The sequence below is a fragment of the Prionailurus viverrinus genome, chromosome A2 (assembly GCF_022837055.1).
Source record: "Prionailurus viverrinus isolate Anna chromosome A2, UM_Priviv_1.0, whole genome shotgun sequence".
NCBI lineage: Eukaryota > Metazoa > Chordata > Mammalia > Carnivora > Felidae > Prionailurus > Prionailurus viverrinus.
This window is the reverse complement of record NC_062562.1, coordinates 107289204-108442636: the sequence shown is the minus strand read 5'-3', so window position 1 is coordinate 108442636 and position 1153433 is coordinate 107289204. Positions and strand designations below refer to the sequence as shown.

At 35.8% G+C, this 1153433-nt stretch overlaps 2 protein-coding genes, 1 long non-coding RNA gene and 1 other non-coding gene across 12 annotated transcripts; 3 read left to right on the top strand and 1 right to left on the bottom strand.

The window, feature by feature from the left end:
• The first annotated feature begins 175897 nt into the window (after window positions 1-175897).
• Window positions 175898-176050, top strand: LOC125161389 (small nucleolar RNA SNORA57). Its single transcript, XR_007150593.1, has one exon. It is a non-coding gene; the product is annotated as a small nucleolar RNA SNORA57 (small nucleolar RNA).
• A 50854-nt stretch (window positions 176051-226904) lies between these two features.
• Window positions 226905-894212, top strand: DGKB (diacylglycerol kinase beta). Of its 6 annotated transcripts, none has more exons than XM_047848699.1 (25): window positions 226905-226988; window positions 316147-316223; window positions 320054-320074; window positions 328310-328463; window positions 345135-345275; window positions 356769-356818; window positions 360151-360225; window positions 363539-363658; window positions 372460-372577; window positions 375403-375491; window positions 375575-375691; window positions 385699-385797; window positions 410983-411015; window positions 420349-420465; window positions 430312-430385; window positions 434215-434289; window positions 455389-455474; window positions 457606-457695; window positions 470632-470792; window positions 563206-563270; window positions 695031-695121; window positions 705307-705502; window positions 858183-858303; window positions 859252-859312; window positions 893618-894212. In XM_047848699.1, the coding sequence occupies exons 1-25, from the start codon at window positions 226919-226921 to the stop codon at window positions 893723-893725; spliced, it is 2409 nt and encodes an 802-aa protein (XP_047704655.1). In that variant the 5' UTR covers window positions 226905-226918; the 3' UTR covers window positions 893726-894212. The 6 variants fall into 6 exon arrangements, with proteins under 6 accessions (XP_047704655.1, XP_047704657.1, XP_047704653.1 ...); XM_047848701.1 differs by having other exon boundaries at window positions 410980-411015; XM_047848697.1 differs by lacking the exon at window positions 320054-320074.
• Window positions 894213-1029737: 135525 nt separating this feature from the next.
• LOC125160706 (uncharacterized) lies at window positions 1029738-1049483 on the bottom strand. The gene is made up of 5 exons (XR_007150345.1): window positions 1049344-1049483; window positions 1048551-1048704; window positions 1045760-1045842; window positions 1042334-1042469; window positions 1029738-1029842 (listed from the first exon to the last, which is right to left on the bottom strand). It is a non-coding gene; the product is annotated as an uncharacterized LOC125160706 (long non-coding RNA).
• Window positions 1049484-1050815: 1332 nt separating this feature from the next.
• On the top strand, window positions 1050816-1142311 carry ETV1 (ETS variant transcription factor 1). Of its 4 annotated transcripts, XM_047849919.1 has the most exons (14): window positions 1051066-1051642; window positions 1051741-1051937; window positions 1052070-1052201; window positions 1053006-1053093; window positions 1054490-1054537; window positions 1063788-1063841; window positions 1100103-1100232; window positions 1102944-1103132; window positions 1107106-1107353; window positions 1124757-1124825; window positions 1126394-1126462; window positions 1129783-1129952; window positions 1134380-1134481; window positions 1139478-1142311. In XM_047849919.1, exons 3-14 carry the CDS (start codon window positions 1052157-1052159, stop codon window positions 1139697-1139699), a joined length of 1434 nt encoding a protein of 477 aa, XP_047705875.1. In that variant the 5' UTR covers window positions 1051066-1051642; window positions 1051741-1051937; window positions 1052070-1052156; the 3' UTR covers window positions 1139700-1142311. The 4 variants fall into 4 exon arrangements, with proteins under 4 accessions (XP_047705877.1, XP_047705878.1, XP_047705875.1 ...); XM_047849921.1 differs by lacking the exons at window positions 1051066-1051642; window positions 1051741-1051937 and adding an exon at window positions 1050816-1050887; XM_047849922.1 differs by lacking the exon at window positions 1054490-1054537 and having other exon boundaries at window positions 1051065-1051642.
• Window positions 1142312-1153433: the final 11122 nt, after the last annotated feature.

Here is a 1153433-nt window from a genome sequence, read left to right as displayed (position 1 = left end):
TTGCTGATGCTAGAACTTCCAACACTATGTTAAACAATAGGGGTGACAGTGGACATCCCTGTCGTGGTCCTGATATCAGGGGGGAAAGCTCTCAGTTTTTTCCCATAGAGGATGATATTAGCTGTGGGCTTTTCATAAATGGCTTTTATGATGTTTAAGTATGTTCCTTCTATCCTGACTTTCTTGAGGGTTTTTATTTAGAAAGATGCTGAATTTTGTCAGATGCTTTTTCTGCATCGATTGACAGGATCATGTGGTTCTTATCTTTTCTTTTATTAATATGATGTATCACATTGATTGATTTGTGAATGTTTACCAGCCCTCCAGCCCAGGAATGAATCCCACTTGATCATGGTGAATAATTCTGTCTATATGCTGTTGAATTCGATTTGCTAGTATCTTATTGAGAATGTTTGCATCCATATTCATCAGGGATATGGCCTGTAGTTCTCTTTTTTTACTGGGTCTCTGTCTGGTTTAGGAATCAAGGCAATGCTGGCTTCATAGAATGAGTCTGGAAGTTTTCCTTCCCTTTCTATTTTTTGGAATAGCTTGAGAAGGATAGGTATTATCTCTGCTTTAAATGTCTGGTAGAATTCCTCTGGGAAGCCCATGTGGTCCTGGACTCTTATTTGTTGGAGATTTTTGATAACTGATTCAATTTTTTCTCTGGGTAGGAGTCTGTTCAAGTTTTCTATTTCTTCCTGTTTGAGTTTTGGAAGTGTGTGGGTATTTAGGAATTTGTCCATTTCTTCCAGGTTGTCCAGTTTGTTGGCATATAATTTTTCATTGTATTCCCTGATAATTGCTTGTATTTCTGAGGGATTGGTTGTAATAATTCCATTTTCATTCATGATTTTATCTATTTGGGTCATCTCCCTTTTTTTTTTTTTTTTTTTTGAGAAGCCTGGCTAAAGGTTTATCAACTTTGTTTATTTAAAAAAAAAAAAAAACAACTCTTGGTTTCATTGATCTGCTCTACAGTTTTTTTAGATTCTATATTGTTTATTTCTGCTCTGATCTTTATTATTTCTCTTCTTCTGCTGGGTTGGGAGGTGTCTTTGCTGTTCTGCTTCTAGTTCTTTTAGGTGTGCTGTTAGATTTTGTATTTGGGATTTTTCTTGTTTCTTGAGATAGGCCTGGATTGCAATGTATTTTCCTCTCAGGACTGCCTTCACTGCAACCCAAAGCGTTTGGAGTTGTATTTTCATTTTCATTTGTTTCCATATATTTTTTAATTTCTTCTCTAATTGCCTGGTTGACCCATTCATTCTTTAGTAGGCTGTTCTTTAACCTCCATGCTTTTGGAGGTTTTCCAGACTTTTCCTGTGGTTGATTTCAAGCTTCATAGCATTTGGTCTGAAAGTATTTATGGTATGTTCTCAATTCTTGTATACTTATGAAGGGCTGTTTTGTGACCCAGTATGTGATCTATCTTTGAGAATGTTCCATGTGCACTGAAGAAGAAAGTATATTCTGTTGCTTTGGGATGCAGAGTTCTAAATATATCTGTCAAGTCCATCTGATCCAATTTTTCATTCAAGGCCCTTGTTTCTTTATTGGTCCTGTGTCTTAGATGATCTATCCATTATTGTAAGTGGAGTATTAAAGTCCCCTGCAATTACCACATTCTTATCAATAAGGTTGTTATGTTTGTGAGTAATTGTTTTATGTATTTGGGGGCTCCCATATTCAGCACATAGACATTTATAATTGTTAGCTCTTCCTGATGGATAGACCCTGTAATTATTATATAATGCCCTTCTTCATCTCTTGTTACAGCCTTTAACTTAAAGTCTAGTTTGTCTGATATAAGTATGGCTACTCCAGCTTTCTTTTGAGTTCCAGTAGCATGATAGATAGTTCTCTGTCCCCTCACTTTCAGTCTGAAGGTGTCTTCAGGTCCAAAATGAGTCTCCTGTAGACAGCAAATAGATGGGTCTTGTTTTTTTATCCATTCTGATACCCTATGCCTTTTGGTTGGAGCATTTAGTCCATTTACATTCAGTGTTATTATAGAAAGATATGGGTTTAGAGTCATTGTGATGTCTGTAGGTTTCATGCTTGTAGCGATGTCTCTCTTCCTTTGTCTCACAGGCTACCCCTTAAGATCTCTTGTAGGGTTGGTTTAGTGGTGACAAATTCCTTCAGTTTTTGTTTGTTTGGGAAGACCTTATCTCTCCTTCTATTCTAAATGACAGACTTGCTGGATAGAGGATTCTTGGCTGCATATTTTTTCTGTTCATCATATTGAAGATTTCCTGCCATTCCTTTCTGGCCTGCCAAGTTTCAGGAGATAGATCCATCACTAGTCTTACCAGTCTCCCTTTATATGTTACAGCATGTTTATTCCTAGCTGCTTTCAGAATTTTCTCTTTATCCCTGTATTTTGCCAGTTTCACTATGATATGTCATGCAGAAGATTGATTCAAGTTATGTCTGAAGGGAGTTCTCTGTGCCTCTTGGATTTCAATGCCTTTTTCCTTCCCCAGATCAGGGAAGTTCTCAGCTATGATTTCTTCAAGTACACCTTCAGCACCTTTCTCTTTCTCTTCCTCCTCTGGAATCCCTATTATATGTATATTATTGTGTTTCATTGTATCACTTAGTTCTCTAATTCTCCCCTCATACTCCTTGATTTATCTTTTTCTCATATTCCTCTTTTTCCATAATTTTATCTTCTAGTTCAGCTGTTCTCTCCTCTGCCTCTTCAATCCGAGCTGTGGTCACCTCCATTTTATTTTGCAGCTCATATATAGCATTTTTTAGCTCCTCCTGACTGTTTCTTAGTCCCTTGATCTCTGTAGCAATAGATTCTCTGCTGTCCTCTGTACTTTTTTCGAGTCCAGCGATTAATTTTATGACTATTATTTTAAATTCATTTTCTCTTATATTACTTAAATCGTTTTGGTCAGTTCGTTAGCTGTTGCTACTTCCTGGAGTTTCTTTTGAGGAGAATTCTTCCATTTCATCATTTTTGATAGTCCCTGGAGTGGCGTGGAACTGCAGGGCTCTTCCCCTGTGCTGTCTGAAGTAACTTGTGTTGGTGGGCAGGGCTGCAGTCAGACCTCCCCACTTGCATTTGGCACTCAGATTTTTGGAGAACCAGTCTCTTCTGAGCTGGCCGGTGTTCAATAAATCTCCAATCCACCAAGATCTCCAAGTGCTTCTTGGTTTTTCTGCCAGCATTCCAGCCTGGTTCTGTAACAGTCTGGTCAGGGGTTGAATTTCCTCTGAGGAAACCCCTTTCCTTTCTCAGTCCAGATGCTTGGATCTTTCAGATTGAGCCATCTAGAGGCTGGGAAGCCCAAGATGAAGGTGCCAACCAATTTGGTTCCCTGTGAGGCTTCTCTTCTTGGCTTGCAGATAGATGGCTGCCTTCACACTACATCCTCCAGAGAATATCCTGAAAATATTCATGTCTCAGCCCCTCTTCACTAACATCCTGGTTGAAGCCACAGCTCATGAACTCAGGTTTGATTGACTCCATCACCCAAGCAGAAACCCTGTGAGTCTGTGGAGGGCTCAGCTGTGGTTAGCCACCCCTCCTTGGAGCTCTGCCGCCTGGAGGAATCTTTAATGTTGTCATTTTTTGAGACAGGGTGAGAGAAAGAGAGTGCAAGTGGGGGAGGGGCAGAGAGAGAAGGGGCAGAGGATCTGAAGCAGGCTCTCTGCTGGCAGCAGCAAGCCTGATATGGGACTCGAACTCACAAACTACAAGATCATGACCTAAGTTGAAGTCAGACGCTTAACCACCTGAGCCACCAAGGTGCCCCGAGGTCAATTTATATTCATAAAACCATTGAAGGTTTACAAACTATTTTGCTTTCCTTACAGTTCAGACTATTTCATACACATTTAAGTTTTTATATCTGGACCAAGCTTGTAGGTGCATGTACATATTTTTAAAGCACTTCTCCATATATCCCTCCCCATTTCATCAAACGAATATTAAGGTTTGAAAAACCAATAATTGTTTATAAATATTAATGGCACAATGGGAATTATATCTCATAGCTGCAGATAGACAATGATATATATGATGCAGCAATGAAAGAAAATATGAAGTCTTTTTAAAGGCTGAATTGGAAAAAGTAGGTCCTTAGAAACATTGCTAAAATTACTCAAAATTCTGATGTTGTCAACACCTCTTTCTTTTATACATAAGCCTAGCATTTTTGCCCTAAGAGAAAATATCTAAGAGCCAATGGTCTTCTGAAAGTCTATCAAATTTCATGAAAATTACTTCAATCCTCTTCATAAATACCTTGTGTGAATTTATTACCAAATAAAATAGTCTTCTTCAACAACATGGGCAACATAATTTATATTATTAGAATAATAACAATTTTAAATGGACTGGTTTTATTTTCTGAATTTTTCAAATCAACTTGCTAACCCTTTGTGTATATCTTGTACATTACAATACAGATTACTTCTTTGTAATGTTATTGTGAGGAGACACTTCTCATTTATATTTACTTTTAAAAATTGTAAACTTCCAACAACAAAGCAAAAAGGCAACCTACTAAATGGGAGAAGATATTTGCAAATGGTATATATGATAAAGTGTTAATTTCCAAAATACATAAAGAAATTATATAACTCAATACTCGAAAAATCCAATTAAAAATGGGCAGAGGACGTGAATAGCCCCCTTTTTCCCCCCAAAGAAGACCTATAGATGGCCAGTGGACACATGAAAAGATGCTCAAAAAAGTAAAGATACTCAACATCACTGATCATCAGGGAAATGCAAATCAAAACCACAACTGGATATGATCTCACACCATTCAGAATGACTAGTATCAAAAAGACAAGAAATAAATGTGGGCAAGGATATGGAAAAGAAGGAACCCTCATACACTGTTGATGGGGATGTAAGTTGGTAAAGCCAGTGTGGAAAGAAGTATGGAGATGCCTTAAAAAAAAATCAAAACAAATATCATATGATGCAATAGTTCCCGTACTGGGTATTGGCAGAGGACCTGAACAGATAGGTTTTTCCATAGACATACAGATGGCCAGTGTCTCTAATCATCAGGGGAATGCAAATAAAAGCCACAATGAGATATTACCTCACATCCATCAGAATTACTAGTATCAAATAATAAGTGTTGATGAATATGTGGAGAAAAGGGAACCTTTGAGTACTGGTGGTGAGGTCAATTGGTGCAATCACTGTGGAAAACAGTATGGAGGTTTCTCAAAATTTAAAAAACAGTTCCACTACTGGGTATTTACCCAAAGAAAATGAAAACCACCAATGCAAAAAGATGTATGCACTTCTATGTTTATTGCGGCATTATTTATAATAGCAAAGATACAGAAGCAACCCAATCTATCAGGAGATGAATGGATAAAGATGTGGTGTGTATGTGTATACACACACACACACACACACACACACACACATATACACACGATGGAATATTACTCAGCCATAAAAAAACAATGAGATCTTGCCATTTGTGACTATATAGATTGAACTAGAGGGTATTTTGGTAAGTGAAATAAGTCAGACTGATGAAGACAAATACCATATGATTGTATATGGAACTCAAGGAACAAAACAAATAGCAGCAGGGGGGAAAGAGAGGAAACCAAGAAACAGACTCAACTATAGAGAATAAACTGATGGTTACCAGAGAGGAAGTGGGGGGAATGGGTTTAATAGGCGATAAGGATTAAAGAGGGCACTTGTAATGAGTACCAGGTGTTGTATATAAATAATGAATCACAAAATTCTACACCTGAAACTAACATTACACTGTACATTAACTAACTGATATTTAAATAAAAACTTGGAAAGAAAAAAATAGTAATAATAAAAATTAAAATAAAATTGAAAAAAAAATGGTGGTTGCCAGAGGGGAGATGTATAGAAGATAGGTGAAATAGGTGAAAGAGATTAAGTAGTACAAACTTCAAGTTATAAAATAAATAAGTCACAGAGACAAAAAGCACAGCACATGGAATATAGTTAATAATATTGTAAAAGAACGTATAGTTGCTATTTTATCAAAGTAATATATACAATTAAGTGCCTTACATCTATTAGTTCATTCGCCATCTTTCATGCATCTTTTATCAGCTCTTTATTTTTTTAAAAATTTTTAATGTTTTTATTTTTGAGAGGGAGAGAGCAGGGGAGGGGCAGAGAGAGGGAGACAGAGGATCCAAGGCAGGCTCTGTGCTGATAGCAGAGAGCCTGCTTCGAGGCTTGAACTCAGGAACCATGAGATCATGAGCTGAGCTGAAGAGGGATGCTTAACTGGCTGAGCCACCCAGGCACCACTTTCATGCCTCTTTTAGATAGTTACCTCTATTATCTCTATTTTAAGAAGGAAAAAAAATTCAGACACATGGAAGTTTATTTAGTTACAGTTAGTAAATGGGTAAGTTCTGGTTATACATAGGCCTTTTAAATATAGAACCTGTGGCAGGTTCTCCTACACCAACCGCCTAAAAGCTGTGCTGGGATAAGTAACAATCTCTCTTCTTCGTCTCCGCCATCTGCTTAATGGAGCAGCAGACGTAAAGCAACAACCATGTGTGAGTACATCTCCAACCACATTGGCCAGGCTGATGTACAGATCGGCAATGCCTGCTGGGAGCTTTATTGCCTGGAAAACAACTTATGTTAACCTGAATAGGCTGATAAGCCAAACAGTGTCCTCCATCACTGCTTCTCTCAGATCAGATTTGATGGGCTCTGAATGTTGATATAACAGAATTCTAAACTAATCTGGTGCCCTATCCCCATATCCACTTCTCTCTGACCACATATGCCCCTGCCTTCTCTCCTGAGAAAGCCTACTGTGAACAGCTTTCTGTAGCAAAGATCACCAGTGAGTGCTTTGGGCCAGCCAAGTAAACGGTGAAATATGACCCTTGCCATGGTAATTACATGGCTTGCTGCCTATTGTATCATGGCAACATGGTTCCCAAATATGTCGGTGCTGCCATGGCCATCATTAAGACCAAACATACCATCCAGTTTGTAGACTGGAGCTCCAGTGGCTTCAAAGTTGGTATTAATTACCACCCTTCCTCTATGGTACCTGGTAGAGACCTGGCCAAAGTACAGTGAGATTGTGGATGCTGAACAATCACAGTCATTGCAGATGACTGGGTTCACCTGGACCACAAGTTTGACAAAATGTGTGCCTAGCATGCCTTTGTTCCCTGGTATGTGGGTGAGATCATGGAGGAAGGAAAGTTTTCTCAGACCCATGAGGGTGTAGCTGCCCTTAAGAAGGATATGAAGAGGCTAGTGTGGATTCTGTTGAAGGAGAGGATGAGGAAGAAAGAGGGGAAAACTGAAGTTAAAAATGTCACAAAGGTACTGTTTTTACCTGGAAGCTTATTCTGTTTTAAACATTGAAAAGTTGTGATCTGATTATTTAATTTGTATGTAGCAGTGTATGGTCTCATATAGAATTACTGACCTGTACTTTAAAATACAACAGTTGTTACAGACCTAAGCTGTCTCCATTTCTCTGATGGGTTTGAATAAAGTATTCTCTGTCTTGAAAGAAAGAGAGAAAGAGAGAGATGAAAGGGAGGGAGGGAAGAAAGGAAGGAAGGAAGGAAGGAAGGAGGGAAGGAAGGACGGACTTGCTTTGGTGTAATTGACCAATTCTATCTTGTTTTTAAATATCCAGTGGTTCTATAAAGCTGATGATAAAAATGCCTTTTTTTGCCATCACTAGTTACTACTTTGCTTATACCTCCATCTTCCTCTTTCTTAAAAAGAAAACTATCTCTGCATCTGTAATATAACTTATAGAGCTATTTCTGGAGATTTCACTGTTGGGCATTACTTATTGACTCCTAGAAGAGGAGGATTTCACCCATACAGTTCTTCCTCCCTTTGTGACTCCACATCTATAGCCATTCTTCTAAAATACTAATACCCAGTTTCCGGTTAACTCAAACTTCATTATTTACATTTTTATGGTTTTTCAGATATTGCTGTCAGTTGGGCCATTGTCAGAACTTTCACACTTCATTTCTGTACTAAACACACTAACACTTCATTGCTTGTATGAGTTTTTCTTTATCCTGGAGTTACCTCATTCTCTTCAATTGCTTTTTTCCCCCCTATTATTTATCAGTAACTCAAGCACCCAAATGTCCTGACAGAACTGTACAATTATTTTCGATATGAACAGATACTCCATATGCATCTATAAGTTTCATTATTTCTCCTTTGATATATCCGGCCTAGACCTCTTTGTCCCCTGCTCCCATCTGGCCCATTTATTCACAAAGCCTACTGTACATACGGCTTTGGAAAATTACCATTTTTTTCACCATCCTGGGAATTATCTTCCCCTCTCTTCTCTGTCAGATCCTCTTTATCTCATGTCTTCTCTTTTTAGTGTTTATTCTCTAATTTTGATGGAGTATATTCTCAGAGATCTCAGAAGTAAAAGATTTAAAGTCAAGCATGACTTGACTTTATACTGAATATATAGAGTGGAATTATTTTATCAGCTCTTTAGTTTCCTAAGTTGATCTTGAGGAATAAGATGAAAAATATTTTATGCATCCTTTTTTCTTCTCTGAAAGTTTCTAGGATCTGAATGTAGGTCTCAAGTGTTACTGTGATCATGTCTGGCCTGCTGTGATGGGTTTCTTCCTGTGTTATACAAAGTTATCAGTGAACCTGTGCAGTTTGGAAAACCATCTCCTTCAGTTCTGAGAAATTTTTTTCTCCCAGTATCTTTCTTTATTATCTCTTTCTGGAACTCTTAATTGCTGGCTAAAATATTTTTATTATGAAATATTTATCTTTATCAAGGGTCAGTGCACATTTTCTGCAAAGAGCCAGATATTAAATATCTTAGGGTTTGGCAGACCATAGAGTACTTGACTCTACTCTACACAACTACTCATTTCTGTTCATAAAAGTTTTCATAGATTATACCTAAATGAATGGGCGTGGTTGTGTTCCATTAAAACTTCACTTACAAAAATGATAGTGGACTCATTTGGTTAGCAGGTGGTAGTTTGCCAAACCTAATCATGATCCACATCCACTTTACTGAAATCAGTCATTAATTTTTATTGTATTCCAAATCATTGCTTTGGATTTCTACACAGAATAACTCAGATACATTATTTGCACCAACAAAAAAACCCCAAAATTTAGTTTCTCCCTTCCCATTGGTAACACAGAGTTTTTATTCATTTATTTATTTGCCAGATGTTTCAAATGACTAAATAATACTATTGGCTAAAACCTTCTGATTTTAATGTGAAAAAATCTATTACCATATTAGCTCTTAGTTTAAGGAGATTTCTTTTTCTTTTATTATTTCTAAATAACTTAATTAGGGACAGTGTGATTGAATTCCCTAATGACAATATGATTGAAATTCCCAAATGGTAATTGTGAATAGTTTTTCCAGTTGCCTGGGACATAATGTAGTGATTTTATGATAATAATTATTTAATTGACAGGCTAAATCTCGTTCTTCATGATGTTTGATTTAAGTTGCTTAGAATTTATTTATAATTTTATTTAGATTTAAGATTTATATTTATTACTATATAATCTTTTTATTTATAAACTTTGGTGTATATATATGTGTAATTTTTGAGATATATAGGTATGTGCATATAAACTTATATTATTGATACATTGAATATGTGCCCTGTGCATATGGAGCCTGTAGGAAAAAAAAAATACTAGTTCTATTCAATCTCGGTGACCAATAATGGATATTGGCTTACCAAATTACTTTTATTGTTTTGTCAGCTCTTCTCAAGAAGCATTTGAATTCAAAGTTTACAAAGAGAGTGAAATTCAGTAACACAAAAGTAGACTGAAAAAGCCATAAGTGGTTGGTATAAATAAGAGGTGCTAGATTAGGCAGCAGTCAATATCTGCCATGGATAGGTCAAGGTAAATGGGCCAGTAGTGCTGAATTTTATGCTGATTACCAGTTCTTATTCCTTTGTGAGGTTTGATTGTTCAGCTCTTTCATTTTTTTTAACTTCCTCCTATATTCATATAATAACTTTCTATTATCTGAATTAGGTTTTAGATGTCCTGGCAACTCAAATGAACTTTATTATTTTTTTAATGTTTATTTATTTTTGAGAGAGGGAGAGAGAGAGACAGGGTGTGAGCAGGGAAGGGGAAGAGAGAGAGGGAGGCACAGAATCCAGAGCAAGTTCCAGGCTCTGAGCTGTCAGCACAGAGCCTGATGCGGGGCTTGAACCCAAGAACTGTGAGATCATGACCTGAGCCGAAACCAGACGCTTAACCAACTGAGACACCCAGGCGCCCCATCAAAGGAACCTCAAAATGCATGCACAGATCAGAGGCATTTGAGTGGCTCAGTTGGTTAATTGTCTGACTTTAGCTCAGGTCATGATCTCCCGTTGAAAGATATCACACTTAAGTTACTTTATCCTAGAGCTTTATTTGGACATAAGTTTTGAATTTTTCAGCATTTTTTATAGTTTTTGGTTTATTCATATTTTCTCTTTCTTAAATCAATTTTATATTTTAAATGTTTAGAAAGATCATTAACCTATTACAATTTCAAATTCATTAGCCTGTATGTAGACATAGTATTTTGTTAAGATATTCTGAATCTCCTTTACATAATGTTGGAAATGTTCAACCATATACTCTTTTAAGTGTTTTAAGACTTGGAAATTGAGAATGACAGTGGTTTTTATTGTCTCTGATAGTTAAAATATTCAGTCACCTGGAAACATTGGAAAACTCTTTTGAAGATTACCTGCTCCGATTACCTCAAACTTGAGGGTGGTTTCTCAATTGTTTCCTTGCAGATATAAATAGCACTTTGATACAAACCCAGACAGATATTATTTAATTGGCATAAGTACAAAGGCAATTATAGCATAAATTCACCTTGAAGACTCTTAGAGAATTCTGATGTTCCTCAACAATTTAGACATGTTTGGCAAAGTGAGCTAGCAGAGCCTTAATTTTGTTTTGTTTTGTTTTGTTTTGTTTCCATGTATATTTCTGGTTCTGAATTTTCAGCACATATGGCCATAAGAATAAAGGAAACTGATTAAATAGAAACAATACGTTTCATTGCATTGTCATTCTCATACTCTTCCACATTTACAAATACATATGTAAACTACATTTTAGCATATTCCTTTTGAAAACCACTTTTGAGTATAATTAAAATTTACTTTTGCTTTATTGTATACTTGTATTAATTTCCCCTTTCTTTTCTTAAATGCTAATCAGTTGTTTGATTTAAATTGTGCGTAAGAGAAATAAGCCTCTGTAATGCTATTTCTATATTATACATAAATAATAACTGAATTTCAAAGGAGTGAAACGTTTCACGAAAAATTTTGGGACCTAGAAGATTATATGGCCTTTTTCCCCCCACGGGAGAATATTAATTATTAGATTCTCAAAGAAGAGTGACTCGTGAAAAATTTTAGAATCACTGAATAACTTTGTGAGACTTTGGTAATGTCCATATTGCTTAAATATTTCAGTTTATTTTGCTGTCTAGTCAATATTAGCTAACACTTTTGAGTAAATGGAAGTACTATTAGTAGTAATTATTGCATTATTTTTTAATTAATAGAAATGTCTCTGGCTTTCACTAGTTAGCATGATTTTATCATGATTACAAATTATATTAAGTAACATTCTTGTATTATATTTGACTAAGAGTTTTGTGTGTTTTGTAATCAGGAATGGATGGTGATTTCTATTATAAAAATTTGACAGTTCTCTAATTCATGATTTTTTTCCCTCCTTTGAACTGTGTAAAGACTGAATCATATTCATAGATTTCCCAATAAACATTCTTAAATTTCTAGGATAAAAAAATACAAAAGTCATCTTAAAGCAACCATAAAAAATGTTTTCATCAATGGTATATAGCATCAGCAAAGGATTAGTTTTTATGCCTTTTTACATCACTCATAGTATAAAACAAACCAACCACCCACTGGCCAAATTGATCAAGAGAAAACAGAAGAGGTCATAAATATTCAAAATAAGAAATATAACAAGGAGGAATAACCATTGAAACATAAGAAATTTAAAGAGACTCCTTCAGAAATGTCTATGCAAACAGACTTGAGAACCTAGATGAAATGGATAATTTCCCAGAGAAGGGCAGATTGCTGAAATTAACCCCAATAGAGTTAGACAGCTTTATCCAATTTCCTAATAAGGAAAATTATGGAGGAACCGCCCTGGAAGCACCAGTGTCATATGACATCATAGAGGAATTCTACCAAACCTTCAATAAACAAATAGTCTCATTGTTCCATAGATCATTTTAAAGCAATGAAACTGAGGGAAAACTCAAATTCCTTTAAGAAAGGAAGTGTACACCAATACCATAGGATCTTCCTTCTGTCTTCCCACAGTTTTCCGTCATTTGCCTTTGTTGCCATAAACTTGTTGATGGGGTGGCAGTGACATGTTAGTGTGGAAGATCATATATTGCTAGTTGGTAGGTTATTTTTCTCTTTTACTCAAAGTTAAAGTCTCAGCATTCTCTGTGATCACATTATAATGAGGGTGTAATTTGTGTAGAATGTAATTTTCCATTCTTACTGTATTACTTGGTGATTTATTAGTAGATAGAGGTACATTGACTAGATTTGGGCTCATTTTCATTAGGTATATCATGTTATTGTTCCATTGTTGGCATGTGTTTTTAGTCCTTATGTCTTTTTAATACACATACGTGCTTACGTATAATGAGACTTCTTTTCTCATTTACTCCTTTTCACTTTGAATGCTACTTTGCTTCATATTTATCATTCATCATCTTTATTTTTCATGATTTTCTTATATAGCTTTTTCTCTCCTTTTTTTTAGGCTTTCTAGATCAGCATACCTGTTTCATAAAGTTTGATGAGGATTAAATGATTATATCTATCTATATCTATATATCTATATCTATATCTATATCTATATCTGTAACTCACTTAAAATAGTAACTAACACAGGGGCGCCTGAGTGGCTAAGTTGCTTAAGGGTCTGCCTTTGGCTCAGGTCATGGTCCCACGGTTTGTGAGTTCCAGCCCCACATCAGCCTCTCTGCTGTGGGCGCAGACCTGCTTCAGATCCTCTGTTGCCTTCTCTCTCTGCCCCTCCCCTGCTTGTTTGTGTGTGCTCTCTCCCTCAAAAAAAAAAAAGTAATTAACACATAATAAGTACTTGATGTTATTATTTTGCTTCCAGTAAACGAAAAACTAATTAGATTTTAAAAGCCCTGTGTGAGATTTTTGAATTTTGTTATGGACATATCTGGACATATCTCATGCATGATGGGTGCCAGAACCCACTTGACTCCTGGTCTTTTAGCTGCTTGCTCTGCTACTGCTACCATGGCAACTAACTCCATGGGATCATGTCGTTCTGCCTGTCTGAGGCTGACACCGAGAGGCTTATGATTCCCCCACCACTTCCAGATAAAATACCACACTACCTGGCAAGAAATGGAATTTCCCAATGGTTGTCAAAGGACCACATAATACAAGTTGAAAGTCAAGGATAGTAGCTTCCCATGTTGTGAAATTTGACTAGCAGGAGTTGGGGACAGAAATACAAAGAAGAAAATATACCTTTTCCATGCTTCCCAATGTAATTTTCTGAAAGACAGTGTTTGCAAAGCTTGCTTAGAACTTTACAGCTTGGCTGAGCTAATGAACATGTGCCTTTATGAAACAGTGGCTCTTCGTGTAATTGTGTTATGCTTTTTGAACCTCCTTGCATCCTGTCCTAATTGTATGATTTATGTTGCATGATGAATTCCTGAAACACCCATGACTTAGTACCATAATGACATAGATGGCAGTGTAGACTCATACTTACTCATTGCATGGTCAGATTATCTCCTTCTAGAAAAGGTCATGTACTGAGGGATGTTTTTTTCCAAGTCAAATCTTTTCTCTATAACGATGGGCATGTTTTTGTTCCAGTGTGTGATAATCTGTAGACCGTGTATGATGTTTTATGTCATATCAAGGAATATCAGTGTGTGGATATCTTATGACAGAAGAAAATTCACTTGAATTCTACATTGAAGCTTTACTGCTGGCCTTAATGTATAAAGGCAAACTGCTTTTGGCCTCCTCATCATATTTCTCAAAAAAAATTTTTTTTGCCAACTCAATTTCTGTGTACTAGTTGCTGGTGACTATGCTTATATGAGTCATTCCATATCACGTATGGCATTTTCAAGTGACATTACCATTTTGATAAGATTATGGTAGATCTTCATTATCTACATGATTTATAAGGTATTAGCCACAGGCCATGTTAGTGAATGGAATGGGATGGAAGGGTAACTACCACTCTGAGTTCTTCAATCGTTAAAAAAAAAAAAAAAAAAAGTTTATTTATTTATTTTTGAGACAGAGAAGAAGAGGGCAGAGAGAAAGGGAGACCGAAAATCCCAAGCAGGCACTGTCAGCACAGAGCCAGATGTGGGGCTCCAACTCATGAAGTGTGAGATCATGACCTGAGCCAAAATCAAGAGTTGGACACTTAATCGACTGAGCCACCCAGGTGCCCTTTCTTCAGTCTTTTTATGCAGGTGCACTACTAATTGATATGTTATATATTGATATATTTTATAAGTAAAACCAAATACAGGCACATCACAACTGATTTTTACTTTAATTGTGAATGATAGTTATTTGGAAAAAAATCCTGTGACTTAAGAAGTTTGTCATATAGTTATCTCTGAAACAGTAAGAGTTATAAACAAATTGTTTTATACATTAATTTTTTGTAAGTATAATTCTTTTCAAAACATTTCATGTTTATTCTCTTGAAAGTGTTCAGAAGATAAGCTTTCATTTTTTTAAACCCTTGTCGAGTATAATATTCATCAGCAAATAAAATATTCAAGTGTCGAACTTAGTGAGTATTCACAAAATTAAATACACACAATGATGTAATTGGCACCCAGGTCAAGAGATAGAGCATTACCAGAATACCAGAAATGTCCCTTAGCTACCTCAGTACACTTAGTACTACCCCCATGAGGGTAATTGCTATCGGACTTCTAAGAGCTTAGATTAACTCTGCCTTCTTTTGTTATCAATATAAATAGAATCATACATTATGTACACTTTTATATCTGCCTTTTTTGTCTCAGATTTTACTTCTTAAACTTATCAGTCTGTTGCATATAATTGCAGATCATTTGTTCATTTTATTTAGTATCCCATTGTAAGGATACTTCATTTCAGTCTTCTAGTGATTTATAAGAGACAATGAGGAGTTGAATACATTTTCAAATATTTATTGGCTTTTTAAATAGCTGGCATCTTCTGTGAAATGTCTGTGCAAATTTTTTTGCATATTCTTCCCTTGGATTTTCTGTCTTTTATAATAATTTTATTTTGGATATCATTTCTTTCTTGGGTGTGTATACTGCCAATATTTACCCTATGGTTTGCTTTTGTCCTCTATTATTGGTGTATTTTGCCAAATATTAAGATGGTAATAAAAGTTTGATTAAGAGAGGAGCCCTAAAAATAATAATTACATGTACTCCCTCCTCCCCTATTTATTTTCTCAAAGTTTTGATTTCATTCCTTGATATGAACATATACTTCTTATCAATTAATTTTTTTAGGTTTATTTATTTACTTATTTATTTTGAGAGAGACAGAGAGAAAGAGCACGTGAGCTTGGGAGGGGTAGAGAAAGGAAGAGAGAGAGAATCCCAAGCAGCCCCCTCACTGTCAGTGCACAGCCCCACCCGGGGGCTCAAACTCACAAACTGTGAGATCATGTCCTGAGCCGAAATCAAGAATTGGATGTTTAACCAACTGAGCCACAAGGGCACCTCTTTACCAATTTCTTTTACAAAGTTTTTCCAGCACTAAGTTTCCATTATCTGAATTATCAGACCAGACTGCTATGCTCAAGGAAGACTTATTTTCTTTTTTTCCCATTAGGAAGACCATTTGAATACTAAGTACTTTTTTTACCAAATGGTTAAAAGTTCAAGTGTATCCATTTTTATTAAACTGGCATATTGTTGATATTGTAATCACTAATGATACCAACTAATTTCTAAATGTGAACACTTTTTGCATATTATTTCACATCTTAAATTTAGTCTTTCCAAGGGGTAATCAAATTATTTTAATTGTTTCTTCCCACTATTTTTAAATAGATGAGTTGTCAATTCTCTTTTTGTTGGTAAATACATATACATATGTGTGTATCATGTAATAACACATATAACATACACATAATTTAAATAGTTATTTACTGAAAGAAAAGACACATGTTTCTGGCCTGAAGAATATTTAATTTCAGGGGTGAGTTTGACAGCATTTATTACTGTGATTTGTACAAGCATGTAGGAGTAACATATAAAGGATGTTAAATTTCCTCTAAGCAAAGGCATTGATTTTAACACTCTTACTTCTATGCATACACATATAACTACGTTCCCCTTGACAAAATAAGCCAGAAAATTGTGGGAAGGGCCAACTAGAGCTATTTGTTATTAAATAGTTTAAAGCATCAACTTTTTTAAAGTAGCGTTAAGAATAACCATTATTAAACAAAATCATTTACTCATAAGTAGGAGTGAGAATAAAACAGAATAAGGGAAATAGTAATACCTGTATTATTATGATTTTGCAACCTTAAAATTCCTACAGTATTTCAAAATATCCTAAGATTTTCTGCAGATTGCTTTGAAGTAGTTCTCCTTTGACTTCTTTTTTTAATGACTAAGTGATTTAAGACTAAAAATAAGCATTTCTTTGAATTAATTTTCAGTTTCAATTCATTCCTTAGAAAACATCCTTTTCTGAGACAACATCCTTCTTTTTCTTCCTCTGTTGTTTGAATTGGAAATTTTTAATTTAAAGCCAAATGTGTTCTCTAATGCATTAGTATCATATTTTCCCCGTATGTTTTTTAATTTTCTTAGATACAGATGATAAAGTCATTAAAGAATGGAGACATACTATATTTTTTTAGTATTGTCTGACGTTCAGCTACTTCTCTAAAATAAAGTAGTCCTTTCAAATAAAACTCTTATATAGCTGGAAGTAAATGGATTGCAGAAAATATACAACTTTTTATTGTCAAATTCATTCAAGTCAAATGGCCAAATGGAGCCAACAATCATCAAGAGAAAGGATGGGAAGTGAAGGGGGCAGAATTAGCTACAACTCATTATGCAACAAAGCAATGGCAACAAATGGGAAATTCTGTTAGGGAGCTCCCTCTGGAGGTGAGTTAGGGGACTTGCTATCCCTCTTTTTACAAGAGATTGCAACTGGGCTTCCAGTCAGGTCATGGTGCTTTTGCGGGTGGGTGTTCCCTGATTTCCATGATATGGAAATGTCTGTAATAGTGTCCTGCCAAGAATAGCAAAGGTTTAAATGTCTAAATGATTATACCAATCTTGATATTTTTATACCTAAATATTTTTTGGACATTTCAATCTGGTTACAGGTGGCTTTATTCATTTGGTAAATGGAACAGCATATTTAAATTAATCTTAGTTTAATACCTTCTTTCTTGAAAGTTCCAAACAAGACTTTCTGCATCTAAAGGTGTATTTCGGAAACTGTATCCCTTTAGAGATAGACTAAGCTTCTTGGTGACACTGACATCTTTCAAATATCAGAACGTATTTATACTTCCAAAAACATCAGTGTATTACAATCTCATCATTCAACCCAGCCTACTTTTCTTTCCTAAGTCTATCCTTTGAAGATAGGATGCACAATTATTTTGTTTTTCTTCAAATTCTTAAGTGCTACATAAAGACCCCTCCATAAAACCCTGCTGGGCCCAAAACTACATTTTTTTGTAAATCTTTAAAACTTCTCTAATATTTGATACAGTTTGTGCAAACTACAAATATCAGCAAGGAAAAAAGGAATCACTGGAAAAATTATAAACTCCTCAAAAACACAAAGCAACCTGCAATACAGTGTCTTAGTCTAAAAATTGTATTCTCTTTATTTTAACTAACAAATAACTTTGTTGCCCCAGAAAATTCATATACAAAAAAGTTCTCTTCAGTCTTACACTCACATCCCCAACAGGAATGTGGCAAAGAATAAGGTTTCTTTTCCATTTAGTAAATCCATTCCCTGAAATAAAATTTTGATAAATCTGGTTTTAGCCATAGTTTTACTTTCTTTTCTGTCTCACCCAAAATAACACCAAAATAAATGGCAAAATTTCTTTCTAGGCAAATTTGGATTGATTTTATGCAACCAGGCTTCCATGGTAATATTATGGTATTTCGTAGGACAAGGGCATGTGGTCCTTTCCTTTAAGAGAATTTCAGGGTATGGGTAGGAAAAGATGGCAAGAGTGGTGCTGAGTTTCTGTTTGTAGAAGTTAGACTGCCACTATCCGACAGACCTAGTTCACATAACTTAGTAAGAGGGCATGGCCAACAGCATCAGGGAGGGTAAAAATACTTACAATTAATGCAAGAGAATAGTTGTGCCTCTGAGCACATACCTGAGATTGCTTCTGTCCGCTGTATCTTGGCTCTGTATCTTAAACTTTTCAGATATATTTTGGATGGACTTGATGCTCAATACTAAATAGCTGTGGCTGTTTTTAGATCTAAAAGAACAAAAGAAGTGAATTTCCTTGCTTTAAAATGTTACAAGTGATAATTAAAGGTACCAATCTCAAATAGCTTTGCTGTATCAGGCACAAAAATAATCTGTTTCAATTCTTTGTAACGTTTTTCTGATAACAAAGTAATATCAATGTATACTTTTAAAAAAATACAGAAATTAGAATGTCAAATTCACCTTCTCGAAAAAGTTTCTTAAATATAAAAACTTGACATATACATATATATATATGGAATCATATATATGGAATCAACATTTCAATGATTTCCTAATTCTTCAATGAAGGAACAAGTATCGGTGTTAAAGATGGTTGCCACTGCAACTAGGTGTTTTTAAGCATTTTTAAAAGCAAATGTTAGAATAAGAATTCCATTTTAGAGATAAAACTTGTTAATGTCTTATAGGACAATAGAATTGAATTGGGCTTATTTTCTCTCCTGGACAGAAGTCTACAAGTTACTATGCCACTTTATAGTTTCTTGACCTTTAGTCAAACAGCAAAAAGCAATGTCAAATAGAGGTATATTCTTCTAGAGAATTTAATAGCCCTTATCTGTGAAAACAGTGCTCCAATATCATATTGAAAGAACATCATGTACTTTTTTTGCCTCTTTTCCAGATTTTGAAATTTTTGTTAACAGTCCCCCCATTTTTATAAATAATCTCCAAAAAGCTTTCTTCATCACAGAGATTGAACACATTATGGTTGGATTGCTTGTTTGTATAGTTACAGGAAGAAGTATCGATTCATAGTCTGCACACAGTTTTGAACAACTACTGAGCATCTACCAACTAACCCTCGCTAGAAATTTTCATACAGACACTCAGTTTTGGGATTTTACAAGCTCATATTGTTTGTTCTTTTATACTCAGTCCAGGAAACCAAGGCCGAGAAATTCTCTCCTATAAATTTGGGGAATTTCTACTGTATGAGGTATGTAATAACTGTTAAGGTCTCTGGTCTGTCAGGAAGGGCCTTCCTGAATGAAGAAGCTGTAAGTGTGTAACAAGTACATGGGACAGTTTACCTGAGAAGCCTCTGTTAGCATAGGCACCATGTGGAAACTCGTTCCTTAAGAGTCCACTTGGCATACTCTGATCAAATTAATAGCATTCTCATTGCGACCCTTTAGGTATGCTCTTGGATTCACTGTTGATATCTCCAAATATATTTTAATAAGAAAACATTTTTATTTAACCTCTGCAAGTAACTATATTTTCATTAAAAGTGCAGAAACTCAGTAGAAGTATTTGTTTCTGAAGCGTGAGGGGTAAAAGAGACTAGTAAATTGACTTTTGACACAGATTAAGAGGAAGAGAATGAGTTTACTAATATACCCATCAGAAAATAGAACAATGAGATTAAATCCATAGTATTGCAAATAAATAACCACAATTAAATTTCCTCATTAGTTCTGTCCAAGGGATTAATTCTTTTACTGAGTCTTAGGTCATTTGTCGGTTTTTACATAAAACTTTCTACTTCTGGATTAAAAAACAAAAACAGGGGCACCTGGGTGGCTCAGTCAGTTAAGGACCTGACTCTTGATTTCAGTTCAGGTCATCATCTCACAGTTCATGAATTAGAGCCCCACATGGGCTCTGCACTGGCAGTGGGGAGCCTGCTTGAGATTCTCTCTTTCCCCTCTCTGCCCCTCCTCTGCTCTCTCTCTCTCTCTCAAAATAAAATAAATAAACTTTTTAAAAAATGTAAATAAATTAAAAAAGAAAGAAAATTGACAGATCACCTGATTGAGTCTCCTGGTACGATTTGGCAGCTGTCTACATGATGTCAACTATAAGCTTCAAACTCTGTAACTGCAAGTTGACTTTTTGAAGTTATCAAGAGTTATCAGTAGTTAAAAGCACCTGATATATTGCCTTCCATAAGCCTACCTTTCTTTGTTGAACACAAAAATTTATTCTATGGCCTATTAGACTTTAACAAGCATGAGAGAACAGCAAAAAACATCTGTTGATGATACTGAATGACTATGCTTAGTTTATCACAGAACCAATATCACTGTAGAGAGGAGTGAAGTTCTTTCTTGGAGTACAGTGAATAACCCGTTCCTAAGAATTTTTTTCAGTGTTGTCTCTGAGAACATACTAAGGACAGCAAGGGCATTGACAAATCTTCAGGACCTTCAAATCCATTTTGCATACCGTAGAGTCTCTGATATATTTATATCATTCACTGTCAACTTGTATAAAATTATCCTTTAGTCTGAAATCTCTTCCCATGTATCTTTTATAACAGTGTTAAGTTAGATAAGAAATCTGAAGGATGTTAAATGAATCTATTATTTTCTCATATTTCTCTTTTGATAAGGTGAAAGAACAAGAGGACTTAATGATTTCCAAAAACCCTGTGAAGAATTCTAATCTTTGAGTTTAGGTGTAAAAGCCATGCAGTTTTTTTCCCCCACTAAATTCAGAGACTGATTTAGAGGAAGGCAAAATAAAAAAAAGATTAGTGAAGATTTGTTCACTTGATTAAAACCAAATCCTGGGTTCTTAAGAAAAAGTAATCAATGTGGCAATATAATATTTTAAATAATTCAAAGAGAAGAAACTTCAGCTCCTTTAGATACAGAAATAAATATCTTTTCATTGTTTAAAACTCAACCACATGATGAAGTCAAAACAAAGCATAGAAAATACGGAGTTCCTCTGACGAAGTATGAAACCTCAGCTGTTTGAGCATACACATTGTTTTAATACCTCTTGTTAACACATGACTAAATACTTGATTATTACCCTAATGAATAACAAATTCAGTTTTCCATTAACATATGGCACTAGAAAATTCATAAGCTTATTTTAAAATATATTATTAATCAGGTCCTCAATACTAAAATAATACCAAATTTTTAACATATTTATTTTCTTCTCTTTACACGAATTATTTGCAGGTAGATCATTTCCAAGTTAAATAAAGTTAACGTCTCTCAAGTCCTCTAAAACTTGCTAAATACACTCAAGCATTTCCCTTTATGTGACTTCTGTACACTCTGAAGTGACTTGACACATTTATTTTAGGGCAAAACTACTATCTTATTTTCTCTTAAAATCAGAAGCTTAATGTACAGACTTGTTTTTGCAGGCCATTAACATTCCTACTATAAGTGCAAACACCAATATTAATTATGACTTTTTTAAAGTCATATTGATTTTGAGAGAGAGAGAGAAAGAGAGCATGAGCAAGAGAAGGGCAGAGGGAAAGAGAGAGACAGCTCTCTGCCTTTGCTGGCAGCACAGAGCCTGATATGGGGCTCCATCTCACAAACTGTGAGATCATGACCGGAGGCAAAATCAAGTCAGATGCTCAACCAAAAGAGACACTAGGCTCCCCTTAATTACAACTTTTAATCATAAAAACTCTATTGCAAGGAGAAAGCTGAGATGTAGTGATTGGCAGCTGACTGCCAATGCCAATCAGTTGACAGACCACAAAGGCTCATGAGCAAAACAGTGACCACCTACTAATACCCACATTCTTTTTATTCCTTTCTGAAGTGACTAAATAGAGATGTTGATTAATTTGATGCAAAGAATGGCCACTCTGTAACATACTAAAGTAATAAGTAAAGGAATATATATATATATGGTATATATCTATATAGATATATATATGTATTTGATATATATCTATGTATGTATATATGTATATGATATATATCTATATAGATATATACATAAATGTATATATAAATAGAAATTCATATATATGCATGTATATATACATGTATATATTAATTAAAGTTTAGTATTCACTGTTTCTCAATGTTTCACCAGGCACCTAAATATTAGTTATCAATTACTTGGTTTAATATTAGTCTGTGTCTTTAAGTTAAGCAAAGATATTGGCAGTTTTTTAAGTTCTCATGCCCAAATGTCACAGAACACTTATTAATTCTTCATTAATAATTAATACATCTAAATTCATAATATACTAGCATATTTAAGGTTTCAGAAGTTTAGTTGTTTTGTTCTTCTAGGTTCCCTAATTGTTGGATTCCCTAATATATATATAACATAAAACCTAAAACAAAAATTACATAAATCCCTGATTTATGTTACCCTTGTCAGTCTCTATAGACTAATTGAACAAAGCTTATTCAGTTGAGAGATGTTATAATTCAATGTATTGATATACTACAAAGGAAAGATTTTGAACTCACAACAGTATAGGTGTTTCCCAATCAAAACCACACAGATGCATAGACAGCTAGCAGGTTTAGCTCTGGGGCGCAGCCACAAATTTAAAATAAATACAGAAGGGGCGCCTGGGTGGCTCAGTCAGTTAAGTGACCGAGTCTTGATTTGGCTTCAGGTCATGCTCTCATGGTCCGTGAGTTCGGGCCCTGCATCTGGCTCTGTGCTGATAGTGTCGATCCTGCTTGGGATTCTCTTTCTCCCTCTCTCTCTCTGCTCCTCCCCTGCACGTCTGCGCTCTCTCTCTCTCTCTCTCTCTCTCACTCTCTCACTCAAAATCAATAAATAAACATTAAAAAATACAGAACAGCAACAAAGAAATCAGTATTGTAGATCTTAAAGCGTTGTTTTATTTTTTTTCCAGTGGGCAAGAAATGTTTTCTTCACTGAGTTAAGCTCACAAATAGAAAAGGCACACAAAATAAAGAACTAAATAGCCAGATTTTGATCATCTCTTAGCTGACAAAAAGAAATCTTCATTATCTCAATGGAGATTACCAAATGTTCAGGTCATGAAACCAGAATCCCAGTCATTACTGCCAGCCAGTCAGGAATGAGTTATTGGCCATATACAAATCAGAACCAGAACCAAACTTCATAAAAAACCTGAAACAAAACCAAAACAGAATTGAGAGAGAAATAAACTAAACTGATTACTAAATGTTTGATGAATATCAATATTCTCATTGATTTCAGAAGCAAAGTAACTCAACAATTTATCATTGACAAATATAATAAAATGGATTTTTAAAATTTGAGCAATGCAATTTATTGTTTTGAAAAATTTTAATTGAAGTATAATTAACATACAGTATTATATTAGTTTTAGGTCTACAATATAATGATTCAACACTTCTATATATTACTCAGTGCTCATCACGATCATAATCCCATTTGCATCGCAATACACCATTTATTTAAAACTGATAGACATGTTGAAGCTCACACCATCCTCATTCCAAACAATAAATGTCTTTTAATCCCCTTTATCTCACCCATTTTCCTATCCACCAGCCTCTGCTCTCTGTATTTAAGAGTGTTTTTTGTTTATCTCTGTTTTTCTTTATCTGTTTTGTTTCTTCAATTCCACATATGAATGAAATCATATGATATTTGTCTTTCTCTGTGTGACTTATTTCATGTAGTATTATACCCTCTAGATCCATCCATGTTGTTGCAAATGGCAAGACCTCATTCTTTATGTGGCTGGATAATACACACACACACACACACACACACACACACACACATGTCACATCACATCGCATCACATTTTTACCCAATCATCTAGACATGGTTGCTTCCATATCTTGGCTATTACAAATAATGCTGCAATTAACATAGGAATATATATAAATTTTCAAATTAGTGTTTCCATTTTCTTTGGGTTAATACCCAGTAGTGAAATTACTGAATCGTGTGGTAATTCTGTTTTAATTTTTGAGGAACCTCTGTATTGTTTTCCACAGTAGCTGCACAAATTTGCATTCTCACCAACAGTGCACAAGGGTTCCTTTTTTGCTATATCCTGACCAACGCTTGTTATTCCTTGTCTTATTTATTCTAGGCATTCTGACAGGAATAAGGTGATATCTCATTGTTAGGTTTGTAAAGTGATTTATTTCGGACCTAAACCAGAAAAACAAGTGCATATGAACCTGCTTCTGACTTTCAACTCCAAATTCAAGTCTTTTATCACAATAACTTTAGTTGCTTTTTTGGAACTATATTATTTATGCTGAAAATGAAACTGTTGATGTATGCCTGGACTCAGTTCTCTTCTTCACCATCACTGCCATCTTTGTTCCCAGTTGAGAAGACATTGACCTGCTTGAGGCGCTGTGTGTGGTATATACTATACAGACATATGGGAGTCCGAATTTCAGATTTGATTTTTTTCCACAATGATATTAAGAATTAGGCAAGTGTCAATATCTCTTGTCCCAAAACTCTATAAAATGAAAAATTGTTCAACTACCTGTCTGTTCAGTTCCATGCCAGCTGGATTATTCTATTCTACAAATTATTTATTACTCTACTATAAAATTGAATTTGGCAGCAAATTGATGGATCTTACTTGTCAACAGGGAGATTCTTAGTCATGGTCCATTATGGCTAACTCTTTATTCCTGCACATTTTACTATGCAGATAAATGTCTAAGGTGTACTTAATAAAATGATAAATATTCAGCTTTGATGGGAGGTTTCAAAGGGGAAAATCTTTTATAAAATCATAGCAATTAAATATGCTGGAGAATACCCTGAAATGTGTGTAGTTAGCCTAAAAGTCGTTGTTGACCTTTTGTACAAATACTATCTCCAAAACAATAAACAAGATAAATCATTTATTTGTAAACAGCTAATATGCCAAAATTACGGACTTTTATTATTTTTGTTACAAGTTTGAGATTAAAAATCCCTCAAATCTTCCAAAGTTTATATTTTTAAAGTTTTGAATTGCTTGTCTTTTGGACACGAGTATTTCTTTTCAAAAGACTCTCCTTGACATAGTGTTACATGACAAATCAAATAGAGTTAAAAAATGCTTAGAAAGGTGCAGCATTTTAAGTCTTCCAAAGCTTAGAAAAAAAAGTGTCTCTCATAAAAACATAGATGTGCATATATTAAATTTCCCCATCTGCGTTTTTTCACTAGACAGAAAAAAACCAATATGCCATAAATATATACACAAATCATATATAAATTGAGACATCATATTAACATTTTTTATCAGATTAAAAAAATCATCACTTACTGAGAAATTGTCCATATGATATATTTTTCATAGAAAATACAACATTTGGGTAAGGACCATTTGGGAAATTGAGTGTTTAGAAGAAAGCGTCATCAGCTGCATTCACAACATGTATATATTGTCAACAGGGATTAGTTTTCATTCCTGTTTGACAGCAAGTTAATTCTATGGCCTCCTCAGTGCAGAGCAGTTCCATATGAATCCAACAAGGAAATGTATAAGCTTGCATTCACAAAAGATTTAGATATTATTACAATTTATTTGCCCATATTTCTAATTTATCTCACAAAGAAACTTTCATTTTGAGTGAAGCCTGTATGTAGAACAGATTATATGCTCACTCTGTAATAATTCTTATTGTTTGAATATATATTTGTGATAGTTTGCTATGACCAGATTTTAGATACTAGAGACTGTTATCTATACTTAAGGACACAAGTTTGAAATTTGAGGACTGTTTCTAAAAATATAAAAAAGACAATATCTAAATACTTTTATAATCTTAAAGAATAAAGCAATAAGTCTTTTTAAATGTGGTTTTTAAATTTTTAAAAGAGGAAGTAAAAAGGTTCTTCTCACTACTTAACTTGTTCCTCTATAAAACGTTAGCTCCCTATGTCCTATAGTCTTGGTAACTCTGATGTCTTCAAACATTTTTGAGCTTTTTCAGCTTTGTCAATTTTTCTTGACAGGTAAATTGGCTTGACATTAGCTTTTTTCCCATAAAGGGTACATATGTCTCTTTTTTCGAACTTTAAACATAAAACACTAATTTTAAGATGACTTGAAGATTTCAAATATGTCAATAAATGTGTACAATCAAGACTTTTGTAATAATAATAGGCGAAAATGAGTAATTTATTTTAAGTAGCTCAACTGTATTTCTAATGCACATATGGGAAAAAATATTTTTGTTACTTAAAACCACACCATGTTTTTCTGCTCAAGGCATCTATGGATCATAAGTGGAATACTTCATAATGATAAAATGGAATTCATAATATTTTTGAATTAAATTTTCAAATTTTAATTTCAAAAATTAAATTTTTGAAATATTTTGAATATTTTGGATGTATATGCACATAGAAAAGTAGTCTCAAGTACATAAATAATTTTCAAATGTTGAGTCAAATTTGAATACTTGGAATAAACCCTACTTGGTAGTGATGTAGAATTAGTTTTCAACATTGTTGGATTTCATTTGCTAATGTTTTCTTGAGGATTTTTGTATCCATGTTCATGAGAGATACTGGTGTGTAGTTTTCTTTTCTTGTAATGTCTTTGCCCAGTTTGGTTATTAGGGTAATTCTCAGCTCACAGAATTAGTTAGGAAATATTCTCTCTACTTCTTTTTTTCTGGAATAGATGGAAAAGAATTAGTATAATATCTCCTTTAAAGAGTTGGTAGAATTCGCCAGTAAATCTATCTCAACATGATACTTTATATTTTGGAGAGTTATTATTGATTTAATTTTTTTAATCTATATAGGTCATGTTGAGATTATTTAGTCTCCTGTGTGAGTTTTGGTTGATTGCATCTTTCAAGAAATAGATCAATTTCCTTTAAGTTATCAAATTTGTATGTGTCTTAACTTTCTCTCTCTTTTTCTAAATTAGCCTCTCTAGTGTTTTATCAAGCATATTGATATTTTAAAAGAACTAGCTTTTGGTTTATTGATTTTCTCTATCATATTCCTATTTTCAGCTTCATTGATTTATGATCTAATTTTTACATTTCCTTTCTTCTGCTTACTTTGGATTCAGTTTGCTTTTCTTTTTCTAGTTTCCAGGGATGGAACCTTACATTATTGATTTTTTATTTTTCTTTTCTAATATAGGTAGTCAATACTATCAGTTTCCATATAGCATTGCTTTTGCTGTATGGTTCAAATTTTATAAAGTGTATTTCATTTAATTTGAAATAATTTTTAAAATACTCTTGAGAATTGTAAAGATTGGCATGCTCAAAATCCAGGAGGAGGTGATGTTTCAGTTTGAGTCCAAAGGCGAAAAAAACCTAGTATTTCGGCACAAAGATAGTCAGGCAAAGAGGAATTCCCTTTTATATGGAGGAGGATCAGACTTTTTGTTTTATTCAGGCCTTCAAACGATTGGGTGAGGCCCACCCACATTAAGGAGGAAAATCTGCTTTATTCAGTCCAACTATTTAAATATTAAACTCATCCCAAAACACCTTCACAGAAACGCTCAGAATAATGTTTGGCCAATTATCTGGCACCCCAGATAATCCCAGTTAACATCATAATGTGTAAGTTACACTTTTTGTAATCCTCCCATAGGTGTTGGATATTCTATTCTTTTTCATTTTGTTTTTCTCTTTGTATTTCACTTTTGACAGTTTCCATTGACCTATATTGAAGCCTACTGAATCTTTCCTTACATGTGTCCAGTTTACTGATGAAGCCATCAAAGGCATTCTTCATTCATTTCTGTTACAGTATTTTTGTTATCTAGCATTTGCCTTTACTTCTTTGAGTTTTCATATCTGCTTATGTTACCTATCTCTTCTTGTGCGTTGTCCATTTTTTTTCACTAGATACTTTAGCGTATTAATCAGAGCTATCTTAAATTCCTAGTCTGATAATTCCAACATCTCTGCCATAACTAAATCTGAATCTGATGCTCGTTCTATTTCTTCAGACTGTTTTCTTGCTGTTAGCATGTCTTGTAAAACTTTGGTCAAAGGCCACATGTGCTGTATCAGGTAAAAGGAACTGCAGTAGGTAGGTTGTTAGTGCGTGGCTTTATGTTTAGCAGGCTAGGGGTTAAGCTGTGTTCTCTTTGCTTTGGCTTTGGTATCAGAGGCTAAAATGTCTTTTAATATCCTTGTTCTTATCTCCCTTAATGTCTGTGGGTGTCCCTAGAGAGTCAAATAGTAATGAAACTTGTAGGGGTTTTTTGTTATGTTGCAATCCCTTGTTATTATATGGGAGCCCAGTAGATGTGATATTAAGGTGTGGGAGAGGGGCATGCATTCTATAATCCTCTGACTAGGTCTCAGTCTTTTAGTGAGACTGAGTTGGATATTTCTCTTTCTGCATGTCAAAGACGAGAGTAGACTAGGTTTGTGTATTTCCCTTCCTCAAGGTAAGTTGAGGCTTGGTAAAACCGCAGTCAGTTAGGCTTCTGTAAAGTACATCCCCTTTAGGGCAGGTTTGTTAAGGAACACAGAGAGCCCTGGGTATATTTCAAAACTTACTTTTTCAGATTTTTTCAACTTTTTTTCAGGTGTAAGCATAGACATGACAACTACCAACTCCTTACATGTCGGAATCATAGCCGGAAGTCTTTGCCCAGTTTGTAATATGATTTCTCTCTGACAGTGTGCTCAGATGATAACCTGTCACTTCATTTGCTGTGCCCGGTGCTTTAACTATCAAGCCACTTGTTATTTTGAAAACCAGTTTCATTTGTTTTTGTCTGACTTTACATGTATTATTTCCTTTACCTTGAAAACTCTATCCTCTGGTCACAGCATTAGAATTAGCTCCTACTTTTCTTTCAAAATACACTTCATTGTAATTCTCCATGGTTCTGAGCTTTTGGTGCGCCTCCACTCCTCAACTTCTGTTCGTTGTGTATTTTCCCTAGGCTCGCATTCCCTTTTCCAAAGCACTTTCACACTATGTGGCAGTTGTCTTTCCAAGTGTCCCCTTTTAACTTGCTTGTCCCTGGCCAGACTGTTGCTGTAATGCTAGTACTTGTCACATAGTTGTTTCGTCACTGATTTTAAATAACTGGGTTAATAACACATGAGACAAAAATAGACATTTTACTATTGCATTAAAAAGACAAAAAGAATAATGATAAAATTAGGGAACTTTTGAGCATCATGGTCTGTGGATACTGTTTACCAATTCCTTTATTTTTACAGTGGAGGATGGGTGATCAGGCTGTCCACAGGAATATACACATATTTCTTACAAAACACTAAGCAATTTTGATTCAAAGTCTAATCCTGCACCTTAATAGTAGTTGCAGTAGTGTCTTTGAACAAGCCATTTAACCTGCCTAAGCTTAAGCTCATCAATTAAAATACATTTAATAACTTGGTAGGATTTTTAACTTCATGGGATGACCAACTTCATAGGTCAGTCAGGCTTACAGAAGACACTCTGTAGGATGATGGTTCATGGTCTGCATTATTTTTATCATACTGTTTGTGATTTTTGAAGTCCTGGGTTGTGAAGCTAATGAAATAAAAAGAGAACTGGAAGCTCATCTGAATCCACTTTTAGTCCTGTAGGTTTGGTTTTGGCATAGTTCTCCTTGGATCCCCATAGTTTCCTATGGGTCACAGCCTGTGGACTGTTTGGTTTTCTCTGGCCGTAATCAAGTCTTTTCTTTTCCCCAGGCATATTACAAACAGTAACCCTTTCTACTTGTGCAATAGCCAGAGCAAAGTTAAAGAGTACCACTTTATAAACTCGCCTACCCTCCTCACCCCACACCCCCACTGATGTCCTTCCCTGGTAGTCAGAGATTTGTTTTGTTTTAACGGGGGAAAACTCAACAGGGTTCTAGGTGGGAAGCTGTGTCCTATAGGATGCTAGCCAGAGGCAGAGCTGCAGTGACCTCTTGAGCCACGGAGTCCCTCACCTACTAATGACCACAAAAATGTCTTTCCAGCTAATCCTGTGGCAGATGTGCAGGGCTCACATGGAGCTCTGAATTATAGACACCAGACTAAGATCTGCTTGATTTTTCCCTTGAAAATTTTGATATGTGGTATTTTGTTCATTTTTATTGTAAAAAGACAATACGCTTTAAAGGGAAAAGATCTAGCCACAAGACTTGCTGCCTAAACTGAAGAGTCATATAAGGTCAGTGTGAAGAGTGGACTCATAATAGATGCCTTTGAAGCATTCCACTTAGCCACAGCAGAGGCCAGGCTTCTTAAGTTACAAACTCTGTGTCTGGCAGCACTTGGTAAAGACACAAACAGGTCCACTCTTTCAGTGGTGAACAGGGTAGACCTTCTCAACCAAAATCAGAAGAGTGAGTCCCCTAAACTTACATCTCATGATATGATGCTGCCAGGTCTTGAAAGACAAGCATGGCCACTCAAAATCCCTGTAGTCCCAAGTGACTGAGGCCTGAAAAATGTTAATTTCAGAAGAATATAGAGCAGAGTCAGAGGCAAACAGTTCATAGGTTTGATGAAAATGTTTAGTTTCAGAAAACCTTAAGGCTGCTTGCCCAAGAAGATGCTGAAAACAAAAGAGTACAAGAGTTGTAGGAACAGGAGAAAAAAACAAAGGATAGGATATATCAACACACAAAGGAAATAGGAGGTCACTTACAGAGAACCAGTTACAATGTCTGACTGGACTCTGTGTTGAAGATGATAAACTTCCCTGTTATCTTTAGAGATGATTACACAGATAGTGAAAAGCTGGCAACACACAAAAAGGATGTCAAAATATGGAAACCAAGAGTGTCAGAGATCAATTTGAAGAAGCTCATTGATGCCGTTAACTGAAATGTTTTCTTTAAAAAAAAAACTCAAAAAAGAGAAGCAAAGAGTATTTTAAAAGTTCCCAAACAGAGCAGGCATCTTTCTATGCAGTGAGAAAACGCACAGTTTGGAAGCGAGATTCAAAAGCTTCCTCTGAATCTCCAGACTTCCTGAGCTAAAACAAGAACATGAAATGCGATTTTGCAGAAAATCATTGGGGGAGGGAATTTACTGCTTAGAAATGGAGGAGACAGTCCACAAAGTATATGAAAACATTAGCCTTGTATATCAAAACCTTTACTTCTACAGAAAGATGGCCAAAATCCTGGAGAAACATTTGGATATTCCGTTTCCTTCAACCCAAGATGAATCAATTCCTATGAGAAGTTAGCTTGAGAAAATTTGCCAGTTGTGATTGCAATCAAGAGAAAGCTTGATGATCTAAAGAAAGAACATGGTCACAACAGGCAAAAACTGGCTGAATTAGATTTTGAGTTGTAACTTTTTCCAAGTGGCCCCTTTCTGCCTCCTATTTCCAGTGTCTCAAGGCAGGGTCCTAGAGAGTCAGAGCATGCCTCTCTCATCAGATCCCCGGGGCATCCAGGGTGAGGTGGGAAGGTTTAAGGATCCTGGGTGATAGATACAAGTTTGATTGAGGTTTGCAGCAGCCAACTCCCAAATATCTACAACCTCAGCAGGATATCTGATTTGTCTTCTCTCCTTAAATTAATTCTGATGGATGCCTTTTGGCTTAACTTGTTACCCTAAGTGATGCAGTATTCACTCTTTTGTAGTTTTATATAATTGTAAACTCCAAAATATTGTTTCCAGAATATATATTGTTTTACCATAATTTTTAAGAGTATATAATTTTATTTCATTGGAGCCTTCAGAATTAGGTAATATAATTATTATATTTTAATTTATTTAATTAGTGTACTAGTACTTGAACTGTTACTGTAGTTGGACCTAACTAGTTGGACATTTGAAACGTTGAAAATCATTTCTACATGCTGTGAGGTGATGACAAATCTGTAAAAGTAATCTGATGTTTACATTAATAAATGTTGATTGGTCTTAAAACACTGTAATAGAACAAAATCAAACACAACCACATCCTCAGTTAAACTTAGTAGTATTTTTGTGTAGGCCTAATTCCATAGATTAATTTTGGGAAGTTACCATTTGGCAACCACTTGTTTCTTATTTTTTTTCTTTATAATCTTTGATATATAAATTTGTATTTTGGATATTGTATCATTTACTGTTAAAACATTTCTAAATTTTATATAGTTAGAATAAAATTTGCTTCTATGGCTTCTGGGTTTCATTTTTGACTTGGAAACAGTTTCCTGAATGTAAATTTTCTCTTCCTCTCTCTGAATTTTATGGTTACAAGATTTTTACATTAAATGTTTGAACCTGCTCTGCTTTGCATAAGGAAAGATTAGAAATTTCACATCATTTTTCCCCCAAAATATCTATGCAGTTTTCCCATAGGACTCATGAGATTATCCAGGCTTTCTAACCATTTAAAATGTCACCTTTATCAAATATCAAATTCCCATATGTCTTTTAGGTCTACTAGCACTTTTTTTTTAAATAGTGCTCATGACAAAATCAAGAGAAATAGCAACACAGAAGATGGGCAGGGCCACTAGTATTACCTGAACAACATGACTCTTGTAGGACAACCTAGTGCCATGCTTAATTCTCCCTGGGCTGGTCATCTTCTTCATTTGCACAAACTCCACAGTAAGCCATCCCTGGCCCATCTCCCCATGTCAGGGGTGCATGAAGACAAAAACATAAAGTCCTTATAGCTGCCCCAGGCTGACAGTAACAGTGAGTAGGTAGCTGCCGTGACCAGAGAGCTCCAGCCTGCTGGTTGGTAAGGAGGACTCAAGGACCAACAGGTTAAGGCACCATGTCTTCACTGCCTTTATGATGGGAACCTTACAGATGACCTGCCAAACACAGCGTGGACCTGACAGCACGTCATGCTGGGGTGCAGTCAGTGAACAACAGTTCTTGTCTCAGAGATGAGAGTGTTTTAGGGTTAGAAAAGTAGGGCAACCCTTGAGAACAAGAGGAAAGTGTACACAGGCAAAAGTGCAAACCCTCCGACAGTGTCCCTGGTGGCTTGCACTCTATCCCAGAGCAGTCAGTGAGCCAGGAGCACTTACTGAAAGCTGACCAGGGCTCCTAGGATGTGGCTGAGCCATGCTATTTATTATGCCAGTTCTTTTTGTTTGCCTCACGTCCATCCCATTGGTGAGAAAGGGGTTCTACCTCAGGGTAAGGGGGGTGGGCAAATATATACCGCCTGACTCAGGACAGTTGGGATTTACAGCAGTTTATTTGGTCACATGTACTCATAGCCTGTGGGAGAACACTGCATGCCATGTGGGACCACACAGAGTTTCCAGCTGGGGATGGAGGGAACAAGTAGGGATTAAGAGAGGGGACCTTTGTATATCAAGAAGGTAGGATGACTCCTTGTTCCGACGGATGATGTAATTGGCTCGTTTGAATGATTCCATGGCCAGAGAGGGAACTGAAACAAGCTATTCAAAGATAGGTAGGAACTGTGGCTGATACCCTATCCAAGGGACCTTCTACATGGGAACAGTTAGAAGGGAAATTGTAGTTAGACCTTTCAAAGCCCTTTTGAATTCACCACTTATCAAGGCAGCACATAATACTGGCATTTATTTTTAGACGTTACACCATGTATGTGTTCTGTTTTTGCTGAATGTATTTTGAAACTCTGTTATAAGGTATATTAGCATTTAGTTCTCTTGCCTCTTCTTAGCATGGATCCCATTATCATAATATGAGCAAATCATATATTTGATCAGGGACTTGTGTCCAGGATATATAAAAAACCCTTACAACTCAACCAGAAAGACACATAACCAAATTGAAAAAGGAACAAAGGAATTGAATAGACATTATTCCAAAAAGTGGCCAATAAACACATGAAAAGATGCTCACCACCATTACTCATTAGGGAATTGTAAATCAAAACCACAAATTCAGTATCAGTTGACACTCTAAGATGACTGTAATCAAAACGACATATAATAACAAATGTTGTGGAGGATGTTAGGAAGTTGGAAGCCTCATGCACTGTTAGTGAGGATGTAAAATGGTGCAGCTGTTTTGGAAAACATTTTGGCAGTTACTTGAAAGGTTAAGCATAGAACCATCATATGACTCCACAAGTCCACTTGTAGGTAATAAACTCAAAAGAATTTGAAACATACGTCCAAACAAAAACTTGTATGTTAATGTTAATAGCAACATTACTCATGTTAATAAAAAAATCAGAGAAAACTCAAATATCTAACAATTGATGAATGATTAAATAAAATATGATATATCCATATAATAAATATTATCTGTCAATAAAGAGAAATGACGTACTGATGCGTGCTACATTCAAGAACATTACAAACATTACACTAAACATAAGCCAGTCATGGCGCCCCTGAATGGTTCAGTTGGTTAAGTGCCTAACTCTTGATTTCAGCTCAGGTCATGATCTCACAGTTGGTGAGTTTGACCCCACGGTGGGCTCTGTGCTTACAGTGTGGAGCCTCCTTGATATTCTCCCTCTGTCTCTGTCCCTTCCCTGCTTCCACTCTGTCTCTCTCAAAATAAATAAACCTAAAACCAAAGAAGCCAGTTACAAAAGATCATATATTTTATGATTTCATTTCTATGAAAAGTCTGGAATAGGATAATCTATACAGTTGGAAAGTAGATTAGTGGTTGTTTAGGTTTGGATGGTTGAGAATAAATGGGGAATGACTGCTAATGGATATAGGGTTTCTGTTTATGGTGATAAATATGCTCTAAAATTGATTGAAGGGATGATTTTTCTGTTCTATGAATATACCAAACATGTTGAATTGCACACTTTAAATGAGTGAATTTTGGTGTGTGAGTTTTGTTTCCATAAAGCTATTTTACTATTTTTTAAAGATACAATAGAAAAAGCAGTAGACTGAAAGACTTCATTGGTGAATTCAGGAAATGATTTCTATCAAATTGACACTAGATTAAAAAAAAAAGAGGTGTTTTTCCCAACTTATTTTATGTGGCCAGCATAATATTGACACCAAAACCTAACAAAGACTTTATAAGAAAGGAAATTTGTAAGCTAATATTTCTCCTGACCATAAATGCTAAAATCCTAACAAACAAAATGACCCAGCAATATATAAAAGGCATGAGACATCAAAACCAAGTTGGATTTATTTTGAGAATAAAACCATGTGTAATAGTTGAAAATCAGTTAAAGTACCTTACATTTTAGTAGGATAAAAAGAAAATTTCATATAGTTTTGTTAATAGAACAAGAACTTGATAAAATTCAACAGTGAAACATAATTTAAAAAAATCCTCTTAACCAAGGAAAAAATAACTTAGTATGATACAGCATACCCACAAATTTCTACAACCTGTGTGTACATACTGGTGAAATTTTGAAAACTTTTCCCTCCATATCTAGAAGAGTACAAGAATGCTCTCTCTTAGGGTACCTAGTGGCTAAGTTGTTTAAGTTGACTTTTGGTTTTGGCTCAGGTCATGATCTCAGGGTCATGATCTCAGGGTCTTGAGATCAAGCCCTGAATCAGGCTCCGTACTGGGAGTGGAGCCTTCCTAAAATTCCCTCACCCTCTACCACTAACTCTCTCTCTAAAAAAAAAAAGTCACTCAACTTTCTGTACATCCTAATGTACAGATCTAGAGATCCTAATTCATTCATTAATTCCATAAAATATGTACAAATAGTAAATAAAAAGAAAGAACTCTCATAATATGTGGAAAATGTGTATATATAAAAAATTCAAAACAATCTACAGGCTATATAATTAATGTGTTAATTTGCAATTGCTAGATAAACCAATATATACATTTCCAAATAATAGCAAGTAACAGAAAACATTTTTAAATAACAATATTTAAATTAATATCAAAAATAGCGAATATTTTGGAATAAATATGAAAAATATGTATAAGAACTTTACAGTGGAAATCTACAAAATATTACAGAGATAAGTCAGAGAAAGCCTAAATAGGTGGCAGGACATATTACACTTCTGGTTAGAAAACTTTTACCAAAAAGGTGTAATTTCTCTCCTAGTTTCTCTATATATTTATCCAATCCATATCTAAATCCTGGCAGGTTATTTTTGTGGAAATTAACCAAATATTTCTAAAATGGAAATATAAAATGAGACTGTTAGGACCAAGACCAGGTGAATTTTCATTTTATAGTCTCTTCTCTTACTATGGGGTCTTTTTTCTTTATGGCAGTACCTCATTTCCAAATCCCAGTACTTTTTTTTTCTTTTTTTTCTTTTTTTTGGAGTTTCCCACATCAGAACATTTACATTTTATTTGGAGAGCCATACTCCTTTTCTGAAGCCATGGCAAACCTAGAGCCAGCAGCTCTTAGAGAAAGAAACTAAGAACTCTTGGGAGACACCTAAGTTAACCTTTCAAGCTAGTTGCTAGTTTTGAGTTTCTTAGAATTATCAGCTCCTCAATTACCTTAAGTTTCACAATTACAGTGGACCCATTTAGTTCATAGTCCATTTCATTCACTGACTCCTTAGTCTTCTTGTTTGCTAAGTGTCTGTAACCTTTTGAGGTAACTATCACAGGTGTTCTTAATTAGTACCGTGTTTATTTTTAGCATTTCAGTAGGTTTTTTTGAAAGGAGTAGAGAGAAAAACCTGAGTGTCCAATCACCCATTTTGCCATGGATGTTTCTTTACTTTGTAGGTGTTTTCCACCAGTGCTTTAACTACTATTCAAAATAATTTTAGAATAATAAGCGGGGGGGGGGAGGTCTGGGTGACTGAGTCAGTTAAGCATCTGACTCTTGGTTTCTGCTCAGGTCATGATCTCATGATTCATGAGATCAAGTCCCATGTAGGGCTCCATGCTGCCAGGTCAGAGCCTGCTTGGGATTCTTTCTCTCCCCCTCTCTCTGCCCTTCCCATGCTTGCACACACTCTCTCTCGCTTTCTCCAAATAAATAAATAAATTAATTAATTAATTAAAAAAGAATCATAAGCAAATTCATGACACTCAACTCTTGACTAAAAGTCAACGGAGGGACAAAAGAAAGAACAAAACAGCCTATGTCCTTCAAAAACCTTACTGATGATTTGTGATTGTTGAGTTTGTATAAGCGTCACATTGAATTTTTTTCATGTTTAATAGAATTAAATATCTCATACTTTTTGAAAAGATTGTATAAAAACAAGACCTTTGGTAAAAATACCTCCAATGTGTGTATCTATAGATTTAATCTCTGGACTTTATTATTAATACAGTCAAATGTAAGCGAGGCAATCCTGAACATTATGAAATGCATTTGTGAATTTTTATGAATTGGTTTATTTCTTAGCTGGTTGCAGAGCCTTCCACGAAATTGAGTGCCTAAAGGATTTTAATACCAAATCATTGGCTTTCCATTCATTTACTACTAATAGTACTCATTTCTATTTTCTTGGTTCTAAATAATCATAACCATAGCAGCATGTATTGTGTTGTTTTGACGTAAGTGGAAAATTGACATATTGTTTGCAGAAAGGGAGCATTAGACAGTTATAATAAAAATATTGTGCTGTTTTACTATAGGTTAAATGTAAACTGTTGTATGTCCTAATTCAAACACTTTTAATATTTTAATGTTCTTAGTTCCTTGTCTCAACTGTCACCACCTTAGTTCAGCTCCAGTTCTCTCCTTGCTAGATTCTTGCAAAGCTTCCCATCTCTTCCACCTGTATCCACCTTGCTCTTGTCCAGTCATTTTCCATGTAGGAGCAGAGACATTCTAATAATGTGCAAAATAAATCGTGTCATTTTCCCGCTTAAAATTCTTCAATATTTGCTCATTTCTCTTAGCAAAAAGGACAAAATTCACCAACATAAAACACAACAAGCTGCAGAATCAAATCTCTTCCAAGCTTTCCACCCTCCTTGCTCTCCCTGTTCCACTCATTGTAGTTTTCTTTTAAATTACTTCCTCATGCAGTTGAGATTCTGATGTATTCAGACTTTTTGTGTATGCTGTGACCTCTTGCTTGGAAAATACTTGGTCTTTTGTTTTATAACAAAATTCATCTCATATTTACATTTTATTCTTCTATTCATTCAAGAAATGTCTACCTACAGTGTACTGTGATAATATTGCAGATAAACTTGTGAGCAAAGTTAGACACAGTCTTTGGCCCCATGGCTATTAGAGCCCAAGTAGGAAAATAAACATGGAGCAAATACTTCCACAAATAACCTGACAAGTAAGAAAGTACTTTGAAAGAAAAGCATGTGGCAGTAGAAAAGCATATAATAAGAGTATACTAAGGAGATTTCACCCAATTATAGAGATCAGAAGGTTTTTAGGAATGATGATTAGCTGAGCTGTGAATGAGTAACAATTAACTGGGCAAAGTGGAGCAGCATAAAGGCATTAATGTGGGAGAGATCAAGCAAAAATAAAGAAGTGATTTTTACTCCCTGAGTGCTATGTACTGACCTGTGCCCTCCCAAAATGTATACAGTAAAACCTTGGTTTGTGGGCATAATTTGTTCTGGAAACTTGCTTGTAATCCAAAGCATTCGTATATCAAAGAGAATTTTAAGAACCATTGGCTCAGTTGTGATCATGTGACATTCAGCATCACATACCACACACATTGCAAGATGTCACTTGTTTATCAAGTCAAAATTTATTAGAAATGTTTGCTCGCCTTGTGAAACCCTCGCAGAAGAAGTTACTCACAATCCAAGGTATTACTGTATGTGGAAACCCTAATCCCCAGTGTGATTGTATCTGTACATGGGACTTTTAAAAGATAGCTAAACTTAAGTGAGGTCATGAGGCTCGGATAATAATCTGATAGGATTGGTGGTCGTATAAGGAGAAGAGGAAAGAAGGAAGAACATGGGCAAGAAGCTGGTTGTTTGCAAGCCAGGAAGAGAGATCTCATCAGAAATTGATTCTGCCAGCACCTTGATCTTGGGCTTCCCAGCGTCTGGGACTGTGAGAAACACATTTCTGTTGGTTAAACCACCTGGTCTGTGGTATTTTGTTGTGGCAGCCCAAACAGACTAATCAACTGATGAAAGTCCTTTGTGACACAACAGATTACATGATTGTGCCTCTGTAAACTAGTTTCACTGCAGCCTGCCCTTCTCTTGATCTCCTCCTCTATTTTTCAGCTCAGTTTTCCTTTTCGTGTTGCCTCCTTCCATGAACAATCTTCCACCTGTGGCTTGAGAAAAATGCTGTTCCGTATTTACTTTATGCAGGCTAACATCTAGAGCAGAAATTTCTTCCCCCTACACTCATTAAAATGTTCATAGGACACAGATTGGCCCTATTGGGTCACATGCCTGGGAATTACTGTGCAGTACGTTTGGGTGATGTGCTCACTCTGTTCCAGAGTTGGGGTCCATTGCCAGAAGGCATGTGGGAAAAACCATTTTGCAGAATTAGAAGCAATCACCATGACTGCCCAACACTATGTTTCCTCCACCACTTTTTAATTCTATCTTTTACTCACTTCCTTGAGGGTATTTTGCTTTGAAATGTGGCTCAATCTTATTTAAATATTTAGAAAAACTTTGCACTTTAACAAAATTCTAAGAATACACTTACAATGTGAGTAGTGTAAACATTTTAAAACTTAATTTCAAGTATGTTGCAATGAAATACCTGAAATTATATTGCATGTCAGAATTGAAAACCATTTTCTATGTGCAAGAAAAACAGGAAATCAGAAGCCAGCCATTCCAGCTTTTATAAAGCCAAACCTTTTTCTGGATTCACTAGTAAGATAAGAATTGATTGTATTACTTTTCCATTTATATTGAAAATTATAATGTCATTTATGACATATCTCAATATCTGGCAAATTCCTCCCTTGAGAAAAGAGTATATCAAAATGAAAATATCATTCTTGACAAAATCTAAAATGGATTAAAATACAAATGAAGAAAATAAACAGTTTATAGTAAACTAGATAACTTTAGACAAGTCAGAATATTAACTGTGTTATTTTAAGAGCTGCCAATCTCTGTTGCTTATAATAAATTCTAGAATCTAGAGAATGATGTTTTGCTTTATGCTTCAGGATCCCTATGAATCATTCAAGGGTACAAATAATATAAATCCATAATCCCAAATTATCTATAGCTATATGCTTGTCTAAAATTTAAATTACACATGGCAACATTTTCATTTGATGACGGTGAGTTATTAACAACACATATTTATTGAGCACTTACTCCATGCTATGCATTGTTCTGTGGCACTTAAGATATATTGGTGAATGCAGCAAAGTTGCCTTCAGTCATTGAGTTTATGTTCTATGAGATTTTAGCAACCACTTATATTCATAGTTATGTGAATAAGGAAACTGGAATGGTGTGCCCATCAGATGGGCCTCTACAGATTGTCCTTTATCTTGGAGAAATCAGCTCATTTTATAGGCTAGCCTTAACCACTCACTAAAGAAAACTGATGTTGAGTATATACCAAATAGTGCTGCGTCTATCACAGGTAGAATTCAGTTAACTTCACAGACACCAGTGTCTATAAGAAAAGCACTGATTTACTGACCTATATTAAAATCTACAAAACCAGCTATACAGGGACTAAGCTCCTGTATACATTCTTCCTCTGAGGACAAAATCCAGGAAAGCCCATCTATAATCAGAGGATTGCTTGCAGAGCATAAAATCACAACATGGGAGTTAAAAAGAGGTTTCAAATGTTTGCAATATCAAATTGAAAAAAAAATCTGTTAAGGTCAGCCTTCTATGAAGTGTCTAACTCCAAGTTTTTGTGCAAATTATTTTGCATTCTCTGGTATCACTCTAAAGTATACATACAGATAAACAAAGAGAAACGTGCTCATTTCTCCATGGCTGATTCTAAAACCAACTCTTTGATTGTCTAATGAGGTACATTATACCTCAGTCTTCCCATTGTTGTTCCCTCAGATCTATCTACGTGGGAAAAGAAATGGAAAAGGATATAGAAAATGTGCTGGTCTCTAGTTTACTCAGTTACATGATCTTCATTACTGTCTAGTCAACCTGCCTAGCAAATATAATATAGGATTTCAACCTGGGAACTCACTCTTGTTTCTCTAAATATCTAGTTCATATCCTGTAATATCTAATGGATGTTTTGGGTTTTTTTTTGATGATAAGCTCCCAATCTGTGATGCTCTGATTTCTGAGTTTACTCTCTAAAAGTGCATTTTGTGCAGTCTTAATAATAGTCCTCACTTTTTCTCCACCCACCACAAGTTTATTATTTCACAAAACACTCAACATCCCACTCACTGTCAACTCTACTTTAAAACTGTTGTTACATGTTCCCAGTACATTCCCTATAGAAGAGTTTATTATCTTCTCTACTGATATCCTCATTTGCCTTGTCCTATGGCTCTGTGAAAAGTTGGAGTCTGGTTTATACACATAACACAATAAACGATTCCCATAAAAGGCAATGACATTTGTAAAAAGGTGGTGCTTTCAGTAAACTGCAGTATTGGAAAAAGCATGTGTGATAGTGAATTATTTATGCATAATTCATATTCAACAAAATCAATGATGTATTTATCCTTAATGGATCCCTCTGAAAATGGTTTCTGATTCACAGGACAACTAAAGGTTCTTAAATTAACAGTAGGAGGTGTGTTACTCATCCTTGTGCAAAGTTTTCATAGCATGGCCTCGAAGATATGCCTGAATTGACTTGTGATTATCAGTGTGTCGTGGATTTGACCAGGACATGCTGATTTACTAGTGGAATTATTATTGCTTCTAGAATATTTATTTATTTTTTTAATTTTTTTTAATTCATTTGTACGTTCAGTTAGTTGGTTATTTAGGTACTTAGGGGAGACATAGAAATGCACCACTAATATCTCCCTTCAAGCAAGGACTCTGCCTAACTGCAAGCTGTTGTAACAGTGGAGACAACAGAGAGGTTAAGTAATAAATGGATCCTGATCAAAATTGGGCATATGATGGGTCCACTGGATCCATAAACCCAATTATTGGCCATTTCCACAACTTTGGGATATGTAATTGCCATATATGTATGTGATAGTTGGAGTAACTACCACTATAATGGGTCTTTAGGCTGTGCAATGTCATAGTAGGGAAAGGCAAGGAGAAGTCTCTGAATTACTCCTACAGCCATTATTTCTCTAAGGATAATAGCAGAGATATAAGCTATGCAGCGGTGGTAGCCTCTATCACATCCCCATTATATTAGCAAGTATGGGTCCTTTACAAATTGGGTGGATCCTGAAGTATGCATAGATGACCAAAGTTCCTCCAAGTAATAAAGTTTCATCTCTGTGCTCATGTAGTATCATTGCTAGGGGCCTCAGGTACATAGTATGTAGATTCTGATTTGGTGAATGACTTATGTCCTATCCCAATCAGGAAAGAAAATTAGTTTGTATTCACATGGAATAATCAAAGTCAGCCACTGACAAGACTGTGTTACCAGTGGTTCAGAACTCTTTAGAAAGGAAGCTTTCTTCTACTTCCATGTAAGTGACCCAGGCTAGGGACATGACAACTGAGAGTTAAAGGGGATTTAGATATGAAAGTGAAAAAAGGAGGAGACATATACCAGTTTGGGTAAAACTATTAGAGTGAGTATTTTTAGTCCACATTACCATTATTCTTTTAAGTGTCCCCACACTAAGGCGGGCACACTCAAATTCTGGAGAAGGGATCCCCAAATGTGTATGGTCAAGTGGACTTACATGGTAAAAAGAATGGATGGTGACAGATACGGAGGTGTGCTGCTTGACTGTCTTCAAGAAAGGACTCACACAGGGGCGCCTGGGTGGCGCAGTCGGTTAAGCGTCCGACTTCAGCCAGGTCACGATCTCGCGGTCTGTGAGTTCGAGCCCCGCGTCGGGCTCTGGGCTGATGGCTCAGAGCCTGGAGCCTGTTTCCGATTCTGTGTCTCCCTCTCTCTCTGCCCCTCCCCTGTTCATGCTCTGTCTCTCTCTGTCCCAAAAATAAATAAACGTTGAAAAAAAAATTTAAAAAAAAAAAAAAAAAAAAAAAAAAAGAAAGGACTCACTGGCCAACTGCAAGGACTGTAGTTAGTTGACAGCCTCAGCTGCTAACTCCTTCAGGTCAACCTTCACTTTTGTACTAAGAGCACACTCTTTCGGTGGCCCCAGTCACTGACTGAGAAGCACTGTGATGCCAAGGCCCAGTCATTTCCATACAAAGTACAACTCCTCTAACGACTAATCCTTCCTCCACCTAGGAAGAATATGTAGGTTGGAATCTGCCAATTCGGTGTTATTATCTAAGGCTTCCCCTTTCCATTCCTGTTTCTACCTATTACCTTTCATTGCTATTACTTTCCAGTTAACTGTTGCACTCCTAGCTCTGTCTTGGGATGTACTTCACAGAAGACCCAATGCAAATAATTTTTTTATAAAGTGCCCAAAATTGCTTAGAAGGAAAATGAAGATTTGGTGTTTTTCTGCATTTTAGGTTGGTTTTACAGCTGGAAGCTAAAATAAATAAATAAATAAATAAATAAATAAATAAATAAATAAATAAATAAATTTTATATATATATATATGTATTCTACTTAAACATCAAAATTAATTATACTTGGAATTTCTACTTGAGACTTTTCAAACTTTATGTACTCAGAGGAATTTCTAATTCTGGCAATGATATAGTGACTAGTGTCAGACTCACCTTTCTGCACTGAACAATTAAAAATGTATTATAGGGGCGCCTGGTTGGCTTAGTCAATTAAGCCTCTGACTTCAGTTCAGGTCATGATCTCATGGTTCGTGAATGTGAGCCCCATGTCCAGCTGTGTGCTGACAGCTCTGAGCCTGGAGCCTGCTTCAGATCCTGTGTCCCACCCTCTCTCTGCCCTTCCCTTGCTCACACTCTCTCTCTGTCTCTCTCTGTCTCTCCAAAAATAAACAAATACTAAAAAATAAATTTAAAAAAATAAAAAATATATCAACCTTAAAATTTATATAGAATATATGCAAGTGAAAAAAAAACGAACTTTTAAATATTGGACAATAGGCCAAGCTGGGATGTTTCTTACAGAGGGGAAATAAATATAATATGCTCCATAACCACCATGGTTCCTGCCTGAAGGCACTTCTGGACCATGAAACATGGAAGGTATATTGGTTTGAATAGTGTCCTCCAAAATTCATGTCATCTGGAACTTCACAATGTGACTGTGTTTGGAAATAGGTTCTTTGTAGATATAGTTGGTTAAGATGAGCCCATACTGAATAAGAATGAATATTAGATCCAATATATGCATATAGTATGATTCCATCTACATAAAATTTTGGAACTGAGAAAAGTGCAGTTGCCTTGGTATAATAGGGTTTTAGGGAGTAGGGGGAGAATGAGTAGAGATGTCTGGGAAGAGAAATGAGGATCTTTCTGGGTGATAAAATTTTTCTGTATCTTGAAAGGGGTATGGGCTAACCTAACACACTGGGTGTGTGCATTTATTAAACCTCACTTAACTCTATAATCCACTGTACTTTCCAGTGTATGTAAATTATATCTCATTTTCACAAGTTTATTTAAAAATTTATAATAGAGTTTTGCAAACAGAAAGCCTAAATACTGGAAATCAGCTTTTCAGGAAAGTGGGGGCTTGCTTAAGTTCTAAAACATCAGTACACTTGATTTTATCTAGGCAAATCTATCTCTTAACAGACGGACATCATGACTAATTTTTGTGTCAGCATGCATGCCAAAAATAAATAAATAAATAAACACAGTCAACAGGGACTATTTACAATTTCTTCATAGCTAAAGAGTTTCTTTGAAATTTGTGACATTTTTGGGGAACTTTTAAAGCCTACACACATGCAGAGTTTTTTTCATGTACAGAGTTCTTATGTACAGCCAAAGAATGGTGTTTTGAGATTTGATGATTTGTAGATACTGTTTTTTTTACAGTTACTTTTAGAGGTGTCTTTAAAACCTCTAGAATATTGGCTGGGAAAATAGTAATACATGTACAGTTTTTCCAAGAAGACATACTTTAAGAGAGAAGTTGTGGTAAAGTTATAATAACTCCAATCTCATCTTGGTAGATGATAGGTTTTACCATGCATTGAGGAGAAGGCACACACTAACTCCTTTGTTCTCTCTGACCCTTTCTCTACTCCCATCCTTCTTAAAATAGGATGAAGTTGCACTTTCTTCTACTACCTGCTTTGCTCTCTATTCCATCCAGTGACTTGTTCTTAACTTTTCAATTTTAGATGACCCTAGTGCTCTATTTCTAAAATTGCTTTCATTAACACTAGAGAGTGAGTTCTATGTCTTCAATAATAGGCTAATGTAGTTTAAAAAAGAAAAAAAACTTCTAAATTAATTTTAAATTAATCATTGATGTTTTTTAAAATTCAGTCAGAATAATTTTACTGGACGGGCACCTGGATGGCTCAGTCGGTTAAGACTCTGACTTTGGCTCAGGTCATGATCTCGTGAGTTTGAGCCCGGCATCAAGCTATGTGCTGACAGCTCGGGGCCTGGAGCCTGCTTTGGATTCTTTCTCTCTCTCTTTCTCTCTCTCTCTCTCTCTCTCTCTGCCCCTCCCCTGCTCACGCTCTGTCTCTCCCTCTCTCAAAAATAAATAAACATTAAAAATGTTTTAATAATTTAAAAAATTTAACAAAAGAATATTTTTACAGGGTTGCTAACTATAGATAGAATTGTGAATGAATTTTTCAAACCTTCTATTTTTAGACTGTTTTATAATGTACTTACATTTTTGCACTTTTTGTTGATTTTTCATAGCTTATTGAATTTTCCATAATGTGCTTTTATACAGTTTAGAATTTAATAGTTAAATTTTAAATTCAACCATACATAGAAAGAAAAAGGATCAAACAGCCTTTTAAATAGATAGAAGAAATGACAGTTTTATAATTTATTGGTTACACTGTTTTAAAGAAAGAGAAACCTCAGTGCTTTGGCTGTTACTCTCAGAAACTGATAAGCAAACTTAAGATATAGAAAACTTTGATATGCAGGTTGACAAGGGATGATATAAGGAAATTGAGAAGGTTAAAAAATTCACATTAATTTGGCCTTGATCCTTCTAAAGCAAAGTTGACATGGGAAAATGATGTCTTTTGTGTTTTCTGCATATATTTGTCTATCTATTGATTTTACCTACCAGTTCTAAACTACTCCAGTGTAATCTCATTGTATATCACCAAACTATCCTTGAATCATTGTATCAAACTCAATCTCCTTTTTAATTTTCTTTCCTTCTCTATCATTCCTAATATCCCTCTCACATTTTGTGTTTGGACCACGTATTTGACATTCTCATCTCATTTATTATGATCACTATAGATTTCCCTCTACAACTTAGTTTAGTTCCCTCAACACATGTGAGAAAATCTACAAAAATTAGCAGAAAATTACTGAAAATGTGGACATGTGAATCTTTTCTCTAAACTCTGGATATTCTATTTCTCTTTAGCATGTATTACTGAATACCACATAATAGTCCCTAAGATTTTAATTATTTTGCATTGTGCATTTTGTTTGCTATGTTTCCTTGGCCATGCCAGTCATAGGTGAAAATATTCAAGAGATAAAGTCCTTCCCTGTGATGTAGGAAATAACTTTCTAGTACTCACCACATATTTTTTATGAGGATATTATTGTGGAAGGCGTACACATATTATAACTTACGTCTCTCAATGGTACGTATATTCCAACACTATTTAGGAATGTGTAATCATTGAAATGAGAATGGATAGTAAACAGAACATTTCCAAACACACTGTGAATAATTTGTTTCAGAATTTCTTGCTGTGGGAATATGCCAAACATTAAAAAGACTTGTGATAGAAGCTAAAAACAATAGAATGCATTTTTTAAAAAACAAGATTAGAGAGACCTTCGAAAATATCTTGAAATTTCATCCCTTTTTTCTTTGTTTTCTGAGAGCTGTTTGGCAATGGGAGATTTAAGCTAGACTGCAAATGTAGACTTATCTAGTGATAAATACTGCTACGCCAGCAATCATATTAAAATATATAAATGTATCAAAGTAACATGCTGTACACCTTGAACTTACACAATGTTATATGTTACATGTATTCAATAAAATATTTTTAAACTGTTTTAATTCTGAAGCCATTTCTCATGAAAGAAATATAAAGGGAAGAATAATTACTTCCTAATGAGGATTGAAAATAAAAATGAGATATTTTGTAATTTAACAGCTAATCTTTCAAGAAATTACAATTATTCAAATACCACTTATGATTACTTTCTTACTTTAGGTGGTTAGTTATATGGCAACTTAATTTAGAAGTTAAAAAAAAAAAGACTTGAGTTTAGTTGTCCCAAAGAGAATCAATTTCCTGAGCGCACAGTTTTTAGAATTGTTTTTTTACAAGATTTTCTGTACTTTAATGCACAGAAAGAATACTGCCCAATTTAGTTATTACAGCATTATTCTGTTCTTCCAAATATGTTGGTACTAATAATAACGTTTTGAGCATGATATTTTTCTCTTTCATGTTTTTCTATTTTCTCTCACCCAGTCATCCACTTGTATTCCTAATTCCCACATTTTCTGTCTCCTCCATGTCCTTCCACCGAAGACTCTCTTCTCTTTCTTGCTTATTTATTACTATTTGTTCTGCACACACTCACAGCCTCTACTGACATTTAGACTCCCTGTTCATTTAAAAATGATCCAGGTTTTTAGATTGACAGTCATATTCTGCTGGTTAATATATTACAGTGTCTTTTTTTTTAAGGTCAAGTCTTCTATATCAGTGTAAGTTCTCCTGAAAGTTCAACACGAAATCTCAAGCACATTGAAGTTTGGATGAAGAAACAACACAACTCATGATCTTTGGTGTATAATAGCTCCACAACAGGAATACCTCCCAGGGCCAGTTGTTAACAACTGCCATCACACCACAGAGTTGGTTAATGTTAACTTCCAGTTGTAGCTGAATATCTTCAAGATGATGACTCATGTGTGCCCTCTAGCCTTTGATCCATCAATGAGAACCTCACTAGCTATCTCATGAAGAAATAGTTCTATGAATTCCTGGTCTTCTTTCTTACAGAAGCAGAGTCTAAGAATTGTATACATCATCATCTCCATGTTCATCTACTCTTTCCACCCAACAACATGTACAAAGTTGGATAGTAGAGGAATAGAGAAGGTTTATCCTCAATGCTAGCAGAAATTGAGCTACAGTTAAATTAGATATAGATTCAGTTTAGTGTCTGTTTTCCACTGGACTTAAAACTCTTCTAGGAAAGCAAACTAGTGGAGTGCTTGGGTGGCTCAGTCAGTTAAGCATCCAACTGAGGCTCAGGTCATGATCTTGCAGTTTATGTGTTCAAGCCCCACATTGGGCTCTGTGCTGAGAGCTCAGAACCTGGAGCCTGCTTTGGATTCTGTGTCTCCCTCTCTCTTTGCCCTCCCCCACTCATGTTCTGTCTGTCTCTCTCACTCTTTCTCTCTTTCACACTCAAAAATAAATGAGCATTAAAAAAAGAAAGCAAACTAGGATGTGTGATGCTTCACAATGACCATCAGAGCTCTGTGCTCATGTTACCCTTTTAAAATAATTTTTGATGTTGTTGACAAAAAAATTAACATATACACAGATGTCATTTGTACTTTGAATAAGTACAAAGATATCTTCTTTTATTTATTTATTTTTAATTTTTTAAATGTTTATTTTTGAGAGAGAGAGAGCATGCGTGCATAAGTGGGGGAGGGGCAGAGAAAGAGGGAGATGCAGAATCCAAAGCAGGCTCCAGGCTCCAGCCTTGTCAGCACAGAGCCCAACACGGGGCCTGAACCCACAAACCGCGAGATCATGACCTGAGCTGAAGTTGGACGCCTAACCAACTGAGCCACCCAGGCACCCCAAAGATATCTTCTTTTAAAAAAATAAACCCAAGTTTTGCATCTGGAGATTAGATTTTTGTTCTTATGAACACTTTCAAAGAATAATTCAAAACATATAGTTGATTTTCAAGAAATTCTTTCACTTGCATATAAGATACAATAATCAATAGATTGTTTTCCTTCAACAAAGGAAAAAGGGCATGATTTATTTATTTATTTTATTTATTTTTTTTATTAAATTTTTTTTCAACGTTTATTTATGTTTGGGACAGAGAGAGACAGAGCATGAACGGGGGAGGGGCAGAGAGAGAGGCAGACACAGAATCGGAAACAGGCTCCAGGCTCTGAGCCATCAGAAAAAGGGCATGATTTATATAAAAGATGAGAAAGAGAAGGAAAAATATATAGATGGTTTTGGTCCAAGTGATTTTTTTTTCTTTCACAGGAGCTAGCAGCCAACAAAAGAAGCCAGTCAGGGTGTTCTGCCATTGGCAGATCAGTGGGTCATCAAAGAAAACAATTTTAATTGTTTGTGGATTCTCAAGACAAACTTTGGCATACACAGCATCTAACAGGCTCTCTCTGTATACTAGCTATCAAAGTCTTTTGTTAACACTTCTTTCCTAGATCTGAATGTGCTTCTTTTATCAGAATTCCCCAAACTAGAGCTGAGCATCTGATGACATAGCTAAAATTCCTTAATGAAAAGCTATACCATGTTTATAAATAACATACCCTCTCATTTATTTATTCTTTGACTCTATTTTATAAAATAAAGATGAGCTTTCCACTTCTATCAGTTTACAGATATGGTGTCACTATGAATTCTTAGATATTTCAAACTCATGATTGCAAAACCAAGTATCTGAATGAAATCACCACCACCAATAATAATCTCCTCTCTCTGTCTTTTCCATGTACAGTCTTGTTGTTGTTATTGTTGTCTCTGAAAAGAAACTTTAGAAATGTTAAATCTTTGAGCTAATGGGCATATTCACTATACAGCAAGGAAGTCGGTGTACCTGAAGCTTATTTTAAATAGAAGAGCAGCAGACAAAACCCCTGCTTATGTAAGGTTTTTAGTTTTTAGGCCTTTTTTATTTTGTTTTTGTGGGGGTTTTTGTTTGGTTTTGCTTATGATAATGATTTTTGATTTTACTTGGGTGGATTTGATGTGGTTTACATTTTCACAGGATCCTTTTGCAGGGTATTGAGAATAGAGAGCAAAGTAGAAAGGGTGGAGTAAGTGGAATCTTGCAGTAGGATTTATAATAATCCAGGCAGGAGTTGATTATTGGATTAAGCACTGCTATAGAGGTGGTGAAAAGAGGTTAAATACTACATAAAGATCTACTGATAGACAGGATGTAGAGTATGACAGAAAGATGGAAATCAAGATGGACTACCACCTTGTTATTTTGTGTGCTTTGAAGTTTCTCCTGAGCCACCTTTAATAGGATTGTGTGTCTGAACCTGGAAATATCCTAAAGACTTAGATTGACTGCGCTCAGTCAGATTTATTTTGGCCATCTAGATGTGGGGTGAATAGTGTCCTAAAATAGTGACAGGATGCTCATTCTCACTTATGGTTAAATAAATTCAACTAAAGTAATATTTTTCTCTCATTGTTTTGGAAAAGCACAAAGTTTGATAGCACACAGTGGTAAGGGCATGGGAAAGTAGGAATTTTCGTATACACTATAAATGTGGAGAGTAATTTGGTAGGACCATGAAGGGTATGATATTGAAGTATCCATAAAAATTAGAAATTTGGGGTGCCTGGGTGGCTCAGTCGGTTAAGGTTCTGACTTCGGCTCAGGTCATGATCTCACAGTCTGTGGGTTCGCGCTCTGCATCGGGATCTGTGCTGACAGCTCAGAGCCTGGAGCCTGCTTTGGATTCTGTGTCTCCGTCTCTCTCTGACTCTCCCACCTTGTACTCTGTGTTTCTCTCTCTCTCTCTCTCTCTCAAAAGTAAATAAACATTAAAAAAAATTTTTCGTATGAAATGTATTGTCAGATTGGTTTCCATACAACACCCAGTGCTCATCCCAACAGGTGCCCTCTTCAATGCCCATCACCCACTTTCCCCTCCCTCTCACCCGCATCAACCCTCAGTTTATTCTCAGTTTTTAAGAGTCTCTTATGATTAGCCTCCTTCCCTCTCTTTAACTTTTTTTTTTCCTCTTCTGCTCCCCCATGGTCTTCTGTCAAGTTTGTCAGGATCCAGATAGAAGTGAAAACATACGGTACCTGTCTTTGTCTGTATGACTTATTTCACTTAGCATAACACTCTCCAGTTCCATCTACGTTGCTACAAAAGGCCATATTTCATTCTTTCTCATTGCTATGTAGTATTCCATTGTATATATAAACCACAACTTCTTTATCCATTCATCAGTTGGTGGACATTTAGGCTCTTTCCATAATTTGGCTATTGTTGAAAGTGCTGCTATAAATTTTGGGGTACAAGTGCCCCTATACATCAGCACTCCTGTATCTCTTGGATAAATTCCTAGCAGTGATATATCTGGGTCATAGGGTAGGTCTATTTTTAATTTTTTGAGGAACCTCCACACTGTTTTCCAGACTGGCTGCACCAATTTGCATTCCCACCCACAGTGCAAGAGGGTTCCCGTTTCTCCACATCCTCTCCAGCATCTATAGTCTTCTGATTTGTTCATTTTAGCCACTCTGACTGGCGTGAGGTGATATCTCAGTGTGTTTTTGATTTGTATTTCCCTGATGAAGAGGGACGTTGAGCATCGTTTCATTTGCCTGTTGGCCATCTAGATGTCTTCTTTAGAGAAGTTTCTATTCATATCTTCTGCCCATTTCTTCACTGGATTATTTGTTTTTCGGGTGTGTAGTTTGGTGAGTTTTTATAGATTTTGGATACTAGCCCTTTGTCCGATATGTCATTTGCAAATATCTTTTCCCATTCCATTGGTTGCCTTTTAGTTTTGTTGATTGTTTCCTTTGCAGTGCAGAAGCTTTTTATCTTCATGAGGTCCCAATAGTTCATTTTTGCTTTTAATTCCCTTGCCTTTGGGGATGTGTCAAGTAAGAAATTGCTGCAGCTGAAGTCAGAAATGTTTTTTTCCTGCTTTCTCCTCTAGGGTTTTGATGGTTTCCTGTCTCACCTTCAGGTCCTTCATCTATTTTGAGTTTATTTTTGTGAGTGGTGTAAGAAAGTGGTCTAGTTTAATTCTTCTGCATGTTGCTGTCCAGTTCTCCCACCACCATTTGTTAAAAAGACTGTCTTTTTCCCATTGGATATTTTTTCTGCTTTGTCAAAGATTAGTTGGCCATACTTTTGTGGGTCCAATTCTGGAGTCTCTTTTCTGTTCCATTGGTCTATGTGTCTGTTTTTGTGCCAATACCATGGTGTCTTGATAACAGCTTTGTAGTAGAGCCTAAAGTCTGGGATTGTGATGCCTGCTGCTTTGGCCTTCTTCATCGAAATTACTTTGCGTATTCGGGGTCTTTTATGGTTCCATACAAACTTTAGGATTGCTTGTTCTAGCTAAAAGAAGAATGCTGGTGCAATCTTGGGATTGCATTGACTGTGTAGATTGCTTTGGGTAGTATTGAGATTTTAACAATATTTATTCTTCCAATCCATGAGCACGGAATGTTTTTCCATTTCTTTGTATCTTCTTCAATTTCCTTCATAAGCTTTCTATACTTTTCAGCCTACAGATCTTTTACATCTTTGGTTAGTTTTATTCCTAGGTATTTTATGATTCTTGGTGCAATTGTGAATGGGATCAGTTTCTTTATTTGTCTTTCTGTTGCTTCATTATTAGTGTATAAGAATGCAACTGATTTCTGGACATTGATTTTGTATCCTGCAACTTTGCTGAATTCCTGTATCAGTTCTAGCAGACTTTTGGTGGAGTCTATCGGATTTTCCATGTATAATGTCATGTCATCTGCAAAAAGTGAAAGCTTGACTTCATCTTTGCCAAATTTGATGCCTTTGATTTCCTTTTGTTGTCTGATTGCTAATGCTAGAACTTCCAACACTATGTTAAACAACAGCGGTGAGAGTGGACATCCCTGTCGTGTTCCTGATCTCAGGGGGAAAGCTGTCAGTTTTTACCCATAGAGCATGATATTAGCTGTGGGATTTTCATAAATGGCTTTTATGATGTTTAAGTATGTTCCTTCTATCCTGACTTTCTCGAGGGTTTTTATTTAGAAAGGGTGCTGAATTTTGTCAGATGCTTTTTCTGCATCGATTGACAGGATCATATGGTTCTTATCTTTTCTTTTATTAGTGTGATGTATCACGTTGATTGATTTGCGAATGTTGAACCAGCCCTGCATCCCAGGAATGAATCCCACTTGATCATGGTGAATAATTATTTTTATAAGCTGTTGAATTCGATTTGCTAGTATCTTATTAAGAATTTTTGCATCCATATTCTTCAGGGATATTCCCCTGTAGTTCTCTTTTTTTGCTGGATCTCTGTCTGGTTTGGGAATCAAAGTAATGCTGGCTTCATAGAATGAGTCTGGAAGTTTTCCTTCCCTTTCTATTTTTTGGAACAGCTTGAGAAGGATAGGTATTATCTCTGCTTTAAATGTCTGGTAGAATTCCCCAGGGAAGCCATCTGGTACTGGACTTTATTTGTTGGGAGATTTTTGATAACTGATTCAATTTCTTCACTGGTTATGGGTCTGTTCAAATTTTCTATTTCTTCCTGTTTGAGTTTTGGAAGTGTGGGGGGTGCTTAGGAATTTGTCCATTTCTTCCAGGTTGTCCGGTTTTTTGGCATATAATTTTTCATTGTATTCCCTGATAATTGCTTTTATTTCTGAAGGATTGGTTGCAATGAATCCATTTTCATTCATGGTTTTATCTATTTGGGTCCTCTCCCTTTTCTTTTTGAGAAGCCTGGCTAGAGTTTTATCAACTTTGTTTATTTTTTTATAAAAAACAACTCTTGGTTTCATTGATCTGCTCTACAGTTTTTTAGATTCTATATTGTTTATTTCTGCCTGATCTTTATTATTTCTCTTCTTCTGCTGGGTTTAGGCTGTCTTTGCTGTTCTGCTTCTAGTTCCTTTAGGTGTGCTGTTAGATTTTGTATTTGGGATTTTTCTTATTTCTTGAGATAGGCCTGGACTGCAATGTATTTTCCTCTCAGGACTGCCTTCGCTGCATCCCAAAGGGTTTGGATTGTTGTATTTTCATTTTCGTTTGTTTCCATATATTTTTAAAATTCTTCTCTAATTGCCTAGTTGACCCATTCATTCTTCGGTAGGGTGTTCCTTTTCCTCCATGCTTTTGGAGGTCTTCCAGACTTTTTCCTGTGGTCGATTTCAAGTTTCATAGCATTCTGGTATGAAAGTGTGCATGGTATGATCTCAATTCTTGTATACTTATTAAGGGCTGTTTTGTGACCCACTATGTGATCTAGCTTGGAGAATGTTCCATGTGCACTCAAGAAGAAAGTATATTCTGTTGCTTTGGGATGCAGAGTTCTAAATATATCTGTCAAGTCCATCTGATCCAATGTATCATTCAGGGCCCTTGTTTCTTTATTGATCCTGTGTCTAGATGATCTATCCATTGCTATAAGTGGAGTATTAAATTCCCCTGCAATTACCACATTCCTATCAATAAGGTTGCTTATGTTTGTGATTAATGTTTTATATATTTGGGGGCTTCTGTATTTGGTGCATAGACATTTATAATTGTTAGCTCTTCCTGATGGATAACCCTGTAATTATTATATAATGCCTTTCCTCATGTCTTGTTACAGCCTTTAATTTAAAGTCTAGTTTGTCTGATATAAATATGGCTACCCCAGCTTTCTTTTGACTTCTAAAATTGTTTAAAATTAGAAATTCATATCTAGCTTTTAAACAGAAATTACACTGCTCAACATTTAGAGACAATTTTTGATGTGTTTCACAGATGTGTATTAGAATTTATTTTTTCTTAATAACAAAACACTGAAAGTGACCTAATTGACCTTTGGTCATTGGTTGAATAAATTATTTATCTAGTCTATGTATATCTGGTTAGTATACTACTGTGCAGTAACTTTTTAAAAGTATATCATTTATATTTAAGTTATATTCTTAAAAAGTGAAAGGTAGAAAAATGTTTATAATTCATTCTTTTATTATAAAAATGATTACATATATTTATCAATATATATCTATATATATATATTGATTTTAGATGCATAGAAAGTTTATTGAAGAGTATAAAAATGGCTAACAGACCCAGCCTTTGTGAGGAGAATTTCTACCTCAGGAGAGATCCTTATGTTTGACATCTTTTGCAGTGCTGGAAGTTTCTTGGTGTGCACATATTATGTATTTAATTAATTTAGCTAAAAATATAAAAGTTGACCATTTCAGAGAAGTGGTGTGATATATTATTGACCACATTAATCTATAAGTGTCCATCTGTTAAATTTTCAATTATTTTAATTCTGTTTTTTTCTGAAATATCTAGTATCTAACATATGTGGTCAAAATTACCTGAGTAATTATTTTATTAAATATCTATTTTATATTTTGTATTTTGTTCTATTTTGTATTCCCAATGAGCACTGGGTTCTTCTCACATGTTTAGTAAGGACTGGAGTATTGCAATTTCACTGACTTCCCAATTGCTAAACTTATTGTTTGCTTTCCAACTTTGCTCTGTTTGATCTTATTCAAGCATTGTGTTACATTGACTACCACCTACTGGTAGTCAAGGCATTCCTCCTTGACTTCACAATGACTGACTACACTCTCTCTTGAATTTTTTTTTCTCTCCTCTTTTTTTTTTCCCTATATTCTTTAGCTGGCAGCCTTTTACCCTGTGTGTCCTCCTTAATGATTAGTTCTCCCCAGGGTCCTGTCACTCCAAGTCAGGCAATCTTAACTTAGATTCTCAGACTTCAAAGTTCATAGAATTCAGATTGAATCTATGAACTTGGATAAGAAAGAGTTAAATTACATTTTTATTTATCTTTAGCTTAAATTTTGAATGTAAGCTGCAAACCCAAAGTATTAGCAATAGTACCTATATCTCTGTGACTAATGGAAATTGAGTATTTTATATCACATGACAGATATTACAGACACACAGCATGTCATTTATACCCACCACTAGTTTGAAATTACAGTAGCTATTAGGTTTTCCACTAGAGCTTGTTATTGATTATTGATTATTGTTGGTGAATAAGCAAATGTGTGACCATAACTCAAATATGCTTATATTTTGATAACTATTTTAATAAATGGGTCTTTTTTGTGACCCTATATATTTACTTCTGCACATTTAAATGACTTATCCAAGGGGGTCCTGGGTGGCTCAATTGATTGAGCATCTGACTTCGCATAGGTTATGATCTCATGGTCTGTGAGTTTGAGCCCTGCGTTGGGCTTTGTGCTGACAGCTCAGAGCCTGGAGCCTCCTTCAGATTCTGTTTCTCCTCTCTCTGCCCCCACCCACCCCCATGTTCTGTCTGTCTGTCTCTCTCTCAAAAATAAACAAACATTAAAAAAAATTAAATGACTTACCAAAAAATGCTTTCATAGACTTTACCAGTCTATCAAAAGGGAGAATAACACAGAAAAGTTGAAGAAAGTTGAGTCTTCCCTTGGATAACCACATCACCTCCAAGACTTCAGTAATCATCAAGATCAAATGATCCTCAAATCTATATCTTCAAGAAAGCCTTCTCTCCTAACCTAGGTCATTAAGTTAGAGTCAATTCATTCTAATGAGAATTCACTCTTCCCCTTCCCCATCTCTACCTTCATATCTGGGTACCTCTGTATCCCCTGTATTTATTCATATTGCCCACATTTATGTAGTTTCACAAGCCAAATCATATAGTCATTCTTTATTCCTCTAGCTTAAATAAAGAAAAAAAATCCATCTGCCAATTTTTGTGCCAAAAGCTATTTGGGATTTGCATCCCAATTTGATTTTCTCTTCACAGCAATCCTACACACACAAAAAAGTTACTGAGCCCTTGGTAGACTGGAAAACACTAGCATGGAGAAATTAAATATTATTAAATGATCAAATGAAAAGTCAAGTCCAGTTGTCTGATACAAAAGACCATACTCTCTATATCACATAAAGAGTCAGTAGAATCCTTTATTACTTTCCTCATCTTACTAAAAACTCAAGGAAGTGGGAGCCATGCTTCCTTCCTTCCTTCCTTCCTTCCTTCCTTCCTTCCTTCCTTCTTTCCTTCTTCAAACATTTACTGATTCCCTACCATACTTTAGAGGGTCTCAGTTCTGTATTAGGAAAAAAACATAAAGTTGAATGAGACGTGACACCTAGTCTCAGTCACCTTACAAATGATCCTTTTTTTTTTGCAATTTAAACATCTACAGGCAGAGTGACTTGCAAAAATTGGACAAAAGTTCCTTTAAGAATTGGATAGTGTAGTGACTAATAATACTAATTATTGGTAATGCCAACTGAAATTGTTAAGTACAGCTTCAAAACAGCAGTTACAGAATTTGTTCTACTATCTTGAATTTGATATCCAAGTACGTTCTTTTTTGTGAATACATTTTATTCAGTTTCCAGCACTGTCAGTGATAATAAATTTACTTACAAATGTGTAGACAACCAATGACAGACACCATATTTTGTCATCAGTGATAAAGTCCAATTTCCCACATTTTTCTCACTGTGACCGAAACAAACAAAACTACCACACATTAGTAGGTCTTGGGAATTTCTATTATAACTGTTAAATCTATATTTAAATATTTGAATAGTGTTTTGAAAATGAACTTACTATTTTATAAAAAAAACAATGGATGCTTATTATCTAAAAACATACATGAAACCCAAAAGAAAAAAAAAAGTAAAAGACTACTTACTCTCTTATATACAAGATAATATTATTAGAAATCAGATTAACCCTGGTGCCTGTGTGGCTCAGTCGGTTGAGCATCTGACTTTGGCTGAGGTCATGATCTCACGGTTCATGAGTTCGAGCCTCGCATAGGGCTCTGTGCTGACAGCTCGGAGACTGGAGCCTGCTTTGGATTCTGTGTGTCTCTCTCTCTCTCCTGTCCCCCCCACTTGTGCTCTGTCTCTCTGTCTTTCTCTCAAAAGTAAATATACATTAAAAATAAATTTTAAAAAATCAGATTAACCCCGCTCCAGGCATTACTATTGTATTTATTAATAGAGGCTATATGGATAGGTAACCAGATATGTATGAATGGAATTTTTAAATAAAAATTGGATTATACATGCCATTTTATTGCAAAGTATAATTTTAAAATATGAAATGTATTTTTCCTCTCTTGATGAAGTTTAATTTCTTATCTTTTCAGACAAAAATGGAAAACCTTGTTCTGAGCCTAAAAATGCATTTAATTTCTCAGTTGAGTTAAGAAAATCTGTCATAATTATTTGACAGTATTCAACATTGTTTATGAGCCATCCACTAACACCAATTAAAGAAGAAAACATTAGAATCGAGTTGGCCCTCAGTAATTGGGAGGAAGGAAGATTTTGTCTTTAGAAACAACCATAAGAGCTCTTCCATTTCAGTAACCACCTTCAGGCCCTTCCCAGAGTCACTTTTGCTTTGAACCTGACCTTGTTAGAGGGTCTATCTCATTCTGTCTTTTACTGTGTTTACCTTCGACAATGAGGGCATGATTATCATTCCTTGATCTCTTTTCTCTTTGTAAAGACAGATGCTACCACGTGACAAGGGTCTGTCTTCTCCCTTAACTTCCTCCTCCCTTCACAGCCATGATAATTGCCTTTTGGTTAAGATATTTATCCAGAGGCTGAAAATTCACAGGTGAAGAAATTAATGCATCTGTCTATCCATATACGTTATTTTCACAAACTGTACGTCCACCCTATACCAAAATGAGGCAGTTGTTGAACATAAGAAGTCCTATAAATTTTTAATGTGCTTTATGTGCTTTGTTTCATTGGAGTTTACTAGTCTCACAAAAATTTTCAGAAGGAGATAAAGTATATGGCTCCTTTTTAAAAGACAGATAAATGTAAAGGGTGGCAGTTTAATGATTTACCAGAAGTCATAGAATGGATTATAATATAAGTGAAACTAGGAACCAGGTATCCTGGTTTCTAAAGCAGGACTTTCTCCACTACATCAAAACATACACTTTAGTAACTACTACCAGAGAAGATGTATGTGGTGTGAAATTCATAGAAGAGTACAGGGAGAATACTGTTTGTTGCATTTTAGTATATATGAACTACTGATGCTATCACAAATTTATTTAAGCCCCAACAGATTACAGTTAATTTGATTTGGGAAAGACATTTTACTCAATTTTATTTTCATTCATTGCAGTCATTTCCTTTGACAAAGCTCATTAACTGAACTAAATATAGAAGAATAAGTTGTTCCATGTCATTTAAATCATTTGTAACGAGGTGCAAATTTTTTTCCACAGTTGATTCTTAATGGAACAAAATATTATTATGCCTGCTTAAAAAGAACTTTGAGTAGACCAATTAAGTATCTTTTTAAACGTTTTTTTAATGTTTATTTATTTTTGAGACAGAGAGGCACAGCATGTGTGGGGGAGGGACAGAGAGAGAGGGAGACAGAATCTGAAGCAGGCCCCAGGCTCTGAGCTGTCAGCACAGAGGAGCCCGATGCAGGGTTCGAACTCAGGAACCGCGAGTATATGACCTGAGTCAAACTCGGACGCTCATCCAACTGAGCCACCCAGGCACCCCAGTTTAAGGTCTTTAATTTGATTGACTACATTTTTATTTAAAGTTGCATTTTTCTTCCTGAGCTAAGACACTGATTTTGGAGACCTATAATTAAGTCAAAAGCTGAACAGTTTAAGTATCCATAACCTGGCAAATCATACATTCTTAGTCTGAACTCCCAATAATTAATGATTTGTCATTCCGGCATGTAAAAATAGGTTTAGAAATATTGTTCATGTAGGGAAATTATTTTAATGTAACTCCCATCTCCATTTCCTTGGTTATTTGCCTAGCTATTCTTATATGCGAGGACCTCTATGTCTGTGGTCTGGCTAACCCCCAAATTCCGTTAAGACCAAGTTATCATCCTCAAATGTGATGATGATTTATTTGAAAATCAGATCTATTGATTGACAGAATACATTTTCTTCTCCAGTTCTATTCATTGTGATTGCTGTGTTGAACCAATACATGAGCTAGAATAGTTCCTCATAGCTACTTAACCTTTGGTACCTCCATACCTGGTTTGAAGCAGACTGTCAGATGAAATCTAGACTTAGGTTTCATGGCTTAATAAACTCAAAGGATTATCTCTGCACCATGGTTTTGTTTCAGGTTTATAATCCTTACAAAACTATAGACTACTCACTATTGCAGCTGAGGGACGAATCACTGGGTTTTATATAATGAATCCAGAGGATTGGAATGTCAGTGTGTGGCCTTGGCAGCAACTGGTCTTTTAATAATGGGATGAAAATGCTTCAGCAGCTCTAGCCTTAAATCTTTGGGGAAGTCATTTCACTGTAGGAATCTCACCATCGGAGTTTCTGATTTCACTGATCAAGGATGGGCCTCAGGAATTGGGAAAAGTTAAATGAGCCTTAGGTGACTCTCATTTCCAGCCAAGATTAATTCCAGCCCAAACTGATAGAGTCTCAGTAATGATAGATATACATCAGCTGGGTAGGAGACAGATGCCAAGTGATGCTCTAAGCTAGGACCAACTTGCTCTCTCTTTTGACAAGACCATAGCAAAGTGCACAGAGGATAAGGTAATCATATCTGCAAATGTTAGAAAAACAATTGGTGCTAGTTCTTTGACTTAGAATTATTTCTCTTGTGTTATGTTTAATTTCCCAATATAGTATGTATTCACTCCATTTACATAACAAGGATTTGGCTTGTTTTTCTGCAGATGAGGTTGGGTTTAGTGGCCATTGGTCTCAAGCACTCTTCTATACCAAAGACAGGAATAGGAATATAAATATAATAATATATAATATAATACAATATAATATAATAATAATATATAAATACAATAATTTCTATTTTTTTCTGTCCTCATTTGTTTTAAGGATCAGACTACTACCAACTAATGTGAGCTTGGGCTATTTGGCTATAAGGAACTTAGTTTTGTTTATTTTAATTACATATATATATGTGTGTGTGCATGTAAATTTTTATATGTAATATATTTTAATAGTATATTTTAATATTTATTACAAATAATATATTAATGTGTATTTCTATTATATATTAATATATTACTAATTATATTATATATTATATATAATTGCTATAATACTAATTATATATATGTGTGTGTGTATATATATATATATATATATATATATATATATATAATGTGCATGAGAACAAAGACATGCTTTCCATGAAGTATTTTTTTAAAGCCCCTTTTCTTATATTGGAGTTCTAGAGAATGAGATCATAAATTGAGGAAACAAATGAGAAGTTTTCAGATTTAAAGAATATTAGAAACTGGAATAATGGAAAAGATACCAAAGGGAGATAGGAAAGCAGTGGGAAAGCCAAGATGTGGTAAAATATCTCAGTTCTCATTCTGGCTGTGCATGTGTGTGGGTTGGAAAGAAGGAAGGGGTGAATAAAGAAAGCTTTTCCAGAGAAGGAAAATATTTTGTTAACAAGGTAATATATTATTTTAAAGTATTGGGTGAAGTATAATAATTTTGAGGGCAGCATATGGGTTGTATTAGCCCGATTTAATACAGTGAGGTATAAAATATGTATTTTTGTTTAGTTAACCACAATGATCAAGTAACTGTAACTCATGTATCCTTAGAACAAAGCATTACACTCTTTTCAAATTGATATTATTGTTACTAATGTTAAATGTCTCCACCCTCCATCTCATTTCCCTAATTGGATGATACTTCATGCTAAAGAGAGGTCAACTTTTCTCTTAGTATTCAAAAGGTGTAATAGTTACTGCTTTCAGTCATGTAAAAATACCTTCAACAACAACTTGTGATGATTTGCAATACTGTCCCTTATTGAAATATAATTTTAGAGAATTTTGACTAGTAAGTATACAGTTTTTCTGCATGAACTAAAAAGCTTCATATATATATTATAATGTATATTATAAGTTTGTGTGTATATTTGTGCATGATTCTCTCTCAGTGCTCCCCCCACCTCTGTCTTCCCACAAGGAGTGAGAGGAATTTCACTGATGATAGATACAACCTATATTATGATAGTGCCATTACCTGGCATCTGGGTAGAATGATGTGAAACTACAGGAGAACTCTAAAGTGGTTGCTGTTATTTAGTAGTAATAGTATCGGGCACATCATAACAATAGTAAATCCCAGCAGATGCCACTGATGAATATGTATTTGAGCATCTTTGGGTGAAGGGCCCAGTGGGGGACTAGTTTTGCCCTTGCCCATGTTACATGTGAATATATACATGTTCATAAATCTATTTACTTTTATTATATCTTAGGCATCATTGGTCCTAATTAGAAACTTGACTTGGTTTAAATCATATTTGTTGTGCCACAAAATGTATTACTCCAAAGAAGAAATTGTCTTTGATTTGCCCTCTATTTATCATGGAAATAGATGCTAACTCAGGAGCTTCATGAATTAATCATATGGTTGTTCCTGAGAAATCCTTTCCCTACAATGTAAAATCAGATACTGTACCAAAGGGAAGAGTTATGATTAGCTGTTTTTCTCCTTGTGTGTACAGTTCCATAGTCTAATCAATGCTGAGAAGAGAAAATTATTTTTTTCTATTGGACAGCTGTGGATGAGCACCTGGCTTAGAATCGGAAGACCAGGTGCTATTTCTGGCGCACTATGTGGTGTCTTGGTCCCATCATTTATCTTCTTGGACTCTCTAAACGCTGATTTATAAAATGAAGGTGACAATTTGCCTCATAGAGGTATTTTAAAGGTTAAATTTTTTAAAAATCCTTTGTAATTGTAATGGACTATGCAAATAACTGCTACAGTTTTTACTACAATTTATAAAGGATGTACATGGTATAAAATATGTAGCACTTCCTATATCTTACTTTGTTTTCTTTCCAAACAACTCCATTGAATAGTGTTCATGTTATCAATGACTACAAAGCAAACCATCCCACGTGAGTAGCTGAAGTCTTTCCACACAATTTTGTGCATCAGGATTTTGAAAAGTCTGGGCTAGGAGGTGAGTCTCGGATCCACTGTGGTATCAGCTAGAACACCTAGGACCAGAGGATCCACTTCCAATATGGCTTCTTCACTCTCAGGTGTGTGCCTTGGTGCCCCTTAGCTTCTCTCTCTCTTTTCACCTTTAGGGCATATCCATGTGGCTTTGCCTCCTCACAGCCTGGTTATCTCAGAGTTGTCACTCTTCTGATATGGTGGCTGGCTTCCAAGAAAGAGGACCTATCAAGCCCAGTTAAGGGCTGTGCCCAGAAATGGCACAGCATCATCTCCACTGTATTCCACTGGTCGAAGCCATCAAAAGGACTGCATAGGTGCAAAGGGGAAGGAAACAGACTCTATCCCTTCGTAGGGTAATGGCCAGGTGAGCTGCGTTTTGAATCAGATCTGACTCATTGTCTTCTGTTTATGTTTTAAAATATGCATTTAATAAGTGAAGACAGCTTTTTACACAACACACAAATACATACTATACACACAAAACATTATATGCAAAGGCAGCTATTACCTTAACATCTAGAAATATCCATTCACTTGACATTTGCTCTTGTTTTTGTTACATTCACAACTGATAGTTGTATAATCACCCTCAGGTGTTGAAAGTATATAGAACTACAAGGTGGAATATTTATATTTTATTTTCACTAAGCTACTTTCAGTCTGAGGAATAATAGAAGTTTGATGTCAAAGGCAGGGGGTGATGAAAATATTTTAAGACATGGGTACTATGGAAGCAGCTACCTCCTCTGCATAAGACTAGTCATCTTTTTCATAAGTTTGAAAGTGTGGAAATACATTTGTGGTATATATGATATATCAATGTGGGAGATATGACCACTTTATTCCTTAGAATAACAAGTATACCACAATCCTTCATTATGTCAGGATGGAGGGGATTTTTTTTTTCTAAAACTGTCATGAGTTTTCCTATTAATGCTCACAGATGTAATAGCATGAGATCCACAATGGGTTTAGTAACCATGACAAAATCTCACTGTGGCCGTCCTTCACTATTCTTAAATAGACATTGAGGCACCATTTGCTGTGTGTGTGTGTGTGTGTGTGTGTGTGTGTATGTGTGTACTTCATCATTTTCCATCCATTATAGGGAAATTCCAGCATCAATTTTCCTTTGCTAACGATCCTTAGTTTTGCCTTCTTGATGTCCATATCTCTAGCTTTTTTTTTCATCTTCTGTTGACTCCCTTCCTGATAAGATCTGACCTTTCAGTACAATAAAATACACTTGGGGAAGACTCACATCATATGAAATTATCAGGACCTTGAGCCCTGTTATGGGGCCCCTTTTTGCTTCTCTGTTCCCATTCTCTCCTATGCTGTGAATCTGATTTATATGAAGGGGATCACAACCTCAAATACCTGTAAGTAACTCATAGTAAATTTAGATGAGTAAGATGAATAATGCAGACTAGATACAAACACAACAGGGTCTTTGAGGTTATCTTTTATTCCCTTATATCTGGTTTAGACATGAGTAAATAGAAATATTTTCGACTCTAAGAAAAAGTTTCATCAATAGCAACTGACACTCAGACTCACTCTGGAAGAGCGAGGGACAGGATGAGTAGGGAACAGTGGAGAATATGACAAATGGAAGGACAAAAGCTGTATAGAAGAGGTGCAGCCTTTACTCAGCTTCAGGTCCCTGGAGACACAAGAGAATACAGAGCTAGCATTACCATATCTCATTTTATGCAAATTCTCTTGAATTTTAAATCGTGGTGACTATTTAAAAACAAAATAAAGTTCTGTGTAAGTCAAGAAAATATTTCTGTGGGCCAGCTGTGGACCACTAGTTTATAAATCTATTCTTGGCTCTTGACTCTTTTCTTTCTTTTGGGCTCTAGATTCATACCCAGCTACTCCTATGAGATCTTTTATCAAATACCTAAATCTACATGCATTAACATATCCAAATCAGAGCTCTTACTATTTTTCCCTCAAATTTTCCTATCCTAGAAAAGCACCATCAGCTTAGTAATCTACCTTAATTATCTTATTTCTCTTCTTCCCCATAACTCAGCTTATCAACAAGTTAGGTCACTTCTGATCCCCAAAATATAGCTAGAACAACACATCTACCTCTCCCCATCTTCACTACCACTTTCTTAGTCTTTGCTCAATTTCACATTCCTGGACAACACAATAGCCTTTAGATTGGTCTCTCTGCTTCTCCTCTTCTCCCTTTTTAACCTATATTGAATCAGCACTGGAGAAATATCAAATGACAATAACAATAAAAGCATTATTCCTCCACTAGAATCTTTCAGTGACTTCCCATTGCAATTGAGGTAAAAGCCATGATCTTCTCCATGTCCTACCTCTTTATAACACCCCCACCTCATTCACTGTTCTTGGGCCATATTAGTCTTCCCGATGCCATTGAAGGGGGCAAGATCTTATCCATCTCAGGATCAGAGTGTTTGATTTGCACCTGGTGCTTTGAATAGTTGGCTTCTTCTCAATTTCGTGTCTCAGCTCAAATATCTCCACAGAGACATTTCCTGACCATCTTATCTACAGGAGTTCCTCCACTCAGTATCTCTGTATCACATCACCTACTTTATTTTCTTCATTAGTACACTGCTGTTATTTTATAGCTTTATATATTTCTTGACTAGCTATAACCTCCCCACTGGAATGTAAACTGTATGAAGGCACAGATTTCATGTGTCTTGTTTGCTTTAGTAGTCACAGTATGTAGCCTGGCATTTTCCAAATAAATATTTGAGGGAGCAAATGGTTTGAACACCTAGAGGGACACACTTGGGATGAAGACATCACCATTATGCAAAAAGCCTCAAGTTCTTAACATGTCCTGTGTTACCTGGGCCTACCTGCATTGATCACTACAGTTAGCACCAACTTGGCTAACTCTTTGTGAACCAGCCATGTAATTCCTCATTTAGTATTGTAATACCTGCCCAGAGTGATCTTTCAACTCATATTGCTTTTAGCTATCTAGCTCTTATTTTGTTTGTCCTTACATTTCAACTGAATGTTGTTTCACAGTGAAGATTCCCCTGCCTGCCTCACATCCCACCTCCTGAGACCCCCACCTCAAATATGCTTTTATGTACTTCTCGTTTGTATCCCTTATTCCAGTTGTAACCATCCCATTTTCTTATTACTTGTTTACCATCTGTAAGGACCGAGTCTGTCTCATTTACTGCAACATCAATAGCTTCGTACAAACTTCCCCGAGCAGAGTTGCTGCTAAATAAATATGCCTTGACAAACATTTGTCAATGAGCAGCAAATGAAAGTACAGAACTCACTTTTCTGCCATCTGTCTTCCCTCAGAGTACAAATTAATTAACATTAACAGAAATTAATTAACTTATCACCCTAAATTACTAATATAGGGCCTTCATTCCCTAAAAAAAAAGTCCTCCTCCATTATTTTTAGGAAATCTTGAGGGATTTTCGTGTCTGCTCAAGAACTACTGCTGTCTGTGACCAGGAAGTCTGCTGTTTTCTCTCCTCCCTCCTGACCCACAGCTCTATTAATGTTTGCCATCAAAGGAGCTGTCTGAACGTATTCTGACACTGTCCCCCAAGTTCTCAGCAAGGTAGACTTCCATTTGTTACCTTTTGGTACCACAGCTGATCTCTGCCACCCTATGTGCTACTGAGGCTCTAGAAATGTTGAGTGTTTTAAAACATTCTGTGTGGACCCACTCTGCTGAGTTACATCCAGAAAAGCGAAAAGGGCCCTCATTCTCTCTTGGATTACAACTCATAACAGTAATGACATCTTGTAGTCCAGTGCTCTTCAGATTTTTTGGAGAAGACTGTGTTCAATTACTTATTTCCTTATGCTTTTTAAAGGATAGAGGTGGCCAACTCTCTTAGGGTTCAGGCACAAATCCCAATGAAGCCCTGATTCAGTGACTGTTCCATGACTTTCTCAGAGCCACTCTATCCTTCTGATAATTGAGGCTTCTGATGTGGCGCAGACACAACTTTTCACAAGAAGAGGGTCTTCTTATATCACTCACACACGTAGATTCCTGGAGAACATGTCTCAGGCATTTTGCAGATTTGGAATACAGTGGAAGATCCTCAAAATCCGCTTCAAATTTTGTTTCAAGGAAGAAAACAAACAAACATAGAAGTCGGAATTTGGGATCTGTATTGAGGTCTAATGGAAAATGCTTTGCAATTCCAAGTGAGCAAAAATATTTTTTTCTCCCACCTGTCTAGGTTCTTGACTGAGACCTCCTTGTAATAAAAGACAGATTAACAGGAGAAAAATAAACAGAAGTGTAATAAGATGCATATCTCCTGTATACATGGGAGGTACCCAGAAAAACTGAGTAACTTCCAGAAATAGCCCAAGCTACCACCTTAACATCTCCAACTAAACACAAAGATGTTGAGGGTTGGGATCAGGAAGGAGGCCAGTTATGGGATGTTACTAGGAAAAGCACAGTAAAAAAGGTAAGGTTTTTACGCAGATTTAAGTTCAAGCCTTCACCATTGATAGGAATTTCTAGGGATTTAGGGGCACCTGGGTGGCTCAATTGGTTACGTGTCTGACTTCAGCTCAGGTCACTATCTCAAGGTTCCTGTGGTGGAGCCCCACATCCGGGCTCTCTGCTGTCAGCCTGTTTCAGATCCTCTGTCCCCATCTCTCTGCACCTCCCCGGGTTATGTGTTCTCTCTCTCTCTCAAAAATAAATCAATTAATTAAAAAAAAAAGAATTTCTAGAGACTTAGAGTCAGCCTTGTCTTCCTGGTACAGGGAGGCAGACACCCTTACAAATGGAGATTTTTTTTTTCCCTCACAAATGTAAATGTCTCTTACAAAAGGGTAGCTTCTATTCAGTTTTCAGAGGTTTTCTAATTTCTGCTCTTTCTTAAAGATAATCCTTATACTAAAGTGGCATATTTTGAAGTCACAAATTCTCCCCTTTACAATTCTAGCATGATAAACTGCTCCATATCATGATGTATTGTGACACTTTACAAAGGCAAAATAATTAATATGGTTTCAGCATCACAGAGCCTGTAAAGGGCCTAGGTTTCAGATATATTTATAGCAAATCCATCATAATATTCAGGGATCCCAGCCAAAGCCTCTTTCCTTCTCCCTTTTCCCTTACCATCACGTAAGATAGCAAGGAATGCCATATGCATATAAAAGGGGAAAATGCTGATGTGAGACTAAAGACAGGGAATGCTATGGAACCTGCTCTTCGGCAGGGAATGTTTTTTCAATGTGTAGTGACTAAACTTTTCCTTAGAAAAATTTCTCCATTCCGATAAATCTGCCATGCTTTATGACCGAAATGCAAAACAGGATGATAGACACTCAGCAGCCTAGAGACGGCCTGACCTGCCTTTTACTGCCTTCCAGGAGCCAATTTGAGCTCTGAGCAGTGAAATGTGTCAATGCTTGAGAAATACAGAAACATCAGGTGACAATTCAGAAGAGGTCTGCTGTGAACAAAATAGAAATTTTACTCTTAGAAAATTAGTAGAGACAGAAAAACCTGGGAGTGCAAAGGTTCAAAGCAAAAGGAATAAAAATAATTAAGAGAAGCAAAGATAGACTGAAGGAAGACTTGGCCAGTTCTTAGGCATGCTTGTAAAGAGAGATCAATGGGAAAGTTGAATATGACTGGGAAAAAAAAGCATTACTCTATACAACTTACTCTAGCACAAATTTCATATATATTGCATTTGAAATATTTATATTGTGTGATTTATGAATGTGTCCACATCACGACTGACACGATTGACACTATGCTTTGTATGTTTTTGTTGATTTTCACTCCATACATGAAGTGATGGAAGCTAATACTTCATGCCAATGATGAGGGGGTTGTAAGGAAGTACTATTTTACAGAAGATATTGGTGTATTTAGATGTGCTTGTTCTGATTCTTGTAATTAAATCAAACTCCCACCAGGGGGAGTAAGGGAATAAATCTCAAAGCCCTAAAGCCAGGCACCTTTCCAACTGAAGGTACACTGGATTCCACAGGGAACTGCTCAGTATTTTTTTCTTTTTTTTTTCTTGGTGAATCATTTGCAGCCTGCGTTTCACTGTGGGAAGTTTCTTTCAGATTTATTTTCTTTGGTTTTTCAGCTGCTTTTTTTAGTTGTAAATCCGTGCTGTGGTTGAGCAGTAAAGCAATATTCCAGCAAACTCCAGCAGGAAAATATTTTCTTACAGGATTTCTAAAACCTTGCATAATCAGTTACAACAGAGCCTTCCCCAGTGCCTTGCCAAAGGTAGCACTCTGGTAACTAAGCCTGGGGACTGGAAGAGGGAGTAAAATTAGATGGGTAGGGGACCTACTGCATAGAGAAGCTCTGGGAACAGCTTAATGACTCAGAATGATGAACTGGGGAAGCAGGCAGGTCAGCACAATAGATGCAATTAGCAAATGTGATTAGCATCAGCATATAAATCCCTCCCCCTTGACATTCTCTTTTGTATTGCCACGGCAACTCTGGCAGCCTCCTCCTTTCCCACCTCCTCCATTTCAGCAGCCCCAGTCTACCTCCCCTTCTCACTGACTGCCTCTGACCTTGGAGTTGATGTTAAACACAGTGCACCTGGATTAACATGTGTCTGGGGGTGGAGAAACAGAAAAAAACAAAAAAACAAAACAAAACAAAAAACCAAAAAACAGGCGGGGAGAGTGAGGACTTAGGCTTTGCAGTTGAGCTTTTTTGTTGTTGGTTCACACTCTTTTCAGGATATAGCCTGTGTCATTTGGGGAATGTTTTATTCCCGTTTGTTTTTAAAACTATGGGCATCAGCTGGCATGAAACATACCTTTCTTTTCACCTCAACATGGGAGTTTGCAAACTGAGAGATGTGCATCCAAGCACTTCACTGTGTGCTCTCAGTATACCTTTTGCACATTTAAATCTTCTATGGAGCTAGTTTGTTGTAAGATAAGCAATGTTTCAAGTTAATTTCATTGGTTGCTCCCAGCCAGAAATTGTGAAAAGCAGCATAGCAATTCAGGAAAATAAATGGGAATGACTAAGTATAATATATGTGACTATATACTAGTAACATCTGAGAAGTGATATTAAAAGAAGATGGTGGGGCACTTTAATTTTCTGATTTAAACAGTTTTGGGGCACCTGGGTGGCTCAGTCAGTTGAGCATCTGACTCTTGATTTTGGCTCAGGTCATGGTATCAGGGTCATGGGATCAAGCCCCTTGTTCCACTCCAGGCTCCATGCTAAGGGTGAAGCCTGTTTGGGATTCTCTCTCTCTCTCCCTTTGCCCCTCTCCCCCACTTGTGCACGTTCTCTCTCTCTCTCAAAAAAAAAAAAAAATTAAACAGTTTTGCTTTTTATTACCTAATTAAGCAAATATATAATAGTTTTAAAAATATGAAACTAACCCTCCATTTTTTAAGTCATTTAAAGATAAAGACATTCTGATCAGTTGGGGAAAAATAAGACATAGAATTAAATGAGGCAAATATCTCCAATAATAGCAAAACCTTTACTGGCACTCTGCATGCCAGGCATATTCTAAGCACTCATGTGATTCTCACAACAACCCTAGGATGTAAGTATTTTTATCTCATATTTTTTTCAGATGAGGGAACTGAGGAATACAGACAATTTGGCCAACTTACTTCGCACTGAAAACTACCATGCTATACTGCCTTTCATTTTCAGAATTCTCTGGCGGCACGATTTGTTTATGACAAAAGAGAGAGAGCAAAGGAAAGGTAGGCAGCTTGATAACACGAAACATATTAACCTTCATGTCAGCTTGACTTTGGTCTAGTGAAGAATCTTATAGATTTTGAAGTCAGCTAGAAATATGTGCACATTAAGACTTCACCATTTTGTATCTGGCAGGCCAGTGTCTCAGCCTCAGGATTGACAGGTAAAATCGATCTCCTGAGGGGCGCCTGGGTGGCGCAGTCGGTTAAGCGTCCGACTTCAGCCAGGTCACGATCTCGGTCCGGGAGTTCCAGCCCCGCGTCAGGCTCTGGGCTGATGGCTCAGAGCCTGGAGCCTGTTTCCGATTCTGTGTCTCCCTCTCTCTCTGCCCCTCCCCCGTTCATGCTCTGTCTCTCTCTGTCCCAAAAATAAATAAACGTTGAAAAAAAAAATTTTAAATCGATCTCCTGAAAGCAACCTCTCTTCCAACCTGCCCACTTTCCCTTAGATTGTCATCCTACCCTCTTGTGTCCCTGCTAGTCTTCCCCCCCCCCCCCCCCCCAGTTTTGGATACTCCCTTCCTTCCTGCCAGGGTAGAAAGGACTTGGTAAACTCCCTAAGATAGCAGCTTAGTCGCACAGTTCCTTTCCTTGCGGTATTGACCCTTTAAAAAAAGGACCCATGTAGAAATGAAAATGCTTTCATCAAAGACAGTTTCCTTATGAAATAGTGTGGGGATGGAATTTTTACTGCAATACACTGACTTGTACCCTGTCATTTGCATTTCCATCTAAGCCTCAAGAGTACTTTTCTCCACATAAGTCACAGATATAGCATATACAGATATATAGAAATGTGGAGAGACTTTGTAAAAATACTTTGCTTACCTGCAGTGCCTCCCCATAAATGAGCTAAGGCAATGGAGCCCTGATGTACGCCTCTCAAATTTTCATGTGGCTTTCCCTTCAAGGGCCTTTTAATCAGAAAAAATAAAAGACAACTACTCATTTAGCTTTTTGTTTTCAGTTTTATTGAACTATAATTGACATGGTAACACATGTACATTTAAGGTGTACGACGTGTCGATTTGATACACTGATAAACTATAAAATGATTACAACCATAGCATTAGATAACACCTCCATCACATCACCTAATTGCCATTTCTTTAGCATGGCGAGAACATTTAAACCGCATCTTTCCTACTTGCTTCAAAGTTCAAGTGTATAATGCAGTATTACTAACTGTAACCACTATATTGTACTCTAGATCCCCAGAACTTATTCATTTTATAACTGGAAGTTTATACTCTTTGACTAACATTGCCCCCATCCCCTCAACCCCCAGACCCTGGTAATCACTGTTTACTATTTCTGTGAGTTCAGGTTTCTTTAGCTTCTACTCATAAGTGATATCATACAGTGTTCGCCTTTTTCTGTCTGACTTATTTCACTTATCACGATTCCTTCAAGGACCAACCATGTTATCACAAATGACAGGATATCTTTCTTTCTCATAACTGCGTAATCTGCTATATCCATCCATCTGCTTTTCATTCATGTGCTGACAGACACTCAGTTTGTTTCCATGTCCTGGCTGTTGTGAATAATGCTGCCTTGAACATGGGGGTTTATATATCTCTTGAAGATCCCGTTTTTTGTTTTTTGTTTTTTGTTTTTGCTTTGTATATATACCCAGAAGTGAGATCACTGGATCACATGGTACTCCTATTTTTTTTAACTTTTTGAGGAACCTCTGTAGTGTTTTCCACAACAGGTGCCCTGATATACATTCTAACCCCAGTGCACGATGGTTCCTTTTTCCCTACATCTTCCCCAACACTTATTATTTCTAGTCTTTTTTTAAATTTTATTTATTTAAGGAATCTTTGCACCCCTCATGTGTCTCAAACTCATGACCCCAAGATTAAGAGTCACATGTTCTTCTGACTGATCCAGCCAGGAGCCCTTTATTTCTAGTCTTTTTGATGACAGTCATCCTAATAGGTGTGAGGTAATATCTCATTGTGGTTTTGATTTGCATTTTTCTGGTAACTAGTGGTGTTGAGTACCTTTTCATGTACCTATAGGCTCTTTGTATATCTTTGGGGAAAAATGCCTCTTTGGTTCTTCTGCCTAGTTTTTAATCAAATTGTGTGTTTGTGTGTCTGTGTGTGAATGTGTGTTGCTATTGAGTTCTATGACTTCTTTATATATTTTGGGTATTAACCTCTTATAAGATGCTTGATTTGTAAATATTTTCTCCCATTTCATAGGCTGCCTCTTGGCCATTTAATTTTAGATAACATCCTTGAATGCATTGTTTAAATGGTTCATCTCCCAGAAAAACCTTCTGCCCTTATTACAGACTCTGGGCTTGAGAGGTTGGCAACTATTATTTAAGACTGGACCCATACCTAGTTCATTGGCTAGAATGCTTGCTTTAAGCCCATGAGGATCTAAAACTTTCCTTGAGCTATATTCAGGCTATAACTTGTTAAACACTAGAGAAAAAAAGAAAAACAAAAAAACAACAGTGGTGCCTCTTGTTCAGAAAGTGAATTTGGTTATATGTCCCAGCTGCTCTGTTGAGGCCATACGGTTTGACAACTTCCTGAGAACAGATTTGGGGGAGTGGAAACTTTGAATTTAGAAGAAAATCTCTCTTCCAACACACACACATGCACACACACACACACACACACACACACACTTGGGTCTCTATCTCTTTGGCTTGAATGCTCAGGGAATATAAACGTTCCTAAAGGAAAGATATCTCTGCTCTGCTCTTAGGAAACATCAGCAAAATGGGAGGGGCATGGCTAGAGAACTTCTGGTCAATGAGAATGACTGTGGCTTCACCTAAAAGAAAACCCCAACTTAGCTCAAAAAATTAATGCTTTATTATTTTTCCTTTATGAGGAGACTGGAGATGAGCCACTCCCAGGGTGGGTTGAATTAGAGGATCAACAGTGTAATCAAGGATAGTCACTGTCATGGCCATCACTCCCTCCTGCCAGCCTCACAACTTTGGCTTACATACTTGGAACTTTGTCCTTTGGTGAATGCAATATTATACCATACTTCCAAGAGTAACATCTTCAAAGTACAACAACCAATGTCCCAAAGCAAGTAATGGTGTGTGGGGAAGAGCATGTAACCTCCCTGTATACCTTTTGAACCGCCCAGTAATCTTCCCAGGGGATACCTCAACCCACTTACCTCCAGCCTTCCATAGAGTTCCATGTTCTGGTTTCTGAATTTGTCACTAGCAAGAAGAATGCCAGTACCTTGATTGAAATAGATCCACCCCAGCTTAACCTGAGACAGTTGCCATCAGAGGGATTTCATTAGCAAAGAAGTAATAGAGGAATGGCAGCCAATGTATAGGCAGGAACCATTGAGCCAATTCAAGAGACAACCTAGGAAGCCAGTTGTAAATCATCTTTTTTCCTCTATCTCCTGTCTGTTAACCCTTGGCCTTGAGTGATGTCCTGAGAACCTCATTTAATTTTGTTGTGGGCTTCATAGGCAAGGTGTAGCCAACCTGAGCCAGTGTAGTAAGTGGGAGAACATCATAACCTGGAGCCAGCAATGTTTTGGCAGCCACACTAGTAAGATCCACATGAGAAAGAAGAATCTGTGATCAGGAGTTGAGACTGTGCCATACATCTGCCCTTCCCCAAGTGTATATTTTCTCCTACAGTGTTCTCCCAGGAGGATTCATTTGTTCACTCAACACATTTTAACGGAGCCTCTAGCAAGTAGTCAGTCATTTTTCTAGGTACTAAGGATACATCATTGAAAAAAACAGACAGTATTTCACATCCACAGAGCTTATATTTTAGTGGAGCTGGTGAAGAAAGAAACACTAAAGACCAAAATAAATAAGTAAATCATTTAGTACATAAAAGGTCAGAGCCCTGTGAAAAAATGAAGCAGTGAAGGAGTAGGGAGGGTCAGGAACTGCCTTCAACAGAGTAGTCAGAAGTAACCTCACTGAGGGGCACCTGGGTGGTTCAGTCGGTTAAGTGTCTGACTTCAGCTCAGGTCATGATCTCATAGCTCGTGAGTTCAAGCCCCACATCAGGTTCCGTGCTAACAGCCCAGAGTCTGGAGCCTGCCTTGGATTCTGTGTCTTCCTCTCTGCCCTCCCCTGCTCGTGTTCTCTCTCTGACTCTCTCTCTGTCTCAAAAATAAATAAAAATTAAAAAAAAAAATAAAAAAGAAGTAATCTCACTGAGAAATAACTTTTGAGAAAATACTTGAAAGAGGTCAGGTAGCCAATCATGAAAATATATTTGTGGGACAAGCTTTCCAGAGAAAAGGAACAAGTACATAGACCCTGTAGTGTGAAGAAGCTGGTATCCATGAAGGACACCAGTGAAGCCAGAGTGGGGTGATTGAGGGTAAAAGACAAAGTCAGACAGGAAGCTGAGGAATGGGAACTCAGAGGTTGTAGTCGGGATTTGGGTTTAGATTCAGAGAAAGATGAGAAATTAGCAAAAGGTTGTCCCCATAGTAGAGACCTGTATTGATGTATCTTCTTTTGGAGAATGGACATAAGGAGGTAGGGTGAGAAGTACAGAGGCCAACTAGAATCAGGCTATGACAATAAACAGATGAACAATGATCACAGTTGGGATCAAGATGGTAGAAAAGAGGGATAACAAGGATGGTTTCTGCATAGACACACACACACACACACACACACACACACACACACACACACACACACGTAGCCCCAAAAGAACTAGTTACAGGGTGAATGTGGCACTTGCAAAAAAAGAGGAGCTGACTGCAGACTATATTCTTTTATTAAAGGGTTTTTTGCTTTCTTAATCATGATTAGTCAGCACTTAGCACAATGCTACATGTAAAGTGTTAAAATGGGTTAAATATAGAGAAAAACAAATCAAAGCACACCTGGTGGAGGGTCCAAACCATCACTATGAGTAGGGAAATAAAATAACGAAAGTCACAACAACAGAGAGGAAGTAACACTCTCCAAAAACACCTCTTGAAGGGCCAGGCTCTGGACAGTGTATGACCCCTCTTTAATATAGCAGTGCTCACAGGTGTAGAGCACAAAACAAGCTTTTAAAACATATAAGAGACAGAAAACTAGCCAAAGTGATGAAACGGAAGAATTCGCCTCAAAAGAAATTCCAGGAAGAAGTGACAGATAAAGATTGATCAATACAGGTATAAGTATATAACTGAACAGGAATTTAGAGTAATAGTCATAAGATTAATCGCTGGGCTTGAAAAAAGCATAGAAAACAGAGAATCTATTGCCACAGAGATCAAGGAACTAGAAATAACAGTGATGAATTAAAAAATGCTATAAATGAGGTGCAAAATAAAATGGAGGCAGTCACAATATGGATTGAAGAGGAAGAGGGGAGAATAGGTGAATTAGAAGATAAAATTATGGAAAAAGAGGAAGCTGAGAAAAAGAGAGATGAAAAAATTCTGAATCACGAGGGGAGAGTTAGAGAACTAAATAATTCAATGAAATGGAACAATATCCATATCATAGGAGTTCCAGAAGAAAAAGAGAGAGAGAAATGAGCCAAAGGTTTACTGGAACAAATCATAGCTGAGAACTTCCCCAATCTGGGGACAGAAACAGACATTGAAATCCAAGAGGCACAGAGAACTCCCTTCAGACGTAAACTGAATTGATCTTCTGCATGACATAGCATAGTGAAACTGGCAAAATACAAGGATAAAGAGAGAATTCTGAAGCCAGCTAGAGATAAACTGGCCTTAACATACAAAGGTAGACACATTGGGGTAGTAGCAGACTTATCTAGTGAAACTTGACAGGCTAGAAAAGAATGGCAGGAAATCTTCAATATGATGAACAGGAAAAAATATGCAGCCAAGAATCCTTTATCCAGCAAGCCTGAAAATGGATTCATTGCAACCAATTCCATAATTTCTTAAGGGACATGGTTAATAGTGATTGAGTTTTCTACTACAAAATGGGATGGGGTTCCACATTCCAATCCCTGCTCTTTTGGCATCTAATTTTGTTACCTTGGGCAAGTCACATCATCTTTCTAGATCTCATTCTGTTTCATGCATAAAAGTAAAGTGGCTTTACCAAATCATCTGAGCTACATTTCAGATTCGTCATTTTGTAGTTCTTTGTGTGTGTTATCTGGTGAGGCAAACAGTTCGTTCTTCATATGTAATTGAGAATAATTATAAACATGTCACAGAGAAGATTATCAAATGACTTTCTGTCAAAATGAGCTTGAGAACTATTTTATTTCAGAAACAAAAAACAGGATTATTTTAAAACATCACTAGTCTATAAATTGTAGACATTTCTAAAGGTCTGATTATTGAGCCATAGAAATAAGATAATATCAACATTTACAAATAAGATGGTATCAATAATGTGTTTTGTAAGTTTGAATAAATTGCAATTTTTGCTTCCCCCAAGGAAAGATATATCTGTTGGTCTCTTTTGACCTAATTGTAAACCATCAAGAAGAAATGTCAGGTAAAATCAAAGGCATTAGTTTTGTTTTGCTTTTTTTTCTTTCAGTATGTCTGAGCAGGTTCCTATTTGTATCATCCATTAATTTAGTTCTATAATATTAATTAAAAAAATTTTTTTTGAAAGACTTAAATTTTCTGAACACAGAGGATGTGTTCTGTGGTCAAAGTCAGCCCTCAATAAGTTATTTTTAAGTAGTAGTTTTTTATCCTCCTACTTATAGAATCTGGTTACATACTTTCAAGAAACTATTTTTTTTTATAAATTATTGTTATAGGTGAGCTATTTAAATGCTATTCATTATTTCATCCATTCACTATACATCTAATGGGCCTACTATGTGTCAGACGCTATTTTACCTGTTGAGGACAGAACTGCAAAGTCCTCAGAGCTATAGAACTTTGCTTATGGTCTACTTCATAGTCACTTTCTACATGTCAAATGGACTAACTTAGAAGAAGCTAGGGTATAATCTTGCCTAAGGGTGTTTAGAAATGTAATTCTGGTGCACCTGGGTGGCTTAGTCATTTAAGGAACCAACCCTTGATTTTGGCTCAGGTCATGATCTCATAGTCATGAAATTGAGCCCTGCATGGAGCTCTGTCTCAAGTAGAGAGTCTGCTTGGCATTCTCTTCTCTCTCTCTCTTTCCCTCTCTGCCCTTCCTCCACTTGTTCACATGCATGCATGCTCTCCCTCTCCCTCTCTCAAAATAAATTAATGGACTTAAAAAAAGAAAGAAATGTAATTCTTAAGCAAACATTGCCTCATATGTTTAAATCTAATTATTAAGTAATATTTGTCATTTGTCATTCTTTAACTGTTAGTAGCCTTGCCTAGCACTGCTAAGTAAACTGGCATCTTTAATTTTCCATAGGCAAATGATTTTTCAGCTAGACCAATGGGCCTCATTTGTGCATTTCAATAAACAAAGCTACGGTGGTTTTGAATAAAGAAAATGGATTGGGAATCAAGGCTCCAGCTCCAGCCCTGACAAGTACTGTAGAAGCAAGCAAGTTGTGCAACTTGTCTGAGCTGAGGCCTCATATGTAAAATGGAGTCTATATCTATAAATGAGTGCCTCTTAAGGTTTTCTTGAGGCTCTAGTGAAATAGTATATTATTCTAAACTATTCTAAACTCTAAACAAGTATACTATCATGCTGAAGTCTAAAATACTATTCTTAGTTTTAAAAAACAACAATCAAATTTGTTGTTGAACTATAATATAATACATCCACATTAAAGAGAGTAAAAAGATACATAGCTTGTAATTAACTTGAAAATTTTAATCCTTACATTATTTCACTCATTAAACATATCAAGTGAGAGAATTCCTGAAAATGGATCAGTTCATTTCTGTTTTCTTCAACTTGGTACTGGCAAATCAGAATAGCACACTTGAAACAGAGTGTGACACAAAAGAAAATGTGTTTAGCTCTGTTTATCCAAAAATGAATAAGCAAGGATAATTCATTTCAAAATGAGAGTTTATTGCATCCAAAACAACACAAATGACTTATGAGCATATTTTTTTCTTATCTCTAGGATTATAACACCCTTCAGAAATTTACTAAAGGTAACAAAGGTGTTCTGCAGGTACTATCGATTAACTGATCAATGAGATAATAAATAAGGTACCCACTGATTTTTAGAATCTTAATAGAGAATGGAAAATGAACAGCACTAACCAAAAGTCTATTCCTACAGATAAGTTAAAATGGTCTTTTAACCTCCCACAATCAATTTAAAGACTCCAGTGGACAGAATATAAATAATGGCTATGCCCAATGTAGAATGAAGCATAGGTTAACTACTAAGTGCATTATCACTCATCTCAAGCAGAACAAGCCATAATTTTTAACGGAATGTTAGCCTCATATTTTACTTTCTCTCTCTCTCTGATAACATCCTATTCTAGTGGCTTGCTAAGGAAGGTGTTTTCTTTTAAAATATAGACTTTAAATATTTACAGGGAAGCATTTTATCTTTACCTATGTAGCATTCCTCTAAATGGTTAAATACTTCATGATGATATCAGAGAAAGTAATGTCTGAAAGAAGAAAAAATATATAAATATGATGGAGTACATTATTAACTAGCATTTCTTCTTATTAAAGATCCTGGTGCCTAGTTATGTGATCCACATTAGAAAATAATTCACTAAATTCCCTTGTTTGCTTGATGAAGTACATAACCTTTATGGATCTGGGAATTGCAGCAAGAAATAGACTAACATATATCGACATTTAGGTGACATTCAAAAATTGAACAGAGGAAAAACAAACACCAGATACCAATATCATAAGTGGTTGGCTTACATTATGTTATATCACCATTTAAATAAATTAATCACATAATAAGAGTCTTACATAGAAAACGAATGTATTTGGGGAAAGTTTCAGCTCATAAATTGGTATGTGATGTGTGTCTCACATAAATACCTCTAAAGCTGTTCCTTTCTTCCATACAATAGCAATTGAATATTTGATGGAAATTACTTAATAGCTGTGTTCCACTTGTCTCATGCAGCTTCCCACCAATTTTGAGTAAGGAAAAGAGTGAAATTAGAACTAAATTGTTATGCCATTAACAAAATAATAGGTAAGAACTCCCCCCAAATACAGTGAAATAATAAAGACCTGAGCAAATCTATACTGAACACATTCATTTCCACCACACAATAACCTAGGTCAATATTTCAAAAAGTAAATACAAGAGAAGAGAGGTGAAAATAATTGTTAAAATGCACCACGATTCTCTACATGCACAAAGGTGGGAGGTGATCATTTTAAGAAGGTCTTAATATTGGATTTGATAATATAGATTCATTAGAATTTCTTTCATAAACAAATCTTAAGTTAATTTACTTTGAGTATTTTCTCAAAGGTCAAATAGAAGATAATCAGATAATATGTCCTAACAGAAGTAGATAAAATTAGAAATTCACTGTAGTGGCTGCTGAGCTACACTAATCCAGGTGAGGACCAACATGCCAGTAGTTTTTCCAGTGCCTGGGAGTCTTCTCTGGCTCACAACTAAGACCCTCCCCAAGAACTGCTTTCTGCCAAAAGGAGCTATATCTCCACTGACTGGTCAAGGTGGGAGAGGGTGCAGAGGTGAATGCATTTGCCTCAGTATGGGAAATCTCTAAAAGGAGCACCAACTCCAGAGCTTCGAAGGGATCACCTAAGTCCTCTGTGTACACTCTGTTGCATTTCACCTTCTCCTTCTGCTCAGTCACACCTGCTTCCTTAACTGCCAGATGTTGTTCTGGAGAGCTCAAAATAAACCATGTTCATGCAAATGTCAGTCTTAGAGTCTGCCTCCTAGGGAATCTAACCTTGGCATTGGCCTCCTCCCTAATTAATTATATTTTGAAACTGCATACACTATAACAGGAAATTGGAAATACTCTTCATTTTATTATTACTCTACTGTCATTTTATTAAAATTCTTTGCTTATTTGTCTCAAAAATTCTTATAATGCTTTCCTTTTTTCCCTCTCCTATATTCTTCATCAAATTCTGATCACATCAAGAATATAGGACATTGACTTTTTTCTTTTCTAGATGTATGGTTTAATAAGGACAAAAATTTTGAAAGGTCATTGAATCCAGTTTTAGTTATAGTTTCAAAAGCCAATAGACTATGAACATTCTATTCAGTCCTCCAAATTAGCATTAGTCATCTCTATTTGAGACATCCCTGTCTGACAGCTCATTCAGATTTATATTCCCAGACTTGGGCTACTCTAAAAATGAAGCTTAAAAGACATAAACCAAGAGTTATATCAGGAACACTGCCAAATTTCTATTAGGTGCAATGCACATTTAAAAAAAGACACTTTAAATATACTAAAAAAAATTACCCACTATTTAATGATGCTTATTTTCTGCTATATACTACATTAGGCACTTTTCATATATCGTCCCTAAACCACACAATATATTATAAGATAGGTATTATGACTATTAACAAGGAAAAAGAAATTAGTTGACATTCATGATTTTCAGGTTCATGAAGTTCATGATTATTAAATAACTAGGTCAAAACTGCATATTTAATTAGTGGTAGTTTTGAAGCTCCTTGGTGAAAGGTAGCCAGGGACACACCTGTAATCATACAATGTCAAGCTTATTTAAGTTGGTGTAGTCAAGAAAAACACTCCCCAAGCAAGCCTTCAGAGTTTCTCAAACTGAGGAAGTTGTGACAGGATTTTATAGGGTATTGAGGCTTGTTATGAATGGTTTTAAGGTACAAAAACAGAGTATCCGTTAATATTGATAGAAGCAGAAGATATATGCTTATTGGTTATGGGCTCTCCGTAGAAATATTTTAACCAAGGAGAAATGTTTTGTGTCGTTTTCTTTGGCCCACATGTCTATCCTTGTGATTTATGAATTAATACCTTTAAGGGGGCCCATCAAGCAGTTTCTCAAAGGACTTAAACCCCATTGCCATTATCTGAACACCTCCAAGTATTTGGACCTGAGCCCATTTTACCTATTCAACCATATCATGCTACCTTTAACCAAGGCAAAAATTCTAGAACATAGATGGATTAGAATGCTATCTTTTACATTTGAAACTTCATTTACAGTAATATATGTCTGTCAGTATGATCCTCACCATCAGCTTTCTCTTTAACTGGGTAAGAATGTACATTTTTCCTCATTGTTTTTCCTTTTCAGGAATGGATATTGGCTACAGTTAGATCTGTAACCACCATTTTGAAGGAAAACTAAAAGAAGTAAGTTTGGGCATAGACAACAGAAAATGCTTTGATATTAATTTTATTTGTGTAATAGTTAAAGATGGTCCTAACATCTAGAATCTGAGTGAGCACTTAGCTCTTCCTTGAAGAGGAAAATCGAGTTGATCTGCTTTAGACCAACTGATTTTGAAGTGGGTATATACTGACAGATTTGCCCTTCTCAGTTTCACCTAGACCTTGTGAAGCAGAACATGAATGATTTTGCTTGCTCATTATAACATTACATAGTTTTGATTTACTGTGTGAGATATTCTTGTGCACAGTTCATCATTGTAGTCACTGCAGAATGATGGCAGAGGTGATATAAAGACACCCCATCCATTTTTGGAGTTGAATCTGTTGATGTGGCTTGACAAAGGAAATTTTCAAACATATAAAGTAACTGTGCTAAAGTTTCTAGATGACTTATTTAGGAGTTGTTCTGGTTACCTTATTGCTGCCTAACAAACTCCCCTAAAAGTTAGTGGCTTAAAATAACACCTACTTTAATATATCTTGTGATTTTAGGGTCATAAATTCAGGCAGTGCTCAGTTGAGCAGTCATTCTGCTCTACATGGAAATGATGAAGATCACTAGGTGGTATTCAGTTGGAGGCTAAGCTGAACTGGAAGGTTCGAGACTGCTTCACTCACATGTTTTGTGCCTTGCTGGAGGTTGCTGGAATGTTGGGCTCATCTGGGTTTCTTTTCTTTTCTTTTTTCATATTCTCTCATGGCCTTAACCTATGATCGCAACAGCAAGGTAGTTGGACTACTTAGGTGGAGGCTCAGGGCTCCCAGTGACCAAAATGGAAGCCACCCATGCTCTTAAAAGCTAAGCCCCAAACTCGAATATTTCACTGATTCCAAACCCTGTTGATGGAAGTTGTCATAGGCCAGCCAAACTAAAATGGGCCAGGAGCACCCAACTCTTGATGGGAAGAGTACCAAAGCATTTGTGGTCATTTAATTTGCTATAGGAGTGTGAGAAGTTAGGTGATGCCTCTATCCACTGCTTATAACCTGACAGGCCCTCACCCTAAACAAGCAGAATCTGCTCACCATCTTCTGAGCACATCAACCCTAAAGAAAGCAGTGATACTTAAAATGCTGTCATCACCCATCCTGATGCCCTCTCGTATTTTTTGTTAAAAAAATTTTTTTTTTACTTTATCGTGGGAAAATATATCTTGTAAACAGTTTGGAGGGCTCATACTCACGAATTCTCAAAATAACCAAGTTGAGTTATAATGTAGACTGTTGGAACTAGTAGAAATGTCTGAGATAGTGACAAACCTAAACTCTGCTTTTAATTTTTATAGATCAGGTAACCAATATATATTTTATGAAAACTGTTTGGATTTTATTTAGATAACTTATACCAACCTCAATTTTGAAAATAAATTAGATTCTTGAATAAGAATCTAAAAAAAGTAGTATTTTCCTGTTGAATATTGTTTACTTAAATGTATTTCCAAATCCAGAATCTCATTATTAACCAATGTGCACATATGAACAAAAAGGTGACTAATTTAACTGACAGGTAAATACCATATGTTCTTATTTTCAATCAACAGCTTAAGGACATCAGTTTAAATGACCAACATCTTGAAAACCATAAATTAACTGTTGTTGGTTTGTAAACATGTCACCAAGGTAAATTACCAATTATAACCTGTGTAATTGGAATTGAATTGCAGCTAGAATAAGTTGTATTTAAAGACTATAATTTCCTTTCATTTTTATAAACCTCTATTTTAATGAATTATCTATATTGATTAGATGTAAAAATGCCACAGTTTAAACTGTTCACCCTAACTAGAATTGAAACACTTTCTTATTTTCATAATTATGATAGGTCTATAAATATCTGAAATACTTTATGCTTCCTATCCTATGTATGGTAAAATTCTCTTTTGCGTACATTCTATAGATATTCAATTTTTAGAAAAAGATTTATTTTCAACAACTTTTTTCAAGTATAGAAAGTTATGTGTAAGAGGTTTTTAAAATAAGTTATGTATATAGATTATCTTCTCACATTTTATTTATGGATTTGAGTTTCTCTCAGTCATTTTCTGTCATAAATGTTGTAAAAAAAAAAAGTATAAATTTCTGATAAGTAGTCACACCAATTCACCCCTGAGTTTTACTACAGTCTTTCAGTAGATGCTATGCATCCTCAAATATTTATTCATACATCTTTTTCAGTTAGATATGAATCAACTGTATATCTACTACTGTGTCTTAAAGAAGTATATAGAATTTTAGTATTGGTATGTAATGAAATTTATGTAGCCCCTTCATTCATTGGTAACCATTAATTGAGCTCCTACTCTTGTCACTCTTCTAGGATGACAAACAAGGCCAGCCTAACCCTCGGTGTCTTGAGGTTTTCACTCTATTAGAGGAAATGGCAATATAATAGGAAATAAATAAATATAATATTAGGTAGTCATTAGTGCCATAAAAATTTAAGTCAAGTAAAAAAGGTAGGGAATAATGGGAAAAATGGGTAGGAGGACTCTTTTAGTTCATGAAATCAGCCAAATAATTTATATAGGGGTGACATTTTTTTATGGGGGTGACATTTGACAGGTGCTACATAAAGGGAGAGTGGACCATGCATGATCCTGCCTGTGCACCCCATCATTCTACCTCTTCTTCCATAACTAAATTGTTTTATGGCACTAATTAATATTACATATATAATATATATACGATATGTAATTATTATATATAAATGAATATGTTTTTTATTTTTATATATATGTAAAATTATTTTATTACCTGCTCCCTTAAGGACTTAAGGATGCCAGAGGTTAGGTCACTTTTGCTCATCATTGTATCCCTAGAGGGAATATTACAAATATATTTAGCTTTATAGTTGGGGCAGCAAAGGTCCTTCAGTGATCAGGTTTCTTAACAAAAATCATACAATCTAGTTAATAGGATGAGGAGTTAGGAAGAAGAAAATAAACATAAGTTGATGTTAATATGTGCCATGTATCATGTGTCATGATGGGTACTTTATATCTATTATCTAATTTTTTTTGTTTTTAAATTTTTTTAAATTTTCTTTTTTTAAATTTTCTTTTTTATTTTTTTTAAATTTACATCCAAATTAGTTAGCATATAGTGCAACAATGATTTCAGGAGTGGATTCCTTAGTGCCCCTTACCCATTTAGCCCATCCGCCCTCCTACAACCCCTCCAGCAACCCTCAGTTTGTTCTCCATATTTATGAGTCTCTTCAGTTTTGTCCCCCTCCCTCTTTTTATATTATTTTTGTTTCCCTTCCCTTATGTTTATCTGTTTTGCCTCTTAAGGCCCTCATATGAGTGAAGTCATAGGATTTTTGTCTTTCTCTGACTGACTAATTTCACTTAGCATAATACCCTCCAGTTCCATCCACGTAGTTGCAAATGGCAAGATTTCATTCTTTTTGATTGCCAAGTAATACTCCATCATATATATATACATATATACCACATCTTCTTTATCCATTCATCCATCAGTGGATATTTGGGCTCATTCCATACTTTGGCTATTGTTGATAGTGGTGCTATAAACACGGGGGTCCATGTATCCCTTCAAAACAGCACACTTGTATCCCTTGGATAAATGTCTAGTGGTAAAATTGCTGGGTTGTAAGGTAGTTCTATTTTTAGCTTTTTGAGGAACCTCCATACTGTTTTCCAGAGTGGCTGCACCAGCTTGCATTCTCATATCTAATTTAATTTTTAAAGCAACTGTTAATAGGCTGAATATTGCCCCCCTCAATATCCACATCCTCCTCCTCAGAACTTGTAAATGATACCTGAAAACAAAAAGAGACTTTGCAGATGTAATTTAGCCAAGGACTTTGAGATGAATTCATGTGGGCCTGTGTAGTCAAAAGGGTTCTTATAAGAGGGAAATAGGAGATCAGAGAGAAAGCAGATGTGAATTTGGAAACAAGAGTTTAAAAGTGGTGTGAGGAAGAGGCGTGAGCCAATGAATGTAGGTGGCCTCTAGAAGTTTTTTCAAAAGCAAGGAAATGGATAATCCCTGACAACCCCTAGAAGAAACCAGTCCTGTCAACATCTTGACTTTAGCGCAATACAACTGAATTGAGACTGATTTGGTCTCTAGAATTGAAGATAATACATTTGTGTTGTTTTAAGCCACCAAATTTGTGGTAAGTTGTTACAGCACCTGTAGGAAATTCATACAGCAGCTCAGCTGGGGAACTCAGGTTAGGGTTAGGTAACTTGTTCAATAGTACAATACCTCTGTATTAGGAAGTTCAGTGTGGGGCACCGGGGTGGCTCAATTAAGAGTCCAGCTTCAGCTCAGGTCATGATCTCATGGTTCAGGAGTTCAAGCCCCACATCAGGCTCTGTGCTGATGCCTGGAAGCTGATGTGTCAGAGCCTGGAGCCTGTTACGGATTCTGTGTCTCCCTCTCTCTCTGCCCATCCCCCCACTTGTGTGCGCTCTCTCTCTCTCTCTCTCTCTCTCTTAAAAAATAATCTTAAAAAAAAGAAAGTTAAATGTTCTCTCCTATATCTGCAACCAGTATTCCAAAGCTTGTAATCAAGGCAGAAATTGCTCCTGTGTTTTAAATAGAATGTCAAGTAGCTACAAGCGACTCTGTTTATAGTTCTTAATAAAATATGGTAGGGCAAGTTTTTTTGCTTTGTTCTATTTTGTGTTGTATTTATATGGTTTGGTTTTGAAGGGAAAATATTTATTCATTACAAGTTTTCACAAACTCAGCGTCAAATACAGTTCTATATCAGAAACCAACTGCCCCAGTGGTCCAGCAGCCCTTTATTAATAAGACGTCCAGTAGTGTTCTTATCCCAAATGCTGTGTTTCTCTCTCTGCCAGACAGACCTAACACTTCCTAATCCTGCAATGATTGTATAGCAGTCACAACACTTACTGTGGCACCAAACCATTGCAAAGCCTTGTGCTTTAGGCTTGGAATGACTTGAGTATTGGTGGCATAGCTGAAAATACTGTGACAATTTTTAAGGGGCAGCTTAGCTGTTGTCACAGTGAAGATGTCCCTTGTCACACAAGATGGCCCACCAGTGCTGTCAGTCTCACAGGTCTTAGGTCATAAACTCACCTGCTTCAGAATTCCATGATTTGGCTTGATGGGAGGAACAGCAGAGCTGAGCTTAGCCAGGGAGCAAGAATCTTCCTGCCCAGAGCTGACTTGTGCTCCTCCTCTGTTTGCCATGGCCTAGTTCATCCTGCCATCCAAGTTTGTCATCTGTTTGAGAGACTGGTCTCCAAGATGAAAGACCTCCCCACTGTGAGGAGTCCATCAAGCAGACTTACAGCACCCAATCCACTTACATCTAGAGGTAAGTGAGGCCATGACCATAGGCCAGGGGTTTATATTTGTTGCGCCATCCTGAAGTTGAACTCTTTGTCTAAGACGAACTAGCCTGTCCTGTGAATCTTCCTTGTTGCTGTTTTTGTTTGTTTGTTTTTGTTTGTTTTATCTGTTTTGTTTTGTTTTTTGGTGCTGAAATCCAGGGTTGGTTGTTTTAATTAAATAGAAGAAGCCGTACCACATGCTTCTTCATATTTCATTTCACACTGGTCTTTTGTAAATCATGCCCACAGCCCATTCAGCCTGGGTAAGGTGTAGAAGACTTTATGAAAATAGGGAATTCATCTGGGTTGTTGAACTGTGAGCTCAAAAAGAAAGGACTAGGACATGTGGGCTCTTTCTCTTCCAAGGCAAGATAATCTAAGAAAAGCGTGCAGAGATTGGCAGTATCTTTACAAGAAGTAGACTGCGTCTCATACCATGATTGAATGCTTATGAGCGATAGAACCTCACAGTCTCATCTTGTGGCTTCCCTTGGAGTAGAGCACAAGACAGTGCTTAAATGAGTCTCTTGCAGGATGGAGACATTTATGTACCTAAAGGCTTAAGCCTGTGTATTGCCATCAGTTTTCTGTGGGTGGGAATATGGCTAGAAAGGTCCACAACTGCAAAGAGACCTAAGGTGTTGAAGTGGCTCGTATCCCGCCATTGGATATGCAAGGATTCACGGGGCTGATAGATGCAGAATACAGTAGCCCAGCTTAAGTCTTCCTTTATGTGCCCCACAAAACAGGAAAGCCTGCCAAGAAGAGTCCCCACAGCTTAACACCCACATTACAGTACTATGCATTGTGGAGATCTTCACCAACCCACTGGAAAAATTCACTCATATGCCCTAGGAGAGTGAGTCATAGTGATTGAAAAGGAAATAGACGTGACTTAGAGTTTATGAGATTTGCATAATGCATCATCAGGGGGCAGGGAAGCTTGATCCAAAAAGAATGTTTAAGAGGAATAGCTGGTGTAAAAGAAAGGGGCTTCCAGAACATGCTTCTATTGAATTTAGTTCACTCAATACCCCAGTTACTGCACAAGTGTAGGATGGTGCTGCTAGAGCTTGGGACCAGACCTCCCCTATTGCTGTCAAGTTGTCTTCCTATGACAGTATATCAAGGTCTAATATCTATAGAAATCTAACATTACAATTTAGTCTCCAGTGTCTTGTTTGCAGTGAATATGCCTTTATGATACATTATACAGTGTACTGATGTTAGTGGTCATCTACCAGTTAGTGAATTGACAAATTCTCTACAAAATTTTCCTGCCTTAAAACATCAGATAAACTTTAGATTTCCTAGATGAGTGTTTTTCAATTTTTTCTCTTAATTTTTGGTTTGCCTAACTTGCCACACTTTGTTCTTGCTTGGAAGTTTTTTCCCTTTTTTCATGTAATAGTCAAGTGGGAGAGAGACTTGAGAAGATAATACGTTAAAAGATACACTTCCAGGAGCAAATTTAGGGTATTTTTGATAACCTAGGAACTATATTTTTGTGGTCTTTAGGGTTTATGACTTCAATTAAAGGAAAAGAGGGGAAAAATGGAGAGCATTACTTTGTCTAAATGGTTTCTTGAAAAGTTCAGTCTCTTGAATGTCAACCAATAAAGATTGTCAATTTAAATAATTAAGTCCTTTGTAGGAAATAGATGAAGAATAATAATGGGAAAGGAAAGACCTACCTTCAGTCATTAAATGGCCTAAAGACATTTAGAAGATAATTAAATAAAAGCATCTCCTGAACTCAAGACAAATTGAAACACTCAGCAAAGATGTTACACAAAATTGTCTTTGAAGTGAGAAAGCTCTCTTTGTCCTGTACCACTTGGAAATTGCTAAGAACCAGCATTTCTCAATTTTTCATTTCATACTTTAGATTTTATTTAAAAAAATAATAATCCAAGGCATTTAAGTTGAAATATGTCAGGTTTAATGCTGGATGTCTCTTTCTATTCTAATTAAATATCACACAAATATATATGTCCATCAAAAATGTTTTAAGTTTACAATAGATGTGTCTTAGAGGGCAGTAAACGTATGTTCTTTGCACTGTTACAAAATAAAGAGTTCAGTAACAGAGTCACAGAGTTTCAGATCTGGTTGAGGTCTTAGGACTCATCTAGATGACTTCCCTCATGGTTGGATTCAGTTTTCCAAGGTTTCTCATCTAATCAGGGACAGAGTTTGAATTCGTTACCATTTCTTCTGTCTCCTGTCCAGTGCACCCATCCTCTCTGAATAGCATTTGTAATTTTTTTTCTTGGTTCCAGTTAACACACACATTCATCCCCTTCCCATCCTCAGCTTCCCCACCTCCCCACCCAATGATACAAGATGGACTTTGGGACAAATTTTATTTTTATATTTCTTATGTTCAAAATCCAAAATCATGTTGTTTGTGAAGTGCCTTTCCCCCTCCATTTTTGTCTACTTGTTTTTTTCTATTTGAAGCCTTGATTCCTTAATTTTTCACGCATTTGAGCCTCTTTGAACAGAGTACTGTGGGTGGGAGTTAGGGGTCAGTTTTAGGAGAATTGGGACAATCTGTATGAAGATGACAAACCAGAAATTTAGACAGTTTGACCCATTTTCTAATCACTCAACATGCTTACAGGATTTTGTTGTATTTTATGTCAAATTATGTACTCATACCAGTATGAAAACATGATAATTCTAAACCAGTTTCCCTAATGTTTCTGCATGAGATAAAAGAGGCTACAGTGTATTAACAGTAGATTGAAAATGCAATGATGAAAAAAAAAGGCATTTGTTTCTTTCAACCAATAGTGTAAGATACTACTTCTCAAAATAGGAGAACGGTTAGAAAAGAAGATTCTGGAACCTGACTCTAGATCTCCTGAAGCGGAAACTCTGGTACTGAGGACCAGTAATGCTTAAACAGATCCCTCAAGTGTGTCTGATGCTCACTACACTTTGAAGTCTATGGGGCAATTTCCCAACCCAGAGAGATGTAGGTGTGCGCCGTTAAGAAGGGGTACCTCTGCTCCACCTCGTCATGCAGAGACCCAAACTGACTGTATCTCTTCCATTCTCAACATACCCACATGAAAAGGCTGAGTGCACAGAGCAGTATATTGCGAAGTTCCATAGGACAGTTATTTTGCTTCTTACATAATTTTTGAGGGAATTTCAGCACACTGTCATAGGCAACTGCAAGGGAGGCTGAGAAGTGTAAAATAGCTGATACATAAGTGTAATGTAGCTCATAATATTCCCAGTTACTACAAGAGAGGGGCGAAAGGGGTTTTGGTAGACATCTGACAGTCTTTGAAACAATTACATAATTATATTTGGACAAACAGGTTTACTGGTGATGTGTTTGGTCTCTCCTTTTCCTTACATTCCTATTGATTGTTGCCTTCAGTCGGACACTTTAATTCTAGCATTACACAAGAGGAGTGCATCTTGGAAGCTGAATAAGAGGGTAATTCAAGAGAGACAAAACAGTTTACAGTGTCACATGCTGCTGAGAAATCAATGAAATGAGCACTAAAAATGTCCCCTAGATTCGGCAAAGTGGAGGCCATTGATCACCTTAGGAAGGATTATTCCATAAAATAATGGTACGTAAGCTGTGTTGGCATAGAGTACATTAGTAAATGCATAGGAGGTGAGAAAATGAAGACTGCAAAATATAAATAACTATTTTAAGAAAGACTGACTATGGAGTGGTGGAGAGGTAGGGCTGTAAGTAAAGCCTGATATAGGATGGAATCCTAGGAATGATTACTTATTGGTAGAAAAGATCTAGTTGAGGAGGTATGGTTGAATACTCGGGTAAGGGGAGTTGGATAACATGCCTGAGACAGTCTAATGGGGTCCAAAAGCACAGATAGATGGGAGGAGTGACCTTTTTTTTAAAAAAAAATAATGTTAATTTATTTTTGAGAGAGAGAGACAGAGTGTGAGCTGGGGAAGGGGCAGAGAGAAGGAGACACAGAATCCGAAGCAGGCTCCAGGCTCTGAGCTGTCAGCACAGAGCTCGACGCAGGGCTCAAACTCACAAGCTGGAAGATCACGACCTGAGCCTGAGCCGAAGTCAGATGCTTAACCAACTGAGCCACCCAGGAGCCCCAGGAGGCATGACCTTTGATAGAAAAAGAAAGAAAGAAAAAAGAAATCTACTTCTAACGTTACAAAAAAAGAAGGAGATGTATAGGGAAAGGGGGGAAAATTGAGGTACTCACTGGGGAAATTGAGAGAGAAGTTTCTAAAGTAACATAGATGGATTAGTGAGCAGTATTAGAGACCTATTTGAAGTCACTTTGCACAAATGTACATAAAATCGTAATAACATGTTAATGTTACATTGATTTGCTATATAATTTGAATGCTAACCAGCCCTAAAAATTACATTAATTAGTTTCTCTGTTATTTTTTTTTCCTTTTTAAAAACTTTTAAAAACTGGCCAAGGGTAGAAAAACTATGATATTTTATTTCTGCCTAATCCTGTTTAACTAATCTGTATTGGGAATTCCCTAGTCAGTAGGTTTATTACAAATATAGCACTTTGTGAAATTCAGTAATTCTCTCAAGGCTTCACAATAAACACTTACATAAGAGGTTTTTAAAAGTTGCCATCATTTCTCTATATTTTATGGAAATTTTAGAAAATTCTGAACAGAAAGTTACCAAATGAACCAGTGCAGTGCTTCTTGCTTATAAAAAATTAATTAAGAAAACTGAGTGCCTAGTTTCACATTCATTTCCTGTGTCCAGAAAACGGGGGGGGGGGGGCATTTCTTAATCATTAAATATATTTTTACAGGAAGTCTCTAGGTGCCTGTAAGTTGAAGTGACCCGGGTGTGTATCCAATACCATGCTCTCACCCTTGTGGTCTATTTTGAGGCATCTGAGTGTACTGTGAACATTACTAAAACCTACCATGTTGCTCTGAAAAGTTAACATCCTTTATTAGGATCTTACCCTCTGCGCTATTTTGAACCACCCTAATTGCTCCAAGTACCAAACAAGGAGGGATAGCCCCTATGCTAATTATTCAAATTAGCCAATCCTCAGGGAGGCTGCAAAATCTAACTAACCCACCCTGATAGCCATAGCACCCCTACATAGCTGCCCCCTACAACTCTGGTTTGCTTTTATCTATCCCTGGGTGCTCTGGTGGGCCCCATCTGGCAGCTGTCTTTACTCAGTAGATGTAACAACAACAATAACAACAACAACAACAACAATCAGCCTTGTATCTACAGGAGTGTCAGTATCTTGTATCCTACCATTAAAAGAATTCTTCAAATCGTAAAAAACATTTGTTACTTTAGCGATAACCACTGACTTTAGTATAACTTCTTGGGAGACTGCTCTTGACTTACTAACTGGTTCCAGACCGCAGAGGAAGAGACATTTGGTGTGGAATTGAAGCTTGTGCTTTTTGTCTTGTGGCCTGCTGCTCTGTCTGCTAGTGGTTGCCAAGTCTCAGAATATTAAAAATGAGCCATGCTAATTGGCTCACCTCTGGGGGCTCACCTCTGTGGACACACCTTATACATAGAAGTGATAGGCCACGAGCTCTGCTTTCTTGGGTCTTTGTTCTAGTGTGCTTCCAGTCACCCTGTGTTTGGCAGAAGCCTATTCCAGGGGTCTGTCACTTCTTTAACATTGTTTTTTTTTCATTATTCTTTGGGGCAGAACTCTCATTTGTCTATGTGTTTGATCAACTCCTGTGCAGAAGATGTTGGTTGGCTCCCCCACAGTAGAGAAACAGCACCTGGGTCTCCCATTGCTGTTGCTTAGGTGGAAGTAACAGCTAACTGTTTTCTTTGCTGCTGCATACCTTGTTGCTGTCACCAGGGAACTTTATACTTTCTAGATGTTCAGGGGCCTCGTAGGCTGCATCCTTGGAGACCAGCCACACAATGTATAATCCAAAGGAGGCCTCTCAGGCAAGGAAACTAATATCTCATCCCAACAACCGCCTTTGGAATACCTGCCAATTACCCTATTAAGTATTACAAGAACCCTAGCCAGTATGCCTGGACCTTTGTAAGTGCCCCAACATAACATACAAAGGCACTGGTACTTCTGAGTGTTGCTTACTGCTTTGTTCCAAGGAGAGGCTGCTCTAGCTCTCAAGTGCAAACTCCACTCCTTTAGAGGTGGCCTGGGAAGGCTGGTGCAAGAGCCACCTGCCTACGAGGCAGGCCACTGGTCCCTTTTCCCTTTTCCTCATAACCACCTAGAAGTTTCACACTGTGAGTTATCACACAGAGACTGAAACTAAAATCACAACATTAGGTGGCCAGAAGCCCCCAAACAGGTAGAAAATAATGGAATACAAGGGAAAGAAATAAATGCAGATACAAGAAAAAAAATTAAAGTAAACTATATGTATGTGTAACTAAATTCCAGCAAAGGTCCAGAATTTGACCCAATTGGAAATCCAAAATTTACTGAAACAATGTTTGTAGCAACAAGATTTAAAAGATGCCGATTGCCTTTTTTGCCTCAATAACACAGTCTCTAAATTAACTTTGACAACTACTAAAATGTACCAATTGACAAAGCTTCAAGACTTAATCGTAGTGGGTCTCAAATTTCAGTTTTACCAGAAATCCCATTAAATTTAAACGTAGAACCCCCTAAAACCTTAGAAGAGTAACTAAATATAAAATAGAGGAAAAAATAGGTATTCCTCACTTGAGCTATAGCCTTGCCTAAATTTCCCATGGCCATAATATCCATTGTCCTAAAATATTCCATATTGGACATAAACACTAGGAAACCATGAGCAATTATTTGAAACTGAATAAAGTCTTTGGTACTTACAAATTGGCTTGACAAAAATGAACCCCATTGACCGCCCAGTTAAAATAGTTAAGATGGCCCAACGTAAGTAAAACAGCACCTTTAAGAAGTCACTAATTATATAAGACATAATTAATAAAGGAGTGATTATGCTCATTCCTTCTCCAGAAAAGTCAAATTTTTCCTGTTCTTAAATTTTCAAAAATTAAAGAAAGAAAAAAGAATAGTACCTCACAGTGGATTATTGCATCTTTAATGCTGTGGTTCAATCTGCTAAGGTCCCCATACCCAATATCCAATATTATTAAAATTGCTGACCTCACGCAATCACCAGCCAATAAATATTTTGATAGCAGAGATTTAGCTAATATGCTGTCTTTAGTGTCTATTTCAATAGTTTCTTAGTGGCAGTTTCCTTCACCTCTTTTTTTTTCCTTTTGGAGAGAGAGAGAGAAAGAGGGCGAAAATGAGCGAGGAGGAGAGAGAGAGAGAGAGAGAGAGAGAGAGAAGAAGGAGAAGAAGAAGAAGGAGGAGGAGGAGGAGGAGGAGGGGGAGAAGGAGAAGGAGGAGGAGGAGGAGGAGGAGGAGGAGGAGGAGGAGGAGGAGAAGGAGAAGGAGAAGGAGAAGGAGAAGGAGAAGGAGAAGGAGAAGGAGAAGGAGAAGAAGCGGGCTCACCTACAGCGGTGCTCATGTTTTTACCTGAAGCAGGGCTTGTGCTCACCGAGGAGTTTGCCTTCACCTCTATGGGAAGCAAGACATCTTTTCCAGGCCACTCTCCAGAGTAACTCAACAGCCATTGTATAAAATGTTTACAGACTATATCTTTTTTTTTTCAACGTTTATTTATTTTTGGGACAGAGAGAGACAGAGCATGAACGGGGGAGGGGCAGAGAGAGAGGGAGACACAGAATCGGAAACAGGCTCCAGGCTCTGAGCCATCAGCCCAGAGCCTGACGCGGGGCTCGAACTCACGGACCGCAAGATCGTGACCTGGCTGAAGTCGGACGCTTAACCGACTGCGCCACCCAGGCGCCCCATATATCTTAACTGCATCCACCGTTCTCCATCAGCATGAGTAGGACATTACAGTGATGATATCCTCCTCCAAGGAGTTTTATTTAACACACTTATTTTTTTTAAGATACTTTTTTAAAAAGATTTTTTCTAATTTTTAGGAAATTGCTACACCCACATGGGGCTCAAACTTACAACTCTGAGATCAAGAGTACCATGCTCCACCAACTGAGCCAACCAGGCACCTCAACACCCTCATTAAGGACATAAAAGTCCAACATGTTTTAGTTTAGTCCTTTTTTACATTCTGGAAGCAACGTATTCCTCATTTAGAGATTCTAATTAATCTTTCTGATGCTGCTACTTACAAATTAACCTACCTTAACTGGGATCCTCTCCAGCAAAAGGCTCTAAAATCTGCCCAAATTAAAATCAATAGGCCCCACAGGGGACAACTCCATAAAATGCAACTGGGTGACATATGGGGTTGAACCAGAATCGTTCACTCTGGAAGAAGCCGTTACTGCCTGCACCTGGTCACCTCAAGTGGCGACACACATGGTTGTTTTCCTGTCCCTGCATGGGGATACCCAGGCCACTGTCTCTGACGTGGTGCCCTATTTGATTATCACAGATACATTCAACTGCAAATGCCATTCACTGAGATAGGAAATAGCCCAACTCAGTCCTGTCGCAGATACCTTCACCTCCCATGCCCCACCCCCCCAGGAGGCTTTTCTCACTTGACCAGACTGCAGAGCTGAATACAAGGCCTAAAAGCTAGATATGCACCTGTGCAAGGTCATAGACAAGTTCATTTGTGACAATGAAGAGTGGCCAAGCCTTCATCAGGGACTACCATCTTTGTTGCCTCATCCTGATCTACATGGGGAAAAGGTCATTTATTTTTGTATCTAGCGGCTGTGATTAAGATTTAACACAAAATCAATTTAACACAAAGAAACATTTTGAATGCAAACATGAAAATCAGCAAAACAATATGAATGCAACTTTGAAAAGAAGGCCTTTAACAAACATCAGCAGCTGAAAATCCATCAGTGATGATAGAAAAATGAATCTGATATAATAGAATTCAAGTGAAACCATGAAAGATGTGGAAAGCACTCTGCTTCACCCAGTAGTCTAGAAGGACATGGGATGGTTCACAAGGGCTGCATGCATTAAAAGGGATGTTCCACTGTGGCAAAACATGTGAGACAAATCTACAAAAAAAGGAACCAACATGGAAGTAATGTGGAAAACATTCAAACCCAAGGATGAAGGTAAGTAACATACAGAAATTCATGCCCCAGAAAGAGAATTGTGTCAACACCCAAGAAAAGACTGCGGTAGAAGTTGTGCTTAGTCTCCAGATCCATGTTTTCTTTTTTTGTGAGGAAAAACACCTGTTTAAGTGTGAATTTGAAGGCTATTGCAAAAGATACGCAATGAAACACTGTCTCATGAGGCATGCTGTTGTGTATGATCGTGACAAGAAGAAAATGAAGATCAAAATAAGAACATTTCATGAAGAATCTAGTGAATATATCCCTTCTGAAAGAAAACACCAGCAAAGCTTATCTTAGCCTACAAAATGAAGACACTGAATGGTATTGATCTCAATAGTTGCAATACTTACTCTCAGCTAAATATTAGATCATATTGTTCAGAGAATGACAAACTGATGGAGCTCAGTTATTTTCTCTCAGAAGACCATTTCTCTTCATTGAAATCCTGATTTAGAAAAATCAAAAAATTGCTGAGTCTCTCCTTAGTGTCCCAAGACTCCTTCACTATAGAGGCTTATCAGCCTCTTCTCAGGCCTCCTTAATATCAGAACATCTATGACAGCCATAGGTTGCTATTGGGCTTTAGATGGTAGCATCTAACCTTGGCTCTGTGCTCTACACCATTAGAGCAAAAATTGCCATCCACTTACTGGCCCTTCCTAAAAATAATGTCTCTCACAGATCTCTGAACCTATGACTCTCTACACCTAGTTGCCCATTATCCCTGGGTCATAAATGCATCATCTCTCAAGCCACACCTTGATACAGAACAGAGCCAAACCTGGGCCTTATGGCACATTATACCTAGAGGAGCATGTGATCTCTCCTGTCCTCACTACCTTGTCAGATCTAGGATGCCGGATAAGATTATCGTTCTCTCAGACACCTTAACCACTTGGCATTCCCTTGGGATCAAATGAATGAATGACAGTGGGAGTTCATACACTATATGGATGGCATTGCTACTACCAAAGGGATGGAGCTCAGTTGTATGGTGTTGCTTTGTATCCCCTAACTGGTGTGTCCCTGATAAAGTACCCTTCTCAAAAGTCAGCAAATTTGCCAAAATTCAGACAGTCATCTTGCCTCTGGATATCCCGGTCAGCAAAATACCTCTACTATACATTTTTTAAAGAAATTCTTGAGTCTTTGCCTAAGAGTTTTACCCTCTGTTCAGAGTAAAGAACTCTGTGAGCCTGTAGTCTCACACATACCCAAAATATAAATCAAGGTCACATGTATTTCTACATATTCTGAAGCCAAATACCTCGTTAAAACACTTCTTATCCCCTTTGGAGTTTCAGACACTTCTCAGAAAACAGTATAGGCCTACCTCTTTTTGTTGTGCTTTGCTTTATTGCACTTTGCATATATTGCATTTATTTGTTTTTTGAAGATTCGTGGCAACCCTGTGTCAAGCAGGTCTATCAGCACTATTTTTCCAGCAGCATTTGCTTGCTTCATATCTCTGTCATGTTTTGGTAATTCTCACAATATTTCAAACTTTTGCATTATTGTTATTGTTATGGTGATCTTGATATTAGTATTGAAATTGTTTGGGGGCACCACAACCCCCCTCCCTAGGTAAGGTGGCAAATTTAGTTACCAAATGTGTGTGTTCTGAATGTTCCACTGCCTTGCCATTCCCCCATCTCTCTCCCTCTGTGGCCTCCCATTCCTTGAGACACGATATTGAAGTTAGGCCAATTAATAACCCTATAATCACGTCTCAGTGTTGAAGTGAAAGGAAGAGTCAATCGATATGGCAAACTTAATTGTTGTCTTATTTTAAGAAATTGCCACAGCCATCCAGCCTTTAGCAACCACCACCCTGATAAGTCAAAAGCCATCAATATCCAGTCAAGGCCCTCCTCCAGCACAAAGATTACAACTTGCTGAACGTTCAGATGAGATTTATTCTCTTTTAGCAATTAAGGATTTTTTAAATTGAATTCTAAATTGAATTGTAGTTAACCTACAGTTCAATATTGGTTTCAGGAGTAGAATTGAGTGATTTATAATTTACACCTCCCTCCGTAAACCCTCAGTTTGTTTTCTATCATTAAGAGTCTCTTGTGGTTTGTTTCCCTCTCTTCTGTTTCTCCCCCTTTCCCATATATTCATCTGTTTTGTTTCTTAATCTCCACATATGAGTGAAATTTATGGTATTTGTCTTTCTCTGGTTGACTTGTCTCACTTAGCATAATACATTCTAGCTCTATCCATGCTGTTGCAAATGGCAAGATTTCATTCTTTTTGATGGCTGTGTAATATCCCACTGTCTATATCCCACATCTTTTTTATCCATTCATCAGTTGGTAGACATTTGGACTCTCTCAATAGTTTGGCTATTGTTGATAATGTTGCTTTAAATATTGTGGTGCATGTACCCTTTCAAATCTGTATCTTTTTTAATACTTTGCGTAAAAATCCAATAGTATAATTGCTGGATCATAGAGTAGTTCTATTTTTAGTTTCCTGATGAACTTCCATACTGTTCTCCAGAGTGGCTGCACCACTTTGCATTCCTACCAGCAGTGCAAGAGGGTTCCCCTCTCTCCACGTCCTCGCCAACATCCGTTGTTTCTTGTGTTGTTAATTTAGCCATTCTGATTGGTGTGAGGTGATACTGCATTATGGTTTTGATTTGTATTTCTCTGACGATGAGTGATATTGAGCGTCTTTTCATGTCTGTTAGCCATCTGGATGTCTTCTTTGGAAAAATGTCTATTTATGTCTTCTGCCAATTTCTTAACTGGATTATTTGTGTTTTTTTGTTTGTTTGTTTTGAGTTTGATAAGTTCTTTATAGATTTTGAACACTAACCCTTTATCCGATATGTTGTTTGCAACTATTTTCTCCCATTCGGTAGGCTACCTTTTAGTTTTGTTGATTGTTTCCTTCCCTGCTCAGAGGTTTTTTATCTTGATGAAGTCCCAACAGTTCACGTTTCTTTTTCTCCTTGGCCTTTGGCAACATGTATCATAAGAAGTTGCTCTGGCCGAGGTCAAAGAAGTTGCTGCCTGTGTTCTCCTCTCAGCTTCTGATGGTTTCTTGTCTCACATTTAGGTCTTAAATCCGTTTTTAAATTTATTTTTGTGTATGGTGTAAGAAAGTGGTCCAGTTTCATTCTTCTGCATTTTGCTCTCTAGTTTTGCCAACACCATTTGTTGAAGACACCGTCCTTTTTCCATTGGATATTCTTTCCTGCTTTGTCAAAGATTATTTGACCATATATTTGTGGAGGCGATAAAATATTTTTTAATTAAAATATATTCAGTGTATTTACACATAATGCTATTGCGCACTTAACAGAATTTGGTAGAGTATAAACATAACTTTTATATGCACTAGGAAACCAGAAATTCATTTGACCTTGCTTTTATTGTGATACTTTATTGCTGTGGTCTAGAACCAAACTTTCAGTATCTCCAAGGTATGACTATATTGGGTGCTTAAACCCATCTAATAAAACATTTCCCCAATAGATCCCAGAGGCCTAATGGGCTCCTCAAAAAACTCTCCTTTCAGTTACACAATAAGCTATTAAATGGTGTCTGTCTTACCCCAGTCATTAGTCTGTCTCAACTCAAGGCCCTTTAGCCAATTGATACTACACACCAATTAAAACAAAAATAAAAACAAAACAAACAAAAACAAACAAAACCTTCATAAAGACCTTTCCCGTATTTAAAGGGGGAATATACCTGGCCTACATGTATATAAACACACCTTAATGGTGTCTTCTTCTATTATTTTTTATTCAGATTTTTAATTCTGCCACCATCCCATATTGCTGGAGGCCAGATCTGGGGTACATGCTCTCCTGGAACCTGTTAACCATAGGCTGTCCCATGGGCCAGGATTCTGTCCATCTGATACAGGATTTATTTGAGCCTAAATTTCTACCACTTTAAAAATCTATGTCAATATGCAGGTTATAAGGGATGTATACTTAATTCCTACAATACTTCTTATTCCCTCCAGAAAATTAAAATTACTCTTTCAGAGCCTTTCCAACAGAGAGTGCACACTAACACAAAGGAGATAGAAAACTAGACTTCATAAATAAGATAAAAATAACACTCAGAGATAATAAAATCAACACCATATCCCATAATGATAAAATAATACCTGATTGGTAATAATCGAACCAGAGGAAAATCAACATCAGACAACAAAGGTCTGTCAAGTGCAACTATACACCATTCTGTTGACTGTTGGTTTCATTGCTATCGGTCTGGAGGCTTTCATTGGTTTGCAATCCAAAGGCTCAAACCCTCCAAGTAAACCACTCTTTCACTGGCTTGTCCATCACCAGCCAAACCAAAAACTGAGTCAAAGCATCCATAGCAATTGGCTAAATTGGGGACCTGCCTACAGGAATAATGCTGGAGCTCCAAACACAGCCACAGATATTTTAATTGACAAACATGACATCCTATTAACTCCATGTGCCCAAATCTGGTCATATGATTTAAAACCTATCTGCAGTAGAATCTCCCTCATTACCCATCTAGACCAAACCTTGAACACTTGGGAGCCTTTAGATTTGACCACCCTTAGAGATTTAATTGTGCCAGTCAGTTTCTGGTATATTAGTCCAGTCATGGCCATACCCTTGATACAAGCATCATCTTTGCTAGGTGTGTACCCACAAAGCCTTGAATTAAAAGATACTTATAATTCAAGCTTTCAAGCCCAGCATTGCCTTCATTTTCAGATTTTTCAGAGACTTAGCCTTGCTATAATACCATAAATCCACAAAAACAAAGCCCCCATCAACTCAAGTGCTCATCCACTTAAAAAGGATATTCCAATACCATATCCAAACCATATTGCCCTAGCCATATGCTTGCTCTTAGAGAAGACATCACTTCACATAACTTTGCATGGGACAAAGACCTCACCATTGGAAATGACTTTGCATTCTGTGCCAGAGACAACTTCTCCCCAGACACTGAGACTACCATACCAGCAAAACCCATGGGTTGCCTCTGTTATCCCCTGAGATGATGATAAATTGAACATGGGACACTTATTACTTTTTAAATTATTATTAGAAATTATATTATGTTTCCAGAGCTTGCTGTTTGCTTTGTCCATGTTTATGTCCCTTGTGCTCTATCTATACTTTTACACCTGAGGGTAAATTTTATAGAGGTCCCTACTATCTGTGCCATTCTAAAGATTAATTCAGATTATTGATTCTCCCATTAGGTAACTGCCTCACCCTTTGATTGGACCTCCTATTCCCCTCCAGAGCCTTCTCCTACTTCCCCCCTCCCTCCAGTCTGTCGCCACAACCTCCCACTCACCACAGCCACCCCTTTATCCTAGTTACAAACAAATACTATTAACCTTTACACATACTTTACTGAACTATCAGCTTATAACCTCCAACAACAAAATTGCTGTACCTACCATCTTGACTCAAGAAATACACCAAGAGGGGCGCCTGGGTGGCGCAGTCGGTTAAGCGTCCGACTTCAGCCAGGTCACGATCTCACGGTCTGTGAGTTCGAGCCCCGCATCGGGCTCTGGGCTGATGGCTCAGAGCCTGGAGCCTGTTTCCGATTCTGTGTCTCCCTCTCTCTCTGCCCCTCCCCCGTTCATGCTCTGTCTCTCTCTGTCCCAAAAATAAATAAACGTTGAAAGAAATACACCAAGATATTATTATTATAAAAATATATAATTCATACTTTTACAAACTTTACAAATATAATTCATACTTTAACAAACTTTACATGATATTGTTAGAGACCCAAAAATTTCAGATCTAGGAAGATATATTATCTATTTTTTTAACATGATGTGACTTGTTTTTATTTGCTTTGGGGCAATTATAAGAAAACTATGTACAAGTAGCACCCCCTCATTATGCAGTTATGACAAACAACAGTGTCTCCAGATATTGGCAAAATCTCCTAGCCTGCATTTGGGAAGCCCTGGTCTATCATAATTTCTCAATTGGGATTGCAAAGGGACTGATAATGACTAAACTTAAATGATGCAATGCAAAATGTACGTTTTATTGAACAGTATAAATATGGCCATATATATGTTTCTATAGATGTAAATATAACATATAAACATGCTACTGACTGTATTCATCCAATACTGCTTTTGGTCTCCAATCCCACACTTAATAAATTTGAGATGGTATGGCATAAAGTAAATATTCAGAGCTTGAAATGTCAAGTCAGGGATTTGTGAAATTTTCTTAAATGGAAATAAAATCCTTTATTAACAATGAATCAAAATTAGCTCTATGAAAGTTATATTTGGGGAAGAAAAAATTCCCCTTCTACTTTGTAGGTTCTTTAGCTGGTCTAATAATCAAATTAACATAAAATAGGTTAGTATCAGAAAAACAAATTCTATTATGTACGTGCAGGTGCATCATAACGATAGAAGTCCCAAAGATGAGCTGAGCAATTGAGGATTATATGCCATCTTGAGCTAAAGGATGGGAAAGGGGCCTGAGGCTTCCAAGGGGAGGAGGGCAATTAGCGCACATGACAAAGCAGCAGTTTGGGGAGACTTATTCTCACCCTGTCTTAATTAATAGAGCCCTGAATAAGCACATAATTTTTAATCAACTGAAAGATAGTTCTTTCAATGCAGACAGATCATTACATTTGACCACATCTAAGTCACCATTGTTGTAGTAAAATTACAGGGTGACAAAGTAGCAATGCTACTTTTCAGAGTAACTAATGAGAATGATCACTGAAACAAATCTCTAACTGAAAAGTAATCCAGTTGTGATTTGCATAGTTTATCTTCCACAAACTGGTAGATTTTACACAAATCAGGTGAGTTCTGCTTTGCCCAGAGAGGCTTTATTTTAATTAGAATTAATTACTTTTAGATAAGGAATTTATCACTGGTCAGATTCACACCTTCATAAAAGGCATTAAAGTCTTCTCAAAATGAGGTTGCTCAATCAGTTGCAGTGTCCTGGATTGGAGGAGGGAGTAATTTTCTTCAGCATGAGATCCCATACTTATCAACATCTATGGTTCATTATGAATTATTATTTTGAAAATCCTGTAATTTTGTATGAAAAACTCAATTATTGTATCAGAGTTTGGTGTTAAAATAATATACTTATTAAAAGAAAACATTTTATTTTTTTAAATGTTTATTTATTTTTGAGAGAGAGACAAAGTGTGAGCAGGGGAGAGGCAGAGATAGAGGAAGACCCAGAATCTGAAGCAGGCTCCAGGCTCTGAGCTGTCAGCACAGAGCCCGATGTGGGGCTCCAACCCACGAACACAGATCATAAACTGAGCCAAAGTCTGATGTTTAACCAACTGAGCCACCCAGGCCCCAGGAAACATTTTACATATACAAAAAGTAACCTTTTTTTGTGTATATATTTTTCATTCTTAATGGGCTAGTGACCTAAAAATAGGGGTTCTCTGTTCATCTCTAAGATGCTCTGACAGTGTTCTCACTGCTTATTGTGAAGTCAGTCTACAAAGACATGGATGGAGAGATAATTGAACCACTAAATGTAACATCTGAAGTTTCAGTAACATCCCTTTGGCATGAAAGGTGATGCCTGAAAGTGTTTTGCCAAGACCGCGAGGGATTGAATCCAGAATTCAGGACTGTCACCCCCATATCACTCTGGGAGTCCAAAAAAAATTAAAAAGGATTTAACAAAATAATTAAACTGACCTCATGACTTGAGGAGCTTTTGTATTTGGCAAAGGCACTTGGGAGCAGAATCTTCCTTAGCAACCGGTTAATCATGATCTCTTGGCTATGTTCACCATCATCCATTCACACACTTGTGTTTTTATCTACATTTCACAGATACATATATTCTTACGTTAGTCTATATTTTTGCATGCTTTATTTATGTAAAGCTCATTTACCTGTAATATATTAAACAGTACATTTTACAGCATTTTGAAATGTAAAATGCAACAGGAATCAGCACTGATATTTTTCTCAGATAAATCGCTGCAGTGATTACCATGAAGTACATTGATGTCACTATCACTATGACAACATTATGACAAGAACTAGTCACTCTAAGCTACCTAGTAAAGGGAACTGTCATCTATATTTCTGAATAAAATATAATACATATTAGGACCTCTGCTTTCTTACATAAATTTGTACCTTAATGATTAGGGAGTGTTGAATTACAATTGGATGAAGAAACAATTCATGTTAATGTCTCTCGAAAGGTAAGATTTGAATATTTGAAGAATGTATACTTTAACTTTTCAGTCAGTTAGAAAGGAAGCAATTGTTTTATCATTATGGTATGAGCCTATTTGATGCAATAAATGACTTCTTTTTACCTGCTTTTTTATATTTTCACATTAAAAAAAACACAATACAGTGATACCAACAATATTCTAAATAGGTGAACTTTGGGATCTATTTGAAGGTTTTTACACGAAGCAATATTAGAATCTTTCAAGATACTGCATAGTTTTTAATTTTCAGCTTCTTATGAAAGAAGTGAGTCACCCTTTTGTACTGTTCCATTTTTAATTAAGCAAGGATTCAAACTCATTTCTCCTTTGTGAACTCTAAAAATCACTTGACTCTTATGTATTCTCTGTCTCCCTCCCCCTAGCCCCACCCAGGGTTGTCCTATAGAAAATAAATGAAGGCGGACTAGAACCTTAGGAAGAAAATATTAGTTGTCACAAACACCATTCATCTAGAAATGCACTGTTGCCAATATTTTTGGATCATTTATGCTCAATTTTTTACTTGTTTTAGTTTGTACAGTAGAGTGTCAGCATTCTGACATTTGCTGTTTAGAGAACTATATTACCACATGATATGACATGAAACAGTTGACAAATGGCAATTTTCCCAGTAATGTTTGCCTTTTTATTTGATCTGAGCCAAATCAGAAACTCTTTAGAAGAATTCCTTCCTTGTAAGATTTTATAGGTTTATAAAAAGAAAAAACAAAGGTATAATTTGTCTTGATTTTAAAAGCCTACTTTCCATTTGGGGCAATTAAGAAATATGTCTATATTGGACATAATATGTATATACGGGCTGTAATCTTAGCGATGGACACTGTGTTCTCTTATAACTTCTTAATTGCAAAATTCTTAATGAACATGATTGAGAGGCTACTTCATTTTTTGTAATGCATCATTTGGTGCCAGAGACACTGAAAGAAAAGCAGAAACATTCTTGGTGCAGGGTGTATTATTCCAAGTATATTATCTGATGCAAAACTCAATTATGTTTTTGGTGTTACTCAAGTACCTATTTAGAACAACTGAGGAAGACCAACAATTCTTTAAAAAATTGAAAATGGATAATATTCATTATAAGTAGCCTGAGGTTTCTCTGAGAAATGATATGATTAGCTTAATATGCAATTCGTATTTTGTTGTATCAGTCTTTGTATTAGAACTCAGTTGTACCTATTCTGATTATACTATTTTTAACTAAATGTTTCTTGTTTTTCAAATTATGCTGACTGTAGGTGTTATACACCATCTAAACTAAGAAAAAAATTTCATTTCAATAGAAGACATTTTGAATATGCCTCAATAGCATTTTTGACCAAAAAATAAACATAAATAAACGTAAATATAAAGAGAAGGAATGCAATAAAAATTTTATTGGTTATTTAGAAGCATCAAGCCGAGATGATGTCAACTTGTATTTTAATGAAAAAAAACTTTAAAATTGATTGCTTTAAGGGATTTGTTTTCATAAGGCATAATTTCCTTGCAATTTGTAGTTTCTATTTTAAAATAAGCCTTTAGCTGAGCATATTGCATATCACTTAAAAAAAATTTGCTCGACACCATCCATCTAGCCTATTTTTATCATGTAATAAGACAAGCATTAGATTTCCTGTATCTTATATAAAGTTAACCTACTTTCTACAACCCCCCCAACCACCACATGTACACAAATGTACACACATGCTTTTGTGTTTATTTTTCTCTCTATTTCAAATTATATGTTTTACCATAATATCATTTTTTACATCTCTCCTTTAATTCTTGCAGAAGTAAACAAATTTAAAATTTGGTTCCCTAAGAACAACTCTTTATTTGAAGATTTAAGCAACAGATTTTTTTAAATCTTTCAGAGAACCGGGACATCAAAATCATATTCTTACGAAAGGAGTTCAAATATTAAGAAATAGTTTAGATCTAATAGAATATTAGTCAGATGTTAAATTAATCACTTTAATGTGATGATTATTCCCTCATCTAGTGTTTTAAATTTACTCGAGTTCAGTGATGTTATAGCAAGTCGGAAATAGAAGGCAGGAAGGTAATCTTTTTTCTTCTTTTGGATTTAAAAAGAAATGTTTTAACATTTTGCTTTAAAGATAAAATGTTTTTGTTAATCTGGAAATAAATAAAAATTGCTGCTTATAAACGTAGGACAAAAAGACAGCAATATCTCTTTGTCACATGGACTCTGAGTTACTCTAGTTTGTCAGTGTAATTTCAGGAGGCAGCTTTTAGAGTGCATAAGGAATCCTGACATTTCACAAGATACTTAATCTAAAATGGAAACCCTTTTTTAGTATGCATATTAAAGTAAGAGTATATATCAAGCCTTAATTTATTTGCAGTTCACTGTAAAAATGACATTTGTGAATAGAATGGCAGGGACTCCAGCCACCGATTTCTATCATATCCAGATCCTAAGACAAAGTAGCTGTCATTATTTTACTAAAGCAATATCATCTTGATTTATCTTAAAATTACATTTAGTATTCTTTTATAAGCAAGTTTAGGCAAGGCTGTGACTTTAAAAAAAATTGAAGGCTTTCATCAATCCAGGAATTTTTACACAGACCGTATTGTATTTGATGATGTTAATGAACTTATTTTTCCTTTCTTTTTCCGGAATAAACCTAATTTGTTTCCCAAATGTTTGTTTTAAGTTTAGTTGATTCTGTGGTGCAGTTAAGATGTGGAAGATAAGCTAGATATTTTTATTCACCTACAAATCTTAACCCAAGTAATTGTTTAAAAAAGTACTATATTTAGTGTTCATAAAATATAGCTTGTGGCCAGAGTTTTTGGCCAAAAATATACCATAAACCTTTTGTTAGTATTTATGCCTAAGTGAGAAAGAAGGCAGGAAACTTTATTTTCTTCAATGTAAGTGAGGTTTTCCCCTCTCTATTATCTCAGAGTTCAGTACGCATACGAGTCCCTTGGAATATATTTATTTATGATTACATTTTCCATGAGACCAGTCATTCTCTAGCCTCTGAAATACACAGGCCTTATTTACTTATCTGTTAGGAAATATTTACTTATTCACTATCTGTCTGGAAATATTTTGAGTTGAACAGAAGCAGCAAAAGAATAGCTCCACCTGCAGATGCTATTCCACTGAGAAATTAATCCTAACAATTGAAATCATCACTGAGGGAGCCCCGGCTTATATTTCTTCTCATTGTGATACGACAGTTTACCTTATTTGACTCCTTGGGATAAGGAAAGAAAAAGACTATTTTTCATTCAGATTTCCATTTAAAACTTCACTTTAGGGGTGTCTGGGTGGCTCAATAGGTTGATTGTCCGAATCTTATTTTCAGCTCAGGTTACCCCAGGGTCATGGGATCGATCCCCATGTCAGCTTCCGTGCTGAGCATGTAGCCTGCTTAAGATTCTTTCTCTCTCTCCCTCTGCCCCCTCCCCCACTCCCACTCTCTCTATCTCTCTCTAAAATAAAAGGAATCTTTTTTTAATTTAAAACTTCACTTTAGGACTTTACACAAAAATGGTTCAGGATTCCTCTACTCCCTGTCCTGTATTCTATTTCCATCCTAGTATATATGGTTGATCTGCACTCCAGACTGAGATCCATAAATGGTCTTCACGGCAGGGGGAGTTTAGGGCTACCTTTTGGAAGATAGACTCTAGGAATACTACACAGTATGTTATCAACAAGATTTGAACCCCCGTTAAAACAAGATCAAATAAAAATATAGCCTTTTAAGGGACAATTTATAAAAAAGACAATCATGCAACTTTGGGGAATGGGCTGGAAAATTCGAGGGACAATTTTGTCTGCTTTTGTGTGTGTGTGATTGAAGATGTGTACATTTTGAGGATGATCTCTATGTATTTGCCTTTTTCTCCTCCAAATAATTCATTCATTTCCTTTTTCGCTTGTTTCAATTATTTTTTTTCTTTTATTCATTCAACTAACATTTAGTGAGCATTGTAGCATTGTGGGCCACTTTATTTTTTATTATATTTGCCAAATTTTTTTCCCATCTCCAGACTTTACCTTTTCCTATTATCCTAGTTGATTTCTTCACAACATTTGTCACTGCTTGAAACCATCTTATTTGTTTTTTGGTTTTGCTACATTGTCTGTTTCCCTCTACCAAATATAAGCTTCCTGAGAAAAATAAATTCTATGTGTTGTTCAATGCTGAATTTCTCAGATCTAGAGACTTGCCTGGCATCTAGTGTTGATGGTAAATACTAGCAATAATAATACCAACAACAACAATCAATAGGAGCTAACTTTTGCTAGAATTTTAACATGTTTGTTTAATAAATGAAAAGAATGAAAGATTGAAGTCATACCATAGGATTCCTTGAGATGAGTGAGGCCCAAATTATGTTACTGGACTTAATGTTCGATTGACCCCATAAATCTTCATTTTCAAATAACCCGGTTTCCTAAAGTCAAAGGGTATCTGCAGTCACTCATCATTATTCCTGGGGCACGTTTGTGTTGGACAGGAATTAGAATGGCATTTTGGGGGGCACCTGGGTGGCTCAGTCGGTTGGGCATCCAACTTTTAGTCAGGTCATGATCTCGCAGTCTGTGACTTCAAGCCCCATGTCAGGCTCTGCGCGGACATATCAGAGCCTGGAGCCTGCTTCAGATTCTGTCTCTGTCTGTCTCTGCCTTTCCCCCTCTCTCACTGTCTCTCTCTCTCTCTCAAAAATAAAATAAAAACATAAAAAAATTTTAGAATGGCATTTTTTGTGATATCTTAATAAAGTAATAAATGGATATTCCCTTGAGGCCTGGGCCTCTAATTATTATTCTTACATTTGCTTATGATACAAGAATCCTTAAGGAGAACTGATAGTATCACCTACATTCTACCTTTGGTTTGTCTCTGCTTCTGGCCTTGTTGCTGGTATTGTCATTTTTGTTAACTCTTTTACAAATGGTGTTAACGCTGTACAGGATAGTGAAAAGATTAGGTGAACAACAAATGATCAAATTAATTTTGACAGGTGGAAAACAAGTCAAAATAAAGAGCTAAATTTTAACAAATATTAATGGAAACTGTTGTATTTAGGTTTAAAAACTAGTTAATACGTAATAAGAAAATGCCCAGAGTAATGGTGTTAGTGTGAAAACAAAACACATCACCTTCTTCGAATGTTGGAAATGTAAAGCGAATATGGTAAGAATGTGAAATCTCATGTGCTTTGATAAACGTGTATTCTCAAATAAAGGATACCATGGTCTGCATTTTAAGATTGACTAAAAATTTGCTTCCATGTGAAGAGGGTCAAATTAATTTATTCCATGATTTTCCAGAGCAATAAGGCCTGCATCTTGCCACAGGAAGTGTTTGGGTAAAGAATGAATAACTGGGTTTCATTCAGTTGTAGAGAGAGTCCATGCATGGTTGGTACAAAGGGGTGGATGATATGTTTCTTCCAGGTCTGAGTTTTTTTTTTTTTTGGAGTAAATTATTCAAGGCCAAAAAACAAACAAACAAAAACGGAAAAGTGAAAAGAAAAAGAGGATCTTTTATTTCCAGTCATCAAATGTAGAACATACTAATTTTTTTAAAGAGCTCTCTGGAGAACCTATTATTTTAATTTCACCTGCTCTGTTGAAAAGTGCTAAAAATGGGTAATTTATTATCACAGATTTTTTTTTCACTGTAAAAACAGCAGTGCTACATTTAGCTTGATTCAATTAGCCACACACACAAACACAATAAATCAAAAATCTATCAAATAAAGTGTTCTAAAGCCTCAAGTTAAGAACTCTTTTGTAAATTGTTCATGCTCTAATTGAGAGCAAGCTTGTTATATTTAGTGTTTCTTGGCTAATATGACAGTAAAGTCAATGGAATGTTGTTTTTAATACCCTAATACTTTAGTGTTGAGTGGGGAAAAAAGAAGGGAGAAAAAAATATCAAACTTGTCAAAGACAGAAAGATATAAGGAGCAGATTGTTTTTATTATCCTTAATACTTTAGTGGGTAAAAAAAAGAGGGATAAAAAAAGATCAAACTTATTTAAGACAGAAAAATATAAGGAAGATAATGTAAATATTTATGACTTCTCTGCTACCAGAAACATTAAGCAGAAAGTGGCCAAAGGGATTTCAGTTCTGAGTTTCTCTAATATACGGAAAGTGGCTGAGTGGGCTATCACACTCTTCTCCTTGCCTTTGTCAGAAATAGGAATACTCACTGATCTCCAGAAATTATTAGAGTAGGTTATTTCTTTGGACTAAACTTCTCTCTTTCTCTTCTCTGTCTCTGCATCTCTCTATTTCTCTGTCTCTTTTTCTCATTCTCTTCCTGTTTCTTTAATACCTTTTGCTCTAATAATTTTTCTGACTAAAATTCTCCAGTAGAATTCATTAGTCTTATATACTTTACTGATTTTTAAACAAGATTGTTCACTAGCATTTTAATCAAGATTGTTCACTAGCAAGGATAATTCAAGTGTTTTAAGCCCTGCAATTACATTTATCTCCCAAATCAAGTCTGAAGTTATGCTGAAGATTTTTAAGTTTTGTTTTTAATTATGAAAGGCATTCTCCTTAAAAGAGTCAACCATGTGCCTATAAAGTTAGCAAGCATTTGTTGCTTAGAGTGTTCTGTGGATGAAATGCAGTTTGTTTACATTATGTAGGAGTTTTAAAATGCTCTTAGATTTTTCCCTGGCATATTTGGATTAATTTTGTCATCTAAAATTTTTTGTCTTTCATGTAAAAAAATCTGCAACTAACCAGATGAAGTTGAAGTCTAAAACTAAACTTAATATTAATTCAGTAGTTTAACTAAACCGTACTTTTTATATATTATATTCTAACTTTTTTTTTTTGGTAATCAAATGGAAGTATTCCCTTCTCTAATTCTCAGTTATTTGTCTTTACAACATCTCTGCACTTAAGCTGACAGAAAAATAAAATTAACAATTCATTAGACTGCGTAAGGTTAATCATGGAATGGAACCAAGGAAAATCTCCAGGTAGATCTCTCACCTGCTCAGTTCTGTTGTAATAGAAGCAGCATAAGTTCAGGCAGTCAACAGTGAGGATTGAATAGCTCCTTTCAAAAGTCTACCATTCTTGGGCCCCTTTGATGGCTCAGTCTGTTGAGCATTCACCTTTGGCTCAGGTCATGACTTCACTGGTTCTCTGCATCGGGTTCTCTGCTATTAGTGCAGAGCCTGCTTCAGATCCTCTGTCCACTCAATCTCAGGAATCGTAAGCCTCAGTCATCAATTTTGGGCATCACTGATTTGGTTCAAGAAACTGTACTCTTGCCTCTTATTTATTTAATGGCCAACTGTCAATTCCTCATCGAACTTCTTTCCACACTGTTGCCAGCAAGATCTCTTTAAAATGAAAATTTGATCCAAGTGGCTGGGTGGCTCAGTTGGTTAAGCATCCGAATTTGGCTCAGGTCATGATCTCACAGCTTGTGAATTCAAGCCCCGCATGAGGCTCTGCCCTGACAGTGTGGACCCTGCTTCAGATCCTCTGTCTCCCTCTCTCTCTGCTTCTCCCTCATTCGCGCGTGCTCTCTCTCTCTCTCTCAAAATTAACCATTTCAAAAAAAGATGTGAGGGGCGCCTGGGTGGCGCAGTCGGTTAAGCGTCCGACTTCAGCCAGGTCACGATCTTGCGGTCCGTGAGTTCGAGCCCCGCGTCGGGCTCTGGGCTGATGGCTCAGAGCTTGGAGCCTGTTTCCGATTCTGTGTCTCCCTCTCTCTCTGCCCCTCCCCCGTTCATGCTCTGTCTCTCTCTGTCCCAAAAATGAATAAACGTTGAAAAAAAAAAAATTTAAAAAAAAAAAAAAAAAAAGATGTGAAAATAAATAAATTAATTAATAAATAATAAAATAAAATAAAATAAAATAAAATAAAATAAAATAAAAGTTGATCTTCTTACCACCCCCAGCTCACGAAAATCCTGTTTAAAAATTTTGAATCATGTTAGAATAAATTCCAATATACTTTCATAATCTACAAGATCTTTCCCTTTTTGGCTTCAGCTATCCAACTCTTTGTATGTAAAAATTATCATACGCTTTACTCTATCTGGAATATTTACAATTTTTCTAAGTACCATGTTATTCTATGAATCTCTGCCTTAACACTTCATATTCTTATTCATAATTCAACTGTTAAACACATTAATTATTCCAAACATTTGTCAGGCATTACCTCCAGTGTCAAAATCTCTCTCTACCCCCGAATTTCCACCCCTTTCTGCAAAGGTCATCAATTTTTACTAATGAAAAGGTTTTTATGTAAATTTATTATGGCAAATATCATATAAATATAATAATATCATAATATTGGCATATTTAAATAAATTTACTTTTACCTCTTTTGTTTTCCTTATTGAATTATGTGCTACTACAAAGTAAGGTCTGTCCTGGATTTATCCACCTGTCACTGTTGTTGAACATAGCGCCTGCAGCATGGTAAGCCTTTATTAATATTGGGTAACATAGAATATATTTCCCACCCACTGGAAATAAAACCAAAGAATATCTCAATAAATTTTAGTTTTAGAATGGGAATATAGGACATGTTAAAAACCAGGAGCTCTAGAACAAGCCCCTTTGGCAACGAAGTTTTATTCCATCACTCCCTAGTAATTGAGTCTCAAAAGGCAGATATACCACTGCTGCTCCAATGCAAATGTGAATTCAGAAAACAGGCAAGCAGGCCAAGGGTTGCAAACATAAGAGAATGAGAGAGAGGTCCAGTGGACTATAAGTTCTTGATTCTGATTTCCCTGGGAACTGTAGTTTAATTCATGTGCCAGTATATATTCTTTATGGTCAACATCTTGCCCAGACTCATTTTATTTGTGTTCATATCACTTGCAATCAATAGAATCCTAAATAATATAATGGCTTATATATTTGCAGCCACGAGGGTTTGTATGTTTGATGAAAATAATAAAATTGAAAATTAAAAATTAAATATCACTTGAAATAATTGTAGGAACATATATTAGTCTTGATGGTACTTTCTGGTTTTGCACATATGTACACACACACACACACATACACACACACAGACATACTCACTCCTATAGCTACTTATAAAGAATTTCATAAACATTAAGGTATTCTGAGGAAGCACAGGGAGGTGTTTCATTCTATATTGAAGGAGTGAAAAATAGACAAATTCTTGATTTACCAGGATCATGATAAAAGGTTTATGTTTTTTTCATGTAAACACATACTCTCTATCCCAGAATAAACCATTATATTGCAAAACATAAAATGATAATGTGATTATGATCTTTGAAAAAGGCATTGTTCTACTTTTGTTGGCATTGTTGCTCTTGTAGTTTTTAGATAAAAGTGTGATGTCCTTTAAAATTCTGCAACCAAAACAAAAACTGTCAATGAAGATAGCTATTCTGAAATTGGAAAGTGCCTTTTTTACTTCTTAAAATTGGAAATATAGGAGAATTTAGATGTATGGATGGATGTATAGTCTATTTTCTCCAACTTAAGGGTCTGGAAGTGCCTCATAAAAATATGTGAACCATCACACACTCAGTAATTGATAAAATTGATGATCATTGAGGATTATAGGCTAGTGGCATATACTGTTCATACTGACAAATAATTTTTCATAGTTCTAGACAAATGGCTGTATAGTTGGTAAAATCATAATTAGAAAGAACCCATAAGTATATCGTCCCGCATATCGAGGCTGAGAGGATAAGAGGTTTTTTTTTTTACTTAGTGGGTAGATATGATGATAAGTAATCAGCCTGCAGTAATTTAGTGTATTATAATTTTTGTAATATATGAAATTTAGATCCTGTGAGAAGCAGATGTTGAGATTGAAGTTCAGAAGGGCTACCAAAGGTTATTGTGGAGTAAAACCTGTTTTTAAAAAAATAGAAGGGAGTGGGGTGGCAGGAAGGAAGAAACATGACTATGCAGCAAGAACTTTCAGACCATGTTTTGTGTTTGATAAAATCTACCACCCCATCAGGGAGGCTTGGGAGAATGATTGCCTGTTAGAAGAGTCCTGCATTAAGCAGAAATGGATCATTAAGTATCATAGTTTGATCAGTTATCTGCTGTGTCCAAAGAGTGACCTTGGCTCAAAAGCTGTGATGAATTAGAAAGTGCTCTGAAGAGTGTGGTTGGGAATCGGGCTGCCGCTTTGTGTCCCATGTCCATGACGGCCACATTAAGAAAGACAAAGTTAATATCATGATGAGCTCTGAGTAATAGAATTGTTGAATCACTGTATTGTATACCTGAAACTAATATAACAGTCTATGTTCATTACACTGGGATTAAAGTTGAAAAAAATACATAAAGCTAATTAAAAAGCATGCTCGTTGATCAACTGGGGTAACATAATTCATTGAGAGTTAGGACCATTGTCTAGAATTCCAAATTGTGTGTTTTTAATTTGGAAAGCTTTTGCTTACTAAAGAGTCTTGGGGTGCATGGATAACTCAGTGGTTAAGCATCCAACTTCAGCCTAGGTCGTGATCTCACAGTTAGTGAATTCAAGCCCCACACTGAGCTCTCTGCTGTCAGCACCGAGTCTGCTTAGGATCTTCTGTCCCACTCTCTCTCTGCACCTCCCCACCACTTACTCTCTCCCTCTCTCTCTCTCAAAAATGAAATAAAAACATTACAAAAATAATCTGGGGGTTACCACAAGGGAGTGCTTGAATGGAAAATGGAGAAATGGAGACATCAAGTAAATGTTCTGTTCACTAAAACTTCATAATGTAAAAAAACAAAAAAAAAAGGTAATTTGCATGAACACAGATCTCTGAAACAAAGTGAACAAGATGCCAGGCCATGTTCAAAATATGGAAAAGAATTCAGAATAGAGGGAATAGAAAAGGAGTACAATTGGACACATGTCAAAAAAGAATGGGATAAAGGAAGAACCTAGAAAAGATAATTTCCAGAGTGGAATACACATTAAAATAGGCTATATAATATTTGTTTTACTATTATTATTATTATTATTTAAAGTTTATTTATTTATTTTGAGAGAGACAGAGACAGTACAAGTGGGGAAAGAGCAGGGAAGAGGGAGAGAGAATCCCAAGCAAGTTTGGGCTGCCAGCAGGGAGTCCAATGTGGGACTCAAACCAGTAAGCTGTGAGATCATGACCTGAGCCTAAATAGAGTCTGACTCAAGCTCCGACTGGGGCACCCAGGTGCCCCCAGCTATACAATCTTTAGAGACCTCCATTCTGCATTGCTCTTAGAAAGCAGCTGTGCCTAGCCTAATTCCTGCCATACCTACCACCTCTAAGAATGAGATTGCCAGAATGTGCAAGAGAATTTGTAGGTTTTTTTTTTAATTTTTTTTCAACGTTTTTATTTATTTTTGGGACAGAGAGAGACAGAGCATGAACGGTGGAGGGGCAGAAAGAGAAGGAGACACAGAATTGGAAACAGGCTCCAGGCTCCGAGCCATCAGCCCAGAGCCTGATGCGGGGCTCGAACTCACGGACCGCGAGATCGTGACCTGGCTGAAGTCGGACGCTTAACCGACTGCGCCACCCAGGCGCCCCGAGAATTTGTAGTTTTATAAGATATAATATATCCTTAAATTGGGATGTTATGTTCTGTGGGACTTGTCCTGTGCTTTTCAGCTTGAGATCTTGGGTAATGAAAAATTTATTAGTGGCATATATTTAATTTGATTTGACAGTAAGAGAAATATTTGTTGGTATAACTTGTAAAATCTGGGAGGAGAAAATAAATGGATTCACAGTACTCAGTACACAGTTTTCACGTCAAGTTTAAATTGGATCAAAAAATTATCTGATTTGACACTGACAATGGCATCCCACTAGTCAGTAGCAAATGCAGTTTGGGGGAAAATCACCATTGTCATTGTCATTTTCATTCCTTGACTGGATTTGCTGTGACTTTATTATATAAAACGGTGTTTGGAGAATGCATTTTCTCAAATTATAATATAAAGCTTACCTTCTTTCTACTTTTGTTTACCTTTACCATAATATGTTTCTATTGATAATACTTTTAAAATATATTTTTACATAATTAAATAATTAAAATAATACAGTTTTTAAGTCAATCTTATAAAACAAAAGAAAAAAATGAAGTCCAGGGATTGCTTATAGTTTTACTATCTAAGTGTAAGTATTGCTAATATTTTTCTTTCATTTTAAAATATAAGACAAATATTCTTTTTATAATCAAGTAGTACATACAAATTTGGGTTTCTTTTTCCTTTTACTACATCATAATGTTTCAAACTGTTACATATTCTTTTTAATTTTTTTTAATGTTTATTTATTTTTGAGACACAGAGAGAGACAGAGTGTGAGCGGGGGAGGGGCAAAGAGAGAGAGAAAGACACAGAATCTGAAGAGGCTCCAGGCTCTGAGCTGTCAGCACAGAGACCGACACGGGGCTGGAAGTCACAAGCCATGAGATCATGAACTGAGCCGAAGTCAGACACTTAACCAACTGAGCCACCCAGGCGCCTCTGTTATACATTCTTTTAAGCACTATTTTGAATGGTAGCAGAATATTTCATTAAGTGAACCAAATGCACTATCACATCTCAATACTTGAATCTTACTCTTCCACAAATTGACCTTTGGAGTCTGTAAGAGTCACAGATCAAAGTTAAGAGGCTGTTCTTAATTATTGCATATTTGTAAATTAAAGATTTTTCAATGTTTCTTTCTGAGAGAGAGAGAGATAGAGTATGAGCAATGGAGGGGCAGAGAGAGAGGGAGACACAGAATGTGAAGCAGACTCCAGACTCTGAGCTGTCAGCACAGAACAGGATGCAGGACTTAAGAACTGTGAGATCATGGGGCTCCTGGGTGGCTCAGTCAATTAAGCATCCGACTTCAGCTCAGGTCATGATCTCACAGTTCATGAGTTCGAGCCCCACATCAGGCTCTGTGCTGACAGCTCAGAGCCTGGAGCCTGCTGTGGATTCTGTGTTTCCCTCTCTATCTCTGCCCCTCCCCTGCTCATGCTCTGTCTCTCTGTCTCTCTCTCAAAAAAAAAAAAAAAAAAACAAAAAAAACCAAAAAAAAAAACAAAACAAAAAACAAAACAAAAAACAAAAAACAAAAACGTGAGATCATGACCTGAACCAAATTCAGATGCTTAACTGACTGAGTCACTCAGGGGCCCATCATATATTTGTAAGTTAGAAAGTAAATTAGTCTCCAAAAAACAGGCTGAGGTAGATTTCGAAATTGTAACTCATGTCTCTAGTCACAAAAGTGACTGATGATGGAGTTTGTCTTCACTTTAAAAATATAGGAAAACAGGACTCCTTGTTGAGAGGTCATGAGGAAAATGTTATGCTTTCACTCAGGGTTAAATACAAAATCATTTTGCTTAAAGAAAGATATAGATATTTCTTAAGTATATGGTAAGTATAATAGGTAGATAGATGGATAGATAGATGGATAGATAGATAGATAGATAGATAGATAGATAGATAGATAGATTGATAGATCGACAGACACAGATATCCCTATATATACAGCTATTATTATTGCAGTGAGATAAAATATTTTGGGTAAATTGATTGAAAAAAGGAGAACTACTAGAAGAAACTACTGTGTTTTACTTTTTTGCTTTCAGTGATAAAATCTAATGTTATATGATAGAGCTTTACATTTTACCTCACAACAATGATTGTGTAGGGATTACATTCCCCTCTCCAGAACTAAATGTTTAAATTACCGAGATTTCCAGTGACCTCTTTCAGGTTGACACACTGGAGCAGTTACTTAATCAGCTAGCCTGGCAAACATGTAATTTAGTGACAAAAATGGTTACTAGGTTACAAACGAGTTATGCTGTCTTTAGTGAACTGTAGAGCTTTGAATACACAAATTAGTTTCCTCTCCTCAAATTTAAAAATATTAAAGAAACTGGATCATGATGGCAGATCAAATGAATAGAGGCATATAACTCCTCATCCATTTAAAACACCCTAAAAGTATGAAAAATATGTTTAAAATTTTGTTTACTATACTGGCAAGTGAGACAGTCATAAACTGGTTATGAAATCAGTTTGTCAAAATCAATAGCTTTCATATAAAGCAGCTATATACAGCCAGTTAGAAAATGTAACTGAAAAATATCTATAAACACCTAGAAATAAACCTATCAACAAATGCACACTCATTCTGTGAAGAAGTTTACAATATTTTAAAAGATAAAAAAGAACTGAGCAAGTGGAGACATATTCAATATTTTGAAATGTGAAGACATATTTGTAAAGTATTCAGGTTTTATCTAACCCCGCATCCTACTGACCTATAGCTCAATGCAGTCCCAAATAAAATACCAAATTAACATCAGTGATTTTTCAACCAAATGATAGAGATAAATTCCAGAAACAGTATCCAGAATGAAGCTTAGGAATTATGCCGTTACATTCTTTTTTGGCTTCTGACGTAAGAATCTAGATTATTTATTCAGATATGAACTGCAACATTTCATTATGCCTAGGCTTTCAACCAACCAAAAAGATCCTTCCCCAGAGAAGCTCCAGTGGAGGAGGGAGGGACCACAGTACAACATGTGGGCACAGCACCCAGCTGTGTGTCCACCAGGTGGCAGAAACCATCATGGAAGCTCTTCCTTGCTCTGTAGTTATCAACCTTCCTCACATCAAGAGTAGGCAGGAAAAAGTAGTGGGTTCACATTTGACCTTGACTAGTTTTTCTGTTGTTTTCTACATTTTCCAGCAGTGAAATCAAACTGGGTCTTCAGCTTCTTTCCTGCTTCTTGCAGGGAAGACCGTTTTTACTATTAGGCACGTTTTGTGTTTTTTTTCTCATTGAGAATTTGAACCCTCTTTTGTGTTCTACAAAAATTTGGAAACATGTTTATTTTTACCTGCTTTTTATTTTTTAATTTACAGATAATATTTTTTATATTGCACTTGTGTGTCAAAATAACACCTCTCGGGGTGCCTGGGTGGCTCAGTCGGTTAAGCGTCCGACTTCGGCTCAGGTCATGATCTCACAGTCTGTGAGTTCGAGCCCTGCATCGGGCTCTGTGCTGACAGCTCAGAGCCTGGAGCCTGTTTCAGATTCTGTGTCTCCCTCTCTCTCTGCCCCTCCTCTGTTCATGTTCTATCTCTCTCTGTCTCAAAAAATAAATAAACGTTAAAAAAATTCAAAATAACACCTCTCACATAAAAAATAAAAACAAAAATATGGCCAGGGATATGCATAGTACTCTTTTTTTTTTTTTTCAACGTTTATTTATTTTTGGGACAGAGAGAGACAGAGCATGAACGGGGGAGGGGCAGAGAGAGAGGGAGACACAGAATCGGAAACAGGCTCCAGGCTCTGAGCCATCAGCCCAGAGCCCGACGTGGGGCTCGAACTCAACGGACCACGAGATCGTGACCTGGCTGAAGTTGGACGCTTAACCGACTGCGCCACCCAGGCGCCCCGCATAGTACTCTTGTGAAGATATTATACAAAGAGACTGGAGTTAAAAACTTTGACATAATGAAATAAAGTTCACTTAAAAAAAAGGGGAAATGACATTTTTGGGAGATTTGGTCAAAACAGAAAAAAATCAGATGTTTTGGACTTAAAATACTTAGCAAGTTTGTAAAGCTTATATATTTTTTTCTATTTTATTCACATCTAGAAGAGGTGTGTGTGTGTGTGTGTGTGTGTGTGTGTGTGTGTGTGCGCGCGCGCGCGCATGTTTAGAGGCATTGGTGGAGAGGGGTGGTAATGTAATTAACAAGAAGGCCATTAGGTTGAGGTGGCTTTAATGCCTTGGTAGCCTACCTAAGCAAATGAAAACCTAAACCAGAGTCAGTGCAAGTGTATCTGAGAAAATTAAACGTAACAACAACCAACCACAAACAGCCAACTAGGTTTCCCCAAATAAGACAATTACTTAAGCTATAGCCAATCACATATTTCCTTGTTTTGCTTCTATACCTTCTCTGTGAAAATTTTTTTCCCTAGCTCCTATAGGCACAGCACTCCTAACCAGCTTTGGTTTGGCTCTGTGTGATTCAAATCAATGTATGCTCAAATAAACTCAAAAATTTTAATGTACCTAAATTTATCTTTTAAAAAAAAGCTATTTTATTGAGCTAGGAATTGTTTGTTTTTGTTTTTGTTTTCAAGTAAGCTTTACAGCCAACATGGGGCTTGAACTCACAACCCTGAGATCAAGAGTTCCATGCTCCACTGACTGAGCCTGCCAGGTACTTCTCAGTTGATCATTTAACGGAAGATACTTAACCATTTAGGATACCACCTAATTCAGTTTTATGTGTTCACCATCTACCATCTACTGTCTTGTCTAAAACAAAACTACCATGTCACATGTACACTTGCCTCAACTGACCACAAGACCACAAGACCTCAGCCTCATAAGACCACAAGAATCCCCTGGAAGCTTTCTTAGTTACACCACAGAGAACTTTGCAGATGGAAGGGAAACTAACGCCTATCACCACATGTATGGATGCTGACATATACAGTCATATGAGTGCCCCGGTTCACTGGATGTTGACTTAACTCTTGTGAACTGATATTGCCAAAATTGTTGGAAGACTAAAAGAACAACTTAGAATTTGTATAAGGTTTCAAACTAATGCATTTAAATTACACATGTACAATATAACATATTCTACAGTGTAGCAAGTGCTGTAGAAGTGTTTATCAAATAATTATTTACTACCCAAGATATATTTCTGATACAAATATTTTAAAGCAATATTCAGTTTTTGATTTTACAGTGCCATGGATGTGAACTAAATTTTGGGATTTTGCTGTGTTAGTATTGATTTTTATCATTCATTTCTAATTCTATAAACAAGATTACTTCATTTATTGTTCAATTATATATTTCAAACATTTCATATATATTTGGAGTAGGTGTTAAACATTTGTAATATATAGAAATAGACATGGTAATAAATTGTGACAGTCTTATGTAAAATACACACACACACACACACAATCAGATTTACAAGTATATATACGTCAGTGCTTAGTAAAAAGAGAGAGTTTCAACACCATTGCTAGGTGGATAAAAGCTAGTCTCAGAAAATACATTCATAATTCCTCACCAACTTTTAGGCACTTTTCTGTAGCGTCTTTCTCAATCTTCCTTAGTTGGAATTAACCTATTTCTTTTTTCTTATGCTCTTTTGTTCTTCAATGATCATTTTCAACATATTCAACTTTGTGTTATAGTTGGTTGTATAACAAACTGTCTCTAATACTAGACAACATTATTTTATCCCACCTCATGGTAGCACAGGAAAAAATAAATTTTTAAGTTGACCAAAGCAACATTCTGAACCTTACTGATTAGAACATTTCTAAGCTGCAGAAATGGTATAGTAAGAAAAATAAAGGAGAATCAGGAATTTTCAAATTCTGTCTGAGGATTGATTTCTAGAGGCATTGAACCAAGCTAAGAATTTTGTTTTGTTTTTGTGTCCTCTTTGTTAAAAAAAAAAACATAAAGCCAAATACTTAATAAATAGTAAAATTAGAAACAGAAAATTTCAACTATGGAACTAGAAAACTAAAAAGCTTCACAAATTCAGATTTGGGCCTTTGATAGCCTCTGAAAAAGAGCAGCATCTGATTATAGGTTTCAGTTAGAGATTTCATTTCTTTGCAAATGAATTGTGAAGCTTGTTTTAGAGCAAGGAAACCAGGAGAACAGGAAGGAAGGCTACAAGAATGTCTAACTTCATGTTAACTTTTCATTGGCCTTTTTTATACTTTTTTTTTCTTTTCATGAAATGCTTTTTTCTCCCCACCCTCCACGTTTTTTGTTTTTGTTTTTTTTTTACCTAAGAGTAATGTCATTCTTCACACACAACCTAAAATCCTTAATGCTGATATTTCATGAGTTTCTATGTGTGTTTGTTGCACATATGGATATGCTTCTCTTTTTCTTCTCTAAGACCCTATATAATTTTATGTAACTGAATTGGTTTGTGACATTATGATAATATCTCTTGTATACACACTGGTATGTTGCTAGAAGCTAAGAAGCTTAAGCTATAGCCAATCACATATTTCCTTGTTTTGCTTCTATACCTTCTCTGTGAAAATTTTTTTCTGTATTTCTGTATTACTACATTACAGCAGATTTTGAATTTTAACAAAGGCTTCCTAAAATCTTTATAAATTTTGGGGAAAATTGTATCTATTTAAATCATTGCACATAGGTATGCTGGTAATGAACTTTACTGGGTACTCTTCCTCAGTCTCCCCACAAATATACTAAGTCCTTTACTATGTAGATGTCAGAGTTACTGTGGGGGACAAAACTCATTCTGGTTTGGGGAAAATCTTGCTAAGTCAAGAACTGTGTTTGAAATTCTTTGGAAGGTGTAAAGTATCCTACACATGAATGGAAAAACAGTTATTTTAGTTAATCTCTCAATCCCTATTCAATTTTATAGTTCTGTCAAAGGAGTCATCTTTCTTAGAGTCACCTTTAAGAAACTGGGTACACGGTTCTTAGCATACTTTGCATTTTTCCCCATATTTTGATACATCTTATTATCACTTAAGTTTTGCCGAACTTAGTTTTAAATTTCTCTTAGGACGATCATTTTGTCTCCATTATAGGTGTTCTACTTCTCCAGAATACACACATCTCATACTTGCCTCCTTCAGTTTAACTTCCCATAGTTCTTTCTAAATAGTGGCCTAAAAACAAATTAGGATCTGCCCACCCTTCAGAGATTTGTTCTACTTGTATTCTTCGCAGCAACAAACACTGACATGGTGATCACCTATATATTTATGATCCTATTTATGATATATTATGTAAACTCTAAAGAGAGTAGGTAAATTTATCATCTTAGCATGGTTTCAGTCAAACATTTTGACTGGCTCTCTTTATCATTGCCCTCCTGTTCCCATTGCGCATTAAAATTTTTAAGCATTTTTTTTTTCTTTTAAAAAAAATGTTTTAGTGTTTATTTTTGGAGAATGAGAGAGAGAGAGAGAGAGAGAGAGAGAGAGAGAGATTGAGAATGGGTAAGGGGCAGGGAGGGAGACAGACACAGAATCCAAAGCAGGCTCCAGGCTCTGAGCTGCCAACACAGAACCTGATACAGGGCTAGAATTCATGGATTGGGAAACCATGACCTGAGCCAAAGTCTGGCGTTTAATGGACTGAACGACTCAGGTGCCCCTTAAGCATTTTTTTTTCTGTTCCTTCAGCCCCTGCCTTGTTTCCTCCCAGTTGTCTCTTCTCAGACAAGCAGCTGTGGGGTTTATTGAAGCTGAATATTTACATGAATATCATTAATTATTTTCCTCTAATGTCCTAAATTCTTGTGAAATGTTGTTAAGATATTTTTGGACTCAGTCACTTGGGACTGGAGAGATTTTGATGCCTCTTTGAGTGACCTTGACTATCCTTTAAGATAAGCCATCATCACTCCACGAAATGAAATTTTATGGGATTGTTTTTTCTGTTCTTGGCTGAGAAGGTCAACTCTATCCCCCAGGAAAAAGGTGAAGCCATTCACATCATTAAGTTCTGCCAAACACAGAGTTTGTGATACCAGAGGACTATCCCCCACTACAGGTGACTTCAGGGCTCCAAAGTCTTCCTTCATGAGTCTGTTCCTCTCACTAGCTTTATGATTCTCTTCCATTGAGGTAGCGGTTTTTTTGCTAGCTTATTTTCTCTCAAAGCGTGTCTTTTTACTGTACATACATCAAAGCTGTACACATACCAAAATTACCAAGGGAAACTGAAAAAGAATTGAGTCTCATATTCATAATTCAGACACCATCAGACTACCACACAACTGCCACAAGTTAGCTGGAAAGACATTTTTGTACTCATCGGCAGGCCCTCATTGGCTCCCAAGGTCACTGCAGGTCTGTCTCTGTCCAGTTGCTTATGGATTGCAGCTGCCTTCCTGCAAACTCTGTGAGTGTTCTATATCAAAACCAAACAGTGCCTGGAAACCAAGACAGATAAGCTTAGAAAGGTTAAATGGCTCATTCAAGGACATGAACTATTAAATTGCAGTTAGATTTAGAATCAAAATCATCTGTCTGTCTATAATTTTTTTTCTTTTGTAAACCATTCTATATTGCTCAATAATTTTGCCCTGCTTTTAAAATGATGTTGTTATTAAACAATGTTTAATGTGCATGTATCTGTACAATTCTCTTTTCCCATCAGTATTCCTTTTGATTCTTAATCTGATAGAAAAGTGATCATTTTTTTTTGTCATGTGTGCTGTTAACCCATTTAATTAACAAGCGCTAATGGAACTACTCCTATACAGCAAGTACTAGGGTTCCAGAGACAAGGAACTCACATTCTAGTCAAGGGGACAGACAAGCTAACACACAATTATATCTTGCTAAAAGAAGCTATACAAGCTTAGGGAGGACACCTAACCTGCAGGGCTTGGCAAGGGGATACGGCCCCAAAAGTCATTTAATATGAGGAATTATATTGCATTGGAGTTTTGAGAGCTCAGTAGGAGTTAGTTCATGATGGTGTGGCCAAAAGATGTTTTTAAGAAAAAAAACCTAACAATTCATATAAAAGCAGAGATAAATAACACTGTGGTTTTGAACACTGGATGTTTTATGGTTTAAGAATTGGGCATGACAATGGAAGTGACAGGATATCATCCAAACATTGTCAAGGGGCAGTGGTATTGGAAAAGTTGCACATTTGCCTATGAAATTGTGGATTTTCTCCTGGTTGCAGTGAGGAACCTTGAAGTGTTTCAAGAGAGGCAGTAAGATGATCAAATTTGATTCAATAAATGCGTTTAATGCAGAGAATAAGAAAGCTCCATAATGCAAGGGTGAGAGCACTGGCCTTGTCATATGGAGAAGAGATTGTGAGGGAAAAAGGCTGTGAGATTGGAAAAACAATTCAGGTAAGAAACTGCAATCATATGAATTGTACAAAACAGCCTTACATACTAATATAATACTTGGCAGAGTGGTGAGTTAGGCAAAAATCAACAGGGCATGTACAGAATTGTATTTATCTATTGAGAAGAGTAGGAGGTCAAAGATAACTTAGGTGTTTCTGACTTTAGAGACTTAGTTGATGTTCATGCCATTATGATTACGAATATGCATGTGCGTTTGGGGTGAGATGAAGCTGAAGTATTTCAAAATACAATTCCATTTCCAGAATGGACTTAGATGAATATACGAAACCATCTCTGAAGACAAAGTTTTGTTTAAAGAAAAGGGTATAGTTTAGATAATTTGTAAAAAAAAAAAAAAAAAGTGTGTAGAATGACAGCTACAAAGAGGAATTCCAGCGTTTGTGAATTTAAAAGAGAATGAGATGCTTACAAAAGAGATTAAGCTTCACTAATTTTTGACAAGAATGACTCACCCACATTTTCTCGACTTCTCTTAATCACTCTGCAACTGAAAAACATCTGGTTTCTCTCCTAAACTTTTCCACTGGACCCGCTCTCCCACATGATCTTTTGTTAAGTCAAATGTGCATTTCCAAGTCCTATTTTTATTTGACATCTCAGCAATTTTTTCAATGTTGGTCTCCTTATTTCAGAAACTTTCTTTTTTGGCTGTTCCCAACCCCACAGCCTTCTGGGAGTTCTCCCTAACTCTTTACCTACTTTAGTCTCCTTTGTTAGCCACTCTTCTACCAAGTCTCTTAATGTCTCTTCAGGCTTATTAGTAGACTGTTTTATCTCTTTATACTCTTTCCACAGCTTTTCATGGATTTGGAAAATATCTACATACCAGTGACACTCAAATATGAACTTGAACCTCAACTTCTCTTCAGAGCTCCACACCTATATAGCCAAATATTTATTTGCTATCTCCACCTTACTATCTAGTAGCCATCTATAATTTTATGATTTCATTATGCATATATCTGTATTCATTTTTCCTTTTGGTTTTATCTCATATTCTATATAAAAATAATATCCTGTTCTTCCTCCAGAATATATATCAAATATTTATGTTGCTACCATAACTATAATCAAAAAAAAAAAAAACACCACACCTATCTGGAGGATTCTAATAGCCTCCTCAAAATATTCTAACTTGTAGTATTGCTTTCCTTGCAGTTGATTCTCAATTCAGTGGCTGATCTGATTTTTTTTTCCTTTGAGTGATTTTTTAAAAATGCGTATCTGATTACATCTCTACACTGCTTTAGTCATTGATGACTGCCTTTAACCAAGGATAAAATTCAAGAGCTTCATGTCCCTTACAAGGCTCTGCATGATTTTACTGCGTATATTTTAGCCTCATTTCATTACACTCTACCTGACGTTTAATATATTTCTCCAAACTCTTTCATCCACAATGCTTCCCCATCTGAAGTGCTCCCTACCCACTACTAATAGACCGGTCTCATGGTCAGCACCATGGACATCAAATGCCAGCCTTTTAGAAATGCAGAATCTTAGCACATACTGTACAATTCACTTTGATGGAGGAGTCAGAGATGACCCCCAGGTTTCTGACTTGAGCAAGTAGAGACTACATCTTCCTTCCCCTCCACATCTACTTAAATTTGAGATCTTAAAAATAGATAAGAACTGCTGCAAAAAATCCTCCTCTGATCCTCTTAAATAGTGATTCTCCAATTGGAGAGCAACATCAAAGTCATCTGGCGAACTTAGTAAATCACAAATTGCTGGGCCCCACCACCGGAATTTCTTACTTAGTAGGACTGATGAGAAAGGGGTGAGATTCACCTGTCTAGTAAGTTCCCAGGTGATGCTAATGCTGCAGGCTTAGGCACCGCTCTTTAGGAACCATGGCTCTGCTAAGTAGTCCTCAGCCTTAGCTGCATAGTAGAATCACCTGGGGAGAGTTTTTACAATCCTGATGCTGTTCCACACCGTAAGCTAATTAAATCAAAATTTCTAGGACCTTTCTTAAGGCCCTTACATCGGTGTGGCGGGTTTAACTTCAGCCTCTTCAGTTTCTTGAAGGACCTATACTGATTCTGTTTACTGATGTCTTAAGGTAAAGCGTTTTATGTTTTATATTTTCCTTGTTTCCTTTCGCTGCTAAAATTTCAACTTCATATTTGTGTGGTTGTTTTACAATTTTCAATTTCCTTTAAATTCCATTGAATCTAGTAGTGCATTAAATTCCCTGTATGTTGTAGTTATTACAGAGGCTTAATGATTTCAGCAAGGGAAGGGAAGTCTGGAGGGTGGATCTGCCAAACCATACCATACTGCTAAGTTTGAAAGACAAATTTCAGTAGAAAGTTAAGGAGGAAAAGTTGTCAAGAATTTTCACAATAAATAAATTGAAAGTAAATTATTTTTTCGTCCATATTAGAAAAAGGGAATATTAAGACAGAAAGGGGCAGGATTAGAGTATTTGTAACCTCAATTTTGTTACTCTGATTCAGAAACTCTGATACATTCTTGTTCCTGAATCTCATATTCTAGGCCCCATGGAAATTATTTTCCTTCTTGACAACTTTCTTTTCAGTTAAGGAAAATACAATAGTCAATATATTTTACTTAAGATTTGTGAGCTACCTATTTAAAGAGTATTGGGGTGCCTGGGTGTCTCAGTGGGTTGAGCGTCTGACTTCAGCTCAGGTCATGATCTCATGGCTCGGGAGTTTGAGCCCCACGTAGGGCTCTGTGCTGACAGCTCAAAGCCTGGAACCTGTTTCCTATTCTGTGTCTCTGTATCTCTGCCCTGTTCGTACTTTATCTATCTCAAAAAATAAATAAACATTAAAAAATAATAATTAAAAAAAATAGAGTATTGCTTCAGGTGTGTTGGTTGAACAAATAACTTTATATCTTTGATTCTTTTGACCTGAGGTGTATGTGTGTGGATATTTTCTTTTTCCTTTCAATCCTCATAATATATTGCCTTTACATGGAAGCCAATAAATGGAAAAGAGTAAAATGAACATGAAAAGAAGGTGGACAAAGAAAGCAGTAGATTACTGATAAGTAGGATTACTGAGCCTATTGAAATGGAGAAAAAAATAGCAGATATTTGGACAAAAAAGATTCAAAGGAACTGAGTATATATGGCTGTGTCTAGGGTAATTCTTTACCATGTGATTTTCCCCAACTTTTCATTGAACATACATGATAAAATATATATTCTATAAATTAAGATACATACACGCATGTTTTTTAGGGTTGTTTTTACAGCTCTTCATATATAAAATAAACCTAAGAGTGTTTTTTTTTTCTTCTATGGATATTATACAGTACACACTGTTATATGATCCTATAATTACATTAATTTGATTCCATTGTGCTCAATATAACTCATTACTTTATCTTAAAAATTTCACTTAAATATATACATAATTTCTGTATATGTCCCAAAAAGTTAATGATGCAAGGATAAATCTTACTCAGTAAAAATTTACATTTGAGCAATAATTCATCCAGAAACAAGTGGAATGCCAGAAACAGAACTGAAAAGATTCATTACAGAACAGTTTTGTTTTCCATTTCTATATAAAGGCGTTTGTTTTACAAGCAAAGTAACAAATGGCTTAAAACAATCTTCTTGTTGCTAGGCTCTTAGATACCTAAACAGACCTTATACTTTTTAGGTTTAAACATAACAAACTGTAGCATTATAAAGATGCTTAGTAAAATAAGAAGGTGACTCATTACAAAAATTAGAATTTCTGTTTCCAACTAGAAGTTCTTGACATTGTGTACAACAGATACTAACTTCTTTGTTAGGTTTTCTCCCTTTTTTTCCTTAAACCTTATCTTAACAACAACCTGGCTATGTGAATTAATATTTTTTTAAATAAAACTCTGTAAAATATTTTTAAATTACAGTTTATTATTTCCTGGTTGTTATAAATAGGCTGTTTTATTTTAAAACATTTTCAGTTATTGTTATCTGATAATAAACTTTTGTGAATATACAACAAATCAAGTATAATAAAAATAGATTAAGGAACTTGGTTCAAATGTTGGCAGAATCTTGCCAAGTAGTGTGGATACAATAATAAACAGTCTTGAAAAGGGAGCTTGGAACGGGACTTTCAGAAGACTGAATGATAAGCCTTTTGATGAATTTATGGCTGTTTGATTGTAGGCAAGTCCTGTCTCCTTTTGAGACTCCTCATCTTTCCCCTTTATATAATGTCATAGACTCCTTTGGGAGAAAAACATTGAGTAACTTGAGGGCATGATGGTGTGTGTGTATATGTGTGTAGTTTTCAAGACAGGGTGTGGTTGTTGCTAATTAGCTACATCACATAAAAAAGATACAGTATTAAATACCAGCCTGTGAAATGTAGATTTACTTTTATATGCAGTATGTGTGTGTGTTGAAAGGAGAGGGAAATCAGTTTGAAGGAAAAATGATCAGTGTCTGGATGGAGAGAAATAAATTAAGAAGCCAGTGTAAAAGCAAGTGGGAGTTTGGCCTAGATAAAAGTAGTAGTTAAGGAAATGGAAGGTTCTTTGATTTTCCTCTGCAATAAGTGGTCCATTTTTTCTTTTTTCTTAAAACTATGTCAGTGTCAAACTTACATTCTCCTGGAGATGTTTAACAGATCATGAAAAACTAAAGACACAATGCTGTAGAAACTGTATGGAAGTAAACTACAAAACCAACTGGGTAACAATATGGAAAACTTAACAAGAAAATTAGTGATACTGGACAGTGTATACATTTTCAAGAAATCAAAATTAGAAGAGTAAGAATACCTATGTATTAACACTTTGTTAGTGGCATAATCTTATATTAGATGCTTAATACACCTTCATGCCGATACATTTGTTGGGAAAAAAATTAATTCTACAGTGCCACATTAATATTAATACCAAAATATTTTCTTCTTGAAATTCAAGATTTTTCTCTCAATTTTTAAAGTTTATTTATTTTTAGAGGGAGAGAGAGAGAGAGAGAGAGAGAGAGAGAGAGAGAACATGAGTGGGGAAGAGGTAGAGAGAGAGAGAGAGAGAGAGAGAGAGAGAGAGAGAGAAAGAATCCCATGCAGGCTCCACACTGTCAGCACAGAGTCCAAATGAGGCACTCAAACTCATGTACCGTAACATCATGACCTGAGCCAAAACCAAGAGTTGGATGCTTAACCAACTGAGCCACCCAGTTATGGATGTGGAAAACTGAAGGAAAAAGTTATAAATAGGTTACTGTAATTTGCTCACTTACCTGATACAGATGTATAACACATAGTATTGATAAATCATCAGAGACTATGACTTCATTAATTCTTAATAATCACCAAGGTACAGGGTACCTGGGTGGCTCAGTTGGTTAAGAGACTGACTTCAGCTCGGCTCATGATCTCATAGTTTGTGAGTTTGAGCCCAGTGATGGGCTCTGTGCTGACAGCTCAGAGCCTGGACCCTGCTTCAAATTGTGTGTCACCCTCTCTATCTGCCGCTCCCCTGCTCACCCTCTGTCTCTCTGTCTGAAAAATAAATAAACATTAAAATAATAAGAATACCAAGGCATAAGAAATAAATATTATAACTGGTAATTGGAATATTGATTTTTTTAACACTACCTTGCTTTTTCATTTTTCTTCATCTATGTCTAAAATGGCTGGATTTGTATCAATAGAATATTTGTATTGCCTGTTACTTGAATCTAGAGTAGTGGAATGTTTTCAGATTTAGTTCCTTTTAGGGTGTACATACTTCTGTTTGTGTGTGTGTGTTAGTGAGGTTATAAAGGAACAATCATTATAATTAATAATAATGGGTACATATAAAAGATCTGGTATGGTTATGCTTATTTGTAACCAGATTTGTTTTAGTTTTCTAAGTAATTGTTTAGTCGATAACATAACAAGAAGGAAAAATCTTAAGTGTGTAAATAAAAACCTTGTTGAAAATTGAACACACAAATTACCAGAAAAGAATTTGAAAGCCAGGATGCTAGCAATATTTCTAAAGTTCTTCATATGCTCTCCTTCAGTTATTACCCTCTCCAAGAATAAGCATACTCCTGACATCTAACACTGTAGATTAATTTTGCCTGTTTTTTAATTATACATAAATGAAATCATGTGATCTAGACATTATTATATCTTTTTCAGTGTTACGTTTGTGAGGATTTTCCCTGTTGTTTCATATAGTTACAGTTGACTATTTTTTGTGGCTGCATAGTATCCACTATGTGATAATACAGTTTATTTTTCCGTTTTTCTGTTCTGAACTGTTAAATTATTTCCACTTAGGTGGTATTATGTATGAGCTATTATAATCATGTGTGTACGTATATTTTAGTAAACATATATAATCCATTTCTTCCATGTGTCTACCCCAAAAATTGTTAGGTTATTACTAGGTCTTTTCCCAGATGAGAGTGACAACGTTTGGAAAAAAAATAGATGATGCTCATACTTCCTGAAGTTTATACTTCAAACTATATCTTCTGATAAAAGTTTTTGTTTTTAGAAAGAAGCAGATTTAATTTAGGTTATTCAAATCTTAGCATTATTGCCATTTTTGAATGGTAAAGTCAGTTACTGTGGGGATCTTTCCTGTGTACTTGATATTTAAAGGTATCCTATACTTCCATTTAAATGTATCCCTGAAATGGCAGTAGTGGCCTCCACATTGTCAACACTAACAAATGTATTAGATAATATGATGAAATATAATTTAAATGCTATTGAAAATGAGCTTGAATTCTTTATCAGCTCTCAGAAAAAACGTCGTTGCAATATGGTAAGCTTTAATAGCAGAATGAAGGACAGCCTTGTAGGGTGATGGGTGAATAGCCATCCACTGCTGAACAGAAAGCAGATAATACTGTGAAAGAAAATAAAGGGTCATGGGGGCCAGGAAAGAGCAAATTTGACTTAATAATGTAGTAAATGTAGTAAATCAATTAAGAAGTGATGAATCTTGAGTATTTATTATCTTTATATTTAATGTAACTTATTTAATTTCAAGTTAATTTGATTTTAATAATAGCTGTGTTTAACAACTAAATCCTAAGATTCTTGAAAATTCAACAATTGGGTCCCCTGAGTTGGTACAAACTGCCTTCAACAAATCACTGATGAACACTGAAAATACATGGAAATATATGAGTAATTTGTTTATTTATCTCAAAAGCAGGCATTACAAATCAAAGTTCTTTTCAACAAATGTTTGACCAAAAATATTTCTGTATTATCAAAATATCTATACACCCAGGATTAGGACTCAATTTCATCATCCCATAAAAATAATGTAGATAATTTCTTCTGGCTTGGGAGTTCAAGCATTCCTTGAATACAAAAAAATAGGTCTATGAAATAACCACCTAGGATGTTCATTGTTATGAATGGTAGGCTACATTTGACTTAATGTAAGTCTGATTTTGATTTTGGATTTTTCTTTATGCTGTATTTTGTATAGTGTTAGAATTCAGTAAAGAAACTAATTGGTGTACATGGACATATTTTTTCCAGTATTAAACTAGAACTATTCAACACACAAAAAAATCTGAGTAAAAAATGGGCAGAAGACCTGAATACACATTTTTCCAAACAAGACATATAAATGGTTATCAGATATATGAAAAGATGGTCAACATCACTACTCATGAGGGAAATGCAAATCAAAACCACAGTGAGATACCATCTTAAACCTGTCAGAATGGCTAATGTAAAAAACACAGGAAATAATGTTAGTGAGGATGTGAACAAAAGGGAAACCCTGTATACTGTTGGTTGGAATGTAAATTGGTAGAGCCATTATGGAAAACAGTATGGTGGTTCTTCAAAAACTTAAAAATATAATTACTATATAATCCAGTAATTCTACTACCCAGAGAAGACAAAACACTAATTCAAAAAACATGTATGCATCCCTATGTTTATTGCAGCATTGTTAACATATTGCCAAGATATGGAAGCAACCATATCTATAGTCTATATATGTCTATAGATAGTGTCTATAGATAGATGAATGGCTAAAGAAGAGGTGATGCATACATGCACGCACACACACGAAATAGAGTATTATGCAACCGTAAAATGGATGAACTCTTGGTATTTGCAACAATATGGATGAACCTAGAAGGTATTAGGCCAAGAGAAATTACTCAGACTGAGAAAGACAAATGCCATGTGATTTCACTTATATGTGAAATCTAAAGAAAAAAAATGAATAAGCAAAAACAGAATCAGACTTGTCAATACAGAAAACATATTGATGGTTGTCCAAGGGACGGTGGGTGGAGGATGGGTAAAATGGGTGAAGGGGAGTAGGAGATAGAGGCTTCCATTTATGGAATTAGTAAGTCATGAGAATAAAAGTCAAGTTACAAGTGGTATTTATACTTGTGGTGAGCATAGCATCAAATATAGACTTGTGAAATCACTGTGCTGTGCACCTGAAACTAATGCAACATTGTGTGTTAAATACACTGAAATTTAAAAAGTAAAAAAATTAAATTAAATTAAAAACAAAATAAAAACTGAGACTTCATTAACTCTAATGATATCCACAGTTTTCTTCCATTTAAGAATATCTTATCTCAATTAAAGGAATGTGATCATGGTATTTTGAAAACACTTTTCTATATTAAATATAAAAATAAAGAAAATAAAGCCAGGGCGCCTAGGTGGCTCAGTTAGGTAAGCATCCAACTCTTGATCTCGGCTCAGATCTTGATCTCACATTTGTGAGTTGAGGCTCTGTGTTGGGCTCCAGGGTGGGAATAAAAACTACCTATGAATAAATAAGCACACAAGCAAATAAATCCTACACATTTATCAGTATGCCAGCTGGTCATTCACTCAGTATTGAGTGATCAATTCCAATGGGATCCTTCAATTATTCTAGGTATGAGTGACTTCTGGTACCTGGTACCTACGTACCAGAAGCCTGGAGTTAGGCAGCTGTAGCATGGTTTCAAAGGCTCATTTCAGAACAGCACTAAATACCATGCAATTTTCCATTCTTTCTGATGGCCCAAGGATCACTTCTGCAGCAGTATATATAATGTCTTTGACCAGCCTAGAAAAGAAGTGGTTCTCAGTGCATGCCTCACTTCCTCATCTCTTTGTTTTTTGAATCAGGATAAAAGTATTCTATTCAAGTCCCAGTAGAAATTAGTCACTGGCAGAGAAGGACAGAATTACCCATTCTGGACATCGTTAATACAGGATCTGAGCTGGGGTAAAGCGCCCACCATACCTACACAAACAGCTCTGCCTAGTCTAATTTTTTTAAAAAATAAATCTGTGGTTTTCCTAATGAGGGAGTAGAGATTGAACAAAATTAATGATTGAGCAGGTTAACAATAATAACTGTTCACTTTATATTCCTCAATTTATTTGAACTGTTAAGTTTTTCACTCAATTGCAAAGGCAAATCTCTGAACTAACTTAGCATAAATGAGCACAGCTCCAAAGAAACTATTACTAATCGGATTCTAAAATTGACTTCTACTAAAGTTGAGATTGAAATAATTTGGGGCGCCTGGGTGGCGCAGTCGGTTAAGCGTCCGACTTCAGCCAGGTCACCATCTCGCGGTCCGTGAGTTCGAGCCCCGCGTCAGGCTCTGGGCTGATGGCTCAGAGCCTGGAGCCTGTTTCCGATTCTGTGTCTCCCTCTCTCTCTGCCCCTCCCCCGTTCATGCTCTGTCTCTCTCTGTCCCAAAAATAAATAAACGTTGAAAAAAAGAAATAATTTAATAAACTATGAAATTATGTCTTCTTATACCTATACTGATTCTAAGTATCCCTTTTCTTAAACTGTATCTTAACTATTTAGCATAATCTTTCAATATCTTTCCATTATACTGAAATCTGGAACCTATTGTAATTTTTAAATTTCTATGTTGTTTTTATTATAAGTGTTTAGGGATTGACACTTATTAGTCATGTACAGAGGGTTTTTCAGACTAAGTACCAAAAAAACCCCTAAGTTTGTATTTTATATTTTTCACCAGTATTTGAATCATTATTATTGTTTGAGGACCACTTTAAGAAATTTTATGTAAACAACAAATCATCTTCATGGTAGTTGTGTATATTTACAAATTAGGCATAAAAATTCTAAAGTAAACACTCTCCATGGAATTGACTTAAGTAATCCATAAATCTGGACCATAGTTAAGATTTAAGTAAATATTTTTAAAAATCTTCCATTTCTTAATTCCTCCAGCTAATTTTAAGTAGCTATATCCCATTATGATATAGTTTTACCCAAAATCACTTGCTGAATTATATTATGGGTAAGGTAGTCTTTTCCTAAAACATGCCACATACAATCTCAGACTAAGACTCTTTTTCATTATAAAGAGCACTTCTGTTTCAATAATTTATTATTTTTTGCAAGAGCTTGAAAAGATGTAATTTTTATGACAGTATTAGTTCCATTTGTAATATTTCCCACTGTCAGTGCCCTACTGAGGCTATTTGACCTTTGCTTTGAGCAAGAATAAGTAATTCATCTCATAAATTTTCATTAAAAAATATATCTTCCTCACATCTAGTATTTAAATCATGGTCCCTACCATATCAAGAAATATGATCTGTATACTTTTGAGTATTCAATAATGCATTTATATTCTCACCCATCAAAGTCTTAATTCAGGCCTATGTTACTTTAAAAAAAATCCTAAGGCATTATTAAAAATCAATTAATATCAGGCTACCAGAAAACAGAATACCTGGAATGTCATCTTACTGTCCAAAGGTAGATGCCTAAACTGAAATAGGAATTATTGATGTCCTTAGTCTTTATAGAAAAGTAACATAAGAAATGTTAGATTTTGAATAGCAATTTTGTGTGCATGGCAAAATGTATTTCCAGAAAAATGTGTCTTGTGGAAAAATATTTGTGTAGTTAAGGAAAAATACTTATGTACTTGTTTATACATTTTATTTTACAACAGATTAAAACAATATGGTGAAAAGTTTACTTCTTTTTGTTATGTGAAAAACTCCAGCCTCATTATGTGCTCACCTAATATAATCAGTCCATCTCAAATGTCTAGGGGTTTTTCTTAATTTCTTTAGATTCTATTTTATATCTTAAATACCATTTTAAGTTGCATTTAGAAGCCCCTTTAAAACCTTTTGGAGCTGGGCAGCATGTGTATATTTTTTAAGCAGTTTGAAATTTTGTGTCTTCTGTGGAGTTCAAAATAACATGCAATATTTCCATAGTTTTCTAAGTAACTCTACATATGTGTGTGGGTGCGAACATATGTGCTGTTTGAGTACTTGTGTGCTTGTATGTTCATGTTCATATACATGAAATCTGGGAAGAGAAAGGCCACAAAAACAATAGAGAAAAGGAAAGAAAAGGTCTTATGTATTGCTTAGTATGTGTCAGGTACTGTTCAAGCATTTTATATACATTATTTCATTCAGTCTTTGCAACAGTGTTAGGAAGCTGGTATTAATCAGCTTCCCATTTTACCAATGAGATGACAGATTTTTTATATATAATATAAATATAATATACATACATATAAACACACATATACAGTAATTTTCTAAAAGAAAAAGAGCAATGAACTTGGAGTTCAAAATCTACATCCATATGTACGTATGACCATGGTTATCCAGTGGCTCGAGTTGATTTGTTTATATCATGCTAGCCATGTAATGTAGCTGGATTTTTGTAAAGACAGAGATGCATTATTGTCTCCTTCTTTTCAAAGGAGTATCTTTCCATTGCAGGTCTTCCCTCCATATGAACTTATATTCAATCAAGATTTGGATATACTTAAAAAATTAAGCTATGTGGGGGTGCTTGTGTGGCTCATTCAGTTGAGGATCTGACTCTTGATTTAGGCTCAGGTCATGATCCCAGGGTCGTGGGATCAAGCCCCATATCACGCTCCTTGCTCATGCTTAAGATTCTCTCTCTTTCCATCTGCCCCTCTCCCCAACTTGTGTTCTCTCTCTCTCTCTAAGATAAAGTAAAAAAAAAATTTAAGTTAAGCTACGTTTATAAGCATGTACAGGATTTTTTATTTCTTTTTATTTAAAGTTTATTAATTTTTTAAGAGAGAGACAGTGTGAGTGGGGGAGGGGGACAGAGAGAGAATCACAAGCAGGCTCTGTGCTGCCAGCACAGAGCCCGACATGAGGCCTGAACCCATGAAACTGAGATTTCGCCTTAAGGCAAAGCCAAGAGTCGGATGCTAAACCAAATGAGCCACCCAAGTGCCCCTGGAGTTTTATTTCTATTAGTAATACATCAATATATTTTTTTTTCATTTCAGATATTTCAGTTTTATTTGGCAATGAAAAGCCTAAGAATGTTTTTAAAAACCTATCCATAGGGAATACTCTAACCATAAAATCAATTTGTGTGATTTGGCAGGACAAATCTCAAATGTGTACTTTCAATGTATGTGACATTTTTATAATTACTATTAAAAAAAGATAATGTTAGTTGAAGTTATGCGATATACTAAAGTTGTGTGAAAGGTCTGGATGGACATATTATCTGGAATAATAACAATATGAAAAATGAGGAATAATTATAAGCCTAATCCTAGAGATGTAATCAGGTTTTTGCCATGACACTCAATAGTCAAAGGAAAAAGTCAAGTAAAGCTGATTTGAGATGAAAATCAATGAATCATATCAAAAGAAGTTTTTATAACACTTAAGCAGAAAGTCTATATAAGGGGATATTTAACAGTCTCCAGGGTAAATTTACATGTAAGTGGGATTCTGTTAAATAGTCTTCTAAAACTACCTGAAATACAAAGTTGAGTGTCAGGTCATGAATTTTTGCAAACTGACACAAGAGACCCATCATTCTTGCTCGTGTTGCTCATTAATGAACATCATCCCTAATTTTAGAAAATAACTAAACCGTGTATGTTACCTTTTTTTTTTAATTGCCCTATTACCAGCCAAAGATTTCTGAGCTATCAGGAATATTGATTGTGCTAAAATTTTCTTGAAAATTCTGAGTGTGTTAGCTTTGTCACTCTTTGAGGGGTCTCTGTTCCATTACCTTTATCCAGAATTTTTTTAATGTTTGTGTATTTTGAGAGAGACAGAGCATGAGTGGGGGAGGGATAAAGAGAGAAGGAGAGAGAACCTCAAGTAGGCTCCATGTAGGCGGTGCACAGAGCCTAATGCAGGACTCAAGTTCAGAAAACTGAGAGATCAGGACCTGAGCCAAAATCAAGAGTAGGATGCTTAACCAACTGTGTGCCCCAGGTGCCCTTGCCCCTTTTTCAGAATGTGAGCATTGCATGCAGAAGAATTTGAATAAAGGAAAAAAATTCTTAATGCCAAAGTTCAAAATAAAATTTTTATTTTTGGATGGGGTCTTTTAACATTTCAAAACCCATTATATATATCTTACAAATAAGTGCAAGTAGTTTTGCTATGGAGACCAATTCCATACAACATCAAGAAAAACAAGTCTGATCTATTACTATCTCTGTCACACTTTGGAAGAATATATCTTTATTGAGCAACTATGTGGTGATTGGCACAGAATGAAATGCACAGGGTGGAAATAAAGTTAAGATCTAGTCAAGTTTTGAAGAGCAAAAAATTGGGTGGGGAATATGTACATATAAAATTAATTTAATGTGATTTAAGGTACATACACACAATGTTAGAAGGACATTTAACTGTCGTTGGAGTCTTGAAATTACCTTTTTCAAAAGAATGAGTAAAGTACATTTCTCTATATTAAATGTGTCTCTTGGGACACCTGGATGGCTCAGTCAGTTAAGCACCTGACTCTTGATATTGGCTCAAGTCATGATCTTAAAATTTTGTGAGGTCAAGCCTCCTGTCAGGCTCTGTGCTGGTAATGTGAAGCCTGCTCAGGATTCTCTTTCTCCCACTCTCTCTCTCTGACCCTCCCCGACTCACATGTACATGTGCATACACTGTCTGTCTGTCTGTCTGTCTCTCTCTCTCTCTCTCTTTCTCCCTCTCTCAAAAATAAGTAAATAACTTAAAAATTAAAAAATAAATAAATTATAAGAGACTGCCAAAAAAGTCAGATTGTCACCTCCACTACTTAATACTGTTTTAGTAAAGGTCCTTTTGTTGTGTAAGCAATTTTGTCCCGCTTACTTTAGAAGAAAAGGAGGATGAAAAGTAGAAGAAGTAAATTAGAATTGAAATCAAAGTTAGGGTACCTTGGTGGCTCAATCTTAAGAGCATCTGACTCTTGATTTCAGCACAGGTCATGATCCAGGGTTGTGGGATCGAGCCCCACATCAGGCTCTGTGTTGAGCATGGAGCCTGCTTGAAATTTTCTCTTTCTATCCCTCTGTCCTTGTGCCCTGCTTGGATGCTCTCACTCTCTCTTAAAAACAATAATTGAAGGTGAGCATTCACACATTGGAAAGAAGAAACCAAGAGCAGGGTGCTGGTGCCTCTAATTGTATCTTTGAGAAGCTTCCAGGGACTGTCTTCATCCTCTTCCTTCTTTTCATTATTCTCCTGATATAAGGGTTCCTCTTCTTTCGAGTACAATATTTCCCCTTGTGATTTTGATCCAATTTAGGCTTTTTTTTCACAAGGACTACTGCACATTGAAAGTTGTTAGGCAATTTTCTTTATTCTTGTTTGTATAGTCTCTCCCTTGCCAGAGACCTCACTGGCCTCTAACAATACTCTGAAGCTTCTCAGTTGCAGAAAAAGCAGATCTTTTTTTCAACCTTGTTATCCTCTCAGCCTCTTAATGCTTTTTATTTTAAAAATTAGTCTCTACAGACTATGTTATTTACTCTTCCTTATTTCTTATGTACACTTTGGCATCTGATCCTGAACCCTTTACAAGTTGCTTTTAAAAAGATTTTTCTTGGGGCACCTGGGTGGCTCAGTCATTTAAATGTCTGATTCTTGGTTGTGGCTCAGGTCATGATCTCTTGGTTCATGGGGTGGAGCCCCGCAATGGGCTCCATGCTGACAGTGCAGATCCTACTTGGGATTCTCTCTTTCCTTCTCTCTGTCTGCTCCCCCCCCCCCCCGCATTCTCCTAGTCAAAATAAATAAACTTTAAAAAAATACACAGATTTTTTTCTCTCCTTTTTTCAGCCACTTAGTATCTGGTTGTCTTTCTGATAGCTCCTTCTCTAACTCTTCTGTGACACATTTCTTTCATTACCCACCTCCCAAATACTTACGTTGTCTGAACCCTGTTCCTCAACCATTTCCATTTCATGCCACTGTTTAGACACTGACTACATTGATAGGTATCACTCTTACCTCTAACTATTGATTAGGTATTGTCACCTATTGTCATGCTGATGCCTCAATATGGAACTCATTTTCCAGGTCAAATCCACGAATAATACTGACACCTCAATTTCTGCTAATAATACTGTCTTTCTTGTCAACCGTGTTAAATGCCTGCAGACATTCCTCATCCTTCAAACTCATGGCTCTGAAAAATCATTCCTTTCATTCTTACAGTGAACCTTCCCTGATCATATGACCATTATTTTTTGCATAGATTAGCATTTCTCAAAATGAGTTATTTATTTATTTTTTTAATATATGAAATTTTTCATAAAATTGGTTTCCATATAACACCCAGTGCTCATCCCAAAAGATGCCCTCTTCAATGCCCATCACCTACCCTCCCCTTCCTCCCACCCCCCATCAACCCTCTGTTCTCAGTTTTCAAGAGTGTCTTATGCTTTGGCTGTCTTCCACTCTAACCTCTTTTTTTTTCCAAAATGAGTTATTGAGTCTTCCTACTGAAAGTGTGGTTGACAAACCAGCAATATAGACATCGCCAGGGAATGTTTTAGAAACGAAGATGCCTCAGATCCTACTGAATCAGAATTTACATTTTAACATGATCCTTTGTTTTGAAGTGACTTGCTTTGAGAACATGAGTTCCATGAGATTTTTTTGGAGTGGGAGAAACAGAGATAGGGACACATAGACAGAAGTGGAGAAGGAAGGAGGGAGAGAGGGTAGAAGAGTGCAAAGAGAATGTAGACATGTTTCTCCTCTTGAATTTTCACAGTGCACGTAGCCTATTTAATGCTTTATAGTGAAACAAAGAATCTTCTGCATGTAATATATATGAAAGTTCTTGTAAAGAGCATTACATATAGTACTTATTCTATACTCACTGATTTCCTCATTTTTTAAATTTTTAAATGAAATTAGTGGTGTTACTTATAGATTACTATAATCTTGTCATAATCAAAAGATTGATTTGAATGCTTTTAGTCAAAATGCATATAGTAGTTTCATTGTATTATTTTTATCTAAACTTTTTTTGGTTAGGAATTGTCTGGTGGTATGTTTTAAGAAAAATATCTTTAATAGACATTCTTATAATTGAAGTGTGTTACTGGGTCTTGGTGAGAATTTTGTATCCATTCAAAACCTATGGAGTTCATCCTGCTGTTGCCATAAGATAAATTTAACTTTGCTTCTTGATTAAAAAACAAAAACAAAAACAAAAAACAAAAACTCATTGTGACACCCCCAACCTTTCTGGCACATTTTCATAATATACACTGTCTTCCATTTGGAAATTCCCTATTTAAAAAATGGCAATTTCACAGATCTCTAAGGCTGCCAAAGCCTCTTTACATCAGGGTCTCATTTGCAGGCTCATTAAAGCCCACACAGAGACAGCTGCTGGTCATCACTGATGTGTTGGCTGATAGGCTCAGGAAAAAGCAGACACTTGAGTGGTTTTTTGCCCAATAATACTCAAATTGGCTCTAAAGCTCGTCACAGCATTAATAACCTGCTTTTAGCACTGCAAGACTCCAAATTAGGCTGTAGGTAAAATTATGACTGCAAAGAAATTCGGTTATGTGGGATCACTTTTGTTTGCCTCAGCCACTGATAAAAATCATTGAATTAAAAAAGTTGGGCAGATGTCAAGTACAGATCAATATTCCACATGGGGTTTTAAATCACATTAAAGGGATTGATTGAAGCAGGCATTCTGTCACCAAACACAAGGGATCCATTTCTTGGGGTGTGTCAGTCAATAGACCAGCCCAAGTCTTTTGTTTTGAGCAAAAAGTTTGTTTGTTTGTTTTATTACTGGCAACAGGTAAGTAGATAAAAAAAATAGTTGTCAAAGCCCTGTCTCCTTTTGGGTTTAGTGCAAGATGCTTTTATTCAGTGTGCTAGGGGGCAAAAGCAGGCAGCTTGATACACTGAGGACACACATTTTGTAACTTAGGCTCTTAGGTTAGCTGTGCAGGCCTAGCATGTAACATGCTAATACATATATAGTATGTTCAAAAAATGGCCAAAAAAAAAAAAAGAAAAAAAACACCATACTAGGAGCTTTTAAGATTATAATGAGCTAAAGGTAATTTCAGGCCACTTCAAGGAGCTTCTGTGCAAGTCCTCATCTCTAGGCCCTTAGTTCCAGACTTGTTGAACTGGTTCCCGAGGGGATCTTGTGGAACACCTGGCTGTGCATCTCCTCAGTGGGAGCTGTTGTTCTGCAAAAGAGACACTTTACTGGGGGGCCTGGGTGGCTCAGTAGGTAAACCTCTGACTCTTGGTTTTAGCTCAGGTCAAGGTTTTCTAGTTTTGTATGCACCAGTTTTGCAAGTTCCATCAATTGATGAACACTTAACATCTGGGAACTGCATATGTGAGTAAGAAATCGTTTCTACCCTGAAGGATCTGGTGAAGTGATACAGTGTTTACAACACTGTTTGGTTTTGAAAAGCTCTGGGGCACCTGGTGGGTCAGTTGACTGAACATCTGGCTCTTGATTTTGGCTCAGGTCATGATCTCACAGTTTGTGCGATTGAGCCCTGCATCTGGCTCTGTGCTGACAGTGTGGAGCCTGCTTGGGACTCTCTCTCTTCCCCCTCTCTTTCTGCCCTCTCCTGCTCATGTCCCCTCCATCTATCTGTCTGACTGTCCTCGCTCTCTCTCCCTTTCTCCCTCTCTCCCTCTCTCTCCCTCTGTCCCTCTGTCCCTCTCCCACCTCCCCCACTAAGTAAATAAATAAACTTAAAAAAAAACCAACCAGACCTATTCTTTTCCTGCTTTTGTCCCTTCCCCTTCTTCTCTTCTGTTGGTAGCTTTCAGCCTCTGATCTGAGTATTCCCTACTATATCGTAGCTCCTAATTCCTTATTTTAATTGTTTGGCTTTATTTGTTTTTCCTCTGCTAAATGAGCACTTATTTTGAAATATACCAAATTTGCATTTTTACATGATAAAATGTACTATATTAAGCATAATATATTTTGAGAGCTATAAACAGTAAAAAATTATGGTGGAATATATTTAAATAGGTTTACCCTTGATTATTGTTAAAATTAGCATTTAATGATTTTTGTTGCTTACCTCTTCCTTACTTTGGAGTCCTCAATCAGCACATTCAGAAAGCAATAGTTTGATCTCACAACAATCTCACAAAAGTTAATAAATGAAAATGAATTTTTACGTCAGTAAGATCATAGATTGATGATTTATAGCATGCCAAGCACTCCTGTACTCAGAGGAGTGACAGTCCAGCAGATTCTTGGCTAATTGCTCTATTTTACACATAGAATAATGTTTATTCCTATTATACATGCTTATTTAGAATATTGGTATACAAATAAATAAGGTTTGTCACTGAAATTTTAAAAAGTGATTTTCCTCTCCTGTAAGCATTCTATTAAAATAGTAATTTTGAAGTTAGTGATGTCAAAAGAGAAAAGTAATATTAATTATTTTTCTGTTGATCAAATGGAAGTTGAAATTATTCTTGATGTTGAAGCATGCACTAAAACCTTGTTTATCGAACACAGAACTAACAGGTTATTCAAATGCTTACTTTTGCCTGAGGACATTGTTCATCTGCGGATAGAAAACAATGAAAGGGTATTCACAAAGGTTATCATTTTTTGCTACTGAAAGTATATCCTTTTTCCACAGAGTCAAGTGGTGGATTCCAGAGTGGAATATAGTGAGATGTCGCATAGTTAGGTGGATACTCTTTCACAGTTCTTGACTTAGCTGTCATAACTGATACAGGAAAAAATAGCAAAGTAATGCCTTGTAATTTTCAAACATCAACCTAATAGAGAAACTTTTGGGTGTTGAAAACTAAGTACATTGTATCTCTTAAATATTAATCATAATTAAATCTTAGCAAAGCATAAAATAGTAAAACTAAAGAAGTTTGTGTTCTGAAAAAGCTAAACTTTTTGCCCTCCTGAAATTAAAGTTCATATATTCGTAAGGCCTTGAGTGCTTTTCTAGTTTTGTATGCATCAGTTTTGGAAATAGCATCAATTGATGAGCACTTAACATCTGGGAACTGCATGTGAGTAAGAAATCATTTCTACCCTGAAGGAACTTGTGAAATGATACAGTTTTTACAACACTATTTGGTTTTTAAAAACTCTGGGGCAATTGGTGGGTCAGTTGATGGAGCATCTGGCTCTTGATTTTGGCTCAGGCCATGATCTCGCAGTTTGTGAGATGGAGCCCTGCATCAGGCTCTGTGCTGACGGTGCGGAGCCTGCTTGGGACTCTCTCTCTCCCTCCCCCTCTCCCCCACCAAACTGTGTGCACTCTCTGTTGTCTCTCTCAAAAATAATAAACATTTAAAAAATAAAAAATAACATAAAAAGCTAGAGTATAGTCTTTGAGGGATATACAAATGTAGATGAGACCCATAAAAATATAGATGGAAAATGTACTTCATTCTTTAGACACACAAAGTTCCCATAGAGTATGTGCCGGATAGTATGTTAAGAAAAATTTAAGTCTGGGGCTAAGGAATGAATATCTTTATAAGTAAACCAGATTTAAGAGGGGAACTAAAAGATGGATAGATAGAATTTCCAGTGATGGAGAAAGAAGAGGAAATGTATTCTAGGGATACAAAATTGTTAGGATGCAATGTACAGGGTATAATGGCCAGTTCAAGTGTGTTCAGCTGATAGAGTAATCTAATAAAGAACATGTATTGATACTTTAGTAGTAGATTAATATAGAAGCAGGGTTTATCGTAAGTGGAATAAACTGTTGTGGTTATTGTCTTTCATTGCCAGGCAGCCAATTTTATAATGTGCTCTGTGATACTGGGGATGAGAGTCATTTCTATGTTTTCCTCACTGGCTGGGACGCAATGGTGTGTGACTAAAAGGTCAGAGAGGAGAAAGGACTCTGCCTCCAGCCTTCTGTCAGTCATTTCAGCATCAGCAGACAGCAGCAGCTCCAGTGCCATTTGCTTGCACTTTCCCAGGTGGCCCAACAATTAACCATAAAGTTCCCACCATACTCCAACACCTCCTCTTTCTCCCCCCCCCCCCCCAGTCCCCAGCCATGTCCCAACATGTCATCTAAAATCTGCCTTGGTAGCCAACACAGTAGCTTTGCTGAACTCCTAGTTTCTGCTGACACTTCTGACCCTATATTTCTCAAGACTTAGTGGCCATAACTGATTCTTATGGATCCCATTTTTACTTGAGCCTTTTCATATCTGAGTAACCCATCATCTTTATTAAATGATCTGTGTCTGAAATGCCAAGCTTGTTTCCATTTCTTGAATATACCTTATTTAACTGATACAGAAAACATTGAAAGATTTTGCTCAGTGTATGTGGCATAAACAGTCATGTGCTTTTAAAAAGTATAATTTTATAGTTTGCAGGATTGATAGGATGTGTGCTAACTGGAAGTTTGGCAACCATTTGGGAAGACTGTTAGTAATTCAGGTAAAGGGAAAAGAACTGTTAAGAAAAGATTGAGTGACATATTAACTATAGAATAGAAATACCAGTGGGTTGAGAACCTGAGGAAGTTAATCTAGCACATGTATATCACTATTAAAAAATATTTGGCCTTGAAAGAACACATAAATTCCATAACATCTGAAAAAATATGTGCAGTCTCTAGATTTTTTTTATTCTGACAGAGAAAATTACATACTCATTTATTTATTATTTTGAGATGCCAATGGATGAAGTAAAAATCCAAGGAAATTTTGATACAGTTAGAGTATTGCTAGGAAAACTAGGTATTGATATGGTTAACATTTTTCATGAATTTGTGAATCTTCATTTTGCTATAATTGCTACCAAATAAATTTCTACAAACTCACCCACTAGGATGGATGCAGATTTCATGAGTTCAAGGCTGTATGTTCACTTTTGAATTACCAGTGCCTGGTAAATAATAGCTGCTCACTAAATACTTATTGAAAGAATTAATCTATATTTCAGTATATCTATTTTTATTTAACTTCTATACGAAACTAATTTAAAATAGTTTTTGTTCTAAAGTTCAAAGGTCTTCTGCAAGAAAATTCCTAGCCTACTCCATTAGTTACTCTTGTTATATTATCTAGACTCTAGTACTATGAGGGATGTATTTGTAGTAACAATCTTGCCTTTTTATAAACTGGCTCAAAATTCACTGTGAATTGCCTTATAAACAAACTAGTAAACCATGTAATTTGTGTAAATTGAATCTGTACTGAGATCTTAAAATGAGGGATTTTAGAGGTTGATTTTGCAGATAAATATTTGGGAAAGAGGGAAATGAAAAATAGAAACTGCTACTTAGAATTGGTAAAAATTGTTGGAAAATTTTTCTTTTTACTTTTTTTGGTTTTGTTATCTGTGCTCTGACTTTTCTCTGTGAACACAGGATATAGCTTAGGGAGAAAATGGGGGAAATTATTATTGAAAGTGATGTTGCTTTGCTTCATAGAAAGCAGGAAGCAATATACTTTTTCCAAGTAAATATAATCCTGTAGTTACATTAACCTTTATCTTAATATTTCTTAACCATGACTTCTGTGTATAATACTGCAGAAATTATGTAGGGGTTTGCCTGGAATTTTTTTATGCCTTTAAAAATTCTTATTTACAGAAGATAGAAAACAAAACAAAAAATCTAGCATGCATCCTCCTAGATTAGTATACATATTGTTTAAATTATAAGGATAGTGTATGGTGAAACAGATGTCATACTCATCTTCAGAAAACAAGAAAAAAAAAGAATGTTTAAAAGTTTGTTTAAGGGTATCAATGAACTAAAAATAAACACTTAAGAGATTCAAACTGAGAGAAGGAAAGGACCAAATAGGTAAGCAGAACATTGACAAGAACTTTTTCTGTCTTGACCACATTTAGCAAAACAGATGAACATGATTTTCAGTTTCACAGGAATACAGAAGAGAAAAGAAAAATGCCTAGGACGGGCTCATGGTAGAAGAGACCACTCAAATGGGAGAGGACTGTCCTCCCCATCCCTGCATAAAATTGGAATCCACAAAATTTAAATCATCAACACAGTGAAGTAGAAAGGTTCACCTCCCAATGACACTAGTAACAGGGAACTCTAAGAAAAAATGCCTGTCCTGAAACTTTATGTTTGAAGTAGAGAGAAAAAAGAATCACTCCTGTGTGTTTTAATGATAAACACACTCCTTAATGAGTCTATGGCCCAAATTTTTACTGAATAGAAAGTTCAAAACCCTAAGCTCACAATTTACATTCAAATGGTCCCAGGTTGGATCTCCAATACCCTTCCAAACATATGGAAGCAAGTGCAAATATTCTATAGAGAATCACATTCAGCAAGATATCAAAGAATTCCTGTGGTAAATTTTAAGGAAAATGAGCTGATTTCTAAAACTTAAAAAAACACCAACAGAAGCAGGCATTACTAGCTAGAATCAGAAGAAATAATAGATCTCACATTCAGATGCAGAGACATTAAATACTGGCTATATCAAACATTAAATATAAAACACTTAGGATAAATATATTTAAAGTAATAAAATTAAGGATTAAAGATATGAGAATGAAGTACAAGACATGAAAAGTGACCAATCAGATGTATCAAAATGAAACAAAAACATAAAATAATGTAGAAATACAGGATTTTTTTATTCCATAAAGATAGAGTAACCTTATTCTTCTCAAATCCTCCCACTTGAAACAAAAAAAAAATGCCTGAACATAATGCAACAAAAACAACAAAAAATAGAAAGATTCTGATAGGTGGAACAAAGGTCAGACTGTTTAGGAGCCATAGGACTTGAAAAATAAAACATTTAAACATACAATTGAAAATCATTCACACTAAGAACAAGGGAAACCACAAATTGAATGAGAAAAGAAAGTCAGCAGCTGCCATCAGCAAAATAAATCATATGGTGTAGTTATCTGACCAGAATTTTAAAGCAGCCATAGTAAAAATGAAATTCACAAAGCAATTATATATCCTCTTAAAACAACTGAAAAAAATAATTCCAGCAAAGAAATAGAAATTATACAAATAATTCAATGTTAATTATAGAATTGAAAACTAAAATAAAATCACTAAAAACAGAACACAACTTGAGATGGTTTTAGTAGTAGACCAGACATGACAGCAGATAGATGCTATGAACTGAATGACAGATCAATGGGATTTACCCAGTCTGAAAAGCAGAGAACATAATTTGAATAACAAAACAACAAAATTAGCATAGCCTCAGTAATCTGTAGGCCAATAACAAAAGAGCTATGTTTTGTATTCTTTCTAGAGATGGCCACTCAAGTGTGGCCACAAAAGGAGACACAAGAGAGGCACAGGGAAACAAAGTTAATTATACTTACAGATCTTAGAGAAACAGTCACTGCATGCCCTGAGCAGTCCTTAGGGGAGTTAGCTCAACCAAACAGTTGCAAGCTGAAACAGAGGTGTAGGGTTTGTGGACAAGTGCCTTCATTGGGGATCAGGATGCAGTATACAAGCAAAAGGTGTGAGGGAAAGTCACTGATGCATTTGGATGTCACTGGGCCATAGTCAGGGGAGAGTAAGAATTTGACTCCTTGAAGCAGAGAAGAGAGAGCTGGGACTAGAAAACTATTCAAAGAAATAATGGCTGAAAACTTCCTAACTTGGTTAAATACATAAATCCTAACACTAAGGCAGGTGAATGAACTCTAAAAAGGAAAAATTCAAAGAAATCCAAATCCATACCAGGGCACATTATAATTGAACTTTTGAAAACTAAAGACAATAAAACAAAAAAACTCTCAAAAGTGTCCAGAGGAAAACAACCCATTGATTATAGAGGAACACCAATTTGAATTATGGCAGATTTCTTATGTGAAATTTATAGGGACCATAAGGAAGTGTATGATACTTTTCAAGTACTGTTACAAAAATGTAACCATAAAATGTTTATCCAGTGAAAATAAATATCATGGATGAAGGGGAAATAAACACATTCTCAGACAAAGGAAGACTAAGGAAATCTGTTGCCAGTAAACCCACACTTGAGGAAATTTCTCTTTATGGATAGAGAAGGTAAAGCACTTTAAAGGGAAAATTTCTAAACTTCAGTTGATGCAGTAAAACATAAATATGCAGTAGACTGTGCTAAGTTAAATGTGTATATTGTAATAGTTAGACCAATCACTAAGAAACATACACCAAGCAGTATATTGGGGGGGGAAAGCTAATTAAGTCAAGATGCAACCCTATCAAAAAAAAAATCAAGTCATTAACAGGAAAATAAGGAAAGAGAAAATGAGGAAACAAATTAAATACAGAAAGTTGTGATATTTAACAAATTAATACTGAAAAACATATAGTTAAAATATGCAATTAAAAGATGGAGGTTGGCAGAAAGGATTTAAAAAGGAAAAGCATAATCCTAAAATACATAGGAATAAACCTAACCAAAGAAGTGAAAGATTTATACTGTGAAAACTATGAAACACTGATGAAAGAAATTGAAGATGACACAAAAATATGGAAAAACATTCATTGCTCATGGATTGGAAGAAAAATATTGTTAAAATATCTCTATTACCCAAAGAAATCTACACATCTAATGCAATCCCTATCAAAATACCCACAGTATTCTTCACAGAGCTAGAACAATCAATCCTAAAATTTATATTGAACCACAAAAGACCCCAAATAGCCAAAGGAATTTTGAAAAAGAAAAGCAAAGCTGGAGGCATCACAATTCTGGACTTAAGATGTATTACACAGCTGTAGTAATCAAGACAGTGTTGTACTGGCACAAAACAGACACATAGATCAACGGAACAGAATAGAAAACCCAGGAATGACCCACAACTATATGGTCAATTAATCTTTGACAAAGCAGGAAAGAATATCCAATGGAAAAAGGCAGCCTCTTCAACAGATGGTGTTGGGAGAACTGGACAGCCACATGCAAAAGAATGAAACTGGACCACTTTCTTACACCATGCACAAAAATAAATTCAAAATGGATTAAAGTCCTAAAAGTGAGACAGGAAACCATCAAAATTCTAGAGGAGAAAACAGGCAGTAACTGCTTTGATATCAGTCATAACAACTTCTTACTAGATATGTCTCTTGAGGCAAGGGACACAAAAGCAAAAATAAACTATTGGGACTTCATAAAAATAAAAAGCTTCTGCACAGCGAAGAAAACAACCAACAAAACAAAAAAGCAAGCTACAGAATGGGAGAAGATATTTAATAAAGGATTAGTATCCAAAGTCTATAAAGAACTTATCAAACTCAGCACCCTAAAACACATAATCCAGTTAAACATAGGCAGAAGACATGAATAGATATTTTTCCCAAGAAGACATAAGATAGATGGTCAATATACACATAAAAAGATGCTCAACATCACTCATCATTAGGGAAACACAGATCAAAACTGCAATGAGATATCACCTCACACCAGTCAGAATGGCTAACATTAACAACACAGAAAACAACAGGTATTGGCGAAGATGTGAAGGAGGACCCCTCTTAGACTGCTGGTGGGAATAACAAGTGGTGCAACTACTCTGGAAAACAATGTGAAGGTTCCATATTTTTATTTAACAAGTTAAAAACAGAACTACTGTATGATCCAGCATTAAAATATTTACCCAAATGATAAAGAAAACACTAACTCAAAGGAATACACGCACCCAATGTGTATAGTAGCATTATCAATAGTAGCCAAGTTATGGAAAGAGCCCAAATGTCCATTGGCTGACGAATAGATAATTGATGAAGTGGAGGACCACATCATTTGCTCTGAGTGAATAGGTTGAACAAAGTGGGAGAACCATGAAGTCTGAAGTATATTTAAAAAAAAAAAGAGTAAGAATAAAACTTTTTTACACAGTGAAGGAAACCACCAACAAATAAAAAGGCAATCTACTGAATGGGACAAGATATTTGCAAATGATAGATCACCTAAGGGGTTAATATCCCAAATAAAGAATGTAACATAGCTCAATACCAAAAAAAAATCTGATTTAAACATGGGAAGAGGACCTGAATAGACATTTTCCCAAAGAAGACATACAGATAATTAACAGACACATGAAAAAATGTTCAACACCACTAACCATCAGGGAAGTGCAAATCAGAACAACAAGATAATACCTTGCACCTGTCAGAATGGCTAGAATGAAAAAGGCAAGAAATAACAAGTATTTGTGAAGCTGCAGAGAAAAAGGATTGCTTGTGCACTGTTGATGGGAATGTAAACTGGTAAAGGCACTGTGGAAAATAGTATGGAAATGTCTCAAAAACTTAAAAAAATTACTAGGGGAGCCTGGGTGGCTCAGTCGGTTGAGTGTCCAACTTCGGCTCAGGTCATGATGTTGCAGTTCATGAGTTTGAGCCCTGCGTCGGGCTCTGTGCTTACAGCTTAGAGCCTGGAGCCTGCTTCAGATTCTGTGTCTCCCTCTCTCTCTGCCCCTCCCCCACTCATGCTCTGTCTCTCTCTGTCTCAAAAATAAATAAAAACATTTAAAAAATGGCATTACTATATGATCTAGTAATTCCACTACTAGGCATCTATTTACCCAAAGAAAACAGAAATGCTAATTTGAAAAGATACATGCATCCCTATGTTTACTGCAACATTATTTACAATAGCTAGGATATGGAAGCAACCTAAGGATCCAGTGATAGATGAATGGATAAAGAAGAGGTGGTATAGATATACAATGGAATATTATGCGGCCATAAAACAGATATTACTAGCCTGCCATTTGCGACACCATGAATGGACCTAGAGGGTATTAAGCTAAGTAAATAAGACTGTGAAAGACAAATACTGTATGATTTCACTTATATGTGGAATCCAGAAAAACAAAACAAATAAATAAACAAAAAGAAGAAGAAGATCTATAAATGCAGAGAACAAACTGATGGCTGCCAGAGGCAAGGGAGTGGGGTGATTAGCAAAATGGGTGAAGGGATGTGGAGATGCAGGCTTCTAGTTATGGAATGAAGTAGTCACAGGAATAAAAGGTACAGCATATAGTCAGTGATATTGTAATAGTGTTGTGGCAGATGATAGCTATACTTGTGGTGAACATAGCATAATATATAGAGATGTTGAATCACTTGAAACTAATGCAATACTGTGTGTCAATTCTACTCATTTTTTTTTTCAAAATTAGGATAATAAACTTTGACACAATAAGTAGGGGACAGTGGCTTAAAACAATGAGAGGCAACTTGAAAGGAACAGAGAAGAATTTCTTGCACAAGGCAACATGAGAGATGGTGTATAAGTAGGAAGATGTTGTATATATGTGGGGCAATTATATGTGTGGGACATACAGCACCCTACAGAAGAAACAGAGCCTTGACTGGAATCATGATAAAGAGAATAGTGATGAAATAGACAACCTGACAGGTTTCCACTACAATATTTACTTTTGGCATTGGCGTTCACTTATCCTACTCAGTGGCAGCTAGGGTAAGAAACTGAGGAATTTTGTGGCTGAATCTACTTAACACTAAATACTTTTCATGTTAACTCCATTGAAACAATTCTGGCTTCTTAAGTAATCTTTTCAACAGCCTCCTGTTGGATCCTCCTGGTGTTTTTCTCTTTTTATTCTGATACGTTCTAATCATGACCACCAGATGAATCACCCTAACCACTCCCTCGCAAAAATTCATTCCTCTGATGTAAACTCAGAATGTTTCAACATTGCTTGATCTAGCTGCTGATGTACTTGTTGCAGACAAGTTGAACTGACTCAAGCTACTTGATGCAAGATAGTATCATTCAAAAAATGTAAAGTGGTTCCTACACTAAAATAAAAGACAAAAAGACCAAGCTTAAAAAGGTTAGGAAATAAGTCAATTTTAATATCTATATAGAAACATATGAGGGTGTTTTTCTTGGAATTTTTCAAATCCATTAGCTTCACAGAGTTTGGGAATCTCAGCTTTCTAGGGAGAAAGTCTGGTTGGCTAAACTTAGGTCCCCTTGGACTTGGGAACAAGGTGTTTTTATTTACATTGCAGCCAAACTGTATCCAAAGAAAAATCAGAATTTGTTACAAGAAGATGGGGAACTGGACACCGAGTAGGAGTAAACAGAAGCTAAACAAGTCCAAAACAATAAAAAACTCAGATGTGCTTTGAACATAGCCCAAAAATTTTAGCCTAATAGGCAAATTCTTTATTGTTTTTTTTCTGGTTTCTGTATACTCTTTTGGTGTCCTAAAATGTTTCCAACATTTTTTATAAACAAGTCAGAAAATGTGTAACAAAAAATGGTCCATTAATTTAATTAATCACTTTCCTTTTTTTTTTAATTTTTACATCTTTGGTCTCCTATCTTGGGTAAAGTGAAACATAGTGTTGCTGCAGTTTGACTTCCCTGGGTAATAGTATCCAGATGCTCTCTCTATAGCTTAAGGCTCTCATGAGAGCCTCAGGTGAACATGCACATCTTTCCCAGATGATTGAGACTTGGAAAAACCAACCTGGGTTTTGAAGGAAAACAAAGAAAAGAAAGAGGTTTGCCAACTCTTCCTGAATTTATTAATTTTATGTAGATGTGGATAATTGATCATTAAACTGGAGTGCCCATCTGCCAAGCTTCGGGCTAAGGGTTGGAGCTGTAGTGGCCAAACAAAAATTTCAGAATCCGGCCCCTCATAGAGCTTACAAGTTAGTGAGATTGACAAAATACTAAGCAAATAAACAGCAAATATATTGTACAGTTAATAATTATCCTAAACCATAGGAAAGCAAACCAAAAATACTCAACAGCAGACTATTAAGTTTACATAAGGTAAGATCAACTGTTTAGAGTATTTTCAGCATTTGGACAGATCCCTATACAAACACATTTATTGATGTTGTGATAAATTTGGCAATGTTTCTTATTCCAAATATTTTTCAAAGAACTAAAGCTACAAAGGCAAATAATATATAGTCCTTCCTTCATTGAGTTTATGGTGTAATGAGGGAGAGCCACAGAAAAACTAACCATAATAATATATCGTGTTTCACTATATATATATATATATATATATACACACACACACACACATTGTATAGTTAACATAGTTATTAAAGTGCATAAATTAATGCCTCTATTAATTATTCTTTACCTTGGCATGAAGTATATCTATTACAAACTATTAGTTGCAATAATTATGCAAATGCCAGAAATAGATTATAACCTGAAACAATGGAAGGAATCTTGAATTTGTAGTTTAATGAGGATATTAAATTGTCAAGAATTCTACCTCTGTGTGATTTAAAGTTAATATAAATTATTGACATTTCAAGTGTTAGGTACATCAGTACTGATTAAACATAGATTAAGCAATTATCTGTCCTATTGCCATAGGCATTCTAATTTCATATCTTAAATGATACTTCTCTATTGAAAGTAGAGAGGCAGTATAGCAGAGCTGTTGAGAATATGAGGTCTGAAGTTAGCTTATGAAGATCCAATGCCTTTGCTATTCATCAGAGGTTTTGGTCCTTGAATAAATTAATTAACTTCTCTGTACTTCTGTTTCTTCATCTGAAGATTGGAAGTAACAACAGTATCTGCCTCATAAGATATTGTGACAAGTAAATAAGGTATCATTGTTTAGTAGACGCTCTCAGATTAGTGGCTAACATAAAAATATTTGCTTTTCCTGAGAGTGAACATATTTTTGGTGGACAAAAAAAGGAAACATAAAGTTATTCTGAAGGTGTATGTTCTTCCAAGCTTTGGTTGTTGTATTTTTGGAATAAATCTTTCCAAGAAAAAAAAAGTATGCTACAGGCTTTAGTTTTTCTTCATTTTAAAGAATATATATTTTGTTTGCCTAAATTTTCGTGATATCACAGATTCCCCAGATTATCACAATGGGTGGCAATTTTTGCCTAACAGTTTTGACGTCAGTTCCTATTGACGTAAAAGTGCTAATGTGCCAGGGTTTCATGGAGCTATTAAACCTCAGAGTCATTTTTAGATAAATCATCCAGGGCAAATATGGTCTCTGAATTCAGGTCATGCCAACTGAGAAAAAAAGTGACTGATTTTTGAAAATATATTTAGTCATTGTCTGTTTTAATTATACAACTTATTTTTAATTTGCAAGCTGACATGTAATGAAGTCCATTTGCAAAATAAAATTTTTCATACTGTCTAAGAAAACTTAGTTTTAAACGTTGGGCTAGGTACAGTTATAACTATTTAGAAAATCTCCAATGAAAATTATTTTTCTTTCTATTTCTACAAATTATTAAAGTTCCTCTGCATAATATTCTAAGAAGACCTACAAAGATGAATCTTAATAATGTAATACATACATGATATTTGTATAGATAAGAACGATGAGGGCACCTGGGTGGCTCACTTGGTCAGACAGCTCAGGTCATGAACCCTCAGTTTGTGGGTTCAAGCCGCATGTTGGGCTCTGCGCTGACAGTGCGGAGCCTACATGGGATTCTGTCTCCTTCTCTCTCTGTGCCTCCCCAGCTTGCTCTCTGTGTCCTTCTCAAAACAATAATAATAATAAAAAAGAATCATGAGACTATGAAAATATATAAAAAGGTTTAGATAAAGGCAATATTAAGCAAAACCCATCCTCTTTCAGGAGATCTTCATTCTTAGTTCCTTGAGAATCTGACTTTGAAAATATGGTTACAATAATAAGACAAGGAATTATTCACTGTAGAGTGAATGAACTGGTTTTAATAGACATACTTGTTTGGGGACGGTACAAAGTTACATGTAGGATCACACTTTTCCTCCTTCGTACTCTTCATGCTGGACGTAGGATAATCAGTAAGAAGCCACCACACACAAAAAATATTTATGAGTTAAAATTTTAAGAAGTATTTACTGAGGCTTAGAAAAAGCTTCTCTACTTCGCAAACTCACTTTATTATTTTAATATTTATATTGATCTCTTAGCCCATATAGACGGAAAAGGTTAACTGAAGAAATGCATCGTCAGTTTTTCAAACTAACTTTAAGGACAAAAACCACACAGATTGCTGATTTCACAGCAGTGAATATAAAGATAATTAATCTTCCTATTAAATTTCCACAATTTTCTAGCACTTGCCTTTCCAATAAAATGGTTTGTTAAATCCACCCCAAACTAATCTCTGTGCATGTGCTTTTTTAACGCATAATGCAGGTAGCTATGATTCCTGTTACAAATTTTAATAAAGACTCTGTATTTCAGGGTACTTGCCATCCTAGAAGTTATACAAGTCTATGTTTCAGTTTAATAAAAATTTACTTTAATGTTAAATCACATAAGATGTACTAGAAAGCCATTCAGCAACGCCCCCCCCCCAAATAAACAAAGAAAATCCCTACCCTTCATCTTAAGGTAGTCTTGTCTAATATGTAGACAAGATGAAGCTTATATAACCAGTTAAATAGCTTAAAGCAAAAATAACTATTTGCTTGAAATTTATAATCTGCTGTTCTAAATATTTAGCTATTAAGTGAAAATTAATTCTTCTCTTTTAAAAGACATTTAAAATGATTTTTGTTACAACTCCATATCAATGCAATCGAAAATCTTTGAATGCCTTCTCTTTGTGAAAAAAAAAAGAAAGAAAGAGAAAAAGAAAACAAAATCTAAATTGACCTGTAAGTCCATTGAAGAGACAAATAAATGACCTCCAAAGTGTTAGGAAGAGTGATCGGATGTCATTCTAGGGTTAGAAGAATCTCAGAAGAAGAATTAATTAAATCTACCTATCTAGTTTCTTTGAAAAAAAATTAGAAAAGGTCACAACAGAATATATATGTTGTGTCTTAAAAAAAAACAAAAAAACATTGGTCTAAATAGTAGTGAGATCATACTATATAAATTATGGCCATTTTTAGGAATTTGTCCTGAAATTCACTATGTGGATGATCATTGCTAAGTTAATTATGCTGTAATCCACATCCAACATGGAGACAGCAAATAAATGGCTGTGCTGTATCAGAGTCTGCTAATTTCCCACATAAAACTTCAACTTCAAAACTATAATTTCTCTGTCACAGACTCTGTATTTCATGCCTTAAACCATGTTTTGCTGCATTTTCTGTAGTTCCTTAAGTAGGTATATAGCTGTGGACTTCACATGTTGTAGATTGAACAAATGTAATTCAATAATTTGTGTGATTAATCACTGTTCAGTCAGACCTCCTTACAACACAAGTTACCTTCTTTGAAGTAGAGGGAAAATACTCTGATTGTAAAAATTGTCTCTTACTGTCAGCAGTATGCTTGCTGCCCCTAAGGGAAATCATGCAGATTCTGCCATCATCATTCAGTTTAAAAAATTAAATAACTGGAAAGTCATGTACTTAAACATTAACCCCAGAAAGTATCACAATAATGAAGGGAAGACGTAATAGTCCTTTTGTATGTATGTGTGCACATGTGTGTGCATGTGTGTATGGGAGCTTTGCCAGGCAGTGGGTTGTGTATTTTACATGTGCCAAATTCTTTGATTTTCTCAACTATTCGCTGGGGTGGATGCTATTATAGACATTTTGAGATATGGACAATTGCATTGCCTTCTTTCTCTGGCATGCTTTAAGGATAAAACCAGGTTGCCAACATTTCTCCAGAGGAAGCTTATGCACATGACTGGTGCCCCAGCTTTGATGGCTGCTGCCAAACAATGGGACACCAGATTACCTGGCTCTGATAGCCAACAGGGCTTGCTTTCATGATTCCAACAGGACTATAGTAAAGAAGTAGTTACATTTTCAAAAAAATTGTATTAATTACAGCTTTATTGAGGTATACTTGACATGTAAAATGTTGAGATAATTTAAGTGTACGTTATGGTGATGGGACATTATTGTACATTGTGAAAGGATGCCCCCCTCTAGTGAATTAACACATCCATCACCCCATTTATTTATTTCTTGAAAACATTTAAGCTCCACTCTCAGCAAATTTCAATGATAGAATATAATATTACCAACTGTAGTCATCATGTTTTACATACGATCTTCAGACCTTATTCATGTTATAGCTGGAAGTTTGTACTCTTTTATTTATTTATTTATTTATTTATTTATTTATTTAAATTTTTTTTTAACATTTATTTATTTTTGAGACAGAGAGAGACAGAGCATGAACGGGGGAGGGGCAGAGAGAGAGGGAGACACAGAATCTGAAGCAGGCTCCAGGCTCTGAGCCATCAGCCCAGAGCCCGACGCGGGGCTCGAAGTCACGGATGGCGAGATCGTGACCTGGCTGAAGTCGGATGCTTAACCGACTGAGCCACCCAGGCGCCCCAAGTTTGTACTCTTTTATGAACATTTATCAACATTTATCAACATTTATCAACATTTCTCTATTTCCCCCACTTTGGCCCCTGTGATCACTTTTCTGCTCTTTTAAGGGTTTTTGTTTTTTGTTTTTTTGTGTGTTTTAGGTTTCACATATAAGTGATACTATGCAATAATTGGCTTTCTCTGGCGTGTTTCACTTAATATATGTTTATATCATATATTCTTTATCCATTCACCCATTGACAGACACTTAGATTGTTTCCCTTTCTTAGCTATTGGGAATGATGCTGCAAAGAACATGAGAACGCAGATATCTCTTCAAGATTCTTATTCCATTTCCTCTGGATGTATATGTAGAAGTGGGGCTATTGGACCATCCAGTAGTTCTATTTTTAGTTTCTTGAGGAACCGCCATACTGTTTTCTATAGTGGCTATACCAGTAGTATATAAGGGTTCTCTTTTCGCCACATCCTCACCAACATTTATCTCTTGTATTTTTGATAATAAACACACTAACAAATGAAAGGTTACACACACCTACACACGCACACACACATATATATATACTCATATATATAGTGGAATAATAGCCTTAAAAGAGAAGTAAATTCTACCATTTGCCATTTGCAACAATATGGATAAAACTGGACTACGTTATGCTAAATGAAATAAACCAGACAGAGAAAAAATACTGCATGGTTTCATTTACATGTAGAATAAAGAATTTTTGAACTTATACTAGTGGATCAGAATGGTTGTTGCCATGAGCTAGGGTGTGGGGAAATAGGAAGAGGTGGGTGAAATAATATGAACTTTGAGTTATAAGATGAATAGGGAAGATCTAGTGGTTAACATAGTGAATATACTTGATAATACCATTTTCTATCATTGAAATTTACTGAGAGAGCAGAACTTAAGTGTTCTAGCAAAAAAAAAATCAAATATGTGAAGTGATGGATATACATAAAATTAACTTTATATGGGAATCTTTGCACATAGTATATGCTCATCAAATCATCGCATTGTACATTTTGATTATATTCTATTTTTAGTTGTCAATTATACCCTAATAACACTGAAAAAAATTATCCTTATTTTATAAATGTGAAACTAAAGTCTGGAAAGAGTTTTCCCAAGATCATCACTAGCTATTGACACACCAAATCATAGCTAGCTATTGACCTTTTTGTGTGGGCCAAAGCTTGCATATCTAACCCTGCTATTCCTAGTCAGATGGTCTAGTGGAGACTGGTAAATGACCTCAGCAATAAGCCATGGTGTTTTTGTCCATCCTATAAAATGTGAGAACTGGACTACATTAGGTCTAGCATCCTATTCAAACCCAAGATTTTAAGATTTTTATTCATAATAAAATTTTTCATAAAAATTTTTTTCATAAAATTTCATATGAAAAATTTTTTTCATAATTTTTATTCATAAAAAATTTTTCTGGGCCTTTCACAATTTCTTAGCCTGCATCTACTTATTCATGGTTTGAAAGCCAGTGGAAAAGTTCCCATGTTACAATGTACTCAGTTTAAGAAGTAGCTGTGCTCTTATCATTTAAATCAAAGTTGGTGAAGATTTTAATCACATTTGATATAAATTAAGCTATTTAATTTTTCTGAAACATAACAGTTAAATAAAAAATGTTCAAATTATAAAGTAAGAATATGTTTTTTTGTGGGACCATATGTCCTTTAGAAGCAGATGCTATGAGTGATAGACTATGTTTCTCTTTCCAATGCTTTGTATGTAATAAATGTTCAATAAGTATTTGTTGAATAAAGTATCATGAGAAGGTGTTTTTAAGCCCCAGTTCACATAAAAGGCTTGATAAGTATGGATTTACATTTACTTTAAGTAATCTATGCTACATCGCTAATTAAGTCCCATCTTTCATAAATTGGTTTTAAGAATTATATTGCTAAAATTCATAAAAGGTCAGTAAAGGTTACCTTGCTACCTTGCTTATAATCCTTATTACAGGACTAAAATTTTAAGAACACATATACATAGCTGTGTAACAACTTACTTTTTTTTCTTTCTCCTCTTCCTCCTCCTCCTTCCCTTCATCTTCTTTTGCATAAGCTTGTATTTCTTATAGATTTTTTTTTCTAAGTTTTTATTTAAATTCCAGTTAGTTAACATACAATGTAATATTAGTTTCAGGTGTAGAATTTAGAGATTCAACACTTCATTGCCACACCTAATGCTCATCACAAAAAGTGCCCTCCTTAATCCCCATCACCTATTTAACCCATCTGCCCACCCACCTCTCCTTTGTTAACCATCAGTTTGTTCTCTATACTTTAGAGCCTGTTTCTTAGCTATGCTCTCTTCCCACCCCCTGCCCATGTTCATTTGTTTTGTTTCTTAAATTCCACATATGAGTGAAATCATATGGTATTTGTTTTTCTCTGACTGACTTATTTCACTTAGCATATATATATATATATATATATATATATAATGGTATTTTATATAGATAGATAGATAGATCTGGAGTACATTATTGCTAAATGAAATAAGCCAGACAGAGAAAAACAAATACTGTATAGCTTCGGTTACATGTGGAATAAAAAAAATTTGAACTTATAATGGAGAACCAGAATGGCTGTCGCCATGGACTAAGGAGTGTGTGCGTGTGGGGGTGTGTGTGCGCACGCGTATATGTGTGAACATTTGGGCTCTTTCCATAATTTGGCTATTGTTGATAATGCTGCTATAATCATCAGGGTACATGTATCCCTTTGAATTAGTAGTTGTGTATCATTTCCATAAATACCTGTAGTGCAGTTGCTGGGTGATAGGATAGTCCTATTTTTAGCTTTTTAAGGAATTTCCCTACTGTTTTCCTGAGTGGCTGCACCAGTTTGCATTCCTACTACCAGTGTAAGAGGTTTCCAGTTTGTACACATCCTTGCCAATACCTGTGTTTCCTGTGAACAACCTATTTTCTCAAACATCTAGCCAAGTACCCACTAAACTAGCTACAGATTTGGAAGTAAAAGTGGGAGAAACCATGCATTTCTTAGGGATGAATAGGTCTTGATGTTACTGGTTTGCAAAATTCTTAGGAAATGAGATTTTAGGGAATTAATGTTGATTGAATTCATATAGTAGAAAACCATTTTGGGAAAGTATTAGGGGCATTTATTATGAAGTTTTGTAAAGTATATGAGATACTTTTTAGCAGTAAAGACTGGAAGAATGTAAACATCCTTATTCCGAGTTCACCTATCTTCCCAATATCTTGCATCCATAAATTAATTTATTTATTCATTCACTCATTTGTTAGAAAACTACTTACTGTACACATAGTATATTCTAAGCACATTGCTTGATGCTAGAGGCATAGGAAGGAACCAAATAGCCACGGCTTCTGCCACTGCAAAGCTTGCCATCTTTGGGCTTTTCTACAGCAAACACATATTTAGTTTGGGAATTACAGAATCTAGTTTGGGAATGAATTTTTTTTTATTGTCTATTTATTTTTGAGAGACAGACACAGAGAGAGCTTGGGCACATGTGCACAAGTGGGGGAGGGGCAGAGAGAGAGGGAGACACAGAATTCAAAGCGGGCTCCAGGCTCTGAGCTACCAGTTCAGAGCCAGACATGGGGCTAGAACCCCTGAACCATGAAATCATGACCTGAGCCTAAGTCAGACACTCAACCAACTGAGACACCCAGGTGCACCAGGCATACATGTTTTGATAATAAAGAGGTTTAGTTGGCAATTAAGATATTATTTATTTCTATAAACCCATAAGTTGTTGGGTTTGTTGATTGATGGAAATTTATAGAACAAGTTTATTTCTCTGCCACTGTGTTTCTGAGATTCATTAATTACACAATGATTCTTATGAATTTCTAAAATCCACTGACAGATCTATGGATAAATTTGATCTTCTATATCAAATATATTTCTAAGTAGGGTGGACAACCTTTGCCTACCTCCTTACATTACATTAAATATAGGTTTGAATGTGAAGCTACTCTGGATTATTTTTTAAGTTTTTTTTAATGTTTATTTTTGAGAGAGAGAGAGAGAGAGAGAGCAGGAGAGGGGCATAGAGAGAGGGAGAAAATATGGAGTGGTATCCAGGCTCTCAGCTGTCAGCACAGAGCCCAAAGTTGTGCTTGAACCCACAAGCTGTGAGATCATGACATGAGCCAAAGTCGGGCGCTTAACCGACTGAGCCATCCAGGCGCCCCTGGATTTTTAATAATGGTGACATATAAACAGAAATTGAAGAGGCAAAATTATGTGACTATTTGACCTTAAGTTTTATTAGGATTTTAACATTTAAATAATTCTATATACTCTTTGAATTTAGTACATTGTATGACTTTTAAAACAAAATATTAATCTATGTATTTTCTATAATAATGGTCATAAGGTTGGTTTTGGTAAATTGATAATTATTGGACAATTGATAAATGCTTTGCACATGAACTGGTCTGTGTTTCGCTGAAAGCAGTGATTTTCTAATATAAACAGATCAGGAAAAGATGTATTACTTAATCCTTTTGGGTTCTTTTCCTCCTTTTGGATCTTCTGTTGTATTTCTGTTACGCTTCCTTCTTTTTGTATTAACATCCTCCAAATTAACCCTGATTACATAAGCCCTAGCAAGTGAGAAACTGTATGGCAAATACGAAAATTGCTCAGAGCAGAGCAGAAATAATTAATGGTGTGCATTACAAATAAAATTAAAAAGGAATTAAGTTTATTTTTAGCTTAGACAACTAAATGCTGAGAGTGGCTTAATACCACCACCAATTGGGGTGCCTGAGTGGCTCAATTAGTTAACTGTCCAACTCTCTTGATTTCAGCCCAGATGATGATCTCATGGTTCCTGAGATCAAGCCCTGCATAGGGCTTTGTGCTGACAGCACAGAGCCTCCTTTGGATTCTGTGTCTGTTTGTTTCTCTGTCTCCCTCTCCCCCTCCCCTACTCATTCTCTCTCTCTCTCTCTCTTTCTCAAAATAAATAAATAAATAAATAAATAAATAAATAAATAAAATACTATCAATTAAGTGGTGTGTGTGTGTGTGTGTGTGTGTGTGTGTGTGTGTGTCTGCGTCTGCGTGTGTGTCTATTTAGGAGGGGTTGTTCATTGTTACTCAGACTCTTACAGAGCAAGAACATGAAGACAAACTTGCTAGAGCAAATTAAGTTAGTTATTAAGAAGTATTCTTGTCTTTGGGGGTTTTGAGAACTTCCTTAACTTCTTAGTTCAGCTCAGCTTCACCTTACGTGAGAATAAGCTGGAGATAAATCAGGACAGAGAATGAGAAACCAGTAAGGAGGGAAGGGGGAGTCCACAGACAGCAGTCACCCATAGGTTTTCATCAGAATTTCTAGCTGACAGAAATAGTAATGCATTGAAATCACAGTGGATACTATGTACAGAAGACAGAGCCACCAAGGGATGTGTGTATATCAAGGTAGCCTGCACTTAAGGTAAACACGCTCCTTAATTGATTTTGCCCACATTTTATAAGATAGAGATGATTTGTACACAGGCTTACATTTGTATTACTCCAACACATTATTTTACACACATGACTCAAAATTATCCTTTTACCTGTGACCTGACCGATTACATACACAGTTTCCCTTCTAATATTCACCTGCTTTTCCCCTTGCCTTCCTAGTTTGTCGTCATCCATCCTCCAGTCACCTGCTCCCAGGCTGGAATGCAGAAATAGAGTGTGTAGCTGTTAGAATTGCTAGAAGTGGGTTAGCAAGTGGTTGATGAACAATGACCCATCAAGGACTGTAGTTAGCAGAAGGGTGATGGGGAGACAGGTATCAAGTTTCCTGTTGAAGGGGAAATGTATCCTGAATGGTAGTAATTGCGGTGAATCAAGCCTAATGTCTCAGCCGCAGCCACTCATACCTGCACAGTCTCCACCCTCCTCTTATAACTGGTCCAGCAGTTAAATAGCTATAAAGCACTGTCTCTTTCTGTCTCATTCTCCCTGAGCTCCAACAGCAATAGTAGCAACAGCAGCTGTGGAAGCGGCAGCTAGAGATAGGCAGGGCTGTTGCTCGCTGCCGCGCAGATTGCCTCCTCCTTACCACACACGCGCGCGCACACACACACAGACACACACGCACTGCACGGATTCCCAACATCACCGCGTCTTGATAGAAATGAAGGACTCAGAGAGATGAAACAAGAGCATGAGTCATGGACAACAGGTATTTCAAGCTCTGGCAAATCCCATTTCCCTCGCATGCCCCTTGGTATGGCTACCAAAATAACCGTTGGCGATGCCGGGCTTAACCGGGAGCCTGGAGGTGGCCGCGCATGGGAGGGGAAGCGGGAGTGCGAGGTGGGGAAGGGGGATGCCAAAGATGACTTTCAGGCTCCGGAAAGCCACATCGTTCAGCCTCCGCTGTTTGGGAGTTGCAAATTGTCAGGGACTGGTGGGCTGCAGGCCGCCTGTGTGTTGTGGACTGGGAGTCGATGTCCATCTCTCCGACACTAGTTAGAATGGGCCGCGCGTTGTGCAAGGGGGTGGAAGTGGAGGGGAGGAGAGGCTGCGAGCAGAGTTCTTGAAGCTCCACTCCTCTGGGGGAAGCCGAGCCAAGAGGCAGCCTTCTTCCCGAGCGGAGAGCGTGCGAGCTGGAAGCGATCCCGAGGGCTGGCCGGTCCAGGCGCAGGTCCTCTCCGGAAAAGCAGTTGCCCTCGCTTGGGAGATGCGCCCAGCCTTCGCCTGCATCACACTGCAGTAAGTTAAACTCGACACGGTTGGCAGTTTGAGTGGCTTCTGGGTTTGTGCTGCGGGGGGAAGGGAAGCTGAGAAGAAATGGCGAGGAAAGTTAGAAAAGCATAGCTCTGATTCTCCTTGAGATGTTAAATCCGTTGGTCTCTCCGACTCCCGTCCTAGTTACGCTATAGTTGGTGTACTTGCTCGGTTATTTGCTGAAGGCTGTGGCTTTTTGGCGAGGTATGCATAAAGCGCTCAGTCCTTTGGGATTTTAGGCAACAAAACTGGTAAATGCGTCCTACATTTCGTTACCAGCGCGTGCTCCCGAAAGTTACCAATGGATGGCAGTTTGCCTTTGCAAAAGAAAATTCGTGAAGAGGCCAACTTGCACTTACAAATGCTCAGCTAATTGCTACAAATTTATTCCAGGCTCCTTCCTAATCTGCAAAATAAAGAAGCAATCCAGCAAACAAAATGAAGGGAAGGTCTTTGATTTACTTGGTTGAGTTAAAATGTGAAGTAGGGCTCTAGATAACTGCCAGGCAACAACAGCCTAGGCGACTCTGATGATACGATAAACATGCAAATACTCTTTAGTGGATGGAAGTGCTGGATTCCCCCAGTTTCTTACTCCTGCAATCAGCACCTTCACTTGCTAAGCAGTCCCTTCCTTGTGATTTCAAAGTGGTGGTTTTTACACAGATGGCTTTATACTCAGAACCAAGCAGCATTGTGGTCCCTGGCAAAATAAAATGAAGGCGAAAAAACTTTCGCAAAAGTACTTCAACTGGTTGCTCAAATTACAGATAACAAACTCTTAAAAGGAGGTAAAAACAGGTCAGTGACACAGCCAGCCCATTGTAAAGCAAATGACCAAATAAATGTGAATTCAGGCAGAATACTAAAGGTCTTTTTTAGAGAGAAGCCAGGAATAATTAATCTGGAAATGTTGGTGTATTTCTAACCAGTCCCTCTTTTACACTCACCAGAATTTTATAATGAAGAAAAAAAGAAGAAACAACATGTTTCACAAAAAACTATTAGACTTAGTTACAGAATCACTGGAAAAAAATTATTCTATTACTATAGTTTTCTCCAACAAAGATTAATGAAAAAATAGAGGTTACCCAAAACGGAATCCAGGATTTTAAGCTGGATTGTCTCTCATGTGCTGTCATAAATTCTTTAGGATAAAGAGGTGTCAAAACTTATGAAACAACTATTGTGAAATGCAAAATAATTCTAAAAGTCTCCATCATTAGAAAGGAGAAACTAAGGATCACTCTTATCCAGTTATTTCAGTTTTTAATTGTGTTAAACTCCTCAAATCCACCTAATCTTCATTATCTTTTTAAGAAATAAAACATATCCTGAATGTAATTTGACTTACTTCACCTACTCATCCTAAGGATCTCTATATAATGTTCTTGTCATTATGAAATACCCAGTTAGTTACAGGTAACCTGTTCCAAATACACATATTTCTTGGTGCAAAACTCTACATATGACTTTGTAAATTACTGAGTAAAATATCATCCAGAGGACATATTGTGATAGTGCATGCATGAGGGTGGTTAAAAATTTTAGACAGCAACAAAAAGGAAAAGGAAGCATCTATACAAAGACTCAAAGAATATGGTTGGAGCCAGTTTGTAAGCAACTCTAGAATAGATCGTTACCTGTATCTCAAGTATTGGCTAAAGACCAGAAAAATCAGGCTGAGAGCCTGAGTGGAATCACTAGGAGTTGTAGTTGAATAGGGATTTGTGAGACTATCTTTAAAGATAGAAACGTAGGTGGGTGGAGTTGAGTTTGGGGAATACATTTGCTTCATATTTTGGTTGTCCTCATGATAAACCTCAGGTTACACCTCATGGTATGTCCGAGGTGAAGATTTTCAAAACTGTTTTTGAAATCAATTATTTTAAGGTTTAAACCATTAGTAAGTTTTGCTGGGAAAAGCGTCTGAACTAAGCATGTACCCTATGACTCATGCTTTCCTTGAACACTATTGGAAGAAGGAAGAGTTGTAGCCAGACAAGCCAAAGATAACTGCTGGTCCCCGCTAATGATGACTATGATGTTGATGTATAGGCTTGAAATGACATTAAGAATATCCTTTCCTGGATGCTTCTCCTCCTGGCTGGCCTCAGGAACAGAACTTTACTTATGCATGCATCATACTGTTGTAATATTATCTTAAGGGTAATACTTCTAGCCTAGGAGCATCTGCCTGGAGGAAGATCTAGGCAAGAATTTAAAGAAGGCTCTTCCTGTTGCTCCTTTCCCATTCATGACATTTTCTCTCTCTTTTAAAAAGCCAACACAAAAATCAGACCTCAAGTAAGAATCTTATGGCTTTGTTCACCCTTAGGTATTGATTGTGAAGTAGATTCAAGCTCTTAATAGTTCTTTCATTTATGGGATAACAGCTACATTTTCTCCCATTTATCAGAAACTTAATCTCAGAGTAAATAAGCAAATTGCCTAAAGCAGTATATTCAGTAACTGGTGGGCTAGGATTAATCACTTTGCCACTTTGTTTTATTTAAATGGTACTCTACCATATCCTAGTGGAATGGGCTTGTTGTTCTATCGTTGAAGAATGTTGAGAGTGCTTGAGAAATCATCAGGAGAGAACTCCCTCCTGTACCGATAACCAAGATTGGATCCACTCAATTTAGAATCTGAATTGACCCCAAATCCAAATTTAGCAGAATCAATGATTCCAAGTGAAGTGTCCTACTATGGTTTCATGAACCATGGGAATGAAGCTGGAAATATCTTTTCCAGGAAGGAAAATGATGGAGTTAATGTAGGAGGGAAAGAAGTTGGAAAGCCCCAAAACCAAGAGGGATAAAAGGAAACTAAGGGGAGATTGGCTTATCATGGTGGGAGACGGGTATGAGAACTTGTCCAGAGACTGTGTCCTGAGGGATGTTAAAAAACAAACTCTTTGGATGGTATGTGGGGTAGATAGATAAAGCACAGATTTAAAACAATTCTTTAAGTATTTATAAGGTCTGATTATAAAAATTAGATTAGGTTTGTCTTCACATAATGTCCTTTACACATTTTTTAAAGACTAAAAGTGATGATTCAAAGGAAAGTGGAGGAGAAAGGCCTGCTGATGACTGAAGAGGTAAAACAGTGGTGTGGAAATCTCACTGGTTTTTGCATAAGCACTTTCTGAAAATTTGCCAGGAAATGAAAGGCCATCTTTAACTGGTGAGGATAAAAAGAAAATGGTTCATTTAGGTAAAATCTGAAGTGTTAAGGAGAATAACGTGATTACTGTCGCTTGTCTTCTTAACACAGAAGACAAACACTAACAAGGAAAAAAATCAAAATGTTGTGGGCATAGTGCCAAGCAATATTTTAAGATTGGTCTTTCTCAGCATGCTAAATTTAAACAGCTGAAATTCTTTTTTAAGTATTATCTGAGTCAACAATTTGAAATGAAGGATTTGCCTTTTACCAGAGAATCTGTATTGCATTGGAAGTTTGAAACAGTGTCCTTGAGTCAGTTACTTCTAATTGGCAATTGGCCAATCACTACAGATCAAGGAGCACCAAAAATAATACCTTCAAAATGAGAGTAAAAATACATATGCTGCAAAAGGAAAGTTGATGAACTTTGATGGAGCTTTGCAAATACATTTACATTATTAGCCCTGATTCTTTGTTTTGTATCTTGTCACTTGTGACACTGCAAATCAAGGTTAGAAATAGAGTTCCTGTCAAGAGTTGATTTTTGGATGTGGTGCTTTGGCTCTTCTCCCCTTATGGTTTAAAAATAATGACAGGAACACTTACTGAGTGCTTACTACATACCATTTGCTTGTATGAACATCTTGCACATTTAATCTTGACAGTGTTACTCTTGTAGGATAATCCCATTATCGTCTGCATTCCCATTTTATAAAAGAGCACAGTGAGGCACAATAGGGTTAAGTGACTTACCCACAGTTAGAAATTAATAGTTACAGAGCTGGTGTATGAACGGAAAGTCTGGTTCTACAGCCTTTGCCTTTAACCCAAAGGCTGCAAGTCTACTCTTAACTCTTATTGGCTTTTTATAACCCTTTACAGTTCATGCTATTTGTTTACCTCTTTCATCTCTGCTTACACCTGTCTCTGTCTGTAATTTCTTTCTTGACACGCAGATCCTTCTGTCCTTATTCCATTAGTGTTTTACCTTAGGATACATCTTTAAGCTTCTGGTGTAGCATCATGACCTTTCAGGATTCTATTTGGATTCCACCACTGGCCTAACTGTCCTTTTCTGTTGTTCCACTGAAACTTGTGCTTACCTTTATTATTGGATATGCCACTGAGGGTTGAAATAATCTATTTTCTAAATTGAGGAAGGAAATTAAGCTTTATTTCTCTTTGGAACATTAGTGCTGAGTGTTATGTCTAATACAAAAGTAAAAATCAAAAACCATTGAATTCAAAGCTCTAATTCAATTCCCTGAAGGGATAGGTAGTTTCAATTCCAGTCTTTATCCCTGCAAAGTCTAGAAAATAATGTTTCAAATGCAAGTTACCACCTCTGAGCCAGATAGTATATTTTAATTAGTTGAACTCATAATTAGTATGAAATTACTCAAAAGATATTTGCCACCCTCTGTGGTATTATATATTTAGAATATAGGAGACAATATTTTGGAAGGTGACAGATGGCATATTCCAAATTGCAATATTGAAATTTATAATGATAACTAATTTCTGGTACTAATGTATCTGGGGGTGGGGGGTATTAGAATAAATGGCTCAGCAAAAATGTTTTGCCGATAGAATGAAGTTGTGAGATGGCTTTTTAAAAAAATTGTTTCTTTAACTCATTTTCTTTGAGGAAACGTCCTGAGAAGATTTTGATTTAGTCATAGCTGATAAATATTGAGTCATATCTGTGAGCAGATGTTAGAACCTTGACTACCACTAGAGAAAAATGAAAAAAAAAAAAAAAATAGTAGTGGGAAAATCAGTCCCCACTCTCCCTCCCCCAAAGAAGTATTTTCAGTTTATGGGATAAGTTGGATTTTACTTTTTAATGATTTGTAAATTTCTTTAAGTATTAAAACAACATAATGATGTGAACTGAATGGACATCGCCTAGGGCTGTCCAAATACGGCATTTTCATTAAAAATATCGTATTAGGTCAAATAATTCTATTTTACTCTCCAAACCACACAAATCAGTTGTCAAATAAGAGTTATAGCCAGAAGAAGAACAGATGTGATGAGATGTGTGGTAGGTATTTAAGATCCCTTTGGAGTTTCATAAACAAAGTTATCTCAGGATGAGATTACCTCAGTGAAATAACTAGACCTTCCTTTATATTTGTTTTTTCTTTACAGAGTCTTGACTTATATCATATTTTGATTATTCATGATGATGGAATTGTGGTTTAAGGTGTGGGGAAATCGACTCCATGTAAAATTTCTCGGTATGCAAAGATGCCCATTTGAATTTCATTATTTCCTTCTTAGGCACTGTGATACAGGGGTTAACACTTACTCTTTGCATTCAAATTGCATGGCCTCAAATCTTTACTATGTGGATGACCTTGAGCAAGTAACTTAAAATCTGGTTTAGATTTCTCTTTGTAAAATAGGGGTAATGAAAATGATATCCACTTTATTGAACTGAATTATTGAATTAATCCTGTGTGTAAGAGGCTTAGAACAGAAGGAACATAATAAGTACTCAAAAATATTAGCTATTTGTTACTTCCTATTTACTTAGGATGTTGTCTCAGGTAAAAAGTAAAGTACTAATAGCAAAGAAAATGTTCTAAATAAAATTTAAATCTAAAAACTGTTTCCAGTTTAGTTTTATATTAATATTTATGAAACTCATAAAATCTATTAAATGTTATAATGAACAGCCTCTCATTAGGGTCATCTTTACTTAGTATTTTGCCCAAAAGGTTTTTATTGAATTATAGAAAAAAAATGGCAACTGGTCACAAAGATAAATTAGATAGCACATGTAAATACTGCCAGGAGAGTGGCGGGCACACAATCAACCCTTAGAAATTTTAATTCTTAGGGTGCTTGGGTGGCTCAGTTGGTTGGGCGGCTGACTCTGGATTTTGACTCAGGTCAGGATCTCATAGTTCCTGGGTTTGAATCCCACGTTGGTCTTCATGCTGATGTTATGGAGCATGTTTGGGATTCTTTCTCTCCCCTTTCTCTACCCCTCCCTAACTCAAGTTCATATTCTCTCTTAAAATAAAGGAAGAAACTTTAAAAAATTTAAAAACGGAGAAATTGTAGTTCTTTTCCCTTTAGCTAGAACCATGATGAGAGGCCTTTCACTTTTCTTCCTCCACCATTCTTAAAAGGCAGTCACAGCTATCATCCATTTGATATGCAAACTGATGCTCTATTTTCATCCTTATCAACTATTCTATTTGTACCTATGCAGACTGGGAAAATTTCCTCTTGTGTGAGCAAATCTATTATTACATAAATGGACTCCTTTTGAATTATATGGACTGGAAAGGAGGAAGAAATAGAGGTGCTATGGAAGAGCGTTACAGGATCCTTGACCTGAAAACAGAACTTCAAACACATAAGATGAGTTTGTATTTTATTCAGCAACTTGTTTTGCTGAGACAGAGAATGTGAGGAAATGTTTTTTCCTGGGCTTTTGACCAAGGAATCCCTTCACTGGTTCCTTCATGAAAAGAAAGAAAGACTGGGGAATTCTCGCTTGCCTGCCTTTCATAACATTGTATTTTAGGGATTGTAAGTAACACACAGCTACCTCTGGGAAATTTTAAGGTTCATATAAATAAACACTGTTACTAAAACTATTACCTTAAGAAACAGAACTAACACCAGGATCCTGTGTTTTATTGTATTTCGTAATTTTTTTAAGTTTATTCTTTTATTTATTTTGAGAAAGAGAGAGAACACATGAGCAGGGGGAGGGCAGAGAATGAGGAGAGAGATAGAGAGATAGAGAGAGAGAGAGAGAGAGAGAGAGAAAGAGAGAATCCCAAGCAGGCTCTGCACAATCAGTGCAGAGCCTGACACGGGGTTTGAACAAATTGTGAGATCATGACCTGAGCTGAAATCAACAGTTGGACATTTCACCAACTGAACCACCGAGGTGCCCTTATTTTATTTCATTCTTTAGTCATTGATGGGCTACTCTGTCAAGCAATATGCCAGCCTCAGGGAAGGAAGAATAAAATAAGGGACAAGTTCCTACAGTACTGAAGGTACTACAGTGAAAGAGAAAGACACAAGCCAATATAATAAACAAGGAAGCAAATACATGATTTATTGTTGTTATTGTTTTATTAAGTGCTATGAAAGAAAGAGTTGAAATAGAGAAGAACAGAGGTCCAATTTACTGAGGAACAAACTGGTTTCAAGATTTATAAGAACCATTTCCACACATCTCCCCTCCATTATCATTTTTGTCATGATAGAACAAGTTTCTGGTGTTGACAGTGATGAGAGGAGGGTTATGCACGTGAAGTAATCCTAAAACTAAGACTGATGAACTCATGGTGAATCAGAATTTTAGAATTATTGAGCAAAACATTTTCATTCAGTCAGAAACATGACTCCCACATTGCTTTTCCCTTTACCTTTATATTACAGGATTTTTTAGCTTGTGGCAGCTTTTAAGGATTAGAAAAACGTGAGTCCTTAATGTTGCTTAGTAACTTGTATTGCCTGTCATTTTGGGCTGCACATAAACAACTTGTAACTTCCCCACACTTGTCCCAAATTACTAGAATTGAGAAAGAGCACACAAGCTGATGAGTCACTTTGCTATCCTGTTGTTCTTAATAAGAGTTCTGGTTACCAAGATGGGTGCTTTATCGTTACATAATCTTATTTGCCACCCCATATGTCAGAACTTTCTATTTGGCAAATAGAGTTTCCTTCCCTGTCACACACTGAAAACAGTATAGCATAAAAACCATTCACGGTGGGACTATTGTTGTGTTTGGGTTCCTGGTTTTCAATGTACTCTAAACTCTATCAGAAAACATACTGTGAAGGTGAAGTGGTACAGGGTTTTCACCTTCATGTGGAAATTACATTTTGGAGCCATGGATGCTTCTGTCATTTAAGTTACTTGCATAACTGCTTGCTGGTATGTTTAGTATTCAGGTAACTATATTATCTTGGTAAGAACACTTTCAAAGCAAAGCAAAAGAAAACAATGATTTCAGTGTGGCTATAATATTGCTGTTCTTTATGGTTGGACAGTGTTTTTTAATTCTTAAAATTAAATTCTTTTATAAATTCTTTTATAAAAAAGAAAACAACAAGGTTCTGTTAGATTTGGTGTATATATCAGTAGTATGGGAGTACTATACTGATCAAAATTTCTTCTCCACTATGAGCTGTCAAAGCTGTATCAAAGGAATTAGCCCCTTTGCCTTACCTTTGGGGAGAATCCTAGATAAAGAGAATGTGCATAATTTCTGTTTTTTTAACATCTGTTTTGCTGATCCTAATAAGTTAAAATCCAAATCCAAACTATGTTAAGACAAAAGCGAAAATTGTTTGGGGAGTGCTAGTATGTGTGTTAAAAGAAGAAAAGGGCAAGAAAGCTTTCCTTATCCAAACATTAAACAAAATTAAATAGTTTTCTATTTTAAGGACTTCTTATAGTTCGTCAGATGCAAGTGTGTGTAGGAATCTCTAGAAGTGGGATTTAGTACAAATTTCCCCGACTTTATTTAATCCCAGAATCCTTTCTTTTGGGAATATCTATTAATATCTCTTTGAAAACCCCAGAGAACAATTTATTGGTCTATTGGCACTCATTTGTTCATATAAAAATTTTTGAGCATCTCTCATACATCAGAGTAGAAAGTTCTGAGAAGAAATTTATGAATAGAACCTGGTCCTGTCATTAAGTGGCTCCTAATTTGGGGGTTAGAGGAAGACACATGAATATAGAAATTATAACACCATGGGTTCTGGGCAATGATAGAAGATAGATGGGTGGGAAGTACATAGTAGGCTATAGTATAGGTAGATGAGAGTATATAGTAGATGAGAGTAAGATAATAAGTAATTCATTGTAGATAACTTAGAATTTGAGTTGGATCTTGAGAAAAAGTAGGAGTTTTTTTCAAAACAAGGACAAAAAAACAAAACACAAAGTTATGTCTAGAGATCGTTATTCCTTTGCTCTGATGTGGAAACCAGTACTCTTTTCACTCATCCAAGCATAACTCCTGAGTGAATAGTGGCTACATAAATTAAGAGATACGAGCAGCAAACTGGGAAAAAAGATATATAAATTTGGTGATACAGATAGTATTTGATTCCTTTGAAGTAGATAAGAATCCCTGGGAAAAGAATGTAGAGTGATAAAAAGATAATTGTAGGTTTCTTGGTCAAGTTTTAGAGTATATTGGAATACACAGGATATACAGAGTGAAAATGAATTGTCACACAGGAGAAGACCAATAGCAGAAATCTATGGTATTCCAAAGACTAGGGGAAAATATCCTATAAGAAAGACGGAATAATTATCCCTGTAGATGTTGCTGGGAGGTTGAGATGAGGAATGAAAAATATCCATTGGATTTGAACACTGGGAGATCATCGGTGATTTTAGCTAAAGATGTGTTGCCATGGTGATTGGGGTGAAACCCAGGTGAAAATGTGTTAAAGAGTGAGTAGGAGCCCAGGAAATGGAGATGGAGTGACTCATTCAAAAAGTTTGTCTGTGAAGATTTGAAAAAAAGAACTGTTGTTGCACAATAATGGAAATTTGAAGAAGCTTTTCTAAGATAGGAGTTTTTGAGCATGTTTAAATATCTATGAAAAGTCCCAGTGATCAAAAATATAAAATTGTACTCTCCTGTTCTTGGTGGGGGTCAAGTGGGTGGTCCCCACCCCTGAAATGTATTGAGACAGAGGAAAAGGGCTCCAACCCTCTCTGTACTATGTGTTTCAGTCCACCAGTTCAAGGGCCACAACATGGGTTCCAAAAACAAATACAAAACAAAATTTAGAAAAGTAAAGCAATATTTGATGGATACCTAAAAATGTGAAATTGAATAGGTTTTAAGACATTGAGTATGAGTTGACTTTGACTAGCAGTTAACACCTTCTATAGAGAAAGAGGGAATGAGGGAGAGAAAGGAACAATCTGAATAGGTATATAGGCTTTGTAGTGTTAAATTGAGGATATTTTTGGAATTTAAACTTTCTTGCTAGAAATCTGAACAAAGTGAAGAAAGTTTGAAGTTTTTGAACAAGGTTGGAGGAGTTATTGACTGAGACATTTGTTAGGATCTGGGTGATATTGGAGGAAGGGGCATTTGAGTAGGTAGGTGGTCCTGACTTTACAATGATGGCATTTTATGTCAGTATGTGATTCTTTTCAACAGCTGGGAAGTGTGATGTTAAAAAATATAGAGCTCATCCAAGATGTATTGTTTTATTTCATTTTGTCTTTTATATTGTCATCGCCTACTCTCTCAGTATCATCCATCATCTTCTTTAGTACTTCTTCAGATTTAGAAATTTGGATCACAATTTTCCTTTTTCTTACCTCCTGTTAGCATTATGATTGATTTTTTTTTAATTTTTTAAGTTTATTTATTTATTTTGAGAGAGAGAGAGAGAGAGAGAGAGAGAGAGCAAGTGAGCACGCACCCGCTGGGGAGGGGCAGAGAGTAGAGACAGAATCCCAAGCAGGCTCTACGCCATCAACACAGAGCCTGGTGCGGGACTTGAAACCACACACTGTAAGATCATGACCCGAGCTGAGATCAACAGTTAGATGCTTAACCAACTGCACCACCCAGGCACCCTGCATTATGATTGATTAAATTATATAGGTTGACAAGTCAATTAATAGCCTGTAGAAATTTTTAACCAAATTACCTTCATTGGTATTCTGCTCCCTTCCACGTTAACCATTGGCCAGTGACTCTATTCTGAATCTTGATATTATCTGGAACTTTTCATCTTTAAAATCATCAATCACAAAGCAGTAATCTTCTTGTTCTGTCCACCTCCCACCAATCTCCAGCACCTTGACACACCTTGCTTTCTTCATGACTGTTTTCTCACTCACTTCTCCTTACCATGCAGCCAAGACCTAGTATACAACTTAAAGAATTCCTTTGCCCAAATCTTTTCTTTGTACTCTTTTCCTTCCACTTCACATCTGGCAAAATCTTTGACCTTTCTCAATTGAGCAGTTTCGCTTTGCTTTTTCACTTGGGGTATTGAATGCTATCAGAAATCACAAAACTGTGAAAACTGGTGTCATAATAAATTTGTGATCTCCCATCTCGGTCTGACCCCAGTAATACTTCTAAGTGCCCATGTTTTATTTACCTTTCCATTCTCTGCAACAGATATCTCATAAAACTCTGCCACACATGTACTTGGTAATTCCTTAAGAAAAGACTTAAATGTTATTACCTCTTCCTCTTTGTGCTGTTTACTTTTATTTTTGGTATTGATTTTTTTTTTAATTTTTTTTTCAACGTTTATTTATTTTTGGGACAGAGAGAGACAGAGCATGAACGGGGGAGGGGCAGAGAGAGAGGGAGACACAGAATCAGAAACAGGCTCCAGGCTCTGAGCCATCAGCCCAGAGCCTGACGCGGGGCTCGAACTCACGGACCGCGAGATCATGACCTGGCTGAAGTCGGATGCTTAACCGACTGCGCCACCCAGGCGCCCCTTGGTATTGATATTTAAACATTTTTAAAAATTTTAGATTTTAATTAAAAATTATCAATTTCCATAAATAAATCAACCTTCCTCCCCACTGTCTCCACCAACCCCCTGTACCCTAGCTTTTAGATAGTTTCATAATTTGTCCCCTCTTTATCCTTGCAAGAATATATATTGCCACAGTATTCTCTTCCAATCCAATGTTTCTTTGACATTAAGCTGCTTAAAATATCCTTTCTGTCAGTGCTCCTTTCCTACCTTACTTGCACTCTCATTGTGTCTCTCATTCTTTGTCTGTGATTACAACAGTAGCTGGTACAAAACAGGTACCAAAAAAACCAAAAAAACAGAAAACAAAAACAAGAGTAACACTGAATAAATAAGTGAATTTTGAAAATGCCTCCTTTTTGATTGAGGGTGATGGATTGTCTCATAAAGCATTTCCCTCAGTCAACAATGTTTTTATCTTTCAGTTTACTCTGTTAGAATGCTAAGCGACCATCTCTGTTCTCTGAAATATACTGTCCATTTTTCAGTAAAGTTTTTTTTTTTTTATTCTAATCAAGTGCTTGTCTTCTATCGCGTTTTCCCCTTGGTAAGTAGTAGTAATAAGTACATTTGCTTATTCTGGAAGTAATATTCAATCATGTTATTCTGTTTTGAGAGAATAAGATTATTCTTAATTTGACCAAATTCAGTAATTGGCACTTTATTTTACAATATTAACTGTTTACGTTAGGTTTAGGCACTTGTTTTATTTGTGACACATTTCATGAATTGATTATTAGCATTTGATTGTCAACCTGGATGAAGTGGAAGGTTCAGAGTTATTTTCAGTATCTGACAAGAATAATCACTGAGACTTTGAGGGCTTAACGGAAGTAAACAGTAGGCTAAGAGGTCACACATGTGGAAGGAATAGAAAATAATCTAGTCTACTTTCTCCACTGCTATGTAACTTTCTCAGAGTCCCATTTAAGTGATGATGTACCAATGACAACAGAAAGAAAATACTTTCCTCAGCCACATGAAATACTTACTTTAAAAAGTGTGAATAAACACAGAAGATTTTTATCATGATTTCTGAGTGTAATTCATGAGCGGGTGGTCACTTGCTCAGTTTCTTGCTTTCCCATAGCCCTCTCTTCCCTCCATTCTTTCCACAAAATCAAATATCAACTAATAAAATGAATGAAGGCATTTTTAGGAGGGAAAACATGATTTATATCAAACCTTACTCTAAAAGTGAATTTATCCACAGCAGTATGCTAGTCTACTTTACAAGTGTGTGTTTTTCACTTACGTGTAGCTCTAGAAATTATGGAATAGGTTGGCCTTGGAATAGCTTTTGGATTTCTAATACAGTGTTTCTTTTCTATATAGTTTTACTTAAGCAATATAAATAAGGTTAGCTGTGACCTAAAAAAAAAACTACTCAGTCATTTTTCTTAGAACACAGTATGGTATGTGCCCTAATTAATTTTATTTGTGGTATAGTAAAAAGTATAACTTCAGAAGGAAATGAAAACTGTGTGGAAAGAGATGACTTTGAGGCAGGGACACTCTATTAGAGCTTATGATTGGGGAAATACTGATAAGCTGATATATTGTAACACTTTATATGTTTGATTTTTCCCTCTTTTTTATTTATTCTAGACATTATAAAAGAGGTTAATATATTGGGGTATGATATTTTTTCCAGGCCAAACAGGAAAAAAATTGAAAATTTAATTGTTAATTTGCAGAAATGACTTTGATAGGTCTGATTTGAAGAAATTAAAGTCAACTTTCCCTTTGCGTTATGTTGTCCAGATTCCATTCATTCCACACTTTTTGTTTTTGTAGATTGGAGGTGGAATTTTATGTTCTTATTTCAGGACTCTTTTCTTTGTACTTCCTGCTTGAGTGTCAAGAGACTAAGTACAAAGGATTCATTGATAACCTGTGAAGACTTTTTGTTTTTGTTTGTTTTTTATGATGAGCAAAACATTGGTGGCCTTTTGCTACCCAAAGCATGCTCATTTTCTCTTAGCTAATAGAAATTTCTGTTTCTTAAACTGAGTACTGATTTGTGAAATGAGCTTCCTCTCCCATCTACTTAGGGCATGGAGATTTTCTACCCAGGGCTTGTGGTAGGCCATAGCCAAGCCAGTTGCACTGAAAGTTTTGTTGGTTTGATGAAGCACAAGAAATAGAGCACAGAAGTATGTATACATCTGTGGTGCAGCAAGGCTCTCACTGAAGGGAAGAGGACTGGCCCTTTCATTGTTGCTGTGGTCCCCCAACCAGATGGTTATAAAAGGCCAAATTCCTACATCTTGTACTGTGCTAACTGGGAGGATTCCTCCCTCTGCATGGGATTCTGGTAGTATTGAACTTTGGCTTTGCCTTTGTGTGGAATAAAACAAAGCCTCAGGGAGCATCTACTGACTTACATTCTTAATCTTGTGTTTATTCTTTGCAAGGATTCTTTGCCAGTATAATTGTGAATCAAAGCAAAAGCTGAACGTAGTTGAGTCATGGCCCTAATTCTTGCCAATTCTAGAACCTGAACCAGCTTTTTTGTTCTTACCAGCTTAGAGTCAGTGGTGATAAAAATGGTTTTACTGGACTGGCTCATAGATTCATGGCCACTTCCTGCATAGTATCAACACTTCCTGGCTTCCACAGTTGGAGGGTGTTCCTCTTTATCCGTATATTACTTGCCAAGGTGCAATCTATGTAGTCTTATCAAATGTTTTAAAAATCATTAACTTAGAAAAATTCTAACAGGCCAGTAAATATTACAGTTACCAGCTCTTACTTGTTTTTCTTCCCAATTTCAATTTCTAAATAAAAGGGCTCAAACATTACCCTCATGTAGCTGTCCTTGAAACTTAACTTCATAGCAATGTTTTGTGTTCTAAGCAATGACCTACTCTTATAACTTTCAGATATATGGCTCCTTATTCACACAGAGGTAAAAATAAAAGGTCCAGTTCTTTTAGATTTAAGGTACCCCATGGGGAAGTAGCCTCTTTAAGGGTACACAGATAGGTATTGAATACCTAGTTGATATAATGGTGCAGCAAATTTCAACATTGGCATATGGAGTGAAGGGAACTCAGATGTTAAGAAGAGTATCTACTATATCATGTTTACCCTTAGGGCGTCTGCCTCTGTGCCTCCCACTTATTCTGTAGCGAATTATACTTTGCTATCAATGTATACCTGTACTTCAATTGGCCTTTAAATTTATTAACAATTTCCTGGTTATCAAATGCATTTACTTTTTATCAGTTTTTTTTTTTGCTATCTTTAGCCTCTTTACAGAATTTGCCACCTTGGATAGCTTCACTCATTGTTGCAACTTTAGTCTTTGTCATTGGTAAGACTGCACTATTAGAATGTTACTTCTGTTTATTCAATGAGTCAAAAACTATTCAATGACTACCATTTACCAAGTACTTGGAAAACAATGCTAATAAAACACGTACATAGTTTTTGTGCCTAGTGAATTTATAGTTTAGTGAGTGATTGATAATAATTTATTATTTGATTTGTAAATATATTTTGAGTACCTACCTGATGCCAGGTTCTGTTCTAGGCATTAGAAATGCAGTGTAAAAACAGTACATGGGGAAACACGTTTTCTTGGAAGAGATAGAAAGTAACAAGTACTTAATATCATTTTATATATAAGTGCCATGATGAAAAGTAAGTCCGGGCAAGAGGAAAGGAAGTGATAGAGAGTGGGTGCTATTTTTAATAATGTACTATTTTAGGGGCACCTGGGTGGCTCAGTCAGTTAAGCATCCAACTCTTGATTTCAGTCATGATCTCAAGGTCATGAGATCAAGCCCTGCACGGGGCATTAAGTTGGAAATAGAGCCTGCTTAAGATTCTCTCTCTCTCTCTCTCTCTCTCTCTCTCTGTCTTTCTCCTTCTGCCCCACCCTAGCTCTCTCTCTCTCTCTCAAAAAAAAAATAATGTACAATTTTAGATTTATTAAATATGTTCCATTCTTCCATGGACATATTACATTTGAAATGCCTTTAAATTATCTAATAGGTGCTGTTAAATAGGCAGTTGGGTACACGAGCCTGAAATTCAAGAAGTTATTGGAGAGGCACCTGGATGGCTCAGTTTGTTGAGTGCCAGACTCTTGATTTCGGCTCAGGTCATGATCCCAGGGTTGTGGGAGCTAGCACCACCTCAGAATCTACACTGAACATTGAGCTTGCTTAATGTTCTCTGTGTGTGTGTGTGTGTGTGTGTGTGTGTGTGTGTGTGTGTGTCTCCCCCTATGCTCTTCTCCCCTGCTTGTCGGAGACAAAAATGTGAGATTTGTGCATAGATCTAGGACCAGGAGTGATCATGTAGGGAATCAGAGTAGAGAGAGAGGAATATACAATGATGAGCCTTGGAGAAAGTAAGAAGGAGCAGCAGGAGAAAGCCAGGAGAATTTCTCTGGATGCTCAATAAGTTTGCAGTAAGAAAGAGCTGTTGAAATATGTGGCTTGTTACTGAGAGGACAAGCAAGAGGACCAGGTAGGTTAGCCACAGGATTGGGAAAGTCAGTCTTTGTTTACCTTGAAAAGGGAAATTTCAGTTGAATGGTAGAGCACAAGTTAGACCAAAGCAGACTGAAGTGAAAATTGTTGGTTTGACATGGAGGGAAAACCAGTCAGATAACAATACCAATAAATTGGAAATTGCACCTGAAATGAATGGCCCAAATATAACAGTATCATTTGAGTGCATCAAGAGGGTTTGAAAGGCTTCATGAAGAAATGATTTTAAACTGAGGTCAGAAAGATGAGTTGGTATTAATTAGACAATAAGGCAAAAGTAAAAAAGCTTGTGAAAAGACTAAGACCGCAAGGTAAACTTGAAGACTGCAAGTTCATACAGGTTGGCGTGGGTATGTATGAGTTTAATGATGACATGAAACTGTTTTATCCTTTTTTCAAAAATTTTTAACTTTATTTACTTTTAAAGAGAGAGAAGGAAAGAGTTCACACACATGGCATGGGGTGTGGAGGGGCAGAGAGAGGGGGAGAGAGAAAATCCCAAGCATGCTCCATGCAGTCAGTACAGAGGCCAGTGTGGGGCTAGATCTCATGGACTGTGAGATCATGACCTCAGCCAAGATCAAGAGTCAGACACTTAACGGACTCAGCTACCCAGGTGCCCCAAGACTGTTTTATCTTTAACCCTAGAGTATTGGGCATAATGATTAGAGGGAGATGGGGATATGTGGACAACATCATCTATCATTTGATGAAGTTGCTCTACTGTACTGTGTATAGGGTATATAGGTAGGTCAGCAGGATGGAAGTTGGATAGCTCACGAACAGGCCATCTTCGTAATTAAGGTGAGTCAAAATTGTAGCTTGCATTACAGCAGTAAAGGTGTAAAAATGGAGAGAAAGAAATCTGAGTGATATTTATGAAGTGAAACTGGTAGTGCTTATAACAGTCTGGATAGGAGTATATGAGGAAATGTAGAGAAGTCAAGCATGACCCTTAAACTTCTGGCATTCACAGTAGAGAGGCAGTATCTTGGCATTAATTAGGAGAGAATTAGAGCAGAACTCCATTGGTTTGCCATTATTTTTGTGGGCCTTAATGGATTTAGGTTATGCATGTTGGATTAGAGGGACTTGTGAGCCATTCTCACCTGCCTATTAGACTTTTCTATCTATATATCCCACTGAGTTCTCAAAAATATTAAAACTGAGTCCATCTTGATCCCTTCAAAATTTCTCTTTCCCATCAACCCAGACTCAATCATCTTGTAGTGATTTTTCTTCCTAGTACCCTCTCAGTTTCCATGTCAGGAGACTCATGATCTTTCTTGACTGTTCTTTTGCGCATTTGCCCTTTTCCATTTTTACCCATACTATGCAATTTCAAACTCTTTAATTTCACTCCACTGTACTCTTAACCTGCTATGTGGTCTTTTTTTCCCCCAAATCATTCCTTGTCTGATACTTTTTTAAAAATTTTAAGTATCTATTTTCATATTTAAGATTCTGATTTTTCCCATGTCCCTACTTAAAATAATTCAGTGTCTTTCCTATTCCTTATAAATAAGCTGTAGATTGACTTTAGCTTGGAATTCAGGAAAAAAAAAAAGAAATCTGTAGATTTTTCTTACCCCGACACACTGTGGAACTCAGTAATTAGAAACTGCCTGGTTTAAATCCTGAGTTTAGTACTTACTAGTTGTGTGGTTTTGGCTGAGTTAATCACAATTTTCTATTTTTCAAGTGGGATTAAAAATAGAAACTCATTTACATGGTTGTTTTAAAGTCTAAATCCATTAAATTCTCTTAGCACAGTCCCTGGCACAAAGCTAGCACTCAATTAATGCAGTTTCTATTATTATTCTGTTAGCCTCCCACCAAGCCCCCTGTATGTATGCAGGCACATTTAACCACTTCGTGAGCATGCCTTTTATTTCTCTGATGTGCTGTTTTATACAACTTGCATTCTTCTGCCTAGAAGGCTTTCTCCTTCCTCTCTTGGCAGCCTTTCCCCACAACGCAATTTCTTCCTGTCTAAATTTGTTCATCTCTTCAAGTACCAGCCCTTTTCTATCCCCAGGAAACATTTCTGTCTTTCCCAGCTTGCCCTGTCCCTGGTTCTAGGTGCGGTTACCAAATATATATATATATATATATATATATATATTTTTTTTTTTTTTTTGTATTTTGACACCTATCTTATCAGCTCCTTGTATATAGTTAGGTATGTAGCTTTCTTACATCTTCTACAGGGTGGGCCTTGAGTATAGGGCCATTTTTAGGATGCTATTTGCCTAATGTCTATAGTTTTTGCAATATTAGTGAACAAAAGATTGCCAGTGTTGGTGGGCAGTTCCCTCCTTTGCCTGTGAATATTCTTTTGTTTTCCTTCCCATGTAGACTGATTTTGGCTCTACTCCTCATCAAGAAACATCAAGTTACCTGTCCCAGATCTTTTCCTTAAAGACAAGAGCTTTCAAGTCAGCAATCCACTAAATCCGTCAGGGCTAATGTGTTTTCAGTGCTCTCAGGAACTCTAAGTGCATTTAACCAAGCTCTTCTGGCAACATGGGCCCTGTTTTTATGTTCCAAGTCGTTAGTTTTGTTTTGTTTTGTTTTTCTCAGTTACACATAATTTGAAGGAAGCAGTTTTAGGAGAGGTAACTGAGCACCAGCTTAATAGTGTTTTACTCAGAGATCTCTAATAATGGGCTTCTTTAAAATTAAAAAAAAAGTGACATAAAAAACAATATTTAATATCTTTTCTGTTTCCTGCCTAATTGCCTCTGGTTCTGCTGGGCCATGACCTTTGGATTACAAGCTGCCATTTTTTAGGATGTTCCAAAAGCATGAATCAAGATTGATTCTTACTTTATCCATCGTTGTACTTGGTTGTAACTTACACAGCCTGAGATGAGGGTTTATTTTTCCCCTCCGAAGCTTTCAGGGATGTTTTTGTCAGGTTTTGGAAAATGTGCTCCAGAGTAATGATAAATTGAGTGCTGCCTCAGAAAGAGTCAGGCTGTCAGGGAACATATTTATCTCCTCATTTGGAAAGCAGAGCAAAATAAGTACAGACCTTTCAAAAACCTGTGTGAAAACTTGCTATGGTAAGGGAGAAGGTCAATCTGACATGGCTTTATATCCACTTTATTTATAATTTATGGGCTTTATGGACATACGGAATAACCTAAAATCCATGATCATTCAAAGATGAACAATGTTTTTCCCTACAGTAATGTACTACTGAGGAAAACTTGATAGTTAAATGGTTCTGTTTCCTTCTGGTTCAAGAAAAGATATCATGATATAAGAGAAATAAATAATTGTATTTAAGAAATACTCTCCTACATTTGCCTAAAGTACAAATCTGCCTATTTTTTGTACATAAAAAGTTATTGGAACATGGCTGAAGGAATTTATTACATGTTGCTTATGGCTGCTCTTGCACTACAACTAGAAGAGTTGTGTACTTGCAACAGACACCTTTTGGCTCACAAAGCCTAACATAGTTACTCTCTGGTTCTTTACGAGAAAAGTTTGTTGTCCTCTGGCCTAGGAAGAAATTCTGTCACAAATGGAAGTTTCTGCTCTATTTTCTATCATGACATTAACAAGAAGTTTGCTTTAGTTGTAAGAGATGACAGGATTGTAATGGGAGCATCTGTTTTTTAATTGGTGGTCTTGTTCTATGGATTTATTTGTTTGTTAGAGATAACTGGATTTAGAATAGGGCTAAAAATGAAAAGACAATAAATTAATAACTGCCTCATCCAACTAAAGCATTCAGTAGGGTCTTAATTGGATATCACAGAGTTAAGTATTGTTTGCAGAGGTACTGAGTCTATTTTTGTGAGCAAAATGTCAAGTAAACCTCTAGTTTTAGGTCCCTATTCTTATAAGAGATTTCCAGAAAGGGACTCTCCAGTTTGTTCAGCAGTATGAATAGTGACAGTAGTTAATGTAAATAATACGGCTTTGAGTGTAGACTCCTTGCAAAAACTGTGAGGATTGTCTTTATCTCTACCTACCTCTATGATTTCTACCTCTATCTGTGTGTGAATATGTATGAGTGTGTATTTTTCCATCTTAAATATTTCTCTTTTTTTAAAGTTTATTTACTTATTTTGAGAGAGAGTGAGCATGTTATGCATGAGTGGGGGAGGGGCAGAGAGAGAAGGAGAAAGAATCCCAAGCAAGCTCCATACTGTCAGTGCAGAGCCCATCATGGGGCTCGATCTCATGAACCATGAGATCATGACCTGAGCTGAAATCAAGAGTCATATGCTCAACCAGTCGAGCCACCCAGGAACTCCCATCTTAAGTATTTCTTAAAGAAATGGCAAAATCTGAATTTATTAAATTCTTTTCATGGATCTACATGTTTTGTGTTCTAGCTATGTATTTGTTTATTGATCACTAGCTCTCATTAATATTCATCCAATCAAATATTACCACTGTGCTAGGTACTAAAGGGGAGCAAAAAAGCATGTTCCCTAAGTTCATCAAGCCTTCATATTTGGTGTAGACAGACAGTTAATACAGGACAAACAAATTACATACATATTTTTATTACCTTTTTGTTTGAAAAGAAAGGCACAAATAATAAATGTATGGTTTTGTGAAATGTTCACAAACTGCACAGACCCATGTAACCAGCACAGACCAAGATGCAGGACATGCCCAGCAATCTCACTGATGTCCCTTTCTTGTCATGCCCACTCTCCAAAGAAAACCATGGCTTGACATAAAGCCCCAGAGATTCAAACCTGAGGCCTTCCTTCCTTCCTTCCTTCCTTCCTTCCTTCCTCTCTCTTTTTTCTTTCTTTGTTTCTTTAAGTTTATTTTTTGAGAAAGAGAGCAGCGTAGGGGCAGAGAGAGAGGGGAGAGAGAGAATCCCAAGCAGGCTCTAAGTTGTTAGCGCAGAGCCTGACACAGGGCTTGATCCCTTGAACTGTGAGATCATGACCTGAGCTGAGATCAAGAGTTGGAGGCTTAACTGACTGAGCCACCTGGTGCCCCCAAACCTGAGGTTTCTAAAACATTGAGTTTCTGATATTTATAAGTCAGGCAATCTGCATTTCTGTCCTCCTTTGACAAATAATTTCTGGGTATCTGAGCACTCCCTCCAGGCAGAGGCCTGCTGAAGCAGGAGCTGCTCCTGTCCCTGAGGGAGGGTGTGGCCTCCCAGGCCCACTTGGCTCACCTCATTTTGTTACTGGCCTGTCTGTTGATATGAGAGACACTTGCCTTTTTCTATCTCTTGATCCCAATTTTATGTCCGTATTTTTGGCCACTTCAAGCCTTTTGTACAACAAGATAGTATAATATTACATATAATTTTATATATAATTACTTATATATAATATATATTCCTTTTTGTTGTACTTATTTATTTATCTAACACATACAAATTTAACATGTGCCATATACAGGAGATAAAAACTGAGTTTATTACATGGGGCTGTGATTTGGATAGATGAGTAACCGAAGCTTCCCCTAACAAAGTAACAATTTAGCTAAGATGAAAAGTGAGAAGTTAGGCAAAGAGGAGAAGAGAAAACGTATCCTAGGAAGATACCTTTATACCGTTCACAGTTACACTAAGTACTTCACTCTAACAATCTTTTCAATTGTTTTTCCTCCGTAAAGCTTGTTTTTATATGCTCAAAAATGACATTTAACTTTCCCATTCTTCTTAAAACTTTAGCCATCACCTTTTATTGAATTCTCAGATGGCCATGGCCCATATTTTATATAGATACATATGACAAAAGTACAAACCTTAAAACGGGATTCGGCACTGCCTGTCAGTGAATAAAACTATCCTGCCCACCCCTCCTTCTCTCTGCTCTTATGGGAGAGGAAGATTTGGTCCTTAGGTAGAATCTAGGAACTTAGTGTATACTCTGACCATCCAGCACTCCACCCTTCTCGTGGACTAGCTTTTCTGTTACCCATTTCATTCTTCCTCTTGCATCTCATCCGTGATTCCTCTTTCTCCCTCATACTCTCAAATATACTCATATTTAGTTTCTTTTTACCTCCAAAACCTACTACTGTTGATTTTCATCACTGCATTTGAGACCACCAAGGTTTCTTGCTTAGGAAACATCTGCTAAATTTGCAAATAAACTATGGAATGAATAAGTTACGGAAATAAAAGGCACGGCATGACGAATATAGTCAATGGTATTATAATGGCATTGTATGATGACACTGGTAGCTGGACTAGTGGTGAGCACAGCATAGAATATAAAATTGTCAAATCATGATGTTCTGCACCTGAAACAAATGTAACATTTGTGTCAACTCTACTCAAATACAAAAATCGTTTTCATAAAAATACAAAATGAACACATTTCAAAGATTTTAGTCAACTCATTAATTAATGAAGGAACTATTAACATGTCAGGAATGATTCAAAAGAGAATTAGAAGATGTGATATTTATAGAGCTGATTAGTTAAAGGAATAAAGAAATGAATTTACTAAAAGATACTAAAGTGGTTGGGGCGCCTGGCTGGCTCAGTCAGTAGGACATGCGACTCTTGATCTCGGGGTCATGAGTTCAAAGCCCACATTTGGGGTAGATTTCACATTTTAAAAATTGAATAAAAAAAACTGGGGGGGGGGGCGAAGGTCCAAAGCTGCAATAAATGATAACATTTGGATTATGGTATTAAAGTCATTAACGTCATTTCTTTTCAACAACATAATATACAATTTTTTCAGAGAATGATCATTGGCATTTCACTCAGTTCTACAAGTTAACCTTTATTCTTATATAGTTGCAACATATTCAAAGTAATAGTAAGTAGGAAGTTGAACAAAGATACGTGACCCTAGATATGTGACCCCCTTAAAATATCTTTTAAATTAGAAAATCTCCAGTTAGGGTGTGTCTGATGCACAAATAGCCAGTTACTGTACTGAAATGGCACCTAGTAATTTCTCTTCCCAAATGCAGAGCCATGTTTATGACTAAATTTTTCTGCACACACTCTTAACCCTTAATATATTCTCTAGAAAACCAAGAATGTTCTTTTGCCAATTTTATTATATAAAAACTTAAAATGCGGGTGTCTGAGTGGCTCAGTCAGTTAAGCATTCAACTTGATTTCAGCTCAAGTCATGATCTTGTGGTTTGTAGGTTCGAGCCCCACATCAGGCTCTGTGCTGACAGTGCAGAGCCTGCTTGGGATTCTCCCTCCCTCTCTGCCCCTTCCTCTTTCTTTCTCTCTCTCTCAAAATAAATAAACTTAAAAAATAAAAACACCTTTATGAACTAAATATTTTAGTCACATTCAAATGTGAGCAATTTGTTGAGAGTAAAATACTTTTTATTTATATAAATTGTAAAAGATTAACTCCTCCAGGGTTCAAGTATATACAAAAAAATTATTTTAAAAAAGATTTCAGAGTCATAGAAGCAAATCATCAGGATGAGAACAATCAGTTTATAGAACCGATTCTAATGGGCAGTCCTGTGAAAAGATGCCCCATCTCAGTTGTCACGGAAATGAAGCGATGACCATTCACAGCCATATAATCCAAAGTTTGTCTATCAGATTGGTAACATTTAAAAGCATTTAATGGTATCCAGTATTGACAAGGCTGTAAAGAAATTGCTCTCTTCTAAACTATCAGCAGTTCTGTAAATGCTGTGGAATATTTTGAAAGCATTTTGCTATGACTTATTAAAATCCAAATTCCCCATCATTTTTTACCTTAAAACATCATTATTGTTTATTTATTCAATGAAGTAAAAATGCTAGAGTATAAAGATACATGGTGGCGATTATTTTTATTGCAACATTATATATATATATAATTTATTATAGCATATATATAATTAAATGTAACATATTATAGCATACAACTGGAGAAATAATAGCAAATTAACATTATTAAGGATATGATTAAGTAAATTATACTTCCTTATTGTGTAATTCTCTGGCTATCATAAAGAATGAGTTATAATTGCCTGTATGCCTATTCTATTTTAAACTCATTAAATTATAGAAGGTGTAGCATATGATCATATCTTTAAAAAATAAAAAGTAATAGCAAAGTAATATTCTCTGTATACAAAGAGGTTGTATAAGCAGAGAGAAGTTATACACAAAGCGTTACCGGTGGGTAGTATAGGTTATGGGATTGAGATGAGGCTCCTAAAGATGTTGACAATTTTGATGCTGCACCATTTTGTTAAAAAGAACATTAATTTTACTGTTATACATATAAGTACATTAGTATACCATATTATAACTGTCCATATGCTCAAAATCTCTCAAAGGGCTTATTATGGAGTTAGAATGCAATCCAAATCTCTTACCCCCATCTGTAAGTCTTTTGGGGTTTAGTTCTTACTGCTCCAACTTGAACTTGGGCAACTCTAGCACTCCTTAGCTGCATCTAGAAACAACATCCAGCTTTTAGTTTATTTTGCAAAGTTAAAATTCTTTCTTACCTTAAAGCCTCCCCACTCACCACCATATTCCCTGTCTAGAACCACCTTTCCTGTACCCTGGCTGATTCAGTTTAAATGTCATTTCTCTAAAATTGCCAATTTGTTCCTTCAATAAAATTTAGGTCCCCCAGTTAAGTAGAAACCAAGTTGATGCCTTATGACTCTCAGAGTTGCTAAATGAAGCTTTTGAGTGTGCTGTGCAAAATGAGCTAGCTAAATATTGAGTATATAAAATTTGTAAAACTAGAATTCTGTTATGAGAGAAAAAAAGGATCATGTGTTCATTTGTCATTTATTAGTTACATGAAAGCATCTGGATTATTTCACATTAAAAGAATTTCAACTTGTCACACAAATATCTTATGGGATAAGATAATTTCAACGTAAGGTTAACTTACCATGGAGAAAATTAATGCTCCTTCTTGATTTTTCTTCCTAGCTGTAGGAGCTGCCACTATGAAGGTTTTTGTTCGATAAAAGAAAAGAGTTTCACAAGTTTGTTTACTAACATACATATTTAGAATCATAGGCATATTCTTTGGACTTGATAGCCCTAGGTGATTTCAGGTAGGAAAGAAAAAAGTTTTGGCCACTTGGATTAGAACCTTCCAAAGGCATAAATATTTAGATAGACTGCAAGGAGGTTCTGACAAGATAAAGTATAAAACATCCAAATAGCTTGGAAGAAGAGTTAAGTGTTTTATATTTAGGGAGCAAACTCCCAACTGAAGCAATAAAAACAGTCTATCTCTTTCAAGTGATATATTTAAGTGCATTCCTTTACTGAATACAGAGTGGAATTTTGCCATATTAAATTGTTTCAAAATTAGACTTGCCTAGCTAACAGAAACAAATCAGGTATCTAAACAGGATATCCTTTATGCCAGGTCATGAATATTTTGAAAAGCATTAAAATACAGATCATTTTTGTTTGTCATAATTTGGGAAGAGTTACACTACCTTGAATTGTGATGTGTCTTGATACACATTACTTCTTTAACAATACAATACATCAGGAATCTGTATGATATTTTGTTCTGTCTAGAACATGAGGCCAGGAGTTTATCATTGATTCTTATCAACTAAAAGCATGGGGTTTTGAGAACTGAAATGTAACAATTTATAAAGCTGTAGCATTCATTTTGCTGGTGGCATTTAAATAGATGTTGTTGGTTTTTGATACAAAGTAGAATGGCCTGGGGCATATTTTTACAGTCCATAAACTAACACCTATGCAAGATTCATAATAAATTCAATAGGAGGAAAGCAAAGTTAGTTTGTGAGACATTTGAATAGATCACATGGTATAAATATTACATATCTATGTTTTTCAATTTTTTATATCTGATAAAAATGTAGTTTGTAGGGACTTATCACCAACTTGCAAATTAGGCAGTAAAGAGCATAGTCATATAACTACTCTAAATCTGACATTCTTTTAGAGCTTCACTGAAGGGACATTAGTGCAATTGGAAAAGACAAAGATGGAGCAAATGGTAAGAGTTTTACTGCACATTACCATTATGAATGTAGATGAAATAAGGGGTGAAAGTGTTAATTTCTGAATTATTATTGGCATGATTTTTTTTCTGGTTAGCTTGATGTATAGATTATATGTGAAAGGCTCAGACACAAGGAAATTTTGTTGACAGACTGTATTTGTATGTGTGTATATTTCACGGATAGAATATTATGTGCTTTTCCCCTTCTTACGGGGCATTCCCAAAGTCACCATAAAGTAAGACAAATGAAAAATTTATTCTTGCCCTCTGTAAAGCACAAATGTGGATTCCTTTTTGAGTACATAGTCATATAAACTAGGTACTAGAGACACAAAAAGTCATAAAATGATAATCAGTCCTCAAAGCTAGGGGTGTGATTGAATTCTCCTGTATATGATTTTCTCCAGAAACCAATCAGCATATTTTCTAATGCTTCAAGGGCCTACTGTTTGTACAACTCAGCACTATGGAGAGTTATTTATTTATTTCTTGGAAATAATTTGGAAAAAAATTTAAAATGTGAAGTTAGCTGGAGCACCTGGGTGGCTCAATGGGTCAAGCGTCAGACTTAACGCTCAGGTCAGGATCTCACAGTTCTGGAGTTCGAGGCCCTCGTGTCTCAGAGCCTGGAGTCTGCTTGGGATTTTGTGTCTCTGTATCTCTCTGCCCCTCCTCCGCTGATGCTCTGTCTCCTTGTCAAAAATAAATCAACATTAAAAAAATTATTTTAAAAAATGTGAAGTTACCTTAGTAAATAAACATTCATTAAGCATCTATCACAAACTTGGTTTTATGGGGAATACTCCAAAGCAAAACAAAAGTATATGTAAGTTATAAACTACTGTCATACGAAGCTGCACAAGTTGTGGGCAAGGGTGAGGGAAATGCAATCCCAGAGTTAGTGCCCCAAACGGATTGTTTCAAAAGAATATTTCAGTAATAATGAGACCAAAACTTTGACTGAATTTCAGCAGTAATATTGTAAAAGGTAAATTATACACGTGCAATCTCAGAGATTCCAGTGACAATGTGTGGTACATAGTTACGAAACTTCCCCTACCTTCCCAGTATTGTTACATGAGAAAAAAAGTCTTAATGAACCATGATCATATAAGCCCTTTAATTCTTGTCACATGCAAGTCTAAAAATATTAATGTCTTTGTAATTATCTTCCCAGAACTAAGCATAGTTGTAAGCACATAAGTAGCATAGGGAGATTGAAATTGTAGACATTGAGTAATTTTTTCCCCCTGAAAACAGAATTTGGTGGTTGTTAGGAATCTGAATTAAATTACTTACAGTTTATGGGGTGCATGGGTGACTCGGTTGAGTGTCCAACCTCGGCTCAGGTCATGATCTCACGGTTTTTGAGTTTGAGACCTGTTTGGCGCTTTGTGCTGACAGCTCAGAGCCTGGATCCTGCCTCAAATTCTGTGTCTCCCTTTCTCTCTTCCATTCCCCTGCTCACTCGCTCGCGTGCTCTCTCTCTCTCTCTCAAAAGTAAATATTAAAAAAATTTTAAAAAATTACATACAGTTTATAAGTAGTTTGACATATAGGTTGAGTTTTTATTTATGATGTCATCCACTAGATTACAGACATTTATACCGAATGTACTACAGCAGTGAATTTTAAAAGATGATAGATAGTAGATAGATAGATAGATAGGTAGGTAGGTAGATAAAATAGTAGCCTAGCTAGCTGAGGAGATATGCTGTGTCAGTGAATGGCAATAGAGAGAGCATCATATGGTTAGGGTCGAATATCAGTTGTGCAGGAAAAAAAAAAAAAAAAAAAAAAAAAGAACAAGCCCAGAAAGGCAGCTAAGTTATATTGAGCTGAATAAGTTGTGATTTATAATAACAACAACAATGTAGAACTGATATGATAGTGCTAATACTAAATAAACATTAAAACCTAAGAAACAAAAGAAAAACAGTTCAGGAAAGTTGGTTGAGTTCTAGCTTTGCTCTTCTTAGAATTCAAGGCAAAGATGTAGACCTGATAGTTAGGAGTCTTATTATTTACTCAAATGATGCACAATAGTGTGTTAGAAAAGATAGTTTCTTTTGCCCAATACTGGTCATTTTGAGATAAGATCATATGTGCATGTGCATACACATACAAATATACACACATACAAATCTAAGATATTTAGCATGTATGCACAGATTCATGAAAATTTCATAATGATCTTTACTGACAATTATTGAGCAGCAAGATTAAGTGGTCTTGATAGTTTCTCATAATTTATTTTTATAACTAGCTAAATAATTAGGCAAGCATAAGACATTATAACAACTTACAATTAGCAAAAACATTTTACAGAGGCGTACAAATTGGTATATTTCAGACTAAAGTGTTAAATCATCTATATGGTTTGATTTTTTTAAAAGCATGATAACTTCTAAAAAGTGAATGTTGATTGTTTTCCTAGATTTTAAGCTATAAGCAAATATGGGAAGCGGCATTTTGGTTATGAAGTAAAAGAAGTAACATTTGGCATTCATTGAGGGTGTTTGAAAGGAATAGATGGTCCTAGATGACAAATAGTTTTAGAGGAATGACATTTGTTTTTGTCTGTGGCTTGTAGTGGCTGCTTCCTTTCTCCACAAACATTTCTTTTGATAGGATGTTGGTCAACTGTTATTAAATTATATTATTCTTTGTGTTCTGTCCCTGACTTTCAAGGAAATTCATCTTAACTCCATTATATCTACTTAACTTCTTAATGATACACCAAACTCCTCTCTAGAAAATAGGTATTATTTTTTAACACAGAAGAAAATCTGTTTTTTCATTCATTAAGCTAGCAAGATGAAAAAAAAAGGTTTAGGAAGGGAAGATATTATAAAGTTCTTTTTTTCTCCTACTTACTTGCGAGAAACAACCTGAAAATTTACATATGGGGACTGTGCAATCTAAGACTTGATATTATATCTAATAATAAATCTATGTGGGGGGATTGATTTTGAATAATGCTTTGAAGCTCAGGATACAAAGGATTTTGCTGCAATTGCTGCTTTTTTCGTAACAATTTAAAAAAGCAATATTTCAGTTGACTTTAATCATTTGTATCAATACTCCTCCATTTTTGTCATGTATATGTAGTATTATATATTTTGTATTATTATTTAGTATGATATCTTAATAGCATCTTATTTACTGTGCTATAAAGTAGCATAGCATTTTTTCCTCATAATTTCATGATGAGAGTTTGTAGAAAAAATAATTGGCATTCTCATGGATTAAGTACATCTCCTATATTCATATAAATGAATAAGAGCAATATATATTTATAGTATTTACCATCATGGATTTAATTTGAAATGTGGAAAATCTGTGCTGTTTCCAGTGCTAAACTATGTCAACTAATTTGCCTCCACAAAAACTGCATTATAGTAGTTTTATTTCTACTGAAATGATCTATGAATTCAATAAATCCTGAAAAAGGAAACTGGATGAGACAACTAAAGACTCTGTGATAGATCACAGAAACTCAGGTCCTAATTTTCTGAGGTCAAACTTTGTGATTAGTTTGTGTGTGTGTGTGTGTGTGTGTGTGTGTGTGTGTGTGTGTGTATACGTTTAAGTGCTACCGCAGGATTAACTGAGTACACCTACCTGTTCATCTTTAGTTAGAAAAATTCAACCTCTGATACATTGGCTGGACTAATAGAATATTATTCAAAGAAAGAATACTGTTTCTAATAATGTTTAGAAATTGGGGTTGGTGGAGCATGTGACTTTTGATCTAGGAGTTGGGAGTTCAAGCCCAACATTTGTCCTATATTTTAGAAAACTCCAAAAAAGAAAAAAAACAGTCTCAAGAAGTTAGTCCTATTCAATCCATTAATTATGTTTAAAAATCACTACTGAATATTTTCATTTCATTCTTTAGGAATTCATTCTACTGTTTTTGTATTTTGATTAATAAAATTATTCCATATTTTTGTAATGACTTTCTATGTAATATGTTACAAATAAGTTACTGTAGAATACATAAATAGTGCCATTACTGAATTCTACAAATAAAATTTTCTTTAAAGGAAACTAATGTCTTTTTTTAAATAGAAGTATTGGTGACATACAGTATTACATTGTTTTTAGGTGTATAACAGTGATTCATCATCTCTATACATTATGCCGTTCTCACCACAGTGTACCTATCATCTCTTATAATGCCATTGACTACATTCCCTATGCTGTACCTTTTATCTCCATGACTTTCTCATTCCATAACTGGAAGGTTGTATTTTCCCGTCTCCTTCATCCATTTTGCCCATCCCCCAACTCCTTCGCCTCTGGAGACCACCATTCTGTTCCCTGTATTTATGGGTCTGATTCTGCTTTTTGTTTGTTTGTTCATTTGCTTTGTTTTCCTTTAGATGCCATATATAAGTAAAATCATATAGTATTGGTCTTTCTCTTATTTTTTTTCACTTAACACAATACCTTTTAGGTACATCTGTGTTGCTGTACATGGCAAGATTTTATTCTCTTTTATGGTTGAATAATGTCCCATTGTATATACATATACCACATCTTCTTTATCCATTCTTTTATGGATGGACATATATGTTGTTTCCATATCTTGACTATTGTAAATAATGCTGCAATAAACATAAGACTGCATATACCTTTTCAAATTAGTGTTTCCATTTTCTTTGCATGAATACCCAGTAGTGGTATAGTGGTTCACATGGTATTTCTATTTTTAATTTTTGAGGAAACTTCACACTGTTTTCCACTATAGTTGCACCAATTTACCTTTCCACCAGTAGTTCACAGTGGTCTCCTTGTCTCCCCATCCTCACCAACACTTGTCATTTCTTATCTTTTTGATTTCAGCCATTGTAACAGGTGTGAGGTGGTATCTCATTGTGGTTTTGATTTGCATTTCCCTGGTGATGAGTGAAGTTGAGCATCTTTTCATGTATCTGTTGGCCATTTATATGTCTTTTTGTTTTTTTTTTTCCTTTAATGTTTCTTTATTTTTGAGAGAGACAGACACAGAGCATGAGTGAGGGACGGGCAGTGTGAGAGGGAGACACAGAATCTGAAACAGGCTCCAGGCTATGAGCTGTCAGCACACAGCCCAATGCAGGGCTCGAACCCAGGAACCATGAGTTAATGACCTGAGCCGAAGTCAGACACTTAACTGTCTGAGCCACTCAGGCCCCCCTGTATGTCTTCATTGGAAAAACATCTATTTGGGCCCTCTGCCCATTTTTAATCAGATTATTTGAGTTTTTTGGCACTGAGTTGTTGAAGTTCTTTATTTTAGGTATTAACCCCTTACTAGATATATCATTTGCAAATATCTTCTCCCATTCCCTATTTTTGTACTAACTACGTATGGAATATTTTACATATAAGTTACTAATAGAATACATAGGTAATGTCATTACCAGATTCTACCAGTTATATTTCTTTAAAGAAACCAAATGACAAACAATTTTCATTCAGTTCAGAGACTTTCAGAAATGACTCTGTAGTTTTGGACTATAAGGGTAACTGTCTAGAAATAATGGAACTCAGAATTAGCTATAAATTGTTGTGCATTTACTTGTCACTTAAAGCCTGTGTACACACGTATATATAAAGAATATTTATTTAGTATCTAATAAACTTACTAATATTTATTTAGTATCTACCATAAATCAGGAGCTGTCCTAGGCATTTGAAGCATAACATAATATAAGACAGAAACTTTGTTGGGATCTTTCAGTAAATACTTATTCCAGAGCAGGTGATAAATAGGTTTCATTACCTATGCTAAAATTAATCAGTTGGTAGTATTTGCCTCTAGTGCTGTGTAGAGAGAAATTCTGAGACTGCCCCCGAGCTCAATAGGATGCTATTGTAATCCTTTATTTATGACTGTTTGAGTGTTGGGAGGTCTGTGCTTAGTGGTATATTATATATATCCATAGAGAGAGAGAGAGATATGTCCATATATCTGTATATACATATGTGTATATAGATATATATCCATATATCCATATATATATATATATCCATATATCCATATATATATATATCTATATACACATATGTATATATATATGGCTATATATCTATATATACATATCTCTATCTCTATCTCTATCTCTATCTCTATCTCTATCTCTATCCCTATCTCTATCTCTATCTCTATGCTGTACCTGCTATCCCTGTTCTATTTTCTTATTTAGAGTCAGCATTTCATTGGAGAAATAGATGTACTCTAAAGGTAGCATAGTTATATAATGAACAATATGGACAGATGAATATATGATAAATTCTTATATTACGGTGTTCAATCTTTCATCCTTTATAAACTCATATTTATTTTTAGATCTCATGAATCACCATTTTCCCCTTTGCTTCACAAAGAGCTTAGGGGCATTAATGTTCTTGAGACTCTCAGGTCTGTCTCAATGATAGCTTTATTTTGGGCAAAGTGCCATATTGATGACAGAAGTTGTAGCAAAAAATATTAGAGAGTGCTTACATTTCAAACTCAGAGGTTGTTTAAGATGAAAATACGAAAACTAAATGAGTAAACATTAAAATTCATTTTGACAATGATTGGTTAATGCCTGCATCGTGCCATCTATCTTTATATCTCCCCATAGGTAGCAATTAGCATAATAAATATGTTAATGTTTTTACCAATCTAAACAGTGCTGGGCACTTAGTAAAGGTACACTAAATGCCTGTTAATGATTTGATAAGTATGTGATCTGTGTGTTCCAAAAATTTTTTGTCAGCATTGTGACATATGAATGTTTTATAAGAAAGGAGAAGCCTAGTCCTTCTCAGTTAGTCCACATCCTAGGTAGTGTTAGCAAACCAAACATCTGGGCATATTAACATTACCAAAAACAGAGAACAACAAGCATATTATAAATATGTGATAGGCTGTGTGAGACTGACCTCAAAGAGGGTAGATCAGAGTAGGGTGACTCATGGTAGCTAGAGATGAATATTCTCAAGATCAGTCTTAAGTTAGTCTTTGTCAGAATTTCTATGATGAGAGAAAATGAAAAAAAGATTTTTATCAAAGACAGTAAGGGAAGTATTCTGCACAGAAGTCCAAGATATCTTCTAAAGAATTAACTCATTAATTCTCATATTTATTCATTTCATCTCACTCATTTACCCAGTGCGGAAAAAGAAGTTGCTTGTACCCCTACAATGCAGGCTAGGAAGCTCCAAGTAGGTTAATCAGGGGAGGAAAGAGAGCATTTCACTTACGGTATCTGTAGGATACCTAGATGAAGATCCCTAGTTAATAGTTGACTCTGTAGGCTTGGATGTCAGGTGAGAATAATGGGCTGAGGTAAGTTGAAGATGCATTTTCAACTGATTAACAGTGGAATGCAAAGATATGAGTGAGATCCCTCAAGGAAAGATGTGTAGGTCCAAGACTCCCAAGATACAACTTTGCACCAAGGTGTTAAAGAAAGAAAGAAAGGTTGATAAAGGAAATTAGAAAGTAGACAGGTAGAAGAACAATCAAGAGAGAGTGTAACTAACAAAGTAAAGTGTTGGATTACAAAACATTAATATCGTTTCCTAAATCATAAACTAGGTCTTCTGGTATAGCATGAACATGAGTGGGTAATCATTTGTTTGTTTATTAGTATGTCATGATCCTTTGATACTGACTAGACAGGAGTAAATTACTGTAAATGCAAAGTAGAATTAATTTAAATAAATGAATATACATTGTGTATAAGATTGTTTCAAAAGACGAATTAGGCAAAGAACAGGGAAATACCATGAGTAATAAATGCTGTGATATATTATTTATGAGCTGATTTTACATAACTCAAGGAGGAATAAACTTTCAGAAAAGCTTTTATTTAGATAAGGTAGATCATACTTGTTTTTAGAAGTTAAGTGCTTAATGTTTGAAGTGAATTAATTTACTTAAGAATGGGCGTTGGGGCGCCTGGGTGGCTCTGTCAGGTAATTGTCCTGACTTCAGTTCAGGTCATGATCTTGCAGTTCTTTGAGTTCGGCTGCGTGGGGGCTCAGTGCTGACAGCTCATAGCCTGGAGCCGGCCTCGGCTTCTGTGACTACCATACTCTCTGCCTCTCCCCCACTCTCTCTCTCTCTCTCTCTCTGTCTCTCTCTCAAAATTAATAAGCATTAATTTTTTTTGAAAAAAAATGGGAATTAGTAATAATACTGTGATACAGCATTCAGCTTAAACATTTTCCTAAAAATGGAAAGAATATTCCCACTTTAGAGGAATGTATGCTCATTTACAAAGTTGTAATAAAATGCATTACTTAAAAAAACTTTTAAACTTTAAAATGTACGGGAAAGTATGGATTCAGTTAAACCTTAAGTGTTTAATCCTGTCAAAACATGATAGAATCTCATAGTCTCCATGAGAGGCAACAATGTGAAGTAAAATATCAACAGTAAATTTTTAATCGAGTTTCATTTTCCGAGAATTTACATAGGTTGTTTTGAGCTTTTCATTACTCATTTTGATGAGGAACATGATTTTTTTTTCCTTTTTTTTTTTTTTTGTATATAATATTCGCTTTGGCAAGATGCCATTGCTCATCTCTGTGGGCTTGGTTATTTTAGTGATTGCCATCTCAACGTAGAATTTATAACCTTTAGTTATGAAGAATTCTGACAATGTTTAGCTTATAATATCTAGAGAGACTGTCCTTGGAGTTTGACATAAGTGTTCTATCTTTACCTCTAAGACAATGATGAGTTCTTTTTTGTTAGGTCTTCATGGGGTGTTTTATGTCTTCATCTTCCCCGAGAAATTTAAAATTTGCATTTCTGTAAGGAAGCAAGGAACAAGCAATTTACTAACATGGATTGAGTGTTTAAATGTACAACAGTAAATGTGCTAGATTCTTAGGCCTTTGATTTCACAAGCTAGATTCTTAGGCCCATTGAGGTAGGTACTGTTGTCTCTCATTATATTTAAGGGAGAAAATTCAGCCTTTTCCACTTCTACAGAGGGTGACTGGAAAGTAAAAAGAAAACAAAAATCAGAGAGGATGGAGGGAAGAAAAATTGTTCAACAAAGCAAAATCGTGGGGAAAGTTAAAGGAAAGTAGGTAGGAAGGCATGAGGTTTGGGAGCAGAGCCAGAGCTATTGTGGAGAGGAAGTCTCTGAAGTCAGAATCTGTATAAGAGAAGAGAGGCCACCATGTGGGGCAGCTACTGAAGGGAGCAGGTATCGAGTGGAATTTTAAGGGGAAGTTTTGCTTTGGAACATGAGTGTAATGTCTCTTTCTCCTGTATTTTACCACAAAACCTTCCATATAATCCACATTATGTTCAATGAAAGATGGAGGTTTCCACTGGGGGTTCTTGGTCTGATCAGAGCCAGGACAAGGTCCAGTTAGGTGGGGATTAGATGATGACAGCGACACACAGATACAGAGATGTTAATTTGAATTAAAAGTCAAATCCAATCTGTCTCCAAATCTCTTCTGTTACTACCTCACTTCTACAATTTGAAATCAGCTCTAAATCCAAGGGAAATACTAAATACTGCAAGAACACTGCTGTAGCTTTTATTGACACTACCTTAGGTAGTATTCCCTTTACAGTGTCTAACTAGACAGCCGATTTGATTGTTTCAGCAGATACCTGTAAGGATTAGACGTCAGTCAAGGAATCGGTGCTTGTTGTTCTTACATATATATATCCTGAGGATCTGTATTTCCTCTGCTCTGCTGGTAATATTTATAAAGGCAGTTCTCAAAGGAGAAAACAGAAATCTAAGTTAGTTTCACATTCTGTTAAGCATATAGGAGAAAGTATGATTCATTTGAGATATTTATAGGGGTTAATTACATTTGCTTTTAATAATTCATAAATATTTACAGCTTTATTATTGTTTTCCACAAATACTGTTAAACAAATGAGTTTGAAAATTTAGTGCTCCAGTTTGAGAAAACACAGTCAGTTTTTAAATTTAAAGAGTAATTTAACAAGTTCCATTTCAGTAAAAGGAAATAAAACATTTCAAGAATTTATTGTTATAAAAACATGCAAACAAACAAATGTTGGCCTTAATATATTTTATGTGCTGCATTAAGAAGTTACTTCTGGGGCACCTGGGTGGCTCAGTCGGTTAAGCCTCTGACTTCACCTCGGGTCATGATCTCACAGTCTGTGAGTTCGAGCCGCACATTGGCTCTGTGCTGACAGCTCGGAGCCTGGAGCCTGCCTCGGAATCTGTGTCTCCCTCTCTCTCTGCCCTCCCCTGTTCACGCTCTGTCTCTCTCTGTCTAAAAAATAAATAAACATTAAAAAAATAAAAATAATTTAAAAAAAGAAGTCACTTCTTGGGGCTCCTGGGTGGCTTTGTCGGTTGAACGTCCAACTCTTGAATTCACCTCAGGTTATAATCTTACGGTTTGTGGATTGAACCCTGCATCAAGCTCCCCACTCTCAGCCTGGAGACTGCATGGGATTCTCACTCCTTTCTCTCTGCCCCTCCTTCTGCTCATGTTCTCTCTTTCAAAAATGTAAGTAAATATTTAAAAAAGGAAATTAGTTCTTTAAACCCCTTGAAACACAAAATGTATGACATTTCACAAAAACAGTTTAATTAGAAATGGGTTATTTTCTGGAACACTACTTAATATATGTAGATGTATTAAGAAACAGGACTACTATCTTCAAATAATTAGATGACTTATGAAATAGTCACCAGCATCATAAAAATCTAATCCACCCAGGCTTATGCATAATAATATCTAAAAAGTGCCAGTTTCCATTGCAATGCTCCATAGGAGGGTTTCTCACCCTTGGCACTATTAATCTTTTGCGCCAGATAATTCTTTGGGGCTTGTCTTGGTCATTGCTGGATATGTAGCAGCATCCCTGACCTGTACCCATTAGATGTCAGCAGCGTCTCCCACACCCACCCCACGGTTGTGATCATCAGAACTCTGTCCCAGCATTGCCAAACGACTCCTACAGGGCATATAATAATCTCAGGTTGAGAACTGCCGCTCTATAGAAATTGTCATTTACCTCCATTTTTTGAGGCTTGATATCTAGTTGTGTTATTCATAATTAATACAACTAATTAAAACATTTTATTTATGTTTCCTTTCTAGAAGCTTTGTATAATTGTGTAGCTCAAAAAGTTAGTACTAGTACTTGATGCTCTCCATCTCTGTCAATCAAAAAGATTATTTACTACGAATGAATGAATAAAAGTTGTTTTATTTTAAGAAACTCTTCAGAAGATTTAAAATAATGAGAAGTTGAGACGTATAATTCGGCTGAAAACACACATTTTTGGAACTAAATACCATCCCTTTGGCCAACTCCGTACGGAGACTACACTTGAGAAAGTAATGAAAAGAGACAAAACTCATCCTTGAGGTTAATTAAAATCTGGGTATGTTCAGTACAGAGTTCTGCATGGTCTTTGCTGGCTGTATTTGTAGAACACCCTGCCTGTGAATGGATTTATTTTGTCAATGACTGTCAAATTCAGTGACAGCATTCTCATTTTACTTTTTAGAATGGAGTTATTACATCCAAGGAAAAGCCCAATAAATTAAAATATAACTGAAAAGTTAGGTGCCATCTGTATTCTCAAGTTTGTTGAAACTATTTCAAAACTATAAACCAGATTAGTTTTTCTTGGCTTTCTTGTATGAGCTAGTTTCTGTGTGGGAATTAAGATCTTGATAACAGAATACCAAAAGATAAATCCTGAATATTGATCCAAATAAAACATTTTTTTTTAAGAGTATTTTTCTCTAAGTCTGGACTTTTCAGTCCAGGAAGTAACCTTTCTCCATCATCACATCTCAACTCCTTCTGTCTTTATCTCTATATTTGTATTCATTTCTGTGCTTTTGCTTAAACAATTTATGTCACCAAGAAAGCCTTACTTTTCTACCCTAACTTGGGAAAATTTTTATCTTTTAATTTCACTTATTTCTGAGAGAAAGCATAAAAAATGAAAAATAAATTTAGTGATTTTTGTGACGTGTATAATACATTTAATGCAGTTGACCTGAAGTGATTAAAATATATAAAAAAACTTATAAAGGCAAATGAGGAGTAACAACTGCATTATATGTTCATTAAAAAAAAGGAGAAAAGAGGGACAAAAAGAGGACCCTTTGTAAAGAGAAGTAATAAGACCTTTTAGTCTTTTCCAACTGATTCTTACACTTTTAAAAATATAGGGGTGCCTAGGTGGCTCAGTCAGTTAAGCATCTGATTCTTGATCTTAGCTCAGGTGTTGATCTCAGGGTCTTGAGTTCAAGCCCCACATTGGGCTCTACACTGGGCATGAAACCTACTTTTAAAAAGTTAAAATTAGGGGCGCCTGGGTGGCGCAGTCGGTTGAGCGTCTGACTTCAGCCAGGTCACGATCTCGCGGTCTGTGACTTCGAGCCCCGCGTCGGGCTCTGGGCTGATGGCTTGGAGCCTGGAGCCTGTTTCCGATTCTGTGTCTCCCTCTCTCTCTGCCCCTCCCCCGTTCATGCTCTGTCTCTCTCTGTCCCAAGAATAAATAAACGTTGAAAAAAAAAATTTTTTTAAAAAAAAGTTAAAATTAAATAAAATATTGGGGCACCTGTGTGGCTCAGTTTGGCTAAGCATCTCATTCTTGGTTTCAGCTCAGGTCATGATCTTGTGTGCTATGGGATTCAGCCCTGCATTGGGCTCTGTGCTGGTGCCTGCTTGGGATTCTCTCTCTCTCTCCCTGTCTCTCTGCCCCTCCCCTACTTGTGCTCTCCCTCTCTCTCAAAAATAAATAAATACACATTAAAAATATATGTAAACATAAACTATTTAATCTGTGTAAGAGAAGTGACAGAACATCATAGTTACAATTCACTCAGAGTGGAATTTCCTCCATTGGACTTCGTGAGTTTGAATTCTGGCTCCATCGCTTGCAAACTGTGGTTCGAGGCAAATAACTTAAAACTCTGTATCTCAGTTTTCTTATTTGTAATATGCAAATAATAGTATTACCTCACTCAGAAAGTTCTTATAACCACTAAATAAATATAAAAAGTTAAAAATGTACCTAGACGATAGAGAGTACTTAGTAATTGTTAGCTATTTTCCTGTTTTTGTATTTATTAATAAAAATTTGTTTTTTCTGTTTAAACCATATCACACATTTCTGAAATATGCATTACGCTGTAAGTCAAACATGTTAACACATATCTTTATATTATAAAATCTACTTAATATACACATTTCCTTTTTGAATGTATAACTGAGCAGAAATAACTTTGTACATTTTATTAGATGCCTCAGTGTCTGAGAAATATAAAAAATACAAATAGTGGAAAACCCAATCAGTTTATACAATTCATATACTCAGTTTGCTACTCGAATTTCAGAGGTCTAAATTTATTATACACATATGCCAACTACTTGGAAATAAAATGACTTTGTGTGAAATCATCCTGAATTTGAATTATGAAGCTTACATTTCCCCTACAATGATGTCTTGTATCACTGCTATTAATCATTTTCTTGCTGGATATAGGTAAATATAGGGGTACGATGTGTCATTCACTGTTTATGAAGGAAATACATCTTAAATTCCCAGAAAAATCTATGATCTCAATATTTGGAATCATATAACCTTTAAAGATTGTCATGAAATTCATGAATTTTCTTTCCCAAGTGTGAATGCATATTCATGCAGTTTTGCATGTCATAAGAGGGTGCTGAAAGAGCTCCTGAGACTGTACATAAACAATTTAATATCCTGAGGGTGGAGGGGGGAACTCAAGGAAGGAGATTGTTTTATAAAATCCTGTAAATGTAAATCACATATAGCTGTACCAGTTAAAACTATAAAACTGATAAATAACTAACTGTGAAAGCATCTAATTAAAATTTTCTATACATTAATATTCTGTCACTGAAATATTTCTCTCTCAGAATTTACATACCATCCAGTTTTACAGTGTGGTAGGAAGAGAATGGAATATCTGTCTGTGGAAAATGACACCAAAATACCAATTTAAAATGATTTCCTTTTTCTTCCCAACTTATCTCAGTTTTTATCTGCCTTTCAGAAAATCATTTACTGAGAACCAATTTATTAGGCATTATGTACACATATAAAAGCAATAAACAGTGAGGGACAAATACAGATATATATGATTGTCATCAGATTTCAAATTTTGTCCAAGGAGCACTTTTGTTATGAGAGGCAATGAATTATCAAGAATGAATGACATTTGTCTTTTGAAAGAAAAGGCTTCTTTATAGATTTGAAATATAAAATATTTTTAAGTAAGTGCTATCTGTCATAAAATCCACAATGTTTAAAGCAACAGAAATGATAGATTATATTTTAAGTATATATTATCCTGTCCTTTTTAGTCAGAGAAGTTATTTAACAAAGGAAATGCCTGGCACATTATTGTTAAAACATAGCACTTTAGGTACAAAAATATAGAACTGCTTTTTCCATTATTTCTATAGCTAGTGAAATTGTTGCTTGTTGTCATTTTGTTTGTGACAGAGAAAATAAGTAAGTAGATATTATAAACTTATTTCTTACTTCTTGGTACAGTTTTCTGATTACATGGTTGTGTATTGAAATCACCAAAGTTTTTGGTACTAGGCCTTTGTTACGACTTTGGCTATATTGTAAGTCACATTATAATGTGGTTGGGAATCCTGGGATATAATACAACTGTCTTAAGAGGTGCATTTATTCATTCCCATTGTTTACATTTAGTCAGGAAATGAGGGGAAAGGAGAAAGGAAAATATTTATTAAACAACATGAAGATTCCATAATTAAATGTCCAAAGGAAATGTTGCATCAAGAAAATATGGCAGTACTTTTTAGTTGTTTGTTAGGAAGAGAATGTATTAGGAAATTTGTGAACTACTTCTTTTTTTTTTTTTTTTCTTTTTTTTTTTTTTTTCAGCGTTTATTTATTTTTGGGACAGAGAGAGACAGAGCATGAACGGGGGAGGGGCAGAGAGAGAGGGAGACACAGAATCGGAAACAGGCTCCAGGCTCTGAGCCATCAGCCCAGAGCCCGACGCGGGGCTCGAACTCACGGACCGCAAGATCGTGACCTGGCTGAAGTCGGACGCTTAACCGACTGCGCCACCCAGGCGCCCCGGAAATTTGTGAACTTCTAAAATAATAATGAAAACAAACCCTGAAAAAGTCTTTCCTACCAATCTTCTCTACTAGTTAACTTCTTCTCTACTCTTGCATATTTTGAAGATTCAAATAGTCCCATGTACTTCAGCTCTCTTGGCTCACCTCTGAAGTCAAGCTTTCCTGTCTCCTTTTTGGCTTATTTAAATAGTCTGTTCCTGATTCTGGAAAAAATTAATATTGAATGAAATAATGACAATATACTATATTTTCATGTATGACTGAGGAATCACAGTTCATCACCAAGAGTAATAAGGAGACTTGACTCGACTGTGTCTCCCTTAACCTTCTTCTTTCCTTGATATCCAGATCTCTTGTCCAAGTACAACCCTGTTTATGCAGACTCTAGTTTCTGTTCTTGACATCCACCCACAACCTGTACTCTCTGCCTGGATCACATCATGATTGCTGATGACAGTGTTTCTGCTGCCTGGAATGCCCTCTCCCAGTGAACATATAATTCAAAGTCTAACTTGGGTTGTACACCTCCTCTTTGTAGCTTTCCCTAATCTTCCCAGTCAGAATCATACTTGCACCTCTGTGCCTCTGAAGCACTCTGTCATTCACCAAACTGCCTCATAGAAAGATGAATGTATTTAAGTCCATCTTTTCAAACAGACTGGGAGATCGTTGAGCTCTGCAACCATGGGCTAATAATGTTTATTTTCCCCAGAAATTATGACAGTGAAATGTACTTGTCACTTGATGACAGTTGGATTTGAATATCTATACCTTATCTACCCTGGCTACTTTATCGAGTGACTCCCTGATCTGTTTTGTCTCTATCTCTTGGTCAATTACTGAGATTCCCATTCCTATCTTTTGGCTCCATGCTATTCCAGTGGTGGTTCTTTCTCTTTCACCTTACTCCTTAATCTGTTGCCATCTGACACTATTAGAACTTTATATCCCTCATGGTGCTCTGCTGCCTAACGATAATACACATCTTGCAGGCCAAGTAATTATATTTCCTCCAAAGCTGCCACCTTGCTTAAATCTTATTTGTGTATCACAGAGCAGGATTTTAATTTAATGTAGAGTTTATTGTCTTCTTTTTACATGCATCTTCCATTTCTTATATATATTCCTAAATCTATACATATTTTCTGTTTTTATTTTTCTTGGAAGAAATACATTTGTACCCTAAAATGAAGATGAGAAAAGTATAATCATGCTGATTTTTAGTGTTCTATTACTGCTGGTCATCAAAGTCCTTTTTATTGTAGTCATTTTTGAGCATAGAGATCTGCTGTGGGCAATCTGGCGATGGTAGTTAGACCCAAGAACAGAAACATACTGAAAAACTGGTTATTTCCAGTGAAACATGATCTCATTGACATGATTGAAAACAAAAGATAAACGCTAAAGCATGGCTTCTGGGTATGTTTTTAAAGTGTTTTAAGTCAATATTGGAGAACAGTTTCACTTTCATATACTCATTCATCTCCTCAGTCTTGAATAGTTGTTTGTATTATGTCGAAAATGCTGTTATAGGTGACTGAGTATGAATCTTACTAATAGTGGAGAACTAGTATCCATTGAATATTGATTCTAATAGGTCAGGTCAAGTAAAACTTTATCCACATAGGAGAAGATTGATTCACTTTGGATGTTTATATTTTCTAGACTTTCTCTTTCTTGAGATACTTAGAATTGCAGGTAGTATTTAAAAGTGTGCAATAAATTATAAAAATTAGTATATTTAAACAAGGTAAAATTTAAAATTCTGACAGCAAAGGTACCATCAATAACTGAAATATGCTTAAAGCAATAAATGTATATATGTATATATGAAATGTATAAATGTATATATGAAAAATTTCTATATATGGAAAAGAAAAAGGAAAAAAAAAAACCCAGTAGAAGCATGGGAAAAGGATATCAATGGGCAGTGCACTGAAAAAGATACCTAAATGGCCAAGGTACATGTGAAAAGGTACAGTGTCCTAAAATCTAAAATCACAAATTAAGACAAAAATAAGGTAGCATCTTATCACCATTATATTTTTTCTATACCTCCTTAAAACACAGATGTTATAGTTTTAAACAACATTTCTTTATTATATCTTATTTGCTGTAGATAAAGAATGTGGGTGTGCTGTAGCTGAATTCTCTCTCAGGGTCTCACAAAGCTGAAATCAAGATGTCTGCAGAGCTGTCTTCCTGTTTGAAGGTTTGACTAGGGAAGGATATACTTTTGAGCTCCCTCTGGTTGTTGGCAGAATTTATTTCCCTGAGGCTGTAGACTTCATGGAAGCTTGCTTCTTCATATCTGGGAAGGGGCAAGGGCAGAGTGGGAGAAGCTTTGTTGCTTCAAGTCTCTGATATCTAGACCCACTTTATCTATTTCTTTTAATGATTTATTTATTTTTGAGAGAGAGAGAGAGAGAGAAAGAGAGAGAGCAAGAGCAGGGGAGGGGCAGAGAGAGAGTGAGACATGGAATCCTAAGCAGGCTCCAGGTTCTGAGTTGTAAGCACAGAGCCCAAAGCTCGAACTCAAGGACTGGGAGACCATGACCTACACTGAAGTGGGACGCTCAACCGACTGAGCCACCCAGGTGCCCGATCTAGACCCACTTAAAAATTAATAATTCCAGTATAGTTGACATGAAGTGTTATATTAGTTTCAGGTGTACAATACAGGGATTTAACAATTCCATACATCACCCAGTGCTCATCAAGGCAAGTGCACTACGTAGTCACCTATTTCACCCATCCCCCACCCACAGACCCACTGTCAAAGGACTTGCTCATCTGACTAGATCAAGTCTACCAAGGTGATCCTCCTTTTGATTTACTTAAAGTCATCTAATTAGGAACTTTGATTATCTGCAAAATCTTTGTGCCTTTGCCATATAATGTAATCTGATCAAGGGAGTGACCATTGCCATATTCTACTATTTAAAAGCAAGTCGTGGGGCGCCTGGGTGGCTCAGTCAGTTAAGTGTCCGACTTCAGCTCAGGTCACAATCTCGCAGTCGGTGAGTTTGAGCCCCGCCTTGGGCTCTGGGCTGATAGCTCAGAGCCTGGAGCCTGCTTCAGATTCTGTGTCTCTCTCTCTCTCTCTCTGCCCCTTCCCCGTTCATGCTCTGTCTCTCTCTGTCTCAAAAATAAATAAACGTTAAAAAAATAAAAAAAATAAATAAATAAAAGCAAGTCGCAAGTCTTACCCACATTCAGGGGGAAAGGATTAACTGACAGTGTAACTCATTGGAGTTTACGTTAAGAGTGTGTCGTCCACGTTCATTTTATGGGCAAAAGCTTAAGAAACTGACTAAAATAACTACATTGTAAAGAAGAATTTGGTAGCACAGAGCTAAGCATACTCTAAATTCCAACATTCTATGTATTGTTATATACCCCACAAACATATGCAAAAATGTCAATTGCGTCATTATTTTTAATAATTAAAAATGACACACAAAACCCAAGACCCATGAATAAAAGACGAGATGAATAACTTTGATACATTCATACAATGAAAACTTCTGCTCCACAGCACTGATAATGAATAAATCAGGGCCACATATGCTAATAGGTATACATCTGGAAAAAAAATGAGTGAAAAACAGAAGTTGCAGGAAAAAAAGATGGGCAGTATGATACAAATTAGGTAACATTTCAAACCATATAAAATAGTACTATGCAGAGTTCATAATATATATTTATATGCATATGACACTTGCAATAAAATAGTAAAGGAAACAGAAACAGCACTGTTATCATCTAGACTCTAAAAGGTATGAGTGTGTATGTGTGAGTCAAAAAATATATGGTTATCAATAGGAAAAGTATCAATTGTAACTGTATACTTTTATATTTCCATTTCAATAAGAATATATCTTTTTCAAAAGATAGGTTGAGATCTCTAGATTTATTCCACTGAGGCAGTATTCAAATTTTAATCTAGGATTTTTTCAACTCTTGGAAATAAGCCTCAGGAGGGTTATAATGATGAGTTCATAAATTGAAAGCTGTTCACTTATGAGTTCTTATATAAAACGTATCTTGAGTGCTATTAGATTTTGTATTTGATGGAGGCATTATTTTTATCATTAAAATGGAGAGAAATATATGCTTCAGAGATTCAAGTGCACTACAGTTTGAGGAAAATGTTAATTACCAATACATATATTTTCTAAATTAGTATATTTGTTATTGGTTGGAGAGTCGGTGGGGTGTGAATGGAGGTCTTAGTTCTTGGATTCCTCACAAAAAAAAAAAAAAAAAAAAAAATTAAGAGAGGATCCATGCTGGAATAAAGACAGCCAGAAAGAAAGTAGCAATCACAAAGCAGTTTATTAAGGTGAAAGTACACTCTCAAGATGGGAGAATGGGCAGATTCTGGGAGGTGGACGCCATCCCGAGGGTTGTTTTGGGATTTGTTATTTCTTGTGTCTTTTTAGCCTGGGAGGAGCAGTGATGTTCAGTGGTGTGGTGTCTAATGGTGGCTGCTTCCAATCCTTTGGGGGAACCCCTCCCACAGTTTGGGACAGGGAGTTTTTGACCCTACATGTTTATACCTGGAACCATCATGGCAGCCTTTCTCAGGGGGCGGGGTTATAACCCAGTGCAAACGCATTATAATGGGTCTAGGTGTTACCCCAGGGTAGAGGTGGAAGTGGAGAGTGCCCACTCAGCACCTGTGGCTCTCAGTCTTTTAGCCCCAAGATCTTGGAAGCCATAAGGTCAGGATGTTGTGCCCCCCAGGCTTCTAATGTGTAATCTGTTTATCCCTACCCTTGCCTCCAGTTTCTGTCTCTATCATCTCCCCATCAAGGATTTGAGACTCTACCTCAGGGTATTCCCTGAGGGTATTCCTCCAGGGCTCTTTCTAGCTTCTACCTAACTTATTGACCCTTAATCCCATTACTATTACTATGAAACAATATATATATTATCTTTGCATACTGTACATTAAACTGTTTTTTTATTATTTGTGCCTTATTAGAATAAAACATGTATTTTATTTATTTTATTGTTAACATTTATTTATTTATTTATTTTGAGAGAGGGAACACCCATGAGTGGGGAAGGAAGAGAGAGACACAGAGAGATAGAGAGAGAAAGAGAGAGAGAGGGAGGGAATCCCAAGCAGGCTGACTGGGGGCTCAATCTCATGAACTGTGAGATCATGACCTGAGTCATGAGTCAGTTGCTTAACTGACTGAGCCACCCAGGTGCCCCAAGATAAAAAAAAAAAAATGTATTTCAGGGTGCCTGGTGGCTCATTCAGTTAGGCATCTGGTTCTTGGTTTCAGTTCAGATTATGATCTCATGGTTTCCTGTGTTCGAGTCCCACATCAGGCTCTTTGCTGGCCTGCTTGGGATTTTCTCTCTCTCCCTCTCTCCTTGCCCCTCCCCCACTCACACTGTTTTTGTCTCTCTTGAAAATAAACTTAAATACATTAAAAAAATTGTTTTAATGTTTATTCTTGAGAGAGACAGAGACAGAGCATGAGCAGGAGAGGGGCAGAGAGGGAGGGAAACACAAAATCTGAAGCAGGGTCCAGGGTCTGAGCTGTCAGCACAGAGCCTGATGTGGGGCTCAAACTCACTAATCGCAAGATCATGACCTGAGCTGAAGTTGGATGCTTAACCAACTAAGCTACCCAGGTACCCCTTAAGTACAGTTTTTAATTTTTTTTTTTTAGAGTACACATGAGCTGCTCTTCAAAAGAGTAGAAAGGGAGTTGTATAGTCATATCTAATCAACATCAAATACGGTATTAATATTTAGAAACAAAAACAAGGGGCGCCTGGGTGGCGCAGTCGGTTAAGCGTCCGACTTCAGCCAGGTCACGATCTCACGGTCCGTGAGTTCGAGCCCCGTGTCAGGCTCTGGGCTGGTGGCTCGGAGCCTGGAGCCTGTTTCTGATTCTGTGTCTCCCTCTCTCTCTGCCCCTCCTCCGTTCATGCTCTGTCTCTCTCTGTCCCCCAAAAAATAAATAAACGTTGAAAAAAAAAAAAATTAAAAAAAAAAAAAAAAAGAAACAAAAACAAGGACAACAAATTAAGTATGGAAAGAATCTGAGCTTTCCAAGAACATTGCGTTCAAAAAAATCTTGTGGTAAATACCTGAGACTTTACTTAAAGAGTTTAATCATTTATGACCCAAGAGGGCAAAATGCTCAATCCATCTCTGACAAAATGTGTGCATATGTGTTTTGTGTGGGTGTTCGTGTGAATGTATGCATGTGCGCTTGTGTGCGTATTTATCTGTGTTGGGTGTCAGCTATGTCTGTTGTCCATGGAAATATAGGTTTACATAATCAAACTTTCAATTCTTTATCCTTTTCCATGATGTCATAGATACTTTTTTGTAACAATTATCTCAAGATTAAAACTATACTTACATGGAAGGGATATATATCCTGTCTCTGAAAGAACCTTGAAGGAAGAATTTGTTAGTTCAAAGTATATCTCACAGGGTGATTGATTGAGGCTCTCCCTGGATTCCCAAGTGCTGCTCAATTTAGGCCATTCTAACCATGAGAGGCTGAGACGTGCTATTTCTCTGCTGATCTCCCAACAGCTGCTGTTCTTACTCATCTTTTTTGATGTAGACCTGATTTAAAATATTACAACCTCATTTCACACCTTGAATTCTTAAAAAAAAAAAAGGAATTTAATTTCAATTGCTTTTTTTTAGAAACCTACATTAAAACCTTTGTAATAATGTTTCATTTGTTAACATTTGTGTGTGTGTGTGTATGTGTGTGCGTGTGTGTGTGTGTGTCTGTGTCTGTGTTTAAGGATGTCCTGCAGGCGCTCTTGAATGCATTACACCCTATTATGCTTCTGCTCAGCAATTGTTCCAGTTGAGAATTTGATTCATTTTTTTAATTCTAATTTGGTTATAAAAAACTTTTAAATGTTGTTGATGTTTTCTATAGGTCAAGTAACAAACACACTAGACTAATTTCATTAGTCAATTTGTTCTTTTGTAGTTCTATAAATAATCTCCTGCAGGAAAAGAATAAAAGCTTAACTTGTGAAAGAAGAAATTCTTTTTTCAGTTCAATATTTTCTCAAGCAGGGAAGGGCAACATTTTATACTTCAATGCTAGCAACATTAAAAAGACATCAAATGAGAAAATTACATTGTGTTTTTCTGTGGTGTTTTTGGTGAATCATGTGTACATGGAATGTTTAAGATAGTGGATTTTTCAGAGGGAAATAAAGCCTATATGACCAAAATATGTATTTTTCTATTGCTGATATCTGTCTCTGTGTCAATAAATTGAATATAGCTCTCTGGTTTTACTGTGGATTTACTGCAAACATTACTTGTTTCTCAGAGCAGACATCAAATTTCATTTGGTAAAAAGGTCCCCAGTGTGCTGCCATAATGATTTTCCTTGGGCAGTTGTGTACTCTAACTTGAAGTTGAATAACAGCATTAGAGTTGATTATTTTCTAGAGATAAAAGGTTTGAAAGGTTCCTTACCAGCGATCATCAATTTCAAGGAAGTGCCTAAGACTGAATTTATTATTTTTTAATTAATAGAAAAAATTGTAAACACATGCATTCATAATACCGAGTCTGAATGTATCATATCAATGGCCCTTTGGCAAAGAGTTGGGGAATTATTTTAGTGAATTTCTGCTTTCTTGAGTTGGGCATGAGAAACAGTAGTGATAAACTTATAAACTTTTAATAATTAGAATTCTAGAAAACATGTTTCTTTTGAAAAAGTCCCAGGTCGAATAGATTGAAAACACTCAATGGTATTTTTCTTTAATCACTATTTCCATATTTGGGGTGGGAGGAAGGAGTTTTCTTTTATCCTTTCACATTTTCTCTTCTTTATTCGGGATTATATTTATGTTTGGAAAATCTTTGTAAAAGACACAAACAGGCCCTTTCCCCTGATAAAACAGAACAAAACAATGGCCCACAAAATGGATCTTTTCTCTTTCTGGCTTTGAGATCTTTGCCTATTCTAAAGTATTACTCTGTTAACCCCTTATTTTTCATTCCATGACTCTCATTCTCTCAACCATCCATTACTATAAAGTCCAAAGTTAGAAGGAAATTTATATTAAATATTTATACTCAACTCCCAAATACTTTATTCCTCAATTCAGAAGGAGATGGGAAATTCACAGCACTACGAGCCAGACAAGTAACGTAAGAAGGGTAAATTAAGAGTTACACAGGGGCGCCTGGGTGGCGCAGTCGGTTAAGCATCCGACTTCAGCCAGGTCACGATCTCGCGGTCCGTGGGTTCGAGCCCCGCGTCAGGCTCTGGGCTGATGGCTCGAGCCTGGAGCCTGTTTCCGATTCTGTGTCTCCCTCTCTCTCTGCCCCTCCCCCATTCATGCTCTGTCTCTCTCTGTCCCAAAAATAAATAAAAAACGTTGAAAAAAAAAAAAAAGAGTTACACACACACACAATTTATTCAGCATATAAAAATGCAATAATAACAGTAAAATAATACTTTGGTACTTTTTATTTGGGTCAAATATTGTCCTAATATTTTTATTTTTACTTTTTAATAATAAAAACACAAAATAGTGCTGTAACTCAACCATTTTATTGGGTTCTTGTATTCAGTGGGTCAGACTTTAGAATTTGCATAATGAGTTGGGTTGTCTGTTTGGCTCTATTTGGTAGCTCATCTGGGAAGACCTATAGCTTAGAGAATGGGGTTACTTGACAGCTTGGGCTGGAATCTGAAGGCATCTTCACACAGATATTTGGGGGTTTATGCTGGCTGTTGACTGACACTTAATCTGGGCTGTTGGCTGATGCACATATGCATGGTATGTCTTTGGTCTCTTCACATAGGCCAGTTTGACTTTCTTAGAATATGTTGATTAGCTTCCAAGAGCAAGTGTCCCAAGAAAGAAAGCAAGACTGAAGTGTGTGATAGTTTTATGATCTAGCCACAGAAGTCATGCTGCACAATTGCTGCTGAAATCTCTTGGTTAGAAGGTAACCACAAAGGCGCTCAAAAGTATAAGGGGAGGAAAAATAGATATCACTTGTTGACGGCGTTCAACAGGGTTCTACAATAGCATGTGGAATGAGTGATACTGTTGTGGCCATGGTTGGAAAGTAGATTCTTAGCATAGCACTTTACATTTAGTATTTCATATTGATAAAGGTTCTATCGCTGTACAGGATAGCCATTTCTACCTAACACTCCCGTCTGCATTCTAAAGGGTATTCTCCTTAAAACCATGTATAAAAAGTGTAATTTTCTTTAAAAAAATGATAATCGAACTTTGAAATCATGACCTGAAAATACAGATAATGCAGTTTGATGTATTTCCCTGTTTTGCATCACCAAAGATTTCCCTTGAATTTTTTATTTTAGATTTTTTGTGGCAGTAGAGTCCAAAGATAACATAATCATGAATCTTACATTAAGCCCCCACATAGTCTTCTCAAAGGTTTGTAGACTTCCAGTTTATTTCCCCTATATACATACTGTATGTATGTTCACATCCTATACTGTAAATATGTCTTAAATCCTTACTTGCAAAAACAAGGAAAGAATAATTTTTATTGAGAAGATTTTATTTCTTTTGTATTATGCACATGTTATTTCATTAGCTGTTAATACCTCTGGGAAGTGGGTGGTATTATCCACTTTTCATGAGAAAGGATTTGAAATTCAGATGGGTTAAGTGATTCACTTTACATAGGGAAGAAAGCTCAGAATTTCAATGAGAATACAGATCTAGTTGATTCAGAAGTGGTGGGATAAGAATATGATTAATTGTCCTTTAGATGTTTAATTGTCCTTTAGATGTAGAAGTTAATAATTTAAAACCAGGCTGTTTTAGTTCTAAATTTATGAATAGCAATGTCCCATTGGCTTTTAACTGTGTCTGCTGTTCTTACTACATGCCTTTAGTGAACTTGCTTTACAGTGTTTGTAATTTTTTTGATTAAAAAAAATTCCTAAAGATTTTATTTTTTAATTTATTTTTTAAAAGTTTATTTTTATTTTTGAGAGAAAGAGACAGAGACAGAGACAGACAGAGGGAGGGAGGGGCAGAGATTGATGGAGACACAGAATCTGAAACAAGCTCCATGCTCGTGGAACTTGTGAACCCCGAGATCAGAACCTCAGCTGAAGTCAGATGCTTAACCCATTGAGCCACCTAAGCACCCCAAGATTTTATTTTTAAGTAATCTCTATACCCAATGTAGAGCTTAGACTTAAAACCCTTACATCAATAGTGCTCTACCAACTGAGCCAGCCAGGCCTCCCACATTTGTATTTATTTATTTTTCGTATCTTCCCACCCTTATTTCTCTCTTCCCCCATCATTGCCTAAATGAACTCTCTGCTAATAACTACAATTTATATATCATCGAGAAAATAGAAGTCATCAGCCAAAAATCTTCCATTTTCTAGCCACCAAATCTACAAAACTACTTTCATCGGTTCTCATTGTTATGATTAATTTTGGCTCTCATATATTTTCTGGAACTTATCTCCTCTTGCTAACAAGGGCTTTTATAATCCTTTTTAAAGACTGAAATACCTATCACTTCTTCTGATCCTTAAACCATTCTCGCTATAAATCTTTCTCTTCAATTTTAAATTTTGTTGCAGTGATTCCTACAAACGAACAAACAAAAAAGCAAGCAAAATTCCTTGAATCCATATTCTTCTTGGATAGTTACTTCCAGCTTTCCACTCCTCACAATCATACTTCTTTGAGAGTTAATGGCTTTCACAGCTATCCCAAGCTCAGTTCTACTCTGCAACCTGTTCCAATTTGAGTTGCTCAGCCTCAGAGAAATTGTTTTGCTAAGGTCACCAGTGACCATCATGTTGCCTTTGGGTGTTTCAGTCCTCATCTTAAAAAAATTTTTTTTAATGTTTATTCATTTTTGAGAGAGAGAGAGAGCACGTGAGCGTGTGCATGGGGCGATGGGGAGGGACAGAGAGAGAGACACACACACACACACGCAGACTTCGAAACAGGCTCCAGGCTCTGAGCTGTCAGCACAGAACCCGATGCCAGGCCCGAACCCACGAACCATGAGATCATGACCTCAGCCGAAGTCAGATGCTTAATTGATTGAGCCACCCAGGTGTCCCTCCTTATCTTATTTAATTGCCCAGAAACTTATGAAAAGTGCCTTCTACTCTATCCTTGAAGGATTCTTTTCTTCCTCTTTTGTTGTCTCTCTGGCACCATATTCTATTTGGGGGGGGGGGTCTTTGTCTACATTTTAAAATAATGTTTACTTACCCATTCATTCATTCATTTATTTTTGAGAGAGCTAGTGAGCACGTGTGCACATAGAGTGAGGTGGGAGGATTAGAGAGAGAGAGAGAGAGAATCCCTAAAAGGCTCCATGCTCAGCATGGAGGCTGACATTGGGCTTGATCTCATGACCACCCTTGAGATCCTGACCTGAACTGATGTCAAAAGTTGGCCACTTAACCAACTAGCGGAGGCACCTAGGCAACCCTCTACTTCTAATCTCTAAATACAGGAACTCTTTGGAACTTTGTCCTGGGCCCTCTTTCTCACACCATATTCTTTCCTCAGATGTGCTTGATATTTCCTTATTTGCCCCTTGAGATTACCCCTTTCCCCTTTCCCCTTTCCCCCCTTCCATATTGCTCTCTGCTTCCTGAGGTTATTTCATACAGGTGGCATCAATTGTTGCCTTTGCCCTCTGACTTATGATTGGGTTTGGTCATTGTGAGGCACTAGAGGAGATGGGAGAGTTGGAAGAGTACAAGGTTAGGGATGTCATTTCCCTCCACCTCCTGCCCAGCTAAGTCCTTTGAAAATAGGTGAATCCTGCTATCCAAGAACATGGCCCCTCTCAGATGACCCTGTATATATATAGCTACTCTGAGGTTTCTTACCTACAACATCCTTGTTCCATTTAGGCTTAGGGTCAATAAGTTCCCAAGTTTTGCTAGATCAATATACTTCACCAGCCTCTATTAGCTCCCTAACCTTTGTCCATATTCACTCAAAATCCTTTTATTAAATTCCTACTTACCCATTTTAAGTGTACCATCTGTTTCCTACTAGGGATCCTGACACATGGGATCCTTCACCAGGAAACAAACACCAAAATGGAGTTAGGGATACAAAGGCTTACCAGGAAATTATTCCTGTGAAAGATAAAGGGAGGAAAAGCAGGATTGGGCAGAGACAGCCTTCAAACAATGATGCAGATTTGATACCCAAGAAAAGAAAGGAGGTGGGGGTGCTGATTTGGTTATGAATAGCTTCAGATCACAATGCAGAGCTAACAAAATCTCAGCCGGTCCAATGGGTTGTTGTGGAGCAAATACGGATCATTACAGGAGTCCTCCATTGTACAAAAACCACATGGTCCTAGTACATCCATCATCTTTAGTCTTTGACCCCTGCCTGAGAAGAGTGTGACCTTGGTTCAAAAGCTGACTGTATTCTGAAAGCAATAAGAGCTAGAGGCTGTCAGCTACTACAGTCTTGCAGCTGAATGCACGTTCTTTCTTAAAGGCAGAGCTTAGAGGCAAAGCTTTATGGCTGCTACATCAGGCAAATGTACACATGCTCGTATCTTCAACAGTATTATCTATATCAGACAACTCACAAAATATGACCTCTATTTCTTTTATTAGCCTAGGTGTATCTTACTATCTACTAGTCCTGTCAATTGAGATGTCCCTTCTCAAATTTCATACATTCCCAAACAGAATACTGATTCATCTCTTCTCATACCTGATACTCTTCCAGTAAATAGTAATTTTTTAAACTCCACCTTTCTCTATGCTTTGCTCTAGCTCAAACTCTAGGAGTCATTCTTGGTTCCCTCATCCTACACACAATATATCCCATTCATTATACAGTCCTACTTCTAAAATATATCTTGAGTTTGGCCTTTTCCTTCATCTTTACTTCCATTTCTGTAGTAGAAGCCAACACCAGCTCTATCCAGTATTGGAGCAGACCTTCCACTTCGATGCTTGTCACCTTCCCATCCACCGTTTATAATGGACTTCTTAAAATATAAGTGGATCATGTTTATCTCCTGCTCAGAATATGTCAGTGGTTTCATACTTCAGTTATGATAAGTCTTCAGTGTATCTTCTAAGAATCTACAAGATGTAGTTCTTATCTATTTCTCCAGTTACACCTGTCTTCTTTAGAGATCTGTTATTTTTTTTCTTCCCACTCTGAGGCTTCTGCTAATGTTTTTCTTCTCACCCAAGTTTTTAATTATTACTCACCTTTTATCATGCAGTATAAATAAAACATCCTCTCTGAGTTGCTCTTTGAGTCTCTTAATGAGGATACTGTGGTGCTCTCTCACAGAACTACATTGCCTTTTTTTTTCCATACAAGTTATTACAATTCAGAATGATTTATTTGTGTAGTTGGTTTGTAGTAATGTAGATCTTCCGCCAAAACAAAATCCAAGAACTCAGATACCATATATGTTTTGCTTTTAATATATCTCCAACATCTGGCATAGTGTCTATCATGTTCCTTTCATTAATAAATGAACAAGTACTTATAAATTACATGATAGCATTAATGTTCCATTTAGTTTCATCCTACTTTTCTTAAACACTTTTTTTTAAGAGGGAGAGAGAGAAAGACAGTGTGAGCAGGGGATGGGGGCAGAGAGAGAGGGGGAAAAGGGAGAGAGATAATCTCTCAACAGTGAATGTTGATCTCTCAACAGTGAGGTCATGACCTGAGTCAAAATGCAGAGTCAGATGCTTAACCAATTGAGCCACCCAGGTGCCTCATCATCTTACTTCTCTTTCATAAATTCTTCGGTTGTTATTTTGACTCTTATATTTTTGCTATGATTTCTCCATCACTTATTTAATAATTTGGGGTTTATGACCTTTCAGACCCAGTCAATATTTTCAGTCATCATAATACCTTAAATTTGTATACATGTAATTTTCACTATGCCTTAATGTGTATTAACTTTATTCAATCATGGGAGTCATGACTTGTTGACTTTGAATAATTATCAAGAAACATAGTCTGTGACTAATAAATAATGAATCCAGTCCATCAAATTCATGCATCTAGATATTGCCTATAACTTCTTCATAGGAGATTGGTTTCCTTCCCTCATTGTAGAGAATATGTGTTAGCCCAAAGTAGGCCAAAGAGCCTTCTCCAATTCCTCCAACATAATTATTTCCTGCTAATGACTAAGTAAAATGGCCCATCCATTGAGTAGATGAGAATGCCAGCATTAGACTGCTTTCCAACAGCCAGCAAAGTGGATCCTCCCTGGCTTTCATTTTCTGTACCTGAAGAAACCCCTTGCCTGGGAGCAGGAAATCTGTGAATGTACCATAGGGAATCTCAACTGAATATTGTCATTCTCTTTCTACACATTTATAAAGAGGCAGAGACTGTAAGAAAGCGTTGCCATCATGGGAATGCCTCTCCTGAGGCATGAATAGCTGTATCTCCTGGTTTAATATTACACATGCAACTTTTCTCTTTATAGAGAGCTGTGATATGTTAGTTCAACTAGTTTAAAATATTTGATTAGGAAAACTTTTCCATTTGCATCCCACCCTTATTTTTTCTTACTTTACCACATGTCACATATCATTGTGAGAGTTAGCACTACCAGGATTGTAAGAAGACAAAGGCTTTACACTAGGAGAAGGATTAAGAGGAGGTTTTATTCAAGGTGTATTAGTTTTGGAAGAAAGCAAATCCAAGAACCAAAGAGAATTTACTTGGAGTCCTTCAGGGCTGCCATTACTCTTTAACATCTTCTTAATAAAATGCAAATTGTATTAGATCAGTCCAGAGAAACTGCTCTTGATACAGAAAGTTAGGACTCTGCCATCTGGCTGGTTCAGTTGGTTAAGAGTCCAACTCTTGATTTCCTCTCGGGTCATGATCTCACCATCATGGAGTCAAAACCTGCATCAGGCTCTGTGCTGGGTATGGAGCCTGCTTCAGATTCTCTCTCTCTCTCTTTCTTTTTCTCTCTCTTCTCTCTCCCCACTCACAAGCACTCTCCCTGTCTTAAAAAAAAAAAAAAAAAGACTAGGACTTGTGTTGACAAGATCATGCTAAATTAAAGAAAGCTATGTAATTTTTTTTCTTAGATATAGAAAAATAATTTAAAGATAGTCCTGACGCTCATGTGTGTTATCATAAATATGTAAGCATTCCTTGGGAATAATGCTCATTTATATGGACTTAGTTATATTTGACAACAAAAACAATAATAAAGTACTCAAAAACTGTGTAAAATAAAATTTTTTAAAGTTCATTTATTTTATTTTTGAGAAAGAGAGTGAGAGAGAGGACACGTGTAAGCACGAGCATGGGAGGAGCAGAGAGGGAGAGACAGAATCCCAAGCAAGCTCCACACACAGTGCAGAGCAGAGCCCATTGCAGGGTTCAGTCCCACAACCATGAGATCATGACTTAAGCTGTAACCGAGAGTTAGCTGCTTAATCCACTGAGCCACCCAGTGTAAAATTTTTGTACCTCTAACTACAACTTCTTTGCTTCATGTCTCTTGAGTTGAAGGAAACGGATGGCCCCTAGTAAGAGTGAAATCTGTAGTGACTGATATTCCTAACCCCTTTATGCCCCATTTTCTCTTTCTCAACTTGAGGAGCTCTTTCTACCTCTACTACCCAGGTCTTTCTTTATGAAAAAAGCATGTAAGTGAGTTCATACCATAATTATTTACTAATCAGCTGCTACATACCAAGCATTCTTTTAAGTACTAGGAAAGTAGCAAACAGACAAAAATCACTGTCCTCGTGGGACTTAGGTCTTAAAGCACAGGAGAGAATATGGTAACATAGAATCTAATACATGTGTTGGGGAGAAAGAATGTCATTTCCCCTTCAGTATTCTAACAGACTAAGAATCAAATTGACATGAGACAGATTAAGAGGAGAAAATCAAATTTAATAGCATATGTATGGGGAACCTATACAGATACTGAAATTTCAAAGACAGGCAAAATGAGGCGTATATGTATCCTGAACTAAGGAGAAGGGGGGTAGTGCTCTGGGACGTCAGTGGAAAGGGATGTAATTCACAGGGTGATAGAATAAGCAGAAGTTTGGTAATTAGATGTTTGCCCAGCCATAAAGATGGGTCACTCTGATCAAATTTATCTCTGCTAATAACTCTTATTCTGGAAAAGAGCACACAGTGAGATTCTTCTATGTAGTTACTGGAGGGGCAAAATTGCCTTTGAGCCTATAGGATCTCTATTGCTTTCAGTCAGAATAATTTCCATTCCAAAGTGGCCCATTTTGGGGTGGCCTGCCCTTGACCCCTATACATACACCTGGATGAAAATCAAGGGAAAATGCAATAAGTATTTTTCCTTGTATTGTCCTTTTTGTGGAATCCTATGAGGGCTCAAAACCACTCATGTTGCCCCTAATTTGTAGCATGAGGAGCAAAGAATTACATAATATAAATAAATTAAACATTTGATAAGATATTATATTCAAAGCAAATAAAAGCATGATGGAGGGATGGTGTGTATGAAATATGCAATTTTAAGTTGAATGACCAGGTAACATTTTACTGTGAAGACGGGATTCATGTAGAGATGTGAAGGATATCAGTTATCCAGTCATTTTAAATTTGAGTTTTTTAATATGTAAATAATTGAGGAATTTTAATAAATTTCCCAGCAAGTAACAAGGTAGAAAGCTATAATTAATTAACCAATTCATTACTATTCTCATATATTAATTAACTTTTTATTGCTAATTTATCAGACAGGCCTCTGGAATCGCCTTAGTCTGTGACTGTCCATGAACTCAACAAACAGGCAACATTAAAGAAAGGTGGAGCTCAGGGGGCCAGTTAAGAAGCTATTGGAATAATACAGTGAGAGCAAGACACAAAATGAAGGCATTGGCATTTTTCTATAATGACATTTTCCCACAGGGATCAGGTTTCTCGTATTTTTGGATCTTCTACTGTTTATTACTGCCTTCAGAATAATTCCCCAAACTTTATTTAGCATTGAGATCCCTTCAAAAATTGGCCTCTTGCTGGTTCCAATAAAACTTTATTCACAAAAAATAGGGGGACGGCCAAATCTTTCTGCAGTTAGCTGTTTGGCTTCCTAGCCTATCTTATAGGATTCTACTATTCTTTGCACATGCCTTCCATTTTATCTCAGAAGTACAAAAAAAAAACAACAAAAAAACGAAAAAAAAACTGCTGGATTTGCAGCCAGTATGTTACCATTCCTGGTAGGAAGTTGGAGGAAGAGAAAAAAGGTTAAAAGGTAATTTGCCAGCTGTTTTTCCCAGTAGAACCTTTCTATACACCTTATCCAACTTTATTTACATCTCACTGGTCATTTAATTATGCAAATAACCTGAAGAATATAGTTTTTTAGATGGATATATTTTCATTCATTAAGATTAGAGTTCTGTTACCAAGGAAGCAAGGGAGAGGAGTAAATATTGTTTAAGTTTCTAGCAGTGTCTCTCATATTTAACCAGATTCTTATCATCCAGGGTCAGTTTCTTTGTTTGTTGAAGTCAGAGAACACTGGTTCCTCACAAAGTTATTTTGTGAAGACTGAATAATCTGACACACAAATACTGTGAGGAGAGTACCATGCATACTGTAAGCTCTCAGTAAAGCTGACACATTGTTGTAATTAACATTATTTTCATTTTTGGGGTGTATTTTGATCTTTGTTGCATTTCTAGTGCTTAGAATGCTTTCTGGCACACAGAGGGGGGGTAAATAAACTTTCTTTAAAATGAATAAATGATCTTCCATTATCATCAGTTAAGATTTGGGGGTTGTAGGCAATAGAAACTGATTGTGATCTACTTAATGCTTAATTGAAAGAATGTTACTTGCTTCTTGAAATGACAAGATATCTGGACAGTCTAGTTCAAGCACGGACATGCAGCCAATTATTGCTGTATCATTTAGGTACAACTATTTTCATCCTGTCCTTGAATAACTCCATTCAACATTTGAAGCCCCATGAGATGGTCTCATGTGCCAAATATGACTGAGTCATCTGTCTCCCTCTAGATAGGAAAGAATAGGACACCTTGTTTTATAGTCCCCAAACTGCACGTAACTGGGAGAAGAAAGAATTAAGATGAAATCAGTGAGAAGGATGAAATCACAAAGAAGACACAAATAAATGTCCATCACATGTTCCTGTTCTTTTAGTTTGCATTATTTCCACAAAGTCATGGTTGTGATTTAAGAGCATTCCCTGGCAGGAAAAAGAGAGCTAGCAATTTGGCCTTTGTTAACACATCAGTATCTTCATTATTGCCAGTTAAATAGCAAACCATCATCCCGTAAAACTGAGTGCAGGAACTCTGAACAGATGAGACAGACAAGAATCTTTTTTAAGGCAAAGATGAAAGGATGTGACAGTGAGGTCCTGGGGTTGATAGGGAAACAAACAAACAAACAACAAAAACAGATGCTAAGAGAGCTTACACACTAATGCCAAATATAGATACTATGGCCTGAGATAATGACATCTGTATAAATAAGCTTTCCAAGCATACAATTCCATAAACTTAAGTCATTGTTGCTAAATATTTCATTTTCTATAATGATCACAATGCCAGTCTGACTTTGAGCAATTGATTACTGTCTTTAATAAAAAGTTGAAACCAGATGGTTTGTCATTTTGTTTGCCTTATAGATAAGGCAGTGAATGTAGGACCATGACAACCTAGGGATTTTTTTTTAAGCATGATTCATAGTAGTTATTCTACTATCATTACACAAGTCTGTCAGACATTTGGAATTGTTTTAATTTGGTAACTTTTATTGGGTTTTACAAATTGTAAAATTAAAATATTCTGTTTATTTTATTGCTGGGAAAAATCTCTATATGACTCCCAAAATTGATTTGCCTGATTTCAAATATATGTGGTACAGTTGAGTGTCATTCCAAATCATTGTTAAAAATCTGTTATACTGGTAATTGTATGTGTAAGGTTTGATTAGCCTCCTTTAATGATTTGGGTCTGGATTTTTATATAATAATTGCTTAAATATTAAAGGATTGATAAGTTCATAAAAATGACACCCTTGTTTGCTCTTAAAATGTGGGATTTATAAACGTGAACAACAAAAAAATCTACTTTTATGAAACAGACCTCATAAAAGTTTCTTCATTTTATATTTTAATCATATTTATTCCTGTAATCTGGCATTAGGAAATATACATTAAAATGCAATTAAAGAATGCATAGACAATTACCAATTGAGTATTACACAAAATAGAATAACTTTGGAACACATTATTTAGAAATTAAAAATTCTTAACATTCTATAACTTGTCAATTTTTTCTTTGTGCTATAATGCTGATCTTTTTATTTTTATGTTTCTTTTTCTGCAGTGCTTTAATATATTATTGAAACTACAAACTCACATCCACATCGGTTTCATGTTGACAGATTGCATATTTTGAAAGCTTGAGATATTTTGTAATGAAACATGCCATGTGGAAACTCTGAAGTATAGAATTCTGCCAAACACCTGAATAAAGAATTCCTCACCTGGTATGTAAGAGACATCACTACCACCATGACCAACCAGGAGAAGTGGGCCCACCTCAGCCCCTCAGAATTTTCCCAACTTCAGAAATATGCTGAGTGTAAGTATTCCTGTTGGTAGTATGATTTTATTTGGAATTCGTGTTAAATCAGATACTAATTATTTAGAGGTTTACAGATCCTGGTTAACGTTGGGATAGATGTAGGTATGTCTTTTGTGTTTGCAAGTAGGTCCACTTGGGACTACCTTTGGGCATGAGAATAAGGAAAAGGTAAACTTAAATATCATTAAAAAAAAAAAAGAACTAGGATATTAGATGCAAAATGAAGCCTGGAAATATTCCAACTGTACCAGAAGTAAAGCAAAAGGTAAGAGTTTGGGTGAATGGAAACTGGTGATTTGGCAACTGAGTAGAAGAACAAACAGAAGTAAAGGGGAAAAAAGGAGGGCTTTGTTGTTGTTTCCTTGTTGCTTCTTCTGTTAGTGTAACATTAGTAAAAGGACTGGGAGCAGGGAGTCACAGATTCATTGTGGAGTTGGAATTAGAGGTTGTTAGAGAGAGGGTATCAGGACCTTTAGCCAACTTTTCAAGTGTGTGTGATTATACAAAAGATAGACCATGGCAATCCAATTTATAGTAGGTTATTTCTAAATATGAAGTTTCTTTTCACATAAACAGTAAGATTTAATTTATAAGCAGTTTTATTTTTACCACACATTTTCAGGACCATGTTTCATGAAATGAGTTTCAACTATAAATATGAATAGCAGCTGGGTCAAGGTATTGAAGAGAGAAAAGTAAGTAAGTAATAAATAAGAGGCACCGCAAGTTGGGAAGATGATGAGTAGAGAAAAAAAATAGCACATAGAGAGTGGAATAAGATTGGCAAGAATGGTGGGAATACTATGGTGATTGGAGGAAGAGAATGCAAAAAGCTTTAGAAAGAGAAAAACAATCACTAGACACAAGAATGGAAGAGGAAGCTGGGGCTGCTTATGCAGAGAGCAGATGTGGCATACAGGACATACAATAAGACTTGGGAGGAGAGGCAGGGAAAAGAATTACACACAGAAGGGGAATTTGAAATAATAAGAAGTAGATAGGATAAATGAATACTAATATATTTATGGGGTACATATAAGTCAGGAACATTAATAAACAGTGCATATTATCTGAAAAGGACAATTTTACAAGTTTTCTAGAGTCTTCCTCACTTGAGGACTGAAGTGTTCAGGGTGAGGTTGGGAGGATGTTGTTGGGTATTTTCAGTGAAGATGCAAAGCCATAAGAAAGCGTGCATTTTCTTAGTCAATAATAAAAATACAACAACTATCACTGGACGGGGGCAGAAATTTCTGACATCGAAGTGTTCCTGATATTCGAAAACTGTTTTGAGCAGCTGAAAGCACAGATCATCCTCTTATCCCATTAAGGACATAAAGTCTAGAATGACTGCGTTCTGCATGCTCTTTGCTGTTGTGTTATATCCGATAATTAAGTAAATAGTTCTGAGCACTTTCTTTTGTTAGAGTATTCTGCTTGGTACTGAAGGAAATACAGATATGAACAGATGTGGACCCTCCCTTCAAGGATGCTTAATGAAGGCTAGAAACTAATGGATAAATGACTCTGTATCTAGGCAGAATATTTTAAGTGCCACAAAGTTAGGGGTTCTGTAGGACATTAATATACATTTGGAGGTGGGAAAAGGGAAGTCTTCATGGAAGAAGTAGGATTTAAAATGAATCTTAAAAAAATAGGTTTAAGGTAAATGGAGAAGGAAATAATATAGATAAAAAGGAAAATTCAGCATATATTTGAGGCAGGAAGAGGAATCATATTTAGCCATACCACAAATTAAGACTGTAAGTGCTGTTAAAGATGTAAAAATGAGATGGAATTAAAATATATCATGCTAAACTTGAGTTAGACAGTGAGGAGTAAATGTAGGGTTTTAAGGGTAGAAAAACATGAAGAAAGAGTTTAATTTGGTAAAGATGAGGATGGTATATGGTATGGAAAGAGGCTAGAATCTTGCCAGTGGGCTGTTAGAATAAACTAAATAACATGGATGATGAAAGACAACCAGAGAAGCATAGATTCAGATATTGTAGCATTAAAACTAACAGAGAGTTTGAGAAATAATGAAGTTGAGAGAGAGAAAGAGAAATCCAGTTTAGTTCAAAAGATTTGAGTTGAGAGATAGGGGAATTTGATGACATAATCACCCAAGTGAAGGAAACATTGAGTTTGGTTTAGCTTATATTGAATTTACATGGATCAGTAAAATATTTTATGTTTATGAAAGTACTGGCATAAAATAGGCAAATTATTGCCATAATAGCTAAATTATCACATAGAATAACTTAATTCAGATATTAGAATTCCAACAGAATTTATTGTTAAAGTATTAAATATGTTATAAACTGTTACTTTCATTTTATTGACTAAGGAATATGGTGTAATAAAATGGTAATAAAAATTGTCATAAATGTAGAAGTTGTAACATATTGAGACAAAGATTAATGAGCATTCAATAAATTGGTAGTAAGAAGTGACACAGTGAGTATAAGAACACTTTAAAATTGATTTTATGGGGTCAAAAATTAACTGATTAACTGTAACAAATTGACTGATTAACTGAAAATTAAAAAAAAATAGTGCAAATTCCATGATCTACGCTCTTTTTTAAATAAGCAAGACAATATGACTTAATCATCCATGAAGTTTCCTGTGTAATTAGGAAGCAAAGAATAACATGATTAGAATGTATCCTTGTGTAATAAATTGCCATTGTTAAATATAGCTGGAAACAAACATTATTCTGAAGATTATAAAAGTAGTATATTTTCCATGCTATTCAGTACATGTGATCGGTTTGTCATCAGCATTTAAGGATCCGGTTTTTCTTTAAGAAATGTTTTTTAATGTTTGTTTATTTTTGAGAGAGAGAGAGACAGAGACCAATGGGGAGCAGGGTAGGGACAGAGAGACAGGGAGACACAAAATCTGAAGTAGGCTCTGGACACTGAGCTGTCAGCACAGAGCCCGACACAGGACTTGAACTTACGAGCCTTGAGATCATGACCTGAGCCAAAGTCAGACGCTAACCGACGGAGCCACCCAGGTGCCCCAAGGATCAGATTTTTCATGTTGCAGTGCAATGTGGACAAAGTGACATTCCTCCATAGTTGATTAGAAAATGGTATATTGGATTCACTTTCTTGACTTTGTTTTGTAGCTTTCAATAGGAAGCTGTTTATATGTATTAAATTAAAAAAAATGAGTTATTGATTTAAGTTTAAATTTGCAGCATGTTAAGATTATATGTGCTATTATATGTGCTATATGTGCTATCAAATGAATGTTTCATATGCTTTTGGGGATGGGGTGGGGCTGTAGACCTCTTGTCAAGATGAGAGAATTTGGTAAAACCAAATCACTCAATGAGAGGCCTAGATAGCACCATAAAGATCATTTCCTCAATTGATCTGATTTTGGGTTCCCTCCACAACTGCCACAATACACCCCATATCTTGTTCTGTTTGGGCTGCTATAGCCAAGTATCACAGAGTGGGTGACTTATAAATACTGGAAACTTAACTTCTCACAGTTCTGTATGTTGGAAGTCTAAAACCAGGGCTCCAGCATGGTCAGGTTCTGTAAGGGCTCCCTCCTGGGGTACAAACTACTACTTGTACCCTCACAGGTTGGGAAGAGTAAGGGAGGAGCAGTAAGCTTCCCAGGGACTCTTAATAAGGGCACTAATCCAACTGGGGCCACACTCTGATGACTTCAGCTAGTTCTCATTACCTACCAAAGACCTTTCCTATTGGAGAGTAGTATAGCAACCTGTGCATTTGGTGGGGACACATTTAGTCCATTACACCCGGTAACAAGAAATCTTCTCTCAACTTCAAGGTTTCTCTTGTAATTAATCGGGGACAATACAGTGATAGTGGCGCAACATTCCTAGTTAGGCTGCTAGCACACTAGACAGCTTGTATTCAAATCCTGATCCTCCATGTTTTAGATTTCCCATTTTGGGAAAATTACTCAACGTCACTGTGTCCCATTCTTTGCACCTATAAAATGCAGAAAACAATAAATATGTCAAGGGTTGTAAGGATTAAATTGAATGAATTAATAATATACATCAAATAATGATAGCAGTGCCTGGCAGGTTGTAAGTGATGTAATTTTACAATTATTATTTTAATAGGAAGGGAGTAGTGTGTTATGTTGGCTGTTTTGAATATAGATGATCAGTAGAAAAGTGCCATATTTTAGAACACAGTCAGTGTCTTTTTTTTTCCTGCTGTAAGACTAGATTCTTCCCACAAGGTGGAAACTTCTGGTGTTATTGGCAGCCTCATTTCTGTGTTGTCCCCACAAATGCTGAAGGCAGCTAACGTGAAGCCTGCTGTGGCTGCCTACAGCCTGCTGAGACCATGCTCCTGTTTAGGGTTTCAGGCTGAGTCACTCCATGGGAAACATTTCCATTGATATGTGGGAGAGGAGTATAATTTTCTTTCCCACTCTTTATATAAAGTCATCCAAACAGTTGTTACAAGACAGAGAGCTCTCACTCCTGCCGTGTAGAGAATTGAGCTTATCACATTATTAGTTTGCCAGAGCTTCCTGCTGTGGTTTCATGGCAGAGCAAAGGGTTAAGATACTCCAGATCTTTTTATGGAGGACAATATTTTCTATGTAAAAGCTACACGATATTTCCAAGTGATTCATTATCTGCCCACATATTGTCACTTAGGATTAGCTTTTTATTTGCTATATATAAAGCGTGTTATATAGCATGCAAATTATTTTTGAAAAATACTGTGTTATTATGGTGGGAACACTTCCAGATTTTCATAAATTTTATACTGTTTATAGCAGCTGGCATTGTTGAGAGTTACAAAATTATGATGAACTTGTTCTTTTCAACAAGGACCAATATGCCTAATGTTTAGACCTAATGTACAATTTCTTCCATGGAGAGAGGCAGGTGGCATGGCTTAGAGGAAGGAGCAAAGGATTTGCAGGTAGACTAATACTTGACAGTGTTGAGCCCCAGCCCCATTTTGTAGTTATTAGTGGTATGACCTTTAGAATATTACATAGACTATTTGTGCCTCAGCTTTTTCACCTGGGAGAGTAGAGTCCACCTCAAAGCATTGTTGTAGGATTTATTGAGACAGTAAGCATTATCAGAATAAATAATACATTTTGTTGTCTTATTCTACACAATGTGCAAGTGTAGAACACTTATTGTCTTATTCTACACAATGTGCAAGTGTGTTAACTCATTTAATACAATACACCTTAGAGGGAAGCAGATGATCTCTTTGAGGCAGATTACCTAGCACACAGCCATGGCATAGTAAGTGATGAAGATCAAAACAATAATAATTTATGTATATTTCTTATGAAGATCAATATGTTAATAAATGGGTTGTTAATCATGTTTCCAAAATAGGGAAAGCTGGAATCTGGGATTCAGGTCCTCATATTTCCATCAGCCACAGCCATCTCTCAAAGGTTTTCGCATACAGGACAAAACAAAGAGGCAAAGCTGCTCACTAAGGCTTTGGCCTCAATATGTCTTCCTGGTCTCTTATCATAGTCAATTGGATTGGATCATGTGTGAACCTCAGTGGAGCTCTACCTAAAGAGAGACAGATTTCAATATTCCTCCTACACTCCCTCCTCCTGTCCCTGGAACCTCCCTCACGCTTTCTTTATTAAAAAAATGGGGAGAGAAAGACAGATAAGAAGAAAATCAAGAAGCAACTGTAATAAAAATATGGCAAAGTTCTTTTCCATTTTAAGTAGCCTTACCCTCCTGAGAAACTGCACCCACTAGCATGATGATCTAATGTGTCTTTGAAATATGTTTTGTGTTTGATCCATACAAGATGGGACAAAGATAATGGAGGGAAGCTGACCTGACCTCTTCCCCTGTGGGTATTTAATTTATTGTTAAGCAAATTTAGATCACATATTAGCCCTCTTTCTAATTTGTTATGATGCATTTAGCTTTTGCTTTTGGCCTATGCCATGTGTTAGACTGGCTCTGTGTTGGGAGGCCAAACCACTTACTGATGATTACTCTTGGTAAAATACAAAAGAATGAAGGGCAAAGGGTCATTTAGCACAGTGACTGAGAGAATGCAATTTTATGTTGCCTAAAATGAGGTAGGTTCTAGTGCTGTCACAGACCCCTCTGTTTTCTCACCCATGTCCTAGGATTGCAATGATGATTCAATGTGAAAATGCACGTTAAATACACAGGACTCAATCTGTTATTGTTATGATGAGGATTATGATGGTGACGCCTGAGGTAGTTTAATACCAAAAGAGAACTTTTTTAAGTAATTTTTTTAGGCCTATTCACCTATACTACTTAAGTGAAATGTCTTGACTTTGCCCTGATACTTGATCTGAAATTGGATTCTGCAACTCTATTTTGGATAATACATGTCTCTCATTTCCGACCCTGTTTCTTCTGATTCACATTGATTAACTCAGCAGTTCCTGGCTCTGACCCAGATTTTATTTCTGGAATGTATGTTGGCTGCATAATCTCTTTTGCCTCATTTCTGTCTCTGTTTTCTATTTGTTGTACTGTTTCAGACTGAATTTCTCCTTGGGAGCTTCTCTTGGTCCATATATGTCTTTAATGTTTTGATACATGAAGCTTGCAATGATAAAAGAAAGTAATAACTATGAGTGTCTAAATTTCTATTATTTTAGTGTTGTAATGGCACATAATTTTCAGTGATTTTTTTTAGATATCTATTTTTTTCAAACTTTTCAAACTTGACAAAAAAAAACAGTTTTATTAAGACTCACAGTCAAACAACCTTTAATATTGAAGTTAGGACTTTGAAGTATTGGCCATGGTGGGCCAAATTATGTCATAAAATCTTAGTGGCTTAAAGAAATAGGCACTGGTTTCTTGCTCATATTTTATTTCCAAATCTGAGTCAGCAAATGGTTAATTTCACTTTGTCCCCAGTCAAGTCCCAGTGACTTGGAATAGTCGTCAGCTTCAGAATTTGGCAGGTGCTGTGGTAGAGACAGAGAGCTTGAGAATTGGGTGCTGGCTCTTAGAGCTTCTCCCTGGCAATGATATTCTTAGATTTGTTTTGCCTAAGCAATCCGCATGACTACATCTAATTCTAAGTGAGTAGAGAAATGCATTATTTCTGTCTGCCCAGTGTCAGGGGAGCACCAAAATATTTGGTGAAAACTACTAACTGGCTAGTACACACAAGTAAAATATAATCAACCGTTTACTTTGGAAACTTAGGCTTTATGCTTCTGTTTCTTAATGCTTTCCGCTCTCATTTCTTTGCCTATAAAATGAGGATGATTCCCCCTATCAAAAAATAACAACTGTTATTTTATCACTAATATTAATATGATAAATTTATAACAAAAGTTATCACTAAGAATCATACATATTGAATACATACTTCATCTTTAACTCTGTTATAGATTAAAAGTTGTCACTTGACAAAAGTTTCCTTTGTCGTCACCATCCCCATTATAGCAAAAGTGCTATACACACACAAAAATGTGAGTACAGACTAGAGGAACTTACTTTTGCTCAATGATCATTATTCACACAACAGTGCTTAGTACCTTTTATTCTTAGGCATTATGTTTGGCTTTGGGTAATACAGAAGTGAATATTGTGGTGCTTTCAGTCAAAGGGTTTAATCTATTCAGAGACTAATAATAAGGCAGATGATGATAAAGCAATGAAACACATTCTCTGAATGTTACATATATAAGAATTTTTTTATTGAGATATAGCTACTTATAAGATTGTGTTTTTTTTTTAATTTTTTTTTTCAACGTTTATTTATTTTTGGGACAGAGAGAGACACAGCATGAATGGGGGAGGGGCAGAGAGAGAGGGAGACACAGAATCGGAAACAGGCTCCAGGCTCCAGGCTCTGAGCCATCAGCCCAGAGCCTGACGTGGGGCTCAAACTCACGGACCGTGAGATCGTGACCTGGCTGAAGTCGGACGCTCAACCGACTGCGCCACCCAGGCGCCCCAAGATTGTGTTTTTTTAATGTATGTTTATTTTTGAAAGAGAAAGAACAGGGGAGGGGCGGAGAGAGAGGGAGACAGTGCAGGGCTTGAACTCACGAACTGTGAGATCACGACCTGAGCCAAAATCAAGAGTCTGATGCTTAACTGACTGAGACACCTGGGTGCTCCTAAGATTATTTTAATTTTAGGTGTACAGCATAAGGATTTAATATGTATTGTAAAATGATCACGATGATGAGTTTAATTAGCATCTATCACCACACACAGTTACATTTTTTTTCTTATGGTGAGAACCTTTAAGATCTAGTCTCTTGGCAACTTTCAAATACACAATACAGTTTTATTAACTATAGTCACCATCTTGCACATTATATTCCCAGGACTTATTTATCTTATAATTGGAAGTTTGTACCTTTTGACCTCCTTCAGTTATTTCACCAAACTCACATAATCACCCTCCATCTTGGGCAACCATGATTCTATTTTCATATGTTGGTAAGTTTATAGAGTTTTTTAGATTCCACATATAAGTGAAATCATACTGCATTTGTCTTCTGTGTCTGACATATTTCACTTAGCATAATACCTCCGAGTCCATGAATGTTGTCACAAATGACAGGATATCCTTTTTCATGGCTGAATACTATTCCATTATATACTTTTGGCACATTTTCTTTATCCATTAATATGTCTATGGATACTTAGGTTGTTTCCATGGCTTGACTATTATAAATAATGCTGCAACAAACATGGGGTGCAGATATCTATTTGAGTTAGGGTTTTCTTTTCCTTTGGATATATTCTCAGAAGTGGGATTGCTAGATCATATGGTAGTTCTATGTTTAATTTTTTGAGAAACTCCATGCTCTTTTTCATAGTAGTTGTACCAGTTTACATTTCCACCAACAGTGTACAAAGTTTCCATTTTTTCACATCTTTTCCAACACTTAAGTTTTGTCATTTTGATAATAGCCATTTTCATAGGTGTGAGGTAATATCTCATTCCAGTTTTGATTTGCATTTCTCTGATGATTAGTGATGTTGAACACCTTTTTATGTATGTGTTGGTACATGATCTGCAAATATGCCTCTTTCTCACATACACTGGGAATTTTAGTCTGATACCTCTCCTTTGTACTCTGGGGTTAAGTCATTAAGAATGAATTCAATTTGCTATGGACCTGTGGAACCTGCAGACATAAGTCCTACTGGCCCCCAGAGCCAGACAGTCAAGGGATGCATCCTCTAGGCAGCAGCTACAGAAGCCTGGTACCAGTTGTGTGTACAAGTTCCTTTCTAATAGATACAAACAACTTGGAGTGAGGCAGAGGGAGAGTGCTAGCTTCCCTACCTCTGGGGAGTATTGCATTTGGCCCCTTAAATGTGTGTTAAGTTAGAAGGTTGTCTCTTGGGCCACAGCTTTTCCTTTTCTTCCAGTTTTATTGAGAAATAATTGATATACATCACTGTATCAGTTAAAAGCATACAGCGTGATGGTTTGATTTACATATATTGTGAAATGATTACCATAATAGGTTTAGCTAGCATCCATCTTCTCCTACAGATAAAATGAAACAAAAGAAAGGAAAAAAGAGAAAAAATGTGCTTTTTGTGATGACAACTTTTAGGACTAACTCTTTTAACAGCATTCTTATGTATCATATAGCAGTCATCATGTTATACATTATATCCCTAGTATTTATGTATCATAAAAGGGGAAAATTGTATCTTTTGGTCACTTTTTTCCAGCTCCCCCTCCCATGATCCTTCACCTTTGCTAACTAGAAGTCTTATCTCTTTTTCTATGGTTTTTGCTTTTGTTTGTTTGTTTTAGATGCCACGTATAAATGGGATCATATGGTATTTGTCTTTATTTATTTCACTTAGCATAATGCCTTCATATTCCATCCATATTGTCCCAAATGGATTTACTCATTTTCGGTGGTCGAATAACATCACCACACACACACACACACACACACACACACAACTTATTTATCCAGTCATCCATCAGTGGACACTTAGGTTGTTTCCATGTCTTGGCTATTGTAAATAATGCTGCTGTAAACATGGGGGTGCAGATATCTTTTTGAGTTAGGGTTTTCATTTCCTTTGGTTATATTCCCAGAGGTAGAATTGCTGGATTATATGGTAGTTCTGTTTTCCATTTTATGAGGATCCTCCATATTGTTTTCCATAGTGGTGTCACCATTTTATAAACCCACCAACAGTATACAAGGTTTCCTTTTTCTTCACATCCACACCAACACTTGTTAATCCTTGCCTTTTTGATGGTGGCTGTTCTAACAGGGATGAGATGATATTTCATTGTGATTTTAATTTCCATTTTCTTAATGACTAGTGATGGTTAGCATTTTCTCATGTACTTATTGTAATTGATTTTTTTTGGAGAAATGCCAATTCATGTCCTTTACCCACTTTTAAATTGGGTTATTTGTGTTTTGGTATTGAGTTGTTCTGAGTTCCTTACATATTTTGGATATTAACACCTTCTCAGATATGTGGTTTGAAAATATTTTTCCTCATCCCATTAGTTGTTTGGTTTTTTTTTTTTCACTTTGTTGATGGTTTATTTTTCTATGCAGAGCTTGATTAGTTTGATGTAGTCCCACTTGTTTATTTTTTATTTTGTTGCTTGTGCTTTAGGACTCATATCTAAAAAATCTTGACAAGACCCATGTCAGGTAGCTTTATTTTCCTATGTTTTCTTCTAGAAGTTGCATGCCTTCAGTTCTTACATGTAAGTCCTTTTGTATTAATTTTTGTGAGTGCTGTTGATATGGGCCCAGTTTCATTTTTTTTACATGTGAATATCCAATTATCCCAGCATTATTTATTGAAAATACTGTCTTTTCTACATTGAGTGGCCTTGGCTTCTTTGTCAAATATATTAGTTAACTATATACATATATATTGGGTTTACATTTGGACTCTTGATACTGTTCCATTGGTCTGTCTGCTTTTACATCATTACCATGTTTTTTTGATAGTATAACCTGATACTATAGCTCAAAATCAGGAATTCTGATACCTCCTCTTTTGTCTCAGGTTTCTTTGGCTATTCAGAGTCTTTATGGTTCCTAATAAATTTTGGGAGTGTTTACTACTTCTATAAGAAATGTCATTGGCGTTGCATTGAATCTAATATTGCTTTTGGTATTGTTGACAGTTTAACAATAATCTTCCAATCTATAAACACCAGATACATTTATACTTATGTGTGTCTCCTTTGATCTATTTTATCAATATCTTTTAGTTTTCAAAGTAGGGATTGTTTATCTCTTTAGTTAAATTCAATCTTAAGTATTCTGTTGTTTCAATGCTATTGTAAATGGTATCAATTTCCTTATTCTTTTTTTTGAAAATTGTTTTAATGTTTATTCATTTTTGAGAGAAAGAGAGAGAGTGAACAGGGGAGGAGCAGAGAGAGAGACACACACAGAATCTGAAGCAGGCTCCAGGCTCTGAGCTGTCAGTGTGGAGCCCCACACGGAGGCTTGAACTCACAAGCCGGGAGATCATGACCTGTGCTGAAGTCAGATGCTTAACCGACTGAGCCACCCAGGGGCCCCATCAGTTTCCTTATTCTTTTTCAGAAAATTTATTGTTATTAAGCCATAGCTTTTTAGATAAGCACATCGGCTTTTCTCATGGAAAGACTGAATGCTTTAGTCTGTTGCCTCTGTGCTATACCTGGGGCTTAGCCTCAGTGAGTCCAGGTGAGTACGTTAAGAACTGTTTCTCAGTTCACTATAGCCTGTCTCCTGGACATAAGCCCTGTTGGTTTTCAAAGCTCAATGTTTTGGGATCCATTTCTCAGGTGGAGGTAGTTAGAGTTGGGGAACTAGATGTGGGATTCAACCCCTTTGCTTCTCAGGATGAAGCTAACAGTAATAAGTTTCCTTCTGATTCTGTGGCACTCTGGTGGGGGTGGAGTTTATGGTGATAGTGTGTGTCAGTTCCTTCTACCTGTTTCAATGTGGGTTTTCTCATTTGCCTGATGTGTAGAAGTCATTGAAGTTTATGGACTTCTTTCATATGGAATTGTTCTATATGTAACTGTACATTTCTTGTGTCCATGGGTGGAGGTGAAATCAGGAGCTTCTTGGCATTGCCATCTTGAATCAAAATCTATGCAAGACATTTGGAGAGCTTTTAATTCTTCACGTAGATAGGAGTTGAGGGGGGAATGGGATTTTAATTTTAATTGAAATTATTGGATAGGAATAAGAGAAGTAGGGAAACTCTAAGCAGTTATCAAAGCATGTGCTGACGCATAATATACTGTGACAAATTAGGGACAGTTGGAAGTGTGTGTCGATGTATGTACACATTTGTGTAGGAGTATGTATGATGTGTGCACATCTGCATGCATATAAGCACTGAAGATAGGCTGATCAGCAATAGCAATAAAATATGGGTACATGAATGCTATTAATAAAAGATTGTCTATCAACATATACTCATCGGGAGACATGGAAGATACTAGTAGGAGGGATATGAAATGAAAAGATCATAATTTCTGAAAGAAGTATGTGTAGAATCACTTTGATTAAGGGAGACTACAAAAAATATTTTTCTAGTTCAAGTTGTTGAATACTCAGGGTTAAATGAAGTTAAAGGTATTGTTAACAGAGAGGTAATTATTTATTAGAGAGTATCTAGAGGTAAAATAAACCAGATGTAATCACCATTAGGATATGAGGTCTAAGGAAGGAGGATGGTATACTCCAGCTTGAGTCAATGTGCTTTACTTAATCCAGGAAAGGAATACAAACAAACAAATTAATGCATTAATGACAGGTATAGAGAGAACTGATTTGATTTTGGACATAGTGAACCATAGTTTTGTATCCATGTTGTGATTGAAAATATGAAGTAGATTCTTGGGCATACAGATCTGGAGCTCCCAAGAAATAAATCAGAACTGGATTTATATATAGAATCGGTGTGCTTTTGCATTGTGGGTGGTAATCAAATCATGAGAATAGATTAGATGACCCAATGGGAGAAAATTGGACAAGAAGATGGAGATGGAATGCTAGAGATCATTGTGTTTATAAGGCATTTAAGATAAGATATCCATGAAAGCAATTGGAAAATAGTACCTAGAAATGAAGGAGGAAATAAGTGAAAGACTTATTCTACAATCTAAAGAAAAGTGTTTTTAGAAGGTGAGATGTAACTTAATAACCAAAATGTACCCAGAGTTTTCATCATTTAGTGTTGCTTGTGATTTTAATGAAAATTCTTTTTTTCTTAGAATAGTAGATGCAGTGAGATGAGTGGAAAAGAAAGGCAGAGAGAATACATACACACTACTTTTTTTTATAGTATCTTAGCCATGAAAAGAAAGAAAAATAATTATAGCTGAAATGAATACAGTAAAAAGAAGAAATTTGTTTTACATAGGAGAAAAGACAAGTTGATAGGTGCACAAAGGGCATCATATAAAAAGAATAACTTGTGGTGGAAGCTTCTTAGCCTATGGCCAAATCTTAATTTTTGTTTTGGTTTTATTCAATTTTCTCAAGTTCATTTCTGTTTATTTTTTTAACATATTAGTTTTAGCCTTTAGCAAGTTACATAATCTTTCTAAACTTTAATTTTCTCAACTGTGTAATTAAGAAAATACTAAAGCCTATCTCACAAGATCGCTGTAAGACTCAAATAAAATAATGTGTGGAAATGCTTTGTAAACTGCAAACCACCATATGTAAGTTAATTACCACTTTCATTGTAGTTACCATTGGAATGTTCTGAGTTATCTTTATACTATTTCTTTTCTTTTTATGCAAGACAGTCTCTGCTTCTCCCAAATACACATTTATAATTTCATTATTTATTGAATTTTATCAGTTGACTCTATGGGATTATGTGAAAAATACCCACCTGCTCATTGTGACTTAATTTTTCATTTTAGCCTCTTAGATCACAGTTTGTCTTCAAATCCTTCAGTCTCTTGCAAAGACTTTCCCAGGCATCTTCAGGAGCGAGGAATATTTTCTCATACCAAAAACTGTATTTTGTGGGGAGGAAAATTGCCAATATTGTGGTAGGTCTGAGAATTTACCCCACTCACAATTTAACAATTTAGCTTGCCACAGATTTATGATGCTGGAAGACACAATACTCCTGGATCATAGGAAAAGGGCATTACTAACCATGTCACAGCAAACAGCATGCACTTCCTGTTCTATGTCCACCAAGGGTTTTCACTATAAAATATCTGTGAAGTGATGGTCTGGAATCAAAGTAGTGTGTACCTCTGTTTCTAAGACCTACAGAAAACTGAAAGAAACTTTGCAAATTATCCCCCAGTAAACATAAGCTTATAATAGTCATTACCACCATAGTCTGTATTCCAGAGGTTGATAAAAACACATGTTTCCTATCAGGTTGCCTTTCAGTCCCTATGAGTCTCTTTGTCTTGGTTTCCGACTCTCTTTCTTTCCCTTCACTCTGCTTCTGGGTTTTCAGATTCATCCTATCAGAGCCCTACATTTTATTTATTTATTTATCTATTTATTTAATTAATTTTTTAATGTTTATTTATTTTTGGGAGCGGGGTGGGGGGCAGGAAGAGCGGTGACCCAGAATCTGAAGCAGGCTCCAGGCTCTGAGCTGTCAGCACAGAGACTGACATGGGGCTTGAACTCACGAAGCATGAGACCATGAGCTGAGGTGAAGTCAGATGCTTAACCATCTGAGCCACCCAGATGTCCCTAGTGCCCTAAATTTTAAAGGTCTCTCTCTCTCTCAAAAATAAATAAACATTTTAAAAACTTAAAACAAATAAATAAATAAATAAATAAATAAATAAATAAATAAATAAATAAAATGTAGGACACTGATAGGATGAATCTGAAAAATCTGAAAACCTAGAAGCAGAGTGAAGGCAAAGAAGGAAGGTTGAGAGAAATCAGAGGTTATGAAGATCCAGGAAAAAACATAGAAATAGTTAAGATGTTGGTGGACATTTTGGATGGTTTGAATGGGAACTTCCAATCTTTCACTTTTATGAGTACTCTTTTCCCCATGGTCTGAATGTAGAAAGTGACCCCGGGCTGGCTACTGTGTGGAGCCCTTGAAGTTGCCAGAAGAGAATGAGGAGGTCAGAAAAATGGTGCATATGGACCCAGCACTTGTAACCAGACTAATGTTGCAATTCCATCTCTTTTAAATATTGACCTGTTTTTTTTATCTGATACAGGATTGACGAATCGGCATCTTATTCTTTCCTTTCTAGGAAATTGTGGACAGTAATGTCCAGAGATTGACTAAATAATAATAGTGCTGCACATTCCCCCAGACTGCACTAGTAGCAATAGGTAGGGTGTCTTTTTGAGGAAAATCCCATAGCTCCCACTACTCATAAAAGTGAGGATAGGAAGTTCCTTCCAAAATGTCCACCAACATCTTAACTTTCAGTCAGATATATTTCCTTGAGTTGGTAGAGGACCCTTGTATCTTCAGGTATTTCTGATTTTTTTCCTTGTTCTCCATAACCTCTGATTTCTCTTGACCCTCCTTGATTGAGTTCATCGAAACCATAGGGATTTTTCAGACATTTTAGGAAGATTGATGGCTGGCAGAACTTGGTTACATATTTGGGCCACATATTTCTCCTATCACGTCTTTGACTGTGTACTGACCATCTTTTCCTAAGACCTCCTCTCTAGCATCTTTTGTAAAAACTTTCTAGTGCATCACAAAATTACCTATATTTTATCTTCTTTTCTCTAAGTGCTGAAGAAATTAGCATATATATCTTGATATTTCCAAACCTAATGCAGATTTACTTTCTAAACTAATAACACAGAGCTCAACAGAGGAACTGCAACTTTATCTACATTTATTCAGATTTTCCTCCATAAGCCACCTCAAAGATGACATTCTAACCTCCTTATGTTTTGCTTATATTTCAGTTTATTTTTCTGTTGTATAACTATGACTTCTTTTTTTAAAAAAAATCAATGTTTATTTATTTTTGAAATAGAGAGACAGAGCAAGAACAGGGGAGTGGGCAGAGAGAGACGGAGACACAGAATCTAAAGCAGGCTCCAGGTTCTGAACTGTCACCATAGAGCCTGACACGGGGCTCAAACTCACAAGCTGTGAGATCATGACCTGAGCTGAAGTCGTATGCCCAACTGACTGAGCCACCCAGGTGCCCCAACTATGACTTCTTCAGTGGACAGTTCAAAGTTTCTTTCTCTGGAAATCTCCTAAGTATTTTGAGATTTATTGTCTAGAGATATCTTGTGGAAGCTGTGTAACTTATCTGTTATTGTCCATACAGGGTCTCTGTGTGAATGGTTGAGATGTGAAGTAGATGTCCTTAGCTATACCGTATTCCTCATGGGTCTTTATTCTCCATAAGGATCCTAATTTTCTTTCTAAATATTGTATAATAAATAGGGAATAAGTCATTCTATCGCAGGCTCTTTTACCCAGGATTTCCTTCAGGAAATTTCTTTGAGAGATCATCTTGATAAAGATACATAATATAGCTTGGTCCTGCCTTTGGAGTAGAAACAATTTTCTCAAAACTTGTCTTTCTTCAGCATGTTTACTACAGAGTCCATGTGTCTATTGTGTCAGTGTCTCTCTTTCAAAATGATCTGTCCCTCTCTACTATCAGTTTAAAAGCTATAGTAGAAGATTCTGGAATTTGCTATGATACGCTTGTATTTAGATGTGGCCATTCCACGAGTCAAAAATCCTAGGCAGCACCTTCTCTGACTGTTCCCATGCTAATAATACTCCATAGTGTTTTAAAGGGTGTTCAAATGCAGTCTGTCTTTCACACCAGATGCAATACTATGAGTTGCTGATAAAAAACATACATAGAGTTTAAAGCAAAACATTTGTTCATTTGTTCTATGCCTTTATTTTCCTCCTGTTTCCCTTTATCTTTCTTTTTGTAGCCCTTTGTAGTGTCCTGGCCCCATCCTGCCTGAGTTCTACAAGGTCAGAGCTCATAAGACCATTATTTTGGTATCCTGTGTAGTCTAGGTCACCTGTTATTCATGGCTTCATCCCATGAGGGCAAAAGATATCTCATTGAAGAATTTGGGTCCCTTTTAGAGTGTTCAGAGTGGTGTACTTTAAGGCAAGCTAAATGTTTGCATGTTGGTATTTATTATCTCTCAGAACATATCTTGAATGGCAAATATAGTATAATATCTAACACATAAGGATCTTGTCATGAATTTATTACAGCTCACGTTTTCTAAGTATCTGTGCCTTAACTATATTGATATATTTAATAATAGCAACCCTATAATGCCAGCAATTATTATTATTGTTATTTTACAGATGAGGAAACTGAAGCCCAGACAATTTAAATTAACTTACATAAGATTATAGGGATATTAAATTATAGAGCCATAGTTCAAATCAGGTGCACTGTGTCTATAGTCTATGCATTTAATTACTGCTTTACTGACTTTTTGTTATCCCTTGGGTGATCATTAGCTTAAAAACAAAGCATAAGCCAGCAGAATTGTTTCCCAACAGTAATGAGAATAGTAAGGAGAAAATGAATAAAGGGACCAGGAAACTCCATTTTGCTACAAGTTCAAATTATTCATAAAGGATATAAATGTTTGCTATGACTCAGACAAACTATAAAGCATGATATTTCTTGGAAGCTGCTGGGCTGAAAAATTGATGATTTCTAGTATATCCTTTAAGATAGTTTTGAGATAGTTCTGATGGGCAGGCAGTTGAGAGTCACTTTGAGAGAGCAGTGAGAGACTCATGAGAAAATCACAGATTAAACGGGCAGAAGCTTTGATGAAGAGATACATTTCTTCCAGCCAGAATCCATTTCCAGGCTTTAGTAGGAAGAAGCATGATGAGGTCAGCCAAGTTGTTGGAGTAAGCATTTAAGGCTTGTCTCATTTTTACTGCAAGTTTAACACTGCTGCTCTGGGTAGGCCCTGAGCAGCGTAGGCAAAATCAAATAGGCTGCCTCAGGGCAGGCAGCAGCAGTAACAAGAAATGTTGAAGGTATGATGCAATAAGTGGGCAAAAGGAAGTGTGCACTTGGAGACTTAATGCAACTGTTAAAACTGAAATGAATTACTCAGAAAGCCCAAGATGCCTCTGATTTTATGTTTCATTTAGTTCTCTACCTCACACTATGTCCTTTGTTGATAGAACATAGAGGTAAGAGTTCAGTTATGTTTTTGTTTTCAATAGGTAAGAATTCAATTACACTTTTGTTTTGAATAGAGAGTTAATTTTAAGGAAAGGGGGAATTGCCTTGGTCATTTGTTTATATTGTGAACCTTTTAAAAAAATCTTTTTAATGTTTACTTATTTTAGAGAGAGAGCATGTGTGAGTTGGGGAGTGTCGTAAACTCTGGGTCTTAGGTTCTCTCTTGTCTAGCAAAAGAGTGGCATGCAGGATTGAAAGTGAAAGATGGCTCATGTCCAGGAAAAGGCAAGAGCCCCGAATAAGTGTCCTTGCCCCATTTTTATTAGGATCAGAAGGCTAACAAACATGGCAACGGACGTGCACAAAGAGACAATGAATCTGTGAACATTAACTTGTGGATGTGAGGAAAAGGGTTCTTGAAGATACTTATGGTTAGGGGTTTGGGTTAATACAAAACAAAATCTGCACTCCGGGCAGTCCAGAGGAAGGTTGTTTACAGCGGACATAAGGCAGCACCTCTGTTTATCTTAGCCAGCCTAGGGGATGAGACAGATAGGGAAATAACCTCAGGGTAGACAAGGCACATTTTCTTTTGTTAACCATCTCCACTCTGGGATGCTTTGCCTGCAGTGCAGTGGTCTATAGTCCAATTCACCAATTTACCAAACCTGGCCCTATTCTCCTGTGAAAGCAGCTTTCTGCTACATTACTAAATTTTTGGGCGCTTTAACCCTGAATATCTAAGCTTGTTTGTTTCATATACCTATGTATTGGGCACCTTTGCACCATTTCTGTTTCAGGTCTTTTCCTGTCTCTATTGTGGGGGCTCTGCACCCCCTCTCTATTTTGGGGTGCCTTTGCACCTCCTTCCATTTGTGGCACCTTTGTGCCTCCCTATTCTCGGGGTGCCTTTGCACCCCCCTATTCTTGGGGTGCCAATATGGTTTACCCAAACTCAGGTGTGAGTATTTTATGACTTTGTATTTCTTTATGCCTTGTCAACCCATTGGTGTAAGCCTGCGGATTCCTAAGCTTATCCCCCAGAGGGGAGTAGCAGAGAGAGGGAGACAGAGGATCCAAAGCAGACTCTGCACTGAAAACAGCACAGTGCAGGGCTTTAGTTCAGGAACCATGAGATCATGACCTGAGCTCAAGTCAGATGCTTATCTGACTGAGCCACCCAGGAGCCCTGTGAACCTTTTAAAATATATTTTGGGGGGGCACCTGGGTGGCTCAGTCAATTAAGCATCCAACTTTGTCTCAGGTCACAATCTCACAGTTTGTGGATTCAAGCCCCACATCGGGCTTTGTGCTGACAGCAAACAGCCTGGAGCCTTCTTCACATTCTGTGTCTCCCCCTTTTTCTACCCTTACCCCGCTCATGGTCTGTCTCTGTCTCTGTCTCTGTCTCTGTCTCTGTCTCCCTCTCTCTCAAAAATAAACATTAAAAAATTTAAAGTAAATGAAATACAATATGTTTTCAGAAAATCGTGGCATCTCCATTTTAGCCACTAGCCAGCTAAACAGCTTAGTCCACCTGAAATTCAATCTTGCTGCAGAGAGGAGCTCCTCAGTTCAAGCCTGTTGTGTACCACACCTTTCACAGAGTTTAGGAACACATACTGAACAAGAGTAAAAGGAATGCTCTTTAGTATCTCTGCCTACCTGGTATATAATTTTGTCTCTTATTTAGACTCAACATGCTGTTTCTGTTGGGTCATTTATTATGAGAATCGAAAAGTGTAAAATTCTATAACTTTATAATTAATAAAAATAGACTGTTAAATGATGTTTTATTTACCTTTCTAATACGATCTTTAATGACAAAGATGAGGCCAGTTTATAAAAGGGTAATTGTAAATGAAAACTCAGTATGTCTTCTAATCTCTGATGCAGCTCACCTTGGTTGTGACACAGTGAACCATATACAATCATGTACAAAAATTTCTCCAAGTTGAGGCCAATGAAGGAACTTTTGAGAATTTTAATAATTTTCAGCTATATAATATAACATAGCTTTCTGAGTTCTGAATAGTAATACAGATACTTTGCTACTAATTTCCTTCTCCAGAGTGACTAAATTTGATGCACCTCTCACTCTCTCATTCTCAATTTGTATCTTTCTTCATTCTTTTTCTCTATTTCCCTCTGTAAAACATTCTCTTTCCTTTCTTTATTATAATCCATATCCTGACTGGCATAAACAAAATACACTCTTTAACATAAAAACTGTTTATATATTGCTATTTGTTGACAGAGGGAAACAAAAACAATGAGGAAAACATTATGTATTTAAAGGAAAAGTCGATGGTGATACAGGTTGTTTTAATATAGGTTGATGAGTAAGGCCAATTAAAGAAATTAAATTTTATTTTTAGAAGCCATATGTATTCATTGAAGGTAATCTGCAAAATGTGGAGAAGCTGGAAAAAAATTAATACTCTTAGTTTCACTTGCTTCTTGTTTGTTAATCATAATTTTATTGTGTTAACAAAAATTTACCTGCGTAAATTTAAAGATCAAATTGTCTTTATTTAGCAATTCATAAATTGGGAAGTATCCCATCTAGCAAATAGAAAGGACCTCCATGGAATCTAAAAAATAAAGATTTTTATGTCAGGAAGGGGGCAGGAAATTATTAGGAAAGAATGTAATATTTCAGGTAAGTTCTCCCTCCTAAGGGAAATGGAAGGGTTTATCTGGCAGATTATCTCACTAGTGCTAATCAGGTTGACTGGTTAAAGGTTACATACCTTGGGGGTTTAAACTGCACTTAGGTTAGGTATTAAGTCTTGATTTTTCAATAAGATGTTTAGCACAAGTGACTCCATTTTGGGCCTCCTTGTCTCCTTTTAACAATTGTTTTGCTATTCAAGTGATTTTGGTGAGAGTTGTTTGTTTGAAGGGTAATTACTTTTTAAACATTGTGGATTTTTTTCTTAGTTTAAATATAATCATATGTTTACGGCAGAGATACATTTTAAAATCTGACTTTATAAAGCATAGTCAACTTTAAGTTCTCTTAGTTGAAGTTAACGAAAATATACAATCTATGTCCTTGTTTGTTTGTTGTTTTTACTTTTAATAAGATACTATAATAATCATGTTTCCCTCCCAAAGGTTAATTTTTGAGAAAGCAAAAACGTCCTATATCTAGTATACCACAGACATAAATTTCTAAAATTGAGAAAATATTTTAAATATCTGCTCACTTTAGGAATAAAAAGTAGCAATTGAAAACACAAGACATAAGAATTAATTAAAAATTATATGTTATAACTTATCTACATATTTTAATATTCTACCTGTTAATTGAGTCATTTTGTCTCTTACCTGTTTTAATTTTAGTTGGTACTTATATTCCTCAATTACAGTTTTTTGACAATTTTTTGACTTAGTTTTGTTTTAATGTTTATTCATTTAGTTTGAGAGAGAAAGAATGTGAGCAGGGGAGAGGGGCAGAGAGAGAGAGAGAGAGAGAGAGAGAGAGAATCCTAAGCAGGATCTGTACCGTCAGCACAGTGCCCTATGGTGGGGCTCAAAATCATGAACCATGACATCATGACCTAAGCTGAAATCAAGAGTCAGATGCTTAACTGTCTGAGCCACCCAGACGCCTCTACTTAGTGTCCTTCTAATGTGAAATATGAAAAAATTACATATAAATTTAATTCTTAAATTATAAAATCTATTGTTCAGAATAAAAAATATATAAACTGATTGAAATCTGTGGTGAATTCAATTGAAAATAGATGACATCATCCAACTGTGCCTAAGATACTGAGTTGAGAAATATTAATAGTTGAAGACATCCCTAATTCTTGACAAGAAAGAAAAATTTTCCCAGAAATAGATATTTATAATATGAAGTTCAAATCTTTAATATGTGGTTTTGTGCTTGTTAGAACAGTTGTGCAAGGATTGCTTTTATCTGTTATTTGGCAGGATTTTTGTTTTGTTTTGTCTTGTTTTGTTTTTTCTCATGAGCTCACTAACTTGCTTGTTCGTTGATATCAAAGACTTCTCCCATTCTGTAGTTTCTTACCTACTTTACTCTGAAGGGGAGCAGAATTTGCCACCCAAAATATGCCTCTTTGGTGTAAGAATTATCTTGAGCTAGTTATTTTTGAAAAACTGAATACACAGGAGAAATTCTAAAAACTGAGTAAAAGTTGCCCTTTTGTAAAGGACATTTCATTCATAAGAGAAATCTCCATTTGTAAGTGTGTCTCCCCCTCTATATCTGGAAGGGGAGGATGACCAAATCTCTAGAAACTCTTAACTGTGGAGAAGGCATTGAACGTAAATCTGTGTAACAACCATCCCCTTGTTTACTATGCGTTTCCTGGTAACCTCTCAACATTGGCCTCCCCCACTACATCTTTCTTTTGTCCCCAACTGGAAATGGTATGTAAGGTGGTGGCTTGGGTCATTTTGGAGAGTTAATCAGTTTTCTTGGGTGTCTCATGTATACAGGAGGTATATCCAACTTCCTTGTTTTTTCTTGTTAATGTCTCCCTTATTCCAGAACCTGGAAAGATAGAGGTAAAATTATTTTTCCTCCTTTACAACTCTTTTTATCAACCTACAAATCACCCTAGAATTGTCCATTCTATAAGAGCTTTACTAAACATCTCTACATACTGTTCCATCTATCTGCCTTGAGTTTTACCATAATTTGGAAACCTAAGGTTTTCATGGTCAGTATTCATTGTTTATTTTACCTGAACTCTCAAATTAAATCATTTGCATAACCAGTCATTTCTTCCTAAAACCCACATGTCTCTTGCTTCCAGATCTGTAATTTCCTCTTTTTTGACTACCTCTGGAGTGTCCTTCTCAATCTCCTTTGTAGATTTTTCTTCTAAACCTGACCTCTAAATGTTTGCTGCTTTCAAGATTATGTTTCCTTCTAAAACTCAACTTTCATTCTTTTGTAATGATCTGTTTGAAGGCTTTAAATACCATGTATGTGACAATGACTTCCAAATGTATATTTCTAACCCAGTTCTCTTCTGTCAACTTTAGCTCCAAATATGCAATTCTCTAGTTGACATCTTCAATTGGATTCTCATTGACATTTCACATTTGACAGATCCAAAACTGAATTCTTGATTCCCTTCTGCTCCATCCAAATAAAATCAAAATTAAAACACAACTCTATCCCTCCTTTAGATTATGCGTGTTGAATTTGTGCTATTATTATTCTATAACTTTGGAAGAAAAGTTAATACTCAAACTCGATATTCATCTTTCCCTCTCTCTCAACATATAAACTGTCAGCAAGTCAACCTCTAAGATAATTTCTCCATTTCTCTTGATTATGTTTCTTTCACTGTAAACCCAAACACCAATGTTTCTCTCCCAGATTACCATGGTACTCCTCTTCTTGGCTTTCCTGCATCCCCCCCAAATCCCTCTCCAAAATATTCTCTATGGAGAAGCCAGAGAAGTCTTTGGAAAATATAAATCCATCTATGCCATTCTCCTGCATAAAACTATGAAATGATATCCAATTGTACATTGAGTAAGATCCAGATTCCTTACTATTCAGTCTAAGACTTGTATGAGCAGACTCTCATCTGATGTACTAAACCATCTGACACCACTCTCTTTTGCCCACTATGCTCAGCCACACTGTACTGTCATATGGTCTTCTTTTTGGGGATGTACTTCCCTTTGGATTTTTTTCCAAGTGTGCTTCCTTTTTATCTTTCTGTTCTCAGTCTAAATGTCAACCACTCTATGAGGCCTCCTCTGGTCACTTGAAATTCTTCTTCCTTGATATTATCAACCCTGTTCATCTCCTGTATCACAGTTAATGTGATTTGGGTTTATTCATTTGGTGTTGTTGCTGTTGTTTAAATTTTTTAAAAACTTTTTTTTTTTTAGTTTTTAAGTAGGCTCCACAAGCAACATGGGGCTTAAACTCATTATCTACCAGCTGATAATAATTTTTTAATTATTTGTTTTTATCATTTCTAGTTTCTAAAGGTAGTTTACTTATTCACAAATATATATCCACATTGTAAACGTAGTATTTAACATGCAGTGGATACTCAATAACTATGGATCTAATAAGTCAGTGAAACTTAAAGCAAATAAGGAAAATGGCCCTAGCCTATGTATATAGAAAGTGACATGGTAAGGTTTTCAAAGGGGCTTTAATACAAAAATGAACTTTTCTGACTTCAAGATTTCACTCTTCCTACTAATGGATATGTTACTAATTTAGATATGAGTAGCTTTTTTTTTTTCTTTAATGTAATTAATTGTAGAGCAGAGACAAAGACTTTTCTGGAATCTGGTTGAACCTGTTCACAGAAAGGATAGAGAGCTCTAAGATTGTAAATACCTAAGATGTTTCTCAAAAGCCTGGTCTGAGATTGTAACTATGGATTTGGGTCAGAAAGTATTCAATGGACCCCCTGTAGTTCTCCAGGTATAGCTTGATTTAAGTACAGAGACACACTTTGCTCCAGTTTTCAAAGTTCTAGCTCTGAGAGAAATCTCTGTGATAATTTTAGGTTAACTCTGTTAGAGTTTCTTGCCATAAACCCAATAGAAAAGTATTATCATGGAAAGAACACTATATCCTCCATAACATTTCAGATATAATCCACTCACATTATTCCCTCTCCAATTATCCATCCAGTGACCAATTATAATTGCATTAAGAACATTTGCTTCTTTTTGTGCTTATCTTTGTTAAATTAAAACAGTATGGCTTTCAATAAGCTTATTTCATATAATACTTTAGTTAATTGGAAACCATAAATGATAAACACCATTTCATAATTATATGTGCAGTTAAAAATTTTTGAAATGCATTAAAATACCCAACCCAAGGAAATTTTTTCAAGTGTTATAATATCAGGCACTGCAAAACACCAGTGCCAAGGTTTTTTTTTTGCTTTTTATGATGATTTTTTTTAGTGCTTGCTTAAGTAGATTATAGAAACAGCAACTATATGTTGAAATAAAGCATGGTATAAACATTTGGAAAACAATGAAATACTACTATATGTTAATGCTATATAAAGCAAAAATTGCCTACATATTATTGTAGTAAAAGAGTAGGATTTCCTACATGATGTTTAAAAACAAGGGGGCACAGTTACATTGGATTTAGGCAATTTTTTGTTGATGCAGAATCTCTATTGTTTACATAGCAGGTCACCAAGCATTTCTTAAAGCATAGAGAATCATCAGATGATTGATGATTGATTGTAACTAGGTAATTCCTTCAATGAGTTGATATGAGGCAATGTGTGGAAAGAATGAAAACAAAGGTGACTTCTTGCTATATTCTTTCTACCTTCTCTTTTTTAAGGTAGTCTCTCTTCCCCACAAGATCCCAAACACATGGATGAGGAGAGAAGGTATTATAAAGATTGTTCTGAATATATGAACCTATACTGATCTCTAACTTTTTAGAATTTATTATATTCATTCATTATATTATTCATTTGACTCTTCATTTAGTTTTATGACTTAAATTAGTATGTTTATTTTGTGTATTTTTTTAACTCATAAAGTGTATGATATACTGGTTAGGAACATGGGTTTAGAGGGATGCCTGAGTGGCTCCATTGGTTATGCATTTGACTCTTGATTTAGACTCAGCTCATGATCTCAAGGTCATGAGATTGACCCTGAGCCCAGTGTTGGGCTCTGCACCAGACAAGGAGTTTACATAAGATTCTCTCTCTCCCTCTGCTCCTCCCCTGCTCATGCCTGTGCACTCCTTCTCTCTTGAAAGAAAGAAAGAAAGAAAGAAAGAAAGAAAGAAAGAAAGAAAGAAAAAGAAAGAGAGAGAGAGAAAGAAAGAACGAACGAACATAGGTTTAGAATTAAACTGCCTAGGTTTGAATTTGGATTCCACAAACGATGTGACTATGGGCAAGTTATTTCACCTCTGTGCAATGTAGAATCTGTAGAATATGCAGAATAATTACAGTATGTATGCTATAGGGATACAATGCTAGTAATTATGATTATTGTTGCCATTTGATTTTCCCTTTCCCCCAAAACAGGTTGGAACTACTAGGGAAGCCCTGTGCCTTTCCTTGGAAGTGTTTTCTGTGTTCTGTGCTGCAAAGCCAAACACTAAACCCAAGTTGCATTTTGGACAGCACCAGCTTTATTCAGTGGCCTGAGAATGCAGAAGCAGGAACTAAGTTCACAAATCCACTTCTCTGGGTTTTATGGGCTGGGGCAAAAATGGGAGAAATATGCATGAGTTTTTTCTGAATGAGTAGGTTTTTTCTAAGAATATGGTTGCCACCTCCTCTTTCTCCTTCCATGACTTTGGTTGGAACTGTTACAGTGTTGGCAGGTATGTCATCTGGCATCCTGATGTATTATAACCAGCCTATAATCAGATTTGGGGTTCTTCTATGGTCAAATCTGTCGCCATAGTCTAATTAGCTATGACTGGGTTTTTCCAGTCTCCTGCTGCCATCTTGGATCCAAACAGTTATGGCTAGTTCTTGTTTTGCCTGTAACTGAGAAGAATAAAAAGAGATAGGGCCATCTTCTGCTCAATGGGATGGGATGCAACCTTGGTAACATTACCTATTATTGTTATTGGTCAAGAGAACAATTGATTTATCCAAATGGTATACATCTGACTTAAAGGCAAGGCCTGTATGTCAATTTATCCCTTGGTATTATACACACTAGATTCCTTGTGTGTATTTAAAAAGTGTATTTAATAAATTGGGGAAAGTAAATTGAATATGGAAAGTGAATGAATCTGTGGCATGTGGAAATGACTAGGACATAAACTAAGGGAAACCAAGAGGAAGACAGAAGTGGACAAAGATTAGCATAAAGGAAAAAACAAGTAGCCTAAAGACTAGATGCAATAAGTTCTTTTAATGTATAATTAAATATTGGTACCTTATATTAATTCCTATTAAATAGGCATAACTGAGTTATGCCTATTTTTGTAGTAGGGACTTATGTCTGACTTTGTTTCTCTGACCTCCTTACAAATACCATCACCTCTAGTTGTTTTCTCTCTCGAATATTACCCTCCATGATACATAGATTTTGAGCATAGACTAACCCAAATACACTTTCCATAACAATTAATATGTCTTAATCATCATTCTTTCTCCTCACTAGGAAAGTAGAATTAAAAGTTGAATTTCAAATCCTGACTGGTAATATAATTTGGAGGCCATTGTATTCTTTAGTTTTTCTTTTTCTTCTCCAAAGAGCCATTGCCTCTGCTTCTGTCTCCCTTACATTACAGCTATTTTATAGTTCCTTCATGACTTCTGCTTGGAGCCTTACTCAGAAGTTTTCTGACGCTGTGGAAAGATGGTAGGAGGTAGAAGGGACAGGGATAATTGCAGTAGTCTAATGGGCTAAGTTTCTCCATGCTGCTGGGGAACATAGCAGGCCACCCTGCCTGCCTATTTATTGCTTTGCTTTTAGGTATGCAGGTTGGAATTCTCATCATAGCCTGCTGGTTCAAGATTGTAGAACCGCATGCATTAGAGGGGGCAGAGTTAAGTGTTTGAATTAATAAAGAATAGAAATTGGACCACCTCTGATTTAGCCATTTTATTTATATTTCTGGAAAACACCTTTAAAAGACTTTCAATAGTGCCATGTAGGAGGAGTGCGACAATGGCCCACTTTCCCTTGATATTTTTGAAACAAATGTTCTTAGTTGTTAAGGGCCCCCCTTCAATGAGCCTGTGGTGGTTTAAGTTTCTTAAGAATCCATGTTCTAATCTTCTGGAACATTGGTATTATCACAGTTTCCTAGCAGAAGTCACGATTTGTATACCTAAGAGAAAATCTGGAGTTTTTCCCAGTTGGTGTCTGGGTTGCTCTCTCGTATATTAGCACATAGTGCAGAAATTCAGAATTAGACTTGGCAGATATAGGAGACGCCTACTGATTTTTTGTTGTCGTTGTTACCAGAGTTGATTCTTGCTATCAGCATCATGCCATAATTTGTGTGCTTCTGGAAGCACATGTACTTTTGTATTATTATATTTCACTGGAAAATGATTAAAATAGACTTTACTTTGTAATATATTATTATTGTCAATATCTGTGGCAGGGATAAGGAAATAGACACTAAGCAGACAATTGGTTTTGACAATATAATCTAAACATTGTGTCATTTGTGCTTATTTTAGATGAAAACATGCATTTCCCTGTTAAGAAGGAGAAATGTATGTTAATTAAAATATCTAACTCTGATTCAGATTCTAAAAATGGGTAAACTACTGCAAAAGCATAGATATTAGATACCTTAAAAAAGAAAGTGTTTCTTAAGCTTTTCAAATTAAAATCCAACGTTTACTCAGTTTTTTATTACTATTTAGCCTCCCTTTGATAAGTTTCACTATAGTTATCCCTTAGAAGCTTTTATGTTTGTATTTCTATTTTTTTTTGTTTGATTTAAATTTTTTTTTAACGTTTATTTATTTTTGAAAGAGAGACATAGCATGAGCAGGAGAGGGGCAGATAGAGAGGGAGACACAGAACCCAAACCAGACTCCAGGCTCTGAGCTGTCAGCACACAGCCCGACTCTGGCTTGAACTCATGAATCAGGAGATCACGTCCTGAGCAGAAGTCGGACACTTAAGCGGCTGAGCCACCCAGGCGCCCCTTTTGTTTGATTTTTAAAGATATAATGATGTCTGACTAGATTTCATCATTTTCTTTTCAAATAAAAGCCAAATTTTGTACCTGGGCTTTTTGTAATTTAATTATTATGGTGAAACTCGACATGTGTTAGTATTATGATTGACAAATTAAAACTTGCAACATTTACCAGACTGTGAGATGCACTATTGGGGGCATATAACTTAAATTATCCCAATGGCATTTAATCATATATATGTGCATGGTAGATGGAGCCATAAAGCTGTATCATCAGAAGTGAAGGTCATGGTCCCTGTGAGATTGTAATCAAATTACCATAAATTGGAGATGAACTTCATGATATCTTAAGCCATCAGTTATTTCCTGAAAGCTCAAACTGGAACTGGGTCTGAAGTTTAGCAAGGATTTGAAGGAAAATAAAAAGACAAATATTGATGCATGTTATGTGAAAGAGCATCTTATAGACAGAAAACTGTGTCAATAGTCTTTGGGCTTTTAAGTGTTAAGTGTTCCATCAGCAGTGTAGAACATAAAAGCAAACTCCTCACCAGGAGTTCACACTTGAATAATATTGGCTTAGTATGTTGGGTACCTATAGGAAGCCATTGCTATTATCAGTGAATGTTGGTTCAGAGTTTTTTGTTTATTTTTGCTATTCCAGTAAAAGCATTTACAGAAAATGTAGGTGTTATCCTATCATAATAGTAGATACTTATCCACATATGTAATAATGTGCTGTATCCTTTGCCTGTATTACCTCATTTAGTCTTTATGCGAAATAAGTCTTTATGTGAAATAGCATTATTTAGGCAATATTTTAGAGCAATAAAATTAGGATGTAGAGTCTTGGCATAGCTCTAACATACTGTCAGTAGTGGAACCTGTGTGTGTCTGATTCCACAGTCCATGTTCTTTATTCACTTGCTGTTTTGACCACAATTCTTCCTGGTTAACGACAGCTAGAGTCTAATAAAAATGATCAATGACTATTTCAATAACTGCCAACCATCAACAGGGGTATGAGATCAGAAAAACCTGAGGCAAAATGGCAACTTATTGGAGAATGAAAAGGAACAAAAAGGTAATTTCTAATAAACATGTAGAGGGACTTTGCGGCTATTTTCTACAAGTATACAATATAGGTATCTTCTATCAGCCTACAATGTAAGCCTTTCATATTTAAAATCTACATCTTTCTCCTTCAGTTTAACCTGAGGTTGTATTTTATCCATTCCCTGGTGCCCCATGTCTGGTCCAGGGAATTGTCTTTCACAATATATTCCTAATAGCTTTCTTTCTTTTTGTGATTTTTGTAGTCTGTGATTTCATTACCTCTTGTTGTGCTGCTGTTGATAAAAGGAAATAACTAAGGGTTGAGGGGAGGAAAAGTTGAGCCTGCCTAGTGGGTAGTTCATGGGTGTGAAGTCCTCCCTTCCACAACACTAAAGCCAGGGACCAGGTCTCCAAGACACCACTCCGAGAGATCAGTATGGTTAGAGGAAGAGGACGATACCTATTTCTCTGTTAGGATCTTGGCTTAGACAATGGGCTTGGCACAGTGTCATATACCTACCTAAATAAGAGAAAAACAATCATGTGAAATAAGTGGGTGGAAAAATATGGGCAGACATCTGTTATTTTTTGTCATCACAAGGATAAGTGAGTTTCCCATGGGTTAAGTGAATTCAGTAAAACTGGCCAGGTTTGAACTCTTCCACAAGCATCATACCCTAGAGCGAGGCCTGGAAAGAGGACCTTGGAGCGAGAGGTCCACTAGCTTAGGGTCTAGAAGAGAGGATGATGAGCCACATTTCTGGTGTCAAAGGAATGTGCAGTGGAAGGCACTGAATGAAGATTTCATGCCTGCACATGAGACTGCTGGCATTGGCTGCCTGCCCCACAGTGAATAATGATAGCAGCAGTCCTAGTCAGATAGGAAGCCACGATCAAGATGGAAAGAAGGAGAGGTGCCTGGGTGGCTCAGTTGGTTAAGTGTCTGACTTCAGGTCAAGTCATGATCTCACGGTTTGTGAGTTCAAGCCCCCCTGTCGGGCTCTTTGCTGAGCCTAGAGCCTGGTTTGGATTCTGTGTCTACCTCTCTCTCTGCCCCTCCCCGCTTGCACTCTTTCTCTCTCTCTGTCTCACTCTCAAAAATAAATAAACATTAAAAAAGTTTAAAAAAAAAAGATGGAAAGAAGGAAACAACAAAGAAGCAAACAACAAAATTATCCACTTTTCTAATCTCTTAATTTTCTGCTTATAACCCTCTCTACTAATCTGTGACTCATAAGATTTCATTTGTGTAATATTTCATTTATAATAATATAGAACAGCAGCAAAATTTTTAATTACGAGAGAAAATACAGTAAATATAAAGATTAGAGAAACCATAAAATACTGTAATTGGAATGCCAGAATAAGGGAACAGAAGAAATCAATCATAAACACCAATTAATTATATATTAGAAGAGACTTTCTGAGCTGAAGAAGAATATGAGTCTGCTGACCCAAACAGTTAATTAAATAGAGCTAATTAAAAAAAAAAACAACACTTAACATATAATACTGCCGTGATATTTTAAAACTTGAACGATAAGGAAAACATTTACAAGCCCTCAAGCAGGTGATCTCTAAAGTAAGAAAATTTGGTGTCCTTTTGGAATTTACCTCTTCAGAAAATTTACTAATTTTCAGAAGAAAATGAAGTCATGTTAGTTAAATGTTGGGTGGAAAATGACTCTAAAATTCCAAATCCAACCACATTTCCATTCATAAGTAAATACAACAGAGACTAATACCTAAGCTTTTATGTCAGAAATTGTGATCTTGAAAATTAAATAGTCCTTTATTAATAAAAAGTATTTCTTGAAAAAATTCTTACCGTGGAGAGTATTTTCAGTCACAATAATGGAAATCTTGACTCAAAGTGGCTCCCCTCTCTATATGTCTATTTTTCCCATGTCACATTTTTCTCACTGCTATTCATTTATGTGATAGTTTGATGTTCCCAAGAGCAGTCCTGCTTAGGGCAAATAAGAGAAATATGCCTGTGGGTATACTAAATATAAGAGTAGTTCTTCTAGTGCAATTGAAAAAAAATTAAATGTGCATTATTTACAACTGCTCATCTATATTCCTTTTCCTTTTCTACTAAGACTTGCTAAAGGAAATAGCTGGAAATAAGGAGCACTGAATGTGTTTGAAATTCAGACAGTGAAGGTCTTTGGAATAGTTCTGGTTATTAATAAAATTATCATGTGCTTCTCACAAGTCTTTGAACACTCTAAATATGGCGTTGAAAAAGTTAGAGAACAGTCTACTTTTGCTGTGAACATCAGTGCTCAGGATTTCATGAGCTTTGTTTTCTTATTTTTAGATCATACTTGGTATATCACTGTTTATTTTTCTCCCTAGTTTGGATCTTGTTTCCTCAAAGCCGTATTTACTAGAGAGGCAGAAATTACAAGTGAATGCAAGGCGAGTTGTGGATTGGGGATAAAAAGGAACTGGAGATAGAAGTACTTACTGATGTTGCAAAATTGCTAAGGTGCAATTTCACAAGGCTAAATTTAACCTAACCGAGCACACATGGTATTTTAGTTGTTGAAATTGTATTGCTTTCAAAATGAGTTTTTAATACCAAGAATAGTTCACATGTGGGAGCCGAGAGAAGAACTAATGGAGTGAAGAGGGTTGAAAGATTGAAGCCTGGAGTATGTGACAAGATAAATTCCAACAAAAATGTCAAACTGGGATAATTTATCTGAGACCCAGGTAGCTGAAGCTTAGAATCTTCTATCGATATTTTAAGAGAAATGTTAACATTTCTCCATGTAAAATAATTTAATATTACAGAGTGATGACCTTGGAAAAATATAGTAGAATAAGAAGTAGGAAATAAGGGGTAGAAAAAAATTCAGGCTGTCAGGGCAATAAATTTCTGTTCTGCTAGAAAGGAAGACTGTAGATACTGCCAGCACAAGGAGGAAAGATTTTTATTTCATTCTAAAGTGAAAGAAAAATCTGCCGCCAATTTAATAAAAAAAAAAGTAGAAATGATAAGGGTTTCTCAAACTCAGGACACTTAATAAGAGTGAAAACCTGTGACTTGAACAGGTGTTTGTACACCACGTTCATGGCAGCATTATTCACGGGGGCCCAAAGGTGGAAGCAACCCAAGGGTCCATCAAAGGATGCAAATATAAGCTAAATGCGGTTTATACATAGGAAGAAAAAAATGAGCCTTAACAAGAATAAAGTTCTGACACCAGCTGCTACTTAGATGAACCTTGAGGAAATTATGCTAAGTGAAATAAGGCTGTCTCAAAGGTGCAAATACTGTATGATTCCACTTATATGAGGTACCTAGAGTAGTCAAGTTCATAGGAACAGAGAGTAGAATGATGGTTGCTGGGAACTGGGGGGAGAAGGGGATGGGGAGATAGTGTTTAATGGGTGCAGTGTATCAGTTAGGAAGAATGAAAACGTTTTAGAGATGGATGCTGTGGATGGTTGCACAACAGTGTGAATGTACATTTATTTAATACCACATAACTGTTCACTAAAAATGGTTAAAATGGTAATTTTATGTTCTATATATTTTATCAGACACAACAACAACAAAAAAGAGAAGGCCCTATTTTAGAAACTATGGTAACAGGAGAAAATGGTCAATTCATGGAACTCTAATTTTAGGGTATTTAAAAAAAATTTTTTTTAATGTTTATTTATTTTTGAGACTGAGAGAGACAGAACATGAATGGGGGAGGGCAGAGAGAGAGGGAGACACAGAATCGGAAGCAGGCTCCAGGCTCTGAGCCATCAGCCCAGAGCCTGACGCGGGGCTCAAACTCACAGACCGTGAGATCGTGACCTGAGCTGAAGTTGAACGCTTAACTGACTGAGCCACCCAGGCGCCCCTAATTTTAGGGTATTTTAACCAATTACATAAATACTTTAAATATGTTCCCCTCAAAATAGATATGTTTTATTCATTCTCCATTTCCACTATTATCAAGAATAAATAAAAATATTAAATTTTTGAATAATAAGAATTTTATGAGAAGTATGGATTTTGATGTAAAAGACCCAAGGTTTAAAAGTGTGTACTATTCTTTATTTTATAACTCTTGGCTATAATTCTTTATCATTAAACACTGAAAACAATTTAAATGTTACTAAAATTGCCCTTACTACTTGGTTTTGAAGCGACACAATCTTGTAGTCATAGAGATTGAGAAATCTGGCTTACTTCAACTGGTCCTTTCTAGACCTCCAGAGTTCCAACTTTTAGTTAAGCCAGTATAATCAAAGAGCATTTTAATAATCCTCAAGCTCATGGCACTTCACCTGGCACTATTTAAAGCATTTGAAACCTTAACAGTTCCAGAACTGCATTGTCTAATATGGTAGCCACTAGCCATGTGTGGCTCTTGACTGTGTGAAATGTGGCAACTCCAAATTGAGACGTGTCATAAATGTAAACTGAACTCTGCATTTCTAAGCTTTCATAAGATAAAGACATTCATTAATGTTTTGAAATGTTAAATGTTGAAGTGTTAACATTTTGGAAATATTGAATTAAATAAATTATCAAAATTAATTTGACTTTTTTCTTTTTACTTGTTAAAATGTGGCTACTACAAAATTTTAGCTGACTTTTGCAGCACACATTTGTGACTTGCATTATATTTAAATGACTGTGATTGCTGGCCTAGAAAATTATAACGGAAATACAGTTAAGACCAGCAATGAGAATACAAGTTCAGGATGATATACCTTCACTCAGAATATGGATTCATTGCCAGGAGTGACTTGAGGTTCACTCGATTACCAGAAACCAGACTACAGCACATTTATTTTGTTCTGAAACCATTGTGTTCTAATAATGGCCACACGGGTACTTCTACCATTTATCTCTGAGTCTAGCCTTTGCAGCCATATTTCCTAGTTTCAGACCAGTTTTTAAATATAAAAAAGAATTCATATTTGCAATATGGATACATTCTGTCAGGTCTCTAGGAAAGACTTAAATGTAAGACTAAAGGAAGTGGAATTCATGATCTCAAGGTGTTAATGTAGGATCTTAACAAGTTTAACAGTGATTTGCTTGTTCACCAGATTTACTGGAAAACAGGGAAATAAACACAGTCCTAGAAATTTTACATTGGAAATCCACAGAGAACATTTTGCAAGTTTTCATGTTAGCTTTCTCTCATTTTGCAAATGTGCCAGGGGATGCTGAATAAAGGATCTGTTGCTTACTTTCATACATGTGGCCTAAAGCAATAAGACTATACTTTTCTTGAGGAGAGAACTACAGTGACTACTTTTAATGTTCCTCACTCCCTACTCTTGTAATACCAAAAATGCTGCTGTATTATTGACATTAAATTATTTTTTAATGTTTATTTGTTTTTGAGGGAGAGAGAAAGAGACAGACAGAGTGTGAGCAGGGGAGGGGCAGAGAGAGAAAGGGAGACACAGAATCCCAAGCAGGCTCCAGCCTCTGAACTGCCAGCACAGAGCCTGAAGTGGGGCTGAAACCCACAAACCATGAGATCATGACCTGAGCTGAAGTAGGATGCTCAACTGACAGAGCCACCCAGGTGCCCCGGCATTAAATTATTATATAGTTTTGATTTCAGATCTGTTTTTCAGGCATATATTCAAGTTGACTTTGGAAAAAGTATTAACTTAAAAATCTAAGAACAAAAATACTTTTTCGCAAAAAGAAAAATTGCCTCGTGATGTGCATTCTTTCTTAATGAACACTCATTAGAAGATTCCAAATGTATTAGAATATTACTTTGAAAAACCCTACATTTCTTACATGGGTGGAAGGTAAAATATCACCTCCATATTCTTGGGGATAATGACACTGCCCATATAATTCACAGGGTCTTTGCTTCAGCTTCAGTTGAACTTGAAGTCTTAAATCTGATATTTCACTCACTTCTTTTGAAATGACTTTGAAAACATGGTCTCTGTTAGTATTTGACCTGGAATATTAAAAACGAAAACCACTGAACTCTAGTGGGAACTTAGTGCTTTTAGGTGAGTAGCTAATATCATTGTGAATTAAATCACAATTAAAATCATACATGTGAAAAAATATATTTAAATGCCTAATATAAAAAATTTAGCCAGAATCCTTAAATATCTAGATAGATTTTCTTAGGAGATATTCAGATTGTATCTTTGCCTCGTAAAGTAGTTTTATTACACTTTCCACAATAGTCAAAAAGAGAATGCTAGGAGAAAATTTGGCCTACATTAAAGTTATCACTTCCTCAAATTTTGTTTCTAAAGTTTTCTTTAACCTCAGTTAAAAATAAATGTGTTTATGTCTGCATAATTTGAAAACTTCAAGCAACTTCCAGTACAAGTGGGGGATGGCCATTCCCAAATGAAGAGGAACATGGAGCTGGGCCTTTGTTGTCCTCTATTTTGCCTCCTTCCCTCAGTTTCCAGTGGAGGATTTTTTTTCCTTTTTTCAGTGGAGGATTTTGAGGACTGGGCATGTTTTCCAAGTTAACCAGTGTTACACAGCTAATTAGTGATAGGTCTGGGGTAAGGACCTGGTGTACCTGTATACTAGTGTAGTTATTTCCATTGTTTCTAAGGAGCCTCTTGGCCCTTTCCAACAAAATGAAACTATGAATTACAAGCAAACATTCTACCCTCATCAGTTTTCACCTGGGTTTCTGTAACAGCCTCTGTCCATGTTTTACTTCCTTTTTGCAGTCTCTTGTGCTCCATTCATTTTTTTTCTCAGTTATCATTTTCATCAAGCCTTTACCCTGTGTAAAACTCCTTCACTTTTTGCTGATTCAAGCTCAATGTGCTTTTACTATCCTTGAAATCCTCTATAGTGCAATGTCTCTTTTGTTATATTCAATTTTATTATACTTCTTTTGGATTCTTCATAGTTTTTGTGGTTGGTGATGAATATTTAGTGGGTATTAATGGCTACTTCTTGAATAGTCCAGAATCCTTCCAATAACTACCCAACACGCTAACCAGTGTGCCCTCTTCATGTAGCTAGTAACTTATTACTTTTGTGTAGGAATCCTTTTCCTTAAGAAATCATTTTCTTCATAATACTATTTTCTTTGTAGTAAATATCAACATTTGGGGGGAGCTATTTATTGAGTAATATTCAGGAAATGATAACTGATCTATTTGTTTATATAAACATCTCTCATAGAAATCTTGTTAGTCTACAATAGAGGCTAAATAGTGATTTACAGTGCATGAGCGTAGTTTAAAAATGGAAGCTCTGAAGGGTATTCTTATGACAACTGGGGACATTTGGATATGGTTAGATACTAGATTAGGAATTGACAATTCCTTAGTAAGAGATAATCCATATTCCTAGGAGTTTCATGATGAAGAATGTATGAATAAGTGTCATGATGTCTATAGCTTATTTAAAGTGATACCAAAAAATGTATATACCCAGACATATGAACAATAAACAAATATGTCATAATATTACAACTGTTGAAATTAGTCTGAAGTCATGTTTTTCATAATGTGTTTTTTGTAATTAAAACAAAGGGACTATTACTCTAAGAAGACGCTCTAAGCAGTAATGCTCAAACTTTTCCTACCATGACATATTTGTTTGATGGTGTAATTATAGACAACAGGAGTTCTTTGAAAGAGATGGGAGAATACATGTTATGAGGTATTTCCAGGACTTTCAACTCCATCCCTCTTTATGTCATTTGTATCATTTCTGATACACATCAATAGTGATCTTATCAGTGTAATTTGATGCCATGGTTGGTAACTTTTTTTCTAATCTTATGTTACATTTCTTCATAATGATCTCTTCTGAGGCAGAGCAGAGGGAAAATAATATTTATTTTGTGCCATTTCAAGACATTTACCTCAGAATTATAGACAAAATTATCCTTCACTTATTTTAAATTAAGGGTAGCTGTAGTAATATAGCTACGAGAGCTAGTACTTACTCATTTGTGCATTCATTTTTTGTTTATTAAACATTTGAATTGGGCACTATGATAGGAAATAAATCTAAAATGATTAATGAGACATCACCATCTCTGTTCTCAAGAAACACAAATAGTGGGTAACGTAGAGGAGAGAATGGAAGGTTATAATATATGATCTGTGAGGTAAAACCTACATTCAGAGAGAAAATTAAACTCTAATTTGCTACTATGAGAGACAGAGAAAGAGAGACAGAAAAAAAATATAGACTTAACTGAAGAATTTCAGGACTGCTCTGCCTTTAGGTATAGCTTTGTTCCCCGAGGAGTTTATCACCATTTCTCAGTTCTGATTTTTCTTTCTAAGAGCTTCATTATGTTTCCTTCTTGAAGCTGGCCTACTCCAGCAGTGATGGATAAGAACCTTGCCAGTAAACAAACCTGGAAGAAAGAGCTACCATTGTTTCTAATTGTTTAGTGAAAATCCTAGAGCTGCTGATGCTAGTGGTTTCTCAGCTCACTTGCATATTGCTGCCACAATTGTCTGGGCCTAGGTTATATTGTCATTCTGATAGCCATGGAATAGGGAAGACCTTTGGTATAGCACAGTCTAAGAGTAGGAGCAAGGTGGATTTTTGAAAGAAATGGTATGTTATCAGAAAGGAGAGGGCAGGAGTATCTGGGTGGCTCAGTTGGTTAAGCATCCTACTTTAGCTTAGGTCATGATCTCGTGGTTTGTGGGTTCAAGCCTCGTGTTGGGTCTGTGCCGACAGCTCGGAGCCTGAAGCCTGCTACAGTTTCTGTGCCTCCCTCTCTCTCTGGCCCTCCCCCACTCATTCTCTGTCTGTCTGTCTCTCAAAAATAAATAAACATGGAATGAGGGAAGGAAGGAAGGGAGGGATGGAAGAAGGGAGGGAGGGAGGAAGGGAGGAAGGAGAGGGCTGCTTATGAATACTAAGGAGGCAAATGTACCAGATAGTCATTATGGGAAATAAGATGTGACAATTGCAAGTACTGTGGGAAGGCATGGTGCAGACAGCATACACTAATAATGAAGATGCCTTGTGACTTAAGATTGTGATCACAATGCCTTATTTTACAGTTTTCACTTTACAAACCATAGCAATGTAGGTGCTATTGATATGTTTTTATAAGGCATAGAACAATTATCAACTGTCCATTTGTGTTTACTCTTCCCTTTCTTCAGAGTCAGGTATTTACATGACTGGTAATGAAGGAATAGGTGCTGTGTTATGATCTTGACTACAAACACCCAGATAATTCTGAAAACTTAAATGTATGATCTGTAGCTGTAACATCAGTGCATATAGTATATTGCCAGTCAATAATTCTTTATAGGATTATTTTCCAAGTGCAAATTGGATAAATAATATTTTCTGATCTTTCTGAACTTCATAATACAGTGTTGTGCATTAAAGGTAGCTCTTCAGGGAGGCTGCAAATTAAGCTCCAGTTACAAGAAGAATGGAAGCTAAAAGCTGCTGTGCATACCTCAGGTAGGGTAGTAGGGCACACTATGTCACTTTGTCATATAACTTTGTAAAAAAAAAATAAATTTTAACTATTATTGAAGTAAAATATGAGAATCTGCTTATCTTAATATCCTAGTGTATATAAAAATGATAATGGACCTATTACATGAAAAGAAAAGACTGGAAATTTGAGTAGGCTACACTGATTTGACTTGGTTTGAAGGTATTTTCTAAAATATAATTACAAATAAAGGATTCAGTTTAACTAAAAATAAATCAATATACTTTAGATTCAAATGTTATGAGTTCTTGGGCACTGGCTGGCTCAGTTGATAGAGCATGTGACTGTTGATCTTGGGATTGTGGAGTTGAGCCCCATGTTGGATGTAGAGATTACTCAAAAATAAAATCTTAAAAAAACACCAATTTTATGAATTCTTGGTAAAATGACTTAGAGAGGAAGAGTTGTAGCCTTATAACATTGAGAATCAGAAAGAATCCTGGATCATTTCCTTAGAATTCTTATCAAGATGGAATTATAACTTCATACTCTTTTATTACAGTCACTAGTGTTGATAAATTAGTTATTTCAAAACTGAAGACCAAATCATAGTTTATATAACATAATATATAGATCCCCATGGACTAAAAACTGGAGAGAAATATAAAAAATAGCATATGTAACTGAATCTACAGGCATGCTGGACTTTACTTTTAGACTCAAACACAGGAGCTGAGATCTCACTTCCTATGTATCAAGAAGAACTAAAAGAACTCCACAAAAGGTGAGCTACCAGAAGTGTGTTCAAAGTTAGAAGCCAAGTGCTATGGTGAGTCCAACTAGTTAGTGAAAAGAAGCTTGAAAATGATGTACTTGCTGCCTTGAGCAGCATATACAGGGAAGAAGAACAAAGCAGCTGGTATCTTATAGTGATTCCACCCACTGGCTTATGACTTGTTCTGTGATATTCTCATTCCCACTCTTGGATGGTGTTTCCTAAGGCAGCAGCCCACAGTTATAGATGGGTTATTACACAATTATCAAGGAGTATCCAAATAAATGAGTCCATTGGAGTTGTGAGTGATAGCTCTATGCTAGCAATTCACCAACCTGAATCTTGTTTTTGGAAAGTGGGCTTTGGGACAGAATGGAGGTAACTATAAACTTCTTTGAAGAAATAAGAGAACCTAAAACAAGGAAGAAAATAACTTCTACTCAAAATTCACCTAAAAACTTAAAGAATGGTAACCAATAACAAGCCCAGTCAAAAGGAAAACCATCGGTAAAAATTAGCTGTAAGAGAAGAATTATAATATTTTTATAATGACTAAAAATTATCAAAGAGAGAAAGAAATAGAATTTAGAAATACACAACAGCAGCAAGACATATTAAATTAAATGAAAGTGAAACAAAAGCAGATGTACCTGAAAAGAGTTAAAGAAATCTTTGGAAAAGAGAATACAATCACTGAGAAGCTATAAACTCATGTAATGCATGTCAACATAATGCATTATTTCATGGAATAAATAACTATGATATTTTTATGGTTCAAAAGAAAGGACTAAAATTCTAGACACTAGTTACAAGGCAAGTGAAGAAGATATTCGCTTGTGACTAAAATATGCTAAGAGCAATTTTTGGAGCAATAATACAGATATTGAACCATAGACAAAAGAAAAATTATATTGATTATATTACACATATAAGAGTAATCACTTTTAAAAGTGGTATCTAGGGGCACTTAGGTGGCTCAATCAGTTAAGCATCAGACTTCAGCTCAGATCATGATCTCATGGTTAGTAAGTTTGAGCCCTGTGTCAGGCTCTGTGCTGACAGCTCAGAGCAAAAGAAATGAGCAAAGAAAAATCATGGTAGACACCACGCACATGCGCACGCACACACACACACACACACACACACACACACACACCAGGTGATAGAAATAAATTCAATTAAAAAATTGTCATAATACATTCAAACAGATGAACTCAGTCATGAAGGACAGTGCCTAACAAATGTGAAGGAATAAAAAACACTATTTGATGCTTTTAAATCAACCCAAAACATATAAATGAGAAACAGACAAGACAAAGTGAAAATAATAGAATGGCCGAAATATTTAGTTAAATTATAATCATTCTTCACACACACACACACACACACACACACACACACACACACATACACACACACACACACACAATTAGCTAGCATAGCAATATTAGATGAAAGGATTAAAAGCGAAAGCATTAATAAGGACAAAGAGAGCTCAATCCTTTTAGTGCAACATCTAAACACATGTAATAATAGATGCAGAAAATAAATCACTCTCTGTCTTCTTAAAATGTTGGCTCATGAAACTTTGTCCAAGAGGTCTACATTCATTCCTCTATTTGAATTGCAACCTACCCCCAACTCTTCCACTTCAAGCCTTCCTTATCAGCTTTATGTTTTTAGCACAATCACTTCTAAGTGTTTTCTTCATTATGTTTTCAGTTCATTTTTTATTTTATGAATGAAGATAACCTTAAGAATATGCCTGTGAGAATGAAAACTTGTACGCAAATATTAGAAAAATATTCTCTATACATTTATGGTTATATAAATGTGCAGCAAATGTGTGAAAAATCAGTATGATGAAGATCCACTTCAGTTTTCAGATTGTGGTTATTTTCAGGTAGGATTGAGAGTGAAATGTATGCAGATTTTAGTAAATCTATAACTTTTATGTTGATTTTTATAAATGAGCTAAAGAAAACTATGACATTTTAGCAGTTGTTATATCTACATGGTGGATTACACAGATGCTTATGATTTTACTCTCTAAACTTCTGTGCATATTTGCAAGATTTCTAATAGAATGATAATTTCATCCATCATAATTTGACAAAACTTCAACATTGTTTTATAAATTACTTACATTAAGAATGTTAACAAGTAAATCTTTTTTTAACAAATAAAGATTTTTTTAAAATATTCATAGAAGTTCACAGAAATTTAAAAAAATATTTTGCAAAGTCTTTAAAAATAAGCTAAGAGAAGCCAAATAATACTATTGACCTTATTAATATTTAGCTGGCTAGATTTTAATGGGTCTTCCTCCCAACATAAATGCTATAGCCCCTACATTCCTAATGATTGCAATGGACTTTTGCAGAAAAATAACTGCGTTTGTAAAATTAGTAACAAAAAGGAAAATGAGATAGGCAAAATAAATTATAGAAATGATTGCTCCTTAAAAATTAGATTGCCGTTACAGTAGTGGCAGTGACTTTGTAAATTAGAAATTAAGTCAAGTATAGAAATGATTAAAATGATCTTAATGGTCTTTACTTTGTAATAAAATAGAAAATTCTTGACTTTAAAGGACTATAAATCAGGGATGAAACCCTAGACCTTGACAGAAATTCTAACACTAGATGTCATGTAAGAATTTTTCATGAACATGGTTAATCTTCTATTTTTTTTTCATTTAAAGTCAAGTTATACATACACTCTCTATAAAAACTGAGATGTCTGTATGTTTCTCTGCTTTTGGCAAACAATATTAATCATCCTCATAAAAACTCTTAAGTACTAATTAGACATAATACTTGAGTGATACTTTATGAACACTTTAATTTTTTAAAGTTTATTTATTTATTTTGAGAGAGAGAGGTAGAGGGACAGACAGAGAGAGACAGAGAGAGACAGAACCAGAGAGGGGCAGAGAGAGAAAGAATCTCAAGCAGGCTCTGCATTATCAGCATGGTGTCCGATGCAGGGCCCAAACTCACAAACCTCAAGATCATGACCTGAACCTAAATCAAGAGTTGAACTTAACCAACTGAGCTATCCAGGTACCCCTTTGGCAATATGAACACTCTTTTCTTTTTCCTAAAAAAAGTGTAAGTTTATTATTTGAGTGATACTTTAAAAAGTATATAATCTTCTCTGATTTCTCAAAGGTGAATATCCTAGTGAGGCTCAGAAACCCAGACAGAGAAGGCAGAGCAGTGTCAATGTGTCTGGGAAGCAGGAAAGAAATACAGTATTTGAATATCACAAGTGATAGTTGTGGGAGAAGAGGCAGGGATGTTTTCTTGGGATGGTGGTGGTGGAATGCCATGTCCCAATAAGGTAAGATAAGGAGAGGAATCCCATTTTAATAATTCTGTCTTTTCTGAATGTAAGAAGTTTCAAGTAACATTTCTTGTAGAGTGAATTTCCAATACCCATTTACTAGAATGATTGCTGTTATTTTTCTTAAGATTCACCATTAATGTTCATGCAGAATCTCAATTGGTAATTTTGTCTCACATGACTTTTGTGTCTATGTGTATTTTCACGTATCTGTGTTTTCCTTGTTTCCTTAATTAGGATGTTAGTGTTTCTACCAAAAGAACATTTTTCTTCAGATTTAATTTGTATCTTCTTCATCGACAAATTCAAGAAATTTAGTTTAAAGTGGAATGAATTGGCTATAAAATTTCTTTCTATAAGAGGAGTATTATGTTTCCATGTGGGAAGTTTCTCTAGTGGATTGAATTAAAAGTATCTCAACAGAAAAAGTATGAAAGGGTTAATGATAATACTATAGATATGGTGCCTTTTTCTTAAAGCTGTTTTGCAGAAAAAAACAATGAGGTGTGACTAGATTAAACAAACAAAAGTATTCTAATATTATCCTTACAGTAACTTTCAAAGTTTGCTCAACAGGTGTTTAATTTCATGTCCCCCTTTTGACCTGAGTATGCCTGCCTATTTTTATTATGAATATGAAGATAACTCAAGCCACCATGTGCTCATTTATAGAAACATTAGGAAAGGTGGATTTTGCTCAGAGCATGAAACCCTTTCTTTAGTTCTGCCTATTATCATCATTGTATGACTACCTGATCCGAGACTTTCCTGGTCTCAGTGTCCTTCTTTGGGTGGCTTCCAAGAGGTATTGTTCACCCATTTCTTTCCTGCTTCTGTGATCAGAGTGGTAGAGTGAATGATGGAAATTCTTAATTCTCATCACATTTTTTATATCCAAATACTTTTTGTTCATTATTTTATTTAATTTTCACTATATTCTTTTGATGTCAGTACCATTATAATCGCAAATGATACAATTGAAATTCAGAAATGTTAGAAAACAAGAAAGCTAAAATTTCAACTGATAATTGTTTGACCCAGTGTCAAATCTAAGACTTTAAGCCTCCTGACCCTTTACTTGAACTGAACAATAAGTTATTGAGACCTTGCACTAGATTCCCTTTAAGATACCCTTTACCTACTACTGACCTAACTCTTCAGACTATCCAGTTTGGGTTATCATCATTTTTCTCCTTAGATTAGTTTTGAATAGTTTAATTATGTATATAGTTTGAAGGTCAAAACCATCAAAAAGGGAATAATCTAAGGAGTCTCATTTCTGTAAGAATGAGAGTCTGTTCCCACCCCCTTCATCTCTTTCCTCACCTCTGGTTCACTATTGCTATTTCTATTATTTTCTTATTTACCTTTCCATTGTCTCTTTCTGCAAAGAAAACCTAATGTATATTATTATCCTTTCACAAACAAAATTTCTCCAAGGTATATACATTCTCTTGCCTGCTGCCATTTTACTTAAACCCTGTAACGATTTTTTAGTAGTATTTAGTGAGCTTTCTCATTTTTATAAGTTTATTTATTTATTTTGATGAGAGACACCATGAATGGGGGAGGGGCAGAGAGAGAGAGAGAGAGAGAGAAAATCTTAAGCCTGTTCCACTTCCAGTGTTTTGCCAGACTCTCAGTCTCATGAACCAGCTTTCAATGTCATGCCGCCTGTCAATGTCATGAACCATGAGATCATGACCTGAGACAAAATCAAGAGTCAGACACTTAGACTGAGCCACCCGGGCATCCCTCTCATCCTTTTTTTTTTTAAGTTTATTTATTTTGAGAGAGCAAGAGGTGGGGGGTAGAGAGAGAGAAGGGGGACAGAGGATCCAAAGCAGACTCCGTGCTGATAGCAGGAAGCCCATTATGGGGCTCAAACTCACACACCATGAGATTATGACTTGAGCCGAAGTCAGATGCTTAATTGACTGAGCCACCTAGGTGCCTCCCTCTCCTTATTTCTTTATAGCTACATTGTATTCTTTATTACCTAATGAAATTTCTAACCATCCTTTGTTGACAATCCCCAAAGCTAGCTAGCAACCTAGCTAGCAGCTATACATATATTTGTTTTATTAATTGGGCAGTATCCTTCTTTCAGTACTGGTAGTTAATCAAATTCATGTCATTTATCTATAACTATAAAATAAAATCTTTTAAATAGATAACTCAAAGATATAGCAAGGGGATTAAAAGAAAATGTAGTTAATGAAAAGCTAACAAGATAACTGACACATTAAAAAATAGAGTTATATAATGATAGGTTTGGGGAAAAAATGATAGATTTGGTAGAGAAAATTGTAGCTTGGGCTTGAGGATCAAGGACACCTCAATGTGTAGTCTTCTTTGCTGCTTACTGGACCTGTTAATGTGGATAAGTTGTTTAGTGTCTCTGATCTTCATTTCCCATCTTTGTAAGATGAGGAAAATGACAGGTACCTCAGAAGACCATTATGAGAATGAATGAGGTAATTAATGTAAATCTGAAGAGCATGTGGCATATAATAACCACAGTAATTATGTTTTCTTTCTTCTTTATATTGTATTGTTCAGGTTAACATTGTAAAAATAAGAGTATTAACAAGTTTTCCAATTTCCTCCTCTAATTTTGTTAATGGATGGTTTAAGATGGAAATGTCTTTCTTGGCATATATCAATGTAGTTTTCTTTTGGACTATTATGTAGCCTCCACCCTTCTGTTGGGTCTCATTCTCTTTCTCTGCTAGGCTCCCAGTGATTTTATAAGAAGCATCTTAAGTGATCAAGGCCACCCACTGTTTTTAATCAGAGCCACAGCACTGAATGTAGCTGAAAAAGCGTTAGAAGGGTAGCTACATGACAAGGCTGAATGCTAATTGGATTTGGGGATGAGAGTGGCATGTATAACCTGCTGTACTTCTTCATTCTCATATTTGGTGGCTGTTGGAACATTTTGCTCTGGGAAGGCAAAGCAAATGATAGGTCTAAGACAAGGTACATGACTGTACAACCATCAATCAGAATTCTGTCAAGGCTTCCTGCCTGCCATTTGTAATTAAATCTATTCCTAGAACAGTAATAACAACCCCACCCATCTAGTTGGCTATTTTAAGTAATACAGTACTGAAAACTGTCAGAATATTCTTTAGACAGTTTCAACTGGCAAGATGCCCTCCAATCTGTGATTCCTCTTACTGTTCGTTTTTGATCACTTTGGAACATTTGGCAAAGGAATAGCCGATAAGAAGATGGGGATGCTCATATTTAATCTCTAATGGAAACCATCAAATGCTTTATGTGAAGCTGAAAACAACTTCTGTGAGGCTTTCAGAAAAGCAGATTAAAGGCATAACTTTAAGATGCCAAAATAGTTTTTCTCTTTATTTAAAATATATTTGTGGATATCAGCAAAACAAAGCTAAACATTCTGCCTATACTGTGTTTTCCTTGTCTCTTTTCAAGCACTGGTTTGCACTTTCTCAGGCTCCTGAGTGTTAATCTCTCACCCTTTTTCTCTCCTAACCACCCTTGTGAAGGTCATACTTCAAAACACATAGTTGCATTTTTTTCTTTATGTGTAACACGTACTCTACTTGAGGTATAAAGTTTTAAAAATCCTCTATTAGCATAGTATAGCATATTTGTATGAGGAATATAGTAAGAGATATATTGAAAACTTATAGATTAGTCAGTCCAATTGCTGCTTTACTGCCTCTTTCATACATGGCCTTGGGAAAACTCTGGTTCTCAGGAGCCTCAGTCACATTCAGTTTAACAAGGAATAGCACTGCTACATGCAAGAGTTCATATGATGATTAAACTAGATAATGTATAAAAACATTCTGCAGAGTACTTTAGACATGTAGTAATGGATTAGCTTCGATGCTTTAAAACATTTGATTTGCAGTTTCCATCATCTCAGAGAGTTCCCTCTAACGCATTTTCAGTCAGTTAACTCCTACCACACCCAACCCCTGGAAATACAGATTTAATTTTTGTCATTACAGTTTTATGTTGGCAAGAGTATCATAAAAACTGAGTCATTTAGTGTATATATATTTTTTATTTTTATGTTGTTGTGTTGTTTTGTGTTTTTCCTTTTTCTGGCTCCTTTCACTTAGCATAATGCTTTTGAATGAATCCTTAGTGCATGTATTGATAATTTGTTCTTATTACTCCTATATTTCACTGTGTCAGTGTATCAAATTATGTTTATGAATTCACCTAGTGAATTGAATGTCAGTTTTCAACAATTATGAAAGATACTGCTTAAATATTTGAGTACAACTCTTTTTATCCATAAATATTTTTCTTTTTCTTGGCAAATAATTGTATACATACAGAAGAATGTTTAAAACAACTATATCATTAATAGGGGAGGTAAATGGATGCAAAAAAGAGGTAAGTTTTCTATATTTCGCTTACTTTGAAAATGGTGAAGTGTATATTATGGTAACTTATATGTATGTAGTATAATATGTAGAACAGTCATTAAAATCTGTTAAAGAGATAAACAAAAACACTAGAATAAATGAAAATGGAATTATAAACATATTCAAGTAATCCCCAAGAAGGCAAGGAAAAGGAGAAACAAAACAGAGAGAACAAATACAAAACAAAACAGTTTGAGTCCCTAATATATGAATAACTGCACTAAATATGAATAGTCTAAGTAAGCCAGTTAAAAGATACATAGTGGCAGAGTGGATTAAAAATCATGGCTAACTCATTTCAAATATAAGGATACAGGCAGACTGGAAGTTAAAAGGAGGATAAAGAATGTAATGTGCAAATATTAATCAAAATAAAGTAGGGTGGAAAAATTAATATCATAATGTAGATTTCAGAGCAAAGAATATTTCCAGAAATAGAGACATTGTATAACAATGAGAGGGTCAATCTACTAATTAGGCAGAACAATCTTAATATATTTACACCCAACAAGAGTTTCAAAATATGTAAAACAATAGCTGAGAGAACTGAAAGTAGAAATTCCCCAATCTACAATTAGAGTTGGAGCTTCCATACTCCTTTCTCAGTAACTGATAGACCACTTAAATATTTAAACAGCAAGGATATAAAATAATTTAACAGCACTATCAACCAATACGATCTGAACATTATTTATTTAATTGTCTACACAACAACAGTAAGATACTTGTATGTTACTTTTCAGGTGCCCATAAAACATAAACCAAGATGGACAGTGTCTTGGGCCATAAATCAGACTTTAACAAATCTCAAAGAATTGAAATCAAATAGAGTGTGTTTTTTGATCACAATGGAATCAAATTAGAGATCCATAAGAGGAAACCTCAAAATACTTGGGAATTAACATACTTCTAAATAAATAATGGGTCAGAGAGGAAATATCATGGGAAATAAAATATTAGTTTGAATTTACTGAAAATGCAAATATATCAGTATTTGTGGAACACAGCTAATAAAAACCAAGAGGGAAATTGACAGCAGTAAATGCGTGTAATAGAAAAGAGGAAACATCCAAGTCAATACTCTCATCTCCTCCCCCAAAAGATTAGAAAGATATGAGCAAACTAAATCTAAAGCAAGGAGAGCACATGAAATACCAAAGATAGGTAGAAATCAACAAAATTGAAACAATAGAAACAATACATGACACAAAGAACTTGTTCTTTGAAAAGATGAATAAAATTCACAAGTCTCTGGGAAGAGTGACAAAGAAAAAAGAGAGAGGCTACAAACTGGCAGTATCAGGAATGAAATGGGATAGCACTGTAGATCCTGTACACGTCAAAGGAATAACAAGAGAATACCACAAACAACTCTATGCACAAAAGTATAATAACTTAGACCACTTCTTCAGAAAACAGAAAATGTCAAAACTGAATCAATATGAAATAGAATTGAATAGCTCTAATACTATTAAAGAAATTAAATTTATAATTGAATAGCTCGTGCAAAGAAATCTCTAGGCCCAGATGGTTTTACTGGAATGCTACCACACATTCCAAACAGGAAGAAGTAATACCTATTGTACATATTCTCTTCCAGTAAACAAATAAACAAAACAAAACAGAAAGCAACAGACTAATATCCCCCCAAAATATAAAATCCTTATGAAAATATCAGCAAATAGCATATAAAAATGGAATATGGTGCTAAGCAAAGATTTTTTTAGACTTGATACCAAAAGCACATTCATAAAAGGAAAAATAGATAAATAAGATTCTATCAAAATACTTATTCTGTGCAATAGACCCTGTTAAGAGGAGAATATAAGCTACAGATGGGGAGAAAATATTTTCAAAACACATTCACTGTATGTTAGCCAACTTGACAATAAATTATATTAAAACAAAACAAAGCAAAAAAAAAAAGCAACAACAAAGTAAAGCAACAACAACAGTGACAACAAACACCTTCAACAAAGGACTGCTATCTATATAATGAACTCTCAAAACTCAACAGTGAAGAACAAAACAAATATTCCTATTAGAACACAGGTAAAAAACGTCAATAGGCATTTCCCTGAAGAAGATATACAGATGGTAAAGAAGCACATGGAAACCTGTTAACATTATTGCTCGTTACGGAAAAGCAAATCAAAACCAAAGCAAGATAGCACTACTCACCTATTGGAATAGCTAAATTAAAAAGTAGTGACGGGGCGCCTGGTTGGCGCAGTCGGTTAAGCGTCCGACTTCAGCCGGGTCACGATCTCGCGGTCAGTGAGTTCGAGCCCCACATCAGGCTCTGGGCTGATGGCTCAGCGCCTGGAGCCTGCTTCCGATTCTGTGTCTCCCTCTCTCTCTGCCCCTCCCCCGTTCATGCTCTGTCTCTCTCTGTCCCCAAAATAAATAAACGCTGAAAAAAAAAATTAAAAAAAAAAAAAAGTAGTGACATCACCACCTGCTGGAGAGGTTGTAGAGAAAGTGTCCTTTGCTGGTGGGAATTCAAAATGGTGCAGCTATTCTAGCAGTCTGCTGGTTTCTTAATAAACTAAACATGTAACTACCATATGACACTGCAAATGTAATCCTGGGCGTTTGTCTTAGAGAAATGAAGCTATGTTCACATAAAAACCTGCATATAGGGGCGCCTGGGTGGCTCAGTCAGTTAAGTGTCCGACTTCAGCTCATGTCATGATCTCACAGTCCGTGAGTTCGAGCCTCGCATCGGGCTCTGTGCTGACGGCTCAGAGCCTGGAGCCTGCTTCAGATTCTGTGTCTCCCTCTGTCTCTGCCCCTCCCCTGCTCATGCTCTGTCTCTCTCTGTCTCAAAAATAAATAGAAACATTAAAAAAAACCTGTATATAAATCTTTATTGAAGTGTTATTTATAATAGCCAAACACTGGAAACAATCCAGTTGTCCTTCAAATCGTGGTAGCTTCATACCATAGAATAGGATTCAGCAATAAAAATAAACAAAATAACGAATCATGCAACAAGCTAGATGAATCTCCAGGAAATATTGCTGAAAAAAACAGTCGGTCCGAAAATGTTACATAGTGTGTGATTCCATGTATGCAGTATTTTTGAAATGACAAAATTATGGGAATAAAGATGAGTGCTTGTCAGGGCTAAAGAAGGAGTGGGAGCTGGAGGAAATTGGGTATGGCTATAAAAGGGCATGTGGAATCTTTGAGATGATGGAACTGTTCTGTACCTTCACTATCAATGTCACTATTCCAGTTAGATATTGTACAATATTTTTGCAAGGTATTGCCATTGAGGAAAACTGAAGAGAAGACAACATGAGATCTCTCTGTCATAGTTACTTGCATATGAATCCCATTATCATCTCAAAATTAAATATTCAATTAAAAAATTCCTCCAGTGGGAAACTGCAGCTATATTGTTGTAAAGTCAGGTCTGGAATGCTGATGGATTTTTTCTCAGTGTTCTTGCTGCACTGACATAATTTAGCAGACTGTCAATACCTGTGCCCTAGAGGAGACTCTGTGCTGCTTCACATCCTTCAGAAGCAGACGCTGTTGTATGTTATTTTATGTAAGATGTTTTTTATTTATTTTGAGAGAGAGAGAGAGGGAGAGAAATTGATGGAGTCGGGGAGGGGCGGAAGTGGTGGGGACAGAGGATTCAAAGCAGGCTGTGTGCTGACAGCAGAAAGCCCAATGTGGGGCTCAAACTCACAAACTTTGAGATCATGAGCTGATCTGAAGTCAGATGTTTAACCAACTGAGGCACCTAGGCGACCCCGTAAGTGCTTTTAAAAATAGCTTCTATTATTATTTAGGTATGGCCGTGTCAACAGATCACGGAGTGATTGCCATTGAGAAGGTACTTTGTTGTACTCACAGATCCTAAGAGAAGCGGCTCACCCTGCCATAGGGGACACAGGAGGGTCAGTCAGGAGGTAGACAAAGTAAGGAGAAAACATGGGCAAGGGCTTTTATTATGGTTTCTGTGTCAAAGAATGGGTGATGCAGGATAAGCAGGCTTAGGATTTCTTAATTTAAGTAATTTCAGCAGGCTTTGGGTCATGGAAGCTGTCTCTAGTCATTTGATACCTGGCCCTGGAGTAACTGGAACAGATAAATAGTGGCTCAGGGTGTGAGAGCCTGATGAAGTGGGTGAGTGGGGTAGAAGATGTGTATTGATAATTTGTAGATGAAAAGCATGCTCATAGGCAAGATTTTGCTATCTTAAAAATGAGCTAACCCTTGAAAGTAGCAGTCCCTTCTGCTTGAAGCAAGGCCTCAAGGTATCAAAGCATCAGAATGCAGAAAACAAAAGGCATATTAACCTATGCATGGCTTTTGATGGGATGCAGATGGCAGTGGAGAATTTCATACCGTCTGCTGCATCCTCAGACTATGTTTCTGTAGACCTGGTCCTCATGGCTTGGGTTGTTCTCAATGTTCCTGACCTTCCTCCAAGGGTAACAGACCTCTGTTTTGTATTAGGTCAGTGCTCTGGCCATGAAAGCTTTATATGTTCCTCCTAACAACAGCAGCAAGCCTTTGCCTGGGATCAGGGTACCAGAGTCTGGGTCTTTCCCAACAGTGTCCTAATAAGACTTATTACTCAGTGCAGTGATGCTAAGAGCCCAGGGCATGTTTTCATTCTTCTTCCCCAGCTGCAGTCTTAGCCATCAACTTTTGCCAGATTTATAATATTTTAAGTGTGTGGTGTGTGTGTGTGTGTGTCTGTCTGTCTGCATTTTCCTGGAAATTTTCTGACCTTTGCTTCCGATGAAGTTTATAACACAGGAGATCTCTGTACAATTGCTTAGAAATATCATGAAGGGAGAAAGAAAGAATGAAAGAAAAAAGGAAGAGAGAGACAGGGAGGGAGAGACGGAAGGAAAGGGAGGGAAGAGGGAAGGAAGGAAGGAAGGAAGGAAGGAAGGAAGGAAGGAAGGAAGAAAGAAAGAAAGAAAAAGAAAGAAAGAAAGAAAGAAAAAGAAAGAAAGAAAGAAAGAAAGAAAGAAAGAAAGAAAGAAAAAGAAAGAAAAGAAAGAAAGAAAGATTCATAAATGATTTCCTGCCAGAGTTCAAACACTGTTTTGTAAATAATTCTTTGAGCTGGTGGGATAATGAACTGTAATATGGCTTTCTTTTACCCTTAGATCTTTCAGCTGTTGCAAAAAAAGAAAAATCTTTCTTCTTTTCATATCTGAATGTTGTACTTTCCAATAATACTTGGATAAATTTGAGTAATCCTAAATTTTGGAATGTGAAATGAATGTTTAACTTAATCTACTGTTTCAGAAATAGTCTTATTCATGACTTTGGAATGTACAATATATATATGTATTTTGAGGTTATGATTCAATACTTGATTTTCTATTTCAGAATTCAGCTTGGGAGAGCAGGCTTAAGTTTCTTTGTGTCACAGTCTTCCTGTTATGTGCTTTTCCACACATGTTTTTGATGCAGGTGGCCTTCAATTTCTAGTTCAGTTCTAAGGAGACCTCTGTCCTATTTCTGATCTCCTGACAAAAAGTACAGCAGTCAATGGATTTAATATAATTTAATTGTGAATTGCAATAAGGTTTTTGCCATATATATATATGCATGTGTATATATACATGCATATATATATACATATATGTATGTATACATATGCATATATATAAATACATATGCATATATATACGTATGTATATGTATATATATGCAAAAGCTTTCAATGAACTAGATGGAAGGAGTCAATATTTAGAGTCAAAATGTTTTATTTAAAAATAAATTGAATGACAGGCAAGGTTATAAAAGGAAGAAGTGAAACCATTTATTACAGTGAGTTTGCTAGCCATTTTCTACACTTTTCTTGAGACACTGATAATAAAATACTCAAAATAATTTTCAGAAGCCACTTAGCTATTTTTAAACCTTTGAAGTGTCATATTTTTATATCATATTACTTTTTACTTTATCTGTTTTTTTCTGAGACCTTGAAAGCCATTTGATGAAATAAGTGTAAACTGCCAAGAGAAAATGGAAAATAAAGATAAAAGTCACTCATAATACTAAGCTGACTCTTTCTTGCTCTTTTTCACGGAAAGTGCACATTTAGCTTCATCGTACAGGCCATAGGGATGTAGGACATGTTAGTCTGATGCAGCCAGAACCTTAGTTTATGATGGCCATCCTCTGGTAAAAGAATGAGAGACTTTTCTTTCCTTTCTTTTAAATAACTTTTTATGTAAATTCTCCCTCTAATGTGGGATTCAAACTCATGACCGCAAGATCAATAGCTGCATACTCTACTGACTGAGACAGCCAAGCACTTCTTTTTTTAATATGTATTTTTGACAGACTTTCTTTCTCATCAATGTGGCAGACTAGCCATATTGAAAAGCCTTTCAACAGTAAATATACATTAAAATATATTGTTGTTGAGCTCACAAGAAGTATGGAAAATTCTCAAAGGGCAAAAGAGAAAAAGAAAAGCTGACACAGGAGGGCTAAAGGAAAAAAGAAGCCAGGTTGCCCTGAGGAAAAGGCTAATATCAGCAAACTAAAGCAATCTTAACTATATAAACAATTGTAAGAATTTCTTGTGATGACCAAAAAAGAAAAAAGAAAAAAAAAAGCTAAAATCTAATCAAAATAGCTTATGATTTGGGAGTTGAATATTGTTAAAATGTTCAATAGCTTTTTAATGGTTTAGATTTTACTAAAATTAATTTGAATAGTGTAACTAAAATTAATTTGAATAGTGTAACCATTCAAAGAATAGATTACAGAGTGCAACACAATGGGCTGAGAGGGTGAATCCATAAGTATTAATAATTAAAAAAAATACAATGTATCTTACTCTCATTACATTTACTTCAGAAGATTTTTTAAAACTTAAAATGAAATTAATGCAATTTACAATAAAAGGTTCATGTTGAACCAGTCATTAAAAACATTCAGTAAAACTCAATGTATATTCATGATTAAAAATTCTTTGCAAACGAGGAAAAAATGTTCAACTTGCTTAAAACTATTTAACAGGAAAGTATAATAAATACCATTTTCAATGACAAAATAGTGCAAGTATTCCCTCCAGAATTAGGAAATTGGCCGAGATATTCGTTGTCACTATTTCTGTAAACATTATAATGGAGGTTTCTATAAGTAAAATAAGAAAAGAAAAATATATATATATTAGGATTAGAATAGAAAGAACAAATGAATATTGATGGTGTAATTATCTATTTTTAACATTCATATATTGTGTGGACACATTTTGATAATTAATAGTTGAAGTAACCAGTTGCTGGTTGTAAGACCAATAAAAAAACTACTGTAACTCTAAAACTAACAACTAGAAAATGTAAAAAGAAAATAAAAAGATGTTATTCAAAATAAATCTACCAAAATGTGTACAACAACCTAATGGAGAATGTTATAAAACTTGATGAAAACTTATTAAATCTGACATAAATAAAAGAAACAATATTTTATATTCATGACATGGCAGACCCAATTTTGAAAAAAAAATGATCAATTCTCCACAAATTAAGCTTTGGGCTTAGTTAAAAAAGCATTTTCAAGTATATTGTTGGTGAGAGAGTTTAGAGAATGCTGTATCATAAAATAGGAAAAGTCTGTGATAAAACAAAAACAGAGATTAGCAAGACTTCTTCAAAATTAAAATAATGATGCCATCATTATAAAAAAAAGTTAATATTGGGATGCCTGGTGGTTTAGTAGGTTAAGCTTCCAACTCTTGATTTTGGCTAAGGTCATGATCTGGTGGTCCTAAGATCAAGACCCAATGTCAGGGCTCCAAGCTGAATGTGGAGCCTGCTTGGGATTCTCTCTCTCCCTCCCTCTCTGCCCCTCCCCTGCTTGTGCTTGCTCTCTCTCTCTCTCTCTCCCTCTCAAAATAAATAAATAAACATTAAAAAAAAAAAGTGATTCTCAGGGTGGCTGGGTGGCTCAGTGGGTTGAGTGACTGACTTCAGCTCAGGTCATGATCTCAAGGTTCGTGAGTTTGCGCCCCACTTTGGACTCTGTGCTGACAGCTTAGAGCCTTGGGCCTGCTTCTGATTCTGTGCCTCCCTCTCTCTCTGCCCTTCCCCTGCTCAGGCTCTGTTCTCTTTGTCTCAAACATAAATAAATATTTTAAAAACATTAAAAAAAAAAGGTATTCTCACTACCTCTTTCTGCCCCTCCCCTTGCTCGCACGTGCACATTTATGCTCTCTATCTCCTTCTTAAAAAAAGTCAATACAATATATATAGTTAAGGAAGACCTTAATTATCTGACTGTAAACAGTGGCTCCATTTTGTACATAGGGCAAAATAACAAAGAATTGTTAGATCTAGTATTCATTTAGTAAATATCTCAGAAAAAATAAAGAAAGGCATTTAGCTACTGTGAAAAAAATCTTTGTAAGAATATCATGCTCTAAATACTATGCAAACTACAGTATGGCATGGTTTGAACTGTGGATTGACTATAAGAAAATAGAACCTAACATTCTTTTTAAATGACACAGGATTAATCTAGCTTTCAAGCTCCATCCCTCAGGGTCCAATCACACTATTTGGTTGAGCAGTAAATTATACCATTATATGCCTAGTGTTGTAAATGTTGCTATGTAGTTTTGATATTTTAGAAATCAACAAACAGACAAAATACTGAAGTGTATTTGTTAAGTGGATTAAGATGCTAAAACAGAGAGACCAGAATTTCCAAAATTTAAAGAAGATGTTTATATCCTTCCTGCAGAAAATAGTCATCTGGGGAATGTTCCACATTTGTGGATGGCTCTATATCCCATGGTCATTTGCTTTTACTTTGCTGCCCTGCCATTTACTGCACACTTAGGCTGTGTGTAGGTTTTTATCATTTTCCAGCCAGCATAAACAAGAAAGAGAAAGCGTAAAGAAGGCATATCCCCATTTAGTGACCCAACTTAGAATTAACACAGAGTACTTCCTTACATTCCATGCCCTGTTTCTACATCTAAGCTGGCCCTCTGCCCAGCTACAACATTCACTATAGAAAAAGAGGCATCTCCATCACAGAATAAAAATGTAGAAGGCAACGTGTAGTTCAGAAAAGTTGGAAGAAAGGGTAGTGAAGTAAAGAGAGTGTAGGGCAATTTTCCCAGGCTCCATAGAGAACAGAGAACTGAAACTGAAGAATCAATAACTATAACTAGTAATATAAACAGTAAAATACTGAATGTATTTATGTGCACTTTGGTGGAAGTGCATATGCAACATACATTCTTTTATATCAGGATATCAGGTAATTAGTAAATATTATGATAATCAACAGAAATTGCTAAACAGCAGAAATGGCTAAAGTGGTCAGCTCTGGAGTTTGTGGGAGCTTTTATTTTTCATTTTATATTTTTTGGTACTCATGGAATATTGTAATTAAGTTACTTCAACCGTATTAATCATAAGTGGTGATTATGATCATGGTACTTTTATAATTAAAAATGGAATACTCTTTCCTGCTTTGTCAAAGATGAGTTGGCCATATATTTTTGGGTCCAATTCTGGGTTCTCTATTCTATTCCATCGGTCTATGTGTCTATTTTTGTGCCAATGCCATAATACCTTGATGATTACAGCTTTGTAGTAGAGGCTAAAGTCTGGAAATGTAATGCCTCCCGTTTTGGTTTTCTTCTTCAACATTACTCTGGCTATTCGGGGTCTTTTGTGGTTCCATACAAATTTTAGGATTGTTTGTTCTAGCTTTGAGAATACTGGTGCAATTTTGATTGGGATTGCACTGAATGTGTAGATTGCTTTGGGTAGTATTTACATTTTAGCAATATTTATTCTTCCAATCCATGAGCATGGAATGTGTTTTTCCATTTCTTTGTGTCTTCTTCAACTTCCTTCGTAACTTTTTTATACTTTTCAGCCTACAGATCTTTTACATTTTTGGTTAGGTACATTCCTAGGTATTTTATGATTCTTGGTGCAATTGTAAATGGGATCAGTTTCTTGATTTTTCTTTCTCCTGCTTCATTATTGGTGTATAGAAATGCATCTGATTTCTGTACATTGATTTTTTACCCTGAGACTTTGTGGAATTCATGTATCTGTTCTAGCAGCCTTTTGGTGGGGTCTTTCAGGTTTTCCATGTAGAGTATCATGCCATCTACAAAAAGTGAAAGTTTGACTTCTTTCCCCATTTTGATGCCTTTTATTTCATTTTATTGTATGATTGCTGATGTTAGCACTTCCAATGCTATGTTAAACAACAGTGGTACGAGTGGACATCTCACAAATATATGGCTAGCTAATCTTTGACAAAGCAGGAAAGAGTATCCAGTGGAAAAAGATAGACTCTTTAGCAAATGGTGTTGGGGTGAACTGGGCAGCAACATGTCGAAGAGTGAAACTAGACCACTTACTTACACCACACACAAAAATAAACTCAAAATGGATGAAAGACCTAAATGTGAGACAGGAAACCACCTGTCTCAGGAGGAGACAGGCAACGACCTCTTTGACCTCAGCCACAGCAGTTTCTTGGTCGACCCATCTCCAAAGGCAAGGGAATTAAAAGCAAAAATGAACTATTGGGACCTCATCAAGATAAAAAGCTTGTGCACTGCAAAGGAAACAGTCAGAAAAACTAACAGGCAACCAATGGAATGGGAAAAGATATTTACAAATGACATATCAGATAAAGGGTTAGTATCCAAAATCTATCAAGAACTTACCAAACTCAACAACTGAAAAACAAATAATTCAGTGAAGAAATGGGCAAAAGATATGAATCGACACTTTTCCAAAGAAGACATCCAGATGGCCAACAGACACATGAAAAGATGCTCAACGCCACTCATCATCACGGAAATACAAATCAAAACTACACTGAGATACCACCTCACATCAGTCAGAGTGGCTAAAATGAACAACTCAGGAAACTACAGATGCTGGTGAGGATGTGGAGAAACGGGAACCCTCTTGCACTATTGGTGGGAATGCAAACTGGTGCAACCACTCTGGAAAATAGTATGGAGTTTCCTCAAAAAATTAAAAATAAAACTTCCCTATGATGCAGCAATAATAGCCCTACTGGGAATTTATCCAAAGGATACAGAAATACTGATTCATAGGGGCACATGTACCCCAATGTTTATAGCAGTGCTTTCAAAAATAGGCAAATTATGGAAAGAGCCTAAATGTCCATCAACTGATGAATGGATAAAGAATATATGGTTTATATATACAATGGAATACTACTTGGCAATGACAAAGAATGAAATCATGCCATTTGCAGCAATGTAGGTGGATCTGGAAGTGATTATGCTAAGTGAAATTAGTCAGAGAAAGACAGTTATCATATGTTTTTCACTCATATGTGGAACTTGAGAAACTTAACAGAAGACCATGGGGGAAGGGGATGGGAAAAAAATAATTACAAACAGAGAGGGAGGGAGGCAAACCATAAGAGACTCTTAAATACAGAGAACAAACTGAGGGTAGACGGAGGGTGGGGGGTTGTGGGGAGAGGGGAAAATGTATGGTGGGCATTGAGGAGGGCATTTGTTGGAATGAGAACTAGGTGTTGTATGTAAGTGATGAACCACTGGAATCCACCTCCAAAACCAAGAGCACCCTGTACACACTATATGTTAGCCAATTTGACAATAAATTATATATATTTTTTAAAAAATAATAAAGGTAAGACAGGGCATCCCTGTCACTTAATTAAAGATGGCAAATCTCTTACAATTTCCCTCTGTTAATTTAAACAATTGGGATAAAAATAAGAACAAATGTATTCATTCTTTCCATTAAATAATTCATATTGTATTTAAAAGTTCCAAAAATTTAGTCATAGGTACATTTAAAATTCAGAGCTACCTATGTAAGAGCAAACGTTAAAAGTCAACTCCTTCTTCACCTCTATTTTAGCTGAAGGCAAGAAGTATAAAACCGAGGCTTTCTTAGTTGACCGAATATTTCATATTAGTAAACTTTGTATGAGACCTCAATCAACTTTTTTCTCTTTACTTTCTAAAAAAATGAAGTAAATGGAAGAATGGTTTCATTTGCAGAGGGTTATAGAGCAATTAATACTGGAAAATCAATATTTACTTTATTTTTATATGATCCTTTGAAATGAAAATGGATTAATAAGCAGCCTAGCATACTCATTTAAAAATATGTCTTAATATGATTCATGTAGCACATAAAAATGACTATTTTACGCAAAGTACTTTACATGCTAGGTGCTGTGGAAAAAAAAACTAAGAAAATAAGTCATGGTCATTAGCTTAATGGAGCTTGCAGTATGGTATACATGGTGTTTGACAACTTGAAAAGGCTTAGAAATTGCCCAATCTGTCATCTTTATTTACAGATTAAAAAAATCAGGTACAAGGAATATATTTGTTCAGCTGGTACAGGTCTCCTAACTAAATCTTGTCGCATTTTCATTTCTGAGCACGTTTCTTGTTCAGTCTCTTTATCTTGATAATATTTAAGAGCATGATGCTTATATGTGTATATATGTATATGTATATACACACATGTGTATATATATATATTTTTTTAATTAATTCGTTTATTTTTAAAAAAAATTTTTTTCAACGTTTATTTATTTTTGGGACAGAGAGAGACAGAGCATGAATGGGGGAGGGGCAGAGAGAGAAGGAGACACAGAATTGGAATCAGGCTCCAGGCTCCGAGCCATTAGCCCAGAGCCCGACGCGGGGCTCGAACTCACGGACTACGAGATCGTGACCTGGCTGAAGTCGGACGCTTAACGGACTGCGCCACCCAGGCGCCCCTAATTAGTTTATTTTTAGAGAGTGAGAGAGTGAGAGAACAAGAGCAGGGGAGGGGCAGAGAGAGAGGGAGAGAGAGAATTCCAAGCAAGCTCTGTGCTGTCACCTCAGAGCCTTATGTGGGGCTCAAACTTATGAAATGCAACATCATGACCTGACCCAAAATCAAGAGTCAGACACTCAACTGACAGAACCACCCAGGCATGCCAAGAGCCTGATGATTATTAATTACTCTATAACAATAAAGGAAAAACAGAATTCACCAATAATACCTATGTTTACTTAATTTATTCACAGCAGTATGAAATGTGAATTAATGTGGATTTTTTTACTTGAGTATATGATTATTGAGGCTAGAATACAAATATATTTGCATCATATTTTAATTATGTCCAGATTCTATACACAGCAAATACTTTCCTTATATACATTGTTATGACAAATTAAATTGGGTCAAACTTGCTGAACAGCAAATTGGCATAATGTAAAAATAGCCTTAAAACATATGAAACCTTCCATCCATCCATGCTGCCTTTAGGAATTTATCCTATGGATAGAATCAAATATGTTCCAGAGATGTAAGTATATTATATTTATTTACCTTAAATATCAATAAAAATTTAGCCATAATTTAAATAATTAAATAGACAAGTAAATAAAATTATAGTACAACTATGGAAGGACACACTATTCAACCAATACTAACAATAATATGGATGTGTGTTTATTAACATAAAAACTTAAAAATATATATATTAGAGGCACCTGGGTGGCTCAGTCAGTTGAGTGTCTGACTTCGGCTCAGGTCCTGATCTTGTGGTCTGTGAGTTCAAGCCCCATGTCAGTCTCTCTGCTGACATCTCAAAGCCTGGAGCCTGCTTCAGATTCTGTGTCTTAATCTGTCTCTGCTCCTCCCCTGCTCATGCTTTGTCTCTTTCTCTCTCTCTCTCTCTCTCTCTCTCTCTCTCTCTCTCTCAAAAATAAAGATTATAAAGTCAATAAATAAATAAATAAATAAATAAATAAATAAATATTAAATATAAGGGCAGCTTAAAAATACCATGTCCTCTCTCACCCCAGTTTTCATGATTTCTGATCCCAGTGTTCTAAATATGCATTTATATATACATATTACAGAAATTCTGGAAAGATATTACTACAGTGATAATAGTGGTCATTTTCAGGTAGAGAAATTAAAGAGAGTGATATCGTTTTATATTTGGCAACTTCTGTTTTACGGTTCTAATTTGTGGGCATTAAAAATACAGTCATCTTGTCACTTCCATCTCAGCAGCAGTGGAGCACATTCTATGCAATATGATGCCAATCTGGACAATAAGAGCCAGACAGATAAAGCAATCTGTGGTGGAAAGGAGACTTAGGAAAGGAGAGAAATTGGAGAATTCTAGCGCAAAAACAATTTTTTTTTACTCTCACAAATTTAAATAAATTTGCTGCTGGGGTGCCTGCATGGCTCAGTTGGTTAGGCATTCAACTTCAGCTCAGGTCACGATCTCACGGTTCATGGGTTTGAGCCCCACATCGGGCTCTCTGCTGACAACTCAGAGCCTGGAGCCTGCTTCGGATTCTGTGTCTTCCTCTCTCTCTACCCCTACCCCGCTCATGTGCTGTCTCTGTCTGTCTCTCAAAACTGAGTAAGTGTTAAAAATTTTTAAATAAATTTGCTGCCAATTTTACTGAGTTGTGCATCTGTCTTTAATTCGGACTTGCTTAGAAAATGTAATAGTTTGAAGAAGACCATTGCATATGACATATAGATACTTAGGTTGAAAAGAGATTTTTGATATCCAATTATGATCTGATTAGATTTAAATAACACTTGCAAAGGGCCAGTTATTTAAAAAGTCATAAAGCAGATCATCTAATTCAGAGCAACATTCAAGCAAAACCAGTATACTATAGCAAAATAGCAATAATAACACTATGCAAAAAAGAGGAAAGCTATGATTTTTGACACTTTGTGCAGCACACTACCCCTTCTTAGCTTTTCTTTAGTTTCAGACTTTCAGTGGAACAAATATGCAGTCACTCTGAATCTCTTTTATTTTGTATGTGCTTGGATGATGTGCCTTAGGCAAAGCTCTTGCTACGTATTAATTGGAATTTATTTTAATTTCTTGGAATTCTCTTTATTTAAAAAAATTTTCCCAGACCAATTTTGACTTTGGAAGGGATAATTTCTTATTTTTCTTGGGCTCTTCCTATGACAAAAATAACATCAAGATGATTTTTTCAAGGCTTGTCAATCTTTTCTGTGCAGTCATTCAGATACATTTAAAAAAAATTTAGAGTGTATTATCTAGGCTTCCCGACACCTCACCCCCGACACTTTGCACTGCATTCTACAAAAAAATTGTGAGGCAATACAGGTTCATGAAAATGTAACTTACATCAACACACTTTTATCATGATGTTGACAGGTCGCAATACAAAAGAATTCCTGACAACTGTTGGCCAGTATAATCATCTTTATTTATGGTCCATGTACACCTCCTGGTGATCTCATCTTTGGTCCACTTCAAAAGCTCTCCCATATTCCTTTCTAGGACTTTTAGTACAGTACAAGCATTTTGATTATGTGTTTCTTTGCTTCCATTATTGATTACTTCACTATTTTTTCAGAATGAACTTGAGGATATGACTCCTTATTTAGAGCAGCTGATGTTGAGGACTGTACTGTTCAGACTTATTTGGATCCTCTGATGTGCTCGGTTAAATTCCGATGCTATTTTTGGCTTTTCTCACTCTTGTCCTTTCTTCATTACCTTCTTTGTTATTCTTCAGTTACTTTCCCTGAATTCACTAACTATATACATTGTTTTTCTACTTAGAAAGTATAATGTGTGTCTCTTATAATCTGAATCTAATCTATTATTGAAAATGTGTTGACTACTGATTTTTTAATAGTAGTAGCTTCAATGCCATTATTTTTAATAGGGAAAAACGAATGCATTTGCTGCTTATGAAAACATCCAAGCAAAATTTCCCAAGTCATAATACGTATTGAAAGACTTATATAAACCTCAACAAAGATTTTGTGTAATATAAAGCACTAAAGCACCAAATTACTTAATCATTAAACAATTATTTAGCACTTTATGAGCTTTTCGGTGCATAGGTGTGAAGTATGTAATGATACTAGTATATCAAGTATTAGATACAAATAACCTTCTCTTTCTAAGTAGAAACCTGAAGAATGAATAATATATTGGAGATTCAGTGAATGAAAATAGCCTTTAACAAAATAAAAAAAAAGTTAAGAAACGGGGTAGTTTTTTTGTTTTGTTTTGTTTTGTTTTTTAAAGTTTCATTTATTGTGAGAGATAAAGAGAGAGTATGTGTGTGCACTTGAGTGGGGGCCAGAGAGAGAAGGAGAGAGAGAGAGAGAGAGAGAGAGAGAGAGAGAGAGAGAGAATGCCAAGCAGGCTCTGCACTGTTACATGGAACCCGACACAGGGCTTGATCCCATGACCCTGGGATCATGACCTGAGCTGAAATCAAGTCTGAAGAGTCGGTTGCTTAACCAACTGAACCACCCAAGTGCCCCAGGGTAGTTTCTAAAATTAAATAAACACTTGCAGACTTCCTCACTGAGGTTAATGGTGAAAAGGGAGGTGGAAGATGTAGTCAAAGCTGCTGCTGGCTGAATGGAAAAGATGAACGGGAGGTAACTGGTAAAGGGGTGAGAGAGGCAAGAATAAGTGCCTGAAGTTTGGCTGTGTCCTAGTACATGGCCATGTCCGAGTATATGGAACCAGTGGATAATTTCTCCTGTTGGTTCTTTTGACTCTAGAAACATATGGCTGTGAACTATCAACTGATGTTATAGACAACAGTAATAGGCTCTGTAGAACTCAAATTCCACATCTATTTCCATTCATTTTGCTTATGCCAGTATAACTGGTGATAAAGTGATAATATGTGATGTTCATATTCATGTCTACATCACATACACTAGCTACATGGTTTTTACATGAGTGATCTAAAGCGTGTTTGAAGATTTTCATCAACCATCAATGCTTTCTCTTCTTCCAATTCACAATGATTAAATGAACAAATCCTTTGCTGAACTATTCTTCAATGTTTTCACTGTCCAAAGTGACAAATCTGGCTTCTATGCTGGATATAAGATGTCTGTTTGGTTAGCTCTCTTCATGAAAATTTCGGAAGTTTAGTTTAAAAAAAGTATAGAACTTGGGGTGCCTGGGTGGCGCAGTCGGTTAAGCGTCGGACTTCAGCCAGGTTACTATCTCGCGGTCCGTGAGTTCGAGCCCCGCGTCAGGCTCTGGGCTGATGGCTCAGAGCCTGGAGCCTGTTTCCGATTCTGTGTCTCCCTCTCTCTCTGCCCCTCCCCCGTTCATGCTCTGTCTCTCTCTGTTCCAAAAATAAATAAAAACGTTGAAAAAAAATTAAAAAAAAAAGTATAGAACTGTGTAATTTTTTTCATATTTAATTTATTGTTAGGCATGAAATCTCTTTTGCAGCCCACTTGATCAATTTGAGTACCTTCTTGCTGTCAGGACCATTCAGGTAGGCCTTCACAAGGGCAAAGTCATCTGCATCTGCATCAGCCTCCCACTCCAGGTACTGCATCACCATAAAGTGATATGCCTTCAAGGTCACCAGTACCCTTGGCTGTACTAATATTAGTGGTATTGAGAGACAAAAAATATCACTTGTGCATTATCTCATAATCAACAACCCTAGAAGGATATCTTAGGTATAAGCAAAGAGCTGTATTTACAAAAGTTTCCTTCTCGAACTCTTCTTGGAACTTTGATGGATGGTGACAGAAAACTTTTCAACTGAGCCTTGACCAGCTTCTCATCATTTATGCCTCACACTTGGGACTTAGTACACTGTTAATTCTGAGGCCATGCTCTCCCTGGACTGCTCCCAGGCAGTGACTAAGCCCAGTGGGGGTGATAAACCCAAGTTCTAACAGCACTCTTCCAATGGGCAGTGTTTGCTCAGGAGCTCCACATTGGCCTGAGGGAGGCTTTGTCAGAGTTTCCCGGTATCTGAAGCCTTGCGACCCAATTCTCTTCCTTCTTGTGTCTTTTTCCAAGTGTTAGATCTGTTTCATTGCCTGAAAGTTCTACCTTCTCCTGCTTCCCTTTGCCCTTCACAGATGTCTGTCCAGTTTCTTGTATATACTCCTCACAGGACCTGAACTGACATACCATTTAACCAAAAATAAACTTTACAAAATTCCATTAAGATTCCTGGGTTTTTCAGAGCAATGCATCAATAAAAGTATTGGCTGAACACTGCCTTTAAAATTTCTACCTAAAACCAGTGTCTTGTGGGTGAATAGTGCCCACACCCTCCAAAAAGGTATGTCTGAGTTCTAATCCATGGAATATATGAAGGTGACCTTATTTGTGAAAAGGATCTTTGCAAAAATAGTTAAGGATCTCAGGAGGAGTTCATCCTGGATTTAGGGTGAGCTTTAAATCCACTGGCCAATATCCTTATAAAAGATGGAAGGGAAGAACACACAGAAACAGAAGAGAAGAGCATGTGATGACAGTGACAGGAATTAGTGTTATGTGTCAACAAGCCAAGGATTATCAAGGATTTACAGTAGCCTCCAGAAACTAAAGGAGAGTCATGGAAAGGATTCTTCCTTGGAGCCTCCAGATGGAACTAACCCTGTGGATACCTTGCTTTCAGACGTCTGGCCTCTAGAACTGTGAAAGAATACATTTCAGTCGTTTTAAGCCATCAGATTTGTGGTAATTTATTACAGCGGCAGTAAGAAACTAATGAGCAGTGTTAGCTTATTTTTGGAGGCTTTATGTTCTTGGTAGGTTTTTGTTCTTTTGTTTTTTGTTTTCCAACATGACTGAGAATTTACTCTGTAGGAGAAGCACATTGATCAATGGATTTCCACAATTCATTTGGAGAGAATGCTGCAGCCTCACTCATTGGAATCTTCTCATTCCTGATTGTTATACTGTGCGATGTCACATGGTCCTTAAATCCCTCAAACCATTTCCGATTTTCTTTGTAACCAAATTCCTTTACAAAATCATCACCTCTAATTGTTCCCTTCTTTTTTAGATCTTCAAAAATATTTAAGCAGCGTGGGACTAGCCTTTATGCTGATTACAGAAAAGGTGCATTAGAAATCCCTTCCCTCAGGATAGCCAACACATTTTGCTAGCATTTTAGAAGGTGGTTTTATTTGATGGCAAATTATGGCCAAATCTGTTGGAAGTTGTTATAGCAAATATTCCAATGTAAGAACGTAGATTGTGAGATACCATTTAATAAAATAACACCACCACTTAATTTCCTTCTGAACACCACCCAGTAGGGATATTTAGAAGAACTAAGTGACAATATCCATGTCATAATGTTTCATCTTTGGTCTACTCGCCACTCAATAATTTTTGAAAATATAAAGATTGATTGTCATTTTGTAGGTAAAGTTCTCCATTTAAAATTGTCAAGTTAAGCCTTAAGGGACCTTGATCAAAGTTTATCACTTTTCAAAGTAATAAGTATAAATCTTAATATATTTCTCATATATAATACTAGTAATATGATTAGAGGTTCAAATAACACTGGGGAGTTTGACATGCCAGAAAAATCTCCACCTCTCTGAACTGGAATTATTATTCCTCTCCTCCCTCTTCTGTTTATCAGGTTAGTGGGATTAGAAATTTCCAATTTCCTCATTCTGAACTTTGTACTCCAATGCTGGGTAACAATTAAAGGAAGGGGAAGTATACCTGGGAATACTAGTGGGAGAATATTTAGAAGGTGTAGATCTATTTTTCTATGGCATCTGGAGATTCTTTTTTCATTTGGATCATAGAATGTCTTGGTTGGAAGAATTCTTCAATACTGGTTTTGTTTGCTTTTCTTCTGACTTCCTCAGTGTTGGAGGGAGAAAATGGAGGTCCCTTTTATGAGAGGACTTTGATATACATCATCTAAGAGCCAAGGTCTGGAAGCAAATATTTCAACTAGTTTTAATTTCATGTAGAGCTAGAGGCTTCTTTTTCACAATAAAGCTTTCATGGCCCCTGGAGGCATGGTAGAGATGAGGAGATAAAGCCACAAGATAAATAGAACACATTTCCCTGCCTTGTGTTCTGAATTTAAGACCTGGGGACAGTGTTTTAGAGTTTTATGTTCTTTGAAATTATGTATGTAAGCAAATCCTATTCTTTGAAATATGTATGCCAGCAAAATAAATAGACTTCAGTTTTTCCACATTGCCTAATACTGTGTTGGTTGGTAAATATACACAGGGCTGAAAATTTTTATGGTCAGAAACAAATAGAAAACTTTGGTAGTTTTATGTTGTCTTAAAACAGGATGTCATTAGCAGTGCCACTAGAGAATACACAATTGTTGCCAGAATGTCTGGTTTCCCAGTTAAGTGTTTTGCAATCCACACAAAAAATAAATAAATAAACTTTCATCTTCTGAGCTAATGTGGGTTTAAAAGGTTTAAATAATGCACACATTCAAAATTGTAACTCATAGTTGCATTTCATTAAATATTTGATTGAAACACATAATGGCTAGACTTAATTCTATTGTCCATAATAAAAAATAAAATTGATAATAAGTATAATTTTAATTTAAAACATTTTGTATTATATCCTGGTTATTGGTTTAAATAGGAAATTTAAAGCATCTAGTGAAAATGCAAAAGAAAATGAAGAAAATTGAGAATAACCTGAAATTAAGGTTATGGAAGAAAAAAATCTCAAGAGCACAGTGTCAATCTGACAGGACAGATGAGAAGAACTCATGTTGGTGAATAACTGTTATGTATCAGGTACTAAGCCCATAAAAAATACGAGGAAGATATAATTACTATCCCCATTTACCGATAGCAGTAACATCATCACAAAAAGTTGGTAGGTAAGCAGCATTAATCAATATAAAATCTAGATATTTTGTTGAAAATGAGTTCATTAGTTTGGAGATTCTGCATGATACTTGTGAAGGATCTGCTTGAACAATGCTGCATGAAGTGGCATTTCTTGCTTAATACATACTTTGAATTTTTTATTTTTTAAAAAATTCTATTTTTGTGTGAGAGAGAGAGCATGAGGTGGGGGGGGAGTGGGGGAGAGAGAGAGGGAGACAGGGACTCCCAAGTAGGCTTTGCACTGTCAGCGCAGAGCCTGACACAGAGTTCTTACTCTCAAACCGTGAGATCATGACCCGAGCTGAATTCAACAATCAGACCCTTAACCAATGAGCCACCCAGGCACCACAATACATACCTTTTAAATCTTGCCTATCTTTCTGGGAAAATACAATGAGTACAATTTGTAAAGCCTCCTCCACCAAACCTAACAAATGACTCAAAATCACTTTTACAAAGAAAGAAAAAAATATTGTGAACAAATGAGCAGCCTTTAAGCCAAAGGAACTGGAAAAAAATATGTAACTTCAACCATATAAGCTATAAAGTGTGTCAAGGGGCAGAAAGCCTTCAGAATCATCTCACTGTTATTTTTCAACCTCTCCAAAATGAATTAAGTGGGTGTGTGCTGCGGACGGTTAAAGCATCATCAGACAGGAAGGGAGGAGTAGCAAGCAGTGAAGTGGGGACAGGAGACTTAGAATGTGTCTCTAGAAAAATAACCTTTTTCACCACTGATAGTGATGGCTCCAGATAGAGCTAAGGTACTCGGGCTTTCTATTTTATTCTCTGGACAAGGGGGAAGGATGGAAAGACAATTTTAACAGAACTAATTGTGTCCAAATATAATTAGGTGCATTATAGAATAGAGAGAAAAAAATGAAGGAAGTGGGGGAGGGGAGCAAGAATGACTGAGGTACTGTTACCTCTTGGGAAACATATATAGAAAGCAATGTGAATTGTAGAGTTCTCTTTTCCATATCATTTTATGGATGGTAGAGAGGAGGCAGTCATCTGAGGAGGGGGTAAAGTTCTGAAAAGCACGATGATTGCCAGAAATGTTTCTCTCTCAAATGACTGACAGAGTCACACAGTGGACTCTTCATGAATTGAAGCCGTAATCCAAAACCCATATAACCCCCCAGAAAAAGTCATTAAAACCATCCCTCTGCTTCCTTCCTCAAGTTCCTTTCCTCCCCCTCACTGCAAATCACTTTGGCGAACAAACTATAATGGTAGTTAAATTTAACTCTCCACCTACGTTATAGTTGGCTGGCCTTCAGTGTGGCCTGGCAATCATCTCCCTTGGCCATTCCCCTTTTCTGTCTCCTGGATGGCTTTTCAAGACCTCCATATTCGCCTCAAATTTCTATAACTTCCCCTCTCCTATTTTCTCAATTGATGGTCTCTCTTCCTGCTTCACTGACTATAGTTGTCACGAGAACTTTATATATGACAGCTGGACATCTCCCTGCCCCTCAGCAAATGAACCCGTATACTCTGCCTCTCCCTTGGGTGAACTGTCCATGCCCCCCTCTGTTCTAAACCAGATCACCTGCTGTGAACAAGACTGCATGCTATTTTAGCCACTTAAAAAAGTGCCCATCTAGTGGTGTTCCATTCTTTTCCTTAATTGTTAATTTTTCCCTATCCACTGGATCATTTTTATCAGAGTGCTGTTTCCTTTTCTCTTCTCTTAGGAAAGTCAGCCTGAGTCCATTTCTAGTAGTCCACCTACTGCTCAAATTGTGTGCTTCCATTGCAGCAAATCCGTTTGAATGAGCTGTCTCTATTGGCTGCTTTTGAATTCTTCCATTTTATTTTCTCTTAACTTACTCTGGTATTTTGTCCCAACTACTAAACTGAAACAGTTCTTGACAAGGACATGAATGGGTGTCTTACTAAATTTAATGATCAGTTTCTGCTCCTCATCCTACTGGACATTGTGTGACACTTTGCTTCCATGACCCATGTTTCTCCTGGTTTTCTTGCTATTTCACTAGATACTCATTCCTAGTCTCCTTGCAGATTCGTCTATTTTTCTTAACATCTGAACATCTGAGAGTTCCATGTCTTAATCCTTGGTATCTTCTCTATGTCATTCTTCCTGTGATACTCAATTCTGTGGCTTTAAATACGAATTATATACATAACACTGAAATTCAGTTCTTTAGCCTAGATCTTCTCCTGAATTCAACACCCATATATAAATGCTTTCTTTTTTTACTAAAACATTCAATTGAAATATAGTTGGCATGGAACATTAAATTAGTTTCTGTACAACATAATGATTCAACAATTATATACATGATGACATGCTCATCACAATAAGTGCACTGTAATATCATTGATTGTATTCCCTATGCCGTACTTTTATTTCCCATTATAACTGCTTTCATAATGGCCATACTTGGATGTTTGGTAGATTTTTCAATTATAAAATGCCAAAAATGAAAGTTTTTGTCTCAAACCTGCTCTTTCTCAGTATCCCCCATTCTTCTTTGTGGCAACTTCCAGTTACTCAAACATAACTTCCAGTTACTTCCAGTTACTCAAACATAAGAATTATTATGAATCTTAGAATTATTTTTGGTTTTTCAGTTTCAAAACCCACATCTTATCCATCAGTAAATCTTTGGACTCCACTTTCACAATGATCCAGGTTTCCTACTCTACTGCTAATACATTCATAAAAAGTCATCAAATCTCTGGACTCAATTAATGTAATAATTCCATAACTACTTCCCTGTTTTAACCTTTGTCTTCTAGAGTCTCTTTTCAATACAATAGCCAGAGCACTCCATTTAAAATATATTTTGAGGGGCGCCTGGGTGGCTCAGTCGATTAAGCGTCCGACTTTAGCTCAGGTCATGATTTCTCAGTCTGTGACTTCAAGCCCCACTTTGGGCCCCGTGCTGATACCTCAGAGCCTGGGGCTTGCTTCAGATTCTGTGTCTCCCTCTCTCTCTCTTTGCCCCTTCCTTGCCCACACTCTGTGTCTCTCTCTCTCTCTCTAAAAAATAAAATAAAAAAATAAAAAATAAAAATTAAGAAAATATTTTGAAATAACTAGATGCACAAGAGTTTATATTAAATATGTACAAGGAGCCCCCATGTACCAGTTAGAGATGGTTACACATTAAATAACTACAGTGTGTACAATACCATCAGAATCAGAGAATAGACTTTGTTATAATCCCCAGAGTTTATTCAGATTTCATCAGTTTTACTCGGACAGAGTATTTCTTTTATAACTTAAATCAGATTCAAAGTTTTGCCCAAATGTCATCTGTTCACAGAAGTCCACTCTTGCTATTTAAAATTGCAGACTACATCCTGAAAGTTGATAATTTTCCTTATCATTGTTGTTCTTTCCATAGCAGTTGAAATCTTCTAATATACTACATTTGCTTATATTTATTTTCTGTCTTCTTTCACTGGACTACAAACCACATGAGCCAAGAATATTTTCTGTTTTGTGCCTTGATATATTCCAAGTACTTAGAACGATGCTTGTTCTAAACTCATTACATGCCTCTCAAATATTTTCAAGAATGATTGGGCAGTCACAACTGGGCCTTTTGTTTTTTCTCTTGATCTCTATTTGTTTCTAAAGATTTGTTCACTTTCCTTAAAATACATAAATATCTATGTTGATTAATTCATTAATTACTGCTCATGTGAGTGAAATATTAACATATATTCCCAACTCCACATTCACGATGCCATGCTGAAGGCTTGAAATGGCCAAGGTGGGAGGATGTTTATAACAGGTTAATCAACAAACACATAAGTCAGCACTCTGCATCCTCTATAGTAGGTAAATATTTAACAGTACACCACTGAATCATGCTAATCAATTTAGGTCCCAATTACAATTCATTTTTTTCTTTAGGGAATCTTCATTTATTTTCAAAATAAAAAAAATTTTTAAATAACTGCAATTACTACCTGGGCATACACAAAACTCAGCCACAGAGAGAGAATACCAAAAAGCAATCAACTTTTATTTATAGTTGATAAAGTAAATTTTGATCCACAATAAATATTTTATCCTGTAAGCATAAATTAACAAGGTTCATAATCTACCTTCCTAGAAGAGAAAAAGAAATCTGAATGTTGATGCATTGCACTTTCTTTAGGCCTTTAATGTTTACTTATTTTTAGCTACGATCTTCTCTTGCACCAAAAAGAAAATACTTTCATTAAAAATATTAAATATTAAGATGTCTTTGAAGGAGTTTTAATCTTTGGGAAATTATTTCTTTTTTGATTCCTTATGTTTTATTTGTTTATTTTCTTTTTTAAAAATACCTTTATTTTATTTTTTAATTAATTTATTGTTTAATATACATCCAAGTTAGTTAGCACATAGTGCAACAATTATTTCAGGAGTAGATTCCTTAATGCCCCTTACACATTTAGCCCATCCCCCCTCCTACAACCCCTTCAGCAACCTTCCGTTTGTTCTCTATATTTAAGAGTCTCTTATGTTTTGTCCCCCACCCTGTTTTTGTATTATTTTTGCTTCTCTTCCCTTATGTTCATCTGTTTAGTATCTTAAATTCCTCATATGAGTGAAGTCATATGATATTTGTCTTTCTCTAATTTCACTTAGCATAATATTCTCTGGTTCCCTCCATGTAGTAGCAAATGGCAAGATTTCATTCTTTTTGGTTGTCAAGTGATACCCCATTGTGTGTGTGTGTGTGTATACACACACACACACACACACACACACACACACACACATATGTATATGTATATATACACCATATCTTTATCCATTCATCCTAAAATGGACGTTTGGGCTCTTTCCATACTTTGGCTATTGTCAATAGCCCTGCTATAAACATTGGGGTGCATGTACCCCTTTGAAACAGCATACCTGTATCTCTTGAATAAATACCTAGTAGTGCAATTGCTGGGTCATATGGCAGTTGTGTTTTTAATTTTTTGAGAAAACTCCATGCTGTTTTCCAGAGTGGCTGCACCAGTTTGCATTCCTGCCAGCAGTGCAAAAGAGATCCTCTTTCTCCACACCCTTGCCAACATCTCTTGTTGCCTAAGTTGTTAATGTTAGCCATTCTGACAATTGTGAGGTGGTATCTCATGGTGATTTTGATTTGTATTTCCCGGATGATGAGTGATGATGAACATTGTTTCATGTGTCTGTTAGCCATCTGGATTTCTTCTTTGGAGAAGTGTCTATTCATGTCTTTTCCCCATTTCTTCACTGGATTATTTGTTTTTTCAGTGTTGAGTTTGATAAGTTCTCTATAGCTTTTGGATACTAACCCTTTATCTGATATGTCCTTTGCAAATATATTCTCCCATTCTGTTGGTTGCCTTTTAGTTTTGCTGGTTGTTTCTTTCACTGTGCAGAAGCTTTTATTTTGATGAGGTCCCAGTAGTTCAGTTTTGCTTTTGTTTCCCTTACAGTGATGTGTCGAGTAAGAAGTTGCTGCGGCCAAGGTCAAAGAAGTTTTTGCCTGCTTTCTCCTCAAGGATTTTGACACCTTCCTGTCTTACATTTAGGTCTTTCATCCATTTTGAGTTTATTTTTGTGTATGGTGTAAGAAAGTGGTCCAGGTTCATTCTTCTGCATGTCGCTGTCCTGTCTTCCCAGCACTATTTGCTGAAGAGACTGTTTTACTCATTGGATATTTTTTCCTGCTTTGTCAAAGATTCATTGATCATATGTTTGCAGGTCTGTTTCTGGGCTCTCTATTCTGTTCCACTGATCTGAGTGTCTGTTTTTGTGCCAGTACCATACTGTCTTGATGATTACAGCTTTGTAATATGTCTTGACATCTGGGATTGTGATGCCTCCAGTTTTAGTTTTCTTTTTCAGGATTGCTTTAGGTATTCATGGTCTTTTCTGGTTCCATACAAATTTTAGGATTATTTGTTCTAGCTCTATGAAGAATGCTGGCGTTATTTTGATAGAGATTGCATTGAATATATAGATTGCTTTGGGTATTATTGACAATTTGACAATGTTTACTCTTCCAGTCCAGGAGCATGGAAACTTTTTCCAATCTTTTTCAATTTCTTTCATAAAGTTTCTATAGTTTTCAGTGTATAGATTTTCACCTCTTGGGTTATGTGTATTCCTAGGTATTTTGGGGGTTTTGGTACAATTGTAAATGGGATCGATTCCTTGATTTCACCTTCTGTTGCTTCATTATTGGTGTATAGGAATGCAACCAATTTCTGTGCATTGATTTTATATTCTGTGACTTGGCTGAATTCATGGATCAGTTCTAGCAGTTTTTTGGTAATCTTTTGGGTTTTCCATATAGAGTATCATGCCATCTGTGACAAGTGAAAGTTTGACTTCCTCCTGGTCAATTTGGATGCCTTTTACTCTAATGTGTTGTCTGATTGCTGAGGCTAAGACTTCCAATACTATGTTGAATAACAGTGGTGAGAGTGGACATCCCTGTCATGTTCCTGACCTTATGGGGAAAGTTCTTAGTTTTTTCCTATTGAGGATGATATTAGCTGTGAATCTTTCATATATGCCTTTTATGATCTTGAGTTCTGATCCTTCTATCCCTACTTTCTTGAGGGTTTTTATAAAGAAAGTGTGCCGTATTTTGTCAAATGCTTTCTCTGCATCTATTGAGAGTATCATGTGGTTCTTGTCCTTTCTTTTATTGTTGTGATGTATCACACTGATTGTTTTGCGGATATTGAACAAGATTTGCATCCTAAGTATATCCCAATTGGTCGTAGTGAATAATTCTTTTATTGTATTGTTGGATCCTGTTAGCTACATCTTGTTGAGGATTTTTACATCCACAGTCATCAGGGAAATTGGTCTGTAGTTCCTCTTTTTAGTGGGATCTTTGTCTGGTTTTGTAATCAAGGTAATAGTGGCTTCATAGAAAGAGTTTGGAAGTTTTCCTTCCATTTCTATTTTTTTGTAACAACTTCAAGAGAATAGGTGTTAACTCTTCCTTAAATGTTTGGTAGAATTCCCCTGCAAATGATCCGGCCCTGGACTCTTTTTTTTTGGGAGATTTTTTATTACTAATTTGATTTCTTTACTAGATATGGGTCTGTTCAAATTTTCTATTTCTTTATTTTTCAGTTTTTGTGGTTTATATGTTTCTAGGAATTTGTCCATTTCTTCCAGAATCCTCATTTTATTGGCGTATAATTGCTCATAATATTCTCTTATTGTTTGTATTTCTGCAGTGTTGGTTGTGCTCTCTCCTTTTTCATTCTTGATTTTATTTATTTGGGTTCTTTCCTTTTTGTTTTTGATCAAACTGGCTAGAGGTTTATCAATTTTGTTAATTCTTTCATAGAACCATCTCCTGGTTTCATTGATCTGTTCTGCTGGGTTTTGTTTGTTTATTTGTTCATTTGTTTGTTTTGTTCTTTTTCAATAGCATTGATTTCTGTTCTAATATTTATTATTTCCTGTCTTCTGCCAGTTTTGGTTTTTCTTTGCTGTTTTTTTTTTCCAGCTCTTTAGATGTAAGGTTAGGGTGTGTATTGGAGACCTTTCTTCCTTCTTTAGGAAGGCTTGGATTGCTATGTACCTCCTCTTCTGACTGCCTTTGCTGTGTCCCAGAGGTTTTGGGCTGTGGTGTTATCATTTCATTGGCTTCCATGTACTTTTTAATTTCCTCTTTATCTTCATGGGTTAGCCCAATCATTCTTTAGTAGCATATTCTGTAGTCTCCAAGTATTTGTTATCATTCCAAATTTTTTCTTGTGGTTGATTTCGGGTTTCATATCATTTGGTCTGAAAATATGCACTATATGATCATGGTCTTTTTGTACTTGTTGAGGGCTGATTTGTGTCCCAGTATGTGATCTATCCTAGAGAATGTTCCATTTTCACTCTAGATAAATGTGTATTCTGTTTCTTTAGCATGAAATGTTCTAAATATACCTATTAAGTCCATCTAGTCCAGTGTGTCATTCAAAGCCATAGTTTCCGTGTTGATTTTCTGCCCATTGCTGTAAGTGTGGTGTTGGAGTCCCCTACTATTATGGTATTATGATCAATGAGTTTCTTTATGTTGTGATTCATTGATTTATATGTTTGGATTCTCTCACGTTTGGATCATAAATGTTTACAATTGTTAGGTCTTCTTGGTGGATAGACCCCTTAATTATGATATAATGCTCTTCTTCATCTCTTGTTACAGTCTTTATTTTAAAATCTAGATTGTTTGATATAAGTATGGCTACTTCAGCTTTCTTTAGGCAACCATTAGCATGATAGATGGTTCTCCATCCCCTTATTTTCCATCTGAAGGTGACTTTAGGCTTAGAATGGGTCTCTTGTAAACAGCATATAGATGGATCTTGTTTTCTTATCTGTTCCTTTACCCTCTGTCTTTTGATTGGAGCATTTACTCCATTAACATTTAGAGTGGGTACTGAAAAATGGAATTTATTGCCATTATGTTGCCTGTAGAATTGGAGTTTCTGGTGGTGTTCTCTGGTCCTTTCTAGGCTTTGTTGCTTTGGTCTTTTTTGTTTTTTTTTTTTGTTTTTTTTTTGTTTTTTTTCTCTCCTCAGAGTGTCCCCCTTAAAATTTCTTGCAGGGCTGATTTCGTGGTCATAAACTCCTTTAATTTTTGTTTGAGGAAACTTTTTAAATCTCTCCTTCTATTTTGAATAACAGCCTTGCTGGATAAAGAATTCTTGGCTGCATATTTTTATAATCCAGCATGTTGAATATATCCTGCTACTCCTTTCTGGCCTGCCAAGTTTCTGTGGATAGGTCTGCTACGAACCTGATCTGTCTTCCCTTGTAGGTTAAGGAGTTTTTTCCCTTGCTACTTTCATGATTCTCTCTTTGCCTGAGTAGTTTGTGAATTTGACTATGATATGCCTTTTTGGTGGAAAGTTTTTGTTGAATCTAATGGGAGTTCTCTGTGCTTCCTGGATTTTGATGTCTGTCTTTTCCCAGGTTAGGAAAGTTTTCTGCTATGATTTGTTCACATAACTCTTCTACCCCTATTTCTCTCTCTTCCTCTCTGGGACTCCTATGATTCTGATGTTGTTCCTTTTTAATGAGTCGCTGAGTTCTTTAATTTTTATGTCGTGCTCTTTTGCCTTAGTCTCCCTCTTTTTTTCTGCTTCATTAATCTCCCTAAGTTTGTTTTCTGTATCGCTGATTCACTGCTCTGCCTCATCCATCCTTACCGCCGTGGCATTCATTCCAGATTGCAGCTCAGTTATAGAATTTTTTATTTCATCTTGACTAGTTTTTACTTCTTTTATCTCCACAGAAAGGGATTCTAATCTATTTTGAACCCAGCTATTATTCTTACTATCATGATTCTAAAGTTTTATTCTGACATCTTGCTTGTATCTGTGTTGAGTAAGTCCCTGGCTGTCATTTCTTCCTGTCTTTCTTTTGGGGTGAATTCATTCATTTTGTCATTTGGATGGAAGAAAAAGAATTAATGAAGTAAAAAAAAAGTTAAAATGTTAAAAACAACACAAAGAAATCAAATAAAATATGCTAGAACCTAGGTGTGTTTTGGTCTTATGGTTGATTGAATCTTGATAGATTAGGGAAAAAAGGAAAAGATAAGAAAAGGAAAAAAAGGGGGGAGGAAAACATTTGAAAGTTTGAAAAAATGAATAGAATGACATAGAATAAAATGAAATGTTGTAAAATAGAATTTTAAAAAAATTACAAAAAATTAAAACAATATAGTAGAGAAAAGTTAAAGAAAAATATTTTTAATAAAAATGGCAAATAATTTTTTCCTCTTTATTCAATAATAAGAAAAGAAAAAGAAAAAAAATGAATGAAGGGACCAGCAAACAGAATGAAATATGATTGAAATGACATCTGGTATCCCTTAGAAGTCAAACTAAGAAGCACTTTATAGTCTGTAAACTAAGCAGGTGGAGGGACTAGTTGTGTTTCTTAAGAGTGTGGTTGGCCCATTTGGGTAGGGCTTAGTGTAAGGACTCTGTTCTCCACTAGATTGTGCTGCTTAGCTTACTGGGGTGGATTGTTGTGGCACATGTAGGCATGTATATGCATGCATGGGAGGGGTGAAAATGGCATCTTTCAGCTTACCCAGTCTCTAGTATTGGAACTCCATGTCCTCCCCGACCAGGAATCAAGTCCCCCTCCTTTGTGTCTGGCTTTCATCCTCTCCCTGCTTTTACACTATTTATGAACAATGTGTCAGGCTGCCAGGCATCACCTCCATCCTGAGTTTTATCTCAGATAAGTCTGTGTTTCCCAATCCCTCATTTCTGAGGAGCTGTGGCTTTGGCCCACTCAGACCCTCTGGGGGAGAGTCTTGATGAGCAATGGCCAGGTGCCAGCCTGCCCCCAGGAGTGTTCACAAGATCATGGTGTTGCCAATTCCCAGAGACTGTGGTTGGGTGCCAGCCTGCCACAGAAAAAGTTTGTGTGATCGTGTAGAGGCAGCGTTTCAGTGATTATGGTAAATCACAACACATTTGGTACCAGGCTTCACCCTTTACATCCTTATTTCAACACCAGCAAATCTGGTTTTTCTCTGGGTCCACTGGGACATTTGCCTGTGGGGAGGCCTCACAGCCTCTCTCAAATGTCCTCCAAGCAGGGGAACTGCCACTCCTTGAGTGACCCATGGAGCCCTTGGACCTTGCTCTTTGCTTCTTGGAATTTACCTTTCCCACCAGAGCACCTCCAGGTATGGAGCTACGGACTTTCAGACTCTGCACTCCCTCTGTTTGTAGAGTCTTAATAGTATTTAAATCCTCTCCTTTCTCCTTTCTCCCTTTTTTGTTCAGACACTTGTGGCTGTTGCCACTTTTGATTTTTCTCTCCAGCTGTTTTTGAAAGGGGGGGGGTGCTTTTCCTGTATTTCTCCCCCATATCCGTCCTCTCTCCACAAGCAAAAATAGCTCCCTGCCCTCTGCAGCTTCTCTCTCCCCCAGTTCACCTCTCTGTTCTGCTTACCTGCAGAGTTCTGTGGTTCAGGTTGTGAAGATTGTTGTCTTAATCCTCAAATCCGTTTTCTAGGTGTGCAAGATGGTCTGGTATTGATCTGGCTACATTTCAGGGACAAAAAATGAAAAAAAAAATTAAAAAACTTCCGTGCTGTTCTGCCATCTTGGACTTTCCCTCTCAATTACAATTCTTAATTAAAATTATATTTTCAGTATCAATCCTTAGTTATTTTATAGAACAGTGGCTCAAATGCAAATGTATATTTTCCTTAATGAATTTTCCATGTGAGAATATCTCTATGATATGCAGATCATTTCATGGGCATTTCAGACAGTATCCAGCTGGAGGACAGATTACCAGATATGTTGTCTATCCAAGGAATCACTCTTATAAATATTTTGTCCAAGGCATTGAACAAGTGTACACCTCAAAAAGTTAAATATGAATAGATGAATAAGGGAAAAAAATAGCAAATGCAGAAAATAGTTTTAAGGATTGGTTATTTAAGAGTATTATCATCAAATAATGAATATCAAAAGGAGAAAGGGAATTTTCTCCATAGCCTCACATCAACAGTTATCTTGAAATTAAATAATTGTCTTTCCAGATAAGTAGAAATAATTATTATACTGTGTGTAATAGTTTTGTCTAAGATAGTATGACCATTATCTTTTCAAGTTACAAAGATCTCGAGAGCTTAGTAGAAATATGTAGAAAGGGAACTTGCTCTCAGAACTACTTACTAGCTTTTTTTTTTTAATTTTTTTTTTAATGTTTATTTATTTCTGAGACAGAGAGAGACAGCACATGAGTGTGGGAGGAGCAGAGAGAGAGGGAGACACAGAATCGGAAACAGGCTCCAGGCTCTGAGCCATCAGCCCAGAGCCTGACGCGGGGCTCGAACTCATGGACAGTGAGATCGTGACCTGGCTGAAGTTGGACGCCCAACCGACTGCGCCATCCAGGCGCCCCCTTACTAGCTTTTTAAAACAATTCTTCCTAATGTAGCTGTACCATCAGAGTATCTTTGGGATGTTTTTAAAACTCCAGCTATATACATTTCACTTAGCATATAAACTGCTACAGTGTGACTTACTATTTTTAACAATAGTTTCAGGTTTTTTTTTTTTTCTGTTTGTACATTTGTTATAATTCTCCCACAAGTAGATATGAACTTTAATGTTGGGGTGACTGGCTCTCCAAATATTTTATTCTATAATGTTGTAGGTGTTTATTTACTGCTGCTGACCACAACTTAAATAGGACATTTTTTTTTTATATCACCTTGGGATTTACATTAATAGCAATAGCAATTTCTGGATCTTCTCTATTTCTAAAATACTATTTTTTGCTATCGTGACCTCAGATGCAGTTAAATCAGTTTTTAAGTAAAATGCTCTAATAAGTTTTTTTCCCTAATAGAAGTCCCCTGAGCAACAGCTAGACTAAATATATACTTATTAAAGATTATATATAATCTTTACAATCAGGCTAAATATATATAAATTCAGATTGAAGGCTCTGTCAACTTCTTTGCGTCATCAGAGATTTTTTTTTCCTCCTGGAAATGCAATGTTCTCAGTGAAACAGGGACCCAGGTAGGAAGATGTAGCAGCAAAAATTTTGCTGATTAATTCTCAATTTCTTTATGCATCTCTTTAAGGATAAGAACAGTGGTTAATTCAACCTTAGCTGCATATAAAAATCATGTGAAGAGAATTTTAAAAGTTATCATGTCTAGTGGGATCCACTCTAGTGGATTCAATCATCATCACTGTGTTTTAAGCCCAGGTATCAGTATATTTTAAAAACTACCCACATGATTCTAAGATGGATCCCAGTTTGAGTATCACTGGGTTAGACACAAAGCTGTTTGGGTTATTTTATTTGAAATACTATATAGTTAAGGGAGACTTTAATTTTCACATTTAACTTTGTACTGAATAGTAATATGTTATATGTGCATTAACGCTAGCTCAGTATTTAGACTAGAAAATTTTCATTTAAACAGTTGAAGCTACAAACCTTATTTCCTACAGGATTAAAATAGCCACTGCAAAGATGATTTAGATTGAGTGCATAAAAAGATTTCTAGGCCACAGATAACCTTTTTTATAAGGGGAAAATACCACGTGGGGAAGCTTAGACTTTGAAGAAAAGTTTTGAAGCACTGAGTTGTGAAAGCCAACAGATGACTTTTCCATGGTCCCAAATTCAGATTACAGGCATTAGGAGCCTCTCTCACATTGTCAGAGCTGCATTATTCCTGGAAACCCAATGTCCTCACTGAAACAGGGGCCCATGGTGTTGTCTACTCAGGCACATAAAGGACTAGATGATTAATCTACAGTTGGTTATTTCAGAATTTGGTAGTTTTAAAAATAACAAATGTGCTTTGTAAGTTGGATAGTCTTGGTGTTAACAGTGGAATATGATAATCTTTTCATGGGAGTGAGAAGGCCTAGGACTACTGTTTGGATAGTAAAACTATTGGCCTTGACCTTTAAAGTATATTTACCTTGAAACAAACAAAAAAAGATTTTCTTAGGAGGTATAATAAGAATGTGTTCTTTGCAAAACATTTTTAGGATTTTACTTCAGTAGTTCTCTGCATTTGCTGTGACTTTCCCTTCTTAATGCACACAGGCAATTTTAATGTTTAAGAATGTCTCATAATAATTATATGAAATACATACATTATGTCAAATTTACATATGTTTTAAGGTTTTCAAAAAGAATTGTATATATATTCTAATTCCATTATCAAAGAGAAATATAATCCTAAACAAAAATAAATATGCCAGAAAACACTTTAAAAATATCCATATGACCTTTTTGGTTTGTTTTTTATATTTCATATATATATATATATATATATATATTGTATTCTTCACCTGTTAATTTAAGTTGGTAAAAAAGAAATAGAATGTTTCCATGTGCTAGAAAAATAGGTAATGAACTTCAGTGAACTAAATTAAAGAAAACCATGGACTGCCAAGTTGATGCCTTGGCTATGATGGAAACTTCTATTTTTTTGTTATGTTTTGCTTTGCTTTTACAAAATAAGGAAAACAGACTTGGGTCATATACCAAAGTTTGGATCACTACTTAAACCCCTTTGGGTTGTATGATTTTGAATAAGTAATGGTTACTTTAACCTTGATGTCTTCATGCGTTTGTGAGTCTTAAATGAAAGAATAAGATACAATGCTTAAAAAAAATATACAGCACTTTGCAATCTCTAAAACAATCTACCCATGCAAATGTTGATTAACAGTGTTAATTGTACTCAATGCATAAATCAGGTGTAGATTCTAAGAAAGTTATTATAGGGTATTCCATAGAAGGTTAGTTGCTATCTACTGTTGTTGAAGGAAGTCTTGAGAGGTTTTATGAATAAGGTGACAGGTAAACTATGGCATGCATTATGTTTGAACTTCATTTGATATTGAAGAGAATCCCAGGCAAAGAGAACATCATGAGCAAAGGAGGGGCTCTAAAATCATGGGATATCTTACAATGAATATTAACTATAATAAGGAAGGCATGAAAAATAGCTGTTGGTAGGTAGGGTATGGATCATATTGTGACATAACTATTATGCCAAAAGGAGGAGTTTGTGCTTCAATCCAAACACAACAGGAAACTGTTGAAAGTAATGATATTTTTGAAGTCATATTTATGGTGGAACAAAGGAACAGGAATTTATTGCGCACCAGACACTCTGCTACATACAGTACTACAAGGTTTGTATCATTATTCCTATTTTCCATATTAGAAAACTGAGCCACGGAGACATTAAAAATATGCCCAAGGATATTCAACCATGAATTCTGGAGCCAGGACTCAAATCTAAAACTCTCTATCTTTAAATGTTTCCATAATTCCATGAGACCTTTGTGATTAATCTGAGAAGTGTGTGTTGAGTTTTTTGGAATGAAGAGTCAAAGAGACTGTGAAATCACAAAGGAAGTTCATTCAAGATGTAGCAGACACTTAAGTAGATCATCAGTCCCCATATACATTTCCTCTGTCCTTGCATATAACCAAAGCATTTGCTGAACAAAATGATCCCTCCCCGTTTTTGGTTCAGTAGCACCTTAGTGATTCTGATGGTGGTAGAGCAAGTAATCTAAAATCCCATAGTCTTTGTTGTGGTTAGTAATATTAAATTGCTTCCTAGTAAAATGGATATGGTTTTACCAGGATATTACTTCCTGGTAAAATGGATATAGGGCAGTGAGTTGCTTCTACTGTTCTTCTCCAAGTCTCCTGCCCTATTAGCTGAGTCAAGCATCAGTGCCTCTGGAATTAGCCATGTATTTCATGTCATGACCCTCCTTTGCTTTCTAAGAGACCCTGTATTTGGTACTAAGCATCTGTCCTGATCCCTGATCCAAGGATGAAATCAGCTGTTTGAACATGGCTGCCCTACACTTCAGTTGCCAGGCTTCTTTGATGCCAGACCTTTGTTTCATTACAGATATGTATTACCTGTGAATTGATCTCCCAGTTCACAGCTGCCTGCCTGGCTGCCTGCCTACCTAGATTTCTCAGTATTGCTCAGCCCAGAATCTGTCACTGTGCTCTCTTCAATGTTTATTTATTTTTGGGACAGAGAGAGACAGAGCATGAACGGGGGAGGGGCAGAGAGAGAGGGAGACACAGAATCGGAAACAGGCTCCAGGCTCTGAGCCATCAGCCCAGAGCCCGACGCGGGGCTCGAACTCACGGACTACGAGATCGTGACCTGGCTGAAGTCGGATGCTTAACCGACTGCGCCACCCAGGCGCCCCTGTCACTGTGCTCTCTTATTTGAAGCTCCAATATTAGCTGAAATGTGATTGAGATTATGTCTTTCACTAACCATCTATTCACCCAGGCATCACTTACTTTATGTCTGTTTTATACTAGAGAGTAGGTCAGATTAAGTTATGTGTCCTTTCTCCTCTCCACCACCCCAGTGCTGTTTGAACAGACGTGATTTAGAGTTGACAGAATTAGAAAGATAGGAATGTTTATGGTGACAAGTAATAGGAGCAAATCCAGAAAAGCAGCAGAATTATAAAATAAGTAAGTGACGTTTTGCCTTTGAAGGTCGGTAGAACACAACAGCAGGATCTTTACAATCTACTGCAGTTTGGGAATCCACACAGATATGTAGACTGTTCATATAAGGCAATTCTGATTAAAGGTTAGGGGACCAAGTCAGGATATCTGGAACCCTTTGATGTTTCATACCAGAATCTTAATCTATAGAATATTGGCTGGGTAAGTCAAGGCCTCAGTGGTCAAGAGACTGGGCCCAAGAGAGGTTATTGGGACTGGAATAGAACAACAAGATAATGTTCCAGTTCCTAAACTAGATTGTGAAGTGGAGATTGGATCATGAATATACCTTAGATATCAAGATTAAAAATGAAATTTGACCATTGAAAAAGGGGTAAATGGAGTGAATGGTGATTGATCTAAATATGAATCAGTGCTTGTCAAATTGTCCCTGAGCAGGATCATCATTGAAACACAGAGATTTTGCCTCTTAATTTGTTAAATTTATTCCTAGTGGTCTCCCACTAAGAATATTCTAATATAAACTATGACCAAGAAAATCCTAAAAAATGACATGAATAATTTTAAGGACTATTGCCCTCTCTGGAGCATTCATAAATGATTACTGTGTGTGTGTGTGTGTGTGTGTGTGTGTGTGTGTGTGTGTGTGTCGGGGGGGGGGGAGGTTTACTCCTATGGAAACCTGAAATGAAAAGCCTATCTTTAGGCCATGTCTTTAACGTTCTTCGGAAAGCCTAGGTATAAGAAAGCAAATTTTCTCCTCCCCCTTTCATTTTATCATGGGGCTCAGATATGGTTAAAATAGCCAGAGTCCTTGGGATATCTTATTCCAAAATTTGTGAATCTAGAAATGTGTACGTCTATGTAGTTGTATACAGAAGTATCTGCATCCACATCTATAAATTAGAAGAAGTAAAAGTTTTCTGGTAAGTTACACTAATGCCTTATTATTGACAAAGAAGGATTTGGGACAAAAGATTCAGCTTCATGTCTCTCTTTAGTTTTTTTAAAGTTTATTCATTTATTTTGAGAGAAAGGGAGAGCGATAGAGAGACGACACTAGTGGCAGAGGAGCAGAGAGAAAGAGAGAGAAAATGAGAACCCCAAGCAGACTCTGCACTGTCAGTGGAGAAGCCAATGCTGGGCTCAGACTCATTAACTGGGAGACCATGACCTGAGCTACAATGAAAAGTCAGACAGTTAACTGACTGAGCCACCCGGGTGCCCCTCATCTCTCTCTTTAATATAGAACCTGGTCTCTAAAGTAGTTTTAAGTTTCTGCCAAGGTAAATGTCAAAGTAATTACTGTAATTTGTTTTAATTAAGAAATAGCTTTGATCAATTGAATCACAATATTTATTGCAATTCCATTACTTCATCTTTGTAATAAATTTGAGTGCTATGTAAAAATAAAATGTACATTTTCTTCCCCAGAGCAACCTACAATCTAGCAGGAAGCAAGACGTAACAAATTAACTCTGATCACAGTACAGAAAGTGGTAGCAAAATATATACTGAAAAAGAAATATATAGGAAAGTGTAACAGTCTTCAAACATGTTACACCACGCACACACACACACACATACACACACACACACACACACCAATCTCAACAGCAAAAAGATAAACAACCCAGTTAAAAAATAGTCAAAAGACTTGAATAGACATCTCTTCAAAAAAGATATACATATGGCCAATAAGCATTTGAAAAGATGTTCAGGGGCACCTGGGGGGGCTCTGTCTGTTAAGCATCTGACTTTGGCTCAGGTCACAATCTTGCAGTCTATGAGTTCGAGCCTCACATAGGGCTCTGTGCTGACAGCTCGGAGCCTGGAGCCTGCTTCAAATTCTGTGTCTTCCTCTCTCTTTGCTCCTTCCCCACTCACACTCTGTCTCTCTGTCTGTCTCTCTCAAAAATAAATAAACATTTAAAAATTTTTTTTTAAATGAAAAGATGTTGAACATCATTAGCCATTAACAAATAACTAATGAAATACAAATCAAAAGCATTTCATTCCCTTTAAGGTAGCTCTGATAATAATTAAAAAAAACTAGGGAAGTATAGCAAAGATGTAGAGAAATTAGAATTCTTATACATTATTGATAGGAATGTGAAGTAGGATAGCCCTGTGAAAATCTGTTTGTCAGTTCCACCAAATGTTCCACATGGAGTTTCCGTATGACCTAGCAGTTCTCCTCTTCAGTGTATACCCCTGAGAATTAAAATATGTATTTGCACAAAATCATGTATACTTGAATGTTTGTTCATAGTGGCATTCTTTATAATAACTGAAACATGGAAACAACTCAAATGTACATGAGATGAGGACTGGATAAACAAAATGTGGTATATCCATAAAATGGAATATTTTTTAGCTATAAAAAGGAATAAAGTACAGACACATACTGTAGCATATGTGAACCTTGAAGTAAAAGAAGCCAAACAAAGACAACAAATTATATAATTCCATTTTTATGGAATGTCCAGAATATGGAGGTTGTTTTTGGGGTGATGAAAATATTTTGGAATTATGTAGGGTGATGGTTGCACAGCAATGTGAATACATTTTAAAAACCCACTGATTTGTATAGTTTAAAATGGTCAAAATAGAATCTATGTTATGTGGAATTTTTAATAATATAAAAACAATACAGTCACACAAAAAACCTCACAGAACTTACAACATAAACAAAATTGCATACTCTAAATGAAAGTATAATTCACAAAATATAGACATGATTCACTTGATGGGGATCTAAGAATTAATTTTCTGGCAGGATGCCTCAAAAGCTCATTTGTAAATTAGTATTTTTGGAACTGGGAATTATTTTATGTTACAAACATCGCTGAATCTTGGGGAAATGAAAGGAGGATGGTATTCAAATGCTAGGACCATACCCTCTTCCCTAGTGGAAAACTAAACAGCTTCTGCTTATTTCCCACATTTCAGTTTCAGCCTTGTTTTATCACTATTAATCAAACTTGGTTGAATGTTCAGATGGCTTATCAGTATTAATGGTTAGTTTTCTCTAAGTTAAGTATATTGTAAGTCTTAGATTGCTTTATCAAAATTATATTTTGATAACTATGAGAGCATTGTATTAGTAGATTGATTGCATATATTTATATTCTACTTATTTATATTTTTCTAACATTTATTTTCTTTCATGACATTATTTCCATATTAACTCAGGATTCTTTTGTCACAATCTTAGTATGATGAACATCCTAAAAATATTTCAAAATATTTCAAAATTGAAAAAGCAATTCAAAATTATTTTGGTAACATTTTTAAAAAAATGTTTATTTATTTATTTTGAGAGAGACAGAGAGTAAGCTGGGGAGTGGAAGAGAGAGAGGGAAAGAAAGAATCCCAAGCAGACTCCACACTGTCAGTATGGAGCCCAACCCAACATGGGCTCCATCTCATAAACCTTGAGGTCATGGCCTCAGCTGAAACCAAGAGTCGGATGTTTAACTGATTGAGCCCCGCCAGGTGCACCTAAACTTTTTTTTTTAAGTTTATTTATTCTGAGAGAAAGAGAGAAAGAGAACCAGTGAGGGAGGGGCAGAGAGAGAGAGGGAGGAAGAAGATCTGAAGCAGTCTCTGTGCTGACAGAGAGCCTGATGAGGGGCTCAAACTCATGGACTGTGAGAGCATGACCTGAGCCAAAGTCGGACACTAAACCAACTGAGCCACCCAGGTGCCCCTAAACTTTTTTCGTGTGTTTTTTAAATTTGGAGCTATAAGTAGCTTTTCATTGAATGCTTCCTCAATGGGGCAGCATCCCTTCTGGCAAGTAGAGAGATACTTCCTCAACTTTGTTTCTTAATTTTTTTTCCCCTAAACTTGGTTTCTTAATTGAATTAAGCTTTAGTTTGTTCTTTGTGTATATTTAGAAAATTCCTTATAAAACCATCTGCAAAATACTACAATGTGTACCTTGCCTCTGACTGGATTCACCACTGAGGCTTGACTACACATTTCATTGTGTTTATTTGTCCAGCAGGGTTATTCTTTGCTAATGGAGTAAAATATGTAAAATGTACTGTGTTAATTATAAAGTTCAATAACAAATGCCTATGTTTACTTTTTTTTCTTTTTTAAATGTTTATTTATTTATTTTGAGAGAGAGAGACAGAGTGAGTGTGTGCACAAATGGGGGAGGGGAAGAAAGAGAGGGAGAGAGAGAATCCCAAGCAGGCCCTAAGCTCAGCACGGAACTTGATCTCATGACCTTGAGATCATAACCTGAACCAAAATGAAAAGTTGGAGGCTTAACCGACTGAGCCACTCAGGCACCCCCTATATTTTCTTTTTAAACTAAGCTTATTTCATTCATTTAGATGTTATGCTATCAAAATAAAGAGAAGAGATGCTACTTTTTTATATGTTTGCTCATTAATTTATGTAGTACATAGGTAATGGCCTTATTCTTGGGCAATACACTTGGAAAACAGTATTTCTGTCCCTTTCTTTTTTGTGTGTGATTGCTTTTTTCAACCAAATAGCCTTTCGAAAATGATAAAGAACGTTTCACATGTTCATTTTAAAACTGAATATGTGTTGGTGATTATATTTTAATGGGTCTTTGTTTCTGAACTGGGTTATTTAACCACGATAGGCATCTATAAACAATTTGTGTGTTCTCTATTTCTTTATAGATTCCACAAAGAAATTAAAGGATGTTCTTGAAGAATTCCATGGTAATGGTGTGCTTGCAAAGTATAATCCTGAAGGGGTAAAACTTCTTTTTCATTTATATCAGTTTCATATATATGATTGGAGAAGGGGTTTCTTAATGAAGAGTCCTTGGAAATATATGTACCATATACCATACCATAAATGAAATAAAATTCATAATGAAATGCTATTTTGGAAAATACGTAAAATAGTGTACTACTTTTTTCATTCAAAAAACGTTTGCTGATGAAAATAACATTTCTATATTGGGTGCTTGAAAGAGTATAGGTCATCTCTAATATGGTCTTAGGTTCTTTCCCTAGATGTTAAAGATACTGCAATTCTGAATTGGCTTGCTCAGGTAGGATCAGGTCAGGATTAGATAGAAGGGAAGACAAAGTGTGCTTGCCGCTCACTCTGTGACCTACAGGTTTTAACCCCAGATCAAAATTCGTTGGGGGCAGGAGAGTGACTCCTTTCAGAGAATGATTCCCTTGACTAAAGAAAGATCTGTAATTTTAAAAAGCCACTTTGGGTAAAAAAGAGGAATTTCTACACCCTATCTTCTTTTAACCTACTACCAGTAAGCTGACAAGTCCCTGAAATTCCTTCCTTGTAAAAACTTCATGTCCTGTCGATTGCTTTTGGACACCTTGCTTGAATGAATGTCTTTCCTTTCCTAATTACTTGTTAAATAACCTTCCTTTTAATGCTACCTGCGTGATGCTACATTTAAATGTTTGAGCACCTTTGCTGTGAGTTCTTTTGCAGTTTCTCTGAATGATAGTTGTGTTGTATGGGAGATAAAACAAATTACCCTTTGGAAAAGGCCCTTTCCCCTGGATGAATTATTTAGCCAGCTAGATAGGTTTGTTTGCTGATTTAACTGCGATTTGTTTTTTGTTATCATTGTCATTACAGTTTTGAATGTTTATAAGAGCACAGTTCCTAGTTTTCCTTCAATATTACTTTTCTTAGGGATTTATAGAATTTGCGTTTTAGTCAAAACCAAATCTACATATTCTAACCTTAATTCATATTGTTTTATAATTTCCTTTCAGTATTTCCCATAGCTTTCTTTCATGTCATATTTTCTTATTTTGTCTATATTCTGATACATTACTGTAGCTTGTAAAGGTCTTTAATCTAAGATTTGTTTTCTTTTTCAAGTAAGTTAATATTTACAGCCTACCAATGATGGGGAAAATAAGGCAGTTTAAAGCCATTCCCATTTTCCTGTCCTAGGAACAAAAGCAGATATCCAGCGTACATTTCCCTCAGATTTTATTTTCCTGGATGCTATAGTATGAGAAAGAAAATGTTGGCAGAAAAGTTTGTAGAACTGAAAATCTCAAAGACCATAAAAGCAGAGTGGGAAAGCTAAGATGACAACTGTACAGAATTGCTGTAAGGCCCAAAAGTGTCATTAATATTTACATTTCTGACCATGCTTGAAAATGTACATGTTATCTAATCTATATACATAGATAAAACTAGGTTTGTTTTTCTCCCTAAAGATAGCTGGTAGCTATAAATTAAGTTGGAATGTAATTTTGTTCGCAAAATAGCCTTTTTGCTTCAATGATTTCTTATTTAAAAGACTCTCCAGACTTAGTCTTACTATTATATTTTTCATGAGGATTATCAGTCACTGTATACTGGATTTATTGAGGTAATTACTAGATTCATTCTTAGACACCCATATGATGTCAGCCTATTCAGTAATGTAATAATTCTCCATAAATGTGCAGATCTGCTCTTGAAATGCATTATTAAAATAATGAATTGTTGAAAAACAAAAAGTTAGATCTCATTATGACCCCAAAGTAATTCTAATTTAAAAGCAAAACTACTCCTAATCTAACATTGATAGGTCTTTTCCCTTCAGGAAAAAAAAAAATAAATAAAGTTTATATGACTCTTAAACACTAGTATGTATTTTACAAAAGCCAATAGGAGGTAATTAGGAATATTTAATGTTGAAAAAGAAATCTTTAAAGCCTTGAGGTTCTCTTCAGAACATGACTTCATCCAGTTTCTGAAAGGTTACTATAACAGTATGCAGAATTCACATGGGAAGTTATCACTCTCTATTGACTGGACAGGTTAATCCTAAAGTTCTTTGCCACAGATGACTACTTAATTGATGCCCCCTTATACAAGAAAATTTAGAAAAAAATATTTCATCTACACTACTTTTAGAATAAATAATTAATCCTTTGTTTTCTAAAATGAGCATTGCTTATGTCATCCATATAAAAGATATTTGCAAAGAAACAAAGAAAGAACAGCCTAAATATCTCTTACTTGCTTCTCCTCTTTTAAAGCTGCTTATATGATGGTAGGTGCACTGTATTTCTTATCACTCTTTTAATTACTGAATTCTAAATCTTTGTATAAAGGCTTAATATAATGAATATGTGACCTGTTTAAGTGTATTTTAATGGAGAAGAAAGACTAATTGCAATATATGGATGAATCTAATGGAGAATAAATACTAACTGCAATATACAGATGAATCAATTATTTTTAATTTGTGTCTTTTAAAGATCATGTAACAATCACTCTTTGAAAAAAAATAAATAACCAAATCAAAAAAATATATTATTCTAAACAATGGCACTAAAGATTCCCTAAGAGCCAAAATTTTAAAAAGGTCTTAAGTTTCCTTAACAGATAAGATTATCAAGTTTTTAGATAAAGTCATTATAAGAAAACTAAAATTACTTTCTCAAGATTCACAAGCTAGTTTCATGATAAGAGCCGTAATTAAAACCTAATTATCTGGAATCCCAGATTAAGATTAATGCCCTTTCTTCTTCACTTTGTTGACTGGCCATAAAATGAAAAGGAAGGTTTTGGGAGATGAGAATAAGGGGAAAAGAAAGGTATGTCACGTACATTGAATGGCATTTCTTATGTAATGAGTATGGCATATTCCCATGCATGTAATTACTACTAACTCATACCTAATAAGGTAAGAGATTCTTATTAGTCTCCAACTAATCTTACATGAATGATATAATGTTAAGAGTATGATTATAGCTAGTTTTTAGTAGCCATCCAAACTCAGTGAGAAGACTCACAGTGAATATAGTCAGCATATCTCAGATATAAATGATTCATGAAAGTAACGGAATTTGATAATATGAGAGAGAACCAGTTTGGCATTGCATTTTATGTATATGTAAAATATACATAGAATATTATAGAATAAGTAATTGTGTGTGTGTGTGTGTGTGTGTGTGTGTGTGTATCTTTTTCCCTCCTGGATTTCAAATTCAATTCTATATTGTTCCACTGATGTTTAAAAACATGGGAAAAAATAAGTAGTACTATATGTATGGGAAGATATTTTTCTTTAAAGGCATTGCAATGGGCTAGTCAAACATGTTATTCCAAAAGATGGAAACATTAGAAGTGAGAAATAAGTATTCATAATCTAATATATATTTATAATGCTGTTATATTTTCATAATTTTCTCTGGAAGGTTTTAAAAATCTTATATGTGTTGTTCATTATATTTATCTCCTATCAGTTAGAACTATTTGCTTATTACACTCAAAGATTGACCTAGTAAGTGATTCTCAAATTTTAGCTTGTATCAGAATCACCTGTGGGTCTTCTTAAAACACAGGTTTCTGCCTGTTCCCCTACCCTCTCAGTTTCTGTGTTTCTGGGGTAAGGCTCAAAAATGTATATTTCTATCAGTTTCACAGTTTATGATAATGATGCTGTTTCAGGACCACATTTTGAGACCCATGGATCTAGGGTATGTTTTAAAATCAATCTGTAAAATTGACCTTTTAGCTTGTCAGCAATATGAGATAATGAGTATAAATTACCTTACATTAACACATGTATTCTTTCTTTCCTTGCATGCACAGAAACAAGACATTCTTAACCAAGTAAGACATTTTCTTTTCTATTGAAATCTGTCTTTTCTTTTTTTATTCTGATGTGACCTATGAATTTCTCATCCATATCACTGACCTGTACTTCTGTACCATTAAGATTCATATAATATGCAAGTCTATCCATAATACTTAGTAGGTTATAATTGACCGACACTTGTTCACATCAAAGTCTGAAACGGAGGAGCTAATGTCTCAATGGATTCAAAGAGGGTCTAGAGGGTGGGCTTTAGTTTTATAAGCTCTTGAATTTAATTTTCTAATTTCACCAAAACATGGATCAGACTCCAATAAAATAATTCATATAATGAAAGTCTTAATTTATTCTTTTACAATGGGAGGTTTATAATTGCACTTAAATGCAATTGATAGGGATTTCATTGTGGGGGGCATCTACAGTGCTATTAGAATCTGTGAGAAAAATATAACTGAAAAGCTGTTGATCTTTGCCTTCCTGGGAAAAAAGAGTAAACCATCTGTTGTTTCAGTCACTCTCTCCTAGCAAAGCCTATTTTGTAAAGGAAGTTTGGGGTCCATAGTTCAGCTGGGTGCCTAGAATTACAACCCATTTTGGGAATCTCTAAATGGATTTTTCTATCATACTAGGAATATATCATACCAAAATGCATGAGATATTTAAAAACATAATATTGTCTCCCTTGAACAGTAATGGGTATGTATTAGCAGCTTTTTATTCACACGTTTCCCTATGGTCTCAATGACAGAAAACACTGTGATCTCATCCCCGACATATCACAGTGCAATTGGTTACATCAGAATGATCTTGATCGACTAGATACAGGTCCTCCATATTACAGTCTCCTAGGATGAGGTAGGACTGAAATGGCAACTTATTGACTGTGATGACTTTCACCAGTCTCTTTCAGAGGATGACACTTCCCTGATATTATCCCTGACCTCTATGGAAACCTACCAACCACTACCCCACCCAAGATGGACTACATGGACTTTATGGTTTTAGGGGACAACTCTTCAGAGTAAATGGCTGCTTTTATATAGCATGCTTTAGCTATGAAAGGACATTTACTGAACACGTTGGTCAACAAACACACCTTTCTGCACAATCGGCATCCCTACCAGGGACTGTCTGAAAACTGGTGTCAAAGTTAGCCCTGCCCTTTTTAGGGTCAGTGGGATGAGTTTCTTCCTTTTCCTTGCTCAGTCTTTGTTCCACATGGAAATGTTTAGTAGGCAAGCGATTTCAGTTGCAGAATAGAAAGAATAGGTATAGCTGAGGTTAGCCAAAGGAAAAAAAACACGGCATGCATATTTATTGCTCTATATGGGCTCTTGGTGTATCAGTGCCTATGAGTGTAGGACTTTCTCTTTACATTTCCTGTTAGTAGATGATCCTTGGCTCAAGGCTGAGTTGTATTTCATAGTTCCCTAAGCTTCCCTTATCTTTGTACTTGGTACTCTGTACTGTGGATTCTACCAATATAGAAGGTTACCCTTTACATTTAGTGAGTTGCTTCATTCCTTTAATAAGAAACCTGGGAATTCATAACTTACATTTGGTAGTGCTGTTGCCTAATGTAATATTTTAAGTGTCTTTAACAAGGATATTGACACTGATAGAATTGTTAGCAATGATATAAACACCCTTTTATTGTAAGCTATAATTGTCCTTCCAGAACCGAATTCAACCTTTGCCATTAAAGAAAGCATCTGGAAAGTATAACAGAGAAAATGTGGTCTTAGGAGTTCAACTGAACTGAGTTCAAATCCCACATCTGCCACATATTAGCAGTTCTTGTACAAATGATTAGCCTTCATTTGTTCAGGTGTCGAACAAGAGGAATACTGGCCTTATTGAGTTGTTAAAAGGGTTAAATTCTAAAGTATGTATAAAATACTTAGCTCTGTGCCTGACGTGTAGGTATTCCAGTGATGTTTAAAGACAGTGGCTGTTAGTCACACTTTAGCAACCAGCATGATTTCATACAAAATTTCTAGAATATATGTGAAAAGAGAAGGTGGGAATATATGAGATACACCATCAGCCTATCCTATCACCTTTATTTTCTTAGAGCCTCACTTTTCTCAACTATAAAGTGAGAAAATATAACTCTGATGTCTTTTCCAACTCTAAATTGATTTCCTTCTACCATGAGGTACGAGTGGAGGACACAAGATGTGATTTGTTTCCCTGCCAAGCCTGGCCACCATCCAGAATGCTGTCCTGCTCCTAGAGTTATTGTGTCTGTTGTATCTGTTCTGCCTCCCACAACTGCATAAATGCCAGGGCAGTTAGCAAGGAATGGAAGGAACATGTCAACCAGTATCTCTGCTTCTCTTCCCATTTCCTGTCAACACAAAGGCAGCCATTTTCCTCTTATCATGCTACAACCAGAGAACAGTTTTGAAAATTTACCACCAAACTGAATAATAAAATGCCTTTGATAATTCTGTATTATTAACATCATATTCACTATGTATTAATTATTGTTGAAATATGTAGTGACTTCCTTTTCATGATGGGGCTTGGCTTTTACACCTTGATACTCCGAGAATTGCTCTGCCCTACAAGGGAGCCATGTAAAAGTTTGAGAAGATACTTACATAGATACTTATGAGTTTACTTAGTTACATTTTATCATAATTAAACACATACATTTGAATAGCTTCTTACAGGTTTCTCATAAATGCACTGAGGATCCAATCTCGATATTGTCAAAAAAAATAGTGTCTTGTATCTATCACTACATTTAGAATTTGTGAATAGACCATTTGCAGTACCATATCCTAAATTGAAACTTCAATGATCTGACTTTTTCAAGTGGTGAGGTGATACCTGTCAACAGTTGATGTATTTCTCCCCTAATTTTCTACAATAGACATATGAGAATGTATTTTCTACTATTCTAGTCTGCCCTCACTCCTCCTCTGCTCTCCTGCTCCTCCTCACTGGATTTTTTATAAATTCCTTTAAAACAGGAACAATTTAATACCTCAGGACATTTGCACTACCTGTTTTGCCTATCTGAGATGTTCTCTCTCCAAATATGTGCAAAGCTATCTCCCTCATCTCCTTTAAATCTTTATTCAAAGAACAGATTCTCATTTCTTCATCATAAGATTTAAAACTACATGTGCCCCTCCCAAATACATAACCATTTTCCTTCTTCATTTTCCTACAACACTTAACACTGTCAAACATTGTACATTTAACATATTTATTTCTCAATTTTCTTAAATCCTTTGTTAGAAGATTAGCCCCTAGTGGAAGGATTTTCGCATGTTGCAGTAGCATCTTCACCCAAACACCCGGGGCGGAGCCTCATATAAAGTGGGTGCACAGTGAACATTTGCTGAATATGAGAAAATCTTCATCCTGAAACCACCAGAATACATTAATGATAGAGCGATGACATTTATTTTCATTCACTTCGAATCTACTTGGATGAACACTAGTGTTATTTCTTTAGAATTAACTAGGACTTAAAAACAAAGGACCCAGATGGTCAGATATAATAATGAAAGGCATATAGAAATGTGTTTTGAATTCATGCCAACTTGGCAACAATATCTCAGCAGCTCCCTCAGTCTGAATTCTTTGCAGATTCTCTATGTTATCTCCCTAAATAGTCTGTGGCTGCTCCTTAAGAAAAAAAAATGAAAAAGCAGTTCTCAAAATTTTCAACATCGTGTGGTCTGTGTGTCTCCGAGCGTATAGCCAATTTGATTTTTGAACACTCATTCAGTTAAGTCCAACCCAACTTTTTTTTTTATTAGCGTTTCCATTGATGTGCATATAAGTGATCTCATTCTATTTTAAGGTCACAATCTTTAAAAACCAATTCTAATGCTGCTACATGACAGCAGTAGAAAATAAAATACTTAAATTTGGAAATGTTCTACTGAATCATGAAATAAGGAAAATGTATATATTGAGAACAGTATGCACTTACAGATATTTTAGACAACATAGAATTTAAAAGATATTTGGAAATCTTTTACTAACAAGAAAATAAGGAGACAAGGGTAACGAGAAAAGGCATTGCAGAATAATTAGCTCCATGAATTGGAAAACTGAAACAGCTCAATTTTGGCTTTAAAGAAGTTTGAGTTTTATAACACTGTAAATTGTATGTAATGACCGAAATGTAAGGCAGGGGAAATTTGCTTCCACCAACAGCGTAAAGAAGTTTGAAAGAGAAGTTTACATCAACAGTAAAACTTAAGTAATAAATGGGATGATGTCATCTCGTAGAAAACTTTCAAAACTGAGGAATTTATGATGATTCCAATAATAGACTTTTATTTTTTTAAAAGAAGATATTTGTTTATAAATAAATGCTCACATTTTATTTTATTTAAAATTTTTTTTAATGTTTATTTATTTCTGAGACAGAGAGAGACAGAACATGAGTGGGGGAGGGGCAGAGAGAGAGAGGGAGACACAGAATGGGAAGCAGGCTCCAGGCTCTGAGCTGTCAGCACAGAGCCCTACACGGGGCTTGAACTCATAAACCGTGAGATCATGGCCTGAGCCCAAGTTGGTCGCTCAACTGACTGAGCCATCCAGGTGCCCCTAAATGCTCACATTTTAAAAGCAGTGATTTGTCAATGTTGCCTGATTCTGAACAATTATAGCAAAAGAGCTAAAATACAGAAACTGCAGGTTTGATTCGGGAAGATGTAGTGACTTTCCTGGTTTTCTGGACTAACAAAGAGGAAGGCAAATTAAGATAATAAAAAATCCATTAAACCTCAAACCAGCACTTCCTTCTATTAGTTTATTATTTCATTTATTTTACATGCCACGTCCCCAAGAACATCTTAAGTGCTTTATGCTGATTTATTATTACATTTAGATGACAATCCTAAATGTTTGATCTTACATATATATATATCACTTTATATGAAAAAAATTAAGGTTTAGAGCTGTCAGAATAAAACCAAGCTGCTTTTTGCTTACTGAGCACAGCAGAGCTGCAGCATTTAATTTTAGAATGTTTCCTGAGGACCAAGAAAGATGTACCAAGGAAGGATGCTATTCGTTTTGATTGATTATTTTTCTGTATTTCATTATTAAATTACAGGCGCTAATTTCAAGGAGGGTCTACTTGGGTTATGTAAGGCTTTATAAAATACACCCACTTGAGATGTGGCAGATTTTTTCTTTAAACGAGCATGTAGAGGCGCATGAGTGGCTCAGTCAGTTAAGCGTCAAATGTCGGCTCAGGTCATGATCTTACAGTTTGTGGGTTCCAGCTCCGCACTGGGCTTTGTGCTGACAGCTCAGAGCCTGGACCCTGCTTCAGATTCTGTGTCTCCCTCTCTCTCTGCCCCTCCCCTACTCATGTCCTCTCTCTCTCTCTCTCTCTCAAAAATAAACATTAAAAGATAATAAAAAAATAATAATAAATAAATAATAGAGCAGATAAACTCCTTGCCCCAGAACCCTCAAATAGCAAGTAGAGATATTGGAATATGACACAAAATTATTTTATTCTGAAGTTCTTCTTTCGTTTTTCTTTGTTGGTTGTTATTGTTTTCCTCTGTTATCATGTTAAACTCTTGCCTTGCAATAGTTAGGTTTTAAAATGTATTCATGTACCAAAAGAAGATCCAGAGAATAAATGTCAATGATTTTAGTCCTTTGTTCATGTTTTGTTACTAGCTTTCTAAAACAAATATCCAAAAAGGATATTCAAATGCATACAAAAACATTTAAGGTAATGTGGTTTTGAGGCTTATTCTTCAAAGACTATTTGAAATTGCTAATAGACCAAAAATTAGGTATTATATTATTCTTATCTAGAGATGGAAAAACTGAGGCATTGAGAGATTAGTAAATCGCCCACCTTGACACAGCTAGAAAGTGTTGAATCTGAGAGCAGATCCAAAGTCTCACTTTAAAACTATGCTGTTGTCTTCTGTTACATTGGCAAATACAATGCTGACTACTTAAGGCTTAGGACACAGAAGCAAGAGTGAATATAAATAACCATGCTCCCGGCCACAGTGCCTACGAATATGTTATTTTTTTTTTTACACAAAGTTCCTATATTTTTGTAATAAAATTAACTCCTAATGTCCCATGGGGCTTCACACATTTGAGGATTGTCTGTCAATACTGCTCACTCATCCAGTTGAATGTGGATTGAATCTCTGACAATAGGCCATGCCTAAGGAACCCTGTTAGTAAGAGTAGGTGTCTCTGGTCAAGAAAACTAATTTTGATACAGTGGCCTGGCTGTTAGCCTTATCAGTGTATTTGGAAACTTTGGTTTCGTTCATGGTAGCAAACTGCTTTTTGGAAGTAACGCTACCTGAGACTATTCTTTATATTTTTATATTATTCATGGATTTTAATTACGTGGTTCACTTCCTAGTAGAATGTGTAATATTTTGTAGTGGTGGTGATCTATTAAATATAGAAGAAAATGAAGTCTCCTTTTTTTATTAAAAAAATTTATTAAATGTTTATTTTTGAGAGACAGAGAGACAGAGCATGAATGGGGGAGGGGCAGAGAGAGAGGAGGACACAGAATCCGAAGCAGGCTCCAGGCTCTGAGCTGTCATGCTCTGAGCTCATGTCAGACGCTTAACCGACTGAGCCATCCAGGTACCCCATGGAAGAAAGTGAAGTCTTTTTACTACCTCCAGTGTAAATGTCTGAAGTGCTCTTTATGAATAAGCACAGGAAGATTAAACTAACTAAAAATATCAGATTAAGGTGTATGCAGAGTTTTGCAACCATTAATAAACAACATGACATTTTTGTTTTGTTTCTATTGGCTTGAAATTATATTAGATACAGAAACATACTTAGTACATATTCTTAATTGGCACATGATCTAATCTTTAAAAATGCCCTTTCTGTAATGATATCCCTGTATGTCATATTCCATTTTAGGTTTATTCAAAATAATGTTATAATAAAATTGGTCATTCTGTACCATCTTATCCCAATATAATTACACAGAACAAATATTTTTTCTATCCAAAATAGTAGTTTAAGGAATTAATTTATTCTCATCTGCCAGAAGTTTGACCAAAATTAAGAGCATTTATCAGCCAAATTTAATTTTTGCCCTATTTTTAGTTTCATCTCAATTACATTGAACTGGATAAGAAAAAATAGTGCCCTTCAAGGGCTTCTTCTGAGGACCATTGACCTTGCACTCTCTTGATCTGGACAGATGTGGTTTAATTCCAGCTACTTCTCAGTATGTCTCTTAGTCCCTTCAAATCAACTACTGGCCTCTTCCATGTGGTCTACATTAATTTCCCAGGATATATTTGTGCCTTATTGTCCCTCCAGTCATGAGGGCATTGGCCAAACCCAATATAGTGCCATTGACTTGCCTTTGCCCTAAAGCACCTGCACTCTTGTCCTCAGTTTTCAGACAAGAGTAAGATCCTGCCTGAATCTGTCCAGTCCACTGTCCTCATCTGTGTGGAGAAAGCAAGCTATCCAGATGGCTCCTGGGAAATCCTCTCCTTAACTCAAGGATAGAAGGTGGTTCCCACCACTATTTCCCCAGGTCAACATGGAGACTGTCAACGTATCAATGGTTCTCTCCCAAGAAATAACTGTGATTTCGTTTTGTTTTGTTTTTTTATAGACCTGCAGTGAGTATAGTTGGGCAAAGTTCTTGAAATAGGTTTCTTTGAAAGTTTGCATAGGAACTTTTAGAATTTCACTTTGGAATTTCATATCACTTGATTTTTTGGTGCTAGGGTGAAATTTATAATTAACCCCTTTTTCCATTTGTCAAAAGCAAGACTCACCATTAGAGGCAGGGAAATGAGACAAGAGAAATTCCTTTATTTCACAGTATTCATGCTGTGTTCATGACTGAATTGGCCTGTTCATGTCAGTTGCCTGATTTAATCATAACAACAACTCTGTAGGATTGGGAATATTATTCCCAATTTACAGAAAAGGAAACTAAGTTTCAAAGAGGAGATTTTTTAAGTGATAAGATACTCTGGAAATAGAAATGTGTGACTGGAAAGCTTCAGCCTTTCCTGCTGGAATCCAGCTCATCCACCACAGGTAAGATATATACTTACCTAATCGCCATTGTTAGCCTAGGATGGCTGCAACTATTTCTCAAATAGTCCCCTTCCTTTGGTAGACATGGATATAAGAATGTTTGCGGTCATTTCTACTACTGTTGATTCTGAATACAGCACATAAAAAATCTTAACATTGGCTGTGTCTGAAAATATATGTTTCAATTTTTTTTTCAGACAATAGATTTTGAAGGTTTCAAGCTATTTATGAAGACATTCCTGGAAGCAGAGCTTCCTGATGATTTCACGGCACACCTTTTCATGTCATTTAGCAACAAATTTCCTCATTCTAGTCCAATGGTAAAAAGTAAGCCAGCTCTCCTTTCAGGCGGTAAGTCTAATTATTTATTTAAGTATGTATACACAGTAGAAACCTCAAAGGGAAAATCGGTATCAAGTTCTCTATAAGAGAAGAGATTATTTGCTTAGGAAATATCTTTGTTGCAAGACTTATACTGTCATACTAAGACTGTGCAAAATATTTAAAGTATCTCTGATATAATAATAGCTAAACATTAAAGAAAATATACTTTTTCATTATCCATCACTTGTCATTCACAGTCTTAGAAGTCTGTGTTTAGGTAATAATTTTAAGAGATACTTCCATCACATATGGAAAAGTGCTCCTTTAAATGACTAGATAAATATAGATCACTTTATATATGAAAATGTAGTCACAAAGCCATCATGTGTAGGAAACATAATATTTTTATCACTTGTGTAAATTTCCAATATGCTATCAAGGAAGACAGTTTTGATTTTTCTCTTGGATACTTTTTTTAAAATTTAATGTCACCATAGAGATGATTGGTTCTGTCATAATAGGTAGCTTTTCAGAGATGTCTCATGCATTAATACCTGTTGCTAATTGTGTCTAGCTCCATCCAGTCAGGAGAACAGAAGTCTCACTCTATTACTCTAGAGAGTGTAGAAGAGGTGATTGGTAAAACAGTGTTGGAAGGTTGAAAAAGCAATGAGAAATACTGAGGTTATGCAGAGGCAGAACCACAGGAAGTGTGTTGGTTGGAGTAATCAAAACTCAGAAGCTTGGAGAAAGGACGTCTTGGAACTGGGACACGAGGTTCTGCGGGGAAGGTGTTGCCTGGCAGATCTCACCCTGGGACTTCTGTGAAGGGGCTACTTCCTTCTGAGTTTTATAGCTCAGGGACTCAAGAGGCACCTGCAGCTTGGCAGTCAGACATCAGAGGAGCATCTCCGAGGTCTGTGCAGGACTGTGTAGCCAGAGCTCCCTCTGCCTTTCTCAATGTGGATAAAAGCTAGTGACTAGAGCCTCTTCTGCCCAGAACCATGTGCTGTGAGGGTGAGATACCTGAGAGTTCTAACAGGAGTGAAGGTAGATGAGCAGGAACCAGCCCCTTCTCCTTTCTTTCTTGTCATGTCTCTCTAGTGCCCCCTGTTAACTTGATAGGAATCCAGCTCACAACAGAGAAACGTAGTATACAGCTGAGTTTCTCAAACTCTTTGGTCTCAGGACACTTTCAGGACCCCAAAGAGCTTGGATGATGTCTATTGTAACCACATTAAAGATGAGACATTGTGAAAGTAACCATAATCAACCCATTACATGTTAACAAAAATAACATTTTTTTCCGAAAACTAATTTCAAAAGCAAAACAAAAAAATTGTGAGAAGAGTGGCATTGTTTTATATCGTTGCAAATCTCTTTAACCTCTGGCTTCGTATCTGCTTCTGTGTTTCTTTCGCTGTATCCTATGTTATGCAACCTCATAAAAGATCTACTGTACAGTCATGAGAAAATTATAGTGAAAAAAGCAAATGTGATATCTCACAATTATCACTGATAATCATTTGACCTTACAGATTCCCTGAAAGGGCCCAGGGATCCCAAGGGAGCCCCTGCTCTAGCGACTTCAAGCCCTTACATCACTAAGTAGAATATCAAAATGTGAGTAAAGGGATAGATGTTTAATAACCCGCACTCCAATAAAAAAAAAAAAACCTGGAACACGTAATTAAGAAATAGGTGGTTGAGCCATAACTAAGACTTAGGTAGTGTGATGAAGAGTCCATGCTCCTTCCCCTTCTGTTAATGACATAATGTCTCTTCCTCAAGTGATTATATATATGTCGGTGCAAGATTTTTTTTTCTTATTTTTTAAATTTACATCCAAGTTAGTTAGCATATAGTGCAATAATGATTTCAGGAGTAGAATCCAATGATTCATCCCCTACATAAAACACCCAGTGCTGATCTCAGCAAGTGTCCTTCTTAATGCCCCTCGCCCATTTAGCCCATGCCCCCACCCACAGCCTCTCCAGCAACCCTCAGTTTGTTCTCTGTATTTAAGAGTCTTTTATGTTTTGTCCCCCTCCCTGTTTTTATATTATTTTTGCTTCCCTTCCGTTATGTTCATCTCTTTTGTATCTTGAATTTCACATATGATTGTAGTCATATATTTGTCTTTCTTGACTAATTTCCCTTAGCATAATACACTCTAGTTCCATCCACTAAATGGAAATGGCAAGATTTCATTCTTTTTTAATTTTTTTTTAACTTTTATTTATTTTTGAGAGAGACAGAGACAGAGCACAAGCAGGGGTTGGGGGAGGGCAGAGGAAGAGACATGGAATCTGAAGGAGGCTCCAGGCTCTGAGCTATCAGCACAGAGCCCAACACGGGACTTGAACCCACAAACTGTGAGATCATGACATGAGCCAAAGTCGGTTGCTTAAGTGACTGAGCCACCGAAACTTCTCAAGATTTCATTCTTTTTGATTGCCGAGTAATATTCTGTTGTGTATATGTGTGTGTGTGTGTGTGTGTGTGTGTGTGTGTGTGTGCATGCCACATCTTCTTTACCCATTCATCAGTCAATGGACATTTGGGCTCTTTCCTTGCTTTGGCTATTGTCAATAACACTGCTGTAAACATTGGGATGCATGTGCCTCTTTGAAACCGCACACCTTTATCCCTTGGATAAACACCTAGTAGTGCAATTGCTGGGTCGTAGGGTAGTTCTATTTTGAACTTTTTGAGGAACCTCCATACTGTTTCCCAGAGTGGCTGCACCAGCTTGCATTGACACCAGCAGTGCAAAAGAGATCCTCTTTCTCTGCTTCCTCGCCAATGTCTGTTGTTGCCTGAGTTGTAAATGTTAGCCATTCTGACAGGTGTGAGGTGGTATCTCCTTGTGGTTTTGATTTGTATTTCCCTGATGATGAGTGATGTTGAGCATTTTTTCATGTGTCTGTCGGCCATCTGGATGTCTTCTTTGGAAAAGTGTCTTTTGCCCATTTCTTCACTAGATTATTTGTTTTTTGGGGTGTTGAGTTTGTTAAGTTCTTTATAGATTTGGATACTAAGTCTTTATCTGATGTGTTAGGTGTGGGCTTTTCTAAAAACAACTGTACACCTTCCATATGATATATTTTGATCCCTTCAAACTGTATACCAAAGAGTGCATTTATTATAATCTTTAATTACCCTTAAAATATTTTAGTTACTTAAATAATTCCCTTTATATCATGAATTGAAAGGACTCTCCCTGCTTGTTTTTCTCTGAGTCTTATTTTGTGTGTTCTCACAGTGTGCTATCAGAGCTTTCCAGTGTTTGGGACTGAACATTTTAAAATGGGACAGTTGCTTACTTTGATCGAGAAATTAAAACTCTGTTCTCCATTTCATGCTATAAATAGGTTGTACATACCATAGACTAAATAAAATATTGTCTTTTTAATTTCAGATGAAACAATACTGTTCTTGAGTTTTGACAAAGAAGCAAGGGGAACATTTTTCAGTCTGAGTAATTGTGTCAGACTTGGATGAAGGGGAGAGATTCTAATTAATTAGGCAGGCTTGTAACAAGTGAAAATCTCAAGCTCTCTTTTCTTCAAATAGCATGTAGTATTACACAGAAGATGCCAGATTTACAAGGAGTAGAAATCGAATCAGTTTCCAAAATGGAAAAAAAAGGGTAACAGCTTGTACTTCATTTGGGACAGCCACATAATCTGCACAGATCTACTTGAAAAGGAATTGCAAGATGGGCTGTGTAACTCTCATGTAGCAAAAAAATAAAACTGGAATTCCTTTTCAAAACTTGGTCTCCACATTTTAAAACATAAGTGCATGGTGTCCTTCATAGCCCTGTTTTTAATGCCATATTCTTTGAAACTTACCACTGACAGTGAAACATAAATGTATTTTTATTTTTAGAACCCTACTTTGCAATAATCTGTTATGTACACAAGATGTATTTGTGGCTGAAAAATCACAAATTAATATTGAATACAAGAGAGCTATAATCTGTTTTGTTTATCCCTTCTTAGAGTTCACCATATTGCATTACTACAATATCAACAGGAATATGATCACTATTCTTGACTCTGTATATAAACTAAACAACAATGGTTTCTCAATAAAAAGCAAGACTAAATTGGGAAAAATGTTAATGTTAATGAACAATATTCAAGTATCGGAGATATGGTGAATGTAAAACATTTAGTTTTTATAGAATAAAAATGTTTAAATGAGTATAAAGAGGCATAAAGGGGTGTGTGTGTGTGTGTGTGTGTGTGTGTGTGTGTAGTCATTTTTTGTTGAACTTGTAGTAGCTACTTATCCATCTGGTATTTTGTGTAGTGAATGATTTTTTTGGGGGGGAGTATATTTTGTTGCAGTATAAGTGCCTTTTGTCACCTACTTAAAATGTAAGCTGATTATTTTTCCTGTTCCCAGGTTAGACTTTTAATTTTTGAAGATATTCCTAACACTATATATTTCCATATTTCTCACTTCTTCTGCTTCACCATAAATGTCACGTCCCTAACTCCTCACCTCTTTGCTGGCCTAAGAGACTAACTTCTGATTTTACCTTCATCACTAGAGTCTATTACCTGAGCTATTCTCATTACAGGATTGTTAAGTCATGTGGAACCTTTGCTTTTTTGCAAGTGGCTCATATACCTTCCACCATGAATCGATATTATCATCTCATATTTCAGTCCATACAACTCAAACAATAAGAATAACCCAAGATAAATTTTATAAATATGCAGATTGTTGCCTACAAATTCTTACCATTCAATATTAACATGGCCTTAACACCTTTACACCTTTTTAAAAAATCTGTCTTAAAAAGTGCTCATTTTTGATGCTGTCTCCTAGCTCAATTAGGTTAAAATTTTCAGACATCCTTTAGCTTATTCATTTCTTTCTCCTCATTCTCAATAGGTGATTTTTTTCACAGTGTACAAAATAACATAAAGTACCTGAATTATTCCCCATGCAACACAGAACTGTTTCTTCAGCTCTAAGAAAATATATATTAACTATATTCAAGATGGAACTCCTCATCTGGATATCCCATAGAAATTGAACTAAATGTGTCTGAAAGTCAAATAATTGTATTCTACCCAAACCTGCTTCAATTCCTATCTCCTCTCTTGGTGAGTGGAACCCAAGTATCTATCAGTTTTCCAATCCTAAATTATTGGTCTCTTACACCCTCCACTGCTTCAGGCCTCATGTTTAATTAATCACAAAATACTCTCTGTTGCTCATGATAACTTATTCTTTTCAAACATTCTTTGTCATTTTTATCCATCATTGTTTGTGTCTTAGGCTATCCCCTGGCATGGCTCCCAGCTGGACCCTGACTTGACATCTCCACAATGTGCTCCACACAGCAGCCTGGTTATTTTACTCTTAGGTTTCCAAGTTTCAGGCCTTCATGATCACCTTGTGGAAAGTTTTTAAATTTTTGTATAGGGAGTCCTAGTCATAGTCTTCCCCTATCTTTTGAGACACCTCCCCCTCCACAAGGTCCCCTTAATGGAACTCAGGGTCTGGGCAGTGCAGTTAAGAAGACGATGAAACCTGAGTTTCCTAGTAGTAAATACAATGTCATGTAGCTTGTGGATCTGCTTATAGTCCCTGTTCTGTGTCCTGCCCAATGCACCCCCACTCCTTTTCATATCTAAATGTTCACTCTGGCTTATGTCTGCTGTGATTACTCAGAACTCTCATTTCCTGCGTAAGTCTTGCTCTGCCCTTAACTCACAGCAAAACACAACTCTTTGAAGCCTCGGCTAATGTTTCATTGTAATTGAATAGCACATGCTGTGCTCCATGCTAAGAATGCAATGATCAATAAGATGAGATACTTAGACTGTACAACTGGAAGGCAAGCCCGGCACCCTTGTAAAGTCACACCATCTTCCTCCTGTAAGATAGCTGGTGCATCCCTGCTCCTCCCCGACTTCCACCTAGGCCAACTCTGCACAGCAGCACTGGGAATTAACTATCCTCCACTAAATTACTGTTCTTATTGTATAGGATAGCACTTAGCAGTAGTCATTAGTAACTTCTGCTTTTTCTAAAAATATAGTAATTAAAAGAGAATGTAATTGATTTGTTACCTGCTTCAGACACTTATTCTGTATATTTCCATTGGTTCCACAATGTCTAAAATGTTGACTCCACAACACTATCTGTTATTAGCTATAGGTCAGTATAAGTGTTTTTTGTTGTTATTATTAGTTTTATAGGACAGAAAGAGAAGATTTTCCTAGCACCCTTTATATCAGACCATGTAGTGAGTTGGCCAGGTGTGCCATTTAATTCTTTGTCTGTTCATTTTATTACATTAATTCATGCATTCCACCATTCTTTTCTAAACCATATTATGTCCCAGGAATTCCACCAGAAAGCTGAAGATCCTTCAGACCCAAGCAGAAAAACAGACAATTAGGTAATCAAGTATATAATAAAATAAAAGTTGTCATCTATTTATCAAGATCATCTTTTTCACCATAAATTAAAATTATCTAATTTACATAGAGGTAGTGACAGGTACCAGTTGGAGAGGATGGAAGGGAGATTCAAGAAGAGAAAACATGTACTCAAATAAAAAATATTGCCTGGGCTTCCTGGGTGGCTTAGTCGTTTAAGTGTCCAACTTCAGCTCAGGTAATGATTGCATGGTTCTTAAGTTGGAGTCCCACATCATGCTCTGTGCCGACAGCTCAGAGCCTGCAGCCTGCTTCGGGGATTCTGTGTCTCCCTCTTTCTCTGCCCCTCTCCCACTCATGCTCCGTCTATCTCTCTTTCTCTCTCTCTCTCTCAAAAGTAAACCTTTAAAAAATTAAATAAAAATGCCCTGTCAAAGGATAGTGTGTGAACTATATAAGACATTCAGTATTATTCCATTCATAAATATTTATCTTAAAATTTTTCTTTTATTTAAAAAAATATTTTTATTTATTTTTGAGAGAGGGACAGAGAGACAGAGAGTAAGTGGGGGAGGAACAGAGAGAGTGGGAGACACAGAATCCAAAGCAGGCTCCAGGTTCTGAGCTCTCAGTACAGAGCATGATGCAGGGCTTGAACTCATGAACTGCGAGTTCATGACCTGAACTGAAGTTGGATGCTTAATCACCTGAGCCACCTTGGCACCCCTATTTTTAAGTTTTTAAATAAATTGTAAATACAGTATAGTCAACTTACAATACTGTAATAGTTTCAGGTGTACAATATAGTGATTCAACAGTTCCATGTATTTCTCAGTGGTCATTACCACAAGTGCCCTTCTTCATCCCCATTACCTTTTTCACCCATCCATCCATCCACCTCCTCTCTGGTAACCATCAGTTTGTTTTCTAGAGTAAAGAGTCTGTTTCCCGGTCTCTCTCTCTCTCTCTCTCTCTCTCTCTCTCTCTCTTTGCTGATTTGTTTTGTTTCTTACATTTCACATCAGTCTAAAATCATATGGTATTTGTCTTTCTCTAACTTGTTTTGCTTAGCATTATACTCTCTAGATCCATATATGTTGTTGAAATTGGCAAGATTTCATTCTTTATGACTGAGTGATATTTTATATCATTCACAAATATTTATTAATCACTTACAATGTGCCCCCCACACTATTCAAATTTCAGTGAGCAAAATGGAACTACTTCCCTTCCCCTATAGTCATTAACATTTTAATAAATAAAAAAAATATATATAGCATGTCAGAAGGTAATGTGAGGAGTTCTCTTAGCAAACATTGATTAGATAGAAAGTACAAGTTGAAACTGAGGATGACTGGAAGTCCTGAGTTTTTCATGAAAGACTAAAACTGGGATGAGGATCACAAGGAGATCATTTTTGATTGTCCCAGAGCAGATGGTAGTCATGACCTTGGAAGTATTGGGCACAGCCTGGAGGTGGGGCTGCGGAACTGGTCCTGGTAGGATCAGAGTCCTATGGCCTTAGGAGTTAGAGGTAAGTGGGCTTGATGAGTAAGAGGAAGGTAGGCTTGCTCAGTACTGAGAAATCTGGGTCTATGCCTTGAGTTGTTGGGATGGGGCAGATGAAGTGACTGGAAGAGAGTGGCTGGAGAAGAGGCCAGGGAGGGAGCCAAGGGCCCATGGAGAAATTGGAGAGTTGATATATTGTCTTAAGTCAGAAAATAATCACACTGCTGGGGGCAATTGGGTGGCTTAGTTGGTTAAGCATGTGACTTTGGCTCAAGTCATGATCTCATGGTTGTGAGTTCAAGCCCCGCATTGAGCTCTGTGCTGATAACTCAGAGCCTGGAACCTGCTTCAGATTCTGTGTCTCCGTCTCTCTCTACCCACCCCACCTCCCCACCACCTCTGCTTGCGCTCTCTCTCTCAAAAATAAAACATTAAAAATTTTCATAAAAAATAATCATACTGACAGCAGTGTGGAAGCTATCACGAAGGGACATGAGGCTAAAGGTACAAAAAAGTCAAGAAGATATTTAAGATTGAGAATAATAATAGCTACCAATGAAAGAGTTATAGTACTTTATCTTTGGCCCCTCTCTTTGCCCATCCAGTATGGCAATGGTTAATTGATGTATGCTGTTAAGCTACAATATCATTAGTGGAATGTAGTTCTTTTTATGTTTTCTGTACAACCAGAGAGTCAGACCACAGGTAAAAATTTTAGGCATAAAAGGAGAAAGAATTTATTCTTGTTCATAAGGAAGTTAATCAAATTAACAACAGAAAAATGTACAATGAAAATGAGGTACTTGAACCTTGGGGAAAATATTCTTTTGCCAAATGACCTTACTGGATGTTCTTGCCAAAAGACACACTTCATTAATTGTGCTGAGAAGGAATTATTACTCTTATCAGGACTGTCTTGAGGATATTAAAAATTTGTGTGCATGTATGTGTGTGTGTATGTGCATGTATATTTTCACTGTAGCTTCCTTTATAGGTTTTTTGTGTCTAATAAACTATTTCAGTTTCCACAATACAAAAAAGGGCAGACAGGGTCTTGTAGAGCACAAACTGAACAGAGTACAAGGCTTACATGACTATAAGATAGGGAACTTCTTGTCACATAGTAGACATTTAAGATATATTTGTGTCTTCGCTAATGTGGATATACTTACATACTTATATAGAAATGCTCTAGAAATAAAGATAAAATAATTCCTATCCATTAGCTAAGTAGCTTTTATTTACATCAACCATTACATATCTTATGCTTTTATAGTACCAAATTTCTCTTATAATTATTATTAGTGGCAGTAATCCACAAATTATTTTATTCCAATAAATATTTTATCTTGAAACCCTGAAAACTCTTAACTGAAACCACAGAAAAATCTACACTTCAAGGCACCATTTAGGATAAAATTACTGTCAGTACAGGAACAGTTCCCCTAAATCTCCCCTTTAATTACTAAATAGGTTTGAATATATTGAGTTTTATTATACAGGTTTCTTTATTCTCCTATCTGAATATTCTAAGTAAAATGTTGGTCTTCAAATTTGCCATTTTTACCATTAGATTTATTCACCAAATATAAACGGATTTTGTATTTGCACTTACATGTTAATGATTGCATATATAAATGATAATATTATCTTAAGATTGTTGCATTGCATTGTATGTTCATGAATATCATTTATAGTTTTTTTATTCAAATAAAGGCAAATAGGATATTTAGTACTTTTCAGAGTCCCAAATGAGTCATAACTTTATTTAACTTGTGATGTACTCTAAAATACCTAGGAATAGCTGTAAAAATGAGCATTGGCTTTGATCCATTAGAATGAAAACCCTATAAAAATGGGATTTTTCAAATTTTCTGTGGTCAATGCTATATCCTAGGACCTGGTTTTACGTGACTAATATGAAAGGTTCTTAATATCTATTTGGTTTATATTTATAAAGTGCATGCTAGTTGTTTACCTATTAGATAACACAGATAAACAAAAAGAAAAGATATCCAGAATCCATTTCCCTATAAGAAAATGCTGGTAAAGATTTGGTAAATATGTAAATATGCATGTTTATTTCTATACATACAAAATATGTGTATATATATATATACATACAAAATATGTGTATATATATATATACATATATATATATATATATATATATATATGAACATCTCACAATTGTATTTTATAATGAATGGCCCAAGAAATGATCTGAGTGCAAGAGTAACATTTAGAGGGGCACCTGGGTGGCGCAGTCGGTTAAGCGTCCGACTTCACCCAGGTCACCATCTCGCGGTCCGGGAGTTCAAGCCCCGTGTCAGGCTCTGGGCTGATGACTCAGAGCCTGGAGCCTGTTTCCGATTCTGTGTCTCCCTCTCTCTCTGCCCCTCCCCCGTTCATGCTCTGTCTCTCTCTGTCCCAAAAATAAATAAACGTTGAAAAAAAAATTAAAAAAAAAAAGAGTAACATTTAGAGCTCTCAGCCATGACTAGGATTTCTAATTTCATTCCAAAGGTTTATGAAATAATCAATGTACATACTCTTAAGAGTCCTGAAAACCAGACTCTTAATACAAAAGGTCATTTATTGAGAGTTAGGAGACCGATATCTCTGATTTATTTTTTCTCTCTAGCACCACAGAATTATACTTAAAGCATAAATCTCAATTCAGATTGCCTTTTGAATTGGAACCATACTACTTGCCTTTGCCTCTGTTCTCCCAAATATGAAACGGAGATAATAACGTTCATGTATCTTACTGGGTACTGTGGGACCCAAACACATAATGTATTATGTATATTATAAGTGTTCAGTGAATGCCAGCTGTTACCATTATTCATTAAATAGGTTGTTTTCCAGCATTTTAGTTTGAGACATAGGGAAAAATCAAATTCACTGTCTTTTTTTTTCTCTAAAATGTTGATCATTCTGAAAGAGTACAGTAAATTTTATGGAGTATTAATTTGGATTTCTTTTTGTTTGTTTTGATTTTTGTTTGTTTTATTAAGATATAATTCACACATATCATTGTACAAGTTTAAGGTGAACAGCATACTCGTTTGACTTACATATATTGTGAAATGATGGCAACAATAAGTTTAGGTAGCATACATCATCTTGTACAGATTCAATAAAGAACAAAGGCAAAAGCAAAAACAAAAACAATGTTCTTCTTATAATGAGAACTATTAGAATCGACTGTTAATTTTTTTCTTTATAAGGGGAACTCTTAGGGTCTACTGTCTTAACAACTAGCATATACAGTTATATCATATAATAGTGTTACTTATAGTCATCAGATATATTGCATCATTGGTACGTATTTATCTTATAACTGGAAGTTTGTACCTTTTGACCATGGTCCTGAAATTCCCCTCCTCACACCCCATCTTCATAACTTTTACTTTTTTTAATTGAAGTATAGTTGACATACAACATTACATTAGTTTCAGGTATACAGCAAAGTGATTCAACATGCTTATAGATTATGTGCTCTGTGCTCACCCACAAGTGTACTACCATCTGTCTCCATATAATGCTATTACACTATCATGGACTGTATATCCTATGTTGTACCTTTTATTCCTGTGACTTAGTGATTCTGTAACCAGAAGCCTGTATCTCTCACTCTGCCTCATTTATTTTGCTACTGTCACCCCAGCCATAATGTTGTTTATTTATGGGTCTCTTTGTGGGCTTTGTTTCTTTGTTTTTTGTTTTTCTTCTTGTTGTTGTTGTTCCAGAAGTGGAACTGGGATTTCTCTTTAATATAACAAAAATAAAAATTGTTATCGTGACTCTTTCTTTTTAATACATAGTAGTTTTATTCTCTTACTTTCAGCAGACAGTATGTCACCAGTACTGTCGAATATGGTAGCCATTAGCCCAATGTACCTATTTCATTTAAATTTAAATTAGTTAACAAGTTAATAAAATGAAAATTCAGTTCCTCAGTCATAACAGCCATATTTCATATGCATAACAGCCATGTGTGGTTAAAACTACCATATTGAACAGTACACCTACAGAATATTTCTATCATTGTAAAATATTCTCCTGTAAAGAACTGACATAGATCTTGTTTTTACTGACTTGGAAAGACCTTAATGTCAGGAATTAGATATCCTGTCTCCAGCCCTTGGCTCCCTGGATTGCTATGTGACCATCAGAGGTTTGCTTTACTCTCTGATTTTTCACCCTATTGTCTCTAAAATAAAATTGTAGTGTCAAATCAGGCCCTACCATTGTGTTTAAGTGTTGTTGGCACACAGCTAGGGATGTTATAATTACTGCTTCTTCACAGTACAGAGCAGCACAGTACGGAATAGAAGCACAAATGTGCTTCTAGAACGTTACCCCCAAAGACCTGTGCTTTGAGCCCTTCTCCTTATAATTTCTTGTTTGGGGTTTTTGCCAATGTCCAAACAGATGAAATCCAGATACTTTGCTGACCCAGTCTCTTGTCAGGGAAGATATCCCACTGCCTGTCCTCACTTGATGCATATTTTACATTCCTTATTGATTTGTAACCTAGTCTATCTCATTTTGCTGCCAGTTTGTGTAAGCATAAAAAATAAAAAATATGTGTATATATAATACTATCCTAAGACAAGCATAATTGGAAGGTTAACTCTGAAAATCATGAAATGTCTGACAATACGAAACAATTGTTCTTACTTTTTATTATCTATGCTACTAATCATGACTATTACTAAGGATAGTGGAAATATGATTATACTCTGACAATACTCTGACAATGATTATACTCTGACAAGGCTTGTGTCTAAGCCTGATAAATTTCTGAAAATTGAACTGGTATTAAAAAATAGAAAATCCAAATTGCCAGGTGGTTTTTTGCCTTGTAAGTTTAGAAATGTAATTCATGTTATTAGTTTTGAATATTCCATTTTAATAGATGAGGGGAAACACTGGATATAGTGATACCTTTTCATTGTCTGAGCTACATGTGTTTCAAAATAAAACACAATGCAGCAGAGGCAATAATTGAACATGTACCCAAAACTTATTTGCTAATAATTGAACCTTGAAACTGGAGTTAAAAGTATCTGCTAAAACAAAACTTCTTAGGTTTTTGTTGCAGGAAATGGAGTGTCTAGTTTGAAGTACAATGAAAATCATGTTCTTGAAGAATGTGATAATAGCAGGCAATACTCAACTTGACTACTGTGAACTATTTTTATAGTTAAAACTTTGAAGAATGTTTATATATTAGAAGATATATATACATACACACAGACACACACTAAAATCATCATCAAACAGAAAAATGCTCTCAAAGTACAAGATAATTTTTTCCTAATTGAACTAATACACTCTAGTTCCAGTGCGTGTTTTTTTCACTTTATTTTGTGCTTTGTTGTACAGTGCAATAGATATACATTAGTATGTGGACATAAATGGTGTGTGTGTGTGTATACACTTGCTTCAGTTTTGTGACGCAGCATTCAAAGAAGCATAACCTTTGGCACATCAGCAAACCTGTAAACTGGGTGTCAACTAATCACATTATCTTTAGAGCTAAATATTGACCACTCCAGGCAAAAGAAACACCACTGTTTTTGCTTATCTTTGTGTTCCCTTCCAATTCTAAAGAGTTTTACCAAAAATCAGGTGGATTAAAATGGCTTTCCTTAATGGAAAGTAGAATACTGAGGCTTTTCATCAGAGGCTCTTGCTGCTGAAGAGGAATGTAGGGTTCCATTTAGCATCTCCTTGAAAAGGAGTCAAGAAACAGGGCTTGCAACTTCTTGTTTGCCACTTGTGTCATTTCCTGTGTGTTCTGCATCAAGCTTAGCCAGTATTCTTGAAAGAAAAAGAAATATTTTAGAGCAATGAAGGAGTTAAGTTGTGAAAAAGACCTAAAGCCAGATTTAAGGAAGGGAAAACATATATATCAAGTATATATAAATGGTAGAGTAAGGTTGGAAAAGTCTCTATGAAGACAGATTGAGGCCCCAGGGCCTGCTTTCAGAAAATTAAATGAAAATATGAAGAAACATTTTCACCACATGAGAGAAAGTGAGCTGATCTTGGGGACGGGAGTAGGAGCAGGAACAAACATAGGACATTTTTCATCAGTTCAGCACCTCAGGATTCTGTCAAGTCCTGCTCTACCCAATTTTTTGTCATGAAGCAATTGAGAAAAAGGTCTTTAACATTTTTTTTCTGTGACTTTATCTCTCACAAAGGAACAACAATAACAAAAATCTTTGTCTGGATTTGAGGTTAAGTTGATTAGTTCTCCAATGTGATTGCTATATAAGCCCATATATTTTTAAAAAATAACCTTTAAATTCTTTTAAATATAAAACTGTGACACGAATGTAACAAAGCTTTTCGTTTACAACATGTCGTGAATAGAAAGTGAAAAATATTTATTCATTTTGTCAAATAAAAATAATCTTAGTATAATAATATGTTTTTCCAAAAAGGTGGGGATAAATGTAAATTATATGTGGATGTTTCTGTTCAATATGTACATTACTTAAAAGAAAGGCAAACAAAAAATATGTGGTTTTCACATTCTCCATATTGTTTATATTCACTATTATGAAAGCTGATAATGAAATACCAAGCACTTTAGTTTTATACAAACAAATGATCAGGAGGTGTTCTAAATCATTGAAAATGTATAATATGGTTGGCATTCTTTCAAATTAATGTCATAACATGTTCTTTTCCTTCTTTCTTGTTTTGTTATAAGTTTTTGTGTAAGAGTTAAATCAAGCTGATTAAATCATTTCAGTACCATAATGGGAAAGCAGAGAAGAGAGGATTAGCTCATCATGCAGGATGAGTTAGGTCATAGTTTATCTGACCATAATTCAAATGCTGTGCTTTCCAAGTCTGGAAGTTATGGCTATGTCAAAGGTTAGTGCCAAAATGTCTTTTATCATAAAAGACAACTGCTTATTCCTACAGTTGGCCAAGGTTTCGTTGGTTAGATAGAACCAGTAAGGTATATAGGTGTTTTAAAACTCAAGATTGTCTTCAATCTCTGCCTTTTATTTTTAAAAAATAACTATATTAGTTTGTATTAGACATACAGTGACATTTTTCTTAAGAAAAAATCAATTTATAATTATATGTCTCTTTTAATAGCTATAAACAGAAGTAGAATCAATGTGAAGCGTAGAATTGTATCTGAAATAAGACTTTGGTTAAAAGAAAATGAAGGAAAGATTTATAGCAGTGTTATTCAAAATGTGAGTTCTGACCCACTAATGGGTGGTGAATTCAATTTAGAGGGTCTTTGACAGAATTTTAAGAATGAAATAAAAGAAAAGACAATAGGTTAACATAGAAAAGAAAAATTGGGGCAATTATGGAACCTACTAGTAATGAGAAATGGGGTGGGGGGAATAAAAGGATTCTGCTGGATTAATATGTAAGTTGTTTTTCTTATTTTTTCTTACTCTTGGCCTTGAGCAAAAGTAGTCTGTAATTCATTAGTGTAGATTAAAGGGGATGGATTTTCCAGCTGCAGAACTCTAAGCTCGTAAAGTGGGAATATAGTAATCTACCTCACAGAGTTAAGGTGGGAATTAAGTGAAATCATACATGTTAAAGCCTCCGGCTTGATTCCTGCCACATGTTAGACACTCAATAAATGAATGATAGAAGTAATTTCATAATCCATTAGATTATATGCATGGCTATCTTGAGATGGCTAGAGGAGAGGCCAGGTACTCCATCAAAGTTATTCATCAAAGGAAATAGACAAGAGCAAGAGATGTGGTTAGGTTAGGTTCATAGAATTGTATTTGGATGGGATTATTCCCTCCATTCTAGTAACTCCTGGTTGACTAGGAATCTAGTACATTCAGTCCATTAACCATTTCACCCAAGCACCTCTTGTTTGCCAAATGAACCTTAAAAGACAATTGGGACTTGCCTTCAGGCCATGTCAGATACACATGATCTGGTTTCACAGGCTTCTCTGTGGAACTAACCATTTATGTAAACGAGTTTCAGTACAATTATCACCGGCCAGATAATCTACAATCATCAGCTGTTGCAAACAGACACTGAGTTCACTACCCTCGTCTTGGAATAAGCACAGTGAATGGGTTTCAGAAATAAAGTATGAACCATATTAAAACTAAAGTACAGTCATATGTTCCCACCTCTCTAATTAAATGTCTGTCATGTTTAAACAGATTTTTGTTTATGCTCCCTTTCTTACTCATGGGCAGATTTCTTGATAGGAAAAAGGATGTGTTGGAAAAAGGATGTTTTATTCACGGTGCTGGCAAATATTTGACATAAATATGAGTTTTTATGAGTGAATGAGTCCTGATTATCAACATATAAATCATATTGTGACAGACTCAAGTTTCTTCTTCAGTTTTTTGTGAAAGGCCAATTTTTTGTATCTCCTTCGCTTATTTATAGCTGTCACTTCCTAAAGCACAGAAAGATGGAAGAGGAAAGTAGTTATTCATGCATTCAAATACACCTACCAGCTTACCCTGGACAAGAGGATTTGACCCTAACACCCTCCTGTAGGCAGGCAGAGCAGTCCCCATGTCCCTGAATCCTGAAGAACTCTGCACTATTTACAACAATCATAGAAAATGTCTGACTCTGCTATCCTAGAGTTCCAGAGAATTTGGTTATTATATAACCTAAAAATATATAGCTCTTTCCTTTGTCTTTGCATTATCTATTTTCTTAGTTGTTGTTTTTCTTTGAAAGCCGTGTGGATATTTTTATGAATATAAAGACAAATATGTTTTTTCCCCAGGTTTGAGAATGAATAAAGGTGCCATCACCCCACCCCGTACTTCTCCTGCAAATTCATGTTCTCCAGAAGTAATTCATCTGAAGGACATTGTCTGTTACCTGTCTCTCCTTGAAAGAGGAAGACCCGAGGATAAACTTGAGTGTATGTGTTTCTTTATTTAGTTTACTTCTCACAATAGTGGGGAGGAGGAGGGACTAGATACTGATGAATTGAAAATCGTATTTACTATGGTTATCTAAATTTTCATTAAATGAAGTGGCCTTGGTTAAGAAATAAAAATTCTTTAAAGTGGGAATCAAAGGATATTGTGAATATATTAAGATTCTTATCAAGTTCCATTTATTACAGAGTATTTCTTTAGCATGTTGGTCTGTCAGATGACTTGTTCTTGACTGTCCCTCAGTTAGGTAACATGATGATACTGGAAAGTGTCATTTGAATTGTTTTGAAAAAACACCTTTATTTCTAGGATATGAGGAGGTCTTCCTCTTAGCACCAAGGTTCACTGGACACATACAACCTGAGCCTTTCTCTCATGGAAATCTTTCTTTAAAACTTCACCACTAACACTTTCTGTGCCAGGAATAAATGATTTCTCAGGTGCCAAACACCTGAAAGTTTCATATATAGGAGTTGACTGTGGATGTTGTAAATAAACATAGCTGTGTTTGTTTTTTTCTACAATGGAGCAGGTGTTTCAGATAGAGATTTTCTATCTAGGTGAAAAGGAGAAAATTGCTGTCTTTAATAAAGCACAGTGTGTGAGCTCTCTCTGGTGGCAAACTATACTCATTGCAATGCAAGATATATTTTTTCAAATATTTACAATAAGCCTGAACATTTAATAATCTGGTCTGTCTCCAAAGCCCCTGCTAAACATAGAGCTGGTAGTTTGTTCAATAATCCAATAACTTGATTATATTGGATAGTGTTAAAATAAATTAAAGTTCTTGCGACTGAAATGATAGTGAAGATAACAAATCCTAAATTTGATATTTTCAAGCAAATATAGACCATAGTGATGTTTCAGAATTATGATTTGAAAGCATGTTTAGTTAAATCTAATAGTAACATGTTGATAATATTTCTCTTACGAATAAAGAATTAACTATGACTAAGTCATACCTGTCTAAGTTATAAACTGTATTAGGAGTCTTTAAATACGTATTTATTATTCCTAAATGTGGAATATTTGCATTTCAAGATTTATTTGTATTCCTAAAGACATACATAAATCTTTCACATTCCAAAATAAATATTAATGTTCAGGGAATTTCTCTTGAAGTGACAGCCAAGGAGAAAGTTTGCTCAGGTGTTGTCAGGTCCGTGTTTGGGATGATTTTAAAAATATACAGGCAAATCCTTTCTTCCAGGTCTGAGACTAAATGAAGGCACCATCATTCCTCTTCAACATGCTATTTGTGTTGGAGTTTAATTGTTTTTATATCAACTGGAAGCATTTTGTTTTTAAGGTAGAATTCTTAAGAGGTGTGCTTTTAAGTTCTCACATTGAGTTTATGAATCAAACCGTCTTTGTCTACAACTGCAGTCAGAATGTTAATCCACAAGTCATTCAAAAACACTTGATGAATCAGGTCAAACCTGACCTGCCACTTACCTTTCTTCACTGTTTTCAACCTCCTTTACTCTGTTCTTTCTTCAAATTTTCCAGCTTTTTGTCAAGCATTTGTCAGATTCAGTTGCCTTTGCCTTTTTTCTTAACTGTTGCTTCAGACTCTTGTCATAGTGGGAATTTTTAGAGCCTGGCTCTATCAGTATGATTTTCATCAGTCTCTTCGAAATAGATGAATGTCGATTTACAAACATATGAAGATTCTGCCTCTGTCCCTGCTACACTCAAGTTCTCTGCTCTACTCCTCTGATTTGGAGGAACTTAACTTGATCCTTAATTATCTGGAATTTGGTTTTTGTCTGTTTTTGTTTGTTTGTTTGTTTTGCTTTGCTTTGCTTTGCTTTGTTTTGTTTTGTTTGTTTTTAATGCCAGTGCCTGGCCCTTTCCTACCTTTGTTAAGTCAGAATCCATTCCTCTTACCCACTTTCATATCAATGGACTGTACACTCTTTTCCTTCTACAATTAAACATTGACATATTCTCAATATTCATGTAGTCTTCTGGAGCTACAGGTTTGAAAAATATTTTCAGTAATACTTTAAAGAAATTTAATGGCGGTTAATTTAACATACACTTATTTCCAAAAGGGTTGTGACTTATTAAACACAATATAAACTAGAGGAAAGAAAAATAAGTTGACAATAAATAAATATGGGCAAGCACCTAATATAATTCATTTTTGCTGGTAAATGCTGAACTTGGATCTTAATTTCTAAGTAGCTAAACAGAAAGGAATACACGCACATTCACTTAGGCCAGAAGTTAAACTTTATCACACATAAGAATTACCTGTAGGACTTAGGAACATACGGCTTATTCCGAGCCCCAGATTCAGTGTAGGTGCTTCAGCAGGCTTGGTGTGCGCCCTTAGAATTTTCATGTATAACAAGGCTCCACATAGTGCTGATGTTGCTGCTTCAGGGACCACATTCTGAGGAACACTGGCTTATGCAATTCCTCTGTCCAATGAAGCATATACACACACACACTTTTTCTGAAGGAAGGACCGTTTCTCAGAACTGCTGAATGGTGACAGTATTTGGTAGGCTTCTTTCCCTGGGTTACTACATAAAATAATGACATGGTTGTAAATGTTTCTAAAAAAGATATTTTCCCCCAAAATACTGTTTTATAAATCTATCCATCACTTACTATCACCTCCCATCTTCCTACCTGTCTTTTTTTGCCAGGCATTTACACAATGTTTACAATAAAGGTAATTTTTTTCTTTGAAAGGAAATAGAAGTCCTCGAACTTTCCACTGATTATGTCATTTCTTCAAATTATTTTGCCTAGTCCAATTATGTTTTCTCACTGAGAACTTTGCTTATTCTTTTTTTTTTTTTTTTTTTTTAAATTAGCTTTTATTTATTTTTGAGACAGAGAGAGACAGAGCATGAACGGGGGAGGGTCAGAGAGAGAGGGAGACACAGAATCTGAAACAAGCTCCAGGCTCTGAGCTGTCAGCACAGAGTCCGACACGGGGCTCGAACTCACGGACCGCGAGATCACGACCTGAGCCAAAGTTGGCCGCTTAACCGACTGAGCCACCCAGGCGCCCCGAACTTTGCTTATTCTGAGGCCCAATCAAGTAGATGGCATTTATTCACCTGCTGCTGTAGAAGGTATATGTGCGTGTGCACGTGTTTTTATGTAAATGTGTTCAGGTTGTGGGGAATTCCATTTTTCTCTTTCCTTGTCGGTGCTACTTACCTGCCATCCTGCTGTGTGGAATAGGAACATTGTACCCCAGCTGTTTTGCCCTCCTCACCTTAAGTCAGCTACAATACTTGGTGGAGAGCCATTCAGTATCTCCCTCTGTTAGTTTCTTTGCCTTCCTCGAATTCTGTAATTTCAACTCCATTTTATTTCAGTCTCCCACATCTGCTGCAATACCACACGACTTGTAATTTGTAAAGACTGGTTTTATTCTAAAATTTTAAGCTCTAACATTTTACTTTGACCCCAGACTATGATCACTTAACTTCCCCCTCTCCTACTTTTAATTTAAACATAGCATAGCACAGTACTGAAAAGCCTAGACTCTTGATTTCACTAACTGAATGCGTCCTAGCTTTAACACTTATGACTGCCTGGGGGCACATTTTATGAAACAAAAACCTCTTGAGGCCTTAGTTTCTCCAACTATAAAATTGGAATCATAATAATATCTATCTCATATGTTTGCTATAAAGATTAAATTAACCAATATTTGCTCACATAAATTCCTTCATATTTATTGGTTCACATAAATGTTTGTTAAGTGCAATTTAAATAAGTATTCTTGTCTCTTAACCATTTCCCTTCCTCCTGAATTTGCCTGCTGCTTTTTTGGAAACCATCCCTCCCTAATCTATGATGCCAGTCATTCTTTGACATTTAGTTTTGGGCACCCAATTTATTTGCTTATATATGGTGATGGCAGAGATTTAGTAAAATAAAACTATAATTCTACAGATTATAACTCTACTCAAAACTTCAGCTGGCCTACAGTGCCCTCAGTGTTTCTCTCATCATCAACTTCTTCTAGTTAAGTTGATCCAGATGCTTCATTTTTCCAACACCTACGTATTTAATCATCATCTTTTGGTGCGAATTCTTATAACTTTGTTTCATCTTACGTAAAACTTATCAACCTCTAGACATGTTCTTTCTTCTTCCTCTTCTTCTTCTGAATGTGTCCCTTTGACAGTTCCCCATTAAAAATACATAAACTTAAGCCCTAAACTTAGAGCTATAAACTGATTTGACTCTACAGTTTCATCCCAACCTAGTTGGCCAGTCTTGCATTTAGCTTTGACCTACATTTACATGCACAGACAACGTCCTAGTCACATAGATCTACTTTTCAATCACCAGACAAACCCAAACTTTTTCATATTTATACCTTTGCTTATAATGTGCATTTGCTGGGAGTGCTCTTTCTCAATGTATATCAGATCCACTATAGTATACACTTGAGACCCAGCTCATGTTATGAATTCTCTGGCCAACTCCTAATTGGATTCATTTTGCTTGTACACTTATGCTGTGTAACTTCCTACCCTAGCACCTACTCTGTGTGTGTGAGTGTGTGTGTGTGTGTGTGTGTGTATTTCAAGAGACAGATGATCAATAAATGATACTTAATTGAAATTGTGTTGAAGTCAATGGGTGTTTGAGAAGAGAAAAAAACGTGAATTATTTAAGTCATGGAATGATGCTAAATTCATTTATACTGCATTTTTAAAAAAAATTTTTTTTCAACGTTTATTTATTTTTTGGGACAGAGAGAGACAGAGCATGAACGGGGGAGGGGCAGAGAGAGAGGGAGACACAGAATCGGAAACAGGCTCCAGGCTCTGAGCCATCAGCCCAGAGCCTGACACGGGGCTCGAACTCACGGACTGCAAGATCGTGACCTGGCCGAAGTCGGACGCTTAACCGACTGCGCCACCCAGGCGCCCCTATACTGCATTTTTAAGACACATTATATTTACATTAGGATTGGTATTTATAAATTTTTAATGACTTAAGGAATAATTTTTGTTAGCTTACATTTAATGAAAATGTATCACTGAAGAGAAATACAAAATACAGATACAAAATACAAAAATAACCACAAAATAGATCATTGACACACAAATGACACACATTGACACACAAATGAAGAATAACCTGTATGTTAAAGTTATTGCCATGTATAGTATTAATCTTAGAACAATTGGATTTAACACTGAAGAGACCCTAAAGATCAGTTAGTCATTCTCCCTATAGAGTCAGTGAAAAAAATTAAAGCCCAGAGAGACTGGTTGTTAATTATAGCACTGGTTTTTTTCTGGCTCTGACTAACACCCATGATTTCTGAGTGGCTGTATAAGTGCTCTTCATTTTGAAAAGCTTCCTTTCCTTGTCTTTGTTGTTTCTGTATAGGAAAAAAGGAGAAAACATTACTTCATTGCATTAGATGTCACAAACTCCAAGCAGCTATTTTTTTTCACCTCTGCCCTGAAAGCTTACTAATATATAAAAAAGTAAAAAAAAATGTGAGTTAAAAAATTCCAGCTTACATGCCCTTTATAAACATACTTTCTAATGTTTAATAACAAACTAAATATTAATATTTTGATTAGCAAAATATATTCTCCCAAGTATAATAACACCAGAGTATATTTAGTAGGATGATGAGGAGAAATAGATTAAAAACTTGCAAATCTTTTGGAAGAGAAAAAAGTGTAGATATAAAGAATGAACCTTATATTGCATAATGTGCCTTTGCCCTGATCTTTTAACCAAATTCATGTGTGGGTGCATAATTGTTTCTATATAAAGGGAAATTGCATGAGCATAAAAATAGAAAAAAAGTGGGTTAAACTAGCTTGTAACTTTGTAACAGTTACCCACATTTGGAACTTATCATGTTGACAGAGTTATTTTAATATTGAGCTTAAATTATGTTTGCACCTAAAAATCTATATCCTTATTATATTAGTTTTAAGAATATATTTTTTTCAATGATTCACTTGACCTTGGAGCCTAATTTAGTTTTAAATTCTAAGAAGAATATTAATTTTATCAGTATTATTCAATGTAGTTTTAAAAGGGAAAGATTATATAGACTTACCAAGCCAAACAATTTTTATTTTCCATAGTTTTAATAACTGCCCTTTAAAAAAAATAACTACCTTTTTAAAAAGTTTCATTAGTTTCTCTATCTCTGTACAACTGAAGAATTTTCAAATCTTCCACCACAAATTCTAGTTTAAAAATTTGCGCCCTTCATTTTTTCTTTAATCTTTTCATTCTTAGTTACTTTCTCCATTATTTTACTTGTTCTGTCTTTCTGGAACTATTATTTTTGGATATTGATACTCCAAGACAGAAATTTGAATTTGTTTTTTTTTTTCAGTATTTTCCTTTTCCAACATATTTTCTCCTATGTCTTTTTTTTTCATCTGTAATGTCTTCTACATCTGTGATAAGTGTTTTACTTTTTCTGTCATGCTTTTAACTTCACAGAGGATTCATTTTGTTCTCAGCATAATCCTTATTTGTTTCTCTTCTCGTTTTATGGATTGAAACTTTCCTCTTACAAGATTTTATTCTGTCTCCCTGCCTTGCTGTTTTTTTTTCCCCCCTCCCAATTACTTGTTTTGGAAGGACTCCTTGGTGTGGTGGGTGGGTGGGTATGTGGGTGAGGTTTAAGTGTGACTCACTGGAGATAAGGAAGGGGGCTTATACTCTTAATATTCATTGTATAGATTTTCACATAAACACCCTGATTTTGGTGTAGTGCCCCTCCCATCAACAGTCCTAAGCAGCCTGAGCTCAGCATCCTCTTGGTTTGCATGCTATAGAGCACAGTGCCCACTCTTTTCCTGGGGTAGGGAGCTGGCATATTGTTAGGTGGATGGTATGAAGCGTAGTATTTGAGGGTCTAATTTCTTTTCATGAAGATTATCACTTAATTTTCCATCTCATCACCATTTCTGTGCAAATCTTTGCTGCTTCTTCACTTATGTTTATATTCTCTGGGTTCCAAGTCACTCAACATGTGTTTTCCAGCTTCCATTTTTTTTTTTCCTCTTACATTTTCCTTGTACTTGTTGATTCATGCCAATTTCCTTTTTTCTTTTTTTAGATGCTTATTTATTTCTTTTGGTGGAGGGCGTGGGGGAGACAACGAGAGAGGGAGAAAATCTCAAGCAGGCTCTGCAATGTCAGCGCAGAGCCAGATGTGGGGCTCGATCTCAAGAACTGTGAGATCACGACCTGAGCCAAAATCAAGAGTCAGACACTTAACCACCTGAGCCACCCAGGCACCCTGATTTATGTCTATTTCATACATTACTATTACCATAGTCGCACTTCAATACACAGCCAATGTCGACAAATGTGTTTAATACTTCATATTTTGCATGACACTACTATAATTTTAAATTAGGAAAATAGACTTGTCTCTGAAAACTAAAATCCTAGAATTTCTCTCTCTTATTAGGGGGAAAGGAAGGAAGGAAAGAAGGAAGGAAGGAAGGAAGGAAGGAAGGAAGGAAGGAAGGAAGAAAGAGGCAGGGAGGAAGGAAGGAAGGAAGGAAGGGAGGAAGGAAGAAATTCTTGATTTAGACTTGGTCAGATTTAGAGTATGTTAGATTTACTGTTCAATATATGCATGCCGTTTATATGATTGCTATTCTTATTGACTAGAACTTTTATTTTTCCACCTTTTTCCTTGATGAAATAAAGAGAATTCATAAGCAACCATTACCCGCTGTCAGTGTGTTTAGAAATTATTCAAAAGATGTCAGGACTTCTACTTTAGACAATAATGAAAAAACTTTCAGACCAACATCTCTACTGGGAACACAATTTGGACATAGTATTTTTTTAATTTGTTTGAATTTGTTCGTTTAATTTTTTTGAATTCCAGAGTCTTCTTAATAGGTGTATGGTGGTCTCTGTGGCTTAAATTTTTATTTTGTTTATGATTGATGATCTTGAATACTTCATTTTGACTGACTATTCATGTATCTTCCATTTTTGAAATATCTGTTCAATATTTTTTGACTCTCTCTTATTTGGGTTGTCATTTTATTACTAAGCTATAGAGTTTGTTAATATATTTTTGAAATAAGCCCGTTATCAGACATCTGTGTTTTCAAAAGTTCTTTAATTTGTGGCTGGATTATTTTGTTCTTATTTTTCTTTTTCCTTCTTTCTTTCTTTCTTTCCCTTTCTTTCTCTTATTTATCTTTTGATGAATAGAAGTTCTAATTCTGATGAAGCTTAATTTACCTATTATTTATTTTTAACGTTTTTTTTAAATTTATTTTTGAGACAGAGAGAGACAGAGCATGAACGGGGGAGGGTCAGAGAGAGGGAGACACAGAATCTGAAACAGGCTCCAGGCTCCGAGCGGTCAGCACAGAGCCTGACGCGGGGCTCGAACTCACGACCCTGAGATCATGACCTGAGCGGAAGTCGGACACTTAACTGACTGAGCCACCCAGGCGCGACTACCTATTAAAAAAAAATAATAATTGATGGTCCATATTGGCTTACCTTAAGGTTGTAAAGATATTTTCCTGTATTTTCTTCTAGAAGCTTTATAATTTAGCTTTAGTTTTAAAATTAAAGTCACAATTTTTTTAAGTTCAATTTACACTTAAAATTTGTCTTGATCTAACCTTTATGTCTGAGTGAACTAAGTAGCAATGTTGAGTGCACAATATCACTGGGCAAGATAGAAAAACAGGTTAGTTTTTAATTAATTAAATTTAACTTTTAAAAAAATATCCTATGTTTAGGATTTTTGTAAGGTTTATTTATTTTTGAGAGAGAGAAAGAGAGAACACATAAGCGGGGGGGGGGGGGGGGGGGTGGGGGGGTGGGGAGGGATGGCAGACAGGAGGGCAGAGTATCCTAAGCATGCTCCGTGCTGACAGCATAGAGCCGATGCAGGACTGGAACCCATGAACTGTGAGGTCATGACTGCAGCCGAAGTGTGACGCTCAACCGACCAAGCCACCAAGGCACCCTAATTAATTTGATTTTTAACAAAGCTGGTTATTGTTTTTTTAATGATATTGAGGAACACAGAGAATCATTAGTAGAGGCAGAGAACCAGATCTGGAGGATACTTTTCTAGGATCAGTGGTGAACTTAAGTACAGAATTGGACTGGGGAAAAATCCCATTGCTGCCGCTCCGTGCACAGGGAGAGCACTGTTCATTGCCAACAGTCCTAACACATCCAGGACTCCGAATGCACTCTCTCTGATTACTGCTACTCCTGCCTCACATCACCAGAATGAATTTGTATAGCACATTTTTTCTTGGGTCACTAGCATCTGATCGATTAACAAGGTTTTTCTTCTGAATAGTAGAGCCGACGTCATGTGCAAAACTCTCCCTTCAGGTCGTCTGTTACTGTGTTTTGTAATGTGTGGCTTTAAGAACATAGAAAGAAGTTGCAGACGGTGCCAAAAATAAATGGCAGATACCCCCACACAGAGTCCACTTGTGTGTGTATTTTTGAGGTTATGTTTCCAACAGGGTTTACCAAGAAGTGTAGAGCTCCATATATCCGACCATGTGAAAATGGTTTCATAGTCATTTATTACAATAAGGATTACTACAATAAGATAGGATTAATAGAGTCACCAGTACCCCCCATTCTAAAATACAGTTAGGCTTGGTGCCTCTGTGGATTAAGCTATCTGACTTCCGCTCAGGTCATGATCTCATGGTTTAGGAGTTCCAGCTCTGAATCGGCTCTGTGCTGACAGTAGAGAGCCTACTTGAGTCAGTCTCTCTCTCTCCCTCTCCCTCTCCCTCTCCCTCTCCCTCTCCCTCTCCCTCTCCCTCTCCCTCTCCCTCTCCCTCTCCCTCTCCTTCTCCCTCTCCCTCTCCCTCTCTCTCTCCCTCTCTCTCTCTCTCTCTCTCTCTCTTTCTGTGTGTGTGTGTGTGTCTGTCCCGCTTTTCTAAAAAATAAACAAACTTAAATAAATAAATAAAGATAAATAAATAAATAAAGTTAGGCTTTTGTAAGTCTTTTCCTTGTTCCCTGCATTGAAACCATTCTTTGGGCGATGTGTGAATGAATTCCTGCCGCTTAACAAGTGATTTTTATTTTCTGCTTTTTTCTGGAAAATCTTAGTATCCATGTTGTGGTAGGTTTTTTTCTTTCTGAATTTTTTCATTTATTGAGTACACCAGAGAGAGTAATCATCATGGTTTGCAAATAAAGATATTTACATCATTAGCCAGCCTAACGTTATGTTCCTTAACTCAATAGGTACACACTTTCCCCTTACATTTTAACATCTTTAAAGTCTTTTCGCGTTTTACAATAAATAGTATATGATAGTTACATTGCAAGCATTTTTTCCAGTCCGTTGTATGCAGACCGGCTATACATCTTATAAATAAGTAATCATATCTTAGATTGGTGAAGTATAATGATTGTTTTTAAATACAAAAATAATAATTACAGATATATGATCAAGGCCATTGCATAATTATGCCCCCTTGTTATCAATGTCTTTATTTAATATGATAGACCTCAGACATCAAGATTCTCCCAGAAATTATGCAAACCCAACAAAAACTCTCACTTCCACTCCTCTGTTTTAACAGCTGTGTCAGTCTTCTCTGTTTATCTCAAAATGGCACCTGCAGCCTCTTCTGTGGTCTCCTGGTGGTATGTGAATTTATGAGGGAATCCTCAGCCCATTGAGACCCACTGTCCTCTGGCTTTCCTGTGCTGGCTACCACAGAGACAGCACTTCCCTTTTCCTGACTCATTAGTTCAAAGAGTGGGTACCCTATGAAACTACCTCTCAGACTGCAACAAATACACCATTATAACCGTGGTAGTAATGCATTTGTGTCTTGTTGTCCTCTGTCAGAAAAATTCCCTTGTTTTGCACTAATCCTTTCCCATACTGCTTAGGGATCAATCAAAACAAGGGCTTACATTTGTGTACTGACCGACAGCTTTGGATATGCATTTATGTGTATCACCTCACTTAACTTTCACAAGTGTGTTTTATGACAGGGTAGTTATTCTCATTTTACAGAGAAGAAAACAGGGTTTGACTATGCTCATGTACTAGAGGATCGCCCATTCCGAATTTGGGTTACACACCTCCAAATCACATCTTTCTTCTTATTCACTCTGCCCTTTAATATCTGCACTCTGAATGTCTAAACTCCTTCTTTCATTTTTGAGTTTTCATTTAATGATCTTGTAATTAAAAAAATGAGCAAAGAATAGTACCTCTTAGTGTTTCCTAGATACATAACAAAAATTGATAGACCTTGTATCTGATATTTCATATTTTTGTTAACTGATGAATTCATTTGCAACTTAGTTTGATAAATGATCCCATAGATCAATTGCTTTGAGTAGGAGAGGATTGAATATTTGCTTTCAACAGAAAATAAATTTTGAAGAATATGTCTTATCCTAACATTGATCTCACTCACCTATAATATTTTTTTCAACACCTCTTTTATTTCTAGTTATGTTTCGCCTCTATGACACAGATGGGAATGGCTTCCTGGACAGCTCGGTAATTTTTTTTCTTCAAATTTTCTGTGAAAACTTCAAAGCAGTTTGTTCTGAAAAATGCAATGAATAAATTTATAGCTATTACCACAGAAGACACACTTAATATAATTTCCATGCACTCACACAGCAGTTTTATCATCTGAATTTTTGAAAGAGAATGATCTGAAAAGGCTGTTAGGATTACAATTGTTCTATTGAATTATTTTACTAGAAAAAAGTGACTTTTATGCATGGGACGAAAAAAAAGACCCCAACCTTGTTTGAATAATACATGAGAAAGTTGAGATCATTGATCTAGAAAGAAAAAAAAATCTGAGGTTTGACACTAAGGAAATTATCGAGAATACCAGTAGAATTAAAAGAAATTATAAAGTCAATTCAATCATGTTATCATTTGCCACATTTTAAAGTCTTTTGGTCATATATATGCTGTTAAAATACATACATATATTTAAAAATTGATTTGACCAACTCTCCTTTTTAAAATGTCTCATCTAATATAAAAGCAAACTGTATTCTTTATCATTTTAGTCATAAAAAGCAATAGGAAAAAAATACAATCTCTGTATGAATTAATTGAAATGAATAATTAAATGTTTATTTTATTTGTAATATAAACAAATAAGTGTTAGTTTTCAGAGTAGTTAGATTCTTAATTTTACTGCACGAATCAGTGCCTCAATTGAAAATCCATTTCAGGTTCCATCCAATAATGCATTTACATTTCCTAATCATATATTTTTCATATTATATCATTGCCTATTCCATAAAGGAAATATAAGAATATTAATAAAATAATAAATGTCAGGTTGTGGAAATTTTGAAGTATGCAGGTACATTAAAAAACAAATGTTTTGATATTTTTAAATTGATTAAAATGAGCATTACTTCTGATAATGAGTGAGTTTCTCTCATCATCTGATATACCTCCCTCTAACAGAACAAAACAGAATTCTACAGGCAAAGCAATGAAGTTGGATACATATTTATGTAATGCTGAGTACGATAATGGCACATTAGCTTCTCCAGAGAGAGATAAAAACGTATAATTCCTAATTTAGGAAATGACCACCCATCTAAATTGATGCTGTGATTGTAGCATTTCTTATTTAAGTCCCTCCAGTTTTTCAAATGCTATCATTTTTAAGTGCCTGGTAGTGTGCAGTTTTCCATTTAGGAATATTAAGCTACACGATACATTTGCTCATTTTCTGGTGGCACTTCACAGCTAGGAGTTTAGACTTTTCTAGATATTTCCATATGCTTATTGTAGCACTTCTGACTATATTGATACAAATTATATTTCAATGCAAATTTGTTTTATTTAATGTTTCTGTTTAATTAAATTAAAAAGATGTTTCTTTACTAGACTTTTAGCCATGGTGTGGCAGCTGATTTGAAAATTAAATTAAATGCTTTTTTGGTCTCTGGCCATTTTTGTTGTTGTTGTTAACATACAGTATATTTCCAACAATATTTATAACTATACATACAATATTAAACAATGAATTGGGGATAAATAAATTTATTTATGATTCAAGTAGTCTGTTTTGTAATTAAGGGTCTGAATTTTGTTTCTATGGTTTTCTCCATACAACCTACTGCAACAGTATATTGCCTTCACTGTCAGGTTGAAATTGCACATGCTGATGTCATTTGTCTTGGAATTGTAAAGGTATAACACTTCACATAGTGGAGGCAAGGCATAGGAAAATTGATACTTTGAAAAATGACCACTGTTGTGTAATAATGCTAGTTAATATTTATTGATCCCTTGCACTATTCCAGGTGGCATAAATGTATTTCATATCATAGCATGTTTACTCTTTGCAGCAACTCTACAAACTAGGTAAGATTAGAATAGTCATTTTACTGATGAGGAAACCGAGTCTTAGGTTAGTTGACTTATCTGATGTCAATTAAACATGCCTACATAATAGTCCACTAGAAATAGTTTCTGTTCCTAAAAACATATCCAGGGACATTTAACCTTTCTAAACCACTAAGGCATATATATGTAGGCAAAGACAGAGTAACACACACACACACACACACACACACACACACACACACGCACAATTCTAGCCTATAATTCCAAGGTACACTAGTTTAAAATTTTTCTTATCTGTATTAAGTAAACACATTCATATTTGTATGTTTTTCTGGGGCAACCTGTGTTACACAAACAATATTTTCATGATTACATTTTTCTAGAGAATGGTAGGGTAGCTTCCATCAGTTTTTTATAGGGATCCATTATCTCCCAAAAGAAAACCTCTTTTACCATATTTCCTTCTTCCCTTTATGAATGTTAAGTACATATATTAGATCAGAGATTGAGATTAGTAGATTAGAGATTAGATTGAGTAGAGTTATCTTTGATTAATATGCTTTCAAACCTTATTCTTTTATACTATAAGAAGTATAAAGTTTTACATTATTATACTGTAACAACAATTTTAATTACGTCATTGACTACATTTAAAATTACTAGCATTTACAAAGCATATTTAATCTATTCTGGAGACAGGGAACAATTAAAGCATTAAATAAATAGTTATGAGCAAATGTTTTAATTCGTTTAGTCAAGTCATATGTATTAACTAGCCGTTGTTCAAAGAGTTGACACTTGAGCAGAATAATATGAAGATTCTAACTAAAATTCTATTTCCTCATAAAATAAACTTTACATATACTTAGCCTCTAAACTTTGACCCTTGAACGCACCTCTAGCAGAGCAAATTATACCACTTAATGACTAGAACAGTCAATATACATTCTCTGTGTATCAGAATAAAAATAAACTTCTCAGTTGCCCTCAAACACTTCCTTTCATCCTTCCACACCTGTTTCCAAGCCATAGGGTCAGGATGCTTGGTGACTTAAACATCACATCTTGTGAAAATATGCATGTCTCTTCTTTGATCAGATTTTCTTTCCCAAGACAGATTTTCGTCCTTAAAAAATCTTCTATTGGAAGAAAATCTTTTTTTGTGCAGTTGGTGCCCTCTCCTGGTGAAGATTTCTAGACAATGTACAAATTGAATTTGTATTCAAGTGCATCTTTTATGTATAGTTAATCAGACTGTTAAAAAGATATATTACATGTGTATATAAATTACTATATAGATATATAAATTTTATATAATAGGTATAAATTAATCATGTAACTCCTTTAGTTTTTGAGCTACATGTTAAAGAAAACAATTCTTGTAAGTAAAAGTTTGAAAAACTTACAAAGACCTTGTATTCATATCCATATTCTCTCTCTCTCTCTCTCTCTCTCTCTCTCTCTCTCTCCCCTCCCCCCCCCCCCCACTCTCTTCTCTCCAGGAACTAGAAAATATTATCAGTCAGATGATGCATGTCGCAGAGTACCTTGAATGGGATGTCACTGAACTTAATCCAGTAGGTATATGAATGGTTTAACTGTTGGCTACATTCTAAAAGACCCCTTTGTCTTTTGGGTTTTGCTTTGTTTTGTTTTGTTTGTTTGTTTGTTTTTGGAACTTGAAGATACTCCTGTCATTTGATATTTTCCTTTGATAACTCTAAGTTACTCTTTCTATTCATTGCTGAAAATGGATTCTGAACAAGAAAATGTGTATGTGCTGTTCTGGAGTTCTAAACAGTAACTTTTCCTTTTCTTCTTCATGGAAATTAATTTGAATGGTGGCCTCAAATATCTGTCAGTAAACAGGCTGCTGATGAACACTGCCAAAGTTGTGCCATGTCATAAAAAAGTCAGAAATGATGTGTGTTTTTCATGATCTCTATGATTTTCCTCGTATGGAAATAGCTAAATATTGATTCTAAAAGAAGGTGAACTCAATCAAGAAGATGATAGTTTACTGTGTATGGCATTGTATTATTACCTGTATATATGTTATTCAACACTTGCAACTCTCTGAAGTAGATACTCCTATTTTATTCATTTTACAGATGAGGAATTGAGACCTCAGAATGTTAAAGTAACTTCCCTGTAGCACTTAAGCTGGTTAAAGATAGAGCTAGAAAATTATAATCTATTGTTTAAAGAAATGGTATCTAACAATGCTTGTAAGAACATTAAAAAAAAAACCTTATTGGGGCTCCTGGATGACTCAGTTGGTTAAGCAGCCGACTTTGGCTCAGGTCACGATCTCGCGGTCCGTGAGTTCGAGCCCCGCGTCGGGCTCTGTGCTGACAGCTCAGAGCCTGGAGCCTGTTTCAGATTCTGTGTCTCCCTGTCTCTGACCCTCCCCTGTTCATGCTCTGTCTCTCCCTGTCTCAAAAATAAATAAAATGTTAAAATAATGAAAAAAAAACTTATTTTTACAGCATTATTCAAATGTATATTAAAACATACTTGATTAGAATCTGTGACTTTTGCTACAAGTAATATTTTGGGGAGAGTTGATAAGTATGTTATTGACTTTAGTTTATTCTTGAAACCAACTAAGTTGAGCAAATTATAAATGAGTTAAGCAAATAGAAATCAATTTATTTTAATGGCTTGCATTTTATATGAATTTTAAAAGCCTTATAGCGGCATGATAATGACATGATTATGTGATAGGAGAGCTGAGATAGCATTCCCTTTGCTTTGGAAACTAACACCAGTAAATTACAACAAAATTATATGCAATGTCACCTATAAAGGAGGGCACCATTCTTACTGGGATTGAGGTTTCCAAGTTTTAATTCAACTGGTTTTTCTTTTTTGAGGGATGTGGAAATAACATGCTGTGCATATGATGCATAGCAGATATCATGAACAAGGTTGCAGTTTTTATATTCAATAATAAAAGAATGGTATTTAATTCTAAGAATACTGCTTGATTCATCTTAGTACTATTTTCACTGAAATTAAGGGACTTTTAAGTTCTTTTGTCCTTTGGGGTTATGTTCATCTAAAACGGCTTTGTCCATCCTACTCACCTTAATACCTGTAAATATGGTACATCTTTCAGTCAAGTCTCTTGTCCTCACTGGAGCCATGGAAAGAAGGAAGATGTTTTCTATATTAGATTTTAAAGCTGAAGGCGGCACTACTGCTTTCTCTCCCCCAAAATATTGGCAGGCTGTACATTTGAGTAAAAGGGAGATGTGGATGATTTGAGGAAGGGAACAGTTGGTGGCTGGGCCATCTAATTATGACAGATCCCTACTAGAAAATATAAATAATAAACTGTATAGCATTATTTGTCATTTGCAGCACACACTGATAAATCTGTCACCTCATGAGTAGTATAAATAGTAGAAAGTGAAGATAAAATGACTTACCTTGTGCAGTGTGTTTGCCATCATGGGGAACGGCATGCCTCATCCTGCCTAATGATTCGGCAACTCTGCCTGTTTTAAACCAGTGTGTACATTTGTACACATTGTCAGACACCTGATAAGTTTACACATATGAATAAAAACAATTGAACATTTGAGGTTCATGGCAGTTAATGGGGAATATTGAGATGTCCTTGGAAAAGGTTTTTAAAAAATGAACCCAGGCTCTAACATTAGATGTATGAGGTACAACCACCTGAAACAATGCTCTGTGTTTTAGTTTTCTTCTTATTTATTGTTTCTACTAGTTTATCAAAGTACGTTCAAGGGGCAGGAGATTTTAACGGTATCTTCTACCTTTTTGCTAAATTCTAAATAATTTCCCCTGTTTTTCATTTGGAGAATAATAAAATGATTATTTCAGCACCATTTGTTCCAAAAAGTCTCTTGTTTCTCAATACCTACCTTTAGGTGTGTATGAAGGAAAATAACCTGATTTTCAAATACTTCATGAGGAACCACACCAATCAACTAAGTTCAGGAGTTTTTAGGCAAACAACACTGTATCAACATATCAAGTATTTCATTTATTGCATCTTTCAAATTTTTGTTCTAATGCTCTCCGTGTATCTTTTTTTTTTTTTCTGAATTGATTAAAATTTCTGTATTAGCATTTTGGTGCTATTAGATGGAAATACTTCATCTCTCCAGAAAGCAAGGGTAATATGTTTGGAACACACATATACTTTTTGCTAATGTAATATTAACAGCCCCTATGTGATACTTAGTATACATTCTGGATGCTCTTTGAAAAAGCTTACAGTATATTAACATACTTATTAAACACATTGGATTAAATACTGATATTACCACTGTAAAAGAGATAGTTGTATTACCAACAAACACTGTAGAGAACGTTTTGAGACATTCTATACAAGTCAACTTCAGAAAAGAAACCTAATCAAAAATGACTTGATGGTTTAACTTCTTGGATTTATTAAGTTCTGATAGACAATTAAAAGCAACTTCATTCCTCCACCCCTTACCACTTAGCAAAGAATTACTTCAGCTCTTTGCCATGAAGTTAATTTGTTCAGACATTTTCTGGCATATACATGAATTTTAAAAATCTAGAGAAAGCAATTAAAGACCACTTTCACCCTTAAATTAAAGATACCCTCTTGTTTTAGCTGTATCATCCACTGAGAAAGCATTAAGTTAAGCAGTTATTCGTACAAGTTGAACATCATAGGTGGTCAAGTTCCAGAAATCATAACAAAGCCACGATATCCACAGTTTTTGGATTAACATTGTACCAACTTACCTAGGTATTTATCTCTACTCTGCAATTAGTTGCTGGTCAGTTTGTTTTAGCTAATTCATTGCAATGCTTTATTCTTTCTTTTGAAATGTATTTTATTGATTCACTGCAAGCTTTCCCTCATCTCTTCTACTCCAGATCCTCCATGAAATGATGGAAGAAATAGACTATGATCATGATGGAACAGTCTCTCTGGAGGAATGGATCCAAGGAGGAATGACAACAATTCCACTTCTTGTGCTCCTGGGCTTGGAAAATGTAAGCATTTACACAAAGAGGGTGGCCTGGTGGTAAGTCAGTGGGGTGCTCCATTACACATTTTGATTATAAATTGATTTGGCCATTTTCTGTCATTAAGCATGTAGTGAGTGCCTGGACCTTTTAATAAGTATACCACAGTGCAGTGTCATAATAAGTTGTGATTAATACTTGCCACAAACACATTGATTCATTTTAGGTATTGCTTTATTATTTAATACGTAATTTCTTTTTTTCTCTATTTAAAATATGATCTAGTTTGAAAAAAAATATTGACCTTCTCATTTTATTTACTGCAAGAAACTCCCCAATATTATTACAGTCTGTGGTTCTTGTGGTGCTCCTTCTTGTTCCATAATCACCATCCCCATGAAGAAAATCTATTTTATTGATAACCAATACTTGGAGAAGCCAATTATATACTGAGGTAGTTAAGAGTATATATGAAACATAATTTTTTCTTACGTATCATCAGATCAGCCAGCTTTTCATTCTAAGCCTATCAAAAGTTTTCTTATATCATTGCTTCCAGTGGTAATTAAAAAGTGGTTTGCCAGAAAATAAATGAACCTAAGTTTAGAATGGGATATAACAGTGAGTTTGAAACTGAATCTTGCTGCTGGGTCTTGATGTCAATTTCAGTAATCAAAGCCAATGAGTCACTATTGGATTTTTGTATGTAGCATTAATGAAAAGAATTAATTCTAATGTGCATATAATAAAATGTATACTAAGATTTAGAGAACATTACTTATGGAAACCACCATAACGCATAAAATATTTAGAATTTTGAAATGCAAGAACATCACGTCCACCACTTTGCTGCTGACTCCAAAATTTCTCATACTTATTTGTTACCAGAGCTAACAACGTTGCAGATTCAAGACTATACCACAGTTACTCAAGAGACCAAAAATTTTTTAATTTTATTTTTTTTAAATTTACACCCTAATTAGTTAGCATTTAGTGCAACAATGATTTCAGGAGTAGATTCCTTAATGCCCCTTACCCATGTAGCTCATCTCCCCTCCCATATCCCCTCTAGTAACCCTCTTTTTGTTCTCCATATTTATGAGAAGAGACCAAATTTTTTAAAGCCCTCGTGAAATCTTACAGTCTGTATTTGTAAGACATATGGGAATATACACAATATGTTTGTACACTTTTACATATGGGTGTGGGAATATATATGTGGGCTTTAGGAAAGTAGCATTTCTCTCTTTTTCACCTGAATGTTCAAATTCTTTCACATTTAGGTTAAGCTTACCCCTCATGAGACCCATAGGATTTTAGATATGGTCATAGGAAGGCAAAGAAAAATTGCTAATAGATGATATACAAGGAAGTTATCCTTAAAGTAAATAATTTATTAAAATAAAGTAGATCTTATTGTTAATAGATATATATTTCTACATTTTGAAAATTAATGAGGGAGTTTTTTCTTATATCTGATGTTCTCATACAATACATAACCTGATATCTTTTGGTAAGAACCTGTTGTATATCTCTATATTTTAAATATTTGTTTAATTGTTTAATACACCTGATTAAACTATATGTAAATAAATCAGGAGAAAACAAAAAGAAAATTAACAAAAGTTAACATTTTAAGGAGTAAGGTATACTTTAAACAGAAAAAGTTGTCATATGCTAGTCAAGAAGTTCTGATAATAACATTTCCCTCAAAAAGAATTTTATATTTTTAAAGCTACAATTACATTTATTCTAAATATTTATGGAAATTTTAGTATGAGAGAATGTATGGGAATGAGTAAGTACACTATTTGGTATTTGGTATGGTGGACAGCAAAATGCAGAAATGCACACTTAGTCATCTATTTTTAAAATATTACATAAAGATTTTGAAATGATGTTCTTCTAAGGAAACAGTTGTTTAGATTTTTTATAATTATATATATATATATATTATTTATAAAGTTGTGAAAATAGCATGGGTAAATACAATCCACAAGTCCTGATAGATTTAATTCAAATTATTTTAAACAAATACAATACTTCATCGGTTTCTAAGGTAGCAGTAAATTTATTTCAACTGAATGAAAATTCTTTGTCATGAATTTGTATCAGTCTAAGCATACTTAATATACTTTATAATCATGTTCTTAAATTTATATTTTGTGTTTTTAGTAATATGAGATGTTTTTGGAGTTTAACAGGAGAAATCCATTTAGGGTTTCAAAGTAGTAACCAGACCTATGTTCCAAAATTGTGTTTCCAGTGAAAGCCACTAGATGGCATGGCTACATCGTTTAACATTTACTGATCAACTGAAATAGGAGATGGAATTTTTCCTCTATAAAGAATTCTGAGAGTAATATCCCTTTTCCTTTGCTTTTTAAAAAAAGAATAAGCCAATAATGTTTTAAATTGTCTTTTAATAAAATGTATAAGCCATGTAATTATGATCACAAAGCAGAGCATTTATTTGTTAGAAACAGCTTTTTAATTCCGAAGCATGGAAAGTGTTATACAAAGCAGGAATGACACAATGACAACTGAGTGATGAGGGCCTTTTTTTAGTAATTGAGATTTATTTCCTTTTCTGTAGGCAGTTAATGTGTTATGTTATTACCTGTAGAGAATTTGATTCATGATGCCATTTCCCCCTTCCACCCCCCAAGCCCCCCCCCCCCCTTTGCTAATCAAATTGGAAATCTAGAAGCTTTAGGTTGAATCCAGCCATTTATTGTGCAGCCAGTCTTGTTATGTTGTCCTATACATTCTTGTCTTCTGTCAATTATGAGCTCAGGGAGTAGATTCTAATTGATAGTGCTTGTTAAATACCACAGTGCATTTGAAAGTGACTGTGGTGTACTAGCCAAATTACACAGATAAGAACATTGTCCTGGGAGAGAAATCCTTACTTCTAATGCAAAGCAGAACAGTTGTGATTTCATGGTAGTTTATTTTTCTCCATCAATAGACTTTAAATATTTACTCTATTTCAAGTACTATCTGTTTTGGCAGCAAAATCACAAATGTAGTTTATCAGAACCTGATTCTATATCAAATGGTAGAGAGTAAGAGTCATTTCTTTTCTATTATAAGAAGTCCATGAGGGGCGCCTGGGTGGCTCAGTCAGTTAAGCATCTGACTTTGGCTTAGGTCATGATCTCACAGCTTTTGAGTTCGAGTCCCTCATCAGGATCTGTGCTGGCAGCTCAGAGCCTGGAGCCTGCTTCGGATTCTGTGTCTCCCTCTCTCTCTGTCCCTCCCCTGCTTGTGCTCTGTCTCTCTCTGTCTCTCAAAAATGAATAAATGTAAAAAAAAAATTAAAAATTAAAAAAAAAAGAAGGCCATGAAACTTAGCAAACCCAGTATGAAATGGTACAGTCTGTTACATCTGAAGGAAAACTGAGAGTTTGGGTGGCACTTGTGATTTTTATTATACCTGAAGCAGAGTCATTTATTTATAAGGTCTTTGTTGCAGTTGCTCATTTCCACCATATGGCTGGCACAGAAGTAATCACAGGAACTAAGTAAAGGAAAGAGCAAAGCTGTGTTCCAGGAAAACCTTATTTACAAAAACAGCTTGCTAGTCAGATTTTACCCACAGGCCATAGTTTTCTGACCCATGATTTATTCTGTCGCTTATCTGTCATATTAGAAACAGAAAGAGTATTAATTTATATTTAGTCATTTAGGAGAAAGGAATCTAATATCTTTTTATTTAGCTCAGTAAGACAACCCCAACAAGACATGTGGACTAATGAAGAGATAGTACGGTAGCAGTAAACTTCATCAAATTGATCTTTACCTTGGCTCTGTTACTAACTAACTAGGTCATTTTTGTGCCAGGCAGTCATTCTCTCTAGATACATAAAAAGAAACTAGGCAACAATATCCCTTTCCTTTTCAAATATTCTTTCAACTCAGTTATTCTTTTTTTTTTTTTTTAGATAAACAAGATAATTCATAGTGCTGCAATTCCTAAAATCTGTAATCTTGGATCATTATTAGGTTTTTCAAAGAAAATTCCTGAATTCATATTATCATAAAAACAGAAATACACATTTAAGTAGGAGCCTGGCTTAAGATAAGAATACCTTAACTTCTTAGTCTTGGATTGTAGTGCCCACATCTGGCATGTATGGCTTTTGAGTGGATATATGATTTCATTTCATTTTATGTGTTCTCAGAATCCTGGACTTTAAATACTATACATCATTTAAACTTTGCTGTTGATCAGAATGTCTTAGGACACATATTTTCAGCTGACTCAGCAAAGTAAAAGTGACCACTTGGTGTGCCTCCTGATTTCTGATGAAGTCTATTTCCTGATGAAATTTCTGAGTATAATGGAGAGCCGAAGATGATGCATTCTTAATAGACTAAGCTATATTTGGAAAACTAATGCTTCACACTCTATTTTTTAAATTTAATTTGGTTGAGCTGTTGTTCTGCTGTTTATACATTGCTCAATCTAGAAAGGAATTATGAGGCTGGATAAATGCAACATTTCTTGAGATTCCAAGTTGGGTCGTTCAAGGACGCCAGCCCGGTGCTGTGATGTGCTCTTGGATTTGCATTTGAACCCAAGAATGGCAGGTCCTGAGCCTGGCTTTTAAAAATGGGGTCTGGAGATAAGCAGTTGATTGCAACTCTACTCAGAATTTTAAACTGTCTCTCTGCATTCTCTTTGCCCAGATCTGATGTAACTCATCTTTCTGTCTTAAAGAGCATTTTCTTAAAGAGCATTTTCTTACATATTGTTGTATCTTTTTGGAGACCTTGAGCAGAAAAGGAAGGTAATTGAATGGTCATTATTATTTAATGAGTTGGAATTAATTTGCAACATTTGCTCTTAAAAGTGTCTTAAGTGAAGTCAGCTGAAACAGACAGGGATGTGGCCCGGTATGGGGATTAGGGGCATTTTGGCTATGGCATTAGTAAATTTTCTCCTTCAGGTCTTTTGAAAAAATGAGATTATTTATAGTAGCCCTAGTTCACTTGAACATGATATGTGATCTTGGATGCATTTAGGGAAAAACTAAAACTTTAGAAATCATTAGGGTCATGAAATAGCTTCCAAAAATTTCCAAGGGGCATTCTTGCCTTTGAAACCTCCTTTTGACTTCTAGGGAGTAAAAAGGGAGGAGGAACTTAGGGCTCTTTCTCTGTGTGAACTTGCCTCTGTTTCATTAAGTAGTTCTCTGTCATAATCAGTTCACAGAACTGAACCACTTCACTTATAAAATACAGTGTTTTGTAAATATCAGGAGGAAATTTCTACTAAAAGTGATGTCTGGTAATGAAAAACAGAACAGATTTTTTTATGAAACAAAGTATAGTAAACCTACAAACATCCTTCTCAAGTCTTTTGGCTAAAACATTGGGATGTTACAACTCAACCCAATGATAGTAATAATATTTGCTGTTTATATAACACCAATCTTCTGAGGAGCTAAATTGACTTCACAGGTATTGTATAATGAAACCTCACACCACAGCCTGGGAGAGGAAAGTAGGTGTTTCCATTTTATTAGAGAGGAAAATAGGAAGAGAGGTGAAATGGCTTATCCACATTTTCATAGTAGGCCAGGAATCAAGCCTTCTAGATTTTTCTCTTCATTTCTTGTTTAAAAAGATGAATTCCTTTCTATGACAATAAATATTTATTTGCAAGAGAAGTACTATTAGGGACATGCTCTACTGGCTGATAGAATATAATAAGGGACAGATTCTCCCTGTCCCCCACTAAGTTTAATAAGACAAACAAGACAAGACATGAAAATACAGAGGGCTGGAGTATAATTTGCACTGCTGAGAAATAGTTGGCTCCTGGTTTCAATTTCTTCTCTTGAAGTCACATACATATTTCATCCTTTGCATATTTTGGCAATGTATCCGGTTAAGAGCTATAAAGCTATTTAATTTGTTTTTTGGTAAAGTATTTTATGTCTGGGTAATGGATTTGTACATCAGTTACAGCCTGTAACATGGCTAAGTGTTCTGATTGACAGAACACCCACGTTCAGACTTGTTTATTTTTTGATAAGGAAAATGCCAGCTAACTTAGTCCATATGTGCTCTTCAACAAGATGAGGCTTATTCACATGTAATGGACATTCATTTAAAAATAAAATGACAAGGATTATAAGAACAGTAATACATACGAAAATTCCATATTTTTTCTTTCCTCTTTTCACTTAAGAATGTTTGTTTAACCTGATTTTATCTATATCTATGTATTATTTCTATCTACCTATCTATACCTATGTGTCTATATCTATATGTATATCTGTATCTGTATCTATATCTCTATCTGTCTCTATATCTATTAAATTAACAACCCCCTCACTTAAACTTTTCACTCAGGATGTTTTATTCTTATTTTAAGGAATAGAAATTTTAAAATACAGACAGTTTGAAAAACATAGCAATGCTAAACAAATATATAAAATGTTCCATTCATATAATAACAACACTAGAAATCTCATGACTCAAACAAATTAGAACTGGATTCAGAAAGTACTATAAACACTATTTCTTATTTTATTTTATTTATTTTGAGAGAGACAGAGAGAGCATGAGCCAGGAGGGGCAGAGAGAGAATCTCAATCTCCACTGTCAGTGCAGAGCACCACACAGGGCTTGAGCTCATGAAACCATGGGATCATGACCTGAGCCGAAATCAAGAGTTGGGCACTTAACCGACTGAGCCACTCAGGCACCACTATAAAAACTATTTCTTAAGTTGTGGAAGAAAATTAAAACACCAGTGTTTTCTGATGTCCTCTCCACAACACCCTTAGCATAACTGCTTTTGTTGAGAGCTTGTTTGTCAAAACAAACAAACAAAAAACAAAAAAACTAAACATTGTCCAGAACTGTGAAGGGCCTAAGAAGTTCCCTACTTGCACATTAGCAAGTTAGCTTGTTCAAGTTTCATGTATGCTGGCAGAGGACATGAGACACCTGGGTCAGAAACAAAGGACATTTATTTATAGCACAGCAAGAGGTAGGAGCTGCATGTTTGAGCCAGTTCTCTTGGCCTATAGTCTCACACAGGTGATGGAGCATGTCACAAGGAATCACTGTGCACAGCCTCAGAGCTTGGATCCCCTGGCTCGGGGAAACTAAATCTTTTATAATGTGCAGTAAACAAACCTGCTTAACCTTTTCTTAGAAGAGAGAGATTATTTTTATTATACTGGACAGTAAGTAAAACTGCCCTCTGCTCTGTAGGGAGATCCATCTCTATTGTCCAAGGCTACCTGTTTTTCAAATATCTTTAAAAAGATAACCTGGAAAAAATGACAGTTCTTCTGCTTACAAAATGTGCAGAAATTCAAGACACCCATGGAGAATTATCTCCCAGGAAACATTTTCATTAATGTTTCATATTATGGTGCAAATTTGACATTTCTGGTTCTAATGTAAGAGTTAGTTACTATGGATTTAATCAAGTATTTTAAATCTGATGGTTTATCTCATCACTGGAAATAAAAAAAGGTGGTCAGGAGGCATTATTATTAATATTTTAGTATAAAGAAAAATGAAACGATCTGGACATGTTTATATTGTCCCACCACTATGGAAAATGTATTCATGTCACAGCACACAGTAGGTGATCAAAAAGTTTTATTAGGTGAATGTGTTCTGTAAAATATAATAACTAGGTTAACGTGAAATATCATGTCCTATAATGGTTGCCATTGAATAAGTGATGTCTAAAATTAATCTGAGTTTGATAGAATTTGGTGAATGGTGTACACGGTCTGCAAGGACAGAAAATGATAGTAACAACAGTAATGGTATTTAATAATTTCATTTAGTATCTTGACCTTCTTGTAAGGAATTCAAGAGATTCAGGAGCATCTTAGTATTTCATTTTACTTCAGTCTGAACAATATAGATGTAATTAAATGCCTATTAGAGAAATAGCTATTATGATATTATATAGTTTTACTTAGAAGAATACATCATAATTATAATTGTTATGAAAAATGTGATTTAACTCAAACTTAAGATTATTATAGCAAATAACTATAGTGCTTGTTATAAATAAATACCATAATACAGTTTTAATATTTTAGCACCTTTCTATGAGATCAAAATCACTCATATTTTATGGAAGATGAATAAACAAGATAATAATATAATTAAGTCCGATGATAATATAATTAAGTCCTTAAAAAAGTTTATCTTTTAAATTTTGCTAGCTGTGACATACAAAAATACACTAATGTAAATTATAAGGTGTAAGTAGTCCTCAACTGAAGTCTTAAAATAACACCAATAACTTACCTTTAAGTAATTGTTCTTTCCCACCCCATTCCATCCCATTCCTCTGCCTCCTTTAAGACCCCCTATCATGAAATTTGAATATTCCTACTACTAAGCAAGGGTTAACATTCTTTCCAAGTTTGTATTTGTCAGGCTTTTCCACTCAAGAAGAGCGTTTTCTCTTTATTTATTCATTTACTTCTTTCTGGAATTGTTCTAAGGATAAAATTTTCAAAGGCGAGGCAAGCATGTCCCCTTTCTTAGGGAGTGCTCGGTTTGCCAGGTCATTATGATGGTTTGGGACATGCTGTTGAACTGTTGACATTAGACAAGAATGTGTGCGTTGCTATAGTATCCGAGATGTGTTAGCGGATCTCATTCCACTAGAGCACATGTGTTTTTCTAGACTCTTGGGCGATCTTGGAGAAAGTCAGGGATGAAATAACAGATTGTCTTCAAATGCCTCAGTCCAGCTCTGAATTTTATTGGCACTTGCATATTCCACTGTTTATTTCATTAAGTGAAATCTGTTTCTTTTGCGTCCTGCGCAGAACGTGAAGGATGACGGACAGCATGTGTGGCGACTCAAACACTTTAACAAACCTGCCTACTGCAATCTTTGCCTGAACATGCTGATTGGTGTGGGGAAGCAGGGCCTCTGCTGTTCCTGTGAGTATATTTACTTTGCCTGGACGTCATCACCTGGAGGAAAGGTTGATTTCATGGAATAGTCCTATTTGTAGATTGAGACCTAAGAAATGATTCTGACCTTTCCTGTACCTAGGATTCATGTTTCCCTGCAATATGTTCCTAGATGTTTAGGTCTCTCTGGTTTTATCTTTCTTCACTTTTGAGAAACCTTCCCCTTGGAAAAGAACAAAGGACATTTTCCAATTGAGTAGCCATTTTCTTTCCATTGTAGTTTGATTTATGTATGATTCCCATTTCTTCTGGGACTATTATGAAAATTCCCACTGGCTTCTCATATTTTTATCTTACTCATATTTGCCCTTTTTTTCCAAGTTAGCCACTTAATTCACATTGTCTTCCTATCATGAGACATTTCTTTTAGGTCTTTTAAAAACAATTAAATTAATTGATTACTAATTTGCATTCAAATTAAGGATACAAACTAATCTTAAAGCTCAGGCAAGTAATTTTTAATGCTAGCATGAGGAAAACCTTCATATATGATTAATGTATATTGGGAACCAAAGGGTTGCCACTTCATGAGTTGTGGCCATTATTTCCATTACAGTACACTTAACTTACAATTTCCGTTTTTTTTCTGTTGAGTGAGTACTGCCCATTAGAGTTTTCTGGTAGTATAGATAAGAATTTATTAACAAGTCACCTGAGTATTTTTAAATTTTTTTTTCAACGTTTATTTATTTTTGGGACAGAGAGAGACAGAGCTTGAATGGGGGAGGGGCAGAGAGAGAGGGAGACACAGAATCGGAAACAGGCTCCAGGCTCCGAGCCATCAGCCCAGAGCCTGACGCGGGGCTCAAACTCCCGGACCGCGAGATCGTGACCTGGCTGAAGTCGGACGCTTAACCGACTGCGCCACCCAGGCGCCCCCTGAGTATTTTTAAATACACAATATTTATGCCTGAGAAATGTTTACATTTTCTTTTGTCCCTGTTAAAACAGAGGAATAATGTGTCCTAATCAATCAATATGCCATTCTCTTAGTCCAACAATTTGTCCAACCATCTCCTTTTCTGCTATGTATGGAGTTACTGAAAACTGTCAAGTACTTTTTTATGTTTATTTATTTATTTTTGAGAGAGAGAGAACCAGAGAGAGAGAGCTAGCATGTGACCAGGGATGGGAGAACAGAGTGAGAGAGGGAAAGAGAGAATCCCAAGCAGGCTCCATGCTGTCAGTGCAGAGCCCAATATGGGGCTTGAACCCATTAACAGCGCGATCATGACCTGAACCAAAATCAAGAGTTGGATGCTCAACCAACTGAGCCACACAGGTATCCCAGAAACTGTCAAGTTTATTAAACACATCCCATTTTTTTGTGCATGTATATTAAATCTAATTTCTTACTTGGCTTCCATACAGCCCTGCTGGCTTCCGATACTATTTTTAGGTAGCAGCATCTTTGGTACTATATCTGAGAACTGACTTCCTCTTACGTGTCCCATTTGACATAAAAACCATGTTTTAATACCACGTTTAAGTGATATTAATACAGTTATGTGAAATTGGCTTATGTCACTTCAGAGGGCAGTTTCTAGTGGCCACATTTGAGAGGCTAGTTATGCTAGAACATACTTTATGTACAAAGGAAGTAATCTGTTTTTAAACTTTACTTTTTAAAGTTCACTTATTTGTTTTGAGAGAGAAAGAGAGCATGCGTGGTAGAGAGGAAGAGAGAGAGGAGACAGACTGAATCCCAAGTAGGCTCCACACTGTCAGTTTGGAGCCCGATACGGGGCTCTCAAACTCATGAACTGTGAGATCATGACCTGAGCCGAAGTCAAGAGCCTGCTGCTTAACTGACTGAGCCAACAAAGTGCCCCTAAACTTTGTTACTTTTAAGGAAAAGGATTTTTCATGGTAGACTCTACTGATGGGAGCATATGAAACAAAATGATAATTCATTGTGAGTGCTGTCAAAGAGAGAGTGAGAATTTTGCTCACAAATTTTAACTGAGCAGTGTGACAAATGTAATACTCAACATTGTTACCAATATGGAAAAGAAGAAAAAGTGTGATTTCGTCTTCAAAGTCACCAAAGGAAATAAAAATTGTGGATATTTTAAAACAGTTTTACTATATAAATATGTGAATTTAGTATTGTTCATTCCAATTCTACATAGTGGTTTGTTTTTGCCTTATTGAGAGGACTACACAGTAATTTTTTAGTTTTTATTCTCTATATTTATACATTTAGAGCTCTTTTAGAATAGGTTGTTCCTTTTGGACAAGCAGTGCCATGATGGCAAGTGAGGGATAAACTTATTCTGAAGGCCTGGCATGTATGATGAAATCTATTCTCTGGAAATGGACTAATCAGCCATTTAAGGTTTAGATAAATCAATAGAGAAAATAGCATAAACTCGTGGGCTTTTATTTCCATGCCCTCCAGCTGCTCTCATGCCTATACTTTGTAAAATATAGATCTCTTCCTTCTAGCAAATGACACCAAGCCATTTGGCAGTCATCAATTTGTCTTTAATATTTCTGTCATCTGGGAATTATTGTGAAAAATTTGAGTGAGGCCTGATTTAATTAAGCATTTCCTGCTATGCCATGACAGAGGAGTCTTGGTTTTTCACATGCATAATATTTCCTGTACTAATTGGCCTTTTGTATTCCATGGTAAAAACAGTCAACTTAGACTTTTTCTTGATGTAGCTGATTGGATTGATTAGGGGGCAGTGGATATAGAATGAGGTTCTGTTAATGTCGTTCTTTCCCTATACAATTGCACTCGGGACCAGCATTAACTCTGAATGTGTATACATGTTTCTTTTCAGTTTGCAAGTACACAGTGCATGAGCGTTGTGTGGCTAGAGCGCCGCCTTCTTGCATCAAGACGTATGTGAAGTCCAAGAAGAACACTGATGTAAGTGTGTAGCTGTACTTGCTCTCTTAGGGTGATGTTGAGGTATGCCTCCTCTTAATCACAATGTTCTTTTCTTATTCTAGGTCATGCACCATTACTGGGTTGAAGGTAACTGCCCAACCAAGTGTGATAAGTGCCACAAGACGGTTAAATGTTACCAGGGTCTGACAGGACTGCATTGTGTTTGGTGTCAGATCACAGTGAGTAACATTGGAAAACAAATCTCTAGCATTCACTCAAAATGACGACACTCCAAGAATTTTATCCTGGGTGATGATCCAGAATTTTAGACTAACTTAGCATAAAACCATGGAAGCTTCTTATCCCATGTGGCTCTCAAAGGGATAAGTGTCAGAGTCAGATTTGTCCTCATAGAATCCAGAATTTTAGAACTACTGACATTCTTAGAGAATTTACCATTATGTAGATTCCAGCTATGTTCCAGGGAGCTCTGGGGGTTACCAGGAAGGTAATGAAAAGCCATGGCTAGGGGTGGGCACTGTGTGTTGGGTATAGTCTGTGTAGAACTCCGCTCTCCCTCCATCCCCAGTGCTATTTTGGAAGAAATTTGTTTTACATGTTGTAAGTATATTTTAATCACAGAATCTATGGGCTTAAAAAAGGTAAAAAGATGAAAAAAACTTAATTATATAATGAAGATCCAAGACCAAGAAACATAGCAAATTGATGTTGACCACATGGCTAGGTAGACAAGCAAGTGGGTCGATATTTTAGTTCTCGATGCTTCTAAGAACTTATTTCGTGCTTCTTCACAATATGTTTTTGCCTTGTTTCTTCACTTATATCATGATTTGAGGGATACAGTTTTACATGTGGCATTTACATATAATATTTATAGGTGTAAACTCTAGTCATTATAATGATACTGAGAGTTGACAAAGAAGAGGTAAATTGTTTTTTTCTGGGAACTTTTAGGATTCTACTTGGTTTGTATAATTATGAAAACCTGGTTCAAATGAATTCTGGAATAAATGATTTTAGATGATATTGATACTATTTTTGTGCTTAATTTTTGGACATTAGTGGGGTGCCTAGGTGGCTCAGTCATTTAAGCATCCGACTCTTGATTTCTCCCAGTTCGTGAGATCAAGTCCCACACTGGGCTCTCTGCTGACAGTGAAAAGACTTCTTGGGACTCTGTCTCTCTCTCCCTGTCTTTCTGCCCCTCCCCAGCTTACACTCGTGAGTGCTCTTTCTCTCTCTCAAAATAAATAAATAAATAAACATTAAAACATGATTTCTGAGAATTAGATAGAATGCCATTTTTATGGCATAGTACAAAAATATTTATGGAATTGTTTCCCCTCCCACACATAACATTTTGACTTTGTTTTTCCAGCTAATGCACGAGTGCTCTTGTTAGAGGAGAAATTGTTCTTGCTCTTGTGCAACTAAAACAGTAGAGGGCACTGTTCCAGTTAAGTACATTTTTCTGTAGTGCCCCTGATCACCATACCCCACAAACCATTTATGATTTTTCTTAAGCACACATATGCATAACACACAGGATAATGAGAAAAACAAACTGTGACTTGCATTTCAAAAATACAATTACGTACTTTTTTAAATGAACACATTTTCTTCAATCATTTTCAGCTATTACTCAGTTAAATTACATTTACATTTGAAATTTCCTCAATTATGAAAGACAGTTTTATACTTTTGAAGTGTTTGGTTATTATAATAAAATGTGTAACAATGATTTAAATTACTCATATGGATTACCTAAACATGTTAAATCCTCAGTTTTAAGAAGACCACACTATTTCGTTTTAGAAAATTTGTGCACATTATATAATAATTTTTGTTTGCTAAGCATCTATAAAATATGCAGTTTTTGGTTCAGATCTTATAGAAGCCTGTTTTGATTATTTTTCCCTTAATAGTGTATCTTTCATTAGTTATATCTTGACTTAAACTGAATTAGGGGTGCCTGGGTGGCCTAGTCGGTTGAGCGTCCGACTTCGGCTTGGGTCATCATCTCACAGCTGGTGAGTTCGAGCCCCACGTTGGCCTCTGTGCTGACAGCTCAGAGCTTGGAGCCTGCTTTGGATTCTGTGGCTCCCTCTCTCTCTTCCCCTAACCCACTTGCATTCTGTCTCTCTCTCCAAAATAAATAAACATTAAATTTTTTTTTTAATATAGAAAAAAAAATAAAATAAACTGAATTGGGACAATATCAGAATTTATTTCTTCTTTATATTTCAAGTTATTTCCTCATTCTTCATAAATTTCAAATGTAATGTCTTAGGTTTGTTTTTCTTCTCTTTTTCAATTTATTTAAATTAATATCTTTTAAATGTGTACTCATCTTAAACATGCATTGCTAAATATAAAACATGCATTGCTAATACAAAAGCTTTTGAGCTTCCGGAATTTTCTTTATTTAGCTCATTTCTTCCTTTCATTTTTTAATCTCCATGAAGTGTCCTCTCCTTTCCATTCTATGGAAATGACTCATATCAAAGTTACCATTGGAAATAGTCTGTTATTTCTATTTCATGAATCTTGAAATTATTTTCTTGTTTTCTATCCCATTTTGTTTCCCCACCTTTCTTCCTTATGTTTTAATGTCCCTCTCATCTATGGCTCCACAAATCTGCATTGCTACCCCAACCACTTATTAGTCACACATTTACATTTGATCTGAATGTTGGCCCCAATCTTGTAAGAAATTGGGCCTTGCTTTTGTAGGAAAGAGGGTGTTCCCTCTGAAGAAACTATATACTTTTTCAAGTCTCAGGATTTCGTGTCCAAATCAATTCAGACAATAAACCCCTGACATCTTAAGTAAAGATCAGTGCATATATGAAGATTACTTTGTCACTCTGGCAGGGCACAATATAACCTATAAATGTCTTCAAACCCTTTAATTCTGGGTCACTTGGGTGTCTCAATAGGTTGAGTGTCCCACTCTTGATTTTGACTCAGGTTGTGATCCCAGGGTCATGGGATCAGACCCAGAGTTGGGCTCTGTGCTGAGCATAGAACCTGCTTGGGATTCTCTCTCTCTCTCTCTCTCTCTCTCTCTCTCTCTCTCTCTCTCTCTCTCATTTTGCCCCTCTCCCCCTGATCTCTATCTCTCTAAAATAAATAAAATGAAAAAAAATCCTTTAGTTCTACTTAAGAAATAAAGGAGCAGTGAGGGGTTAAAGGCAGAGTAAAAAAAAAAAAAAATGGCTGCCCTCTTACTAAGCTCTGCTAAGTCCTGAGGCTTCTGGAGAACCTCAGCCTTATTTTTCACACACCATGATCTCTAAAGGTCATTCGGGTATTTCGTTTATGAAACAAAATTCCACAATTTTTAAAAAAAGTTGTCATCTATCCAAAAGAATATGTAGCCCTCTCAAAAGTAAGTTCAGCCTTTTCTGCACTTTTGGATTTTTAATTATGAGCAATTTTAAGGACATATTTATTAATTTAATGATGCTGTACCTAGGTTAAACAGAACATATTTACCTCAGAATATTTATATATTTACTGCAATATATAGTTTCTTCTTGAACCATTGTATAAAGACTTTAGTATTAAATTGATTTTATACCAGTTCTTAACTGGTGCTTACCTACTACTACTCATTGCCTTTAAACAGACTGAATCTACTTTCTTATGTCTATGCTTCCCAGAAAGTTCTATTAATATAGCACATAGCTAGCAGAAGTTGTGAAAGAGATGGGCTGTGGCCTCATCAGTGCTGAGTTTTAGGGAGACTTACCTGAATGGAGTCTGTGGGAAATAGATTGCAGAGAGAAACAAAGAGCATGAAACTTCATTTCACAGGTTTCCCAAATGCCATTATTTCTTTTATGTTTACTTTTAGAAATGGGTTGAGTCTTCTAAGGCCAATCAGATAGATTCTTAACATGATCGCTGTCCAACAACTAAGATAGCAGTTGTATAATCTTGGGCTAGATATATAAGAAGTTGTGGGCAGTTTCCTAATTTGTAAAATAGAGTTAATGGATATGCACCTTATAGGATTGTTGTAAGAATTAAATGAGTAAAAAAAAAATCTCTGTAGGTGTGTTTAGGGCAAGACCTCACACATAATAAGTGCTCAGTAATTGACAATTATTAACATAATGAAATCTAGGCAAAATATCATAGGGTCACAAAATCCAACCCCTGGTTCACAGAGGGCACTCCATGATTATTACTCATGCCCTTTCTCTTTCACCTCTGGAAGGATCTAGTTGCCCAGACTAAATCAGACTAGTATCTGCATATTCTAAAATCATCCAGAACCATGTGGTCCTGAATCTCACTAAATCCTAGACTAAGCTGATTTATTTATATTCACAAAAAGCACCAATTCCAGCTCTCTCTTTTCTGTCAGCCATGGCATCATCATGCTTGCAGTCATTGGAAATAAAGTTATAAATCAGTTTCTTTTATTCTTGTCTTTCACCTTTCTCTCATATAGTCAACCTATCACTGAGCCTTGACATTTTTTCCTTAAAATATCTCTCTCGGATTTGAGTTTTTGTATCCATCATTCACAGCCCAAGTGCAAACTCTTAGCACCTCTCAACTAGATTAGAGTCAGAATCTCTTGGCTTATCTCCCTAACAGAAGGTACTTTTCCTATAATGCAGGCTGCAAACCACCTCCAGAATCATCTTCTGAAAATACTAGTTTGTTATCATATGCCACCTTCAGCACCCTATAATAGTTCTGTGATAATAAATGCAGCCCTCACTTCCTTTTACCCGACCTGGTTTTCATTTCCTCAAATATCAGCCCCAAACCCAAGCACATGACGTATATGTTATTCCTTTCTACACACAGCCCCTGCTGTAGTCGTGCATAGCTGTGGGCAGTCCCTTGGGAGGGCCATGCTTCCCCCTTACCTGTTATTTTGCTTACTCTATTCCCTTGACTGTACCCACCTTGAATTCTAATTGCCCCTCAAAAACCAAATTAAGTTCCATATATTCCTTGAAATTTCCCTTGACACTAATCATTCTCTCTCTCCTTTTTAAAAATACTTTCTATACATTGAGTCAATACCAAAATGAAAGACTAAATGCTCTCCAGTGGTTTCAGGTCTACGTACTGAAGTTGTACACACTGCCAGACTACAATGTGATTGAGCTCCTGGTCAAAAATAGACACTTCTACCTAATCACCTGAAGTACTTAACAGAGAATTGAGGTTAGAGAAGGTCCTCAATAAGTTAACCTAATCACTGATATACTCGTCTTCTTAATGTTAAATATTGAATTTTAAGTGCACATCCTAAATTCTGTTTTTTTTAGAAAGATCATCCTATAATACCTAAATCTGCATCAACTATGCAAGTAAGTTTACACAAATACTAAAGGTAAAAACTCATTTTAATACTTCCTTTTTAGTCAGCAGTTGTGGCTTCTTGAAATGATAGTTTTTGCCATATTGTAGATTGTAAACTCTTAGAAAATAGAGTTTTATCTCCTGTTGCAAACCTTACGTGAAAAAATAAAAACAGAAAACTCCTAAGTAGGAATAGTGTAAACTATCTTCTAGCATTTATGAAACTGTTTTATTACATTTTTATAATTCAATCAGTCATACTAAATATGTTCATTGATTCTCTCTTCCTTCTCTTGTTTACATTCTCTGATCCCAAGATCCCACTATTTATACGTTTTCATTTCTGTTGAGAGTTTATTTCCTTGACATTCTATTTAAAACAAGTTGTAATTTGCTCCTCATTGTAGCTAAATGTCCCTGGTCAGGTAGAGCTCCCCAGGATAGGAGGGTGATATATTTCATTTGAACTTGACTAAAGAAAGCCTATATTGTGGCTATGAATTATTTACTTTTGGTATCATGAATGCTACTACATTATTAGAATATTAGGCCACCAGCAGTAGTGTTTAAAGGTTTCCAATACCTTTCCAACAGGAATATTTATGCTTTAGGAAAAGCTTGCATTAAAGCAGCAACCTGCACTTGCAAAATGTTAGAGATAAAAGGGTGTGTAAACCAACAGTGTTTTTGTAAATCAGGTCCCTTAGTTTTGCTTTGGAAGAATGACTTACTTCTCTTCTTTTCCTCCAAATTAAAATGAAAATATATTTCCTATTTTTCCTCCTTTGACTTCTTAAATTCCAAAGCTTTCTTTTCAATAGAGTACCCCAACTCTTTTCTCAACTCTTCCCTGTAAATACACACACACACACACACACACACACACACACACACACGTGTGTACACACTCACACACACATACAAACTCTCACGTTTTCTTTTTCTTCCTAACTTGAGACAGCTTTTCCCAATAAACATAGATCTGGCTGTAAATTAGGTGCTATTGGAAATTGTCATAAACTCTAAAATTATTTCCAAATCTTTAATTCACTTCCAGGAAAAGCTGGTTCGTATTTTATGAATTTTGTAGATAAAGGTCTGATTCCCTTAACTCTAATGGGAATTTCTGTATATATAATAAAATGACCTATGCGTTACTCTTAGAAAAAATTGCAAACACAACCATAAACACACATAAAAACATTTAAAAGAAGGTAACAATTTCCTATCTCTGGGCTCTATTGGCCATTTTATTGAAGACCTGGGATTCATCAATGCTCTAGTTTATTTGTATTCTTGATGAGGATTTTTGTATTTACACTTTTGGTGATTTGGGATCTGGGTTATCTTTAAGACAATTTTCAGTCTTCAGCAACTTATTGACACTGAAAAGAACTCAGCTGTGTCTTTTACTGATATGCTTGTCTGTAAAATGTCATGGTGACAAGTTTAAGCAAATTGTTTTTGTTGCTGATTATGCTCGCTTTTTTCATTTTTAAGATTGTATTGAAAAATAACATACATGCAGGAGAGTTTAAATGTCCTAAGGGTAGAGCTCAATGAATTTTGCACAAATGAACGCTCCATGTAACAAGAATCTGATCAAGAAATAGAACATTACCAGTAACCTAAGATTTTGTGTGAAGGGAAGGAAGGAAATTTTAAATTCTTTCATATCCTATTTTCTGGACATTTACTGTTTTTTAATAGACTTTTTATTTTTAGAGTAGTTTAAGGTTCACAGCAAAAAAATGTTCACTTTTAATCTTGATAAATAGTGCTGAGAACTATGTATTATTATTATTATTATATTTGGCTTTCACATTTTATCCCTTGTCCTCAAGTGTATCTCTGAGCAATACAGTGAATAAACTAGATCTGTTGTACAAATTTGACTTACAGCTTTTAGAATGATGAGAATGATCAGCAGTTCCAACATGGTGTCCTCAGTTTTGACACTTTTGGCTTCATACAATGTCATGGTGTCTATGGCCACCCAAATATATTTAGCAGCTGTAGGATTCCAGTCTTTAAAAAAGGTGTAAGGCATCATTGCACATTATTAGTTAATATAGACTTTTGGGGTAGGAGAATTTTCTTGCACTCTGTGTCCCTGTTTCACTGACGATCATATAGTTACCAGCTTTCTCATAGTCTCTGTTATTGGCCTATGTTCCTGCAGGATTCTACCTCACAGCTGACTCGATAAACCTCAATGATATGAGCCATGTGACAGGCAAACTGAAAAAAAAAACCCTTACTAGCTTTATTTAGCACTTCTACTCTGAAATCTCCAACCCCAGATATGAAGAGTTATTCCCTGTACATACATTCTGTTGAGCTCATCACTGTGATTCTACTGGAGTCCTTAGTTCTTTCTTTTTGATGGAAAACAGGTAAGAAAGAAAGAAAGAAAGAGAGAGAGAGAGAGAGAGAGAGAGAAAGAAAGAAAGAAAGAAAGGAAGAAAGAAAGAAAGAAAAGGAAAAAGAAAGAAAAAACGTGTCGTTAAGTTTATGTTTGCCATCTCTTCTTACATCTGGTAACCCTCAAATAATTATACAGAAAGCTCACTTGTCCTTTACCAGATCAGTTGCAAATTGTTGGAAGCACATGGAATGCAGGTATGGAGGAGGCTGAGGCCTTCAGATAGCACATCTGTGGTCAGTGCTGGCAAGAGATTAGGAGTGCCCTGCCCCTCTGTCCTTCAGAGTCACGTGTGAGGCTTTACAAACTTCAGTCAAGAGTAAAAATTCAGTGCTTTCTCATTCTGTACACACAAGGATTTTTATTATAGATCTTATCTCTACAAAATAGAGGCTTCTGAGAGTCTGCATTCTCAGTTTTAAAGAGGTTGTGCAGGATCAAAACACAAGAGCTTTTTGCTGTGACACCCTACTAACACATGAGTGTTAAGACTCATCGTTTGTGTTTGGTTTGGGTTCAGTTTTCATAGTGATGGATATATTAGTTTCCTAAGACTGCCATAACAAAATGCCACAAAATGAGTAGCGTAAAACAACAGAAATGTATTCTCTCATAGAGGCTAGAAATTTGAAATCAAGATGTCAGCAGAATAATACTCCCTGTGAAGGCTGTTTGGGAGAATGCTTTCTTGCCTCTTCCTAGCTTCTGGTGATTGCCTTCCATCCTTGGTGTTCCTCGGCTTATAACTGCATCACCAAATTTCTACCTCTTTTGCCACATGGCCTCTTCCCTCCATCGCTGTCCCTCTATGTCCAGATTTTTCTCTCCTTATGAAGTCACCAGTTATTGGATTAAGGCTACTCTTACTCCATTAAACTTCATCTGACCTTGAATACATCTACAGAGATCTCTCCAAATCAGCTCACATTCACAGGTATCAAGAATTAGGACTTCAACACATCTTTTGAGGAAACCATTGTCCATTAAGTCCACATCCAAAATTCCAGGGCCATGATTTATTACAAGGAAATTGACCAAGTCCAATAATTTAATAATATATTTCACCAGTCACTAGTTCTAATTTGAAGTAACTATGCATTTTCATTTGCCAAATTAGAATACCCATTTATTTAGTTCTATTTTACATGTAGCTTGACCTTCTTTATCTTCAACATCTCTTACTTTTTGACAAAGATCCGCAATGCTTGTTAAGAAGATTAAGCCACTTTTGGGAAGGGGTTTACATGTCACTGAGAAGCAGAGCTGCTAATGATGGATGAATGTATAAAGGGTCTTTCATTTCATATAATGTGGCCTGATGTGCAGTAATTACAGTCCAAGTAGTCTTAAGTCAGGCAAGGAGGTAGTATGACAGATATTTTAGATTCAAGGGCAACAGAAATACACCTTCAGTAGATTTCTGTCACCGACTGTAAATCAATACTCTTTAGTTGTTTATGTTTGATTGCTAATTAACTGCTTACAAAGGTAAGTTTGTTTTTGAAATTAATGTAGCCATGACTTAAATGGAGTGACTTTTGGTCCCAAACTGAAAAAGTGATGCAGCTCTACTTTTATTTTGAACTAGGCATGTTGCTTTATTAACATGTATTATTGTTTAAAGTATTAATATTTTATGTTAAATTTTATATTTTAATAATTTTATATTAACTTTGTATGGTGCGGGAGAGGGAGAAATCCCTAGATGCCTTTAGCAAATTTGTATGATTCCAATGATAACTACCACCTCAATTTTAAAAATCACTATTTAATGCACTAGGTTATAACCTTAATTTAAACCTGTGACCAAGATGGATAAAAATATCAGTTTCGTTTCATACATGTTGAAAAGTAAATAACACATTATGTAATTATACGCTAACTTAATGTAGAGCAGATAGATACAATATAAAGATAAATTTTTATCATCATAATCATCTTCTTATATTTATATCCTGCTCCTACTGAGATGAATCTCTGGTTACATTTACATATTGAATTACAAAGTTAAAACTAATGATGGGATCAATTATGCCCCATACTGAGCTGTGCACTTTGGAATGACTTTGAGAAAACAGGAGGGTCAAAAAAAAAAAAAAGCATCCACAGCACACAGTGGTTTCAAGATTATGCTAACAGATAAGCAAAGGAAGGACCGTAGTAGACAACAATTTGTGTTTGTCAAAGAAATCAGGTTTTTATTGGTGTAAAGCCTAAAGTATATTTTGAATATAAATATTTCTGAGAATTAGAAAATATATAGGCTGGGTCACAGAAGTTGCTAAATGGTTTATTTAAGGTAGATGTATAAAAGCAAATGTAATATGAATCGCTTTATGGTCATCTTAATTGTTCTTGTAATTCCTTTGATGTATTGTTAGTGTATTTGCTGTATCTCAGTTGAAATACCTGCTGTACGTTTGCTCTTGTCATGCCAGAGTTGATAGTGTCCTCTTTCTGCTTTCCTAGCTGCATAATAAATGTGCTTCTCATCTCAAACCTGAATGTGACTGCGGACCTCTGAAGGACCATATTTTACCACCCACAACAATCTGTCCAGTAGTACTGGTGAGTTTTTCCTTCTCATCATCCTGCTATAACTTGGGGTCTCTATGACTGACTGGTACACTATACCACTAAATGCTTCCAGAGCTAATTTTCCATTGATCAAGGCAGAGCTCTATAGATCTAAAAGACCTCATTACTGCGGAGTAGACACCTTTGCCCACTATATTTCCTTTTCTCTTCATGGCACAATAAACGTTTTAGTAAGGTATGCTCTAACTGAAGCTGACTAAGGCTTTATCACTTAGTCATGCTGTACTTACCAGAAATTGTATAGGCAGAACACTTCTACATTTTACATGTTTTATAGATCTAGCTTCCCAGAATAATGAAGTTATTCTTATGGGCAATTTTGCTGGGGATGCATATTATATATCTGAAACGTTGAGTTCTCTTATCTAGGTCAGAGGCTACCTAGAATGAGGACACATACCCTGAAGAAAGTTATGCACTGCCATTAGGTGTATTTTATTTTTTATTAGTGAACAATAAATTTAACTATCTGCAAAATACTTAATTAAATAAATGTGCAAGTGGAAAATGTGTTAAGTGAGGTAACCCAGAAAAAAAGCAAACCTTGATGGAGAAGCAGATATTTAAAGATAATATTCATTTTACATTTCAAAATCCAAATTGTGTCTAAAGTTTAACACTTATTTTACAAAACATACTATTTTTTTGTATATAATGCAATCTGTATTTTTTAAAAACTATGGAAATTAAGTGGCTGGAACTTGAGCTTGATATAATAAAAATACAACAACTAAAAAATGTTAGACAAATACTTTTCTAAAGGTCAATCTAGAAATTAATCAAATTACTCAATTTGCACCCACTTATGATTCATTTTGTAATTATCTGTAAAATACTGGTTGTATTTTAAATGTCTTTATTTAAAAAAATTATTTAAAACTCCTAATTTTCTCAAACTACAATATAGAGCAAAAGAAAATACCTCCACCTTGCTGAGGATAGCAATAACCGATTCTCAATTTCCTTTCTTTGTGTGTGATTTATTAGACATCCTGTAGCAAATAAGATTAATTAAAAATAATGAATGCCATATAAATATACTTTACATTTTTAGATGAATTGGGGTGTCATTTTATTCTTTTAGAGTGTTATCTTAAAGAGAAAGGACTTGTAGAATTTTTACATGTTTTCATCCTTTTTAAAAAGTATAGTAATTTTACTGGTTTTGTTGCAGATCTCAGATTTTAATTCTGAGAAGAAATTCATTATGTCATCCTACCTTCTAGCTACCTATGTAAAACCCATTCAATTTATTGAAACTGTGGACTACTTCTTTGGTCCACTTATATCAGCCTCTGGTCACATAAAGTTAAGCATGAGATGTATTCTTTTTACCCTCTATCTTTTCTTTCTTTGAGAGAATCAAAGGTAAAGAACATGTGTTACACAAATATTCTTGTCTTTTAGCAATCTTACAAACCCTCTCATTATTTCGTTGTTTTTTTTTAGATACTCTTGATTCTGAAGATTTAATTTCAGTCATGAAATCTTCCTACAGTTTTAATCATCAGTTGTATCTCAACATTTACCATTTTCTCATTTCCTTGGTACTCTCTACTCTGAAATACGTGGGCACTATTGACCTCTTCATCCTTCATGAATGCCTACCTTTCACTGACTTCCATTATACCACATTCTCCTGGTCTTTCTTCTCCTGGTTTCCCTGGAGACTTCCTTTTTTATCTTTCCTGGCTTTCATAACTTCCTCCTGCTCCGTGTTGGTGCATCCCGTGCTCAACTGTCATATGTCACAGCTTTTCACTCTTAACATTCTTCCCAGTGGGATCTTGTTTATTTAGTTGACTTCATTACCATGTTAATTTATATACAGTTCATCCTCCATCCATAGGTTTGCATCTCAAATCTATGAGGCTGCAACTTGAAAGTCCCATGTTGTTTTACATGCCCAATATAGTATTATTATTTAATGTAATAATGATAATTCATATATATTGAACATATATACCATACCAGCTACTATGCTAAACAGGTTAATTCATTAATTCAATAAGTATTTATTGACTGTCTAGTTGATGCCACATAGTATTATAGGCAGGGGGGTAAAACAGTAAAAGCTAAATTAAATCTTTGCTTTTGTGAGGTTTTCATTCCAGCAGTAAACAATGAAATGAGAAAATTATTTCCTACCTGGTTGTATGTTAAATGTAAAAGACAAAACTGAAGCAGGAAAAAAGAAGAAATGTTGGTGCTGCAGTTACGAAAGGGGTGGTCAGGAAAGAGTTCAGTAAGGGGATAGTTGAATGAAGAGTTGAAGAATGTGAGGGAGTCACCCAGGTGACTAACTGGGGATGGAATTTCACAGAGGAGTCACCAAGGAAGAACGAGGAAAGGCTTAGAGGCAGGAGAAAATGGTCATACCTGAAGAGTATCAAGATTAGTGGCTGGGCCTAAGTGAGAAAGAAGAATAGTAGAGGACAAGCTCACAAGTATCACAAAAATTTTCATGTCCTGTGGGGCAATTTAGGCCATTTTAAGATCTTTAGTTTTTATTTCAAGTGAGGTTGGAAGGAATTAGAGGATTTTTGACCAGAAATATGATTTATATTTTAAAAAGAACAATCACACTGGTGAGGGGGAAGCAGTGAACGAAAACATATGTGACACTTCTCTCTTCTCAGAGAAATAGGAAGCTGGGTCGTTGCTGAGAGCAAGGAAGGTATAAACTGTATGAGAAGTTTGTGGATTGGGAAGAAGTTACACAACAGGCACCTAGAAATGTGGGAGCTTAATGGATCAAGGAAATGCCATTTGATTGGCAGGGAACAATGAGCAGCCACTTGTTAATCATCATAGATTTAGAGTAAGACCAGTAAACTTGGATGAGTATACTTCTCTGGTCACATTCAGTCATATTTCTTTAGTTTCAATCTAGCTCCAGGAGTAGAATAGGTATAACCTAGCCTTAACAAGACTGTTTTGCTAAATACGATCCAAATAGAGAGTAACCAAAGAATTGAGACTATATGCAATGGAATGCTTATAAGGATTGGTCATGGAAGTTAAGCTGGGAGGTAAGGGAAGTAAGAACATGAAGAGTGAGGCACAGTAATGGGTGTTAGGAAGAATATCTTATGGATCATAATTGAATCAAAGATTGTTGAAGTCAAGGTTACTGGTGTGAGGTTGTGGGAGCCAGTGGGGTCACAAATGGAGATTATGAAGGGGTTGTGGTTACTGGTAATGATATGTATGAGTTTGTTTAATCCTCATAATGACACTGTGAGATCAATAGTATAACTTTCTCCATTTTGTATGTGAGGAAATTGGGAAACAGAGTTTAAGTAAATTTCCTATGTCACATGGCAACGAAGTAGCAAACCAGAACTGGAACCCAAGAGTGTCACTCCAGAGCTTGTGCACTGAACTCATCATTCTTACCCCTTTTCCAAATCCCGAAATAGGCCTTCTCCTATTTATCTTATCTTGGTGACTAGAACATTCATATCCCAACTTTCCTAAGACAGAAACCTTAGAATTATCATTGCTTCATCTTGAATATCAGATTGGTCATTGGGCAGCCTATTCTAATATTCTTAATCCTTTTCCTTTTCTTCAGCCCAGCCATAACGGCCTCACATGCCACTATCACAAATTGTTCTCCAGGATTGTCCTAATGACATCCTTACTGAATTGCTTCCATTCCATACATTCTTCATTCTGCTTCCCGAATCCACTTGTGAAAATGCAGTATAATATTTTAATTCCAAACTATCTAGCATGGTGAGCAAGGCTTTAACTAGATCAACTCATTCAGCCCTTCATATGCCAATTACTCACTAGAAATCAAGGATGATTTGAACTACTGTAGTTCTCTTAAGTACACCTGCTCTTTAAAGCCTTCGAAGTTTTGTGTATCTTAATAAACCAGCCTGAATCACTTTGCTTTAAAATTTCCCCCAACTTGCTAAGTGGAAATTAAAGGTTACGTTCTTGTCATGGAATAGATCCTATTAAACCCATTAACTATCTAAATACTGATACTTTAAACAAATTAATGCAGTTGTTCTGCCCATAAAATTGCTTAATTTTTTCTGACTGATGGGCTTTGAGACTTTTCAGTTTTTAAGCTCTCATTTTATATCCCAGGTTAATTCCACACCACATCACCTGATGTAAAATTATAAACTTTTACTTAAAGAAAATCATTAGTCTTTTTTAATGTTTATTTATTTATTTTGAGAAAGAGAGCACAAGTGGTGGGGGGGAGCAGAGAGAAAGAGGGGGAGAAAGAGAGAGAACCGTAAGCAGGTTCCATGCTCAGTGTGGAGCCTGATGTGGGGCTTGATCCCACAACCACGAGATCATGACCTGAGCCAAAAATCAAGAGTTGGGTGCTTAACCAACTGAGCCACGCAGGTGCCCCCAAAATCATTAGTTTTTCAAAAATAATATAATCTTGTTTTTGTTTTTTTTTCAATAACAATTTCCTTCTTAAAAAATTATGAGACCCATTTTCTCATGCTAATGTCCTCAAAGAAGAACAGGTGAGGTTCAGAATCACTTATTGCAAAATGGCTGTGAATATCTTCTCTATCACATTCCAGGAAATATAAAATGAGGGACTTAAGATACCTATTTTTGTTGAGGTATTTTTTTTTTCCTTTTCCTTGACTGTATGGTTAGGAATTGGTTATTGAATGAGTGGTATAAACAATATGGAGCCCTAATTCCTGGTTGAAACATCTTAATAATATAAGTTCAAGGTCTATAGCAGCAGTTTTTTGATATTTTATAATGTCTTTTTAGGTTTTTTTTTATCTCTTAAAAAATCCTACACCAAATTTCTCAGCCCACTAATTACTCCTCAACACTTGTTACTAACTTTAAGTTAATGATTCAATTGATATGTGTTCACCTCTTTTGCAGATTAGCAAGGTAAGCATCTTTTTTTCACTGGTGGCACGTTTCTATTAGCATATACTACAAATGGCCTCCACACATAATTGGTCTTGATAGTGCCTATTGCCATAAAAATGGATTAAAACCAACTACTCTGAAATTAAAATTGAAATGTAACCAGTAACTCTATACATCAGATATAATCACTGTTTTCTGAGATTGAAATTGGTATCAGGCATATTTTGAAAGTATTATAAAAAACACATAGCTTAAAATTTATATAATTTCGAGATTTTGTCAAGATATTCTATGGCTGTGTTTGCATACTGATAATGCTTTCTTCTAAAAATTTTCCAGCAAAAATGATGACATTAGTGGGCCATTTATTGCCATATTGAAGAAAATTCAGAACTGTTTACAAAAGCAGATTTCTTGAAGGCCTTCCTTCATCCTACCTCCAAGTGATTCTATTCAGTGGAGATTCTTGATAAGCAACTTAATTTCCATAAAAAGCCATTAATTCTTCACAATTGATTGTTAAAATGAGTATTTCTCCTTTGAATAAAATCCTTTAAAAATTCATTCTTGATTCTTGCTATAGATTGCGCTCAGAAATTTCTGTTGTCCAACCTCATAGTGACAATGCAAAATAGAATTGTAATAATTGCATGTAGAACATGGCTTGATAAGCTTGAAATCTATCTTTTATGTTCTAAATTTAACCTCCAACCAAAGACAGACTTGGTCCATTTGTTTTAGTCCGTTACTGATTTGCTATAATTAAATGTGAACTCACCATTATGGCTTCAGCCTATATTGAAAGACATTTTAAAAATCATACAGAACTCCTTATTGTCACAAAAAAAGCTATATTTTTAGAGATGCCTTCATTACCTAACAGAAATCCTTCTCAGTTCTCTTTATCATGGTTTTCTTATCTTTTGGACACTGTGAGTCTTATTACTGTCATGATTTATTTTCTCTCCTTAGGATGCACTAGAGTTAAATGCATGGCCACATTTAACAATGATACACATTTTTATGTTACTTACTTCTATGTGCTAATCCATAACTTTATTGCTAGCTTATCAAATTATAATGGCCTCAGTTAGTACTTTTATTTTTTTAATTATTTTTGATAGTACATAAGTTTGTTAGATCACGGAAATCCATGAAATAGGCGAGTCCCTTTGATTCTTAGAGTAATTTTATAGAGTCAGCTATAAATGTTCTTAATTTTTTTTATAAAATTTATTTTAAGAGAGAGAGAGTGAGAGAGCACAAGTGGGGGAGGGGAAGAGACAGAGGGAGAGAAAAAGAATTCCAGAGAAACTCTGCACTGTCAGCGCTGAGACCAACTTGGGCTTGAACTCACAAAATCTAAGATCAGGACCTGAGCCGAAATCAAGAGTCAGATGCTTAACCGACTGAGCCACTCGGGTGCCCCGAGGGAGCTATAAATTTGACCAACTTCTCTAAAACTGTGGTATAATCCATACATTCATTCCAAGTTTTATATTATTCTTTTATGATCAGGCAAATTGGGTCTCTAGGAGTATACCTGTTTTCCTAATGATTCTTCAGTTTGAGGGAGGCTGTTATTAAATTGATTCACTCTCAACAAAAGAAGACTTAAGATGTCTCATGAGGAAATCGCATTTTAAACTTTATGTTTGAACAGTGAAATGAAGCAGATCATCATAAAAATCATTTTTATTATATTTAGCTCCATGATTAAATTTAGTTTTCTGTATGCATAAAATGATTATTATATATTATTACTTAAAAGCAAGATTTTTATTTTCTTTTTGTAAGACTTTTATTTTCTAAATAAGGGGTTGATTAGTCATTTTCTGTATCTATATATCTATATATATTCTAGTAAAGCTGATAAATTAAAATATAAGAATGATATGGGATTGATTACTTTAAACATGAGTTTATATTAGAAATAAGTATCTGCCCTTTCTATACTATTTTGACTATGTCTTTATTTTAAAATCATTACTGATAATCTATGTGCATTGTTTTCATATACAATAGCTATAGTGCTTGATTCTTTTATGTCTTATCATCCATCTTTTTCTCTCTACTTCCTTCTTTCCATTGCCTTTTTAGGTTACAGAGCTAAAAATTCAGATAAGAATATTTATCTTATTTCCTACAAATTAGACTCTACTGGTCAAGGCAGAAAAGCAGATTACATATTATGGTGTGATAAATATTGACTAATAGGGGCTCTAGAGGACAGACTCTTAATTCATCAGGAGGGTAATTCAAAGAGTAAATGAAAACTTTCTTGAAGAAATGATGCCTGAATTATGAAGAATAAGTAGGGATTTAGCTATCAAATTCAAAGTGAACTCCATCTGAGTAGTCTCAGCAACAAGAGTACAGAGTGAGCTCTTGAAGCTAAGAAATGTTTATTAAGGGTTATGTGTAAAGGTGAGACTTGGAAAGACGGACAAGACAAAGTCTGAGATAGTGAAAAGTCTGGCCTGTCTCATCAAGGAGTTGGGTTTATCTAGTATATATTGGAGACCACAAGATCAGGTTTTAGAAGGAAAATTGTGGTAGCAATGTGATCACAAATAAATATAAACTGGGAGCAGAGGAGATACAATAGAGTACGGGATTATGATATGAACAATCATAAAACACCAACAAAGTAAGAAATTGAGAGCATCAGGAGAGAAAATTTTAGCAGAAAGTGGAATTAGAGGGTTTAATTTGATTTCAGAGTGGATTAGTTCCAGAGGATGGTAAAATCCAGTTTGTAACCATGGATCTGAGAGGCTCACCTGGTGCAGAAGAGAGGTTCACTAGATATCAAGAGGTCAAGTAACTCTTGGGATAGCTTATTGTATGTTGTCCTGAAAATGTCCCAGTGTAATTAAAGGGTCTTGGTGAAATGGTCTCGCTGTATAAGAGTAATGAATATGAATGGTGGGGAGAGGTATTAGATTCCATGAGTTTCAAATGATAAGAGATAGTCTACTCTGGGTCTGAAGGAATGATGATTTGAATGGAAAACCAAGAGATTTCTATAAAAACTATACAACAAAGCACTGGTTGAGAGAATGAGCAACCTCTTTACAGAAATATAGCAGGGAAAATGGCAGTGACTTGGAAAGAAAAAAAGATAATTTGTTTATTTGAAAGGTTCAGAGAGCCCAGCAAAAAGTTTTAAAAATGAGGTGAGATATGGAAAATCAATTTAGGAGAAAGAAGGCAGAAATAAGCATGGGATAGTGATAACCAGAAAGGATAGAAACTAGAAACTTAAGTTTCTAACATGAATTTTGGATCTGTGGGCGAGTTGTTTCCTTCATAGGATTACAGAATAAGAAATGACTTGTGTCCAGAATATAAAAATAATTTATGTATATAAATAATAGGTAACAAACAATGCAATTTAAGAGGGCAAAGACCTAAATAGGCTTTGAATAAAATATATACACACAAATCACCTACAAACATATAAATATATGCATACTATCTTTACTCATTAGGAAAGCACATATTTAAATCTCAGTAGAGAATTCTACACATCCATCAGAATTATTAAGACAATTAAAAATCCTAAGCTTTGCAAAGGATAAGAAACAACTAGATTGTTCATACAATGCATATGGGAGAGTAAATTTGTTCAGCCACTTTTGGATACTGTTTGGTAATATATTCTCTGTATTTGAATCCTGGCTTTTTCACTAATTTTGTGACATGAGGCAAGTTATTAGTATTTTACACATCTGTATTCCATTTAAAAAATGGAATTAAATTAATTAATTCATGAAAATTACTTAAAAGTGTGGTCAGTATAGTTCCTTTGGTATCACATAATATTACTGTTATGAGAAGTATTGTGTTGGAATACTATGATTAAAAAGTAAATTGTAACCAAGGCGCCTGGGTGGCTCAGTCGGTTGAGCATCCAACTTCAGCTCAGGTCATGATATCACAGTTTGTGAGTTCGAGCCCCATGTCAGGCTCTGTGCTGACGGCTCAGAGCCTGGAGCCTGCTTCAGATTCTTTGTCCCCCTCTCTCTCTGCCTCTCCTCCAGTTGTGCTCTGTCTCTCAAAAATAAATAAACGTAAAAAAAATTAAGAAGTAAATTGTAACCTTTTACTATAAAAGAACTATGTATTTGTTAAATAAAATTTATAAAAGCAACTTAAAAATGAAGAGAAAATATTTAAAAATTGTAATATAAATGGAAGAGCTATTAAAAATTTCCTCTTGATCCTTAGATATATATTTTTGACATTTTTGTAACTAAACTTGGTAAATCATGTGACACTTTATTTTTTTTAAGTCTATTTATTTATTTTGACAGAGAGAAAGCACGAGCTGGGGGGAGTGTTAGAGAGAGAGGAGAGAGAAATAATCCCAAGCAGGCCCCACACCAACAGCACAGAGCCCCATGTGGGGTCCAGTCCCATGAACCGTGAGATCGTGACCTGAGCCAAAGTTGGATGGTCAACTGACAGAGCTATGTAGGCTCCCCCAGCTTTCATTTTGAACACCTTGTTTTATACTTAAACTAGTACCATTAAATGTTTATGTTTCTATATACTATGTAACATTGCTATTAACGGCTGTATAATAACTTATTAAATGAAGATACCATAATTTAGTTATAACAATGTTTATGTTTAGTATGTTTCCAATTATTTATTTTGTTTTTATATATAACACCTTAGGGAACACCTTTATGAACCATGCCTTTTCCTGGTCACTGTGTAATCAAAGTATCCTTTTCTTCTCATACTTATTATTTTGTTTCACAGGTGAATCAGATTTCACAGTTGTTTCGTTTTTTTATGTACTATAAACATGATTCTTTTTTTAAGTTTATTTATTTATTTTAAGAAAAAGAGAGATCACGGAGGAACAGAGAGAGAGGGAGAGAGATAATCCCCAGTAGGCTCCATGCTGTCAGCGGGGAGCCCAATGTGAGGCTCAGTCTCACGAACCATGGGATCATGACCTGAGCCAAAATTAAAAGTCACATGCTTAACTGACTGCCCCACCCAGGCATCCCTATAGTATAAGCATATTTCTAAATCAGGAACATAATGATTGGAATGATTTTCCTAAAACCTAAAAAACATGTTTTTTGAATAAACTATTAATTTAAACATTTAAACAGTTAATTTGAGATGATTATTTTATTTTTCAAGAACATATTATTATCAGAATGTATGGTCAAAGTAGTATTCATTGGCAAAAGGTGATATGATAAGAAATTAAGTATATGTTCAGTAGTGTGCCCCTTTTGACCATTTGTGGTCTTTTCTCCCCAGAATACTTCATACTTTTGCTATAATATCCTACATTACCTTAAATAAACTTTTAGGAATGCCAACAAAATAACCAATGAAGCCCGTTAGCTCAGAGACAGGAAAATAAAGGTATTTGGAAAATATAAATTCTAGACATGTTCTTAGACTTAATTCAGAATTTTCCAAGTACCCCTCTTCTTTGTTGTGACTAAAAACTTGGACAACGTGGTGTTTCTAAAGTACCAATCCACGTATCTCTGCATATATCATGCTTGGAGAACCATATGCCTCTGTTACCTTCGCCTCTTCCAATCTTGTTTGCTCTTCTACAATTACAAGAATTCTACTAAATTATGCATTGTAGATATGGTGATTACGTCTTGTGTAGCAGAGAGTATGTTAAATCTGTCCTTAAAGCATGTGTTTAATCAAGTGTTTACTCCTCAGCAATGTCAAAAGTTCTTTTAGAGACTGGAAGTATGGTGTGTGTGTTTTATCCTTACATTCCAACTATTAAGGGTCCTTTCCATACTGTGTCTGTCATTTAACCAGAAACAGTCAATAATGACAATTTCAGTCATAAACATTAGCCAGTTAAAAAGGGAGGGAGATTTTTGAATTCTCTGTGATTCTGAAATTTGGATTTTGAATGCTCTGTAAACTTACTTCCTTTACTAGTTGTAGAGCTCCCAGAAGTCTGGTGGGGAAGTGTGAACAGTTGGCTAGGGATGTGACTTGCTGCACTGAGCTTCAGTTTTTATTTAACATCTTTTCGGCTGCTTCTCCCTTCTTTGCATTTACCTCTTTAACCTTTAACCACACTTACTGAAGTCATCTATTTTCTTGAAATTCTTTATGCAATGTACCATGGGTTTGTGCCTGTGCAATTTTCTTTTTTGTCTAAAGAGTGGGGACAAAGCCCATTGTCAGTGCTCAATAAATGTTTCATCAATGTCATTACTTAATATTCATTTAATTAATATTCATTATAGATCAATTCATAATTGTCATCATAGTAATGATAGGTAAAAAAGAATCTAATTTTTCCATACTTTGAAAATCTAACTCAGACTCAATTTTGTGGTATTATTCATATAAGATAGCTGCTTTTTTTAATTTATTTTTAAAAATATGTAGAATTAAATTCTGAATATTCCCACATTTTTTTGCCAATGTTTTTTTGATTCAATTCCATGGAGGAAAACATTTAAGCACTAAAGATCTGAAATGTTTATAAAATATGTGTACATCCATTTGGGTTGGACATAGTCTTCATGTATTTATATTTTAAAGGGACATAATACAAGAAATGGAAAAGGACTCTGCATCACTAAGTGATGATTCCATCATCTACACTTAAGAGATGAACCATTTATCTGTTACACTGTCTTAGATTGATTTTAGTGGTTTCTGAAGAACCCATCTTTACAGTAGCTTAGGCTATATAATGTATACTATGTGTGATTAAAAGTAAGGGCTAACCTAGAAGAAAAAGTTAATTATGTCGTGGCAAATTATATTTGTTTCTACATAAATGAATATGGTAGATTCTATGTTTAGGATTATAAAAATATTATTTTTATTTTTTTTAAATAGGACTACAAATTTATTCCTACACATTTCTATATTTTATGCCTAACATGTAGCTGTACCTTGATCAAGTTATAATTTTTTAAGGAAACAAACCTGTACTCTGTTAATTTTGTCATGATTTATAGAAAAGCAAAACAAAAGACTAATATGACATAAACAGAAAGTTCAATTAATTGAAAACTGATGGAAATCTAAAGCTTGTAGCCAAAAGTGGGTATTATCTAAAGAAGGAACAAAAAAAAATACTTAAAAGGTAAAAATCTAGGTAACAGACTAACACAAAATAAAGAATATTTTGTATGTGTCTGATTCAAAAGTCAGGCTATGAGATTATGAATTAAGTTATTCTACAACGTATTACCAGTAACATTCAAAGTCAGCCTATTTAAGTATATATTAAGCAGCATTATAAAGCAATAAATTTATGCCAAAATCAAAGTAGACTTAGAAATTCATGTCGCTAATATCTTTAAAAAGTTGACAAAGGTAGTTTTCAGATTTGTCTCAGAGTTTCTTAGTAGCCTTATGAAAAAGCGGGAAATAAAGTGTTGACAATCTTCACAGCATAAAACCAAAGCATTCACTTAGCGGAAACGCTTTTTATTGTTATTGTTGTTACTGAGATCTGAGATTAATTTCTTCCATATGAAATTGTATCAGGCAGGGACTATGCCTCAACAATATTGCTGTAATCATTTAGTAGAGTTTGTTTCCTTTGGTTTTGCTTTTTTATAACAACTGTCAATGCAGAGTGATGGCTTATGGCCAAAGTGCATTTTAGTATAAAGAAGTCTACCTGTTGCAAAAATAAAATAGTAGTAATTCTGCCATAAGAAAAAAGAAACAGGCATAGTAGTTAAAAGTTAGATGGATGTCATACATGAAAATTTATTGTATTGAACGGAAGAAAATGTTAATAGCAATTGTTTTACCTGATAAAGAATACTAAAGAAAACATTTACTTTATAATATACTGATTTAAAAGGAATACCTGAAACTTTAAAAAAAGACATAGAGAAAAATAATACCTTAGCAGAAACTAAAATACATCAGTGTCTACCTAGGGAAAAATCAACATTGAGGACAACTGAATCAGTAATTTGAAGGAGAGGATTAAGACAACCCCCTTTAGTGCAAAGGAGAATGGCAACAAGGTGCTATCCCTAAACAAAAAATTAAAATATTTTCTTAAAGTCTAAATATGCTGAATAAAATCAAATTGAACTAAAAAGAACCTACATTTCTTCAAGTTCACTCATCCACTTAATGCAGTTTCCAGGTATTATTACTATTATTCATGTTTTTTCTTGGCAAAATGATTCTACAGTTTGCCTGGAAGAAGAAACATGCACAAATACGTTATAAATTCTAGGAAAGAATAGTAATAAGTTAAGACCTGTTTGAAGAGACCTTAAGAATATGCTTATTAAAGTTACAGTGATCAAAATAATGTAATACTGGTTCTAGAAGATACTTGGTAGAGAGTCTAAAACTTATTAAATGATATGTCACAGTGTAATATATGATGACACTCTCATATTAAATCTGCAGGGGGATGGCAGGGGTGCATGATGAGATGACTACATATGTATGGGACACTAAATTAATTCCACTTTATTCCTGTTCTAAAATAAATCAAACGTGGATTAACGGTTTAGTTTTTGCCTGTAAAATGCCTTTTTCCATTTTATCTTAAAACACAAAGGTGGAAGAAAATGTTGACAGACTTGACAAATCAAAAATTTTTTGAAAAATCATAAAGAAAGACCAAAACTCACAAATCAAGATAGATGTAAACATTTTAACAAAAAAAGCCTTGTTTTGTAAAATTAATACAAATACGTAAAAAAATAATTGAAACTTTTAATTCTTATAAATAACTGAGAAAAACAAATTAAAACAAAAGCCAGAGATACTCATTTTCTATCCAGTGAGACAATATTGCCATGAAGTGGGGCATAAATATACTCCCAAATATGTGAACTCTATGTTGGTATTTTTGCTTGTGCCCTCCAGAGGAAGTTTGGGGTTGGGGCAGGGCAGATATCCAGAACTAATTGCATTACAGTAGAAATAAATACTTTATATCGTTTCTGTCTGCTCACTTTTAAATTTTGAGTGCAATAAAAATCGGATCCCTTCACCACTAGACATTGAAGGATAAATTCCACCTTGCAAAGGTAACCTGTGGTTTTAATGATTCCAGATGAAGTAGTGGTGATCATAAAGTATTTATATACATGCTTTTCTCTGTTTTACTATTAAATATAACTTGTCTATTCTCAGCTTTCAACTTGAAACCTGAGTAAGAATTGAGTCATGTAAAACTTTTGGTCTGGACACCAGTTTCATGCACAGTGAAATGATTTTTGACTCAATTTTGTCTTTTTTTTATTAGCTTGCTCTATGTTTCCCCTTTTTGTAGAATAAAGATTGCTTAGTTCTTTTGAGACTGCCACACCTACTCCTTGCCTTCCCGTCTAGATGGTAAAATCTATCATTTCAAATTCTCTTACTAATACTCACAGGAGCTTTGACCAGTTTGGATTCGTTTGCCCAAGGGAACTCAAATCCTGGAGGAATACAGCTCTCCATTCCTCTTTTTTCCCAACCTGAAATATTCTTGAATTCTTCCATTTGGTTACCATTACTCCAACATCCTTGAGTCATCCAACACCTCTATCCCTCCAGTTTCTTTCATTCTAGCATTTTCTGCCTCTCTTTCTCCCCATTTTGCTCCTGTCATGGCATATGCCACAGTATGTAATAATATACTGACTCACTAATTTACAGTTGGAAAACTCAGATAAGGTGTAACCTAACATCTTATGGCAGGTAGCACTTGACAGCACGGTGATCTGAGTGGTGGAACTTCTTTGTTTCTACTTTCAGTGATATGTCTGCCTCTGAGCCCATACTAGAGGGATAGCTGTTCTTTTTGCTGTCTTCCATATTTGTTTATGGATGTGACTTTTCTCCGCTTCTTAATGTAGCTATAAATCTATGCAGCTGTGAAGATGTACTCACTGTGTCAAATTTCCCTCCTCCTCCCACCTCAACCCACATTATTCTCATTCCTGACGGTCAAATAGGTGGAAACCTGCTCTTGCTATTCATCCCAAATCCAGCGGCACACTTTTTGGTTGGATTCCCAAGGAGCAGAGAGTGAAGGGGATTTTGCTGTTTGTGATTTATAGGAGGAATGTTCCTTTTTTTTTTTAATTATTAAATGATTATTTTTCAGAGAGAGAGAGAGAGAGGAGGAGACAGAGTGTGAGTGGGGGAGGGTCAGAGAGAGAGGGAGACACACAATCTGTAGCAGGCTCCAGGCTCTGAGCTGTCAGCACACAGCCCGACGTGGGGCTCGAACTCATGAACCCTGAGATCATGACCTGAGATGAAGTCAGATGCTTAACCGACTGAGCCACCCAGGCCCCCTTCCTCCTTGAAGAAGGAATGTTTCTTTACAAAATCATCTGTAAGGAAGGAGAGGAAGGGGGCTTTGAGCAAGGAAGGAGTCATAGGGAGAGTTCAAGACTCAGCCTGAACCTTGGCATCTCTAGCATAAAATCCCACCATATGATTGTTCTTAAGATAAGGGGGTTGGCTTTTTCTAACTTGTATCAGTGTTTCATTAGCTGTGGCTTCCTGTAGGATAGAAGGTATTTGCCACCCTGGGAAGACTGCTTCTGAAGTAAAGAATAATTCTTCAGAAAATGGGACACTTGGGAATTCTCATCAGTCAACCCTCACAGCAGTTGGGGGATAGGTACTCTGGCCAGGTGACAAAGGATCTGCTTTGGGCTACCAACAACGTCTACTAGACCCCCTTTCCAAGAGTCCTCATTTTTTAATCCCCTGCTGCGTTGGCAGTATTTAAAGTGCTCTGTTATAATGTAGCACTCATCTAACACATTTCTACTAGTTTTTCTTCTACCCCTCTAACCACACTTTATCTACATTGCTAAATTCCTCATCCTCCTGTTCTTGAATATGTATGTCTCCATTTTTAACTGTACTCTCATGTCATTATGCTCTCTATAGATTATCTCATCCAGTGTCTTATGACTACAACTCCCACTTTTGAATACAGCTGTGTAAGCTTCTTCTCCCTGACCCCTCAAGATCCAAATCCTCAGCTTCAGCTTGCAAATTTCCTCTTGATGTCCCATCGAGGGCTCAGTTTCCAAACACCAGGAACTGAACTGAAAACGTCTCTTGTGGAGCTGTTGCCTCTGCTCACTGACCAGTGCTGCCAACACTTATCACTGACACGAAAAGGGTTTATCTCTTTGTCTCAAGTACCTAATTCAGTAGGCAACTAGTCAACAAATATTTGCCGAATTAATGAATAACAATCAGTTGTCTCTTTGTGTCCCCATCAGTTACTACCTCTCCTGAGTCAAGAAGAAAATATATCAGACAGTGACATACATAGCAAATGAAAAATTAAAATGAATATGTGACAGGGAGGTTTCTTTTTTAAAATCATTCAAAACACATAATAATTAAATTTTATTGTTATAAGCTAATACACTCGAGTTCAAAGTGTGTGATAATGAAGTAATCTTAGGGGCTGTCAAATAAGCATTGTGTTTAGTTTCTAGAGTGACACAGGAAGTATTTTACAGTTAGTACTAAATTTCAAAAAACCCTGTGATTGTTATGTTGTTGTAGTTATATCAGATATCCAATAGATGGTACTGTGAAATGCCTAATATTTAAAATAAAGTGGTATTGCAGGTAGAAGGCTGAGAGGGAATATTTCAGAATTCTGAGGAGAATCAAGACCTTTTTCTCTGACTGTCAAAATATATTTACAATCTGATTTTTTTAAATATAGCTTAAGCAATACAGTAGTCCATGTAAAATATCACAAATATTCATTCTTAGTATAGCTCAGAAAATGAATATTGATGTTTACTACTAAATAGAACTTTAAAATTATTCATATTCTATTAGTAGGATTTTTTATGTGGTGATTATTACTCTTAGTGTTATTCAAATCACCATGTTTTCAGCAAGAAATTATAGCAACATGTCTTTGTCACTGAAATTCAACAGGAAATTTCATGTTAAAAATAAAGCAAGCCTGTGTGAGACCATCTCCTTTCTTGTTTAGAAAGAGAGAGTTCATTATTTATTTCGTTTTGGCCTCTACCAAAGCCACTCTAATATCCGAATGGAACATTAGACCATTTTGTAAATATACATTCAGAACATTTAAAAATATATATAAGCTTATGGATTTAATTCTTTTTTTTACAAAAGCAATGATTTAAAAACTGGTTAGAGTTTGTTCCTGAAGAACATGTAAAAAGTAGCAATTTATAAATGGCCTTATTTATCTTAGTTCTCGTCAGTATTTCCATTTTAAAACGATGCTTATCTACGTGTAAGAATGAATGTGAAGGGGCGCCTGGGTGGCGCAGTCGGTTAAGCGTCCGACTTCAGCCAGGTCACGATCTCGCGGCCCGTGAGTTCGAGCCCCGCGTCAGGCTCTGGGCTGATGGCTCAGAGCCTGGAGCCTGTTTCCGATTCTGTGTCTCCCTCTCTCTCTGCCCCTCCCCCATTCATGCTCTGTCTCTCTCTGTCCCAAAAATAAATAAACGTTAAAAAAAAAAAAAAAAAAAAAAAAAAAAAAAAGAATGAATGTGAAGCATTCAATACCAGAACTAAGTGTTATGAAACCTATTACTAAAGCTAAAAATGTCTGAGGGATTATGTCATAACATAGAAAGCTTCAAAATCTCTGTGTATCTTATTTTAAATATTACAGGGAGCTTTTTAAAATTTTGCTTCTGTTGATGATACTGTTCTTGGGTATTAGTCAGTCTTCCTTTGTATTAGGGTTATTTATTTGTTAGTTTATTCAATCATCTTTTATTTCATATGACAATATGCTAGGTTCTAGCAAAACCAAGATAAATAGCTTTTAGGAAGAATGTTTTTGCATGAATCAACAGCTTCATGTGGTATAGGAAGTATATGCCCCTTGGTTTCTTTATGCATTTACTATTTTTTCCATGTTTTATATAATCGGAATATGTTATATTATGCATAACCTCTTGAAAAGAATATAGTTTTAGGTGCTTATGAATTTTCTGCTTAAAGAAAATATGCTATTGAAATACCGTGAGCTAGCTTAAGTAATTGAGGTTATTTTCTTTATTGAAAAAAAGAAAACATAGTTACTGCTTTGGTAAATCTAGGCTTTTCTGACTGTTATCTCCTAAGCCATATCAAAACAAATATGCCACATTTGTAATAGAAAAGTGTGGGATGAACAACTATTTTCCTGGATGCTTCAAGATAAAAATAATTTCTATCCACCACTATGTAATGATACACCTTTATGGATTCATCAGGGAATCAAAGGTCCTCTAGAATCCTACTCAGGTCCTTTAAGATTTTCTGTGTATTGTGTATTATGTTCTTTTCAAAAACACTACCACACACTGATTCATTTTCAGATTTCCTAGCATACTGCATGTATAGAACATTACATGGCCAAGTTCCTACTTGAGCTAAATGGGTTTAAATATGAACTGTGCATGCAGATCTCAAGTGATAGTCTCTTAATAGATGTCAGATACTCTTTATTGCTGCCCTCTTTTATTTCAGTAACATTTTAATTAATTCACACTGATTGAATAAATGTACATTGAGACTTGTTTCCTAATGAGGGCGCATTTAGAGGAAAGGTTTTGCATCATTCTGATATCCTGTGGGTAATTATATTCTAATTATATGGTCGGGGGAAAAGAGTCTATAACTCAGTACTGATATTGTTCGTTGGACCCAATTAATTACATGCACATAATGAAAGTTCATGATAAGGTTGACTGGCAGTCAATGTAAAATTTTAACTCAATTGAATCTTAGCCTAATGTGAATGCAGAATTGGACTTTAACCTGGTTAGAAAATGCTTTGGTGTGAGATCAGTGGATATTTAGAGAGGCAAAGGATAGGAACAAATTTCATTATAACTTGTTTGTTTTTAAATTTGGGTTTTTTTCCCAGATTGATGAAAAGGAAAACTTAGCAGCCTAATGCTTTAATTCTAAACATTATTATCCATATTCTTTCACTACGTAACAGTGTTTTTCTATATTTTAGAAAGCCACAGTGTTACGTTTTGAGAATGGGATCATGTTGAGAAAAAGAATAGGCATAACAGGAAGTATTTTTGATGAATTTTATTTACATAAAATTCAATAGGTATTCATCTATTGTATTAGATGTAGTTTCTTGATGATGCTTTAAAAAAAGTTTATTTTCAGAAAGAGAAAGAGAGAGAGAGAAAGAGAGAGAGAGAGAGAAAACCAGCAGAAGAGGGGCAGAGAGAGGGTACATAAGACCTCAGTGGACTCTGTGCTGAGAGCAGAGAGCCTGATGTGGGGCTCAGACTCACCAACTGCAAGATCATGACTTGAGGGGCACCTGGGTGGCTCAGTCGGTTGAGTGTCCGAATTCAGCTCACGTCATGATCTCACAGTTGGTGAGTTTGAGCCCTACATTGGGCTCTGTTGTGACAGCTCAGAGCCTGGAGCCTGCTTCAGATTCTGTGTATCCTTCTCTCTGACCCTACCCTGTTCATGCTCTGTCTCTCACTCTCTGTCAAAAATAAATAAAACTTTAAAAAAAAAATTAAAGATCATGACCTGAGCTGAATTCCTATGCTTAACCGACTGGGCCACCCAGGTGCCCCTTGAATGTACTTTTTTTAATTTAAAACTACCAACTGCATTCAAATCCCCTGTCCCAAAAATCACAAGCATAATCATGCATATGTATACATACATGTAAATAGCTATCTCTTAATTATATTTATGTAAATTAAGACTTGTCAAGAATTACTTGACACAAATAAATAATAAGGCATGTGCATTGTATTTTGAAATATATTTTGTAGATGGTTGAATCTGATGTTTAAGAATTTTTCAATACTTGAATCAAAAGCAAAAGCCACACTCTAAATATCAGCTCCCATCCCTTCTTTACTCAATTTCATTGTTTTCTTTGAATGAAAGGACATTTATTTCTGAAATGGTAGATGTAGTTATGATGCCCATGGTACATGTGAGGATTGAGGAGAATAGCAAGGAGGACCCTGTTCTTCTTTTATTTTTCTTAGCCTCTCCTGTCTCCCTCTCCTTTTTTCACTATTGCTTTCTCTTTTTGATCTCTTGTCTCCCCTTCTGCATCTTTCCTTCTTTTTCTCTACTGTAATAGCCCTAACATCGATGTTTCATTAAAAAAAATAATCTGTTGGTTCACATATAGTTGTAAGCAACAAAAATAGTTTCAGATGAAGAAAGTGTGATTAGTCCTTTTTTGCTGAGCTACAGGCAGGCAGTGGAAACTGAAGAGCGCTTCTTCAACGATGATTTTATGAGACCTGGCCAAGTTATGATAACATTACTAATGATTTCATTTCACTAGTTAATCAGGATGGCAAGACAGTAACAATAACATTGGGAAGGGTTTAGTTCTTGCTGGTTGCTTTTATATGTAGAAATCTATGTTTGAAATGATTTGGGTATCTCTATAAAGATATGTTTTTAATATTCTTATTGAAAACAGTACCTCTTAAGTTTCCAAATATCCACTGCATTAGGTGTATTTTCCCTGAAGGTTCAGGGTGTTTCCTTTCTAGACACAAACATGCACACATACTGAGGGAACCATAAAGGATGGAGCCTTCCAATTCCTTTTGTGCAGTATCTCCTGAGCAAAACTCTGCAGATATGTGTAAATGATCACATTTACAAGAGTAAGAATAGACATTTTTGTGAACAATTAAAATTATGAAACACTGAGATTATCTGTTAAACATATTTTTACCATTAAATTCATGTTGTTGCAAACTTAAAAATTTGGCTCAAACATCCCTTGGTTAGTCAAGGGATCTTGAATAAGATTGTAATAAGTATATCTTCTAAAATATTTTACTTTTGATAGTTTCATTTTAATTAGATATGTCAATGTGCTGCTGGAAAAGAAAAAAAAATAATGACCTAATTTGTCTAATGTCTAATTGACATACTTGCCATACATTGAAATAATCATTGGTTATAAAAATTATTTATAGTATACAAATTATTTCAGTCTCACTTCCTTTTTTAAAATTTGTATTGTGTTTACATGTGTGAGTATACTCACTTAGGGACCTGCAAAATCATAAAAGTTTAAACAAATTATGAATCTGGAACGTGTCAATAAAATTTAGCAAAACCAAATGTGTTTAGTTTCTATACGATACAGATTCCCTTGATACATTTTACCTTCAAGGATGATAGAACAACTTCTCTTTAAGGCTGAGACACTGTACCACTTTAGGAAGTCAGTTGTTCTTTTCCCAGACTTGCTTTTTATTCTCTCACTTCTTTTTTGATGCCAGAGATATCAACTTGCATATAAGGAAAGCAGCTATTTAAAATAGTTTTGTTTAGGGGTGCCTCAGTGACTCATTCGGTTAAGTGTCCTACTCTTGATCTCAGCTCAGGTCGTGATCTTATGGTTTGTGAGCAGAGCCTGCTTTGGATTCTCTCTCTCTCTCTCTCTCTCTCTCTCTCTCTCTCTGCTCCTCCCCCCTCAAAATAAATAAATAAACATTTTAAGAAGTACAAAAATAAAATCATTTTATTTGGCCACCTTAATTTACCACAGTACTAGAAGTTATAAGGTTAAATTAATCCATATTGATATTCAAGCCACTTCTTTCAGGCAGAACATATATATTGTGGTCTCTAAATACTTTGCAGTGTTCAGTGTTTTAAAATAATGGTATTTTCATATCACTTAAAAAATAGAGACATAGCTAAAAATAGACTTAGGAAAAAAATTCTTATTGAACTTGTGTGAAAAAAAATGGAGCCTGGGACAGAGAAGCACTATATTTGGATCTATCGTTAACTTTATTTTCTTAGGCTAATTAATTATCTAACCTTTCTGATTTCCAGTTTCTCAGTCTGAGAAGTGAAGTATCTTGGCTTACATGGAGGATTAAATGAGACAATAAACATAAAAGCGATTTTTCAAAAATTTGAACATCCCTATATAGGTAGAGCATAGAGTTCTGTTAATTTTACTTTAGTCTTGAAATAACTGATGACCCTTTTAATCTGAGTACTATGTTCTTATTATATTTTTAACTCAAACCTCCAACAATCTCTCTACCAAAGATTTTTCTTTATCCTATGACAATTTGGATTAAATTGTCAATTTAAAATGATTACATGTTAGAAACTATGAAGACAAGAGATATCTCTATACTTTAGAATAATAGAATTTTTAAAAATTCTTTGATATTACGTTGAACTTAATAAGTGCCCTGAAGACAAATGCATCTTTTAAACTAATTATCTGTACTGTGTATTCTATTTAATATTAAAATGATACTGATTAAATAAAATCAATCACATTCCTCTGTAGTCACACCTCACGTTTGATTAAATACAAATATACAGTTCCTATATTAGTTCTGATTAAAAATATATTACATTTAGAATTATACAGTCATAATAATTTTCAAAAAGCTAAAACATTTACTCTGTTAATCCTTGATATTTAGAAATCATATACAGAAGAATATAATTGAAGTAACATAATATCTGAATTTGTTCTGTAACAAGTTTCTTGTTTGTCGTTTACCTGGATACCATAGTTTTCTTATTGTAACTCAAGGGTAAACCACTGATGGGCATATTAGTTTAATATACCCTCTTTGCCTACACACCTTGATTATAAGTGAGCTTTTATATACATTGTTTCATCCCTCTTATTCTTGGAAAGAATTTTTAGTGTTGCTGTCAGATACTTGAGTGTTGCTAGAGATAATTCTCTGAACAGGTGGCTTTCTCTCTTACACATTTATGACTTTTTGACCCGCTGTGCTCTCAATTTGTTTGATCCTGTTACTTATTCTTAGTCAACTGCTTTCACATTCTCAGAGAGGTAGTGACAAACTTTCTACTATTTCCTTACTCTCTTGTCACTACTTCTCTGCCAACATCACTCACTCTCAGTAGATGACCCATAATCCCACTACCTTAAGAAGGAAGAAGCCTGTAACACGAATATCCATAAATTAACAATTCTCCACACAAGTGGTAGCAAAGTGCCAGCTAGGGGTTAATTTCATCCTACAGTGTGTTTTGGGGAAAGAATGCCTTAAAACAGGGTCCTCATAACCCAAGTTGGCATAATTTTTGCTTTTTGTGTCATCGAGCCATATGATTCAAATATATCCCCAGCCTCTATTATTATTTTTCCATTATATATGCAGAAATAGATATATTTTATTAAGTTGAATCTTTTATATATAAATTGCAGGTAGTATGACATTACATTGCTAAATATGTCAGCAGGCATCTTGTAAGATTAAGGACAATTTTTTATACAATTTCCATACTATTATCACACATAGGAATATTAATGATAATTCCATAATATTAATCACTATCCTGTCTATTCAAATGCTTAAATATATCTCAAAAATGTCTTTTATAGGTTTTTTTTGTTTTTTTTTTTTTTTTTTTTGGTGCTTGAGGTGGGGTGGACCATATCCATTTAAGATTTGTGCATCACACTTGCTGTTACTCTAAACCATTTTGACAACTTTAATCTTTTCACTTGGCTTTCCAGTGCCTTGCTCTTTACAGACGGGTAAGGTGAACAAAAACTCTTCCGAAGATAGAAGGCATCTGTGACCTATGTCCTGTAGACTGTTTCATGGGCATCCTAATTTTTGCTTGAGAGTCTCTGGGACTTTCCTTGGCCCATGGCATAGGATAGGATAAGGCACTTACTGTGGATTAGAGGGAGAGCAAACATAGACTATAATAAAGATGGAAGAATTACACTCATGTCTTAAAATGTTTATTCAGATCTAAGCTTGAACTAAGAGCTGAGAAGAAAAAAATAGGAAAGCTGACAAAAAATTGAGGTGATGTAGATTGAAATTAGCACATTTTCCCCACCCCCCATTATCTCAAGTGTTATATAGACTGATTTGGGCTCAAAAGTCAAGAATATTACTGAAGTCAGAAAGCTTTCTTTGAAAGTTCTATGAAATCTGTTTTCAGTCCATCTGAGAAATGGCAATTACTTCCATAGGGTTTTGCTGTTCATGGGATAGTTAACCTAAGTTCATCCTTTCAGACTTCATGACTTATTTTGATGAAAAATCTGCAGCTAAAACATTTTTTTACTTACATGATAAAAATATCTTCTCAATAGAGTTGTATTCCTGGACACTTCAAATTCCTCTGTGGCTTCTCTAGACCCCTTCTTTTTCTGATCCACTTTTATGTGCACTGGATCCTTCTAGTCCTCTATGCTGAGTAGCTGGGAAGTCGCTTCTGTTGCATTAACCTCATGTAGCTATTTATTCTTCTGTTTCTTGTTGCCTTCTTGGATTTACACTGCATCAGGGAGTAAACTAATGTCTATGTTCTCAGATTTTTCAGACCCATCTTGGATATCCATTTAGAGTCACTTTCACATAGCCCAGTCCTGGGAGTAAACTGGATTATACTGACCACTCCCTCCTTTTCAGAGACACACAAATGTCTAAGACCTTCTAACTTGACATCCAGTTTCATACTTAGCCCCACCACACACACCCCACCATTAGAAAACTTTATCTAGCATTATGTGTGTGATTTGTCAACAATTCTTCCAAATTTGCCCTGAGTCCCATAGGGCATAGACTTTTGGAATTGTTAACCTTTTATTCTGTTTTTTGCCAGAAACAAAGCTACTTACTGTGACTCAGAAAAGGAGGGCTGGTGAATAATTGAAGATGCACTGTCATGAAGACCAGTTTCAGTGTGTTTAACCTCATCTTTTTTTTTAAGTTACTCTCAAGTAAAATTTTTCTACCTACTTAATAATATTTTCACTTTTTACTGATGCTAATGGAATTTTTTTTCTTATTTCCAGAAAAATCCCAAAATAAAATCCACACCATAAGCTATGTCTCCATCAAAAAGATACTGAGTGTTTTTAGCAAGGAATGAGAATTGGACTGGAAAATGGAAAAGTGGGCCGGGTAAATGGGCAACTCAATGGAACTTAGAGATGAGTTCTTATTGTAAAACCTGAATGTAATATATCAGTATTATTTCAGAGAGGTATATGAAGCAGGTCAACAATATTGACCAATCTCCTTTGGGTGGATGAAGTTGCATTTTGGACAAGTACTTCACAACCCAACCCACTCTCCATTAGAGTATTCCTTATTCATTTATTTAATGGAATTAAGCAGAAAAAATATGACAAGGAAATGCATTTTATATTTATTCATTTATTTCACAGAAGAAGAGTGGTATAAGAACCTTTGTTGGCATTTGTTTTCAGTTTGACTTTTGTTTTTTTCAGCTTTAATATGAACTTCTCTTTTTCAGCAGACTCTGTCCACTTCAGGAGTTTCAGTCCCTGAGGTGCGTAAGCAAAAAAGGTTTTCACATTTGGCCATATAGGTCATTATACATCTTTTCATTGTTATAAAGAACATTTGGGGCTATCTCAGTGACCTACTAATATCAATTTGTTAGTTCATTTTGTCTCATATTCTGATATTTGGAATTGGGGATCTTTATATTTTCTTTTTTTTTTAAGTTTATTACTATTATTTTATTTACTGTGAGAGAGAGACAGAGAGCAAGTGTTGGAGAGGCAGAGAGAGAGGGAGAGACGGAATCTCAAGCAGGCTCTGCACCATCAGCACAGAGCCTGACACGGGGCTAGAACTCAAACACCACGAGATCACGACCCCAGCCAAAATCAAGAGTCAGAAGCTGACTGATCCACCCAGGTACCCCAGGGAGATTTATATTTTCATGATAGGATTGACTTGAAACTGTTTCAATCTACTTTTATGACAAACATTAGGAAAGCAAAAAGTTATATGAAACAAATTATACAGAGAAAAATAAAAGTTATTTTGCAAAGAGTTTTGACCTGTGTATAAGAATAGCATCATTCCGGGGCGCCTGGGTGGCTCAGTCGGCTGAGCGTCCGACTTCAGCTCAGGTCACGATCTCGCGGTCCGTGGGTTCGAGCCCCGCGTCAGGCTCTGGGCTGATGGCTCAGAGCCTGGAGCCTGTTTCCAATTCTGTGTCTCCCCCTCTCTCTGCCCCTCCCCCGTTCATGCTCTGTCTCTCTCTGTCTCAAAAATAAATAAAACGTTAAAAAAAAAAAAAAAAAAAAAAAAAAAAAGAATAGCATCATTCCTATTTGTCATGTTAAAATGTAAATACCTTACAGAAAACCCAAACGATGCAAAGTTCTATACCATTAAAATGTAGTTTTAAGTGATAGTAGATTGAGAAACTCTTGCTCACTTTGAAGTGCCCATCATTTTAAAAAAGAATGTATCTGCATTAATCAGTTAGCATATGACATTATCTAGGAATGTCACTGGAATAAAATATAGTTACAGAAAAAATGACTTCTATTTTGAAAATAAATATAGGTATTCCCATACCATTTATTTTCAGTGAAGTGTTAGCTTTGTCTTTGCATTAATAAAGGAAAGCCTCCACATTTTTCTGTGACCCTATTCTATTCAGTTGTTTCTATCTTTTTTTAAATGTTTATTTATTTTGAGAGAGAGGGAGGGAGGGAGGGAGGGAGGAGCAGAGAGACAGGGACACGGAGAATCCCAAACAGGCTCTGTGCTGTTAGTGCAAAGCATGACGTGGGGCTCAATCCCACAGATGGTGATGTCATGACCTGAAGTGAAGGCAAGACCCGGATGCTCAACTGACTGAGCCATGCAGGAGCCCCTCAGTTATTTTTATCTTTAAAGGATATGCTCAGATGGTATTATTTCCCCTAAATTATAATTTGAATCGGCCTCCTTAGGAAAAATATTATTTATAATATATGAATACTACATAAGGATATGAGTTTCTTTAGAGGAAAGCATAATTGTACAAAAATGTAGTAACCTCTCTTCCCTACCCACCCCCTGCAAAAAAGTTTTCCAATTAGTGTAGACTGCTTCATGAGACTTTTAAAACTTTGATTTTGTAACCAGACATATACTTTAAAAGATACTGGAAATATGTTTGAAAAAGTAATGTTTCTAATCTAAGAGAAATATTAAATTGTTTTTGTATTCTTTAAGTCAATTGATACCATTATTATCATCATGGTTATAAAATAGAAATGTTGAATTACAGACTCAAGTGACAAGCGTTCTCAGAAAGTTTATCACTTAGTTCAGTTATTTAAGTGTAAGAGAACTGATTTTGTATATTCAGGTGTTTGAGTTTATTTTTGCCCGTGAATATAGGCACTGCGTTTGAGATTTAAAATTTTCTCCTTAGACTTGATAATTTCCACAGATCTCCCATATTAAACTGTATAATCTGTATCATATAAATAGAATAAATAGACCAAACTGCACTTTTCATAATACACTTTTCTCATTTAAGAAAAACAAACAAACAATTTCTTTTTCTGTAAAGTTATTAAAAGTCTTCATACATTGCCTTTTATTTTCTGGCAACATATATTGGTTTATATTAATTTAGACTTTTCACCATTGTCTGAAATCATCATATGAGTTTTTTTCAACTATGTTGTTCCAAAAATTTGATTAAGCCCATATGTGGATGTTTACACTGGTGAGTGTGTGAACACACACACACACACACACACACACACACACACACGTATCCCTTTGTTCAACTGTCAGAAACAATTGCTTGTTAAGTAATTGTTAGGTTAAGATGTATGTGGGGGAACTTATGGAAGGATATAGACATACCTTAAACATTTAATGTGAAATATGTACATGTATATTTGTTGGCTACACTTTTGATGTAGGTTAAAGGGCTTTTCTATGAGGCTATATCTCTTGTTTGGAAATTGTATATAGGCTTTCTTACATATATCACAGTCTTATCACCCATGGTAAGTTTCAGTTATCAATTGTTGTGAAGCAAAAGTAAAGCATTCCCTATTTCATGAAAAGATATTCATTTATTTATGAAAATAATTGTCTTCAATTATTTTCAGTTTTTTAAAGTATAACAAACATTCAAGGATCTGTAAAGCAATTTGAGTGTAAAATAACTCTTAATATTTTTTAAAGTTTATTTGTTTTGAGAGATAGAGCATGAGCAGGGGAGGGGCAGAAAGAGAGAGAAAGGGACAATCCCAAGTAAGTCCCATCCTGTCAGTGCAGAGCCTGACATGGGACTCAATCTCACAACCATGAGATCATGATCTGAGCCGAAAATGAGTCACTCACTTAACTGAATGAGACACTCAGGCACCCCAGTAATTCTCAATTTTTATTAATTTTCAAAGCTTTTACAGTCATTGTGTCTTAATCCAACTGGACCACTCCTTCTACACACACACACACACACACACACACACACACACATCATGTATTATTGTGGTTCCAAAGAATGCAAGTTATTTTCACAGAAACAACAACTTATTTTACACTCAGGATTCAATGGTTTGAGTAATAATTAAATCACATGGTTATACTAATAAGATAACAAATTCTACTTGGAGCTGGTATAAACAGATTGGGGGCAGCATAGTAATCACTATGAGGAGCATTTAACTCAGCTGGTTGAAAGACATGATGGGTATGAACAAACAAGAGTGCTACCTCCTTGCTTTTAAACTTTGGCTCAACATGTCTGTGGTGACAGTTACAGAGAGAGGAAATGGAGAGTGAGTGAGGTACGTATGCACACACATACTTTTATAAAGTCACAACCATATACTGGCAAACAGCCCAAAGCAAAAGATTTTGGCATGGGCCTTCTCATTCCTAAATTTCATTGCTTCCAATCAGTATTTCTTGAACAGAAATTTTGTAAGTGGTTTGCAGCTAATATGAAATTACTCCAAGATAAAATAGGCACATTGTGTGTGATGTGTGAAAACCAGGACTTGGGGACCAAGTTGTAAATTGTACCTCCGGGTTTTGTTGGTGAGTAGCACCTCTAGGTCGTTTAAGACTAGCTTTCATTCTAATTGTTTGCCTCTCGTGTGCCCCAAAAGACCCCACCTGGATCACAGCACCACTTATCCCCAGAAATGGGGACTCAGCAGACAAAGTACTACCAAGTAAATGAGGTACTTCTTCACAACACCCATCTTGCACTCCTGCAGTGTAAGCAGCATACATACATGTGATAAGTTAAATGAGAAAATATAGCAATATACTTTTTTGTATTTTAAAAATTTTGCCGTTCGCTAAGTGCCTATTTTATGCTGGTATCTTTATCCACATTTTCTTAATTTATCATCACAAAAATCTTCTCATTTTATAGATGAACTCAGTGGTGGCTTAGAGATAGCAAATAACTTGCCCAAGTTTGCATGGCAAATAAAATACAAATCTGGGATTCGGCCTCCAAGCCCATACTTAGGACTTTTCCCAAAGTAGTTTTAGTTTTTTTAATAAGTCCTTACTTAACTAAATTAAGAAAGAAATGAAAACCTTTATAATATATCAATTATTATATCTATGTTTAAAGCTTTCTAAACTTTTTTTTTTTAATCAAGACTGCTTTGCTACTCAGCCATAATAAATTTTGCTGCAACTTCCAAGGATTCCTAGTAGATTTAGAGCTTTTGTTATTTTCCGAGTGAATTTGTTTCTCTCGGCAGGGAATGACTCCAGTTTCACAATAAGGTCACAATAATTAAAAGTGCAGTTCTGCGGCTGTCAGCCTTGCTTTCATGGAACCCATAACCCTTCTAACCACCAATGAATTTGTTGGCACGTCTGCTTCCACGAGATCTTTTATATTGGGAATATCTAAGTGTTACCTTGGGTTCAAATTCTAGAGCTCCTGGGAAATTTCTGTGGCCTAGCTCCAGTGGCAGAAAGGACTAAGTCTCCCCTAAGGCAGGTAACTGAGAAAGCAAGTTCCAGGACTAGCTAGAAGGATGCTGTTGCAACAGTGCACCAGCCCACCCTTTTGTGGCTTTGTACCAATGGAGGTACTTTGCTGCTGCCTGTTTCTCATGCTGAGATTGGACAAAAAGAAGAAAGCCCTGTGCTCGAGGTAATCATCACTTGCTGCTTGTAGTTTGTGAGTGATCGATAACAGCAGGCTCAAGTATTGTGGTAAACATCCCTTTTGTGAAAGTGGTTTTCAGCAATGCACAAATACTCTACCTCTGAGAATCAGCATGATATAAAAAAAATTTTTTTTTAAAGCACAGGTTTAAAGGGAGGTCTTTTTATTTCATTTATTTCATCTTTCTGTTTTCTGTGAATGGTCCTTTCGGCTTTTTTTGTTGGTTAATTATGGTGATTATTCTTTTGGAATTCTATTACAATGTATTCCCCAGTTATGATCTGTTGTACTACTTAGAGAGTCTGAGGATCACAAAACACTGAATTCTATATTCAAAATGTCTGCATAGCAAACACAAATGGCTGATATTTGAAAATCCTGAAATATCAATAACTATATTTTATTTTTTGTAGTCATATTTTCTATATTTTGGGGAATAGAGTAGCTCTTTTCAGGGTTTGAATAATTTCTATTGATTAAAGCAATAATTTTCCAACTCTTTTTATATCTTGGATAATTTATCTGGCAGAACAAAATTTGTCTTGATTATAATAAGGTAATTTATTTTGTTATTTAAAGCCCAAAAACTTAAAAAAAAAAAAAGCAGAAGGTGAAGTGGTGAGCACTGACCTCTATTACCAGAAATCAATATTATCCTGAATAATGATGCAAAATAAGGTTGGTGAGTTCTTCTTGAAACTTTTCAGTAACTTCAATACGGGGAGTAATTCTCTTAAATATCACAATAGAGATCTGCCATTCAGAGTTAACCCCCACAACAGGCTAATGAAATTTCTGTGGACAGCAGATCTTTCAAAGATTCAATTGCTTCCCCTTCCTGTCCCTCATATGAAATGAAAGAAGTAAAGATTTTCGTAGTGGAAATAGGAAAAAGCATCCAACTATCATTCTGTCAGCTTATGCTGCTTAACTAAAGTATAGTGGATATTTCATGGAGATTGCTCTACAATTTGGAAATAAAGATGAAACAAATGAGTACAATAAAATGATAACTCTGGGGAAAAAGTAAATGCTTATGAGTTTCTCCTGTTTACAATTTTCGGCCTTGAGTAATTCCACGCATTCTACCCACTAGACATATTTCCCTTAACCAAAGAAACCATTTGGTGTCTTTGGGGTGTGTGTATGAGTTCGTGTGTGTGTGTGTGTGTGTGTGTGTGTGTGTGTGTGTGTTTAAACAAATGTTTACTATTTTAGCATTATCTGGATTATATAATAAAATTCACATGCAGGTGGAGGTACTGACGATTTTTCTGTTGACTTGTTGTATACCTCTTTCTTATAATTTTAGATTTCAAAAATAAAATCTTAGTTGAACACTCAATGTAGGATTTACATTTTTTTTTTATATCTTACAAAGGTTACTATAAAGCATTTGTTTCATCTACTCCAGTTTACTCAGAAAGATGACTCCCTGGAGAGACCTGAAGCTACTTAATCAACTGCTTTTTGCTAGTTGGAGGGTCTTACCAGCAATGGAATTTCCCCAGCTATGTGCATGGCTAAGAATAAAATCAAGTTAATAGATAATTTGGTAGTTCTTTACAGACATACACTTACATGTATTCAATTTCCAGCATTATGTATATAAATAGTTTGGTCACAAATATCCAGTTCCAGTCTGACCAACTTAAATTTTATTTAATTCTTGTAACCTAAGAATTTTAGGAATTAAATGTAAAATAACAATTGTTGGATTGTATGTCAGAATACAAGGTATTTAAGGTATGATAAGATATTAGATATAGAAGATATTAGGTATATAAGTATCTTCTACACTATAGATTTTTATAGAGTATTTTATAGAGCGTTGTATGTTTTACATACCTATATGCAAGCATCCAGAAAGAAATTATTCCCATACCTACCTCAGTATTTTATTTTTGAACTCCTAATATAAGTTATGGATTTTCAAATGTAATCACTGAGACTTGCTTATTTAATATACTTAATGTAACTAAGTGTAATTTTTCATACATATATGCACTTGGAAATAGAACAAACACTTTGCATAATACTAATGAGCACCCTAATGAGACAGCCACACTTTCTTATTCATAATAACTTTCATTTATTGAGCACATATTCTAATATAAGCACAATGTTAGGAATTTGTGTGTTTTCTGTTAAATTTTGCACAACTCTGAGGAGTATGTATTGCTAACTCCATTTTGAATAAGAGTTAAGTGTTCCAAGGTTACATAACATTTAAGTAACAGAGATGGGATTCAACTCAGGCTTTCTGACTCCAAACCTTATCCTATAATCCACTCTGTCTATGCATTATACTCTTAACTCTCTAGGGACAAAATTGTAATTTGTAAGTTTAGAAAGAATGATCTATCTTTAAAAAAATCAATATTTTTGCCAGAAATTATGCTTATGTGAAAGTACATAGTTTTCCAAAGAATGTGAATTTCAGGAATCCTATTACACCATCCATTTTTAGCCACACAAAAAATATATTCAGTGATTTTACACCATGAAATTGCAAGGTAAATGGACTGTATTGATTAGCATCTATTTTGGTCTGAGAAATTTTCTGATCCATCTGGCCCTAATATAGTTAAAAAGAGCTTTACTTGTTAGTCCATTTAAAATATGTTCCAAAATTACAGAAATTGAAATGATGCTCTAAGAAGCAAATATAGGGACTAGAAAATATGTGTCACTCAAATATTTAAGCATTTATGGCAGACATTGCTTTTTGATCAGAACAACTTTTCACTCCAAGCCTAGACATGGCCCAAGAATCCCTCTTAATACAATACTATTAAAACATTAGAAATTGTTTGACTCTTGATTCATCTATTTCTCCATTCATTTATCCTGACTTTTGTCAGACACTGATTGAGGATCTGATCTCGAACAGTGAAGCAAACCAACCACTTTTTCTTCTGAAGTTTTGACTAAAAGTGGGGATAGACCAGCATTAAACTAATTAAACAGAACACATTTCAGGTTGTAATAAATTATATATTATATGTGTATATAATATGCATATATATGTATATAATATATATGTATAATGTGTATATATACACATATATGTATAATACATATTATATATGTGTGTATAATATGTATATATACACATATGTATAATACATATTATATATGTATGTATAATATGTATATATACACATATGTATAATATATATGTGTATAATATGTATATAATATATATGTATATAATTATATATAATATATATACTTTTATGTCCAAATATATTTTTATTTCTATAAAAGGAGGCTAAAGGGAATAGAGAAGCCAATATGACACTTGAATAGAAACATGAAATAAGTAAGGAACATGCCCAAAAGAAAGCTTTGCAGCAGAGAGAAGAATGATGGCCAAAGCTCTGAATTAAGAGCTTACTTGTGATCAAAGCATAATGAGGAGGTGGGGATAGCTGGAATGGAGTGAAATAGGACGAGTGTGGCTGTTGTACAGAGAATTGACTGTAGGGAGACAAAGATGGAAGCAGATTGATCCCTTAGTTGATGATTACAATACTCCAGGTAAAGAAGATGGCAGAGGCTTAAGATATGTAATGTTGGAAGTGGTGAGTAATCATCCAGTTTGGGATTTATTTTTAAGGAGAGTAGGCAGGAAATTCAAGAAAAAATAGTTTTGGATATTTGAGGACTAATGTGTGTTTTAGACACACATGGACAGATAGAAAGGGCATTTGTATGTAGGAAGTAAAGTTTAAGGGAGAAATCTGAACAGGAACTATAAATTTGGAAGTCTTCCTCATAAAATTGAAATTCAAAGCCTTGGGATTTAATTAAGTTGCCTAGGGAGTGAGTGTAGATAGTGAAGATGAGCCATTCAAGGAAGAGGTTAAGTGTTATGGACCCTAAACCTGGGAGGGAGAATCAAAGAAAGAGACTCTGAGGAAGCAATTAGTGAAGTAGGAACAGAGCAAAGAGTAAGAGAAAGACGTGTCCAGAAGCCCAAGTGAGGCAAGTGTTCAGGAGACAGGAAGAGATCAGTCTTCTCAAATGCTGCTAAAAAGTGGAAAAGATGAAGCTGATCAATAGGTGTGGTAATGAGAAGGTCATTGGTGATTTTAAGAAGAGCAGATTTGGTTGATTAACGGTGATAAAATTCACTGGGTTGGGTTGAAAAGAGAGTGGGGGTGGGGGTGGGATTGAAACAGGAAGCAGCCAACTCCAAGAAATGTTTCCACTATGATGAACAAAGGAATTAGCTGGGATAGAATGTGTGTTTTAACTTTAATGCCATCCTTGATATAAATAGCAGCTTAAAGGTCCGTCATGTCTTCATTTTCAGTATTGCCTGCATGTATAAGCCTTGTTTTTAGTGCTCAGTAACAAATTTCTTAAATTGTAAGTCCATATTATTTATTCCTACCATTCCTTATGAAAATAATTAGTCTTACTGGTCCTTGATAACTTCTGGTGAAGAGTCCTGATTGGGCACATAGGGGGAATACCATCTGGCTTTCTTTAAGTGATAATTAATTTCTTTAAGATAATTAAAGAAAATAATATTTCTTCTTGTGCCTGTATCATGTGGACTGTTGCAAGCAACAGATTTCTTAGTAGTCATTAAGATACTCCAAATTAGGAGCATGGGCCCAAGTCTGTAGCCAATAAAGTCTTCTTTGTGTTCCCCTTTTTATTAAAACAATATTCTTATAAAAGATTGTCTCCTTACAGGAAAGACAAGCAACAGTGAAAAAGGAAAAAGGTGGTTCCCAACAGTCAAATAAAGTGACTGACAAAAACAAAATGCAAAGAGCCAACTCTGTGACCGTGGATGGCCAAGGCCTACAGGTAGGACTTTTTTGATCAAATTTTAGTGGCTTTCATATTTGTTCCTTCTATGCTCTTACAGGCACATATGTCCAGCTGTCAACACATTTATTTAATGTGCAATTAGCTCAGCAGAGGACTTCAGAAAGATCTTTGTTAATTTATCAAGATGATGGTTTTATATTTGATTGACAGAGTGACACTCTGATTATATTAATCTCTTATGACATTATCTGCATTTGAAACTAAATGGTAAGAGATCTTTTGCAATTCCATAGATTTTGCAAATCATTACTAAATGTAATTTAGTTAGTTACTAACTGTAAATTAGTTACTAAATGTAATTACTAAATTACTAAATGTACCATTTAGTTACAGGCATACATGTTATTTATTTACAAGTTTACTTTCTCCATATATGTTTATATATTTGGAAGAATCATTTTGGTGGCAAAAAAATGTTTAGGAAAAAAATAAAATGAATTTCATGTGTGTGGATATTTTTATTGCTAAGAAATAATAACATAAAGGGTTTTTATGATTTATTCATATATTCCTTTAGTTTTAATTCAAAATTAAAACTCCATATATATTTCTAGTTTGAATAAACACAGGTAACTCAAAATCTGTTTTTAGCACCCTAGTATCTCGGACATCAGCAGTAAGATTACTTTCAACCTACATTTTTAGACATCGTAGAGATTGTGTGGATTGTATTTATTTGCCTTTATTTTTCACTCCAACCAACATGTGAAGTTGGCTAAATCTTTGTGACATTGTGCATTCATTTTTTTTGCTTTTTTACCTATAATTCTCTCTTCTAATTTTCATTTCCTTTTCTTACAACAATATGCTTCAAGTTTCATGTTCTCCAAAAAAAAATTACCAACCACTTACCAAACAAAAATATATTTTGTCACATTCTTGCCTTCAATATACAGAACTTTGTATCTTCACTTTTCATTAATTATTTTATCTATGATATTATGGATTATGTGTTTTATATTTCCCTATATTGGAAGCACAGTTCAGAGCACAGAGTAGTTGCCTAAATGCATGTTTCTTCATTATTTTGAAGATCTCATTAAAATTTAATAATAATTGCTTAAATACTGGTAACCAGATTGCTGATTTGTTTTTGATCTAATAAAACACATTGTGAACAGAAATTTTTTAAGTGTTATTAAACTCATATATAAAAAGAAGAAATTCTAAATGATGAAATTGTTACATTGGTTGGAAAGTTTAAAAATTAAAAGAGTAAAATTAAAAGAGTATTACAAGAGTACTAAAAGAGTAAATCAGGATCTACACTTTTTGGTAGTCATCTTTATATGTTTAGCAACCTCATTGAAAGACTCAAATATGAAGTCTGTCTACTTGGATAGAAAAAAAAACCTTAAGTGATCCTATTAAATTTTTGTGAAAAATATCAACATTTACAAATCTAATACACCAGCTGCAAATGTTGATTAATTACATCTTCAGTCATTCTGGGTTCCAGTGATGAAAATATCAGAATGTAGAATTAATTTAAAAATCAAGTACATTTCACACATGGCTAGATACATACTTCTCAACATGAAAGTTAAACGTGCACCATTTGTCAAACAGTATATGGTAGACACGGTGATAATATCTTACGCCGACTAAGTAACTGAATCTTCTCAATAAATATATGAGATAACTATCCTTAATTTTCTCAATAAACATATAATGCATATCATCATTATTATCATAACTTTCAAAATGAGGATACTGATGTTCAAAGGCAAAGTTATTTCCAGGGCCTCCCACTTAGTCAGTGGTAAAGCCAAAGTTTGATAAGGACAGTCTTACTCAGAGTTTATGTGTTTTACTCCTAAGATACCTGGCCTCCTTGGTTAACAAAGTTTAACAGGTATATAAATGCTAACTTCTTGACCAACTTGTTCTGACTACCTGCCTTTCTCTGTGGACATATTGCATCTCACAAAACAGATAATAACTTTTCTAAATTTTCTGTAGAGTGTGAATTTATCAGGTAAAGTTGTTAGTCAGGACAGGGTAGACACCAGCCTTATAAAACAGGAGTAAATAAATACCTTAATTATTGTCATCATAATTTTTTTGAATTTTAAATGTTGGTATATAAATCATGTGCAATAGTCTTTCACCTCAGCAGTATGGACTAAAATTAATACACATGGGTATTCACATAATTTGGGGGAAAATAGAAAAAAATGAAAGAATAAATTATTGGATAGCTAATGCAAAGTAGAAAAATAAACTTTGTTGTGAGAATCAACTTAAAAATAATAACATGGTTATTCTTTATCAGGAAAGATAAAAAGATATGCCATAAAGTTAATTTTTCTGTGAGTTTTAAAAAATGTGTATCATGAAAAAGCATTGAGTTGCAGGCCAGTTTGCACAGAAGTCCATGACAGAAGAGATCTACCCTGCTTAAAGAAGACTATTAATCATAGTTAAGCACATTCATCTTACTTCTTTCCAGCTAACCAGCATAATGATCAGGATTATTATTTCTAATTAGAGGAAGTAATAGATCATGTATAACCTTAGGATGAGTCTCATTAATTAACCCGGGTCCTAGGGGACTTCAAATTGAGGTGGTTAGGCACTCTGTCTTTGTCATCGCTCATACCATAGGTTTACACTTAATACATATGATCGAATGTAATTGAAACTACAATTTCTAATGCGCACGAGATGTAAAAATGCAGTAAGTATTCGCATGTGAACAAATAGGTGAAACAGAACCATGGTTTAAACTGTATTCAACTGAAGTTTCCTTGTCCCTAATTATTGTCTGAGAAGAATTTCCAAATTAAAGGGTCACTTGAGAACCAAAAAGTCCAGTTTGTGATACTCAACACTAGAAAGAACAGGGAACCTTTATATTTAAACATGTAAAACTGAGCCAGTGCCATGCCCTGCCACAGTGCTTCTCCCTGTCCCTACTGTCTTTCTTATTTGCAGTATCTCATTCTTTTAATTACCAAGACTGTAAGCATATATATATACATACACACACACACACACACACACACACACACACACATCCATGTGTAGTATAAATGACTTTATAGTGTGTGTATACAATTAATTTCCCGTATTTGATTGGACTGTGTGTGTGTGTGTATGTGTGTGTGTGTGCACGCGCGCCCCTTGACTACTTTAGGAACCTCAAGCCACTTGGCTCTTCCATAATTAGCTCTTCATTGTCATTTTAACTCCCTAAGTCCAGAATTATTACTCTACACTTTAAGGAATGCAACAACCTTTAAACTGAGTTCCTGTTCCCATAGTTGTAATGTGCTAGCTTATCAATAATATGGAAAAAATGGAGCTCCATATGAAGTGTCAGGACTGAGAGTTAGAATTGTCTCTAATATTAAGTAACATGGCCAGATTTGGCCTCATTAAAGTGTGATATTTGAGTAAAGACTTAGGTGAGGTCTTTAGTCTGTGGATATCCAGCGGATGGGCAGCCCTAAGGCAAGTGCATGCCTGGCAAGTTCTAGAATCAACAAGAACAACTGCCTGGTTGGAGCAGCATGAGCAACATGGAAACTGATGAAGACTACTTTAGAGAAGCAAGAGGAGCTAGACGTACAGAGCCCCCAAGGCCTGTATAAGAATTCTGACTTTCCCTCTGAGAGAGATGGAAAAATAGAACATGATCTTGACTTAACTGTTGAAAGTCTTACTCTTGTTGAGAATGTTAGGGACCAAAGAGTCTAGGTTGGAGATTTTAACTAGGTATTTAGGGTTTGTAGGATAGAGGTATGTCCAGAGTAGAGCAGGAGAGGTGAAGAGATGAATTCTCCATATATTTTGAAGACACAGGCAACAGGATATGCTGATAGATGTGTGTAGGGTTTATTACGAAGTAGAAATTAGGTACATCTTTAAGATGATTGGCCCATTCACCCGAAATGATGGAGTTGCCAGTGACTGACATGGAGAAGGGTCTGGGTCAATAGGTTTTAGACAGAAATTTCTGATACTGTTGGACATCTAAGTGGAGATGTTAAGTCGGCAGGCAAATAAGTGAATCTAGAATTCAGAGCAGAGGATAGATACACATTTGGAAGTGAAAGTCATATTGATGGTACTTAAAACCATTAATATGAAATGAGATTACCAAGAGGGAGAATAGAGAGAGAAAGGAGTCATTAAACTGGGACCCAAAACCAGTCTGAGTCAAGTCATGCCCTTTAATATTTACTATACGAAATGACCCCATTATGTGAGTAAGATTTCATGGGATTAGCTCTCTTCTCTATAGAGAAGAATCCAGTATAAACTTTCACATCCTGGAATGCCCTTTATCCAATTTATAAACATTCTTCAAGATTTCAGTTATCTTGAGCATTTCCTCCCTTTGTAAATACTGTCTTTGTTATACCATATTTCCTACTGCATTGTATCTTCAAAACTTGTCTGAAAAGCCCAGGGTTCTGTAGAGAGATGCCTCAAGCACAATGGTGGGACAATGGAAGGCTGAGGATAGGGTCAGGGTTCTTCTGAGCTTCAAACAGAGCAACTGGCTTTTCACCTGTCTTATCTATTCTTCCACTTAAGATTACTGCAAATGCTATAGAAATATTTACTTCCAAGAACAAATCAGTTTAGGCCGACAGTTTTTTTATGTATGTATATTTTGGTTTTCCCTCCCCTTCCACAAAAATTTGTTAGAAAAGGGTACAATATTTTAGGATGATAGTAAATCAGTATGTAAAATAACTTGGGGCACCTGGATGGTTCAGTCACTTAAGCATCTGACTTTGGCTCAGGTCATGATCTCCCAGTTCTTGGGTTCAAGCCCCACATCACACTCTGTGCTGACACCTCAGAGCCTGGTTCAGATTCTGTGTCTCCCTCTCTCTCTGTCCCACCCCTCACTCACTCTCTCTCTGTCAAAAATGAATAAACATTAAAAAAATTAAAGAATTAAAATAACTGAATTTTACATCTTTAAAATTTTGTATGAAATAAAAATTGAAAATTCATGACATTAAAAACTATATTAGATATAGTTCAAAGAGAATTAGTAAACTAAAGATTGATATATTAGTGCTATCTAATTCTTGGATTCCATTCAGGTTTTACCAGTTGTCCAATAATGGCTTTTATAACAAAAGCAGCTAGTACAGAATCATGTTAACTTCCCATTTTTGACAGACAGTTGTGTTATGTTCATGTTCTTGTGTAAAGGCAAATCTAAAGTAAACAAGAGTGATAAAATATCATCTTATCAACTTAGTCTCAATTGGTTCAGGAAAAAATGTTATTTGAATAGTCCTTTTAATTTTTCTGTAAATTTGGAATTATTTTAAAGTATAAAAATAAAAATATCACTTCAAAATATACAAAATTAGTGTAAGATATTTCCATAAAACTTTATTCACCAAAATCAGATGTATTGAGTTTCAGAAACAAAGAAAAACTTTGTATTCTTTTAATCTGCTTAAATTATTTTAAGTATATATGATTTACATTTCAATACAAATTAGTTCCTCTAGTCTGAATTCTGAATTTGATAAGTTAGTTCTTACCTGATATTGACCTCCCAGGAAAATAAAATGTGGAATCAAATAGATCGGATTAAGTAATTAAAATATCACATCTAGTAATACCTGTATTTTTTTCCTCGTTTCATACTCTTCAAGTTACCAAAGGATTAACTGATAATGAGTATCCCCATTCTCAATAAGGAGAATAACATAATGTAGAATAAAATAAGATACAGATTCTCTTCAAGAATTTTGATATCAAGTCTCTGTTCTTCACTTAGGGTCTAGAAATATTAACAAGTTTGATGAAGTATGAAGTTTCTATGCCTGGTTATTCAATTCTGTGCCCTTGTGGATCTTTCATACCAGTGACAATTAGGTTCTGCAGCACATAATGGAGAAAACAAAAACGAATAAAACATAACAGTGGTTTAGAGAAGTTAACCATCAATTTTTCTTTACTGTAAATAAAGTCTAGAAGGAGGATCTCCAGAAGTATGGCTAATAAGACAGTTCCACATTTTTATCAGGGCTGGTTCTATCTTTCCTGTCCTCCATCTGTGGCATCATCAAGGTCACCTCATTAGCAAAGATGGCTGCTGGTCCTTAGAATATCACATTTCATGCTGGCATCCAGAGGAAGATGACTAGAAGCTGTTACGCTTCCTTTTTAAAGAGCATATCTTGAGTTTCCACAAAACACTTCTGTATCAGTCGCCTTGGGCTGCTGTAATGATGTATCATAGATGGGTGGCTTAAATAAGAGACATTTATTTATCACAGTTCTAAAGGCTGGACAGTTCAAGATCAGGGTGACAAGTTATATTTCATTCTGAGGCTTTTCTTGGCTTATTGGTGGCTGCCATCTCCCTTTGTCCTCACGTTACCTCTTTGTGTGTGCAGAGGCAGGGGTAGATCTTCCTTTTTTAAGGGTACTAGTCCCATCATGAATCTCCCACTCTCATCTAACCTTCCTTGCATCCCAAAGGTTCTCTCTCCAAATACCACCACACTGTGGGGTAGGGCTTCAACATAAAATTGGGGGACACAATTCAATCCATAGCAACTTCCAATTATAGACGAAACATAGACACATTTTTTTCTACTTAGACTATTTATTTGCATGCTTATATGGCAAGACACCAAAAGTTACACCTTCCTAAAACTCTTCAAAAGAAATACGTATTTAAATTCTGCAAACAGCAGCAATAGTTTCCAAGGTACAGGTATGATGGGAAGGGCCAGTCTTTCAAAATTTTGCCCAGGGCTCTTTCGATAAAGATGAAGAGAAGTAGAAGTAATGACAGTGGCAGTCTTTGACAGTAAGATGCTGCTCCTTCTTCCAGGAGTATTAATGCACAAAGTAGTTGTTATTTTTAACATGTCAGACCTGAAAATGATCATGCAGGACTACAGTTTTGGTGCTTCCAAATTTAGGAATTCTATCTTTGGTCTTCTGGCCCCCAAATTTACTCTGGTGGGTTGGTATTCTTATAGTAACAAAGTGTAGCCAGATGTTAAAGCTTTTTATTTATTTATTTATTTATTTATTTATTTATTTATTTATTTATTTTTTTGTTAAAGCTTTTTGAATAGGGGCTTGAAAAACATGCTAGATTTGCTTAAAACCTTGACCTTTCCAGTGTAACACCATTAAATGATCCCTTCACACCAGTGTCTTTGTGGTGCAGGTGTTTAATCACATATTATCCCTTAAATGTAGATTGTGTTACGTCAGGAGTTTATCTAACATCAATATCAAAGAAGCTGTGTTCCAGGGCGCCTGGGTGGCTCAGTCAGTTAAGCGGCCGACTTCGGCTCAGGTCATGATCTCGAGGTCCGTGAGTTCAAGCCCCGAGTTGGGCTCTGTGCTGACGGCTCAGAGCCTGGAGCCTGTTTCAGATTCTGTGTCTCCCTCTTTCTCTGACCCTCCCCCATTCATGCTCTGTCTCTCTCTGTCTCAAAAATAAATAAATGTTAAAAAAAAAAAAGAAGCCGTGTTCCACAGTGCCAGGTAACTGATAGATATCTCAAGTTTTCAGTATTTTATTTGTATTTAATCTTATTTCATAAGCCTACTTTGTGATGCGAATATATACCAGGAAAAGACTGCTAAATGATTTTATTCTTCCTGTATTTCCATTTGGCATATTTGACTTTTGTGCTTACAGAGCATCCCCATTCTTCTAAATTTGTTCTTTATCTAAATTATCTTCTATTTTCTAATCCATTTGACCTATTTATCCATTTACCCACCTCTAAAAATAACATCTACATTTTTTTTTGTATTTTGAGATCCTATAGACTATATTCTAGTGGGATATTTATTTGATGGTAATAATGTGCCATCAGTTGTTCTATAGCTACAGTTGTTCTATAGCTTGCTACTAACCTTTATTTGATAAATGGTTATGATGCCTTTAAATATTCCATTATACATATATTTCTGAAAGGCATTCAAAAATATTTAAAAATACATTGTAAATATTTGACCCAGTGTGAATTTAACATAATCTAATCTATTTTAATAGAACTGTAAGCTGAATGTTGAGTTTGGAGAAGATCATCTTAATGAGTGTTTGGGTTCAGACTTAATGTTGTGCTTGAAAACTTTTATTTACCTTGAGATTCTCACCCTTACTTAAAAATAAGGAGTAACAATTCAAATTAGGTGCAAAAATAAAAATCCACATCTGTTACCATTACTTTTTTTGAATGTGCAAATTCAGGAGTTCTTTCTAATTCTATAATAGGATAAAAAATAAAGGAAATCAAATATAAGTCTTTAGATAAAGTTGTGTTTGTGTAGTTTCTTTATTCTAGCTTTTAAATGAGGGGCGAAGGGCACACACTGCAACCGAGGCACTGTCTATATGTTAATTGATTGAACACGTTTGCTACAGGAAAGTTACTACAAATCCACCTTATATATCTTATCTCCTACCTAAATTAGAACCAAACCAGGAACAAGGAACCCTTGTCCTCTTTACAGAGGAAAGCAAAACAGAGACAGATACAATAAATGAAAGTGACAAGTTGAGTAAGAGTAGAAGAATTAAGAATATTTTACTCAGCCTTCTGTAACTAATGTGAAGATTTTAACATTTTTCCAGTGCCTATAATCACTGGAAAAATTACAGTTCACTTAAGATTGGAGGAAAGTGTATTAGAAGAATATTTTAATTTCTGTTGTTTGAACAAAAAGGAAGAAAGGATATCATATGGTAAAATGGTTGTTTTTAAGTGTCTCATTACGTATCTTAGAATACTTTCTGAGATAGATAAAAAAAAGATAGCAATAAAGGATAACCTGAATCTACTTTCAGAAAGTAAACTGATCAAGAACTTTTCAATTTAATATCAAGAGGGCTCCAGTAGTTGCATATTTTGTTACTAAATATTTTTTGTCAAACTGTATTTAGACAGAATTTTTATAGTGGTAGATTGAATAGGAACACATGCATTTAAGAGTCTACCTATTAACATTGAAGTCAGGCAAAATGCAAGAATTCTTCCTTACCATCCTATCAAAAAACAGCTTTACCCCCTTCACACCAATAAAGTGCTATCATTTTATTTGATTTATTTCTCTTCATGGTATGTTTTACTGCTAACTACATATTTGTTTGCTTGTTGTCTATGTCTCGACTAGAATATAAGCTGCACTAGGACAGGCAATATTTTCTTGTTCAACCAAGAAATCAGTATCAGTATATAGTAGGAGCACAGTCAGTTTGAGGATTCCTGGTTAGCAAACAGACTTGATTCACTGGTCTTCTACTCCCCAGGCAGGGAAAGAAAACATTGAGGAAAAATTGTGTACAGGGGAGCAGTTAGGCTGAAGGAGACCTCAAACCATCTTACTGAGATTCTAGTTGGCAAGAGATTGGGTAGATGGATTCCACACATGCCACAAACCTCTACAGGAGGTGTCATCTATAAAGTCAGGGCTGTCTATAATTTAATCCCTTTATTTTCTTCTAATCATTTTCCTCCCACTATCTTCTGTTTCATTCTGTCTGGTTTACTCACTGTCCTGCACATTGTACCTTTTGTTTTCATCTCATGGCTATTCAATCACCATTCTTTCTTCATAGCTACCTTCCTCTCTGCCCTATACCTAGCTGGACCCTACCTGTCTCTGTGGTGTGGATATGCCTGTTTGATATAGTAAAAACATAGGGTTCAATTGAGTTGTTAAACAGATCTATCTCTCCACCCAAATTACAGAACTGAAGAGCCATATTCTTAAAATTGCTAATTGGTATTTTATGAAATAGAAATTACAAGGGTCCTTTTCATACATAATGCGAATAATTTGACCATCTATCCAAATTTCTTCTAGATTACTCCTGTTCCTGGTACTCATCCACTTCTAGTTTTTGTGAACCCCAAAAGTGGTGGGAAACAAGGAGAAAGGTATGTTCTTAAAAATCAGGTTCCTTTTCTATGTCATATGTATGTAAAAGATAAACTAGAATTGGAGTGTAAAGACACTTTATTTACTTTTATCTATTTTTAATTTTTTTAATGTTTATTCATTTTTGAGAGAGAGAAAGACAGAGTATGAGCGGGGGAAGGGCAGAGAGAGAGGGAGACACAGAATCCGAAGCATGCTCCAGGCTCTGAGCTGTCAGCAGAGAGCCTGATGCGGGGCTAGAACCCACAAACCGTGAGATCATGACTTGAGCTGAAGTCGAACGCTTAACGGACTATGCCACCAAAGTGCCCCATAGAATTACAGTGTAAAGGCATTTTAAAGCATTATTCACTATGGTCTGCGAATTTTAATGTGAAATAAATAATTCTAGAGTCAATGTGTAATATATCGATATGATCTCTCCTTATTCTTATATAGTTCAAATTAATATAATAATGGCTTTTTATAAATATTTTTATTATCAATCTTGGGTATCTGAGTTCTCTCTACCCTATCACCCCTAGCCCTTAACAAAGAGCTTTGCATACAACATGGCTCCATAAATAGTGTTGAATGAAAATTGGTTCTCTAAGTGGTCAACAAGGTGACTTCAGGTAAATCATCACTAAGTAGTGAGGAACAGAATTTATATTCAGCTTCTAGATAAATTGTATTAAAATGATTTTCTACATGTGAGTTTTTGTAGTACGTGATGCCATATATCCTTAAGGAAAACAATCTGAATTATAATCTGAATTATAATAAGGTTCATTATCAGGTGTTTCAGCATTCTGGCAGACAATGCAGAAGTTTCATTTTTGTAATACATTAACGATTAAATCATAATTATTAATAAATATCTGAAAATCCCATTGAAGAGTAAATCTTATGTCCTTATAAAAAGGCATGTCATAAACAAAAATGCAGTTGCATCTGCTGTAATTTCTAGAAGTCTTTACTTATCTCAACAAAAAAATGAGATGAAAGCATCCATGCAAACACTATGATAATAAAACAGAAATTTGCATTGTGATTCTCATGGTAAGTGGAATTGTTTTCATGGTAAATGGAATTTTATAATTTCTTTTCTTGCCATCTAACTTTCCAGCTTTATTTTAGTGAAAAGAAGAGTGCTATTCTTTTTCCAATCAACAAAATATTATTTCTGCTTAGAAAGTTTTGTTTCCTTTACCAACATGTAGTTGTATATTTTTTTTTACTCTGCTAAACATGATAGAAATTATTTTAAATTACTAGTGGCTTAATAATTAAAAATGGTTTTATTAAAGAGAACAGTTACCTCACTTTTAGAGATACAAAATCACAATTAAATAATTAACTAAAATTATTTTCTCCTTTACTACGTACAGTCTGTCAGCTTTATATATTATGGATGTTTGCAAAAAAAAAAAAAAACTCCTTATACGGAATTAGGTAAGCATTAAATTCATGTTGGAAAGTAGAGATAAATGAAGTATGAAGAGGAAGAAAAGGTATATTTTCAAAGGGAAAGCATTCCTTTCATTTTAGGAGAATATGGATCATGCATGATGACCTTAAGTGAGTATCTGACTCCCCCTTATCCCATTAAGAAAAAAACTACATAGATAGACTAAAGTGAGAAGTAAATTAAACTTAATGGCAGGAGGGATGATACTGCAATGCTCCTAACTTTTGTGAATGAAGAAGAATCATCTTTCAGAAATAATGATATTCCATTCAGGGTTTCCTTTAAAAATAATTGGTTTTTAACTTTGATATGTTAGATAACTCGCAAAAGGTTACAAAATTATATATTTACACAAAGTGTTCCATACCAGTCAACAGATGTGAAAATGTTCACATACCATTCATTCATTCATTCATTCAAACAACAAAACCTTAGTGAATCCAAACTCTACTAGGAAGTGGGGATAAAAGACCCACGATATAGCCACGCAAGGAGGCAGGCACAAACAGATAAACTGCAGTACCCCAAGATGAATGACAAACTAAAAATGTTTAAAATAAAAATGCTGTTGAAGTTCAAAGGGAGGAATAGCTATCTCTGAAGACTGAGAAGTTTCTTTGGACAGGAAGTAGCTTTTGAGTTGCTTGTGATATAGTAGATGTTTGCCAGGTGAAAAAAGAACGATTTGTGAAGGGGTGTGGTGTTTTTTAGGGAACCAGGAGATAATCACTGAGATTAAAGTTTCAGGGAAATGAGGGGAAAGGTAAGGCGTAACCTATTTTAAATATAATAAAATATTCTGTATCATAAATAACTTGACACTTGCAGAAACGTTTCATCCTGGAAACAACATGACTGTACTTAACCAGCACTATGTAAGAAGGCTGGATAAGCAAGAATTTTATAGAGCTGGTGAGTCAGCTTGCAATCCTGAGCTAAGGTAGTGACAGAGAATAACCAGGTTTGATTGACATTACTGATAGCAGGTGCCAAATTGTTCTCTCATTGGGTTCAGGTGCTGGGGAAAAAGAAGTACCAGAAGTACCAAGAATGAATCTTAAGGTCTTTCTTGAGACACTAGATCATGTAATTAATCAAGATCTAGAATGTGAGATTATTGCAGAATTGGGAGTGGAGTGATAAAACAGATATTACACAGTAAATTTGAAGAGTTTCTATCAGGAAACAGTATGAATGTGTTTATAAAATATATGGTAAAATTTTCCCATGTATGTGAAATCTGACTTTAAAAAACTAAATATATGCTTTCAATTTCAGTATTTCATTTAAGAATGCCAATATGGGATGTGTGTCTACTTAGAAATATTTGTACTGCATTTGTTTTACGATGATTGATTTCTTTTAGAAAAAAATTATTTAATATGTGCCTGTTGAGGGGCATCCAGGTGGCTCAGTAGGTTGAGCGTCCAACTTTGGCTCAGTTCATGAACTTGCAGTTTGTGAGTTTGAGCCCTGCACTGGGCTCTGTGCTGACAGCTCGAAGCCTGGAGCCTGCTTCAGATTTTGTGTCTCCCTCTCTCTCTGGTCCTCCACCACTCACCCTCTGTCTCTCAAAAATAAATAAACATTTAAAAAATAAAAAAAATGTGCTTGTTGAAACAGTTCAGCAATTGTGTGAGCTGACTGATCAAGATGATTCTTTATGTGGCATAATTAAGCAGATGAGGTCACATTCTTTGATTACATATACACATACAGCATGCCCAGTCCCATTTTATATGTGGGATAGTTTTCATATTGATTAGCTTGGCCCAATAACCTGTAAATTTCATAGGGCTCCATTAGGAGAAGGTATGTTAGTAATTCTATTCTGATATTCTTAAAAAATATATTTGAGGGGCGCCTGGGTGGCACAGTCGGTTAAGCATCCGACTTCAGCCAGGTCACGATCTCGCGGTCCATGAGTTCGAGCCCCGCGTCAGGCTCTGGGCTGATGGCTCAGAGCCTGTAGCCTGTTTCCAATTCTCTGTCTCCCTCTCTCTCTGCCCCTCCCCCGTTCATGCTCTGTCTCTCTCTGTCCCAAAAATAAATAAACGTTGAAAAAAAAAATTTAAAAAAAAAAATATATTTGAAATCTAATTAGCCAAATAATATTCAAAAGCAGGATGGAGAATATTCTAAATGTATATGCATATTTAGAATGCAAATATCATTCTTTCTATTATAAACTATATTACTTGTATATTGGCTACTAAGCCTCTTTTCAAAGAACCCTAAGTTCTTATAAAAAACTGTATGTCTAATATTATTAATGTAAAATTTTTCAAATATATTTAGTTACAACCATCTATATAACTATTTAAACATTGGGGAGTGTCACTCAATTTCTTTTTTTTCCCATATTTTCATTTTTATAGAATTTACAGAAAATTCCAGTATCTACTAAATCCTCGTCAGGTTTACAGTCTTTCTGGAAACGGACCGATGCCAGGGTAAGTCCAAGGAAAATATTGTTACCGTTAACTCGTTTAGTAGTAATTAATACATCAAGCAGCCTGATGTACCTAGAGACAGTGTTATTTGAATACACAGCCAGATTAGTATACAAAAAACAACAACAACAACAACAACAACAACAACAACAACAACAACATTGAATATCAACTCTATAACAGTAAGCAGTGCAGATGCTATTTTTCAAAATAGTCTGTTTCCAGCACATATTTTTCCCTTTTAAGTACCGTGGAGTACTGTTACTATCACCGCTAATCGCATACACTCGCTTGCTGGCTGCCTAAATATCCAGACCATCTGTCTGAAGAACTACTGCCTCTTCCTTTCCTTGTTACATAGCGAATGGAGATCTACCATAAAGAAGAAGCTAGCTCACAAAGAATAGAAATAATAACATGATTGTTTCCTTACTACTTGCAAAATCTAGTGACTATCACTCTTTTCCAAGATACTTTATTCATAGGTAAGGGATAGTAAAATACATTTATTTTTTCCAACAGAGCCATGTGCTTTTGATACACTGAAGTCACTCATCATTAATTTGGCCTAGTTTACTAGTAACTTCCACTGACCTGTTTTCTCTCCCAACATGAGAGTAAACCTTAGATCAGATGAGGTGGTAAGAGGCTTTATAACGCTTACATGAGCTTCTTTTGAAAAAAACAAGAACAACAACAATAAAAATACATCAGTGTGATTGGAATAAGTCTTCCAGGTTTTCCTCGGAAACCAGAAACCAAATATTGAAATTGGATGGTTTTAAATGCTCAGAAGAAAATGTATACCGTTGTGTCTTATGTTAAACAAAGGTAAATAATACACAGCTAATTAGCACAGGCACCCTTAATATATTCATCTCTTTCTTCCACTCCCTGCTACCTGTTGTCCAATGCCGGCTGAACAGTGATCTGTAGAACCTCCTTGCTGTCAAAGGCAGGATCATCATAACCATTTAGTTCAGAACAGTGTCTTTGTCAAGATCCAGACTCCAGGATCTAAAATATCATGATCAGATTTTTGGCTGCCTGAATCACATACAGGAAGTCCCAATCGAAAGAAAGCGAAGCAAAGTAAAGTCTTGCTATTAACAAGGAAGCTTAGTCAGGGTGGCTCTTTTTCTCGTTCTTCAATATTCTCTAAATTTTGAAGCAGTAGCTCTTATTCTGCAAGATTAAGCAGTGATGTATTCAAAAATTTAGCCATTCCAGGGCCTCTTTAGTTCTATCTAGATCAGTAAGTCCAGGATTTTCCCGTATTTCATAATTAAATACAATGCCCACTGACTGCTAATTACAAACCTCTGTGTCTTCATTGCCTCTAAAATGAGTACCTGCCTCATAGAATAATTATAAAGTGAAACTGGGATGATGCTTATGAAGCATATAAGACTAGGCTTACTACATATATCCTCAACTAATGTTATTTATTATCAGTACTATTTACAGTAATTAGTTAATAATTACATGTTTGTAGCTCCATATCAATGTACTGCAATAATAATGATTTTAGCCTTGTTTCCTCATTTCATTTTTTCCTATTCCACTTTAAACATGTACAACATGTTTCCTTTCACTCTTTCAGTTTTAGCCATCATATTATCCTGCACTCTATTTTAATATATTGAAAAAATAAAAAATAATGTATGTACTTCTGAAAATCTACACTCAATAAATATTACTTAGAAAATATGCTAAAGGCCCCACTTCAAGCACTAATACTCCTCACATATTACCACTTCAAATTGTGTGTATCCTCCCAAAACTTCTGATGGGAACATAAAACCTAATGTATATATGTGATGTATTTACATATAATATATTCATATATATAATGTATTCATACACATATATGTTGTATAGATGAATAGATTTTTTATGTAACTTGAATATAGGTCTTTTATTGCTCTGCAGCTTGCTTATTTTTTACGATGGATGTTGTTTAAGTTGAACAGATATTGATCAGTTTCATTATTTTGAAGAGATGTACAGTATTCTGTAGTTTTGTTCACTGTCCCATTATTGATAAACATTCAGATTGTCTGTGCTTTTATTACCAAATATGTTAACATTATTACCAAATATGTTTATTACCAAATATGTTAAGTTAACATTATTACCGAATATGTTAGGGTAACATTTATCAGTTTATTTATGTTTTTGAAAGCATATTCAAATATTTTCATAGAATAGGTTGATAATAGGTAGAATTGCTTTGTTGAGAATATTTTCCATTTTAATTGTGTAAAGTTCTGCCAAGGTTCTATACAAAAAGCTTGTATTGAATGATAATCCCTGAAGTAGTATATAAGGCTTATTTCCCACCATGTTCTTTAAATTGACTATCTTCAGTAATTTCTATTTTTGCCCAATGTGACAGGTGAAAATATATTTGTGTAATTTTTATTTGCATGCCTTTGATCAATTACAAAGTTGGACATGGCATTAATTAGATTGCTTTTCTATGAACAACAGAATGAAGTTACTCCTAGAATTAATTGAAAAATAAAAGAACTCTGTTTTGTTAAAGATAGGGATCAGGACAATTTGAGGGCACGGAGAAGCATGGATAAAGGACAAAGTCTGTGGGAATTATTGCTGAGAGGAATTGGTTCCAGTTGCTTTTGGAATTCTTGTATCTCTGCTCAAGATTCATATACCATGGAGAAGTATATTTATTGGTTTCTCTTGTTTCCCATGGCACAGCCTTGACTTGTTTAGGATGGGCCATCTTGACTCACAGCCCTGTCAAGGTTCTATCTAAATGGCTTATTCCCTCAAAGATACATGAGGATGCTATAACCTGAGGATGACAGGTGAATTCTCAGAGGGAATAAGCAGTAGGTGTTCAGCACAATCCAGTCATTGGGTTGTCCAATATCCCTTCTTTTGTGAACATATTTATTGAAAAACAAAATTATGCCATTCAGTATATTGCTGTTACTAAATATACAACTGAAAACACACATTCTCCTAAAATGTAGACAATGCAGAGTCTCATATGTCCCACTCTCCATCCTGGTTTGCTGGAAACATCTGTGGAGATGACTATTTTCTCCTCTCTTTCTCTACATTTGCACTTAACATACAAAAATGTAAGGGGAAAGTTAAATGTTTAATATGAATTTAATGGAATGATGCTTTTAATAATAAAAGGAATGGGACACATGTAAAGTCTCTGTCCCTGGTTTTGTAACTGGTTGAAAGTTGTAGTTGAAACTTAAAACATTTCTCCTGCCTATATGTTTTTACCCAGTGCAGTTACCTGTTTTTCCCTTAGAGTTGAGACATTGGTAGTATTGTTTCTATAGGACTGAATTAGTCTTTCATTGACCCTTACTGAAAGACATGGTGGTATATGACAGTATTTGTGTTAGCTATCAAATATTTCCAGGTTTCTTCCCAGGCATTGATTTTAGTGTACTTCCTTTTCCCTTGCTATTTAGAATGTCCATATGGGTCTCTCACAATAAACTGTGGGCAGAAAGTAGATATTCCATGCTTTCTTTTCCTTTGCCAGAGCAACCAGCAGTATTCTAGATATTGGCTCTTTTGTTAGCTTGTATCATGGAGTAAAGAGAGGGAGAAAGAAGAGAGGGAGACCCACACACATCACCTTACTCATGATCCCCATTGAATGGAGGATAAATAAGCCCCTGTAAGGTGATGTCTCTAAGATTTTGGGTTATTTGTTATTATATGTAACCTGGCCTTTCATGACAAACCAGTGATAGGGGAGAGATCTTATTAGTAGTATCTATTCCCATTGTACAGCCACAAACCTATTTCTCCTTGAGAATCAGAGTCAACTACATCAGTTGACACCATATCTTGTTTGTTTGTTTGTTTGTTTTTTGTTTTTGTTTTGTTTTGTTTTTGCTGGTTTGTCTAGTGGTGTGAAAAGCCTCAAAATGTTCAGGTGTCAATCTTAGCTTCTATCACTGAAAACTGTATTGTCTCATATGGCAGCATTCTTTGCTGAGGTGTTAAAACATCTACATGATGATAGTTCAAAACCAAGGGTATGGGAAGCAAAATTGTTAAAGTGTATGGTACGAGTCAGTGTTCTTCAGAGACAGAACCAATAGGTTATATATAGAGAGATTTATTATAAGGAATTGGCTTACCTGCCATGGGAGACTGACAAGTACAAAATCTAGAGTTGATGTTTCAGTCTGAATCTAAAGGCTGGCAAGCTGCTTTAGAACCAGGAAGAGCCAATGTCCTAGGTTGAAGGCCACCAGGCTGGTGAGTTCTCTCTTTTATTCTGCCTTTTATTCTAATTTGACCTTTACTTAATTGGATGAGGCCCACCCACCTTATGGAGGGCAATCTCCTTTACACAGTCTACAGTTTAACTATTAAGCTCATCCAAAACTCTCTCACAGAAACATCCAGAATTATGTTTGATAAACTATATGGGTACCCCATGGCCCAACCAAGTTGACCATAAAATTAACCATCACAGTGAGTCTTAAATATAATTGTAAGTTTAATCACGTAAGTTTAATCACTTAAGTTTAATCACCCTTTGGCCCCAGACCATGTTTTTTTTTGCAACATGAGTAAGCATTGTCATATAGTTTAGACCATGTGCTACATCGGTTTCTAGTACACCATTTAAGTGTCCCCACTGATTCAGTGACTGAGTCTTTAGTAGGATATTTCAGTGTTCTGTTGACCAACTGCTTCTGCCCAATAAAACACAAGATAAGGATTTCAAGTCTTAGGGGCATCAGCCTACAGTCTTTCCTCTTTCTCTGTGAAAGGAATTTTTTGAGAGGAGATAGCAGTATGTGACACACTATGGTAGTGTGTGAGGCATTCAGTAACTCAATTGCTATAACCATTGACAGAAACATAATGGGAAGGAAAAGTAAATCCAGTAAATCCAGTAAATCCAGAATAAATGTCTAGTGCAGTGAGGCAAAAGGCTGCAGTACCATTATGGAAGGAGTCAGATGAATTTAGGCTACTCCTAAGTAGTTGTTTGGGTCCATTGAAGTAAATCAACACATTGGAATTCACTCATCGGTTTCTTTGATGACAACTTAGCACTCCTGAGTCTAACTACTTCTTGTTTAAGATAAATTAATCTTGTTTATCTCTTCCATCACCTCCACTCCTACCAACATGAACATGAATCTTTTTCCGCACACTCATTGGGAATAACTAAGATTCCTTTGGGTCATTTAAAGTCTGAACTATGGGTTCATTCTGAGAAGTTCACTTATATAAGTTTTCTTGCATCACTAATTCTCCATTATTATCCTTTCCAAGTCCTTTATCATGTAAGACATCTTATCAGCAGTGCTGTTGAATTGTTGTATTTCATAAACTTTGGTCAACATTCTGTCCAGAAAAGGTAGACATCAAATTTTATTGTTTAAAATACTGCCCTCTGGTCAGCTGGCATTGTTTTCTGTTCCCAGATTATTCCCCCTTCCACAGGAGTCTACTTCATGTTACTTCTGATATATCATGGAGAGGCCCTGGCAAACCAGTTTCTTTTATCCTTAAAGAATGAGAATTAAAAAAATGCCTATGAAGGCAGGGTTGGGGGGGGTGGGGGGGTGGGGGTTGAGGCAGTGCCTGGGTGGCTGAGTTGGTTAACTGTCCAACTCTTGATCTCAGCTCATGTTTTGATCTCAGGGTTGTGAGTTCAAGCCCCATGTTGGGCTCCACACCCAGCCTGGAGCCCACTTAAACAGAATCCCTATGAGGACACAGATATGGGACACTCCTTTAGAGTGGTGCAAAGTTTAGGCAGATTCTGATTATCTGGGGGTGATATCAAGCATTTGAATCTCTTAAAATCTCCCCAGTTGATTCTTTGCAGGCAGCATGGAGAATCACTGAATAAATAGATCAGTTGCTGTATAATAGGTATTATAGTCCAGACTGATATGGTACAAATGGGGTAATTTCCCAATTGAATTATAATAGTAGTACATTCTTAGTAATAAGCCTTGTGAATTACCATGTTTGCAGGTTGTCGCATATGGATGAATCAGTAACCCATACTTATCTCTTTAGATCAAAGTTCAAGTTCAAATTTCAGAGAAAAATCGTCTCATTGGCCTGGCTTTGGTCACATGCCTATTGTTTGATTCAATACAGTTGGTTTCCTTGTTTGGTGTATCTACCAAAACCATTCCCAGCAGTATGTTTCCCCATAATCAAATAAGGCCAAAAGAACAGATGCTCCAAACAAGTTTTTTTTTTTCTTATGTATACCAAAGTGTTATATTTCTTGTGTAAAGCATATGCTCTTTTATTTGCCCATTTTCCTTTTGATTTATTTGTCTTTTTTATGTTCATTTTAAGATCTCATTGCATAAATATTAACACCATCATTTTATATGTGTTGCAGATGCTTTCTTATAGTTTGCTCTCTGTGCTTTCAATTTTTTATTTTCTTCTTTTTTTTGTCCATATAAATATTCATAATTTTATCTACTAATTCTATGCAGAACGAGGTCTCTATTTTATAAGCTTTAGAAAACTCTTTCCTCAAGTCGAGATTATGAAATGTTCCTGTATATCTTCTTTTATTACTTTTACATTTTGTTTAAGGTTCTGACCTTTAATCTTTAAAGATTGAATTTTCTCTTAGAAATGCATTGAAAGATATGGATTATATAGACATGGAGCACATTTTCTGCCTCAAAATGAAATGTAATTGTCTCAACAAAAGCTGTTCATTAGTCCAACTCTTTCACCACTGCTTTGACATAATTTCATATATGATGAAATAATATATATGTTAGAGTATTGCTGCCCTTTGCTTTGCTTTGTTGGTCTTTTGATGCTAAGGATATAACATTTTATATACTCTATCTCCCTAAATATTCTCTCAAAATTTAGTGACATTTACTCTTCCTAGTTTGTTATTGCCTCAAGTAAAAAAAAATAAAAATAAAAATAAGGGCACCTGAGTGGCTCAGTCAGTTAAGCATCTGACTTTGGCTCAGGTCATGATCTCATGGTTCAAGGGTTCAAGCCCTGTGTCGGGCTCTGTGCTGACAGCTCAAAGCCTGGAGCCTGCTTTGGATTCTGTGGCTCCCTCTCTCTCTCTGCCCCTCTTCTGCTCTCTCTCTCTCTCTCTCAAAAATAAATAAACATTTAAAAATTTTTTTTAAAAATAAAATAAAATAAAAAGGTTTGAATGAAATTGCATTGAATTTCTAGTTTCTTTTGGATCACCTTTGAGAACGCTCTGTTTCTATACCAATGCCCGCACTGTGTCCCCAGTGGCAGACCAGTACTTCTATGGAAGAACTGTTTCTCTGTTATTATCCTGGAGGCAAATGCCACTGGTAACTGCTCTTGATGGGGATGCTGAGCAGGCTATGACTGACCTGCTCACTTGTTGTAACTCCTGCCCCTCCTATTTCTAGCTGTGCTATCCCTGATCATGGCTTTGTTACCAGAGCTGCTTTTGCAGTGGTTCCCTTTCACTGTTTTATGTTGGGAACTGTTCCATTCTGTAAGGTCTCTCGACTAATGTAATGTTCCTTGTGATTTAGTCTCAACTTTGTTTTTGGTGCATTACTTTCCAACTGGTATCATAGATGTACTTAAAATAAATTTATTTTGTCTGCCACCATGAGCTTGCAGTTATTCATTCTTTTAATTCCCTTTCTTCCCCATTTTTTCCTCCTTACCACACCAGTCTGTAAAATCTTTATGTATGCATCTCTTCTCTCATCCTATCTTTATTTATTTTTTTCTTTTCTAAAACTTCGTTTATAGAGTAGAAACTTTTCTTGATGTATTGGAGCTCTGCTAATCCTTAGTGTGAGTTATTTAGTAAATATCAAACTCTTTGGACATTTCCCTTTTTATCTTAAATTGTTTTCAAGACAGAAGTGGATATTTGTTTGTTTGTTTCCATTATATCTCCTTATATAAATTCTCTCTGATTCTATTCTATTAGTGGTCTCTAAAATTAGTATCTATGTCATAAAAATGGTTTCTTCCTGATAATGCATGTTGTTATCTGATTGAATACATTATTTGCAGGTGTAAACTAGTTGGAAAAGATGAAATATACACTGTATATATTGCTTTCTGGTCAGAGAATGAGGAGGTGTTTTTTTCCTTCACAACACTGAAATGAATATGCTCATCTTGAGCTGTTACAACAACTGCATATGCTAATGTGGCCTATATAAAGTCAATATCAAGTTTTTGTGTACTTGTGACATGGGTTTTTCCTTTCTAACTCTAAAGCTTTGTGAAAGTACAAATGGTTTATTTTAGTCTCATATCATCCCTAAAATATTCTAGGAAAAAGAATCAAGTATTTATTGAAATGAAATAAAATAGAAGATAAATCTTTTAAAATCATGTAAATTATTTTCCAGATTATTAGAATAATTAGGTATAATGATTTTTTTTATGAAAGGTGCTATATATAGAAATGTTTGGCTTCACCTACCTGAACTAAATGCAAAACATATACAATATTAAAAGTAAAAGATAACAGTCTACAGATTCTCATATTCCAAGTATGCATACTTGCACAGTGAAAAATTTTAATATATTTTCCTATTACAATAAATGTGTAACGTAGGAAAGATTAACAGATTCCACGAATTGTATTTACTACTTTCATAATTTAAGATATAATTTTATATAACAAAATTTCCACCATATTTTATGTAAATAAAATCCATCTTGAATCAGAACCGATGACCTACTATATATGTCTCTTGTTATGAAATCTTGTTGTGTCAGGGAGCTAAACAAAAATCCTCAGAAGGCTGAGAAAAAGATCATAAAAATTCAATCCAACTCTACTGGAAATATCCAGAAAAATAATGTTGCTGGTTGTAAAAAATTGTTGGCAAAGTAAAAATAAAGCCCTTCTCTCACCCTTCCAGTCCTTATGATTAATCCTATTGTATGATGATTTTCTGAGCTACAACCCATCAATTAAATGTGTGAGCTTAATGTTCTTTATCACTAGAGTAAATGAGTTTGAAGTCGATTTTTTATTAAATATCTATGGGTAGTACAGGTTTTTATATTTTTTTATATTAAAAATCTATGGGTAGTAAAGGTAACAAAACAATGTGCTCCTACAATTAACAAAGTCATATAATCACCTGCCTTAAAGAAGAACTCCCCAATTTGGGGTATTACAACTTTATAGTCACTTTCCACATATATCAGCAAATGAATTATGACTTGAAAGATGTTGAAAAAACTGAACTTTTGTTATTCATCTCACAAAGAAAGCAATACTCGTTGGCTGAATAGCAGTTATACTAGAGACCCATGTCATTCTAAATTCCTTGAACACTCTAAAAAGAACAATTTCACATGAATTGGCTGTTAGAAATAACCAATTCATTTATCTATATGCCTTAACCTGTTTTTTATTTTATCCCATGAAAGAAAAGTTTCTAATAATTACCAAACTAGTTTATTTGAGTATTCACAATTTGCTAACCTGCCCAGTGTCTTTTCTGGTACAACTTTTCCCATCCTCCCCAGGCAGTTAAAGGACACATCCCTACTAATGAGTGAAAATGAGATAACTCTTAGTAGATATTTATGTCAGAATCTTTTAAGAGTGATGATCATATAGCTTAGTCCTATAATTTAATTAAAAGGAATAACAGTGGGCAGTGTAATCCATACCAAAAATAGAATAACAATGCAACAGCTAAGTAAAAAGTAAAACATAGCTCAATAATCACAACAATGATAGTGACATAAATTGAATCAGTATATATTTATTAAATGGCTAACAGATGTGAGGAACAAGTCTTAGAAGTGCCAGTCCAGTTTGAACAAAGAGATAACAGTTTCTACTCACATGGCTTTATGTTTCAGTGGAGGAAGACAAATTAAACTAACAAAATATACATTACATCAGCAGAGAAAGTAAAGAGAATATACATGGGTAGTGAGTGGTCTGTTCTTTTATATAAGCTGAGCAGGGAAGAAGTCACCGAGTATAGACATGAAGGAGATGAGGGAGCAAGCCATTTGGCTATCTCATAGAAGATCATTTAAGGTAGAGGGAGGACCAAGGAGAAGAGCATCAGGATGGGACAGTATTGACATGCTTGGGGGAGATTAGCAAGATGGCCATGGTGGCTGAACCAGAAAGGATAGAAATAGCATAGGAAAATGTTACTGAGGGGCCAAATCACATAGGGTCCTACAGTTATAGTGAGTATAATAATTAGATTTACCCAGGACTCTTCTGATCTATTCCTGGTTTTCCAGCATCCATCCCAATTTAGTATTTGCCCAGGAATTTTATATTTTTAATTTAAATATTATCATTAATCAGTAAATTATAGTAAACTCTGATGATGATGATGAGTTTGGGAGCTCTACTGTATATCCAGTCTCTGCCATGTTTTCCTCTAGTAGGGTAAAAGATACATACCTGTCCAGTGAATGGTGTTCACGCTTCAGTATGTAATCATTACGTCTGAAACATTACCAGAAAAAAAAAAACCCTCTCTTTTCCTGGTCTTTCCCACACACAAAGACAAGCAACAATTTCTTCTGAAGTACAGTATGCAGTGAGTTCAAAAATAAAATTAAATGTTCAGTAAACACCCTGTTGGCTAACTGGTCTACCAGCCCCTTATGCCTTGGCCACTGCCTCCTATCCCCTTGTGAGATGCAAAGGAGAAGAAATGTACCAATCAGCAATGTCAGTGGAAATTGGGGGAAATCATCGGTTAGATGCGTATTAAATAAATGTGAAGAAGAGAAGTTGAGCAGCCCTGCCAAGAATTTTAGTGAATAGTTTGAATACTCTTCTTCAGTATATTCTTTAACTAAATATGTAGTTTGGGGGCACCTGGGTGGCTCAGTCAGTTAAGTGTCAGACTTTGGCTGAGGTCATGATCTCCCATTTCATGGGTTCAAGCCCTGGGTCAAGCTCTGTGCTGTTAGCTCAGAGTTTGGAGTCTGCTTCAGATTCTGTGTCTCCCTCTCTCTCTGTCCCTCCCATGCTCATGCCCTGTCTCTCTGTGTCTCTCAAAAATGAATAAATGTTAAAAAAATAAACATATAGTTTATAAATATTTGTTTGTAATAGTTTTCTTATTTTGCAATAAAACTTTTAAACAAAAAGTAGCTAAAAAATCAATACAAATATTAAATGAAAAATTCAGGTCTGAGTTCCTATTTTCTCAGAAATAATTGATTATGAATACATAATTTTTATGGAATACTTACCAATATATACCATCGACAATGGGAGCTCTAGTGATATCATTGACCATATTTAAACTGTAAGCACAAATACACTGTAGAAGCATCAGTATCTGCTTCAAAATTAATAGCTAATTATATTCTCAAAACAACCATTTAAACTACAGAAAATCTCTTTGCCTATCACTCTTTGAAGCATGACTTTTCATTTAGATCAAATGATTTTTCCATATTAATGTTCATGTACAATTCCATGTTTTCTTGTGTGTGTTATAAAGGAAGTTATTAATATTTTGGCTTCATATTTTGGCAGAACTTTAAATGATTAAGCAATGCCTGTGTGAACTATTTTTCCACTTTTCCATTTCCTCTTCAGTGTAGTTAGGAGAATCTCTATGGAGACTGCTATTGTCAATAATAAACTTTAAGATGTTAAATAAAGCCCTGTTTATTTTTAAAAGTCTCCTGTCCCTTGGATATTAGGAAATAATTGTATCCAATCTCTACGGTTGCTGCTTCTTATGTAACTGGATACATCCTTCCTGGTTCATCCCTTGAAAATTATATCTTCCTAGAATTTCATATTCAGAACTCTGTTTCATGCATATAAGCTTCCTTAACTTTATAATAATAAAATAATGGTGATTTGTTGGGCATAGGTCAGGAATAGGTAGGTCAAAATACAACAAACTTATCACTTGGGCATTTTCTCCATTTGCAGATAAGGAAGCTCATGATCAGACGGTTTAAATAATTTGCTCAAGGTTTTAATCCCCCAAAAGAGAAAAATCTTTGCTGTATTCCATCACGACCCTTTTAACCTTTATTGTATGTTCCCTCTTCTTACTTTCTTGATTTTGATCATCAAAATATATTTGGATTGTTTCTGAATATTGCCTTCCATCTCAGATTTCTTTCTGCAGTCCCATATAGATTTGTACAACTTCTAGACAACATTTCCAGGTTAGTATCCTGTAGATGTTTCAAATTTTGCATATCTAGTATGAAACTATTTTTTCCCCTTTCTCAAACTTGCTCACTGACTTCTCTTCCATAATATGATGAATAGCACTGTCCCTTCTCTTCTGACAATGCATTATTTCACACTGTCCAGAATTTCTGATCTAATCACTTTCCTGGTATCCTTTATTCACCCTTCTTCTTATATATTAATCCTTCGCTCACATCCTGTTCCCAGTTCATCAGAGAATTAACTTACCTTGATATACTCCTCAATTTAATCTGCATCACCTGCTCCTAGAGAACTTTCTATTGTGACCTGAACTGTGTGTTATTTTGTCTGCTTTCTCAACTAAACCAGTCAGATACTGGAGGCAAGGACTCTATCTTGCTTTTTGGTCTCTGGAATCTAACTCAGTTCCTGGCACAGAGTTGTAGTTAATAAATGCATATTAAATAAAAGGATCAATGCAGGTGCTGTGTCATTCATAAAAGTTACTTTTCTCAGTGTATAAATATTCTATTAAACGTAACTCTCTTAGACATTTATAACTATTCTTTTGTATTTGATCCCTGTCAAAGTATTTTTTTCCTCCATAGAAGTTCAGATGTATTTCATAATTCACAATACCTTCTTACTTCACATTCTAAAATTAACTTGGTGGAATGATCTAATGCATATAAAAAACTCATTCTAATTACTACTAATAAAAGCATTAAAATGACAAAATGGATTTGAGTAGATTTGCCAAAAAGACCTAAGCAACCTAATCATTTTTGGTGTTACATTTTAGGAGTTAATTTTAGATAATGTCCTTTGGACCAGAGATGATACCTTTGTGCTTTCCAACTGGAAGTATTAGGAATGAATTCTTCCAAGTTAACTTCTTTGAACGATCAGGAAATATGTGTGATTTCTGGCTAAATTAAAACTCTTCATCATATTTTTCTCTTCATTCTTCACTTCAAAATTTTCAGTCTTTTCTACTCATGTTGTAGTCATATAATTATAATCTTAGAAGAAATATTTAAATTACATTTTCAAACATATGCATATATGTTAGTAGGCAACTGTGTGTGTGTATATATTTATGTATATATGTATTTAAACATGCACACACACACACACACACAAACACACATTAGGATTTTGAGGGATGAAGATACACGTACCTGGCCATAAGGTTCATTGCATATTTACAGTACTAAATATAGTTAGATAAATACTGAGTCAAATCACCTACCTCCCATTCTAATGCAGAAAACTCTTAACATGTAGAGATGAGAGGAAATGTCTAAAAAAAAGTCTAAAAAAAAAAGGTTGTTTTATGTTCCTCAGCTACTTGGTCCTTAAATACTAATTTATGTTTATATATATTTAAGAAATCCTAAATCAGTTGCTATTTTCTACATACCAGAATAAGTATATTTTAAAGTAAGATCTTTATAGAAGTATTTTATTATACAAATGAAATCATGAATAGTTTCAGTAAAAGGCCAAAACTATTTTAGCTAACTATTTGTTTTTATTCATTGAAAAATGATGTGAGAGAGTTTGATGTTTTTAACACACTAATTTTCCAAGAATTATGTGCGTTAGTGAAAAAGGAACCGAATGTTTGGACCACATTACAGAGCCGATTGTTTGCTGATTTATCCTCTCTAACTCATTTTATGTGAGGAAGAACATTAAGGTTATTTAATAAGATGACAGAGGTTTCCCAGGAAAAATATTCTCTCATTTTCTGTCTCTCATTATCTCTGTCATTTCTCACTGCCTTTCTCCTGTACTCTTTCTCTCCTTCTCTTGTAAAATACATATGCATAAAATATGTTTTTGATTTTTCCAGAGATAATAAAATTAATGTTTCAGTTATTGGTGGTTCATTGGGATACATGTTTTCTCCAATACTCTGGAAGTTATTTCTGGCTGTGGTGATAACAGCATTTATACTGGGTTCATCATGAGGAGTTCAAGTTACATTTTGTATGACTATCCCACTTATCTACATGAAATGCCCTCTTGCCAAAACAGTATAAATCCATCTTTCATACAGTATCCTTGAAAGACTAGCCAAATTTGTTAAAACAGGTGCATTTGCTAATTTACCTAACCTTTATATTTTCTTAGTAAAAGAGAATACATAAGATATGAGATGGGAGGACATGGTTATAAGTAGTTTTACTTTAAACTGAAATGATGGGGGAGGCATATTACAGTTGATGAGTCATCACTTTGAAGCTGACATTATCAAGATCCACAGAAAAGGACACTATATAAGAATGTATTTTGTAGACAAAATTTTTTAACGTTTATTTATTTTTGAGAGACAGAGTGAGACAGACCATGAGTAGGGGAGGGGCAGAGAGAGAAGGAGACACAGAACCCGAAGCAGGCTCCAGGATCCCAGCTGTCAGCAGAGCACAATGGGGGCTTGAACTCACAAACCGTGAGATCATGACCTGAGCAGAAGTCGGATGCTGAACCGACTGAGCCACCCAGGTGCCGTGGAATATATTTTGTGAATTGGCAATATACAGTAGAGAGGAGACTTTGGGGAACATAATTGCTTCATGCATAGGTTTTCCAATGTGACTGCGGCAGCAATAATAGTATCCAGTGATACCAAGGTATGTATAGATGCGGTCTGGGTATTAGGAAATGAAGTGGAAGCTATCAAACATTATTTTTCTAGACTAGCAATATGGTTTCAAAAACAATAGCAACATCACAATTCAGAAAATTCAACCTGGTTTTAGTGAGGCAATTGTAAAGCCATTTAATCTTATAACCATAAGAGTAATATTTAACTGTGTACCTGAAGATATGACTATGAATTGAGCTAAATAATAAGAGATAAGTATGCTTGTTTCTGGCTCAAAATGCCTAAATCAAAATGCAGACCTTTCTTAAGGCAAGCTCTTGATACTTTTTTTCTGAGCAAAGAAGAGGAAAAGGAAGAGTTGAGGACATATAACAAAGTCATTTTGTTTCTTTAATGCTAAGAAATATGAATAGTGTTTCTTTAATGCTAAGAAATATGAATAGTGTGTACTAATGAGAACTCATCCTGCATTATTATGCTGACAATATTTATGAATCTCATACTGATTTCTTGTAAATATAAAAGAATATAATTTTATAATATATGCATTGTTTAATAGCTATACACATATATTTTCCAAGATTATGAAATCCATACTATAGCTTTTCTTTTCTCTTTTTAAAAAAAGTTTTCCTTGTGTGTGTATTAAATACTATTGTCAGGTAACTATTAAAATTTCCTCAATCTTCTTTGTCAGTTTTATCCTAACACTTCTTAGCAATGGAAAGTAGACTTCTAAATCTTAGATGCAATATCTTGATTTGCTTTCAGTGATATTAAGCTTGAAGATCTCACCACCCTTTTTTACAGTGTGTGCTGTAGTGTTGGCTGTTGAGTCAATGTGGTAGGAAAGCAGCCGACACAGAGCTACTAAAGCTGTACATTAATATTAGATCTCCTTCACATGTAGCTATTGCGGCTGAATAGTAACTGTCCTAGGAGAGCACTGATGACCAACCCTGGAAACTCAGCAATTATTAATCCACTTCATAAATCACTTTAAGTTTTAATTTCAGTACATTTCCATAAACGTAACCTAAATAAATTCCGGAGCCACACATGATTACTTGATTGAGAAATATTAATATGTATTAATTCTGCAAGTGGACCTCTGAAATTGGTAGGTGAAAGTATAATACACAGTACTAAAGTTTCCACAAACACACATTTTTGCAGACACTCCTTATTCCCTCATCCTTCTTATTGTTAGGATGTCATGTGAAGTGGGATCTTCATATCTGCTGGTCTTTACAGCTTAATGAGTAAAAAGTTAGTGCCCATGCAGGGCCCTGCAGTTTGGTTCTTGCCAAGTCTCTTGGATTCATTTGTTCTCACTCAGACCTGTTTTTCTCTGCACGTTCTGGCCGTAATGCCATAAGTAGGCCTCCCTGTAGTTCACCGGCCACAGTTTCAGAATGGAGGTAGGAAAACTTCTCATTGTCCATCCAGGTTTGCTTGGTAGTAAGTTCTCCCTGTGATGATTTTACCAGAACACTGAGGGAGAGGGAGGGGTGGAAATAAAGGCATGACACTCTGACCTATAAAACATATATACTACTTTTAATGAAGGGAAAATGATTGAATCAGTAATAACCTGTGGATAGTACAATATAATTTACATATACATATTGTTTGTTTCTTAAGACAGCCCAATGAAGCAAATGTTATTAACGTCATTTTAAAGAAAGGAAACTGAGGCTCAGAATGATTAAATAATTTTCCAAGGCCACTATTCAGTGAATGAGTGAAATAAGGAATGAATGAATCTCTAGGGAAAACAGCATGGATTGAGTGGAATAAGAGGCTGAGATAGGTCAATTTTTCAATCCATTTAGCAATCTATTTACAGAGAGTAAGCTGGCTGACAGTCACATGGGGTTTATGTTTGGGGGTAGGATGCTGCTGAAGAACCAATGATGACAATTTTAAAAGAAACAAGAATGAATAACAGATGAAACATCATCATGGAGTAGAAGAACAATGGTGAGTCAAATGTATGGTTAGGCTTTCACCAGAAACAATTAGCTCTACAGTAAACTTTTCATCTGCCAGCGTATTTTGAAAAACTTTTCTACGCTTCAGTGAGTCAATGTTTGAAAATTTAGGAGATAAACAAATTAATAGGGTATATTATGGCAAAAACTGATTTAGGGAGTATTAAAAATAGAAGTTTTGTTCAATAATTATTAAAGGAATTGAAAAAATTATATAAAAAAGAAAGATAAAGACTCACCAGAAATTGGATAGTTTATATGCAAGTGCTACCTTCCAAAAATTGTACAGATGCTTCCAAAAAAATGAAAAGGAAGGCATATTCTAGAACTAATTTTATGAGTTATGAATAATTTTGACAAAAATTAGACAGAGAGGGTAGGAGGAAGAAAAATAGTAAGTCTGTTTTGATGAATATAGATTCAAAATGTCTAAGGAAAATATTAGCAAACTAAATCCAGTTCTCTACAAAATAGTAATAAACAATATCCAATTTGGGTATATAAAGTACTGTAAGGGTATTTTAATAATGCAAAAATATCTAAATGTGTATCCCTACATTACTGATTAAATGAGATCAACCATATCAATATCTCAAAAGATGCAGAAAAAATTTAAACATTTACTCATAATAAAAAACCCCTACTATAACAGGAATAGAAGGAAATTTTATGAACCTTGTAAAAGGTGTCATTCAAAAAAGAAGAAAATAAGAAAATCTGTACAAAACAATAAGAAAATCTGTACAAAAACATCATATTAAGTGGGGGAAAATACAGAAATATTCCACTTAAATTTAGGAAAAAAATGTGGGTGTTCTCTATGAATATCCCAGTTCAGCGATATTTTAGAGCTCTGGACAGCATGAAAAGAAATAACAATTAGAAAGATTGGAGATCACTAATAGTACCATTATTATCAGCATATCATACAATTATTTACATAGAAATCCAAGTGAATCTACAAAATATAGGCAATAGAAACCACACGAGTAATGTGGCTCTTTGCAAGATCAAAATATAAAAGTCAAATATATTTTCTTATACCAGCAACAAAACATCAGTAATAAACTATTTTAGTAATATTTAGTATACCAACACAAACTATAAAACAACAAAGAATAAACCTAATAACACATATGCAAGACCTGGAAGCAGAAAATTAAAAGCTTTATTGAAGGACACTAAGCAATATCTAAAATAAATCAAACATGCTGTATCATGGATGAGGAAACTTCACTACATTATACAAACGTTAATTCTCCCAAAATTGATCTATAGGCTGAATGTTACTTTGTTCAAAATCATAATTGGTTTTGTTTGTTATTTTGTGTGTGTGGAATAGGACAAGTTAACTTTAAAATGTATATAGAAAAGCAAAGAAGGGATAATAGCCTAGATTCTTTACACTCTATGAGATACAGACTTATTATAAAATTACTTAAGGAATTAAAAGAATGTGGTACTGGTTGAGGGATGGACAAATTTATGAATAAAATAAAACAGTTCAAAAAGAAATGTACTCATGTATAGAAATCTTATTTATGGTGGAGCTAGGAAGTGGAATTATTCAATAAATAAAAAGAACAAAGAAGAGAGAAAAATTGGTGCACAAGAGCCACAAGGAAAGATAGAGGGAAGGAAGGGAGAAAGAAAGAGACAAAAAGAAAGAGAGGATGGAGGGAGGGAGAAAGGGAGAGAACAGGAAGTGAATAAAGGGATCCCTACCTCGTACCACCACAAAGAATCGTCAAAAGCAAAACTGAAATTTTAAAAAATATTATATATGAATTATCTTCAGACCTCCAAGTAAGCAAACTTTTGTTACACAATATAGGCCAAAGGGCTAACCACTTATGAAAAGATTGATGAATTTGAATGCATTAAAATCTTGTGTATTAAAATACACATTAAAGTAAAAAAAAAAACAACTTATAGAAGAGAGTTGCAAAAAATAGCATTAAAATTAAGAACAATTAAAGACTTTTTTTTACAAATCAACAAGAGACAAAGGAGTAAAGAAATAAAAGTCATGAATAACCATTTCACAAAAGAGGAAATGCATGAAATTAAGAAGTGTGACATTATAAGTGTTAGAATGGGTTCAGCCAAATTTTATCTCTACTGTGAATGGATGCATGCACTGGTAAAACTTCTTTCGGAAACTAAAGTTGCATATAAGTATATCCTACTCTGAAAATAGCATCTGTCCACGAAACCTAGGAATATGTCCAGTACAGTTTTTGTAAGAACATAAATGAGCCAATCCAAATGTCCACTGACGTGGATTTCAAAAGGCACATTCACCTAAATGATATTTACCAATAGAAATTAAATAATTTCAACTATACATGGAGATAACTTCAGCTATCACATGAATGAATCTTAGTAATAATGCTACGTGGAAAAAGCAAAAAGCGAACAATATGTTGTCTATGGCATGCACATAATGACTAAGAATTCAGAATAGTGCTCACCTTTGTGTATGAGGAAGAGAGAAAGACCACAGCGGTCTATGTAAGTTATTAGGAATGTTCTTCCCTTGGGGTGGGCAATTAGTACATAGGTGCTTAAATTATGCATAATATTATGCTATACATAATATGAGCAAACAAATGGGAAATAGTCTCTAAGAAAATATTGCAACATGTCTAACATTATATCCACAATATAATACCTAAGAAAATACTTGGAAGTTTCATGTTCTAAATATTAATGCCTCTAATTATCCGATGGTGGGGTTTTAGTGAATTTTTATACATTTCTATTATATTTACACACTGTTTGTATTACTTTAACAAACTGTTTTTGTAATAATGCTAATTTGAATGAGACACAGCATTCATAATATGTAGAGTTCATAAGATAATAATAAAAGACAACTCAGTGGAAAAGATGACGAGGGTTTGAAGATGCAGTCCACAGAAGAGATCACACACGTGTAAACCTACAGAAATATGCTCAGTCCGCTAGCAAGCAGGGATATGTGATTTGACAATAATAGCATAATTCTATTTTTCACTATTACTGAAGAAATATCCTCAAGCTGTTTACCTACAGTGTTTTGAAGTTGAAGGAAATCGATATTTACATCTTTCCTAGCGGGAGCTGTTCAGAGAGTAATATGATGGTATACTGGAACATTTCTCTTCTAGAAGGTTAGCCTTCCAAAACATGCACATGTTCACATAAACGTACTTCAAATAGTATTAAGTATGATACCTATTTTTTGTATTAGTGAAACACTAGAAATAGTTTAAAAGTACATGAAGGGAAATGGTATATTTGATCATAGAGTGTATACCTTATATAATGCATTCACTTATAAATCATGATGCAACCCTATATGAGCTGACATGGCAGGATCTCTTGCACATTTTTAAATAGAAAATGGACACAAATACATTAGCAGGATGTACAGCATAATCCCATTCACGTTAAAAATATGTGACTAATAATGCTCATATGTGTACCTTCACATATGTAAATATGTAGAAAAATTTCCTGGAGGATTGAATATTATATTACTACCAGTTGGTTACCCCTGGGTAAGGGAGATAAACAGACACATTCCACATATTTCTGTCTTGTTTCAGTTATTTATTTATTTATTTTTGTTGCAAGAAAATAGGCATATACAATTGTATAACTGCCTGCGATACCTGCCTTTTTAGCTTTCCCCAAGGTGGGTTTCTTTAACAAGCAGATGCTCTTTGCATTAGCAACAGAAGCTATGGTCATGTATTGCAGCCCACCCAGCAATTCGGTTTGAGTGTTCCTAGTAGCAAATGCAGAGGGCTGTGTCAATAGCCGAGGGGAAGCCTCCTATTTGCAAATTCTAAGTCAAAGGAAACAGAACCCCAAAAGCAATGTGATCGATTTCTTCCAGTGGTGGAAAGGCTGAAAACTCTCAAAAATATATTTGCTGGCATAATAGTTATATTTATATAATGATTCAAAAGAGCATTTTTGATTAATGAAAATTATTGAATTAAATACTATAATGTTTGTCACTTTGGGTTATTTGTGAGTTGCAGATCAAATATGAGAGGATATTTTAATAAAAATTATAATGTCTTAGTTTTGTTTTTGTAAACTTAAGAGTTGATGAATCTAGAATATACAATTAAAATATGTTTAAATCGAGATGTTCTTTTATTTTAGAATTTTATTCTAGATAGTTATTGAATATTTTTCAATAAGATCATTGATGTTATCTGACAGTTTTCATAAACTAAAAATGTCTGTCATTAGACAAAATGCTAAGAATACAAAACTTTACAAGTCCTAATTTTAAAGTATCAATCATGTGCCATTACATGCTTATTTTTCAGGTTAAACTTTTTCCGTGATGTTCCTGATTTCAGAGTGTTAGCCTGTGGTGGAGATGGAACCGTGGGATGGATTTTGGACTGCATAGGTAATGAAGACACATATTTAATGCACTGGGGTGAGACTGGCAACCGAAAATTCTTTATATTTTATTTATGTTATTTAATGCATTGATATCTTTGAGTGCTACGGTGGTATAATCGGACATCTGGCATGTTGCACGTTATTTACTGGCTTAATGTATTTTCTACATTTAGAAATTTTAATTGGTAAAATAATTTGCAATTTCTATATAGAAATCCTTCTTTTTTAAATCCATTTCTCTTGGAATTTCCTAAATCCTCAGAGCTATTTTCAAATCAGGCTTTACAAATTCCATTTCTTTCTTTGCCCCGAAGAGGGAGCCAAAGAGCATCTTAGCATTTGTGATAAAATGTGTGCCAAATAGATGTACTTATTTCATTGAAGCATGGAGCCTCAGAACCTTACCCTCTGTTTACAGTCATATCACATGCATCAATCATTATTATTAACATAGCTATTTTTTATTTATCATGAACTATCTCATAGACCTTGTGCTAATATTTTTACCCCATCCATCCTCACTCACAACTTTTTGATATAGTATTGATAATCCCCTTTTATAGAGAGAGGCTTTAATATATGGAGAAGTTAAATAATTAGAACAACGTTTTTAAGAGCTGTGAATTGATAGACCTAGGATTTGAGCTCACGCCTAACCTTATTTTATATTTTTTCTCTATTTAAACTTTTAAAACATTTTTTTTTAAATAAGCAAACAAAGCAGATACATGACTGAGGATCAAAAGCAGACATGAATCACAAAAGCTTGATGGTTGAGAAAAATTATCTAGTTTTTCAGAGACAGTCAGATGTCACAATTCATTACAAGTCGGTAAAATGATCATGTACCGGCCTTTAACAGGAGATAAATGCCAAACAAATATCCATTTCTTTAGTTCTCATTTCAGCTACTACATTGAACAATTCTTTGTTAAAAACGGGCCCTTCACCAAAGGGAAATAGTTGGTTCAAAAGAAGTTTTGCTGTCTATGTAAATTGAAGCAAACTTTGATTTAGTTAATGCAGGTGAAAATATTCTATCTTTTCATACACACAAAAGTATTCAAATTAAAAGTGAATGCATGTTGTCAATACACTTTTGGTAAACATCTTATGACTTTAGTCCATTTTTTTTTTAAGAAACACTGAAAACTGTGTTCTTGGGCCTTTCAATAAAAGCTGTAAATAGTATAATGTGTATTATCTAAGGAGAAAATCAGAATTCACAAACTGCAGAAATTAGAGCTGCTTGAATAGAGCCGGAGATCTTGTAAGAATGTTAGTGAAAACAGTACGATATTGTGAGTTTGTTTTAGCCTCCCAAATCTAAGCCTCACTGACTACACTGGGGCATATCCATCCCTAAATAATCTGTTGTCTCCACACTCTTCACACAGACACATACTCACTTTGAGGGCTGAGCAGGTAGAAAAAATAAAGAAAAGTAATATATGTTTGTGAGAGTCATCAAAGGCATATGATGGTTTACACAAAACTATGTGGAATTTTGATGGCAGAGATCTTTACTGTTCTGAACCCAAAGCACTATGTTCTGTAAACCTTAATCTCAAAGAACCCTGCTGATCTCAGAATTGCCTAGTTCTTATGTTGTTTACTCTGACCCAAAGCAGCACCATGGGTAGGAACAACACAGTGAAACACTTTTAACATTTTACTAGCTTCTAGAGTTTGATTTTTTGAAACATTTTATTCCTTAAAGTGAAATATACCTAGAGTTGGTGTGCAAAAGGACTTTTTACAGAAATGCTCACCTCCACTCTGATGATAGCCCTCTAGTATATTCCTATGATGCATATACCTGAATCCTTGAGAATTTCAATGATGTTAAATCAAACCCACCATAATTTTTAACTGAGTTAAAATTTTAAAAGGCTTTATTCGGGCATAAGTCCTGAAAATTCCCACCACTTTGTAAATTATGGTATTTGTTTGTGTTTCATAAAGTGCTATAAATACACACAAATTAATCTTAATTTATAATTGTATATAGCTATAAAACAACACTTTTCCTGCTTGTAAGTACCTAGTGGGAAGCCTCATGCCAAGCTGTCTTATTTACTGTTTTTCCATCTGTGATGAAAATTTTATTTTATCTTAATTTTTCTATTCCACAGAAAAGGCTAATGTTGTCAAGCATCCTCCAGTTGCTATTCTGCCTCTTGGGACCGGCAATGACTTAGCAAGATGCCTGCGATGGGGAGGAGGTAAAACATAACACAATAATGAAAATCTTAAAAAAACAGAAATACAGTGTAGAACATCCCCCCCCCTCAAAAAAAAACACCTAAGCCCATCATTTTTTATATGTGATAACTGCCGTGTGAAGTTAGTAAATATAATTGCTATGAGAGACACAGTATCTAGTTTTGAACAATAATTTAGGGTAAGGGAACAAATAATGGACCAATCGCTAGACTGTGAGTGCTGGGCTTTAATCTGATACCAATTATAGACTTTATGGGACATGGCAAGTTTCTAAACCTGATTGGTTTGGGGTTTCTAACTTAAGAAATGAGATAAGCATGGGTTAACTTTAAAATAATGTTCAGATTTTTAATCTCTGAGTTGTGTAGCAAAATCACAAACAAAGGAAAAAAATTGAAAGGCTAATGAATGATTTGTCCAGGAATGAATACATTAAATAATACTTACTTTTTGAGACCCGCTTTATACCAGGCAGTGTGTTCTGTACTTGGGATACAGCGTTAGTAATAGAAAACAAGATCTACCTTCAAAGGGGCCTTGAATTCTAGCAGCATGTAAAGTCATATGTAAATTTTGAGACTTCCTACTAACAAGCAAACCTATAACCAACAGAACAAAAGGCCTCACGGAGGAAATGAAAAGATAACATAGGGAGAACCCTAATTGGTGGATAATGACAGCCATATAGAACTGAAGGTAGACTTTATAGGGAAGAAAGAATCTCAATTTCAGAGACCCAGAAGGAGAAAGGGACTTGATACACTCAAGGAATTCAAAGTGGAATATTGTGTATGAAATAGGATAAGGGGGGAATATTTCAAAAGGTCTTAAAATAATTTGAAGTATCATTAATAGGCTCTACTTACCTGAAGATGACAAAGAAAATAAAACCAGATTTTGCTAAAAAAGCCAGAATTTAAATCTAATTTTATCTTCTAAATTCACTTAGAAACGTTTAAAAAGTGTCTGCTAAAACAATGTGAATCAAAAAGCCCTTGCATAGCTTGTTAAAAATACGGTGGCCTGACCTCACCCCAAATATGCTGAATGGAAATCTCTGGGGGTGACCTAGGCAGATGATTTTCTTTTTAAACAAACTCCATAAGTGACTCTGATTTACAGTAAAAATTTGAGAACAATTGTTCTGTGAGTATTTGGCCTACTGGTAAACTCTAAGTCATGTGTATATTATGTATGTGTATATGTATATGTATATGTATATGTATATGTATATATCAGAATTGGAGACTAAGTTAAAAACTTGGTATATTATATATTTGTAAGTTTCATTAGGGATATAATTTAGTAAAAGGATATCATGAAACACTGAGTTAAATCTCATAGAATCTACAGACCAACAGACAGATAGAATGAACCATTACTTATAAGATGCTAGTGTTTGCCAGCACTTACACATGCATATTGATTAAAAGGAAGAGAATCACACATGTGGCTTCTTGTGTATTCTTTCAAAAAAAAATTTGATGTTTGAAAATTAATGATTTTGTTTAGATTCCAAACTTATAAATGCCTTCAATCTCAAAATCAAATAGAAGTTACATTTGGAACATTTTCTAATGATTTTCTTATGAAACAATTTTAAATATTATTATCAGTGGTCAAAGACACATGAATTGTAGATATGGAATATATGGAGTATATGTCAAAGCTCTGAAAGACTCAAACATATTTAGAGAATAATGAGGGGAAAGTATCCAGCTAGACGGTCAGGAACACCTCTCTGAGGAAGTAACATTTAAACTGGATTTAAAACATAGGGAAGGAGAATTAGCCTCCTAAACTGTAAGGGCTGAAGGAAGGCTGATGTGACTCTTGAATCAGTCGAGAGATAGTGGATAGCAATGGAGTGGGGGAGATTGGAGAGATAATCAAGAGCCAAAATAATGCTGGGGCTTGGTGGTCTTGTTAAGAATTTTATTAGATTGAATTTGAAGCACGAAGTGAAACTTGGAAAGAGTTTCAAAAGCAGCATAACACAATGACATTTATGTTTTCAAAAATAGGTTAATTGAGGGTTATAACATAAACTTAAGAAGAAATTGTGAAAATGTAGACAATCACAGTTTTCCAAATAAGAACTTGTACGATAGTTTTCATAATTAGAGAATAAAAGGACTGGGCCAGGGTGATGATAAAGCAAATGAAGATAAGTAGACGAACTGGAGTTGTGTTTTCAGGGAAGGACTGATAGAACCTGCCAGTGGAGTGGATAGGAGCTTTGTGGAAGGCAAGGTATTAAGGGAAACAGCAAGATGCCTAAGTGGAGTGATTAGGAAAATAGAGATACCATTTGGTAAAGCAACATGCTCTGAAGTGTGATTATTTCTCATCAGGTGTGTAGCTAACTTCGAGCAAGTAAGTTGCTTAACAACTGCGTACTTCCGATTCCTCATCAGATTTGAAAAAATGGTAGTGTCTGCCTTGTGGGTTCTGATACCAAGCTATCAAATTGTTTGCCTAATGTTTGTTCTGAGTACTTTAGGTAGTTGTGGTAATTATCATCATGCCTAGCATTTGGGAAAGAAAATAATTACTTGGTTAATTATTGGTTAACTTTTGGTCACTGTAATATGTTGACTTTAAACTTATTGTTTGATAAGAATATATTTGGGAAAATGTAACACTGGAAGAATGTAGGAGGTCCTAGGGCATTTGAAAATACTTAGTTTACATTCTCTTTGCAGTTTTTCTGGCAATAATTAGTCTAACAAAAATTTAACATTATGGCAGGGAAAATGTTTCGTGAGAGTGAGGGGATAAGAGAGTTTTAGACGGGGCACACACTTACAAATATATGTTACTGCTTTCCTTTATGTGACTTTCCTTTATAAAAATTTCTATGATTATTTGTTTTTAATTTAAAAAAGTTTTATTCATTTATTTTGAGAGAGAGACAGAAAGTGTGAGGGGCAGAGTGTGAAGAAGAGAGAGAATCTCAAACTGGCTCAGTGCTGTCAGCATAGAGTCTGATGCGGGGCTCGATTCCATGACCGTGGGATCATGATCTCAGCCAAAATCAAGAGTCAGACAACCAACAGCCCCCCAGTCACCCCTGTGGCTTTTCAGATACATTTGGTCATAACATTGCATCATTAAATGGAAAATAAATATTAAATATGCTTTTATTTTGTTTCTTAGCCTAGAGGGATTATACGTTTTAAATCAAAATAATGGAAGTAAAATAACATCATTCTTTTCTAGAAATAGGCTTTTACTTATATATTTAGTGATTTTGATAAGTATTTTAAAAAAAATGACCTTCTTGAGTTTTGGAATCCTGTTTATAATTACACATCATTATTTAACAAGCTTGTTCATAGATAAACAGAAACAAGTAGGGTGTAGACACTTGTTAAATTGGGGACTACAGTTTGGAATTCTTTACCTTTGAAAATTAGCTCTCAACTGCAGATGTTGTGATTCTCAAAATAGATTTACTGCCTATCTCTTTCCATTTTTATTTGGATAGAAGGTTGATTGGCATTAGACTTTTTCATGCTTATCCATAAAAACTTTGAGAAAATAACCAATGGTAAAGATTTTAAGGTGAACACTACTAGAATCTAGCTCTAATAGTTAAATTTCACTAAATCCATTTCTACTTTGTTCTCTCCTGGTCAGTTGCTCTTCCTACATTTTTCTAGCATTATATTGAACCATGCTGCTGTTAACCTGATATGTAGCTGAGGACAAACGTAATATTTTATTTAAAGCATTATTATTTATCCATGTATCTGCTGAATATATGTAATACAAAATATATTATATATTATATTATATTATATTATATTATATATTTCTATTATATATATTGTACTATACTTCCATGCTATATTGTACTATACTATATTACATTAGTATATGTAAATTGATTTACACCTGATAACCATCATATTTATTTTCAAATGAGTTGAATTTGCACAATAGGTGAACATACTTAACTTTTTTATTCACTTCAACTGTGAAAATATATAAAATTCATTTGCAGGATAATATTTATCATTTTTATAAGAAATTAAAAATTTAGGAGACATTCAACATTAAGAATGAGGGCAGAACTATTAAAATATGAAATTTATGTAAGTTTAAATATTTTTTTTTTAGTAGCAGACAAAACTTTATTAGAGTATAAGATGAGAAAGGAAGAATAGTATGAAAGATCTTTTTACAGAGAGGGGACACTCGAAAGTGACTATAGGCAAAGGGCTTTGTTTTATAAGGTTCTGATTAGCCCTCCCTCCCCTTCCCCCTTGTTCCTTCTCAGGTTCTACCTTACTAGCTGGATAACTCTAGGTGCTGGGTCCATTCCTGATTAGTTCACTTCCATTGTATGAGGGGTAGTCTAAGGCCACACCACTTCCTTGTGGGTCATAGGTTTTGTGTTCAAGTCTGTCAGGTCTTTTGTCAAATTCCTAAGGGGAACTTAAAGGGGGAGTAGGTGGTGTCTGTTGTATTCAAAAGAGAGACCTTAAGCCTGAGGGGGTTTGCTATGGTCAGACCCTCCCAGCCTTGTTACAAAATATGTGTTTTTTCCCACTCAGGGACCTCAGGTCCTAATCTTTCCCTCTGCCTACTGAATCCTATCCTTTTCCTATCATATTCCCACCCTCTGAACACATGATTCCTAACTGCTATTAGGAACTGGGACAAAGGCTGATCTTAACTGCTTCCTGCTGAGCAGGGGCAATGACAGGAGAACATTAGTCAGGGCAAGTTCAGAGGTCGATCCATGATCCGATATAGTGGGCAGGTGTTTGGAAAATCTGGACTAGCAAAATTTTCTTGGATGTCTTATTTTCTGGCATGTGCAACAGCTTCTACAAATGACATACAAAGAGAATGTTAGGCCAACAAGCATTAATATTCCAAAATGCAATGCCTCTTTTGTGTGTGTGTGTGTGTGTGTGTGTGTGTGTGTGTGTATCAGGATTTGACTATACTCCCTTTTATTTTTTTTTATTTTTTTTTCAATATATGAAATTTATTGTCAAATGGGTTTCCATACAACACCCAGTGCTCATCTCAAAAGGTGCCCTCCTCAATACCCATCACCCACCCTCTCTTCCCTCCCACCCCCCATCAACCCTCAGTTTGTTCTCAGTTTTTAACAGTCTCTTATGCTTTGGCTCTCTCCCATTCTAACCTCTTTTTTTTTTTTCCTTCCCCTCCCCCATGGGTTTCTGTTAAGTTTCTCAGGATCCACATAAGAGTGAAAACATATGGTATCTGTCTTTCTCTGTATGGCTTATTTCACTTAGCATAACACTCTCCAGTTCCATCTACGTTGCTACAAAGGGCCATATTTCCTTCTTTCTCATTGCCATGTAGTACTCCATTGTGTATATAAACCACAATTTCTTTATCCATTCATCAGTTGATGGACATTTAGGCTCTTTCCATAATTTGGCTATTGTTGAGAGTGCTGCTATAAACATTGGGGTACAAGTGCCCCTATGCATCAGTACTCCTGTATCCCTTGGATAAATTCCTAGCAGTGCTATTGCTGGGTCATAGGGTAGGTCTGTTTTTAATTTTCTGAGGAACCTCCACACTGTTTTCCAGAGCGGCTGCACCAGTTTGCATTCCCACCAACAGTGCAAAAGGGTTCCCGTTTCTCCACATCCTCTCCAGCATCTATAGTCTCCTGATTTGTTCATTTTGGCCACTCTGACTGGCGTGAGGTGATATCTGAGTGTGGTTTTGATTTATATTTCCCTGATAAGGAGCGACGTTGAGCATCTTTTCCTGTGCCTGTTGGCCATCTGGATGTCTTCTTTAGAGAAGTGTCTATTCATGTTTTCTGCCCATTTCTTCACTGGGTTATTTGTTTTTCAGGTGTGGAGTTTGGTGAGCTCTTTATAGATTTTGGATACTCGCCCTTTGTCCGATATGTCATTTGCAAATATCTTTTCCCATTCCTTTGGTTGCCTTTTAGTTTTGTTGGTTGTTTCCTTTGCTGTGCAGAAGCTTTTAATCTTCATAAGGTCCCAGTAATTCATTTTTGCTTTTAATTCTCTTGCCTTTGGGGATGTGTCGAGTAGAGATTGCTATGGCTGAGGTCAGAGAGGTCTTTTCCTGCTTTCTCCTCTAGGGTTTTGATGGTTTCCTGTCTCACATTTAGGTCCTTTATCCATTTTGAGTTTATTTTTGTGAATGGTGTGAGAAAGTGGTCTAGTTTCAACCTTCTGCATGTTGCTGTCCAGTTCTCCCAGCACCATTTGTTAAAGAGACTGTCTTTTTTCCATTGGATGTTCTTTCCTGCTTTGTCAAAGATTAGTTGGCCATACGTTTGTGGGCCTAGTTCTGGGGTTTCTATTCTATTCCATTGGTCTATGTGTCTGTTTTTGTGCCAATACCATGCTGTGTTGATGATGACAGCTTTGTAGTAGAGGCTAAAAGTCTGGGATTGTGATGCCTCCTGCTTTGGTCTTCTTCAAAATTACTTTGGCTATTCGGGGCCTTTTGTGTTTCCATATGAATTTTTGAATTGCTTGTTCTAGTTTCGAGAGAATGCTGGTGCAATTTTGATTGGGATTGCATTGAATGTGTAGATAGCTTTGGGTAGTATTGACATTTTGACAATATTTATTCTTCCAATCCATGAGCAGGGAATGTCTTTCCATTTCTTTATATCTTCTTCAATTACCTTCATAAGCTTTCTATAGTTTTCAGCATACAGATCTTTTACATCTTTGGTGAGATTTATTCCTAGGTATTTTATGCTTCTTGGCAAAATGCATGCCTCTGAAGAGGAGGCCTAACCATAGGAAGGAAAGACCCATTGTAGCCATCCAAAAAATTCCTCACATGTCTGGTCATTTTTTAAACCAATTTGACTGTAGTTTTCTTCCCTCCTCCATACTTATTTGGATCCTGTGATATCATTAGTTAGAATAATTAAGTACCTGAACTAGTTTATGGTTCTCAATCCTCAGATCTTCTTCTGGCTATCCAGTTTCCATAGGAACAACTCCATGAGGGCTATTTAAATTTACCTCAAGGAAAGATTGTTCTTTGATATCCAGATTGCTGTTAGTTTAGGCAATTGTGTATCTATCCTGGAGCTAGTAGCACTATAGTCCCTAATTTGGTCATAATATCTCTTTCTAGCAAGGGAGTGGAGCTCTCTGGCATTATCAAAAAGAATATGAAAAAATTAAGGATGCCTGGGTGGCTCAGTTAGTTGGGTGTCCAACTTCAGCTCAGGTCATGATCTCACAATTCGTGAGTTCAAGCCCTGAGCCAGGCTCTCCAGCTCAGAGCCTGGAGACCACTTCAGATTCTGTCTCCCTCTCTCTCTGCCTCTCCCCTGCTCACACACTCTCTCTCCTTCAAAATAAATAAACATTAAAAAAATAGAATATGAAAAAATCAAGTCTCCCATATGCACCCTGGTAGCTGAGAGAAAAATTTTTCAGAGATGCCTCTAATCATTATGCAGTGTTCAGATAGTTGGCCGGGAGTGGAAAGGAGGACAGAAAAGATGGTTCCAGTGTCAGGAAGGAAATCAACTGGTTTACCTTGTATATCTAGAGTTACCAGAGGCTTTAGGTTTACGATAGCTAGTTGGTTTGGGAGAGCCATTTTAAAGAGCCTTGGACTATATCACTCCCTTTCAGGGACATTGGTTATCCAAGCCCTCACAGACAGAGGTCCCTGAAGGCATTCAGACTCCCAGTGCCCCGAATGGACAAGTAAATGGCACTTGGTTCCGGACCTAGGGAAATCCAGTCTGACATAGTGTGGAAAGCCACAACCAAGGCCTCAGATTTTTTCTTAAGCCTCCTTTTCTGTTCCTTACTCTCCTCATGATCTCAGTTGTAATGTACCCATTTGACAGCTCCAGAGAACTCCTCCAGGGTCCCTTCCAGGCCAACAGCCAACTTTTTGCAGCTTTCTCCAAATATCTGGGGCTGATTGAGTGACAAATTTGTCCTTTAGGATCCTCGCAGCTTTGGGGGGTGTCAGGGAGATACCCATATATTTAACCTCAACCTTTCCAGGAAGGCCACCAGGTTTTCATCTTGTGTTTGCGTAATAGTGGCTAATTTACCATAATTTAAAGGTTTAACTTGGGACCTCATTAATTTTTCCAAAAACAAGCTTTGTTTTTTCCAAAAACAAAGGCCATCCATTCCTCAATGAGATGGTCATAGTCCCAATTAGGATCTTGGAGCAGGACTGCCTGGGTCCTTTCTGGTTCCCTATAGGACGTCTAGTCCCATGATAATTAATGAGTTGCTTTATGAGTCCCCATATCTCTCAGCTGCTGCCAGAACCCTATGTTTCTCTGTCTCATTAAGTGTCTGAATCAGCAAAAGCATTATATCTTTCCAGAATATTCTAAAAAGCCCTTATATGTCTATCTGGATCATCAGAAATTTTACCTAGATCTCCTTTTATCTGTCTTAAATCTTGTAATGAAAAAAGTACTTGTAATCTTATCACAGTGGTGCCTCCTTGTGTCCTCCCTTCCAGCACTTGAGCTTCTTGTAGGGGAAATATGCCTGTTGCATTATGGGGAGGGCCTGGATAACATGGGCAGAAGGGAGCAGAAGTGTATGTTTTTAAGTCTGAATGTACAGATCGAGGACCTGAGGAGGAAGAGGCTGAGATGGAAGACTTCCCTTTCTCCTTTTCTAGGTCTGCTTTGGGTACAGGCAAAGGTTCTTATGAACTCTTGGAAAGCTTTGCCAACAGGCCAGAATGGACCGTATACATAACTCGATTCTCTCTTAAGGCCCCCAAAACACTGAACATAGGCAACTTCTCCTCAATTCCTCCTCACATTTGTAAAACAGTCCAATTGGAGAATAGTATCATAATTGATATTTTCCTCTGGTGACCTGTTTTCCTCCTCTAATTTGTACTGGGGCCAAGACTTGGTGCAAAAGAAAATGAGTCGCTTTTCTTTCAGGGTATGTGGATCAAAATTATCCCAATTTGTGATAATGCATCCAAAAGGAGGATTGGCCTTGGTTGGGGAATTGCCAATTGCCTATAGAATTCCAATTTCTACAGGAAAAAGGAGGAATAGGCATCCCTTATCTCAATTTCCTATCTCTGGCCAGAAGAAACCTTATCTCCTAACCACTGTACTTAGCCTGGCTATGCAACTGGCAGCCAAAAGCCCTGTCAGTCTTGTGAGGTGCTGGCAGTAGTCGCTTTTACCCGCACTTGACCCTACCTCCAAGAATGACCTTGTCTTCCCGATTCCTCACACCCCTCCATTTCCCACCTGTGGGACTTTGGGGGGTATCAGTTGTGACCAAGCAAGACTTCCCTGGATGTAGAGGATGGGCTCATTTTATTTTTGGCTGTGCAGTAATTTATGTATTGATCATAATAAAAACTGTTCCTCTTTACAAATACATGTCAAAAGGCTGGTGAAAAACCTTTTTTGTAAGGATAAAATTGGCCATTGAGGGGGGCTAAAAGCATCAAAATTGAGGTCTATTCCCCTGCCTTTTCCAGCAATGCCCACATAAATACATTCCAGCCATGTGGGTATCCATTTTACAATATCGAGGTTGTTGCACATTGGCAGACACTGGGTTAAGTGTAGCAAAATGGCTCCCATGTATCTCAATAAAAACCCTCTATATATCATAGCCATCCATCCATCCCTCATATGGCACAGACCATATTCATCTGCCTTGCAGAAACACAAATGTAGAGTATTTGGAGGCCAGCAACGAGGGTATTGCCACCATTTTCCCAGCCTTTGGCTCAAAGGAGGGGGAATTTTAATCTTATGCCAGGGTACTTTTAAAATCTGTTCATTTTAATCTTAGTCTCCCTGACCACACATAAAATTCCTTTCCAAAGATTTCCCTGCACGAACCTTCTACAATTTTCCTTTGCATTCAGATTTTGTCCCAAGCCATTTCTCTTCAAACTACCAGTCTTGTTTAGGACAAAATTCCTTTTTTTTTTTTTTTTTTTTACTGTCAACAAAAATGTATTTCCTTTCCTTATAACTTAAACATCTACTTTTCTACAAACATATTTGCTTTTACTTATTCCTTGCTTCCTTATTTCCTTATTTGTACCAGTGTTAACTACATTAAGCAGAATTTTAATGGTTAGAAACCTTAGTCTCCAGTGAAAACTAAGCAGTAACCAATTGTGAATTGTTACATCAGAATTCCTTAGATAGAACACTTATGAATCAATTAAGCACAAAGCATGTTTTCCAACAGACCCAAATATCCTTAGTTTTTCTGCTATAAGTCAAAAGCATAGAGGCACCTGGGTGGCTCAGTTGATTGGATGTCTGACTTTGGCTCAGGTCAATGATCTGGCGGTTTGTGGCTTTGAGCCCCACGTCTGTACTGACAGCTCAGAGCTGGGAGCCTGCACCAGAATCTGTGTCTCCCTCTCTCTCGGATGCTCCCTGCTCATGCTCTGTCTCTCTCTCTCAAAAATAAATAAACAATAATAAAAAAAAAAAGTCAAAAGCATAAACCAATGTTTAGTTAGCAGTGCTTTAGCATTCCACCTGATTTAGAAAAGTCCTAAATGTCCAGTGAATTTAACCCAGTTTATCATCCAAGCAAAACTTCAAAGGTTCAGGTTATCAAAGACCCTGAAAGCCATCTTAACAATCACCCAAGAACATTTTGAAACAAATTGCAACAGAGATAGCATGAGCTTGTTTGACCTTTAGTAAACCTAAGTAGACAATTTTTTATATATTTAATGCTGATGACCCTAAAGATGTGCATATCTTAAAGAAACCAACAAACTTAAATTTGTTTAAATACCAAATATGTTCCATCTGTGCCTATTTAAAAGTCAATTAATTTGTTCCCCATTGTTACTTTTTCCCTGGGGCACCTGTGGGGAACTCTGAAGTGAGTGGCTCCTTGCTGCCCCTTGACCAGAGGGTGGCAGGAAGAGCCGGTGGTGCCTGAGGCCCTGAGGTTGGTATAGGAACCAGTTTCTAGGCGGCACCCAAGGTGGTGCGGAAACAGGCAGAGGGAGGGCAAGGCTGAAGGGATGAGATTTGGTAAGAAGTCCAGAGGCAGATAAAAGCCCAGAGGGCAGACAAAAAGAGGTCTCCTGGTCCTAAAACCAGTCAGCTTGACTAGATGAGCAGATGTGGATTTTTTTTTTTTTTTTTCACCAACAAGCGGAAATGGGCAGCCCATGTTGGGCCAGAGAAGATAGGGAAAGTTCCCCGAAACAGAAGGAGTTTTTGCAGCTGCTTGGGACTATTCCTTAAAGTCCCCATCGTGAGGAAGACTAACCAGAGATAGTTGGCTCTTATTATAATCTGCACATTGTGGGAGCCTGCCAAATGTCTGAGTACAATTGTATGCAAATTATTATGTATATTCAAAGTTTTTGAATTTTACTGCAAAAATATGATGTAACATCTACAAAAATAATATGTGATACTTTTAATGTTCCTATGTGTCTAATAATTGTTTGTTGTACTCTTTGCTGTATGTATTAATTAGTACATAATTATTTTACCTGTGTAAGAAAAATGTAATGGTAGGCGCCGAAATAGGCATTCCTAGTTTCTGTCTTACCTTCTAATAGTTAATTCAACAAATACACCATAATTACACTTATTTATTTTTAAAGAATGTTGGCATATTACAGTGCCTATTCTTCTTTCTTTTAATCCAATTAATTCCAATGTTATGTGTGCTAACACCTCTGATCAGGCCTCATAGCCTCAGGCAGTTACTTGTTCAATGAATACATTATTAAAATATAGACCAAAGTTGGACACAGAAAACCTATGAAAATCTTGTTTCAATTCAAAATATACTCTCAAGAATGTGTGTGTGTATGTGTGTGCAGAGTTAGAGAGGGAGATATTGTTTAACTTAATATAATATTTCTAATTCTATTATCATTAGTAGTATTATACAGTTGAGAAATTCCTATTCTTATGCCTCATATACTAAGACCTTTTATGCATTTTTCTCATTTAATTCTCACAATAAATCTAAGTTTTTACTTAGGAGGAGGACGCTATTTAGGGAGGTTAACAGCAAATATTAAATAACACAACCAGGATTAGGATGTCTGAACTATAAGGTTATATAGATACAAATACATTTAAGAGAAAATATCATAGTAAGCAATAATTGTAGTTTCACGCCATGTTGACTATCTGCAGTAGACTCATTAAAACAAGACTTGTTGAGCATCTGCTCCCGGGAAGACCTGGTAAAGGACACTTGCAGTGAGAACAATGCAAATAACTATAATGCGATGTAGTGGTTCTAAGGTGCCACTAGTTTGGAGAGCTGTGTGCTGTGGCACTGTATAGAAGCCATTTATTTTGGGAGGGTGGCTTCTGGAAAGAAGTGCTATCAAATATAAAACCTGCAAAGAGAGCAGAAGCAAGGCAACCAAAAGAAAAGGGTACTCTGGGTATATAGAATAAGGCAATATAGTGCACAAAATGAGAAAGAGAAGGACCTTCTTCTACTTAAACTGAAAGTTGTTCCATATCAGTAGAGAGCAAAGTGTGAAGATAAAGGAGGATTGTAAAGGGTCAAGTCTAAAATTGCATCCAGGATTTTTACTTCAGCAACTGGGTCAAGGCTGTTGCCTGTCTGAAAGAGAGTTAAAGCAGGCATTAATTTCATTCTGAATTCAATGATATAGTTTTGAGGGGATAAGCAGTGGAGATATTCATTTGTTCTTGGACTATACTGAGAATTGGCACCCTAGGAGAGGAATGTGAGTTGCAAATTAAAGCTAAAGGTAAAATATTTTTATGAGCTCAACGATTACAGTTAATTCTTTATCTTGTATTAGACTTTGCTTTAAAATGCATTGTTTAGCTTTAGAGTGATGTATCCACATGCACACACTCAGACACACATAAATACAGCTTTTGTTATTTGGTTATTTTTTTTTTCTCAAGATAATTTTTGTTTCATTAGGTTATGAAGGTGAGAATCTGATGAAAATCCTAAAAGACATTGAAAACAGCACAGAAATCATGTTGGACAGGTGGAAGTTTGAAGTCATACCTAATGACAAAGATGAGAAGGGAGACCCAGTGCCTTACAGTATCATCAATAATTACTTTTCCATTGGCGTGGTAAGATTTTGCGTTAAATGTTCTTTTTTACCAGTCTGGAATAATCACTGTATATAAACTCTTACACTGTGAAGATTTACTGATTATAAATAATTTATTTTATCTCTGTGTCAGCAAAACACCTCTTTTAATGGGCTATAATAAAACTTACGAATTTATTCAAAGTCAAAGAATCAGCAATAGATAAATTTTTCATGTGTTAAACAAAGGAAAGAAACTTTTTTTCCCCCAGTTGATTTGACTATTTGGGTTACTAAAATAAAGGGTAGAATGGTTTGTAAGATAGTTATGTTTTTGAATATAGACTGAAGCTCCACAGTTTAAAATGTGAAGATGATGCATCAAATTTTATCTTACTTTGAGATATGTATCAAAATATTATAACCTATTAGGTTTTTACGCTTAGGTCTGAAGTCTAAGAAAAATGCTACTATCATTCTCAAGTGGTTAAAACGTCAAAAGGCTAACTTTTTACTTAATTTCTTGAAAAATCTTAGATGGAAAGTAAAATATCATTTGACAATTAAAATAGTTATTGTAATTCTAATCCCTAAGGAATTAATATTTTTAATAGTGATTTTATACATACATATATGTACTTGGTAATTATTAATTCTTAAGATATATTATGTACATTACATTTCATTTAACATACACTGTTTAATATTAATCTCATGTCATGCTACATACTGTTTCATGTGCCTGCACACACACACACTCACACACACTCACACACACACACGCACACAAGCACCCACACACACTGCTCTCGTAGATTATAGAAGTCATTGATTGAATCTGTGAATTTAGGAAGTTAAGCTACCTGAGCAAGGTTCCTTTAGCAATATTTTTTCTGAGTGTCCATTTATTTATCTGTACTCTCATTGTTACAAATAATGTCGTCATACATTTAAAGAGCCTCAAACAATGGTACATAATGAAAGGTAAATATACAATCATTAATAATACTATTACACTATTATTATTTGCAACAAAAGTGTAATGCATTTGATCCAAAAAGTCCTACTTATATTTGATATGAAGTATGCATAATAATGTTTTTAACAGTTTTATGGGCATGTGACTTACACACAACCTAATTCACTCATTTTAAGTGAACTATGATTTTACTAAATCCATCCAGTTTTACAAGATTTTCATTACCTAAACAAGAAGCTTCATGCCCATTTGTAGTCAATTCTGGCTTCTTCACCTAACTCTAAACAACTAATTTTTCTGTATATAGATATTTCACATGAAAGAAATCGTACAATATGTAGTCCTTTGCATCTGGCTTGTTTCACTTCACATAATATCTTTGAAGTTCACCCATATGAACTGCATGAATACTGTATTCCATTTTATTGCTGAGTAGTATCCCATTGTGTGGGCATGCCACATATTGTTTAGTCATTCACCAGTTGAGAGGCATTTAGATTGTTTTGATTCTTTGGATGTTATGAATAATGCCATTCTCTTGAGTTCCTTAAGTGTATTTTTTGTTTGTTTTGGTTAATGTAGTTTTTAACTCCAGAATTTCCATTTGTTTCTCCTTTTATAATTTCTCCATTTTTAATTGGTATTTTTTATTTGAAGAGTCATTGTTGTTATGCTTTCCTTTATTCTTTAAATATAGTTTACTTTAGTTCCTTTAACATGTTTAAAATAGCTGTTGTGAAGTCATTTTCTGCTAAGTTCAACATCTGGTGCTCATCAGAGAATTTAATAACATCTTGACCACATCCAAGACTATTTTTCCCAAAACATGTGCCACATTTTGCTCTTCCTCTGCATGTCTTCTAATTTTTTGCTGGTAACTGGATATTATATACAATTTATTGTAATAAGTTTGGATTTGGATCTGCTCACAGTGGTTATAGTTGTTCCTGTGTTTGTTTAGTGACTTACCCACAATTACCATGTGGAGCATTTCTCTCCTGTGGTGTATGGTGTATGGCTGCTGATGACTCAGTTTTGTTTTGTTTTCTCTTTTTAATTCTTGTGTTTATTTTAATCCTGGCTTCCTGGAGATCACCTCTGTGTCAGCATGATTGATCAGAGTTTGTGCTCAGTAAGTTTGTGGCAATAAATCTTCACCCCTTTGCCATTGGATCTGTGTGTTCACTGGGGAACACACATACGCTTCAGGCAATTTTTAATCCTACTTCAGCTTTTAATATCTGCCATCCCTACTTCTGTCTCTTTTGCCCATGCATAAAAATTCTCACTAGTCAAGGATGTATAGTCAACTAGGGCTCTTTTCGGTCTTTCCTGAACATGTTTGCAGCCTTGCACATGCATACAGCCTTTCAGACAGCCAATCAAGGCCCATTATGGCTATCTCATTCCTCAGGTCTCCTGTTGAATTTCCTGTTAGCTGGCTCCTTAGTTGTTTGCCTTAATCAGTTTTGCAAACTCAAGCCAGCTGGGACACTGGCCTTCCTTACCCACTTGCTACTGAGATTACTCTTGTTTTAGATAACTCTCTGGGTCATAGAGTTTTTCTACCTTCCACTCCAAATCCAATCAGTTCCCCTGCCAGTAAAGTTGCTTGCTTTCATGGCTTGCTCACACTTTAGAAGTAGAACACTGATGGAGCTGGAGGATAAGGGAGTAGCCCAAAGCTGAATCATGACCAATTGCCACTGCTCTTATCTGAACTTAAGTAGTTTTTCTTGGATAAACACTTCTCAGTTTTTATATGCTTTTGGTCAGTTTCCAGTGGCCCTCAACAGCATATAATTTTTTCCCACCACAGGAGATACTTGGCAATGTTTGCACACACATTTGATTGTCATGAATGAGAGGGGATGGCTATTGGCAGTAGAGGCTAGGAATGCTGCTAAGCACTCCCAGTGCACAAAACAAGCCCCCAGACACACAAGAAAGAATTACATAGCTCAAAATGTCAGTAGTGCTGAGGTTGAGAAACCCTGGTATCAAGAAACAGACATATTAAATACAAAACTCAAGGTGTTGGGAAAGGAGAAATAACTAAAACCCAAAGAAATGAGAAAGGAAACTAATAAAAATAAGATGGGAAATATAGCAAAGATTAACAACAACAGGAAAAAAAATATATATAGAATGCTGGCACAACAAAATACTGGATAATTGAAAAGAATTAATCAGTTCTATTGCAAAATTGATTTTATAAAATTACAGTGGAGAGAATTACAAATAAACAATGTAGAATGAAAAAGACCAGGAAAACAAACAAATAAAAAAAACCCATAGACACAAAATATAATATCCCAATTGAAAATATATTAGAACTAAATATGGGAGAGTAGCAAAGTTGCCAAACTGAAAACCAACTTAAATATTCAAAGTATAAGGTGTCTGCGTGGCTTAGTCGGTTGAGCATCCAACTGTTGATTTTGGCTCAGGTCATGATCCCAGGGTTGTAGGTTGTAGGCCTGTGCCAGGCCCCCTGCTGAGTGAAGCCTGTTTAAGATATTCTCTCTCTCTCTCTCTCTCTCTCTGTCTCTCTCCCCTCTCTCTCTCTCACTGTCTCCCACTCTCTCTCTCTTTCTCTCCTCCTGCCCCTCTCCCCCACTCATGTTTGTTTTCTCTCTCTCTCTAATATATATATTCACTAATACTCCATTATATCAGTAATAATCAATGAATTTACAAAAACAGCAGTAAAAACAGAAAACATCTAATAATTAATAAAGTATATACAAGACCTATGTATAGAAAATGTTAAAACTCTCTACAAAGACATGAGGGATCAGAACAGAGACATTTCCTATTCTTAGATGAGATAGCTTAATATAATAGGCAAATTAATTTATACATTTATCTGTAACTAATGAAGATTAGCGCTGGATTTATGACAAATTCGAAAAACCTATTTTAAACTATATATCCCAAAGTAAGTCAATTTCAATACAAAGAAAAGATGGAGAACTGTTTGACCAAATTAGACATACTGCAAGTGGCCTGGAAATGATAATAGAATGGTGCTGTGAAATGAAAAGATGGATGAATCAGAGAGGTAGAGGGACATATAATGACAGTATAGACATGGCACAAAGACTCATTGGTGAAATGACAGATTGTATAGTTCAGATTGCAAATCACTTAATGTTCAAAAATTAGCTTCCTAAGGAAAGAAAATTTTGTTAGAAGTCTACCTCACATTACATAGGTAATTGCTAGATGTATTTAAGTACTAAATTTGAAATGCCAAGTTGAGGACCTAATAAAAGAATATATCAAATATATTTGTGATTTTGAAGTAGAACAGAACTAACTAAACAAAGTGGATTTTGAGTGAGGTCACTTTAGAAGGGTCTTTGTCCGTTTGACTTGGAGCCTCTTTCAGTGAGTAAAACATGGGAAGGCGGGGTAGGAAGAAAGGAGAAAATCCCTCCCTGAAATATTTGCTTCTGCCCCAGCAAGCCAAAGGCTCAACACTCAGGATCGGAATCAGAGCAGAGTTCAAGCTTTGGCTGTCCCTCAGCAAGGCCACCTTCTACTTAGCAATTTGTATTCTCCTGTCTCAGTGGATCCAAAAAACAATAAAATGAAATGAATGATCTATCTCAAGCTATTCCTGAATATATAAGAAGCAGACCAGTTGGAATATTGAAAGGATGTGGGGGGAGGATTTCAGCTTTTTCATATCACCAGCATGGGACACATGAAGATGGCATACAATTTGTACTGGAAACTATCTCTTAGAACTTTATACCTCCTAGTTACAAGGAGATCTCAAAGTTTGACTGTATTATCAGTAGAGTTTTCAGGATTTCACTTATTGCCCTTCATTGGCTGGCCATAATCGTTTTATACTTTATGTAGAACTTGCTTCAAACTTTTAGAAAAACGTGTGATGGTCAGAAATATATAAATATCATCTTCATATGCCCTGTGGAATACCCCTTGTATTAGTCAGAGTGGGTTGAGTACTGGCACAAACAACCCCAGAATAACAGTGGTCTGACAACAACTAAGAATTAGTTCTTCCCTTGGGGTGCCTGGGTGGCTCATTTGGTTAGGTGTCCAACTTTGGCTTAGGTCAGGATCTCACGGTTTGTGGGTTTGAGCCCTGCGTCAGGCTCTGTGCTGACAGCTCAGAGCCTGGAGCCTGCTTTGGATTCTGTGTCTCTCTCTCTCTGCTCCTCCCCCACTCATGCTCTGTCTCTCTCTGTCTCTCAAAGATAAATAAACATTAAAAAAAAAAAATCAGTTCCGTCACCTAGTAGACAGCATGGCTTAACATTTGGAGAGAGGTTCTAGTCCACTTGGTCACTCAGTGGCCCAGGCTCAAGAAAATAGAGGACTTTTGAAAGGAGGGCTTTTATGGGCCAGGCTTGGAAAATGTTTCACTCAAAACCACTGTCCCTATCTGAATCATTTGCTGCACCTAATTTTAAGGAAGCTGCAGAAGGAATTCTTTCTGTGCAGGAAGAAAAGGGAAATGGGTAAATAACCAGCCCATTTCTGCTAATTCCTTCTGTGTAATGCTTTTCAATTTTAGCCAGAACAACTGGAAATAATCCTGAAATCATAATTAACTCTAAAAATAGATATTCATGTACAGTGGTGGTCCTTCAATAAAAGCATAATTATATAGCACCTACTGTGTGCCAGATATTGTTTGAGGAATGGCAGTGAACAAGATAGAAGGAATCTATGTGATCACTAAGCGTACATTATAGTAAGGCGAGAGAATTGTCATGAAAAGCTGAACAATCACATTAGAGGCACAGATATAGAAATTAATGAAAAACAACTGGTATGTGTCACCTTTCACTCTTAGTTTACACTTGAAAATAACTATAGATAATCTCGATAATCGCAGGAAGAAAACTTTCCATACCATCAGATTCACATATGCCATTAATTTTGTCCTCATAGTTGATTCTTCAGCCATTTGTTTAATAAACAAAACTGAGTCCCCCTCTTTTTTGGCCAGGCCTTAGTGTTCTAGGAACAAGTTAAACAGATCAAGTCATTATTAGAGCTTAGAGTTTAATGGTAGAATCATTAAAAAACAAATCCACAAGTACACATTTTTTCGGAAATTGTTATAAATTCAATGAACGAAAACTAAAGTTATCATGAGCTAGAATAAGGAACTTTAGATCTGATGGTCAGGGAAAGCCTAGAAAAGAAGATGTATTTAAGCAAAGATCTGAGGAGTACAAAAATGAACCGGTCACTAAAGAGATGGACAGAGCAGGGCAAGCAGGTGTAACTCTATGTAAAGAAATTGAGGTAAGAAAACATTTGATGTGTTCTAGTCCATGAGCCTGGAACATAGAGAAGGTGGAGACATATGGAAAAAAAAAAAAAAAGGCTGTTGCCATGTTGCCACTTCCATATCTTGAAGAATCTTGGAAGCCAGGTGTGGTGTTTGCCTTTCAAGAGGGGCCATGAAATGATTGAATGCTTATAATCAGGAAGTTAAGTAGTCCAATATGTGCAACAGGAGTGCTTCTGCCAGGAGTGACAGCTACATATTAACCGAAAGATAAAGTGTCATAAAAATGATACACAGAATTTTGAATATTTTAACCTAACTTATATATACAATAGAATTGGTCAATCTTCCCTTATAGGCCCATCTAATACCATTTGTTCGAATGTGGATCTGAGGTTCTACAAAGTCATTCTTGCATAAATCACATTCCGTAATAAACCATCTAATGATTTCCATTTGCAGTTTCTGTTAAGTGGAATAAAAACTCAAAAGACACTTAGGATGCAATCTGAGTATAAAACCCTTCTAGATTTTTACAATCCTTAAATCTTCTATAATGATTTTCCTTATAGGTAATTCTATAGCAAAAAAGATATAATTCTATAGCAGTTTCAGCCTTGCATTTATATCAGATCTTCGTTTCGATATAAAACAAAAAATTTTGTAATCATATTTTTATTTTATATAGTATGAAATTAAATTAGTAATTATAATAAAAACTAAAATTGGTATAAACAGTGTTGGAAACAACAAAAATGATTCTTGGTAAGTGTAAAGCTCATGTGGCAATACAAACGAGCAGGTTTACTAAAAAGTAGTGGCTGATCAGCGCTGGAGGTGAATTACCAGACTGCTTCAGTATCCGCAGTCGAAAGGATGTTGGCAAGCTTGCTGCTGGGAGCACGGCTGGGATGAGCATGACCCCTGTGGGTTTCTGAGCAGGCAGGACCACTCCCAGATCACTGCTAAGGGTCTTCAGCAGGCAGGACCACTCCCAGATCACTGCTAAGGGTCTTGAGCAGGCAGGACCACTCCCAGATCACTGCTAAGGGTCTTGAGCAGGCAGGACCACTCCCAGATCACTGGAACCAGATAACAGCGCTGCTTTCAAATCCACAGACTGCACTTGAAGAAGCATTCAACTCCTCCAACTCCCTGCTCCCTGGCTTCAGTCCGCTCAGTTAGGGAGTCTGAAACTGTCCCAGATCTTTTCTGTAGATGCACCTCTTCCCCATATCTTGGGACGGGGACATAGGGAGGGGGGTAAATTTTTAAGAATGGATGCTGTCTCTCGATCCTCAAAGCCTGGGTGGGTGTTGAGAGGCTCCTGTGTGTTTTCTCCAGAGCGGTGCACGGGAAAGCTGAAGTTTCCCGGCCAGCCTGCAATCCTGCAGAGTTGACCCGGCATTCTGCACATGCTCAGAAGCAGACGGCCAAGCTTGCCGTCCCACGCACAAGGGTGCGCTCCGGGGCGGGGCGCGCTCTGGGGCATGTTCTCTGTCGGAGATGTGGGGATAGTCTAGGCAGGGCGGGTGGCCGTGGGGCAGTGGGGTTTTAACAAGGTGCTGTGGGCAGGCCTGATGCAGTTCGTGGTTTGAAGGTTCCATCATCCTCTGTTGAGTTCGAAACCTTTTTGGCCGTGAGTCCTCGCGTCTGCTGCCTGCTCCCAACCTCTCCTTACCACTCAGCTGTGCTGATGCCCTCAGTATTCTGGGTGAGGCAAAAAAAAAAAAAAAAAAAAAAAAAAAAAAAAAAAAAAAGTGTTCTGTCCGGCAGTGTGCAGCAAAGTTTAGGAAGATGCGCACTCAACAACACTCAGGGTCTTCCGTGAGAGAAATCTCCAGCTGAGGGTCATTGCCTTTGTCACTGAGCTGTGCCACCTTGGGAAGGGGCGTCGCAGGTGAAGTGAGAGTGTTCTTGCCCTCCACCTTGCATCTGTTGTCGGATCTTTTGCTCCAGTGGTGTGCCAGAGCTTCGCTGGACCCTCTGACTCCCACAAAGGTACTGTGATCTGTGAGTGGTCACTTCTATGGCTCTTTGTGGGGGATTATAGCCGAAAACTCCTATTCTGCCATCTTGGTGATATTCCTCTCCAAGAATATATATATATACATATATATATGAGATATATATATATATATGTATATATATATATCTCATATATATATATTTAATTATATATAGTTATATATATCATATATATGACATATATATACACATATATATGTGTATTATATTATATACATATAATATATAATATATATACTATATATATTATATATAGTATATATATAATATATATACACGTATATATTATATATATTACATAATATATACAAATTATATATTATATATATTATATAATATATGTAAATTATATATTATATGTATATATATATACATTAACAGAAATTAAATACGCAGCGTAATTAGTTTGAGGCTATAACTACAGCTATGGAAAATATTTAATTACAAAAGTATGTGGTTTGCATGTTTATGTCATTAAACTTTATCATATGGAAGAAACGGAATATTTTGCATTCTAAAATAAGTAGCTGAAATTTCCTTAAGAGGAGGGAGTTTTAAATCTAAGCCAGTAGTTCTCAAATTTAAGTATATATTAGAATCACCTGAAGGGCATGTTGAACTCCAGTTTGATGATCCTTATATCCTTTCTATTTCATTAGGTCTGAGATGGGGCACCCAAATTTATGGTTCTAACAAGTTCCCAGGTGATCCCAGTATGGCTTTTCTAGGATCATGCTTTGAGAACCACTGCCCTAAGCATATAACAAAGATGAAAAAATAGCATGTAGTGAGAAAACTAGTTTGGTAGTTCTGGTGTCATGTAAGATGGTCTTTCACAGCACAAATAATTCTTATATATTAGAAGTTATTTCAGAATATAGATTAAAATGGAATGTTTTCCCATTCATTTTGCATAGCTTGCAAATGTCAATATCGTTACCTCATGAACGACCCCAAAAAGAAAATACACATAGGAATATAAATGCTACAGTTTCAAACAATATAATTAGCAAATAAATTTAAGTATTATATTTAAGGACTAAAATCTGTTGACCAGGTAAAGTTTTAAGAAAGCCATAGTGGTAAATATTAGTGTAATGATTAAAAAAAAAACAAAACAGGTTTGGGCACCTGGGTGTCTCAGTCCCTTAAGGCTCTGACTTTGGCTCAGGCCATTACCTGAGCCCCACGTGGGGCTCTCTGCTGTCCATGCAGAACCCATTTCAGATCTTCTGTCTCTCTGTCTGTCTCTCTGTCTCTCTCTCTGTCCCTTCCCTGCTCAAGCTCTCTTTAGTTCAAAAATAAACAAACATTAAAAAGAAAAAAAAAAAGGTTTGCCATTTTTCAAAATTAAAAACTATTGAAAATATGTAAAACCTTTTCTACAAATGCATAGTTAATATCATATTAATAATGGCATATTAAAAGCATTCAAAATATTAGGAAGAATACAGGGATTTTTCTATCACTACTTAATACTTTTAGAAAAGTAAGGTAATATACTGGTAACAAATTTAAGTAAGTCATAAATACTGAAAATTTCAGTAAGAGACAACATTATTATTTGAAAGTTATATCATGACATATGTAGCAAATTTTGCATAAGCTAAACAGTAAATGAATATGAGGTGCCAAATACTAGATAAATGTATAAAAAATGACCATCTAGCTTTCCTTTATGAAATTACCAGTTAATATATTAATATATATAATTTAATTAACAGTATCAGAAAACGATAAAATACCAAAGTTTACATTTAATACGAAAGATACCCAGGGGCGCCTGGGTGGCTCAGTCTGTTAAGCATCCGACTTCAGCTCAGGTCATGATCTCAAAGTTTGGAGTTCCAGCCCCGCGTCGGGCTCTGTGCTGACAGCTCAGAGAGTGGAGACCACTCAGATTCTGTGTCTCCCTCTTTCTCTGCCCCTCCCCTTTTTAAGCTCTCTCTTTCTCTCAAAAATAAATAAATATTTAAAAAAAATATGAGAAAGATATCCAGCCTATATGGAGAAAACTAATTTTATACAAACTTATAAAATAGGACCTGAATAATAAGTCATTTCATGTTCCTACATGGGGCTATTTAATATTATTAAGAAATCAAGTGTCCTCAAATTATTTTATACCTTTAGTCTATTGCTACTGAGAATTCTTATAAGATCTAGTAGTTATTTTGATAAATGGTAATTTATAATTGGTAATATTCTCTTTTATAATTTTTAAAAATAATGTCCTATAATGGTCAATTTCCTTGCTATGTAGAAAATACTACTAAGTTACTGTAGCTAAAATATGGTAGCACAAAAACAGATGAATAGAATGGAATATAAAATTAGACCAAAATAATTACATTACTCCATTGCAGGGGATTTAATATTTGTTTAGTGTTGAATTTTCAGATAATTGGGTAAGATTGAAATGCATAGTAAATTAAGTTACAGAATTGGTTACTAATTTGAATGAAAATAAATTTATATTCCCATTCAGATCCTTGTGAAATATACATCAAATAGATTTAAAATGCAAATTGATGTAATACATTAAAAATATATTAGAAGAAAATATGCAAGTATATTGCTTAGGATAGGAGAAACCTGTCTCAGGCAAACAGGAAACTTAGAGTCCGTCAAGTAAAAGGAAATTACAATTACTTTTCATAACCTTTTATTAAAAAAAAATGTTAAGGGGCACCTGGGTGGCTCAGTTGGTTAAGCATCCGACTTCGGTTCATGTCATGATCTCACGGTTCGTGGGTTTGAGCCTCACGTTGGTCTCTGTGCTAACAGCATGTTCAGAGCCTGGAGCCTGCTTCAGATTCTGTGTCTCCTTCTCTCTCTACCCTTCCCCTGCTCGTGCTGTCTCTCTTGGTCTCTCAAAAATAGGTAAATGTTAAAATAATTTTTTTTTAATGTTAAAGTTCATTAACAGTTAAAAGTCAAAAATAATTTCAGCACAAGTAGCAAATGTGGGGTTAATAAACAAAAATAGTAATTCTTAATAAAAATAAGTGTCTAATAGGAAAATGGACTAAGACTATAAGAATTATAATCAATAACCAGATGAAAAGATTCCAAATACTGTTAGTTTACAAGGAAATGCAGCATTATGCAGTAGATATCATATTTTGTCTTTCAGACTATTCAAATTCACCAAGATTGATAATATCTGTCTAAGGCCAGTAAGTATGCACAAAAATAAGGACATTTGTAATTGTGTGATCTTTAAATTTAAATAGTCTTTTGGAGAATAATTTGATTTCATTTGTTAAAATTTAAAATGTGAATCACTTTTGGGGTGTCTGGGTGGCTCAGTTAAGCTCAGATCATGATCTCACGGTTTCGTGAGTTCAAGCTCCACATCTGGCTCTGCACTGGCAGCCAGAAGCTGGCTTGAGATTCTCTCTCTCCCTCTGTCTCTGCACCTCGCCACTCTCACTGTCTCTGTCTCTCTCAAAATAAACACTCTTAAAAAAAATTTAAATGTGAATAACTTTTGAGCCATCAATCCCATTTCTTAGAATCCATTTTACAGAAATAAATAATAGAGAAGCCTAAGCTGCATTGGTTATGTTTAATGACATAAAATTGTGAACAGCCTACAAGTCTATCAGTTTTTAAGTGATACACAACAGGAAAAGAGGTCCCAAAATTATAATGTTCAATCGCAAAAGCAAATTGCCCATAAATAAGCACTGTTTCTTCTATTATTTTGTGAATGGGGATAATATAGAAACTTTCTTAAGAAGCTCTTAAAACAATATGTAGCACTGGTGCTTAATAAATATTAGGAATGATGATGGTGATAAAATATGAATGGTTTTATATAGCTCTAGGTCTAAGAACTTATGAAAGAGTATATATATGTTCACAATATTAACCTCTGGAGTGTGGAGGTATGGAAAGGGAAATTAAACTTTATCTTCTTAATATAATTCAAAAATATTGTGGAGCAATGGGTAATCTTTAAAATTTCACAGGATTATTCAAATGTATTTAAATGTTTTTAAACATACCACCATGATACTTAAATTCACATTCAAATATTCACTTTTAACCTGCTTCATAGCCCTGCCTTTTAAAGAATTTAATAGTGTTGGAGATTTGATGTGGTTTGATTTGATTAGATCACATTTTAAGTAGTTAGACTTTACTAAACTTTAGTTGCTGTTCTGTTGATCTCTTTTACTTTTGTACATTCTCATGTCTTTTCCTTTCATTAATTTCTGCAGTAATTTAATTTTGTTTATGTGAGCAGCTATTATGTTCTGGACACAATTCTAAACATTGGATGATACAATGGAAATCAGTATAGGAGACTAGGACAGGCAAAACTTTAGTTCTCATTTAGTTGCCGTTTTCATAGGGAGTGAGACAAAAATGTGTGAATTTTCAGTAGTGGTAAGTGTTATGAAGGAAAAGATGCAGGTACTATGATGGAAAGTGACTTAGTATCTTTATTTCACTGCCGAATGGGAAATACTTTTGCTTTTGGACTACATTATTTTGTGCACTTTGCAGAATGAAGTCATCTGTATGGAGTTCCCTGTACCAGACCATGACAAATTCTTTTATTTCATATGTTGTTCTTTGCTTCTTTTTTTTTATTGAGGTATAATTGACCTATGGCTTTATATTAGTTTCAGATGTACAACTAAGTGATTCATATTTGTATACATTGGGAAATGATCACCACAATAAGTCTGGTTAACAACTGTACCATAAATAGATTATTTTTTTCTTTTTCTTGTGAGGTGGACTTTTAAAATCTACTTTCTTAGCAACATTTATTTAAAAAAAATTTTTTTTAAATGTTTATTTATTTTTGAGACAGAGAGAGACAGAGCATGAACGGGGGAGGGGCAGAGAGAGAGGAGACACAGAACCGGAAGCAGGCTCCAGGCTCTGCGCCATCAGCCCAGAGCCCGAGGCTGGGCTCAAACTCACGGAACGTGAGATCGTGACCTGAGCTGAAGTCAGACGCTTAACCGACTGAGCCACCCAGGCGCCCCTCTTAGCAACATTTAATTTTTTTTTTACGTTTATTTATTTTTGAGACAGAGAGAGACAGAGCATGAACGGGGTAGGGGCAGAGAGAGAGGGAGACACAGAATCGGAAGCAGGCTCCAGGCTCTGAGCCATCAGCCCAGAGCCGACGCGGGGCTCGAACTCATGGACCATGAGATCGTGACCTGAGCTGAAGTCGGATGCCCAACCGACTGAGCCACCCAGGTGCCCCTCTTAGCAACATTTAAATGTACAATACATTATTATTAATTGGTAGTCACCATGCTGTACACTATATCACCACTACTATTTTATAGCTGGAAGTTTATATTTTTTGACCCCCTTCACCCATTTGTGTCCCCCAACAACCACCAATCTATTCTATTTATGAGATTGTTGTTTGTTTGTTTGTTTGTTTGTTTTGGGGTTTTTTGTTTTGTTTTTTTTAGTTTCCAGATAAAAGTGAGATCATGTGGTATTTGTTTTTCTCTTTTCGACTTATTTCACATAACATAATGCCATCACAGTCCATCTATATTGTTGCAAATGGCAAGATTCCAGTCTTTTTTTTATTGCTGAATAGTATGTTATATATGCGCTACAAGTTCTTTATCCATTCATCCACTGATGCTCTCTTAGGTTGTTTCCATATCTTGGCTATTGTAAATAATGCTGCAGTGAACATGGGGGTGCTATATATGTCTTTTTGAATTAGCATTTTTTTTCCCTTTGCTTCTTACAGTTCCACTTTCTCTTTGGCTGTCTCCCCTTTGAGGATTAGGACTTACACATCCCAAGGACCTCAAGGCCCTTAGATTTAGCCTTAAGACAATGGCTCATTAATTTTATTTTCCAGCTTTCTGATTTTGTTGATAGCTATGATTTTCTCAGTTCATTACAACACTGACCCTGACTTCTCATGATTTTGTCCTTTTGGCTTTGGGCTGGAGTGTGAATTTATACATAAAATGCGGATGGGAAACTCACACATCTGGGGACAATAGAATCCATACTCCATGACTGCTCCCTGTTCAAAAATATTCACTTTTCCCAACAGCACAGAAAGCAAGAGAGATTATATATTCAATATGCAAGGGATGTAGTTCAAATTAATGCCAGATGCCACACACACACACACACACACACACACACACATACACACACCCCACACACAGTTTTAAGTCCCTTTGTGCATTAATTTTTTGCTGCCTTGTGATGTTATTGTTCACCCAAGCAACACGAAGTTTTAAAGTAAGGAGAGTATTACATGCAGCATCAAGGAGAGGAGTGTTAGTACTCAAAAGTATTCCTAATGAAAGTTCCAGTTCAACAGATGAGCAAAATATTCCTTTGATGAGCCTATTACTAGGATTTGTAAACCGTTTTGTTTAATAAACATATCTTAACCTTTGACGGTGTATGCTTTACTTATGTTAATATAAAAAAATCTAAAATGCTGAGTTATCATTTAATGCCCTAGTGCTGCTTAGTATTTTAGTCTCAAAGGAGTTTATTCATTAGTTCATTCCACAAATACTGACAAACTGCCCGCTCTAACTCTTGGGGTAAGCATTATAGTGGATACAAAGATGAATATTGTGCCAGAAAAGAGGTGTTAATTCCAGTGTATTGGAGGCAGAATATTAGACATATGTATCTTTGCTTGAATGTGTCTAGAAGAAATAAAAAAATTAATTCAGAGAATTAATTTTTCTCTTTAAACGGTTAGCATATCTATCTTGTTATTGTAAAATTGAGTTATAATATTAAGTTACTGTAAGCAGTATAATAATTTATTGTAAAAATTTATTTAGCCCTACAGAAATATAAAGGAATTTTAGGGCATATGTGAGCATCAGTGTATCATAAACCAAAACACAAATGTCTGAATTATTTTTCAATTTAATTTGTGCAGAAAAAAATTGAAGACTCATTTTGGGGCAGATTGCAGTAGCAATAATAGTATGACTTAGTGTTTCAACCATAATAAATGTTAAAATAATGAAAGATTTAAGTAAATCCATTTCTTACTAAGTGTAACAGTGATCATTTTTGCAACTGAGAATATGCGTAATTATGCATAATTAAAACCTATGAATTATCTTCCTCACCCCCTAGGTCTCTGAGGTTGAATCTGAAAAGTCCATGGATTATATCCATGGAAATGCTTCCACCAACATAAATTATATTTGGCTTGCTGACATAGATAGATATTCTGCCACAGAATAGTGCTCATGTAAGACCATCTTAGCCCAATTCTGTTTTCCCTCCATGGAGTATTGATTTTGTAGCAGCTGTTAATCATCCCAGTAAGTTCCAATTTGGACACTCTTCAACACAGAAGTCAGCACTGTGAGCAGAAACAAGCAAGGCAATAAGAATTTCAAAGGCTTCTGGAAGGGTCCTCCAGTTTTTGTAGAACACATCCAGAAACAAATTAGTATCGCACACTGTGTAAGAAGCGAAAGCCAATATGAAAATGAAAACCTTATCCATGTTAGTACGTCTGAAATTGGAAATGGGTCTATACTTGCTGTGGAATTACTCTCCGAGTCTCGAAGAAATCTGACAAAGACAAGTGGACTTTTAGTGCACCATATATATCACCACCCAAATGTTCTATCAAATAGATATTTGCATGGTTATGATTTAATATCCTTCAGCCTCACTCAGTCACTAAGAGCCTCTTATTCCGCCAGTGTAGGAAAAATATGACTGCTTAATTCTCATAACCATAAATTTCAAGTTAGTGGAATAGTAACCAGTCAGAATTCCTTTAGCCATAAGCCATTTCTTACATTATATATTTTCCTATGCCTTTACTGAAAATACAAAGGAAATATCTTAACTGTAGAAATTTGGTTATGATCACAGACTGTATAGGAACGTAGAGTTCTTTGGTCTTGATATCAATAAAATTGGGTCTGAACATGATCAAAATCTGTTTTTATAACTTTTATTTTCTTTGATTTGACCACTTCATCTACCTCTTTATTACAAGCATTATATAATTTTAAAGCATTTAAAGCATTTAAAGCATTATAAAATTTTAAAAACAAACTTTTAATTTGTTTGGCCAATTCTATTGGTCTAAAGATAATCCCGTTGTCATGCAGGCAACAATAATTGTTATGTGATTCCTTAATGAGGAACATGGATTCTATTTTTGAGAAATTGACAAGGTAATCAAATGAAGACTATCATTCTCATTATAGAAAGACATTGTTTTGAAATGCATTTTTTCCCATTTTATGACAAGAAATTTAGAATGACATTAATGCTATACTGGTGTAGAATGTTCTTCCTGTAAAGTCAACTTCATAGTTTTCTTGGAAGATGCTGCCTCCAAGGACATTTGTTTCTGAAGTAGTTATTTATCCCAAGAAAGATATACGTTATTTGACTGAATGGTCAACCACAAAAAGATCAATAATCTCAAGTACTTGATAGTTTTATCTTAAAACACTTTATTTTACATACAAAATTTGAATGCAAGTTTAATTCCAACCATTTTCTTACAATTACATAGTGTTTTCTCTTTTATTGGCCAAGCCACATTAAACTCTTTAGTAAATTATTTTTGGAAAAATGAGTAACTTAGAGTACCTGGGTGGCTCAGTCACTTTAGCCTTCACCTCTTGATTTCCGCTCAGATCATGATCTCAGAGTCATGGGATCCAGCTCCACTTTGGGCTGTGTGCTCAGCAGGGAGCCTGGTCAAGATTCTTTCTCTCTCTCCACCCATCTCCCCCACTTATGCACACTCTGTAAAATAAAAAAAATAATAAAAAATTAAAACAAGAGAAATGAGTAACTTATTCTATACTGAATGATAAATAAATTATTCATTAAGCATCAAACAGAAAATATTGGTATTTTTTTCCAAGCAGTTCCATCAGTTAAAAACCAATAGTGGATCCTATGATTTGATTTTACCCCATAAACTAAAAACCCTGAACTAGAATATTGAATCAGAGGCTGAAAACAAGATTGTTGTTCATATTTTATTAATAAATTTGCAAAAAAAAATTTTTCTTAAGCAACTGATTGCTATATTTTTCAGTTATTTTTTTAACCATGTAAATTTTTCTTAAATGCTGAGACTTCATACTTTGGAGTTATTTTTCCTGCATTTTCTTTATCACTTAAAAATTTACAGTGGGTTTTCATTATTGACAAGAATGTCAGATTTTTGAAGATGGTATAATGCAATGTTTAATTTAAAATATTAAAATAAAATACAAAATATTAAACAGACTATTTTAAAATAAATATATAAAATACTTGGGGAAAGAAGAAAATGGAAAACCCATAATTTTTTAAAAATTTTATTCCTATATAATTTCTGAGTATAAAACAATTTTTTTTAATGTTTATTTATTTTTGAGACAGAGAGAGACAGAGCATGAACGAGGAAGGGTCAGAGAGAAAGGGAGACACAGAATCTGAAACAGGCTCCAGGCTCTGAGCTGTCAGCACAGAGCCCGACGCAGGGCTCGAACTCACGGACTGTGAGATCATGACCTGAGCCGAAGTCGGCCGCCCAACCAAATGAGCCACCCAGGCGCCCCTAAAACAATTATTTTTAGTTGCCACTACCTCATCACCCTTTTGCTGAACTGTGAGTGGCTCTGCTGTCTCTTTACTCTCTCACATACCACTTTGCTAAAACTTCTCTGCCTTGTCACTCCTGACCTTCAAATTCTTCCTTCCTTTGTCAAGATTTTGCTGCACATAACCTTGAATTATTTTCTATTTCCTCAATTTCTTTTCTTCTTTGGGCTTCCTCACCTCCATACCCTCTCGAGTCCTAAAATTCTCTGACCACCTTGCTGGATATATGTCATCTTCATGTGCTTTTCTAACTTCATCTGTCTTTTCATTGTTGATGGTCACCAGGATTATTGTTCTGTGCTGCTCTTTTCTCTTCCCATCTACCTGAGCTCTTTCATTTCTCCTTAGGGTTTCAGCCATTGTCTGTGCAGATGACAGTTTTCTCTGTGTCATCCATCTTAGATTTCTGGAGTTACACAAATCTCCACAACGGTCAAAGAATGCTGATGATTCTATATCTGAACATCCTCCAAATGATTTCTCTCTTTACCCCCACGGCCACCTCCCTTCCCTGCCACCCCCAAGCTCATAAGTAGCTCAGACCTCTTATTTTCACAATTTCAGTGCTTCTCATTTGGTCTTCTCTGCCTCCAGTCTTGATTGCTGACCAATCTTTGCCCAGATAGCCTTGCCTTGGCCGGCCCACTATTTCATACAGAGGAATTTATATGCTTTACCATGTCCTGGCCCTTTTTAATCTCCATTTTGGAAACTGCCTTTAGTTTCCAAAATACTTTTTCTTGATTCTCTTGCTTGCTTCTGTCATCAACTCCTGGATGAAACTGACCACTGTCACCTTCCCCTCCTCTAATTTGCCTCAAATATATCTGCCCTTTCCATCTGCAGGTTATAAGGCTAGGTGCTGTCTGTATTGGGGCAATTACCTCGGACTACTCTTCTCTAAAAAAAAAGTCTTTGCTAAGCTACCAGATTGGGTTTGCCACTCCTCTTTGGTGACTTGTGTTTCTTTTCACATATCTTTTTTTAATATTAATCACATTTCTACATTATTTTTTTATAGTAATCTGTTTGTAGTTTTTCCCCTAGTATCTGAGCTCCTTGAGATCAGGAATGTAAGTTTTCAAGTACTCTTTGCATATTCATTTGCATATAGCAGTTCTCAGCAGATATTAAATGATCATTTATTATGAATAAATTTCCTACTCGATTCGAACCTGCAGAAAGATTTCTTTGGTTCTTTCTCTTGCTCATATTAAATTAACAACATTTTCATTGTCAGAGGAAAGCAAAAATATAAAATCCCTATCATAATTCAAACATTCTTTAGGTATATTAAAGTAAGCATATTATTCTTTTGAATATTTGTAACAATTTTAGAAAATGGGAATATTAAAAAGCTACCTAATGTGCACAAATTGAATCATAATGTGCCATACATTTTCTATACATACATTTCAAAGCATAGGATTTTCTTAAAAAATGTAAAAAATAGAAGAGGCCTTTGTCTGACTTGAATGATTTTAACAGAATTATTATTTTCTTAGAGTCATTGAATTGCTGGGACATGAACTTTCCTAATGTTCCATAGCTAATTTAATCTTACCTGGTTTTAGCTGTCATGTGCTTTTAATGAGTAAACTTACAAAATGTATCACAGCTAAGGAATTTTTTTTTTTACATTAAAAAAAGCACTACACTCTTGCTAAGAGCTATAATGCTGCAAGTGACAATGATAAATGAGAGTGTATTCCTGAAGATGTAATTAATCTGCAACAGGGTCAGAACAGCTCCTTAGGTAGATGAAACTAAATCAGCTGTGTAGTCTATAATTAACTTACAACCGTATTAGTCCAAGTGTAATATTATTCATTATATATGTAAGGTATTATTTTCTCCATATGAAAGTTGTAATTTGCTAAGTAATGATTAACAATTCATCTTAGTACTTTAGTCATATTATCATAATGTAATTGTCATATATTTTCATTTAATTCCATTTGCCATTTGTATTTGAGAAGCAGAAGTAAATTTGTATTCTTTACATGGTATGTACAGAAATAGATAATTTAAAGATAAAGTCTGATTTCTTGTGATCAGATTAGTTCCCATTGACACTTGATTTACCAGGTTTATTGTGGATTCTCTGAGAATGTTGGAGGTGTATTTATTAAAAATTACTTCAAAGTAGAGGTATAACATTTGGTCTGCTTTGAGTACCTGTTAGTAAGAAAATTTCCAAGAAATAGATAAGGATCTATTGACCTTTCAAACCTCTGTCAATTTTTTCTCTTCCATTCTGATCATTCCATATTGAGGACTGAGTCTGTAACAGGTTCAGGCATTCAGTGATTAGTTAACCAGGAAAGATCTTATTTTATGCAAAGTGTGGTGCTTTTCTAGACGTATCCAATAACATTTTAGGGAAGAAGGAAAACAAATGAGACCCAGAAAAAAAATAAAACATGTTTTGGTGAAAACCCCAGAACCCTGCTCCTGCTAATTTAAGCTGAAATTGGAGTATATGGACTCACTTAGCTGATCCAGTAGTGTTTCAGTGTTTCTAATCCCAGTTTTAGGCTGGGATTAGAGGCTTGACAGCATTGTCAGTACCATATTACTTTTTCTTTCTTTTTGGTTCTGTTGATCATTGACTTCATTTCTAGCAGGGTCCAATTTGGATTCAATTTCTGGATTTAATTTCTCTCTCCATTTTTGGGTTTGGTTACCTCAGTCTCTTGTCATCAATAGAAAAACTACTTCCTGGGGCGCCTGGGTGGCTCAGTTGGTTGGGTGACTGACTTCGGCTCAGGTCATGATCTCACAGTTTGTGAGTTCGAGCCCCGCGTCGGGCTCTGTGCTGACAGCTCAGAGCCTGGAGCCTGATTTGGATTCTGTGTCTCCCTCTGTCTCTGCCCCTCCCCTGCTCATGCTCTGTCTCTCTCTGTCTCTCAATAATAAACAAATGTTAAAAAAAAAAGAAAAACTACTTCCTGAAACTCTGGATCCTTGGTACAAAGATATAATCTTATCTCATACTTCCAGCAGCAAACCCTAAAGAGATATTTGCTTGAAAATGTTTTGAACATGTACTCAGGCTACATAATTTACAGGGCCCATTGCAAAGTGAAAATGAAGAATCTTTTGCTCAGAAGTTACTAAGAATTTCAAGAATGTAGCAGTAAAACATTAAACTTACTGAGAGGCTCTCCTGAGTTGAGGGTGGGCCTCTCTTTGACTACATAATTCCTGTGCCCCTGACGCCAACCCTGCATGGATTTATTCCTGAAGTAATCACTGTGTTCTATTACACCACAAAAGAGAAGTGCTTATGGTGATGAGTTATTTCTACTTGAGCCACAAAGAAGAAGTTACCTGTTGTAAGTCGAGATTTTATTATGAGAAGGGAGAGAAGGAGTACTTGATAGGCAAGCCAAAAAGATACCCACCAGAAGTCATTTAACGCCTTAGGAAGTCACTTAAGAAAAAAACTGAAAGATTAATTTAAGTAAAATTTAATCCAAATAGTTGGGTCCCATATACATGCAAGTAACTTTTTGTTGGTGTTCTTCCTATGTACCATAATAAATGCTACTTACTGTAAAGAATCTTGTAATCTAGAGGAGAAGATTTAAAAACTTAGGAAAAAGCAATTTTAGACTTGCTAGTATTTTTACAGATACATTTACTAGATAAAAAGCAGAGTAACAAGTTAAATGAAAGTAATATGTGCATTTGCCCAAATAGGCTAGGTTATGCTGAGATAACAAACTCTGAAGATTTTAGGGCTTAAAAAATACCAGACGTCTGTTTCTTAGTAATGTGCATTCATCACAGTCCAGAAGGGACTATATTCTGGGTGTGTTAATTCGGGGACTCATGCTGATAGATCTATCCCCATCTTGAATATCATTCTCTATGGCAGGGGCATGCAGAAATGGTGAATTCAACCCTGGATTTAAAGGCTTTTACCCAAAGTTGACACAAATCACTTCTACTTACATTTTTTTGCAAAGGAAGTCTGCAGCCACAGATGACTTCAAGGCAGCAGAAGAGTTTACTTTTTCCATGCATCCATTAGAAGAACCAGAATGTCAAATGACTATCAGAATGAACTCCCCTGGTTAGAAAAGTTTCAATTTAATCTCTGTCCCACACCCAGTATGCTCATGGCGCTGATCAAGGAAGTTACCCTCTAGTCCCAGTTACTCATATCCAGATTTTTCAAAGTTCAGACTCTGCCTTAATCATATTTGCCTGTTCTTCAGGAGGTAAGGAAAATAGTCTACCTCAGTTCTTCGTGTGGCCTCTTATGAGCTAAAGACCTAGAATTAAAAATAAGTTTTCTGCCCTCATTCTCACCTCATATGATGATGGGTTAGGAACACAATAACCAAAATACCTGCTCCCAGAAAGGAAAAGAATGGGAGTCATGCAGCTGACCTTGGTTGGTAGCAGTTCTTATAGGCTGTTGAATGTATAACTGTGAGCTTTCCAGCTCTGGAAGGGTGTGATGGAAGCTAATGGAGCCTTTTTTTTTTCCTGCTTTCTAGAGGCCCCATTGAACATTGTTCATAGTCCTTTTGCCCTAATTTTTATTACCTTCTTGGACCACATCTAATAGAGACATTTTGTAATATGTCTTTTTTGAGAGAGATTTTTTTCAGTATATTTTCTGTTCATAGATTCTTGGGGCCTCAACAATCTACTGTTGGGCCATCACAAGTCTTGTAGATTCAGTCTGATTTAGGCCAAGCTTTGGAAGTATATTCTGACTACTTATTTGGTCTATTAACTATTTGTTTCCAGTCAGCAACATGGTTCAATACCCACACCCACAATTCCTTTTAATTGAAGATATTTTAGTTATATAAACTAAAGCTGGAGACACTCTCTCGTAATCTTTTTTTTTTTTTACCCCTTGGGTCATCTTTTATCATTGAAAGAATATTCTGTGCCATGCATATTAGCCTAACTTTTCTCCAGTGCATCTTAATCTTTCCGAGGTTCTAACAGTGGAAATGACGGGCAGAAATGTAATCACATCCTTGTCTTGAGTCAGTTTAATGAACTGCAAGTTTTTAAAAACAATTATGAATATTTTTTCTTTATAAAATCTGAGTTTTAATCTACTTTTGTTTCTCTAAAACTGTCCCAATTATCTTGTTTATCAGACTAAGGAGAAGTATCTCCTTCCAGCTCTAGTAAATTCTCTCTGGTTTTAAAATTCCCGATTGCACACTCTTCAGTCCTTTTCTGTGCTCACCTCTTTCTTGGAATACCCTACCCACTACCATTAATAGGAATGGCCACATGCTACTTACATTTTTTTTTAAAAAACCTTTTCTCCTAGAGCCCGGGATATTTAAACACATGTTCTCCTTTTATTTCACCAAGGCAGAAGATGAATTACCACTTTCTTTCCAACTACCTCTGACAATACTTTCCTCACTGTTCTATTCTAGACCTTACTTCTAAGCCATTGTCATATATTTTATTTCTTCTTCCTCCTCCTCCTCCTCCTCCTTCCTTTTAATCATGGTAACATCCTGCGTTTTGTAACGATTTCTGCTGGAATGTGGTGACCGAAAACAGTTTAAATTTCAGTGAATTAAAGTTTATTTTCATTCATGCTATGTATCCAGCATGTGTTGCCAGAATTCTCTGATCCATATCATCCTCATTCATGGATCCATAATTGGATGTTGTCTCCACAACTTGGAAAGTTGATGTTGTCTTGGCAGCAGAAAAGATACATAGTGAATCACCCTCTGGCTCCTCAAGGCATCTGACTTTCAGTGACATGTATCACTTTGGTTCACTCTTTTTTATCCCCATAAAACAAGTTACAAAGGCACTCCTAAGCTAAAAGCATCCAGAAAGAGGAGAACTGAAATATGAAATGAAATTTTGACAACAGCCGTGATGGCTATCTTAGCATGCATGCACAGAGAGGAGTAGAAAAAGTAAATGCAATTTTAGAAAAATGTGACAAAAGATAAAACATTTAGCAATAAAGGAAAGTTGGAAAGGATGGTGATAGGAAGGATAAAATAGGTGTAGGTATAAAGGAAATGGGAGGTTTTCAAAAGCTGAATTAAAAAAAATACATATTTTGGCATCGACATGAAGAAGCATCTGACAGTAGAAATACAAGTGGGAGTGAATGAGAGGGAAAATTGACATTTGGGAGCAAGCCTAGAAAGCAGAGAAAGAGAAAGAACTGACTTATGGAGGGGAGGGGGAAACCCAGCATGCTGGTACTAAAAGCAAAAATGGATTTCTATAAAAGAGAAAACACCACCACTAAGGAATTTAACACCTTGTTCTAGAAGAATATTCCTGTCAAAAAACATCATGTGAAGCTTTTATCGTTACTATTACTCATGTCCCAGTAGTTTTGATTAGCCATATTATAAATGTGCCTGATTTAATTTAGATATTCTCTCTTTGAAAAATCATCTGAATTGTTTTTCATTAGAGTCAAAAATTTGACTTGCATATTAGCAATGGGAGAGACCCATGGTAATAAAATATGTTATTGACACTTTTTAGGCACAAAAAATAAGTGAATCTTCAAATACGTGTTAATGATTTTTAAATTCCTAAAATGAAGATTTTTCACTATTCAATGATTCTGAATTTTAGGTTTATTTGTTCTATATGTATATATCTTTTGATAAATGTCTTCAAGGCTGATTAAAACCACTGCTCTTCTACAGCACATTTGGAAATACGAAATCAGAGTTTTTTCGTCCATCTTTATTGAGATATAATTGCCCTGTAGCACTGTATACATTTAAAATGTGCAGCATGTTAATTTGATACATTTATATATTGTAAAATGATTATCATGATAGTGTTAGCTAACACGTGTACTGCATCATATAATTACCATTTGTTTTTTGTAGTGAGAAAATTTAAAATTTACTCTCCTAGCAATCTGTAAGTATACAATATTGTTAAATGTAATCACTATGCTGTACATTACATCCCCAGAACTTACTCATCTTACAGCAGAAAACGTGTATTCTTTGACACATATGGCCCCTGGGCCCCGTTTCATCCACAGCCCCTGGTAACCGTCCTTTTAGCCTCTGTTTCTAGGAGATTGACTTTTTAGATAAATATAAGTTCTTCAGTACTTGTCTTTCTTAGACTTGTTTCTCTTAGCATAATGCTCTCAAGGTCTATCAAGTTTTCACGAACATCAGGCTGTTCATCTTTTTTTGTGGTTGAGTAATATTCCTGTGTGTGTGTTTGTACATGTATATATATACCACATTTTTATCCATTCATCCATAGATGAGCATTTGGATTATTTTCATATTCTAGCTATTGTTTTTTTTTTAACGTTTATTTATTTTTGAGACAGAGAGAGACAGAGCATGAACGGGGTAGGGGCAGAGAGAGGGAGACACAGAATGGGAAGCAGGCTCCAGGCTCTGAGCCATCTAACCCAGAGCCGGACGCGGGGCTCGAACTCACAGACCGCGAGATTGTGACCTGAGCTGAAGTCGGACGCTCAACCGACTGAGCCACCCAGGCGCCCCAATTCTAGCTATTGTTAATGATGCTGCCTTGAATGTGGAAATGCAAATATGTCTTTGAGATCCTATTTTCATTTCCTTTGGTTATAGCCCCCCCCCCCCCCCCCCCCGCCAAATGGGATTGATGCACCATATAGTAGTTCTAATTGTAACTTCTTCAGGAAATTCCATATTGTTTTCCATAGTTACTGCACTGATTTATATTCCCACCAATTAAACATTTACAAATACAAAATCATGAAAAATTATATTGCATAATTTTTATTTAATGAAATTAGTTGATTCTTATTCTCAGTGACTGTACCTAGTTCAGTAGTAAGGGATTAAATATAGAAATTTTTTTTTCTTTCATTATTACAACCTTCACCATCTCAAAGGCTTTCTTCTGGTGTACTGTTAAAATTTTCTAAATATATGGAATTTTCATACATTTGATGATTGTCTTAACAATTGTTAAGAATTAAGGTCATTTTAAATTTCAGAATTAATGACTGCATTATAGAGAAGTAAAAGCTATGGCCTTAAAGCCATGTAATATTTTTAATAATATATGAAAATGAAATTTTAATATTTTTATTTTTATCAAAATGAAATTATTTTTTTTAAATGTACCTGATACCCTACATTTTTATTTTTGTTTTTATTTAAAAAAAAATTTTTTTTCAACGTTTATTTATTTTTGGGACAGAGAGAGACAGAGCATGAACGGGGGAGGGGCAGAGAGAGAGGGAGACACAGAACCGGAAACAGGCTCCAGGCTCTGAGCCATCAGCCCAGAGCCTGACGCGGGGCTCGAACTCACGGACCGCGAGATCGTGACCTGGCTGAAGTCGGACGCTTAACCGACTGCGCCACCCAGGCGCCCCGATACCCTACATTTTTAAATATTCCTTTTTGTCTTTGAAATTACTGAGATGTATGTAGATTTCTGGAAAGGATTTATGAAGTTTCTTCTCTAGGATTTATAACCAGTCACTACCTTCTGAGCTAGTAAGTCTTGTTTTTTTTTTTTTTTTTTAATTCATAGCTATAGCAGTGAGCTATTATTTACCAAACTTCTGTTTACTAGAATTACTTTGTACTAGATGCTATACAATGTCGTTTCATTTAATAATCTCCATATCATTATGAAATGGTGGCTTCTATTTTTTTCCTCATTCTATTGATAAGAAAACCGAGGTTCATATGGGTAAAATTTCCCAAGCGTATGAAGCTAATAAGAGGGAGGGTAATATAAATATTCAGACTTTTTTTTTAATGTAGATCTTCTAACACTGTTGTAATTAGTTATTACTTTATAAACATATTCTTTTTATACACTGTAGCACTGGCAAAATGGAAATCAGTTCATTATATATTTAGAAATTATTTTAATGTCTGACATTTTTAAGTTAGAATAAAACATGACATAGACCAGAAATGTGTTCCAGCCCATAGTGTGAAACTATGAAAATTAATCTTTATCTCAAAATCTTTAAATGGTCCTCTTGGACATATCTACTTTTTTTTTTCCCCCCCAAAGCCATTACAGCAAAGTCAGCTAATACACAATTCTCTAGGGTCTCTGTAAACATATTTGGGAGTAGTATGGTTATAGATAGAGGGCATTTCTTTGTGTGCTAAACTTGCCTGAACGCCTCTCGCCAAGGTGGTAACAGAGCGGGCAGTCTTCTGGGCCTGGTTGAAGTCTCAGGAATATATTCCTATGGAGAGTCATCCCCTCCAGAGGACCCTTGAATTTTATGATTGGACCACTGACAAGCAGAAGTGTTATTTTCATATTTCAGTGTCTGAGTCTTTTGCCTTTGCCAGGGAGGGGCAGCTATCCATTGGTTTAGGAGACAAGGCAAAGTAGTGAAATTTAAAACTTGTAAGGTTATACAGAAAATCTTCTTGAGTATCATTTCAGGGAGTGTATGGATTAAATAGGAAAATAAAGTGTGGAAGAGTTTTCTGGATATGAAGAATGATAACAAAGTTTTGAAGTAGAGAATCCAGTTAGTATAAGCCATATGTAGGGGAGAGTGATCACTGTGACTGGACAGAGGTTCTTGCAGGGGAGAAGTAGATGATCATAAGAGAGTTCAAAAACAGTGGTATGGTCCACATTCAAAAATTGATATGGAGTTGAAGGTTAAGATGTAGTTATGCTATAAGGTACCATCAGTTAATTTTGAAGAAACAGTTGATCATTTGAAAGGAAAGGTGTTTTAGGAAGAATGATATCACTGCAGCCAAGAAAATGAATTTAAAAATGGAGGCAGTGAGGCCAACAAGTTCGTAGGCTAGTACAGCTTCCATGGTATGAGGTAATTATATAATGAACTGGAAAAGGATTGTTAGAATGGGCAAATTAAATCAAAATGTGCTAAGGACAAAACAAACAGTTGACAGAATTTGGTAATGGATTTGAATTGTTTGATGTGTCCATTAAAATGTTACAAGTTCAAAAACATCCTCTGACATACTGATGTCCATTGATGTCCAATTGGAAACTCTTTCAGGTTTGTAACACAGAAAAAAAGGTGTAGTGATAAAAATTTAGGAGTAGATTGATATAGATATGATTGCTGGAAAACTCCTGTGGAATATAAAAGAAAGTAGTCTAAGACTGAGTAAGAGAATAAGTCAATTATGTTCTTTGGGAAATTAAAAAAAATATTTAGAATAGGTTGCTTCTATATAGCTCTCTACAAATATCTATCAGTCTATTATTTCTTAATAATATCTCTAAAACACAAATAATTACTTTAAAATATTATTATAGACATGTACTTACAGGGAAATCTCAGTAATATTTTATCTTTTATTGAATATCCTCAGTGGGCTCAGTTCATTCCTGTTTCATTTGTCATGTTTAATAAATAGCAGGATATATTGCCCATGATTCTACTTTTTTATTTGGGATGTAAGGCATTGCCAAATTTTTATCCAGTGTAGAAGCACTTCAGTGTGCCTTATATGAAATGGTACTATAATTGACCTATGTTTGTGAATGATTTTCATTTTAATTTTTATTACCATAGAATCCTAGTCATGATACTACCTGCAGCTGCCATTCACCTGGCAGCTTCTGTGAATGAAAGGGTATCACAGATCTTTGGATAGGGCATCACTTGTTACATGAGTGTGTCTGGAAAAAAACAAACCAAAAATAAGAAAGACAACATGGGGCAACTGGGTGCCTCAGTCGGTTAAGCATCTGACTTCGACTCAGGTCATGATCTTAGGTTTTGTGGGTTCAAGCTCCACATCAGGCTCTGTGCTGACAGCTCAGAACCTGGAGCATGCTTTGGATTCTGTGCCTCCCTCTCTCTCTGCCCCTTCCCTGCTCATGCCCTATCTCTGTCTCTCAAAAATAAATAAATGGTAAATTTATATAGATAGATAGATAGATAGACAACATTTTTAATGCAGTTTTTCCTAAAGTGTAAACCATGGACCTCTAGTGAATCTTTTAAATTCTATCAGATATCAGTGAGCAGTCTGATGGCTTCAGATGAAACCCAATGAAATAATTTTGTTCATAAAAATTGCAAAAATTTGAAAAGTAGGGTTTGGGTGCCCACATGGCTCAGTCAGTTAAGTGTCCAACTCTTGGTTTTGGCTCATGTCACAGTCTTATGGTTTCATGAATTTGAGCCTGCTTGGGATTCTGTCTCCTTCTCTCTGCCCCTTCCCCACTTGTGCTGTCTCTGTCTGTGTCAAGTAAAGAAATAAACTTTTTTTTAAGTAGGATTAATTACTATTTTTATAGATACTCTATGATGCTGTTAAACTTATCACTGCATTTGAAAGGTTATATCCATGCTAAAAAGACAGTGTTGATCAGTTTGTCTCAGACCATGTTCAGACAACAGACTAAATTTCCTCTCACCTAGTATTTTCATATTATTTGGATTTATTGCTTGTATGTTTTAAGTATGAAGTTGCCATTGTTACTGTTATTGTGAGTTTTACTACTGAAAGTGCACCCAAGCTTCAAAATAAACCATGGGAATATGAATGTAATGATAAAATTAGTCATGAGGTTGTGACTCAAATTGTGAACCAGACCGTATTACAAGGGTGGAAGATAAAACTGTGTATTCTCACAAAGTGGATTAGCAAGTGTTAGGACAAGTAGCCACAACAGAAAATGATAAGATGGGAAATATGAAGATAAAAATCTTTTAAAATGAGATATTATTGGATTGGTTTTATGTATGTATGTATGTATGTATGTTTTCCTTACCCAGAGATTTTCAGGTTAGAGATGTCTGCCAGTTTGGGACATGAACTTTTGCTTAATTTTCAAACAAAATACAGTAATCTCTCTAGTAAACCGATTGAGTTATTTCAGAAATATCGTAATATACTTGCAAAACTGATTACTATTACTTTTGCCAGAGGCAAGGACAAGAGCAACACTTCAAAAGCGTTGTTAAAGTCACATTTTCATCGTAATATGTAATATGGTTGCAGGGAGTATCATGACAACAGATGCAAGGTTAATAATGAATATTAAAAAAAACAAAAATGATGTATAGCAAAATTCCTTTCTCAGATGACACTGTTGATTCTGGCATATCATTGGCCTACATCTTGGAAGACAAACAGAGGGTATGTGCATGCTATTAAATATTTCACTTACGTGAGACCACTGATGTGGTAAGTCCACAAATGAGTGGTAGCTTAGGGAAATAGTTTCGATGCCATTTTTTCTCTTTTACACATGAAAATTCACGCTACAGGAGGTTAGTCAAAGTTATTTGCCAGTTACCACTGGGGAATTAACGAGGTATATTGTGATCAATAATGAAAAAGATTGAGTATTATATCCTAAAGTGTTTACCCCTAAAAGTTCATCTACATGTAGTGGTCAAATATATGTCTCTAGGGGCGCCTGGGTGGCTCAGTCGGTTAAGCGTCCGACTTCAGCTCAGGTCACGATCTCGCGGTCCGCGAGTTCGAGCCCTGCATCGGGCTCTGGGCTGATGGCTCAGAGCCTGGAGCCTGCTTCCCATTCTGTGTCTCCCTCTCTCTCTGCCCCTCCCCCGTTCATGCTGTGTCTCTCTCTGTCTCAAAAATAAATAAACGTTTAAAAAACATTAAAAAAATACATGTCTCTGGATCTTGATTAAGTATTGAAGCAAATCAATTTTATGAAAGTATGCAAAGGATATGTACTAATAATAAACCTTTTTAGTGTGCTGTTTGAGGAATTGGATAGCACCTCTAAGACTGTTTTTTATTACCAAATTACCATGGCTTTTAAGAAGAATGTGCATTACATGAGTTTTTTGAAATTGAAGATGAAAATTTTATGTTTGAATTTTAAAAATTGAGTATAGTTGACCTGTAGCTTTACATTAGTTTCAGGTGTACAGCATAGTGATTCAGTACCCCTGTACATTAGGCTGTGCTTACCACAAGTTTAACTACCATCTGTCACCATACAATGCTATTTACAGTATCATTGACTTTATTCCTTATGCTGTACCTTTTAGTCCACATGACTTATTCATTCCATAACTGGAAGTCTTTGTCTTCCACTCCTCTTCATCTTTTTTGCCCATCTCCCCATCCTCTTTCCCATGGACAACCAGCAGTTTGTTCTCTGTATTTATGAGTCTGCTTCTGCTTTTTGTTTCTTTGTTCTTTTGTGTGTGTGTGTGTGTGTGTGTGTGTGTGTCCACATATGAGTGAACTCATATGGTATTTGTCTTTCTCAGTCTGACTTACTTTACTTAGCGTAATACCCTCTAGGACAATTCATGTTGTCACAGCTGACAAGATCTCATTATTTTTTTTATGGTTGTGTAACATTCCATTGTGTGCGTTTATCCATTCATCTACTAGTGGACACTTAGGTTGCTTCCATATCTTAGCTATTGTAAACAGTGCTGCAGTAAACGTAGTGGTTCATAGATCTTTTCAAATTAGTATTTTTGTTTTCTTTAGATACATACACTAGTGGAATTATTGGGTCACATGGTGTTTCTGTTTTTACTTTTTTGAGGAACCTTCATACTGTTTTCCACAGTTGCTAAACCAGTTTTCATTCCCACCAACAGTGCACAAGAGTTCCTTCTTTTTTCCCACATCCTCACCAACACTAGTTACTTCTTGTCTTTTTAATTTTAACCATTCTGACAGGTGTAATGTTTGATTGTGGTCTTGATTTGCATTTCTGTGATGATTAGTGATGTTGAGCATCTTTTCATGTGCCTGTTGGCCCTCTGTATGTCTTCTCTGTAAAAATGTATATTCAGGTTATCTGTCCATTTTTTAATTGGATTGCTTTTTGGTGTTAAGTTGTATAGTTCTTTGTATATATTGAATATTACCCCTTTATCGGACATATCATTTGCAAATATCTTTTCCCATTCAGTATGTTGCTTTTTTGTTTTGCTGATTATTTGGTTTGCTATATAACAGCTTATTTTTCATGTAGTCCTAATAGCTTATTTTTGCTTTTGTTTCCCTTGCATTAGAAGACCTATCTAGAAAAATGCTGCTATGATGAATGTCAGATAAATTATTGCCTTTGTTTTCTCCTAGGATTTTTATGGCTTCAGGTCTCAAATTTAGGTCCTTTATTAATTTTAAGCTCATTTTTGTGTATAGTGTTAGAAAGCAATCTCATTCCTTTTTTTTTTTTTCATGTAGCTGTCAAGTTAAAATGAAAATTAAGAAAAATTCTTGCAGGCAAAACTTGTAAGTAACTTGTTCAAGTTTTGTATCTCAGCAGTATTTTGGAAACAAAATTCAGAAACATAATTTACATGCCATAGAATTAACCCATTATAAGGGTATGATTCAGTGATTTTTTTGTAAATTTAAACAATTGTGCAACCATCTCCATAAAACAGTTTTAGAACTGTTTTATCATCCCAAAAAGTTCCCCTAATGTTCCTTTGCATTCGGTCCCTGCCCCCTCCTCTGACATTAGGCAGCCACCAAACTCCTTTGTTTTAAAATTTTTTTTTGTTGTTTATTTATCTCTTTTGAGTGGGAGGGTGCAGAGAAAGAGAGAGGAGAGAGAGACTCCCAAGCAGGTTCTGCACTGTCAGTACAGAGCCTGTTGGGGGCTTGAACCGTCGAACTGTGAGATCATGACCCAAGCCAAAATGCTTAACCAACTGAGCCACCCAGGTGCCCCAACCACCAATCTCCATTTTGTCTCTTTTCCTTTCCTTACTTTTTTGCACTGGCTAGACATGCCAATGGGCAGGTCCGCCTTCCTTTCGCAATCTTAGGGAAAAGGCATTCAGTCTTATAACATTTAATGTGAAGTTATCTTTTTATGAGTATCTTTTGTAAAGCTGAGGAAGTTCACTTTTTTTAAAAAAGTTTTATTTATTTAATTAATCTCTACACCCAACGTGGGGCTCAAATTCACAACTCTGAAATCAAAAGTCATATGCTCTTCTGACTGAGCCCGCCAGACACCCTATGAGGAAGTTCACTTTTATTTTTATATATTTTATTTTATTCATTTTTATTTTTTTAAGGATATCAAAAGATTTTCTTTCACATAAAGTCACATACAATTTCTTTGGGAACTGGCACATTGTGAATATTACATAAACAAAAAGTGTAAAGAAATTAAGCATAATTTTACAAATTATATCCTATTGGATGGTATCCTAAAACTAACTATTTGTGAGGCTTTTAACATGCTATACAAATTCATTAGGAACGATGCATAAATACATTTATTTCATAAAACTTAATTAGACACACCCTAAATATATCTTTGACATTAGCTATACATACAGAATCTCATTGATACTTATTTTCCTACACCAAAGTCTAAGTCATTTGATTGTGTTCACCCAGGTATAGCATGCTCAATGATAAAGAACTCTCTCATTAGAAAAGAAGAGCGAATTCAAGAAATTAGAAGACAAGAGGTTGCATATTTCATTGAAAAAAACAAACATTTTAGGAAAAGCAAGTGCTTAAGTGATTATATAAAAGGCCCATTTAAAACTAATTTAGCTTTGTCTTTTAGGTCTTTTAAACCTATATTTTGAGCATTGAACTGAGTTGACAGGACCAAGTTATCCTTAATTATTCTTGTTTAACTTGACCAATTAATTCCTATTAGAGTAGTGAATTATTTCACTTATATGTGAGGTAACCTGAACATATACTGGGTTTTTTAATTTATTCTAAAAAAATTATTTATTTATTTATCTATTTATCTCTCTATTTTCAGTGTACATCCAAGTTAGTCAGCATGTAGTGCAATAATGATTTCAGGAGTAGAATCCAGTGATTCATCCCCTATGTAAAACACCCAGTGCTAATCCCAGCAAGTGTCCTTCTTAATGCCCATTGCCCATTTAGCCCATGCCCCCTACCCAAAACCCCTCCAGCAACCCTCGGTTTGTTCTCTGTGTTTCAGTCTCTTATGTTTTGTCCCCCTCCCTGTTTTTATTTATTTTTGCTTCCCTTCCCATGTGCTCATCAGTTTTGTATATTAAATTCCACATGAGTGAAGTCATGATATTTGTCTTTCTCTGACTAAATTCGCTAAGCACAGTACACTAGTTCCATCCACATTGCTGCAAATGGCAAGATTTCATTCTTTTTGATCAGTGTATAATATTCCATTGTGTGTGTATATATATATATATATATATATATATATATATATATATATATATACCACATCTTCCTTACCCAGTTAGCAGCCAATGGACATTTGGGCTGTTTTCATACTTTGGCTGTTATCAATATTGCTGCTGTAAACATTGGGATGCATGTGCCCCATTGAAACCGCACACCTGCATCCCTTAGATAAATACCTAATGGTGCAATTGGTAGGTCTTTGAGTACTTCTGTCTTTGATTTTTTGAGAAACCAAGGAAGTTCACTTTTAATGTTAGATTGTTGATACTGTTTTGTCAGGATGAGTTTTATTAGATTTTATCAAATTATTTTTCCATGTTTACCAAAATTAAAACATTTTAAAGTTATCAGTTTACCTCTGTGCAGTACTTGAACCAACCCATACATTTTAATATGTTTTGATATACCTTCAGTTTAGAAATTTTGTAACTTTTTTCATGATTTCCTTTATGATCAGTGGATATTTGGAAGTGCATTATTAAATGAATATTTGGGGATTTCTCATTTTTTTTCCTATGGTTGATTTAGTTGTGGTTTGAGGTTCATCCTTTGGATGATTATAATAAATTTTGATTATTGATACTTTTTAGTGGCCTAATGTAAGATCTATCCTGGGAATACTCCACTGCACTTTGAAAGAAGGTGTAGCTCCTGTAGTTGGGTGGAATGTTAAAAATATATGTGCTTAGTCCATTTTGTTGGTTGCGTGTTTCATTTGTTCATGTCTTCATTGATTTTCTAATTGTTTTATCATGTATCAAGAGTAGGATATTTAAGTCTCCAAATGTAATTGTTAACTTGTCTTTTTTTTCTTTTACTTTTGTCACTTTTTTTATCTTCTATCTTGGGATCTATTTTTATGTGTGTACATTTATGATTATTATATCTTCTTTATGTTTGGCCATTTGTATATGAAACTTTATCCTTTGTCTTTAACTGTATTTCATGTTTCAAAGTTCATTTTCTTAAATATTACTGTGTGTACTCCATCTCTGGTGGTTGCTGTGTACCTTATATAGCTGTTTTCCCTCCATTTGCTTTCAGCCTATTTATGTCTTTGAATTTAAAGCTTGTAGACAGAATATAAGTGGATCTTGTTTTGTATTTAGGGACAATTTCTGCTATTTGATGCAAGTGGTAGTCCTTTAATATTTCCCTTGTTATTGATATGGTTATTTTTACATTCACCATTTTGTTTTTGTTTTCTGTATCAAATTTTGTTCCTTTGTCATTTACTGCTTTCTGTGGGTGTTGAGCAAATTTTTGTTCTGTATAATTTATATTCCTCTGATTTTTTGACAGCAGTTGAGATATAATTTAGTCTAAAATTGATTCATTTCAAGGGTACAATTCAGTATTTTTTTTAATGTTCATTTGTAGTTAATACCAACTCTCATCTTTAGTCACAGACAACCACTGATATATTTTCTATAAAAAGTTTTTTACTAGACACTTGATATAAAGGGAATCATACATTATGCAGTCTTTTGCATTTAGTTTCTTTCCCTTAGCATGTTTTATTTATTTATTTTAAAGTATTTTTTGTTTATTTAATTTGAGTGAGGGAGAGAGAGTGAGAGGGGGAAGGAAAGAGGGAAAGGGAGAGAGAGAAACTTCCAAGCAGACTTCATGCTGTCAGCACAGAGCCCCATGTAGGGATCAATCTCAGGAACCATGAGATCATGACCTAAGCTGAAATCAAGAGTTGGATATTTAAGCAACTGTGCCCCCCCAGACACCTTTCACTTAGCATGTTTTAAGTTGATTAATAATTAGAAGATGTATCAGTAGTTTTTTGAAAATGTTATTTGATGCTATTTCATTGTATGGTTATATCATATATTGCATAACCTTTTATTAATTAATGTGTATTTAGATTATTCCCATTTGGGGCTGTTATAAACTGTGCAGCTTTCACATACATGTCTGTGTGTGGACAAGTATCTTCATTTTTCTTGGATAGGTTCCTAAAAATAGAATTGTTAAGTTGTTTGGCAAGTAACTGTTTGATAATTTAAGAAACTTACTGTTTTCAAAAGGGGCTGCATCATTTTATATTCCCACTGTAATTGATATGACCCTTCCAGTTCCTCTGTATCATCCCCTTCTCTTGATACAGTTTTTCTTTTTTATTATAGCTATTATAGTAGGTATGTAGTGGGATCTCATTATGATTTTGATTTGTAATTCCCTAATGACTACGGATGATGATCATTTATTCTCATGCATAATTGCCATGAGATATCTTCTTTGATGAATTATCTATTCACATTTTTGGCCCATTTTTAAAAATTGGATCTTTTGTCTTCTCATTGTTGATTGTAAGAATTCTTTACATATTCTAGATACAATCCTGCTATCAGATATATTTTATCAAATATTTTCCTCCAGTGTGACTTGGCTTTTACATTTCTTAATGGTGTCTTTTGATGTATTTTTCATAAAAATTTTTAAAAATACTTATTTATTTTTGAGAGAGACAGAGACAGAGAGCAAGTGGGGGAGAGACAAACAGAGAGAGAGAGAGAGGGAGACAGAATCCCAAGCAGACTCCAGTCTCTGAGCTGTCAGCACAGAGCCCAATGCGGGGCTCAAACCCATGAACCGTGAGATCATGAACTGAACCAAAGTTGGACCCCCAAACAACTGAGCCACCCAGGTGCCCCGATGTACAGTAGTTTTGACTTCATTTGTGAAGTCCATTGAGGATTATTCTTTTCATATTTAAGACCTCTTTTCCCAATTCAATTTCATAAAGATTTTCTCCTGCATTTTCTTCTAGAAATTCTGCACATTAAACCCATCTATATAGATGCTGGATCCACTTTGAATTAATTTTTGTGTGTTGTTCAAAGGTTTTTTGTTTTTTCTTTATTTATTTATTTATTCATTTATTTATTTGTTTATTGATAACCAATTATCCCATTGCCAATTGCTAAAACTTTTTCTCCATGGAATTAATTTGATGTCTTTGTCAAACACCAGTTGATCATAAATGTCAGGGTTTATTTAGGGACTCTTAGCTATGTTCTGTTGGTCTACGTGCATTATGTGCATATTGTAATGCCAATACCACCCTCCTGATTGCTATAACTTTATAGGAAATTTGAAATCAGATAGTTTCACTCCTCCAATTTTGTTCTTCTTTTTCAACATTGTTTTGACTATTCTGGGTCCTTTGTATTTTCCATATATTGAAGTTGGCTTCATCACTTTCTCCAAAATATCCTACAGGCATTATGATAAGGATTTCATTAAATCTATTTTATTTCTACAGAATTCTATCTTGATAATATTCATTTTTCCCATAAAATATCTCTCACTTTATGTAGAGCCTTTTCATTTCTCAAGTGTTTTGTAGTTTTCGTTATACAAGTCTTTTACTTTTTATAAATGTATTCCTAAATATTTTAATTTTAGGAATCATTATAAATGAAATTATTTTCATGATCTTTAAGATTTTTCAGTGCTAGTATATAGAAAAACAGTATTTTCTGTATATATTTTTGTATCCTGTTACCATGCTGTCCACGTGACCTTTCTTTATTAGTTCTAGTAATGTTTTTGTTGGGATCAAGTTGTTTCTTTCTTCCATTTACATGTTGTAAATTTATTTTTATTGCACTAGCTATAACCTCCAGTGGAATATCGAATACAAGAGGTCAAAGTGGTTATTCCTTTTGGTGTAGCAGTCTTTCAAGGGATAGATTCAAGTATATCTGGGGGACATATGTTTCTCTTAATGTTTGTCAATATAGAGATGTAGAAATTACTGCAAAATATTTGTGACAACACTGGTATTGTTATTAAACAGATTAAAATTACTTTCTTTTTACTCCTTATTTATTGTTATAGGTGTTTATATGTTTTCCTTTAGATTTAGGTTATTTAGCTATATTATATATTTCCTCAAATTATCTTATAGAGGAAACAACCCAGATAAAATGAACTGGGAAACTTCATTTATATTCATTTATGATATTTTTTGGCTAGTTTTTTTTTTTATTCTAAGAGTGATGCCATCATACACAAGGGCACTGAATATGTAGTGAAAAAGAAACACAAAGGAGAGGTTCAGTTTAATGGCAGATTATATAGACGGTTCATGGTGAGATTAAGTCAATTTGAACCTCCTTGCTATATCTTGTGTGATGGCACATTTCTTCTTATGAAGTTAATATAATAAGTAGGTTGATCTCATCTATGTTTTCATGAGACACCCCATATTGTGTAGTAAACTCATTTTAAGCATCTTTTCACATTTTATATATGCCGTTCACTTTTCAAATTTCATCCATCTATGCAAAAGACAGGAATTTTAAATTCTGGCCTATATCAACTAAGAAGTGATCAAGAGAAGAGCCAACCTGAAATGAGTTGTTTATACAGAATGGCAAGCCATGTTAATTACCTGCTAACTCCTTTCCTCAGCTGACCAAAGGCATTACTTAACACATGATCTTTATTTATTACCTCCCAAATTTTATACTTCATAAAACAGTGTATAGTAATTTATTTTAAAAATCAAAAGTATAAAGATTTACTTTTGGGAAGCAATTGTAAATAATTTTTAGTTACTGCATTAGAAAATATAGTCTTAGTAAAATGGCATGCCTGTCTTAGAAAGATTATTGACATTTTGATATAAGGCAGAGACCTTTAATGAGATCTCAATCAAAGGAAATACTTCAGTAATGATACATGAATTAATCGATGGTGATCATATAAATCTACTTCAGTCCATTTTGGATTTCAGTTTATATGAGTATCTGCTCAGGTCAAAAGATTAACAAGTTTGTAAGTGACTACTAATAGCATTCCACTTGACTATGCATTTGTGTCTAGCTAATTATACAAGACAATATTTGAAAGTCCTGGAGATTATAATTTATTGTAGTATAGAATTCCATGGAGAAGGAACGTAGCAAGCAAAATGTTATAAATGAAGGCTTAACCTAAAATAAACCATGAAAAAATCCTTGAAGGTATATTGTGTTGCATGGAACTATGGGAGAAAATAAATGCTAAAAAAATAATTATATTAAGCTTATGTTGAAAAACGTTAGAAAGAATTTAAAAGTTACCAAATCGTATTCTGATAGCATTATCATTTCTCTGGATGCTGTCAAATCACCCTTACTCCTTAGGTAAGGAATTTTTATCTGTTGTACAGACATTTTTCATGCAAAGCTATGATAATAACACATTCCAGAGCTCCATGCCATTATTTACACAAAATATCGTCATAATTACTTTGTAGTGGAATCAATAAGATCTTCATTTCAGGGCTCCTATTATTGTTGTTTCTAATGATATTACCAAAGACATAGTTACTCAATTAAATAGACTTTGCAGATTATTAATTTTAGCACCATGGCACAACAGAAGTAGTCGATGGTCACCTTTAATAGCAAACACATGTGAACCAATACACGCTACCCCAACAAGTCCTTGCCCTGCTGCCATCCTCACCACTCCACAATTTCTGTATTTATTTGGGAAGTATCTACATTCAGCCTGTATCAGGTAAAATTTCAGGAAATAATTTTTTACCAACTTTCAAACTTAAGGTAATAGCTTTAAAAATAATTTTAATATCTTTAGGGGCACCTGGGTGGCTCAGTTGGTTAAGCATCTGACTTTGGCTCAGGTCATGATTTCATGGTTTGTGGATTTGATCCCTGTGTCCAGCTTTGTGCTGACAGTTTAGAGCCAGGAGCTTGCTTTGGATTCTGTGTCTCCCTCTCTCTCTGCTCCTTCCCCGCTTGTGCTGTCTGTCTCTCTCTCAAAAATAAATAAACATTTAAAACATTTTAAAAATAATTTTAATATAGTTAGAGTATTTCAGCATGATTGTAAACAGTTATTCAAACAGTTCTCATGTCAGTCATTTCAGGAGGAAGAAAGTAAGAGTTTGGAAATGACTCTGAGCTGTGTTTCACCAGTTAGTAATGAAGTTAAGTTAAACTCTTGATCTGGATTTAGACCCTACACCCCAGTGCAATTGACAAGTTTCTGAACTACATCTCTTTTGACCTTACAGGATTAATTCTACCTCTCTATCCCTGTTATTTGCCTTATCACAGGTTTTTATGGGATATGTATAGAAATTTCATAAGACTACTAAATGATATAATAGCACTTCTCTACTTCATGGGCATACTATAACAGTCCTTATTTCAGATACTGATTACCTGTGTTGCAAAATAAATATCCCCATTCACATGCTTGTTTAATGAATTGCCTAATATTTTTGGTATTAATATATTTATGCTCTATTAGTGCAATGTATTGATGATTTTTCTGTTATCACTTGATACAAAGTGTATTCCAATATAACTACTCTGCAATTACTGTTCAGAAGAACCACAATACAAATACAATTTCTCCAGATTACTTCATAATTATACTTCAAGTTACCACGTAGTTCAGTGACTAATCACCATGTTACTTGCAATTTTTATATCTTGTAAGCCTGCAGTTTAAAAGACAGAAATAATCAGATAATTAGTCTTTGATTACATAGTACTCACCCTGTTCTTAAATGTACTTAAATGGTCAATAATTACCATGTAATTACCAAGCAATTATTGTAGTGCATTCACACCACCATATGTAAGGCACTGCCAATGATTTCATCCCCTATGTTTAGGGATTTATGACTCAGTCATAGAAAGGTCACTGCAGGCTGTGTCGGGGAAAAATTGCCTAAGAAAGCTGGCCATTTTGTAAAGGTGAGAATATATGGCAATACAGTGGAAAAGCCTACTAAAGGGAAGTTATGATAACTGGATTTTAAGATTTTTTTATATGGTTAATACATACAAAAGACATGCAGAAAGAGAATATGTAGAGTTTATACTGACTGTTGACATTTTCAAAAATCTATCAACTTGTTCTTTTCAGTAAGTCATTTTCTCTAAAGTATCTCTTTTCACTTGACCCAAAGATGCCTTTTTGGAGGGGCTACTGATCATTTTAGTATAAGGTTCACACACTAAAAATTTCTACCTCATTTCCATCTAGCAAGAAATTTTAAGTGCCAGCACCTGGTACCTCAACAAAAGATCATATTTAGCCCATTTTCTTTTTATTGAGAGTTGCATGACAAGAATCGATAATTTTACACTCTGAGAGTTTCATAAAAGTTGCTGCTTTAGACATAGTTTTACATGGTTGTATTATCCTACTTAATTATGTAATTTAACTAATTCTATAATGTTTTATTTTCTACATGTTTATCTTCCTACATTCAGGTTTGTTAAATGAAATTAGAATTATTTCTCTTAACAAAGAAAAATACATCTAAAGCCAATGAGAGTTATAGCACTTCCTGGTAATATTGTCCTGCACTTTCTTTGAAACTTCCAAAGGCGATTCAGACAGAGTTAAGCATATAAAGGAATCCTAGGAGAATTTTGAATTGAAATACATTCAAACCTTACTGTTTTTAGTGCCTTCTCTAGTGCCAGAATTTGTGAGGTTGGTAGTTTGATAGCACTTTGGAGGTTTAATTTTACTATTTTTAAATTTTGGCTTGTCTAATGGAGATGCTAAAGCTCATATGGCCACAAAACAGAACAAAACAATCTCTCAATTTAAGCGTTCAAATATTTATTCAGGTTTTATTCTGTCTTCAGTGCTATTTGTATACGGGGGGCAGTGCTAAAATTAGCTATCCCATGCACCTATAGTTGTAGAGAGGAGATCATTGCTAAGCTATGCAAGCAAATTGAGGGTAGTTTTAGAATAAGATAAAAATCCTTGAAAACTAAATAAATGGCTATATTATTGTACACTCTTTAAGCACATAAGAGTAAGGTATTAACTCTATCATTTGACTTAAGAAAAAGGAGAGAGGGAAAAATAGGTGAACTGGTTAAGTAAAAGGTGGTGTTTACTCATATCAAAATGTGGTGTGTGTGTGTGTGTGTGTGTGTGCACACGCGCATGTTTACATCTGACCCATTTTGGTATTCATGTATGACGGTTTAGAATTCTTCTTCTATGATGAACCACTCTAGATGAAGAAAGATCAACGCAGTTGGATGAGAACTGCTTTGTGTGTCACCCTACCCCTTCCCCAGGCTTAACAAGCAACCTGAGTTTTTCAATCCCAGCTCATTGGGCTGCTCTCTCACAGATCCTCACATTAAGCACACGGTATTTAAATTATTTAGTTTAAAAAAAGTTTGTAGTTGAAAAACTTTCTCTTATCCTGCTCCCGTTCTCCTCCTCATCATTTCTTTTTCTTGTTTGACTCTTCCCACTACTTGTGTTGTAATCCTTTGAGAGTAATTGGAATTTAGGCAGGTGTAAAGCAAAACTCACTTTAAAGCATTGGTTCTTAATTGGGACAGGAGGGTGATTTTGCCTCCCTGGGGATATCTGGCAGTGTCTGGAGACATTTTTGGGTTTGTCACAGCTTTGTAAAGGGGATACTAATATCATCTGTTAAGTAGAGAACCGTGATATTACCAAACATCCTGTAGTATACACTATAGCCCTCTACAGCAAAGAATTTCTCAGCTCCAATTCCATAGGCTGAAGTTGGAAAACTTTGCTTTAAAGAATGAACATAAATTGACCTTGATAGTTTGTAATTAATCATATGAAATTTTAGAAGAATGTTTATTTTTCCGCAACATTAATTAAAACATATACAAATGCAGAAAAATATTTTCTTGTAACTGAGTTTGAAAAATATATTAAACATAAAGCAAAAATTAGTTTGTCTAGCTGGGAGTGGGCACATACTTTTAGCGTATGTAAAAAGCTATCCTACATCATTACTTTCAATGATTTAAAAATTCTAAAATTTGCTCTTAATGTTATTTTTTCTTCAAATGTTATTCCTTTACTTTATAACTCAACTGTGGACCTAATTGTTATGATGCTACTAATGCAGATTAATAAGTCCCGGAATAAGTTGACATAGGTAGTTAGCTTAATAAATAGTAAAAAAACTAAAATATTTTCCTATTTTACAAATGAAATTATTTTACTCTCTATTTTTTTATTATCCATGTTTAAAGCCATTAGAGCAACTGGATTATGTCTTGCTTACAATCAACAATGTTATGATTCTAATTTAAAGGTCACTAGACTAAGTCACTTAAGTGACCTACCAAGGACATGTACCCAATCATTAGCCAAATGAGAGAGAGTTCTTTGTTGGACAGAATGATTTTCCTCTGCTGCTTAATGAAGACAACTTGATAACACTCTTTTCAAGACATGGTATAAATGGAGCAAAAGAGTGTAATTTCCAGAACATTCATTCTCTTTTCCAGAAAAGTCTAACTTGAAACACTTAGAATGTCTTCTTTTTCATCTGGGACACATGTACATCTTAGAGTTGCCCTGGAACAGCTGAAGATGGAGGTTGGGGTCAAGCACAAACACATTTTTAACTGGAGTGAAAAGTGTTACCTAGACCAGGGCTACAGAATGGACAAAAGAAGAAAAAAAAATATCAAAGGGATTCAAAGTATCAGTAATAAATAAATTTAACTCTTTACTATTGAAACCTTTGACACTACCACAAGATAGAAAGAAGAATATAAGGAAGGCAATGTACTTTCCACACAGCTACAATGATTACCGACATCTTGTCAATCTTAATTTACCTATAAATATTTTAGTACGTGTGTCTAACTTATAGCCATTTCATTTATTGGATAGCTACCATGATTTTATCATATTTAAGATATTAACAATTTCCTAATATTTTCACAATTCCAACAGGATCCCACATTGAAGGTGGGATCCTTTAAAGCAGAATTTAGTACATGAACTATTTCAGAAGATGTAGCCAGGTTTTAGGGATAACAAAATGACAAGGGGTAATTCAGTAGCCTGGCTTTTATCTGTTGGAAAAGTGTTCCTTTCTACACTCTCCTGGCCTGAATTCAGTGAGGAGTGAGAGCAGTTACCTAAACTCAGAGAAAGGGACTATAACCACTTCACTGGTAATGCTATTTTCCAGTAACTTTTGATTTTTTTCATGTTACAATTTAAACTGTTAATGTATCTCCTAAGAAATTGTTTTAGAACCAAGAATTGTATAGAGAAGTATGAGAAGTCAGAAAGTAAAAGGCTGAACAGATTTGAAAACATAGTCCAAAGTATTAGTGTACTGTCTGGGTCACCAATAAATCCATCAGCAGAAAATGAAGCATTAAATGCGTAAGACAGTTGAGGATAAACTCTAACCAATCTTTGGGGAAACACTAAGCTATATGGTCACATAGGTGTCCCCTAGGGTTCCAGGCTTAAAAATAAAAACAAAGAAACTGAGCAGAAATGTACCTTGTGGAAGATGCTGCATTGCTAGACAGATAGATGTAACAGATGGAGTCCAGGCAAAGTAACTAAACAAGAACAACAACAACAAAAACAATACCAAAAAACCCAGCAGTCTTAAGGCAGGAGAGTCATAATCCATAGTTGCTGAAATATCTGAAAACTCCATTATTCAAAAATTATGAGATATGCAAAGAAATAAGAAAGTGTGACTCAGAAAAAAAATCACTGGAAATTTCTTTTCCAGATTTTGAAAGTAGTAAGTTTTCACAGCAGCTTTGTAAATATGTTGAAAACAAAAGAAATTGTTTTGGAAGAAATAAAACCATATACAAAAACAGTAAACCAGTGAATCTCAAAAAAGAAAAGATAAAAGTATTAAGTAAATGGAAATTTTGGAAGTGATAAGTACAATAACTGAAAACTGAAGAAAAAATGCACTAGAAGGGCTCAATTGCAATCCTATAAAACAAAAGGAAAAAAGAACCAGCAGACATGAATCCAGATAAGTAAAATATTATTTTTTTTGAAGTTTTTTTTAATGATTGTTTATTTTTGAAGACAAAGAGACAGAGCACAAGCTAGGGAGGGCCAGAGAGAGAGGGAGACACAGAATCTGAAGCAGGCTCCAGGCTGTAAGGTGTCAGCACAGAGCCTGACTCAGGGCTCAAATTGATGACCCTGAGATCATGACCTGAACCAGAGTACATATGACACTTCACCGACTGAGCCCAGTCCCCACACTGAGCCCAGGTGTCCCCACATGAGTAAAATGTTCTTACTGGAAGAACGTGCATAAAAAAGACTTGAGGACCAATTAAAAGTACAAAACTTGTGGGCTGGTATCATGTACACCAATATACAAATTAATGAGTCTCAGAAGGAGAAGAGAGAGTGAAAACATAGAAAAGTTTGAAACATAATGGTTGAAAACTTCCCAAACTGTATGAAAAATTGTAAATCTACAGATTCCAGAAATCAACAGACTGTAAGATAAATACTGTGTGATTCATATAGAGACACACCATACTTAAACTGTTGAAAAACAAAGTGAAAATCTAGAAAGCAGGAAAGAAACAACTATTCACATAGAAGGGAATGACAGTATAGCACATAGCTGACATTTCATCAGACAAGGAAGGCCCAAAGAGAGTGGAACAACATATTCAAAATGCTGCAATAAAAAAAAAATCTTGTCAAACAAAAATTTTATATTTTAATAAAGAAGGTAAATAAAGATCTTTTCAGAAAAAAAAAGCCTGAAAGATTTCATATAGGATTTCTTGCCATATAAGAAATACTACAGGAAGTCTTTCAGGATAAGGGAAAGTACTACTAGTAAATAATTCAAATTCACAGAAATAAATTAACTACTAGAAATGGTAAATATATGAGTAAATATAAAATATTCTGTAATTTTTTCTTATTTTTTCTCTTAATTTAAAATACATAATATGCTTTATGGCAATGATTGTAACATGGTATATGTGTGTGTGTGTATAGTAACATTTATGATAACATATAAAGATATATAGCAATGATAGCATAAATTTGAGGAAGGAAAGGTGATATACTGGAGCAAAGTTTCTGTATTTTACCAGAATTATGTTAAATTAGCTTTATGACTAGCAAAATCACTAAGAAAATAGCCCTAATACTAAAAATCAGCAGAGATTAAATCTATAAACCAAGAATATCACAAAAGCAAGCAGTAGATATAGAAGAGCAAAATTTTATGAGACAATAGGTAACATCAACAAAATGCAGACATAAATCCAATCATATAAATACTTATATTAAATAAGAATGGACTAAATACCCAACACAAAACAAGAGTTTTTTCAGACTGAATAAAAAAAATCCAACTGTATGTTGCATATAAGAGACTCATACTAATTCAGATTCCTAAGTAGGCTAATGGTAAAGTAAGTACCCTGCATAGAGTAACCCCAAGAGAACTTCAGTGCTTAAAGATGAGATTTATTGCAAAGAGGAATATTTCAAAATAACAAATGTCCATGCATCAGGAAGGTATAATAGTTATTTATAAATGTATATGCACCTATGGAGTATAAGTTATAAACATAAATTCATTTTTGAATAGTCCCTAAAATATGTTATACAAGAACTGAAAGATTAAAAGGAGAAATTAAAAGTTTTACAATATTTCCTAATCTTTCAGTCTTCCATTCATAGAAATTTATAGGAAAGCCAGACTGAAAATATCAAATATATATGAATCTTGAACAACACTATCAACTATCTTGATTTAATTGACCTATATAGAACACTCTACCAATGACTATGGAATACACATTCTGTTCAAACACTTAAATTTGCGAAATATTTTTCAGTAGAAAACATTTGCTGTACCATAAAACAAGTCTCAGTGAATGCAAAAATATTGACATCATAGAAGGTGTTGCTTTGACCATTGATAAATTATATTAAAAATCCACACTAGAAAGGAATCTTGGAAAATCCCAAATAGTGGATATTAAACAAGGCATTTGTAATCACCTGTGATCAAAGAAAGAAATCATGAAGGAAAGTGTAAATATTTTTTTAGGTTTACTTATTTTGAGAGAGAGAGAGAGAGAGAGGACACACGTGAGTACAAGCAGAGGAAAGAGAGAGGGAGAGAGTGGATCCCAAGCCGACTCCTTGCTGTCAGGGCAGAGCCCATGAAGAATTGTGAGATCATAACCAGAGTAGAGATCAAGAGTTGGATGCCTAACCAACTGAGGTACTCAGGTGCCCCTGAAGATATTTTTAAATGAAAATTAAACCCCAACTTCTACAAATTTATGATATGCTGCTAAAGTGATGTTTAGAGGGAGATTTATAGATTTCAACATCTGTATCAGAGGATAACAAATGTCTTAAATCAGTAACCTAAGTTTCCACCTTATGAAACCAGGAAACAAAAAGCAAATTAAATTCAAAAGCAAACAGAAAGAATGAAATAATAGACAATAGAATGAAACTCAGTGACATATCAAGTAGAAAATAATAGAGAAAATCAATTAAACCAATCAAAGCTTTGTTCCTTGAAAAGATGAACGTGAGACAACTTATACCAACAGATAATGATAAAAAGAACGAGTTAACAAAGTCCTGAACAATAAGAACTAAAACTGTAAAGTTCTGAAAAAAAGCAGGTGAAATCTTTGTGACTTTAGGTTACATAGAGTGTGCTTAAAAACAATAGTGAAAGCACAACCTAAGTATTAAAAAATGATTAGTTGCACTCCAATAAAATTTAAAATGTTTGCCCTTTAAAAGACATCATTAAAGAAATGACAAGTTAGAATAGGACATTAAAGACAAGCTAGAGTAAGACACATATTTACAAATCATATATCTTATAAATGACATATCCAGATTATAGAAATAAATTGTATACAAGAATTATGAGGAAAAAAAACAATTTAAGAAAGTAAATTAAAAAAAAAAAAGAAAAGAAAAGGGAAGCCTGAGTGGCTCATTCAGTTAAGCATCCGACTTTGGCTCAGGTCATGATCTCATGGTTTGTGGGTTCGAGCCTCGTGTTGGGCTTTGTGCTGACCAGCCCAGAGCCTGAAGCCTGCTTCGGATTCCTTGTCTCCCTCTCTCTGCCCCTCACCCGCTCCTGCTTTGTATTTCTCTGTCTCTCAATAAATAAATAAATAAATAATAAATAATAAATAAATAAGAGATTAAATTCTTTTTTAAATGGAAAAAAAAATGGTTTGAATAGACATTTCACCAAAGAAGATATTTTAAAAATGCTAATAAGCACATAAATAACACATTATTATCATTAGGGAAATGCAAAATTAAAATTACCATGAGATACCACACATATGCAGTAGGAAGGACTATAAGCAAAAGCCAAATAATACGAAGTGATGGAGAGGATGTGCAAAACCTGGAACCCTCATTAATTTTTGGTAGGTAAAGTAAAATAGCCACTTAGAATAAAAGTTTGGCAATTTCTTAAATAGTTCATTCCACACCTACAAATACACACAAAAGAAAATTCATGTCCATGCAGATACTTATGTCTCTTATACCTAAGTAATGTTTAAAAAGTTCATGGAGGCTCATGATTTGTTTCTTGCCATTAAAAGAGGCGACCCAGCATGAAAGTCAGTTGGAGCAGCAGCAGCACCTAGGAACTTAGAAGTACAAATTCTGAAACCCTAACTCAGACCCACTGAATCACAAACACTTGGCACAAGGCCCAGCAATCTGTCTTTCAAAACCTAAGTGATTCTGGTAAATGCTAAAATTTGAGTGCTACGTATCTTTAAATTCCTGTAGTAGTGTGGTTCTCTCTCTTCTTGAGAGAAAGCTTAGATATCCTAAATCCCTATAAATCAAATGCTTTAAAAAATGTTTTTAAAAGTGTTGAATAGACAAATATTTTTATTTTATTTTCAAGTTCTTATTTAAATTTCAGTTAACTTGTAGTGTAATATTAGTTTCAGGGGTAGAATTTATGGATTCATCACTTACATGTTAACACTCAGTGCTCATCACAGGTGCCTGCCTTAATGCCCATTTCCCATTTACCCCATCTCCCCACCCACTTCCCCTACAGTAACCAATAGTTTGTTCTCTCTATTTAAGAGTCTGTTTTATGGTTTGCCTTTCTCTGTCTCCCCTGCCGGGTTCATCTTAAAATTCCACATATGAGTGATATCCTATGGTATATTTGTCTTTCTCTGGCTGACTGACTTCATGCAGCATAATACACTCACACTGTAGCTCCATCCATATCACTGCAAATGGCAAGATTTCATTCTTTTTAATGGCTGAGTAATATTTCATTATATTTTTATATACTGCATGTTATTTATCCATTCATCAGTTGATGGACACTTGGACTCTTTCTGTAATTTGGCTGTTGTTGATAATGCTGCTGTAAGCACGGGGGGTTGCATATGTCTCTTCAAATAAGTATTTTTGTATCACATGGGTAAATACCTAGGGTTGCAATTGGTGGGTCATAGGGTCATTCTATTTTTAACTTTCTGAGGAACCTCCATACAGTTTTCCAGAGTGATCGTTTCAGTTTACATTCCCACCAGTAGTGCAAAAGGTCTCCCCTTTCTCTGCATCCTTGCCAACATCTTTTATTTCCTGTGTTGTTAATTTTAGCCATATTGACAGGTGTGAGGTGATATCTTATTGTAGTTTCGATTTGTATTTCCCTGATGATGAGTGATGTTGAGCATCTTTCCATGTGTGTGTTAGCCATATGGGTATCTTCTTTGGAAAAATGTTTATTTGTGTCTTCTACCCAGTTCTTAACTGGATTATTTAGTTTTTGGTTACTGCGTTTGGTAAGTTCTTTATAGATTTTGGATACTAACCCTTAATGAGATACATCATTTGCAAATATCTTCTCCCGTTCTGGAGGTTGCCTCTTAGTTTTGTTGGTTGTTTCCTTCACTGTGCAGAAGCCTTTTATCTTGATGAAGTCCCAATAGTTGATGTTTGCTTTTGTTTCCCTTGCCTCTGGATATGTGTCTAAGTAAGAAGTTGCTGTGGCCGAGGTCGGAGAGGTTGCTGCCTGTGTCCTCCTCTAGGCAAATATTTTTAAGTGGTAGTATTACCTATAAAATTCTAAACATCACTTTTCTCTTGAAAAATTATAAGACAAGGCAATAGTTCTCTCATCTTACTTACATGGCAGTATTGAGCAAGAGCAGACTCTAGGCATCCCTTGAGACAGCATGGGCACTTCAATGCGCCTCTGTTCCACACGGCTTTCTTCACTCATCTCCACTGTTTGTTATGGACCTTCTAGTTCTGATTTGTTTACTCCTATCTTTAATGCAATTCCAGACTATTTGATTGCAAATTAAAGAATTTGTAAAGAACATTGAATTCTTCAAAGGGTATAGGAGAAAATATTTTAAAGAGTATTGCTATAATGGTCCTGAGGGAGAGTGTATAAAGTTTGATTTTATTGCCATATTTTTAATTAGTTCAATGATTTGTTCAAATGGTGCACTTCTTGGTTTATTTTGTATTCACTTTTCTGGTTTACTTTTCTGTTTCATCTGCTGGGAGTTCCAACCATAGTTTACTCATGCCTAGAGTAATAGATTGCTTTGTTTACTTCTATTGTGAAACAATGGTTTTCTTCTAAGAAAAATCTAACTTCAGTGCTAGCAATTTGGAATGAGAAGTCTTCTTGCATTTCTGTAATAACCATGACACTTTCTTTACAATTCAAGTAGTTTTAACAAAAAAATGACCGAGGTGATTATTCATATAATTTAATGATAAAGTTCTTATTTCTAGTTGAAAAGGCATAACGTTGAGTATGTTGGCTAGATTGTAGCAATGTTGTGTGAATACTTTGGTATTAGACACTTGAAATTTGAAATTTATTGATTTTTTTCTCCCCCTGATTCATACATTTTTGGATGAGATACCTAAATTCTTTTTTAAATCAGTTGATATGCAAGTTAATAGATAAATGAAAAGATAGTTTAATAAAATTTAATTATTAAACACGTTAGATTGTTTGAATCATTTTTTGATTTATTCATCATAACAGAGGGGGAAAAGTGTTTGGTCTGGCTGTCAGGAACACCTAAGAGACAATCCATCTCAAAGCAAAGAACTTATTTTCTTATTATGGGACCTTGAACACTGCCATCACTGATTTCATTATTTTCCTGGCAAATAATCACAAAACCCTCTATAATCAGTTTTCTCAAAGATGTTGAGTAGTTTCCTTGCAATTGCTAATGGAATATAAATAATGAAACAATATATTTACATACTGATGAATGCTTCCATTTTTTATTTTTGTAATTTGATTTTGATATTTGTTAACTGACTTTCTAATGCTATAAACATGAGAATTGTTACATAAGAAAGTTTTATTACTGAGTGTCCCAGCTGTATATGGGGGATCTTGAGGTCACTAATTTTTAGTCTACTTATCTTTTAAGTGGGAAATTAATAGTACCTTTCTCTACTGTTGTGGTAAAAAATCAAGAACACTCATTTTATCACTACAGTTGATACAGGGTAGGTTTAAAAATAATGTTCATTTGATTTAAAATAAGATCTGAATGTCGTTAAATAATATCTTTGTGATTCTGATACACATCTGTTTTGCTAATAGAAATGTTTAATCACTGCTTGTTTTATAATTAGATCACTAATACATAATAAATTTTATATTCAAGTGTTTAGATAGGGGTTATTTGCAGTTACAATAAAATTCTACAACATGCAAGTAAATAGTTGGAAATGTGTACATATTGTCCAAATAATGTAATCAGTATTTCTAGAGTTCTGCTTGTGTGTAGCTTTTTAAGAAAGTCAAGTTAATAGCCTATTTTTAAAAGTTGTTTTGAGGTGGGAATGTGATCCTCATATATATTTTTTTGTTTATTAATTCTAAACTAAAATTTTGGAAAATAGCCCCCCCCTCTTTTTTTAACATGGGGCAGGGGAGTACCTGCATGATTCAATAAGATCAAAGTCTAGTTTACTATTTATATCATAATTTATATCTATTACTCTAGGCATGAATAAATTATTGTTGGAATTCCCAGCAGATGAAATAGAAAAATAAGCCAGAAAAGTGAATAAAAAGTAAACCAAGAAGTGTACCATTTGAACAAATTATTGAACTAATTAAAAATATGGTGATAAAATCAAACTCTATCCACTCTCCCTCAGTACCATTAAAATAATATTTTCTCATATATCCTCTGAAGAATTTACATCACAATTACATAATTTAACTCATATTATACAAAGAGTTTCTTTGGCGAGAACTATTGAAGCCTTGTGATTTAAGTGGTACCCAAAATATAATCAGTTCTCAGTTAATTAGTGTAGTTTTCATTGGCATTTTATACATGTTTAACATTTATCATGGATTTAAAGAATTTAATTTACATGGGGAATAAATGAAACTTTAAAAAGAGAATCAGAGTACTTTTTCAGTAATTAACTGCTTAGAAATGTCTGTAGACCGAAAGCAATGCCAGCAAATTTAGGTACAAAATAGCAGGTAGAAGATTTTAGCCACTAGTAAGCAGTAGAACATAGTAACTACGTAGAGTACTTTTATATTTAGAAAACCACCCATATGTTCACCATTTTAAATTTGTTCTAACTCTTTCATTAAATGAAACGTTAGGCTGGTTCCTGGGGGGGTAGTATACAAAGATGAACAACATATAGTTCTACCTGTAAAAACACTTAGAACCTAGTAAAGAATTGTCCTTAATTTGTATGCCAATTTAAATATTTATAATAAGAGAGTCCTTCCACTACAGTATTTAAAATCCTAAAAATATAAAATAAAGTATAAAACCCTGTAGATAGATGGAAAAAATCTTATTTTAGTAAAAAATGCTGTTAGTATATATGAAGATATAGGTAATAATTATGAGTCTTAATCACTCCCATAATTAGTTCAAGTGTGACACTGCCTTAAAGTCAGATGAATAAACTCTCAAAGATCTTCCCATCATCATGCTAACATAGCTAACTCATTTTAATTATTTTTTTTGGTAAGAAAGTAGAAAATACACAACAAATTTACATTCATTAAAAGCACAAAAAGCTGTTGATGTAACATGATTATTTTAAATGGACACAACCATCTACTATCTCTCATATGTATTTTAAAAAAACCTAAAAACTTTTTAGTTTTATTCTTAATTATATGTAATACCGCCAAATGTGGTTAAACCTACTTAATACATGTAGAAGATAGAATAATAAAGTATGGATTCCGTCTTAATCACTCTGCTCTATTAAATATTAAAGGGCTGTTATTAATAGCACTTTTATAATGGATGTCATTTTCTACCTTGAATGAAAACCTAATCTCCTTTCATGTATTCATTGCAGAAGTTATATAATCTTTTCAATTCCGAATCTTCTACCAAAGGATTTTTTTTTTACTACATGCCATATCTTCTTTGTATCTGCCCTAGTTCTTGATGTGTAATAAATGTTCAACAATTACTTCGTGAATGAATAAGTGACTACATTATTGAATGAAGGCAAAAATAAAAAAGAATAAATGAATTGTCACAGAGCAAAACCTCTTTGTTTAGTTCAAATAGGCTGTTTCATTTTTGCGGTTTAAACTTTTGCTGTCAGGGAGATTTTATGAGTTGTGGTGTTTTACAACTTATGTAATGATGGCTTGTGTTATAATTGAGTTTTGTAATATATTAATAGATAGGGAATCAGTTCATTTAGTAGGGAAAATTGATAAAACAGTAAGTTTTTACAAGTTGTATATCTTAATTATAATTTGAGAAAACCACATAGTACTATGGTAGCTTCTTTGTTTCAGGAATGGCTATGACCACTTTCTAAAGCCTGAGCTGTCTGTATGAATGTTTTAAGATAAATTAAAAATAAAAGAGAGTGAGTTATCAGGATGAGATTTTAGAAGGTTCCAGTAAGCTAAGGGTATTGTAATCATGTCTCATTTCCAAGTTAAATTTCATGGGTAAGCCTATTTCTTAACATTTTAGTGTCTTTCAAGAGAAACTGTTACAACAGAGAAACTTTACTCTCTGAGTAGTCTTTGAATATATGCATCAGCTATTAAAATCCTTCTTTGTAATCAAAGCAAGGCAAATCATTCCATATAAGAAGATAAAGATAATGTGAACTTCTCAAATAATCAGTTTCTGTGATTGTGTTTGATGTTCTGCAAACATGAATGTGTTTTGGAAGTATGTATGCAGCATTTGATGAGCAAGATAGATACATCTATAGGAAATGGACGTAAATTGACCATGAATCAAGACTAAAGTGGTTGTGAGCTCTCTGATCATAGAAGAGACTAGATGTCTGTGTGTACTAAGTGCTGTAGAATTTGAGGGAATTACAGAATATAACATGATTTAACCACCCACTTAGAAAGGGCAACTTCTTTTCTCGATGCTAGATTGAAATCCTGAACTTACATGGCAGTGGTCATATAAGAGATGCTCACTTGAGAACTGAATGTAATATTTTTTGCTCACATCTTAAACTATAAAAGTTATATAGATGAACTAGCTCAACTCTGTAAAGTGGCAGGAAGATAGGATAATAACAATAGTGCTGGATTTCAGGGTCAAGAGCTTGGGTTCAATAAATATGACTCACTGAGTTACTTTTGATCTATTAATTTGGACATATTAACTTGGTTACTTAGGTCTCAAATTAATTTTCTAAGTATTTTCAGCTTTAAGAAGGTCAGTGTCAACTTCTCTAATAGACACTGTCCCTAAAACCAATTTAATAGCTATTGTCCTTACTAAAGCTTGTATGTACGGTGAAGATATTCTCAGGGTCTTTCACAGCAGCTCCAAAAACCTTTGCTGACTAATTCTACCTCATCCTTCCCAAGAATTCAAAATCTACTTGTTTTCTTTCCCTAGTAAAATATTTTTCTTTCTAATAGGCACCTTCAGAAGATAGAATAGCTTAACCTAACTAAAGTGGCTCAATAATTTAAGAAATTTCAGGCAAACTGCCAGAACAGCTGGGAGGGGATTCTTTAAGTGGATGATCCATTTAAAGATCCTCAAATCATATACTGTCCATTTTATGTGCTCAGATGTTCATTCCTGATAATAAAGTTTACTAGTTTATAAAACAATATATTTTTTGAACATACAGGCAGAAGGGTCAAAGATGAATATTTAATAGAGCCACGATTTGAAGCCTGCAGTGCAAACTGTTCATCCTCGAATACATTTTTTTTTGACATTTGTCTTCAGGTTTTATTATACAGTTTAGATGAATAAAGCCAAAATCCCCCCTTTCTCTTTATTTATTACTGATTTGGTTAGAAATATAAATTTTTTAAATATGCTGCCTGATTGTTTTTTGAAGAGTCACCAGGGTAAAGACAAAAGCCTAAACATCAACCTTTGTAAAATAATTGCCCAGTAACTATCCTCTGCAGCCAAAGGTAGCTTTTTAAAAAAATATTTTGAAAGATTTATCCGTCAGTACTAGAATATTGTTGACAAATCTGTGTATCTGTAAGTAAGTACTATAAGCTTAGGATGGACAAGTGTTTGGACCTCCATGTCTGGGAATTATGCCATCAGAACCCACAGTTGATTCACATGTTTTTTTTGGCTCTTTCCCCTCATGCCATCTGCGTGTTTGGCATTGTGCCTGCTAGCAAGTTGGGCAGACCTGTGCCAACATAATGGAATGTCGATGGATGGTACATAGAATGCTGCAAAATATAGCATTTTAAAAAGGAGAACCTGCTGCAGGGGGCACCACATTGGTTCAACATATGGCCTTCTGTGGATACCTGAGGAGAAAGGGTGAACAAAGACATGGAATCCACAGATACTTCCAAATGGCAACAAAGATAAGAGCACTGTGAAAATCTCTGTGCAAAGTACAAAATGAGAACATCCTCACACACTTATGGCTTGACATATTTAACATTAAATCATATGTGGATTCTCCATGAAAATGATTAGTAAGATGTCATTAAGATTTTTACATGCATATTTAATATTTCAGGAACATCCCTGACAGTGTGCTCTGGGGAGTTAAGTATTTCATTAAAATTGACACTATTCCTTAGAGAAAATATCAGAGCTTCAGTGCTACTGTTGAGTTTTGAGGGCCAGAGAATAAGATGCTAGATTTTGGCATTGTCATGAAAAGTACTGAAAACTATAATTGATCTTAAATTTTTATGTCAGTGACTGAGGCTTAATAATTTGTAGTTGTTTGAATTAAGCATCCTATGCTAGGTTGTGCTGCAACAACAAACAGGCATCCAAATCTCTAGGGCTTAACACACTAACTATATCTTGTCCAGGGGTCAGGCAGCTTAAATTAACCTCTAACTTATCCAAGCACCAGGCACTTGCAACTAGTACTTCTGTCGCACTGTAAGTACAGTGTCACCTTGGCATCATCCAGCCTACAGATGGAATGGGAAAGAGGACAAAAAGAAGGAATCCTGGACACTTACAGTCTACTGGCTAGAGCTGGTCAGTGGCCAACCTGCTGGGAAATACTGCAGAGCACAGATTATCAGGGGATGTCAACGAGCTCAGAGGCTGTCAGCAGTAAATCTTTTTTTGTGTATGGAAAATCCCAGGAGGTCACGATACCTCCACCCATTCACCTACTTACAGAATCTTGCATTGCTAGGGATTCTAGGGATGTTAGATAGGATCTCCTCTGTGTACGGCTTTGTACTTCTGAGTTCCCAGTGGCTTGCTAAGTCTCTGGCACAACTTTGTTTTGTGAATGACTGGATATAATCTAAATTCCCATTTTATATATGAGGTCAACAGAGATTAAATGACTCTCATAATTTCCCAGAGTTCTCTGGATCATCTGTCTCCTGGTGCATCTCTTTGCCAATCTTGGAAAACTTTATTTACATGCTGTCCATCTTTTTCACATAAATATTTTAAAGCTAGGCACCCTAATTGTTCCCTTTAAAAAATTTGAAAAGCTGGGGTGCCTGGGTGGCTCAGTCAGTTAATCGTCCGACTTCGGCTCAGGTCATGATCTCACAGTTCGTGAGTTTGAGCCCCACATCAGGCTCTGTGCTGACAGCTTAGAGCCTGAAACCTGCTTAGGATTCTGTGTCTGCCCCTCCCCCACTTGTGCTCTGTCTCTCATTCTCTATCAAAAATAAATAAAGATTTTAAAAATTTTTTTAAAAAATTGAAAAACTGTTGAGAAGGTAGTTTTTGACTACAGGAATTTGCCATTTTTGCCTCCCCAAAAATGTACTTCACACAAAGCTCTGGACTTGCTCTGTGGAGTCAGGGCAACATCCTTCATGTGGGTGAGTTTACATTTATGGGTTTGTAGGAGGCCTGGAATTTTGTTCTTCTCTAATAAGAAGATTCTGCCAAAATCTTTATTCTGAGTTACCAGTAAGTGTGGTTAGTCATAATGTAGTGCACAGTGTGAGCTAGAGATATATATTTAATAATACCATAAATCCTGCATTTTATAGGCTCTGGATATGACTATAACAACAGGCAAATTCAGGTTGCATATTTGAGTAGTGAAACTTACAGTCATGGGTCATGCAAAATGGAACCTGTACAGCTGCTAGTTCCATGGAAAGCATAAACTGGGGCGGTGGGGATGGGTGGATAACAAGATTCTGATGAAATTAAGGGGCAGAACATATGGTAGAATCCCCCAAGGAAAATACCTAAGCCACAGATGATATTGATCCACAGGGGCCAAACTATCACCACGTAGTTGCTAAATGAACATTTGCCACATTTATTGCCTGTAAACAGTTGTTTTATCACTCCTAGCCTTTTGTTGCTAATGTTCCTTCCTGTTGAAAGGAGGGGACCCTTGAAAATATTAGGCAGATCTCCAGAAATATCTGGTCATAGCTAAAAGTGAAAGCATTTAAAATCTCATTACTAGCAAGGGAAGAATGTTGCTCTGTCTTTATTATCAGCAGTAAAGAGACCTGGAAATCAAGTCTGTTGTAGATTGAGAGAGGAGATAGAGCATTTTCATGAGGACAGTGTACAGAAGTGAATACCGTGGATATTTGAGCAACATTTGTACTGGGCGAGCACCTTTTACTTACATATTTTCTTGAAGAAGATCTGCTAAAATTTGTTTTCTGTTTCAAGAAGAGTAAGAAATCAAAAGGATATTTAATCATAGTCTAAGGCAAATAATTATATACGTATTCAGTTAGGAGACAATTTTCCATTGATTTTTGAAAGCAAAAGTGGACAATGTAGAGTAATAAGCGTTTTCAAAACGTTCCCAAAGCAGTAACCTTGTGACAAGTAGAAGCTCATGTATAAGATAAGGGAGGATGAGGATGAGTATGGGAAATACAGTTAGGAAACCTCGAAACTAAATAGAAGAAAAAATAATGTTTAAGTACATGAAATTAATAGGGTATAAGTACAAGAAAATGACATTATATTGAAGCTCTCCACTTTGCAGCATGGGGTACAAGGAGAGCATTGGAGAGCTTCACCATAAAGTGAAGGCTTGCTCTCTGCTTCTAACCTTTAGAGAGTAACAGGCATTGAATTCTAGTCCTTGTTAGTCTGAAGAATTGGACAAGTTTGACCATGTTCACTGGATGGTTATAGGATTAACTAAGTCACCACTGACTGCACTTTACCTAATTGGTTGGTTGAGAGAAAATTTAGTTTTTAGTGGTCTTTTGACCACTGCAGGTGAATTCAGATCTTGGAAATTATCCACTCAAATGCTTACAGGTGAGTTTCTAAAATAAAAAGTAAATTTCAAGTCAACTGTAAGCTTTTTGTGGAAATCATGTCTTTTTCTATTTGATTTAAAGAAAAAGCAGTACTTTTGGTAATTGTCTTGTTTTCATATATCGATAGCTTCTTAGTGATGCATGTGACTGCTTGCTTCAGAGCAATTGTTTACTTTAAAACCATAAATGGAAGAGTGCTTAAAAATTTTACAGTACATTAGTAATCGCACATCTCAAATAGATGAATGATACTGTGTGAATCATAAAGATAAAGCTGTAGAAAAAAAAAGTCAACAAGTTCATTTCTAGATGCCTCTTAGCTGTAAACCTCTAGCCACTCTTCATTTGTCAATACTGAACTTTAATGAGTCCGGATAAGAAGCTAGTCAATGGATATCCATTTAGCTAGTGATAATCTGAACTCCAGCTGATTGTCCTAGCAGCTGTGTGACTTCATTACCATTAGAAAGGCATACAGCCAAGCCAGCTGGTACCCAAACCGGCTACTCAATACACAGAGCATATCTATTTGTTGGTTTACACATCAGAATTGCACGAGTCTCCATGAAAAGTTTGGAGTATAAAATAGAATCTGCATAAAGATTTAATTTAAAGGGCTTATCATTACTATGCCAAGTACAGCTAGTTTGTTTTGTTTCTACTATGATATAGTATATTGTGGTTGCTTTCAGTTCTTCCATAAATGCAGCCTACATGCACAATTTGCATTTAGATACCAAACATAACTGCACATCATAATTTCCCAGTTAAGAAAACATCTTTTTGGTTGTGTTTGTTTTAGTGCTTACAACAGTGCATTTTCATTTTCTAAGGCAGCTTTAATAGAAAGCAGTTTCAGGAACTTGTTAATAGCTAGTTTAGTTTCCATCTGTCCCCTCCTTTCTATCCCCAGTGCTACTGTCTAGATCAGGCCTCTGTTAGCTCTCCTTTGCACTTTTGTAAAGTTTTTCTAACTAGACTTGTTCCTCTAGTGTCTCACTGCCCTACATTCCTATTAGAAAATGTTCTTGAATTACATCCCCATTGCATACACCTGTGTTTTATATTTTGGTCTCAACCCATCTGTGCAAGAATCAGCTGGAATCCAGAAGTAATTGGAGGCAGATTTTTAGCTCCATTCCAGACCCGCTGAATAAGTCTATGAGTTAATTTCATTTATACTGATCTCTGAAAATTACTTCTGTGATAAAGATGCCACAGATAATAATTTAATTCTTGCCTTGAAGTCACCCCCAATTTAACAAAATGATTAACACTTTTACATAAAATGAGCCAAAATATAGATCATGATATAAGTTCAAAATATGTGAAAATTAGATTATATAAGTAACACATGCAGTGTTGTAAGAGAGTAAAAACAGTTGGTTAAAACCACTGTCTCCTCTTCAGGATGAGACAATAGTTAAGGATTGATAAGAGTCTAGAAAAGATTGTCACATAAATATGGAGTTTGTTTTTGCAAGGAATTTTAAGAAGCATATTTTACCAAATAAGTCTCTGCATAAGAATCGTTAATATTAGGTAGGTTCAGCAGTGGATCTTACACAGACGTCGAAGTACGTAAGAAGCTTTTTGTTCTTGTTGTTTTTGGGAAGTTGAGCCGCTAAAAATGGCAGAAGTATAGGCGTGATGAGGTTTCTGAAGCAAGGACTCAGGGCAACATACAGTTACTTAACATTAGATCCTGGAGAGGCATGTAATCACCCGAGATGAGAACTTCATTACTGGAGTGTCAGTAAAACAGTCAACGAAGGACAGAGTTTGGCCTTTGTAATGTTAAGCTGTCCACTTGTGCTTTCATTGAGTCCAGTTTTCTCTGTGTAAACTAATCCTTGAAGGGCAGATTAGAAAGAGTTAAAGCTGAAGGTAGTGTAAAGCTCTTAGGTGAAGGAGAAGAGAAAGCAAGTCTAAGACCATAGAAATCGTGCTGCTCTTTGATCAGTGCTACCGGCAGGAGGGGTTTTGCAGTTGGGACATACTGTGCTGAGAGTGGTGGTATAGAATAGGTCATATTTTCAAAAAGTGTTATTGACATTTTAACTGGAATTACAAGACCCAAGATGGTCAAAATCAAACCTCAAATGAAGCTGTCAACCCAGTGTCAAAATTTGTGATCCTTATATTTCTGTCAACTATATTTAAGGTTCTGACTTTTGTAATTACCAGAAAAATAGCTATTTTCAAAAGTATTTCCAATCATAAATGAATACTGAAATGGCAGTATAGGTATGCTTGGCTTGCTTAAGAGTTATCTATTGCACTCTGTAACAAACTGCTTCAAAATATAATGGTTTAAAACAACCATTTGTTTTGCTCAAAGTTTTGTAGGACAGGAATTTGGAAATTGATGAGTGAGTGAGTTATCTCTGATTCATGTACTTCGGCTTTCATATCTGCAGGATCCACTTAAGCCACATGTGTGATACCTTGGTTCTGTTTGGTCCTTTCTCTCTCTGAAGAATGGGAAACCTCTTTTTCTTATCACAGCATGGAAGTCTTAGGTTGGTTGGGCTTCGTACATGGAGCCTGGCTCTCTCCAAAGCAGATGTTTTAATTAATTAATTTGTTTTTTAAAAGCTTATTTATTTATTTTTAGAGAGTATGTGTGTGCACTCATAGGCAAGTGGTGGAGAGGGAGAGAGAGAATCCCAAACAGGCTCTATGCTCAGCATGGAGCCCGGCATGGGGCTTGAATCAGGGGCTTGATCTCATGACCTGAGTCAGAATAGAGGTGGTTGCTTAACTGACTGAGCCACCCAGATGCCCCTAAAGCAAACATTTTAAAAGCACACTTTCTGAGAGACAGAGGTGGAAGACTTACGACATAACATGTCATTTTAACTGTATTCCTGTTAGTTAGGTCCAGACTGCAGAAGAGACAAATAGCCTGCACTCTTCCTTGGAATATGAGTTGTGTGCTTAGATAGGAGTAGAATTAATGATAGTTATTGAGATCAACTACAGCATCCACCCACATTTATGACCATCCCATATGTAAAATAAAATCACTGACTCCCAACACTGCAAAAGCCTTATTCCATTATGGCATCAGTTCAAAGTGCAGAACCTCATTATTTAAATTAGATCCAGAAGAGGTTCCTGAGTGTACTTCCTCAGGTACAGCTAGCTCCTCGAGTATGATTCATCTTGAAATAAAAGCCTATTCACTAAAGAGACAAGTTATCTACACTCCATATGCACACCTGACATAATATGGCCTAGGATAACAGCATTATATACTCCTATTCAAAAAGGGAGGAAATGAAAACTACATAGAACTTATGTGATTCATCACAGGTCTGAAATCAGGCAGAGCGTACCTTGCCAGTTTCTTGGTTAGTACCTAGTTCGGTTTCTTGGAGATGATTCTCTAAACTCTTCTTTCTGCCATCTGAATCACTATGTCTTTTCCAGAAAAACCTAATCCATGTATTCTTTTTTTTAAATATAATTGTATTTCTTTTTTTTAATGTTTGTTTATTTTGAGAGAGAGAGACAGAGCACAAGTTGGGGAGAGGCAGAAAGAGACAGAGACACAAAATCTGAAGCAGGCTTCAGGCTCTGAGCTGTCAGCACAGAGCCCGATGCAGGGCTTGAACTCATGAAACGTGAGATCACGACCTGAGCCAAAGTCAGATGCTTAACCGACTGAGCCACCCAAGTGCCCCTATGTATTCTTTTAAGCAGTTTACTCTGCCTGCTACCTTGCCACAGTAGGTTGGGGCTTCAGCAACCTCTTTTCAGTTTGTCTGGTTTCTGTCCCTTTCAGCCCATCTGGAAGAGCTCCTTTAAAAACTTTGTGTGCTTCTTAAGTGTCAAAGTATAAATCCATTCCATTAGGCAACAGTAATGCCCATATATCTCTTCCTGATAGACTTTTCTCTAGCTTGGGTTCCCTAAGAGGCTAGGGTAGGTAATGCCCTTAAGATTCTTACAAATTCTATTAACTGAAAAGAGTCTATAAAACATACTTTGCAGAGTCTTAGAAGTTCTACTAGACAGGAACTTAAGTATTTTTGAGGTCTTTTTTTTTTTTTAAGTAAACTCTGTACCTAACTTGGGGCTTATACTCATGGCCCCGTGATCAAAAGTTGCTTGCTCTACTGACTGAGTCAGTCAGTACATTTTTGAGGTCTTAGCAAAGAATCCTAGTCACAACTTTGTGATGTTAACTCTGATTCCATGTGTTATTTGTAGTGCCTGGATTTGATCTTTTCCCTGAAGCCAATTTTAATGAATTTTTTGATGGGAAGGACTGAGGATGACAAACCATTTTATTTTCAAACCATTAAATCCTGGCTCATGAATTCTTTTCTTAAATTTAGCCTTAAAACTTGGTTAAGTTCCTTTGTTATTTAATATTTCTCTTTTGTATTTTATGATAAGCATCTAGAAAACATGACTAGGCACTCTTCTACATTTTGCCTAGGAATTTTTGCAGCCATATTCATAAGATCATTCTATCCCATCCCTGTCTTCCTTGTAATAAGATGGAAGAATGTCACTAAGCATTTCACCACCGTGTAACAAGGGTCCCTTCTCTCCAGCTCCCAATAGTGTTATCTCCAGGTCCCAGTAACATTCTTCCAGCCATTTCTCCAGCTTCCAGTAACATTGTCCTCACTGTAGTTCACATCTTCACCAGTAGACTCCCTGAAGCTCTTTGAGCTTCTGCTCATCAGCTGTCCCCAAACCAACACTATACCCTACTTCCAGGTACCATAATTACACTACCACTAGATTGCTTAAGTTTAGGAATGGTTTATGTCACTTAGTCTTTATATTTATTATTGTTAAAAATGATTGTTTACAAAGCATATGGAAATGATGCTAGAGATACCCTTGTACTTCTGATTATTTCATTTTAAGAAAGTTACAACAGCAACAGGGAAACAAGGATCTTTAGGAAAGTTACAACAGCAACAGGGTAACAGTCATGTGTTTTCTTAAGCCCTTACTCCATTACTCCAGTACCAAACATATATTAAGGCCTCAGTGATAAGTTAATTACTTAATAGTAACAGCTGAGCAATTTTAAATGCAGTCAAAGGTTAAAAAAAATTATTTGAAAGGCTGATCAATAAAAACAATATGAAAACCTAATGGATATTTACATTAAAAAAGATGAAGCTTAAGATAACTTCAAGTCTTTTTCAATAGAGTTATACAGGCCAAGGTGTTAATCAAATTAAAAATATAAGAAAAGGGGTCATTGTTTGATTTTTAAAAGTTAAATTTAGTTTATAGCAAATGAAAACTCAGTCAAAAATATGTTTTATGGAGCATCAAGTTGGGGAACAGAAAAATATATAAAAAATGTAAAAGTCACAAAATTAATTAATAATAACTCTGTAAAGGTAAACAAGCTATTGAGTTATAGTTTTGATTCAGCTTACTTTATTTTCTAATTTTGAGGGTGCCTTCTTCTCATTGCCACCGCCAGAGAAAAATACTGAGTGTGATTCATTATGACAGTTCTTGGGTTTTCTCTTTTCAGTTGGTGGGAAAATACTTAATTGTTCTATCTTTTATCTTACTACACTGGGCCATGCTTTGAGCAACTTCTGCCATTCACTTTCCAGAAGGTATGTCATTCCTTTATTACTTGGCATAAAGTTAGATTTATGTAGTATAAAGGGTATATAATAGGAATCAAGAGACACACCACCAACACATTAACTATTTACAAATCGTTGTACTTAAAATGCTTACTTCACTTTTCTTGCTTGTCAGAGAATTTTTCAAAGATGACTTGGGATATTCTAAATTTGTAGTTTTATGATTATGTTAGTCTATCCCTGATTTGGGAGGTCTTGATTTTCGTTTTTGGTATTGAGGAACACTTGGACCAGAAGAGAGAGTGGACAAGCCAAAATGAATCTTTGGGGAGTGATATTGATAGCCAATAAAAATTACATTATAGATTAGAGTAGCAAAGAACTTGCCTACGTTTCTTTTGAAGAGTTCCAAATGAGCAAAACATACTGAAAAATTGAACCATAAATTTTTGGGGGAAGCCTTGCTTCCCACCAAAGCTGGTAATTCTCTGCCCCAAACAACTCCAAGATGCCAACCAGACCAGACTTACATTCCTGGGTAAAAACCAATAAAAAGGACAGAGAATAAGTTTGAACATAAGTATGTTTGTGGCATCATTTGCTACATTTTACCACTTTAAAAACCTGTGTGAAAACCTTTCTCTTATGCAGTGATTGTGTAAGCTCCCTGAAACAGAATTATAATTATCTTCTTAGAAGGAGGCCCATCTCTAAGAAATACCTTCCCCCGCCCAGGTCAAGAATTTATGCGTAGGATTCAGTTGTCAATCACATCAAATTAAAACTCTTTACTTTTACATTCTGGGGCCTTCATGTTTACACACAATGTCTTTCATCCTCTTCAAAACCCACTTTAACTGGCTGCATCTCTAAGTGATGACTCTACTTCCCTACCAATTATAATCTACTTTCCACATTCAAACCATTAGTAAACTTAAGGCAAATAAGTATACTATATCCCTGCATGAAGTAATTAGTTTTGACATTTTCAGTCTGTTGAGATGAGTATTTCCAGTGGTAGAATCTAGATTAGTTTGGCCCTATTTGTCCTTGCTAGCAAAGATCTGAGAAGTGCTTATGGATAAATCCTAGTGCTCATTGATATAATAGCACACATTTTGAGGGGGAAAAAACACAAAAAAAATCTAACAAAATGGGCAATTCTCTGAAATTACTTTCAATAGACCTTAATTTGGATAATTTATCATAAAATGAAAAGGACACCTGCATTTTAATTTTCAAGACTTTTGTTTGCCTCCTGTTTCAGTGCTAGTATTTAGACAGGTTATTTTACTCTTCGAATCTCTGAGCTTGAATCTCTAAAAACCATTCCACGTTTTTAAAACTCCATGGCTTATTACCTGTGCTGTTTTTCTTTTAAATTTATTTTGCTATGATTTTGTGGTACTGTGTGTTAATTAAGTTGCCAAGTTGGTTGTATTAATGTATCCTTAGCAGAGCAGTTTTAAAACATGGAGCACTTAAGTTTGTGAATATATTTTAATGAGATTTAAAGACATTTAAGCAAGGTAAGCATCTTTAACAAATGCTACTAAGGAGAATGTCTAAGGTGGCAATTTGCTTCACTAAGACAATGTTTGTTTGCTTTGAAAAGATCTTTTTCACAAATTAAAAGTAATAAATTTCAATTACTTACTTTTCTGACATATTAAAGTGGAAAATATGCCTATTTTGGACTTAAACCCTTCAGAAAGAATAAATCAGGATTATTTACCGTATGCATTTTAAAAATTATAAGAATTTAACTCAATACAAATACAACCTAAAAATCTAAAACAAGTCAAGACATATTAAGTGTATGTTTTGTTACTGAAGTTAAATGTGCAACAACATTTGAGTTTTATTAGTGCCAAAATATCAGTAGTCCTTTTTTGAGTGGCACTCGGTGATACACAGCAAATCTTTCAGCATTCAGTGATATTGGAGAAATAAGATAACCAGCCATCTCCTGGGAGAGAGGGAGGCATTTGAACTGGGTTTAATTAAATATCAGTTGAAACCAGATACGCTTTTGTAATATTGCACAACTTACCTAATATTAGTGAATCTCACTTTGCTCAATTATATATATAATAACCCCCAAACTTTGATAACTTCAGTAAGTTATTAATACTCCAGATGATCCAGCCAAGTTCTGATTGTTGCCTACTAGCTCCGGGTCATTTGGTAATCACGTAAAGGTGATTAGCAGATGCTCTGTATGCTCACTTGCACCTGACTGGATGTGTAGTGAGGAATATAGTGATGCCTTCTGTTCACTGCCCTGTTTCAAGAACCTAGAAAGATACTTTCTGTGATGTGGGGAATGGAGATGAGAGCTTGATGTAGTTTTCCCAAAAGTCTAATGCAGTGTTATTATGGAGGGCTAGTGTTGGAAACTAAAGGTACTCACTTTTCTTACCACTCTCCCTCCTTGTATAATCTACACCTTGAAGCATCCTCACATATTTTTAGAAATACATTCCTATTACGTATATTGATTTTTGGCATCTTACCTGAAAATGAGACTGCACACTCACCAATATAATTTTAATAGTAATTATATTACTGTAAATACCTAAACAACTTTATCCTCTCCTTCTATTTTTAGCTTTATTGAAAGAAAAATACTGCTTCTTCTGTTGGCAAGAACTTCACTATATTGTTTCTGCCTCTTTATCACTGATGCATACCCAGTAAGGTTCAATGAGAAAAGATTTACACATAGGATTTTTCCGACATGCAGGTCTTTGTTTTATTTAATTTTGTTAACTTGGGACCCAGCACAATGTTTGGCACATATTGGTGCTCAAAAGATATTTATTCAGGTAATGACTTTGTAAGTTAGTGGGATGAAAGTGGTTATTTGAATAAAGTATACTATTATTCCACTACACCTTTTCTTTGGTTTTTTGAACCCCTGTCTGAATAAAAGAACCCCAAAGGTGCCAGGTTTGTAAAGAAATAACAGCCATTTGTAACTAAGAAATTAATACTCATCAATCTTACTATCTTCTCACCTTTTATGTTTTTAATATGCCACTGAGGTTTATCTTTAAAAATCCAAGAACAAATTGCTTCAGGCAGTTATTATAAGTTTGGCCATATGGGCATTGCTTCTGCAATCTAGATTTGAAATGGAAAAAACAAATCTTATGTGCATGTTTGATAAAACATGGACTATTTATTTATTAAAGGTAAGGCAAGAAAATGTTACTTCAATAAATTTTAAAAATGCAAGTCAGTAGGTTAAATATTAATTTGAATGTCTACAATAATGGGTACTTCTGCTATTTAAGGAAGTCATTATTCCACTGTGTAGTCAACAAGCATATTGATTAGAATTAATTCACTACAAAAAGTCTCCAATCATTTTTAACATAAGTTTTTCCTCTTTAACAGTAGCCTGAAGCTTGTCTTTTTTTTTTTTTTTCTCCTTTTGTGGTCAATTTAGCAACAAATTTGCAATTAATCATTTGCTGATTGCAATGAATGGTCTGTCAATAATATGCAACTCACATTGCTAAAAGGGTTATACTGAGCTTTATTGTTTTCCTTTTGTCTTGGGAATGCTTTGTCTAGCTTTATTTCCTAGAATGGATTTTGAATAGTTGTTTGGAGGTAATGCATGCCAGTTTTAAAGAGACACTACAGGCTGCTTTGAGGGTATTAATCAAGATATGCCCTAACTTTCTTTTGGCATTACAATATTTGGACATCTGTTCTGACTCCTTATATGTGAAATAAAACTCATACCAGATAGTAGAATAAATGAAGGGTTTCATTATCTTAAATGTCATAACATTTGTTTGAATTATCATGTGTAGATTTTAAATGCTGAAATTGTCATCTTGGTTTTGTTTCATCTATTTTGCTGTCCTTTCCAAAGACTATAAGCCTGAAGATTTTTTCTATTGCATTAATAATTTAAAAGAAATAATTTACAATTTTATGCAATAACAGTGAAATTGTTGTGGATGAGCTCTATAGTCTGGTAATTTCTAAAAACATAAATATTTTACTGAGAGAAACATACCCTTTTAAAGCACAAAAGGTTTCTTGTTATAATGGCAGTGTATTTAGTGACAAATAGTGCATTTTTAAAGAGCCATTTCTTGACCATCACTGTAGTTCTCTTTGTGTAATGGTATTCTAGGTTCTTAGGTGTTCACTTATTAAAGTCTTTTCCATTGTGTGTATCAGGAAGGATTTGTCTCTGAATTCCATGGTGCCACTAATTAGTGGTGACTGCATTTACAGACTCACGGGTCAACCTGAAATATAATAGGAGTGTATTTGGACTTTTCATTTAAAAAACAAAATAAATGATTTGATTGTGATAGATATAAATAATACTTTCAAATTTGACTTATACTACCTCAATACCTTTGCTTTTCTCAAGACCTTTTTTTCCTTTTCTTTTTTTTTTTTAACCAGTATTGTTAATCTTGGGAAGATAACTGTTTATCATTAAGCCATATCACATACGTCCGCTGGTTTAGTGTCTATATATATTTTTTCACTTCACATTACTGCAAAAGAATAGCATATAATTTGACATACATAAAATTATTTAACTAAATTCTAGAAACAAAGTAGTGTTTTACAAATGTATAATTTTGAATATCTTTACAAACCCACAGGAGCTCTCATCCTTGTATTCACTTTGCATATTTGATGTGAGAGAGTCAGTGATGTTTTGCCTACCAAAACATTTCAGTCCAAGGTGCCCCATACTACTTTGTTTGTGAGACTAAGGTTGGTTCTAATTCTTCACAAGTGAAAATCATTTTTATAAGTGTTGCTTACTTGAAGAGATGAGCCAAAGTTTTTATTAAATGTATACTCTTATATTTGCAATAACTGAATGATTCTGTGACCCTTTTGGATAGTTGGGGTTTGGAATTAGGTTCAGCATAAAGCAGAAACAAATGATCCCATTTGAAGTACTAAATATAACTTGTGTCAAGCTGTTCATACATTTTATGTTAGATATCTAAAATCTGGTCATATTATAAAACATTAAACTAAAATATGACATTAACATATAGAATGAAAAGGCAAATGATAAATGAGATAAAATACTAAACTAATGTAATAGAAAATATACTTTTTTTAAGGAAAACTTCCATAAGACAATACATATCAGTTATATATATATATCTGCTCTAAGCAGGGGGACTTGATAATCTCAGGTGAACAGCATTTTCATACATTTTAAATCTTCAGAGCCCTTAAAAGATTGAAGCTGATATGTTGGTACCAGAATAAATAGAATTCATGTATTTATTGATTTTATATTAAATTATAGCTTTAAGTTTGTATTTGCTTAATTGCTCTGATATGTACATATCCATGATAGGTAATTCTGTGATAGTTTTTCTTTTCTTCCTAGATTTAAAAGTAATAGTTTGTTATGTGAGAGGTCTTCATGGTGAGTAAGTCCAGAATCATAGAAGGCTGTGAATTGATTTATCCAGCATTAGTGTCTCTCCTTTTTTTAGCCTTCAGATAGCAATAGGGACATGAAACTCCATTTGTAACCCATAATTTATTCAAATAAACATACTCAAACTTATTCTGTACCCAATCATAGAACCGTTTTTCCTGAAAACATTAATATAAGATTATTTTATCAGAAATAGGAACATTACACAAATATGCCTCTGAAATAATTTGCATAGGTTAGGCATTCAAAGTAGATGTATTGAAAAATGGTTATGTCTGTCTAAGTGTATGTGGATAGTTTTACCTTTTGCAAAATTTGACTATGATTATTACTACTTAACAACTATAATAGTTTAGCTGTTTTATTTCTGTATACTATAAACACGTAATTTTTGTTTTGATTTTTGTAGCTGTTGAATGTGAAATATGAAGATGATTGAAATTCTTCACACCTATTACTTTTTAGGGTGACCTGTGTATATTAATTTTTCAAGTTCAGTAATCACAAGGGGTGGTCAAAGAGTTTTTGTGTTTGTGAAATTACTTTAATGGCAGATTGTATTTAAATGGTTGCTTATTAGAAACAGGTAAATTATGAAATAGATGTACACAGGCTATATTTTAAATATATGTAAATATTAGAATAGAATTCTAGAAGCAGGTAAGTTGTGAATAGTAGAGTAGTCAGAGGGTGGCAGGCCTTGAAAGCCAAGCCTCAGATTTGAAACTTAGATGGCCCAGAGTAATTATCACGTAGTGTGCCAGATTATTAGAAGAAAAAAGCATTTGGAGCACTTTTTAAGCAGTTTATCTGGGATGTGATTGAACCTGGACTAAGGCAAGGGCATGAAGATGAAAAGAAACAAGAAGAATTGACGGGACAGGTTATAGAGAAGTTGTAGGAGTAAAGGGAGGAATCAGAAACTCTAACCCTGAATCCAGGGAGCCAGAAGCAGGATAATGGCAGGACTGATGGAAGTAACAGTTTTGAGAATAAGAGCCACTTTTGGGGAAAAGATAATGCTGAGTTTGAATAATCAGCATGGTACCTGCATGACAGTATAAAACATAGATTTGGAAAATTGGAACTGTATATCAAGAGAGCAGTCAGGGCTGCAAATACTGAACTAGACTTTACTTAAACAGTTGAAAGCTTATAGAAGAGAGTGTAACCAAAAATGTGGAGATTTTAAGATTATGGGTTTGGAAGAAATGGAGGGCAGTGCTGAATATTGCAGGGATCCAGAGAACAATCCTAAAAAAAGTCTTTGGAGTTCAGTGATTTGGGTTATTTTCTCATGCTGTGAACTTTCTAGTAACTTTAATCTATCTCATGAAAACTGTCAATGAAATAAATATGTCCCAGTATTACTCAGCAAAGGTCTTGAAACAAATGTATGACATATTTTTAAATGCCGAAATTTTAAGAATTGTTGGAAAGATAAGGAAAATCCAGGAACAAATTTTCATGTGTGAAGTTGCTTTACTAAAGAAAATGTTCTATTTCTTATTTTTTTAATTGGGTCAATTTATTTTATGTGTCTTTCAAGCAAAGATTATTTTCTTTCTATTGATATATTTAAAAGATAATATTTGTAGGTATTTTAAAATGTCACAACTTATGAAGTCAGAAATCTGATACTTTTCTTACAAATTTCCAGTGATGACTTTTATGTTAGGAATGCAAATACAATGAAAAAAAGAATAATTATCATTGTTAAATATTTTCTATCTGGTAGATATTAGTTTGACCTTTTTACCAAACTATTTTCTTGCTTATTCTTTACCATAACCTCAAAGATCGAAAGCAATTTTCCCAGAATCCCACTGTTTGCAAATGACAGAGAAAGGATTCAAAATAGGAACTCTTGGGGCGCCTGGGTGGCTCAGTCGGTTAAGCGTCCGACTTCAGCCAGGTCACGATCTCGCGGTCCGGGAGTTCGAGCCCCGCGTCAGGCTCTGGGCTGATGGCTAAGAGCCTGGAGCCTGTTTCCGATTCTGTGTCTCCCTCTCTCTCTGCCCCTCCCCCGTTCATGCTCTGTCTCTCTCTGTCCCAAAAAAAAAAACCAAAACAAAACAAAACAAAACAAAAAAAAAACGTTGAAAAATAGGAACTCTATGATTCCAAATCTCTAATTTGTGTGGTTGTTTCATACTGAAAGATTGAATGCTTGTTTTAAACTATATCAAATAAAATAAGAAATCAACATTATTGGGGTGCCTAGGTGGCTCAGTTGGTTGGGGGGTCCGACTTAGGCTCAGGTCATGATCTCGCAGCATGTGAGCTGGAGCCCTGTATTGGGCTATGTGCTGACGGCTCGGAGCCTGGAGCCTGCTTTGGATTCTGTGTCTCCCTCTGTCTCTGCCCCTCCCTCAATCACACTCTGTCTCCCTCTGTCTCTCAAAAATGAATAAATGTTAAAAAAAAAATTAAACAAAAGAAATCATTATTGAAAAATGATGTAGCACAATTGAATTTTTCATCATCGTATGTAAATATCCCATAATTTTTTTTTACAATTTAAGTTTTTATCTAAGTATTGATAATAATTGGCAATTTTCAAAGGAAAGATAAATTCTGGAAATGACTGTTATGGCAATATATCACATAAGTTCTTATTTGAGATTCTAATATTCTTTATAAGTATTTTCTTGTTAATAGTCTTTTTAAGTGTTCTTGTAACCATCAATCTATTCTATTTCTTTAATTAGTTGAAAGCTACTAACACCCACCATCACATAATTATAAATACACATAAGTTTTGCATTCCAGAAATAACTTTAAATAGGTTTTTAGTCATTCACCTTTTTAAAGATATAGGCAGTGACTGGAGTCAAATGTCATATTTACCATAATAATTGGGTGAAGGCAATTACTGTGTGTGTGTGTGTGTGTGTGTAGTTTTTATATATGGTCTACACTTGACTCCGAGACTAACATTCAACTTCTCTTAATGGGAACTGGACTTTTGGAGACCATACAAATGTGCTGTTTATTTATTTATTTACTTACTTACTTACTTTTTTAAAATTATTATTCTGGATGTGGTTAACACAGTTTTTCCATTTATTCATTGTGTACACTTTTAAAAACTAGATATTGATTTCAATAGAAAGTTAAACAAGCAAAAAGTTTCAGTGTGACTAAAGAATGCCATCATCTCTGCTGAACTTCCTATTCTTTTTCTATTTCAGTTGGAGGCACCATATCAATGCAGTTACCCAAGCCAAAAACCAGAAAGTCGTTTCTGATCCTTTCCTCCCTCTTACATCTCAATCATTCAGTGTCTAATCAATCATCAAGATCAGTATTTACCACTTAAATATTTAATGAACAAGAACCTTCCTTTACATCCCTCCTTCTAGTGTTCTAATTCAGCACTTACTCTATTGTTCCCCAATTTTGTCCCCACCAAATAAATCATCCATACAGCTTCCAAATGATTACTCTAAAATGCTAATATGATGCCCTGTTTAAAACATTTCTGTGGTTTCTTATTTTTGCAATCATGTTTAATCTCCTTAATACGATTACATGCTTTTCCTTTTCAGACCCACTTGTGTAGAGTTAGAAAAAAGAGTATGAGGACAGAATCCCAAGAAATATCACTATTAAAGATGGAGACAAAGGAGTAGCCTGCCAAATAAACTGAGGTCGATGGCCTGGAAAATAAGAGAAAAACCAGGACTTTGTCTTATTCAAGTCCAGGCAAAAGAGCATAGGAAAGAAAGACAAGAAATAGAGTCAAAATTGCCAAGAGGTCAGAGATGTGATTTATAATGGATTGATAAATGACATGCCAGACTACAGTAGAATAGGGAGTGAAAGTTAGTAGACGAAGCAGAGACATAGTTGATAATTTAAGTAGTGAAGTGGACAGTCAGTCTGTAGTGGATTAGAGAGTCAGAGATGGAAGTGAAGTTAGAGATTCTAGTCAGTGTTCTTAAGAAGTTTGGGTAAAAAGTGGAAAGCAGAGTGCCAGTATTTTGCAGGCACAGAGGTTAGGAGGTTTTTGTTTACATTATTGGTGTAATAATAAAACTATGCAGTTTTAGTGTTAAGGAAAAAGAGCCTATTGAGAGGGAGGGGATGGAATACCGGAGGGAAAAGACATCAACTCCTAATGTATTATGGTTTGTCAGAGATTGAGGAAGAATAGGATCTGAGCACAGGTCAGGAGACTGGTCTTAAAATGGAGGAAGGGAACCTCTGCTGTAACTAACGGAAGAAAGAACAGGGTGTGTTTGAAAACAGTTATGTGTTAAGTTTGGTGACAGGAGTTTGGCAGGTTCCTTGGTGTATGTGTGTATATATAGGAAATAGGGTCACCTAAACTGGTGTGAGAAGAGTGAGAATGTCCAGTATGCCAACTAGTGTGGAGAGGGCTTGAGCAGATTCCAAACCCAAATCAAAACCCAGTAAGATGCCATCAATCAAAGATCAGACATGGAAAGACATCAGTTTTAAAACCTCAGGCAGGGGCGCCTGGGTGGCGCAGTCGGTTAAGCGTCCGACTTCAGCCAGGTCACGATCTCGCGGTCCGTGAGTTCGAGCCCCACGTCAGGCTCTGGGCTGATGGCTCGGAGCCTGGAGCCTGTTTCCAATTCTGTGTCTCCCTCTCTCTCTGCCCCTCCCCCGTTCATGCTCTGTCTCTCTCTGTCCCCAAAATAAATAAACGTTGAAAAAAAAAAAAAAAAAACCTCAGGCAATTGGCCCACATATGTGTCAAGGACAGGTTTGATTAGCATTCCCAAACAATAAAGTTATAAATACTCAGTTCTCTTCAGAGGAGAATCCTTTTATATTCTTTTCCAATGAGGAAATTTTGTCATGAAAAATAAGTGTTCATGAAAGAAAGGTTTCACAGAACAACAGTTTTAACTATTTCCAAACTACTTAAAAAAATAAAATAGGAGCAGCTGGGTGGTTCAGTTGGTTCAGCGGCCAGCTTCAGCTCAGGTCATGATTTAGTGGTTCGTGAAATCAAGTCCTGCACTGTGCTCTGTGCTGACAGCTTAGTGCCTGGAGCCTGCTTTGGGAGCCTGTCTCTCTCTCTCTCTCTGCTCCTCGCCTGCCCATGTGATCACGTGCTCGCTCTCTCTCTCTCTCCCCGTCTCTCAAAAATAAACATTTAAAAAACTAAAATGCTTGAATCGTTTATAAAGAAATCACCTCTGAAGTCCTGTTTTGGAACAGAGCTGAGTATAGAGGATGACTAAAACAGAATCTTTCATCTGTACTCATATTTGCCTTGCACACGGCAAGTCATATAAATTTTGTTGGTCCTCCCTTAACCCTTAGTACCTCTAAACTCTTCACTTTAAACAAAACTCACTAGTTTCCCTTTATGTTAGCATTATGTTAACATCTTTATCTTTTCACTCTTTTTCTGACACAGCCCCACAAAGAGTTCCCTGGATAAATTACATTCCCTTTCTGTAAATAGCCTTCTGGGGATTATAATCCTTTTTTTAGTTTAGTTTAGTTTGTTTTAGTTTTATTTGTGTGTGTGTGTGTGTGTGTGTGTGTGTGTGTGAACAGGCAAAGAACACTAACATGAGACCTACCCTCTTAACAAAATTTCAAGTGCACATTATATTATTGACTGTCGGTACAATGTTGTATAGTAGAACTCTAGAGTATTCATCTTGTTGGACTGAAACTTTATGGCCTTTGATTAGTAACTCCCCATGATGCCCCTTTCCCAGCCCTTGGCAATCACCATTCCACTCTTGGATTCTGTGAATTTGCCTTTTTTTTTTTTAAGATACCTTATATGAGAAGGTAAGTCCTTTTCTTATAGTGCTTTTCTTCAGAAAAATCAGACCAAAAGACATCTGAACTTTTATGTAAGGATTAAATGGGCAAAGAGAGAAGGAAGAAGTTATGAGTCCTGTGTGTTAGCAGTTGGTTTTCTGTCACAAATATGGTTGTATGTGTTATAACATTTAAGGGTTGTATATCTTAACATCTTGCTTCTATGATAAATCTTTTGCAGAACACACAATACTGAATCGTGTAATTTGATATTTTGATATTTGTAATTCGATGATATTTAAGAGTTTCAGATTTTATTACTATTAGTATTGTGGACTTTGCAGGAACGCTTCACAGGAGCCCATGATTTGTGTGAGGCAGAAAGTAATGTTTCTCATATCCATTACTTCTGTACCTCTGTGTGATCTGTGTTAACAAATGTGACCACTGGATTTACTTACCTTCAAATGAGCCACAATGCAAGATACTTTTCCTTCATAAGGATTAGGCCTTTACTTTTAAGTTGGAAAACATGAGTAAATGTTACTGAAGCAGTGCCTGATATATGCTCTTTCGTTGTTATTTATGGATTTTCCCCCAGAGCTTTGACAGAGCTAGAGCCAGCACCTCTGCCCCAGACTGTTGCATACCCGTCACTCCCCAACAGGACTGTTTCCTTGTCTGGTACATGATTGTTCATTTCTCTGTTGCCCATAGGAAGATTCTTAATACACTAGATACAGCCTTGTTTGGGGAGAGTAAAAGTAGACTAACAGGGACAACTTCTCCTTATAAGTTTAATTTTTTCTAGATAGTGAGCAGATTTGAATTTTCTTTTACCTTAGAAGCAATGTAATTTTCTATCTGGAATCTGCTGCAAATTCACTTACCAGTATTATTCATTCATGAGTATGATATCATAGCTCCTTACCCTCTTTAAAGCCCTAGTTTACTGATGTGGGAGTTCTCTGCGGTCACTTTGTATGAAGTTCTTTGTAGCATTAAGGCATGGGATTATTTTTGCTGAAGAATTTTGAACTCAAGGTCTTCTGACTTAAATAAATAAATTAGTCTGATTATGGTCTCAAGCTACTGACTTACTGATTTCATTTTCTTTAAGGACTGTGATTACAGGAAAGAATTGTCAAAGTTGTATTTATTCTGGAGAACAAAGAATAGGCACACTGCTGTTTATTATTTAATGAGGACCAATCAACATTATTTTGTTTTCTAGTATTACCTAGGAAATACATCATTAATTAAATGAAACCTACCATTAAATTATGAACAGAATTATGGGCACAAGCAGCTTCTCCTGATTTTCTGAATATTATTAGTTGTTTTAGGAAATCTGGAATGTTAATGGTACGAACAGCAATTAATGTTGGAATACCTTAAAGACAAGACCATCATTGGAGTGAATATAACTGAACTGTCTATATTTCAGGGATAAATAAGGAAGGCACACCTTGAGTTACAGATTAAGGGACAAAAGACAAACTCATCTGTCCTTTGGATAAGCTCAGAACCTCAGGAAAATCCCTTACATCCAGATAGACTTTTTTTTCCTAAAATAAAGATATCTTAATCTTAATCATAATATGTTAATAATCTTAATATCTGCTCTGTTTCTTTCAAAAAGGTAAATAATTTAGCAAAAGTAATGAGGTCAAAATATATAATTTGGAAGAAAACTCTTTAGAAATCACAGAGCTCTGTACAAAAATACAAAGTTTTGTAATTTTAACCATAAAAAAATAATTGAGTGAACTCTTTCTCACAAATCACCATTACAGGATTTGCAGACTTCATATCTTAATGTTTCCAGAGGAATGAGATGCTAGGGAAGGGATCACCTGTGTTTCAGTTAAGATTGTGTTTGGCTTCATGGGACAGTACAGAGTCAACAGGTCAGGGACTTCTTTTCTCTGCTTTTCTCATCTGGAGAAAGTCATCTTGATCATCAAGGTACTTTAGGGTCTTCTCGGTGGCTCATTCACTTAAGCATCCGACTCTTGATTTCAGCTCAGATCATGATTTCACGGTTCATGGGTTCGAGCCCCACATGGGGCTCTGTGCTGCCTGCTCAGATTCTCTCTCTCTCCTTCTGCCCCCGCCTCAAAAATAAATAAATAAATAAACATTAAACAAACACATAAAAAAGATGTTTGAAAGGACCATGCTTCTTTTTTTGCCCCCAGCAGTTCTCAACAATAGCTTTTATCCTTATGTTTTCAAGTTATCTGCTATTCCTTTTAGTAATCACACCCATATGGTTATAAGTATGGAAGTGACCTTGGTGGTGGAATGTGGAAAGGAATTGTATCTAAATCACCACTCCTAGCTACAAAAGAATCCGCAGAATTGGGGGTTTGGTTTCTCCATTGCTTGCTTTTATATGCTTAGTACATGGCTTCCCAGATGAAATAAGAGCTTTGTTGGTTAGAAAGAGGTGGGAAATAGGTATTGGAGCTTAACAAGCAGCATCTGCCATGGCCAAGTTTTACCCTGTAAATGTCTTTGGTGGGTATACAGTTCTGAGAAAGGAATATTTTCTAGAAAAAAAAGATGATGAACTCTTCGTGAGGGACTTTCCTATGTGTATGTTCAGGAGGACAGAGAGTGGAGACAGATAGCAAGGAAGAAGGTGGAGTGATGGAAAGAGAGGGAAGGACAGGAGAATGAAGTATAGTGCAGTATTCCTCAGTGAATTTCTTCCTTAAGATGAAGAAGCAAATAAATAGAATATATGCTATCACTTTGAGCAATCTTATTGAAATCAACCAAACTATTAGTACCAATTATTTTTCAGATACAAAGAATACATTTGTATTTGGAAACCATTCTTTTAATGAAGCTAGAGTCATTTTGGAAGGAATTTTCAAGATACAGCCTTTAGAGCACTGGACAACATGACTATAAACTATTTACGTGTAGACACATACATTCTGGTTTATGTTTTGGCTACTCCAACTTGATGACTTATGCCAACTTATATAAACTGATGTACCTTCAGTTTTTTTTTTCTTTACAGTAGTACTTATCGTACACACTTAACTGGGATAAAGGTGATATAATTATACCTTGTACTTAATGCCAATCATCAGTCTATTGGCATTCATTGGTTTTATCGATATTCTATAGAAAGCCTTACTTTTATACTTTTTCTATACAAATTATCCTAGTTTGGGTTCTAATAAACTGTTCACACTCCTGCCCCAATGTGGTGTTCCAGTCTCTGTCCTCCCCCCTGACCCAGTCTCACATAGTCAGGCTTGTTTACACTCGTCACCTTTGAGACCTACTCCCATTTCTGCTTACAGAGAGTAAAAAGAAATTATTTTATTCAATCTCCATTCTCTTCCTCCTCTGCTCTACCTCAGCCTCCATTCCTACTTGTTTCACTAGTCTTCCTCCACACTATCTCATTCCAATTTGCTGGTGCCACTCATACCACCATGGTCATTACCACCCCAGTTTAATGACTGGCCATCACACAGCAGGTGTCTATTTTATTTTGCAAATGCAAGAATTATGCCTAGTTCGAGATATTATGAAAAATGCTGTTCACATTTAACCCCCCGCCCCGGGTATTTAAAGACAACAAGAGTTTCTTTGCGGATTTGCTGAAATTACATCAAAGCAGTGAATACATTTGTAGCTTTATCAGATTGAATGAATACTGTAATGACCAAGTCAACCTCAGAAATAAATGGAGTTGATGGCTCCAACCCTTCTGTTTTAACTGAAGAAGATAACTTTATTATTAAAGGTAATAGATATCCACAAAATACTTCAGGTTTGTAGAAATTAAAACAGCTAAGGATCTAGTTTACTATGAAAAGAAAGAAATATATGACATTGACTTGGTTTTTTTCAATTCAGCATCTCAGACAAGTTTATGATAAATAAATATTTTAGTATTTAAATTTATGTACTTGTTTTTTTTTCCAATTTTGGAAATAATAATGCAAACTCTAAGAATTCTGCTATGGAGAGATACAAAACTTTTGAAAACCAACATGTTATCCAATGTTCAGTGGACGCTAGCAGAGCTTGTGATATATTCTAAGCCTGTGATCATCTTTGCAGAGTGTTTTTGTAAACATTTGCCAGTCAGGTGATACATAAGGAAGGCGATTGGTTCTTTGTTAAGACACCACCAACTTGTTTCTTCTTTTCTCAGACTAATACTTTTTATTTGCCCAGTACCTGAGCAGTGTAATAATAGCTTTCTTGTTCTGTTTATTGTCAGGCTTTATGCCAACGGATAAAGATACGTTCAAAAATGATCTTAGTATTGACCTGATGAGGTAGATAAGGGCTATTTTCATTTTTTAGATGAGGAAACATCATTGTAGTGATGGCCTAAGTATAGGAGCTATTGGTCAGGTGGTAAGGTGTTCTTAATTGCCGCACTGCCTGGCTGTGAGCAAGCCACTGCCTTCCTTTGTTTCAGTAATTTGGACCCTGTTTTTTGTCCTTAAGCCTTAACATCAAGTGCAGCCTTCCAATTCCTCGTTCCCTGGAGCCCTGGCCTGCTTTCGTTTACTTTGGGCCTGTCCCAGACCTTAAATGTGAGAAGGGTATGTAGACTTCTCTCTTGTTAGGCACGGACAGAATATCTTCCCATACTGCGTGATGTCCTCCTCTCCAGACCCAAAGCAGGACATTTTCATATGGGTTTGTTTCCCTCTGAAAGGGAAGGCCTGGGGTTTCCCTTTCCAGGATTATTCTGTGACTCTAATTTCTCGTGAGAACTTCAAATTTGCATCATGGTTTGAGTTGAGTTTTACTATATATAGGGTTTTACTATAGACTAATTTAATCACCACAGCACCCAAACTATGAAATTAAAAAGAAAAACCTAAATTTTATTCTACAGTGTTTTTAGTAACAATTTTGATTTAAATATTGCCTTTGCTACTTATGCACCAAGTTCTGTATGTATTACTATCTGCTTTCTTTAGTTTTGACCTCAGCCTCTATAGAAAGGGAGCTCCTGATCTAATGATTAACTGCTACTAAAACTCTTATAAATTTGGCTTTCATGTATTTTTGTTTAATTAAGATGTTCTTGGGTCGTTCCACATTAGGAATGAAACAAATTATGAAGCAATTATTTAGATTACAATTCAGTCACTAATTATGTACTGTACACTGTTTGCTTCATTTGAGATTTCTAGGCCTCCAAATTTATGATTTCTTAATCAAAAGAAGCACTTTGAGAAGAATTTAGTCTTTTTAATTGAACAAAAAAATCAAATCTGCTTAGTACAACAAAATTTGTATTTAAAGGAGCATTTTGATCATAGAAATTATATAGTTGTGGTAATAGTATGTGTATACTAAGTTTATTATTCTTTTGGCAAGTTTGTTCACAGAGCTTAAAGTTAACGTGAAGAAACCGTTCTGGAAGTTTTCTGGCAGTGCTATGTGTTGTATGTGATAGAGAAAACGTGGGATTTATGATTTAGGGCTAATTGGAATATTTTTTCCTCACAACCTAAACTAATCTGCTTGGTTTCATGATCTCGTCTGCATAAAATTTATGTAAACAATGGGAATTTTTAATGAGATTGTGAAAATGAAGACTCTCTCTCTCTCTCTCTCTATATATATATATATGTAATTTTAATTATATAAAATTAAATGATTTTTACTGTATAATTTTAAGTATGGGTTTTTTGTTTGGGAACTGAAACTCAAACTAATCATTTGTACTTCCGTCACTCTTAACATAGTCTATTAAATTTTTAACAAATGTTTATAAGAGATGAAAAATACAATATTTAAATCCCAATAATGTTTATTTATAAAAGATAATGGTACTACTAACTTTGGTTTTTTGGAGTAAAATGGCCACCTAGGAATTATGTAAAATAAAATGCTTAGGTTAGAATGATTATCTCAAAGTTGATGCACAAAATTTCTGAAATTCACTTATAGGAGAACCTATAGACTATTTTAGCCTCTTTTCTGCTTATTGGCTGTGTTCCAGACTTGTGTAAGCTTTGTTTAGTCCACTTTGTTAGAGCAGGCTATGAGCAGTAGTTATGTTCAATTCTAGGTTTCAAATTCTGTGGTTCCCTTTTTTTCAAAGTATGAAAATTTACATCAGTGAAGCAGGAGGAAACTGCTAAGGAAAGACATTTTCTTTACAGCAAGAAGTGAAAGATAGGGGTTTGATATGATGGAATAGGAAAGGATTTAAAAAACCTTAAAACTAGAAAACACCATAATAGTCTGAAGTGATTCAGTGTAGAGCCAACAGCCCTGCATGCACTGAGGCCCATACTGTGTCACTGTACAAGGTTTATAATACGTAAAAAGATAGCCCTAGCCATTAAGAGTAGCTTAAAGGTTATGCTGTATATCAATTTTATTGAGACAAGGGATTAATTTATTAACTAAACTTAATTAAGGTAACTCTATAGGTATAATAATATATTTTTCCCAAATTAGCAAAATTTATATTTAAAAATTTAGTGTGTAGCACATAGTGGAAATATATTTACATGGGATATGTAACTCTTTGCTAAAGCTGGAAAAATTTCTTTGTGTACACTTTATTCTTAGTGCACATATGTAAACTTACAGGGTGCTCTTAGGTAATAATGGCAACTTTGGTTTCATTTTCTGAAATAACTCAAATTATTTCAGGTGTTTTGCTTTTTTTAAAATGAGAAAGTTTAGTATTTATTTCCGGGTACCATGTAATAAGTATTCATTAAAAATTTTAAATGCATATTTTATATATATACATGTACATATATACTTATATATTACAATTATTTGATACTTTTGTTGATACAACGGTAGCCCCCCCTTAAATGTCAGTACTTTTCCATATATTTGGTGCTTATGCTTCTTAGACTTCTGTGTTCTTGCACGTAGCTTTCTGTTCTGCTATGAGCATTGAATCTTAAGGACTGCAATTCCTCTATTCTGGATTGCTTCCGTTTGCCTGCCTAGATCCCCTCTCTGTCCTTCTCCATCGTGCTGTCTGACCGGGCAGTGTCCTATAGTAACTATCAGATTCCTCTTGTCCTTTTGCTTCCGATTGACTTTTCCAGTTGAGGGCCCCAGCGAGAGATGAGAAGGAAGAAAGTGGGGAGGGTGATTATATCCCTGTCTATCTCAATGAAAAGTCAGTTGTGAGTGGAGGTCTTTTTCTCTCAAGGCCATGTTCTGCATGTCACTCTATTCCTTCTGAGTGGTAACTGCCTTTTCACGTTACCCAAAAGGATTTAGGTGTGGAAACCCTTTCCTTCTACTTTCCCAGTATTCTGTATGACCCTATTGGTTTCTCAGCTTCTTTGCATTTAGGATAATGCACTTCCTCAGATTGGAGTATATCATCTGTTTTTTATGGAACACTGATGATGCCGCTTCCCTCAGTGTAAAGCTACCAGCTTCCTAAGGGTTTCTTGAAAAATGAGAAAAGGAGAGCGGGAAGATGCTGAGGTGGGGACAGGCTTCATCTCACAGACAACCACAAGTCATACTTCTCTCTGTAACGTGGACACACAGAGCGAGTGACATGTGCTCTCTAACTTTACTGAGTAATTGGGGGGGGGCAACTAAAACTAAAGAGAATTATAAAATCTGAGAGTAATAATTTAAACTGAAAATTATAACTTTTGCCATATTCCTAGAGAAAGTGTTTTAAAGAAATTTCTTAATTTAAGAAATGCGTGAGAAGTCTGCTCACAGTGAAATGCGTGGCTTCACTAAGCCACCTCTTGGTGCAAATCTCCTCATTGAAAACTCTGCTTCTGAGTCTGCATCTACCATTCAGCAAAGCCAGACCCTGGGGACTGGCTCTAAATGACTAACACCTGTCATCTTCCTCTCAGGAATGTATTTCTCTAAGTCTGAATTTGCAATTTTAGAAAAATTCTCTGATTGTCCCAGGAATGTAATCAGAAGCTAACTAACACAAGTCTGCACTGGGTTGCATCTGAAGTATTCATAGCAGGATAAATTGCAGGTGTGCAACCTGAAGCCTCTGAAATCCTGTGGAATCACATACACTCTCACACACACACTTCAACCAGTTCAAAGAGACAGTAAATACAATACAATAGAGAAAAGTCCTTGTACTTCCATTGATGCTCAAGTCCAGAAGAAACCGTACCACCCCTTGCATCCTCCAGCTCCTTAAATCATTGTGCCTCAGGATGGTATGTATCTCCATTGATTTGCTCTTCTGTGTCTTTCAGTAATTATGATTTTCTTCTGTAGGACTCACATTGGTAGTTTTTGTAATTGTTGTTATTGTGAATGGGATAATTTTCCTTCACTTTGTCTTAATGTGGTTAATTTTGCTAATTTTATATGCTAATTATATATCGGGACAACTCATTAAACTCTTAATTTATGTGGATTTCATTTGATTCCTTAGGATTTTCTATACAGAATATTTATGTCATCCATAAATAATGATAGTTTTTCTCTTCCTTTATAATGCATATACTTCTTTTTTATCTGTTCTATTTCTAAAGACCCCTAACGCAATCAATGTTAAGTAGATACTCAGCAGGAGGATCTGGGGTTGACTTAAGTCTTTCTCATAAAGACAAGAAGTTCTGCCTTTCTTTTTATTTAGAATTTATTTATTTATTTTGAGAGAAAGAGAGGGAGAGAGAATGCGTGGGGGAGAGGCAGAGACAGAGGCAGAGAATTCCAAGCAGGCTCTGCACTCTCAGTGCAGAGCTCAGTGTGGGGCTTGAACTCAGGAACTGTGACATCATGACCTGAGGTGAAATCAAGAGTCAGATGCTTAACCCGCTGAGCTACCCAGGAGCCCCAAGTAGTAATATGCTAAATTACACATTCAAAACATCATGCTAAATACAAAAAATAATGCAATTTGAATTGATAGAATGAAATAAGGATTCAGAAAAGTTAAGATAATGCTTTCTTCAAACAACTTGTAGGGATAGATGATGTATAAATTTTCTTCGCCTGCTGTAACAAGTTACCACAAACTTGGTGGCTTAAAACACTAGAGATGTATTCCTTCATGGTTCAAGAGTCTGAAAGTCCAAATTTTGTATTCCTGAGCAGAAATCACAGTGTCACTAGGTTCATGGTTCTTCACGAGGCTGTAGGGGAGAATCCCTTCTTTGCCGCTTCTGGCTTCTGGCGGCTGCCAGTGTTCCTTGACTTCTGGCCGCATCACTCCATTCTCTGCCTCTCCTGTCACCTTGCCTCCTCCTCTTCTGTCTGTCAAATTTCCCTCTGTCTCTCTTTATTATAAGGACACTTGTAAAGGCATTTAGGTCCTACTTGGATAATTCAGATAATCTTATTTCAAGATCCTTAATTCAATCACATTTGTAAAAAGTTCACCATATAAGATGACATTTTCAGGTTCCAGGGATTTGGGACAGATATATTCAGGGGTTGCCATTCATCCCACTACTGTCTACCTGCTGGCCCTCAAAGATTTATTCCGTCCCACATACAAAATACTTACACCTCATTTCAGTGTCTCCAAATGTCTCAGTCTGTTAAATCAAGTCAAGTCAAAAGGCTCATCTAGGGGTGCCTGAATTCGGCTCAGTCAGTTGAGTGCCCTAACTCGGCTCAGTTGATAAGTTCACACTTGGTAAGTTCAAGCCCAGCATCAGGCTTGCTTCTGTCAACTTAGAGTCTAGAGGCTGCTTTGGATTTTTTGTCTCCCCCTCTCTCTCTGCCCCACCCCCACTGTGTGTGTGTGCTCACACATGCTCTCTTTCTGTCTCAAAAATAAACGTTTAAAAATGCTCATCTAAATATCATCAGCTCAAAGTCCACATCTTATCATATAAATTATCAAAATTAGTTATAGGTGAGACTCAGATGATTCACCCTGGGGCAGACTTCTCTATTGTGGACCTGTGAAACCAGAAAGAAAGTTATCTGCTTTCAAAATACAGTGATGGAACAAGCATAGCAGAATAGTTAGACATTCCTCCTATTCCAAAAGAGAGACAGTGCGAGGCAGAAAGGAGTCACTGGTCCCAAGCAATGTTAATCTGTAGCTTGATCACATCTGCAAAAACTTTACCAAGTTCTAGGAATTAGGTTCTAATATCTTTGGGGACCACTTTTCAGTCCAGTCACTACAGATGACTTCATGAAAAATATTATTTTAATTATGTAGAGAGAAAAAAACCTAAATAGATCACAGAACTTAAGAAATGTTAGAAAAACTCCCCAAACTACAAAGCTGGCAACTCACAAATGATTATTAAAGCCTTCGAAGAGCAAATAATTCTCATGTATTGTCAGCTGTTTCAGAACATAAAGATGGAAATATTCCGATGCTCCTTATTAGCCAGCAGTTATCAATATCTCATAAAATCTGCCTATGAAACAGTCTCACTTATAGTTGTTGGTGTGATTTTCTTAAATAAAATATTTTAACAGATAGTGTATTGTATAATTAGTACATTAGGTAAAGGTTGTCAGGAGAGCAAAGACTGCTAATTGTAGATAGGAAATAAATTCTGAACTATAATCTTGTATCTAAAATTTCAGAGTCCACAAAGCTCTGAAAATCAAAATTTCTTCATTGTTTATTTGGTAAAATACAGAATATGAATGGACATGGTCATTGTAATGTTAATTTATCCTTCTTTGAATCATTATTTATATGTGCTAGTGCAGAAATATTTATATGAATTTAAATTATGGTGTGCTATTCCTGACCCTTTGGGTTTGTTGATTAATTTACCATATATGCACTGAATAATCTTTTTAAGACCCACAAAACTTTGCATACCAAAGCATGATTGTCCCCAGATACTTCATCTAATGCATTATAGATTTTATTTAAGATATCAATGAACCAAAGGAAAAATGATATGAACCTCAAAACACTAAATATATTTCAGTAATAATAAGAGCTAACGTATTTGATTGCTTTGTATGTACCAAGCCCTGTTTTAACTACCTCCAGGTACTAGAATATCACATCTTTGTAGGAAAGCAGGTACTGTTAATATCATTTCTATTTTTAAGATAGGAACATGGCAGGACTGAAACCTAAGCATACTTTTCAAGGTCAAAGATCCAGTTAATTTTAGAGCCAGGTCTTGAACCCAGGTTGTTTAAATCTACAGCTCGTGTTTTTAACCTCTCTGCTCTAGTGAATGTCAATAGGTATCTGGTGGTTATTAAAAACATTTGGTCATTCACCCATTCATTCAGTCAACCACAACTTGATGGTTAATCTTTCTCAGGCTATACTCTAGTTCTCAGATACAGAAGGGCATAAATCAAGTGGAAGAAAAGAAAAGAAAAGAAAAGAAAAGAAAAGAAAACAAAACAAAAAACAGAGACAACCTCTCCCTATTCTCATAGAAACTACATAAGCTTACATAGAGTTTACCTGTTAGGTTAACATGCTACATGTAAGATGGTCATAGTTATGGAAAAAAAATATATCAAGAAAGGGAGTCAAACTCTTAATGAAATATAACTGGATGAATCTTTCCAAGCATGGTAAAAACTTAGGATCTCAAAAGAAAAGGCAGCATCATATGTAATGATAATGTAGTATAGTATACATATTTTCACTAAATCGAGTTTGCAACAAGTGTACTAGCATTTCCATTTGGTACTGTTTTGAATGTACTCAGTAAGCAATTAGATAAGAAAAAAAGAATTGGGGAAGGAGGTTTTTGAAAGAAGGCAGAGCATATATCATTATTTGTAGATAATAGGACTGTATGTCCCCCAAAAATGAATCACCTGAAAGGAATAATATATGGCAACAGCATTACAAGGTGTCTGTGGAAAAGATTAATAATAAATGATCAAATTATTTTTAAAAAAATATAACCAGCTCAAACAGATAATGTAAGAAGGGGTTCTATTATAATAAAAAAGAAATGGATAAGTATTTATGTAATAAATATAAATATATTACACTTAATGTGAAGGAAACTTTGGGCCCTACTAAGAATTATATGAGAAAACCTAATAAGTAGGAAAACATAGTTTTGAAAGATAGGCCTGATATTATAAAATATTCCAGTTCTCCCAAAATTTGTCTATCGTGTAAGATACGATTACAATACCAAAAGATTTTGGCCAGGTTCTTAAAAGCAAAGGTAACTCGAAATTATTTCAAATTTTATCCAAAAATATGAATCTTGTAGGAAAACAACAAATTTTTTAAAAAAGAGTAAGCGGAGAATTGATTCTAGCCCAACCAAATATGAACATTTAGTACAGAACTAGAATAATTAAAATAGTTGGGTACAGTTCAGAGGTAACGTAGAGATATAGAGGTGGAAATTTATTATAGAATTACGTGTGTCTTTCAAACAAGGAGGAAAAATTAGATTATTAAGCACATTCTATTAATATATATATTAATATGTATAAATCTGAAATGATTGAAACACTACAGTGTAAAACATGAAGTCATCAGGGAAAAAACAAAAAGTATTCTGCTGAATTATGGAGAAAGGAAGGATCTTTCTAAGCATGACTCAAAAGACTGAAAGAAAAGGTTAATATATCTGAAATATAAAAATTTAACACTACAAGGTAAAAAAGAAAAGTGGGAAAAAAAAAGAAATTTGGAAAATATTTGCAATGCATGACTTTCTCATTACTAGCAAAAAATATAAAAGGCTTGAAGGCAGTTACCTGTATTTAGCTGTTAATTTCACAGCTTCTTCCGGTATGGTCTGGAACAATTCTAAACTCCATAGTCCTCAGTTTCCTCAATCATAAAATGTAGGTAGCAGTAGCTAGCTCATAAAATGTTTATGAAGATTAAATGAAATATTACATGCAAAGCTCTTAAAGTAGCACTTTAAGAAAGAGTAGTGAATATTTAATTACTGCTAATTATCATCATTATGGTTATTAATGTAAATATTTTTAATGTGCATAGAATGGATAAAGGACTTGACTAGGTACTCCACACAAGAAAAAGTTGAGGCAAGAGCATATGAAAAGATAATCAACTTCAATCAACAATAAGGAAAATTTATTTTAACAATTGTGATACATTGCATTTTTCAACTTACTGCTTTTATTTTAAGTATAGTTTAACCAAAGAAAAAGATCGTAATCAGTTTGAGAGCTTAAAGTTCTTCAAAGGAGACTTTAAGCATATATCCTCTGAAATATCTTTTGGAGAAATTTAATAAAAAAGGACGAATCCTTTAAAACACGTGAGGCTCTTTGTGGGGTGATTTTGAGGCAGAAACCACAAGTGGAATTGTGGAGTGCTCTTTGCTGAGATAGTACAAAAACTGCCAGAATGAATGCATTGTGGTAGAGCTGGAAGCATCTAGGAAGTCTGCCCCAGAACATTCAAATCTTCTATTTTCGTCAGAATTGACCGACCCCTCTAGTGAAGCAGCTGGTGTTGGCTCACATGGTTAAAGTTCCAAGCAACAGCACCATTGCAAATTTATTAGAATGGTGAAATTCAAGACTGCCAAGGGTTGGTGTTGCTGTGGAATGTTAGTAAAGATGGGGAGTAACTGGAACTCTCAAATGTTACTGGTAGAAGTGCGAAATGGTACAATGATACAATCTTTATCAATACAATTGGGCAGTCTCAATCCTAGGTATTTACTCAAAAGATACAATCGCATATGTCTATGAAAAGAGTTGTGCTCAAAAGTTCATAGCAGCTTTATTCATAAAAAGTCAAATGCCAGCAATCAGTGAGTAAATGAACTGTGGCCTATCTTTTCATTTGGATACTATTTAGTAATAAAAGGTGACAAACCACTGATATGGGAACAAATGGTAGAATCTCGTTAAGTATTACAATAAGTGAAGGAAGCCTGATGTAAAAGAGTACTTTTAAATTCCATTTATAGGAAATTTTAGAAAATGCAATTACAGTGACAGAAAGCAGACCAATGTCTTTTAAGGGGGGTAGTGGGGATATATGCCAGTGTAAAAGTATATAAATGCAAAAGGGAACTTTTTTGGGGTAATGGAAAATTTCTCTGTCATGTTTGTGAAAGTAGTTATTATATACCTTCGTCAAAACTCTTTGAATGGTACACTTAAAATTGATGAATTTTGAATTAATAACTTAAAATGCAACTTTGGAGATTTAGGTTAACTGTATTTTTAAAAATAAAAATGTAATAACCCCTTACAGGAAAAGAGAAATCACTTCTCAGAAAAATATCAGTGACAGAGTATTAAAGACACCTATGACTAAGAAGCTGATTCTCTGATATATGAATATTTCTATGTACTGTGTGTGTGTATTACTACTTTCTGCTGCTTATAAAATTTACATATTTAAATTTGTCTTGCCTTAATAAAGATGGGTATATTTTATTTTTACTTCTTAAGATCTAACTAAGTTTTAATTAATTTAAAGTATTTTATAATTTCAGGAAATAACACCAATTTCAGAGTCAGTAAACACATGTTCCAAAATTATGCAGTTTAACTATGGTTTAGCATCCTCTTTTACTTTCAGTGTAATTCTGATGTGGATATAAAATATATGAACATCCCAACTATACAAAATAATCTAAAAAATCTTCACCAAAATATTATAATGGAGTATGAGTATCCTCTTTTAAAGATAAGAAAGCTGTGACTTAACAATAAATAAGTCATTTGCTCAAAGTTACAAGTCTTGGAAGTAAAAGTCTGTCTGAATTTACAGTTTGTTCATTCTAGAATGGAGTAATGTTGATTAATTTATGTTTCTCAAGAGTGGAGTACATAGAGACAGAAACAGCAAAATTTATATTAAAAAAACGACACTATTATAGCTTTTTCTTATTTGGTCTCCTTTTACAGAGTCTTCGGTGTCTCTGAAATATGGCTGCTGGATAAGTTTACAGTGTTTGGCAGTTCTCTTTTAAGTCTCTTGGGGTTACGCCAAAGGGACAGTGTCCCATGGGAATTCAGTCTGAATTCTCATCCAAATGAACACCTGCCGTCATTGTTTCTTATCAGTCCTGTAGTTAGCAAATGCCAACTCCCATGAAAGCCATTCAACACATGGAAAAGGCATCCCAGTGTTCCTCACCAGTTTTAATTTATCCCTGCTTTTACTACATGATCCATTGCCCCAGTATCTTGGAGATAGAGCTAACATTAAGTTTTTCCTTGGCTATTTGGTGATCTATATGCCTAGGAGTTTACCCAGTTATAGTCCAGTCTAATTAAATGGTCTTCTTTTGAAACTCTTTCTCCTTTCTTCTCCTTTCCCCTTTTCTCTCCTTTCCTCTTGCCCTCTCTCTAACCTGTTTATGTTGCTTTGGAAAGGAAGAGATTTGTTATTGCAAAAATAATATGCTTGTAAAGCAAATTATACTACACAATCTATTTTTAAAAGTCTCAGTTCTCTACGTTAGCAGGAAAAATAATTCACGCAGAAGCAAATTCAATGATAGTCTCCCTATGGATAACCAATATTGATCATCCATTCTTAGTACTTGAATCATACTTCTTTTCTTTTTGTTCAGCTGGTCTCCTGGATGTATGCATTTAATTATAAAGTATTACAAATTGATTTTGAACCAGATTAGGGATAAAGTCAAAATAAATGATTTTAAAAAATTAATGATCATGTCATATAATATACCCTTAATAGCCTAGCTACATTTTTATCTATAATTTCATACCACGTAACACAACATTCTAAGATGTATTTATGACTTATTAGTAAGAATTTAAAAAAAAAGAAGAAACTCTCTGACTGTATTTGAGAGCTATTAAACCAATAAAAGTGAACCATCTTGACATTACTACTTCTTAGCAAACCAGGAAGTTGACCATGTATGTATAACAAAGACATCCTAGAATACCAAACCACAGAGGGTTTTGGGGTAACTTTTTAATAAGTGTTTCTATATACCTTTGTGTCCTTTTCTCTTGCAGATTAATTTAATTACTTAATGATTTTTAGAGGATAAAATCTACAGAAAAACTAACAGTGCTATTACAGCTTTATCTTGTAGGGAAAAGCTACTGGGCCTGCCATCTGCAGCGGGCTTTGGTCCCTCTCTTGTGCCTCATGCTTTGTTATGCATGAGTAAGCACATTAGCCTTTTCATTTCATTCATTAGACTTTTAATCCTTGATTAGTGTTTTCAAGATTCTCTCAAATACACAACTTCTTTATTTCCTTTGTGTATGCTTTTTTTTTTTATCTGCACTATGAAACAAAATTAAGTTAATCACAACAGTAGACCCATTTCTTTTGAGATGACTGGTAAATATATTAGTTTCTCATTGGAGTGATTAATCATGTGTAGATGAAGAATGGGGAAATATCTTCTTGCTTGGAATAACAGGGGCAACTGTTTAAAGTCAGCAAGAACAGTCTGTTTGAAAAGCTTGAATCACAATATTCTACCAATCTCACATGCTCAGTGTGATTCTGTCTCATAGAAACTCTGAATGGATTTCCTAAAAGAAAGAAACATCCATTCGGGTTCAGAACTGATACGTTTGGGGTCTCAGAGCTTAGTTATAATTACACCAATTCTCCAAAAATAATTTTCTCTCTTCGGTGCTTTCTTTTCTCCATTAAGCAAGATATGTGAGAAGGTTGCTTGTGACTGAACAGTTAATAGTTACACATGCAAGACACTCTTAGCAAACTTTGAAGTCATGTATTATACTCATTTACCTTTATTAAATACGCACTTTCACACTATCTTTTTACTCATAATTAATCTCAAAGGACTAGAAATTACTATCGCTCCACTTAGGCCATCCTTCCAGCTATGCATTACAATATTTTGAACTACTTTTTAACATTTATGTTCATTTACACTATTTTAAACATACTTCGATCATGAGGCCAAAACCAATTATTAAAGGAGATACATAAATTAAATAGAAATCAGTTTCCAGAAGTCAATATAACAAGTAACCGACAGTGAAATGATGGCATAAATCACACTTGTACTGAATTTTTGTAGGTTACTCATTTTTGCCTAATTTCAGAGTGTCTTCTTGGCAATATTATTAAGAAAGAGTAATTTAAAAATATTACTCATTAACTTTTCTCTTTTGATCTTTGCACAAAATAGTAGGATCATAAACTGTCTCATTTTTCTTTTCTGTTTCTCTACCTAGGATGCTTCCATTGCACACAGATTCCACATCATGAGAGAAAAACACCCAGAAAAATTCAACAGTAGGTAAGATAACATATGATAAAATTATAATTACGGTTACTGTTGATGAATTATGTCATGAAAAGGATCAGTCTGTGCTCTAAAACATTTTACGTATAATCGCTGAATAAGATTGGGTATGTATGTGTGAGTATTGAGACACAAGTGTAAATGAATTTAATTTTTCTTCTTTGGTTTTAATGAGACTATAATGAGGAATGCAGTGGTCATCTGTAGTCCATTCTCATGTGTTAAAAAGAATTTCAAGTATAAGGTAAAACTAATATTTTGTTAAGATATACTGGAAGTCTTTATATGTCTAAAAATATGAGGGTGATTACACCAAGTCCCAAAGAGAAAACATGGGACTGTGATTTGATAATGCTGAGTAACTCTGTATTACAAAGGTATCACGGAAGGCCTCTCATCTTTCTACTGTTCATCCAGTATTGGCCTCAAGTAAATGGAAAATAAACCAGAGAAATAATCAATGCTAACATAAACTACTTTAAAAGATACATTCTTCAAGGAGAAGATCCTTGACAATGAGAATTTGTTTTGCTAATATAGTAATACATATTTCTTTTTCAAATGTAGATATTGACTTTTTCTGATATTCAGGGAAATAGAGAAAGCTTTGGTTTTGTATCTTCCCCACTTGTAGATGGAAATAGGGCTGTCTCCAACCCTTTCCCCAGGAAAAATGGGATGGAAGTGAATCATCTTTGCTTCAGTTACATACATTTCTACTTTGATCATTTCACAAAGTTATAAAATCATAACCAGCATTTCTGTGCATATATTTAAGTATATATTCAATATTAATATTAATATTCAAAGCCCAAGGATCTGTGGTCTCCATATTTGGATAGATAACAACCCTGGAAATCATAAAATCATGATATTATGGTTTGCCTTTTCTCTTATAATTCAGCTAGGTACAATTTTTGTTTAAGGAAAGTGGAAGAAATGTATGTATGGATATGTACATGTGCCCATAGTGTCTTTGGAGGGATTCACAAAAATCTCTTAATTCTGGTTCTTTCTGGAAAAGGGAACTAAACGGTTGGGATGAAAACTAAATTTTTATTATATACTTTTTTTGTGTGAATCTTGTGACATGTGTATTATAAAATTTAGTAGAAATCTAATTAAACGTTGCACCTATAAATTTTCTTTGTATGTAGAATAGCCATTTTCATTTTATAAAATTTAATTTTATTTTATAAAATATATGCAAATAAATTGATGTAACAATGAAATTATATTCACTTTATAGCAACTTTTAACACATGGTAATCTACCTTGAATGTCCTGGACATGAATATACTAGTTAATGTACATAAAACCATATTATAAAATCTAGCTCGTGCTTACTCAAATACCATTCTGTGTAGCAGTCATGTGTTGATATTCATATATTGAAATAGATTTCAAGCAAAAAAATAAATGCTATTTGAGAATGAGGCATGCAGTGACCCCATTCAGGAGTTTCACAATTTAAAAACCCAGTAAAGACTGTAAGAAATACATGGAAAAAAAAAAAAAGTTTGATGATGTTTAAGGCTTTTTTGTCCCAAAGTTATTCAGCAGAGAGAAAGAGAATGATAGGGGAGAGGGGGAAGAAAGGAGAATTAAAAGTATAGAGAAAGTGTATCAATATATTTATGTAATACTCAAATTGACATACTACATATAAGAATGCCAATATATATGATCCTCTCTCAAGTACCAGTGGTTAATGAATTCTGTTCTCCGGAATAATTTTAATTCTTCTTAATAAGACTTCTATTATTCACATATATCTACTTAATTTTTTATTATCAATTGCAGTGTTAATTTATGACATTCCTCACTGCCCAATATGTGGTTAGATACTATTTACAGCAATGCGTTTGTATAGCCCAATGTATTTGTAAAGTGTAAAAATACATTTGGAAGGCTAATAACATAGAAAACACCTTCTAGATTGACACAGGTCACATGTTTCTACTGTGAGTTCAAAGAATGTCAGATATATAGTAGATACTCAGTGTATAATCACCTACTATTTTTTTTTTAAGTTAAGAGCTCTAACATTGCATATATTACCAAGTCAGGCACATACATTTCAATCTATATTTTTTACAGATAGTCTTCACTCAGAATTACAAGCTTTTAGATAATTTGCTAAACTATAATTTAACTTATTCAGAATATGAAAATTTTCTAATAAATTTTTATGAGGAAGACATGCCACATATTGTGCATAAACAATTTCATACTTAGAAGGACAGATTTTCAGATTTCAACTTTGAGACACATTCAGCCATAGCACTCTTTGGTATTTTCAGGAATTTGCAAATGGATTTTTTAAATACTCATAATAATGGTGTTTCAGATCAGATCTCTTGTCACAATCAATCATATGCCATTAATATTATCCTCTAGCGTGCTCACCTTGAAATTCATTTATATTTTAAAGAACTTGATGTTTCTAACATTATCTTAAGGAAATTAATTACCAAAATATATAGTTCTCTCTATGCTTCTTCTGACAGAAATTGAAAGAACTGGGAAAGATAATGATTTTTCCGGTGCTTAAGAGAGTGCTGGTTGAGAGGTTTATATCATATTCTTTTCCAAATTTTTGTATAAATCTAAGTTAACTATTAAAAGGAATTGTTGTTTAACTTTCTAAACTCAAGACATTCTTCATACTTAATATATATATTTTTTATTATTTTAGACTCAAATAATCCTTAAAGTATTGAGGAAACTATTATTTAAAACCATTATTGTACAATATTATTATTTAAAATATTGACTTGACTATTATTATTAATAATCACATTCGTGTTCTTAGAATTCACATACATTACTAATTCTCCTGATTTTATTGAGAATAGAGCATGATATTACTTCTTGGCCTTTTGACTTAGATCAAGTGTAGACCAGAGCAATATAAGTTCTTACTTTAAAAAATGATACTAATAATTGTACACTTATAGTATTTAAAATATGCTTCCATTAAAATGATAATTATGAAGGGCTGTGATAATTTTGAAAAAAACCAAAACTCTTTAATTCCATGAATAAAATCTTGCAACATTGACAAAGACTTACAAGTAATATGTGAAATGGAACCAACTATAAAAAAAAATTGGTCATCTTACAAAGATTTATTAATACTGTAGTTATAGCTTGTTACAGCTTGTTTCAAAAAACTAATTTTTTTTAACATCACTTGATACCATTTGCTAGCAAACCCTGATAGCCAGTGATACTCCACAAAGATACTAATTCAGTAAGTCTACAAGTAAGTCCTTATTTAAAAGAATCTGGTCTCTAATGCACTGAATGAGATACAGATTGTTTTCTTAGCCTCCTGTTCAGAGGAATATACTTCATTCTTGTTCTGCATTCCGCTTTTTATGAAGAAATCTACAACTAGAAAATGGAAATTGGTGTATGAATTTAAATAAAGCCGTTTAACTCATCTGTGTAGTGATAGCGGATACATCAGAGGGTCTTACTGGCCAAATGTGTGAAAGGAAGAAACAAAAGTAACAAGTTGGAACACCACACTTATACTTTATCACTATATTAATAAACCCTAATATAAAAAAGAAGTTCTTTTTTTTTTTTCAACGTTTATTTATTTTTGGGACAGAGAGAGACAGAGCATGAACGGGGGAGGGGCAGAGAGAGAGGGAGACACAGAATCGGAAACAGGCTCCAGGCTCTGAGCCATCAGCCCAGAGCCCGACGCGGGGCTCGAACTCAGGGACCCCGAGATCGTGACCTGGTACCCCGAGATCGTGACCTGGCTGAAGTCGGACGCTTAACCGACTGAGCCACCCAGGTGCCCCTAAAAAAGAAGTTCTGTACTCCAAATTACCCAAGAAATTAATAGCATACAGGAACATAGAAATTTGCGTATGACTTTAAAATCACACTGGTTCTGTGGAATGATGCTTGATTTTTTTTTGTTTGGTTTTTCCTCTAAAGTAGGCTTGGTGAGATCCTGGAATAAGACTCTTTCTGGGACTTTAGTATCTATACAGAGCATGGAACATAATGCTCACTTAGTAGATACTTGCTAAATCTCTTTACTAAATTATTTATTAATGAGCGCTGTATTTGTCTTTTAAATACCTACCGGGGCGCCTGGGTGGCGCAATCGGTTAAGCGTCTGACTTCAGCCAGGTCACGATCTCGCGGTCCGTGAGTTCAAGCCCCGCGTCAGGCTCTGGGCTGATGGCTCGGAGCCTGGAGCCTGTTTCCGATTCTGTGTCTCCCTCTCTCTCTGCCCCTCCCCCGTTCATGCTCTGTCTCTCTCTGTCCCCAAAAAAATAAAAAATAAAAAATAAAAAAAAATACCTACCTAACTTTTATAGTTTACCCTTTTTATAGTGTCAAAAATGTAGTAGATAAAACAGAACTGAAATATGCCTAGAATGAGTCTTCATTCTAAACAACTATTCTTTCAGATTTTAATAATGCCTTTATTTTTTTTTTGTACAGTATTCATGTACTTAATCTCCAAAGCCCCCAACAATGTTAAAAAACAAGCAAAAATTCTTCAGTTATAATCTCTGACCATTGTGGATGTCTTGCTAATGAATAATACAAGCTTACTTATACATTTGTTTAGCACTTGTTATCAACTTTATAGGTCAGCAATATGTAATTATCAACCAGTTATTAATATTTACCTGGTGATGGTGAACTGAAGACTTAAGTATTAAAAATTTGTTTTTATGTCTCTTTTTCTTTGTCTCTAATTTTGTAAGTTGCAACTCATTTGATATAAAGCTAAAGACAAAATCAATTTTGTATAAAGTATAACAGGAGGCGTTAATTTGCTGAAGAAAATATTTTTATTGGTCAAAACTGTTCATGAAATATTTTTATTGATCTTGAAGTACCAATTTTATACCTTTTTTTTAATTTTAAACTGTGCATGTGTATATCTATTCTGAATTTGGAAATTATATTTTCCATATATTCCATACTCTACTGTATGGGAGATAGTACAATTTCCAAGTTAAAGAAATAAAACCTATTAATCTTTTTTTTTTTTAAACTTTCCACCTTGGTGTTGTAGCAGATAGACAAGAATTATATAAAATTATCAATTGTTATCTAGACAGAAAAGATCCAGCTGAAGTTCTAGAATAAAATGTAGAGTTAAGAATAAAGTAATATTTCAATAATGATGACACGATGCTGAATCATAACTAGATTTTTCTATTTATCATTTAAATAACATTGAGAAGGTTTTTCTCTAAATTCAGTAAAATAAATTTTTAAAGCTTCAAAATCAGTGCTTAAATTGTGTTTAATAACATGATTATATATTAATATATCTAATTTTATTCATATACTGTAAATGTTTTTAATGTATGTTTAATAAAAGCCAATTAACACTATTTTTCAATAAACTTCATGATATAGCCTCTTACATATATATCTTACATATATTTTTTAAGGCACTTAACCTATTTTTATTTTTATAAAATCTAGATATATTCAAAGATTACACATTTTAGTGACTGTAATAAGTTAAAATCATTGTGGATAAACTAAGATTTTGGTTTTTTTGTTTTGCTTTTTTTTTTAATTTATTTTTTTAATTTACATCGAAGTTAGCATGTAGTGCAACAATGATTTCAGGAGTAGCTTCCTTAATGACCCTTACCCATTTGATCATCCCCCCTCTCACAACCCCTCCAGTAACCCTCTGTTCTCCATATTTAAGAGTCTCTTATGTTTTGTCCCCCTCCCTGTTTTTATATTATTTTTGCTTCCCTTCCCTTATTTCATGTGTTTTGTATCTTAAAGTCCTCATATGAGTGAAGTCATATGATATTGGTCTTTCTCTGACTAATTTCGTTTAGCATAATACCCTCTAGTTCCATCCATGTAGTTGGAAATGGAAAGATTTCATTCTTTCTCATTGCCAAGTAATATTCCATTGTACATATATACCACATCTTTATCCATTCATCCATCGATGGACATTTGGGCTCTTTCCATGCTTTGGCTATTGTTGATAATGCTGCTATAAACATTGGAGTGCATGTGCCCCTTTGAAACAGCATACCTGTATCCCTTGGATAAATACCTAGTGGTGCAATTGCTGGGTTGTAGGGTAGTTCTATTTTTAATTTTTGAGGAACCTCCATACTGTTTTCCAGAGTGGCTGTACCAGTTTGCATTCCCACCAGCAGTGCAAACGAGATCCTTCTTCTCCACATCCTCGCCAACATCTATTGTTGCCTGAGTTGTTAATGTTAGCCATTTTGACAGGTGTAAGGTGGTATCTCATGGTGGTTTGGATGTCTGTATGTCTTCTTTGGAAAAGTGTCTATTCATGTCTTTTGCCCATTTCTTCACTGGGTTATGTTTTTTCGGTGTTGAGTTTGATACTAACCCTTTATATGGTATTTCGTTTGCAAATATCTTCTCCCATTCTGTCAGTTTCCTTTCAGTTTTGCTGATTATTTCCTTCTCTGTGCAGAAGCTTTTTATTTTGATGAGGTCTCAATAGTTCATTTTTGCTTTTGTTTCCCTTGCCTCTGGGGACATGTTGAGTAAGAAGTTGCTGCGGCCAAGGTCAAAGAGATTTTTGCCTGCTTTCTCCTTGAGGATTTTGATGGCTTCCTGTCTTCCATTTAGGTCTTTCATCCGTTTTGAATTTATTTTTGTGTATGGTGTAAGAAAGTGGTCCAGGTTCATTTTTCTGCAACTTACATGTATTTCTGAGTCAGTTACAACACAGCAAGTAAAATAAAGAAGACATTCCTTTTGTTTTCTCTGAAGCTTTTTAGTATATATATTTGTAGGAATTCAGCTTTTCTTGCACTTTGAAATTATGAAATTAAAATTTTTATATGACTTATTTATATAAATTTATTTACATAAGTATTTGTATCTAATTTGTTTATATTTTATATAAATTCTATTTATTATGTATTCTTAAAATATGTAGAATAATTTATTTTTATACTATTGACACATTCACAAACCATTGAAAACAATGAAAGTGAAGACAGAATGGAGTCTTCATGGCATTGTCTTTAAGGCATTTGACCTCAATTTTGCAACCACCATTATTGTATAGTGAAACCTTTTTATCTATTTAAGAACGTACATACGTACCTTTTAATGTAAACTTCCATATTATGTAAGTGGTACCATCATTTATAAACTAGGGAAATTGTGCTACTGATATTAAAAGTTAAACATTTTGATTTTTAGTATTTTGAATAAAATCCATATTCATTAGAAATGGCACTTGTTGGGGCGCCTGGATGGCTCAGTCGGTTGAGCGTCCAACCTCAGCTCAGGTCACGATCTCGCGGTCCGTGAGTTCGAGCCCCACGTCGGGCTCTGGGCTGATGGCTCAGAGACTGGAGCCTGCTTCCGATTCTGTGACTCCCTCTCTCTCTGCCCCTCCCCCGTTCATGCTCTGTCTCTGTCTCAAAAATAAATAAATGTTAAAAAATTTTTTAAAAAATTAAAAAAAAAAAGAAATGGCACTTGTTGGGACAAGCACTGGGTATCATATGTAAGTGATGAATTACTGAGTTCTACTTCTGAAAACAATACTACAGTATATGGTAACTAACTTGAATTTAAATAAATACATTTAAAAATAATAAAAAAAAGGAATGTCAGCACTTTATAGATTTTTTTGGATAAAATTATATGTTAAAGAGAATTTCATATCCTATAGCATTTGTTATGTCTTCACTTTCTGTGTAATCAATTTTGTTATTTTTTAAAAATAGAAACATACTCCTTTTTCATTTTCACTTAGAATGACTCTTCAATTATATCTTTTAAATAACATTTCTTGACATTTTTTTGTGTTAGAACTATTGTTAAATCAGTTTTCTGAGGTGCTAGGTGGCTCAGTCAGTTGAGTGTCCTACTCTTGGTTTCGGCTCATGTCATGATCTCATGGTTTATGGGTTTGAGCCCTGTGGCAGGCTCTGTGCAGACAGTGCAGAGCCCCCTTGGGATCCTCTCTCTCTCCCTCTTTCTCTGCCCCACCCTTGCTTGTGCTCCCTTTCAAAATAAATATATAAACTTATGATCTGTATTTAAGCGATATAGTGCTTAGATGAATATGTGGATTGATAATATATAGATGTATATGCATGTATACATACATGGTGTATGATTTATATATATGTGTGTACATACATATATTTTTTGAGTTTCACTTTTTCTTATATTTATGCAAATTTTTCATAATTATGTGTATTCTTATTGTACATGTATTTATGATATGAGGCTTTTAAAATAATTTACCAGTAGCTGTGGTATTATATTCATATATTTTCATTTGTGTGTTGAAATACATTTAAATACTTCATCTGAGGAGGTAAAAACGTGAATGGGTAAATTAGTCACAGTTGTGTTCACACTGATGCAAGGGATTCGATTCACCTGAATCTTCCTGCATCGTTTCTAGATATCATTAAACCAGAATACTCACTTTTGTGTCCAAGCTGTTCAAAATCATGTGTATAAGATAGTTCTTTGGAATGGAAGGAGAACTGGAGGATAAACAAGGAAGAGATACAGTAGCTTCTTCCTTTCTTTTGCCTCTCACTGATTTCTTTGTTCTCTCCGAAGTTCTTATTTCTGCTTTTTTTCTATTCTTTATTTTGCACTGCCATGGAGTAACAAAAGGATCAATGAAGGTCTTGAAGTTTGGATAACGTAGCTCCTGTCATTGATTTGGTTGATTATTTATTCTGCAGACACTTACTAAAGGAGCCCCTGTTATATGATGGACATCCATCTAGACAACTGAATCTTTCAAATCTCTAAGGCAAGTGAAGAAAATGAATTTGAAGTTACATAGAAACCTTAGATAATGATAGGTTCTGCAGAAAAATGTAAACAGGAAGAAAAGTTTTCATGGTAGTAATATAGAAGGAAGGATATTTTCTGGGGCTCCCAAGTTAAGGTGACCATTGAGCTTTAAAGGATGTATATTGAAGTAGGGGCTGCTTGTATGTTCTCAGATTTAATTGAAGAAGAAACATTTATTTCTAGTTTCTGTTTGCAGGGTACTTATATTTTATTAGTATAACTTCCATGCAAATATTTTCAAAATTTTCTTCATTGATTTTGCCTTTCTTTTCCTAGGATTTGTGTTTGTGCTTTACATGAATTTGCATGTGTTTTATGCAGAAGTTTTACACACACACACACACACACACACACACACACACACTCATTTCCTAGAGTTCCAAATTAAGAAACAAGATTTGTGAAGTTACAGTAGTTAATTCAGAGATGTCTACAAGATCACAACTGAAAAATCTAAGATACAGAGTATTTTTTAATAGGAAAGAGTACTAAACAGTAACAAAGGAGATTAGGAACAACATTTCTATTCATTATTACAGATTCTGTGCCTACATGGAAACTTTTGGGAAATATTTATGAAATTAAAACACTTAAAATTATTTCTTGTTTGTTACAAGCTGACAGCATATACATACACACACACACGCATATATATATATATATATATATATATATAATTGCATGCTTTATTTTTTATATTTCTATATAGAATAAATATAGATGTAAGATATGTATGTATATAGAATATATGTAGAGTTAATAATACACACACATATGTATACATTTCAATTAGTTCACAGTAAATGAATGATCAGTTTTTAGGCAAAAACCAAAGATAGGCTTAGCCAGTAGTTAAAGCTACTGTTTCTGGGAACCCTATCCCTAGTTTATGAACTGCTTTTGTGTTAAAAACACTAAAGATCCCATTTCCTTTGTATTCAGATTAGTCTACTGAATCCTTTATATAGATCCCTACTCCTTTGTTCAGATTAGTCTAACTGTAACAAGAACCAGTTGTGCTCTCGGGACTAAGGGATGCGCTAAACTAATTAGACAGTGGACAGCCGACTTTGGGGAATGAGCCTTTGGCATTGATCAATGTCAATGACAGATTTTTTTGTTTGTTTGTTTGATATTCTTAGATATTCTATAGACTAACATTTGGAATTGAATATCATTCAATTATTATATTCTTTAGTATATAGTACATGCCATGTAAATTAGTTCATCTGATATGAACTTTTAATATCTAAAAGTGTTTTGTGGTTCTTATAGAATAACATCTGTTGATTTGGAGTAGAAATCATCCCTGGGAACAATTTTGAGAACCTTATTATGTCACCTTTTTATAGGCCATATTAAGTAGAAAGTAAGTCTATCTTAAACTCTTTCAAAAGAGGTTAATCACCTCATTATAAGGTAATTTTACCTAGAATAATCCTATGGCATGGCTAATTGGAACTAATTTGGTGATCTCCATTGTCTCTTGCTCTACCTGAGTGAGCATTAGTTACTAATTCCTTTCCTTTGGAATACATGTTCTTCAACAGAGAGGTTCAGCATTATATTCTGGCCAAACATAATAATCCTAATATATTAGCTTCAAATGACTGATAGAACTTTTTTTAAAGAGTTCCCTGATTCACATTTTTATTTGAAGAGGAAAATAATATTCTCACTTAAGCAACACTGTTAAGTTTCTATTTTCTGTTTTACATTTCTACATGACTGGTGTTTTCACAAAGTAGAGAATCTTAAGCAGCCCTTCTATATATTGATATACCCTAGTCCTAAAATATGAAGAGATTATTTCCCTAATGGGTAAAATTTCTGAAAAAAAAATTAGATAGAAAGTAGAGGTAAAAAATCTTGATTTATTATGACTTTTAATTCTAATTTCTCTGAAGTTTCTTCCTTCCCATTTCTACTTCTCACACACACACACACACACACACACACACACACACACACACACAAAACAGAAATGCTATATAACTTTATTACATTTATTTGGTAAATACTTATAAGGGGCAAAAATAGGCTGAGATTTGTCTGTTACTGTTGTTTCGTAACAAACTGCCACCATATAACTAGCGTTCAGTTTCCTTTTCCCATTAACATTATTCTGTATTGTCACTGCCCTCACTAATGGTTTCCCAAGGCCATTCATTGTCTCCCTTTACCTTCTAGGTTCTGTTCATCTTTCAGTTCCAAAGCAAATGTCACATGTTTTCTGTTTTTGTTGTGGCAACACTCCACTTCCTCATGTCAAAATCTCTTCTGTTTATTGTGGCTACATAACAAACCACTTGAAAGCTAGGCAGTATAAAACAACCATTTTATTACCTGCATAGCTTCTGTAGCTCAGCCATTCAAACACGGCAAAGCAGGGATGGCTTGTCTCTAGTCATGGGATCTTTACCTGGGAAGATTGGAAATGATTGGATTTGCCGGGAAATGGAATTGACTGGAGGCATGGTTACTCTCATGTCTGGTAGCCAGTGCTGGTTGTTGGTTGAGACCTTACCTGGAGCAACTGTGTTAGTCAGGGTCCTCTCCTTCCTCAGTCTTTTGTTCCATTCAGGTCCTGATCAGTTTAGATGACGGCTACCAACCTTGGGGAGGGCTGTCTACTTTACTGAGTCCACCAATTTAATGTTAATCTCATCTAGAAACTTTCACAAACACATATACACAGAAATAATGTTTAATCTGGGCACCCTAGGTCAGTCAAGTTGTCACATAAAATTAACTATCACAGCACCTACAGCACCTTTTTGTCGCCTGAATTTTCTTGCAGTGTGGTGGCTTAGGATAGCCATACTTGTCGATGACAGCTCAGGCCTTCACAAGTGAGTGTCCCAACAGAACAGGAAGAAGCTATATGTCATTCCTTCACTTAGCTTTAGAAGTCTTAACAGTTTCACGTTCTCTGTACTTTTGTTGACAGATTATCATGATTGCCAAATTTATCAGACTATTCAGCCCTGAATATTAATCCTGCATGTATTTCCTTATCCCATTCCTTCTCTCCATCTTTACGACGCCCATTTCCAACATTCCCCATTTGTTTTTAAACCTCCTTTACACTTAGAGATGACCCTGATTTATACTTCAGTAAGAAAAAAGTAACACCAAATAGTGATTAACATAACTTCTAATAACAAAGGAACAATTTTTCTGCATCCACATCCCCCTTTCCCTCATCCTTCTAACCTAGCAGGTAAGTTAGCCATCCATTAATCTAGGGCCACTTTACCTTGTGTCCATATCTGTTACATACCACCACCATCCTCTGTTTCCCTAGATCTCGAAGCATACTTCATCCTTCTCGCCGAGATCTTTCCTGTCCTACAACTGCAAGGTCCTTTCTAACATCTTACAAACAAGCTCTACCTAGCTTCATTCTTCATCATTAAAAAATCAGTTTTCTGATCTTGCTTTTCGTCAGTTATGCCTCATGTACCTTATTGTCTTCACAAATAAATCCTGGATAAATTTTGTACTCACCCATTGCTCACTCATTTTCTTCTGCAAAACCATTCTAACTGGATTTTTTTACATGTAAATGAAGCTTTTCTCATTAAGGTCACAAAAGATCTCTAAGTCACTAAATCCAATATTTTTAGGGCTTTTTTGATCCCTACAGACATTGAATTTGCATTTGTCATTTACTCTGTCTTCCTAAAACTTCTCTTACCTGGGTCCATAAAATATACCATCGTAAATATCCCTGCTCGGTTTTGAGTTTTATTTGTGACTTGTCTAATCAGTTTGTAATTGTTAGTGGCCCTCAGAATTCTGAGATAGACTCTTCCCTCAGTTTACCTTCTCTTCTCTAATCTCTTGACGCTTCATCAACAGTGATCCTTTTAAAGTGCTGAACCACCGTCCTTTATTAAACTCTTTAACTTCTCAAGTCTTTACCAGGCCCTCCATGATCTGGTTCCTGGCCTGACTTTTGACTTTTCCTCTGTCTTTTGATGCATCTACCCTTGCCAGAATTTTAGATTGGTTGTTGCTTTTCATTAGACTGATAACTGCTTAGATGCTACTTCTGAAAGGATAATCCTTTCTTGTCCCACCTGACTAGGTTAGGCTCCCAAACCACCCTGTGTTTTCTTTTGTAGAATTTGTAGAGGATTTATGCTTTTAATTCCTTGATGTGTTTTGATTTAACTATCTGGCCCTTTCTTTTCCCAAACTGTGCTTTAATGCATTTATTATTTCATGATTGGGTCAGGAATAAAGAGATCACAGTTCTGAGTTGTTAAATTTCAAGAGACTTGAAATTCACATCAGGGATAAAATTTCGAGAATAGTTTTGGAAATTTCTTAATTCTGGCTTGTGAATATCATAAGTAGAGGCCTGAAGGACTCAGAGTAGGGGATTTATGTTAGAATCATGATTCTGATGTTACAGAGTCCTTGAAAATTACATGCATTTTTTTAATGGCACTTCAAAGGAGTTTGGCAAAAAAGAGTTAAATACTTCGGAAATTAATGCTGGGATTGGTGGTGCATTGGAAAGAATGACAATTCAACGAGGCCATTAAAAATAGAGGAAGATTTCACTGATTGCTATTTCTGATGTTCTAATTGTTAGAATTTCTCATTTTTTTTTAAATTCGATTATAGTTTTATAACATTTTTAAATTTTCAAAATTCAGTTTTAAATATAGGCCTCATTACCATACTAAACCTAACAAATTTATAGAATTGTTTATGCAGAACAAAGTTTATTTTTGTTTATGCAGATATATGTATGCTGCTTTTATTAAAGTTATAGGAATGAAGTCAGATGTTTATTTTGTTATTAGAATTTTTTTTGCATTATGGTGTTTTGTATTTTTAATACTATTTTTTTCTTTTTTATTGTGAGAAAATATATATAACACAAAATGTTTCACTTTCATTATTTTTATGTGTACATTTCAGTGGCATTAGGTACATTCACTTTGTTGTGCAATCGTTACCACCATCCATCTGCCAAACATTTTTATCTTCCCAAACTAAAGCTCTACAAATGTGGCTATTTTAGATACCTCCTATAAATGGAACATTGCAATATTTGTCCTTTTTTGGCTTCTTTCATTTAACATATTGTCTTGAAGTTTAGTCCATTTTGTGGTATATATCACAATTTCCTCCTGCCTTCCTAAGGCTGGATATTGGTTCCACTGTATGTATATACTTCATTTTGTTTATCCATCTGCTGATGGGCATTTGACTTATTTGCATGTTTTGGCTATTGTGAATAAGACTGCTGTGAATAGTGGTGTATAAATATCTGTCCAAGTCCTAACCTAATTTATAAAGGCATTTTAAACTCATTGAAATCAACTTTAAAAAGAGTTGTAATCTACATTGGAACAATTTTATTCTAGAAAGGACATTAGATAGAGCCTAGGGCCTTTGGGTCTTACAATAAATAGTTGCGTATTTTCTGGGATTCATTCCTTCCCTCCTTCCCTCCTTTCCTTCTTTCCTTCCTTGCTTTCTCCCTTCCTTGCTTTCTTCCTTCCATTCTGACACATCAAAAGACAGAGGAAAGGTCAAAAGTCAGGCCAGAAACCAGATCATGGAGGGTCTGGTAAAGATTTGAGAAATTAATGAGTTTAATAAAGGAGGGTAGTTCAGCATTTTAAAAGGATCACTCTTGATGAAGCTTCAGGAGATTAGAGAAGAGAGGGTAAACTGAGGAAACAGTCTACCTTCCTTCCTTCCTTCCTCCCTTCCTTCCTTCCTTCTTCCTTCCTTCCCTCTCTCTCTCCCCTTCCCCCCAATCTTTGGAGTGTAACAGGAAGAGGAGTATTTGTTTAACAATGATTTTTCTTTATAGCCTATTTATGGGCCTCTTTATTTTAGTATTTCTTTGGCTTGCTGTATAATGTGTCTTTTTAAAACTAGGTCACTGCTCTTCTCTGAAAAGTTTTATAAGTGCTGAGAGAAAGCTGAGTATAAGTATTCAAGAAAATAAGTAATCACCAAATAGGAGATATATGCCATAACCAAAATTTGAATGTTTTATGTACATACATAAAATATATATAATTTTCTTAGCTAAATACTGACTCATAAGAATTTAATTACTTCTCATTTTATGGCCTCATGTGCTAATGGTCTAAGAATACTCATTTACATATTATTTATTCAGTGAAGAATTAAAGATTTACACATTTATACTCTTATCATTATGAAAACAAAATGATGAATACTGAATTTTGAAAACACAAAGCCCACAACTTTAACACAAGCACCCATAATGTGATTTTATATTTTTTCCATTATTTTTAATGTGTAACTTGAGAAGTATTTATTACAATAGGAAAGTGCTTAGAAAATAAGTTAAGGTTCATAATTAAATATTCTCCCTGCCCTTGGGGAAGACAAACCAAACGTGTACTCACAATAAAATGTGGTAAAGACTGTCACTGAGGTTAAGTGCAAAATTAAGTGCGGCGTGCTGCCAGGAGGAAATGTCTATTTCTGTCAGAGGTAAGAAGGAAAGAAGACATCCCTCCAAAAGGTACTCTTACATCCATGCCCACTGCTGATAACACTGTCACCAAGTTCCTCCACCAAAAGTCACGCTTGTCGCTTCTCACATTATGCCTCATATTGCAAGGCACCTACACTAAACGGGAGGAGTTGTTCGGGAAAATGTCATCTTCTCCTGCAGGGTCCTGTGCCCACCTAAAGCGTAGGAGGTATTAGCATACACAGAAAGAAAGGAAAGTGGATAATGAGGGTCAATCAGCAGTGTCTGCCCAAATTTTCGTATGTTGTAATATATTTCATATATTGGGCTTTTCATAGACTTTAGGTTTCTTCATTTTCTCAGCTTTAAGCAAGTCACATCTAAATCTCTGAGGTTCTCATTTTCTGTTGGGTCTGTTTAATGATGTAATCAAATTACTTACAGGTACTATGAGAAAACCTTATGTAATAAAACATTTTTGTAGTGTAGACAGTCAGCCCCACATATTTATGCTGTTCTGCTTTATAAGTTTAAATCTTTACATGTCCATTTATCTCTAAGCAGAGCACATGCCACTTAGGCCATCCTTGTAACTTACTGAGAAGCTTATTACTCACTGAGATGGCATAATTCATTTTGTTTTGTTTTTTACACATAGAAATATTTATATATACAGGTTGGGTTTTTTGTTTTGTTTTGTTTTGTTTTACCTATTTTCACTTTACTGTCATTAACTCTTTTTTTTATTCATTCTGGTTTTTTTTAAGACATGTTCAAATTAAGAAGGTCATTTGGAACTTCGGTAATAATGTCTAAGGCACAGAAACATTCATACACGGTGATTCATGTGATCTGTGAATTTATGAATATGAAATCTGTGTTCACACTCAATTATTTTAATTTTGTTGGCTTTTTTACATTTGAAACTAGGTGCTTTAGTCTGTTTTGTATTCGCCCAATGATCTAAGCCATATTCAAATATATTTAAATTAACTGAAACTATTATGTGACATAAAGGAAAGAATGCAAATTCTTATACAAATTTTTCTTTTACTTTCTTTATATCTATTAACTTTGTCTTTTTTTTATTAAAATATTTCAGAAAGAAAAAAGGGCTTTGTTTACCATGAAAACTTAAAATAATGCCACAAGACCTAGTACCCATCTTATTTTTATTGTGAATTCTTATAGCCTTTTGTACAGAGTTACCGATCTAGTAGTTCTCTTTTGTTATACCAGTCTACTATATTAGAACTCACCATTAATACCTCTTGAAGCCTCGGGTATATTTCAGATTGTCTTACAAATGGTTCTTCTGGGTTATTTTATTAAACAACATACAACCCTAGGATATGGTTACTATTATCCCTACTTTACATATTAGAAAACAGAAGTATAAGTTACTTGCCCTAGTTTATCTATTTAGCAAGTATTAACCATTTTGTCTAGATAAATAGTTAAAAGATATTTGCTAACCAGAAAAGATTTTCATTGCTTAGAATAAAAGGTGAGTTTGATACCTTTGCAACCTCTGAGTTTATGGCTTGATATGGGGAAACATGCATGAGAGCAAACACATACAGTGTTGTGAGATGGATGCATTAATTGAAGTACCACACATAAAGATACAAGGGAGAAAATAATTCTCATGTAGTCGTGGTGCAGTGGTGCTAGGAAGTCTTTATAGAAGACATAATGCCTGGGGCATCTGGGTGGCTCAGTTGGTTAAACGCCTGACTTCTGTTCAGGTCATGATCGCACGACTTGTGAGACCAAGCCCCGCATCGGGCTCTGTGCTGACAGCTGGGAGTCTGCAGCCTGCTTCAGATTCTTTGCCTCACTCTCTCTCTGCCTCTCCCTGCTCACACTCTGTCTCTCTATCTCTCCCAAAAAGAAAATAAACATTAAAAAAATTTAATTATAAAAGAAAACATAATGCCTGGATATTCCTCTAAAAGGTGAATAGGTACTTTATAAAAGACTAGCATAAGTGAAGGAATATCATGTGTAAGATAAAGTGGAATAAAACATAATAATGTGTGGTAGGGACCAAGAAGGAAGGAGGGAAGGGTGGAAGTTAGTTTCAAATGTGAGAAATGGAAGATTGAAGGGGATTTGTTGATCATACTGGTATTACAGGGCATTTGGGTAGTCCTATTGGAAACGTCTCCTTTATCTTTGAGGTAATTTGGAACAATTACAGGGTTTTAAACAAGAACATAATACTTTTAGAAGAGAAACATGGTTACTGTCCCCAAGCTTAGTAATTGATATAGGTATGAATGCAGATGCAAAGGAAAGATGAATAGCAGCAATACAGATTTAAGAGGCGAATGTGGGAAGAAGAGACGTGTGGGAGGAAGGTTATGAGTTTGGTTCTGTGTCTCTTGGGAGATGTGTGTGGGATAGCCAGGTCAGTTACACAGACAGTAGATTATTTTACTGGCCTAGGATTAGGTGAGATGTCTGGGATGGAACTCAAGAGCTAGTACAATAAAGGAGCCATTCTTGTTCCATCATCTGTAAACTGGAGCATTGGTGAAATCCACAGTAGTGATTACTAGGTTATTTGACTGGATTTGAACTTTATATACTTGTTATAATAAATACTCATTTTGATTTTTGAAGACACTGATTTAAAATCAATGGTGAATAATATTGCCATGTATTATCAAATGTAATTATATATAATTATAAAGTATTATATATAATTATGTAGATATTATTAATTGTTAGTTTTGTCAGAAGCATTTATTTAGGATTTATTTAAATCATTTTGTTTATTTTTTTAGACTATTAGAATTATTTATTTAGGCATAAGAAGTTATTAAATTATTCCTTTAATTTTTAGTACAATTTAAGAATCTAGCTTCATGACTCTCACAGAAAATCCATGTTGTTAGAATGCCTATTATTCATTTCAAAATCCAAGTTCTTACATACAGTTTTCATACATTCTTAATTCCAGAAAGAAAGAAGCTGTAAGTCATCCTTTGTATAAACCAGGCTTGAAAATATTTTCTAAATTAATGAATTTGAAGAATCTAGCCAGCAGAGGGCAGTGGCTCACATGAGCACAGGTTTTGCTAGGATCCTTATGATCCAGAGAACACTGGAAGACTCTTCTTAATAAGCACACTGGAAAAGCAGTTATTTTTCTTGAGTGTTGTGTTGATGTCAGAACTTAGATATTTATCCCAGTAGTCCTTCTCTTGTGGAATTACGCATCTCTCTTAGCAAAACGTACTTTGAGTTACATTTGAATGCCACTCAGCACACATGAGAGTATGAAATAAAATGCCAAAATCTGAGCACCTGTGGTGAGAGATCAAAGGCCATTTGTTACCTTGGTCCTGCTGACTAATTAAGGAGCTTTCGATCACATTTGAAGAGGAAGACCAGTGTTAATCTCATGTGGAAGGGGCTTTACTTCAGTGAAACTAAAAGTCAGAGTGTTGAACTCCTTTGTAATTGTAGCATTACTAATTAAATAAATGCCAAAATGTCTGAAACAATTTTCTAATTTGAACTGAGGGCATTCTAAGAAAAGATTCTTATTTAAAAGAATTCTTAGATAACTTAATTTGGGAATATTAGCATTACTATGATATAGTGTGTAGATCATTTAAAGGATTTTTTCCACATACATATCTGGCTTAGAAGTATTTAATGATCTTTCAACTATATTTTATAAATACTTCAAAAATGCAAGTAATCCTATATTTATTTTAAAGGAATTTTAACAAATCCCATATTTTACATACATTTATGATTATAAGTTTTCTTGCACTTCTCATTAAGATAGAAGCAGATAAAGAATACACTTGTTTTTTCAAGCATATAGATTTTTAATGTACAGAAATTCTGGGCAGCTGGGTATTTTAGACGATTACTTAATATCGACTCGTTTTTAATGATGCACGCCCTTCTACTTATCTGTTTACAAGTACATCATTTCTTGTTATTATGCCACAGCATGCTTATAAACTTGTGTACAATCAAATATATGATATATCTGTGTAATGTCAGAAATATGTTTACTTTTAAAAGCTAATATGAAACATACTTGCTTTTATGTTTTAAAGAGAAGTTAATGCTGTCATTTCTACTGTAATATCCAACACCGTGAAAGTGTAGTAAACTGTTTAAAAACCTGTGGGAAGTTAATTTTAACGTGTAATAGTGTGATGGGGTCCTATCTCTTGTCTTCATTCGATGAAGCTTAGAATAATTTTATTTGCCAAGATGATGATTATTTAATAAAGTGACAAACTGTCCCACTGATAGGATACATTAATTTGCCTCTAAAGCTGTTCCTTGTCCTCCATAAAAAGGTGATAATTAGGTTTTCGGGTTATAATAAAATAATCATGTCACTTATGTAGATGCCTGTTAAAATATATTTAATCTTCCGTATAAACCTGAAACAATTAAAAGCTGTAAAATATTTTTCTATGTGAACGTTTAGATGAATGCAGCCAATACATTAAGTTAATTTTAAGTTAGCATGATGCTTTGAAAAGTTAACAATTTGAAAAATAATATAAGAAGTGATTAACTTTTCAGGTAAAGCAGTGGTATTAAGTTGTGCTAGAACATCTACCTAATAAAATAGCACTCATTCATATCCTGATTTAATTTCTTCTTTTGTCCATACAGAGTGTGCAATTTAATCTTTGAAAAGTCACGTAGAATCATTTTGTGCATGTGTATTAACACCCTCAATTTCTAATGTCGTCGAGAGCTTAAATTCTTGTTAGACACTGCAAATGATTGCATTTCAGTTTTAGCCTTATATTATGCAACATTAACTAGTTCCCACATCTGAGTGCCTAGAAAAGTACTATATGGTGTTTGAATTTCCAGCAGTGAAAACACTTTTAAAAACAAACCACTAAGTGACTTTCTATAAAGAAAGACTCTTTCATTGCCTTGGGGTTGATGATAGCACATTGTCTTAAAGTTATAAAGCCCAATCTTCTCTAGCTTTAAATAACCAAAGGTAATTTCCTTTTCTTAAAGTTTGCAGAGTTTTAAAAACTTCCCTAAATCTATTTCCTGAACCAAGTTGGAGAATGTTGAGTGCACATTCATTTAAAATATCTTTAAGCATTCTGACTCAATTACCTTTAATAGAGTGGAGAATGTTTGGTGAAGCTTTGAGTGCACAGCATGAAAGGTTGGGTTTTAGTTAGAAAACATACAAAATTAGTTCCTGTGCAAAGGTAATCTCTAGAGAAATACAAGTAACCAGAAAACCTCATTTAAGACTATTACATGTATGGAGAACGTCATGTACTTTCTTTGCACATGTTGTGTACAGAATTATGACATAAATGAAGTTATGGTAAGACATTGGCAAGATAAAAAAGAGATTTTTGTTGATAATATGCAAAAAAGCCACATCTGTTTTTATTCATTCTGTACTTATTTCTTTGAAGAAGCTTTTATACAGCTGTGAAAACCTAGGGAATTTTGTACAAAACAATTTTGACAAATGTTCATGGTTCTACACCAGTGAAATGCATTTTAATTTCATTCAGAATGTTCCAAGCTCTCTAGGACATAAACAGTAATAAAACTCATATTGAAACTATTTCTGTGATTTTTACCTTCACTGTTCAAATGATAGAAGCAAGTTTTCTGGTCCTCATTAAGACATACAGAGAATTCTAAGCAGAGTTTACACAAGAAAAAGTACACTGGTGATTAGGAGTTTGGACCTGATATTGGGTTCCATAAATAACTCAACCATGAAACACGATATGATGTCATACAAAGTACACGAATCTTTAGTTCTATTTATGTCTAGATTCTGCTTCGGCTTCGGCTTCTTACCAGCTCTATAACCTTGGGTAAATTATTTAGAATTTATGATGCTCCATTTCATTACCTATAGCATCAGAATAGCAATTAGTGATTACTAGTTCTCAGGGTTGTTATAAGATTAAGTTAATTTTAATAATTCATATAATGTAGCTAATGTAATACCATTTCCTTTCATTTTTATCCCTGTCAGAATTTACTATCAAAGCTATCATATGACTTCTGTTCATGAGGAACATTGATATGATGCAGGGGGTCAGTAATTGTCTGGAATTTAGGAAGGCATGTCAGAAATACTAAATAATTTGTGTGAAGTGGGAAATGGAGTTGGAAGTTTTTGAAAAATTTACTGTTTAAGAGGTAACATGCATCTGATAGCAATCACATGTGATTTTTGTATGTAACACAAAATTTTTGTTATTAGTAACAAAGGCACAGGATTGGGAATAAGAAGCCATTTTATAATCACTGTGGAAGTTACCTCTTCTGCAAATTGGAATGATTTTGGTTAAAAAACTCACAGGATTATTATGGCTGTTGAGTGTGATAACGTTTCTAAAAACACAGACTGTGAAAGAATTGGCTCAAGATGGTTTTCCAGTCAAAACTGTGGTCAAGAAGAAAATATAGGTTCAATAGAGACACACAGAGATGGCTGTAGAATTAAGTGACTTTTCTAAATGGGAGAACATTTTAAAATCATACTTCCCTTACAAAAGGCAGAGCAAAGTATAAACATTTCCCAGTGTGATGTAATAAGAGAGATCAGGGATTAAAAACTATGGCACACGTACCAACTGTAGTCCTATGCTTGCTTTGTGCAAATACATATATATGTACATACATACATACATACACACATACATACATATGGTTTCGTTGGGACACAGCCAAGCTCATTGGTTTTCCTGCTGTCTATGGCTGCCTTTTAACCACAAGGGCAGAGTTGAGTTGTGACAGAGACCATATGATCCACATAGCCTAAAATATTTACTATCTGGGTTTTTACATAAAAAGTTTACCCCCTGCTGTAGATGAAAAATTGCAACTATGAGAGAAAGTGTTCAGAAGAGTGTGGATGGATTTCAGAGCATATGAAATGAGTGGAAACCTCAAGTTCTGTAATTTGGGGGCCGATACCATAGAGACAATTGAGAAATGCAGTGAATGACGAATTTTAGTAGAAATCTAATCTTAAGTAGGGTGTGAATTTTGAGTAATGTAGAGAAACTGAGATTCTCTGTAAAATGTAATGCATTTTAGTTCAGATTCGTATGTGCTACACAAGGTAGTGAACCAGGACAATATATTAAATAGAAACTCTTGAGTAGACAGTCCTGTATCTGTGTCAGCCTTTTCTTACTTGTTTTCTAGGAAAGGCAAAACATAACAGAACCATGCAATTTGATCTTTGAAATGGCTGTAGTGGTGATGAGCACACACTCTGAAACCTAATAGCCTAAATCCAAATCCAAACACCTTGCTTAACGACTGGGTGACCCTGGACAAGTGGCTTAAGCATTCTCTGTGCCTCAGTTTTCTCCTATGTAAAAAGACATAGCAATAGTTCCTACCCTAAAGTGTGTAAGGGATATATGAGTTAATACATATGAAACTCAAAGAACGTTTCCTGGCATGTAGCAATCATATGTATAAATCTTTGCTATTTCCATTTCCATGCAAATGCATACATTATATTAGCTGTCCATTTATATATTATCTGATCTTAAGTGCATAGTGTGAATTCGGTCAGTAGTCTCATCTGATTCACTTTTTGTCTTTATAGGGCTCTGATTTAAACTTAACTTCATATAGGAGTGCCTGGGTGGCTCAGTCTGTTGAGTGTCCAACTTTGGCTCAGGTCATGATCTTATAGTTTTTGAGTTCGAGCCCCAAATCAGGCTTGCTGCTGTCAGTGCAGAGTCCGCTTGGATCCTCTCTGCCCTTCCCCGCTCATTCATTCTCTTCTCTTCTCTCTCTCTCTCTCTCTCTCTCTCTCTCTCTCTCTCACACACACACACACACACACACACACACACACAAAATAAAAACATTAAAAAAAATAAAGTTAACTTCAGATAGATTTATCTGTTTGGACAAATGGAATCTTATATTTAAGTTTTTTTAATATTTATTTATTTTGAAAGAGGAGAGAGAGAGAGAGTGAGAGAGAGAGAGAGAGAGAGAGAGAGAGAGAGAAAAGGGCAGAGGGAGAGGGAGACAGTCCCAAGCAGGCTCCACACTCAGTTCAGACCCTGAGGAGGGGCTCAGTTTCACATCTGTGAGATCAGGATCTGAGCCGAAATCAAGTCAGACAGTCAGCCGACTGAGCCACCCAGGTGCCCCTCTTATCTTTAAGTTTAAGTCAAGTAATTGTATTACAAAATGATTGGTAAATAATAGTTATCCAAATGTTAGCTGCTATATAAATATTTCTTTGGGGCCTTAACAGATAAAGTGAAGCATAAAAACTTTGGTACTAAAAGGACAAAATTTATAATTCTAGGGTCACAAGTTTTTCCTTACATTCAAAGTAAGTATTATTTTAAAATATATAGTTGAATACTTTTTAATTCATATGAGAAAAAAGTTGTTAACAGATTCTAGATAACTACCTGGTTGCTTTTAGATTCTAAGAAGATTTTTTTTTGCCATTATGGTTAAAATAAGAAAATATGTGCATATACTAATGTACAGTTTTAAATTTTGCTTTTATATGCATTATTTTATGTGATATTGAGATGCGTAGGCACTGAAATGTATGCCATGCATGCTCTTTTCTATTTGGCAGGAAATATTGCAAGCATATTGATGATGATAATTAATATTTTCTAAACAGTCAAAAACAGGTGTACCTTTCCAAATAAGTCCACATAAATTTCAAAACAAACTTGTTGAATGTCTTCAAAAAGAATTCATACAAAATAAAGTAGAAATTGTCTTCAAAGCCTCCAGATTAGGAATATTGTTAGAAATAATTATTACATTAAATTTTTAATAAGAATCATGCTTTATTCATCCTTGTATTTTCATTGCTCAAGTACCTAGCACAAGTAGGCCTTCAATGTGCATTACATGCTACGCATTTTAAACTGGTCTAGTTGTCTTTTCAAGGAGGTTTTAATGAGCTTTTTCATTTTTTAATCTAAGTATTTATGGATTAGAATTAATGATAAGAGTAGCTAAGTTAATTTCACATTATTACATAAAACTTACTAGCCTTGGCAATAAACACATTAATATAAGCAATCAAATATAAAGCAATCAAAAGTCACACTGAAAAGTGTGCTTTGTTTTATTCCTTTGGTTGTTCTTATCTGATTCTTGAGTCACCAATCTCACTGATGGAATAAATAACTGGTTTTGTCATTTAAAATGCTTATAGGTCACTTTGTGACAATTAAACATCCAACTCTTGATTTGGGCTCAGGTCATGACCTCACGGTCTGTGAGTTCGAGATCTGTATCACGCTCTGTGTTGAGAAAATGGAGCTTGCCTGGGATTCTCTCTCTCCTCTCTTTCTACCCCCCCCCCCCCCCCGTACACACACACATTCCCTCTCTCTCTCTCTCTCTCTCTCTCTCAAAAATAAATTTATTAAAAAAAATAAAATACTTCCGTCTTTTCCAATTTAAAATTTATTTTCTTTCATTTAATTACCAGTGTTTCTAGGTGTTTATCTCTACTCATTAGCTTTGCTTTTTCTCTCATTCTTCACAGAAAATACTTGGGTACAAAGGGCGTATTACATTTTCCCTCAACATGGGGGGAAGATACTATCTCCGTTCTCTATCTCTACTGAAATGTTCCAGAAAGTCACATGGTCATTGTGCATCTTCCACTGGTATCCTCTGTAGAGACCCCCCTCATATTTTTGGCATCTGGCTTATACCTTATTCCGATGACTGCAGACCATGTAATAGCCTTCATTGTCAGTGTTTCACACCTACCACCTACTTGTCCTGAACATATTTCATTCCTGTTTTGAGCCCACATTGTGAGATGGCCTTGTAGTTCTGAGGTGTTCTTTTTCACCATAATAAGGTCTACGTGTCCCTGCAAGGGCTTTCTTCAAATTCACTTAACTGGACACCTCCTTCAGCCACTGCTGCTTCACTGCTCCAATGCCATTTGGACACAGAATTATGAAAACAGCAGTGTTCTTCTCACTCACACATAGGGTCTGCCAGAGGTTACTTCTAGGATTCTTTGATTGCCTTGCCTTATGTGGATACTTTCCTTTTCCACCAGAGGAATGAGGAAGCCAATATATCTAATCTTGTGTCTTTGCTTCCAGTGTTTTGGCTTTTATCTTCCCACCCACCACCTTCACCAAGCAACAGCAGGGCTTCTAGTATGGCAGAAATCTCCCCCTGCTTCCTTATTCTATAGTTTCAGTGAATTAATTCTTCTGTTCTCCATCATCTGGTACCTGTCTGTTGATCAGTAGATCCTTGCTATGAAACTATAAAGAAATGTCCTTTATTTTTCGGTGAGGAGGGACTTTTGCAAAATTAAAAAATGCATGTTTTCAGATTATTACCTGGCTAATGCCATCCCGGTGAAGATATGCATGTTACTGGTACAATTAGTAGGGGTTTCATGAGCATTCAGGATTCTGGTGTTAAGCAGCATGAGAGTACATGGATTTAATATCTCGAAACTCAGAACAATATTGTTATTTTGCATAACAATATAAGGTGTTTTGTTGTATATTTTTTTATTCCCTGGAATAGTCTCTTCAAAGTATCATAAGATCAAAATTAGTTGTCACCTAGAAAGTAATCTATAATGAACTCTGAAAATCAGAGTCTAACAATTTAAAAACAATTCACTATATTGTTTACTTTCTACACTAGAGTATCTTCATAAAGTATCCAATTAGATAGTTTCACTGAACATTCTCCGTGAGAGTTTGGCACAAAATTCAAATCAGAATAACTAACTGGCTTGGCTAAACATTTTGATCCAAGAGTCACAAACAAATTAAATGTTAATTCTCTACCCTTTTGAGACTGATATTTTCTTAATCTGTCATGAAAGAAAAGCTCACAAGAATATGCTTTTACATTAAGGGAATGTAGATGTTTGAGGGGAGGTTAAGTATCACTATAAGATATTTAGAAAATGACTTGTCTTATGGATTTTTTAATGATAAAATATGTCAGCAGTGCTCAAGAAAGTGGATGTAGATATTATAGGCAATTGAAAGTAGTAGGTGGTTATTGTAGTTGGAATGACTCCCAGAACAGATGGTTTTATAGGAGTTTTTGAAGGAGAAGAGCAAGGTGGCCTGCCTGGCGTATATTAACTTAGTGCCTGTTCCAAGTGTAGGGGGTGGTTGGAAGAATGTGTGATGTCTTGAGTGGGCGAATGATACAAACAGGCATAACTTCAAAATAACCTGGAATTTTTGTCTCTGAAAGCTTACAGACAATTTCACAAAGACACAGTTTTGTCTGTAAGGAGTCAGTAAAATGCAAAATTATACAAACAGAGAGCTAACGCCACATAAAATAGAACTAAGCCAACCACAGCCAGTATTTTCACATTTAACAATTGTCCCTTGCTCATGAACAAAAAATAATAATTTCCTAATTAAGAAAAACTATACCAAAGCTACTTCTGATTAAACACACACACACACACACACACACACACACCAGATTTTATTAAGCATTTAAAAGATATGAGTTTTGAAGCTCTTGGGAGGCTCAGTAAGTTAAGTGTCTGACTTCTGCTCAGGTCATGATCTGACAGTTCATGAGTTCAAGCCCCACGTTGGGCTCCGTGCTGACTGCTCAGAACGTGGAGCCTGCTTCAGATTAGGTGTCTCCTTCTCTCTCTGCCCCTCCCCCTCTCTCACTGTCTCTCTCTCAAAAATAAATATTAATTTTTTTTTAAAGATATGAGTCTTAAACTCTAATACTTTATATGTATTTTGGGAGGCACAGATTCTTTGAAAAATGACATAGTTTAACTTATATTCATTATAAGTCATTGTATTCAGTTTTAAGTTGAAAATGGATTCCTGAATCTATCCTATCCAATCTGTTTCTTACGGCCACCATTCTGGTTTAAATAACATTACCTCATGTTCATACTAGTGAAGGTTCTTCTAATTGACTTCATTTCTCAGTTTTGTCAGTTCTTTAAACACACATATATGGTGTTTTCAGATTTATTTATTTTAAAATTTGATTTTGCTCATTGACTTGATAGTGTCATGAGTAAGAACACAGAATCTGGAAACTGACTGCTTACATTTGAATCCCAGCTTTTCCACTTCCTGGTTGTGACCTTGGGCTTAACTTTGCCATTTCTCAGCATTCCAAGTCTAAAATGCTTGAATAATAAAATTATCTGCCTTAGAATGTTGTTATGAAGATAAATTAGTTATTATTTGAAAAATATTTTAAACAGCACTGGACACATTGCAAGTGAACTGTAAGTGTTTAATTAATGGTCATGATCATGCTCGGGAAACTTTAGGACTCCCTGTTGAACAACAGAAAGTTCACAATTCTTAGTTAGTCATTCAGTCTTTTCAGCCATCTGCCTCCATTTTCCAGTCTTTCCCAACTTTATTTCTAGAGGCAAGTGTTCTACTTAATCAGTATTCCATTTGTTTTGTGCTTTCTTGCTTGCATCTTTTAACTCCTAGCTTTCCACACACTAGGATGCTGATTGACATTCCAATACCACACCCATCTCTGAACCCTTAACCTGTATATTACATCAGGTACTACTTTCAGAGTCCTCCTTTACTCTTTCCTCCCTTGTAATCATTACATTTTCCTTTTTCATATTTTTCCTATCTTCTCCTTCCAAGTTCCTCGGCACTACTAGCCTAAGCCATGTGTATAACATTATGTTGTTATTGTTTCTGTAATTCATGATATCTCTCCAACTAAGGCGCTAAATTCTTAGAGAACATAGCACCCGCACTCAGTGTATGGCCTTGCACGCAGAAAGTGCTCAACATGTATATGATGAATGAGAAAATGACTGAGCACAGAAGTAAATGGATACATTAAAAAAAAAGAAGTAAATGCATGCATAAACTGGACTATCCATCAAAGGGATTTGTTGTGGTTTAGAGAGATTGAAAGGTCTAAGGTTCTTGGAATGTCAGCATTACTCTGTCAAGTTGTAGGTAATATCTCTAAAAATTAGATAAACAGTCTAAAATTCCCAATAAGAGCACAGAATTTTTGTCTCACGAGATTGCTTAAGTTAGGGAAATGTTCTGTTATATAAAGAAGCTTAGAAACAGCTGACGAGTTATAACTTTCTGATTGCCAGTGGGTGTGCTATGACAAAGGCAGCGGTGGTAGCCATTGTGTGATTATTACTGTAGGTCTGTTGGTATCTGGAAGAAGAGTTTTCAGTGTTTTAGGTCTGAGATTTAGACATGTTGATAGTTGTACTTTTAGCACTCATTGAAAAAATATAAAGTGACACAAAGTAACATAAATATACCAATGCTTCAAAATAAGCAAATTTTATAATCTAATTAAAAAAAGTATTTTTAAAAATTATCAGTGTATATAAATGCAAAATAGTATTTCTACTCTTGTCTTTCTTCATATGTGAATTTGCAGACCTCTTGTAATATATCTGTGTATCCTACCCATGATCCACATTTTGGGAGCTATTGGAAGCAAACTTGGCAATAATGAAGCCAAATTTATGAGATTGTAGTTATGTGAGCCTCTGTGCATCCATAGACAAAACTCTTACCCTAGATCAACTTCTTTAAATATGTCCCTAGATACAAATAGAGCAAATGCTGATCTGGGTAGGAGAGAAAATCAGAGAGCTCTTAGAATACATGGCACACAAGTTGGTGTTTTATCATATTTTGTTGGACTTAGTATTTTTTAAATGTTTATTTATTTTGAGAGAAAAATAGAGAGCATGTGTGTGAGTGAGGGAGGGGCAGAGAGAGGGAGAGAGACAATTCCAAGCAGGCTCCATGCTCCGTGCAAAGCCCAACACAGAGCTCGATCTCACAACTGTGAGATCATGACCTGAACCAAAATCAAAGAGTTGGATGCTTAACCAACTGAGCCACCCATAACCCCTTGTTGAATTTATTGTTATTCAGAAGCTTAATCATTTGTCAATATTTAATTGAATTATTTTCACTTGCCGTTTATAACACTCAATTTCTGGGTACATGCCCTGTGTTAAAGTAATATGTGGAGTGTGTAAAAGCTAAGGAGGCAAGTTTCAACGGAAAAAAACTATGACTTTAAGGAGTTAATAGAACAATTGGATAAAAAACTAAGTAAACCAAATTGTGTAATTTCTCAGGAAGGTTTAACAAGGTTTTTAGAAGAGTTTATAAGGATTTGCAAATAACCATTCTAAAAAAAGGGTACATTCTGTTTGAATGAACTTTAGTTAAGTAGCTGCTTTTCAAAACACACACAAAAAAATTTGTATGGCTCTTGGGTCCATTAGTGATAGGATTGACTCCATGCCTCTCAGAACACAAATTGACTTCAAAGGGAATTGCTTTCCTGAAATAATGGGGTAAATATATACATGGACTAAACAGGAGATTGCAAGAAGTGTTTGGAGAAACTTTGATTGTAATGCGAATGAAAGAGAGACCAACTGGCCAAGAAAGTCAGTGAAACATGGCTTTTCCTCATGTTGCAAATTGTAGTAGTTTAAATTTAATTTATGAGCAAAACAATGCCTCTGAACAATTCCATGTAGACATTTTCTTCTGGTAGGATTTGGAATTCTAGGGAACTACTGCAGCAGAAACTATTTGAGTTTCATAGAAGGCAGTACTTTAGGACTTGCTCTTGGCAAAACATGATTCTCGAAAAAAATAACATTTCTATAGATGCCATGGTTTATAAGAAACATGAAACTTGTGGCTATGTTTAATGTATGCATGTCATTAGGGACACTTTTCTTTTTAAGATGCAAGGTTTTCTTTATGATCCTTGGAAACAGTTTCTACTGTTAAGATTGCAAAGGGTTTCATTAATCTTATAGTCATGGTTAATTACAGCCAAAGTTCACCTTATGCATTTTAGCTTTATTTTGGGATCCATTTTTTATGGCTATCTTTCCATTATCTCTTTTTGGCTAATTCTTCTTACTCAAGTCTGTGTGTGTGTGTGTGTGTGTGTGTGTGTGTGTGTGTGTGTGTGTTTATTTATTTATTCATTTATTTATTTATTTATTTAGAGAGTGAGCAAGACAGAGATAGAACAGAGGAGGGGCAGAGGGATAGAGAAAGAATACCAAGCAGGTTCTGCACCTGCAGCATGAAGCCCATCATGGGGATGGAGCCCACAAACGGGTGAGATCATGACCTGAGCCAAAAACCCGAGTCCAATGCTTAACCAACTGACCCATCCAGGCCCTCCTTATTCAAGTACATTTTCAAATTTATTTGTTTTAGTAAACATTTCTTTTGCTTCTCAGCTTTTTAAAACAAATTTTAAATTATTTATATTTGAGAGAGAGAGAGATAGCGTGTGAGCAGGGGAGGGGCAGAGAGAGAGAGGGAGACACAAGAATCCTAAGCAGGCTACAGGCTCTGAGCTGTCAGCCCATAACCCCAAACCCAAGAACTGAGAGATCATGACCTGAGCTGAAGTAGGATGCTCAACTGACTGAGCCACCCAGGATGTCCCCTAGTAAACATTTTTAAATAATTTGGGAAAATAAAAATAAATATAATTAACAAACTAATTATAAAGACTATTGCAAATTTTGGGTAATATTTCTATTTGCAATTTTTTTCTTAGTATTGATTGACTTTTGCTTGATAATAATTACTAGTTGGACCTTACACACAATAATGCAGTTGAACGTGGGCAGTCTTTGAGCTGATATATCTAAAATATATAGTGGAAATAGAAGAAATCAAAAGATTAGAAGCTTTGCTTCGTCACTTCCTTCAGTGTTTGTCATGCAGGTTTTAAAGTATATGTCATGCCAGGGAGACACAAAGAAGAGAAACAGAAAATATATTTAAAGTATTTAATGAGTTGATTTGAATTTAAACAGAGTTTTGCATACACCTGAGGCATTAGTACCTAACCCCAACTTTATTTTCCACTAAATATCTCTACAGAATGGTCATCAGCTGAAAGATGTTGCTAAAATTTATCCTCACAAATTTTTCATGTGAATGTTTAATTGATTTTTGTTATTTACTTGGCCAAAGCAACCTTTAAATCCTCATTGATCTTGGAACAATTACTTGCAAATAATCTTAATGAAGATCCAATTTCAATTGTAAGAAATTAAAGTGAGGTATCATTTAGGAACTGATATTATGAATGACTGTTGGTAGTTACTTTTCTGTGATATTATGTTTTTAATATTTAAATTTTTCACACATATGATCCTATAAGTCTTCCAAATTACAAATTTTATTTTATTTTGTCTCTGTGTTTTATAGTTTCCATGCCGCCATTTTAAAACCAGTATGTATATATGTATTTTTTTTTTAATTTTTTTCAACGTTTATTTATTTTTGGGACAGAGAGAGACAGAGCATGAACGGGCGAGGGGCAGAGAGAGAGGGAGACACAGAATCGGAAACAGGCTCCAGGCTCTGAGCCATCAGCCCAGAGCCTGACGCGGGGCTCGAACTCACAGACCGTGAGATCGTGACCTGGCTGAAGTCGGACGCTTAACCGACTGCGCCACCCAGGCGCCCCTGTATATATGTATTTTAATATACTTTATAATAGTTCATTCAGTGGAGAAAGAAAGATAAACGTAATCATTTTTCATTTCTAACAGAAAATATGGGAAACGATCTTTCATAAAAATCATTATAATTTATGGAACCTATAATTTAGAAAAATAAAATTAACTTCTCTTGTTTTTTATTATTTTGACCTTAAAAAAATACACCACTGTGCACTTTTTAATAGAATAATGAAAGCTAGGATTTTGTATCAGGTAACTATAATGACCAGAAAAAAATTCAGCCTTGGATGCTATAGACAAATAAAGGAGCCATCATGATAGCTACTAAAAAAAAGAATTAAATGTATACAAATGACAGAGGTGGGGAATAGTAGTGGTACTGGTAGATAGCCAGAAATATATTAAGGATTAATGTCATTCTTCTTTCAGTCATTAATTGGAAAATAATGATTTTTAATTAGTAACCAAATAATTGTAATAATCCTTAACAGGCTACAGGGAATAAATAGATATATTCATTAGTGGTTCAAGGCATTTCAGATGTTATAGTATGTTATTAATTTACTTTATGCCTTTTTCATACCCTTCTTAAGAACACAATATTCATGAGTTTATGAAATTATAGGGTGTTAAACATAATAATACTAGCAACTTATATTTAGGGCATTTAAAATATAATAGGTGCTATGCTAAGACCTTTATATGCATCACATATATTTGTAAAGTAGAGATAATAATAGGATGTACCTTATACTCTTCTGTGGAGATGAAAATGTCTGATCAGTACTAAATGCTTAGACCATTGTTTAATGAATGTCCAATGTTATCTATTTTGTTTTTGTTATCATTGTCGTCATCGTCATTATTGTTACTTTAGCACTTAATGCTGTAGTATTTACTACCCAAATGTTCCAAATTAAGAAACTAAAGATGAGAGGTCAAATCATTCCTTAAACTTGTAATTGCTGAATACCACGTTTGAATTCTTATCCATACACCTTCAAAGTCCATGCATTTGGCAGCCATGCTATAATGTTAATGAATACATAGCTTATCTTTTTATCACATACAACATTGCTATAACACTAAATTATATTGTACTAAGAAAAATGATATGCAATTATTATTAGGATAAAATAGTGCTCATACATACCAACTGAATAATACTAAAACTAGTAACTAACATACAATATCAAAATCTGACACAAAAAAACTTAAAATTTTTCAGGAAAAAATAATCCTCGTGTGATTTATTTTACAGATTACCAATCTGGTTAATATTGTTGACAACCATTATTATCAAATTACTACAGTTGTAGATATAAAATTATTTTATAGAATTCAGGTAATATTGTTGGCAACATCATCCAACATGTATGTATATGGAAAAGAGTACATTTGCAATGAAATTAACTATTTTTAAGATGTATAAAGTGTGATTATTTTCATATAAAACCCACTGTTTACTTGTAAATTTATTTTCCAAAGTCAAAAATGCAAATAATTAAATGTGGTCTTTTATTTCTTGACATTTTGGTGGGTAGGTATTATGAAAAAACTCAAGCCAAACATTAAAAATGTCAGATACAATTTAAGTGCATGGATATGATGAAATGGTAAAATATAAAATAGGACTGTATGGCTATATTGCAAATAAGAGGGAATTTCCAACTGTCCATAAACTAAGAGAGAGAAAACTAAAGATGTAAGTTTAACTGGAAGCAAATATATAAAATTAGAATTTTCAAAAGGTTAATAGTAAAAAGGGGCTGTGTTTACTGGGTAGCTCATTCGATTAAATATCCAACTTAGGATCAGTTCATGATCTCACGGTTTGTGAGTTCAAGCCCTGCATTGGGCTCTCTGCTTTCAGCACAAGAGCTCACTTCAGATCCTCTGTCCCCCTCTCTCTTTGCCCCTCCCCTTCTTGTGCACACTCTCTATGTCTCTCTCTCTCTCTTTAAAAAATTAACATTGAAAAATATTAAAAAGGTTAACAGTAAAAAAAAACAAAATTTGAGAAAGGAACATGATTATTTTTAAAAATACCAATCAGTTATGAAAACAACCCAACTCTAATGTCTATAAGTGCAAAATAAGACTACTGAAAATTGAAAAAAAATAATAAATCCTCAATATAGGATGAACAAAAATATTAGAACACAGCAGAAGAGAGTGTTAGTGAAATGGATGGTAAAGTAACACATGAGGAAAAGAGATTTAAAAAAATGAGAAGATTAAGCATCTGATTCTTGATTTTGGTTCAGGTTGTGTTCCCAGGTTGTGGGATCAAGCCCCACTTCAGGCTCCATGCTCAGCATGGAGCCCACTTGTGATTCTCTCTCTCTCTCTCTCTCTCTCTCTCTCCCTCCTTTGCCCCTCTCCCCACTTATACAATCTCTCTTTCTCAAAAAAAAAAAGTTAAAAGTAAAAAAAAAAAATTTCTGAGGGGCACCTGGGTGGCTGAGTTGGCTAAACGTCTGACTCTTGGTTTTGGCTCAAGTCATTATATTGTGGTTGGTGGGACTGAGGCCTGAATTGGGCTCTGCCCTGACAACTCAGAGCCTGCCTGGAATTCTCTCTCTCTCCCTCTCCATTTGCCCCTCCCCCACTTACTCTTACTTCGTCTCAAAATAAATTAAAAAATTTAAAAAAAATTGTAAATGGGAATAAAAGCCAGGTTAAGTAGAGAAGTATGTGATTGGATTCCAGAAGTAGACAATAAACAAATGGTGAGAGCGCTTATATTGCAAATAGTAGTACATAAAAATTTTGTAGCATTAACAAAGATTATAAATTCTGAATCCAGGAATCATAATATATCCTATGCAGGATAACAACAACACAGAAACCAAAAAAAAAAAAAAAAAAAACAGGCAAAACCTGCAGAATCAGTAATAGAGAGTACCAGAGAAAGCAAGAGAGAGAGCGAGAAAGGGTAGGGGAACCTTCAGAGTGTCAGAGAGAAAGGACAGATTACCATCAAAAGAACACAACAAGGGCTTCTGGGTGGCTCATGATTTTGCAATTCCTGATATTTGAGTCCCCCTCTTTGGGCTCTGTGCTGACAGCTCAGAGCCTGCAGCCTGCTTCATATTCTGTGTCTCCCCGTCTCTGTCTTTCCCCCGCTCACGCTTTCTCAAAAATAAACTTTAAAATTAAAAAAAACAAAAACAAAAAACACAACAAAAGAGACAATTTATTATTCAACATCAGCTGTTCTAGAAGCCCAAGTGGTGTCCTCAAAGTTCTGAGAAAGTATTTATCAGCACATGATTTGAAAGTTAGCTAACATCATTTGGGGACCAAAAGTCAAAAAACAGTATGTTCCTACAAAAAGTAAGAAAGCTTACCTTCCTGAAACCTTTACTTCAGAGCTTCCTAAAATTTATTTCTTATCAGAATAAAAGATTTAGTATATAAGAAGTTTGGATAAAAGTAGATAAATAAACATTGGCTGAATAAATAATGTTTAACTGAGAGGTAAATTTGAACATGTGAGTTGTGTGAGAAATGAAGCTTAAAGGTTGTAAGTTCATTTTATGCTTCAGGAATAGGACCCTACTTCCAAACCACTAAAGAAAACAATAAGGAAATAAATATCAGGTAAGTCAAAGGAAGGTAGGACAGGACTTCCAAAAGGTCTATAGAAAAGGTGATAAAGTAAAAAAAATACACAATAAAGGCATTTCCAGCATATCATTTTGGATTAACTTTGACAGGTATTAAAACAGAGTTTATTAGTTCAGAGTTATGAAGTTGACCAATATGTAAATGATGCTATGTTTTCAAGAATTATTATCATGTAAGTGATATTTTCATACCAAAGGCCAATTAATATCAATATCAGTTATCATTATCAATAACTGAAAGGAAATATCTAAAACCTTTATTTAGAAATTCAAAATCACACACAAATTATAGATCAAAGAAAACAATCACATGTATATTAGAAATAAAATATTTAGAAATAAAGTGTAATGAAAATACTGTATATTAAAATTTTTATAATAGAGTTGATAAATAATTACAGGAAAGTTATAGCTGTAAACATGCATTTTTAGGAAAGAAAAAGCCAAAAGATTAATTAGCCAATTAACTTAAGAATTAAACGAAAAGAAATATGAAGAGATTTAAAAATTTAACAATATTAAAGGAATAGAATAAAAACCTAAATTTGAGAGGAGAAAGAAAATTAATATTTGCTTGTTGAAATGACAAAATTGCAGCAAGATAGATCACAACAGCAAAAATGATAAAGAATTTTAGGAATATGATTTGCAAATTAAAATTCAGAAATCAGAATAATAAAAATAAAAGAATTTTATTTCAGTACATTTGGAAACTAGAACAGTGTTCAAGAAAATACAATTTGTAAAACCGGCAAAAGAAAATAAAAAGTTATTAGGTGAAAGATATTAAAGAGATTGAGGCAGTAGTTAAAAATTAATGCATTCCTTCATTCACTGATTTTTTAAAAGACAACTTTGAACAAACAGTGAAGGAAGAATTAATTTAAACATCATCCTTACCAACTAGGGGGTAAAAAGATGGAAACCTTTCCCACTCATTTCATGAAGTTTGACTCTATCAATAAAAATAATCCAGGACAGGGGTGCCTAGGTGTCTCAGTGGGTTAAGCATCTGACTCTTGATTTTCGCTCAGGTTCTGATCTCACAGTCACGAGATTGAGCCCCATATTGGCTCTGCACTGAGTATGGAACCTGCTTGGGATTCTCTCCCTCTCTCTTTGCCTCTGTCTGTCTGTCTCTCTTTTTCTCTCTCTTTCTCTCAAATAAATATATGAACAAACAAAAATAATCCAAGACAGATGAGGAAGGAAAATTAAAATCTAATTTCAAATAATAATATAGATGCAAAAATTTAAGCAAATACTAGAAAATCACATCCTGAGACATATATGTTTAAAAATATCCATTGCATCATGACCTAGTTGGATTATCTCACAAACACAAGTGTGGCTCAACATTAGGATATTTATTATAGAAGATATATATCAAAAGAGAATATGTTTAGAAATAGTTTATTAAAGTTCTCATTGAAATAAAAAAAGGAAAGGCCATAAATGAAATTAAATACCCACGCCTAATTAAAGTTCTTACCATACTGGCAATAAAAGATGAAGATGTTCACAATCATTATTTCTGTAGAAATATCACCCGAACAGTAAGTAAAAAACGTGAAATGAAATGGTAAAATCCATAATGACTGAGAAGGAAGCTCGATTATCCTTATTTGTTTTAGCCTATATGGAAAACACTCAGTAGTCTACTTTCAAATTGCTGCAGATGGCATAAGTCATCGTGATGTCAGGTTGAAGCCCCGAGAGAGAGAGGGCCACAGGCCTGTTGCCAAGAGGGTTCTTAGTTTTGTTTTTTTTTTTTTTTTTCTGAAATTTATTGACAAATTGGTTTCCATACAACACCCAGTGCTCATCCCAAAAGGTGCCCTCCTCAATACCCATCACCCACCCTCTCCTCCCTCCCACCCCCCATCAACCCTCAGTTTGTTCTCAGTTTTTAACAGTCTCTTATGCTTTGGCTCTCTCCCTTTCTAACCTCTTTTTTTTTTTTTTTCCTTCCTCTCCCCCATGGGTTCCTGTTAAGTTTCTCAGGATCCACATAAGAGTGAGACCATATGGTATCTGTCTTTCTCTGTATGGCTTATTTCACTTAGCATCACACTCTCCAGTTCCATCCACGTTGCTACAAAAGGCCATATTTCATTTTTTCTCATTGCCATGTAATATTCCATTGTGTATATAAACCACAATTTCTTTATCCATTCATCAGTTGATGGACATTTAGGCTCTTTCCATAATTTGGCTATTGTTGAGAGTGCTGCTATGAACATTGGGGTACAAGTGGCCCTATGCATCAGTGCTCCTGTATCCCTTGGATAAATTCCTAGCAGTGCTATTGCTGGGTCATAGGGTAGGTCTATTTTTAATTTTCTGAGGAACCTCCACACTGCTTTCCAGAGCGGCTGCACCAATTTGCATTCCCACCAACAGTGCAAGAGGGTTCCCGTTTCTCCACATCCTCTCCAGCATCTATAGTCTCCTGATTTGTTCATTTTGGCCACTCTGACTGGCGTGAGGTGATACCTGAGTGTGGTTTTGATTTGTATTTCCCTGATAAGGAGCGACGCTGAACATCTTTTCATGTGTCTGTTGGCCATCTGGATGTCTTCTTTAGAGAAGTGTCTATTCATGTTTTCTGCCCATTTCTTCACTGGGTTATTTGTTTTTCGGGTGTGGAGTTTGGTGAGCTCTTTATAGATTTTGGATACTAGCCCTTTGTCCGATATGTCATTTGCAAATATCTTTTCCCATTCCGTTGGTTGCCTTTTAGTTTTGTTGGTTGTTTCCTTTGCTGTGCAGAAGCTTTTTATCTTCATAAGGTCCCAGTAATTCACTTTTGCTTTTAATTCCCTTGCCTTTGGGGATGTGTCGAGTAAGAGATTGCTACGGCTGAGGTCAGAGAGGTCTTTTCCTGCTTTCTCCTCTAAGGTTTTGATGGTTTCCTGTCTCACATTTAGGTCCTTTATCCATTTTGAGTTTATTTTTGTGAATGGTGTGAGAAAGTGGTCTAGTTTCAACCTTCTGCATGTTGCTGTCCAGTTCTCCCAGCACCATTTGTTAAAGAGGCTGTCTTTTTTCCATTGGATGTTCTTTCCTGCTTTGTCAAAGATGAGTTGGCCATACTTTTGTGGGTCTAGTTCTGGGGTTTCTATTCTATTCCATTGGTCTATGTGTCTGTTTTGGTGCCAATACCATGCTGTCTTGATGATGACAGCTTTGTAGTAGAGGCTAAAGTCTGGGATTGTGATGCCTCCTGCTTTGGTCTTCTTCTTCAAAATTCCTTTGGCTATTCGGGGCCTTTTGTGGTTCCATATGAATTTTAGGATTGCTTGTTCTAGTTTTGAGAAGAATGCTGGTGCAATTTTGATTGGGATTGCATTGAATGTGTAGATAGCTTTGGGTAGTATTGACATTTTGACAATATTTATTTTTCCAATCCATGAGCAGGGAATGTCTTTCCATTTCTTTAAATCTTCTTCAATTTCCTTCAGAAGCTTTCTATAGTTTTCAGCATACAGATCCTTTACATCTTTGGTTAGATTTATTCCTAGGTATTTTATGCTTCTTGGTGCAATTGTGAATGGGATCAGTTTCTTTATTTGTCTTTCTGTTGCTTCATTGTTAGTGTATAAGAATGCAACTGATTTCTGTACATTGATTTTGTAGCCTGCAACTTTGCTGAATTCCTGTATCAGTTCTAGCAGACTTTTGGTGGAGTCTATCGGATTTTCCATGTATAATATCATGTCATCTGCAAAAAGTGAAAGCTTGACTTCATCTTTGCCAATTTTGATGCCTTTGATTTCCTTTTGTTGTCTGATTGCTGATGCTAGAACTTCCAGCACTATGTTAAACAGCAGCGGTGAGAGTGGGCATCCTTGTCGTGTTCCTGATCTCAGGGAAAAAGCTTTCAGTTTTTCCCCGTTGAGGATGATGTTAGCTGTGGGCTTTTCATAAATGGCTTTTATGATCTTTAAGTATGTTCCTTCTATCCCGACTTTCTCAAGGGTTTTTATTAAGAAAGGGTGCTGGATTTTGTCGAAGGCCTTTTCTGCATCGATTGACAGGATCATATGGTTCTTCTCTCTTTTTTTTGTTAATGTGATGTATCACGTTGATTGATTTGCGAATGTTGAACCAGCCCTGCATCCCAGGAATGAATCCCACTTGATCATGGTGAATAATTCTTTTTATATGCCGTTGAATTCAATTTGCTAGTATCTTATTGAGAATTTTTGCATCCATATTCATCAGGGATATTGGCCTGTAGTTCTCTTTTTTTACTGGGTCTCTGTCTGGTTTAGGAATCAAAGTAATACTGGCTTCATAGAATGAGTCTGGAAGTTTTCCTTCCCTTTCTATTTCTTGGAATAGCTTGAGAAGGATAGGTATTATCTCTGCTTTAAACGTCTGGTAGAACTCCCCTGGGAAGCCATCTGGTCCTGGACTCTTATTTGTTGGGAGATTTTTGATAACCGATTCAATTTCTTCGCTGGTTATGGGTCTGTTCAAGCTTTCTATTTCCTCCTGATTGAGTTTTGGAAGCGTGTGGGTGTTCAGGAATTCGTCCATTTCTTCCAGGTTGTCCAATTTGTTGGCATATAAGTTTTCATAGTATTCCCTGATAATTGTTTGTATCTCTGAGGGATTGGTTGTAATAGTTCCATTTTCATTCATGATTTTATCTATTTGGGTCATCTCCCTTTTCTTTTTGAGAAGCCTGGCTAGAGGTTTGTCAATTTTGTTTATTTTTTCAAAAAACCAACTCTTGGTTTCGTTGATCTGCTCTACAGTTTTTTTAGTTTCTATATTGTTTATTTCTGCTCTGATCTTTATTATTTCTCTTCTTCTGCTGGGCTTAGGCTGCCTTTGCTGTTCTGCTTCCAGTTCCTTTAGGTGTGCTGTTAGATTTTGTATTTGGGATTTTTCTTGTTTCTTGAGATAGGCCTGGATTGCAATGTATTTTCCTCTCAGGACTGCCTTTGCTGCGTCCCAAAGCGTTTGGATTGTTGTATTTTCATTTTCGTTTGTTTCCATATATTTTTTAATTTCTTCTCTAATTGCCTGGTTGACCCACTCATTCGTTAGTAGGGTGTTCTTTAACCTCCATGCTTTTGGAGGTTTTCCAGACTTTTTCCTGTGGTTGATTTCAAGCTTCATGGCATTGTGGTCTGAAAGTAAGCATGGTATAATTTCAATTCTGGTAAACTTATGAAGGGCTGTTTTGTGACCCAGTATATGATCTATCTTGGAGAATGTTCCATGTGCACTCGAGAAGAAAGTATATTCTGTTGCTTTGGGATGCAGAGTTCTAAATATATCTGTCAAGTCCATCTCATCCAATGTCTCATTCAGGGCCCTTGTTTCTTTATTGACCGTGTGTCTAGTTGATCTATCCATTTCTGTAAGTGGTGTATTAAAGTCCCCTGCAATTACCACATTCTTATCAATAAGGTTGCTTATGTTTATGAGTAATTGTTTTATATATTTGGGGGCTCCGGTATTCGGCGCATAGACATTTATAATTGTTAGCTCTTCCTGATGGATAGACCCTGTAACTATTATATAATGTCCTTCTTCATCTCTTGTTACAGCCTTTAATTTAAAGTCTAGTTTGTCTGATATAAGTATGGCTACTCCAGCTTTCTTTTGGCTTCCAGTCGCATGATAAATAGTTCTCCATCCCCTCACTCTCAATCTAAAGGTGTCCTCAGGTCTAAAATGAGTCTCTTGTAGACAGCAAATTGATGGGTCTTGTTTTTTTATCCATTCTGATACCCTATGTCTTTTGGTTGGCGCATTTAATCCATTTACATTCAGTGTTATTATAGAAAGATACGGGTTTAGAGTCATTGTGATGTCTGTATGTTTTATGCTTATAGTGATGTCTCTGGGACTTTGTCTCACAGGGTCCCCCTTAGGATCTCTTGTAGGGCTGGTTTAGTGGTGACAAATTCCTTCAGTTTTTGTTTGTTTGGGAAGACCTTTATCTCTCCTTCTATTCTAAATGACAGACTTGCTGGATAAAGGATTCTTGGCTGCATATTTTTTCTGTCTAGCACCCTGAAAATCTCTTGCCAATTCTTTCTGGCCTGCCAAGTTTCAAAAGAGAGATCAGTCACGAGTCTTATAGGTCTCCCTTTATATGTGAGGGCACGTTTACCCCTTGCTGCTTTCAGAATTTTCTCTTTATCCATGTATTTTGCCAGTTTCACTATGATATGTCGTGCAGAAGATCGATTCAAGTTACGTCTGAAGGGAGTTCTCTGTGCCTCTTGGATTTCAATGCCTTTTTCCTTCCCCAGTTCAGGGAAGTTCTCAGCTATGATTTCTTCAAGTACCCCTTCAGCACCTTTCCCTCTCTCTTCCTCCTCTGGGATACCAATTATGCGTATATTATTTCTTTTTAGTGTATCACTTAATTCTCTAATTTTCCCCTCATACTCCTGGATTTTTTTATCTCTCTTTTTCTCAGCTTCCTCTTTTTCCATAACTTTATCTTCTAGTTCACCTATTCTCTCCTCTGCCTCTTCAAGCCGAGCTGTGGTGGTTTCCATTTTGTTATGCATTTCGTTTAAAGCGTTTTTCAGCTCCTCGTGACTGTTCCTTAGTCCCTTGATCTCTGTAGCAAGAGATTCTCTGCTGTCCTGTATACTGTTTTCAAGCCCAGCGATTAATTTTATGACTATTATTCTAAATTCACTTTCTGTTATATTATTTAAATCCTTTTTGATCAGCTCATTAGCTGTTGTTATTTCCTGGAGATTCTTCTGAGGGGAGTTCTTCCGCTTGGTCATTTTGGATAGTCCCTGGCGTGGTGAGGACCTGCAGGGCACTTCCCCTGTGCTGTGGTGTATACCTGGAGTTGGTGGGCGGGGCCGCAGTCAGACCTGATGTCTGCCCCCAGCCCACCGCTGGGGCCACAGTCAGACTGGTGTGTGTCTTCTCTTCCCCTCTCCTAGGGGCGGGATTCACTGTGGGGTGGTGTGGCTCGTCTGGGCTACTTGCACCCTGCCAGGCTTGTGATGCTGGGGATCTGGCGTATTAGCTGGGGTGGGTAGGCAAGGTGCTCGGGGGCAGGAGGGGCAGGCTTAGATCGCTTCTCCTTAGGTGATCCACTTCAGGAGGGGCCCTGTGGCAGCGGGAGGGAGTCAGATCCGCTGCCGGAGGTTTGGCTCCGCAGAAGCGCAGAGTTGGGTGTTTGCGCGGAGCCAGCAAGTTCCCTGGCAGGAACCGGTTCCCTTTGGGATTTCGGCTGGGGGATGGGCGGGGGAAATGGCGCTGGCGAGCGCCTTTGTTCCCCACCAAACTGAGCTCTGTTGTCAGGGGGCTCAGCAGCTCTCCCTCCCTTTGTCCTCCAGCCTTCCCGCTTTCCGAGCAGAGCTGTTAATTTCTGACCTCCCAGACGCTAAGTCGCGCTTGCTGTCGGAACACAGTCCGCCCGGCCCCTCCGCTTTTGCAAGCCCGACTCGGGGGCTCTGCTTGGCCGGCGAGCCGCCCCTCCGCCCCGGCTCCCTCCCGCCAGTCCGTGGAGCGCGCACCGCCTCGCCGCCCTTCCTACCCTCTTCCGTGGGCCTCTCGTCTGCGTTTGGCTCCGGCGACTCTGTTCTGCTAATCCTCTGGCGGTTTTCTGGGTTATTTAGGCAGGTGTAGATGGAATCTAAGTGATCAGCAGGACGTGCGGTGAGCCCAGCGTCCTCCTAAGCCGCCATCTTGCCGCCTCCCCTCGAGGGTTCTTAGTTTTGTGATAGAATTCAGGAGCAGGCCATTTAGAGAAAGGAACAAAGATGAAGTGTAGAAGTAAGAAAGGAGCTGCTTCACAAAGTAGCAGTCTCCCCTCCCAGGTGAAGAATAGGACCCATTTTTGCCTTTAAGGCAGTGTTTTGTTAAGTTTTTTATTTGTTTGTTAGTTTTAACTAACTGTGTAGCAAGCGGCTTATTCTTTAACTTTCAGTTTATCATTCACATTGGGCAGTTAGTTTTTCCATTGTTGTAGAATTGTGGAATTACCCACAGGGAGCAATTTTAAGAAAGTCCAGCCTTTGTGGCTTTTATTGCCAGAGGGAGTGGGGTCTTGTGATTTTCCATAAGTAGGATCTTGTGACTATTTTAGGAATTGCTGACTTTTAGGTTAAGGGTCAGCCAGAAACCAAAAATAGCTTTACTTTGGTCAACTTGTCTCCCTCGTCTCCCTTCCCCCTGCCTCAATTGGATACTTAACAGGTAGTTATGAAATATAATTGAAAAGAAAAAGAAGCTAGATCCTATTTGCTAATATGTCAGAAATTACAAATTATACTGGAATAAATTAAACAAAGTTGCACAAGAACTTTAAGGACAAAAAGAAAAAAATGATGCATTTGTGGGAAGGCATTAAAGTAGAATGAGTTAAATTAATTAAATGAGTTCAAAACCCTATTCATTAGTCAGAAGACTATCATAAAAATGTCAATTCTTCTGAATTTCTAATTCCATTCACAGTTTTAGAAGAGTATTTTTTAAAGAGTGAACAATGAGGTACCTGGGTGGTTCAGTTTAAGCGTCCGACTCTTGATTTTGGCTCAGGTCATGATCTCATGGTTCAGGGGATCAAGCCCGTCATGTGGCTTTGTGCTGACAGCAGTGAGCCTACTTGGGCTTCTCTCCCTCTCTTTCTGCCCCTCCCGTCTGCACGTGTGTGCATGTGTGGGCACGATCTCAAATAATAAGCATTTAAAGGAACTGGACAAGCTTATCTTAAAATGTGTTGTATAGAAGGCAAATGTTTAATAATCATCAAAATAGAGTTTGCCTTACCAAATATCAATATTTATTATGAAGCAATGATAATTAGGACAATATGGAATTTGTTATTGGTGCAAGTAGCAAAAAGTACCATTTCAAAAGAATGCCTGGAAACATATCTACACACATAGGAAAGAATGATACGTGAGAGAGGTGACATTGCAAACCAGAGGAGATTATTATTATTTTTTAATGTATGTTTATTGTGAAAGAGAGAGGGAGAGAGAATTCCAAGCAGACTCTGTGCTGTCAGTGCAAAGCCCGACACCTGGCTCAATCTCACAAATCATGTGTTCAAGCAGACACAACCAACTCTGCCACTCACGTGCCCCAGAGATTATTTAAATTGTATTGGGAAATGAGTTATCCATTTGGAAAACAATAAATAAATTGGATCTCTATTTAATATCACACACACAGACACACATAGCAATTCTTATTGCATTGAGGATTGAAGTTAAAAAAAAGTTGGCTTTATAAAAGTGAGAATCTTCTGTTTATCAACAGCAAAACGAAATATCTACTACAGCTAGGGAGAAGGTTGAGTGCAATGTCTGTAACTGACAAAGGATTATTATTTAGAATATGAAAAGGACTTCTTTGATTATAAAGAGAAAATGAGGCACTTTATTTTAAAATGGGCAAAAGATATGAAAAAAAAGCAATTCTAAAAGAGGAAAAAATGAATACCCAGTAAACACAAGAAAAGCTATTCAAGTACATTCTGTTAAGAAAAAGCAAATGAAAAGCTTCCCTTTCTTTCATAGCTATCAAAATAATTAAAATTAAAACCCTGACAATACCAAGTGTTTGCATGCATGAGGAACAAAGGCAGATGATGAACAGTCATATTGATAGAAACACTTTGAAGAGCACCTTATCAGCAGATGTAAATTTCAAGATGTGCATATACTAAGACCCACAACTTCTATTTCTATATATTGTAGAGAAATCCTCACATGTGTACCATGAAACTTGCTTGAGAACGTTAAATCCTCTTTTCATTGATTATACTTGCAAATTGGAGTCAACCTATGGTGCTATCAACAATGGATCAGTAATAAACTGTGTTAGCAAATTCAAACAACAGAATATCAATCAGCAGTGTTAAGAATTTAATGTGTATCTGTCAACTTGAATATATCTCACAAATTCAAATGATGGGTTTTAAAAGAGCCAAGTAAGGAAAATATGTATCTTTGATAGCATATTCAAAAAGTTTTAAAACCTGCAAAAATTGTTATATGTTTTAGAGATTCAGGCATACATAGAGGAAGCAAAAAATGGAAATGGAAATGCCAAACTGTAGAAAGTGGTTATCTGTGTGGAGAGAGGTGGGGTGAATGAGTGAAGAGGAGATCATGGAGAGCTTCAGTTATGTTTGTTATATTTTATTTTTTCAATATATGAAGGAAGCACAGGTGTTTTCATATTTTTATTCATTTAATACCTAAAATCTTTTTTACTAGTATTCACTAGAAATAAAAATATTTATTGCCTATATATGGAAATTCTGCTCAAACACACATTTACAAATATCATAAAAAGGCTTGTTTTCTATCCTACTGAAGTAGAAGTAATATTGACAATATATCAGGTTGTATCAGGGGTGAGTATGATGAAGAAAAAATGTAAAGAGGCAGTTTGGGTATAAGCACCTGTAATAAAAGCAAGTCCTCCTTAAGAAAACCATACTCCCCTTTAATATTTGTTTGTTTCCCTTGAACATATTTTACCTGGCTATGTTTCCATAAAATACAAGACACTCTTAGAAAGAGACTGGAATTTAAAAAAAAAAGTAAGCTTTTCTCATTATTATATAATTTCTCCATTATTATAGGATTTGAAATGTTAAAAACATTCTGGAAATTTTTAAAGGTTAGAGAATATACTTAGGTCATTCTATAGAGAATATATTAAGTCATTTCTTATTACTTAGATCTTAAATTTTGGAAAGGTTAACCTCTCCTTTCAATAGTTATGGAGAAGATAATTATGAGATACTTAATTGTCTCTTTCTTTAAGGACTCCATTGCTTGACTGAAACCTATTCTTGCTGCCAGCACTTACTAAGATTGCTAGAAGGACATCTTGCTTCACAGTGTTGGCTCTAATTTGAGACGAAATAATGCATCTAACTATGCTGTCATCTGTAATTCATGGCCACTCATAAGTGCAGTTCATTGAAGTCTCACCACTGCTCCAACCTCCGTCACTGCAGCAAGCAAGATTCATTGCATTTTTATTTCTTTTCTTATCTAAATTATTTTGTTAACCATTTAGAGGGTTTGAGCAGTAAATTGTTCTCAATAAACAATAAAAGTTCTAACTTGATGATATCCCTTTAAAGCGAGAGTTTGGATTTACTTACCTTTTTCTTACCCTTTTTAGAACATGGCTATAAAACTAACAAAATGTTTCTGATAGTTTCTTAACTGAGTCCTCTTCCAAATGTCATATGTTTGGTTGGACTGTTTTATTTTATTTTTTTCATTTTTTTTAAATGACTAGCTTTTCTCTCTGCACCTACTAGTGCAACTCCATCAGCCTCACTTACAAACCACTAACGAGGCAGAGCTTGAGCCTTGTTGTCTTAATCCTGGCTATTCTGGCTTTACACTGAGAAGTTGCATGAGCAATGTATCAAGTCTGAATTAATTTGTTCTAGTATCCCTGAGTTGTGTTTTTGTTTTTTTGTTTGTTTGTTTGTTTGTTTTTTTGTTTTGTTTTTGTTTTTTGTTTGTTTTTGATTTAGATAGATACTTGCCAGAGGGAATAAAAGTTCTGTTTGGAAACTTTGAAACATACCATACTTTAGGATTGATTACAAAGACTTTGTCATCTAGATATTATGACATATTAATAGTTTTGTCATTTTGTAATCTTGCAAAAAAGAACGAGTTTTTAAAAATTTCATCCTTTTTATGCCAAGGGGGAAGTATTAAACTCTCAGCTTCTTTTTTGTCTTATAATTCACTTACTTAAAGGCCAGTAAATTCTGCCTTTAAAATACTTTCCCTGAATTCTCTAAGGCAAAATCTTACTATTATTTCCTAAGAAGGTTTAAAAGAGAATTCGGGGGTATAATTTGGGGGTTAAAGAGTAAGGGGGGAATTAACTTAAAAAACTCATAAATTATTGAAAATATTTTTTTTAGCTCTCCAGAGATTATTAAAGACAACTCTCTGTCTTGAAAGGCTTACTTTCAAGATGCAAATTAACACAATTATCTTAGTTGAAAACATATTTAGGAGGTATGTAATCAAAATAATAAATCAGTTAAATAAAGCTGACATGTGCAATCACATTTGGTAAGTAAATAATTTCTAATGAGAAACTTTAAGGAATATGTTTAGCATACTTGTAAGAGTGGAGCACATTTTCTGCAGAGTCATTACTGCTCCTCAGCTTATGCTAAATTTTACATTTCTAACCCAGGAACTAATAAAGTAACAAGTAAATGTATAGGAAGCTCAAATAAATACAAAAGCATGAATAGATTTAGAATTATCAAAGTAATTTTATGTTAATTCTGCATTACTAACTGAGATAAAAGCAGCCTCTGGACTCTCATGGATTGGTTACTAAATTAATCAACTCCAGCTTAATTTTTAATTATAATCACTGTTTTTAGTTCTTGAAGTGCAGTTCTGGGGTGGCTGGGTGGCTCAGTCAGTTAAGTGTCCTACTTTGGCTCAGGTCATGATCTCGTGGTTCCTGAGTTTGAGCCCTGCATCAGGGTCTGTGCTGACAGCTCAGAGCCTGGAGCCTGCTTTGGATTCTGTGTCTCCCTCTGTCTCTCTGCCCCTCCCCGACTCATGCTCTGTCTTTCTCTGTCTCTCAAAAATGAATAAACATTAAAAAAATTAAAATGAAATGCATTTCCATAAATCATTAAGTCTTGGGTCCCAGAAAAATCTTTTGTATATAAAAAATAAAGTTCATGGTTTGCTGAAGTTGCAATCCCTTACTGCAGGAACACACAAATAACTAAAAAAAAAAAAAAAAAAGAAAGAAAGAAAGAAAGAAAGAAATCTAAACAGAGAATGAAAAGCCCAAATGCCAAATGAGTTTAGCTCATTAAGGAAGGTGAAATTAGTTGTCTTAATTATTAAATACCATGAAAGCATTTTAACAATGCTATACTTTTAGTAGTTGATCTAAGTAATTTAACTCTGAGGTTCATTAGAATATTTTCAAGGCTCATACCTGCTTTTTTTAGTTACAATATTTCTTGTAATATGATACTGTAAACTAGAAGACAAAGTCTGGGCTCCAATAATTTGAGCTAAAGCTAGACTCTCTTGAATGAATTTATGATAGAAATAGGTGTAAAACTTGTAAATGAATCACTGGGAAGTCACACAGAGTGAAATGAAAATGAAATGAAATGAAAAAGCAAAAGAACGTCTAGTAGCATTTAAGTATCTAATTATTGAATTTAGGTTAAAAACAAAATACTGCATTTTAGAAGAGTGGGTTCTTTGGCAGGAGGCCAGAGAGTAGGCTGGGCTCTCCCAACCTGTCCCCAGGTAGTTGGCATGCCAAGACCGTTGTCCAGGGAGTCAGAAATGCTTTTGAATAGAAGGAGCAAGAAGTTCCAGTCCTTAGCTGTGGCCCACAGGAGGAGCAATGTCCGTAGTGTCAGCAAATGAATCCAACTCTTGTAACCAATGTTAGTTTATTTAATTTAATGTCTAGCTTTTATTTATTTAGTGGTATTTGTTCAAAGAGCTGTTAAAAATAAATAGAGGGGTGCCTGTGTGGCTCAGTCAGTTGAGCATCTGACTCTTTTTTTTTTAATTTGTTTTAATGTTTATTTATTTCTGAGAGATAGAGAGAGACAAGTGTGAACAGGAGAGGGGCAGAAAGAGGGAGACACAGAATCTGAAGCAGGCTCCAGGCTCTGAGCTTTCAGCGCAGAGCCTGACGCGGGGCTTGAACCCACGAACTGCGAGATCATGACCTGAGCCAAAGTCAGATGCTTAACTGACTGAGCCACCCAGGCGCCCCTCAGTTGAGCATCTGACTCTTGATTTTTGCTCAGGTCATGACCTCACCACTCATGGGATTGAGCCCCATGTCAAGAGCCTGCTTGAGATTCTCTCTTTCCCTCTCTGTCTGCCCCTCCACTGCTTGCACTCATGTATGCGTGCTCTCTCAAGATAAATAAATAAAAATATTTAAAACAGTAAACATTCAAAAGATAAATAGAAAATGATCACTGATATTGGGAATTAATTTTTTAATTTACATAATTCTAAATTAATATGCTAATACCTATAATTGGTAAATTAGGCATTAAATTCCACTTGAAGTGTTTGGCTCCTGGAGAACAGTGATGATTCTGGTTCATCTTTACTTGGATATTGTTCTAAATCATAATCTGTTAGAGTACCCATTTGTCCTATATTTCCAGAAAAGAAATAGTAGTACAATATATACCAAAATTCAGTAACTACACAGGACTGTTGGAAGCTCAGAAAACATTTGCATAGAGAGCTTTCATAAGTAAACTAACAAAACTTGCTTTATATCATTATACACAGTAGACAAATATTATTTGTAAAGATAAATTTTCAAATTGGTAAAAATCAATTAATTTCACTTTTCTCTTGCATGAGAGAAAGAACATAAATTAGAACAGTGTGTAGACATGAGCAAATAGACCATTGAAGATAATATGACATTGCATAGGATGTTGAAAGCTTTGCCAGTGCATTTTTTATTAATGTCATTGATTCTTGTTATAAAAATAATTAACATTTACTGAAAGTTTATTTTTCTATTTACTTGCCACATTGCTTTATGTGTATACTCAAAACCACCCTGTTGTGTCAGCACAACTCAGTTTTTCAAAGGAGAGAACTGTGATTTAGAGATTTAAATGTTTTTGACATCTAATACTGACCAAATGGGAAGCAGAGACTGAACTCGGCTTTCTGTAACTTCCTTTAGTCCTCTACATATTGCCCTTTTATCTTGAATTTTTTTGTGTGTCCAAATCTCATAAAGCTCAGAGATTTGCCTTCTTTTATTCTGATGAATCATTGTATGGTTAGTCATGATTATAGTTTTTCTTTATATACATCAACAGCAAAAAAGCAAGCGAGAGAAGTGCTTATTTGTCAAGAAGTAGGAAAATAGGTTAAGTTAGGTAGAGGTTGAAAAGAGTTAAAAATCTAAATCAAGAGCTAGTTTGAATTGACTAGCTATTAATATTAGGCACACAAGGAATACTAATATAAAAGTAGAGAAATAAACTTTCCTAATGTAATAGTTTACAGATTGGAAACACCATGATTTTCTGAATTTCAGGGGAGGAGGGAAAGAGAGACCACATTGCGAGCGCAGGAAAATGCAACTGGCAAGAGTGAAAAAAGTATGACATAGATGTTATATACACTCAACCAATGGCAAACAGTCCCCCACTCATGATGGTTTGATTTAGGATTTTTTGACTGTATGAGAAAGTGATATGCATTCAGTAGAAACTTTGCTTTCGATTTTGACTTTTGGCATTTTCCGAGGCTAGCAATATGTGTTACGTGACTCTTACGATGGTGTGTAGTGGCAGTGTCCTGCACAGGTCCCAGTCAGCCACGTGATCTTGAGGGTAAACAACCAACTGACATATTTACAACCATTCTGTACCCATATAGAAATTCTTATTTTCAATTACAATATTGTATATAAGATATAAATGCTTAATTAGAAAATAGGCCTTGTATTAGATGATTTTGCCCACCTTTAAACTAATGTAAGTATTCTGAACCCATTTAAGGAAAGTTAGGCTAAGCACTGATCTCTGTTAGGTTAAATGCATTTTCGGCTTAAAATATTTTCAAGTAAAATAGCTTTATCTGGACATGATCTCATCATAAGTCAAGGAAGATCTGTTATGAAATATATTTTTAATCAAATGATTTATTTCATGTTCTCATTGGTTTCCCAACCTTGGTCCCTTCTTTTCCACATGGTTGAGCCTTTTGGTCTCTGCATGTAAACCCTACACCTGGTCTCATGGTTGTGAACCTTCCCATGAGTCATGAAGAGGTACTGGCTTTGTTTTGCTGCAGTAACAAATCCCCTGAAGCCTAGTAGCCTAAAACAACACAAAACATTCTTAAATGTATTATCTTACATTTCTGTAGGTTAGAAATTTGACACACTGGATTAAAAGTAAGGTATTGACCAGGTTGCATTCCTCTCTATAGGCGCTGGGCATATGGGCTCTAAGGAGAATCCGTTTCTAGGTGTTTTCCAGCATAGCCTCCTTTTCTCTATATTCAAAGACAGCGATGACAGGCGTAGTTCTCACATTCCATTACTCTAGCCTCTTTTGTAGTCCTATGTCCATCTGATTCTCTTCTGCCTCCAACTTTTAAGGACTTCTGTGATCACTTTAGCCTTTTCCAGATATCCAAGATAGCCTCCTGATCTCGAAGTCCTAGACTTAATCAAATCTGCGAAGTCCTCTTTACTGTGTAGAATAATATATTCATAGGTTCTTGAAGGTTAGGACAAAAAAAAATCTTTGAAGAAAGTAGATTACTCTGCCTATTACAAAGCATTTAAGATTTGCAGGCCAAAATAATGATAACTCAGCAGTGTCAAATAGTTTGCTTATTTAGTTTTATTTTTTTTTCAAAGTTTTTTATTTATTTTTTGGGACAGAGAGAGACAGAGCATGAATGGGGGAGGGGCAGAGAGAGAGGGAGACACAGAATCGGAAACAGGCTCCAGGCTCCGAGCCATCAGCCCAGAGCCCGACACGGGGCTCGAACCCACGGACCGCAAGATCGTGACCTGGCCGAAGTCGGACGCTCAACCGACTGTGCCACCCAGGCGCCCCAGCTTATTTAGTTTTAATTATTTTTTTTTGGTCCAATTAAAGTGAGAATCTTTTTTTATTCTGAGATGACTAGATTATATAATACTTTAAACATGGTAATTAGATATTTTTAGTTATTTATGCTTGATTACCTACTCATTTTTCTCAAACTCCCCAAAGTTAAAAAATGAAAGATAAAATTTATTTAGCATCTACCCTGCAAAATGTGGTTTAAATATATTATCACAAAAGAAAGTGATATTACTTTTTTCTTTAAGTATCTAGCTAATTTTTGTAGTTGGATTATTGATAATATAAAATTCCACTGCTGGTTTTATTAGATCATAAATATCCCTAAGGAAAGGCTCTAGTTGCGGTGCTGGATAATCACTGTATAAGAAGGAATGTCTATTAAAACTACAAGACTATATATATATATATATATATATATATATATATATATATATGTATATATATGTATATATATATATACATATATATATATACACAATAACTTAACCAGACTTTTAATCTCAGTTCTGTTATTTTCTAAGCACCTCCCACCACACACACAAGTAAACAAATATATTATTTAATTTTTCACTGAAGTAATTTTTTTAGGGAATCATGTTACACAGCTTCAGTGATGTCATTCTTATAAAACACAGTATCATTGCCCTCATATTACCATTTTTTTGCTTACAGATGCTGAAGAGACCAAAGAACTCAGGGTTACACAGCATGTTAAAGTGATCAAATTCAAACTCAGATCTGTCTGACCCCAAAGTCTATTGTTTCACATTAAGTTCCCTGGGCGGGGGGGGGGGGGGGGGGGGGCGGGAATTGTGATATGGAGGTTTGCATGCAAGAAGTTTGCTGGAATCAGCATCAGTGAGGGGCCCAAGGATATTGGATTGAGAAGATTTGAATTTAAATAAAATCTCAAAAAGGGCTTCAGCTGATTCCATGGTGAGCTCTGGAACTGTAATGGCCCTTGAGAGTAATCCTTAAACCAAAGGACCAAGTCTTTTATCCTTGCTTGACCAGTTAATGCATATGAGCTGCTCCTTGGGAGAAGTTGTGACCTCACACAAAGAGGCTCTCCCCTGCACAACTGTTGTCAACTGTCAGTATTTCCAGCAGCTAGAAGAATGAGTAGAGCGGTTTCCAAGGAGGGGTCTGGGGAGATCACCAGAGTGTCTACTATACCTGTGCTCTTGCCATGTGTGCTCTTTCCATGTGTGGAAAGTGTCATTTGAGAAAAAACAGTGACTCTATATTAGCTTGAAGGGAGGAGGAGTAGAGAAGGATGCATGAAGTGAAGGGAATGGAGGAAATGAAATCAGGACTGGGACAAGGCTAAGAAAATCAGGCAGAGGCAGAGACATGCATAAGAACCACTCCTCAAATGTACTTCTTGGGATTATGACTAATGGATTGGCTGTTAGAGGTCCATTTCTGTGTATAAATTATAAAATGTAGTGGCACACCAGGGAATCTAAGGGATAGCATTGAAGCCAGAGGCCATGAAGGGAAATTGAAAGTCACTATACAAAGAAATAAGAGCCAGACACTGGGGAAGTAGAAGTAGAATCATAAATAAGGAACCAGAGAATTGGAAATAGGGGCATTGGGTGTCTCAGCTGGTTGTGTCCGACTTAAGCTCAGGTCTTGATCTCATGGTTCATGGGTTCAAGTCCCACATTGGGATTTGCGTTGATAGTGCAGAACCTGCCTCATATTCTGTCTCCCTGTCTCTCTTCTCCTCCCCTGCTCTCTCTCTCCCTCTCAAAACAACAACAACAACAACAACAACAACAACAACATTAAAAAAGAAGAGTTGGAAATAGATTGAAGCTGAGTCAATTTAGGAGTATATCTTGAAAGAGCAAAGATATTTGGAAAAGGAAGCTATAGACATTGGTAGTGTTGGCAGCCCTTTTTTTTTTCTTTATTTCTTTCTTTTTTTTTTTCACCAAAAGAAGTGGTGGTGGTACCTGAGCTCTAGGAAGATTATGATGTCTTCTTCTCATTACTTTATGTTCTGCACATTTGGATCAATTCTTAGAGTGACAAAGAGGACCCTTTATAGGGAGGATAGGGCAACAGCAAGTCACAAAGGGATATATTTTTGATTTGATGGTAGCAGTTTCTATTTTACCAATGAGAGCCCAATAATTGTAAGGTATTTTGTAAGCCAGAAATTTTGCATGTACAGATGAAAGCATATTTTTTTCAATATATGAAGTTTACTATCAAATTGGTTTCCATACAACACCCAGTGCTCATCCCAAAAGGTGCCCTCCTCAGTACCCATCACCCACCCTCCCCTCCCTCCCACCCCCCATCAACCCTCAGTTTGTTCTCAGTTTTTGAGAGTCTCTTATGCTTTGGCTCTCTTCCACTCTAACCTCTTTTTTTTTTCCTTCCCCTCCCCCATGGGTTTCTATTAAGTTTCTCAGGATCCACATAAGAGTGAAACCATATGATATCTGCCTTTCTCTGTATGGCTTATTTCACTTAGCATCAACCTCTCCAGTTCCATCCATGTTGCTACAAAGGGCCATATTTCGTTCTTTCTCATTGCCATGTAGTACTCCATTGTGTATATAAACCACAATTTCTTTATTCATTCATCAGTTGATGGACATTTAGGCTCTTTCCATAATTTGGCTATTGTTGAGAGTGCTGCTATAAACATTGGGTACAAGTGCCCCTATGCCTCAGTACTCCTGTATCCCTTGGGTAAATTCCTAGCAGTGCTACTGCTGGGTCATAGGGTAGGTCTATTTTTAATTTTTTGAAGAACCTCCACACTGTTTTCCAGAGTGGCTGCACCAGTTTGCATTCCCAGCAACAGTGCAAGAGGGTTCCCGTTTCTCCACATCCTCTCCAGCATCTATAGTCTCCTGATTTGTTCATTTTGGCCACTCTGACTGGCGTGAGGTGATATCTGAGTGTGGTTTTGATTTGTATTTCCCTGATGAGGAACGACGTTGAGCATCTTTTCATGTGCCTGTTGGCCATCCGGATGTCTTCTTTAGAGAAGTGTCTATTCATGTTTTCTGCCCATTTCTTCACTGGGTTATTTGTTTTTCAGGTGTGGAGTTTGGTGAGCTCTTTATAGATTTTGGATACTAGCCCTTTGTCCAATATGTCATTTGCAAATATCTTTTCCCATTCCGTTGGTTGCCTTTTAGTTTTGTTGGTTGTTTCCTTTGCTGTGCAGAAGCTTTTAATCTTCATAAGGTCCCAGTAGTTCATTTTTGCTTTTATTCCCTTGCCTTTGGGGATGTGTCAAGTAAGAAATTGCTACGGCTAAGGTCGGAGAGGTCTTTTCCTGCTTTCTCCTCTAGGGTTTTGATGGTTTCCTGTCTCACATTCAGGTCCTTTATCCATTTTGAATTTATTTTTGTGAATGGTGTGAGAAAGTGGTCTAGTTTCAATCTTCTGCATGTTGCTGTCCAGTTCTCCCAGCACCATTTGTTAAAGAGACTGTCTTTTTCCCATTGGATATTCTTTCCTGCTTTGTCAAAGATTAGTTGGCCATATGTTTGTGGGTCTAGTTCTGGGGTTTCTATTCTATTCCATTGGTCTATGTGTCTGTTTTTGTGCCAATACCATGCTGTCTTGATGATTACAGCTTTGTAGTAGAGGCTAAAGTCTGGGATTGTGATGCCTCCTGCTTTGGTCTTCTTCTTCAAAATTATGTTGGCTATTCAGGGCCTTTTGTGGTTCCATATGAATTTTAGGATTGCTTGTTGTAGTTTTGAGAGAATGCTGGTGCAATTTTGATTGAGATTGCATTGAATGTGTAGATAGCTTTGGGTAGTATTGACATTTTGACAATATTTATTCTTCCAATCCATAAGCATGGAATGTTTTTCCATTTCTTTATATCTTCTTCAATTTCCGTCATAAGCTTTGTATAGTTTTCAGCATACAGATCTTTTACATCTTTGATGAGATTTATTCCTAGGTATTTTATGCTTCTTGGTGCAATTGTGAATGGGATCAGTTTCTTTATTTGTCTTTCTGTTGCTTCATTGTTAGTGTATAAGAATGCAAATGATTTCTGTACATTGATTTTGTATCCTGCAACTTTGCTGAATTCATGTATCAGTTCTAGCAGACTTCTGGTGGAGTGTATCGGATTTTCCATGTATAATATCATGTCATCTGCAAAAAGCGAAAGCTTAACTTCATCTTTGCCAATTTTGCTGCCTTTGACTTCCTTTTGTTGTCTGATTGCTGATGCTAGAACTTCCAACATTATGTTAAACAACAGCGGTGAGAGTGGACATCCCTGTCATGTTCCTGATCTCAGGGAAAAAGCTCTCAATTTTTCCCCATTGAGGATGATGTTAGCTGTGGGCTTTTAATAAATGGCTTTTATGATCTTTAAGTATGTTCCTTCTATACCGACTTTCTCGAGGGTTTTTATTAAGAAAGGTTGCTGAATTTTGTCAGAGGTCTTTTCTGCATCCATTGACAGGATCAATTGCTTCTTATCTTTTCTTTTATTAGTGTGATGTATCACATTGATTGATTTGCAAATGTTGAACCAGCCCTGCATCCAAGGAATGAATCCCACTTGATCATGGTGAATAATTATTTTTATATGCTGTTGAATTTGATTTGCTAGTATCTTATTGAGAATGTTTGCTTCCATATTCATCAGGGATATTGGCCTGTAGTTCTCTTTTTTTACTGGGTCTCTGTCTGGTTTAGGTATCAAAGTAATACTGGCTTCATAGAATGAGTCTGGAAGTTTTCCTTCCCTTTCTATTTTTTGGAAGAGCTTGAGAAGGATAGGTATTATCTCTGCTTTAAACGTCTGGTAGAACTCCCCTGGGAAGCCATCTGGTCCTGGACTCTTATTTGTTGGGAGATTTTTGATGACTGATTCAATTTCTTCGCTGGTTATGGGTCTGTTCAAGCTTTCTATTTCCTCCTGATTGAGTTTTGGAAGCGTGTGGGTGTTCAGGAATTTGTCCATTTCTTCCAGGTTGTCCAGTTTGTTGGCATATAATTTTTCATAGTATTCCCTGATAATTGCTTGTAATCTCTGAGGGATTGGTTGTAATAATTCCATTTTCATTCATGATTTTATCTATTTGGGTCATCTCCCTTTTCTTTTTGAGAAGCCTGGCTAGAGGTTTGCCAATTTTGTTTATGTTTTCAAAAAACCAACTCTTGGTTTCGTTGATCTGCTCTACAGTTTTTTTAGATTCTATATTGTTTATTTCTGCTCTGATCTTTATTGTTTCTTTTCTTCTGCTGGGCTTAGGCTGTCTTTGCTGTTCTGCTTCTATTTCCTTTAGGTGTGCTGTTAGATTTTGTATTTGGGATTTTTCTTGATTCTTGAGATAGGCCTGGATTGCAGTGTATTTTCCTCTCAGGACTGCCTTCGCTGTATCCCAAAGCATTTGGATTGTTGTATTTTCATTTTTGTTTGTTTCCATATATTTTTTAATTTCTTCTCGAATTGCCTGGTTGACCCATTCATTCTTTAGTAGGGTGTTCTTTAACCTCCATGCTTTTGGAGGTTTTCCAGACTTTTTCCTGTGGTTGATTTCAAGTTTCATAGCATTATGGTCTGAAAGTATGCATGGTATGATGTCAATTCTTGTATACTTATGAAGGGCTGTTTTGTGACCCAGTATGTGATCTATCTTGGAGAATGTCCCATGTGAACTTGAGAAGAAAGTTTATTCTGTTGCTTTGGGATGCAGAGTTCTAAATATATCTGTCAAGTCCATCTTATCCAATGTTTCATTCAGGGCCCTTGTTTCTTTATTGACCATGTGTCTAGATGATCTATCCATTTCTGTAAGTGGGGTGTTAAAGTCCCCTGCAATTACCACATTCTTATCAATAAGGTTGCTTATGTTTGTGAGTAATTGTTTTATATATTTGGGGGCTCCTGTATTCGGCACATAGACATTTATAATTGTTAGCTCTTCCTGATGGATAGACCCTGTGATTATTATATAATGCCCTTCTTCATCTCTTGTTATAGCCTTTAATTTAAAGTCTAGTTTGTCTGATATAAGTATGGCTACTCCAGCTTTCTTTTGACCTCCAGTGGCATGATAAATAGTTCTCCATCCCCTCACTCTCAATCTGAAGGTGTCCTCAGGTCTAAAATGAGTCTCTTGTAGACAGCAAATAGATGGGTCTTGTTTTTTTATCCATTCTGATACCCTATGTCTTTTGGTTGGCGCATTTAGTCTATTTACATTCAGTGTTATAGAAAGATATGGGTTTAGAGTCATTGTGATGTCCGTAGGTGTCATGCTTGTAGCAATGTCTCTGGTACTTTGTCTCACAGGATCCCCCTTAGGATCTCTTGTAGGGCTGGTTTAATGGTGATGAATTCCTTCAGGTTTTGTTTGTTTGGGAAGACCTTTATCTCTCCTTCTATTCTAAATGACAGACTTGCTGGTTAAAGGATTCTCGGGCGCATATTTTTTCTGTTCATCACATTGAAGATCTCCTGCCATTCCTTTCTGGCCTGTCAAGTTTTGGTAGAGAGATCGGTCACGAATCTTATAGGTCTCCCTTTATATTTTAGAGCACGTTTATCTCTAGCTGCTTTCAGAATGTTCTCTTTATCCTTGTATTTTGCCAGTTTCACTATGATATGTCATGCAGAAGATCGATTCAAGTTACGTCTGAAGGGAGTTCCCTGTGCCTCCTGGATTTCAATGCCTTTTTCCTTCCCCAGATCTGGGAAGTTCTCAGCTATGATTTCTTCAAGTACCCCTTCAGCACCTTTCCCTCTCTCTTCCTCCTCTGGAATACCAATTTTGTGTATATTATTTCTCTTTAGTGCATCACTTAGTTCTCTAATTTTCCCCTCATACTCCTGGATTTTTTTATCTCTCTTTTTCTCAGCTTCTTCTTTTTCCATAAATTAATCTTCTAGTTCACCTATTCTCTCCTCTGCCTCTTCAACCCGAGCCGTAGTTGTCTCCATTTTATTTTGCAGCTCATTGATAGCCTTTTTTAGCTCCTCCTGGCTGTTCTTTAGTCCCTTGATCTCTATAGCAAGAGATTCTCTGCTGTCCTTTATACTGTTTTCAAGCCCAGCAATTAATTTTATGACTGTTATTCTAAATTCACTCTGTTATATTGTTTAAATCATTTTTGATCAGTTCATTAGCTGCTGTTATTTCATGTACATTTTTCTGAGGGGAATTCTTCCATTTCATCATTTTGGATAGTCCCTGGACTGGTGCGGGACTGCGGGGCACTTCCCCTGTGCTGTCTTGAATAACTTGCGTTGGTGGGTGGAGCCGCAGTCAGACCTGATGTCTGCCCCCAGCCCACCACTGGGGCCACAGTCAGACTGGTGTGTGCCTTCTCTTCCCCTCTCCTAGGGGCGGGATTCACTGTGGGGTGGCGTGGCCCGTCTGGGCTACTTGCACACTGCCAGGCTTGTGGTGCTGGGGATCTGGCATATTAGCTGGGGTGGATCGACAAGGTGCACAGGGGCGGGAGGGGCAGGCTCATCTCCCTTTTCCTTCGGAGATCCGCTTCGGGAGGGGCCCTGTGGCATAAGGAGGGAGTCAGACCCGGCAGAGTGATGGATCCGCAGAAGCACAGTGTTGGGTGTTTGCATGGTGCAAGCAAGTTCCCAGGCAGGAACCAGTTCCTTGGGGATTTTGGCTGGGGGATGGGTGAGGGAGATGGCGCTGGCAAGCGCCTTTGTTCCCCACCAAGCTGCGCTCTGTCGTCCAGGGCTCAACAACTCTCCCTCCCGTTGTCCTCTAGCCCTTCCGTTCTCCTGGCAGAGCTCTTAGCTTATAACCTTCCAGATGTCAAGTCCCGCTCACTGTCAGAACACACTCCGTCCGGCCCCTCCGCTTTTGCCAGCCAGACTCAGGGGCTCTGCTTGGCCGCCCCTCAGCCCCGGCTCCCCCCCCCGCCAGTCCCTGGAGCTCGCACCGCCTCTCTCGCACTGCCTCTTCCTACCCTCTTCTGTGGGCCTCTCATCTGCGCCCGGCGCCGGAAACTCTGTTCTGCTAGTCTTCTGGCGGTTTTCTGGGTTATTTAGGCAGGTGTAGGTGGAATCTAAGTGATCAGCAGGACATGTGGTGAGCCCAGAGTCCTCCTATGCTGCCATCTTCCCCTAATTCCTCCAGATGAAAGCATATTGAGCTCTGTTTGTATCAACAGAAATGCAGATGGGTAAATTTTAGAAGAGACATCATCATTCTGATGTTTCTCAGCAAGCACATTCATTTTCCACTGAAGAATATCTAGCATAACCTTTCACAGTTAATAAATGTCAAGACATTGCAAAGGGTATAGTTATAGATAACTGTATAAATGTGCAAGTGAAGATAATAAGTACATGCTCTCTTATGCCATAGCTACACTATGTGTTCACGTGGCTTTCCTATTTAACATACAAGTATTTTATTTTGGTTTAGTATAGTTTTTATGAGAAATGTCATATAAATCAATATGTACATCTTTTTCTTAAGAATTAATCAATTCTTTAGTAATATAGATACAACTTAATTATTGTATTAAATGCAAAACTATTTAAATATTGTCAGAAGATTTTTGTTTAGTACTTAATTACACATAAAGTTTAATGACTAAAGATCCTGGAGCATTGCCTTAAAGAAAGTCAGCATTTAATGTTGTTCCTTTCAGTTCATGAAGTGGTATCAAAGCTCTGAAGGAGAGAATTAGAATTTCCAAACATTTTCCGCAGCAAAATTTATGCCTACCCGTAGGATTAGTTTGAACCAATTAAATTGCTGTTATTCAACCACTTTTTCACTTATACCAACAGATCGTTTGTTTCAAGTGTCAGCCTGTCAACAAAGAGCTTGGCACCGAGCTTGATCTCAAGAACCATGAGATCTGACGCAGGCCGAAATCAAGAGTTGGTTGCTTAACTGACTCAGCCACTCAGGTGCTCCTAAAAAAATATAGTTCTGGTTGGTCTGGTTGGTCCACAAACAATTCTTCTCACAAACAATTCTAGATGGTAGTAGGAAAAATTTACCAGTAAAATTATTAAATATATAAAGGGTAACCCCCCAAATTAATAATCAGCCAAAATATTATTTGGACACAATTCTATCAATATTAAACAAATATTTTTGAACACGCAAAAAAAAATTACTGGGGGTGGGGTGCCTGGGTGGCTCAGTTAGTTAAGCGTCAGACTTCGGCTAAGGTCATGATCTCACGGTTTGTCAGTTTGAGCCCCGCCTTAGGCTCTGTGCAGATAGCGTGGGGCCTGTTTTGGATTTTCTGTCTGTCCTTCTGTATGTCCCTCTGCCTCTCCCCCCCAGAATTTTTTTTTAAAAACTTACTGGGGATGCTATAATGAAAGAGTTGCAAGTTGGATACAAATAATTTAACTCTAGGCAAAGAATAAAAAATTCTTAAGAAATTCTGTACCCATTGTTTACAAAAAAAAAAAAACAAAACAACATAAGAAAGCAAATAGAAACTGAACAGTTAATAGATTTGTTTAAAAATAATGAAGAAATAAAGGTCACAGTATATTTTAACTTATAAAATTTGTTTATTATAATGCATTTATTTTAAACTTAACTATTTTAGGTTACCTTAGTTAAAAGTTTGGTTGAAATCATAAGCAAGTCAGAAAGGTATACAGAGATTTCAAGAATGTTGTTCAAGTAAGTGCTTGTTGTAAACTGGAACACTAAGTCCCCTTGTCTGTCTCATCCAGCTATATTTACTCCATCTTTAATAGAGAAGAACTGGATGTAAGACATCAAGATTCAAATAAATATGCATAATAAAATAATTTAGAAAGTCAGCTTTATCCTCATAAACAGTAAAGTGGTCATCTATTTATATTACCATTTTTTTAGCATTTATATGAACATTATGGTCAGTTTTAATTTTCACACTGGAGAAATGTGAGTTATTTAAACCCAACAGGCAAATAGAAATAAAATATTATAACTGAATTAATGGAGCATCTTGGTGGCTCAGTTGGTTAAGCATCCAACCCTTGGTTTCAGTTCAGGTCATGATCACTTGGTTCATGGGTTTGAGCGCAGAGACAGGCTCTGTGCTAACAGCATGGAGCCTACTTGGGATTCTCTCTCCCCTTCTCTCTCTGCCCCTCCAACACTCATGCTCTTTCTCTCTCTCAAAATAAATAAATGTAAAATAAGATAAAATAAAATAAACTGAATTAAAGAAAATAAAAGCAAGTTAATTGAAAGTTGTATATATATATATAAGTATTTTTTTTAATTTAAAGTAAAATAAATAGAATAAGGAAATGGCTTAAATACCTCAAGTTGAGAAGACTTTTGTTTGTTTGTTTGTTCATTTATTTTGAGATTGAGAAAGAGGTGGGAGAGGGGCAGAGACAAAAGGAGAGAGAGAATCCCAAGCAGGCTCCTCTCAGCATGGAGTACCACAATCGGGCTCAATCCCATGACTGTGAGATCACAACTTGAGTTAATACCAAGAGCTGGACGCTTAACTGACTGAGCCACCCAGGTGCTCCAAGTTGAAAAGACTCTTAGGTAATACTTCTTAGTCATATAAGAATATTTAATTATTTTAGGCTTTGAATCCTTACATTATCCCGCAGATATACTTGTTTCAAATCACTTATTAAAAAAATTGTTAACTTTTCACTTATTGAACAATAACAAAACAAATGGAATTAGATATATGACTGTCTTTTTAAGTAAAAAAAATACTACTAGTTACCATAGTAGTATTTCTTAATACAGAGTTAGTGAAACTGATTATACTAGATTCAACAAACTTCATACTCAAGGCTCAGATACAGCTTTCTAGCCTGTTTAAGAGTTTGTTTTTCCTCTACTCACAATTTTAGCAGAGATGACTGGAATACTTCATTATCAAGAAATCAGTTAAATCTCAAGCACAGTAGATGGATAGTGGGGTGAGGTTAATGATGGTTTAATCCAGTGGCTTTGTAAAAGCCTATTTCTTTCAATGCCCCTTAACTTTTGTGATACATGGCTTTCTTGTACAGTGAAGCCACTCCATCCATTCGTACATTCATTCAACAAACATTTACTGATCTCCCACCGTATGCTATGCACACATGAATGTTACTTCCACAGCAATTTCACATTACAACAAAACATCAGGTTTTGATTTCATATCTCTCAGATGCACTTTGTATGACTACAAACCGCTTAGCCTAGTTACTTTACAAATTTGTAATTCTAGTTTTACCCTTTAATGTGGAGGTAGCAAATTTTTACTGTTTGTACTGTCAGTAGTAGACTCAACCACTTTTCTCATCCCTACAGATAGTTTGGACTAGGAAATTCATGAAACTGTGTTGACTATGCATAAAACTAGTCTGTGGTATATTTCAGTTCAAGTACATATCCCTTTTCTCTTAACTCATGTAAATAGTAGCTGTGGTGACAATAATATCTTAAATCTGGATTCTTAAAAAAGTACAGGAGTTTGAGGTTTATTAGATAAAAGTCAAATCTCAGTAATACTAAATACTAGTGGTATTTCAAACTATTTGCAAAATGTTATTTAATTTGAGATGACTTTGAGGGGAATGGAATAAAACTTTTATTAGTAATACTGACTTAAAATTATGTACAATATTCCTTTTTGTGTATGCTGACATGGGACTATACTAATTAGACATCAAAGACACTCCTAATTAATGCAAGTCTGATTATAAAATAATATTGATAATACAGAATTTTGTCAAAATAGAACTTTTTCTTTTTCCTACTACTGGATAAATGCTAAGACAAACTGAAACATTTATACTCAGAGCAGGAGATATTAATCTTGTAACCAAGTTCTATTTAAATGACTGTCTAATACTATCAAATTATTGCTTGTGGTTGATTGGTTCTTTGTGTTGGATATAGATTTACCAGCAGTAGGTCAGTAAATTTATGCCTTTTGTGTTAGTTTATATTTGATTCCATCATATAAAGGGCATTTTCACCCATGACAATTATTAAATACAGTTAAACATGGAAAGGCTGATTTACATATAAAGCAAATGTATAATTTGGCAGTTGATCTTCATCTTTCACTAAATACACAAACAGTAAAAGAGAAGTTATGTTACGCCTTTAGTGCAATGGTTCATTACAAAGATTCTAAAACAATATGCTCTGTATCACAGTTAAAAGTATATGTAAAGGATATCTGAGTTATTATTTAATAGGGATTTTAATTTAATAGTATAGTATGAACACTGATTTGTATAGTATAGTATAGTATGAACACTAATTAGAGCAGTTATGCTGTTAAGAGGATAGAATATTAGGAAATAAATGAAGGAAAAATCAATAGAAATAATAAATCTCAATGTAAGTAATTTCAGGATAAAATTAATGTTGGTAATATTCTATTTCATACATATACTTACATTTCTACAGCAGCCAAATTATGGAGTAGAATGAGCATTTACTCACATGACCTTGGGTAAGGAAAGACAAAACCCAGAATTCATGCAGAGTGAACAAATGCCTTCTCTTTGGCACTTGATTGGCAACATGTCTTCCTTAAGAACACAGAGTGATGCAGGGGAGTAATCGCCAGATTTGATTGACCTGTGTTTAAATCTCTGTTCTACCATTTACTTTCTATGTGTTCTTGGAAAATTATCTTAAACTCTTGACCCTCACACCCCTGTTTGTAAAATTGGGAGAGTCCTAAAGAATAAATGGGACTAGGTGGATGGTGAAGAACAAGAGCTGAAGAATCTAGAGATCCAGTTCGAATCTTAGCCATGTGTCTAGGTGTGTTGTGTAAAGCTTAGTAAGTTACTTAAGTTCTCTAGCCTCCAGTATAAATGAGAAAAAATAAAACCTAATTCTTACAAATATTTTGAGGATTATGAAATCATGAATATAATATGTGTAACAGAATGCCTAGAGTAGTAATATAATAAAGATTTCAGTTGGAATGTGATGTCGCTAACTTGTATAAGGGAGGTCAGAGAACGCTTTTTGCTAAGTGACATTTGAACAGAGACTTAGAAATAGTGTGACATGCAGAAATCTGTAGGAAGAGTATTTTGAGCACGGAGGAGACCTGGCATGAAGGCCCAGGAACAGATCCAGGCTTAGTGTATTCAAAGTGAGGAGACAGAGTGGAGGAACAGAGTGATCGAATGGAAAAATGGGGACAGGGAGAATGAGGACAGAAGAGCAGGGCTCCAGGCCACATGTGGACTTAGAGATAGGGATGAGGGTTAAGTTTTACTGAATGGTGGAGTTTGGCAAGTTTTAAACAGGGCAGCTTTGATTTCTGCATGGGAGACTGACTGAATGGGGTGAGGATTTAAGTGGCAAGAGCTGTAAGGTGACTCTTGGTCAACTACAGGCAGGGAGTGACATTGGTTGCACAAATGTGATGGTTGTGAGTGAAGTGGGTAAATTTTGGAACATTTTGAAAGTGATATTAATGAGGTCTGCTGATTGATTTAAATGGGATGTGAAAGAGAAGTAAGAAATTTAAATATTTGAGCCTGAGCAAGTAGGAGAGTAAAGTTACCATTTATTAAGAGGAGAATATTGTAGGAGAGACAGTGATAAGAGGAACTCAAGAGTTTTATTTTTAGTGTATGTCCATGTAGCGAATTCAAAAATTGGAGGCGTTATAAATGCATGTCAGTGGTTTTAATATAATCATCATTGTAGGAAATACCACTGATTTCAGTTCACTTTTTTTCAGAAATTCTCCTTGATGAATTTTAGTCCACCTTGAAATGGAATCACAGTCTCAGGAGTTAAAAGATGTAGAGCTCTTTCTAAGTCTTTCAAAATATTTCCAAACCAATTTTATGAACTGCTAGGAGTAATTACACAGTTACATAAAAAAAAATTATCCATAACTAGAGTCATTGGCTTTCATATACTAATTATGGACCATATGATATTTGAGCACCTATTTTTATAATATTTAGAACTGTGAGAGTTATGAAGCCATTTACAACTTCTTAAATGCCAGATAATTTTTATCAGTTTTCATGTAATTAATATTCTATTGCTGATTTCAAAAGATAAACAGCACTATTCTTTATGACTTATTTTAACGATAGGCCTTACTTTTCATCTTACATTTCAGACTAGAATACCAAGGTTTGTAGTACGTTTAAAGACTAATTTCTAGGGTGACAAAAAATGTATTCTGAGTTTGAAAAAAAAATAGAGATATTCTATAGTTTTGTTTACACTCGAGCCATGTGGCTATCTTGCCATCTAGTTATTCATCTATTACTTGGGTCTGCTGTACTGGTTCCATTGTCAGAACCCTTAGTTTACAAAAGCGTAATGGTCTTCTTCTAGAATAGAGAGATATGTAGAGCATTATCATCAAACATAGGTTTTATCTTCAGAACAAAATTTGAGTCCCAGCACTGCCAGTGATTGGCTACGTAATATTGTATCAGTCATTTTGTTCTTTAGAGAGTAGTTTTCCCATCAAAATATGCACTGATCTTTTCGAGTAATTTGGGGGATTTAATTACATAATGCATACGAAGAACATTACACCCTACCAGAGATAGAGAAAGTAATCAGTAAAGGGTGCTTGCTGTTAGTATTTATTACAATATTACTGCTGCTGCTATTACTACTACTTCTCCAACAACTCCTCCTCCTCCTTCTCCTTCATCATCTCTTCTTCTTCTTCTTCTTCTTCTTCTTATTATTATTATTATTATTACTATATTTTGAGGAGAATTCTATTTATAGCACTTTTAATGACAGACTCATACAGAAACATCACAGGAGTAAGCACTTTAAATGCCTTAATGGGGAGAAATTCTCAGCAGTTAAGATTAAAAATATCCTGTGAGAGAATTAGAATCTTAAGACTACATTATCAAATAAAATATAATAAAGGCATTTTCTTTGCAAGAGAGTCCTTTGATATTTGAAATACAGCCTAAGAGGTGTGTGCTGTATGTGATTAACTGCAGAAAAAAAAAATTGGATGGTCTTTTACCTGAATAAACCATTCATGGGTTTCAAGCCTTCTTGATTCTAAAGAAATCATCCAAAGACAACATGTATACTTCTTATTAACTCTCTAAATTTCTTTAATACAATAGGATTTTTGATTGCACACAATTTTTATAATAGCAATTCTCATCAATAATAACATAAAAATAAACTTCAGAAAAATAAATATGAGTTTTTTTACCATTGAAGGGGATTGGCTCTTTTCTTGATTTTATTTATTTATTTTTTTTAGAGGCCAGGAAGCAAATTTTGAATTACAGTGATACTTTGTTGACACAAGATTAATCGTATTTAGAAACAATTGAAAGGCCACTGAATTTAATTGTATTTCTCCTTTTAGGTTAATAGAACTAAAGAAGGTAATATGATTCAGCAAATTGATAAAGGAGATTAGTTGTCACAAGTGCGTTTTTAAAAATAGGTAAACACAATATATCAATATTTATTCTATAAATATGCATATTATTCTATATTCTATAAATGTGCTTATTATTTTCTCAGGAGGCTGTAATAGCTTTTTTGGATGCTAAGGAGTGCCTGAAGTGACTTTTTATGGCCGTTATAAACTCCTAAAAGAAGGGTTTATAATGGAAACATGGTGAGACATTTAATATCAGCACGGAAATAGGTATTTTTGAGTCCCATATTTGTTTGAAAATAGTAACAGCAGTTCGAGTTTGTCCCAGAGGTATATTTTCTTTAGCTACATGTCTAAGTATGTCTAATTACGGAAGTGCTGTTTGTGCCTATTCAGTGTTGATATTCAACATTGTTTTCCATTACCACCATATTCTTATTTTAGAGCTTTTAAAAAGTATCCTACCCAATAAAATATCTGTGGAAATTATATTTTGAGATTGAGTGAAATGTTTTCCATTGATAACTGTTGAAAAGCAAAATGTTTCCTTCTTTTTTAATTATAAATTCAAGAGGCAGTTGACCCGAGACATTTGAATAACTTATTTTAAAAGAAATACCTACTTTCTACTTTATCTGACTAGAAAAAAAAATAGTAACAACTGATATCTTCCATTATAGTTTACAGTTTCCTAAACACTTTTAAAATAAATTATTTTATTTAAGCCTGAGCAACACCTTGTGAGATATCTTTATTATATCTATCTATCTATCTATCTATCTATCAATCTATCTATATCTATCAATGGATTGATGGAAGTTATTTGTTGGTGGTCAGACAGCTAGTTAATGGCCGATACAATGCTTGACTGAAACCCTTTGGGCATCAAAGTCCCTGTTCTTCAGAGTTGTATTAATATTTCCAAAATACTTTGGGACTTATAACTGAGCAAGTGAATTCCAAAAAATTATTTTAAAAATTAAAAATTTTAAATTAAAATGAGAATATATGTGTGTGAAGCATGAGCGATTTGTTTCTTTTTTTATCTCCAAATTTTTGTTTAAATTTCGGTTAGTTAACACACAGTATGATATTAGTTTCAGGTGTAGAATTGAGTGATTCGTGACTTACATGTGCTCATCAACAAGTGCCCTCCTTGATATCCATCACCTATTTAACCCATCTCCCTGGCCACCTCCTTTCCAACAACCCTCAGTTTGTTCTCTATAGTTAAGAGTTCATTTCTTGGTTTGCCTCTCTTTTTTCCCCCATGTTCATGTTTCTTTCTCATCAGCTAGAGAATGATTTAATTACTTAGTTGTATGAATTGAAATAAATCAGCATCTCAGTCATATATCATTGAAACTTAAATTTTCATTTTAAAGTAAATCCAGCTACGTACAGTAGTTGATACCTTTAACAATTTCCAAGTGAACTGAGTCTTCTGAGTTTATATCATGGATCAGGTAGAAGATTAGGGACAGTGCAGTCCCTTTCACATGCAAATCTACCATGATGATTCATTTTTCATTTCAGAAGTACAGAGGAAAAAAAAAAACATTCTGAAAGCTATATAGATACAAATGGGCAGAGACCCAAAAAGTCTGCTTACTAAATTTATAGTAAGCAGAGAGACATTTTACCCGGATTTTCTCTAAAGTGATTTTCTAGAAGTTATATTGGCAAATGAATGGAAACTGAAATCTGAAAACCCTCCTGCAGATTATTTTTAAAAGATTGAAGATCAGTGAGAAAAGGATTTCCTCACAAGATTCAAAATATTGTTCAGTCTTATCACAATGAAAATATTACCCCTAAATTCATCTTTAATATAGACTGGATAATATTTGATCCCCCCTGCTGTTTTGCTCATAAAGTCATTTTTAGGGGCTTTATCCTCATTTAGCAAATCTAAAATACAAACATTTTTTAAACATCAGTTTTCCATGCCAATGACTGCATTTTAGTTTGAATTTTAAAAATATATAAAATAAGCAAAAATATTATGCTTGTCCCTTGAAGTTTCAGGTTGGATATATTTAAAGTGGCAAATATATCTGCCAAGTGAAAGTGCTGCTATACAAGTTGACATTACTTAAGAATTTGGATAGCCTCCTTCCTTCTTCCGCACCTCTTCCATGTCCAAAATACCTGTTTAGCTCTTTGGTCTGGCTGAAATATTACATTTTGGCAACCTATAGCCCAGAGTATGAAATGAAGGGCCTTTGGGACTATTATTTGGTATTTAACATTAATTTTTTCACATAATTTGTGTCTTGATAAGGGAGAGGGGCATTTTTTACAGGTAATTAGGAGTCTCTAAACCTAATTCAATAACTTGTTACTGAACAATATTCAAGCTCATAGTTTCATTCAAATTTGTTGGAATACCATCAATATCACTTATTTTTTAAAATTAAGTGACTCTATTTTGCATAATCTCAATACAGTTTAAAAAAGAGAGCATTGAGTTTGGTGATTATCACCAAGACCTGGCAAAATGACTTTTTTTTTTTTAACATAACCTTGAGCTAGGTAGCCAGTATCAACAAACAGATGACCAGTTTCCCTCAAGGTTACAAAAGGAATGGTGACTTGAGCTTTTGCCAAAACAAAGTTTCTATCTATGAAACTTAAGTAGTCTCATAAATGATGAGAATTGAATAAGAATATTTTGGATGTCTTTACATATGTAACCCTAGTAAGGTTTTGGTCATGGTATAACTTCACTTATGTTTGTAATAGGTTCTTGACTGATAAATGTGTTATATATCATATTAACTGTAGAATTCGAACTACTTTCTCACTGTATTTTCTTTTCCTTTTCCCATAGGAGAGGTAACTTTGCAGACGTTTATTTTGTATCTGCTTTATTAACTATAATGAATTTTTTTTAATATGGAAATTTATTATAATTATGGAAAGAGTTTTTTCACTAGTGCAGGACACTCTCCTGACCCCAAGTAAATATTTTAGTACACTCTCTCTTCTGCTTTCTCAGTTACAGTAAACACATTCATTGATGAGTTTCTTAGTGGGATTTGGTCCTATTTCTGTGATGAGCGATGTAGAACATATGGCCTGGAATATCACAAATATTTACAGATGTTTGTGTTTCAAGATGCAACCTTTTATTATTATTATTTCAGGTTCAGCTAGCTCTTATTGAGTGCCTTCTATGCGACAGTCCAATTCACATACTTTTATCAAATTGATTTTCTTTCATGTTATCTTTATTTTTCTCATCATAGTAAGTATACTCTTTAATCTTCATCCCCGTTTCCCCTTTTTCCCCCACACACCTCCCCTCTGGTAATCATCATTTTGTTCTCTTATTTTAATTGTTCTCAAATTGATTTTTAATTTACTTCTAATAAATCTTTGAGGTACATATTATTTTTTGTACTTGATATGTAAGGCAAGCTCAGAGGGATAACGAAGCTAATGAAATTAACACAACAATTAAGTAACATATCCAGGACTAAACCCACGATTTTTTTTTTTTTACTTCAAACCTAATCATTTCAACATAGTTCAAATTGTTTGCTTATTTTTTTTTTTTACAACAGAACAATAGCATGTTAAAAAGAAGTAAGTGGATCAGTATAAGCTGTCAGGCTTTCTATAATTATTAAATAGTACTAGGGCCGCCTGGGTGACTCAGTCAGTTAAGCGCCAGACTTCAGCTCAGGTCATGATCTGACAATTCTTGGGTTAGAGCCCCATGTCGTGGTCTGTGCTGACAGGTCAGAGCTTGGAACCTGCTTCGGATTCTGTGTTTCCCTCTCTCTCTGCCCCTCCCCCACGCATGCTGTCTCTCTCACTCTCTCTCAAAAATAAATAAACATTATTTTTTTTAGATAGTAGTAATGATAACTAACATCTATAAAGTAGTTGTGGTGTGCTGCTTTCATTTTGCCTTGTATGCTTGTTGATTTTAATTAGAAGGAATTGATATTTTATACTCTATTGTAAAGTGAAGGTATATATCTGCATAGATGTATATAGATGTATAGATAGTAGAGTGTTATATATATGACATATATAATACAGATCTATTTCAGGGAAAAATCTAGAAGCATTATAATCTAAGGGTACTTAATGCAGAGATGTAAGCATCTATAGAGTCCTGAGAACACCTTCATGATGCAGAAAGCTTGTAGTCATTAATAAAGAAATAATGACTTGGCATAAGTAAGCCCAAGTTTACTTATGTTTGTGACTCCCTGATTTTTCTAAAAGTACCAAATGAGTACCTGATATATTCAAGAAGGCTTCCATTCAAACTAAGTGAAAAATTTTTGTTTTCTCTCCTTTGTTGCTGAATGTTACATACATTCAAATATCTAGAAGACATAGCTATTCAAACATCCTACTCGTCCAAAATTCCAGAGAAGATGGCTTTAATGAAATTGTTTCTGATTGCTTTCCAGTATTCTTAGTAGGATAAATGTGTAGTCTGCAAATAAAAGAGTAAAATAATTACAAGAAATAATTTATTATACTTTTCCAGTTTTCACAGGTCAGTATAAAAAATTAAGCACAAGTGAATTGTAGATCATTATCTATAGAGTTTCTTAAATGGGGTTTATGATTTTTAATCATTTTAAATATTATTTATCATATCTCTATTGAAGTTAAATAATAATTTTCCCAGATGAAGTAGAAGAAACCATTAAGAAACTATATCGTATATTTTATATTCTGAATTAGTGGATGCCTCATAATTCCCCCAGTTCTTGCTACTCAAAAATGTTATAGCTTAACTCACTGAACCAGGGTAACTTCACCTTTTGCTATGTTTTTTGAAGTATTTTATGTGAACATTGAAGCTGCTGGTTATTTCATAGATTTTGTTTTATTCTAATACAGTGTCTGTATTTAACAGTGCCAAAATAAGTATAAACACTAAAACCCTTTGATATCATGGAATTAATCATCATAATTACAATATACTACAAAATGTAGAACTCTAGAACTTGAGAGGGAAAGGGATTTTAGAAAACGTTTAATCTATACTAAAACCAGTAGGGGAGCAGAGAACTTAACGGTCTTCCAAAGGTCAAAGAGTGAGTTAATGGGAAAACTAAAATATAATATATCTTCCTATGGTCTGAGTTCTCCTCATTAGAAATATGAATTAAATTAAATAAATTTAAAGAAATTAAAATCAATGCTATTCATGGTAACTTAGAATGTGATACAGGAGTGTTTACACAAAGGAAGAAAATTATCTAATGAGTGATGCCTGGTAAGCAGCATGGTTTACAACTTTGAAAAGTTTTGAGTGGGTCAACAAGCAAGGAAATGTTGAGTAAATTTACCTGGAGTTATAGGTAGGAACTAAAAATAAACAAACAAACAGACAAACAAATCAATAAAACCACAGGCTGATTCTTTGAAAAGATCAACAAAATTGATAAACCCCTATCCAGATGCCTCAAAAAACAAAAATAAAAACAAAACAGAGAGAGAGAGGACTCAAATAATAAAATCCAATTACAAAGGCCAAGACCAGACAGCTTCACAGGTGAATTCCACCAAACATTTAAAGAAGAGTTAATAGCTATTCTTCTCAAACTATTCCAGAAAATAGAAGAGGAAGGAAACTTCCCAATCCCTGCTGTGAGTCAGTATTACCCTGATACCACAGCCAGATAAAGGCACCACAAAAAAGAGAACTGCAGGCCAGTGTCTCTGATGAACATAGATGCAAAAATCCTCAACAAAATATTAGTAAACTGAATTTAACAATCCATTAAGAAAATCATTCCCCATGATCAAGTGGAATTTATTCCTGAGATGCAAGGTGATTCAATATTCTCAAATCAATGTGATATATCACATCAATAAGAGAAAGGATAAAAATCATATGATTGTTTCAGTACATTCAGAAAAAGCATTTGGCAGAGTACAACATCCATTCATGATAAAACCCCTCCACAAAGTAGGTTTAGAGGGAACACACTTTAGCATAATAAAGACCTATATGAAAAACCCTCAGCTAACATCATGCTCAATGGTAACAAACTGAGAGCTTTTCCCCTAAGGTCAGGAACATGATAAGGATGCCCATCTCACCAATTTTATTCAACATAGTACTGGAAGTCTTAGCCACAGCAATCAGACAACAAAAAGAAATAAGCCCTCTAAATTTTTTTTTTAATTTTTATTTTTGAGGGGGAGAGAAAGAGAACCCAATCAGGGAAAGGGCAGAAAGAGACAGAGACCCAGAGTCCAAAGCAGGCTCCAGGGTCTGAGCTGTCCACACAGGACTTGACACAGGGCTCCATGTCACAAGCCATGAGATCATGACCTGAGCCAAAGTCAGACGTCCAAACAACTGAGCCACCCAGGTGCCCCAGAAATAAAAGCCATCTACATTGGTAAGGAAGAAGTAAAATTTTCATTATTTGCAGGTGACATAATATGTATAGAAAATCCCAAAGGCTCTACCAAAGAAACTACTAGAACAGATAAATAAATTCATTAATGTTGCAGCATACAAAATCAATATACAGAAATTGGTGGCACTTGTATACACTAATTATGCAGCAGCAGAAAGAGAAATTAAGAAAACAATCCCATTTACAACAGCACCAAAAATAATGAAATACCTAGGAATAAATTTAAAGAGGTGAAAGACCTCTACTCTGCAAAGTATTAAACAGTGAAAGAAAGTGAAGACGAAACAAAGAAATGGAAAGATACTCCATACTCATGGATTGGAGAAACAAATACTATCAAAATGTCCTTATGACCGAAAGCAAGTCTATGGAACCACCAAAGACTCCTGAAGAGCCAAAGCAATCTTGAAGAAGAAGAACAAAGCTGCAGGTATCACAATTCTAGATTTCAGGTCATGTTACACACCTGTAGTAGTCAAAACAGTATGGTACTGGCAAAAAATAGACATATAGATCAATGGAACAGAATAGAAAGCCTGGAAATAAACCTAAGTGTTACGGTCAATGAAGCTTCAACAAAGGAGGGATAAATATGCAATGGGAAAAAGTCTCTTCCACAAATGATGTTGGGAAAACTGGCCTCTACATGCAAAAGAGTGAAACAGAACCACTGTCATAGGCTATACACAAAAATAAACTCAAAACAAATTAGGATATAAATGTGAGACCCGAAACTATAAAAATCCTAAAAGGGAACATAGGCAGTAATTTCTCTGATATCAGCTGTAATAATATTTTTCTAGATATGTCTCCTGAGGCAAGGGGAAAAAACAGAAATGAATTAGTGAGACTATATCAAAATAAAAAGCTTCTGCACAGCAAAGGAGATAACCAACAAAACTAAAAGATAGCCTACAGAATGCAGTCGCAAATGACATAATCCGCATGTGAAAAAAAGCACATAATGTAAAAAAAAAAATGGGCAGAAGACATTTCTCAAAGACAACAGACACATGAAAAGATGCTTAACATCACTCATTACCAGGGAAATGAAATTCAAAACCATAGCGACATATCACTTCCAACCTATCAGAATGGCTAAGATTAAAACTCAAGAAATAAGTGTTGGTGAGGATGTGGAGAAAAAGGAAATTTTGTGCATTGTTGGTGGGAATGCAAACTGGTGCAGCCACTGTGCAAGATTGTATGTAGATTCCTCAAATAATTAAAAATAGAATTACTATATAATTCAGTAATTGCACTACTGGTTATTTACCCGAAAAATGTGAAACACTAATTTGAAAGGATATAATACACCCCTCTGTTTATTGCAGCATTATTTACAATAACCAAATTATGGAGGTAGCTCAAGTGTCCATCAGCAGATGAATGGATAAGGAAGATGTGGTATATGGGTATGCCTGGGTGACTCAGTCGGTTAAGTGTCTGACTGCAGCTCAGGTTACAATCTCACAATTCGTGGATTCAATCCCCATGTCATGCTTTGTGCTGACAGCTCAGAGCCTGGAGCCTGCTTCAAATTCGGTGTCTTCCTTTCTCTCTCTGCCCATTCCCCCCTTACACTCTGTCTCTCTCTCTTAAAAATAAGACATTAAAAAAGAAGATGGGGTATATGTATACAGTGGAATATTACTCAGCCATAAACAAAGAATGAAATCTTCCCATTTGCAACTACACAGATGGATCTAGAGAATATAATGTTAAGTGAAATAAGCCAGTCAGAGAAAGACAGATACACTATGCTTTAACTCATATACAAATGAACAAAGACAAAAGAGACAAACCTAAAAACAGATTCTTAACTGTAGAGAACAAACTGGTAGTTACCAGATGAGACATGGGTGGGGGATGGGTGAAATAGGTGAAGGGAATTAAGAGTATCCTTGCTTATCTTGATGAGCCCTGCATAATCTATGGAATTTTTGAATCACTCTAATGTACACCTGAAATTAATACTGTTTGTTGACTACAGTGGAATTAAAAATTAAAAAAAAAAATACTTGGAGTTACAGAAATGAACTAATTTAAACTCTTCAGGAAAGGATTTGAGGCCAAGAAGATTTTGGTCCTGATCCATAATGTCAGTAAATTTTAAAGTATATGGTTTTAAATTTTTTTTTCAACGTTTATTTTTTATTTATTTTTGGGACAGAGAGAGACAGAGCATGAATGGGGGAGGGGCAGAGAGAGAGGGAGACACAGAATCAGAAACAGGCTCCAGGCTCTGAGCCATCAGCCCAGAGCCTGACGCGGGGCTCGAACTGACGGACCGCGAGATGGTGACCTGGCTGAAGTCGGATGCTTAACCGACTGCGCCACCCAGGCGCCCCCTAAAGTATATGGTTTTAAATAGCGTATATTTTTACAAAGAGTCACTGGTTAAGAATGGTAGTAAGTTCTTCTTATCTAGATTCTATAAACCACTGTTGAGAGGAGACACCATAGAATTTTATTCTCTTAGAATGGAATCAAAACAAAATCTTATTTAAGAAATACATGAATAGCATTTGACTCAATAATGTTAATCATTAATTTGATGCATAAAACCAAACCTATTTTAATATTCACTGGAAAATATGAATTCTGAAAGGGAACTGATAAATTTAAATGTAATCACTTCATATGTGATATATTCATTATTTTATATGCTTGTTTAATGTTTACATCTAGAAATCTGTTTTCACTTTTAAACTTATTATTTTCTGATACTCTTCAATAGTTGTTTTTTTTTGTTTTTTTCGTTTGAATAGAGATCACATAATATCTCAAAAATGACTAGGTGCTTTATTCAAAATATTAAAATTTTATGTAGTTAAAAATTATGTGCACAAGAGGTAAGATTTTAATGGATAAATTGCGTAGGGAATAATGTCAAATGATTCAGCTTATCAGAAACATGAAGTACCCTCACACATCCCTAAGGCTGGAGAATGTCAGTTCACACCCCTGCCAACCTATTAGAATCAAGTCAAGGAATGTGTAGAGCTTTTATCTTCATTTACACGGGGACCTATAATAAAAGTTCTGATAATATCCTGCTCTACAGATGTAATTTTTTTTCTTGTAGCATATCTTTCCTCTTGTTTTACTAACAGAAGTAAATAATTTCAATGTTGTAAAAGGTATAGATAATAGAGGGAAACTAATTAATTACACATATTAAGAAACGAAGGCTTGGATTAATTAAATGACTTATCCAAAGTACCTCTCTTTATTATTGGCAGAGATGAGAGGACGCCCTTGTTCCTGAATTTGAGGGAAGAGCTTTTGTTACTGTACTGTACCTCTGCACAACAATTTATGTGTCACATAATACTGACATGGCCTTCTTAATATCATGGGATTCTTTTCATATCGCTCTCTTTTTTTAATTGTTCAAGTAAGTTTCTAAATCTTCCCAAAGGCTGCTCTCTTCTGCTTTCAGAGAATAAACTTTTCTTAACCCCCTTTCAGATACCTTATACTCACTTATGTTTCATCTGTCCCATCCCAGTCACTTGGAGTGCTCCCTTTCTAAGCTCTAGACATTTGAAAAGGATACACAGTGGTCCCCAATTCATCTCATTCATCTTTGTATTGCTAAATATCTTACTGGAGTATGTTTATTCTTTCTTTATCTTGAATTACCTATGAAAGATTGTAACTCTGTAAACTTAAAATATGTAGTCTATTGAAAACAGCATGTTGAAAATAGTAGATATTTTTGAATATTGAAAATCATACACACACACACACACACACACACACACATATATATATATATATATATATATATATACACATACACCCTTTAAGTTCTAAGAGCAAATCTCTATTCTAAATGTTCTCGAATCTGCCCCACTAAAAAACAAATTCCACTTTAATTTGCTTTCACTTTCATTTGCTTCATGCCTTTCTGGTTAATACCCTTTATTTTCACTACTCAGTGTGATCCAGTCTTGTTTACACATCCATCACTCTTGCTGTTGGCACCAATGACTTCTATCTCACTTTCTTCAATGAAACATCTGTTAACTACATTCCACATGAGCTGTCTGCACGTTTCATGTATTTGGGTTCTTCTTGAAGCACTTTACCTCTTGGCTTCTATAGTACCGTATCTCTGGCCACTCCTGCCCTGTCTCCTTCAAGATAATTCTCTATCTAGAATAGCCCAAGATCTTTTACAAGCCCTTTTTACCTTTAACTTTATTGACTCCTTTATGTAACTCCTAAATTTGGTATACAATTCAGAACACTCTTCAGATCCAGGCTAATTTTTCCAGTTACCTCATTGGCATTTCCTCTTGTATATTTTGAAGATGATTCAGGTCAGGATATGTAAACCTGAATTTAAGATTTTCCTCCTCAAACTTGGTGCTGTTCTAGCATTTTCCATGTGGTGAGTGGCAACACTATCCATTTCATTATGCTAGTTAGGATCCTGTAAACCACCTTAATTGGCTCTTTCTCACTTAATATCGATCAGAAGTTACCTGGACCTATACTGACTGTTTAAGTGACTTTAAAATTCTCATAACGGGGCGCCTGGGTGGCGCAGTCATTAAGCGTCCGACTTCAGCCAGGTCACGATCTCGCGGTCCGTCAGTTCGAGCCCCGCGTCAGGCTCTGGGCTGATGGCTCAGAGCCTGGAGCCTGTTTCCGATTCTGTGTCTCCCTCTCTCTCTGCCCCTCCCCCGTTCATGCTCTGTCTCTCTCTGTCCCAAAAATAAATAAACGTTGAAAAAAATTTTTTAATAAAATAAAAAAAAATAAATAAAATTCTCATAACCATATGAGGAAGATATTATTATTGTGTCTACACTGCACCCTCTATATCCAATCCAGTATTACATCATTTTACTTTTATTTCTTTTTTTTTAAGTTTATTTTAAGAGAGACACAGGCAGCCTGAGTGGGGGAGGGGCAGCTAGAGAGGGAGAAAGAGAATCTCAAACAGCCTCTGCACTGCCAGTGCAGAGCCTGATGCAGGACTTGAACCCACGAAGCCATGAGATCATGATCTGAGCCAAAACCAAGAGTTGGACGCTTAACCATCTGAGCCACCCAGGCACCCCTACTTTTATTTATTTAAAGAAATTTTTTTTTAATTTTTTTTTCAACGTTTATTTATTTTTGGGACAGAGAGAGACAGAGCATGAACGGGGGAGGGGCAGAGAGAGAGGGAGACACAGAATCGGAAACAGGCTCCAGGCTCTGAGCCATCAGCCCAGAGCCCGATGCGGGGCTCGAACTCACGGACCGCGAGATCGTGACCTGGCTGAAGTCGGACGCTTAACCGACTGCGCCACCCAGGCGCCCCTATTTATTTAAAGAAATTTTTAAAAATATTTTATTTGTTTTTGATAGAGATAGAGCACAAGTGGGGGAGGGGCAGAGAGAGAGGAGACAGAATCCAAAGCAGGCTCTAGGCTCTGAGCTGTCAGCACAGAGCCTGATGTGGGGCTCTAACTCACAAATTGCGAGATCATGACCTGAGCTGAAGTCAGACGCTCAACCGGCTAAGCCACACAGGCACCCCTACTTTTATTTCTTAAGTAGCTCCTAGATCCATCACTTCACTTTATTTCTACCAACTTTTTTTTTTTTTCAAATCCAGGCTTCTGTAATCTGTCACTTGTATTAGACACATAACTTCCAGCACTCTTCGTTGATTATTGCTCATCTTTAGTCTGTAGCCAGAGTGATGGTTTTCGAACAGGTTTCTCATTATTTCACCTATGTGACTATCTTCTTAAATTTCTTTAATAATGCCCTATAATTGTAATAATTTAATAATATATATAATCTATATAATAATAATATATGTAATTATATATATATGTGTATATCTATATATATGATGATCCCCATTATATAGTAGGGTAGGCTAAGACTCAGAGAATGAGTAAATTACTGAGATTATATAACAGGCAAGTGGAAAGACCAACTTGAGCCCTGGACTATATGATTATGCTAGACTTGATAATAATAAACTGTACTCATTTATTGTATTTATTATTTATTTCTTTTACTTTAGGATAGTGATTTATTCTTCACAAAGTACTTGTATGTACATTTCATTTTTTACAACAACTCTACCACCCAAATATAATCTGTTAACATTCGTATATATATTTCTTTCCAATATTTTTCATGTACTGAAATGTAATCTTTATATTTGTAGAAAACCATGATCGTATTTTGTAGATCATTTTATTTTTTGTAAGTTTTTATTTAAATTCCAGTTAGCATACAGTAATGTTAGTTTCTGGTGTACAATATAGTGATTCAACAATTCCATACATCACCTGGTGCTCATCACAACAAATGTACTCCTTAATCGCCATCGCCTCTTTAACCTATCACTCTCCCTTCTGGTAAATATCAGTTTGTTCTCTACAGTTAAGAGTCTGTTGGGGCGCCTGGGTGGCGCAGTCGGTTAAGCGTCCGACTTCAGCCAGGTCACGATCTCGCGGTCCGTGGGTTCGAGCCCCGCGTCAGGCTCTGGGCTGATGGCTCAGAGCCTGGAGCCTGTTTCCGATTCTGTGTCTCCCTCTCTCTCTGCCCCTCCCCCGTTCATGCTCTGTTTCTCTCTGTCCCAAAAATAAATAAAAGTTGAAAAAAAATTTAAAAAAAAAAAAAAAAAAAAAGAGTCTGTTTTTTGGTTTGACTCCCTCTCTCTTTTTATTTTCCCTTTGCTCACTTGTTAGTGTTCTTTGAGTGATGAATGGATAAAGAAGATGTGGTGTATGTATACAATGGAATATTACTCAGCCATAAAAAAGAATGAAATCTTGCCATTTGCAACAACATGGATAGAGCTAGAGAGGACTATGCTAAGCAAAGTAAGTCAGTAAGAGAAAGACAGATACCATATGATTTCACTCATATGTGGAATTTAATGAAGTGTACTCCTTTAAATTTCTTGATTTTATTGTCACTTGCCCTCCAGAGTTTTTTATTAGCCTGTATTTCTATAGATCTCTATATGTGCTATCACTGTTATTGTTGTGACTATTATTGTGACTAAGGAAAAATATTTTGGCATTGAATATGTAGGAATTCATTTTTTAATACATTTTATGTGTGAATACAAGTAAGATCAATACGAAAATGAATATGTAGGAATTCATTTTTAATACATTTTATGTGTGAATACAAGTAAGATCAATACCTTTGTATTTTTCTATACATTGTCTGATTTTAGCTTTATCATTTTTATTGGTAAACTTTTTTAATATAATTGATTCATCAGAGCTCTTTCTATATCAAGAACATTAACTGTGTACCTCATATATTGCAAATATTTTCCCATTTTGTCAATTCACTTTTGATTTTTTTATGGGATATGTATTGCATTTGTGTGTGTATTTTCAACAACACATTCATTTTAACTCTTTTGTGTAGCCAAATAATTCAAAGACATAATCTTTTACCATATTCAAGATTTTCAAGATTTGACTTTTAAAAAATATTTTATTGATGGATAAAGGTTAATTCTTGAAAGAAATGTTCTTGGAAATAGAAATTATAAGTATGGTTAGTTATATAAGTGAATGTAGATGAAATCTATTTTAGACATGTCTTTCTGAATAAAAATGTCTTAGTGATAGGAATAGCAAAAGGTTTTAGAAATAGAATGAGTGTACACATTAGATGAATTTGGAGCAACATGATAAAAACTTACCCAGAACTAGACTTTATGAAAATATACAGCTATATTATAAATTTTAAAATATGTTAAAGGCTTCTTCTGGAGATTATTTTTAAAAGTGAGTGTATATATTATTGGTGTAAACAGGCTTAGTGTGATTAAAAGGTCATAAAAATTGATGGAAAATATCTAAGAGATTTGAGTATGAATAGAATTTTTGTTAATCGTGGTACCCCAGTTTTATTTATGGAAATCCAATGACTATTGCTGTAATGAACACAAAAATATGAAATTTTTAAAAACATAAAATAAAAAAAATCAGTGAACTAGAATAGAATAATAAAATAAGTCAGAAACAGTATTTGTTCCATGAATTTGGAAGGATTTTCCAAATTTCCTACATTTTCTCTCATAAGTATCAGCATCTTGTTGAACTAAATTTTCTGCTCAGTACAGAACCTACAGTTCCTCACTTGATTATATTCTCAACCAGTCCATTATCCTTTCATTTGCTTCCCTGAAAACTGCCAAGTGTGGATCCATCCCAGAATTTATACTCTTTACTCCTTGATCCAGACTAGTATTAGCACTATAGCACTTGGGAATATTGTAAATAACTTAACTCCACAAACTGAGATGTAAAAATGAGTATATTTCATACCATACTAATTAATCATTCATGATAACATTAAGCAGAAATAATAGCAGAATAGTAACAGAAAGTTTAGAATCTTCTAGAGGTTTCTCTTACTCTGTACATTTTCTAAGATCCTGAGGTTTAGACATTCGCAAAGTGGGCCAGTTGTCTTCAACCTAAGAGCCATTTTTGTTTTGTTTGCTTGTTTGTTTTGTTTTGTTTTTAAGAAGTGATGGTCACCATCAAAACTTCTTTCTGGTTTTATATACACAGCCATCTTTCTCGAAGTCAACCAGATAGGACCAGTAAGTGTGGTCTTGAGTAGGAGTATACCAACTCATAGACCCAAATCTTTTGTCTGATTCTTCATTTCCTTACAGAAGGGCCAGGCAGTGTTTTTCTTTATGTCCCTAAGAATATCACAATTCTGAGTTTTCCCAAAGTGTTGAAGTAACCCTTGATAATCTGAAGGATCTTCTAGTTCTGAGCCAACTTGCTCTCAGATCAATTCTTTGTCATTTGCTTTCTCTCCTGGCAGAAAGGGGGCCGGATTCTTGGTTTGCATTTTCCAGGCAGGTTGTGTCATCTGGCATCTGACTTGGTTCAGCCACTGAATGTTATTGATAATGGAGACTTTTACTGATAAGGAAGGATGAATTAGGATTTAATTTTCTTTCTTTTTTACATGTTTATTTATTTTGAGAGAAGAGAGAACATGAGTGGGTGAGAGGGACAGAGGGAGAAAGAGAGAAAATCTTAAGCAGTCTCTACATTCAGCATGGAGTTGGACACGGGGCTCAATCCCAAGAACCATGAGATCATGACCTAGTGGATTATCAAAAGTTGGACACTTAACCGACTGACCTACCCAGGCACCCCAAGATGAAGAGGAATTTTAAAGTTATCTCTCCTTTCTTCTCTCTACGCCAGCATCTCTCATAATGGCTATATCTCCTCATTGGTTCCAACTTCCCTTAGGCAGACCACCTAAAATTTCATCTTTTTGTGGCTGACCCTTCTCCTGGGCTTCGGTCTCACCACCTTCCTTTTTGGCCCTAGCCGGTTAGTGGTAGTAGTGGCTTCCTGCTCTTGCTAATCTTGTGTTGTCTCCCCAGCCCCCATTTGGAGTCACATCTATTCCTGAAAGGCACTGGGTTCTTTCTTGCCATAGTTCCTTTGCCCTTTCTAGTGCCTGTGATGTAGAATGACTTTTTCTCACTTTGTGAATGAAGAGCTGCTTCTCCTTTAGGTCTCATCCCAAGTATCATCTCCTTGCAAAGATGTACCTTGCTTCTGTTGTTCTTTGTCACATGGAATCCTTTCATTCAATGTGTCACAGTCTTTTTAGCTTACATGATTATTGTTTGACTTGCATGTTGACTTTCTTCTCCAACTGGATTATAGTTCCATGATGGCTAAAACTTTGTCTGTCTTGATTATCTCTTTAATACCTAGAATGGAATATAGTAAACTTATAATATGTATTTCTTGAATGAGTCACTGAACAAATGAGTAAGTAAAATCTGATTATGGACTTTACGAAGCCGATCTTGTGTAATTCTTACTGCAAGCCAAAGTCATAATTACTATTATTATCCAGTTTAACAGGTGAGGACCCTGACATTTATAAAGTAGCTTGTCATGAGTTATTTCAGAAGTTATAAGATTAAGTAATTTATTAAAAAGCTAATAAATGGTGATATCTGTATTAAAAGGCAGGTTTTTGTGATTCCCTAATTAATACTCCTCACCAGAGTTATTTTTTTAAAAAAATCATCTAAAATAAAAATATTGACAAGGCCACGTAAGAGAATTTTTCTTTTTTTTTCCCCATATATAATGTCTTAGCTATGCAGATGTGCAATAATGGATTCAATTACTGGTTTTGAAAAGCTGTAGGTAGAGTTGAAATGTGAAGATTAAGAATTTTGGCCTACACACATTAGTTATGAGATCTGAATGGTGATATCAAGTAACCTGTTGGGGTTTGGTGCTTTAGATATGAATCTTGGAATATCAACTTCTCTCTGATGCTTTAAGCCTCAGAACTGTATGAGATTATCCAGAGACTATCCAGGGAGAGAATGTGGGCTCAGAGCACTTGACTGAAAGTTGGGTCACACCAGCATTTGTCTGAAGTGGGAAAGGGGAATGAACAAAAGGAACTGAGAAGTAACAGCAAAGTAAAAGGAAAATGATGGAGGTATAGATCCATAGACATGAACAAGAAAGAATGATTCAAGAAAAATAAATTTTGATGAAGGCAAGGCAAGATAAGAGCAGAGCATAAAAGAACACTTATGGTATGGTAAAGACTGAAGGGATAGGTTTGAGTGAGAATTGGGATGAGGTAGTAGAAAAAGTGATTAGAGACCACTGCATTGGGAAGTTTTGTGACAAAATAAGGCTGCAGCCGTATTTTCATCACTGGGCCCAGTTTCTGGCACATAGTGACTACCTAGCAAATGTTAATTTCACACAACAGGATTGAATTGAATATTGAATTGAAATTTGATTTGAGGAATTATAGCAGAGTGACCAGTTGAGTATACATACGAATTTGCTGTTAGGGTGAATGAACAGTGAAGAAACATCCATTTGTGGATTTGCCCTTTTAACACATGGTTCCATCAGTTTGGCAAAGGTGAATGACATAGCAAAGCAAGCGTAGCATTCAAAAAAGAGAAGGTATGGATGATATTCTGTTTCAGAAGTTTAAGGAGGAAGGAAGGGCATTGCATCTGAAGGAAACAGTAGATTAAATGGAGATAACCTAGGACATGTGTGATACATCTCATGATGTCAGCACCAACAGCTTCTAACGTACTTACTTTTGGTCTACTATGTGTTTGCCTATAAGAGACTAGATATTCATTCTTTCTAAATCAACTTTGCATAATTCACTAAGCATGCCTTTGGTTGAAAAGCCACCCATTTCTCTCTGACATGATAAAATATGTGAACTTTCTGAAAACTATCTTCCTCAAAGGAATCTTTCACTTCTGTCAAAGAAGGAGGTTTCGTTCTGCTAGTTTAGGAATTGGAATAATTAGGTAAGTGGGACATTATTGTAATGTGTTCTTACTTTTACATAAAAAAACAAACAAACTAAAGAACATAATCACTGGGCAAATTTACAAAACTCAGATGAATATCACTGATTTTAGGTATCTATTCTGACAGAGTCCATGATTCATGGAGGGTTGAGTGGTTTCAATGACAATCCTTATCAAAGGATACTTGAAGAGAGCAAATCAGTGTGGTGGTGAGATAGATGGCAAAGCAGTTATATGTAAATAGTGTCCAAGGTCTTTACATGAGAAGTTTACTTCCTTATTGAAAACTAATGCATACTGTGGGATGCTAATCAGTGTTCCCTAAGAGTTCTCCAAGAGGAGCCGCATTGGAGTTGATGTGAATTGGCAGAAAGCAGCATAAATTGATTTGATCACTAAAAGGCCTTGCATTTGGGGCTTCTTTTCAAGTGGAAAATGGTTCCCCAATGAAAACATATATCATAGGAGAATGAGAGGAAGAGAAGATAAAGAAAATTGAATGTTCGTCACTGATCAATTATTCAGAATCAATTATGGTTTGCTAGGGAAAGCATGCTGTGCCAAAGCCAAACCAAAGTCAAGTAAGCATGAGAATTAATTACTTTCATGCCTGCATAAGGCTAGAGGAGGGAGAAGGTGGTATCTTTTGGCAGAAAAATACTGCTGTCTAGGAGCAGAAAATGATTGTGACACGAGAGACCTTAGTCTAGAATGCATTGCATTTTGTTATTTAAGGAAGATATTCTGAATTCACTTTATGAGAGGGGGTATGCAAATATATGTAATTTCTTCTGCAAACAATGTATTAGTCAGGGTTCTTCAAAGAAACAGAACCAATAGGATAGGTGGGTGTATATGATATATACATACACACATACACACATATATGTAAAAATATATACTTCGTAATATATATTAACATATATACATATTTATATTACACACACACACATATAAAGAAAGAGGTAGGGGGATTTATTTTAAGGAATTGGCTTTATGCAGTTGAATTGTGGGTGCTGGCACAACGGAAATCCACAGGGCAAGCTGGCAGGCTATAAATTTTGGCTAAAGTTGGTATTGCACTCATGAATCCAAAAGCTAGAAACTGAGGTTGAATTTCTATGTAGCAATCTGCAGAGCAGAATTCCTTCTTCTACAGGGACCTCTGTATTTTCTTAAGACTGATTTTCTTAAGACCTTCTTCCACTGATTGGATGAGGCCCACCCACATTATGGAGAGTTATCTGCTTTATTCAGAGTGTACTGATTTCATCATTAATCACATCTAAAAAAAATCTTCACAGCAGCAGGTAGACCTAGTGTTTGTTCAAACAACTAGACATCATAGACTAGCCAAGTTGACACAACAAATTAACCATCACACTTACTATACCTCCTTATGACCCAGCTCTGTGCCATGGATAGTAATTTCATATTTTGGTAACTGCTTTTATGCACTGTCGTAGTCATAAATTTCATATTCTCATGATGGAATTGGAGGTTAAGCAAGGCAGACATTTGATTCCAGTGACATAACTGGGAAAAAAGAATCACTAAAAATATATAGTTCTCTTTATTTTAGTTTTATTTTTGTCAAAGCGATGTACTGTTAAAAAGAAATTTTAAGGGGCGCCTGGGTGGCGCAGTCGGTTAAGCGTCCGACTTCAGCCAGGTCACGATCTCGCGGTCCGAGAGTTCGAGCCCCGCGTCGGGCTCTGGGCTGGTGGCTCAGAGCCTGGAGCCAGTTTCCGATTCTGTGTCTCCCTCTCTCTCTGCCCCTCCCCCGTTCATGCTCTGTCTCTCTCTGTCCCAAAAATAAATAAACGTTGAAAAAAAAAATTTAAAAAAAAAAAGAAATTTTAAGAGCTTAAAGAGTTAGTAATAGGCCTGTTTAGAAAAAGATCAGTTTCCTGTTTTCTCTTCATTTCATACTCTTCAGAGGCAGTTATTTCTACCGCTTTACCTAATTCCTTGGTATGTCTCTCCAGATTTCTAAGTAACTGTGTATATTTCCACTTCTTGGTTTTTCAATCTGATACATTTTCTCTTGACTTTCACTAGGGGAATTGAGGATTTTACTCTGTCACCATACCTACCCACCACATGCATATACTTCCTGTTCCCCCATCCTACCAATATTCAGTGAATACATGATCATGACCAAGTGAACTTACTCACATAAGCTATGTGTTATACATGATAAGTTTTCCACCATATACAACTTTTTGTTTTTCTAAAAGTTAATTTTGTCTTCTTTTTGGAAAAATGTGTAGGCCTTTAATTATAGATTGAATTCCACATCCAATATCATAAAGAATCCTCCTAGCAGCCGGTGAAGGAAAAAAAAATGTTAGTAAGAAAATACATTCTTGGGATTAAAATTAGGCATTATTTGGTATAGGTGGAAGTCTTTATCATTAAATTAGAATTATTATGTGAATTTCAAAATGTAAGCAACTTTAAATTAGCTATTTGAATATTTTCACCCAATAGTAAGAGGTAAAATGTGATAAAACAATTTTAATGCTATGAGTGATACTGTCTTCTTTCTTATATAAAAGAAACATTGAAATCATATAAGAAATGAAATAAGTATGCTTTTCTCATGTAATCTTTATATTTAGAGAGAAAGAGAGAGAGAATTAAAGAAAGAGTGGTAAATATCAGTCCCTGCCAAAGAATGTGAAGTACACATCCTACTGCGAAAGACTCAAAAGTTTTGGTTTTTTTTTTCCTTCACATCTTAAAAAATGGGGAGGACAGGGATTCATATTAGTTGAATAGGATGTCTTTGCTTGTGTGTATGTGCTTGTGTGTGTGTGTGTGTGTGTGTGCATGTGCATACAAATTACTGTGTTTTTTTCTTGACACAAATTCTTGCCCCTGTGGAATCACTCTTATTCACAGGTGTCATACATAAGGGAATTAAAAATCCTATCAGTATTTCAAAAGTCTCCCCCAGTGAGGCAGTATTTCCCTTTCACTGCCGTTGAGTGGAATCCTTTTGAGCTGAGAAAGATTGAAGAGTCTCTCTCATTTTTAGAGACTGAGTTGAGTTGGTTAACTAATAGTGCTAGAAAGGGGCTATTATACCAGTTATTTGAAACATTTAAAAACTGGCCTAATGCAAGCGATTATGTTTGGACTTAATGAAGCACTGATTCCCCTAACATGGTTGAGTAAAGGAAAGAAAGATCTTTTGCCAATAAAAATCTCATCAGGTGATGGCCTTGACAGAACATCCCACTATTCCTGTCAGCCAGAGCTGTCATAAACAAACCACTGATGAGACAATGACAATAATTAACACTGTGTTAATGGGATATGGAGCCTCACAGTTATTTTTTCAGCTACAGTGAACTGAATGAATGCCAAGCAGTGCACATGGCTTAACATCATAACATGTTTCTCTTTTATTTACTGTGGTTATGTTGGCTCCCTTGTATTACAGATATGCTTTCTCGGATTCATGGGATGGTAGCTAAGGAAACTAGATGCCAGAAATCCAACAACTATGTTCACATTACCATTAAAGGTTGGGAGTGAAGAAATTGGCTTAATCTGGACTTTGTTTAGATAAGACTGTGGCAATTTGGCCCCACACAGCGGAAGACATTTTGATTATGGTCATAACTCAAAGGAAGAACATTCTTTTAAAAGTCAGAAGTTACGGGGCGCCTGGGTGGCGCAGTCGGTTAAGCGTCCGACTTCAGCCAGGTCACGATCTTGCGGTCCGTGAGTTCGAGCCCCGCGTCAGGCTCTGGGCTGATGGCTCAGAGCCTGGAGCCTGTTTCCGATTCTGTGTGTCCCTCTCTCTCTGCCCCTCCCCCGTTCATGCTCTGTCTCTGTCTGTCCCAAAAATGAATAAACTTTGAAAAAAAAATTTTTTAAAAGTCAGAAGTTGGTACCAAAAGTTAAAGTAATCAGAGGCAGTGGATTTGCTTAGAGATGTTGTCACTGGTACAATCAGGTTCCTAAGGTCAGGAGAGGTGCTGGCTGCTACTGCTCTCAGCAGGCATATTTGGTGCTAATTTTGTAAGTAAGAAGACATCACTTCTAGTACAGGGTAGCATATTGAACTGGGAAGTAGTCAAGGATAGCTTGGCACATGGTTCCCTGAAACTCTCTCTTCACTACAAATTTCTAGACTCATCATTGCAGTCTGACCTGCTTACGCCCCACTGTTTTCAAGCGTCTTTCTGAGAGGACTCTCCCTCTTGGAATTACTACTTTTCAATAAGATATTTATGGAACACATGAATACTTCCTTAAGCCACATTTCAGACTTAATAAATTTCATCTTATACAAGGAACAAACATGGTACGTCTAGACAGATTTTTTTTTTTCGTTTTAGCTTCCCTGCTTGAACTCAAATCAAAGGAAATAGCTGTATTACATAAAATGCATTCACTTGTAGAAATGGAAATGTTTTGATCTCTATTAAAATACTGGAAATTAAAAAAAAAGTTTGAATGTACTCTGAAAAGTGGGATTATTTTTATCATCCTGAATGACAAATCTTTCTTAACAGGCTTTCCAGCAATTAGTCTTGCTCTAATGCTATTTCTACACTGGCAAGATGAAGTCTGTTACTTGCCAGATCTCTGGAGAATATGGTGCTTTCTCCATAGGCACCGGTATTTGTCCAAATGCCAGGGTATATGCTTGTATTTGGCCAGTGCAGAAACAGCAGAAGAGGCCTGAAATACTCAAAATTTTGATTGGATTACATGGATGATTTCTCTAAGGAATCTCTGCTTAACTTTTCTGAGAGTCACAAATTATTAAACAAAATGCAAGGAAATCTGTGGGTTATTCTATTTACTGAGTGTGCATTATGTTTGGCATTACTGAGAGTAGGAAGGAGGTAAAATCATGGTTCTGATTCTAAGGCAGACCGTAAAGGGTGTTTTCACCCTAGACTCCCATTTTAATCGAAAAGATTTATATGGTACTTCAAAATGGATTTGTAGACAAATATTTTTGTACACACTTCAGTATACAAATGCATGTTTGTTTTTTGAGTCTGTTAAATACTTATATGGAAATTCCCTTTAAATGCTTTGAAAAGAAATTCTATTGTTTTTGCCAAAATTCATGGTGGTTTCTATAATAATCTAAAACTTTTATTAATATTATCTTGATGTATCTCTTCTATCAAAAGGGAAATATCTGGCAGTCTGAAGATTGTTAAATTTTTTTTTCATTTTATTATTTTCAAAGGCCTCAGAATAGTCTGTTCCTTGTTCTGTCTTTTTTGAGAACTTCAAGAGAAATGGCTCATTCAAAGAACACCCTGTTGAAGTAGATTTTCTCTGCCATTCTAGAAACACATAATTTGGATGTCATCCCATAGTCTGTCTCAGTTAAAGCATGGTAAACTTTAAGTTTTCTTTTTTCTTAGGCCAAAATCAAAGGTCACTTTTTCATGGAAGTAACCATATAGGACAATCACTGTACATGGTAATCATCTCACCTTTTCCTTCAAACCTTAGTGCTTGGCTCTAGAATTAGTTAAAGGTTATAATGTGGTTCAGTTTGGATTTTAAGTGTTCATCTTTGTTTTTATGATAGAAATATCTTTTTTTCGTAATTGAAGGTACTATGAATAATCTTGTGATACTGACAAAATATAATTATTCTTATTTTACCTAATGTTAGATAAATACTTCTGTCTAATTAATATTTAGGTTTTGGCCGTAAACAGAGCTATAGATAATTCTTGGAGAACAGAATACTCAGGTGGAGTGTTTTTTGTTTTTTGTTTTTTTTAATTAGTTCCATATCCAAAATCATTGTGGATGTATAATTATTCTTAATTATTTATAATAATAGATACCAATATATTGTTTTGTGTACCAAAATGTTTTCAGATCTATTCTCTAAATATTCTTAAAAGCTTAAGATGATTTTTTATTTTATTTTTTTTAATTTTTTTTTCAACGTTTATTTACTTTTGGGACAGAGAGAGACAGAGCATGAACGGGGGAGGGGCAGAGAGCGAGGGAGACACAGAATCGGAAACAGGCTCCAGGCTCTGAGCCATCAGCCCAGAGCCTGACGCGGGGCTCGAACTCATGGACCGCGAGATCGTGACCTGGCTGAAGTCGGACGCTCAACCGACTGCGCCACCCAGGCGCCCCTTAAGATGATTTTTTAAAGAATGGTAGCGATAAGGGGCGCCTGGGTGGCGCAGTCGGTTAAGCGGCCGACTTCGGCTCAGGTCATGATCTCGCAGTCCGTGAGTTCCAGCCCTGCGTCGGGCTCTGTGCTGACGGCTCGGAGCCTGGAGCCTGTTTCAGATTCTGTGTCTCCCTCTCTCTGACCCTCCCCCGTTCATGCTCTGTCTCTCTCTGTCTCAAAAATAAATAAACATTAAAAAAAATGGTAGCGATAATAATAGTTGTACTCCCATTTTGCCAGTGAGAAAATTGATTGAAGAAGTTAAAATATTCATTCAGATTCTTATGTTTTGTACATTACAGAGCAAACTCATGGATTCATATCTCTTGAGTCCAAATGTTTTACTAATTTCACCATACCTTTCCACTATGTCCACCAGGTGTTAATGGGAGTAAGATTTCCAGATATGCAGGATTTGCAGGCATATTTCATCTCAGGTGACATGCTGAAGGTTCACTCAAACAGCCTTAGATCTTCTTCCCTAGGCTTGGACTGGTCTCACAACAGACAACCAACTGAATACCTTAAATGGCTTTCAAAATCATGGCCTTCCGTAGACAGATACCTTGCTTCATCTGTCATGCATTTTTTCACCTTCCTTCATTTTTTCAGTCATAGACTATGGGTTTAGAATCTCAGCTCACATTGCTTTATAGATGACTCCAGATAGTAGATGTCAACCACTGTTCACTCTAATTCCATTTCCATGATACTTTTACCTATTATTCTGGCTATCCCCTCATTCTACCTCATCAGAAATAAACTGCTACTAAATTGCTGCTAAGTAGATTTGGTCATTTGAGAACAACAAACTGAAAATAAAAGCTGAGTCTCAGATTTTACTTTCACACATGCCAGTTAGTTTTCCTTTTTGTAAAGGTAGTTGTAGCTTTTGCCTAACTATTCATTTTCAAAAAAATAGTGTAAATTTGTCAAAACCATAATGTGAATTTGTGCTTAAAGCATTGATTGCCAGTTGCTCAGCCTTTTGAATGAATCATCCTTTTAGAATCATATACCAATCATACCGATGTTCATTATAAACTTTTCTTTGTTTTCCGAATTACTCATTTTTTGTTTACAAGGACATTTTCAAGGCCTCAGTTCATAGGAAACATAAGAGACTATTTATTGGTAAATGTGGTTTAGCATAATGTTTCACAATGGGTACTATAAAACTTGGCATTTCTTCATTTTTACCATCTTTAATCTTTTCAACCGGTCATTATCATTGATCAAAATCATTCAGGAAGATGAGATCAAAGCAGTTAGGTAGTTGCAGTAGGTGAGCATTTATGGTGCCTATGTCACGTTTTCTCCAATGTGTAAAGCATTCTTTGAAGTAAATCCAATGTGTATATCAATGTTAAGTGTTCAGAGATTGCAGTAAAATTTTGGCTATCTAAAATCAGATTTCTTCCACCTTCATTCATCTGGAACAAATATGAGCACAAAGGAAGGCTCCCAATTTTTTTACACAATGTGTAATTGTTAGGCACCCATTTATCTAAAAGAAATGGGAGATCCAAAGATTTCACTTGATGTAAGAAAGCAACCAAACAATAAATGTTCTGAGTAGCTGATAAGAACACATCAGTTTTTTCACATGAAAGTTAAAGAGCATAAGAGAGGCAACATTAAACAAAATTCAACTAAACAAAAGTATAAATTGTAATGAAACGAGAGAACAGAGCAAGGATAGGTCCATTGGAACATGGTGGTAATGATACAGGTCAACTGTAGGGATGGAAAGAGCGAATGAGATTGTGATGCTGAAGAAAATGAACAGTGAAGAACAGTAAGACAGTAGCTTTGTTGATAGAAGGACACAGCAGTTCTAGGCTACAAACCTTGCAGAAAGCATAAATTAGAGGTGATCATTACTACCTAAAGGGGAGAGAAAAAGCAAAGAGTTAACTAACCACAGTAAAACCTAAAGATACGCTCAGAGTATTTCCAGTGACTGGATCATAGAAAAGAGGAAAGATGTAAATACACACTGATATTTCTGTATCCCTCAGCTAACCCCAGTAGAGTTAAATAGTCTAGGAGTGGCAAATATCCACATCTCAGTGCATGAACCGTTTTTTACCAGTTACACTGACATTTGTAACTTCAGCTTTTCCTATAATATAGCCCAAGTACAAATGTTAATCTTCTGTCATCAAGAAAGTTTAAATCATGTCCTGTCTACCCTATGTGAACTTGCAAGGAAACCTGCAACTCTTGCTGAGATTTCCATGCCCCCGTCTATATCCATAAAAACAAAACAAAACAAAACACAAAGCTCGTCTCAGAAAACTTGAAAAATACCTTGTCCAGAGAATTTTGTCCCTTTGGTGTTTACATATAACATAATTTTTAATAATATGCATGAGAATTAGACAGTTTCTTAGTCCAGTTCAGAGTTGGGAATTCTCCTTTCTCTGAACCAGCAACATATTCTCCTTCTTTTATTTGGTGAAAACCTATATGTTTTCATTCTGGTCCTGGTCTTTAGAGTTTTGTGACTCTGTAAACTTAGTAGATATGTACAAGCATGGCAGCTGCAGCTATGGGAGACCTGCGTGTGGATGGAAGCATATTGTCACCCTAGTATGAAATACACCCAGAAGTATTATAAAACACAGTGTAGCATTTTTTTAAATAAAACACTGATTCTGTTTAAATATGTTACCAACTTTGACCTACATGTCATGAGTACTGTTATATATTATCCTATTTAAAGATGCCCCATCCATAAACAAACAGAAGCTCACAACGCTTAATAGTTGTTTTTTTTTTTTTTTTTCTCCCTGAGAGAGCAAGCGAGAAAGAGAGAGAGAGAGAGGACACTCTGAGTGAGCGGGGATGGAGAAAAGGAGAGAGAGAGAGAGAGAGAGAGAGAGAGAGAGAGAGAGAGAATGAATCTTAAGCAGGCTCCACATTCAGCATGAGCCCGACACAGGACTCGATCTCATAATGGTGAGATCATGACCTGAGCCCAAATCAATAGGCAGACGGTTAACTGCCTGAGCCATCCAGGTGCACCATCACAACAGTTTTTTGTCCAGGGCCACATAAAGTTGGGGTTCATCATGCTTTGATGTGAGTTTGAGTATTTTCTTTGCATTAAATCTTAACTATATAAGGTTTGACGAATAGGTCTGCGTATCCATAACTAATGGTAAACCAACATACTTTCCTTTTCTTGAAAATATAATCTTCTAATGATTTAGATACATGGCCTAAAATATTTGTTCTATGTTAAGTTTTGATCATTTAATCACCATGCAAAAGTAGACTTCTGTGCCCTTTGTTTTCCTACAAGATAAACTGTTGCTTTTCTAGTTTGCCACTAATTGCTGTTTGCAAACAAATAAGTCTTCAGTATTTGGGAGTTCTCTAGTAACACTTTACAAGCAATCTAGACTCTGGGATTTTGCATTTACTAACAGTTAGTCGTATTTAAAATATATTATTTCCAGAGCGCCTGGGTGGCTCGGTCGGTTAAGCGTCCGACTTCGGCCAGGTCATGATCTCACGGTCTGTGAGTTCGAGCCCCGCGTTGGGCTCTGTGCTGATAGCTCAGAGCCTGGAGCCTGTTTCAGATTCTGTGTCTCCCTCTCTCTCTGCCCCTCCCCTGTTCACGCTCTGTCTCTCTCTGTCTCAAAAATAAATAAACGTTAAAAATTTTTTTAAATAAAAAAATAAAAATAAATAAAATATATTATTTCCTACTCAGTAATCTTACTCTTTCATAAAAAGAAATAGTTTCATTATATATAAGTAAGGTTAACCTGCTCTACCATTCTCTGGTGACATGGTCACATAATTACAGTCTAGGAGAGCAAAGTTTAATTCACATATTGATGCTTCACAATGGGAAAACTTATATTGAAGGCAGTTTTTCAAATGCATACTTTATAACAACGAAATTTTATGTCATTGAAGTGATATAGAGAGTAGCTTGTGTTGCTTACAATGAAGTCATTTTCAGAGGACAAAAATACCCTTCTTGGAGAAATCAGCAATTCTCAATAGGTTAGGCCTAGGTGTTCAAGGGTTTTACTTATCTTAAATTCACTGAGTTTATTTTATTACCAGTTAAATAATTTATATATTGGTTTCCTCAGGGTAAAATAATGTGAATAATAAATTAACTGAAACTAGAATGACCTTAATAGGTTCAAGAATCTAAAATATTGTATATTTGTTATTTGTACTTATTTATATATATGGTAAAGTACACATGATAAGATATTATTTAAACATATTGTTCTCTAAATGCTTTGTACTTATCTGGATTTTAGAATGCTAGACTTCTTAAATCTTATCATAATATATGGTAAGTTTGGATGTCAGTAATTTATAATAAGATACTTTAAATTTTTTCCTGGATCTTTAATTATAAAATGGAATTTTTTTCTTACATTTATTGCGAAGATAATTTGAAACTACTGAAAAACAGATTACCTACTGAAAATAAAGAAAACATAGTAATAAAATTAACCAAAATTCATTTTGAATTACAAAGATTAGATTTTTCTAATGTATTAGCAAGAAAAAGGGGAAAAAGTGGGATGAGAGTGAGTGTGAGATACGGGTGAAAATATTTCATCATTGTATTCATTACCATAAATCAAAGGCAGTGTAAGATTTGCCTTTATGTTTGGAAGAACAAGCTTTTTATTGACTGTCTTTCATAATTAATAGCATTTACTCTTTAAATCAAATTAGTCCACTTTTCCTATTAAAGCCATACTGTAGAATCATTTTTTAAAGCACAAAATGACCTTGACAAAAATGAAGAATCGATAATATGTTGATTAGGAGTCTATTTGCTCTAATAGCAAATGTTTCCTTGTCGTTAGTTCCTGTTGGAACACTCTCAGAGGTTGTAGTTCATTACTATCTCCTGGCAGTGGTATTTTCTACATACAGAGAAAGTTGACCCTACTGAGCAAAACACTGATGGATTGACTTAGTCATATATATGGATTTTCTTAATACTTCTTTAATCAGCTCATTTTTGGATTCAAGATTGCGTTACAGGATATCCATCAATTGGGCAGGAAGAGAGAACAATATGCTGTTGAACCTCTAGCATCCTTAGAATTTCTTGAGTTAGTCTTAATCAATGAGAGGTAAGGGAGCTATGCTTTATTGCAGAAAAAAGAAAAGCTTAATGTGATTGAGGTTTTAGAAAATCAAAATGTGAGCATTGATGGGGAAATGGATAGCAGGAAGAAAGTGCACATATAATAGCAGATTATATGAGTGTTCATGGCTTGATGTGTTGAAAAATGAAGCTAGAAAGGGCTGTGCATAAGTCACTGAAATCCTTGCTGAATTTAAGAAATGTTCCTATGAAATGTAGTAATTTTTAATATAAAGAGATGTCCTTTCCACGCTAGTTTGAGCAAACGAACACAGATATTTAAAAACAACACATTCAATAAACAGAAACTGTTAGTGATAGATTCTTTATCAGTAATACATGTGGACTTGCTGGTCTAAAATAAATCTAGTATGAGGAAAAAAAGTTTGCTTTGGGTAGCCAAGGGGAATAAAGGACAAATGAGATGCAATTAAGCAGAGAACAATTTAGTATAATTCTAATAGCAAAGTCTTTAATGATGCTTTGGTACAGACAAATTTGATGTAGAAATATATCCCAAGTTAAGTTGTGAAAACCCATCTCTTCAGTCACTTAAATTTGGACAGGCCAAAGTTATTATGCTGAATGAGAAAATTGGAACCTAGGAAAGGAACTAAATGACCTAATTGATCTTCTTTTCCATCACCGATTTTAGATACTAGTGTGAATTAAATGAAAAAAAGGTTAATTTTTTGCTGTTTAAGATAAAAAGAAATGAACTGAACTTGTAAGTGGTTACATTTTTTTTTAATTCAGCATAAGGCTGTGTCTGTAGTCTCCTTTCTCTTTTTGCCTGTGTCATCACACACATTGTTTCTAGTCATGTGTCCCTGAGGCGATGGACACAATCTTCATGTTAAATAAATCAGTTCAGAGAGATTGCTTACAGTATTTCTGGAACAAAATAGTAGACACAGAGTTTCTTTTCCTGATTTAGAAACGAGTGCATCATTAGAAATTATAAAAGTTATCATAATTAGTTACCCGTGGCTGCTCCATAGCAAGTGTTAGAGCAACAAGATAGGTAAATAAATGGTGAGGGAAGGAAAGAGAAAGGCCCAAAGATGTTGTATCAGCTAAATTAGTAATGTAAATGTTTTCTGATCTTTAGCCAGCAGTGCACCATCCTGCCTGCAACAGGGGTTGACACACTTTTTCTGTAAAGGTCAAAGAGTGAATACTTCGTATTTGCAGGCCAAGATGCAAAATTAAGAGTATTATATATAAGATGATTACAGAACAGGAAAGAAAACAAATGTCCTTAGTTTTTATTGATACATAAAATATTAATATTAATTGAATGCTTCTGTGGTAATACATGTTAACTAATGGGAAGAACAGATTTCTGTTTGAGGACAATAACATTTTGCTTGATTAGGGTTCGTAGTTGGTGATCTTTGTCGTCAAATCAATTGCAAACGTAAAAGGCTGTAGAGAAACAGACCTGTTTTGGCCTCTAGGCCATAGTTTGCCAAGTCCTTTCTTAAAACACTTTTGACCTGGGGTGGAGATATTTTTGTAGAGGTTTTATCCTCATGTATAGGAAAATATTAGGGAAATTCTTAGCTCAAGTTATCTGGAATATCTAATTCTGTATCTGTATTCCAAAGGATATCTATACTGCACGGTATAGAAGAAAGGTTGTCTAGTCAACTAAGTGTGACTAATCAAATATCCTTGAATTCTTGTTTCTCAGTTGTAATTGTGATTCAGAACTCCCATTTGCCAATGGGATCTGGAATTTCCAATGGTGTTTGACCAAACTCATTTATGTTCAACTGTTCACTTTCTGAGTGCAGGTGGCAACACCAAACGTGCTTCACTTAGTGAACTCTCTTTGCCAGTGCCTCTGCATGCCCTAATGAGATCGGAGGGACCCACTGATAAATGGTCTAAACTTATGCTGCAGAAAGACAATAACAGTGTTAATTTATTCATATGCATTCATTTACTTAATTTAGTTGTATATTTATTCGACAGTCCAACAATCATATGTTCAATACTGGCTGTTTCGACTCACTGAAAATTTTGAGGGTACAGAAATATTTTATGAATATTTTTCTCAGACAGGTGATTACATTGTGATAGTAACTGGAAAGCAAAGTAAACTAGATTCTTGCTCCTTTATTTATTTATTTATTTATTTATTTATTTATTTATTTATTAGCAGTTTTTAGTAGTGACAGTTTCTGGATAAAGGCTATAAGCTTATGATCTTAAAGCTATTCTTAAAAGGTTTTTTTAATGTATTTTTGAGAGAGAGAGAGAGAGAGAGAGAGAGAGAGAGAGTGCAAGTGGGGGAGGGGCAGGGAGAGAGAGGGAGACACAGAATAGAGTTTTGACCGGCAAATTCAATGTATTGATATAATGGTGTTTTCAAACATCAGAATAAAAATGAAGCAAATAAAAAATAGCAAATTTCTTTGCATTAAAATTTCCCAATGAGTCAATGTCAGAAGTGCAGATAGAAGTTTCTTCATGCACAAAAAATGGGCAGGTACTCTGTTGCTGTCAAGCTATTCATGCGATATTCTTTTGGGAAGCACATGAATTTATATTATAATATACTAGGAGTTATTGCTCTTATGTACATTTTTCAAACAATTTTAGTTAAGGTTCTTTTAAGGGGGGGTGTTCAAATATAATCAAAGAAAAAATCCTCAGTTTTCTAAACAAATTCAAGTATTTGCCTAATTCTCATTTATATGATTAGTAGATTCTCTTAGTATTATATAGTTCCAATCCAGTGATGCAATGAGAATATAGTTAACATTTGCAATCATTTTATCTTTGACATGTGTACATTACTGAAGAATTAACAGTATATGAATTTCGTGTTTTCATATATTTTCTACGAAAGACACACAATAGCCCCTTTGCAATATCTTTCAGGTTACCTTCTCTCCTCCTTAGAACCTCACCCAGGTTGGGGTAGGATTGGAGAACATGAAAGGTTGGGGAGAGAAAAAAAGGGGCTTGGTTTGCAAGTAGCAAGATACGACACAGACTCTCACTATAGACTTATCCAAAATAGAGCGAAAAACAAAGTAGATAAAGCTATACAATTCCATACAAAATTAATTGTAACTGAATTCTTAAAAGTGAATTAATATAATACTGTTACTAAAGCTATTCTTAAAAGTTTTTTTTTTTTTAATGTATTTTTGAGAGAGAGAGACAGAGTGCAAGTGGGGGAGGGTCAGGGAGACAGCGGGAGACACAGAATCCGAAGCAGGTTCCAGGCTCTGAACTGTCAACACAGAGCCTTATGTGGGCCTCAAACTCAAAAACTGTGAGATCATGACCTGAGCCAAAGTCAGGCATTCAACCGACTGACTCACCCAGGCACCCCAAAAAGCTATTCTCTTCATCACAAAAATACCTCTAACTAGCAAGTAGGTAATAAGTGAGTTGAATTGCATATATACTAGTTTTATGTTGATTTTTCCTGAATTATATTTTTTCCAAAAATGAATTCCAAAGAATTAAATATTTTTTCTAACTTAAGATCTAATTTATTTGAAGCTGAAAAAACTTCCTCTACATTGAAGAGGTGAATCCACAAAGAAGGAAACAACAAAAATCTCTCCAGGAAACAAGTCATTTTACCTACTCTAAATACCAGTTCACTAATGCACTTCCTTTCCTAAATGAACATATTTTGGAGCATATTTCATCTTGTAAATTCTGTTGCGGTATTGTACTTTAAATAAGTACATTTCCCCCTCTCTGTTCTGCTGTAATAATTTTATTTAAATAAAATTGTGAAGAAGATCTCTGAATGAAACCAGATCAAGGCATAGTGAGAGAAACTCTCATAGAGAGAAAAACAGCCCCACATTTCCCCTGTTTTTGTTGTGGTGGTGGTGGTTGTTTTGTTGAAGAAATGTCTTGTGAGCTATAAACATCTGTATTTGAAAGTCTTGCTTGTTCAGAATTTATCTTCTTCTTTGTGGTTCTTATCAAGACATCGGTAGAGTGACATAAGGATTAAGTGTATAAAGTAGTTCAAAGACAAATTATTCCTTCATGATAACATTCTCATATTAAGCCCGGAAATCCAGGAAACGTGAATGGCATTGAAAGAAGGAAGTTGAAAAAGCAAGTAAAAATTAATTCTTTTAAGGAATTATCTTTTTTCCCCAAGATTCTCTTCTTCCAAAATCCCTAAGAACTTTATCATCAAGTTATTACAACTAATTATTAATGTGAAATTCATAAGAACATGAGCGACTTTCATTTGCTGCCATGGACATAGGAGACTTTTTTGGTTGGCCGCATCAGAAGAGAAGGAAATTCTGACTGGCTTTTGCTGTTTGGAATCATACCAATAGTTAAATAGAAATGGTAAAGATGGATTAGTAGGCAGAGTGAAAGATTCTGTGGCCTATAGCTTCATGAGTGCACCATAGTTTGCTCAGAAATGGGTAAGTAGTATTTACTGTCTTGAAACACCACTGATATATGCCTCTTCCCACTCACATTACTGCCTGCACCCCTACTTAGAGTTTTTAGGTTATTTGCCAATCAGTACAACTTTGAGTTATAATGCCCCCTCACTATGTTGGAAGTGTTTCACTCTAAAGGAGCTTCAATGGGATGCCCTCATCTTTTAGGTTTAACAAGGGCCGCTGATGGATGTGGTCCATTTAAATGTACAACAGAGAGCTGAACTAGATAACGAACTTATTATTCCTCTCGGAGGATTATAGGTTAGTCCCAAAGGAGTGCAGTAAGCCAGAGCAAATCTATATCTACTGGCTAAACAATAGCCAGAAGGCTGACTAGAAATATTGATTTACTTTCTAGGCCATTTAGGCCTTAATGGCAGAGAAAAGCTGAAGTGCTGTTTACTTTTCTGCCAGAATCGACCAAACAACCAGTCCATTTTTTACAGGTTTTTGATTGATTTCGCTTAGAGGAATTAGAGGTGATTTATTTTTAAGCTGAAAGCAACTCGTAAATATCTTCAACTGCATGGGTTCCCTGAGAGGAAATGTTAAGTGGAAATACTTATTGAGAAAGACTTTGTTGCAAATCAATGGGAACAGGTATCATGCCTCACTATGAGCAGTCAGATGTCAGACACCTTTCCAGAGCACTGTCAGGACTATAATCTCATCCCTTCAGCTCCTCTCCTTTTGAAAGCTCTCAAGTTCACCAAGCTTGAATAAATTTAATCGCCTGACTGAATTTCAGCCAGATGCACCCTGCTGACTTTCAAAGGGTCCTAGATGGGACAACATAATGGTGTGCAAGGCTCGTATGGAGCATTTTCGATGTTTGATGGGTGAAAACAGTAATTTATCACACAAGTGGCAATTTTCCATGATTCCTCAATCCCACACACAGAAAATGTGGAACTCCAACAAAGGAATGAAACAGACACACAAAAGAAGACTCATCCCAAATGCTACCATGTTAGTCTGCCTTTCAAAAAGACATCAACTCTTAAATCAGTGATAATATGGAAAGATATGCTTTAACAATAACAACAAAAAATGATTTGTGATTTACTGTTCATGCTGGCAAGATGTGAAGAGGCTTTGAAGAAAGGGCAGTTAGTGTTTTAAATGATCTTTCCAAGAGTGTTTGCCTTCATGTTTAGAATGAGTTAACAAAGGAGTAAAGGACAGCACTTGAAATTCTATATAAAAGGTGTGTATTCCATGTTGGCAGGAGAGGGAGAAGGGAGTTGGGCAAGCTTCTGATTTCATCTCTTCTCTTTTATGCTGCTATCCCTGCATCCGCCATCTTGTAAGTTTTGTGAAAGGGTGCTGTTTGGAAAAGTTCTCAATGTTCTTTATCTTCTTCAGTCTAAAGAAAAAAGAGTTTTAAAGTCATATCATCAGTTAAAATCAGTTTGGAATTTTGCATTCATTAGTATACCTATTCTTACACTTTTCCAAGGTATACAGTCATTTTTATTTCATAATATTTTTTCCTGAAGATAAAACTATAGTTGAATATTGTGGAAAATGTAGATAATACATAAAATGTTAAATAGTGAAAAGAGCACCTATATTCCCTTTAGCTGCTTTTTTAGTATTCTTTCCTTCAGTCTATCTTTCTTTCTCTCTCTCTCTCTCTCTCTTTTTTTTTTTTTTTGCTTAGGTGTTTATATATATTTGCTTAATGTTAAACAAACAAAAAAAATGGAACAACTACATATTGTTTTACTTAATGCTGTTTCAGGAGGAATTTACTTAATCAGTAATAAGAGTCTTCCTTCAGATCATGGTGCCACCATTTCCTAGCAATGAAAGCCTAAAAAGGACACTTCTCCAGTTGACAATACTAACCTGTAAAATGGGAATAATAGTAGAGCACCTATTTCATGTGATTTTTGAGAAGACAAAGATATAAAAAGAAGTAACGGGAATGATGATCAATCATTAGTTCAGAAGTTGTTTACATGTGTCTCTCATGTGTTTTGTTTGCACAGCATAAAATTTAGCTCCCTGCTTTCTGTCATGCCTGTTCATTGTCATTAAAATGGTAAGCACCACTTAGAGAAATCATAAAACGGATAGAAGGTTCCTATGAGATAGACCTTTTAAATATAATAAGTGTGTAAGTTAGGTGAATATTTCTCGGTCTCCCCCCAACCCCTCATTGTCCTTTATTTCCCCCATCAAAATGTTTGATCACTTAGAAAAGGCCAGCCCTCCTGGGAGAGGCGTTGGACATGTATATGCTGATAAGCTTGAAAGACCTGTTTGCTGCAGTTCACCAGAGGGACAGTTAGCTACAGCTTTGCTGTAATTACTGTAGACTGAGGGCAGCAGTAATTTATGGGCTGACAATTTACACTTTCTTTCTCGCTTATCTCTTGCTTTTCACTAAAATCTGTGCAACTATTTCAGCAACTGGCACATGGTTGTATCATGATTCCTGTGTCAAAAATACCTCATCAGCACAGATCTTTCTTGATAAATGAGGTTACTAAATGAGAAGGGGATTATACTTGAGACTGAGTCACGTGTTAGGACAAAAGTTCACAATCAGCCTAGATTCCCTAAGCATAGAGGTGTGAGACAACTCATTTTTTCCTCTCATCCTTGGAATTTAAGTGGAGATACTTGCTAGGAACAAGTATGAAGTTCAAAGAAAAAAAAATCATTTCTGAAAGTGAAATACATCAGTAAAGAAAACAACAGCTGTTATCATGGAGCTAAACTGGATTTGAAAATGTAGCTTAAAACAATGATTATAAATGCAATACTACATCATGACATTAGAAGCTTCCAGGCCTAAAGCACTAGTTCAGAGCAGAATTTCCCACATGCCATGTGAAACGGTATTTCCAAAATAAATCAATAGTTCCCAAATTCAACTAAGTTTAACTAAGTCCCACAACCCTCACTCTTAGAAATTCACAATCAACATAACATTTTTAAAGGCTCTGTGATACTTTATATCTTAGCTTTTACTAACCTCTCGCTGGTGTTATTTCCTTCAGTTTGAATGAAGACAGGCTCCACTAATAATAGCAGTGACCTCAGACTTTGTCCCCATGAAAAGTCACATGTTTTTTTGTGTTTTTTTTTTTTAATGTTTTTATTTATTTTTGAGACAGAGAGAGACAGAGCATGAGCAGGGGAGGGGCAGAGAGAGAGAGGGAGACACAGAATCTGAACCAGGCTCCAGGCTCTGAGTGGTCAGCACAGAGCCCGACACGGGGCTCGAACTCACAGAGTGTGAGATTATGACCTGAGCTGAAGTTAGACGCTTAATCAACTGAGCCACCCAGGTGCCCCAAAAGTCACATGTTTTTATATGACATTACATTTACTGTAACTTTTGTGAAGTATTATTTATACTCATCACTATTTTGAAATTACGGGAGTTATTGGACCTACTACTAGATCTTATTATTTAATGTCTCAATGAAGAAATGCTTGCATTAATTTGCTGCATATTTGTTTTTATATTTTGATAATTGTATTTCCTTACTCTTTATTTCCTTTAAACCCTATACATTTTGTTTTATGTATTTTATAACATTATTTTGAGAAGGGATCTATGGCTATCTGTCTTCCCACAGGAGAATGGTTAAAAACCCTCTCCATAAATAAACTCATTAAACTCTGCATAGTCTAGTACTCTTCCAACTTATTTATTTAGGAATCCTTGTATCTTTCCATTTAATCACCATGTTTGAATGAGTCATTAGGGGAATGCTGATTGGAAAGTTTTGGCAGGACCTTTGCTCTACTGACCTAATGTATTTACCCTAGAAGTTTGTAACTGGCTGCCTCCCCAGGATCATCAAGCCCACAGTTCACAGATTTCTTTACCACCAGACCTTTAATATTCTTGTTCACAGTGAATCTCCAGGATGGTGATGTTATAGGCATCCTCTCCCCAGTTCATTTGTCCAGGGAGCCCTTTTCTCTTTCAGAAGTGAGCTTAGGGGCGCCCGGCTGGCTCAGTCAGTTGAGCGACTGACTTCAGCTCAGGTCATGATTTCACCGTCTGTGAGTTCAAGCCCCGCATCAGGCTCTGTGCTGACAGCTCAGAGCCTCGAGCCTGCTTGGGATTCTGTGTCTCTCTCTCTCTCTCTGCCCCTCCCCCACTCATGGTCTGTCTCTCTCTGTCTCAGAAATAAATAAACATTAAAAAAATTTTTTAAAAAAAGTGAGCTTAGTAGCTAGCCTTTAGCATGACACCGGTGTGCAAAAGACTGTGTCAGTACATTTTACATGACTGGTGGAAAACTTTGAGTTGTTTAGTGCAGATAAAAATGGTGTTTTTATTTAGAGAAAAAAAGATGAGGCAATATGGCAAAGATATTACCCCTGAGATAGAATACCAGAAGACACGTTTCTTTCAAAGAAGGTGGTTGGTTTTTGGCAACCACCTGTTCAGTCCTGGGCAAGTTCTCACTTGCCATAAGGTTTCTCAACATTGGCACTTTTGACAGTTTGAGCTAGATAGTTCTTTATGGCGGATGGTTGTGCTTTGTAGGATGGTTAGCCGCACTCCTGGCATCTCCCTACCGGATGCCAGTGGCAGCTGCTTCCCCTTCTTCTTGCCCTGGTTATGACAAGTAAATATGTCCCTGGATATTGCCACATGTCCCCTGGCAAGAAAAATCTGCCCTATTTGAGAACCATTAAAACAAATGTTTAGTTTATAAGAGGAAGGAATTTGTCATTCTGTAGGAATAAGTCAGAGACAAGATAAAAACTGATTAATTTGCTATGTAATTTAAAAATATAGCTATAATATTTTTCCAAGAAAGTTCTGTGGACCCTTTCAAATACGATGAAAATGTAATATGTCTTGTATTTATATTGTTATACCTTATATTGTTATATCAGCAAACTTTTTCGATATGAATATAGATAGTAAATATTTTAGGCTTTGTGGCAAGACTGTCTGACACAGCTACTCAAATCTGCCATTATATGGTGAAAGCAGCCACTGACGATATATAAACATTTAAGAGTGGCTGTGTTTAATAAAACTTTATTTACACAGAAACATGGCAAGCCAAACTTGGTCAGCAGCCTGTATTTGCCAATCCTTGCCTTAAGTACAATTTGTTAATTTTAGGTCTAGAATAAGGAAAGGTGTTTTCTAAGAAAATATGATTTTATGTATTCGATATACATTTAGCTAATCATTAAACCATGCTAATTTTCAAAATTGACATTGCTTTTTATCTAAGAGTTTGTTTACATAAATTAATGAATCAGCTTGGCCTATCTTCACAAATTTAACATTTTGGTATCTTGTGTCTGAAATTAACTTGGAAATGACTAAGTGGGTTTTTACAGAAATGTGCATACCTCATCTTTAAAAGCCTTTCAGTCCATGATTGATGATGTTCAAAGACAGCCACAAATTGGAGTCGATCTTGATTCTTATATACAAACTACATGCTTTAGTAAAACATCAGTATGAATGCCAATTAACATGTCCTTTATAGACAGGCTATGTGAAATGACACCACTCAATAGCTGTGCTCCCCTTCATCCTTAGAATTATAACCTTGGGTTTAACTCAGGTGATAGTACATTCAGCTAAAAGACTATACTTCCCAGCCTCCTCAGAAACTTCATTTGGCTGTGTGACTAAGACAGCCTGTGTCCTACGAGACACCTGAAAATGTGTTGTATAGGACATCCAGGAAGAATGCTTTAAAAAAATGTTTATTCAAGAAGGAGCCTCCTTCCTCCTTCATTCTGCTTGCCTGGCGCATTTGTATATGAGGACCGAAGGAATGGGCCATTTTGAACCGTGAGCATAGAAACCACACACTGAGGATGGCAGAGGAAAAGATAGGAACTTGGGTCCCTGATTACATCAAGAAGCCAACATACAGGACTGTGTACCACCTGATGCCATCTAAATGGAAAATGAGTAAACTCCCATCTTCTTTAAGTTAATGTGATTTTGGATTTAATGTTATATACTATAAAATATCATAATTGATGGATCAGTTATGTTTCAAAGTAACTCTAATACTCATTTGATGATCACATGAAGTCCTGAGGTACTAAGCATTGCCTCAGGAACTGCAGTACCTCAGACAAAATACCAAGGCATCAGTTCTGAAAGAAAAGAGGTGAAGAGGCATGGAATAGTACTCGGGGACCTCATGTTCTCCTCATATGTTCTTTCCTGAGAGTGCAATGAGCCATTATAAATCTTTTTTTTAAGTTTATTTTTATTTTGAGAGAGAAAGAACATGGACAGAGGAGGGGCACAGAGAGAGAGAGAGAAAGAGAGAGAGAGAGAGAGAGAGAATCCCAAGCAGGCTCCACACTGTCAGCGCAGAGCCAGATGCACAGCTCAAACTCACCAACCATTAGATCATGACCTGAGCTGAAATCAAGAGTCAGATGCTTAATGGACTAAGCCACCCAGGCGCCTCGAGATGATCCATTATAAATAGGAACTGTCACTAGGAAAAAAAAATGTTTCCACTGGATTGTGTTTTTATCACAGATCTTCCTCTTTATTCCACTCCGGAACAAAAGGAGAAGGAATTTGTTTTTGCTCAGAACTATCAAAATATTACCAAGTTGATTGGTACCAATATTACCAATCAGGAGAGGAAATGACATTATTTGTTTTTTTGCCTGATCATCAAATTTTTGTCGTATTTTTTAGTATTTCAGCTTCCTAAAAGATCCCCTCTTGGCTCTTGCTCACTCTGTATTCTGCTGTCACTGTCCACTGGGCTCTGTCACTGCTGCACACTTGGCCTCACTGAGACTCACTACCGCCACCCATTCCAAGACTCAGTGTTGTCTCAACCAAGTCCTCATTTTAGCTCCCAGGCATCTTCTGTTATTTCCTTTTGATCCGTAGCTACAGGGAAAAGCCCATGGCAATAAAAACTCGTAAGCTTCATGGCACTTCATCTTGTAAACACTAATCTTTTGAAAGCTATCTTTTGGGTGCTCTGAAATGCTTCATTTCCTAAGAGTTGCTATTCTGGCCTTTGATTCTCCCTCCATAGGTTTCCTAACTAGTCATGCCTATCAGAAGGGTGTATAGGAATTATTCCTGTGAGCGGGATCAAGCCTTGTCCTTCTATAAGGTCACCTATGGTTTATGTTTTACAAACTTTGTGATGTGTGTGCATGTGTGTGCATGTGTGTATGTATATGCGAGAACTAAAGAGATTGGGAGTGGATAATGAGAAATGTAAAAGGAAAGCATATATGAATGTGAATGAATAGGCGTTTTCCTCTGTATTTTGTATGTGCTTTATTGAGTAACACTTCGGTGGACAAAAATGCTGCCTTTTATATATCTTTGCATAAGAACTCTGTTAATTGTGGGTAAGAAGTTTATAGAAGGCATGCTCTCACTGTCTGTTTCTAAGTTGGTCATTCCTGCTGCATCCACATAGAGCCCCATGCTCCTTATTGGCAGAACCATCCAGGCAGCTGCTACCATCCTATCAGAGGTGAAATCTGAGATGAAAACTATTTGAGTCCTAAGAATAAATCGTCTTGTAAAAATAAGATGTAGAAGAAAGATGGCTGAATTTGAACATGTGTGAAACATACACCTCAAGATCGAAAAAAATCACACTGACAAAATGAAAATATTGTATTATTACAAAGAGTTTGCAAAATCAGTAACCGAAGCCATGGGTTGCCAAGTTTTGAGTGCTATTCCACTTTAAGCAGAGATGGAAACTGAAACTGGCAAATGTTATCACCATTCCTCTAAGACCAATAGAATTTAGGAAAAAAATTGTGATTAGGATATGGCTAAAAACAGGAAGAAATTGTATGGATGCCCACTTCCTGAATGTCAAAGAGAGAAGCCTTCCTATAAACTCTGTGTGACTGAAAGGAGAATCGCTTAGTGGGATCACTCTACCCCTCTAATTCCCATTTTCTCATCTCTAGAATGTGCAACATGAATTGTTCCTACATTAAAGGGTTGTTAAATGAATTAAATAAAATGGTGGATGCAAAGCTTTTTATGTAGTACTTTCCATATAGAAGTCACTCCATAAATCTTAGTCACTAGAATTATTATCCTCGATTATTATCCTGCACCTGAGGTTTTCAGGACCTGGAGCAAAGTACAAATGGTGTTCCCCACATTATGTATCTAAATATTTAAAAGTTTTAAATCGGTCTAATCAGCTTGCTTATTGTCAAATAAAATAGGCTTTTTCCATTACATTGGTGTAACAACAGAGAAGGCCAGTTTCCAACTCTTTGGAGTTTCTCACTTGGAAGTGACAGCACAAAGGGAATGAGGCCCTGGCCTCAGCTCTCAACAATGATCCTTTCTCGTCTTTCTCCACCTGCTGCTCCATCATACATTTGAGGAGCTTCACTTTTATCTATAGCACAGTCTGATCTCATCTTTTGCACATAGCTGCCTCTTGGCCAACCTTGGACCTCAGATACACACCAGAATATTCTGTAATCAGAAAATAGGACTTTCCAGGCTCTAGAAGTATGTACGCGTCTATTTGGGCAGAGATTAAAGGAGGAATTATTGTATTTGAAACAATTGCTTAAAGCCAACTAAACCCATCAACATTTGACATCAGTCAGGATTCCTGCCATCCTGAAAGTTTCTCAAGCACGGGATTCCTGCCACCCTGAAAGTTTCTCAAGCACAGACTAGAATCAGAAAGTGGGGAAAAATATAATTTCTTTGAGGCACCTAATGAAGGATTTCATTGTACAATTTCTGGTAACAGTGGTGTGTGAACTGGAAAGTTGGTTCAACAAAAAAATGATTCTGTACATGGTTAAGTACTTACAGATGATGAAAGAAATGGGAGCTCGTATTTTAAAGAGGGTTCCAAAACAAACACTCACTGAATTCAGCATAATGAGATAAGAAAACATAGCCAAGGAAATGAATTAGATTTACAAATAACAAATTTAGAAAATGAAGAAATCTTGTGTAATGGGGGAAAAAAAGTCTTAAAATGTATATGTGACATAATTGTCTACAGTATTTTTTAAAAAAGGATTTTGGTAAAAACTAAGAATTTTTTTAAATTTTTTCTTCAGATGACATTCCCTAGTCTCATTATGCCTTACTTTATTTCTGTATTTTTAATGAAAATTTCCTCCTATCCTTCCAAATTGGTTTTGATAACAACTTCTTTTGTACTTCACAGAAATGTGTAAATATTTATAATGGACAAGAGCAAAAACATGGATTTAAATTTTTCACTTCTTAATTCTATATGCATAATCAGCTAGTAAAAAGAGGTCTAAAGAAAATGAGTAGGTAAATGCTTTCATGTACATAGTTTATTTAAAATAAGGGATCTTTATGGTCCCTTTGAGTTTTTAAGATTTCAGTATATACCTTACCGTATACATTTCCCTAAATCTGATAGTGTTTTGTACAGAAGCACATTGGTTGAGGTATTTGATGTTAGTTTTTTGATGAAAATAATCAGTGTTTCTAGAATATATATTAAGTAATTTTCCATCCTTTATAAAGACTAGTTATATCATTCCCTAGGGTATATTTGGCCTTTTGAATTACTGGTGATTTCCTCTACCACAAATTTTTTAAACAGATTTGGGGTACTTTTACATTTACAAAAATGTTACAAATATGGTATAGAGAATTTCCATAGACCTTTTATCTAGTTTCCCCTTAACGTATTACTTAGTCATGATACATTTACCAAACTAAGAAGTGAACACTCAAAACTAAGAAATTAACAATAATATATTTTTTACTCTGTTTGTATAGGCAGATGGATTAGAATGCCATCTTCTCTTCCCCTAGAAATGACTGAATCTCCAAAGAGAATCAGGGTTCATAAAGAAGTCAGCTTCAAAGTTAGTGAGGCCCCATCAGCCAGAATTAAATTCATTTGTTGTTCATTATTTCCTGCTTTCAGTACAAATCTTTCTCTTGCAGCCCCACAATGTACACAGTTTTTGCCGGGCCAGCTGGGTAAAGTCTAAACTATCCCAAGAGTGTCTGACTGAGTGACTCTGATGTACTTCACCGTCAGTGCAGAATCATAGGGGACAGTTAGTAGCCTGGCAGATCCAAGAATTACCCATTCCGGGAAAACCTTTTGTGAATTAGAAAGACTGGCATTTTAGACAATCATCAGAAAAGCACTCTGGGGAAGGAATAGCACTGTACTATCTATGAAGACATTTCAGAGGGAAAATCCCAAGGCCTGGCTGTGAACACTTTTACATACTGCCAAGGGGAGCAAAACTCACCTGGGATCTGGAGACTTGATTTAGTAGGGAGTCCCGGGAGGGCCCGAGGGATCAGGAGAGGGCCCAGCTAACACAAGGTGCATTATTGTCGGTGGAGAACACAGATCTTCATTGTTACACGGATAATTTGGGGTCCTGGCTAGTTATATATATATATATTTATTTATTTATTTATTTTGATATACACTGTTTTAGTACGAATATCTTTTGGGACTGCATTTGTTACCAAGTTTTAAGTACATATTACCAGTTTTATTAAAATCACTTAAGTGTTTTCATACCTGTCCTAGAATGATAAGAATGTTCAGTGAGGAGTTTTAAAATAGAAGACAAAAGCATGGGCCTCAAGAAAAGAAAGTCTATCCTTTAAATCATAAAGCAAATCAAGAAAGTTTAACAAGACTACCATCAATGCAATTTTTCATTTTTCATTTTAAATTAAATCATGAGAATAAAACAATTTTCTTTTTTTTTCTTTCTCTTAAGAGCTTAGTACATTATAATAGACATGACATTGAATGATTGCTAAATTAATGAAACCATTGTTAGAGTTCTCTACAAGCTAAGAGATAGATTTATAAAAGGTACATTTGGCTGGCTGGCTGGCTGCTCAGCCCTATTTTTGTCCCTTTAGCTTTGAAACGGCCTAATCAGGAAACAATTCTGCACAGTGGGGCAAAGGATAAAATCCCTTGAGACAGAACTCAGAATATTGTGAAACCAAAGTGCCTCAAATTTAGAGGTTCTCATGGTTCTGAACCCCATATCCTATAACCTGGGTTCTGTAACATCACAACCTGGACTACAAAACACAGAGACAGTCCTGTACTTCCACTTTCTAAATATTGCCTGAAGTTTCAAAGGCCACATGGAGCCTTGGGCTATGGGGTCTCCCAGAAATTTTCCCCATGGTTTTGGTGGTGAGGGAGGGGCCCCGAACTCTCAACACTGTCTTCAAAATTTCCACATTTGGCCATTTATAGAAAGACTACTTCTGCTTCAAGGAATAAGACTACAGTCTGAATGTTTGATCAACTTCGCAAATCTGCCTGTATGGAAATATCTGGGTATTCCTTAATCACCTTAGAAAATTAGTGCGAAAGTATTCATACAATGGCTTTCCGTGGATTTCGTATTTAAATAAGCAATGCACGTGCTACTGAAGGGGCAGGGGAGGGGCACAGTCATGATTTTATAAGGCTTTTATAATTCTCTTCCCTAAAGTTTAGAGCACTGTAACAATGGTTTCATTAATTTGTGAATCCTTCAATGTCATCTCTGCTATAAAATACCAGACTTCTAATGGGTTTAGGGAGAGAGGAAAATTATTCCTATGATTTAATTTAAGATGAAAAATTGCATAGTTAGTAACTTCGTTAATTTTTGGTGGGGGGGGTTGCTGGTAAAATCTTCATCTGGTATAAGGTTATTTTTGTGATAAGAGTAAGCATCTGTTTTCATGGTCTCTGTGACAAGAAGGATAGAACATATATTTAAAATATTGCATGATGAATTAGGTTAGTTAGGAAATTAAAGAGAGTTTTGAGAAACACAAAAGGTTACTATGGTGGATTGTCACAGCAGGTGACTTTGAGCCTCATGAAGAATCCTTTCAAGCTACCTCTGAATTCAGCCACAGCTGTCTTGGGTGTTCTGTGCCAGCTTGAGCTCACCTGATGCTGGCAGCTCCCTGCAGGAATAGGCTGGGGGTTCACCTGCTTTCTGCCTCTGGGCTTTGCTTTCTGAGAAGAAACTAGAGAGGCATGAGAGGGCCACTTGTACTCTCCTGTGTCCTGGAATATCTGTGTAACATTTCCACTGCTGGTATCCTTATTTGTAGAAAACTAAAATGAAATTGTGCTTGAAACAAATTTGAGCCAACATTTCAAGCCAGGTCTCTGTGCTGTCTTCGGTTGACTCAAATACTAAGACCCCCATGTTGAGGCTGGAAATGTATTCAATTTATCCAAAAAATATTTTGGAGAACTTACCAAATTTGAAGCATGTTCTGTAGGCATTGAGGATATAGCTGTGAAACGAGATCATTGTCTTGAAGGAATTTTTAATCTTTTGGGGGAAACATAACCGACAATTAAAACATCAATATTTTGAAAGGTAGGAAGTTCGATGGAAGAAAACATGGCAGGGAATGCCAGGATGGGGCAAGGGTTGAATTTTAAATAGAGTAGTCAAGAAGTTCTCTGTGAGAAGGAGACATTTGAATACAGACCTGAAAGGCATATGGTTATTTTGGGGAAGAAAATTCCAGACAGAGACAACAGTAAGTATGAAGACTGAAGACAGGTTTGTGCCTGACGTTAGCAAAGTACAGTCAGTAGTGAAGCCAATACCTGGCCTTGAACTAATAATTTATTCTCTCTGTGTCTCACTTTTGTCTCTTGTAAAACAAGGGTAACTCCAGTGGCAAATGCACTGTGAGGAGGGAACCTGTCATTTGATGTAGGGCACATAGTATATGTTCAATAAATAAAAACTCTTATTACTCACTTAGTTTCATCTATTCCACTCTCAGCGGAAACATCAGTGAAGGCTTTGGATTCAGCAAACTGCATATAGAAGAGAAAATTAAAACTGTTTTTCTGCCTGGAAAGTTTTCCCAACAGAGACGTGGCTTTTTCCTCACCCTTCATTTGTATTATCAATGACTTCATTTTGTTGTTCTGGCCTTAGTGTGTGCAATGTCCTAACACAGCTACCAGCCTTCAAAAAGTATCTCTTTGGAGAAGAAGGGGAGGAGATTGTTAAAAACCTGTCTAGTCACAATGGAAAAGTGAGGTACAGGATGCTTTGTAGTAAAAACAACAACAACAACAACAACAACAACAACAACAAAAAACTGATTTAGTTTGATCATCCAGAGCTAAAGATAAGTAAAAATTTTCTAAGAATGAGAAAGAGAAATTTGTAGGGAATGGGAGTATCATGAAGTTTTTAAGGCAGTAAGTGGATGGTTTACCCTCTCAATAGGATATTTGGCAGTGTCTAGAAACTTTTTTTTTTATAAGTTTATTTATTTCTTCTCAGACAGACAGAGAGAGAGAGCAGAAGGGCAGACAGAGAGGGGTAGAGAGAGAGGATCCCATGCCCCCTGCTGACAGCAGTGAGCCCATGTGGGGCTCAAATTCACGAATCATGACATCATGACCTGAGCTGAAACCAAGAGTCACACACTTAACGGACTGAGTCACCCAGGCACCCCTGGAAGCATTCTTGATTGTCACAAGGCAGAAGTACAAATGGCAGATAGTATGTAGAGGAGTGGTATACTGCTAAGCATCCTGCAATTCACCGGACAGCCCTTCACAACAGAGAAGTATCTGACAGTTAAATATCAGTAGTCCTGAGATTGAGAAATGTTGTTCTAAGGCAAGAACGTTCTTTCATATAAGAATCAAAGAAGACCTCCGAGACTGGGTCTTATTATCACAGGGTTGTTAAAACAGGTAAGTTCTAGATCATATGGACTTTATAGGCTTAATTCCATTGTATCCTCAATTCAAATAAAGTCACTGAAGGACTTTAGTAAGGATGTGGGTGAGACCCTGGGGGACAGGTGGGGTTGCTAAAACTTGACTTATATTTGGAACAGATTATTATAATGGGAGTTTCAGTTGAGGCATATTCCAAAGAGAGGTGCTAATACAGAACCAGTTTTAAGACCATTAAAACACTTCACCACACCAAAAGTATAAAACAGCCAATGAGTATAGGTTGGAAGATTGTTGAAGAGGATTTCTCTGGAAGGAGATAGGCCATCAGGTTCTCTTCAGCCCTCCCAGTGAAGTCAGTCCCTGTGAACCCCACCTAAACCAAAATTAGGAGAGGACGTTTCCAAAATTCACTTAGAGATCTGTGTATGTGTCCACTTGCCCTGCAGCATATTATGCGTGAGTTAGGTCTGAATGAGATAAAGGGTGGGACGCTGACTAAAGTAGCTACGGACAGTAGAGCAGAAGACTGCAGGGTGTGGTCTCTGAGTTCATCAGGCAAACTTGGAGTCTGAAGGCTGGATCTGTGAGCTCTGCAGGGAGGGGGGGAAGGCCATGAGCTGCTTTGGGATTGTGTTACATCCTTCAGAACAAACAAAGTCGCCTCAGCAGAAGGAAATGGAAGTCAGATTGGCAGCTGCCCAGAGGATGTGGAGGAGGTCAAAATGAGGAGTGGCAGAGCACCTGACCATGTCAAGGATTGTGGCACAAATATCTTCAGTGGTAGAGGTAAAGGGAGTACAGTACAGGGAGGAATCTCTAAAAGGACAATGAAAGCAACGGCTCAAGAGCACAGTCAATGTTAAAAATAAGACAGAAGTAAAAAACACGAGTGAAGTTTTCTACTGTGATACAAATCAAGAACTGTCTCACTCTCCTTCCCTCTTGTCATACCTGGTGCACCAAATTGGCAAGGTCAGAGAACATGGTTTGTGAGATGGATCGGGGAGAGAAGTCCTAGGTGAAAAATGAGTGAAGAACTTCCCCCTCTCCCTTACTATCGACTTTCTTCTTTCATCAGCCATTAGCCAGGATAGGAAAGACATTTCAACTTTAGGTTAGGAGTTTTGATGACACTAGCATTTTAATTAATGAAGTAAAACTTTATTTTGATCAAAAAACTAGAGTAAAAATAAAGACAAATTTCAAAAATGATTTAGTACCTGATAACATCATTTCATTCAGTTTAAATCAACAGAACAGTAACTGTTTCACAAATTGAAACAGTGAACAAAACCTGGATCCTCTTTGGAGAATAGTTTGGGAGTGAAGCAGCAGTGTTTGAAAAGGTATGTTAGAGCATGTTTGAACAGGATAGGAAGTGTTCTGCCAGTATAATATCCCCAAAGTAAGGGTGACTGAAAACCACAAAATATCATTCTCTCAAGTTCTTTGCAAGGGTAAGGGAGCCTTGTTTACTCTGTTCAGTTAAGAATCTAAGTTGAGGGGCACCTGTATGGCTTAACCAGTTAAGCGTCTGACTCTTAATTTCGGCTCAGGTCCTGATCTCACAATTTGTGAGTTCAAGCCCAGGTTCTTGCTTTGCGCTGACAGCACTGAGCCTGCTTGGGGTCTCTGTCTCCCTCTGTCTCTGCCCCTTCCCTGTTCTCTCTCTCTGTCTCTGTCTGTCTCTGTCTCTCTCTCTCTCTCTCAAAATAAATAAATGAACATAAAAAAGAAATCCAAGTTGATACCACAGCCACATACTTGACCCTTGCCATTCAGTGCACAAGAACAGAAGTCCAGAGGAGCTCACTTTGGCTATTAACTGTTCCAGTCCTAAAATGACTCACACCATATTTCTTAACATCTTATTGGTCAGAAGTAACCACATGGCCCCCTACCACCATAAGGGGACCACGAGGTGTAAATCCCATATGGTTTCCTAAAGGAAGAAAGTAAAAATATTTGTCAAATTGTGGTGATCCCATAATCAAAGGCAAGTGATGATAATGATTTGGACTAATGTAGTAACAATGTATATGGACAAAACTAAATGGACAGATTCAAAGGATATACTTGAATGAATTCTCTTAGAGTCATACTATTTTTTTCTCATATTTTTAATTTAAACTCCAGTATAGTTAACATACAGTGTAATATTAGTTTCAGGTGTACAATATAGTGAGTCAGCAATTCCATACATCACCCGGTGCTCCTCCATCACAACAAATGCACTCCTTAATCCCCATCACCTATTTCACCCATCCTCCTCCTCTCCCCCCCTTCCCCTCTGGTGACCATCAGTTTGTCTTCTGTAGTTAAGAGTCTGTTTCTTGGTTCCTCTCTTTTTTTTCTTCGCCCATTTGTTTCTTAAATGCCACATATGTCTTTCTCTGACTTCGCTTAGCAAATGGCAAGATACCATTCTCTTTTATGGCTGAATAATATGCAGGGTCAAAAATAGGCACCATTTCTGTGTTTTCCAAGAAAGCACATGAGTACCTAACACAATATGTAAAGTGATAGGTAAATGCATATAAACATGATTTGATACCTGCTAATTGCTCTAGGAAATGCTAAGAAACCGTCATTATCTGTAACCTCTCCTGTTATACACACCTCTCATTGTGGTCAAGATACCCACAAATGAGACCTTGTTTGTGACCCACAAAACAAGTCACACCTAAGTCTCAAGGATGAAGACACTCTGGATGGCACTGCTTACACATGTGTTGCTCTGACTCACCTGCTGCTTGTGGGCATAGTTGCCTTGCATTTGCATTACAGGCTACATTGCTGATTGTTCCTTCACATTTTGTTTTTAAAGTATTTCTAAACACAATATGGAATATAATTATGAATGTATATTCCTTTCTAGAGGAAACCTTTGAAGAAAACTTCAAGTTTAACTTTAATATTTAGTTTTTAAATCTGTCTTTAGTTATAATTTGTTATTTGAAAATATGCTTAATTGCAACATATAATCCCCTTTCAGTTTAAATTTTTATGGAACTGAAAATAGACTAGTATTTGGTTTCAGGTAAAATACTTTGTATTATGAAACAGAGTTTAGTCAGTGCTTTGCCATGTATGAAGAGAAATGAGAAGGAAAAACAGTAAACATGAAAATATATACAAACGTTCTTCTTCCCAACAGCAAATTAGATTTCCATAAGTTATAACGCTAACGTATTTGGGATACAGCAATGTAAATTTGCTAGAGGCAAAAGTATGGACTGAGGGTTAAAACCCACTCATAAAATGTAATCAATTCCAACTTTATGAATTCTTGTTAGAATAGCAAAGTTAGTATATGGCTATAGCTATTTTGTTTTCATCGTATCATATCTATTGTATGGTAAAACGTTCCTTTCTTCGCAATTCTAAGTGGAAACAGTTATTTTATTTCACATGGATTTCATAGAGATATATGAAAACACAGTTGAAAATTGCATTTTTGATCTCACGCGATACATGCTGGTACCAAATAACTTTGAAAAGAAATAAAAATAATTTACATTCAGGATCTGTCATTTATGATACATGCCATCTTGAGGATTTTTGTTAATCCTCGACTTTGCAAATACCACCATAGTTAAGACTTTTAACCTGGATTTATATAGTTCTAGGCACTATCAGGAGATTTCAAGGAGACTGTAAAACTTCTGAAATTTTAGGCATGGTCCTTTTACATATGTGTCATGTTTATACTTTAGGAAATGAGGTTCATGACTCTTACCAAAGTCTCAAAGTATCATGACTCACTGTCAAATAAGAATGGCTGCTCCATTTACTTCATATAATTCATGAAGCTAATTACAGACTAATTGGCTCTAGTGTCTAGATATTTTTTTAGTATTTTACAGGTTTATTTTTACAAAAATGAAGGAAAAAAACTTTTTAGCCCTTCACTAGGATTTCTGCATAAGTTAGGGCTGACTGAGGAATTCAGGTTGATTCAAGTGTTAATAGAAATCTCATACCTCATCTTTACCTGTGATTTCAGGTCCTTGCTTTTGTATCGTTTGCAGATGGTTAAAATGCAATCATTAATAATCATGGGGATAGATATAATCCATGTTGCAATGACAGAGACTTAAGTCTTAGAAAACATAGTCATATTGACTGATGCTCAGAAGTCTTGAGTCCGATCTCGTGTCTGACATAACTTCCAACAAATATAGATTTGGCTTCTTCATCCACTGGAGAAAAACACTTCTGTGATGCTTTTCTGCTCTAAAAGTGGGATCCCACAATTAATAGTTTTATTCCCATCATTTATTCTTCAAATATTGAGTGCTTATAAGTCTAAGGCACTATGAAAGACATTAAAATGAAACTGACAGGTAGAGCCCCTACCCTCAAGATGTTGACTATCTAAGAGGACAGCAAAATGTTCATAATATTTTGAAGTGGTAAGTTTTGAAAGAAGGATATATATTTAATGTTTACAGTCAGTGTCATAAAGTGGTATTAGGACTACCAAATATATTCATTTATGTGACACATTTGCAGATGGTGACCTTCTGTATGATAATCTTGGTACATTTCCTTAGAAAATTCTGTTTTTCTGAAGTCTGTTTCTCCACGACTTTTGGTTCTTGAGATTTATGCTCCCGTGCAGTCTGGTCCTGAGCTTCATTAGCACCTGATTTACCATGAGTGCAGATGGTTATTGGAAATAAAAAGTCAGCCATTTCCTATGATTAAATCTCTCCTGGGCTGCATCTCTCTCTTAGCTATTTCCTTACTATTGCATATGATTCATTTGCAAGCAGAACGGTGATTATTATATGATTGTTAAATCTAAAGTGGAAAGGAAAGTAGATTATTAGAAAAAGTCTAGTAGCTTATTAATATATATGATGTGCTACAATGAAATGATTTTACTGAAGTATTAGCGAGATGATAGATTTATGGATGATGAGAGAAAATTACTCTATTTTGACGATTGAATGTAACAAAAAGAATTTAGAATTTTTTTTTCTTTCTTTTCTCTATTTGTTTGCCTTTCTTTCAGGGGTTGCTTAAATCAGTAATCCCTCAAAATGCTTCTTCATCCTGGTCACTTGCCAGTCTTTGGGCAATAATAATATTGTGAGTCTAGTAGGTTTCACTCTTTCAGAATTTTGCACATTCTCTATATTATCCTGAATTAATAAAGTTGATGACCACATGTTACAAAGCCATAAAATATAAAGAAACTAGTTGATTTGCCTGGTTATTACTATATTTATTTGCCCTATCATATTCCTCTACTTCAAAGTAAACGTCTAAGTATTCAGTTGAAAGACAAATACAGCCACAGTCACTAGAACTCTTTTCTTTCACATCCATTTCCATTATTACATTTTTTTAGGTTACCAAGTTTCAACTCTGAAGGCTTGAATATACAAGGATTCTGAATAAAATTTGAATATTGCTTTGGTGATTTTTTGTTAAGTGCTTTGTTGTCATTTCATAAATGTTCATACAGCCAGTAATTGCATCAAAAGGAAATACACAGACTGCAGAAATATAAATTTTGTATACACACTGCTATTAACAGTATTCTTCATAAGACATATAAACTGTACAGCTAAATATGTGCCCCTACTATGCTGGTACAATCTCAGTGAGCTAACTTTGTATCTCTTCTAGGATCTTTGACTTTTTTTCAAGAAGTTTTAGGTACCTGCTTTCTATCGCTGGGCCTTTGTGCCAAAAATGTGCTGCCCTCCCACTAATTGTAACCTCTCATGACGTATCTTTGCTTTTCTTTCTTTCTCATATTACCACAGCAATTTCACAGTATTTGTGTATTTGAGAATTCCTATCTTCCTCACTACACTGTAGGGCAAGCACTAGAGGCAGAGCTATGGAAAGCTTTACTGGCTTTTGTATATGTTGTGCTTAGCACATTATGAGATATGTAACGTGTTTTTGTGTCTTTTTCCCATTTCTAGTTAGCAGCACACTAAACTCAACGGGTTAAAACAAGAGTAATTTATTATTTCTCATACTTCTGTGGGTTGGATAGGCAGCTCTTCAGCTTCAGGAAACCAATGGATAAGCAGGGTTCGGCTCGTATATTAGAGCTTCATCTTCACATCATTTTCCATCCTGGGCTTCTTCTCAACATGGAGTCCATGGCACAGAGCTCCAAGAGGGGGAAAGTGGCATTTACAACTTGCACGGTGTTCCTTCTGCCACATTCAATTGGTCAAAGTAATTCCCTAAGGCTAGTGACCCGCAGATTCAAGGTGGTGGAGAAAGAGATTGACCTCTGGAAGGGAAAAGTGACATAGTCCCACTGCATAGGGGCTTACATGCAGGACCGGAAAGAATTTGTGGACATTAAATAATACCATTAGTTATTCAATTGTAATCAAATTTTGAAGTCCAGGAATTGGCTGATTAAAATGTGTATATTTTGTTATGTATTGTTTGTGATCTTATTTTATACATATTCTGTTCTAAGAATGAAAAGAGATGGAGAGAGTGGTTTATTAATTCTAAGGGGTCATAGGCAAACTAATCTCACATTTAGATACATAATGGCTATAAGCAATATGAGAGTAGAAACTTTGTTTTATCATTGATGACTTTTTAGCAGCTACAACAGTACTTGGCACGTAAGAGATTTTTAATACATCTTTGTTAAATGAATGACTAAACATAACTAATGGACATTTATTTGGTCTTTTCTTTCATGTTCCTAAAGAAGTTGCTTTTTGTTTTCATCCATCTCAAATGATTGGGTTCTAAATTTTTAGAGAAATAGTTGAATGGGAAATAGAGTTCTCACATATGTGATTTCGTGAATCTATAATAATTAACTCTGGCAAGATTCAGTGACACTAAAGCATTTTATATAATTATGAATAATCTTATGATAATTTTATGAATATTTGACCATTCACTAAAGAGTGCCTCCAAGAAATTTTCTTTTCATATTGATTGATACAAAATGACAATGAGATATTCTCTCTAATCTGTATAATCTGTTCAGACTAGGAAACATCTCTAAATTAGTCATTAACCTAAATGAGTGACTATAAATATCCAATAATATTCAGTATGTAATGATTTCAACACTATATCTGGGTTCACACTGTAGTACTACTTGTGTGGACAAAGTATATCATTTGGCTCGGCCTCGATTGAAGTATGCAGGTGACTTTTTATTTAAATTCTGGAAATAGTGGAGCATGTGCCTAAGTACTTTAATATAGCAAAAAATGGTGATTTTTTTATTTGTTTATGGTAATGTAAATTGAAAATAGTTTTATCTTATAAAATATTTCCAACTGGATTTCATCTTCATTTGTTATACATTTATATGGGTATGATTTCAAATACAAGGAAACGGTATATAGACTAGGCATATTTTAAAAATAAAACAGTAGATGATACGAGAGAGAAAAAGAGGAAAAATGTTTCTTTCACATCTGTCTTAGAATTATCTAACATGTACTTGAATATACCAGCACAATGATTAATCCCCAAACTGTAATGTCTCCTTCTGTCAATTAGTTTATATACGAGTCAGCCTGAATATTTTATATAAATTAGAGCATATTTACTATCAACAAAAACAGATCATGATATTTCAGGGAGTCATCTGGGTCCCTTAAGATATGAATCAGTGACAAAAAATGTAATCTAAATAAGAATGGATTTACTGACTCACATGTTAGAGTGTATAATTCTTCAATTTGATTAAAAATACCAATATTTTCAATATAATTCTAGTATCTGATTCCTGTCCATATCATTTTTATATACAACAATTAATGTGTTTGTAAAACCACTCCTCTGTAACATTGGAAAAAGGAGTTATCCCATTCTTCAGTTGTAGTGTGAGCAGAGTTTTAAGGTGAACCACATTTTCAAAATGCAAAGTTGTGCTTCTTGTTGCAGAATTGGAAAAGGCTTCTAGTGTGTGAAGAAAAACCAAAAGTAAAAAACACTTAACTAATTTTCAGAGAATAGAAACAAGTTTTATTAGAAGTATTTTTTTACAGTGGTGACACTGTGGCAGTCTTCACAGAATAAAGGTAAGGGAAATAATGTGTGAAGGAGCTAGAGAGGTGTAATTTTTTTTTCATTATTTTTGCAAGTTTTACAAAACAGAGCATCTAAAAATTGGTCAAGAGAAACATTAAAATGCAGCAAGGTATAATATGTTCTAATGAACAGAATTCCTAATTTAAAATTATTCTGTAATACTGAGGATAGTCATAGAGGATTTAATTGGCCTTTCAGTGATGGAAAGTAAATGTGTTTTACGAAAATATTTGCATAATATCTTTTTTCTCGTGTTGAACTCCTTATGTTGTATTAGAAACTGCTTCATCTACTGATTTCAGATGTCATTCATATTTTAATATGCAAAGCAAATGTCATTAAACAGAGTTACTCAGTTTAATGTGAAGTCCTTCATGTAGTTCTTAACTGTACAAAGTTATCAATCAATTTATATTCTGGTTAGAAAGAGTTGCCCACAAGGCAGGACAGAAAAAAACAGGAGCTGTGTTTACTTTAAGTTTAGTGAAACTATCTTATTTAATTAACGTCCCTGAAACTAAGTAGGTATTTTTTAAGTATCTGTTGAACTATATTAACACTGTGTTCTTATAACTGGTGCTTAAATAATTGACTGGTTTAGAATATTCGGTAAAAGAAAATACGGCAGACAGAAAGGGTGACAGAGACAGAGACAGAAAAAGAGAAGAGGAGGAAGGGAAGTCAAATGGTGAATGTCAGAAACAGAGGTGTGGCAGACAATTCTTTCCCTAACTAGCTCAACACACTCAATTCATATTATCCAGCTGGTTGTCCCTGCTGCCACTAACGGCCATTTGGTCTTCCTAGGAGTACTTCCAGCGGGCAATATTGTAAGTGTGTAATTATAGTCTCATCATCATTTTGGTAAATGCAAAAACATAATTGTATCATGGTCCTCAGAAGTGATCAGGCTCTTACTCATTTGCTCAAGTTTACCAAGTAATAAAATTTATATACCACTTAAAATAGAGGGAAGGAGGTGGTAATTCCTTTCTAGGGATTGGAACACAATTCTTTCATTCAAGACACCATATCCATGGTATCACAATCCACGAAAACCATATTAACTCCCAGACTGCTTGATAATCATGGAATTAGAGCAAGGGAAAAGGGAGGGTTTGAGAAGCTGTGTTAGAGGGAAAACCTGACCAATTTCCTTCCTTAAGTAAGTCTTGCAATTCCCTTTTACTGTGCACATGGCTACAGCATCCTGTAAACCTTTAACACTTACAATTAATATGAAATAATTTAATGTAGTTCCCTGACTAGGTATTAAGTGTTGCACAAGCAGAGACTTCTTTTATTCTATGTACAAATGTAATCCCATTGTGTGTTGTAGTACCTGTCTCGATGAGGTGTACCGAATATTGAATAATTTCTGTCCCACCAGAGAGAAGAGCAGTCTAGTTTCCCTTGATGTCCAGAGTTATGCAGGGAGACCTGCTAATTCTCACATTTGTAGTGCCTTCCTCTTTTTTTGTTTTTAAATACAGTGAAGGCATGTTCACGTAGTAGTCACTTTCTAGTTATGAATAAAATAATCCATTTAAATAAATTATAACTTTCTTTTATAAAGAGGCATACAGAGCTTCATTACATTTTCACCATCCATTTTGGCTTGGCTCAACATATTCCTGTTTATCTTAGTGGGAAATACTATCTCTACCTTAAATATTTCTGCAGATGATCTCAGGCATCATGGTGTATTTCATCAATTCACGTTTCACTAGGTGAGTCTGTTCCTAAGTTATTGGATATATAGGAAGGTAATTTGATATATGGGAAGTTTCTGGATACGGGTGATGGTAAGAAGTATGAATTTACTAGCTGCTTAGTAGCCATTACAGACTTCATTGACTATAATGTAAGCGACAGATGCAAATTAGAGATACTTCAAAAAGGGATGTTTTACGAATTTTCTTACAAGATTGTTTCAAATATATACACATGGAAATAATTCTTAGAAAATTCAGGGGGATAGCAAGTCATGACAAAAGTAAGTGTAGTTATATTGGCATGTCTAGTCAAAATATAAGCACAAGTAATTATGCTGAATAGAAATTATCCACCTTAACTCCTTTCTTTGTTACCACTGAGTTTCACATCTAGAAAACTTGTATGACAAATAAATCACCTCATTTAGATTTTCTAAATATCTCATTCATAATAATATATGTGAAAATTTTCTTAAAAACTATAATGAGCAGTGTGTCAGCTGCTGGTAACAGAATACACAAAATAAATAAAAGTTTATTTATAAATCTCCCATGAATAGAAATCCAAAGACAGACTGTTTCACAGTTAGCTGATAAGGCAGGGATCTGGGTTAGCATCTAGGTTTCCCATGCCTTTTCCTTCATAGTGGCAAGATGGCCGCTCCATCTCCAATTATAATCTTACATGACAACATGCAAAAACAGGAAAGGAGGGGCAGAGCTTTCATTTTGCATGTGTCTCTTTACCAGAGAGGAAAATCTTTCATAGAAACCCACAGTATACTCCCATCAGGTCCCATCGGTCAGCTCTAGATTACATTGTTATCTTTAGTTGGCTTATTTCAGGAGAGGGGAATAGAAGTTCTTTTAAAATAGAAATATGAACAAAGGAGTCATCTAATGGTGACCTATATGACCTATAACATTTCCCTTTTGGCTTAAGGAGAAGTTTCAGGTGATGCTGCATTCATTATTACATTTAATGAGAGACAGTATGGGAAAAAAGCTAGAATTTCTTGAGTTAGGTTATGCTCCTTCCCATGTGATGTTAGGAGAATGAGTTTGCAGCCTCATTGGGTTCACCTGTGACAGTGTCTTGCTCAATAACAGCAGCAATTATTGCTATCACAATTTTGTTTCATCTTTCAAACAGTTTTCATAGGGAAGCTTTCATGATTGTGAAATAATAGTAAAGATCTAATTATTATGGGAAGATACTCAATTGTAAGCATGCCTGGACATCATTTATACATTTTATAGGTTTAGTTTTACATTTCATATAACTATTAATTTATCACTGCTCTTGGGACCTTACCATGTAGATACTTCTTTAGCATGGACTTGGCAATGTGGCATCACTACTGCTTTTATACTTTTCCATTCTCACTCTCCTAATTATTTCTAATAAAAAGTAGAGAAAACATTTAAGAAAGAAATGGTTGATTCGCACTTACAGTAGAAAGTTCTTATATACAAAAACACTCATATATAACCACATATTCTTTTTATTTTATAAAGAGAATTTAAAAAAATAATTGAAAAATCATACTGAAACTTTTTGATCTTTGGATGCATCCTTTTGTAGGGGAAATTTCTTTACTCATGTCAGAGCAGTTCAGGTTAAAAATTGTACTTTTAGAATATCCATCTTTTTTTACACACTAAGACAGAACATTGTGTGATTCTGTCTGAAGTTTCTGTAGCTTGTTTCATTGTCTCCTGGGGACTTACCATGCATATCTTATGAATGAGCATTAGATACAAGCACTTTTATATGTCATTAAAAAGAATTATATCTGTACCTATTGTTTGGAGATATGAAAAATGTTTGCTCTCTTTGGCGTGAATATAAAATATCCCCACTATGGTCATTACAGCTGTGTTTCTTCCTTATGAAATAATATTATCAACATTATTCACTTGCTGTGAAAGGATTATAAATTACTAGTTACAAAACAACAACATGGGTTTCAGGGTATCAATAAAATGTGTAGTATTTGACAATACAGAATATAGGGTCCCTTCTGCCACTAGTACGTTCCTGTGGGTAGTAATTGCCATAAAACTATAGTTTCAAATTTCTGTAAGCAAACGTATAACTCTTTGTGCACTTCAGTGTTTAATACTGTGATTTTTATAAACTGGAGTAAGAGTTCCCATTCATTCCCAAATCTCAAACTTTAATCTCAGCCTTTTTCATAACCATTTATTCGTGTATTTACAGTTGCCAGTCAAAAGAAAAAAATTAAATTGCAAATCTCATTTGGTTGGGTATAGACTTCATTCTTAACAAATGCCTGCTACTGTATGTAGTCCGTACAGATGACAGTTTGCAGATGTCAAGAGGTGACAGCCTAAGCTACAAGTGTCCCCAGCCTTGCCCCCTTATGTTAACCTATGGTTGCTGCACTGTCAAAGCCCTGCTGTCCTGCCCGCTCTGTTTGCCACCCCTCCCCCCATAGGAGCTTCTCTTGCCTGGGGCTGCAGCTCTTAGATGCTGCTGGTCTGCCCAGGAATCAGGTCCCACCACGGCATTACCACTTGGCTTGTGTATTTTTACCTCACTAAGTTTGGTAAGAAGCGAGTAACCCTATAACCAGTGTTTAGTGTCATGGCTTTTGATACTGAAAGATAAATAAAACTGAATTGATTGTATGACATAAATGCACCTCTTGAAACACTTACCCTATTGCTGTGAGCCAAGAGTGCTGCCTGCATCTTTTAACACTGATACTGTTAGCCAAGTTCAAAATTCCTGCTGTGTTCCTAGCATGTTCTGTAGAGTTGTGAGACTGAATCTTACCATTAAAGTTAGTGAATTGTTAGAAACATTGTTCTTCGTGAGAAAACGATTTTCAAGCCAGAACTGAAATAACTGTTGAAATACTTTCATAACAGGACAAAAGTGAAAGAAAGCTAGTGAAAAAAAATGAGATTTTTGAAACATCCTTAATGGATAGAAAAACATACTGGTTTTAAATCCTTTCTAACTAAGCTGCTTAAGACATTGTTTTTACTTTCATATTGAAAAGCAATGATCAAAAGAGTTTTATTTTCTGGGGCGCCTGGGTGGCGCAGTCGGTTAAGCGTCCGACTTCAGCCAGGTCACGATCTCGCGGTCAGTGAGTTCGAGCCCCACATCAGGCTCTGGGCTGATGGCTCAGAGCCTGGAGCCTGCTTCCGATTCTGTGTCTCCCTCTCTCTCTGCCCCTCCCCCATTCATGCTCTGTCTCTCTCTGTCCCAAAAATAAATAAACGTTGAAAAAAAAATTATAAAAAAAAAAGAGTTTTATTTTCTTATCTCATGAGCATGTTATCCATAAAATATAGATAAAATTGCTTAGTTAAGGATGCTTGAAAAGGGGAGTCAAGTGTCTAATAGAAGGCTTTTCAGATGTTTGCACATTAAGTAGTAATATCTTAATAATTTTATATATATTTATAATAGAATAAAAAAGAAAGACATCTGTGAGAAAAAAAAAGCTGACCCTTAATTTTAAGAGTAATTTCACTGAATTAACAATTCTCTGTGTTTATGACTTCTGAGCTTTCTACATAAGATAAATGAACCAGCTTAACCCTTCTCTTTATGTTTCAAATTCATTAGAAATGATCTTAATATCTAATTAGGCTCTTTGTTATTCTTTGTGGGAAATGCACTAGCAATTCATGTTCCGTTTGTTTGTTTTATGTTTGCTGCATTTACAATACGTAGCAGACAAAAGCCAAATCAAAAAACATGTATACCAGGAAGAAAAAAAATCCAAGGAAAGTATATTGAAACTAAATGACCTGTTTGTAAGTTCCGAACTTGGAGAACAAAATATTACCTACATTTTATAATGACAAGTATGATTCTTTGCTTGAACAAAATATCTGGTAGTTTACATTTCCCTGAGGATATGTAAAAAAGACAAAGTGGCCGTTGGGAAGAAAATCTTGACAAATGTGAGCTCATTTTTAAAAGTTTTTACCTGAACATCTGGTAGCCACGCACGTTAAATATTAAACCAAAACCTGTAGACTTACAATTAAATTCATTGAAATAGGATTTAATATATTAATGAATTAAAATTATGATAATATGGGTCACTTTTTGTAGGACATTTGTCATCATACCTGGAGTCACAAAACCTGTCTAAGAATACAATAAATTTGAGTTTGGTGTGGATGTTTCACAGTGTGTTAAATGTCCAGTTACCTTATTATTCTTAACGTCCAAAGCTACATGTTTTCTCTGGAAAATTTGAGTTTGAATTATTTGGATCTTTGTCTAATGTTAGCCGTAAAAGTAAATAGCATACATGCTTAAATGTGCTTTTTTGCATTTCTACAACCTAAAGACCAGTTTGGTTGAAAAAATAAAATTTAACAGCTTTTAATTTGTCATGTGGAATCTGATTCTATGTGTTTTTTATTACCTCCATATATTTATCTAAGTGAAACATAAAATGGTTGTAATAATGGAGAATTTAAAGCAGCTTTTGCACATGAGCAGTAATGCTAACTAATATGGGGAATAAAGACTGAATGTAAATTCTCAGAGTTTCTTTTTTTGGGGGATGTATTTCCTAAAGTTGGTATATTTTGGTTAGCTGATACAAGCCCTCCATCATCCTAATTAATCTATGAAGAGTTTTGATGGACAGAATGGGAAAGAAAGTAGGGAGTAACCATTGATAAGGAATATAAGCAGTCTCATGTATGTATATGTATGTGTGTGTATGTGTGTACATCTATATATATTTAATTTTCAAACTACCGTGCAATATACATTAGATCACAGAACCTGTCATAATATAAACACACATCCTTCTTTTGCTGGAGTAATGTTCTGGTATTTCTACATGTATATCCAGAAATAATAACCTTGGTATGACAGAAATCTATATAATCTAATATCATGAGTTCCTACTGATACTACTTAATTTACGCCCCTTATATTGAGCCTCTTTTCTCCCTTTCCCTTGCCACTCGGTTTAGCCCTTCATTTATATTTCATTTGTAATATTCCAATAGCCACATTTCTGTTCACGTGACTAGCATTTCAACATTTTAGCCCCCTTATTCATTTCGGCTAAACTTACTCCTCATAAACCAGAGCTGGCCATGTCACTCAACTGGTAATAAAGTTCTGTCAGCATCCTATTAATCTAGAATGTCAACTCCAAACCTCCTAGCTTGACATATATGTTCTGAAACAGACCTTTGTTAGCCCCTACCCTGTATTCTCTTAAGTCATTCTGCATACCTAAACTGCCCAGAACTTGTTTTTCTTCCTTGTTTGCCACCTTCTAGTGACCTATTAAAGTGTCGCCTTATCTTCTGAAGCTCTCTGGCCTCTCCCAGGAATAAGCGGTTGACTCACTGAAATGTTTCCCCATAACATTTTGTTCATATATTATATAAAGAATTAACTTTTTAATCATTTCATATGTCCATAATCTTACAACATTCTGCGCTCCTTGGAAACAAAGCATTGTGATCATATTTATATATTTACAACTTACCCCAGTAGCATATAGAAGTTAATGTCCTTACTGAATATTTGTTGAATGGATGGATGGATGAATAAATGAGTCCAAGAACGTCTGGATGAAATGCTAACACAAGTGTTATTAGAAAACTTGCTGAACATAGAGAGACAGTTCCAAAACGTCATAAAACATCTACTTGTTATTATCCTAAGATTGTCTTGAAACTACTGCATAAAATCATTATTTCCCTCTCAGTTTATTGAATGCCAAGTTTTCATCAGACTGATGAATCAATAGGAAAATATTTTTAATTTGTGTAACTTCAGCTATTGTGTAAATTTGTAAACTTACATATATTGAATGAAGTAGATATTTACATTAATTTAATATAAATTTGCCTGTAGGCTCAGGCTCACAGATCTTGGTGTTAAACCTATTCTATCTAATTAGCTATCATCTCTTTCTAACTACTCACATATATGAAGTCAGGCCATAACTCGAGGAAAATATTCTCCAAAAAAGAGTAAGGATTCATGGTACTAGAATCCTAGGCGTAGGACACTTTCAGATTACTGGCCTGAATATGGTGATTGATACAACAAGAGCTAGTGACAATTTTGTAAGTAAATAAGTCCTTGTATGAGGCTATTACTGGACATGTCTAGATAGATGAAATTAGTTTTATAATTCCTAATTTCATATTAGAGAACTCTATTCAACACACTGTAATAATAAACGTTGTATTAGGCTCCATGTAATTTTCCATAACTGATCATAGGGCTGAATTAAGTAAGGTCCTTGACAAATGTATTTTTAATTGTTGAAATGTTTTACCTTCTAATGTGAAAAGCACATATCAATATTTATAAGCCAAAAAGAATAATTTGTTATGAGAGATGTATTTGAATATGGCAAAAATTTTTGTTTTGCCTTTATGTGCAAAAATGAATCTTATTTTACCTGCTTTTCTTCTAATTGAGGGCATAATACCTTGTTAAAATATGTGTAATTAAAAATTGCGGGTTTTTTTCATGAGAATGAACTTTTAAATTCAATATTGGGTAATACATTACCTAATGTAATTAAGTTACATTAAATGATCATAAATTTATTTACCTGGCACAAAGAAAGAGAGGGTTACTGGATCATGGGAGAAAATAAATTTTGAGCATCTTACTTCCAGATTATATACTAATATATTTTAAACTATATTTTTTGCAACTTTTGTTATACTGATAAAATGCTACTACTTCTTTTGTTCTCCCATATGGTATCATAGTTTTTCACTACTATTCACAGAAAAGAGGCTACTGTCTGAAAAAAATAATGGCTATCCCAAAGTTACTAAATTTTATCTTTATGGATAACCACTATTTTTTTTCTTTTCAATATGCTATTCAATCATGTCAATCTCTGATGAATACCTAGCCATCTAGAAATATTTAGCATTGTTAGCTTAGTCTCATTTTTCTCATAAAAAGCTCCAATTGTTTTTTTCCCTTTATGATTATAGAGTTGCTGGTCTAAATCAAGTTGTCTCTGAACAAGCTAAGAATTATAAGCGCTAAAATCATATTTTAAAACCTGAACAACCAATATATATAAAAGTCAAAGATATACTTGTATCTATCAGATCAACATATTCTTCTAATTCCCTCAGAGGCAATCATATAATTTGACACCAACATTTAAACTTTGAAAATTATGTGACCATCTATTATATTATAGATGGTATATGTCCTCAAACCTTTTTTATGACTTATAATACAAGAAAGGACTGCTCAATTAAAAAAAAATCCCTTCTGTTATTGATAATTGCCTAAGCTGCTTCTTCCTTTCCTTTTTCAGAATGAAGAACAAATTTTGGTATTTTGAGTTTGGCACATCTGAAACTTTCTCAGCCACCTGCAAGAAGCTACATGAATCTGTAGAAATAGAAGTAAGAAACATGAATTATATTTTATAATACAATGAAATGGCTTGAGTTTGGTTATTAATGTTTGTGACAGTCCATGTGAGGAGTTATACTTTGAGCAATCCATATAACTTTAACCCGCAATCCTAAAATTTCATTTCTGTCACTCATTGCGATTCCAACACTATCTGAATTATTAGTATAAAGTTAAGTTTTGAGTATGAGTTGTTTTAATACACTATAAAAGGATGAGAGGTGGGACACAACTTTAGAAATCAATGGAGAAGTTGCTAGGCATAGTGTGGTTAGAAAAATGTAAAATGAAGGAAAGTACTTGAAAAGAAAGGAAAAAAGTTGCAAGATACATTAAAGAATACTTTATTTTCAGGTCTCAATATCTTACAATCTTTAAAACACAGTTAACTAAAATTGTACTTGATTTTGTGAATAAGACTTAAAATATATACTTTTCCATTCCATTCCCATTCATTAACTAGATTTTTCTCAGTTCCCGAGGTTGCCATTTCCCCATTACATTTATAGGAAGCGGAAAAACCAAAAAAGAGGGCAAAGATAGCAAGAAAGACAAACTTTGAAAAGATTTGGAGCAAATAGGTCCTCCAAAAGAATATAGCTACTGTGGGACTAAAATTTTTGGAGATAGGTTATAATATAAAATGACTTAGTTTTGTTGAGAGATTTTAGGGGGTTAAGAGAAAGGAAAAGTTACATTTTGTTGAGTGGTAAAGACAAACCAAAGGAACATAATTATGAAACAAGAACATCTAATGACTAGCTGATATGAATTGTGAAATATTGGCTTTAGCACTTTTTATTTAAAAATGAATATTGGCTTTAGCACTTTTTATTTATGGATCCATTGGATCATGATGGTCTGCCTGAGTTCTTCATTATTCTAGCTTTCTCGTTTACTGTTAATGATTGTGACAGCAAAAGTGGTCCTATTTCAGAATGTAACCTTTTTGGGGTTTTTTGGCGGATAAATTCAAGTATTAGAAGTAGAATTGGTGATCATGGAATGGAAAACACTCTCCGTGACCGAATCAGATCATAACCCTGAAAAAGAATATAATCCCAAAAGATGAAGGATTTGGGTTCGACATGGGCTTTCTGTAATTACTGTTCATCAAGATTTATATATGTATATATATCATATACATATGTAGAGAGTGATATATTTAGATAGTTATACATATATATACACATATATATTTATAAAAAATAAAAATCAATATTTCTTTAGCTTTAAAATCATTATTTTAAGAAATTCTCAATAAAGTGGATTTTTAGCATTGTTTTACCCTCAGAAACCTATGCTCAAAGAAAATCCATAGAGGGCAAAAATGAAAAAAATAAAAGTATGACTTCTGGTTGAACTTAGGGTGAATACTCTGAAGCCTCTTGCACTTCTCCTTGCTTTATCCTACCACTGAACACTGACTGAAAAAAAGTGTTGAACTAGGAGAGAGAATTCATGGATAGGAAAACTCAGTATTGTCAGGATGTCAGTTCTTCCAGCTGGAGGACTGACACTACCTGACTTCACGGCTTACTATAAAGCCACAGTAATCAAGACAGTGTCGTACTGATGAAAGGACAGGCAAACAGATCAATGGAATAGAATAGAGGGCCTAGAAATAGACCCACCCCATAAATATACTCAAGCTTCTTTGACAAAGGAAGAAAGCCAATGCAATGCAGCAAAGGAAGTGTTTTTTTACTAATGGTGCTAGAATAACTGGATGTCCACTAACAAACAAAAAAAAATCTAAAAGAAATGAATTCACTCTTAACAAAAGTGAACTCAAAATGTATCAAGAACCTAAATGTAAAACATGCAACTATAAAACTTCTAGAAGATAACATAGGAGGAAATCTAGATGGCCTTGAGTATGGTGATGCCTTTTAGATACAACACCAAAGGCGCACAAACAGTGGAAGAAATAATTGATAAGCTGAACTTCACTGAAATTAAAAACTTCTTCTCTGTGAAAGACATTGTCAAAAGAATGAGAAAATAACCCACAGACAGAAAATAATTGCAGAAGATATATCTGACAAGAGACTGTTAACCCAAAATATACAGACTCTTAAAACTTAATAAGGAAATAAACCACTCCACTGAAAAAAATGGGCCAAAGACTTTCACAGATACCTCACCAAAAAAAGACATACAGGTGGCAAATCACCATATGAGATGATGCTCCATATCACATCATCAGAGAAATTTAAATTAAAACATTAATGAGATACAGCACTACACCAAAACACCAAATGCTTGTGAAGAGGTGCAGCAGTAGGAACTCTCATTTATTGCTTGTGGGAATGCAAAATGGTACAGCCACTTTGAAAGACAGTTTGGTGGTTTGTTACAAAACTAAACATATTCCTACCATATGATCCAGCAATCATCTTCCTTGGTATTTACCTAAAGGAGCTGGAAATTTATATCAACACCAAAACGTGCACACGGTTGTTTACAAGTTTAATAATTGCAAAACTTTGAAGAAAACAAGAGGTCCTTCAGTAGGTGAATGGATAAAAAGACTATGGTACATCCAAACAATGGAATATTATTTAGTGCTAAAAAGAAATTAGCTGTCAAGCCTTCAAAACACATGGAGGAAACTGAAATGTGTTTTCCTAAGTGAAAGAAGCCAATCTGAAAAAGCTGCATACTGTATGATGCCAACATATGACCTTCTGGAAAAGTAAAACTGTAAGACAGTAAAAAGATCAATGGTTTTCAGGGGTTGTGGGGAGAAGGAGAGATGAACAGGCAGAGCAAAGAGAGGATGTTAGGGCAGTTATAATACTCTGTAAAATATAATGATGGTAGAAAACTTCCTTGGTTTGTTCAAACCCAAGGAATGAACAGCTGGAGTGAACCCTAATGCAAACTATGGGCTTTAGATGATTGTGATGTGTCAATGTAGGTTCATCAGTTATAACAAATTTACCACTCAATCCAGGACGCTGATAAATGGGGATGCTGTGCCTGTCTGTTAGATAGATGGGAAATCTCTGTAAGTCCCCTTGAATTCTGTGGTGAACCTTAAGCTGCATGAGAGAAACAGAGAAAACGTAAGTTGGGAAGGGGCAGATAGAGAGGGAGACAATTCTAAACAGGCTCCACACTGTCAGCGAGGAGCCTGATGCGGGACTCAAACCCACAAAACTGTGAGATCATGACGTGAGCCGAGATCAAGAGTTAGACGCTTAACCAACTCCAGGCAACACCCCCCACCCAAATAAAGTCTTAATTTAATAACATGTTGATCTAGAATATAATATTATATGTCAAAAAGGTAAAAAAAAAAGAGAGAGAGCGAGATTTAGAAAACATAACAAAGGGCATTCATTTGAATGAAAATGAAAATAAAGCACATTTTATGAAAAAAAGTTTTAATGATAAAATTGTATGGTTTTGTTTCACACAGCTTTATATTCTACAGAAAATCGATTTAGAATGCCCCTCCCCCCCACCCAAGAAATATAGGCACCTAGAATAAGTTATTCTTTCTGGTGTCTTACTCTTACAAGCCCTCCAAATCTGGCTTCCTAGCTCTGCATTTACCGGCTTATTTTGGGTCACATTGCAATAGCATATATAAATCAGAACCAGTGCCATGCCCTCACCACTTTCTTGTTGCATATCCTGAATACTGTTATAATGTCATGTATTTATCTCAGTTCTAAAACTTGAGGTGTGTGTGTGTGTGTTTGTGTGTATAGATGGTAATGCAAAACCAGCTTTTCTACTCACTTTTTAATGAATCCAGTCTATCATAGTAGCAAAATATGCCTTTCTACCCTCAAGGTTACTTTATAATTTAATGTAACAAAAACGTTAATTTGGAAATTGGATTCTGTTTGCTGTTGCTCCCTACTTGGCCTAAAATTGTACCAACCATGATTTGAAAATACATAACTAAAGATAAAAATACAAAAGTACCTCAAGTAGATACATGCTTTATCAGCAGCTTTTTTTTTTAATTTTTTTTAACGTTTATTTATTTTTGAGACAGAGAGAGACAGAGCATGAACGGGGGAGGGGCAGAGAGAGAGGGAGACACAGAATCGGAAGCATGCTCCAGGCTCTGAGCCATCAGCCCAGAGCCCGACACGGGGCTCGAACCCACGGACTGTGAGATCGTGACCTGAGCTGAAGTCGGACGCTCAACCGACTGAACCACCCAGGCGCCCCTATCAGCAGCTTCTTCAAAACAAACTATTTGCTCTGTGACACTTTATTTCACTTTTCTTTTTCATAGAGGAAACTTTTTCCAAAAGGGATGCATATTTGGAAAAATATGAATACCATGGTATAATAGTTGATAATAATAGCTAATTTTTATCTCTTATTAACTGTACCGTCTTCTTGGTGCTAAGCAGTGTGTACACACTATCTGATTTAAGTCTTTGTCAATCAATTAGAGCGGTTCCCATATATTTCCACTACAGAGATGAGCAAATGAGCATGTTATTTAATAATTTAAGAGAAACAAGAATTGTATTGCTGACAAAATGTGTAAATCTAAGGAAATAAATAAATTGGAAATGATATATATAATAGGAAAATATATATGATATATATATAACATGTGTAATATATAGCATGCAGGCATATATATGACGTGAAAGAGAGATGAACAAAGGTGAAATTTTTAATTTAAAAAATTTAAGTTATTCTCTTTGTTACAAAAGATAAATAATACAATGAAAAGTCTTAAAATTAGAAGATATGTTAAAAGCAAAGTTTGTGTTAAACTATTTGGGGCATAGATGTGCACCTAAGACTCATAGGTCAACATCTGGAAATGAAGCTCTAAAGTTGGTGGACTTTTAATTTGTTCCATGTACCAGGCAACATTCATGAGAAAATAGAATAGTCCATTTTCCAAAGTTTTTTCAGTCTTTTGGTTAATTTCTGAGACTAAGAAAGATGGTATGTTTTGAGGGTTAGAATTTCCATTCCAAAGCACTAAGATTTGTTTTAGTGATTAAGTACTTCTATAAAAACCAAAATGATCTCTAGGATTAACAAAGGGCAAGAAGCCTCAGGGACACAAAATAAATTCAGAAGGATTCTACAGTGAAGATTCTTCCTACCCAGTAATCTGCAAAACACTGAGCTTTTAAAGACAATGGGGCAAACTTTTATAGCTTAGTCTCTGTTCCATCTGTATCACAATTACCTTGGATACTCCTTCAACACATATTTAGAGCACCTTAGCTGGGTCTCAGCCATACCAAACCACAGTCTTGGGGCGGGGAAATAAAATTTGTGGATGGACATTTTTTAACAACTTTATTGAGGCATGTTTGACATACCAAAAACTGTACATACTTAATATATACAACTTGATGAGTTTGGGGATAAATGTGTACCCATGAATCCATCACCACAATCAATGCCATCAGCATATCCATCACCTTCCCTCTTTGTGAAGTGTGTGTGTGTGTGTCAGAGAGAGAGAGAGAGAGAGAGAGAGAGAGAGAGAGAGAGAGAAGGACACTTACAAGATCTATCCTCTCTTCTAAAGCTTTCTGGGTGATGATTTTTTTTTTTTTTTTGCTAATGAAATTCTAAAAGCAGTAAGAAAGGAGACTATAAAAGTGTGGACCTCAACAAATGTCACTAAAAACAAAAATTGGACTCGTTAAATCCAAAACATAAACAACTTCTTATTCCAGAAGAGAGTAAGAAATGTGGTAGGGGTGGGACGTAGTGTTATTTTATTAAGATAAAACATCATAATTTTTCTTAGGAGAATGAAGAGGAAATGAGACAAGTAAAAACAGAGTGAATGACCAAGACATGAATGAATATTCTCTTCTGTTTAGCAGAAGTTATTTTTAATGAGATAACTTCTGGTAAGAATTCTAATATCCCAGCAATAATTTTTTAGCCTTCACAGTATCTATCAAAAAAGAAAAATATGTAAAACTCAACTGATTTTCTGCTGATACTTATGGCTAATGCTGGATATCTTGAGCCAGCGATATTATCATCAACATGTTTAGCAACTGGGTGTGTGCATGCGTGGTACAGGCCTCAAATTTTCCTGTTTTCGGGTTTGCCTCCATCTTTCTCTCGCTTGCCTACCAGCTCCCATTCTTCTCTGAAAGTCAGCTTGCGATTATCCACAATCAAGACTTCTATCACTACCACTGGACTGCCAGCTAATACTAAAATTACTTAAAAGGCATGCCCTGGGCCCCTATACCACACTGTCTTTTGTAGATAGAAGTCATAAAATGCATTTCAAAAAACAATGAGCTTACCCACGGGAAAATATAGAATACCCCAGCCTTCATACATCAGGAGAGATGCTGTTAGGCCATTTATGTGTACAGGAGTGTTTTATTTTTTTAATTTTTTTAAATTTTATTTAAAAAAATTTTTAGTGTTTTTTTTTTTTTATGTCTGAGAGACACAGAGAGACATGGCACGAGAGGGAGAGGGAGACACAGAATCCGAAGCAGACTCCATGGGACTCGAACTCACAAACCGTGAAATCATGACCTGAGCCAAAGTTGGATGCTGAACCAGTTGAGCCACCCAGGCACCCCTGTACTGGTGTGTTTTAATTAGTGGATTTGCTGTTGTTGTTCTCTGCAAATACATACATAATTGGGTGTTACGAATCCATATGAATTTGAAGAAACTCTTCTAAAAGTACACATAAGCTATTTTACTCCAGGCTACTTTATATAATGAACAAAGCAATGTCTGTATGCTTGATTAAATCAAATTATGGATAATTTTTATTTGACCTGGGCAAAGAATTAGACTCCCTATGGAAAAATATTTACAGGGTATCATTAATTATATCTCATCAAATCTATCCACACTTACAACTCTCCTAAGTTCCTCACATTCTGAATTTTCCTATCAAATGACATGTTAACTGAATCTCAAACAATACATTTATTTATAAAAGTTTGTCTTTAACATCTCTGCATAGTTTGGTGCAAGGTATGTTTGTAAGCAAGGATTAAACTACACGGGCAGAAAAAAAATTAAACCATCTTCGTTTCTTTTAGGTAAATTTGTGTCTGGAATAAGATCTTCCAAATTAAAACTGAAAAGAATGGACAGTGGCCTCATAGCATCACAGTCTGCAAATAGCTCCCATAGTACTATATGTTAACGACCTTTTTTCTACATAATAAAAATATTCAGGATTTATTGACTAACTGAGGCTGTTAGCTTTTAAGCTTTTATATTCTTTTCCTCTGTAGCTACCTTTTTAAGAATCATAAATCTTCAAAGCGGATGAAAATATTATGTGACACAGTATTATAAGTTGTTTATATTTCATAGCCTTCACGTCAGCTTTTATTTCCATGCACTCAATTGGTGTGCTACAATTCCTGGTCTCCATCTGAACTAGCACCGAAATTTTCCAGACTAATGAACAAAATGTTAAAGCAAACAGAGGAAGGTAACCCGGGGTCAAGAACTAGTGGAAACAAATCATTAATAAATAGCAATTTATGTAAGTACATTGTCCTGCTCTCATAGAAAACTCCATGTTCTTCATTAGTCCTGCTATGGGACTCCTTGAGGATTTTTTTTTTTTTTTCATTTTTCCGAAAGCTGCTTGCTCTGTTTCCTTGAAACTACACGTGACGAGACTTGGAAAAGTGAAAACATGAATAACAGTATACACTGGTATTTTTCAATTGTCACATGTAACTCCCCTAGTTCAATTAAAACAAAAAAGCCTGTTTGCAACCGCTCTCCTTTTCTGCAGATGAACAAAGGAATACTCCTTCACTAATTCTGAAAGTAACTTGTCACAGTGGGGTTCTAAGGCCTAGTCAAATAATTGTCTTAGTGTACTACCTGCTGTGTTCAATATTGAGTGAAAATGGAAGCCAGGCCCTAACTCTAGCTTATTTCACAATTCTTCTGTTATTTAAATGATTTTAGTCAGTTTGGGGAAAGCCAGACCTTTATAAATTAACAGCAGGGAAATACCAAAGGTGTCAGATTGCATATTTATCATCTTTTTCGTGTAATACTTAAATATGTATTAAGAAGTGACTGACATAAATTAGGCAGATTTCAGAAGCCACAGGCCGTGGCTTGTAGAGGACCCCCTTCTGCTTGACATTTCATCCTTGTCAAAGATCAAATTATTTTAATTTAGGCTGCAAATTATAAGGAATGAAGACTTCTTTGTGGGAATTCCCTGTGGTAATCTGACTTTTGTTGTTACTGCTGCTTGTCAGTGTGCAAAAGATATAATATGCATGCAAATAAGGTTAAAAAATATGTACTATCTAATTATCCAGCCAGTACATTCCACTTGAAGACAGTGGGAGGGCTGACACACAGTATGTGTTTGATTCATTGAGGCCTGCAGGGTATTTACACAAGATTACTTTTAATTATGAAATTAATATCTGTTTATCTAGAATATATAGCAGTAAGTGAGTATACACATGAGCAGAATTCTTTAGTAAAAAGAAATCATCTTAATTTAATACATGAAAAGGAGGAAAAAAAAATCGCTTGTTTCTAGGGGGGAAAAAAGGCATCATCCAGACCTTGGTTTCACCCCCTTTGAAACAAATTGAATGAAAACTTGGCACCTTCGCTAGAATTTGTTTCTAGCCCTGCCAAGTAGACTCAAGATGTGTTGCTTTATTTCACAGTTTTTATATTTTAGCGAACAAGATGCAGGATTAGATTCGGCAAGAAGACACAAATGTGGAAAAAAGAGAGATTTCTTGTTTGTTTTTTTGTCTTTTCATTTAGGTGGAGCATTATCTCTTCTAGGTTCAAAAATTCATCCTTTCCATGAGAGACAGATGAAGTCAGTATCGGTGTTGTTTGTTTCTGAAATAACGGGTGGCGAATAAAACAGCCCCACTGCAGATAGACTTCAGTTTATGAAATGCATATCCCTAACAAAGTTCTTTGTAAAACAAAGTGTTACATATTTGCATCTCTTCTCATATCAGCTCATATCAGCTGATGAAGGGAAAACAGTATCTGGGATAAATTCACAGTAAGTGCCATTTTAGAAACCTCAAAGTGAACGAACAAATAAATAATAATTCCAAAAATACACCATGGCCTTGCCACTCTCCACATGTGTCCCTCAGTAAAAATGAACAGAAAAATCAAAGAATTAAAAAGTGACCACTCTGAATATCACAGAGCCTGGTCTGTTAGCAAGTTTCATATTTTTCATAATCAAAAGGGTTGTTTTGTCACCAGGTGAACAAAAAACTGTGGCTGATTAATTATTTTTATTCTTCCATTTGTTGTTAAAGCAGCTATAAAGTAATGGTGGGTTGGAGATTGCTTTTACTGCTGTTCTTGGCATTGCTCTCACTCAGCCTGCCTGGTCCTGCTCTTCCATATTCCTTCGGACAACAGTGCCTCTCATTGCCTTTTGACACTGTGCTTGGAACTTAATCTAGTGCCAGAAATCATTCTTGGCCCCTGTGACGTAATTCAGGTCTCTGAACTGCTGTTTTTTTTTTTACTTTTTTTTCCCCCCAAAGTCTATTAAGCTGCTTCTTTCTCTGATCAACCAAGTGAGATCACAAATATGAATTGCTTCCCTATTTTCCTTCAATAGTGGCTTGCAGCGTGTTCTAAGTAGGAGGCAGTCACAAAAAGTTCTGCCTGACTCGTGAGTTCAAGTCCCACATGGGGCTCTGTGCTGGCAGCTCAGAGTCTGGAGCCTGCTTCGGATTCTGTGTCTCCCTCTCTCTCTGCGCTTACCCCATTTATGTTCTGTCTCTCTCTCTCTTTCTCTCAAAAATAAATAAACATTTAAAAAAAATTTCTGCCTGAGTGTTGACCAGGTTTCCTAGACTCAACTTCTTTGCAACACGTCGGAAATTTCTAGCTGGACATACAGACACTAATGTGTGTCCTTCCCAATGGGTTTCTGTAAATAAAGATAGACGGATGATTTAATTTGATCATGTTTAAAGATATGTTTAATTGATAGCTGGTTAATGTTAATGTCTCCTTTACCTTTCATATTGACATTTAGCGTAGTCATTTAAGTGTTCTTGAATGGTTTATTTAAATACGACAAGATTGTGGACTTAAAAGCTGCTACTGAAAGATAAGGAAGTGCAAAAGAAGAAATCAAGGAAAGGATGATCAAATATCTTACTGGTTTTTTTTCCTTTGTTCTTTTTACTGATCAGTGTGATGGAGTACAAATAGATTTAATAAACATCTCTCTGGAAGGAATTGCTATTTTGAATATACCGAGCATGCATGGTGGATCCAATCTTTGGGGAGAGTCTAAGAAAAGACGAAGCCACCGCCGAATAGAGAAAAAAGGGTCTGACAAAAGGACTACACTCACAGATGCTAAGGAGTTGAAGTTTGCAAGTCAAGGTTAGTTTTCTCTCATTTAATTGTGTTAACTTGCTTCTTAACCTGCTTTTGAGGCTACGTTAAAATTAAAGACTTTTCCATTGCACTGTAGTCTACATATATATGCAGTTATATTTTTCATACTATCAGATATGTATGTGTAATTAAGTTATAATATATTCTAAAATCACATATACACTGGTTGTATTTTTCATGGATTTTTTTTCCTTCTTTGGATCTCATTTTTTTTTTATTCTCCTTCCCTGCAGAAAATTGAATACATGTGGGTATTAAGTGGATAAGATTATAGGATATATTGCACATTAAGTTCTGAAATGTGGTCATCTTAGTCAAGATGTTTGAGTTGTTATAACAAGAGCCTTGTTAAGGCTTTTCTAACATTGTGTTACAAGATTTTTTATTTTTGGCTTTGTTCAGTCAGGCTATGACATCCAAGCTATCTTACATTTAGGTGTTGCTCTATAATGAATGACATGTTTAAATATCCCACAAAAATTTTTGGTTAGCTGCTGTTATTTTTCCAGAAATTTTATGACAACAGTTGGGAGACCTGGGAAACAGATCATAAAAGACTTAAAAAAGATGGGGTAGAATACTTGTGGATCAGAATTTTCTTTTTTTTTTTTTTTTTTTTTTTTTTTTTTTTTTTTTGTGAAATTTATTGACAAATTGGTTTCCATACAACACCCAGTGCTCATCCCAAAAGGTGCCCTCCTCAATACCCATCACCCACCCTCTCCTCCCTCCCACCCCCCATCAACCCTCAGTTTGTTCTCAGTTTTTAACAGTCTCTTATGCTTTGGCTCTCTCCCTTTCTAACCTCTTTTTTTTTTTTTTTTTCCTTCCCCTCCCCCATGGGTTCCTGTTAAGTTTCTCAGGATCCACATAAGAGTGAGACCATATGGTATCTGTCTTTCTCTGTATGGCTTATTTCACTTAGCATCACACTCTCCAGTTCCATCCACGTTGCTACAAAAGGCCATATTTCATTTTTTCTCATTGCCATGTAATATTCCATTGTGTATATAAACCACAATTTCTTTATCCATTCATCAGTTGATGGACATTTAGGCTCTTTCCATAATTTGGCTATTGTTGAGAGTGCTGCTATGAACATTGGGGTACAAGTGGCCCTATGCATCAGTGCTCCTGTATCCCTTGGATAAATTCCTAGCAGTGCTATTGCTGGGTCATAGGGTAGGTCTATTTTTAATTTTCTGAGGAACCTCCACACTGCTTTCCAGAGCGGCTGCACCAATTTGCATTCCCACCAACAGTGCAAGAGGGTTCCCGTTTCTCCACATCCTCTCCAGCATCTATAGTCTCCTGATTTGTTCATTTTGGCCACTCTGACTGGCGTGAGGTGATATCTGAGTGTGGTTTTGATTTGTATTTCCCTGATAAGGAGCGACGCTGAACATCTTTTCATGTGTCTGTTGGCCATCCGGATGTCTTCTTTAGAGAAGTGTCTATTCATGTTTTCTGCCCATTTCTTCACTGGGTTATTTGTTTTTCGGGTGTGGAGTTTGGTGAGCTCTTTATAGATTTTGGATACTAGCCCTTTGTCCGATATGTCATTTGCAAATATCTTTTCCCATTCCGTTGGTTGCCTTTTAGTTTTGTTGGTTGTTTCCTTTGCTGTGCAGAAGCTTTTTATCTTCATAAGGTCCCAGTAATTCACCTTTGCTTTTAATTCCCTTGCCTTTGGGGATGTGTCGAGTAAGAGATTGCTACGGCTGAGGTCAGAGAGGTCTTTTCCTGCTTTCTCCTCTAAGGTTTTGATGGTTTCCTGTCTCACATTTAGGTCCTTTATCCATTTTGAGTTTATTTTTGTGAATGGTGTGAGAAAGTGGTCTAGTTTCAACCTTCTGCATGTTGCTGTCCAGTTCTCCCAGCACCATTTGTTAAAGAGGCTGTCTTTTTTCCATTGGATGTTCTTTCCTGCTTTGTCAAAGATGAGTTGGCCATACGTTTGTGGGTCTAGTTCTGGGGTTTCTATTCTATTCCATTGGTCGATGTGTCTGTTTTGGTGCCAATACCATGCTGTCTTGATGATGACAGCTTTGTAGTAGAGGCTAAAGTCTGGGATTGTGATGCCTCCTGCTTTGGTCTTCTTCTTCAAAATTCCTTTGGCTATTCGGGGCCTTTTGTGGTTCCATATGAATTTTAGGATTGCTTGTTCTAGTTTCGAGAAGAATGCTGGTGCAATTTTGATTGGGATTGCATTGAATGTGTAGATAGCTTTGGGTAGTATTGACATTTTGACAATATTTATTTTTCCAATCCATGAGCAGGGAATGTCTTTCCATTTCTTTAAATCTTCTTCAATTTCCTTCAGAAGCTTTCTATAGTTTTCAGCATACAGATCCTTTACATCTTTGGTTAGATTTATTCCTAGGTATTTTATGCTTCTTGGTGCAATTGTGAATGGGATCAGTTTCTTTATTTGTCTTTCTGTTGCTTCATTGTTAGTGTATAAGAATGCAACTGATTTCTGTACATTGATTTTGTAGCCTGCAACTTTGCTGAATTCCTGTATCAGTTCTAGCAGACTTTTGGTGGAGTCTATCGGATTTTCCATGTATAATATCATGTCATCTGCAAAAAGCGAAAGCTTGACTTCATCTTTGCCAATTTTGATGCCTTTGATTTCCTTTTGTTGTCTGATTGCTGATGCTAGAACTTCCAGCACTATGTTAAACAGCAGCGGTGAGAGTGGGCATCCTTGTCGTGTTCCTGATCTCAGGGAAAAAGCTCTCAGTTTTTCCCCGTTGAGGATGATGTTAGCTGTGGGCTTTTCATAAATGGCTTTTATGATCTTTAAGTATGTTCCTTCTATCCCGACTTTCTCAAGGGTTTTTATTAAGAAAGGGTGCTGGATTTTGTCGAAGGCCTTTTCTGCATCGATTGACAGGATCATATGGTTCTTCTCTCTTTTTTTGTTAATGTGATGTATCACGTTGATTGATTTGCGAATGTTGAACCAGCCCTGCATCCCAGGAATGAATCCCACTTGATCATGGTGAATAATTCTTTTTATATGCCGTTGAATTCGATTTGCTAGTATCTTATTGAGAATTTTTGCATCCATATTCATCAGGGATATTGGCCTGTAGTTCTCTTTTTTTACTGGGTCTCTGTCTGGTTTAGGAATCAAAGTAATACTGGCTTCATAGAATGAGTCTGGAAGTTTTCCTTCCCTTTCTATTTCTTGGAATAGCTTGAGAAGGATAGGTATTATCTCTGCTTTAAACGTCTGGTAGAACTCCCCTGGGAAGCCATCTGGTCCTGGACTCTTATTTGTTGGGAGATTTTTGATAACCGATTCAATTTCTTCGCTGGTTATGGGTCTGTTCAAGCTTTCTATTTCCTCCTGATTGAGTTTTGGAAGCGTGTGGGTGTTCAGGAATTCGTCCATTTCTTCCAGGTTGTCCAATTTGTTGGCATATAAGTTTTCATAGTATTCCCTGATAATTGTTTGTATCTCTGAGGGATTGGTTGTAATAGTTCCATTTTCATTCATGATTTTATCTATTTGGGTCATCTCCCTTTTCTTTTTGAGAAGCCTGGCTAGAGGTTTGTCAATTTTGTTTATTTTTTCAAAAAACCAACTCTTGGTTTCGTTGATCTGCTCTACAGTTTTTTTAGTTTCTATATTCTTTATTTCTGCTCTGATCTTTATTATTTCTCTTCTTCTGCTGGGCTTAGGCTGCCTTTGCTGTTCTGCTTCTAGTTCCTTTAGGTGTGCTGTTAGATTTTGTATTTGGGATTTTTCTTGTTTCTTGAGATAGGCCTGGATTGCAATGTATTTTCCTCTCAGGACTGCCTTTGCTGCGTCCCAAAGCGTTTGGATTGTTGTATTTTCATTTTCGTTTGTTTCCATATATTTTTTAATTTCTTCTCTAATTGCCTGGTTGACCCACTCATTCGTTAGTAGGGTGTTCTTTAACCTCCATGCTTTTGGAGGTTTTCCAGACTTTTTCCTGTGGTTGATTTCAAGCTTCATGGCATTGTGGTCTGAAAGTAAGCATGGTATAATTTCAATTCTTGTAAACTTATGAAGGGCTGTTTTGTGACCCAGTATATGATCTATCTTGGAGAATGTTCCATGTGCACTCGAGAAGAAAGTATATTCTGTTGCTTTGGGATGCAGAGTTCTAAATATATCTGTCAAGTCCATCTCATCCAATGTCTCATTCAGGGCCCTTGTTTCTTTATTGACCGTGTGTCTAGTTGATCTATCCATTTCTGTAAGTGGTGTATTAAAGTCCCCTGCAATTACCACATTCTTATCAATAAGGTTGCTTATGTTTATGAGTAATTGTTTTATATATTTGGGGGCTCCGGTATTCGGTGCATAGACATTGATAATTGTTAGCTCTTCCTGATGGATAGACCCTGTAACTATTATATAATGTCCTTCTTCATCTCTTGTTACAGCCTTTAATTTAAAGTCTAGTTTGTCTGATATAAGTATGGCTACTCCAGCTTTCTTTTGGCTTCCAGTCGCATGATAAATAGTTCTCCATCCCCTCACTCTCAATCTAAAGGTGTCCTCAGGTCTAAAATGAGTCTCTTGTAGACAGCAAATAGATGGGTCTTGTTTTTTTATCCATTCTGATACCCTATGTCTTTTGGTTGGCGCATTTAATCCATTTACATTCAGTGTTATTATAGAAAGATACGGGTTTAGAGTCATTGTGATGTCTGTATGTTTTATGCTTATAGTGATGTCTCTGGGACTTTGTCTCACAGGGTCCCCCTTAGGATCTCTTGTAGGGCTGGTTTAGTGGTGACAAATTCCTTCAGTTTTTGTTTGTTTGGGAAGACCTTTATCTCTCCTTCTATTCTAAATGACAGACTTGCTGGATAAAGGATTCTTGGCTGCATATTTTTTCTGTCTAGTACCCTGAAAATCTCTTGCCAATTCTTTCTGGCCTGCCAAGTTTCAAAAGAGAGATCAGTCACGAGTCTTATAGGTCTCCCTTTATATGTGAGGGCACGTTTACCCCTTGCTGCTTTCAGAATTTTCTCTTTATCCTTGTATTTTGCCAGTTTCACTATGATATGTCGTGCAGAAGATCGATTCAGGTTACGTCTGAAGGGAGTTCTCTGTGCCTCTTGGATTTCAATGCCTTTATCCTTCCCCAGTTCAGGGAAGTTCTCAGCTATGATTTCTTCAAGTACCCCTTCAGCACCTTTCCCTCTCTCTTCCTCCTCTGGGATACCAATTATGCGTATATTATTTCTTTTTAGTGTATCACTTAATTCTCTAATTTTCCCCTCATACTCCTGGATTTTTTTATCTCTCTTTTTCTCAGCTTCCTCTTTTTCCATAACTTTATCTTCTAGTTCACCTATTCTCTCCTCTGCCTCTTCAAGCCGAGCTGTGGTGGTTTCCATTTTGTTATGCATTTCGTTTAAAGCGTTTTTCAGCTCCTCGTGACTGTTTCTTAGTCCCTTGATCTCTGTAGCAAGAGATTCTCTGCTGTCCTGTATACTGTTTTCAAGCCCAGCGATTAATTTTATGACTATTATTCTAAATTCACTTTCTGTTATATTATTTAAATCCTTTTTGATCAGCCAGAATTTTCAATTCCGTGGCGATGTCTTGTGGGACAAGACAACTAATTCTTGTTGATAGATTTTATAGACAAAGATACTAAATTGGTAGTATTCTCATAATCGTGCTTCAGTAATTTTGTTCATTTCTTTGAGTTTCCAGAATCTAATTAATACCATTGATGGCATTCAGATGGCCATCAGAAAGCATATTGGCTTGCTCAATGTAGCAAAGACAGAATATGGAGAGGTTACAGCCTTATAGACCCAAGAAAAATAAATAAATATATTTAAAAAATAAGTAACACAGTAACATGTGAAGATGGTTGGTAGGCTTTATGGTGGTAGGAAATAGCTTTATCTTTCCTTGTCTTCAGGTATCTGATTCAAGTTTCGGTACCTGGCAGTTACTTATGTTATATGGAATATGGTGACCATGAGGGTGACAAAGATTAACAGAGAAAATATTAGGTACTATTCTCTTGAAAGGAGTGCTTATTACAACCTGTCAATGACAAAAAAGCTTTTGAAGCCCCTTAAGCATGTGGGTAATCTTAAAGAGGTAAATCCTGAAGAGTCATGTAATTTAGTACAAGCAAATATACACCAAGTTAATATAAATGCTTCATACTCAGAGTTAATATAACTATATGAAAACATCGAGAAAAGTGTTTTTTTGGAGGAGACGCATATAGAAGAAGTGACTAGGTTTGTACCATATGAATCATAAAATGAAGGGAATTAGATATAATTATTTCCCTAGGGGTTGTTGACATTAATATTGTATTTATATTTAAATATAAGGTTAATATTCTAAGAAAATTAGTAAAAAATCTCCTACGTATTAAAATTAGTTCAAGGACCGTACTAAGATCAGACTTAAAAATCTCTGCTTCTCTTTATAGGGAAGCACTGAGTACATATATATTAGTAATATAATCCATATAATTTAAAAAAGTTATATATATATAATATTTATAATAATTTCCAATATTTATGTGGTTACTACATACCAATACTTGACATGTCCTTTGCATGTTGATATTCCAGATAGAAATCTGAATTATTCTCAATGTTCGGCTGCCAGCTACATTCACCTCTCGAGCTGTTAAAGTTTGTCAAACTCGTGACTGTGCTCGACCGGGACGAGTGTCTATACAACCCCTATTGCGCTGGCCTCCCTGGCCTCTGCTGGCCTCACTCTCACCCCTCTGTATGCTTTTTATCAGGATACACACCTGAAATAAAGCACAGAAAAATCAGCCAGAAATACTGCCAGAGACTGTCATTGCCCATTAACTGTACAAGAACTTCTTTCTTCCCACTGTCTTCTTCTTAGTGTTGTGGAACTATTAGGGCCAAGTTTTCGTAAGTTCGGGAAAGAAGAAACTACAAACCTGTAGGGTTTGTGACTTCAAATACATTTTTTCTCACCACAAAGGGAAAAACAGTAGAAATCAGTGTTTTCGAAGGTCATTGTATGAGCGGTAACCAAAGTATGTTCATAACCGATTTGGCTCAACTTTTTTGTTCCCTCTCTTGAAACCGATGATGCTAAGTTGTTTGAGTTTAATCTTCAGACAAGAACAATTCCCTTATTAAAAATGACCTTATCAGCTGAATATTAAATAATATACTAACCTGTATTTCTTTTTTATTAACTTTATCTAGATTTTTTTCCATTTTGATATATTTGACAACAAAATAGCTAAAAGTATTTCAAAATGCCTCTAAGATTTGATTGCAGATTCATTCTGCAATTTACAGTACAACAGTAAATGTTGTACTCAGTACTCAAAAAGTGAAAGTTATTACTTAGTAGACCCCTTTTCTAAGTGGTACATATTTCTATCATTTGATTTTGTTTTTAGTATCTTGACACAAAAACAATAGTATTAAATGTTAGGTCAATCGGTATTTTAAATCTAAATATATTTTCAATTTCACATAGAATGATTATAAGTCTTGACTTTAGCTTGAAATATGAAAAATGTAATTCTAGTTGAAAACATTTCTTTGGCCCAGATCCAAGTTATTATTTTTTACTCTTAGAAAATATGTAAGTAAAGAACTAAACAAAAAAATTAGTACTATAACTTCCTTTTTAGGAAGTACCTTCTTGAAATATTAACAAACAACTTTTCTGATATGCCTCTGCAAAAAGTTTATAATTTAAACTAACTTTTAGTATATTGGAAGGATGTTTGTTTTCATAAAGTGTAAGAATGCTTTTGATGGGGACAGAGAGTAGAGGCAGCATACATATCTAGATTCTTATAATAAAGAAAGATTATTTTATCTGGTAGGAGCGTTTAAATTAAGAAAAAGTTTACTTATTTTTTTCTTCATTTTGAAACTGTCATAAACCAAAGGTATGGGACCAGGTTTTAGAGCATTAAATCCTCATCTATGTTATGCTGTCTATGATCTGGGACTCCTGCACAATTAATTTGCTTGCAATCTTTGAGGACACTCACAGCATAGGATCAGAGTATCTTCAGTTAATAATTTCACTGGTTGGAAATTTTATGCTTGGTTTAATTCAAGTTGATCAAAATTATAAGTAATTCATTTAATTACATTATTGTTCCAGCAGAACATTTTAGAACAGTTGGATGCAATTCTGAAACATATTCACACTCATCCAACTCAATAGATAATTTCTTTGTGGGTTTGTCTTTTGTGTTTTGTTTTTGGAAATATAAGTAAGCGTGTTATGTATAGACACCATGGTCTTTAAGCAAAATTGTAAAGTAGGCCAAGTAGTTCTTCAGTGCGCCTACCCCTAATATTAACTCAGTCTTCCCCACTACTTTCAGTTACTGAGTTTATCTTTGCTTCCTTCTCTTCTGAAGTAAATCCAAGCCTCAGAAGGATGTCTAATAAATTCACTCACATTAATGTAGAAATGACTGATTGCAGATGAAAGTAGAGGTATTTGCATTTTAAAAGAAATAAAGGCCTTCAGCTAAACCATTATTTTTCAAACTTTGTTCCATTGAGTTATAACTGTAATTTTTCAGAGGTTCTGTGAAACCTTGGTTCAAACCAATTATTGCCATATTTTGGAAATATAAGAAAAAAAACTATAATGAAAACACGGTAAGGTGTGTTCTATAAAACATTTTGTCATATTAATGACTCTAAAATCATTAAATTCTGCTACCACAAAATAACTTCCTCTCCTCCTCCTGTTTCTTATCCTCCTCTTCCTTCTCAGTAGATAGATAAAAAGACAGATTATACATATCTACACACACACATGCACACACACACGTACACACACACACGTGTGTGTGTATGCACAGATAAAAAAAATAAAAACTGTGCCATTAATTGGAAAATCTGTAGTTTTGTAACGGTCACTTAAAAAAATGTATGTAATGGGCCATGTGGGTGGTTTGGTCAGCTGAGCGTCTGATTCTTGGTTTCAGCTCAGGTCATGATCCCAGGGCCATGGGATCAGGCCCTATGTCAGGCTCTGTGCTGAGCTTGGGTACTGCTCGAGATTCTTTCCCTCCCTCCGCCCCTCTCCCCGGCTCATGTGCTGTCTCTCTCTTAATGTCTTTGTATATTTAATAGGATAATTGCACATAAGGGTACATTACCACCACAGTGTATATGATCACATTCAATTAAAAGGCCCACAAACTTTGGTACTTTTACTTGGCATAAGCAATAAACGGTACATAACAATCAATGGAAGTGAAAGCAAAGTGATAATAATACTATTTTAAATGAAAATGGAAATGAATTTTTAGGAAGCATTTTTGTCATAAAGAAATTGCATTAAGTACATCACAAAGATACTAGGCTTGTAGTAGCTTAAACATCAAGTGCGCTTTTATCAGAGATTTGTGGTATAAACATGCTCACAACTGCAACCAAAGAGCCTGCAATGAAATTGAAACAAAATTTCAGCTAAGTATGCAGAGTAACATGAATTTGACTAACAAACTTCCAGTGAACATCTAAACCAAATAACAAGTAGCATCTTATAGTAATTTGGATTGACAAAGTTGAAAAACTGTGTTTTTTTGGATTGGGCACTGTTTGTTAATATTTTTTAAATATATATAATACACTAGTATGTTTTTTTGTAAATGATTTTAGCAATAATTCACTTCTTACTCTGCAAACAGAGTAAAAAATGACTAGGGTTGGCAAACTCTGGCCTAGGGGCCAAATCAATCATACAGAATTTTTGCAAACGAAGTTTTACAGGAACACAGCCATGTCCTTTCAGTTGTATTCCTGCTATAATTGTCTATAATAGCTTTCGTGTTACAGCAGTATAGTTAAATAGTTGTTTCTTAAAGACTGGGTGGCCACAAAGTTGAAAATATTTGTCTGGCCCTTACAGAAGTAAGGTTTAGAATATGGACTCCAGGTTTAGAATATGGACTCTCTGCCTATTTCTACCAGCCATGTTCTTATATACCACGCATGTTCACAGACTCTATTTTTTGTGCACATAAGTGAGATTGTACCATATACATTGTTCTGATACTTGCCTTTTTTTTGATTATATATCTTAGGGATCATTCCATGGCAGAATATCATTTTATTCATTTATTTAAAAAAATTTTAATGTGTTTACTAATTTTTTGAGACAGAGACAGAGACAGAGCATGAGCAGGGGAGGGGCAGAGAGAGAGGGAGACACAGAATCCGAAGTAGGCTCCAGGCTCTGAGCCATCGGACAGAGCCTGACGTAGGGCTCAAACTCATGAAGACAGTGAGATCATGACCTGAGCTGAAGTCGGACGCTTAACCGATGGAGCCACCCAGGCGCCCCTCATTTTAATCATTTATATTTTGTGGCTACAAAGTAATCTATAATGTGAATATCTTATAAATTATTTATGCTTTCTTTTTTGTGTTTCAGTCAGTTATCTTCACCAGTATTTTACTTTGTAAGTCTTTATTTTAATTCCAGTTAGTTAATATACAGTGTTATATTAGTTTTAGGTACACAGTGTAGTGATTCAACAGTTCCATGCATCTCCTGGTACTCATCACAGCAGGTGCACTCCTTAATCCTCGTCACCTATTTAACCCATCCCCCATGCACCCCCCTTCTAGTAACCATCAGTTTGTGCTCCATAGTTAAGAGTCTGTTTCTTAGTTTGTCTCTCTCTTTTTTTCCCCTTTGCTCATTTGTTTTTAGTTTCCACATATGTGTGTTATCTTATGGTACGTTTTTCTCTGACTAACCTATTTCACTTAGTGTTATAACCTCTCTAGCTCCATCCATGCCATTGCCAATAGCAAAATCTCCTCCTTTTTAGAGACTGAATAATATTGCATTTTCTCTATATATCACATTTTATTTATCCATTCATCAATCATTGGACACCTGGGCTGCTTCCATATCTTGGCTTTTGTAAATAACACTGCTGTAATCATAGGGGTCCATGTATCCTAAAAAACATCTTTCAAAGTATTTTTTAGCCAAACAGTGAGGACTTGTCAAGTAATGTGAGCAGTTTTCAGCTATGCTAATGGTCTTAGCTTTGAAGGTACAAGTCCAAGTATTTCACTTCCCAGAAATGGTATAAGGCCACCACGTGAGTTGCAAAACATTCCTAGCATTTACCGTCACATGCTGTTTGGTTCAGGATATTTTCAATGCCACACAACTGAAACAAAATGCAGAAATCAGTGAAAATAAGATGACTGTGATACTGCAACTGTTGATCAGAAAAAGTCCATTATTCTCATGGATTGACTATTCAAAGTGAACCTCTAAAATATATTTGTACAAATAAAATCTAAATTTTCTCTTCCATTTCCTGATCTTTAAAATGTTGCTAAATCTGAATAAAATTTAAAAAAAAAAGGTTGACTGCTTTAAAAGGTTTGAAACCACTCAGCCAAAGTAATTCAAGCCAAAGAGTTTTAAACATTTGCCAGAAGCTACTGGAAACACTGTGGGGAGCCGCTGGGACTTCCTGCTTGAAACCTCATCAGCCAGGTGACTGTTCACCACACATGTGGATACAAGTATCCAGGTACCAGTCATATGGAAGTTTATTTAAAAAAAAAAATTAAATGTTTATTTATTATTGAAAGACAGAGAAAGAGCACGGCAGGGGCAGAGAGAGAGGGAGACACAGAACCTGAAGTAGGCTCTAGGCTCTGAGCTGTCAGTGCAGAGCCTAACACGAGCTTGAACTCACAAACTGCGAGATCATGACCTGAGCCAAAGTCAGACGCCTAACCGACTGAGCCACCCAGGCACCCCCAGAAGTTTATTTTATGAACTAATTGGCATGTGATAATATCCAAGAAATTTTCAGTGATTTCATCCCCATTCAACAATGCGGATTCTTTTATTTGGGCGGCATTTCCCAGAATTGCAGCATGCATTCTGCTGATGGAAAATCAAAATGGTTCAAGCTGTATGCAGATGGATATTTTAAAGTTTAATACTTTTTATATCTATTGTTATAGTTGTTTATGGTAAGGGATGCTGCTTTTTTTAACTTACAATTTTAACCTTAGTTTTATTCTTGAAGTAAATCTGTTTGAGCAAAAATAGGGTAAAAACCAAAACTGAATAATAATATAGGAGGTATTTGAGTAAGGCAAAGATTGTGAAGGTGGGACAAGAAAGACTGAAGTTTAGAAGTTACAGGTCTCCTCTCTTCCTGTCATTCACACAGCTCTAATTTTGGACACTTAGTGTAAACATTCTTCCTCTTTTTCATCATCTTGCTTAAAGTTTCCTATGTATCAGTCCCCCAAGAGTAAGCTCTTCTACGGAATTTACACTACATACACTCCCACCCCACCCTATGTGTGATGTGTGTGCTCTGTGCTAGGAAAGACTAAAACCCTGATTCTTCTTAGAAGCCAGAGAAGAGAGATTGTGCACCTGACTATCAAGGAATCTCTCTATATCAGATGTCTTTATTATTTTGTTTTTGAAAACTCCCGGGAAGTAGGAAGAAGAATAAATCAGTCCAAACCAAACTGATCAAAGAGAATAAGCAAATTGGTATCTCTGAAAGCAGCAAAACTTGAATTTATTTTGCCTCTGAAGATAAATAAGATTATTGGCTCTTGTGTCTCCATCTTTAAAATGGGGATCGTAGGCTCTGAAAGAGTTGAGATTAATCTGTGTGTGCTGTGCATTGTTATCGCCTGGGCAACTGCGCAGGCATTTACATCGTAAGACCCTAATACTTTCTATGCCTTGTACAGGTTATACTTATCTGAAAGCTGATGGTAAGGACATTTGACATCCATTATTATCAGTTTTTCTAGACATTTCTGTGGGTTATTTGGGGTAATTTAGAAGGCAATGTTTTAAGTTGTCTAAATATAAACTGCAACATTCATTTTAGAACTGTAGATGATGTATTTGGCATTCAAACATCGGCAAGCAGAACAATTTCCAAGCATTTAAATCCAGTGATTAAATCAATTAAATTTAGAAACAAGAAAGGATTTTATGCTGCATTATTTTACCTGGATCTTAAAATTGTGGAAAAAAGATTATGGCATTTGAGATATTACATTTCACAAAAAAAATATACTGATTCCATGATAATTTTATTCATTGAAAATAGATCCAAACATTTGCTATCTAGTAACCTTTAAGGAGATGTCTCAAATGAGTTCCTAATTGTATATTTTTAAACTGCCTCCAGCAGTGGGTAATGTAAATAATATCACATATTTAGTAAAACTATCTAAATCTCGAAGTTTCTGTTTACAGCTGAATATTGAATCATACACCTAGATATCCTATATGATAGCTCTCTATATTTTTATGAAAGGCATGCTTTTAAAGTTTATAAAACAGTAATAAAAACTTAAGGAATATAAAACATATTTCTTACATGTAAAAGTAGAAATGTATTTTCACATTATAAGACTGGGTATTCTTATCTTTGACCTAGCTGTCCTATAAAAGCATATATATTATGAAGAAGCATTTATGAAATTTCTATTTGTCATGGCACTATAAAAGTACAGAGAATGTGCTAGCCTTATAGAAATTTGGAAAACAAAAGCCATAAATATGAGTAAATTATTATTTAAAAACAATTGAAACATCAGTTGGCAGTCTTTCGAACTAGCATTGTTGCCCTTTTCTCCCATGTTCAACAGTCAAATTTTCAAAATCTGACACACAGTATTCTAGAAACAAAGTCTGGCACATAGTATAATTCTGGGAATAAAAGCTGACACACACGATAGATAATTCTAGAACTTCTTATAGTAAAATGGTAAGTCCACAAAATCATTTTGATACAACAGATAAGTAATAATTTAAACAGGGAAGTGGTATTTTCTAATACATAAATGAGATCATTACTATTGAAAGCTTATTCTTAAAAACAAACTGAAATAGGAAAATGGAGAAAATCCAAGTAACACAGAGGTAGGGAAAGGGAGAACAAGGAGTAATTTGCTTCAACACAATGAGTCTGGGAAAACTTGAAACAAATTAGATTTTTGTAGCAGTTGCATTTTGAAAAATATATGATCTGGCAATCAATCTAGTCAATGCAAAAGCAGAAGGAAAGGGATTTGTTTATTTGAGGGTTTGAATTAAAACTCAGCTGTTACCTTCTCAGACTTCTGAGGCAGAATACCTTCTTTATTTCCAGTTGTTCCCTTTCTACTTTTCCAGCTATTGATTTTAATTGTGACTTCAGGGAAAGAAAATATAAACGCTTTAATGGATCATTTTCTCTATGATGTTGGTGTCTAACATCAGTGATAAAACGACTACCTGACGTGTTTCTGTGACATAGTATTCAATCCTGAGTCTGTAGAAAACAATGGCAGGTACTCCACCCAGGCTAAGGATGCATTATAAGTCTAAGTAAATTTAACTTATGCAGTGGTGAAAATATAAAATACATTTCCAAGTTAAATAAATATTGACTGATTATATAAGCCTCAACTAATTGAATAACACTTGTAGATCTTGGTTTCAAATCATAGTCACATAAAGCTCCCAAATATGAGATCATTCTTATAAGTTTCCTAAATGGAAAACTCTACTGTAATCTTGCCATTTGAGGATGGTAATTTAAAGCTCATGTAATAGATGTGCCCCGGGAAGCTGAAAATAATTTTCCTATAATCAAGATACGACAAGAAGTTAGGGAGGATTAAAAAAATAGTAAACATGAAAGAACTTTCAAAACGACATGAAACCAACTACAAAAATTGTTAAACATGAGTCCTAGTTCCTTTTTATTCTGTTGGTATTAAAAACTGTTCTCTCTTCCATCAAGATAGGAAATAATAACAAAGAAAAACGAATCTCCTTGAGGATGAAACTTCAATTGCACCATCTTGTGGAATGACGTCTTATTTAAAGATTTCAAGTCATACCAGGAGAGATATTAGACTTTTATTTCACCTCTCTTTCATTTATAAGTATTTTCTTCTAGTTACCTTAATGGATGTGAGGAAACCACAACAATCTATCACCTGATTCTGTTTGCAGTCATTTGTCTAACTACCAAAGGGTGCCATTGGGAGTCCATTAGGGAGCAAAGAGACTTCTTTTTTTTTTTTTAAGTTTATTTATTTATTTTTAAAGAGAGTGAGACAGAGACAGAGAGAGGAGAAAGAGAATCCCAAGCAGGCTCCGCACTATCAACACGAAGCCCAATGGGCCCTGGAACTCACGAACCATGAGATCATGACCTGAACCAAAGTCAAGAGTTGGATGCTTAACTGACTGAGCCACCCAGGTGCCCCAATACCTCTTTCTTGAAAAGAGTCAGATTCCACCACCTACTTAATTAGCTTTGAGCCATGTGAATTTGAGACAACCAAGGCAACCAACCACTAGAGTTCCATTGCCATGAATTTAGTTTTCATGAATAAGGTTTTTATTATATAGAAGTAGTTAACATATCACTTGTAGTTTGTTGGACAGTATCCAGCCAACTGTTTGGAAATTGATAGAGATTCATATAGATCATCATTCCCTCCATTCTGGATAATTATTCTCCAGGCTTAATAAAAATAGTTCTATCGTTTTTTTCTTGGTAAACTGTAGATTGATAAATTCAGGGGTTTCTTGGTGTCTCTTTCAGGCAGCATCTGTTGGCTGCTGTACAAGTACAACCATTAATCAGAGTAAGGTAAAGATTGAGGCCTCAATGTTATAAGGTGACATTCATTTGAAATAAGACTAAAAATCTCCGTGGATAAATATGACCAATTTAAATGAGCCCTAGGGAATTTTTTTAGAAAGTTCAAATGCCTGATGAATGCTGCACTGTTATTCTAATTATCCCGTAATATGGCATAAAATAACAATCTCATTTCATCCTTTTATTTACAAAGCTTCTCCCATTATCATTATATTTTACCTGTTCAAGCTCTGAAAGATTGCTCCTCGTTGAGAGATTCATTAAAAGAGAATAATTATATTATATTTCACAGATTGGCTGAAAGAAAATGTATCTTTGAACACTTCCATTTCCCTGAACAGTTGTTCATTTCAGGGTGGAAGACAGGTCTATTAAGTACCTTCTACCCTTTTTAAACATGTCAAAGCTAACCATTAATACTGAAATTAGTAATTTGGTTCTGATTTAATAAAATAATCTGCTGCTATTTGTAGAACTCAATTTCTGTGGCTGAGAAAACCATAGCATTTTCAACATATGAATAACAAAAAAATATTTAAGAATCTTTTTTCTGCATAGTGATTTAAATTCATGTCTTTTCTGATAGTTAAAGTCCTTAGCATACTGACTTTTTCCCTACTGATGATGCTTGAGAATATGTATCTGTCCCTTCAAAAACTACATAAGACATTTTTTTTCTAAGTCTGTGGCGTTCACATTTTCAGAGTATCTTGTTAGACAAAGAGTAAGGGAGAAAAAAATGAACAAATACCAGAGAACATTTAGTTATTAAATTTCCTGCAAGAAAGGTTCATGGATCTGTGATTAAATGTCTTTTCAAAATTAAAAAGAGAGTCATGTGCACAAAAATGTGACTTCAATAAAAAAAATAGATGACACAAGTCACTTCATATTTAAACATGTTGGTGCTGTGAAACTTTTAACTCTTAAATCTCTTTGGTAAATAATTAAGCAGTTACGAAATAATATATTAATCATTGATAGTTTTGCCAAGCTTTCTATAGTTGATTATATGCACTTTCTTCCCTCAGAGCCCTTACATTGTGCTGTTTTTTTTTTTAAGTTTTTAAAGGTGTTTTTTTGTTTTTGTTTTTTTTTTTATCTTGATAGCACAAGCAGGGTAGAGCACAGAGAGAGGGATGAGATAGAATCCCAGATAGGCTCCTCTCTGTCAGTGCAGAGTCCATTGCAGGGTTTAAACCCACGAACCATGAGATTGTGACCTGAGCCAAAACTAAGAGTTGGATGCTTATCAGACTGAGCCACTCAGGTGCCCCACATTGTAGTATTTTTTTTTAACATTGCCCTGCCACTCCCTAGAATGGAAGTACCAGGATATTTAGTGTGCCAAGTGGGTAGCAAGGAAAGGAGTCAATTCATCTTTTACCTAGTATAAAAGTATAAAAAATGTTGTTTGATTTTTAAAAGATAGTAATTGTATCATATTGAAATAGCAATTTTAAATGTGTTGTAGGATTTGAGTAACTCCCAGAGATATGAAATGGTGTTACTAATATATGCTAACATATAAGCAGTGCTGTTTTGACTCTGAGGTTTTGTACATTATTGTAGTTAGGTATTATTTCTAAATTCTTCATCAATATGTGTTCTGTCTTTTTATTAATGAAACCCATTTCTTCTAATTCTATAAGGTCTTTATCTTATTTGTCATGTTAAAATAGATTAGTTTAGATTTCTGTTGCATTTTTTTTTCATTTTTGCTCTTTGATTTCTGAATATTTTATATATATTACCTTTGTAAACTTTTCATCCAAATGTTCATACAGCAGTCAGCAATTAACAAGGAAATATAACAGTTGATTTCATTCTTGAGGAAGGGAGTGACTATGGTAAGGTAGATTTATGGTACATCCTGAAATTTAACTTCTTTTGCAAGTCAAGAAACTATGCAGTTATCCAAAATATTACAAACAAAAATAAAGTAAATGCATCAGTTTAGGCTTAAAAGTTGAATTAGCTGTGCAGTTAACAAAATGGGAGAAGATATTTGCAAATCAGATAAAGGGTTAGTAATCAAAATCTATAAAGAACTTACCAAATTCAACATCCCAAAACAAATAATCCAGTGACGAAATAGGCAAAAGACATGAATAGACACTTTTCCAGAGAAGACATCCAAATGGCTAAGAGACACATGAAAAGATGCTCAACATCACTCATCATCAGGGAAATACAAATCAAAACCACCATGAGATACCACCTCACACCTGTCAGAATGGCTAACATGAACAACTCAGGAAACAACAGATGTTGTCTAGGGTACAGAGAAAGGGGAACCTTTCTGCCCTGTTCCTGGAAATGCAAACTGGTACAGTTGCTCTGGAAAACAGTATGGAGACTCCTCAAAAAATTAAAAATAGAACTACCCTATGACCCAGCACTTGCACTACTAGGAATTTATCCAAAGGACACAAAACTGCTAATCTGAAGTAGTACATGCACCCCAATGTTTATAGCAGCACTATCAGCAATAGCCAAATTATGGAAAGAGCCCAGATGCCCATCGATTGATAAAACGATAAAGAAGATGTATACACACACACACACACACACACACACACACACACACACACACAATGGAATACTACTCTGTGATGAAAAAGAATGATATCTTTCCATCTACAACAATATGGGTGGAACTGGGCTAAGCGAAATAGGTCACTTAGAAAAAGACACATATCATATAATTTCACTCGTATGTAGAATTTGAGGAACACAACAGATGAACATAGGGGAAGGGTAGGAAAAGTAATATTAAAGAAAAGAGAGAGGCAAACCATAGGAGACTCTTAAATATAGAGAACCAAAGGGTTACCAGAGGGGAGTGTGTAGAGGATGGGTTAAATGGGTGATGGGCATGAAGGCGGGAACTTACCTGGATGAGCACTGGTTGTCATATGTCAGAGATGAATCACTGGGTTCTATTCCTGAATCCAAGACTACACTGTATATTATCTAACTTGAATTTAATTTAAAAAAAAAAGTTGAATTAAACTAAAAATTATCTGACATTTTAAATCTCTCTCATGGGGGACAGGGGTTAATAAATCTGGATATTTACTAGTGAGTACTCACAGAAAAGGCCTTTATCAGGTATATGTTGTTACAGAGTTTGTGTGTATAAGTGCATATGTGTTTATGGGGTGTGTGTGTGTGTGTGTACATACATATATATTGGATTTATTTATGGGGAAAGAGTAATGGACAGTGCAGATTACACAATGATGCATGGCAGAAAAACATTTCTTGAACACAGGTTATTTTGGAAGTTCTAGTCAAAAAACCAGGGAACCAAACAAAGCATTGCTTTAGGAGAAAGGAAGATAAGTTTTATTTTTGTTTTAATAGCAGAAGTGAGATTGATAATACAAAATGTTTGCTAAGCATTTTCCTGAGGGAAATACAGATCATTATTCCCAGGGAAAAGGAGGATTAAAACAGGTGGAAAGGAATTCCTTTTTTTTGTTTTTTGTTTTTTGTTTTTTTTTTGTTTTTTGGTCTTCCTATTCTTTTCTTCTACTAGATGTCATCCTTGGAGAAGAATGCCATCTTCAGATTTCATCATTCTCCCTCCCCCATGAGAAGGCTCATCCTACCCATCCTAGAATGATCCTGCCCCATTAGCTAACTTCCTCTTTTAATGGTCCCTTGTAGCACATTTACACCTACTCCTCGATTAGAAGGTGGTGGCTTCTGAAGGTCTCTAGGGAAATTTTGTTCAGCTACTATAATGACTTTGTGTGTGTGATACTTTTTTTTGCATTCTTAAAATTGAGATACACTTGACATGTAATATGGTGTAAGTTTAAGTTATACAGTGTGTTGATTTGATGCATTTAGATGTTGCATTATGCCAGATAGCTAACCTCTCTGTCCCATTAAATAATTAAGATCTAGTTTCTTAGCAACTTTGAAGTTTTTAATGCAGTATTGTTGACTGTGCTGTAGTGATTTGTCTTTCTGTTTTGTTTTTCTGTCTTCCTATGATAAAACTAAGTTATATTTTATGAAAAGAAACACACCAATGGTTGGTCTTACACAGAATTCTCATCTTAATTTAGGCTATCTTCTTCCTATTTTTTCAAGTGAGCAACCTCTGAGGGAAAAGACCTTTGACATGGACATTGAGGGCCAGTGAATTTCTTACAGACAAGGTTTAGTTTTTAGTTTTCAGTTTCTTAAGTGAATGGCTGTAACAGATTCTGTGATAAAAAAGAGAGAAATTCATGAACTCAGAACCATTATCTTGGCCAAATCTGTATCCTCGCCTGTATAAATGGAGACAACAATTTCTCATTTTGTTTTTACCTACAGGATGAAATTATTTATTTCAATAATTTTAAATAACTTACTATAGAAATGTAAGATGTCCTTACTATTATTTCATCCACTACAATATGCACAAGATTATCACTGGAATTCATGTGAAGCCCTTGTAACATTTGGCCCACATTTGTGAGAGAGGAGGCAAAGGTTAAGAGGTCATTCTCCATCTATCAACCAGCACACTTCTAAGAATGAAACCTGACACTACAAAATTATAAAATGAATACCATTCTTACTTCAGATTTACAATGTATGTTTCCTTTTCTGAAAAACTGCATTATGATTAAGCAGTGGAGTTTTCAGTATTTGAAATATTTAAATGAGATCTGATGAGAAATAAGGTGTCGAGTGCATTCTGAGCCACCTTTGAATTACAAGCTCTTCATCCTTCCTGACCAAGAAAGGCGCAATTCCTATTAGAATGTTTGCACCAATAGAAGTTGACTAGAATACAGCTGACTCTTTCCAGGATTTTGGAATGATTGACTTGTTTAGTTTATCCCTGTAAGAATACCTGTTAGATTAGTTTCTTTGCTTCTCCTTCTTTTTACTTTCTTCCTCCTGGTGATTCATGGAATACGTGGTTTATTTTCTGCATTCCCTTTGGCAATACATCTTTCATCTCTCACTTTCTTACAAAGCTTGTAAAATTGTGGTGGCCACAGTCCTGATTCCTTGGGAGCCTCATCAGCCAATTGCCCATGACCATCTCCCATTGGTTTTGTAGCAGAGATCAAGTCTCCTGAGCAACCAGTTCAGATTGTGCTTGCTGCTCTTAGATTTCTGTTTCCCTCTTGGTGGTACAAAACATTACTGTGGTTCACCAAGATGTTTCTAAGAGCCCTCTCTAAAGTAGGCTGTATTGGAAAGCACAAGCTGTCTAGCAAATTAATGACCTTGTAAGGTGCTGCCTGCTGGGGTGAAAATAAATTGTAAGAGAGGACGGGGGGACAGGTAATGGGCCCTAGCTAGGCTGCAAAACTCTTTTCAAACTGGCGCTGACTGTGTGCCAATAGATGTGGCAATAACTGACAACAAAATTTATGGCCCTTTAACATAGACTCAGTAAGAAGGGAAAATGGAAGGAGTTCTGTGATTTCAAGTCCAGTGCGTACTGCTTTTGAACAACTCTTTCTAGACATCAGGGATGCAGTCCCATTGAAGGTCATTCACAATTCTCAAGGAAGCTTTTTGGCATGGTCTCAAGCTTTTGAATTTTTATTTTATTGTTCTTGCATGTGTTGTGTTATTGTTGCTGGGAATGTGAATGCTACTACTTTTAAATTAAAAAGGAAAAATTCTCATAGAGTTAGAGTGTGGGTTGTCTAGGTTCTCATAAAATGTGGAAAGTATAATCATTGTTCATATTCTTTTGCTATCTGAGAATAAGTTTCAGTTACCTCACATGTCATTGGCTGCCTTTCCTGGGCAACCCAGGTAGCTTTTGTTTCTGAGAGTACTGTGTCCCTTTAAAACGTGATTTTTTTTTTTTATTGTTCTATTTCCATTGTTGCTAGTGTCACGTCTTAAATCTAGCATTATCGGGGCGCCTGGGTGGCTCAGTCGGTTAAGCGTCCGACTTCGGCTCAGGTCACCATCTCGAGGTCCGTGGGTTCGAGCCCCGCGGGTTCGAGCCCCGCGTCGGGCTCTGGGCTGATGGCTCAGAGCCTGGAACCTGCTTCCGATTCTGTGTCTCCCTCTCTCTCTGACCCTCCCCCGTTCATGCTCTGTCTCTCTCTGTCTCAAAAATAAATAAACTTTAAAAAAAAAATTTTTTTAAGTCTAGCATTATCTCTCTGTAAACCTTTCATGTTTATATATGAAATATGCCTATAACTCTTTTTCATAAATGATCAGTGAATAAACAGATTATGCTTTATTAACACTTTTTTTTCCTTCAACCTATTTTCTTGATTAACTGATGGTTTCTGTCTTCATTAAGAATTGCGTAGGGGGCGCCTGGGTGGCGCAGTCGGTTGAGCGTCCGACTTCAGCCAGGTCACGATCTCGCGGTCCGTGAGTTCGAGCCCCGCGTCGGGCTCTGGGCTGATGGCTCGGAGCCTGGAGCCTGCTTCCGATTCTGTGTCTCCCTCTCTCTCTGCCCCTCCCCCGTTCATGCTCTGTCTCTCTCTGTCCCAAAAATAAATTAAAAAAAACGTTAAAAAAAAAAAATTTAAAAGAGTTGCGTAGGATGGGCAAAACTTTAAAGATTGAACCAAATGATACTCAGCTCTTAAACTGAGCAAGTTGATTACCCTCAATTTAAGTCTTATTTTCCTAAGGATAGTAGATAGTGTATTCTAAACCAATTTACCGTGTGCTCTATGTATTTAATGGACTGGGTGTGTTAAGACAGAAAGTCAACATGAATATAAGTCATTCATTCAGGAGTTTAATATGTGCCCAGCCAATCTGATATGTGTCTGCCTTCCTCATTCCACTCAAGTCCAGTCAGCCTTTTTATTGTTCATCAAATACACCAAGCATGATACCACCTCAGAGCCTGTCCAGTGAAATTCCCTCTGTTTGGAATGTTTTTATCTCAGATCTTCACATGGTTTCACATAGCTTCTTCTTTGCTTCTTTCAAGTCACTGCAAAAATATGTTCTCCTGAGAGAGGCTTTCCCGGATCATTTATCTAAAATGTCATGCATTCCCTCCGATCCCCTAATCCCTCTCCAACTAGGTGTTACAATTTTTAAAACCTTGAACACTTTAATGAACTCTAACGTTTGCACAGAAAAGCTGAACACTTTAATGAACTCTAACATTTGCACAGAAAAGTGCACACTTCATATATGTACAGTAGATGAATTTTGACAAAATGAACACGTCTATTTAACCAGTCTTCTCCATCAAGAAAAGGAATACCAATACCACAGAAGCACCATCCCACAACACATGCCCTACTCAGTATTCTGAGTTCTATTACTATGAATAAGTTTTGCTGGGTTTTGAATTTTATAAAAATAGAATCATATAGCATATATTCATTTATGTATGGGTTCTTTAATTTCATATTTTCATCACTTGATATTATCCATTATATGAATGTAGGTTCTTTTTTACCAGCCTGGGGCTATTATAACTTCTACCATTGTGAACATTATTGTACAGGTCTTTGGACGTGTGTATGTATTTCTTCTGGGTATCGACTGAAGACAGAAAATTTCTTGGTCATAGGGCATATGAATGTCCAGTTTTGTTAGATACTGCTAAAAGTGGTTGTACCGATGTACACTCCGGCCAGGGGTAGAAGAGGCTTCCAGTTCCTCCATACCCTCAGCAATGTTTTGGATGATGAGTCTTTTAAATGTAGCCATTCTAGTTTATTGTCTTTAAATATGCATTCAAGTGATAGCTGATGATGTGGACTACCATTTTATGTAACTAGGTTATTTGGATATCCTCCTTTATGAAATGTCTGTCAAAGTCTTTTGCTTATTTTTAAAATTAAAAAAACATAAAAATTGTTTTTATCTCTATCTAACCATTCATCTTTGAAAAACTTAGAGTCTTTTGTTGGCTCTGTGGTTTGCAACTATATTCTCCGACTTTGGCTTGCCCGTTTATTAATGGCATGGCATCTTTTGAAGGTCATATCTTAATTTTATTGAAGTCCAGTTTATCAATTTATTCCTTTTTGATTATTGATTTTAAGGCTATGGTTAGTTTTTTTTTTCTTTTAAAAACATTTAACATCTTCTGTGTTATTTTTGAGAAGCTTCATTTGTTTAACTTTAGCTTTTAGATGAAATTTTTTTTTTTGGTCATGTCTTAAGATCCAAGCCTGGATTTTTTTTTTTTTTTTCATTCATTCAATTTACATAGCACTGTTTTTTTTTTTTTTCACTCATTCAATTTACATAGCACTGTTTACTGAAAAGGGTCCTAATCCACTTATCAGTGATAAGATAATCTTGATTCATATGTCCATTTATGTGTTGATTTATCTCTGGGTTCTCTATTCTGCACTTAAATTAGGCAAACTTTTTCTATATTGTTAGTTAGCAAATATTTTAAGCTTTGTGGGTCATATGCTCTGTATTGTACCTAGTCAACTCTGTCACATTACAAAAAGCAGTCTAAGCAAATGGTATAATCCTTTTATCACTATGATATATCCCTCTTTATAGTAATGCTTCTTACCTGAAGACTTTTTTTTTTTTTCCAACGTTTATTTATTTTTGGGACAGAGAGAGACAGAGCATGAACGGGGGAGGGGCAGAGAGAGAGGGAGACACAGTATGGGAAACAGGCTCCAGGCTCTGAGCCATCAACCCAGAGCCTGACGCGGGGCTCGAACTCACGGACTGCGAGATCGTGACCTGGCTGAAGTCGGATGCTTAACCGACTGCGCCACCCAGGCGCCCCAAGACTTTTTTACCTTATATTGGCATAGCTGGAGCAACTGTATTATCCTTGCATTGTAAATCCTTTTCTATCCTTTATTCTTAATTAATATTTTTATGCTGGGTTAAGGTATGTCTCTTATAAGCTTCATACAGTTAGGTATGTTTTCCCAACAAGACTGACAGTACTATTATTAAGTATTTATTCCATTCGTATTTAATATAATTACTGACATATCTACTGTCTTTTAGTATTTGTTTCTGTCTTATCTTTTGCATGTTGCTTTTCCTTTCTTGTTTCATCTTCTTTTGGATTAAGAAAGTATTTTTAATTATTCCATTTTTCACTTTTATCTTTATTTTTTAATGTTTATGGTTTTTTTTTTTTTGAGAGAGAGAGAGAGAGAAAGAGAGAGTAAGCAAGTGCACAAGTGGGAGAGGGGAAGAGAGAAAGAGGGAGAGAGAGAATCTCAAGCAGTCTTTGTGTTGTCAGTGTAGAGCCTGTTTTCTTTCTTAATCATACATTATTTGGCAACATTGACGTCCTTGATTTATAAAAGTCTAAAATATATTAGTATATTTTTACTATCACCTGACTTGTATGATAGTTTTGTCACATTAATATTCATATAGCTTTAATCCCATAAAACATAGTATTATTATCAATGTCCCTATACTTTTATCAGCCTATTTCCTGGAATGAGGTGTTTGTTCTATATCTTAGATGGGATCTCTTGGAAACTCTGAGGCAGTTTTATGCAAAAAGTTTATTGGGAAAGAGTTTCAGAAGTAACACCTGCAAGGAGTGAGGAAATCAAGTTTGGAAAGATGGAGAAACAGGTCCACAGGACATTGCAACTGAGGCCTCAAACTGATCCTTCTGGACTCCAGACGGCCCTTTAGAGTTGGCCTAAATTGAGTCAAGGTGGTTGGGCTTTTGAGTATTTTCTTTTTACTTCTCTTTCTTTTTTTTTAATTTTCCCCTGTGATATGTGGTACTCTTAAGAACACACTTTTCTAATTATAGGTATTTAATTTCTCATTAAAATTTAGTCACACAGGGGCACATAGGGGGCTCAGTCTGTTAACTGTCTGACTCTTGATTGTGACTCAGGTCATGATCTCCTGGTCATGGTATCCGGCCCCTCCCTGAGGTCCATGCTTTGTGCAGAGCCCATTTAAGATTCTCTCTCTTCCTCTCTCTTTGCCCCTCCCCTGCTTGCACACACATGTGTGTGCTTTCTTTCTCAAAAAAAAAAATTTAGTCATGCAGATCTTGGGCCTTCCAGTCATTAAAATGATACACTGACTGAAGTAAGGGGAGGAGAAGGGAAGATATACTTTCAGTATTTACTTAATTCCAAACACTGTGCTAGGTGTTAGTCTCCCTATGAGACAGGCATACCCATCTTCATATTAAAGATCTGAGATTAAATTTAAGTGTGAAAGGAAATACATCCATTAGGAAGGCTATAAGATGCTATAACAAGGAGGCCCCAAAATGTAGGGTTTCCAACAGGTTAGAACTTTATTTCTCTCTCATATAACTGTCCTTAAGTAGGAAGTTTAGGATTAGTGGATGGCTCTGTCATCTTCAGGATGATGCTTTCATTTCCAAGTCCAAGATGGCTGCTCCCTCTGCTGTCACTGTGTTTGAGTCCCAGACAGCAAAGTCAGGGAAGGGCAAGTTGACCTTTGCTTTTAATGGTGTAATCTAGAAGTGCTACACATCATTTTTGCTCATGTCCCTAAAAGAGCAATGATCTAAATAATATGGAAATTTACTTCTCTTTCAAGTAATGGTGTAAGGGTAAGCAGCCCAAGGACCTCAACAGTGTCAAGAACCACATTTCTTTTTGTTATTCTGCTATCCCCCAGAGTTTGCCATCTATTACATGGCAGAAGGTAGAAGGCCCACATGGGTTCACATGTCTGTGAACAGAATTAGCGGAAAGGAGAAGGAGAGGACACCTCTTTTCTTGTCAAGAGCATACTGCTAGAAATGTTAATATTACTTCGACTCTTACGCTTTTGGCCAGAATTTGGTTACATGGCCAAATCTGGCTGCAAGAGAAGTTGGGAGCTGTGCCTAGCTACACCTGGGTAAGTCTATCAGCAGAGGAAGAAGAATAAATGTTTTTTTGGCAGACAATAACATTCTGTGTCATGGGGGACCATTGTAGGGATTTGTACAAGGCAGTGACACAATCTCATTTTCCAGAAGCTAATGTGGATGCTTGAGAAAAGTAGACCCAGAAGAGTCGGCACAAGAGTAGAAGCAGAAAAACCAGTTAAGGGATAAAGGCCTCTTTGTCTAGGTGGTAGCAGCGGAAGTGGTGAGGAGTGATCTGGTTCTCTGATTCAAGATATGTTTTGAAATCTGTGTTCACAAACCCTCAGCAGGGTTTTGTGAGGTGTTCTATGTGAAGTATGACAAAGAAAGAGGAGTTGAAGATCTCTGAATGAATGGCTTCTTCAGGTCATTTGGGGTTCAGCTCAAACACTGTAGTTGTCCTTGATCCACTGCTTCGTGACATTCACACTGTTACATCTTCCTGGTTTTTCTTCCTGAGAAAATAGCTCTAGGTGAAATTATTTTGTCTTCTATTTGCTTAATTATTTTCTGCCTCTTCCCACTAAAGGGTATGCTCTGTGGACTGTAATTTTGCCTATGCTATTCATTACTGTTGGCATATAAACAACGTGCAGCACATAGTGATATTGACAGGTAGCCAACATTTATTTAATATTTTTGAATGAAGGAATAAGTTAAGATAGATAGTATTTCTGAAGATGATAATAGAATAAAAATATTAAATGATATAAAATGAAATGATAGAGGTCAAAAATCTACATGTTGAACAGTCTACAGTGTTATTTTTGAATGATTACATATTGAACATTGCTGTTCTAACTTTTCTGAAGTTGTTATTCTAAAGTTTACAGTCCATAAGTGCCCTAGTAGAAGAATCTGGTTACTTTAAAAGAAGAAAGAATCAGGCTGATCTCAAACCTCCCAGTAGCCCAGTAGATAGCAACAACAACAAAAATAAAGTAAAATAAAAATAAATAATAAGCAATCCACAGAGACTTAAGAAGGGAAGGAATTGATTCAAGAATTATAAAAACAAATTGCCATTCCAATGTGAAGAAATTTGGGAATCACCCATATTCCTCTTATGGAATGATAAAAGATCATCAGAGCCACTGAGCATGATTAGAATGAAGTATTTATGAAAAGGGTGATGTTGAGGCATATAAGGACTATTGACAAGCGCTGAAATATATTGAACAAAAAACGGTGAACTTTTAAATAATTGTGGTTATAAAATATAGGTATGTAAATTCTTGAAAGAGGCTACACAAGGTAAAATAGTGATGGAATATTAATTTATCAGCTTTAACAGATACCAAATTAACAGTGCTTACAACCAGGTAAAAATTTGTTTCCCTCTCCTATAACAGTCTCATTGCTAATGCCCCAAGCTGATCTGGGTCTCCATTATGCTAGGAATATATATATATATATATATATATATATATATATATATATATATATATATATAAGAGACTGCCACCTCTATCTTCTTTAAATGATTGTGTGTGGCAAGAATTGATAGCTTTAATATACAAGTCAAGAAACCAATGTGAGGGATTTGCCACATATTAAGGATATATAATTCCTTGAACGATCTTGACAAAGTCCACCCAGTGGGTCTGTGGACTACCATGAGCCAGATGCAGGCCAAAACTCTGTTTATTATCTGGCTCCTCAGATGCCTTCATTTTACTAGGGAGGATTGTTGGATCAATTTGGTTCTCAGAGTCTCAATTTCAGTTTTGACTCAAATTCAGCAATCCATAAAAAGTTCTGTATGTTCTCCTTTACTTTGTGCATAGTCACTTGAGTGTATGACCTAAGGCCCCTGTGAAAAAGGACTGGGGAAATTGCTGCTTCATCCTCTCATAGGGTAACTGAGTCCTTCCTCTTAGAGATCTGCTCTCTCCTTTAATCAAGAGTCTTCCATCAAATATCTGCAAATCAGTACAGGTCTATAAACTGGGCAAAAGATGGTGTCTTTCAGGTGGCAAGAAAGGAGAGAGAGGAGAGAAACCCATCCTTAGACTCCTAATCTTCCATTCTTGATTTTTTTTTTCATTGTATAAATTAAGCAACACCCTCAGTGGCTGCCCATATATGTTGCCTATTGGAACTCCATATTCTATGTATTTACTCTTATCTTTTTTCTAATGTTCATACCCTATGTTTGCTGCTTTTACCTTCCTGTTCATTGCAATAATCATGCAAATCTTTCTTCTAGCCATTAAGTGCCACCTCTTGGTTTCTATTATTTAGAGATTCTATCATTCCCATTTTTATCAGGAATCTCAGTTCTATAATAACATCTCCTGCCCTGATTACAGAACTGGCTACTACTGAGCTTCTCAGTGATACTGATGTCCCTTCTCATAGAATATTCCTTACTGTTTGGCAAGTGGAGTGCTAAATTGTCCATCCTATAAATTATAGCTAGCTGTGTGGGTTTCTAGCCTTACATATGTATTTTTTTTTTCCCTCAGGCATACCCAGTACACTGTGTCTTTTGATCCTTTTCTCCTTCATCTTCCATGGCAGTTCTGGGATTTCTACCCCACTTAGTATGGGTAATAAATTTTCCAAGCTTCTTAGCAGCTATTAACACTATCTCCCAGGGTATATGCCAGGTAAATCCTATATCACAGGAGAGTGCTCCATATCAATTAAGTACTGTATCAAATTGTCTATTCTGTCCCCTGTTGTTGTGGATCTTTAGCATCTATGCTGTGCATCATCTCCCAGCTCCTGCAGATCCTTTAGGAACTTCAATGATGGTCCTTCTCTCTTAACAGTCCCACTGCATCCCTATTCTGGTTTACTGGTATGTGGCCTTTAATATTTGTCTGGCTATCAAGGCAAGTGATGGCAGTAAATCCTGACAAAGGACAAAGATTATCTATGAGAAATCTGCCTCTTGTAGGTTGCTACATGATCTTTAGGAGTAGATGGGAAGGGTGACATCTTGTAAATAGAAGGATTGGGTCATTTTAGCAGGCCCAGAGAGAATCTAGGAGATTTTATTTCTAAATTGGACCTACCCAGATATCCACTTATCAGTATTGCAGCTCTCAGGGTTCTGATCTTAGAATAGGAGACTAGACTTCTCTGAAGTCTCCTGCTTTTATGATTCAGTACCTGGCGTTGTCTTTTGTTCTTCTTGTTCTCTGGCTGCAGAAGATTAGATTTCCTTAAATCTTATAAAAGAAGCCCTCTAGCTTCCACTTTTTGCCTAGAAATGGTGATTAATCAGTTTTGTATTTGCTTTCATAGAGAGCCATTAAGAAAACAAACCCTCAAATTCTATTGAAGATCTACTATGTGCTGGCTCCTACAAACACACAGTGACCAAGAGAGACAGTGCTCTGCTTCTAGCAGATTATTTCATTTAATCCTAACAACAGTACTGCCAAGGAAGCAGTATGTTCCCAATTTTAAGATGAAAAAACTCAGAACATTTATCTCAAATAGTAGGATAAAGAACACTGAGACTGTTAGAGATTTACTTGTGAAACTGAGGAAAATGTGTCCCAAATTTTTACTGTATTTGACAGACAAGACTGCATTCTCCTCTAGCAGAGTCTTCCAAGGGCTTTTTTCCCTTAAGCTTACCACCATGTTTAATAGCCCCCAGTCCTTCTCTCATGACCCTAGTGTGGCCCATACATTTCCCTTCCTTCTATGTATCTTAATCCTTGCAGTTTCACTCTTGTTTCTAGATTTACATACCTTTTAAATTAATGTTTGTGGTCTTGCAGCTGATTGATTCTCTATCCTTACCTGGTCACACTACACATTAAATAAGATGTTTATTATGCCTCATGATTATTTTCCTTGTAGTTATAAGGTTTGGCAAAGATATTTGTAATTAAAAGAAAAATTATATTCATAATTTGACTATCATGTTGAGCATATATTTTATACCATTAAATGATATTTTAATATTAGAAATATTAATGTAAGAAAGTTTAGGTCATATAATTTAGTAAATATTATTAAAGAAATCTATTATGTTAATGAGTATAAGAAAGATGTATATTTAAATATATTTATTACATCAAGATAAATTGTGTGTGTCCAAATGTAAGGGAATTATTAAATTAATCATGATGTAGCCATTATAAATTATAGGTTTCAAAGCACTGTTTTGTTTTGGTCTTATTTTTTTTTCATGTTTGTACTTTTTTAATTTATTCATTGAAATAAATTGACATATACCATTTTGTAAGTTTAAAGTATACAACATGTTGATTTGTTTCATTTATATATAGCAATATGATTGAAGAATTTTAATAGCATTTGAAAATATTTATGATCTGGAATTACATTAAGAAAGGCTGCATAAAACTACTCCATACAGTATTATTATTATTTCATTTTTAGTATATACACATGTACGAGGTATATAAAAAGAGATTATTTCTCAAAATGAGATAATAGATTATTTGTTATGTTATCTTTCTTTTCTAGATTTTCTAAAAGTAGTTTGTATTACTTTTAGAATAAGGAAAATGTATTATTTCAAAAACTTTTCTTTTAGAGAGATAGCAGGGAGAGGGGCATAGGGAGAGAAAGGGAAAGAATCTCAAGTAGGCCCCATGTTCAGTGTGGAACCCAATGTGGGGCTCAGTCCCACAGGCCTGTGATCATGACCTGAGCTGAAGTCAAGAGTCAGATGCTCAATCAAGTGAGCTACGCAGGTGCTCCCAAAAATTCTTTTTTTAAAAAAAATCTTTAAAAAAAACTAAAGATCTCATATAAGATTTTGAGTTAGATACTGTGATTTTAAAAGAAAAAGAAAAAAACTAAGTCATTGATTCAATATTTAGGGAAAAGCACAGTGGATAGTTAGCAAAGCATAAGTGAAACAAATTACTTGATTTAAATATGCCAACATTACTGTTTTTCATATTAACTACTGATTTTGTGTTTTTGTTTTCAGATTAACTCATTTATAAGTTGGAACTAAATAAGGTACCTGGTAAAGATTTATATTTTAGTTGTACGCATAAGGCCACCTTTCTTCAATCCTAAGAAAATTCCAGCTTTCTTTTCCTATATGCAAATATAACACCTAACTGTTCATCTTTCATTTAGAACAAACTCCAGCCTTTAACCTTTACCGTTATTTGACTGTTCAATTAATATTCCTAGTCATACATTAGAAATAGGTTAAAACTAGAATTAAATGTCTTGTATGAAAGCTTATAACACCACATCTTTTTCTATAGAAGACTTTAATTAATTGAAGTCTGAAATATCAAATGACTATAAGCATTTTTTTATACTATCAAAAGTCTCCTCTTTTGGAAATTAGATAGAGGTATAGTTTGAGATGGTGGTAATAGTTTTACGTATTGGATTCCTATTATACTCTAAACACATACTTAAACACATTACTCAATTATATAACTTTTCTGCTAATATCATTGTTCTAATATGTGCCAAGCAATGTGGTAGATTTAAATAGAAAGAAGGTGGAAAAAAAAATTAAACCATAAATATTATATGTATAGTTACTGCTATGATGGGGAAGTACTGGTGATATAGAAATACATACTAGGACACCAAATCTTGTGAGGAGATTAAGGAAGTTAGAAAAATATGTGAGAATAAGTTGAGATTTGAAGAATGAGAATGAATTAGGTACACAAAGACAAAGAGGAATGTTCATATTTTTCCAGGTTTCTGGCAGGACAAGAGGACACATGTGAAGGATCAGAAGCATCTCAGTATGAAATCACAATAGAGGGGAGCCTGAGTGGTTCAGTTGTTTAAACCTCTGACTCTTGATTTAGGGTCAGGTCATGATCTCACCATTGCACAATCCAGCCCTGTGTCTGACTCAACAATGGGTGTGGAGCCTGCCTAAGAATCTTTCTCTCTTTCTGCTGTTCCCCTACCCACGCATGCACACACATGCTCTGTCTCAAAAAAAAAAGAAAGAAAAGAAAAGAAAAAAGAAAAAAATCACGGTGGAATTGGAGTTAGTTAATTATTGAACTAAATACTTAGGTTTTATTCCCTTCTCTCCCACTTAACTGTAAACACCATGGCAAGGAACATGTCTGTTTTGCTTCCTTTTTATTTCCTTGACTGAACTTGGTTTCTGGCACAACTGGGTGCCTTAATGATTATTTCTGGGGGAAAAAAAAAGGACAATAGGAAAGCCATGAAGCTGAAGAAGAACTTTGTACACATCACAGGGATATATTAATGCTAATCTTTACAACAACCAACCTATCACAGGTGAGGAATCTGACTTAACTTTTAAAACAGTGCTCAAAGTCACAAAATAAGTAGAGTGTAGTGAGGGTAAGAACCAAAGCCAATGTGGTTTCCAATATACATGATGATTCTTTATTTTTTCTTTTCACCTCAGTGTGATTCCTGGGAAATGTATGTGATTCTTGAAAGAAAAACCATAGGCCTAATTCTGAAGCATAGAACCAAAGGATCTAGGGAACTTTTTACTTCATTTCTCTAATCTGTCAACCTAGCTATTCAAACACTCTGAGAAAAGACATCACTTCATGAAGGCCCAAGTGTGAACACAGAGTACCCATTTAATGGCTGATATTCTACCAGCGTCTGTATTATTGTTACCAGTATTGGCCAAAAACAAAAAATAAAAACGTGTTCAAAAAGCAGCCAATTTTTTGTAGCATTAATTAGCAGCCCCTTCTTAGAAATCAAATGTCAAGTCATTAAATCCTCCATTAACTTTTCTGCTTTTCCCAGTATATTTGTGGCTTCCTTCTTGCTCACTTTATTTTAGTTTTATATGTTATCAAGCCTTTGTTGATTGCAGTATATTTAACTTCATTATCTTGCTTTACTGATAATAACCATGTCCATCTGTCTGTCTGTTTGCTATCTATCTATCTACCTATCCATCTATCTATCTGAGACTCAGTGTCCCTGGGATAGAACTGAATGATTCCAAGTAAGTGTAGAGTTTATCAATATTTTTAACTGCTTTAGGATTAATTTAAAAAATTCTGCTTAGGACTATCTGTCAACCTTAAGGAAAAAATAAATAAATAAATAAATAAATAAATAAATAAATATCACTTAGATTTCAGGCCAACTCGATCAAGTCTAATCTCCAAAATTAAGTTCTAAACTGTGTCTCGTGTATTTTTTAACCCTTGAAAGTTCATATTTGCTATTTTCACACAAACTGACATTAATCATTTAGGTTAAAGTTTAAATATAGGCCTCTGGAAAAACAGAGTCAAGCAGACTAATCCTCTAGTCATCTTGTGTATTAAGAACTGCTCAAACTAAGGCAAATACTAGAGAACCTTTTGCTTTCCTAACATTTGTCTTATAAAACAAGAAACTTGCAAACACTACAGTGATTACCCCATAAGATCCTTGGCAAATCAACCTCAAACCAAACTACCAGAGATTGGAGCTCTATGTAATATCATCAGAAATGAGATAAGAAAAAGATGACAACAAAAAAAAAATCCAGTCCCCTTCCCGCCCCCACCCCAAGAAAACCCTGAAACCCCTCAAGTAGATAAAGTTAACAAATAATAGTGGCCAACCAAAAAAAGAAAGAAAGAAATGAAGTAAAAATCTCAAATGGTATTTTTATGAGTTATGTATCTGTTTTGAGTGAAAAATCACAGATAATATGGTCATAAACCATAGAAACTTCAAAACTGGAAGCTGCCCCTATCATTGACATAGTTCTGTAATGCTGCCTAAAATAATCAATATAAATAATATAAATACCTTAACATGTCTCATCAGGCTTAAAACAGGCCTACCATGTCAGAAATAGACAAATTTTTACTTTTTTGAGAAGATGAAAAAAATTACATAATTTCCATTCAAATTCACAGAATATTGAAATAGACATTTTCTTTCTCATTTTAAAAATTGAAAATCAGATGACATTTATGAACTGTAAGCTCACTAGTGGGCACTAAACTAGCAGTGATTACTTACCAGGCGAAATAGCTGTGAACTGAACTTTTGTTAGCAATTGAAGAGAAAACAATCTACTAGGTCTCTAATGTAAAAAACTAAACTGGCAATTTCTTTTTCTAAAACTCAGCTTATTACCTGGCTTTCTGAGGCAGAAAACCAAATGTGAGTGAATTCTGTGAGGCTGAGCACAAAGTGGGACTGTAGGATGTTGTGTATTATGACAAGAAAATCTGAGAATATTGCAGAAATCAAAATGCTCTTAATGGTGTAATAAAAAAATCTATAAGACGCCACGTTATAAAAATAAGCTGTCTTACAATAACTGGGTGCAATGATGGCAAATGTAGAACCTTGACAACATAGGTGGGTCTCTAAATAAGTAAATAATAAAAAATAAAAATGAAAAATAATTCATTTGAAAGGTAGTCATTTTAACTTGAAGCAAATATATATACATTACATATCATGCAATGAATTTTAGGTTGATTTGTTATTTTGGAAAAAGAAAATTGCATTCTCTTCCTTTGCTTTAGGCATATATGGTGTGTGTGTGTGTGTGTGTGTGTGTGTGTGTTGTGATGTTAGTTTTCAGAAAGGAAGTTGTCTAGACCAGCAGACAGATAATAAAAAAAAATAATAATAAGGCAAAATAGGAGTGAAGAAGCCTATTTTCCAAGGCAGAGCTTTATAAAAACATTAAGTTATCTGTATACCTGATAAATTTCCTTCTCTAAAACTTGATAGATTTTTCAATCCCCAGGTGACTTTCATGGTGGCAAAAGTATTGTTTGCAAGCAAAGTGCATGAAAACTCTGCAAGTAAGCACTAAGTCACCTGCACTATAAAGGTCCCTGGGCCACATCACTCTTCATAAGAAATGGCTAAGTGTTTACCGGGAGCTAGTGTTCTAGCATAAGTGGAAATTAACCTTTGGAATTTCTATCCCTGTCCTGGCTGACTTTCTTTGATGCTTGTAAGTTAAGAGAAAGTGCCGCCATGATTCAGTGGATGTATTTGAACTGGAACATGAGCATGGTGCAGCTGGATCAAGACCAGATTTGATATGAGCAGAGCAATGTCAAACAGCAAAGAAATTAAATGGGAAAGTAAAGTGTTCAAATAGTAAATATGGCAAGTAAGTTGTTTCATGAAGTTGAAAGAGGCACAGTTTCAAATGATCAATAATGAATAAGAAAAACATAGTTTATCAGTTCAGGCTAAATACCCAGTTAGTATTGGGGGAGGGTGAATATGATTTCATGTGAAACGTACTTTGTAAATTAAAAGCTAAATACAGAGGGTGGTAATGGTCATAACGATAAGGGCTAATTTCCTTAAAAGGACATGCAATTTATGAAATAAAAATGAAACACAATAATGTTTTTATTACATTACATTGCAAATTAACTTTGTCATTAAGAAAAATAACTGTCATGGCTACCTAAAGTAACACATTTCCTTTACTTTTTTATAATGTCTCTAAGTAAATACTTCACCCAGATATAGCAAACAAACAAACGAAGGGAGAGGGGAGGATTTCAAAAATTGGAACTGGATACATAATATTTTTCTAAGATAATTCTAGATAGTTAGGGCAAATAAGTATTTCCTGATTGCCTAGCAGCATAGCTACAATGATCAGATTATATAATTAGATCTTAGGTTTCTCCTTCTATCCATAGCATAGTAGACTAATCTTTAGAATTTCCACAAAGTCCCTTCTGAAAATAATTTTCTTGGACACTGATCTATTCAGTGCATCCAAAGGTGTACTTGTCCTCATAAATCTTACATTATAATGAAGATTTTACGTTAAGTCAAAACTATATACTAAAACTTACAAATTTACTTCATCATGTGGAGCTTCCCAAGATGAAGGAAATAAACACGTCATAAGGAGTAATTGGTGGATGGCTTTCAGTTTAGAATGAGTGGTCAAGGAATGCATCCCTGAGAAAATTACAATTATTTTGAGGCTCAAGAATGAGGAAACATTTATGTGACAACCCAATAAAAGTGTATTGCAAGAAGAGAAGGAAATTCAAATGCAGACTCTAGAGTGGACTCCATAAAGTTGTCTTCTTGAACAAAAGCAAGAAACTCTGCCTACATTGAAATGGACAGGGGAAAGCAAGCTATTTCCAGATGAGAGTAGGAGAAAAACAATGGCAGGTTATTGGAAGGTTTTCAGTAGGCTGCAACATGATCTATTAAACACTTCAATAGTTTTGGAATAAAATATAGTATATATATATATATATATATATATATATATATATATGTATATGTATATATACACAAATGTCAAACAAAAAAATACACTTAGCAGTTTACCACAAGGTGATCACCTGTGTGAACATCCCCCAAAAATAGAATGTTGGCAGCAACCAGGAGAATTTCCTAACGCCTTGTCTTCAGTTGCAATTCTCTGTCCACCAAAGGAAATAGTATCCTGACTTTGATTATAAATGCTTTGTTGATTTTGCCATCTGATTTTAGCACCTAAGAATGCATTTCTAAGCAGTGTAATTTGTGTGTTAAAATACATACGGTCATTTAGTATTTATTCTTTTGTATTTCATTCCTTTACTGAACTAATATGTTTATGGAATTTGGTCATTTTGTTTTTGGCTTTAGTTTGTCTGTATTTTTTGCTATATAGTATCACAGAGACAGAGAATCAAACAAAACTGCACTCCCTGTGGATGTTTGCTTAATTTTGGTTGACTCTTATTGCTAGGGCACTGGCATTTGTGGTCGCAACCCAAGAGAAGTGCTGTTTCCCAAGTCACCTACTTTGGTGGCCCTAAATTCAATCCCATGAGTCTAACAGCTGTACTCTTCACTCTACCAGCCACGCTTCCTAGGATGTATGAAAACCCACAGGGCAAAAGGAGTCCACCTCCCTGGAGGGTCTCTGTTGTTAGTCAGATGGTGGCCCAGTTTCTTTACTTTCTTATTGACTTTATAAACCTTCAAATATATGGATATATACATTGATACACACACACACACACACACACACACACGCATCCGTGCATGTATATGTGTATAAATTTGTTAATTTATATGCATGTATATACTTAGGATTTTTTTTTGTAGGTTTGGCTCAAGTCACCTAGTTCTTATTACAATACATAGTCTTCCTAATTTATATTTTAAAAAGATTACTGACTGCCTTGAGGAGAATGGATTTAAGTGGTAAGAGTTGAAGACAGGATGTAAATTAGATCAATACTGCTATTGTCTTCACAATAGATGAAGATATCTTTGAGTATGATTGCTGTGAAGAGAGATTTTTTTTTTCTTTTGGTAAAATCTCAGGACTTGCTAATTGTTAGGATTTGTAGTATATGGGAAACAGAGGTGTTAAGGAGGCTGATATCCAAGGGAAAATTATCCAGGAATATCTAGGATCCACTATTCCTATTTTATTGTTACTAGGTGTCCTAGTAAAATGAGATTTTGTTCTTTGTTTTTATTGTTTAACATTTTATTTTAAAATATTTTCTCAAACTTTAAGTTTGCAAAGTGCATTTAAAAGATGATGCATGTGTTTAAACAAATAAAATGTCAAATGCCATAAATGGAATAAAGGAAAAGTACAATCTTTTATTTTTAAAGCCATAGCTATTTAAATCATGTCAACTGTATACATATATATTGCAGGCTGTGTGTGCCATATGAAACTCTGATATCTAATAGTGTAGGAAAACTAAAATGCCATCAAATCGCATCACATTAAAGGATTTTCTCAAGAAAACCCATCTGGCTCAAAACAAATGTCATTTTTGACTGATAAACCAATGTCTAATAAATTTCTGTGCTGAATGAATCATTGAATTTAAGGACCATTTGCTCTAGTTGAAATGAGGTACCTTAAAGTTCATTGTTGATGATAGAAATAAGACTGTTAAAAACTAGGAAACTGAAAGAGTAGAGCCACAGAAGACATGTCTTTATGAATGATACATAAACTAGATTGTGGCTGTCTTTAATAAAGTCAGTATGCTTAAGATTAAAATCCAGAATGATAACTCTTTAGAACAAGTTTCTAAAGTAGGAAGGAAGTAGGTAAGAGTCTGTTGGTTTTCTTCTCTCTCTCTCTTTTTTCTCTCTTTGCATGTTTGCTTTGTTTCTTAAATTCCACATATGAATGAAATTGTATGGTATTTGTCTTTGACTGGTTTAGCTTAGCATAATATTCTTTAGCTCCATCCACATCATTGCAAAGGGCAAGATTTCATTATTTTTTTAGGACTGAGTAATATTCCAGTGTGTGTGTGTGTGTGTGTGTGTGTGTGTGTGTGTGTACCACATATACAACATCTTCTTGTGGATGGGGAGATGGGTTAGGTGATGGGGATTAAGTGGGGCTTGTATGATGAGCACCAGGTGTTGTATAGAAGTGCTGAATCACTGTATTGCATACCTGAAACTAATTTTACACTGTGTATTAACTAACTGGAATTTAAATAATAAAATATAAAAATTATGGAGGAAATATAAGGTTAAGAGAATATTATAGACTTGACTGAAAGTATTCAGAGATTTATTGAATAATTAACTTCATCAGATGGGTTTATAATTATTAATTACTAATAAAAATAAGTGACCATTTTCACACATTTTCAATTTTATTTTTTACCTTTAACATTTTATTCCCAAAGCAATACAGCTAATTGTGCTTTCAGTTTTTTCTACAGCATATTTGAATAATATACATGGTTGATAACTTCAAAATGGTTACTGGTTTATTTATTCCTTCCTTCCTTCCTGAACATCAGCTATGTACCTGTAACTGCTGCATGCTATTTTGCAACCATCAAATGATATTATTCAGTTGTGAAGTTTTTTTTTTAAATTTAAATCCGAGTTAGTTAACATATAGTGTAATAATAATTTTGTGAATAGAATTTAATGATTCAGCACTTCCATACAACACCCAGTGTTAATCCGAACAAGCATCTTCCTTAATGCCCCTTGCCCATTTAGCTCATCCCCCAACCCAACACCTCTCCAGCAACCCTCAGTTTGTTTTCTTTATTTAAGAGTCTCTATTATTTTTTGCTTCCCTTCCTTTATGTTCATCTGTTTTCTATCTTAAATTCCACATATGAGTGAAGTTGTATGATATTTGTCTTTCTCTGGCTGACTTATTTCGCTTAGCATAATACAGTCTAGTTCTATCCACATTGTTACAAATGGCAAGATTTCATTTGTTTTGACTGCTGAGTAATACTCCATTATGTATATATACCACATCTTCTTTATCCATTCATCCATCGATGGACATTTGGGCTCTTTCCATACTTAGGCTATTGTTGAAAGTGCTGTATAGCAGCACTTTCAACAAAAGCCAAAGTATGGAAAGAGCCCAAATGTCCATCAACTGATGAATGGATAAAGAAATTGTGGTTTATATACACAATGGAGTACTACGTGGCAATGAGAAAGAATGAAATATGGCCCTTTGTAGCAACGTGGATGGAACTGGAGAGTGTTATGCTAAGTGAAATAAGCCATACAGAGAAAGACAGATACCATATGTTTTCACCCTTATGTGAATCCTGAGAAACTTAACAGAAACCCATGGGGGAGGGGAAGGAAAAAAAAAAGAGGTTACAGTGGGAGAGAGCCAAAGAATAAGAGACTCTTAAAAACTGAAAACAAACTGAGGGTTCATGGGGGTGGGAGGGAAGGGAGGGTGGGTGATGGGTATTGAGGAGGGCACCTATTGGGATGAGCACTGGGTGTTGTATGGAAACCAATTTGACAATAAATTTCATATATTGAAAAAAATAATAATAAATACATAAATAAAATTTGATGGAATGTGCCATACAAAACAGAAAAGAAAGAAAGTGCTGCTATAAATATTCCGGTGCATGTGCCACTTTGAAACAGCACTTGTCTATCCTTTGGGTAAATATCTAGTGGTGCAATTGCTGGGTCATAGGGTAGTTCTATTTTTAATTTTTTTTGAGGAACCTCTATATTGTTTTCCACAGTGACTGCACCAGTTTGCATTCCCACCAGCAATGCAAAAGGGTCCCCCTTTCTCCTCATCCTCGCCAACAACCAACATCTCTTGTTGCCTGCATTATTAATTTTAGCCATTCTGAGAGGTGTGAGGTAGTATCTCATTTTTTTTCTTTTTAAACATTTATTTATTTTTGAGACAGAAAGACACAGAGCATGAATGGGGGAGGGGCAGAGAGAGAGAGGGAGACACAGAATCGGAAGCAGGCTCCAGGCTCTGAGTTATCAGCCCAGATCCCGACGCGGGGCTCGAATTCACGGACCGCGAGATCGTGACCTGAGCTGAAGTCAGACGCTCAACCGACTGAGCCACCCAGGCGCCCCGGTAGTATCTCATTTTAGTTTTGATTTGTATCTCCCTGGTGATGAGTGATGTTGAGCATTTTTTCATGTGTCTACTAGCCACCTGGATGTCTTCTTTGGAGAAGTGTCTATTCGTGTCTTTTGTCCATTTCTTCACTGGATTATTTGTTTTTTGGGTGTTGAGTTTGATAAGTTCATCATAGATTTTGGATACTAACCCTTTATCTGATATGCCATTTGCAAATATCTTCTCCCATTCGGTTCATTGCCTTTTAGTTTTGCTGCTTGTTTCCTTCACCATGCAGAAGCTTTTTATCTTGATGAGGTCCCAGTAGTTCATTTTTGCTTTTGTTCCCCTTGCCCCCAGAGACATGTTGAGTAAGAAGTTGCTGCATCTGAGGTTAAAGACATTTTTGCCTGCTTTCTCCTCTAGGATTTTTTTTTAATGTTTATTTATTTTTGACACAGAGAGGCAGAGCATGAGCGGGGGAGAGGCAGAGAGAGAGGGAGACACAGAATCCAAAGCAGGCTCCAGGCTCTGAGCTGTCAGCACCCAGCCCAACGGGGGCTCAAACTCACAGACCGCGAGATCATGACCCGAGCCAAAGTCGGATGCTCAATCGACTGAGCCACCCAGGCGCCCATCTCCTCTAGGATTTTGATGGCTTCCTGTCTTGCATTTAGGTCTTTCATCCATTTTGAGTTTATTTTTGTGTTTGGTATAAGAAAGTGGTCCAGGTTCATTCTTCTGCCTGTCATTGTCCAGTTTTCCCAACACCATTTGCTGAAGAGATTGTCTTCATTACATTGGATATTCTTTCCTGCTTTGTCAAAAATTCTAGGTCATATGTTTGTGGGTCCATTTCTGGGTTCTCTATTCTGTTCCATTGACCTATGTGTTTGTTTTTGTGCTAGTACCATACTGTCTTGATTATTACAGCTTGGTAATACATCTTGAAGTCTGGAATTGTGATGCCTCCAGCTCTGATTTTCCTTTTTCAGGTTTGCTTTGGCTATGTGGGGTCTTTTCTGGTTCCATACAAATTGTTTGTTCTAGCTCTGTGAAGAAGGCTGGTGTTATTTTGATAGCGATTGCATTGAAAATGTAGATTGCTTTGGATAGTATCGACATTTTAACAATATTCTTTCAGTCCATGAGCGTGGAATGTTTTTCCATTTTTTGTGTCATCTTCAGTTTCTTTCGTAAGTTTTCCATACTTTTCAATGTATATATTTTTCACCTCTTTGGTAAGATTAATTCCTAGGTATTTTATGGTTTTTAGTGCAATCATAAATGGAATCGATTCCTTTATTTCTTATTCTGTTGCTTCATTTTTGGTGTATAGAAGAAATGCATATGATTTCTGTACATTGATTTTGTATTCTGTGACTTTGCTAATTCATGTATCAGTTCTAGCAGCTTTTTGGTGAAGTCTTTTAGTTTTCCACCTTGAGTATTATGTCATCTGCAAAGAGTGAAAGTTTGACTTCCTCCTTGCTTATTTGGATGCCTTTTATTTCTTTGTGTTGTCTGATTGCTGAGGCTAAGACTCCAATACTATGTTGAATAACAGTGGCGAGAGTGGACATCCCTGTCTTGTTCCTGACCCTAGGGGGAAAGCCTTCAGTTTTTCCCCACTGAGGATGATATTAAAGGTGGGTCTTTCTATATGGCTTTTAGCATCTTGAGGTATGATCCTTCTATCCCTACTTTCTTGAGGGTTTTTATCAAGAAATGGTGCTGTATTTTGCCAAATGTTTTCTCTGCATCTCTTGAGAGGACTATGTCGTCCTTATCTTTTCTTTCATTAATGTGATGTATAACATTGGTTTGTGGATATTGAAGCAGCCCTACATACCAGAAATAAATCCCACTTGATTCTGGTGAATAATTCTTTTACTGTATTGTTGGATCCAGTTGGCTAGTATCTGGTTGAGAATTTTTGCATTCATGTTCATCAGGGAAATTGGTCTCTAGTTCTCCTTTTTAGTGGAGTCTTTGTCTGTTTTTGCAATCAAGATAATACTGGCCTTGTAGAATGAGTTTGGAAAATTTCCTTCCACTTCTGTTTTCTGGAACAGCTTCAAAAGAATAGGTGTTAACTGTTCTTTAAATGTTTGGTAGAATTCCTTTGGAAAGCCATCTGGCCCTGGACTCTTGGTTTTGGGGAGATTTTTGATTACTGATTCAATTTCTTTACTGGTTATGGGTCTGTTCAAACTTCCTATTTCTTCCAGTTTCAGTTTTGGTAGTTTATATGTTTCTAGGAATTTGTCCATTTCTTCCTGATTGCTCAATTTGTTGGCATATAATTGCACATAATATTCTCTTATTCTTGTTTGTATTTCTGCTATGTTGGTTGTGAACTCTCCTCTTTCTTTTGTGATTTGATTTGGGTCCTTTCCTTTTTGTTTTTGATCAGTCTGGCTAGGGGGTTATCAATTCTGTTAATTCTTTCAAAGAAACAGCTCCTGGTTTCATTGATCTGTTCTCTTTTTTTGATTTCGATATCATTGATTTCTGCTCTAATCTTTATTATTTCCCTTCTTCTGCTGGTTTTGGGCTTTATTTCTGGTTCTCATTTCAGCTCTTTTAGGTATAAGGTTAGGTTGTGTATTTGAGACCTTTCTTCCTGCTTTAGGAAGGCCTGGATTTCTATATACTTCCCTCTTATGCCATATACTTCCCCTGCATCCCAGAGATTTTAGGCTGCCGTGTTTTTATTTTCATTAACTTTGATGTACTTTTTAATTTCCTCTTTAATTTCTTGGTTAACCCATCATTTCCTTAGTAGGATGTTCTTTAATCTCCAAGTATTCACGGCCTTTCCAAATTCTTTTCTTGTGATTGATTTTGAATTTCATATTATTGTGGTCTGAAATATGCAAGGTATCATCTCAATCTTTTTGTACTTTTTGAGGACTGATTTGGTTCCAGTATGTGACCTGTTCTGGAGAATATTCTGTGTGCACTCACGAAAAATGCTTATTCTGCTGCTTTAGGATGAAATGTTCTGAATATAACTGTTAAGTCCACCTGGTCCAGTGTGTCATTCAAAGCCACTGTTTCCTTGTTGATTTTCTACTTAAAAGATCCGTCTATTGCTGTAAGTGGGGTGTTGAAGTCCCCTACTATTATGGTATTGTTGTCAATTAATTTATTTATGTTTGTAACCAATTGACTTATATGTTTCGGTGTTTCTACATTGGGGGCATAGATATTTACTTGGTCGATAGACCCCTTAATTATGATGTAATGTTGTTCTTCCTTGTTGCAGTCTTCATTTAAAATCCAGTTTGTCTAATATAAGTATGGCTACTCCAGCTTTCTTTTGACAACCATTAGCAGATAGATGTTTCTCCATCCCCTTACTTTAAATATGCAGGTGTCTTTAGGTCTAAAATGGGTCTCTTGTAACCAGCATATAGATGGGTCTTATTTTCTTATCCATTTTGATACCCTATTTTCAGTCATTTAAAATGTAGACTAAATGTTACACTGGATGAGTATAATAGTATCATTGTGTATACCAATCCATGAATCACTAGCCATTTAAGAAATACCATAATTGGGGTGCCTGAGTTGCTCAGTGGTTAAGCGTCCAACTTTGGCTCAGGTCATGATCTCGCGGTTTGTGAGTTTGAGCCCCATGTGAGGCTCTGTGCTGACAGATCAGAGCCTGAAGCCTGCTTCAGATTCTGTGTCTCCTTCTGTCTCTGCCCCTCCCCCACTCACACAGTCTCTCTCTCTCTCTCTCTCTCTCTCTCTCTCTCTCTCTCTCTCAAAAATAAATAAACATTAAAAAAAATTTAAAATGTTATAATAATCATTTGTGGAGAAAGAAGTGAAATAGGATGAAGATACACTTTGCTGTTACATGGCAACCTATGAAACAATGGTGACATCTAACATAGGAATAATCATTTATTGAGTTAATTTTGTTAGGAAATTGTTACATCACATAGGATTTCAAAATATTGATGGGCTTTGGAAATTACACTAGAGCTATTTTGTAGTTTTTGGTAGATTTCTTTCAGAAGTCATAAAAGTCTAATTACACAGTCTTCTAAGTGTGTTGCAACTAGTTGTTATACTAATATAATAAACCATATGTCCCATATTATAGATAACTATGCCATTTCAAATGTTTTGTCCCTATGGTTCTAACAATAGGGACTTTTTTTGGTGTTTTGTTTGAATTTAGTTTTTCTTTTGGCTCAGTAATCTTCACAAATACAGCACAAATTATTAATAGTTGCTCAGTAGACAACACTTCTGAAATGAGGAGTAGAATGTATGCTCCTTAGGAAAGTGTGACAAAATATTAGGGAGGTGACCGGTGTAAAAGGATCTCTAATATAGAAAGGCCTGCTTAAAGAAGCAATTATTTGGGATTGAATTGTCAAAATGTGGTCAGACAATGATAGTGACATATTTATAACTGGAAGCAAAATATGCTACCAAAAAGTTCATCCACTATTGTCTTTTTAATAAAGAAAACTGCATCTTTTATAAGCATATGATCATTCCTACATACATTAGATATGTGTGTAGAACCTACTGTGTACCAGCAACTAGTCTACATGCTGAGGAAACCATGATGATCAAGAGAAATAAGATTATTTCTCTCATGAAGCTCTTGGGAGTAAAATGACAACAACAACAAAAAAAAGAATACCCTTTGACAGCTTTCCCTTCGTCAGAATTCCTCCCTTAACAGCTGGTCATCTCCATTTGGAAAGATATCTGGAACTCCCTGATCCAGAGGTTAGGTGTCCTGGTTAAATTCTTGAATTTCAGTAAGAACCTCTGAAACTTTTGTGAAAGTTCTTACTTAGTGATCACCTGTGCGATCCCCTCATTAAACTGGTGAAAGCTAGTCCTGGGTCTTATTCGTTACCATATTCCCAGGGCCGTTCCATAATAGATTTTCATTCATCTTTGACCAGCTGTGTTGACAGCCATGAAACCACTTGCCAAGTGCCAATAAAACATATCACCTGTTTCCCAAGAAATTATATGCAAATAAAAGAAAAACAGTGCCTATTTAGTAAATCAAAGTAAATGGATGCTGGTACCATGACACAAGTCTTTTTATTATCCCTTATAAACCTTAGCTGAATGTCCTTCTCACCGCTTATACTTTCTCATTTGCAATATTCCACCATTTCCAAATTCTCAGTTAATTCATTGGGCACACAGTATGGCACTCTTCACATCACAGTGTCTATCACTGGGCCACCATGATCTGCATGCTTGATGATATTGGAGGTATCGATGAGTTTTCTTTGACTCTCCGTGGAATGTTTGGAAGTATAGCAAACAGAATACCACACTCTACCCCCTCTACACAAGATGTCCACATCCTAATCTTCAGTATCTATGAATATGTTGCTACATAGCAAGGAAGAATTATGGGTATAGATGGAGTTAAGGTTGCTAATGAACTGATTTTAAAGAGATTATCTTGGGTTGTCTGGGTGGGTCCAGTGTAGTCCCAAGTGCCCTTATAATTGGAAGATGGAAGTAGAAAAGAGAAAATCAGAGGGATGATAGCCTGAGAAAGTTTGGCCAATGTTTCTGGTCTTGAAGGGGGCCATGAGCCAACCAATGCAGTTGGTGTCTAGAAACAGGAAAAGACAGGGAATTGATTCTCTCTGAGGGCCTCCAGAAAGGAACCCACACTGTCAGCACTTTGGTTTTAGCTCAATGAGACCCATTTTGGATTTTGCCCCCCAGAAGTGGAAGATTTAAAAAAAAAAAAAAGGTGTTGTTTTAAGTCACTAAGGCTGTGTAAATTATCGCTGAAACAAATTGTTTTTGCAATAGAAAATTGATGAAAGGGAAGAGAGAAGACAAACCAGACTGTACAAAGTCATATAGAAAGAAAAACACGAGAACATCATAAGGACTTTGAAATTTATTCAAATTGCAGTAGGAAGCCATGGAAGATTTTAAACTGGAGAGTTTTTAAAAGTACACAAGGTTGACATCACTTAGAAGAAGTATGCAGATAGGAAAGAGAAGGGAGCCTAGGTAGAGATGAGGAATAGACCTAGAAAAATCACCGGAAGGCCAAACCATATGTTATCATCAGCTATTTTGGGTGGTGAAATGACAGATAATTGATGTGTTCTCTTTTTATTTTTGTCTTTCTGTTCCATAAGTTTCTTTGTTGAACACACCTTACATAGTATTTTTTTAAATAACAATAGTGGCACCACCATATGGAGAAACCATCAGCCAAAGGCATAAGATATTAGTTCCTATTCTGTGAAGAAAGAAGGGTGACCAAAGATGGAAGAAAACACAGAAACCATGGGAATATTTCACAGTTTTACCTGTTTGCCTTCATCTTGGCAGGTACAAATAGAAGCTGGGCACTGGGATATTTTTATCATGCACCTGCAAACTCAGGTAAACTGTTTTTCTTGACATGATTTCTGAGGAGTTTTCCTATTTTTATGTGAACAAATTTATAAAAGAAGCCTTATTTCCAAACTACTCAATAATGGCAATTTTGCTAAGCATACTGTATATATTAAAATATAATATGCATATTCAATAAACCACAATGTCTCCAATAAAATATAAAGAAAAATATTTTTAAACATATTTAAAGAACATGTCAGTAGGTATCCTCTGAAGTTTTGGGTTTTTTTTTTTCTTTTTTTCTCTCTCTCATCCTAAGAATGATTTACAAACAATTACTTGAGTTTTCTCAGTCTCTTATTTAGCCATCTGAAAGCCCAGAACACTGGATGCTTCAAAACCAGAAGCCTCTCATTTCAGAAAGGTTAAATGGCTTTCTTGGGATGGCAACACAATTCATCCATAAGTAAGACCACTCAGGATCTGAATTGGAATGATCCATTTAATAAAATGTACTCTCACCTGCTATTTTAAGGATTGATACTCCAAAAGAGGGAATGGTATAGATCTGTCTAAAAATTGGCTTCCTATTTAGGGGTCCCAAACCACTACTGAAATATGCCTTTCATTTTGTGACAGTTTATAAAAAAACGAAAAACCAACAAACAAAAGAACCCAAATAGCCAGGTTTAAATTATAGTCAATTCAAGATATGAATATGATCAAATAGAGTTCGGCTGACACAGAATAGGAGTATTGCTGTGACACTTTTCATAGCTTGAACACGCATAAATACTGTGGGGAAGGCAGCCTCATCATGTTCCTCATTCTGAGTCATTGCTGACGGCGCAGCGCCATTTTGTGAGGGAAGACCCAGCAGGAGGGAAAAAAGACAACATAAATGAATCATGTCGTATGCACCATAGATGAAAATGCAGTGAATGGGAACTTCTCACAGAGAGGGATTCTTGAATTTAAACACTGTAATTAATATCTGTCCCCAAAACATTAACAATTATTTCTTTAAAACAAAAAATACTCGACTAAAATGACTTTTCAGAAACAGAACAGATAAATTGTCATAATTTCCACTGCCTTCTGTAGCACTGATAAACATAACATTCAAACTTCTGAAGTGAGCACTTGGCCCTCAGAGATTATGCCTCTTTTGTAAAAAAATTGAAAAGGAGGTAAATGGTAGATGCTACTAACAATTTCCAGAAGTTACTCTATCTGAAACTCCTGAGATTAGCTCTTGCATTTCTATGCCAATGTTTGCTTTGTTGTCTAAAATGACATTATGGCCTACTGCTTAGAAAAGCAAAATGTTTAGGGCAACAGGATCTTTGTTGCCTACTTAAAAGGTTTGTGATTTTTACTAGTGACGGCAGAATTTTCTGCTTACATTGAATAATTCACCTGGAAGTATTCCTGCTATTTACTATTTCAAAATCTACAAAAATTTTCTGAGAATTAAATTTTTAAATTGGACCTTTTATCTGGGTCTGGCAAAAGTGATTGCACTGAAATATTTTCTCATTAAAACAAAAGTGGCAGAGAAAGAGTTTCAAGCTTCCATTAGGCTTAGGTCTTTGGGTCCCCAAAACTATGGATTCCTTATAAAACTGTTTGGAGAATTTACTCTGAGGAAGTTTCAGGATTCCTGAACCAACCTGAATATAAGATTGGGAAGAAAAGGGCCCAAATCTGAGAAGATACATTTTAGGAGACATTTCACTTCAAGCTTATGGCTATTTGAGACATAAATTCTTTTCCATACCTAGGCCAATAATAAAGAACTTTCTTGAATTTACAAGTTAGGAAATTACTTATTGTTTCATTGCTCTATGCTTAACAATGGACATCACTTGTCTACTTTTAGATAACGTGATATTTTGGCACTTCTTCCCTGATACTTAAGGGTTGGTACAATGAATCTGGTTTTGTGGTCATTTTGCTTGACCAGGAGGTCACAGTCCATCCAAATGCCTGTCAATCCAACATTCTCTACTTTAGTCCATAGTAAGGGCAATTCCTTTATGTTACTCCTGGGAAATATGTTCCCTGATTTTGTCTCTAGTAAGCTGGACTATTGTTTATAAATACTTTCTTCTGATGAGAGAAAGGATTATATTTCCTCATTTAACCTATTGACCTCCAGTGTGCCACGAAGACTTTCTTTGCCCAATAGCATGTGAGCAGAAGTAGTTGGCATCTCCTTTGGGCAGAACCTTTAGGAGCCAGTGGGTAATTGGTGTGTCCCTTTCCTCCCCCTGTCAAAAGAACTAGCATTGTTCCAGATAGACTAAAGGAAATGTGTAGCCAGCTTACACCTCATCTTGGGTATGTGCATGAATGAAAAATACAACTTTATGATTGTAAGCCACCAAGACACTGGGTTGTTTGTTAAACAGAAATAGCCTAGCCTTTCTTGACTGACAGAACATTCATCTCACAGTTTATAGGTTTTGTAAGGCCAAAAGTAAAGTTTGAGGAGTCATTCTTACACTATTCAAATTGCAGATTAAATAATAAACCTTCAGTCTATGGGATTCATTTTCTTTGCCTTCACAAAGAAGAATGAGATTTAATTTTCACTCATGTTTTCCAAAATACTTTCCCAGAATGCAATGCATTAAAAATATTTGCCTGCTTGGAATAAGGCATAGACCTTTTCACCTACACCCTTTGGGCTTCAAGGTTAGGCCAGGGTCTTCCTTTCTTGCAGTGTGCCTGTGAGAATGAGCAAGGAGGTAGTTCCAAATCATCCACACTGGTGGTTCCATGTTGGTTGCAGTTTATGCCCGATTTTTAAAAAAAAAATTTTTTTTTCAACGTTTATTTATTTTTGGGACAGAGAGAGACAGAGCATGAACGGGGGAGGGGCAGAGAGAGAGGGAGACACAGAATCGGAAGCAGGCTCCAGGCTCCGAGCCATCAGCCCAGAGCCTGACGCGGGGCTCGAACTCCCGGACCACGAGATCGTGACCTGGCTGAAGTCGGACGCTTAACCGACTGAGCCACCCAGGCGCCCCTATGCCTGATTTTTAAAAAGGGCTATATACATTTTGCACCAGGAAATAGCATTTGTTTTTATATATTTCTTGAGTGTCAATTAATGAGTTTGTAGTTTTGGTGAACCATCCTAGAGTAACAAACATAAAGGACAGAAAAGTACAGCTGTGTTTTCTTGACAAAAATCATATCAGATAAATAAAGTCTCATTGCCTCTCAAGATACTTGCTTAAGAGGGGCACCCAGGGGCACCTGGGTGGCTCAATCAGTTAAGTGTCTGACTTTGGCTCAGGTCATGATCTCACTGTCTGTGGGTTTGAGCCCCGCATTGGGCTCTGTGCTGACAGCTCAGAGCCTGGAGCCTTTTTCAGATTCTGTGTCTCCCTCTGTCTCTGCCCCTCCCCACTCGCTCGATCGCTCTCTCTCTCTCTCTCTCTCTCTCTCTTGTCTCTCAAAAATAAATAAACATTTAAAAATTGAAGAAGAAGAAGAAGAAGAAGAAGACGACGACGAAGACGAAGAAGAAGGGGTGCCTGGGTGGCTCACTGGGTTGAGCTTCAGACTTCAGCTCAGGTCATGATATCGTGGTTCATGAGTTCAAGCCCCACATTGGGCTCTGTGCTGACAGCTGAGAGCCTGGAACCCGCTTTGTATTCTGTGTCTCCCTCTCTTTCTGCCCCTCCCTTGCTCACAGTCACTCTGTCTCTCAAAAATAAATTAAAAAATGTTAAATTAAAAAAATGATATTTGCTTAGAATAAACTAAAGATCTGTTTCTCTAATAACACTAACCTTACAGAACTTCTTATGATAATTTTTTAGCCGTTTTCATATTTATTTTTGCATCATTTTATTTTCAAAGTACAGTGTTAAACAAAGGAAGGGATATTTTTTAAACCTAAGCTAAGACAGTGATTTCTTAATGGTATTATCCTTCTTTGTTATGGCATATTTCTGTGACTTAGGAATTTGTGATTACTCTTTCAAATCACTTATAACAAAAATATTTAATGATTTAATGTGTTATTAGCCCATATCTATCATAATCAAAATAGAGTGTATAAGTGACATGAAGTATTTAATTTTTAAACAGGATTTTATGTGTAATATAAATGGATACTTATGCAAAAACATTTTTGCTCCAACTGCCTGTGTTTGTGAAGTGTATTTAAATATATTTGCTTCAGTTCTTAAGCAACTTACTTTTACGGATAAATCTTCACTGTTTTTCCCTAATTAGAGTCAAGGATTATTGTATTTATCCCATTGCTAGTATTCCTTTCACCCCACTCTGACAAAATACTATAAATTAGGTGGGTTTTTTTTCGAGCATGAGTCTCTGTTGCAACATTTTAAAACAATTTCCAAAACATCTACAATAAATATTGAGTTTAATATTGAGTTGATCAATTGCCTTCAAATCCATAATCATCTTAAAAGTCTGATTTCTATAATAAACAGTGTGACTTGGGACAATTAGGAAAAATCTGTTCTTAGATTCTGAAGAACTGTGCCAAAGAACAGCATGCTATAAACAGTATTCCAAAACTCTGTCACTGTCACATCTTTTGGTATCACTGTATGTGCTAAGGGCTAAGTTTTGGCTGAGACCCAGCCCATGTGGATGCTAATGTAGGCCTTGCATTCAGGAGCAACAGTGCATATGGGTGTAGGCTGTTCTTTCTGGTAGCAGAACAGGACCGACCTACCAGAAGACATCAAGAAACCTCCTGTTTGGATGCGTCTGTCGGTGGGGAGGTTTCAAGCTGGTGTATTTGCTATACATTTGGATGCTTCTGTGTAAACAATGAAAACATTGAGGGAATTGCCCATGGAGTCTGACTAACAACCAAAGCCAGTCTTCACTGCTCTACAAGGAAAAAATGATGAAGGTAAAGAGAGTTGAAAGAAGGGTGTGAATAAGGTGGATGCAGAGAAGGAAAATACAGAAAAGAAGGAAAGAAGTTGCAAGGAAGAAAATAGAAGAGGATAGTGGATAACAGTGCAAAGGGCACTTTATTCCTGGAAATGTATAATTGGTCAAAAGTTAATTACAGCAATTACCAATTAGGCCTAACTACTAAAATACATATTTGCAATCAATACCTGAGTGAGTTCTTTTCAAATTAGGAATTTGAATTCGTATATGAACTCAGTGTATAAAATGTGCCATAGTCGTGGGGCCAAAATTTACTGCAGAAATAAATATCTCATAATCTCTATCTCCCAAGCCACAGCATTCTAGAGCTATATAAAAACTCAGAGATTGGCCTCACTTACGGAATGTCAAGAATTCTAACACACTCAAATTGTTCCCAACCAGTTCAGGAAGTTCAAGGTACCATTTCTTATAAGCTTGCAAATATGACCTTCTCTAACATAGTATTTGACACTTCTCTTTCTGATCCCAATAACCTAAGAATCATAAGAACCTTAAGAAAATTCCTTGAAAAGGAAACCATTATTATTTCTGAAGTGACATAGCCTCAGTTGCCTCTGCATTTTCTTTCCATTATATGCTCCAGTGTATCCCAGTACGACCTGTGTGGACGTGAGATAACACCGTGGGGTATAATTAAATCTAAAATTCTCATCTTTTAAATATACCTCACAGTAGCTTCTGTGAGTACAGGATACCCATCTGTTAAATTAAAACTTTTAAGATGACTTTTACCTAAGCATATTAGTGCCATATTAAACAACAATTTGACACTAAGTTCTAGATGGTCCTGTTCCAGGACTGTGATGTGTTCAAAGATTCCTGTGCTCACCATTCTCTGTTCTACTCACACTACTACTCCATCTCCTAATTTAAGAAGGTGTTTCTCTTAAAAGCTCTGATTGAGTCTAGCAGTTGTCAGCATATTCCATTTGAAAGTGTAATACGACATTAACCATGGACACTAACCAGGTGCTTATAGTGACTCAGTTTCTTCTCTTAAAAGCTCTGATTGAGTCTAGCAGTTGTCAGCATATTCCTTTGAAAATGTAATACCACATTAACCATGGACACTAACCAGGTTTTTATAGTGACTCGGTTTCTTTATCAGTCATATAAACCATGCAATAGAAATAGGTAAATGCCAACCACAGGCAAATAAATATTAGTTCAGCAAATTTTCACTGTGCATCTACTGGATGCCAACCATGGTGACAGACCTTTAGAACAACTTACAAGTTCCTATAGATTTGCTGTTAAAAAATTGGGATGTAACTAAAGGTGGCATCACAAACCCTACTCTGTTGACTTCAGCCTAACCGTAACAGAAGAGAAATGCGGAAATGTAGAACCCAAGAAACCATTAAAACATCTAAAAAGAACAGGTGGTAGAGGAACTAATATAGCCTTAAAACCTACAGTTTCCCCTTTTTATTTCATTAGACATAGCATAACATACTCAAAAGCTACCTTTTATTCTATGCCATATTTGAATTTCAGAGTCTGAGTAATATATTCTACCATAAGGAGAAGTTAATAAAATCTGTTTTGGTATTTCCAAATGTCCTGTTTCATCCACCATAATTATTTTGAAATTCATTAATGTGGCATGCATCAGTAGTTTATTTTATTGCTGTAGAGTAATTCCATTGTATGGGCATATCTAAGTTTGTTTACCCATTTGTTTGCTTTTTCAAATTTTTTAAATTTGAATATGCTTGAACCACAATGTTACCTTTGCTTCAGGTGTACAACATGGTGATTTGACAAATGTATACATTATGCTGTTAATCTTAAGTATAGCTGGCCATCTATCCCATTACATCACTATTATAATATCATTGACTGTATTCCTTATGCCTACCTAGCCTTTTATTCTCATGATTTATTCATCCAATAACTGGAAACCTGTATTTCCCACTTCCCTTCACCCATTTTGACAACCCCCCTCCCCCAGCAACCACCAGATTGTTTTCTATATGGGTCTGATTCTGCTTTTTGTTTGAGTATTTTTTTAGATTCTACATATAAGAGAAATCATATGGTATTTATCTTTCTCATTCTGACTTATTTCACTCTGCATGATATCCTCTAAATTTATCCATGTTGTCTCAAATGGCACAATTTGTCCTTTTATGTTGCTGCATAATATTCCTGTGTGTGTGTGTGTGTTCACACTACATTTTCCTTATTTATTTGTCTACTGATGGACACACGTTGCTTCTGTATCTGGGCTATTGTAAATAAGGCTGCAATAAATATAGGGGTGCATATATCTTTTTGAATTAGTGTTTTCATTTTATTTGGGTAAATACCCTGTAGTGCAATTACTGAATCACATGGTATTTCTGTATTTAATTTTTTTGAGGAACTTTCATACTCTTCTCACGGTGGCTATACTAATTTACATTCCCACCAATAGTGCACGGGGGTTCCTTTTTCTCCACATACTTACCAACACTTCTTGTCATTTTGATTTTAGCCATTTTAACTGGTGTAAGGTGATACCACATTGTAGTTTTGATTTTCATTTTCCTGATAATGAGTGATGTTGAACTTGTTTTCATGTGTCTGTTGGCCACCAGTATGTCATCTTTGGAAAAATGTCTTTTCAGGTCCTCTGCTCATTTTTTAAATCAGATTGAGTCTTTTGCTGTGTAGTTGTAGAAGTTCTTTATGTATTTGGATATTAACCCTTTATCAGATACGTCATTTGCAAATATCTTCTCCCAGTCAGTAGGTTGTATTCTTGTTTTGTTGGTAGTTTCCTTTGCTGTGCAAAAGCTTTTTATTTTGGTGTAGTCCCAGTAGTTTATTTTTGCTTTTGTTTCTCTTGCCTTAGGAGACATCTAAAAAAAAAAAAAAACGTTGCTAATGGCCAATGTCAGAAAAATTACTGCTTGTGCTGTCATCTGGGATTTTTATGGTTTCAGGTCTCACATTTAGGTCTTTTTTTTTTTTTTTTGGAATTTTATTTATTTTTTATTTTTTTTTTTTATGAAATTTATTGACAAATTGGTTTCCATACAACACCCAGTGCTCATCCCAAAAGGTGCCCTCCTCAATACCCATCACCCACCCTCTCCTCCCTCCCACCCCCCATCAACCCTCAGTTTGTTCTCAGTTTTTAACAGTCTCTTATGCTTTGGCTCTCTCCCATTCTAACCTCTTTTTTTTTTTTTTCCTTCCCCTCCCCCATGGGTTCCTGTGAAGTTTCTCAGGATCCACATAAGAGAGAAACCATATGGTATCTGTCTTTCTCTGTATGGCTTATTTCACTTAGCATCACACTCTCCAGTTTCATCCACGTTGCTACAAAAGGCCATATTTCATTTTTTCTCATTGCCACGTAATATTCCATTGTGTATATAAACCACAATTTCTTTATCCATTCATCAGTTGATGGACATTTAGGCTCTTTCCATAATTTGGCTATTGTTGAGAGTGCTGCTATGAACATTGGGGTACAAGTGGCCCTATGCATCAGTGCTCCTGTATCCCTTGGGTAAATTCCTAGCAGTGCTATTGCTGGGTCATAGGGTAGGTCTATTTTTAATTTTCTGAGGAACCTCCACACTGCTTTCCAGAGCGGCTGCACCAATTTGCATTCCCACCAACAGTGCAAGAGGGTTCCTGTTTCTCCACATTCTCTTTTTTTACTGGGTCTCTGTCTGGTTTAGGAATCAAAGTAATACTGGCTTCATAGAATGAGTCTGGAAGTTTTCCTTCCCTTTCTATTTCTTGGGATAGCTTGAGAAGGATAGGTATTATCTCTGCTTTAAATGTCTGGTAGAACTCCCCTGGGAAGCCATCTGGTCCTGGACTCTTATTTGTTGGGAGATTTTTTTTTTTTAATTTTTTTTTTTTCAACTTTTATTTATTTTTGGGACAGAGAGAGACAGAGCATGAGCAGGGGAGGGACAGAGAGAGAGGGAGACACAGAATCGGAAACAGGCTCCAGGCTCTGAGCCATCAGCCCAGAGCCTGATGCGGGGCTCGAACTCCCAGACCGTGAGATCGTGACCTGGCCGAAGTCGGACGCTTAACCGACTGCGCCACCCAGGCGCCCCTGTTGGGAGATTTTTGATAACCAATTCAATTCCTTCGCTGGTTATGGGTCTGTTCAAGCTTTCTATTTCCTCCTGATTGAGTTTTGGAAGAGTGTGGGTGTTCAGGAATTTGTCCATTTCTTCCAGGTTGTCCAGTTTGTTGGCATATAATTTTTCATAGTATTCCCTGATAATTGTTTGTATCTCTGAGGGATTGGTTGTAATAATTCCATTTTCATTCATGATTTTATCTATTTGGGTCATCTCCCTTTTCTTTTTGAGAAGCCTGGCTAGAGGTTTGTCAATTTTGTTTATTTTTTCAAAAAACCAACTCTTGGTTTCGTTGATCTGCTCTACAGTTTTTTTAGTTTCTATATCTTTTATTTCTGCTCTGATCATTATTATTTCTCTTCTTCTGCTGGGTTTAGGCTGCCTTTGCTGTTCTGCTTCTAGTTCCTTTAGGTGTACTGTTAGATTTTGTATTTGGGATTTTTCTTGTTTCTTGAGATAGGCCTGGATTGCAATGTATTTTCCTCTCAGGACTGCCTTTGCTGCGTCCCAAAGCATTTGGATTGTTGTATTTTCATTTTCGTTTGTTTCCATATATTTTTTAATTTCTTCTCTAATTGTCTGGTTGACCCACTCATTTGTTAGTAGGGTGTTCTTTAACCTCCATGCTTTTGGAGGTTTTCCAGACTTTTTTCTGTAGTTGATTTCAAGCTTCATAGCATTGTGGTCTGAAAGTAAGCATGGTATAATTTCAATTCTTGTAAACTTATGAAGGGCTGTTTTGTGACCCAGTATATGATCTATCTAGGAGAATGTTCCATGTGCACTCGAGAAGAAAGTATATTCTGTTGCTTTGGGATGCAGAGTTCTAAATATATCTGTCAAGTCCATCTGATCCAATGTCTCATTCAGGGCCCTTGTTTCTTTATTGACCATGTGTCTAGATGATCTATCCATTTCTGTAAGTGGTGTATTAAAGTCGCCTGCAATTACCACATTCTTATCAATAAGGTTGCTTATGTTTATGAGTAATTGTTTTATATATTTGGGGGCTCTGGTATTCGGTGCATAGACATTTATAATTGTTAGCTCTTCCTGATGGATAGACCCTGTAACTATTATATAATGTCCTTCTTCATCTCTTGTTACAGCCTTTAATTTAAAGTCTAGTTTGTCTGATATAAGTATGGCTACTCCAGCTTTCTTTTGGCTTCCAGTCGCATGATAAATAGTTCTCCATCCCCTCACTCTCAATCTAAAGGTGTCCTCAGGTCTAAAATGAGTCTCTTGTAGACAGCAAATAGATGGGTCTTGTTTTTTTTATCCATTCTGATACCCTATGTCTTTTGGTTGGCGCATTTAGTCCATTTACATTCAGTGTTATTATAGAAAGATACGGGTTTAGAGTCATTGTGATGTCTGTCTGTTTTATGCTTATAGTGATGTCTCTGGGACTTTGTCTCACAGGGTCCCCCTTAGGATCTCTTGTAGGGCTGGTTTAGTGGTGACAAATTCCTTCAGTTTTTGTTTGTTTGGGAAGACCTTTATCTCTCCTTCTATTCTAAATGACAGACTTGCTGGATAAAGGATTCTCGGCTGCATATTTTTTCTGTCTAGCACCTTGAAAATCTCGTGCCACTTCTTTCTGGCCTGCCAAGTTTCAAAAGAGAGATCAGTCACGAGTCTAATAGGTCTCCCTTTATATGTGAGGGCACGTTTACCCCTTGCTGCTTTCAGAATTTTCTCTTTATCCTTGTATTTTGCCAGTTTCACTATGATATGTCGTGCAGAAGATCGATTCAAGTTACGTCTGAAGGGAGTTCTCTGTGCCTCTTGGATTTCAATGCCTTTTTCCTTCCCCAGTTCAGGGAAGTTCTCAGCTATGATTTCTTCAAGTACCCCTTCAGCACCTTTCCCTCTCTCTTCCTCCTCTGGGATACCAATTATGCGTATATTATTTCTTTTTAGTGTATCACTTAATTCTCTAATTTTCCCCTCATACTCCTGGATTTTTTTATCTCTCTTTTTCTCAGCTTCCTCTTTTTCCATAACTTTATCTTCTAGTTCACCTATTCTCTCCTCTGCCTCTTCAAGCCGAGCTGTGGTGGTTTCCATTTTGTTATGCATTTCGTTTAAAGCGTTTTTCAGCTCCTCGTGACTGTTCCTTAGTCCCTTGATCTCTGTAGCAAGAGATTCTCTGCTGTCCTGTATACTGTTTTCAAGCCCAGCGATTAATTTTATGACTATTATTCTAAATTCACTTTCTGTTATGTTATTTAAGTCCTTTTTGATCAGCTCATTAGCTGTTGTTATTTCCTGGAGACTCTTCTGAGGGGAATTCTTCCGCTTGGTCATTTTGGATAGTCCCTGGCATGCTGAGGACCTGCAGGGCACTTCCCCTGTGCTGTGGTGTATAACTGGAGTTGGTGGGCGGGGCCGCAGTCAGACCTGATGTCTGCCCCCAGCCCACCGCTGGGGCCACAGTCAGACTGGTGTGTGCCTTCTCTTCCCCTCTCCTAGGGGCGGGATTCACTGTGGGGTGGTGTGGCTCATCTGGGCTACTTGCACCCTGCCAGGCTTGTGATGCTGGGGATCTGGTATATTAGCTGGGGTGGGTAGGCAAGGTGCTCGGGGGCAGGAGGGGGCAGGCTTAGATCGCTTCTCCTTAGGTGATCCACTTCAGGAGGGGCCCTGTGGCAGTGGGAGGGAGTCAGATCCGCTGCCGGAAGTTTGGCTCTGCCGAAGCGCAGAGTTGGGTGTTTGCGCGGAGCGAGCAAGTTCCCTGGCAGGAACCAGTTCCCTTTGGGATTTCGGCTGGGGGATGGGCGGGGGAGATGGCGCTGGCGAGCGCCTTTGTTCCCCACCAAACTGAGCTCTGTTGTCAGGGGGCTCAGCAGCTCTCCCTCCCTTTGTCCTCCAGCCTTCCCGCTTTCCGAGCAGAGCTGTTAACTTATGACCTCCCAGACGCTAAGTCGCGCTTGTTGTGGGAACACAGTCCGTCAGGCCCCTCCGCTTTTGCAAGCCAGACTCGGGGGTCTGCTTGGCCGGCGAGCCGCCCCTCCGCCCCGGCTCCCTCCCGCCAGTCCGTGGAGCGCGCACCGCCTCGCCGCCCTTCCTACCCTCTTCCGTGGGCCTCTCGTCTGCGTTTGGCTCCGGCGGCTCCGTTCTGCTAATCCTCTGGCGGTTTTCTGGGTTATTTAGGCAGATGTAGATGGAATCTAAGTGATCAGCAGGACGTGCGGTGAGCCCAGCGTCCTCCTAAGCCGCCATCTTGCCGCAACTCCTCACATTTAGGTCCTTAATCCATTTTGAAGTGTCTGTGTGTGTGTGTGTGTGTGTGTGTGTGTGTGTATTGTGTTAGAAAGTGGTGCAGTTTTATTCTTTTATCCCACCACGACTCATTGAAAAGACAGTCTTTTCCCCATTGTATTTGCCTCCTTTGTTATAGATTAATTGACCATATATATGTAGGTGTATTTTTGTGGTCTTTCTTCTGTTCCATTGATTTAGATGTCTATTTTTGTACCCAGAATTTTTTAATGGACAAAAATGTCATATTTTAGACCATAGTCACAGAATTTTATTGCTGAAAGAGATGGTAGAGATCACATGGTCCTACTTTTCTCTCACCCCCCACATTCCAAAAATAAGCATGTTTTTTAAATGTTCTTCTGTGAATATGTCACTTTATATGCAGAGATGTGATGAGTAGGAGAAGTAATATATGGGCACAAGTGGCTAATATGTTGGTTGCAGATGAGGAAAAATTTACATTGGTCGTGTCTTTTTGTCCATTAAAACATTTTTCTAACATTGTCTTCAGTTTTTGGCACATTATTTTGTAATTCTAATAATAACTAAAATATGTTAAGTTATAATATGCTTATGTATTTATAACTGCAGTTATTGAAACACAGTCTGGAATCTCAGAAATTATCCAGGCATTTAATGTTTATTGAACTTATGAACAGTTCCTACAAGAAACATCTGAAAAAAATTGTCTTAAACATACTTAAAGGACTGAAAAAAAGGAGAATTTAGGGCAATGAACTATGTAAGTGGTTTAAGTCAGGTATAAGCAGACTTTTTCAGGTATGAACATTTACCCAATTCCAAATTCAGACATCTTTCCCCTTTTGAAGATCAGTAGTTACCCTAGGAGATTCTGAAATCCAGTTCCAAGTCCTGGTTACTCTCATGTTTCATGCAAGACATTAGCTCTCAAGCAATGCTTTCTCATTATCCTTTCATTTTCCAAGGCCTGGTTACCATAAAGTTCATATCGTCACCATGCCAGCATGTAAAGCTATATTGTTTCCTCAGTTTGCCCTTTTACATGTACTCTGTCCTTCCAAAGTATTATGCCTCAATGCTCAGTGAAGTACACTTTTTGGATGGATAGAAGTAATACCACACAGCTCTGGGAAAAGCTTGCTCACAGGTGTTGTGTGTTATATAAGATAGATTTCATGAAGAGCTTCCCACAGTGGATGTAGAGAATGCTCGGCTGTGCCCTGGCACTAATTATAAATAATGATTTCTGACATTGCAGACTTTGTGGGTCAGTAGGCAAGGAGGTCTCCAGCATCTAATTGCTGTCACCTTCTAAAGGGAATTTTAAAAAAAGAACAACAGCAAAAACCTATACTAGTCCATTGATGCATAGAATTACTAGTAATACAGAAAAGGAAGTTTCAAACATAAAGTCTCCTTTAAATTTTTTTTTAAACACAAAGATGTGATATTTAAGTATTTGAAGCTGCCCCACAAATGCTGACAACTATTAGGGCTATTAAGTTCAAAGATTTCTCAAACATACTAAATGTGAATTTGTCTCATTAATATGTTCTTTGTTTCTCTAAATTATTTATGTAACATCTTCCCACATATATAAATGTACCTTCCAAAAATATGTATCATAATTGATTTCCAAAATAAAAAAGCATTTAATATTTGCCCTTTGGCACATATTGATATCTACTTAATATACAATATGAATTATAAGATGCACTGTGGTACAACCATCAGTGAGCCCAGCCAACTGATATGTCATCCTCAAAGTGGTCTGTGAGACTTTCTTCTTTGAAAATAACATTTCCCTGGTCCCTGCTAATCCCTTGTACATTTAATTTTAGTTCTTGTTCTTATTCAGTCTCTTGTACTTAGAATGCCTTCAAGAAAGATGAATAGGATGAGTAGCTTAAACACCCACCCGGTAGAAAGGGACTTTTCTCTGAAATATTTACTTACTACATCCTTCCCCCACTAGTTTGCTCCATTAGCACTTTTTAGCCCCTCTATTTTGGCAGTAATTGTGGTCCAATGTATCAGTGATTTGCCTTTTGACAAGCTAGTAAGTTTCATGTCTTGTTCAATCTTGTGGCACCTGTGCAATGGCAATACATTTTAGGAACTCATTTAGGGCAGGGTGAACATATATGGGTGAATCAATAAAATGCATATATTAGGAACTAGGGTTAAATCAAGTTATTCTTGATTCACTATAAAGCAATAATGGTCTGTGTGGGTGCAAAATGAGAAGGTGTGGGCTAAGTAATGTTTAGGAGTAGAACCTTCCAATTTATTTTTTTTCAAATTTGTAAACTCTAGGGGCACTTGGGTGGTTCAGTTGATTAAGCATCTGACTTTGGCTCAGGTCATGATCTCATGGTTTGTGAGTTCAGGCCCTGCTTCAGGTGAGCTCAAGCCCGGCATCAGGCTCCTCTCTCTCTCTCTCTCTCTCTCTCTCTCTCTGCACCTTGCTCGCTTGCATGCTATCTCAAAAGTAAATGATTAAAGGGGCGCCTGGGTGGCTCATTCAGTTAAGTGTCTGACTTTGGCTCAGGTCATGATCTCATAGTTTGTGGGTTCAAGCCCCACGTCAGCTGTATGCTGACAGCTCAGAGCCTGGAACCTGCTTCAGATTCTGTCTCATTCTCTCTCTGCCCCTCCCCCACTTGTGCTCTGTTTATCTCTCAAAAATAAATAAATGTTAAAAAAAATTTTTAATTATTAAAAAAAGTTCAAAATAGTAAACTGTAAAAAAGATAAATATTATGTTTGTCCATGTGTAAAATGGATATTATAATAGTGCTTACATCATTTGGTTGTTGCATCAACTGAGATAATCAGGAAAGTTTTTAAGAGAGTGACCAGCATATAATACTCTCCAAATGTTAATGATTAATATTTGTATAATACTGGAAATTACTAAAGAAAAGTTATGAACAATTTATGGTAAAGTGATCTGGACATAAACCTTCTAATAATTTAATGTGTATTTTTCAGTAATGTTTCTGTTAATGTATACACATAGATATATATAGCACAAATTTGGAATGATAGTTTGTATATAATATTGCAAAACTACAATTTTCACTTAAAATTTACCTTGGGGTTTACCTCATGCCACGGATATATTTTTAAGATAGTATTTCTGTAGTATTTAACATTATATCATGTAGATCTGCTATAATTCATTCAGCTCATGCTGTATTGCGTCTTTATTAACCAAAAAATACTTTTTGATAAAAAGTAGAAATATCAAGAAATGTTACCTATTAAAGATGTTCATTTGATTGGAGTGGAAGGGATTTAAGAAAACATGTAGTTCTACAATTCAACAAGAATGATGACCAGGTTTATTTGCCTTTATTATATAGGGAATGTGGAAGCTGTGTGATATCATCGATGGAAAAAAATTCTGTCACCAAATAGTGATTCTTAGTGATTCTTAGTGATTCCCTGTAGTTCTTAGCAGGGATAGATTATATATAATAGTGCTAAGTTAAAAAAAATAAAGTTTCATCTATCAATTTTATAGTAATATCAACTTTATATCATCTAATTTTTGACTATTAAAAAACAAAATATTTTTGTATACTAATAGGTATAGCACTGTAGATGAGGCTAGGAACTAAAATTGTGAATAAGATTTCAGAACTTCTTGCATTTATATTTATAAAGAATGAAGAAATTATTTTCTATGAATGAAAAATTAGATATTCACATACCATAAAAGACATGATGAAATGACAATTTATTTTGTTACTTAAAATTTATGTTGTCCTAAAATCTGATTAGCCTCATCATCATTATGAACTGGCTTTGGAGATGTGTTTCGAAACTTGTGGAATTTTTCTAATCTGTTACTGGCAGGACATCATTGGCATTTTAGATTTGTTAAGTGCTATTAAGAATTGCCTGGGGGTGTCTGGGTGACTCAGAGTTGGTTAAGCGTACAATTCTCAGTTTCGGCTCAGGTCATGATCTCGCAGTTTCTTGAGTTTGAGCCCTGTGTTTGGCTCTGCACTGACGGTGCAGAGCATGCTTGGGATTCTGTCTCTCTCTCCCTCTCTCTCTACCCCTTCCCCACTCTCTCTGTCTCCAAATAAATAAACTTAAAAATAAAAGAATTGCTAAATTCTTTTTTTAAGTTCATTTGTTTATTTTGAGACCAAGAGAGAGAATCCCAAGCAAACTCCATGCTGATAGCTTATGCCCCTGATTTTTACACAATGAAGAGAAATTAATCTAGGCCAATGGAGAATGCCATTTGAAGTAGAAGAAACTGCATTTGTCACACACACACACACACACACACACACACACATCCCTCCAGGCAGAAACAGTATTGAGGGAGAAATTGAGGTAATGAGCAAAAGTATCAAGTGATAAAGACAATAAAAGGCAGGTAGAGACAAATCAGTTCATAATGAATCTTTTATGCCATCCCAGAAAATCTGAATTTTGGTAAGTAGGAATCACTGAAGACTTTTTGTAAGAGGGACTTGAGTTTTGCATTTTAGTAGGAAAATTCTGATTGGGTATATGAAAGTAAGATTAGACATATCAAGAGGAAAGGTCCCATCCAAAAGAGACGTAGCTGCTCAAGTCTAGTAGAGTCTTCCATAAAATCGTGAAATATAAATATGCTTTTAGTAATTTAAATCACCCTGAAAAATAATTCTGAAAGTAAAATTTTTTAAATAATTCTCGATATTGTCATATTTATTATCTGTGGGTGCAGTGAGAAATTACTAGTAGTTTTGAATATATACACACATACTCACCTCCATATGAATAGATGAAAGAGAACAAGAGCAAGAAGGAAAGAAAGAAAGGATTAGAGCCATTTACTAGCAACATGTCTGTACAATTTTAAAACATACCTTTTCAAAACAAGAGGGATGAGCTTAGCCAGTGGATACATCTGCAGCATTTGTTTATAGAGTTGTCATTCAATTAAAATCTATTCTCTGAAACCATATCACATGAAGACCTACCATTAAACTATGCTAACCAGAATAGTAAGATCCTAAATCATCCTTAAACTTAGCATTCCAGCCTATAGTCATTACAACAGTATGATAAACCAGAGACCCCATGTTTTTGATATACATGCTTTGGCTATGAGTATAAAGCAATCAATCTGAATACATAAAATACACATGCACATCACCTTCATGCCCTTACTCTGCCATTACATCTGAAGTGATGCCAACACATCATTACATGTAGTGTTGAGGAAAATTGTGGCCCTTGTTATGGATTTAGAACTCATAGTGGGGCAGACACTGGGTTACAACACCTTCACTTCTGGTCCTGCTACACCAGATATCCTGACTATTATCACAGACATTCTTTTGTTCAGCTATTCCATTTACCCCTGCAAATATCCTTCCTCAGTACTACAATCTGCAAACTTTATATCCTTCTTTCTTGTTTAAATCCTTGATTATTCAGAATGGGATTTGCAGTTGGAACCTATTGTCTTTAGGGCAATTTCTGTCAAGTAAGTCAAATTGTTAAATAGTTAAAGTTAACAGTCTACATTATGAACATTTTCTGATTCTTATGGGATTGCTTTTGTTATATGAAGACACTAATGGATCAGAGAGAAATTGTTTGTAGTCATGGATGACATCTGATTTAAACAACAAAGTGGATCGACAATGACAAAAGGTATAAAGGAGGTTCTAACGCTATGATAGAGGAAGCTAACTCTTACACAATGTAATTGTCAAGTAATTGAGTGTATAGCTTCTTCAAGGACATAAATCTCAACAGAAAAGTGGTCAGAAAATGTTTTTCTGACCTAAGTCTTTAAATGTTCTTTCATAGTTTATACAGATTTAGAAAACACATTCCTCTTTTATCATGTGAGATATTTCTTCCAAGATATAATTTATATTTGTGTATATATATATATATATATATATATATATATAGTAATGGTAATGCCTGGTGTGTGTATAGAATTTTTCACAATTAAACACCTTTAACATTGAGAATCTGTGAACAAACACCTTTCCAATCTGATCCCATTACTAAAAGGTTACTTGCACAAATGTCTTTTTTAGTTCTTTAAATTGACAGACCACTAATTCAGGTAATTCTTCAAATAAACATACTATCATCATGTGTTGTTTATGAGAGATAATACATAATGACATAATTGATTACTAAGTTTTTTGGTTTGTAGTCTTATTGCTGCCCTTCGAATCAGATTAAATTAGATCACCTCAACCTATCGCACTGTATGCTTATTTACTTGTTTTAAATCAAAGTATCAAGGAAAGTAGAGGACGGAAGATACATAACTACATCACTAACACACGAACAAATATGGTTGTAGGCATGATCTTTCAATAACCAAAATAGGTAAGAGCTCAAGAATATCTCTGCTTTCTTTATGCTCACAGAAAAATGTTGGGATTTTGTTCCAGATACGAAACATAATATTGTTAGATTTTGGAAACTCATAGTTTGCCTTTACTCCATCCCCTTGGCACCAGAACACACACAAAAGGATACTGGTGAAACCCATTTATTGGGAGCTATTTTCTTTTTCCCTTATAAGTCCCAACCAAAAGCTTTTATGTTTGGGGCCTTTAAGCCAAGAATACCTTTTGTGTAGTGCTCTCTTTCAAAGCACTCAGGCCATGTGCTCTGCCATTATTTTAGAATGGTAATGCTTTCTTTTTAAATGATGCTTCCTTTGCCCCTCAAAGGCACCATTGTCTGCCTGGTTTCCTCAGTTTGGTTGCTTTTAGTCCCTGATAAATTAGTAATGGAACAGAATAGGAGGCTTTGCGGCTCTTGTGCCCTGTTATTAAATTGTGGTTTGGTGCTAAAATGTATATACCACAGCCTCTGTAATGACAGGTAACTGTTTGACTAATTGGACCAAACTCGATAGAATCACAAAGCTACAAGGATCTTCAAATTATTTGGTCTTCTCAATTCATGTTTTCAAGGAAGACTGAGTCCTTGGCAATTAAAAGATTTGCATAAGAACATAACAGCAAGTAACATAGTTTGGACCACAGAACATTCTGTTTCCCATGGTATTTCTCTTTGAATAGAATTTCTGATATCTATTGAAATAATTTTACATTTGGCTACGAACATTTTTGGAAAAGTCTGAGAGTTTTGTTAAAATATTTTAAACAATTTGAGGCAGCTTTTAAAAATTTTTTGGTCGCTTATCAATTTGTAAATTATTGCTGACTCATAAAAGAGCCTATGTTCCCATAGGACTGTATTACTTTCAAAACATGTCCCTACAAGCTCTTCCCTTCAAAATTTGTACCCATGTTATATCAGTTAATGTAATACCAGTTCTGTGAGGTAGTGAAAGAAAGTATTATTATTTCTGATTTACCTAATCTGAACTCCAATAGCTATATATTTAAACTCTGGGGGTTTTTTTAATTTTTTTTTTTTTTTGTGAGAGAGAGAGAGAACAATTGAGTGAGGGGTGCAGAGAAAGGGCAACAGAGAGTATCCAAAGCAGACTCCATAAGGGCAGTGCAGAGCCTGACGTGGGGCTTGAACTCATGAACTGTGAAATCATGACCTGAGCCAAAATCAAGAGTTGGATGTTTAACCGACTGAGCCACCCAGGCGCCCCTCAACTCTCTTTTTATAAATCACTTTCCACTTCATATTTTCCTTATTTGCTTGAAAGCTTCATCCCTTCTATTAATTACTAAAAGCTTTTGAAGGTAAGGAAACTTTTGAAGCATCTTTCTAGACCTCAGAAGTTCTACCACAAGGCTTCACAGAAATAGGCCTTCAATGTGTCTATTTAGTAAATAAATAAATGAATACCTCTTTGACAGATAAGAAAATGTCTATATATACCAATATTTTCTCAGGGTCATATAGGAAATTAGAAGAGATAGGACTAAAATACTGCATTCATTTTATCACCTATTTATTTAATATTGTAATACTTGGGCAAGGATTCAGAATGCTTACATCCTCAACAACCCCCTTCCTAGAGAAACAGCTTTGCCATAGGCCTTCCTGAAGAAGTACTGCTTCCCAGCTGTCCTCCCCAACCAGAGCTCATAGGTTGAGTGGGTGGGCAGAACTGCAACCCAAATTACATGGAACAGAACACGGGCTGACCAGTGACTTAGAAACTGAAAGGCATGAGATGCAAAGGGGTGGGAGAGACTGCCATAGGTCGCACACCAGCTAAAGGTGTGAGGATGTAGAAACTGTGAGTAAGCAGAGGAACCTGGTTCGGAGGGAGAAGAGGAGAAAAATGTAGCATATGTGCAGGAGAAAGTGGAAATGCCATGAAAGACAGAATATGCAGCCTATTAGAGAAAAGACAGTGAGAACAGCCTGAAGGTGAAGCTGTGTCACCTTTGAAAGCTTTACTTTTCTGTTTTCACTACTGTCCACATGCATCCTGAAACTGAAACCTCTCATGAGGTAAATTGAGGAATATCCTTCTCTTGTAATAATAATAATAATAATAATAATAATAATAATAATAAACAACTTAGTGAAAGGCATAGGAATTCATATCCTCTGATTCAGGAAAGTTAATATATTTCCACCTTTCCATGATGCCTACTTATTGATTATCTTATGGATTGTTACAGGACTTTTAGCACAGATAATTAAATTTTTGCCACCTGTTTAAAGATGTATTATAGGCTCTCCTCTATGTAGTTGATTTCCAGATTTATTTTGGATTCAAATCATGTTACAATATTTCTCAGTGCTGAAAACAAAACTTCCCTAACAAAATAAAGAAGGCAAATGGATTGCATCTCAATAGGAAGTTTCTAAACCCATAGACTACAGTTCAGTGCTGGCTATTTTCAACCAAGCACTATTTTTCCTCTGAACAGGCTAACACCTTGACCTGGATTGCTCCCGTGCTGCCAGAATATGAAGTTGCATTTTGATAGAATATATTTGATTTTTGTGAGACTCAGAGGTGGAGTTGGAGAAATGATGGATTCAGTAAAAGCTCCTAAAAGAATATAGTCCTCACAAATACACACGAGCTATTGTGCATAGCTATGAAATGTACGGTAGTTAGACTGTCACCTCTAATTCGGGGCCAAACCAAAGAAGTTGATTCTTGTTAAGTCTTTGAGACTGCCACTTGTGGTTTTAAAATATGTCCAGGGGGCGCCTGGGTGGCTCAGTCAGTTAAGCGTCTGACTTCGGCTCAGGTCATGCTCTCACAGCTCGTGGGTTCAAGCCCTGTGTCAGGCTCTGTGCTGACAGCTCAGAGCCTGGAGCCGGATTCTATGTCTCCCTCTCTCTCTGCCCCTCCCCTGCTCATGCTCTGTCTCTCTCCCTCTCTCAAAAATAAATACACATTAATATTTTTTATAATTTTAAATATGTCCAGAAATTCTTTGATAGTGCTCCCATTAAGCGGTGGAGCCAAATCATCTCCTCTTGAGTGGGGGTGGACTCAGTGGCTCACTTCTAATAAATCAAGTGCTAGTGGTGGTGTGTGATGGCAGAAAATAGGCCCTAAAAACGTTGCAGCTCCCTCCTCTCTTTCTGGTCCCTCATCTGCCATTCCATGAGGGCGCTGAGATAATCCTACAGAGAGATCCACATGGCAAGGAACTAAGACCTTTGCCAAACACCAGTGAGGGACCAAGGCCTCAAGCCAGTAGCCTGTGAGTGAGCCATCACAGAAGCAGATCAGCCCCAGGTAAACCTTCAGACATTCGGTGATGACTTTAGCTGGAGCCTCATGAAAGACTCTAAGCCAGAATGACCCTGTGAAGCCACTCCCAACCTCAGGACTTACAGAAACTGTGACATAATACATATTTGCTGTTTTAAGCTGCTAAATTTAAAGGTCATTTGTTACCCATAATAATTAATACACTGCCTTCACATCACCCACAGACACACCATCAAAGTGAAAGTTAATGTTCTTACATTCAAATTATTTTTCAACAACTTCTTCTTGATCAAAAGTGGTACATAAAATAACATATTCTCAAAATGTTCAACGTGTGTTCTACATATGTTATGCTTTGTAGATGTTAAATGGATTAAACTGTTCAATCAACAGAAGATTTACGTGTTTTTCTTAAAAGAAAAGCAAAATTAACTCTCTAAAACTGATTAGTAATGCTAGGAATCCCCAAAGATTCTGCATCCTCTAACATATTTTTTATTCATTTCTTAAATTTCACTAGTTTCAATTTTAAATTTTAAAAGAAACCAAATGGAAGAAGATTTTTTTTATATGTTTTTACATTGTTATTTTGAGAATTCTTTGGGCACCTCTTCATGCTGAATTCTAAATCAATAACCTTGCATATGCTTGAAGTGTCTCTCTGTATTTATGCACATAGATATGAATACTAAAGTGCATATGTTGTTTTTCATTCCATTTTTATTTTATTTATTTATTTATTGCTGTTGTAGATTAGTTCCTACCCAGAAGCAGCTGCCTGTGGGTGGTGGGTAAATTCACTGCTTATCTCAGAATCTTTTTAAGATGACTTATAAAGCACTTTATAATCTAGCGATATGAAAGAAATATTTTGAGTGTGTTTGTGCCTGTGTGTATGTGTGTGTGTTAATGTATAAGGTAGATGCTTAAAATCTAAACGTCACATAGCTCTACTCATTGGTTAGATCAGTGGGCTGGAGGCTACCAGACCTGATTTTATCTCTAAAACAAATATAATAATTGGGTAATATGTGGCTGGCACCCCTGATTTTCTTCATTAGTCCTAGATTGCAGACTTAATAGTTTCAATATTTCCATTTACCCTTGTGAATCATTTTCTGATTGTCTTATTGTAGTCTTGTTAGTAGAATGGTTCTGACATTCTTTTAGAAAGGGAAGCACAAAATGGAGTATCAGCCCAGAGAATCACCCCATTTACCCTCTGTTATGGTTATTTATTATTGTATAACAAACCACTCAAAACTTAGTGACTTAAAACAGCAACCATGTATTACAGCTGACGGTTCTGTGGGTTAGTAATTTGGCAGGTAATTCTTGTGCCCCATGTGGTATGACTGACATCACGTGGTGGTGTTCATCTTGGCACCTTCGCATGGAAGGCTGAGAGGTGGGTTGATCTGGAGTCTTCTAGTTCTCCATCTAGTTGCAAGAGATGGAAGATGAATGCTGCCAATCTCTTTTAAGGGCTGTCCCAGGAATTCCCCCCAGTATTCCCACTTCTGCCATTGTCTTTTGATTAAAACAGTTACAGAACCTTCTCAGACTTGATAGAAAAATCATCAAAAAATGTGTGACATCCTTAATCTGCCACACCCTAAAAGACACACAAAGGTACACACTTATATACAAATATGTCACTTGAGAGAAACTAGAATTGTCAGTCATCTACATTTCAAATGCCACTGGCTTTCAAATGTTAAGTTATGTTCATATGACAAATTAAAACAAAAAAAATTTGATTACACTAAGGCATATGAATTTGCTTAAGTATTCATGTGTTTTAATGCCAATATTGACCATTAATACCAAGGAAATTGTTAGACAAACAACAGTCATTTTAAATTATGAGGCTGTATTAAAATGAACAGTGTTGTACATTTAGTTAAATCAATGTATATTCCTTTGTGTATCAAAAGGCAGTTGAACCGCTAAAATAACCAGAGTAAAAATATATAAGGATACAAATTGATACAGTGGAATGTTGTGATTTTACTTTGAGTCTTGTTGAATAAATAGTGGTAGATATATTTTGGTACATTGGTATTTAGAATCTCAATAGAAATACTTAAAAGGTCAAACACACAGAAGCCTCTTTACCTGTAGCAGCAAAATGACATCATCTGTAGCCTTTATAGCTGCAAACATTTTTCAAAGACAGCAATTTATGGATGCTCTTCTAAGAATTAGTCGATATATTAGCTTTCTTTAAAATATACAACTACAGCAGCAAGCCACATATATTTTATTTGGCCTTGCTAATATTCTCTGAGTTCTAGGAGCTATGAATTTTTCAGATATTTGGCTGAAACTCAAAATGAAAAATCATTTTAAAAAATAGAAAAGCATTTCATTCTTCAAAAATGCTAAAAATATATGATGCAAAATGTCATAGTTTGGCTGTAATAGCAAAATTCTTAGAATCAATCAGTCAAAAATAACTGTGTTATTTAGGCGCAATTTGAAGGCATACAAACTAAAAACAGTATTTTAAAACCATCTATAAGAGCTTGATGGCTTCTTTACACACTGATAGCTATTTGCCTTGTAAAAATAACAATTGAATGAGCACAGAGAATAGACTACCATAGAAAAGGTTGCCTTTTATGTAGAACCAACATGCACTCAGTAATATTTACCTATTTAGTCTGGGCCAAGGGCAAGAGGGTCCTTCAACAACGACCCAGACCCCCCTAGTTTATACCACCATCCACACTATATAATCCTCTCACACTAAAAGCAGGGAGCAAACTAAAACTCACATAAATACCTCAAATTGGGAGATGTCTTATGTATGTTTACTTTTCCAGAATAAAAGTGTATTTGGGAAAAAGTACTTGGCCCAATCATTTATTTATTTTTTATTCATTCATTTATTTAGAATACGTTTATAAAGAGCCTACTTGTGGGTCAGATACTTTTCTCAATCCTGGTGGTGGAGAGAAATATACACAGCTCTTGCTTTCAATATACTGAGAATCTAAAGGGAAAGATAGGAGGATAGACCTAAAGAGGTACTTACAGTATAATTTGAAAACAAAACAAAACAAAACATAATCACTGGGGTAAGGATAGGACACTATGGGATATGGGATCCATAGGTGGGATATGGGATATCTAACTCAGTCTTGGAAAAATGGGAAGCAATGAAGCAATTTCCCAAAATAAGTACCTGAAAGGCATTTGGGAATTAGAGTGGCAAATATGTGTGTGTGTGTATATATATATATATATATATATATATATATATATATATATATGGAAAGCAGGATAGAAAGAAAGGAATATGAAAATGTCAGGAGATTAGAAAAAAATGTGTGAGTTGGAGCAGTTAGCACGGTATGAGAGGGTAGCAGAGGCGTATGGAGATTTAAGTGGTAAGATGAGTAATATCTGAAGTGACACTACTAAGCAAAAAATTTTTAAACAGGGAGTGCAAGAGAAAGGGAAGCATTCCAAAAAATGTTTTTAAAGCCAAAATGGATATGCTAACCATTAGGACCAGAGGGTTAAATGTGAACCAGATCATGAAGCCCACAGTATGAAAATGAAAAATATTATCCAATGCTTAGTAGAATGTCTTTGAAGGTTTTTGAATTTGACATCATCATATTTGGTTTCAGAATGATCTCTGACTTGGAAAAAATGGATTGGAGACCGGAAGATCAAGAGACTATTACATAAATTCAAGTGGGGGATAGAAAACAGAAAAAAATTAGCTTTTTCTAGCTCATACTAACAGTCTCCTCAGAGTTCTTCCAGATTCTTCCCAGTCTTTATCACAAAGCCAATGCCAGATATTTTTGCTTTATCTTCCAGAAAAACACTACTTCTGATGAAGTTTCAGTTTTAGTTACTTTTGTTGTGTGATAAACTATCCCAAATTTAAGTGGCTTAAAACAACAACCACCATTTTTTTCTCACGATTTTGTGCATTAATTGAGCTCCGCTTGGCAATTTTTCCCTTCCTAGTGGGGTAGGCTGGTGCTAAAACATCTTTTGTGCACAAATGGGCTGCAGTGTAAAGGATGGCTCGCTCACACAGTTGTACCCATGCTGGGATACCTGGACAGCTTGGCCTCTATTTCCATGTAGTCTCAGACACTCACGTTGCATGTGGCCTCTTTAATGGTCATTCTAGAAGAATAGCCAGAGTTCCAAAAAGTGACTCAGAGTTCCAGAAAGTGCAAAAACAGTAACTCCTCTGCTTCTTTAGATTTAGACCGTGTTCGTTGATGATTCCTACCACTCACAAAATTTGAGCCTATATTCTGAGTGAGATCCTTGATTATGATTAGGACTTAAGGATATTTTCTTAGGATCCCTGCTTGAAAAGCAAAGCAACCAGTGCATCATTAGAAACCTCATAATCAGACCACTGAGGTCCCCAGAAGCAGGTGTTTTCATTTGATTTCTGATATTTAATGTAGAAACCAAGACTAACCTGAGAGCATGTGATATGGCTACTTTAGAGATATTTCTGATAAAATCCATGAATACTAAAAAGTCTTTTCATGGTCCCCTCCTTCACCTGGATGTAGGATATGTCATCACACAATGAAGAACATAAAACCACAATAATGCTACCTGCTTTTTTGGAAGATTGCCACTCACTCCAGTTTACTCAGGTGTACAGAAAACCTTTATTTTATCAATGATTGATCAAGTCGAATTTATTATCATTTAAGTATGAGGAAAGGAAAACATAGTATTGTCCTGTTTTAAATGTGCTTGTTCTGATGCTTACTGAGTCTTTTTATGTAATGCTCAGTCATTCTAAGATAGAATGTGTACCCTCTCAGAGTTTAAGCCACCTGTCCTCCTTTTCAGATTTTTTTTAAATTTATTTATTTTTGACGAAGAGAGCGTGCATGCACGCAAGCACAGAGAGAGGGGGGAGAGAGAGAATCCTAAGCAGGCTCTGCATCAACACAGAGCCCACCTCAGATGGGGCTTGAACCCACAAACTGGGAGATCATGACCTGAGACGAAATCGAAAGTTGGCCGCCTAACCAACTGAGCCATCCATGTGCCATCTGTTCTCATATGTATTCCAATATGTGTGAATATATTAATGTGTGATGGCAGGGGGTGGGGGGGGGGTATGGCCTAAGTCACCTCATTATGGGGATAGAAAATTGAACTTGTTGAATAAGATATCCTCTGGCTTCCTTTGTTCCTGGGGCAATAACCCTTGTCTAGTTTATTGCTGCTGGCCAAGTTTGTTCTGAGCTGATTTGTGAGAACTCTGTCATTTCACATCTACTCCTAAGTGCTTTCTCTTGATTTGCTTTAACTGTCCTTTGCAATAGCCCTGTGGCAGGTCCCTGACTCTGAGCCCTAGAGTCTTCCAAGCCATTCCACCAGGCGCAGTGAATACATCTGAGTTTCTTCCACCTGTGCTACAGTAAGGTAAAAGAGACAGCTAAAAGTTGTGAACTCTTCTACCCAACACTGTTGGACTACTGAGTTTCTATTGCTAGATTGAAAATTCAACTGCTATATTATTATCTGGGGAGCTATACTCTCCAGAGGGTTCCCTCTGCCCTCAGTACACCTCCCCTAACCCAAGGCCAGAGATGATAAATCCATTTTATTAATTAGTCACCACAGAACCCAGGATTTATTGAAGATCTTCTCTCATATATAAAGTACATTTCACTAAGCTTATTCTCATTCTCGCAGTTTGTTCCTAAAGTGCTTAATTAGGAAGGTTTATAGGTAGAATTTATTTCTGTTTTGTGTTCTTAAGGGCATTTATTGCCAATTGCTTATCAGGAAAGAATGTAGAGGGGTACCTGGGTGGCTCAGTCTGTTAAGCATCCAACTTCAGCTCAGGTCATGATGTCATGGCTTCTGAATTTGAGCCCCATATTGATGTTGTGTGCTCACAGTGGAGCCTGCTTGGGATTCTCTCTCTCTCTCCCAGTCTCTCTACTCCCCTCTACCACTCTCTTTCTCTTAAAATAAGTAAAGTTTTGGGGCGCCTGGGTGGCGCAGTCGGTTAAGCGTCCGACTTCAGCCAGGTCACGATCTCGCGGTCCGGGAGTTCGAGCCCCGCGTCAGGCTCTGGGCTGATGGCTCGGAGCCTGGAGCCTGTTTCCGATTCTGTGTCTCCCTCTCTCTCTGCCCCTCCCCGTTCATGCTCTGTCTCTCTCTGTCCCAAAAATAAATAAACGTTGAAAAAAAATTTTTAAATAAGTAAAGTTTAAAAAAAGAATATAAAATATAAGCTTTTGGAATATTGCGTGTCTAGTTGAAAAAGTATCACAGCGACAGATACAAATATTAAATTCTGGCATATAAAATTTTTAAAATACCACCAGATCATCATTTCCCTTTTAAAATATCAAAATTGTATTTCATGTTTTTTCCTAAGAATAAAATATAGGCTATATAAAATATCTTTTTTTTTCTATACTCACTTTAAGGAAGATCTTAATCTTACTTACATTTGGCCGTGTGAATACCACATACTAAATTATTATTGGATTAATTGAATCTGAATATAATGTCTATTTTTATCCCTAGTGGAACATGTCAAATCAATCACTGAAAAGGCAAAATTACCAACTCAACTCTAGGTGTTTTTGAACATATGTGTCCAAAAGTCCTGTCCTTCATTATTCACTGTAGGGTATATAATACCTAAAGTTTGTAAAGGGAAAATATTATGTTTGCCTGGAGAAATCCATGCCAGAACTTAGATATTTCTGCATAAAAATATGAAAGGAATGAGCTATACATTATTAAAACTGCTGCTTGAAAAGCAACATAATTAGCCTAAGCTCTAGTTGTTTTATTTCTGTGATACCAAAACACTTATATTTGACTTTACTTTTATTTACTTTTTTAAATTTTTTAAAAATCTTTTTGCTGAAATGACAAATTGTCACTACTGTCATAGTTGTCTTAATTATTTTGGCACTGTGGAACCCAACATGTTGAAGAAGAGTGTGAAAATAATTGCATGTGTAATAATTTAAGGCAGTTAAAACATGGTTAAGAGCATATAGCAATTGTTTGATTCATTTAGTTAATTTTCTTATATTCTGCATGTGTAAACAGCCATTCTGAAGAGGCTTTGTCATTTGTTCAGTTAATGTGATTGAGGAATTCACTAGCTATACTTAGTGAATAAAGTCTAGGCTTTCTAAATCTTTAAAGATTTTCTTGATTTGTTATTAAATATATAATTGTATAATTGACAATATTCCCCTTCTTCTATGTAGACAAAAATCTTAATGAGCGATATTTCATCTTCTTTGGGGGGCTTAGAGGAAGTTTTCATAACCTTACCCAAGTTCAATGTTAACATTTTGGTTAGTAGCAAAGTTCACTAAAAATGAAATGTTACTGTAATTTCTTGCATTAAGTGGCCATACTTAGGCCAAAAACTTGCTAAATTTTAGTAAAAATGCCTAGTTTCCTGAACTTTAATGAGCCAGAGTCTCATTCTTAATTATATTGGTTGAAAGTTCCTAATGTAACTGATGTAAAAAGAAATGGAAGCTAGAGAGACTGCCTTATTTTATTAGTTGTAATAATGCCTATTGTTTTAATAATGAAAAATGTCTAAAAATTCTTATAAAGTCTTGAATATCATGAAAACAACAGCCTCATGTAGCTCTGAGCCCATTGGCTTGTATTGCTGGATGATCACCAGCAGCGTTTAATTTTAAACTTGCTAACATAAAATAGTAACTGGAAAGCAATTTGTTTCACTTTTTTTTCTTAGTAAAAATATGATGGAAAACTGTTCACCTGGGAAAATCCAAATTCATATCATAAACATAATGCTGCTTATAAGGAGTACTAATGATATACTTTATGAATTTTAATTTCTGTTTGGAAGTCAGCAAGTGTGCATTCTATAAATGTAAACCATCTGTTGGCACCTTCTAAAAGACTAGATTTCAGTCCATCCCAACATGAATTATTTATTTTGATGGATTTCTTTCCTAAGCAAATTCAAGGTTGTGTGTATGTGAATGTGTGTGTGTGTGTGTGTGTGTGTGTGTGTGTTCATCTGTTTTTAATCTACAATAAAGTTTCAAAGTCAGGACATGCATAATTGCAAACCTAGAAGATAAAAGTCCTCAACAATTTGAAATGTGTTTATTTACCATAACAAGTTGCTGGTAAAGTTAAGAAACACCATTTAACATTAGATCCAAGGTGAAAAAAAAGTGGGAAGCAACACAATGAGAAGTTTTTGTAATTTTAATGTTTCACTGACAATATCATAAATTCCTATTACTTACCAAAAAAAGAGAAATCCATAGCTAATCCATTGGCAATTCAGATGCTTCACAGTTATAAGGTAACTGCAGTGGCAATGAACATTTTAATATATTCACTTCACTAGAAGTGTTCTTTGAGTGAATGCAAAAAAATTCTTATTGGGATTAACTTAACAGGCCTTACTACATTGCCAGTATTGAATTTTTTTACAAATAACTCTTGCTGATACATATATAACATGGTCCTTATAAGTCAAAACTCACTGCACCTACTTGTACCTTCCTCTTTTGAGTTTGTATTTATTTATATATTTTTTTGTCTTTTAATGAAACATCTTATTGGGTCAGACAGAGACAGTCAATGCACATTAGTGAATCTATACTTAAGGTAGAAAAGAAATTGGTGTCCAAGGGATTTTTTAAATCATGTTCAACAGGCAATGGTGCAGAGTTAAAAAAAAAAAAAAAAAGAAAGAAAAAGAAGTCGTTGCTATAGGATGGTTGCTTCAAAACCATTGAACAAATTTCATAGACAAATACCTCAAAATCTACATTACAAATTAGAGCAAGATTTAAACAAGGCTTTAAGAATCAAAATTTTCTTGGTTTAAAAAACTTTCCTCCCAATAATGATTTAAAAGCTGCGCATTTTCCTAGGGCTAATCACGTATTTTTAAAAGAGTGAGCCCTAGTTGAAGCAAGATACTTACCCTAGAGCTACAGATCCTTTTTTTATTCCTTTATATGGTCATTATTCCGTTTTGTAACATGAGCAAATTAAATCAACTGTGAAAAGTCTGTTCCTCTCTGCACCAAAGACCAAGTTTCTGCTGTACATAGACTTGATTGTGCTTATGTGTATTTCCATAACACTTGTTGCCATTGGAGAGCTCCAGCTGCAGTCACCATCTCTGGGTTGTTCCCTCCCATCCCTTTCACCCTCCAGCAATTTTTGTTCTCTTCCATTCAGGCAAATTTGAACTGATTAAATGTTCTCGGATTATGCAAGGACACTATAAGACAGAGTGACAGTGAATGCCCGATTGCATTTCACTCTAATTTCAACTGCCGATAAATTTTTTCTGGGTCTTGGAAAATGCATCAGTCTTCTAGGCAACAAATCCAAATATTATTTAATTCAGACTAGTGATTGATTCTTGACTGTGAAAAAAAAAAATCTTAATGCCCCAACAAAAAGAATCTGTATGCCTCTTCTTGTCCAGAGTACCTTCCCCAAGCATTATCCTCCCTACCCCTAACACACACATGAAGTCTTATTCTAGGTGCCCATTAAAGATTAAATGCAGCCAGATATATTGAATAAATGGTATTACAAATTCATATTGGCTTACAAAAAAGTGAACATTGAACAGGATTCATGTTAAGCCTTTTCACAGTTAAGCAAAAGTTTTCTTACTATAATGTCTGTCACCTTTTGCTCATCACATTCCTTTAGTTCACTTGTTTATTCTACTCGGAATCCCTTCTAAATAAAAAATGTCATTATTTTGTATTGATATCATTTGAAGTCTGTTTACTAAGTTCCTAATAAATGCCACATCTGTGTTTTTGTTAACCGTGGAAATCAGGAGTGTAATCACGGCTCAGATACCTTAAAGCCTAGACCCAATAAGAGTTATTCCTCTTATTTAATTAGAGGGGGCAGACATAGACGAAGTAGAGAGAGGCTACTTGTTCCTTCCTAGTCCTTGCTCCGCTCAGCCTTCACTCACTTTTTCTTAATACTTTTCATTATGCTACTATTTGTGCACTCTACCCTCAATTTTGTATGTATCTGCTTCTTCTCTACCTTCACCATGAATATCTTTTTTTTATTTTATTTTTTTAATGTTTTATTTATTTTTGAGACAGAGAGAGACAGAGCATGAACGGGGGAGGGTCAGAGAGAGAGGGAGACACAGAATCTGAAGGAGGCTCCAGGCTCTGAGCTGTCAGCACAGAGCCCGACCCGGGGCTCGAACTCACGGACCGTGAGATCATGACCTGAACCAAAGTCAGACGCTTAACCGACTGAGCCACCTAGGCGCCCCTCACCATGAATACCTTAAGAGCATCATTCTTTCTCACACTGCTGCAATAAGCTCCAGTTTACCTCCCAGCTACGACTTTGGCCTTATTCTATTCACTCTCATCACAAAAGCCAGAGGAATCTTTTGAAACACATAAAGAAGATTCTTTCATTCTCCAACTTAAAATATTTTTTTATAAAATACAGAACAGTTGCATTTCCAATATCTGTAAGTTTGAAAATTTAACACATCAAAATGGAATTTTAAAATATTGGAATGGAATTCAATATAAAATACTATAGATCAACTTTAAGACTGCCTGCTTAAGTGGTATGTAGAGGAAAAATTATACACCTGTAGTATAAAAGACTAGGAAAAATGAAAGACTGAAAATTAAGGAGCTAAGAAATCAACTCACAAAATTAGGGGAATAGAGCAAATGCAAAAAAAATATGAAAAGAGAAATAATATAAAATGAGAGAGTAAAAAAATAGTAGTAAACAAAGGTTCAGTAGGTAAGCAAATAAAACAAACTGGTTTTTGGAAAGTCTAATAAAATGGACAAAATGCTGCTAAGATTTAAAAGGAATGATCAAGGGGTGCCTAGGTGGCTCAGTCAGCTAAGCTTTTGACTTCAACTCAGGTCATGATCTCATGATCCATGAGTTCAAGCCCTGTGTCAGGCTCTGTGATGACAGCTCAGAGCCTGGAGCCTGCTTCTTATTCTCTCTCTGTCAAAATAAATAAATAAATAAATAAATAAATAAATAAATAAATATTTAAAAAAATTAAAAGGAATGATCAATAAGGAGTGAAGAGAATCATAAGAGAACATTATCATAAAGATACTGGGATTTCTGGAATATAGTTTTGGTTCACAAGTCTCCAAAAGGTAAAGAGAAGAGGGACTGAAATATATGTGCATTTCATCTCATACTTAGTAGGTGCTGGGTGATCTTTGCCAACTCAGTTCAACACGGTCACAGCTTGAATGCAGTTTACAGAAGAGTGAATGGCAGTTGAGGACTTGTAGAAAATAAAGGGCAAATTAACTATGCTAAAAGCTTAGCTGTGAAGAGAAGAGGAGGAAAAGAAAAAAATTGTGGGGGGATAGTACAAAGCAAATCAAGGGGCTTTTCACAAACTACAGAGGAGGAATCATTGGAAGAAGTAAGTTCGGGATTTAGGAGTAGGTGCCCGTAATATTATGTATGTGTGAAAGTCTGTATCAAGGATATTATTTTACGTCTCTCTTTTTTTTCTTCACTCTCACATTTACAGCAGCCTAGTGGTCTCCAAATAAGCTCTGGATATGCTTCCTGTTTTACAGTTCTTTGAAATTATTTCAAGAAGTCTTTATATATTTTTTTCTTTCTTCTCACTTAATTAAGGGCCCAGGGAGATGCTTCGAGTCAAGTGAAATGTCTTTAATTGAATTCTGTGTCTTGATCTTTATCATCATGAGTATACACGTATTGACTCTGCTGATTGCATTATGTGTAGTAGCAATAGGAGGGTGATGAATATTAAAATATTTTAATCATTAAAACACCTCTAATTAAATTATTTTATTTTTTCCAAGGCTTAATATGGGAATGTTTTCATTTTTATTGCACCGTTTACATCTATCTTTTTTAAGTTTGTTGATTGCAAATAATTCTTAGCTAGGCAATGGGAGTCAGTTTTAAGAGAAGCTTAATTTAGTTGGTTTGACACCACACTTAGACTTCATCACCTTGTCCTCCACATCTGTCTTTTCTTTCATAACCTTCTATCCTGGTGTAACTCATTCTTTACGTGAAAAATTTGTGATTTTTTTAATATTAAGTTTAAATAATGAATCAAATGTGGTACTCCATCAGCTTCCATTGGCTGCCCTGCCAAATAGAAGAGAAAAGCCCAATTATTTACACTGGTACGTGCTAAGGAACATTTTTCATTCTAGGGAAATCTTCAGTATTTCTAAATACCTATAGTAGAAAGAATTCTTTGTGAGTTTTTTTAATGATTATTTATTATTTTTGAGAGACAGGGAGACAGAGCGTGAGTAGGGGAGAGGCAGAGAGAGAGAAAGGGAGACACAGAATCCAAAGCAGGCTCCAGGTTCTGAGCTATCAGCACAGAGCCTGATGCGGGGCTCAAACTCAGGAGCTGTGAGATCATGACCTGAGCCAAATTCAGATGCTCAACCAACTGAGCCACCCAGGCACCCCCTCTTTATGAGAAAAGTTTGAGGTGGGGTAAAAATAGGGATTCTATTTTTCTATATTTTCTATTTTATTAAATTCCTGTATTCTGTTAGGTTTTATTTTTTTAGTTCTTATTTTTTAGGATAAACTTGAGAACATACCATTCATTGTGTTTGCTGTGGAGGAACAGGAAGACAAAGAAAGAAGCACAATTTTGGTTATTTAGAAAAAGTTTTAAAATATTTAGAAATAGGTTAAAAATAGTAATAATTGGGGCGCCTGGGTGGCTCAGTCGATTAAGCGTCCGACTTCAGCTTAGGTCACGATCTCGCGGTCCATGAGTTTGAGCCCTACATCGGGCTCTGGGCTGATGGCTCAGAGCCTGGAGCCTGCTTCTCATTCTGTGTCTCCCTCTCTCTCTGCCCCTCCACCGTTCATGCTCTGTCTCTCTCTGTCTCAAAAACAAATAAAAAAAAAACATTAAACATTTTTTTTAAAAAAATAGTAATAATTGAAATATGAAGTACTGTGTGTGTGTGTGTGTGCGCGCGCACGCGGGAGAGAGACAGAGAGAAGGAGAAAGAGAGAGCTGATAAAACATATGGAGAATACAAGGATGTGGAGAGGAACTTTAATAAAGAACCTGAAATCTACTCTAGGACTCAGCGTAATAATAATATAAGACAGGCATCCCTGCTTTCAATTCAAATTTTGTTTCTTTTCATATCCTGGGAAAAGTTACTCATCCCCTCTGTATTTCAAATTTTGTATCTGTGAAATGTTGTTCTTTTTCTCCTCCCTTCCCCCTTCCTCCCCTTTCTTCCTCTTCTTCCTCCTTCATAAATGATAGTAAAACCCACGTGCTATTGAGTCTCAACAACTTGTTGTTTGGAAAATGATTAATAGTTACATTGGATAACCGTAAATAACTCAAGAACTTTATGTACATAACCCTCAGGAGTTTAGCAGCTGCACTTAGTTGTCTGAATATAAAATATCTTTCTTCCCCCCACATGATCCTTATACCTTGGTCAGAACTGACCCTGGTGACTTGAAACAAAGTCACATATCGGCACACCCCATATTTTAAAGAACAGTGAACCCTGGCAGCAACATAACACAAGATACTGCCTAATAGAGGTGTCCACCTCAGAAGGTGACTGACTGACTGGATGTTTCTGTGTATGTGGAATTGAAATGGAGGAGGAGGAGGGAGGGCAGACAAAGGAGAACAAGAGGAGGTGAGTCCTGATTGTGGAAGAGTCAGATTGCCTTCATAGAAGAGACACACAGTTTTGATATAACAAAAGAAGGGGAGAGTTATTTTAATTTACAACTACAAAGAGAAGATTTTACTGAATACGTTTAAAAATTCATCCTTATCACGTATTGAAAACTCTTGACCACAGGAGAGGAAAAAACGTTGGATGCCAGAGAGACTTCAGACCTAAGAGCATTAAGGATAGAGAAATAGGGAGGTATAGCTATTTCAGTAGCTAACCATCAGTTATTAAGACTAGGTAATATGGGCCCTCAAGGAAATGGTAGACAATCCAGTACCCATAGACTGGGGCCAGACAGCTGGAGACCCAGAGAAGGGCATAGACCCATGACTGAGGGAACTCATCTGTGTGCCACCCTTGTGAAAGTTACTCCCAGTTCCTTAGCCAAAAAAAAAGGTACAGCTTGATATTAGAAGCTACTGGATATTATTTAAAATTATGATTTGTTGTGGAGTGCCTGGGTGGCTCACTCGATTAAGGGTCCAACTCTTGATTTGAGTTCAGGTCATGATCTCATGGTTCCTGAGATGGAGCCCCATGTCAGGCTCTGTGCTGACAGCAGGGACCCTGCTTGGAATTTTCTCTCTCCCTCTCTCTCTCAGTGCTCCCCACCCCCACCCCCCGCTTGCCCTCAGAGCCTGGAGCCTGCTTCAGATTCTGTGTGTGTGTGTGTGTCTCTCTCTGCCCTTTCCCTGCTGTCTCTCTCTCTCAAAAATAAATAAACATTAAAAAAAAATAATTGCCTATGTATAAATGTATAAATAAATAAAATATTTATTTAAAATATTTTAAAATAAATGTTTAAAACAAATATTTATTTTAAACATTTAAAATATTCATCCAGGGTTACCGATAGATCCCTGGGCTAATTGATGCCTTCAAGAACATTGCAAAAAAAACAACTAAGAAATGTCCCTTAAGTCTCTCTTTTTATAGAGAAAGCCAATTTATAACCAGAATACTAGTTATTTGCAATAAGATACACTTGTCAAATAAACCTTTGCACTATGATATAGCCAATACATTCTCTTCATGAGGACGTGTTAAATGAAGGGTCAAATTATTATAAATTTTGTTGGTGTAAACTTGTCCCTTAGTTAAAATAGCCTGAAGCACTCTTACTCATTATACCATTAGTCTTACCAAAGGAACCACAATGTTTAGAAGTTGGGGGCCACGTAGGCTCCCTACCTTTTGGGCAGCACCTACTTTTACGATTTCCATTTTCCTAAATTACCTGGCTTACTCAGCTTCTTTGTTTTAGTTTGTGACATCTTTTTCCAGACAGGAATGTAACTAAACATGGCATGTTTTCTGTGTTTCGGCTTAATCAATTCCAGTCAAATTCCAATCTTCTTTACGTGACATTTCCCCTAAATAATCATATGTAATCATAATTAGAGGTCGAGGGGCACTCGGGTTGCTCGGTCGATTACACATCTGACTTCGGCTCAGGTCATGATCTCACAATTAGGTTCCTAAGTTTGAGCCTACATTGGGGTCTCTGCTGTCAGAGCAGAGCCTGCTCCAAATCCTCTGTCCCTTCCCCCTCCCTGCCGCACCCCTGATATAACACTCTCTCTCTTTCAAAAATAAATAAATATTTAAAAAACTTTTTAAATAAATAAATAAAATAAAAAATCACTAACGTAAATATCAGTAAAGTTTAAAGACATTGCAATAATAGGGGTGCCTGGGTGGCTCAGTCATTCAAGCGTCCAACTTCAGCCCAGGTCATGATCTAGTGGTTGGTGAGTTCAAGCCCCGCATCGGGCTCTGTGCTGACAGCTCAGAGCCTGTAGCCTGCTTCAGATTCTGTGTCTCCCTAGTATAAATAAATGTGATGGCTAAATTATTTTCAAATTTGGGGAAGGCTCTTCTGTGACATTTCCCTGAATCGTATTCCTCTTTTCACTCAGAAATTACTTCATATGTGATTCTCTCTCTACAGATGAGATATAAAGAATAAAGGTAATAAGAATTGTGGAGTCATAAGCATGACTGGTATTTACTGACATGGTGCTACATTTTATTTAAAAAAAAAACAGATTTTGAGAAACCTGTTAATGGGAACAATGGAAGTGGATAAATTCATTCTTACTCTCCTCACCTCTAGCTTTTTAACATTCTTCTCATTATTCCAGGCCTGATCCATGTTCTGTCTTCTCTTTATGTCTTCCCCAATCTTTCTCATTTTGCCAGAAGTCACTTTATTCTCTTTATATGATAATAAGCATCTGGAAAGTACCCCCACACACTGCACACAGAATCTCTCAAAATACCTTAGGCATATAGAAGAAAAATATCAATATAAAATTAGATTTAATAGTCTTCAATTTTAATATTTAGAGAATAAAGGTAGAGGATTTTGCCAATATGAAGTAGTAGAAATTGGGCTAAAAGTTAGTTATTATGATCCCACTTTAGTTTCAGTAAACTAAACTATTTTACTATTTTACTATTTTACTGTTTGCAGTAACTATAGGAATAAAAAGGACAAAGTGAGGGTCATTTTGAAAAAGAATTGACAGTGTCATGGAGTAATTTGAGCAGGAAGCTATAGTCAAAGGCAATTGTAGTCTCAGCTTTATTGGGAGAATAGTGGTCATATTAAGAGGGGAGATTTTTATTTATCAGCTACACTGCACTGAGGAAATTATCCAACTTAAATATTTTATCTCTGAATACAGGATTTGAATGGTGATGTGCTTTGGTATACTGATGCTTCAAAAGACATTCCTAAATATATTTGTTTTGGAAACTGAAATGCCATACTATGCTCTAAAAGTGTGGTTTCCCTATTTTGAATACTTTCTTAGGTATGAAATGTTGGGGATTTCAGCATATATAATCTTGACTTATTTATGTATTTATTTATTTATTTATTTATTTAGAGACAGAGAGAGAGAATGGGGGAGGGGCAGAGAGAGAGGGAGACATAGAATCCAAATGGGCTCCAGGCTCCCAGCTGTTAGCACAGAGCCTGATGCAGAGCTCAAACCCAGGAACTGTTGGACACGTACCAACTGAGCCACCAAGGCACCCCCGACCTTCACTTTTAAATATAAAATCAAGATATTTGAGTTACTTATTCAATATTAAAATCTAATAATTAAGATCCAAATCCCTGTATTGCTTATCACGACCACTTTCTATTCCTTGTTCACCTTCTTTGTTTTGCCTGCTGCTTGAGGGAACTAGCAATAGGCTTCCACACTTTTGAGTCGCATTTGCACAATACCTTGTTACATGCCACTTCTGTTTCCCACACTTAGTAGGCACTGGGTATACCTTTGTAAACATTTGTACAGCCCCAGAGCAATAAGCAAATTTCCCCATAAGTCTCTACTTTTCCATTTTAGTTGTTTTTTTTCGTTTTCAACTCTCTTGGTCTAAGAAAAGGTAAATCCCCTAAAAATAGGTTTAATGCATTTGCTTGTGGACTTTCTCATTTATTTGCATTTGATATCTGAAACTGCTTTTAAAAAAATTCTCTATTACCGCGATTCTCTCCCCCTTTCCTATCTTCTTCCAATGTCCAGTCTTCATAATGTCACCTCTATTAAGAAATATGCTTATACTCCCTATTTGCATCAAGTCCAAATTCTAAACATATGCAGTATTTTAGGTACACCCAGAAAGCTTCGAATACTTTGAAAACAAAAAAGCCTTCCTCTATTTGGATGTGGTTCTTGTATATTTACTGCTGCTGACACTTCTATAGAACTTAGAAACACTAACATCATCTTCACTTATTATTATTGACTTGGAAGTTATGAAGGGTATAGTTGAATTTAAGGACTATGACCTTTCTCTGAGGTCACCAATTAAATTTTATGACTTATCTTATGAAAAGCTGGAGTCAAAAAAGGGACAGAATAACTTTTTCTCCCTTCAGGTTGTAATATAATTTATGAACAACCGTCCAGTTTCACTCAAAGTATTTCCACAATGTAAGATATTGCTTTGAAGGGCCTGGGTGGCATTACTGGATGAATTCTGACCTAGATTCCTGAGAGAAGCAGGCCTCACGGCTCTCCGCTCCTTCTCAGACAAACAGTAATCTGATTCTTGAGCACAGAAAGCTGTCACGATTTGTGACCTTTACTGTGAGTGATATAAGCTAAGCCAAAGTAGAGACAGAATTACCTCTTACCTCGCAGAAAGTCACTCTTGAGGTCACCTTCAGGACAATATAAGGACAGTTGCCCTACTGTTTTTTTGCCCTGTTGGGCCTTTCTGTTTGGCTGATTTATCCATCCTAGCACACACCCTGCTACAGTAATTCAAAGAGAACTCATCCCACAGTGGGTGAGATCAAGACTGGTAACCACCGGAGACTGGTTTCTGTGAAGGAAAATTATGTCAGCCTGCAGGCGGGTCAGGGACTGACGGAATCAAATGAAATCGGCTTAGGTTTTCTCATTCATTGGGCATCATCTGCCTAATAAGTATGGGCTAAAGAATGTCAATTTGCTTCACACTAGCCTTTTTATATAGATGTGTTGAAATATATAAATTACTGCAGGTCAGTAAGTAACCTAATGCAATTTGTCCTATTATTTCAACTAGTTATTTTATATATGTTGTTTCTAAAAGTAATTTACTGCAAGGAATTTTCTTTATACTTCATTATTTAATCATTAGTTTGCAGTCATTTTATAATATTGGTAATTTTTTTTCTTGTTCTTAATAATGGCCCTGGACTTTGCATTTTATCTTTCTAATGCTTACCTCCTTTCTGTTCTTATGTCTACAGAAATATTCTCATGATATAATTATATGTTTCTTAGAATTCAGGTAAATCAATTTTACTCATTCATTTTACTTTGCTTTCCTACTTTTGGGTAAAAGCCAACCAGTTAAAACAAAATATTTTCAAATTTAATTAAAATGTTAAAAGCCTTTAATTTGCACTCTTTCTTGTTAAGTATGTATAAGCTGCTTAAAAAGCTTATTTCTTCAGGACAATTTTAGGACACACAAAAGTGCTATAGGATATTACTTATATATGTCATTTTTCATAAGCTGTATGAGTTGGGTTTAGGAACATAACATTCAGATCTTTAATTTAATATATCAGGATTTATGTAGGACCGTTCTTCACATGGTCAACGTACTCAGAATTTTGATAACCTTTATAAAGAATTATGGATTGCCATGGAAGAGAATGCTAAGAAAAAAGTCTTAGGTAGGGGAAAATGTATGTTTGAACTACTAAATGAAAATAAAGCTACTGATTGTTTTATATCATGAACCTTCATCCAATATACAGTATACACAGGAGTTATTAATATTATGATTTATAACAATAATAATTAATTAAACAACCATGGGGCTAGGTTAGAAGGATATATTTAATTAATCCATTGAAAGACTAAGTCAGAACACAATTAAGTCACACTTCCAGACCATATCTTGATGGTGCTTGTGTTTCTAACCAGTGGTAGGCGTTTATTAGTGAGAATCAAAAAAAGAGGACAGAGGTCACATGGACATGAAGGCCACATATGACCATAGCTGCTTGAAGGAGAGTTGGAGAGACCCTCTCCAAAAAGTTTGTGAAATGATTAAATCACAGTTCCTGCAAATTCAATAAGGAGCACATTCAATAATTTTCAACCACTTTTGTGGCTTATTAAGTTCACTTGTTTTAATAGCACATTCTGTGAATCTTTCTACTCTGTTACCATTTACTGAAAATGTCAGTTAGGGTATTAAGAGTTAATTACTCATTGACTGAAAGACAGCAATGGAGAGCAAGATGTCAGCACAGAGAGGCAGCCCCTTCTAGCTTCATGTTTTTTTTTTTCCTCTTTCTTTATGCTATAAGTAAATAGGAGACCCAAATGGCAGAAGCTAAGCCCTTTCACTGAGAAGCTTTCTTTTGGGGAGGGAACAAAGGGTAAGGGGGCACTTTCTGACATTTCTGCCTGAGGGTATTGAAAGAAGTAGGTAGTTTATTTTCCCTTATGAGTTGTATTATGCCACAGTGAAAGCTCTGATAATACGAAAGCACAAATGTAGGTTTCTTTGGAGAATCCTGGATGACATGGGCCAAAATAAAATCATTTGGTCATGTATCACTTAATGATAGATTACTCACTCCAAAGATAATGGCTTTTAAAATAATTAAACAGTTGTTTAAACATTGATACTTCTTACTATTTTAGGTACCAATTCTTTTATGATTTTTCATAAGTACTAGATAGATATCAAAGAAAATTTATTTTAAGTGGAAGCTAGGATTGCTTTGGTGTTATTTTACAACTACGGGACTTAGGATGTTGAAAGAATTTAATGAGGAGAGTTAATGAAATCTCTATAGCAGAAATGTGTTTTCTGGTTAATTGTCAATATTTTGGCAATATGTAATTGGTGAGGGAGGATTTAAGACATCTGTGTAATTGTACTATTATCTCTTTTCTTGTGAGCTATGCCCTCACTTTTTCTTTTGTTGGAAATAAAACTTAGTGTACGGTGACCAGTAAGGTAATAGAATCAAATTGTGTTTTAGTTATATCTACATGTCAACATTTAAACCTAAAATGAGTTCAATAGGGTCTATAAACCATAATATGGTAAAGTACATATATCTCTATAGATTTATTTTTAGATAAATCCTGTCCCATATTAATCCCCTATGCCAACTAAACTTCAATCAAATAATACTCAGACCAACTGGAGAGATGATCTCATCACCAGAGACCCTAATTTCATGTTATTTTAGAAACCATAACCGGGGCGCCTGGGTGGCTCAGTCGGTTGGGCATCTGACTTCGGCTCAGGTCATGATCTCGCGGTCTGTGAGTTCGAGCCCCGCATCGGGCTCTGGGCTGACAGCTCAGAGCCTGGAGCCTGTTTTGGATTCTGTGTCTCCCTCTCTCTCTGACCCTCCCCTGCTCATGCTCTGTCTCTCTCTGTCTCAAAAATAAATAAATGTTAAAAAAAATTTTAGAAAAAAAAAACCATAACCTATATTAATAGGCTACAGTGGAAGTCTTTAATGAAAGTAGATTTTAATGAAAGAATAGTGCTGCTTTAAATATGAAAAGTCTAGGCTTTCCAAACCATGGAATCTTTCGCATTGTTCAGATAAAAGTCCCCACCCTAACCAGAACCAATTCTGCAGGTCGTTTTCAACATTTAAAGCTTAACCAAACCTAAATAGTGCACGAGAACTTTGTCATGATTCTTGTTGTTTCTTTTATTTTGCTTATCAAAATTGAAAGAATTTCTTACTGTCATGATTCACATGTCTTGCATTTGAAGGGAAGACATTGTGGTTGATTTTGATGGTTCTTTATGTTCACCAGGAAACAAATATACGCATATTTTCTCCCTCCCTCTCTCTCTCTCTCTATCTCTCTCTTCTCTGAGTTTATTTATTTATTTGGGGAGAGAGAGAGAAAGAAAACGCGAGTGGAGGAAGGAGCAGAGAGAGAATCCAAGCAGGCTCTGTGGTGTCAGCGTGGAGCCAGATGCCAGGCTTGAACTCACAAACGTTGAGCCAAAATCAAGATTTGGATGCTTAATCAACTGAGCCACCTAGGTGCCCCATAGCTTATTCTCAGTGCATGAGCTAATGTAAATGTTTTGCCTTTGATTCTTTGAATTACCTTCATGTATCTTCATTTTTTTTTCCTGAAAATAACCTAAAAAGTATTCTCTGGGCCCAGACTAGCATGTTGAATCAGACACTTAAGAAATACTATAGTTTGAGAAGACCAAATTAATCATACAAAATTGAAGTTTTTATTCTAGGGTGTTTGGAAGGGCTTCAGAGAATCCATGAACCCTCTGATATAGAAGGCAAAATTTTTGTATTCTGGAGTAACAGACTTTAATTACCAACAAAATCATACTGGCTTTAGGAACACATTAATAATTTAAAATCACATACAGAGCTAGACTTACATAGTCTAATATTCCCAGTTTATATTTTACTGCCTTGGGCCTATAGAAAGTCTGGGACAAATCTGTTTTGTGAGGATTCTTCTAGCACACACCAGGCTGAATGGGTGTCAGGTAAATGTAGGTTCTGGTCTAGGCTCAGAGACTCATTGACCTTTTGACCTTAGCACATAATTTAATATAGTTACTTTCCTTTTTTTATTCTTAAAATGGAAGTGCTAATTATCTACCTAGGAAGATCAGAGGACATAATGAATGAGTAAACACATAATAAAATTACGAAGTGTTATATAAATGTAAGGAATTACGGTGACTGCATTGCTTGAGATTTTGGTATTAAAATGTACAGTCTACAGAAAATTGCACAAGGCAGTCTGCCATGTAAAGATCAAAAAGTAGTGAGCTATTTTAGAAAACACTTTTTAAATTCCATTCTCTCAAATTTTCAAATTTATCATACCTAGGAGCTTTAAACTTTGCCGAATACATTTTAACATTTTTTTTAAACTTTTTGAAATCAGCAATAATGTTCCTGGAGCTGTAAAAACATGATGTTCCAACTGCACTTTTTTATAAGCTTTGTACCCTTTTCTTGGTTTTATTGCCAAAACAACCCATGGAAACAAAAGATGCAGAAAAGATATGAAAGGAAGTAACGACTGCTGAGCAGTTATCCTGTAGATGAATAATAGACAAGTACATAAACAGATGCAAGCCTAACACGGATGCAAAATGAATGAGAGGAAACAAACAGCAAAAGCAGTTACAAAGTTAGGTTTTGGGAGTGGGCATTCATCTATCTCCCTTGGAAGACGCTCTATTGCTGACAAAACAAAATCCTTCTTCACTGTAATGTAATCATTGCTTTATATGTCTCTTTCTCCTTTTGACAAGTTTAAAAAAAAAAGAAAAAAATTTAAGACTGAATACAAAACATGCTAACTTTCTTAGGCTGTATTCCCTGTGATACTTCAACCAGCTTCTAAAAATTAAATGGTATATGTAGATATAATATGTAGTTTATCAACTAATATTTTCTTCACATAGTACTCAACTGCTGCTTGGATGTATGTTCTTACTAGCAATTACACTGTCTTGAGTCACATATTCTATGTTTAATTTTCCATAAACCTATATAATTCTGATTTTATTCAACTAATAATAGCTATAATAATCATTTTGTGATACCTACTGTGTGCAGTTCTCTTGGATTTTCTCCTTCTCTCCAACAAGGTTTCTGATTAGTATAATAGTTCAGGCATTGTTAAGCTTATTATTGTACGTGAATTTAGACTATACCCATTTCCAAAGATTTTCAAGATTTACAGTAAAAAATACAGATGTAATACAGTTTAAAAACTTTAAACTAGGAATAAAGAGACCATAATGAAAGATAAAATGGCAGAGAGTTGAGAAGGGGGGGAACTGTTAATTCCCACCATTATATGATGAATCCACTTCCATAAACTATAGTGTTGTATCATTGTGAAATTAATTAGGTAATTTTGGAGGCTTCTATACAGCTACCCATTGGGGAAAACCACAGGTGTGGGTATATACTTTCTTCATCTTACTGTGACTGAGTTGAGTTTGACACATGGAGATACTTGTCTCCTCTAGTTTAATATTAGCAAGGATGGTACATGTCTCGTGGCTCACAAGGACTTCCTAGCCAGTAGCAGTAATGTTAGGAATGTTCTCACCCATCAGCCTAATCCAGGGAGATTGGTCAAGGAGACTCTGGAGGACACGGGGATCGATGCACCACTGTCCAGATACCCAACATAGAGAATGTTGCCTGTAACTCCCCTGACTGGGTTCAAGTTCACCTCCATTTCTCTGTTCCCCCAGAAGATAAAATTTTGACACATTGTCCTGTACTATTTTAAGAATGTTTATTTGAGATAGCATTACTAAGTTTCCTTCTTAATAAATTAGAACATGCACTCCAAGAAAACTTATTGTAGTTAAGCCCTTGGAAAAGGCAAAAATAACACAATTTTTATTAAGCTTTTTCTCTGATAAAAGGAAGTTCATGGGTTTAAGAGAAACTTTTTTCTTTTACCAACCTCTGAGATGTATTTATCATATGGTTGTATATAGAGGATGCTAATCAATGTAATAGATACATTCAGAATGTGTTAACATCAAAATTATTTTGTTAGGTTTTGGTGACATATTTAGCAATAAAAATAACCTGTAATACTTATAAACTCTAGTAGGGACCACAGAATTCTTGATTGTGTTTTGTGTTTAAATTAATTTTGAATGAATGATTAACATTCACTAAAGTCTACAAAGATTATCAAGAAAAATAAATATGTGAGAGAAAAAAAAAACTTGTTTTTATATCATCTTAAAAGGGTGAACCTAAAATGGTGATAATTTCTGATTTTTGTTGCCAAGTTATTGATGCTTTTAATGGCTTGTTCCTTATCTCAGGTAACCAAATGGTTGATTCCTCCCTGCAAATGATTTAGTTTTATCAGACCTATTTCTGACTTTTATTCAAAATACCTTAGGTAGGGGCACCTGGGTGGCTCAGGTGGTTAAGCATCCGACTTCAGCTCAGGTCATGATCTCCCAGTTCATAAGTTTGAGCCCCAGGTTAGGCTTTGTGCTGACAGCTCAGAGCCTGGAACCTGCTTCAGATTCTGTGTCTCCCTCTCTCTCTGCCCCTCCCCCATTCATGTTCTCTCTCTCTCTCTCTCTCTGTCTCTCAAAAATGAATAAATGTTAATTTTTTTAAATATCTGAGGTAAATTGCTATGAATCCTATATGAATTAAAATTCAAATGGAATTTTTAAAAATTATCTTGAATAATTATAAAATATTAGGAGAAGTGAATTATATATTACTTACACCTATTCAAGATAACATTTTTCATATTCATGGCTACTTACCTACTCAGGCATATTAGTGGTTGAAACATACTATCTTAACAAAAAAGTGCCTCATTTGTTAGCACTTTCACAGCTGCCACTTGAAGGAAACAACAAAAAATAAGACCATACACAAACCAGAAGGTAATCAAAACTAATAGCAAGGAAGGAAAGTAGGAAGGAAAGAAGAAAAGCATGAACAAATTGAGCATGCCATTCATATCTGTGTTCTTTGTTTCAGTGGAGTTCAACTTATTTTTTACTTATACATATGTCATCATATATGTATATGTATATATATATATATATACACATATATAATATTTTCATTTATATACATATATATTTGGAACATAGCAAAGATTGTGAATGATTAATGTAGGAAAGTGTTAGTTAAGTGCAATGCTAGACTGTAGGATGTGACTTACGGCTTAAAAATGAACATTATTTATGAGAAGAGAATAAATGTAAGAAATCTCAGTAAGATATTTCTTTGTATTCCAGACTGATTCCTAGGGCTAGCACACCTTATTGATTTATTCGTTCTCTATAATATTGCCAAAAAATTAAGAAAAGGAGGATAAATGGAGGAAAAATGTTACATTAAGACTTAAGAAAAGACAACAGAGGTCAGAAGGAAAAATGTTAAATTCTGAAAGTATTTAATATTATTCATGCTTGTTTTCACTAAAAATTTTTTTCCATTTAATTTCAATTTTTTGAGATTTGATCAAGCTACTTGTACTGTTAGTAAAAGCATTGAATTGGCTTAAGTGTTTCAACTCATTGGTTGATATGTCTTTTGATAAGTGTCAGAAAAGAAAAATTTAGAATTTGTTTCTTTCTCGTATATAATTCATAGTTGGGAAAAGTGTAATTGCTTTGGTTTTTAGAAATTTTTTAGAACTTAAAGTTTGTTTCTTTCAGATGAAGATTTTCCAACATTTCTAAAATTATTTGGCTAAAATAAGAGTACTATGTTATATCGATCAGCCATATAAAATTTGCTTCTCAATTTGATTTTTATTGAAGACTCAAAATTGTCCTTTTATCATAATGTATGTGTTTTTCTTTTTTTCTTATTTATAATCATTATGATAGGTTTTATGTTCTGAAAGACATTGCTGTTCAAAGAGCCTTTGTTTTCTTCTAGCTGTGCTACTATTTTCCCAATGTGGGGGAAAGAAATAATAATTTATTATTCCTTTTCTTTCTTAATTGAATTGAATACTTTCTTCATTTAAAAAAAGCTGCTCTGTTTTTCTTGCTTATTTGGGAAATGATAAGCTGCCTTTTCTGTTGTTAATTACTTATTCTGATGCTTGGGTATATTGCAAAAATTGTAATTCACTTTAAATGATGAATATGAAGTATTACTGGTTCTTTCAAATAATCTATAATTTGAGAAGTCTATAACTGCAAAACAGGTGTATCATTCTTTAAATTCTATTTTAAATAAGGATTCAAATGCATATTTTGTGGTAACTTTTAAGAAAAAAATTATAAGATAAGTAAATGAGCTTATTTTTTATGTATCCCATTTCAAACATCCGTCTGCATTAATAGTATTACAAATTGTGTGTGTGTGTGTGTGTGTGTGTGTGTGTGTGTGTGTGTTGGGTGCAGTGTGTGTATCCATCTATGTGTGCACATGCAAGAAATAAACATGCCAGAAATGTGATTTACTATTTATACATATTACTTATATTGCCACAAAACTTTATAGCTTCACATAACAGTCAAATTAGCTTCAGGAAGCTAAATATTAATACATTGTCTTTTAAGTACAATAGGATAGGTTAGCTTTTTAGAGGAGAAGTTGAAGCAGGGTTAGATAAAAAAAAAATAGTTGGCATTTTCAAATATGCTTAACTATTTAGTGATGTTTTACTTCACATGTGTCCTGATTACACTTTTAGCAACTATCATTTATAATATGCTGCAATGATTTTTAGTTATAAAATTTTATTTATAAAATTATAAGCCACTAATTTTCCAAAAGGAATAATCAGATATCAGCATTCTGCTTCACCAGTGGTGGTGAAGCCTCTGATAAAATTGATATTCACTCTTGCATCCTGAAATAGGTTCTCATTTCTGAAGCCCTTCTCTGCTGTACAGCATGACAGTTTACTTTCTTAATATCAAATTCTTTTGCCCGTTCCAAGCAAAACAGATGGTTAAGATAATTATAATGGAAATGGCATGCTGAGAAAACTGTGGAGAGACCATTCCATTCTTTTATCTCCTTTTTCCTTTTCCTAAGTGCAGTGGGACAGCGAACAAAATATGTAAGTTAGAAAAAAAGTGGGGCTCTAACTTGGACTGTGGAGGTGGCCTGTGTTGTACTCAGATCAAGTCAGCTGACTTCTGTGGGTCTCAGTCTCTTCTGTAAAATCAAGAGCAGAGGATTCTTTACCTTGGGCCTTGAGTACTCAGAATCTCAGCATTCACCTGGCACAGGGCTCCTGGAAGAAGAGGAGGAGAACAGGGCTTGAGCCAGAGAAGACATAGTTCTTTCCAAATCACACCCAAGCTACTTTTTTGTTGACCAAAAGAATTTTTATGCAAAAGGCATTTCAAATGAGTTTAAAACACAGAGCAGAAATGAATCTGAAATGCCTAACGTATGCTTTTTCAGCACTTTCTAGCAATTATGACAATTTAGGTGGTTATGTAAATTACACAATTCTTGTAAAATGACATAATTATGAAATGTTGGGGCAGAAACAGAAAAGGATTACATTGCTTTAAAGTGAATACTGCAGTGATACAAGATTGGGCATACACCCCCTCCATCACCTTTTCTAAGTCCCTTGGGATTTTACTGTTGCTAGTGGAAAAGTATTAATAGGAAGTAACTTTCCATGGGCATAAGTGTTGATAAAAACTGAATAGGGTGCTATAATATAATGAAGATATTTTAGACTGGTTTATATTGTTTGGATTCAGATTATTAAATCTATGCTTGCATAAACAATCCATTCACATGAAACTATTTTCAAAATATTATCTTTATTCCTAGAAATCTATTTGGCATTTGGAGCATTTATATCACTGGAAAAAATATTTATAGTAAGTACTTGACTTAGCAACTCATGGTTCATGTTTTCAAGAAAAGGCTATTTTAGCAGGGGAGATATTGCTAAGATAGGGCCAAGTAGTTTAAGAATCATAAAATACATCTGTGTATTTGCAAATATTAGACTTCACACTCACAAGCAGGCTCCTCACTGCCAGCACAGAGCCTGATGCAGGGCTCGAACTCATGACCCTGGGATCAGGACCTGAGCCAAAATCAAGAGTTGGGAGCTTAACCCACTTAGCCACCCAGGCACCATGAAATTTAGTTCTTAATTATATAGATAATTTTCTTCTGAGACTACCTGCCTCCCTCCCACCTCACCATAACTTTGACTTAGTGTTCTTAGATAGTGACCATCATCCATAGGCCACTTATAGAGTACCAGAGAACATTTATTTCAGTGGATGTAAATGCATTCCTACCTTATTACCTTCACCTCAGGGATTCAGACACCGTACTCCTAAGAATAGTTAATAGTGAGCAGTATGGACCTCTGCTGGGGTAGGATTTTCCCCAATCACACCCTGTCACCCTTGCTGAGAAAACAGAAGGAGGAAGTGAGAGCATTTACCTTGCTAAGTTTGGAACTCAGAGTGGTGAAAAATGAGGCCTGAGGCTCAAAGGGACATCAAGAAGAAAATTTTGTGACTCAATTTATGTGAAAGAAGAAACCACATTCTTGCTTTACAAAATAGCAAATGTGAACATCCTCCTTGGCTAAGATATAAAGTACCAAGAAAAAAGAAGGACACAGAGAGAATTTTACACAGCTCTGTACTTAGAGTCTCTTCAGATAGTTCCACTTGTCATTGGCTAACCAGACTAGGGTGGAGAATTGTCTGAAAAAACCATTTCCCCACTATTTCCTTTTTATGTCCTTTTGCTTCTTTCTTTGCTTGCACATAGCTTAAGGCAAGTCTTTTTTCATACACAGGCTTGCAGTGTCTTGAGTGTCCTTCATGTACACCCCCCGTCTTCCGACTCTAGCCAAGACACCTCGAGAAATCACTCTTCCTTTTTGCAACCATTAAGGCGCATTATTAAGTATGAATAATAAACTTGAGTTGTCTTTGTGCAGCAAGGACAAAATGCTATTTTAAAGTGGCCAGCAGATTCTTCCTGTTGCTCTGGATGCAGTCTAGATCTTAAAATTGTTGGAGGTTTGGAAATTGATCTCTTAGGGCTTCTAAAGAACTTTTCCTTACAAGATAAAGCCAGGAATTTAGCCTTCAAGCAGACACAATGATCATTCTGGGAGTTGCCACTTTAATCAAAGTGACTTTTAGTCTTAGAGGTACCTCTTTATGGCTTTGAGATAAACCTTCTAACTAGTAAAATAATTAGACAATTTACAGTAAATATTGTTTTCTTAATGTATTTCACCTGCTTCCTTAGCAGCACTATGCTCTTAAAGAAGCTAGGTTTTTGCTTTCCAAATTAGGAAGTTGAGCTGGCCCTGTCATATTGATGCTACATGCCAGGTAGGATAAGATTGAGTCACACATTTTAAAAAGCATCTGGTCTACTTTAAAGATTATCTTGCCTCTGTGTCCATGGTCTGGATCACCTTATATGGTAGGATGGGGACTTTCTCCTATAACAAGGCATAATCATACTGTCAATTATCCCAAGTTCACACACACACACAAAAAAAGTCAGCCTTGGACTACTGAGGGGAAGAACTCTTCTTTTCTCCCAAGCTTCTTCTGGATTTAGAAAGGAAGGAATTTTGAACAGCCGTTTGTCTACTGAGGACACATGGCTCTTAAAACTCCAAAGCACTGAAGCATTGAGCATAGAGAGAACCCATACACAGGGGGTTCCTGGAAAGGCAAAGCTGATAAGGGAATATCTCATATCCACTTTAAACTTTTACTTTTCCTCTTTTAATTCCCTTGTCTTAAATACTTATTTCATTTTATCATACATGGGAGGTAATCCAAGGAAAAGCAAATTGATACAGAAGGAGTACAACAATCTGAATAAGTGGTCCAGAGCTAGGTAGAATGGACCAGAAGAAGAATTTGGGCAGTGGTCTACAGGAAATAAGCACCTGGCAGATTGATGTGGCATGAAAACAATCCTAGGATCTCTTAGAATAGAAACACTAATAGAAAAGTCAATAAAAGTCAACAACTTCTCTCAAACTCATAGAATGGAGCTTAGGCTAACTTGAACATTATAAGGCAGACTTGATAAATCGATAAGATATTTTAATAATATCAATATACTTCGAACACTGTATACTCTTTTCCTTAGAAATTTTAAAATTGCACATCAACTAGACTTTTCCCTTTCCTCTTTCAAAACCAGTAAACATCATTGTTTTTGATAAATATCACAATATAGTGAATCTTCAGGCATTGTCAGGGAATATAATACAGTAGTTAGTTTTAAGCAACTTTTTTTTCCTGGATAGCAGAAAATTACCTTCCATTCTATACCAAGATACTATATGTGTGTGTTGGGGGGGGAGCGGTGTATGCAAACACACACATATATTCACAACATATGTACAAATATATACACAATACACATACAAATATATATACACATAACAAAATTTAATTAATTTTACAATTTGCTGAACTATTCTATAGCAGTTTTTTTATGAAGTTTTGATATAGTCACTTCTTCGATATGCTGATTACTTTTTTATTGAGTAGTTTTGTTAATAAAATATTATCAGGAAATATGGCATCACCTGAATAGTAATTCAACAATAGATTCTCGCTTAATCTAATTTGTCAACCTAGAATGAACAAAAGAGACTAGACAGGGGCCCTCTAGGAAGATTACAACATAGTAATGAAGATACAAATAATTAGATAGCAATTATTTAATTGCTGTAAAGATACTTGTAATACACCTACATGTTGGAGACATATCTCATCTGGTAGAAGAGGAAGGAAAACTGCCCTGAGGTATTTGGAACTAGCAGTAATTATGGACAGCGTCATTTTCCAGACATATAAAATAACATTTGTGAGTTGCAATGCATAGAGGAGATTGGTTCTTTAGAGGAACTGAAATAAGGAAAATAAACATCAAAGAGAATAAAAAGAGATAATACTAGTGAGGGTGATATACTGATGTAACAAATTCGTTCTGAAGTTTAACATTTTAAAATACTTGTGAATCTGTGTTGCTGTAATAAAATGTAACAAAGTTGTTAATGTTACAGTAATTCTTTGGCTATACCCATTTTTCACTTGAAATCATTTTGTTATTACTCTACCTTAACTGGATGTCATTAATTTCTACTCCTTTTTCTTAATTTGTGGAGGACCTTTGACTTTACAGATTACCTCACATAATAATTCTTCCATTAATGACTTTTTATCATAACTTTTGAAAATATATACCATTTTTCAGACAAGATTTCCTTTCTTTTCTAGATGAAATAACTTTTTTCCCAAAAAATTCACCAAGTAACTAGACCATAAGAAGTATTATCTTGACATTAGTATTTTAGGCAAAAATGCACTTAACCAATTTTGTCACAATGTTTTAAAAAATTTTTTTAATTTTTATTTTTGAGAGAGAGAGAAAGTGTGCAAGTGCGTGCAAGAGTGGGAGAGGGGCACAGAGAGAATCTGAAGCATGCTCCACACTATCAGGGCAAAGCCTGGTGTGGGGTTTGAACCCACAAACTACAAGATCATAATCTGAGCCAAAGCTGGAGGCTCAACCAACTGAGCCACCCAGGCGCCCTGAGAAGTCACATATTCTAATAAATCATATGAAATAAATTTGAATTGTGTGAATTTGCCAAGTGAGAAAATAAAGAGGAAGCATCTCTTACAACACTTCAGTCTAGTCCTTCAGTTTCAGGGCAGTCATGTGTTATGCATTTGTTTTGTCCTAATGTTTTCTGGCCTAATAATATTTTCTTTAAGCATTTAGTGCAGTTTTAATGAAGGTTTACAGCAAAATTGAGAGGAAGATACAGAGATTTTCCATGTCCCCCATTCTCTCTACACATGCAGAACCTTTCCCATTATCAGTATCTCCCATCAGGGGTACCTGGGAGGCTCAGTCAATTAAGCATCTCTTGATTTTGGCTGAGGTCACGATCTCACAGTTCCGTGAGTTCGAGCTTGGGATTCTCCCTCTTTCTCTGCCCCTCCCCTGCTCCCGTTCTCTTTCTCTTTAAAAATAAATTTTACAAAAAGTCATTCACTATTAAAAAAATCCTCCCTCAGAGTGGTTTGTCTAATAGATAACCCTACACTGACACATCGTAATTACTCAACATCCCTAACTTACGTTAGGGTTCATCTTTGTATTGTACGTTCTGTGAGTTTGGACAAGTATATAATGACATGTATTCACCATTATAGTATTGCACAGATGTTTTCACAGATGTTTTTACTGTCTCCATAGTTTTGCCTTTTCCATAACATCATACTAGTTAGAATCCTGTAGTATGTAGCCTTTCAGATTGTCTTCTTTCACTTAGTAATATCCATTAAGTTTCTCCTATATCATTTCATGATTTGATAGCTTATTTGTTTCTAGTATGAATAATTATCCATAGTCTGGAAGTACCAGAGTTTGTTTATCCATTCACCTACAGGAGGACATCTTGCTTGCTTCCAAGTTTTGGCACTTATCAATAAGGCTGCTAGAAACATCCATGTGCAGACATAAGTCTTCAACTCCTTTTGACAAATTCCTAGAAGCATTATTGCTGCATTGTGTGGGAAGGGTATGTTTAGTTTTATAAGAAACTGGTAAACTCTCTTCCAAAGTGGGCAAATCATTTTGCCCTCCCACCAGCAATGTATGTGAGTTCCTGTTCCACTTTCTTATCAGCATTTATGTTGTCATTATTTCAGATTTTGGTATCTCATTGTTGTTTTAATTTTCATTTGCTTGATAACGTAAAAAGTGGAGCATCTTCCCATAGGCTTATTTATTATGGGAGTATTTTTGTTGTTGTTGTAGAGGGGTTTGTTAAGATCTTTGGCCCGTTTCTTAATCAGATTTTTTTCTTATTGTTGAATTTTAAGAGTTTTTTGTGCATTTTGGGTAATAGTCCTTTATCAGATACATCTTTTGCAAATAGATTCTCCCCAGTCTGTGGTGATCTTCTAATTCTCTTGATACTCGCTTTAATGAAGCCTAGCTTTTTCAGTTACTTATTTCATGGATCACATCCTTGGGATTGTGTCTGAAAAGTATCACCATTCCCGAGGTCATTTCGTGGATCGTGTCTTGAGGGTTGTGTCTGAAAGGTACCACCATTCCCAAGGTCATCTAGGTTTTCTCCTATGCTACCTTCTAGACGTTTTATAATTGCACATCTTACATTTAGGTCTATGATCCATCTTGAGCTAATTTTTGTGAAGAGTATATGATCTCTGTCTAGATTTTTTTTTTTTTGGAGATGTGGTTGTCCAGTTGTTCCAGCACCATTTATTAAAAATATCTTCTCAGGGTGCCTGGGTGGCTCAGTCAGTTAAGAGTCCTGCGCTTGGTTTTATATCCGGCTATGATCTCACGGCTTCGTGGGTGCAAGTCCCGCATCAGGTCTGTACCAGTAGTGCAGAGCCTGCTTGGGATCCTCTCTCTCTCCCTCTCTCTGCCCCCCTCCCCCCACTCATGCTGTTTTTGTGAAATCTTTCAGATTCTCTGAAAATAGATGATCATATAATCTGAAAACAAAGACAGTTTTATGTCTTCCTTTCCCATCTGTATACCATTTATTTTCCTTTTCTTGTCTTATTTCATTAGGAAAGACTTTCAGTATTATGTTGACAAGGAGTAGTGAAAGTGGACACCCTTGTCTTGTACCTGATCTTTGACAGAAAGTTCTGAGTTCCCACCTTTAAATTTGATGTTTGCTGTAGGTTTTTTGTAGATAGTCTTTATTAAGTTGAGAAAGTTCCCTTCTGTTCCTAGTGTACTAAGCATTCTTACCAGGAATGTGTGTCAGATTTTGTCACATGCTTTTTCTGAGTCTATTGATATGTTCATGAGATTTACTTTTTTTGGAATACAGTAATTGATTTTCAAATGTTAAACCACCCCTTCATAACTGGGATAAATCCTATTTGGTCATATTGCATAATTTTTTCATAATTTTTTGGATTCAGTTTGCTAGCATTTTGTTAAAGATTTTTTTTTAAACCTAAGTTCATGAGAGATCACGGTCTATAGTTGTCTTGTAATGTCTTTGTCTAGCTTTGGTGTTAGAGTAATGCTGGCCTCATAGAATGAGTTAGGAAATATTCTCTCTGCTTCTATCTTGTGAAAGAAACTGGAGAAAATTGATATATTTCTCTCTTAAATATTTGGTTAAATTCACTGTTGAACCAATCTGGGCCTTTTGTGTTTTGGAAGATTGTTAATTATAATTTCAATATATTTATTAGATATAAATTGTTTATTCTTGTGTGAGTTTTGACAGATACTGTATTAAAGGAACTGGTACATTTCACTTATGTTATCAAATTTGGGAGCACAGAGTTGTTTATAGTATTCCTTTATGATCTTTTTAATTTCTATGGCATCTGTAGGATGCCCCTTTTTCATTTTCTAATATTAGTAATTTGTATCCTCTCTTCTTTTTTTCTTAGTTAGCTTGGCTAGAAGCTTATCTATTTTATTGATCTTTTCAAAGAAACAGCTTTTGATTTCATTGATTTTTCTCTGTTGATTTCCTGTTTTCAATTTCACTGATTATTTTTTGCTTCAACTCATATTAGTTGTTTTTTTCTGCTTATTTTAGATTTAATTTGCTCCTATTTTTCTTTTTTTTTAATTTTTTTAATGTTTTATTTATTTTTGAAAGACAGAGAGAGAGTGCAGAGAGGGAGGGGCACAGAGAGAGGGAGACACAGAACCCCAGTAGGGTCCAGGCACTGAGCTGTCAGCGCAGAGTTTCTGAGTTTCTGAGTTTCTTACCTATATTAGTTTTCTTTTCTCTAAACCACTTCTCTTTTAACATTTCTTGCAAGGCAGGTGTAGTGGCAACAAATTCCCTCAATTTTCATTTGTGTAAGAAAGTCTTTATTTTCCCCTTATTTCTGAAGGGTAATTTTTCAGGATACAGAATCCTAGCTTGGTATTTTTTTTTTTTTCGCTCTCTTTCAGCACTTTAAATATTGCATTCACTCTTTTCTTGCTTACATGGTTTCTTAGGAAAAGTCAGGTATGATTCTTATATTTGTTCCTCTGTAGGTAAGGTATTTTTTTTCCTCGGCCTTCTTTCAGGATTTTTTTGTCTTTGATTTTCTATAATTTGAAAATGACATCTGTTGGTATACTTTCTTTGGCATTTATCCTACTTAGTGTTCTGTGAGCTCTCTGTATCTTTGATTTGGTCTCTAGCATTAACTTGGAAAATTATCAGTCTTCAAATATCTCTCTGGCTCCTTTCTCCCTTTTCTTCCCTTTCTGATGTTACCATTACATGTATGTTGCACCTTGTGTAGTTGTCCTATAGTCTTTATATATTGTTCTATGTTTTTCAGTCTTTGCTCAGAGATTCTTTTCTCAACCATATCCAGTCCAGTAATAAACTCAAAAAAGGCATTCTTCAAATCTGTTACAGTGGGTTTTGTTTAATCTCTAGCATTTCTTATCTGTTATTTATTAGGATTTTCATTTTTTCTGCTTAAATTCTTGGTTCTTGCATGCTGTCTACATTGCAGTACTAACATATTAATCATAGTTGTTTTAGATTCCTGTTCTGATCATTTCTACATCCCTGAATATCTGGTCCTGATCCTTCCTCTGTCTCTTCACGTTTTGTTTTCTGCTTTTTGCTCTGCCGTAACAACAAATAAAAAGCTGTACAGACTGAAAAATCAACAACTCTTCTTGGATCCATGAGAGAGAAACAGGATAAACTGTGGCCTTCTTGTAAATTTTTCTTGAGAGCAGGACATGATATGCCACTTAAAATGAACTGCTATAAATAGGCCTTTAGCAATGTGGTGGTGGGGTGTAGTGGAAAGGGAGCATTCTATGGTCCTATAATTAGGTCTCCATCTTTTAGCAAGCCTATGCCTCTGGACTGTGAATTTCAGTAGTATTTCTTAGGGGTGTGTGTGTGTGTGTGTGTGTGTGTGTGTGTGTGTTTACCCTTCATCTAGAATTGGCTGGAATTGGGTATTTCCCTTCCCTAGGTCAGTTAGGCTCTGATAATATTGTAGCAGGGTTAGGCTGTTGTTGTCTTCCCCTGAAGGCACGCCTTGTTAAAAGGAACAGAATGCTCTGGTATATTTTTAAATGGTTCGTCCCCCGCCCCCAGTATGCAAGAAGGCTGAGGGAATTTTTCTTATATTTACTGCGGGAATGTGATCAAGCACCTGGAAGTAAATCTCACATTATTGTGGTGACTCCCTCTGACTGTCTCTCCTTGAAGCTTTTAACTCTGAGGCTTGTCTGCATTGAACTCTAGCAGTTCATCAATTACAGTTCAGGCTTACCCCAGCACTGGTACCCACAGTAGGTTTGCCTGTAAATTGAGCCAGCCTCGGTAAGCCTGGATTCCCTATATTTGCCTGTCTTTGTCTCCAGTCTTGAAGGACATACTTTGCCCTGTGTTTTCCCTCACATGAATCCAAGAAGCGTTGTTGATTTTTCAGTCTGTTCGGCTTTTTACTTGTTGTTAGGACAGAGTGATGGCTTCAAAGCTCCTCACATATAGAACCAAAAATCTCCAACCTCTATGACTGCATTTTAATTCCAGTTTTAGTATAGGAGAAGCATGAACCCATATATGTTAAGTATATGTATACTGAAAAAAACTGGTGTAGCAAGAATGAACTTTTCAAGAATCAATTCACTTTTATACCTGCTCCACCAGCTATGTCTCACAATGAAGTTGTATTGTTTTTTGGCGAAGAAAAATAAAACCTCAGTACCTTACATTTTATATGCATACTATATTTATTTACTTTTGAATTATCATTTATTACATATAAATCTACGGTTATTTTATTTTTTCTAATAACAAAAATTATCTGGTTATCTTGGCTTGGGATGGAATACATATACTTTATTCCACTACAATTAATTCTTAACATTTTTAAACAACTTTTCATTTAGAGGTAGTTTTCTCAGGAATGAATGACAGTCATTGAAATTGAACATTGAAGATAAAAGCATTTTTTAGTTAGTTACTTATGAAGAAATAGTCGCTAAAAATTAACCCAAAGAATATTCCTGGATGACTTGATTTTCTTGCATTTCTATTATGGTGTAAATTCCATAGAATGAAAGGAATAAATGAGATATCTATAAATCTGTATAATATATGTGTATATATATGCATATCCATGTATCAGTAGTAATAAACAATTTTATAAACAAGTAAATTTATAAACAAGTCAAATAGTGTAGAATGAGTAAAAGTAGTATCTTTAGAAAATAAATAATCAAATTTGGTTTTTAAAGAAGATAATTAAGTGTATGGTGTAATATAAAATGTGTTCTTGCCCCTGTTTTGTGAAGTATAAAGTTATACTTTTACACTATGCATCTTGGTTTTCTCCTTTATAAAATATAAGAATGAGTATAAATGATTTTAAGGCTTCTCTCAAGTCTTAATTACTATTCTAAAACATTTATATGCATGTCTGTATATATATATATATATATGCACACATATAAAAATCATATTATATATGTATTTCCATATATGTATAGGTATACATATGTAATCCTAAATGTTTTTCTTTTGAATTCATTGTCATCATTCATAGGAAAATATTTTAAAACACACATAGAAACAAACAAACAAACAAAAAAAACGGATGCCAAGCAGTTTTATTTTTTTTAATTTTTTTTTCAACGTTTATTTATTTTTGGGACAGAGAGAGACAGAGCATGAACGGGGGAGGGGCAGAGAGAGAGGGAGACACAGAATCGGAAACAGGCTTCAGGCTCCGAGCCATCAGCCCAGAGCCTGACGCGGGGCTCGAACTCACGGACCGCGAGATCGTGACCTGGCTGAAGTCGGACGCTTAACCGACTGCGCCACCCAGGCGCCCCTTTTTTTTTTTAATTTTTTTTTTCCTTTTTTCGCCAAGCAGTTTTAAACTGTAGTCCTCTTTGTTAATGACAGAATAATGAGTTTTCAGACAGAAGGGAACTTGGATTTTTTAAATGTTTATTTATTTTGAGAGAGAGAGAGAGAGCGAGAGAGCACACATGCACAGGAGCAGGGGACGGGGCAGAGAAAGAAGAGAATCCTAGGCAGGCTGCACACTGCCAGCTGTGAGCCCAATGTGGAGCTCAATCTTATGAACCGTTAGATCATGACTTGAGCTGAAACCAGAGGCAGAGGCAGTAGCACCCTCTGGATCGCCCTAATCGTGATGCACCCAGTGTAGTAGTGTACTGTGTGTGTGCGTGTTTATATTTGTACACATGCACTTGTATGCTGTCAACACAGCCCTGAAGATGTTTTCAGACTATTCATACTAAATGCAATGCCTTTTCAAAATAGAGTCTGGTTCCCGTTTCTCCACATCCTCTCCAGCATCTATAGTCTCCTGATCTGTTCATTTTGGCCATTCTGACTGGCATGAGGTGATATCTCAGTGTGGTTTTGATTTGTATTTCCCTGATAAGGAGCGACGTTGAACATCTTTTCATGTGCCTGCTGGCCATCCGGATGTCTTCTTTAGAGAAGTGTCTATTCATGTTTTCTGCCCATTTCTTCACTGGGTTATTTGTTTTTCGGGTGTGGAGTTTGGTGAGCTCTTTATAGATTTTGGATACTAGCCCTTTGTCCGATATGTCATTTGCAAATATCTTTTCCCATTCCGTTGGTTGCCTTTTAGTTTTGTTGGTTGTTTCCTTTGCTGTGCAGAAGCTTTTAATCTTCATAAGATCCCAGTAATTCATTTTTGCTTTTAATTCCCTTGCCTTTGGGGATGTGTCGAGTAAGAGATTGCTACGGCTGAGGTCAGAGAGGTCTTTTCCTGCTTTCTCCTCTAGGGTTTTGATGGTTTCCTATCTCACATTCAGGTCCTTTATCCATTTTGAATTTATTTTTGTGAATGGTGTGAGAAAGTGGTCTAGTTTCAACCTTCTGCATGTTGCTGTCCAGTTCTCCCAGCACCATTTGTTAAAGAGACTGTCTTTTTTCCATTGGATGTGTACCCCAATGTTTATAGCAGCACTCTCAACAATAGCCAAATTGTGGAAAGAGCCTAAATGTCCATCAACTGATGAATGGATAAAGAAATTGTGGTTTATATACACAATGGAATACTATGTGGCAATGAGAAAGAATGAAATATGGCCTTTTGTAGTAACGTGGATGGAACTGGAGAGTGTGATGCTAAGTGAAATAAGCCATACAGAGAAAGACAGATACCATATGGTTTCACTCTTATGTGGATCTTGAGAAACTTAACAGAAACCCATGGGGGAGGGGAAGGAAAAAAAAAGAGGTTAGAGTGTGAGAGAGCCAAAGCATAAGAGACTGTTAAAAACTGAGAACAAACTGAGGGTTGATGGGGGGTGGGAGGGAGGGGAAGGTGGGTGATGGGTATTGAGGAGGGCACCTTTTGGGATGAGCACTAGGTGTTGTATGGAAACCAATTTGACAATAAATTTCATATATTGAAAAAAATATATAGTCTGGTTTTACAAAACAATAATGAGGTGAAACTCCCCATTACAGCATGCGGGCCACTTCTGAATGTTATAGTATTAAAATTACAGTAATATAAAATAATTTTTTGCATTAATTTAGAGCATGTTGCAATAGGAATTGGCCCATGTATCAGAGTATGTCCAGCAACAACTTAGTCTTTGTCCTTAGTGTTGTCAGCCTCTATCTTTAGTTCTTTCAAGTTGAGAAAACAGTTGGTAGCATGCTCTGCTGTTGGTTCTGTCCTGTGGTCCACAAGGCAAACAGGCATCAGTTATAAAATAAAATGAAAATAAATTACAAAGAACCATGTCGTCACTGGAATTAGTGAGCCCCAGAAGCTGATGACATAATAACCTTTGTCTTCAAAGCCAGAACTTCTCTATTCTGCTGAAATTCAGTTCCCTGAGCCTAAAGAATGAGAGTGATTAAACCATTCTGTACCATGGCTAGTTCAGCATAAACAGTGGCTTTATAAATGTTGTCTTAGTCGATAGTATTCTTGGCAGGCACACCGTAACAGCAGCAAATGCACTTTGCAAAACCATTTTAATGTTTTCCAGTGGCACATATAGTCATCCAGAATTCAGAAGACAGATGGCTCTTGTATGTAAAAGGTGAAAGAGTAGCTCAAACTTTACAGAACTTCAAGTTTGTAAGTGTTCCATTATTTTTCTGCTTCTTTGTTTTAATAAAATTATGGCTATATTGTACATAGCTATATGTGAAATGTATATGTAACTATATACCCTTGTTCCATACTTTTAGTATTTGCACATTTTTCTTATATAGCCCAGCATAAAGGATTGGACTGATAAACAAGTTTGCTGACTGCCTTCTTTTCTGCTTCCTTCATTCTCTCCTCTCCTCCTTGTGTAATTTTACCAAGGTAGAGCCCAATGAACCTTAGTTGTCCCATATTTGCAATGGAAATGATTGACTCTTATTTCCTAGTGAATTGACCTCGGAAAATTCTTTATTTTTTATTCTTTATTCTAATTCTTTATTACATTCTGTTTTGTTTTGTTTTGTTTTGTTTTTTGAATTGGGTAGTTTTGTCTGGCTGTTTGATCATAGATTTCTCTAGTAGCTTGCACATTTGGGAAATGTTTTGAGATTCAAATACTTAGCCGGTATGATTGTTTGGATAAAAATTTCACAAAAAGAAAACTTCTGAATCTATGACCCTAATTTCAGTTTCCAGTGTGCATGAGGATGGGGTAACTCTATAATACCTAAGACCTTCCAAAGTGAGATTTTTCTGGACAGTAGTAGTTCATCATATTTGTAAAGGAAGCACAGTAGAGTCCAAAGTAGAATGGACCACAAGTTTAGCAACCTATAGTCTAACCCTGAACTTCTCATTAAAGGATGGTAGGCCCTTAGATAAGTTATATAAACCTTCTAGACCTCAGCCATCTTATCTTTAACGTTCAAGTTTTTCAACCTAGGACCCATTAGCTACCAGTTTTAAAAGTTTATGATTCCAAGTAAATATTAAAAATGGAAGAGGGGCGCCTGGGTGGCGCAGTCGGTTAAGCGTCCGACTTCAGCCAGGTCATGATCTCGCGGTCCGTGAGTTCGAGCCCCGCGTCGGGCTCTGGGCTGATGGCTCAGAGACTGGAGCCTGTTTCTGATTCTGTGTCTCCCTCTCTCTTTGCCCCTCCCCCGTTCATGCTCTGTCTCTCTCTGTCCCAAAAATAAATAAATGTTGAAAAAAAAATAAATGTTGAAAAAAATATAAATTAAAAAAATATATAAATAAAAATGGAAGAAATGCCTCACCTAAAAGAGTAATCATAGACTGATTCCAATGCCATATTATATTTTTCACATATGATTCCCTCATGTATTATAAGTAAAATGCTGTATACTGATAAATATTTGCTATTGTATGGAAAATTTAGCCAACATAGATTTGGTGAACTGTGTGACTCAGTTTGACATGTGTTTGACATCCAAGGGTAAATATAAAAATATTTACTTTACCCTTTGGTCTGTGGAATCTCTTTAAAATCTTGTTCAAGAAAAATAATCATGAGGCTAAAATTTTAGTGAAATTACAGAATGCCAATTAAAATATTTAAATGTATAATTGCTTTAATTTAAAAAAATATAAACTAAATAACATCTTTTCTCTTGATCAGTTTTGTTCTAATTCACATTTCCAAGATAAATGATCAGCATGCCTTTAAAAAGTCTTATAGTCAGAAAGAGAAAAAATATCTATTTTGCTTACATATAATCCTCTTAACATGCACATGCCAGATGGTGTTTCATATCAGGTCAGAAATAATGAAGGAATCTGGCTTTAAATCTAAGAATCTGGGGGAAAATGAGTAACTAGGGATTATGTATTTGTAATAGCATTTTTCCCTGAAATTCAACCATTTGTAATAATTTTTGATATGCTTCTGTCTGTGTGTGTGGATTTATTTTTACTTATATCATTTCTATTATACCTTATTGGGATTCTGAAAGGTTATTTATGATGGGATTAGACATTTTCTCAATCCTTGGTTCTCTGTAGCCAAGTAATAATTTGACCTTCAGATATTTCAGACTGAAAGTAACTAGTCTAGAAACTAGAAAATCAATGATTCGTGAGGAGAGAAAAAAATAAATAGAAATTCTGTTACGTATGGAGGGCAGTAATTTTTTCTAATTAATTTTAAGAAACTAATTATAAGATTAAATAGTCTGAATTCTTTTGCTAAAAAGAAATAAATTCACTTTCTGTAAAAATAGTACATTTCATAAGCATCAACCTTGCTGACTTTGAAGAATAAAGTCAGGACTTTATATTTTAGGGAAAGCAGAAAATTGTACTCTTAATTAACTCACTGCTACTATTATCTTGATTTCTTTGGCTTTTTCTTAAAAGATCTTGTAATAATCTATGTCATTAGCTAACCAGATCCAAATTAATTTATGACAGTATACCAGTCACTCTTTTTTTAATGTCTTTAAATAATAATTATTTGGTTCTGTGACCTTCACTGCATCCAAGCTTTAAAAAAAAGAGTGAAAACATTTCATTTAATAATATGGCTGAATTTTGTAAATCAAGCCTCCAACTCCCTGCCAAAATAAACCTGAAAAAGCAAACAAGAAAGAAATAAAAGTTGAAAGTAAAACTTTCAGCACGATGACACAAGTTCTGTGGACCCACTCCCTAGTGAAAATAGGAAGAAATGTAAAACACAACAACACACAAAAAAACATTAAGTTTCTAGAAATTGTCCTAGTGAAACATTCAAAGTCTCTAAAATGGTTCTAAGGAAAGCAAACATTAGTCATATATTTAATAAATTAAGAAACATTCCAGAAAACCTGATAAAACTGCCTTGCCCTCTCCCATCAATTCAACATTCAACTCCTAAATTGGAGGTCTTACTCAGAGAGAAGTGTACTGTTATTCCCACCCTTTGCTCCAGAGCTGTAGCTCACAGATTTTGCAGTAGGAAAAAAAAATGGACTGTAATATAGAGAGCTTCACATTTCTTTCCATAATGACTGATTTCATTTGCAATAGAATGTGGAGAAGTTCAAGATGAAGGATGCCATCAAAAAAAGTGTTGATTATGGTGAAAGGCAATTAGTAGGAGATGGGTAGATTCATTGGAGATCCACTCTAAAGTACAAGTAGGCTACTTGGCTGGCGAGAACCAGGCGCATGTGCAGCTGGGAAGCGTACTCCTAGGGCCAGAAAAAATCTCAAACTAGGACTTCAGGAACTATACATTCAAATGATCCCAAATGTGGTTGTATCAGCCTGTCAAGCAGTTTATGCCCCAGGGCATTGTTGAAAATAAGTAGTGGACCTGAGTGTGCTTAGGAGACAAAGAAAGCCCTGCAAAAATCATTGTCATCTCAGAGTGATTGGGGGCTTATCCAAGCTTGTATTGTCTGAGGAGCAACAAACAGAGGCTTCTTGCTACAGGGGGTGAGAGAGAGGGGTTGGTAACTGTGGCAAAGTAGACTTCACTAAAGTAAGCACTAAGCAAATAAATAATAACCAGCCCATAGGGTTAGGGGAGGTACACAGAGTAGCTAAAAACATGTAATCTAACATATCAAGGTTCCAGTTAACAAAATACTGGAACTGCAGAAAAACAGAAAAATATGCTCTATACACAAGGGGTAAAAAGTGGACAACAGAGGGGCGCCTGCGTGGCTCAGTTGGTTAAGCGTCAGACTTTGGCTTGGGTCATGATCTCATGGTTTGTGAGTTCAAGCCCCGCATTGGGCTCTGTGCTGACAGTACAGAGCCTGCTTCAGATCCTCTGTCTCCCTCTCTCTCTGTCCCCTTCCATGGCTTGCTCTCTCTCTCTCTCTCTCTCTCTCTCTCTCAAAAATAAATAAACATTTAAAAAATTAAAATTTTAAAAAAGTGGACAACAGAATCTGCCTGTGATTGCAGCACATGTGGGATTCAACAAAGTCTTCAAAGTAACCATTATAAATATGTTCAAAGAAGTAAAGAAACCATGACTAAAGAATTAAAGAAAGGTTTGGTAACAATGCTGCATCATATAGACAATTTCAATACAAAATCAAAAAAGACAGAGAAATTATGAAAAAGAACCAAAGTTTAATTCTGAGATTGAAAAGTACAGTAACCAAAGTAAATAAGTCAGTAGATTTGAACTAAATTAGTGACTTCAAAATTGATTGATAAAGATTATGCAGAATTAAGAAAATTATAAGAATTAAGAAGAAAAGGAATAAAGAAAAATGCAATGCAGATAAATATGAGATATTGTCAAGTACACCAAGATACGCATAATGGGAGTACCACAAGGAAAAGGAAAAAAGAAAGGATTCGAAAAACTATTTTAAAACTAGTGTCTAAAAACTCCCCATATTTATTGAAAACATTAACCTGCAAATCCAGGAAGCTCAGCAAACTCCAAGTGGAAGAAGCACAAGGAGATTCACAATGAGACACGTCTTAGAAAAAGTGTTGAAAACCAAAGATAAGGAGAAAATCTTGCAAACAGAGAAAAATAAATAAATATTCTAATTTACATGGAAATTAAAATAAGATTAATTGGTGCTGCCCATCAGAAACAGTGGAGGCTGGAAAGAAGTAGGATAAAACACTAAAAGTGCTCAAAGAAAAAAAATGTCAATCAAGGACACTGTATTTGAGCAAAACCGTGTGTCGTAACTAAAAACAAAATAAACATACCCCCAAATAAACAAAACCGTGAGAATTCATTGTTAACAAACCCACTTTACATGAAATACTAAAGAAAAATCTTCAGGCTACAAGCAATGGACACCAGATAGTAACTTGAATCCATGTGAAATTATAAGGAGTGCTGGTAAAGATAATAATGTAACTGTACAATATAAGTGCATATTTCTCCTCCTCTCTTGCTCTCTTTTTAAATATTTATTTATTTACTTTGGGAGAGACAGTACGTGAGTGGGGGAGGGACAGAGATGGAGAGGGAGAGAGAATCGCAAGCAGGCTCCATGCTGTCAGCATGGAGGCCAAAGCAGGGCTCAATCCCACGAACCGTGAGATCATGACATGAGCCAAAATCAAGAGTTGGATGCTTAACTGACTGAGCCCCCAGGCACCCATCCTCCTTTATCTTTTAACTGATTTAAAATGCTATTACATAAAACATTATGCATATCATGTATTATTAGGCCTATAACATATAGATATGTAATATATCTGGCAATAACAACACAAAGGAGGAGAGTGAAATAGAAGCCATTTTAGCTAAGGAGTTGATTCCAAATAGTAACTAGAGCCACAGGAACAAATGAGAATATCCAGATGTGATAAATAAGGTTAATTGGAAAAAGTTATTATTTCCTACCCTGTCTTCTCTTAGCTTCTTTAAAAAATATTTTTAATGTTTATTTATTTTTGAGAGAGAGAGAGACAGAATGTGAGCAGGGGAGGAGCAGAGAGAGAGGGAGACCAGAATCTGAAGCAGGCTCCTGGCTCCAAGCTGTCAGCATAGAGCGGGGCTTGAACTCTAATAGTAAGATCATGACCTGAGCCCAACTGACTGAGCCACCCAGGCACCCCTCTCTTAGCTTCTCTAAAGACATAAAATTATATAAGGTAATAATTATAAATGCAGTGTTAAAATGTTTTTAACATTTATAGATAAAATAATCATAAAAATAACGTAACAAAAGATAGAAAACAGAATAGTTGTAATCATAACATTTCTTTATCTTACTGGAATTCAGGTAGTATAATCTGAAGCTGATTCTGATAAATTAAGATGTATTTGGTAGGCCTTAGAGCCAACCCTGACATTGCTTACAAAAATATAGTGAAAATATCATTACAGTAATTAAATCATTAATTAAAATACTACATTAGAAAAATAATCAGTCACAAAAAAAAATTAAAGCAGTACCAAAAACTTGACATACAGAACACAAAAAGTGAAATGCCACACATAAATTCAACTATATAATAAATATCCTAAAATGTGAATGAATAAAACAGCCCAGTAGAGATTGTAAGAATGGGACAAGCAAAACAAAATAAAACAAAATCCAACTATATACTGTCTACAGGAGACACCCTTTATATTCAAAGATAACAATAATTGAGGAGCCTAGATGTCTCATTCGGTTGAGTGTCCCAGCTTCATTTTGGCTCAGGTCATGATCCCAGGGTTGTGGGATTCTAGCCCTGCTCTGGGCTCTGCACTGAGCAAGGAACCTGCTTGAAATTCTCTCTCTTCTTCTGCCCTTCTCCTGCTTGCTCTCTCTCGCTCTCAAAAAAAAATAGATTGAAAATAAAAAACTGAGAAAGGATATTGTATACAAATGGCAATCACAAGAAAGCTGTTGTGGGCTGTAGTAATGTCACATAAAAAATAGACTTTAAAACCAAAATACTACTATAAGTAAGGAGGGACATTGAATAATGATAAAGTGTTAACCCATCAATAGGATATAAGTATTATAAACATATATGTACTTACAGCACAATATAAAAGTACATGAAGCAAAAACTGACAGAGATAAAGGGAGAAATATACAATCCACTATTAAAGACTTCTGTATCTCACTTTCAATAATGCTAGAATGGGAAAGAATATCAAAAAGGAAATAGAAAATTTGAACAACATTGTAAACCACTGTATAACATCTGTACAAACACCTACTTAAACATCTATAGAACATCTATATAATACCTATACAAAACTACAACAAGAGTACAATATACATTCTTCTCAAGAGCACATGGAATATTCTCCATTATAAACCACACACTAGGCCATAAAATAATCTTTGCTAAGTTTTAAAAGATAGAAATAATACAAAGTAAAAGAAGATAGGAAGGAAAGAAGGAAGGAGGGAAAGAAGGATGAGACAGAGGAACAAAGTATATTTTCTAACCAGTGGAGCAAAATTAGAAACCAATAGCAAAAGAAATTTGAAAACTCACTAATATATGAATTAAGCAGCACACTCCAAAATAGTCAGTGGGTCAAAAGAAATAAAAGGGAAATTTAAGGAATTAAGGGAATAAAGGGAAAAAAGGGGATGAAAATAAAAATACAAAATACAAACTTTATGGGATGCAATGCTTAGAAGGAAATTTGTAGCACTGAATACATATTTTAAAAAAGAAGAGGAAACATGTTACATTAACAACCTAACCTTCCATCTTAAGACAATGGTAAAACGAAGAGCATACTAAACTTAAAGCAAGCAAAAGGAATGAAAAAAGTAAATATTAGAGAAGAAATTAGTGAAATAGAGTATAGAAAAACAATAGAGAAGGAGAAAAACAACAATTAACTAAAGGATAGAAAAATAATGGAGAAAATCAATGAAACCAAAACCTGGTTCTTTAAAAAGATCAACAAAATTAATCAACCCTTATCTAGATTGACCAAGAAAGAGAGAAGACTCACATTACTAGAACCAGAAATGAAAGAGGGAATATTACTATGGATCTTACAGGGGGGAAAAAGAGAATGCTATGAAAAGGTATATGCCAATAAATCAGATTAATTAGATGAAATAGATAAATTCCCAAAAAGACACAAACTACTGAAATCAACTCCAAAAAAATAAACAAATCTGAATTGATAGGTAAAGAAATTGAAGGAGTAATCAAAATCTGCCTATAAAGAAAAGTACAGGCCCAGATGGCCTCACAGGTGAATTCTGTCCAACAGTTAATGAAAAATTAATATCATTTATTCAAAACTCTTCCAAAAAGTAAAAGAGGAGGAAATATTTTCTAACTTATACTGTGAGGGCATTTTGGCTATGACATCAGAATTGCACAATAACAAACTACAAACACTACAAACCAATATTTTGTATGAATACAAATGCAAAAATCCTCACAAAATACTAGCAAACCAATTCAACTAACCTATAAGATGAACTGTGCACCATGCTAACTAACTGGTGTTTATCTCAAGAATGTGAGTTGGTTTAGGGGCACCTGGGTGGCTTAACATCTGAAAACCCATTAAAGTAATACATGAAAATCAAGACTAAAAACCAAAAAGCATATGATCTTCTCAATAAACAGAAAAAAATCTTCAGAGAAGTCCAGCATTTTTTTCAAAATAAAAACGTGACAAACTAGGATAAAAATCCTCAAGCTGATAAACAGCATCTGTGAAAAATCCACAGCTAATATCATACTTAATGATGAAAGACTAGATTAGATACTTTCCCCCTAAGATCAGAAGACAAGGATATCCATTCTCCTCATTTCTCTTGAATATTGTACTGGAGTTACCAAGGACAATTAGGAAAGAAAAATAAATAGATGACCCTCAGGTTGAAAAGGAAAAAGTAAAACTATATCCGCTCTCATATAACATGATCTTATGTATAAAATTTTAGGGAGTCTAATAAAATATTATTAGAATTGATAAATGAGTTCAGTATGCTTGTAAGAAGATACAAGATCAATATATAAAAGCCAGTTATATTTCTACACATTTCTAACTAATAAAAATGAAATTGAAAATTTTTTGTTTATAATAGCATCAGAAAATAATAAAACGAAGGAATAAACAAAATTCAGAATTCATACTCTGAAAACCCCAGGAGATTGTTGAAAGAAATTAAAGATCTAAGTCAACATCTCATGTGCATGGATTAGAAAACTTAAAATTGCTAAGATGGCCAAACTCTACAGATTTATCTAATACTCGACATAGTCACCATCAGATTCCCAGCTAGCCTCTTGGTGGAAATTGATAAGCTGATTCTAAAATTCAGACGGAATTGTATGAAATCCAGGATGGCCAAAGCAGTGAAGAAAAAGATGAATAAAATTAGAATACTCACACTTCACAATTTCAAAACCTAGTACAAAGCACCAGTTATCTAGGCAGTGTGGTGCTCAGATAAGTATAGACCTAAAGATTGTACACTTTAAATGTGTGAATTGTATGGTATGTAAACTATATTACAGTAAATCTGCAAAATAAAGTCTCTGTCCCAGGAATTGTGGTTTAACTTCTTAAAAGGATCTAATATAATATTTTAGTCTAGAAATTCCATAAATGGGCAAAATTATGATTTACTTCCCCTTATCTTCCTTTGAGCCATCTCTTATTGATTATGAGAAAGAGCTACTTTCAGAGCAAATCAGGTCTTTATTTCCATTAGCATTTGGCCTTTGATCACTTCACAACACAAAAAAATCTTTTGTTGGCAGACATCTTAGACCACCAACAAATTCACCTAAGAAGTTGAGCAAATATCATTGTGGGTTTTACTACTTTTTAGTGAAGTGATATTTTTACTTAACTATCAAGTGCTTTTGAAAGATGGAGTTAGGAATGAGCCCCACAGAGTAATCTTGCTGACATTTATAATTTTTAAGTCTGTGAACTTATTAATATGACTTTAAGTATCACAGATAATTTAGGCTACATCTTAAATTTATTATCTATTTGGAAAAGATTTTAAATTCTTTCTCCATTTCCTGTAAATAAACCAGTACATTTGTTTTTCTATTATCTATTTGAAAACATTTATATTAGAATACCTCAAATTTAAATGATTATTATTTTTGCTCAGATTCTTTTTGAAGGCTGAAGTCTTATGAACATGAAGGTGTGTCTGGGAGGTGTATCTGGGTGTTTATATGAATCTACCTTAGCAAATAAAACTTTGTTTCAAAGCCAAATGAAATCTATTATTTGCTTATTAGTAAAGGTCTTAATAGAAAACAGGTTAAACACTCAAGTTAGGATAACTTGAGGAGGGTTTACTTACAAAGGAACTTATTACAAGGGTCTGGGCAGGAACATGGAGTTATAACCAGTAGAGATGTCACCACCTATACCTCAGTGGATGAAGGAAGAAAAAAAGAAAAGGAAAATGAAAAAAAAAAAAAGAATGGTACACAATCCTTTGCCTTGAAAGATATATAACTTTCTGTCAAGGGGGTAGATAGTTTGAGCCCTATGTGGAACATTTCATACAAGTCTATATGTGGAAGAGTGATCCCATCATTTTTTTACGTGCATCTCTCATGCTTTTAGCTTATTTTAAGATCTCTTCTTCTGTTGTCCATAATTGTTCTAAATAAGTCTTTGGAATTCCCACTATGACTATTCACCATAGACTTGTATATAATCTAACATGATTAATCATTGTCAGTGATCACAAAAGTTTGTAATACTTTAGAATGCTTGTCCGGATTAACTACAAAGAATATTGTTGATGATTGCTTTTCCTAAAGGTTAATGAAAATGGTAAAAGGTAAAATTACGAGAATTGCAGCTAGAGTACTAGCTTCAGAGATGTGATATCTAGAAAAACATCCATGTACCAAGGAAGAAAACAAAAGTCTAACCATTGGATTCAGTTAAAGGCAGAGAAAATTATTTGACAGTTATAATTATTAAAATTATTACTAGAAAATGTATCATTTATAAATAAAAGTTTGAATTGCATTTACCTTTTAAAATCCAATGTACAAATAACACTTCAGATTTATCAGTTTTATCTTTTCAAAGAATAAGCTCCTGGTTTCATTTAGCCAGACTCATCAAGAAAAGGAGAGGACTCAAATGAATAAAATTAGAAATAAAAGAGGAGAAATAAAAAACCAACACCATGGAAATACAAAAGGTTATAAGAAAATATTATTAAAAATTACATACCAATTAATTGGGCAGCCTAGAAGTGAATAAATTGCTAAAAACATACAACTTTGGAAAATGTATTAAGAAGAAATAGAAAATTTGAACAGGCTGATTACTAGCAGCAAAATTGAATCAGTAATCAAAAAACTCTGAACAAATGAAAGTCCAGTAACAAATGGCTTCACAAATGAAATCTACCAAATATTTAAAGAAAAGCTAATACGTATTCTCCTCAAACTATTCTAAAAAATAGAAGAGAAAAAAAAGCTTCTAAATTCATTCTGTGACACCAGCATTACCCTGATACCAAAACCAGATAAAGACACTACAAAAAAAAGAGAAAACTACAGACCAATATCTCTGTTGAACATAGGTGCAAAAATCCTCAAGAAAATATTAGCAAACCAAATTCAGCAATACTTTTTAAAAAATCATTCACCCTGATCAAGTAGGATTTCTTTGTGAGATGCAAGGATGGTTCCATATTCACGAATAAATCAACATGATACAAGAGAGAGGATAAAAAACATATGATCATCTCAACAGATGCAGAAAAAGTGCTTGACAATGTACAACATCTATTCATGATAAAAACTCTCACCAAAGTAGGTTTTGAGAGAACATACCTCAACACTATAAGGCCATATATGAAAAACCCACAGCTAACATCATACTCAAGAAAAACTAAGAGCTTTTCTTCTAAGATCAACAACAAAACAAGGATGTCCACTCTCACCAATTTTATTTAACACAGCAGTGAAAGCCCTAGCCACCGAAATCAGACAGGTAAAAGAAAGAAAAGGCATCCAAAAGGGTAAAGAAGAAGTAAGATTTTCACTATTTACAGATGACATGATACTGTATATAGAAAACCTGATAGGCTCCACAAAAAAAAAAACTGCTAGAACTGGTAAACAAATTCATTAAAGTTGCAGGATTCAAAATTAATGTACAGAAATTGGCTGCATTTCTACAGACTATTAATGAAGTAGCAGAAAGAAAATTTAAGGAAACAATCCCATTTGCAAGCAACAAAACTAATGAAATGCCTAGGAATAAATTTAACCAAGGAAAGACAGGTTGAAAGACCTGTACTCCAAAAACTAAGTCATTGATGAAAGAAATTCATGACACAAACAAATGGAAAAATATTCCATGCTCATGGGTTGAAAGAAACAATATTGTTAAAACATTTATACTACTCAAAGCATTATACAGTTTTAATGCAATCCCTGTCAAATTACCATCAACATTCTTCACAGAACTATACCAAATAATCCTAAAATTTGTATGGAACCATAAAAGACCCCAAATAGCCAAAAAATCTCAAAAAAGGAGAACAAATCTGGAGGTATCACAGTCCCAGTTATTAAAGTATACTACAGATTTACAGTAATCAAATCAGTATAAAATGACACAAAAATACACACATAGATCAATGGAACAGAATGGAGATCCCAGAAATAAACCCATTCTTGCAAGGTCAATTAACTTACAACAGAAGAAATAAGAACGTACAATGGGGAAAAGACAGTCTCTTCAACAAATGGTGCTAATAAAAGTGGACAGCTACATGCGGAAGAATGGACCACTTTCTTATACAATACTAAACAAATACAAACTTAAAATGGATTAAGGACCTAAATGTGAGACCTGAAACTATAAAATTGCTAGAAGGGAACACAGGCAGTAATTTCTTTGACATTGACTGTAGAAACATTTTTTTTAGGTATGTCTCCTCTGGCAAGAGAAACAAAAGGAAAATTAAACTTTTGGGACTACACCAAACTTAAAAGCTTTTGCACAGTGAAGGAAACCACCAACAAAACAACAAGGCAGCCCACTGAATAGGAGAGGATATTTGCAAATGATATATCCAATAAGGAGTTAAAATCCAAAATACATGAGGAACTTCTATAACTCAACAGGAAGAAAGCAACAATAATCCTATTAAAAATGGGCACACAATATGAATAGATATCTTTCCAAAGAATACATACAAATGGGCAACAGACACATGAAAAAATTCTCGACATCACTAATCATCAAGGAAATGCAAATCAAAACACAATATAACCTTATATCTGTCAAACTGGCTAAAATAAAAAAAGAAAGAAATAGCAAGTGTTGGTGAGGATGTGGAGAAAAAGGAACCTTCATGCACTGTTGGTGGGAATGCAAATTGTTGCAGCCATTGTGGAAAGCAGTATGGAAGTTCGTCAAAAAAAAAAAAAAGTAGAAATACCGTATGATCTAGTAATTTCACTACTGGGTATTTACACAAAGAAAACAAAAATGCTAATTCATAAAGATATGTGTATTCCTTTGTTTATCACAGCATTATTAACAATAGCCAACATATAGAGGCAACCCAAGTACCCATCCATAGATGAATAGATGAAGAAAATGTGGTGTGTGTGTGTGTGTGTGTGTGTGTGTGTGTGTACTATACAAAAAGAATGAAATATTGCCATTTGCAACAACATGGATGGACCTAAAGGATATAATGCTAATTGATATGAGTCAGTCAGAGAAAGACACATACCATATGATTTCATTCAAGTGGAATTTAAGAAACAAAGCAGATAAACAAACAAAGAAAAAAAAAAGAGAGAGAGAAACAACCAGAGTCTTAAATACAGTGACCAGACTTGTGGTTGCGGGGTGTGGGGGAATGGGTGAAATAGGTAAAGGGGATTAGGAGTACACTTACCTTGATGAGCACTGAGAAATGTACAGAATTTTTGAATGATGGTATTATTTACTTTAACATAACACTTTATGTTAATTATACTTAAATCAAAAAAAAAAAATGTGCTACCCTAGAGACCCATAGTCTGAAAATAAGGCATCATCATGCCCATTATCCAGCCCCACAAGAACCTGTGCTAATGGAGAACAAGGGTCCATGTCATGAATTTAACACATTTATATTTAGGAGAAATGTGTTGATTGTATAATATACAGTGTCATGCCAAAGTAACAAACAAAATCTTATAAATTGAAAAAAGGCATTTCAGAATCCTCATGTATATCCTTTAAATATATAATACACTTTGGACTTATAAGGGACCTTAGAAACCCTCTAGCCCTTTCTCTCATCATTTGATGTATAGGTTGGAATGTAAAGAAAAAGTGACTTTATAAATCCATTCAAGTTCTCATTCAATGGGCAAATGAAATAAGCCAGGTTAGAGGTTCAGAAGGATTTTTTAATGTACTTTTGTGTGGTTTTATTATTAAATATAATATGTAAGACTAATTAAATAGAAAATATATAGTGTTGAAAAGGAACAAAATATCATTCATGATTCCATATTTCAGAGATAACTATGCCCAGTAAGTATATTCTTCAAGATGCAAATCTTGTATTTTATTTTCTGAACACACACATCACCCCCCCCCCAAATCCCTTCCCCACATATTGATTGATACAGGTGGTAACTTACCATATGTATTTTCATATGCTCATCTTTCCTTCTATAATTTGAGTTTATAATAGTATTTTAAACAAAATTTATCACTTATGGCATAACAATACACTAGTGTGGACTTGAGATGTCCAAAAAACTTCGGCGTTACTGAGATTTAAGCATTTTAACATCTTACCAGTGCCATTTTACTTCTTCCTGCTCACATTCCTTACCTCCAGTTTCTGGTGAGGTTAACAAGATTAAGAAAGAAATATCAGGGAGCCTAAGGGGCTCAGTCGATTAAGTGCCCAGCTTTGGCTCAGATCATGATCTCACAGTTTGTGGGTTCAGCCCCACGTAGGGCTCTATGCTGACAACTCAGAGCCTGGAGCCTGCTTCAAATTCTGTGTCTCCCTCTCTCCCTGCCGGTCCCCTGCTCACACTATGTCTCTCAAAAATAAATAAACATTAAAAAAAATTAAAGAAAGAGATTTATCAAAATTATCTTTCCTTATTATTTGTTCTCATCATGGCATTATTTTTCATTTCCTTCATAGTATTCATTATAATTTACAATTTTATACCTTAGTTTCTGTTCTAAATCTGTTATCCTTATTGGACAGCAAACTCCAGGAAGGCAAAAATAGTATTTACTTGTTTTCAACCCTTTAAAGTCCTAGCATAGGGTTAACATGTAATAAGAGCTTGGTAATTATTTGTGAATGAATCTGCAAATCAGTCTGCTTAAAGAAATAGTATCCAGGCCATATGTACACAGTGACACACACATAGAGGGAAATAAGCTTAAAATTATATAAACAAATATGTTTGAAAATGTTTGACTTTAGTGAATAAAATGCATGCCTTTCAAGCCTTTTTATGTACATATTTTTCAGTCCACAGAGAAATAACATTTCTAGTAATTTCATCAAAATAAGAGCTTGAATTCAAAATCAGAATGTTTTCTTTCAAACCCTAGTTCCACTATTAATCAAATCAGTTAATTAGCTCTGTGTCTCTTCTGTAAAATGGGGATAATACTAGTATCCACCTTGTGGGTCTATTTGAGGAGTAAATGAGATTAAACATATAAAACTATTGTACACTAACTGCCCTTACTAAATGCTCTACATATTTGTGATAATTATTTTTGTTTTACCATCATTATTATTCTGGGCTCATTTTCACAAATAGACTGGTAGGAAATTTGAGAGAAAGGGAATTTTCATATGAGACATAGAAGAGGGAAAATAGCTAATGTATATTATTATACTGGGGCCCTTTACTTTGTGAGATGCTTTTAATATATTGCCTATATTTTACCCTTGAGGAAAGGGTAAAACCCAGGTTTGTCATTAACCACCTTGTCATACATGCATCCCAATATTAGAGGTAACGCTCCTGTGAAATTGTTTACATTTGCCCTAACTTGAAATTCTCTTCTTGTTTACCCTGTATGAAAAATCTCACTGCATCCCTCAGCAACCAAGCAAGTGTCTACATTTTCCTCAAGACTCTACTCAAATGCTACCTCTAATTACAGTCATTGCCTTCATGTTTTTTCTTATCATTTGCCATCATGATGAGAATAGGTCTTTATAGATGAACTCCTCCATTTCACCATGAACTCCTTTGACTTGTTTAGCAGCATCCTGGCTCTCAGATAGTGCTTATTAAATGTTGAGTGGGAGGAGGAGAAAAGGACAGTGATAGAGAGGGAGACATAAATGGAAGCTAAAACAGTACCATGGGACTCTAAAACCTAAGAAGCCATCAGTGGAATTTCCTCTCAATTCAATGCCTTATCTCCTCACAGCTTCTTGATTCAAAGTTAATTTAAGTGAGAATAAAGCAGTTCATTCCCTTTATCTTCTCTTGATATTTTCAAAATTGTGCTACCTTCTTATGGGAAGAATCAGATGCTGCATCGGAAACTTTATTATTTGTTTTGTTGCAATTATGTGCTGGAGCAAAATACAAAGAGGCAAGTTTTTAGAAATATGTTTTCTTATAGAGCAAGATGTTTGTTACAGAAAAGGGAGGAATATGGAAAACAACTAAATGAGAAATATGTATGTATACCACTACCCAGAAATAACTTCCCATAACATGTCTATATATTTTCTTCCTATACTTTTTCTTTTATCTGTGATACAATATGCAACCCAAACACATGGGTTTTTAAAAATTTATTTTCACAACCTGAAATTGTAACAAATTTCTTTGAAAGCATGAATGTGAAATAGGACATGACATGAAATTTGATTTGTAACTGGATGAACATCCTGAAAACAAGAGTGAGACATATTCAAGAAAGTGAACAGTTAAGTTTTCTGCCAAAAATGAAGACAGGAATGGCAAGAGTCAGAGCTAGGGAGGTGAGCAGGGTGAAGATAATCTGGGTTTGGGGTTTTATCCTAAGTGTAATCTCAAACACTAAGTGTTATTAAGCAGAGAAATGGTGTGATCAGGTCTGCATTTGAGGGAGACTAAATAGATGTGGGGCAACCAGTTGGGAAGCTATTACAATTACTTTAAACTAGGATGGTGATATCAGAGATGAACAAATGGAAGTAAGTAGGAAGAGTCCTTGGGAAGAAGCAAATCAAAGTGAAGGAAGAAAGAAATGTGTAACTTCATTATACTGATCACCAGGGAAATTCAGACTAAACAGTGAGGTATCATTTTTTTCTTCTATTTTACTGGACATAAAAAAAAATTCGCTCCTACCAATTATGGGCTATAATGTGGGGAATATTATATCCTGCATACTCTTATGGTTAGAATATAAACTGTGTGGCCATTGTCAGTTTCATGAATGCTGGCAGAAGGCACACAACTTCTGAGTTAGAGATGAAGTATAGTGTATTACTCATAACAATAGCAGTAATCAGAATATCAGCCTTTTGGCACTGGTTCCCAAATTGTAATTGCCACAAGACAACATGAACGGGGCCAAATAACATCTGTCTATGCAATGTGTGGTGTTGCAGAACTTTCCTGAGCGTGGGGAAAGCATTAGTATACTGTAGAGTAAGCTTGCCTCCCTTTTGCTCCACAAAGAGACATGTTATTTTTCAAGCCTTTTCACTATTCAACTTTGAAAAGATAATGCAGAAAAAGGACTAAGCCTTACACCCCAGATATGCCAAAATGTGACAAATCCATGCAGAATAGTTTTCCAGGGCTACTTGTGAGAGTGTAACCTGCCAGTAGCTTTCAAACCTGTATTCTTCAACCTTGAAAAACACTCATATAAGAAGCTCTGCATAAATAATTCATTGCAGCCTTGTAATAGAAAAGATAAAACCTAACTTTAAATAATAGAAAGTCTAACAGTAGAATGTTCATATTTTGGTACTTTATGCATTAATTAAAATGAAACAAATCTAGTGGCACCTGGGTGACTCAGTTGGTTAAACGTTCAACTCTTGGTTTCTGCTCAGGTCGTGATCTCACAGTTTGTGAATTCTAGCCCCACATTGGGCTCTGCACTGACAGTATGGAACCTGCTTGGGATTCTCTCTTTGTCCCTCTCTGTCTGCCCCTCCCCCGCTCATGCCCTTGTGCGCGCGCGCTCTCTCTCTCTCTCTCTCTCTCTCTCAACATAAAATAAAATAAAGTAAAATAAAATAACATAAAATAAAATGAAACAAATCTATATAAATCTATATATACAAAAATACCTCCCTAGGACATGTTTTTGTCTGAATAAACCCAATTACAGAGTATGCTACCTTTTGCCTTTTTTTAACTGACATACAAATTAATCCATATATTTGAAATTGAACCAGTACATACATGAGTACATAGAAGAGGGACAAGATATTTGGATGAATATACACCCAATTCATAATTAATTTTACCTCTGGATAGAGACAGAGATGGACAAATGATTAGGAGTGATGGTGAAAGTTGCCATTTTGTGTAAAGTACATATTTGTGTATAACTTGTTTAATTTCTCAAAGTTAATTGGGGGCACCTGGGTGGCTCAGTAGGTTAAACATCCGACTTTGGCTCAGGTCATAATCTCACAGTTCATGTGTTTGAGCCCCACATCAAGTTCTTTGCTGACAGCTCAGAGCCTGCAGCCTGCTTCAGATTCTGTCTCTCCCTCTGTCTCTGCCCCTCTCCCAGTTGCACTCTGTCTCTCTCTCTCTCAAAAATGTTAACAAATTTTTTTAATAAAAAAATAAGAAATAAGTAAAAGTTAATTGGGAATTCTTGACCATTGATAGATTTGAGAAAGGAGAAAGAAAAGTGTCACAGTTGACCTAGGTTACCTGCCTTAATCAGTTGGGTGGATGGTAGTGAAATTTGGAAGGATGAGAACCTTTAAAATGTTTTAAATTTTTTTAATTTATATTTGAGAGAGAGAGAGAGAGAAGCAGAGCATGAGCAGTGGAGGAACAGAGAGAGATGGAGACAGAGAATCTGAGGCAGGCTCCTCAGTGCTCCTCTCTGCTGACAGCTCAGAGCCTGACGTAGGGCTCAAACTCATGAGCCACGAGATCATGACCTGAGCTGAAGTCGACCACCCAACCACATGAGCCACCCAGGTGCCCCAAGATTGAGAACTTTAAAAATGAATAGGTATTGAGGTGCCTCGGTTGCTCATTCAGTTAAGCATCTGACTTCAGCAGAGGAGATAGTAAATAGCAGGAATAAGCAAAACCAAACAAAACATGGGAGTGAATGTCACAAAAGCAGGGGCTAAGGAAAGAGACTTCATGAAGAAGCAGTGGTCACACATCCAAATGCTGCTGAAGTATCTTATTAAGATAATGAAGTCCTTTGATTTTAGCAGCACGAAGAGATGTGACTTACAAAATGAATGACGAATTTTAATGGAATGTTGAGGAAAGAAGCCAGATTTTAATGGTTTGAGAGGTGAGTAGGAGGGGAACAAAGTCATAAACTTGAAAAGATGTTTGGTTGAGAAAGAGGAGAGCAGTGGTGAAGGTGACTGTTGTAGGGGAATAGGCCATCCAGAGGTTTTCTTCTAAGCAAGTGGCTTAAAAGCAGCTTGAGATTCAGATGGGAAGGAACCCAGGGAGAGGGAGAGTGCGTAAAAAATCAGTAAAATTAAGGATATAAAGCAGAAGGAGGTGGGCTTGCTTTGTAAAGGTCAAGAACCCATAAATCTCTTCCAGCATGAAGCAGAGGCAAAGGGGAAAGGGCAGGTGGTGATGTGTGCAGCTGTAAGCTGATAGAATGTTGAAGTCAGGCTGATCTGGTGACTTCTACTTTCTCTGCTGTAGGTGGCATGGACATATATTAGAGATAAGGGTGATTTGCAGATTTGAAGAAAGAGACATAATCTTTGTGTAAAATGGGTTGTTGGTCATGTGAAGCTTCATTATGTGGAGACCACTGGATGGAGGATCTCCACCATTCTCATACCTACCATAATTATTGATTCTGAAAATTAGATGTATGTTGGGACGTTGGACTGAGCCAAGTCACATTAAAACTCTGTTATGATTCTTGCAGTACATTAAAACTCTGTTTTAATTATTAGTTCCTAGAAATAATATTTAAAGACATAATTTAAAAGTGAAGAATTAACCTTCTCCACCTTATGCACGTGGATATATATCTGACTAAACTGAAAAGCCAGAGCAGCCATATTTTTGGAGTGCCGTCTGCTAATCAGTCTTGTAGAATTGGCTGGCTGCCCTGGACCTGAAAAGAATTCCTGTTTGCCTTTATGTTGAGTTAAAGAGTCGGGCATTTGCCCCCAGTAATGGAGGCATCGCTACTTCTTGCTTGGCCATTGCACCACCAGATGTATCTTATAAATACTCTAATGGATAGTGGTGGACTAGGAACGTAGGAGATAATCTGATGCAGGCAGATGCTAGCAGTCAAGATTACTCAAGCTGTATTGAAATTTCCTTTGCACCTGGCACTGGAGGTGTTAGCCATGCCAGTTCAATCCCCCCAACACAGATGTTCTTGTTGTACCACTTTGTGTGTATAACATTTAGGTTTCTGTTCAGCTTTGCCATCGTGCACATAAATACTGTAATCCAAAGACCACCCATTTATTAGTGCACCTGCGTCTTCAACCAGATCTCTTTTATTCTTTTCGATGAATGCGCAACATTTTTTTTAAATGAGACAGCCATAGGGTGAATAACCTTTTGTATCTGTCAGATAGCTTAACAATGATGATGATGACAAAAATAATACCAGATCCAAAAAAAAAAAACAACCAATATTATGAAAACATGGAGCTAAACTGAACTATGTTTCAGCAAAAGATATATTATTAACTTCTGTTGTAAGCTTTTATTTCTTAATAGTGAAGAAGACAGATTATATAAATAGATTTTTTTTCTCAAAGTTATATTCTCATTTTTTTCTTCAAATAGGATTTTGATAGAGCTTACCTCTTAAGAAGCAGGTTTCCCTGTATGTGAACCTCTGAAACCCCCATTTTAAATTAATAGGACTGGAGCTTTGTGCAGCTGAAGACTGGATATGACCTCCTGAATATGGGATAAAAAAAACCCTTGGAGGGAGGGAAGATCATTACTCTAGAGAATAGCCTTGTGTAGTTGCTGTCCTACTGAAGTGGGAAAAGGGCATCAAAATGTTTTGATCTTGTTTTTATAGTTGCAAGCAGTATCTGTATCTTTCCAAATACCTAATTTTGAAATATATCACTCTATGAAAAGAAATTTCAGTGCTACTTAATTTTGGTTTGGGGAAGATAGAACTGCCTTTCATTATTCATTTGAAACAAATAAATGTTTAAACATGCACTACATTTTAAAAATTGATGAGTGGTGATGGTTTTTAAAGTTTTTTTTTTCATCAGTAGTAATAGTTTTCCAGGTTTATACTCATGTCCTGCTTGTTTCCACTCTGCATATAGCCATGGTTGTATTCTGTTAGGGAGTTACACATGCACCCCACAGAGAAAAGAGAAAGGACGAGGGCCATTGTATCAATATTACTCTGCTAATTTAGTAATCCATTGTGTAAAACACATAGGCTACCAAGAAGCCAGCTACTTAGGGATGGAGTAGAGAGAAGAGACTACAAAAGAAAGAATGAAGAAGCAAAGAGGTAAATGAAAAAAAAAAATAATAAAAACTAGCTATACCCACGTGGCTTTGAATGGCCTTTTGTTTATTTCAGACAATTCTTGGAGCACTAGGATAGGACTGAGCAAATATTAGTAGTGAATTCAGTGAGTTATTAGAGAATGTAGTTAGCTGCTGAGGCTACTTGTACTCCTGTATTCCAAAATTAAATGCATAAGGCTCAAATGAAGAAAAATGAAGAAAGAAATAAAAGCCTGCTTCCAAAGGTACTCTAAAATTAATGCAACAGTTTGCGCTCTTCATTTTGAACTCTTGTGTTCAATACAGAAATACTAGCATTTGTGTACACACAGGCACAAAGAAACATTAATTAATAACTTCAAAGGGAGAGGGAAGGAGAAAACTTATAAAGAGGGGGAAATTGGGGCTGTCTGGCAATGCCTGGCAGTCAGTGAAATGGGTAGAAGCTATTCGTGGTAGAACTTGAACTCCCATTAATAGTTCCTGCCTCCTATTTCAAATGTGAATGTTAAATAGAATGTACTTGTTTATCCTAGACTAGCCTGTGTTCTTTTCAAGTTTTTAAGGAGTTCTAATACTGCACTCCCATCACAGTTCAAGAATCCAGAGTACCAGTACTCAGTATACTTGTTCCATCCTTGTAGAACTTTTCCAGTTCTACAAAATGTTATTGTTTATGATGTTAACAAGCAACTATTGAATGTCTGTCCTGTACCAAGCATGGCATAAAGAGTCTTGAAAATATTTACACTGGGTATTTTGTTTTAATTTTTGTTTACATTTATTCATTTTCGAGAGGCAGAGAGAGACAGAGCACAAGTAGGGGAAGTGCAGAGAGAGAGAGGGAGACAGAATCTGAAGTAGGCTCCAGGCCCCGCGCTGTCAGCACGGAGCCCAACGTGGGGCTCGAACTCACAAACCACAAGATCATGATCTGAGCCAAAGTCAGATGCTTAACTGGCAGAGCCACCCAGGCACCCCATCTCACTGGGTATTTTTATTTCATTTTATAGGGAAAGGGACAGGTGCTCGCAAAGATAAAATATTTTTTTTTTAAGATCACACAATTAACAACTTAAGGAGTAGCAATCTGGACTCAGACTCCTATTCTAAAGCTTGCACGTTTACTCACTGCAAAACCTTCCTGAGAAGATTATAGTGTTTACAAACAAAATGTTCAAGGGTCACATGAGAAATTATGTTAATAAGTCCTACTAAGTTTTTAAGGTTGTTAATTTTTAAAAAATCTGTTTTACTTTGAGGATATAGCATTGGGATCCAGTTCTTTCTTTTGTCCCACATTTATACTCTCACCCTTGCTGTGTTCATGTCCTAGTTCCCAAGTACAATAAGGGAGTAGAACTAAAAAGTTTGCCATTTCAGGATAAATATCATAGTTTTGCTTTGACACAGATATCAGTCAGGGTTTTTAGTTGCAAACAACAGAATCATGTCTCGCTTGTGTAAGAAAAAAAGAAATGTATTTAATAGGAGCCCCAGGACCTCTTCAAAGGACTGAAAATTAGGCTTAAAAGCCACTCGGCCAGAAGCCACACACGGACTACATCACCTGACTTGTCCATAGGAAACTTTACGGTCATTGCTTCTGTGCACAAGTATAACACCTCAATGTAGAGATGTTGGAGACAGGATGCTACCCCAGGGCCTCTGACACTACTCTGTCAGAGAACAGAATAACTCCGTGCCATCCTGGTCGAAGTCATTTCTTCCTGGCACCTCCTCCTTCACCACTGACTTCCAAACTAAAGTTTTGCATTAGTGCACCTGATTGGCAAAGCATAGGTCACATGCAGGTGAATTACTGTCTAATGGGTCACACTCTGAAGGGTCACCTACTGATGCATCACACACTGATGCTTCACATGCTGTTAGATCACATGCTGACCCCAAAGGAGGCAAAGGGAGTGAGCTTCTGCCTTTTCCTGAAGGCAGAATTTATGTTCATGAAACAGAGGGAGGTTGCTTAAAAAATATCGGGCAGAATTTGCAATGACGTACATATAGCTAGAGAGTATTATGCTAAGTGAAATAAGACAGAGAAAGACAAATGCCGTATGATTTCATTCACATGTGGAATTTAAGACACACAAATAAATGAGCAAAGGGGAAAAGAGAGAGGCAAACCAAGAAACAGACTTTTGATTATAGAGAACAAATTGATGGTTACTAGAGGGGAGGTGGGTGGGAGGGTGGGTGAAATAGGTGATGGGGATTAAGGAGGGAATTTATTGTGATGAGCACCGGGTGATGTATGGAAGGATTGAATCACTATATTGTACACCTGAAACTAATATTACACTGTATGTTACCTGACTGGTATTTAAATTAAAACTTAAAGTATTAGGCAGAAAGAAGGACAAACGTCTTCAACACCTTAAATAAGAGTAACAATATAATAAGAGAAAAGGTAAATTAAAAGTTATTTGCAACATCTATAACCTCTATCTCATTTTTTACTCTAACGCTCATTTTTCCTATCATATTGTCTTTCTCCTAATTGACTAGATGGTAGTAACTTATTCACATTGTACTTTACTGCTAGTGTTCTATATAATACAATTTATTAATCTATCAGGGATCTTGCTCACCCGCCTCATGCAAAAACAGTTAATGCATTAAATAAATTTTAACCAATATAAGGTTTACTTACATCTTAGAGTTTGCCAGGCTTTTGCATATATCATTAATTGATCTTTGCAACAATCCAATGAAGCCAGAAGAGTATATGACATTATTTCCACTTTACAGTTAAAGAAACTAGACTTTGAAGGAGCCATATGATTTCTCAGCACCAAAAATCTGATTATTATGTTGTGTACTGTATTCAGTATTTCAATGGGGGGGGGGGGAGCATTAGCCTTCATATAAGTCCAAACTCTTTAATGTGATTTATAAAATTCTGTATACATGCACCTGCTTGCTCTTTGACCCTACTTGCTGTTTCCTTCATACCCCATGAAATTCTCTGCTCCAGCCAAATTGAACAATTTCTAGGTCATTTTAAGCATCAGGGTTTATCTCACCTTTCACTGTTTTTTTGCACATGCTGTTCCCCTGCCTGAAACCACCATTGCCTACCTGTTCACCCGGCTCAGACTCATTCTTTCGTTTTTTGCTGACACATAGCTTCCTCTGAGAAACTTTTCTATAAGGTTGGTTAATTTCCTTTCCTAAAAGCAACCTAGCATCTTGAGCTTAGCATTATTATAACCCCTATCACATTTTTCAGTGTGTGTTTTAATGAACTGCTTGCCTATATGTATTCTATACACCACCTGCTCTTTTTATGAGACTAGTATCTCTATGAGAATATATGCCGTGTAATTCATCTCAGTAATATCAATTCTGTAAAGATTTGATGGCTTGTAGTTAGCACATAACTTTTTTTTTCTTTTGAATATGTGCATTATTAAATTATCATCTGGTTAGTGTTCTATATCAGAAATGATCTTATTCAGTCTATAGATTTCCTTGCTTATATGTATCCATCTGTCTGCGTCTCTGTCTAAAATATAATATGTATGTGTACCTTTTGTTATTATTCATTTTGTTTGTTATTCATTTTCTTATTATTGTCTACCTATAGTCTGCCATTCTAAGTTTTATGGATGTGGTAAGGATTTTCCACATTTTGGCTCTGGGACTTTTTGCAGTTAGTATTCTAAGCTCGGAAGACAAAATCGTAAATGCTTGGTGCAGCCAGAAGTGAAATATTCTAGGCAGGGACTTTGTTGAATTGTAAAGGGCATTGCTTTGCCTAAGGTGAGGAGATTTGCAAGGAGAGCAAATTGGCTCAATGTTGCCAGATCCTCTAGTCTTTCAAGAGACTCAGAAGTACATGTTTATGTGGAAATCTACTTATTTTTTAACGTGTTAACCATAATGTGAGAAAATACTTGTGTATATATATATGTACATATATTTGTATATATATGTGTGTGTATATATATGTACATATATTTGTATATATATGTATGTATATTTGTATATATTTTGTACATATATATTTGTATATATATCTGATAAGGAATGAATATCCCAAATTTATAAAGAACTCCTGCAACTCCTTAACATAAACAAACCCCCAGATAACCTGATTAAAAAAAAAGGACCCGAATAGATATTTCTCAAAAGAAGACATACAATGACCAATAAATGTATGAAAAGGTACTAAGTACCACTAATAAAGCCACAGTGAGATACCACCTCACACCTGTTACAATGGCTGTCACTTAAAAAAAAAAAGTGGTGGCAAGAATATAGAGAAAATGGAACCCTTGTACACTGTTGGTGGGAATGTAGATTGATATAGCCAGTGTGGAAATTAGTATGGAGGTACCTCAAAAAATGAAAAAAATAAATAAACTATTATACGATATAGCAATCCCACTTATTGGTATAGATCCAGAGTAATTGAAATCAGGATCTTGATGAGATACATGTATTCAGTTGTTCATTGCAGCATTATTTCTGATAGGTAAGATGTGGCAACAACCTATATGTCCATCAACAGATAAATGGATAAAGTACATATATGTAGGTCATTCATGCAATGGAATATTATCCAGTTTTAAAAAAGAAGGAAGTTTTGCCATGTGTGACAATATGGATGAACTTGGAAGACGTTATGCTAAAGGAAATAAGCCAGGCACAGAAGAACAAATATCCCATGATCCCACTTATGTGAGGAATCTAAAATAGTCAGACTCACAGAAGCACAGAATAGAATGGTAGTTATCAAGGGCTCTGAACAGGGGCAACAGGGAAGTGCTGGTCACAGGTACAAAGTTTCAGTTGCATAAGAAGAACTCAGAGGGGCACCTGGGTGGCTCAGTCATTTGAGTATCTGACTTCAGATCATGATCTCATGGTCAGTGAGTTAGAGCTCTGGTGTAGGGCTCTCTGCTGACAACTCAGAGCCTGGAGCCTGCTTCTGATTCTCTCTCTCTCTCTCTCTCTCTCTCTCTCTCTCTCTCTCTCTCCCCCCCCCTTCCCTGCTAACACTCTTGTGTCTCAAAAATAAATAAAAACATTAAAAAAAAAGAACTCACAGATACATAGTGTAAAGCATAGAGCCTATAGTTAATAACACTGTATTGTATCCCTAAAATTTGCTAGGGGAGTACATCTTATAAGAAGTGTTCTTATTGGCAAAAAAAAAAGAAGGGAGGAAGCTTTTGGAGGTGAAAGATATATGTATGACATAGATTGTGATGATGGTTCTATAGGTATATACTTCTCTTCAAACTTGTCAAATTCTATATATTAAATATATACAGCTTTTTGTATAACAATCATACCTCAATGAAGTTTTTTTTTTCAAAGAAAAAATTGACAGAATAAACAAAGTTAGCAACAACTTAAAATTTTATAACACAGTGGGGTATAAGTCAAACAATCCTGTGGACCATATTCGGCCATCTGGCCAAGTATTTGTGACTCTTGCTCCCTGAAGAGATGTTCTGAGACTCCAAACAAAGTGGAAAATTTTACAAATGAAGAAAGAGAAAAGAGAGGTTCTGCTGGACCAGGCAGGGGAAGGGGTTACTATGGTGGGTCCCGAGAACAGAGTAGAACCATAATCGGCTCCTGGAAGACTTCCAAGGAGGTGGTGGTATGACATCCTCAAACGGATGGGCTGTGAAGGTATTGTCCACCTCCAATGAAGAGCTGGGAGGCCGCCTCCAAGGCTCAGGAAGTTTCCCTCAGTCCCACAGGTGCATCAGGAGACCAGCTTGTATACTGTAATTAACACTGACAATGTAACAGACTAAGAATGAGAGGCTATTGTCAAATTGCCCGGCTTTTATACAAACTTCAGAGAGGAAATGGGCCTTTAAAATATCTCAGATGGAATTTACTGATAAGATAGAGTCATGGGAACATAGAAGCAGAATTAAGTTGATTATCAGGAAATTAAAATTATGATATTTTTGTTGACACCTAATCTTGTGGGTGTACATTTGCCCACACATATAAACATACAATGAAAACTTATTCAGGTTTTTCCAAATAAAAATTTCCCAATTTCAAAGAATTCCATGCACATAACTACCAGAGACAGAGCTAGGAAACAACTCATAGCAATATATTTCTTTTTCTCCTTGAATTGAACCACCTGAGCATATATGTTCCTCTCCCATACCCATGACACTATTATTAACATTCTTTATTTTTGTACAGAAAATAATCGCCATCCTAATGGTCTGTCATGGGTCTTGGCTATTTCATAATGTTCCAGAAACATTCACTCTAAACTTCCTTTTAGTCAGTTGACTAAGAACTTGAACCACTTAGTTCTCATGGGCAAAGAGCCAATGAAGGTTTTCAAGAGACAATTTAGGTCATATTAACTCCTTACCAAATCATAAGCCCTGTATTTTCTCAGCCGTTTTATATTTCCCAATTTAAAATCTATGTGGAGAGTCAGTCTTATGGAATGAGGTATGGTCAATGACTTAACCAGAGACCTCAGGCTAATCATCTCCTCATTCACATGTATCTAGTTAGACACACATATAGACACACTTAGAAGGTTCAGTTCACCAAGGCTTACTTGTAGAACTGTGTAGGAGAGCTGCAGTCAATCAGAACAGTTGATGCTCTGGGTCATGTCAGAGTTGAACATGGATGTGTACATTAAGCCTCTCTATTCAAGTTTCCATGTGTTAAAATTTCATCCATTCTAGCACAAAATGTTGAGATTTGTGAAGAAAAGCATTCTCCTTGTTTTTATGTGATTTAATATAATGTATATCAATGATTTCTGTAAAAGTTAATTAGTTAAAAAAACATTAATAGACAATATGTTTAAGTACAATTACTTCAACTCATTTCCCTCTTATTTAGGAATATCCTTGTCGGTTAGTGACATTTCGTTTTATGTTTTCTTAAATAGATGGCACTGCAATGCTCTGTTAAAATGATAAAGAGACAAATATCTGGCATTTCCTTGGAGTGGGGGTCGCGGGTGATGGTGGTAGAGAACAGGATGACACTTAAGTAACTTTTATGGCTGTTATTTGACCAGAAGCTTCAGATTGTCTAAATATTTCAGATTGTCACTTGACACTTCAAGTTACTCTTTGTTCCACACCTACTGAATGAAGTAGATGAAGACTGGGCATTCTTCCGGTGGCCACCACACTCTACCTCCTAGAAACATAAATGAAGCTTTATGAAGCACTTTGATCTCATTTATCCCATGCAAAAGAATTCTCTTCACATGTCCTACAACCTCATGATACTGGTCATGGCTCCAGTGTATGTGAATGCAGAGGACCTGCTCTGTAAAATTTAAGGAGGTGCCATTCCTTTCACTAGAATGTGAATTGTGAACCTAGAGTTGTGTGGTTTACAATCTGGACAACGGCATACACTGGCCAGATCCTATAGGATCATAAGCTTTTCTTTTTGTTACTGTATCCTAGCTGACTAATTCCTATTGAAATGCTTTAATGCTAAATATTGTGGTTAGATACATATGAACTTTCTCTGAATGTGGGGGGATCATTGCTATTTTTGAAATGTATCCATTATCAGGAAAGAAGAGTGTGAGAATGAGGCAAAATCAAAATATGTGTCCATCTCCAAGAGCTATTGCTGATTTTGTAGGTTATTATCTGCTCCTCACTCCAATTTGTTATTGGCTAATCCAATTATCATCATAGGGGGGAAATTGTGATTGTTTTTGTGCATGTCCTTTTACATGGGTGCAGAAAAACTTCGGAGTATAGAAAGAATATGAGTTGGAACCTTTTCTTTTTTTTTTTTTTTTTGGCTACTGTTCTTTTTGATACTAATCCCCAAGCAGAGATTATTCGCACATCTGTTGATTTTTTTTTCACGTTGCACACATTTGCACCTTTTTTTTAATGTTGACTGAATCACTTAATTGTAGAGGAGCGTTCATTTTAATGTAAATTTTACAGTATTACATGAGTGAATGTATGAAAATAGCTTGGAACAGTTTAAATTGGGCAGAATTCTGCTTTGATCATAATGTGCCTCTTCAGCATTAAAATAAACTTGCAACATATGCTGAAAAACGTGTAATAAGTAAGTGCCTCTTGCATGGTGACTTATCTGGAAAAAATAAATCATCATTTAATAGAATTCAAAATTCATAAAATACTTCTAACAACTAACAGTGTAATGGTATGATTAGCATCTTATGACAAATAAGTAACACACTATTTCTGATTTAAAGAATTTTTAGATATTAAAAATGCTATCAAATTATAATTATTTTTGGAGAGATTTGAAAATAAAACATTCAGTAGGCAGTTATATAATACTTTATTATATTGTTACAGACGTAATCCTAACTTCTTTACGCTATTGAAAAGATAACAAAGAATGAGCAAATTGATGTCAACTTTTACAGCGGTCAGTAAAAATTAAATTACCAACACTCTTGAATCACAATGAGAATAGAGAAGAATTAATAATGACAAAGGAGTTTCCAACAAATAGAATGGCTAGATAACAACAGTTTTGCCTTTTAAATTTACCTTGACAAGATATTATTAATTAATGGCAGTTTTCCAAAGAATCTTTCTATCAGCATCCTTGAGAGACAGAAAGGAACTCTCATATCATGAGCAGAACTCTAGATGCTCACTGAATAACTGTTGACAAATAGCTTATATTCTCTGCTTTTCCCCATCTGTAAAATCATATACATAAGAAATGTTATTGGTTGCAAGTTTAAAAAAAATAAACATATCTAACAATGGCTTAAGCATAGGTCTTAATTACTATGAGTATAGTTAGGTCGTGAAAAACCCTGGGAAACTAAATAGGGCCAGATTAATAGAAGAAATATTTCCACATAAAAGATGATCCATCAATGTTTACCTTTAATCAAAAGGAATACATTTGTCCCTTCAAAAACTGTCTCTGGGGGCGCCTGGGTGGCGCAGTCGGTTAAGCGTCCGACTTCAGCCAGGTCACGATCTCTCGGTCCGTGAGTTCGAGCCCCGCGTCGGGCTCTGGGCTGATGGCTCAGAGCCTGGAGCCTGTTTCCGATTCTGTGTCTCCCTCTCTCTCTGCCCCTCCCCCGTTCATGCTCTGTGTCTCTCTGTCCCAAAAATAAATAAACGTTGAAAAAAAAAAAACTGTCTCTGAAATCATAAGCCATTCTCTCAACCCTGCCCCTCCTCACCAGCTAGGTAAAACAAATTCAAAGGTGAGTCTGTCTTTTGGCAACAGTTACAGAACGCTAACAGGAAAACTTCAAGTGTACTTAATACAGTACATTATTACTAATTCAACATTTGCTTATTGATTGTCTGTTCTATGCCAGGTTGTGCATTTGGGGATCTAAAAACAAACAAAACAACAACAAATTGTAAAGCAGCACAATGTATGATTCTTACCCTTAAAGATTTTAAGTGAATTTGGAGATAGTGGTAATATACAGACATGTGTTCTCCAAGCAGTCCTCTCTGTGGCGTTTCAGAGAGCTCTGTGTGAATGTCCCCCGGAGCCCATAATCCATAATATCAGCACATCCTAAACCACACCCGTCATGTTTTCTACTTCCCCACTTGTCCTTTCCCCCAACCCCCCCCCCCATCTTGATTTGGTGGCATGGCCATCAGTTTGTCTCCCAAGCCTGAGCGTGAGTGTCACTATGCCTTCTAACATTCCCCACCTCCCAGGTGCTGATACTGCCAGTTCTGCCTCATGAACAAATTTCTCTCTCCTGCACATGGCTCCAGCCCTCCTTACCTCCTTGTTATCTCTCACGGGATTCTTTCAGCACTTCTCTCAAAGTGATCGCCCTGCTTCTCAACCTCACTTCCTTACAATCCATCTTCCACATGACTCCCAAAATGTTCTTTTTAAAATGTAATCTAATCACTTATCTGCTTCACTTAGAAATCTTAACTGGCCTCCAGTAAACTACAAGGAAAATTCAAGCAACCAAGCACGGTTTATAAGGCCCTTCCTGATGGAGTCCCCATTATGTCATTTCTCACAGCTTTTCTCCCTGCTATTTGGGAGCCAGAACATGGAGATTTGTGTAGTTCACTGGGCATAGCGTGTGATTTAAATGTTATTTTATTTTCATGCATGTTTCTCATCCTTGAAGAGCTTCACTCACCCTGACATCAGATAACTAAAATTTACCTTCAGTGTCATCAATTCCAGAAAGATTTTGCCTAAAATCTTAATATCCCAACTCTCCCCACCCCAGCCACCATCCATACTGTTAAACAGTCTCCTTTTTTCGCACTTATACTTTGAATATTTCTACTGTAGCACGATGTATACTACATTACATTATTTACGCATCAGTTCTCTTAAGGATAATAAGCTCTTTGAGATTAGAGACTATACCTTCATTCACACACATCTCAGGTAGCTTCCATGCTACCAGGCCTGTATTGATCTACTGAGCATCTATTTTGTGCTTTGTGTAACTGTGCTGTGTGAAGTAAATGGATAAATGAATGAATGGAAGTTAGGTAATATTATGAAACAATATGTATAACATAACAAAATAAATATGGAGATGAGACTTAAGCCAGGAAAATAAAAATTCTTGCCAACATCCCTAATCATGATGAAACAAAATGAGATAATTGGAAATTCATAATAGTTATGTCAAAATGGGGACCGCTTTTGTGAGTGGTGTGGAGGAAAAAACAGACTTGGACCAAAATATTGATAATGATCAAGGTCAACAGTAAGGAGTCTCATGTAGACCATTAGGCAACGAGATGACCAAAGTGCAAAGTGATGTGTGCCATTTTTTAACTGCTAGGTCTTACGCTCTGGGAGCGACACTATGTGACTCTTTGATTCTGTGATTGTTGCCTCCCAGTGTAGGTTGTGTGCCAAAGGGTCATAATTGATACCGTGTTTTTTGCAACATTTAGCAAAAGGTGATGACATAAGAGAAAGCATTACAGAAAAGATGTTGTTAGCTGAGCCTTAAAGAACTGACAGAGTTTAAATAGGAGAGGACAAAAAAACTTTCATATTTGAGGGGAGCAGAGTAGTGACAATCAAGCCTACTTAAGGGAACAGAAAATAGTCTGGACAGGGTCTGATAATTTGCATAAAAGAGTATTGGAAATAAAGATTATGGGTAGCTAAATGCCAAGGTTCTTGTTTGAGGAATATAAATCACTTAAAGGTGACAGTGACGGAGAATGACACTACCAAGTATATTGAGGACTATGAATCTGGCAATAGTTAGAACCGGAAGTAATGTCACTCACTTACCATTTAGTTGCAAGTGAGAAAAACCCAATTCAACTGGCTAAACAAAACTAGTTTGTCTTAGTTTAAACATTTAAATGTAAAATGATTGTAAAAGAGGCAAAGTGGATATATTCGCTCACGTAATGGAAAAATCTATGACTGTATTCAGAAATGCCTGAATCCAAGTGCTCAAACCTTTCAGGAACCATAATATCTCCTACCATGCAGTAGCAAGTTGCCTCCCAGGAGCTCCAGACAGATGCCCGGTTCTGAATGTGCAGTAAAATGTGAACCTCTCCTTTCCAATGATTGTATTAAGAGTCTCTGTTTAGTCTTGCTTACTACTATATACCCAGCACCGAGCCTAGCAACTGAAATATATGTTTTTAGTATTTTTCTCCTTTTTTTTTTGTTTTGACATTCTTGTCTTTGTTATTTCTGAGATTATAAGGATGTAGTGAAGGACAAGGGTCTTTTTTGGTAATATTGCTGTCCAGAGTTCTGAGATACTGTGCACTTTGTCATCACTACTGCTTTTACTTCGGAAATCATCAAGCAATGGCATAGTACAACCGTGCTGTTAATTTAGTAGCCTAATAAAGAACTTTATTCCAGTGGCGGCCACTGGTCCAGTCATATTATAGCTTGGTTCTGCTTACCAATTCAATCCCACTGAATTTTGGTTCTACCATGCCTTGCACCTAGAGCACCTGAGCATCGTCTCTCCATCCCCATTACTTGTGGAAATAAGAGCAGTCTCTGTCCTATTTCCGCCCATAGGTTCACAGTGAGCCTAACACTTTGCTAAGAAGCCTGCAGAATGCTGGCCTAGTTTCTCTATGCCCCTTCGATTCCATGATTTAAGTGCTCTTTGCTTCACCCTATGTAAATTGGGGTTCGGAAGACTGACATAAATGTTGTAGGTAATAAAGTCTTGGGTTTGTGACCTCAGAGATTTCTGTCTTGTGCAACCCATCCCAAAACTGTGGAAGGCTAATATGTTAGCTTTCAAAAAAAAGTAAAATCTCAGATGTTTCACCTCTTGGCAACGATGTTCATTTCCATAATGAAAGCTTCTTTTCTCACCTATGTTCTCCCTAGACCTCTGCTTGCTAATTCTTTCTTACTGCTCTCATCTCCTGGCTTCAAAAATATTTTCTTTTTTATTGATGATCCATATGGAACAGATTCTTCTTACTTAGAACTCAAATTAGCATTCCTTTATGAATCTGTTTAGTCCCAAATGCTAGTTTCTATTATTTGTTGAGGAAAAAGAAAAGAACTGGATAGATGGAGAATAGGGGTCTGAAACTCTACTAATAATTCACTTCTTTGACCCTATTCCCGTACACTTGGAGCCCAAAGATAAAAATTCCTCCGTCCAAAATGAGTTTCCAGACTCATTTTCCTTGGGTACCTTGGTTTGTTTCACACCTGGTGACCTCTGGTTAGGTGGCCTGCATCCAAGAGAAGTTGTGATTCCATTTGCAGCTTTTGCTCCATAATACCTACCTTTCTACGGGATCGATGCATACCAGCTAACTTGTTGAACAGAAACCACTGGTAATATTCTTTGAAATATGTATCTCAATTATATGGGTACTATTTGAGAAATAGGACCTTTCTAATAATATTTTTCCAATGAACTTGATGCTCCTTTTGCATTTTTACCTAAAATTAACAACAACAAAAAAAGTTATTAGGAAGATTCCGTACAGAAGCTTTAAACTATGTGGCAAAAGTGGCGATCAGTCTAAACACATTAAAATTCTATTTTCCTTTACAAGTGTTTGCTGCAGATGACCCCCACTGATCTTAAATATATTTCTGTATCTGTAACTGAATAGAGGTTTTCCGTACAGCATGTTCTAATGGCACTCTGGCCTTTAGCCAACAAGGCACTGAATAAGGCTATTTTTAAAATACAGAAACTGGGAACAGCTGCAGCAATCAAATTTGATAAAAACAGAGAGGAACTTTGCTTTTTTTTTTTTTTTTTACGGTTTGTCCAAGTTTAGACTTCTTTCATAGAACTGCTTTTGTTCTGTTGTATGAAGGGCTGCAAGACTAATACAGTGAAGCCCTTTTAAACAAATAACTTTTAAAAGAATACAACTAAATAGAATAATTTTTCACTATACAACAGTATCAGTGCAAAAGCGTTTTAAACTCTTTTAAGAAGAATATATCTCTTATAAGAAGAGGTAGGAAAAGAATGAATTATATTAACAAAGTTTGGACTATAAAAGAGGTTTGGGCTCTCCCTACCCACAAAGCAACTCCTTGAAAGGGGAGATAAAGTCCTTAGTTTTTCAGTGTTGGAAATCTGAAAGTTTGCATTTGAACTTCTCCTATGTACTCAAGTGCTGTTGGGGGCAAAGGTACTTCAAATGTTCCATTTCTACTTTTCACATAACTATTAGTCACAAATGTTGCTGTATTTTCTGAAAGTTGGATTAATATCAGTACAGTTCTTTTATAAAGATAAAATGACATGTTTCTTAAAATGTAAAGGAAAACTTTCTCACAGAGACCTTTTGTACTTATCTGAATCCCTCAACATGTCCATGTACAAGGGCTTATTCTTTATTTTTTTTTTAAATCCAAGCTCTTTGGAAACGTGTCAGTACATGATTAATAAGCATGGTGAGGTGACTAGATACTGAAAATTTCCTATACAGTAGTAGATTGCAAGTTCTCTCTTCTAAGTGATTTCATGTGTTGCAAGGATTTCTTTGCTAACTTTGTAATTGACATGACAAAGGATATTTATTTCTTACAAGTATTTACAAGTGGGATTAATTTTAAAATCCCATCCAAATAAAACTACTTGTGTCAACATTAATTCAATTTAGTAATCCAAGATGTAATTTAATTCTTTTTCTGTAACCATAAAGTTATAAAATAAGGTTTTCTTACTACAGAAGAAAGAAAAAAAAAGGAAGGATCTATATGAAATAAAAGAATCTAGGTATACACCAAGTTGTACTAACATGTTAACAAGTAGCCTTTTAGATAGGATGGTTCATCTGTCTACAATCTATTATAAGCCTTAAAAAATAAAGGGAAAAAAAAGCAGAATCTTCTGACTCAAATCATTCTTTACTAGAGGCACTGATGAGTCAAGAACAGCTCATCTTTAAACCATGAGGCAATGATGCTATTAGGGTGTTGTTAGAACTTGAGACCATAAGAGTTCCTGTCTCAGTTCTGCTCTGACGTCCTATGCTCAGTTGAGCAGAAGGGAGAGGAGGGGGTCCTCAGTTCTGTAAAACAACAAAACCCCTTAAACACACACACTATTCTAACCAGCAACTGTGGCATTCCTGTTGTGCAGAGCCCTGAAGTCAGCAGATTTTCAAGGATTCTCTGGCCAGACACCAGATTTCAGGATATAATTCTATATTTGATGAATACCAAAAAATTCCAAATGAAGGTTACTGGGATTTAATTATATTTAGTCATGGAGCCTCTTTTCTGAAGAAATACTATTCTGAAGTATGATTTACTTCTGACCAGCAGGGTTTTATACAAATGGTCTGAAAAAGCAGTCAATCCAATATAATGGAATCTTTCAATCCCTTGTTAAGAGTACACTATTTGTATGTAACCAGGATAAACTGGACATAAAAACCAGCTCTGTTATTCAGTAAATGACTATGTGTCATTATTATGCTTTGTTCTTATTTTAATTTTCAGTATTAATTTATAAATGAGATCAAATTAATTACCATGTTCTTAAAACGTTACTGTTTTTCATAAGTGTTTTTCATACATCATTGAAACTAAAATAAGGGGACAATAAAACATCGTATTTTGTAATCTATGTCAAGAAAATAACATCTTCATATTGCTGCTGGATACTGAATGCAAAACTACAAAGTCACATCTAAAGTAATATTGGCACTGCCTTCTAATAAATTGATTTGAATTGGGGTGGTTTCTTTTTTAATTGTTGGAACTGCTTAATTCGTAGGAGAAGACAGTTGGTCATCTCCCTGATGACTTCACCCTTTTAGCAGGCATCAGTGTTGGGGCGAAGGATGCCCCTCCAGAAGCTATTCAGAATTTGCTGACATCAGCCATCATTCATGAGCACTTGCTTTGTTTAGTGATGGTGCTAATATGAGGAGACACGTGAGGTAGCTTGGTTTATGGAAGAGGGCAGCAGAGGCATGGTGCTGTGAAAACATCCCCACACACACTAATGGCTCATTCACACAGAAAACAAGCGACGGCCTTCAGTCCCTCCACAAAGCTTAACAAGAACAAACTGACTCAAGAACCCAGAAGCACAGCGTTCAGAGTCACTGCTAGCTTGTGCTCACAAACTCTCTGTTTACATTTAGTCATAATACACATTGTCAGTTGCAGCAATAGAATGCTGTGGGAAGTCCTTAAGCTGATTCTCTATGGGCCTTGTGAAAGAAATGCTTATGATTTCTTGGATTGTGTGCCCCGGGGTGAAGATCGCTTTTCAAGTATGCCACGTAAGAAAGTGATTTGCAGGCCCTGAATCACTTTGGTCCCGATAAGGGAGGTTGTTGACAATATGCCACGCTGTGATTTCTGGTCTTTACTTTTTTTGGATCCATTTAGAGAAGTTCAGAATTTTAGAATGAAAATACATAAAGTTATAGTCAGCTCTGGCTGGTTGTTTTCAAAAACCAGATGGCTTTCAAAGACATGATCAAATCCATTCTTTAAAAGTCATTTTTAAAAGCAGGCATGTGATGAACCATGGGATTCTACCCCAAAAACCAAGAGTACACTTTACACACTGTATGTTAGCCAATTTGACAATAAATTATATTTAAAAAAATAAAAATAAATAAATTTTTCTTTACAATTAAAAATAAAATAAAATTGGTGGTATCTCACTTTTAAAAAAGAAACAAATAAATTAAATGAAATAAAAGCAGGCATGTGGCGGGGGGTGGGGGACGGCACCTGGGTGGCTCAGTCCGTTAAGCTTCCGACTTCAGCTCAGGTCATGATCTTGCAGTTGGGTTTGTGAGTTTGAGCCCTGGATCGAGCTCTGTGCTGACAGCTCAGAGCCTGGAGCCTGCTTTGGATTCTGTATCTCCTTCTCTGCACCTCCCCTGCTTGTGCTCTGTCTCTCTCTCTCTCTCTCTCTCTCTCTCCCAAAAATAAATAAACACTTAAAAAAAGCAGGCATGTGATTTATAAATATAAATATATATATATATATATACACACACACATACACATATATATACATAATATATTTATATGTATATGTGTATATATATATATATATATCTTATGTGTGTGTGTGTATATATATATATATATATATATATATAAAATTTCGGTATGTGTAGCTTAACCCCTTATTTTTCAGATTTTTAAAATAGAATGGGTTATTTCATGCTGCTCAATTTTCCAAATAATTCTAGTTAATCCATTTATGTTCCAGACTCTAATTTTCTAGTGTTTTCATTTTAACCATTTTGGATATAAATTATTCCAAAAAGTATTTTGCATTTCATAGCCTCCTTGCAGGATTCTGCAGAGTATAATGCACACATGATCTGGAGTAGTCGTTGTGAATGAGAGTTTTATTCTATATTTTCATTCAGTGACATCTGAAATGATTTAGCAGTAAGAAAATTAGTGGTATTAGTGGTACTATTAGTGTTTTTTTTTTCTCTTCCATCAGTGATAACATTTAATGCTTACTTCTTACTGTGTCAGTATGTATAGTAACATGGAATTTGGAGTCAGGCATATGTAGTTTGAAAATCAGATTTTCAACTACATGTGAAGACTTGCACAAGTAACATAGTTTTCTCATCAATAAAATGAGGAGAATAATATCAGTTTGTAAGGATTACTGGGGGAGTCTTAAATGAAAAAATGCCTATAAATTCCTGAGCAGAGAGGCTGCCCATAGTAGGCATAGAGTATATATGTTTATATATATATATATATATATATAAACTCTCCCCACTTCCTTGATAGACCTATAATTGCATGGTATGTCGCCTTAGGTGCTAAAAGTCGTCTTTTTTTTTTTTTAATTTTTTTAACGTTTATTTATTTTTGAGACAGAGAGAGACAGAGCATGAACGAGGGAGGGTTGGAGAGAGAGAAAGACACAGAATCTGAAAGGGGCTCCAGCACAGAGCCCGACGCGGGGCTCGAACTCACGGACCGTGAGATCGTGACCTGAGCCGAAGTTGGACGCTTAACCGACTGAGCCACCCAGACACCCCAAAGTCTTCTTTAATGTTTACATACTTGGGCTGTGAAACAAAGTCCATATGAATAAACAGTGGCTTTAGTTCTCTCCAATCACCTTCTTTTATTTGCATTTTCTAATTTAGGAGGTAAGGGAAAATGGCCATTGGTGCGTGTGAGGAGCCATCTAAATAAAGAATCAATGGACAATAGATGCACATGTGAAGGAAAAATCCTCAAAGATTCACCTACGTGGATGAATTTCATACATACCTTGGCTTTTTACAAGTTTATTCTGGATCTCCAGGCATGTTTCCAATAATTGCTAGATAAATGAAACATCACTAGAAGGCATACAATCTGCCCACCCTCAAAGGTACAACTCCATAGATATCCTGGACACATCATGGCCAAATAAAGACATAATAGACGTTGATATAATTAGCAACTTATGGTGAATACAAAATGTCCCTGCTGAGTCAGTGAGTATAGCCCAGGATATGGCCTCCCCCCATGTCACAGCATGTTGCTGGACACCAGTCACAAAGAAGCATGCCCTGCCTTGCCCCTCCTTTCCCTCACTTCAGTACACATTATATTCTACGAGATGTAAAATGCTGCAACCCACATTCAGTCTGTGTTTGTAATGCGTCCTTTTCTCTTCCCTCACATATGGCATTTTGAAACAATTACATAATGAGACATATTATCAGGGCATAACTGTCAAAAATGAAGAGACTGAGCTGTGAATAAATATTACCCACTTATTAGCTGTGCTGCTCCTGTGTTCTCAAATCTGTATTTTATCCCTGACTCTTGGGGGTATACTTTTCCCCCTGATTGCCTGTGTAACAAAATGGCCCTGCACTAAAAGTATTCAGAAAAACATTTACAAAGTCCGCGGCAAATTAAACTCTAAAGTAGTGTTTCTTGTCATATTTCTGTTACAGTCTGGTGAAATCTACTGGATATCTTCAGAGCATGTTTTAAAATTCATAAAAATATATAGGATAATGAAGGACACCACTTACATTGAAATACGTTAAAGAGTCACCTGACCCTGTGTTAAGAAGGTTGCTCCAGGGGTGCCTGGGTGGCTCAATCGGTTAAGTGTCTTACTCTTGATTTTGGCTCAGGTCATGATCCCAGTGGTTTGTGGGTTTGAGCCCTGTGTCAGACTCCGCGCTGACAGTGTGCAGCTTGCTTGGGATTATCTCTCTCCCTCTGTCTCTGCCTCTCCTGTGTGCTCTCTCTCTCAAAATAAATTAATTAATTAAAAAAAAAGAATGTCGCTCTAATATGACTCAGTTTTTGGTTGTTTCATCAAGTTCCTTCCCTCTGACACACCTCTTCTGGACTGTCTGTTTTAAATATGAAAAAAATCAAATACAGCAGATTCTTTTAACTCTGTTACCCCCATAGAGCCATTTGGAAAGACATTTAACTCTTTAGAAATGCAGTTTTTCCCACTGAGTGAAAGCAGTATCTTCCTCAGGATCAACACATACTTCCAAATACCAGGATGTCAGGAGGTCTCAGTACTCAGTGGGTGACGCTCACAGGTGGAGCTAGCTCTTCTGGATCTACAGGTCTGGTTGTGATTCATGTCTACCTGTGTATCATCTCCCTTTTTTTTTTTTCTCACGCTCAAAAGTCCAACCAGGATGCAATGACTGCGCATAATGTTGAACATTAAGTCTCTCGTTTTTTTGTAACAAAGTTATTTGGAAACTTTGGTATTTCACGATGCAATAACAAATTGATTATGAGAATCCTCACAGTACAAAAAGGCGGTGATACTCCATGGTTGAGAAAAACTGTTTTACCCAGGGACACATACACTGAGGAAGGAAGGATGTTCGGCATTTCATTCAGGTCACTGTGATGCCATTTAGCATTTATAGTGGCAGTACTGAAGTGAAAATCTCAATGGCCTAATTAATTATATGTTTCTCTTGACTAGAGGTTGACACTTTTCTCTAAAGGTTCAGATAGTATATGTTTCAGGCTTTTCAGGCTGTATGGTCTCTGTTGCAAATACTCTGCCACTGCAGTGTGAAAGCAGACATAGACAAAAAGAAACAAACAAACAAACAAACAAACCCTAAAAGAAACAATGTAGCTGCGCTACAATCAAAGCTAAATTATGGGGATGCCTGAATGGCTCAGTCAGTTGAGCATCTGACTCTTGATTTCATCTCAGGTCATGTTCCCAGGGTCATGGGATTGAGCTCCATGTTGGGCCCCACACTGGGGGTGGAGCCTGCTTGAGAGTCTGTCTGCTCCCTGTCTCTCTACCCCTCTCAAAAAAAAAAAAAAAAAAAAAGACAAAAAGAGCTAAATTATGAACACTAAAATGTTGATTTCATATGATCTTCAGATGTCACAGTATATTATTCTTTTTAAATGTTTTCACTTTGTTAATGGATAAAAACCTTTCTTAATTAGCAACCCACACAAAAACAAGCAGCAGGCCAGACTTGGTCCATGGGCTGTAGTTCGCTACTTTATCTTTTATGTATGAAATCAATAGCCAGGTAGCAAACTAATTCAGTAGATTTATTTGGTTGGTTGTGACATCCCAGCGGGACCTGCATGTAAACTAATTTTAGCTAGATTGTGAAGTGACGAAGTCTTTGATGTTTTTAGATGATACTACATATAGAAACAAAATTCAAAATGGCATAGATAGAAACTATCTTTGTCTGAAATCAGTCAAGATCCAACCCCCAAAGACAATAAGTAAGAAGCCTCAATTTTGCACAGACATTGCAGACTACTGTATTTACAAAATGTGGAAGTGTAATAGAAGCAAATTTGTTCAGCACAAATTTAGAGCTTCTTTTTTTTTTTTTTTTTTCCTGAACGTTATTGGTATTAACCTGAAATAAATGGTATCAGTTTCCTTTTACTGGAGTTAGGAAATATTCCACTGTTTCTATGCAGTTCTTTGTGTTATGAAGAACATGAAAATCTGAAAGCCTGTCTTCTAAATCTATAAGAAATATCTTCATTACTGATTATTAATGGTAGAATTGATTTTCAGGGTATTTTTTCAGGGAGGAAAAACAAAGACAAATTAAAGAAAAAAATCGGAAGGAGGGTGGTAGACAGCAGCAATATGGTGTGGGTTAGACAATCCCTGTGATTCATGGAAAAGTTAGGGCTCACAGATTAACTGTCATGAGAAAGTGTTTTATTTCTTGTAGAATAGTTCCCATCAACCAGATCATTGCAAGATTAGCACAAAATTTCCCTTATTTAGGAATCAGACAGTTGCAAAATACATAATACTTCATATGAACTTCAATGTTGTTGTTGTTGTTGTTTTATAAATATCACCAGACACACATCTGGGGTTTTAGTGCTTGCCACAGTGTAGTTTTCTGGTTGACATATATCTAAGAAATGCGTATATTAACACCCAGGCTATAGAGCCAAGTACATTTTAGTGCGGGCTACAGCTGAAAGAATATGTTTCCATTCCTTGTCCATCTGTTCTTGGCAACATAAATTTAAACTAGAAACACAGAATAAGTTTCATGAGAAATAAGTCTAAATAGGGTTTAGAACAGCAAGGTGAATGAATGTATGACTTCTTAACATTTGATTTTGTAGCTGGAATGTTGTGTTGACTTGGTGAAATCTCAGCTGCAGCTATAGCTTAAAGTTTAAAAAAAATAATTGGGTTTTTTTGATCAGTTCATTTAAAGAAAAATCCAGTGGCTTGGTCACACTTTCTGTTTTAAGGGTTTATATTTGCCAATGATCATGAGCCTAACAAATTTTGAGATTTCAGAGTGTTTAGTTGCCATACCCTTGAACTACACTACAATGTATTATCTACTTTTATGAACTCAGTGCTACAGTGGATCCGTAGTGCGCGAAGAGGGTTTCCCATGCAAAATGGAGTTCGTACAGAACACACTTGTTTTTCTGCACGTGCAACCTCGGTTATGACCAGCTTTTACGTTATTATCTTGTAAAATCATCCTGCCCTCCCACTCTGTGCTCCAATCTCCAGCTTGTTCTGCTACTAAAATAATATTAAACTATTCACATTTGAAAGAAACATGAGAATGTTAAAATATAAAAGGACCATATATATGCACCTGGAATCTTGCCTCCCTCTCAGGGATCCAGGCACTCTGAGCTCAATAAGTAAGCTGTGTAGGGGCTGTGTGTCAGGGCTGGGCTTGGTGGGATTCTCCTGATGTGAGGGCACCCTCTGTCTCTGGCTGAGCCAAAGTCTTCAGATTGGAAAGGGACCTTGAAGCTTATACAGTCCAACCTCTTTCCCTATGTAAGAAGCATTTCTATAATTTTTAAGACTCTCTGTTTTATATGGTTGATTTATCAAGTGCACGGTGGTTATGCATCAAAGTAGTTAGGTTCAGATTTTGGCTCTGTCACTTCCTAGGTATGTTAATATGAATAAATTAGTTAACTTCTCTAGTGTTCAGCTTCTGTGTCTATGAATGGGAATAATCATATTTACCCACAAATTGTTTTAAGGGGAACCAAAGGAGTCCAGCGACAGGCACTTATTAAACACTCAACAAGCAAGAGCTATTACTATTAGCCTCTTTCTACTGTCCTCTGTTAAAAATAATAATAATAATTGCACTGTGCTAATTATCTAGCGGTGTCCAAATAGTATTTTAGTAGCATATCGTCAGAAAAAAACATTTCAAGAAATTAATATTGTTTCTTGAACTTCTGCACAAAGTCACCCATCACTAAGGACAAGTCACTCAATGATTCAGAGACTCAATCTTCTTATCTCTAAATGAGAGACTCGAATTCCATGATCTCTAGGGTCTTTTGTTCGAGTAATGTAACAAAATCATGTTTGACAGCATATCCTCATACTTTATTTATAGTGTTGAAATGTATATTTGCTGCCAAATGTATAAACGTTCCATATATACATGTGGAATAACATTAAGTTTGTTGATGTTAAAAACTACTGGTATATTCTTTGGCATTATTTGGCTCCAAATTCATTCTTCCCATTTTGTTTTAGACCAAGCTGACAGCAGATCTTTTCCCACAGCATCTCGGGGTTTAGTTAAACTGAGAGCTTTAGACGTAGGCCATCTTTTCATTACTTTCAGAATCCAAGACAAGCTTTCTTTGTCAAGTAGCTTTCATTTTTCATCTTCATAATATCTAAGGGCATTAAATTGTGCACATATGGATCTACACTGTAACTTACAAGGCTTCTGTTTTCTTTCAGATCTGAGTGATCAGCTGCTAGAGGTAGTTGGCTTGGAAGGAGCCATGGAGATGGGACAAATATACACAGGACTGAAAAGTGCTGGGCGGCGGCTGGCTCAGTGCTCCTCTGTGGTCATCAGGTAGCTGTTTCTCTGTAATTGAGACAGGGGGTTGAGATGATATAAATAAAAGTTAATTAAAAGTATGCAGGACTCTGATAACAACATCTGTCTTATTTGTGCCTCAAATTATCAATAATTAACACAGATATATTTGAAAATGATGGAAATTGGCAGATTTTACCAAGTTTTGGTTAACTGTTACTTATCAGGTTTATTGGAATTTGATACCCTCGTGTTCAGACCATGGATACAATTCTAACATACATATTTCATCTCCACTAACATGATTCCCATACAGTTTAGTTTGCAGAGGCATGGAAGTATCTACCAGGCATAATACCCAATGGAAACACTAGTGAAGCACCATTAACTTAAATTCCTTCATGAACTAAAGTACACCATCATTTCTACAAAATTAAATAATCAATTATTGTAAAGTAAGATCTTATATATGTATTAAATTTAAACCTTTTTAAGAAGCATTTTTCCAGAACTTTACCTTTAGGGAAAAAAAAGTATTTTTGACCCTAAGGTGAAACCATGGGTCATAGCACAGGTATAATTGGTGTTATTTGTATAAAAATGTTGATATTAGAAAATCTGAGACATCAAACACCTTTCCTCCAGGTCTGAGATGTAGGTTTTCATGAAAACAAGGAGGCTTTTTTTTTCAGCTATAGGAATTCTGACTGTATCATTAACCATAAACCCGACATTTTTCTGTTGGTATCCATAATTTGTTTTATATCATCGCATTCACCAGGAAGCTCTTCATATTCCTGTTACCAAGGTACCTTTTCAGGGTATTCATTAACAGTCAAGACTTAAAGTCTCCTTCAGAAGAGTTAAATTTAGAGCCAGCTATTACCATATTTGCATTTTCTGGTCTCATCATCTTATATCTTACGTATAGCCTATTATATAAAATATTCATTGTTATACTTAAAATGAAATATTTTCCTCCAGGACTAGCAAGTCTCTGCCAATGCAGATCGATGGGGAACCATGGATGCAGACCCCATGCACGGTGAGTACCGAGTAGTTGAAATGCTATGTCACTTCATATTTGCTTTTCAGATGTCATGTACTTCTATAACTAACTAATCACATAATCCTAGAATTGAATAATCACAATATTTAATCTTTGGATCTATTACCAAGTACCTTTTTCTATTTATTATTGATGTGTCAGGACTACTGCATTCAGGTTTGTGGGATTATATGCCCTTGGCAGTGGTTTGACTTTTGAATGTTTGTGTTAGTGTAAGTACAACCTTTAGATACCATAGATCGATTATATTTTAAACTCTGGAACTAAAGAAAATTGACAAAATTTTTCTTAATTTTTATTGTACTTATTTCAGAGCACCGTGTGAGAAGATTATATGTAGGGCCTTCAGACATAAATCTCCCTGAATTTTTACCCATCTGTTTTGTTATTTTTTTTACCTCCATTTGGGGATTTGAGGGCACCCTTCTCTGTAGAACACTCTCCCTGTTGTTGTTTTCTCCATAATGAGATATTAAGTTAGACATTTAGACCTCCCACAAAATTTTAGTTGACATTTTTTATAGTGAATATTTTATTATATTTCAAAAATATGTTAGGCAATGCCCACAAAACCCACAATGCTGTGGGTTTCTATTTTAAGAATAGAAACATGATCAGTGATATATATCATGATCAATAAAACAACAGGATCAATAATATAATTATCTTCAAGGAACTCTTTGGATAAGACACTAAATGTAAATATAAACAGATTAATCACAAACGTAATTTAAGATTACAAGAGTTATGAAAACAAGTATGGTGAAATGATAAGGAGGAACAGGGTGCAATATGGAGGATACTACTTTAGATAAGTAGACATAGGAGGCCTTTTTTGAAAGAAGAAATAAAAATTCAATATGTTAGAGAAACAGTAAGGAGGGTTTTGATGACCGAAACTAGTTTGTAGAGATAGGGGGAGAACAGAAAGAGATAAAGTATAGAAGATGAACAGGAGACAGACCATGTAGAAAAAATGATAGCAAAGAGTTAGGATTTGATTCTGTGTCCATTGGGAAGCTTTTGAAGGCTTTAAGCATCATCTGATTTACATGTTAAAAGGTCATCTTGGCCACTGGGTGGAGATTGGATTGGACTGAGTAGCAGCTGGGAGAGAGTCTATCAGAGAGGTCTGGGCTCAGGCATGGATAGTGACAGGGAAGTTGATAGATTTAAGCAACATTCGAGAGGTGGAACAAGAAGAATTTGCTAATGAGTTCCCTGGGGGCTAAGAGAAAGCGATGAATCCAGTTTAGCACTTACATGTGATTGATCATGTATTTACTGTGTAGTTAAGATTGGGGGAGTAACCAGTTGGGAGTGGCAGAGGAGGTCTTAATCTTAGATTACTATAGCATTCTGCTAAGTGCTGGTGTTATATTTAAGTATATTTTAAATTGAGATATAATTAATACACAACATTGTACTAGTATGTATTAAATATTCACCTAAACATTAAATAATGGATATCATCATTTTTCAGATGGAAAAAATGGAGGCTTTGGAAGGTTGAATAACTTATTCAAGGTCAGATACGTAGTAGAACTCAAACCCAGGCTCTTTGATTAAGGCCCCTTCTCTTAACCACTAGTTTAAACACATTTAGCTACAGATTCCAAACAGACCAGCTTAGCATGTAAAATGGAAGTGTTAATTCTACCTTTCCAGTGGTTTTACTCTAAACTTATTATCTTTACTCTTTGTGTACAGCAGGTAAATATGATCTTTTGTTTATTCCTGATATATTCTTTTTAGCGACTTTGAACCCCAAGTTTGTGCATCAGTTTATTCTCTAAAAATAATGTAAAAAAAAAAAGCCTGTTTAAAAATCTCTGTAGATTGGCTACTTCCTATACTTTCTGCTCTCTTTGTACTTAGTTCCAAATATCCTTAAAAGACTTCCTGTTCTCCCTTTACCAGCATGTATGCACTTGCATCTTGTCTGGTATTCTTCACTCTCCCCACACTTCTAAGGTGACATTTATACTCACAGAGATGTTATAGGTGTTGCCACAAGTGATGGTGGTAGTGATGTGCTAAGGTGCTGGTGATATAGTGGTGGTAGTGATGCGCTAAGGTGCTGGTGATGTATGGCTGGTGATGGTGGTCGGGATGAACTGGTGGACGTGCTACCAACGATGCTGGTGATGGTAGTTGTGGTGGTGGCGGTGACAGTGGTTGTGATGTGGGATGATAGTGGTGCTGATAGTAACAGTCTTCTTGTCTTTAATGGAAGGCCAGTTTTCATCAGCTTGCTTCACAAGATAATAGATGAAAAACAGTGAAACACCAAATGCCTTCCACAAGGACTCTGTAATTTTTGGATTCTTTTCAGGGAGAAGGGATGTTTACTCCTTACTCCATGCTTAAAATCCAAAAGAGTTAATAGTCATAATAATAATATCTAACATTTACTAAGCTCTTAATTTATGCCATGTACAGTTTGAGACATTTGACCTGTACTGACCTGTACATTTAATTTTCACAAAAGCCCTATAATTAGTTTCATTTTATAGATAAAGTAACTGAAGCAAAGGTCAAATTGTTTGCTTGATTCCACACAGATAAAAAGTGTTAGAGTAGAGCGGCACCTGGGTGGTTCAGTGGGATTAAGTGTCCGACTCTTGATTTTGGCTCAGGTCATGATCTCATAATTCATGAGCCCCAGGCTCCTGCTGAGCATACAGCCTGCGTGAGATTCTCTCTCTCTCTCTCTCTCTCTCTCTCTCTCTCTCTCTCTCTGCCCCTCTCCACTACTCACATGCCCTCCCTCAAAATAAATGAACATTTTTTTTAAGTGGTAGAATAGTAATTAAAACCAGTGGTCTGGCTCCACTGTCCTCACTCTCCATGGTTATTTCCCATCATGGATCTCAATCCAAAAAGGCCCTACACCATCCTTGTGACTCCCCCTCCAGAGCATGAGGTAAATCACTTACTTTAAAAAGTCTATGTCTGGGGCACCTGGGTGGCTCAGTCAGTTAAGTGTCCGACTTCGGCTCAGGTCATGATCTTGCGGTTCATGAGTTCAAACCCCACGTCAGGCTCTGTGCTGATGGCTCAGAGCCTGGAGCCTGTTTCAGATTCTGTGTCTCTCTCTCTCTCTGACCCTCCCCCATTCATACTCTGTCTCTCTCTGTCTCAAAAATAAATAAACGTTAAAAAAAATTTTAAAAAATAAATAAATAAAAAATCTATGTCTATGAAAATCTAAATAGTGTTTCAGAATAATTTTAGCTTATTTTACATAGCACGAGCACTTCAAAAGATACTTTTGTTAACTTATATTTCAATTACTAACTGGATATTTATTTTGCCTATTAATTATCATGATCTATACAATTGTTAAATTAATAATAATTGTATATAACTTATATTTAATTTTCTCTCCTTTATTTTTTTTCAAAGTTTATTTATTTATTTTGAGAGACACAGAGACAGCATGAGTGGGGGAGGGGCAGAAAGAAGGAGAGAGAGAGAGAGAGAGAGAGAGAGAATTCCAAGGAGGCTCTGCACTATCAGCACAGAGTCCCATCTGAGTGTTGAACTCACGAACTTTGAGCTCATGACCTGAACCAAAACCAAGAGTTGGATGCTTAACCAACTGAGCCATCCAGGTGCCCCTAATTTTCTCTCCTTTAAACTCTCTTGTTCTTTAATTTTTTTTAGATTTTTTTAGTGTTTATGTATTACTGAAACAGAGCATGAGCAGGGGAGGGGCAGAGAGAGAGGAAGACAGAATCCGAAGCAGGCTCCAGGCTCTGAGCTGTCAGCAGAGTCGGACGCAGGGCTCGAACTCACGGACCCCAAGATAATGACCTGAGCCCAAGTCGGATGCTTAACCCAGGCACCCCAAATCTCTTATTCTTTTAGAATATTCCATTCTTTAGCGGGCCAAGAGCTGTACTAGACTATGGCTCATTTTTGTCATTTCATATTCTGGTATATTCTACTTTTCCTAGAACCACATGGAGTTCTGAACTTTAAATTTCACTTTAAATGAAGAGACTATTTAAATAGTCTTCATAGCATTGGTATGGTTTAACTAAAGAGTCTTCTTTGTTTCAATTGAATAACAAAATGTTTTTCATACAGAACATAAAAATTGATAGAATGTAAAAACTCTTTGATGATTGAGCTGATATTTAATTTATGAAGGATTTGCTCTAGATATATAGAGCACAGCAGAAGTCTGGTTTTCTCTCAGTGGAATATATAAAATGGAAAGGCAGGTGATAAGTGGGTCTTGATTCTGATTTTAATGATATTTTTTTAAAAAATCAAAGTAATACAAGGTCTGCGGATAAGCGGTGGTGGTGGTTCTACAGCAAGGGGAAAGTACATAATGCCATCAAACTGTATACTTTTAAAAATGGTGAAAATGTGAAATTTTCTGTTACCTATATTTTACCACAATAAGAAGAGAATTAAAAAAAAATAAGATAATATTTGCTTAGAAATTTCACCAGTCCAGAATTAAAGTATCAGGAAAAGCAAAACTAAGAAAGCTTAAAACTAAAGCTTTTCCACTATATACTTAATAATTACATTTATGACCTTTTAAAATATCTCACTATAAAGTAGTCATTAGAAATGTGTCAAATACTCCTCAGTTCACAGTTTTATAATAGTCACTAACAGAGTATGGATTCTAGCCATGTAACAATCGGCCATGTTCACAAGCCTATCAAACTGAAGAGACAGTTTCAGAAGACTTTGTATTGAAATAGTTCCAGAAGAGCCTTTCTTTAGGCAGGACCCCAGAGCCTATTTCCCCCCTTTTGTCTTCTTCCTCCCCAGTCCTTCTCCCTGAGCACATCAAACATACTGTTTGTGTTGTCAGTATGTTCCTATTGTGGAGAGAACAAACAGATTAGCTTGGGGAGGAGGAGAGAGCATAGTAAGATATGGGGGGTCATAGATGAGGTCAGATTTCATTTTGTATCCATTCATAACAAGTGATGAGTGCCCGCTAAAGTTCTGTTAAGTTAGAAGTCATACCAAGCCACAAATTCAATATAGCTAAAATAGACACATCATCTGTCTCCCTTCATTTCCTCCCCACAAACAAATACTGACTTCTTACATTCCAAAACACTCACTCCTCCTTTTACCATATTGAGTTAGTGAAACCATTATGTACCTACTGTTTCCCAAGCTAGAACCATGAATGCACTCCTATATTTCTCTCCATACCCCCAAATTCAAATACCATGTCCACCTACCAATATGACATATTTCTGGGATCTTTTTCTTTTTTTCATCCCTACTATTCTTGTCCTAGATTTGGCCCACTTCATTTCTCTTTCACGCCTGGAACTAACCACATCAGTCTTTCCCCATCTCCATTTTGTCCCCCATTTTAACGCATCCTGTAACTTTCTACCAGAATGATCACTCTAAAATACTAATCTCACCATGATACTCTTCTGCTTAAAATCATGTAATTACTTTCTTTCTGATGAAATATAATTTGAATCAGGCTTCCTATTTCACCAATATCATTTACCTTACTTCTTTTTAATCTCTTCATGTGCTTCCCTTGTGTCCAAATAAATTTTTCTTCTTCTTTAGTTGAGTTACACAACTCAGCTTGAGAGTCATTTCATGCTGCCCCTCCTCCATGAAGCCTTTGTTGAGCATTGCCATTTCTTGCACCCCATCCCTGACCCCAGCTAGTTGGAAAGCGTGGCCTCAGTGCTTCATAGCTTTATCCAAGCACTAATGATATTACATCAAAATTATCAGCTTGTCTGTCTAGTTCCTTGATAGACATAAGCTTATTGAGATCATTCACCATGATTTTTATCATCTTTATACCCACAGAGCATAGCACTGTGCCTTATACATAATTATGCTGCCAATGCCAAGTGCATTTTGAGTTTGTGAATTTCTTAAATACTTCTTGAGGTAGTATAACATTTTTTAAAAAATGCTTTCTACTAAATCTTCTTTCACTGAACATAATGTAGGTTGGCTAGCAATTCATTCACATATTTTTCATATATAAATACATGTAAAAGTTATTTTGAGTTAACTTTATTCATTACATTCTCAAAGCAAAGAATTTTAATGTATCAAAGAAAAAATACATCCTTAACCTTCAGAATTTTAATTTCTTTCTGGTCTTGGTATGGTACAGTTAAATTTCTTTGGGCCACTTCCCTTTGCATTATCAATTATGTTAATAATTCTGCTAATACTTTAAAATATTAATCATCATGTATTAGTTGTTACTTATGATACTTTTATGAAAATAATGCCAAAGAGGTTGTAATGCGGTATTATCCTGAGCGCTTTGCCTGTGATTAAAACGAAGGGAGTTCCTGGAACTTTCTTCAGTGTGGTGGCAAATGGGAAGGAAGTCATGAACAGATCATAAGCTAACTGGTGAAATGACTACAGATTAAATATAAAGACTTCTCAAAGGGGTAGCTGAAGTAAATGCAACTTCTAGAAAGCACTTACATGGCTTTTGATCTCTCTTTGCCTTTTTTATTTACCTCTCAGGACCCTGAACCCACTTCCCCAATGTCTACTTCCACAGTTAGACACCATCAACACACAAGTCAGCCCTGACTTGGTACTCAGCCAATTTCTGCCAAACCTGGTTGTCTTGCTGCCTTAGGTTTGATCCCTGTTATTCCTGGGGCAGATACTTGGTCATCTAGTGACCTAAGAGCAATTGTCTCCTCCTTCCCCATTTCTAATGTGTAGGCCGTTCTATGAGATACTGTCTTCTGACTTGAATGCCAGTTTCTTTCCCTGGTACTAGTATCTCCTTGATTCAGACACTGGCTACGTTCCTAGCCTTTGCTTTCACCCTCACTTAGGAAGACTGGATCTTTTTGTGATTGCTCTAGATGATGCAGTGATCTGGAGCTTATCTTAATTTTGACTTGTGTTTGCAAAGAGAATATATCCAGCCCAGATTTAAAATGCAAAGTCTTTAAAAAAGAGGAGCAGTGTTCTGTGGTCTATTAAATCTTTATTTATATGTTTGCTTAATTATTAAAAATAAGCATAACCTAAAGGTATTATTTATTCTGAAATGATTTGCTAAATACAAATTCATCTCAGACTATTAAGATAGAAAATTAAAATTTTTAATTTGTAAAATTTAGTGCCATTTAGGTGAAGGCTGATTGAATTTTGGGATATTTGGACGTACCAGATAGATATGTTTGGAGGTATCCACTATAACAATGCCTAACATTTTTTCAGTGTTGACCATGAACCAGTTTCTGTTTATATTTATTACTTATTTAATCCTTACAAAAACCCTAATAAGTCAGTAAGGTTATTATAATCCCCATATCATACACTGAAAACAAACAAACAAATGAAAATAATCCAGATAAATTAAGCAGGTTTTCCAAGGCCACAAGGTAGGAAATAGAGCAGGTCGCTCTAATGCCTTTATTCATTTTTTCATAATTATAATGCTTTGCTGTCTCACTCAGTTACTCTTCAGACCCTTACTGTATCTCTAATATTAGTAATCAGTTACAACTCTATCATTTATAACAGAATTGAAATAGTTTTCAGCTTATTTACATTTTTCTCTTTTATATGTCATGGGTTTTTTTTTTTGTTTGTTTGTTTTTGGGTTTGTTTTTTTGGTTTTTTTTTTGTTGTTGTTGTTGTTGTTGTTTTTTCTTCCCAGTATAGCCAAAGCCATCCATCATGTTGCTGCCAAAATTACTACTGAACAACAATGATCATTTTACTCCCAGATCTCAAAGTTCAATGCCTCCTTGTTTCACACAAAATAAGTTTAGAATCCTTGTGATGGCATTAAATAATTCTCCCAAAGCTGCCATGCTTCATAGGGACCAATTTCCAGGGGCTTTCTACTCATGGCTATTAATTTTGTGTCTAAAATCCCAATTTGCTATTTTGTGTTTTAGAAATAAACTCATTATTCTGGCCTTCAAGCAGCCAACCAACAAATCTGTGGTTTCTTCCAGCAATCCTATAGGACCCATGGTTGGATTTCTTTCATTGAACCTATGGTTTACTATTTTGATATGCTTTGTTTTCCCTTTTATTCATATTGCCTGAATTAATTATCCTATCCTGTTGGGATATATGTATTTTTATAATTTACTACAAAATCTTTTTGAAAGGCAATGAGATATATAAATACATGTATACTAAAAATAAAATAAAATTCCTTCTTTCAAAGCCAAGCTTAGCAGCAATTTCCTCATGAAGCCTTTTTAACTCCCCATCTGTTTGAAATATTTGCCTTATCCTTTGTATTTCTGTGGCTCTCTGTTGATACCTTCTTGAAGCCATTGCAGTGCACAGTCTTGTATTTCAGCTATGTGTATATGTATCCAGCTCTTCTGATTTAATTGTAAGCATTTTAAGATTCATCCTCAATTCCCCTTCATATATCGCATAGTGGCTTTTACATAATGTGGTTTCTGATGAGATATCTAGTCATTTGAATCATTGCTTCACAATATGTAATGCATCATTTTCTCAGGCTGCTTTCAAGATTTTTTCTTTGTCCTCAGTTTCCAGTAATTTGATTCCGATGAGCCTGGGCATGGATTTCTTTGAGCTCATTCTGTTTTAGTTTTTCTGAGCTTCATGAATCTTTAGCATTATGTCTTTGCCAAATTAGAAAGTTTTCAGCCATTATTTCTTCAGATATTAATTTAGATACCATACTCATTCTCTTCTCCTTTTAAAATTCTGATGACATGTATTAGATACTTTAAGTAGTATCTCACAGATCTCTGAGTCTCCATATTTTTTTTCTTTCCTCTTTGTTATTTCTGTTGTTCATACTGGATAATGTTTATTCATCTTTATTCAAGATCACTGACTTTTTCCTCTTTTTTTGTCTGTTGGATTCTTGAGCCCATCCAAGTAATTTTTTTTTAATTTCAGTCATTGTATTTTTTAATTGTAAAGTTTCTAATTGTTTCTTTTTTTAATTTCCTCTATTTTTCAGCCAATAGTTTCAATATTTCCTTTCATTTTAGGAATATCTATAATTACTTTTTGGAGCATGGTTGTAGTAGCTGCTCTAAAGCCCTTGTGTGGTAACTCTAACACTTGTGTCATCTTAGGATTTACATTATTGACTGTCTTTCCCTTTGTGAGTTTTTGAGATTTTCCTGGATCTTCATATGTTGAGAAATTTTGAATTGTATTTTGAACATTTTAAATATCATCTTATGAAACTCTTGTGTATTTTTTTTTAATTCTTATGGGGAATGTTGATTTGTCATTGTTGTGGCTATTTTAGCAAGTAATTGATCCAGTTAGTTTCAGGTCACAAATCCTGAGCTGCTTCCTGTGAGTTGGGTTTCCAATGTCAGTTCAACTTTCAAAGTCTTTGCAGTTTATTCAGAATCATTCTATATGTATAATATCCATAGGCTTGTGTGGATACATAGACTACTAACCCCTATTTTGGTTCTTTAAGTTGTCAGTGTGCTTCTGAAGGACAAAGCTATCCATACACAGCTCAAGAGTAAACACAGGAGATTGTATACAATGTTGAGGAATAGGTTTTTGTGTTCCTCCTCTATTCCAAGATCTCTGGCTAGGAAATGAGAGGAGGAAGAGAAAACAGGAAACCCATCGCTGGTTTAGTGACACGTTATGTTCTGATTTCCTTCTCCATTCTGCCAGCTATCATTTGCTTTCAGCATCCTCAGAAAGCTGCTCTATGTATTCTATGTAGGATTTGTACTTGTTGTTAGGGTGAAGTTTGCTTATTCCTACTTGAGTAGAACTGAAAATGTCACCACTCTCCTTAAATGTTATTGTGTTTGGCTATTTTGAGATCTGTCTGAATTATCCCCATCAGGTTGAAGTATTAGTAGCCAGAAGTGCTTATCTGCCAACTTGGAGACTTCACAGCATAATTCCCCATTTCTCTATTTCTTAAAACAACAACAACAACAGCAACTACGTAAGACTAAGAAATTCACTAAACCTTGAATCTCAAATCTTACTCATTTTGAGAAAACCTCATGAATTATTTTTCCATTCTTGTGTCCTGCATATAAGTAGTTGAGACCTTGTTTGAGTGAAAATAATGGATCAAATGGCATAGTTTTATACTCAACTGTAATGTTTTAGGTATTTCTCTAAGCCAATAATGATGTGGATCACTACATGAGATGTGGTTTTTAGATTACTCTGTCTATAAGAAAACATATATTAAGACTATTCCAAGTAAGTTATGTGATTGTATGAGAGGTTTTTAGACTATGAAGGTATGGTTAGTTCAGTGTCCAAGGTCACCAAGCAAAGAGTTATAAGACTGGGTCTGTCCCGAACTTGGTTTTCTACTCCCAAACTGGTCATCAGTTGATTAAGCTTGTTTGCCGAAGGGTAAAAAGTTCAGAGAGGAGGTAATACAGTGTCTCTGAAGCTTTCTGTAATGCATAGTGTTGTGTAAAGGAGCTCAAGTGTAAAACAAACAGTGAGGCAGTGGGACTTCTTGGCACTTGGACTTTCTCTAGCACCTTAACCACAGCAAACTCAGTGTAGGTCACTTATGCTGAAAAGCAAGATAAACTGTATTAAGAAAAGATTGTTTTAATGGCCCTTTCAGCCCACTCACAAAGTTGAATACCATGACAATCTTTTTCTAGTTGGAAATACCATTGAAATGAGCATTTCACATAATATCATATTAGAAAATATAATAGTAGTGGATGGATTGCTTTTCTCTATAGTTTATGTGTCTATATCTTTCTCGATTGCTAGAGATACAACAAATACGACTATAGGCAAATTGTGGATGAAGCTGTGTTTCCTGACAAGAAGTTACTAAAGCCTGACTATAAACATACATGACAGTATTTATAATAAGAGTAGAAGAAGAGGGAAATAGCTAGAATTTTTTTTATATTTATGGTAGGTGGCTCCCCTTATACGTACTACCTAAATTAACTGATCTCAGACCTGGGAACTAAAAACAGACTTGAAACCAAATAGCTTTACCATTTTTTTATTACAGAATCTCAACCATTTTATTAAAACTTCTGTATATCAGCTTTTTATTTGAAACCCATTCTAGCTTAATATTTTAAAAGTTATTTTGAGGGGCGCCTGGGTGGCGCAGTCGGTTAAGCGTCCAACTTCAGCCAGGTCACGATCTCGCGGTCCGGGAGTTCGAGCCCCGCGTCAGGCTCTGGGCTGATGGCTCAGAGCCTGGAGCCTGTTTCCGATTCTGTGTCTCCCTCTCTCTCTGCCCCTCCCCCGTTCATGCTCTGTCTCTCTCTGTCCCAAAAATAAAAAATAAAACTTAAAAAAAAAAAAAGTTATTTTGAGCAAGCTAATATCTACAACTGAAATAGTAAACTTTTCTAGCACTTTAGCTGAAATTCCATGTAGTCTAAGGTTAAAAATGTTTTTCACTCTTTGAAAGCAATGTTTTATGGGATTTCAATAAGGAAGGAGGGAAAAAACTATTTAGGAAGATTACCGTGCAAAATAAATGTATCCCAATGGATAGAAAACAAGGAAAGAGGCCAGAGGCCAGTGTTTTTTTTTTTTTTATTTGTTATATCAGTGACCTCTGGACTTTAGAGAATTACTTAATCTTCTTGAAACTATTTCCTTATTCCTAAAACCAGCTACCTACAGATCACAAGGGAGTATTGAAGAGTTGCAGAAAATTATTGTACATCACATTTTGCAACACTGAGAAAGTATTAGTTATTTTATGCTTTATATTAAGTATTGTTATATTTAATATCTAGTGTTCCCATTATCTAAGTCATACAGGAAAAAAAGTTAAACCAACGTTATTTTAGGGTGACAAAATTTGGTATCTTTTTGAGATTTGGCCATGGTGTTACAGAAAATGTAGCTGTAACTTTTTTGTTTGTTTTCCCATAATCATTTACAGATAAACTAATATTGGAAAAGGACATCATTTCATCATAACATTTAATATTTTAATAATTATCTAAAGGGAAAATTATATTAAAACTCATCCAAATGGAATAGTGCTGTGAAAGTTATCTGCAAGTTTACCTCTCTTGACTCTCCCAAGATTCTTGCATTAGATTGATTAACTTTATTTTTTTTAATGTTTATTTATTTATTTTGAGAGACAGAGACAGCATGAGTGGGGAAGGGACAGAGGGAAAGGGAGAGAGAGAATCCCAAGCAGGCTTCATACTGCAGAGAGCCCAACACAGAGCCCAACACGGGGCTCAATCTAATAAACCCAGAGACCGTGACCCGTGCCGAAATCCAGAGTCGGATGCTTAACCCACTGAGCCACCCACATGCCCCTAAACTGATTAAATAGCATTCAGTAATATCTAATATACCAGTGTTTTTTAGAAATTATTCTTGTTTTGAAAATTTAATAAAATATTATTTTCTCACTAAAAGTTATGCAGCTATTGTAACTTAACACTTGCTGACTTTGTAGACACACTATTTTTAAGGAATCTTAATCTGCTCTAATGGCTTACTTTAGAAAGGACTGGGCAAAGCAGACAAGGGGACATGTGTATTTTTAGTGATGGAAGAAAAAGAGTAACACATAAAATAGTAGGAAAATGCTTAACAGGTATATGTAGATAATGCATATTTTCTTGATGTGCCTGGAAATTGTATTTTGCCTAATATTTAAATAGAGAAGAGGGATAAAGGTTAAAGAAGGAAATGCCACCATTTTTTATTTAATGAGTCTAAATGTGGATAATTGGAGAACTAGAAAATTAACTAACATTGTTCTGCCATCTTGAAATATATTTGAGTAAGCAGACTGCTGTTCTAGTAGGTATATATTGTTTAAGGTGTGAGTGGTAGTAAGACTCCAAATGCAGTTAAATAAAACATAAACTAGAAGTATCTTTTACTTAAGACTTCAATGGTAAATTCTTTTGCATAAATTTGCATTTCTAAGCCTTTATTTTTTTCCAAAGACTGGCTTGCTAATGTTTAGTTGGGCGTTATTTTTTGTGTTCCCCTGTTACTTATGCATTAATTAATTTTGTTTACCTGTGCATAATTTTTCCTAATTTCACAACAGTTGTTGTTTTTGTAATTGACAATGCAATTTACTGCATGTGTGCTTTCTGGCCCCCAAACAAGAATGTTAAGGTGTAAAGCACCAATCTCTTCATTTCAGATTGTTAAAAAAAAGGATTGGTTGTGACTAATTTCCAATTAATTTGCAGTGGTTACAGGGAACAAAACAATTGCACCTACTAATTAAATTTTAAAATATTCCAAAGTGTCATCTTTAGGTGTCTGTGGAATATATAATTTCCATTTTGGTTCATTGCTGGATCTGTAACACCCATGAGCTTGACAGCTCTATTAATTTAAAGGCTCAGTAATACCTATTAGTACAAAACATGAAAAAAAATACCATTAATCATTTATTTTAATTTTGCAGCTCTGTCATTTTCTCAGTATGTTTTAAAATTATGATGACACCATAATGTGCACAAATCGACCTGGATGAAGGGGAAACGGATCACACTACTTAGGAGAGATACTGAAGTACATTATTAGAGCTTAATTAATGCCAAACTGATTAGATTTGATTGCATTTTGCACTAAAATATTTTAAAGAATTTTTTCTTACTATATTATATTTTAAAAGTTATCCCAAACCTTATGTTTACAATTAGACTTACCAGTTGATAGTGTCTCTAATATTCATATTCTTTGATAATAACTCCTACCCAAATTGGACACAATGTCCAAAAACATAAAAGATCAAAAATTTAAATGAGACATCTACTAAGTATGTAATACCTTTTGCATTTCTACTGATATGATCCAGGATTGTTAAACATGTTAAAAATGATCAAACTATATGCACTTAGACTGTTGTTATTAGGTTTCAAGAGGACCCATAGTTATTTTATTTATACTTATGTCTGGTTCAAAATGAAGATACTCCTTTAGAATGGGTAGTTATTAGTGTCTCCTAGTTGATGGGCATCATCAAATTAATACATAGATTTGATTTCTTTTCTACCAGAACACTTAAAGGTCACCCTTCTGGTAGATCCAAACTATAGAATCACAGGGCCTAACTTTTCTCCCACATTTGCCTTGTGATCCTATCTTATCTAGCTGTTCATTTCCTCTGACTTTATGTATTAAAATTAGAAAATATTCTAAGTCTTACCTCAGAAGGCAATATACTGCAATGTTGAAAGTTTTAAGAGTAGTAAGGCTTCTTATCCACTAACAAAGAATTGGGTCCAGTGTTTCATAGAGATATTCCCTGGATGGCTTACTAATTTCAAACAAAAATTTGAATTAAAAAAGCTCATAACAAAAATACACTAAGAAGAATATAATAATATTTGTTTTTATTTTCTTGAATATTCAGAGCAGAGTTGCACATGTTTCATTTAAGAAGATTTGGGAAAAAATTTTTTTAAACTTTCAAGATCATTTTATCTTTTTTTTAATATGAAATTTATTGTCAAATTGGTTTCCATACAACGCCCAGTGCTCATCCCAACAGGTGCCCTCCTCAATGCCCATCACCCACTTTCCCCTTCCTCCCACCCCCATCAACCCTCAGTTTGTTCTCTGTATTTGAGTCTCTTATGGTTTGCCTCCCTCCCTCTCTATAACTATTTTCCCCCCTTCACTCCCCACCATGGTCTTTTGTTAAGTTTCTCAAGATCTGCATATGAGTGAAAATATATCTGTCCTTCTCTGACTTATTTCACTCAGCATAACACTTTCCAGTTCCATACATGTTGCTTCAAATGGCATGATTTCATTCTTTCTCATTGCCAAGTAGTATTCCATTGTATATATAAACCACATCTTCTTTATCCATTCATCAGTTGATGGGCATTTAAGCTCTTTCCATAATTTGACTATTGTTGAAAGTGCTGCTATAAACATTGGGGTACATGTGCCCCTATGAATCAGCACTCCTATATCCTTTGATAAATTCCTAGTAGTGCTGTTGCTGGGTAGTAGGGTAGTTCTATTTTTAATTTTTTGAGGAAACTCCACACCGTTTTCCAGAGCGGCTTTACCAGTTTGCATTCCCACCAATAGTGCAAGAAGGTTCCCATTTCTCCACATCCTCGCCAGAATATGTAGTTTCCTGATTTGTTCATTTCAGTCACTCTGACCGGTGTGAGGTAGTATCTCATTGTGGTTTTGATTTGTATTTCCCTTATGATGAGTGACATTGAACATCTTTTCATGAGTCTGTTGGCCATCTGGATGTCTTCTTTGGAAAAGTGCCTATTCATGTCCTCTGCCCCTTTCTTCACCAGATTATTTGTTTTTCAGGTGTTGAATTTGCTAGGTTCTTTATGGATTTTGGATAGTAACCCTTTATCTAATGTATCATTTGTAAATATCTTTTCCTATTCAATTGGTTGCCTTTTGGTTTTGTTGATTGGTTCCTTTGTAGTGCAGGAGCTTTTTGTTTTGATGAGGTCCCAATAGTTCCATTTTGCTTTTAATTCCCTTGTCTTTGGAGATGTGTCAAGCAAGTAGTTGCTGTGGCTGAGGTCAAAGAAGTTGTTGCCTGCTTTCTCCTCTAGAGTTTTTACTGTTTCCTGTCTCACATTTAGGTCTTTGATCCAGAATTTTTTTTTAATTTTAATGTATTACATTGTTTTCTACACATGACAATTCCATGGGAAGAATTAGGTAGATATTATTATCTTTTTTTTAATGTTTCATTTATTTTGAGAGAGAGAGAGACAGTGTGTGTGTGTGTGTGTGTGTGTGTGTGTGTGTGTGTGTTAGCAGGGGAGGGGCAGAGAGAGAGGGAGACACAGAATCGAAAGTAGGCTCCAGGATCTGAGCTGTCAGGACACAGCCCCATGCGGGGTTTGAATTCATGAGCCGTGAGATCATGACCTGAGCCAAAGTCAGACGCTCAACCCACTGAGCCACCCAGGTGCCCCATTAAATAGATACTATTAAAGATGATTTTCAAATCAGAAAATAAAATTAAGGAAAGAATACAACTATTTAAGTCAAGTCAAGGGGCGCCTGGGTGGCGCAGTTGGTTAAGCGTCCGACTTCAGCCAGGTCACGATCTCGCGGTCCGGGAGTTCGAGCCCCGCGTCAGGCTCTGGGCTGATGGCTCAGAGCCTGGAGCCTGTTTCCGATTCTGTGTCTCCCTCTCTCTCTGCCCCTCCCCCGTTCATGCTCTGTCTCTCTCTGTCCCAAAAAAAATAAATAAACGTTGAAAAAAAAAATTAAAAATAAAATAAGTCAAGTCAAGAATGTCAGTAACTTATTTTTTTCATTTCTTCAACAAATGTTTACCTAATTCCTTCTCTATGAAGGTACTGATATTTTGCCTTAGAATTTTACAATGGAGAGGAAACAAAATAAAACAAACAAGCGCATGGTTTCTGAATTCAGTATGGGTATACATTACTCAAAGAATCACACAAATACAGTACTTCAGTAATGATGCAAGGTCTCTGAGTGAACGGTTCATGATACTTTGAGCTGTGATACTATGGCATTATGAGAGGGTATAATAGAGGGATTTGACCTCATTAAAGAAGGTCTAAGAAGACTTTCAAAGAAACTCAAAATAGGCCTGACAACTAAAGGATGGGGAACATAACTAAACATGTAAGGAGGGAAGAGTGTCCTTTACAGAGGGAACTGCACAAGGTGGGAGGAGTCTGAAAGAGGACATGATGAATGTGGAACAGAAGGAAAGGAGGTGTGAGGCGAGGCAGGAGATTCAGTGGGAATCAGAGCTGCAGGACCTTGACACCCACAGGAAGGATGATTAGCTTTAGCTTAAGAGTCAAGTGGAACTATAAATAGAGTTTAAGCAGGAGAGTGACGTGATCAAATTTGCATGGTGATAAGATCATTCTGGATGGGAAATGGATTGGAAAGGAAGGCAATAACCAGTTGGGAGACTTCTGTAATTGTTCTTTATAATGGTGGAAGCAGGCTTTATAATGGTGGAAGCAGAAAGACAAAAGTCAAGAGATACAGAAAATATTTGAGGGATAAAATTAGTAATCAGATAAGAAAAGATGCCAAAGATGATCCAGATTTCTGGCTTGAACAACTGAATAAATGATGGAACAATTTGTTATAATAGGAGAGTCTGGAAAATAATCAGGTTACTTCCTCTCTACTCCAGTTTAACTCAACTAAATGATGGTCTCTTACCAATGTCCTGGGCACATTATTGGGAATGTCAATTATCATTTTACCATGAAACATTTTTTTATGAATGTCAAAATGTTTGTTGGATTACTATACAATGATTTAACATTGATAAGAAACTCTCAGATCAGTTCCCTGATCCTCCCGGTAGCAAAGGGTATATATATAGCTGAATCTAGGAGTTGGGTCATTAAAAAAATTTGTTCTCACATATTGTTAGTATGAGATTATTGGTCTCCCTCAGTTTAAAAAAAAAAACTTTCTGTGGATTGGTAAATTTCTCACATGGATTTTTTTCTGGTATTTTCTTTGGGTGGAAGTGGAGCCTGGAATGTGGCTGGAATCCTATCAGGTGCTTCTGGTCTCTTCAGAGAGAAGGCAAATGTCTGTAATATGCCATCTCATAATGTCACCTAAGGAATCCCAAAAGCATTGTTCCAGATAGAGGAGGGGATAGAGAAGAACAAAATGTTATTTCTACTGGGCTAAACTAAAATAATAAGTAATGTTTATTAAGCACATAATATGACATACATAGCCTCATTTGGTACTTGCAGTGCTGTTAGAAAGTAGATGCACTGTTATTCTCCTTTAGAAAATAGAGACTGAGGCTCAAAATGTGATATCCTTTTGCCAGTGGCTCAGTTGGCACTCAAACTCTTGCCTCTTTTCCCAAGTCCATGATTTTAACTCCTAAGCTATGTAAAAAGAGCACATAAGAAAGGACATACAAAATACTATTCATTAAGAAAAGTATAGTTACAAGTTGTGAATATAATGAATATTCCTGGTTGTAGTAAAAGAGGGGAATTTTTTGTGTTGTTCTGTTTTTACTTTTATATATTTTTTATTTGTTTTTTTTTTTGTTTTTCATTTTTTCCATATGACCAAAGATTTGAGAGGCCCTGGGGAAAGAAAACCAGTTAGTAGGTTAATGTTGTGGGTATAATTTCTCTATAGAGACATGGAAATATTATAAAAAGGTTTTTTAAAATGTTGTTGACCTTCCCTGGCAACCAACTTATAACCATAAAATATTTTGGAAAGGAGAGCCAAATTTATATCTTAAAAGAGATTTCAAATCCACATATAAGTATTTCCTTTCCAGTGTAGCCAGAGCCTGTCACTTTCAAGAAAAAGTTTCTCTTTCCTCATTACCATATATATTTAAAATTTCTGTGAATTTCATCAGTGGGTAAACCTCCTAAACCCATTTTTTGAACTTTTTATTGTAAATTTTCACAATAATTTATCTGAATTTGATATTAGATCAAAGACTTTAACATTAAACTTGGAAATTACTACCATCCCAGAAAATAATGACTGGAATCATAAAGAAGCTGGCACAGGGATTTTAGAAAATTGTTATGTTTCCATTGCTTTGCTTTTTGGCAGTTATGGATCTGAAAAATTTAGCATGCTCTTTATTCCTGCTGTCATATGTCTCAGCTACATGCATGAATTCAAAATGGTTTCCATTATTGGAAGGACACCATCTTATTCCAGAACCAAGCTAGGTAACTTTTAATGTTCCAGATAATTGCTAAATTAGGCTCTCCCCACAGATATTTTATGGCATTTATTTTGCTCTGAGAACTCCATTCATTTCTAAGGTAGCTAAATAAATCCAGTGATAATAAACTCTTAAAGAAAAGAGGCAGGAAAAGAACATTTTGACTAGATACAGGGAGAGATTTTTAAGGAAAATACTACCTGCTGAGGTATTTTCTAAGAACCACAATATTATTAAGGCCACCCTAGTAGAAAGCACTAAAGAGATTGTACATTTGAGCTAAACATTATCGTTGATATTTTACAAAAATTGGGAAAGTTCATATGTATTCTAATTCAGAACTTATAGAATGATTTCTGAGTGGTGGCACTCAGAATATCAAAGATATGCCATATGAAATTATGTCCACTTTTATCCATCTTCTAGGCATGGACCCATTAAATCATAATTTTACATTAAAATCTCTTTCACTTTGTGCCTCATAATTCTAGATGTAATTATATTTGACTGTAATTACATCAGGGGTCAGCAAGTTATGGCCTTTAGGCCAAATCTGGACAACTGCCTATTTTTGTAGAGTGAAAGAGTTAAATTTTTTTTTACTTTTTTAAATAGTTGTAAAAATCAAAAGAAGAATAATATTTAATAATATTAAAATTATTATATAAAATTCCAATTTTACTTTTCAGACATAAGGTTTTCGTGGAACACAATCACAGCTGTTTTTTTCACATGTAGTCAATGGATACTTAAGTGTGACAATGGCAGAGATGAGTAGTTGCAGAGACCCCACAGCCCACAAAACCTGAAATATTTACCATCTAGCAGAAGCTGCTTTACAGGAAATACTTGCCAACCCTCAAGTTACATAAGCAACTACTTAAACATCCTACCGTATAAAACTTTAAAATATAATTATTTTTAGATTTACAATTAGTATAACAATTGAGGAGTTTACATCACTTATGTGGAAACCATTGTGATAATCTGGGCCATGACTAGCCTAGATAGATACGATTAATTGGAAGGCCTTGCCGAGGAATCGGCCACACTGAAGATTGCCTGGTGGAAATGTTTATATCATGGTGCTTCATTGTACTTTTCCTGTCACCCCTCAGGCTACTAGTACTCATATTCCTTCATAGGATATCATTCGCCTGCTTCACCTTTAAATGTCAGCATCCCACAGTTCCATGGTCTAATATCTGATATTTGTATTTGCCACACATCCTTCAGTAATCTATTCTTGATGAATGACATTATTATAGGTTCATGACACCCAAATCTGTCTCAAGAGCTGTTCTCCCTTCTGAACATCAGACCTACACATCCAAAAGACACTGAACCTCACCTTAGGAATGTCACATTCAGCACAAGAGTTCACCAACTTCTTAGCTCCCACCGTTGCCAAACATGCAACTCTTCCTATTAAAAAGCATCACCATACATGTAGCAAACAAAGCTAAAAGCACAGGAGTCATACTAGAACCTTACCCTTTTCCAATACTCCACATGTTCATCCATGTCCTATAGGTTGTGGCTCCTTGATACCTCTTGAGTTTGCCCCCTACTCCATTCCCATTGCCACTGCCACAATTAAAATCCATTTCATTTCTTTTCCACATTATTATATTAACCTCCCATTTCATCTCCCTGCCCCTGGTATGGCATCCAGCCTCTAATCTATGCTTCCAGAGTGATATTGCTAAGACTTGCATTTAATTGTATCGTGTCTTTACACCATGATCTAAATGGCATTGTTTTGTGTCCCCGTTGCACCCTGAGAATATCTCCATAGCACAATGCATATCACATTCTGCCACTGCATATGCTATCATCAATAGAATATAAGCACCTTAATTATGTTTAAAAAAAAATGTCTATTCAACTTGGAAGTCCAAGCATTAAGCTGAAGTAAGCTGGTACCTAGTAAATTAACAATAGAGCTAATTAAAGTTGGATAAATTAGGTTATTTCTTAGCCATAGGTTTTGGGGGTTAGTATAAGAAGGTAAAGGCCAGTCCACCAGTCGGTCAACAGATTCTTCTTGGTCTTACCGGTCAGAAGAGAAGTGACGTGACAACAGTAAATAGATAGGACTTCTCAAAGTTAACTGTGCATAAGAATCACATGGGGGAATCTTGTTAAAAGTAGAAGCTGATTCAGAAATTCCTAGGGGCACCTGGGTGGCTCAGTCTGTGAAGCATCTGATGGCAGCTCAGGTTGTGATCTCATAGCTTGTGAGTTCAAGCCCCCCAGTGGGCTCTGTGGTGACAACTTAAACCCTGGAGCCAGTTTCAGAATCTGTGTCACCCTCCCCCACTAATGCTCCATCTTTCTCTCTCTCTCTCTCAAAAAAATAATGCTAATTTTTTTTAATTTAATAAAAAAGAAGTCTGGTCTGGGACTGAGGAGTCTGCGTTTCTAACAATGATGTCAGTTCTCCTAGTTTGTAGACCACATTTGAAAACCAGAACACTAGGGATTTTTGTGATTGTTAATTTTGTAAATGTTCGTACCAAGATAATATATGCACACTGAAGAAAGGAGAATGTATAGACTTGCAAGAAAACAGGAAGCCTCTGTCCTATCATTTGTATGTCACCAGGTCTGTTCTTTGAATTATTTGGGATTTTTTTTCTTATCATTTACTCTACATCTATAAAAAAAAATGCCTTGCTCTTTTTTTCACCTATTAGTTTTAGGTGTATTCTATTTACTTTATGCATAGAAAAGTGGTTTTTAACACTTTTACATCACTCCATTTAACTCTCTTACTAGTAGTGAATATGTACTGAGTGATTTTTATGTACCAGGTAACATTCTAAGTTTTTTTGTGTGCATTGATTCATTTACTCCTAACAAGAAACCAATGAAACAGACACTATTTTAAAGTCTCTATCATATTAATGAGGGAAATGAATCATAGTCACTTGCCCAAAGTCTCCATATAGGAAGTAGTAGACCCAGGCAGTTTGATTTTGAACTGTTAGGCTCTTCTGCTTGAGGGAAAAAAATGATTTTATTTAAACCAAAACAAATATATAATCATTGAGATTATGAAAATGTTGTCAATTGCAGAACCAAGTACTGATACAATTATATTTTCTTTCCTACAAATGTTTTAGAATCTCTTTTTTTCTCTCTTTGAAAATCTCCATTGTAATATTTCTCCTTTTTTAAAATAGATATCAATTGATCTATTATCCCCACTCTTTTTATTTATATGGCACAAGCCCTTCTCTAGGTGTTTCTTTCTAGGTTGTTTGTTTATTTGCAAATCTGTCATACTATGTCTCAGTTGAATCTCCTGGGTTTTTTTTGTTTGTTTGTTTGTTTTTGTTGTTGGTGGTGGTGTTTTCAATAGACTTAATTTTTTAGAGGACTTTTAAGTTCACCCCCTGCCTACACATGTGCATAACCTCCTTCACCAAAATGTTACAATTGTTACAATCACTGAACCTATGCTGACAGGTAAATCACCCAGAGTCCATAGTTTATATTAGGGTTCCCTCTTACTGTTGCACAGTTTACGGGTTTGGACACATGGACAATAACATGTGTCTATCAATATTATATCATACAGAATATTTTCACTGCCTAAAAGTTCTGTGTATTCCATCTTTTCATCCCTCTTCCCCATAATGCCTGGTAACCACTTATTTTTTTCTACTTCTCTGTAGTTTTGCCTTTTCCAGAATGTAATAGGTTGGAATTATACAGTATGTAGTCTTTCCAGATTGGGTTCTTTCACTTAGTAATATATATTTGAGGTTCCTCTATGTCTTTTCATGTCTTGACAGCTCATTTCTTTCTTAGCATTGAATACTGTTTCATTGTCTGGAACTACTATAATTGATGTATCCATTCACCTACTGAAGGACATATTGATTGCTTCCAAGTTTTGGCAATTAGGTATAAAGCTGCTATAAACATCCATGTGCAAGTTTTTGTGCAGACGTGTTTTCAAATCATGTGATTGATATCAAGGAGTGTGAACTCTGGGCTCTATGATAAGAGTATGTTTAGTTTTACAAGAAACTACCAAACTGTCTTCCAAAGTGGCTGTACCATTTTGACTTCCCACCAGTAATGTATGAGAGTTCCTGTTGTTATACATCCTTGCCAGCATCTGGTGCTGGCAGTGTGATCCTCTGTGTTTTGAACCTCTTTCTTAGGCCATGCATTTGTTTTGCTACAGAATACCCTCAAATATGTTTTACAGGGCATATAAAAGGTAAACTCAATCATTTCATGACTGAAAATGTTTCCGTTGTACCCTTATATTTAATCAATATGTTAAGTATAGAATTCTATAGTAAAATTAACTTTTTCTCTTGGGTTTGGAGGTGTAGCTCCATTTTCTTCTAACACTAATGTTTTTGAAAAACCTGATGCCATGCTGACTTTTATTTTTTGGTAAGTCACCTGTTTTTCCTCTGAAAGGGCATTTGGAATATTTTTTATCCCTGTGCTTTGAAATTTCACAATAATACCTGATTTGAGATGGGCATGACAGGAATCTAAGTTTCATTAGCAGGAAAAAGAGGGAAGGTTCTCCAGGCCAATAGCTGGCACAAAGGCACAGATGCAGGAATTAAGGAGGAATACTTCGGAGGCTGGAGAGTCATCTCCCAAACCCAGTTCTTGGACTCACCAACATGAGCTGTGTAACACCACTTAAAGAACCCAAACTTTTGTCATATATTGAAAACTAAGGATATTGACACAGATGTCCAAGAGTTGCTGGAGGATAAAATTAGATAATATAAAAATTATGGAAAAAGTTATGCATTTATTTCAGCAGATCTGAGAACTCCTTGAAGAGAGAATAAATTCACCTCTGTTTTCGTTTTTTATTTGTTGAGGTATAATTGAGATATACCACATCCTTACCAATATTTGTTATTTTTTTGTCTTTTAATAATAGTCATTCTGACAGGTGTAAGGTGATATCTCATTGTGGTTTTGATTCCTATTTACTTGATAATTATTGAGCATCGTTTCATCAGCCTGTTGACCATCTGTATGTCTTTGGAAAAATGTACTCACATCCTCTGCTCTTTTTTTTAAAGTGTTTATTATTTATTTTTGAGAGAGAGAGGCGGAGTGAGAACGGGGGAGGGACAGAAAGGGAGACAGAGAATCTGAAGTGGGCTCCACACTCTGAGCTGTCAGCACAGCTCAAACCCACATACCGAGATCCTGACCTGAGCCAAATTCAGACCCTTAACCTGCGCCACCCAGGTGTCCCATCCTCTGCTCATTTTTTAATCAGACTGTTGGTTTGCTTGCTATTACTGAGTTTTATAAGTGCTTTATATATTTTGGATATTAGCTCCTTGTCAGATATATGATTTGCAAATGTCTTCTCCCATTCAGTGGGTTGCATTTTTGTTTTATTTCCTAATAGTTTCCTTTGCTTGCAGAAGCTTTTTAGTTTGATGCCATACATGTGTTTATTTGGTTTATTTGGCTTATTTTGGTGTTGTTGTTGTTTTTTTTTGGGGGGGGTTGTTTTGTTTTGTTTGCTTTTCTTTCCCTTGCTTTTGGAGTCAGATCCAAGAAGGCATTGCTAAAACTAATGTCAAGGAGTTTACTGCCTATGTTTTCTTCTAGGCATTTGATGGTCAGATTTTACATTCCAGTCCTTAATCCATTTTGAGTTTGTTTTTGTATATGGTATAAGATGGTGGTCCAGTTTTATTATTTTGCATGTGGCTGTCCAGTTTTCCCAACAGCATTTATTGAACAAACTGTCTTTTCCCCATTATGTATTCTTGCCTCCTTTGTTGTAAATTCATGGTCATATAGGTATGAATTTATTTCCGGGCTCTCTTTTCTGTTCCATTGACCCTGTGTGTCAGTTTTTCTACCAATACCATAATGTTTGGTGTACCTTAGCTTTGTAAATATTTTAAATCAGGGAATGTCATACCTGTGGCTTTGTTCTTATCTCTTAAGATTGTTTTGACTGTTTGTGATCTTTTGTAGTTCCATACAAATTTTACAATTGGTTTTTTTTCTGCTTCTGTGAAAAATGCTATGGAATATTGATAGGAATTACAGTGAATCTGTAGATTGCTTTAGGTAATGTGGACATTTGTAACAATATTAATTCTTCCAGTTCATAAGCATGCAATATCTTTTCATTTATTGTGTTTTCTTCAATATCTTTCATTAGTGTCTTCTAGTTTTTACTGTTCAAGTCTTTCACCTAATTGGTTAAATTTGTTCCTAGATATTTTATTCTTTTTGATACTATTGTAAATGAGATCATTTTCTTTTTTTTTTTTTTGATAGTTCATCATTAGTGTTTAGAAATACTGCAAAATTTTATATATTAATTTTGTATCCTGCACCTCTACTGAATTCATTTCTTCAGTTGTAACAGGTTGTTTGTTGTTGTTGTTGAAAACTTTAAGGTTTTCTATCTGTAGTATCATGTTATCTGCAAATAGCAACACTTTCACTTCTCTTCCTTGCCAACTTGGATGCCTTTTATTTCTTTTTCTTGCCTAATTGCACCACCTAGGACTTCTAATACTTTGTTGAATGAAAGCAGGGATAATGGGCATCCTTTATCTTATTCTGGATCTTAGAGGAAAGTTTTCAGCTTTTTACTATTGAGTATGATGTAAGCTGTGGTTCAGCTTGAATTTTGAATTTTGTCAGATGCCTTTCTGTATCTATTGGAATAATTACATGTTAATCATTTTGTTCATGTGGTGCATCATATTGATTAATTTGCAGATATTGAGCCATCCTTGCATCCCTAAATCCCAGTTGATCACAGTGTATGACTTTTTCAATATAGTATTGAATTTAGTTTGCTAATATTTGATTAAGGATTTTGTGCATCTGTATTCATCAGTAATTTGTGTGTGTGGTGTCTCTCTTTGGTTTTGGTATCAGGGTAATTAATTTTAGCTTCTTAAAATAAATTTGGAAGCATTCCTTCTATTCAGCTTTTGGAAGAGTTTAAGAAACATAGGTATTAAATCTTCTTTAAATATTTGGTAGAATTCACCAGTGAAGCCACCTGGACTATTCAGATTTTCTATTTCTTCATGATTCAGTTTGGAAGATTATAAGTTTTTAGGAATTTATCTATTTCTTCTAGGTTGTCCAATATGTTGGTGTATAATTGTTCCAAGTAGTCTCATGATACTTTGTATTTCTGTGGTAACAGTTGTAAATTTTCCTCTTTTATTTTTTCAATTGTTTTTTACATTTATTTATTTTTGATAGAGAGAGACAGAGCACAGGTGGGGGAAGGGCAGAGAGAGAAGGAGACCCAGAATCCGAAGCAGGCTCCAGGCTCTGAGCTGTCAGCACAGAGCCCAACGCAGGGCTCAAACTCACAAACCACGAGATCATGACCTGAGCCAAAGTCGGATGCTTCACTGACTGAGCCACCCAGGGGCCCCTCCTCTTTTATTTCTGATTTTGTTTGAGTCCTCTGTATTTTTTTCTTGGTGAGTCTAGCTAAAGGTTGGTGAATTTTGTTTATCTTTCCAAAGAAGCATCTCTTAATTTCATTTATATTTTTCTATTGCCTTTTTAGTCCCTATTTCATTTATTTGCAGTTTGATCTTTATTATTTCCTTCCTTCTAGTAACTTTAGGCATCATTTTTTCTTCTCTTTATAATTCATTTAGGGGTAAAATTATATCATTTATTTTAGATTTTTCTTATGTTTTGATGTAGGCCTGCATTGCTATGAACTTCCCTCTTAGAACCATTTTTGCTGCATCCCATAGATTTAGTTATATCATATTTCTGTTTTTATTTGTCTTTAGGTATTTTTTTTAATTTCTCCTTTGATTTCTTCTGTGACCCAATATTTGTCAGTAACATGTTTTATCTCCATGTGTAAGTAGTGTTTTCCAGCTTTCTTCTTGTAATCAATACCTAGTTCTATACCATTGTGATCTGAAAAGTTGCTTGACATGATTTCACTCTTTTTGAATTTATTGAGACTTGTTTGTGGCCTAACGTGACTTTTCCTGGAGGATATTCTATCTGCACTTCAGAAGAATGTGTATTCTGTGGCCTTTCGATGGAACGTTCTGTATGTCTACTAAGTCCATTCTGGTCTAATGTGTCCTTTATGACCAAAGTCTCCTTATTCATTTTCTGTCTGGATGATCTATTCACTGATGTGAGTGGGGGTATTAAAATCCCCTACTATTATTGTATTGCTATTAATTTCTCCCTTTAGGTTTGTTAATATTTGCTTTATATATTTAGGTGTTTCTATTTTGTGTGCATATACATTTGTAAATGTTATGTATCTCCTTTCTGGATTGACCCTTATATCTTTATGCAGTTTGTTACAGTATTTGTTTTAAAGTATGTTTTGTTTCATATGAGTAGAGCTACACTGGTTTTCTTTTCAGTTTTTATGGAAGATATTTTTCCATTTCTTCACTTACAGTGTGTGTGTCCTTACTTCTGAATTGAGTCTATTGTAGGCAATACTTAAGTGTGTCTTGTTTTTTGTTTTGTTTTGTTTTTTAATCTCTCCAGTCACTCTGTATCTTTTTATTGGTGAATTTAGTCAATTTACACTTAGAGTCATTATTGATTGGTATGTATGTATTGCCATTTTCTTCATTATTTCTGGCTGTTTTTGTAGGTACTCTGTTTCTCTCTTTTCTTTTTCTCTTTCCTTGTGGTTTGATGACTTTGGTGTTATGTTTAGATTCCTTTCTCATTTACTTTTATGTTTACTGTAAGTCTTTGTTTCATGGTTACCATGAGATTCACATATATACCATACTATGTATGTAACAGTTTATTTTTAAGTTGATAGCAACTTAAATTTGAACACATTCAAAAACTCTATATTTGTACCCTGCCCCCCACATTTTATGTTTTTATGTCACTTCTTGCATCTTTTTATTTTATATAACTACTATAGTTTTAATTTTACTGCTTTTGTCTTTTAATCTTCTTAGTAGCTTTATAACTGATTCATCTACTACCTTTATATTTACTTTTTACAGTGAGAATTTTACTTTTGTTGTTTTCCTGTTATTAACTAATATCCTTTTCTTTCAGCTTAAATAAGCCCCTCTAATATTTCTTGTAAGGCAGTTTAATAGTGATAAACTCTTTTAGCTTCGTCTTTTCTGGAAAACTCTATCTCTCCTGAAAATATGAATGATAACTTTGCTGAGTACAGTATTCTTGGTTGGAAGGTTTCTCCTTTTAGCATTTTGTATATGTCATGTCACCTCCTTCTGGCTTGCAAAGTTTCTGCTAAGAAACCTCTTGATGGTTTTATGGGATTTCCTTTGTGTATAACAAGGTTGATTTTTGGTTTTGGTTTTTTTTTTTTTCTTTCCTTGCTGTTTTTAAGGTTGTCTCTTTAACTTTTGAGATTTTAATTATAATTTGTCTTAGCTTGGCTCTTTGGGGATACATCTTATTTGGAACTTTCTGTTCTTCTTTGACCTGATGTCTGTTTCCTTCTCTAACTTAGGGAAGTTTTCAGGCATTATTTTTTAAATAACTTTTCTGTCCCTTTCTCCTGGGATTGCTATAAATGCAAATATTATCACTTGATGTGGTTCCATAGGTCCCTTAAGCTACCTTCACTTTTTAAAATTCTTTTTTCTTTCTGTTGTTCCAAGTTGAGTTCCATTGCTTTATCTTCTTACTTGCTAACTTTTTCTTCTGCTTCACTCAGTTGCTGTTGAACCCCTCTAACGTATTTTTCAGTTCAGTTACTGTATCCTTCAACTCTGTAACTTCCGTTTGTTATTTTTTTCCATGCAATTTTATTTGTCTGTTTGTTGAAGTTTTTGTATGGTCATCCTTTCTTCTCTTAAGTTCCATCGGAATCTTTGCGATCACCATTGAATTCTTTATCAAGTAAATTACTTATCTTTGCAATATTAAGGTATTTTTTTTCCTGAGGTTTTGTCTTGTTCTTTCATCTTAAACATATTTCTCTGTTTTCTCATTTTGTTCGACTCTGTGTTTGTTTCTATATTTTAAGTGAAAACAACTACCTCTCCCCATCTTGAAGGAGTGGCCTTGTGTAGGTGATGATCCTTCTTATTTAACCTTGCCCTAGATTTTGGTTGTCTCTTGAACCCTTGTGATTTTCTAAACCACAAAATTTATTCTTGGTATGTCTCAATTGTTGAGTGTGTGCCAAGACCTGTCAGCAGTCCAAGAGGAGGAATCTCATTTAGCATCTACTTTCAGGAAACAGCTTTTAAAGGATGCAAATGTTTAAAGTCAGTGGGGCCCCATATGTAATCCTTGCTGGTCTGCAGACCAGGAGATCTGGAGGTATCCCCTGGGTGACAGTTGCATAACTGGGGTTTTCAGATTACTGTAGAAGCTCCTTTCTGGGAAGTTTTGTGGAGCTGTAGCAAGACCACGGTGGTGCTCAAGGATGGTGTCTCCCCACTTACATTCCCTGGGAGTACTTCTTAGCCTCTAGATATAGGCGTTTGTCACAGGAAGACTAGGGTTGTGTTTCAGTCTGCTGTCTGTGCAGTGCCCTGGGGGTGGTGGACTGCCAAGAACTGTCTTTCCAATTGTCACAGTGCTGTGGAGCTCTGGAATGCTAGGCCTCCTGGCCACCAGGGCCAAGTGTGCAAGGGGTGTCCAAATGTGTGGATTGTGTGTGCCCACTGGTTTCGGCAAGGCAGCTGGAGAATGCCATGTCTGTGTATGCACTGGAATGGGAGAATGCTTGGCTCACTCATACTCACCAGCCCCAGCCCGAGGGCTGGGAAGTGTTGCAGTCCCCCCTTCTCCCAGACTTTAGCTAGTGAGCACGAGGACTCCATGACCATTTGTGCTTGCCACCCTAGTCAGAGAGAAGGGGAGCACTGTAACCACCAATGCCCTCCTGTGTCAGCAACTACCACAACCACTTGCCCCTGTCCATCTCAGCAAGGCAGCAAGAGGGTGCCATATCCAAGGTCATCCACCTGCGCTAGTAGGCTATGGGGAAAGTGCAACAGTGACCTCTATTTTCCAGTTCCTCTGTCTCCAGAGAGCATTTCAACTATCCCCTGCCCCTCCAGCCCATGCCCCTACATCAGCAAATGAATCTTCCTCACGTATAGTGTAGGTGCTTTTTAGTGCTGTTGTTTTGCTGGGTCCCAAGGCAAGGAAGACAGCGTGCAAGCCCTTCAAGGGGGGAATCTCAGTTTCCTTTAACTTTGGGAACTATAAATGTCAACCCCGTTGGTTTTCCAAGCCATACATTCTGGGATTCATCTCTTTGGTTCAGATCCCAGGAGCTAGAGTACCCAATGTGGGGAACGAATCCCTGCCTCCTGCTTCTCCAGGAGAAGCGCTTGTCTGGTGACACCCCTCCCTTCTGTGTGTTGCTGTGCCAGGGGTGGGGCTTTTCCTACCTGTCTCAATGTGGTTCTTTTATCCTCTATTGTGGAGAGCAGTTTATCTCATTCTCAGATATATTTCAGAGGGAAATGATCCTCATGTGGTAGCAAATCTAGTATCTCCATGGGAGAAGGTAAGTTCAGGATCTTCCTACACTGCCAACCTGGATGCTCTTTTGACAGAAAGCTTGATGAGCACTTAGGTGAGTCGCCAGGGCCTCCAGGGACTCAGTGTTGAACAAAGTGTTCATATAACCTGAGGAAAAGAAACATTACTCTTTATAACAAAGGGTATCAAGAATAGTCAGTGATAGAAAACAGTGAACTAGAAAAGAAAATACCAGTGAGTCACTCTAAACTTGCCTGGAGAATGAGTCAGGAAAACTTTGCTCTGTTCCCTCAATTTTAGTTGGGCTAAAGAAGGTCCTTTATGGAGAACATAAGTGTCTAGTAGGCATACACACCATTTACTACTATGATATATAAGCCCACTATTCTATTCTATCATTTTAATGAAATGATACTTCACTTCTATACTCTTCAACAATAATACTTTTTATGGGAATAGACTTTTGTTTAGGGCAACTCAAAGAGATGGATGAAACAGGTAGCATCTGAATAACTTGTGTAAAACTATTAGCATAATGCTCAGCACACAGTAAGAGCCAAATCTTACTATTTTTTAATCTTGTTATCACTCAATATTGTAATTATGAAGTGAAACTCTCACGCTATGCAACACTGATAATACAGTAGAAACAAAACTGCCTTGTAATCCTAGATCTGGTTTCAACGTGTGCATCTTTATTTTGTGTTGAATATTTCTAAAACTGAAACTGCAATCAAATTTTCTCATGTTTATCTTTTTATTTTTTTCAACGTTTATTTTATTTTTGGGACAGAGAGAGACAGAGCATGAACGGGGAAGGGGCAGAGAGAGAGGGAGACACAGAATCGGAAACAGGCTCCAGGCTCTGAGCCATCAGCCCAGAGCCTGTCGCGGGGCTCGAACTCACGGACCACGAGATCGTGACCTGGCTGAAGTCGGACGCTTAACCGACTGCGCCACCCAGGCGCCCTTCATGTTTATCTTTTTAGACGTTCCCAATTTTAATACGTTATAGGAAGATAGAAGTAGAAAGAGTCACAGAACGGTAGAACAGTAGAAGGTCCTCTCTTGTGGCACCGTTGCTTTGCAAAAGAATAGGTAATATGTAGAAGTGAAGAGTTTATATAGGAGGGTGCTCTTCTATTACTGACAATATTTACCTTGCATTTTTTTAAATTTTTTTCAATGTTTATTTATTTTTGAGACAGAGAGAGACAGAGCATGAACAGGGGAGGAGCAGAGAAAGAGGGAGACACAGAATCTGAAACAGGCTCCAGGCTCTGAGCTGTCAGCACAGAGCCCGACCTGGGGCTCGAACTCACAGACTGTGAGATCATGACCTGAGCCAAAGTCGGACGCTTAACCAACCAAGCCACCCAGGCGCCCCTATCTTGCATTTTTAAAGCGTGTTCTTCTACCTTCATGCAGCCATCCCAGCTTCTAGAAGCCCCATCACCATTGCTTATGAGTGCCCACAATTTTAAATTTCAGATTCTCTTCCAAACGAATCAAAATCAAGTTGCAGATTGCCTTGCTTATAGCTGGTGCTTGATAAATATTTGACATGTTAAGAAACAGCTAAGAAGTAACTGCCTGGTTGTTGAAAGATGGAAGCAGTCAAAGATTGCCAAATATATGGCTCATGTCTTCAGATTGCTGAAACTTAATATATTCTAATGTCTTTAGAGATAAGATCTGCTCCTTACTCATTGCTGTTTTCCTACTAGGTATCAGGTTCTCAAAAAAATAAAAATAATAACACAAGAGTGTGGAATGTATACAAAACAGGCATGTGAGTCATTCTTTCAGTCCCGCAGAGGTTGTTTATTTTATTTACTTTTTTTTTTTTTTTCAAGTAGACTTCACACCCAGCATCGAGCCCAACACAGGGCCTTAACTTGCAATCTAAGATTAGGACCTGAGCTAAGATCAAAAGTTGGATGTTGAACTGACTGAGCCAGCTGCCCAGGCACCCTGCAGAGGCCCTCTTAACCAAGTTCTCTGACACGGGCAGTCTGAACTTAAACTAACTCTTAAGTCTCTACAGCTTTCTGGAGACTACAGTTAGACTTTCCGTGACCACACACAGAACTCACCTGGACTGGAATCATTCTTATCCTTAATAGAGTACTTTTTGCTTCTGTTCAAATATACAAAGACATTTAATTATCCAATGAGATAACCTATGTAAAGAGCTTAGATACATAATAGACATTTTATGAATGCTAGTTTCATTCACGTTATTTCCCCTCAGAGGAAAACATAGCCAGTTGTTTTTCATTTCCATAAACAATAGACAATTAATATATATATATTTATTTTTTTATGGAAATAATGTTAGATTAAAGAAAGAAATGTGTACTTAGACCATAGGAATGATCAAACAACCAAAACAACGGGTTTTAGATAATTTTAAAAATCAGAGTGGCCAATATCCTGCTTGTTAAATTTCATTTTCCTACTTGACTAAAATTTCTTGGAGTAGAGATTGTCCATTGTTCATTAAAAGTTCCTGGTATAGTGTCTGAAGCATAGTAGGGGTAAAACAAAGTTTACAAAATGAATAAATGAAGGAATGATGTTGCATTAGATACTTTATAAAGGTACGGTTCAGGGGGATTTAAAAATCAATGTCATAATCCAAAACAATTATTAAGAGAGACAACCTGGTAGAGATCTTTTTCAGTCTACATAGATGTGTGCAGTCTGGGATCACAAGCATATTGCTGTCAATTCCATAGTTCATAAGATAACAAAAATAAAATAAAATCATATATCCAGAAAGTTTGGGGCTGACTTAGCCTACTGGCCTTTTACAGGTGCAATTTATTTTTACAGTAAAGAAAAGAACACTGAATCTTCCCAGAATAACCTGATTCCTACAGACTTAAATAAAGTTGTTCATTCTTCCAGGTTTTTGGCATACTTCTGCCTTTCTAGACTGTGAAGTGAATCTCCATTTCCCAAAAGCCCCAGTGCTGATTTTAATGATCCTGTCCATGTGACGTACTTTTTTTTGTTTTGTTTTATTGCTATTAGTGAATGACAAGTGAAGGATATTCATTTTAACTTGAAAATGTCAGGGATGCACTTTAAGAGATATATTTTTGGAGCTTTTAATGAGGTGGTGTTTCTTTTTGAAAGAAATACTCATCTCTGATGCGGGTGCTGTGCAGGTGACAACTGATATTTAATAAGCGATGGTTCTTGTATTAGTCACAGTTCTCTAAAGAAAATGTCTCCGATTGCTTTTGAAAAACTCTTAGCGTCACTAGCCCAAAGGCAAGATGTGACCTTTTTATTACATAATGAGAATCATTTATTATCTTACAATGTATCTTAAAGTCACAGACAAAATGCCACTTTGATAATTGCTTTCAATTAGCTTTGAGCATAGCATATATTCATAAAATGTCTTCTCTAATTTAGACTTGAATTAGAGAAAATTGCAGACATAATCTACTTTAAGGTTGTCTCATTTAAGGTGATTCGTAGTTTTACATCAAAGAAATCAAAACGAGTAGCTTTAGAACTGTCTCTCAAAGTGTTTGAAGCAGGCTTTTCAATATTTGATTCTATTCTATTACCAATTAATTAACAAATTAGAAAGCTAGTTCATCATTTCTGACCTTTTACGCACGTTAACTTTTGACTTTCATTCCTAATGATTGTTTTGAAATTAAACCTTGCAGTTCGTGTTGAAAGAGAGAAACAATCTGATTAGCAAGATAAATAAGGCTTGCCTTGATACCCTGTGTATCTTGATGTTGGGCTGTAACTGGACTTGTGAATGCTGTCATGGTACATCCTTTCCTGCTTTAAATGGTCATTGAATTATACTGGATAATCATGTACTGAAACAAAGAGTTTTGGGGTGTTGCTACAAGTGAGGGTGGAGATAATGATATTTAAAATGTGATTGTGGTTAATTTTTATGTTTTCATTAAAACCAAGCACTGGAATTTGGCTTAAAGGCAAATTTTTATCTCCCTTAAAATTATTTTTGAAATAACAAACACCCTGAAACTACATTTTACACTTGTGGTGTTCTGGTAACTCGTGGAATATTATTAACCTTAACAGAGATTCTCTGAAAATGGTATTCTGTCTGGAAATTACTCTCTTTCTCTTTCTTTTCCTAGATAAAAATTACACACAAGAACCAAGCCCCAATGCTGATGGGTCCTCCTCCAAAAACTGGGCTGTTCTGCTCTCTCGTCAAAAGAACAAGAAACCGAAGCAAGGAATAAACCTGTTTCATTTTATTCTTAGAGATCTAATTAGCATAATTGGGCCATGGAAACTTATGCTGGAAACCTTTCAACATTTCAGTTCTCTTGCTCATGCAAAATCATGGAATTGGTTAACAGTTTTTGTTACCGAGCTAATGTAATATTCAGCTATTAGAAAATTTGTCTCCGTTTTTATAGGCATCTTTGCATGAAGAAGGCAGAAGTGTACATGAAGTGATACTGCATATTTTTGTTGCACGTGTTCCCATAGATTTTTATGTCTCTCATCCACCCCTCCCCCAATTCCATTTACTAACCTGTGAGACAAATATGTGAAACATAAAAGGAAATATCATGGGAAATGTGATTCTGCGTGTGATTCAAATTATTGGTAAGCACTAATCAGTAATGCTATGATGATCATCACTGTAGATTGCTATATTTTTCCCTGATAGAATCAGTGCATCAATGATCTTCGAACTATGACTTGAAAAGAAACTTTTAATTGGACGATTTTATTAAATAGTTGTCTGTGATAACCTTGCTGTACCTAAATAGTTTTTCTTCAACATCTTAATGCTTCTGAGTGGAATTTAAAATATCAGATATATAAAGTTTTCTTGTGCTAAAAAAAATAGAAAGTGATTTTTATTTTGTTTCATTTTGTTTTTAATTCCAGAAATAAGTGAAAACAGAAATAAGTTACTTGGCAGTGAAGTGTGATAATATGACAAGCCTTATTCCTTTTTGCATGTGGATCTAGAAGAAAATTCATAACCACACCAATAACCAAATAGATGTTTTAAACTATGTGCCTAATATACTATTTCCCACCAAAGATTCAGAAAAAGATGCTTGAGAGAAATGGGTTAATGTATAATTAATTAGCTTTGCGGAGTAAATTTATGGTTCTTATGATTAATTTTTTGATGACTTAAACTCTGGAAGAGAGTGAATTACCCATTAATTATAATTAAAATTCTCACCTTACATAGACAATAGGCCAAACAACACAATGAAAGCTCAAATGCTGATTTCTTGCTTTTTTGGTCATTTATAAATATAGGTGTGTGTAATTTTTAATGGGTCAGTTAAGTACACTTGAGATAGTAAATGATCGTATCAGTTTTGCTCTGGAATAAATTGATACCTGCAATGCTATTAAGCTCATTGAAGCAAATCGTGCATGCAGTTAGCCCTCTTCCATCAGCCTACACCACTCCCATCTCTGTGACATTTCAAATGTTTATTTGGAAATAATGACCCAGATCGTTGTTTACGGTGTTCATGGGATGGTTGGAGTGTCCATTTAAAGAAATCACGGCATAGTACTTTCCTTGGTGTTTCATTAAATCTATGATATAAAATGAAATGCTTTTCTGAGCAGTTTGGGTATTTTTCAGTCATATTGACCTGCATCCCATCAGTGCATGTTTTCTGTTTTTAAACATGCCATGAGGAAAACAAGTGCTTGAAATGCATGATTTATTAGTTTTTCTCTCCACTCAGCATTAAAGTACTAATGATTTATCAGTTCTGTTTTTCTATTGATTCATTCATCTTTGAATAACAAATAGCATTTAGTGATTCTGTTGAACACAATCCTGTGCATGGATTTATGGATTTCAAGTGAAATTGCTATAATTTTTGTTCTTCAGTTTGAAAACTCAACTGAATGCCGTTATATCAAATAGCTACTCTCAAGCAATGTACCATAATGGAAGATTATGTATAAAGCGTATTATTTTAGTGTTCCAGGAACATTAGATGGTAAATATCAATCAACAATAAGTTTAATTGCTTTGAAAATAAAAGCTTTTGAATAAAATTAAGACATAATTTAGCAGTCCCAGGAAAATGATCATTACAATTGCAAATGTAGCACAGCAATCACTTGCCCTAGTATAATAATAATAATAAAAAAAAAAGTTATTTGGCAGAGCGTAATCTGGAGCAAAAGAAATCTCTCAAAACAGTAACAAATGCATTACTGACATGATGTTACATAACAAACACACTGATTTTGTGTATCTTTGGTTACAGGTAATAAATATTTCTACATAAATTGACAAAGTTTTGTACAATGGGCAGGCAGGCTTTGTATCAAAATATATTCTGAAGCCACAGATGATTTTATGTGCAGTACACATACAGTTATGTTTTGGCCGCCTTTTATAGTATGTAGTTTGAAGGCAGCAACAGTTGATGAATCATTCTTAACAATCTGTGTGGTGGCGAGCTCTTGAAGAGACAGCGGCTTGAGACAGTTCAAGCAACCTGCCTGTCAGATTCCCAGAGTTCTAGTAAAAGCATGCAGCTTTACTTCCGGGGTAGCCATGTAACTCTCATTAGTGCCGATAGTAGTTACATCTTCAGTTACAATCCATTGGTACAAATAATACATGTTCAAGCAGGAATCAAATGTTACTGTCTTCAACTCATTTCCTAAAGTTCCTGACATGCTTGCCCTCCTACTACACTACTCCTGGGGTTTGGAAAGTAGTTTTAAAAGAGCAACTTTGATGGTTTTGAAATCAGAGAAGATAGTCTCCATTTTTATGACAGCTTCAGGTGAAGAATATATATTTTCAAGAAAATTCTGCACTGAAAGTTCTATGGTTTAGTAAAATACTGAATAATGAATGTTAGCTTTTCAAGATGGAATTTGTTCTTCTGTGTGTGGGGGTGAGTGCCTGAGTGGTTGAGTCAACCTCTTTTAAACAGAGTAGATCTAGTTTTTCTACAGAGTTTTAAGTAGATGAAACTCTTAAGCAAAAATTAATATTGGGCTGGCAGGAGTCAGATTAACAGGGGAAAAGAGATAGGCATGTTGCCAAACAGTGCCATACACCGAGTTGACAAACAGACATTCCCGAAGAAACCTGGATATCCATGCTTCCCATTGGGAATAGAGGTGTCTATGTGACCCAGAAATTTTAAAGGACATAAATGTATTTTTCCACACTCATCTGTATACCATGTGTACTCGATGCAAAAAGTCCTAGTCAGTTTATTGTGGAAGAAGATGATATCTTGTAGAAAGTGGAGAAAATAAACTTTTAATACAGTTTTTTTTTTATGTTTAGACTATGTGATTATAGCCATAACGAAGCAGAAGGCTCAGATGTTTAGTGTAGTCTACTGCAGGTAGAAATGTAAATTTGATTAAGAGCTAATGAATCTCCTGTATGTTTCCGCATTTTGTTCTTTTTTTTATTTTCTTTTTTAGGGGGATGGGAAATAAGCAATTTTCAAGGAAGAATCTGTTTTGAATCCCAGGTTGTATTCTACTTGAATGAGACAAAACTTTTAAGTGGTTCCATGTCTTTTTGTGTCAGTTTGTTGTTTATTGATTATAAAAAGGAAAATGTACCTTTCATGGCACATATAACCCACAAATGATTATTCAAATACAGTATGTATATTCTAAACTAAACGATGAAGCCCTTGTAATATATGTTGAGGATGTAAAATTTAAATAAATGAATAAATAAATAAATAAATAAATAAACAAGCAAAACCCACAAAAGAGCTTCTGTTTTGTGACAGGCAGACATTACCCCTTAAGTCTCCCGACTGAATTGCATTCTATTTAAATAAAGTTTGAATAAATGCACATTTCAAGGATTCTGTACATCCTTACTGTGTTTAAAAACATAGAAGTCATTTAATTACAGTGTCTTAATTATTTTTCAGAAAGTGTTACATACAGTATCCTGCTTTTTGAAATAAAAATGTTAACCACTCATTAGGTGTCATTCCTTCCTGCCATTTTGGCCAGATTTTGTGTGTACATGAACTTGTCGAGCATTTGCCATCAGGGTGCCCCACTGAACATCTGGTGAATACCAGGCCAGCCCCCCATCGTCCTTTGTGAGGGAGGAAGGAGTCTGGGCATTTGGCAACTGAATTCTGTGTCATTAAGAACTGTACCATTCTATTTTGTGCTGCTTTGGCCCCAGAATGCCACTGTGAATATAAAACCAACAATCTCAGAGATCCCATGAATAGCAACAGACTGGATGATAGAGCTGTCTGGACTAAAAGATTAGGTCAGGGGTTCTTTGAGGGCTTATACCGATTATCTGGATGAAACCCATGTCTACCTTCATTTTGTGTAACTGACTTCAGCGGACCTCTCATGGGCACTGACTAGGTACAGGATATTTTGCAAAGGGATTGGAGCAATAAAATGTTGCAATTCTTTGGGTTCCTTCTTACTTGAGGTCAAGATTGGCTACCCAGGGTGTTCTCTGGTGTCTTGGTGGAGGTGGTGGCCCCCAGATCCGGGATAGCACTCTCCGACTCTGCCACGTGATTGACCAGGCTGCTGCCTCCTCCTTGTATTCCTCAAGTTTTGGAATGGGCCAATGCCAGTAAGATAACTGGGAGGTAACTTCAAGGTAAATCTGCTTCTGGGAGCTGTAAGAAGGTTCTGAGGACAGAGGTGTAAGTTTTATTCCTAGCTGCACGTTTTATAGAATATAGACAGACTCAATCTGTCTAAGCCTTAGTTTTCTCATCTGTACAATAGGGATAAACATAGAACCTATTTCAGGGTTGTTGTGAGGATTAAATACAGTCAATTTTCTAAATAATTTGTGTTTGAAAATGGGCAGATTCTATTTTCTGGCTGCAGTGGATACGTAATCCTAGGAGCATCAGCAGCAGAATTCTCTTTGTCGCCACTTCCATCCTTCCTCTACAATACCAACTCTGTTTTTTTAGAAATTGACGATATTCCATGTTTTACCTGATAAAGGTACAAACTCCGCAGGCACACGAGAGATTTCATGAGCTGGATCTTCTCAACCTTTCCTGTATCCATTTTTCTCTTTACCCCATGTGCAAACTTAGCTCTAGCCACACCATTCTACCTGCATTTCACCAGATACACCATGTTTTCATGACTGCACTTTGGCAAAAGTTATGCTCACTGGTGCATTCCCTTGCTCAAGGGTTGGTTCACTTGTGTTTGGGAGGGTTTCTGGACTCACCCTTGTCTGGAATGCATTAGAGTGATTCTGGTGAGTTTCTGTTGTGCTCCTTTAAGACTCTGATACGTGTGGTAAAGTTTTGTTTTGTTTTAATGTTTATTCAGTTTTTGACAGAGAGAGACACACACAGAGCCTGAGCACAAGAAGGGCAGAGAGAGAGGGAGACACAGAATCTGAAGCAGACTCCAGGCTCTGAGCTGTCAGGCGACCTGAGCCAAAGTTGGACACTTAAATGACAGAGCCACCAAAGTGCCCCTAAAGATTTTTACTCTGTATTTTAAATGGTTATTTGTCTGATTCTCTCATTAAACTGGTGAGTCCTTTGAAAAGCAGCCCTGGGGTCTAGTCACTGCTATTTCCCTGGGGCCATCCTATATTATATATCCAATAATCTTTGAGTAAATAAATAAGAGACAGCTGACAAAACTACCAAGTTCCCATAAAGTATATATTACTTCTTTCAGAAGAAATTATATAAAAATTGATATTCAACAAATCATAAAAATAACACTTTGGGGGTGCCTGGGTGGCTCAGTCGTTTAAGTGTCTGACTCTTGATTTAGTCTCAGGTCATGGTCTTGTGGTTCAGTTCATGAGTTCAAGCTCTGCATCAGTGCAGAGCCTGCTTGGGATTCTCTCTCTTTCTGCCCCTCTCCCATTCTCTCTCTCTCCAAATAAATAAACTTAAAAATTTTTTTTTAATGTAACTTTGTTTTTTACAGTTTCTTTTATTATCCCTTATAAACTTTGGCTGAATAAACTTACATTTCATTCTTATGTCCTTCTCACCTTTTGTCCCATAGGCAATAGTAAAACATTTCCAACTTTTTAGTTAATTCAGTAGCCGATATGCCATGCTTTAACACACAGGTGGTTATCATTGAGCCAGTGCAGGGTCTGCATGCCTGGTGGGGCTGGGGGTAGCACACAGCTGTCTTCTGTTCTCCAAGGAATGTTGGGGAGGTAGAATACAGGATAATGGTCCCCAAAAGATGTCTACACTCTGATATTTAGAACCTTTGAATATGTAATGTCACAAAGCAAAAGGGAATTAAGGTTACAGTAAGAATTAAGGATAGTAATCAGCTGACTTCAAGATAGAGAGTAGCTTGGATTCTCCATGTGTGCTCAACCGTCCTTTAAAGTGAAGAGAGAGGTGGAAGAGGTCAGAGTTGGCAAGAGATTGCAACTACTTGCTTTGAAGATGGTGGAAGGGAAGATACAAGCCACAGAATGCAGAGGCCTCTAGATGCTGCAGAAGGTAAGAACAAGAATTTTCTTCCAAAGCCTCCACAAGGAACAAAAAACTTTAATTTTACCCTACTGAGACCTGTTTTGGACTTCTCAGCTGCGGTACTATGATGATAAATTTGTGTTTTTTTAAGCCACTAAATTAGTGGTCATTTGTTACAGCAGCAATAAGAAACGAATATCGGGAGGTAGGAAGGTAGACAATCCATGTTTAGAGCTGTTGGGAAACATTGATGCCTTTTAAAATAGAATAAAAGTGCTGTTGCTGAATCTTTAATGTATTTGAATTGCTTAATCCTCTCTTAAATGCATTTGCATTGCTAGAATCCAGTACACATGTCTTGCCTTTGACCCTATGTAGATAAATTGAGGAGGGGTGGAGAAAGGGAGAGAGATTTTATTTCCTAGTTCATTAGTTTTTGAATGATAGCACTCTAATCAGGGAAAAGAGAAAATATAAGGTCTCTGTTGTGATGAGATTTATTTCGGTGAAGACAACAATCTTAATCATCAATTTTTTCAGATTATGTGTTTAATCCTGGTTTTAGTTACTGTGAAGTTTGCCTTATGTTAATACTTTTTACCCTTCTTGGGATACCTAAGATACTTACTACTTTAGCCTATAGGAATAAGAAGATAATAAAAGGTGAATGTAAATGAGAGGTTTAGAGTACTCCTCTCAAGTTAAATTATTTATGTATGTCTGCCCCACATTTTCCTACACATTCATTTCCCAAATTCAGCTTCAGCTAAAGCAATCGCCGAACAGAGTCAGCTAATGAAGCTGCCCCTACCTGCTGGGTCATAGTCCTACTTTTGCATTTGGATTGCTATCTCTCTTTGAAGCTTTTGAAGAGGAGTGTGCTTGGCAAATGCTAATGGGTTTCAACTGGCCTATGTGTAAATTTCTAGGTGTTTGGAGGGGAAAATTAAAGTATTTTGCAAACATTTTATAGAGCAAAAGATTTTCTGGCTCTTACCTTGTTTATAGATGAGAATTTCGTGAGTCATAGACCAGTTGCCGGCCAGATGAAAACTTAGCATGTCTTTAACTTGAGACCTTTAATTCGAGTCCTTTTCTTTTTCTACACCCTTCTATTGTGAGTGAGTTTAATGTATCATCAGAGACTCCATAGCCATACACACACATGGGATAAATTAATCAATTCAGGGTCTTTTCAGTACTGTTGAGTCACAAAGATTCTGTCCTTGACTTCACTCTACCAATCTCCCCTGAGCTCTGTTTCATCTAGGCTTCACCTTTTGGACTTGTATGTCTTTGCATTGTACAATATGAGCAGGAATGCTAAGTTAATTCGGTGGGAATCCCCCATCCTCCATAACTGATTACCTTTGGCATCTAGCTAATTAAGCTGCTCAGCTTCCATCATCCCCAGGTGATAACAGGTTACCCTTGACCTTGATGTTTCTCTTAGTAATTTGGGATTCACTGACCCCCTACCCTGACTTTAGCTATCAATTTCCACTTGCCCATGCTGTGTTCAGGGTTGAAACCACTCTCTCTTAGTGTAAAATTCCATTTCATTGGTCACTATACCTGTTGTGATAACTGCCCCTCCCCTCCTTAAATAAGTCTTTGTTGTCATATTTTAGCAAGTGTGATTGAAGAATTTTTCTTTGACTTAAGTCTCTTGTATAATGGAAAACCAATATATTGGTAGCATACTAGCAGAGGTTTAAGGACTGTTTTAAAATTCCAGCCGTATAAAATAATAAGGGAATTTATCTCATATTCCAATTGATAGGGACAAAAAACAAACATTTTTTAAAATCAGAATGTGGGAGTAATTGTTAATGCCCATGCAAAGCTTGAAAAAAATTGATGATTTGCAATTCTATAACGAAGTTCGTTGTAAGAAAGCCATATCCCTCCAGATCCCACCTTGAGTTAACCTGAAGCCATGGAAAGTTACCTGCACAAAGAACACTTGCCTGCCTAAGAAAACTCTTAGAAAGAAGCAAACATGCTTAGCAGAAAGGCACTAACATGTGCCTAGGCTTAATCCTGAAATGGAGGAGAATGGTATCTCCCCCGTCAACCCTCAATGAACTGGATGGGAGTCCACTGACAGATGTCCCAATCTCCCAGAGTCTTGTGGGTTTGACAATACAGAGTTTTGGTCTCCTGAAATTTTTGGAGACTTCCTAGTGAGACTCAGCTGCAGTAGCCCAGTTGTTAACGTGGCCTTTATTGAGTTGTCTTGGATCTCTGTCTCACTTTCACCTCCTGGCATTATCTTCCAAATGAACTACCAACAGCCAAATCCTTGTCTCAGGCTCAGCTTTTGAGGGAGCCTTGTTTGAACCCAAAGACTTTATCAGTGTACCACCTGTCGGTTGCTCTTTCAAAGAGACCTGTGTCATAGGTTAAAGAAAAGGTTGCAAATCAAATGCTTGAAAAGGCCAAGAGGGTAAGAAAGACAAACTGAGACTCATTAAAAATTTAAGAGTTTATTTGAGCAAAAATTGATTAGAATTAAGCCGCATCCAATTTAGCAGATAGAAAGGAGCTTGAGGAGCTGTACAGAATGACAGACTTTGATAGGCAGAAGGGAGTGGGAACAAGGAAATTATATGAGGCAAAAAAAGCAGGTTGGTTGTTGCAAAGTTATTTCACTTTACAGGATGGCAGCGGTCTGTCAGGCAGATTACCTAACCAGTGCTGATCAGGTGATGGCTGATGAAGATTACATTTCTGGGAGAGCTGAAACTATCTGATTTCAGTGATGTGGGCCTTAGCCTAAGTGACTGTATTCTGGACCCGATATCTTGCTGATGAGGATTGTTGGGAGTAGGCTTAAATATGCCAAAACACGGAGACAGGAGTACTAGGCATCTTCTATTGATTGAGTGCCTGTGAGTTTAGGAAACATCCATGGATAAAACAAAGTGTGTTGTCTTCTTTGATTTATATACTAACATAAAATGACCATTAAATCATCTTTATAAACCATTTAAAGTGGCAATATTTAGGAGTTTTAATTAAAAATTTTCATGAGGCTTTACCATAGTTGGGAGGCTTAAAAATAAATATTTTTATAACAGGAGTCACTTTCATATTACTGATAAGTTTGGAATATTTTTTCTTTTTTTTTTTTTTTTTTTTTTTTTTTGCTTTCTTCTTGGTCTACTTAGTTTCCCTAATCAAATGCCACTTAACTCAAGACTGATATTACTTCACACTGAAAGGAAAAGCATAACCAGATAACCAGTCCATGTGGTACGTGATGTATTTATATATGGATATGTTGCTGTTGTTTATTGGTGCTGAAGATAATCTCTTCACTGTCAGCTATAAACAAGGAATTAATTACAGGTTTGACTCTATACAAAGTCCTTCTCACCATTCACTGTCTATGTGACCCCTAAGATAGGGTAGGTGACAATCTATCAGGGACTTCTTTGGGGGGCCCACATTTGACGAAGGATTGGGGGGAAAAATAAACCTAATGCAAAAACCACCACAAATCCATGTACATGTTTAAGATGGAACAAATAGTAAAGTGAAACAGCAGATTTGCAATAGATGCCTTAAAATAGTATCCAAAGCTTCGTGCCTCCTGCAATCAGAACTCTGGAAGATGCTTTGACAAAAGAGCTGCCTCACACTCAGGTCTTGACGACAGACTAGACCTCATTTCTGAACTGCAGACCTGCATCTAACTGTCTAGTGGAAACTGTCCCTGGATCTTCCAGGCATCACAAATGCAATGTGCTTGACCAATGACCCATCCACATTTTCCCATGACAACCTGCTCCCTGTTATTTGGTTTTCACATGATGGAAGCATGACCCGCTCTTTCTTAGCTAATCACTTACCAAGTCTTTTCTATTCAGTTTATTTCATGAATTTTCTTTCACCTTCTTCGACCCTACTGCTGTTGACTAGTTTTTGGTTTGTATCTGTGATTGGAAATTGGTCAGTAACTCCCTAACTGACCTATCTGCTTCGAGTTTGTTCTACTTTAACTTGATTGAGTCACACGAAATAATTTTTTTTTTCTAAAACAGAGCTATTACTAACAGACTCCAATACATACTGAAGAATGGTTATAATATATACTGAATAAAGTGAATTATTCCTATGGGTGGACTTGCTTCAAAATTGTTACATGAGAATGTGCTCTTGCTCTCCTGCATTAACATAAGCTATTTGGAGTGACAGAAGAAAGGACAAGAATGACAGAAATGCACTTAATATCTTAGCAAAATGGCAGTCCAGATTTGAGTTAGGCGTGTGGTAGTGATACATGGACCTTCATTACCAAATTGATAGAGAAAGGTGTTGAATGACAGCTGACCTACAAGACTTGCTGCACAACTCACAGCTTTCCAAGGACTTCCAAGGCCTCTGCCTTCATATTTCCTTTATCCTCTAAAACCTTCCAATCTCAGAAAAATACATGGCTTTGAATATCTCTTTGTTTAGTGGAGAACTTGATGCCTTCAAAGCTTGTTTCACCGCATCCAGTTATTAAACAAATTGTTACTTATAATGGAGTTGGCGTAAGAAATAATGGATAAAATAGTAGTTTGAGGCACTTAGCATTTATAAAGATCTGCAGATGGGCTAAATAATATTTTCAAAATATTTATACATGATTGTAACTTTTCTATGCTCTCTAGTAACTACATGCTGTGAGCTCTGTTTTCACTTCTGTAAAGAATTAGTTGGGCTTTGGCTTGTAATATTTTAGATCACCTTAACATATGTACTCAAAATATCTGGTACGTCTTGTAAAGTTGTTCTATCATAGATAGTTTTTCTTGTCCTCAATATGTGTATTCTGTCTTTTAAGACACCTTTTTGGAAAAAGTTCTGTCTCATTTATCCACATACATGTACATGTAGCCTCACATAATTTGGCAAAGCAAATTTAATCGAATAGCAGAGTCATGTTTAGCCTATATTAATTTCAAGACATTAAAATTTATATTAAAAGGAATTTAAAACATTGGACAATGCTCATTCGATTGTTACTGTATATTTCTTTTCATTTGCATTTAAGAAAACACATAGGCAGGGGTGCAAGTTGGCTCAGTTTGTTGAGTGTCCAACTCTTGATTTCAGCTTAGATCATGATTTTGCCATTGGTGAGTTTGAGCCCTACATTGGGCTCTGTGCAGTGTAGTACTTGCCTAGGATTCTCTCTCTTTCTCTAAATAAATAAATTAAACTTCAGGGGGAAAAAAACTCATAGACAATACAGGTTCCTTTTGTTCAGGCAACTGAAAGATGAGTGGTGACAGGTAAAAATGTTTTGTTACTTAATTACTGAATAAATTAAGTTTCTAAATGATCCTTTGGTTTCACACAGATTTAATATTTGCTGCCAAACACATAGTATAAACTTTGAGAAAATGAAAACTTATAAATTCAGGAATAAACTCTGAGGTCTTTGTTGGTCCATTGTTGGGTGTTACTCTCCTAGTTTCTAAGTGCTCTTACACTGAAAACCCTTGTCAAGCTTACAGAAGGGAAAACAGGTACTTAAAAATGCCTTCCTGGCTCTTCTTCCTAGAACTGAATCTTCCATTGGTTTCTAATTTGTTAGTGTATCTTTGGACAAGCATAAGAGCCTCTGATTTTGTAATTACTTTAAAATGAGCAGAATTTCCATTTCATTTTAGAGCTATTTTGGAATTTGACTTTTTCAAATTCGAAAAAAAAAATAATAGATTTTCTTATTTTAATTTTTAAATTATTTACTTGTTTTTGTGTCTTGAGGATGGATATTTTGTATATCTGAATATGGTCCTCAATTTCTGGTATCTTTATCAACACACAAGTATTTTCTGTCCTATTTTTAATTTCTCTAAATGAGTTCCGGTAACATTTTGTACATTTTAGAATCAAAAAAATGTTAGGAGCTATAAGAACCCCTCATTATTTTTTTTTTAAATTAGGACTGCATAGCTTACGTTCTTTGGGCACATTCTCTGAGTTAACTAGGAATAGAACACCCACGTATTCCAGAACTACTCTGATCTCCATAAATAATTCAAATTGGCAAAAAAAAAAAAAATTCTGTAATACTTTTAAAAATAAAGAACCATATTCAAATCTGAATTAACCCCCAAAAATACATGTAGGATAGAATAGTTATTTCCAAAATATTGAGTATTTGAGAAAACTATTTAATTTTAGAGACATTTGTATAATTGTTTTAGTAGGCAAATATTAGAGTAATTTTGCTTCTCCTGAATAAACAATGCCTGATAGGGATAATTGAGGAGTGGAGTTGATAGGAGTTGGCAGATTTTTTTTTCAGAGTTTTAATATATGTCTTGGCTGAAATACAGAATGCCAAATCACACAGGTGATTGAAAATTAAAATTGAAATAACTAAAAATAACAATAAAACCTAATCATGGGTATACTTAAATTTGTTGAATTATTTGTTATTTTGAAAGTTTATGCTCCCAGATTCCTTCAGGGTTTTGTTTGTTTGTTTGTTCTGAAAACCTTGATTTACAAACATTACAGTAAGGTATAATGCTATCTAGCCATAATGGTCTAAAAAAAAAAGACTATAGTTTTAACACCATTATATTATAGGCAAAAAGAACATACTTCTCTTCCTTAATTTTAATAAAAACAAATTTAAAACTGAGTTGAAGTTTCTTTTATCAATAAAATAGCTCCACACCTAAGAGTAAATACCTCAAGTATTTTGTGATGTATTTACTCACTTTTAGCCATTATCTACCAAGATAACATGGATTTTACATTAATGTCAAAAGTCTTCCATAAAGCTTGTCTTCCTTCAACCTTTGGTTTTTGCATGGAAATAACAGGGAAGCATTTTCTTCTCTGTTAGGCCCATTACTTGGGCTTACACACTCACTCTCTACTTGACTTCTCTTCTGATGTGTCCATACCACTTGCTGGTGTGCCTTCAGTGGATTAGGAGTCCTATTCTGGCAAAGAAGGCAGGGGGCATGTGATTAATTTTTGGCCTTCTCCTCAACTCAGAATCCAAATATAGTCACATTCTATTTTCACAGTTGATGGCTCACGTACTCACCTTTTCTGTTAGCACAGAAACCAATTCATAGCTGCTTCTGGAAAAGGACCCTGAGGGATGAGAAGTTAGGGGAGGTTAGGGGATGGTGCAGAGAGAGGCCAAGATGAATTTTGACTTGTAAAATCAAGGATTTATTTGTTGCAGCCACTAGGTGACACCATGGAAAGTTGTCAACAAAGTAATGATGCGTGTGCTGGTGCAGGTTCCTGAGCGTGTTACTGAGTGTGACCACACTCAAGCATAGCTTCTAATGTCAGCCATCTCTTGATTTGCTCATGGCTCTTGGCCTTTTTCTCCCCAAAATATAATGCCATGCTGTACTTGGTCTGTTGGGACAGGCCGCTTCCTTCAGTTTAAAGTGGTGCTCTTACCAACTCACCTTCCTTACTGTTTAGACCTTTGTCTTAAGCCTAAACACCAGTTTAGACCTCCCTTTCCTCACAGATACTTTATTTTAGGTGTCAGATTTCCTTTCCATGATAGTAGATCCCTGGGAAAGCATCCTGTTCTACTGTGGTCTCTTTACCATTAAATCTCGGGGAACTATAGGTCAAAATTTCTGTTTAATCTCCTACAATTACATCGTTATTTCTGTCTTATTTCCTGTGATGAGTGAGAAAAGGCAAAAACCTCAAGAAATAAATCATGGTGTCATCACCAGACGTTCTGTCAAACACTCTGGCAGGTTTTCTGCCCTCACCAGTTCCTCCCTTTCATATTCCATAATTTGTGTCTACTTACCTGTGTTTCTCCTGAAGAGTAAAAACATGGACACATAGATGCATATATACGTCCTGCCAGGTTAAGGACCTTCTTATACTTTTATGTGTATAGTGGTCTGGCCTTAGTCAAAAATCGCAAATTCAGTAAAATTATATTACATCAATATTTTTTATCTTTCTTCAGGGTCCCCTTGACAACTATAAATGGTTGTCTTCTACCACAAATGGTTAATGTTTGCCACTAAAACAGATTTCATTGTCTCAAAGATATAGTTGCCTTCTACCAAAAATGGTTAATGTTTGCCACTAAAACAGATTTCATTGTCTCAAAGATAAAGAGATTGATGTAATCCATGATTATAGGGAAGACATAACCAGATCTTTCAAGTTTAGGGGTTTAGTTTGTACAAAGTGCTTCCTTTGGGTCACAGACTTGGGTGGCAGAATACTCACTGGGTTTATAGTCAGCCTGACTCTATTCCAAAATTCTGAGAAAACAAAAATTAAAAGAGAGGGAACAGAATAAATGTGCAGTGATGAATGAGGATAGAAGTAGAAGCTGGACCAGGTCTCCCGGTTACTTGGACTCTACCACTTGGAAGATGAAATGAATGATGTGGTATTTACATTTAATGGGAGTATGCCAGGAGCTTGAACAATACAAATACTGAATTTTTAAAAAGGTATGCATAGTGAAATTTTAAGGGAAATTCCAGGAAAAAAGTATTGCAACTTCAACCTTTTTAAAAAAAGTAAATGTGTTACATAACAAATAAACCAGATGTCATCAGGAGCAGGTGCCAGTGAAAGGTTTTACTACTAAATTCAGTGGAAGGAAGCATGCTCTGATCATTTCTTTCTGTGAAAAAGAGGCCAACCAGATACCTGCATTATAAGTCCATGGAGTCTGAAGTAAAATCCACAAGTAGAAGCAATTTAAAGCAACGGAAACTTGTCAAATACTAAAATAAAACACTGGAAAAAGTAGGGATAATTATTTGCATATCCTAGAGAAGACTGTAATGCATTAAATGAAAGATAGTTCAAGAGTTCAATTTTTCTATAACTCTAACTTGATTTGCAGTAAATGCTCTAATTTACCATAGTTTGCAAAACTGATGTTTGGTTTTCATTGCTTTTTTTGTTTGTTTTTTTGTTTTTTAGAGTAGCTTCTCACATTTTTTACATACATTCATACACAGGCACATACACATGCACACATGTGAAAGCACATACATACATACACATTTGTACACACTTACACACTAACACATCTCTAGATTTCCAACTTTACTGTGGTTGTTTACTGCCATAGTGGTGACAAATAACCTTTCATAGACACATGTCATTAATTTATACTGAAATAAGCTTGGGTATTTATCAAATGTTCAGGTCTAAAAAATAAATATTTCCAGATTGCTCACAGCTGTATACAATTGGTTTTAATACCCAATCAGAAGGATTATTTGTGATGTTTTTAGTGATTTGCTAATAGTCTAATTTATTTTTTTCTTTAGAAATGTAACTATTGTTTAGGAAGTAATTCAGAGTAGATAAATCACCAGTCTTGGGTTTGGGTAACCCAAGTGTTAAAATGAACAAATACCGCAATCTGTGTTTGATTTCTATGCTTTTCCTGTTATTTACCAAGTGTCTACTTCTGTGCCATAAATAATTTAGAGTTCAGAGTGAACTATGCCATTAAGTGCTAAAAAGGTCCAAATCACGTTTATTTTATTTGTTAATGTTTCTCTCATATAATCAAAATCTAAAACCATTCCACTTGCCCTCTAATAAACAAAAGTGTGCCTAAAATGCTATTGTATGCTTTCTTGTGGCAAAGGGTAGAAGAATAAATTAAATATCCAGTATGATTGATTATAGAAGACTTTTTATGTGTATTCCTACTAGTGACAATGTAAAATTCTTGGTACATTCTATTCATAGAAGACAAACTATGTTTAATATATTTTAATATATATTTAATACTCATATGTATTTTGAGTCAACTACATGTTGACTCAACTACATACCTTATACATAAGCCAACTACAATCCTTGAAAGAGTAAAATTTCAATTGAGTATTTCTTCTAACAGTGTCTTGGTAATAATTTTAAGTGTTCACTCTAGCACGTGGTGAAAAAGACCTAGCAGATTCCTCACTGTAATGGGAAACATTTTGTTCTTTTTTGTGGTGATTTTCTTATGCCAAAAAGCAGTCATTTCAAATGGTTTTGTTGTATTTATATGAACTTAAAACAATTGTCAGAGTAAAAAGATGGAATATGTAGACCACACCCACATCTTAGTGACTGGGGAAATTGAGGTTCAAAAAGCTTTCATTTAACCCAAGTTATAAAGTAGACTTGAGCAGGTCAAGAATCAAAACATCACGATTCTGATGGGGTGTCCTGGCCTTTCTCCTTTGTTTCCTCTTACAGAGAGGGTTTGTGAAATTCTAAAACACTTCTCAAAAAAATACACTACAGACAAGTTTAAGATGTTAGTAAATGTGGATTAAAAACAGGTTTCCCTTTTGAAGTACTACTTACCAGTCATTTAAATATCCTATACATTGGAAACATGATAGGAAAAATTCTTAAATTTCTCTTTGTTCAGACTGGAAACTAATTGAGAGGTTTAAAACAAATAGACTAGAACTTAGTCATTTATGTACGTGGGTTTATATTTGCTTTTGGTTTTTCCTCTGTATGAAACTAAAATAATTCACACCATTACAAAATCCTTGCTTATTTGCCCTTTGGTTATATGTAGGTAATTACATATGATAGGGCTTTTGTGAGGGAATAACTAGTGTTGCAGGGCTGTGATGATATATATAAGAAATTAATCTAGTGGCTGGCATATAGTAAGAGTTTAATAAACTACTTTTTAGTTAGTGTTATTTAGTGATTGAATTTACTGAATCATCATGTTCTAATATTACCTGATTCACTTGGACTGGTTACATGGAAAACCTTTTCTCATTCATATGATAAGGTCATTACTAAAGAGAAAGAGACTTCTATACTATATGGGAACCATTTCTGTGGTAAGTAAGCCAAACACTATTGTAGGTGTTCTATATATTATTCCCTGTAATGCTCCCAAGGACCCTATAAGGGTATTAGTCACTCCCACTCGCCACCGTGTAAGCATGGACACTCAGTTCAGAGAGATAGACTCGAGGAGAACTCCACAGAAATATGAGAAAAGCTGATTTCAAACTTAGGTGTGCCTTCTCTAGAAGTCCATCTATTTTCTAGTCTATCAGGCAACCTTAAAATCCAACAGATCATGCAACTTTACAATTAAAAGAAGCATACTTTACTTATTGTAGGAAAACAAATTTTGTGTAAATGACACACTATTCCATTTCCATATGTCAACCAATATCAATGAAAAACAACTAGTTTCTAAATGCTAAGTCTGCTGGACCATATAATAGGAGGTAGGACTTAGGAGTTCTTTTGGCCATAGCTACATGCTTTTTTACTCCTGTCTCACAGTCAGAAGCCAAAAGCAACCCGCGTGTGTGTGTGTGCACGCACACACACACACACACACACAGACGGCACCATCTGCTTAATTCTCTGACAGAATAGAGCTTTCTTCATATGATGAGAATCATGCCTCCCTCTGCAACATGGCCCGGTCTCTCACTGAGGCCCTTTTAAGGATGACTGAAGAATGCATTGCAGCCTTCAGCACATTTCCTCAGGCCTTTCATGAGCCCTGCTAAGTCCAAATGTCCAAATGTCGAAAATCACTTCATAAAGAAATGTCTTTAGCTTTTACACGAGTGACATGATTAATAGTCTCCCTTTAATAGTATGTGCCAGGTAATATGCTAAGCACTTTGCACACATTATATTATCTAACAGTAATAATAGCAGAATGCAATAGGTGCTATTCCTCATCCCTATTTTTCAAGTGTATAATTGCAAAGGTAAAGTAACAGAGTTAGAAGAAGATGATCCAGAATTAGAATGTGATAACACCCCTACTAATTTGGTTCTATCTTAGAAAGTTTGTATAAGATAAGAAAACTGCTGAGCTGTTCAGAGGTGAGTCTAGGATCATCACCTTAAAGAATCTCCTCTAGAAACACCAGGAGTATTTTCTCCTTCCATGTTCTCCAAACTTCTCCAAACAAGAAAACAGGCAATCAGATACTCTGAAAATAGGAATGTGTGATATAATTATTTCTTTGAAACTATTAGCGTAAGACATTCATAATACTGAACATGGTTTCATGAAAGAAGATACTTGGTTTCATGAAAGAAACTCTGTTGGCATTTTCATTCCCATTTATTAAATGTGATATCTTTTGAGACCATAATGTTTATGTAAAACAAAGGGAATAAAAATCTCCACAATCTTTACACTCTAAAATTTACTATACATACTGTCAGAAACTTTATAACTGATGATATAAAAACCTTTCTAAACTTTAGTTATGATACATGTTGTTTGGGAAATTTTGGGCTTGTTCTATTAGTGCTCAGATGGTTGTAATGAAGACAGCTGCTGGGGAGATTTGGCAGGTGTACAAATGAACTTAGAGACGTACGTGTTTATCACTTAGAAGCTGCACACACCTACTGTTCTTCTTCGCCAAAAGATAACAATTCCACATTTTATAGGCAATTGTCTTTCCTTTTTTGTCCCAGAGGCTCACCAAAATTCAATAAGTTTATTTTAGTGAAAACCACCTTGCTGCACTCAGCATCTTGCCTAAGCAAATTTCCTTAAAATAAAATGAACAGGAGCCATTACTGCACAGTGAACAAAGCCAAAATGATCACAAGCCCATTTTTTTCCAAATGAGCTCATTACTATTAATTTCTCCTGTCCTTAGAGAATATTTGGAAAAGCAAGTTCATCAGGAGAGGGAAATAAATGTAAAAGCAAAGTTGGTAAAAATATCTCTCACCTTCAAAATTGCATCTGAAGTAAGGCAATCCCATAGGACACTAACTCTCCATGGCATAGGCTCTGAATAGATAATTCAGATGATTAGCTGTGCCTGATTCTCAGAGCATACATGGATGTTTTGACACTGGTATAAAAGAGAAGCTAGATGTTTGTAGAACGACCTCAGTAAATATGCATAATGCAACAGATTTCATTCTCAAGAAACTTAAGAGTTTCCCTCCTTGGAAATCTAGAGAAACTCTGCAATTAGGACTATCGCAATAAAAGCCAAATGTTTAAAATAAATTAAAACATTTAAATATTGGCTCTCTTGGAGCCAAGTTCTTGAGCTGTCCCTACCAAGATGGGGAGGACTTTATAGACTACCTGATGGGACATGGGGCTGGAAGGCAAGGCATTATGTGAGAAGAGTGAGGTGATTAAAGCAGTTCATCTCTGATGACTCCTCACACTTTTCTTTTGAACTTCAGCTCCTCCACTTAATAGCTGTATGACATTGTAATTCTATTCAACACATAATAGTCTCCATTTTTAAATGAAAAGATCATAACAGTTACTACTTTATAAGGAATAAAATATTAAATGTGAATAGCCTAGGACAGTATCTGGTGCACAATCAGATACAAACCATGTTGGTAATTATATAATGGTATGAATTTGAACTTTATTTTCTGTCATCTCTACGTTCCCTCCCAAATGGAGAGTATAGTAAGTTACATATAAATGTGCTTCTCTGCCTTCAAAAAGACTAAGCAGGACCAGGTGGGGTTTGGAGCCACAAAGTGGGTCAGGAGGCAGGCTGTGCACACAAGTTTTTGAAGGAGATCGTTCTTGTGTTTCTATGAGCTAAAATCTTCCACACTTTATCAACGTACAGGGATAGTAAATCACCTAATCTAAGATCAGGAAAATGAATAAGATTGTTTGGCTTGACTTTATCTGAGACATGGTTCATGAAGCAAAAAAGGATTTTATCAGCTTCTACACGGTCTGACCTTCTTCACTGAGAAGGAAGAACAAATAGCGATTTGGGGCTATTTACACCATTTTTAGGCAAGTGAGTGCATGAGCAGAGGGTGGGGACAGAGAGAGAAGGAGACTCTCAAGCAGGCTCCATGCTCAGCAGGAGCCCACGGCAGTGCTCAATATCACCCCCTTGAGGTGATGACCGGAGCCAAAATCAAGAGTCATACCTTTAACTGCCTGAGCCATGCAGGCCCCCCATACCCTCTTTTACTTTATACTTCTGTTAGCCTGCAACAACAGGAAGCCACTGAAAATGGGGGGGGGGGTTTGCGGTCTCTTGTTATTACCTACACATGGCACTTCAATTCCATTAATATTGTCCCCTCTCCTCCTCTTCTTCATTGACTCCACCTCTCCTTCTCCTCTCCCATTATTTGTCTTTCCCTCCTTTTCTCTCCCCCTCCCATCCCCCTCATTTTCTTTAGTCTCCTCCTCCCTTTCCCCCTCCCACCTCCCCGTGACTCTCCTCCCTCTCCATCATCTGTCCGTTTGTGGTTATTTCTTTGCCAGCAGAGAGAATTTTATCATTACCAAAACTTCTTGTGGCCCTTTTCCTGGTGAGTTGACTTAATGATAGGCCAGGAAAAAAAAGCCATACACCCAAAACTAGAACCATTAGTGTTGAGTTGTGTCTGAGTAATGCTGTCAATTCTTTAAGAACGGAAATACACTTTGCAAAGATGGTGGCTACTTTTCAATAGGAGTCAAGCTGTTAAAGTTAATAGAAAATGAAAAGCTGGAAAGTATTACTTGATTTAAAAGCCACTGATGCTCAAGTATTAAGAGAATGTCCACTGAGGACCCGAGTGTTGAATTCCTAGGTAGAAAATTGTCATTTTAACATTTGACTTAGAGTGCTTGAAATTAGAGTTATAATGTTTATAAACCTAGACATCGCTAATTTCAGAATTTCAAACCAAATCAAATGCTCTCCACCAAACAAAGATGTGGTGATAGTTCGAATTTATTTACACTTATCTTTATTTTGTAATACTTAAAATTTAAAGATCACAAATGACCTTCTTAGCCTGTCTGACAACGATTGCATTACCAATAATATCAAATGTTAAGCATGAAATACAAATATCCATCCTGTGCTGCACACCTCCTTAACATGTCTGTCATTTCCCTTAAGAAGGCCATGAAGAACACCTTGCTGGAAAAACCTTTGTTCCTCACCAACCAAAACATAAAGGAGGTTCTGAATAATTGATGTAAAGCTGTCAATTCATATACCCTAATGTACTCTATAAACAAGAATGCCATAATAGTTAAAAGATTGAACTCATTGGCTTTTCTTTAGGCTCAAACATTTTACCTTGGCAAAATATCCCAGCAGTAGCCAAAAACCATTGCGTGAAGGAAGATATCCGAGATCATGTAATAATCAAAACTCAGAAGTTTTTTTAAAGATTATTCCTCATATGTAAGCCTTCTAAACATTAATTTGCTTGCATTTTCTCCTTGGACATCAAAAATATACATAAAATGGGAATCTTTTCAAAGAAACAGATTTCAAACTACAAAAGTCTGTTTTTTTAAAAATTCAATGCATTGCCCACTAGTTGGTTTTTCTTGCATTAGTGTATTTCAAAGTGCAGCCATTGTTCCTCAGCTATAAACAAAGTACAATATATAGCTTTTGCCTAACTTCCTGGGTAAACCACATTCAAGTCCAAATAATACTTGTACCTGATTCAAGATACTCAAACAACAAAGTCTTAGTAATAATATTAGAAGAAAGCTGAACAGTGTTGAGGAAATGTTCAGTGTGGTAAGATTTTGTTTATTGGAGAGTATTATGGTTCAATACAAAGTGATCAGAGGAAGTGGGAGAAAAACATGGGTTCTAAAGAGGAAGTCAAGGTAGAGCAGTATGTACATGAGTAGGAAGAAATGTGGCTTTCAAGCTTTTGACCACAGAACAGAGCCAAGAAATACATTCTACTTTATCATCTAGTAACACAAGTATGAGCACACACATGTGTGCATGGGAAGAGCAAGAAAGAAAATGTGTATGAAATAACATGAAATATATGAGCTATAATCATGAAATAACACCATTTTTATATGAGACCTATTCTGGTATTTCCTAATGTGTTCTAATCAACGTCCTTTTCTGTCGTCCTTTTCTCTATCACTTGTGTTGGTGCAACTTTTGTCTTCCAAATTTTAGCTGTAACCTTTGCTATATATTCCAGAGGGTAGTATATGCTGCATCTGCATCTGGGATTTCTTGGTTTCTGCTCTGGGGCTTTTGAACCACCCCTGCTTGAGAATAGATAGAAATGCCATCAACCTTTGTGAGAAGCATAAAAAAACAAAAACAAAAACAAAAAACCCTATAAGATAACACATTTTTGGAGTAACCCTTGACCGGGGGCAGGAACCAGTGGAAAGAGCACTCTTATCTTTCATTCCTCTTCTAAGCACATGACTCATAATGTTCTAGAACTACACTAGAGGAATTTACCCCTAGATGCCCATAGTAATGATGAGAATACCAGTTCTGTGGGTTGGTTTGTTCTTCTTTCCTGTTATACTACTCTCAGTCTCTGACAACTATTTCTTGGGATCAGATTACAAATAAACAACTTGCTCGTATATTCTAACCTGAACTTCCACTTTTTGGGGGAGGTTAGAAGAGAGGTACCCAGGCTAACTTACCACTTGATTAAAACATTGCTGGTCATAAATTGGTTTAATATTAATTTGAAAAACAGTGATCTGGACCTTGGGAAACAGGAGAACCCAAGTGCAAAGAAGGGCTCCTTGGCGATGGTGTAGGCAAAGAATTCTTAGATTGATTAGAGAATCTTGTGAAATACCCAATGATGAATGGTATTCAAAAGTCCAAGTGTAACATGTCTAATAGGAAAGTATTCTCTCTTTGGTGTGTATCAACACCATCCTCTGATGCCTCCTTTTGTTATTTCATAGAAACCTAAAATGTACATTTTGCCTTTAAATTTAATTCATCAAATATTTCTTGAGCTGCTACAATGATAAAGGCTGGAATGTTTGTAGAAAAGGACCAGAATGTATCTTACGCCTTTCAGTGTTAATAAGGAATTGAAGTCATGTGGACATAGCTGATGGCTTCAAACTTGTTTTACCGGAAATTAGGATTTTGGAAAGGAAATAGAGAAATTAGCACTGCATATTTCGGGTTAGAGAAGAGATTTAAACAAAATTAGATGGCTAAAGTAAAAATTTACAGAAAAGTAAATATACAGAAAAAAGGGGAAAACCAGAAACAGACTAACCAGAAACAGCAGAGCAAGTATCAGGAACACAAATTTTAGCATGAGATTCTTATACACAAATACCTAGGGAGTGAGAAATAAGTTTACCGTGAGATGTTATGATAACAGTGCGTATCCACATAGTTGTTACCAGGCTTCCCTCATCACTCAGAAGGTGTGCTGGCTGTGCAGAATCCCCTTCTATGAATTGATAGCCTTACCCTTATTGCCATATAGTCAATCTGATGCTTCATTCTTTTCTATGGATCTGTAGAAATTATTTTTACATATTCTGAAGAGTAATCTGTCAGTTATGTGTGTTACAGATGAAGGAGCCTTACTTCATTAGTATTCCAAAAGAGTTCCAGTAGCATCTGACAAACTCTTCATTTGCCAGGCTGAATTTAAGTCAAAAATAGATAAGGACTCTTAAAGGGGGCACTATTTTAAGACATTTTATCTCCTGTTGGTCAAAGGGTATAAATTTCCCATTTTAAGATGAATAAGTTCTGGGAATCTAATGTACAGAATAATGAGTATAATTATCAATATTATAATACTTCAAAGTAACTAAGAAAATAAATCTTAATTGTTCTCACCACAAAAAAAGAAGTAGTAATTATGCATTGTGATGTTCTTAGCCAACACTACGGCATGTAACTGTTTTGCAATACGTAAGTGTATCACATCAACATATTATACACCTGAAACTTAAATAATGTTATATATTCCACTATATTTCCATGAAGCAAAAAAAAAAGAAAGAAAGAAAGAAAAAAAAGTTGTATCTCTTGTCCAGAAACAAAACATCCAAGAGTTAGCTACACAATATGCTAGATACTAGGATACAAAAGCACACAAGACACCATCGCAGTTCTCAGAGGGTTTTCAATCAGGTAGAAGAAATCAATATTTATAACATTAAAATTAATAAGGTGTGATTAATACAATATACTAAACGAGTACAGAGGATGTGGTGACTAATTTGTTTAAATGTGTTCAAACTGGTTAATGATTTACCTTGAGAAGTATTGAGATCCCAAGTAGAGAAGCAATTCAAGCCAAATATGATTTGGAATCCAATGCTTTTGGACGTGTACCATAAAAACAATTGTTTAAAAGCTGAGTGAGTTTGAAACAGCAGAGTCTAAGATAGTTGGATTTCCAAGAACATGTTTGCTTAATGCATTTCGTTATTGAAGTCCAAAAAAACACCCCAAACCATGGACTCAATAGCAATTAAAGTAAACAATTATCTTGTTCATATTATGCCTTGTTTGTCAGTATGATTGATCTTCTAAACCAGGAGTTGGAAAACAATGGCTCATTGGTCAAATCCATCTAGCTGCCTTTTTTTTTTTTTTTTTTTTGGTAAATAAAGTTGTATCATAACACAACCATGCTCCTTAATTTACATATGTTTTATGACTGTTTTCACAACACAAGCCCAGATTTGAAGAACTGATTAAGACTGGCCCACAGATCTAAAATATTTACTACTGTGTTTTTCACAGAAAAAGTTTGCTGAATATTACATCTAAATGATCACCTGTTGCTCATGTGGAAGGGGCATTATTGGGTCAAATGTTGGAATAGATTATTGTGCACTTTATATCGTACTTTAAAATTTTGTACTTTTTTCATTCTGAGCAAATTGTTTTATAATGTAGATAAGCATATTCTTACCTGTTAACAAATAACTGATAAAATTCTCAGTGTAATCAATCCAATTCAATTGGATCGTGTATGTTTTTTCTTCCAACCTAAAAATTATGCTATAAATCTACATATTACTTGGCTTTCACCACTGGTTCCACTCAAAAATACATTTAAATGGATTAGGAACAAGAAGTGACATTGCTATAGCAACAGGACCTATATGATGAGGTAATGCTTGCTAGATATTTAATGTTACATTAATGAGAATTATGCAACATTATTACTCTTGGAGGGTCAGTAATAAATTTTTTATTATCATATGAGTAGAGAGATACTATCTTCTCTTTTGCTCTTATACTGATTTATCTGGCCAAGCTTTGTGAACAATTAAATTCTGGGGTGTATTTTGAAGGTGGAGAAGAAAGTATGAATTGGAAACTCTTTTTTAGCAAAATAGCTAAGCTAAAATAACTCTTTCTAATATTAAAAAAGTCCATTTATCTAAGCCTCAGCATTCACACAAATTCTCTCAAACAAAATGTTTTTTCCTAGAAATGAGAGACCTGGATCTCTCTGGTGGGCAGCTGCAATAGTCAGCCTTCCAAATGGGTTCTGATTATTCTTATCTGATGGCATCCACACCCTTGTGTTGTGCCCTCTGCACTAAATAGGGCAGACTCAGGCTAGTAATAAAAGACATTGAAACTTCTACCTTACTCTCAGGGACTGCTCACTTCACCGGGTAAGGCAAGTTGGAAGAACAACCTTAGAGGAAGATCCTTCAGCTCCAATGAAGTGTTCAAATAATTACAGATATTTTGACTAGAATCTCATGAAAGGCTTTAGGCCAGAACCACTCAATTATGCTGTTCCCAAATACATAAAAAACAGCAACTAGAAGAGGATGTTGATATTATTGATGATATACCATATTAGCCACTATGTTCAGGGATACATTGTGAGACACAATAGATAATTAATGCAGCAACAATACCCCATCTTGAACAGTTGGGAAGCCCTACCTCACTGAGAGAATCTGCCCATCAGCCTTTGGCAACCCTTGGAACAGAAAGTCCCAAACCAAAGATTTTACAGTAACATCATTGTACCTAGATAGAAGCCCCCTTCGGCACAGATTTAGCCCAACCAGAGTGCCTAGCTAAATGCCTGAACTGATGCAGTGGGAAATGTTTTCATGTGGGAGACTGACAAAGAATGTTTACTCATTTGACACCATGTGACACTGGGCATGACACATAACTTCCAAACATCATTTCTACAAAATTGAAATGAATATTTGCCTTTTTCAAAGTGTTATGAGGGGCAAGTAAGGGAAGGAAACACATGTGATAATGTTTGAAAACAGTGAAAATAGCCCACATCAGTAATCGCTAGTCCTTGACATCTCATTTATAAGGTAATAGCTCCTACTTGTTTATTTGTAAATATCAATAAGATGGCCCTTTTTCAATGGTTTGAATTCCTGGAAATATGTGTAGCTCAGAAAATACTCTTCCATTCTTGATGCTTCTTACTCTGTGAGTACTTGACTTTATTCAGTCTCAGCTTTAACTCTGAAGACGCAGAAAGGATGCTTTCCTTTCCTATACCAATTGTCCTCATGTTTCTCCTCCTAACCACTTTTATGCTGGCCTGCCATATTTATCCAGTGTGAGAAGATCCTGTACTTCCTGTTCTTATTCATCTGTGCTATGAACCACCCACGTTAAACACCCCTAAAGGATAAAAGGAACACTCTTTTTTAGTATATATTACTCATACCATCACAAATATAAAAGAAATTTAACTCTTAGTAGCATTAATTCAACTACTTTATTATTTTATGTAATATAATAATATAAATACCACTAACATTTATACTTGGTACCAGATTCCAAGTGTTGGGAGCATAGCTGTGAGTAAAGCAAAATCCCTACTTTTACAGGGTTTTTAGTTTGTAGTGACAGGTTGTAAATGAACTGTATAAAGTATATAGTATAATATATGATGCTATTGATAAAAAGAAAAAAAGGGAAGATTTATAGGGGATACCTAGAAGGTGCAGTTTTAGATAGAGTTACCAAAAGTCTTCATAGAAGGGTGACATTTGAGCAAAGATTTGGTAGAAGTAAGAAGTGACCTGTGGTTCTCAAAGTAAGGGCGTTGCCATCACAGGAAACTACCAGCATATAGACCATCATGTGGAAACGTGTGTGATTTGTTTGGAAAGAGAAAGAAGGTCAGTGTGACTGAAACAAAATAAGAAAGGGGAGATTGTAACATGTGACGCCAGAGCTTTTAACCAGAGTCAACATTTTCCAATAATTTGGCTTGTGCATGGAATGGTGTGGAAAGTCACAGAGGGACTGAGCAGATAGTAGTTCCAACCTGATTCGTGTTTTATAAGATGGACTCTAGTAGTTTTAATAAAAATAGAGTGGTGGGGCCCATGACAGATGCGGAGTGATGGGTGAGTAGACTTGGGCATTAATATGGGTAAGTGATGATGACTGCTGGGACCAGGGTGGTACAAAAATTTTTGAAGGGGCAGTGAAAAAAATAGTCAGATACCAGATGTATTTTGAATGTAGAGCTGAAAGGACTTACTGATTGATTGAATTAGTGTAGGAGAGAAAGAGGATGCTTAAAGATTTTTGGCATGAGAAACTGAAGGAATGGGATTGCCTTTAAGTGATAAGTAGGATGTCAGGAAAATCTACTTTGGGAAGACTGAAAATAAGGAGTTTTCATTTTGTAATAGGTCACTTTTAAAGTGCCCATTAGACTATTAGATAACCATGTAAAAATGTCAGGTAGACAGTCGTCCACGTTGGGAATTAATAGATTAGGTACGGATTAAAGATATTTCTTTATAATTTACCAAGATTTAAATAATCTTTAAAGTTGACATTTGATTGTTAAAAGGTGTGGAATAAAAAGATAAAAGGTCTAAAATTTAGTTCAAAACACTCGTATTTTAGAAATAGGCAAGTGGAGAAGATACTGGCAAAAAAGCTTGAGAATGAGCAACTTGTTACTCAGAAGAAAAATCAAGACAGAGAGGCATCTTGGAAGCCAAGTGAAGACAGTGTTCTAAAGGTGAGAGACCCATGAGTTATCAAATGCTTTCAATAGGTCAGTAGATGGAGGCATAAGAAAAGGAAGGCAAGGGTAATTGGTGACATTTACAGTAATTTCAGTGGAATTCAAAGCACAAAAACCTCAATGTGGTGTTTTGAAGGTTGAATAAAGGAAAATAATTTAGGTGCTGGTGAGGACAACTGTTTTGAGAAGGTTTGCTTTATTTTTTTTTTTCAACGTTTATTTATTTTTGGGACAGAGAGAGACAGAGCATGAACGGGGGAGGGTCAGAGAGAGAGGGAGACACAGAATCGGAAACAGGCTCCAGGCTCTGAGCCATCAGCCCAGAGCCCGACACGGGGCTCGAACTCCCGGACCGCGAGATCGTGACCTGGCTGAAGTCGGACGCTTAACCGACTGCGCCACCCAGGCGCCCCGAGAAGTTTTGCTTTAAAGTAAAGGCAAAAATCCGATACAGTGACTGGGGAGAGGATAGAGATCCAAGGAGAATTGTTGTAGCATAGGAGATACTTGAGAATTTTTTATGTTTATGAGAAAATCTCAGAGAAAAAGACCATGACAGACCAGAGGGAGATTTGTGGAAACAATGTGCTTGAGTGGTTTAGGAACAGGCACACAAATGGAAGAGTTGGTCACTTGTCAGAGTACCGATAGTTGATAGCAACAGACATAGTTCAATCCTAGGTGTAGAGAGGTGGGTGGATATATTTGTTGGAACATTTTGAGGTTCTCTTCTTAATATTTTGGCTTTCTCAGAAAAATAGTATATTAACTCATGGACGGAGAATGAGCTTGAGAGTGTAGGTGTTTAAGATTTGAGGAGAGAGAAGATGATTTGAAATAGTATCATGGAAAAGGAGAGAGAAGGTGCATTGTGCATCATTAAAAGCTCACTTGATCTTTGTGGTCATATTTCAAGTGATAGGTTGTATTTTTCTCCAGCATGTTCAACTGCACATCTGGGCAGGAGTGGAAAGGGAGACAAGTTGGAAGCAAACAAGCTGCACTCTGGCATTGCCAAAAGAATAGAGCAGAGTGAGTGAAAGGCAGAGGTAGGGGTCAGGAGTGGTTATAATGACTGAACACAGAATTCAAGAAGGATAAGGAGGGAAATAGAAATTTGAGCATGGATGAGGGTTAATATGAGGTGGTACATACAGTCAATGGATTGTAGAACCCATGAGTTAGAGATTCTTGCAGTTAGGATTTTAGACCAAGTGAACTGGAAAGATGGGATGTAGTTGTTGAGAGAAAGGATGCTTGTAAATGAAATTTGGAGTAATTGTAGTTACTGGTAATGACATTGTAGGATATGACCTTGGGAGTAAGTAGGTGGTGACACAAGCATTAAAGGGGAAAAGATCAAAGAAATGTAGGTAAAAATATTGAAAGAATCATCTAAGCAAATATTAATTTTTTTAGGAATTCTGACAGGAGTAGTGGTGGGCAGTGACCTTGAACCAGGAGGTAAGCTTCTCTAGGAATGAAAGATTATACCAGGAAAGCCAGGTAGCAACTACAGGAAGCCAGGGTACTAGAGAGGATGGTCTCATGACTAGGGATCAGAAGATATTTTTTAAAGAGTAAGGAACAGGAATTTTCTTTAAACCATAATGAACAAGAAGAAGGCCTAATACATCTCTGAGAGAAATAGGCAGTGTGTTGAGAAGAAAATCTGTGCCATGTATGTGGCACTATGATCAGGGAAGAGGCACAATTCAGTATAGAGCAAGGAAATGAAGGATGTGATTTTTTTGCTAATGACTGTGAATGGAACAATCAATTAAATATTTTCATATTTTGTGCCTTAGTAATTGCATTACATTTCCAAGAAAATTGATAGAGAAGAGAAATAACCTGTATACATGTAGGTATTGCTGAACCAGACCATAATTCAATTGTATTAATGATTCACCTCAAGCTATGCACTAGTGATCCAGGTGATGGATTCAAGGTCAGATGGTCAGAACAGCCTCTGGGCTTTATGAACCACTTGTATTTCTGTAGCTCCAGGATGTCTTTATGATAAAGTAAAGACTGTGTTCCATTAGCCTAGTCAGATGGAAAATAAAACAATGGTATTAGATTTTGAGAACAAGACAGTTGCTCTAGTATCAAGTGTATATTTGGCAAGTTGTTAAAAATATATCCAAAGCAAGCAGTAGGAAGATTAAATAGAAAGAACACTCCTCTAGACTTGGGTTATAGGGTTACTCCTGCACTATTGATTCAAACTTGTTGGGCTTTGATTTTTTCCTATATATAAACTGAGAGGGTCAGACCAGTAAATATTACAGTCCTGGCTCTAAAATTCTAATATCTTAATCTAATGACAAGCCAAATAATAAAACTTTTTATGTAATAACTTGCCTTTATACTTTGCATTAAAGTATTTGAAAATAATTATTTATGTAGTTGGAAATTGGAAAGCCCAGTAAATAATAGTAAGTAAACATGGTTTTTGCTGTAGAAAGCAAATGAAAGATGGAAATAAAAGGCTGTACCAAACAAAAAGAATAAAATTTATTATCTTTTCCCAAACCCAGGTGAAGTATGGCCTTTTTCCAGATATTTATCTTTCCCAACCATTTTCAAGATAATCAGTAATCAGCCTTATAACAGATTGCCTAATACTGAACTGATACAAATCCTAGGAAAGGATGATAGAAGAAATAATAGACAATATAAATGAAACAAAAATGTTAAGTTTTTATTTTATTTTTTTTTAATTTTTTTAATGTTTATTTTTGACAGAGAGCAAGAGAGAGAGAGAGAGAGAGAGAGGGCATGAGCGGGGGAGGGGCAGAGAAGGTGGGAGGACACAGAATCCAAAGCAGGCTCCAGGCTCTGAGCTGTCAGCACAGAGCCTGAAGCGGGGCTCGAACTCACAGGACTGCAAGATCATGACCTGAGCTGAAGTCGGACACTCAACCGACTGAGCCACCCAGGTGCCCCGAAAAAAATGTTAAGTTTTTAAACACAATAAAAAAGCCACAACCATTTCTGGAAAAAAAAAATGTGGTTACAAGATCTTACTCCATCCACTGTATGTAGCAGGTATGAAATAAACACTATTCTTGAGAATTGTTACTCCATCACATTTGAAAGCTTTCTTTAATATTAGTATTTGTTTCCATTACATTTTTTCAATGTAGAGAAATATAAAAAGACCCAAGTTTGTAGTAGAATATTAAAAAATGGCATTTATGTCCATTTTTAATTTGAAGAGTAGATGCTAAAGAATGAAAATAGTAATATCATGACTATATATTATCTATTGCTGTTACTAGGAATTCCAATACTATGTTGAATAAATGTGCTGAGAGTAAACATCCTTGTCTTGTTTCTGATCTTAGAGGAAAAGCTTTCAGCTTTTCACCATTGAGTACGAGGTTAGCTATAAGCTTGTCATCATGGCCTTTATTTTTTGAACTATATTTCCTCTATACCAAGTTTGCTAAGAATTTTTATTTTAAAAGATGTTAAATTTTGTTAAATGTTTTTTCTGCATCTATTGAGATCACGTACGTACTATCTTTGCTTTTGTTAATATAGTATATCACATTCATTTTTCAGATTTTGAACCATCCTTGCATCCCTGAAATAAATCCCACTTGATCATAGTGTATGTTCCTTTTGATGTACTATTGAATTCAGTTTGCTAGTATTTTATTGAAGAGTTTTCATCTATGTTCATCAGGGATATTGATGTGTAGTTTTCTTTGCTTGAAATGGCCTTGGCAGGTTCTTCCAAATGTTAATGACTAAAGAGTAATAGCCATTTTTTATCTCACAGTGTGTATGAACCATGAATTTAAGAGCAGTTTGGGTAGGCAATTTTGGCTTGAAGTTTCTCATGATGTTATAAGGTGATGTCGGTCAAGACTCAAATCATCTGGACTCTTAACTGAGGCAGAAGTGATGCTGACTCTTGTGGAGAGGCCTCTGAATTCCATACACACCTTTCTCGGGGCTGCTTGAGTGTTCTTAGAATATGGTAATTGGCTCACTTAGGAGTGACAAAAGAGCTACAGCCAGACAAAAGCAGTCCTTGTGTCTAAACCTTGATTTTTGCCACATTCTATTTATTAAAAATGGGTCACAAGTCCAGCCTTTAGTCAAGGGAAGGGAAACTTGGCTCCTCCTTTTAAAGAAAGAAATGTCAGTGAATTTTCAAAAATATTTTTAAATCACCAAAGACTACGTGGAAGATAAAGATTTGCCCATTTCTTAATAAAGACTCATTATTTTAGTTTAATACCTACTAAATTCACTAATACATAATTGACTTTTTGAGTAAATTGATTTTATTCCATCTTTCTCATTTTTTTTCTTCTTTATTTTTCTTCTAACCTTTGGTGTTTTTCTCAATTGACCACCTCAGTTGTCTACTTGGGAATCTAGTAACTAGCTTAAGTGTTTGTTTCAAGGTCGACCAACAAAATGTGGAACTCAGTCTAAGTTTTCCAAGTGACAGATTTACTCATAGTATTTTCAGTTATTTTGAAATAACCCATTAATGACAGCAGCTTTACTTTATTCCAAGGCTTTTTGATTGTGAATCTAAGGTTGAGGGAAATGTATTTCTGGCAAATATGAGACTGGTAACTGGGGAGGGGGGATTTATGAAAACTTAAAGTGACAAGGTCATAGAGAGAATTTTGTCACCCACATAGTATAAGTCGAGGTGCCTGATGTGGTAAAAGGAATTGATGACAAGATAATGTACTACAGACCTTTCAAATAGCGGGAGCAAAACTCATTTTTTTCTTTTATTTTTTATTTATTTTAATTAATAATGTATGATGATGATCTCAGCAGTTCAGCACAGCAAGTTCCAATTCTCTCATTTTCTATCTGCAGAACAGAGATGTGACTCTGCTGTCAATATAGGTTGTGACATTTGTTATATAATAAAAACCAAAATCTGATTTAGTGTGGCTACCTTCTTGAATCTCTATGCAACAGAAGAATACAATGTTGTCTTATGCAAAGAGATGAAGTCATGTCATGTCTTGTTTGAGTTAAGAGGGTAAAGTTATGTAGTGGGCAGCGACAGGGGTTAAGAAGTTATTCTCTGTATATAGTGAAACAGAGCAAAAAAAAAAAAAATAGCACTTAGGAGTTTCATACACTGTCATAGCTGAGCTATATTAAAGAAGTATAAAATATAGTCAACCTTCTATACTACATGTACTACTAACAAAGTTCATTTTCAATTTTTGGTAAATTAGATTTTGACAGCTAAAATGTTTAGCCAATAATAGCAAAACTTTTCACAATTAAAATATCATTGCTACTCTCAGGCTAGGTTTATGCTTTACTTTCCATCTGAATTTCACTGCTTATGGATCAAAGACTGGCATCAAGAGAACTTTCTCTGACATTGAAGGTCAGAAACTTCAAAAATAGTGCTAATAGAATAAGAAATAACAGAAAGGTGCCATCCAAGAATGTCCGTGTTTACAGTACATCCAGACAGCTAAATAATTTTCTCAAAGTTTAGTTATACACTAGACGATCTCATCTCTTTCAATTGGAAGAATTTCTAAGTGGTTTCTTAAGAAAAATAACTTCAGTCTCAACTGCTGGAAAGCCACATTATTGTCACTGTTGTATGCAATTACAAAAATAGGAATGGCGTGTGAGCCTGAAAGCTGTGCTAACCCTGGGTGATAGGGTAGTACATTCTAATGGAAGATAGTTTCAGGTAACAGTTTTGTGACTTACAGAAAAGAAATTATCAATTGATAATTGACTTTCAGATTGATCGTTCCTTTTAGGACTCTACATTCTTAAGGACCACAGAGAAATTGAAAAGTTTCTTTTAAACATTTCTAAAGAATAAAAGAATAGTAGCCTCTTTGAGTAGATAGCTAGAGTAAACTATTGATAGGAGTGTGTCATTGAGTTTATACTTAAGCATTTGCCAGAAGACAGATTTTAGTGCAAAACTGTGTGGAAGAAAATATTATCTGAAGTGAATGATAATTTACTCACCCAGAACACTATTCTAGTGTAAAAACCAAAAATTGCGTAGATTTAAATAATTCCTAAAAATCCCCAGGAGATAAATTCCATTGCTTCCTCCTCCTATTTTTCCCCTAACATGGAAGAATGAAAAACCTAAGAATAGGTGACATAAGACAGACAATAGAAGCCCTACCTGAGTTTTTTCAGACTAACTAAAGGCTCAGTCATGGCTAACAGGAGACATTGCCATCAGCTTTTTATATACATACAATGAAAACAGAATCAGCTAATGAAATGAAGCTTTCCTTGATGAGTCTAAGTTTCTAATTAAAATCTTTTCATGATTTGGCTGCATATGGAAGCATGCTAGAATCTATCGATGTAGCCACAGGCAAGTGGGCAGGAAACAGGCTGTCAAGTTTTGTGCCATTTCAGATGCGGTGGAGAATGGAGATGCTGTTTGATATTACAGTTCAAGAAGTATCAAAGGAGGCTTGGGGTCAAAGTCAACCTGAAAGCTTCTTTCTTTCGTTTAAAAAGAGAGGTTAAACCATACTACTCCTCCCGTTATTTTTTTTTTTCCTGAGAAGAAGAAAACCATAGAAGAGAGCAAAGAAAACATTCAAAGTGAAGACATAGGCAGGCAAAGAGAAAGAACCTTATGCTTTCCAAGGGCAAAAGACAGGAGCATTTCAAGCAAAGTGCACAATGAAGGAGCAGATGGGGTCACTAATTCCAATAGTGTCCAGAACAGCTAGAACTGTAGAAATAAAGGTGATAACATCTGAGCAATTGCAGAAATAAAATGTCCTGGAACATGGGCACCGAGAGCCACATAAATGGATTGGCCAGTAGTGCAGCATTAGGAGACAAAATGAAAGATTCAGAGAGACTATCAGTCATTTGTGTTTATGTACAAGTTTTTCCTTAAGATGTTGATTTTACTGAAGTTAAAAGACTGAAAGAAGGAAAAGTGTGGTATTTTAGTTGCTGGATTTTTTTTTAATCTTCTTTTCTTAGGAGTTAATATTTTGTCTTTCAGGAATCCAGACAGTAGATCTTTTACCTGTGAGGCAATTCTCCATCATCTGAATTTCCATATTGTGTGGGTGGTGGGGGGAGGGGACTGAATTGTGCAGAGGCTATATAGAGCATAGTTGGTAGACCTGAAAGACAGCACCTTAAATCTTCACTGAGACTAGGAAAGCAAGAGGGTTTTATGGTGTTGGCACAGTTTCTTCAGCCGCTGTTGATTCTCAGCATGCCAGAAGGGAGGTGGAGACTTCACAGGACACTTACAAAGTCTGGCTGTCAAATAAATGCAAGCCCTTGACAGTCACAAGTGTCTTTTTTGTGGCTAACTCTGCTATGAGTTAGATTCATATTTGAGCCTCTGCAAAGCATCATTCATTGACGGAAATGGCAAGGGAAGGCAGCCATTGGCTGTGCACTGGAAGGAGACAGACTAACGATGGGATTTCCCATGGAATAAGAAGCAAGGTCTCCTGTGTTCCAAGCACGGTGTAAACCTCAAGGATTCTTCTGTAGAATGACAGAGAGATCCAAACTTCTTAAAATTGGGAATCTGAGTAAACTTTAATTTTCTTGTAAATAAAAATGATGCGATACATCTTGCTCTTTGGTGTTGAGGAGAAAATACCTAAAACCATTAGAAGGCACTGTAAAAAGTTTGCTGAGTATGGCATGGGTTTATCTGTACATGAAAACAGCCTTAAAAGTTTGGAGACTCTAAGTCAACAATTTCACTGAAGTTTCTCTTCTGAGGGGGGAAAAAAGTATAAAATGACAAAATACGAAGAAAAGTATACCAGAAATAAACAAGATTTCTGAGAACTGCCATAGAATAAAAAAAATACTGATAGTTAATTATTCTGTCCCTCGGGTCTCCAAAAAGAGCATGGAGATGATAAAATAAATAGCAGATCACATTATACCCAAGGGAGATGGACAACCTGCAAAAATATTTCAATTATACACATTCGTGTCTCTTTCTGCTGCTTTTTACCTTTTTTTATTCTTTGTTCACTCTTAACTCCATTTCCTTAAAATGTTAAACTTAATTTTTTGGGTATCAGATTTATCCTAACATTTACTCATTTAAAAAAAATTACCATTTATCTTACCTTTAATGTTTTATTCTAATGTATTAAGTGCTTAGTCTTAAAATTTTCCAAATTTTAGTATCAGGTTACAATTTTTTGGTCATGTCTTTCTCATTTGAATCAATTTTACTTGGTATAAAACTTCAGTTTTGGTTTAAGGTTTCCCTTTTTTATACGGATATTTCTCTTTTTAAATTTATGGGATCTTTGTATTGATGACTTACCTTCATGATAGCTGGACAATGAAGAGACTGGTCACCATGTGTAAGAGGATGACATCTTTCTTTGATCTTGCTATTCTGATGTAGGCCACCTGTATTTCCCAAGCCTTGTTTTATATATATATATATATATATATATATATATGTGTGTGTGTATATATATATATATATATATATTTAAAGCAACTGCTCTTTGTGGAGTGCTATAGGAGTCTAATTTTTACATACGCATAATGAATTGTCCTGGTGACATTTATTCAGTAGTTTTGTCCTAATGATCTCTAATACACCTCTGTTACATATCGTATTTCTGTATAGATGTCAGTCAGCTTCAGAACTCACTATTGTATTTTTGATCAATTTTTCTAAAAAAATAAGTATATATACTGTATCATATATAAATACCTAGAATTTTATAAATATTTATGAATATATAAATATGTATGTAAAATTATAAAGTTATACTCAAATACCTACATATACACAATAACCATACGGAAAGTCAAGAGAAGTCATGCCTACCAAGAGGTGGGAAGGAAACGCATCTGAGAGGGGGCACACACAGGATTTCAAAGCTACTAATACAGACCTATTTCTTAGGCTCAGTAGTGCATTTATGTATTTTCATTAATAGCTATTGTACATATTTTATCTCTTATACATACACTTTCTTACTGAAGCGTAAATAGATAAACACAAATCATTTAAATTTACCAAAATGTAAAATCCATATAGGAACAAGATAGAGATTTGAGAAGGGAAAAGTAAAATTCTTTTTGTTTACTTAAGTTGCAGATAGCCGTAAAGGATTCAACTGCAAATATACATTCATTTCTGGAGCTCAAAGTAGAAGTTCATCCTGTAGGTTTAATGTTAGAAATCTTCAGTAGGTAATTGGTATTAAGGCCGGAGAATGGAGAAAAAAAAAAAAGATCCCTCAAGACTACACGCTGCGGAGAAGTTTCCTTCAGAAATAAAGAAGAATCAACTCAAGAGACAACAAAATAGCTTCCAATGAATTAGGAAAAGGCTGTTTCAGGGAAGCCCAGGGGAGATAATCTTTCAAGAAAAGCCAGTGGAAAATCTTAGTCGATTATGTTGAGAGACCAGTAAAGACATGTTTAAAGAAGTGTTTGTCTTTTTCCACAAGGAGTTCACTGTAGCCTTGACAAGAGTGGAGAAGTATGGGAGAAGCTGGAAGAATTGAGGAGTAAATGGAGAATTCTACTCTAAGAAATTACTCAGAAAACTTACCTCTTTCTCCTCAAATAAAGTAAAACCCACATCAGAATTTATAAACAGTCTCCAAACAAGCAATAAAAACCTTAATCAGTAAACTGTGAAAAGGAAAAACTGTAGGACATTACACCTAAAAAGAGAAGGAACATGGCATGCATCCTAACCCTCCCTGTGATAATTAGTTTTACCTGTCACTTTGGGCCAAGTGATGCCCAGGGACTAGGCAAAACATTATTTCAGGGTCTGTGAGGATGTTCTTGGAAGAGATTAGCATTTGAATCAGTAGACACAATAAAGATATATGCTCATCAATGTAGGCAGGCATCAACCAATCTACTGAGAACTGGAACAGAATAAAAAGGTAGAGAAGGGTGAATTTCTTCCTGTTGTTTCTTGATCTGGGACATCCATCTTCTGTTCTCAGACATTGGACATCCTAGTTCTCAGGCCTTCAGACTCTAGCACTTAAACCAGAAAACTCCCCAGTTCTCAGGCCTTTGTACTAAATTGAATTATTCCAGTGTTTTTCATCATCCTCCAGCTTACATATGACAGATCTTAGGACTTTTCATCTTTCATAATGCTGTGACCCAATTCCTATATATACAGGAATATATATACACATACATACTCTCTCTCATACACACACACACACACACACTTTCACATCTTTTGTCATATATCCACATATACCTTCTCATATACATATATGAACAATGTGTATACATCTACATATATATGTACATATACAGTGTGTATATATAATTCCTATGTATTGTATATATGTATTCTATGGACATATGTATGCATATGTATTATATGCAATACATATACAATGTGTGTATATATAATATATATATAACATATATATACTTCTGTTTCTCTAGAGAACCCTGGCCAATTTATGCTGGTATTTTGCACAAACAGTCCTGAGCAGTATCACAAAACATGGATTAAACAACCCAAAGCAGCATACTCTTTTTCTTGTTGTGACCATGAAGCAAAGGAAATAACATCGAGAAAGAAGGCTGTAAAGTGGGGAATGAAAAGAAAGAAGGCAACTTTGATAGAAAGGAAGACATAAGGACTCTAAATTGCCTAAGAAAAATAATCTTGACTCACATGAGTACAAAATGCACCTCATTAAGGCAGATTTAGTGGAGGCTAATAAAGCTTAAGTCTCAGGTTTCCCTTACTTACATGAATCCCTTCTAAGGCACTAAACCTAATGTAATAGTCAAAATTTTGTATTCTTTAACAAAGCCCTACAGTTTGTGTACTCTCACTAAACCTCAATTCACCTTTGCCTAAAACTAGAAAGAGTAAAACTTAGTAGTTTACATAAAAAATTCATAAAGGAAAAAGCGGAGACTCTGCTACGAATGACACCACACCTCCACTCTCCGGGCTGCTTCCTAGCCCACACACACACAGAAAAAAAAAAATGCATCCAGGCCATTTATCCAGGCTTCGCACCATATCTCTGGGAAAAAATAAAGCAAAGCTGGCTTCAAAACTGTAGGAAGATAGTAAATGGAATGTCTAGACAGGGACAACCAGAAATGGGGAAGGAGAAAAAACAACAACACAACAACGTAGCAAACATACTGCGGTAAAATAACTTAAGATATCAAAGCATGGGAAAAAAAGAACAAGAGCTCATCCAATAGGAAATTATCACTGGAACAAAAGGCAATTATTCACAATCGCTTCACATTGTAGAGCAAATTAAGAAATACTATTTCTGTAAAATAAGAGCTCCAAGTTCAAATGTAAGATAAAAAGTACTTTGAAAGTAATTGTGACTGTAAGGGGAAATGAGGATTAAATCGTTGTAATAGAATTAATATATTAATTAGAAGCGAAGAACAAAAATGACACAACTAAAAATAAAATTGCTGACATAGAGGAAGTGTTTGAAAAAATCACAGTAGATATAAAAGAGCTTAAAGAAACAGAATGAAACAATTGGACATGGATGATAGAGCAAGATAAGCTAACATAAATACAATATTGTCCTTAAGGTAGAAAACCCTAACAATGGAATGGAAGGTTATTTTAAAACTTAATATAAGAGAAGTTCCCTAAAATAAAGAAATATATCTACAAATGGAAAGAAAACCTTACTTCTTAGATATAGAAACCTCAAAAACAAATTATATGCTGAGTCAGATATTTAAGTGTTATTTTAAAGAAGTCTTTTTTGGGGCCTCTAGAATTCAAATCACCTACAACAGGGAAATAGCAGGTTCACATCAAAGTTCTCAACTTTAAAAGCCAGAGTACAATGAAGTTGTTTCCACAATGTTCTTAGCAAAGTGTGACCCAGTAATGCTATGCCCGGCCAATTCGGTGAAGTATAAAGGCAATGCGGATATGTGAAAAGTATCAAAAACAACACAATCTACACATACTTCTTAGGAGGAAAAATGTTTGACAAATTCAGAAATGATGAGGAAGATAAAAATGAAGAATACAAAAGAAACACAAAATGATCAGTGGTAAACATTAACTAAATGAAACAAAACCAGTTGGCAACAACACTGGGAATTAATCTTTTTACAGAAGTAAGTCATAATTTGCCCAAGTTTATAGAGGGTAAAATAATAGTACAATTCAAATAAAATATTTAAGATAGTATATGCAGTATTCCATTTTTATAAAAATATTTCTATCAATTGTACATCTGTTTGCATGTATAGAATGTTATTTGCATTTGCTTTGTGTTAATGAAGACAATTTCAGGGAATTGGTATTTGGATATTTAAAAAAAATTATATCTTTGTGTCTCTGCAAAAGCTGTTTTTTTTAATGCGAATTTTTGAGAGACAGAGCATGAGCAGGGGAGGGGCAGAGAGAGAGGGAGAATCTGAAGCAGGCTCTAGGCTCTGAGGTGTCAGCACAGAGCCCAACATGGGGCTCAAAATCAAGAACCACAAAATCATGACCTGAACCAAAGTCAGACGCTTAACTAACTGAGCCACCCAGGTGCCTTGAAAATATTTATTATTTATATTTATCACTTTGCAGAAACAAAGTGATTTAAAAATATATATAATAAAACTGAAAAGCAGTAATTTTTTAACCAGCATTAATTAAAGATAGTAGACATGTGAATGATTATTCGTCTTTGTGTTTTTTCAGATATGTTATGATTCCCTCACCCCACTCTATTGCCAAAAAATTACAAAATATACATGGAAGTAAAGTTGTAGAGAGTAAATAAAGAAAACCATTTGAAAATATTTGGTTCGATGGGGCCTAGAAAAGACTATAATGGGAAGGAAATGTGGATTAACAGCAGAGTTTTCATTAAAATAGAGGAAACGAGAACATCTTTGTATGTTGTTGTGAAAGATCCTATGTAGCTAGGAAATCAATGTTGCAGGTAATAGCAGAGAGAACTAAGTGAAGGATCATAGTTCTTTGAAGAGGTTATAAATGGTGGAACCCAAAGGACTGGCTGAGTGATTGTCCTTGGACACAAAAGGGCTAGTCGTTCCGTTGTAACAGAAGAAGGAAAAATACGGATACAAACGTAAGCAGGTTGTATGTTTAGGGACAGAAAATGGAGGGGATAAGATTCTAGTGGTTTCCACTTTCCTAATGAATTATGTCACAAGAACATTATCTGAGAATAAAGTTGAAGGAGAGACTATTGCATTAATTAAAAAAAACCAGTTAGTGTAACAAAACAAAGCCCAAATTCTCAGCAGCTGAGAGCAATAAATATATTTTTATTACGTATATAAAACCAATGTGAGTATTCCTGATAGACAACCTGTCTTCAATAGTCACTCATGACCCATTTTCTTTCCACTTGTGACTTCGGCATCTGCCAGATCCCTCTAGTGCTTTTCCATTCAACCAGGTGATGAGGTAAGAGAAAATGATTTGGAGGAAGCTAACCAATTTCTGCCTCAAGACAGTGGTATGAAATAATTTCAGATAGAGGGGAAATCAGTGTATTTGAAATGTAGTATGATTATTGGGCCACAAAAAATCTTAATGTTGAATTTTTAATAAATAATACATAGCATAAACTACTGGGATCAGTTGGGTACTTTTATATATGTTATATATATTATTAACCAGTCCAGTTATTCACCAGTTATTAACCAGTCCAATTTAGATACAGAAAAGGGGGATGGTACATCTCATGCAGACCTATTTTCCCCAAGTGAGTAAATTAGGGGGAGTTAAATAACCAATTGAGAATATTTACAAAAGAGAAATGTTATCTATGGACCATGGTAACATGGCTGATCTCAGAAGCAGATGGATATGGAGAAAATAATGGAATTAACACACTGGGAATATCAAATAAATCAAAGATTTGTAGCAAGACACATATTTGATAAAAATGTTATAAAAATGAAGTATGTCAGTAGATTGCTTTAAATATCTATTTTTAAAGTTTCTGGTAATAACAGGGTTTCTGCATATTTTCATAAGAAGGAATGGCAGAAATAGAACGGATGAAAGGTCATTGGAAAAAACAACAGCAGAAAACTGAAAGGCTGGTGGATAGGATTTGTACATATTGAAGTTCTAAAAAGGAATGAGAAGATTAGGGAGGAAAATAATTAGCTGTAGGTTCTAGCCTTTAATGAATAAGTCGGGTGAGGAGAAAATCGTTAGATGACAGCATGAATGTGAAGGAAAATGTATTTTATCCAAAGGAATGACTCTCAAAATACAAAGTTGAGTAATTGGTGTAAGTAATAATGGAAAGTAAAGAATTGTAGGTAGTCCACCTAGACCTTGTGATAAGTGAAAAATGAAGTAACTTCAAGAAAGGAAGAAATTGTGCCAGTAGATATCTGGGATTTACCTAAGGCCAGGAGAAGAGAACAATACTCCAAGAGGAGGTTAAAGAAACTCAGGAACTTTCTGATCATAGAGTGTGTGATCTGGTTGTTGGGAAAGATTTTGTGAGGACGGGTGTGTGGGTGCTTAGATCAGATGAGTGGCTGTCAAGGGTAGTATGGAGAGAACAATAGAGTAGCAATGTATAACCTTGAGGCTTATACATTGAGTAGCAATGTATAACCTTGAGGTAAACCAGGAGGCTTACCTCGTGCTGATTGGAGTGAGCAGAAATAGCAAGTTGGATACGCTTGTGGGCTTGCAAGAAAGGAGTACTCTTAGTAATACTCTGAATTCTTCTGTAAGGAAACAGCCCCTAGAGTAAAGGGAGAACACAGAGGAAATAAAAGAAATGGGACAGATATGAGACTATTTGGAGAATAGAATATAAAATTATTGTGGATTGATTAGAAAAGAAGGGTGTCTGGGTGGCTTAGTCAAGTGTCCAACTCCTGATCTTGGCTCAAGTCACGATCTCACAATTCATGGGTTCGAGCCCTGCATTGGACTCTGCTCTGATGGTGTAGAGCCTGCTTGGGATTCTTTTTCTCCCTCTCTCTGCCCCTCCCCCACTCATGCTGTCTGTTTCAAAATAAATAAATAAACTTAAAAAAAATAGTTTCTTTCTGATAAAGCAAATTAAATATTATTATCAGATAATTTTAAGAACTAACATATCAGCCTCTGCTAATGCCATTTTCAGCACAGATACTAGTTCTATTTTTTAGAATATACTCTACTCATCAGTAGTGGAAAAATAATTTGAAAAGTGGAATAATCCATCACAGATGATCATTGTGCAGCACAGCTTCTGGATGAAATACAGTATCTATGGGAAATTTAGTATATAAGTTTTGGGGTTAGTAATATAAATTTCCATTTTCTAATAAAAAATTAATTTTATAAATAATAAATACACCTTAAGTGACTGTATCTATTCAAAAGCTAGAAAAAAAGTATGAAGTGATAAAAATGTAACTCATTCACTAAAAATGATTTAACTTAAAAATACCGTTGATCCTGTTATGTCCTCAGATACTAGTTTACAATAATCAGAGTTTACCAAAGAGAAGCTAAAGTTGAAGCACAGGAAATCCTTTGACAATTTAGAAAATGTCTGTCTGAAGTTTGAGAGCTTTACTAACATGACTTTTTTGTTCCAACGGAAATTAAAGCACAAATGCATATTCATTATTTGCTCCATACAGTAATGACTTGTGAACTCAGCAAATTCAAATTTTGTTTTAAAATGAAGGCCTTGAGGCCAGGTAGATATCTACTTTTAGCCTTTTCCCCCCACATTTTTTCCATTTCTTATCAGCTTTAGATTCATAATATATTTATCCCACTGCTGAAATGTAATAGAACAATCTGATTGTGTGGATTCCAGGGAGTACCAGATACTAGCTTTTTAAGACTATTTGTCCAGATTGGTTTTTGTTTTTCAACCACAGAAATCTACATTATCATAATTTTACTGTTCTTATTTTAGCAAGGATCATTAGGCAGTCAATAAAGAATTGGAAGATCAATGAGGCAATGTGTTGAAAAACAAAAATCATAAGTGGCCAGCCATATAGAAATTTGTAAAGTTTCTTCAAGTTTGTGCATTGGTTCAACAAACTTAGCTACAATAGAACTACGTGACAGAACTATAGTACACGCTCTGAGATTTACCAGCCCAAGTCAATGCCAAGAGATTTTTTGCAAAATCAGTCTTTTTCTAAATGGGACAACCCTTTACATATATCCTATAGAGCTAATTATTTATTTTTAAATAGCCAAAACAACACCAAAGGGAATGTTTCTAACTGCTATAGTTGACTAAGGACTCCTTGACTTCTTTCCAATCTGAATTAACTGAATTAGCTTTGTTAATTTGAAAAATAGGGTCTTGCATGGCTGAAAATGGAATATAGTTCCAGGGAATCATAGCATAATGGCCAAGACGTGAACATTACAGTAGGACTGAATGACTTTGAATTCTGGCTTTGCCAGTGTCTCTGTGACTTAGATGAAATTACTTAGACTTTCTGTGCCTCATTTGTAAAAAGGAGATAATAATGACATCTTGCATGTGTGGTTAAATAAGGACTAAATTAGTTAATATATGAAAAGAATTAAGCACTCTCTCCTTGTGTGTTTCCTTCTGTGCTCCTCTATTTCTCACCCTGCTCCATGACCACAGCTCTCTCCCTTCTGTGGCACCCACAATCCACTTCTCGCCTAAAGCACATCTCCACACTTTCTACTTTCTTCAGTGTGGCCTTTTCTCTCCCTTTGCTTGTGGTGTTTGTTGTGTCAGTCTTCAGATTGATTTATGGGGTATTTAGGATGATATAATAGTATTTAGTTGCATTTGTAGGACAAGACAAGCCTCGGGTCCTCTTCTCTGCCACCATCTTCCTTTTCTCTCTTGAAAACTTTCAATTGCCAAATTGTGGACACAGTCCAAGTGCCATTGACTGATAAATGGATAAAGAATATGTGGTGTGTGTGTGTATATATATATATATATATATATATATACACACACACACACAGACACACATACACACACACACACACTGGAATATTACTCAGCTATAAAAAAGAATTAAATCTTGCCATTTGCAATGTCACGAATGAAGGTAGAGAGTATTATGCTAAGTGAAATCAGTCAGAGAAAGACAAATACCATATGACTTCACTCATATGTGGAATTTGAGAAAACAAACGTGAAATGGAAGAGAGGCAAACTAAGAAACAGACTAGAGAGAATAAACTGATGGTTATCAGAAAGAAGTAGATGGGTGAGTGGGGGGAGGGGTGTGATGGGTTAAACAGGTTATGTGGATTAAGAAGTCCACTTGCTGTGATAAACACCAGGTGATCTATGGAATTGTTGAATCACTATATTGAATACCTGAAACTAAGATTACTCTGTATGGAATTTAAATAAAAACTTAAAAAAATAATTTAAGATAGAGCTTGGCATGAATTAAACTCTATTTTAATATTAACTGAATAGAGGTACCTGGGTGGCTCAGTTGGTTAAGCATCCGACTTCAGTTCAGGTCATGATCTCATGGTTAGTGAGTTCAAGCCCCGGGTCAAGCTTTCTGCTGACAGCTCGCAACCTTGAACCTGCTTCAGATTCTGTGTCTCCCTCTCTCTCTACCTCTTGCCTGCTCACACTCTGTCTCTCTATTGATCAAAAATAAATAGACTTTAAATATCATACATACACACTAACTGAATAAATATTACCTAAAATAAATGTTTTCTATTTTGGAAAGGTAACCCCACTTCCTCATGAATTTAAGCAATTAATTTGTTGGGAAAAGCTTTACCATTATAAATTGCAGAACTTCTGGCCAATGAATTTCAGAGTATAAAACTATACTCTGGGGGACATGACTGATAGGTCTATTCAACAAGTATTTATTGGGGTGCCTGAGTGGCTCAGTTGGTTAAGCATATAACTCTTGATTTCAGCTCAGGTCGTGATCTTGAGGTCATGAGACTGAGTCCTGCATCAGGCTCCATCTGGGTATGGAGCCTACTTAAGATTATCTCTCTCCCTCTCCCTCTGCTCCTCCCTGGCTCATGTGTGTGCATGCACACAATTGCATGCTCTCTCTCAAAATAAACATAAAAAAAAAGAACTTACTAAGTGCAGAATCACTGTATGCCAGGTGGGTCCTCATTTCTAAGGTAGAAAAAAATGAGCAAGTCTTGTCTTAATGATTGTTCTATCAGATTTACAAACAGATGATAAATAGACAAGAGCATTACAAAGTGATGGGTGCTAAGATGCATGTATGCTACATGGGCTACCAAGCAGAGAGCAGAGCCTTTGAAGTTGCTCTCTGAAGGCAGGTTAGGTTCACAGAACAGGTCAAGTCTGAATAGACCCTGAAGCCTGACCAAAAACCCCGGCCTATTTCAGTGATTAAACAGCTATTTAGGAGCCTTATATGTCTTTGCATTTTAAAAATAAATTTATAATAGGGTACCTGGGTGGCTCAGTCAGTTAAGCTTCCAACTTTGGCTCAAGTCATGATCTCACAGCTCATGAGTTCAAGCCCCACATTGGACTCTGTGCTGACAGCTCAGAGCCTAGAGCCTGCTTTGGATTCTGTGTCTCCCTCTCTCTCTGTCTCTCTCTCTCTCAGAAATGAACATCAAAAATTTTAATAAATTTATCATGGATCTTGATGTCTCCCTTGCTATTTTAGGTAGACACATGACGTTCACACCACCTCTAGAGGACTTTCTCCTTTTTAATTCTATTGAACAAAAGTCACGGATAAATATAGAGCCTAAGGGATTTGTGTCATGAAACCCATTATCTCCTCCTTCTTACCTTTATTCACAGATAAAATGCCACAAATATTACTCTCAAGGATAAAAGGATGACGGGAGGAAAGCTACAGAAATACCTGCATACCAAAATGCATTTAAGTGATATAATCCCATCAATGAATACTTAGTTGAAGGGTAAATGGAACCAGTGACAGTTGTAATCACATATAACTTTTTCTGTATTTTAGGCTAATGCCAAAATCCATAGTTCTATCATGTTTGGCTTGGCAGTCCATCCCACCCTTCTGAGGGCATGTGGCAGAGACAAGAACAACCAGGACGCTTATGGAATAGATGGGTCCCAATCTCATAATCATCTCACGGCAGAAAGGCTATTTTTTCACTTGCACCGCTGCCAACATGTTAAGTGATGAGCAGCTAAGTGCCTTCTAGTCATCTGCAGACACTTGGGGACATTGATTTTTTATTTTTATTTTTGTTTTTATTTTGTGGACCGAGAAACTCAGAAAGCATGGCAGCTCAGAGTTAGTAGTGACTCATCTGGATTTACCACTCTACTCTACTCCCTCCATGGGTTTAGAAAGGATCCAAACCCTGGAAAGATCAAATGTCTTGAACGAAATCAAACATCTTCCTGGTATGAAAATCAAGGCTAGAATCCAGATGTTTTTGGATTTCAATCACATTTTATTTCTATTACATCATGAGTTCTTCTTGATAATTATAACTGAACCACAGTAGAGCCTCCATATTCTGGTAAAGTGCTTTCTGAGACCTTCTCAGATTCAAGAGTATGGTCTAAGCATATATTTTGTTCTTTCAAATACAAGAGAGTATAACTGGGAAACACCAATTCTAATGCATCTGTAACATGGGACTATAATTTGTTTATATAGCTATAAAAATAAATGTCTCCAAAAGCATATTTCCTTCCAACATTACATGTTTCATACTATGAGTTAATTGCTTTTTCAGATTCTACTAAAGTTTTTTTTTTTTTTCTTTCAGAGTAAGAACAAATTTTGGACTATTTAGAACATTGCTGAATCAGATTCACAAATCACTTTTTCTTGTCTTCACATAGAACTTAGGGTGGGCTTGAAAACTTCAAATTTTCAAGCTGCCGTATCATTTAAAAATACATTTTAAATTTATCTAAAATGTTAATTTCTGGATAAAAACATTAATAAATCTCGACCAGGAGCCGCTGGATTCCTTTCCAAAGTCATTTTTCATAAAGAAACACAGTTTTGTCACACTTGTGTAGAATTTTATATACTATAAATGTGAGGCGAGAATGCAAAGCCACGGTGAAATGTGAGGGCGTGGCAGCTTCCCAACTCGCTAGCAAATGCTCATTCCTACCCACCCCCCCCACCCCTCCACCACCACCACCCCCCCCACCCCTCCACCACCACCACCACCACCCCCCCCCCCCGTCCTGGTGCTGTGCGCCACTCGTGTTCACAATTAACACAACTACTCCAAAATCATCTAAAGCAGTATGTTACATCTGTGGGTTAAAGTATGTTAAAGTTGTGAGTATCTTACATCTTTATCATGTTCATCTTGTAGCCAGCCCCTCAGAAAGTGCAGAGTTTTCCCCAGTTCACAGGTAAAAACTACGTTAGTGTTGGCTCTAAATACATATTGTGTCCTCCACACTTTTCTTAATCTGTTTATATATGGAGTGGACATTTGAAGACCTGTAAAAGTTTCCAAATCAAGCATAGCATATTATGTAACAGAACTCTTTCTTCTCCCTTTTCCAACTAAAGAACTTTTAGATGTTAGATTAACTCTCTAAAGAAACCCTTTAATGATGTATTCAAAGTATTTTTTGAATGATGCAACACAATTTCAGCAAGTTCATTCCAGGAGGAGAGGACTTATTTCTGTGATCACCTCCAAAAATTTTCCTTTTACACTTATTCCCTCTGTTGTTAGGGCTTTGATCCTTTTCTGAAATAGGCTTTTTTATCTCTGGGTTACCAGTCTTCAATGCAATTGTCTCAGGTTCATGCTGATCTTCACGGTTCTTTATTCTACTTCTCACTAGTTGGTAGTGATCTCTTCGTACTGAAAATATTCCTCTTTCCAATAGTGCAGTCCTCCTATCCTATATCAATACAATTTAATCTATGACTGTATTGGTGTTTTGAACTTTGGAAAATTTATAGATTTTGTAGTACACGGAGTACATTGTGCAGAATAGCATTTCTTGGATTCCATAAGTTATATGCAATATTTTTAAATTTACAGGACTCAAAGTAAACCCCATAATAAAAATAAACTTATGAACCAACTGTAGTGAAAAATAATTGGCCCTTAAAGTTTGCATTCTATATTTGCTCCAATATTTCATATATGTTCGCAAATCAAGTTTAAAGGATGTTAAGAAACATTAACATTTTACATTTTCATGGTATCTCACCCTTTTGTTTGTGTTCCACCCAGACAGCTGTCTAATGTCTTGATATTTCTTCTGAAAGAGTATAAGCTTCCTTATGATTTCATAATATATCAAAAGACAGAATTTTAAAGCCTTTAGTTACATATGAGTGACAGTAATTTGAAAAAAAATTGCTTTCAAATATCATTGCAAAAAATAAATGATTGACTTCATATAACCCAAAATTGGAGAGGAAAAAAAAATCTTATAAACTATCTTAAAGTTTGAAATAAGACTGGGAAGTCTATTTTTAAAAAGAATATTATTTTTGATTTAAGATTGAAATGTGTTGTAATTAACATATATTTTCTTGGTAATCCTTCAAAAATTGACTTATGGCATGTGATCTACATATAGCTGAAAATATTATTTTCTGGGGCATTTGCTGAAATTTTCAAAACCAAAGCTAGTGTTTTGGGGTCACAGATGGTATTATTTTACCCTGGAATTGTTGTGACTCTCTCTACTAGAAAATCATTGTCTGTAAATAAGAATCTATGAGGAAACATAGATTAGAAATGGAAGACAGAGATCTTATTTCAACATGCCTGATCATTCCTAGATGTTTCCTTTATGAAAGTCTATATATTCCATTTATTGTTTAGGCAAAAATAAACAGATTAAGGTTTATCTGTCATGGAAAATCAGCAGGAAAGGAGACAAAAAATGAAAAATTGAACAGTTAATCCTGTAAAAAGATATTATATAAGAAATAAAAGAGAAGTTAAGAATTATATTTTCAAAATGGTTTGATAAGTTACTACAACTATAAAAATAAAAAAAGAAAATGGGATCATAGGAAAGAATCAATATACAAATAAGAAAAAGTTAAAATAGCATTGCCAAAACAAAAATTTAATGAATGAAATCATAAAAGAGATGAAAATAAATCACACTATGGAAGGTTAATCAAATTTCTAGAACATAAAACAGAAAAATACAAAAAAATTATAGGTGTCAACATAAAAGACATAAAACGTGTTTTCAGAGACTCCAGCATCTCACCAACAGAGGACTAGAAGGAAAAAAGTGAAAAGGGAAAAATTCTAAGAGGAAAACAAGAGGGAGAGAGAAAGGCTGAAGAACATTTCCCCAAGTTAAAGACTCAAGTCTTAAAATGGAAAGAAAATTTCCAAGGACAAATCTGAATATAGGAAAGACTTATATATAGTTACCTTAGTATTGAGGTACAGGGTAAAAAGCATAAGGATAAAAGGGAGTTTTAAAATCTTAAACATGAATAGCACATGATATTTTCAAAAAGTGAATAAAACCAATTAAGACTTTTCACCACAACCAAGGAAATCAGATGAAAGTTGAAAAAAACATGTCTTCATATTTTGGAGTAGAAAATACTTTCAATTTATAAGTCTCTAAATGAAAATGATTGAATGGTTTGGATAGGTAAAGTAAATGTTTTTTTTAGAGATACATAAAATCTGTATCATCACCACCTCTTTTTCATATATTTTTGGAGGTCCTAGTCAATACGATATGGTAAGAAAAGGGAAAATTTAGTGTTTTACCCTCTGTTCCCTAAGAAACTAGGCAAAAGTTCTTGTGTTACTAATTTTTTTTAGAAGTACAACCTCAGGAAAGCAGGAGTGAGACAGAGAAGAAAAAAATAACAGAAGGTTGCATTACTGAGCTGGTACCAAGCCCAACTGGTTGCAGTTTCATAGAGCTATTTTCAACAAGTTTGGTCTGGAAGGAAAATGGAATAGGATTTAACCAATGAATCCTATGTTTCATTGGTCTCCCATAGAGAGTTAACACACCCAATCTTTTTGTTTTCACATTCTTGGGAATCAACAGTGTTTCATGTTCTCAAGAAGGAAACCCTAAAGTGTGAGGTATGGGGTGAGCGACGGGAGCATTCAACAAAACTGGATGTGGGTGAACAAAACAGGATCTAAATTACCATACAGTTTGTCTAATGCAGGGGTTATAAATATTAGGAAGAGATAAAATTAGTGTTGTTTGCAGAATGTATGATTGCCTACTTAGAAATATAAAGTACAATGGACTCTGATAGGCGGTTACCTCTGAAAAGAAAATGACAATTGGTGGATACCAAAGTAGGATTTTTATATTTTATTACAAGTTATGTGGGTTAGTTTCTACAAGGAATGATTTCACTATATAATCATCATTGAATTTGAAAAATTTTTATTCTACCTTTTTAAAAGAGCACAGTCTTAGGGGCATTGGCCACATTTTTCCAGAGTTGTACCTCTAGGAGCTCCACCAGGTTCTCATGGGAAAGATCAGAGAAAAGTCCTGTTGCGTTCCATGAATAGGGAAGGAGGAAAACAACCATTTCAAATACAGCTAGGGTAAAGGTAACCATTTCAAAATAGGTCCAGAGCACTCAGGTCTCAATATCAATGGCCCATCTTTAAAGAAAACTACTTTCTTAGAACCTGTTCTAACCCGGAGAAAGAGCTGTTAGTGTACTTGGACCACACCAGCCTTCCTGTCTCACATAAAGAGAGAAAAAACAAAAGGCCAACAAACTCTGCTGAAAGCCACATCCCAGGAATAAAGGCCCCCTAAAAACATGAGATTTAAAGAAAATATCATAAGAATGCTCTGCTTCCCAATGCCTACCACACCATCAACAGAGCCCAATATAATAACTGAAAGGTGAGTGACTGAGACTCGACAGGCCTTTCTATGGAAATCCAAAGACAAAAACAAGAACACTAGAAAAAGCTTATGGCAGTTATAGCAAACATTAAACACAGCCCAACTCCTAACCAGATAAACACAAAACCATATAGTAAAGATCTGTGTATTTCACTTTCTATTACCTGATACATCTTGTCTGGCTTTAAACAAAAATAAATTTGAACAGTTTGGAGAGACAGAGCAAGCATCAGAACCAGATGCAGATATGACAGAGGTTTTGAAATTATCAGACTAGGAATTTAAAACAATTATGACTCATGTGTTAAAGGCTGTAGTGGGAAGAAGTGCCAATGCACAAGAACAGATGGGTAATGTAAGCAGAGAGATAGAAATACTAGCAAAGAATCAAGATGGAATGATAGAAATAAAAATTACTGTAAGAGAAATGATGAATATCTTTGACGGCCTGATTAGTAGAATGAACGCAGCAGAGGAATGAATCAGTGAGCCTGAAGATATGAGAATAGAAAGTTTTCAAACTGAGAAGTAAAGAGAAAAAAAGAACAACAAAGTAATAGAAGATCCAAAACTATGGGACAATTACAAAAGGTACAACATACACACAGTGGAAATACCAGAAGGAGAAGAAAGCAGAAAAGATATTTGAAATAATAATGGCTGAACACTTTCCAACCTTAATCACAGGGCCCAAACCACAGATCCCGGAAGCCTAAAAAATATCAAGCAAGTTACATGCCAGAAAACTTACACCTAGGCATATCACATTGAAACCACAGACACCAAGACAAACAAAAATTCTTGAAAGAAGCTAGAGAGAGAAAATACTACTTTACCTACACAGGTATAGGCTAAGAATTACATCAAAGTCCTCAGAAATGCAAGCAAGAAGAGAGTGGAATAAATTATTGAAAGTGTTGAAAGAAAAAAAGAAAAGGTATGTCTGGTTGAATTTGAGTTGTAGTCAGATTTTCACCTTGATTCTGATCAAGAACCAAGCAGATCTCTGCTTCCTTGGCCCTGAAATATGAGGGGTTAATTTCCATCATTTTTAATTGTTCAACTTATCTATTTAAGCTTCTACTCCTTGGAGGTTCAAAATCGGACATATATCTTGAAACCGAGATTACTATGAGATTGAAGCAATCCCTCTAGGAGAAATTTGTCTCTTTTTGTGCTTTGTTTTTAAAGTTTATTTATCTTGAGAGAGGGAGCACGTGAGCACATGAACTCTGTCAGCACAGAGCCTATTGCAGGGCTTGAACTCATGAACTGTGAGATCATGACCAGAGCCGAAGTTGAGTCAGAAGCTTAACTGACTGATGCACCCAGGTGCCTCTAGGAGAACTTTGTCCCTGAAGTCCCTTAAAACTACCTAAGCTGCTTTACTTTTAAAGTATTTCCAACCCAGTCTACACCTTCCCATATCATCCCAAGACATCAGCAAATACCCCAGAATAAAAGCTGGCCACGCATTTGAGATTCCTGAGATATCAACTCATAATTTAAGACTGCACATTTATTAACAGCTCTCCTGATTTTCTTTTCCCCCAGCAGTGAACCTCTATCTAAACCAAGCTCATATCCATATGTGGTAAATGCTCCCAGAAAGAAAATGAGAGCTCCAGAGGTCTGTAGCTCTCCTGAGGGCCCTTTCTTTTCTAGAATATTATTTCACCTCATCTTCACTATTCCAGAGTAGTCTGATGTTCTAAAAATGGCAGTTGTATTCATATTACCTTTTCTTATTTTTAGTTATTCTGGCAGGACTACTGGCCTACTACAGTGTATTATATCCAACACAGCAGGCATCCTTTTAAAATATTTTTAAATATATTTTTCAATGTAGTTGAAAAGTTAAAATAGCAGTACAAGTATATTCTTTATTACCAAAATTAATACACACAATTAATATACTGAGTGTACTTACCCAAAAATGTTTCACAGATACTTGTAAGTGATCACCAATGTTTGAAGATCACAGTTTATGAAAATTACCTTTTTACACTGCTCCAGAAGCCACCCATATTTGATTTCTTAGCATGTTCACAAATCGGCTACAGGTGAAATCATACTTTTCAAAGGTCCATGCTGAGAAATATTTATGCGTATGTAGAATCCAATTACTATAGGATTTCTCTATCCACAAAAATTTTCAACGGTCCTTAAATAAAAGTATAGGAACAATAGGTGTTGGAGGAGTTATTTTTGTAAGAATGATGAACTATAGGGGCACTTAAAAGATCATCTTCATTTTGCCGAGAATCATTGTACTTATTTAAAGAAGAACCAATACACTAAGTTAATTTTCTTCTGGTTGAATTCCTAACATTCACAACTAATGACCTACTAAATGAAGGATATTATATTTCACTATTCAAGTCAAATAAATTATCGTGGGCTTTATCTTCCATAAAATGAGCCTAAACTGGTTGTTCTATTTTCTAGTGTGTCTTCTACGTATCTTCCAGATGTTCCCATTACCAAGACTTTTTTGAATATTCACTCCTTTATGGTGGTATCATATTTCTCAAACTTCAGTAGTTTTTTGATCTCTTGTCTTATTTTACTTTCTTGGAGCTATTCTGTCAAGCTTTTTGTGCTGTCTGAAAAGCACTCAGCTATCTGAACATCTGGAAATAAAACTTTGCAATTAACAGTCACATTTTCATCACTGGAAGTCTGTTAGTTTGTGAACATCTTCTTCTTGCCTTTCTACTGGGTATGTTGAGAAACTGCACCATCTGGGCCTAATGAAACAGAAACAAAAACTGAGTGTCAAAATACTCATGGCATGGTTGCCCTGAGCATCCCTCTACCTTATTTCACCTATGTGTTTTACCTTTCTTGGACAGAGTGCATTTATACTCCCTATTGCTGAATTGCCATTGCCACCAAGTGACAATCAATGTCCTTTCAGCAATTATGTAAAATGTAAATGCTTTGATGGGGCTGACGTTCTTTTACATGAGTTTGAATTTTAACAACACATTTCTTTTGTGTATCTAGTCTTGTTTTGACTTGAGTGAAACACAGTGATTTAGGAATCTCATACTTTCTCTTGGCTGTCATACAAAAAAGGTTCTACTTTAATTTATGAGGCTTTAGGTTGACTCCCTTGCTACAAAAATATAAAACAACTTATTGCTGTATTTTTATGTTACTTTGTTTTGGAACCTTGCAGGGACAAAACATAAATGATATTTAATTCCTTTAAATGATTAGAAATTTGCTCATTTTAGACTGGTTTTTGATGAATCATTTAAATGTAAACTAGGTTTTGTACTTGGAGCTTTAGGTCAATAAATGCAATTGGATATAATTGAATCCACACATTGTCAAACTGAGCTAAGTGGATTCTTGGTAATTTCAGAGTCCCTTTGGCTGGGTTTTTGATGTAGACAAGGGTGTGGGATTGTGGAAAATATAGTATCTTGGGTTCCTGTGGGCCTTCCCACCATGATCAGAGAAGCTTAATTTTCATCTGTTTTACATGTTAATCTTCTTTGTAGGATTCGATTTGAATAAACTTTCCAGTGACCTTAAAAAAAAAATGAAGTCGTTGACATTGTCATTGCCTCACTCTAGAGATTAAAGAGACCTTGAGATGATGCGTCTTTTTCAGAGGCTAATTCACATCTAATTCATGGGAGAATTAAGGTAGTTTCTCCTAACTTTAAGTTTTACTGTCTTTTAAATGGAAGAACTAGAGAACTGAAGAAATTATGTAAATACCTAAAGAAATACAGGAAAGCACTAAATTTATAACATCATTTAAAGTAATAAGGAGTTTTCAGAGACATTTATAAAATTCACCATTTTTGAAGAAAAGATGGGTTGATGACTACAGACAACTGTAGCTTCAGTTCTACGTGTGTGTGTGTGTGTGTGTGTGTGTGTGTGTCTGTCTGTCTTCTTTAGAACTGGCTAGATAATTAGATATGTAGTGACATAGTTAGGATAGCTGGTAGACATATCTACAGCACTTATTCCTTTTTGTCAGAATCATTCTGAGAATCTCTAATATGCTAAATAAGCATTTTATGAATTAAAAAAACATGTTAGTCAATATTAAAGATTCAGTATGGTACTAGCTATTATAACTTGGGATAAATATTTCAAAACTGTAAAGGCAACAGAACAGTGGGACTATAGAAAAGGCAATAATAATTGATTACTGGAATTCTACCTTTAATGTTGTAAAAATTACATAGTAGATGTAAAGAACGATCAGATGTAAAAAAAAAAATTAAGTTTATTTTTGAGAAAGAGAGATAGGAAAGACCAGTGGAAGGGCAGAGACAGGGAGACACAGAATCGAAAGCAGATTCCAGGGTCTGAGCTGTCAGTGCAGAGCCTAACGTGAGGCATGAAATCATAGACCACGAGATCATGACCTGAGCCGAAATCGGCCACTTAACCATTTGAGCCACCCAGGTACCCCAAGAGTTACCAGATTTTTAAAATCACTTTGATGCCTGTTTTGATCATTGAAAATGAATAAAACAATAGACATTTTCCCCCATACACCTTAAAATCTAACAAGTTTTTAGCAAATCAGCTAATATCCACTGTTATTAAAAGGAAGAATAGAACTACAACTTAGAAATCTATTTGGTATAGGAATATGGGCCACAAATGACAGTTACTTTTTGTGTACATGTCATTTCACAAAACATATGAGTACACGGAAACAAAGTATGCAATTTTGATTCAAATGTGCATTTATTATAGTGAAATAACAGATCTAGAAGTGATAGTGATTCCATCAAATACACAAGATGCTCTATGGAGTATATATTGCACTTTTGTAGTAGCACCATGGAGTTTGTATGGATTTAAACAGCTGGATTATCCAATAACATCTGCAAAAACTTTCTTGTATTTTTGTACTACACAATTCTTTTGCATATCTGATCTTCACCTGTCTCTACTTTATAGTATACATAGCCTGAGTGATTAAGAACTACAGTACATCTAACAAGTATATCATTAATCAACTCTGAATCTTCTTCAGACCAATTTTTCCCTGTAAGTGAAATGACCTAGGGAGGTTTTAATTTACCAATGCAGGCGCTCCTGGGTGGCTCAGTTTGTTGAACGTCCAACTTGGGCTCAGGTCATGATCTTGCAGTTCATGAATTTGAGCCTCGCGTCAGGCTCTGTGCTTACAGCTCAGAGCCTGGAGTCTGCTTTGGATTCTGTGTCTCCCTCTCTATGCCCCTCCCACCCTCATGTTCATGCTCGCGCGTGCTCTTTCTCTCTCTCTCTCAAAAATAAACATTTTTAAAAATTGTACTAATTTACCAATGCATTTGACATCAATATCAAGATGTTATATTTTCTCATTTGTGGTAAAAACACATAAAGTTCACCCTCTTAATCACTGTTAAATGTACAGTTTAGTAGTGTTAACTTTAGTAGTGTTAACTATATTCAATTGTTGTACAACAGATTTCTAGAACTTTTTCATCTTTTTTTTTTTTAACGTTTTATTTATTTTTGAGACAGAGAGAGACAGAGCATGAACGGGGGAGGGGCAGAGAGAGGGGGAGACACAGAATCGGAAACAGGCTCCAGGCTCTGAGCCATCAGCCCAGAGCCCGACGCGGGGCTCGAACCCACGGACCGCGAGATCGTGACCTGAGCTGAAGTCGGACGCTCAACCGACTGAGCCACCCAGGCGCCCCAAACTTTTTCATCTTTTAAAACTGAAACTCTATATCCATTGAACAACAAGCCCCATTTCCCCTCCCTATCCAACCTCTTTTGTAAGGACTGGTTTATTTTATTTCACATAGTGGCCACAAGATTCATAAATATTACAGCATGTGACAGGATTTCCTTGGGTTTTAAGGCTGAATTATATTCCATTGTGTGTGTATACTACATTTTCTTTACTCATCTGTTGATGGATATTTGGGCTTCTTCCATTTCTTGGCTATCATGAATAATGCTGCAATAAACATGAAAGTAAGATACCTCTTTAATATCCCATTTGGATATACATATATAGCCAGAAGTGGGATTGCAGGATAATGTGGTATTTCTATTTATTTTTTTTTGAGGACCTGCTGTACTATTTTCCATAGTAGTTGTACCATTTTCAATTCCCACCAACAGTGAACTACCATTCTAATTTCTCTCTGTGCTCATCAACATTTTTTTTATAGTGGTCATAATTGGTGGAAATGATATCTCACTGTGGTTTTGATTTGCATTTCTGTAATGTTTAGAGAAGATAAGCTTCTTCCTGTATAGTTGATGGTCATTTGTATCTGTTTTTTTTTTTTAACGTTTATTTATTTTTGAGACAGAGAGAGACAGAGCATGAACGGGGGAGGGTCAGAGAGAGGGAGACACAGAATCTGAAACAGGCTCCAGGCTCTGAGCTGTCAGCACAGAGCCTGACGCGGGGCTCGAACTCACGGACCGCAAGATCATGACCTGAGCCGAAGTCGGCCGCTTAACCGACTGAGCCACCCAGGCGCCCCTGTATCTGTTTTGAGAGTGTCTATTCTGGTCTTTTGCCCATTTTATAATCACATTATTTTTATTGTTAAGTTGCATCAATATCAGTTTTACCATAAGTTGTATTAGCTTTTATGATATTGATATTTACCCACAAAAACAGGACAAATAGCTATATATTATATGATATTATGTTATATTATATTATATTATATTATATTATATTATATTATATTATATAACAGATGAGACATGCAGCAGATAATCTTATATGATCAAATCCCAGCACCTTGTTTATACTTTTACCATCACCAGGACACCGGTGTGGCTCAGTCAGTTGAGCGCCTAACTTAGGCTCAGGTCATGAGCTCTTCACTCATGAGTTCAAGCCCCATATCAGGCTCACTGTTGTCAGTATAGAGCCCACTTCAGATTCTCTGTCACCCTCTCTCTCTGCCCCTACCACACTCACAATTTTTCTCTCAAAACTAAATACAACATTAAAATAAATAAATTAATAAATAAACTTTACCATAACAAGTAATGACTACATAATGTTCATTCAGATTATTATGAATTTCTGTTCTCCAAATTCCACTTGGTAAATATTCTCTGTAAATTACTTTCTTTCATGATTCCTTGGTAACAGACAAATATCAGAAAATGAGAGTCAAGTACATAACCATATTAATATTGTTTCGTCAGAGGTCCCAACATACTATCTATTTTGAGGACAGCTCCTGAATGTGTGTTTTTTGGAATGGCTGTTATCCAGCTCATTTCTTGGTTCTTTTAAAAAGAAGGTTTCAGGGGTGCCTGTGTGGCTCAGTCAGTTGGGAGACTGACTCTTGATTTGGGCTCAGGTCATGATTCCAAGGTTGTGGGAATGAGCCCCATGTCGGGCTTTGCACTGAGTGTGGAGCCTGCTTGAGATTCTCTATCTCTCTCCCTCTGCTCCTCACCCTAGCTTGCACTTCCTCCCTTTCTCTCAAATGAATACGTAGACAGACAAACAGGAATTTTTAGCAGAAAGTTTCACTCCAAGTGCCTTTGAGTGAAAGGTAAGGGAGCTTTGATTGTTTTTCTTCAAGGCTTTCTCAGGCACCCAAATTATATTATAATTTCCCTTTTTTTTGTAACATATAACATTCTTTGACCTCTTCTGCCTATGTATCAATCTCACTGTTCCTTCATTTACCATTAATTTTTATGTAATTTTTATCCCTCTGAGATAGGTTCAGGAATTGATCAAGTACATATTGCTGGTAGGAAGGTGAAACATACCAGAACTTCCCCTTTTCTTTCATTTCTTGTTATAGGGCATTAGATTGGGCAATTATACAGAAATGGGACTATCACATTTATGAGGTGACAAAATACTTGCTACTGTCAACTCCAACTTAGCAAAGTACGGGGAAGAAATAATCCATCCCATCAATTCCTTTGTAATTCTTTCAGTTAGGCTTTAATTAATAGACATACTTTATTTTTTCAGAATATTAGCAGGCTATGGAATAGTGGCTGTAGTCTAGGGACCTCTGGGTCTGGTATTGAAGGAAAAATATTGTGGTTACATGCAAAGAAGACTTGTATGTAAGCTTCTGTATCATACCTCATACTGTAATTCCCAATTTTAATGCAAAAACATAACAATTTATCTAACAGAGACACATGATTAGTTCTCTTGATATTCGCTTGCAAAACATAAGGCAGGAAATTTGTAGACTCGCCCTTCAATCCCTTGTCACTCTCCATCATTTTAAACAGGTATTTTAATTGACCATGTCAGTTATTAACCCCCTACCTTAAGGATGACAAGGAATATGTAAAGTCATTTGTGAGTGCTGTTCCTGTTTCGGCGCCCTTTTTTGCTCTAGGAGAGTGGGGAAGTGAAGGCTTTAATGTGATGGCCTGTAACTAGGAGGGCCAAACTGGTACAGTATTTCTTGTTTGTCCTAGTTCTTTTATGGTATTAGCAGAACTGACTTATTTTTATCCAGTATTTTGATAGTATTAGCATTACTGGCTTCAGTAACTGGGTATGGCAGCCCAGACCTAGAATATGTATGAAGTGCTGTCACTGTTCATTTAAGTACCTTCCCTCTCCTTCCAGCAACAGGTAAAGAGTCAAAGTAATGTATTTGGCAACTACTTGCTGGCAAGGGTGAAGTGTACACTTTGCTTTTTCTGTATTACTGTGTTTGACTTTGGTAGGGGCCACGAGTAGATGGCACGATTTGGTAGATCATTGAATGGCTTGAATTCCCCTATGTCCATTCATGTCATGGACATAAGTTGCCACTTCAAGAGATCAAACCTGAGCATTAGCATCTTGATTGCAATTGCCTTCAGCTCCTGGCATAGGATTGTTTTGATAAGCATCAATATGCCTTACTTTGATCTTACCTTAGAATTTCCATAGCAATTTTTTAAGAGCAGTATCATATAGAAGGATCTTTTCATGATCCATTTGGTCCATTTTGCAGAACAGATTATATGCCCAAGAGTCATTATACCCAAATAGTAGGGCTTTGGCTTTTAGTTTTTGTATTGCAGGAAACAGCCTGTAATTTAGCTATTCCATGAGAATTTTACTCCTTGCTAGATTGAGAGTAACTGAATTTTACCCTGAATCATGGACATTGCTTCTGGAATTGCCCTCTGTGAAGCAGACAAAATGCCTGACCTCTTCAGGCACTTGTCCGAAGCAGGCCCGTTCAGCAATAGTAGCAGGCAAGTCCTTGAGCAGCTCTACAATTGATCGTAGGAGGAAAGGGACTAGTTGTTTAGGAATTCAGTGACTCGTTCTTGTAAATCCCTGACAGGATGTTCTTGAATATAACATTTCTAGTTAATCTTATGAGGGGACTACTTGGGCACCACCCTTTTTTGTTGGAATGCTTTTCTGGAACCACTAATAGTGATAGGTATTTCAAGTCTTGCTGTAGTCCTCAGTCTTTACATACTTCAGCTGTCTTCATAGGTAAACAATGAGAAGCCAGTAACTGTCTTTCCAAAGTGGTATACCAGAGAGCCACATCTGATAATTTTCTCATCCAAAAGACAAAAGTCACTATTAAGCAGTAGTAGGTATGAGATTTTGTAAGAGACTCCAGTTGCTGTGTGTGTAGGTGGCCGACACTTCTAATACCATTTCAACATTAGAACTATGTGGTCATAAAAGAGTAGCCTGGCTTTAGCCTTCTATAGTTCTAAGAAGACTTATTTTTGTTCAGGCCCCCAATTAAATATTATCTCTTTTCAATTACTTTAAGGATTCTAATCATCCCCAAAGTCAGGGATATGATTTCCCCAAAAGTCAAGAAATTTCAATGGGTATTGTTCACACTGAGAGACAGGCAATGAAAATAATTTACTTTTAGTGGTTTTTGGTAAGTCCCAGGTTGCTTCAGTCCTTGTAATTCTTAAAACCTTAGCAGTCTTCATGGGATTCTGGATTTTTACAGGGTTAATTGCTAATCCCTGATTACCATCATAAAATTGCTTTAAGTTTAATCCCCGGTTTCAGAAATAATTATTTTCATCAGTATAGTGTGTTATAATACTGCAAGTTGTATTCGCTCTAAGTCCCACCTTATTAGATTGTGACAGTATAAGGGAGGGTTCAAATATCCTTGTAATAATACAGTAAATATATACTAGGGACAGTTTCACATAAATTTAAATCATTGTCAATTCTTCATAGCAACTGATATTGAGAAAAACACATTAACCAGATTAATTACAGAATACCAGTCACCATTATATTTTGTTGTATCAGTTGAATAATATATCATATCACAAACTGAGGCTATTGGGAATACTGTTTTACTGAGTCTCATAATTTTCTGTCTGCCTCTGAATTCCATCAGCCTTCTTCACTGTCTATACCAGGCTTTTGAACAATGAGTTTCTGAATGCTAATATATTTGAATCTAACATTTCCTTAATTAAGACATAATTTCTGATTGTCTTATAGGTATATGATACTGTTTTTGACCATTTGAGATCTCTTAGGTAACTCTAAAGGCTTCAGTTACCATTTGACAAAAGTTATATCTTTTTTCATTAGTACCTGGTTAAGAGGAAGAATTTCCATTAAAATATTATATCCATACTAATTACATGTTCAAGTAATGTAGATGCCACCAGGACATATTTTTTTTTCATGAATTCCAAAATTTAAACAGACATTTTTATCCTACTGCAGTAGTATATCCATATCCCTGCAAATTACTTCTGTCATCCCCAAGAGGCTTATTAGCAGGTCTAAACAGTACTGTATGCTGTGCCCTTTTATCCAATAAATGTAAAAGAGTTTCTCTTTAATACCCAAGCCATATCATCTAATATTAGGGTACCTTATTGGATACTGAGTGAAGAGACCCTGAATTTCATGTCAGGTTTATTCTATGGCAAATATAATGTTAAAGAGAGTATTTTGGCATCCACTACTGGAGACTCGTCAGAACTTTTGTTAGTAATTGGTCTGATGTCAGATAAACTGAATATATATAGTTTTTTTGATATCCTAGAAATTTTGAGGAAAGGTAGTTGTAAGTTTTTGAATTTCCTGTATAGTCCAACCAAGGTTTTGATAAGCTCACTGTTAATTTTCTCCTTTTGTATACATTTATAATTAACCATCTTAAGACTGGTTAGTCTTCACCTAATGTGATTAGGTTCTGAATAGTTGTCCTCTTTCATTATCTGGAAGTCCCATATGAGCAAGCTGGGATAAAAGATCTATGACTTGGGGTGCCTGGATGGCTCAGTCATTTGAGCTTCTGACTTCAGCTCAGGTCATGATCTCACAGTTTGTGAGTTCAAGCCCTGTGTGGGGCTCTTTGATGGCAGCTCAGAACCTGGAGCCTGCTTAGGATTTTGTGTCTCCCTCTCTCTCTGCCCCTCCCTCAATCACACCCTGTCTGTCTCTCTCAAAAATAAACATTAAATTTTTTTTAAAAAATTTGTTAAGTTCCTTTTATATCTTCGCTTGATCTCAACAGCCAAGCCACTTTCTGTGCCTTGCTAATGGGACTTTTTTTATTACAGTATAATCATAAGCTGGGTGAGGGACAGGCATCTCCATTAGGGAGTTTATTTCCATAGGAGAGTCACTAGCAGGGATCTTTGAGCCTACCCCAATGAGTAACACCAGGCAGGTTGGCCTAGTTAAATCCCAATTTTTCCATTGCCTTAGGCAGTACCAACAAGGAGCAGTGAGAGCCTCAGTAGCACACATAAACCAAGCAGACAAAAATAAAACCACACAGCTCAAAAAACAGAAAATGAAGCTATCATTGGAAGAATAGGTTAAGACAAAATGAGGTTAGTACCTGTGTGCTAAAGCTAAACACAGTCACTGACTGATGAAATAAAAATATAAATTGGAACCAGAGTTTCTTAATATATTAAACTTCCATGATACAACAAAAAAGTCATCCATTATGCTAAAATCTAAGAAAATCAAAACTTGAATGAAAAACAAATCAACTGATGGAAATATGGAGGTAAATTAGATATTAGAATTTTTGAAGATCCAATTTTAAAGCAGTTGTCATAAAAACACTTCAACATCAATTATACATTCTTTTATATAAAAAAAGAAAACTCAGGAAACAGAAGTTATAAAAAATAACCATTGGAAGCAAATGTAAATATTGAAAGTAGGAAAATTTAATAACAGAAATAAAAAATTGCTGGATTACTTTAATAATAGTCTGGAGATGATAGAAAATAGAATCGATGTACTTAAGAATAATCAACAGAGTATACCTTATCTAAATAACAGGTCCCAGGTACCTGTGTAATAATAACAAATATCCAACATTAATATCATTGAAGTGCTAGAAAGAGAGGAGAAAGTAAAACTGAAAGAGTAGTCAAAGAAATAATTATTGAAAAATTTCCAAACTTGGCAAAAGACACAAACCTTCAGATCTAAGAGGTCAAACGAATCTCAAGCTGGTGAAAAGTAGAGAAATCTACACCAAGGCACATCATAATTAACTTTTTTTAAAACAACCAGAGAGAAGCAACATAATACCTTCAGGGAACCATCAATTCAAGTAATTGGTCATCTGTAATCACAAAGTCCAGGAATCAGTGGCACAAAATTTTGCAAGTGTTAAGAGAAAGGAACTGCGAACTCAGGATTCCAAATCCAAAAAAATTATCCTTCAGGAATTAAAGGTAAATGAAAACATTCTTGGAGGAAAGAAAAGTAAAGAAATTTTTCACTAGCAGATCTATCCTTAAAAATGATCTATAGAAAGCCCTTCAAACGAATGAAATGATAAAAGAGAAAATCTTGAGGCATTAGGACTGAAGAAAGAAAAACAGAAAAAGAAGAAATATGAACACATATAATAGACTTTGTCTTATGAATCTTATAAATGACATCGGGTTATTGAAACAAGAATTTTTAAACCATCTGATATTCTAGATAGTGATATTTAAAGTAAGGAAAGTGGGGCACCTCAGTGGTTCAGTCGGTTAGGTGTCTGACTTTGGCTCAGGTCATGATCTCACAGTTCGTGAGTTCGAGCCCTGGCTTGGGCTCTGTGCTGACAGCTCAGAGCCTGGAGCCTGCTTGGGATTCTGTGTCTCCTTCCCTCTGCCCTTCCCTCTCTCACGCTCTCTGTCTCTCAAAACTGAATAAAAGTTAAAAAAAATAAAAAATAATAAAGTATGGAAAATAAAGGAAACTACAAGAAAGTGAAGATTCCACACTTGACAGTAAGTGGTATATGTTTATATTAGTAGACATGATGAGTAACATTTGTAAATTATAATACCTGAAATAACCGCTATGAAAGCTATTCAAAGAAAACAAAAACAAACAAACAAAAACAAATACAAATAAATCAAGATGAAATACTAAAAATTGTTCAGGTAATCCAGAGGAAGGAAGGAAAAGAGAAACAGAGGAATGAGAATCAGTTAACAAATAATAAATGATAGACTTAAGCCTTAACATATGAATAATTGCCTGAAATGTGAATGATTACCAGAAATGTCAACCAAAAGAGAGTTTGATGGGAAATATTTAAGACATGGACTGAATACATGTTGTTTACAAGAAACTGATTTCAAATTCAAAGGTGCAGTTTGGTTAAAACTAAAAGGATGGAAGACAACACTCTGTGCAAACATTTATCCAAAACAAGGAGGAAGGAATATATAAATACCCAGTAATATAGAGGTCAAAACAAAGAAAATTACTAAAGACAAATAGGGACAAGATACATTAGGTAAAAAAATCACTTTATGAGGAAGATCTATGATCCTAAATGCATAGGCATCAAACAACCATGCCTTCAAAATACATGAAGTGTACAAACTAATGAAGTTGAGAGAAGTAGCAAATCCAAAATCATAGCTGAGGACTTGAACATCTCCTCTCAGCAACTGATAGAACTACTAGACAGAAAATCAGCAAGGACATAGAACTGAACAACACAATCAATCAAGAAGTTTAAATTTATGTAGATAGTTTAACACCGAACCCAACAACAGCATACTACACATTTTTTCAAGCACCAAGGAAAAATTCATCATGATAGGCCATATCCTAGGACATAAAACAAACCTTAAGAAATTTAATAGAGTTGCAATCATACAGAGTGTGTTCTCTGACTATACTGATGTTTAGCTAGAAAGAATTACCAGAAAGATAATAGGAAAATCTGTAAACATGGAAATTAAACAAATTCATATATATATAAATTCGATGAATGAAAGAGGAAAACTCAAAGTAAATTTTAAAACAATATATAGAACTGAATGAAAATAAAAATATAAATAGGAAAATATATGAGATACATCTACAACTGTGTGAGAAAAATATGTATAGACTAAATCTTAGATTAGAAATGAGGACAGGTCTCAAATCTATTTAAGTTCCCATATGAAAAATGTGAAAAAAGACTAGAGCAGAATGAACCCAAAGAAAGTACAAAAAAGAAAAAATAATGAGCAGAGATCAATGAAATAAAAAATAGAACAATAGAGAAAATCAAATAAAATCTGGTTATTCAAAAGAAATTAATAAAATTGGCAATCTCTCTAGCAAGACTGACAACAATAAAAACAATGAGACACCAACCACAATATCAGGGATAAAATAGGGTATATCACCACATATTCTGTAGTCATTAAAAAATTATAAGGGAAAATGACAAAAAAAAATTTTATGATCACAAATTTGACAACCTAGAAAAAACAATTTCTCCAAAACTAAAAACTTACACCTAAACTGAACCAAGGTAAAATATAGATCATCTGAGTAAGTCCTATAACTATTAAATAAATCAAATTCATATTTTTAAAGCTCCCCAAATGGAAATCTCTAGCTCCAGCTGGTTTCACTGGAGAATTGTACCAAACATTTAAAGAAAAATTTAACACCAATTTTTACAAATTTTACACTATCTATTTCAGAAATAGAAGAGGAAGGGACATTTCCCAACTCCTTATCTGATGCCAGAATTACTCTGATACTCAAATCAGACAGTAAAAAAAAAAAAAAAATTACAGACCAATTTTTCTAAAGAATTTACACATAAAAATTCTGAAGAAAAGTATTAGTAAGCCCAATTCAGTAATATATTAAAAGAACTATCTACTATGAACAAGTGGTATTTATTCCAGGTATTCAAGACTAGTTAAATATTTAATATCAGTCATTGTATTCCATTATATTAGTAGACTGAAAAAGAAATAATATGATCCTATCAATAGGCCTGGAAGAAAAATTTACAAAATCCAACACCATTTCAGGATAAAAGTTTTCAGCAAATTACAAATAGAGGATAATCACCTCAGTTAGCTAAAAAGCCTCTCCAAAATTGACTACAGCCAACATCACACTTAATGGTGAAAGACTGAATCCTTTCCTCTTGAAATCAGGAAACACAAGAATATCTACTCTCATCACTCAGATTCAACATTACTGGAAGTTTTAGTTACTAACAATAGGGCCAAAAATGAAACGGAAGGCATACAGTTTGGAAATAAAAAATAAAATTGGCCTACTTGCATCAAAATGGATATAGCAATTCCAGACTTTGATGTTTGTGCACCACCCTGTCCAGAACAAGAGAGATCTTTCCTTACCTTTCATATATTCGACTCTGAGTCGTGTGGTTGAGGTCAGGAGGATGTCTTGAACTGATGGCTTAGGCCTAGGTTATTGCCCCCTTTTCTGGCCAATGCACTTTGGAAGGATGAAGAAATGATTCTGATATATTTGTGCCAACGAGGGCCCACACTGGAGCTGAGCAGTATGGATGCCAAACAACCACATTACTAATATCAGTGGATAGCTGGGGGAGAAGAGGTACCTATGCAACTCTCCTATTCACAAGTAAATCCACCTGTGGGAAAGATACCTTCAGATAATAGTAAATGCTATAAAGCAAATTCAACAGGTCATGTGACACTGTAGGTAGAACAGGTGCTGTTTTAGATAAAACAGAGAAGATAATATGGGAAGTGAGGCCTGCATAATGAGAAGAAACTGGTCTTGTGAAGAGCTTGGAAAGGAACAATCTGGGCAGACCTGTCATGATCTGGTTGTTTATTTCATTGTCCATCTCCTTCACAAATGTGTAATGTCAATGTGATAGGCATCCATGCTGGCTAACTCCCTGCTGCAAACTTGGTAGAGCCTAGTAAAGATTAGATAGTCAAATAAATTTCTAGGGAAAAAAAATAGTCAAATAGATTTCTGATTGAAGGGTGAAGGGGAAGGAAATCCCAAGCCCAAAGCCTCCTCATTAAAATGCTTTGGAACCATCTTTGAAGGAATGGAAAGAGAGAAGCTGTTAGGCCAGTAGGATAGATGAACAAAGGCATGGCACATGGAGGAAAGTATGACCAATCTCATGTGAGACAAGTGGGAAATAATGGGGAGTAAAAAGGAAGGGAGCCCACATAATTAAATTGGTGTCAATTACAATTTCAGAATACGGGTAGACTTGCATCTGATGGCCTAGGCTGTAGGGAAGCATTATTAGTTTTTGAACCATGAAGTAAAATGATGAAAAAGAATTTAAATAAAGTATTCTGCAATGAGTGACTTGAATGATTAAATTGACTATTACCATCTTAATTATCACTGTGTCAAGTATATACAAAAACTAATGCTGTTTTGAAAGGACATCAAATAAACCAGATTGTAGTCTAATAATATGTGAATGGTTATTATGAGTTAACCACCATTCTATGTATTTTGTATGTACTTATGTAATGATTCCATAACCTTATGAGATAGATACTATTTCCCCATTTGATAGGCAGTAACTGAGGTACAGAGAGCTAAGAAATTATCCATTCATTCAGGTAATAGGATGTGGAGCTGAGTGCAACTTTACTCTTAAACAATACTTGATGCTACTCTTCGATGGTACTGTGGAAATAAAAGGGTTCTAGAGTTTTCAAAAGGGCAGGAATGGACAACATTTGGACTCATATAAAGAATACTTCAAATTCTTGTTCAACATTTCTAGAGAATATTTGAATTTTTTTTTTCCCCAAATGTCATGTACTAGCTCTTGAACGATTCTCCAGGGAATCAATTCCTGGAACAATTCTCCAGGAATTCAATTATAAAAAAGCAAGGCTTAGGAACTACACTTTTCTGTGTATATTTTCATGGTGTTCCTTCCACAAATTCCTTTTTATCTAGAGCCTGAGTTAGATACTAGTATTTCCTCCTAATATTTTTTTCATTTTGTTTTCAGGTATTTTGCACTAATAATTTATAATGCTTACCCTTTGGGTAATTTTCTCCCAATATTTTCTGTGTATTGCACTTTTGAACTCTTAAAATTCCTGAACATACCTGATTTATATAGACTATAAATATATAATTCTACTTACAAATAATATGTTTATGTTTGGAAAACCCACAAAATGTTGTTTAAAAACATGTTCTTTAAGAATACTCACTTCAGTAATTTGTTCATATATTCATAAAGTACATAGTTGAATAATATTTATAACCTGAATTCAGGAGGAATCATTTCTGTGGTGGTCTAAATTGGTTCTCCACTTCTCCTCACCAAAAGCACTCATGCTTTTATTCTTTTCACCTCAAAATAGTAGAAGTGTTGATCTCAGTTGAATGCTATTTCAAGAATATATCTTAAAGCATTTTAAAAGCTTTTCTTTACATTTTATATTTTTATTTATAATCTAGGCTCATACTTTTCAACTATAAAAAAGTAAATTATTCAGAAAAACATTTTTTAGTGTCTCCTTTCAATGTCAGTCTCTAATGTGGCATGACCTAGCCATAATTTTCTTTGAGGAGGTTAATATTTAGGTACTAATTTTTGATGTTCTGCAAATACCATATTGATTGCACACTAGAATGTTTAATCAGCTTTTCTAAGCAGAAATGCTCTTTATCTTTTCATATTCTGTAAGATGTTTTATGTGTAATTAAAGAGTCAGCTATACTGAACATCATTGTACTCTGCTCTTTCCAGTATTATTGCATAATTATTGATTGTTGGACTGCTTTTAATTCTCTCTTATTAGCATAGACTACATCATTTAAAAATACTTATTATATTAAAAATCTCAAAAAAGGTTGCATTATAACCATTAAATCATTTTCAACTCCATTCAATATTTTTATATTGATACGTATCAAAAAATTATGTAGCAAATTTGTAGCCTGTTAATGATGTAAGTAATGACTAAGCATATTTAAATGTAGAAAGAGTTGAGACATTTGAGAGCTTCATTCCTGCTCTCCATTTTTTTAAGTGTTTTGTGCCAGAGTGGACTAACAGCTATGAAAGTAATGTTGGAAAAATTTATTAGGCACACACCTTAATGAAATCAATTCTTAAATAACCAATGAAGTTATTTTGTGACCTTTTTCTTAAATGAAGGAATTGACTTGCAGCCCCAGAGCATATGGGTATATCAGAAAAATTACATGCTTTCTCAAAGGATAAATTAACCTGCATGACTAATGATCCATTTGGGGAAGCTCAAGCAACTCCTGCTTGGATATTTATTCTTTTTACATATCTTTGTTCTAAGTCATTGATTCATGAGCCTGAGAAGAGTTAAAATAGAAATAGGGACACATTAGGCTTCTCTGAGTCAGTTATTCCATAAACCCTTAACCTTAATTATATTGGTTTGCCCTTCTCCAGTGGCTGTTAAATATTATAGTATGCAAAACTATTCCTGGTACTATTGACAAATTATGTCAAGCCTTGTGTTCATCAAAACTTATCTGAGTGTTCTGCACCTCGGTATGTACAGTCAGATCTAGGCCTTGATGTCAGTTTCATGAAATTCTGTGGGAGTCAAATGACAAGGACAGAAGCATCTTAATCTCCAAGAGAAAAATCAATGGTGTGTCCTGGCTATTTGAATCCATCTTTTGTGATTGCAAGAAACAAAAATCCATCCAAGTTAATTCAAAAGAAATGGAACTTATTATAAAGGAAGTGTATCCGTCTGAGTACAGTAAGTAGAAAAAAGTCATAGCAACTTGAACAGGAAAATTTTAGGATAAAGCATTAGGAAGTTATGAGAGGGGAGTAATTCTAAGGATGGAAAGAGAACTCTACAGATTCCTCTGGGGCTGAAAGAAAGTATTCATTGAAGGACAGGGTTGGAATAGAAGATTCTCAGGTGACCTTAGAGTTTGTTGGAGAAGGTGTTGTTGCCAATTCCTGAAAAGTTTGCTAGTTCATGTGTCTGGGCAAGCAGGAACTAATGTGTTAGTTGGCCAATGTAGGTAAACAGGTATGTATAGAGGAAGTGGGGTAGTATTCTGTGGTACCCACTAAGAGAGGGAGCTGCAATACTGCCCTTGCCTGTGCACGGATGAGTTGACCCTGGGGCAGGTGCAAAGAGCCTAGGGAATGGTGTTCCAAGAGGAAGGGCCATGCAAAGTAGTCACCAGTGGTCTAGAGCTTCAAGATGGCTGAGGAACTGTGTGTTCTGGGGGCACAACAGGAACAAAGTGCCAGTGGATGTCCCTATGCACCAACTGTTCACAAAATGTGCAGCAAGAGCAAAAAATCAAATACAAAATAAAATGCAGGACCCCAAAATCAGAAGTCTTCTTCCTCCCTCAATGTTTCTCCCATGTTCTCTATTGAAACAACTTAAGACGTGTTCACTTTGACGGAAAAATGTTTGAAGTCCAATCCATTATTCCAAAGCAGGTACTGAGGGGTGAGTCTGGAGCTGAGTGGTAGTAAAGTGACAGTTGGCACAAATGAGAATGGAATTAACTTGGAACTAACACAAGATAATCAAAAGGAATCAAATCTGCCCTAAGAGACCAGTCCTTCTTCTTCTGTCTCTCTTTGTCCTATGTCTTTTTTCAACTTATCTCTCAGTAAGCCTCCCCATCTCTCCTCATCTTAGATTCCTTCCTTATCATTTTAACTTGTATATGGCCATCACAGTCTGTCTAACTATGGTCTGTGTAAGACATTTTAGCTTCAACTTCCACTTCTAACAGGTGCATTCTTTCAGGACATAATGTATTAAGTCCGGGAAACAGGGGGTCTATTTGGCAAAGTTCATTGTTTTGCACAGACCTTGTTAAATGTGTAGTGGTCCTTGAGACCACTCCTAGTCTGGTTAGTTTTGTACCTGGAGATAGAGTCACATGGTATAAAACATGGCTCTCAGGGAAGACTCTTCAACAGGAGTCAAAAACAGTTCCCCACTATGTGTGATGGGACCACAGACTCTGACACACAATTAATGGTGTCTGTATTGGATTTGGGTGATATATATATATATATATATATATATATATATATATGGCAAAATTTTTCATAGGAAGCAGTCAATTATATCTAAGCAGTTTTATATTTTATACCTTCTAGGTATTTTATATACTTATTTTGAAGCTCCTTTTGTCTGAACAGAAAACGGTTTCTTTTTTCACTGGATCATCTTCAATTTTTTTCATAAATTCTTTTTTTGGAACTTAGAAGCAAACGGAAATCAAATAATTCAAAATAGATCTTAGAAACATAATTCATGGGGGCAGTTGTGTGGCTCAGTAGGTTAAGCAGCAAACTTTGGATTTTGGCTCAGGTCGTGATCTCACAGTTCTTGGAATTGAATCCCACATTGCACTCCATGCTGACAGTGTAGAGCCTGCTTGGGATTCTCTCTCTCCCTCTCCCTCTGCCCTCTCTCACTCATGTGTGCATGCTAGCTTGTGCGTGCTCTCTCTCTCTCTCTCTCAATATGAATAAATAAACTTAAATATTATTTATAATGGAAGAATTATATCCTGATTCTTTCTGTTAGACCTTTCTGCATTGCTCAAGATTATTATAGTTTATTACAGAGCAAAGTCCAACTCAAATCACTTTACATAAAAAAAAGAAATTCTGCTAGGTTCTCACACTCAGATAGTGATACCCATTTCTCAACTCCTTCCTCTGCAATGGCCTCATTCTCTGTAGTTTCTCTCTCTGTGATGGCCTTCACTATAAATTTACATTATTTTTAACAGGTGTAAGGTCAGTTTAGGCAATGGTCACTGCCCATAAGATGGTGATCAGCAGTGGAAACCTAGGAGGACAAATGTCAAGTTGCCTGTATGAAAGCATCAGACATGTAAAATATTTTTTGCTCACTTACTTTTATGTAGATTTCCTTTGGTTGTATGTAGATATGCGACCATCTTTTTAACACTTCAAATGATCTGAATTGAGTTGAAAATCATCTCGTTTACTTACTGCCACTTTATCATCTATTGCAAATACCTTGGACCAGTGGCCTTCAACCAAAGGTAATTTTGCCCCTCAAGGAGCATGTAGCAATGTCTGGAGACATTTTTAGTTGTCACGATTGGGTGGGTAGTGCTGCTAGTATCCAGTAATAGAGACTAAAATCCTATTCAACATCCTGCTATGAAAACAGCAGCCCACGAGAAAGGATTTCTGGCTCAAAATGTCATCTGTGCTGAGGTTGAGAAGACTTTTTCTATGTAATGATGCCCTCTGTGCTCTCCCTTCTCCCATGCCTCCCTCTCTACTATGTATACCTTACACGGCCTGTGAACCCAATATCCCAGGTAGCCAACACCAGTGGGACTACTCTTGCCATATCCTCAATGAAACCTCTTTGCTGTTTAGAACCTGTTGGGGAGAAAGTAATTTTATTAGGCTGGACTGTTTTTCATTGCAAGTGACAGAGGTCCGATTTCATCACTCATGATCAACAACAAAGATGATTAATATAAGATACTGTGTCTCATGGAACTCAAGAATAGAAGTGTGCTTGGGTTCGAGAAACCACTAGGAAAGAGAGGTAAATGCCCACAGGACATCTTCTGCATCTCTTGGTTTTGCTCTTCTCCCCATGTCGGCTTTCTTCTTTGCCTTTCAGTCAGATCAGCCAAAACCACCTCTCAGTTTGTATCGTCTATTTGTTATTCAAAATAAACAAACTTAGTGTTCTGGGTGGCAATTGTAAAAATCCTGAACCTGAATTCTGACTAGCCAGACTTAATGTCCACCGTTGGATTAATAAATGGTAAGAGCAGTGGAGAGATGCTCTCCAGAGCGGCTCAGCTCTTCCCCTACAACCGTATGTATGAGGGTACTCTTCTTTTCTAAAGAAGAGAGTATTGGACATCAGTTTCAAAGATGTCCATTGTAGTCTTGTGGAGAGAAATCAAACATTTGGATAAATTATACATATGCTTTCTCATCCCCATGTGCTATCACTTAACTAAAAAACTACCTGATATCCTAGGTGCAAATCCTTCTTACAAAGCTTGGGTAATTACTCTCCTCAGCATGTTACCTCTTTTCTACCATCTCCTCCCATATGCAAAAGAGTTGAGAAATAAAAAATATTCTGTGAATTCAAATTAATTGGAGAAGGCCTATTTGAACTACTATAAAACCTGAATACTCGCCTGTTTTGAAAAGATCAATGTAATCATTTTTAACACAAAAACATTCTCAACCAAATAACTTACATATTTTGTTCTAGTGGGTGGAAAGTAATTTGAAATAACTATGGCAAAAACACCAACCTAAACTGAACAGTACTTTTCTAGGTCTAACATTATGTGGGGTATAATGAAGGTTATAATTCAGATTACTGGAAAATTTATCAGGAATTTAAAGCAGCTAATTCTTTTAAGTACTTTCCTCTGTAACATAATGCATAATGCTCACTTGTTTAGCAAGTCCCCCCCCTTTTTCTTTCCTTTGGAGAATAAAAATAAAGTTCTATCTAGCTATATTTGTCCGACTTATCACAAATTCTGAAAGAGAACTTCATTAGCAACTATAGAAGAATTTTCTTCCCAATATAGAATTTTGTAAGTTGATATAAGCTTGGCTGATATATGAAAAAATGAAAAATGATATGGCAAAAATTTCCCCAGCTATATCAATTTCACATATAAAGAAGGAATATCTCAGACAAGTATTGTGTTCTACATACATTAATTGACACAGGCGTCTATTAAGCCTGGTGGAACTACTAAAGGTAAAATATTTCAATCATTATCTTGATGATAATTATCTTAATGATAATCATTATCATATAATTTTATTAGAAAGGAAAAAAGGTCTCCAATCTAAATCTTATGACTATTTAATAAAGTGACAAAGTCAATTCAGGGGAGGATACTTGGTAAGAGGTAGACTTGAGTGAATGAGTAAGTTGGGATTGGGGGAATGTGGGTACTCATCTATGTAAGCTCTGGGCAATTTTTCAAAATTGAGAAACTAGAAATAAGACATGTATTGCATGAAGGATCCTTATTCCTGGTCTGGAGCTCAAATCCTTCCACACTGGTCAAGCTGTGTCCAACCAAATTTCTTGATATGATAATGCTGCCAGGGAGGGCCTTATTTACTTTTGAAGACCTGTTTGTTATACTTGCTTTTAAGTATGTTCAAATAAATAGCAACTGAGTCATAGTTTAAAATAGGAAATAAGGGGCGCCTGGGTGGCGCAGTCGGTTAAGCATCCGACTTCAGCCAGGTCACGATCTCGCGGTCCGAGAGTTCAAGCCCCGCGTCAGGCTCTGGGCTGATGGCTCAGAGCCTGGAGCCTGTTTCCAATTCTGTGTCTCCCTCTCTCTCTGCCCCTCCCCCGTTCATGCTCTGTCTCTCTCTGTCCCAAAAATAAATAAACGTTGAAAAAAATAATTAAAAAAAAATAAAATAAAATAGGAAATAAGTGATAAACTGTCACAGGAAAATACATGTGTAACTAATAAATCATTGGGGAATAGGTACATAAATAAAGTGCCCAATTTGGAAAAGGTATAACAATTAATATATTATTTTGAACACGCATAACCCCTCAAAGACTAATAATACCTTTTATTTTTCTGAGAAAGATTTGTTTCTTTTATTATACAAAATAAAGTAACTTTTTACAAACTGAATTAATACAGGTACACAAACGCTTAAATATACATATCTTCCTAGCATCATTTTAAGGAATCAACCCTTTCTCATGTTACAAGAATCCTGTTCAGTCCAAACGGGTGGAGTGAGATACACATAGTGATGTTCAGTCCATGTGGCTGGGGAGAGATGCACGCCACTCTGTCTAGTCTGTATGATTGCGGCAAGGACAGTGCTGTTCCATCTGTGTAATTGTGATGAGCTGGAATATCTGCTCTCTGGACTCCCTGGAGAGACACATGAGTTCGGCCTAGTCATTCACAGCTTTCTGGTCAGCCATTCATAGTGAATGATTAAAAGCTGGGTATGTGACTCAAGCCATCTTACTTCAAGTCTTCCTTAGACTTCTTTTAATGTTATTAGGGAGAGAGTTCATTTTTTTATGTAGTAGTCACAATAGTAGGATCTGAGTAGGATCAGTCATGCTGATAACCATGGCTTTTTCTATATGGAGAAAGGCTAAATAAGAAAGAAGCCCATACAAAGGAAAAAAAGAACTAAAAGATGAAGGAAGAGTCATTGTGACCTCATATGAGCCATTAGAACCAACCATAACTGAAACGTCTGCTGGTCTTTTATTATAAATGGTAATAAATTCCCCTCTGTCACTTAAGCCAGTTCCACCTGAACTTCCATTGTGCGTAAATCCTTCTAAAAACAAAAATCACTATTTCAGGTGATCAAAACTTAGGCTTCGACAAAATCTGCTCAATGTGATGTATTCAATTATTTAATATGTGGCTAAAAGCAACTTAAGGGGAATAAAAACTTTTACCCATTGTGTCTACTTCATGTTATGTTTATTCTCTCAGCAAATATTTATTGTTTGCCTACTATGTTTCTAACACTACAATGTGGGTATAGCAGTGGACATCATCTTCTAACCTTGGTTTGTAAGCCATTATAGTCGTTAAATAGTTGTGGGGGTTTTGTGTGCTGCCGCAGATACCCCTCAGGGTGATTGTACCACTCTCAGCTTGCAGGAATTTTAGTTACTAAAGGCTCAGACCTGAGTCTGTCTCTAAAAACTGCCTTTAGTTTAGGGGGGCTGCCTTTTTAAAGGTCTAGCCCCGCTAGCAGCTTTGCAAATGTCTAGTTGATGGGGCAGAACAAAGGCCTTGGCATTGCCTCAAATGGGAATATTCTAATGGCCTCATGGCTTCCAGATTTCCTTCTTGGAGTAGCTGAGTCCTCTGTCATCATTTTGTCACAGCTCAACCTTGCTCTTTGCCCATCCTAGTTAGTCCCATCCCTCATAGGTGTTGTTCCCAAAAATCTCAGAGTCTCAGTCTGCTTCCCAGAGAATCTGACCCACAGTAATCACTAAATTCATAATAATTAGAAGTTTTATGTAAAATACTTTAAAAATTTTGGATTTATTCTGGAATTATCCAGGAAAGGTTGGATTACATAAAAATATAAATGTGAAAGGTAAAATTGTACAATTTTTGTAAGGAAGTATAAGATAATTATTATAAACCTGAGATAAGAGGGATTTCTTCACAAGACTCCAAACTCACTAATACTAAAATAATTGATTTTGATTACATTAAAGTAAGAACGTCCTTCATCTAGAGATACTACAAAGAAAGTGAAAATAGAAACCACAACCTGGAAGTATTTCAAATCATGTTAATAGTAAAGGATTACTATCCATAATACAAATGTCTTTAATACTTTTAAAAATATCAATCCATAAGAAGACACAAAAATAGAGGGGCTCCTAGGTGGTTCAGCTGTTTCAGTGCCAGCTCTTGATTTTGGCTCAGGTCTTGATCTCAGGGTCATGAATTCAAGCCCAGCATTGGGCTTTGTGCTGGATATGAAGCCTGCTTAAAAAAAGAAATTACAAAAATAGAAAATCAGCCGCTTCATGGAAGAGTTTGATGGTAAACAGTCACATAAAAAATTGTTCAACCTTACTAGTAGTCAGGAAAATACATATTAAACCAAGACTTGGGGCACCTGGGTGGCTCACTCAGTGAAGCATCAGAATTCAGCTCAGGTCATGATCTCACTCTTCCTGGGTTCGAGCCCCACATTGGACTCTGTGCTGATACCTCAGAGCCTGGAGCCTGCTTTGGATTCTGTGTCTCCCTCTCTCTCTGCCACTCTCCCACTGGCACTCTGTCTCTCTGTCTCTCTGTCAAAATTAATAAACCCTAAAAATTTATTTTAAACCAAGACTTGATAAGAAATCTAAAAAAATTATTAATTTGGTAAAGGTGTGCTACAATGAGGATTCTAATAAAGTGCTAGTGGGAATGTTAATTGGTATGATTACTTTGGAACATAATTTGGCATGATTCTGCAAAGTTGAACATGACAGTAACCTAAGGCCTAGCAATTCCATTGCTTTGCATTGCAGATCTTTTGTACATGTTTAATAGGAGCTTTAGTGTTCACAGAAAATGTTCATACTAGAAAAAAACTAGACACAGACAAAATATCTATGAACAGGAAAAGAGGAAGTAAACAATGATCATCACTCTATGAAAGATTATACTGCAGAGAAAAAAAATGAACTTCAGTTACACAGAACAACATAGACAAACCTTAGAAACATGATTAGTAGGAGGGAAAAAGCAAATGACAGTATATGATGTTTTTCTAAAGCCTAAGAACAAGTAAAACTAAACCATGTATTAAGAACACATATATATGTGGCAAAACCTTTTTTTTTTTAAGGAAAAAACAAGGAAGTAATGAATAGAAAGCCCAGAATAGTACTAACTTGATAAAATGGCACAGGGTGTGAATAGTGGAGAGGCGACAGGTAGATTCATCACTATTGATACATTATAGTTCTAGACCTGGGACTTGGGATTCTTAAGACTTGTTTTATTAATTGCTTTACATTTTACATACATGATATACATACACTCTTTTGTGAATGTTAGTATTACATACTGTTTTTAAAAGATAGTTAAACTCAAATAAACCAGTAACAAAATGTTATGAGAACATTAAGGGAATTTGAACTCTGACTAAAGAGTGAATGGGCTTATTGTTAATTTTTAGGTGTGGATTGTATTATGGATGTTTTTTAGAGTTCGCTTTTAGAGATATATACTAAGATATTTACATATTAGAAAATGATATAAATTACTAAATGATAGAATGGGATTTGCACAAAGACATGTCTTAATCACTGTTGAAGTGGGTATTAGAAACAAAAAGTTTTATCATATTATACTAATTTGAAATATGTTGGGAATTTTCATAAGAGAAAAATAGCAAGAAATAAAAGAAACATCTTTCCAAGTAAAATTTTTATTAAATGTCATTTAATTAATTATTGAACTGATTTTTTAAATACAGAATTATGTTGTGCAAAGATATAATTCAAAGGCAGTGCAAGAAGAAAAGAAAAAGGAAAAGGAAAAGCTACCTTTACAGAAAAGGCAGAATCAGTTCCCTCTCTTAACCTCCCTTTTCATCAGTATAATCGGCTCAACATAAAACTCCCAAAAAGGGCCTATTTTATGTCAATATTTAATGTCATTGCAGCCTACTAAATGTCTTCCATTGAAATCTTTTTGCTTGTATAGATACTATTTTAAAACAAAGTCTTTTTGATTAACTCATCTAATTTTTTCAATGGCCTTATCATTTTAGAATTTTCACCAACTCCAAAATCTCTAATGGCTCTCATGTATTTTTTTATACTCTCTTTCCCACCCTTCCCACTCCATGTACAAAGACCCACACGCATTAACACTTCTGTTACCATGCTCAAACTCTTCTTGCTGTGTTCAATAACCATCTAAAAAGTCATTCCTTCTTAATCGGAAGTAAATTCTCCTTTCGGGTCCCCTCATCCGCAGTTAAACCTTCCCTGGCTGTTCTAGCCTACAAATGACCTCCTTTGTTGAAACAGTTTCTTCCCTTGTCATTCGTAATGCCATACCTACTTAAATTTACTTCTCATTCATTGACCTCTCTTGCCTGGTATTCTTTCCTGACTCCTCTTTTTAGATTATATACTTTTTTAAACTCCAGTGTAGATAACATATAGTGTTATATTACATTCAGGTGTACAGTATAGTGATTCGACACTTTCATACATGACAGTGCTCATCAAGATAAGTCTACTCTTAATTCCCTTCATCAATTTCACCCATCCTTCCACCCACCTCCCCCTTTGGGAACCATCTGTCTCTATGGTTAAGAGTCTCTTTTTTCATTTATCTCTCCCCCCCCCCACCCCTTCATTTACTTGTTTGTTTCTTAAATTCCACATATGAGTGAAATCACATGGTATTTGTCTTTCTCTGACTGGCTTATTTTGCTAAACATTATACTCTCTAGATCCATCCATATTGTTGTAAATGGCCAGATTTCATTCTGGTTTATGTCTAAATAATATTACTGTGTGTGTGTGTGTGTGTGTGTGTGTGTGTGTGTTTGTATACATGCACCACATCTTCTTTATTCATCTATTGAGGTATACTTGGACTGCATCCATAATTTGGCTATTTTAGATAATGCTGGAATAAACACAAGGGTACATAGATCACCTAGTATTTTGATATTCTTTGAATAAATACCCAGTAGTGCGATTACTGGATCATAGGGTAGTTCTATTTTTAATTTTGGGTGGGTTACTTTCATACTATCTTCAACAGTGGCTGCACCAGTTTGGATTCCCACCAGCAGTGCACAAGGGTTCCTTTTTCTCCCGATCTTCACTCATACTTGTTTCTTGTGTTTTTATTTTAGCCATTTTGACAAATGTGAGGTGTTATCTCACTGTGGTTTTGATTTGCATTTCCCTGATAATGAATGATGTTGAGCATCTTCTCATATGTCAGTTGTCCATCTACATGTTTTCTTTAAGGAAATGTCTACTCATATCTTTTTCCCATTTTTAATTGTAGTATTTGGTTTGGGGTGTTGAATTGTATAAGTTCTTTATATATTTTGGATACTAACCCTTTATTGGATATGTCATTTCCAAATATCTTCTCCCATTCACTAGGTTGTCTTTTAGTTGTATTGGTTGTTTCCTTTGCCATGCAGAAGCTTTTTATTTTGATGTAGTCCCAATAACTTATTTTAGCTTTTATTTCCCATGCCTCAGAGACTTATATAGAAGGATACAAGCAATGTCAGAGAATGCTATGACCAATGTCAGAGAAGTTACTGCCTGTGCTCTCTTCTAGGATTTTTATGGTTTCAGGTCTTACATTTAGGTCCTTAATCCATTTTCAGTTTATTTTTGTGTATGGTATAAGGAAGTGGTCCAGTTTCATTCTTTTGTTCTGACTTCTTTTTTATTTAACTTCAAAAGGTTTGAACCCACAGGATTCTCTCCTGCCCCATTTATTTTATCTGCAAAGAAACTTCATCCTGTCCCATGTTTATTATCTAAACACCAATGATTCCAAAATCTATATCTCCAGCTCTGACCTCTCTCTTTTGAATCCAGAAAGCAGAATAATAATTATTCTCCCTTTATTAGTCATAGTTTGTTCAGGAAAATATTAACTAGTCTAAGCATTTCATACAGGAAATAACTTAGGGAACCAGAGAATTGTACAATTATTAGCAAGTCTGGGGAAGCCCCAACTAGGGACAAACCAAGATAGTCAGGAAACTCAGAAACTATACTTTCTAGTCTTAGTTACATGTAACATTGAAGTGGGTGACTCTTGGGAGGACATTTGGAGGCCACTGGGGAAAATCCTTTATCTGTCATCTCTAATGCCCATGCAGCCCCCACAGAAGAAATGTCTTCTCCTTGTTTCCTCCACATCTCTAACAAGAGTGCCTCGTAGGCAAAAACAAAACCAGTAACTGTTGATAAATGAGTTTGATAAATGTGGATTGCATGTTTTCAGCCACCGTAATAGACAGGACAATTTAAAAGAGTGGAGGTGGTTTTGAGAAGATAAACAATATTAAGATAAAACCCAGCTTATTACACTCCAGTCTTGGTAATTTGGTAAATATTAATACAATACATCCAGTTGTTCAAGCCAAATTATAGGATTTACAACTGATTTTCTTTCTTTCCTATATAATTTTCACCCAATCCATCAGCAAGTTCTATCAATCTGTCAAACTATACTGTGTCTCCCCTTTTGGCCGTCTGCACTGACATCTTCCTTGTCTAGGCCACCATCACCTCTCACCTGGATAATTGCTGATTGCAGTAGTCTACTAATTTATAGCCCATCTTCCATTTTTGCCTACCTACAACAGATGTAACCAAAATGAACTTTAAGAATCTAAATAAGATCATGCTATTGCCATCAAGAACTTTTTCTCTTGTTTTCTATCCCTCCTCACCTGAAAAGTCCTTCTCTGGAACATTTATGCTCCAATCATTACACTCATTCAATCATTATGCTCCAGTCACACTATCATTAATTTTCTTCAAATTTACTGACTTTATTACACTGACCCACAATGTTATTTCCCCAATATTCATATGGTGTATCATTTTGTCATTCATATCTCAGCTTAATACCTATCTGAGAGAGACTTCATTTCTCACTCTAATAGCAACTGGAATCTTATTTTAATTCTCTACAGAGCGCTTACTGAAATCAAGCCTTGTTTTTTTTTTAATTATGTATTGTTCATCTCATCCTCCAGCATTAAGTACCATACAAGCAAGGTCCTTGTGTATTTCCTTCACTGTACATGGCATAATGCCTAGAACAATGTGTGGAGACAAAAATTACTTAATACTGTAAACAAATATATGCCAACAACCTGGACAACTTAGAAAAAAAATAGGAAAATTCTTAGAAATATACAACTTACCAAAACTGAATCAGGAAGAAATAGGAAATTTGAGTAGACCAATTGCTAGTAAGGAAATTGAATCGCTAATCAAAAATCTTCCAGGGAAGAAAAGCCCAGCACCAGATGGCTTCCCTGGTAAATTTTAACAAACATTTAAATAAGAATTAACACCAATCCTTCTCACACTCTTAAACACACACACACACACACACACACACACACACATACACACAAATTAAAAAGGAAAAAACACTCCAAAAACTCATTTTAAGGGACAAGAATTATCCTGATACCAGACACAGGAAATAAGTGTTAGAAAAGAAAACTGCAGGCCAATATCCTGATGAATATAAATGCAAAAATGATCAATAACATTTTAGCAAACCAAATTCATTACATTGAAAGGATCATTCACCATGACCAAGTGGGATTTATACCTGGGATACAAAGAAGGCTCTACATATGCAAATCATTCGTGTGATACATAACCTCAATAGAATGAAAGAAAAGAATCATATCATCTCAGTAGATTCCAAAAAAGCATTTGACAAAATTCAACATCCGTTTATAAAAACAAATGCTGGTGTGGATGTGGAAAAAGGGAACCCTTTGCAAAGCTGGTCGAATTGTAAATGGATAAAACTGTAACAAACAATATGGAGGATCATCAGAAACCAAAAACTTCGGCACCTGGATGCCTCAATTGATTTAGCTTATGGTTCCTGTCTGCAGCCCAGGTCATGTTCTCAGTTTGTGGGATCGAGCCCCATGTTGGACTCTGTGCTGACAGCACGTAGCTGCTTGGGATTCTCTCTCTCCCTTTTTCTCTGCCTCTCCCCTGCTCACACACTCTCTCAAAATAAACATTAGAAAAAAGACCTGGAAATATCATGGGATGTAGCAAATCCACTTCTGAGAATATATCCAAAAGATATGAAATACTATTTTAAAGAGACATTTATACCCTTAGCGTTCCTACCAGCATTATTTATAGCAGCCAAGACATGGAAACCTAAGTGCCTATTGATGAATGAGTGGATAAAGATGTTGTGATATATAGACCTATATCTGTCCATATCTATCTGTCTATCTAATAGAATATTATTTGGCCATAAAAAATGAAGAAGTCCTATCATTTGCAACCACATGGATGGGCCTTAAAGGAATTACGCTGAGTGAAATAAGTCAGACAGAAAAAGACAAATAGTGTATAATATCACATGGAGAATCTAAAAAATGAAAAAAAAAAAGAAACTCAGAAAAAGAGATAAGACTTATGGTTACCAGGATTCCGGGAGAAGATGGTGGTGTAGGAGGATGCTGGGCTCACCGCGTCCTGCTGGTAGCTTAGATTCCACCCACATCTACCTAATTTACCCCGATAACCACCAGAAGACTAGCAGAGCGGACTCTCCAGAGCCAAGTGTAGACGAGAGGCCTAAAGAAGAGGGAAGGAAGGGTGGAGAGGCGGTGAGCGCTAAACGGACTGGTGGGAGGGAGCCAGGCTGGTGAAGGGGCAGCCTGCCCAGCAGGCAGAGCCCCCAAGTCTGACTTGCAAAAGCAGAGGGGCCAGACGGAGTGTCTTTTGACAGCCAGTGGGACTTAACATCTGGAATGTTATAAGTCAACAGCTCTGCTCAGAGAGCAGTAAGGAGAGATGTTGAGCCCCGGAGGACAGAGCTCAGCTTGGTGGGGAACAAAGGTGTTGGGAAGCACCGTCCCCCTCGCCCATCCCCCTGCTAAATTCCCAAAGGGAACCAGTTCCCGTCAGGGAACTTGCTTGTACCTCGCAAACACCCAACGCTGTGCTTCTGCGGGTCCATACTTCCGATGGGTCTGCCTCCCTCCCAGGGCCACAGGTCCCCTCGCGAAGCAGACCACTGCAGACAAAGCGAGCTGAGCCTACCCCTCCCTCCCTTGTGCACCTTGCAGATCCAGCCCGGTAATATACCAGATCCCATCGAAGTAGTACCACAAGACTGGCTGTGTGCAAGTAGTCCAGACAGGGGACACACCACTCTACAGTGAGTCCTGCCCCTGGGAGAGGGGAAGATAGGGTACACACCAGTCTGACTATGGCCCCAGCAGTGGGCTGAGGGCAGACATCAGATCTGACTGTGGCCCCGCCCATCAACACAAGTTACTCCAAACAGCACAGGGGAAGAGTCCTGCAGTTGTGTGGAAGTGCCACTCCAGGGACTATCCAAAACAACGAAATGGAGGAATTATCCTCAAAAGAAACTCCAGGAAGTAGCGACAGCTAATGAACTGATCAAGAATGATTTAAGCAATATAGCAGAAAGTGAATTTAAAATAATAGTCATACAATTAATCGCTGGGCTCGAAAAACGTACAGAGGACAACAGAGAATCTATCACTACAGAGATCAAGGGAATAAGAAACAGGAAGAGATAAAAAATGCTATAAATGAGCTGCAAAATAAAATGGAGGTGACCACAGCTACATTGAAGAGGCAGAGGAGAGAATAGGTAAATTAGAAGATAAAATTATGGAAAAAGAAGAAGCTGAGAAAAAGAGAGATAAAAAAAAATCGAGGAGTTCGAGGGGAGACATAGAGAACTAAGTGACATAATTAAATGAAATAATGTATGCATAATTGGGATTCCAGAGGAAGAAGAGAGAGGGAAAGGTGCTGAAGGTGTACTTGAAGAAATAATAGCTGAGAACTTCCCTGATCTGGGGAAGGAAAAAGGCATTGAAATCCAAGAAGCACAGAGAACTCCCTTCAGACGTAACTTGAATCGATCTTCTGAACGACGTAGCATAGTGCAACTGGCAAAATACAAGGATAAAGAGAAGATTCTGAAAGCAGCTAGGGCTAAACATGCTCTAACATATAAAGGGAGACTGATAAGACTCGTGACAGATCTATCTACTGAAACTTGGCAGGCCAGAAAGGAATGGCAGGAAATCTTCAATGTGATGAACAGAAAAAATATGCAGCCGAGAATCCTTTATCCACCAAGTCTGTGATTTAGAATAGAAGGAGAGATAAGGGTCCTCCCAAACAAACAAAAACTGAAGGAATTCATCACCACTAAACCAGCCTTACAAGAGATCCTAAGGGGGATCCTGTGAGACAAAGTACCAGACACATGACTGCAAACATGAAACCTACAGACATCACAATGACTCTAAACCCATATCTTTCAATAATAACACTGAGTGTAAATGGACTAAATGCGCCATAGTCCTATGGACTAAATGTACCAAAAGACATAGGGTATCAGAATGGATAAAAAAAAAAACAAGACCTATCTATTTGCTGTCTACAAGAGACCCATTTTAGACCTGAGGATACCTTCAGATTGAGGGTGAGGGGATGGAGAACTATCTATCATGCTACTGGAAGTCAAAAGAAAGCTGGAGTAGCCATACTTATATCAGACGAACTAGACTTCAAATTAAAGTCTGTAACAAGAGATAAAGAAGGGCATTATATAATAATTACAGGGTCTATCCATCAGGAAGAGGTAACAATTATAAATGTTTATGCGCCGAATACGGGAGCCCCTAAATATATAAAACAATTAATCACAAACATAAGCAACCTTATTGATAAGAATGTGGTCATTGCAGGGACGTTAATAATCCACTTACAACATTGGATAGATCATCTAGACACAGGATCAATAAAGAAACAAGGGCCCTGAATGATACACTGGATCAGATGGTCTTGATAGATATATTTAGAACTAACTCTGCATCCCAAAGCAACAGAATATACTTTCTTCTTGAGTGCACATGGAACCTTCTCCAAGATAGATCACCTACTGGTTCACAAAACAGCCCTTCATAAGTATACAAGAATTGAGATCATACCATGCATACTTTCAGACCACAATGCAATGAAGCTTGAAATCAACCACAAGAAAAAGTCTGGAAAACCTCCAAAAGCATGGAGGTTAAAGAACACCCTACTAAAGAATGAATGGGTCAACCAGGCAATTCGAGAAGAAATTTAAAAATATATGGAAACAAACAAAAATGAAAATACAACAATCCAAACGCTTTGGGATGCAACAAAGGCAGTCCTGAGAGGAAAATACATTGCAATCCAGGCCTATCTCAAGAAACAAGAAAAATCCCAAATACAAAATCTAACAGCACACCTAAAGGAACTAGAAGCAGAACAGCAAAGACACCCAAACCCAGCAGAAGAAGAGAAATAATAATGATCAGAGCAGAAATAAACAATATAGAATCTAAAAAACCTGTAGAGCAGATCAATGAAACCAAGAGTTGGTTTTTTGAAAAAATAAACAAAATTGATAAACCTCTAGCCAGGCTTCTCAGAAAGAAAAGGGAGATGACCCAAATAGATAAAATCATGAATGAAAATGGAATTATTACAACCAATCCCTCAGAAATACAAGCAATTATCAGGGAATACTATGAATAATTATATGCCAACAAACTGGACAACCTGGAAGAAAGGGACAAATTCCTAAGCACCCACACACTTCCAAAACTCAAACAGGAAGAAATAGAAAGCTTGAACAGACCCATAACCAGCAAAGAAATTGAATCAGTCATCAAAAATCTCCCAACAAATAAGAGTCCAGGACCAGATGGCTCCCAGGGGAATTCTACCAGACATTCAAAGCAGAAATAATACCTATCCTTCTCAAGCTATTACAAAAAATAGAAAGGGAAGGAAAACTTCCAGCATTACTTTGATTCTATGAAGCCAGTATTACTTTGATTCCTAAACCAGACAGAGACCCAGTAAAAAAAAAAAAAAGAACTACAGGCCAATATCCCTGAGGAATATGGATGCAAAAATCCTCAATAAGATACTAGCAAATCGAAATCAACAGCATATAAAAAGAATTATTCACCATGATCAAGTGGGATTCATTCCTGGCCTGCAGGGCTGGTTCAACATACGCAAATCAATCAACATGATACATCACATTAATAAAAAAAAAAGATAAGAACCATATGATCCTGTCAGTCAATTGATGTAGAAAAAGCATTTGACAAAATTCAGCATCCTTTCTTAATAAAAACCCTCGGGAGAGTCGGGATAGAAGGAACATACTTAAACATCATAAAAGCCATTTATGAAAAGCCCAGAGCTAATATCATCCTCAATGGGGAAAAACTAACAGCTTTCTCCTTGAGATCAGAAACGTGACAGGGATGTCCACTCTCACCACTGTTGTTTAACATAGTGTGGGAAGCGCTAGCATCAGCAATCAGACAACAAAAGGAAATCAAAGGCATCAAAATTGGCAAAGATGAAGTTAAGCTTTCACTTTTTGCAGATGACATGATATTATACATGGAAAATCCGATAAACTCCACCAGAAGTCTGCTAGAACTGATACATGAATTCAGCAAAGTCACAGGTTATAAAAATCAATGTACAGAAATCAGATGCATTCTTATACACTAATAATGAAGCAACAGAAAGACAAATAAAGAAAGTGATCCCATTCACAATTACACCAAGAAGAATAAAATACCTAGGAATAAACCTGACCAAAGATGTAAAAGATCTGTAGGCTGAAAACTATAGAAAGCTTATGAAGGAAATTGAAGAACATATAAATGGAAAAACATTACGTGCTCATGGATTGGAGGAATAAATATTGTTAAAATGTCAATACTACCCAAAACTATCTACACATTCAATGCAATCCCAATCAAAATTGCACCAGCATTCTTCTTGAAGCTAGAACAAGCAATCCTAAAATTTGTATGGAACCACAAAAGGCCCCGAATAGCCAAAGTAACTTCGAAGAAGAAGACCAAAGCAGGAGGCATCACAATCCCAGACTTTAGCCTTTACTACAAAGCTGTAATCGTCAAGACAGCATGGTATTGGCACAAAAACAGACACCTAGACCAATGGAATAGAAGAGAAACCCCAGAACTAGACCCACAAAAGTGTGGCCAACTAATCTCTGACAAAGCAGGAAAGAATATGCAATGGAAAAAAGACAGCCTCTTTAACAAATGGTGCTGGGAGAACTGGACAGCAACATGCAGAAGGTTGAAACTAGACCACTTTCTCACACCATTCACAAAAATAAACTCAAAATGGATAAAGGACCTGAATATGAGACAGGAAACCATCAAAACCCTAGAGGAGAAAGCAGGAAAAAAACCTCTCTGACCTCAGCTGCAGCAATTTCTTACTTGACACATCCCCAAAGGCAAGGGAATTAAAAGCAAAAATGAACTATTGGGACCTCATGAAGATGAAAAGCTTCTGCACTGCAAAGAAAACAATCAACAAACCTAAAGGGCAACCGGCAGAATGGGAAAAGTATTTGCAAATGACATACTGGACAAAGGGCTATATCAAAAATCTGTGAAGAGCTCAACAAACTCCACACGCGAAAAAGAAATAATCCAGTGAAATGGGGGGTGGGAGGGAGGGGAGGGTGGGGGATGGGTATTGAGGAGGGCACCTTTTGGGATGAGCACTGGGTGTTGTATGGAAACCAATTTGACAATAAATTTCATATATTGAAAAAGAAAAAAGAAATAATCCAGTGAAGAAATGGGCAGAAAACATGAATAGACACTTCTGTAAAGATGACCTCCAGATGGCCAACAGGCACAAGAAAAGATGCTCAACGTCACTCCTCATCAGGGAAATACAAATCAAAATCACACTCTGATACCACCTTATGCCAGTTAGAGTGGCCAAAATGAACAAATCAGGAGACTATAGATGCTGGAGAGGATGTGGAGAAACAGAAACCCTCTTGCACTGTTGGTGGGAATGCAAACTGGTGCAGCCACTCTGGAAAACTGTGGAGGTTCCTCAAAAAATTAAAAATATACCTACCCTATGACCCAGCAGTAGCACTGCTAGGAATTTACCCAAGGGATGCAGGAGTACTGATGCATAGGGGCACCTGTACCCCAATGTTTATAGCAGCACTCTCAACAATAGCTAAATTATGGAAAGAGCCTAAATGTCCATCAACTGATGAATGGATAAAGAAATTGTGATTTATATACACAATGGAATACTACGTGGCAATGAGAAAGAATGAAATATGGCCTTTTGTAGCAACATGGATGGAACTGGAGAGTGTTATGCTAAGTGAAATAAGTCATACAGAGAAGGACAGATTCCATATGTTTTCCCTCTTATGTGGATCCTGAGAAACTTAACAGAAGACCATGGGGGAAGGGAAGAAAAAAAAATGGTTAGAGAGGGAGGGAGCCAAAACATAAGAGACTCTTAAAAACTGAGAACAAACTGAGGGTTTATTGGGGGTGGGAGGGAGGAGTGGGTGGGTGATGGGTATTGAGGAGGGCACCTGTTGGGATGAGCACTGGATGTTGTATGGAAACCAGTTTGACGATAAATTTCATAATATAAATTAATTAATTAATTAATTAATTAATTAAAAAAATTGTGATCATATCCGGAAAAAAAAAAAAAAGACTTATGGTTACCAGAGATGGAGGATGGGAAGAGGAAATTGGATGAAGGTGGCCAAAAGGGACACACTTCCATTTGAAAGATAAATTAACCATACTATACAGTACACCTTAACCTTACAAAGTGATACATGTCAATCATTTGTCAATAAAACTGGAAAAAGTGCCTAATAAATATGTGTTAAATGACTAACCCTTCAGGCATGCATTGTGATATTATATTTTTTAAGGTAACTGTGATGTTTCTTATCTTATTACAATCTACTGAATAGAGTTGTCTTAACGCGATGGTTGGCCAGTAACTCTTTTTAAGTAACCATGCCTTGTTGAATGCCTCTGCTAAAGAGTTAATCCTTAAAATGTTGTCTCCTTCCTCAGTATATCCCGTTTCTTTTCATAAGTACTGGTAAATATTTTCAATGAAATGAACTAACCAAATATTACTATAAACTGTACATAAGGTTTTTGCCATTATTTTATAAAAGTAACATATCATAAGGAAAATATTAAATCCAAATTGCTACTAGTAGTCAGTAATCCTGAGGTAGAAATTTGTTGAGAGAGTCAATGGAATATTATTTTTGTCTTAATTAAAATTTTACACATGTTAAACATTCAAATAAAAAAGTCCTTAAGAAATCATTTTGTTCTATAGGACACCTACTGCCATCGTGCTACGTGATATCATGGTAGTATTACTGAAGCAAGACAGACATTTCTTAGACTGGCCAGTTACTTAAGTTGTAAAAATATTTGCTTTTAAGAAGATTTTTTCCTCTTACGATTTCCATATAAGAGATAGAAAACAGTGAAAAGTTAGCAGTGGGAACTGAAGCTGAAAGTTCATGATAGAAAAAGCTGGTATTGGGGAGGGAGAGTGGGGAGTGGTCATGGGCTATGTTCAAGTCAAGGCCTAAGATAATAAAAACTATGCAATACAGAAAAGATATATTGTTGGAAAATCAGTTTGGCAAGGTGTGTGTGTGTGGGGGGGGGGGGGGGGTGGGGAAGTGAGACCTGCCCAGAGTTGCTGAATCAGTTTAACAGTTCAGCTCTAGAATGAAGATCTACAAACTCTTACTGCCCCAGTGCCCTGAATTGATTTAGAATGAACTCATAATAAACCTGAAAATTCTTACCTTCCTGGGTGTGTATACTCAAAATCACTTCCTCATAATTTGGAGAAACTTGACTGAGTTTTCTTTCTTTAAACCATTATAAGCCTAAGAAGATCATTCATTGCTCCAATTTCTATATATTTTTTTCTGTCATTTCATCTTTGATTCAACAAATATTTATTTAGCAACATGCATTGGGCACTGTTCTAGGTTTTAGGATAGGATATTGAACAAAAAGAGAAAAAAGTCCTTTATCCAAAATTTACATTTGAAAAAAGGAGAAACCATAAAGAGGATAAGTAAGTTAAATATGCCTTATATGACAGAGATAATCCTAAGAAAAAAAAGTCAGAAAGGGAATAAGAAAGATGAAGGATTGAATTTCAGATAAGGTAGGCTTATCTAAAGGATAAGGGAATGGGGCGCTTGGGTGGCTCAGTCGGTTAAGCAGATGACTTCAGCTCAGGTCATGATCTCGCGGTCCATGAGTTTGAGCCCCGCGTTGGGCTCTGTGCTGACAGCTCAGAGCCTGGAGCCTGTTTCAGATTCTGTGTCTCCCTCTCTCTGACCCTCCCCCATTCATGCTCTGTCTCTCTCTGTCTCAAAAATAAATAAATGTTAAAAAAAATTAAAAAAAAATTAAAGGATAAGGGAAGGCTACAGGGAGACAGGTTTGAGTATAACAAGACATTTAAGAAAAAAAAGAACACTACTATGCCCATACTTGGAAAATCATAGGCCAAGGGAAGAATAAACACTGAGGCCCAGTGTTAAGAAAGTGCCAGAGGTGTTCAGAGAATAGCAGAATAAGCAAAGGGAGCAATATAAGGATATGAGATCAGAGAGCCATGGGAAGGTAGAAGATGAGACGAGAAGGTACAGATCAGGATGAGCCTTCCTATCATAACACAGATTTTGGCTTTTATTCTAAGTGAGATGAGTTTGCCATTGAACAGGTATATCAAGTTTTGAGCAGAAAAGTGGCCTGTTTTGACAAGTTTTAACCGAATCATTTAGGTTACTGTGTTGGTAACTACAGGTGCCTCATAGAAGAAGAAGTTAGATGAGTTAAAAGGCTATTGCTGTAACCAATGTAGGAACTGAACAGTCACTTCAGACCAAGGTAATGGCCATGGTGTGTTGACGGGCTAACAAATTATGCATATGTTTTGAAAATAGCCCTGAAAGTATTTGCTTTCAGATGGATTTGGGGTGTGAGTAAAGGAAAGTAGTCAAGATTTGGGGCCCGCCATGAGAAGACTATAGGAGAATCTGATGGAGGATTAGGTAGGAGACAGGTATATCAGGAGCTCAGTGTTAAGCTTAAGACATGTTAAGTTTGAGATGCTTATTGGACTTCTAAGTGGAAAGGTCAAACAGGCCAGTGACAGAGATCTGAAGTTCTGGAGAGCTTTCTGGAATGGAGATACGTATATCTAATACACAGACAGTCAAAAAAGCAGATAGATAGACAGATGGACAGGTTACAAATCTATTAAACATGATAAGATCCCTTATTTGCAGTCCAGTGTTGAGAGGCCAGTGAGACGAGAAGGAAGCAAATGAGACATTTCTGTAAGAAAGGCGAAAAGAAAAACTAGTACGTGGTGATAGCATGGAATCCCAGAGAAGAAAGAGTTTGTTTGAAACAAAAGTAATCCTCACCAGCAAATGATGCCAATAAATCACCTAAGACGGGGGGCAAATACAAGCAGGTAGATCAAACATGGTTGAAGAAACGTGAAATTCTCCCCTGAGAGTTTCTGTTTGTTTTGTGCAGTGGAAAGCAAAGTCAGCAGCTGAGTGAGAAAACAGAAGGTGTTAGGCTTTCATTGTAAATCTCCAATTATAATGTCTTTCACTTAGCAGGCACTCAGTATTTGTTCACTTCGTAACTGACCACCCCCCCCCCAAAAAAAAAAGAGAGAGAGGGAGACAGACAGCGTAGACACTCACTGAAGACCCTACTCTAGGGCCTACTCTGTCAAGTGACTTCCACTGTTCTTAGGATTCAGTTAGTGAAGTTAGCAATTAGTAGTGGATTCTCATTAGTAAAATTAAGCTAGTAATAGTTAGTGGAGGGAAACGAGCTCGTATTAATAGGATCTGTGGTAAAGAAATTTGGAAATGAATCTTAGGTATTTAGTGCCTTTTTTTCCAAATACAATTTATGTATCCATAAGTTTACATAATTTAAAATTTCACTTTGTTAAACTTACAAATTTAACAGCTCTCAGGAGCTGAAGCAGTTAGCTCTAGGGTATCATTGTATCTACTCCTAAATTTTAGAAAGGATTAAATAAAATAATGTATGAGGGAGAGTTTAAATTTGTTAAAAAGCTATATAAAGGTCAAGCCTTATTATTTCGAAGTGTTTAGAGGAAGAAAAGCAAAAGATACAGTTCCTGCCTCATTTGTGTTGGAATTGACCATGTAGCCTCAAATAGAGAATGATTAACAAGTTAATTCACAGCTTAAATTTCCACTTCGGTGAGGCAAACAAAATGCCTTCTGACCATAAAAATGAACATTTTAACATTTTTTTCATTAAAGATCTAAAAAAGTTGGTCAGTTTAATCTCTTTCTGTTTGTAACTTGGCTGCTTAAATATACTTCTCTTTGTAGGTAGGACAAACTATAACACCTCTAAATGATTCCTTTTAAGTTATGAGTGAGTTATTTTTAGAATATTGGAAGCGGTCAGTATTAAGACTGTTTTGCAATATGTTTAAAATATTATTTATTTGTTTGCTTGTTTGTTTATTTATCTGTTGAGAGAGCATAAGCAGGCAAGAGACAGAGAGGGAGACACAGAATCCGAAGCAAGCTCCAGGCTCCAAGCTGTCAGCACAGAGTCCAACGCAGGCTCAAACTCCTGAGCCACGAGATCATGACCTGAGCAGAAGTAAGATGATCACCCAACTAAGCCACCCAGGTATCCCCAGAGTCTTTTTAATTTAGTGATAAGGAATATGGTGAAAAAGAACGAGTTGCTAATACTTCAAAGTGACATCTTTTCACTTGGCACACATTTTGGTGAACTCCTGGCATTTTACTGTCAGCTTGTGGTTCATTTGTTAGTGGTTATTTAGTACATGTGGCTTTAGTTTCATAATTTCTAAATGTATTTACACTATTTTTAATGGGAGTATTTATTTCTAGTTTCACCTCTCTTAAGTTGCATCTTTAAAAAATTCCTATGGAGAGTATCTGATTTTGATGTATAGATTATTGCCAGAAGACATGGTGTCTGCTGTACCATAAACTTTTCAAGCAGGACTAAAGAGAATTTTAAGAATATCTCATTATTTTCCCTTTTTCATCTTTTTACTCCTTTAAAAGAGATAAATGTAGAGAAAAAGAACTTTAGAGCAACTCAGGGCCAAATTCACGCACAAATCATGACCAATATGCAAGTGACTTAGTGACAAAATACGTTTTTTAAATTTTTTTAGTTGATTTATTTTTTAGAGACACAGACAGAGGGAGAGAGCGTATGTGTGTGCATGAGTAGAAAAGGTACAGAAGGACAGGGAGAATCTTAGGGAGGCTCCACGCTCAGCGCTAAGTCGGTGTGGAGCCCAATACAGGGCTCAGTCGCACCACCCAGGGATCATGACCTGAGCCTAAATCAAGTGGGACACTCAACCAGCTGAACCACCAAGGTACCCCAGAATATGGCTTTTCTAAAACGAATTACATTCACTTACTCTATTTTTAAGCCCAGTATATTTTTTTGAATTGTTACTCATTCCTCTGTCACCCAGTTTTGTGACTGATGTTGGGGTTTATTTTTGTCTGCCAACATGCTTCCCTGTCAGGTTCAGAACCAGTGTGGTGATTTCTCAGTGTCTGCCAAGCTTCTCTACACGTAATGGTAACATAAAATGCATTGTACCTCTATCCACTTAAAAAAAAAAAAACTGAACTCACAGAAAGAAACAAGAACCCAGTATTTTCTCAGAAATTAAAAAAAGAAAACGAAAAATTGTCAGCCCTTTCAGAAGTCAAGATGCCCTTCAAAGTAGAGATTGATAGCAATCATTTTATAAAAACCAAATTTTTAAAGTTAAATTTACAGTCTTTTCAATAGGGTTTTTTTGTACTGACCTCAATATACCATTTTTATGACGTGGGGCATCATTTTCATTTTTATTCTACCACCTAAATTGGTTTAAAAGACAAACCTTAGCAGATATTACTAATTTAAACAAAATAACAACCTATCAGAGATTCTTAATCTTTTTTTTTGTGTGTGTGTGTGCTATGAAGATTTTTGGTAGTCACTTAAAGACTAAGTTCTCAGAATGATGTTTTGAAATGCATGAAACAAAACATTTAGGATTATAAACAGAACCAATTACATTGAAATGCTGTTACTTACATATTTTCTTAAAATTACATGACTTAACAACACGTTAGGGGCCTGGGTGGCTCAGTCGGTTGAGTGTCCGACTTCAGCTCAGGTCATGATGTCACAGTTTGTGGGTTCGAGCCCTGCATCAGGCTCTTTGCTGACTGCTTGCTCAGAGACTGGAGCCTGCTTCAAATCCTGTGTCTCCTTCTCTCTCTGCCCCTCCCCCGCTCACTCTTTGTCTCACTCTGTTTCTCAAAAAAGAAATAAATGTAAAAAAAAAAACAAACTAAAAAAACCCAACACATTAAATAATAAGATCCAGCAATATGTAAAATAACTATCAAAGCACTGATGAGGATAAACAGTAATTTGTGATATCACCAACTGTAATGTGATTTTAAAATATTTCTGATTGCTATTAATGATTAAATGTTTCTGTTGCCTACCTTCATAATTGGAGGAAATGTTAAATTTCAGTAGAAGGCAAGCAGAAATAAAGATGCAATCGTTCCCCATACAAGTTGATACAGCCCTTAAAATCTATTTATGGACCCTGAGGTTGGTAGATGTGAGCTTATGAACCACTGATGTAGAATTTTATTAAAAAGTGCCTTTCCTTATTACAGTTGCAATTTAGAGTATCTTACACTGAATCATTTAGTCATTTAGTGTACTTTTATAGTGGATGAGGCTTTGATTCCTTCCTTATTTTTTTCCTCTTCCCATCCCTTTAGCTAGTAATATGTTTGACTCAACTGGAAAATTGTCTGAATGCTTGTCATGTGGCCAGTTGGAAAGGGAGGAAAAATGTCTGGTTTTTTTTCCCACTTTACAAAGCCTGAAGAGCACATAATAGGTGAGGAAGCCATAGCTCATGTTCCCTACTGTGTACCAGTTACATGTCTGTTTAACTTTACATTTTAGAAAGGTCTACAGTTTCTCCACACTAGATGAGCCATGAATTTTTGCTTTTTAAAAAAGGGCTCGGGACACCTGGGTGGCTCAGTCAGTTGAATGTCCAACTGGATATCTGCTCAGGTCATGATCTCTTAGTCTGAGGGATTGAGCCCCACGGTGAGCTTGTTTGCGATTCTTTCTCTCCCTCTCCTTTTGACCCTCCTCTACTCGTGAAGGCATATTCTCTCTCTCTCTCTCTCTCTCAAAAATAAATAAATCAACTTTTTTTTTGAAAAGGGCTTACTCCTTCCATGCAAATATTAATAAACACCTTGTTAAAATAAGAGAAAAATAAGGTGCCCCATTTCATTTAGTTTGATGAGGTATTTTGAAGATAGTGTATAAGGAAGAAAACTAAGATGCTTAGAATTTAAATCATTTGGTTCTAAATCACAATTGTTATGCAGTTAAACTTCAATCTGATTTTCTGAAATTCAGTCTGGGGGATTTTATGCTTATATTATGTAAAAGATTTTCTAAAATATTTCCCCTAATTATAAACATTTCAGTGAAATTGTGTATTTTCCTCCTTCTCCAAAAAGTGATCACTACATGGCATCTATATGGTATCAAAGGCCTAGGTTATCATGATTTCCATTTGTCTCTAATGAACAAAATTATAATGATTAGCCAAAATGAATCCACAAGAGATTCTATTCTATTTCTTAATTATATATAACTTATCTACTCCATTTCTAGGAGAATTATGGAGATGTACTTTTTGTCTGTACCAGAGTAGTCCCAGATAAGAAAACCTGTTTTCTACAGACCTGAAATGTGTTCTCTCATTTGGATATCATACAATTAATAGTACAGCATGTTGGAACTGAAAACATAATATGAAAAATAACATAGAAAAGTAAAATAAAATGTGATAGCAAAAAAGGTAAAGACTAAATTCAGAAGTTCAAGAGATTGACTCTAATACCTAACAGTACAGTGATCCAAGGTTTGAAACAGGACATGATGCTTATGCATGGAATTGAGACCTCCATATGAAAATAGATTCAACAAGTAGTTTTTGGAAACCTATACTTAAGACAGAGTATCAGATCGTTGGTGATATAAAAAAGGAATGTGAAATGATGCCCGCCTTTGAAAAGCTTGAGAGCATTTATTGACTCATTTACTCAGCAATAATTGTGGCAGACCTACTGTGTGACTCTTCTTAATGCTGACAGTACAGAGACTGAGTAAAATAAGCAATATCCCTTCTTTCTCAGAGCCTACATTCTAGTAACACAGACAAACAATAAACAGGCAATAAACATAATATTAGCTCATGGTAAGAGCTATGAACAGCAAAATAAGTAAAGCAGGATATGGAATAAAAAGTAAAGCACAATGCTATTTTCAATAACGTTGCCAATAAAGGCCTCTGGGAGAATGGTTATTGTGTAGAGACTTGAATGAGAAAAGCCATGGGAATACCTGGGAGAAACAAGTTCACAGATGCCTTAAAATCTATCCATAGATTTAAGGCCAAAGGAACAGCAGGTCAAAAGCCCTGAAATATCAATGTGCTTAGTATGTCACCAAATAGCCAGAAGGCCATTTTGGCTTGATTTGAGTGAGACAGCAGAAATAGGTGAAATGAGGCAAGGACTTGAGGAGTTTGCTGAGGACTTTGGGTTTTATTCTAGGTGTGATGGACACAATTAGAGGTTTCTTCTGAGCAGGGAGTCCTTTTGGTCATTCTTTCATAAATATATGCATGAGGCAACCATATTTGGTAAAACAAATAAGACATAAATCCTTCCCATGAATTAAGGGGACATGAGAAGGTAGACAAACACACCAAGCAAGTGAATGCTATGGAGTATTCTGGTGCCATACTGGAAATATACACGAGCTACAGGCTCCAAACCAGGCACAAGAGAAAAATTTGAACAAGGAGGAAGGTCAGGATGACAACTGAGGGTGATCGTCCAATAGGACATGTTGGAAGGAGAAAATGCTCACACTAATTAATAGGTGGGAGGAAGACAAGAATCCAGAAGAAAGATGAAGAGTGTGGGCGCAGAGAAAGGAGAAGAGGCCAGGGCACCATGCCATGGGAAAGGTACTTTTAGGAAGAATTGTCCAAGTGCTTGAATCAGAGCCCAAATAAAATGACAGTTGAAATAAATGAGAGGCACTTTGCACTTAGGGTCATTTATTCATCCATTCTTTCAATCTTTTAAGTATTACTTACATACCAGACACTAAACTAGTCACCAGGGACACTGTGAGTAAAAAATTTGAAGTTGTAATTCCCTCATGACATTTACAGAATAGTGAAGAAAACAATGTTAATAAAGACCAAAAAATTACACAGGCTTTTTAAAAATTAGTATCTATAGAAGAATAGGACATGGTACTACGACATAATGTGGACATTGATCTCACGTGGGAGGTTAAGGAAGCATTTTCTGAGAAAACAAAGATTTAGTTCATTTAGGTCATCATTGGGACTGAAGAAAAGTAAAGATTTCCCAGTGGTTTTTAAGGGAGCCTTTACTTTGTGCTGGAAATTATGAGCATAGTGAATATTGGCTGGTCTAAAGGTAGTGAGTTGGGCGCCTGGGTGGCACAGTCGGTTAAGCGTCCGACTTCAGCCAGGTCATGATCTCGCGGTCCGTGAGTTCGAGCTCTGCATCAGGCTCTGGGCTGATGGCTCAGAGCCTGGAGCTTGTTTCCGATTCTGTGTCTCCCTCTCTCTCTGCCCCTCGCCCGTTCATGCTCTGTCTCTCTCTGTCCCAAAAAATAAATAAACGTTGAAAAAAAAAATTTTTAAAGGTAGTGAGTTATCTTGATTGATTGTTCACAGGCAGTCACAGATCTAATTCCTTGTTCTACTCTTTCCCCTACCTTCTCACCACTGCACTTGAATACTTTTAAAAAAAAAAGCATTAGTTAATGTATATATCATTAGTTAATGTATATATCATTCAGTTCATGAAAATTTGTGGGGTTTTTTTTTGAATTTTCAATCTGTATGATATTTAAAAAATAATTTAATTTCACCTAACCTTAAATCACAATGAGAGGCAGGAGCTTAGGTTAATTGAGATAGAGAAAGCAGTCTTGGTAATCTGATTACTAAAATCATATTATAGGATAACACAGCCCACACAAAGAAATATAAGGGTATTTCAGTTACTGAGAGAATAGATGAAATTCTAGAATGTATAACAATTGCAAAATTAGAAAAGCTTCACAAAGGAACAGTCACATTACCATCAGGGTTCTCACTTGGGAGACACAGAAATGTGCTCAATTCCCCTCCCCCACTGCCCATGGAATCTTTGGGAATCTACTCATCACTTTCAGTAGCAGCTTCCTCTTCTGTAAATAAGTTAACATCTATGTGCACAGGTCTTATGAAAATGAAATGGGATGATGAATGTGCCTTGCTTGGATCAGGACAGTGTAATAGGTGATCAGTAAATGGTAGCTATATTAACAGTGTTGACTGATGGTGATAGCGATCATTATGATAGTAACAACAGCAGGATGTGGATACATTTATTCACTGTGCTGGGTTATGGGGAGCTAAAAGACATATGTCCTGACGTCGAAGGGTTTATCAACTACATGATCTAGGATATATGTTAAAATAGTAACACAAATTGCATTATGCTTTAAAAAAAAATGAGGACTGAAAATCAGGATCAGGGAAGATGAAAGGAGGGCCTTATTGCTCAAAAGCTGGGAATTCAAGGAAAGATTGAGAGTGTCATAGATTTTAACCTCTTTCTCATAGGCTGTATTCGTTTCCCTGGGTTTCCATAACAAATTATTACAGGTGGAGTGACTTAAAACAGTGGGAATGTGTTGTCTCATAGTTCTCGGTGCTAGAAGTCTAAAATCAAGGGTGTGGGCACTGAAATGGGAGAATCAAGGCCATATTTCCTCTAAAACACATAGAGGAATCCTTCCTTGCTTCTTCCCAACTTCTGATAGTTTGCCAGCCATCTTGGGACTTCCTCTGTTGTCAGTGCATCACTCCAGTCTCACCTTCCATCTTCGCCTGGCCCTCTCCTCATGTGTGTGTGTCTCTTTGTCTTCCTATGGCTATCTTCTTTTAAGACCACAAATCGTACTGGATTAGGCACTTACCCTACTATAGTATAACCTGATCTTAACTCAATAGACTTTGCAATCCCCATTTGCAATAAAGTCACATTCTGAGGTACTGAAGAATAGTACTTCAAAATATATGGTGGGGGGACACACAGTTTGGCCCATAAGATATCAACTCTTTTGATCTAAGGATTATTTTTCCTCATGGAACCACATGTTCAATTTTATCACAAAAATCAAAGGAATGGCCAGGACTTTTTTTTTCTTTCTTTTTTTTTTTCACTAAAGATAACTGCAACCCAACTTAAAAAGAAAAATTTTTGCAGGGAAGCTCACAAAATTAAAAAGAGTTGCTGAACCAAAGGGCAGCTCTGAGACTCTCTGTCTCTGCCTCTCACCTTTGCTTTTCTCTGGGTTCCTGCTATGTCCTCTCAGGCTATTCCTTCCCTCAGCAGCTATGGTTACCAGAAGCTCTAGAATCACAGTCTTGAGTGAAGAATTAGAGAACCATCCACCCTTCTTCAGCAAAAGAAAAAAAAGGCCTACAGAAGGACTTTAAGTGACGCTGTTTGGGGCCTGGACAAGTGATTATGGCTGTTAAAAGGTGCTATGATCATGGCCCAGCCTTATGATAAGGTCAGCCCTTTTGTCCAATGCAATCGGATTTGTTTCCAGAACAAGAAAAGTTTTGTTTTTTTTTTTCTGGGGAGACATACTAGTTTTCTAGCACTACCCATAACAAAATACCATAGGCTTAAACAACGCACGTTTATTTTCTTGTGGGCCTGCAAGCCAGAAATCCAAGGTCAAGGTGCCATCAGGATTGGATTCTTGTGAGGTCTCGTTACTTGTCTTGTGGGTAGCTTACTGTTCATTCTTTTTCTCCACTCACTCGCATCTCTGTCCACATCTCACAATTCTTGTGAAGACATCAGTCATACTAGAGTAGGGGCCACCCATTTGTCCTCAATTTACTTTAGTCACCTCTTTAAATAAAGGCCCTGTCTCCAAATACGTTTATATTCTGAGGTCCTGGGGGTTAGAACTTCAACAGAGGACTTGGGGGGAACATTCAGCACATAAGAGTAGACGAAGTTTGATAAGGGCCAACAAGCATTTGCCTGCTAACTACCATCCCCTGTGTGTTAGTGCTCTGCTAAGCCGACTATATCATAGAATCTTCCCAAGAATCCTAAAAGATTGACACAATCATTATTTGAAATTTTACAAATGAAATTAAAGCTTCAGGAAAGCTAATATTTTGTCTGAAGTAATACAAGAAAGCTGAGATTCAAATCTAAGTTTACCTGGTTCCAAATTCCATATGCTCAACAAGGACATTAGAGTTACAGAATTTGTTTTGAGTTTTTAACTTTGAGGTTTTGTATTTGTTTTATTTTTTTATAAAAAAATGGGGAGTGATGGTGAAACAGAACAAATTTTTAAAAGAACACATTTAAGTCCTGAGTATTTTGCATTTCAGACTTTTGGGGGCCTTAAAGAAACTTAAGAATCTTCAAATTGTCTCTTTACTATATTGGTTCATAGCTGCAAATGAGACAGATTAATTTAGGGGAAGGCTGATAAAATTATTTCTTAAGAAAACATCAAAAGTTGGGCGCCTGGGTGGCTCAGTTGGTTGAGCGTCTGACTTCGGCTCAGGTCATGATCTCACGGTCCATGAGTTCGAGTCCTGCGTCGGGCTCTGTGCTGACAGCTCAGAGCCTGGAGCCTGTTTCGGATTCTGTGTCTCCCTCTCTTTCTGCCCCTCCCCTGTTCATGCTCTGTCTCTCTCTGTCTCAAAAATAAATAAACGTTAAAAAAAAAATTAAAAAAAAAAAGAAAACATCAAAAGTTTAAAGAACACATTCAACTGCTGCTGTGGAGAAGACTGATTTTAACTGTTAGCTCCTCTTAGCCTACACATTGTTACTTGGAGAACTGTGAAAGTGGCAAGATGTACTCCTTATCTTACGGCCAGTGAAGATAGTTTTAGTTCAGTGGCATCAGTAAAATGGCCTTACACTTCAAAGGCCAAAACACAGTACATTATATTTCAGTCAAACCATTTCTTATTGTTGATACTTGTAATTCCCAAGCAGAACTACAGGAAACCTTTTTGAAAAAGTAATTTTAGAATCCCATCACAAAAATAAACTATACATTAATAATATACAATAATAAAAAACACATAAATTATTGCTTCTTTGTAGTGCACCTGCACTAATCTTTCAGGAGGCAGAGAGAAGTTTGTGGCTGGCTATTATACCAAGCTGCTTCTTTATAGAGAATAAAGGGGAGAAAGAGGGCCACATTCACTTATTTTCTTGTTGATGATGTATGCTCCAGATCAATAACTGAAACCTCACATAACGCAAAAATACAAAGCAATTTTATTTCATAATAGGTTGTGGAAAGTGACCACACTTTGCATTTCCTGACTTTGTGGTAGTTTGGGGCTTTCAGTGGCTCTATCAATATAAAGAAAATGGGAGTCTAGTGATCTTCACCTTCATAGTACTGCGAAAATACATGAAAAAACTACAATCATGAAGTAGCAGACAAATCTATACAGTAGTTCAAGTTCTAGTCCAAACTCCATCTCCACATATGCTTTCACCTTATTTCAAAGTACTTAAAACTTTTAAATGTTTATAGGCCAAGCTATTAGCGCCTGAAACCTGTTCTCTAAGAATTAATGATGCCACACTGTTTTGAGCAGAGGGAATGTTCTTTTGAATTCTGTTTGTTAAACTACCTTGTCTGTCATTTCACTGAAGGTCATCATTTAACATTATTAAACAAGCTTTACTTATTGAGGACAGTGAAATTCAGAGCTAATAACTGGATCACATTTTCAGCTCAACCTTTTGAAAGAATGGGATTGACCTAGTCAAAGTATGTCTCATCCTTTTTTTTCAGCCTTAAAATTGACAAATAAAATGGTTGTTTTATTTAAAGTATATAGCGTAATGATTTGACATACATACACATTGTGAAATGATTTCCACCATCGAGTTAGTTAACACATCCATCACCTCATATACTTACCTATATTTTCCTTTGAGAGAAATTTAAGGTTCTACTTTATTAGCCAATTTCACTTACACAGTACAGTGTTGGTAACTATAGTCACCATGTTATACATTAGATGCTCAGATCGTATTCATCTTACAATGGAAAGTTGGCATCCTTTTATGAGTCTCTCCCTATTTCTCCCAGTCTCCAACCCCTGGTAACCACCATTCTACTCTGTGTTTCCATGAGTTTGACGGCAACGACGATGACGACGACTACTTCTTTGTCATCTTCTTCTTCTTCTTTTCTTTTTAGATCCCACAAAGAAGTGATACTATGCACTACTTATTTTTCTCTCTCTGGCCACTTAGCATAAAGCCATCCAATTGGATCCATGTTGTCCACAATGGCAGGATTTCTGTCTTTTTTTAAGTCTTAATAATATTCGTGTGTGTGTGTGTGTGTGTGTGTGTGTGTAGAGATTCTTCAAGATGATGATTTCATTTCTTTTGGATATATAGCCAGAAGTGGAATTGCTGGATTACATGGTAGTTCTATTTTTAGTTCTTGAGGAAACTCCCTACTGTTTTTCATAATGGCTGCAGCAGTTTACATTTCCAATAGTGTACTAGCATTCCGTTTTCTCCACATCCTCACTAACATTTGTTTTCTCTTGGTGTTTTTTAACAACATCCTAACAGGTGTGAGGTAATATCTCATTGTGGTTTTGATTTACATTTCCCTGGTGATTAGTGAGGTTGAGCACATGTTCAGGTAACTGTTGGCTATTTGGATGTCTTTTGGGAAAAATACATGTTCAGGTCCTTTGCCCATTTTTAATTGGATTGTTTGGATTTTCTTTTGGTTTGTTTTGTTGCCATTGAGTTGTAGGAGTTCAATATATTTTAGGTATTAACTCCTTATCAGATTTGTGGTTTGCAGATATTTCCTTCCATTCTGTAGTATTCCTTGTCATTGTCTTCGTGGTTTGTTTCCTTTGCTGTGCATAAAGTTTTCGATTTGATGAAGTCCCACCTTTTGGTCACCTTTGCTCTTTGTGTCAAAAACAAAAAATCATTGTGAAGACCAATGTCAAGGAGCTTACCCACTGTTTTCTTCTAAGAATTTTATGGTTTTAGGTCTTATTGTTCTAGCCTTTAATCAAACACCATGAGTTGGTTTTTGTGTATAGTGTAAAGTTGGGGGTCCACTTTTACTCTTTTGCAAGTGGCTGTCCAGTTTTTTTTGGCATCATTTACTGAAAAGCCAATCCTTTTCCCATTGTATACTCTTGGCTTGTTTGTTGTTAACTAAAATTAAAGGCATGGATGTATTCTGGATTCTGTATTATGTTCCATTGATCTTTGTGTCTGTTTTTGTAAAACTATCCAATTTTCATCACTGTATGTTCAAATATACTTTGAAATCAAGAAATGTGATGCTTCTAACTTTGTTCTTCTCAATATTGCTTGGGTATCCCAGATCTTTGGTGGTTCCATACAAAGTCTGATCATTCTTAATATTCTAACAGTCCAAGATTCTAATTAAGCCAAAAGATGTGGCAGCCAGGATGTCATTCATTCATATATGTGTGTGTGTGTGTGTGTGTGTGTGTGTGTGTGTGTATTTGGTGTTGGAAAATTAGAAAGTTGCTAGTAAAATAGTAAGACCCTTAAAACTTAAGATTAAAGTGTTAACATGTAGATATTTATTACACACCAAAATAAGGTAACTAGTATTTGATTTTTATTTTACTGATATAATATCTAAGATGGCAGAAGAAATTCTGGACTCTGCCTACAATATAAAAATAATAGAAGGGAATGAAATGCCAGCACACTGCATAGAACTACACAAAGCATAACATTTTAAGGGCCTTGAAGTGATTATACTTGATAATCCTTATGTCTGGCTGCTTACTAGTAACATAACCTTGTAGGCAAAAAAAAAAAAAAAAGGAAGAAAATTCTCCTTTGGGGTTCTTTTATTTGGTCTCTGGCTAAAACAGTTTCTAGCTCTATGTGGCCACAAAAGTTCTAGTTACATTGTTATCCTGACTTGAAAGCAGCATTTAGCATTGCTACTAATATGAAAAAATGGAAAACATTTGGATCATCAATGATCAAACTTGGCTAATGTCAAAAACTTTGACGTCTATGTAATGAAGGTGATACATACTTATTTTATTTTCTGGTGCTACATGGTAGTATAGTGACACATGCATTTAAAGTATACCTCAAGTAAATCTTAGAATCTACTGAAATTTAATATGGCCCTAGGTGAACTTTATATACGACCTTTGGTCTATACCATGCACATGCATAAGCAATAAAAGGGCTTATTTCAGTCTGTTTTAATACTGTTTCATGATTTCATCTCAGAAAGGTTTAAACCATATTTAAATGCCTGATGTTCATAACCCTATATTATTTTGATTAATATGTTGGCAGTTTTACAAAATGTTTGTTTTTAATTACCAAAGGAACAAATCCATATTAAAAATTAAATGGTTGCATTTTTTAAAAAAAGCTCTGGCTCCTTATTAAGCTAGAGTTAGCCATAAAAAATGTTTTTGGCTCTCCTACAACAGAAAAAAGATTTATCTAAGCTACACTATTAAAAAATCCATTTAGGCTGTCAACAAGTATGTCAGATATCAACCAAAGATGATTTAGAGATTCAGAGCCATAAAAGGAAAATATTCCTTGGACTCTTGCAGAATCCACATGATTTCAAAGAATCAGAGGAGAGTGACAGGCTGGCACAGGGTCCAGAGAAAGATGGACAGCTGCCTCGGGTGGTGAAGTCTGAGGGCTGGTTGAGTCTTGCTGCATGTGCCTGTTTCCCTGCCCAGCCTGGCTATGACCTCCATTTTCCTCAGTTCCGTTTGCTATGTGTGCACATTCCTGTTCAGGTTCTATGCCAGTTCACCTTTGCAATTATGGTTTTATTAGTCTCATTTTAAGTATATTTTGTATTGTAATTCCATTTCTCTTTCCCCCCAGGGCCATTTTCCTTCTATCGAATACATAGGCATTAATCATTTGCCACAATTTCTAGGGATAATAAGTGATAAGAATTTGATTCTTGTCCTTAGGGAGCTCACAACCCAGCAATCATACAGCAAAACTGTTAAGGAAAAGTTAGAGCACAAATAAACTTTTGCAATGTCATATTTCAACTTATTTATTCCTAAATTCCTCTAAATGAATTCCTTAATACTCACAGTTCCCTCCCTGCCCCCACCCACCCACAAGACAAAATCATTAGTCACCATTCATCATTAGCCTGCCTTTATTTTTAAGCTATTGCCATATCTGTTAAATAAAGGACTATATGAGAACACACACGGGTGCCTTATCTTAGAAATTATTTTCTTTGACATCCTAGTGAGGTCAATACTGCTTACTCCATTTTTGATAAGACTCCAATATCTTTTAAAGGAATCAAACATATGTTTTGGCAGTAATTCCACACCCAAACAAGAATGAGCTAACCTCAAAAGCCTTGAATTATATGTATGTGGGAAAGCATTGCAAATATAGTGTTGACAATTGAATTGCCTTTGTGTAATTGAAATATTTACTTAATAATGGTGTCCCAGTACTTTCTTACCTGATAGAACACGAAAACTACAATATGCCTAGTATACAGAATTATACGGCAGAGTACCTTTTCTACTGCATGACTAAATATCTCTTGCTATAGCAGCCAGGGTCATGGCAATAGTATCTTCTTGTCAAAAGAAGCACTTCCATTCACAGTGAAGTGCTCCAGCAATGAGATGTACTCTATATATCTTGTCACCTTCAGCCTTTTGTACCAGGGGTGGTTGGAGAGTCAAGTCAAGCCAATTCACATACTTTATCCTGAGAATGTGCAATTTTGGACCCTGACATATGGAAAAGGGAAGTATACAGATTTGCCTGTCAATGGCAATACTTTGCCAAGCAGCCCATAGCTGGCTACTGTAGAGGTCACTGGAAGAATCCTTGATTACAAAGCTTTTTAAATACCAATTGTTTACTTCTTCCAGGAAGTCAAAATAGATGACATTATCATGCTAATACATTGTTATCTCTGGTTGAGTTTGTGAGAAGTAATTGCTTTGAGACTATAATAAAATAGTAGACATTTAGAACTGAAATCAATCTTAGTTATTTAATTCAAATCGTTAAAGATGAGAAAACTGAAGCATAGAGAAAATACTTTGCCCAAATTTATGAAATTTATATTTTAAGTTAGCATTTTCTCAGTACAGTGTTATGACATGAAAGCTGATATATTTCATATTTTAAAGAATATTATCCACAAATTGACTTAATTTGTTATTTGAATTGAAAAGTTGACCTCCAATGACATGATAAAATATTACTTCTTTGATTTTGGTTGCTAGAAATCGCATTTGAAAAATGACATTTGGCCAGATGTTTGAATTTTCAGTGATACAGACTTTGTTAAAAATTTGCCACATTGAAAAAAATATGCTACATTGTTTTTGAGGTTCATTAGGCATAGCTCCTTATATCTGATACTGACCAAATGGCTAAGAGAGTCAGTGAAAAATGGCAAAGGATATGACTGTGCTATTATTTTTATGAGGATAAAGACAAAATATGTTTCATTATTGAGTTGATTGTCTCTGACAAGAGGAAGTGTCCCCAGTAAGAAGTCCAAGGAGCAAGGGTGAGGTTTACAGCAAAGGAACTTACTTGGATTAATCTGTATTTCCTTATCTAAATTTTGTAATACATGCACCAAATACCAAATACATATTACTAAATCTTAAAGGAAATAAAGTTCATCAAGTGTGTGAAAAAGCTAAGGAAATTGTAGGAAAATGACAATGATAATAAGAGGGGATATGTACTATTAAATTTTAAAATAATTGATAAACCTACTCTAATTAAAATAGCATATTCCAATATGACAAATAACAAGGTAGAATTCAGAATAAATCCAGGCAGAGATGAACATTTAATATATTATTTTCAAATAAGCGAATTAAAACTGAAACCATTTACTAAACCTTGTTGGAACAATTAGCTATCAGATTGTAGGAAAAGAACACATACCTTTAAATAAATTCCAGGTAGATTGAAAACATAAGAGGCACCAACAAAGAAGTGATATAAGTACTAGAAGAAAATATATACCACTGTATTAACATAGGTGTGTGAAACACCTTACTTTGATTGGCATAAAACTCAAACATTATAAAATGAAAGACTGACAGACTTAATGATAAAAATTATGATAAAGTACACCATGAATATATATGTTATATATGTATATTATATATCATATGTATATATATATATGTTATATAATACATATATATATGTTATATAATACATATATATATATATATATATATATATTAGAGAAAGAGAGGGCATGAGCAGGGGAGAGGAGCAGAGAGGGACAGAACAAGAGAGAGAATCTTAAGAAAGCTCCATGTTCAGTATGGAGCCCAACATGGGGCTCGATCCCAGGAGCTGGGATCCTGACTTGAGGTGAAATTTAGACTCAGTGGCTCTAATGACTGAGCCACAGAGATATCCCACCAGGAATACATTTAGTAAAAAGCAGTCAAAAACTAAAGCATGTAGATAAAATAATAAAGATGTAAGCAGCACTTTCTAAAGAAAAACATAGATACAATAGAGGCTGAGCCAAGATCAACAAGTTTATCTTTAAAAAAACTGAAGAGGGGCGCCTGGGTGGCGCAGTCGGTTAAGCGTCCGACTTCAGCCAGGTCACGATCTCGCGGTCCGGGATTTCGAGCCCCGCGTCAGGCTCTGGGCTGATGGCTCAGAGCCTGGAGCCTGTTTCCGATTCTGTGTCTCCCTCTCTCTCTGCCCCTCCCCCGTTCATGCTCTGTCTCTCTCTGTCCCAAAAATAAATAAACGTTGAAAAAAAAAATTTTTTTTAAATAAATAAATAAATAAATAAATAAAAAACTGAAGAAATGTACATTCCTCCAATAAGATTGATGAAGGAAAAAAAAAGACAATTTGGAAACAGTACATAGTCAGGGATAGAATAAAGGATAAAATTAGTAAACAAGCATAAGGAAATACTTTATTAATATTAAAAGTATATATTAAATAGAAAATTCCTAGAAAAAGAAATCTTAGCAAAATTGACTTCCAACACATGAAACAGAACCCTGAATACTTATATACCACTAATTAAAAATCAATCATTAATTAAAATTTTCTTACAAAGGAAATACCGGTCCCAACCAGATTTTAGGCAAATTTTACCAAATATTTCTGAAACACATAATTCATAACTTTAGTAGACTCACCCAAATAAAGACTAATTATGCTAAGACTGGGTGTCAGAAGGTAATTATAAACAAACAAACAAAAACTACCACACATATACAATTCAATATCCCAAACAAAACATTTGGAAAGTAAATGCAAGAGTCTACAAATAAAATAATAGATAATTAGCAAGTTAGGTTACCCCAGGGATCGAAGAGCATCAGCCCTAAAATAATTTCAAATGTTGTTTACACATTAATAGATGAAAGAGAAATTAAAAGAAATCTTCTCACTAGATGCAAAAATAAAAGCTGCTGGAACATTCAAAAACCATGATGAGAACTCTTAGTGAATTTGGAATAGAAGAGAACTCACCTATGAAAGGTATGTTTGAAAAACATGGTAATCATCTCATTCGATAATAAAAAGTTAGGAACTGGATTAGAGAAGCTACAATCCGACGGCCTGTTGGAGACTGTTCATACAGACTCAGCCTATTATGCATACCTTTTCCTGACTCCTAAATATTGTTGATAGCTTGAAATTAGCCATGGTAGAACTGCTTGCATTATAGAAATTGGCAAATACTACACATCAAGGGTGGGGGCAGTGAAGGGAGGCAGAGTAGGAGGGAGATGTGTTGTTGGAACACTATTGAAGACAGGGCCGAGTTAGATCAATTAAAGAAGAAAGATAAAGAAATGAGATAGCATTTGGGAGGTAAGAAATAATACAGTCATTACTTAAAATGTTATGATTGCCAACATAGAAAACACAACCAATACATGGACCATCTATTTTATTTTTTTTTATTTTTTTTTTCAACGTTTATTTATTTTTGGGACAGAGAGAGACAGAGCATGAACGGGGGAGGGGCAGAGAGAGAGGGAGTCACAGAATCGGAAACAGGCTCCAGGCTCTGAACCATCAGCCCAGAGCCTGACGCGGGGCTCGAACTCCCAGACCGCGAGATCGTGACCTGGCTGAAGTCGGACGCTTAACCGACTGCGCCACCCAGGCGCCCCTGGACCATCTATTTTAATTAAAAATAGCACTTAGCTTTTTTTTAAACATGAGTAATCACTGAAAAGAAATGAACTACAGCTACAAGTACCAACGTGCATTAAACTTTAGAAATACATCATTGACTGAAAACAAGATACAGAAGAATACAAACAATATAATTCCACATTTATAGAGTTCCAAACAAGCAAAATTCAGCACCTTATTGCCTAGGAATACATACATATGTGGTAAAACTATATTTTATAAAAAACAAGGAATGAAAAAAATCAAGATAATGATTATCTTTTGGGAGTGGAAGCAGGTAAGAGGTTGTGATTAGGAAATAGCACACAGAGCTCTTTTATAAGAAAAATAAATGGAAAAACTAGGCAGGTGGAAAAATTTGCAAGAAATATAACAGATCTACTGTTAAGACATAAATATAAATGTAGATACAAAATTTTCCAAATCAATAGATATAAAATCAATACAAAAAATTAAAAAATGGGCAAAGGTTATGTAACAATGGTTACTCAAACTAAAAATTAAATACCAATTGAACTTTTTTTTTGCCCCATCAGAGTTAGAAAATTGAAAAATATTTTGACATGGATTATTGGAGAAAAAATATTCTCAAGAACTCTTGGTCAAATTATAAACTGACAGTCTTTCTTGGCAGGCATATTTTTTCTCTTACACAACAAGTCTACTTACAGAATTATGTTCTGTGGCCAAAATAGTGTAAGTTTGTGCCTGTGTGTGTGTGTGTGTGTGTGTGTGTGCACGCACGCGCGCACGTGCGCGTACCATCGATTGTAACGGAAACAAAACATAACAGAAAAAGTATCCTGAAAGCCTATTAATAAAGAAATTATTAAACAAAATAGAGGCACATTCTGCATACTATTAAAAATGAGCTAGAACTACTTATGTTGATCTGAAACAATGTCAGTGATACAGAGTATGAAAATCAAAATACAGGGTGTGATGCCACGTAATGGGTTGAATAAAAGACCAGAGTGTTGGGAGTTGGTTCTGGTAGATATGAAATAGTTACAGTGATTGTGGCAGAGGCTTGGGGGTAGAGGAAGAGTTAGGGAATTTTCACTTCTTACTTGATATATTGCCCCTGAATTGGTTATCATTATGGAAAGTTGTTCACTGGTAATAAAATATATGAACCTGGACTAACAAAAATAACAACTAATAAAATATATGAACATGGACTAACAAAAATAACAACTAGTGTTTACTTCTCAGATAACTGAGGGAGTGCTTGTTGATTCTGAGGACTATGAAGTATTTGCATCATGGCTTAAGTGTTGAAAAAGATACGTGCATTAGGGGCTAGAGTTATGTTATCATCTTAATTTCCAATACTTTTTCTGTTTTGTGAATATAAATGAAATGCTAAGCATTTTGGTTATTAGTAACTGAAGATAACAGCAACCAGGAAGGAAACTCCATTTAAAGAATCTTAAAAAAAAATAAAAAACTATTTTGATTTTCAAAACTTCTAAAGATGTAGAAAAAGAAATGAGAAATAATTACTTATATTTCTATACATATATTAGGAAATACAAGTGACTATATGTGTCTATATCACTTTATATCTATATAATGCATTATATAAATCAAATATATATACATAAAATTTATTTCATTATATATATTTCATTATATAAATATACATTTCATTATATATATATGTGTGTGTGTGTGTGTGTGTGTGTGTGTGTTTGTGTGTGTGTATCCAAATTAGAGGTTCATTTAAAAAGTTCATCAAAAAAAGAGCACTGCATAGGTTGGTGATTTTGTCACAAAAGATTGGCATAATAAGAATCTAGGAGAATTTGGAAAGAAGAATATAAATTCCCTAGACAGATTGTCCAGTTTGGAGAATACAGGAAAATGTTATTAATGGTTGTATGACGACATACACCTGCATAACCAGAAATTCCTCAAGTAAATAAGTGCCAATTCTGATAGCCAGGGGATTTTCACATAGGAGAATCTAGGCAGGCAGACATGCATGCATGCATGCATGCTGTTGTCCTCTCCAGCAAAGCTGGAGAAATGCATGGGACTAAGCCAAGGATGCTTCCTGAGCCCCAGCAATTCCCTTCTCCTGGCTTAACCCGCCTCAGTAAAGTGGCATGCCCACAGCAAGTGATACTCGATGCAAAGTCTGACTGTGGAAGGAATGCCGTTCAGACTTTGCTGTTCATAACGTTTCCTGTGTATACTAAATTCAGCGCTTTGGATTGACCTCATTCACTTGTAACCTTCATGATTCCATTTGAAAATGCTTTCTTGTAATTAATCTTTTATTGACAGTTTGTTTTTATTCTTTCTGTGGTCTTCCATCTACTAAATTTATAATACAAAAGTCTTGTTACTATGTGAGTAGGGAGGGATTCATAAAAATGTGGATATCTCTCTATCAATAACATTCACCATTATCACACCGGAGCCAGTCCCAGGTAAAAGCTAAATACAGAAGTAGGAGACACAAGAGTCTCCAGGAAATTGTCTCCCTTGCTTATTGGGCCTAGAGTGTGTCTTTATCCTGCCACTAATGTACAATTGGATTAGGTAATGCAACCTTCTCCTGGTTGTTGAGTCATATTTCTCTCTGAAGAGCCCGAATATAAACTCAGTTAAAAATGCAGGAGGTTGGAAGGTAACCATAGATTTTAAACCCACAGCTGTAGTAATTTATCCTCCCAGGAAAGATATACTAGTTAGGATGCTATTATAAATGGACAACTCTGAGGGGAGGCGGCCATTTGAATCTGAATAACTCTGAAACCAAGTAATAACTTCACAAATAGGAATTTCAGATGGGAAAGATTTATGTATCAGGGAGGAATAAGGTGAAATAGATATTCTGAACAGAGCACAAAATCTTACATGCAGAGATAAATGCTGAGCTGACACATTACATTAAATCAGTGATTCTGTTGTTGTTTTCCCTTTCTTTGATAATCCTTTTTTTGGCATCACTTTTTTTCCCCTCCCCTTGGAGTTTCACTGGCACCCAAGGGTCTGTTCCTCTTCTCTTTAGCTCTTCTCCCTGTTCGTATATGTATGCTACTGAGGGGAGTCATTTGTTCACAGGCCACTTCCAACCATAGCTTCTAGTCCCAAGCTCTCCGTTACATTCCCTATGCTTTTCAAAGACAATAAGGATCCCGTATTGAAGACACACTGAAAGTCCTTCTATACACAAACAGCTCCTACATCCTAAAACAAACAGTGCTGAACATATACCTAAAGCCTTTCCGTGACGGAACATTTCACAATTTGTTAAGAGTTCTTCCTTGTATTGGGCAGACGTTGGCTGGAACTTCTTCGCACATATTTTATTGGACCTGTGGGGTCCGTGAGAAAGAAAGGTAACATCCCCTCCACATGACAATATTTATAATTTCCAAAAATAATTACTATAGCTCCTTTACTATACTGCACGCTAATCCTGTGTAAATTTTTTAACCATCCTTCATGTGATATGGTTTGGGGTAAATACAGTAAATTACAAAAATGTGGTTACAGAGTGTTCCCATCGCTGTATGCACATGCTTCTGCAGCTTGTCACAACAGAGGGTGATGTAGTTTCTACACTACTTTAAATCTGGGTTTGTCTTTCAGCCTGCTCTGACCAAGAGCATATAAGAGAAGTTATGTTATAAGAGTTTTGAGTATAACCCTCAAGAGGCCCTGTTTCTCACTTTCCGGAATCTGACACACCCACGTGAAGTGGGCTGAAGAAGCCTGGGCTTGCTTCCCTGAGGATGAGAATGGCTCAGTGGTCAACCACCACCCATTCTCAGACACACAAAGGAGGTGTCCCAATCTAACTACTGGCTGACAACAGTTGCGTGAATTACACCAGAGAAGAATTGCCCAGCTGAGCCCAGCTCAAGTTGCTGACCTCTAGACTCACGAGCAAATGAAATGATTGTTGTTTGAAACCACAGTTTTGGTGTGGTTTGTTACCCAGCAGTAAATAATTGATCCAGTAAATTGTCCATTACCCATTTCATTACTTCATCCCTTAGAGTATCTATCCCTTCACAAGTATGACACCGAATACAGAATGCAGTATTTCCATCTCTAATTTGACTCAATTAGAATGGATCAAAGTTAGCCTTTCCTACATTATTCAGAGCTCATTTCTAAAATTATTTTTAATGTTTATTATTTATTTTTGAGACAGACAGACAGAGCATGAGCAGGGGAGGGGCAGAGAGAGGGAGACAACCTGAAGCAGGCTCCAAGCTCTGAGCTGTCAGTACAGAGCCCAATACTGGGCTCAAATTCATGAACTGTGAGATCGTGACCTGAGCTGAAGTCGGACACTCAACCAATTGAGCCATCCAGGTGCCCCATCATATATTTCATTTCTGTTGCCAAGCTATCAAAATTGCTCTAAGTTCTATAGCATCACATTTCCGATCTCTATTACAACATTCTTTATGAATAAAAATAATATAGAAAATATTAAAATATACTTAAGATGCTTCATGGATTTCTTCACAAATATTAATAATTTCTCAAAAAGTTTCTTTCCTTGCTTCTTTGCTAATTTACTCCCTTTTTTCTCACCTCTTTCTGAAAAATCCAACAGTTGGATGTGGATCATTTAGCATTAATCCTCTAAGTTATTTTTTCTTTACTTTTCACTTCTTTGTTTCTTTGTTCTAATTTATGTGATTTTCTCTTTTTAGCTTCCTATCCTTGATTTATATTCACTGTCATATTTTGTATTGAAATATAGTTGACAATATATTGAAATATTGTGTTAGTTTCAGGTGGATACCATAATGATTCCACAAGTCTATATGCTGTGCTCACCATGATAAGTGCAGTGTCCGTCTGTCACCATACAACATTATTACAATATTATTGACTATATTCCTTGCGCTATGCTTTTCATCTCTCTCACTTGTTTTTTTAACTGGAAGTTGATACCTCTTAATCCCTGTCACCTATTTCACCCATACCCCCCACCCCCTCTCCTCTGACAACAACCAGTTCTCTGCATTTATGATTCTGTTTCTATTTGTTCATTTGTTTTAATTTTTTAGACTCCATGTAAGTGAAATGTTACAGTATTGGTCTTTCTCAGTCTGGCTTATTCCACTCAGTAAATACCCTCTAGGTGCATCCATGTCGTCACAAACGTCACGATCTCATTCTTTTCTATGGCTGGGTAATACTCTGTTGTATTTATTTGTTTGCTTGCTTGTTTGTTCGCTTGCCTGCTTGTTTGTTTATATGTCATATCTTCTTTGTCCCTCTATCTATCAATGTATTGATAGACAGTGAGGTTCTTCCCTATCTTGGTTATTGTAAATAATGCTGCAGTTAACATACAGGGTGTATATCTTTTTGAAGTACTCTTTCTGTATTCACTGACATATTTTTAATTTTGAGAGATTTCTCTTTATTCTGTCATTATCCCTTTATATTAGCATTCAGCTCCCATTTTTGAGGTGTAATAAATACTCTTGTCTTTCTGATGATATTAAACGGAAGTTTAAACGTAAGTTTCCTCTTATTTCTTGTGTTGGGACTACTTCCTCTTGGTTTCTGTTTTGATTCTGTGTTTTTAATTTTTTAAATTTGGTGTCTTTTTCTCTTATGTCAGAGACTTTCTTACAGTGTCATTAGCCGACACATCACATCTAATCATAAGATGCTGAAAAGCCAGTAGGGGCTTTGGTGGTGGGAGGACAGATTTGAAAAGAGGCAGGAACAACAAGGGAGGTTTGAGTACTTCACTTGGGTAATGGGACAATCCTGTGTCAATACATTGCGAATTTTTTTTTCTTTCTACTTTTTCCACAGGACTATTCGTTTCTCAAGAGCAGTCTCCTCAGACTTCTTGTATGGTATTATGGGAGTTAGGTAGGAAAAGAAGCATAAAGGCTCTCAAATCCACTGTTGTGATTGTAACTTGATCTCGTTGCTTTCTGTTCCATTCCCCTCTCCAGCTCCCACATGGGCTGGGTGTCCCTGAGCCCTGAGTTCCTCTGGTTCAGTTTCTTTAGAATAAACTTCCACCCCCCACTGATAGGGAGCCATTGACAGGACACAGGGCCATGAGAGAGTTGGGGATCCGGAAGTTAAGAAGAAGGCAACTGCCCATTATATGTGCAAGCTTGAAACCAATATTCCTATCATTACTTCCATGCCTCACATCTTAACTACCTTGTTAACTGGCACCTTCAAGTGCTGAGTCTCCCTGCAATTTCGCAGTTTGAAGTATAGATTGACCCATTTCTCATCTAGCACCTTCTCTGCAAGCACTTTGCCCTTCACCTCCTCCACTAATCTAAGTGGGTCACCGCAACTCCTTCTGCTTCCCATCTTCCAAACGTGTGTTTAGGATTCTAGCCTGTCAGTCTCTCTCCTCCATTTCTCTGCAGCCTTGTGAGTCTATACTTTTTAAATTTCTCTTATTGGCATTTCATAGGGATTCTCAAGAGGCAGAGATGAACGATGAGATACATGGGTGTGAGGATCGAAGTTGTGGAAATACTTTAGTTTAAATTAAGAAAGCATGTATTGTGATATCTTAAACCCTATAGATTGTTTCTTCAGTTTTCTGTCCTTAAAAAAAAAAATGATGGCATTGCTAACACTAAGATAACTCAAAAAGAAAAGAATTCTAAGAAAAGTTAAGATAAATTTTATTTTTAAAAAGATATGCCAACTCAGCAGGTTTATGGATATCACTGGAAAAGGCTAGAATTCCCAGACTTGGGGAGAGTGGTGATTTTGTTACAGAATTGAAATATTCCTGAATGGAAATGCCAAAGAATGTATTCGTCTTGGTCCTTCATTCTGCAGTCACCATACTTTTTAGACCAGGGTTGACAAACTGTAGCCCCTGGCCAGTCACCTGTCTTGTTTATTGTAACACAGCCACTTCCATTCACTCACATGTTACCTGGAGCTTTGGTGATACAAACACTGGTATTTACACTAGAACCAAGTTGTTACAAAAACATTTACTGTCTGGCTCTCTACTGAAAAAGTTCGCTGACACCTACTTTAGTTGGCTAAGCTGCAGGAACAAGAGTTAGTGGCCACTGTGTTAAAAAAAAAATAAAATAAATAAGCGAAGAATCAGAGGTGAAGAATAGCAACATTTTATCTTTTTTATCCAGATTAACAAGATTATTAAAATGATGTCGCTTCTTCATTATAAAAGGCAAGTAAAAACAATGACTGCTCTATAGATTCTATTTGAAACACATTAAAGTCAAAATCTATTGCCACAAAACTCTTCATATCATCCACTGAATTACCTAAAGGATCAAAGCATCTGGGAACTTGATTAAATTCTTTCATTTTAATCATGGTGGACACAGCATTATACAGGCAACAAAAGACACCTGAGTTTGAGCCTCATCTGTGCTATTAACATATTCTATGGCCTTGGGCAAGTCACAATCCCTCTAGATTTAAGTTTCCTTGCCCATAAAGACAGGGGATTAAATTGCATGGTCTTGCATTGGCTGTGATTCTGTAAGGTTGTGACGAGGACAGCTAACAGCTCCATCCCCTGCACATGTTGTTATTAGGCTGCGCTACTGGTTTTAATATTTAAAAGAAAAAGCATCAAGCACTAAAATGAGGAATTTGAAGCTGAGGCTATATTATGATTCCCCTACTTTTATACTTTATTTGGATTGCCTTAGAAAAATCATTTATGCAATTCCATGCTCCAGTTTCCTTTTTACTAAAACAGCAATAATAGTGTTGGTATCTTTACTATATCAAGATATACTATTCTTTTTGAAAAAGCTATTTGGGAAGATTTGGAAGAAAAAGGGGTACATAAATATTAAATTCCTGCTTCTAAATTAATTTTAGGTTATTATAATCTTCCAAAAAATACTTAACCTTGCCCTTTAAAATATTGCACGCAGAATGCAAATTAAATGCTAAATTTTACATAGTCCTTACTCATGTGTGAAAAAATTAGATATTCTGCATCGTAGACAACTCTTCTGAAATAATGGCACCATGTAATATCACTGTTAGCTTTCCCAGCTGAGAAATGCTGTTTTCATGAATAGTGATAAGAAAGGAATTTGAATGGAATTTTACATTCTCATGCCTTGTTACATAAAATTGTCACTCAGGACTATAAATTTTATCCCTTTTATACCAAATATAAACTATCAATTTCAAATGTGTAGCATAGATTTAGATGCATTTCTTCCTATTTAATTTTTAAATGTCAGGTAAACAGTGTTAGGTAAAGAGAACTCTGAATATGATTAGTTAGTATTAGATACATTTAATCAAAACCATGTCCCCTTCTGATTATATATAATATTAAAAACCTTACTGTTTATGCACTATGCAGCGACTGGAAATGTTTGCCTCAGTAATCTACCTTAGGGTCAACTTTTTACAGAATAAGAATTGTAAAGGGTCTGTACCTTTTAATAAAAGGGTAAAATTACTTCTTTTCAAATATTCTTTCTTTGTTTTTGATACTTACAGTAGTAATTACGATACTCAAATTTTACCTTGATACTTAAGTAGAAAATATAACTTCATATTAAATTAGTTATAAATGTTTGGGGGGAGATAGCAAATTAATAAAAAAGAAATACTCTGAAGAAATATACTATTCAGTCTTTTTTTTTTTTTCAAGATCTGTCCGTGGACAGATACTGTGGACAGTATAGTGGTCAGGAAAATTTAATGCTGTTGTTGAAGACTTTGTCATTTTTTGCTGAACCGAAATTATTTAAATATTTATAAAGTACCTATAAAGTTCACTGGAAACCCACAAAGCCTAATATGTATCTGAAGGGGTGTATGCTAACACCCCAACCTTTATAAAGAGCCACTGGTGAGAGGTCTGGTGGAACAAAGGGAAATATTTTAGTAACATGCAATTCTTCCCATAATATTGCGTCCTTAAGACTGCTCTCTTCCTATCACTCACTGTTCCTCCAAAACAGATAAACGATATATATTGTTTTACGACCACCATTGAACTTCATATCTCTTGTCTTGTTTCTATAATAATGGTATATTTTACCCCTATCTTAGCATACGAACACTTCTCTTCCTTTATGAAGACTTTGCAGACTGCCTGTAGTCTTCAGGTTCCTGTGAAACTCACCTGGTTGACTTTTTCCTAATAGTTTTTTCTTCTATTGTTTTTTTTAAAACTTTTTTTCTTTATATTTAGCCTTATGACTTTTTTTCCCACCTGAATTTGCAGTTTGACTTTTTATCTAGTATTTCTCCTTTGAGTATTCTGATCATTGCAACCACCATGACATTCTTACCTCACCTCACCTCACCTCACCTCACCTCACCTCACCTCACCTCATCTCATATCTATGTAACATATGTTATGTATAATTCAGCTGTGGACCATTTAGTCAGTTCTAATCCTCCTCCTTTAAAAAATACATGAAATTCTGGGGTGCCTGGGTGGCTCAGTTGGTTAAGCATCTGACTTTGGCTCAGGTCATGATCTCGCTGGGTTTGTGAGTTTGAGCACTGCTTCAGGCTCTGTGGTAACAGTTCAGAGCCTGGAGCCTCCTTCAGATTCTGTGTCTCCTCCTCTCTCTGCCCCTCCCATGCTCATGCTCTGTCTCTCTCTGTCTCTCAATAATAAATAAACATTAAAAAAAATTTTTAAATAAAAAATACATTAAATTCCTATGCATAAATATTTTCACACTTGTCCTATTTTTATTCCTAACATAATCCTTAAAAATTGAATTCTTAGTCCATGTGTGTATTTTTTTAAAGCTTTTGGTACATGTTACCAAATGCCTTTTTCAAACTTCAACAAATTTATATTTCCCATCATTGTTTTTACTTTTTGTCAAGTCTGATTAATAGAAAAATAGTATCCAATTCATTTAATTTTTTAAATTTTATTTTTATTTTTTAAAATTTACATCCAAATTAGCATATGGTGAAACAATGATTTCAGCAGTAGATTCCTTAATGCCCCTCACCCATTTAGCCCAACCCCCCTCCCACAACCCCTCCAGCAACCCTCAGTTTGTTCTCCAAATTTATGAGTCTCTTCCATTTTGTCCCCCTCCCTGTTTTTATATCATTTTTGTTTCCTTTCCCTTATGTTCATCTGTTTTGTCTCTTAAAGTCCTCGTATGAGTGAAGTCATACGGTTTTTGTCTTTCTCTAATTTCATTTAGCATAATACCCTCCAGTTCCATCCACGTAGTTGCAAATGGCAAGATTTCATTCTTTTTGATTGCCAAGTAATGCTCCATTGTATGTATGTGTGTGTATATATATATATAGATATAAATAGATAAAGAAGATGTGTATAGGGGCACCTGGGTGGCGCAGTCGGTTAAGCGTCCGACTTCAGCCAGGTCACGATCTCGCGGTCCGTGAGTTCGAGCCCCGCGTCAGGCTCTGGGCTGATGGCTCAGAGCCTGGAGCCTGTTTCCGATTCTGTGTCTCCCTCTCTCTCTGCCCCTCCCCCGTTCATGCTCTGTCTCTCTCTGTCCCAAAAATAAATAAACGTTGAAAAAAAAATTAAAAAAAAAAAAGAAGATGTGTATAAATATATATATGTATATATATTTATGTATATGTATATGTGTATATATATGTATACATATATGTGTATGTATATACATATATATATGTGTGTGTGTATACATATATATGTGTGTGTGTGTGTATATGTATGTGTATATATATATATATATATATATACATATACACCACATCTTATTTATCCATTAATCCATCGATGGACATTTGGGCTCTTTCCATACTTTGGCTATTGTTGATAGTGCTGCTATAAACATGTGGGTGCATGTGTCGCTTCAAAACAGCACACCTGTATCCCATGGATAAATGCCTAGTAGTGCAATTGCTGGGTCATAGGGTTATTCTAGTTTTAATTTTCTGAGGAACCTCCATACTGTTTTCCAGAGTGGCTGTACCAGCTTGCATTCCCACCAACAATGTAAAAGAGATCCTCTTTCACTGTATCCTCGCCAACATCTGTTGTTGCCTGAGTTGTTAATGTTAGCCATTCTGACAGGTGTAAGGTGGTATCTCATGGTGGTTTTGATTTGTATTTCCTTGATGATGAGTGATGTTGAGCATTTTTTCATGTGTCTGTTGGCCATCTGGATGTCTTCTTTGGAGAAGTGGCCATTCATGTCTTTTGCCCATTTCTTCACTGGATTATTTGTTTTTTGGGTATTGAGTTGGATAAGTTCCTCATAGATTTTGGATACTAACCCTTTATCTGATATGTCATTTGCAAATATCTTCTCCCATTCTGTCGGTTGCCTTTTAGTTTTGCTGATTGTTCACTGTGCAGAAGTTTTTATTTTGATGAGGCCCCAATAGTTCATTTTTGGTTTGGTTTCCCTTGGTTCTGGAGACATGTTGAGTAAGAAGTTGCTGCAGTCAAGATCAAAGTGGTTTTTGCCTGCTTTCTTCTTGAGGATTTTGATGACTTCCAGTCTTACATTGAGGTCTTTCATCCATTTTGAGTTTATTTTTGTGTATGGTGTAAGAAAGTGGTCCAGGTTCATTCTTCTGCATCTCGCTGTCTAGTTTTCCCAGCACCACTTGCTGAAGAGACTGTGTTTATTCCATTGGATATTCTTTCTTGCTTTGTTGAAGATTAGTTGGCCATACATTTGTGGGTCCCTTTCTGGGTTCTCTATTTTGTTCCATTGATCTGAGTGTCTGTTCTTGTGCCAGTACCACACTGTCTTGATGATTACAGCTTTGTAGTATAGCTTGAAGTCTGGGATTGTGATGCCTCCAGCTTTGGATTTCTTTTTCAAGATTGCTTTGGCTATTCGGGGTCTTTTCTGGTTCCATACAAATTTTAGGATTATTTGTTCTAGCTCTGTGAATAATGCTGGTGTTACTTTGATGGGGATTGCATTGAATATGTAGATTGCTTTGGGTAGTATCGACATTTGAACAATATTTGTTCTTCCTCTCTGGGAGCATGGAATCTTTTACCATTTTTTTGCATCTTCTTCAATTTCTTTCATAAGCTTTCTATAGTTTTCAGTGTATAGATTTTTCACCCCTTTGGTTAGATTTATTCCTAGGTATTTTATGGTTTTTTGTGCAACTGTAAATGGGATCGATTCCTTGATTTCTCTTTCTGTTGCTTCGTTGTTGATATACTTTTAATTTATTATGATAAGGTAGGAGATTGGGAGCAAGTGATGTGTGTTTTTTTCTAAATGATTATCTCAAAACCAAATATTTAATCATATAACCTCCTAATTTAAGTGCTACTTCATTACATTCTGATTTATATACATTAGAGTGCAGTTCTGGTTTTTTCCCTTACATTCCAATTATCTGTTAATTGTTATGCTCATACCACATTTCATTAATTAATAATATTAAATGCATTTAAAATTATATCTCAAATACTCTTCGTAAAATATTAGGACATATTTGTTTATTCTTTTTATTTATTTATTTTGAGAGAGAGAGAGAATATGAGAATGAGCACAGAAGAGGCAGAGAGAGGAGGAGAGACACATTCCAAGTAGGCTCCATGGCTCAGCCCAGAGCCTGATATGGGGCTTGATCTGATAAACTATCAGATTATGACTTGAAATGAAATGAAGAGTCAGATGCTTAACTGAGGCAGTCAGGCACCCATTTATTTGTTTATTCTTATAAGAAAAATCTGACAGTGATATTGAGTGAAATTGTGCTAAATTTATAGCCTTGCTTGGAATGAAAAACATCTTTACAATATTCAGTATTCACACATCTGTCATATCTTAATTTATGCAAACTTGTTATATAAAAATATATTAATTTTCCATAGATCTTTCACATAGCCTCTGTCCCTTTATTAGGTATATTACTGGGTATTTTATTTGTTTTGTTTTATATGAAGTGGCTTTTTTATTTTTATTTTTTATTTAAATCCCAGTTAGTTAACATTCACTGTGATATTAATTTCAGGTGTACAGTGTAGTGATTCAACAATCCCACAAAATACCTGGTGCTCATCACAGCCAGTGTACTCCTTAATTCCCAACACCTGTTTCACCCATCTCCCGCAGCCACCTCCCCTTTGATAACTCTTAGTTTGTTTTCTATAGTTAAGAGTCTGGGGGTGCCTAGGTGGCTCAGTCCATTGAGCATCTGACTCTTGATTTCAGCTCAGCACAGTTCATGAGATCAAGCCTCGTGGTAGGCTCCTTGCCGACAGCACGACCCCTGCTTGGGCTTCTCTCTCTCCCTCTCTGTCTCTGTGTCTACCCTGTTCAAACTTTCTCTCTCTCTCAAAATATGTAAAATAAAAAAAATTTTCTTGGGTTGCCTGGGTGGCTCATTCAGTTAAGTGTCTGGCTTCAGCTTATTTCATGATCTCAAAGGTTCAAGCCCTGAGTTGGGCTCTATGCTGACAGTTCGGAGGCTGGAGCCTGCTTTGGATTCTGTGTCTCCCTCTCTCTCTGCCCCTCCCTGGCTCATATTCTTTCTCTCTCTCAAAAATAAATAAACGTTAAAAAATATTAAAGTGTGTTTCTGGGTTTGCTTCTCTCCCTTTATTTTGTTTCTTAAATTCCACTTGAGTGAAATCATGGTATTTGTCTTTCTATGACTTACTTTGCTTAGCATATATATTCTCTAGCTCCATTCTTGTCATTGCAAATGGTGAAATTTCATTCTTTTCTATGACTAAGTAAAATATATATAATATATATACATATATTATATATATACATATATATTATATAGTGTATATATTATAGTGTATAATACTATAGTATAATACTATATTACTACATTATAGTATATAATATATACACCATATTATATAGTGTATATATTATATATACATATATATTATATAGTATACATAACATTCATTCATCAGTTAGACACTTGGACTGTTTCCATAATTCAGCTATTATAGATAATACTGCTATAAACATTGGGATGAATGTATCCCTTTGAATTAGTATTTTTGTATTCTTGGGGTAAATACCTCTAACTGAAATTGCTGGATTGTAGATCCAGTTCCATTTTTAACTTCTTGAGGAAACTCCATACTGATTTTCAGAGTGGCTGCACCAGTTTGCAATCTCACCAACAGGGCAAAAGGGTTCCCCTTCCTCCACATCATCAGCAGCATCTGTTGTTTCTTGTGTTGTTGATTGTAGCCATTTTGACTGGTGTGAGGTAACATCTCACTGTAGTTTTGATTTATATTTCCCTGATAATCAGTGATGTTGAACATCTTTTCATGTCTGTTGGCCATCTGTATATCTTCTTTGGAACACTGTGTGTTCATGTCTTCTGACCATTTTTTAATTGGATTATTCATTTTTGGGGTGTTGAGTTGCATAAATTCTTTTTTTTTAATGTTTTTATTTTTGAGACAGAGACAGAGCATGAGTGGGGATGGGAAGCAGAGAGAGAGAGAGAGAGACCCAGAATCTGAGGCAGACTCCAGGCTCCCGGCTCCCAGCTGTCAGCACAGAGCCCGATGCAGGGCTCAAACTCACTAACTGTGAGATCATGACCTGATCTGAAGTTGGACACACAACCCACAGAGCCACCCAGCGCCCTGAATTGCATAAATTCTTTATATATTTTGGATACTAACCCTTTATGAGATATGTCATTTACAAATAACTTCTCCCATTTTGTAGGTTGCTTTTTTAGTTTTGTTGATTGTTTCCTTCACTGTACAGAAGCTTTTTATTTTGATGAAGTCCCAGTAGTCAATTTTTGGTTTTGTTTCCCTCAACTCAGTGACATATCTAGAAAGAAGTTGATATGGATGATGTCAAAGAGGTTACTTCCTGTGTTCTCCTATAGGAGTTTTATAGTTTCAGGTCCCACATTTAAGTCTTTAATCCATTTTGAATTATTTTTGTGTATGTAGTAAGAAACTGGTCCAGTTTCATTCTTCTGCGTGTTGCTGTCCTGTTTTCTCAACACTATTTGTTCAAGAGATTGTCTTTTTCCCATGACATATTGTTTCCTGCTTTGTCAAAGATGAACTGACCATACAGTTGTGGGTTCATTTCTGGGTTTCCTGTTCTGTTCCATTGATCTCTGTGTCTATTTTTGTACCAGTACCATACTATTTTGATCAGTACAGTTTGCAATAGGACTTGCAGTTGGGAATTGTGATGCTTCCAGCTTTGCTTTTTTTTTTTTTTTTTTTTTTTTTTTTTTTGTCTTCAAGATTGCTTTGGCTATTCGGGGACTTTGTGATTCCACACAGATTATAGGATTGTTTGTTCTAACTCTGTGAAAAATGCTGTTAGTATTTTGATAAAGATTACTTTAAGTGTATAGGTTGCTTTGGGTAATACATTTAACAATATTTATTCTTCCAATCCATGAACATGAACATCTTTCCATTTCTTTGTTTCCCCTTCAATTTCTTTCAACATTGTTTTAGAGTTTTCAGAATACAGGTCTTTTGCCTCTTTCATTAGATTGATTCCTAAGTATCTTACTGTTACTAGTGCAGTTGTAGATGGGATTGATTCCTTAATTTCTCTTTCTGTTGCTCCATTTTTGATGTATAGAAATGCAACAGATTTCTACACAATGATTTTGTATCCTGTGACTGTACTGAATTTGGTGGAATATTTCAGGTTTCTATATAGAGTATCATGTCATCTGCAAATAGCGAAAGTTTGATTTCTTCCTTGCTGATTTGGATGACTTTTATTTCTTTTTGCTGTCCAGTTGCTGAGGCTAGGGCTTGAAGTACTATGTTAAATAGTAGTGGTGAGAGTGGACATCAGAGTGGGATATTAATTTTTTTCTCAAAGCATTTTTTTTTCAATGTTTATTTATTTTTGGGACAGAGAGACAGAGCATGAACGGGGGAGGGGCAGAGAGAGAGGGAGACACAGAATTGGAAACAGGCTCCAGGCTCTGAGCCATCAGCTCCGAGCCCGACGCGGGGCTCAAACTCATGGACCGCGAGATCGTGACCTGGCTGAAGTCGGACGCTTAACCGACTGCGCCACCCAGGCGCCCCTCTCAAAGCATTTTTGATTGAATGTAAGAATATTATTCAGAGGCGCCTGGGTGGCCCAGTCAGTTGAGGGTCTGACTTCGGCTCAGGTCATGATCTCATGGCTCTCAAGTTTGCATCCCGTATCAGGCTCTTTGCTGACAGCCTGGATCCTGCTTCAGATTCTGTGTCTGCTTCTCTCTCTGCCCCTCCCCTGGTTGCATTCTGTCTCTCTCTCACAAAAATAAATAAACATTAGAAAATTAAAAATAAAATAAATGTAAGAATGTTATTCATGTAGATATATTTATTTTGTATCCACTTTTTGTATTTATACGTTGGTTTTAAACAATTTTAGTTGATTCTCTTTGGTTTCCCAATGAATCATCATATCCTAAATAAATAACTTTGGCACCTTGTTCTATGTCTTCCATTTCTATGAAAAGCTTCCAGGCTCTCTCCATGTTATTAAACAAAGAAAAGTTTATACTGAAGCATAGACCAGAGTACATGTCTGGACTGCGACCTTGAAGGGTTATCCAATGTATCTCTCTCATGTCCAAATGTACAGCATCAGTGATGAATTATTCTTTTAAAGGAATTAAAGGCATTCTTTAGCTCTCATTCGATGTATTTTTTCAAGTATATATATTTTATCTTTAAGAGACTTTCTGCTTACATTTCAGAGTAGGCTTTTTACTTTTCCTTTATTCTTCATGGTTTAATAAGTTCCTTAAGGATTTAAGAAGATACACAGCAAGCTGGACACAAATGTAAAGGAAAGCAGAGATTTCAGTACCCACCTGTGCCCTGCATAGAGTTTAGCATAGTGTCTGATAAAGAGTTGGTTCTGCCATAAACTTTAAGGAATTCCACTTCTAAAAGGCCTAGAAATAAAAAAAATAATAATACAACTTCTTAAATTGACTTGGATTACTAAGTCTAAAATGAAAAGGAACTTCTAACACTAACATCTTCACTTCTGGGTACAAGAGAGAAATATCACTAAATGAAAGACTATCATTGATTAGAAAAGCAAATAAAAACTCTGTTATCAATTTAAAGTGACAGCATACTAAGGGAGCCTGGGTGGCTCAGTTGGTTAAATGTCCAACTTTGGCTCAGGTCACGAAGTCATCGTTCACAAGTTGGAGCCCCACGAAGGGCTCTGTGCTGACAGCTCAGAGCCTGGAGCCTGCTTCGGATTCTGTGCCTCCCTCTCTCTCTGTCCCTCTGCTGCTTGCACTCTCTTTCTCTCTGTCAAAAATAAATATTAAAAAAATTTTTTTTAAGTGACAGCATACTACTGCCACATTTTCCTCAGCCACATCTTCAAGAACAAATAAGAGCATTGAACAATTACTGGGTTTTAAAACTGGAAAATTACAACTGATGACAGATATCAATTTCTGCTCCAACTCTGGAAAATTTTTCATTTTCTCCTTAATTTATTCATTTCTCCTTAAGTTTTATGAGGAAAACTCTATTATTGATGGCTCCCTCTTTAGGCATCTTTCTCAAAGTGGGGAAAATTAATGTAAGTACAGGGTTCCTTGGACTTTGACTATATCATGTAACATATTTAATTCATTTCCTTTTCTTGCCAAAACATAAGCTACCACTACTTCATTATAGGAAATACAGAAAAATGACTGGAACTTCCATTTTAAAAAAAAAAAAAGGAAAAGTGATGTGAGTCAAGAGATATTTAAGAAGAATAAAGTTAAATCTGACTTTGAGCATATCTTACTGTGGCCCATTCCTTTAGACAATTAATGCTTAGGCTTCACGATCATGATTTATTTTGAGATGTCAGTTTTAAGATCGTGAAGGAAAAATGTTCAAGGCAATGATAATGTCCCACTTTAAAGTTCTTGTGTTTCTGCTTAAATGGTTATAATAACACATGCTGTAGAAATTTTCTATATTTATTTTAGAATTACTGGTATGTGCATATGCATTATTCTTGGTAGGATGGGCATCTTCATATCTAGGGCATCCCACTATGATGACTGATTATGTTCCAGCTGGTCTTTCTCTACTTAGGAATGAAATTTTTTACTAGAGTAAATTTAATCAGACAATCTTGTTAAATGTGGCACTGGTCCCAATCAGTCGAAAGTTTTAAAAAGGAAAAAATATATATATGAAAAAAGACAAAAGCTCTAGTGTTTAATGTCATGAACTTCTCCAATGTGAGTTCTGATTTTGGACAGACTTTGAATCATATCTTGAATTCATCACTTACTGGCTCAATTACTTTCAAAGAGCTGTGGAATCCCTCTAATTCTTGCTTTCTATAAGTTGGCGATTAGTATTAATAGCTACATTTCAGGCTTGTCATGAGGGTAAATTGAGATACTGCTTGCATGTATTTAGCCAAGTGTCCCCAGATGGGAAGTAGGCAATAAATGTAGCCTTTTGTTGTTACTATTATGTTTTCTAACCAGTGTCAAAGAATAATTTACAAACCAACCACCTGCATCATTATCTCTTGAGATACTTATTAAAATATAAATTCTAAGTCTCTCACAGTACCAACTATTTCAAGATCTATAGGCTTGAGGTCTAGGAATCTGTATTTTTCTAAAGAATCCCAGGTGATTCTTCTGCACATTAAAGTTTGAAAACCATTATTTAATCCTGGAATTTACTTTTATTTTTATTTTTTTTTTCAACGTTTATTTATTTTTGGGACAGAGAGAGACAGAGCATGAATGGGGGAGGGGCAGAGAGAGAGAGAGACACAGAATCAGAAACAGGCTCCAGGCTCTGAGCCATCAGCCCAGAGCCTGACGCAGGGCTCGAACTCACACACCGTGAGATCGTGACCTGGCTGAAGTCGGACGCTTAGCCGACTGCACCACCCAGGCGCCCCTGGAATTTACTTTTATTTTTAATGCTGTTTTCTTATCATATAACAGGAGTTTAAAGTCGCTCATTAGTAATTGTATTAATTTATATTCTTAATATGCTATCATCCTGGAAGATAATAAATGAGCATTGCTAGGTTTGTATTTTAAAAGCCCAACCCTGGGGCGCCTGAGTGGCTCAGTTGGTTGGGCGACCTACTTCAGCTTAGGTCACGATCTCACAGCTTGTGAGTGAAAGCCCCGCATCAGGCTCTGTGCTGGCAGCTCAGAGCCTGGAGCCTCCTTCGGGTTCTGTGTCTCCCTCTGTCTGTCCCTCCCCTACTTACACACTGTCTCTGTCTGTCTCTCTCAAAAATAAACATTAAAAAATGATAATAAAATAAAAAAAAATAAGAAGCCCATCCCCCGGGGTGTCTGGGTGGCTCAGTTGAGCGTTAGACTTCAGTTCAAATCATGATCTCACAGTTTTTGGGTTCAAGCCCCATGTCAGGCTCTTCTCTGACAGCTCAGAGCCTGGAGCCTGCTTCACATGCTGTCTCTGTCTCTGTCTCTCTTTCTTTCTCTGTGTGCCTCCCCTGCTCATGCTCTCTCTGTTTCTCAAAAATAAATAAATGTTGAAAACAAAAATTTTTAAATGCCTATTCCCTTTCCTTCCTCCCAAGCTCAGGGCCATTGACAACTGCTTCCAACTTCCCTGGAGTCTCTCTGATCTCTTTGCTCCCTGCCCAGGACCACTTGGCTCTCTCTAATGCACTTCTTAGGCACTCTTCTTTTCTAAATATTTGAGCTTTTAATCATTCTCTAAATGGTAACTTCCAAGCCTCTGAATGTCCAAGTTAAAATCCTCAGAAATATAGCCTCTACCTCTCCTTTTAGCCATATCTCCATTCTGTCTCTGACACAGTGTATTCCAATGAAAGAGAAAAATTCATCATTTCAAGTAACTTATTCTGCCTGTTTCAGTGCCCTTCCTTCAGTCATTGAATAACTTTAAATTTCTTCCCATTGACATCATGTCCACTAAGATCCAGCTTGAACGCCACTTCCTCCCAAGAGCTTTTCCAAATCTTTCCAGCTGGAAGAGATTACCTTCTCGAAGCCCTTAGTTACTAACATTCTTCTAACACTTAGATTTTTCTTTTTTGTATTATGTCCACTATTAGGGTTTTTTTTTTTCTTTTTTTAAAATTTCTTACAGACAAAAACACATCATCTCTTTCTCTTCATCCCTCATGGTGCTTGGCATAATCCTGATCTTAAGATGGTTATTCTAAAGTAACCACTGAATGAATGAGTAGTAGCAACATGTGGCTTGCCAAAATGGTTTTCTACAGACACTCAACTTATAAAATATTTATCTTTTGGCACTTTTTTAAAAGCTGATTTATTTATTTTGAGAGAGAGTGCACATGCAAGGTGGGAAGGGGCAGAGAGAGGGGGAGAGAGAGAATCCCAAGCAGGCTCCATGCTGTTAGTGCAGAGCCCCATGAGAGACTTCATCCCACGAACCACAAGATCATGACTTGGGCTGAAATTAAGAGTCAGAGCTTAAGCAACTCAGCCACCCTGGTGCCCCCCTATCTTTTGAAACTTTTAATTACTCTGGGAATGCAAGCAATTCTTGCTTTGTTGAATGTGTATGGACCCTGGAAATCATCTATCCAACACTAGCCCTGCAGTTGAGATACTTCAAACCACAATGACTTGCCCAAATCATACTGTTAAGGATGACACTAGGTCCAGTAGTATATTGGACTAATTCTCTTTCCTGATGATTTATACATTTATTTTGTCATGTATTAATATACTTACTTTTCACTTTGGTACAGTATATTGTATAAGCTTGTATTAGTTTATTTTATTGCTTATAATGCTGTATTATCAACAATCACAAATTTTTACTGTGATACAACAAGAAGCACTGATCCTCATGCTTAAGAGACAGTTTGTTGACTATGTTTCAGCTGAACTACATTGGGTTCTGCTTTAGGCTGTGTTTCAGCTGGGCTCAGCTGCAGACTGACTGCTGGATTCAGGTTTTCTACATGTGTCTTCTTTGGGGACCATGCTAATGGGGCAGCGGCCACCTGCGGCTTTTCTTTCGTGGTATGTCACAGGGCCTCAAGAATTAGACTGAACTGTGACATTATCATCTATGCCCACGTTCCATTCGCCAAAGAAAGTAATTTGGTGAAGCCCAGTATAAATGCTTCTCATGTTGGCGGGGGACTCCAAGTTGACAGGGCAAAGTGCATGGATGCATAGGAAAAATAAGAAGAACTGAGAATAATGATCTACCTACCCCATGTCTTTATAATTAGTTTTTACTACGTTTACATTTATATTTCATACCTGCAATAGGGATGCATGTCAAAATGGTTCATTTCTAAAGATACGATTATAGATATTCCTTATAACAAGTGCACCTTGAAAATAAAATAAGTAAAACTTTACCTACATGGAAATTTAATTTCTATATCTCCATTATTAAATTGGAAAAAAAAAAGGTGTATTCAATTTTGTCTTCATACTTGACAAAGTTTTTATAAGATTGGCCTACACTAACCATTCTCTATTACTCAGTCCTGCCCGTGTGAGAAATTACAGTGATTTCATTCATGCTAGCAATGTAAATAAGTAAAACTCTACTTAAAGATATTAAGGGATTTGGGTTTTGTTTCCTATTTGCACCAGCAAACAGAAGAATGTAAAGGTATGATTTTTAATCTGCAGTGATAAAATTCATGAGAAAATTGCTTAAAAGATATAAATTTTTAGGGGTACCTGGGTGGCTCAGTTGAGCATATGACCCTTGATTTCATCTCAGGTCATGATCTCCCAGTTTGTTGCATCGGACTCCATGTCCGGCTCTGCACTGACAGCATGGACCCTGCTTGGGATTCTTTCTCTCCCTCTCTTTCTATCCCTACCCTGTGCACACTCTTGTTCTCTCTCAAATAAGTAAACATTTTTTACAAAGATACAATTTTTTAATAATTACCCAGGTTGAATCTAATGCATGTGGACTAAAATCAGTTTCAGTAAAACCTTCCTTCAAGGAAACCTCATGGAGCATGTTTATATAAATACACTGCAGAGTATTTTACACATGTATATTGACTGCATGCGAAATGATATCATTAAACAAAATATTCAACTCTCTGCCTTCTTGAGTGATAACCAGTGATTGCCTATAGTCTAGGCAAAATATTATGTAAGAATAATTTGTTAGGCTCTATTATGCAGTCTTATTTCAAAAAGCTTACTACTTAACTATGATACTTAATAAGATCTGTAACTTTGCATTTAGCTATACATTTTCTTACTAATTCTGGGATGGTGAGGGGTGCCTGGGTGGCTCAGTCATTTGAGCATCTGACTCTCTATACTGCCTCGGGTCATAATCCCAAGGTCATGGGATTGAGCCCTGCATTGGGCTTTACTCTGAGCTTGGAGCCAGCTTGAGATTCTCGCATTCTCCCTCTGTCCCTCTCCAGCACTCCCACTCTCTATCTCTAAAATTGAAAAACAAATAATTCCGGTATAGGCAAACCTTTAATTCCTTTCTAGTTCCTTGTATAGAAGACAGAACAGTTTTGGAAAACTCAAAAAAATAAAAATAAAAATTTAGGGCTTAATTATTTTATTTTTTTCTTGGAAATTAATATGCAACTAGAAATTGTTAAACAATGGGATACTTAAGACCTCTGGTCTGAAAATTCAAGGTACAGAGTCGTTTAAGAAGTATTATTGCCACAAATATAAAGATTCAATAATGAATTATCTTTAACTCTCAGTTATTTTTTTATCTGTTGGGTTGCCTACCAAAAATCTTTAGCCCAGCTTTCTTCTAAATTTGATGTTGTTATGGGCCTAGCAATTCAGATTTTGTTTTTCTTTTGCCACATACAGTTTAATAACTGCCAGTTCTCTCTTTTTTTTCCAGTTCTGAATAATGTAACCCATCTGATGTGTTATTTGTCCCCAGCTGCCATGAATAAAGAATAGGTAAGAAAGATGCCACAGGGAAATGAGCCCCCCAAACTACCATCATATCATTAAAGAGGGGGCACAAACAATTCATTTATTCCAGCCTAAATAGTTTTAGTATCTGCTGTCTCTGTAAGGTACATTGAAGAGGCAGGAAGTATGTTCTAATTTGAAGTAATTTGTAATGAAAATAAGTTGTTCATTTCTGTCTAATTACTCAGTATTGTATTGATTGATTTCAACTAGGGTTCAGGTCTACATCAGGCAAGAGCTATGTGCATGTTACTCTGAGACCATAGTCAACTTTGACAGTGTTGGTGCTTTAAAAGTTCCTTGGCTTTCATTAAAGTCATTTATTCATATTCATAAGGAAAACTGTTCCAATTTTTCAGTACAAAGAATGCCGGACTGGTGAGTAATACTACCTTTACCGAAGTACATATGTAATGATAAAAAAGAGGATGTCTCAATCTGGTTTTTAAATTTCATTTTTCATAAAATGAGGAATTAAGGGCACCTAGGTGGCTCAGTTGGTTAAGTGTCTGACTTTGGCTCAGGTCACAATCTTACGGTTTGTGAGTTCGAGCCCCACGTTGGGCTCTGTGGTGACAGCTCAGAGCCTGGAGCCTGTTTCAGATTCTGTCTCCCTCTCTCTCTCTGCCCCTTCCCCCACTTATGCTCTGTCTCTCTGTCTCTGAAAAATGAATAAACATTAAAAAAAATAAATTTAAAAAAATAAAATGAGGAATTAGAACTGTATCAGCTCCCAGGTCCCATCAGATAATAGGATGAAGTAGTAATGAAGAATTATGTTTAGTCATTATTTTTATATACCACTATGCATAATGATCAAAATACAGAGCATATTCAGGATGGTCCTAAGTGTAGAACATGTGACAGGATTATTTGCTGAGATACTAATTTGTGTTTCATTTTCATTGCTATGGAAGGATCAGAAAAAAAAAATAGCCATTTTTACTTGGTACCTCTATTCCACTCCTTTCCTCATTTCAGAAAGTAGCCTAGAATTTATATTACCTAAAGATAAACTTCCCTTCGAGCACTTGTTTCAAAAGCCTCGGTTTATTAAGGTGTCATGCTGGACTCTGGAAAGAAAGGCAGAAGGAATGAGCAAGATACAGAGGAGAAGCATCAAAGTAGAAAAAGAAGATTGTCTCAAATAGGAAGGTGATGAATGGCTCTTACACCCGTGATTAACAGTCCACACATCATTCCTTATAGAAACCCTAGAAGTGCAGAAGAACCTGGGGAAGTTTAGTTGAGTACTTGGGTCTTCTAAGGAAGCTTCTCTTGAAGTAGTTGACAAAGCTTCCTTTGACTGGCATTACCTACCTACCTTCAAGAAGTAGGCTTGCATATTGAGTATGTCTTCAGGAGTCATGTTGACTGAAGTTGCCTTCCCCCATCTTCCAGTCGTCCCATGAAACTCCTTGATTCCAGTATGGTTCTAAAGAGACACATAGATGGGGCTAAAATGACTGAATTTGGATCTCTTACTATCCAAGCAAGAAGAAGCTTGGAGTCAGATTCATTTTTATTTAATGATGAAAAAGTTAATGTAACATTTATTCCTTATGAGTTTAGGAACTAAAAATTATAATGGCAAGAAATATTAAACAGTAAAAAATTCTTTGAAAATGAACTATAAACATAACTGAATAATTAAATTAGAATTATTTTCCTTCCCCCTGAACATGAAAAGTTAAATTCAAACTATATATAGGGAAATAGAGTGAAAATAGTGTTATTGTTTGTAGAATGGATCACTGTAGATAAAAATTCTCTAGGATTTTTAAATACATGGAGAAATTTAAAGATCTCAAACTTATTTTTATAAACCTAAGGGGTAAAAATTCTTAAATTCAGCCTTTTTTAGCACTTATAGATGTACATCACTACACATTCAAGACATCTGCCTCTACAAAGCTTAGTTATTTTAGGATATAGCCCAGTGAACTTGTCAGCATGATGTAGTGGTGAGAAAAACATTCTACTGTGTGTCAAGTATCCTGACTCTAGTCCCAGTTTCTGACCTTAACCCTGTGAACGTGGTTACATCACTGAACTTCTCTGATTCTCAGTGATATCATTTATAAGTTTAAAGGATGGTGATGAGAGATTCCAAAGCTTCAGCCAACTTGAATTTTCTATTGTAATTTTTCCAAATACTTTATTTTCCTGCCTTTTAGTTGAATATCCTAAGAACCACCATCTTCACTGACATTCATGTACTAATATTGCCAGTTGAAGGAGTCACTATAATGATTCTTGCATCAGCTAACAATTTCAGAATTCTCTTTTCTTATTGTCTTCAGAGTCCATTTGAATTCCACAGCAAAGTATCAATACTATGACTTTAAACTCACATCACTATTTGAACAAAGGCAACATTCCGCACCTCTTTTTATTCACAAGATGCCCTCCAAATGGTTCATTTCAAAGAAAATCCACAAAGACTCTCTTCCATTAAAATTATTTAACAAAATTATGTTGCCAGCATTGATGACATCTACAAATGATGAAACCAGAAAGTATTTTAGGCATTGTCACTGTCTTTGAAATAAGCATCACCCTTTAGTTTATATATTGAGTTTAATTCACTAAATGTAAGGAATGTATGCTTGTCTTAGTTTTTTTTTCTGTCTTTTTTTTTTCATGAAACATCAGTAAGATTTCATTAGTTGTAGGAAGTGGTAGGCCAAGGCAAGAAAGAGTATATATTTACATCATTTCCTGGTCTTCAGCATCAGAAGTAATGATACCATACTTACATCAATGTTTAAAAAGGAGTCTTCATTTTCTGCATATGCACATTTTAAACTGAACAGAAGTTTATACTTTAGAAATATAGGGAGACTGATAGGGAATTTCTGAACGAATTTATTACAAGGTGAAAAGTGGTAGTTCAAGCCTATTTTGTTTTCTCAACACGTTGCATGTTTTTATTTATTTTTTCTTCTTTTTCTTTTATGCATTCTTATGTTTACTTTGTCTTTATTAAATTTAACACTAGAAAAACTAAAAACAATATATATAGCTTGCAAGACTCCAAGTAAGAAACATAGATGGAATACCAAAGTATATAGGAAGACATATTAAGCAAAAAACAAGAAACAAAACAAAAAAACCCCAGTATTTATAGAAACATCAATTTCAATTAGGATTTCTAGAAAATGTGCCGGTCTCAGAAGGGGTAACAACTTAAACTAATAAAACACGTCAGAGAAGCTGCAAAATCATATATTGTTTTGATTTTTGATTTGAATATAGTTGACACACATGTTACATAAGTTTCACGTGTACAACATAGTGATTCAACCTCTCTGTGTGCTATGCTATGCTCTCTACAAGCATAGCTACCATCTTTCACAATACAATGTCATGGCAATATAACTGACTATATTCCTATGCTGTACTCTTATTCCCGTGGTTTATTCATCCTATGACTGGAAGTCTGTATCTCCGCTTCTCCTTCACCAGTTTTGCCTATCCCACCATCTTCCTCCCCTCTGGGGAAGCTTTTTGTTCTCTGTATTTTTAGGTCTGATTCTGCTTGTTTGTTTGTTTCCTTGTTGTTTTGTTTTCTAGATTGTACATATGAGTGAAATCATTACGGCATTTTTAATTATCAGTCTGACTTACTTCACTTAGCACAATACCTGCTAGGCCCATCCGTGTTGTCACAAATGGTATGATCTTATCCTTTTTATGTCTGTGTAATATTCCTGTGTGTGTGTGACCTCTTCCTTATCCATTCGTCTATCAATGACACCTAGCTTGCTTCTATATCTTGGCTATTATAAAAATGCTTCAATAAACATAGGGATATATATATCTTTTCAAATTCATGTTTTTGTTTTCTTTGAGTAAATACCCAATAGTGGAATTACTGTATCCTATGGTATTTCTATTTTTAGTTTTTTGAGGAAACTGTGTACTGTTTCCCACAGTGGCTGAACCAGTTAACCTACCCACCAACAGGGTGGGAGGGTTTCTTTTTCTCCATATCATTGCCAACATGTGTAATTTCTCATCTTTTTTGTTTTTGCCATTCTGATGGTTGTAAGGTAATGTCTCATTGTGGTTTTGATGTGCATTTTCCTGATTATCGATGTTGAACATCTTTTCATATGTCCGTTGGCCATCTGTGTTTTGTTTGGAAAATGTCTAGTCAAGTCCTCTACCCATTTTTAATGGGATTGTTGTTTTTGTTTTTGTTTTTGTTTTGGTGTTGTGTAAGTTCTTTGTTTTGGATATTAATTGCATATAAGATATATCATTTACAAATATTTTCTCCCATTCTCCATTTTGTTTTGTTGATGGTTTTCTTCACTATGCATATCTTTTTATTTTGATATAGTCCCACTAGTTTATTTTTGCTTTTTTCCCCGTTCCTTAGGAAAATCTTAGGATTTTTATGGTATCAGGTCTCACATCTAGGTCTTTAATTCGTTTTGAGTTTATTCTTATATATGGTATAACACAGTGGTCTGGTTCATTCTTTTGCAGGTAGCTGGCCAGTTTTCCCAGGACCATTTATTGAAGAGATTGTCTTTGCCCCATTTTATACTATTGTATCCTCTGTCATAGATTAATTGATCATATAAGCAAGGGTTTATTTCTGAACTCTCTATTGTATTGATCTATGTGTCTAGTTGGTGCCAGTTCCATACTGTTTTAATGATGACAGCTTTGTAGTGTATCTTAAAATCTGGAATTATGATAGATGCAGCTTTGTTCTTCATTCTCATGATTGCTTTGCCTACTTCAGGGTCTTTTGTGGTTCCAAACAAATTTTAGTACTTTTGTTCTAGTTCAGTGAAAAATGCTACTGGTATTTTGATAGCATTGCATTGAATCTGTAGATTGCTTTGGGTAGCATAAACATTTTAACAATATTATTCTTCCAGTCCATGAACATGGAATATCTTTCCATTTGTTTGTGTTGTCTTCAATTTCTTTTATCAGTGTTTTATAGTTTTTAGAGTGCAGATCTTTCACTTCTTTAAGTTTATTCCTAGGTATTTTATTTATTTATTTTTGGTGCAGTTCTAAGTGGAATAGTTTCCTTAATTTCTCTTTCTGTTACTTTGTTATTAGTGCATAAAAACATTACTGCTTTCTGAGTATTAATTTTGTATCCTGAAACTTTACTGAATTCATTTCTTACTTCTAATAGATTTTCTACTGCAGTTGTACAACTTACGAGTTTACCTTTCTTCCTTAACAATATGGATGCCTCATTTTCTTTCTTTCTTTCTTTTGTTCTTTCTTTCTTTCTTTCTTTCTTTCTTTCTTTGTCTGGTTGTGGTGCCTGGGGCTTTGGGTATTATGTTCACTAAAAGTGGAGAGAATGAGCCTTTTTGTTTTGTTCTTGATCTTAGAGGAAAAGCTCTCAGTTTTTCACCTTTGAGTATAAGGTTAGCTGCAAATTTTTCATATGTGGTTTTTATTATGTTGATGTATATTCTCCCTATACCCACTTTGTTTTTATCATGAACAAATGTCAAATTTTGCAAAATGCTTTTTCCGCATCTATTGAGATGATCACATGATTTTTATTTTTGTTTTTAAGTTTGAACATAATCTTAAATAATGTTTTTTAAAAATTCCTCCACATTTTATGTATATGCTGTCATGTCTTACATATTTTTAAAAAGTTTATTTATTTTGACAGTGAGCATGCACATGTGTGTGAGTGGGGGCAGGGCAGAGAGAGAGGGAGAGAGAATCCTAAACAGGCACAGCCCTACCAGGACAGAGCCTGACATGGGGCTGGATTCCACAACTGTGAGATCATGACCTGAGGTAGACTCAGAGGCTTTGACGACTGAGCTACCCAAGTGCCCCATTTTATATATTTTTACTCATAATTTTCTTGTTCTTTATTTTCAAGTATATTCTCTGCCTCCCCATTTTGCTTGACATGCTGTGTTGTTGCTGTAGATTAGGAAGAGTAGATACTTGTAAACTTGGAAGAATGGACTGTGTCTCCATCTCTCTTGCTTTCTCTCTTTTTTCTCTCTTCTGTATCTTTTGCCATTCTCTCTGTCTTTTGTTGTGCATAGGCTGTTCAGTCAGCCCTCAGTTCTTCAAGAATTGCTCTCTAAATGGGTATAATATGATGCTGTGTTCTATGGAGGAGGTGAGTTCACAGTCTTTCTACATCACCATCTTGGACCAAAACACTTATTTATGATTTTCTTTAAAAAAAAAATGCCCTTTTACAGAGGCATCTGTTAGACATGTGTCCACTGCTAACTGAAGACCCAGAATATCAAAGGGCCAGCATTCTTTCAAATTTAAAGACTAGGGATGTTTCATGGAAATCACTTCAGTAACTCTACAATTAAAATTTGCATACATATTTTTTGCACATTAGCCTTTATCAGTGGGAATTGTTTACTCACTTTAATGAGACTAAAATAAAGGCATTCATTTAAATTCTGAATACTCAGATTTGTCCACAGGATTTGCGGACAGGAAAGAAAGCAGAAAGGGGAGTAATTCATTTTATAGTTAAGAAAACTAAAGCAGACACATCATTGAGTTTCACAAAGTTAGACAGTAGGCTATGTTAAGTCTAGAACATAAAGAACCTTAAGCCATTTATCTTTGGAAATAAAGTCAGAAGGATTAATTCTCTCATTAATACTTTCTGGCCACAGTTTGTAGTTAGGGAAGTACAAGACTTTTTGGCCTATAAATTAAGTTTTCACCCATTCCCTAAAGAATAATGAAAATAGCTAAATACAAATATAAATAACCCAAAATGAATAATCTGTGGTGGGATGCAGCTTGTCTTATGAAGTGTCTGAATTTTTTACATCACCAAAGAAGTCATCTTTAGTTTCCTTAACCCACAGAAAATAAACTAAGCAATCAAATTGAAGGAAAATCTCATATGAATAGACAGATAGGTTGTAAATATTTTCCTCTGCCCCATATTTTAAAAAAGTGTTTATATATTTACATACACTCATAAGCTAATCCTAAAGTATGCTTGTTTTCAATTCGATTTCAAATTCTCAACTCTTTCCTTTATGACCTATAAATTAAGCCTATATACATGACCTGAGTTGGAAAGCAAATCTTTTGTAATAGTACATAAACCACCTCCTGACAATATTAGTAACCACTTCCTAAATTCCATGTTATATTTACTTTACCAAACAGGAAATGCAAATTCTCCTTCTTTGTTATTCTTCCATTAAAGATATACCACTTCATTGAATTAGGGACTTTTGTTGAATACAAGCCAACCATTAAAAGAGATTATGAGTACCAAATATACATATACATCTTACCCCTTTCGTTCTTAAAAGTGTGGAAGAATAGAAGAGAATAGGAAGAATTAGAAAACATCTAAGCAGTCCTGTTCTAAGACAAGAGGACACTTAGCACTTTTCCAGGGCCCCACACTTACATGGGCTTTCATTTGTATTTTACTCCCCAAACATTATTTTATCTTGAAAATATTAGGAATTGGCTTGCATATAAGTATTTCAGTTCTTGATACTGGTCATTTATCTGAGATTCTTCTTTAGAACCGATGATATATACGGCAAATTAATTGGAAGTTACATTTAACATTTCTTTCCTATCTCCTAATTTTTTCTCCCTACCTCCCTGCCCCGCCCCCCCTTCTTTTTAGTAATAGCTAAATTGATAATACAAATTTAGAAAGGATCTGTTTGCGGAGATAAGTGAAAATATAGTAAGAAAGATAATTTTTTAATGATAAAGAGTTTTTATTTATATTGTAGGATTTCCTGAGTGTATAAGTTTGATATTTGTTTACACACACAGAGGATAGAGGGAGGAACAGGAGACCACTGTGGTCCCCCCATCAACAGTGTCACTCCATAGAGCTGGAGTTGTGAACTGGTTGCAAAAAAACAGGGGGCAGTAATAAGGGAGAACTAAAGTGGAAAAGTTATGAAGAAATACAGATAAGTGTTAATTTTATTATTGTTTTTTATCCAGCCACTATTGTTAAGTATATCATTAAATGATCATTTAAGCCAACAATAATCTTGTAAATTGGATGCTATTTTTTATCTACATTTCAAAAGTATGGAAACAGAGCTTACAAATATTAAATAACCTGCTCAGGATCACACAGCTATCAAATGGCAGCACCAAGTTGTGGAATCAGGCAATCTAGCCCCGGAAATGTATCCCTTCTCAATGTCTTCCTCCCTCCCATCTTCTCTCAGTTGAATCCAACATATTTCTTTATCATTATTTGTCTTCCCAGGCGAGAAGAAGCTTGTTTCTATTCAGAAAAATTTCAGCTGCATTATCAAATTTTTTTTTTAAATAATGAGATAAATATGTATAAGCTGGGAGAAAGTAAATTTAACAAGCATTTATCTAAGTGCTTGACAAAAGGTAATTACTTTTATTCTTTTATCAACACTGTGATGTAGGAATTTTATTTTCCCCATTTTGCAGAACAAATTAAGCAGAAAAGTAAACTGCTAAGTAGAGATGCTAGGATTTGCACCAAGGCAGTCTGGCACCAGAATTTGTCTTAACAGGGGTTGACTTGTCCATGAGGCACACGGACACAATGCCAAGGGCCCACCATATTTTAGGAAGACAAAAAATGTTTTAATCTGAATTTTTTTCTAAAATCAGAAGCAAAAAAAGAACATCATAACATTGATTATATAATAAATACAATGAATATGATAATATTGAACATATAATAATGATTCCTTATGCCAACACGGACTCAAAATATAATAATATAATTTTATGTATGTATGTATGTATTTATTTTTCAGTGAAGGAAACAGCCCATGAAAGCAAATGCATTCACAGCCCACAGATGTCGAACTATAGCCATGTTCTTAGCTGCTGTGCTATGTTGACTCTCATTAATACATAAAGTTCATGGGTGCCTGGGTGGCTCAGTAGGTTAAGCATCTGACTTCAGCTCAGGTCATATCTCATTGTTCCTGAGTTTGAGGCCTGCAGCAGGCTTTCTGCTGTCAGCACAGAGCCTGCTTCAGATCCTCTGTTCCCCGTCTCTCTCTGCCCCTTCCCCACTAAGCATGCATGCACTCTCCCTCTCAAAAATAGACATTAAAAAAATAATAAAATAAAAAAAATAAATAAATAAATTTCACATTCAAACATTCTTCAATTTAGTTGTGGAAATAATTTTCTCCCATAATTACCTACTTATTATTTAGCATTCTTCCTATTTCCCAGTTAATGGCATTCCATCCACTCTTTCTAACCAAAAGGAATTAAGAAACATGAATCTTCCTTTTCATGCAGATATCATTCATTACTATTAAACCCCAGACTCAAAATCATAAGACAAAGTGCTTTTGGACAATAAAACGTAGCTGAGGTCAATTTCACAAAGCATAAGACTGAAATCAAGTAAATTATTTCACTAGGCCTCATTAATTCTATGGAGTGCCACATTTGGTGGTGGGGGTAGGGGTTGATAACATAGATCTGAAAATACTCTGAAAATTAAAAGACAGTTTAAATGTCGCATCCTGATCTGTACTGATGTCTGGCCTCGTTACAATCTACATTTATTTTACTTTTTGTGGGAACACCCATGCTTTACTAGACAAATAGTATTATGTTACATTCCAGAGTTCCATACCCTTTGAATGTTATTCAGTACTCACTGTATTAAGGTATGTATTTATTTTCTTTGCTCTGCAAAAATAATAAGGGTTTCAAACAAGAGATTGAGGGCCCATACTTTGTTTTGAGGATTCAGGTTATAATAGTAGTTCCCCACTTCCAGCTCTCAGTCAGGTGCCTGTATAGAAAAATCTTTTCGTGCATTGTTATGTATTGCATATTCATGCCCCTCCCCCCAATTCATGTGTTGAAATCCTACTCCCCCAATATGATGATATTAGGAGGTCAGGCCTTTGGGAGATAATTAGAATTAGATGAGGTCATGAGAGTAAAGCACTCGTGAATAGGATTAATGTCCTTATAAAAGTTGCAAGAATGCTGGCTTCCTGTCTCTGCCCTCTGCTGTATAAGAATGCAAGAGAAGGCGGGAATTTGTGAACAGAAGAGGGCTCTCCGTGGCATATGACCATGTTGGTGTCTTGATTTCGGATTTCTAGACTCCAGAACTGTGAGAAATAAATTCTTAATGTTTATGCGTTGCCCCACGTATGTTTATTACAGCAGCTTGAATAGACTAAGGCACATACATACACATACAAACATACTTATATAATACAAGCGTGTTATGAGATCACAATAATTTATAGAAGTTTTTCAAGTATATGCCCTTTGTACTTTAAAATTTTTTGCTTTATTTTTTAATGTTTATTTATTTTTGAGAGAAAGAGACAGAGTATGAGCAGAAGAGGGGCAGAGAGAGGGAGACAGAATTGAAAGCAGGCTCCAGGCTCTGAACTGTCAGTACAGAGCCTGATGTGGGGCTCCAATTCACCAGCAGTAAGATCATGACCTGAGCTGAGTCGGATGCTCAACTGACTAAGCCACCCAGGCGCCCCTTGTTTTTTTAATGTATTTTTTTATGAAATAATTTTACAGTCAAAGGTAAGTAGTTCCCCTCTCCTCTGACATCCACCCATCCCTACCCTTGCCTTTTTTGTTATTTTTGGGTTCTTATCCGGTAGAAGACTGTTAGCTTTCTGTTAAATCTTATATAGGTTTTTTTTTTGTTTTGTTCTCGTTTGTCTATTTATTTATTTATTTGTTTTGTAATTTTATCAATCCCCAGTCGAGAGAACTGATGAACTACTCAACTCTTGTAAAGAACGCTCTGTCATTCTGAGTGACAATTTATTCTTTTCCTGAGTGAATTCGTTAAGGCTTTAGGTGCCACAGAGACTGAGACTTAGGACCCTACAGATGGAAAAAACAAAACTGGAGATAGAAGAAAGGACTCAGGGGAAGCAAGGTGGGTGGAGGGAATCATTTCATCAATATTAATTGGTACCAATTTTCTATTATTCTTATTATAGCCTTTTCTTAGAAAAGAACATCTTTTGTGTCCACATGGTGATATTTAATCAGTATAATTAGTAGCCCTAGTGGTAGACTCCTTCTACCTGCTGCTCTGCTTTTGCTCTAACAATTTACACAAGGATTTCACAAACCATAATCCATAGAGCTTTAGTCCTATAAAATATTCTGCCAAGGAAAAACATTAGATGTTCAAATACTTCTGGTAAGTTCATTGTACTGTCTCAACCCCGCCCCCCACCATTTCCATCTCTAGGCACTAAACCACCTCCACTGAGATTTATTTCACTGGGAACATTAGCATAAGGCACATTAGCATATTAAAGGCTCTGATAAGTGCCAAAGGGTTATTTGTTTTGCTTTATTTTAAAGTGATTTAATTGCATTCAACTCAGCTTTTCTTAAATTTTCCCCCTGGCAACTTTTTCCCCCCCAGATAACCCCTATTAGTATTCCAAGATAATATCCTTCCCTCAGGACAAACTTTGGGAAACTGTGTTCCATTTATTGTGCAACCACAGTTGTCAAGATTACACATTAGAAAGTGCTTGAAATCAGACTTGAGCAATTATTCAGCAACCATTTATCCATGGTCTTGAGGTGAATGGGAGTCAAATGAGCTGAGGTTGATGGCTCTTTTCCTCCATGTGCTGGCTCTACTGACTGTGGGTGAATCCTTTCATTTTGTGGGTATCAGTTTCCTTGACTATAAAGCGGGACCCTAATATTGCTGTGGCTGGACTGTCCTCAGTATCCAATAGGAAAATCAAGCAGTCTGTCAAGTGCTTAGTGCGCAGAGCAGAACTCGGTGTTTTTCTTCCCAGCCATCTCTCACGCTGCTCCATTCACAAATGAACGGTTCAAAATTAGCAACAGTAAAATTCCAATTAAAAAAAAAAATCTTTTTTTCCCCTTCAGGTTCTTATAAATTCTGAGAAAGACATCTACTTTACTTATCTTGGGTTAGTGGGTTAGTGATTTCCATGGCTACTGAAAAATAATTTTACAGGAGACTAATTGCAAAGCAGATCAATTTTTTGAATGAACGTCCTTGAAAATGTCTCTTTAATTTCCATTTAATTGGAACAGATTCATCTGCCGTCCTTATTCATGCAAAACTCCCATTTGACACCACTTAGTTCCAAACGAAATGAGGTAATGTAAACGCTAAAAGCAGCATCACTGCATAGAAACACAAATATTCGGCTCATACTCTGGTCCACAACTGAAAAAGTGAGGAAAAGGGAACTCAGTGGCAAAACAAAGCCTGTGATCCCAACACTGAAAAGCGAAACCTTAACTGAAAGCATAAAAGAAAAAAAAGTAGAATTATAGGCCTTGTCATGACATTTGGAGACAGGATTTGTAGAAGAGAGTAAAAGATTCCATCTTGCTTTGAACGTACTTCTACATTAACTCTATTCCTTCAATGTGTACATGGTACATGCTTAGTTCAAGCCAAGTCCAGTTCTAGGCAGGCTTGTAAATAAAATAATCGTCAAGTCCACTGGGATGCCCTCTACCCTCCAGAGCTTACATCTTGTGTAGGTGGAGGAGAGGGCAAAGGTCAGGAAGCAAACAAAAACTAGGCACATAGGTACACAAGAGAGAAAATTGTAAACAAGCTAAATCCTCTGATGAAAATAAAACAGATTAATTAATATGCTGGAGAGAGAGAGTTAGGAGAAACATGGGGAGATGTCATGAAAGTCCCCTCTAAAGAGGAGTTTTGCTATTAATGTATCTCTCCTTTAGTTTATGCCTTTCATTTGTTTGTGGGACGACCTATTATCTGCACATTTCTCATATAACACAGTGCCTGGTACACTGTGGCAATGAATGGCAAACAGAGAATTTAATATGAGGACATAAATTTAAACTTCAGCCTAAGGGATTTAGTTTAGTTATTACTCGACATATCCCAATCCTGAAGTGTTAAATCCCTAAATGGCTTTGTTACTTTAAGGTCTGGATTTCCTTTCTGTCTTAGTCTGCTCAGGCTGCCATTACAAAATACCATAGAAAAGGGGGGCCTGGGTGGCTCAGTTGGTTAAACATCCACCTCTTGATCTCAGCTCAGGTCTTGATCTCAGGGTGAGTTTAAGCCCCGTTGGGCTCCACCCTGGACCAGAAGCCTACTTAAAATATAGCAACAAGCAAACAAACTACAGAACAGATGCCTTAAATGACTGAAATTTATTTTCTCACAATTCCTAATATTGGAAATCCACTATCACAGTGCCAGCTTGATCATGCTGTAGTGATCTCTCTTCCTGGCTTGGCTTTCCACTGTGTGCTCACAGGGCTTGCTATGGGGAAAGAGGGGGAAGAGGGAGAGGGAAGACAGTAGAAAGAAGAGAGGCATGTGGGGAGGGAAGAAGGGGAAAAAAAAAGGGATGGAGGGAGAGAGAGGATGAGGGAGATTGGGAAAGAGATACCTTTCTCTTTCTCTTGAATCCCTTTTTCTTTCTCATAAAACCAACTAATATGTCTTGAAGGCCTCACTGTCATGACCTAATCTAACCCTAATTACCTCCCAAAGCCCTTGTCTTCCAATCCTATCACATTCACTTAGGGCTTTAACATATGCATTTTCAGGGGGATATCAATATTTAGCCCATAACATTGTTTTAGCAGCTTTAAAAATAGGATGTGTTTACTAAATTGTTCCAGTCATCACTCAATTACCTGTAGAAATACAGCCGTGAATAAGATAAAGTCCCTTTTGCCCTAGAGCCTTAAATCTAATTGTAGAAGCCATTTTGCATAAATTAGAATGGCAAATAAATCTGTTCAATGTGTGATAGATTAGACATTGTCTGTAAATTTTGTAATGTTTATTTATTTTAAAGAGAGAGAGACAGAGCACAAGCAGGGGAGGGACAGAGAGAAAAGGAGACACAGAATCTGAAGCAGGCTCCAGGCTCTGAGCTATCAGCACAGATACGTGGGGCTCGAACTCATGAACCACAAAATCATGACCCGAGCTGAAATCAGACACTCAACCAACTGAGCCTCCCAGTCACCCCAGATTAGACATTTTTAAGAGAAAAAGTTCTTACAAGTAAGCTTCTAACTGGCCCCCAAATGATCATGGACGCCTGATACTCACAGCTTTGTGCCATCATCAATCTCTCACATCTTACTGGTCTCTGTGGCCAGTAGCATAAGGTAGAATTGATGGTTTGTCATTTCCAAGATTATATTGTACAAGACTGTGGCCTCCTTCTTGAGCTTTCTCTCTTTTGGATTATTTGTACTTGAGAAGTCATGCCATGAGCAGCAGTAGGGAGAAAACCACATGGTTTAAAAAACTGAGCTATATAGCTAATAGTCATAAGGAACTGAGACTGCAAACCACCACATGAGTGAGCTTAGGGGACGATTCTTTTCTAGATGACTGCAGTTCTAGCCCACAGCTTGACGACAATCTCAAGAGAGACCCTGAACCTGGAAACACCCAACTAAGTTGCTTCTAGATTCTTAATTGATAGATACTATGAAGTAATAATTATAGATTGATTTAAGCTGCTAAATTGGGGGGGGGGGGGCGTTTGTTACTCAGTATAGAGAACCAATGCAAGTCTTGGATTGCGGATAGTTTGAGAAACAATGGTGTGGAGCATTCTTGACTATTAGATATTGAAGGTTTAAGTAAGAAGTAGCTAGTTCTTATTAAGCATGGCTGGATGTGTTAGAAAATAAGACCAATTATGGCACTGTAACAAACTAGATGAGCTGTTGATACTTCTTCCAGCTGTAAGATCAAATTATCCAGAATCCAAGCACTGTTATCTCCCATTACGTCAGGAATGAGTCAAATAACCAGAGCTATTTATAATGAATGTCATGGCCTTTTCCTGTATTTTAACCGATAACACTTATTATTTTAATAATTCTGAGTAGATTTCAGTAGGAGTGGGTGTGAGAATGTGTGTATGTACAGGAAAAAAAATATCGGTTTTAACTCTAAGTGCAAAAATTATTTTTAGATATCCTCCATACACATACCTGAGGCATGGGATTCTGCTTCCTGAATGCCTTTCTGATAATGCCTTCCTTTATTGATTCAAATGATCCTCCTCTTTCCTAACAAGGGTAAGACTTTCATTCATAAGTAACTTCTTTTCTGGGTGGAACAGGTTGCCTGGAAATACATTTGATAAACCAATAAGCACTGATAATATTTGACAGGATAGAAACAGAGAGTAACGTCAGTTTCGAATACAAAAGTGAGCCAAGACTAAAAACCTGAGTTTTATTTAGAGTTGTCATGCAGATACAAAGAAGATTTGTAGCTTTCTTTGATGTGCTTACATGAAATGCCTATAGTCAAACGGCTATTTTTAAACTTGAGAGGAAATTCAGGACAAAAGGAACATTTTAAATATAAAAGGGAATTCGGAAAGATCACAAAGAAGTGAAATCACGATTACAAAGTTCAAAGACACATTGTTCTTCAAATGCCAAGAAGCTGACTTAAGTATCATTGGTGACCCTCATTCAAGGGAGACTTTTTTTTAAGGAAGCTATGGACATGAGGCCATTCTTTTGCCACCTTTTCAGAAAATGCTGTGTTTTGGGAAATCATTCTTTTTTACTTTCTTGAGATGAATTCCTGTGTGTGCATTCTTGTCAAGCAACATTTTCTCTCTTTCAACTACTACGCTACACTTTGTGAACTTAATAAGGAGATCTTAATAGCAAGATCATTGGCCTCTTGTGTCAGGAATCAAGTCAGCCAAACCACCAGAGACCAGGGAGAGGATTTTGATGTGTCAGTCCCCTGCCTGCGCAGGGGAAATACTGGAGACCAGGAATTGGCCCCCACATAGATAGGAAGGTAAAAAATTGTTCTAAACATGGGTAAGAAGTCAGGCTGAGTGTTCCCAGGTGTCAAGGACAGTTCTAAAAGTCATCCCTAAAGTCATAAGGATATAAATATGGCATATTTAGGCCAATGAGGACTAACAGAGTGAGATATACTGTCTTATGTCACAGTAAAGTTCCAACAGATAAGAAAGGCAACTTTTATGGAGTTCCAACTCTGCAGTTTAAGTACAATGGCTCATTTCTTCCTCACAGCAGTTTTGAAAAATAGGTTTTATATACATTATATAAATTTACAAGTTGAGTCTTAGATAAAGTGATTTGACTCGTGTTAGAGTCAGTATTCAAATCCATGACTTTCTGATGCCAAGTTCTGTTACTACTAGATGGTATTTTCCCCCATGTGGTTGAGGTCAACACAGCCATTGATTAAAAATAAGAAAATTGGGGGATTGCTCTTGTAAGGGATCTCAGGGCATCTACTACAAACCCTTGATTTAATAAATTTTTAAAAAATAGGTCACGTTGATACAAGCTATGATTCTGAATTCTGTATTTCAGATACATTAATGTTGGTTATATAAATATCAAAGCCTTAGAAATCACAAAGAATGTTTTCTTAAAAAATGAATTCAATGTACAAATATGAAAAATATATGTAGTTGAATGCCACTTTCAATTTTCCTTTTGACAATAATTTTAAGAGCAAAGTTTTATCTAAAAACCATTTGTACGTGGGTAATCAATCAGCCCTTTTCAATTGTCCAGTAAACTTTTGTTTGCAGAAAGTAATTGCTCATAACATTGCTTCAATATTTGAAATTTGTTTATATTTGTACAGCAGGATGTTGTCCATTTACTGATTCTTTCATCCTGCAGCAAGCATTAAACACCTTCTATATGCTTTCTATGACTAAGAACACACTCGTAATCAAGATCCTAATGAGTTTATCAAATGAAGTACAGTCTGAAACATTTATACATAATTTAGGACTGTGGAAAAATACCAGCTTTGAGAGCTCATAAGGAGTTCTCCTAATTCTACTTTGGGGATCATAACAAGATAAAACAAACTCTTTCCAGGAAGACTTTCTAGAAAAGGTACTTTATGAATATTCCTACCAATGTCTAATACACATAAAAGGTTAACTTGTTAATGATTTAAATTTTTCTAAATCAAACTGTATCCCAGAAGAATAAAACTCCATTTCTAAAATGGACTTTTAAAAGCCTTTTTTCCTTTGTTAACTCACCTTTTACATTTGAGGAAAGCAGGGAAACCACACCTGTATCTCTTGCGGTGGTTCAGAAAACAACTCTAAGAGTAGAGCTTGGTGACCTTTGTTGTTTTATTGTTTATTTTATTATTTTATTTTATTTTATTTTAGCTATTTAAAGTTGCTAATACCATGCTTTCAATTCTAAAAGATATGCAAGGTGTCCTTTTTTAAAGGAAGGCAAATGATTTGTATTTTGTTCTTTGCTTATCAGTTATTCCAAACCATGTATCACCTAGAAGTTAAGGCCCCTGACCAACTACATATATTGCTGTTCTACAAATGAGAACGCCTATGGTTCTTACAAAACAAATTATAATTTAAACTACTAATTCATTCATTCTTTTAATGGATTAAAGAAATAGGACTATAATACAAGCATATTGTAACGAGCCATTGTAAGTTCTAGAAGAAAAATTTAGTTACTTTTTACATCACACCTCCAATCTTATCTACTGGAGGTACAATAAAAGATGGATATGTGTCTTTCTTTTTGATGATAAAAAGAATCAATATGTTAGGGGCACCAGGGTGCCTCATTCGGTTAAGCATCCAACTTCAGCTCGGGTCATGATCTCGCAGTCTGTGGGTTCGAGCCCCATGTCGGGCTCTGTGCTGACAGCTTGGAGCCTGGAGCCTGCTCTGGATTCTGTGTCTCCCTTTCTCCCTCTGTCCCTCCCCCACTCACGCTGTGTCACTCTCTGTCTTTCAAAAATGAATAAATGTTAACAAAATTCTTAAAGAATCAATATGTATAGATAAATACAGTATCCATAAAAAGAAAAAAAAGAATTATAAATATATATTATACATTCTCAGTTGGCAGTGATATTGCCCCCAAGTGTTGAAAATTGATTCTTGGAGGAATGGATGTTAGGTATTACAATTGTTTTTGACTCTCCCAAGAATTACAGTACATGAACAGATATACGGTGTATCTGTGGTATTAAAATTTAATGGGAGGAGGGCAATTAGGGATAAAAAAAAGTCTGAAAGGGCTCCTTGGGGGGCAATAATGAAAAATGTTGAGAAACATTGGTGTATATATATATATATATATATATGTGTGTGTGTGTGTGTGTGTATCCGTATTTGTGTATATAAGTACACTTTTATGTACATTATTTTTTTTATTTTGAACAAAAATAGGATATATTATTCTCTCTATTCTGTCTCTTTGTTCACTTGACATGATCTGTCACATGTAAATTAGGGCTGACATATGCAAATACTTAAAGAGTTCAGGTGAGTAACATAACAAGAAAACCGGGGGTTGGGGAAGAGTATAGACCATAGCAAAATTGAGAGTCCATGCTCCTTTACCCTTTACCTCTTAAGGAGTAGCAGTGTCCAGCTCCAGCTAATAGTTGCCATGAAAGAATATTCTCTGATTTGACAAACAATACTAGAAGTCTGAATTAAAAAAAAAATTAAGTGTTAATTCATTTTTGAGAGGCAGAGAGAGACACAGTGTCAGTGGGGGAGGGGCACAGAGAGAGGGAGACACAGAAGAGACATTTCTCCAAAGAAGACATCCAGATGGCCAACAGACACATGAAAGGATGCTTAACATCGCTCATCGTCATGTAAATGCAAATTAAAACCACGGTGAGGTCTCATGTCACTCCTGTCAGAATGGCTAAAATTCAAAACACAAGAAACAACAAGTGTTGGGGACAATTTGTAGGAAAAGAAGGTCGCATGCACTGTTGGTGGGAATGCAAACTGGTACAGCCATTGTGGAAAACAGGATGGCGTTTCCTCCCAAAGTTAAAAATCAAACTACCCCTGTTCAGGACTACTGAATTAGAAACTCTATGGATCTATCCACTAAGCAGAATGTTTAATAAGGAATTTCTTATGCAATTTCAAGTTTGAGGACCAAGGACATTGCATACTTTTTAATGGATACATAACAGAATTGAACTCCAAAATGTGAAAGCATCACACTTTGTTAAAACCATTCCCTTATTATGCCACATCTTCTTTATCCATTCCTCAATCAGTTGATGGACATTTGGGCTGCTTTCCTATTTTGGCTACTGTAAATAATGCTGCTGTAAACATAGTTGCTGCATATATCCCTTTGAATTAGTGTTCTTGTATTATTTGGGTAAATAGCCAGTAGTGCCATTGCTGGATCATAAGGTAGTTTTATTTTTTAACTTTTGAGGAAACGCCATCCTGTTTTCCACAATGGCTGTACCAGTTTGCATTCCCACCAACAGTGCATGCGACCTTCTTTTCCTACAAATTGTCCCCAACACTTGTTGTTTCTTGTGTTTTGGATTTTAGCCATTCTGAAATGTCTGTTCATATCTTCTCCCCATTTTTAATTCGATTATTTGTTTTTTGGGTGTTGAGTTTTATAAGTTCTATACATATTTTGCATACTAACCCTTTATTGGATATGTCACTTGCAAAATCTTCTCCCATTTCATAGGTTGTCTTTTTAGTTTTGTTTATTCCTTCCTTCACTGTGTCTAATTTTAGGATCTAATAGATATTGTCCATTTTAGGATCTAGTAGGTATTGTAAACTTATTTTTAAAATGTTGCAGAGAGGCACCTGGGTGGTCAGTCGGTTAAGTATCCAACTTCAGCTCAAGTCATGATCTCGTGGTTCCTGAGTTCCAGCCTCGCATCAGGGTTTCTGCTGTCCACACAGAGCTCACTTCGGATCCAGATCCTCTGTCTCCCTCTCTCTCTGGCCCTCCCCTCTGCTCTCCCTTTCTCTGTCTCTCAAAAATAAATAAGCATTTTAAAAAATGTTGCAGAAAGTCAAACTCTGACCAGCAATATATGTGAGCATGCTTATGCCAACATTGACATCCCTGGGTATTAGAACATTTTTTAATGCTCTTCATTTTTTTAATGTGTATAATGTTCTGACTTAGAAAGCAGCTAAGAATTTTTTTCTAAATTTTCTTTTTTCTTTTTCTTTCTTTTTCCTTCCTTTTCTTTCTCTCTCTCTTTCTTTCCCTCTCTCCTTTCTTTCCCTCTCTCTCCTTTTTTCCTCCTTCCTTCCTTCCTTCCTTCCTTCTTTTCTTTCTTTCTTTCTTTCTTTCTTTCTTTCTTTCTCCCTCTCTCTCTCCCTCTCTCCCTCTCTCTCTCTTTCTCTTTTTCTTTCAGAAAGAGAGAAAGGGACAGAGAGAATCTTAAGCAGGCTCCATGCCCAGCCGACTTGGGGCTGGATATTATGACTAACCGCGAAATCATGACCTAAGCTGAAATCGAGATTTGAAGGCTTAAAAAACTGAGCCACCTAGGTGCCCTGAGAAGTTTTTAGTCATGTGTTTGCATTTCCTCCTCTCAGAGAGTTTGCTGATATCCCCAAGCTGACAGTGGCAGGGTTGAGAGGTGAGTCAACACATTGTACACAGTGTCAATTTTTTTCATATCCTTACCTTCTTCCTAGGGTCCACCCTCCCATCAAATCCCTGTTTTCTTCTCACAGGGAGCCCACTAAGCCATTCATTATTTTGCACCATTCTGGCAGGTCTCTAAGTTTTCTTTTGGAATTATATTCATTTGTTTATTTCCTTTGCCCATTTACCTACTTAATAGTCTATTTTTTCCTTATCAATTTGATGTAGCTCTGTGAAAACTAGGCCATTAACAATTTGCTTTATATAATATTGTTAAGAAATGAATTATGAAAGCTACTATTTTACTTAATTAACCTAATTTGAGCAAATTTAATTCTAATCATATTAATCATTTAAAACAACTAGTATCATTTTTCTTTTTTGCTGCTTTTAGAAACTCTATTTAACATCATGCATTTTCAGTATAATGCTATAATAAGTTAGCTGCAGAAAAGCCACTAATGAATATTATTTTACTTTATTAACTCACAGCAAAGGAACTATAAAGCTTTAAGTAGCTTATATGAAAGTTAAAAACTTTCCAAACTTAGAAATGAATTTTTTTTTTGAGGGGCGAGGGGTCTTTCTCTCAAAAGCTCCTATTTCAAGACCCATATGGGATTTCAAAATACAAGTAAATAAATGTCAAAGCCTCTTGGCCTCTGCTCTGCCATTCTTTGCCTGAAATCCTGCCAAAATGAAATTTTCCATTCAAGGACTGGCATTTACTAAGCTGATTTTTTTAAAGACTCACTTTCAGAAGTAGTGGAAATTCTGTGCAACTTTTGACGTTCCTTTCTGTGGATAGAACAGCTGCCTCTGTAGACATTTTCCACAATGGTAACTTTTTTTGAAAAACAGATTTTTAGTCCTTCCAATTCTTCAGCAACTGGGTCTATTGGCTTTTCCTAGTGCCAAGCATAAAAGATAAACAGCAGTCAAACTAAAAGCTGGTGTTTCACTAGGTATAGCAGCACAAACAGGAAAGAAAGAGAAAGGACAGAAGAGAAAGTGGGAGAGAGGAGAATGGTCTAAAAGTTCACTTGCTGGAGGGGCAAGTGAGATAAATCTCAGAAAAACTGTCTCAACAAAACTGAGCTGTAGTGAGACTGGCTGTCTGCTTATTCACATAACACCATTTTCAGTTACTGTTAAGATCAAATAGTTAAGAGCTGAGTGCGTTTAAAGAATCCAAGGGGGAAATATGGACCCCCCCTCAGAACAAAGTAAAGTGTTAGGATTAGGGTGCTACTTCTGTTTGCCCAGTGTTGGTGGGAAAAAGGGGGAGTGCTTTTGGGAGCCTGTGAAAGAGTGGGGACTGGGAAATGGAAACTAAAATTGTCAGCCAGCAAAATCCTGCGGTATTCCTGAGTGAAACTTTAAAAAGTTAACAAGAAACTGCGATAAATTCAAGGTAAAAATGAAAATTACAGGAAGTTAGGTGAGAAAACTGAAATCCATCTGAAATCGAACTGTTTGCACTTCTAAAAGCAATGGCTTGAAGCAGCAAGTTACTAGTCTGTCTTGAGGCTTTCTTCCCAGCCTACTTGATTCTCGAAAAGCCTTTCACTGCTTTTCTCATAGAGAGTGCACCCTGAGATTATCTCCATGCGAGCCTTCCTTTAATTTCCGACTTCTTTTCCTCTTGTCAGACCTAAGGCTCCTTTTCCTCATAGAGTATTTGCTCAGCGACGAATCACAGAGGAGGTAGCGAGGTAGAAAAAAGTTTTGTGGTTTGGGAAACTTAGGCCTTTGTTGTGTCATTTCCCTTGCCCCTCCACGCCCCCAACCACGTGACCAGGAAAGGCCGGAATTTTGTGAATGGAGCCGAAAGGTTGCTGCTGGGGCGGGAGAAGCTCCGCCCCTTCCCTGGAGCGGCCAATCTCCTAGCGGAGCGCTGCGAGGTCAGCAATAAACAACAATGGGCTGGGAAACCACGAGACGTTATTGGCTGCGGCAAGAACGTCGCGGGGGCCTACCCTGAAGCTCCACCCCTTCCCGGTTACCCTGGATACCCGTCCGGCTCTGGCTGCTGAGGTCTTCGGAAACTGTTGCTCACGTTACAGAGGCTGGGTTATCCCGGGAATGCTGGGGGGCGGGACACCCTTGCAATTGGCTCCCCGCCTGATTGCACCCTCAGAATGCACCCCAGAGCGTCTCTATCCTGCGTTGCGAACCCGACTGTGCACAGAACCCTTCTCTGACCCGGGTTAAAATGGAGTTCCCGCTCAAAATGCTTGTAGGTGCGCGCGTTTGCACCGGCTACTCTGATTTACTAGTTTCAGGGAATGCGCTGTGGGTGTCCTTGTTGTCCACAGTTATTGGGTGTTTCCCCAGTAACACTTTTTCTGTTGTTTATTACAAAAAAAAATTTGTTTTTGGCGTAGGTATTTACCCTTCTGTTTCCCTCCATGGGTCCAGAATTGAGTCTTGTGTGCTCACACTCTCATTTTAATGCGTCTCCATAGCGTTCCATTTAAGGAACGAAACTTTATAGAAATTGAGAACTACAGCACGTTTCCCTACGGGCGGAACAGCTGCCGGAAACGTCCTTTGGTCTGGTCGCCATCAGTATCACAAGTGAATTTCAACACAGTGCACCAAGTCCCTGGTCAGATCCCCACGGCCTCCCATCCACTGTTGGGCCGAGGCTGCTTTCTAACGACTTTTTACAGCCCCAAGCCTCCTAGGCGCGTCAGGGATAGTGGTTTCAGAGTCGCAACCCTCACTTTTTAATGTCCCGAGCATTGTCCTTGAAACCCGAGCCCCAACCCCGCTCGCCCCCACTCCCGGCTGGGGCTGTTTAAAAGCTGGAGAGGAAGTGAAAGCGTCAAGTACAGTAAGTGACACCCTCCGCCTCCTTGTATACATAACAAAAGCTCAGGAAACGTTCGAGTCCCTAGGATATCCGAGCCACCCCATTCCCTCCCCGCTCCTCCCCTCCTCCATAGTGGACTGGAAGCACCTTGTCCCAGTACACACGTGGGACACATTTGTTTTTTATAGTTTTCTTCACGTAGGTTGCTCTGTGGTCCTGCTAATTCTTCCTCCCAATGCACCCCCTCCTGACAAGCAATTCCTCAGCTCCCAGGTGATTTTACTCATGGATTCTTTATTTTACTGTCCCATGAATGATAATATCTTGTTTTACTTGAGGGATGGCTGATAAAATGAAATATTTTTGATAAACCATTATGGTGGTGCTGGATGTTGAAAAACAGGGGAAGAATTTGGGCCAAAAGCTTAGTGCGAACGAGGCTATAGAGCGAGGTGGGCTCGTTATCAGGTTAAAAGTACAGGGGGCTGGAGAGCTTGAGGGAGGCGATTCGGAGGAGTAAGGAGGCACAGGCTTGGTGGATCGCCCTTCAGGGTATGTATCCGAACCGAACAAAAGTGCTTTAGGAAATCAGCCCAGTAGTGGACCTAACACACCAGTAAGGAGAACTAGCGACACATGGCTTCAGTGTCCCGGACGCCTTAACAATAAGCAGCGGCTTAGGAAGGCAGCTGATTTCCTCTTAGGCGTTTGCTGACTGTGGACCCAGCGCCAGCCCGCGGAACATCCCTGTAGGAAGAGGGGCGCGAGAGATCCACGAGAAGGGGCAGCAAGCCGCCTGATTGACAGCTCGAAATCTGATCTTGTGAAAGAGACGCGGAGCCAATGGGAGGCAGCGATCCATCAGTTTGGATTGGAGGCCCCTGGAGGAGAAGTAGAGGAAAAACCACCGAATTGAGCTCTGTCAGAGGCGCTTTCGGCTTCCAAGGGGGAAGTGCTGGGCGATAATTAATGTTTTTATTAAATTTGGAGGGAATTTTTTGCAGCCGTTCGCCTAGCGTGGCCTTCAGGTGGGTCTTTCCAACAACTTTTTATGTCTCTCCAGATAATTGCATGGTTGTGGGTTGCAAAAACTATCCTTATGAAAGAGGTGTCTCCGTCTCTCTAGTCCCGTTAGGTGCAAAGCAAGTCTCGTTGATCGCCATTGCTAGTTTTGCACACGTTTGCGAATCAGAGCTGCCCGGGGTACACCGACCGCGCAGGGAAACATCGAGAGTGTAAATAAATACATCGCCTCTTGTTCGGATTTTTGCTACTGCCGAAAATATGTAAATTGTGAACTCTCTTGGCTCTCTTTGGATCCAGGTGAAGGAGGCTGTGTAGGGAGGGTTATTTTTTGTGAATGGGACTGTCTGAGGGTAATTAGCTATGCAAATTCAAGAGCTTCATTCATGATTTTTTTTTTTTTAGCCTAAAAGCCATCTTGTTCCCCTCTAGGTTGATAGAAGTCCACATCCCGAGGAAATCTCCAGCTAAATGCTCAAAATATAAAACACTGAGCTGAGCTTTGCGAAGAGCAGCAGAATGGATGGATTTTATGACCAGCAAGTGCCTTACATGGTCACCAATGTGAGTGATCAGTTCGAAAGTTGCTGTTTATAAACTTGACTCCAACGGAGGGGAGGGGGGGGAGGAGAGAGAGAATGAGAAGGGAGGGGGTAAGGGGGTTGGGATTGCAGATACTTTATCTGCTTTGTTGCCACTGTAGGGCGACTCTGCTTCTAGAAGCCCAGTCTTCAAAATGAGCTTACCTTTCAGTGACTTGGATAAGGCATAGTTTTGTTTTTAAGACCCCCCCCCTTTTTTTTTCTGATTAAAGTGCCCAAGATGAGTGGAAGAGGAGACGGAGGGCAGCAGCAGCTGCACTCAAAGTTTTTGGCTGGGTTTGTCTGCCACATTGAAAAGAATGAAGTTGAGACTAATGCTGACACTTTTTGTTTACATGGGGTGTTTTTCTTTCTTTTTTTCTTGTCTCATTTTTTCCTCATATTTTTCATTTCACCACTGTATTTATGCTTTTTGTTTTGGGGGGTATCAGAGAGAATAAAACTCACTGTATTATAGTCTAGCTTTAATCTAGCTGAAAACGACTTTAAGTGTGATTGCTTAATGTTTTGATGCCAAGATGCCATGAATACAGGACTGATAAGTAGTAGTGTGTTCCGCTTGGCTGGTAACAACTCTCCCTGGTTGTTGAATTCTCAGCTTTCACTGTCAAATGAGCGCAGAAAATGAAGATTAGATTGGATACTATGGACTTTTATTTTTCTATGCAGAGAGAAGATCCAGTAGACTTATATATGCATGTGTTTTTGTGTATATGACATCTGAGGTTTACATTTTTTTTAAAGGATTTTTTCTTTCCCTTTGTAGAATCAGCGTGGGAGAAATTGTAACGAGAAACCAACAAATGTCAGGAAAAGAAAATTCATTAACAGAGATCTGGCTCATGATTCTGAAGGTGAGGTTTGATTTTGGGCTGAATCCCTGCTCTTTACCTATACTCCCTACCCTCATAAAGAAGAGGAACCCTTAAATCTTAGCTTAAAAATAATATTCTTTCAAATTCCTGCATTTAATTGAGACTTTTACTTGTAGCAATTACCATAATGTGACAGTTTGCATTGGAGGATATTTTATGGCCCTGTCACAGACTAATGAAAGAAGGAAATAAAAAGTTAACAGTGACATCCTTCTTTTAATCACTTTTGTGTTTAAATATTCTGGTCCATATGGCATATAACTAATCCCATACATTAAGGTAACAGTTTTAAAATATCCAACACAGTGGGACATAAGCAGCCACGTATACTACTTAATTTCTCCTTTTTACTTTATCAGAAGTAAAACAATATAAATGATTGCTTGATTTCCCATTCCCCTTACACTGAAACCATATACTATTATAAAACTTTTCGTGGATGATTTCAATGACTACATGGTGAGGTCCTAATATCTTGTTTATAGGCTGTCAAGTGTTCACTGAATCGTAATTAAGGCCTAATTAATAATTATAGTAACTATTTGAAAAATTATGATTTTTTTTTAAATGCACTGTTGGCTAGGAGTTCAATATATTATAAATTATTCCAGACATACGGTAACATTCATAATGAACTTAATCTACTTAGATTTAATTATCAAAGTTCTTTTTGCCATTTTGATTAGGTGTATTGAATTCTGAAACTTAACTCAAATCTTCATCCATATTGGACACCCCTCTCCCTCCTACTATGACAGAATACACAGTTTTGGACTTGGTAATAAACAGGTGCCAGGGAATTACCTCACTTTGACTTTGTAACACCTATTAATGTAGAAATTTTCCTCTACAACATTGTATTCAAAAGTTGTCTCTTTCAGTTTTGAGGCATTGAACCTCAAAACATACAGTGCTTTAGAAATTATACCATGTTCTGTTAATCTTTTATATAAGGTCCAGAAGATAAAAAGAAAATGATTTGCAGTCTTTCTAATCTTTCCCCTGTGAGAGTTGACTCTGTTTAAGAAAGGTTTACGTGGATAGACACACCTTCACCTCAGCCTTTTTGTGACTCCTAGTATATGTGTATTTGGTCTCCCGGATCTTATTATATTAAATTATTGGTTAAAAGGGGGAAACTCCTGCCTTTATTATGTATTTCACCAAAAGAGTTTTTTAAAGAAGTGTTGCTTACTAGCAATTACAATGGCAGGATTATTGAGCTATTTAAGTCATGAATCCTATTTTCTTTTTATATTGACTCCCCTCCCTAAATTAAATTGAGATTTAATACCAACTTCATGACAAACAGTTCCATTTAATGGAACCTAAAGGTTTTCAAATCTTTTGTTTATGTCTCTGACTTGTTTTTTAGAACTCTTTCAAGATCTAAGTCAATTACAGGAAACATGGCTTGCAGAAGGTAAGGCAAAAAATTGCTTTAAAAAGAGGGGAAAAGCAACTCTAGAAGGGGTAAAAAAAAAAAAAAAGTCCTGAACTTGCTGTCTTAATGTTCAACCCAATTAATTGAGCTCTAAAAGAGCCACCTCATGTGTCATGCATACATTAGAGTCTCTGATGAGTTTGTCTTTGGGGAATCTGGGGCTGCACTACCCAGTGTCATCACAAATTACCAGGAGAAATTGCTTCCAGCTCCCAATCACATCTGCTTTTGGCAAGAACTAAAGCACCAAGACTTCAAGTTCTAAGCCTCTGTTCAGATTTTAATTGCAATTGATCAGGTTTATATTATTGTACCTCGAGAGACCTCCTAGAGCCAGAACCCGGCTTGCTGTTTCTTTTAGAGCAGCGCATATCATTATTTGGTGTTCTGGTGGAGGACTTTTCTGATGGCAGAAATTAGTTTCTCTGGGTTCATCAGGACGGGATGCTTCAAGATTTAAGTGCAAGTGTCTTCTTTCCACCTTGTTCACAGCACAGAACGTTAGGTGTGTATGCAATACTTAGGAAATCTATGGCTTTAAAAGAAATCTTTGGGGGATTTAAGGATTCAAAATAATGTTTTCTATTTGTTACTATTAGGTGATAGTTGCTGAGATGGGTTTTGCTTTTATGTCACTTTCGTTAGGATTTATTTAATATGGCAAGGTGACATCTAAAGGCAGTACTTTTGTTTTTAATTACTTTTTAGTAAAATTTTGTGCTGCAATCTATTTTATCTTTTATTGGGTACAACTTTATTTTACAGGAACAATGAGATACTGCTTCAGTACAGTTTAATACAACTTGGGAAATGCCTAGTATGGAGGGACTTTTGTTAGTGTCCATAATTTGAAATTTTTCTTTTGGATTTGTCATGATAAATGTGGAATATTAATTTTATCCTATGATGTGTTTTATGGGAAACACAAAAAGAAAATTATACATTTTTAAGCCCCGAGTCTAATTTGTATTTCTGTCTGTCTGTTATATGGATATGCAGTTTCCGGAACAGATTTCTAAGATTGTTAAAAGACGAGAGAGAAGGTCTCTTTAAATGGAACCCAAGTGTTGCTCTTGCTACTTTGAGGCTGACTGCAGGGTTTTATCGGGGGTCTTGCTTGCAGTTCATCAAGTTGCTGTTAGCATGTAAAATAAGTTTCTTTGTTTTGCTGATATTCTTGTTCTCTAAAAAGCTTTTGCAATCTTTATAAATCTTTTAAGTTAATAGCTTTCCTGGTAGCCCTTTGAAAGGGTGATTTAATTTGCATGTTCATAAAAGGTGAGTATTGATGAAAGCTTTAGTTACATTTAAAGGTCATTTTGCTTGTCTCTGTAAATGAAACTTATTGCAATAGATTACTTAGTATTGCGACATATACTATACCTTAAAACTTAACTTTTTTTTCAGAAAAATTTGCACAGAGGTCCTTGTGTTAACTTTGATCTGTTAGTTTTGCAAAGTTGAAGGTTGTGAGGACATTATGTTTAGGAGGGCATTTGTTTGCTTATCTAAAATAACTGGAAATGTCTATTTTAATTGTTCTTGAAGATTTTTGGTTCTTAGATGTTTAAGTCTCATTGATTCCAAGGCAGTGCTCTTGCTGGCAGATTTTGAATGTGCATAGCAACTCTGTTTCTGGAATTTTAAAATGTGGATTCTGTGACAGACTCTTGCCATTTTATAATCAGTTTTACTACAGTCTCTTACTTTTGTTTTGTTTTTTTGTCGCTCGGGTAAGTGATTTCAATAACTTATCCAAGTTAATCTGTTTTAAAACTCTGCACTTCATATATTCTTACCCGTGATTATTAACGTACCTATACATCAGATCTGAAAGATTTAGCTTTATGTAAAACAAACCTGGAAAATGACTGATGTATTTGGAGGAACATGGACTTTTACATAGAAGGTAATTCATAAGCTTAAATAAGTTCAGGAATTAATCCTCAGGGTGTTTTATCGAATACCCAGGTGGGTGACTGTTTATAAACTATGGATAAGGCTGCATTTTAGAATAATGTAAACAGTTTTCAAAAGAGTTTACGTTAATTTATTCTATCATGATATAAACGTAATGCTGTTAATATGATTTTTTAAATCTTAATAATGGAGAGTTCTTTTTTACTATTTGTTAATAGACTGCACATTTATTTGTATTTTTAGCAACTCTATATAATAATATTATTTGCTTTAGGGTTTTAACTTGACTTATCCCACGTGTTGAACTCAGAACAGATCTTAAAATTACAGTAGATTATTTGTAGCTAGGTTTGCCTATTTATGTCCTTCTGGACGTCCACAAATTAAAACATTACCAGATTGGCAGACTATGAACTGTTTCTATATTTCTTTTTATAATGATTGGTAGCCAAGAAAGTGACCATGGAATTTTAAGGCTTCTTGACCCTTTTAAAAAAAAAAAAAGATCATGGACGATTAACCAGTTTCTCTCAAGAGTTAGAGTCCCACTGGGAAGTTGAACAGGTCTAAAAATCATATTAGATATGAGTCAAGTTGTATCCAATGAAAGTTATGTTTTTAAAAAGTTATCAAAGCCCCTAAATACTTGGGAAATGATATATCCTAGAGTGTTTAATTTGTTTTTTCCTGTAAGAATTTTTATAAATTAGATTCAAAGTGCAACATAGGGATTAGTCATAGGTAAAATATTATGAATTATGAAATGTGTTTTACCTCTAAGGACAAATTGGGGTAGATAAGGCGGGGCTATTTGAGGGTGAAGGTTGGAGCCAGTATTCTCAATTTGCTAATATCCTCTAATTTAGGGGGAAGAATGGAAGTGTATTTTACATTTTTAAGCAGGATCAAAAATATGTTTGTGAAGAATGTAACTTTGTATTAGTATCACTTTTTAAGTATTAACCCTGAAATTTAAATGCTGTTAACATATATACCACAATTTAATGTATTCACATCTCATTCTGAAGAAAATTGAAAAGATAACATTTTCAGTGACCACAGTAGCACTTAAAAAAATAATATGTGTCTTTTTAAAATTTTGCCAAAGCCGCTTTATAATTTTACTATGTACAATTTTTTATTGATTCTTTTTCTTTTGAATTAGATTGCTACTGACAGAAAGGCAATTTCAATTATTTGATCTCATGAAATAATGAGTTCATATATCAATCCTATCAACATCATGGTAATGTCTTACTCTTAACATCCTGTTTTAAGTGATGCTGTAGTGAATGGTGTCCTAGAAATTGGTAGTTAAAATGGACCCTTTTGTGTGTTAGGAAGATAACTAGAAGGATATAAAGTTGAGTTTAAAAAGGATTGCATTCTTCCAAAGTTGCTTATTAGAGCTTACCTACTAACATAACTTAAAGAGAAACCGTATATTTCCTGTGTATCTAATGTGAATACATAGCACATTTTGAACATTGTTTTTGGTGTGGATCTAGATGTTCTTGAGGTTCCATTTCATCAGTAATATTAAGGACAAAAGTCAACAGTGATTTGCTGCCACAGGGTAGAATGTTTCTCAGTGGTGTTATAGTTAAGTTTCCTGCTGCCACCACACTTAAATCTAAGTTTTCTCTTCAAGAACAGCCTTTCTACACCAAAAGTTATTGCTTCCGGCAGATAGGGCTTCTTTTTTTTTTTTTTTCCCTTTTGTGTTGTGTGACCTTCAAATAAAAGTTGAGTTAACAGTAGAGATGTCTGCCTTTACTTCAGTGGCTGATAGTAAATTTACATTCAAAATAATTTCTAATGAAGTCCCTTTAAATAATAGGTGCTGTTGTTACTCGCCTTACATAATGCCACCCACAATGCACCCTGGTCCTAATGTACTCATTTTAATTTTTCAAAAATTATAACTGTTTCTTGTTAAAATGGAACATAAATTGGATATGTGTCCATTAATGTATTGTTTTTTCTTTTAAATGTGATCCGGTAAAAACTAAAGATTTTAAAAACTACGTTATGTTGTGTGGTTTACGTAAAACAGGAAATGAGAATAAAGCATCAAATTACCGAAGTCCATCCTATTTCTTAGTTTTGAGCAAGAATCATTTCATGTGTAGGGGGGAGGGGCGTGACCCCTCTTGTTGTTGTATCAGGAAATACTCTAAAATATGAGAGCAAGACTTCTCATTTGGACTTGATTAAAAGATAGCAGGTAAAGTAAATGTATTATATTTCTAAATATTTATTGGAATTCTATAAATGCCTTTTTATCTAGAGTCTACTTGCAAACCACCCCCCTCACCAAAACAAAAAGCCAAAAAAAAAAAACCGAAAAAACAAAAAAACCCACCAAACTTTGTTTAAATAGATCTTGGATCTGGTATAGCTTAGATACAGTTTTTCCGGAAGGTCCTAAGGAGTGTTAATGAAATACTGCTTTTCTGGTTCAGTTACAAGAAATGTGTCATGTTTTGGATTTAATAATATAACTTTATTCCCTTTGACCTGTGTACAAGCTTGTAATTAAAATGATAATAATAATGTCAGACCTCCGTAGTATTAGAGAAAATAGAAACAACAGCTCTTAAGCCACACTTAAGTTTTCAAGTCACTGTAGGTTAATGTTAGGAATTGAAGCTTATTTGAGGCTTAAGACAACTAAAACGTACTGTTTTCTTTTTTTTTTAGAGCATCAAGTATTAAAGATGTCTCTGTCATGCAGAAAAGCTTTCTCTCTCTCTTTTTTTGTCTCTTTAAATATGTTTATACTGCCGTATTAATTAATGCTTATACATTGGTACAATCATTTTAATTTTAAAAGCGGATGTGGTATAAAACCAGGCTTAGTGGCTTCATGATTATTTTGTTCCGTGGCCCGAAGCTTCATTTTAGGATTACACAGAATGCCACTGTGCAAAGGTTGATTTTCTTGTTGTTTTACTTTTATTTAAAATAAAATTTAAGTTTATTCAGAGCAACTCATTTCTAATTCTTTGGTTCAAAGTGAAAGGCTACAAAGTTCAGCAATAATCTAGTCTAATCTCAGGATAAAGAAAATCTGAATAATAGGCAAGAAAAACAAGGCATTTCTTCAAAGAATTTTTTCTATCCTTGCTTCCTCCATCCTTCTCTCCATTCTCTTAGTTCCTTCCTTCCTTCCTTCCTTCCTTCCTTCCTTCCTTTCTTTTCTTCTTCCTTCCTAGTTTTAGACATTTAGGTTTTTGTGACAAGTTACCCTATAAAGCAGGACACAATAAATCAGTCAATCTATCCATTGATCATCTATCTGTCTATAGATGTCTAGATAGATAGATTTAATTTTGTAAACTTGTCATTTATTTAAATGTATACCTTAATGAACCCGAGCTGTATTTGAGATAGAGTGATAAAATCGGTGTGTTTATTGCAAGTTCAAGTTGACTTGCTTTAGCTCTCTGGAAGGGTGTGACATGAAAAGATTGCGGTTGGGCCACATGGCTCATGCTGGACTGTGTTTTTGTGAATGGAGGCAGAACTCCAGTTCTGCCTGCTTGTCTGGAGGAATTGCTGAGGAGATCAGCTGTCTCATTCACAGGCAGAAAGAATGACTCATACATCTTCCGCCTTGTTTGGCTCCAGGTCATTGTTACAGTGGATAGAACTGGTTTTAATTAAATATTAACCCCTTTTATACTTGCCATTTGTTCCATTTTTAATTTTCCCACTTTTTTTTTTTCATAGCTTTACAAGAAAACTTCACGGACACCTAGTTTGTAAGAAACAGGTTGCCTGCAGCCAACCTTGGAAAATATTTAAACTCTCACCTTTTCTTAAGTAATTATTATTTCATCTGAAAGCTCAGCATAAGCATAAAAATAAAGGAACTCTATTTACAAACTGCCACCGTGCCCGAAGTGTTAGTTAAGAAAGTATGTTGAAACTAAAAACGAGGGTTTGTGATGCTGTGACATCTGAATCATGATTAATATTTTTGAGTTTGTTTTTCGTAGTCTGTATTGCTATGCAGTAAAGAGAGAGAGAGAGAGAGAGAGAGAGAGAGAGAGAGAGAGAGAGAGAACAACTTTGGATAATAATCTAGGTAAAGCAAATAGCTGAGAGTGCAGATACTACCCTTTTAAAGCTGAAGTCCTGAGACTTGATGGCAACTTGTCTATTAATGTGCAATGAACTGATAGAGCCACTCCAGCTATTACCAATAAAATCCACATGCTTAATCTTCTTGAAAGCCTTTTATTGGTCTTTTGGTATATACTTTTCCCCCTTGTCCTTTCTTACTCTTCCCCTTCCTCTTTAATTACATAGTGTGGGGAAACATTTTCATTCCCCTAAGGTGATTATTGCAAGCATAGTTGATAATAGATAGCAGTGAAAATAGTATTTTTTAAAGGTTGGCCTCTATTGTTAATTTTCGACTTTGGAGTTGGTATGGCTTGCCACACATTTTCAGGCAGCTGTAGTTTGCTACTTCACAGAATTCCCGTGAATTGAGGAAAAAAGGAAACGCATGATACGAGTGTGGCAATACTTTGTCATATTTTCCTTGCCCAGATCCAACGTGTGTTTTTCGTTAACTGCTTTCCTTTTACTCTAACTTGAAATTAGAAGTATACTTAAGCCTTTGTCTATTTAAGTAGCATGCCTGCTTCATTTGGTCTATTCAGTTCCTTAAGATTAGCTTCTGTGAAAATGTGAGTCATATGTTTTTTGTTAAAATTCTGTAATATGTTCAGGCATAAGTGTGAAGTATTTATTCAGTATGTTAAAGAGTTAGAACAGAAATAGCAGCTCTACAGCAATTCGTATTCTTATTCTTTTTACAAATTGTTACGCACCTATTTTCTATGTATCTGGAAGTATAACTTCCAGCTTGTTCTAAAATTTTGCTTTTTTTGCTCCCCAACATATTCCAGCACATACCACGTATCAAAAAAATCATCAGTGATTTTTATATCTCTCTTGCAGTGATACGTATCCCAGAGTTGCAATTTTGCCTTATGATAGTAAGGAAAAAATAATGTCTGGCCTTTAGGACACTCATACCAGCATATTCAGTTACAAATATATTTTTGTTACTCACCAGCTATTTTTAACTATTCCTGTAAAGGGATATTACATTTTTATTAGATTCTTGTAAATGTTGGCTTTTAAAAAGCATAGTAATTGCTGTGGCTGATAATTTTGCATCTCAATAGTTATGTCTATTTAGCTGTTAATTTCGAAGGCAAACCAAAACATGTGGATTTGATGGAAAAATGTGTAGGATTTGGTTCTGTCTACGTGCTGTTATTTATTAAGTAGATATTGAAAACATTTTTTTTTTTTGGTGTGAAAACTCTACTTGTACAACTCTGTGAGAAAAATGAAGCTTACTGTAATGTGAAAAAATGTTTATAGTTAGAGAATACTAATGTACAAATTGTAGCATTTTTTTTTAATCCCTTTCCAATATAATTCCCGAGAGCTGAAGATGTGTAACGTGCATTGTAATGACGGGAGTTGTGTGTGTGTGAATTGAAAGAAGTGGGTGAGAGGTGAAAGTTTGGAAAAAATAAGTCACATTTAGAATTCCATGTAGTTGTCACAGAAAACCTGTATTAACACTTTTACACCGAGGAATAAAATACAGTTCAAATAGGTTAAATAATGCATGTAGTTTACACTGATAGGAAGTCATAAAACTATGATTTGAAGTTCGCATGACCTTCGTTATCCATGGTAGCAGACATTAGTGGAATATGAAGGGGACAAAAGAAATCTCTTCTTTTATTATAGGTTGATCAGTTAATAGCTTGGAAAAAAGTTCTTAACATTTTTGGTGACAGAGGATGGAATTTGTCTTTAATAAGCTGATCTACTGGTTCACAGAGAACGTTAGGAAAGAATGTAATGTCACATTGTATATATTTTAATACTTGGCAAGATTTTCATTGGTTCTCCTTTTGAAAACATGATATAAATTTTATTCAGCCGGATATTTCCCATTTAAAAAATGTGATTAAATAAGCCAACACAAAAGAATGCTTAATCCTATTTATGTTGTATTTCTTTTTTATACAAAAATTTTAATACAGAATTCCTTTTTATAGGGAATTTTTCTTAAATCATTCAACTACCAATCCAAAACTTTTTCAGCAAAGAGTGATTCTGTTCATAAACTTTCCCCATTCAGAGTAGGCTCTTTTTAAAAAAAATTAATTGACATTTATTTTAATATGACTTGACTGGATAAAACGTTTCAGTATTAGATAATACTAGTAAAGTAATACCAGTAATCACATCATAGCTAAAGTTAAATAGAACAACTCCTATTTTTACCAAATTAAAAGTAACTAACTTCTGTTTTATGTAGTTTGTGTGTATGTGAGTATGTATATCTGTGTGTGTACCCGAAAACTTGTTTTAGCAATATCTTGTTAGTTTGGAATAGGTTATTTTGATGTCTGAATCAACCGTGATGAAAATATTTTAGAAGCGAAAAACTGTCCTTGTGTTTTGATGGCTGCTGAATGCATTAAGTCCTTGCTATTCAGTATTTTTTTCCTTTACTAAAAATAGGGAAGGTATTTGACGTGAGGGTTGATGAACTACTGATATTCTTTTCATTAGTGTTGTATAGTTGCCAGGAAAATACTTGGTATGAAAAGATTGACTTTATTTTTATTATTTATACTGTATTATGACACAATCACTAAAATACAATATTGTCTTATATATGACCAAAATCAAAGACAATGCTTTCATTAAAAAAAAAAAAGTCTGTAGCCTATTTTGGCCAAATTTAGGTCAAACATTTTTAATTATGGCAGTCTAATTTGCAATAGGCCGAACATACCAGAAGCAGGCATTTCTGAAAAAGCAGAGGGATGTGTGTAGCTGCACGTCGTTTGAAAGAAATTGTGTAGTTAATTTAGATGGGCTGCTGAAGCACTGGCTGAGTGAATTGAAATACTTCTTACTTCATTCTTGCAAAGAAGCACTGCAGCTAATAGAAATCCTGTAGCTTCTTCTATTTTGTATGTCTCTCTTATTTCCATCTGGCAGGTGATAGTCAGAGGGACCACAACTGCCCCAATTACATTTCTGACATAAAATGTTTTCTAGTTGACATCAATGGTTGCTTCTATTTTCCCTCCCAAGTATGGCCGTCAATACCGGTTGAAATAGGAGCTCATTGGCAAATAATCACAGGTTTGATCGGAGCTGAAAAAGATCTTACTTGAAAGATCTTACTTGACATTCCTTATGCCTTGGCAGTTTCTCTCTTAATTTTTTTTTAATTTCTTTTTTTCTTCAGCTCAGGTACCTGACAATGATGAGCAGTTTGTGCCAGACTATCAGACTGAAAGTTGTAAGTATAGTATGACTCATCTCTTGAATTTTTCTGTCTTTCTTGTTTCCTTCTTTCCTTCTTTCTCTCTGGTTGGTTTCTACTTCCAATGTCTGTTCTTGCATTATGTTGGTACCTTTCTAGCTTACAGTCATGAGATGATTATATTTGTCAAGTTGTGACATCAGCAGGGTCCCTATATGATCTGAGTAGAGCTCCAAAGAGTAGCCAAGGAAAACTGTTTTGATTAAAAGATGGTCCTATTCTCTGTATTTGGTTAATATCCTCGGAGAAGAAATAGGGTACGATCCATGAACCTGCAAGTGTTTACTTACAATTTTTTTTGTTATGTTCACGAGAAAAAGACTAAATGCTGATGGGAGAAAGTCAGTAGTTAACATCCATGTGAGATTATTTATTGAATAACTTATACAAATGCATTCGCTCGTATTATTTTACATTCATGAACTTGCACTTGTTTTGATTTAGTTTTTACCTTCGTTTTCTGCTTCCTAGTTACAGTAAGACGCATGGACGGAGCCCTTGGCTTCTCTTAAGATCCCTTCCAGTATTTCTTTCCCTGAGCCTTGCTCTAGGGCCTGTCAGAGAATGCGTGAGTTGTGATTCACAGGATGCTCACCTCCCAGGAATCCCCGAGTGAGCATTATGCTTGTACAAACATGGCTGCCTCGGGGGTTCCTTCTCTATTTTAGGCTTTGCCATTCTACCAACTAACTACAGCTGTTGACCTGAGGTGTAAATAGTAAAGAAAGGGGTATAAATGCCATCTTGATTATAAAACTGACCTAATACGTTTTCATTCATTAGTACCACTTAAAGCTCTAACTTGTTTCATTTTTTTCCAGACCACTGACAGTTTCACAGGGGGCAGTATCAATAGCTACCAGAAATGCTTTCCACCTTACAATTTAGCAAACCCATATTCTCACACCTAATATCACACATCTCCTACAGATACCTCTGTGACTTTGAGAAACAGATGTCTGTAAGCCATGTTTTCCCCTTTTATGTTTGGTGTTTTCAATTTCCCAGGTGTCAAGAGTTGTGAGAGGTTATATCCATATCCTCTCCTGTGTTTTAGTTGAGCTCTATTACAGTTTTCTTTGCTTAATTGTGGTAAAATATACGTAACAGAAAATTTACCATTTTAGCCATTTTATAAGTGGGCAGTTCAGTGTCACTCACGTTGTTATGCAAACATCGACACTGGCCACCTCCAGAACTTTCTCATCATCTCATACTGAAACTCTGTGCTTACTAAAAACTAACTCCCCACTCCCCCCAGCCCCTGGTAACTGGTCTTCTCTCAGCTTAATTTTTGATCTGAGAAGATAATTTTGTGTGCTGCTTAATGTCTGAATATAGTTATTAGAATACGATTTCAAGAAGCCTATTCAACAATGATACAGAACTAATTAGAGATTCTTAGAAATTCCCAGAAAGATGACATCTAAGGATGCTGGCTAGGCAAGGCCTGCCTTTCTTCTTTACAGTGTGGGAAGGGAATGGTCACACTTCTAGCATTGCTCTTTCTGGACATTTGAGTGTTTTCTAAAAGTTAAACCTGTCATCTGAGTGGGAGAAGTATTCTCCTTGAGTCATTTTACATCTGAAGAAATTGGTAATGCTTCCAATACTAACCAAATGCAAGGGTAAAATCACTACCAAAAAATACAAATTCGTTCCTTTTCTTATTTTGTTGTCTTTTCAGTTTTTCAAATTCTTGACTCTTTTGTGTCCTTGAACTCTTTCTTCTCTTGGTCCACAGTGGGGTGATTTTTTCCTTTCCCTTTTTACTGCTTTGGTAACTCCTCTTCACTCCACTCATCTTCCTGCCCTTCTGTTTCCCTAGGGTTCTGTCTGCAAGCCTTTGCTCTTATTTAACATGTGCCATCCCTGCAAAGTCCCGTAGAACTATCTGTGATGATGGAAGTGATCTGTATCTGAAGCATTTGGCATTATAGCCACTAAACACATTGCTCACTGGGCACATGAAGTGTGGTTCATGAGACTGAAGATGGGAATTTTTTTGTTTAATTTTTACGACCTTAGATATGAATAGACATGTGGCTCTTGGCTGCGGTAGTGGTCAGCCCAGTTTTGTGTAGTGATGTCTCCCACATCATTATCTCTAGCGTGTGTGTCCCCTCTGCCCCTGTCTACTGGGCATCTTCACTGCTCCACCAACTCATCCTTGATGCTTGTGCCAAGTCAGAAAAATGCAACACATCCGGACTCAACCCTCCGCTCTTAGCTTGGCATTGGCGTAAAACACTGTTACCCGTGGTGTTCCACAGACAATTCCTGCTCCGCCAGGCCAGTGTGGAAATTATTGTTACAATTTTTTCCTGATCAGCCTCTCTCGTCTGCTTCCCTTGCCTTTCCCAGTTGATGACATCACCATCCAAGCGGGAAATCTTTATCTTCAATCCCTCCCAGTTCTTTACTGTACACTTTCAGTTGCTTACCTTACCAAGTTGTTGATTCTGCCTTTCAAAAATCTCTTCATTTTGTGGTCTCTGCTTATCTCTGTTTCATGCTCTGGGTTCACATCCACATTCTGTCTTGACTGGTCTAGTGCATAAGCCTTTTGATTGGTGTTCTTGCCTTCAGTTTTCCCTCCTCCCAATGCATTCTCTGCAGTGGCATTAATACATAGCTGTCTGACCTTGTTAATTTTCTCCTTAAACTCCCTTCAGAGCAAAGTCTTCCAGAACATTATTCTACAATCTGGACCTCGGCTTGCTGTGTCAGTTTTAACTTTTGCCAGCCCAGCACCTGGTTCCTCCCTATCTGCTGAGCTTGAGCCCTTCTAATTTTTCAGGTCTCGGAACAGAGGAAGCTGTTTTAGGTCTCTCTGCCTTTGTACATGTGGCTCATTTTGCTTTTTTAAACTTGTGCTTTTGCTCTGTGGTGGTGGCAGACCTCCTACTCCAGACTACCCTTAGGCTTCACCGTGTTGAAGTCTTTCCTGACTTTGTCTTGCCGTCCATACCCTGCAGAGTGAGACTCCACAGCACCTTGTAACATTTTAGATACATGTCTTTCTTCAATAAGACTAAACTGTTGCAGGATTAGGAGCATAACTGTTTAGCAAATACAGCAGCACAGAAGATAAAGTGGTTACCCTAAATGTGATCTTCTTCTTAGGACTTTTTTCCTCCTAAGTCTTTTCAAAGTCTTAATTCCCTTCTTAAGGTAGAAATACATGATCACGCCTTAAAACAATAGATGTAATCTCATTTTGGAAAAACATGCTAAACCATGATTGTTTAGCCAAACATTTTCACAATGGTAAAGTTTTATTTGTCCTCAGTAGTGAATATTTACAGTTTAACAAGTGAGGTTCTGGGACTTGTGAATAAAACACCTAATTATGAAGGAGACCTCTAAACAAAGGTGAAAATAAATCTGAAATAGTCTAATGAAAAGGAAATGGAGATGTGCTTTATTTCACATTTTCATTGACATAAAAAACTATTGTTTAGAAGATAGTGAACAGCTAATTTCGATGTTCATTCATTGAGAACAGAACAAAGGAAAATGATTTAAAAAGAGAAATAGGGTATATGAATTAAATGCTAAGGATTTCTGGAGGCAGGAGGTTATCAAATATTGGAACTGAAAGTTTAGATTGTCTGCTAAATGCCCTATACAAATGTTTGATTCTTCTCTGGGAATGCCTAGTGGAGCAGAGGCATCCTATCTCTAGGAATAGAAAGAAACCCCACCCCCTCTGTGTGGCCCATCTACAAATTCTGTGGGGCCCTTTTTTCAAATGTAAATAACCAGATTTCCTTACCTACCTCAACCACATAAAATGCTTCTCTTTTTATTGCTTTAGCCCTTTGATAAGTGTAGGTTAGGAGAATGAGCAGCTAAAGTCTGCTCAACACTGGATTACAGAGCATACATTTGTCTGTAATGTGTAAATCTATGTAGAAAAGTAGAGAACAGAGCATTCAAACATGGTGAAAAATGAGATTAAACCATAATACTTGGGTTTTCCCTAAAAATATTCCCATTCTTTATTTTTACTTCTAAAACATGTCAATTGGAAATCCAGAATAGAAAGATCTATAGTTTGCTGCTGATCGTTTTGAAGGGTGCTGACTTTTGGAACACCTATGTAGACATCAAAAGCAAATGAAAAAAACAAAAACAAAAACAAAAACAAAAACAACTCCCTACAAGTCCATCCTGGGAAGTGAATGGAGGCTGAAAGAAAAGATTACTTGGCTATCACAAATTGTTTATGACTTAGAAACAAATCTTTTCAGAACTCAGACACTCTGCTGAATAAAGCAGAATTACTTTAAGATATGCTTTAGTCCAGAGGAAGTAGAATTCTGTCTTTTTCGGAAAAGAGAATTTAAAGAATATTTAGAAGGTAGATTAGCCTTATCTTTCCAAATTAGATGCACATCTATATATAAACTGAAGTTTTGTAGATTATGTGCTTTAAATTTATACATTAATAATCTTATATTTTAAACTACATACTGTACATTTTAGTTGTTGCACTCATCTTTTGAAATCTACTGCATATCATTTTTTTCACTGCAGTAATATAAGTTTTCTAACTAGTTTGCTTCCATTTGGTTATATTAGTTCTTTTCATTGTTTTCTCTAAGTGATTCACATGATAGATGGTATTCTCATTTACATTTTACCTCTTCCCAGAATATTCCCAGGGGTATAACCAGGGTTATGCAAAAATTCCCAGCGGGATAGGTCTTTGTAACTGTACTCCTTTCTCTTACACTCAAGAAAGAATAGTGGAATGGAATTCAGTTAGAATAGTGTCATTAAAGGAATAATAATAACCTTGACTCTGCTATGTTTGTGCATCACAAAGCAAATATTAAAAGCTTGCAAGTTTGTATACTTCAATTGAAATTTGTAATATGGCACTGGTGGCCCAACTGAAAAGAATCAGGACAAACCAGTGTGTGGGGTCTCAGCTGTTTAAAGCCTCTATTACGTGGGTGATACCTTGTTCAAATAAATAAAAGTCGTAGCTATACTTCTTTTTCTTCCGAATTAAAAAATTAAAAAAAAACATAGTACTTTGGTCCTTTTTGCAGTTACATGGGGCCGGGGGAGGGAGGACCTTAACAGATTACTATCGCAAATCTTCTTTTTAAGAAACTGAAGCCAGAGAAGTGTATGCAGACCCTGACTGAATAATTTCTTTTAAATTAACACGTCCTTATCCTGGATAGGGAAGTTCCATGCATGTGTCATTTTTGTTTATTTTTTCTGCTTTTCTACTAAGCTATCTTTTTGCACTGTGTTCCTTTCTACACATATAGTGAGTACTTTATAAAAGTTTGCTTTTTTTTTTTTAAGTTTGTTTTTATTACTAATTTTGAAACCTTTCTTGCCTGTTTCACTTTTTGGATATGACTGGCCAGGAAGACATTGTCTTTCATTCCTACAGTTTCTTTACCAGAAGGTGAGCATATATTCAGAGAGGAATTCCATTTCTGGGATTTGGGAACATGAGTTTGTTACTGTGTTTTGTTTTCTTTAAAAAAAATTGAGGCATTTTTAAACATGCCACTATAGTCAGACTCAAACCATCCATTTCAAGGATGAGTAAGTAGCCTCCTGCCTTCCTCATCTTAGGTAGTATTGCTTGAGATCTAAGCTGTAGCTAGCACTTGAAGATTCTGTTTCCTTTGTGTATTGTTTTTGTTGTTTCAGGTGTATTGGGCTTTTTTCTTTTTCTTTTTGTCTTTTTGAATATTTTATCAAAGCAGTATGTTCATAGAGTAGGAAAAAAAACCACAAATAAGATCGTTCCCCATTTTCCTTAGGCAACCTTTTTCTTTTCTCTTTCTTTCTTTCTTTCTTTCTTTCTTTCTTCTTTCTTTCTTTCTTTCTAATGCCTTTTCATTTATGCCACATGTTAAATAATATCCTTACACTGCAACTTCTTAATTTATCAGGTTTAGATTTTATCTTGCACCCCATTTGAGAAGATAAGCATTTGAAATGTGTTTTAATTAATATATTGAAAGTACTCAGATATGTAATTCTACAGAAGTCCAGTAATCTTATTCACACTTGGAAATGAACAAGCATAGTTTGGAAAGCTTGTTCAAATGCAGCTTCATGTTCCCTATCTTACGAGAGCTTGACTTTCAGGTGTGGAATTGAGTCCCCTAATTTCTAATGAGCTGTTAGAGGATTCTGATGTAGGCTTTCCACACACACAGGGTCAGACATTTCGCTTAGTTGTCATTTACTTACTTGTGCAACAACGGCAGCGGTATCAGTCTTTTGCAATTAAGTTTAGGATGGGCTCTACTATTCATAAACATATACAATTCGTGATGTGATACATGTAGTTTCTGGAAATGTTTATGTAAGTAATACACTGTCATTTTCTTATTTAAATACATCAGGAAATTAAAAATGAAGTCTATAGGAAAATGATATTGTTAAAATAGCTCCTTAGTTTTTTTGTCTTTGTTAGAATTATTTGTATTTTCCAGTTGCAAAGATGACTTTCTACTTCTTTTCTCTTACATTTACCTTGAGACAGTCATTGCTTGCTGTAGATCCTGGTCATAGTAGAATCACTCCTAGTTTGTAAGGGATCTTCCCCTCTAGTTTATAAGGGATCAACCCCTTATAAGGGTTGGTTCCCATCAGAGAACCAACAGGTGGTGGCCCCACCCGGTTCCAGGTGCATCCACTAGGGATTCTCCTCATCAGACCATCTACTCTTCCATTGGTTGTGCACATCTGCGTTATGCTTATCACAGTTTAGCGTCTGGTGACGACCTTGTCAGCAAAACAAGCAGTTTGGTGCTAGATTATTTCACCAAGAACGTATTTTTCAAATGAAAACCCAAAGCCAGTAGAAAAAAAGCTACATCTTATAAGAAATTTTGCCTTAGATAACCTAGAATCTATCAAGTTCAATAGAAGAAACAAACTCTAAATCATACACCTTGGACAAGTCAGGTAACCTTTGTTTACTTATCTCTAAAATGACAAGTAAATAAATAATCTCTCCATCCTGGAACACATTATGATTATGGCACTTTTTCCACATTCAAGGAAAAAAGAAGTGTTAGTATCTAATATGGTGAATGCTTGCTGAATATAAAAAGGTAGACTTTAGAAAAGCCACAATTAATGGAGAAATATGTGTAAATAGAGATTACTGTGACTATATACTTATAGCTAGAAATCTGCATCAGTTTTAATCAAGTCTGTTCTGATAGATTCTTTTCAAAATTTTTGGTTTTATCATCTCATTCTTCCTAAGGTAGATGGTTCAGAGTGAAAACCAAAAGACAAAGTAACACTCAACTCCCCACAAAACTGGAGTTTGTTGCTTTGTTATGGCTGAAAACTGAAATTATACATTTCACTTCCAAGTTTTTAGCTTTTTCTTTCCTATTTTATATGTCCTCTTAAATTTGGCCTTTAGTTTAACACATTGTCCTAGAAATTCACTTCAGTAATATGATCAAAGAAAGTATGCCAATAAATCCTTTCCATTTACTCTGCCTATAATTAGTAACAAATTATTTTAGGGCAAGTGATCTGTGCCATCTTTGGTTAAATTTTACTTAATATTAAATTAATATATCATTATGCAGTTACTGGGCTTATTAAGCTAAAAGCTTAAACAGTATTTGTTGGAAAGCTTACATAAAATATTATATTCTTTGTTCCAGTATTTTTAATATACATACATATACTTATGTATAGTAATGAATAAAAAAGAGCAAAAAACAACACTTATTAGTATTTGCAAATAAGATCAAAGCAGTCATGAAAATAAGTACATTGTTGGGTCTCCATTTCATAAGAAATGTAAATTTTATGGAGTCAGATATAAAGAAGAAATAATTTGAACTAAAGTAGTACATGTGGACCTTTATGTCATAACTGTGTGTTTAGTGTTTTTATGGGTTTTTATTTTTACCATTTTTTTCTACTCTCCCTCTTTTATAACATAAACATCTACTTAAGATGCACAGTATGTATTTGATTCTGTTATTGAATTTTCTTTTAATGATGGTTTGTACTGTGTAGCAGTAAGTAAAAATGGTTGATTTGATGTGGTTGACTTCCTTCTTTTTTGGTGCCAAAACCTGGGAACAAACCAGTGGTGGTTGCTTTTTAAAAATGTAACGAATTACACCCCCAACAAGCATTTCTTGCTCTTGACAGTAGGTGAGGATGATGTTAACTCAAGAACTCAGTTATTGACAGTATATCAGGAATGGCCAGATTGAAATCCAGTTTATATGATGCCTGATTAAACTTTTAGTTAGAAAAAGTACCTTTGTATAACCTTTGTATAATGGTTTTATATGCATTCTGACTATTATTTAAATCTAAACTTCAGCAAAGAAGTTCATTTTGCTGTACAGGTCATATTGTTAAACCTGTCAGAAGTTTGTTTCATAGTTAACTCCTAGTTTTTGGCTTTACAATTGTGTTAGGGGTGATTTTAGATCCCATAGAAGAGGCTTGAATTGTGATTGGTTCTTTATTTATGTCTTACTATGGGGAAATCTTTTTTTTTTGTTTTTTCTGTTTGCAAAATTGGAATGATTGTATTCTTACAAATGTGAGCCATATCCATTACTTTGGTTGTTATGATTTGGAATATAAATAATAAATCTTAATAGCATAACAATTTTTATTTTACTTATGAGATTTTAGTTTAAATTATTTTCTGATGCAAATGTCCATAGTTGTGTATTTCTATTGAGGATGTTAAGTAGGTTTATAAGACTCTAAAAATTTATTCACTTAATGAACATCTTTTGAGTGTATTATGTGCCGTGTTCTTTCTAGACACTGATAGTACAGTGGTGGACAAACAAGAAAAATACCTCTGCTCTCATGGAACTGGCATTCTAAACTGCATGCAACTGATAAATAAGGTTGTATTTATCCCATGTCAAGGGATTGAAATTGTATAGGGGACAGTGTGAGTGAATAGTCATTGTGTATTTAGATGCTGATCTACAAAAAGTACTCTGCTCAAAGTTATGGCCATTAGATTTTCCAGTGGATTATTGTCAGTGTCTGTGTTTGTACCTCTTTTAGCCTATGCCTAAATTCCTGTGATAGTGACTAAGAAGATTATCTTATGTCTTTAAATGAGTCATGTACTCCACTGGCAATTATATATGCAGAATATTGACCTACCCTAATTAAAAAAAAATTTTTTTGATGTTTATTTTTGAAAGGGAGAGGGGGGTGAAGGGCAGAGAGAATGGGAGACACAGAATCTGAAGGAGGCTCCAGGTTCCAAGCAGTCAGCACAGAGCCCGACGTGGGGCTTGAACTCATGAACCGTGCGATCATGAACTGATACGAAGTCGGATGCTTAACCGACTGAGCCACCCAGGTGCCCCGACCTACCCTAATTTTTGATATCATACTCATTCATGAGTCATTTCATTCATGAATGCCATTTGTTCTTTGCTTATCTTAGTCAGAATTAATGAATTCTATGTGCTCATAAATGCTTTACATACGTCTCAATTTTAATAATACTTAAGTTGGTTTATAGAGGATGGATCATGTCCTACACATCTTGGTATAATTCACATGTGGGTATTCAGTGAATTGAATGAATAGCTTCTTGGATATTTAGAATCTTAAAAAAAATGCTTTAAACATATTTATGCACAGGTGGCTTAAGTCATTTGAAATCTAATGTTAACTTATCTGCTTCTATTTTTCCACGTTTCATTTTTCTTAGAGGGATAATAGAAAGCCATTTGCCCTTAAGTGACATTATCAGTGATCAGTCCTCTTGTCAGATGAAAGCTCTCTAATAAATATTATTTGATGTTCAAATCTCACAATACAGTTTTCAGTATTCTCTACTTAACACAAACAACCTAGGGCATAAAATTTTCAAATACCTAAGGCATGAGGTGATCGAAATTATATAGGTCAGATCTCCAGCTCGTACTTGCATTGTCTGGGGAGATCTTCTCCCTTCCTGAGGGCCAGTACTTAGCCCACTTGTAAAAGTTTCACAACTGCTACTACTCTTTTTTTTTTTTTTTGTATCTCTCTCTCTCTTTTTTTTTTTTTTTTTTTTTTTTTACTGTGAGCTATACACACAACATGGGGCTTGAAATCATGACCCTTAGATTAAGAGTTGCCTGTTCCACTGACTGAGCCAGCCAGGTACCCTTAGAGACAGAAATCGTTGACCTGTCCTTTGTACACCAGCTGTTACTACTCTTAAAAACAATCTTCCATCACTAACAAAGAGTGTACTTCATACCGGACATTGATGTTATTGTTACTGATATTGATAAAATTCTTCTTATCAAGGTAGAGAGAGACCAAGAGAACCTTTCCATAGGGGTTTGTCCTAAGAAAGATGTTCTGTGAACTTATTTGAGCTCATAGCTATGGGAAAGGAAGACGGGAGGGCTTACTACTTAGGAACTCTTCTGCTTCTCATCTAGGCTGTAGAGTTTGCCTTTTCCTGCCTCGAGGATTTTCTCTTACTTATCCACCAGGAGTATTAGCATTGGTACTAGTCACAGTAGTAGGGCTCATGGAATCACCTAAGTAGTGGTAAATATTCATGACAATCTCAGAGCTGCTGCTCGGCAAGACATTATAGATTAATGATACCCATGCTCTTGTTGTAAAGATAAAAACCTGAAGTCCAGAAAGGTTATTTTGTTCTGTGATTTTAAACAAGAAAGATCATATACCTTTACTTGTGTGTTGGGAAAATGGCAAATAAGAATTTTACCAACCTAGATTCTTCCACTTACTGGTGACCTTTTCTTTGTCAAAGACTCAATTTGTCACACTGGAGTAGGAAATATTTTTCTCAACCATTTTCTTGTTAAAGAAGGTAATTTAAGCTTTGCTACCCCATTAGTAGAAATTTAATTTTGTTGTAAGAAGGAATAAATTCAGTTTGATATATCTTTATGCCAAGTTTTTGTTTATCTACTCTATCAGTTTTAATGTGTTTGTACATAATCACGGTTTACTGTTCTTTGGGTTTTTCACATTAATTATGATCAAGACCTAGAAGCCAATACCCAGTTCTGGATAAATTTTGATCAGAAAGAAATCTATCCCCCTTTCTCCACCTTTCCCCCTGAACCTTTTAATACTGATATTTAAGGCCCAAACATAAGGTTTTCTTAGGGTTTCTTTCAGCCACAGATTAGCCAGCAAAAGTTCTGTCACATACTGTTAAGGCCGCTGGACTTGGGTAAAAATGGCTCATTCCTATCAAGATATATGTGTAATACTGAAATGTTCACTTCAGTAGTGTTAGCTTTTCCTTTGAAATGGCAGTCATGCTGTGAAGTGAACTTTTACTGCTGTTTGAGGTTGTTTTTCTCCATCCTCATGGACACAACAGCCTTATTATGTCGATTTGATTTCACTCTGGTTCTTGGCACTGGGGTAGAATGTCAGGTGACACAGTTGCCTCAACTCACGGGTCTGCTGGGAAAGCCAAGTAACTGGATGTCATCGCTCTGTTTTTCTGGGTCTTTTGCCATACTGAGCCTCTCGACATTGTTTTCCACTAGGAAAATCAAGCCCTGTATTCCTTTCTGAAAGCTCTCCTTACATTCACTGTTTTATTGCAGATTAAAGGCCGGTGCATTAGAAGGTTATCAGCTAATCAATACACTTCAGTCACCTCATCTTGTGATAAAGCTGTCCCATTGATCACAAAGTGAAAATTTAGGTCCTTGGCCTTTAAATGGCAATTTCTGAAGGTTTGGATAATGTGCTTATGGAATGTACAGACCTATCCGTTTATATATATTTAGAGGTAGTTACCTGAAGTACACATAAGGAGACCCACATATCCAAATGGCTCCTTCTGTGTTTTGTTTAAAATACTCCATTCTTACTTTTCTTAAATTGTTTTTTTGTCAAATTCTAATCATCAGCGAATCTCCCGCCCCTACCCTCTTTCTCTCTAAATATGTAAAACCTTTTTTCTTTTTTTTTTTTTTTTGGTTAGGACTGGTTTTAAAACGCTTCCTAAACCCTTAATGCAAAATTACAATAATTGGAAGCATAGTAAAATACAAATGCTGTGATTATAAAATGAGAAAAAAAATACTCTCATTTTGATATTAATTATATAGTTAAGTGGATAACAGTTTTAGCATCTAAAGATCTGGCATCTTTATTTTGGTAAAATGCAGCATGTTGTTTTGGTTAAGAACCAGAAAGCTTTTTTTTCCTCATAATGAAAAATAAGTTTAGACAACAAACATCCCGAGTGCCAGGTATTATGCTAGATGCTATGGAATGAAAGATAAAAACAATAGTAGCGATAGCACCAATCTCCTTTTTTATTTGCTTAGCAGTTTAGAGTTCATAGATCATTTTCACATCCGTCAACTCATTTGCTCTTCACAGTGCCCTGGGACGGGAGCAGGGCAGACAAGGCTCATACAGGTTTAGTGCAATAACCGGAGTCCTACAAATAGTGAATGGCAGAACCAGGACTCACGTGACATTTGCTCTTGTGCACACGATAGCACACAGCAAACTGTGGCAACCACTCATTTATTGAAATGCTGTGACTCCACAAGTGAAAAAAATTCATGTAAATATTTTTGCCAAGTGCATGTGCACATATGTACAAGTCTATATGTTTGTATGATATAAATTCAGGAAAAATAAAACTGTTATAAAAATGTTTCTTATTTATAAGTGTCTTCTAATTTATAATGTACAAAATAACACATATATGGACATTAAGGATGGAGTAGACAGCCCTGTAAATTCCCTATGACTCTATGAAAATCTTCATCCTCATGCTTTGAATTGTAGAAATGTGGTTAAGTTCTGTGTATACATAAGCCTTTAGTTTCAGGAATCCTGAATGTTTGCTTAACAAAATAATGGTGCTCTCAAAAGAGAATTTTTAAATTGTGTTTGGGACACTGTTTACTATAATGTATCATATAATTAGGTCAGAGACATTTGCTACTAATATGCTGAAGTCAGCTGAACATCACATTTGGCATTTTGTCTGATAGTACATTACATTTTAAATATCTGTTCATGCTCTTATATAGTATTAATGCTCAAACACTAAAGTCGTATAATATGAAGTGATGGCTTTCTCTCGAGGGACTGAGAACAGTATACTGCATACAAGCAAGGTAATAGATCTTGGACCCTGGAGTTCAGATCTCTGCCATTTAATAGTATATGACCTTGAATAAGCAACTTCACATCATTGTGCCTCAGTTCCTTCCAATAAAACAGGGATGATAACATTACCTTCCCCTAGAAAAACTTGCATACCACTCACAGCACACACATGCACACACACACACACACACACACACACACACATACACACAGATATGTATAACATTATGTGTGTTTATATGGAATATATTACACATGTATGTTTGGACATAAAAGGCAATGCTATAAGCTTTTATTCTATATATCTACAAATATATATGAAATAAACAAAGTGTACAATTCATATAATATTTGTGATGAAATGCATTCATTTTGATCAATTTACTTTTTTGTGTTGTGTTGTTTTTTTGTTTTTGCCATACTCAGAAATGATATCTGTACCTACCAACTTATAGCCTGTCTCTATACATACTCTAAAATAATTGTAAGAACAGCTTGACCTTTTACCATTGATCACACTGCAGTTCAGTACCTATCCACAGTGACACTGTCAGAAGACATTCAGAAGTGTTTGTTCAAACCTACTGTTGCTTTGACCATAAGGGATTTATAAGCAGAAAGTTGAGCTGAAAACATTTGGTACTTGTGATACTGGCCAGGTTATAAGATCAGTTAGCATCTTATGTTTAAGATTACGGGTTATGAATTCTGGTTGATCAAGGACACTTTAATTTGTGGGTCTAGGAAAATTGCCTGCATCTTCAATGTTTTTGTTGATTTTGAAGTTCACGTATTCATTGAAAATTAAAAAAAAGTGTTTATTTTTCAATTAAGATGCAACCTTTACAATGGAAAGCAATAATAATTATAGTGTTCACTCAGCTTGAAGAAAAAAATTTCACCAGTTAAATAGCAATAATCAAGATGAGAACTATATTAGAAGGGTGCTAATTTTATGATCATCTCTTATTTAAATGATAAAAATTAATCCATGGGACCCTTGCTGTAATACCACTTGTGAAGAAATGATATTTGACTTTAGAGATGGCCTTCTGGAAGCCCATATAAAAGTAATTGGCTGATTAAATTGTGAATGACCCAAGATCATCTTTATAAAATAGCTTCTACCCCAATGAATCAAACATTAGGCCGTGGTTGTGCTTCTACCAGACTAGATGTGTTTGACCCAAAGCATTTCATGAGTATTAGTGTACTCATTCTTAATGGTAACAAAATCCTTATATTTTTAGCTTCCATGGAAAAGCAAAAGCTACAGGAAGACAAATTCAAATTTAAGAGTTTCACCAATTGGCCTCTGCATGCTAAATGTAAAAATAGATTCCTGCTGTACCTGAAAGAAATACTGGAATTACTAACCTTAGAGGATTATTCAGCCCTGAAGTAGAGATCTTGAAGTTGCTCTAATCTCACAAGGTGACCTGTTGGCTTTGGAGGCCAGCTCATATAGGTTCAGTGCTTAGTTCTACATTTTAGCATTTTTGTGAACTTGGGCCAATCACCCAACTTTATTGAGCCTCTTATGTAAAAGTTAGGGAAAGTAAATGGGTTGATGTAATGATTAAATGAGATATTTTATGTCAGAATTTTGGCACACAGGTTAATACTTGATAACTCAGTGGCTTTATAGAAGAAAGACATTGTCAGTGTGTATTTAGTGTATATCCTGTTTTGAGGCCAGAGGATTTCATAAGCTACAGTTTTCAAAATAGTAACACCAACAATACAGTTAAAACAAATTCAAAATGATTACATTTGATTGATCTAGTAGTAAAAGGGTTTGGTTTGCGATGTCATTTCCTCTACCTACCAATGATGCTAATATATCTTCTCTAGATAGCTATAATGAATAAATTGTTCTCCAAAAAGTAAACATTAGCTTTCTTTCCATTTTGCTCCATTACCAGCCCAAAAGGAGGAAATGCTACGGTTGTGGAAGCATATACATTAAAAATTTGTGAAAGATCTCATTCTTTCTCTAGTTTGTATGGTAGATTGTCTATGCATAGTGTTCTCTAGGAAACACGCATGACTATTCATAACTCACAATTAGAAAAAATAATGGTTTAGCAGATCAAACGATTTTTAAGCCATGTTTTTAGTTATTCCATTTTAGAAATTGTATAAATTACTTGTGTAGTTAAAATGCCAAGATAATAGACAAATATTTAAGTATTTATTGATTTAGGATACAGTTCTTATGCATTAATAAAAAACAAAAATGCCTCCCTGAGCCAAATAATCCCTGACTTCGAAAAGTATACTGGGAAGTTGGAGAAGAGAGGAGAACATGCTAGGGATAGTAAAGATACAGTAGAGTTGGGAGTTAACAGAGTAGCTAAGAGTGTAGGTTCTGACATGGCCCCTATCTACTATTTTCTAGCTGGGTGACTTTGGTGGGTCACTTAATCTCTGAATATTTCTGTCTCCTCATTTTAGAGAGAGGCTCACCGTAGTGAGGACACCATAGATGTGGAACAAGGATAACATAGGTCAGGACATTTACAATTACTAACATCTCTGAATATCTCTTAATCTCTGAATATTTCTGTCTCCTCGTTTTAGAGAGAGGCTCACCGTAGTAAGGGCACCATAGATGTGGAACAAGGATAACATAGGTCAGGACATTTACAATTACTAACATCACTGTTACTACGTTATTAAGAATAAAAAAACCCCTTGACTAAAGTTAAATGAATGTTACAGTAAATTCTATAGTTTTGTTGTGTTTTGTTTTCGTTTTTTAAGAGGTGAACATAGGTTGGAATAGTTGAGAATGGCTTCATGAAGAAAATGAAACATGTCCGGAATTGGAAACTCAGACCCATGAAATATTAGAAATGTAATGAACCTAGAGATAATCCACCCCGTATCTCTGTATTTGATGGATAATAATCACTAATATTTGCATAGTGCTCACTGTTCAGTGGATACTCTTTTAAGCCCTTTATTCCTTAATGTATCTAGTCTTCACAACAGCCTAGTTTAGTAGGAACTATTATATGCAGGTAAAAAAAAAAAAAAATTGAGGCCCAGAGTAGTTAAAGGGATTGTTTCTTGTCACACAGCAACCAAGTTGCAGATCTGCCTCTGGAGTTTACACTCTCAACCACAACCCTACATTGTTAGAGATAAAGCTGCCTGCCAAACATGAGTTGCTTAGGGCTAGACAGTTTGTCCAAGGTCACAGGAAGTTAGTGCCTGAGTTAGAAGTCATAGAAGTGGAACTTAATCCTCCTAGGTGTCTCAATGTTCACTGTAGCTGTGCTTACCACACCTCAAGTGGCTCTGCACTTTTTATGTGATTGACCCAGTAATGAAGGGAGGACCCATTAGATGGGTTGAAGGCCAGGTGTTAGTTGCTGTGAACCAGGCAAGTGCCTTCTCTGTCCCTCTAGAGAATGGCAGCAGCATTTGGAGATAATAGATGTGTGTTGGATAGTGGGGAAGATGAAGTTTGATAGGTCAGAGAAAGTCGAATTTTCTGGGTCAGCAAAATTAATCACATATATCTGGGGTTTATCTCAAGAACAAATGGGCCAGCCTGGAAATTCCTAAGCATGAAATTTCTGATGACCCATTACTGAGGAGGAGAAAGTGGAGAGGAAAACGACAAAGGGGAATGAATATACAACTTTTTGGTGGGGGGAGTAGGGAAATGTGTTTGAGCATATAGGCACACTGTAGTTTACTGTATTTAAAACAAATAACATACTATATAATGCATATGTATTGGAAAATTTATAATTATGTTAGTGTCAGCTAATGTGGTAGTTTAAACAAATGTTCACTGGCCAAGAATTTATGTATGCATTGTAAGGGAAGACTCCTTTTAAATCATGCTTTATCTGATTTAATTTTTATCCCTGTGCACACCCACAATTTACAAAGCTTCTATTAACTTCAAAGGGCAAGGAAGAGAATGCAAACCAGGCCTATTATGTTTGTGATCACACAGTTGTTTTGCAGGTGGTATCCATGTGTTTCTCCAAAGTTCGTTTCTATTTGCACACATGGAAGGAGAGCAGAAGGACTCTTTCATCTTCATATTTTTCTCGTTTCTTGGAACTATCCATTACAAAGGAGGACTGTATAAATCTTCTTTGTGTGTTTAAGTGCTAATGTAAGCTGTTGCATATATCATCTGGCTGCAGTATTTGACACACCTACTGGTCACCTTATACATGGAGTTACAGCAGACCCGTTGGCAGAGCTCACTGTTCTAAAGAATCAGATTGTATTTTAGAATGTACTATTAAAAGGAAACGTGAAAAAGATACCCATTCTACACATGACTTTCCTACACTGCGTTGTGTTGGTAAACCACTAAAGGGCTTGAAAGAATGCTGTTGTCACTGTTTATCATCCTCTTTGATCACTAAATTCTAGAAAAACGATTATTCCTGTATAACCTGTGACCTATAGCGGACCTTGTAATATCTGTTCATTCACACGGGCATGCTTTTAACATCTAAGAGTCTCAAAAGGTTAAATTTAAATGGTGCTTTAGGTTGACATAGCAGTAAATATAGTTTTGACCGTTTAGAAGAAAGCAGTTAAACGTGAGAATACATTAAGTGTATGGATACACCACCTCATTGAAGAATAAGGGTCCATTTATATATACCTTGCAGCTAAAATTTAAAAACCTGCAAGGATTAGTGAGTGTAATATTTATTTAAGTGAAATTTATGTGAAAATAAAAGCAAATATAGAATTTATGTCCTACTTAGTGCATCTGTACATCATGAGTAACATAAAGACTTGCATTGTGCAAAGATTAGTATGCACATTTTGATGTTACCACAAAATGCTCTGCCCAAGACAGAAGCAAAAAGATTTGTAATCTTCAAATATTATTGCCTTCATTCTGCTGTTTTCTATTTCCGATAACACCTGTACAACACTGCTACCTAGTTACGCTCTATATTTTATGTTTAATGTGGTAATCTAATTTCCCCTTATTTGCAGTTAGCAAGTCAAAGTAAAAAAAAAAAAAATACATTGGAATGCTGCCATGACACTATTGTTATGGAGCCAGATTTAGTAACTGGTGAGTTGTCTTGATTCTCATCAGACAGGGCGTAGTTCCTGAAGGATCACAATGATCTTATTATAAGGAGTTTCTCCTGTTATGTAGCCTCCAGAATGCACTTGTGGGATGGTGACGTGGAGAGGCTCCAGAGTTGGGTAAAAAAAAAAAAAAAAAAAAAAGTATCTTTTGAACTACTATCTAGAAAGTTATATCAAAAAGTCTATAAAGTATAATAAAAATTTAAGGATCATTTTGCACACATTTATGAAGGCTTTCTGGGTTACTGTAAATAGAGTGAAAGTTAAGGAAATGTCTTTCATTACAAAGGTATAGAATTAGTGAACAGTAGCACAAAACTTGATTTTATGTTTTGAGCTATTCTAATAATTATATATTCCTAGGACATATCACCCAAGTCAATTTTTGTAACTTTAAATAAATGTTTTAACGTAAATTGGACTGCAGAGTAGAGAGGTTAGACTGGTAAGTTCTATATCCATGATTAAAGTACTTCTTGATAACTGCTCCTTTGTGAAGGTGGACAAGAAGAGCAATCTCTTGAACTTCTTATGAAATACTGTAATCAGATTTGGTCCATTTGTGATTTGTAACACCAAACTGTTACGCCAGTTAAAAATTAGAGATATGTTGGGGCACCTGGGTAGCTCAGTTGAGCCTCTGACTTCAGGCTCGGTCATGATCTCATTCTTGCTGAGTTCGAGCTTCGTGTTGGGCTCTGTGCTGACAGCTCAGAGCTTGGAGCATGTTTCAGATTCTGTCTCTCTCTCTTTCTCTGCCGCTCCCCAACTCATGCTCTGTCTCTCTCTCTCAAAAATAAATAAAACAGGAGTGCCTGAGTGGCTCAGTAGGTTGAGTGTCCGACTTCGGCTCAGGTCATGATCTCATGGCTCGTGGGTTCTAGCCCCGCGTCGGGCTCTGTGCTGACAGCTCAGAACCTGGAGTGTGCTTTGGATTCTGTGTCTCCCTCGCTCTCTGCCCCTCCCCTGCTCATGCTGCGTCTCTCTCTCTCTCTCTGTCAAAAATAAATAAACATTAAAAAAATTAAAAAAATAAATAAAACATTAATATTTAAAAAAAAATCAGAGATAGGTTCCATTAGGAAAAAAACAATTTTTAATCTAACATATAACACGTTTTTAAAAAGAGGCTTATATTCAAAGGAAGCAATCTATTAAAAAATGAATACATTAAATCTGAAAAATTACTTATCAAATGCTAATATAATTCTAGAAGCCTTTGTTCCAATGACAGTTTTCTTGGGATTATATCCTTTAGCTATGGAAATGTGATCTGTGTATACACCCATGAATCATTCACATTTGCTTCATACAACACACAGTCAAATCAGTATATTGTATAATGGATCTTCTATGATATTTCATGGCCATGGTTAAGCCTATCCATAATTCTCTTGGTTGGTTTTCTTTATTACGGTTCAGTTGTTTGCTTCTTGTTTTATTGGTGAAGGCTGACCCTGTGTCAGTAGAGTTTTTATAGTTCATTATTCTGATATCACTCTTGACCTATAGGTGTTTTTAAATTAATATTTATTGTTAAGAAATGACAAAAAGGGCTTGATCGGCATCTAGAGGTGATGATGGCTTTGTCACAGTATAGGAAACAAACACTGGTTCTTAGCTGTGAGTCTTTACAAGAAAGTCTTGGGGCTCCTAGGTGGCTCAGTCAGTTGAGAGTCTAACTCTCTAACTTAATTTTAGTTCAGGTCATGATCTCACAGTTTGTGAGTTCAAGCCCTGTGTCAAGCTCTGCATTCACAGTGCTGAGCCTGCTTGGGATTATATCTCTTCCTCTCTCTCTTCCCTTCCACCTCTCTCTCCCACTCTTTCTGAAAGATAAATAAAGTTAAGAAAAAAGTCTCATGGGCTGTTATAAGAAAGTTTGGGCAACATCAGTATTATCTGCTGTATGAAGGATAAAGTGCACTTTTCTAGATGTTTCTACATACTGTTAATGGATTTTTTTTCCTTCACAGAGACTATTTTGGGGTTAAAAATGTGACTCCTTAGTCATGGTCTTATTCTTACATCTCATGTATCTCACATTTCTTTTGGGGGGAATTCTTAATCTGATACAGTTAGATGACATTTTTTTCTAAGATGGGCAAAAAATACTTTGTATAAAAGCTTTTCTATAGCAATGGTGATTCCTCGTGGAAACTGTTCTAATATACATTGAATTTAATATTGCAAGCCGCTTTTAAAGGAATCCCAAAAATTTATTTTGGGAAAGAAATTATAAAAACTTTGTGCCAAATTAGTAGTTGGTTTAAATAAACTGTTTGTAGGATTTACCGTAGCTCGTATTAATAGCTGTAACAGTTGAGGCCAGGTGACAGATAATTTCTTTTTAAGAACATGTTTATTGTCAGGAAAATTGCAAAGTTTCCTTTGTAATTATTCTATCTTTGTTATTTTGGCAGCCTATGAAGTTTTATTGGCATTTACTGAAAAGGTACTTTTTTTTTTTTTTTTTTGGCGCTAGCCAGCTGGCTTTCTTTTTTTGGGCAAACTTTTCTAGCTCTGGTATTCAGAACATATTTTCAACTTTGATTGTCTACCAGTGGGATCTTTTTGAACAAGGAGCCAGGGGCTAATAATAACCGAATTGATCTCCATCATGTCTTCGGTAGGGTGACAACAAAGTGCCACAGGTGTACTTCAGCCACCTGAGTGTTGCTTCCTACTTACCCAGTGTGTTGTTTTGATACTAAAGTGTTCAATTTCAGACCATGCAAATTACAGGCTCTTTTCACATATAGCCTGGAAGAAAAATTATGAATGGAAAGTGAGGATTGACTCACCTGAAAGCAAATAGAATTTCCCAAGCAGAGCAGGTTCACCAAATGAAAATGAAATGAGCCTTTCCAGGGGGTACGTACCAGAACAAGTAAAGCACAAACATTTGAAGACATGGAACAATAAGAGAGTTTTATTAGACTTGAGAGGGAGGTGTGCGGGTTTAGAATTTCAGTTGGCTTGGGGATGCCGTTCATTCTGCAGGCTGAGCACCATTTTTCTTACCTCCGGGCTTATTTAAAGGCTTGTTCAGATCATGCTGATGCATGTGAGATGAATTCTAAATTTAGAATTATATTGCTTTCGTTCTGAATAACATGGTAATAAATTCATTCAAGCAAGTATCTGCATCACTAATTACTTATTTCATTGCTTTTTAAATGGGCAAACTATTTCTGAAGGAATGGTGATTTCTCATGGAAACTGGTTAAAATATTTATACTTTATTGCATAAAAAACTTACTTGTTTGAATACTTGTCCTTAGTGAGTGAAACTTACAGACCTTAGAAACTGCTGGTCTTTTTAGTAATTATTATTCCAAAGTGATGACAGGCATATTAGTAACTGGCAGTCTTCTTTGGCAATGAGATATTATCTTCATTTGGTCTTTTTACATTACTATGGTCCATGGAGTAATTAAACTTTTAGGTTAGAGCTTCTATGTTTGTGATTGAATAACAAGGGAAAGTTAAAGATCACATTTATCATGTCTTGTTAGTAAAATATCTCTTCATGTTAACCATCCACATTGATTCTTTTCTACTATTATCCGTCTCCTTTTTTGTATCACTTGATGGCAAGTAATAGATTTACCACTTTCCCCTTCCCCCAACCTATTTGTGAGAGATGTATAGAGATAGTCTACAGAGGGTGGCACTCTGGGGTTTGTTCTGGAGAGTGTGGAGGATGCCAGATAGGGGATGCCCACCTTTCACCTTTTCTTCTGATGGGAAGGACCTGTTTTTGTGGTCACACAGTGGTGAGGACAGAGCACGCTTGGTGTCTGGGTATTATGCAGGGCCCATCTGCCATAGCATTTCTCTAAACTTCTTCATGCTACACTGAGAAACACCAGGCAGTGATGGGATCTTCCAGCCTCTCCTCGGCTAGGAACAATAATAAGTACTGCCCAGTATTTTCCAAATAATGTTCTCTGTTATTTGAAAGGAATTACAGAATTACTAGGCAGAGAAGCAATACTTATTTTTGTAACTTTGTAGGGCTTAAAGAATATCCATATTAAAACAAAGTGAAACAGGTTCTCCACAGGAGGTGTTTTCTGTAGGCATATAGGTCATAATTAGGTAATTAATTAAGTAGAGCCGTTTTTGAGAGGTTAGGGATTCGTTTGGGCATCTTGATTCAGAACTTTACTTCCTTTTATTAGATCTGTTTCTCAAATAGCTGCAGCTTGTTCAGGTTTCATTCCTGCCAGCTGGATATGAAGCACTGTATGTTTGGGCTCACTGTACAGAATTGGTTTCCAAAAAAATAGTGTCGTGCTGCTTTCCATCTACTGGACCAGTAGGGGTAGGAAGATCTGATTTGAAGCCAATGCAAAATGCAAACTGATTCGATTTGGATTGTTCATACATTAGGCCTTCCTTTCTCTGTTCTTGTCCTTTTCCAGATGGAAGGACCAGTTTCCTCCCAGGGCACTTTCTCCTGGCAAGTAGTCTGTGAAGATGAGGATCATTTAGTGCCACAACCGCTCAAGTACTGTTAGAGCAGCATTGGGCTTTAAAATTTAGAGGAATGAATCATTGCATTCTGTACTTGATCTCTTTATATTTCAATTAATGGTGCTTATGATGCTTTTACAATTAGGAATATAACTTTGTCTTTTGATTCTGCTTTGTGCTTTATTAATATAATAACATATTACTGCCATCAGCTGGAAAGTAGGTGGTCCATGAAACACCTTTTAAAACACCAGGCATTTTTAAATGCTAACATATTGCATGTACACTTTTCCGATGTGCATTATGTACCCTTCCTTCTTGACTATAGTAGATTACACCTGATTTTGCTTTTTCATGATGAGGAAGGCTCATGATCATAAGTTTCAGTGACCACTACTGGCTAAAAGGCAATAATGCGCTCCATTATTAATGAGGTGTGTAGAGTTCTTTGTGGACTCAGAATATTATGCCATATGAATTCCTGTATCAAATCCTTGCATTTTCCTCTCCTCTGTGACATTTAGTAAGCAGGTACTCCCACCCAGACCTGAAATTGTCAGGCTCCCAGGAAAGGTTGCCTAGTCTAATGCCTTCATTTTATAGATGGGAATGGAAGCCCAGAAAGGTAGCACAGCTTATCCATTATCACACAACTAGTTACGGGTGAGGTAGCAACTAGGTAGATATTATAGTTGACTTTGAGCAGTGCGGGGTTAGGCATGCTGAGCCCCTGCACAGTGGAAAATTTACGTATAACTTTTGATTTCTCTCAAACTGAACTAATAATAGCCTACTCTTGATTGGAAACCTTAAGTTGTCAGTCGATTAACATATATTTTCAATGTTTTATGTATTGCATACTATTCTTACAATAAAGGTAGAGAGAAGAAAGCGTTATTAAGAAAATTGTAAGGAAAAGAAAATACGTTTACACCGCTGTCCTGTATTTGTCAAAAAATCCACATAGAGGTGCACCTGCATAGTTCAAACCTGTATTGTTTGAGGCTCAAATGTATTTGTTTCCTCATCTGGTGCTCGTTTGACCCGCTGTACTGTGTGCTTTCAGCTTCTGTCAGAACACGTTTTCCTTATAGTCTTCTCCATGTATAAATGTCTTGCTCTTAGTGTGTAGTTGATCGGCACAAAACAAAATTGGGAATAGGATGAAACAGAAAAAGTAGCGAAATAATAGTCTGATGGCTGGAAGTTGGGTGCTTGCAATGTCACTTTACTTCCTGGAGTCTTGGTTCGTCCTCTCTGAAAGGAAGTGGTTGAAATAATATTGGTTATAAGTAACATTTACTAAGTATGTACCATGTTCCAGGTACTATCCTAGGTTTTCAGGGGCTTCACTTTGTGTAATTCTTACATACACACCGTGAGGAAGGTCTCCTCTAACAGGGAGAAACTGAATCACATAAGCAGTTACTCAGTTTACCAGAAGTCTTTCAGCATGGAAGTAGCAAAGCCAAGATTTAGCTTCCATGCTCTTTACCACTATGCTCTTTAGTTTCTGAATCATCTGTGTGCTCTCTTCTAGATGTTGTGTCCTGTGATTCTGTATTTGAATAATGGCACCGATAGCTGTCATTGAGCACTTACTGTATACTTTACACAGTGTCTCATTTAATCATATCAGCAACTCCATCAGGCAGGTACTGTTATAACCTCATTTTGTTTTATATCAGTGAGGAAACCTAAGCACAGAAAGGTTAACTGGCTTGCCCATTCTTAGAGCTGGAAAGTGGCAGTAGGAGATTTGAAACTAGGCAGATTTAAGTATCTGTTAGTTCTGCCAATATGCCTTATTGCCTGAGAACTAGTACTTGAGAGTCTAAGACAGAAGTGATGTGAGTTTTATAATATTTTTGGTGTTTATTTTTACCATTTTTTTGATGTTTGAGGCGCCTGGGTGGCTCAGTCGGTTGAGCCTCCAGCTTCAGCTTGGGTCGTGATCTCACAGTTCATGAGTTCAAGCCCCACATCAGGCTCTGTGCTGACAGCTTGGAGCCTGGAGCCTGCTTGGGATTCTGTGTCTCCCTCTCTCTTCCCCTTCCCCACTCGTGCTCTGTCTCTCTCTGTCTCTCAAAGATGAATAAACATTAAAAAATTTTTTTTAAATCTTTTTAATGTTTATTTATCTTAGAGAGAGAGAGAGAGAGAGAGCGTGAGCACAAGCAGGGAAGGGGCAGAGAGAGAAGGAGGCACAGAAACCGACCTGGCTCCAGGGTCTGAGCTGTCAGCACAGGGCCCGATGTGAGGCTCACACTCACGAACTGTGAGATCACGACCTGAGCCAAAGTGGGACACTCAACCGACTGAGCCATGCAGGTGCCCCAATATTTTTGTTGTTTACAGGTGATGTGTGAGTGTGTGTGTGCATGCACACATGTGTGTATACATCCATATGTGGAAACACATGCACTAATGGTTTCTTACCTGTGTGTCATCTAAAAAATAGGTAACTGGTATGCCAAGCATCTAAGTGAGTCAAGTGAATTTAGCACAAGAGCTACTGAGGTGTGGAGTGGTGGGGATAGTGGGGACTGTAGCCAACAGGAAAACACATATCCTGGCCAAAGGGGCAGCTGATAATGGGTTCAGCCAGGTGCTTTTCAGGCTGGAAAGTGGACTCGAGTGTTGCTGGATATTGTGGGTTTTTTTCCTAGATATGTCAGAAATTTGGATTTTTAAACCAGAAAGAGATTTTGAAGCTGATTTTTAAAAGATCACAACAAGAAATGATTTGAAACCATTCCATGAGCCAAATGGAAACATTGGCAACTTCTGGTTTAGATCATCGGGAGTAGATGACTGACCTTCAGATGAGTAAAAGTTGGCTGCATCTCCCTATCAGTGCTATTTTTTGAAGAGAAGCTACACAGGCCCAAACCCAGAACATTTGTCCATTCTATTCTATTAAGATGGCATAGTGGCACTCGGCAATGTAGAGAGAGTTGAATTATTAAGTGTACTTTTAAGAAATAACTGTCTTGTGAGGCTGTAACATCATCAGAAGGCTTTACCCTGTAGAGAGCGAGGGTTTCTGGCTTCTGACTTCTGCACTGTTCTCAGCACTGGTTTCCGAGTCTGTGGACTCTGATTCTGGATGGGGCCGGGAGGTCCAGAATCACCTTCCAGACCTGTCAAAGTACCTCTCTTTTATTCAGAAGCATCCCTGGCAGGACCATTGAGGAATCTCTGCAATAGAGTACACACACTGAGACTGGTAAGAGTCGGGTATGTTGGAAAAAAATAGTTTGATGCCCTTTTCTGAGAAATGCATGGTTTCTCTGAGCTCAGTTCTGGTGTTCAGATTGCCCAGGAAGTTCCTTGCAGGTGCGGAGTGTTAACTTCCGGGAGCAGTGGGAGCAGACTAATGACCATTTGCCTTCCGCTGATAAAACTAGCTCATCACTTTTTAATCTTTTTACCCAGTTGACTTCCACTTGTGATTCCTTTAGCACAGCGGTTTCTGAGTACAAACACTAGCTCTGTCTTTGAAACTGGATCACACCTAATGTCCTCTATAATTGAAAAATTCTTAGGTTCATAACTAGGGGTGAGAGGTTCCCTTACTTTGCCTTTGAGATTACTACTAAGCAACATTTTACGTATCGCCAAAATAGCGCCAAACGGCAAATTAGGTTTGGGAACTAGCCCAACTGGTGATATTCCTTTAAAAACATTATATCATCTTTTTTAAAAAAAAATAACTACTCTACTTAAAGAATATTATTGAAGAAAAATAAATATCACCTTGCCATGCTATGGTCTGAATTCCTGTCTTGAAAATATTACAGCTGAACGTATTTCCAGAAGCTGCAAATAACGGAAAATCGCAAAAACTCGAATCAGGGCCCCTGTCCTTAAATGTGTTTCAGTTTGCATTTTGATAGCAGTTTTGAAATGTTATCGCTTGTTTTGTCACAGACATAATTCACATCTTTCTTCAGGCACTGTAAACAAGAGAAAGGGTTTAATGGCCCCATAAAGGCACTCTGCTGATATCTGAGATTAGGCCCTTTAGTAATGGATGTTGGTGTGTGTATGTGTGAGCGTGTGTGCACACTGCGGGGGTGGGGAGGGCTTAAAAGAGGTAAATGTACTGGAAGAGAATCTTTGAGAGGCTCAGATGCGGCAGAAGTGCCCTCTGTTTTTCTGTGTGTCTTGGAAGACGGATTTACGGAGCATGTGACAATATTGTCCTTCTTTGTACGCAAGCCTTACCCTTTGCTTCTGGAATTTAACTGAGTACTAATTGAGGTCATTGCCACCCATTTATCACCTGAAATTGAAATGATATTAACTTAAGTGAATGCTTTTCATCTAGTGAGTGTATTCCTAACTACATATATTTATATAAAAACCTGCATGCATTTTTCATGCCATGCTTGTATCTGGTCTGAAATAATCTAATTTGTGTATACCATTTACTTTTTTCCATCTTTACAGAGTTTTTGTTTGTTTGTTGTTGTTGTCGTTTTTAATTTGCTGCTATGGCCAAGAGCCATAGCCATAATCTACATATTAACAACAATTTGTAGATTGTTGTTTTTGTTTTTTTTTTTGAGCATTTTAGTGTCCACACAATGATTTGTTTTGACTTTCTCATTTATATTTTGTAGACAAGTGTAAAAAATTATATGTTAAACATATCCGTGGTCTATGTAAATGCCTTAAAATTCCTCAAAGAACATAAATTTGTAGTGTTTTAGAGGCTCAGTGTCATGTAATTTTTCATCATCTTGTTTGTGTATGCCCCTGTAAATTGGCTGCATAAGGCTGCATGCTTGGTTTTGAGAGTCAGTGTAAACAAAGCGTTAATAAAGGAAAATCCAATGGCCTTTGTTAACTACTTTACCTAAACCCTATCAGTAGCAGGTGTTCCTGTTCTGGCCATTCATTTTTATGTTTTCTTTCTCCTTTCATTGTAGACCATAATCCAGAACAGGGGTCAGCAAACTTTTTTCTGTGAAGGATCAGACAGTAAATATTTTAGGCTTTGCAGGTCATAGGGTTTGTCACAAATTGTCCATTATAATTCAAAGTAGCCCTAGACTATACCTCAATGATTGGGTGGGACAGTGTTCCAATAAAACTTCGTTTACCAGAACTGGTGGGAAGCCACGTGTCATTGATGCACTGTAATTTGCCCACCCCTGTTCTGGAACATCATACAGTAGACTATTCTAAAGCAGGAGTTTTGAGCGGATCAGAAATCTCAATGTCAAAGTCAGGAGACTCTCATAAAGCTTTGTATTCCTAGGTAGTTTTTGTTTAAAAACTACATTTGTGAAAAATTTGTAAAAAAACACAGATTTGATTCGAAGACATGCTTCTACTTAGTGAAGAAGTAATTAAAAATGTGGTATGTTTCTCTTCCCAGAGTAATTGTTTTGTACTCACAGAAATTGCTACTCTATTTCACTCTTATGATAAGCGTTGGGAGGAAAGCAGAGTGAAAGGTCAGAGCCAAGGCAACTTATCACTATAATTATATCCACTGTCCACATATAGAAGGGGACCCATCACTTGTGACATTTTGGTTATCAGACTCTAGAGGAAGCTTTAGATGCTGGATAACAGCATTTTTCCTCAGTGGAGTATGAGGGGTGTGAATTTTTAAATGCTTTTGGTCACAGTAATAAATTGAAACAAAGTAGAATGCCTAGAAGTAAGCATGAATAGTCTGAGAAGTGTTTTAGAAAGAAGTGGCACAAATATATTATTACGATCATGTATACATAAACATGTATTGCACACACGAGAATTAATCAAACTTAAAGGAGACTGGCTAAAGTCTGTATTAGAGAAAACATTTCAAAAAACTAAAGCTCTAATTGGACTTCTATGAGTTCTTGATGGGTAAGACTGTGTCTTATTGTTCATCTTTGTTCTATAGGTTTATATTCAGTTTCCCTCTCAACACCTGGTTTAGTGTCTGGGCCATAGTAAATGAATGAATGAATGGATAAAGGAACACCTGATAGGCGGTTACCATGGTGCTTATGCGTGAAAGAATTCATACTTGTATTTATTCAAAATAAATTTGAATTATATGCTCAAGAGTTCAAAGTTATAGCCAACATTTAGGGCTCTTAATTCTTATCCTGTTGTAAATCAGTCCTAGATCTTTGGATAGGTATTAAGCTTAGCTTTTTTATGCCTTTTGAAAAAATTTTGCACAAGTGGGAGGTATAATAAAGATATTCTTGTCTTGAATGATGAGAATCAAATAGAGTAGGTGACAATTCTTTGAAAACTTGGTAATACTGTGTAAATTTTGAGGGTTTTTAAAAAAAGTGTTATAGCAAGTGGTTTTTATCACAGTTCTAAATTCAACCACAGTTCACTAAGTCACCATCTATAGTTAAACATATTATCTTTCTTAAATGTATCAGTAGACATCATCATCTTCACTATAGAAATAGAAACTTAATTTGTAGATTAAACTGTTTATTCTCTGTACTAACATGAAGCAGTCTGTTATAAAAAACATGTTCTGTTTTCAATTTAATGGTACAAAAATGTTCCAATGTCAAGATTGTTTAGGAAATTATTCTCCTATGAGTAAATTTTTAAATTCATTATCTTCATCTATAATTGAAGGTGTTGAAATGTAATTTGAATGAAAGACATGGTTATATATCAGCCTTGTTGCACTTGGAAAGGTGGAGGGCATTTCTGTGCTCCAGTAGAATGATGGAAGATTTTGCTTTTGTTCTAGAGTGTAGACAGAAATAAACTGGAAGCAAGATGATACCTTGATGTTCATAGTTCTAAAATGAAAACAACTAATGGAGCGTGGGTGGCTCAGTTGGTTAGCGTCCAACTGCAGCTCAGGTCATGATTTTGGAGTTTCTGAGTTCGAGCCCCGTGTCGGGCTCTGCTGAGAGTTCAGAGGCTGGAGCCTGGTTTGGATTCTGTCTCTCTCTCTGTCTGCTTCTCCCTGTCTCATGCCCTGTCTCTCTCTCTGTCTCTCTCTCTCTCAAAAGTAAACAAACATTAAAAAAATGAAAAAAAGAAAGCAATTATTAATTTATCCAAGACTTTACGATGAATACCATAACTCCGAGTAAACTTTTAAATTAGGAAGTGGTTAAGTTTATTTTGGAAGTGTACTTTTAAAAGTCTTGGTATTTTGGAGCTCTTAAATGTAACCATTAGAAGAACTCAGTCATCATTAGTCAGCCTTAAGATGTGGTTTTAAAGGTCAAGCCTCCATCCAAGAAAAAAATGCAAGATGCATCTCTTGAGTGTTCTTTCTGCTTCTCCTCCTAAAGATCTGGTTGTGCGGAGGAGTTGGGGGCCATAAAGGTTTGCATGGAAATGCGTCTGAGGAGTACCTGAGGAAGGAAGACTTCAGATTTCCTGGATAAATTTCTTAACTGTCCGAAGGCAGGGATAAAAATCTAACTGTCACTTCTTTGTTAATGACATGAAGGAGTTAACTCGCCCGGTTTGATACCCTGGAAGGAGGAAAGATTCACTTTAATTAAAACCGCAAACAATGCAGATGCATGTCGTTCACTGTTTCAGACCCAGTGAGGACAGTACAGTAAGCGAAACGAAATGTACCTAGCAGCCTCGGCAGCAGGCTGGAGCCCTGTTCAGTGAAAGTAATTTAATTAGTGTTGATCATGACTCCAGATGATGGTGATTTGATAAGGAATAATTTAGTACTTAACAGCCTTTTACATGCACCAACTCCATGTGGGAAGGTAAAGCAAATTGCACAAAATGAATGTGCTGCTTTCACTTGTGCCTGTGCCAGTGAGCTGGAAAACTGCCTGTTAGCAGGCGCTCAGACTCTCAGCCCTGTGATGAAATACCTAACACGCTCTCGGCTCAGCCCGCTCGGGTGGGAGTCTCTGTGCTCTCCTTGTTTAAGAATAAATAAGAGAAGTCACTTTTGTGATATAGAATCTCTAGGAAGCAGGGAAGTAGAAATGAGGAAAATGAAGTCACATGCGGTTCTTGTGCAAAATGTTGGAGATCATCAGGTTGGCTTCTTTTTTTCCTCACAGCAATTATAAAATAATCCTAGCCAACTCAAATTCATTGGATTACTTATTTGGCTTATGAGTAGAAAAAAAAATCACAGTTCCGAGGGCCCATAATGATTAAGAGGCCCACACATGTCGCACGTGTTAGAGACACGTTCATGTTATGGAGTTATGTTAGGAGTAGGGGAGCCCTAAACTTTTGGATGTAGGGAACCCGTGAAAATCCTCAAGTGTGGGCATCTACTGAATAGAAAGACTTTGTTAGATCTTTTCTTTTCTTTTCTTTTCTTTTCTTTTCTTTTCATTTTTTTTTCTCAAGTCTTCTCAAGGATTGGATTTATTTCAATGCAGCACACAGTGGATCTAGGTATGGCCAAGCATCACAGTGGATTTGAAATTAGCCCAGTTACGAGAATCACCTAGACATTTTTATAAGATACAGAATCCAGATATATATCCCAGCCTCAGTGACTCGTCATTTCTGGGAGTGGTATATTAGCTTGCTTAGGGCTGCCATAACAAAGTACCATAAACTGAGTGGCTTAAAAAATAGACATTGATTATCTCACAGTTCCAGAGGTTTGAGGTGAAAGATGAAGGTGTTGGTAGGGTTCGTTCTGAGTGCTGTGAGAGAGAAGCTGTTCTATGCCTGTCTCCTGGATTCTGGTGATTTGCTGGCAGTCTTGGCACTCCTTGGCCTGGAGAAGCATCACCGTATCTCTGCCTTCATCTTTATGTGGCCTTGTCCTGCGTGAGGGTCTCTATATCCTAACTCTTCCTTTTTTACAAGGACATGACATGAGTCATATTGGATTAGATTCCACCTAATGACCTCATCTTAGCTAATCTTCTAAGGAAGGTTACACCCTGAGGTGTCCTGGGGTTAGGACTTGAACATGAACTTTGGAGGAGGCACAATTCAACCTATAACATATGAGGTGTGGGAAGTAATCCCTGGGTTTTTCAGAAGTACCTCCTAAATTTAGGGATCGACTTACCTCTTCTCTCATTGTGGGGAGCCTTACATCCTTTCATCTAAAGTCAATTTAGGAAGGGGTCACGTGGGTGGTCCAGGTGGTTAAGCATTTGACTTCGGCTCAGGTCATGATCTCACCGTTCATGAGTTCAAGCCCCATGTCGGGCTCTATGCTGACAACTCAGAGCCTGCATCCTGTTTCAGATTCTGTGTCTCCTTCTCTCTCTGGCCCCCCTGACTCACACTCTGTCTCTCTCTCTCAAATAAATAAATAAATAAATAAATAAATAAATAAATAAACATTAAAAAAAAATAATAAAGTCAATTTAGGAAGCTCATGGAACCAGTCTGAAAGCAATAGGGCTCCAGATAGTATATCCATTAAGATGGATCCTACTTTTTTTTCTAAGTTGATATCAATAGACTCTTTGATAGGACACTACTGTTATGCTAGCAGCCATTCTTGTTGGTAGCCCAGACTTGTCATTCCTCCCCTGACTCATTTGGAATGATTTATCCTGTGGAGTTAAAAACAAAATCACACTTCCAAGATCACATTCTCAGATATCTCTGCTGGAGCAGGAGGCCAGACATATTCAAGTATTTTAAGTTGTGTAGCGTTGCTTGATACCTCTCATATTTTTTAACCTTTTAATTGAGATATGCATTCATTATGATGTAAAATTTTAACTGCACAGTTTGGTGAATTTTACATATGTATATATTCTTATAAGTACCAATCCGTGCAACATATAAAATATTCCCAGCACTGTGGCAGGTTACTAGTGCCCTTTATTGGTAATTAACATTTCTATCCACCAATAGAAGGGAATTCTTTCACTATCAGTTAATTAGGTCTATTCTTGAAATTCCTATGCTACATACTCTTTTGTGCTTGACTTCTTTTATACACCTTCACATCTAGGAGACCATCTATATTTCTGTATGTGTCGGTTATTTATTCTTTGTTGTTCCTGCATAGTATTTCATTGTATGAATATCCCATGAATTATTTATCCATTTTCCTGCTACTGAACATTTGAGTTTTTCCAAAGTTTGCTATCTTGAATAAAGCTGCCATGAACATTTTTACACATATCAGTTGGTGAACATATGCAGTGCCTTCTCTTGGGTATACACCTAAGAGTGAAATTACTGGGTCCTGGGGTAAATTTATGTTGAAGCATTAGGGGATACTGCCAAAACATTTGCCAAAGTGTTTATATCAATTGGTACTGTCAGGAGCTTATATAAAAGTTCCTGTTGCTCTAGGTCTTCTTCAAAACTTGATAATGTCCGGGCACAGCATCTGGCTCTTGCTTTTGGCTTAGGTCATGATCTGGTTGGGCTCTGCACTGAGAGCATGGAGCCTGCTTGGGATCCTCTGTCTCCCTGTCTCTCTGTCCCTTCCCTGCTCACGCTCTCTCTCTCTGTGTCTCTCTGTCTCTCTCTCTCAAAATAAATAAATAAACTTTAAAAAACTTGGTAATGTCAGTCTTTTGCAGCTTAGCCATTCTAGTGTGTGTATGATAATTTCATGTGGTTTCATTTGTTATTTTGCTCATAAGTAAAGATGTTGAATACCTTTTTTATATGCGTTTTGTTGTTCATTTGTTTGTTTTACCATTTGGATGTCTTCTTTTTTGGACTGTCTGTTCAAGGCTTTTGCCCATTTTTAATTGGGTCATTTGTTTGGTCTTCCTTGTAACGAATCTTATTATGAGCTTTTTGTCAGATCTTTCTATTGAAAACATCTTCTTGGAATCTGTAGCTTACTTTGAAATCTTTTAATAATGTTTTGATGAAGAGAAGTTCTTAATTTCAGTGAAGAAAATTTTGTAGGTTATTTTCTTTTATGGTTGATGCTTTCAGTGTCCTGTTCATTAACCTTATCCTCCCTCAAAGTCCCAAAGATTTTTAAAATATACTAGTATTGAATAGTCTCTGATATATCTGATATTTTGATAAATACATTGAATTGTGCATCATACTACATATTTATTCTCGAGGCCTCACGTATTTTTATTCATATGAATTATATCTGATTTCTCAGGTATGAATATTTGGTACTACTCTGAATGACAAATAGAGTTCCTGATGTGTTACTACTCCTTTTTTCTTAGGAGAATGTAAACCCAATACACAATCCCAAGTACTAAACTTGGCGATACATATTTTACTGTATATGTTCAAAGTAGTAATAAATCGTTGAAACCTGTTTGTTAAGAATGCAACAAATGTATGGTTAATGGTTGCATCATACAATATTTGTCATTCTGAGAAGTAGCACATAGACACAAACACAGGCAAAGAATTTTCTTATACAGTGTTACTTTAAATTTTTAGATTTTTTTCGTGTTTAAAAAAGTTTTTGTGCAAATTTAGGACTTTGTTAAAAGTAAAGAGAATAATGTAATGAACTCCCATCTACCCATCCTGCAGCTTTTAACATTTATCAACATTTTTCTAATTTGATTCATTCCTCATACATCATTTTTTCTAGACTATTTTAAAGAAAATCCCAGACATACTATTTTCTGCAAATACTTTATGAATCTCTCACATTAAATTTTTTGTGTTTATCTGCCATTGCATTAGCACATCCAATAAAATTAATGATAATTTCTTAAATATCTAATACCTAGTCCATTTTCAGATGACTTATTTGTCTCCAAGTTAGTTGCCTTTTTATAGATGTTCTTTTCAAATTAGAATCCTAACAAATCCTCATGTTCTTAAATGTCTTCTATCTGAATGGTTAATAAATTATAACCCTCTGACTTCATAAAGTTAATGAACATGAGTACTCTTGACATTTGAAAATGCACGTAATTTCTCCTTTGTTTCTATTCCTCTACTCTCTACATTGAATAGGCATATTAAACTCACAGTACATCAAGAAAAAACTTTGAAATAGACCTCCCAGTGAAATTATTTTGTTACTATTTGTTAAGTTTTTCTTAGACAGCTAATTTAGGTGAAGTTATTTATTTCTTTGGCAAATGTATATTCCACAATGTTTCAGGTGGTTCTTGAGCCACCACTGAAGATTTCTGTGAAAATTATGTACATATCCAAACAAACAGCATATATTTGCCCATAGCTTGATAGTTCTTGGTATCAAATTATTGTTAAATTATATGTGACATTCAAACAAGTGCACATTTATAATGCTGTAATGTTACAATCAAGATTGAATGGCATCATAAACCATGAAGTTTCTCTTGTCATATCATGTCTTCATAGAAACAGACTTAATAATTTGTAATGTTTCTTTATTTATTTTGTGAGCTAGAGAGAGTATGCATGCACATGCATGAGCTGAGGGTGGTGGTGCACAGTGCGGCGCGGCGCAGAGAGAGAGGGAAACAGAAAATCCCAAGCAAGTTCCCCGTGTAGCATGGAGCCTGACACAGGGTTTGAAATAGGGCTTGATTTCATGACTGTGAGATTAGGACCTGAGACAAATTCAAGAGTGGATGCTTCCCTGACTGTACCATCCCAGTATATTGGGTTTTAATTCGAATTCTCATATGAGTTAGAATAAATCTCTAGAATGTGTGTTTTCTTGTGTTTATCCTTAATTAGTCATATTTGTGCATATTGTATATGAAAATAAAATCCTTGTATCTTTTTACTAATTTTTCATTTATTACTAACACTTTAATTATTCTAATAGGATCTCCAATTTTCAATTTCATATACAAGAATAAAAATACATATAGTGTTACTTGTTTATTGGCTTTAAAGCTATGATTCTTCCCACACAACATATTTCCTCTAGAGTTCATATTTTATAGGATCCTTGTAATACATTAAGCATTGATAAATATAAGTATAACCATTAAGTCATGCAAAAAAGGAGACAATATCATTAGATATAGAAGAATTATTTTATGGTAGATTGCATGTGAAAAATAATTTTCAGATATTTTTCCCATTTTATCTTCCTACTCTGGTAAGCAGATAGGCAGGTACTTTTACCTTTATTTTATAAATGAACATTGGCCTCAAAGGTGGTGAAATTTTGCCCAAACTATCATCAGTTACCATGGGACCTGCACTTGGATTTTCTTTTTTCTACTCTAGTTATCATTCCATTAAACCATTATTATTGATGGGTTTGAGATATTTTCCTTTCAGTAATGCTTAAAATTATGTTCCTGTCTTCACTTAATTCTTGGATAACCAGTTGTGTTTTTTCTTCTTTAATCACTAGAAGTTTGTTGGCAATGTTTTTAAAACTTTCTGAAAACTGAGCTTCTAGTGTTGTTAATATCAGTTAAGTAAATTATAATTGATTCACTTGAAGTAATGAAAGAGAGTTCAAGCATGCATTCTGTTATACAGTAAAAGCAGAAAAAGAGTATACAGAGATTCTCTATAATCTTTTCATCCATGAAATTCATTAAATGTGATTTTTCTTTGTTATGTAAGTTAATATGAAATGTTAAGGCCATTTCAACCAAGAGAAGTAGAACAGATTACTGTACTTAATTTCTAACTGTGCTTCATTTTTGTGGGTATTTTTGTTTTGTTTTCTAGTGGCTTTTCATGGCCTACCACTGAAAATCAAGAAAGAACCCCACAGTCCATGTTCAGAACTCGGTTCTGCCTGCAGTCAAGAACAGCCCTTTAAATTCAGCTATGGAGAAAAGTGCCTGTATAATGTCAGGTAAAGCAATCAGGTGTATTTATATATATAGAGAGGGTGGTGGTTCTTACTAAAACAAAAAGTCCAGAAAAATATAAAGTCTCAGATTATATTTTATGAGTTCTATCTTCAGCATGTAACAAAGCTAATTAGGTAATGTGTTTAGCAGAACTCTGAAGAACTGTATACCATCTGATCACACACTTGGAGAATCATTTTAAAGCAATAATTTTCATCCACATCGTTAGTTGTTTTTCTGCTGTAGCGATGCATCCTGGGTTTGAAAAAAGGGTCTTACTTGGTGTGAACAGCTATTGAAAGTTCTCATTAGAATGAATGCATTATGCACTTTAGATAGAGTCTGTAGGAAAAAAAAAGGAAACATTTGGCAGGTGTGAGCAGTACATTAGTTACTGACAGGCTTTGCAGATGATCTATAAGATATGTTCATGGAGAATTGCAATAAAGTTAGAATTTTATAAGGCTCAGCACAGGCTATTATCTATTAAAAAGCCAGTTGTTCTTTTTGATGATAGTAAAGGGTGGAGCAGTAAAATTACTTTGTTCATTTGTTGGAAGATTTCATAACATATATGTTCATTAAAAACCCTTCACAGTAAATTGCATTCTGTTACTTTTCATATTGGCCTCTAATTGCATAAGGAAAAGTTGGCACTGTCTGTTGAGTATCATTATTCCCAATTACAGTAGATACTTACTTCTTAAAAGGAGTTCATTTGGAAACTTACAAAAAAGGATTACAAATATTTGTAGTTATAGAAGTTACATAGATTCAGGTTCAAAATACATATGATCCAAAGGAGCCTTCTCTATTCTCATATAGTCGCAACATGTAATGTTATATCCAAGATATATAAAATTCAAGAAACTCAGATTTGTGCAGTCTGATGGCAGCTGACCAATGTTGGGATATTCTCTTGCTGTTTGTTCTTGCAAACTTGTCTCTTATGTCTGTTTTTCTAGGAGGATCCCCAGAGCCTGAAATTATGAGCCAGCTCACTTGAAACTGCAAAACTTTTATTAAAAAAAATCTCGTAGAAGGCATTAAAGCTTACCGAGTTCAGTTAAAATAATATTGATCGATCTGAGTTTTATTTATAGTGTTTTTTAATTTTTGCATTTTCTCTTTAAGAGTGCTGCATTTTCACAGAATAATTACTTAGCGTAATGAAGAATTTTAAGTTAATGGACCAGGTAGATATAGAATTGTTGTTCCATTTCAGCGTTGATCTCAGGTGTGGCTATGAAATAATTACTGCTTTGTATGACATATCTGACTTTCATAAATTAATAGTAAATGAATCACATGAATATTTTTGGGTTTCTCTTGGGGACCAATAATTTCCACAGTGATTTATAGATTAAATTCTAGTACCTCCATTTCCATATGAACAATGTAATTCAATACAGTATTTGGTGGGGGGAAAAAGAAGCGTCCTAGGGCAGAGGGTGTGTCAGTTTTTTCTTTACATGGGAATGGGACAGGCAAACTAGTTTGTAAAAGAAGTCGTTTCTCGTTCAGAAATATTGGTAAAGGGTATAGGTAGAAACAAACATAATACGAGTACTGTTGACTTTGCTTTAAAACCACCAGTGGGCTTATACAGCACACCCTCCTACGCTTTTATGAAGTGTTTTTGTGCTTGGCTATAATTCTGTGTACAGATGTATCAACTGAATAAACTATTACATAAGTTAATCCAAAAAGAATGTTTCTTTTTAAAAAAGGAAAAACTATGTATTGATGATCACTATTTTGAAAGAAAAATATTATTTTAGCCTCAAACTGTCTTCCTTATTCAGAAATTTAAGTAAAGTTTATTTTTGTTTATTTTGAAAGAGAGAGAGAGAGAGAGCGAGCATGCGCATGTGCAATAGGGGAGGGGCAGAGAGAGGGAGACAGAATCCCAAGTAGGGATGTGGGCCTCGAACTCAGGAACGCTAGATTGTGATTTGAGCAGAAGTCAAGAGTTGGATGCTCAACCAACTGAGCCACACAGGTGCCCCATATCAGAGATATTTTAATTTGCCTCATTACTCTTTATTATCCCATGTGAGGAAGTAAATGTCAGGTATCATTTATTTTATATATAAGAAAAATGAAAATAAGGCAAAGGCATTGTCTTCTTAAAATTATACCCAAAATAAAGGCAAGCCAGGAATGGTCTCCATCTTACGAAATTGAAGTTAGTTTCTTGTTCTAAAATCTTATGTAAATATGGAACAATGACAATATCAGAAACATGCCACGATTTAGGAAAGATCTATTCAACTTGCTCAAGCATTAATTCCACTGCTCTCATAGTGCTTTTCTATATGCTAAGTTATTTGTGTAAGTATTAAAATACACATTTTATATTTATGCTGATACTAAGTTATATATTAATTATCCTATTTTCTCTTTAAGTGTGTGGTGATTCTGAAGATTATGTGTTTTAGGATGACAAAAATTAACACATGTTAAATTCTCACTTCCTTATGACTTGAGCCTAACATATATATATTGAGCCTAATATATATATTATATATATATATTTACATATTACATATTACATATGTAATATGTAAATAAATATATATACATTTATATCCATATAAATACATATTACATATATATAATATATATATTTCTTCTTTTCTTGGGTTGGAAGGAAAAGTGTTTAATCACTCCAAGGAAACCAATGTTCTCTTTTCTTTTGCTCCTTGGGTAGTGCCTATGATCAGAAGCCACAAGTGGGAATGAGGCCCTCCAACCCCCCAACTCCATCCAGCACCCCAGTGTCCCCACTACATCATGCGTCTCCAAACTCCACTCACACTCCAAAACCTGACCGCACCTTCCCAGCTCACCTCCCTCCATCGCAGACCATACAAGATAGCAGCTACCCCATGGACCACAGGTAAAACTGCAAATATTGTATATATATTGTTTAATGTTTTGAGCATCTTGGAGGCAATTTCTATCACCAATTCCTAAGACCTATGGTAGATTTAAGGTGAGCATATTAATTTTGCACATCTTTGCAAAATATTTTTAGAAAGAGCTTGCTCTGTCTATAGTTAGAAATAATTTGTGGAGAAGGTCATTTATAAACATTCCTTTTATAAACATTTAAATTGGTTGCTAAAGTGGAGAATTAATCTATATACTGACATTTGAACATTTCCCTTTCGCTTTGCCTGAATTAAATTGCCTCACTTAAACTTTAAATCAGATCATCCCATTTTTATGAGCATATGTGTGTACTTGTTCTATAAAGTTAGGAGACTAATTTTAGTAGGTGGCTTATGGAATTAGGTTCTTTACCTTAGATTGAATGGTTTAGCTGTACATAGTTTTGCAGAATAGAACTTATTTGATTAAAACTATTTTCCATCCTTTGCAAGTGATGAATATTTAATGCCAGTAGGTGCCTGACCCTGGACCCTGAGAATACAAAGTAAAGAGATAGAGACTGAATTATTCTTTCTTAGAAAGAAGACAAGAACCCGAGTGTGGAGCTAGGGAGGATGCCATGGTGGACATTCTGAATTCCTAGAGATACATGCACATTCAAATAAAATACAGGAGTACCTTTGTACTTTTAATAATAGAGCTTAAAACACAGGTTGATACTATATAGCATCCATCGTTTCCTTTCTACCTTGTAATTATAGAGAGCCGATGGTGTGCAGGGAAATGTTTAACAACAGGCCTAATGGGAGAAAAACCAGAAGGCCCCATCTGTAGCATTTGATGAATCTGTGATATAAATGTTCCAACTGTAAGCCATCATTGTGACAGCCCTAAACACAGAGTCAGAATCGTGTAGAAGCAGACCTTCACATAGTATCTCTACCCTAAAGATAAAATAGACATAACCTCCAGGACATAATTAGTAGCAAGACAGAGTGAAACAATTAGCAAGAGATGCATTTTGAATACTTCTTGCCTTTGTTTTTAATAGGATTTTTTAAAAAGTTATAAATTTACATCATTTAATGCTTAAGTATCCTGTGTTTAACAATCGGCTCACAGTATTTCTGAAAATTTAACAATAAGCCAGTGCAAACTGGCTGTGACACACCGTTACAAAAATAACTCAGCTGAAGGAATCCTCTAGATCAGCAGAGGAAACCAGAAGATGTGTCACTGGCAACTTTCAGAGGATAAGGGAATACTCACTCAGTTCAGCTTTTTATAGGTTATTTAATGTGACTCAATCTCAAATTCAGTTCAGTCTTTTTTGGGATGATGGATAAGATGAAAGCATTCTTTATAGTGTGAGACGAAGCCACATCTTTTCTACCTTTGTTTCCATCACTAAGCCCTCTTGTGCTCTAGTTATGAAATGCTTCCTATGATCTTTCCCTTCTCACTCCGTAGACTCGAGACCTTGTCAGAGCGTAATGGTATGTGCATCTGTGTAAACAGTTTGGTAAATACAGATGAAAGAAATCTTATTGCAGGGTGGGCCATTGAACAGATGCACATTGTGCAGGACTGAAAGGGAGAAAGAGTACAAACAAGAAAAGCAAGTTTTATTTTGTCCACTTCTGTTGACTTCCCAGAGTTCTCGACACTCGAGGCTCTCACACTTTGAATGAGTGCCAGCATCAGAGATCGTGTCGTTGGCTGTTTGTGCGGAGTAGTTATTTCTTAGGGAAGGTGACTGCTAAACAAGCAGGATGCCTGTGTTTAGGTGACCTAACTCGGAATGGTTTAGCCAAATCCATTTTAGTTTCTCTACTTGAAGTCAAATATCTGAGACTGAGAACAGCCGGCCCGGAACTATAAGAGGGAAGCTCGGGGTCTTTTCCCACTGCCCCCCCACTGAGTTTTGAGGACAGCACCAGCTGGCCAATCCCAGGAAAATCTCTGGAGCCGTATGTTTCTGAGGAGGATTTCTTGGAGGGTTCTAGCCAACAAATGACAGTCCCTTGGTTATAAATGGCAGATTTGCTCTGGAAACAGATCCTTTCTCCAAATAGCCCCCTCCAGGCCGGGCACCCCACTTCACTCTGGGAACGCTCTCTGGCCAACTGGGCTGCACCCTGCTTCCTTTCCTCAGGCTCATTCTGTTCCGAGGGCCAGCCCTTTGGCACTTGTTCCTGAACCCACTGTGCCGGAGCCCTGTCTCTCTTTCTCTGTGTTTCCCGCCACTTATACGCTGTTTTGCTGTATCCAAGAACCGTCAGCATGCTCTCTTTACCCATTAACTCTCTTCCAGCAGCTACTTGAGTCACTGTACCTTTACCTTGTCCAGTGCCTCATAACAATGGTGTGAGACACTTGTGTGTTTGGTATATATGTAGTCCTCAGCAAGTACACGCTCGAATCGGGTTGAATCGTAGAAACAAATGGCTTGATTCTTTACAAAGCTTTTAGTATAAGTGTTATTAACTTCCTTTTAAGGCTTCACAAGTGAACTGGTTTCTTATTTTAACGTCAAGTTACAATTTTCTGATTCACTCCTTGACAGTTCTTAATGATAATTTCTGTTGCTTTTTTTGGCTAATGAAATAAGCAAGAGAAGGGAAATGAATGCAGTGCCAGTCAGCCTGTTTTGCAATATCTGAGTTTCTAAGTTTATTTTCTGCAGGTGTAGGTGGAATTTCAGTGCCTTCTATGGCAGGCAGGAAACTTAGAGTTAAACCACAGGACCGTGAAGAAGGAGCATTTGTAGACATGCTAAAGCGAGCGCATTGCCATTCTTTCACTTTTACCTTATTTTCATTTCACCTGACCCAAATTAAATGTTAACTTTCCAAATTAAAGTCTCAGGAATGCTTTTAGTGTGTGTGTGTGTGTGTGGGGCAGTTCATGGGTTTATATTTGCGCATTGAAGTGTATGGTAGGTTATTTGTAAGCACTCTTGGGGCATTTTAGAGCAGGTTTAAATCTTTAATTAATCCACATCTTTGTGGTGGGTCAGTGATCTTATGTTTGAGAAAGACGGAATTGAATGATGATATGATTAGCCCATCATTACACAGCAAACCAAGAAGGAAGGAACCTAGGGGTTCACTGTCAGCTTGTTCTGAGTCCTCAGAAACTTCCTCATGACCTAACAGCACAACGTGTCCCGAATCTTTGCAGCAAATACGTCTTGTTTCCATCTTTGGAGGTCTGCTGTATTATGTATGCTTACTTTTATCAATCGGATATTTTCTTTGAAGCCATTGGATGCTCATGTGTGCCGTGCTGCTGTTTGACAAGGGTGGTCTTTTAAACAACCAGCTTAGATTTTAGTCGCTGTATTATTTCCCCTTTTAACTTCCCACCAGAATACAGTGTTTCTTAGAACACTGGTGAAGATTTAAGAGTCCTGCCCATTTGAAAACAGGGCTATTCCTCTCTTGCTTCCTCAGTAACTGATGGTAAGGGATGGAAAACCAAAAATGGGTTAGTAAAAACCTGGTTGATTTTTGGTATGTTTGTTGATTGGTTTGTTAACATAATTAAGAGACAGGGGATGCAGTTTGGAATCAGATTCTTTGTGTTTTTCCTGGTTTGTTTTTTCCTTATATATAATCATTTGAGACTCTCTTAATATGGAAATTTGGTAAATGATCCAACTTGTTAAGAATTGGGCATTTTAGCGGTTAGGGTGTGTGTTTCCTCAATAGTACACTGCTCAAAGCACTTTCACTTACTGTAGTGTTCCAAAATGGTACTGCAGGGGACTAATTATCAAGGAACACAAGTCATATTATGATATAAAAAACACGGTGCTACTGACCCAGGAAGGAGAAATCTTCTCCTTCCAAAAGATTTACACTTCGGGTCAATTGGTATCATGCTCATTAACAAAACAGTTAAAACTTGTACCAATATTGTAAGGAGTATTCCTTGTTACCCTTTTATTTAAAACGTGCTCTCTTATTTCCCAGATTTCGCCGCCAGCTTTCTGAACCCTGTAATTCTTTTCCTCCTTTGCCAACAATGCCAAGGGAAGGACGTCCTATGTACCAACGGCAGATGTCTGAGCCAAACATCCCCTTCCCCCCTCAAGGCTTTAAGCAGGAATACCACGACCCAGTGTATGAACACAACACCATGGTTGGTGGTGCGGCCAGCCAAAGCTTCCCTCCTCCTCTGATGATTAAACAGGAACCCAGAGACTTTGCATATGATTCAGGTAGGCCCATGCTTTAAGTTACGTTTAAGACATCATTTCACTTGCTTGTCACTTTGGTTAGTGTTGGCATCAACTTGGGCCGCTCATGACCATTTGGTGTGGAATCTTTCTGATTTTATCCCCTCTTTGAATCTTTCTCTCTGTGTGAAGTTGAACCATCAAACCATTTTGGCTTGAGCTCACGGTTGAAATAGTGTCTAGAAATGAAAGCAGTCCAAAGAAAAGTGTAATTTGTAAAATCAGGCATACTCTCAGTCCAAAAGAATAGCATTGTAATTCTTTGGATATGGGGCTTTCTTTCTATTTTGCTGTGGTAGTGTTATCTAATCATGTTGGTTACAGAAAGCAATATTCTTTTGCTTTGGCTCATTTATTGGTTATAACTGTTTTGTCCTTTATTGGTGGTGATACTCCAATAGTCCAGCAGTAAAGATTCTTACATATTAGAAGAGGAAGAGCAAAAATAAAATATCTGAGTTTCAAATTGGTTTATTCATAGAGTTTAGCTTTGGTCTCACTGTGCAGAAAGGCCCCAGAAAGTAACATATCAAGATGGAGAAAGGGGGGCTCCTGAAAGTAAGAAAATATACACTGGTTACAAATATCATCCCAACATGTAACCTTGAGACTTTAGAAGAATTACTTAACTCCTCTCCTTTTCACCCATTATAATCTCAAAATCTGGACGTCTGCTTTTCACACATCCCAGGAATTTTGGAAAAAAAAGTATGAAATAAAAGCTAATGCTTATAAGAAGGGCACCATGTTCCTACAAAATATTATTAATGTTATTGTAACTGGTGAATAGATGACTGTGGACTTGGAAATACCTGAAAACAATGTAATTTCCTCTTGATGCAGTTATGGATATTCTTTATGAGGAAACTTTTGCTTTTCTAGGAATAACTCTGCTAAGTTTTTCTATTCTACTTGAGGAAAGAAAATTGTCTCTAGTTTGAGTTTTTAGCTTGCATAAAATTACCTGCTTTATTAGGAACTGCTCTCGAAGCTCAGCAAGGGGGAGCCTTATGACTGAGAGTCTCCCTTTGGCCACCGTTCTTCTGTGGGCAAGAGGTCCAAAGGATGAAGAGGAATTGCCTACTCAGAGGCTATGTCTCCACTTGTCGAAAGAGCACGAGCTACCAAGGACACATGAATTCCCAGCCTGATTGGCCCTAAGTCCATTTCCACAGTCTGAGCAGGTCTTTCCCAGGCTCAGCTTTCTGAAGGCAGAACGCGTTGCCCCTGTGTACACTCCCAGGGTCCACGGAAGCGGCTTCGAGGTAGCTCTTTGTGGCAGAATGAGAATGGAGCTTGGATGTGCCCGTGTGCTTGCGTATGAGGCCCCCATGATTTACATGGTATATGGAACAGTGTAGGGTGAAGGGATAGGAAAAGAGGAAGAAAGGGGCGTGAGCCAGGGTCTAAAGACTAGAAGCTGGCTCCATACCATCCTTTGCCCGTGCTAATCTTAGAGCGTTCTCCAAATTCTAGATTTGACTTGGCCTTCCGGTTGTTATGAATGATGTATTTCATTCATTTCAAGGAATGGGAGGAGAAAATGTACTCATTAGCTGTTTGTTAGTTGGTTTACAATTTAAAAAATGTAAACATGTGCGTGAGGGCTTTTATTTGAATGCTTGCCTCTCAGGCCCTGTCATTTGCAGACTACATGTACTTGAAATGCATCATAGGGGTTTCAGTTTAGAATTTTTTGTATTTGTCCATAGTTTGTCCATAGTTAAGAACCCTACAATGCATTTTATTATAGATAAGATTCATTTTTCTCTATAAACTTTAAGTCCTTTTAACTGATGCTATCTTTATTTCCCAAACTGTATTTCGATTTGCTGTACAGTTTTTTGAAGTCACCACGATTTTAAGAAACTTTATATGGAAATCATATAAAACAGTCCAAATAATTTGTTCAAAGGGACTTACAGAGCATAGCATTTAAAGAGCATCTCTGTGTGTTCTAGAAATGTTTTTATATGTATAATCATACCAAGATTGACATTGAAAGCATTTTTGGGGGGCCCCTGGGTGGCTCAGTCCATTAAGCATCCACCCTTGGCTGAGGTCATGTGCCTCACGATTTCTGAGTTCGAGCCCCACATCAGGCTCTGTGCTGACAGCTCAGCCTGGAGCCTGCTTCGGATTCTGTGTCTCCCTGTCACTCTGCCCCTCTCCCACTCATGCTCTCTTTCTCTTTCTCTCTCTCAAAAATAAATAAACATTAAAAAAAATTATGAAGCCTTTTTTTTTGATTCTGTAGTTAACTCCATATATGTATCTTTTCCTCATATTTATGTGATAGGTAAAATTATGTATAACATGGTATTTAACGTGTGTAACTTTGCTTGAGGAGATGTGAACCAAGCAAGAAAGAGATTTAAATAATTCAGTGAGGTAAAAAATAAACAAAAAAAGTAACCTGGTTTTGTAGGATTTGATTGCATTATTTGTGGGCCATACATAATAGGAACTTCGAGTCAATCACTGTCCGACCCTCAAAGCACAGATATAGACTAAAAAGCATAGTCCATGTCTTAGCTCAGGCTTCTCTAATAAACTACCATTGACTGGGGAGCTTAAACAACACGTTTCTCACAGTCCTGCAGGCTGGGAAGGGCCAAGATCAAGGTGCCAGCAGATTTAGTTCCTGGGAAGGGCCCTCTTCCTGGCTTGAAGATGGTCACTTTCTCACTATGTCCTTGCGTGGCAGAGAGAGAAAGAGAGTGAATGAGTTCTGATCTCTCTTCCTCTTCTTATGAGGGCACTGATTCCATCACGGGGGTCCCACCCTCATAACTGAATCCAACCCTAATTCTCTCTCAAAGGCCCCATCTCCAAATATGCTCACAGTGGGCATTAGGGCATCTACAGTGAATTGTGGAGGACATGATAATTCTCTCAGTCATAGTCCAGTATCCAATTAAAATTTTTTTTTTTTTTTATTTAAAAAAAAATTTTAATGTATGTTTATTTTTGAGAGAGAGAGAGAGACAGAAAAGGACAGAGGGAATGTGAGTGGGGGAGGGGCAGAAAGAGAGGGAGACACAGAATCTGAAGCAGGCTCTGAGGTGTCAGCCCAGAGCCCAACCTGGGGCTCAAACCCACGAACTGTGAGATCATGACCTGAGCTAAAGTCTGGCACTTAACTGTCTGAGCCACTCAGGTGCCCTTCCAATTTAAATTTAAAAAAAAAAAATGTTTATTTATTTTTGAGAGGGAGAGAGAGAATACGAATGGAGGAGGGACAGAGAGAGAGAGGGAGACACAGAGTCTGAAGCAGGCTCCAGGCTCTGAGCTGTCTGCACAGAGCCCGACGTGGGGCTCGAAATCAAGGATGGTGAGATCCTATCTGAGCTGAAGCCAGATGTTTAACCAGCCGAGCCATTCAGGCACTCTATCCAATTTTAAAGGTATATGGGGCATGTCTTTTGTGAAGTGTACATTATACCTTGCAAATGACTTGTACAACACTTGTTTAATATTTGAGAAGCTGTTAGTATATATTCCTTCCTACCCTCCAAATTCTCTTGCAGATTGCTAAAATTGTACAGCACCTCTGAATGCTAATTTAAGTATTGCCAATAGGATACAGTTCTGTTGTGCTTGAGTAATTAAGTTGTAAAGTTGGAGCTTCTGGTTGCGGTCTAAAAGAACAGTGGTAACAGTGTATAACCAAGGCCTGTGAAAATTAATATGCAGGTATCAAAATATATTTCCCTGGCCACCAAACAGCTGGAATCAAGTTGACACATCTGTATATGTCCTACATTGCAGTCAACAAATATGATCTCCAGATATTTTGTTTCGTTGTCATTACTTCTTTCATCCCTTTTGAGAGCACATTAAATAATCTTTTTATGAAATCTAATGTATTTATCACTGGATCATTGATTTCTTGGTTCACTTACTGATGTTGAACAAATAGGACATTAGGAAATAGTTGATGTGATTTGAAAACAATGCAAAAACGTTTCATAGTTTACTTAGCATCTATGTTCCAAAGGTTTTCCTTTCAGAAGGCCTCCAGAACTCTTTATTGCTTAATTCAATATAACATAAATGTTGTGAAAATAAAAGAAGCTTTGTAAGTGAAAAGGCAGCATGATGATGCTCTAATAAAGCCTGACATTAATTATGACATGGGAAATGGAAGGTCTATTAGTTATAATTATAATTACAGGAACGCAATTTCAACTGCCGAGTATTCAAGCTAAAAAAAAATGCAAAATATTATGTTAGTTGAGTAGAAATTTTTATTTAGGAGAAGAGAAGAAAACCTGAATCAGAAGACACTGAGAAGATTAAAAAAGATTGGTATTTACGTCCAATTTGGTGAACCAGTACAGTGTGTGTGATCATTATTATATTATGATATTAAGTTCTCGACAATTACATCTGTTATTGTTTTCTTTCTCTTCTTCTCGAGCCTAATAGTGCTGCACAAAGCAGTACACGGGTTTTTTTGTTAGTTTGACTTCTCCTGAATCCAGAGTGGTTTTCCCTTTCTTGCCCTAATGGCTAAGTGACCACATGAAATGGGTTGAATATGCGTTGAGTGCTTCAGTGGAAGTGCCTTATGCCACGCCACATTTTCATAGAATCATAGTCACTTTCCCATTTTCATGTTTGCATGTGAGGTTTCACTGATTCACAATGCTGAACAAGGCAAATATTTTATATATGCATAACAACATATTTCGTTGGAGTTGTTTGTGTTCGTTGATTGGTTGATCTTTTGTTTCATTTTTCTTTCTTTCCTTTTCATAGATTTTAGGGGTAGTATTTTTAGTGGCATGGTACAAAAATGAAACTGAAGTTTGGCTCAAGAAAACATCAGCACACAGTGTTCATATACTGTGATTAGATAATTTCACTCTGGAAATTATGTTAAGGGATGAAAGACACAGTGAATGAATGAGAGGGAGAAATGTTAAAAGTATATAGTAGTTGAATGGTAGAGTAAGTTATAGCTATCCATAACAGAAATATCATGTAGCCATTTGAAGTCAGTTTTTTTAAAAAAAAAAGTTTAATGAAACGAGATGAGTAAAAAAAAAAAAAATAGACACACCGAATGACTCATGCAAATAAGACCCAATACAGACATACTGTGGCTTAATTTTTTTTAAATTAATTTATCTATTTTGAGAGAGAGAGAGAGACTGTGTGAGTGGGGGAAGGGCAGAGAAAGGGGGAGATGGAGAATCTCAAGCAGGCTGTGTGCTGCCAGCACAGTGCCGGATGTGAGGTTTGAATTCCTGAAACTTCAAGATGATGACCTGAGCCGAAACCAAGAGTTGGATGCTTAACCAACTGAGCCACCCAGATGCCCCATATATTGTGACTTCATACGCGTGATGATATCCTAAGCAATTTCTGTTTTGCCTGTGAAGTGCTTTGCATTTTAACAGTGCCTAGGTATTACTTTGCTAATCAGACAGGAAATATGTGTTCTGTTTTAAAATATCAACCCATTTGGAGTTGAAGAAGTATCCAAATTAATCACATCAGTCCTTTAAGTGGAAAGAATGCTAAGTAAAGGATTATATTATAGTACCACATGCTGCAAACCTACCTGGCTTGCTATTAGTTTGTGTCCAGGACTGCCTTAGAGGTGGGAGCAGAATTAATATGCTATTTAGCGGATTTTTGGTTCATCCCTGCTCAGTGTTTGCAATCCACAATTAGTACTTTGTTCCTTTGCGCTATGGGGTATATTAAAATTTTTAACCTAGGAGTTGACTGAAGGGTAACACATGAATAAGATGTTTTTAGCCCTCAAGGCCTATTCTATTATTCTAATTAGTTTAAAAGATGCCTCCCAGCCCTGTGGTGGAGCAGTTTCATCAAACAGCTGGGGAGGGAGATGGGGCAGAAGAGAACTTCCAGGGACCTGCTCCAATCAGAGATTGGGGGGCACTGCGTACCTTGAGTTTCCGGAGAGGAGGAAGTAGAAGTAGGGGGTAGTGGAGAAAGCTGACATCATGTGCCCCCTGAGGAAAGTGTTTTATATTTTTTAATGGTGTTGTCAACACTACTGGAAATTTGGAAATTGACACGAATAGTTGTTGTGTAGAATTATAAATTTTTAAATCATGAAAGTTCTTGGAAATCACCTAGTTCACCTTTTTTCTCCACGCCCTAGTTGTACAGATAACACGCCTGAGGCTCTTCCATGTCAACTTCTCTCCAGGTACACAGATATTTTGTGAAACAGTTGGAAAGCTTACATTTGGAAGAATAAAGTGGGACTTTTCCATCCTCCCTTTTTAAATCCATTCTTCACCCAAGCAATCTTTCCAAGTTCCCCTATATCCTTCTTTATCACCTTAGGATTTTGATAAAGGCCCATAGGCAAACCTTTCCATTTAGAGAATGATTTTCTGTGTTTAGCATGTAGAAAAATGATACATAGGCAGAGAATTGATGAAATAAATACTGAAAATATATTCACCTCATATTAAATATGTTAAAACTAAGATTATGTTCAGTTTTCATCTGTCAGAACTGACACATATATCTGGTAGTCGTGTATGCCCAAGTTGGCACTTTAGTCAAGAGAGTTAAACATAAATACTCTTGGATTTCTAAAATGGCAAGAGGGGAAGATTTTTCCACTGTCATTGTTATTCTGTGTTTTTGCTGTGTTGGTAGCTACTCATCTTGGTCAAAGAGTAGGAAAAGGAGTCAAGTAATTCCTACTGCTGCTTCTAGTAAGCCTCGTTTGGGATTCCCCTTGCAGAGTTTATAATAATGTTTTAAGGTGGAAGTTAGAGGTTGAAATCAGAGGATAACAGAGCAAGACAACATAATTATTTTCTGCGGACACATAGAAATATGAGTAGGTAGTGCTTTATGTGTTTGGAGATGATTCTTCATGGCCTCAAACAGTTGGTCAAATTACATAAAACTTCTAAAAAGCAAAAACATAAGAGCAAAATTTAGAAGGCTACAATTACCCAGTAGTATCTCTATACTCTTAGTAGACTAATTTTGCCACTACAAGAGTATTATCTTAGGAATGTTGTCATCAGGGTTTATTTATTTATTTATTTTGAGAGAGAGAGGGAGGGCAAGGTCAGAGAGAGAAGGAGAGAGAGAATCCCAACCAGGCTCCACACTGCCAGCACAGAGCCCTTTTTGGGGCTCAAACCCATGAACCATGAAATCATGCCCTGAGCTGAAATCTAGATTCAGACGCTTAACCAGTTGAGCCCCCCAGGTGCTCCAGGGTTTATCATCCTTTTAAATGATATCTTATTATTTATTTACAAGAGGAGATAATATATTTGAGAAATTGACTTCATGTGTATTTACTAATACATATTCTTCTGTTTTTTCTGAACAATTGAGTTACACACAAGTAAACAACCTAACATATTGCTCAGGAAACACAAGGAATGCAGCGATTACAAAAGGAAACTGTTGAAAAATGCTAATTAAAGTCAGATGTGACAGAGGGAGTAAGGGCTCCTGATAGTTATTTTGAACATCCAGGCTTTCCATTAATTAGTAGGCTTCATCATCTCTAAAATGGAAGATCCTATGACCAATAATTATAATTTTATATTTTACATATATGAAATATTACATTTGAAAATATTCAACTTAATTTCATCATTTTATTTGCATATCTTGGAACCACTTTAAATAGAAGAATATTGTGGTTTTTTTTAATTCAAAGAGTGTTATTTAGGAATTAATAATTCAGTGTATGTTCACTCTTCAGTGATCTTGCCTCTGCTCCATATTTTCTCTGGATGGGAGATTATAGAATTCCTTATTATCTCCCCACCTGGCTATGTCAGGCATTTCAGTTTTGAATTCTAAAACGTGTTGGTAACTTTATTTATTCTCTGCTATTTTATTTACCAGATATTAGAAATCGGGAGATAAATATTAAATGGTCATTACACCATAGTAGATAATCTTTCACAGGTTTAAAGATGAATACTAGGCATTTTTTTTTATGTTTATCCTCATTCTTTCTTTAATGGACATGGTAAAGATTTCATGAGAAATTGTTTAGAGATATATACAGAGATGGTTGACTGCAACTGTTTTCCCATATGGCTTCAGATCACTGGAAGAGAGAAGTGTTTTGGGTTTTTTTTTCCCCTCTAGAGGCAAGGACCAAGTTACAGATGGCTGATAAAACCTATTATATGTTTAACAGTATTTGATATAGGACTGACTCTTCACAAATCATTCCCATAATTGCTCATAAATAGCTTTTTTCTTTTAAAACTTTAGATGTTTTTAAGCATTACTGTCTTTAGTAATTTCTACCATCTTTAGTAATTTCCAGTGCAGCGATGTTTATGGTTCCATGAACTTTGGCTTTTTGTAACTGATATTTAACACTCCCAAAGGCCAAGACTTGGCCCTATTCCATTAGTAAGCATCATTTGCTTATGGTTACATTTTCTCCTGAAACATGGCAGCTCATTTCTCCCCACCCCCCCCATCCTAACTTTAAAACTATTGCTTCGAGAAATTCAACTGGAGAATCACTTGGGAATTTAAAGGAATGAGCTATTGATCCTTCAGAAACATTAGCATTCTATCTGTTTCTCTAACATCCAAAGATAATTTTCTTTTCCTCAGCTACTGATTTGTGGACGAATAGATCATTTAATCTCTGATTTTTAGGTGCTTCAGTTGTGAAGAGTGACGGTGATGACTTCCTAATTAATTCTGTTATTACAATAGAGGTCAGGGATTGGCCTCACAACTTGACTTTGCTTTTTATTGCCTAGCATGCATGCCTCAAATGGATTTTCCTCATTCTTCTGAGTTAAAATAGCAAATCACCCAAAACAGTACTCTGGTCCACTGTATTGCTTTTTCTAAGAAATACTTAAATATGCTCTAAATCTACAGTTACAGTAAGTGGCATTGGCTAGTGATTTGATTTGAGAATTGAGACCATGGTCTGGATTTACTCTTTATGCATTAACACAGGTCAGATGGACAGGGACTGCATTTTAAGTCAGTAATGGAAGGCTGAAGGCTGTCTTAAACCAATCATATCAGTTTTACCCATGACTGATTGATCCCCAGGGGCAGAGCCCTGTAAGCATTTGTCTTACATGAATGGACTCTATAGAGCCTGGAGTTTCATTCATAAAATGGAGACTGAAAGGAAACACACACACACACACACACACACACACACACACACACTTACTCTCTGGAATGTCCATTTATACAGAGCTGAAGGGTGTAGTGTTCCATCAGCTGCTGCTTTTGCCAGTTGACTAGAAGTAATGATTAATGCTCATTGGTCCTGCCTGCATGTAACCCAACACTATTTATGGCCTTGCAGTGTTTCTAATGTATAGTGAATGAGAAGACAACATTCTCAAATCTGAAACATAAACAGGAACTGGTGGGTCTGAATTCCATTCAAATATGTCATTTCAGCCACACAGTGTTTGTCTAACTTGGATTTTACAGGCAGGAAAGGGGGAAGGGAGGGATAATCTGCTTGTGAGTTGTACTAGCATCAAAAAAGGAAATTAGAAGAGGGAGGAGAGAGTACTTTCATAGTGTGGGATTTTTAGTGTCTTTCCAAAGAAAACCACCAGGATGCTTAGGCCCAGAACTGCAAGCGGACAAAGTGAACTACAACTGTTTTTGTATGTGCAACTAAGATTTGAAATTAAATGGTTTAAGGATGCATATTTGGGTGTGTGTGTTTGTGTTTGTGTGGTTCATGAATGTGAACAAGAGGTAAGATAATATTATTTATTTTTTGAAAGTAGCTATTTGAATATCTACTTTTAAGGTTAGAATGTTGTCACAGGGTATTTTCTTTTGCACTTAAAGGATTTCTATTTCTTCAGTGAGTTGAGTATTTCATAGTTTAGAGGAAAAGGGAGGCTTTTTGTTTCTATGAAATACTTTTGCCTAACACATGAGGAATGTAACTGAAACATTTTCAAGGAAGTTTTGTCACCTTAAATAGATGGTTGTTTTTATCATGCGTGTGAGAGATTTGTAAGTTAATTGTTTCTAAAACTCTGCAAAATGTTACTAGGAGAGATATTCAAAGATAACTGTGTTCATAAAATTAAACACAACCAAGTGAATATACTATCATGTAGCATCATAGAAATTAAATAATAGCACAGTATTAAAAAGCAGCCAAGACAAAACTGAGAGAATGACACGCATGTGTCACTGTGATTTCTTTACCATTTTCTGAAATTTAGTATGTTTGAATACTCTATTCTGGTGACCTGTTTTTTCAGTGTGCGGGCCTCCACAGTGCACTGCTTCATCCTCATGTTTTTGTTATTCTTAGCATTCAAAAACAAAACCTCCCACTTTGTATGACACTGGAAATATTATACTGAATTCTGTGCCTGATGACTGTTTACTCTCTTTGTCATATCAAGTATGTTTTGTTGCCTCTTTTGTCCTCAGTTTCCTTATTTATAGAACGGGGCAAATAATTCCTCTACCTTCCTGTTTTTGTAAGGATTAGATATGATGATGTTTGTAAAGCTACTAATATATATAGTATTAGGGGTCCAGGCAATAATAGGGGATATCTTTATGATATGATTTTATCTGGACCTCTAGAGATTTCCTAAAAGGCTGCTAGTCCTGAAGTAAGATGCCATTATTATTATTTCTAATATTTACAAATACACTTTTGGGGACCAAAGGATAAGACAAAGTGAGAAAGATATTCTCATGTGAAGATGATCCAATTGTGCAAGACCAACAAGGTACTGAACTATTATGCTGTCTGCGACATAGTGAGCAATCATAGAGAACTTGATACTAGTATTATTCACATTCGAAGCCAGTAGAGTAAATATCTGAATATTACAATGATCCAAGGAGAGATGAGAGGGAGAGGACAAAGCCATTCATGATGTGGTTTGCTTCAAATCACGTAGACTCAAGCAGAGGAACAATTCAGTATCAGAACTCAGCATTAACACTTTCACCTCTTCAGATTTCTTTTTTTTTTTGGTGGCCCCAGTTTAGCGTAGCGCATCTTTTCTTGCATTTTCTTTAAAATTTCTGTTAATTGTCAGAGTACAATAATATCTAATAAACAGAGTTACAATATTTCCTATCACTTCATTTTATTTTTAACTCTAACTAAATAAAACTTTCACAGGCTTGTAAGACTTGGAAAATTGTCAGTCTGCTAGATCATATAAGCTAATCCTGTTTGAATCTGGTCATTATTTGTGTAGGATATTGTCCCCCCAAAACTTAAATGCTTAGAAGAGAAGTTTGCAGTTTCATAGATAGGTTGTTCTATATTGTTCTTTCATGTTATGTAGCCTTTATGTTTTAAAAGTATCTGAATGCAGATAAAAGCATTACTTTAAAAAAAATACTTTACATATACTGCGCAAAGCATATAAAGAACAATAGTTCTCCTTCTGTCCTCAATTCTATCAACAGTAGTCTCTGTATTTCCAGGCTGTGGTGGAAGAGAATATCTCTACAGATTTTATGTTATTAACAGTTTACTCAAAATCCCAATGAAAAAGATCCCATCTAAGTGTGAATGAGGTCATACTAAATTCATCACTGTCTTCCCCAGATTTGAGCCAACTCCAACTTTTTTGCCTTTTTTATATGAGGTTCAGCAACCTAAGATGTTACATTCACGTAGAGCTTTTGTGACTGACGACAAATAGGTCTTATAAAACTTCATATTTTTTTTTGCCATCCCACTTGCCTTCTCTCTCAAGTGAATTCAGATGTACTCATCCTGAGTCTTATTTTAGAGTTAATTCTTTTAGATTTGTTCTATCATAGAGAGATCATATGAGTGTAAAAAATTCATTCCCCTTAGCATCCTTTGCAGAAAACTTTATAAAACGTAATTTTCTCAATTAGCTACATGAAATCTATTCATAGGGCAAGTAGAAATGCATAGTAAAAGGATGCTAGACTAGGGTATATGTGAATGCATTTGCATTTAAATACATCTTCATAAAACTCCTGTTATTCCTGCACTCTAGAAAATCTTTGGATTTTAAACACTGTGCCAGGAAATGGGGAGAAACAAACAAAACAGTAAAACATGAAGTTCAAGACAGATAAAACTTTGGCAAGATACCTCATAGTGCTCATCTTTCTTGAAGGAGATTAATGTCTTTAGTTCTTGCAACACCTCTCTATTTCTTTAGGTAATAGTTACATGTGTTTTTGAAAAGCTTGTTTAAACTCCTGTGTATGCCTAGAATGACCCACACATGCACACATAGTTTTCATTCACTAAGTACCTGCTGATTTCAGATGTATGTCTGCACACATATTTCATCCCTGGACTTTAATGCGCCAGGTTTTCCGCCATCATCAGTGTTTAACAGACACGTTTAGGTAGACTTGATTTTGTCAAATCACTTCCCCAAGGAGTTAGTCAAGTGTATAAAAAATCCATCTTTTTCCATTGCACACTCATGTGAAAGCAACATTAAAATACATCAAACTTATTCCTATTTCACAGGGATTTCTTATTTACTCTCAGAGACTTGAGTGCTTAAGTTATCACACTGATGATTGCCACACGAATTTAAGTAAAAACCTCCAGGGAAAGAGAGGCGTTTCTTACTCCTTGCTCAAAGTTTATAGTATCAAGAATTTTCAGGTTTGCGCACTATTTGATAACAAACAATTTCAGCAAAGTGTATGGATATCTCAGATGGTCTTGGCAAATATTTGTCTCTGATCTGGCCTCATACAGCTCCTAGAAGGTTTAGGCAAACCGTGCCCTGAGGGGATTCTTCCTTTTGTACCCCTGGGCAGCAGTATGCAAATACACAAATCGGAGCAGGGTGTAGCTATGCCGTGTGCACAAATTCAAAACTCCACTTTGTGGTCCGGCTTTTGGTAAAGCTCCCCAAATCAGTGCTGTGTTTCCCACTGTGGCTTGGAAATGCAAGAGAGAGAAAAGCCAACTTGTTCATTTGTTCTTAAGAAACCTGCATATCTTAAAGGCAATTTTAACAGTGTTACTAGAGGTGAACACTAAGAAAATCGGATAGTTTGGGGTCTGTGTTACTGTTTTTCCTAACTGCCCCTACGTTAACTAGTGCATTAAAAGGACAACTGTGCTTTGCTGCTTTGAATTTTTGTAGCATACTGATCACCCTCCCCCGAGCTCATCTGTGACAAATTACAGCCACTATAGTTTCTGCAAGCTGGCAGGGCCTGTACTATGGTCATGTCCTAGTGCTCTTTGATCCATTGGTTTCAACATAATACAAAATCCTTTGTGTTAAATGAAGTTTACATAATTCAATTTACAGATTAAATTTAAGACTTTTTAAACCAGTCACACAGCAGCAAATATTAGGGCATAATACTGTAGAAAGTAGCTCAAAAGAGATAGCTCCGAATAGTTTGAAAATGTAATGGAGCTTCTCACTTCAACCTGAGAAGTCATGAGTTTGTAATGAACTTTAAATCAGTGTATTTTAAATATCATGGGTTTATAGATTTGTGAAGAATATCACTGAATAAGTATACGAATAAGCAACAAATCAATCTTAAATAGCCATTTAAGATGCAAAAATAATTTTACTATGTAATCATTTTTAATTTTAAGTGCTGTGGTTCACTCACTTTAAACACTTGTGAGGGTCACTTAAAAATAGTTTCTGTTTTCAATGGTAAGCACCATATCCTGAATCCTCCCTGTTGGCACTAAGTGAAATGTTGCACATATGGTCCTCCCAAGAACCCTTTGAAGCGTGTCGCTTATAATTCCCATTTCACAGATGTGGAAGTTGAGTGTTTGAGATGTGAAATAACTAACAAAATGTCGTACTCCCACAAAATCTCAGAACCGAGGTTCAAAACCAGGTCTATTAGAAGACAAGATGCACATTTGTAATCAGTGCTGGTCTCCTGAGCCTAAAATTATAACCTATGGACACATAATAGAACAGCACAAATACGCTATCATAGTAACGTTTGTGCATGGGTTAAACTACGTTTTATGACCGCTGCTGAATTTTGTAAGCTTTATCCTATGAAAAAACATGAGTGTATACGTATGCAATGCCTCCATTCCCTGCCACAAAACATTTGCCTTTGAAGTCACCGCTTAGCTACTTTGGATCTTGGTTGAGCATTTAGCAGAAGTTAAAATGTAATGCCAAACTTCATTGGTTGGATTTTTTATTAGATAAGGTAGAAATGAAAGCAGCAGGCAATTTAATTAGCAGTAATTTTTCTGGGCAAGTCATTACTTTGATGAACTTCAGAGCAATGTTTATGGCTCCTAATTAACCATGTTAGTCATTTGATTGAATAATCACTTTGGAAATGTTTCTACAATTTGATTAGAGTCTGACCCACTCTGATAGTCATAAATTAACTGATACCACTTTAGGATAACATGACTTTAGTTACTTTAGGGGAATAAACTCCTCTTAGCTATATTTTTTCAGGCTTCTCTGGACTGTATAAAGGATACTGATTTTAAGGATAGACTGGATTTAAACACTGTTAGCTGGCATCTCAATTTCAAGAGCTAGATGTTAATTTTATTTACTCTGGAGTATAATAAATAGTATTAAGAGTGGGAAAAACACACGTATATTCTTACATATGTATGTTTTTTTCTAAGCTGCCGTTCCTTGTTTTTCTTAGAACCTCGATGATGAGTTTCGCCTCTGGAACTGTAATGGAGGTCCTGGCTTTAGCCTTATTAGAAATTATTAATTCATTATGGGTTTTAAATTAGTATACTTTGAATGTCACAGATTAATAAACAGAATTTATGAAAAATATTACAGAATTAGTACAAGAAATAACAAATCAGCAAGGTCAATAGATACATGAAAGTTAGTGAAATGATCACATTCTTTCTTTGATGTCAAATGTCCAAGATCATGCTTGTGTGTATTATGTTATTTTGTTTTATAAGATGTTCCTTCAACTTTGAATAGTGGGTTTCTTATAAGTACTTGCATTTCCTCTCCTCCTCTCCTTCTTCCCCTCTTGGGAGGAAAGACTACATTTAGTCACACTTATATATAATAGAGTTTAATCTATATGTTTTCCTCTAGCTTCAGAGCCAGCCAGCTGTTTTTACAGCCATACTCCAGCTGGCCAGCAGTCAGGAAAAGTATTTTGTGGCAGGGTGTCAACATTGGTACAACAAAATTCTTACCTCTAAACAGCTGCTGAGCTGATGGCAGAGTCATTAACACTGTCCCTTCTAGGCCCAGCTGCTTCAAGGGTCCTATGCCTGGCAATAAATCAAAATAACGTTAAAAATTAATCTGAAATACCACTGGTTAAAAAGTATGGATAAAATGGATTGCTAACTATTTGGTAACCCAGACGTTCAATCACTCTGCAACCCCATGATAAATGTCCTGATATCAAGAAACAAGATTAACTCTGTCTTCTTTTGTACGGTCAGAATTCTATACTAGATAATGTGTCATGTAAAGAAGGCATGGTATACTAAAATGTTTGATAATGAGTTTTATACTGTTTTCAACTCAAAAGCTGTTGATTTCTACATACTTTTAAATGTTCTTGCTCTAATGAATTGCTATTGAGATATATTTGACTAGGGGCACCTGTGTGGCTCAGTCACTTAAGCATCTGACTCTTGGTTTCAGCCCAGATCATGATCTCGGGCTTTGTGAGTTTGAGCCCTGAGTCAGGCTCCATTCTGACAGTGCAGAGCCTGCTTGGGATTCTCTCTCTCTCTCTGTCTCTCTCTCTCTCTCTCTCTCTCTCTCTCTCAATCTCAATCTGTCTCTCTTGTCTCTCTCCACCCCTCCCTTGCTCATATGCTTTCTCTCTCTCTCTCTGAGTAAATAAAACTTAAAAAAAATATTTTTGACTAAAACCACATCAACTTTTTTCTGTGAAAAAATATCTGATATTTTGGTTGACATTAATTACCAGGCAATTTTTGTTTTTTTGTTTTTGTTTTTGTTTTTAATTGTATACACTTTAAAAATGGAACATTCCAGACTGAGAAAGAATGACCTCTAGGCCAAGTAAATGGTGCTGATTATCTATTATAACATTAAATTCTATGGATGGGTGGTTAAGAAGAGATGAGGGTCTTTAAATCCCACTTCTTTTAAGTGATCTTTATTACACGTTCAGAAATCACGTACTTACTATGAGTGGTGGAATGGGGAGACACACTCTTAAATAACACATTTGTCGTGTGTTTTATAAGTTTATATGTGTTCAGAGTTTCAAAGACTTGAGTATACATACAGAAGATAGAATTAGTTTAGTCACATATATTTATACACTCCTATAGAATCTGTATATGTTATATACAGGCTTTGGTCCAGGTTTGTGGGACCTAAAACATAAACTTTGTGGAATCTTCTGAAAGAAAAAGAAAATGAAATGGCATATACAAAGTTAGGGGCAGGACCTCAGGAGGGACTTCTGTAAGTGGAGGATCCTTCCTGAAGCTATAACTTCATTGGCTTCACCAGACATCAACCTCTGATCAAGTGAGTGAACTTCTTTTTTCAGAATCAAAGAACTTGAGCCTGTAGTAGATTGTAGATAACATCTGACCTGACCTTTATTTTATATAAACTTGGACACAGAATGGTTTTTCTAAAGTCATGTAGCTTTGCTAGTGGTAAATAAAGCACTTGAATTTTAATCTTTTGTCTCCTAATCCATATTTTTTTTCCTTTCCCCCTCCCTAACCTAATAAACAGCCATCACTAGGACTCAAGTTTAACCATTAACCAAGTTTATTTTTTTGTATTTTTTCAGTGATGAGTTAACTTGGTCAGATAGGCAAGGCCTCACTCCTAGGGTGATAGTGGTATTTGCTACCAAATTGTGGGATTTCTGTTCTCTAGTCTCATTGGTTTGGAGTATGACCTGTGTGCTTAACAAAATAAAAAGTTAGTGATAATTTATTTGGGGCTGAAAATAGCAATCACCTTGAAAGGCTAGACTAATTTTAAGAGATGTAGCAATTTTGGTGTTTTGTTAATAATTTCTACCAGTGTTCATGAAATAAACTATGAATGAGTCTTTTGTTGATCTTTCCTCTAAATACCACGGGATATACAGATATATCTCATAAATGCCCCCCAAACGTATCTTAACTCATTACACCATTTGTTTCAAGGCTACTCTCCTATTCATGTGGGATTGCAGGAGAGCCACTCTTCCGCAAATGTGGGTAAAGCTGTGAATTCACATGCCTGTCGAAGAGAGTCCGTGTTCACCATTTCTTGTGTGGGCCCTGCCTGAAATGTTAACTACGTGTTGACAAGCTCTTCTCGTGGAGACTCATGTCAGTTTCGGTTATTTTCCTCTCTGCACTCTGTTCACTGGTAACCACACATTTTCAGCTCCAGACTTCTCTTTGACCGGTGTTGTTTCTTCTTTCAGAAGTGCCTAGCTGCCACTCCATTTATATGAGGCAAGAAGGCTTCCTGGCTCATCCCAGCAGAACAGAAGTTAAGTTTTCTATTATTGAAGTTCCTTGTAAATCCTGTCAAAATCAGATGTGCCAAAGATGCAATCATTTGATTATTCATTCTATTTTATGGGGAAAATCACTTATGTTCCCTAAAGCTTAAAACTTTATCTTTTTGAAGTAAAAGGAAGATGTTTCAGGTCATGTTATCTTGAATTTGGTTGTTAACATGAGTCATGTGCATGTAAACAGCTGAAAAGTGGAGTTCTGTGTTCTTTCCGTCCCCCCCCCAACAACCACATTCTTTTAAAATAGAACATGTGCTTTATAGATTAGCCTATCTTCCTACTCTCTGTTGAAATGTATCTTCGAGGAATGTCAGTTTTTCTTTACAAATTTAAGTCTCTGTTTTGAAATAAAAGACAGGAGATATACATATATTTGCCTTTAAATAAACTGGATTTTCATTTTCAGACAAATAATAGTTAAGAATGGAATTTCACATAAGAGGCCTACAGAAGGAACTTTTATTATGGGTGTGTTCATGGTAAACATGGTGGGAAAGCTTTGATCTAACAGACTTTGATACCTGCAAATTAGTGAATAAAAAAGATCTCTGGATACATTCCCTCCTAAAGTATTTCTGGAAATATGTGTGTGGTTCTTATCATAATGCTCTTTGTCCTCAGTAAGATGATATAGGTGCATGCGTTTACATTAGGTCTAATATGGGTTGTTTTGTGTAAGTGAGATTGATAGAAGTAAATCCTTGTATTTAAAGAAGAGTATAATGAGCTGGTAAATCAAAAATATTTAAGAAATGCGATGTAATTAGTGTCAGTCACTACTGTTGTTAATGTTATGTACTCACGGTAGAGACCAATACATTTGAGAAAAAAAACTGTGATTAAATTGTATGAAATTTCTTACTGGCGATCAAAGACAACGAGAATTCACTGAAGGTCACAGTCAATGACATGGGGGAGAAAATGACCGTTAAAGCTGTTGATCTATTTTGTTTTTTTTTTTTTCCTGTGGACTTAGTTTTGTTATAGGAAAAAGGAATATTAAACATAGAATTAAACTGTCTTGGCTGTTGGAGATGAAAATATGAGACGGTTAGCCTAGCTAAATATTTCTCGCAGGAAGTAAGGGGTAGACTGAATGTGTTTCAGTTTATCAGGATAACCCCGTGAGGTAAATATAAGTAATTCATCTTGATTTCCTTCTTGTCTCATGAATAACAAAACTTGTAAGAGAATGAAAAGGAGATTGTAATTTCTAAGTTTGCCAGTGTTTACCTGCTCTGTGCTTGGGTTAGTAATGATATAAATGTCTGTCATATATCACTGTTCTAGGTACTATTCCAAACTTGTGTATATTAAATTCTTATCCTGACAACACCCCTTTAAGATAGGTGATTTAGTATCACGCCCATTTTATAGGTGAGGAGACAGAGACACAGAGGTTAAATAGTGTATCTAAGGTCACAGAGCTGAAAAATGGCAGAGCCCTTTTCTACCCCAGTTTTTGTGTTAATGGCTCTATTTTAAATTGCTTGTGAATTTCATTTCTATCATGAATAAATGTATCCTCTTTCTCCCCACAGGCTGTATGTTTGAAAAGGGCCCCAGGCAGTTTTATGATGACACCTGTGTTGTCCCAGAGAAATTTGATGGTAGGTTTTTCATTGTCCTTCAAGTTTGAATTTTTCTAAGAGGGAGTGGAGAGTTCACCCTCAATTCTCCTGAAAGAAGGTGACATCTCTACTTAAAGATTTCTATGCACATCATTTGTGATGTATTCAACTCTTGCTAAACTTTACCTTTTATAAATTCTCTCTTCCTTTCCTTATTCGGAAGCTTTTTGCTTTTGTCCTAGGAGAGATCTCATTTTGAGAGTTATAACCAGAGTATCATTCTTGCTGAGATTTGTGTCCAGTAAGAGGGGTCTTTCCATTGCCCTGCTGAGCACATGCAGCTTGTTGTTCGAGATTTATTGAAAGCTGATCCCATAATTAACAAAGCAGAACAGAAAGCATGCTACTGTGGATACGCAGATGACTAATGCAGTCTTCTTCCTTTTATTGTTCATGAAAAGATGCATTATGGAGCACAGGAACAACATAGCTGCCCATTTAGTTAGTGATTGTTAGTCCTTTTTGTTCTCCCCCCCACCCCCCCCTCGGGAAGATGTTCATTCCTAATGTGCCATTATTTTGTAATTGCTTAAAATGGAGTCAGGAAAGCATTACCTTTTTAATATCACTCTCGATTGCAGTGAAAAGGTTCCAGATTTTAGAAAAGAGTGTCAAGTTAAATAGAATTTCTTCTTTCTCAACAAAGGTGGCAGAAGTCAGCATCTACGCGGACGCTTGGGTAAAAAGTGAACAGTTCATTGGTTTAGCGGTTCTTCGGAGTGGACCCCATATTTCCTGCTTTGATTGTTTAACAGGAAATGAGCAGGGACCCTCTTATTAGCTGATTGCACAAACTTTGGGGATCATGGCTGTAATGACTTGGTAGCGCTCATAAGTTTTTAATCGTTGTTATTTAAACAGCAAAGTGCATGCTCAGATTGCTTCTACATCTCTAATTAGTTGCTTGAAGACTACTCTGTTCCTGAGGTTTTTGCTACTCTGGTCCTTCACAGAAGGAATGATAATTTTGGGAAGATCTGTTTCCCTAATCTTGCTTTAAATTGCTAAATTCATTGAAGGTCACAGGGGTAAGCTCCGGTAGGGGTCACTTTTTTGGCCTTATTCTAAATAGATACTGGTTTTAAGCTTCGAAGTTCAGCAGTGTGATAGGTGTGGAGTGTCACAATTCTTAAAATACAACCTTTTTTCTTCAGACAGAGCATAAAGCCTTTACTTTTTGGAATGACCTTCATCAGGTTTTTTTCTTTTCTTTCTTTCTTTCTTTCTTTCTTTCTTTCTTTCTTTCTTTGCTTCATTCTTAGTGAGCTTAACATTTTAAGACATCTTGATTATCAGCATGGGCATATAAGGAAGAAAAAATAGCTCAAAACTATCAATAGGATTACAGCATAATCTAAGAAGCCTAAATCACATGAATGTCTATCTTGATTATTCATTCCCTTTGACTTTTAAATATTCTCAATTTTGTACTAAGAAAGGCTTTTTTGGAAAATAATACTTATTACTCTTTTTTTTTTTGTAAGGAATAGAGAGCAAAAGAATAGAAAAACAAAGGGTTATTTTTTTTCATCGACAAGGCCAGTATGGTCAGTCACATTTATAGGCAGAAACAACCTAGAGATTATAAAATTTGACAGGGTTTCACTCTGTATAATTGCTCAGTTACCCCCATGAAAAAATTTGTGAGTCTCAGAAGGAAAAACTGAGATAAATAAAACTGTCATTGAAATCAATATGAAGAGACACTTCTGTATTATCTAGCTTAGACCAAAATGACATAATGATTTTTAGCAGCTATTGACTGAATAATTTTATTTTGGTTATGGTTTTTAAAGTATTGCTCTTTTCGTGATTATTTTAAGAGGTATGTTGCTGTCTACTAACCAAAGGAAAGTTTTTTTTTTTTCAAATTTTTTTTTTTCAACGTTTATTTATTTTTGGGACAGAGAGAGACAGAGCATGAACGGGGGAGGGGCAGAGAGAGAGGGAGACACAGAATCGGAAACAGGCTCCAGGCTCTGAGCCCTCAGCCCAGAGCCTGACACGGGGCTCGAACTCACGGACCGCGAGATCGTGACCTGGCTGAAGTCGGACACTTAACCGACTGCGCCACCCAGGCACCCCCCAAAGGAAAGTTTTAAGAAGCTTCTGACTTCACCTGCTTTATAATTCACACTAACTGTGAATAAATTAGCTTCAGTATATTCTGTCTGAATTGCTTCTATCGTGGAGAAGAGAAAGTTGTGCATTAACAATGATATGTCCGCAGGGCCCTAGACATTCGTTCCCCAGTGTGACCAGTTCCACATATTTTAGGGGTAGGTGCCTGGAGGTGAGATGTAAATAATCAGGAGTTATGACTGAATTTTTTGTTTGTTTGTTTGGTTGGTTGGTAAAAGTAAGATAACTGACCAGATTTATGCCAGAAGAATTGTGGTAGTAACACCTATAGTGCTGTAATGTACTTAATAGGTTTCTACACTATGTATAAATAACAAATAAATGTAACACAAACCAACCTTTCTTGATTAAAAATAGAGATTTACAGAAAGCTCCAGTACGTATGTTTTCAGATTGCACTTTTAGAAAAAGACTAGTAAGCTAAACTCACATGAGTGAAATGCAAGCAAGAGATGAAGAAAAACAAAGAAATTTTTATTTTCTGCCAGCTAAGAAAGTGGTAGTGCCCGTATGAAGGTGTGGAAAAGGATGGTATGATGATAATCCAATATGCTCTGATTTCCCTATGAGATTTTCCTAATTTATATAATGTACAGATTGCTTAACCCAGCGTTTAAGATGCTATTAAATTTGCTTTGAAATATTTGCATTTAAATTTGCAATAGTTTGTAATGTGCAGGTCAATGAGATAGTACACATTATAGTTTGCAGAATTTAATTTGTACAAATAGAGTGCCCAGAGCTTAAAATTGATTACTCCCTCTTCAGTGTTGCTTAGAGCAGTGAATAATGTCATTAGCAATAAAAGCAAAAAGAAGTGTGATTAGACAGTATGGTTTTTAAATAAATGAATTAAAACAAAAGGATAGTTATACAAAAATGTTATAAGTAAATGACATCTGTGGATTTATTCTGCACCTGTGTGCATTTATTTTGACCCTTATATGTTATATATAGTTGTTTGTGAGTTTGTACAGATTCTCGCTTTACTTCAAATCCTTTAATTGTTTTAAAGCCCTGTTTAGCAATAACATTACATTTCACAGACACCCATAAAGTGGTTGTGTTTTAATCATTTTAGCGATTGACTTAATGTAAATTTTATATAAATGTCATAATATTGCTAATAATCGAAACTTAAAACCTTTTTAATTTAGGAGACATCAAACAGGAGCCAGGCATGTATCGGGAAGGCCCCACGTACCAGCGGCGGGGGTCACTTCAGCTCTGGCAGTTTTTGGTAGCTCTTCTGGATGACCCTTCAAATTCTCATTTCATTGCGTGGACTGGGCGAGGCATGGAATTTAAACTGATTGAGCCCGAAGAGGTGGGTTTAACAGATTTTTGTTTGGAAAACCAGATATGTTATAATATTGAAGAAACATATATTCGATCAGTGTGCCAAAAACGTTTTTGTTTGTTTGTTTTTTTTTACTTTTAAAACTTTAGGAAAACCTTCTAAATTAGAAGGTGGGCAGAGGAAAAAAATGTATCCATTTAAACTAAGAAATGAATGTGTTGCACACTTTTTCCAGTTGAATACCATCCTGTGGAATTGATGAAGAAAACTAGCCAGAGCATCGTTGGCATAAGACTTGATTCAAGAATGCAGTGCTTGGGAAGGTCTCTAAGAGAGCATCTACATTGGGGATGTTTGATGATTTTTGAGGAGGAGAGGGTGTATCTGAAGTTCAACTACTTTTGCACATGAAGGGATTGTTCTTGAGTATTAGCATTTGTTATTTGGATAATCTTAATTTTGTCAAGGGGTCAGAGAGGGACATTGAGAAACCAAAGTCATGTGCCAGAGGGAGCAGGGGAGAAATTGCCGTAGGGGGGTAAAGGCCCACAAGAGCTGCAGTAGGAAGTTCTCACTCCTTCAGAGATGCGGGCCTAGTAGGGACATTGCTTCTCTTTGATTTTTGGTGATACCTTTTCTAGGCAGCCAGACTGTGTACACCCCATGAGAAAGTAGGGATTAAGTACAAAGTGTCACCGTAACACCTAAGAAATTGCCAAAGTGAGAGAATTCTAGAGAGATAATATGGATAAATGGAACACACTTTCAACTACCTGTTCACCTTTCTTACTGTCGCCCCCGTGCACAGACAAATGGAATGTTTTCCGGAAAAACGTCTCAGTTCAAGTTTTATTCTCCCCAGGTCTAGTTTCAGACTTAAAGCTACTATAATTATTATGGCATAACCCACCAATTGCATTTTGGACCTCTATAGAAAGGTGACTTTTGTATGAAATGCTTGTGTCTTATTAAAGGTGCTTTCTCTGCTACTTTTGAAGTTGACTTTGGTTTACATTAGCCAAGAAAGCAATGGAAGACTTTCAGTTAACATGCCTATGACTGATCATTTTGGCTGTAGGGTTTAAACACCTCAGAAAGATTGAAAAATTTCGTAAGATATCCAGATATTTTTGAACCCAAGTGATTAGTTTCTCATAGACCAAATATCTACAACCTAGGATAATGGGCCTATATATCTTAAATTTTCTGCCCTTTGAAACCAGGTATTCATTTATAATCAGATAACATGTCGTAGTTTGATATCCAGAAGATAAGTTACCTTTCTTATTTAAGAGATTATCTGATTCAAATATGTATTAAAAGAAGTTTGAAATAACAGGAGCTGGTTAGCATAATTATAAATCTACTTCAGATTATAACTTGTGCTTGCCGGGTTAGCTTTGCATCTCCATTGCCCTACACCAAACACACATACAAATTTCAGAATTTGAAAATATCCATTGTCTAGTATGGGCTAAATGTTTGTGTGTTTGAATTTCCGTAGTGTGTCTCAAGCTTACTTTGGCTTTCAAACGAAATTCATTTTTATGTAGATGTACTTAAATGATGTAAGCTAAAGAACCGTAAAAACGTGAAGCACTAACAAATTGAGACTAGAAACACTTAATGTAAAGTAACTTGAAAGCCCTTTAACGTGATGGAAGTGTGTGCTGTTCACCTCATCGAACATGTTAATAATCACTGAAGAGTTGGTTCATCGGAGAACTGAGTACGTGCGATAGGAATTTACATCGAACAGTTATTTCCTTCTACCTGTGACTAAAATATAGTACTGTTAACTGTGGGCACCCCGTGGTAGAGTAGATCTCTAGAACTTGTTCATCTTGCATAACTCATCTGCTTCTCATAGGCATATTGGTATGTGGCACTTCTCTTGATGAATGTGACACTGAGTCAGTTAAAACATCTCTAAGAATCGGGGCACCTGGGTGGCTCAGTCGGTTAAGCATCTGACTTTGGCTCAGGTCACGATCTCATGGTTTGTGGGTCTGCATGGAGCCTGCTTCAGATTCTGTCTCCTTCTCTCTCTGCCTTTCTTCTGCTCATGCCCTGTCTCTCTCTGTCTCTCAAAAATGAGTAAACATCACAAAATTTTAAGAAAACATCTCTAAGAATAAATTTTACTGTTTTAAAATACCTACTAATACCCACTTGTGCTGAGAATTACCAGGCATCCTCAAAATCAGACTCTGCTTATGGTATCAAAAAAATCATCTTTCTCTCCCTAGAGACTTCCACTGTGTTGTCTTAAAGTTGGTTGCAAGTTTTTTACTTTCTAGGGACATCCTGGTGAGTTTCTTCATGAGAAGCATTTGTAAATGAAAAACTATTCAGAGGTTGTTGTTTAATTTAAGGAAATATTAATACTTTATTTTCACATAGTTACAAACAGGTAGAGAGTCAAACAATAAGACACTCTTAAATACAGAGAACAAACTGAGGGTTGATGGGAGGGTGCGGGAGAGAGGAAAGTGGGGGATGGGCACTGAGGAGGGCACTTGTTGGGATGAGCACTGGGTGTTGTATGTAAGTGATAAATCATGGGAATCTACCCCCAAAACCAAGAGCACACTGTATACACTGTATGTTAGCCAACTTGACAATAAATTATATTTAAAAAAGAAAAAAAATATATATATATATATATTTTAAAAAAAAAGAAAAAAAGTAGTTTTCATGTCCTTTTCAAGTTTGCATGCTGTTCACTTGCCAAATCTCTTAAAGATTTGCTGATGTTCATTATTTGGTTTTTAAAAGGCGTTTTATTTAGAAAGCATTGCTTTCATTTCTTACTGCCACCCTCCCATTTCACTACTGCTTAGAACACTTGCATTAAAATAAAGTTGATCTTTGGAAAATTAAGATGTACCTGCTGTGATGACCACTTGGATATGTCATCATGTCCCTGTTGCATCACATTTCTCTGCTCTTAAAAAAGTAGAGGGATGCATGTGGCTAAATTACATCGTATGTTTATTCAGGGAATACAAATTAAGGAGGTAGAAGATAGCAAGGATCAATATTTTTATTTTTTTATTTTTTTATTTTTTTTTAATTTTTTTTCAACGTTTTTATTTATTTTTGGGACAGAGAGAGACAGAGCATGAACGGGGGAGGGGCAGAGAGAGAGGGAGACACAGAATCGGAAACAGGCTCCAGGCTCTGAGCCATCAGCCCAGAGCCCGACGCGGGGCTCAAACTCACGGACCGTGAGATCGTGACCTGGCTGAAGTCGAACGCTTAACCGACTGCGCCACCCAGGCGCCCATGGATCAGTATTTTTAAAAGGAAGGAAAAAAAAAACCAAACCCTGAGGAAAGTCTATTGCTAATAAAATGGAGAAAGACATTATGATCTCTCTGAAAAGCATTCTATTTTAGTGTATGGGACCCAGCAACAACTTGGAATTTCATAGAAATGAAGGAAAACACTAACTCTATTAGCTAATGCTCTCTTGGGGTCGCCTAGGTATGCATGACAGCTGCAGTATCTGCTCAGACTAATAAAATATGGAAATTAACGAGAACGTGGTTGTAGCTGGGGTAGAAAAAGCAGGCTACGCTCTTCAGTATAATGCTTCAGCCAGCCCAAGGCGGTGGTGACGCGGGGGAGGCATATACATTGGAGAAGGGACTTTTCTTGAAAATCTCTCCTCTGCCACATAAGTTGCTCCTCCAAAGCCACATTATAAAAAGTTCTGAGATTTTTCACTAAACAACAAAGTGGACATTCTGCTTTAGAGATTTTTGTTTGTGGACTTGTGTACATGGTGACCTTTTCCACTTCCTTATTTTTAGTATGCAATTACTGTTGTCTAAGTGAATGCCTAATTTGCCAGTTTAGTATTGGTTACAGTTTTATTCTGATGCTGCTTCAGGCAATAAAAATTATTTGCAGTTCAGATTATGAATTTGTATAGTGTTTCCTCTGCTCCACATAAAATGCCACTTGTTCACTCTTTTATTTAGTATCAAACAGGGTATTTTTTCCTTTAGTTTATTACAACCTCAAAAAACACCTTTACAAAGAGATCACTAAGCTGTTCTTGATCTATGGGTTTTATCTGAAAAACTAAGAGGGAAAACACAGGCCATATATCTCAGGATGGGAAACTTGCCTCATCTTGGTGAATTGCAGCCTGTTCGTTCCCATTGTAAACACATCCCCTTATTTCCATTTAATTTTGTATCCAAAACAATAGTGACAAAGAATTCTATTGTGAAGTTTCAGAAGGATCACTGTGCTGCACGCCTGGTTTAAAAGCAAACCAGGACACAGGAAAATTCAGATCATGATTTTGCCTCTTTACTTAGGTCTTTAATTTGGATGTGTTTTGGAAGGTTTGGAAGTAATTGATTAATTCACTAATGCTTTATGAAATATCTTGATAAGGCAGTACTTAACACTACAATGTCATTCTGTTTTGGTGGCAGGTGGCCCGGCGTTGGGGCATTCAGAAAAACAGGCCAGCTATGAACTATGATAAACTAAGCCGTTCGCTTCGCTATTATTATGAGAAAGGAATCATGCAAAAGGTGAGCAGCTAAAACAGCATTAAAATTCATTGAAATGTTGCACATTAATCTGCATGTCGTACTTTAAAAGCCACATATCATTGCATTGCTGAAGCAAGGTTTTCACTCATTTTAACATATGCTTAGCTCTTGGTTTTGGTATTACAAGCCTTTCTATTTATAAATTCCTGGGCATTAGAGACCGGTGTAATAATATCATATAGAAACTAGTAGGCTTTCTGGCAGTCCCAACTTTACCGTATTTGGTAAAAAATGTTGTTTCAGTACTAATATTCACATATATCTTCCCAGAAGTTTTCGGTAGTCCACTACATTCCCCACAATTATATAATTTGGAAATGCTTTTGTTTATAGTTTCCAGTACAAACTGAATGCTTACTTTTTCCCTCCTTGTTCTTATCCTTAAGAAACATTCAGAGAATTTCTTGTCCTGAAAAATCTTCTTTTCTTGTCTGAGATCTTGCCTGGTTTCAGCATGTGACAGCTTAGAATCCTAAACCATTTATTAAAAATAAGTATTGATACTATTTCATTGGTGAATGAAGTTAAATATATTTTATTTCATTTCAAGTGAGCTTCTCTTAGTATTTGAAAGTGGCTTTAAAAAAAAGAGTAAGATAAAACAAGTGAAGTGCATGCAGAAGAGATTGTAAAATTTTTGAAGAAGGGAATGAACTGATGAATAAAGATAAAACATTGAATACTTGTGATTATTACATCTTTCAGCCTTGCATGTGTATTCATTCCAGTTGTGTAGATTGTGAACCAAGTTTATGATTTATCCTTTGTGAACATTACTGTCTTATTATGCGTCCTTTGTTCATTTGGGTGACACAAACATAGGTATATATTCTGCACTGTGGCATATTTTTTATACCACTATATTTACACCAAGAAAACTCAACCATTTGCTACATGTAACATACTGGAACAGAGGGAACAGCATCACTGAGTTTTTAGACCAAAGGGAATTGGTGCTCTGGAGTTCACCATCTCAGAAGTTAGAGTGCCCAAGATCCTTGAAAGATAAGGCTGAATCCATTTCTCATTTCCTATTTCCCCGAATCTCGCCTTCAAGATATATAACCTATTACTACTTGCTCCCCTGTGTTCTCCATCTCAACTGTAGGGTCTTTTTTTATTCCTCCCTTCCTCTCACCTGCCCTTCCCACCTGCAGTGATACCCTTTCATTTTCCTCACCAAGTCCCTAGTCCCAGCACATCACGTGGGCTGGTGCAGCAGGTGCTCCCCAGTCCTGGGTAGTGGTGCACAGCGAAAGAGAGAATGCAGTCGGGTTTACATGCTGACTTCTCAGCGGGTCACCTTTTTGAACAGGTTCTTCTGCTAAATGGTGGTGTTTTTACTTCCTGAAGTTGTCTGATGATTAAATGAAATAAGGTACCCGAGACCGTTGCGTGGTACCTGGCACAGTAGAAGTCTTCAGTGAAAGGTAGCTCTGAATACCACTCACACCCTGAAACCAGTGGGAGCTGAGACACATTTGGCTTCTGTGTCTTGACCATTAAGTCTCTTATTAAAGAGAGCATTCACAGAGAGTTAAAAGGAGAAGGTCTCTAGTTACACCTCAGCTTTTAGACATAGTGTTTGACAGGGTATCTCCAGGATGTCATGCCAGGTCTTAATTATTCTCAAGGGTGTTCAAACGTGATTCTTATTACTAATATCACCATTCCATGTGCCTGTTGATTTATCCGATGATCACATATACCGTGTGTTTACCTCTTATTTTAATAGATTGATAAGACAAGATGCTATCACATAATCAAATTATGGCATAGGTACTAAAATACAGATTAAAATAGTGTTGCTCCTCACATTTTTCCCTGTTGGGATGTAATTGCCAAAAGAAATTGTTTGCAACTGTTTATCAGCTAGTAGAGGGTAGCAAAATTCTGTGGTTTCTATGACATACCTTTTGGGGTGTTGCCGTGCAATGTGAGAAAGCATAGGGTGTTTAATGGTGAAATATGCAAAATTGAGGTCTCCTTGTAGCCAGCACATAAATGAAGGCTGCTTACAGTTTTTACAGACATGTTTACTCTTTTTCCTCATATGTGTTGAGTGATTCTCTTTGCTGCTATTTGATACGCCTCTGACCCCCTCATCACTTCACCGATATGGTCCCCTCTTTATAGAGTGCCTTGCCTTCTGATTTTTACCTAACGTCTGTATCAGTCTAATGGTTAAGTAAATTTTAACAGAGTCACTCAGGAAAATTATGCTGTCCTTAAAAAAAAAGTGTGATATAGAATTTTATATTTCAGGGTGTAGTGGAAAAATGTTTATATGACCACACTTGATTAGAAACTTAAAATTCTGTTACTCTGGTTTCTTTTCAGATCATATAAACTTAAAATTATGTATGTATGTGGTGTATGTCAAGGAAAATAAAATGGAAAGTTTAGAAAATAAAAATAATCAAATGGATCTAAACATATAAAAAAATCCTGATTATTTCAGTAGTTGTGAAAGAAGAAAGGGTGGGGTATGGCTTTTAGACTGTACATACATGTGTTCACTTCTATTTCAAAACAGAAATGCCTAGACAAATATGTGGAAAAATTTGAACAGTGGTTATTTCTTGATGATATAATGATAAATCATTATTTCTTTTGGTTTAATGTGTAGTTTTTAGTTTTCCTCTAGTTTCTCTGTGTTACTTCTACGATTTTAAAAATTAACACATAATTTAAATGTGTAGTCTTTCAAAGCACAGTTCAAAAGATACTTCCTTACTTAACTCTAATTCATCTCCTATAAAATTCATGTTCTGTATATCTCAGCTTTGCAGTTTGGGTATACTTAATGTGCAGCATTTTCTACATTGTAATTGTATTACTACTAATAAAAGACATTATTTCCCTTGGTAGTTATCAGCCTTTGTTCTAAACTCTGTGGCATCTAACATAGTCCGATAAATATAGTGGTAGCTCCAAAAATGTTTTTCATAAGAAAAATAGCAGGAAGCAATGAGTCAAGGCAGTCTCCTTAAGAGGTTTTATAATCTTGATTGCATGTTGTACATTTTAATTCCCCATGGCGATTTATCAAATCATTTCTAATTATAACCAATAGCAACAGGTTGGATAAAAAAGCTACCAGTAGCCTAAAGCAAATACCTCTTTTTCTGAAGCTCCAAACAAAACAAAGAAGGTTATTGAATGCTTTGAGGTATGCAGGCCATTTATTTATTTATTTTCCTCAAGATGGTTTGAATAAAGAAAAAAAAAAAAGAACACAAGGATTTCATATCTTAGCTTTGTTTCTGATATTGCCTGTTTATATATTTATGGCAATTCCACCTTTATGAACTTAGTTTCTTTCTTATAAGGGCCTAAAATAATTTATGTCAGCTCCTCTGTTTGCTATGCAATGTACTAGAAACTTCCATCTTGATTTTATAAGAGGCTTTCCATAGGAGCCATTCCCACCTCTATTTCACAAAAGAAAGGGGAAACTGAGAGCAGATTAAGAAGCATGTCCAAATTTATAAAAACAAAGTGTTCACTCTTTTCATACCTAAGAATATTCAGATTATTTGGATTCTCTAAATTGGTTCCTTTTACAAGCTAAAAAAATCCAGGACAAAAAAATGTTCTAAATCTTGAGTCCAGAACACTAGCGCTCTTTGGTAGTTGATTCGCTTTCTCCAAACATACAGATAGTTTCTAAACCATGAACTTACTCTTCTCCTGCATCACAAAGCAAATAGTAGTGCCTTTTTGATACATAGGAACCCAGAGGTACTGAGTAATTCTCACCTTTCTAAAACTACTAATCTCTGCACACATACGAAAAGGTACTGTCAATGTCAATGCAAAGAACTGTATTCATGCACACACCCCCTCCACCCTCTATCCCACAACCCACTCCTGGTTTTTTTAGAACCTCAGTTTTGTCTGTTAACGGAGGTGGGGGTACATATGTGTTTCACTTCATTATTGTTTATAATTTCCTAGAGAAACATTATTCTTCAAAATGTAAGTTTGGTACATGTCATTCCCTACAAATTATGCTACTTCTCCTTTATTTCAGGCAGCTGTCACATTTCTTTTTCTCATTTCCTCCCTATGCATTGTATATTTTAAATTCCTTTCACTTTTTTACACCTCTTACTTCAATTTGACACTTTACACACATCCTTAACTTCTGTCTAATGCAACTTGCCTTCATTTTTAAAAGTGATGTACCCAGGATAATGCTGTCCTCTTGATCCATCTTTCATTTAAATAAGGCTATGCATCTTTTTCTTTTACATCAGAATACACAAGTGCCAAAAAAAGAAAAAAAAAGAAGAAAAGAAAAAGAAAAAAGAACCAGTTCACTGTGAATCAGCAAGTCACTAGTCTAGTCTTATTAGGAACACAACACATTTTTCTTTTAAGGTTTAGAAGTTTAGTTTTTCTACGATTTCAGAAAATGTAATATTAAGAGGGAGACACTACACCTTAAAGATCCAGTCATTTTATAAAGATATTACCATTTAAAACAAAGGAAAAAAATTTCGATGGGAGATGCCTGCATGAAATCATTGATTTCCACCCCTCCCCCAAATAACAATGTAAGCTTCCTTTTATTTAAAACAAGCAAAGTGCTAAGCTTTCTAGCTGTGCCTGGAATGAATGTAATTATTACTCAGAGTCAATCATTACTCAAGGTCGCATTTCCCTCTTTTGGACTGTAATTTATTCTACAAAGTAAGGACCTTCTTTTTTTTTTTTTTTTTGGTTATGCACCCTTTCTGGTATATTAAACCAAGTTTTTATTCTTTTGTTTCCCTGCTCTTTCCTATTTGGGGATGGTAGAGATCACAGTTCTTTTGAGGTCCATTGACATATAGCGTTACATCAGTTTCAGGGGTAAAACAGAATGATTCACTACTTGTATATATCATGAAATGATCGCCACACTAAGTTCAGTTAACATCCTGCACCGTACATAAGGCTGGGTTTTTCTCTTCCGTGTTTTCATCAGGTGGCTGGAGAGAGATATGTCTACAAATTTGTGTGTGATCCAGAAGCCCTGTTCTCCATGGCCTTTCCAGATAATCAACGCCCACTGCTGAAGACAGACATGGAACGTCACATCAATGAAGAGGACACGGTGCCTCTGTCTCACTTTGACGAGGGCATGGCCTACATGCCGGAAGGGGGCTGCTGCAACCCCCATCCCTACAATGAAGGCTACGTGTATTAACACAAGTGACAGTGAAGCAGGGCCTGCTCAAGTGTTTCCTCTTTTTGCAGGATGCAGAGAATCTCTGAGTGCTCTTCGATTTTTGATTTTTGTTGTTTGTATTTTATTTTTAAATAATAATACACAAAAAGGGGCTTTCCTGTTGCATTATTCTATGGTCTGCCATGGACTGTGCACTTTATTTGAGGGTGGGTGGGAGTAATCTAAACATTTATTCTGTGTAACAGGAAGATAATGGGTGAATGGGTGGGGGAATACGGGGATTACTTTTTACTTAGGCTTGGGATGGGGTCCTACAGGTTTTAAGTATGATGAAGCTATATCATGTTTATTTGATTTCATAACAACATAAGAAAACGTTCATTTTCTCTGGGTATCTATGGTACAGTTAATTCACATTGTGTAAATATCCACTTGGAGACCATTTGCCTTGGGCATTTTCCCCTCTCATTTCTGAGTCTCTGCAAGATGTACAAAAACAAAAACAAACAAAAAAAAACAAAAAAAAACAAAAAACAAAAAACAAAAAAAACCCTACTGTAAATGGCAGTTTAATTGTTAGAGATGACTGGTTTTGCACCTGTTGTAAAAAGGTATTTAGAGATTGCATTTGCTGTTTTTGTTTTGTTTTGCTCTATATATGACTCACAGAGGATAACCATAAAATGGGTAATTCTCTCTGAAGTTGAGTGATCACCATGACGGTAAATGAGGGGCACAATTTTGGACTCTGGCTCCAAACTGAGTCATAGGCCAGTAGCATTACATGTATCTGGTGCCACCTTGCTGTTTAGATACAAATCATACTGTCGTTTAAATATTTTGAAGCCCGTTTCAGTTAAATAATGATATGTCATGGTCCTTTGAGATCTTCATTTAAATGTTAAATCCAGGATCACAATGAAGCAAAAAATATCTATCTCACTTCCTTCAGTACATAAAAAGACATTATTTAATCGATAAGAATTAACTGTACTAAATCACATATTATGCTGTTCTAGATACAGCAAGCACTCCTTAAGAAAAATATCCAATACACTAAATAGGTACTATAGTAATTTTTAGACATGATACCCGTTGATATGCATTTAAACCTTTTACTGCTGTGTTATGTTGATAACATATATAAATATTAGATAATGCTAATGCTTCTGCTGCTGTCTTTTCTGTAATATTCTCTTTCATGCTGAATTTACTATGACCATTTATAAGCAATGCAGTTAACTACAGATAGCATTTCAGGACAAAATAGATGACTCAAACCATTTATTGCTTAAAAAATAGCTTATGCCATGCTATGCTATAAGCAGCTTTTATGCACATTGACAAATGAAGAGTAAGCTTCAGCTTGCTAAGGGAAACTGTGGAACTTTTGTAACTTTTGGTGAAATAGAAAATTATTTACAAACTGTCGAAGATCTGAGGAAGTTGCTGTATGACATAGTGCTGGCACTGATATTCATCATCTTGTTTTGGACACTTGTGTAAATGTGTTTGGATTGTTTGAAAGAAGATTTAAAGATTTAAAGTTTCAAAGGTTTTTGTTTTGTTTTTGTTTGGCATTTGGAGAAAATATTGAAAGCAGAATATGTTGTTTCATTCACCTTGGAAAAAAACAAAGTAAATGGTGTTATGATATCCTTGAAAAGCTTGCTGAACCATTCAGACAAGAAGCATGAATTTTGTTCAATCCATCAATATCCCAGAGGAACGGCATTTTTTAAGAGTCTATAATGAAATGTTAAAAAAAAAATCCAAAACACAAAGCCAAAATGAACCTATAAAAGCATTTCTTGGTGAACACAGGAAAGATTGTTGAAAGATGATTTCTCGGCTACCCATTTTCCAAAATGGCACAGATCACAGCTCATATATCTAAATTGAACAGCTATTGGGAAACCCATATTCAGTGATCAATACTAGTCACATTTAATCCTACAAAAAGATCTATTTTAATTTCATTGTATGTATGTAACCTGTGATTTCAATGATTGTTCTGCCTATACATTATATATCATTAGGCCCATTATGGGTTAATAAGTATGCCTTAAAAATGAGAACTTCTTTCCCCCTACTATGCTCATGTGGCCATTTACAGCACTTAGAATAAAAACAAATTTTAAAATATTCAGCTAAAGATTTATTGGAAAGAGTATTAACGTATTTGGAGAAATTGAAGGAGAAATTAAAAGTGGGTCTTTAAAATAGCATCTAAATGAAATTGTATTGAGGATTCTTTTTCTTTCTTTCGCCTTTTCTTTTTTTCCTTGTTCTTTTTTCTTTTTAATATCTAGTTCTAATTTCCCATTGGGGAAGGATTGGGCTATGAGTTATCTTAATGGATCAAAGGAAGAACTGGTATTAATTATATAATATTTAAGGCCAAACTATTTTTCTGCTTAAGGTAGTGACTCACAAAACAAAATGAGTAATTGGCCTGTTAACATTAAGAATATTTCCAGTACAGAAGGGTTCAAACGTTGCATTATAAACTCTTTTGGGAAATGTATCTCAAGTTCTTTTTTTTTTTTTAAGTTCTGTTTTTATTCTTTTTGTTTGCTTGTGTTTTTATTTTCAGATAGATTAATAAATCTGGCAGCTGATTTCTGCGAGATTCTTGTGTTTTGAATTTCTAATTGAATTGGCTATTAGAAATCCTTTAAAAATATAACATTTTCCTTCAACTTGGTAAAATAAACTAAAAGAAATCTCTCCCCTAATTTTGCTGCCTCTCAGTGATGATATGCTATTACCCAACAGACTGATTACAACCAAGAATGGTACATCCTAAATAATGAAAAATGACTTTTCTTAAGTTATGCCTCTGAAAAATACTGAAAAATAAAAGTCCACAAAGCTAGCAGTGCACAACAGTTTTCTGAAATCATGCGTGGGTCTTGGAGGTAATTTATTTGAATCTTCTTTCTACAGATAGTTTTAATTTCTTGTGGCTGCCCTAACAAAGGTAATGGTTCAAAGCTACACAAATATATCCTTTTATAGTCCTGAAGATGAAAAGTCCAAAATGAGCCTAAAGGTGCTTAAATCAAGGTGTGCATGTAGGGATTCTCTCGAAGGTTCCAGGAGAGAATCCCATTCTAGCTTCTACTTTTAGAGGCTACTGACATTTCTGAGTCCTGGCTCCTGGCTTCAGCACTCCAGTCTTTGTTTCTGTCGTCATGTCCCTCTTTGTACTGAAGTCAGATATTCCTCAAGCTGCCTCTTCTAAGGACACTGAGGATTGTATTTAAGGTCCTCACAGATAACCCAGGATGATTTCTCCATCTCAAGATCTTTCCTTCGTCACATCTTTGAAGGCCCTTTTGCCTGTTTCATTCACAGCTTCCCAGATCAGGACATGGAGGTGGAGGGTTGTGGGAAGGGTGCTGTTATTTAGCCCATCACCTAATGAAGATGCTCTGGTCAAAATACTGATTGATTTACCTCTAGACAAAAGTTGTGTTGATGGAGATAGGGTTAGAAGTTACTGAAAAGCATTTTTGTTTACCATTGAAATAGTTTTACTATACTCTGCATAAATGGTACTGAAAACATTCTATTAAAGTTCACCTATTCCAATAAAGGATCTAGTAATCGCATCAAATGATGACATGACTTTATAACCCCTTGTGTAAATATTATGTGATGAGCGATAAGGTGTGTTAAGTACAGCATAGTAGCACAGTTAATTCTGTCGTCCAAGCCAGATTATATATTTTTTAAATAAATTTCTTTTTGTGCTGGTATGAGTGGTTACTATACGCTCTTAACATCTGCTAGGGATTACTATTTATTAAGAGTTTTAGAATATGTCTGTTACTCAGAATAACAGTTCTAAAATGTGAGTCACCTTGTCTTCATATGACAAGGAAAGAAATCTATTACCCACTTTTATAACATTTAAGCAGATCATGGGAATTTCTAAAATGAGCTCCTTTGTCAATCAGGCAACGTTTTAAGAGCTTATGACAAAACATTGCAGAGGAGAAGGCCATTTGAATGTTTATACTTGATATCTTAGAAGAAGTAAAATTTAAAAATAAGCGCATGAGCTATTTTCCAGTGCTGTTTGAGAGGAAGAAGGGGAAAATACTGTTGTAAAAAAAAAATAGAGATCCAGGTAAAAATAATAGAAGGAGATTAAAGGAGGCAAATGAACAATTAAGCAATTGTGAGAATTCCATAACAGCCAACATTCCATAAAATATCAGTGTTGGACATCATGCTGAAGAATTTGACCCAGTTTACTCAGAACACAACTAGTACTTGTAGGGCTTGACTTAATTTTTTTTAAACATGAGACACATTTAGAAGGATTTATTAAAAAAACAATTCATGGGAAAATACAGTTTAAGAAGAGAGTGGACTAGTGGGTACCTTTATAGAAGTAATGATGACTTTAGAATGTTCAATTGCATACAGAATAGCTATGGCTTATGAATTCATATGTAAGGTAGCATCTTGTGGGGTTTTTTTGTTTTTGTTTTGTTTTTATTTTGCAAGTAGACCCTAATATTCTTATGTACTTCCGTTCTAACATTATGTTTCTATGGGGAAGACATTTTTAATTCACATGGATGTATTGAAATTATACTTACAGTTTGAGAAAACATGCTATGAAATTTGTGATGATAGAAAATTAAATATGCTTAAAATCTGAATCTAAAATAAAAGCCCAGAAATTGAAAACATGATCGTGATCACTCTGGAAGGTGGCACATCTATAACTGGAGGGCGGAACATCTAAATTTTTGACACATCCAAATTTTGGCACATCTGAATCATTTTAATCATTTCATGTATGACCAAGCACTTGAGTAACCTCTTTGCTGTCCTTCCACTACTTCCCATGTATTATTCTCTTTCTGGTAACTTAGTTCCCAGGACACCTGATCAATGGTTTTCTAATTTTGTGTTCTAATCTCTTTTAATACATTATTTCACCTAATCCTCTCAGCAACTGTATCAGAAAGAAATTTGGGGACGGGAACTCTCTGAATTATTTTAGTGATTCCCATGTGCCAACCAATGTGTATGCATGACATACAGCACTGCCTGTGTCACTCATGGCTCTTATTGAGGAGAAGCTGAGGCTCCCAGCAAAACAAAAATGTAATGTCAAGATGTCATGTGATCACAGTCAAATTCACCAACTCTTTTCTGTAACTTGGGCCTGGCTACTTTCTTGATTTAAATTTCTAATGACTTAAAAACGTATGTAACGATGATTCCCATTTTGCTGAAATACGGTCTTACGGTCTTACAACATTTCTCAACGTTTATTTATTTTTGGGACAGAGAGAGACAGAGCATGAACGGGGGAGGGGCAGAGAGAGAGGGAGACACAGAATCGGAAACAGGCTCCAGGCTCTGAGCCATCAGCCCAGAGCCCGACGCGGGGCTCGAACTCCCGGACCGCGAGATCGTGACCTGGCTGAAGTCGGACGCTTAACCGACTGAGCCACCCAGGCGCCCCTTAAAACATTTCTTTAACCATTTTTGAATAGTCTCTATAGAAAAATCTGGAAAAGAAATCAAGTGCTATTTAAACAACAGCAACATCAAATGGTGATTACCCCCCGCTCCGAATCTTTAAGCATTTCAGAATCAAAATGAAGTACCACTTTGTTTTTGTTTTCGTTTTTCTACCAGAGAAGGGTACAGTTTAATGTTCCCAAAGGAGACAGATGTACTGATCAAATTCATCAGAAAGTTGTAAACACTGCCCCCATGATTTATGCTATTAGACATGACTTGTGAAAGTAATAGATTTTCCAGAAAACTTTTAAGGCACAGTAAATCTGAATTTACATGATTCAGAAGGAGCAACAGACAGATTTTTAAATTAGAAAGTAGAACTGAAAGCATAGAAAGTATTTTATAAAGAAATCTTAATTTGTAATAATGTCACATTACTGCAAAGTGAACTATGACATTTTTTATATATTTTAATTTCCTGAATAGCTAGTAAAAGTATTTGTCCTATAGTTTTAACGTCAGTTTAACTGTCAGAAGAAAAATGTAGTGGGAAAAAAATAGGAGGGAAAAAAAAAAGACAATGCGTGTAGCACTAGTTTTCAAACTGCAGTCTAAAATGCTATCCTACTTTTGATACTACAGAAATATTTTACTTTATACTTAAAAGCAATCACAAATATTGGGGAACCTGGCTGACTCAGTTGGTTAAGCATCCAACTTTGGCTCAGGTCATGATCTCTTGGTTTATGAGTTTAAGCCCGGAGTGGGACTCTGCTGGTAGTGTGGAGCCTGCGAGGATTCTCTCTCTCCCTCGCTCTCTGCCCCTCCCCCACTTGTGCTTTCTCTATCAAAATAAACTTTAAAGAAGTAATCATAAACATTAAATACTTTAATTTTTCTATTTCAAAAATGTAGTAATATGTATATAACATAAAACTTGCCATTTTAACTATTTAAAACATTTTTAATGTTATTTTTTGAGAGAGAGAAAGACAGAGTGTGTGGGGGGGAGGGGGGCAGAGAGAGAGACACACACACAGAATCCAAAGCAGGCTCCAGGCTTTGAGCTGTCAGCACAGAGCCCAAAGTGGGGCTCGAACTCACAGACCGCAGTGTCATGACCTGAGCCGAAGTCGGGCGCCCACCGACTGAGCCACCCAGGTGCCCCAACACTAAGAACCTTCTAAATTAAAAGAAATAGAGTATTTTTCTCTGACTTTCCAAATTTCTTGTAATAGATTCCTTACAAAAACCTATTCCTTGCAATTTGGTACTCCGTCATTTACAGATTAAGGTGATTTGTTTAGAATCATTCACTTACGGAGTAAACTTCTGCTTCGTTACTGAGAGGATCACGTGTGAAGAGATAAGATTTTATTATTTTTTTCTCAGCTACATAATACTAGGCCCAAATGTGATAATTCTAATTTTCTTTGTTGATTGTTACTTGTTTCATGAAGATCTTAATAGTAAATGTTACAAACAGCACGTAAAATTGCCATTCTGATTATTTTGCATACTTACCACTGAAATTCAGTATCAAGAAAATTATGAAATAGAGTCAACTGAAAAATGACTTCTTCCCCACAATTTACTGTTTACTTCGTTTCACAAAAAATTGTCATTATGCAGAAACCCTCAGGCAGTGTTTCTAAAATCAAAACAAGGAGAAAAATGAAAATAAATGTTGGGATAATTTAGATCCCCAAAGAGAAGTACATCGCACCCTGATTTATTCATTGGCTGAATATTAATTCATTCATATTAGAACAGACTTGAGATGATTCATTTCAATTTGTTCTGTTTGGAAATCCATTGATTTAATCTCTCAAAATCCCCAAATACGAATCTTCCACAAATTGGTAGTAAACACTGCTATAAATCAATTGATTGTGTATTTTCTGCAAACTAAATGTGCCATTCCATAGGTAAACTATATGGAATATACAATAAATCTAAAATGCAATCCCTGTCCTCAAACTAAATAAGACTAACCCATGTAAATCTAACATACACTTAGAGAATTATGTGCTATATCAGTTAGGCTAAAATAATCTATTATTTAGTGCCCAGACTCCGCAAAAGAAGTATGGTAAAGAAGTAGCCTTAAGAATGCTAGGTACAGTGGAAAGCAGGGATAATTTTCTTCAAATATGAGGATACAAGTTCAATCATGCCTATTACCATAAAAAGAAGCATTTAATTAATCACCAAATGTAAGTTTATGTGGCCCATTATGCAGGAGAATGTTGAAAATTTATAAATCAAGGCAGAGCAGAATATGGACTCATTAACTTCTGGACCGCTTTGATCCTGAACATCTTGATTAAAAGCATTTATCAAATGTACACTTGCTGCATACATGTACATACTGGGATTCCTCACCATGTTATGAAGGGCTTATTATGTTACTTGTGGTTGGTGGTTTAATCATTCCCACAATAACCACTGATTAGGCGTTTTTCAAAGCCAAGAGGCCCCATCTTGTAGACACTGTAACTCTCTTTGTACCCACCCTGATAACTGGCCCCTTGACCCCATCCTACCACTGATGCTTAAAAAGGTCAATAGACAGGAGTAAAGAATCCTTCTAACACTGAGTTATTTCCAGTCTTTGATGCATTCCATCTCATAATTGCAGTGGCAATGACTATTTTAGATCAGAGAGCTCATAGGTTGATACCTGCCTAAGTACCGTTGAGATACTAGGATAGTCCTTGTTGGACGAGCACAACTCACCTATTGCCCCTGCATATTATTAACAATGCCCACTTTTTCACTCTCAAACCTTGGAAAATAAATTCACTCTTTATCACTCCACTCTATATCAGAAAGCCTGATTGTAATGCTCTCTTTGGGTTGCTTCCCATGATGACATTTGGTGACTGAATCATCAAACCATCCCTCCAGGACACATCTACTTAACAGGGAATCTTTCTTGGACCTGATGAAGTTAACCTCCTCCTTCCTCAGACCTGTGGTGACTCATAATATGTATCAAAACATTTATTTTTTATATTCCTGTATCTTCTATTTTATCATCCAGGGAATGGTGGAAGTTTATAAGCATTAGGGATCTATCTGGGTGTCTGTGGGGCTGAACTGGAGAGATTTTATTTTTTATGAATTTTAGATATGTCCTCATGAAAATGAATGCACTGTGACTCTACGTGTTGTAAGTGGAAAAGGAGCTTAGTAGAAGCATAGTAAGATGGCCAAACTGATGGATAGGATAACAGATTCAAAAAAGTTATAGTGGCAAGAAATAATGATAAATCTGTTGAGGTCGCCCTTACTGAAATCAATTATTATCAACTATCCTCCCATTCTTGCATCACTTTAAGATTCAGGAGCCCAGGAGAGAAAACCCAAGAGTTGGCCCTTCGTTTGGGTCCTTGCTCCTTGCCTGTAAAAGGGCACGGCGTCTTTCTTACAGCCCCATCAGCCCCTGTACAATGGATGGGAAATAATTCCCTCAAGTCACTAGCAACTTAGAAAGAATCAGAATTGCCTGCTGGGTGTCTAGTCTTTTTCACAGTCCCTAAAAATAATGTTATCGTTCATCTTCAGAATGGGAAACTGCTGAATATAGAATGTCCTTTTTGTTCTTCCCTTCCCTTCAAAAATGCTTTGATTCCTACAGGACCTTAAAGCCTGCTCACATGGTACATTGGCATAAAATCTGTGATTACCAAGAAATGGAAATAATCCTTGAAGAGTATAATCTAAGAGGACTAATGATGAAAACAAAACAATATTCTTATAGGACAAGTACTCGGTTAGTTTGCTAGGACTGCCATACCAAAGAGCACAAACAGGAGGGTTTAACCAGCAGAAATGTTGTCTCAGATCTGAGGACTACAAGTTTAAAACCGAGGTGCTGGCAGGGTTGGTACCTTCAGAGGGCTGGATCTGTCCCAGGACTCTCTCCTTGGCTTATGGTTGGCCTTTTCCCCCTGTGTCTCTGCACGTTGTCTCCCCTGTGATTCTACCCCTTTGTCCAATTTCTCCTTTTCAGAAGGATGTCAGTCATATTCAATTAGGGTTCACCATAATGACCTCAGTTTCATTCACCTCTGTACAAATCCTATCTCCAAATAAGATCACATTCCAAAGCCCTGCAGTTAGCACTCCATGTGCCTCTTTTTAGGAGGGAGGCCACAATTCAACCCATAACAGTGATTTAAATTATGGTCAAGTGAAAACTAAAGAATCCATCAAAATTAAATAATTATCATCCATTAAGTGTGAGATTCAGACTTAAGAGATAAATTGCAACTCGATCTTTCTTATATTACATGACTAATCTGGATAGACTGCATAAATAGAACCAAGGCATTGCTCTTTATTCTCAAAGATGTTTGAAATAAATTCTAATCTCAGTGTTCTTGTCCCTCCACCAATTACCAAGTACTAAAAAGATGTTATAGGAAAATGGGAATAAAGGGATTACTCACATAATAAATTTAATGAAAATCTGATATGAAAATGTAGGGATAACAAATGGAAAAACATAGGAAGGCAAAACAAGATGAGTGGTACCACCATAAACCTAGTATGTTCTCTCTGTTCCCTGGTGTTTAAGACCCAGGAACTAGCAATGTGCCAGGAGAAAATCCATGAACAAAAACACTATAGACTTTTCCGAGCTAAAATGAGAAGTTAGATGAGGAAATTTGCGTTGAGCACTACTTATCATTTAAGCACTATTGAGCAATAAGCAGCATGGGTTTACACAGAACAAATCATGCCAAACAAATCTGATTGCTTTTTTTATTGAATTACAAGATTAGTGGATGACTGCAATGTGGGAGATGGAATACATTTGGATTTTAGCAAAACATTTGATACAGCATCTCATGAACTCAAAAGTGAATTCAAATAGTCAGAATATTAACACCGGTGTAAGGAGTGGAAATTAAATGAAGGATTGCAAAGAAAAAGAAGCAATAATCAACCGTGATATGGCAGTTTGGGAACACATCATTATAAGGTGCTACAGTGATCACAGGATTTATTCAGTTCATATTAACATTTGCACAGCTTTCTCGGGCTTGATGAAAAGAAATGAAATAAAAGATTCAGAGTATACCCCATGATTTCAGACAATATATACAATCAATCGAGATTTAGGGGAGGAGAGAATAAATAGATTTGGCCTCAAACATTGTCGACCCTTTTGAAAATAGTTACTTACACCCTGGATTATTTAATTCACTTAAGGCTCTAAGTTTCATCACGATGCTGTTCTTTGATCTTTTTCTGTGTGTGAGGACAAGCCAGTTCTTTCATCATCCAATCCACTTGGACTTCAATGAAAGATCCACCAAGTGGACAGCACAAGCTCTCTTCGTTCCCTGACTCTTCAGTGTTCAGGAGACTCGAATTCTACCATGGCGTGTTGCCATCATGATAGATACTGCCGCCGTGGTGCAAGTTGAATACGATACCTAATGAAATAAATAGAAAGGAGTAGAAGCATTCCAATGAAACTCACAGTTGTTGATACTAAATTGGGAAATACTGCTAAAAGCAATGAGCCAGTAAAATGACGGTGGTGTCCTGGCACAACTGAGAAATGCTTACGTCCAATGCAAAGCACCAAGGTGACTAAGAGAGGAGAAACATTCAGCAGTAATGCCAGTGGATGCAACAAGATGACAAGAAACAGCAGTTCGCATATGAGTTTACAACGTCAGCTCTCACCCAAGAGGTGTAACATGATGTTTGGTCTAGTAGATGAGATTGGGAAGGATTTATCAGTTTCTGAATACAATGCCACAGTCCCTTCTGGAAGACTGTCTTCCCTTGGGAAACATCCTTGTCTACAATAGCAAGAAGGTACAGAGGGAAATCATAGCATAGCATCAAAGAATGCCTGCAAAGTGGTAGCATGGGCTCATGGTGAAGGCTCAAGATGTATACGGTATTGTCCAAAGGGAAAGGAACTATAGCATTTGTCTGGGGATGTATAACATCTATTAAGGAAAGTAGCAAAAGAGAACAAATACTTGGGTGAAGGGCAGGAAAAACACCCACCTGGAAAATAAAAACTGATAATAAATAGATTTATATCCACATTAGTAAAAATTAAAATCCTGAGAGGGGGAGACACTATATGTCTGAGAAACAGTCTTCAAATTTCCCTTTGATTTAAGAACTGATTCAAGAATATGCTATAAAATTAGAAATGCAATGGTTTCCAGAACAAGGATTTGTTAGGAACATGAGAATGTTCTTGACAAACAGATTCAGAAACCTATTAGAATAAAAATTCAAATTCTGACATACTCACTTTTCATTTATTCATTGTAAACATAACTATTGAATTTGCATGTTTCCTTCCTTCCCTTCCTTCCCTTCCTTCCTTTCCTTGCTTTCCTTGCTTTCCTCCCTTCCCTTCCTTCTTTCTTTCCTTCTTCTTTCAATTTAATTAACTTGCATATTTAAAGTAGTTTGTGTGGTCTAGTGTTCTCCACCAGAGCAGTGAACATTTAGGCTAGACAATTCTTGAGCAAGATTCTCTCATACATCATAGGATGTATAGTATCTGGCACCCCCAAGGCACTACATGATAGTAAGACCTCCAGTAACTCTAACAGTCAAACCATACACACACACACACACACACACACTTACTTCTAAGTGTCCCTAATATCACCCCAACTCCTAAAAAGCTCAAAAAATATTTAAGATTATTTATTTTGAGAGAGAGAGAGCGTAAGAAGGGGAGAAGGGCACTGGGAGAGAGATAGAATCCCGAGCAGGCTCCATGCTGTTAAGAATGGGGCTGGACTATGAGATCATGACCTGAGCCGAAATCAAGAGTTGGACGCTTAACCGACTGGGCCACACAGGTGCCCCAAAAGGTCAAAAAATTTACTTTAACTTTAGTATAAAGACTTACTATGGTGAACCCACTAGTTAAGGTTTCCACGTTCAGGTTTATTGCCATACCTGCTTGGGAACTCAAAGATGCTTGTGGTTGTTTCAGGGTCCAATGTCACAAGAGACTTGTATCAGTTTATTCCAGATTGTGTTAAGTGGCTTTCACAAACATTTCTTTCTTTCTCTCTGTACATACCCACCACGGGCCAGGTGCAGTCCTGTCTCAGACTTCCTAGTGATGGTGCAGTTGCAAGCCAGAACGCTGCTGGTTGTTACAAGTGGGGAAAAACACATGGTAACCATCTGCTTACCCTTGGAGCTTCTGCTCTGAACTTAGACTAGTGCTTCAGCTAATCGTCACTGGCCAAAGAATGTCACGTAGCCATGCTTGAGTTCCAGAAAGTGGGACTATATAACCTTTCTTCAGGGAAGGATGTTTAATATGAGTGAACAAACTACCATTGGCCTTTCCTATTCTTTATGAATTTCAAGGAAAATAATATTGAAATTTATCATAGAGTTTTCCAAAGCAGAAATGACACATTTAAAGGAGATGAAAGTTACTACACTGATATTAATAGTAAGAAATTTTGGAAAACATGGAACAAAACTGCTTTGTTTTCTGGAGATGAGAGAATTAAAATTGCCATTTTAGAAGCTGTCTCAATGTCTTTCCTATTACTTTCCTATTACTGAGATATTTGTTATTCTGTGTTCCTAAAACGTAATTTGTAATGACTTCAGCGCATATTCAACAGGTTCTGGAGATGACAAAAATAAAGAAGACACAGTTCCTTCTCTTGAGGAGCTCACAGTCTAGTAGGTGAAAAAGAAACAGATCACTGACTGTAATTCAGTATGTGAAATTTTGTATTATAAATATCTAATAACTATTTGAGTATAATTATGAGAGCAGTTAATCTTTCCTAAATGTGGATATGGAGACATCTTTATGGATGAAATGATATATGACCCAGGAATATAAAAATTTGGTGGACAATTTCAGGTAGATAATAGGGACTGGCAACTGAGAGGAAGAGAGAGAGAGAAAGAGGGAAAATCTGGGACTGCCAGAATCTTCTGAGAAGCATTCTTAAGATATGCATTTCAATGCCAACTCCTGGTGACACACAAAAAAAGCTGGGCACACTCATTCTTTTTTTTTTTTTAAGTTTATTTATTTTTGAGAGAGAGTGAGGGAGGGGAGGAGAGAGAGAGAATTCTAAGCAGGCTCCATGTCAGCATGAAGCCCAACATGGGCTCGACCTCACACACCATGAGATCAATCGTGACCTGAGTCGAACTGTCAGATCCTGACCTGAACTGAAATCAAGAGTTGGATGCTTAACTGACTGAGCCACCCAGGCA

Coding starts and splice junctions, on each gene's coding strand:
- DGKB (XM_047848701.1), top strand. CDS start 226,919: ATGACCAACCAGGAGAAGTGGGCCCACCTCAGCCCCTCAGAATTTTCC. Junction 226,989..316,146: donor ACTTCAGAAATATGCTGAGT/GTAAGTATTCCT, acceptor ATTTCTTTATAG/ATTCCACAAAGAAATTAAAG. Junction 320,075..328,309: donor AACAAGACATTCTTAACCAA/GTAAGACATTTT, acceptor TTTTTTTTTCAG/ACAATAGATTTTGAAGGTTT.
- ETV1 (XM_047849921.1), top strand. CDS start 1,052,157: ATGGATGGATTTTATGACCAGCAAGTGCCTTACATGGTCACCAAT. Junction 1,052,202..1,053,005: donor TGCCTTACATGGTCACCAAT/GTGAGTGATCAG, acceptor TTCCCTTTGTAG/AATCAGCGTGGGAGAAATTG. Junction 1,107,354..1,124,756: donor AGACTTTGCATATGATTCAG/GTAGGCCCATGC, acceptor TTCTTCTTTCAG/AAGTGCCTAGCTGCCACTCC.